General features: G+C 42.6%; 5 protein-coding genes across 29 annotated transcripts in view; 2 read left to right on the top strand and 3 right to left on the bottom strand.

Annotated features, from left to right (window-relative positions):
* Positions 1 to 340,693: 340,693 nt before the first annotated feature.
* ARHGAP44 (Rho GTPase activating protein 44) lies at positions 340,694 to 831,429 on the bottom strand. 4 transcript variants are annotated; one of them, XM_082441382.1, is made up of 22 exons: positions 825,472 to 831,429; positions 522,762 to 527,055; positions 451,677 to 451,716; positions 451,199 to 451,303; positions 442,697 to 442,773; positions 435,918 to 436,029; positions 433,720 to 433,796; positions 427,336 to 427,453; positions 417,492 to 417,560; positions 415,181 to 415,262; positions 414,613 to 414,740; positions 409,072 to 409,183; positions 408,578 to 408,659; positions 404,865 to 404,945; positions 401,983 to 402,096; positions 401,284 to 401,375; positions 399,125 to 399,305; positions 392,594 to 392,611; positions 391,682 to 391,903; positions 390,049 to 390,194; positions 386,324 to 386,704; positions 380,853 to 382,290 (listed from the first exon to the last, which is right to left on the bottom strand). In XM_082441382.1, the coding sequence occupies exons 2-22, from the start codon at positions 522,812 to 522,814 to the stop codon at positions 382,154 to 382,156; spliced, it is 2,427 nt and encodes an 808-aa protein (XP_082297508.1). In that variant the 5' UTR covers positions 522,815 to 527,055; positions 825,472 to 831,429; the 3' UTR covers positions 380,853 to 382,153. The 4 variants fall into 4 exon arrangements, with proteins under 4 accessions (XP_082297510.1, XP_082297508.1, XP_082297509.1 ...); XM_082441385.1 differs by lacking the exon at positions 825,472 to 831,429 and adding an exon at positions 384,515 to 384,563 and having other exon boundaries at positions 382,202 to 382,290; positions 522,762 to 523,143; XM_082441384.1 differs by lacking the exons at positions 380,853 to 382,290; positions 825,472 to 831,429 and adding an exon at positions 340,694 to 346,086 and having other exon boundaries at positions 522,762 to 523,143.
* On the top strand, positions 352,916 to 380,879 carry ELAC2 (elaC ribonuclease Z 2). 2 transcript variants are annotated; one of them, XM_082441381.1, is made up of 24 exons: positions 352,917 to 353,242; positions 353,810 to 353,860; positions 353,989 to 354,059; positions 354,800 to 354,864; positions 356,090 to 356,147; positions 356,955 to 357,023; positions 358,298 to 358,405; positions 359,665 to 359,723; positions 371,551 to 371,609; positions 371,698 to 371,770; positions 372,349 to 372,461; positions 372,663 to 372,758; positions 373,561 to 373,699; positions 373,775 to 373,860; positions 375,171 to 375,289; positions 376,262 to 376,358; positions 377,412 to 377,550; positions 377,802 to 377,840; positions 377,978 to 378,087; positions 378,340 to 378,439; positions 378,552 to 378,672; positions 378,816 to 378,894; positions 379,360 to 379,504; positions 379,850 to 380,879. In XM_082441381.1, exons 1-24 carry the CDS (start codon positions 353,010 to 353,012, stop codon positions 380,066 to 380,068), a joined length of 2,448 nt encoding a protein of 815 aa, XP_082297507.1. In that variant the 5' UTR covers positions 352,917 to 353,009; the 3' UTR covers positions 380,069 to 380,879. The 2 variants fall into 2 exon arrangements, with proteins under 2 accessions (XP_082297506.1, XP_082297507.1); XM_082441380.1 differs by having other exon boundaries at positions 352,916 to 353,242; positions 373,561 to 373,860.
* Positions 538,865 to 1,031,653, bottom strand: MYOCD (myocardin). 8 transcript variants are annotated; one of them, XM_082441359.1, is made up of 17 exons: positions 1,028,278 to 1,031,653; positions 1,024,753 to 1,024,826; positions 1,016,248 to 1,023,591; positions 789,297 to 790,497; positions 595,911 to 595,976; positions 585,971 to 586,026; positions 584,447 to 584,522; positions 581,852 to 582,013; positions 568,529 to 568,701; positions 565,427 to 565,552; positions 560,163 to 560,407; positions 558,326 to 558,479; positions 550,392 to 551,333; positions 548,166 to 548,309; positions 547,006 to 547,134; positions 544,243 to 544,300; positions 538,865 to 542,152 (listed from the first exon to the last, which is right to left on the bottom strand). In XM_082441359.1, the coding sequence occupies exons 4-17, from the start codon at positions 789,319 to 789,321 to the stop codon at positions 541,581 to 541,583; spliced, it is 2,928 nt and encodes a 975-aa protein (XP_082297485.1). In that variant the 5' UTR covers positions 789,322 to 790,497; positions 1,016,248 to 1,023,591; positions 1,024,753 to 1,024,826; positions 1,028,278 to 1,031,653; the 3' UTR covers positions 538,865 to 541,580. The 8 variants fall into 8 exon arrangements, with proteins under 8 accessions (XP_082297485.1, XP_082297488.1, XP_082297483.1 ...); XM_082441362.1 differs by lacking the exons at positions 789,297 to 790,497; positions 1,016,248 to 1,023,591; positions 1,024,753 to 1,024,826; positions 1,028,278 to 1,031,653 and adding exons at positions 624,389 to 624,532; positions 629,480 to 629,548; XM_082441357.1 differs by lacking the exons at positions 789,297 to 790,497; positions 1,016,248 to 1,023,591; positions 1,024,753 to 1,024,826; positions 1,028,278 to 1,031,653 and adding an exon at positions 629,480 to 629,978.
* Positions 1,031,654 to 1,031,856: 203 nt separating this feature from the next.
* MAP2K4 (mitogen-activated protein kinase kinase 4) lies at positions 1,031,857 to 1,137,211 on the bottom strand. 9 transcript variants are annotated; one of them, XM_082441429.1, is made up of 13 exons: positions 1,137,015 to 1,137,210; positions 1,126,721 to 1,126,786; positions 1,105,913 to 1,106,015; positions 1,077,882 to 1,078,056; positions 1,063,134 to 1,063,253; positions 1,056,195 to 1,056,314; positions 1,054,368 to 1,054,445; positions 1,053,739 to 1,053,790; positions 1,050,711 to 1,050,838; positions 1,042,375 to 1,042,452; positions 1,039,814 to 1,039,962; positions 1,035,638 to 1,035,683; positions 1,031,857 to 1,034,441 (listed from the first exon to the last, which is right to left on the bottom strand). In XM_082441429.1, exons 1-13 carry the CDS (start codon positions 1,137,133 to 1,137,135, stop codon positions 1,034,328 to 1,034,330), a joined length of 1,350 nt encoding a protein of 449 aa, XP_082297555.1. In that variant the 5' UTR covers positions 1,137,136 to 1,137,210; the 3' UTR covers positions 1,031,857 to 1,034,327. The 9 variants fall into 9 exon arrangements, with proteins under 9 accessions (XP_082297555.1, XP_082297557.1, XP_082297556.1 ...); XM_082441431.1 differs by having other exon boundaries at positions 1,054,368 to 1,054,403; XM_082441430.1 differs by having other exon boundaries at positions 1,126,721 to 1,126,753.
* A 14,734-nt stretch (positions 1,137,212 to 1,151,945) lies between these two features.
* ZNF18 (zinc finger protein 18) overlaps positions 1,151,946 to 1,153,433 on the top strand; it is a 20,312-nt gene continuing 18,824 nt past the window's right edge. For 5 of the 6 annotated variants that reach the window (XM_082441409.1, XM_082441408.1, XM_082441407.1 and 2 more), the window contains exon 1: positions 1,151,976 to 1,152,730. The gene's annotated coding sequence lies outside the window, so the exon portion shown is untranslated. The other variant, XM_082441406.1, reaches the window with a different exon arrangement.

The following is a 1,153,433-nucleotide window of genomic DNA, read 5'->3' as shown; positions in this document are numbered from 1 at the left end:
AACCATTCTTACAGATGTGAGGTAAAATGCCACTGTGGTTTTGATTTGTATTTTCCTGATGATTAATGATGTTTAACGTCTTGGCATATACCTGTTGACCATCTGTATGTCTTCTTTGGAGAAATTCCTATAGAAGTCCTCTGCCTATTTTTTTTAATCAAAGCAATTTGGGTTGTTGTTGCTGCATTATAGGAATTCCTATTTTAGATAATTCCTTTTCAGATAAATGATTTCATATATTTTCTTCCATTTCATAGGTTTCCTTTTCACTCTGTTAATGGTTCCACTGCTGTGCAGAATCTTTTTAGTTTGCTGTACTCCCCCTCACCCTTTTTTTTCTTCTGCTGCTTGAGCTTTTGGTGTCATATCCAGGAAATCATTGCCAAGACCAATGCCATAAAGACTTCCCTCTGTGTTTTCTTCTAGGAGTTTTACAGTTTCAGGTCTTAAATTTAAGCCTTTAATCCATTTTGAGTTGATTTTTGTATATGGTGTAAGATAAGGGTCTAACTTCATTCTTTTGCATGTGGATATCCAGTTTTCCCAACATCATTTATTAAGAAACTTTTTCCCCATTTTGTATTCTTGGCATATTTGCCAATGACTAGTTGACTGTATAATCATGGGTTTACTTCTGAGCTCTCTATTCTGTTTCATTGATCTATATGCCTGTCTTTATGCCAGTACCATACTGTTTTGATTCCTGTAGCTTTGTAATGTGTTTTGAAATGAGGACATGTGAGGTCTCTAGCTTTGTTGTTCTTTTTCAAGATAGTGTTGGCTATTCTGTCTTCTGTGATTCTGTATAAATTTTAGGAATTTTTTTATTCCTATAAAAAATGCCATTGGAATTTTGATAGGGATTGCATTGAATCTGTATATTGCTTTGCATACTACAGACATTTAATCAGTATTAACTCTTCTACTCCATAAACACAGGTTATGTTTCCATTTACTTGTGTCATTTTAAATTTCTTTTAGCAATATTTTGTAGTTTTAGTGTACAAGTCTTTTGACTCCTTGGTAATGTTTATTCCCAAGTATTATATTCTTTTCTATGCCACTGTAAATAGGATTGTTTTCTTAACTTCCTTTTTGGACTATTTGTTGCTAATATATAGAAATGCAACTGATTTTTGTGTATTGATTTCATATCCTGAAACTTCACTGAATTTATTTATTAGTTCTAACAGTGTGAAATCTTTTAGGGTTTTCTACAATACTTATAAGGTTATGTCATCTGCAAATGGAGATAATTTAACATTTTCCTTTCCAGTTTGAAAGCCATTTATTTCTTTTTTTACCTAATTGCTCAAGCAAGAACTCCTAGTACTATGTTGAATAGAAGTGGTGAGAGTGGGCATTTTTTGTCTTGTTCCTGACCTTAGAGGAAAAGCTTTCAGTTTTTCACCACTGAGTGTGATGTTATCTGTGGACGTTTCAAATATGACCTTTATTATAATGAAATAATTTCCTTTTAGTCCTAGTTTGTTGAGTGTTTTTATCATTAAATGGTCTTGAATTTTGTCAAGTGTTTTCTCTGCAACTGTCGAGATGACTGTGTGATTTTTATCCTTTGTTCTGTTAATATGGGATATCACATTGATTGATTATACATTGATTGATTGCAGTCCCTGTAAAACTAAGGCCAAGTACACAAAAGACAGACTATTACCGGGATGAAGGGCAACTGTTCAGCAGTTCATTCCTGGGATCTGTCTCCTTTGCTTTATTTATTTTCTAGATTCCTAACTCACAATTCCTGATTCTAAAGTTTAAAGATGTATGAACTTTGGCCAAAGGTTTACATGGTGAAGCTAGGAGTCAAGGCTGCCTGGCTCCAAAAAGCTCACATGAAATTCACATTTTATGTGAATTTGAATTAGGCAAATTTGAAACAGTACAGTACAAAATATTATTTAACATTCATGGTTTATACCCCCAAAATGTACAGATCTCAATTTTTAAAAAAACTGCTAAGAATTGCAAAATTTTAAAACTGACTGACAGACTCAATTATAACTTTTTCTGTCATTGCCACAAGACAACAAAGCTTTGCCTGATTAAAAAAAAATCATTTTTGTCAGTATTTTATGAAGTATGTTACAACTAACATGCAACAGTATTCCTCAGCAATTTTGGTAACCATTCTATTGCTCTTAATATGTATTACTACTATCACAATTTATCATTTAATATGCATTATTATTATTAATGGAATCCCCCCCCAAAAGATCTCCTTTAGCAATATTATCCAAACATTTACTATGCTGTGGTGCTAGAGCTGCTGCTGAAAATTGTACCTGGGAATCACTAACTTCTAGAAACATGTAAGTTGTGATGAAACACTATGAAGTCGGTCAGACTATTAACATGTGCTCTGCTGTTAGTTTTGAGAGAGTGTGAAGAGAAGCACTAGAGATTGCTGAGGAAATAAAAAGCAGTCTTAAAGCAAAAATCTGCAATAACGGTTGAAAGAGTATATGGCCCCCAAATTTACTTTGCTCCCCCAGTCCACTTGTACATGTGTTCCTAAGGGAAAATTAGTCTTGAATTCTGCTAGGTTTTCAGGAATGCAGCTCTTACACAAAGTGCAACCACCCCACATTTTTCATTAAAAGCATCTGACAGTATTTTGCCATCTTGTCCAGTTTTATGAAAAAGTCCTGTGGTTTATCAGCAAGAATGGAATTTCCATGAGGATGAAGATTAACGTAGTCCCAGAACCTAATACCACGTTTGCCTGGAAAATAATAGTATCTAATAAAACTTTGGTGGATGAATAAATGAATACGTACACAACCTCAGATAATTTAGCACCATCACCAATCCCAAAGAGTTCACTCTACACATTTCCCTCCAGATCATTTATAAGGGTTTTCATTCCTGGGAAAGATAGTTTTTCATTGGAAGAACTAGCAGTTTATCCCTAATCTTGCCTGCCAAGTAACAATTAAACCACTTAACAATCCTTTAATAACCTGAATAAATAAATCTTTGGCACAAAACTGTTTCAAAGATATCAGAGTCTACCCCCTCTGGGATTTTTTTATACAATGCTTTGTTCTGATGCTTTCCATCTATATTGAGAGTAAGAGTAAGAAATAGGTTTTTGAAACTCGGTCCTGTGTTCACCATAATAGATGATGAGAATTTGTTAGTTACATTACACAGGGTCCTCTTTACAAGAACTCCCAGAATAAATTCCTTCCTGCTAGTATCAAAAACAAATCAATTCTCCTGAGCAATTGATTTGCTTTAATCTCTTTGAAAATGTAAACAGTGTAATTGACAATGTTGTTTTTGTTCGTGTGTGTGTGTGTGTGTGTGTGTGTGTGTGTGTGTGTGTGTGTGTGTTGGACCAAGGTGATGAGGGTTTAGACCGATTTCTGGCCATAGTTTTTGTTCCTATCTTTGCCTTTTTATTGCTTTCTCTTTTAATTTAACTTGTGTTTTATTCATCTCTCCTAAGCCTCTTTGGAACAAGGCAAGATCTCAAATAACATCAAAATAAATAATGTTGAAATCTATCAGGGCCATCAGCTTTTTTTTAACCCTTTGGGGTGAATTAAAATGTGCAGCTCGGGACCTCCTTGGTGGCTCAGTGGTTGGGAGTCCACCTGCCAATGTAGGCGACACGGGTTCGAGCGCTGGTCCAGGAAGATCCCACACGTCACGGAGCAACTAAGCCTGAGCACCATAGCTACTGAGCCTGCAGTCCAGAGCCCACGTGCCACAACTACTGAAGCCCGCATACCACAACTGGTGAGGCCCGCGCGCCTAGAGCCCGTGCTCCACAGCAAGAGAAGCCACCACAATGGGAGGCTGGCGCACTGCAGCGAGGAGTGGCCCCCGCTCGCCGCAACTAGAGAAAGCCCGCAGGCAGCAGCGAGGACCCAGCACAGCCAAAAAAAAAAAACCACCCAAAAAAACATGGAGCTCGCGCGCTGGCTGATGAGACAGGCAGGTATTGCTTTTTTACTAACCATGGGGTGGCTTTTTCTAGGCTGCATGACATTTTGTTAAGTACCCAGTAACTAACTTCGGTTATAGGTGGCCCTAACTTATCTAGTATGAAATCTAAACTCACTGCTCTGTAGTTTCCTCTGGGTTTACGTATTCAATATTTTGGAGGTGGGGGATGGGTTGGGGCCGAGGCATAGATCACATTACCCATCACTCTAGCTTGGAGGCTGTGTGTCAAAACCACCGCAATTTTTAAATGACCCCCTCGGATAGTTGTCATCTAGTCTTTACCTACTGTATTTATATCTGGCTTGACAGTTTACCCTGTGTATTTTCCAGGAATTGACCCAATAACTTATCTCTCTGGTAATTTCCTAGCACATTCTAAGGCACAGAATACGCACACTCTAGACTCAAACCTGCATTCATATCTCAAATCTGTTACTTACCACCTGTGTGATTTTGGGCAAATACTCAACCTCTCTGTGCCTCAGTTTCCTCATTTGTAAAATGAGATGAATAGCGGGAAGTCGTGGGGATTAAATGAAGCCATGTATATAAAATACTTGTAACGGTGCCTGGCATATGACTAGCAGTTACTGAAATGGTTTTCTTGTGTTACTGTTTATATTGTTTCTATGAGTTCTAACTTTGCACAACACCCATTTAACCAGCTCCCAGAGATTCTAGCTGACCTCGCCCTTTTTGTGAATATAAAGAGTCTATTATATTTATCCTTGGAGTCCCTTACCAATACTCTCTTAAATTCTTTTTTTTTAAGCATGTCTAATTTCTAGTGTATGCCTTCCTGTTTTCCTCAGTTAGCCTGCCTTTCCAGTTTTGAAAAATGGCAGGAGAAAAACCTATTTTATTTTGCCAGTTGACCATGAAGAGTTGTGTGTGTGCTTTTGTTGTTTTCTTTAAAGTGCCAGGTCTTTTGCTTCCTTGGCATGCCTTTATCCTGGACTTCTAGCAAGCTATTCGAAAATAGTCACCAGGCTGTCTTAGCTTTTAGACTCTTCCTTTCAATTTTTCCCCTAACAAATGTTCCCACTTGGCCATTAAGCTCTTTTCATGAATAATAACATGAGGCATTTCTTTGGTTTTCCTTCTCCCTCTGGAAAGTAGAAATTGCCCTGACAACTGCTCACTGATGTTTCACCATCAATTCCTTCCAACAAGGCTCCTAGTCTTGTCTTGGGGCCAAGTTCCACCTATTTCTTTCCATCTGGATTATTCTACAAAGCTGCCTTCTCAAAAACTTTACCTCTACCTGTCTATCGATCAGTTTTTCTACCAACCTAGTTGGATCCTCTTACTGCCAATTTTTTCATCCACTCAATGAGTATTTGTATTTGACTGTTGTAAATAATGCTGCAATAAACATGGGCGTGCATATGTATCTTGGGTGACCTGTTTTCATTTCCTTTGGATATCTACCCAGAAGTGGGATTGCTGGATCGTAAGCTAGTTCTGTTTAATTTTTTGAGGAACCTCCATACTGTTCTTCATTGCAGCATTATTCACAATAGCAACAATATTCACAATATGATATGGAAACAACTTGAGTCCATCAACAGATGAATGAACAAAGAAATACATGTATATATATTTGAGATATATTTATATATCTCAAATTAATCCATTGTACAACTTAAACTCACAATATTTTATGTCAAAAGTAACTCAAGAAAAAAAAAAAAAAAGAAACCAACCAAGTATTTGAGGAGCCCCTATGGTTTGTCAAATTCTCTAAGTGAAGGAAACTTGGTACACAAAATACCATTCCTGCCCTCGAGGAATTTACGTTCTGGTAAGGACTAAGGTTTGTGGTGGGTGAGTACAGGTGTTACAGATGCATTTAGTAGAGAGGAACTCCACTCGGTTATATTGATTTAGGCAAGGCTTCCCTAAGGAGATGATATACTAGCTGAGATAAAAAAGAAAAAACAGCAATTGCTACACATGGTATCCCACGGTAGTGCCTACTGGGAGCAAAGAGACAAAGAAAACTGAGTCACGTTTCTATAGACTGAGTGATAATGAAGTAGAGAGAGCACATTAGCTAACTCTCGCCAGAAGATTGGCCACGCAGGATGGGAAAGAAATAAGGTGGGAGAAGGAAAGCCTAGGAGGGAACGGATAGAGACAAAGTCACTAGATGCATCAAGGGACTGGTGGTCTGGGTACTATTCCCTGAGAAGTATCTGTGACAGCTGAGGGAGGGAGTAGTAAGGAGAGGACGCGGTAGCCACGGGTATGAGTGGTCCTGAAGAGCTGGGGTTGGGTCGTGAGAACTGAGGAGACATATGGCCATTGGGTAGATTTTCCACGAAAGCTGATGCTGCTCAGGCAGCCTTGCGGGTGGGGAGAAGTCAGCAAGCCCTGTCTGTACCAAAAATTTCAGTAACTGAAGAAGAGCCCTGGAGAGTCAGCACATTCGAGAAGCAATAGAGAACAGCGTCATCAAAGCCTAGGCTTCAAGTCCAAGGAACACAGTTTAAAGTCCAGCTTCGTCCCTTCCTGTGTGACCTAGGACAGTTTACCTTTCTGCCCTCTGTGAGTGGGGAATCATCACAATGCCAACGTCCTAGGGTGGCAGAACCAGGATCTGAGAATAATGTCACGTGCTAAATGCTAAGAGGTCAAGACCTTTAGACAACAGATACCAGATTCCAAAGTGAGGAGTCTGAGGGCGTGTAACATCTCAGACAGACACAAACACTTACAAGTTAGACTCAGTTTAGGGGTTTTAAACCCTTTACCGACATGGAGGGAATAAAATGAAAGGATCGGTTGTTGGCTAGAAGGCGAGATGGTTGTTAAAGAGCTTTCTCTGGAGAAAATGTTGCTTGAAGGCCTCCCCAGCCCCCTCCCCATGAACAAGAGGAGGGTGGCTTCAGTGAAGCTTCGAGAGTCTGTGGTAGGAGGGCTGGAATGTGCTCGGTTCTCACTTCCTTCTGAGAAACCCACAGGGCTAACTGCTGACGGGCTGGTCAGAGGAGAGATGTCTGCCTCGGGCTCAGCTTGCACTCCTGGAGTTGGTCAGGGCAAAAGCTGCACTGGCATTTCTCACGGAGCACGTGTGGTCCCACCAAAGGAAAGAGCTGCTGTGTGGTTGTTTTAGGTTCCATCCAATCATATGGGCCATGGCACCTGGGCAGACGGGAGCTGGAGGAGGAGCCCCAGATTCCCGGGAGCAGCCCAGGTCACTCTGGTGGGAGAACCATCTCCAAGAGCCTGCCCTCCTACAGCGAGCAGGGCGGGAGTCGAGTAAGGAGGGTCCCTGTGATAAAGACGGGAGCTCTGTACATTATGCAGACTGGGGAGTCCCGTTTCTGCACTGAGGCCATGTCTGGTAATTTACTGTGGCTCCTCAGGATAAGACACTACCTAGACCTCACCCCTTTCCTAGCACCTCCTGGGCTCCAGCACAAATGGCTACGTGGAAACGTGTGCCAGGATTTGGCATTTCCCGGAATTAAGCCAAGTCACAGGCAAGGTGTGCTTTTGAGGTGTTCTGTTTGCTTTAGGGAATTACATTTTATATGTATTTTACTAATATGTGTTTGCTTTGTATTTCACTTGGCAATTTCCCAAACACTTTCACGCCCAGTGTCTTAGGCACAGTAGTAAAAATGTCTTTAGCAGAGATAGACTTGAGTTGGGGTCTGGCTTCTCAACTTGATAGCTCTGTGACCTCAGACCACTGAGGAAATCTTTATGCCTCATTTTCCTTGTCTGAAAGAGGTATTAGTAAAATAATCTCCCTCATAGGATTGTCTTAGGCCAAGTGAGATACTCTACATAAAATTCTTAACCCAATGACTGATATTCAGTAGAATGTTAGTTATTCATAATCATGGTACTATTACTAAGAACTCCACAAGGGTTACATGCTGGCTGATCTCTAGTTTATAGATAAGGCAAAGTAGGCTCAGGAAGTTAAGGGGCTGGTTCTAGGTCACACAATGAAGCACTGATCCCAAGAAACCAAACTCAGAGCTCTTTTCACTGTGTTATGATTGACTCACATTTCAGTATTCAGGGCCAGGTAAAGCTGGCCATGATCTATCTGTCTCTCTCTCTCTCTCTCTCTCTATCTCCCTATCTCCCTATCCACCAATCCATGTATCTGTCATCTATCAATTATCCATTCATTCATTTATCTATCTATGCATCCATCCAACTATGTACCTATTATCTATCATCTATCCACTCATCATCCATCCATCCATCCTTCCATCTGTCCATCCACTCACCCATCCATCTATCCACTCCATCCATCTATCTGTTGTTTTTTTAATCATACAATGATTAATTTTTTAATAGCATTAACCACCTGCTTGTTTGTCAGGCAAACCTGATCCAAGTCTAACTGGTCTTTACCTTATTGTTTCTTAAAAACAGAATTTCTGTTTTGTTTTAGTTTGTTTTTCCTAAACTCACAACATTATGAAGAATCAGTGGAGACTTCTCCCTTCAGAGATTAACTTAGAAGAACTCAGCATTCGATTCACTTCTTTGTGCTTTAGACATTTTATCTGTCAAATGCAGTAGCACAGGGAACTCTACTCAATGCTCTGTGGTGACCTAAATGAAGGAAATCCAAAAAAGAGGGGATATATGTATACGTATAGCTGATTCACTTTGCTGTACAGCATAAACTAACACAATATTGTAAAGCAACTATACTCCAATAAAGATTTTTACAAAAGCACTACTCGCCTCCTCCAAAAGGAATACGGGGGGTTTGAGCATGTATTTGTTTGTGGTTCCTGTAGGGCGTGATGTCGTGTTGACTTCCTGAACGGAGGGCTGCTCAGAAAGGGAGAGACCTCATCGCAAGAACACAATCTAAACACTCTTTAGTCAAATGTCAGGCAACAGCTTGGATTTCTGTATTTTCTGAGTGTGATCTGAGTAACGGAGTCTGGCCTGCCACCCACGTTTTTTGGCAAGTGAGGAGGTTTACAACCAACTGTCCTTCTTCATAGACTCCTGTGTATTTTGCAGGGCTTCTGCAAGGAGCCAAAAGTGACCTCAGCTCTGCTTGTATCAGATGGAATGAGATCCTTACTCAAGGATCCTGGGTTTGGGCTGCTTGGGTTTGAATGGAGGAAGGGAAGGAATCTCAAGTGCACCCTTTGTACTAGGTAGGTGCTCAGTTAATATTTGTGAATATGACCCACTGACTTTCGAAATCAGCTGAGTGTCGGAACTTTCTGTTCATTCTATACATGGCTCTTTTATTCTCTTGGTGACGAATGAGTCTGGCTCCCTCTTTCCAACACCCCCTGCGACATCCACCACTCATGAAAGTCTGAGTGCTCCTCTGCCAGGCACACCTCATTTGGGAAAACTTATTCGATGAGCTCATAATGTCAATTCAGGAAATGAAAGACGCATTTATTTAAGATGGCTTTTGCTTAGACAGGATGCCAAGGATGCTTATCCCACCTTGAGATACATGTATTTCACTTTATTTATTTGAGGATCTTGTTGTCAGTCTCAGTTTTTACTAAATTCTGCACACTTTCCCTGGGTGTGGTCATCATTCTATTTCTATCTACCATCTCCATGATGAAGACTGTCACATCTATAACTCTAGGCCTGGTTCGATTTTTGCTCTCATTTCCTGTAACAGACATTTCAAACTCTCACTCTCCTCCCGCCGTGTCACCTCTGCTCTTGCCCTTAGCTGTCTAAATCTCCTCTTGTTTCCCAGAGACGTTAAAGTTATCAGAAAGAATAACCTTCCTCTGCTGGGATGGGCTGCATTTAAGCCCAACCTTCATCACTGCTGTCACAGGCAGTGGTACCTGGCGAGTGGTCCTCTCTCTACCCATATACCCTGGATCAATTCCATCCTGCCTTCTCTCTGCTTGCCCCTTCTCAGTTTTCTTTATGGTCCATACTTTATGGGATCATCCCCAAAAGTCGGAAGTCCTCTTTCCTTCTTCTAAACACTCCCTCTAGTTTTCCTCAATGACTCACATGACTTTAATTAGCCCCTGAAATATGGAGAGATTCAAGATGCTTTCCTCCTGCTCACCTCTTTGCAGAGCTTCGAATCCATATTCCCAATGGGCATCTCCATTTGGAAGACTTTTCCAAATCAGCATGTCTGAGCTGAACCCAACAGACCCCTGCCCTCATGTCACCAGTCTCAATGAATCGTATCACCAACCTTACAGTTGCCCAAGCCTGATTCTTAAACCACATCTTTGACTCTTGATTCTTTCTCCTTCTTGTAATCTCCAAGAACTTTTGGTCCAGCTTCCAAACACATCTCAGTTTCGTCTACCTCTCTAATCCTTCATGTAGATACCTTAGTTCAAGACAACAGCATCTTTCACCAGGAGTACTGTGAAGCAGTACTTGCAATTCTGTCCTACATATTAGGAAACACAAGAGGAAGGACTGGAGGTTATATGCCAGGTTGGGGATGCCCACCTCTTCTTTTGTAGAAGAGCAGACTTGGGGATTGTGAGAACACAATCCAAGCCACAGAAGGGACAAGACCACCACATATAGCACAGGAAACTCAGAGCTGCTAGTTGCCCCTGCGTTTTTCTCCATATTGTCTTTATCAGGCCACTCTAAGACCTGTGAAGAGAGACGCAAACAGATGGTGCAGTGAGAGAGGGCTCAGTGAGAAACTTCCCTGTGAGGTTCGGAGAGGAATCGGGATGGTGGCTAGAGATGATGACGGTGACCGGGCAGCAGTGGGACACAGGAAGAGAGTTATTCACAGGAACAGTGACCAGAAGGCTGGCTAACACCTGCCAGCAGCCACTCATGGCCTAGATGAGGACCAGAGCAGGGTAGCCCCCGAGGATGTGAGGTTGTATTGACGTGGCCTCAATCTTCCTCCTCCTGTGAGCCTTCCTAAGGGCAAGGTGGCATCTAGCCCCTGCTGGTCCACCTGTACAGATAAACAATGGGGACCACCTCTTGCCACTGGCTGGTTCTGTTCAAATTCCAGAAGCTCCATGAAGCAAGGCTTGAACCAGTTGGTGCCAATGACCCTGAACATGGTCTTGGACTCCTCACAAGCTGTGTGCAAAGACAGCATCATCACCAATACTGGTCTTTTACTGCTCTGGAGATGGAGTATCAGTTTTGCCGATCAGATCAGAAAGACTCAAAAGGAGAGAAAAGAAGCATCTAGAAGCCTGCATCCCTCTGGGTTGGAGTCTTTCCATCTCACAGCAAGGCAGTTAATGCAAGGGCAGGGAAGGGGCTTGGGAGAGCCTGGGCCATTACAGAAGGATTCAGATCACAGTCTTCCCTTGCTTTCCAGTGAAGCTGGAGAGAAAGCAGCTGTTGTCCTTGTGGTTGAACCTCATTTCCACAGCCCTATCATTCGGTTTGTAAGAACCACCATCCTCACCCTCTCAGTTGGAACTGACCAGGAAATCAGGGACAGAATCAAGTCCAAACACTAGAGGTATAGATTATTCTATCTGTGCTGTTTTATCTCCTCCCTGAGAATCCAATGAGGAGGTGGTCATGTCCAATTATTGCCTAAATAGGAACTCAAAGATGTGTTCCCTTTCCATTAATTATCTCCTTTTAGAGTTTTCCCAGTCAGATCTGTGTAGACATTTACACAACTATCTAGAGTTCTCAGCTCTGGACACCCCCATTTTCTGGGGTGATCATACCCGGTCACTGCAGAGTGTGGGGCAACGGCACTTAAGATGCGTGGATATAGTCGAGAGCCGTGATTCAGAACCTTCTCCCCAAGGGTCATGTGGATTATGGAGAGTTAATCTTCAAATCTAAATTTCATTTGTTTATGGGGAAAATGATGCATGTGTTTTCAAATACCTAATGCAAATAATTATCCTCCTTGAATACTGCCCCTTTTCTAGACTAGAGAAGTAGGCTTTTAACTGTTCTTTTTTTTTTTTAGCCCTCCTCTTTCCTTGAGTTTACCTCTGTGCTTTTTCCATATATATAAATATATACATATATACATATTTAATGTAAAACATGTTCATCCTTTGCTTAATGACATTTGTCACCCACAGGGTAGAATTAAATATTCTGAGCTTAGGACACAAAATTCACCAGGAGTTAGCAAAATGTGTCCATAAAAGGGCCAGACAATAAATATTTTAGGCTTTGTGGATCAGGAAGCAAAATCGAGTAACTGTTCTCATGGAAAGGCTAATAGTCATCTTTGCATTTTACACTTAAAAATGTGGAAACCTGGCCACGCTCCCTTTTGGTCCTCTGCCCTCCCAATGGTCCCCCAATTTCTCCCTTCGGGCAGGTCTTTTGCCTCCTTAGGTAGGTTTATTCCTAGGTATTTTATTCTTTTTGTTGTGATGGTAAATGGGATTGTTTCCTTAATTTCTCTTTCTGATCTTTCATTGTTAGTGTATAGGAATGCAAGAGATTTCTGTGCATTAATTTTGTACCCTGCAATCTTACCCAATTCATTGATTAGTTCTAGTAGTTTTCTGGTGGCATCTTTAGGATTTTCAACACTGATGAAAGAAATCAAAGATAACATAAACAGATAGAGAGATATACCATACTCCTAGATTGGAAGAATCAATATTGTGAAAATGACTATACTACCCAAAGCAATCTACAGGTTCAATGCAATCCCTATCAAATTACCAATGGCATTTTTCACAGAACTAGAGCAAGAAATTTTGCAATTTGTACGGAGACACAAAAGATCCCGAATAGCCAAAGCAATCTTGAGAAAGAAAAATGGAGCTGGAGGAATCAGGCTCCCTGACTTCAGACTATACTGCAAAGCTACAGTAATCCAGACAGTATGGTACTGGCACAAAAACAGAAATATAGATCAATGGAACAGGATAGAAAGCCTAGAGATAAACCCATGCACATATGGTCACCTTATCTTTGGCAAAGGAGGCAAGAATATACAATGGAGATAACACAGCCTCTTCAATAAGTGGTGCTGGGAAAACTGGACAGCTACATGTAAAAGAATGATATTAGAACACTCCCTAACACCATACACAAAAATAAACTCAAAATGGATTAAAGACATAAATGTAAGGCCAGACACTATAAAACTCTTAGAGGAAAACATAGGTAGAGCACTCTATGACATAAATCACAGCAAGATCCTTTTTGACCCACCTCCTAGAGTAAGGGAAATAAAAACAAATGAAACTTAAAAGCTTTTGCACAGCAAAGGAAACCATAAACAAGATGAAAAAATAACCATCAGAATGGGAGAAAATATTTGCACATGAAGCAACTGACAAAGGATTAATCTCCAAAATATACAAGCAGCTCACGCAGCTCAATCACAAAAACAAACAACCCGATCCAAAAATGGGTAGAAGATCTAAACAGACATTTCTCCAAAGAAGACATACAAATGGCCAAAAATACATGAAAAGATGCTCACCATCACTAATCATTAGAGAAATGCAAATCAAAACCACAATGAGGTATCACCTCACACCAGTCAGAATGGTCATCATCAAAAAATCTACAAACAATAAATGCTGGAGAGGGTGCGGAGAAAAGGGAACCCTCCTGCACTGTTGGTGGGAATGTAAATTGATAACAGCCACTATGGAGAACAGTATGGAGGTTCCTTAAAAAACTAAAAATAGAACTACCATATGACCCAGCAATCCCACTACTGGGCATATACCCTGAGAAAACCATAATTCAAAAAGAGACACGTACTACAATGTTCATTGCAGCACTATTTACAATAGCCAGGACAGGGAAGCAACCTAAATGTCCATCAACAGATGAATGGATAAAGAAGATGTGGCACATATATACCATGGAATATTATTCAGCCATAAAAAGGAACGGAATTGAGTTATTTGTAGTGAGGTGGATGGACCCAGAGTCTGTCATACAGCGTGAAGTCAGAAAGAGAAAAACAAATACCGTATGCTAACACATATATATGGAATTTTAAAAAGCAGTACTGATGAACCTAGTGGCAGGGCAGGAATAAAGACGCAGACGTAGAGAACAGACTTGAGGACGTGGGGAGGAAGGGGAAGCTGGGACGAAGTGAGAGAGTGGCATGGGCATATATACACTACCAAATGTAAAATAGATAGCTAGTGGGAAGCAGCCGCATAGCATAAGGAGATCAGCTCGGTGCTTTGTGACCACCTAGAGGGATGCGATAGGGAGGGTGGGAGGGAGGCTCAAGAGGGAGGGGATATGTGGATATAGGTATGCATATAGCTGATTCACTTTGTTGTACAGCAGAAACTAACACAACATTGTAAAGCATTTATACTCCAATAAAGATGTGGAAAAAAAAAATGTGGAAACCCTTCCCAGCTGGCAGGCTGGACCAGAAGAGGCAGAGGCCGGTACTGGCCCTGGGCACCATGTGCGACCCTGGCTCTTGGTGGCCCTGCTCCTCCCATCATTGTGGCCTCATCTCTGGCTCTTCTCTCCAGTTGCCCTCACTCCAGGCTGTTTCATGCCCCTCCTCCTAATGTCAGCTCAGAGCTGTATTCACTCTGTAACACTTGCCTCCCCATCATGTTCTCTGTGGGGAGGGCTGCTTTCCATCATCTTTTTGTGACTCTTCTGTACTATGTGCAACTTTCTAATTTTGCTCTACCACAAAAATTGCAACTTTGCTCACTTATTTGTCTCCTGTGTGAAATTCGGAAATTCTTGAGGGCGTGGATGATTTTGAATTATCTTTGAATTCCCCAGGCACAGCAATGGGCCTGGGATATTTTAAGTGGTCAGGCAATGTTGCATTGGACTGGCTTTCTTTGTAAGGAGAATAGAAACACAAGTTTCATAGAAAAAAAATGAGAAGATTAAGTAAAATCTGGGACAACTGGGTTTTGGGGGGTTTTGGCTCTTTATTTCCTTTTTTTTTCCCTAAATTTTTCCCCTAAAATAAACACATTCCTGTGGAAGCTTTATAGCATAAACAGATCCATTCACAAGGATGCTGTCTCAAGGACCATATCCAGTTTAAGGTTAAGGTCAGGTCTTGGTGCCAGTTTCAGCAAGTTCTGGTACTCAAAGAGGTTGTGATTTGACCTGAATTTAGTTTTGTACCTCTTATTATTTTTTTAATGCAAAATATGCCTGAAAAAATAAGGCAAAAGAAAAAACTTCAATTAAAAAAATACGAATTAAGCAGTACAAGGATTTTTTTAAATTAATAGACTTTTAAAATTTATGTTTTCAGAAAAAATTAGGATATTATACCTATGAAAGTTGGGAAAGATTTTATTTTTTAAAATTTGATAATTTTCTGTGTTGGCAAGAGTTAGCAAAAGTGTGAGTAAATAAGAACTCGCAGAGTATAATTTAGCAAAGCAGAGCAAACATTTTAAAAATTTTATCTGTAAACCAGAAATTCCATCTCTGAGAATTTTTCCTTGGAAAATATTAAATATATTCACCAAGTTTTGTCTTTAAGACTGCTCACTGCAGTACTGTGATATTGAAATTTATGGTAAGAAATGCATATTTGGTCCTAAAACCCTTGGAATTTCCTAAGAGAGGAGAGTGGTCAAGGTGTCTTTTGTTATGTTACTGCGGTGGCTTTTGGGAAGTCCCTGGGTAAGCTAAGGATGAAGGCTGGTTGCCAGGGGAACCAACCAGGTGATTAGAGGGTTGGAACTTTCAGTCCCAACCCCTGACCTAGGGGAGGAGAAGGGGCTGGAGGTTGAATTCAGTCACCGATGGCCAAGGACTTAATCAATCATGCCTGTGTAATGAACCCTCCATAAAACCCCAAAAGGACAGGGTTCAGAGAACTTCCAGGTTGGTGAACACTTGGAAGTGCTGGGAGAGGGATGGACCCAGAAAGCATGGACGCTCCGTGCTCTTGCCCTGTGCATGTCTCCCATCTGGCCGTTCCTGAGTTATATCCTATTGTAATAAACCAGTACTCTAGTGAGTAAAATGTTTCTCTGAGTTCTGTGAGCCACTATAGCAAATTCATCAAACCTAAGGAGGGGGTCGTGGGAACCTCTGATCTAGAGCCAGTCAGTCAGAAGCACAGGTGACAACCTGGACTTGTAATTGTCATCTGAAGTGGAGGGGGGTGATCTTGTGGGACTGAGCCCTTAACCTGTGGGATCTGACACTCTCTCCAGGTAGGTAGTGTCAGAACTGAGTTAAATTTGGGGCACACCTGGTCAGTGTCTGCTGAGAACTTGAGAGTTGGCTGGTGGTATTGGAAAAACTATACATTGGAAGGACTATTTATAATAGTGAAAGTTTATATTGCAAAAAAACACCAATATGTTAAAATATTATACAACCATCAAAAATTATGTGGTAAAATATTTAATAAGACATGATCGTATTAAGTTTTTAAAAAGCAGAATATTTATATTTTGTAAAAATAATTAGTATTACTATTACAAGACAGGAAAGATATTTAAGAACCAGTGGTTATCTCGAAAAGGCAAAATAGTGTGAGATTGGAATTGTGATTGCTACACTTCTCAGGTTATTCTAAGGGATTTCCTTTTTCTATAAGTGATCACATTTGCTCCTGAATATGATTTTTATGTCTTACTCTGCCTCCCAGTTTGCTTCCCAACAGCCAGAGGGGTCTTTCTAAAGGTGTGAATCAGATCATGTCATTTTCCTGCTTCTAATTAGACTTAGAACAAAATCCAGACTCCTTCACGTGACCTAAAATGCACTCCAGCTCTGGTCCCAGCCTTCCTCTTGTTTCAAACCACATCTCGCCTGCCCACTGGCTCTAGGACATCAGTTTCTTCCTGTCCCTTCCACATGCCTCCACCTGTTAAGGTCTTGTGGGCTGTTCCTTGTGCTGAACGTCTTCTCTGTTTGCGGGACTGGTGGCCTTTAGTCCGTCAGGATTCATCTGTCACCAAGTCAGAGGCCTCCTTCCCTCTCCCCGTTTCTAACTCATTTCCTACTTCCTGCTTTCACAGTACAGTCAGTGATCTTGTTTAGTCATTGCTTATGTGTTTGCTGTCTGTCTCTCTAGAATGTAATTTGTGTAGGGCAAGAACCATGCGTGTCTTACTCTCTGCCGGAACCCAGGGTCTGGCCTGTGGAAGCCGGTCAATCAATATCTGTTGAATACAGATATTGGTGGAATATCCAGATATTGGTGGAATCCTGGGCTGTGCTCTTCAGAGCTCTGCAAAAAGGGAGTAAAAGCCCAAAGGATTCTCTTGGAATCCACAGATTCAAGCTCACAGAGGCAGAGTTTCTGAATGGAAGCTTTGTCTGGGTCGATGTTCTTGCTGGTCTCTAACCCTCTCTGGTGTCAGGGACCAACCTCCTGCTCCTCCTGCAGCCTTGATGACCTCTCTGCTTTCCTTCTTGTCTGAATCCCAGCTCAAAAGGCCTGCCTCCTGGTCTGCCATACGGCGTCACACACATAGTAGTTCCACATATGCATTTTTATTTCATTGGATCAACCCCTATTATATGTCACTGCAGATGAAAAGAATGTAGTGTGAACGGGAAAGGAAGGGAAGAAGCCTTAGGGAAGAAGGGAAGAAGCTTCTTCCTAAGGGAAGAAGCCTGGCTTTGCATCACACAGCTTTGCCACTTTCTGAATGAACTTGACCAAATCATTTAATTTCTCTGGGCTCATAGGCATCGATGAACATTGCTTATTATGAGATTAAAGAACATGGCAGGTAAAATTGCCCCCGAAACATGCCTGACACATCACAGATACTCAACAGTGAGTGATTGTTCATTCACCTTAGTCTTTCCACAATTAGTGGAAAGGAACAGAATCTGTATAGAGGATTTTGCTAATTTCAGTGTATCCTGCTTCCAGGGAAAGGACTATTTGAGTGTCTGGCCAAAGAAGAACAGCTTATAACTCACTATTACCATTAACTGCTGGGGTCCCAGGACGAAGGCTGGTCAAGAAAGAAGACTCTGTGTTTCCAGAGTGGTGAGGAATCTGGGATTCTGTAAGTTAAGTAACCACTACACCACTGCACTATGGGAAAGCGAGGCTCAAAATGGCAATGAACATAATAAACTTAGACATTTTATAAACAGTTTACCAATTCATGTTGTTAATAGCTTGGTTTCCACTGACCTTTACGGTATTTCTGCAAGAGTCAGAGGAAGCTAGGAAAGAGGGATGCATTTTAGACTTTTATTCATTGGCAGATCCTTTTGCTTTTGGCCTCTTTCCCTCATCAAAACTTTTTGTCCTGAAATATGGGAAGGAGGTTGATATAGTAGGAAGAGTTAAGAATTTAGAGGCAGAAGGATTTATGTCCAAATCAGGTTACAGGCTATATTACCAAGGGCCAGTTTTCCAGCTGCTCTATTCCCCCCCATGCCATGCTGCCGTGTTGGATGTCCGTACTAACCTTCCATCTCACGGTGGGGCGGAGGTGGGGGGGATGCGAAACACTGAGAATGAGGTATCTTGCAGGTGAGGCCGCCCTTGCCTCCCTGGAATCTTACGTGACTCCTTTAGGGGGCAGGAGTCAATAAGGACTTGAGGGTGGGAGGTTGGGTGTGGTGTTGAGAGATTCATGTCAGAGGTCAGTCTTCCTGAGTGAGAAGTCTGTGGTTAGAATTAAGTGCAGGGAAAGACAGTAGGGGAGTTCACATCTCTGTTTTTATTAACATCAGCTTCATAGTCTGCTGACTTGAAGGATTCCTCTCAGGGGTAGAAATGCCTCTGTTTCTAAAACAAATGGCCATGGAGTCATTTAGCTTTGGTTTTTAGCCTGACACTAAATGGGGGACACATACATAGTCTCATGCAGTTCGCATGCAAATGGAAAAGCTCTCCTTGGAACCATTCTGGGAGACAGAGTACATCTGAGATGTTTAAAGGTCATCCTCATCCGAATTTTCCTAGCATCTCTTACATAAAGAGGTGCTGTTTGAGAAGGAATCATCATGACATGTAACAGCTAACCTGTGGTGTGTTGCAAATGAGAAATACCACAGGCTCCAGTTGCTTACTATTCTCATCAAGATGAAAATGTGGTCAGAGGTGTGGGTGATTTTGATCGGCATGTGACTGGGTGGTGGCATTATTATTTTATTATTATTTTTATATTCTCCAGCAGCAGTTTAGTGAAGACACCCCATAACTCCTCTTCTTTGGGAGTAAGAAAGTCACCTTGGTTGGGGGGGCGGTTAAAACCACCACCTGTTTTTAAAAGGTCCACAGGGATTCTCAACCATATAAATCCACTGAACAAACAGAGTGGAGACCATTTGTGTCGTGGGTATAATTCCCATTGTGATACTTTGAGGTTCTTTTATTGCTGGTGTATGTCTAGCCTCTATTTGCATAATTAACCTTACTGGGGAAAGTAGGAAGGAATCAAGGTAATCCAACAATTTCCTCCCATCCCAGCATGACCTTCACTATTTTTTGCTTCCTCAGGCACCCTCTTCCCTATGCAGCCTCCCAAGCACCACATCTCTTCCTTCCCAGTTTTGTTTCGGGCTTTGCTTTCCCGTGTAGGTAGACAAGGTAAGTCCAGATCCAAGAGTGAATCACCATCAGTCTAAGCTACCCATGGCAATTCCATCCTCCTTGACAGTAATTGGTTTAGGCATGGCCATGGGCATAAAGCCCAAGAAAAAGTCTTCAAAGAAGCTTTTGGTAAAAGTTTTCCTCTCTGCTAGATAGAGAGGCATGGGAGAAATACTCCACTTCTTTAGTGGACATCTTTAGTTTGTGTGTGATGCCTGGAGGTGCTGCAGCCATTTTGTGAGCTGAGGGGCAACTGCCCCATATGCTGAGCTGGCATTGTGGAAACAGGACACAGCTGTGCTAGGGAATTAAAATTCCCCAGACCGCCCAGTCTCTAGACATGTTATACGAGAGAATAAAGCCCTTATGGCTTATGGTACTTTTGTTTGGTGTTGATAACTCATAGTCCAAAGCAGCCTGATATCTCCTCCTTTACTCCTTAGAAAGAAAAAAGGTTTAAGCAGAAATGAATTTTTTCAGGTAGACAAGGTTAAGCTGCAAAACACAGAGTGAAAGTTTCCAAGATAAGTAGGGTTGAAGCATCATTCTGTTCCTTTCTTCCAGCCACTCCTCTTGATCTCGGTTGGGAGGGCCTGTACTGATGTGTTTAAGGGCCTGAGGTCTGGCATCGAAGAGCTCGAGTGTGACTCTCACTTCTACCACTTACTGCCTGTGTGTGTGTATGTGTGTGTGTATCTGTGGTCAAGTTACTTAGCTAGGAACCATAGTTTTCTCATCTCTAAAATGGTGATAATAATACCCTTTGGAGCTGTTTTGAGGATTACACGAGATGATGCATGACAAGCACTTAGCACAGCGCCTGATACATGGCGAGATTTCAGTAAATCCAGTGTTATTATCATTTTCATCAGCCCTAAGTGCTTTGACTCATTTCCAGTCATCAGCATCTCTGTCACCCCCACGCTTGGCATCCACGTCCTGGCATCCATTTCTGCTTATCCCTCTGGCCTGACATACCTTACAACAGCCATTGCCGGTGACAGAGGCTCTGTCTTGCTTCTTAAGTAGCGTGTCCAGCCCCAGACTGGATGCTCCTAACCCCACGGCCGCACCTCTCCCCCCGTGGCTGATGCTTGTGGCCCCTTACACAGGGCTTGTGTGTGTTTCCGTGTGGGTTCTAATGACAGTTGGCATGAGGAAGGCAGGAGGTACTCTGTATGAACAAGGGGACACCAGTTAGTGACCCTGGACAAATCACAAGGCTGAGGAGGACAGACTCTTAAGATAATAGAAAGCCTAATGCTGCTGACTGTGACCCTTTGTGGCAGGGATGCAAACGGGCTGGTACTAGTGACACCCGTGAGAAAATCAGAGATGGTTACCTTAATGGTACTCTGCAGCACAGGAGAACGTGGCACATCTGCAGGAATGTGGTCAAGTTTTCAGGGAGAATGAACTGGGGATGGAGAAAGAACACAGATGATAGATTTCTTACTTTTCTAGAACCTTCCAGTCTAGGGAGGCAGGAATGAATAGATGGGTAAATAGACGAATCCCCATTTTACAGAAACAGAAACTGAGATTGAGAATTTAAATAACCTTGCTAGTCAAAGACCCCACAGGCAGTATGCGTTGGGTGGACTGATTTGTAGATCACAGCATGTTCTACGGCGTAATGAAAGAAAAATTGTATCTGTTTGGTGTTCTTAAGCTTTTTTCAGGAGAATCATTTGTTAGAAAAATATGAGTGCACAGACCTTATCAGCAGCCTGCAGAGATGTGAATTCGTAAAATAAAGGAGATGGCTTCCACCTCTAACCTCGAGAGTGGCTTGCTGTCTCTGCTACATAGTTTGATTGGGGGCCATTGTGTGCTCTACCCAGGGCAGCATTTCAGCTCCATCAACCACTGGGCATCTGTATGTAAATGTAGATTAACAAGCAGCCTTGGCGAGGTGATACTGTAGCTATTCATAAACTCATCAGCATTTGCCGGAGAGATGCGCAACCCATGTAGCGCCAATGTTTACTAATATGATTGTCAGAGCAGATGACAGTATAATGACATCTTCAGTTGGAGGAATACCTTGGGACTAGATAATATGACATTCATCTGAGTACAGAACAAAACACAAAACACAGACTTCAGCTCGAAATCTACCCTGCGTGTTCCCTCACTTTTTTCCCCATGATCAGACTGAGACGATCCCATCTTCCTTCCTTGTGTATATTCATTCAGATCATTCCAAGTAAATGGGGCTGCAAAATGAAGTGTTGGAAGCGAAGATGATTATGTTCATTTCTTGGAAATGTATTTGTATGTAATACTTAATAAACCGTAACTTAAAAATCACCTTGTATGCAAATTTCTAAACTGGTACTATTATCCAATATACTGTGTTTCTTGTTTTCTAGGCAGAATGTGTCACCAGCCCAACCCCTAGGAAAGTAAATGGATGAACACATGTAATTCTAAAGGTTGACTGATTCCACTGGAGAGAACAGACATGTATCAAAAGGAATTTTAGTTCCCTTCTTCAAAAAGAGGCTGGCATTCAATCTGCCTCTTCCATTCATTTTTTAAGGGGGCAGTGAACATTGAGAGAGGTAGGTTTATATTTATATCTTGAAAACAAAGTGCAAAACCACACCTGAAAGAGGAATGGCTGTCATTTGGGGCACACCATGTCTTTCTCAGAGTGGGTGTGATTTCCAAAGTAATTTTATATATTGGCGTTGAAAGGGAAAACTTCTATACACCAACTACAGGAAAACTTTTTTTTCCCTCTTACTATCCACACCACTTCCGGTTGTCGTGGTCCAAACGCGGGTTGGAAAAGAATTTCCAGACACAAGGCAGAATGTAAAGAAGACAGAATTTATTAGAGGGAAGGGTCGCTGCCAGAACAGCAGGCCGGCAGACTTCCTAGTAGTCTGGGAGAGTCGAGCCCAAACATGTGCTATTGATCAGTTTTTATAGCCAGAAAACAAAAGGAATGGTCGGAGGTGAAAACTTCGTTAACTGATTGGTCGAGGCACATATAGCTTCCTTCTGTAGGGTGGGAGTGGGACAGGGCAGATGCCTTTCCTTATTTGGGACAGGTCCCATTGCCCAGGTGGGCGTCACCCAGGTGTGCTCAGGAATTTCGTAACCATGGCAACATGGCGCGGGGAGGGCGAGTAAGAGTCCGGTAGGGGGTGGAACGCTGAAATTTTTCAGGCAGGGTTGTCCTTTGTCCTTGAAGCACCACTGTCCTTGGAGCCCCACACTGGTCACCAAACCTGTGGGTTTTTCCCACACTGACTAATTCTGCTGGTGTCCTAGAATTCAATTCGATCTGATACTATCTGTGTGGAGATAGCATCAGACCCCACAGGGTAAGGGGAACAGAATATGCCAACGCAAAATATGCCTCTTGGTAAGGATTCTTTTGAGATGATTATTTTTGAGAGGCTGCAAACACAGGAGAATCTCTGAAAACAGAGTAAAAGTTGCCCTTTCGTGAGGGAAATTTACATGTATAAGGGAAATTTACATGTATAGGGAAAATTTACATGTATAAGGGAAATCTCCATTTGTAACCTTACCCTTGTTTACTGTGTTTTATCTGGTCACTTCCCATAACTGACTTCCCACTCCCAACATCTTCTCTTGTCTTTAAGGTGATGGCTTGGGCCATTTTGGGGAGTTTGTTTTCCTGGGTATCTCCTCTATATACAGGAGGCATACATGTTATTAAACTTCTGTTTGTTTTTCTCCTCTTAGTCTGTCTTCCATTACAGGGGGGTTCTCAGCCAAGAACCCAAAGGGTAGAAGGAAAGTTATTTTTCCTCCCCTACAGCTCAGTCCCACCAGACCGGCTCCACTTCAGACACCAGTCACAAGTCCCGGGCCTCCTGTACTTCTGACCAACCAGCTATAAACCAAGGGTTCCCACCACCCCCTCCTCAGGTTTGATTATTTGAGAGGATGGCTCATAGAACTCAGGAAAGCAGTTTCATTTCCTAGATGACCAGTTTCTTATCAAAGAATACAGCTCAGGAACAGCCTGATGGGAGAGATGCACAGGGAGAGGTGTGTGGGGAGGGGCGGGAGCTTCCACGCCCCCTCCAGGTGCACTACCCGCCCAGCACCTCCACCTGTTCCCAAACCCGGAAGCTCCACAAATCCCTTACATTAGCGTTTTATGGAGGTTTCATTTGGTAGGTATGACCGATGGAATCATTGGCCATCAGTGATTAGCTCAACCTCCAACCCTGCTCCCTCCCTGAAATCTGGGGGTGGGGGGATGGGTGGAGGCTGAAGGTTCCAACCCTCTAATCATGTGGTTGGTTTCCCTGGCAACCAGCCCCTATCCTTACTGGCTTTCCAAAGGTCACCTCATTAATATAAACTCAGGTGCGGTTGAAAGGGGCTTATTCTATGAATAACAAGAGTCACTCCTCTCACCTTTATTACTCTTTTATCACTTAGGAAATTCCAAAAGTCTATGCCAAGAATGAGGACAAAGACCAATATATATTCCTTATTATATATCATAACAATCACAGGTGCCATACAACTGCCAGGTTCAAATAATTTTATAGGCTCTTCTATCGAATTTTGGAGAGTAACTGGGGTGCAGACAGTGAAAGTGACTCATGGTTTTTAAATGTAACAGTGATGCACCCCCAAGCAGGCATCTTCCCTGCCGACAGGAGGAGGCTCTGTCCACAGCCACGGTCTCCCACTGCCCATTTCCTGTCTGTTATTATCCTGGAGGGTGGGAAGTAGGTGGTCACAAGAGGTCTCACAAGAGAGGGGGTTAGAAAGTGCCTTGCAGATGGTCGGGATTTTATAGATGAAGGGGGCAGGCACTTCAAGGGTGCATAATGCCCCAGGCGCAGGGCCATAGAAAGAGTGTTTGTGGGACAGTAACTAGACTGTCTGTCCCAAAGGGCGTCTTTATAAAGAGGGACGGCGTCAGCATGGAATTCAAAATTAAAGGTACACTAGGGATAATAGGTCATAGATGACCTTGAGTGCTTTCCCTGAACTATCTCTAATACAGCTTTATTCACCAAGCAATGGGACGTCTTTGAAAGATGTTAAATATGGGAGAAATTCAGAATAGCAGTGAGCCTGGAAGATTAACTGAGCATCAGTGTGGAGAATGGTTCAGGCCAAGGGACTTCGTGCCTTCACGTTGCCTGAGGTGGACATCGTTAGTGTCTGTTTAGCACACCAGCCCCACCTCCTCCAGTATCAGAAGTCCTTTGCCCCACCAGGAACACCTTTCTCATGGCTAGGAAGAATTATCTTCCACCACAGTACCACCATCACAGATCTAGGTAGCGTTAACCCCACCTCTGGCCATAAATTCTCATCTAGGAGTAAACATTTGTCTCAAGTCAGGACAATTAAGAGTCTTCCCTGGTGCTTTTCTGCCAGAACTATTAAGAAACTCTTCCATCATCAAAAAATCTACAAACAATAAATGTTAGAAAGGGTGTGGAGAAAAGGGAACCCTCCTACACTGTTGGTGGGAATGTAAATTGGTGCAGCCACTATGGAGAACAGTACGGAGGTTCCTTAAAAAACTAAAAATAGATCTACCATACAACCCAGCAATCCCACTCCTGGGCATATATCTGGAGAAAACCACAATTCGAAAAGACACGTGTACCCCAATGTTCACTGCAGCACTATTCACAACAGTCAGCACATGGAAGCAACCTGAATGTCCATCGACAGATGAATGGATAAAGAAGATGTGGTGCATATATACAACGGAGTACTACTCAGCCACAAAAAAGAATGAAATAGTGCCATTTGCAGGGACATGGATGGACCTAGAGATTGTCATACTGAGTCAAGTAAGTCAGACAGAGAAAGACAAATATCATATGTGGAATGTAAAAATATGGTACAAATGAACCTATTTACAAAACAGAAATAGAGTCACAGATGTAGAAAACAAACTTACAGTTAACAAGGGGGAAGGGGGGGGAAGGGATAAATTGGGAGATTGGGATTGACATATACACACTACTGTATATAAAATAGATAACTAATAAGGACCTACTGTATAGCACAGGGAACTCTACTCAATACTCTGTAATGACCTATATGGGAAAAGAATATTTAAAAGAGTGGATATATGTATATGTATAACTGGTTCAGTTTGTTGTACAGCAGAAGCGAACACAACATTTTGAATCAACTATATTCCAATAAGAATTTTTAAAAAAAGAAACTCTTCCAGCTGGAACTGCTAAGGAGATATTTGTGATTGAGGGGTCCACAGCAGCCACTTTGCACAACACAGTGAGGAAAATTTCCTGGTCGACAAGCTTAATCCAAGTCCTTACAAGTTACCACTTGTAATTTCTAAGATTTAGTGGCAAAGGGAGGTGGCCCAGAGCTGAGTTTGAGAGCTGAATTGCTCTACATGAGAAAATGGGAAGAATTTGTTTTTGTGTTTCTTAATGTCTCCTTTAAAAGACAAAAGAAAGGAATCAGCAAGAGAAAATGCAGGAACTGGGACCTCACTTTTGAACTTGGAAACTGAATTGGAGTCAGAAAGAAAACTGAATTTGAAAGTGAAATGAACCCGAAGCGGTCAGCGCAGCCTGAAAGAAGGTCAGTGTGTTGCAAGACAGGAAGGCCACTCGTGGATGAAACCAACTCATGAGGAAATAAGAAGCCAAGCTCTCGGGGAATTCTCAGGAAAGCTCCTCTTAGGGACTTCCCACAAGTTGTGAGAAGAATCTTCAGGCCAGTCTTTTCTAAAGTAAGGGGCATTACAATCCTGTGAGTTTACAGGACATGTCAAGGTTTAGCGGAAGGAGCACTGGCCTCGGGGTGAGAAGGCCTGGCTCCAGCATTAATTTTGTTCTATGTCAAGTTGTCTGAACTTTCTAACTCAATTTCCTTCTCTACAAAAGGATGGATTTGGACTGAAGGAGCTTAAATACCCCTTTCAGTTTTAAAACACTATCTGTGATTACAAACAAGCTGTGGGGTGCCTGCATGGAACACAAAATAAGGTGGAATCCATGAAGATACACATTTCATGGGGGGTCAGAGGGCGGTTTTGTGGCTTTCTTCCAATTAGTCTGGAAAGATCCAGGAATAAGACCGTTCTGAAAGTTCAAGTGGTTCAACAGATGCGGGAACCCTATAGGGCTGGATAACAGCCCCAGTAGGGCCTGTTTATGCTTGCTCTACGCCAGGCACATAGAAATATGCTTTACATGCATTAACTTTGCAACACAGCTTTAGGGCAAGGACTGGCGGCATCCCTTTCCCAGGGAACTGGGAAAGCAGCCTTCCAAGTTCACACCTGCTGAGGGTCAACGCTGGGATTCTCATCCTAGTCACCTGAGTCCAGAAGCTGTTTCCTAAACTCGTGCATCACCCTGTCACACAGCGGTGGACGGGTGGATGGCAATGCCAGTTTCCACACGTGGGCACGTTCTGTTTACCACGCGAGCCTCCGAGCCTCTATCTAAATTTAGATAGAAAAATTTATGGAGGCAGGACCAGGGTAATGCTCTCTGCTGTATAGTTGAAGAAATGGAAGAATGTGCCCACACCTCATAGAGGAAGCTCCAGGACCCAAATCCAGACTTTCTGATAACAAAGCAGTCTCCTGAGGGGGCACATACCAGGGTCGTAAACAAATGCAATAAAAGCTTCCAGGTGTGCTTTGAGGAAGCTGAGATTTGGGTACCCTGAGCTCCCCAAACTGGAGGAGCTGAGCAGGACCTGCCCGTCTTGAGGCTGTGGATCAAAAGTTCCATTGTGTGCACAATGAAATTTACCCACTCACTCCCACTCTAGAAAGACCCTGTGGCATATAACCCGCAGCCTCCGTGAAAATCTCCTACCAGCATCACTCTCCCTTTCAAACCCGGAATTCATAGTGCATCCTGAGTTTTGGGGTCAGGACCAGCATGCTGGGAGCCGGCGGATGGGCAAAGATGACCTACAGGAGAGTGTAAGGGTGGCTCAGCTGCTGGTGGAGCTTGGCAGTGCTGGGGGGGGACACACAGGCTCACAGTACGAACATGGCCATCCTGGCCGACTCTCAGAAGTGCCCTGTCTCCACTGTGTCTACCTGGGGATAGTAGTGCCTGCCTCACCACCACTTTCCAACCAGTGTTTTGCACTGATGTTGACTCAGCTGTTGTAATGAGACCAAAATACCAGCCAGCTTTCCACCAAGTCCTCAGATTAAGGGGCACTTACTGCCTCCGTCTGACATCAGCAATGTCGGTTACAGCTACCCTAATTTTAGCGATGGTTATCACCTCCAGTTTGTGTAAATTCAGCTGGATGATGTCAACAGTGGCAGATTTAGCTCCCTGGTATTTATTGGGGTTTTCAGAAGGAACGGCTGTACCTAAGGGACCACTTGAAAACTGCTGGAACAATAGCTGATTTCAGTCTTGATTTGCATCTTCTTACGATTACAGAGGTCGGGGGTGGGGGGCTGATTCTAAGGCTGAACCAGAGGAAATACAAGATGAGCCTGAAGGGTGATGTAGTGCCAGAAAGCAGTGAAGTGCAAACAGACAAAGGGATGGATGGATGGATGGATAGATAGATAGATAGATAGACAGATAGATAAATGAACGGATAGATAGGTAGATAGGTAGATAGATAGAAGATAGATAAATGAATGGATAGATAGATAGATAATAGATAGGTAGATAGATAAAGGCAGGTCAAAAAGACGTAAGAATTAACCCAAAAGAGATCCCAATGGCCAAGGTGGAACAAGAGGAACAACAAAATAAATGATAGCATTAAGTGTTGGATTACAACCCCAAGAATAAAATAAATATCCACAAGTCCATACTCATATAAAGGGCCAATTGAATAAATGAACAATTAGAGGAGAAGGAACAAATATTCCTTATAGAAGAATTCCAATTAATAAATGTAGAAGGAATGAGGAAATTAAAACATCACCATTAGAATACCACAGTAATAATTGCTGGAGGCAAGATCCACTGATGAATGCTGAAATTAGTGGGTGAAACTTTAAGGACATTTTTTTAAACAAGATATTTGCATAACTTCCAAGTTTTCCCATTGTATTTATTAATTACTGTGGTGGCTTTAACATACGCCTGCAAATGATCTAGGACTCCTCCCTCCAGGAAATGAAATTTCATCTCCTTCTCCCTTGAATTTAAGCTGGATTTAGTGACTTCTTCTGATAAATAGCAAATAGAAAGGGAAAATAATGATTTATAGGGCAGAACTTGGCAGACACCATCTTCAGCAAGTTACCAAGTATAATATCACCAACTATGGCAGGTTGATGCCATGTACTTCTTGATAGCATGTAATGAGTAGACACTTTCTCTGTAATATCATCTCCCCAAAATGTATAACCCCAGTGGAATCATCAGAAAACATGAGACAAACCTAAATTGAGGGATATTCTACAAAATACCTGAAGAGTACTCTTCAAAAGTGCTGACATGAAAAACAAGGAAAGATGAAGAAACGGTCACAGATTTGGGGAGACCAAGGAAACATGACAACTAAGTGTAATGAAGTATCCTGGATAAGATCCAGAAACAGGAAAAGAACATTAGTGGAAGAACTGGTGAAACCCTGATGAAGTATTAATTTAGTTAATAGTGTTGTATCAACCATGGTTACATAAGATGGTAAGATTAGGGGAAGCTGGGTGAAGAATGCACAGGAACTCTCTGTAACCTCTTTGAAATCTTCTGTTAATCTAAAATTATTTCAAAACATTTTTTAAATCACAAGCATACTTTAAAGAATTTCAGCTATGTGATGAATGTAAGAAACACATACCCAAAACAAAGTGTCACACAAAAAATTATACACACACATGCACACACACACATATATGTATATGTGTATATATAAAAATATTTAATGCTAATGGTAATATAATATGTATGTTTATATATATTACATATTAGGTAAGTTTAAGCAAAAAAGAAAACAAAGTGACAACATTACCATTAGCATTAAATACCGGGTAAAATGTATTAAAGGGGAAATAATTCATTTCAGTTTGATAATAATTACTAACCTCAATAAAGATATAATTGCACGAAACTTTATCCATCAAATGAACTGTCTTCACAATATACGAAGTAAAAATTCTTGTAAGTGTAGACAGCATTAATAGAAATATGAATGTTGATGATTTTAACACACCACATTTGGTCAAGTAGACATAACATGTATAATTGGATAATAAAAGAAATAAGGTTGATTTACTAGATATGTCAAACTTTTTATCCAACAGAGAATACATATTCTTTACAAAGCCCCAGGGGGAATTTAAAAATTGATCATAATCTACGATACAAAAAACCTTCAAAGATTTCTAAAAGGAAAGAATGTACAGGCTATCTTATGTGGTTACAATGCACTAAAACTAGAAATTGACAAAACTTAAAACAACAACAGAAACAAAATCTTAAACACTTAGAAATGGGGGGAAAAAGAACCTAACATTGTCCTACAAATATTGTGCAAAGAGGATAATAAGAATTCAATGACAAAATATTTAAGCAAAAACATTACACATAAAACCTCAGAATTTAGTCAAAACCATAGTCAGAGGCAAATTATAGATTAAATGCTTTCATTTCAGAAAAGAATAAGGAAAACTCAATTAAATGATCAAGTCAATAAGATGGAAATTGGGCAATGAAACTACAAAATGCAGGAGAAAGATATTAATAAATATAAAATCAGAAAAATAATTTTTTTAAAAAGGAAATAAAATCAGTAATTTAAGGCTGGTTCTTTAAAAAAAATAAAATTGGTAAAGCTCTGCTTATTCTAATCAAAAAACAAAAAAAGAGAAATAGAATTACTAGTAAGAAAGAGGAAGTAACCATAGGAATAAATATAGAAAAGAGTTTAAATATTAAAATCCAATAAAATGGATAATATACTGAAAGAGTATAAGTGGAACACTCATACTGAAGAAAAAAATTAAAGCTCAGTGAAACAGATGTGTGGAAAAAAACATACATTATGAAAATTTACTCAAGAAAAAGTTGAAACATAGATAACAAACTTATGGTTACCAAAGGGGAAAGGGATGGGAGAGGGATAAATTAGGAGGTTGGGATTAACATATATACACTACTATATATAAAATAGATAACCAACAAGGACCTACTGCATAGCACAGGGAACTATAAATGTTTTGTAATAACCTATAAGGGAAAAGAATCTGAAAAAGAATACATATATATAAATGAATCACTGTGCTGTACACCTGAAACTAACACAACATTGTAAATCAACTATACTTCAATAAAAAAGAAAAAAAGAAAAAGTTGAAAACTTAGCCAGACCACAAATACAATTATGGAACATATACATTATATACATGTATATATATTCATCAGGAAGGAAGAAGAGAGAAGAATTCAGTATCACCTATTCTTATTTTACCAGTGCATTTTTAATCACGAATATACATGGAAACTATTGAGATGATCACAAGAGCTTTTCTTTTGGGGGCATTAAATTGATACATTTCCCAGCTGTGGACTAACCTTATGTCCTATGAAACACTGATTTGTTGCAGTGTTTTTGTCTCTGAGAATCATCCATGCTGTTGCGTGTATCAGTAGTTTATTCATTTTGATGGCTGAGTGGTATTCATTTCTGTAAGTGGAATTCAATTCAATCCAATCCAATTCAATTCTACCCTATTCTACTCTGTAGCACTCAATTCAATTCTAAGATATACCACAGTTTTGTTTATCCAGTCTGCAGTAAATGGACGTTTGTGGGTCTTTCCCCTCCCAGTTTTGGGTTTACACAAATAGAACTTCTATAAACATTCTTGTACAAGAAAGTCTCAGAGTTGTGACCCCTTACTCCAGCTTAGGTCCTGGAAGCAGAGCCTGATACCTGGATCCTGGGGGAGATAATTTATTTCAGGAGTGCTCTCAGGAGAAACCTACAGGGAAGGAAGAGGCAGAGTAAGGATGAGGTCCTAGGTCAAGTCTTGGCTTGCCCTTGAGGCGAGGGGGGCTGCCTTCTGTACGCTGTATCAGTCATCTGTCCTGCTGACCCCTTCTGAAGGTGAGGTTATAACTTCTTGAACGAGGCGGCACCTGTCAGCTGAGGACAGTTCTCTTGAGAGGGAGCAGCTGTGAGCCATCAGCCACCAACACTAACAGCAGATGCAGGAAGAGTTCCTTGACCTGGTAGAGTCTTCTTGTGGACGTTATGTTTTGACATCTCTTGGGTAAATACCTCAGAGTCAGATTGCTGGGTCACAGGTTAGATGTATGACTTAAAACACATTTTCTGAATTAGTTTTACCATTTTACACCCCCACCAGTAAGCATCAGAGTTTCAGTTGCTTCACCTCTTCACCAACATATGTGGTTGACATTCATTTTAATATTAACTATTCTTGTGGATATAAAGTGGTATCCCACTGCAGGTTTAATTTGTATTTTCCTGATGATCTTATATGTCTTCTTTTGTGAAGTTTTTTTCATGGCTTTTGCCTATTTTTTAAATTTGAGTGTCTTATTATTAACAATTAAAAATTCTATATATGTCTTTGTGATATGAAAGTATTGTGAATATTTTCTCCTGGTCTCTGGCTTTCCTTGATGGTGTCTTTTTATGAGCAGATTTAATTTTGATGCATTCATATTATAAATTATTTATGGCTAATGTTTTCTACATCTTCTTAAAGAAATCTTTGCTTACCCCAAAAAGTCATAAAGACAGTCTACATTTTCTGCTAGAACCTTTAGAGTTTTGCCTTTAATGTTTTAAGTCTATGATCCATTTTAAACTAACTTGTGTGTAGAGTATGAAGAAAATGTGAAAGTTCATTTTTTCCTCATAGGAATAGCCAGTTATTCCAGCATTCTTTGCTAAAAAGATCTTTTATGCGCACTGAAATGATTTGGTACCTTGTCATGAACAACTGACTGTGTGAGTGTCTATTCTGGACCCTATTCTGTTCCATGGATCTAGTTATGTTTTTTACAGCAACACCACACTGTTTTAATATTACCACTTTATCATACATTTCAAAATCAGGTACTTTAAGTCCTCCAACTCTTCTTCTGTTTCAGACTTGTTTGGGTTATTAAAGGTCTTTTTCATTCCATTAAATTTTAGAATCACCTGCCAACTTCTACACACACACACAGAAGCCTGTTGTGATTCTGATTGTCACTGTAATGAATCTATGGATAATTTTGAGGGAAATGAACATCTTAACAATACTGATATTTCCAAACCAATGAATAAGTCATATCTGTCCATTATTTAGGTCTTCTTTAATGTCTCTCAATTTTTTAACATTGTTTCTCATTTTAAGTGTACAAGTTTTGCATGTATTTTGTTAAAGATACCTCTAAATACTTTCTATTTTAGGGCAATTATAAATGGTATGTTTTAATTTCATTTTCCAAATTTTTTGTTGCTGCTAAGTGGAAATATAATTTATTTTAGTATATTGACTTTGTTTCCTGTGACCTTGCTACTTATCAATTGTAGCAGTTGCTTTTTTTTTAGGATTTTCTACATAGACAATAAATTCATTTGTGAATAAAGACAACTTTACTTCTTTGTATCCAATATGTATGCCTTTTATTTTTCTTGCCTTACGGCACTGGCTAAAACCTCCAATACGATGTTGAGTAGAAGTGATGAGTGTGGATATCCTTGCCTTATCCCTGATCTCTGGCAGAAAGCGTTCAAAGTGTCACCATTGAGTATGATATTAGCTGTAGGTTTTTCAAAAATATTCTTTACCATATTGAAGAAGCTTCCATCTATTTCTAGTTTGCTGCACTTAAAAAGGATCACATATGGGTGTTTTGACAGATTTATTTTATGTCTAGTGAGATGACCTGATAGCTTTTTCCCTTTATTCTGTTAATGTGATTAATTGCATTGGTTGATTTTAAAGTGTTAAACTGGCTATGCATTCCTACAGTGAACCTATATGGTATTATCCTTTTCATATATTGCTGATTTTATTAGCTAATTAAATTGAAGATTTTTCTTTCATGTTCATAAGTGATATTGTTCAGCATTTTTATTTTCTAATAATACTTTTGTCTGGCTTTAGTATTTGCATTATGCTGGCCTCATAAAATGAATTAGGAAGCATTCTTCCCTCCTCTATTTTTTAAGAGTTCATGTAAGATTGGTATTACTTTTTCCTTAAATGTTTGATACAAATGGAGTTTCTTTTGGGGGGAAGGTCTTTGATTATTAATTAAATATCTTTAATAGAGTTAAAACTATTCAGATTTTCTATTTCTTCCTGAGTCAGTTTTGGTAAATTGTGTTTTTAAAAGAATGGGTCTATTTCATTTAAGTCATCATTTATATTGGCATAAAGCTGTTCATAATTTCCCCCATAATATCCTTTTTAATATCCAGCGGTTCTGTAATAATATCACCTCTGTCATTTCTGATATTATTTGTGCCTTCTCTATTTTTTCTTGATTAGTCTTCTCAGAGGCTATATTAACATTATTTAATCTTTTCAAAGAACCAAGTATTTGTTGATTTTCTGTATTTTGTCTATTTTATTGATTTCTGTCTTAATTATTTTATTCTTACAACTAATTTAGGGTGTAATTTGTTCTCCTTTTCATAGTTTTTTATGATAGAACTAGATTCATGGTTTTAGATCTTGATTCTCTTCCACTATAAAAATTTAAATCTATAAATTTCTCTTTAAACACTGCTTTAACTGCATCCCACAAACTGATATGTCATGTCTGTAATGTAATTTACTTTGAAATGTTTTCTAATTTCTCTTGTGATTTCTTATGTGACCCATGAATTACTTAAAAGTGTGTGTGTTTAATTTCTAAATATTTTGAAACTTTCCTTGGGTACCTAATTGTTACCAATTCTAATTTAATTGCACTTGGATCATAAAATGTTATTTGTAAGATTATAATCTTTTAAAATTTATTGAGATTTATTTCATGGCCCAGCATATGGCTTATCTTCATAAGCATCCTATATGCATTTGAGAAGAGTACAATCAACAGCTTGTTGCATATAGTACTTTTAAATTGTCAATTAGAACAAGCTTTTCCAATTTTCTTCATCCTTGCTGATTTTTTGTCTAGTTAGCTTATCCATTGCTGAGAAATTTAATACCTGTGGAGAGGATATTAAAATTTCTAACTGTAACTGTATATTTGTGTATCTTCCTTTTAATTTTATTATCTAGTTTTCTTCGTGTATTTTTAGCATCTTTATTGAGACACAATCCACATTAAAACTGTTACTAGATTTATATGCATCTGGGATTAGAAAGTCAACCTGATGATTTGTTATTTATCATGATGAACTGTCCCTATACATCTCTGGTAATATTCCCTATCTGAAATCCACTTTGACATTAATATAGTCACTCCAGCTCTCATATGCTTAAAGTTTGCATATTATAATCTTTTTATTCCCATCCTTTGGTTTAACCTATCTGTTCTTTAACACTTAAAATGCATCTCTTGCAGGCAGTACAGAATTGAGTCTTGTTTTTTATCTAAACTGATAATTTCTACCTATTAATTGGACTTCTTTGTCCATTTATGTTTAATGTAGTTATTGGTATGATTGGGTTTAATCTGAATCTTATTAAATGTTTTTTTTTCCTGTTTGTTCCATCTGTTATTTTTTTATTCTTCTATGTTAATTTTATCCTGTCATTTGGGGTCAATTGAATATTTTTAATATTTCATTTTGTTTATTCTTTAGCTATACTTTTGTATTGTTGTTGTTAGTGTTATTTTGTACTTGCTCTAAGGATTACAAAGTCCTTCCTTAATTCATCACAGCCTATTTAAAATTAATATTGTACCACCATAAACTGTGTAAGAAACTTACAACAGTATAATTCCATTTTTCCCCTTTCTTCTGTGCTACTGACATATATTTTACCTCTACATAATTATAGTCAGTCGTCTTTTATTTTCCCACATACTTACTATTACTGGTGCTCTTTTTACCTTCCTATACATGCAGTTTAGCATCTGGTATCATTTCCCTTCAACCCAAAGAGCATAATTTAGTCTATCTTGTAGTTCAGGTCTCTTGTAACAAATTCCCTTAGTTTTCATTTGTCTTTATTTCACCCTCATTTGTAAAGGATATTTTAAAAATACAGAATTGAGGGGGTTTTTTTTTCAGAACTTTAAAGATGTTCTGCTGCCTTCTGACCTCAGTAATGTGTAAAATAATTCTTTTTGATTAGCAGTTATTCTCCATTGGTTTCATTTTTCCCGGTGTGTTATTTTTAATAGACCATTTACACACAGTTGTAGCAGGAATCCCACACCTCCTTGTCTGACCATTCTCCCTTGTTGGGGAGTCCTCAGCACACCTCCCTCTGTTTGCCCTTGCTCTCACCATTTATTGCTGTGCTTCTCTAAATGTTAGGTGCCTGACATCCTTCTGTACGTTCTGGCCATGATATTAGAATTTTCTCTAATACACTGATTTGGTCATTTTCATTGGGAACTGAGCCCAGTATAGAGTCACAACTGAAACAATATGTTTTGGTTTGGAATTCTTTCCAGTTATTATCTTTTAACTATTAATATTCTGAATACTATGTTTTGTGATATTAATATTGTGGTACCTGGTTTCTTTTAGCTTGCATTTGTCTGATAGGTTTTTATATCCTTTGAATGTGAACTTTTCTAGTTTCCTTTGCTTTCAGTGAGTTCTTGTAAACAGAACACAGTTAACTTCTATTTTATACTACAAGCTGCTGGGTTTTGTCTTTTTATGTTTAACTAGTTTCCAATTTACATTTATTGTCCACATGCCATCTTGCTTTATTCTTTCTTCTATATGCTTGTACATTGGTTTTCTTTCCCTATCTTTTGTTATATGGGTTATGTGAATTTCTTTATTTTCTCTAGGGAAATATAAGATATAAATCCTGTTTTTAATTCAATTACAGTTTAATTTTGATTTAAAAAAAACTGCATCCTTTAGCTCTTTAATTATCAACCTTAAGTAAGAAATAATATCTACTGATTCCCTTCAGTTCAGAGAAGAAAATTCCTTCTCTTTTTCCACTTTCTATTTTGTTTATGAGATTTTAGAAGGTGGTTATTATTGTTTTACTCATTTTTAAGACTTTTAGTCTTTCAAAATTACTTATGAAATTTTCATAGTGCTTTGCAACTTTCTTTTAAATTTATTGACTTAATTATATATTTAAACAATTTCAAATTTTACCTTTAGTCTTTTATTCTACTTCCTCATTACGGATTCTGAATTTTTAAAAATTGTTACAGTTTCTGATTACATTTGGGTTCGGCTTTGGGTAACATTTTTCTGAATAGATATGTGGGTTGCATACTTTGAGTTTTTGCATATCTGGAAACTCTTTCCATTATCTTCACACATGAGTAACATTTTGTCCAGGAATTTGGAGGTTACTAAATTTTCTTCTCAAAATTCTTTACAGATTTCTCCAATGTCTTCAAGCATTTAATGTAATAAAAGAGAGATCTCAGCCCTGCCTAGTCCTCATTTTCTCTGCAAAAGAATTTACTAGATAAGTCCCTTTATATAATTAGCTGCCCACCCTCCTTATGAACTTTATGATATAATCTTAATTGTAAAAGTTTAATTTAGATTTTAACTGATATCATAAAAATCAAGAAAAACCAGTTTAGAGAGATTTTCCCAAAGGATAGAGTAGGATTGTGATAGAAATTGTAGTATAGTTTAGGAAAGGAAGTTTTCTGCCATAAACTTGTAGTAAACAGGAAAGGAGAGAGGGGGAGGGTAGCAGAGAGTAGAGAACAAGGAAACATGGTGGAGATGGCAGGCTACAATTACTGGACCCATTTTTAATCAGTTTATGAGTTTAGTTCCAGTTGAAGTGCTGAAAGGAAGATCCCAATAAAATTTCATAATATTTATTTCCTATGGAAGTCAGTCTAGAAACGTTTCTGAAAATATGTGTATTTTACCATTTCGTGAACGTTGTCCTTCATATTCTAATTTATGTCTAGAGGCCTCATCTGTATTAGAATAACCTTTGCATATTATTTAAATGTATTTGTTTATTGGAGTAATAATATTACATACCATTTGTTATATTGCTATGCTAGTGAAGACCTTGTATATTTATGATAGGTAAATATAAGACATTATTGTATATCTGCAGAACCCAAAATAATACAATTGTTGTGGTCCAAAGTATATTGTATGCTATAGAAATAATAACCTTTTGAGATAAATATAAATGATGCTCTTTCTGTGAACTCAGCCACTTCTCTCCCTAACACACACACACACACACACACACACACACACACACACACAGACACACACAGAGGAGGTAATAATCTTTCTATTTACTATGACTTTCTTACAATTTCCAGATTTCCATTGAACCTAAACCCTGATGGAATATTTCCTCTGGACTGACACTGGCTTTAGAAAGACATAGTGAAACCAGTTCTTGATAAGCCTGCATCTTTGTGCACTGAATATCTGCAAGCTGCCGTCTCAAAGACCCGCTCTCCCATGTTCTGCAGGGAGCATATGACATTGGGGTGGTGGGGTAGGGAGAAGTGTCACTGTCTATGCCCAGCTGGTCCGGATTATCCAACCTCTGAGCTGTATCTGCCGGCTGCCCCTGTATCCCATTATAAATCATCTCCTTGTTGAGCATCAGGCCAGACTGGGGTCTGATTCATTGGCTGAATGCTGCTACCTGGCTCCAGGAGAAGCCTGCCTCTCAGTCCTGTAATAGTCATCATGCTTCAAGAAACCTTCGCATTTCTGAACACTTACATAGTGTCCTCAGCTGAAGAAAGAGGAAGTCTGGAGTCCATTTCCGGCAGCTAGCAGGGAGCTGTTTTCCTCTCCCTGACATTAGTAAAGTTTGTCAGCTTGTTAATCTTTAAGGGGATTTGGGGTTGAAATTTGCGGGGGGAGGGGTTTGGGGGTGGATAATATAGTCAAAACTCTTCAAAATTGTTTGAGGGAATAAAATAGATGCCCGTGTTTTTTATGGCTATGATTCCCACTTGGCCTTGCATTTCAACTCCCAAGTATATGTGAAAGGAAAACCACAAACTATTGGAGAGTATAAGCACTATAATAATAGCCTCTACCTTTTTTCTTGATGACTTCCAAGTCTGTTTCCATAATTCTGAGGTAGCAGAAGCAATCAATAACTGTAATATAAATTACACGCGGATGGAGCATTCGAGCATTGCAGAGTCTGGGTATCCAGAAGCCCAATGTGAGCTGACTAGTTTGGCCTGAACACATTTTCCTCCTGTTTCATTATTTCTCTGTCTGATGCCCAGGAGCCCATTAAGAAGATTTGGTGGGAAAAGCAGAAGTAGGGCATCACTGGACTCACCCACTTTCCTGGAAAAGCTTGATTTTGATAAACTCCCCTAACTTGCAAAGACCATATTTGGGATGAGACTAAACGGGGGGCGGGGGCGGGGAGTCTCCCACAGAGAACTGGCTCTAGCAGCCTTACTTACTAATTACTCTCTGACAAATGTATATGTATCTATTTGCCTTAGACAAAATGATGGAGATGGCATGCATCTGGCAAACATCACTTGAGGTTTCTGTATGGCTGGAACAGTAATGTCATTGTTTCTAATATTAGCTGGTAATGAGGGGGTCAGAATGACATCTGCCTCTATAGATACTGTGTTCAAGTTCCTTCCTCCTTGGGGCCAAGAGAGAAATCTTCTAAGAAGTGTCCTCTGTAGACTTTTTTTTTAGAGGAATGTTAACGCTTAGACTGTCATGCGCTTTCCATGAGAATGGTATTGAAACTGTTCTCCATGAACCATTATGGGTGCTGAGGTGTTTAAGGGCCCTTGTGGAAGGGTAGAGGGGCAAAGAATTCAGATCTCTAATTTGTATTTAAACTAGAGCCTGCCTGGTTTTATCTCTTTAAATATCAGCTTCCTACATAAGATCTAGTATGAAGAAACAGTTCCCCCTGCTTTTAAAAAAAAAAAAAAAAGGTGAGGGAGATCTGAAAATCAGATCTATGATAGGACACTTTGCCTTACAGGTTTTTGTTCCATCCTAGTGGGGGCAGTGGCATTCAACACCAACTTGTGGCATGGGATGGATTTCTAGCAGAAGCCTCTGTGACTCTGCTTTGAGAAGTTTCTACAAGGTTCGAAATATAGCAAAGAAAAATGCCAGTGCTCCCGACTACACACATTACCAACTGAGCCCCCTTGAGAGAGACAATCAGTGAGACTTGTAAGAGAGGCATTTTTCTCCTACAGCATTTATCATCGTTACATGATCCTGAAGAACGGAAACTGGTCCGAAAGACTTCACAAGGATAATACACACCCTTTTTAAAAAGCTGTTTTTCTATTTTTTTTAATGAAGTTCAAAAAATATTGGAAAACTTTCTCTCAATGTTTATTCTTTTAGTCTGCCTTTGCTGAACTTTTAAGGAGAGGCAGGGAGTTACAGTAGAATGCATAGCATACTTGCAATCAGAACTGGGTTTGGGTCTTAATTCTGCCCCTTATTATCTACATGTTTTGGGATAAGTTGTCTAGCCTCTTTATATTCGAATGTATTCATCTATTAAAATAGAAATATTTGTGCAGCCTACTTCCTATGACTGTTAAGTGGAAAAAACACAGAACTGGTTTCAGCAGAGTCCCAAATGGAGGTCTGCACTTCATGTTTTCTTTCTTTTTTTTTTTTTTTGAGGTTTCATTGTACAAATTGTCAGTAGAATAACCTTGTAGCTATGCGAGGTATTCAAAATGCAATTGGTTATCATTTTAATACCTCCAAGAGTTGGGTGGTCCAGGATGATGAAAGAATGCAGGCTTCCATCAAGTTCAAAGCTGTTTAGCGGTAGACAGAAAATACACCTACATAACTTAAGATCCAAGGAAACAGAAAATCGAATGAGGTAATCAACCTAGGTTCAAGTTGCAGATGTCTGTGAGTAGAGAAAAGAATTAGGTAATGTGTGAGATATGAATCGAGAGGTCTTGTGCCATGTGAAAACCTCCTTTGAGTTATAGAGTCATTGACATAAACAATTACCAATATAAGATAATGCATCACATCAAAGCTGCTGACAAAATTCAGTCAGCATCCTGGCTGAAGTTTTTCTTTTTGCAGCCCCAGACATGCTGAGAAAGCAACCCATGCTATATGTGGCATAATATAATAGTGTCCTTAATTGGCAGAAACAGTTGTCCTGAATGCATCTCACACTCATCAGAAATCGCCTGTCAAAATTCACATCAGGTACTTGAAGTGGTAAATATCTTCCTTAGTGGTAAGCATCTCATAACCTCTAGGAGAGTCAGAATTCAGCCTTTAAATGTGCAAGAAAAGGAATACCAGAGTTTTAATATTTGGTATTTTAGAACTTTTTTCATGTTTAGGAAAATTTGGCCAATTAGAGTGAAAGCCCAGTAACTGAAAATTAAAATGTGAATTAGATATGTAATGTAGTCTTGTGAGTTTAGTTTTAGATCTTTCCAAGTATATATCCTCTATTGGGACATTTAAGAGGATTCAAAGTTCATTATATTTATGTTTGCTTATTAGCTTTATAAGGAATGGTTTGTTAAGTTAGACAATTAAAGCACTTAGGAAGGAAATCAAACATGTCAAATTTAAATATGCGGTCTAAAATATTTGAAGGAATTAAATTAGTTAAGTTTATAATCGAGACCAAGCATTAATGAAAAGAACTTTAAAAGCAACTGTTAAAATTTGCTAAGAGAATAATACCATTTATAAGCAGAATTTAAAAGCATAGGGAAGAACTAGGGTTTTAACTTTGTAACTGTAATGTATCTAATATTAATTTTAGAAACTAAATAAACTTCTGTATGGTCTCTTCTGTGCACAAAAACTACCCTCAAGTTAATTTAAAAAAAAACTTAAATGAACAACAATAACTCAAGAAAATTATCCTGTCAATTGAACGGACTGGGCTCAATGGAGTGTAGGCTGAAACCCACCGTATTCTTTTTCACCACTTCCCATTAAACTTATTCTGTGGAAAAGTTCTTAATCTACCCCTTGCTCTCATCTCACATGGCTCTTTTCTGTCACTCTCATAAAAATAAAGAACCCAATCTCTTTTAATAAACACATAATTCCCATTCAGAGTAATTTTAAAACCCCGAATTCCATTCATGTTTAAACTTTTCTCCTCCCTCAGCTTGGGTTGCTTCAGGCCTGGAGCCCAGAACAGAGGGTGGGGTGGGGAGGTGGGGATGGGTAGTGGGTTTCTTCACTGGGTCCAGCTCCACCCCTCCTCCCATTTCTGAGCAGCAGCTCTTGGCCCCTGCAGTGTTGGACCCAGGAGGAGGGAAGAAGGGGGAGGTTCTTTCCCAGGACCTGGACGGCACAGGTAGGGTGTGTCTTGGTGCCCTCCAGCTGGGGCAGATTCCATAGCCTGGTTCCCCAGCGTGGCATTATTTGTGAGTCTTCCACAGAGCCTCCTCTGGGGTCTTCCAGCTGTGGTTTCCCATAGATTTAGGTAGCCTGGGCTTCATGTAGCCCAACTCTTTATTGGAATTCTCCACCCCAGACATCCTCTTGGATACGAATCCTTTAAAAGACAACACTAGGGCTGTCTCCCTTCCATTTTATCCATACCTAATCCCAAGGAAAACCTGTGTTGTTGCCTCTGCCACCAGTAGAAATGCGTGCCCCGCCCAGTGCATTCATCTCTCTTCTTTTCTGTCAGCTGCATCTTCTCAGGCTTGTGACAACACTGGACTCTGTGTCTCCAATGTCTGAGAACACACAGCCAAGTCTTTAAGTATTTTTACTTGCCTTAAGGTGCAAGGGAGACACCCCCTCCTCCTCGCCAACTTGGGGAAAAAGGATAATTGCCACCATTTTCACAATTGTCTCCAAAGCAATTTTCTTGCCCGTTTTCCTCCATGTCAACTCTTCTACACCCTCAGGTTGAGTGATGGGCTAATGCTGGCAGAACTTAATTTGCAAACTTCTGGTGATCCCTGGGTCTTGATTCAGGAGTCAGGATACTTGGGATTTATTATATTTTTATTAGCTTTTGGGATCCAAGGTCAGGTGTCTCATGTTGATAGTCTATTATATAATTACTGTGAACAAATGTTTTGCACTGATAATTTATAGCAGGAAGATATTTTCAGAGAATGAGACTTTAGTATCATTAAGTAATTATTTCCCAAGTTGAGAAATGTGTATGTACCCTTACAGGTCCACTGGCATATTCTCTGAGATATGTTATAAATGTTTTGTTTCTTCTTTGAAAGTATAAGAAGATAGAATTCTACCACAGGCTGTGCAAGAACGCTTTCAAGAGAAATTCAGAAAATATAAATGAGAAGACAAACTCTGAGACGACCATTGTTAACATTTTCATACGTGTTTGTGTGAAACGGATATATTTCTCACAAGTCTGGGATGATAATTGTTTGTACTGGTTCCTTTGTAATCTATTACCTATATCTAAATATTATTTTACAAAATTATTGGTATGTATTTCTTTGGTATTTAATGAAATTTAGTTATGCATATAATAAAAAATCTAATTATACAAATGGTTTATGCTAAAAAGCACAAAATCTCCCACTCCAATCTTTCCCAACCCACATCCTCCACTTTTAACAGTTTCTGTTTTAGATACTTCTGGTGGATCTTCCTATTTTAAATCAGAGGTTCTCATTTCTGACTTCACATTAAAAATTAGCCGGGAGTTTTCTGAAGTTCCCCATATACTAGTCTTTCTCCAGTGTTAATTGATCTGGATCCCTGAGTTGGAACTCAGGCAGTGGTATTATGTTTAATGCCCAATAGGTAATTTTGATGCATCTTGAGAGTTAAGAATCACTGAGTTATATATTTACCCAGTAATTGCTTGACTTACCCATTTTAGATGGTTCATTATGAGAAATGAAGATTTAGTATACTTGTACAACTCCCATCTTCTCCATTCCCTATGCTCCCCACTTTGGGTAGTGATATAACTATTAATGGTTTTTTTTCCATTGATTGCATTTCTAATTTAAAACAAAAGCTTATACCTCTATGTCTGGTTCATCAAATTTACACATTATCTCATTATTACCCACTATGCAAGATAAGAATATTACCCTCCTTACCTCATCATTCATCCTCCCCATCCCACCTATCAAGTTCCATTAGCCATATATGTGTTTGTACATGTGGGACTGATAGCATTAGCATTCTGTTCTAGAACGTTATTCCGTGATTTATCCATAAATTGATTCTAAATATCATAAACCAGAAATACTATATATGTGTATGTATTAAAATATATGTATAATATTACATATATATATATATTTTAACACAGACAGCATATAATAATGTTTAAGAATCTTGCTTCGCCACTTACTAACTTTGTGATCTTGGACAAGTCACTTAACTTCTTCTCATCTTAGTTGTTTACCTCTAAGAAGAGGAAGAAGAGGAAAATGATATCCATCTTTTGAGGTTGTTGTGAGGGTTATGTAACTAACCCATGGTACATGTTAAAAACTCGTATGTTAGTTATTCTTCACTGCTAACCCCAGGCATGCGCAAGTATTACATTTCTTTCTTTACTGCATCAGTACGATGATCTCAGGACCACATAAAGTAGAATTCTTCTTGCATCAAAGTTAAATAAATTTCCTTTTCTTATGCTTTAACAATAGCTTTTATTAAAATGCCATTTTCAAATTTCGTTTCACATTCTGACCACAGATTTCCTGTATAGTTTTCTCCTCACCTTGCCAGAGTCTCTAAATGCCTTCCTTTTTTCTTTTCTTTTTCTCAAAAATGTAATCTGCCCCCATTATATCTTCAAAACATTTCAGCCTTTCCATTACGTGGTCGAATACTGCATGGAATCCACTTTCTTCCTGAGGACATTCACCACCCCCTGACCTCTTGCCACCATCCAGACCAGATGCTTTCTAGGCTTTGTGGATACCACTGGGGTCTATCAGCGTTTCCTGCATTCCACAATATCCTCTCTTTGATCTCTCCCTATTTTTGCTGGTGTAAATCCTCAAATAATTTCCTCAAAATGGTACATGAAAGGCAAATTTTCTTAATCTCTGCATACCTAGAATCCTTATTATTTGCCACCATGCAATCACAATGAAACTCCTAGCACTATTTTTTACTTGACAGGATCACTCTAAAACCCATAGGAAACACAAAAAGCAACCAAAACAATTCTGAAAAAAAAAAAGACCTAGTGCTACTCAACTTCGACATTTGTCTTAAAGCTACAGTATTCAGGAAAGTGTGATATTGGCATAAAAACAAGTAGCTCAATGCCTGTGCTATCTCCTAAATCTCAGCCACCCTAACCTGTCACTTTTTTCCATTAGAGGATCACAAGGCAGACCTGTTCAACTGATAATTGGGCATTACCATCCACAGTGACGCATCTCTAGTAACACGTGTTCTAGATTTCAGCAGCCCCGTCAATAGTATAGATCCAGCCTCTGCAGAGGAATCTTCTTGCAACTAGGATGCTGTTAACATCTGGCAGTGATGGTGGACACCGTGGACCCTGCTATGTCTGTTCATCAAACTGTGGCTAATTTCGTTCAGACAACATCTTCCTGTCTAGGTTTGGGTGCCAGCCTCCCAAACGTCCCCGCCTGCAGTCCTGTACTCTCCCATCCACTCTGCATGCTGCAGTCATAGTGCTCTGCCTGAAATACAAATCTAGTAAGTTCACTCTTCCATGTAGCCCCTGACAACACACACACACAGACCCCCGATTCCTTAACATGCCTTCATATAACCTAATGAGCCTGCTCCCTCTTTTCCCTTTCCCATAGTCCAGTGTTTCCAATGTGCCATGTCCTGTCTCACATTCATATTCATGCACAAGCTTTCCTGTACCTGGGCTGTTCCTTCTTCCTGGGCTCTCTCCCCTCCATCTTTCAAGTCACCATTTAGGCTGCACTTATCTAGCCAGCTGTCCTTGACCCCCTCACAGTTGGATCAAATGCTTCTCTGTGTGCTCCTACAGCCCTTGCCCTTATGCATCTCTGGTAGCACTTTCCTTCTGTTTCCCCCACCAGACTGTAAGCTCTTTGAGGGTGGGGAGGATGGCCATCTTGCTCACCGGTTTCTGATACATAGCAGACAACCACTAAATACTTATCAAAATATTAAAAGAAAGACAAAAGTGTCAAAGGGGATAGTTGTCTTAAATCAACACTTATCCTATTTCTTGGGCTGTTGTTGGGGAGTACGTGGCATTATTTTAAAGTACTTCCAAAGCCGTTGGGCTGGTTTACGTTACTCTTTCATGAGGGCTAAAAAAGGAAAGCAGGCTGTTGGCTGAATTTTCTAAATATGCTATTAGGGATGATCTCTTTTTAATGATGGCCACCTCCTTGCCATTTGGAACGCAGAATGGGGAAGTCTGATATCTACAGCCTCGTGGTCTTAGCATGCGTTCTTTGCTGCCCAGACCTCTGGGGAGAAAATGTGCTCTTGCTTCAGAGAATGGCGCCTCTTTGTCACGAGAGAGCCAAAGGCTGGTCGATTGCAATGTGCCTGTGCAAATCTGTGTGTGATGATGTTGGCTGTTTGTGCTCGGAGAAGATGGTAAAACCATGAGGCTCCTCGCTGCATTTGTAACTGATATTCACAGTGGAGGAAGGATTTGAGAACCCAATAGCGAATTGGCCCTTTTTGGAGAACTTTATAAGAACTCTCACTCCTTCCCAAGCCACATTTGCATTCCTGCTGAATGGGCTTTTTAGATTTTCCTTGTGAACATGCATAAAATCAACAGCCAAAGAAAATACATTTTGGAGATGGCTGTGCACCAGCATAAATACAGGTTGATTTTATTCAAAGATAATGAGATTGGGTGTTTTTTTCCCCCCCAATTTAGGTAGGTAATGATTCTGATTTCTTTTATCAAACATACCAAGTGAGTTCACGAATCTTGAGTGTAGGGTCCTTGGGAAGTTGAGCACTTAAAAGAACCATGCTCATGTCCTTTCTGGAGCCCTCTGTGGGCATGGCTCCTGAGTCTGTGACACCTTCTTTCGAAAAGAATCAAACATCACTCAGAACTACAATGGTGAATAGGGTGGGGAACTAAAAGGCATACTTCTCTTACAGACTGAAGAATGAAAAGGAAAATGGAAAAAGAATGAGAGAGCCGTGTGAGATGTAACTACAGTGCCATGAGATGATTTAGTGCATGGTAGTGTCTTAACTTGGCTGCGGAAGTCTGACGTTGGTCCTTTAGTTAGAAATTGGCTCAAGGCGAAGTAGGTTTGTTGGTTTAAAGTAGCCAGTTGAAGCTCATTCAGAATCAGTCAGGACTCACTATGTCATAGCAAGCTTCAAATTGTATCCTTAAAAAAAATCTAAAGCATGGAAAGCATTAAATCCTTATAAATATTTATCTTTTCATTAGCATACAGCTCTGATAGTCTCGGAAAAGTTCATAAGCACCAAGCCCCACCTGTCTCTTACTGGCCAGAGCAAAAACGAAGGCACAGACACACATTTGGGTAAATTCATGATGAGGTGAGTGCAGGTGCGACTATATGCCAGTCTACCTGGGTATAGGACAGCCCATGACAGGAACTTTGGGGTCCTCTACTTCTGCCAAAGCAAAACAAACACAACATGTATATCTACCAAGAGGCAGCCTTTTCTGAGTTATTACTCTGTTCCAGGCATCTTTCTAAGCACTTTACATAGATCACCTCATTTAATCTTGACCACCTCCCATGCTATTACTCATATAAGATGTTCCTATTTTACAAGACACAGAGAAGCTAAGTTACTTCTCTAAGGCCACAGAGACACACTCAGGCAGACCCCAGAGTCCGGGATCTTGATTAAGAATATGCATTCTCGGGCTTCCCTGGTGGTGCAGTGGTTGAGAATCTGCCTGCCAATGCAGGGGACACGGGTTCGAGCCCTGGTCTGGGAAGATCCCACATGCCGCGGAGCAACTAGGCCCGTGTGCCGCAACTACTGAGCCTGCGCATCTGGAGCCTGTGCTCCGCAACAAGAGAGGCCGCGATAGTGAGAGACCCACACACCGCGATGAAGAGCGGCCCCCACTTGCCACAGCTAGGGAAAGCCCTCGCACAGAAACGACGACCCAACACAGCCAAAAAATAAATAAATAAATAAAATAAACTAAAAAAGAAAAAAAAAAAAGAATGTGCATTCTCTACTTTAAAGGGAAGAACTGAATGCTTGTGCTTTTTATTCCTCATAGTTTTCCTGTGGGGTTGGAAATCTTTATCTACATTTTGCAACTAGGGAGCTTGGCACAAGCAAAAATAAATAACTCGTGAAACACCGTCCATGGCAAACATTAACAGACTTTGATGATTAATTGGACCGAGAGCATGAAGAACTGGGAAGAAGGAACTATGACTCTCGGGTTTCAATCATGTGTGGCTTCAATGAAATAGAGAAGGCTGGTATAAAAAAAATCATGGAGTTTAAAGTAGGATGGACTAACCAAGTGGGAAAGGCTTCTAGAGAATGGAGCTCCTGCTTCAGAGAAAGTTACAGGGCTGCACTGTCAACAAGCAAACTGAAGACGAGATTTGGACAATGCCCGGTCAGGGAACAAGAGGAGGAAAGAGTAATGGGGAGCGTGGAAGGGTTATTTCATTTGAGGTTACCTAGTATTCATCAATCAAACTGTAGGTTTCCGTATTCATTTTTCAGGAGAAGAAACCATGGCAACGCCTGAAAGAATCTAAAGTTTCATGATGCTTCTCCAAAAACATGATACAGATGATACTGAAAGAAACTGAGATGTAGAAGCAGAAAAAGATGATATAGATACACAGACATTTAAATATAGGTGGAGGGGCCAGGATAAATGTTTTGATAATTTAAACTAGAATACAAGGTATAAATAACCCTTTTTGATCAATCCCAAACTACATCTGTATTATTTAAGAAATTTTGTCCTAAAACTGACTCTAAAACAGTACCTTGTGATATGTCATCTTATTCTTCCAGTCTATGTAACACTTAATTGAGTGTTTTAGCTAGTTTTCTTATTTTAGATCAATCCTCTCTTGTCATCTGGACTGAATATAACTTGCGGTCAGTACTCACGTCTTATTCCTTCCACACAGTGACTGTAGAGCAGTGAATTGATAGTAGAAGGACAATCATTCATTCAAATACCTTTATTTACTGAGAACATTTTTTGTGCTTTGACACAAGGATAAATGTCATACATAAAATGCTATTACAGCCAGTCACGAAAGACCACATATTGTGTAATTCTATTTATATGAAATATCCAGACTTGGCAAATCTAGAGACAGAGAGTAGGCCAGTGATTGCCTAGGGTTTGGAGAAGAGTGACATAGGGTTAAATGGACTCAGAGATAAAGGATATGGGAGGGTCCTTTTCGGGGTGATAAAAATGTTTAAAAATTATGTTGATGGTTGCATGACTCTGTGGATAATACAAAACCATCAAATTGTATACTTTAATGGATGAATTGTTTGATTCATCAATTATGTCTCAATACAACAGTTACCAAAAAATGCTGTTATGTAGTTTATTCTCTCTCGAGGAAAATATTGTATTCAGATGCAATAAAGGGTGGAAAGTGTAATGTTGGGGGTGTGTTTGAAGAACTTTGGATACAAAGAAAGAGAGGATGTTATTTTGCTCAAGAGTGCCATTTGCAGCAACGTGGATGGACCTAGAGATTGTCATACTGAGTGAAGTAGGTCAGACAGAGAAAGATGAAATCATACAATATCACTTATATGTGGAATCTATTTTAAAAAATGATATGATACAAAAGAACTTATTTACAAAACAGAAACAGACTCACAGATCTCAAAATCAAACTTACAGTTACCAAAGGGGAAACGTGGGGGGAAGTGATAAATTGGGAGATTGGGATTAACATATACACACTACTATATATAAAATAGATAACTAATAAGGACCTACTGTGTAGCACAGGGAAATCTACTCAATACCCTGTAATGACCTATATGGGAAAAGAATCTGAAAAAGAGTCATTGCAGCACTACTTACAACAGACAGGACATGGAAGCAACCTAAATGTCCAATGATGGGTGAATGGCTAAAGAAGATGTGGCACATATATACAATGGAATATTACTCAGCCATAAAAAGAAACGAAACTCAGTTATTTGTGGTGAGGCGGATGGACCTAGAGTCTGTCATACAGAGTGAAGTAAGTCAGAAAGAGAAAAACAAATACTGTATGCTAATGCATATATATAGAATCTAAAAAAAATGGTACTGATGAACCTAGTGGCAAGGCAGGAATAAAGACGCAGACATAGAGAATGGACTTGAGGACACAGGGGTGGGGAAAAGGGGAAGCTGGGGTGAAGTGAGAGTAGCATTGACATATATACACTACCAAATGTAAAACAGATAGCTAGTGGGAAGCAGCAGCATAGCACCGGGAGATCAGCTCGGTGCTTTGTGACCACCTGGAGAGGTGGGACAGGGAGGGTGGGAGGGAGACGCAAGAGGGAAGAGATATGGGGATATATGTCTGCATACGGCTGATTCACTTTGTTGTACAACAGAAACTAACACAGCATTGTGAAGCAATTATACTCCAATAAAGATGTACATTAAAAAAAAAAGAGTGGATATATATATGTGTGTAACTGATTCACATTGCTGTACACCTGAAACTAACACAACATTGTAAATCAACTATACTCCAATAAAAACTAATTAAAAAAAAAAACAACTAACCCTAAAGCTTGAAGCTACGGGGAAAAAAAAGAGTTTCAGGGAAGCTCAATAACCATTTGCTAACTGATTGATGGATGGACTGATGGCTCACTGCGCCTACATCTCGCTCTCAGCACCATACTGCCTCTAGCCTCAATAGCTCTTGGCTTTCTTGGAGCTGGATATTAATTCATGAAATCAAGTCCTGGTCATATGAGAGAAGAGCATGCCTTCTAGCCGCCTGGAGTTCCCTGAAACATTTGCTTTACATTCAAACCGAAACCCAGAAGAACAGGAAATCAAGCTCTGACATGTGGGCCTTTGGTCCAGTGGCCAGAGCTTTCTTTCCTTCGAAGATTAATGAAGCACAAAGATGCCAGCTCTTTCCTTTCAACTCCCCACAATAATCGGCTCTCAGCAGCCTGCCAGTTTAATATTGCTTCACTTCAATGCTCAGGAACAGTCCCAACTGGAAAAGGCCAGGAAAACTTGATCCAAGAGTTTTTATGAAGAGCAGCTTAACTAACCCTCTAGAACATTCCATAAGCAATATTACAAGCATTCCTTTCTTTTTATATCTAGGGCTGGGGAGAGGAGTAGGGGGAAGGGCGTTGTAATCGTGAGTTAAATTTCAAAGTCCATAAGTTGAACCTCTGCAAGGCCCTGGATATTTTCTAAATTAATTGACCATCAAATTCTTACCCTCTACATCTGCATTACATTAGAGATCATAAAACTATTTGGGGTTTTTTGCTACTTAAAGGAAAGATTGTGTGGGCATAATGCTTTGAGAAGGCCTGTTCCTTTTCAAAAATTATTTTGAATTCATAGAAAGAAACAAGATTATCTTTTGTATTGATGCATTGCTTTTCCCCTCTAAGAAGCTCAAAGGACTCGGCATAGTTTTGTGGGTCTTGATAAGGGAAAATGGAGACAGACTTCTCTTCTAGCAACTGACTGTCAAGGAGCACTTGGATTTCCTGCTAAGCCTTTCCGTGTTCTCTGTTCCATTTGAGAAATTTTGTAAAAGAAGCACGTTCCTTCAGCCCATTTATTGATCTATTCACTTATTCATTCAACAAATACTTACTGAGGACTGTGTCAGATACTGCATAGACGCTGAAGGCACCAAGAGAAAAGAAAATGAGCCTCTACTCTCAGAGGGTTTATAGGCTGGTGAGAGGAACAGGCAATCCGAAAGTAAATAAGTAACTTAGGGAGAGGTAAACTAGCACTGTGACAGGAGATTGAACAGGAGCTAAGGTTACCTACCTCACCTAGGATGAGGCCAAAAACCTTCAGGAGGAGATGGTAATTGAGCTGAAAATAGGAAGAAAGAGCAGAAACCAGACATACAGGGAAAGAATCAGGGAAATATGCTCCAGGCATGGGGAACAGCTAGTGCGAAGGCCCTGAGGCAGGGAAGAGTTCATATTTGGGGAATACATAGGCTAACATGGCCAAATAAAGCTAGTGGGGGGGAAGACTGGCAAGACAGAAATATGCATAGCTCTTTGTATATGAATGGTTCTTACTATGCTGTATGCTGACAAGAATACTGGCTAACTATATTGACCAACTGTTATACTGACTGTTTACTAGGTAACCACACACTAGGCTGAGTCATCCACAGGCACTACCTCACTCCAAGCTTATAAGCTAGGCATCATTATCATCACCCACATTTAACAAAAGAGAGAAGAGAGAGTAGAGTCGACTGCCTAACACAGAGTTAATCACATAGGTCGGGAACGGAGGTCTGAACCCAGGAGTTTTGATGCCCGAGTGCAGATGCTTGGTCTGTGTGTTGCCACCTGGGTTTTATGTGGCAGGTGAGGAATAAGGGAGCCAGAGGAGTAAGCAGGCCAGAGGAACATGAAGTCTTGGCTCAAGGGATGCTCGCAGAGTCTCTGAACAGGGCTAAGGGTCAGCCATGGTTTGCTTAGGGAATGAACCAGGGGGAGAAGGTGAGGTGGGGCCAATGTCCCAAGACAGAGACCGGAGAGTTTCAAAGCCCATGAGTCGCTCAGAGGACCCAAGCGACTGCGTGTGATGGAAACACAGGGGCAGGGAGTGGTGGGGCTCGATGCTGGACCAATAGGCAGGTTCAAAGCCATAAAGATCTGACCCTCCTTGCTGACCCCTACAACAACCCACACCACCCCGAGTGTCAAGGTTGTCATCTGTGTCAGAAGCCAAAGCAGCATCTTTTTCTTTATGTTTGGAGGCAAGTCAAGGGAAACCAATGAAGTGAAACTGCAAAATGATGTGCTTATGAGGCTGCATGAACAGTCTGCTATAACATAACATCCGTACAGGTGAAAGACCACTGAATACCCAAGCCTCGTTCAAGTGTGGAAAGCCACCTGCTCGCTCTCCTCAGCCGGACAGAAACCATTCCACGGTTATGTCACTCTGTGTTAGACAAGCCCCATGCAAGGCTATCTCTGAATCTTCCTTCTTGGGTTCAGAGATCTGTACTTTGAGTTCTTGGGGAAACAGCCTTTTTCTAATGATAATGCTAAATGTAGCTCTGGGCCAGTGTATGTGAAGCAAAGTGAGAAGCTAAAAGGTCAAGAAGGAAACGTCAAATTGGGAACGCCCTGGAAAGTTCTTGGAGTCATGCTCTCTCTTCACTGGGACACAAGCCTATGGCTGTTTTCTCATCTTTCTTCATTGTGCTCTGTTTGGGCCCAGGAACACACCACACCCTGTGGAGGCAGCCTGGACCAGCAAGCCCGGTTCCCACAATAGCATCCCCTGTGTGAAGCATCCAAAACTAGAGGCCAAGGAACCACTCCGAGGGCCTTCAGTCAGAGTACTGAAAGCTCTGCTCCCCCTCAAATTAAAGCGTCTTGAGAAAGCCAGAGAAAGCGAACAGAACTAGGTAGCAATTCATCCCACTGTTCATAATCCTCCTAATTTCTACACATTTTTTTTCTCATTCCAGAAGCAAAATCCATGTATTGCTGAAAAATTCAGAAGATACAGAAAGATAAAAAAGAAACAAATAAAAATCACCCATGATCCCATGATTCTTTTACGATTTGGGGTAGATCTCTTCAGTTATTTTTATTTAACTGTCTAATATGTTAATTTTCTTTTTTAACAGAAATACATATTTTTACAAAAAGCATGTTTATACATATAAATAAACACATATACATGTGTAGATAACAAAAAGTAGACCACACTGCATATATGGTATCCATTTCTCATTTTTCCAATATATTTTCTTAGCTATTTATGAGTCCTTTACATATTAAGAGGTTGAATCCTTTGTTAGTTATGTATGTTGCAACACTTTTCCAATTTTTAATTAGTTTTTATTGGTTAAACCTTTTTTACATGCAAATGTTTTATATGTATGTAGTTAAATCTACTGTATTTTCCTTTATGATCGATACCATTAATATTGTCCATAGAAAACTCTTCAGCCACCCTAGATTATGTAAATAATCCCCCGTCTTTTCATATTAAGCTTGTATGGTTTTCTTTTCTAAGTCTAAATCATTAACCCCTCTGGAATTTATGCTGGTCAAAGAAGTGAAGAAAGAGCTGGCTTTGTATTTTTCAAATTGGTGAGCCAATTTACTTCAGTATCAGGTATTGACAAATCCATCCCTTCCCCATTGAATTAAATGCCACCTTTATTACATAATAATTTTCCTGTGCTCATAATCTGTTTCAGGACTTCACGTGCTGCCCCATCCATCAGTCTGTCTGCAGATATGCTATCTCACTCTTTTAATGCATACCTTCTAACTGACAGGGAAAGACCTTCTTCATTACTCATTTTTAGTTATTTCTGAGTGTTTATTGTTCCAACTTAAGAATTATGTTGGAAATTCTGAGTAAAATCCCCTTGAGATCTTTCTGGAAATGAATGGAACCTGAGCTGGAAGCATTGGGGCTCATGTTCTTTCTCCCTTCCTTCCTTCCTCCCTTCCTCCATTCCTTCCTCCCTCCCTCCCTCCCCTCCTTCCTCCCTTCCTCCCTCCTCTCTCTCTCTCTCTCTATCTCTCTCTCTCTCTCTCTCTCTCTCTCTCTATCTCTATCTCTCTCTCTTCATCCTCTTTGGCCTCCCCTCTTCCCTTCTGGCTTTAGGAGTTACTTCCCACAGCTGTCCTGGTCTCACAACATTTTTGTTCTCTCATTGCAGATCCTGGTCAGGTTTTTTAGCATTTCTCAGTTGTCTTTTCTATTTGTCCATATTGTCTCTCTTTGTATCAGATGCCTTCCCCAGTTCTAATCAGCGGGGGTGAGGGGTGGAGGAGTGATCTAAATATTAGGGTCGACAGGTAGGATGGATTTTCTCAAGACAGGTGGGGGTAATACAGACATTTGGGCACTTGTCAGGACTAGACCATAAATGTAAGCAGAATACATAGCACATAATAATTTTCAGTATGACTGCAAATTTTAAATATATACAATTTAAATCATATGTATATTTATAATAACATTTACTGAGTGCTTAGAATCAGCTAGGCACAGTGCTAAGTGCTTCGCAACCATTATCTTATTAAACTGTCCTCAGTCGTATTAAATATTATTCTCACCATTTTTTTTTAAATTAATTAATTAATTTATTTTTGGCTGCGTTGGGTCTTCGTTTCTGTGCTAGGGCTTTCTCTAGTTGTGGCAAGCGGGGGCCACTCTTCATCACGGTGCGCGGGCCTCTCACTATCGCGGCCTCTCTTGTTGCGGAGCTCAGGCTCCAGACACGCAGGCTCAGTAGTTGTGGCTCACGGGCCTAGTTGCTCCGCGGCATGTGGGATCTTCCCAGACCAGGGCTCGAACCCGTGTCCCCTGCATTGGCAGGCAGATTCTCAACCATTGCGCCACCAGGGAAGCCCTATTCTCACCATTTTACAGCTGGGAGAACTGAGACTAGAGAAATATTTTTTAAAAAACTTACTCAAATTCATAAGGTTAGTGTCAAAACCAGAAATTGAACCAAGCTCATTTTGTCTCCAAAGAGCAGAGTTTTCAATATTTTACTCATATGCCTCCTAAACGCTGAAAGGAACTGCACAGAGAACTAACAGGGTTTGCCTGTGGTCAACACAATTGACTGATGGGATTTTCACAGAATAGAGTCTAGTGTTTAAAAGCCTACATAGGCTTCAGAATATGACCTGCAGTATTTAAATCCTGACTTTGCTGTTTACTTGCTGTGTATCCTTGGGCAAGTCACTCAACCTCTCTAAGTTTCACTTTTTCAGCTATAAAATGAAAATTTTAAAACATAATTAAAATGTAAAAATCTATGTCAGGAGTAATTATAAGAATCAAATGAGATAATTCATAATAAAGAGCCACAGTGCACTGTCACAGAGCAAGTTCAATAAACAGTATCTTGGGTATTGTTATATTTTTCAGTATTTCCCAGAATTTCTCAGTAAGTATATATTTCACCTCTACGTAAGTGGAGGGTGAGAGTAGAAGTTCGTTTATCTATAATAATGAATAAATACATTTTGAGGCAATATTGAATTACACTGAGCCATTTTCCCATTTCCCTGATGACTAATGCTGTGCATGTTTAAGAAAGCTATCAAGATTTTTCTTTGTAGTTGGAGGTCCAGAAGTTCAACAGCAGGACTTTTTAATTTCTGGGACAACCTAACAGAGCCAGGCGGACACTGCTTCCTCTAGCTCTCTGCTTTTACCGGTTCGGTTACCCAGGCACTCTCTGAATGCTGACCAGTGTTCTATATTCTGTAAATGTCCTCTATGATGGTGTTTTTCAGAGTGAATTATTGAACCACCAGCTTCAGAATCCTTTGCTCTAAATGCAGTTTCCTGAGCCCCAGCTCTAGCCTACTGAGTCAGAATCTCAGGGGGTGTGTCCCAGAAACATTTAAAAAAAAAAAAACCCCAAAAACTAATTCCCTGGAGATTATATGCCCCCTGACATTTGATAATCACTACTCCAGGAGACCTGAAATTGAGGAAAGAAAATGGGAGGTGGGTTTTAAGTTCAGTTCGGACCTTAACTAGCTGTGTGTCCTTGAACAAGCCCCTTCAACTCAGCCCATTAGTTTCTTCATCTATCCAATGAATCAGAAGTCTTCTGCAGTCTCTTCTAGGCACATTATTTTTTCCATCCATGTAAAAATGTATGGCACAAAGAGTAGTAGGAAAATGTTTCACAGAGAATATGGAACTTAATAAAGCATCTGAATTGTTTTTTAAACGGAGAACTTACTTGACAAAGTTTATTGAATATTCCAGACATTAATGTACATAGGTTAGAAGGATAATGAGACGGTATTCCTAACCTGAACCATCGCTTTCTTGTTGGAAAGTAGCCAAAGGAAAGTTACGGACGAATACTGCAAACAGCCTTGAATGTCAAGATAAAAACTTTTGATTTGTGTAAGTAAGTAATCCGTCGTCACTGACAGCTGATGAGCAGGACAATGACATAATGGAAGTGATGTTTCGGATGTCAGGAAAAATAAGAGGTTTGTGGCAGAATGGGAAGTTAGGAGAGTCCTAGGAATCCCTGGATAAAGAATAATCAGGGCATAAATGAGAGTAATATGGAACACATAAGAATCAGAAGTGATTCAAAGCGTTAAAAGCTTCCAATTTCAGCACTGACAGAAAGAACTTGAATGCTGTCACTCCCATCCTTACAAGAAAAAGCTGGATAAGCTGAAAATTGATGCCTTTTCATGGACTTCTATGGACTCTTTGAGAGAGCTGAGGTCACAGAGAAAACCCCCAAATCTGGAGAGACACATTCTAAGAGTCACAGTCCAGAATGAAGAGTCATAAAAGAGCCCCTTTGGGGTCCCAGGCAGGGAGAGGGAAAGAGTAACTATTGTCCAATAAACCCAAGCAGTCTCTATAACAAAGGCTCAATCTCAAAGGGAAAGACTTTACCAGGCCTAATCCCACCTGGGCGTGGGCATTTCTGCCACTCTAGCCTCAGGGAGGAGGGAAGAAGCTAGAAGAAACCATGACACTAAAGGTCACAGCCTAAGGACGGAAGCACACCAGAAGGATGGAATTTAATCATAGGATCATAGAACACTTTCCTTCACCCACATTGTGACACCATGCCAATTGGGCTCTGGTATAGTAACAGTGGGTCACAGCTAAAGAGCTGCAAGACACATAGTCTATCTAAGCAAGAGTTCTTAGGAAAGCCCAAAGTCAACAGGGGAGACAAAAACAAGAACCTAGAGGAGGAGATTGAAACCTCTAGCATCTGAGGGTACAGCAAACATTAACAACTCAGTATGTAGCCAGATTAACTTAACACTTTACACTAAAAACCTACTTGCTTCTGTTCCTATTATCTCCATTCATATTATCAGTCTGGCTTTCAACATAAAAATTACTTGACATGCTGAAAATCAAGAAAAAACACAGCATGAAGACACTACACAAGCATCAGAACCAGACTAAGGTATAGAAACAGAATTTGGAATTATCAGACTGAGAATTTAAGATAGTTGTGATTAATACATAGATGGAAACATTAAGAATCAAAAGGAAATGCTAAAAATCAAAAACACTGTACCAGAATGAAGAATGTCTTTGATGGGCTCCTCAATAGACTGGACACAGCATAGGAAAGAATCAGTGAGTATGAAGACATGTCAATCGAACATCCTACACTGAAATGCAGGTTTTAAAAAATGAAAAAACAGAACAGAACATCCAACAATTATGGGACAATTTCAAAACATGTAAATATGCATAATTATAATACCGAAGGAGGAAAAGAACAAAGCAAAAAAATATTTTAAATAATAATGGCAAAATATTGTCCAAAGATATTGACAATCATAGATTCAGGAAGTTCAGAAAATACCAAGGAAGATAAACATCAAAAAATCAACACCCAGGCATATCGTATTCAAACAGCAGAAAACCAAAGACAAATTAAAAACCTTGAAGCAACTTGGGGGTGGGTACTTTTTCTATAGCGGCACAAGGATGAGAATTATGGTGAGCTTATCAAAAACCATGTAAGCAAGAAGAGACTGGAGTGAAATATTTAAAGTGTTAAAAGTAAACATAAACAAAAACAACAGCCTAAAAATTCTAAATCCAGCAAAATTATTTTTCAGAGGTGAAGGGGAAATCAAGTCCTTCTCTGATGAACAAAAACTGAGGAAATTCATCACCACAAGGTCTGTCTTGCAAGAAATGGTATAAGAAGCATATAAGAATGGTATGTAAAGGCAGAAGGACACAGGTCAGAAACTAAGATATACAGAAAGAAAGGAAGAGGGGTTTCTCTGGTGGTTAAGAATCCTCCTGCCAGTGCAGGGGACACAGGTTTGAGCTCTGGTCCAGGAAGATCCCACGTGCCGCGGAGCAACTAGGCCCGTGTGCCGCAACTACTGAGCCTGAGCTCTAGAGCCTGTAAGCCACAACTACTGAAGCCCACGTGCCACAACTACTGAAGCCTGCACACCTAGAGCCTGTGCTCCGCAACGAGAGAAGCCACCGCAATGAGAAGCCTGTGCACTGAAACAAAGAATAGCTCCCATTTGCCACAACTAAAGAAAGCCCGTGTGGAGCAACAAAGACCCAACGCAGCCAAAAATAAATAAATAAATAAATAATTTATTTAAAAAAAAAAAAAGAAAGAAAGGAAGAGCAACAGAGAAGGATTGTATGAAATAAAAGAAAATATTTTTCTTATTCTTAATTGAATTTAAATCTATCTGTTTAAGTAATGTATTAATGAAATAATATATTCAGTTATTATACCATGTGGATAAGTGAAATGAATAACAAGAAGTCATGAGGAACAGAGGGAGGAATTGGGAATACAGTTGACCCTTGAACAAGACTAATCTGAACTGCATGGATCCACTTATATGTGGATTTTTTTCACTAAATACATACTATAGTAATACACGATCTGTGGTTGATTGAATCATGGTTGTGGAACTGTCGAAAAGGAGGGCCAACTGTAAAGTTATACATGGATTTTTGACTGCATGGTGGGCTGGTATCCCTAACCCCCATATTGTTCAAGGGTCAACTGTACTCTGTTACAAGTTATCTGTAATACATGTGAAGCAGTATGGTGTTATTTGAAGGTAGATTTAGATTAATTTAAAATATATCTTGGAAATTCTAGGGCAACCACTAAAAAAAAAAAAGTTTAAAGAAGTATAATTTATATGCCAGGAGAGGAGATAAAAATGGAAGCATATAAAATGCCTTCTCTAGGCAGAAAAAGAGGGGTAAAATAGGAAAAAAAAAAAAAGAGCAAATACAATGAAGAGAAAACATTTACAAATGTGCTAATTATCAATCCAACTATATCGATAATCACCATAAATGTGAATGATCTAAATTCACTATTAAAAAGACAGAGATTGTCAGAGTAGATAAAAAACAAGGCCCAGTCAGATGTTATTTACAAGAAACCCACTTTAAATATGAAGACACATATATAGATTAAAAGTAAGAAGATGGAGAAAGATATACTATGTTAACACCAATCAAAAGAAAGCTGGAGTAGCTACATTAATTTCAGACAAGCAAATTTCAGATCAAGGAGAATTATGAGGGATAAAGAGAGACATTATACAGTGATGAAAGGGTCAATTCTCCAGATCAATTAATCCTAAATCCACATGCACCTAACACAAAGCATCAAAATATGTGAGGCAAAAACTACAAGGAAAAACAGATAAGCACTGCTATGGTTGGAGACTTCAACACCTTCCTATCATTAATTGATAAATGAAGCTGGCAGAAAATCAGTAAGGATACAGCTGACCTGAAAGCACTATCAATCAAATCATTCTGAGTGACATTTATAGACTACCCTACCCAGCAAAAGCAGAATACACATTCTTCTCTAGCTTGCATGGAACATTCACCAAAATAAACCAAATTCTGGGCCATAAAACACACCTTAACAAATTTAAAAGAATAGAAATCCTGCAAAGAATGCTCTTAGACCATGATGAAAATTAAATCAGAAATCGCTAACAGAAAAATATTAGGAAAATCCTCAAATTTTTTGAGATTAAACTACACACTTCTAAATAACATATGGATCAAAGAAAAAGTCTCAATATAAAATTTTAACAATATTTTGAACCAAATGAAAATACAACTTATCAAAACTTATGTGATGCAGCAAAAGTAGAGCTTAGAGGGCAACTTATAACATCATATGCTCATATCAGAAATCAGTCATTTAAGCTTCCAGCTCAGGAAATTAGATACAGAAAATCAATTAGACCTAAAACAAGCAGAAGAAAAGAGGTATTAAAAATTAGATCAATAATCAATAAAGTTGAAAACAAGAAAACAATCAAGAAAATCAATGAAACCAAAAACTGATTTTTGAAAAAAAAAATCCATAAAATTGATAAATCTCTAGCCATGCCAACTAAGGATAAAAGATCAAGGGACTTCCCTGTGGTCCAGTGGTTAAGACTTTGCCTTCCAATGCAGGGGGTGTGGGTTTGATCCCTGATCAGGGAGCTAAGATCCCACATGCCTCCTGGCCAAAAAAAACAAAACATAAAACAGGAGCAATACTGTAACAAATTCAATAAAGACTTTAAAAATGGTCCACATCAAAAAAAAATTTTTTTAAGACAAGTTTTAAAAATAAAATAAAATAAAAGATCAAAGACACAGGTTACAAATATCAGAAAAGAAAGAAGTGTCATCGTTACTGATCCCATGGACAAAAAGAATTACAAGGGACGACTCTACTGGATTTCGTGAATGGCTTGACCTATTAAGTGAAGAAGAGAAAAGAGCCTGTGTAGCTGACAGATGAATGATTCTGGATGGGAGGAGGATTGTTCCTAGGAGAACATTTCACATCTCAGGAGAGTGAGTAGGTACTCAGGAACCATCAATAAGGGGATGTATGGGAAGGGAAGAAGGTGGGTAAACCAGGGCCAGGATTGGCGGTAACAGCCTAACTGCAGGGTTGTGTCACCCCCCCACAAAGAGGAAAGTGGCTAATATTTCACAGTTGCTTGCGGGCAGGTCTTCTTCCAAAGAAGAAGCAAACACAAGCAATTTATGTAGAAACAATATACTTGCTATCTATATGCAGTTTTTTGTTTGTTTGGGTTTTTTTTGGCTGTGTTGGGTCTCTGTTGCTGCACGTGGGCTTTCTCTGGTTGCGGCAAGCGGGGGCTACTCTTGGTTGCGGTGCGCGGGTTTCTCATTGCGGTGGCTTCTCTTGTTATGTAGTGTGGGCTCTAGGAGAGCGGGCTTCAGTAGTTGTGGCACATGGGCTCAGTTGTTGTGGCTCGTGGGCTCTAGAGCACAGGCTCAGTAGTTGTGGCACACAGGCTTAGTTGCTCCGCGGCATGTGGGATCTTCCCAGACCAGGGCTTGAACCCACGTCCCCTGCATTGGCAGGTGGACTCTTAACCACTGCACCACCAGGGAAGTCCCCATATGCAGTTTTAAGGAAAGGCCCCTATATATACAAGCTCCCTCCAAGGAAAAGCTGACCTCAGGGCCCTGGTGTGTAGAAATTCTGAAGTGACCACCACAGCCAGTGAACTCAGGTATAACGAGGAACTAGTTTCAGTCCCCAGAGGAGCTCTCTGTGATGATGGGCTGTAGCTACAGGAGTGTGTAGAGTGATAGACACTGGTGGAGGCAGGGAACTTCATCATGGTTCCAGCTGAGCAGTGAAGCACTCACCTTCCGGGGAGGCGAGGAGAGTCTACGCTCCCGGCAGGAGTTGTAAGCGTCAGGCAGTGTGCTAGGGCTCTACCACACTCAGGACAAGGCTGCGTGGGGGGAGCTGGGGGTACAGAAAGGAAGGGAGAGAATCCCAGTGGTGTGGGCACAACAAACATGCCTTCATGCCTAAAGCAAGAATTGTGTTCCAGATACCAGCTTCAAGTAATTTAGGTATTACTGTATTTTTCATTTTAAAGATAAGAAAACAGGTCAGAGCAATTAGTTAACATAGCTAATAAAGTCATGTAACTTAGTTAAGTGACAGAGCTGGTACTTAGTCTAAGATTCTCTGTCTCCATTGCCAGATGGACTTCCTACTATTAATTCATCGTGCCCAGTCACCTTTGCCAGCTGCCACCTACCCCAGCACCAAGGTCCTCCAGCCAGTAAACTGGAACTTGTACTAATTCCCAATCAATCATGAGCAGGTGCCTATTAACTTCTCTGGCGTTTATTCTAAACGTGGGAATAATAATAACAATATCAACATTAGCATTGTTGAGAAGATGATGCATGAGTCACTGGGTTAATTGTAAGTGAAGAGTACTTTTCAAAATCTAAAAGGCTATACACATAATTGGATAAAAGATTTTGTGAAGATGTGTGTCTTGGGAGCATAAGAAACAAATGGATATGCAATGGAATATTATTTAGCCATAAAAAGAAGGAGATCCTGCTGTGTGCAACAACATGGATGGACCTTGAGGGCATTATGCTAAGTGAAATAAGTCAGACAGAGAAAGACAAATACTGTGCTATCTTACTGATATGTGGAATCTAAAAGTAAACAACAAACAAAAAAATGAACTCACAGATACAGAAAGCTGACTGGTGGCTGCCAGCGGTGGGGTGAGGGTTGAACAAAATGGGTGAAGGTGGTCAAAGGGTACAAACTTCCAGGTATAAGATAAACAAATCCTTAAAAAAGAGAGAAATATATGGAATAACAAAGCCATAAATATCTGAACTCTTCATAGGAGAAAATTTAGTGTGTGTAGTATAGAGAAAAAATAAAGAAGCAAGAAATTCAGTTGCAGTTAGGGGATGGGAAAATCTGCAGCCTATATTGTCATAGAATCCAAGGACAGCCAAATCCCAAGAAAGCATGGAAGAATCAATGTTGCCAAAAGGCCCAGAAAGTTTAATTAAAGTAAAATAGCTGGGGACTTCCCTGGTGGTCCAGTAGTTAAGACTTCGCCTTCCTGTGCCGGGGGCCCAGGTTCAATCCCTGGTCGGGAAACACGAGATCCCACATGCTGTGCAGCACGGCCAAAAATTTTTTTTAATTTAAAAATATAAAGTAAAGTAACTGGAAGTGGTTAGAAGGAGACCATTGGTCATCTTGATGAGAGAATTATGGGGGAAGCTGTTGGAAAGGACCCCACGATGCGTGAGTCAAGGTTGGCTTGAGGTAAGTGTAGCAGACGGCTCGGGTGATACAAAGACTGAGTCAGGGACCACACACTACCTGCTTCAGAATCTGGGCAATAAAAGGAAGAAACAGCAGTAGCTAAGGGAAGTAACAATTTTCTTTATAGCTAATGAGATCTGAGAAGAAATGGCGGAGAGGTGTGAAAAACAGACGGGCTTAGCGTTGGAAGCGAAGCTCCCAGGTGTGGAGCGTGGACAAGAGCGTGAGCACGGCGAGAGGCGTAAGACAGTCACCTAGAGGCAGGGCTGTGTTAAGATGGAGAATGGGATGGATAAAGTTACAGAGATGGTTTCTCTTAGGAGACGAAACTTTACATCAGATTTTTCATTGCGTGAATATTTCAGGAGTAAGATGTATTCCAGAGATCTCAGACCCAAAGACCTAACAGGGCCAGGAAGGTAATAGCAGAAGAGACCTAACATGACACGCTATTATTTAAGAATCTTGAATTTCCACAAAGCAATGTGCTCTCTCACATTTTTCTTGAAGTAGGTGACCCTCTTAGTTTATGTCTCACTTTCTCCCTTTTGATAGACAGGGTCAAAGGGAAGGGTAAGAAAACCAACACTCTATGGGTGCTTACAATGCAACTTGCACTTGTTCTCAGGATGGAGGAGATAATACAAAGTGGTGAAGTCTGAGGGGAACTAGGGTGCATGCTGTAAAGGGGACAGTTACTGCTCAGTTCCTACTCACTGTTGTCATGGGTTGGGGGATGGGGGTGGTCAGGAACTGTCACATCTCCCGATATTTTAAGAAAAGCCAGGGACTTCCCTGGCGGTCCAGTGGTTAAGATTTCTCCTTCCAATGCAGGGAGTGCGGGTTCGATCCCTGGTCAGGGAGCTAAGATCCCACATGCCTCACGGCCAAAAAACAAAACATAAAACAGAAGCAATATTGTAACAAATTCAATAAAGACTTTTTAAAAAATGGTCCACATCAAAAAATCTTTAGGGAAAAAAAAAAAAAAAAAGAAAAGCCAGAACACTAGATGTTTATGTGAAATGTCCTGATTGTTGTATACTGGCTCAATCAAAAAACAAAACAAGAGTGGGTCAGCCATTTGGGCAGCAGACCTGCATCCCCTGTTGTACACATTCAATTCAACCTGTCATAAACCTGGGAGACAGCTTTTGATACCTGAGAGTCAAAGTTACTTGTGGTTTCCTTTGGTGGCACTGATTAAAGGGAAAAGGAAAAAAAAAAATCCTTCAAAGCCAAGTGAGCAACTGGGATTAACGGTTTACCAGGACAGTTGATACTGGGAAGACGGACAAGAGGCTTAAACTAAACAGGCTCTGGAGAAGCTGAGCAGTTGTTTGATTTTGATGCTATGGGGCATTCTCGTGGTCCTTAAATCAGGATAAGCTAGGGTACGCTTTACCTACAATGACAAAGCTACGTGTACGTGGTAATCCAATTGAATTGGTAAAATGAACTATGGTGAAATGCTATCAGGCATTAAAAACATAATGATTTAGAAAGATTGAGAGTTTCTCACTTTACACTGGTTACTGTTTCAAACATTATTATCAAATTTTTAAGCCTTAATACAGATTAAAATATTTTGTACAGCATGATTTCCTAGGTCCATAAATTATTATTTTTTCTTTTCATTTTCTAAAACAAGAACCTCTTTTTCCTAAAGTTGTGTTGTTTAGGTTCTGGCATAACATAAATGAACACTATAGGGGGCTGTGACTCCGGCTGGCAGGATGTTAGGAGATTTTAGTTTGTATCATGATCACACTCACACCAAAGGAGCCAAGGAATATCCCCTTCTATGTTTATGTCAGAGAAGACTTCACAAAGATATTTCCAAATCCCACATTATAATACCCGCCCAGATCTCCTCCCTCTAATTCTCCATCCCTTTGTGGTGGAGTCTGCTGCTTGTCTCCTAGAATCCATTCCATCCAGGATAGTAGAATTTTAGCTGGGTACCAGGCTCCTCAGAAGAAGACAAAATTTCTGGTACTCGTGTACCCATGCGACTAATACGCGACACAGTTGTGGTCCATGTGATGTAAGCAGAAGGCAAATTTCCAGAACCTTCCTTTAGGGCTGTTGGCCTATGAGCTTTGCCCTCTTCTTCTTCTTAGTCTCTTTTTACATCTTACTGCCTAGAACGTAGAGGCCACCATCTTGGATCAAAAGGATGAGGGCCATATTCTCGGGATGACAAGATGTGACCTGGGATAAGATAGAATAGTTTGCAGCAGAGGGCTCTTCCTACCTCTCTGAGCTGTATGCTTAAAGCTGAATTCTACCTTAAATAATGTAACCTCCTACCTAATTATAACTACATCTAATGTTTGTGTCAGGATAAGGCAGCCAATAAATCACAACCCTGCCTTCACCCTTTGTCTTAAGAGGTCTAACATCATCCTTTACGCTCTAAACAAGCCATGACCAGAATCCTTGATACCTCATTTAACCCGACCCAGCCAAAGATAAAAAATAAATAAATAAAATATTTTAAAAAAGAAAGAAGGGAATTCTCTATGAAGCATTTAAATTTTTAGAAGGCTAAGTTGATATGCTGGCTAAGCTAGAATATCGATTCTCTACCTTTTTCATCAAAGATTTGCTTATAGTTTTAATGTTTTATAGTTTTATAGTTTTAATGACCAAAATTCATAATGCAACTGGAAATCTGGCAAGAGTCCTTCCATAACCCCATTTTCTTTAATTTTTTAAAATTACCTTTTCTTAGGACTTTATTCCATCAAGTAAACATTAAAATCCTTATATTAAGTTTCCCCAAAAACCATGTTGAATTTTTAATTGACATTTCATTAAATTTATGTTAATTGCAAGAGAATTGATCACTTTTCTACAGTAAACCTTTCCTTCCAAGGAAATATTTCCATGTACTTATTCAAGTTTTCTTTTCTGTCCAGTCATAAAGCCCACATATTTCTCATTAAGTTACTTCCTGGATATTTTTATAGATTATGCTGCTTTTGAAATGCCAATTTATTGTTGGATATTTTGATCCCAATACATCATAAAACTAAACAAACCTTTGAAGGAAAAACAAAATTGACTGGATAATAAACTTACAAATTTTTAAAAACCTGAGGTGAAAATCCCACCATAAATGTTCCAGTAACTCTGTCTACTACAAAATTAAAAAAAATAGGGAAGTTTTATTTAATATGGAGGGAAATCATACCCAAGTGTATTTTCTGAATGCTTTGTCTCATTTTGGTAGTCGTTCACCTCTTTATAACGATTACTGTTATAAAAAATGACACTGCCATTTCTATTCCTCTTTTATGAAATTGGAAGACTTATGAGATAAAAAGAATGTTTATGATTATTTAGTTCTTCCCTCTCATTTTATGCCCCATGAAGTAAGAAAGATGATATGGCTTGGCCAAGATCACCCAGTTATTTTTTTTTTAAATGATGGCATCAAACAGGTACAATGAGTGGAACAGTAAAAAGAGAAGTGGTTTTACTGTCCAATAAACATGGGTTTGAGGGAATTCCCTGGCAGTCCAACGGTTAGGACTCTGCGTTTTCACTGCTGAGGGCGTGGGTTCAATCCCTGGTCGGGGAGATAAGATCCCACAGGCTGCGCAGTGCGGTCAAAAACAAACAAACAAAAAAACAAAACAAATGAACAAAAAAGCATGGGTTTGAATCTTGGACTCCCACATACAAACTGGGTAACTGGCCTCTTTCCGTCTCAGTAGGCTGCTCTGTAAAACCTGTGGGCCATCACATCAAGCTTGTAGGGCTTTGATGAGGATGAAATAACAGATTGCATTAAAAACACTCAGCTCACGGCTGAGCACGTGACACCATCTGTGCTTCAGGAGTGCTCCAGCCCAGCTACATCTAGGGATAGGAAAGCCTCTGCCAACAGCTACAGAAGGGAATTCTCGCGACTTCCCCGGTGGTCCAGTGGTCCAGCGGTCAAGAATCCGCCTTGCAAGGCCGGGGACGCCGGTTTGATCCCTGGTCAGGGAACTAAGATCTCACATGCCCGGGGGTGATTAAGCCCACGCGCCGCAACCAGAGAGCCCACACACCCTGGAGCCCCCAGGCCACAGCTAGAGAGAAGCCCGTGCACCGCGACGAAGAACCCGCGAGCTGCAACAAAAGATCCCACATGCCACGTCAAAGATCCTGCACGCTGCACCTAAGACCTGACCCAGTCAAAGATAAAAAATAAATAAATAAAATATTTTAAAAAAGAAAGAAGGGAATTCTCTATGAAGCAAAAGGGATTACATTATTCCAACAGCTACAGGGAAAACTGGGAAAATAATCTTTATTCCAGGGACCAGTGGAAATAAGATAATGAGGCTGCCCCCAATATAGCAGAAGGTATTTCAACGTGAAGCTCTAAAGATGATTAGTGGCAGGTAAGCTAGCGTGGCCATGAAGATTCCCGTTGAGTTTGCAGCTTGTTTCCATCTGAGGCGGAGTGCCCCTAATGTGAGGAGTTTTAATGACTTGAGTTTGGAGCCACTTTAATATTTGTAACTGTGGATTAGAATTTCTGTCTCCCTATTTTTCCAGGCCAGTCACTGGAGAGTATATAATTTACTTCTAACTTTTATCCACAGAGGGTCCAGTAGTCGATTGGTGTTTTCTCCATACCAGGTACCACCCCATACAAATCTGTGCCATGAATCTTAGGTTTCTTTTCAGGTATCCAGTCCTGGAAGGACATAGAATATCAGCACATGCTGCCTGAAGGGTAATATCCTGGGAGGCAGTGACTCGGACACATGCCAGGTCCAGAAAAGCACAGCATCCGGCCAACTCTTAAATAATCAATTCTGACAATTACAGACGGAACAGAATTTACACACAGGAAATGTCCATCAGAGAATGTCTCTGTGTAAGATCAGGAAGGTTCACTTTGCTGACCCAGGAACTTCAAGTGTCACTTGTTAGAAGAGGCTGATTATGTTTATGTTTGTTGTTTGTCTACGTGATAATTTCCCTTCTCTTTATGTTGTGTTCAGGTCAGATTACTCCTGGAGAAATCTTATTTTGCTGATTACCTAGACACTAAAAGGATTATGCTACTCAACTCCACAATGTCACAAACAGTTCTCAAAGAAATATTTTATTGGTTTTGACATGACGTCCAGAAATAAATAATCACCACGAGAAGCATGGTTTTGGAGTTCATTCGACAGGGACTGTCCTGGTGCCTGAGAAAGCCGTAGAAGGTTAAGAAGCTGTGCTTATAAAATACTATCTCACCCTATCAAAACAAAATTACGTATGTTCTTAAAAATTCAGGCAATATTTTTTCCCACATTAAGTATTACCTTTCACATACATTTTTGCCTCCTATTCCATTTAAGAATATTAAAGTTATTCACTATGTGTTCCTTTATAAAAGTCCCTCTTCACCTGAAAACAGCTTTGTAGTCATATTAACCTATATCCACACATCCAAATAAAGTAAGTATCCAATCAATAGGAAAATTATTAAGGAAAAGGCTAATTTATAACTGCACGGAAAGTTAATGTTTCTAAGTGTCCAAAACCCCACAAGAAAACTTAAAAGTAAAATATAAGCAGGAACAAAATCAAGGCTAATATCTTTAGTAAATATACTTCTATTAAGACACAAGTAAAAACTATTATCCCAAAAGAAAAATGGGCAGAGAATACAAATGGGGAATTTACAGATGAAGAAACAGAACTGGCTGTTATGCATAAAAAATGTTCACACTCCATATTAACTGAAAGATGTGACGCAGAAAGGAAATCAGATGATTACAAATTAAAACATAACTTTATATCTCATTCATCAGACTGATAAAAATTTTAATGTTCTGCAATATCACTTGCTGGTAAGAAAGTGGAGAAATGGGTTGTACCAGACCTTGCTGGCAGGAGTATGAAGTGGTATGACTAACCAAATGGCATTTTGTCAGTAGCTTGTAAAATTAAAATGCACATATCTTACCACTCAGAAATTCCACTTTCAGTAAACATCTTCCAGAAATATTTGCACACAAACATGGAGAGACAGGTACAAGGATGTTTACAAGCATTGCTTGTAATAGTCAAACCTTAGAAACACGATAGAACATTATTTGGCAATTATGGGGTTTTCAATAATCAAGTACACATGTGGAATGTTATACAGCAGTTAAAAGAAATTTTAAATATATATATTTAACATATATAATGGAAAGATCTAAAAAGCATATTGTTCAGTAAAGAAGCAAATTACAGAAGATGGGTATGGTATTTTATCACTTATATAAACTTAAAACACACACACATGAATAATATACTATTTAGAGTTCATGGGTACTGTAGTTATAAAGTGTACTTCAATTTTATCTGCAGTGTTTTATTTTTTCTATTAAAAGCAGATAGAGAAAATACTATAAAATGTTAATCATCATTTTTAGGCATGGAGATGGTTTTTCTTATTCTTTTTATTTTAAGAAAGTGAAAGAAAATATTATTACAAAAAGTCAAGAAAGAGACATTGGCCAAGGATATGAATAGGTAATCTACAGAAGAAAAGTACAAGTAAAAATATATTCAACATCACTGTCAGACAAAGGTCTGCAAATTCAAGCCACAAGTGGCAGAGTTTTGATAAAGCGCACGGTGCACAGTGGGCATGCTGCCCAAGGAAGCCTAGCGCGGGTGGAACGGGCTCTTTTCCTATAATCCCGCTTTCCCCTGCCCTGACCTTGGGGAGCCAGAGCACTGGATTGAGGAGAGGAAGAAGGATTAAAAGAATAAAGAGAAATGGAGTAGAATATACCCCTTCCCTCTTCTGTTCCCGAGGGCCAGAGTCAGACCTGATTATTAGGGAGTGGAAAAGTTTTGAATTACATAAGAAGTTTTAAACTTGATTTTAGGACTTTTCTACACATGAACATGTGACTTAATACCCTTAACAAGACTATTCTTACAAGTGAATGTGTCAGATTCAAGATGACATCATGAGGCTTAGATAGGAGAGTTGAGTCCATAGACTTGAAGCAATGATAGACAAATTGAAACAAGACACCAACTTAGATAAGCCACAGACCAGAAATTTGGAAGACGAATCACATTTTGATAGAGTAACCGTACTGTCTGGTTTGCTCAGGCGAGTCCCTGATTCTGTTTGTTTTTCCAGAGTAATTACTAACAACACTCTCTTTTATTCTCAAAAGTGCCCTGGTTTGGATGATGACGAAACGCAGAAGGATTAATTCATTTGTTCAAGGTTAATCAGCTAAAAAGTGGCAGCACTGGAATTCAAACCAGGTCTGTCTGGCTCCAAATTCTGTGTTCTTTCCACTGCTATTAAATATTACTAATATGGACTAGTAGGCTGAATCAGTAAAGCTCTGCAAATAAGGTTTAAGAAAAATGAATTATAACTATTACTTTCAAGACTATACCAGACATAATACTTAAACCAATAACTGTTGGCTCACAGAAGCCCTTGGGGATTGGTCTTAATGAATAAATGAGTAAGATGTGCATACAACACAAGCATCTGGTTCTAAAGAGACTGAAAAATATATTTTCTTAAGTATATCAAACACTTAGAGTTTACATTTTCTGGTTGCCTACACGTTTTCCCCATTAGCCAAACAAAGGTAAAGGTCTATGTTTGAATGGTCATGAATTTCAAATTAGTAGGGTTCATAAAAAATTGTTTTTATGTGCATTCATAAAACTAATGAAATGGGATCACTATTCATAAAAGCTTAAAATATCAAGCAATAATTTTAATGCCAAGTAAAACAGTGTAAATTGTGTAAAAATTATATGTCACTTCCTTTCAAGTATCAAATTACAAAATTGTGGCCCTTTTTAAAGAGAGAGAAGTTTGAGTGTGTATTTGCAAAAAGTTCATCCTTAGGGACATATTCTGAAATATTAAAAATATTTAAAATGTTTCTGAAAACTACATACAACTCATGGTGTAAGCCGCATTACGCATGCTTATACGTGGATGTTTGCTGATATATTTAATCTCACAGTTTATCTGTAAATACGCTATTATTTTCTTTTAGATCAAAAAGGAAACCTCCCAAGCTAGGAAGCAATTTTTCAATTTCTGTCCCTCTAAACCATGTTTTGGAGGGAAATTACCAAGAGATCTGCATTGAGATGGAATGGTAGAGAAAATAGAAGCTTTGTTCCCCTCTCTGTCCATCCTCAGCTGTGTGACGTTGGGTAAACTGTTCAACCTCTCTGAGTCTCAAGTTACTTTCACACAAAATCGGAACGTTACTCTCACAATTTTTAATAGGCTGAAAACTCAAAGTGAGATATTTGTATAGCAACATTTTTCAAAGTACCTTTAGAAACAATAATCTTCCTTTGTCAAAGGATAGTACAAATTCATTATATTAGTAGTATTATTGGAATAGATTTCTTCCAAAACACACTAACCTCAAGCAGCAAAGGACACTTCCTAACATGGGGGTCTCAGCATTCCAAAAGGGCAGCAAAGAAAAGGGGGGAGGGCAGTCTAGGAATGGCGGGAGGTGGGATTAGGAGACCCCACGGAGGAATGAATCAGCTCTCAGCAGATCCCTGCTTTTCAAAACGTGCACGTGTTGGGGTGGATGAATCCCTCGAAAGCTCCTGGTCTAACAAGTCCGCCCGCAGTTGCGCAACCCAGCCCTCTGCAGCTTCCCGGGGAAGTCCCACCTCCGCCCGGACTCACCTCGTTCCGCGGCTGACCTCCGCCCGGAGCCCTATAAGGAAGGTCCACACTTGGCACACTTGGGGAGCAGAGGCACAGGCTCTTAACGAGCTCTCATTCCTAAGAGGCTTTGTCATCGCAGGAACCTTTGTCCCGCCACGTGCTTCCTCCTGCTATCTGCCCTGCTCTCCAGGCACTGGAGGCTGCAGTTAGCTACAGGCAGAGATGCCACGTCTGGCTGGAGACCCTGGGCGTCTCGTTGCCAGGGCTTGGTTGGGGCAGAGAACAGGCCATGCTCAGAACAAAGTCCAGGGACCCTTCCTGGACTGGGCACTCTAAGTGTCTTCTGCAGAGGAAGTGCTGGCTGGGCGGCAACAGAGCCAGCCTCTGATGGGCACCAGGTCACACGTGACAGCCAGCCTTCTGTGTCACACCCTGAACATCGTGTTGTTTCCTCAAGGAGGGAGCATTCCCTCATCCCAAAAGTCTCAACCAGTGGCTGCCTGGGTGGCTACAGTTCTGAAGTTTAAGGGCACGATCGGTTTGTAACTTCATTCATTCAAGCCATGAGGATAAGGGCCCACGATTGTCAGAGGCTCTTCTGTCTATTGTACCTGTATGGGCTGCAGTGTCAACAGGGCTGCGGTTGGCACCTTGCAGAGACTGCATTCTACCAGGAGGAGACAGATAACAAGCCACTACATCAACAGCATCTTTACGGAGTGTGCTTAGTATTTGAAGAAAACAGAGGTGATACGAAAGCACAGGGGGTCTGGGCGCTAGGAACAGCACTTACGAGAAGGTAGTCAGGCAGACCCTGTAGAGGCGAGTTGAGATGTGCTGGGTGGGCAGGGTGCAGCCATGGGGAGAATTTAAAAAGGAGCACTCCAGACAGAGAGGTGAGATGTACACAGTGCCAGGGAGAAGCTTCTGTGAGGGAAGGGCTGTGTCAGGAGGTGCTTTATAAACCGTAAGGCATCAGCACCGTTATCTTTTGGGCGGTCCTCACCCTGCACCCTTCGGACAAGACAGCCGGCTGGGCCTATGATGGGTGACCACCACCCCCAGCCCTGTGCTCTTATGGATGGCGTCCTTTGTTTACCTTGCGGTGTGTCACTAGGCGTTGTCTTTCCCCTCTTCTCCTTCTCACACAGAGTTCTTTGAAAGCGGATGCTCTGCCTTTTGTTCTGGTGGCACTCATACCTAGTAGAGCAATTTAGCATAAGATAGGTGCCTTACGAATATTTGCCAAATGAATGAATGAACGAGTCAAAGTCTGTGTACGTGTGGGAGAATGGGCTGCTTTCAGAGTGGCCCAGGGAGAGAGAGTAGCTGAAATTTTTTCCCCCCAGTTTTATTGAGATGTAATCGACCTGCAACACGGAATAAGCTTAAGGTGTACAGCATAATAACTCGTGAAATTATGATTGCAAAGTGACAGGCAGAGTTATTCCCAAGGGAGTCTGTCACCACGTAGACATCACTGCCGCTTTCGGATTTGTCCCGTCTGCTTCTCCAGGCGTGGATTAAATGAGCACTTTTTCAGTTACTTTCTTTTTTTCCCACTTGGAAGGAAGGCTCCCTCTCCTTTATATAGGCAAAATTCAATCTCAACTAGCTATAATACGAGGTGTAAGGAAATACATGCTAAGTAGAAGGAAAAGGAAAAAGGAATCATGAAAAAAGAAAAGCTGAGAAAATGTAAGAGAAAAAAGTAAAAATTCTAGCCCTTAGATGATAATATGCTTTTTTATAATGGCCAATCACTGATACCTTGATTTCGCGAATGAGGCCCCCAAGAACAAGTCTAAAATGCAGGTCGTATCTAGGTTCTGATATCACATGGCAGTTATATTATTTGAAATGCCAATTGATTATTAGAAACACATTTCTTTAGCTTTGACTACCACGTAACAAGACAGGTAACTATTATATCGTTGTTAAACCCCAGTAAATACTGTGCTTATTGGAAACACATTTCTTTCGACTCAACAATATGATTGTGTATGTATCTATTACAGAAATCTTGAAACTCTATCAATTTGTGCCAAAAACACATCTCTTTTCTTTCGAGTTCGTCAGGCTCAAGATATTGTCTCAAATGGAGTACTATTAAATCCCCAATAAGTATCTCAGTAATAAATGGTGACTGCAGCAGGAAAAGTTTGGCAGTTTGTTTAATCACTCAGAATAATAACTGGAAACAAGAGCACTCTGCACATTAAAAGCAGATTTGTTCAAAGCATGTTGGCCACTTTGTGTCTAGACTGAACTACTGCTGGATCAAATGTTTTGGACAAAAATTTGTAGCAGCAAAACCCTTTTCAGGGGCCAATGAATCACTCTGTGGGTTGGATGCATTTTTCTACCCAGTGGATTTATTGTAGCATTCCTGACTTTTTTGGATTCGGGCTACACTCAGGAGCCCTGGGCTAGACCTCAGGCTGGAGTTGTGTAATTAAAGAAGAAAAAGGAACGGGGTTTAAAGAGATGAAAGGATGTAAACTATCACCTAGTCTAACATACTCATGCTATACAGCTGAGCAAGCCGAGGCGACTGGTTAGTTCAGGGCCATTTACCCAGGTTCTGGTCCATTTATCCTTTTGGGAGAATGTAATAGATACACAAAATCTAAACACAGTTCTGCATTACATTTTTTTTCACTAAAGGGAAAAAGTCTTTAATTCCTCTGGAACTGGGTGGAGGGTAAAAGATATTCGCTGTTTTATAATTATATTTATTTCCTGCTTCATTACGGCTTAGGATAGTAAGAAAGAACATGATTCATATGGTAGTTGTGAAGCCAGGCTAACATCCAGTTTGCCAGTGGGGAAAATAATGAAAGACCTTTTTACAGGCTGGTAAAGAGATGCTTCCCAGAGCGCCCGAGCCCCAGCCTCCGCTGCCCCACCATGCCAGCAGTCAGGGGCCCCTTCCCAAGCCTTTCACAATCTGGCACCTAGAAAGTTAACACTAGATGCCCCTTTAGAGCAGTGTCTGTCCTCTATGACTGATAAGTGCCTGAATGTTACATGTTATTACATATTTTGAATGTGACAATACACTTTCCTAAAGACTACAGTCCCAAGAATTGTGAGAGATGGTCTCTGATATAGGTTACATAAACATAGTTAATAGAATGTACTAACTATGTACTAATACTAATGTACTAATACTAACTATGACACTTCCACAGCAATCTATTCTTCCTATAATAATAATAATAGCTATTGAGTCCTTGCTATGTGACAAGTCCTCTTCAATGTTCCTGATGTGAATTAACTCATCTAATCAACTCAGTTAAATCTTCAAGGCAGTTTGAAGGAGCTGGAGCTATTATTTTGCAGATGGAAGAACAGAGAAGTGAATTAATTGGCCCTGAACCAAAAAGCTAGGAAGTGGCGGAGATTTGGCAAGATTTGAGCCAAAGCATTATGACTCCAGAACCTGAGCTCTTTCTCCCCAGAGTGAACTCTCTTCGGGGCAGGATATGGATTATGACTTTAAATTTGTATCTATTGGTACTTTCTAGGTAATAATAAATCAGAATAACTGACACTGTAGTTAGGGAGGGTTAGACCAAATTACTATTGTGGCTTTATTCCCTGTTAAATGGCTCCAGGTCATGGCCATTTCAGGAACTGAAGACAAAAGACCAAATATTATAACAAAAAATGATCCCATTGCTCTTATGAATTAGGAAATTCTAAAGGTTTGGAGAAGTCACAGTCAGGAATAAGGAGGTATACATGTTATTCAACTTCTGTTTGTTTTTCTCCTGTTAATCTTTTATTACAGAAGGGATCTCAGTCAAGAACCTAGAAAGGTAGGGGGACAATTATGGGTAGGATAGAATCAGTACTGTCTCTCCCCAGTTCCTTTATTTTAGCCACTTTGATAATTCTGCCATTGGCACTCCCATGGAACACTGTTAAACATCTTCGCAAAGAAAAAAAATCAGGGGTTTCATAACTTAACTTAAAATTTCACACTCAGTAATCAAAGGGTAATATTGAATACTCAATTCAGCACACGTTTTGGAATCAGACAGATATGAGAATCCAGAGCCAATGGATATAGCTTTGAATCCAAGTTTTGCCAGTAAGGAAGTAACTGAACACCTGCCTCCCTGGGTCTTATTTTCTTCATCAGTATAAAAATGTTTTTTTTGGAAGCAACGAGTAACACGATATGTCTAGAACAGTACGTGGCGCACAGTAGGTGTTCAATAAATCTATGTAGAGCAATGACCCCCGTGATGTGTATGAAACCCACAGTGTAGGGTAAGAAAATGAGCTCGGTATTGGACTCCCATCTCTGCCATCTACCAGCTGTGTGACCTTGGCCATGTACCTTAGCTTCTCCATGCTACAGTGTCTCTATCTAGAAAAATGGGAATCATCCTATGTGATGATTATTATGAAAATTAAACAAACTTTTTTTGTTAAAGTATTGAAAACAGAGCCTTCCACATAGAAATTATTAAATAGGCATTATATACAAGTTCTAAAACCGTGTATCTATACTACATACATCACAAATAGCTAAAAGTTTTATTATAGTTAAATAATGGTTCAATTAGCTTACATTTCAAAGTTTAAGTTTTTAGCTTAATGATCATCTTGCAACTGAAGTCTTTTAGATGCTCTCTTCCACTGGGGATGCCATTTCTCGTTAAGACCCAATGCGAAAACAAATGGCTTTCTGGGGCCTATTTTCCTATTGATTAAATTTTTGGCCCAGGAAAAAGTCAATGCAGTGAAAACAGTTTTATAATTCGCCACGCGTTTGACTGGAAGGAACAGGAAAACTTTCCCTAGGCCCTCCCGACGGGTCCATCTATGAGAAACTAAGGCCAGGAGTGTGGCTGGTGAAGAGAAAGTCTAGTAAGACCAGAGGATGCTGCTGAAGGCGCTTGTATGGTAAGCACATAGCAAAGCACTAAAGAGCTAGCTAAGAAAGGGAAGAACAAACAGGTTTATCAATAGGGTCTACAGCATACGATACACAAGTGAACACTGGGAGTACCCCTAAGAAAAAGGCACGGTGAAACAGAACACACCTCTGTGGTCTCCCCGGCATGGTATGTGTGGCAGCAAAGAGGTGAGTGTCATATGGACCAGCTCTGCCCATATTAATGCAGGGATGGTTGTAAATGGTAAAATCACGACCCCAGAGTCAGAAGACCTATAATTGTTCTCAGCGTGGACATTTCTTATCGCCTTATGCTCACATACGTACAAGGACAACTATAATAATTTCCCTGCTTACTTCATAGGGCTGTAGGAAATGAAATAAAATAAATAATGCAAAAGAAAATAACAGATGTAAGATGCAATATGTTATTTAAATGTAAGTTATTCTAAGTCCCCTGCAGGTCCATTTTTTAAGTAAGCAATAAATAAAGGACCAACAGATAGATACCTGCTAACTGAATACATTTCTGTAACTTCTCCCCATTACAAAAGTATATACTGCTGGAAGCAGTGAAAACATACAATAGTGCTAAGAAAGTAAAGAACAAAACAAAAGCAAAATCTGCCATCTGTCATTCTTCATACAGAATAATATATATACATGTATATAAACTGGGAGATTTGTTGTCGTTATTTACTATTTGAGGCTACAAGAGAATATAGGTGCTTCTCCACCTATAGAAATCACTCTAGAATTTAGTACATAGATTTTGGAGATTTTGAAGACAATAAAAAATGAAGAGCTCCAGGTTATGGCCTATTTGAAAAGATTCAGTTTGACGAAATTAAACCACTCTACATAAGAATGTAACAGGAATATGGAATGGAAAGCAGAGAGAAAGGAGGGAGGTAGAGAGGCATGATGATTTAATTTGTGTGTCAATTTAGCTAGGCTGCAGTGCCCAGCTGTCCGGTCGTACACCAGTCTGGATGTTGCTGTAAAGGTTTTGTTTTTTTTTTTTGAGTTTTATTTTACTTATTTTTTTGTATACAGCAGGTTCTTATTAGTTATCTAGTTTATACATATTAGTGTATATATGTCAATCTCAATCTCCCAATTCATCACAGCACCACGACCTGCCCCCCGCCACTTTCCCCCTTGGTGCCCATATGTTTGTTCTCTACATCTGTGTCTCTATTTCTGCCTTGCAAACTGGTTCATCTGTACCATTTTTCTAGACTCCACATGTGCGTTAATATACAATATTTGTTTTTCTCTTTCTGACTTACTTCACTCTGTACACAGTCTCTAGGTCCATCCACATCTCCACAAATGACCCAATTTCATTCCTTTTTATGGCTGAGTAATATTCCATTGTATACATGTACCACAACTTCTTTATCCATTAGTCTGTTGATGGGCATTAAGGTTTCTTCCATGACCTGGCTATTGTAAATAGTGCTGCAATGAACATTGGGGTGCATGTGTCTTTTTGAATTATGGTCTTCTCAGGGTATATGCCCATTAGTGGGATTGCTGGGTCATATGGTAATTCTATTTTTAGTTTTTTAAGGAACCTCCATACTGTTCTCCATAGTGGCTGTATCAATTTACATTCCCACCAACAGTGCAAGAGGATTCCCTTTCCTCCACACCATCTCCTGAATTTGTTGTTTGTAGATTTTCTGATGATGCCCATTCTAACCAGTGTGAGGTGACACCTCATTGTAGTCTTGATTTGCATTTCTCTAATAATTGGTGATGTTGAGCAGCTTTTCATGTGCCTCTTGGCCATCTGTATGTCTTCTTTGGAGAAATGTCTATTTAGATCTTCTGCCCATTTTTGGATTGGGTTGTATGTTTTTTAAATATTGAGCTTCATGAGCTGTTTATATATTTTGGAGATTAATCCTTGGTCCATTGATTCGTTTGCAAATATTTCCTCCCATTCTGAGGGCTGCCTTTTCATCTTGTTTATAGTTTCCTTTGCTGTGCAAAAGCTTTTAAATTTCATTAGGTCCCATTTGTTTATTTTTGTTTTTATTTCCCTTACTCTAGGAGGTGGGTCAAAAAAGATCTTGCTGTGGTTTATGTCAAAGAGTGTTCTTCCTATATTTTCCTCTAAGAGTTTTAGAGTGTCTGGTCTTACATTTAGGTCTCTAATCCATTTTGAGTTTATTTTTGTGTATGGTGTTAGGGAGTGTTCTAATTTCATTCTTTTAAATGTACCTGTCCAGTTTTCCCAGCACCACTTACAGAAGAGACTGTCTTTTCTCCATTATATATCCTTGCCTCTTTGTCATAGATTAGTTGACCATAGGTGCGTGGGTTGGTCTCTGGGCTTTCTATCCTGTTCCATTGATCAATATTGCTGTTTTTGTGCCAGTACCATATTGTCTTGATTAATGTAGCTTTATAGTATTGTCTGAAGTCAGGAAGTCTGATTCCTCCAGCTCTATTTTTTTCCCTCAAGATTGCTTTGGCTATTCAGGGTCTTTTGTGTCTCCATACAAATTTTAAGATTTTTTGTTCTAGTTCTGTAAAAAATGCCATTGGTAATTTGACAGGAATTGCATTGAAAGATTGCTTTGGGCAATATAGTCATTTTCACAATATTGATTCTTCCAATCCAAGAACATGGTATACCATCTCTCCATCTGTTGGTATCATCTTTAATTTGTTTCATCAGTGTCTTACAGTTTTCTGAGTACAGGTCTTTTACCTCCTTAGGTAGGTTTATTCCTAGGTATTTTATTCTTTTTGTTGCAATGGTGAATAGGATTGTTTCCTTAATTTCTTTCTGATCTTTCATTGTTAGTGTATAGGAATGCAAGAGATTTCTGTGCATTAATTTTGTATTCTGCAACTTTACCAAATTCACTGATTAGCTCTAATAGTTTTCTGGTGGCATCTTTAGGATTCTTTATGTATAGTATCATGTCATCTGCAAACAGTGACAGTTTTACTTCTTCTTTTCCAATCTGGATTCCTTTTATTTCTTTTTCTTCTCTGACTGCTGTGGCTAAAACTTCCAAAACTATGTTGAATAACAGGGGCAAGAGTGGGCAACCTTGTCTTGTTCCTGATCTTAGAGGAAATGCTTTCAGTTTTTCACCATTGAGAATGATGTTTGCTGTGGGTTTGTCACATATGGCCTTTATTATGTTGAGGTAGGTTCCCTCTATGCCCACTTTCTGGAGAGTTTTTATCATAAATGGGTGTTGAATTTTGTTGAAAGCTTTTTCTGCATCTACTGAGATGATCATATGGGTTTTTTTCTTCAATTTGTTAATATGGTGTATCACATTGTTTGATTTGCATATACTGAAGAATCCTTGCATCCCTGGGATAACTCCCACTTGATCATGGTGTATGATCCTTTTAATGTGTTGTTGGATTCTGTTTGCTAGTATTTTGTTGAGGATTTTTGCATCTATATTCATCAGTGATATTGTTCTGTAATTTTCTTTTCTTGTAGTATCTGTCTGCTTTTGGTATCAGGTGATGGTGACCTTGTAGAATGAATTTGGGAGTGTTCCTTCCTCTGCAATTTTTTGGAAGAGTTTGAGAAGGATGGGTGTCAGCTCTTCTCTAAATGTTTGATAGAATTCACCTGTGAAGCCATCTGGTCCTGGACTTTTGTTTGTTGGAAGATTTTTAATCACAGTTTCAATTTCATTACTTGTGGTTGGTCTGTTCATATTTTCTATTTCTTCCTGGTTCAGATTTGGAAGGTTATACCTTTCTAAGAATTTGTCCATTTCTTCCAGGTTGTCCATTTTATTGGCATAAAGTTGCTTGTAGTAGTCTCTTAGGACATTTTGTATTTCTGCACTGTCCGTTGTAACTTTTCCTTTTTCATTTCTAATTTTATTGATTTGAGTCCTCTCCCTCTTTTTCTTGATGAGTCTGGCTAAAGGTTTATCAATTTTGTTTATCTTCTCAAAGAACCATCTTTTAGTTTTGTTGATCTTTGCTATTGATTTCTTTGTTTCTCTTTCATTTATTTCTGCTCTGATCTTTATGATTTCTTTCCATCTACTAACTTTGGGTTTTGTTTGTTCTTCTTTCTCTAATTCCTTTAGGTGTAAGGTTAGATTGTTTATTTGAGATTTTTCTTGTTTCTTGAGGTGAGATTGTATTGCTATAAACTTCCCTCTTAGAACTGCTTTTGCCGTATCCCATAGGTTTTGGATCATCGTGTTTTCATTGTCATTTGTCCCTAGGTATTTTTTTATTTCCTCTTTGATTTCTTCAGTGATCTCTTGGTTATTTAGTAATGTATTGTTTAACATCCATGTGTTGGTGTTTTTGTTTTTTTTCCCTGTAATTGATTTCTAATCTCATAGCATTGTGGTCAGAAAAGATGCTTGATATGATTTCAATTTTCTTAAATTTACCGAGGCTTGATTTGTGACCCAAGATGTGATCTATCCTGGAGAATGTTCCGTGTGCACTTGAGAAGAAAGTGAAATCTGCTGTTTTCGGATGGAATGTCCTATAAATATCAATTAAATCTATCTGGTCTATTGTGTCATTTAAAGCCTGTTTTTCCTTATTAATTTTCTGTCTAGATGATCTGTCCATTGGTGTAAGTGAGGTGTTAAAGTCCCCCACTATTATTGTGTTACTCTCGATTTCCTCTTTTATAGCTGTTAGCATTTGCCTTATGTATTGAGGTGCTCCTATGTTAGGTGCATATATATTTATAATTGTTATATCTTCTTCTTGGATTGATCCCTTGATCATTATGTAGTGTTCTTCCTTATCTCTTGTAACAGTCTTTATTTTAAAGTCTATTTTATATGATATGAGTATTGCTACTCCAGCTTTCTTCTGATTTCCATTTTCATGGAATATCTTTTTCCATCCTCTCACTTTCAGTGTGTATGTGTCCCTAGGTCTGAAGTGGGTCTCTTATACAGCATATATATGGGTGTTGTTTTTGTATCCATTCAGAGAGCCTGTGTTTTTTTAGTTGGAGCATTTAATCCATTCACATTTAAGGTAATTATTGATATGTATGTTCCTATTACCATTTTCTTAATTGTTTTGGGTTTGTTTTTGTAGGTCCTTTTCTTCTCTTGTGTTTCCCACTTAGAGAAGTTCCTTTAGCATTTGTTGTAGAGCTGGTTTGGTGGTGAATTCTCTTAGCTTTTGCCTGTCTGTAAAGCTTTTGATTTCTCCATCGAATCTGAATGAGATCCTTGCCAGGTAATCTTCATTGTAGGTTCTTCCCTTTCATCCCTTTAAATATGTCATGCCACTCCCTTCTGGCTTGCAGAGTTTCTGCTGAGAAATCAGCTGTTAACCTTATGGGAGTTCCCTTGTATGTTATGTGTCATTTTTCCCTTGTTGCTTTTAATAATTTTTCTTTGTCTTTAATTTTAGTCAGTTTGATTACTATGTGTCTCGGCATGTTTCTCCTTGGGTTTATCCTGCCTGGGACTCTCTGCACATCCTGGACTTAGGTGGCTATTTCCTTTCCCATGTTAGGGAAGTTTTTGACTATAATCTCTTCAAATATTTTCTTGGGTCCTTTCTCTCTCTCTTCTCCTTCTAGGACCCCTATGATGCGAATGTTGGTGCATTTAATGTTTTCCCAGAGGTCTCTTAGGCTGTCTTCATTTCTTTTCATTCTTTTTTCTTTATTCTGTTCTGCGGCAGTGAATTCCACCATTCTGTCTTCCAGGTCACTTATCCGTTCTTCTGCCTCAGTTATTCTGCTACTGATTCCTTTTAGTGTATATTTCATTTCAGTTATTGTATTGTTCATCTCTGTTTGCTTGTTCTTTAATTCTTCTAGGTGTTTGTTCTTTAATTCTTCTAGTCTTTGTTAAATATTTCTTGCATCTTCTCAATCTTTGCCTCCATTCTTTTTCCGAGGTCCTGGATCATCTTCACTATCGTTATTCTGAATTCTTTTTCTGGAAGGTTGCCTATCTCCACTTCATTTAGTTGTTTTTCTGGGGTTTTATCTTGTTCCTTCATCTGCTACATAGTCCTCTGCCTTTTCATTTTGTCTATCTTTCTGTGAATGTGGTTTTTGTTCCACAGGCTGCTGGACTGTAGTTCTTCTTGCTTCTGCTGTCTGCCTTCTGGTGGATGAGGCCTTAGGTAATTTTAGATGAGATGTTTACTTAAGAATTGGAGAGTGGAAAATTCTATATCTAGGCTGGCTTTGGGTAGGGAGAATAGCATGAAAAGTTAAATCTCTAAAATTCTCAGGAATGCAGGATGGTTTGCAACCTCCCATTGTGTGATGGTTCATTTTATGTGTCTATTTGACCTGGCCATGGGATCTGGTTAGATGTTATCTCTGAGTGTGTCTGTGAGGGCATTTCTGGAAGAGATTAGCATCTGAATCAGTGGACTCAGTGGAGCAGATAGCCCTCCTCAGTGTAGGTAGGTATCATCCAGTCCTTTGGGTGCCTGAACAGAACCAAACCACAGAGAGGGGAGAATGTGCTTTCTTTGACTGCCTGACATGGAAATCAGTCTCCTCCTGCCATCAGACTGGAGTGGGACTCACATTATTAGCCCCCTTGGTTCTCAGGCCTTCAGACTCAGATGGGTCTACACCACTGGCTTTCCTGCATCTTCATCTTCCAGAGGGCAAATACTGGGACTTCACAGCCTACATATCGCACAAACCAATTCCTTATAATAAAGAAATTACATATAGATTACATGTAAATATAAATATATAATCTCTTATTTGTCTCTTTCTCTGGAGAACACTATTACACACCAGATATGACAGAATAGGCTTGAGTCAGTGTTATGTGAATTGAAGAATAATAACTGGGGGAAATTTTGAGAAGGGATCTAAAATCCCCCAGTTATGTTCATGGGGTGCATGATATGGGTGTCAGCATTGCTATACGTTCCTTTGTGTTCTCACTCTCCTGAGGGTCGGGGCATCCAGGTTTCATAAAAATGGGATCTCCCATGTGTATTGCTTCATGGCTTGCTTTTATCACCCAGCAATATCCTGTGAACATTTCCTAGTCCTTTGTCTTTTAGATTTCTAACGAGTACGTATCATCTTATTGTAAATAAATATTTGCCGAATGAATAGATAAAAGAATTCTATGTACATACTATAGTTTATTTAATCTCTGGTATTTCTGAACATTTAAATTTGGCCCAAATCTTCAAGGTAATGAGACACAGGGTAGTGATCATCCTTGCACAGATATTTTTATTTTATATACATCTAATCAATTCCTAAATGTGGCATTCCTTGGTGAAAAGATATGCACATTTTAATGTGTTTGAAATGCACTGCCAAACTGCCCTCCAGAAATGTTGTTCCAATTTACATACCCACCATTGGAATATGAGTGTCCATTTCTCTGTACCCTGCCCAGCACCGTAATTATTCCTTTTACTCATTGCCAATTTGAGACAAAAACAGTATTTCACTGTTGTTGTAATTTTCATTTCTTTGGCTACTAGTGTAGTTGAGAATTTTTTCAGCTTGTTCACTTGTCATTTATATTTCTTCATTGGAGACCTGCCAGTTCATGTCTTTGCCCTTAAAACTACGGTACTGTGTTTTTATTTTTCTTATTGATTTGTAAGAACTCAATATATTGAGAATAATAGCATTTTTTCATTAATCTCTACCAAAAAAAATCTTTCCTTATAAATAATTTACCATTTTTATAGTTTGGGGGAAAAAACATTTATTTTTAGGTAATCATATATATGAATACTTTCCCCTTTAATTGCTTAAAAGCTTTCTTTACCTTATCATGTAAATGTTCAAGTTAATACTTTTGGTTTTCATATATATTTCATCACTTCTCTCTATAATCCACCTGGATTATATTTTGCAGTAGAGTTCATGGTAGGAAACTATGTTAATTATTTTAGAAATATGAAATAACCATAATTTTTTGAGTAAATCCATTCTTCATCTAATAACTTGAAGAGCTACTTTATTAAATACTAATTTATACCTATAATACTATCTTATAGTATAGTATTGTACATAAATATATAAATAATATATGCATTAGTCTTTAGTTAATAATATATCATATTATATATGAATTCTTATTACTCTCCTTGAGTAGTTAGTGCTAAACTTTTGTGATTCCTGTAGGTTCATGATAAATTATAAACATAGTACTTAACAATGAAAGAGTCTCTCATTCTTATTTTATTGCCTCTTTTCTTCCATTGAGTCTTCACATCAAATTTGAAAAGAAAATAATCCTGGGGTGACATTTGTTGAACTACCATTAAAATTTTAAATTAATTAGGGGGAAGGACATTTATATTTCTGTCTCCATCCAGAAACAGAGTAATCTTTTTTTTTTTTTTAATGTATTTTTATGTCATTCAAGAAAGCTCTTTAGGAATTCCTTGGTGGCGCAGTGGTTAAGAACCAGCCTGCCAATGCAGGGGACACAGGTTCGAGCCCTGGTCCAGGAAGATTCCACATGCCACGGAGCAGCTAAGCCTGTACTCCACAACTACTGAGCCTGTGCTCTGGAGCCTGAGAGCCACAACTACTGAGCACATGTGCCACAACTACTGAAGCCCGCACACCTAGAGCCCATGCTCCGCAACAAGAGAAGCCACTGCAAAGAGAAGCCCGTGCACCACAACAAAGAGTAGCCCCCGCTCACCACAACTAGAGAAAGCCCTCAAGCAGCAATGAAGACCCAACACAGCCAAAAATAAAATTAATTAATTAATTAATTAAAAAAAAAGAAATTTTTGTAGTATTTGCCATATGGTCATATGCATTTTGTTTAAGCATTCCTGCATATTGTTGTAAATGGAATATATTTTTGTTTTATTTTAATTGGTAATTGCTGCATATAGGGAAATTGATTTTTTTGTACAATTAATTTTTTAATTTAATGATTTTTGTACAATTTTTCAGTAACTGACCGACATCAAAACTTCCTTAATCAAAACCATCTATTTTTAGGTGAAAATAATATGATTTACACACAACAAAGATTTTGTCTCTCCAACAGTAATATCTTTTCTATTTTTCTTGACTTGCTGCATTACCTAGAATGTCCAGGAAAAGAACTTTTAAATTATGATGGGAAGCACACTGATCTTTATTTTAATAAGAATACCTATGATATATCAGCATTAAGTATATTTCAGTATACATATTTGAAGTGGTTTGAAGTAGTTATGTTAAGGAAGTATCCTTTTAATCTTAGTTCTAAGTGGTTTTAGTTCTATTGGACTCATAGGTAAATAACTTAATCCAAGATAAAGGAAACAGCATGAGTTCAAAGTCAAGTACAATGTTACCAAAACCAGTCAGACATCCTGTATATCATGGATTATTTTTGATTTCAAAAACAACTGTGTCAGGATGTATCATCATTCTACATTTGATCTAGATCTGACACTATCAATGACATCTGTTAGTCCATAATCTTCTCCTTGCCAGTGAGAATACACATTCACCTAAAATAAAATATGGCGGCCATAATAAAAGGCAAACATGTAAACAAGATTGTCCAACAGTGGGCTGGGTTTGTTCAGATTGAGTCCTGGGACTGTCGTGCCCTCATTTTTTTAATCCTGTAATCACTGCAATCCAGGTGCAGTTTGGGACTTCAATGTGAGAAATGAATAGCAATTTAGGTTGTTACATTCTGAAATAATCACTCTGGAAAAGACCTGAGCATATCCACTGAGCCATCTAGTGGCTGCAGAGTGCACCCGAAAAAGATGTAACAGTGGTGTGGTCTTCAATTTCAGAATAAAAATGAATGGGACAACGTCACTGACCACTCCCCCATCCCCAGACTGTCCTAAATCAGCAGTCCAGGACTTAACTTTGCACACAACAGAAGTGCCATTACTTTTGATCTACAAGGGATTTGACCAATTAATTGAAGAATAACCGAATTCATGCTTAAGCATGTACGACTTAGAGATATGTTTATATTACCTGTGTAAAAACAGCCAATAACTAAAAAAAGAAAATGTAGGCAAAGGCAGTATAGTACCAGATTTAACTCAGGGGCCACCAACAAGGTAAAGAATAACACAAGTAAAGATAAGCAACTAGCATGTGTGTGTATATGCATAAACCATGACTGCTAAGAGGGAAGAATTTTAGTTAGCGAAAATGCATTCCTAATAAAGGTAAAATTCAAGGTTCTTAAAGTAACCCACCAGATTTTGACAGTGATAAAATTACTAAAGCTATCTTCCATCTTTTTCTTAAATTTCTGCTTCTGTCTACATAAAAACACACGACCATAAAATCAAGCAAACAAAAAGAGAGTTAGCTTGGATCATAGCTGAGAATGCTGAAGAACAAAGATAAAGTAAATTGATAGCTTTTGAATGTTAATAGGGTTTGTCACCTCCTAGAGTGTGTAAATTGAAGACATCTGTCTGGTCTAAAATAAATTCCAAAAATCCCAAACTAATTGTCTCACATACACAGTGAAAAACCTCAGAATTCCATGCGAAAATAAACCTTCATTTGGAAAATAAACTTCACACAATTATGACAAAAGGGGACCTGTCAATAAGCCAGAGCTTAATACAGAAGGATTATTTTGAAATAAACTTCTTCAGAGCTCATTAGAATTGGAAGGAACTGTGAAAATAGATCCCGATACCCAGGCCCTTAGGTATGTGATGGCGTTTGAAGGGGCTTAGCTGAAACTGATACACTTTTACATCAGAAGTCTTTGTTGAATCTTTGGCAATTATATTCATTTACAACACACAAAAAAGGAAAATAATGTTTCTTTTTTATCTGACCACTGAAAAATTAATAGAAATGCAGCAAAATCATTTCCAACATAAAGGCCAGAAAAATTACATCGTAGCATCTCACGTCTCTGAAGAACTGTTCTTCCTTTTGTCTGTTCATTCCAAAGGGAGTTAGTATTGTTTGCAAAGGGATGTGAAAGAAAAAGCTATTTAAAAATTTTAACACATGGACAAACATTGGCAAACTCTTTTCTAGGAAGTATCTGAATGTATTAGGAATACTTTTATATGGTATTGTAGGATTGAAAGAGACAGGGAGAGTGGTTTCACTCAATACTGTTCTAATTTAGATACTCACAGGAGCACTGCAGGATCAGAACTCTCTAATTGCAAGCAAATGAGACCAAACTTAAATAAGCTTGTGAAACAGGAAAATGTATCGATTCACATAGCTAGGCTGCAGGAAGGGCAGAATCCTGGTGTCCTCAGGGATGGCTGAGTGATGGCGGGAAGATGGGAGGGATGTTACTCGGACCAGCTTCACCTTGAAAAGATGCTACTTAGTTACTTGGTGCAGTTCAGAAGATCTCAAGGAAGGACTCTTATTGGCTTAGCTGAGTTTTCTGCTCTTTCCTCCAATCACTGTGGCTCCAGAGGGAAGTCCATGCAGAAGCTCAGTCACCATCCTGACCCTATGTTAGAGCAGGGTGAATGGGGCGGGGTGTCAACACTGCAGAAGAGAAGGATGTGTACTCCCAGGAGAAGGGAGAGATACCGGGCACTGAAGGCACCAGTTTCCAGCCTAAGCACTGAGCAGCAGCAGCAGCACAATGACGACAGAATATGAGAGGCCACTGATTCACTGCTTTTTCCCTGATAAGAATGGGTTTAACAAGGCAGGTAGGAGCTGCAGTCCGTTCTCCAAGCTGAAGGGGTATAATCCCTGCACTGAGGAAAAATGTTCGGGTGGGCTTGATCACCTGGCTTTCCAATTCATTATTTTACTCCAAAATCCTAGCTTGGATAACCAAACTGGAACTCTTTCATTCTCTTGTGTGTCCTTACAGAAAAAATCACCTACATCCCACCCCTAACTCAAAGGCAGATGGTTATTTTTGGAATTGGTTAAGGAGAAGGATTTGGACCCAGAAGTGCAGAAGAGATCCAAGATGATTTTTCAGAACAACTTTGCCTATTACACTTCGCCCTTTCCTAGTGAGGCTTCACGACCCCTCAAAGGCACATGCTTCTGCCTAAGAGCACACTCCACTGCACAGTGGAAGAACTGAGGTCTCCAACTAGAATCTGTGGTTGGTTTATCCCCCAGGCTCTCTACGTGTTTGAGTTAAGTGGGTATTGGTGGGAAATCTCAGAGACCCCCTAGAATAAGGGTTGTTTCTCATTCCTCTAAGATGTGGCTCCTTCTCAGAACTGACCTTCAGAACCCACTTTGGAAGCTCAACTTCCAGAGCCCCTAGGTGCAGCCAACACTTCCCCTGCACTGAAATAAACCAGAAGTGAGCAGCTCTCTCCAGTGAAAGCTTACAGCAGATATGGGTGCACTCCAGCCCCAGGGTCCCTCCATGATTTCTCCTCCCACTGCCACTGTCTATTCTGCAGCTTCAACTGTCTAACCTGATGGGGAAGCAGGAACTGCTGAGCTACTTGGGAGGTCAGCAAGGATCTTCTCTCTCTCTTATCAGGATCTTTCAAGATGCCCTTTGACCTGGTCTTACTAATCGAGTGTTCTCTTCCTGGGCTAGTTATGAAACCCAAACTTTCTCTATAAAGCACAGAAGCACAGTCTCCCCAGTTTCATCTAGCCACTGCAGTTATGACCTGGAGCAGCTGATGTTAGAACCAGGCTTTTTACTTTTGGTCCTTCCAAAACTGCAGAGCCCGTGGGAGGTCTAAATGATACCTTTCCTTATCTCCTCCTGCCCTTTCATCTGATGCCTTTTCTATATTTGCCTCTATAAATTATCTTCCCCTCTCTCTCTCCCTCCCCCCCTCCCCCTCTCTGGGTCCTTCCCTGGTCTCAATAAAACTTGTCTCTTTAATTTTAGTCTTTTTAGTTTGTAATCAGTGTGTGATGCCAATTACAAGTTATACTCTGATTCTGTTATCTCTTAGGCAGGCCCTTCATGTAGCAGAATCACAGAATGACACAAGTTACAGTACAGTTCAAATGGGCAAAAGAAAATGGAGTTTCTTTGTTCTCTCAAATAGATCCAATCTTTCTTAAAAACTCTACCCACTGGCTAGCAAAAGAATGTGACACCTTTTAAGTATGATTTTCTGGTCTATTGAAGATGATGATGATGATAATGATAATGATGATGAGGATGATGGTGAGAATGATGATGATGATGATGATGATGATGATGGTGATGTTGATGGTGATGGTGATGATGACAATGGGGATGAGCTTCCTTCTTTTCCATACTTCTGTTTGGAAATTAGTTCTCCCAGGCTTTATTCATACTTACAGTCTCACCTTAACCCTGACATGAACACATAGTTGGCTTCTATGACTGGCTGGAAAGTGTGAGATTCAGTGTATCTTATTCCTCTAGATGTGAGTGGAGTGTGAGACCTGAGGAAGCAGCCTGGAGGTGAAGCCAGCACACCTTCTTAGAAAGAATGAAGCCTTTTGATAACAGTGAACCAACTGTAAGTACTATTTGATCCTGTAGAAGTTGCAGAATCATAAATCAGAGAGGAGAAGGAAGATCAAAATGATATGATTATCTTCATAACTGAACTAGAGACAAGCATCTGAGAGTCATAAGCAGAGAGTAGAAGAGCTACAGGTGTGGGTGAGGTTATCAAATAAAGATAGGAGAGAACGAAAGGAGAGAAAACAAAATGTATAGAACACTGATACTGTAGATGCAACAGAATGCAAATAAATAAATAAGCTATGAGGTATGCTAGTAGTGAAAGAGGCAGGAGGAGAGCTTAAAAAAGGGTAGCACCATACAAACTAAGAAAGGAGGGACTTTCTAGGAAAGAGGTCTCTACAGTGGCAAGTACCACAGGATCTAGTAAGATGAGAACCAAAGATAGTCCATTAAGTGCCACAATTAGAAGGCCATTAAAGGGACAGTTTTCTAAGAATTTAGAGATCAGAAACAGCTTAGAGGGGTTTGAAATGAATTGTATTGTAGTATAAACTGTACACTGTACTTTCAGCTCTCTGTATTAGTTTCCTATTGCTCTAATAAATTACCATAAGCTTAGTAACTTAAAATAGCACAAATGAATTATCTTCTTAACCAATTTGGGAAGTTAGAAGTCTGAAATGGGTCTCATGGGCCTAACATCAAGGTCTCATCAGCACTGTGTTCTTTCTGAAGGCTCTAAGGGAGAATCCCTTTCCTTGCCTTTCTGTCTTCTACAGGCTGCCTGCATTTCTTGGCTGGTGGCCCTTTCCGTCTTCAAAGCCAGAAGCACAACATCTTCTAATTTCTTTCAGATTCTGACACTCCTAACACTTTCACGTGTATAGACTTTTATGATTACATCAGGCCCACCCAGATAATCCAGGATTATCTTCCCATCTCAAAATCAGCTGATTAGCAACTTTAATTTCATCTACAGTCTTAATTCCCCCACCTTGTCATATAATATAACATATGGTTGTATGGGATTAGGCTCTAGGAATTAGGACATGAACATTCTGGGAGAGGGACTGTTATTCTGCCTACCATATTCTCCAACTTGACTTTTTAAACTAAACTGTAAGTCTTAGAGATCTACTATATATACTATATAGTCAGGGATGATACTTAAGATATTTAACAACTAGTATGCAGGAGACCAATGGACCAAAATAGATGCTCCTGTAGTACAGGGGGCCCACTGTTACTTGGGGGCATTAACCTTCCTTATAACAAGTTGCTATATTATGAGGGATCTGCAGGGGCTTGGAGGTGGGGGCTTAGGATGGTGAGGGGTGGTCCAGCAACTGGAGGGTACTTGGGGAACTAGAGGCAGAAGCTCTCTGTCAAACAGCACGGAAGTTTATCAATATTTTAATAACTGATAGAACCACATGATTGTATGACAGCTAAACATCAGCCTTATGTGTCTTTTGTGTGCCTACATCCATGTAAGTGCATGTTAAAAAATGGTCTAGAAGGAAATACCTAAATTGTTCATAGTGGTTACTGCAAAGTAGGGTGTTGGTGTTGGAAAGGATTATGAAAGTCACCTGGAGTCCTTTCTTAGCATTTTATTTTTTTTACAAAGAGAATCTATCATATATTGTTTAGTACTTTAAGACTGAGAAGGGTCTGAAAAATAAACAGCAAAAATAGTGGTTTTCTCTGAGGAAGAGCCTACAGCTAGGGCAGGAGGATATAGGTGAAAGAAGAATTGAAGTATTTATTAGTTCTACAGTCTGAGTTGCTTGAGTTTTCAAATGCGTATGATTTTTCATGTAACTCAACAAATAAATTCTAAAATGCATCAGTCTATGTGTATCAATTCTAAAATGGATAGAGCACATAATAGATTCAGTTTACATAAGGATTTTGGTATAGAACAATCTAGCCAGCAATTTAGATCACTGAGGAAAGTATGGGCTTTTGTTTAAATGGCTCTCAAATTATTGTATTTCTATTTATAAAATTGATCTTTGAGTTCTCACAGAAATAAATTCCAAGTGCAGTTAAGGAACTAAACATAAAAGCAAAATCACATACAAATGTAAACGTGCTTATTCATTTCTGGATAGGTGTGGTCTTCTAAAACATGACCCAAAGAGAATGCATATATGGAAAATCTGACTCTATTAACATGTAAAATTTATTTATATGAGAAAAGATACCATAGGGAATGTTAAGAGGCAAAGAAAGACTGTGAAAACATACTTGACATACATTTAGACATAAAGAATTAATAACCAGATAAATATAGAAAATCTGCAATCAATAAGAAAAAGGTAAACCATCCAAAAGACAAATTAATAAAGGAAAAAGAAGAGGGAATGCAAACAGTCAATGAACACATAAAAAGATGCTCAATTTCTCTTGTATTCAGGGAATACAGCTTAAAATAGCATGGAATTTTTCCCTCTTAGATTGGTAAAATAAAAGAGGCCATTAATAGCCAGTATTGGTGGGTCTGAAGCAATCAATTCATATATAGTGTTACCATTAGTTTAGTCATTTTGGAAGAAAATTTAGAAATATTTATTATAGAATGAGATATAATTTCATCCTACTAATGTCAAAAACAAAATAAAATTATATCTCTAAAGGTAAAAATATATGTATGGACTTGTACAGGAATGGGTTCACAAGGATCAATGGTTGCCTCTGAGGTCAATGCTCTTGAGATAGGTCATAGAGCTTAGGAAGAGGTGCCAGAAAATCAAGGGAGTGCTTAGCTTTCCCTTAGTGATTGGGTTTTTAGAGCAAAAATAGAATCCATATGTTTCTCATGAAATCAAAAGAACAAAATTACTATGAAATTGAAAATTCACAATTACATGTTTATGGAGGCGTAAGAAGAGAGTAGTTATTTGAATCCCAAGACCCCGAACTTGGGGTCCCAGGCCTGGCTCTGCAGCATCTATTCCATGAGACCTTGGGAAAATCATTTAGCAACTCAGGATGTTAATTTCCTCATCTGGAAAAAATGGAAACTCCGTAACTACCACGTTATCGTTTACCATTGTTTTGAGAACTAAATGCACTAAGTTCTACGAAAGGGTATTACAATCTATAAAGTGCTATTCCAGCATCAGTCAGAGCTGTTACTACTTATGCAGATAATTTTCAGTTAACATCTAGCTGTTGATGAATGTTTTAAAAGCCATATTTCAAACTGAAATAAAATCTGCTTAAGGTAGACTATGGTAAATCTGATTGATTCTCTGTTCTGTCCCTCTCTCCTTTCCTCTTTCCCTTCTCTCTTCTTTCTTCCTTACCTTCTTCTATTTTTTTGTTTTAATTTTTAAATTACAATGAAAATTTTAAATGTTTTAAATATTACAAACAAATCAAAAATTAATAAAAATATCCTTGTTAATACCATCAGGACTTAGCAACTATTGATATTTTTCTCTTAATTGCTTTCAAAATAAAGAAAAGGTTACAATTCCTTTTAAGCATTATCTCTAGTCCATTTTCTTTCTCTGCCTTGCTAGAGCAACAATTATCATAAGTTTGGTTTATAAACTCCAGCACTATTTAAAACTTCATGTACATAAACATTTCCACTAATGCTCTATGGCTGTCAGTACTGTTCCTTGTAGATGTTTTTTAACAATCGTAGATGAATTATAATTACAGCCTCCAACTCTTTCTTTGAGTTGAATTTACAAGTACAAAGTTTGCAAAACCTGTGGTTCTCATGGTTTCATGCACCACTTTTTAGGTGAGAAGCTTCGAAACAGAAAAGAATGAACATTTATTGATCCCCTATTATATGGCAATAGACCTTGACCTCCATTATTTCAAGTTTTAAGATAACCAAGTACAAGTTTTGTCTCCTCATTGGCTAAATTGGCTAAAGATGTTAGGTTGTTCCAGAAGCTCTTCACTTCCCAGGCTGAACACCCAGGTCCAAGCCACCCTGGCTCCCCGGCACGGCTGCAGAGAGTCTAAGGGGTTTGCCTGTGTCCTCTCTTGCATCCTCTAGCCTCTTCCCACACTGAAGTCAGAGTGAGGTCTTGTCACTTCTACCCAAGGCCCTTTTGCAGCCTGTCACCTTGCTTAGAGTTAAGAATCCGTACAGTGGTTGCAAAGACCCTGCACCATTTGGCCCCTGTTACCTCCCTGACCCGTTTACTGGCACCTTCATTTCTGCTGCACTGGCCTCTGTGCTTTTCCAAGGACACCCTAGGCACACTCTTGCCCAGAACCCTGTCGAGGTGCAACCAGTTTTTTATTTCTGCCTGAACATTCTGCCCTCAGATATCCTCAAGTCACACTCTCCTTTCTTTCAGGTCTATTCTCCACTGCTATCTTCCCTGGGAGGTTCGCCGTAACTAGCTGCCTTCTGGAATTCCATGTATCTCTCCTTAGGAAGCATCACTTTATGACACAGTCACTTATTTTGTCTGCCTTTCTCCCCCAAAGATGTAAAGCTTTATGAAGTTAGCGATTTTTTGTTTTGGTTTGTTCTGTTTTGTTTTTAAAGCCCTGGTAGCTAGAATAGTGCCAGTCACATAGTTGGTGCTCAGAAAATATTTATTAAATAAATGAATGACTCTTCAAAGTCTATCTAACCAGTAAGGAGTGGGTAGGGAGTCCAAACGAATATCTGACATCAAACAGTGGATTATTTTGTGCCAAATAACCTCCGAGAGAAGCCCAAAAGGATCATAGTTCATTATGGGAATTGTTGCTGCAAATCTGGGAGAATAACTGAGTAATATCTTCTTGAGCACCAAGAGAGAAAGAGTAGACGCGTAGAGGGTTTCCCTAGTGGTGCAGTGGTTGAGAATCTGCCTGCCAATGCAGGGGACACGGGTTCGAGCCCTGGTCTGGGAAGATCCCACATGCCGCAGAGCAACTGGGCCCGTGAGCCACAATTACTGAGCCTGCGCCTCTGGAGCCTGTGCTCCGCAACAAGAGAGGCCGCGATAGTGAGAGGCCCGCGCACCGCGATGAGGAGTGGCCCCCGCTTGCCGCAATTAGAGAAAGCCCTCGCACAGAAACGAAGACTCAACACAGCCATAAATAAAAATAAATAAATAAATAAATAAAATTAAAAAAAAAAAAAAGAAATTTGCCAAAGAACACATAACTAATAATTGGCAGCACTAGCGTCCAAAGCATTTAAAAAAAAAAAAAAGAGGATATTTAAAAAAAAAAAAAAAAAAGAGTAGACGCGTAGAGAACCCTGCGATTCCACTCCTGCTCGTGGGGTTTGGGGGATGGAGTGGGAGTTTTGTTCAGCTCCCAGCACTTGAACCTGGAAGATTGCATCTACAAGCAGATAAACAGACACCTGCCCTTCACACTGTGAGATTGAGAACCAGATGTGGTCATTTTCATATCACTCAGAAAGACCTTATTTTTCTCCTGATTTAATTCAAACCTTCTCCTGCCTGGACATTATCTCAGAGACTCATTAGACGAGTACCAATACATCAGGAAAAGAGATCAAGGAAAGAAAATAAATAGCCAAATGTTTAGAAATACCTTTGATTCATATCAAGCTTGAACGACTTAAGCAGTTATTGGTCACATGGCATAGAATTATTTGGGAGTATCCTTTTTTGTCTGAAGTCTCCCTTTTCCCTAAACCACGTACACTTCTCATTTTCAGGGTCACTCTGCTTCTTCCACAATGAGCTTTCTTTGACTGAAAGTTGATAGGGTAGAGTTTTGGCAGGTTCTGCAGATCCAGAGGACAGAGTTAGAACTCCTCTGGAAGCCCACTCTGTTCTTCAGGAGGAAACACGGCTCATCTGTTGAAAGTCCCAGAAACCAGCCTTTAAATTATTCTCCAAGGCCATTCCCCTCTTATGTATCTAGCATCAAGTACCATATTTCACTTCTTTTGTTCCTTTTATATATCAAGTTGTGACAAATGCAAGTGGAAACTTTCCAGGAAAAATAAGTTTATCTTCACAAAACTCTGTGGTACCCTGTGGCAATTCATTATTTTTCAATTAAATTTACTGCTCGTTGGCAGTTGCCCTAGTTTAATTTTCTGCTGTTTGTTTACCGAACAGGGAAACACATAATATAAAGCATAACAAAAGTCAGATTGAGTTAATTAAATGTGGAACCAGGAAACTCTAACTCTGCCTTTTGAACAGTTTTCTCATTAGATCTCCTTGAAAAATATCATTTTTAGCTGAAATTTATTTTGACATTTGCAATACTTTATTCATTCGGATCACATTTTCTTTTCTACAACCCCAGGAAGGGAGTTGTCATTAATTCACAGTAGTTCGTCAGGGGATGAAGAGGGTGACAGAGTTGGGACACCCAAACATTTAGATCAACTTGGGGTTCTCCTGGGGCAGGAAGAGGTGGTGCTGTCATCTTCTTTCAGCAGGGCTGTGGTGCGTGTAATGACCAGGACACATCAAGAGGCATTAGAGAACAGACTCTATAATTAGATTGCTTCATTTCAAGACATTTTTAGAAACTCTTTGAAGCCATTCTTGTGACTACGGTGATTTTTGTATGCAGAATAACAGCATTTCGAAAGCAAGAACAAAATACAAACCTATAAGAGACTGCTTTGGGGAAGCAGAGCAATGAATTCGGAAATTTATAAAAATTCAATGGCATTCTTGGGTCACATCTGTCATGTGGATATAAAATGCATTTAAATCTATAACTTCAAAGGGCTTAGGGACTTATGATGGAAAGTTGAATAAACTTCTGTTCATCTTATGGGATTTAACCACATATATTCAATAAAAGTATATATTATTTTCCAGGCCCATGGTTGAATTTTAACATGTGCTAGGGTTATTTAGAGATATAATTTTCAAGGAGAACCTTCTGGGAATCTCTAAGAAATTCTGTCACAACATATAGCAGTTCCATTCAAAGACAAAGGAAGAGGAAAAACTTTTGGCCTATTATTTAATTGATGATAATAGATTTTAGTTTCTAGAACCATACACATAGGCTTCTCCAAGTGTTATACATTTTTCACAAGACGTAATAGGCACTGCTGTTTGATTTTGAATCAAAATTACAATTTTTGTCCAACTATTAATGTCATTAAGATATTAAAAGAATATTTAGAAATTCCTTATTTACTCTTTATTATCTATATTTACCTGTATCAACTTTAAAAGTTTTCTTATTCCAAAGTAATATGTGTTTATTACAGAAAAATATGGAAAAATAGCAAAGTCCACATAAGAAAATTAAATCTACACTTAATCTCCCAGGACCGCAAAGATAACTACTATTAGATTTTGCCTCAAAAGTCTGATATATGTTCATACACAAAGTTTTTTTTTTAGTTGTATCTATATTAGATTTAATTTACATTAACATAATGACACCTATGATAGATTTTAAAGATACCAAAGTTAATATTCTTGTACAATCCATCTCTTCCCTGCACCCTCCCCTCCCCCACCCTAACCCAGACCCCACCTTGATTTCACAGTTACTGCTAGAAATAACCAATGGGGTTTACTTTATATGTATACTTCCAGATGTTTTTATGAATAATTGCAAATATATATATGCACATGTAGAAATAGTTATGTTTTATCTTACTGTTTTTTAAACATAATTATTATCAAACATATATATGTACAATTATTCACCTTTCTTTGCTTAAAACTGCGTCATGAATATTCTTCCATATTGGCACACAAAGTTTCAGCAAATCTTTTAACAGCTGCATAATATTCCACTGTAGCTATTCACGAATTATTTAACTAGTCCTCATATCAACAGAAATTCAACTTGTCACCAAAATTTTCTACTTTGTAAATCCTTGGATTCAGCTCTTAAAGACAAGGATGAGTACTTCTCTGGGGTAAATACCAAGATGTAGATTTGCTAGGTATACCAATAATCAATAAAACAAAAACACTTAGTTATATTTAGGCAGCAAAAAATGCAGAAGTCACAGGAAGAGAAAAACTAGAGTTGCTCAACTTAACCATGAAAAGTTTTCATTTATTACTTTGAAAATAAACTTTAATTTAGAAAACTTTTATTGCTGTGCTATTTATGTTTACTAGTACCTTTTGGAACCATGACTAATTTTTAGGTTAGACATCATTTTGAGATTTTTCACTTAATGATTTTCAAATCACAAAACTAATTTAAAGTGATGTCAGTAAAAATGGCAGAGTCAAGACCTCCAAAACTTCTCCCCATAAAAGCAATGAGAACACTTACAAAGTTGTCAGAATTAACTTTGTTACAACACTGACAATTAACCAAAGCTTTCAGCAGTCAATGGAGTATTCAAGAAAAATGGCTGACTCTTGCTAAGAACAGCAAGCTTTGTAGAATTTCAGCTATTCATGCTCCCATCGCTTCTCTCCAGTTTTGTAGTAGCCCTGAAAATCAACAGACTACAATCACAGTGAAAGCCAACAGCCTGGCAGCCACAAAAAATGGCTGATCAGGGTAGGAACTTGTTCAAAACCCCATTCCCTGCCTGGTGGTTCCCTGGAAGACTCCACTTGAAAGATTGTTTTTATTTGACCTAACTCAGAGCTCTTCCGGTATTAATGGCTTTTGTGCCCAGAGGAACTTGTTGAAAACAATCATAAACAATTGTTTAACATTGTGACTGACTAAGGTCAATACCAGTTGAGGCACACAACAGACCAACCAAAAAGCTTAAAAGGAAAAGCTACGGAATAAACTGTCCAGATGGGGGTTTAGAAAAGCTCTTGCATACTGTTGGGAGTCAGAAAGGCCACTTCCATGTGTTGGGTTGTGTACATGGGCAGACGGTGAACATTCTTAGGAAAGAATTGAGAAGGCCCTAAGATCTCACCTCTGGACAACCTTGAGGATCTGTGCAAGCAGGCAGGGAAGACTAAGACACAGCTGTAAACTGTGCGTGCAACACACACACAAGACACAATAGCAAACACAGGGAGATTTATTGGTCACAGGCATTTCAGGAAATCTCTGTTCAATCATCAGCCAACCACTAAGCTTATCAAGCAAGACTTTAGAGGCCACACATGACAAAGGATGCAGATTATAAAGAATTACTTTAGAAAACTCATTAAACAAATAATCAATAATAATAACAACAGCAAAAACAGCCACAGCAGCAAAGCTGAAGAAGGAGAGGGAGCAGAATCTAATATCCAACATAGCTACATGTAACTACATTATTATTACTTAAAATGTTCAGTTTTTAACAAAAAATAAGGGTATAAAAAAAAAAAAGACAGTATGACCCATACCCAGGAAAAAATAAATCAATAGAAACACAGTCCTGAGGAAGCACAGATATTGCACTTACTAGACAAAGACTCTAAGTCAGGTATTTTAAATACATTAAAAGAACTAAAGAGGGCCATACCTAAATAACCAATGGAAAGAATGAGAATGATGTCTCAGCAATTATAGCATATTAATAAGGATACAGAAATTACTTTTTTGAAAATAATCAAATAGAAATTCTGGAGTTGAAAAGTTTAGTAACTGAAATGAAAAACCCAACAGAACAGGGCTTTGTATTAGTTTCCTGTTGCTGTTATAACAAACTGCCACAAACTTAGTAGCTTAAAACAATAAAAGTTTGTTACTTATAGTTTTTGAGGTAGAAGTCAGAAATGGTTCTCACTAATTTAAAATCATAATAAAAGGTACTGGCAGGGTTGTTTTCCTTTCTGGAGGCTCTAAGGAAGAATCTATTTTCTTGCCTTTTCCAGCTTCTAGAGGCTACCCACATTCATTCACTCATCACCCCTTTTCATCTTCAAAGATAACAATGCAGTTCAAATCTCTCTCATGATGTTATCTCTCGTTCGAACTGTTCTGCTTCTTTCCCATATAAGGACTCTTGTACTTACAATGGGCCCACCAGAAAACCCAGGATAATCCCCTTATCATAAAGTCGGCTTATTAGCATTCTTATTTCCATCTGCAATCTTAATCCCTCCTTGCAATGTAACAATATAGTCACAAATTCTGGAGTAGAACATGGACATTTTGGGGGACCATTATTCTGCCTACCACAGGATCAATAGCAGGTTTGAGTAATCAGAAGAATGTATCAGAAAACTTGAAGATAGGTCAATTGAGATTATCCAGTCTGTGGAAAAAGAATGAAGAGAAATGAACAATGTCTCAGAGAACTGTGGGACACCATTATATGGACCGACACACTCATAAGGGAGTCCCAGAAGGAAAAAAAAGAGAAAGGGGCATAAGGAATAGTTGAAGAAATAAATAATCAAAAAATTCCTAAATTTGATGAAAAAAGTTCTCATCTTTTTCTCCTTGGGTACCAGGAAGTTAAAAAACTGTAAACTACAGAGACAGATTAGATAATTAAGTAAATAAACAAACAAACAAATAAAAAGAAATTTACTAATTAAAAACTGGCATCTTAAAGTAGAAACCTATATTTCTGATATTATGTTTTCTTTCTGAAAGAAAGGAAAATATATTTTGACCTCCCATTTCCTGATTTTGGTGTTTCCCTCATATGTACCATCTCCTCAAAAACCTGAATCTGTACAAGTTTTATAATTTTCTTCTCAATTTATTTCCAATTCTATTTTTACTCATGTTATGATTACTTTTTCTACATATTGGCATGTGGAGCCTCTTGGCTTTTTTATTTTACTTTTTTAACATCTCTATTGGAGTATAATTGCTTTACAATGTTGTGTTAGCTTCTGCTGCATAACAAAGTGAATCAGCTATATGTATACATATATCCTCATATCCCCTCCCTCTTGTGTCTCCCTCCCACCCTCCCTGTCCCACCCCTCTAGGTAATCACAGAGCACCGAGCTGATCTCCCTGTGCTATGCAGCTGCTTCCCACTAGCAATCTATTTTACATTTGGTAGTGTATATATGTCAATGCTACTCTCTCACTTCGGCCCAGCTTCCCCTTCCCCTTCCCCATGTCCTCAAGTCCATTCTCTACGTCTAGGTCTTTATTCCTGTCCTACCCCTAGGTTCATCAGAACCATTTTTTTTTAGATTCCATATATATGTGTTAGCATACGGTATTTGTTTTTCTCTTTCTGACTTACTTCACTCTGTATGACAGACTCTAGGTCCATCCACCTTACTACAAGTAACTCAATTTCATTTCTTTTTATGGCTGAGTAATATTCCATTGTATATATGTGTCACATCTTCTTTATCCAGTCATCTGTCGATGGACACTTAGGTTGCTTCCATGTCCTGGCTATTGTAAATAGTGCTGCAATGAACATTGTGGTACATGTCTCTTTTTGAATTATGGTTTTCTCAGGGTATATGCCCAGTAGTGGGATTGCTGGGTCATATGGTAGTTCTATTTTTAGTTTTTTAAGGAACCTCCATACTGTTCTCCATAGTGGCTCTATCAATTTACACTGCCACCAAGAGTGCAAGAGGGTTCCCTTTTCTCCACACCCTCTCCAGTATTTATTGTTTGTAGATTTTTTGATGATAGCCATTCTGACCAGTGTGAGGTGATACCTCATTGTAGTTTTGATTTGAATTTCTCTAATAATTAGCTATGTTGAGTACCCTTTCATGTTTTTGTTGGCAATCTGTATATCTTCTATGGAGAAATGTCTTTTTAGGACTTCCACTCATTTTTGGATTGGGTTGTTTGTTTTTTTGATATTGAGCTGCATGAGCTGCTTGTAAGTTTTAGAGATTAATCCTTTGTCGGTTGCTTCATTTGCAAATATTTTCTCCCATTCTGAGGGTTGTCTTTTCATCTTGATTATGGTTTCCTTTGCTGTGCAAAAGATTTTAAGTTTCATTAGGTCCCATTTGTTTATTTTTCTTTTTATTTCAATTTCTCTAGGAGGTGGGTCAAAAAGGATCTTGCTGTGATTTCTGTCATAGAGTGTTCTGCCTATGTTTTCCTCTAAGAGCTTTATAGTGTCTGGCCTTACATTTATGTCTTTAATCCATTTTGAGTTTATTTTTGTGTATGGTGTTAGGGAGTGTTCTAATTTCATTCTTTTACATGTAGCTGTCCAGTTTTCCCAGCACCACTTATTGAAGAGGCTGTCTCTTCCCCACTGTATATTCTTGCTTCCTTTGTCAAAGAGGAAGGGACCATATGTGTGTGGGTTTATCTCTGGGCTTTCTATCCTGTTCCATTGATCTATATTTCTGTTTTTGTGCCAGTACCATATTGCCTTGATTACTGTAGGTTTGTAGTATAGTCTGAAGTCAGGGAGCCTGATTCCTCCAGCTCCGTTTTTCTTTCTCAAGATTGCTTTGGCTATTCAGGGTCTTTTGTGTCTCCATACAAATTGTGAAATTTTTTGTTCTAGTTCTGTGAAAAATGCCATTGGTAGTTTGATAGGGATTGCATTGAATCTGTAGATTGCTTTGGGAAGTATAGTCATTTTCACAATGTTAATTCTTCCAATCCATGAACATGGTATATCTCTCCATCTGTTTGTATCGTCTTTAATTTCTTTCATCAGTGTCTTATAGTTTTCTGCATACAGATCTTTTGTCTCCTTAGGTAGGTATATTCCTAGGTATTTTATTCTTTTTTGTTGCAGTGGTAAATGGGAGTGTTTCCTTAATTTCTCTTTCAGATTTTTTATCATTAGTGTATAGGAATGCAAGAGATTTCTATGCATTAATTTTGTATCCTGCTACTTTACCAAATTCATTGATTAGCTCTAGTAGTTTTCTGGTAGCATCTTTAGGATTCTCTATGTATAGTATCATGTCATCTGCAAACAGTGACAGCTTTACTTTTTCTTTTCTGATTTGGATTCCTTTTATTTCTTTTTCTTCTCTGATTGCTGTGGCTAAAACTTCCAAAACTATGTTGAATAACAGTGGTGAGAGTGGGCAACCTTGTCTTCTTCCTGATCTTAGAAGAAATAGTTTCAGTTTTTCACCATTGAGAACGATGGTGGCTGTGGGTTTGTCATATATGGCTTCTATTATGTTGAGGTAGGTTCCCTCTGTGCCTACTTTCTGGAGAGTTTTTATCACAAATGGGTGTTGAATTTTGTTGAAAGCTTTTTCTGCATATATTGAGATTATCATATGGTTTCTATCCTTCAGTTTGTTAATATGGTGTATCACATTGATTAATTTGCATATATTGAAGAACCTTTGCATTCCTCAGATAAGCCCCACGTGATCATGGTATATGATACTTTTAATGTGCTGTTGGATTCTGTTTGCTAGTATTTTGTTGAGGATTTTTGCATCTACATTCATCAGTGCTATTGGTCTGTAGTTTTCTTTTTTTGTGACATCTTTATCTGGTTTTGGTATCAGGGTGATGCTGGCCTAGTAGAATAAGTTTGGGAGTGTTCCTCCTACTGCTGTATTTTGGAAGAGTTTGAGAAGGATAGGTGTTAACTCTCCTCTAAATGTTTGATAGAATTCGTCTATGAAGCCATCTGGTCCTGGGTTTTTGTTTGGTGGAAGATTTTTAATCACAGTTTCAATTTCAGTGCTTGTGATTGGTCGTTTATATTTTCTATTTCTTCCTGGTTCCATCTTGGAAACTTGTGCTTTTCTAAGAATTTGTCCATTTCTTGTGTGTGTGTGATAAATTTCCCCCCTTAGAATTTAGATTCACTCTTTACCTACTATCTGGGACATTGGGTACAGTCTTTAGAGGTTGTCAATGTGGTGGTCACTAAGCTTTTGAGTGATTATAATTTATAGGTCCTTTCACTAAGAAAAGAAAACTTCTTAGTGCAGTCACTTTGTCACAGCGTTACTGGGTAGGTTTTAAGGAAGAGTCCATCCCTCAGATGATAAAAAGCATTTCAGTTGTTTTTCTCCTGGCAGAAAATGGGTGATCAGCACAGTAGCTCCAGTTTAAGAGTTAAGATCAAGCGGTAAATGTCATCCTGGTCAGTCAGAAATGGACATGAAGATGCTGGGATACGGAACGCCTTGAGAGATTTGTCCAGTAGAAGTCTGGTAGAGAGTTGAGCAGCTCATGAAGATGACAAGTTGGGGACTGAAAGCATTTTCCTCGGGCAGGGGTGAAATCTGAGATAGAGTTATCCTCCAAGGCACAATGCAGATCATGACTCCATTCATTTGGAGTATTTTTTAATAGAATGTCTTAACATAGCTCATTATGGATTTATAAAGAGTTAGTTAAATATTATTTAATAGATGACTGTCCTTGTAAGAATATAACTGGTTTTAACAGAAAGTCTCAAGGCCTCAGAAATGCTCATTTAAAAAAAAAAAAAAAAAAGAGTTCCACTTGCAGGTTTTAATGATTCATCTAATTATGGGTGACATGAGCAGCCACAGTGTTGCTGATTCTGTAAAGCTTCACATACTTTTATTGCAATTTGTCCTATAAAGTATGTGCCCTATTGCTATTCAGATAAGGACATTTTAAATTTGAGGATTAACTCCTTTAGAAGTATTCCATTGATAGTCAGCTTTTTACATAAACATATTTTCCTAAACAAATTAACTTGAATATGGTACTAGCTAATTGAAAAAATACTAAATTTTCTTTTGAGAACTATGACTAGTTCATGTTTTACAAATTAAGCTTGTCTAATTAACTATAATTTTTGCTTTAATTTTCTAGTGACACTCAAATTGTCACAAATTGACCAGTGGAAACACCTTTTAATTTGATGTCTTGGGCCTTTTTAACATCATCTCCGAACTTAAGAAATAATCTTTGCTCCCTAGCAACAAGATATTCAAAATATGAAAATTATCTCTGCTCTAAGAATGCCTAGTCTTTTATTATTGTTTATTCTTGTTTTATTTTGTTAGTGAAGAACTTCACTAGGGCTACAATTCAGAAACTAGATCTAAATATCATAGGTGTCCCTGACTTATGAAAGATATATTTCTATTCTATGCATTCTTTTCTGTTTGATAAAAACATCTTGAAATTAGGTTTCAAGTGTGTACATCTAGTTGAGTCCACCTTTCAATACAATACCAATTATCTAAAAAAAAACCTACAAATAAACCATTAAAATTAATAATATAGTTTCAGCAAGGTTGCTAGATGCAAAGTCAATAGTAAGATATTGATTAAATTTCTATATACCAATAGTTAGAAACGGAATTTTAAAAAAAATTACCTTATCATCAGAAGTAATCAAATAACTGAGAATAAATCTAACAAAAGAGTGCAAGACTTCAATGCAGAAAATTACAAAGTCCTATTAAGAAAAAATAAATGGCGCCTAAATGTATAAACAATATATCATGATTATTAACTGGAAAATTCAATATTGCAAAAAAGTTAATTCTTTCCAAATTAATTATAGCTTCAGTGCAATCCCAATGAAAATTACAACTCTGTTTTGTGAAACCTGGTAAGATGATTCTAAAATGTTTACAGAAATGCGGTATACATGGTGTGGTATTAGTGGAAAGATGGAAAAAATAGACCCCCAAAAATCATAACAAAGAGCCTAGAAAGGGGCCCACGGATATCTAACACTTGATTAATGGCAAAAATGGCACTGCAGAACAATGAGAAAACAACAGCCTTTTCAATAAATCGTGCGGGACAACTGGGTATCACTGTCAAAAAAACATAGATTTGACCCATAATTCACACCATGTACAAAACTTAAATCACATGGATTATACACTTATATGTGAAAGGCAAAAGCATACAAGCTTTTAAAAGTTTTTGTATGGATATATGCTGTAATTTGTCTTGGGTAAATATATGTAGATAGAATGGCTGCATCATATGGTAGGGATATGTTTACCTTTTTAAGAAATTGACAAACTCTTTTCCAAAGTGAACGTATGATTTTCCACTCCCACCAGCACAGTATGAGTTCCAGGTGCACCACACCCTCATCAACACTTGATGTGAGTAATCTTTTTTTAAGTTTTAATTATTATAACAGATGTGTAATGGTATCACAATGTGGCTTTAATTTGCATTTTCCTGATGGTAAATTATGTTGACTATGTTTTTATGCGACTAATTTCCCTCTTATATGTTCTTTGGTGATGTGTCTATGCAAATCTTTTGTTCATTTATTAATAGAGTTGTTTTCTTATTATTGGGTTTTTGAGAGTTTTTTATATATTTTGAAAAATGTCTCTTTTAGATATATGATATGCAAATATTTTCTTCTGGTCTGTGGCTTGTCTTTTCATTCTTTTAATGTTGTCTTTTAGAGAGCAGAAGTTCTTAATTTTGATGAAGTTCAATTTACCAATTTATATTTTTATGAATAGTACATTTGATGTCATTTCTAAGTAATCTCAGCCTATACCAGGGTTTCTAAGATTATTTTTCTATATTTTTCTAGAAGTTTTACAGTTTCACATTTTACATTTAAATCTATGATCCATTTTGAGTTAATTTTTTATATGGTGTGAGGTATAGATCCAAGTGTAATTTTTGCATATGGTTATCCAATTATTCCAGTTTGTTGAAAAGATGATCCTTTCTTTGCCAAACTGACTTGGGGCAAAAACAAGGTGTCCATATTTATATGGGTCTAATTCTAGACTTTCTGTTTTTGTTCTATTGATCCATTTGTTAATTTTGCCTCCAATACTGCATGGATCAGTTACTTTAACTTTATAAGAGGTCTTAAAATCAATGTAGTCCTTCATATTTGTTCTTTTTTAAAGTTGATTTGCCTCTTCTAGAATCACCTTATCAATTTCTACAAGAAAGCTTGATGGAATTTTGTTTGGGAGTGCATTGAATCTATAATTAATTTTAAAAGAACTGACATCATAGTGATATTGAATTTTCCAGCCAATGAACATGATGTATCTATCATTTATTTAGATCTTCTTTAGTTTCTTTCAACAGTTTTACAATTTTCAGTGTACAAGTCTTTCACATGTTTTTTTCAGATTTATCCCTAACTATTTCATATTTTTGATGCTATTCAAAATGATATTTTTAAAATGCAAAATCATATTGTCCATTGCTCTTGTACTTTGTGTGGCAAATTCTAGCTGCCTTGGTTTTCATGAACTTATTTTCACTTTCTCAACTCACAGAGTCTACCAGGCTACTCTTTGGTCCTACTCCCTGTGCTATAACCTGAAAACCCTCTCAAAGCAGCAAGCCGGGAAATTATAGGGCTGGATCCTTGTTCCCTTTTCTCTGTAATCACTCTCCTTTATTGCCTGATTTACAGTGCTTTGAATATCACTGTTTCATATACTTTGTCTTTTTGTTTTTGTTTTTTTTTTTGAGGCTAACAGGTAAATCTGGTCTCTCTTATTCTATCTGTAGAAAGCTGAAGTCTCTCTGAATGGATTTCCTGATAGGAAAAGAACAGGACCCTAAGACACGGGACGCTTGAGCCTAAACTGATCAAACTTCTAGATTCCTCTAAAACCTACAAGCTGACAGAAGAAGTTCTTAGTCTCCCTTCCTAGAAAATAAACCCCATCGACAGCAATTCTGCAAAGACATCACCTGAGGCAGGTGTCTCGCAGGATAATGCTTGTCTAGTTCAAGATCTGCACTTAATATCTCATTGCCTCTAGGCTTATATTTAACAAGTGTCAGTGCTCAGCATCTTCAAGAAGATTGCTGCAGTTCCTGCTTCCTGTAGGAAGTAACTAAAGCAATTAGAGGACCTGGTTAATACCCACCAGCAAGAACTGGGGGAAAACTGGTGAGAGCAGATCCTCAGAGGGTTGCCTGGGGAAGCACGTAGTACAATGTAAGACCAGGTAGGGGAAATTATTAACATGGATGTGCTCTCCTGTGAGTCAGTTTTAACATCCTAGAAGACTCTATGAAACTTGGTCAAAAAAATGACCTACAACATACGAAGCAGAGATTCTAGAACTGCCTGAAAATGCTGTTAAAGAAGATATCAGAAGGAGCAGGGAAGTGGAAATGTTAGAACAAAGTCACTGTATGAGGTCAGAAAGTTCACCAACTGAAAATATACTCCAGGGGGTTCAGAGGACACTTCCATCTCTAGGTCATGAGAGGGGAGTCAGTCCTTTGTCATGAGAGCTGACAACAGGTTTGGCCCTCTGTGTCAATGGGGATGACAGGCTTCCATAATGGCAGCACCAGGTAATAACGGCGCTGAGCTCTCAGAGACAAGGTGAATGGTATTACTGCAGTGGGCAGCAAGGGAAGAGCGGCAACAGGAGTGCCCATCTCTGCCAACTGCTAACAGACCATGATGACTCGAGGGACAAGATACATAGACTGCCAACCAGAAAATTTACTTAAATTGGAAAACGAAAATGAAAATAAATAAGGAAGTGTTGAAAAGAAGTACGACATCAGCTGCAATGGAAAATTGCAATCCCTTACCCAGCTTCCAGACTAAGTCAGATCACAAACCCAGAATCATTTGTTAAAGTGAATACCAACCTTGAGGAAGAATTTTACAACATCACCAAAAGCATATTCAGTAAACATTCCCTAATACTTCCCCCAAATAAACTGCAGCCATTCAACAGAGTAACTGTATGCTGGGGAAAGGAAAATACCCAGATTTTAAAAGGACAGTTGAATAAGGAGTCTTAACTGACGCTGACATCAGGGAACCTTAAGTGCCAATATGGGCCCCCAGTTAAAGTATTTTCCAGCACGCGTTGAAAGCCTGATATAAATGGAGTCCTGCAATGCGTCCTCAGTGGTTTTCTAATCCCCAAGTGCTTAACTGGGATAAATATATTTAGCAACTAGCAAAACTCTCACACTGGTTCTCTGAGTTATGCAATGAGAGTCATTATGATAATAGAACTAGTAAAAGACCCAGAAATTACCCAAGCCCTAGTACCCCAGCAAAGACTGTAAATTAGAGGAATACTGCATTCTAGGAAAAATTGTAGCGCTTGTTACCAACATCAAAGACACTGAAAGAGGGCTTCCCTGGTGGCGCAGTGGTTGAGAATCTGCCTGCCAATGCAGGGGACACGGGTTCGAGCCCTGGTCTGGGAAGATCCCACATGCCGCAGAGCAACTGGGCCCGTGAGCCACAACTACTGAGCCTGCGCATCTGGAGCCTGTGGCCCCGCAATGAGAGAGGCCGCGAGAGTGAAAGGCCCGCGCACTGCAATGAAGAGTGGCCCCCACTTGCCGCAACTGGAGAAAGCCCTCGCACAGAAACGAAGACCCAACACAGCCATAAATAAATAAATAAATAAATATTTAAAAAAAAAAAAAAAAAGTTGTCTTAAAAAAAAAAAAAAAAGACACTGAAAGAGGCAGGGCCGGTGGTCTCATCCCCTTCCCTTTTAATTAACCTGTCTGGCCCCAGCAAACACCAAATGAATCATAGTGGATGAAAGTGGACTGCTGTAAACCTAAAATCAGCCCCAGTTCCAGCTGCCATGCCAGACAAGAGAGCTTTACTGGGACCGAGCCACACAGCTTCTAGCATTTGGTATGTGGGTTATTAACTTGGTGAATGTGTCCTTTTCAATATCCCTCAGTAAAAAAAATAAAAAGCAATTTGCTTTTTTTCAGTTTTTTTTAATTGAAGTATAGTTGATCTAAAATGCAGTGTTAATTTCTGCTGTACAGCAAAGTGCATCAGTTATACATGTATATACATTTTAAAGTATTCTTTTCCATTATGGTTTATCACAGGTTATTGAATATAGTTCTCTGTGCTGTACAGTAGGACCCTGTTGTGTATCCATTCTATACATAATAGTTTGCATCTGCTAATCCCAACCTCCCACTCCATCCCTCCCCCCCACCCCTTCCCCTTGGCAACCACAAGTCTGTTCTCTATGTCTGTGAGTATGTTTCTGTTTCGTAGATAAGTTCATTTGTGTCATATTTTAGATTCCACATTTAAGTGATATCATATAATATTTGTCTTTCTCTTTGTGACTTCTTCACTTAGTGTGATCATCTCTAGGTCCATCCATGTTGCTGCAAATGGCATTATTTTGTTCTTTTTTACGGCTGAGTAGTATTCCATTGTGTGTGTGTGTGTGTGTGTGTGTGTGTGTGTATACACATACACACACACACACACCACATCTTCTTTATCCATTCATCCGTTGATGGACATTTAGGTGGTTTCCATGTTTTGGCCATTGTGAATAGTGCTGAAAAAGCAATTTGCTTTTATCTGAGAAGGAGAGCAGTACATGTTTGCTCTCTTGCCCAGAGCTATGTTTATTCTCTTGCTCTCTGCCATATTATCATCTCAGGGACCTTGACTGTCTTGACATTTTATAGAACAGCATGTTGATCCACCATGCTGATATCATGCTAATCAGTCATGGGGAGCAGCAAGTAACAAGTACCCAGAACCCTTGTACAGATCCAATGCTGTGGGCATATGGATATGCTTCTCCTAAGGTAAAGGACAAGTTATTGGAACTTGAACTCTCTACCACTAAGAAAGTGAAAGAGAATGGAATGAAATGATGTTGGAGAGGTAGGCTGAGGCCAAATCATATAAAGAATTATAAACCATGCTAAAGAGTATAAAATGTTCTCTAAGTACAATGAGGAACCACTGGAAAATTTGAAACAAGAGAGAAATAGGATCTGATTTATTTCACAAGTGTATTTTAATTGCTGAATAGATTGTGAGTGAAAGAGCAGCAAGGGGAAGACCAGTTAGGATGCGGTTGTATCATCTCGATGAAATAATGGTGCTTTAGCCTAGGATACCAGTGGGAGAGATGGAAAGAAGGGACAGATTTAGCATATATTTTGGAGGTAGAACTTGCAGGACTTATTGAGATCTCAAATATGGTTGTTGAGGGAAAGATACAAATCAAAGAAGCAGAATGGTGATAAGTCCTGAAACAAGCATTTGTATCTAAGACTAGAAATGTATCGGCATTAAAACCATGAGATATTAATGTAACCTCCTGGCGAGTTTACCTATAAAATAAGAAGTATTTTATACTTCACCTATATGTTATTTTATTTCTTCACCTATAAAATAAGAAGAATAATACTTATATCATAGAATTGTTTTGAGGATTGAAAGACTTAATATATTTAAAAAACCAGAACAGAGCTTGGTACACAAAAAAAATGCTATTTGAGTGTTGAGTATTATTATTATTATTTGTGATTATAGCTCCTTTCTCTTTACAGATATTTTTGTTTTTCTACTTTTGTCTTCAATCATAGAAGTTTATTTCACTGCTTTCATTTTCTCAAGTAAGATTTTGTGTTTCTTTTTCCTTTCCTCCCTTTACTGCACTAATTTCACCTTTCCATTTTCCATGTTAGCCTTTTGTATTTAGCTTCATACGTGTACTCTTAATTGCACAAGAAGTCAATAATTTGTCACACTGGGGTTCTGAATGTTTGCTTTAAGTGTTGGCTATTTCTATGTTTTATAAGCCAAAACAGAATTTCCAAAAAACAATGAAGGAAGCCAAAATGAATATTTCTGTATTTCAAAAAAAAAAAAACAAACGAAAAAAACACAAACCCAAGCCTTTGCCATGGCTTCAAGATATTAATACTAAATATCCAACTTTCCCTAAAGTTAAACTAGTACTGTTTGACCAGAAGAAAATCGTCTTCTCATTTACAAGATATTATTCTGGCTTCTGAATTCTCAGATAACAGCCCTTCTCTGGGCTCCAGGACACCTGGTTTGATTCAAAGTCAAACATCTTAGTCCTTGAGGCGGGACTATTACGGGGTGGAGTGTGAGAAAGGCTCACCATGGATTATGTCTCCCTTCTGATAAGAGTATCAGGGGCTTCCCTGGTGGCGCAGTGGTTGGGAGTCTGCCTGCCAATGCGGGGGACACGGGTTCGAGCCCTGGTCCGGGAAGGTCCCACATGCCGCGGAGCGACTGGGCCCGTGAGCCACGATTGCTGAGCCTGCGTGTCTGAAGCCTGTGCTCCGCAACAAGAGAGGCCGCAATAGTGAGAGGCCCACGCGCCGCGATGAGGAGTGGCCCCTGCTCGCTGCAGCTGGAGAAAGCCCTCGCACAGAAACGAAGACCCAACACAGCCATAAATAAATAAATAAATAAATAAATGAGATAGTTTAAAAAAAAAAAAAAAAGAATATCATAGCTGGCCTAACTGCCCCAGAAAAACAGAAGAGCTTATATCTTAAAATCTCTAACACATGGAGGCTGATAGTTGCATAGCACTTTTAAGAGGAGCCCAGCTGTCCGCCAGCACAATTGATCAGTGTGTCAGATCCCTTCAGTTCTAAGAAAAGGTATTTGACAACAGGTTCTGTGTGCCTAGGACTCAAGACAGTGTAAATCTGCCCATGGACCATGCCTTGCTGAGCTGGGGTGTCAGGCTGACCGTCTTCCCCAAGGAACCAGGAGTTGAACCAGATCTCAGATGAGCTGCAAACGGCAGGATGTTTTTCTAGTACAGTCCTGATCCATGACCAAAATTTGTTCTTCTACAGTGTTGTCAGAAAGAGTGTTTATCTCCCACTGATTAGTTAATGACTCTCTCTCGGCAACACACCATTTTAATAATTAACTATTCTACATGGTTAGATTATGTCTACTTATCGCAGTACATTTGATACTGTTGTTATTTTCTTCTGTCCTGCTCTTTTCAAATAGCACATTTGGTACTCAATCATAAACAAGGATAAGTAATAATAAACAAAGCTTCCTAATGAGAGTTTGATACACCAACAGAAACTGATTCTCAGAACTCAAGGAATGTAAAGACTTCAGAGGCTCAAGTGAAAACTCTCCCAGACCAAAGTTGAGATGAGAGGTGCAGACTGGGACCATCACCAAAGGGAGGTTTTCTAGAAATAAGAGAAGGTACTCATTGATGCAGAGAGCAATTCAGTAGCACTGGGGATCCTGAACACTCTCGAAGGCCACGGGATATTTCAGAATCCCTGGAAGTCCTGCCGGTTAGCAACCACAGGCACTGTCCCAGCTCAGCCCACGTTGCTACAACAAACAAAGGAAATCAGCTATTTGTCACTGCGGTGATATCCTACAGCCGGCTCCAGCTGTAGCTCCATCCTGACTCCTCACACACAGATGATACCCTCATCTGGCAAAGTAAAGCTAGCAGAAATCCGAACTTTCCTACTGTCTTTTTTTTTTTTTAATTGGAGTATAATTGCTTTACAATGTTGTATTAGTTTCTGGCGTACAATGAAGTGAATCAGCTATATGTATACCTATATCCCCTCCCTCTTGGACTTCCCTCCCAACCCCCATCCCACCCAACTAGGTTGTCACAGAGCACAGAGCTGAGCTTCCTGTGTTTTATAGCATGTTCCCATTAGCTATCTATTTTACGCACAGTAGTGTATATATGTCAATCCTAATCTCCCAATTCATCCCACCTTCCCCTTCCCCCGTGTCCACATGTATGTTCTCTATGTCTGTGTTTCTATTCTTGCCCTGCAAATAGGTTCATCTGTACCATTTTTCTAGATTCCACATATATGCGTTAATATACAATATTTGTTTTTCTCCTTCTGGCTTACTTCACTCTGTATGACAGACTCTAGGTCCATTCACATCTCTACAAATGACCCAGTTTCGTTCCTTTTTATGGCTGAGTGATATTCCATTGTATATATGTACCACAGCTTCTTTATCCATTCATCTGTCATTGGATATTTAGGTTGTTTCCATGTCCTGGCTATTGTAAATAGTGCTGCAATGAACACTGGGGTGCATGTGTCCTTTCAAATTATGATTTTCTCAGGGTATATGCCCATTAGTGGGACTGCTGGGTCATATGGTAGTTCTATTTTTAGTTTTCTAAGGAACCTCCATACTGTTCTCCATAGTGGCTGTATCAATTTACATTCCCACCAACAGTGCAAAAGGGTACTGTCTTTATCTGGACCTTCAATATTTGAAGAGAGACTCATGCAAGTTTTTAAATGAATTTCCCTTAATTCTGAATGCAAGACAAACAAAAACCTCCCACGTGTAAGGTGAGTAAAAAGAGAAAAATAGCAAGAGTATGAAAAATTTAGATGTTTCAAAAGAGGGGGTTTCATAAATGAATTAATTTCTAGCATGACATTATATTCCTTCTGAAGACAAAGCTCTAAGCTGTAAGCTCCAAGCAACACTTTTGAGTGTTTCAAGACTAACAAGATGAAACTCACCAGGGCTAGAGCTAAGATCCTCTCCTTGGATCCAAGGGACTTACTTTACAAATGCAGCATCATTTAGGTGAGTCTTGGAAACAGAATATAACATAAGTGGAAATTCTTATGAGTTTTAGTCGACTATTGGTGAGTGGTATTAAAACAGTTAATACAACCTTATGCTAGATATATAGAAGTAAAATTGAGGCCATAGTCTCACTCTTTACTGGTTTCATCATTGCTAGAGCACAAATAAGGAAGGATGACCCGAAGGGTGAAAACAGAGCTTATGTGTTTTTTTGTTTGTTTGTTTTTTACTACTCTAACTACAGATAAGCTGACCAAGCTCCTTTTCTAAGGCAAACTCTGCTGCATATAAACAAACAGACAAACAGCAAGCTATTCTGTTTTTCCTATTCACACTCATTGCTTCAGTAATTTTTCTTTCTCCATTGATGATTTTCTCTCTGTGAGAGCATGACAATCAGCACACAAACTTGTTGTTATTTCTCCCATCGTTTAAAAAAAAACTCTCTCTAATCACACTAATCACCACCATCCTATCTTCCGGCCCCCTTTAACAGCAAATTTTTCAAGGGAGCTGTCTAAACTGACTTTCTCCAATACCTCGCTCTTCTCATTCTCTCTAAAACTTACTCCAGTAGAATTTCACCCCCACTATTCCACCAGAATTATTCATCAAGATCAATAATCTCCTTGTTGCTGTATTCAATGCTAATTTTCAGGCATCGTCTTTCCCCTCTCTTATACTTGTCTTAGCACTACCATCTGACATAGTCCATCATGTTCCCTTCTTTGAAACACTTGCTTCACTTGGGTTTTAGAACACTATACTCTCCTGGTTCTCATCCTACTTTAAAGACAGCTCTTCTGCCTCTCTCTTTCTGGTTCCTTCTAGTCTCTTTTACGTCTTAAGGAAGAGAGAGGGTCCTAAGGCTCAGTCCTCAGATCTCTGTTCTTTGTGTAAGCTCACTCATCCAGTCTAATGGCTCAGTACTACGATGCAGTGATGACTCCCAAATACCAGAGCGTATGTTTGAAGGAAGCATAATGCCAAGATGCTGTAGAACTCAGTGTGTTTTGTGTAGCCAGGAGAGAACATGAAACCTGTCTTCAACAATTTAAAAGGGTGGCCATGTGGAAGGAGGATTGTACTTAATTTTTATGGCTGAAGTGAAAAACTAGGTCAAAATAATGAGATATGTCAGTCCATGTAAGAGAGGACTTTCTATTATAGTTATTCAAGATAAACTAGGGGTTGGGATTTGTATGTTACTGGAAGGATCTAAGAATAGACTGGGTGATAGTTGCTCAGACATTGGAGTTGAACTTAATGGCCATTACAGCTGTTCTCTTTCTATGATTGTTTGAGTCTTAATTATAAGCCCTTATAGGGCAAGTGCTATGTAATGTATTTTTATATTCTAGAGACCCTTCCCCACTTTTAGCATATAAAACAGTGGGTTGATATTTATGGCTAGATTGTTTTTCCTTGAATCCTTGGGGCACTGAAGTTTTGCCAAGTTCTGAATAACTAATAATAAGTTCCTAATAAAAAAGAGAAACTCCTAAAAGAAATATGAGAGGAGGATTATAGGATTTGACAAGCAAGTCAGCAAAATCTCAACTCATCATCAGACAGCGTCATAACCTTAAGAGATAAACATCATGATGGAATAGAAAAAAACTCTTTTTGTTGCATTTTATTATATAAGAGATGCTCATAAATCATTATCTTATAGTTTTATAGTTTCCTTTAATTTATAAATTTATGTTTTGTAAATAAGTTCACAGGATTTATTCTTGTGAAACAAATAACTTTATTAAAGGGCCTGACTGAACAAAGAATATGATTTTGATATTTTTAATATTTTTAAAACAAAGTATATCCCTTTGGTTACAATAATTCACCATAAGTTCAAACTGCAGTCTCCAATCTAAGAAGTAGTGATTCTGCTCAGTTCCCTGAGCTCCTGGTTTGTTATCATAGAATTGCTTATGCAGATTAGCCTGATGGAAATAATTATCATTAAGAATTGCATATATTTATAAGGAAAGCCAAATATTTAAAATTTTATTTTCTTAGGAAAACCCACAAAGAGTAACTTACTTCTGTAGCAAAAAAAAAAAAAGAAAGAAAGAAAGAGAAAAAAAAAGTAGATTTGGTAAAAATAACCATTCAAGTGTTCTTATTATGATTTATTCTCACTCTGTAAAAGAGAAGTGATACCGCAGCGTCACAAACCAGAAACAAATAAGCTGAATTTGCTTTGCTATATAGTTTTTAAAACACTTCACAGAATTTTTAAACATTTGAATTTAATGCCAGCATCAGAAAACCAGGAGACTTCATGATTTTAAATCTGCATTTTCACTTCACGTGAAAAATCAAAAGGTCTGGCCACACTGGGACCCCATTGCCTTATGGCTACAATGAACAGCAATTAAATTGCCCCCTCTTTAGAAAGAACATGCCCTTGCCAGTTTGCCAAACACTCCATGACTTTGTACTGCTTTAGACCTGGCCAGTCTCCCTCATGCACATACTTGCAGCTTTGCCCCTGCAATGACTGAATTTCTAACCCTGAGCCCAACTACACACATTTATACGTGTGTGAAGCACCTGGATAGCCTGTACTCCCGTTATTCCACTAGCCAGCCGTGTACAAACCCTTCTTCATGGAGTCTAGAGGGGGCTATATATGCCTTCTGGAATGAACATGATTCTCAAGGCCCACACAAGAGCCCCCCTGACGGGCAAGGGAGAGATCCTGCACTCCACGTTGGTAAGCAAGGCACTTGACCATCTGCCTGCTTGAAAGGTTTAAAGGTTTAAAATGACCAACAGGATGCAGAAAACTGCTGTCCTCAGGAGTGCAGGGGAAATTTTACGTCCCACCTCTCAACCCTTCCACCTGTGAACAGCACAGGCACTGGATGGGGATGAAGGAGGATGATGAGAGGGAGACTTAATTACTCTGGTTCGGCAGTGGTGGAGTTGAGGGTTAACTATAAGGTTTGTCAGTGCCCTGAGCCACGTCCAATAAGAAAACACCTGGAGTTGAAGGAATTGGGTTTATCTCTCATTACACAAGGGAGAACACGCACCACAGAAAACTGGAGGTATCTCAGTAGAAGGGTGTTAGAAAGACCCCATTATAGGAACTGAGCTTTGGTTGAGTGATTCAGGGAATGTTCTAAAGATTCAGGGGTTCCTTCTAGTTTGGATGCTGTCAGAGAGTGGGGCAATTGATTCTATGATTGGGTATCTTGCAAGTGTCACTGCGACCTTTTTATTATCTATGCTAAGATAAAATTATGAAGTGGCCTTGTTTTGTTTCTTTTTACCATGGTCTAAGGTAACCTTGTCTGAGGTTGGTGTTCCATGAAATTATGTGCTGCAGGGAAACAAAATGGCCTGCTGTGAACATCAGACAAGCTTATAATAATATTGAGGTCTACACAGGTTCGAGCCCTGATCCGGGAGGATCCCACATGCCGCGGAGCAACTAAGCCAGTGCACTACAACTACTGAGCCTGTGCTCTAGAGCCCACGAGCCACAACTACTGAGCCCGCGTGACACAACTACTGAAGCCCATGCGCCTAAAGTCCATGCTCCGCAACAAGAGAAGCCACCGCAATGAGAAGCCGGCACACCTCAACGAAGAGTAGCCCCCGCTCACCGCAACTAGAGAAAGCCTGCGCGCAGCAACGAAGACCCAACACGGCCAAAAATAAATAAATAAATGTATTAAAAAATAATAATATTGAGGTCCAGCTGTGAAAGCTAGGTTAGTGGCGATGTTGGGGGCTATTTCTCCATCCCACTCCTCAGGTTGCATGAACCCCAAAGATTTTTCAGCCTTAGCTGGAGAGTCACTTTTCTGAGATATTACCCATCAGTTAGCAAAGCCAGGATCTTCCAAAGGGCTGATCCTTACGCAATTACCCTGGCTTGCTAAAATTACAGTGCTGGCTTTGTCAATACCTTACCAAACTGGAATAAGAAAGGAACATTAATTTAGGATGGACATATGATTGAGGCCAACCAATGGATGCAGGCCTTTGAAAGAGAGATAAAGAAAATAATCACATCTCCACCTCACTCTTGAGCAGTGCTTTAAATTATCCAAAATGCTGTCACAGATATTAATTGGCTTAATGGTAAAACAAAAAATATTTTCACATGTATTTATATCAGCAAGTCCTTGGATGTCTCTCATTCACTACTCAGTATCACGCGAGAGGGACCAAAGCTGACCTTCCTGCCCTAAGTTGATTTCAAGTGGAGGAAGTACTTGGACAGGTCAAGGAGGTTCTCTTAAGATATTGTTGGAACTACCGCACAAAGCCTTGCACATCTTCATGGGGTTACATAGCCAAGAAGCATGCACGTCCTTTTCCTCTCATCTCCTACCCTTTTCATGGTAAGTGACCTGTAATCCACTCCAGAATCAGTGTTCTTGCTAAGAACAGAAATTATTTCCCAGACGAGAGGGGACATTGTTGGGAAACGTCCATCACACAGACAAGTACAAACACAGAGAACAGTTGTAGAGTTTGGCTTCCATGACCAGCCTCTACAGACCGTTCTCAGCTCTGAGATCTCTGTTTGGCCATGGACGCAGGCAGTTTCTGGTGGGGCCAGGAAGAGGATGGGGAGGATGTGTAGAATGAGGCTGATCTCCTGCCTACAAAATATCAACTATAGTCAGGAGGGAACTCCACTTCTTTTTAATTTTTTTATAAATAGGTTTAATCAGCAGAAAGTATTAGTTGTTGTTGGATTCCGGTTGGAATATGATGCTTCAGAATATCACAGAATTCCTCAGTCTAATGAGGATCGGCCCAGGCCAGCCTTGAACATCAGGGGGTGGTGCTTGTCACAAGGTGCCTGGCGCTGGCCTCTGCTGTGTGCTATAATCCCAGGTCTCTTGTGGAGAAGGAAGAACATGAGCTCAGCTGTCAGGCAACACTCACAGCAAATCTGAACTGGGCCACTTCACTTTCTACATGGCCTTAAATAAAACATCAGCGTCCTTGCACCATAGACTTTGATCATCTGTGACACAGAGGATGCAATACACCTACCTCACGTTTTTATTGTAAGTGTGAAATAAAATGATGCTTGATTTGGTGTCGGCCTTCAACGATTTGGTGCAGGCCACTCTTAGTATTCGCCCATGATTCCCTCCAACGTCTGATTTCTTAATTCATTCCACACTTTTGATGAACACACCGTTCAACCTTAGACCAAAGGCTTGTCTTGCCGTTTCTTTTTCTGAAGTCTCTTTTCTTTTGAAATTTACTCATAGTCTGGAAGCCGTCCTATCAATAAGCACATTAGTTCATGCCTTGCCTAGGATTAGCTTGGGAGGTGTGATAACCTTTGAGGTAGGTGGGGTGCCTGGGTGAAGAAGAGGATGGAGACGATGGCAGAGGAAGTGAGGGTACCATTTTGTCATCTTTTCAGTTTTGATCAGGGTGGACTCAGACACCTAAGCCCAGTAATTATTCTGAACAAGTGATTGGCTTTCCTGAATTTATTTCTGAAGATATTTTTGTTTTCAACAATGAAAGCAACTGTGTTTTCCAGTTTGTTATAAAGACCAAAAAACAGTAATTATGCACATAATGGGAACCCTCTGAAGGACCCAGATTTTAGCTCCCAGAGAAATCTGGGATTTCTTTTTCATATCATGATATTTTAAACTCTAATCAAAATCCTGTTCTCCTGACTGAAGGAACAATCACTCTCATCCAGCCGCTATTTCCTTCTCAGTCTGGGCTACATTTGAGAACCCATTTCCTTATGTCTCCAAGTTCACCCCCAACTTCTGCAGAAATGATTCTTCTTTCACTCCTACAACATCCTCCTCCTTCCCAGGACAATAAATCCCTTTTGATCTATAGCTCTTGCTGACCCAGAAGTGTTTTCCATTCCACGTGGTGCCAAGATATCTCCAGCTGGCTCATCATTAATCAACTGATAATAACCTCCCAATATTGGTGATAATCATCCATTTAATATGCTTCATTCTATCTTAAAATTAACATTTTCTTATAAGATTTCTGACCTTAAACTTCAAGAATCTTGTAACCTGAGATTATATTTAATAGGGTTTGTTTCCCCACCCTATGGTGCTTCTTATAATTGATGGGGAATTAGAATTGAGTAAATATTAAAGATTATCAGGATATACTAGGGAGCGCTGTGGGAGCAGGGGAAGTTAGATGACAGTGTGGAAATATCTTGCCTCTTGTTATTTTCCCTAACATTTCTGTATTTCAGGATTTTAAGATTTCATCTTTTAGCCTCCATACATTTAGAAGCTTGCTTATTGCCTCTAAGGTGATGCTTTTTGAAAGAAAATGAATTTAGCAACACCAATAAGAAAAATTCCCATTTATTGTACATTATTTGAAATCACGTGATGTTTATTTCATGGTTAAGCAATTTCTGCTTGCAGAAATGGACCCACTGATCACATTCTTTGAAAGCAACATGCACTAAGCATAAAGCCCTCAAGCCTTCACTACATTGACCCAAAGTTCCCACCAATGTAATCACAGAAGCATCACAGTTCATGATAAAATCCCTGCATGAAATCTTTTTCATATTTTCCATGACTAGGCTTCTACAATGTTCTGTCTTGTCCCTCACTAGCAGCTTTCATTACTTTTCCATAAACACCTTTTCTGGTGTTTTCAAATATAATGGCACATCTCCCCATGGAAGAAGGGTGGGAAGGTGTCAGAGGAAAGGTTTGGGACTTAGTGTTAGAATTTTTCACACTTAGCCATTAGTGTAAGAATTCTGTCGCTACACTTCCTACTCAACATGGAAGGGACTCTTGGCGTGTTACATTACTTCTCTGAGTCCTAGGAGCAGAAATGTACTAACACAGGAAAGCGTCTGGTATGGAGCACAGCCACCTACCAACACTGGATGCTCACCTTGATGTGTTACAGGAGAGACAGACAAACCATGTTTTCTTTTAAGCCACTGAATTGGGTTGGGGATTGGAGCTACTTTTTATAACAGTTTGGTATTATCCTAACCAATACGCCTTCTTACATCAACATTTATCTAAAATGCGTAGTTGGTGCCAGGGTGGAGACTTCTTGTGCTCCCTTAATCTTTCTTCCTTTCAAACACCAGTGGGGCTTGTATTTCCCTAGATATTTCAGTAAGTCAAGATCATGAAACCTCTGGCCAACGAAATGTGAGCATATCACTTTTAAGCTGGAATATTCATTTGCAAATGTGAGATTCTCCTTCTTTCTCTGTCTCTACTATGAGAATGAAGAAGGCTGTATGCTTCAGATCATTCAACCCCAAGATGGTTGAGCCTCTGTCAACCCCAGGGACTGTGGGGCAGAACCACCCCCTACTCATGATGGACATTCAACAAAGTGAGAATCAAACTTTTGTTCTGTTAAGCCACTCAAGTTTTGGGGTTGCTATGGTTGTAGCACATTATCAGCCTCTATTGATTAAAATAGATGCTCAAACCCTCTTGCACTGTTGGTGGGAATGTGAATTGATACAGCCACTATGGAGAACAGTATGGAGGTTCCTTAAAAAACTAAAAATAGAACTACCATATGACCCAGCAATCCCACTACTGGGCATATACCCTGAGAAAACAATAATTCAAAAAGAGTCATGTACCACAATGTTCATTGCAGCTCTATTTACAATAGCCAGGACATGGAAGCAACCTAAGTGTCCATCAACAGATGAATGGATAAAGAAGATGTGGCACATATATACAATGGACTATTACTCAGCCATGAAAAGAAACGAAATTGAGTTATTTGTAATGAGGTGGATGGACCTAGAGTCTGTCTTACAGAGTGAAGTAGGTCAGAAAGAGAAAAACAAATACCGTATGCTAACGCCTATATATGGAATCTAAAAAACCGATACTGATGAACCTACTGGCAGGGAAGAAATAAAGACACAGACATAGAGAATGGACTTGAGGGCACGGGGGGAAGGGGAAGCTGGGACGAAGTGAGAGAGTAGCATTGACATATATACACTACCAAATGTAAAATGGATGGCTAGTGAGAAGTTGATGCATAGCACAGGGAGATCAGCTCCGTGCTTTGTGACGACCTAGAGGGGTGGGATAGGGAGGGTGGTAGGGAGGCTCAGGAGAGAGGGGATATGGGGATATATGTATACATATAGCTGATTCACTTTGTTGTACAGCAGAAACTAACACAACATTGTAAAGCAATTATACTCCAATAAAGATGAAAGAATTAAAAAAAATAAAATAGATGCTCAAGACTTCAACTATTTAGAGAGTTAGATATAATCAGGTACAATATTGCATAATTACTGCAATTAGCAAATACACAAAAAAATCAACTTCCAGGTAAAGATGGCATATTTAACATAAGTATGTACTTTTCTTCCCTCCTGAAACCCCATTAAAAAGCAAATAGAGTACATGTTCCAAACAGAAAGAGAATCAAGAATACAATGAGGAAACACATACTTTGATTAGTTAAAACGATGGCATCTAATTCTGGTAACAATAACATAACCCATAATTCTTTAAACCATTTTTATCTGTGGATAAAAGAAAACATACAAAAAAACTTTTAAAGGCAAATAAAGGGAGATTTTATAAGACATACACTCACAAGGATATAGCAGAGGGGACAATAGCAACAAAATTTTGGAATCTGAAAAGCAGGTGGATAAGTATTGAGGGACATATTACTTAAGAAGGCTGAATCTAAGCCAGCAGTAGAGAAAATTGAGGTTATAACACAGAATCCTCAAAAGTCTAAGTGAGCATGCAAACCTGCTACTCCGGAAGTGGATGTAAAGGGAGGGGAGGAGGCTAAAATAAAAAGGCTGGGTTGAAAGCATTTTATTTTATTTATTTATTTTTTTGCTGCACCACGTGGCTTGTAGGATCTTAGTTCCCCGACCAGGGATTGAACCTGGGCCCCCGGCAGTGAAATCACGGAGTCTTAACCACTGGACCTCAGGGAATTCCCTGAAAGCATTTTAGAAGTTAGTTTCTATTCATTGTGACTCGGCAAATGCTGTTCTCTTCTCTGGTGGAAGACTAGAGGGTTATGTTCTGAAGACAGTAAACCAGAGAGTCTCAGGGCAATGGAATATAAATGAAACTTTTGGACTATGGAGAGATGGATAAGTGAGCACTTACACAGAAAATTTTGAGAGACACAACCTCTTCCTCATCCATCACCCTGGGCCTCAAAACTTGGCAGAGTCTTTGTTAAAGAGCTTGGCTAGTTCAGGAGGAAAGATATTGGAGATTTTCAATAAAACAGGGTATCTAGCTCAGAGCTTCCAATCAACTTGTAAGTTTCCCACTCAAATGTGAGCCTAGGATGAACACTAAACACCAAAACAGACAGATGGACAAAAGTAATTGGAGAAACGGAGACCACATAGAAAAAAATAAATCTTCAAAAACTATCATAATAACCTCACATAGATAAGAGAACATATTGCAATCATTAAAAAGGCTATAAAAATAAATATTCAGAAAAAAAAGTTCTGGGAAATTAAAAATAGAATTTAAAAAAATCAATAGAAAGATAGGAAGCTAAAGTTGAGATAGTCTCCTAGAAAAAAGATGGAAAAGACAAAGTGATAAGAATTGAAAAATAATAAGGAATTGAGAAAAACAGTCCAAGAGGTCCAATAATCAAATGACGAGAATTCTAGAAAGAAAGAACAGATAAAATAGAGGGGAGGAAATTATCAACAAAATAATTCAAGAACATTGGCAAAACAGAGTACATGAGTTTCCAGATTCAAAGGAACTATCATCTGAGTGACCAGGAAAGAGAATGAAAAGAGACACACATCACGGCTTTTCACTGTGCGGTTTCAAAAGACTGGGAACAAAGAGGAAATCCTACAGTCTCCCAGACAGGAAAAAAAAAATGAAAAACAAGTTTTATACAACACATCAGGAATCCCAGTGGCTTCAGATTTCTTAATAGCAAATATTGAAAACTAGAAGAAACGCAAACAATATTTTCCTGTTCCTATTTCTATTCTTAAAACTAGATACCTAGCTTAACTGTCAATCATGTGTCAGGCAAAAATATAAACAGTCTCAGAAATTGAAGGTCTCAAAAAATTTACCTTTTATACATCCTTCCAAGGAAAGTCACCGGAGGACATGTTCCACCAAAACAAAGGAGTAAACCCAGAAAGAAGACATGAGATCGAAGAAAGGGTATCCAGCTCAAGAGAGAAGTGAATAAAAATCCCCAGAAGTGTGAAGAAGATCAGAGAAGCTAGGATACCCCTTGCAGACGAAAACCTTTCCACACTGCAACAAGTCATGGAGAAACTTCTTCAAAAAGATGAAAGTATTAGAATGCCTAGTGTGAACTAATTTATTGAGAAGAGATCCAGATAATTGCTGGAGAATATGAATTAAATTGGTGATAAATATATGGAAAACGGAGCAAACAAATGAACAAAAAGATAATCATTGATTCCAGGTAATGTAAAAAGTTGTACAGGAAGGGAAAATTATCCACATTTACTAGGTTCAGCTCTTAGTAGCATTCACATGATTGTAACAATTTAAGCAATTTTTAAATTAATTTTTAAAATTTCTCAGATTCTTATCCATCATTTGATTCATTTTCAGAAGAAGCTTTTCTTTCCATCTATCTATGCATCTATCATCCATCTATCTACTCAGCATTCTATCATGTATTTCTGACGATCCCAGCTGAGTAGCTAAGTGACCCTCTGGTGCCTTTGTTAACCTCTCCGAGACCACCTGCTGCACCTGCTCCACTCTGCCTAGAGATGCTTCTCTTTAATGGTTTGCTTTTCCTCAGTGCCTGCTTGTCCATCTAGAATTATTATTGAAAGATGAGAGTGACCACTGTTGGTCACTCCACTGACTTTCCCCAGCAATTGTGGAGGGACCATTCCTATCTCAGGCCTCTGCCCTGAATGGGAGCGTGCTTCAGTCCTCCTTGGGTGGATGGGAGGTGATGTTCCCACAAACTGACTTCTTCTCAGGTTGGGCAAGCAGAGAGCACATGCGCAGGTTAAGGACTCATCTCAATAAATCAGAGCAAGCCAAGCAGATATTCCTCTGGGAGCAGAAAGCTTTAGGGCATTTCACTCATCTACAGAGCTGCTTTCCTATTATTTTTCCCTTTCTGGGAGACAGAGCCTCCCCTTTATTTACAGAATTCATCTCATCTGCTACCTCCTAGGAGAAAAGACCACAGCCAGCCCTCTGTGTACTAGAACTGAGGACCAGTCCAGCTGGGCTGGCAACCCTTCAATTAATTATGCTGCTAATTGCCACACAGGCTGCCCATTCATTCAACATCATTCAACAAATATTTCCAGCTCTTGTTGATGATCTTGGAGTTTTTCCAGGGCTCTGTGGGGAAGACTGGTGCTCGCTTCTTCAGTGATCCATTGCAGATGTCTCTATTTGTTTGTGATTTTCTTGGCTCTATTTTCCCTGTCAAACCAGTCTACTTTATAATTTTCCAAAATTCCTTAAAATTTCTGCAGATAAAACTGTCTCTGTTTTCCAGGACTGCTGAAGATTTAACCTCATTCTTATCCTTCTTTAGTCCTTTTCCTGGGATTTGAAGAGAAAATGGAGAGATATATACATGCTTAATCTCCCATCTTGGTATAGAAGCTATGTTCCTAATATTTCTTAATTTATTAGAGTTCTCAGAGTACATTCACAATAAGTGTATGTTGGTTGCTATATTTTCTGCATTCCTGCATTTCTGAGAATTTTTAAGCACCCTCTCACATAAACAACAGCTGGGTATAAAATTCTGGTCTCACAATCTTTCCATCTCAAAATCTGTAACAGTGTTTCCCCACAGTTGTCTGATACTTGGAGTCACCATCTGGTAACAAACTGCTTTTAGCTCCCATTTTAGTTGTTGATCTCCTTCATTTTAGATACTTATTGTATTTTTTCTACAAAATATGATGTTTTAATATATATCTATAATATAACTCAACGTGGTTCTCCTTTTTCTCCATCATGTCTCCTATATCTCTTTTCAAGGCATGAGATGTAACACTTTGCCATTCATTAATCACCTCTCTTCCACATACTTCTTTATACTTTCTCTTAAATCTCTCCCCTTTCTTCCAAGGAATTTCTACTTTGCCAGTTGGAGCTCCTCTTCAATGAGAAATGGACTCTTCTAAATCCTCTGTCACTTCACCTTCATGCCATGTTTGAAACGTAGTTCTCCCCTTAGAACACCCTTCCCTGCTGTTCTTCCAAATACTTGGGTTGGGGGCAGGGAGGCAAACTTTACTACATGCCATTTAAAGCCTCAATTTTTCAACCACATCCTGGCAGCTACCATCTGCCTAGTCTCCTGGTTGTGACCCCCTCATTGCTGAAAAATAGGTGCAGAGCCTTCCCTAAGACTCCAGTTGCAGGGATCATGTGCATCCCTTTAGTGGAGGGCCTATAAGTGCTCGGTGTATAAATGGTAAATGATGCTGTGGGAGAGGATGACATTGGTAAAGAGGGTGGGGGGGGGCAAGAAAAGAATGATATTGAGAATGAATTTCTCGTCCATTCTGAATATCATTCTCTTTTACTCTCCACTCTCATAAGCAATGTCATCCTCTCCCATGGCACCATTTACCATTTATATGCCAAGCGCTCCCAAGGCCCTATGTCCAGCCTAGATCCCTCTTCCCATTTCTAGATCTAATTGCCTCTTTAATATCTCATTGACACATCAACTCAGCAAGTTCAAAGTGGAACAAATAATACAACCTTTTACGAAAGTTCCCATCTCAGGACACCTGGCTGTCATCCTTGACTCCTTCCTCCTGATACCCACATGCAATTACTTTAAGGTTGATTCTACCTCTTAAAAACTTCTTGCATCTACCTACTTCTCTCCATTCGCATTGGCCACTCCCCTAGTTTAGATTCCCTTTCCCTCCTTAAATCTCCGTGACGGCCTCCTAACTGGTCTCCCGCTATTCATCTGGCTCTTCTGCTGCTCATTCTTCACTTCATCACTAAAGAACCCTTTTTTTAAAGGAAAAAAGATTTATTATTTATTTATTTTATTTATTTTTGGCTGTGTCGGGTCTTAGTTGAGGCATGCGGGATCTTTCATTGCGGTGCACAGGTTCTTCGTTGTGGCACTCGGGTTTCTCTCTAGTTGTGGCATGCAGGTTTTCTCTCTCTAGTTGCGGCATGCAGGTTCCAGGGCACATGGGCTCTGTGGTTTGCAGCACGTGGGCTCTAGTTGAGGAGTGCAAGCTCAGTAGTTGTGGCACACGTGTTTAGTTGCCCCGTGGCATATGGGATCTTAGTTCCCTGACCAGGGATCAAACCCATGTCCCCTGCATTGCAAGGCGGATTCTTTACTACTGGACTACCAGGGAAGTCCCTAGAGAACCCTTCTGAAAATACACATGCAATCATTACTTACCGAAAGTCCTTATCTTTTTGTTACATCCTTAGTCCTAGCAAAAGGGTTAAAGTGAGTCATACAGACAAGATCATTTGTAACATTGCCTCTGTTTTTCCGTCAGCCTCACTAATTCTTCTTTTCTTTGATTTTCCAGGCTTACAGGGATTTTTTAGTTATTCGAATGTGCCATGCTCTCTTTCAGTTTCAAGACCTTACCCAGGCTGATTACATTCTTGCTCCCCTACTAAGACCTTTTTTATTCAATCAGATAATGCCTACATATTCCTCAAGTCTGCTAAAATATCACTTCTTCTGGAAAGTCAACCCTGACTCCTTTAAGCCAGTTAAAGTTCACCTCTTGTAAGTGTGTCACCTCTGTCCCAGCACTTTCCCTGCTCTACGCCACTGATTGTGATTTGCCTAAGTAGACTCAGCTCTATTGGAAGAGGGACCATGCCCATTCTGTTTAATTTTTTTTTTCCTTGCTAAGAGCTAATATATAAATGTGCTCGATCATTTTCATCCAATGAGCGGCTTTTACTAAATCTTTCCTAGGATATGCTAAACCTTTTAAATAAGATGGTAGCCCTTTCTCATTTTAGCAACTTTCTCTTCCATCACTGTTTTGGTGATTTCTTCTCCCTAATCTGTTCTGTTGTATACTTTTGGAACTCATGATGCACAAAACATGTTTCTTTTCTTTTCTTCATCCATTTAGTGTCAGTACGCTTTTCCTCTGAATTCTGAGAGACTTTCTTAAACCTCCTTCAACTGGAGCACTTCAGTGTTCCATGGCAGCGGTCTTCATTTCACTTCTTTCATGAGGTTTTAACGTTTAACCAGCTGGCTTTTTGTCTGTAAACAATCTGCCTGACTTCAGATCTGTACCTTTTCATGACTAACCTCCTCTAGGTCCACAGATGCCACTGCCTCTCGAAATTGGTCAGAATACCAATTTTCATACACTTTATTCTATCTCATATAGGAATTTCATTTCACAGGCTGGATTTTTCAGATTGTTTCTCTTCTTTGGCAGAATCGTGTGTGTGTGTGTGTGTGTGTGTGTGTGTTTCCCTCTGTTTGCTCACGTTTATAGAAGTGAGTCTACCTGACGGGGTTTAGTTTGAACCACTTTAACTACAATAGTTTAACTCTTTCAGACTTAGGAAAAGGAAGAATAAAAAATCTAGGTTTGCTTTGCTGAAACTGAGGTCCACTTTTCTGTAAGGAGTAGGAAACTGCCAGTGGCAACACAGCCTTCGGGCCTCAGGTTGTACTTCTGGGTTTGTTGTAAAACCAGAAATCAGCTGGATCGGCGCCTGCCTTCATGACTAGTACCATCCCTGCTACTGTAGGTCAAGAACAACGGTCACGGCTGGTTTCTCTGCCCCATATGAATCTGGGTGCTTTGAGCTCATCAAAGGTAGAAACAAAGCTCATCTTTCCCTGATGCTAACCTGTCCAGGTGGATAAGCACGCATGACTCCCAGATACACGGGGTCCTTTCAGGGAGTCCTAGCATATTCTTCAGCCAGGCTACAAGCAGTGAAGTCCTCAAGCCAATAAATTCTCCTCTCCAATCTGTGCTGTAAAAAGTACCTTAAGATTTCTGACATATCGATGGCAACCATCAGCATTTTCTAAGATTGCTGAAGATTTTTCTCTATTCGTTCTTAGTCACATAAATGGGAATGTGAAGACAGCCACCTTTACCCAAATGTTCATCCCAGAATCTCGTGTTAATGGCACTGGTTTCATTTGTGGTGTGCCGCAAGTTATGTAACCTATGCTGTGAGTATCATCCATCCAAAGACACAATCAACTTTAAAAAAGTCTGAATGCCTAAGATACCTTTACGCTCTGGCTCCCCCTGCTGGTTCTGCAAAGAGCACTAAGACCCTCTGGAACTTGGCTGAATCTCTCCCCTGTTGCACTGATGAGGCTTTGAGTAAAGCTGAGAAGTTCACAGCTGGAGCTAGACACCTCTCTAAGAGCTGGTTAATTTAAATTCCTAAGAAGATTTTAGCATTTCTTAGGAGACTGCCAGCAGGAATTTGAGTACCACTTCAGGGAAACTCTTCAGGTCTGAGCCCAAGGATGTGATGACGGTCTTGGCTTGGTCTGGACTCTTCAAAGAGTCAATAGGGAAACACAGCCCTGTCCTCCAGGAGGGCACGTGTCCATAACACAAGGAAAAGAGAGTATTTCCTTCTCGCCTGTAACTATGCTGCCTCAGATTGCTGGGAAACGGCTTCTGCGAGTTTAGAAGAAGAAAGGCTTCTTTGTGATTGAAAACACACACATGCATGCACAATTCCTAATTTTTCTTAACAAGATAAAGATGGGATAATTTAATACTCTTAGTGAACTCTTATTAATTCCATCTTTCCCTCATTATCTATAATGGTTATAAAAACTACAGTCTGACTGGTGTTTTATGATTTGATCAAATTCAGAATTATGAAATTTAATCAATCAGAAGGGTTTCTGCTATTCGTGACTCTAAAAAACTTGATGAAAAATATGAGAATCAATTTGTTTTTTCCTTTCAGCTTATGGTGCTCTCAACATGCATGTGTTTTGTGTTTGGAAGACTGACCTTTTCTTTCCTCATTACCTCAGGCTATGATTCAACTAGTAATAATCATTATGTGTGTACAAGTGAGTGTGTCTGTGTATATATATACATATACCTTTTGAAATAGTCATTTCTATGTATGCATATGAAAGTGTTTCCATTTGAAATTACTGTCAAAATATTAAAAAGACACTTTTGGAATTATTAATGAACTAAAATAATGCGTTCCTTGTGCTAAATAGAGATGGACTTTGCTTAATAAAATCATTTTGTTAAGGATAACATGCTTAGAGGTTTCCTTTGTGTGAACTGGCATAGTTACGATTTTTCATGCAGTAACTGCCTGTCTCTGATTCTCTTCTTATTCTACTTGAGATTCAATCTGCAGTCTCTGCCATCTTCAGGGCTTGCTTATGTGGGTTTCCTAAAGACAGTATTGATACATTTCTGCACGATTTGAAAATATTTGACATTTAAATAAAAAGATGTATTGCTTAAAAAAAAAACCTTGGTTACAATTAAGTTATGTTAGAAAACTTAAGCTGCAGAGAGGTGACATTTGTCCCTGATTCTTTCTTTAGACTCACAAAGGACTGAGGCTGCAGGAGAGGTCACCCAAGGCACCGTATTTCCTACTGTTTTCAGAACTTTGTGTATAAGTAGTCAGAGGAGCCAGCAGGGACGTTACTAGCGGACCTAGTTTTTTCTCTACACGTCAGGAAATAGGGCCCTAAGTCAGAGCACCAAATCTCCCCTCCCCAGTGACTGGGATCGAGAGGACCAACGACTAAAGCTGTCCAGTCAGTAAATCCTGGACTTCCATGGGTGTGACCAGAGAGAGAAGACCAGAAAGGGATGATCTGTCTTATGCTGCACTGAACCTGCGAGGCAACCACCTGGTCACCATCTGGAGCCTGAGAACAGGACAAGAGGGAGCACGGAGATGAGAAGAAACCAGTTATGTCACCTGAGGCGCCAGCCCCACCTAAGCTTAAAACCTTCAGCTTCTCAGGTACATGGAAAAATACCATCCTTTTTATTGTTTGTAAAGTTCCTTGGGTTTTCTATCATTTGCCATAGGAAGAGTTCCAACTGATAAAAAAAAGTGCTAAGTTTGAATTTTAAAACTAAAGAATCACAACACGTCGGGATGAGACCTGCACAGGCCCCACAGCCTGGTGGTGTGAAGAACCAGGGAGAAGGTGGCTGGACACGGAGGTTCCCTTCACTTTCTCTGCCACCTGCCTCAACAGGCAGAACGTGGCCCCGATGCGAGCTGAGTGCTTCCACGCACCTTCCAGCTCAGAGCACATGACTTGTGGATCTAGAAGCTCCTCCTACTGGCTATTCTGGTTTGGTTTGGGCTTTTTGCAGAACTAGAATTATCAGTAGAGAATTATTTAGCCCTGCATTTTTCAAACTTGGCTTAATGTAGAAGGACATCCAGGAATTCCCCTTGGGAAGGATTTGAACGGGGCTGGGGTCTTGGACCACCACACACACACACACACACACACACACACACACACACACACACACACACACACACACACACACACACACACACACACACACACACACACACACACACACACACACACACACACACACTCAGTTTTCTCTCTAGGCTTCCTGTACCTCCTTGCCCCTCTATTCCCAGACACTGAGTCTCGGCTGACAGCCCGGGGAAACCACAGACCCTGAGAGGAATTCCTTAATCTTGACCAGGCACCATCTCCTTCTGATGAGAAACTGCCTCCAGAAACCTTGAGGAAATGTCCTCAAGTATTCAACTAAGGCAGGCTGAGCACTACCGCGAGGTCATCTGATTATTGTACAATTTTTTAAACTTTTATTAATATTCAATTTCTGCAAGTAACACATGAATACATTCTAACAGGATAATATTTAACAAATACTCCAATAGTCTAAAAATAAACTTCCTCTTAAGTCTTCTGCCTCCTCTACGGAGGAAACTACTGTTAATACAGTGGAAGGGGGCTTCCCTGGTGTGGCGCAGTGGGGAAGAATCCGCCTGCCAATGCAGGGGACACGGGTTCAAGCCCTGGTCTGGGAAGATCCCACATGCCGCAGAGCAACGAAGCCCGTGTGCCACAACTACTGAGCCTGTGCTCTAGAGCCCACGTGCCACAACTACTGAGCCCAGGTGCCAGAACTACTGAGCCCGTGTGCCACAACTACCGAGCCCATGTACCACAACAATGAAGCCCGCGCACCTAGAGCCCGTGCTCTGCAACAAGAGAAGCCGCCGCAACTAGAGAAAGCCTGCGCACAACAACAAAGACCCAATGCAGCCAAAAATAAAATAAAAAATAAATAAAGAATTTTTAAAAATACAGTGAAAGTTTCAGACTCTTTCATAGGCATATTTAAAAATTTAGAGCACTCCTTTGTGGGGCATTAATACAAAAATGGTCAAAGTAAAAAGGACCTTGAATGTGTTTATTATCCTAATCTTAGTAATCATTCCACAATGAATATGTATATCAAAGCATCACATTGTACACTTTAAATATATACAATTAGATTTGTCAATTATTCCTCAATAAAGTTAAAAAAATTAAAAAGGACCTTGAGCATATCAGTGAGCTTTTCCTGTTTAAAACTCCATGTTCTGTATCTTATTATCATTATACTCTCTCTGTTATAGGGCTGTTTATTGGTAAAGCACTTATATAAGACTTGTCTCTGTATCTGCTCTGAGACTAGTTTAGACTTGTATTTCCCAGCCATTTTAATTTCTGCCTTCCTTTGGAAATATAAGACACTGAGTTTTTAGTGTTATTTGAGATTTCAAAATAATTGCTACAAATGAAAACAAATAAGCAATTACAGCATGAAATACACCGTTCAGACTACACTCCCCACCACCCCCCTACACTGCTCTTCCCCGGCCCCTGCTTGTTGGACATAGCAGACAGCTCTCCCTCCACGTAGGGACGCCCCTTTTACCCAGGAGCGAGACATGCCTGGGGAATATTCTAGTCTCTGGCTCAGAGGTGACTAGACATTTATATTCCACATACACTGATAATCACACAGCTGCGTTTTAGAGTACTGGGGCACACATAACAGGCCTGCTAATAAAATACAGACTGATAAACTCATCAGGAAGGCTAGTGTGGGCCATTCCTGAGAATTAAGGGGGAAATCCTACAAGATTCCCCATGGTTACTCAGCACAGTAAGGGAGCTGGGATGGTGTCATTTTCTTTTTGTACACGTTGCTATTTTGAGTTGAGTTCTCTGGTGTGTCATGTGGGAAAGAGTTGAAGTCACCAATCACCTTGACTTTTGAACTGCTTGCCCAAAAATGTTTCTTTTCCCCCAACTCTTTATAGAGTTTGACACAAACTAAGAATGGCAAACACTATAGAAGAGGTGATGGACAGGCTGTAAGGAGCTGAGACTGTTATCTGAAGATTAACCACAGAGGCCCTGAAACGGGGCTGGGATGTTTCAAGAAGAATCTCCCATGAGGTTTCCGGGTCAGCTTATTGGGTCAGGCTGGTTCTACTGTGAGCTCTGCTTTGTCAGGGACTCGCAAGACCATTTCTCACCGTTGACAGAACATGGGCAAGAGGGGAAGAAAACATATGACATGCTGCTAAGAAAAGCAAGGTGATCTAATTTATTTTAGATGTGGTTCTTGTTTATTGGGGGAAAATGACTCATGAGCTAACCGAGGAAAGGTTTGCATGGATTTCTCCCAGCTTCCATTTCTATAATTACCCACTAAGTATAACGCTGATCTCTCTCCGATACAAGTCAGCCGCCGGATGGGTTAGTAAGAGCCTCTGCAGACACACTCACTAAATTTCAGGCATTTCCCTTGTCCACCAGACCCTGCCTCTGAGAACAGGTCCAGGTCCCACGAATTCATGCCCCATCACCCAGCTACAACCGTGCACCTCCATGAGGTCTGCAGGAGAGCCCAAGCCTCTCCGGGGTGCCCACAACCTTATTTCCCACTGAGATCTGGACCTCTTTGCATTAATAACACCCTCATTATTAATTTAATCAAATGAATTCCTCCTGCTCTGATTTCACAGTCATCCAGCAAACCTATGACTATAATGTGACATTCTATGAAGATGTTGTTCTAGCATAATATAAACAGTTGGCAATTAATACCTGGTAATTAATAAGCTGGCATTTTGGCTCTTGTGAACTTTTGAGCACGACCCCAAGCCCAGGGATTGGGCCAGGATTCTGACCATGAAGTTTCCATGCCTAAAAACCAATAATCCTCTCTTTCACGGCAGTAATGTTACCATATGTGATGTCCTGCTAAATTGGACAACTGGATGTCCCAGTGAGATCTTGCAACTACAATGGACTCATCATGTAGGGGAAAATAGATCTGCTGTTGTGGGCTAAAAATGTGTATAAGGAAATAGTGGGGAATTAGAGCAGGCAGGTTGAGACCCTAAATGGCAGGCTCATGTCTTTGGCTTTACCAGAAAGTCATCAAAGACTTTTGAATGTTTAGTAAAAGTGGGTGAAGGTAAGAAGGGTGAGAACAGAGAAATGGACGTTTCGTTGTACTATTAATTTAGGTCTATTCCCATACATAATTTAACCTAATCCTATCAACATTGTGAAGCGGAAATGTCCTTCCCCACTTTATGGATAAATGAACCAAAGCTGAGTGAGCTATGACTTGGCTGAGGTCGCTCAAATAGTTGAACATGACATAGAGGCAGATATTGTGATTTCAAATGCAGTGTTTATTCCCTGATTATTTAAATAGCCCTGTATTAGTGTTAGGACACAACTATCCTAGTCAAGCCACCATAATAGGGTTATACTTGCCTGCTAGACCCTGAAATAATACAAACAATACCTCTTTCCCCGCTGAAGTGAAAGTGTCTATAAATCGTTTCCTATTCTATAAAGCTGAACATGAACTTAGGCCCAAGAATCCTATGAATTGCATGTCCAAGCAGCCTACATGACTGTCCTATGCCAGCATGTTCCCTGCAAGGGTGAGCCCTTGTCCTGGTTCCTTACTGGCTGAGCTTATGTAAGTTTATTATATATCCTGGCACTGGCCTGGCCCCTCCATCTGCCCATCTAATTAAAGGATACCACATTATGTTACTTTGATTTTGGCAAGAGCAGGACTAGAAAAAAAGTATTTTCACTACAACCAATTGACCTAATGATTGATGTCAACGTTACTCCACAAACTCACTAAAAACAGCCAACATTTTTGTTGTTTGATCATCAAAATGAACATATAAATAAAACAATGTGAACACAAAAATGGTTTTATTGTCATCGGATAATAATTATCTAAAATGAGAGAGTTTGGTGGATGTTGGTAAAGAAAAATGATGGGCTTGCTTTGTATTTATAACAATGAATGGGGATTTACGTGTTTTGGTCTTCAAGAACTTCATGATTCTAAGTGGAGACATAAAATGTAGATCTAGGATGATTAACGGTGTTATGCAATCTCACCTGAAAATCCTAGAGGCTACAATTCGTTAAAAAAAAAAAACTTAACTGACGATCAGAGAACAAGCTCGTGTCATCAAGTGTGAAATTAGAGAAGACCTCTAAAGGCTGGGGATTTGCAAAGACCTCCCCGTTATAATGGGTTAAACAACTGGGTGGTGGAGAAGGACTCTAAATCAATGGCACTCCTCACTCTTTTTACAAAAGCTTGAAAGAAAAGGTGTTCTATAAGGTACATACAAAGGTGGACAGGAGATTAATATTTTATGTGAATTTTAGACAAATGTACTTCTGCAGCCTGCTCTCCAGATAGGACATATCAGCCAGTTTTCTAAGATACTGGTCCCACAGAATTCCTTTGAATTGATGCTCAGTTCTGCATTATACTATAAACTGCTTGATAGAGACCACTCTATAGTCTCCTGATTGGTATTTCCTACAGGGGTGGGGGATGGTAATAAAGAGGGGTAAGCTTATATGCTAAACACTGTACAGATGTCATTTATTTTCAGCCTCCCAATAACCAGGCCATGTTTCTGTTTAATAGAAAATGAAAAGAAAGCTCAGAAACACCCAAGAAACTCACAAAATCACACAAAGTGTATGTGTTTGACTCTGAAAACCACGTTCTTTCCTTGATGTGACATGTTCATATGTTCTGCCCCACCTCTCATGGGTAGAAACCCCTCAGTCAAGCTCATTAGATCAGTTAATGAATGACTCTTTTCAAGGGAGATACCAGCAGCCTTTGACCATGGAAGGCGCTGCTGCGATGGACTAATGCGTTATGTCTCCTGACGGTGACTCTAAAGGGAAAATAGGATTTGGTCTGTCCTTAGCATGCACAAACATAGACTCCCACCTTCAACACACAGGCACCCCTCCACCTCCAGACCACGTTCATTACTTTGTTCCTCTGCATGTGTTTGAGTGATTTTTGACCCCTGACGGTGACTCGGTGGATTTTATTCCTACATCCCTGAAACTCTCAAGAAGGCACAGATCTGTTTGCTCGGGGCTGATCTGTGCCTGGGGTGAGAGGTTGGCATGAGATAGATGTACCTCGAGGTGGAGATTCTGCAGCCTTGAACTACGCCAAGCATTTGAGTGCCTGGCTGAGCTGCCGAGTCCCGTTTTCTTGCAACTGGAAGTCAGTCATCTGTACCCACTCCCAGGTTTAGGGCAGCCTGTGCCTCCATCGTGTCAATGTCTTTAATGAGTACTCTGATCTTACTGGTTCCCGAAGCTCATGCAAAGCACATAAATCTAATCAAACAGGAAATCTGAGTTACTCTACACTGGCAAGCTAAGTTTTACATATGGATCTAAAAAAACAACAACAAGCTCTAAATCAGAAAATCCCCTTGCTTTTGTGCATTTGCCAAATGAACAGATTGCCACCAAAAGAGGAATCTCTTCATTTCCTACAAAAGACCAAGGAAATGCTTTGCGTTGGTTATTTCCCTTGCCATGCCATATTGGGATATGGATGGGAAGAGATTGGAAAATGTAGTTATCAGCGATTGTGTATTGCCATGTGAAGAAGAAGTTCCACTAGATAAGAGTGTATAGCATGGGAGGGGGGCTGGCTGAGTTCTCTTAAGTTCCTGTCCTTCCTATTTTCAGAATTTGCTTGGGCTAAACGAACACAGATGACAGTGCGGAATCAATAGGGATTTTTTTCCCCCAAGTCCGTCAAAGCTGTGGGATCTTTCACATCATCACCATTTTATTATTCCTGTATTGAATCGTTCCATGAGGACCTTATTCATCTCCTACTTTTTTCTGTCCTGAGGCAAAGACAAAAGCTCTCTTGGGCTGTGAAGACACTGCTGCTTTCTTCCCAGTCTGCTCTCTCCTGCAGTAATCAACGTTTATGGCCGCAGTTACAGTAAAAATAGCAAAAGTCAATATTTGTGCTCCGTATCTGTCAGATAATAAAGCTGGCTAGAGGCATGGCTATATGACATCTGCATGCAACACACAGGGACTGGTCCCCCCTATCCTTCCAGACAGTTTGTCTAAAGATGGCGTCATATTTGCACAGCTGAGATTCCCAAATCCCCCATATGTGTCCTTAGGGAAGCTCAAGATTTTTGTTTGATTTTTGATCCTGTTGATTCTGGCTTTTGGACTGGGAAAGTTGTTAAAAAGAAGAAGAAGGATGAAAAAAGAAATATGAAAGTAAGAAAATGAAACGAGACAGAATAACCACTCAGAAAATCTATCTAACAGTCCTCTTTGAACTATTGTTTTTTACACCTTGCCTACCTTTAAAAAGAACAGTAAGAGACAAAGAAATAACGGAAGAATTAAAAAGAAGGACCCTAAGACAAGATGGGAAATAAGAATTAATTTCGAAGGTTTGGATTTTAGATGAAGACCTGGGTTTCAGTTTTAGCTCTGTGATCTGGGGCAAGTATCTTAATGTAAATTAGCCTCAGATGTCTTATGTATAAAACGGGAATATTAATAGAATCCAATTTGTATAGTTGTTGAAAAGATTAAGTGAGATAAGGTGAGGAAAGCATTTAGCACAGCAGGTGGTAACAATACCAGTGACTGCAATTATCAAAGCAAAGTGATTTTTAAGGGAACCAGTTTACTTTTCCTTCAAATAAGTCATTAAATGACTAACACAAGTCACCAAAAAAAAAACAAGTGTGGAAAGTCAAAACTCAATTTTTATAACTCATTTTTATGTTGCATTTCTTTACTACTATTATTATTAATCTCCTATGGCTTAATTCTTATGCATTTCCATCTTGTTCAATATTTCCAAGTCAGAATAACAGTCCTAGTCCGGGGCACCGCTGTTAGAGTTGCTCTTCAGCTTGATCACTCAGGAACCCTGTAGCATCTCACAGCCTCTGAGCGCTGTCCCCCCACCCCGTACAGGCTGTGCTCCCTCCCTCCCTTTACTGCCGTCGATTGCACGCAACAAGCTCAGCTGTCTCTAAAAGTGACACAGTTTGTAAAATGTGAAATAATTTGAGGTGAATGAACCTCCATATTTCTAAAAGTCATTCATTTTAATATGTGTTAGAGAAAATGTAATAGCAGACCAAACCCACGATTTCCTAGATATCATCCTTTAGGCTGAAGATAAAGCAATGTACGGCTGAAAAATTTACAACGTACAGAAGATTAACTAAAACACCGGTTAGGCTGCGGGTGCTGCTCCTATTTCCCAGCTCCTGGCAGTGCAGTGGGGGCACGGTCACTGCGGAGCAGAAGCCTTCAGCAGCCTGCATGTACTTCCCAAGTCATCTCTTACAGCCACAGTGACTGATGAGGCTGCGTGGCCCGAACGATGCAGGTGTACGATTCTGAGCCTCCATCAGCCTGGGTGCCTGAGTGACTGTGGAGCAAAACGCCTATCGACCCAGGACCAACGGGTAGTGTGAGTGGGGCCACTTCTCTTGTGATAGTCTTCTGTTTCCAACAAATATTTATTTAATTTTCATTCAATATTCTCTAGTATCTTGTTCTGAGTTATTTTCTTCCAATTATTCAATGCCTCCTCTTTCCCCTTCTATTTTATACTCATTTCTTTCCATTTGATTATATATATATATATATATATATATATATATATAGTACTATATTAAAATGTAGGCTCATTGTTTAACAAACACTTAGCGGCACTAATTCTATGCCTTCTATGCCAGGGTCTCTGCTAGTCATGTAAATATAGTGATGGGCAAGACAAATTTGGTGACCATCTTTACAAAACTGAAAACGATGCTTGGACAACCACTGGTTTCTTTAGATACCTTTCTGTTTTCCTTCTCATCAGAATTATTGTCATTTGTGTAGTCAGAACGTTGAAGGGTCTCTCATCCCTTCTAAGCTATGATCCATTCAAATGCCACTAGCTATAGAATAATGATTACACATTCTCTGAAAATCTGTCCAAGTCTCATTCTAAGTACTGCTGTCATCTTTTATATAGACCTGCGTGCTCCCAGCTGAGAAATCGTTCTACTCAAGCAGAAGGTGGATGTTCTTGGCTCAGGTGAAGAAAGACTAAGAAGAGGATCCCTGAGTGAACATCACTGTCCGTGAACATAAAGGGCTTCTCAAGATTTGCTTCCTTCTCAGACTGAAGCATGTTGTGTGAAATAACTTACATGATGATTTTCCCAGCTGGTAGCCTTTTGGAAAGGAAAGCCCTGTTACGCTACTTCTTTCTGAACTAACATATTTCAAGAGACTCACTGTATTATTATAACGACTTTTAGAATTTTTATTGCAAATGTTCACTGTAGCAGTATTTGAAAAATATAAATAGAAAAAGAGAGTAATCAATACTGTGTGGTACTGGCATAAAGCTTGACCTAGAGATCAATGGAGTAGAACTGAGAGTCCAGAAATAAACGCATGCATTTATGGTCACTTGGTTTTAACAATGGCCTTAAGGTAATTCAATGAGGAGAGAACAGACTTTACAATAAAAGAATGAAGCTGAACCCCTACTTCAGGCTATATGCAAAAATTAACTGAAAATAGACCAAAGACCTAGCAGGAAGAGCTAAAATCGTAAAACTCTTGTAAGAAAACAGGTCAAAGTCTTGGATTAAGCAACGTTTTCGTAGATATTGTTGTCAAATCCTAGTTCGTGTGCCCAACACACAGTGAGCCCAGACAAACTGAAACATCAGAGTTTGGAGCAGAGAAAGGTTTATCAGTCAAGGAGGTGCCCACCGGGAAGATGGGAGACATATACTCATCTCAAATCCATCTTTCTTTTCATAGGAACACAGCTGAAAATTTACCAATTTTATAAAATATACCGTAGGGGACTACCAGATACAACAGACCTCTGATCACCCATACTTAATTATTCACAGCCCATGTTGTCAAATACCTAGAAAACAAACCAATGCAATGCAAAATCATCTCCCAGGGTCACAGTTCCCTAGCCCCCAAAAGGGAAATTTCCAAACAATGCCCCATCACAGACAAAGCCAAATGACCAAGCTTGAGTCCAAAAGGGAGAACCCCAACCAGTGCTCTGCCATAGGCAAAGCCAACGCAATAGGAAAGAATGCCCTGGTGTCACATATGAACTCTGTTACTTACCAGGGAGGTCTCAACTTGCCAATGCAAGTGCATTGTTTCCTTTACCACAAAAGTCAAAAGCACCGTGGGTGCTTTTCAAGCATTAGCTGCCTACACTCCTCCTTCCTTGGCGCCTGCAATAAACACTGCACTTTCCTTCACCACAACCCAGTGTCAGGAGATTGGCTTTACTGTGCACGGGAGAGCAGACCCAAGTTTGGTTCGGTAACAATATCACATCAAAAGCATCACATCAAAAGCACAAACAACCAAAACATAAAAAATGAACAAAGATAAATTGAACCTCATGGGGACCCACTCAGAGTATAAAAATTATTTGTAAGTGAAAGCATTTGAGCTAAGAAGATGCAGAAAGAAATTTTATCTGAACTTACCTTATCCGACTGAAGCAGAGCCTCCAGAAAATACAGCTGCCATTTGCCCCACTCAGGGCATTTCCTGTGAGTTCAGCTGAGATGCAGACAGACTACCCCATTCCATTAGCACCTAAAAGTCCAACAGAACCTTTCATACCTTCCCATTGAAGTCCTAAAAGCAAATACAAGAACAAACAAACAAACAAACCTTTGTTAACTTCTGCATACAACACTTTTACCTCTGGCTATTGAGGGAGTTACTCTCCACTGAGAGCATAAAAAAACCTTGATTTTCCTCCTGCTAATCTGTTGTTAGCTAATTTACATACCCCGGACTACTGGGCCCAAGTTGTAAGAGGAAAAGTTTTCCTCCCAACAATCTCATCCAAAATAAAAACTTTCATGCTTCAGAGGACACTATCAAGAAACTGAAAGAACAACCCAAATAATAGGACAAAATATTTGCAAATCATGTATCTAATAAGGGTCTCATATCCAGAATGTATAAAGAACTCTTACAATAAAAAGACAAATAACCCAATTAAAAATGAGCAAAGTATTTAAATAAATATTTCTCCAAAGAAGATAGGCAATGGCCAATGAGCCAAGGGAAAAGGTGCTTAACATTACTAATCGTTAGGAAAATGCATATCAAAACCACAATGAGAATGGAGTATTACTCAGCCATAAAAAGAAACGAAACTGAGTTATTTGTAGTGAGGTGGATGGACCTAGAGTCTGTCATACAGAGTGAAGTAAGTCAGAAAGAAAAACAAATACCGTATGCTAACAAATATGTATGCAATCTAAAAAAAAAAATGGTTCTGATGAACCTAGGGGCAGGACAGGAATAAAGACGCAGACATAGAGAATGGACTTGAGGACACAGGGAGGGGGAAGGGTAAGCTGGGACAAAGTGAGAGAGTAGCATTGAGAGTAGTAAAATAGATAGCTAGTGAAGCAGCTGCATAGCACAGGGAGATCAGCTCCGTGCTTTGTGACCACCTGGAGAGGTGGGATAGGGAGGGTGGGAGGGAGACGCAAGAGGGAGGGGATATGGGGATATATGTATACGTATAGCTGATTCACTTTGTTATATAGCAGAAACTAACACAACATTGTAAAGCAATTATACTCCAATAAAGATGTTAAAAACAAACAAAAAAAAACACGATGAGAAAAAGGATGCTGTTTCTTAGATTGGTCCTTGGTGTCCTGCAAATTAAACTGACAAAAGACAGACTGGCAAGGGAAAGGACACTTTTATTCACACGCGTATAAACGCAGGAGTTCACAGAAAAATGTGACTCAAAAGGGCAGTTAGAACTGGGGGCTTGTATACCATCGCAAAAGGTTAGGAAGAGGGTGAGAAGGGCACTTCTGAGAAAACAAATGACTTATTGGGAAAATAAAGGCGCCCTTAGGAGAATAGGTGGGAGATATGTTAGTTTTGTAACAATGTCTGTTTGGGTGTGATACTGACTTCTCTCAGAGAAGAGAAAATTAGACTTGCTCCCAAAAAAGGGGATTTATGACAACTGAGTTCTTCTGGGGGTCTCTGCTCTCAGGCAGATAAGGGATTTCAGGAACTCAAACGCCTTCAGTTCAAAATAATCGTGCCACAGTGGCTTATTCTGGATCCTTTCAATGCAATTTACTCAACAGTCACATAGCTAGTTAGGAAGCAAAACAAAGAACTAGAATCCACGCCTTCTGGCTCTAGTTACGAACTGAACTGTCTCTTTGATAAGCTAAAATTATCATCTTTTCTTATTTCTAAAGCCATTGAACAGTTTTCCCTCAAAGACAGACAAACCTTGGTTTTGTGTTTTATAGGAAAAAAAAAAATCATTGCACAAGCGTGAATGTAACGGCTCTTTGGATCTTGCAATTGTTTCTGAATGTCAAATATTTCACTCTGTAACCTGCCAGGCATTTATCTTATTATGGTCATCTTCTGCCTTCTGATTTTTTTCTTTTGGAAACATATTTGAAGAACAAAAAAGAGAAAGAAATATGTACCTTTCCATCCACCGCAGACTAGCCCTAGGTGTTTGCTGGCAGCCCTCACAGTTCGATTGACAACCCCAGCTGTTGATAGGCTGCAGGGAAGACAAGAGAGAGAGAATGCAATTCATCAGGACCCTGGGCAAATGGGCATGTCTTAATGTTACCATTTTCCTTATGGTCATAATAACCCCCTGCATAGTACACCTGGAATAATTTAACTAAGTTTGACCGATCAGTTGAGAAATTATTGGGAAAGTATGCACTCTCTCTTCTTCTGCCAGGAGCTGGTGGATTCAACAGTGAGCAAGCCAGAGCCCACTCTCCAAGGCTGGTGATGTGCTGACATATTTCTGAAAGGGATTCGCTTTCCTCTCAATTGTGCCCTTTACTGTCTCTGACCATGCTGTATGCAGCAGACACGAAGGTCACGAATTGGCTGCAAAGAGGTCTATGTTATTGTTTTCAACTGAATTAATAGCCATCATGTAAAATTCACACAATCATATTTAAAAGCTTCAGTTCTGGCTTCTCTTGAAACATCAGTATGTTTGGTCCAACCTGGCTTCCATTTGCACAGACAGTACTTAGCTGGAGCTGGGTGGTAGCTCTCAAGTGTAGACAGGAGGCATGCCCTCCAGGTTACTGGGATGGCCACTACAACCTGACACCCCATTTCTTCCATTTCTGCTGTCTGCTTGGGCCCTGGAAATATCTGAGTTTGCTATCTCTGCAGCAGAAAGCGACAAAGAACTGCTTGGAAAATTTCTCTTGGCTGTAAGATTATCGACGAGGTTCATATTGTGACCAACCACTGTCTCAGGTACTAGCTATTCATCCAGATGGGACTGTTTGTTTCTAATCCCATTTCTCTCTGTCTCTGTCTCTCTCTCTCTGTATACACACACACACATTTTTTTTTTACTTCCTTCTTCTTTTTAACGCCGTGAGAAATACCCAACTTCTAGTTGAGGAAGCCCACATCTGAAAGGGATGTTTGAAGTAATAATCAGTCATAAACTGATTTTTTACCTCAGTCTCACAAATGGAGAATATTTCTTGCTATCTCTAGCCATGTGTTAATGGTTTCTCTGAGGTCACCTGTACAGATAGATCTTTTGAATTTCACTTGGAACACATGTGGTTTTAAGCTAGATGTTAATTAGAAACATTTACAGTGTCAAACATTTGATTAATGCTCTGGGTTTTAATTGAAAGGAATAAGCATTTCTTAAATCAACTCTTCACAGTAATATGTTTTTTTAAAAAAATATTCCTAGAGTAGATTAAACATTTATTTGAAAACTGAGTAATATTAAAAAACAATCTTCATCACTGAGTACTGATTTGCTAGCATCCTTTTTATTTATTTATTTTAACATCTTTATTGGAGTATAATTGCTTTACAATGGTGTGTTAGTTTCTGCTTTATAACAAAGTGAATCAGCTATACGTATACATATATGCCCATATCTCCTCCTTCTTGCATCTCCCTCCCACCCTCCCTATCCCACCCCTCTAGGTGGTCACAAAGCACCGAGCTGATCTCCCTGTGTAATGCGGTAGCATCCTTTTTAAACAAATATTTTGGGGACAATTACCAGCCAACTGGTAATTAGAAAAAAAACAATCAAATGCCAATAAATGCAATACTGATTGCATTGGCCGATGGCCAATAACCATTCAGAAACACACTGAAGGTGATTTCACTCTACTGTTGAGTTTTTGGTATAATATAGAACATTCCACATGTTTATCCCTTCGATAGCATGGTCTAAGAAAGGGAAACCCATGGTCTCCACAGTGAGAGTTGCTCTGTGTGGCTGGGACCCTCTAGACTCGAACAGTCAGGATGTGGTTTGGGGACTAAGCATAGGGTAATATTCTCCAGGTGTGAGAAGTCCAAAGTGGGACTCAGTTGAGTTCAGAAGAAGGTACATTTTGACTTTAATTTTTGTTCATAAAGAACCCAAATTGGGTCTCCAGATGGTGCCCTGTAGACATAATTAAGAATTTCAATAACTCACATGCCAGTGACAAGGCAATTATTCTTGGGCCCTCCACCCCTGCCTTGTCAGGTGCGGGGAGAGGCACCCAGGCATTCTTTCAGGTGTTCTCAAACAGCACTGTGCTATCTATTAGGGGCCTGAAGGGGGGTGCCGCCATTCACTCCTTGCTGTCAGCCAGGACAGATAATAGGTGCAAGATGTCGTCTGGTGCCGGGATATTAGTCCTCGCAGCTGCCCTGCACTTTGTATAGTCAAAGAGACTCAGAAGAGAAAAGAAAAAAAAAGTGTTACAAGGCCATGGCCACATAATTGCCACAGTTTGAGATGGAGAAAATTAAATGTGCCCATTAAGTCTTTGATTTCCACATCACCAGGCAACCTGCTGTACATTTTTTCCCACTGAATTCACTACCTGATTGTTGTTTCCGAAACAAGTATTCCTCATCCCTTTGTTCATTTAATGTGTACATATTTCAATGTCCTTCAAACCTGAATAATGTATAAACCTCTTTAAAACTCCCAAGAAGATGTCCACAGACACATCCAGGGATACATGGACAAGTTTGGGAAACACTGACTTAAGAACTTAAAATGTGATTCTATGAAAATATCTTATAATGCAGAATAATCAATGCAAAATAGAAATAACTTTCATTTTTTAAATGGGTAAAAATATTTTCTAATATTTTAATGAAACGGACAACACAAAATGTTAAAAAGTCTCTTTAGTTTGAGAAACTGCTGTTGTATTAAATGCTCTCTATGTAACAGATACCATAATAGGCCCTGGGCCTACAAAGCTCTTTAAGGACTGTCCTGGTCTCCAAAAAGAGAAAGAGGGTCACAGAAGGTCTCCTGTGTCCTTATGAAGCCCGTGTGTAGTTTTGCATTTGGGTCACCTTAGTGGGATTACATGGTTCCCCACTCCATTGTGGGTTCTTGAAACAGAAACCAAAATATTCTCCAAGTCTTGGAAAGGACATTTTTCAGCTCTAGGGTCTTCTCCCTCTACGGTCAACTAGGATCTTATATGAGTTTCCTGTGACTGCTGTAACAAATGACCACTAACTTGGTGGCTTAAAACAACACACATTTATTATTTTACAGTTCCAGAGGTCAGAAGACTGAAGTCAGTTTCACTGAGCTAAAGTCAAGACATTAACAAGGCTGGTTCCCCCCGGAGGCTTTAAGGGGGAATCTTCTCCCTCACTTTTGTCAGCTTCTGGAGGCTGCCTGCATTCATTGTCTTCTGACCCCTTCCTCACGTGACTCAATCTTTTGCTTCCATCATTTATCTCTTACTTCCCTCTGATCTCCTTTATCCCCCTTGTAGGATCCCTATGATTATACTGAGTGCAATAGGATAAAGCATCTCAAGACCCATAAGTTAATCCCACCTGCAAAGTCCCTTTTGCTACATAAGGTAATATTCTCAGGTTCCAAGGATGAGGATGTAAACATCTTAAGGGTCATTATTCAGCCTACCGCAGAGCCTTAAGACCCAAATCTGTTTGTTTAGTCCTGACCCCTCACTTCCCGGTTCATGTCATCAACCATACATCCCAAGCTGACGCTGACATCACTTCGTATGAAAAGTCCCAGACCAGCTCATCTTCTCTTCCCCCTAAAATCTGTCCCACAACCCAGATTTTCTTTCTCTTATGCCTTTCACACAGCTTTGGAGTTGTGTTATTCGAAAACTCAATATGCTTTCTTTATCCCCTATATGCTCTCTGTCCTCTAAGACCCGACACTTTGCCTTTGAAACGCCTCCCAATTTACCCCTTTGCTCACCTCAGTTACAACCAAACTCTCCCCATACCAGTCCAGTGTCCTGCTAAGAACTGCATGACATTTCTAGTTAGATTTTCATACCTTTGAACTAGTGTGCTTTTTACTGAAGTTAGTAGTAGCCAGAATAGAATAAAATTTAGGTCAAAAAATGTTTGCATGAAAATTGGTAGAATCTGTGGCAAACCCTAAATGAAAAATGCTGGCATCTTTCCAGAGTTTTATTTTTCTTTTGGAATGCCTTTCATATGTCAAGCAGACACTACAATAGATACTGACCTGTACTTCAGAGCTTCTCCACACTGGCCCATCACACTGTGCACTGCAGTGTGTTCTCTGAAACTTTCTCCCTATTCCTATCCAGGGTCTTAATCACAGGACAGGGTCTTCACATCTTCCTCTCCTCTCATTCACTGACACAGAATATTGGCACTCAGTTCCACCCTCTCCCATTTTTAGCAGGTAGTTTTATCTCCATTATTAAAATAGCAATCTAGAATAATGTCTCCCAAACAAGCCTTGCTCTTAGTGAATCTAAGATGCCACACTCTTGGAAGCCCTTGATGACCCTGCCCCATAGAACCCTCAGAAACCAGCATAAGACATGCAATAGTCAAAATATGTGATTTAACAGTTTCTTGGTTGAACGACTTGTCTCTTCCTTAAGTTCGGAAATTCTTCTAGGACAGGAACTATGGCAACACACAGCAAATACTATTACATAATAAAGCTACACAGAAGCATTTGTACTTATACTTCCAATGTCAGTAAGGAAGCTGGTCTCAGAATTTAACTAAATTCCTACCAGCCATAAGCAAACCACACCTTTGTAAGTAACGGATATTTACAAAGAGTAAGTTTAGTCTTTCAAGCATGTAAATTCACTGTAACATCAATTTTCTGGGATTTGTTAAACCTGGCTCATTATCAATCTCTTAATCCTAGTTCTGTGAATAGTGCAAACCTTTAAATATGAAGTTTCCATCCCTCCATTTTAATCCATAATCTTAGCTGTTGTATAACAGGAGTAGCATACACTGTTAATAATGGATTTCTGTCTCTATCTCACACACAGAAAGAAAACTATGCCTTTATTTAACCATTTACTACCTAAGGATATACTTTGAATTCCTGTTTATACAACCTCCAGAATTTGTTCTTCATTGGAATTCTTATTGAACCACCTGTAAATTTTAATTTCAAAAAGGAAGGTTCAAACGCATCTTGGGATAGATTTCTGCACTAAGAGTGTGTAAGCATCTGTGTTTGGGTATCAGGAAGAAGCAACACATCTAACTTAATGCTTCATTGGTTTGAGATATTAGGTCTTCTCCAGAGTTGGCTGAAGCGTCAGAACAACAGAATTTACAAAAACTTAAATCTGTCTTCCTTTCCGAAATTCCTTTTATTAAACCCACTGATATTTTCTTGAAGTCTTAAAGACCTGCAAATGAGATCATACATGAAAAGTTCTTTATAATGAGAAAGAAGAGCAACATTTAAAAAAGTCTCAGCTAACCTGTCCCTTTTTATCAGTAAGCTGGTCTCTTTTCCCGTACCACGTCATCCCGCTGAGCCACGGAGCCCACTGTCCCCAGGAATAAGAAGGATGTGAGGCAGGAGTATGGGAAGTAGAAGACCAATGAGGTAGGGGGAGGAAATGAGACATAAAGCCAGTCCTCCACTCCCCTGGGGCTGAGTCATAAGGAGGGGAGATTGTAGAAATGTCCATATAAGTGTGCGGAGGGACTTCCCTGGAGGTCCCGTGGTTAAGGCACCACGCTTCCACTGCAGCGGGTGTGGGTTCCATCCCTGGTCAGGGAACTAAGATCCTGCATGCCATGTGGTGTGGCCAACAAAAAAAAAGTGTGGGGAACCCTGGAAGGTCAAGATTAGGGCCCTGCTTTTCCCACTGTGCTCTGAAGAAGACCATAAGCTTCCAGGGGAGCCATCATCAAAGGTGCAGCATTGATGGATGGAAACAATTAGAAAAATGGACCTGAGCTACCACTATTAAAAGGAGTCCATGTTCTAGATATGGTGGGCAGGGAATCCGGATGTTTCTGCATCCCCAACGATGATGTCAACCTGCCAAAAGCATCAGGGGACTGAGGTCCACTGGATACGAAAAGGAGACACAGGATATCGGAAATTAGTTACCGGAAGTTAAGAAGCAAGATCATGTGCTGCAGCTATGGGTCCCCACGACGTACCACAAACGGTCAGTCCTCATCAACAGATTAGACCAGCCTGGTGCGAGGTCAGCACACAGCTCTCAGGCTCCTCCGGTCATTGCCAGGAGGTCATATAAGTGTCCCCATATGTATGGACAGAAGTGGGGGAGGGGAGATGAAACTGAGAGACTAAGCATCTACCCCCAAAAGATCTGATAAGTATAAAAAGACGTTAAGCCCCCAAATACTGAAATATTAATTGGTAAGTTTAGATACCACCCTCTGGCTCCAGCCAGAAGATAGCAGGTAGGGGCTTATTAGAAAAGTCTATCAGTTATAGAAAACAAAAACAGCTACCCTTTTTTGTATATCTGAAATCTGAGTCGTGGGGTTTTCAAATTTTCTACCTCTCTGCATACCGGTAAGGTTTTTATTTTTGGCATTATTAACACCCAATATCAGAACGATATACATCCTATATACATGTTTAATAAATATTTGTTAAATGACTCAGCAAACTTCATCGCTGACCCAGTGGTATACTGTTATAGAGGACAGTAAATGCCAACACCTCACCCCATCCCCCTTTTCCTCATTAGAAGCAACCATAAATACATAAGAGAATTGCCTGGGATGAGTTCCTTGTCAAATAGGCATGTTGGAGCCATCCCTCATAAATGTTGAGTCTAAAGAAAAGTGTTAAAACAGCATATATAATGGGCTTCCCTGGTGGCGCAGTGGTTAAGAATCCACCTGTCAATGCAGGGGAAACGGGTTCAAGCCCTGGTCTGGGAAGATGCCACATGCTGCGGAGCAACTAAGCCCGTGGGCCACAACTACTGAGCCTGCACGCCACAACTACTAAGCCCATGTGCCACAATTACTGAAGCCCATGCACCTAGAGCCCGCGCACCACAACAAACAGCAGCCCCCGCTCGCCGCACACAGCAACAAAGATCCAGTGCAGCCAAAATAAATAAATTTAAAATTTAAAATTAAAAAAAAAACCGCATATATAATTCTCCAAGACAGGGACTCTGACCTCATTAAGAGCATTCAGTAAAAAAGACTTCTGTCTTTTCTCTCTCTTTCCTTCCAACCACAATTGGAGAGGAAGGAGGAGGGCAGGGGAAAGAGAGGGAAGGGGAGCTGCGTGAGAGCAGACCACTGAGCCCATCCCTTCTCCTGCCTAAGCCCCTGCAGCCCACAGGTTTAGCCCACCCAGGCAGGAGGCAAAAGACAGAGGTTAGTAGGCATGAGATTGAAGGCTTTAAATAAACAGTACTGATTCTTCAGAACTCAAATGAGACACTTCAAAAACCCAAAAGAGACGGCAAAGCATGGAATCTAACTGAGATGTCATGAAACATCCTCGCTGCCCAGAATACAGAATGTGGTTGGGGAGGTTATTAGAAAAAAGAAAACCGTCTCATGCTTGTCCCACAAAGTTTAGAGTCCTCAATAAACTGGTTATATGAGGCTCACGACTCCTACATCTTACGGTCACTTTGAAAGTTAAATGAGGGAAACATTATGAGACCTATTACATAGGAGGCACTGAATAGATGTTACTAACATTACTCTTTTCTTCTAAACGGTTTTTCACATATATTTATCTTCTTTGATAACATAGTCATTTACATATAAATTTGTAGATACAGTCATTCACACAAAATTCTTAAAATAAAATTATTTATATTATTTATACTGATGCATAGTGCATATATGTGTGTGTTTAAGTGAAATGGCACCACCACCATCATCCTCTCCTTCTTCCTAGGAGACAAGTCTGCACATCTCTGTCTTGACTCAGAGACAACATTGGTCTACAGCTGCTTAAGGAAAAACCAAGGAATTTGGGTCAATCTAGCCAAAAAAAAAAAAAAAAAGTATGAGTCAATGCACAAAATTGGTAATGAACACAGTCTTTTGAGAGATGGCTAAGGGACCCAGTCACACTAAAGAAGAAGGTTCCCATTGGCGGTAGTAAAAGTTGGGTAAATAAGAATTGCAGTTGGAGGGTCAAAACTTGATCATTCTTTCCTTCATTCCTTCTTTCTTTCCTTCCTTCTCTGTCTTTCTCTCCTTTGTTTTTTCTTTTTCTTTAACACCAACAGGTAGGTTTTCTACAAATGAAATCTCACTGCGAAGTCCAATACTCACAGCAGATAAAGGCAAATCTGCTCCGGTCGAAGCCGGGATGAGAACCCAGAGCTTACTCTGCTGAGACCCAGTGCGCCCACCCCAGAGCACCTAAAATCCCTCAAAAAGGAAAAACACCACCACTCTGGGCAGTGCCAAGCCATTGGAAGTTCTTAAATAGCATGGTGGTTAAATAAAAACTCAACATTCCAAAAAGTCAACTTGGTAGAAGGGTGACACATGATGTAGACGGGACAGTAATAGCCCTAGGGGGGCCGGGGGGAGTGTTTGCACTGTGTCAACAAGACTAAGCTAGAACTATGTTTCTCAGAATTCTCTTCCCAGTGCGATGCCATGAGAGAGTCCTGGGTGAGATTTGGAAGGTAGAAATGATGCAGCACCCGTGTTTATGACTGGCTGCTTCAGGGGCTTGTGGCAGCTGAACGCACATGGCCACGTCTCCTCCTGCAGCTTCTGTAACTGCTGGACCAGCTGTGTGTTTAGATCATGGCACAGGGCTCCAGCATGTCAATCGTTGCCCCCTCTTTCTCATACTTCACGTCCATCATTCCTTCCCAACTGCTTGCTCTACTGAGTTCAAGCTACAACACCAGAGACAGATGCAACAGACGCCCGCAGACTGCTTACCCAGCTTTCACCGTGTGTTGAAGTCAAATCCCCGTAATGAACCCCTTCTTCTATCCCCGCCTAGTGCCTCTGCCCCTCTGACAGAGCCTGGATAATGCATTCAGACTGATTGCTGCAGTAGCAGGTGGTAACCTCTGGTCATGGTATATTAATTTTAAAATCACAGTGATTCTTCCAGGTGAGGTGTCCATTTGGACATGGCAGGCTGAGACTCCAGGATGTAAGAGCTCTTGGTACTGATTTAGGCTTCTTAGGCACTGACATAAAGAATAAGGATGAGCAGAGAACCGTGGGTCTTCTGAGAGAAAAGGCAGAACAGCAGAAGGCTGAGAACACAACCCTGGGGACTTTCCATAGCAAGAAGCAAGAAGATAGACATCAGTGTGGGACACAGGACAAGTCAGAGATGGGATGCCCGCCTAGGGGAGCACGTGTCGCGAAAGCAGCAGAGGTGAGATTAAGGAGGAAAGGCTTGGTAGCCTCAAAGACTCAGAGAGGTCAAGGAACGGAATCTTCAGTGCACGGGAAAGGACCAACACTGGACTTTGCAAGAGCAGCCACTGTGCAGGCCAGGGATGCCCTGGCACGCAGGAACTGGCACACACAGGCAGCCTGACTGACCTGCACCCATGCAGCGCTGGGCTGGGGGCACTCACTCCACGCCTGCAATGGCAAGGCGGCTTTTCTCAGGTTGATTGCAGAGACTTGCCCTTACCATGGAGCCCAGCAGTTTATCAAAGCATCTCTCTTTCTTCTCTGAGAGTAGGAGAAATGTAAGAAAACTGACCCAAGGGGTTGAGGTGGGAGGTGGGACGATGAAAAGGAAAAAAGAATACACTGCTTTCAGAAAATGGTAACCTACTCATGTCACATTTTATGTTATATGTCACAGGTGATTTCACTTAGCTAGTCCATCAACAAATATTTAAGTCCAAATTGTGCAAAACCCTTTCCTATTGGCTGTACGGTTCTGACTGGGAAAGATTTACCTGATCATCAATTAAGCTCTGTGAAATTCTCACCGGTGGTTTTGCTTTAGAGCCATGCCCAAGCCCCACAATAAGTCAATAAACTTACTGTGCCCCAAAGTAAATAAACATCTGAAAGGATGGTGGGTAAATGACTATTAAATGGAGAAGATAAAGCGTACAATTTCCTAGGTACAGAAATTCTAACCCAAGCAAGGAAACAGCTTGTGGTGGAAAGAAGGTGATCATTCATGTAATTTCCACTGAAGTCTTCTTGAACTTAACCGCCTATTACCCCATTAATTATCTCAACAGCTCCCAACCTTTCTCCCCCACACACATGATGGATGTCATGTGTGACCCATTACCGCGGGAGGGCTCTGAGTCATGCAGGACCCCCAAGCACGCGCTGTAACTCCATGACTTTGTCAGGCTCAGGGAAGCGTATTGGAATGCAAGTGAGAGATGGATTTTGTTTTAATATAGACAGAACCTCCAATCTACTCAAATACTGGGTTGTCCAAAACTTCGTTGGGTTTTTCCGTAAGATCTTATGGCGAAAACTGAATGAACTTTTTGGCCAACCCAGTATATTTTAAAAAGTAAATGATCCCACATATTAACATTAAAACGCTATTATTAGCGACACATGTAACAGGTGATGAAGGCAACAGTGTTTTGCAACTCCAGAGCTGAGAACTGGTGGTTTACAAAAAAGAAAACTAGCTTTCCTTCTGAGATTTTAGAAGACCACCTATACTGCCAACATGGAAGGCACAGGCTGTCCCACTGACTGAGGAATCCTGCGTCTTGGATAGCTCCTAGCTGCTTTAGTAATTAGCCTCCCAAAACCACGACTGCAGCCGCTCTCTGGCATCTTTACGAGACCTCCAAAGCACCTGGGTGTAGAAGCTGAAGATATTCTTTGTTCTGGAAAGGCCAAATCTTGGGTGATGGAACAAGTTTGGATAGATGAAGCTGTAGAAAAGCATACTTTCTCATTGGCATCTCTTCTCATCCAATCCTCAATAAAAGTCTCTATTAAAACACCAAATAACACCAATGCAAAGAGAACAGCTGTGGAGAGCAGAGGTTAGTCAAGTTCACACCTGTGGGTCAGCTCACTCCAGGTTCTCCTTCCATGTGCAGGGAAATCAGACTCTTAGGAGTTAAAGATCAAAAAGACTTCACAGCTCATTGGATCCAGCCCCAGACACCAAGGCAGGCATGCCCTGGGTCTCACTTTGGAGGGTCTGGTTTTGTGAGTTTGGGGTGAGAACAGCTTTCTCTGAGATTGCATTGCTTGGGCAGAAGGAAATTCTGATCTCCCAAGGAAGGAAAGGTGGGCACTGTACAAAGAGGAAGAGTTTTTAGATGTGCAAAGCCCTTTATTTTCAAGGGGCTCGAAGAAAATTTCCCATGTATACTGTTAAGGAAAAAAAATGCCATTTAAACAAAAACTGACTGCAGATGTGTCCACTTTCTCAGCCAGTGACATAATTTGTCTTTGGGGGAAATGGTTCTTTTGTTTCAGCCTATTTTGGGGCACCCTATGGAGGAAAAAATGAAGACCCATAGGTACAGCATAGATAAGTTAGTAGGAGACAAAAAGTATAGATGTCCATACACACATACATACATACATACTCACATACATACTTACATACACACATACATACATACACACATACACACATACATACATGCTCACATACATGCATACATACATACATAAAATATCTGAATTGCTCCTAATGAAATGAGAGAAATTTGTGGTTTCTTTGGGACCCTGAGAGGGAAGACTTTAGAAGTCTGACAAAATGTAAGAGGGAATTATAAAAAATATCTAGAGCAGTGGTTCTCAAAATTTGCTGAATGCTAGAATCAACTGGGGAGCCTTAAACGTGATCTCACCCCAAGAGAGGCTTATTTAATTTGGTCTGGGGTAAAGCCTGGGCATTGGGATTCTTAAAAGATCTTTAGGCGATTCTAAAGTATAGTCAAGATTGAGAACCACTGGTATAGAAAGACGGTAACAGAAGGCTCTACAGAGGGACATAGCCAATAAGAGTGCCCTTGTTTTAGGAAGTAGCCAATGCATTTATAGAACTAGCATGTCTGGCATTTGATTGGAAATTGTTTTCTTCTCTGTAATATAATTGAATTTCAAGTCTCACGCTCTAAACGTCATTAAAACTCTCCCACGTCCACTCACACGGTAGCCCCATGTGAGTGGGGCTCTGCAGGAGAGCGGGGGGCGGAGCAGTGCAGACGTGGGGCCTCAGTGTAGGGGCTGTGATTGAGGCAGGGCAATTGGGAATTCAGAGGGATGGGGACTAAGGAAGTAGATTTGAAAATATGACAACCTCCACCCCCATCTGCCTAACTCTAGAGATTTGGGGGAAACACTGACATAAACCAAGCCATCTATATTCAAATGCTTCAGCATTTAAAGGATGACAAGAGAAAGCTGAAGCTTGAGAATATCCAGACAACAAATATTTGGGTTACCCAAGGCTATCGGGCAAAGGGTGGACTTGATGATCACGGTGCAGAAAAAGGATTCACACTGCAGGGAGTCCCCGGCCAGGGTGAGATGAGAGACGTGGCATTCTCAGCCCCCAGTCTGGGTCCATCTCATTAGATTCGGGAACTCCATGACCTGTGATCATGGTCCATCCTTGCCAGGGATGTTAAAACTGGACCCCTCGATAAACAAAGCTAGTTGGCAATACAACCAGACTTGGCCTCTGTAGAGACTCAATACTGTGGACAAACAAGGACATTTATGTTCTAAAGTAGATAATTTATTAATGGGCCCATGTGAATCCAAACTGTATGATCGTGACTAATTAGCTATTTTTTAGTTTTTTTTTTAAGGGAAAGAACCTCACTTTGAGGTGAGCACGCAAGGACAGGGAGAGGAAAAGGCGGTAAAGAATTTGGATAATCTTCAAGTGATATAACTGACTATTGGCAATATGTCGCGAACAGCCCTGTTCAGAGATTTTATTAAAAATATGTTAAAATTTTTTTAAATGTGTCTTTAGGCAGAACCGACTCTGGTTTCTCAGCTCCCAATTTTCTTTGACTTATTTTTCCTCCTTCCTGTCCATATTTTTCTGAGCTCTGTTCTGTGAAATTCACAGAAACCAGTTTTAAAATTTCAGGATATCACATATTCCAAATTCTCTTGTTTGCAATCACTGAAAACTCTGTCTACAAAGAGCCATGAAATCAAGTAACGCGTCTCTGACTGCACCAGATATATTAAATGAGATAAATGTGAAAGTAGCCAACTCATGTTTGTGGCACATAACAAATGTTCCATAAACATTTACTTAAACCTTTTACAAATAAACACCCCAAATTAATGAAGCAGTATTTTGTGCCTCTTTCCAGCTCTCCTTTTGATTTTTATATTTATGTTCTCCGTTTTTTTGACTAATTTTGTATATCTTTTTTTGCCAAATTTAGTATATCTTTTTTTGCTTAATTTTTATTCCAAAAGTAAAAAAAAAAAAAAATTACCAATGTACTGCAACCACGGAAATGATTAAAATACATAAAGAAAAATACTTTCTTCCCAAAAATATGCATGTGCATTTTGGTATAATAATCATAAATGTGGTATATCAACTTGTTGAGATATAAACATGAAAGAAGGGACTTCCCTGGTGGTCTGGTGGTTAAGAATCTGCCTTCCAATGCAGGGGACGCGGGTTCCATTCCTGCTTGGGGAACTAAGATTCCACATGCCGCGGGGCAACTAAGCTCACACGCCACAACTACTGAGCCCACGCACTCTGGAGCCCACGTGCCACAACTAGAGAGAAGCCCACGCACCGCGAGGAAGATCCCGAGTGCTGCAACTAAGACCAGATGCTGCCAAATAAATACAAATAAATACATAAATAATTTTTAAAAATAAATAAATAAACATGAAAGAACTTTATTTTTCCAATAACTGATTACAACTATGCTCTGTCACATCCCCCTTTCCATAAAACCCCATCACAATTTGGTAGCTTTTATTTGAAAAAATAGCCTCATTTGAGTTCAGAAGATTCAATCTCATTTGTTTCAAAATTTGAATTTTATGTTTATGTCGAAGCTCTGCTTCCTCCCCTCCCCACCCCCAGGCCCCAATACTGAGAGTATTGGTGTCTCTAGTGAAATGCCAACATTGAACTGAGAAAGTGGGAGTACTTAGCCCCTTTTATCTCAACTCAGTTTTAATCTTTAGAAAAAATTACTCAGCCCCCCATACCACTCTGCTAAATATTTTTAAATCTTAAGTCTCTTATTCCTGTGGAATAAATGTGCATAGGTAGAAAGCTGTGTCAATGGATGTGTATTTTTCTGCTGTTGATATTAATAGATTACTTTCCTCCACTGCCAAAACAATTCACTGTCCCCAAGACAATGTTTGAAAATATCATTCTCTTGTGCCCTGGCCTTGAGTAGATGTTTATAATTTTCACTTTTAAATCAGTTATTTTGATAATGCATAGATATACACTACACTAAAAAATATTCGTGTTTTCATCTTTGGACCTTTATGAGACTGAACAAAAAATCGAAGACATTGAATACACGCACATGAGTCATTGAACAAACATTTAGCGAGATGTACTTGTCTTGATTTATACAGTGAAGAAACTAAACAGCATGACTTTCATTATCAGCTCTTGAGGATACTGATGTTAATCACAACTCTCCTTATGTGACTGGGGACCGCTTAGCCAAGACCCTGCTCCTCCAGGGTGAACAAATAAACACATTTATAAGAAACAGATGGTTGTATGAAGGCTTTTCATTGTAACAAATAGCGTGTCAAGATGATGGCTTTCTCCTCATAGGACCGCAGAGAACTGGGTTTCCTTCAGTGTGGATGGTAGATGCTGCATGCACCAAGCAGACCTCTAATCTGACTGTACAAAGGATGAAGATAAGGATGAGGAATTGCCCAAATATCTCAAATACCAACGTTAAGATGGTCTCCAGATCTGACTGCATCTGAAATGAGGTGGACTCATGTTTCATTTCTTCTCAATTTTGATTGATTCTCCTTTGATAGATGATTGCCTTTCTACTCTCAGGTGTTCTTTTGATAGATCTGTTACTTTGGAAAAGTTCTGGGTTAGAAAAAAGAAATTAGTGTATTTCTAGAGAGTAATGGCAGGAGGCTTATGGTATTGATAGGGAATTTTTAAGGTGTTTCTGTCCAAGGAAAAGCAATTTGTGGAAGTCAGAATTATGCATTTGTTGCTGTAGGTGATTAAAATGCCACTCATGTAACTCAAGTGCCATCTACCACTCTGATGCTCACTCCCGGGGACACTGCCTGACCACTTTATTTTCTTCCCAAATACTGTGACCCATATCTTAAAAGCAAAACTCTTTTTAGTTATTGTGGGGCATCAGGGTTTCACCTTCATACCAATTAGAAATTTGGACTTTCATAATTACAGAGTACTGCTGAGGGAAGCTTAGCCAGCCTACCTAGCTTTTAAATTCTAACTTGTTCCATGACAGACTAAATGAATTACTTTCCCCATTCTTAAGATAAAAAGGTAATTTTCCATGGAACTCTAAGAGGGGTTTGCTTTTGGTTTTGTTTTTTTTGGCCGCACCCCATGGCATGCGGGATCTTAGTTCTCCCACCAGGAATCGAACCGGTGCCCCCTGCAGTGGAAGCGTGGAGTCTTAACCACTGGACTGCCAGGGAAGTCCCACTAAGAGGATTTTAATTCCTACATTTAGGTCTAGTTGCTGCTTCCATAAAATCCTGCCACCTGATACGATTATTCTCATTCCTGGATCCTGCAGGCATACTTCATCCTATCGAACATATATTTATTTTCTTTTATAGTGAACCAAGAAAAATCACAACACCGGAAACCGTGTCTGAAAAGCGCTTCTAGAGAAGTTTCTACCAAGTTTAAGATCAATGGAGCAATGCAAATCAAAACTGCAATGAGGTACCACCTCACACAGGTCAGAATGGCCATCATCAAAAAGTCTACAAATAACACATGTTGGAGAGGGTGTAGAGAACAGGGAGCCCTCCCACACTGTTGGTGGGAATGTAAATTGGTGCAGCCATTATAGAGAACACATGGAGGTTCCTTACAAACCTAAAAATAGAGCTACCATATGATCCAGCAATTCCACTCCTGGGCATATAACCAGAAAAGACAAAGACTCTTATTTGAAAAGATACATGCACCCCAGGGTTCATAGCAGCACTATTTACAATAGCCAAGACATGGAAGCAAATTAATGTCCATTGACAGATAAATAGATAAAGATGTGGTACATATATACAATAGAATATTACTCAGCCAAAAAAGAAAAAAGAATGAAACAATGCCATTTGCAGCACCATGGAGGGACCTGGAGATTATCATACTAAGTGAGTCAGACAGAGAAAGACAAATATCACATGATATGACTTATATGTGGAATCTAAAAAAATGCACAAATGAACTTATTTAGAAAACAGAAATAGACTCACAGACACAGAAAACAAAATTATGGTTACCAAAGGGGAAAAGGATGGGGGGAGGGATAAATTAGGAGTTTGGGATTAACGGATACACACTACTATATATAAAATAGTTAAATAACAAGGACCTATTGTATAGCACAGGGAACCATATTCAATATCTTGTAATAACCTATAATGGAAAAGAATCTGAAAAAGTATATATAGATAATATATTATATATAAAACTGAATCACTTTGCTGTACACCTGAAACTAACACAACATTGTGAATCAACCATACTTCAATTTTTAGAAAAAGTAAAGCTCAAAAAAAAAATCAATGGAGCTGGCTTGAGCAAAAGATACTAAGATTCATTTCAAGGGCCACCAAGTGTCTTCATAATAAATCAGAGGTGACACGAGAGTGGCTAGTAGTGACACCTTACACCACTGTTTTTCCCAACATCGACTACAACCAGGAATCAATGTTAACTACTCTTTTACCTCAAGCATAGGAGCTACATTTTGATGTGGCCCAACAAAGTAGAAAATGTTAATATTAAGTGAAAGAAAGAGGCTGATTTTACAAAATCGATCAAAACATAACCCACAATGAAGATATGAGTTATGAGTATTTAGATGGCAAGTTACAATCACTATAAATATAAAGCAAACACTGAGAAATTAACAGAAACACAATTCTAATGAGGCTTTTTGTATTTTTTTAGACTTGACAGATGAATAAGACAAAAAAATGAACACAATAAAGGATTTTTAATAATTTAAGGGTTATCACGTTTTTTAATATATTTAATTTTCTGCACTACACATAAAGATTATAACTTGTTCTTAGACATCTGTAGAACATTTATAAAGATTGATAATCTATGAGAACATTAATAGGAGCTTAATGAATTCCAAAAAGTGAAAAGTAAATAGATTCCTTTAAATACAATAGAGTATAAATTCATAACAAAGGTTTAATTACATTTGCTGCAACCAATGAAAAATTAAAATCCTAAATAATTATTGAATAAGAGAAAAAAATTAAAAGAAAACACTAATATAGAACCTACAGAGAATGGAAATAGTACTTAGCAAAATGTACAGCATGGGGTCAAAAAGGTATTCAAAGGCCAGATCAAAATATTAGATGGTTTCACAGTTAAACAAGAAAAATCAGCATGGACAGATTGAGTACTCAAACACCAGAAAAAAATTCTAAACTTAGCAGAGAAAGAAAATTAAAGATAAACACTGAATTTTGTAAATTAGAAGATAAAAGGCATAGAAGGTTGATTAGCCTAAGATTCTCCAGAAAATTTAATGGAGAAAATGGGAAAAGGACTCATTAGAAATAAATTAAAATCTATGTGATTTTATTTTGCTATCTAATTTATTAAAATGGTCTTTTCTTCCTTCTTTGCTTTCTTTCTTCCCTCTTTCCTTCTTTCCTTCCTTCCCTTTCCCCTTCCCCTTCCTTCCTTCCTTCTTTCTTTCTCTCTCTCTCCCTCTCTTTCTTTCTTTCTTTTTCTTTTCGGCCAATGAGTCTCTTACAAGATTTCCAAAATGAAAAGAAAAAGCCCAAAGGAGTTCTGATGTGCACAAATCACAATGAAGAGATTACCTCCTAATATTCATGCAACTTTGGTGTCATTTGCATTGCTAGTAGCCATAAGTCAGTGAGTAGGTAAGCAATTTTTGCTAGTTACATTATGTCTGCTATCGTACCAAGAGAAGGATCCCAAGATATCAACTATCTGGATTTCCATCATGCCAAGTTACCTTTTTTCCTGATTAAGTCAAATAAAAGTGGTAATACTCAGCTAAAATGAGTTTAGCGGGGGAAAACGCCCGTTTGTGTAGCTGCTTCAAGGGAATACTCTGCTGAAATGGAAACGGTCTCAGAACCATGGGATCATCACCTTGTTTTCTTCCGCACCTAAACAACTTGATACAAATCATGCCCATGTGCAGAACTGGTCCACTGAGAAAACCTTGGGAGAACAATATTTAGCAACCATATGGACCAACCACGGCAGCTCTTTTTGATTCTAAATGGAGTCAAGCCAATATTCTCCAATGAACCACCCACTTTCAGATTTACGTCTGAGAGCCGTTGGTCTTATTATTAGGCAGATTCATAAGTTACAGTCTCCAACTTTTGTAAACTCTGGGCCTAGCTGGGGGTCCAGGGAAAAATTGGAGGTATGAACCTTCTAAGGCAGTGGGCTTTCAGTGTCTTTCTAGGCTCCACAATTCAGCTTGAAAGGGAAAGAAGAAGGGGGAAAAAGTGCTCTGATGAACTTAGCAGAATGCCAAAGTGAGAGAAATGAGCGAAAAAAGAAATGGGACTGTGTGCAGAATGATAAATTGACTCTACCTCAAATGAAATAGATTTTGAAATAACTGTGAAAAGTATAAAATGTCTGAGCATGAAGAGCCTGCCACTGACAGAAGATGAATACATGGCGCACTTCAAAGAAGGAACTTCCCAGCTGCGGCTCACAGGAATCTTCAAAAGCTGTTCCATATGAGATAGCAGAAAAATATTTTAATAATAAATAGACACAAATAACAGTGTATAAGCATGTCAGAGCCAAAGTTTGGAGAGAGCTATTTGCTCTATATCACAATGACCAAATAGAGGTGATGCTGGTTGCCTTTTAAGACATTTACGTTTTCAATGATTGTAACTTAAGTTCAGACACTCCCGTGTGATTGTTTTTTCTCATGTTCCCAGGAGAATGAACATAAAGTAATTCTTCAATAATCAAAGGGCAAACACTGGAGAGACCACGGAGAAGGCAGAGGAAAAGACAGAGCAGGAGCACAGGAGGCTTGATTTGGGCACAAAGGAAAGTATCCTGGGTGCTCAGGTGCTGTTAGGGATGAAGCCGATCTCACAAGTGTGAGCGGGAGTCCATGGCACTGGAGATGACGTCGAGGTCCAGGATCAGGTGACACCTCACCTGCTGGTTCGCAGCTCAGTGGAAGATGGTTCCCCTCTTCCCGGCCTCGTGTGTCTGGGCTGGGCTGGGCTGCTCTCATGCTCTCATCATTCACACAGCAGGGCCTCCATCCCTTTCCCTGGAGTGCCTGGTCACCTGTCTGAGCAGGAAGTCTTTTCTCTGCTGCAGCTGACACTGTCCTCTCATTGTCATCTTCATCCTCCTAGCTCTGTGTTCGGTTCCAAGCCAGACTGGCCAATGACCCAAGAAGAAGCCACCCCCTTTGCTTTTCCTGAAAGGACTTCATGCCAACAGCCATTGGGCTCATTAGGCAGCCTGCCATGCTCAGAAGGCTCGCCTGCCATTCCGAGCTCTGTGGTGGCCGTACTGACATTCTTAATAAGTCTATCGTAAAATTGATATTTTGTAAATGAAGTCTGATGGGACCTCGGGACATGCTCCAGGGACTTTGAGCTTCAATTCATACCCGGTCTCACCTCTTCCCACCTCCCAGTCTCCCCAGGATGGGTTCCTGCCCTGCCCCCTTGCCTACCCCTCCACCCATGGATCACTGCCACCCAAATGGCAGCTGGGTCACATCAGCAAAGGGAGGCCTGCATCTGCCATGACCCTCTGCCCCCAGGAAAGAGTCGGGGTCATGCTTGTGCCCTGCTGTTCCTGGAGAAGGGGGAAGGTGACAGCGGGCCCCAACCCTGGTGACACTTAGGAGCCTCTCATTCACCCCCCTGTCCAGACATGGGGCATGTCCTGGCCTGGAGGTTGCAACCCCCTGGGGGTCACTCAAGTGCAGTGGGTCAGGGCTGTGGGAGATGGACTTCCCTGACCTGGCAGGAGCCCCACATTTTCACTTTTCACTGGGCCCCGAAAAATGATTTTGCTGGATCTGAGGAAACCCTTCTTCCATATCTTTACCAAATGATGGCCCAGTCTCTGCTTAGATATTTGTGAATAACACGGAACTAATTACTTTGTGATGTAACACACTGAAGCCCTGAGGAATTTTCACTGAAAAGCTCTTTACATTAAGCTGAAAGCTTCTACTATGTAATTGCTACTCACAGTTCCTAGTTCTACCATCTGGAACAGTACAGAAAAGTCCGTGCGCCTCTTCAACAAACTCATGCCAGCAGAAGGCTCACACGTGCAGAGAAGCTGTGGTTGGTGGTGGGGAAGAGCAGGGCCGGAGCAGATTTGCACGGGCAGCATAAGGAGCAGAGACTTACAAGTGGCCAACTGTCCCCAAAGAGACTGAGGCTGATGGATATTCAGGTGAAGCAACCTCTGGAAATGAGGTTGCCAAATAAAATATAGGACACCCACTTAAATTTCAATTTCAGATAAACAATGAATGATATTGTGGTACAAAGGCCCAAAATCAATACTATGTGCCGCCTGGACATTTAAAACTCAGAGGGTCTCAAATGACCTACCTGCAAATCCTCCTCCCCATTATGCTCCTGCAGGTAACATTCTCTAGTCAAACAACACTACTTATCATGGGGACCAGTAATGGGCTTCAGCTCCTTGACCACATATGGGGCTGACCATTCAGGGGCTTCAACAAGCCAATCCATCTTCCCCCAGGAACCAGGGGCCACCACCTCCTCTTAATACTACAAAGCCTGTCTCCTATAGCCCCTGTTCTGTCCACTCTGTTCCCGAGTTCAACCCCCATGTGGCCCTGCATGGTGTGTGATGTCCTCCTGCCCCAGGCTGTGAGTATATATGACTAATAAACTACTGCCAATCTCAACTGTCCAGTGTTAGATGCCAAGTGTCTGGCCATGCTCATACCCCTAGAATGGGCATCTCTCCCTCCCCAACACAGTGGAGAAGAGACAATCAAAACAGATGTCCTAGGACTTCCCTGGTGGCGCAGTGGTTAAGAATCCACCTGCCAATGCAGGGGACATGGATCTGAGCCGTGGTCCGGGAAGATCCCACATGCCGCAGAGCAATGAAGCCTGTGCGCCGCAACTACTGAGCCTGCGCTCTAGAGCCCGCGAGCCACAACTACTGAAGCCCGCGCCACAACCACTGAATCCTGCACGCCTAGAGACTGTGTTCCGCAACAAGAGAAGCCACTGCAATGAGAAGCCTGCACACCACAATGAAGACCCAATGAAGACAAAAATAAATAAATAAATAAATAAATAAATAAATAAATAAATAAATAAAAACAGATGTCCCACTGGGAATACACTTATTCTAAAAAGATTGTGCATTGTCTCTCTGAAATTCAAATTTACCTGGGCATCTTGTAATATTTTTTTTTTTTTTTTGTGCTAAATCTGGCAATTCTACCTGAAAAGTGCCAGGGATAATTGCAGTAGACTTCAGAAGGAGTGGAGGCCCAACAGTCTTGCACTTGGGGACTCAGCCTTGAGGCCTTGAAGAGGTTTTTATTTTGGTGTCAGTACAACTCAGACTTCATTTGTATCCAGTCTAAGTTTCTGGGAAACTCAGGTTATACTGTGTTATTATCTGAATTCTTCCCAAGCACCCTGAGGGATAGATACTGTCTTACCTCTTAACCATATGAGGAAACTGTTGCTTGCACCCACTTAGGGCCTCAAAGTTGAAATTGTGCCCTTTCCCTTAATGGCAACCTGCACTTTGATTAACACTAAGAGTTGATGGAGCTTTTTCTCATGTGGCATCTCACTGGATCACGGTCACATTGTATGGACTGTACTCAATGGTCATTGATCTCACATGTGCCCCTTCCTTTTCATTCTGTCACTACTTAATGTTCTGTCCCTACCATCAGCTGTTCTGAAAACATCTACCAAACTAATTTTCCTTATGCTCATCTCGGATTTTTGTCCCTTCCCACCTCGAAACAATAATTCACTTATAGAATAAAAGTCTAAATCTTACCCGGAGAAAACCATAATTCAAAAAGATACATGCACCCCAATGTTCACTGCAGCACTATTTACAATAGCCAAGACAAGGAAGCAACCTAAATGTCCATCAACAGAGGAATGGATAAAGAAGATGTGGTACATATATACAATGAAATATTACTCAGCCATAAAAAGGAACAAAATAGTACCATTTGCTATCATGGATAGACCTAGAGATTGTCATACAGAGTGAATTAAGTTAGAAAGAGAAAAACAAATATCGCATAATATTGCTTATATGTGGAATCTAGAAAGATGATACAGATGAACTTATTTGCAAAGCAGAAACAGAGACACTGACGTAGAGAACAAACTTATGGTTGCCAAGGGGGTAAGAGGGGGTGGGACGAATTGGGAGATTGGGATTGACATATATACACCACTATGTATAAAATAGTTAATGACATATATACACCACTAAGTACAAAATAGATAACAAATGAGAACCTACTGTATAGCTCAGGGAACTCTACTCAGTGCTCTGTGGTGACCCAAGTGGGAAGGAAATCGAAAAAAGAGGGGATATATGTATACGTACAACTGATTCACTTTGCTGTACAGCAGAAACTAACACAACACTGTAAAGCAACTATACTCCAATAAAAATTAATTTTAAAAAAGTCTACATCTTTAAACTGACTCTTAAGATTTAGTATTATCTAGAACCAACTTTCTCACCTCCTGAGAATTCCTGTATACAAAATATAAGTTCCAACTGCTTCCTGGAGGCTGTACACACTTTGAACTTGTTTCTTGATTCTTCTGCTAGATCCTTCTCCATCTGGCTTCCAAACTTCCCTACACCCCCAACAGTCCCAAGATATCAGAACTTGTTTAAGGGTCACCTTGAGAATCTCCATGGTGGAATGAAAAACGTCTTTAGTATAAGCCCCCAGAACATTTTATCTGCTTCTCTCATGGTTGATATCACCACGTTGCTCATATTATGTTTCCATATGCATCTTTCCCTCCCTGAAAAGCTTCTTGAGGCCAGGATCCACATATGATGTCTCTTGAAAAATCTCAACACACTAAATGGGATTTGTTTTTTAATGTTTATTTTTATTTAATAAACTGATGACTTTTTATGAATAATGTCCTGAGGCACTTTTTCCTCATCTAATAATGTGCTCAAATTGTGCTTCTCCAAAGCTCCAGTCTTGTGGAATTCTACCTTACTGGTTTTTAAACTTTTTTTGCTTTTTTTTTATGTTTTGCTACTTTGATGTCTGCAGTATACAAAACATTTTCATAAAATTTGAAAATATTTTCTCTTTAAAATTTTACTAAATACAGTTTCTTGTTAAAAAGAAAAAAACTTTCTAGATGACTTTGAGAACTCTAAGAACATAGGTGAAAATAATTAACAGCTTAAAGTTATTAACAATGGGTTACAAAAGAATTCCACTATTGAGGGTCACCCAGGAGGGCTCTGCAGGCAAGACCCCAGGCTCCTGGCTAACTCCCGCTAGAGGCATTTCAAGTCCTCTGCTCCACGATTAGTTTGAAAAACAAAATAAAACAAAAGGGGCTCTATTAAGAAAATGTTTCCAAAACACCAGATTGAAGACGTTCTGGTCTCTTCCTGCTCTACTGTTGGATGAGTCTAGATTTTCAAGTTTGTCTGAAGTAGGACTTTCTCTACCTTCTGGTCCTTTCCTGTGAAGAGAGACTCTCTGGGGCCAGAATGTTCTCAAGGCCTTTTTAAAGCCCCACACCATTTTTGGTTGTTAAATGTGTTTGTTTGCTTGCTTGTTTGTTCTCATGCTGTGTCCTTCTGTGCTAAGAGACACACACCCTTCCTTCTGGGTTGAGGATGATATCAAGTATAATCAGAGAGAGAGAGATGGGTACTCAGGACCACCAATGTGGCACCACTTCAAGCCAATAGCATTTACTATTTGTTCAACACTTATATAGAGAAGAGGTTGGGCACTGCGTGGGGAAGGGCTGGTAGGATCTACCTGCTGAGAAACGTCTCCTGCTGCTGCTTAGTAGATTCAGTCAGTTCTGCAGTTCACAGAGCGTGCCCTCAGGCATGTGCCCCCTCACCACTTATTAAGTATTCCCTCTGTCCACAGAGGGTAGTCTCCTTAAAGGGTCAAAAGAGTACAATCTCTCCTCATCTCCAGATATTTGTAGAGTTTAAGAACTGGTAGCTCTAAATCGAGCCTGGTAATGCTGGTTGCTTTCAATTTCAGGCACAAAGTAGGCTTGGTTTAGCGATGACCTACCTGGCCCCGCCCATCCCCTCTCACAGCTTGTATATACTGTCTTATTTGAGGGGATGCATGCCGTTCAGATGTGGAAAGAGCGTGGGCTGTGGGTAGGAGACCATATCCACGCAGTTCTGTTCCCTAGGCTTTCAAGCTCAGTCCCATTCCTGCCATGGCAAGTGATTTGCGAAGGACTGCATATTCCTGGGGAGATGCGGAGAGAGACATAAAGTGAAAGCAAGTTCCTAAGCTCTTTTCACTTTGTATTCACCCCAGAGAATTTTGTCACCTGGATTTCTTCCAGAAACTTCTGACACCTTTAATTTTTTCTGCTCGTCCATCAGGAGCAGACCAGGTGCTACTGATGGAAGCCTTAAAGCTTTGCATTTGCAGCGAGTTAACGCAATGCCAGCCAGCAGATTTCTCCTAAGGGATGAAGGATTCGCGCTCTGCTGACCCGAGTGACCTCTGCCAGCATCTCCCCTCCGGAACGGATGATGAATCGTTTATAGCCGAGATCTCGTTTCTTCTCTTCCTTCTTCTTGGATTTCAGTTGGGATTGGCATCTTCCCCTGGGTTTATAGCAGCTGCAAAATAAAACTCCAAAATGGTGTTTGGCTCATTCTATAGAAGCCAGTTGGCCAAGTCTTGTCATTCCAAGGTGAGTGGCAATGATGGTGATAGTGATACTAATTCTGGGATATCAAGTATCATCAGCAAATCGGAGGCTGCACTCTCTTTCCAGTGGAAGGGTGGGAGATTCACTGTCTTCGTGTTCAGAAAATTTCCAACCCTTCTCCCCAGGCTCAGTTTACATAGTGTTTACATTTTAGTATATTGCTCCATTCCCAGTGAAAGCAGCCAGCTTTGTTTATTACCAACTTCCATTTTTAGCTGAAATGTGATTCTTCTGAGCTTTATAGCCTTATTACACGATATCCTATCATTCAAAGCTATAAAGTAAGATGAGATCATGTAGGTTAAAGGGTCATTCCAAGGAAAGAAATTATTTGTATCAATACCAAGTTTATATTGGACTCATTTTTTTTTAACATTTCAAAAAACACTTCATTTGAACCCTTGGCAAGAATGGATACTGGAGCATTGTGTTTCTCTTCCTGAATGACAAAATGAAAATTATAGGTCCCAGATATCTCAGGACATAGCTTCTGTGAAGAAAAAATAGGATCAAATACTCTAAAATGTTCTTCAGTTTTATTTCAGCAATACCAAAGTTTCCGTTAATGTGTATAATTCATTTATATCCCTCTCCTCCTCCTGAGATTTTAAATTGAGGGCCTGGTGTTTTGGCAAATCGTTGTCATGTCCTTTAAAACTGTAACTTTATCTTCATATCCAGTGGCACCCATGTGGTCTTCTTTTTAAAATACGGTTTAAAAGTTTCATTTCGCTTTTGTGAGCTCACAGCGTACATATTGCTAGAGAACCAAATGGGAAATTTCTGAAGCAAATGGGCCTTTTGTTTATAAGAGGAGAAGTTCAGAGTCAGCAAACAGACCTCCAGCTCTTGAATGAATCATGCTAAGAGCTGCAGTGGAAACCGAGGTGGGCATCTGCATGAAGGCGCTCCGTCGTGTGATACAATCTCGCGGGAATGCAATGTGTGCCGGGGTGGAGGGCTCACTGCAGAATTACCTGAATAATACATCATGAAAGACTAACTAGTCCAAATTTTCCCTCTCCTAATTTTTGTAATCAGGTTGTTCCACTGGTAGCACTTCTTCATAATGTTTATAGCTTGTTTTTGGAGATGGAAGTCTCAGATTTACAAATGCTGGAGGCGGCAGTGGATTTCTGGAGAATGTCCAGGTTAGTGTGGCGTACTTTTACATTACAAAATTGCCACATCGATACGGCTACCATACTGAAATACTCTCTCCTCCATTCCCCCATTCTCTTGTACTGTCTCCTTTCATCCATTCAGTCATTGATTCAACAAATATTTATTAATATTCCAGTGAACCAGGTGCCAGCCAGTCAGGTACCAAATAGGGTTTAAAAGCTATTCATCATCTGTAAGGTAATAAATATGTGTAAAATCCCTACCATCTTCTGGAGTCTGTCATCTAAAAATATGTCCAAAATATTTGGTTTTAGTTTTGAGTAAGTTCACCCAGCCCACCATTTTGCAGTCACACTTAAGAGAGCCAAACCCAATAACACGGTTTGGAAAAACAAGTTCCCCTCCTCACCCTTTTTGATCTAAGATTCTAATAACCCAGGGCTTAGATATTAAGGCATAGCCATTTTACCAGGTAGAGTACTTATGACTGCAAGTAATAGAAAATGCTCTTAAATGACAAAGGGTATATATTTACTCATGGTAAGGAAATGTCCAAAGATAGGTTTGGCTTCAGGTATAGGTTGATCACGACCCCTGGTGCTGTTTCTCTGAATGTCTCTCTATGTATCAGGTTTGCTCTCAGACAAACTGGCTTCAGTTTTGCTGTTGAGGAAAGATGGCTGCCAGCAGCAACTGAGAAGGAGAAATTAAGAATACAATCCTATTTACAATTGCATCAAAAGTAATAAAATATCTAGAAGTAAATTTAACCAAGAAAGTGAAAGACGTGCATACTGAAAATTACAAGATATTAAGGAAAGACACTGAAGAAGACACAAATAAATGGAAAGATATTCCATGCTCATGGACTGAAAGAATTAATATTATTAAAATGTCCATACTACCCAAAGCAATTTACAGATTCAATGCAAGCCCTATCAATATTCCAATGGCATTTTTCACAGAAATAAAACAACCCTAAAATTTGTATGGAAACACCAAAGACCCTGTATAGTCAAAACAATCTTGAGAAAGAGAAACAAAGCTGGAAGCATCATGCTTCCTGATTTCAAACTTTATTACAAAGCTATATTAATTAAAACACTATGTTACTGGCATAAAAACAGACACATAGATCAATGGAACAAAATTAAGAGCCCAGAAATAAACCAACACGTATAGGGTCCACTAATTTACCACAAAGGTGTCAAGAATATATAATTGGGAAAGAACAATCTCTTCAGTAAATTGTGTTGGGAAAACTGAACGGCCACATGCAAAAGAATGAAACTGGACCCCTATCTTATACCATACACAAAAATTAACACAAAATGGATTAAAGACTTGAACATAAGACCTGAAACCATAAAACTCCTAGAAGGAAAAAAGGCAGTAAGTTCCTTGACATAGGTCTTGGAGATGATTTTTTGAATCTGACACCAAAAGAAAAAGCAACAAAGACAAAAATAAACAAGTGAGACTACATCAAATTAAAAAGCTTCTGCACAGCAAAGTAAACCAACAAACTAAAAAGACAACCTAATGAATAAGAGAAAATATCTGCAAATTGTATACCTGATAAGGGGTTAATATCCAAAATATATAAAGAACTCATACAACTCAGCAAAACAAAAACAAAAAAACAAAAACAAGAAACCACAATAACAAAACAAACAACAATAAACAATCTGATTAGAAAATGGGCAGAAGATCTAAATAGACATTTTTCCAAAGGAGACATACAGAGGGCCAACAGACACATAAAAACATGCTCAACATGTTTTCAATCACCAGGACAGTGCAAATCAAAACTGTAAGTTTTGATATATTGTGCTTTAGTTTCCATTCAGTTCAAAACATTTTCTAATTTTCATTGTGATTTCTTCTTTATGCATGTGTTAAAGTGTTTGAGAATTTCCCGGTTTTCTTTCCATTATTGTTTTCCATTGCTATTTAATACATTGTGGTCAGAGAACACACTTTTTATTTGAATTCTTTCAGATTTATTAATAATTTTATGACCTAGCATATGATCTATCCTAGAGAATGTTCCATTTGCACTTGAGAAGAATGTGTATTCTTCTTTCGTTGCGTGGAATTTTCTATAGATGTCTGTGAGGTCAAGGTAATAGATAGCATTGTTCAAATCTCCTATACCCTTGCTAATTTTCTGTTTAGCTGTTCTATTAACTATTGAGAGTGGGATGTTAAAGTCTATTATTGTTGAATTGTCTATTGCTCTTTTCAATTCCGTTAATTTTTGTTTAAATTATTTTGGGGCTCTGTTTTAGGTGTGCATGAACTTAAAATTGCTTTATCTTTCTGATGAACTGATCCTTTTATCCATCAAATACGTCCCTGATTGTCTCTAGTCATATTTCTAATCTTTAAGTCTATTTTGTATGCTATTATTAAAGCCATTTCAGATCCCTTATTGTTAGTATTTGCATGGTATATCTTTTTCCCATCATTTTACTTTCACCTTACTTAAATCTAAAAGGTGTCTCTTATAGAGAGCATATATTTGGATCTCGGATTTTTTCCTGTTCAAGTATGATAATCCCTGCCTTTTGGTTGGATTGTTTAGTTAATTTATTACATTTTAATAGAATTACCTTCCTTTTTTTTTTTTTGTTAAATAGCTATATTTTGGTGTATCATTTTATTCTTTTGTCTTTTTTTAACTATATACAGTTTTAATTATTTTCTTAGTAGTTTCTTTAGGAATTAAACATGCATCTTAGTTTATCATAATCTATTTAAGATTAATATATTTTATTTCAGGTAAAATATAGAAATTTTGCCCCAATATAGCTTGCCCCCTCTTTTGTGTTATTGTTATCATATATATTACATCTATGTTTGTTATAAACTCAAAGGTACAATGTCATAATTACTGTTTTATACAAGTTAATATAAATTTTAAAGAAGTTAAGAGAAAAAAAGAGTAAAATGTATATTTATACAGTCTTTTATGTTAACCTACTCCTTTAGTCCTATTCCTTTTTTCATACAGATTTCAATTATCATCTGATATTGTTTTCTTTCAGCTGGAAGGATTAGTATTGCTTCTAAGGCAGGTCTGCTAGCAACAAATTCCTTCATTCATTGTTTGTCAAGGAATATTGCTTCTCTTTTTAAAATTACATAGAAGGAAAGAAAACTAGTCTCTGTAATGGCTAATTTTTAGTTAGGAAAGAAATTAACTTTATCTATGTATTAGTTTAATTTATACCAATATTTATACAAAACACTTCCAATACAGTGAATGGTGATAGAGATTAGTTATTTATATAAGTATTTTGAAATGAATATTTTGTGTAAAATCGCAAAGCTGACTTAGTTATTTGACCAAAACATGTGATTTTTCAGAAACTTTCAGGCACCAATCTCATCTGGTGGCAACTTAATCAAATTTCAACCAGGTACCTCAGAGACATTCTACATTTAGAAATATGTACAGATAATATGAGAACATAATTTCACAATATCTTCGTTATATAACCAACAGGGTCCCCTCTTAGCTCTGTTTGCATTTCAGATCCTAAACAAGAGAAAACCAAAACCTAATAATAATAAAAGTAAATGTAACTCAGAAATTCAATTGGAAAAATTAGAAAAGGTAAGAAAAATTGAATTAAATCATTAATAAAAATTAGAATATTAAACTGATGGTCTTGTTTATTTGAAAAGTGTGTGTGTGTGTGTGTGTGTGTGTGTGTGTGTGTGTGTGTTCTAAGTTCAGGAACAATCCATGTGAACTATATACTCCACTTTATGGGAATTACCTATATCACACATGCTGGATGGATTAATGGTTTATAAAAAATCTGTTAGCTTTACTTCCTAAAGTTCATTTTTCCTTGTGCTGTCATATAATAGTTCATCTTCAATAAGTATCTGTAATTTGGGACAAGGGCCTCTGGGGGCTTGGCACATAATTTATAACAATAATGGAAATGGCATGCTTAGCAGTGATAGCCAGGGGACCCCTGCAAGTTTGGAGGGAAGGAGAAGTTATATCACCCATGAAAAGGCTAATGAGATAGGCAGATTTCAGGGGAAAATGATCTTTTTGTCCTGGCCTTAGACCTTGTTCTACCAGTGAGACTCGTGTCTGAAGCATAATGATTCCAGCATGTTCTTTCTGAGTATAACATTATATGGCCTATGGGGCGAGCTACTCAGAAGTCAGAGCTTTCACCGATAAATGCCAGCTTAATTGGGTGCCTTAATTATGTCACCTTCCCTCCCAGGACATACCCCCAGGGACAGATTGAGGACTAGTTTTTGGTTCAAAATCTCAGTCTCTGGTCCCCAACTTTCAGTACAGTCTTTCAGACAGATAGTTATTGTCTTCTGCAATTTAGGAAATATTTGTATATTTGGCAGGTGGAAATATAATTCTGAAGCTCAGGAGAGATTGCAGGGAAAGGGACAGAGATCTGAGAGTTAAAACACATCTAAACCAGGTTGGCCTGTTTTACAAGGCAATTCTGACCACCTTCCTTCTCTTCACTCAGCAGCTGGGAGTCAGCCATCCTGAAGCAGGTGGAATGGAAGGACGCTATTGGTGCTCTCCCAGCCAGCAATTATTCCCCTTTGTATCCAGATGTTGCTGCAGCACAGGACTGTTTCAAAATGACCAGAGAATCTGTTCCTGTTTCAAGTTTTTCTGAAACCTTAGGATCTTAAACTGAAAGCCATTCGCCAAGCTAACAATGTGCTAGCTAGTGGGACACAGGAACTAATCAGAAAAAAGGGGCATTTGGGATACATTAGAAATTCAATATCAGCTTTGTAAAGTTGTTAATAATTAGCCACAGCTTTTGTCTCTACCCCTGCAGCTAGTGACATGAAAGTGATTAGGTTTCTAAAAAACAGATTAAGCTTACCAAATGTATTAAGTAACAAGGTTTTTAATCAACAGCTTATTGATTCCAGCAGGACAGTTGTGAGAGCAAAAAGCTCTGAATGTTGGTGGAATGAATTTGTAGGCCGGTTCACTGGTACTTGAAAAATCAAAGTAAGAGCTATTTTAGAGGAAATTAATTCACCCCCCTCACCCCGCGCCTTTGGTAACAACTCCAAGACAAAGAAAAAAGTTACCATATTATTCAAAATAATATTCTAATATAAAATCAGCTTTGTACCTCTCTTTTTTTCCCCCTCTTTTCTGATTTACTCTTTTTTTTTGGCCGCACTGCGCAGCTTGCTTGATCTCGGTTCCCCAACCAAGGATTAAACCGAGCCGGCGGCGGTGAAAGTGCCAAGTCCTGACTACTGGACCACCAGAGAACTCCCCTGATTTACATTTTTGATGAAAAGAGGTTAGTAATGTGTCACTTTTAGAATCAGTATTCAATAAATATTTCTTGAGGAGATTTCCAATTTGAAATAATATCCCTAAGGCAGCCCCCCAAAATAACTGAAAATTCAGAAGTAAAAAAAACTTGCAACCACACCAGAAATGATAGTCAACAGGACGCCTGAAAGCTCTAGGCAACACGATGCCTGGAACTTGAAGGATTATTCCCTCACTATGAAGAACTGGGTCGAGAAAGACAAATCCTGGCTTTTCCACATGAAGCGCAGACCTCCTGCAAACAGGCAGTAAATCCAGGGCCATACCAATCACAAGACCAGGTGGCCATCCCTCTATCAAGTGGGTTTTACTTTTTGAGATTTTTGCACCATTGGTCACCATGTTTATCCCGTCCCACTGCCTGCATCCATCCTGTATGAACTCCATGTATTTCTAAACAAGTCATCAGCAGATTATGTTTCTAAAGTAAAATGTCATTTTCACCCACAACTGTGTTTTTACAAAGGCAAAGGGATTTCATTCTAAATGACTCTCTTCTTGCTGAAACTAGAGCAAATTAACAGCTGGGAGACCCATGGAGTCCTGTGGTCCATTTGTTTAGAGATGGTAAACATCTGCCTCGCAGCACTGATTCCCACTTAATATTTGGGCGAGTGCCTAAATGCTTCGTTTTCCAAACACATGCCACAAATCATTGTTTGGAGAGCTACATCTTTACATTTACATTGGAGACCAGTGAGTAGTTCCCTATGGCAATCTCTGAAATGCCATTTGCAAATGTACCTTTGTGGAAATGGAAGATACATCAAGAATTTGGCGCTGTTACCAAATACTTTAAATTCTGCGCTTGGATATTGCTGTAATGAAAAATGGACTTTGTGCAACTACCTACAAGGGCCATGTTAGGGTTATAGAAGCTGATTCTGACCAAAGTTGGGGACATCATTTAAAAAAAAAAAAAAAAACTTAGACAAAATCAAAAGAACACTGAGTTGTAATATTACACTAGCTTGCTTTCCAGCTTAAAGAAAATCCATGATTGCCTTCAGGAGCCATGAAGATAAGGGGAATAATTTCTGTTGTAGAAAGCACAACAGTTTGATGAGATCTCTGGGGCAACTGGGGAATTCTTTTTTGGGTGGGACTGAGGTAAACATACCAGGTGTCATCCTGGTAACTCTGATAAAATATTTAGCTTCAAAACTGAGAGTAGAGTAATCAAGTGGGAGCTACAAAAATACATTTTTCAAAACAATTAGACATTGGTAATGTATATAATGAAAAATCATTTAAATATACACAAATACATAATATATATGCTTCTATGAAAATGTGTCACACTATAATCAAAAATTAACTCCAAATAGATCATAGATCTAAAACTACAAAACTTCTAGAAGAAAATATTTGAGACTTTGAGTTAGACAAAGATTTCTTAGATAAGACATCAAAAGCACAACCCATAATAGAACAAACTGATAAACTGGACTTCATCAAAATTGAAAACTTCTGCTCCTTGAAAGGTGTTGTTAAACGAATGAAAAGTCAAGCCACAGACTGGGAGAAATCATTTACATATCACATATCTGATCAAAGATTTGTATCTGGATTATATAAAGAACTCTCAAAGCTCAGTAATAAGAAAATAAACAGTCCAGTAAATTTGAGCAAAAGATTTAAAGATTTCACCAAAGAAGAAATACAGGTAGAAAATAAGCAAATGAAAAAATGCTCAACATCATTAATTAAAGAGATATAAAGAAGTAAAAACACAATGAAAAACCACTACAAACCTATTAGAATTACTAAAATTAAATAGACTGATCATACCAAATGTTGGTAATATATATATGTCAAGAATACCTATATATATAGGTACTCTTGATATTTTACAGTTTAATCATCCCCAGTGGAAATCAGTTCTGGACATCCAGTTGGAGCTTTATTTGGCTTCTTGAGTTTTGTGTTTCCTGAGAGCTATATGTTTTTCTTTAACACAGGAAAACTTAATGTAATTTTATAGTTACCAAGTGAACAATTATTTTCTTAAATCATTATTTGGAAAATTTTATCATGCTCAAGCTGGATGTTCAAGTAGCCCTTGATAGTAGTAAGTGACGGCTCTCTGGACTTACGTGTTGGTTAGAAAGAATGTGACAACCATGCCCCTTCTGGCTCATTAGGTAGTGATGAAATCACTTGTCCTTTCCCCACCCCAACCTACTGTGTACACAACATACACACACACACACACACACACACACACACACAATACACTTAAGAATTCTTAAGCAGGAGAATCCAAATATGTGGGGGGAAATAAACTATACATTAAATGTATAATATGATACAGACTTTCCTATTCCAATGCAAAAGCAACTGCACCTCTTCTTTCTCCCCTGAATACTCCCATGGGACACAGGTCCTGTCCTTGCTTTCCCTGTGGGCAGGACTGAACATTCACTATGTTCAGGGATCTTCAGGAAAAGAGGAGGAAGAAGAGAGGAAGATGATGGTGTTGGTGCTTTCCAGCAGAAATACAGATGGCAATTTATGACTTTCAGCCATAGCCTTGGAGAACCACAGCAACAAGGGATTCAGGCAAGTAGGAGCACTCGTGTTGAGCTCGGTGTGAGAAGGGGTCTCAGGCTGCAGCAGCTGACATCACAGAAGACACAATGAGATTACTACTAGGTCCTGTGACATGGAAATTCAAGAAGAAGATAGCATTTCATTCTGAGACTGTATGGTTTTCTTTATACTGCGTTAGTCATGATGGCTCTCAAGGGGTATTTCCCTGAGCCATGTCCCCATGGCAACTTCCTGCTCTGGTTCCAATTTAATAGGCTTCAAAGGTGACTGTCTCCTTGGGCTCAGATATGGCACTGGTCATCTCCAGCTGCTCATCACCCTCTGCTGTTTCCATGATGGCCTCTTGTCACTTCCCTCCATGGCTTTAGGAACAATGTCCACCTCTCTACCACGTCGGGGACCACTGTCTTTGTAATTGGGCTCCTAAAAGAGCCAGTCCTTGTGGGTCTCTTATCTGCAAATGGGACCTGGCTATGGATGACCTCCACCCCAATTTGGGAGATAGCCTAGATGCATTTGTGATGGAGCTACAGGTAGTGAGTGTGAGGGGAGGACCTCTGTCTGCTGCCTCTTGCAAGCTTCAGCCTTTTTTCGTCATCTTTAGAAGTTCGACAGGTGGCTAAGAACTAATGGAGAAATTATCTGGGGGCTGGTTTGTCCCCTCCTCCTACCTTATCTGGCAATGACTTTTCCTCATTGTATTTGAAGAGCACTCCTCCTACTATAGAAGTGTGTTTTTAGAGTAGACAGTGGGCATGCCATGCAGAAAATGTATGTGAGAGATGTACTGGATTCCTTGGCCCCTGCATAACCAGAGGAGGTGGCTCTAAATGTCTTGAGACACTAAGAAGGCTCTTGAGAGCAATCTAGTGTTGCTATGACGATATTTTGTAGATATGATTAAAATCCATAATCAGTTGATTTTAAGTAAAGGAGATTATCCTAGGTAATATGGGTGGGATTGACTCAATCAGTTGCAAAGTTGAGGCTTCCCTCAAAAGCAAGAAAACTTGCCTGTGGACGGCAGCGTCACCCTCGCCTGTGGACGGCAGCGTCACCCTATAGCTGAGAGTTCTAGTCTGCCTTTCCTGGTGACCGGCCTAAGCAGCCACACAATCATGTGAGCCAATGTTTTACAACAAATCCCCTATTGGTTTTGTTTTTCTGGTTTAATACTGACAGATACAACATATAAGTTTCAATTTCAGTCTAGTTAAAGAAGGAATGAAAGAAAGAAAGAAAGAAAAAGAATGAAAGAAAGAAAGAAGGAAAGAAGAAAGAAAGGAAAAAGGAAGAGGGGGTGGGAGGGAGGAAAGGAGGGAGGGAGGAAGAGAAGAGAAGAAAAAGGAAGAAATGTCCTAGAAGAGAGAAAAAATAAATATACCTAGCATAGAAAACTAGAAATCAAATCAGATTTCAAAAACATATATTTGAGTGAATTTGGAAATAAAAGACTAAAGGAAAGGATTTAGGTACATTTGCAAAATATTAAAAAATAATATATCACTTAAGTGTACATATATATCCAGTAAAATGGACTGGACACATTCAGATTCACAATAGCTGTTACTATGGTATAAGAGAAGAAAGACTAATTAATTTCAACTGGAAGAATCAAGAAAAGCTTCATGCAATAACTAAGGAATGGAAGAGCTGAAGTAACTAAATTTTACTGAGTATGTGCAAGAATCTATGCTACATATTTTCGTAGGCATTAACACATTTACTAAAGGGCATTATTTTCTGAGACCTTATAGATTTAAAGAATGTTAATGAGGAGAAAGTGGATAATGGCGGGGTGGAGAAGGAAAGTGCATTGATGAAAACATGTAGATTTTTAAAAGTAAACTGTTCGGGGAGGAAAATCTGATTTGTCTGCAGTATAAGTCTGTAGAAGGATGGAGGAGAGATAACATGGGTTGTGGACGTCATATTATGGAGAGTGATGTTATTCTGTAGGCAGTGGGGAGACTTTTTCAGTCACATCAAATTTTTTCAGTCACTAAATCTGAGTTTTGAAAATTTGATAATAACACAGATGTCTAATTACTAGAAGAAAACCAGCCCTACAAGCCTCAAAAAAAACTTGAAACTCTCAGGGTCTGGAAGATAACTGATAAGAAAGCAAGTGGGTATTGCTACTAGGGTGAAAGGCATTAACTCCCTACCAAAGTCTTGGACAGCCCCCTACAATGAAACTAAGTGAATTCTTGCTAAGCAAATGCCATTTTCGCTGTTTATGAAGCCTCAGATTGTTTTTATGAAGGTACCACCCAAGGGAAACTTCTTTATTAAAAATAATCTCCTGGACTCCAATCTTTCTTTATTCCCTATTCACCTCTTATGCCTCGTTTTCCTTCCCTTTGCACTGAAGTACAGAACGCATCAGAAGTTCTAGCTTGTTAGCTGTAGCACTATGGGCTAAGTGCTACATAGAGTCAAAATAAATCAGACGCACATTCCTCTTTCCCTCTGCTTTGAACATTTCCCAAAGTAGAGGCAAGAATTTACAACCTCAGACAACCTAAATGTAAGGTATAAGCATACAAGTGCATCCATGAGAACCTTAGCAGGGATTTTCATAAACTAGTCAAAAGGAATTTCAACCCTGGTAATACAGGATGAATGTAGCCAAAATACAAATACAGAGTCTGATTCTGAGGTTTGCTGAATTACAGTGAACAGAAGAAGGGAAAAGAAGCATGAAACGGATAACGAAGGAAGCAAAAAATACAAACTGTGGTTTCGTGATCATTGTCCCTAATCTTCGCCATTTTCTGTAGCATATCCTGGTGGTGGTGAATTTCACAACTTAGTACATTGGTTACAAACGATTAATAAAGAAAATAGTGATGGAGCCGGAGGAAGAATGACCATCACCCAGAAAGTCTATAACCTTTCCCCCTTTGGGAAAGACAGTTGATTCTATTTTTATTGATATGAAGAATAACAGTTGGATTATTTTAGAAAAGAGCATTGTTCATCTTATTTGTAAATGTAAACCAAGGGGTTGACTGTAGCGGGCATATGTAACTTATGTCCATCCTGCATCTTTGAACATGCATCCTAGCTTTTGCTCATTTTTCACATTAAGTGTGATTAAGGAATCACATTAAGTGATTCCTAAGGTAGAACCCAGACAACTTGCATCTTCACATTCTCTTGTATCAAGGACAGAGATGAGGGCGTCTAGGTTTACCAATTAGAATCATCCAGAAGACATTTGGACCCCAAAGCAAATATCAAGAAAAGTCAAAACTCATGCCCATGCAGCCCTCTCCTAGCAGGCATGATGGCAGAGGTGTCTAGTTCCTCAGGGCAGCAGTCTCAGAGCTCCTGGCATTCAGCCTGGAGTTATGTATTTTCACTTAAGAGGGACTCTGGCTCTCCTGGAGATTCTAAAAGCTACTTAAAATTCTTTAATATATACGTCTGCTTAAACGAAACATAGAGGATTATTTCATCTACAAATAGAACACCTGAATTGTATATATTATACTTGGTTACGCACTATATGAGCAGAATGTACAATAGTTGCTTAACACTGTGATTTTTTATTTTTTAAAAAATGTGGGGGCTTCCCTGGTGGCGCAGTGGTTGAGAATCTGCCTGCTAATGCAGGGGACACGGGTTTGAGCCCTGGTCCGGGAAGATCCCACATGCCGCGGAGCAACTGGGCCCGTGAGCCACAACTACTGAGCCTGCGCGTCTGGAGCCTGTGCTCCGCAACAAGAGAGGCCTCGATAGTTGAGAGGCCCGCACACCGCGATGAAGAGTGGCCCCCGCTCGCCGCAACTAGAGAAAGCCCTCGCACAGAAACGAAGACCCAACACAGCCAAAAATTAATAAATTAATTTTTAAAAAATGTGTGTGCAACAAAATACGCGAAAAACGAAATTTTTTAAAAGCTTGTAGAATTCTGAGTGATATGATTTTGTTGTTTTGTTGGTTTTCATTAAAGTTTTATTTGGATAATTATAGGTTCACATTGAGCTGTAAGAAATAATACAGATAGATCTCTTCTACTCTTCACCCAATTTCCCCTAAAGATAGCATCTGCAAAACTGCAGTACAATATCACAACCAGGATACTAACAACCATACAGCATGTAACCTTTGGTATTGACTTTTTTCACTAAGCATAATGCCCCAGATACTCATTGATCTGCACAAATCAACAGTCTCTCCTTTTTACTGCTGAGTAGTATTTCATGGTATAGATGGACCACAATTTACTTAATCATTCACCTGTTGAAGGACATCTGGGTTGTTTCCAGTTTGGGAATATTACAAATAAAGCTGCTACGATCATTCAATGTACATGGTTTTGTACATAAACATCAGTTTTCATTTTTCTGGGATAAATGCTCAAGAGTGTAATTGCTGGGTTGGATGATAATTCTATGTTTAGTTTTATAAGAAACTGCCCAACTGTTTGCCAGAGTGGCGATACCATTTTACGTGCTCACCAGTGATGTATGAATGATAGTTTCTCTACACACTAACGAGTATTTGATGTTGTCACTATTCTATTTTAGCCATATGGCTTTAGTGTGCATTTCCCTGATGGCTTATGAACATATTTCACATATTCATTTGCCGTCTGCATATCCTGCAGCCTTTAGTTCAAATCACCATTATTTCCTAACTGGATACAATTTCTCCTGAACCAGTCTCACTTTTCTGTGTCTTGTTCCAGATTACCTAAAATCCATAAATCTACTTCCAGTAATGGCAAAATAGCTAGTTGTAGATAAATCCCCCTTCCATTAATAGTCATAAAAGCTCCCCCCAAAAACACAAAGAAACCTGTTGGAAGTCTTGAGAGAGTTACTCTGTCAAGAGGTCCTGAAGAACCTTGACCTTGGAAAGAAGGGAAAAGCAAATATATGGGCCTAATATGAAGCATTAGTTTTCCTTTCAGAGTACTTGCTGATTCAAAGGTGGAGCTGAGAAGTGGAAAGCAATGGTTCGGAAGCTGAGCAGAACTGAATCTACTGTGGATGGGTAACGAGAAATAGATTTCAGAGCCCACCAAGGAAAAGGAGGTCTGGGGAACGCTCTGGATTTCACTGCAACTCGCACAGAGACCTTCCCCCAAATTATGGGTAAATAAGAAATATACCAACCTTCACAAAGACTGAAAAACAGCTTCCTACCTGCTCAACCCCTGACTGGTTTAAGCTGATCTGCCCCTGAGCTAGTTGCTTGCTGGAAACAATAGTTAATTCTATCTGGAGTAAAGAAACCCCATCCAGACAAAAGCTTCTAAATGTCTCTACAATATATCATAAACCAGCCACCATTCAGTAAACATTATTGTACCAGAAGACCAGAAACAAAAGGCCAAAGACTAAGGCGGGTGGTGGGGAGAAAGACAATAAAAACCAAGAGACCCAGATACTGCTGTTACTCAGACATGGAGTTTAAATAACTGTGACTGGTACATTCAAAAATCCATTTATGGAGAATTTAAGCAGAGATCTGAAGCCTTATATTAAAAAGAATCAGTGAGAAATTGTGTAACTGAAATAATGGTAAAGAACTCAGTAGATATGTTTAACAATAAATTAGCCCAGGGATCAGCAAATTTTCTCTGTAAAGGTCCAGATAGTAAATATTTTAGGCTTTGCAGGCCAATAGGCTTGTTAAAACTACGCAGCTCCGCCACTGGAGTACAAAAGCTGCCATAGGCAATACACAAATGAGTCGGCATAGCCATGTTCTAATAAAGCTTTATTTATAAAACAGATTACCTAAGCACAGAAAGAAACAAGAATGGAAATTTTAAGAAGGATTCTAAGAGACCTACGACCCATGATAAAAAGTGATAGAAAAAGAGCAGAGCGGGAATGAAGCAGAAGCAATATTTGAAGAGTAATGGCTAAGAATTTTCCAAAATGGACGGAAAACTTCAAGCCAAAGACTCAAAGAGATACTACAAACCCCAAGCAGGAGATACAAATAAGACAACTCACCTTAAGCCATCCTCCTCACTGTAGCAGAGTAATTTTCTAAAGTGCAAATCTAATTATGGCAACCCTTATGGAGAAGCCTTCACTGGTTCCATAAAAATACTCAGAAGCTTAGCCAAACTCCTTAACGTGCCTTATATCGTCCTTCAGAACCTGGACCCAATCATCTCTCCATACCCCTCTGTCCACTCTCCCCGGCTCTGCGCTCCAGCCACTGAACTTTTAATCATTTCTTAATCCGCCCCAGGTAGTTTCATTGATTTGCCCAAATAGCTCCCTCTGTCTGGAATTTGCTGCCACTGGTTTTCTTTTTCTTTTTTTTTTTTTAAATTGAAGTATAGTTGCTGTACTATATTACATAAGTGACAGCTGTACAACATAGTGATTCATAATTTTTAAAGGTTATACTCCATTAATAGTTATCATAAAATATTAACTATATTCCCCATGTTGTACAATACATCCTCGTAGCTTATTTTATACCTAACAGTTTGTACCTCTTACTCCCCTACCCCTGTATTCCCCCTCCCCCACCTTCTCCCCGCTGGTAACCACTCGTTTGTTCTCTGTATCTGTGAGTCTGCTTCTTTTTTGTAATATTCACTAGTCTGTTGTATTTTTTAGATTCTACACGTAAGGGAGATCATACAGTATTTGTCTCTGTCTCACTTATTTCACTGAGCATAATGCCCAAGTCCATTTTTCCTTTAGAAAACACCTACTCAGCCTCAAATCTAAGCTCAAAGGTCACTTCCTCTTAGACGCCTCTCCTGATTCTTCCTTATCCCTGATAGAATTGACTTTAACCTTCTTTGTGAACTCCCTGCCACTCAAGCATCTGTCAGGCCCTGCGGTGGTACCTACTTCTCCTACTGGTCCAAGAGTCCCATGGAGACAGGGAGCATGTGTTTCTTTACTTAATCCTCAGCACCTAAAACAATACCTATTTCAGTATGTAAAAGGCCCTTAGTAGTGCTTTTTACATATATAAACAGAGTGCAGGTAGAGAATCTAGATGTCCACCAACATTAATGCCAGCTACAACCCAACATCAAGCACTATAATTGTGGGCTGTGCAGAGGACAGCATGGCACACACTCCTGGGTAGGGGGAGAATTAATTGGACAACACTCTACAGTGTTTTCAAATGACCTTCAAAATGAGGCCAAGTGAGAAAATATCCTCCTGCCACACACATACATCCCTCTCAATGGCATTCCATTTATTTCTTTAATTCTGCTCCTGCAAAATTTCTCCAAGATGGGTATGGGTTTATCATCATTTTACTAATTAGGAAACTGAGGCCCAGGCATTGACTAAGATCATCGCTAATAAGAAACAGAGCTGTGCTTTCCACCCATGTCGACCTGATTCCAAAGTCCATGTTGGTATTTTTTTGTTTTTTCTTTTTTTTCTTTGCCACACAGTCTTCTGCCCTGGAATTGACTCTCCTTGAAAACTGAGACGTATCCCAGGCCACCGAAACTTCTTGAGTATCAGAAGCATATAAAACAATTCTCCATGGTTGCCTGTCTTGAACTGTGATACCATTATCCTCTTATGGATCGATTGGTGTGAAATCAGATCCAGCCTGGGAGCAGAAAAAAGAATAGAAAGGGACGATCTGGCTCCAAGCTCAGCAAGACACAAAAACTTATTGGAGTTCTGCAGAGGTCTGTTCAAAGTCTGGGTATATTCTGTCATTTGGCAAGAATTAAATAGAGCCTTGTGTCTTCGAAGATTATTCTGTTACCTTCAGGATTAGGTTACCCGTCATTATATTTAACCTATGGGAAAAGCCAACACAAAGCTGTGCTAAAGATGTAATAGAAAGCATATAATAAAGAGGCCTCGTGTCAAAGAGATACAGATTTCCCACAGAGAGCTGGTGCTGAATGAATTCTTTCTGCTCTGCCTACCATCCCTGAGGGGGACGCAGCTTCAGAGGCCCGAAGGGATGCAAATAAAACAGCCCCGGCCCCCTCTGGACAGATACAGGTGCTCTGGTCTTATTCACCCGTGAGGTGAGCGCGCAGAGGGGTGCAGGAAGAAGAGAAAGGGGTTAGAGCTGACCTTATCTTGCTTAATCTGTACGAATTCCAGAAGGCCCTGGGGAATCTGAGATTCCTAGACATTTTCCCTTCTCACATTTCCTACTAGAAACCCCTCCAGCTGGCGGGATGCTAAAATAGGTACCATTTAGCTGGCTAATGAAGTCCATATGCAATTGTTAGAAATATAATTGACACTTCAGACTTGGAATCTGCATTTTGCTTTTGTACAGTTTTCTGCTGCCCGGTGTGGCTGCCTGCTGGGAACGCTTCTGTTTTCCAAGCTTCTCTGCCTCAGCTGGAATTAAAAGTAGATGCTTGATGTGCTAATGTCAGGTTAGAATAATACCTATCTGTTATGCTGATTAAATAAAATAACATTTGTAAAGCAAAGTGCCAGACACACACAGTGGGCACTGTCTAAATCAGACCATTATTTACAGCCTGCCCGACCCAACTTCTCCAGGCTCCTTTCTCAAGACTCTGTCCCTCCCCTAAGGCCCAGCCCAGCACACCTTACTATGTCCACTGAGATGGTCACTGTTCCTGGCAGACAGGCCTGCCGCAGAGAATGCTGTGGTGGACCTAGGATTTACCTCAGAGCAATAAACGCAAGATGCGTGAGGGTTAGAGAACAGTCTCCACGAACTTGGACCCTCTCTGTAATATTTAACCCTTTTGACTTTTGGGACAGAGTCGGCACTCAATAGTGGTCAAATGAATGAATACATAAAGGAATTGGGTTCAGAGTGATTCTGAAACATCATGTAAAATATCTCCAAGGAGGCCTGCTAAAATTACAGTTTCTCTGCAGTGTTTCCCCTTACAGAGAAGAGACACAGGAAATTCAAGCCTCTGAGTTTTTCAGGTGATACATACATGCACTCATGCACACACACACACACACACATGCACTCACATGCATATAATCATCAATTAAATAATATGAGGACATAATTTTCTAACGAATAATATAACACTGCAGAGAAAGAAAAAAACCATCAGTTTTTGGTTAACAGCCTTCCATCATCTGGAGCTCAAAATAAGTTCATAAGGATCTATCTGTCTTCTTGCTAATCTATGGATGGTAGAGGTTTACTAAGTGTATACTCAGAAAGCAATAAAACATTAAGCAGCAATTCTTTTTATTGACGAACAGTACTAAGAACTCTTCTTGAATTAGATTACGTATTGCTTACAATAGCTCTGTGAAGTCATACACACACACACATATATATACACACACACCAATATACATGCATCTATATGCCAATATATGTAGGCATACACACGCATGCACACATGCACCCACATGCCTGCATGCACACACACACCAATCTTATAAAGCAAGGAAACTAAGGCTCAGAGAGGTTAAGTAACTTGACTAAGACCACAATGCCTCAAGACTCAAACCCAGCGCTCTCTGATTCTGAAATTTGTGCTCTTAACCACAATTCTCTACATTATTTTCCAGGAATATTAAAAGTGAAGCCAAATGTGGAAAGACCCCCCCCCACTTACTCTGAGTACTTCAGTGAGATCCTCCGTTGTTTTTAAAGTTAGGAACTCAACTGTACAGTCCACCTCTGGATTGGAAACACTGTTCAACTGTGAATTAGGTTGCATGCTTACATCCCCAGATTAATTTTGTTCTTTAAGCTACTACAAACTGTTTATGTTGTCTGAGTTTTCACTGGATTCACAGGGAATGGGAAGGGAATTCTCCTGTCCTGAGTGCAAGGAACAGGCCTGGATATTCAACAAACTGTATCTCATTCAATGAAATAAGAATGAGGGGAAACTTTGGTCTCCTGGAAATAAGAGGAAAACAGCATCTTCACTATGTTATTCACAGTCTTTACCTAATTCCCCTTAGTATTAGGAAAGGCTCATTTTATTCACAGAAGACAATTTATAAAGTATGATTTTAACATCTCAGAGAAGGTCCCTGAGTTGTCTGCTCCCCCCGTTCCCACCTACATGCTACGTCTGAAGATCCATAATTGAAAAAATAAAGTCTTTGCTTTAACATTCTTATTCCCAGTTAAAATGCCAGCACCCAGGAGTGCAACAAAGCAGTCTTGGAAATATTGTTCTTACGTTAGAATGTACGCAGTTAGAAGAACCCAACATGAAGCTTGGATGGTGCCGCTCAGAGCTGAGCCTGGGAAAGGTACCGAGGATGCTAGAAAAGATGCTGAATCACTTTGCAACATTTCTGAGGTTTGTTTCCGGTCACTGGGAAGGAGCTGCTCCTACTATCCATCCTTATTCACTCCAGTCCTTCCTCCCTACTGCCTTGCTCTCTGCCCCAGAACTGTGTTTCTATAAAGTAAATTAGTGCTCCAAAACGCCAGTTTGTGGGCTGGTTATAGAAGAACCCCTTGGAGAGATTTTTTTTGAAAATATGCATTTGTGGGCCTTGCTCCCAAATCTTCTCATCCGGTGGTTCTGGAGTGAGGCCCAGGAAGCTGGGTTTTCCACTGATTCTCCTGAGTGATCCTAAGGCAGAGCCAGATTCTCAGTCTCCAGTGGACAGATCAGTGCCAGAGAAACCTTACTCGGTGTGAGCTCCAGTGCCCCAGAAGCATGGGGACCAGTGGTGAGGCCATATTAATATTGCATCTTTCATAAATAAGTTTTCAAAAGTCATTTAAGTCATAAAATTTGATTTCCCTAAAAAGTATAGTTTGGCTTAATGCACAGGGTAGGACAAAGATACGCTGGAGCCTGGAGTTTGGCTGCATTCCTTCTATGTTCCACCTTCCTGTCACCCAGAGGCAGATATGACAGTTGTCCCTCTGGAATAAAATACTCCATTTACAAAAACAAAAATAAATAAAGTACATAGGAATAAACTTAAGAAAATGCAGTCTCTCAAAGACAAATTTCATATGATATCGCTTATATGTGGAATCTAAAAAAAATGGTACAAATGAACTTATTTACAAAACAGAAATAGAGTCACAGATGTACAAAACAAACTCATGGTTCCAGAGGCGAAAACAGGGGGAGGGATAAATTGGGAGATCGGGATTAACATTATACACTAATATATATAAAATAGATAACTAATAAGGACCTACAGTATAGCACAGGGAACTCTACTCAATACTCTGTAATGACCTATATGGGAAAAGAAGCTAAAAAAGAGTGGATATACGTATATGTATAACCGACTCACTTTGCTGTATACCTGAAACTAACATAACATTGTAAATCAACTATACTCCAATAAAAATTTTTTAAAAAAGAAAATGCAATCTCTCTATGAAGAAAAACCTTAATACAATCCTGAGGAATGCAAAGGAAGTCTTGAACAAATGAAGTCATTCCATGTTTTAGCTAGGAAGACCCAACAGAATGACTGTTAATTCATCCTAGTTTATCTACGTATTTTCTACAATCCCAACACAAACAGCAACAGGATTTTATGAGAGAAAGAGACAATCTGATTCTAAAGTTAATATATGCAAATAAACAAGCAAGGATAGTGAGGACAAAATTCTGAAAAAGAAGAGTGATGCAGCAGACAAGCAGTAGGCAGCGAGGAAGGGAGATGTGGCCGTACTAGATATAAAAACATATTATAAGCTTCAGTATTTAATACAGTATTTTATATTAGCAAAGTTTATGAACAGACTGCTTACAGAATAGGAAATACAAATGACTCTTGGACACATGAAAAGATGTTCAACCTTATTCACAGAAGTGGAATTTAAAACATCATAAACAATTTCCATTCAATTATTTACATATCTAAATGTTTCGTGTAGGGCATCTAGAAGCAGAGCCTGAGACGGGGAGATTCTCATGATAGTGATTTGGGCAGGAAGTGCCCTCAGGAGGAGTGTGGGGAGGATAATGGGGCAGAGAAAGCAAACTGAGCAAGGATGTGGTCTCAGCCCTAGACTGGCTTCTGCCTGATCTGAGAAGCCTGGAGCACAAGTCACACAATGGTTTGATCCCACCCCAAGGCAAGGAGGTGGTCCCCTTTCTTCATGTCCCTGTGTCAGTCTTTTACTTCTGGCTGCCTCTCCTCTCTGCTCCCCACCCCCCCAGGGAAGGAGGATGCAATCTCCTGATCAAGGGAGCTCCTCGTCACTGAAGGATGTCCCTGGAGAAACGACTGATGTGAGCCATTAGGAGCCTCCACCCACAAGGATAAAGACAGGGTACCGCTGCCCTTGAGAAGGGTTCTGGATGGGGCACCAAGTGCTTCCACTGCACTAAGTACAGCCTTTGCTCATCACATTATATAGAAAATAAAGCCTTAGAGCAAAAATTAAAGAATTATAAATCTAAGACACACTTAGGCACTTTAGTCACACATGTTTGCTATTTGGAAGGCAGTCAGAGTCTGGGCTATCGAGTCAAATAGACTGGTTTTGAGTTCCAGCGCAGCCACGCTGATGTGGGAAAATGATCTAACCTAAGGCTAAATTATCTCTTCTATAAAACGGATATAATTATTTTTTAAAATCCTAGCTTATAGGATAGCTGTAAGGATTAAAAGAGACTGTGTATCAATATAAACAGCATATTAGATGAATTTGGTAGAAGCTCAGCAAGATTTAGCTAATTGTTCCTTTGCTGCTGCCTAATCCAACTAAGTTAAAACTTCTTATAAAATAAACACAAGATAAACAAATAACTAAATAAATTGTGTGCTGAATTTAATATTGTCTCAGCCCCAGCACTGGTGTTTCTCACTTCAAAATGTCTTAATTTCCTTTCCCACCCCCATTGCACATGTGAACCCAGAAGCACATTATCCACCTTAACCCTGAAACATTTAATTCATACAAAATAAATTATGCCTACTCACTAAGCATAAAAAAACAGCACTTCCAGACATCACTTATGCATATTACTTAATGAGAATTTGGAGATGCTAAAATCCTTCCTCTTAAAAAACTTTGAAAATACACTAATAAAATTATCTATTAATAACCATTTCTTCCTGAATACAAAAGCTTTCCATATACATTGTAAACATTCTAGGAAATACAGATTAGCAAAATAAAGAAAGCAAAAGTAATCCAAATCCTGTCATGTACAAACACTCAATATTATTGTGTATGCATGTCTTTCTGGACCTCAGGTGAATAAATATTTATCATTAGATTATCTTATACAAATCTACATTCCTAACGTATATAACATTCTGTAACTTTCTTTTATCATTTCAGAGGGTATCAAGTCTTTCCAGGTCATTAAAAGTTTGCAATCTCATTTAAACGGCACAGAATACCAAAATAATAGATTGAGGTATGGGTGCAGAGATCATCATGTATGTGTATATGAAGACATATACGTATAAATATACAGGCACAAAATATAAATATTATCTAACAGATGCATATATAGACAAATCTCTTATATATACTGTGTAAAAATAGACTTTATTTTTAAATAATCAAACCATTAATCTTTTATAATGTCTGTTTGCCATTGTGATCAAAGTTCTATGCATATTTTAAAATACAGAATGATTATGGCTTTTAGAATATATTTTAAATCCATTTAACAACTGCTTTTGGCACCTGCTGGGTACAAGACATTATAGGTGTTACCAAGATGGATCAGAAACAGATGCTGCTAGGGTCTCCCAGTCAACTCTGAGACAGGTGTGGGCACAAAGACTTCTGAGAGATAAAATGTTATAATTATTAAACCAAATGCTAGAAAAACCACAAGAAGAAAGCGACCATATCCTCTGGAGGTAGACAGAAGGATCAAGAAAGTTATCACAGAGGAAACGGCTTTGCACAAATGTTTGGTGGGTAGAGAATAAGAGGAAAAAAATTTGGGCTGAAGGAAAGCATGAGCAAAGACACGGTGAAGTTAGAGTCCCAGGGAACTAGCTCCCAGATGACCTCTTTAGTTGATTTAGCTCCAAACACCATGACAAAGCAAAGAGGTTCCCGAAGTGTGCTCAATAAGAGACACCAGGCGGGCAAAAACCTTTCACGACGCACTTAAGACTACATATTGTGACAAATCCTTCACTGAGGCCAGTTGGCTCCTCTGACGAGACATCTTTCCTTTGGAAATGAAAAGGTATGGAGTAATAGCACCCCTTGGTTTATCTCCTTAGGCAGCAGAGGAGATGGACTTGGGTCTAGGCGTGCTTACCCCACGCCTGATGATAATAACTGGACAGAAGTGTGCTTGCTGGAATTCTCAAGCCATCCCTGAGTTCCAAGTGTAACTAAATTCCCTATTAGAGAGCCAATTTGTTGTGAGGGAAATTAAGTTATTATTGCCTCTTGAATGTCAGCTGGCAGGCTCCGTCTCTGGCTAATGCCTGTAATTATACAAACAGCCTTCTGAGCACAACCCGTATGGCAGCTGCATATGGCATTTACAGTTCTTATAATAACACAACAGCCAGCCAAGAAGCACAACACAGGCACACCTCTAACCTGCAAGTGACCTGCTAATTAGCAGCCGTGTGGGGTTAACACACAGAGCAGCTCGTATAGGGCCGGGTGTGATTAATGTAAACACGGACCCCGGTAAGTGGGGAAATATATGCCAGGAGGAGCTTCCTCACTCCCTGCCTGTGTTGGTCAAACAAATGAGAAAAGCGCACCCTCAGCAGAAAGAGCTTCTAAAATTAATACAGCACTGAGAAGAGGGAATCCGGTGTCTTCTTCCCACACCACTCCCACAACCCCTGAATCATAACCACAGAATTAATCTTTAGGTTTGGATACTGGGGTTAAATGTGTCCTTTCCCAAGACCCCACTTTCCATCCTGGCTCTGATGGCTTCTTCTCCCATCTCACTGGATTATTTCATTTATGTTTGCCCTAAAGCTTCTTTTGTTTCCCACGCAGAAGTTTTGTGTGTTTTGTTTTCTGTGCTCAGAAGGCTGTTTGTGTAATTACACTATTATCGAAACCCATAATGAAAAGTAAAATGCCTCCTAATATTTCTCTTCCTCCCAACCAACTGCTCCAAAGGCCAGTGTATCTGCTCCGGTCTGGTCCCTTCTAAGTCCAGTTCCAGATTCTGCTGTCGTCAAACATTTGAATGTTATTCTTCGTAACTGTCATTGACAAAAGTCATCTACAAACCAACTTCTGAGGCAAAACAAATAAAACGTATGCGGATCGTGAGGGCTGCTCCCGTGGCCTCTACTTCTCATATCTTCTTTTTCTATATTTGTCTCGTTGCAGCAGTAATTTTCCCTCTTAATCTTTCTTCCTAACAAAGTTAAACTCCTTTCTCCCTTCCTTTTATACCTTAACATCACTTAAAATGTCATAAAGTGAAAGGATATCAAATTAGATGATCATTATTAACCACAAAAACAAATGTTTACTGGGCGTACAAGTAGTGTCAACCTGGGTGATGCTAATAATTAATGATAATAGCGATATTTATTAGGTTAGGCCAGTGATAGCACTGTGCTGAGCACTTTACGTATAAAATCTCATTCTATCCTCACATCAACTCCACGAAGCATGTTCTGTTGTTCTAATTTTATAGATGAGAGAATTGGGTCTTAGAGAAATTCAGTACCTGCTAAGAACCTCCTAGCCAGTGGGAAAGCTGAAATCCAAACTGGACCCATCTCATTCCCAAACCTAAATACTTGAGTCTGCTCAGAGCCCTGGTCCCCTCATGTATGAAGAAGAACAATTAGACAAAATGCTTTCTACAAAATATGAGGAGACTAAGAATTATAAAATGCAATCCTCAAGTGATTTCCCAACTATTTCTGAATCAGAAAATATATGTTTGTAATTTATAAAGTCTTCTTCTTTAAAAAGTAACTTGGCTTTCATTTCAAAGTAGCATATCTGTCATGTGCCTCTTCCCCCGCTTCTCTCTCAAAGCTTGGGACAATGTGGGTAGAATTATACTACAAGGAAATAAATTCATAAGCACATAGAGAAAGGGAATGGAAGTCATTGAGGGACATCCAGGATAGTTTCAGATGTCAGAAACAGATGGGAGCATGCTAGGGAAAAAGCTTCAAGGTAAGTGAGAGTCCATCCAACAGATAGATGCATGACAGGCTCCCAGTGTGGGGGAGGCAGGTCTGGAAGGCTAGAGTCAGACACAGAAGAGACAGATGGGGACGACTGGGAGGTTTAAGCAAGATGCGCAGTGCCACTTGCCCCACCCTTGCCCTGAGCCTAGGAAGCCTAGTTTCCTCCCATAGTAAAAAGCATAAAAGGCTCTCCTCCAAATAAATAAAGCAAATTGTCTAGGAAGAGTTTGCATTACTGGGTGCTCCTGGTACAGAATAAAGCCCTTCTGATTCTGTATTTGGATGATCTTAATCTCACAGGTAATCAGTCCTCTTCTAAGACACCTTGAAGGGAAACCAGGCTACTGCTTCTCAGAGCCTGCAAAAGTACACAGGAATCTCACATCAGCTCCAATGATCAACATGACCTTCATTCTTAAATATAAATAGGCAACCAAGAATTATAAGAGACAGGACTTCCCTGGTGGTGCAGTGGTTAAGAATCCGCCTGCCAATGCAGGGGACACAGGTTCAAGCCCTGGCCCAGCAAGATCCCACATGCCGCGGAGCACCTAAGCCCATGCGCCACAACTACTGAGCCTGCGCTCTAGAGCCCACGAGCCACAACTACTGAGTCTGTGTGCCACAACTACTGAAGCCCACGCACCTAGAGCCCGTGCTCTGCAACAAGAGAAGCCACCGCAATGAGAAGCCCACACATCACAAAAGAGTAGCCCCCGCTCGCCGCAACTGGAGAAAGCCCATGCGCAGCAACAAAGACCCAACGCAGCCAAAAATAAATAAATAAAATAAACAAATTTATTAAAAAACAAAAGAATTACAAGAGATATGATAAAAAACCAGAAGCATGGAAAAAAGAAAAAAGAAATAGCAACCAATGAATCAGGTGAGTAAAACAATAACAAAGAAGATAGACATATTTTTTAATCTCAAAATTTGAGAGGAAATTTATCCATTAGGAAGTAGGATGTTGGGGCTTCCCTGGTGGCGCAGTGGTTGAGAATCTGCCTGCTAATGCAGGGGACATGGGTTTGAGCCGTGGTCTGGGAGGATCCCACATGCCACGGAGCAACTAGGCCCGTGAGCCACAGCTACTGAGCCTGCGCGTCTGGAGCCTGTGCTCCGCAACAAGGGAGGCCGCGACAGTGAGAGGCCCGTGCACCGCGATGGAGAGTGGCCCCCACACGCTGCAACTAGAGAAAGCCCTCGCGCAGAGACGAAGACCCAACACAGCCAAAAATTAAATAAATAAATAAATAAATAAGAAGGAGGATGTTGAAAAGTAAGTTAATCAGAAAATATAAGATTTCTTAGAAATTAAGAATAAGATTGCCAGAATAAAAAATGTCAATAGAAGGACTGGAAGAAAGAGTAAGATACCTCTCCTAAACATAGATCAGAATGATAAAGGTAGACAGAACGAAGAAAAGAGATACAAGCAGTTTCCATGTGGTTCAGCATCTTACTGATGGAAGTCACTAAAAAGGAGATCAGAAAATGCAGAGAAAAGTAACAAATATAGAATGAAAGAAACTCAGACATGAAAAAACACAACATTCTTCAGAATAAAAAGGCAATAGTGTGATGATCAAGATAAATGACAGAAAACCACATCTAAAAGATTGCCATGAAACTTAAGAACATTCTGGATTTAACAAAATAAATAAAGTCTGAAAGTTTCCAGAGGAGCGGAAAAAAAATCTTATCTCCCACAAAGGAACAACAATCTGATCTGTCATGAAGACCACTGGCTGGCTATAAGATACTGCCTTCCAGCTTCTGGGGCTAATTTTTAAAAAAATTTTTAAAAATACACGGTATATTTCAGAATTCTTGTAGATTTACAGAACTGAGAAAGTAGTATAGGCAGTTCCCATAAATCATTTTACATTGATATGGTACATTTGTTATAATTAATGAACCAGGCTTGATACATACTTATTCAGATTTGCTTAGTTTCTACCTAATGTCCCTCTTCTGTTCCAGGATCCCACCCAGGGTACGACATTACATATAGCTGTCCTGTCTCTTGAGGCAACTTTTGACTCTGACAGTTTCTCAGACTTCTCTTGTTTTTGCTGATAGGAAGAGTTTTGATGAGTACTGATTGGTATTTTGTAGAATGTCCCTCTATTGCAACTTGTTTTCTGTTATTCTGCTAGACTGGGGTTAGGGGTTCAGGGGAGGACGATCACAGAAGTAAAGTGCCATTCTCATCACATCTACTAATACCATTACCTTTGGGGGTTAAGATTTCAACATATAAATTTGGGAGGACATCAGCATTCAAACCACAGCACTTTCTATATTCAGACTGTGTCATTTTTTTGCTTTTTAGCAGGCCTTGTAATTTTTTGATGAAAGCCAGGCATGATGGATCAGAACTGAGATAAAATCTGTTAGTATGAGGTTTTATGTTACTCTAACTTGGAGTTGGACTGCTTACTGCTTACCTTAGCTGTAGGCACCAGAGGCTCTGAATTCATCTGGTGTCCTTGTTTTCATCTCCCCTGTTGTCCTGGGGCTTCCCTAAGCACTCCTCCTTAAATAAAGGTACCTTCTGTACCTTGCAGGTCTTTCAGCTCTAATATACTGGTATTATACTAGAGCCCTACTGAGGCGGTGGTCAGGTGTGGGGTAGCAGAAGAATTTTATAATCTTATGATTAAATCTGTCTTCCAGTGGTCTATGTCCCTGGGTTGTGACTTTCACAAATGTTTCTTAGTATTTCCCCCCACCCCCTTACATGAGACCGGAAGACTAGTGGGGGCAGGAGTGGGTAAATGCCCTTCCCCTAGGCTTTATAAGGCTCCTGGTGACATCTTTCCCCTTGGATAGTAAGTCTTTGTGATAGAGAGTGCTTTGGGCATTTTCAAAAGATTACTTTTCCCTCCCCCTGCCAGTCACCAAGGGATCTTTCTTAGGTCTTCACGATGAGCACCTGGTGCGGTCGCTGGACGTAAAATCCATGATTGTGGAGAACATGCTAAAACTGCAGCCTCTAGGTGATTTTCACTTCCATGCTATTCTACATTCAGTCTCCAGCAACTCATCAAAATTACCATGTAATAGTTTCTACCAGTTTAAGGCTCTAGTGGCTCCTGCTCTATGGAAACAGATTTTAGCTCTCTGGATTCACCATTCTCTCCAGATCTGGGAGTAGCAATTTGCCCTGAGACCTCAATTCTCTAATGCGCCCAAGCAAAGTCATGATTTTCAGTGTGTTCAGCTCTTTTCCTGTTGCAAGGACAAGAGTGATGACTTCTGAGCTCTTTAAATTTTGGAACTGAAACCAGAAGTCCAGGTCATTTATTTTGAAGCTACATTCAATACCTAAGCAAACCATCAATCAACATGAGTCAACTGAGAAATGTCCAATAATTGAAGAGTTCTTTAATGAGATGATAGAGAAAGTACAGAAATAAACAAAATACTGGAAGTCATTGGATCTAGGAAATAGTAGGTTTACCCTAGCAAGCAGAGGTGGGAGATCTCAGGATGACAGCTGATGAGTCAGTGGTCTGTGGTGGAGCAGAAGGTTCAAGGAATCTCCAGGGAATTGCTGTGAAGGATGTAGAGTCCATATAGATATGATGGATAGGCTCGAAAATTTGAGAATATGGTAAGTACACACCATTCTCTTGTCAACAAGAGGAAAGAAAGGCAAATTAGAAACTCTGTTGCAGGGCTGGGAACTGTATAAGAAAGTCATGGTTGGCTTCTACCTCCAGCAATAAACTGAATAACCATCTAGCAACAAAATATCTAAAAATGGTCATTTAACACGTGTGCCTGAACTGGTAAGAAAATAGGGAAAATCCTTAAAGGCCAATTACAGAGCAAATGCATGAATCCAGCAACCTGAGCTTTGAAACTCCTGACTACCCAAAGGGCATCTGCACTACTGTTACTAAAATATTCGCTTTTAACAATTGCCCAGGGAAAGGAGACAAAGTCTAGGAAAGTGTCTCCTTCCCACAAAACACCCCTTGCCTGACAAAGTAAAGAATTAGATACAAAAATTCCTGTGAATATAGGACATCTTCAGTGAAAGAGAGAATTGGCGGGCGGGAAAATACTGAAATACGCCTCACAAAAGCAGACACCAAAGAAAATTTCCTATCATTACCTTGTCTTTGGGTGAAGAGAAAACAAAAATCTTTCTTCATAATTTGCAACTATGAGCTGGCTTTTACATGGATTAGAGGTATGAATTCATGTTGTGGGAATATTCTAAAAACCAGCAAAGTAAATAATAAACTAAGAAGTTGGTTTAAATTGATTCCAGGAATTTACAATGCCTCCAGGCAGGATCAAGCACAATCTTTTTCAAAGAAACTGCCCTTAATGTAGACCTCAAAGAATTCCTACTGTCCGGCTGATAAATTTTCAGTGAATACAAGTTCACAATAAAAACAAAATAAACTAAAACATAAAGACAGAGCATATAAGGAAAAAGACATTATGAGTGAGAATAAGCCAATATAACAAAGAATAGAATCAGAACTGAAAAGACTTCAGATGGGGGAATTGGGTGAAGGTGGCCAAAAAACACAAACTTCCAATTGTAAGATAAGTAAGTACTGGGGACATAATGTACAGCATGATGACGGTGGTTAACACTGTTACATGGTGTATTTGAAAGCTGCTAAGAGAGCAAATCCTAAAAGTTCTCATCACAAGAAAAACAACGGTAACTGTATGAGATGATGGATATTAACTAAACTTACTGTGGTGATCATTTTGCAATATGTATATCTGTCAAGTTATCAAGCTGTACACCTTAAACTTATACAGTGTCATATGCTGATTATACCTCAATAAAACTGGAAGAAAATAAACTAATTAATTAAAATTATGATTGCATTAAAATATATTTTCAAATTCAAGGTGTGGTCAAAATAAATTTTATTTAAATGCAAAATAAAACTCATTTTTTTTTAACAAAAGACTTCTGAGGTTGTTTTTATTAAGCTATAAATAAGAATATTTTAAATGATTGTAGAAATAAAACAGAATTTAAAAAAGTATGAGTAAGGAGCAAAAGATTAACAATAATGACCTAACGAAGGATAATAAAAAGAATCAGCTAGAACTTATATAAGTGAAAAAAAAAAAAAAGTCCTGATTCATTACTTGATTGTTAACTGAGAGAGCTATTCAACTAAAGACCTATAAAGTTTGGGCCCAGGAATTTTTGCCATGAAACATGCCAAATTAAGTTGAATGAGAGGCTTGGTGGAAACAGTGAGTGAGACACCTTAGCCAGTACATGTGGAAGAGAAGGGTTTGGTTCAAGCCAAACTTGTAGCAAACTGCTAGGGCCATCTACCTGGTTTACCACCCTGTTCTAGGGCTGCTCTGGCTGAGGCAGTGGCCACTCCCTGGTTCCAGCTCCAGTCCTGCACTGATTGACAGCACCACCAACCTCCCAACCCCATCGCTCCCACCATCATCTCCCAGCTCACTCTTCAGACCAATGTTGCCAACTCAGTTATCATTAGACCCCTCAACTCAGTCATGTTCACAAGTCTTATCTCCTAATCATGCTTCCTGTCTCAATGACATAACCTCCTCCAGTTACTCAAGCCAGAAAGTTGAATCATCCTTGTTTCTTGCCTTTCCCCCTTCCTCAAAAAACAAATCACCCAAAACCTATCAATTATATTCCCCCTTAAAGAAGAGATATAAAGTACTGTGGACATGTTAATCCCAAACTCTTAACTACTATATATAAAATAGATAACCAAAATGGACCTACTGTATAGCACAGGGAACTATGCTCAATATCTTGTAATAACCTATAATGGAAAAGAATCTGAAAAGAATTTTACATATATATATATATCTGAATCACTTTGCTGTACACCTGAAACTAACACAACATTGTAAATCAACTATACTTCAATAAAAAATTTTTTAATTAAAAAACTAAGAGATATAAAAAATCAAATATGCCTTTGTTTTCATTCTCAGGGACCCACCCTGGGTCATAGCCCCACTGAGGTTTCTCTGCTTCCAGGCAGGATCCCTTCGGCCCATCTTCACCTTGGCTACCTTGTAGCAGACGTTCTCTGAGGCTGATAAAGTTTGTTTCATGGTCCCTCACTTGCACAGGCCCCTGCCAAGACTTGGAAAGAGCCCTGGTAGTATGTCCATATGGCCATGTGTTTTGTAAAATTTGCAAAGGTAAGATGCTTCCCCTCTTCCTCTTGTGTCAGGTACTTTGGGGGCATTGAGCCAAGGAGAAATTGGGCTGGGATTACAGTTGGAGTTTAGGAGGCTATACATACATGGTTTGTAGTCATTTCCACATAGAGGTAAGTTATTGTTTATTGTTCCCATATAAGAATGACTTTCAGAAATACTACTAATTATCTCTGTGCCCACTGTCTTACCATCATGACATAAAGCCATCAAAGAAAAGCTGAATAATTAGTCATCCATTCAAAGAGTATTTATATTAGTAACCATACAAGAAAATTTGATATACTGTGTCAAAATCGTATGGCTCATAATACATGAAATAACCTTGAGAGGTTTTCTCAAATTTGATAAACAAACCTAAAAACTTACATAAACCACCAATAAACTGTAAAGATGAAAGAAACGTTTAAACTCTTAATAATAAATAAAATTTCCATTAACCATGCTAGAGGATAAACTAAACTATCTTCCTACTCTGTCAATAGAAAGTGATATAACAAAATTCATGTAAAGAGGTGAACCAAAGGTTGAATTCTGCAAACATAGGGGGAAATCTTTTACAGAACTATGTTGGCAATAAATTAATAAAATACGTTATTTTTCCGGATTTCATGATTTTTCTCAGCATTTTTAAATTTGTAATTTGTTGTGCTTTCTTTTCTCATTCTAAACAAATATTCACTTTTGTACCTAATTTTGGATTTTTAAATTCATATTATTTATTTCTTAAAGAGAGGCCCCCCCCCCCATTAGAGAACAAACTTATGGTTAGCGGGGGGGAAGGGATGGGGGGAGGGATAGTTAGGGAGTCTGGGATTGACATGTATGCACTGCTATATTTAAAAGGGATAACCGCTCACTCCCTCTTGCGAGAGCACCAGAATCACAACTGTCTGCTGGACAATCATTGACAGGAAGACCCTGGACTTCACCAAGGAGGATACCCCACGTCCAAGGACAGAGGAGAAGCCACAGTGAGACGGTAGGAGGGGCGCAATCAGAGTAAAATCTAATCCCATAACTGCTGGGTGGGTGACTCACAGACTGGCAAACACTTATACCACAGAAGTCCACCCACTGGAGTGAAGGTTCTGAGCCCCACGTCAGGCTTCCCAACCTGGGGGTCTGGCAACGGGAGGAGGAATTCCTAGAGAATCAGACTTTGAAGCCTAGTGGGAATTGATTGCAGGACTTCGACAGGACTGGGGGAAACAGAGACCCCACTCTTGGAGGGCACACACAAAGTAGTGTGCGCATCGGGACCCAGGGGAAGGAGCAGTGACCCTGGGGGAGACTGAACCAGACCTACCTGCTGGTGTTGGGGGGTCTCCTGCAGAGGCAGGGGGTGGCTCTGTTTCACTGTGGGGACAAGGACACTGGCAGCAGAAGTTCTGGGAAGTACTCCTTGGCGTGAGCCCTCCCAGAGTCTGTCATTAACCCCACCAAAGAGCCCAGGTAGGCTCCAGTGTTGGGTTGCCTCAGGCAAAACAACCAACAGGGAGGGAACCCAGCCCCACCCATCAACAGTCAAGTGGATTAAAGTTTTACTGAGCTCTGACCGCCACAGCAACAGTCAGCTCTACCCACCACCAGAGCCTCCCATCAAGCCTCTTAGATAGCCTCAACCACCAGAGGGCAGGCAGCAGAAGCAAGAAAAACTACAATCCTGCAGCCTGTGGACCAAAAACCACAGTTACAGAAAGATAGACAAGATGAAAAGGCAGAGGGCTATGTACCAGATGAAGGAATAAGAAAAAACCCCAGAAAAACAACTAAATGAAGTGGAGATAGGCAACCTTCCAGAAAAAGAATTCAGAATAATGATAGTGAAGATGATCCAGGACCTCGGAATAAGAATGGAGGCAAAGATTGAGAAGATGCAAGAAATGATTAACAAAGACCTAGAAGAATTAAAGAACAAACAAACAGAGATGGCCAATACAATAACTGAAATGAAAACTACACTAGAAGGAATCAGTAGCAGAATAACTGAGGCAGAAGAATGGATAAGTGACCTGGAAGACAGAATGGTGGAATTCACTGCTGCGGAACAGACTAAAGAAAAAAGAATGAAAAGAAATGAAGACAGCTTAAGAGACCTCTGGGACAACATTAAACGCAACAACATTCGCATTATAGGGGTCCCAGAAGGTGAATAGAGAGAGAAAGGACCAGAGAAAATATTTGAAGAGATTATAGTCGAAAACCTCCCTAACATGGGAAAGGAAATAGCCACCCAAGTCCAGGAAGCGCAGAGAGTCCCATACAGGATAAACCCAAGGAGAAACACGGCGAGACACATAGTAATCAAAGTGGCAAAAATTAAAGACAAGCAGCAAGGGAAAAACGACAAATAACATACAAGGGAACTCCCATAAGGTTAACAGCTGATTTCTCAGCAGAAACTCTGCAAGCCAGAAGGGAGTGGCATGATATACTTAAAGTGATGAAAGGGAAGAACCTACAACCAAGATTACTCTACCCGGCAAGGATCTCATTTAGATTTGATGGAGAAATCAAAAGCTTTACAGACAAGCAAAAGCTAAGAGAATTCAGCACCACCAAACCAGCTCTACAACAAATGCTAAAGGAACTTCTCTAAGTGGGAAACACAAGAGAAGAAAAGGACCTACAAAAACAAACCCCCCAAAATTAAGAAAATGGCAATAGGAACATACATATCGATAATTACCTTAAACGTGAATGGATTAAATGCCCCAACCAAAAGACATAGACTGGCTGAGTGGATACAAAAACAAGACCCATATATATGCTGTCTAAAAGAGACCCACTTTAGACCTAGGGACACATGCAGACTGAAAGTGAGGGGATGGAAAAAGATATTCCATGCAAATGGAAATCAAAAGAAAGCTGGAGTAGCTATACTCATATCAGATAAAATAGACTTTAAAATAAAGAATGTTACAAGAGACAAGGAAGGACACTGCATAATGATCAAGGGATCAATCCAAGAAGAAGATATAACAATTATAAATATATATGCACCCAACATAGGAGCACCTCTATACATAAGGCAACTGCTAACAGCTATAAAAGAGGAAATTGACAGTAACACAATCATAGTGGGGGACTTTAACACCTCACTTACACCAATGGACAGATCATCCAAAATGAAAATAAATAAGGAAACAGAAGCTTTAAATGACACAATAGACCAGATAGATTTAATTGATATATATAGGACATTCCATCCAAAAACAGCAGATTACACGTTCTTCTCAAGTGCGCACAGAACATTCTCCAGGATAGAGCACATCTTGGGTCACAAATCAAGCATCAGTAAATTTAAGAAAATTGAAATCATATCAAGCATCTTTTCTGACCACAACGCTATGAGATTAGAAATGAATTACAGGGAAAAAAACGTAAAAAAGACAAACACATGGAGGCTAAACAATACGTTACTAAATAACCAAGAGATCACTGAAGAAATCAAAGAGGAAATAAAAAAATACCTAGAGACAAATGACAATGAAAACACGATGACCCAAAACCTATGGGATGCAGCGAAAGCAGTTCTAAGAGGGAAGTTTATAGCTATACAAGCCTACCTCAAGAAACAAGAAAAATCTCAAGTAAACAATCTAACCTTACACCTAAAGAAACTAGAGAAAGAAGAACAAACAAAACCCAAAGTTAACAGAAGGAAAGAAATCATAAAGATCAGAGCAGAAGTAAATGAAATAGAAACAAAGAAAACAATAGCAAAGATCAATAAAACTAAAAGTTGGTTCTTTGAGAAGATAAACAAAATTGATAAGCCATTAGCCAGACTCTTCAAGAAAAAGAGGGAGAGGACTCAAATCAATAAAATCAGAAATGAAAAAGGAGAAGTTACAACAGACACTGCAGAAATACAAAGCATCCTAAGAGACTACTACAAGCAACTTTATGCCAATAAAATGGACAACCTGGAAGAAATGGACAAATTCTTAGAAAGGTATAACCTTCCAAGACTGAACCAGGAAGAAACAGAAAATATGAACAGACCAATCACAAGTAACGAAATTGAAACTGTGATTAAAAATCTTCCAACAAACAAAAGTCCAGGACCAGATGGCTTCACAGGTGAATTCTATCAAACATTTAGAGAAGAGCTAACACCTGTCCTTCTCAAACTCTTCCAAAAAATTGCAGAGGAAGGAACACTCCCAAACTCATTCTATGAGGCCACCATCACCCTGATACCAAAACCAGACAAAGACACTACAAAAAAAGAAAATTACAGACCAATATCACTGATGAATATAGATGCAAAAATCCTCAACAAAATACTAGCAAACAGAATCCAACAACACATTAAAAGGATCATACACCATGATCAAGTGGGATTTATCCCAGGGATGCAAGGATTCTTCAATATATGCAAATCAATCAATGTGATACACCATATTAACAAATTGAAGAATAAAAACCATATGATCATCTCAATAGATGCAGAAAAAGCTTTCGACAAAATTCAACACCCAATTATGATGAGAACTCTCCAGAAAGTGGGCATAGAGGGAACCTACTTCAACATAATAAAGGCCATATATGACAAACCCACAGCAAACATCATTCTCAATGGTGAAAAACTGAAAGCATTTCCTCTAAGATCAGGAACAAGACAAGGATGTCCACTCTCACCACTATTATGCAACATAGTTTTGGAAGTCCTAGCCATGGCAGTCAGAGAAGAAAAAGAAATACAAATCAGAAAAGAAGAAGTAAAACTGTTACTGTTTGCAGATGACATGATACTATACATAGAGAATCCTAAAGATGTCACCAGAAAACTACTAGAGCTAATCAATGAATTTGATAAAGTTGCAGGATACAAAATGAATGCACAGAAATCTCTTGCATTCCTATACACTAATGATTAAAAATCTGAAGGAGAAATTAAGGAAACACTCCCACTTATCATTGCAACAAAAAGAATAAAATACCTAGGAATAAACCTACCTAGGGAGACAAAAGACCTGTATGCAGAAAACTATAAGACACTGATGAAAGAAATTAAAGATGATACCAACAGATGGAGAGATATACCATGTTCTTGGATTGGAAGAATCAATATTGTGAAAATGACTATACTACCCAAAGCAATCTACAGATTCAACGCAATCCGTATGAAATTACCAATGGCATTTTTTACAGAACTAGAACAAAAAATCTTAAAATTTGTATGGAGACACAAAAGACCCCGAATAGCCAAAGCAGTCCTGAGGGAAAAAAACGGAGCTGGAGGAATCAGACTCCCTGACTTCAGACTACACTACAAAGCTACAGTAATCCAAACAATATGGTACTGACACAAAAACAGAAACATAGATCAATGGAACAGGATAGAAAGTCCAGAGATAAACCCACGCACCTATGGTCAACTAATCTATGACAAAGGAGGCAAGGATATACAATGGAGAAAAGACAGTCTCTTCAATAAGTGGTGCTAGGAAAACTGGACAGCTACACGTAAAAGAATGAAATTAGAACACTCCCTAACACCATACAGAAAAAGAAACTCAAAATCGATTAGAGACCTAAATATAAGACCGGGCACTCTAAAACTCTTAGAGGAAAACATAGGAAGAACACTCTTTGACATAAATCACAGCAAGATAGTCTTTGATCCACCTCCTAGAGTAATGGAAATAAAAACAAAAATAAACAAATGGGACCTAATGAAACTTCAAAGCTTTTGCACAGCAAAAGAAACCATAAACAAGACGAAAAGACGACCCTCAGAATGGGAGAAAATATTTGCAAACGAATCATCGGACAAAGGATTAATCTCCAAAATATGTAAACAGCTCATGCAGCTCAATATTAAAAAAACAAACAACCCAATCCAAAGATGGGCAGAAGATCTAAATAGACATTTCTCCAAAGAAGACATACAGATGGCCAAGAAGCACATGAAAAGCTGCTCAACATCACTAATTATTAGAGAAATGCAAATCAAAACTACAATGAGGTATCACCTCACACCAGTTAGAATGGGCATCATCAGAAAATCTACAAACAACAATTGCTGGAGAGGGTGTGGAGAAAAGGGAACCCTCTTGCACTGCTGGGGGGAATGTAAATTGATACAGCCACTATGGAGAACAGTATGGAGGTTCCTTAAAAAACTAAAACTAGAATTACCATATGACCCAGCAATCCCACTACTGGGCATATACCCAGAGAAAACCATAATTCAAAAAGACACATGCACCCCAATGTTCATTGCAGCACTATTTACAATAGCCAGGTCATGGAAGCAACCTAAATGCCCACTGACAGACGAATGGATAAAGAAGTTGTGGTACATATATACAATGGAATATTACTCAGCCATAAAAAGGAACGAACTTGGGTCATTTGTAGAGACGTGGATGCATCTAGAGACTGTCATACAGAGTGAAGTAAGTCAGAAAGAGAAAAACAAATATCGTATATTAATGCATATATGTGGAACCTAGAAAATGGTACAGATGAACCGGTTTGCAGAGCAGAAATTGAGACACAGATGTAGGGAACAAACGTATGCACACCAAGGGGGGAAAGCGGCGAGGCGTGGTGGTGGTGGTGGTGGTGGGATGAAGTGGGAGATTGGGATTGACATGTATACACTGATGTGTATAAAATGGATGACTAATAAGAAAAAATAAATAAATAAACATAAAAAACAACACTAAGAAAACCTAGGTAGCTTCTAGTTAAGAAAATTACTTATTTCTTAACTAAAAATGGGTGTGATTGATATAAAACCACAAAGAGGAGAAAATATGGGGCAAATGGACCCATATAAGAAGCATACTCTTGTCTACTGAATACAGTTTTGATTCTATCATTCACTCTGGTGCCTTAGGAAAATCCACGGGTCATGCCTGTCCATATAATCCATAGGGCATGCAGGTCAGCTGGAGAACATGGCTGAGTATAGGAGCATGGGCAATGGACAGTGAGCTCAGGAACATCTTTCTGTGGAATAAACAGAGAAGGAGCATTGCTTGTCCTGCCACAGGAGAAGGGAGGGAGAAAAAAGGGAGGGAGGGAAGGAAGAAAGAAAACTGTACCCTGTTTGATGATGAAGACCAGGACACTCAAGAGCTGAGGTAAAATGCATAGATGGAACTTCAAGACATTTTCTAGAATATCCCATACATCACATGCATTCAGTTGGTACCACAATCTCCTAGGGCACTGTCAGCAAAAAGGTGCAAAGGGAAGCACTGAAACTAGACTAAATGTTTTGTTCCTTGAGGCATATTTCTACACCAAGAATGCTAGTGGATAAAGCTGCCTCTTGAGGACAGCAAAAACAGGCAACGGGGAAGTGCCTTGGGGAAACGTCTCATCTTACTCATTGGATGAGCAAAGATTTTGAGAGGTGAAGCGCTATGCCCAAGTTCTCACGGCTAATGAGGGGACGAGCTAGAGTAGAGGCTCCCTAGCTCCCAGGCTGACTTAATTTTCACAGAATCACTAGATCAGGATCACTGATTTGTGAGAAAAGAAATCTTGAGCAGCAAAGGGAACATCAGGAGACTACTTCCTAAAAATGGGCAAGCAGAGTGACGCCTAGACTAGGAAGAGAAAAGAAATACAATTGCCAGAATCATGAGGGTGGAAATAGAAGATACTAAAACTCAATTTTGCTATCCTATGGATTCAAGCAAGAATATAGCAGCAAGATAGGTTTCCCCAGAGATGCTGGAGTTCAGGCTATGTAGTTACTAGTATAAAATAGCCCATAAAGTAAATATTCATTTTGCACAGATTAGAAGAGAACTGATTTTCACTGCAATCTGTCAAAGAAACAAACAGATTAAATTTCAGCACTAGTTTCCATCGGCTACCAATATCGATATTCTGGACACCGTCTGCAAATGACTGATACAGCAAAGCCCCAAATTGGAATGTGTCCTGGGTGCTTAATGCATTCTGTGACTTTGTTCATTACTTCAAGGGAGTGGTCAGCACATTCTAAGCAAATGGCTCACAGGGCAGCACATTCAGAATTAGTTTGGGTTAGGTTGCTAATTGTAAATTGTGTAGGTGTTTGCAAACGCTTGTATGTGTATGAGTTCCTTGAGGACAAGATGGAGATTAAAAAGAATGGGGAAACTTGCCGATGCTCAGATGCAGGCAGATCTTGAACCTGAGATCACTACGACAGCCTTCTATTTTGCAGTCCCAAACAATGAGATTTGGTTGAAGTTTACCAGCAGCATCTCTAAGCTGCCAGATTTCTGAGTCATGGATAAAAATCCATGGGTTTTTTGTTTTGTTTTGTTGTATGTTCATTTTTGAGTCAAGAAATAGGTCTTCTTGACATGGTTACAAAATAAACAAAAATGGGCAAAGCAGAAAAATTTCCTGAGGAGCATCTTCATATCAAAAGCCTGCTCTTTACTTAAATAAGTGAATAGGCTTCAGGCGGTCCTCGAATCACTCTTATTGGATAATAATAATTCCGCCCTTTGGCAGAAGCCCATTAACTCTGACTGCTGACTGTGTGTGTGTGTTGTGTGTGTGTGTCTGCGAAGATGGAGCAAGGGACCAGAGCCAGCCAACCGGAGTATTCTAAAAGCACACGCTTCCCCTAAAGGGTCAAAAGACACCAAACACTAACATCAACCAGGCTACCGCTTTGAGCCCCCAAATATTCATTTACTCTTCGGCATCTCATTTTCATAATCAAAGCCTTAACACCATCGTGAAAAGAGAAAGAATTCGCTGGGTAGGATTATAACAATCAGGAAAATTTTAACAGAAACACGAAACCTGAAAACTCCTATAAATCTGCTGGATAGTGAGGACAGGACAAGAGAGAAAGGAATGAGGAGAATCTGCCTGGTACTTGATGCAGAGAGCAAACTCATCTGGGAAAAGTCTAGGGCATATTTCATTCTCTTGTGAAAAATATCCAATAGGGACTCAAACAAGATTCTAAACAGAACTCATTTGACAGTTTTTGCAGTAGGCAAAATACCTTCAATTAATTAGAAAGGCAAAACCATGGGTATACATATACAAAATGCAGATGTGCAGAAATAAATACCATCTTGGGCTGGCCCAGATCCAGGTAAACATGGGCCCTAAAACCTCCCTAATTTTAGTGGATTGAAGTCTGGAAAAGTGATTAACTATCTAAATGCAAGTGTAACAGGCCCTGTGCCCCCAGGGAATGCCGGGAGAGAAAGGAAGGCTCTTATATACTAATTAAAAGTCTGAGCTTTTGCCCCATGGAATGCTAAATGGCTTTGGACACAGGAAACTGTTCTTTATCCAGCTACACTCATAAAGCTGTCAATAAGCTGAGAAAGTGGCCTTGATGGTGTGAAAAAAACCACCTCTTTTAAAGTACTGGTTGCTAATAAAAATCTTTTCTGTTCAATGAAGTCCAACAAATCATCTAGGATCATATAAATAGCAAATTTAACAACAAATTAGCAAGACTTATAAAATATATGACCACTTTGGCAGCAAGGAAAGCCAAAAGTCAAGGTTGGAGAATCACTAAATTATGGTTAAAAGATATTTTTTTCTTTTTATGCCTTTCACTGGAAGCCTTTAAAAATGTATTTTGAATGACTAAACTGCTTTTCGAAGGGGATATAATTAAACTAGCTGTGTTTGATAGGGTCAGGACCTCTCACCCTTGATAACCACCCAAAAAGAAGTAATGATTTGCACAGCATGAGAGATCTGTGCAGAGCATCCAAGGCTACCTGTGTGTAGTATACCATCTTCTCGTTATCTGGTAATGAATTTTAGACTTACTGCACAAAGACAGCCATTGCAGTTATGAAAAAAAGATGGCACTATGTCTACATTTTCTAATACTTTCAGAAAAACAGAATAGCTACTTCCCTTTATAAAACTGACAACCATTTAAAGAGTTTCTGATAAAACAAGGAGCTAGATTCTGCTTTGAAGAAGTTATTAATACAATTCATACATTAATCCCAGGAGATTTAACTGTAAATTCTCAATTGTTTTCTTTCCTCTGTTACAGAGATTCTCATTAGTTGTGCCCTAGAACAGCAGTCCCCAACCTTTTTGGCACCAGGGACCGTGTTCGTGGAAGACAATTTTTCCAAGGACCAGGGTGGGGGTGGGGGATGGTTTCAGGATGATTCAAGCGCATTACAGTTATTATGCACATTATTTCTATGATTATTACATTAGATCCACCTCAGATCATCAGGCGTTAGATCCCTGGAGTTCGGGACCCCTGCCCTAGAACACATGTAGGATCATTACTAAACTATCACCTTCCTGATGTTTCATGAAAGGTTATGGAGATTCTTTATGACAACCAAATTCTCAGAGCTGGTAACTTTGCAATGAAAAGTCCTTTTCGGGCTTCCCTGGTGGCGCAGTGGTTAAGAATCCACCTGCCAATGCAGGGGACACGGGTTCAAGCCCTGGTCTGGGAAGATCCCACATGCCACGGAGCAACTGGGCCCGTGCACCACAACTACTGAGCCTGCGCGCCTGGAGCCTGTGCTCCGCACCAACAGAGGCCGCGATAATGGGAGGCCCGCGCACCACGATGAAGAGTGGCCCCCACTTGCCGCAACTAGAGAAAGCCCTCGCACAGAAACGAAGATCCAACACAGCCATAAAATAAATAAATAAATAAATAAAAATTAAAAAAAAAAAAAGAAAATGACTTAACATGACAATTAAATTTAACACATATATTGAGAACCTATTAAGAGCCCTCAAATTCTGCTAAGTGTTAAGGAGGATACAAAAGAAATGAAAGCTGTCTAGGAGATCCACTCTTGGAGAAAAAAGGCACAGAAACACGTGAAATAGCTGAATAACAAGGAAATACGAATGTGATTAACCACCAAAATGAAGGTGGGAAGAGGAGGGCCAACAACCAAGTTAGAGGGAACAGACAACACAGGATACCAACTGCAAATTCCGGGGATGTCTTAGTCGGTTCAGACTGCTGTAATAAGAATGTCATAGACTGGGTGACTTAAACAACAAACATCTATTTCTCACAGTTCTGGAGGCTGAAAAGTCCAAGATCAAGGCACCAGCAGATTCAGTGTCTGGTGAGAGCCCACTTCCTGGTTCACAGACAGCTGTCTTCTCTCTGTGGCCTCACATGGTAGAAGGGGTGAGGGAGGTCCCTGGGGTCTCTTTTTTAAGGGCACTAATCCCATTCATGACGACTCCACCTTCATGACTTAATCTCCAAATGCCCTACCTCCAAATGCCATCACATGAGGGGTTAGGATCTTAACATATGGATTGGCAGGGGGTGGGGGGGGGTGGATAAAAACATTCAGTCCATAACAGGGGGTTTCTAAAATCACTCTTAGGTTTGATAATTCACTGAAAGGACTCACTGGACTCATTGAAAGCTGTTATACTCACAGTTATGGTTAATTACAGGGAAAAAACACAGATTAAAATCAGCCAAGGAAAGGGACACACAGAGGGCAGAGTCCAGGAAATTTCCAAATGCAGAGCTTTCAGTTATTCTCTCCCTGTGGATTCGTGGAAGGAGTTAACTCCTCCCAGTTGCTATGTGTGACAATATGCAGTGTGTATTACCAACCACCGAAGTTCACCTCAGCCTTTGGTGCCCAGAGTTTTTACTGGGACTCAATCCCATACCACCTGCATGACTGACCTTTATTGTCCAGCTTCTCCCTGAGGTGGGGTCACTTCCTTTGGTCTCCAGTCCCTCCAAGGACCAGAACCGACACCACATGGACCAAAGGCCCCAACATGAATCACTCTGTTAGACTGTCCAGTGGCCAAAGCCCCCAGGCAAACAAAGACACTTCTATGAGGCAGGATATCCCAGATGCCCAGAGATCACCTTCCAATAGCTGAAAACAAAGGCCAGGCAGCCCTTCGGATAAGGTTAATTCTTCATTAGCCAGAAGGGTACAGAAACGCAGACTATGGAAAGATCAGGGTGGGCTGGAGTAATTAGAAAGGATACAGGATTTTCATTCAGCACTTTAAACATTAAAGTGAATTACATTCTAATGAGAAATGGAAAAGCTTTAGAATCATGGAGTAAGAAAGCAGGAAAATGCACATTAAAAGAGTATTTTTAGAAGATTAAAGTGATTATGAACTCTGCTTTTCCCTCTATCTCTTCCCACTCTCTTCCTAGGAAATCAGATCCAGTCTCTCAGTCTCTTGTTGGCAGATAAGTCGGCAATGCTCTAATTTACATGTCTAGCCTCAAATTCTATCTGGAGCTCTAGACTCATATGACCTACAGCTGATCTGAAACTTCCACTGGGATGCCAAATGGGCATCTCAAGATGCCCAAAGGCGTGGATGCAGAGCACAGATGTGGCGGGGTCTCAGCCCCTGCTCCAGAAATGAGGGAGAGAGGAACACAAACCAGACATTTCCAACTGGCCACACAGGTCTAGGAGGGCAGGGGGAAACAGATCTGGACATTCACAAAAAAATAAACCTAAACTCGAACACTCAGTCTCATGCCCACCAAAAGGTTTGATATAGGGAACTCACTCACCATCCCAGTCCCCACCCTGCCTTGTCAGCATCAAAAAGAAAGCTCAGCACACACTAAAGGCTTTGGTGTATCCAAAGCCTTGTCCCATCCACCTCTCATCTCAATATGGCACCATGAGTGACCCAGTTGCTAGGGCAAAAACATCAAGCCATCTTTATCCATCTTCCTCTCTCAATCAACATCTATCTTATCCAGAAGCAGTAATACCCCAAATCGAAATTCTGTCTTAAATTTGACCATATCCAGTCAACCCCACTGCCACAATCCTAGTCCAAGCCATCATCTCTCATTTAAATTCACTGATAGTCTACTCAGGAGGTGTCTTCTTTCCCTCCACAATCCGTTTATTCTCCCACAGCAGCTCAAGTACTCTATAGAGTATAAACCATATTGTGTTACACCTGTACTTAAAGCCCTTCAATGGAGCTTCCCAGCTCCTTTAAAATAATATACAAACCCCCATCATCACCCTCAAAACTCTGAATGGCTTGACCACCTCAGATTTCATCTTGCATGGTTCTTTCTTATTCTCCAGCCACACTGGCTGTTCCTTGAACACAATGAGCTTCTTTTCATCTTTGGGTCTCTGCAGGCTATTTTCTCTCTCTTTGGAACACTTTTCTCTCAGATCTTCCATTGGCGGGTATCTTCTTATCATTTGGGTCTCAGGTCAAGAATAAGCTCCACCAAGAGGTCTTCCTTGACCATCCAATCTGAGTGGCAGCCACTTTCAATCACTATAAGAGCAGCCTGTTTTATTTCCTTCATATCAAATATCACTCTCTTGACTTAGTTTGTGTATTTTTTGTTTGTTTGTTTACCTGTCTATTGTCTTTCTCTCTTACTAGGATATAAACGTCAAGCAAGTAAAATGTGGTCCATTTTGCTTACTTCTCTGTGTCCAGTTTCAAACACAGAGATGGACACATAACATCTGTGTGTCCTCATCAGATACTTGTTGAATGAACCATAATGGCATTCAGGATTTACTGAAGGCATTCAAAATTCTTAAGAAGGAAAAGCCTGTTTTTTCATGCTTCCTCTTTCTTCAAACTCGTTTTTTTTGTCTGCGACTCCTCCTCTCCAACAGTAAATTACAATTACCTTAATCCTCCACCTTATCATAACTAGCTCCTTCAAAGAAGTTAAGGCAACCATTTACTCTAAAATGTAAATGACTGATAAAGTTAAATGTATTAAGGCTTTTGAAGTTGGAATAAAGCATGAAATCAGTGATTTTCTGACGATGATATTCCCAAACCATGTAAGGTGAAGTTCTCAGTTCCTCAATTCATCCTATTTTTCTATTTGAGTATTTCTTCATGCTGAGCTCTCCAGAGTACATAGTCACCTTGTATCTTTTTTAGTTAATGGTGATCACACAGGTGATTTTACAGCCAAGGGAATGGACCCTCAATGATAACCTTTCTAGCCAACTGAGCTAGAGATTCTGGAGTCTTCCTCTGTGCCCTTAAAACTGTGTCTACCTGAGTACACACAACCCTGGTTAGGGGAATAAGGAAAATAGAAGTACAAAGTATTTTAATATTATTTACGGGTGCTTAGTGAGATTCTAGACTAAACTCTAGGGAGCAGTGGGAGGCAAAGGGGAGAGATACTTTAAATAAACAACTGCAAACGGCAACTGCTTGGAAATAAGGGACAACAAATAGAATAAAGAATCAAATGTGATGCCAAGATATTGAGCCTTGTTGCAAAAGGAACAATAGAAAGCTCTGATGAAAATAGAAATATTGAGATGTGTAAATAATCATGTTGGGGAATAACATGTCAAGATTGGAGTAGTGGTACAACAGCCAACCATAAATGTCAAAGCAGCAGTTAGGAACTATGCGAATGGAGTTAAATGGTAGCTTGAGGCTAGAGATCAGACTCTGGTAACCCATGGCCATGCCTGCACATGGAAAGACCCCCTAAGTGATACAGATGAGAAATTCCTAGGTCCTGAAACAGGCAGAGACAAAAGGGAAATATCATAACTTGTGGTACAGGCACAGAGAAGTGTAGTTCCATTAATATGAATCACCAAATATTTAACAACTCAGAACGCAGAAATGAGGCTTGGGTGACATCATGTTCTGAGTGGCAAAATCACCATGGTAACAAACTATTTCTGGGTGCTGGTGTGGCTATTCCAACAGGGTAGATAATAAAAATCTGGGAGTCCCTTTGTTCAACTTTCTCCAGATCTATCAGCTCTGAGTGGTCAGCCAACTGTCACCACTACCCTGGGTGCATACATTCTCAGGAAGCACAGAAGGAGGCAACTGAAGACTCCTGCTCCCTGAGACATCTCCTTTCTCTATGCTGGTTTCATGTCATTTTTTATTCTTACTGAAGCTGATGAGTAGACACAGAAAGTGTTTCAGACGATCATTTCTAAGATACTTTAATCCAGTGTTTGTCTTCCAGGATCCAAGCCTAAGACACGAAAATTTTATAGTAAAAGTAATAAAAAATTTTATATGAAAAGCAACAAAACATAAAGTCATCAGAAAAGAGAGATAAGCAGTAAATCTATACCCTCAACTTCTTCGATATGAAAATAGGATTATATTAGAAGGCATGGGCTCCTGCCAGCCAATTAGGTAAAATTAACCCCATTCAAACTGAACCCTAGCTATTTTCTGATCTTTTGCTGTCAGGGACTTCAAAACAAAGCTTTTGGATTTCTTCACTTTTGCTTTCTTCTCACTAACTTCACTGCCTACTCCAGGCTGATGACCACCATGGGAGAATGACCCTCTGATGATCTGGTCACCTTCTGCCAGAGACCACAGAGGATGCCCCATTCTGTCCTCACGGACAGAACTGCTTCCTTGAGTCCAAACTTGAGTTCTGGTTGCCTAGGCCACCCACCAGTGGAGCTGCAACTCAGGGTTCATGCTCCTGGAGAGAGCTGCCCAGAAACTGCTTCTGGGAGTAGATGTTATTGACTGACACACACACCTCCCTCGGCTTCTAGCAGAGAGTGAAAGACAGGGTCTCCCCTAGACTATGAAACCACTCCTCGCCCCAGATGAAAGGTCTTGCCCCAGGACTGAGCACATTTCAGGGTGACTGTGGATTGACTGAATAATGCCCTCTACCCCCAAAAGATACCCACATCCTAATCCCTGGAACCTGGGAATGTTACTTCATATGGCAAAAAAAAAAAAAGATTTGCGGGGCTTCCCTGGTGGCGCAGTGGTTGAGAATCTGCCTGCTAATGCAGGGGACACAGGTTCGAGCCCTGGTCTGGGAAGATCCCACATGCCACGGAGCAACTAGGCCCGTGAGCCACAACTACTGAGCCTGCGCGTCTGGAGCCTGTGCTCTGCAACAAGAGAGGCCGCGACAGTGAGAGGCCCGCGCACCGCGATGAAGAGTGGGCCCCCGCTTGCCACAACTAGAGAAAGCCCTCACACAGAAAAGAAGACCCAACACAGCCAAAAATAAATAAATAAGTAAATTAAAATAAATAAATAAATAAATAAATAAATAATGCTTAAATCATTTAAAAAAAAAAAAAAGATTTGCAAATGTTATGAACGCTCCTGACATGGGGAGATTATCCTGGATTATGAGAGTGGGCCCTAAAAACAATACATACACCCTTAAAAGAGGGGGCCACACATGCCACGGAGCGGCTGGGCCCGTGAGCCACAGCTACGGAGCCTGCACGTCTGGAGCCTGTGCTCCGCAACAAGAGAGGCCGCGATGGTGAGAGGCCCGCGCACGGCGATGAAAAGTGGCCCCCATTTGCCACAACTAGAGAAAGCCCTCGCACAGAAACGAAGACCCAACACAGCCAAAAATAAATTAATTAATTAATTTAAAAAAAAAAAAAAAAAGAGGAGGCCAGAAAGAGATTACACCACAGCAGAGAGGAGGCCATGTGACCACAGAGGCAGAGATAGGAGAGATGCACCCGCAAGCCAAGGAACAAGCACCAACAACACCAGAAGCTAGAAGAGGCAAGAAATAGATTCTTCCTTGGAGCCTCTGGAGGGAGGGTGGCCCTGCTGACACCTTGATTTCAGCTCAGAGATACTGACTTCAGACTTCTGGCTTCCAAATCAGTGAGACAATAAATTTCTGTTGTTTTCAGACAATAAGCTTGTGGTGATTTGTTACAGCAGCCTCAGGAAGCTAATACAGTGACTGACACAAATAACACGGACCCCCTTCAAGAGAAGTCCCCTCCCCACCCATGCATCCAGCAGAACAAATACAAAATTATCCAGTACCTGTGTGTTGTCCAAGGGCAGGGTTATTTAATTCCAGCCATGAAAAGAAATATATGTTCAAATACCTGGTACTTAATTTACATTATTAAGGGGTTTTTTCCCCAATTTTTGCAAATAGACAGCAAACATAATCTTATAAGGCAATTTGCTAGTTAAGATTGTAACTTTAATATAAATTATCTAAAATAGCCACCACTGGCTCAAACATTATGAAAAAAGTACAATTTTTTTTTTCTATCACAAAAGATGTACTGAGAACTGCAGAAAAGCTCCAAAAAAATTGAAACTGTAGGTGATTTCTTGTCATGAAATATACAACGTTAATTTTTTCCTCCACTCTTTGCTCTGTGCATATATAAATATTTTTATTGCAAAGTAGGGATTGCACGATACAAGATCTTTTATAATCTTTTCATTTGGGGCTTAATGATGTGACATTTTTGTGATTATTTTCCCTTCTCATTAAATACTCATCTAAAGCATGTTTTCATGACCACATAGAGTTTTTCATCTTTGGCTCTTACAATGAGGATTTTAATTTTTAGATAATCCATCTATCAGTCCATTTACATATCTATTTACCTTTGAAAGTATGCTTAGAAATCCATTATGTTTTCTTTTAGTATTTTATGGTGTCTGTTAGAGCATTAATCTACCTGGAATTTATTTTAATATATGATTTGGCAATATGAGCTATTTTTTTTTTTTCAAATGGCTCAGTAGTTGTGAGATGAAGGATGTCTTCTCCACTGGTTTGACATATACTAACTTCCGGTTTATTTTTTTAGGCTTACTCCCAGATATCATATTCTATTCCACTGGCCAGTGTGCTTATTCCTCATCATAAAAAATTACGGAAACTTTATATGATCGAGCAACTCTCTCCTCGTGACTGTTATTTTTCAAAACCATCCCAGTTCTTCTCAGGCATTTAATTTGGTCAAATTCAATATTTTAAATGTTAAGATTTTAATCAAAAGCTACTTTTTAGCTGCAGAGGTTCATTTGGAGATGACAATACACATATTTACAGCTCTTGTTATCTAAGAATAAGTTTTCTAACCATTTATGAAGGATCTCTTCTCCATCAGCAAATATTTTCCTCCAACAATGATCTCTCTCCAGCATAAGTAGTTGATTCCTTCCTGGATTATTTTAATCAGCAAATAAATATGATCTACTTTGTATCTTCCTCGGGGGAACAAAAATTATCCCAAACCCCACATCCTCATATTTCTCTTTCCCTGCACATGAAAACCTTTGGGAAGAACCGTCTGCAATTACTAATTACACTAACTCACCTTTCATTCACTATTTAACCTACTTAAAAGGAGATTCTTCTCAACTGAATCACTCTGTTTACACCAGAAACTAATACAACATTGTAAATCAACTATACTTCAATTTAAAAAAAGTAAAAACAAAGAAACTCCGAGAGGGCTTCCCTGGTGGCGCAGTGGTTGAGAATCTGCCTGCCAATGCAGGGGACACGGGTTCGAGCCCTGGTCTGGGAATATCCCACATGCCACGGAGCAGCTGGGCCCGTGAGCCACAACTACTGAGCCTGCGCGTCTGGAGCCTGTGCCCCGCAACGGGAGGGGCCGCGATAGTGAAAGGCCCGCGCACCGCGATGAAGAGCGGTCCCCGCACCGCGATGAAGAGTGGCCCCCACTTGCCGCAACTAGAGAAAGCCCTCGCACGAACCGAAGACCCAGCACAGCCAAAAATAAATAAATAAATAAATAAAAATAAAAGTAGCTATAAAATTAAAAAAAAAAAAAAAAAAACTCCGAGAGCCTTCTCATGATGGTCCTCCACAACGATTCCTGGAAGGACATCAAAAACCTCCCTGCTGTGAAAGCCAGAAGCTTCTCTGGCCTCCCAGCAGTCGACCCCTCGCTCCTCGAAAACGTTCCATCTCTTGCCTTCCGTGATCTCACAGGAGTGTTCTTCCTTCGACCTTGTCACCGGCAAAGCCCATGAACAATTCCCGGGAAATAAACATAGAACCTGGGTAATAAAATAAAGTCTAACCTTTCTTTTCCTCTGTGCTGAGTCCAGTCTCTCTTGCTCACAGGGGGCTGCGCGGAGACGCCTCACACGGGCCCTTCAGCCCACAGTTCCCGGTGCAAAACGGCTGCACCTGTACTTCAGCTCCGGGCTGTGCGTAGACGCGCAGTGCACGACGGTCCAAAATGGCGGCGGCGGGCCGTGCGCAGAGACGCTGCGACCCACGCTGCGATCCCGCGAGAACCTCACCGCCCTCCCCTCTGACGAGACCCTATAAAGCAGCCGTGCCCCAGCCTTTCGGGATGCGTGTTCTCTAGAGCAGGAGCTTGGCCTCTCCATTCTCAGATCCAAGAACAAAACTTTCCTTTGCTTCTGAACCGAACTCGGTCTCGTTCTATTGACTCCAATGACACCGGCAGAAGGACCCTTGCTGGAGACCAACTCAGGAGGCTCGGTAACAAAATTTTGACACCCCGGATGGGACAGACTGTGGCCTTTCTCACCTGCACCCTCCACTAGGCTCCGGGCTCGCCCCGGCTGCAACGGGAGGACGGCAGAGGCTTTGGGAGGTTCGTGAGCGTGAGGGACTCTGAGCTCTGAGGACTCTCTGACCGGGTAGAACGCGGCAGCCTGGGGCCGAATTCAGAACAACTCTGCCCAGCAACCCGACACCCGGGTGTGGAGCGCACCCAGCTTAGCCCCCAGAGTCATCGGGACCACGCCCCCTCGAGGGGACCACACTGTGGCATCGTTAGGGGTCGGAGACTGAAAGTGACGCGTGTCTGCCGCTGCCTCCGGCTGGCCTTCCCGCGCTGCCGACCCCGGGGGTGGCGGGGACCTGTGGATGAGAGGGAGCCACGGCATGTCGCCGGTCGTGCGGTCCCCTCGACCCCAGTACAAGGCATAGCAGCCGCACCAGGGCGTCTAGCCGTCCTCCTCCACCTCCAGGGGTCAACCGTAGCATCCTCCACGGTCACTTCTGGTTTGGTGAAGGTCAGGGGGCAGCCCCGTGAGCCAAAGGGTGAGACTCGGGAAAGACCCAGGTAATGAGGATGCCTAAGAAAATAGAATGAGAACTCTCTCGATCCAAGTTCAGGAAAGGACTCCAGGGATGCCCAGGGGCAAAAGGGTCCCAAGGTTGCCACACGACCTGTGATGTGGCCTCATCTGGGCAGCACTGGTTTCTCGGAGGTGAGCTGGGGAGCTCTGGGAGCCCCTCGCAAGACCAGGAACGCCATTCTCGGGAGCGAAGCCCTGTGAGCTGCTGGCGAGATCAGAGAACAGGAAACACCCATCGACCAAAGTTCCCAGGCTCTCCTCCCAGGACCTGCACAGGATCCTCGCTGTCCCAGTGAACGGGTGAGTACCCTGGGGAACCCCTCATGCCTGTAACTCTCACCCAGCGGGAAGTCTGAAAAACTCCTCCTTTTCGGCCTAAAGGAGGAAAGAGAAGACCCCCTCCGCCGCTCCCTCAGACAGAGGCGCCATCCCCCAAGGGACCAAGGTGGTCAGGAACTAGAGGGACCAACCTGCTCCGGCCAGGATGTTCTGGCTAAGAAGGGACTATCTCAAGCTTGGACCATTACAAATTCAAGGGGGACCCCAGTTATACCAGAGTCCACGCCATTTGGACGCCTCCTATTTGGGTCTTTTGAGGAATCTATTAAGAGTTTGCTGCTGGGTCCGAATTTCCCAAGCCAGAAATCTTCTTTGGGTCAAATCTTATGACATTTGTGTGCCAACAAATCACTCCAACCACCCCCTAAGCAGTTGGAAACAAATCCAAAACAGAGCATCTAAGCCAGCGGTCCCCAGCCTTTTTGGCACCAGGGACCGGTTTCGTGGAAGACAATTTTTTCACAGATAGGGCGGTGGTGGGGTGATGGTTGGGGCGGTGGGGGGGGTGATGCTTCAGGTGGTAATGCGAGCGACAGGGGGCGATGGGGAGCGGCAGATGAAGCTTTGCTTGCTCGCCCGCCCCTCACCTCCTGCTGGGCGGCCAGATTCCTAACAGGCCTCAGACCGGTACCAGTCCACAGCCTGGGGGTTGGGGACCCCTGGTCTAAGGGATGGAGAACCAAACGTCCACTGAGCTGAAGGGTAGCCCGTTAGGGTGCGTCCTGCAGAAGCATCTCATCATCCTCTGTGGTACTGCCTGGGCCCCAGACCAGCTAGGAGACAGGGAAGGTGGGCCCGGCAATGGGTCACAAACTAGGGTGACCCGCCTAGGCTTCATTCTCACGGAAAGTCAGGGAAGCCCACCCCAGGAAAAGAACAAATTCATTTGCAGCCTCACCCCTCTTAAAACTGGAAGACAGCTTAGGGGTTTCCTGGGAGTGGCCAGGTCTTGAGCGTCTGGATCCCTAACTGTGGTCTAATAGCTGGGCCTCTGTATGAAAAGTTGAAAGGACAGGATGATGATCCTTTTGAAGGGAACTCAGAATGCAGAGGGGCCTTTCGAGAACTGGAAAAGCAATTATGTCAGGCCCTGCCCTGACCCTCCCAGACTGAGCTAAACCCTCTGACCTTTACATTCATGAGAGAAGGGGCACAGCCCTTCGGGTATTAGCTCAGAAACTGGAGACCCTAACTCGTGTGGTTGCTTATTTATCTCGACAGTCAGATCAAACTGCTAAGGGATGGCCTCCTTACCTATTGGCAGTAACAGCTACTTCAGCCCTGCTTAGGAGGCTGGAAAGTGAACATTTGCTCAGCCAATCACTGATCACTATATGGGCTCCACACCAGGTCCAGGCTTTAGTAAGTTCTAAGGGAACAGAATGGCTGTCCCCCCAGAAGGTTGATTCAACTTCAGGCTATGCTTTTAGACAACCCAGTGGCCACCATAAAAACCTGTCACATGCTAAATCCTGCCACCCTGCTACCAACAGAAACACGTATATACTAGTATATATATGTTGATGAAAAATTAATCAGTCAGTCTAAGAAAGAAGCGGAAAATTTTATTCAAGCCAAATTGAGTACTGTAACCTGGGAAGAGCATCTCAGAAAGCTCCAAGAACTGTTCTGCCCATTAGACGTCTAGGCACAGTTATATAAGTTTTTGAGACAGATGGTTGTACGTTAAGTGACATATTATTGACAGTTTACATGATTCAGATCTGCAAGTATAAAGTGGTTGGTCATCGTGACCCCTTACAAGGTCAAGAAGGAATGTTATCTTTTTTATTTATTTATTTATTTATTTTATTTTTGGCTGTGTTGGGTCTTTGTCTCTGTGCGAGGGCTTTCTCTAGTTGCGGCAAGCGGGGGCCACTCTTCATCGCGGTGCGCAGGCCTCTTACTATCGCGGCCTCTCTTGTTGCGGAGCACAGGCTCCAGACGCGCAGGCTCAGTAGCTGTGGCTCACGGGCCCAGTTGCTCCGCGGCATGTGGGATCTTCCCAGACCAGGGCTCGAACCCGCGTCCCCTGCACCGGCAGGCAGATTCTCAACCACTGCGCCACCAGGGAAGCCCAGTGTTATCTTTTAAATTGTCTTATTGGTGCGATGAGAATATTGTTCTCTGTGGTTGAGCAGGTATATTCTGCCCATGGGGGAGGTTTGGTCGATGCCTAATGCAGATACACAGTGCACAGTGAAGGGGAGAAAGGAGGCCAAAGGGAAGAGAAAAATGTCTTATGTTTAGATTTTTCTTCTCTTGCCATAAAATATGAAGTTTATTTCATATATATATATGTATATATGCAGGTATATATACTGGTATATTTGATTTGTTGGCATTTTATTCAGGATATTTGATTTTACATATGAATCAGTCCCTATGTTCCATTTTTTATCCTATAGTATATATGTTAGGCTCTAGGATCAGAGATACGAAATTTTTTCATTTCTTTCTAAAGATTTGGCATATTTCATAACATAAATGTTTCACAAAAATGAAGAACTGACCTGTAAGACAGTTTGTGGTTAGCCCTTTTTTAAAGAGGGTAGACGTTGGGTTTTTTCCATAAATATTTTTTCTCTACTGCATTTTTAAATTCAGCAATCATAGTTTTTACTAGAAAAATTTCTGATCTCATGTCAGTTTCCATTCCCTGTGTTTTGTTCTGTTTCCATTTTTTATAAGGTTGTTAAAATTACAAAGATGAATTAACTTCTTTTTTTTTTTTTTTTTTTTTTTTTTATTTATTTATGGCTGTGTTGGGTCTTCGTTTCTGTGTGAGGGCTTTCTCTAGTTGCGGCAAGCAGGGGCCACTCTTCATCGCGGTGCGCGGGCCTCTCACTATCGCGGCCTCTCTTGTTGCGGAGCACAGGCTCCAGACGCGCAGGCTCAGTAGTTGTGGCTCACGGGCCTAGTTGCTCCGCGGCATGTGGGATCTTCCCAGACCAGGGCTTGAACCCGTGTCCCCTGCACTGGCAGGCAGACTCTTAACCACTGCGCCACCAGGGAAGCCCGAATTAACTTCTTTGATGTTTTTCTTTTCCAACAAAAGTCTAAGACTTAGATTATACTTTGAAATGTATTTAAGATGGAAAATATTTTCATATGCTTTTATCAAGATTACTTCATTTGCTCCTTATCATGGACTTATAAGCCAGACAGGGCAATTTATATAAGATAAAACTTAGAAATACATGGAATATCACAGCTTTGACATGAATCAGCATGATAAGAATTTAGGAAAATGAAAAAGGAAGTGAATTTATAGAGATGTAAAATTGACACTTTAAAAAGTAAATGAATAAGCCCAACATCTGGAATGTTATGCTATTCAATAAATGTTTATTGAATGGATGAACAAAATTCCCTTAGCTGCAAGTCGGGTGGAGTTAGCTGTGGAAGATAATTAAGCCTCAGTCTGACCTCTTATATGGGATTAGCATTCATATCATGAGCGTCTTGTGAAAAGCAGAAATTTGAAAACCCAGATGAATAGGCCCAGTAGAAAAAGAAATATTTCTCTAAGACTTCTACAGTTTTCTTTCTATTATTGGTCTTATTACATATCTCACTTTTCTATTTGTCTTCTGTTTCACTTCTATAATAAATCAGCCTTCATTTCTGGATAAATTGGACTTCACTGTTATCAATATTGTTTTTCCATCTTTTCATTAACAAGCTTAACAGCAGCAACAAAAAGCAAAGTAACCTTCACCTGGGTTGCAATAACCATTCAATTTCAGGTTCATCCTCTCCTGCTCTTCTACATTCAACCTGGAGAGGTGATCATGGGTCTTCATTGGGGGCAACCTAGAGGGTGGTCCACATGAGTGAGGTTGGGGTCATTGCAGGGGCAGGGTGAGGGGTCAGGCTTTCCCTGCTGCACCTGGAGGATTTATAAATGGGGATATTTCAGTCTCTGAAATGGCACAGGCCACTCCTTAGCCTGAGAGAGCACAAATATTTACAGAAGGAAAACCAAACAGGAGCACTGCTGCATTGCTGGGCTGGGCTGCTGAACTTAATGAAGGGTTTCTTTCCCCCTATGCATTTCAAAGCAGCCTGAACTAAGGACACTAAAGCAAACAGCATATCTGAGATTTAATGGAAAGGAAAACATACACGTAGCATAAAAGCCGCATTATCATCCCTTAGCACTTAATTTTGGGTAAAGTGCATCGCAGTGATGTTTTGGTGCACCACTCTGTCCCCCTGCCGGGGAAGCAGGTCAGCTCCTCAGGCAGTGACACGGTTGGATGGCAACCATCACGAGCCTCAGCCTCTCGCAGACCAAGAAGCAGTGATGTGCACCTATATTGGGTAGATTTATGGTGCTGTGACACCTACCAGCAGTGCCAGGGAACAAGCCCCAGAGTCTGCAGTGATCTCTATAAGCTGTGATGGGAAGGCAAGGTCTACCAGGTGCCTTATAGGCTTGGCACATAACTTGATAACTTGCTTTTCTTTTCTCCTTTGGTCTTTCTGTTTTTAATTGGGATAATTAACAAACAGTAACATGCACATGTTACCACAACACAGAGCAAGATAGAAAACATTTCCATCTCCCCAGAAAGTTCCTTGAGTCCTTTTTCATCGATCCACCCCCAAAACTAACCGCTATTCGGAGGTTGATCACCATGGGTTAGTTATGCCTCTGCTGACATCACACAACATACATTCTTTCATGCTTGGGCTTCTTTTACTCAGTGTAACTGACTAAGATTCATCCACGTTGTCGAGTGTAACAGTAGTTCATTCTTTTTTATTAACGAGTAATATTATTTTGTACAAATATGAAACAGTTTATCTGGTCTCCTGTTGATGAACATTTGGGTTGTTGAGTTTAGGCTACTATGATAGAGTTGCTTTAAACTTGTTTTTGTGCGCATATCTTTCGAAACATATGCACTGATTTCTCTTGGGTAGAATTGCTAGGTCAGATTCAGTAGGAAAATGCTTAACCTAAAAAAAAAAGAACAGTTTTCTGAAGAGGCTGAACCACTTTACACTCCAAATAGCAATGTGTGAGAATTTCAGTTGGTTAACATCCTTAAAGATACTTGGCCTTGTCAGATCTTTTAATTTCAGCCATTCAGGTGTGGTGGGCAGGTACAGCGATATCTCATTTGGGTTTTAATTTCACTGATGAATAGTGATGCTGGGCACCAACCTTTCAAATGCTGTTTGACAATTTGGGTCCCTTCTCTGTGTAGGGTTAGATTGAGTTTTCTGCATACTTTTGACTAGGTTGTTTGCTTTTGGTTTTGATTTACAGGATTTATTTATTATTCTGGTAATAAGTTCTTTGCTAAATATGTGTGTGTGTGTCACTCTACTATTCCTTAATTTTGTATTCTCATCTATAAAATGGGCCTAACACTATTTTCGAAGATTAAATGAGTTTATGTATTGTGCCTGATAACCACTTCTGTTTCCATGCCCCTGAACACAGCTATCTTCCAGGACAACAATTCTTGGGTATAGGATCCCAATACTCTGCTGTTAGATAGAAAGGTTAGATTAGATATTAAATATATCACAAATAATATTTCACTAAAATAAATATGTTAAAAGGAATCAGGATGCCTAGTAAGTGCTCAGCCATTGTTGTTATTGGTGTTGTCATTGCTGCTGTAGCTGTGAGCGTCGTCAAAGAATAAGGCTTCAGATTCACTTGTTATACTTAAACGTGAGAGAAAAGGACGTATTCGCAGCAAGTCGCTGTTGGCACTGATGTTGCCAAGAAGAGAAGTGTCAGCGGTAAAAATGCTCTTCATACAGTGGATGGAGATTCAGAATGAAAAAACAGACATGGAGTCCTACACAGTCTGTTGCTTGGTGTCCTTAGGGAGGGGTCCTTAATGGGCCCCCTCCACAGCACATAAGCTCTGTGTACCTTTTAGAGTGATGCTGGGGGAATAGCCAGACCTCCATCAGCAGCAGAAAATGAATTTGGGGTTTCCTGTACCCTCTCCCTGCTCCTTGTGATCTGTTATATTAATGCAACGTATAGCTAGAATGTAAGGTCTATCCTGCTGAAGTTCCCATGACTTGAAAAAGCAGGTCTTCCATAAAAGCTATATGACACCCTGCTTACCCACCATGCCCCAAATTACAGCACAACTGTATGATTTTTATACCCCCAGTCAGGCCAGTAAGTGTACAAGAACAGACAGAGGTTCTCATCTATGTCCCCAGGTTATGACAGTGGATGATGTAACAACTACACACTCTGCCTCAGTTATTTAGCCCTGAATGAGAATTCAGGATTATTTCTGTACAGTACAGGTACATGAGCTCATAATCTTTAATAACTAGGAGTTAAAGATAGAATTTAAGATCTACAAATCTAGTCATAGATGTGTAGGTATATTAAAGGCATATTAATAAATACTTTGAAAAATAGTATAATTAATTAAAATCAAGTAGTATAAGGATGGGGAGAAAGTTCCTTATTCCTTATAGTATGAAATTAAGAGAAATTGTCTTTCAAAATGAAGGCATAAGGAGATTACAAAAATTATACTTTTTAAAATAACCACTAAAGCAAATATTCACATTTTTCTAATGCCAGATAACATACACCCACAAAACAAAAGAAACAGACGACATAATGGTAGACTTTTTTAAGCTACAAAACCAGGAAATATAGCATAAAGTATAGAGCATAATTAAGACTCAACCAGTATCATATCATTAAATAAAAATGGATTAAATTCATCCATAAATAGATAAAAGACATCTGGATATATATCCGAATACATGAGACACAACTAAGATGTAATTTGGAAAGATTGGCTATGATGGAGTGACGAATGTCAGTGAAAGAAAAGGAGGAGTTATGACCTTAAAAAAAAGTTGAATTTGTACAAAGAGCAATAGAGGAAGAAAAAAGTAGCATTTTGAAGTTACTAATGAAACAAAACACTTACCAATAACTCTTACCAACATAATATTTATATTCATAAAGTAAAAAGTATGGGAGATATTATGAGAAATAGAAATACATTAGGAAAAGTGGTTTTAATCTATGTATTTCTGTTCATAAGAGAAAAAATAGACTTAGATGAACAACAAGGTCCTACTGTATAGCACAGGGAACTGTATTCAACACCTTGTAACAACCTATAATGAAAAAGAATCTGAAAAAGAATATATCTATATATACATATATGTATATAGATATATTCGAATCACTTTGCTGTACACCAGAAACTAACACAACATTGTAAATCAACTATACTTCAATTTTTTAAAAAAGAGAAAAAATAGACAAGTAGTAAATAAGAATATAGTAGATCTTCTTTTCATGTAAAAGTAATATTTTCAAAATTTTGCCATTTATCAAGCCATAAGAAATAACAATACATTTCAAAAAGAAAAGTATAAATTAATATCAAACCATAAAACAAAAGGCCCTACCATTCAGAAATTTAAAAACCCTTCCTAATCAATTCTTAAATCAAAGAGGAAATCTAACAATCTGTAAAACTTCTGAAAATTAACAACAATGAAAATATTATATATTAGACCCTACGAAATAGAGCTAAAGCATTACTCAGAGAAAAATTTTGTCTTCAATAAACATTTTAAATGAAAGAATGATAATGAGTTAAGCATTCAACTCAAGAAATCAGAATAATCACAAAAAAGCAAATACAATAAAAAAGAATGAATTAAGATAAAAAAATAAATTAGAAAACAGAAAATGAAAGAATTAAAAAATAATTTCAAGACCTGGTTCCTTGAAAAATAAAATAAAAATAAATTAACTTTCATCTAACTTATAATTTAAAAGTAAGCTCAAAAAACAAGAAATAAGAGGAAATAATCACAAATGCAGAGAAAAATTAGAAGAATTACAAGTAACCACTTTACTTTGTGAAAATAAACTTGAAAACTTGAATAAAATACTTTCCTAGGAAAATAATCTTTATTCAAATTGACACCAGATGATATGAAAAGTCTAAACACATCAATTATGGCAGAAGAGTCAGAGACAGTTGTCTCGAGCTATAGCCCACAAAACACCTAAACATGGTTAGCTTCAAGGAGGAAACCTTCCAAATCTTTGAAGGACAGATAACTGCTGTTTTATTTAAACTATTCCCAGGAAAAAATATGAACCATTTTTAGAAAAATAAAAAAGATACATTGAACTACATACAATCATAAATTTATGAATTAAAAAAACTACTATAGGCAAAGTCAAAAGACAAACAATAAATGGGAAGACACATTTCCAACTCCTATCACTAATGTTTAAAATTTTCTCCAAGTCAACAAGAAAAGACAATAACCTAACAAAACTGAGCAAAGTATGTGCACACACTTCACAAAATACATATGACTCTGAAAAGTTTTCATATACCCTTAACCTCACTCACAATAGAAATGTAAATTAGAACTAGAATCAAAGAACATTATTCATAACTAGACTGGCAACACAAAAGCCAGTTAGGCTGGCTGCATGAGTAATGGTGACTACCAATTAAAGGAATATATATATATTTTTAAATCCTGAATTAATTTATATATTTTTATTAGGCAAAATATTCAAAAATTTTAATATATTATAAAAGGACATACCATGAAAAGTCTTCCGCCTAACCATGACCACTCAATTCCCTTCCCCAAAGATAACTATGTTATCAGTTTCCAAGTAATCTTCCAGAAATATTTTAATTATAGTCATTCAGTCATTTATTCATTCTGTTACTCATTTAAAAAACATTTGTTGAGCACCTACTATGAGCAAGGTACTGAGGATTTAGTAGCAGAGAGAGGTTTCCTCAAAATAATTTTGCCATCATAGAATTTTCATTCTAGTTGGGGAGACGGGGAATAAGATGTAAAAAATGTAAATAATAATAAGTGTTACAAAGAAAAAAAGTAAAGCAAAGAAATGGATATGAAATAATGATACAGGATGGTTTGAAATATTAGAAATGGAGGTAAGGATAGACCTCACTGAGAAAAAAGCTTTTGAGTCAAGACTTGAAGAAATGGGGGGGGCCATCCAGGAAGGGACTAATGGCAGAAAAGCCTGGAAGAGAGAAGATGCCCATGAAGACTAGTACGGCTGAAGCAGAGTGGATGAGAGTAAGAGTAGGGGAGCCATGGTCCTGCAGGTCACCCTAAGGACTCTGAAGAGGATGGGAAATCTTTGAAGGGCAGAAGAGGCCCCTTTTAAGAAGAACAACCCTGACTGTGTTGACAACAGACAACCCAGAAGCAAGTACAGATGCAATGACCCGTCTGGAGAGCTATCTCAGTCACCCCACAAGAGATGAGGGTGATGTGGACCCAGGTGGTGGCAATGAGGTTGGTAACAGTAAGTCGAATCCCAGATATATTTTGAATGTAGAGCAGCTATGTACTTATTCCCCCGTCCCTTTCTAATCCTCATATGTAGCATACCAGGTATATTGTTCTAAAACAGCCTTTTGGGTTTCATAATGTATCTTGGCAAATTTTTCCCCTTGAGTAAATGAAGAGTTTTCTCATTCTTCTTAGGATTGTACTTTATTCCACTGTATGAATGTTACTATAATTTATTGAACCAGTCTTATACGGATGGATATTTAGATTGTTTTCTGACCTTTTGCTATCACTCAGTGTGCCGAAATGAATAACCTCATATATGTGTCACATTAGACATGTGAGAATATGTTGACAGGATAAATTCATAGACCAGAATTTGCTTAGTCAATGGGTGCTTGTATTCATAATTTTGACAGATATCTCCTGATTGCCATCTATTAAAATTGTTCAAGATGACACTCCCACCAGAAGGCATGAGAGTTTCTGTTTCCTTAGAGCCTTGAGAATAGATCCAAGATCATAGGTGTTCCTTCCGCTCCTACTTTAGCAACAATATACCAAAGATTTTCTAGCTTTCTGCTCCATATCTTTATAAAAACTGAGTATTTATGTATCGCTGTAGGGGATTCACTTAAAGATTGTCCACAATGTTATAATACAGGTTTGACATTTGGTAAAACTCCATATTCATTCCCGACTTAAAATAAATCTTAACTCAGAATAAATGGGCATTTCTTTTACTTAAAAAGAAGAGATTTGCTTGAAATCAAAAGTAAGTGCAGTTTTAATAGTGAATTATCAGAAGCATCCCCGCTGAAGTCAGAAACAAGGCAAAGTTGTCCTGTGTTACTGCTCAGAAATTCCCTGACAATGCAAAAAAAAAAAAAAAAAAAAAAAAAACAAGAAAGAAAAAGAAAGGGTACAAATCCAATTACTTATAAGTAATGTATTGATTTACATAAAAATAACATAAAAGTGAAGCTTTTAGAAGTTCCTTCTGTCAAAATGAAATTATCTGACATTATTATAAATTCTATTTTAAATTTAAAAGTTAAATATATAATGTAAAAAAATTTAGCTTACAGTGATTATATGGAAAACAAATTATGGTGGAGCACAGGACCATGGTAAAAAGAATGTTTTTACTAAATTAAGAAATCTAGGAACAGAAATGTAGTTGAAAATAGCTTTGGTATACCCATAATTTCAAAATTGAATTCAAAATTGACATTATACTAATTGAAATAGAAGCTGTGCTTGTCAAAATTCACCAGTGTTTAAGATAATTTTAAAAATAAGTCACATTGAAAAATACATTCTCCAGGGAAATACCAGTGACAAGATATTAAAGCAAGAGATGGCTAAAAAACTGATCATATAAATATGTTTCAAAATGCTTATTCTGTTTATGTTCATTTTAATTTTCAGAGAATCTATAGTTGTCCTGATCTTAGGGGGCTCCTTCCAGGTGTCTTATTTTTTGGTTCTGTCCTGCACACTAGCTGTCCCATAATCTAGGATATACCTTCATTAGATTCATGAATCTCTTCCCAATTTCCTTCACCACAGTCTCTCCTGTTTTTGAGAGCATTCTTAGGTTTAAATTTCTTGGATGTGTAAAAATTTGCAAAACATGTGGATAGACATTTCTCCAGAGAAGATATAAAAATGGCCAAGAAGCCCATGAAAAGATGCTCAATGTAATTAGTCATCAGGGAAATGTAAATCAACACCCCAGTGAGATACCATTTCACACCTACTAGGATGAGTCAAATCAAAAAGTCAGATAAGATGTAGAGAAACTGGAGCCCTCATACATGTCTGGTGGGAATGTAAAGTGGTCCAGTTGCTTTGAAAGACAAATGGCAGTTCATCCTCTCGTTCATCATAGAACTCTACTTGCAGGTGTCTACAGCCACCTGATTTGTCTTGGTGCCCACCTGTGGCACTTACCCTCTGCTTTAGTACACTCAACATTACCCAAAAAAAAGAAAAGAAAAGCTGTGCTTCCTGTACAATTTTGCCTTGTAATTCTGTCTTATAAGTCCTTTCCCACTTTTACTTGCATTCTAATGTCCTCTACATCAGCGGTCCCCAACCTTTTTGGCACCAGGGACTGGTTTCGCGGAAGACAGTTTTCCCACGGATGGGGGGATGGGGTGGTGATGGATGGCTCAGGCACTAATGCGAGCGATGGCGCGCGGCAGAGGAAGCTTCGCTGGCTCGCCCGCCGCTCACCTCCTGCTGTGCGGCCTGGTTCCTAACAGGCTGCAGACTGGTATGGGTCCGCGGCCCGGGGGTTGGGGACCCCTGTTCTACATGGTGAAATATGGCCACAAGGAGTTGAACGGTGGCCCCAACAAAAGATATGTCCACCTCCTGAGCCCCAGAATCTGTGAATGTGACCTTCTTTTAAAAAAGCAACTTTGCAGATGTAATGAAGTCAATGGTCTTGAGATGGGAATCATCCTAGATTATCCAAGTGAGCCCTAAGTCCAATGACATGGGTCCTTATAAGAGACAGACAGAAAATGAGAAGACACAAACACAGAAGTGAATGCCATATGAAGATGTAGGCAAAGATTGGGGTTAGGCAGCCACAAGCCAAGGAATGTCTGGGGCCACCAGAATCTAGAAGACACAAGGAAAGATTCTCCCTCTTGAGCTTTCAGAGGGAACATGGCCCTGCCGACAGCTTGACTTTGGACTTTTGGCCTCCAGGACTATGAGGGAATAAATTTCTGTTCTTTGAAGTCACCAAGTTTGTGAGAATTTGTTATGGCAGTCCTAGGAAACTGATTAAATGACATTTCTGCTGTTGCCGTCTACAAAATCAACTAATCTCTAGACTTTTGCACTCAGAACTAAGTTCAATTCCTATCAGCTAGAGCTGTTCTAAGTTAGACTGAGAGAGTCAATATGAGTCTCTCTTTACATTTTTATATCAAAACGAATCCTGACTTTTCTTCTAAGTCCATAATATATTCCACTAATCTTCCAAACTGTGGATTCAGTCCAGCTAATTTCCCAATTATTGATCCAGGACAACAGCTTTATCAGGCTGAGTTCCAAATTCAGATTAATTTTCCTTTTCACTGAGCTTTTTTAAACAGAGTTTAATGATAGTAAAGCACAGTTTCCAACCTCCTTCTGAAAATTTAACTCCATACCAAGTAGGGGAACCCAAGAAGATATGAACAAATTAAATATCCCACTTCCAGCCTTGGTTCCATCCCTGCCCTGGTGTCTCACAACCATTTTTTACTGAAGTTTAGAAATCTAATAATCATTTGCTTTTTAACCCAAAATTCATGTTATCCCCATGATAGCAATACACTCACATTCTGATATGCTAAGTGGGAAAAAAGAGAGAGAGTTACACATGACACCTCAAAATTGTCAGTGTTTGTATAGAAGTGTGTCACTGTGTGATCATCTGTCTTACATATCCCAGAAGAAAGAGGGAACCAGTGCTTTATAGGAAACTACTGTGGCAGAATGGGAAAATGCAAGAATTAGGGGGTCATCTAGTCTGGGTTTTAACCCGGGCTTCTCCATCGCTTGTGTAAACTTTGGGAGGTTCCTTACTTTCACTGGGACCTAGTTTCTTCATCTATAAAATGATGTTGATCATAATCACCTTGTAGGGTTGGATTGGATTTAATGGGATGGTTCATGCAAGCAACCAGGTACAGTGACTGGCACATTAATAGCCCTTTAAAAACAACCTGTTTTCTTCCCCAAACCTCATCCCCTCTCTCTTTTTCTCCTTCCAAGCCTTCCCCAAGTTTTTAAGCTTGAATACATATGGCTCCATTTGTGGGCTAAGGCTTCCCTCAATTCCTGATTTAAGCCATCAACATCAGGATAGATATAGATATATAGATATATATCATAGCCTCACCCACTTTAAAGTCCCCCATCAGCCTCATTGTTTTGGAATGAACTCACCCTACCAGAGCCAGGATCCATCCCTGGAATTCTTCTAGACCATCGACTTGACCCAGGAGCATTCCCTAGCCCGACATGGTTGCTTACCCATTGGAGTTCTTACCGCTTTATCTTCATAGCATTCCAATCCTTGCCCTTCCCCAAACTCTAAAGTTGATAGGCAGTTGCCCTAATTACTGCCAACCCTCTTCTCTGAGGATAGGGTCAAGTGCACATTGACTCATTCCCTTGACTATCATTTTCTTGCTACCCACCCCAAGTTTTGGGCGTCCACCTACATCACCTCTTTTGCCCCTCTCTCTTATCTGAGTGGATACCAGTACTGAGAATTCATCGATTTGTAATGTTATTCAACAAATTGAACAGTAGCAGACTCTGTTTTAGGAGCCAAGGACACCCCAATAAACAAAACAACTGTGCTCTCATGTAGCTCATATGCTATTGAGAAAGACGGAAAATGCATCAATAGTAAAAAATACAAGAAAGATAAATAAAAAGTTCCTTGAAGAAAATAAATAAGGTGATGCAGTGGGTGAAGGGAGGTGACATTTGACCCAAGAGATGGATGAAGGGAAGAAGCTGGCCTTGCAGAAGTCTGAAAGCTGAGCCTTCCTCCCAGGGGTTAGAGCTCCTCAGGCTGCCAGGTCTGGGGCTGGATTCCGTAGCCAGGTAGTTTTCCAAGAACTTCACTCCACCCTGATGAGCGGGTCTCTGTGGGTCACAGTTCTCAAAATCCCCTCCACTCCCAAGCTTCTGAGGTTCTAGGCTATTTTCAGCACTTTTTTCACACTCACAACACGTCAACTAGAATCCAAATCCTCAAGTCTTTCTTCACTCATTAATCAGTTCATTCAAACAAATGTTGATTTAATGTCAACGGTATTGTAAGCAATATAATAGGTGATGTGGGTTACAAAGATGAATAAGACATGGCCTCAAGGAGCTTACAGGTAACGTTGACCGTAATCAGAGGTCACATTTACAGGTATGGCAGAGATACTGTTGGAAGGGTTAGCATTAGCTAAAACATTGTGTGTGTGTGTTGGGGGGGATGGGTTGGGGGGCCTTCTAAGCCGAGCTAAAGAGATTGAAATGGGAGCCACTGAAGGGTTTAATGTACAATAAAATGATCAGATAGGAGAGTAATGAAATAGGCCAGGGGAGAGCTGGGGAGGGAGGGGGTTCTGAACTAAGGCAGAGGCAGTGAGGATGGCACAGAGGGGATGGATACAAAAGGTTTTAAGAGGTGGAATAGACTGGATATTTCTAAACATCTGCCAATCTAATGAGGAAGACATTGCTGCACTTTTTAAAATCCTCCCTTAACTGAACATAAGACAATCTGGAGTTGCTGAAGCAAAGAATTGGGATGGAGATGGAGTGACAGATGAGATCGGATGCTGTCTGGCAGGGCTGGGAAATATGTAGCCTTGGACTTTCACTCCCGGATACCACATCATGGCAGGCATCCCCTATCAATCAAGACGCAGGCTTCTCATTGAATTCAGATGTAGCTTTAGATCCCTTTTCAACACAAGGCTCCAGGCAGGGAGGACAAAATCCATCAGGGTTGGTGCCCTAATTGAAACCTACTCGCCAGTTTTGGTGCTGGACTTAGAATGCCGTAAGACAAAGCTTGGTCATTACTCAACAGGCAACAGGAAACCACTGATGGCTTTTGAGGGGCAAGACTGATGTACAGAGGACATTCCTTTGGGTAGAAATGTGGAAAAAAGGCTGGAAGAGTCAGTGACTGGAGGCAGGCAGATGGGTCAGAACATTATTTACTGTCTTCGATGGCTGGTAACCAGGAAAGGAGGAAATGAAGTAAAGATTAAGCCACAGTACATCCTCATATTTGCCAAAACATCTCTATTTCATGATGCTGGGTACCAATTTATCTTTGTGTATCTTATCTCTGAGTATGTCTTATCTCTGAGTATGCATATGAAGCTTGATTGTGTTTTGCATCTGTCTGCATGGATATAAGTTTCACATGTGTCATATTTTAATTCCAAATAGTCTCAATTCTCCTATAAAAAAGAATTCAAGAAACTCTTATTCCGCCTTTTATTGGGTATTTTTTGTCCCTTTTAAACTTCTATTCAGGCTTTTGTTTACTATCTTTGATCCCTTTTGAAATTTTGTTCTGACTCTTCTCTGAGAAACTGACAGTGAAATTTGATGAGAACGACTATTACAGGAAAGTTAGCAAAGCAGACAAGATTTTGGTTACAGGTGGCTCTGGTTTTCCCTCCCAATACTCACATCCAACTCAACCTGCCTGCAGCTCCTGATCCGAGCATTTCAATGCAGTGGACTTTCCTTTGGCTTTCAAGTCAAGATGACCTTGTTTAAGATGACGCCCATGACAGAGAGGCCATCCATGGGAGTAAAAAGGGCACTGGATCAGAAATTGGGAGGCAGAGACGCTAATATGTGAATTGGGGATGAACTACATACCCTCTTCTATGCCTTTTTCTTATTTGGAAAAAAAGGAGTGTCGAAATAGATGTTCTCTAAACACCCTCATTTGATCCTAATTCTCTCTGGTTCTCCAAGTGTCACTGAAAGGCTGCCGTGGGAGTGGCCATCGGCTATAACCAAGAGGAGTAGGCACCTTCAGTAATGAAATAAAGCCCTAAGGATGAGTGCATGCAGAAGATTCTGATCCCTGGGCTTCCCTGGTGGCACAGTGGTTAAGAATCTGCCTGCCAATGCAGGGGACACGGGTTCGAGCCCTGGTCTGGGAGGATCCCACATGCTGCAGAGCAACTGAGCCTGTGCACCACAACTGCTGAGCCTGTGCTCTGGAGCCTGTGAGCCACAACTCCTGAGCCCGTGTGCCTAGAGCCCATGCTCCGCAGCGGGAGAGGCCACTGCAATGAGAAGCCTGCCACCACAACAGAGAGTGGCCCCTGCTCGCCGCAACTAGAGAGAGCCCGCTAGCAGCAATGAAGACCCAACGCAGCCAAAAATAAATAAATAAAACAAATAAATTTATTTAAAAAAAAAAAGAAGATTCTGATCCCTGCTTTGCATTTCACAACTCCAGTTTAGCCCCAAACTTCTGACCATGGACTGAGCATTTTGATAAGATCCCAAAATATGTGGGGTCATTCCAGGGCACTGACATAATCATTTATACGTTTCACAAACAGTCTGTCCTTAGAGTATGCCTACACACCTCCTTATCCCATGGAAATCAGGAAGTGTTTGCCATAGGGAGTTCCAACCTGATGAATGATGAGGCCTTAAACAATTTACCAACTCTTTTGTAGCTTGTGGAGCAGCCAGTGTTTCATCCCACATTGCTGTATCAGGACAACCAAATTAGCACCATATGGTGGATGAGACCCAGATCATAGAACAGAGGGCCTGCCTTTGAGGACATCTGGAAGTCCTTTAACACATGCACTCAGAGGGACTTGAATGGATCATTTATAGTTGGTCTTGGGCCTGTGGGCTGGAGATAACCATTACTGTGCTTTATCTGCCATGCAATGGGCCTACTTAGCTAATAAGAGGCCTCTCCTGCCCAAATAATGCTTTCATTTTGTTTTTATCATTGCTATGTATAAGAGAGTTTGGTTTCTTTGGAATACGTGATCTTTATGTGGTAAATGGCTCTGAACCCCCCCCAAATTTAGGGCCAGATGGTGCCAAGTGTCTATGTTTACAATAACCCAAGGAAAAACTAGACATTGATCCCAAGGCATCTGGGGTCATTGATATTTATTGGGATTTGCTAGATTATGGAGGGAGTGAGTCAGGGAGTCTATGAAAGGAGCCGGGGCACCAGGAGATATAATTTAGTGTTCAAGTTTCTGTGGAAACTGGAAACTGGGAGATCAATTTGATGGGTTTTGTCTCTCTTACTGGGATGTCCCACTTAATTTTGCTCTCCAAAATTTTACAGAGCACCTGATATCCTAATGTTGCATTGGCCAGTGTACCCTAAGAACATGTTGTGCACACACACATAGACTAAAATTCATAACTACTGTGAAAATGAAGACCAACAAGCAACATTTTTATAGAACCCAAGAGAATTCACCACTGTTGGAATTTAAGAAGCTAACCATTTATGTGCTAAACGTACAGCAGAAAATTCCTTAAAGTAGATGGAAAATATTTACTAAGTACCAGAGTAGGCTGAATAATGCCTCTCAAAGATACCAGGTCCTAGTCCCTGGAACCTGTAAATGTTACCTGATACGAAAAAAGGGTCTTTGCAGGTGTGATTAAGTAAAGGATCTTGAGTTAGCGAGGTTATCCTGGATTATCTGGATGGGTCCTAAATGCAGTGACAAGTGTCCTTATGAGACAGAGGCAGAGGGAGATTTGACACAGCAGAAGAGGCGAAAGCAGTGTGACCACAGAGAGACAGGAGTGATGCTGCCCCGTGCCATGGAATGCCAGTAACCTCCAGAAGCTGGAAGAGGCTAGAAATGGATTCTCTCCTAGAGCACCTGGAGGGAATACAGCCCTGTTGACACCTTGATTTTGGCCAAGTGAAACAGATTTCTGACTTCTGGCCTCCAAAACCATGGAAGACAAGTGAAACAGATTTCCGACTTCTGGCCTCCAAAACTGTGGAAGACTATAATTCTGTTATTTTAAGCCACCAAGTGTGGGGAAATTTGTTTAAAGCAGCCACAGGAAACTAATATAGGTACAGTAAAGTAGCTCTTTTACACTAGGACTCGTCCCTGAAATTGGTCCGCCTAAAAACGTCTTCTGGTAGAGCTGTCAAGTGGATCTCTTTTATCTCTTTCCCTTTCAGTGTCACCTTCACCCACTTTTTAAAAGAATGATGTACCTCTCCTCCATCCTGAATCTTACTGTACTACAGTGCCCCAGAGTGTGAATATACCCCAGGGGACAGACCATTCTAAATGTCAGTGTCTGAGACACTTCTTTTAATCAAGCCACCATAAACTCACTCAGAGGGATGAGTCGTTTCCCACATTTGTAACACTTCTATTAAGGTCAAAGCATGGTGCTTTGGCCTATGTTGAGACATTCTAAATCCAGACATATTGTAGATTGAGGCAGCAGGAGGGATGGATATTGGTACCTAATGACGTTACCTCTTTTACTCCCTGACTGTAGCCCTATAGTTATCACTCCTTAGGGAGAGTTTGGTGAGAGCAAAGCAAAGAAGCTGTCAGTGTGAAATACTGTAGGCAGTGGAATTTTACCTTCACAAGGCCACAAACTGAGGGCAAGGATCCATGCCTTATCTCTTTATCTCTCCGTCATACTATTAGGACAGTCGGGATTTATACACGTGCATACACACACACGTACATCAGGGGAAAAACCGTCTGCTGCAGGCACATCTTCTCTGCATTTTCACCATTCTCAGGAAACACAAAAAGCTGAGTGAGTGTCAGGTGCATATTTTGTACCATTTCAAGTAGGAGGAAGGAAGAACTTTCAGTTTCTTCCAACAGATCATGTTGTAGCTTTGAGTAAACTGAGAATAGATCAGAAGTAAGATAGAATTTTATATCTTCTTGATTATTTACTCAGCCCACGGAAGAAATAATTTCATTAACTTTTACCAATTGGCTGCTGTAAATCTATATTTATTTTTTACTTGGCAACGTGTCTTTTGCTAACTGTGTTTTCCAACACCTGCTCATTTCTTCCTTTTGACTACACACTTCTCAGGTCTGTATTAGCATAATTGGAATATAACATAACGCTTCACAACAACCATTAATGTGCCTGTTATAAGCTCCTCACTTGCTAGCTAACTAGTGGCCTCAGATCTTCTCTTCTTTATTTGCAGTTTATTTCCACAAGCACATTAAACTCCTCCTTCAAAGTGAGAACAACTACTAATGAATGGACATGTAGGCAAAACGGTCCAACATGCAATCTAAATGATGCATCCATTGGGGCCCTACAGTTTAGAAAACACCTTTGTTTAATCTGAATTACTTCCTCCTCCTCAAATTTTATATATTACTCTAATTCTGTCAAATCATTTTCAATCATGAAATGAACTTGATAATATGTATGTGTATGTGTATAAATTCTCAAGTGTCTGACTGTCATTTAAAAAGATATTTTGAGATAACATGAAAAATTAAACTTTGAGATGAATAGACCACTCATTGTTCACAGCCTACTATAAGAAAATACAAAAATGTGAGATTTCAAATTTCACGTTTTAGTTCAGCTTTAATTTTAGCTTTAATAAAAGGTGACTGTCAGTACAAGAGTACCTAGTAAAATTAATACCATTTGATAAGACTCAGTAAAGACTTTTTGGTGTACCTCCTGGAAATTAAGAAGTTTAATGATAAATGACTGGGTTAACAAATTTTAAGTCAGAAAATTTTACTTTATATGATTAATAATTAGTTATCAAAATGTGCAATATGTTTATGTTATTTGATCCATTACCTTGTAATAACTGTGATGATTACTTAATCCAGAATAAACATTTAACATGTAAAGCCTTACAGTCAGAAGAAGGAAAAAATTAATTCAATTTACATATGTGTATAATGTGTATATGTGTATATATATATATATTCACAAATTTTTTTGCAAAGAGATATGTTGGAGTGATTGATAAAGCTTTCATACATAAAAATATATTATACTGGCCTGAATTTCTGGTTTCAGGTCCAACATGTAAGGAGCTTGGAAGTCATCACTCTGTCTTCACAACAATTTAAAAGCTGAACAAACTGAAAAAAATCATGACGCCTTCTTAAATTTGTCACGGAAGTGAGGTCACTCACTTATCCTTTCTCTCATGTTCTTTCTTTCTCTATGTAGATCCAAGTTTCTGACCTATATCATTTTCATTTGGGGCAAACCACTGGCCCCAAAATTGGAGAGACAAACAAGCAAATACAGAGTCACAACTAACCAGAGCAGAAAGCATGAGAACCAGTGCTGGGCTAGGAAAGCCTAACCTGTAAGTGGTGAATAGCTGGAGGGCTTAGTGTGGGCAAGTCTAGAGCAAAACCTCCCAAGTGATCCAGCCATGGGGGGATGGGGGAGACTCACGTATGAGTATGAAATACTGCAAAGTATTCTATGCTTCTTAACAAGGCCTGCCTTCAAGAGAAACTATTTTACCAGAGCCTCAACTATTGGGGCTTTTTCAGAGCCTAATTGGCTTAGGGAAGAACTCCCTCTAACCTTCCTTGCGGGAAAAGAGAAAATCCCAACTCCAGCCCATGCTAGCCATCTTGTCCCACCTAAGAGGAGAAAATATCTGAAAAGCACATGTGAAGTTCACAGTCCTGAGGCATAGGCTCACCAAACAATGCTTCAATGAGTACTACAGAACTAAAGACTGCTTCCCTCCCCTGCACACATTGCTACCGCATTACTGAAGGCTGCTTACCACAGTTCCTTTTAGCTGTTATAATACATCGCGTCCAGCTATCAGGAAAATATTGGGTATACTAAAAGATAAAAAAAAAAAAACAGTTTAAAGAGACAGAGCAAGCATCAGAACCAGATTCATATGACAAGGGTGATGAAATTATCAGACCAGGAATTTAAAACAACTGTGATTAATATGCTAAGAGCTCTAATGGTTAATATGCTAAGAGCTCTAATGGATAAAGTAGACAACATGGAAGAACAAAGGAGGAGGGTGGGCAATGTAAGCAGGGAGATGGACATGTTAAGGAGGAATCAAAAAGAAATACTAAATATCAAAAACACTAACAGAAACAAGAATGCCTTTCATGGGCTTATTAGTAGACTTGGGCATGGCTGAGGAAAGATTTCTGAGCTTGAGAATATGTCAATAGAAACTTCCAAAATTAAAATGCAAAGAGAAAAAGACTGAAAAAAAAGCCAGAATATCAAAGAACTGTGGGACAAGTATGCAAGATATGACATATGCGTAATAGGAATACCAGGGGAAAAAAAAAAAAGAAGAAACATTTGAAGCAATAATGACTGAGCATTTTCCCCAAATTAATGTCAGACACCAAACCACAGATACAGGAAACTCAGAGAACATTAAGCAAGATAAATACAAGGAGAAAAAAAAAAAAAAAACTACACCTAGGCATATCCTATTCAAACTGTGAAAAATCAAAAATAAAGAAAGAATCCTGAAAGAAGTCAGAGGGGGAAAATTTAAAACCTCACCTACAGAGTAGGAAAGATAAGAATTAACCTCTGACTTATTCTCAGAAACCATGTAAGCAAGAAGGAAGCAGAGTGAAATATTTAAAGTTTTGAGAGAAAAAAGAAAAACGAACTAACCAGGATTTTATATCCTGAGAAATTATCCTTCTAAAGTGAAGTAGACATAGACTTTTTTGGACAAACAAAAACTGAGCGATTAGGTTGCCACTAGACCTGCCTTTCAAGAAACGTTAAAAGAAATTTTTTAGAGAGAAGGAAAATGATATAGGTCAGAAACTTGGATCTACATAAAGAAAGAAAGAACATGAGAGAAAGGATAAGTGAAGGCAAAATGGAAACTTATTTTTCTTATTGTTAATTGATCTAACAGGTAACAATTTGCTGTTTGTTCAGAATAATAGCAACAATGTAGTTAATTATTATAACTTACATAAAAGTAGAAATAATGACAGGAATGATACAAGGGACAAGATGAAGAAATTAGGAATATTCCATTATTATATGGCACTTGAACTATTCATGAAGTGGTATGGTGTTATTTGAAAATGGGCTTGGATTAGTTGTAAATGTATATTGCAAACTCTAGGGCAAACACAAAGTAAAAAAAAAAGTATAATTGATACGCTAAGAAAGAAGAGAAAATTGAATCATGTTCAATTAAAACCACAAAAGGCAGAAAAAGAGGGGAAGACAAAAATAGGGAAAAAGGACAAGGGCAATGGATAGAAAACAGTAATAAACATGGTAGATATTAATCCAGTAATATCAAAAATCACTTTAAAAGTAAATTGTTTCAATATACCAATTAAAAGATAAAAGTCAGTGGATGAAAAACCAAGACCCAACTGTATGTTGTCTACAAGAACCCCATTTTAAATATAAAGATACATAAAGATTAAAAGTAAAGGGATGGAGAAAGATATGCCATGCTAACACGAACCAGAAGGAAGTTGAAGTAACTATATTAATTTCAAATAGAGCAGACTTCAGAGCAAGGAAAATTATCGGGATTAAAGAGGGGCATTTCATAATGATAAAAAGGCCAATTATCCAAGAAGACATAACAATCCTTAATTGTTCATTTGACAGAGCATCAAAACACATGAGGCAAAAACTGATATTGTTGTAAGAAGAAATAGATGTATCCACTCTTACAGTTGAAAAGTTCAACATGGCTCTATCAGGAGCAGACAGGTCCAGTAGCCAGAAAATCAATAAAGACATAGTTGAACTCAACAGTATCATCAGTCAACCAGATATAATGGATATCTATCAACTACTTCATCCAACAACAATAGAATACACATTCTTCTCAAGCTTACCTGGAACATTTACCAAGATAGACCACATTCTGGGCCATAAAACACCCCTTCACAAATTTAAAAGCATAGAAGTCATTCACTGTATACACTCAGACCACAATGGAATTAAACTAGAAATCAATAACAGAAAGATAGCTAGAAAAATCCCAAAATACTTGGAGATAAACAACATACTTCTAAATAACACATGGGTCAAAGAAGAAATCTCAAGAGAAATTTAAAAATATTTTGAACAAAATAAAAATGAGAGTACATCTTATCAAAATTTGTGGGATGCAGTGAAAGCAGTGCCCAGAGGGAAATTTATAGCATTGAATGCATATATTAGAGAAGAAGAAAGCTCCAAAATCAATCGTCTAAATTTACACCTTAGAAAACCAATAAAAGAAGAGCAAATTAATTTCAAAGCAAGCAGAAGAAAAGAAATTGTAAAAAAAAAAAAAAAAAAAAAGCAGAAATCAATACAACTGGAAACAGAAAATCAATAAAATCAAAAGCTGGTTCTTTGAGAAAAATCAGTAAAATTGATATGCCTCTAGTCAAGCTAAGAAAAAAAAGAAAGAAGACACAAATTACTAATATCAAAATTAAGAGACAGCAAAACAGATCACCTGCACATTAAGAGGATAATAAGGAATGCTATAAACAACTCTATTCCTACAAATTTGCTAGCCTAAATGAAATGGACCAATTATTAGAAAAACACAATCTACCAGAACTCACAGAAGAAGAAATAGACCATCTTAGCAGACCAATATCTATTACAGAAATTTAATCAGCAGTTAACAACCTTCCAAACCATCAAGCACAAAGCTGAGATGGGTTCCTGGTGAATTCAACTAAGTATTTAAGAAAGAGATTACACCAATTCTCTGTAATCTCTTCCAGCAGATAGGAACACGGGAAACGCTTTCTAACTCATTATATGAGTACGGCATCACCTTAATATCAAAACCAGACAAAGGCATTACAAGAAAACTACAGACCCATATCTGTTATGAAAATAGATACAAAAATCCTCCACAAAATATTAGTAAATCAAATCCACCAATGTATAAAAACAATTATGCACCATAACTAAGTGGGATTTATCCTAGGTATGCAAGGCTGGTTCAACATTCAAAAATCAATTAATGTATTCCATAACATCCACAGGCTAAAAATTAAAAATCACATGATCATATCAATAAATGCAGAAAAGCAGTTTACAAAATCCAACACACATTTGTGATAAAAACTCTCAGCACAGTAAGAATAAAGGGAGACTTCCTCAACTGGATAAAGAACAACTACAAAAAAAACCTACAGCTAATGTCATACTTGATGGTGAGAAACAAAGATTTCCCACTAAGATCAGGAACAAGGCAAATATGCCCTCTCTCACCACTCTTTGTCATATTGTACTAGAAGTTCTGGCTAATGCAAAAAAACAAGAAAACCAAATTAAATGCATACTCATTGAGAAGAAAAAATAAAACTATCTTTGTTCACAAATGACAAAATCATCCATGTAGAAGATATGAAAGAATTGACACACACAAAAAAATCTCCTGAACTAATAAGCAATTATAGCAAGGTTGTAGGATTTAAGGTTAATATTCAGAAGTCAGTGGCTTTCCTAACATAACAGAAATGAATAAGTGGAATTTCAAATTAAATACACATTACCATTTACATTAACATCCCATAAAATGAAATACCTAGGTATAAATCTAACAAAATATGTATAAGATCTATAGGAAGAAAGCTACAAAACTCCAATACAATAAATCAAAGAACTAAGTAAACATAAAGATATTCTATGTTCATGGGTAGGAAGACTAAATATTGTCAAGATGACAGTTCTTCCCATCTTGATCTACAGATTCAATGCATTTTCAGTAAAAATTCCAGCAAATTATTTCATGGATATCAACAGATTAATTCTAAAGTTTATGCAGAGAGGAGAAAAAAAAAACAAACAGAACAGAAACCACAGTATTAGAAGAACAAAATTGGGTAATTGACACTACTCGACTTTAAGACTTCCTATTAAGCTACAGTACTCAAGACAGTGTGGTACTGTGAAAGAATAGATAAATAAATCAATGAGCAGACTAGAGAGCCTAGAAAAGGACTCCCATAAATATGGTCTGCTGATCTTTGATAAAGGAGCAAAGGTAATACAATGGAGAAAAGAGAACGGAGAAGGTTTAGGAATTTAATTCTTATTGAGCCCAGATAACAGATGTCCTGAAGTAATAGAAAAAAAAAAAAGAAAACAAAACATTCTATTGAGGACTTCCCTGGTGGTGCAGTGGTTAAGAATCTGCCTGCCAATGCAGGGGACGGGGGTTCAAAGCCCTGGTCCAGGAAGATCCCACATGCCGTGGAGCAACTAAGTCCATGCGCCACAACTACTGAGCCTGTGCTCTAGAGCCCATGCAACACAACTACTGAAGCCCACGCGCTCTAGGGTCCACACGCCACAACTAGTGAGCCCAAGTACTGCAACTACTGAAGCCCACAAGCCTAGAGCCCGTGCATCACAAGAGGAGACACCGCAATGAGCAGCCGCACACCACAACAAAGAGTAGCCCTCGCTTGCTGCAACTAGAGAAAGCCCACTCACAGCAATGAAGACCCAACGCAGCCAAAAAAAAGAAAAAAGAAAAAAAGTGAGATTCTGCACAAAGTTTTATCTCTAAGAGTTTATAACGGCACTGTTTATAACAGAAGAAATGCTATTAATCTAACTGTTCAAAAAACATTGAAGGAAACCCAGAAATGAAATACTATGCTACCTTCACAAATAAGGCTGTGGAAGTACATTTACTGTGTGAAAATATTTTCAAGACAGATTATACATTTAAAAATCCAGATTAGGAAACTATCACAGAATGACCTTTGTAAAGAAATGCATGGGGACTTCCCTGGTGGCACAGTGGTTAAGAATCCACCTGCCAATGCAGGGGACACGGGTTTGAGACCTGGTCCAGGAGGATCACACATGCCATGGAGAAACTAAGCCCGTGCGCCACAACTACTGAGCCTGCACTCTAGAGCCCGTGAGCCACAACTACTGAGCCTGTGTGCCACAACTACTGAAGCCCGCGCACCTAGAGCCCATGCTCTGCAACAGGAAAAGCCACAGCAGTGAGAAGCCTGCGCACCTCAACAAAGAGTAGCCCCCGCTCGCGGCCACTAGAGAAAGCCCGCGTGCAGCAATGAAGACCCAATGCAGCCAAAAATAAATACATAAATAAATAAATTTTTAAAAAGATAAAATCTTTAAAAATAAGTAAATAAAATAAAATTAAAAAGGTGCTTGGGGCGGGGATTTAAAAAAAAGAAATGCACATATTTAACGCAAAAGCAAAAATGTGACTGGCAGCATATATACCAAGTCATCTGGTTGCATGGAATGATAGGTATTGTTTATTCTCTTACACTACTTGTATTTTTTTTTTATGAATATGCACTGCTTTTGCAATAAGGCCAAAAAAATAAGAAATAAAAAAGCTAGCAGCTAAGAAACAGAATTCAAAGAAATAATTTCTATAACCAGCATAATCAGTGTGGTCCGGGGATATCTTAAAGAGCAAGCTGGGGGGAATGTGGGGACCTCCCCCATTCACCAGACCACAAGGAGAGTTCAAATATTATGAATCCTAATTCATAAGCATTGTTTCCACAATAAAATATACAGTCACAGACACCAGGACTCCCCACAGGGTGGCAGAGCATCTCATGTGCAGGCATCAGACACACCAACTGGACACATTCTCATCTCCACATGTTCCCAGAATGGCTCAGCATGTATCCCTCACCAACCTACCATCTTCCTCCAGTTTGGGAAGAGTATTTCTTGCTCTTTAATTTCACCCTCTTGTTCATTTTTTTTTTTCCATTTGTTTATTTGGTCTCTAAGTTGAGGAGGTGGGGAGAGACCCAGCAGAGTCCTCTAAGAATACCATTCCAATAAGACTTATATTTGATGACACCAACCATTTATTCTAGCCATTTAAATCCACAAAGTGAAGTCTTCATATTTGTATATAGGTTCTTACCATCCTTTTCATGTTAAATGTTTCTCTATAGAAGCAAGAGTCCTCAAGCTATTTATGAAAAAGGTCAGTAATCATTTTTCCAAGGGTGGGGGGAAAAGAGTTAAACAAGACTTCAAGATTTCCCTCTCAAGGAAGAATGGCAGTGTCATTAACATGTAAACAAATTGAAAGTGAAAACTGGATTGCAGAAAAAGATGGAATCAGTTCAGTTGAGGAGAGTAAGGTAGGGGGTACTTTCAAATGGACTTAAAAAAAAAAGACAAACGGGAATAAAAATGGAACAAAGGAAAAAGAACAAGACCTTCCATAGAGTTGAGTTTACTTGCTGTATAAATCCATAAAAGTGGATGAAAACCTCAAAACAATACATAGGAACAAAGACCCAGAAGCAGAAGTTGAACACTGAGGAAAGTCTGTAACTGGGTAGCAAAAGGAGAAAGGAGATTCAGGGACACCAAATGAAGCCTGATCAGAGAAAAGACACAGGACAAGAGCAGACTGGAGTATTGCTCTAGATCCACAATCATGAATGAATGATATGCAAAAGGATGTTCTCTTGTCAAATATGTGAGGGAAACACTGGGGTAAACCTAGTCAAGAAAATTTATTGACACCAAAACCTTATAGAGCCTTCGACACATGGATTTTTCTGGGGCTCTAGAGTATGTTGCAGTGTTTCCCAAACTTAGAGGACAGAGAACCCTTATTGAGAGTGAAACCTATTTATTTCTCATGGAATGAATGTCCTGAGATACAGAGTTTGGGAAACACTGGTGTAAATGTATGGCAAACAAAGGATGAAAGAATTTTAAGAGGATGTGAGTGGTCATCATATAATTACACATAGAAGTGCATGGCTTAATTACTCAATGATTTAGAAGTCTCATTTCTGTCCAAACACAGCCAGAGTTCTTTGAAAGACTAGGATCTTCTCTTACTACAGTGTCTAAGAGTTATGTCTACAGTGAGAATCTGAGCCTTTAAAATATTACCTGAGGGTGTATTTGAGGAACACTGATCACACTGTAATAACTGAAGTTCTCCATTTTGCTTCCTATTGTGGCTGTTGCCCATTGTGACTAAGACATGTAGCATCTACTGGAATATAGTAGTAGCGTTTATGTGATGTTTTAGTGTTCCTAAGCCCTTTTCTCATGCAGGGAAGAAGAAAGATGAAAGGAAGAAGATAGGGAAAGTTGGGGAGGGAGAAAGGAAGGAAAGAAGGAAGGAGGAAGGGAGGGAAGGAAGGGAAGGAGGGAGGAAGGAAGGAAAGAAGGAAGGAAGGAAGGAAGGGAGGGAGGGATGGAGGGAGACTAGATTTTTTTCTAACTATGGCCTGCATCCAAAGAATAATTTATCCCCATTCAAGCCTTTGTCAGTTTCATAAAATCCCTTGAAAAGCTGGAAACAATCATTGAAGCTGAAAATATCTACATATCTTATTTCAGTGTTTTTCATTCTAGATCCCACTTAATTCTGAGGCAAGAGAAAATGTGGAGAGAGGTGAGCTCTGCTGATAATAGGGTCTCATCTCACCTCCAGAGCCAAAAGGCTGTGGGGTTTTCCCCCTGAGATTTCCCTCACAAAGAATTTGAAAAGAATAAATCTCTCTGGGGCAGACAAGTTAGGAAGTCCCCGTTGTGGTAATGAGTGGCAGGGAGCATTGATCTGAGGTAGGATATTGGCTGTCAAACTGCCACCCAGGCCAGCAGAGAACCCCAGACTGTCTTTGATATGGAAATACAGAGGGTGAGGTTCCTGTTGAATGGACTCCTGCAGCCTCTGCACAGACAAAGGACAGACACAAACTCAATAAAGTCCTATTCTTGTTTGTGGCAGCAGCTTGGAATTCGGCTTCCTGTAGGCCAGATCCTTTGGAGTCTACTGACATCTATGGGCTGTGACTTAGCTATGCTCTTTCCTTTTCTTTACAGAGCCATTGTGACAGTGCTCCTATTTTTTTTTAAGGTTTTTTATATGTAGTTTTTTGAAGACAATGGAGTAAACCTACTGTTTGTTCAAACGTGGTGCCCCTGCCTTTCTGTCCCCCAGAGACAGGTGAGGAGGAAAGAATTCTCATACCAAAAGCTGTACCCAGCATTGGCCTTTCCATGAGTATCTCCTTCTCCATCCTGCTTTGCTTCGGTCACTTATAGAGAGGGTGAGTTTATATGTACAAAGAATTCTTGGCATACAGAGAGCATGTCGTTTGGGAATACATCATCATCAGTGTCCTTCATCTACTTATTATCCAAGGTTGACTAATACTCTATCATCAACATTATTGCAAGAACCGACAGGTTCTCTTTTGGGACCTGGCACAGCCCTTGAAGTAAAATCTAGAGAGCCTTTCCAGACTTCAGTGAGGGCTAATTCTCTCAATTTTCCATTTTGAAACACATGGCGGTCCTATTCTCTCCGCTCTTTCCATCCCATGTCCACCGTCTTTGTTCCCTTCCTCTCCAACTCCTGCTGCATCTGTAACAAGGTCCCCAATCAACCCCACCAACTCCAGTCATCAACTCAGGCCATCCAGTCATTCTCTGTCCCAACCTCCATTTCCACTCCAGTCTATAGAATCACACTGGTCTTATTTTAGAGTAGACAGCTGCACCGTCCGGACCACCCTTCTCTGACTTGAGATCCCAACATTTATCTGGGAAGGCAGAACACTCCATCCCTTTTTAGAGCGGTTTACCACATGGCAACATTTAACTCCACAATGAGGAAGGAGATTTTCTTTCTCAATCAAGCAGCTTTGCTTCTTCACTGAGGGTAATCCCAAATCTTTCGTTCAAGGTGAAGAGAAAATTAGCAAATCACAAATAAAAATATGAACAGTAGCATGTTCCAGTGGGCTAGGCTTTAGCCAAGAACTCCGGTGGCCCACAGCCTCTAATTCAGTGTTTAGTGATGGTCAAAGACGTGTACACCAAATGGGAAGACACCTTTCCATCCTGGGGCAATCCGAAATCACAAATCACAAACACTGGAAGGTTGTAAAAAGACACACTCTTGGTTTGAAGTCCACCTAAACAAGAGGAACCATGGAACACATCATTTCCTCCTTACTTGTAAGCATGATGTAGTAGAAAGATCATGGACCCAAAGTCCGATATACCCCAAAGATCTGATAAAGCTGAGTTTGAAACCTGGTTCTGCTACTAAGTATATGAATGAGCCTAATCAAGTCACTTATTTTAACTGAGCCTTACATTCATCAGCTGCAAAATATAAAGGCAAAGGATTTGAACCATCCAAATATTTACATTTCTTACCTAAGCTACACCCTTTATAGGTCTACTAGCCATCATAAATATATCATAAAAGGAGGTTTTCATAAAAGAAAAGAAGGCTAATAACCATTTGATGGTAAGAAAGGCCCAACCATCTTGGGACCCCCTACTGCAGTCCCTGATGGGTCCTCTTCTGCCCCACTGATATTCTACATCAGTGGTTCCCAAATCTGGCTGATGACCAGCATTAAAAGGAGAACTCATAATTATATGTCCCTGAGCCCTACCCCCTTATTATTCTGATTGGGGCTAGAATTGGGACAGGAATCTACATTTTCGATGAGTACCCCTAAGGTGATGTTGATGATCAACTAGGTGTGGGAATTACTGACCTCCCTATAGGACAATCTGGGGATCGCTTCAAGATCAGGGAGTGATTAATGCATTTACCCGAGATCTTTCCCTTAACCCCCAAGCTGCTAAAACAAGAAAACCCTCCACGACTGTCACACATTTTTGTGTATATGTCAGGAAAAACAGGCTCCATTTATGGGTTCTCTGAGATCAACAGTGCCATAGAACTGTATAGGGCTCCCTCCTTGTCCTCTGAAATTTGACTGCTAACCAGAGCTAAAAGTGAACCACTGTCACTCAGGTGGGTTGGCTGAATTCTCAGTCCAGGCCTGATGGCGTTCTGAATTCTTAGAGGAACGTTGGGTGTCCCTTACCTTAAAGACCACATCCAGGCTTGCTATCCAAGGATTCACCAGGTATTCCATTCCCACCCAGGCACAGGGTAGATGTGGCTAAATTATTTGCCAGACACTTTCCAGGTGAAGTTAGATTCAAAACATAATCCAGCCCAAACAAGTTTGGGGTATCTGCTCTAGAAATAAGCTTTTCATTGAAGAAACACATAACACATCAGCATTCCAGCTAAGTGATGAGCATTAGTCTTAAAGGACCTTGTTTGGATTTGAAACACAGGAGCCCAAAGATTAGAATACAGCACCCAAGAATGTATTTGTGACTTGTAAATTGTATTATTTTCCATTTTAAAAAAAATTGTATTGAAGTATAGTTGATTTACAATGTTGTGTTAATTTCTGCTGTACAGCAAAGTGATTCAGTTATACATATATATACATTCTTTTTCATGTTCTTTTCCACGATGGTTTATCACAGGATATGGAATATAGTTCCCTGTGCTCTACAGTAGGACCTTGTTTGTCCATCCTACATATACTAGTTTGCCTCTGCTAATCCCAAACTCCCAATTCATCCCTCCCCCATCCCCCTCCCCCTTGGCAACCACAAGTCTGTTCTCTTTGTGAGTCTGCTTCTGTTTTGTAGATAGGTTCACTTGTGTCGTATTTTAGATTCCACATAAATTGTATTCTTACGCCCAGTCTCGCTCCAGGATTTCCACCAAAGTCCCTAGAGGTTAATTAATCTGTAATGGAAATCTACCTTTTATATTCTTTCACACCACATTGCCTTTCCTCTCCCCCAAATAAATAATTGAAAGATGTTAAGTCCTACAGGAAGTTTTTAAATGAAGAGTTGTTTCAGCCTGGAGGTTAAAGGAGAGGACAAATGTACCCAATGTGAAAGTTCTCCACCTAGAAAACTCAAAGCAGAAGTGACTTGGTGTTGGATTCAGGCCCCAGACTTTGCCCCAGGCCCCTTGGCTTCATCCCCCTTCTCTCTTCTGGTCAGAGGAGAAGTGACCGCCTCCACAAAGCCCCTGGGTGAACAAAGGACCCTTATGAGAGAAGAGTCTCAGCTGCCCCTCACCCCAGCCTCACCCCAGTCTCCTGTCCCGTAGCCCTGAGTTTCAGGTCAGGGTTATTTCATCCTCAGGAATAACTGAAGCCTGCAGCTAATGAACACTAACTCTTTAGCAGCCATTTTTAAAAATCCACCAGTAATATAGAGTGACACTGAATTCCCTGGTAATCGGATTAGGGTATATTGCTCAAACTGTCATTCAGAACCGAAGCCCCTTTATCTCTTTGCTGATATGAAGCTAAGCTTCTTGACTCACTTTGCTGCTGTCTCTTCGGAGTCATCAAGAATCTGACTTTTTTGAGCCAACGATTTTATTTGCTTAATCTGGGGTGAAGAGATTAGGGATTTAGAGAAGATTTTTCAACATCCCTGCCATCCCTAGTGAGAAGGCAGATCCCTTCCTCCTGCACTCTTTCTCTCTTTGCCACCAGTACACACACGCCAACCAGAGCAATGCAAACACCTGACACAGCACAACACCGAGGTACAACACACTACACAACACACAAAATACAGATGCTGCACACATACACAATTTAGGAGAAGAAAGAGGAATTTAATCCTGCTGCTTGTTTCATCAAAACAAGCATTTCCTTGGATCCAACAGAGCAATTCTCAAAGTTTAGGAGGCCATTGAGATCCCCTGGCTAAAATGATGCACTTTTGTTGCAGGACCTGTGAACAATGAGGGTGCTTATACCTATACACTCTGTCAGAGGCAAGCTTAAACCACAGCCTGGCAGCTTTCAGATGGGGATGCCAAGGGATTAGAATGGGAGAAAATGCAACTCTTTATATTATTAAGGTCTGTGCAGTAACACGCGGCAAATTCCCTGATATCCACGGATCCTTCGGTCACCATTTTGCATTAGAGTATGTAGTGCTCAACCCAAACCAAGCTCTATAGCTCCACTCAGCCTCCTTCCAGGGACAAGACAAGACAGCCACAGCAGGAAAAAAAACTCTCCCAACTCGAGGACCAAAAGTACAATTGTTTATTCAAAGAGGTGTTTTTGAGTAGCGGGACCAGGGTGATCAGGCCTTGGTAAAGCATATTTTAAAAATGAGAATGTGAGTCAGATGAACTCAGATCCCCCGATGTGACCCGGCACAAGTCCCTTGTTCTCTCCACAACTGAGTTTCTTTATCTTTAACATGGGGACAATGACAGATTTGTGTCTGCTTTGCCTTCCTTATGGAGTTGTCTGTGGGTCAAATGGGATAACGCATACAGAGCTCTGCACGCTAATAAAGACTGGTCATCAGTAACTCACACAATCATTGTAGTTATCGGAAGAGTCTAGAAAAGCAAAGGTTAACTAGATGCCTGATGGCTACCTTCAAAATGTAATCGGTTATGTAGAAGAGACAATAGCTTTGTCTTGTGTGTGCTCAGGGAAGAACTACACAATATTCAAATTACAGGGAGGTGGATTTGGACTCAGTTCATCACAACTCAATTCCATAGACACCTACTGAGAACATCGTGTGTGCCGGGCATTCTGCCAGGTACTCACCTGCTTCCCAGGACCATGTAGGAAGGGAAATTGTGGTGAGGAGAGCTGGCTTTGAGTTCGATGTAAATGATGTGTAGGACTTCCCCAGGAATACACAGGGTACGGAGTGTGCCACAGAGGGGAACGGTGTGGGTGAAAGTGCGTGGGTGAGAAAGTGAGAGCTGCGTGTGGAGAACAGTGACTGCCCTTGGTGCAACATGGAGGGGGGCGGTGCTCGGCAATGGCTGGAGGACAACTTGCCAGATAAGCTGAGGTCACGTGTGAAAGGCTTTGGACATCACACTAAGCATTCATTCTATGGGCAGTGGAAGCTACCGGAAGTTTTTAGACAATGGAGCAAAGATTAAATCTGTGTTTTAGAAATTATCTATCACCTATCACTCGCCCCTGATAAGCATTGAGGATACAAACGTGAGGAAGATACTGGGCCTTCAGAGGCAGAGGCAGACACAGTTTCTGCTCTGCAACCCCACTCCCAACCATGAAGGGTTTTCCCTGAAAACCTCAGGTTAGAAAAATTTGAGGTGTGGAAACTTAAAACCTGCAAATAGAGCAGGGGGATCACAGACACTAGCTCGTGAAAGCGCTCCTAAAAATGTTCTCGTGCACAATTATAAAGGTTTCCCACTCAATACGAAGGGTACTGATGATATTTCTCTGAAATTGGTAACGTTTAGTTTTCATTCATATTTTGTGCTTCCTAACACGTCAGTTGAGATGCGTGTAAATCCACTTTGCTTCGTTCTGATACACTGAGCTGCACCTTCCCTTCAGCACCAGTTCTGCATCCAAACGTTCAATAACTTCAAATTTATGGCTCGGAGTGGTAGGGTCCCTCCTCCTTTGACTCTACCTGTCTCTAGGACCCAGAGTAGAGAAGTTAGAAATGCAGATATATAAACATATGTTACTCAATGTCAGATACTCTTTCTCCACCCCTCCTTTCCCAGTGTGCAGGGTTATATCACCCAGGCACTGCCCTGGATAATGTCATGCACTGTGAACTCATCAGACATCATGCATCTCCCAGTGCTTTGTGTCTCAAAGAAGTGAGAAAATAATTCTCAATTCCTGGCTTGCTTTCCCTCAACTGCTTTTATCTCTCCTAAGCTTCCTTGCCAAAATCTCGGTGTCACTCTGCTGTCTACTTTACCTCCTGCACTTGTGTGTGAGGGAAAACTAATCTTTATATGCTAGAATTTCAAATTAGCAGACATTGGGACTCATAGTGACAATGCAATGTGATAAAAGTGCTTTAGAGACTGTTTTATGGTGTCCATAGCTCTACGAACAGGTGTTCAGGAAGCAGAATGAGCAGTAGACATGGTATCTTATCCATAAGGATGTTTTGAACTGCCAGAAACAAAATACTTGACTAAAAGTGGCTCCAATAATATTATCTCCCATAATAAGATGTCCAGAAGAAGGTGGCTGCAGGGTTAGTGCAGTGGGCCAACCATGTCTTTAAGGACCCAGGCTCCTCCCATCTTTCTCCTCCATCAGCATATGGACCTGGTCCTTAGGCTTACCTGCTCATGATCCAAGATGGCTGCTACAGCTCCAGACATCATATCTTCACCCAAAGATATTCAAAGACAATAAGAAAGCCTGTTCCTCTTTGTTCGTCTCTGTTAATTGGCTTCCCAGAAACTTCCCTGCATATTTCCCTTTGATCCCACTGACCTACATTAGATCATATGCCCAAACCCAAGTTGCAAATAAGACTGTAGAAACAAATGTCTGGTATGACCAGCTTTTATGTTAAGGGGAACCTCCATCATGAGCAGGCAACCAACAGGAGGGTGGCCAATTCCTCCAGGTTTGTCAGAACTTTCCTGGTTTTAAAACTGGAAGCTCCACATCCTGGGAAACCCCTCAGTCCTGGGAAAACTGGATGGTGTCACCCATCTGTCATGGTGGATGCCTGTAGGGTGTTGGTGGAGAGGAACAGGTGGTAGGGATATGCCTATAGCATCAGAAAGGACCTCAGGTACTGCAGGTGGCATATGAGAGGGGAAAGAGGGGCTATTGCATGAGCTATTCTGAGTAGAATGGACGGGTCATGATTAACATTTAGATGTGAAGCAAGAAGGAGAGCAAGGGGTCACTGGTGACTCTGGGGGGTCCTGTCTCAAGTAACAAGAATGCCCACTTATTATCTCACAGTTCTGTGAGTCAGAAGTCTGGGCACACAGTGGCTCAGCTGAGTCTTCTGCTGAGGGTCCCACAAGGCTGAAATCAAAGGGTCCATACTTGTTCAAGTTGTTGGCAGAATTATGTTCCTTGTGGTTGTAGGACTGAGGTTCCAATTTTCTTGGCACATGGCTTTCTTTATCTTCAAGCAAAAACACTACATTCTACCTTTTCCTGCCTCAAATTCCTTATTTTCCCTTACATTACCAGCTGGAGTAGGATTTCTGCTTTTAAGGTCTTGTGTGATTAGATTAGGCCTGTTCAACAATCCAGGATAATCTCCCAATCTTAAAGTCATCTGATTAGAAACCTTAATCACATCTGCAAAGTCTGTTTTGCCATGTGCAGCATATTTATCAGAATAACACTAGGGGGTGAAAGTCATGGGGGCCAAAATTCTGCCTACAGATGGTTAGGTAGAAAAACTAGGAGATCATTGGTGACATTTTGCCACAACAAAGAAGAAAAAGTTTTCTAACAATAGAAATAAGCCTTCAGGTAGATGGTCTGTCTTACGAAGCACTGAGCCCTCCACCTAGGAAAGAATTTAGAGCCACTTGAAATGCTCTTAAAGAAATTCCTACACTGAGTAAGGATGGGAATGGATGATTCCTAAGATTCCATCTAACTCTAAGATCCTACAAGTCCAGTTTTCCAAATTACTGTAGTCCTGCCAAATAGAGAAAAATATAGTAAGTTTGATTAATGAAAAGACAGAATTTTTCAGAAAATGATCAAACCATTCAAATACAGGTGTTTTTAGTTTCTCTGCAATGACTTGCAGTAAAACTTGAAAGCAAGGACTTGCAGAAACTGACCTTTCCTTTCCCATTTCATGGAGTTATTGGCTCTGAGAAAAAGCTTGGAGACACTTAGAGATCCCCAATATTGCCTGTCTTAGACTAGACCTTGGGTGATTGGGAAATATTATGAAACACTCCCTTGGAAGAGGCTGTTAGGATATCTCACTGATTTGTAGTTTTAGGGACCTTTCCCCTTTAGGTGATAGGCAGAGTGCTGAAAGTGGAAACAGACTCTGTGGCCCACCCTGAGACCAGGCTCTTACTGATGGTAAATGCAAGAAGCAGTTGCAGGCTGGACGGAGCTTCGAAGAGCAGGAGATGACGGATCATGAAAATCTGCTTTGAAGAAAGAGAATTCCAGTGGCTCTAAAACCCTGTGAGAGTGGGAATTTAAATAGAATATCTTCTTTACCTATTAAGAGAGCACTAATACCAAAGCTAGGCCCAGGAGAGGATGAAGAACAGCATGTCTTAGACAATGTAGGATGAAATGCAATAACCTTGATTATCTGGTGCCCAGATCAGACAGCAATGCGAAGTAAATCCTGATAGGAAAACTCTCGGGGGTTGGTCATGAGGGTGGGTAAATTTTGGCTCTTCATTTACCTAGAAAGGTGAACAGAAGAATGTAGGCTCTCCTCCCTGCACAGTTTTGGAGAGCATAATATTTCATCTGGCAAACCTGGAAAAGCAAGACTATTTAGAATGAGTCAGAATGTACACAGTCAGCCTCTGAACAAAAGCCCAAGACTTCACCCATTCCTGAATGCAGTAGAGACAGTCAGGTAATAGGAAGTAAGCTGTAGAAAATGCTAAACTGAAGGAGGAAAGCTTGAGGCAATTGGGAGAGGAAGTGGTCATAATAGCTACAACGTATACATCATGCACTCACTATGCACCCAGCAGACACTCCACTCCGTGTCCATGATCTCATGTCACTCACACAACAAGGCTATGAGTAAATAACCTGTTCCATGTTCAACGGCGCTAGCAGGTGGCAAAGCCAGGACACGATCCACAACATGATTGTAGAACTTACTCTCTGAATCATGATGTCACTCTAACGCAACTTAGAGAGAGCACACGATTCAGAAAGCGGATGCCCAGAAATGTTTTTAGCTTTGTCACAACTATCTATTCAAGACCATGAGAATCACAGGATCTTCATGTCCAACAGGAGCACTGTGGTCACTCTTGCTCTGATCCCCTAGCCCAGGGGTCCCAAACCCCCAGGCCACGGACTGGTACCGGTCCACAGCCTGTTAGGAACTGGGCCACACAGCAGGAGGTGAGTGGCGGGAGAGTGAGTGAAGTTTCATCTGCTGCTCCCCATCGCTCCCAATTGCTTACATGACCTTACCGCCTGAACCTTTCCCCCCCTACCCACCACCCCCCGAGTCTGTAGAAAAATTGTCTTCCACGAAACTGGCCCCTGGTGCCAAAAAGGTTGGGGACCACTGCCCTAGCCCATATGAGTTGTCGTCTATGACACCAATACCAAGTGACCCTCCTTACCTGCCTATGTCTGAAACTGAACCTGTTTCCTCACAGACAGCTCATTCCATTACCGGCCATTTATAATTGTTAGAAAATTCTTCCACGAATCAAGCTAACATAAGCCTTCCTTTTAATTTCTACTCCCCATTTTTCAAACTCCAGAGCTGTATAGAAAAAGTCCAGCATTTCTCTATATATAAAATGCATGACTGAGTGGAAGTCAGGCATCATTACCCCAAGTCCTCAGTTCTCCAGAAAAAAAATATTGTCAATTTCTTCAACCATATTGAAAGAAATGAAGACCACCAATGTCACCATTGCCACAATCATCAATGCCACAATTGCTGCTGCTACCACTAAACTTTCAAGGATGAACAAAAAAAAAGTACCTATATATATGAAAATATTTAATAGGGCAAAGGAAAGTACCCAATCTAAAGATTCATAATAATTTTTCCATTACAAAAGATTAGTATAAGAAGAAATGGAAAATAAATATATAAATAAATGGAAGCTCAAAAGGTTTGACAAGACATTCACCAAAGAAGATATATGAATAGTAAATATGCACAAAAGCATTAATCATTAATTTTATGAATGAGTTCTTTCAAATGGTCAAAAAATAGTGAACTCATGTCAATTAAACTGTTTAAGAGCATAGAGGGCTTCCCTGGTGGCGCAGTGGTTGAGAATCTGACTGCTAATGCAGGGGACACGGGTTCGAGCCCTGGTCTGGGAAGATCCCACGTGCCGCGGAGCAGCTGGGCCCGTGAGCCGCAATTACTGAGCCTGCGCGTCTGAAGCCTGTGCTCCGCAACGAGAGAGTCTGCGATAGTGAGAGGCCCGCGCACCGCGATGAAGAGTGGCCCCCGCTCGCCGCAACTACAGAAAGCCCTCGCACAGAAACGAAGACCCAACACAGCCAAAAATAAATAAATAAAAATAAATTAAAAAAAAAAAAAACAGAGTCAAGGGAAAGAAACTAAACGTGTAAAAAGTTTAAAAAAAAAAAAAAAAAAGCATAGAAAAACATAGAAAACTTATCAACTCATTTTCTAAAATGAGAATGAGTCTGATAACATAAACCTGGTAAAGTATAAAAATAAAATGTTCATTTTACATATATAATTACTATCTCAGAGAGTTTCGATTCCCTCTTGTAGAATTTTGTTCAATTCCTTTCAAATTTAGAGACTGAGAAATATAGAAAACAGAATAAAAATAAATTTTAAAAGTATTTGAGTCATTCTGTTTTTACCACATTCTGTCTTAACTATTACACCATTTGTCCTGGGGAGAGGCCTTATACATTCCTTATAATTCTTGTTCTGGATGCATCTTAGGAAGCCCCAGTCTTCTTGGTGTTTTTTTCCGTCTCAGTATTTTTCTACTTTTACACATTCATGCCAGCCTCACTTTTCCATCTGTCCTTTGTATTATGCCTCTCCTTACAGCTCTTGTACGTGTTCTTTTAAAAATGTGAATTAGGGACTTCTCTGGTGGTGCAGTGGTTAAGAATCCACCTGCCAATGCAGGGGACATGGGTTCGATCCCTGGTCCAGGAAGATCCCACATGCCGCGGAGCAACTAAGCCCGTGCGCCACAACTACTGAGCCTGCGAGCCACAACTACTGAGACCGCATGCCACAACTACTGAGCCCGCGCGCCTAGAGCCCGTGCTCCGCAACAAGAGAAGCCACCGCAGTGAGAAACCTGTGCACCGCAATGAAGAGTAGTCCCTGCTCACTGCAACTAGAGAAAGCCCGCGCACAGCAACGAAGACCCAGTGCAGCCAAAAATAAATAAATTTCTAAAAAAAAAAAATTTCATGATGCTGTGCCTTGGCATGGATATTAAAAAAAAAAATGTAAGTCAAGAGATTTTTTTTAAATGTGAATTAATCAGAAAGTCTAGCCACATTGATTTTTATGGATGTCTCCCCTTTTCTTCATCAAAAAATCATTCATAATTATATCGTCAGAATTTAATTTTTGAGAGTATTTCATCCTTTGTGGATTAAAGGGGCAGTAGAGTCCCTTATAATGATTTCAGGTTTTGGAATAATGGCTCTTTTTTCTGTAAAGCTTTTGAAATATGAAGACCATGGGGCTAGGATGCGTGTTTTACTGGGTCTAGGCTTCCCTTTGGTGCCTGTGAGATGACATACTTTCTTTCTTCCAAAGCTTTCAATTCTGCTTAACCAAGAATTCCACCCAAGTTGATCAAAAATAGCAGTTTTCACTATAACTTTTCAAGAAGAGGGGTTTCCCAAATCTTGATTTTTTTAAAGAAAGTCTTCCCACTTCATATTTTTCGTGTATGAAGCAAGCCTCAGCTGGAATCCATTCCTCTTACACTAGTACTAAGAGTGTTAAAACAAGACAACTCTAAGTTAGAGAACTCACTAGTCCTCAGGAAGATCTCGTACAAAACTAACGAAGCTCAAAAGGCTGTTTGCCATGTGCCAGTTTCAGTGTCTCATAGACGTGTGATGGGGAGACACATGAGCACACAGTTCCTCCCCCCAAACCCGGGGCTCCAGTGAGCAGCAGGGTCATCGTGGAGGATGGGAGACCCCCGTGACAAGTCTTAAACACGAAGACAACAGATGAAGCACCAACCAGTCTCTGGGGTCACAGAGAGCCCAGGAGGTCAAAGGCCTAAGTTGTGAAATTGCATCCCATCCTTGCTGGAGAGAAGCTGCAGGAAAACAGCAGGACGGGTGCCAAAGTAATGAGAGCAGGACATCCAGACCCCTGAGCCCAAGAGGGTGACTCTCCCACTGCAGCAGCCTCTGAGCTAAATGACAAGTGGGGGACTTCCCTGGTGGCGCAGTGGATAAGACTCCGCCCTCCCAGTGCAGGGGGTCTGGATTCGATCCCTGGTCAGGGAACTATATCCCACATGCATGTTGCAACTAAGGAGCCCACGAGCTGCAACTAAGGAGCCTGCCTGCCGCAACTAAGACCCCACACAACCAAATAAATAATTTAAAAATAAATAAATAAATATTAAAAGAAAATAAATGACAAGTGGGTACTGGCATCATGAGTTTGATTTTTTTTTCCCTTGCCTCCTTCCTTCCCCCTGCCTGCTTCCAAACAAGTTGCTAAGCCCTTAGTGGGGTCTCTTTTAAAAAGTTTTTTTAAGGTACAAGGAAAAAAAAAGATAAAGTGACACATCTGTGTACCCACTATCCAGAATTAGTAAATGTTAACTTTTTGCCACGTTTGCTTCCGAACTTTTTTAAAACAGTAGGAATAAAACATTATAGAGAGAGCATCCTTTGTTCCCATTTCCAATGCTTTTCTTTACCCTTTCCAGAGAAAATTACACAGATACATATAAGCATATATATGCATGCACAGATATGTATGTGTGAACAATATTATGCTTTGTGGGTTTTATAAATCTATATAAATGTACCATATAACACATTCCTGTCTCTCTCCCTCACTTTCTCTCATATATATATGTATGTGTATATATGTGTGTGTATATATGTACATATATGGATAAACTATAGATAGATACATAGATACATAGATAGATAGATAGGGAGATGGATGGATGGGCAGACGGAGGGAGACACATACATACATGCATACATAGGTAAACAATACATGTAATGCTTTCTGGTTTTACTGAAACGTGAATAAATGTATCCTACGGAACACGTACCTTCTTTTTCTCTCAGCATTGTGTTTCCGGGATGTGTAGATAATGTGGATACGTCCCGCCCTGGTTCACTCACTGCTCTTCCTTTGTGGAACCCGGAGCATGAGTTACCACAGTATATCCAACCACCCCCTATTGACAGGCATTTGTGCTGTTTCCAGGCTTTCGGATTACAAACAGTGCCGTCAGGAGCGTGTCTTCCAGGACCCGTCTGGGGGAGTGAGGCGTCTGGGGGAGTGAAGCGTCTGGGGGAGTGAAGCCTCTAGACCTAGAAGTGGAATTGCTCATCCAGAGAGGAGGTCAGCACACCAGATAGGAAATATTTTAGGTTTTGAACTCTCTGTCACAGTTACTCAGCTCGGCCCCTGTGGCACGAAAGAGCCGTGGACAAAGCGAGTGAGTGCCCTCGTGCTCCAAGGAAACTGCCACCTCTGTCCCCAGCGAGAGCACCGTCAGCATCGCCCCCGATGGCCAAGCAGCTCCCCAAAGCAGTGCACACGTAGCCTTCCCCGCTGTCCTGCTTCCGTATATTTTCCCTTCATAGTTTCTTGCCTTGGAGATGTTTGCAGAGCTGCAAATAGACGTTGCTTGGGTCAACAGACCCTCATGTGTTTTAGGAGCTGGAATTCATTGAAAAGATTGCAAATGCTTGGGGTTCAGAGAGAAGAGGGGTGTGTGTAGGGGGGTGGTGCGGGCAGGGGGAGCTTTGAAGTCCACCAGAAGAGAAGAGGAGAGATTTTGCTCAGACTGTGGTGGGTCGCTCCTTGAGCAGGGGGCACCCTCTCAGTCCTCGGGGGCAGGACCACAGAGGGGTGGCTGGGAGGCTGCCCGAGAAGGTTCCCACCCTCCAGAAAGCACAGCACTGGCAGAGATGCCGGACTTCAGAAACCCTGTGGACATAAGGCTGAACATCCCAGCCATCACCAGGGAGGGGATAGGAAGAGAGGCCACACGCCACCCGCCAGTCCCGATGATCTGGACAGTTGACCATCCAGGATTATTATACAACCTGGAGGAGGAGAGAAGGAAGAATGCCCAGTTTTAAAATGTCCTTGGAAAATTATTTTCAAGGTAAAGAGAGAACTCATATTTGCACACCCGAATTTCACCCACTGCAAGGGAATTTAACTAGGAATCTTCTCCCCTGTGTCTTTTGTTTATACAAATGTTAAAAAATCCTTCAAGGCTGTGTTCCTTCCTCACCTTCCCCAGAAAGCCATCTTTAAGGATGCCGGCTACAGTTCTAACTTCTTTTTTTTTTTTTTTTTAAATCATTTATTTATTTATTTATGGCTGTGTTGGGTCTTCGTTTCTGTGCGAGGGCTTTCTCTAGTTGCGGCAAGTGGGGGCCACTCTTCATCGCGGTGCGCGGGCCTCTCACTATCACGGCCTCTCTTGTTGCGGAGCACAGGCTCCAGACGCGCAGGCTCAGTAATTGTGGCCAACGGGCCCAGTTGCTCCACGGCATGTGGGATCTTCCCAGACCAGGGCTCGAACCCGTCTCCTGCATTTGCAGGCAGATTCTCAACCACTGCGCCACCAGGGAAGCCCAGTTCTAACTTCTTTTGCTGAACATTCATCAAGTATAGAATAGTAGGATGGTTAAGAAGGGGAACTCCAGAGTTACCCAGGTCTGCATTACAATTCTTCTTCTTCCATGTACTGTTAAAAAACAAAATTCAAGTGAGTAAATTTTAAACATCGTGTTGGCTTTATTCAATAATTCATGAATCAGACAGCATCCTACCGAGCAGATAGAAAGAAGCTCTGAGGAGCTGTACAAAATGAAACACTTTTACGGGCAGAAGGGAGCAGGACAAGGAAGTTGTACTCAGCAAAAAGTGGGTTGGTTATCGCAAGGTCACTTTCCTTTAGGGGATACAGGGGTCCACCAGGCAGATGGCCTCACTAGTGCTTATCAGGGGATTCCTGACTCCCTGGTTTAAGATTCCATTTCCGGGAGAACCAAAACTGTAATTAAGTCACGGTTTAGTGATGTGGGGCTTAGCATAAGTGACTCCATTTGTGACCTGTTGTCTTGTTTCTAACAATACCCTCTGGAAGGTGGACAACTTAACCTCTCTGAGCCTCTGTTTCCTCATCTTTAAAAACTGGGAGAACAATACAATCTATCTCATAGGATATGATAATTAAATGAGAAATGTCAAATATTTAGAACATAGCTATTCCCCCCCACAAAATGATTTATTTATTCTTGGACATTATTGCACTTATTATCTGTAGCACGTATTTCAGTATTTTATTGCGTATTGCTGTGAGAGCAGTTACCTCATTGTATTATAATTACGTGTGTGTATTTGTTCTTTCCCTTCACACGATGAATAACTCCAGGGCGAAATTTTGTTTTATTCATCTTTCTATTTCTAGTGCATGGTACATAGTAGAGAGTCATTAAATGCTTGCTAAGTAAGTGACTTTATGAAAAAGTTGACTAATGTTGCCTTGTGCTTTTGGCTCATGCATCAATCAAATATAAGGGTAAAAAAAGATATTTCAGAATCCTAAGGTGTCAGAAAGTTTACCTCCAACAAACCTATTCTTAGAAAATTACTCGCAAAGCAAGAGAATAAACCAAGAGAGAAAAAGATGTGGAATCTATAATGAATCCAACCCAGAAGAAGAGTAAAGAGAATTCCCGAGATGAGAGCATTAAGCTGAAATCACAACCAGTTCAGGGGGAGAGTGAGTCTGAGGAGGGGGGCAGAGTAGGAAAAATTGATGGAATAATTCTTATGATTGAGAACTGGAGAAATTTTGGTAATATAATAAAGGCAATTAATGGGATAGAAAAAAAGGAGACCCCATTTGAACTTGAACTTACAGAAAGATTCTCCTTTGAGTATTGAGGTTATCATATTCTACACATATTAATGGAAATGTAATCATAGCACATTGCTTGGTTCTGCAAAGAATAGTAATTATATTATCCAGAAGAAGATAAACGCTGCGGATGAGTTTTCAACTTCTGGAATCAATTCTAGCCAAATCATGGGAGGCAACCTTGCTTATATAACAAAATGCAAACATTATAAACCTTGATAATGGAAACATAAAGCTTTTGTGCATAAAGTTTAGGAGGTAGACAGGAGCACTGGTAAAGTATGGGGAAGGCAAATTACCAGTGCAGAATGGAGATGTCTTATGGTTGCTAGAAAAAGAACTGGGAATAAAAGGATAATGTTTGAATATGCAGATGTGACTAAAGAAGGAGCTGGGTGAAGGTATTAATACACTACACTTGGGGGATAGGATTGATGATGATAAAAGTGACAAAAATTCTCATCTATCAAGCAGAAAGACAACAGTCAACAATTGGAGTGGACTCCAGAATTGGTAACATAAATGTACTCTTTATCTGTATAGAGACAACACCCAAAAGAACAGATACACACACACGCATGCACGCACGCACGCACACACACACAGACATATCTGTTAATAAAGGAAGAAATTAAGGTCAACCATAAAAATACAACGCTTTTTTAAAATTAAAGTAGAGAACATAAACAATATGCTGACATCATGAGTTTTGCTGGGATCCTTCCTACTTGGGTGAAAGCTACTCTCTTCATCAAAATCTGGGAGTGGGGGGCAAGGGTGGGCAGAGCCAGGATTGAAAATGAGAGCACAGGAGGCAGGCGGACAGACCAAGTCAGGCGAAAGCTGCCCCTTCATGGGGAGAGGCTCCCAGCCGGATGGACCACAAGTTGAATCACGGATAAATTTGGAAGGGACGGTAACCAGGAATGAGAGGTCTAGCATTTTGTAATTTCTGAAGAATTCCAGTTAAATTCCCTTTCGCTTCAGTAAACAAGATGAAAACCGCTGCCCGCCATGTGTGTGGTCTCCATGGCACACAAGAGTCAAGGTCACAGCCAGGACATGAAAAGGGAAGCCCAGCAGCTGCTGGCGTCCCAGGTGCTGAGAGCAGAGGGCAGCACGCCCTCTACTGGCTTCCTGGGGGGACTGCCACTCGGAGGCTTGGAGGCTGAGCCCCCAGCTTGGAGATGGGCACCTGAAGCCAGGAAAACTTTTGGACAGCAAGTTTTTCGGCTAGTAGCAAACAAGATAACGCCTTTCTCTACCAGGAAATTCCATTAGGGAAGGGGAAACAAAAAGCTGAAACCATCTTCACAGCCAACTAGAAATTTTGCAGAGAAATGATTTTTTTTTTTAAATGATTGTAAAACTTGGTTAGAATCATCATCATCGTAACCTCTTTTATTTGCCGGGTGACAGGCAGTTTGCAAACACTTTGACATCATCTCATCATACCCTTAGGAAGTACTGTTTTCCTCCTTTGCAGAAAACACAGGCATCCCGAAAGCATAACAGCATTGCACAACTAAGGTCCCGCATCAACTCCAGGCATGACCTTTAGTTTTGTCCCCTCTGTACCATCCAACCCAAAGGCCCTAAGAACAGCCCAATAAATCAGGAAATGTTCGTGACCGCCCCTCAGATTCACAGCGGTTCCTGCCTGTATAAACACAGAACCCCCCCAATGGGCTGAAACCCAAGGGTTCACCCCGTTTACTCCACCCTCGGGGAGTCTCACTAGGAAGAAGAAACGAGGCCAAGGTCTTCGGGATTTATGAATTATTCACATGCTCCCACATGCGACCCACACCTTCCCTGCTTTATGGCATCACAGGAGAGTTCATAAAAGAAGCAGGCTTTACTTCTCAGCAGAGTTGCATGTTTTGCAATTACAAATAGTAAAGGGGACCTTGCATGAGTGAATGGGCTGGCTGCACTTTTTCCCAGTACCCACAAGTTAAACTTTTGACACCCAAGTCACCCTGCTGTTTCAACCAGGAAAGTCTGGTTGGAGCTGGTGAGACAAGAACGTCAGTAGCAGATGAAGCAAAGCCCTCTTGTCTTAGCCCAGCGAGATGGTGAGCCCCTTAGCACCTTGTCAAACACTAAATTTAATCCCAGTTTTATTTTCGAATCGCTTTTTAAAAATACACTAACCATTAAGCAACCGGGGGAAAGGTCCTTTTAAAATGATTTATTACGTGTTAACAGCTAAAGAAAACCTAAACAATGTCTCCATAAAAACCCACGATCACGTTTTTAATTAAGAGCCACAACTTTTAATGGAAAGCATAATATGCCCATTCATTTCAGGGTGCTGGTGGCAGCTGGGCCATCCAGCATTGGACTCGGGGGAGAACAGCAGCTTCCATTCCCACCTCAAGGTCTTCTGCTAAAGAAAATAACGATAAAGTCAGATCCCTTTAAACCTTGAGTTTGGGAATTTCAACCCAGAAAAAGGACACATTTTGTTTCACTACAGAGACGTTTATTACTGTTTCTGAAGTGCCCACAATAGTTCACTCAGTGCTCTGAGTAACTCAGACACCCCCGGAGTTTTAATATGTGTCTAGGTGGTTCTAAATGTGACCCGGGACATTCCTGCCCGTGCTCTGGGGAGGCTGTGCCCTCTGAGAAACAAATCGTCACTCTCTCTTTCTGAAACTGGCCCCTTAAATGCTTTTTCTTCTCCAGCTCTTTAATTTAAGATTAAAATTTCATATTTCTACCATATGATCCTGCAATCCCACTCCCGGTCATATACCCAGAGGAAACATGGTCCAAAAAGATACATGCACCCCAATGTTCATTGCAGCACTGTTTACAATAGCCAAGACTTTGAAGCAACCTAAACGTTCATCGACAGAGGAATGGATAAGGAAGATACGGTACATATATACAATGAAATATTACTCAGCCATAAAAAAGAATGAAATAATGCCATTTGCAACAACATGGATGGACCTAGATATTGTCATACTGAGTAAAGTAGGTCAAACAGAGAAAGAGAAATATCGTATGATACCGCTTATATGCGGAAACTTAAAAAAAATGATACAAATGAACTTAATTACAAAACAGAAACAGACTCACAGACTTAGAGAATGAACCTATGGCTACCAGGGGAGAAGGCTGGGGAGGAGGGATGGTTAGGGAGTTTGGGATTGACATGTACACACTGCTATATTTAAAATGGATAACCAACAAGGACCTACTTATAGCACAGGGATCTCTTCTCAATATTATATAACAACCTAAACGGGAAAAGAATTTCAAAAAGAATAGACACATGTATATGTAAAACTGAATCACTTTGCTGTACACCTGAAACCAACACAACATTGTTAATCAACTGTACTTCAATATAAAATAAAAAGTTTAAAAAAATTAAAATTTCATGATCGAAGAGAACAGAGCTGTGTCTGTGTGTATGGTCCTGCAGGGAAGTGTCGATTGTACCACCAGCATCGATTGGCTGCTTCCCTCGTGCCAGGTTCTGCAAGGCTCTGTGATTAGAGTTCAACAGCATTATCTCACTTGATCCTGGTGACAGGGCAGTGAAAGACTTATCACCCCCATTTGCAGGTGGGAAAACTGAAGCTTGGAGAGGGTGAGGAATTTGGTCGCTAAGCAGCATTACACACCACGGGCTGTGGATGGGTGGGGTGGGGCTGGACCAATGTACGAGACCCAGTCCTTACACTCAAAGAGTTTTAGGTCTTGTTGGAAAGGTAGGACTTGAGCACATCGAAACAGAACCAGCCATGCCAGACTGCAGCTGTAGGAACCCAATGGCAGCTAAAGGGACACAGAGCCCGGCCGCCCCTGGGTACCCATGGGGGCTTAGTTCCAGGATCCCTGCAGACCCCCAAATCCACAAGTGCTCACGTCTCATATAAAATGGTGTAGTACTTGCATATAGCCTACACACATCCTCCTGTATACTTTATTTTTAAATTTTTTATTTTTATACTATTTGTAAAGGTTACTTTCCATTTACAGTTATTACAAAATATTGGCTATGTTCCCCGGGTTGTACAATACATCCTTGAGCATATCTTACAGCCAATAGTTTGTACCTCTTACTCTCCTACCCTCATATTGCTCCTCCCCCACCACTGGTAACCACTAGTTTGTTCTCTATATCTGCGAGTCTGCTTCTTTTATGTTATATTCACTAGTTTGTTGAATTTTTTAGATTCTACATATAAATGATATCATACAGTATTTATCTTTCTCTGACATTTCATTTAGCATAATGCCCTCCAAGTCCATCCATGTTGCTTCAAATGGCAAAATGTCATTCTTTTTTATGGCTGAGTAGTATTCCATAGTGTGTTTGTACGTATGCGTGTATGCCACATCTTAATCCATTCAAGTGTTGATGTACAGTTAGGTTGTTTCCGTGTCTTGGCTATTGTAAATAATGCTGCTATGAACATTGGGGTGCATATATCTTCTCGAATTAGTGTTTCGGGGTTTTTTTTTTTTTGGATATATACCCAGGAGTGAAATTACTGGGTCATATCACAGTTCTATTTCTAGTTTTTTGAGAAACCTCCATACTGTTTTCCACAGTGGCTGTACCAATTTACATTCCCACAAACAGTGTACAAGTGTTCCCTTTTCTCCGTGTCCTCACCAACATTTGTCATTAGTAGACTTTCTGATGATGGCCATTCTGACAGGTGTGAAGTGATATCTCATTGTGGTTCTGATTTGCATTTCCCTGATGATTAGTGATGTTGAGCCTCTTTTCATGTGCCTGTTGGCCCTCTGCACTTTAAATCACCTCTAGATTACTTGTAATACCTCATACAATGTAATGCATATTTTGTACATATGTACATAGTTGTAAATACAGTGTAAATGCTATGGAAATAGTTGCCTGTGTGTGGCAAATTTAAGTTTTGCTTTTGGGAACTTTCTGGAATTTTTTTTTGAATATTTTTGATTTTCGATTGGTTGAATCTGCAAATGCAGAACCCACGAACATGGAGGGCTAATTGTATTGCTGAAGAAGTTCAGAGAAGGGAACACCTGCTCTGGGGTTTAAGATAGAGGGGAATTCAATCTTGACCTTTAAGGATACTCTGAATTTAAAAAAATAGAGTGGGGGCAGGTGGAGAAAAGGGAAAAGTGAATTCTTGTAGAATTCTTATATGTCAGTGTTTGCCTAACTTGGTTCTTTGTGCCACCTTGAGGATTTTTGCCACCTGGACACCCCAGGTACCAAATTCCTGCCTGGATAATCTACTACTATTTCTCAATATTTTTCTTAAAACACATTACTTTTTAAACAAAAGATTTAAAAGATTTTAAAGGAAACTTTATATCGATGCTGCAATTTGAAAAGTAGAATCATTTAGCTGAAAGTAAAGAAGTAGCCCACAACAGTACATGGGATAAAAACAAAATAATGCTCTTAAGTTTAAAAATTGTAAAATAACAATAGAATAATACTAGCACTGAGAAACCTCAATATATTTTTTTAATCCTGAAAAGCAGTCCCTGTTAGATTCCTGTCCTATGTTTTCAGAAGGCTTGGCTGGGTGACTAGTATCAGAACAGACCTAGGCTTTCCTCAGTTCACAGCAGCTTTGTTCCAGAGGCCAGGGCACACTGAAAACAGCCCACCTTTGCTCACCTGCCCATTTTCATGCAGTCACTCTTGGGGAATCTTTCCCAAGCCATCCTCCCCAGCAGATACCTGCGATGCCCAAAGAGGGAAGTTGGGGGAAACCTATTGGATGTGGGGAAGTATAGAATGGCGATTCATCCTATCATTACTTCCAAATATACTGTGACAGCAAGTTAAGTTACAGAAGGTTTAAAATGTTGATGGTGTTCTGAATAAAGTGGATATCCAAGGCTTTGTCTACCTAAACCTGAGCTTAAAAACTTCAGTGGAATCATGCACTTCAAGTGCAAGCTATATTGCTTTTTCTAAAACACATTAAAATTAATGCATAGAAATTCATACTAGAATATTCTAGATCATCATTGGTTTGTGGATCACATTTTAGGCAAATACTAGAAACAAAGTTCCAGAGGAGAATCCTCCAGCTGGTCCTGCCCCAAAGAACCCATCTGGCCTTCCCACCACCTGCTCCAAATTCTTCTTCTTGGGATGCCTGAGACTTGCTTTGCCATTTGGTCCCAGACTAACTGCATCCAATACGGCATCTGTCTTTGAATCCAATAGCCCTCAAGAAGCATCTTTGCCATGTCAACACTAGTTGACACTAGTGCCCTAGTCTTAATGCCTGATATGTAGACAGTGTTCCTCCCTGCAGGCAGCCTGAAGGCCTCAGAGACAAAAATATATTTGAAAGTAAAAGGAGTGGGAACAGGGGTATTGTTTTTTTTTTGAAGTATAGTTGATTTACAACATTATGTTAGTTTCAGGTGTACAGCAAAGTGATTCAGTGTTTTATATATATATATATATATGTAATTCTTTTTAGATTATTTTCCATTATAGGTGATTATAAGATATTGAATATAGTTCCCTGTGCTATACATTAAGTCTTTGTTGCTTATCTATTTTATGTATAGTAGTTTGTTAATCCCATACTCGTAATTTATCCTTCCCCCACCCCCTTTCCCCCTTGGTAACCATAAGTTTGTTTCCTATGTCAGTGAGTCTGTTTCTGTTTTGTATACAGACTCATTTGTATTATTTTTTAGATTCCACATATAAGTGATATCATACAATATTTGTCTTTCTCTAACTTACTTCACTAAGTATAATATTCTCTAGGTCCATCCATGTTGCTGCACATGGCATTATTTCATTCTTTTTATGGCTGAGTAATATTCCAATGTGTGTGTGTGTGTGTGTGTGTGTGTGTGTGTGTGTGTGTGTGTGTACCACATCTTCTTAAGCCAATCTGTTGATGGGCACTTGTGTTGCTTCTGTGTCTTGGCTATTGTAAATAGTGCTGCTATGAACATTGGAGTGCATGTATCTTTTTGAATTAGAGTTTTCGTCTTTTCTGGATTATTATCCAAGGGTGGGATTGCTGGATCATATGGTAGTTCTATTTTTAGCTTTTTAAGGAACCTCCATACTGTTTTCCATAGTGGCTATACCAACTTACATTCCCATCAACAGTGTAGAAGGGGGAACAGAGGTATTTGATCATCATTAGGATAAAATGCCTATCCGGCTACTTTCATCCTTCCCCGTTCAACCTAACTGACACATTAAATCTCCACCACATTAAGCAAAGTTTCGACCCCTATCCTAGGCCCATGTTTCAGTTTCCTTGGTCTGCTTGATCCAAGAAGGGCCTAATGAAGGCTCCAGTGGCAGCTGTCGTATAAGGGCTCTGGAAGAAAGTGAGCTGGTCGGGTGAGCAAGTGCTTCTCCCTGACGATGCCCACTCACACCCTTCCTGACACCATCCTGCCCGCTGCTGACTTTGAACTTGGTAGGTTAAGTCCTTGCCGAGCTCTGCATCGGCTACAGCAGCCTTGCCCCACCCTGTCCCAGGGCTCTCCCACCTCCCATCTCCCTGCTAGGGAACAGCCTATTCAGAGTATGGAAGGCAAGTTCTGTAAACCCACTGTGCTCTAGAGCATTTGTCTGAAGTCCAATGCTAGTTTGGAATTTTCAGATACTGTCCTCCAATGTATCTTTAGAAGGAACTTTGTGGTTTAATCTCATCCAATGCTGTGGGGTTTGTTTGTTTGTTTGTTTGTTTTGCCGCACGGCTTGTGGGATCTTAATTCCTCTACCAGGGATTGAACACGGGCCTGGTAGTGAAAGCACGGAGTCCTAACCACTGGACTGCCAGGGCATTCCCTCCACTGCTATGTTTTTAAACCAAATTAAGTAAACAACTATATGCCAGTTACTGCTCTGGGTGCTGAAAATACCATCCATAGCCAAAATAGTCTCTACTGTGCAGTAATTCATCATCTTAGGGGAAAAAAGGCATTTTTATGTTATTTACTTGTTTATTTGTCTAAACTACAAAGTGCCCTCAGAACAAAAAAGCAAGAGAAATTACATGTGTTTGGAAGATTCAAGTCCACCCCATGGACTTGAGGGGCCACCCCATGGCTAATGGTCCCTATCCACAGGGGGCAGGGGGCCACGTGACCCTGGCTTCAAGGGTCACAGACCAGGAAGGGGCACACATTACATGAGAGGACGCACCCATGTTGAACCAGAAATTATGGGTTGAATTAGCAGAAGGAGAGAAAGCAGTATAAACCTGAAGCTGAAGGATTGTGATGGAGGGAAGGACCACAGTGAGGCTAGTGATGGCTGTGACGGGTCGTGTGCAGGCAGACCCCAGAGATGAGGTCAAGAGAAAGGCAAAGATAATTATGCACCCGGTGAGAGAGGGAGAGAATTCAGGAGGGAGAGGGAGGGAAGAAGAAATTTGGAGAAAGTGGCCATCTCGTCCTGGTAGCCGTCAGCTCCTTGCTCATAGTTACCATGAATCCCGCTATCACAGCCGCTCTGTCCCAAGGGACACGTGAATTTATTTAGGATATACTTTGCCTTTTCTTTCAGTAGCTTGCACCCAAAAGAACACTGCTTAGAACATAAGTCAGAGAGGTGACATTTAAACCAGATATGAAAGAGGAATAGCAGTTGGACAGGAAGGAAAAAGAGTAGCACATTCAGCCTAAGAAAACATTCGTGTGCACAGAGGTCTAAAGAAGTTTCTGTCCTGAGTGGTTTGCAAAGTATGACTTTCGGTCCTGGGAGGGGTATGGTCGTGGAGATCTCACAAGGTGCTTTGCACAGCTCTCCTTTGTCTGTCTGCCTGCCCAGCTGGTTCCAGAAGACGAGCTGCACTAGGGTGGGATTCTAGGCTCAGGACGGGAACCAGGGGATGATTGCACAGACAGCTGTCTGGAGCAAAGTTGTCTCAGAGTCCAAACAAAACCTTGTACACGAATGTTCACAGCAGCAGTATTCACAAGAGCAAAAGGTGGAAACAGCCCAAATGTCCATCAGTGGATGAGTGGATAAACAAAATGTGATCTGTCCATGCAATGGAATATTCCTCAGCCTTTAAAAGGAATGAAGTGCTTATACATGCTATAATATGGATGAACCTTGAAAACGTTATGCTAAGTGAAGACAGCCAGACACAAAAGGCCTCTTGTTACATAATTCCATGTATATACCCAGAATAGGCAAAACCATAGAGGCAGAAAGCAGATTAGGGGCTGCCAGGGGGTAAAGGGAGGGGAAAATAGAGTAACTACTAATGGTTAAGGGTTTCCATTTGGGACAGTGATAAAGGTCTGGCACCAGATAGTGGTGGTAGTTGCTCACCATCGTGAATGGCACGCTTGAATATAGTTAAAATGGTAACTATTATGTGTATTTTATCACAGGTTTTAAAATGCAAAAGATAGTTTTTAAAGTGGGCAAGGGGGCTTCCCTGGTGGCGCAGTGGTTGAGAATCTGCCTGCCAATGCAGGGGACACGGGTTCGAGCCCTTGTCTGGGAGGATCCCACATGCCGCGGAGCAGCTGGGCCCGTGAGCCACAATTACTGAGCCTGCGCGTCTGGAGGCTGTGCTCTGCAGCAAGAGAGGCTGCGACAGTGAGAGGCCCGCGCACCGCGATGAAGAGTGGCCCCCGCTCGCCACAACTGGAGAAAGCCCTCGCACAGAAACGAAGACCCAACACAGCCATAAATTAATTAATTAATTAATTAATTAATTAATTAATTAAAATCTCTTTAAAAAAAAAAAACAACCTAGGTAAAGCAGGCAAGGGGAGAACTAGACCTCACTGTGGATTCGGGGGAAAGCCCTCGGGAGCATGCAGACAGCAGAGCCACAGGGAAGGGGGTTGTGCTCCCTGATTTTCTAACCAGACCAACCTGTTTCCTGCAGCAGCTAAGCTCTGCTAAGAAGTTGTGTCACACTGGTGGAGTGACGGGTGAGCTTTGAAAGACTCAGACTTGGGTTCAATCTTCACTCTGCCCCTCTTGAGATATTTGACCTTTGACCTTTCAAAGATATCCACGCTCTCTTTGAGCCCTTAACCAATCACACAGGACGCCCCCAGCCCCCCCAGGCCAAAGGCCTCCATCAGGGCACAGACCTTCTCTTCATCCCCCTGTGAATCCTTCCCCCTCCTCGGCCTGCCTTGGAGTCTCTCCAGACTCAAGTGCCAAGGCTGCCCCCTTCCCAGGGCACGGCCAGCGTGAAGAAGAGCCTTTGCTGTCCCGTTTGGTTGGCCTTCATCACAGCCCTTAGACGTGATCTGGGCCTGAGATACCTACCTGAGGGCCACGGGCATCCTCCTCAAAGACCTCTCACCACTCCGAGTCAGGTTGGATTCTGTGAGTTCGTCTTCCTTAGAGTGCCCTCTCCTCTCTCCAAGACCAAGAAGGCAGTCTTTCAGCTCAAGATCTACGGAGCCTTCCCGAGACTCCTCTGAAATAAAAATAGAGAAGTTCAGAAAGCACTGAGACTGGAGCAATTAAAATAACAGGAGGGGAAAACTATCAGTGTCATCCGATTTCCAGACGATGTAGAAGGGATGCCAGAGTGTTGACAGGTGAAGCAGACAAACAACGCACAGCTGAAAGCGGGGGCGTGGAGCCCGAAGTGAGGGGTTCAGAGCAGATGGGAGACCCCCGAGTGGGGAAGGGTGGTGTAAAATGTGATGCCCAAAACAGAGGGGCTCATGAAGGTCTGTGTGTGACGGAGCTGTTAGCACCAGTACCCGCACCCCATAGGCAGAGCTCAGGCAGCTGATGTTATTCCCCCAGATACAAACAAACAAAAAACAAGCAAACAAACAACAAAAAAAGCCTGAACATCTCTTTTTCTAGAAAACCAAAAATACTTGTTAAAAATATTACATGTAGTAAAAGTGTCTTTAGAAAAACCGATTTCTTTAAAATTTCTTTAAGCCCCCCAAATTTGCCTCACTCCCCTCGCAGGGGATGCTAGAATTGCAGATTCCCTCAAAGGGGGATTGATTTTAAAAGAAACCAACCTACATTTTAGGAAATGAGCTTTATGTAGGTTGGTCCCTTATCCCCAGCCTGTGCCTAAGCTGTTTCTTCTACTTGGAGTTCAGGCAAGTCCAAGCACCTCTGACACGACTTAGGGGCTGCTGGTCAGAGTGGATTATCATCAAGCCCAAGGAGGGTCCCAGGTTGAAATAAATCAAAGGGAAAAGTGTCAGGGAGACAGTGTGACCTGGTGACAGGACTTCCTGACCAGCGGAGAGAAACTGTATGGCAAGGTGCTATTGGTAGTCCTGTCCTTCAGACTCATGCCTGGTTTTCAGAGACAAAGTAAAATCTCCACGCTCTGTTTTCATGGAAATCTCCACGCTCTATTTTCATGGACAAAGTAAATCTCCACGCTCCCAGTACTCCCGTGCCGGAAGCACAGTTTTGCCACCCTCTGTAAAAAATTAATAAACTGAAACCTCACTTAAATAGAGCTGAGAGACCAGCAGGGGGAGCTCTCATGCCCTGTAAGGACGGCAAAGCCCAATGGGAAGAAGAAAGACTCCTCTTCCTTCCTGGCCAGGACTCAGCCAATGACAAGCCGCCGACTCTGTTTACTGTCACCTCCCAACTTCCATTCCCCTCTATAAAAGCGTTCTCCATCCCTTGCTGTGTGGGGACTTACACGCGGTTCACCACGGTTGCAGACCCCAAATGGCAATTCTCTGCTGATCCCAAATAAACCCATCTTTGCTGGAGAAATATCTGGCATTTTATTTGTTAGGGGAAACACTGACTGAAACCTCCTGCCCTGGCCAGGCATGATAGTAACCACTTGCATGAGTTCCTTTACGACAGGAGGTCCTGGTAAAGAACTGGAACTAACAAGCTACCACCGACCGGAAGAATTCGGGAAAGGTCAAAAGGAGAGAGGAGATGCCAGCCCATATGTCCTAACAACCTCCCAGAATCCTTCTCACTGGAATCCATCTTGGCTGAGTGATGTGTGTGCCACCAGGAAGGACCCTGAGTCAGAATGATTGGCCAGAGACAACCTGGAAACTAACCCCATCACCAAAGAACCCGAGACTGTGAGCCATGTGGCAGAGCAGTTCTCCTGGGTTCCCTTACCCTGCTGCTCTCTGCCCAGGTGCCCCTTCCCAATAAAGTCTCTTGCTTTGTCAGCACATGTCTCCTTGGACAATTCATTTCTTTTTTTTATTTTTTATTTTTATTTATATTTCTTTTTGGCTGCGTTGGGTCTTCATTGCTGCGCGTGGGCTTTCTCTAGTTGTGGTGAGCAGGGGCTACTCTTCGTTGCGATGCGCGGGCTTCTCATTGCGGTGGTTTCTCTTGTTGCGGAGCACGGGCTCTAGGCGTGCGGGCTTCAGTAGTTGTGGCACGCAGGCTCAGTAGTTGTGGCTCGCGGGCTCTAGAGCGCAGGCTCAGTAGTTGTGGCACATGGGCTTAGTTGCTCCGCGGCATGTGGGATCTTCCCAGACCAGGGCTTGAACCTGTGTCCCCTGCATTGGCAGGCGGATTCTTAACCACTGAGCCACCAGGGAAGTCCCGACAATTCATTTCCGAGTGTTAGACAAGAGCCCACTCTTGGGCCCTGGAAGGGGTCCCCCTTCCTGCAACATATTTGCTTTAGGTCAACACCTGTAAGGAAGGGAGGTTATCACAGAGGGAGAGGAGCAGTCTCCCCACTTCAGTTGCCTCAGCCCCTTTAGGAGCCCAGGTGTGGCAGTAGCGCCTAGACCCAGGGGAACCCACGATGGAGCAGCCAGCTGAGGAAGCAGTGCTTGGAAGGTGCCAGGAGAGCAGAAGGAAGGAAAAGGCCAGTGGATGCCTCACTGCGCCTGGGTATCCTTGCTGATTATCATGCTCTGGAAACCCCAGGAATCGAGGGCTGGGGCAAACCCAGCACACGGAGGCTATGAATTAGATTAATAACAACAATCAATATTTTATATATATATGCATATATATATATATATATATATATATATATATATATATATATATAAAAGCCTGCCTAAGCCAAATCTGATCATCTGCTTATTTCAAGAAAAACCATCTGTAATCAAATTTTTATGCAATAAGAATTTTAATAGCTCCCCAGAGCTTTGTTATGGAAGAAATTAATTCCTTTGTTAAAATGATTTTGCAGAATTCAAGTCTATAAACTAGATGAATATGTTTCAGGTAAAAGGAAACTTTATTCACTTTTGCAAAATAACTATTTGCTACTTGTTCATTAATGATAAATGATCTTCATTCACTCATTGCCTTATTTCTCATCTCGCTTATATCCTCCTAAAATTGGCAATTAAGTGTCATGGGAAAAAGCAAGTCTCCAGAGCCATGTTGCAAAAATGAGAACCCAATTTCTGCAAAGTGAACTTGGAGGTTCTGATTCTTTTTGTCTTCCATGTCTCCCTTGTAAAACAGAGGTATATAAAAATACTTCCTTTATCAAATGATTGCGAAGAAGCATAAATGAGTTAACAGCCTGGTGCTTAATGAGCAGTCAATAAAGGTTATCAAAATCATTAGCATTGGGGCTTCCCTGGTGGCGCAGTGGTTACCCTGCCAATGCAGGGGACACGGGTTCGAGCCCTGGTCCGGGAAGATCCTACATGCCGCAGAGCAACCAAGCCCGTGCGCCACAACTACTGAGTCCACGCACCACAGCTACTGAAGCCCCGCGTGCCTAGAGCCCGTGCTCCGCAACAAGAGAAGCCACCGCAATGAGAAGCCCGCGCACCGCAACAGAGTAGCTCCCGCTCGCTGCAACGAGAGAGAGCCCACGCGCAGCACCAAAGACCCAGCGCAGCCAAAAAGTAAATTAATTAATTTTTTAAAAAATCATTAGCATCATATAAAGTCAGAACTAGTAGGTACATTAGGGTCCCTGCAGCCCTTTTATCTTCCAGCTGAGGAATCCAAATTTCTAAGAACTGTTCTGAGCCAGAGCCTGGACTTCAAGTTTCCTTTCATGCTTAACTGAGAATCTCTTTGACACAAAGTATACATGTAAAACAGAAAGCAAGAGTTGTTTATTCTATAGGTACTTTAAAGACTGTCTTGAAAGAATTCCTTGACAACATGGTGTAAAATGTTATTCTCTGAGGAAATAGGAGACAGACAAAAGTTCTTCACCAGATCTATGGAACTGTGGTGAGCTATCTCAGAAACTAGAGGACCAGGGGATTTACATGGTCTCTGAGTGTTACAAAACCCCACAAGGCTGGATTTACATACAAGCAGAGCCCAGTCTGGGTCATCCCAAAGACCTGCCCCACCAAAGTAATTCCTCCCAGCTTTCACAGAACCTGAGAAAGATCCCTTCTGACAAATCAGGCTGTTACCTGGATTAAAACACTGAGGTACCAAACCAGCACCAAATCCCATCAACCGGAAGTTAATGAAACCCTTGTAATTTGTTACAGAATAATTAAGCTTCTAATTTACTTTTTTCAAAAATTAGAACAAATCACAAGTCATCCTAGTATAAATATTGCTTCTACTCACCTGCCGGAAGTTAATGAAACCCTTGTAATTTGTTACAGAATAATTAAGCTTCTAATTTACTTTTTTCAAAAATTAGAACAAATCCCAAGTCATCCCAGTATAAATATTGCTTCTACTCATCTGCATTCTGTGTCTTTTTCAGCTGAAGAACAAGTTCTTATTTATTATTTTTCCAGATTTATTGAGGTGTGATTGGTAAATAAATGGCAGAACAATTTCTGAACATGGGCATGTGTCACGCATTTGACAATCATCCCTTATACACGAGGCAGTAGATGAGATGCCCCAACAGGGCTATAGTTGATAATCAACACCTGTGATTTTAGACGTTTGGTTTGGCTTGGGTTCATTTTCCCTGGATGGAGCTTCTTACTTTTGCTCTCATGAAAATCAATTTTTAAAAATTTCAGAGGGGTCTAGATCTGAGTTCTGAATGTTTTAGGGAAAAACATTGTCTCCCCCCAAAAAATTGAATATTTTTCCTTCTTGACAATGATAGACTCCTGCCTCTAGGATTGTTATGAAGATTCTAATTAACGTTTGCAAAGTGCTGGAGAAAGTAGGTATCCAACCAATCAATCAATCAACAAACAAGCAATTTTTTTTTTTTTTTTTAATCTGTAAGCTAGGCAAAACCATTGCAATGCCTCCACTTTGAGGAAACCAAGGCTCGGAGAGGTTAAGTAGTGCCAAGATCAAGGAGATAGTGGGCGCTGAGCAGGGCTCAGTGCTGTTGTTACCCAAAAACTAGGTTCTCCTCTTGGTGGGTGTCAAGCCAAAAGACACAACCAAGCCAAAGATCGGGAGAAGGATTTATTACTTGCAGCAAGTAAGGAGAACACCGTAGATCCCCAAACAGCAAAACTGGAGAGGTTTTAAGCTAAGGGTACATGCATATTCATGAAGTGGCTTGAGCAGAGGAGAATTTAGCATAGAATTGGGGCAAAGGTTGACAGAGTCCAAACTTTAGTTGATTGAAGTCACAAGGATCAGAAAAGGTCAATATCCTATCCCTTAAGTTCCAGTTGATTTGGTGGTTGAGTGCTCAAGGAGGGTTTAAATTCTGCAAGACAGCTCAAGAAAGTTCTTCAGACTAATCTTCACCATTGAAACAGAACTGGGAGTCTTCACAACTGATTTGTTATCTGTGCTATTGTTACTTCTCTTGCCTGATAACAGTTGTTTGTTCCTACATTCTTCTGTTTCCTTAAGATCGTTAATTACTGAGACCTGTTCAAGGGCAAGCTTTGTGGCTTAGATCACAAAATGACTTAGGCCAAGAAAGCCAGGCCTGTTTCTCTTTCCCTGGGGACCTCGTACCTGCATACACTATCACCAAAGCTATAGACTGCTCAAAAGAACCCTGGTACAGCAAGGACCAGGGCAGGGTGGCAGAAAGAGCTAAGCTAACTTAGATGGCCTGATGGTTTACCTTTAGACATCACAAAATCTCCTGGAGAAAAAAGAGGTGATAATTTATGTAGGATATGAGCATGTAGACGATGAAAAATAATCTCCTCTCTAACCTTCTAGGTTCTATGGCTAACCACCCCCCCATGCCCCCATCATAATAAAAAAGATTAACAGGAAAAAAACACAAGTTTGATAACCTGTGTTCCTCCCGTACATGGGAGATATCCAGGAAAACTGAGTCACTCTCCAAAATGGCCCAAGGCACCACCTTAAATACAAGCTCCAGCTAAAGACAAAGGAGGATGTTGTGGGTAGGGTGGGACAGTTAGGGAGGTTATCAGGAAAAGCACAGTAAACAAGGGTAAGGTTGTTATGCAGATTTAGGTCTTGGCCTTCTCCATTGATCAGTTTCTAGAGATTTAGTCACCCCCTTTATCCTGCACAGAGAGGGAGACACCCTTACAAATGGAAATTTCCCTTGTAAATGTAAATTTTTCTTACAAGGGGTAATTTCTGCTTGGTTTTAAGAGTTTTTCCTGTGCCTGCTGTTTCTTAAAAATAATCAAAATAATCTCAAAATAATCCTTACCCCAAAGAAGCATATTTTGGGATGGTATATTCTGTTCCCCTTCAGGAGACAAGCTCTTGAGAATTCTTAATGGAGTTCTCAGCTGTGCCATATGGGTAAAAAAGAAGAGCATAGAAAACCTGTTCCCAAGGGCTTCAGTGGAAACTCCCTCATTCATCCAAAAATGATCCACTGTCCTAAGCAGGTCCCATAGAAAACTGTGGAGTTGAGGGATCTCCAACAAAGCCCTCCTTTTAAATTAAACCTCTCCCACTCACAACCTCAAGCTCAGTACTGGGGAGGAAGACACTTTCCTCTGCCCTTCTAGGTTCTTCCAGCTGGTCTAAGAATTAAATTGACACAAGACAGATTAAAAGGAGAAAATCAAACAAAAGTTTAATAACATGAACACATGGGAGAGACCCAGGAAAACTGAGTAACTCACCAAAAGGGCCAAAACCCTCACCTTAAATACCATCTTCAGCTAAAGACAAAAGCAGATGTTGGGGGTAGTGGTTTGGGATGTCAAAGGGGAGGAAGGCAATTCACATGAAGATGGAAAAGCAAATGTTTGGTAAACAAGTGTTTGCTGGGCCAGCAGAGACAATGGGACGCCGAGGGGAATTTTAACAGACTTTACTATGTTCCTCCCTGTCTGCCACACCTAGTTCATACTGTAGATATCTATGGGGATAGCTCACTTACTGGAACAGGTCCTTGTTCTTTTTTTTTTTAATAGAGAACCATTTTCTTAAAAGCATCAGTTTCTTTTTTTTTTTTTAATAAATTTATTTATTTTATTTATTCATTTTTGGCTGTGTTGGGTCTTCGTTGCTGCGAGCGGACTTTCTCTAGTTGCGGCGAGCGGGTTTCTCATGGTGGTGGCTTCTCTCGTTGTGGAGCAGGCTCTAGGTGCGCAGGCTTCAGTAGTTGTGGCGCACAGGCTTAGTTGCTCCGTGGCATGTGGGATCTTCCTGGACCAGGGATCGAACCCGTGTCCCCTGCATTGGCAGGCAGATTCTTTTTTTTTTTTTTTTAGAAGGGAAATAGTAAAACTATATTTATTCCTAGACAACATGATCACGTAGGCAGAAAATTCTAAGGAACATACAAATAGCCACTACAATAAATGAGTTTAGCCAGACCAATTTACAATAATCAATTGTATTTTTACATACTAGCAGCCACAGTTGGAAATAGAAGTGAAAAAACAATATGTACCACTAACAATAGCATCAAACAGCATCACATTTGAATATTGCTGATGGGAATGTAATAATCCCCCAATTCTACTCTCAGGTATTTGCACAAAAGAATTGAAAACATATGCCCATATGCAAATAGTGTAAAAGACATTTATACTTATATTGGCAGTAAAAAAAAAAAAAATTAAAAATAAACCTAAGGGGGCTTCCCTGGTGGCGCAGTGGTTGGGAGTCTGCCTGCCGATGTGGGGGACGCGGGTTCGAGCCCTGGTCTGGGAGGATCCCACATGCTACGGAGCGGCTGGGCCCGTGAGCCACAACTACTGAGCCTGCGGCGTCTGGAGCCTCTGCTCCGCAACAAGAGAGGCCGTGATAGTGAGAGGCCCGCGCACCGCGATGAAGAGTGGCCCCCACTCGCCGCAACTAGAGAAAGCCCTCACGCAGAAACGAAGACCCAACACAGCCAAAAATAAAAATAATAAATAAATAATAAATAAATAATTTAAAAAAAATAAAGTAAACCTAAGGGATATAGAAGTATATAAAAATAGAAAGTGAAAATATTGGCAGGCAGATTCTTTTTTTTTTTTTTAAAGGAATACGAGAATGATTATTTTAATTTTTTTCTTTTGAGAGCACTATACAATAGGGGATAGTGGGGTTTTTTTTGTTTTTATTTATTTATGTATTTGTTTATTTATTTATTTATTTATGGCTGTGTTGGGTCTTCGTTTCTGTGCGAGGGCTTTCTCTAGTTATGGCAAGCGGGGGCCACTCTTCATCGCGGTGCGCGGGCCTCTCACTATCGCGGCCTCTCTTGTTGCGGAGCACAGGCTCCAGATGCGCAAGCTCAGTAGTTGTGGCTCACGGGCCCAGCTGCTCCGCGGCATGTGGGATCTTCCCAGACCAGGGCTCGAACCCGTGTCCTCTGCATTGGCAGGCTGATTCTCAACCACTGCGCCACCAGGGAAGCCCCGGCAGGCAGATTCTTAACCACTGTGCCATCAGGGAAGTCCCCATGTCCTTGTTCTATATTCTTTTAGGTGGTTAGAGGGAAGGTCAAAGATTCTTCCTAAGTCTTTTGGCCCTTGCTTGTTTTCAACTTGAAATAATTAACAAGACAAAGAGACATTTTGGAGTGGCAAATTTTTCCCATAAAGAGATTTTTTTAGATTTTTATTTTATATTGGGGTATAGTTGATTTACAATGTTGTGTTAGTTTCAGGTGTACAGCAAAGTGATTTAGTTATATATATATATATATATTCTTTTTCAGATTCTTTTCCCATATAGATTATTACAGAGTATTGAGTAGAGTTCCCTGTGCTATACAGCAGGTCCTTGTTGATTATCTAGTTTATATATAGTAGTGTGTATATGCTAATCCCAACCTCCTAATTTATTCCTCCCCCCCATTTTTCCCTTTGGTAACCATAAGTTTGTTTTCTAAGTCTGTGAGTCTGTTTCTGTTTTGCAAATAAGTTCATTTGTATCATTTTTTTAGATTCCACCTATAAGTGATATCATATGATATTCGTTTTTCTCTGACTTACTTCACGTATGATAATCTCTATGTCCATCCATGTTGCTGCAAATGGCATTATTTCATTCTTCTTTATGGCTGAGAAATGTTCCATTATATATATATAATATATAAATATTCCATTATATATATATAATATATATATAATATATATATATCACATATTCTTTATCAATTCATCTGCCAATGGACACTTCGGTTGCTTCCATGTCTTGGCTATTGTCAATAGTGCTGCTATGAACGTTGGGGTGCCTGCATCTTTTCAAATTAGATTTTTCTCTGGCCATGTGCCCAGGAGTGGGATTGTTGCAGCAGGTCTTGAGGAACAAACTATTGTGTGTGATCAACTCTGGTGAGCCAGTGAAAGCTGGTACGAGCTGGCTCTAGCCTTCTTCAGCATATTTGGAACAGGTTATTGGGCTATTGGTTGTTGATGTGGCAACAGGAAGCAAGATAACTTGACCTGTCCTGGTGAGATAGCAATCTGAGCGGAAGAAGTTAATGATGCCATCAGCTGGCAGGCATTCAAGGAGGGCGAGGCTTCCGGATCATGCTCTAGAGGTTGAGAAAATCCATGGAGAGTGAGCTGGGATGGTAACTTCTCCATCTTGAGATATTTAGAAAAGGACAGTTGATTTCAGAACATCCATCTCAAGATACAAAAGGACCCTGAGGTACAGAGCCAATATGTTCAGACCACTAAAATCCAGGTTTAAAAATCCATCTTTCCTGTTGCTCAAAAACTCACTGACTAAAATTATAAGTGAACCAGAATTCTTCCTCAGTAAAATTAGTGAGTTTTCATAACTGAGAGGGGCATCTTCTGGGAAGCAGAGCTGGGGAATCTGATCCTGCATCTCATCTAAAATGCTTTCCCACTGCACTGTTCTTACCTGCTTTGACCTACCCTCTCACTAGGACACTGTTAGGGACTGGATTGCATCTGCTGGAGATTCATCTGTTGATATCCTATCCCTCAGTTCCCCAGAATGTGACCTTATTTGGAAATAGGATCTTTATATAAGTACTCAAGTTACAGTGAGGTCATCAGTATGGGCCCTAATCCAATACAATTGGTGTCCTTATAAAAGGGGGAAATTTGGAAACAGACATGCACATGGGAGTGATGGCAGAGATTGGGGTGATACTTCTACAGCTAAGAAACACCAAAGATTGCTAGAAAACCACCAGAAGCTAGGAGAGAGGCATGGAAAACATTCTCCCTCATGGCTCCCAGAAGGAACCAACTCTGCTGACACCTTGATCTTGGATTTTTGACCTCCAGAAATGTGAGACAATAAATTTCTGTTACAAGCCACCCAATCTGTGGTCCTTTGTTATAGCACCCCTACCAAACGAATAGAGATACCAGAGCCTGAACATAGGATCTAAGAGTAGCCAGGACAGCCTGCCACCTACTAGATATCCACAGAGATTTTATGAATAAATAAGTGAACCCATGAATGGAAAGCTGAGGCTCTTGGTGACCCAAGTCACAGAATGTATATAAATAATCTGTAGTGACTATATGTGTCTTTTCCTTTGAGGAACAATCTCTCTCCTACTTATTGTGTTTCCAACAGTTGGAAATCATGGTACCCACTGCCCTCGTACAGGGCAGGTGTGTGACCTAGGCTGGTCGGTCAAAGAGTCATTGACTCTAAGGATTAGTTCAGCGCTAAGCATGTGATTCAATCCGAGCCAACAAGACTTCTTTTTTTTTTTTTTAAACTGGGGCAGCCTGCCCTGATGTTCCTTTAATTATTATTATTATTATTATTATTATTATTTTGCTGTGTTAGGTCTTCGTTGCTGCACACGGGCATTCTCTAGTTGCTGTGCGCTGGGGCTACTCTTCATTGCGATGCGCGGGCTTTAGTAGTTGTGGCGCATGGGCTCTAAACCACAGGCTCAGTAGTTGTGGCACACAGGCTTAGTTGCTCTGTGGCCTGTGGGATCTTCCTGGACCAGGGCTCGAACCTGTGTCCCCTGCATTGGCAGGCGGATTCTTAACCACTGTGCCACCAGGGAAGCCCCCAGCAAGACTTCTTTGTTGGTGATTAATAGGAAAGTCTACTTCTTATCTTGGGAATCTTGGCATGGAGAAGATGGGCAGTTGAAGCTGAGGTAGCCGCCTCTCCCAGATGCATGCAGGTCCTCAGTTCCTTCATCTACATGAAGAGGGCAACTGGCCAGCCCACACTGGGAAGCATTTCTCAGGAGAGAGAAAAAGAGAGAGAGAGAGGAAAATCACCACGACACTGGAGCCTCTGGTCTTCACTGTGCCCAGGCCACATCAACCACTGCTTCCTGCTTATGAAAGTCAATAAATTCCCTTTTCTGCTTAAGCTAGCTTAAGTTATGTTCCTGTCACTTGCAGGCAAAAGAATAGTGGGGAATTCAATGTAATTGCACTTAAGAACAGCTGTCAATAGACTGTGCATATCTAGAATGATCCATTTACTGGTAAATCCCTTCAGAGGGGCACAACGTACCTGAGTTACGAACTCGTTTTTCCTTCCAACTATTCCCACTCCACATGTGGTTCAAATGATGTACACATTCCATGGTCCTGTGCCACACACTTGGTTATAACCTCTGTCATTTAACAGAATGCCACGCATTGAGATTCATGCAAATTTGTGGCCAGAGTTAAGTGGTTCCAGAAAATGGAAGAAAACCCAACTGCTGGTGCCACTATAATCCTGCTTTGTCCTTCTTCCCAGGCAACACCTGCACCTCTTCTAAATAGACACGAGGAAATACTGATTTGAAGATGCCCGCATGTCTCAAAGCGGCCCTGCTTGGAGAGGACTTCAGGGGCCACCTCGAGAGACAGGGTATGTTGGGATACTGTGTCCCCACCTCCTGTTCAACCAGGAAAGCTCTTCTTTGCATTACTTTATATATTGGAATATATAATTACTTCATATACTGGAATATACTAAAATGTATTAAAAGGAACAACTGATAAAAGAAAATTGCCTAAGACCCTCTAGGGCAGTAGACCCTGAGCAAATCTTTATTGCCTTAATAAATGAATGTGTAGGCTTCGAGGGCTGAGGTTCAGGCCCCCAGCTCAACACTTCTGCCCCATCCCGCCAGCAGAGTAGCTCTGTCACAGGTCTGACACCCGTGGGGCAGCAGGTGGTTAAGGGCAGGGCATGCTTCGTGAACCCCATCTCTGCTGTGCACTAGTTATGTGGCCTTGGACTAGTTACTCACTCATGTACTTCAGCTTCCTAAGCAATCAAGTGGGAGAAAATAGGAGTGCCCCCATCATGAGATCATCCTTGAGGACTGATTCCTCTAAACATATAAAATGTTGACCTCAGTGCCTGGCACACACACGAAACCTGAGGGAAATCCTAGGCATTCAGGGTCTTGGCCAGCTCACAATGCTCCACCAGAAGCCCCTCCGCACAAGGACTGTGCTGGGGGAAGGACAGTAAGGCTGGAGCACTGGGGAAACCAGCAGGAATGTCCATCACACACATCTGTGACTGTGTAGCGGGGGACAGAGTAACTTATTCCTCCGTGCACACTTTCCATTAACAAAAAGAAAAAAAATAAAAACTCTGGCACCATGCGGTATATCCGTCCCCTGGGTTTTGTCCAGGGAATGGCTAGCAATGACTAATCTAATATCAGAGGGGCTTGACAGCCCAGGACTTAATATATGAAGTGTTTAGTACATTCCTGACGAAAATCGGCTCCAGTGTATGGACACACATTCATTCATGCCTTATGGTTCCCAGCTGCAACACTGCAGCCATAAACACTCGTTGTTGGAAGGCTGGGGGAGACTAGGAGTGGATTTCCAGGAAGGACTGTTTCTTCAGGGGAGCGGGCCAGAGAGCAAGGCTCCCACAAGACCAGGGGCCCCCCTGGCTGGGGCAGGAAGAAGGCTGGGGAGGGGGTCTTGCTCCTCACCAAGGTCACCATCTCTGCAATTCTGCTGCAGACCGTAGAGAGCTGGGGCAGGTGATTTCTTTCTCTCCAATTTGCAGATAGGAATGCAAAGACCTAGGACTTCGTGGAGTGAATTTGCTTAAAAAAAAGTGTCAGCCATTTAGCAGAAGTCAGAAAACAAAACAAACAAATGTGTTTTTGTTGTTTTGTTTTTTTAAATAAATTTATTTATTTATTATTTATTTTTGGCTGCGTTGGGTCTTCATTGCTGCACACAGGCTTCCTCTAGTTGCGGTGAGCAGGGACTACTCTTCGTTGCGGTGCACGGGCTTCTCATTGCGGTGGCTTCTCTTGTTGCAGAGCACAGGCTCTAGGCACGCGGGCTTCAGTAGTTGTGGCATGCGGGCTCAGTAGTTGTGACTCGGGGGCTCTAGAGCACAGGCTCAGTAGTTGTGGCTCACGGGCCTAGTCGCTCCGCGGCATGTGGGATCTTCCCAGACCAGGGCTCGAACCCGTGTCCCCTGCATTGGCAGGCAGATTCTCAACCACTGTGCCACCAGGGAAGCCCAACAAATGTGTTTTGAAGGCAATAGAGCCTTCTACAGGCTGAGGAAAGGTTGTTTTAGTGGGGAAATGCGAGCTTCAGTTACCCGAGCTGAAATAACTGTTGAACGTCTGATGATGCATGAGTAAATGAATGGACTTGCCCAGGTTGCTCCTTGCAGGTAGCCTGCAGTGTTATGGAAAGCACTCCACACTGGGAAGAAGGATGTATGGATTCTAGGACTGTGGATGACACGTCCTTGTTTTGCGACTCGGGTCAAATTATTTGTCATCTCTAAACCTCCATTTCCTTAACCGTAGAATAGAGCAATGTATCCTGACTACTTTGCAGGGCTGGTGTTAGCTCAAATAAGGTTAATGTGTCTGGAAGTGCATCATCAGCTCTAAAGCCAAATTCGAACACAAGGAAATCCAAGGCAGGTAGCAGGGCGATCACGCGGCTACCTGAGTTCTGTGCCACTGACGGCAGAGATGGAGGTGCTCAGGGTACGGAAAGCCGTGGAAACACTGGTCACCACGTTGCCAAAGTCAGTTAAGTTCAACTAATCAAGTTTAATAAGATGTAATGAACAGTTTTAATAAAGAAATTCTACTGGTTTGGCAAGTATTTGTGGATGAACAATGTCGCCTGCCCTATCAGTAACAAAGGATGTTGTGGCCACTGTCATCAGCCACGGCAGCCGCCCCCCAACGGTGCCCCCTGAGGGATTCAGGATGGAGAAGAGCAGGATACAGGCCCTAGATAGTTAAGGTGCATATCAAAGGAATGATTTCAAGGAGTCCAGACTCTTGCATCTTCCCGTACACAGAAAAGCACTAAATTCATTACCTTGAGGTATCTGGTTTTCTTTAATTAACATTAATCTTTTGATGTTTGACTACCTGGGGTGTTTTGTTTTGTTTTGTTTTGTTGTTTTGTTTGTTTGTGTGTGTGTTTGTTGCAAAAGCTCCTATATATTCTGGCTCTTCCCTTACCTCTTCAGAGCGGTCCCTCAGAGCGATCTGAGCTGCCTCCTGGGCTTAAGTCCTCGGTAAGTGTGCTGAATGAAACATAATTCTCAATTTTTAGGTTGTGCATTTTTTTATCAGTCGACATATCAATCAGGCCTTTGAATTATAAGAAATATGTATGGATAGTGGGGAGTTTGTAGGATTGTTATGAAATTTTCCTTTGCTTTTTATCTTGCTTTTTTCATGATTCATGGTAAAATAAATTTCTATTGCGTGCTTTTTTTCCCCTGGCAGAAATCTTGGTTGTATTTGAGAATTTATGCAGAGTGACAAGGAGCATTAAAAAGAGAGAAAAGGGAGGGTGGAAGAAATGGGTGACAGGAGTCAAAACATATAAACGTCTACTTATAAAATAAGTAAGTCCTGGGAATATGTTGTACAGCATGATGGCTCTAGTTAACAATACCGTACTGCATACTTGAGAGTTGCTAAGAGAGTAGACCTTAAAAGTTCTCATCACAGGGGCTTCCCTGGTGGCGCAGTGGCTAAGAATCCACCTGACAATGCAGGGGACACATGTTCGAGCCCTGGTCCGAGAAGATCCCACATGCCATGGAGCAACTAAGCCCGTGCACCACAACTACTAAGCCTGTGCTCTAGAGCCCGCGAGCCACAACTACTAAAGCCCGTGCGCCTAGAGCCCGTGCTCTGCAACAAGAGAAGCCACCACAATGAGAAGCCCATGCACCACAACGAAGAGTAGCCCCCGCTCGCCGCAACTAGAGAAAGCCCGCACGAAGCAACAAAGACCCAACACAGCCAAAAAAAAAAAAAAAGTTCTCAACACAAGAAAATTAATTCATAAATATGTATAGTGATGGATGTTAACTAGACATTGTGGTGATAATTTCACAATGTGTACAAATATCAAATCATTATGTTATACACTGGAAATGAATATAATGTTATATGACAATTATATCTCAATAAAATAAAATTTAAAATTTTTAAATAATAATAAAAAAAAGAAAGAAAAAAGAAGGTCTTAGTTTGGGGTCCTCCCCAGTAGAACACAAGGCAAAGATTTGTGTGTAAGTGGTTTATTTGTGAGGAGATTCAGGAGGCCCTTTGAGAGGGTGGGAGTGTGTGACTGGGAGGGAAAAGAAGCCAGTCCCAGGATTTCCCTAGCAGTCCAGTGGGTAAGACTCCACACTTTCACTGCAGGGGGCATGGGTTCCATCACTGGTCAGGGAACTAAGATCTCATATGCCATGTGGTACAGCCAAAGAAAGAAAGAAAAGCCAGTCCTGAGCACAGAACTGAGTGTGTTGCTGTGGGTAGCAGGGGTTGGTCCTCCTGGGCCCTTTTACACACTGTGCAGAGGGCACCTCAGAATTGCCCCTTTAGGAGGTGAGGACGCTGGGGTGTTTATCCACCACCTCCCACTTGTCCTCTCCTAGGAATTCACTCCCTGGTGTTCTTCTGGCCAGCTCTGGCACAGGCTGAGAACACTCCAGAAGCCAGGTAACACCCTCCGGCAGAGAGAGGCAGGGTCTTAAGGAGGAAGTCTTTGGGGTACGCAGGAACCATCCACGGAAGATGCAGATGGAGCCGAGGCATGTAGGAGGGGCAGGGACACGGACTAGCTCACAAATGAAACCGGTCTGGGGGGAAATAGCCTTAAAATGAAATCATCAATGGCACGGACACTCTCATAACAGCAGCTGACCCCATTTGTGACTTTCTCCCAAGTCTAAGGTTCCATGGAACATGGAAGCCCAGAATTAGAAGCTGGGGTTTGAAATACCCAGTGAGTGAGGGTTTCTTCGCTTTCAGCCCATGATCTCCTGCTTCAGAATCACCTAGAGGGAACCTATGAAAAGTCAATATTCGTGGTCCCTACCCAGACTTAACCAAATCTGGATCTGGGGGGCAAGGTGCTATGGTGTATGCATTTATAACAAACACTCCAAGCCATTCTGATACAACTACTTTATGATCTTCACCCCGCTCTCCCTAAATCTCCAGTTGCTCAATAATCACTTGAAATGTCATCAGAGAAGTTGAAGACGGTGTTTTCGTCCAGAGGCACAATCTCTGGGACTTAACCCTAGCAAGGATGCTGGCCACGGATGCCTCATCCTCCGGTTGGTCCAGGGCATCTTGCATCCGACAGGTGATATGCTCAGAAACCCTCCTTCACACAGCACTTCCGACCTGGCACATCCCGTAATGGTCTCCCTTCAAAACTTTGCAGCCTCCAACCCCTACTGAGCCCCATCCATGATCTAGTTCCTTTATCCATCCACCATGGCTTGGGGGGGAAGAGGCCATAGAGATAACCCATGGGGAAGGATCTAGCACAATGTGAAGTTCAATAAATGTTTGGGGAATAAATGATGGGTCTCCTACATCCTCTGTCTTTTCTGTCTCATGTTCTCTTCACACTTCCTACCTCCCCACCACCATCCTTCTAAAATATTCCTCCTATTTTCTTACTCTCCTTCTCCTACCCCTCATCCTTCTTCTTTTTTTGGCTGTAATAGAGAATTAAACTATATGTTGGTATTTTATTAAACTAATTTTATCGTCCCTTAATGTACAAGGTATTTAAGACATTTCATATGTGCGTCTTTCTCTCAAATTAGTCTACTTTGACATCTTAGTTCCAAAATGTTTTCTTTTTTTTTTAACATTTATTTATTTCTTTATTTGGCTGCGCCGGGTCTTAGTTGCGGCATGTGGGATCCAGTTCCCTGACCAGGGATCGAACCCGGGCCCCTGCACTGGGAGCTCAGAGTCTTAACCACTGGACCACCAGGGAAGTCCAGCAAAATGTTTTCTTTTCAGTACATGGAGCTCTCAATACATATTTTTCCCCCAGTCACTGGACATATGTAGGAAAGAAGACTTTTCTGAATGTACTGCTATGTGAATACATACACATACATCACAATGTCTCAGCTAGCACCTACCTGGATCCAGGTCAAGAAACATAAGCTGTCAGTCTCACCAACCTGCTTTTTTTTTTTTTTTTTAATCCTTCACCCTCCAATTTCACATTTAACTGAAGAAGATTGTCAGTAGATCAGATAGAAGGGATTTTTTTTTTTAACTTATGTATTTATTTATTTTTGGCTGTGTTGGGTCTTCATTGCTGCACGCGGGCTTTCTCTAGTTGCGGCGAGCGGAGGCTACTCTTCATTGCGGTGCGCGGGCTTCTCATTGTGGTGGCTTCTCTTGTTGCGGAGCACAGGCTCTAGGCACTTGGGCTTCAGTAGTTTTGGCACACAGGCTCAGTAGTTGTGGCTCGCAGGCTGTAGAGCGCAGGCTCAGTAGTTGTGGCGCACGGGCTTAGTTGTTCTGCGGCATGTGGGATCTTCCCTGACCAGGGCTCGAACCCGTGCCCCCTGCATTGGCAGGCGGATTCTCAACCACTGCGCCACCAGGGAAGCCCCAGAAGGGATTTTTGTTCAAACCCCAAAGAACCTGCTGTTGCTTTTAAATGACGTTAGGGAGGCAGAGGAGGGTTCATCACATTAGGAACTTAATCTCCTCTGAACCCCATCTCTCACCTCCTGGGGAGAATTATCTTTACTCACGTGATATTGCTGCTGCCTGAAGTTTGATTTAAAGAATGGAATGTCATCCAGAAACATCAGTTTATTTATAGCTTCTTTACATAAAAGTCTATAAATTAAGGAAGAATTAAGGAGGAAAGGAGAGATCTGGGTGGGGGCACTCAGGGTGAGTTGTGATGTCAAGTGTTGAGTCTTTGATGATTTACTGCTCATAAAACAAGAAAAGAACAGAGCCAGTAGGGGCATCAATGCCTGGGCTGTGAGGCACCTGGGAGCCCAGGACCGCTTTTGACTAGACACAGGTTTTCCCAGGTCCATCCTCCTGTTCAAGGGTGATATCAATGGACACACCTATTTTAGAGATGGGAAAACGGAGGCCTGGGAATGACCATGGGAACTGCGAGCTGGAGGTCTCCTTGGCTGTAAATACATGGGCTAAAACCAGGACTTTAAACCACCAGTAATTTAGTAGTCAGTGTATAAGGAGCATTACAAAGACTACCTAAAAGCTGGGAGAGGAGGGTCAGAAGTCCTGAGAGGTGATGTGGAAGGAAAGAGATGCTACACTGCCTCTGCCCCTAGAGCTGACCTCAGGGTTAGTGTGCCCTAGGGTGGACCAAAGAGAGTACCCGTATCCTAAATCACAGTGCACCAGCCCTCCTGGCATGAAGGCTCCGAGGGATCCCCAGAGCCACGTGATCCAGGACGGCGGAGGCCAGGGAGTCCCGTTGGGCAGCCCTTGACGAGATTTCTTCCCAGCCCGTATCCTGTCCTGTTAACACTACCTCATCACAAGGTAGAAGATGCCCAGTCAGCGTGGAGGAACCAGACGGGCAGACGGGTGTGGGCGGATGTAGGAACGTCTTCTATGAAACATCAAGAACTTTTTCAAGCCAGAAATAAGAACCGAGCTCTGAAGGCCTTCGCTCTGATGTGGTAAAGTTATTTTCTCCCCAAATGAAAGTTAGAGGCATCTCAAGAGCTCCGTCCCTTTTTTCGTTTTGAGTAAAGCTGAACTCTGTGCAAGTCAAATCCACGACGGGGAGGGATGCCCAGGGAACGCACTGGGTCTCCGTGGTGAGGAGAGGTTGGCTGGTGCTCCAGCGTTTGAGTTCGGTTTGGGTTTCTCTGGTCCCCAGTTTGCTCCCGTGCCCAGGAGGCGGCTCAGACGAGTGACCAGAGCTGCTTGCTACCTCCTACTAAGGCCTTTCCAAACACATGCGCTGGCCACATGGCAGCCAATTCTCCTGGAAACGGGGCGCAGGTCTAGGAAATGGTTCACACAACTGCCCCCCTAGTTCTTTCTTAAGGCAATCTAAGTGGCAGGGTCATAGCTGAGCTGCCGGGAAATCAGTATCACATGGTGTCGTAAGTGTGTCTCATGTAAACTTCCCCAAGCAATTAGCACACAAGGATACACAAGGATACACATTGTGCACGCGCACACACACACACACACACACACACACACACAGCCCTTTGTGGACTTCTTTGGATTCTTGGCTATCCTTTAAAGGGAAGAGCGGGTGCTAAATTGGATCTTAGCTTCCCTGACATTTATTCTTGGTAAATGCCCCATGGTGCATAAATATGCACACTGGCTTGAAGGAGAAAGCCCACTAGGAAGGAGATGGGTGGGTAGCTGAGCCGGCAGATGTGAACGCTAGTTCAGCTTTGCCTCGCTGACGCTCTCCAATATGTCTTTCTTCTGTTGGACGGCTGTCCCCAGAGCCCGCATAGAGCCTTGAGAAGCGCATGAGGACTGACCTGGCTTCTAGCCATGGTCGGCCCAGCGCCCCAGGAGGGCTTGAGATAATGCTCTCTGAGAGCCCTTCCAACTCTGATGTTTTAGGAGTCTGCAACTACCTAAGATTTGTGAAACTGGCATAGGGTTTTTATGCACATAAAAAGAAACAGAGCTTTTAGCTCAACAATTCCACTCCTAGGAATTTATCCTAAAGAGATAATCTAACATGTGTGCAAAGCTGTAGGTACAAGAATGTTCACCACAGTGTTATTTATGGCAGCAAAACGGGAAACCTCAGTGTTCAGCAATAAAGGAATGGTGAACTCAGCATTTCCCAGAGTTTGTTCTGTGATATTAATGGGTATGACTGGGGGAAAAAAAAGAAGGAGGAGGTTGTGACATTCATGGTCAACAATTTTAAAGAAACATCATCTTAATCAAAGAAAAAGAAAAAGATTTCTTCCACGTGGAATTTCATTGGCCCTTTATGCAGAAGATATTAAGTACTCGATAAAATCTGTTGAATGATTGACAATCTTCTAAATGATTGAACAGAAAGTGAATATTTACAGTCAGGAAAAAAGCTATTGGTTTCACTTTTTTAAAGCCGTGGAACATTATATCTTCCAGGATGGTAGAGTGGTCATTTATAGTACCTAAGGAGAGTGTACCCTCTAGATTATGTTTATTTCTGTATTTATTTTAAGCCTTTTTTTCCAGGAAAAGATTTAAAGTGGGGTTTACACCTTATAAAGTTCCTGGAGGGGAAGAGACCCCGCCTCGGGCACTCCTTCGATGCAAGACCCAGGCCTGGAGAACAGACGCGCAACAAATTATATTGTTTATGCACCCCCTCCAATAAACCCCTTCTGTTTCCTATAAAAATGATTAGTTCAGATGGAAATGTATATTTGTTTGGAATCCCAGATCTCAGAGTCTTCAGCTAGCACCTACTGACACTGCCACTTTTCACAGGCAGTCTGTACATTCTAAATAAGACGAGGGGTATTTATGTTATTTACGACCACAAGCCTACACTTCCAGGCTCTTCTCCAGAATCGTATTCCTGATGAGCCGGGCTGGACCACATGTGAGTTAGAAAGACTTCTTTGTGCTCCTGGCCCAAGACTTAATCTAAAAGTAAACATAGTATCTAGCAGAATCAAGAATTTATAAACATCTTAACAGACTGGAACATAAGACCCCAAGCAAAAAAAGTTACTGGCCACAGTAATACTAGCTAACATTTACTGAGTGCTTTGGGTATGCCAGCATTGTTGTAGACAGCTTTATATGAATTAACTCAGAATTCTTACAGAAATCCTATGAGGTGGGAACCATAGTCATCCCCCATTTCACAAGTGAAAAAACTAAGGAACAGAGAGGTGAAGAAACTTACCTAAGGTCACCCAGCTAATGATAGAACTGAGGTTTAGACCCAGCAATCTGTCTACAGACTCCAGGGGCTTAGCCAGCCCGTGATGCTCTTAAGTGACTCTAGATTAATACTTTTTAAATAAAAAAATAAACATAAAATGAATGATGAAAAAAAAGCCACTGAATGGTGGATAATCAGCTGTGTTGACTTTATAAAAGCCCTCAAGTTGTGCTGTAAATTCGCTGTATTTCTACAGGGCAATGTAAAAAATTATTGGGACTTCCCTGGCGGTCCAGTGGTTAAGACTCCACGATTCCACTGTGGGGGGCACGGGTTTGAGCCCTGGTCTGGGAACAAAGATCCCGCATGCCACACTGCACGGCCAAAAATAAATAAATAAAAAATAAATAAATAAAAAGCATGCTGTACTATGTCAGAATAAGCCGACAGACACATTGAGGACCACCCAGGGGCTGTCGAGGCCCAAAGAGCCAGCCACGGGGGCCACCATTCAGATCACAAAATAGAACATCAGCCACAGCTCAGAAGCCTGTCTGATTATTGTATTACCTCCCAGATAATTACTGTTTTGCTCTTTATCACCATAAATTAGCTTTGCCTGGTTCTGAACTTTATTTAAGTGGAATCGTAAAGTCTCCTTTTGGTGAAGCTTTCTTCACTTGCCGTTATTAACTGTGAAGTTCATCTATACTGTCGAGTGTGTGGCAGTGGTTATTTCTCTTCATTTCATTCCCAAGGAGAGGAAATGTTTGTGTACAGCCCATGAACTAAGAGCAGTTTGTATAATTTTTTAATGGTTGAAAGAAATGTTTTTAAAGAATAACATTTTGTAATGTGAAAATTGTATGAAATTCAAGTCTCAGTGTCCATAAATAAAATTCTAGAAGCACAGCCATGCTCATTCGTTTGTGGGTTGTCTGTGGCTACTTTCACGCTACAGCAGCAGAGATGAGTACTTGTGTCAGAAGCAATATGTCCAGCAAAGCCTAAAATATTTACTATCTGACCCTTTACAGAAGCAGTGGACAGCTGCCTAGAAGGCAACCCTCCCCAAAGACAGAGCCTGCTGGTGTCATGATTCTGGATGTCCCAGCCTCCAGAATGGTAAGAAATACATTCTGTTGTTTATAAGCTATCTGTGGTACTTTCCTATAGCAGCCCAAACCTGCTATATAGTGTTCCACGGTATGAATGAACTATAATTTATTATCCATTCAATTGTTGTTAGGTATCTGGTTTGTTTCCAGTTGGGCGCAATAATAAACAGTGATCTTACGTACATTCTTTTTTTTTTTTTTTTTTTTATTTATTTATTTTTATTTTTGGCTGTGTTGGGTCTTCGTTTCTGTGTGAGGGCTTTCTCTAGTTGTGGCGCGTGGGGGCCTCTCTTGTTGCGGAGCACAGGCTCCAGACGCGCAGGCTCAGTAGTTGTGGCTCATGGGCCTAGTTGCTCCGTGGCACGTGGGATCTTCCCAGACCAGGGCTCGAACTCGTGTCCCCTGCATTGGCAGGCAGATTTCCAACCACTGCGCCACCAGGGAAGCCCCCTTACGTACATTCTTGCACATACATACAAATTTCTGTTGATTTACCTAAATATGGAACTGCTGAGTCATTGAATATTCATGTGTTTAATTTTATTAGATACTATCAAACAGTTTTCTTTTTCTTTTCTTTTCTTTTTTAACATCTTTATTGGAGCATAACTGTTTTACAATGGAGTGTTAGTTTCTGCTTTATAACAAAGTGAATCAGCTATACGTATACATATATCCCCATATCTCCTCCCTCTTGTGTCTCCCTTCCACCCTCCCTATCCCACCCCTCTAAGTGGTCACAAAGCACCGAGCTGACCTCCCTCTGCTATGCAGCTGCTTCCCACTAGCTATCTATTTTACATTTGGTAGTGTATATATGTCCATGCCACTCTCTCATTTCGTCCCAGCTTACCCTTCCCCTTCCCCGTTTCCTCAAGCCCATTCTCTACATCTGAGTCATTATTCCTGTCCTGCCCCTAGGTTCTTTATAACCAGTTTTGTTTTGTTTTTTTAGATTCCATATATATATGTGTTACCATACGGTATTTGTTTTTCTCTTTCTGGCTTACTTCACTCTGTATGACAGACTCTAGGTCCATCCACCTCACTACAAATAACTCAATTTCGTTTCTTTTTATGGCTGAGCAATATTCCATTGTATATATGTGCCACATCTTCTTTATCCATTCATCTGTCAATGGGCACTTAGGTTGCTTCCATGTCCTGGCTATTGTAAATAGGGCTGCAATGAACATTGTGGTACATGACTCTTTTTGAATTATGGTTTTCTCAGGGTATATGCCCAGTAGTGGGATTGCTGGGTTGTATGGTAGTTCTATTTTTAGTTTTTTAAGGAACCTCCATACTGTTCTCCATAGTGGCTGTACAAATTTACATTCCCACCAACAGTGCAAGAGCGTTCCCTTTTCTCCACACCCTCTCCAGCATTTATTGTTTGTAGGTTTTTTGGTTATGGCCATTCTGACTGGTGTGAGGTGATACCTCATTGTAGTTTTGATTTGCATTTCTCTAATGATTAGTGATGGTGAGCATCCTTTCATGTGTTTGTTGGCCATCTGTATGTCTTCTTTGGAGAAATGTCTGTTTAGGTCTTCTGCCCATTTTTGGACTGGGTTGTTTGTTTTTTTGATATTGAGCTACATGAGCTGCTTGTAAATTTTGGAGATTAATCCTTTGTCAGTTGCTTCATTTGCAAATATTTTCTCCCATTCTGAGGGTTGTCTTTTCGTCTTGTTTACGGTTTCCTTTGCTGTGCAAAAGATTTTAAGTTTCATTAGGTCCCATTTGTTTATTTTTCTTTTCATTTCCATTTCTCTAGGAGGTGGGTCAAAAAGGATCTTGCTGTGATTTATGTCATAGAGTGTTCTGCCTACGTTTTCTTTCCTCTGAGAGTTTTATAGTGTCTGGCCTTACATTTAGGTCTTTAATCCATTTTGAGTTTATTTTTGTGTATGGTGTTAGGGAGTGTTCTAATTTCATTCTTTTACATGTAGCTGTCCAGTTTTCCCAGCACCACTTATTGAAGAGACTATCTATTCTCCATTGTATATTCTTGCCTCCTTTATCAAAAATAAGGTGACCATATGTGCATGGGTTTATCTCTGGGCTTTCTATCCTGTTCCATTGATCTATATTTCTGTTTTTGTGCCAGTTTCGTACTGTCTTGATTACTGTAGCTTTGTAGTATGTCTGAAGTCTGGGAGCCTGATTCCTCCAGCTCTGTTTTTCTTTCTCAAGATTGCTTTGGCTATTCGGGGTCTTTTGTGTTTTCATACAAATTGTGAAACTTTTTGTTCTAGTTCTGTGAAAAATGCCATTGGTAGTTTGATAGGGATTGCATTGAATCTGTAGATAGCTTTGGGTAGTAGAGTCATTTTCACAATGTTGATTCTTCCAATCCAAGAACATGGTATATCTCTCCATCTATTTGTATCATCTTTAATTTCTTTCATCAGTGTCTTATAGTTTTCTGCATACAGGTCTTTTGTCTCCTTAGGTAGGTTTATTCCTAGGTATTTTATTCTTTTTGTTGCAATGGTAACTAGGAGTGCTTCCTTAATTTCTCTTTCAAATTTTTCATCATTAGTATATAGGAATGCAAGAGATTTCTGGCATTAATTTTGTATCCTGCTACTTTACCAAATTCATTGATTAGCTCTAGTAGTTTTCTGGTAGCATCTTTAGGATTCTCTATGTATAGTATCATGTCATCTTCACACAGTGACAGCTTTACTTTTTCTTTTCTGATTTGGATTCCTTTTATTTCTTTTTCTTCTCTGATTGCTGTGGCTAAAACTTCCAAAACTATGTTGAATAATAGTGGTGAGAGTGGACAACCTTGTCTTGTTCCTGATCTTAGTGGAAATGGTTTCAGTTTTTTACCACTGAGAACGATGTTGGCTGTGGGTTTGTCATATATGGCCTTTATTATGTTGAGGTAAGTTCCCTCTATGCCTACTTTCTGGAGTGTTTTTATCATACATGGGTGTTGAATTTTGTCAAAAGCTTTTTCTGCATCTATTGAGATGATCATATGGTTTTTCTCCTTCAGTTTGTTAATATGGTTTATCACATGGATTGATTTGCGTATATTGAAGAATCCTTGCATTCCTGGGATAAACCCCACTTGATCATGGTGTATGATGCTTTTAATATGCTGTTGGATTCTGTTTGCTAGTATTTTGTTGAGGGTTTTTGCATCTGTGTTCATCAGTGATATTGGCCTGTAGTTTTCTTTCTTTGTGACATCTTTTTCTGGTTTTGGTATCAGGGTGATGGTGGCCTCATAGAATGAGTTTGGGAGTGTTCCTCCCTCAGCTATATTTTGGAAGAGTTTGAGAAGAATAGGTTTTAGCTCTTCTCTAAATGTTTGATAGAATTCACCTGGGAAGCCATCTGGTCCTGGGCTTTTGTTTGTTGGAAGATTTTTAATCACAGTTTCAATTTCAGTGCTTGTGATTGGTCTGTTTATATTTTCTGTTTCTTCCTGGTTCAGTCTCCCAAGGTTGTGCTTTTCTAAGAATTTGTCCATTTCTTCCGGTTGTCCATTTTATTGGCATAGAGTTGCTTGTAGTAATCTCTCATGATCGTTTGTATTTCTGCAGTGTCAGTTGTTACTTCTCCTTTTTCATTTCTAATTCTATTGATTTGAGTCTTCTCCCTTTTTTTCTTGATGAGTCTGGCTAATGGTTTATCAATTTTGTTTATCTTCTCAAAGAACCAGCTTTTAGTTTTACTGATCTTTGCTATTATTTCCTTCATTTCTTTTTCATTTATTTCTGATCTGATTTTTATGATTTCTTTCCTTCTGCTAACTTTGGGGTTTTCTGTTCTTCTTTATCTTATTGCTTTAGGTGTAAGGTTAGGTTGTTTATTTGAGATGTTTCTTGTTTTTTGAGGTAGGATTGTATTGCTATAAACTTCCCTCTTAGAACTGCTTTTGCTGCATCCCATAGGTTCTGGGTCATCATGTTTTCATTGTCATTTGTTTCTAGGTATTTTTTGATTTCTCCTTTGATTTCTTCAGTGATCTCTTGGTTATTTAGTAGTGTATTGTTTAGCCTCCATGTGTTTGTACTTTTTACAGTTTTTTTCCTGTAGTTGATATCTAGTCTCATAGCATTGTGGTCGGAAAAGATACTTGATACAATTTCAATTTTCTTAAATTTACCAAGACTTCATTTGTGACCCAAGATAAGATCTATCCTGGAGAATGTTCCATGAGCACTTGAGAAGAAAGTGTATTCTGTTGTTTTTGGATGGAATGTCCTATAAATATCAATTAAGTCCATCTTGTTTAATGTATCATTTAAAGCTTGTGTTTCCTTAGTTATTTTCATTTTGGATGATCTGTCCATTGGTGAAAGTGTGGTGTTAAAGTCCCCTACTATGACTGTGTTACTGTCAATTTCCCCTTTCATGGTGTTAGCATTTGCCTCATGTTTTGAGGTACTCCTATGTTGGGTGCATAAATATTTACAATTGTTATATCTTCTTCTTGGATTGATCCCTTGATCTTTGTGTAGTGTCCTTCTTTGTCTCTTGTAATAGTCTTCATTTTAAAGTCTATTTTGTCTGATATGAGAATTGCTTCTCTAGCTTTCTTTTGATTTCCATTTGCATGGAGTATCTTTTTCCATCCCCTCACTTTCGGTCTGTATGTGTCCCTAGGTCTGAAGTGGATCTCTTGTAGACAGCATATATATGGGTCTTGTTTTTGTATCCATTTAGCCAGTCTATATCTTTTTGTTGGAGCATTTAATCCATTTACATTTAAGGTAGTTATTGATATGTATGTTCCTATTACCATTTTCTTCATTGTTTTGGGTTTGTTATTGTAGGTCTTTTCCTTCTCTTGTGCTTCCTGCCTAGAGAAGTTCCTTTAGCATTTGTTGTAAAGCTGGTTTGGTGGTGCTGAATTCTCTTAGCTTTTGCTTGTCTGTAAAGGTTTGAATTTCTCTATTGAATCTGAATGAGATCCTTGCTGGGTAGAGTAATCTTGGTTGTAGCGTCTTCCCTTTCACCACTTTGAATATGTCCTGCCACTTCCTTCTGGCTTGCAGAGCTTCCGCTGAAAGATCAGCTGTTAACCTTATGGGGATTCCCTTGTCTGTTATTTATTGTTTTTCCCTTGCTGCTTTTAATATTTTTTCTTTGTATTTAATTTTTGATAGTTTGATTAATATGTGTCTTGGCGTGTTTCTCCTTGGATTTATCCTGTATGGGACTCTCCACGCTTCCTGGACTTGATTGACTATTTACTTTCCCATATTAGGGAAGTTTTCAACTATAATCTCTTCAAATATTTCAGTCCCTTTCTTTTTCTCTTCTTCTTCTGGGACCCCTATAATTCGAATGTTGGTGCGTTTAATGTTGTCCCAGAGGTCTCTGAGACTGTCCTCAATTCTTTTCATTCTTTTTTCTTTATTCTGCTCTGCAGTAGTTATTTCCACTATTTTATCCTCCAGGTCACTTATCCGTTCTTCTGCCTCAGTTATTCTACTATTGATCCCTTCTAGAGAATTTTTAATTTCATTTATTGTGTTGTTCATCATTGGTTGTTTGCTCTTTAGTTCTTCTAGGTCCTTGTTAAACGTTTCTTGTATTTTCTCCATTCTATTGCCAAGATTTTGGATCATCTTTACTATCATTATTCTGAATTCTTTTTCAGATAGACTGCCTATTTCCTCTTCATTTGTTAGGTCTGGTGGGTTTTTACCTTGCTCCTTCATCTGCTGTGTGTTTCTCTGTCTTCTCATTTTGCTTAACTTACTGTGTTTGGGGTCTCCTTTTCGCAGGCTGCAGGTTCGTAGTTCCCGTTGTTTTTGGTGTCTGCCCCCAGTGGCTAAGGTTGGTTCAGTGGGTTCTGTAGGCTTCCTGGTGGAGGGGACTGGTGCCTGTGTTCTGGTGGATGAGGCTGGATCTTGTTTTTCTGGTGGCCAGGACCATGTCTGGTGGTGTGTTTTGGGGTGTCTGTGACCTTATTATGATTTTAGGCAGCCTCTCTGCTAATGGGTGGGGTTGTGTTCCTGTCTTGCTAGTTGTTTGACATAGGGTGTCCAGCACTGTAACTTGCCGGTCATTGAGTGGAGCTGGGCCTTAGCATTGAGATGGAGATCTCTGGGAGAGCTTTCGCCTTTTGATATTACATGGAGCCTGGAGGTGTCTGGTGGACCAATGTCCTGAACTCGGCTCTCCCACCTCAGAGGCACAGGCCTGACACCTGGCCGGAGCATGAAGACCCTGTGAGCCACACGGCTCAGAAGAAAAGTGAGAAAAAAAGAAAGAAAGTAAGAAAAAAATAAAATAAAATAAAGTTATTAAAATAAAAAATAAAAAATTATTAAAAATTTAAAAATTAAAAAATAATAAAGAAAAGAAAGAAAGAAAGAAGAGAGCAACCAAACCAAAAAACAAATCCACCAATGATAACAAGAGCTAAAAACTATACAAAAAAAAAAAAAGAAAAAACAGACAGGACCCTAGAACAAATGGTAAAAGCAAAGCTATACAGACAAAATCACCAAAGAAGCATACACATACACACTCACAAAACGAGAAAAAGGAAAAAATATATATATATCTGTATATATATAAAAAAAAAAAAGGAAGAGAGCAACCAAATCAGTAAACAAATCTACCAGTGATAATAAGCTCTGAGTACCAAACTAAGATAAACATAAAACCAGAAACAATTTAGATGCAGAAAGCAAACCCCAAGTCTACAGTTGCTCCCAAAGTCCACCTCCTCAATTTGGGATGATTCGTTGTCTGTTCAGGTATTCCACAGATGCAGGGTACATCATGTTGGTTGTGGAGATTTAATCCGCTGCTCCTGAGGCTGCTGGGAGAGATTTCCCTTTCTCTTCTTTGTTCGCACAGCTCCTGGGGTTCAGCTTTGGATTTGGACCCGCCTCTGCGTGTAGGTCGCCCTCTGGCGTCTGTTCCCCGCCCAGACAGGAGGGGGTTAAAGGGGGCTCTGGCTCACTCAGGCCGGGGGGAGGGAGGGGTACGGATGCGGGGCGAGCCCACGGCGGCAGAGGCGTCGTGACGTTGCAGCAGCCTGAGGCGCCGTGCTTTCTCCCTGGGAAGCTGTCCCTGGATCACGGGGCCCTGGCAGTGGCAGGCTGCACAGGCTCCCGGGAGGGGAGGTGTGGACAGTGACCTGTGCTTGCACACAGGCTTCTTGGTGGCGGCAGCAGCAGCCTTAGCGTCTCCTGCCCGTCTCTGGGGTCCGCGCTGGTAGCCGTGGCTCGCACCCGTCTCTGGGGCTCGTTTAGGCTGTGCTCTGAATCCCCTCTCCTCGTGCACCCCGAAACAATGGTCTCTTGCCTCTTCGGCAGCTCCAGACATTTTCCTGGATTCCCTCCCGGCTAGCTGTGGCGCACTAGCCCCATTCAGGCTGTGTTCACGCCGCCAGCCCCAGTCCTCTCCCTGGGATCTGACCTCTGAAGCCTGAGCCTCAGCTCCCAGCCCCCACTCAGCCCGGTGGGTGAGCAGACAAGCCTCTTGGGCTGGTGAGTTCTGGCCGGCACTGATCCTCTGTGCAGGAATCTCTCCGCTTTGCCCTCTGCACCCCTGTTGCTGCACTCTCCTCCGTGGCTCCGAAGCTTCCCCCCCACCACCCCCCATCTCCGCCAGTGAAGGGGCTTCCTAGTATGTGGAAACTTTTCCTCCTTCACAGCTCCCTCCCCAGGGTGCAGGTCCCGCCCCTTTTCTTTTGTTTCTCTTTTTTCTTTTTTCTTTTGCCCTTCCCAGGTATGTGGGGGAGTTTCTTGTCTTTTGGGAAGTCTGAGGTCTTCTGCCAGCGTTCAGTGGGTGTTCTGTAGGAGTTGTTCCACATGTAGCTGTATTTCTGATGTATCTGTTGGGAGGAAGGTGATCTCCACGTCTTACTCCTCCGCCATCCTGAAGGTCTCTCCAAACAGTTTTCTAAAGCTGGTGCTCCAGTTTACACTGTTACCAGCAACATAAATGGTAAATTTGTTATAAATCAAGTGATTGAATATGAATGATTCTGTTTCTGGACTCTATTTCATTTCCTTGATCAGTGTGCCTGTCCTTATACTGCATTAGAAAAGCACAGTCTTAATTACTACAGTTTTTTTCATAAATCATAAAGTATAATCATCTTTATTCTTCTTCTACCTTGGCTATTCTTAGCCCTTTCTATTTCCATATAAATTTTAGAATCAGCTTATCAATTTCCACAGAAATAAAGTCTGCTGGGATTTCGATAGGGATGGCATTAAATACATAGATTGATTTCAAGAAAGAAAATAACGTAACAAGATTGAATCTTCCAATCTATGAACATGGCATTTCCTTCCATTTATGGCCAGTAATTATGTATAGTTTTTTGTGTAGAAGTCTTGAATATCTTTCTTTGGGCATTTCCTAGGTATTTGGTTTTTTAAATATTCTTTTGAACTGCAACTCCCCACAAATCCTCCAAACCAATGAAGCAGCTCTAATCACTGGCCCCTGAGAATCTCTGAAACGTCCTTTCCAAGCCCAGCCCCAGTATTCTGAGATGTCCTCTTTGCTTTTCCTACCTACTAGGATTTCAATTATATTTGAAATCCAGAAAAAAAAAATTCCATCTTTTACTTGAAATCCTCTCACACCTCTCCAATCCTGCAGTAATGCTGCATTGCCATCAATTAGTGGCTCCTATTATCTTATTGCGTATTTACTAATTAATGATCATGTGCTACTTGGCCTTTTCTTGAGAGTAAATTGCTAGAAAACTTTTCAATATCAACACACAACTTTTGAAGTCTTGTCTCCCCCCAAAAGTACACATTCAATGAAGATAAATACGCATTATTTTTTACTTTTAGTATCCCTTAAATATTTTTCCAGAGTAGTGTGTTCAGAAGGAACTGAAAGTTAGCTCCCTGTATGATTGAATCATAAATTTATTTTCCCGAACATAGTTTAGCTGAAGATTGATGTGAAATGGTTAGCTATTTCCTATTCTCTCTATAATTGGCTCATACATCATACACATAGTAATTCGTGGATTTAAACTTGTCTTATGCTTTAAAGCTAAACTTTTCAGTGAATTAAGAGAAACATAGTTTTTGTTTTCTCTTCTTTCTTTTTGATGAAAGAGGTAGGCAGCTGGTTCAAAAAGAGATTTGAGGGAAAAAAACCACTTTATCCTTTTAGCCTTTTTAAAAAGTCCCATTGAATGAGGCCATGAAATTATAGAAGATGCAAATCTGTTATACATAATTTGAAGTAGTTGACATGCAAGACCCCCCTGTGCAGATTCAGAAATCATTTTTTCAAAATGCCAGGCAGCATTTTTTGGCTCATAAACAGCAACAGTGGCCTGTATGACCCAAATAATTTGTTTCTTCAATTGGGAAATCCTTAGATGTAGCCAGGCAAGTTCAGAAAAGAGAAAGGCAGAAATACAGAGAGAAGTAAGAGGGAAATGGCTAGATTGAGACTGGATTCTATTTTACTTCTATGCTGACTTCCATGAATTGGGATCAGGCCAAATGATGAGGGAATAAAAATTAGAAAGATTGAGCTTTAGACAAAGAGGATTTTGTGGAGAGTCTATACACAGATCATTTGGGGCTTATGTTTTGTTTAAAAAAAAAAATCACATCACAACCACCAGCCCTATCCCTCAAAATGTTCCCAGCAGCTGGCAACTAGAGATAAGGCAGAGGTATTTCACAGTCTAATACTAATCATATTTGAGCACTTCAAGTAAGATTGGACAGTCTTTTTTTTTCTTTCATACTATTTATTTTTTAAGTTCAAATCAAGGACTTGTATATATGAAAGATCCTCTCGCATCTAAAACACAAAACAGAGGGAGAGAGAAGTGGGGATGCAGCATGAGGTGGGGGGTAGGAGTTAGAGAAAAGACTTGTGTCTCCAACAGAACCTACTCGTTAACATTGGAATTCTTATAAAATTCCAGGCTGCCCAGCTGATACCCACATGAGGGTGGAGGCTGATACCGAGGCCGTCAGACCTCTGGGGTGAGGGAGTGGAGTTCAAAGACCAGCAGCATCCTAGCATGTTCTAGGATGTCACAAAGAGGAGGACCGGAGGGGGAGGAGACCCATTCTGAATCATGATGGGCAGCTTTCTTTCTCTGCCAGCCCTGCAGATCCAGGCTCCTCTCAGTAAGCCATCCTGTAATTCTACATAATCTATGCTTCATTTGCTTGGAGCATGATTGGAAAACAAACAAACAAACAAATAAAAAAACTGTAGTCTATGCCAGAAAGGCTCATTCCTGATTATAGATTAACTCCCTTTTCTTGAAACCATTTCTTCCTGATCTTGTTCATGCTGTAGGTCTCATATATTTTCCCTCATGTATGTTAAACCAGTTATGAGTCAATGGCTTCAGGTTAAAAACAAACACGCATCATTAAATTAGGTTAACCTGCAGATAACCAGCTATTGGTCATCTTTAAAGCCATTCTGTCCCACTATTCTAGGACTTTTTCTTTCAAATTATCTCATGAAATCCCATCATTCCCCAATCCCAAATCCACATGGGGTCAGAGGACGGAAAAGCCCTCATCTGCTAATCCCATTCACTGTCACACAGATAAACATCATGCATCTATACTGTTGCCTACAGTGTTCCCTTTAGGGATCTAAAGTACTTTAACTTGTGTCTCTGCTTGTTGAACTCCTGGTTTGTTATCCAAGAGCAGTGCAAACTGTTGCCTTCTCAGAAAATTCCCCTAAACTTCCTAGGAAGAAAAATCTTTCTCCACTGTGCTTTCTTAGCCTTCTTCATATACCACAATCGTGATACTTGACAAATAATCAAATATTTATAAAACAATTTGAAACCATGTATCTCAGATTGGGACTTGAACCCACGAGGCCGGGACTCAAACCCAGCCAAAACCCACAGTCTTTTAAGTGAGATCACACACCTGGTTTCAGGACTTAATGAAGCTCAGGTTCTTGATGTCTCATCGCAGAAAGAATTCAGTGAGAGACAAAGTGATGGGTAAGAAGTGGATTTATTTAGAGAGAAACACACACTCCACAGACAGAGTGTGGGCCATCTCAAAAGGCGAGAGCAGCCTCAAAATATGGTTAGTTATTATGGGCTGGGTAATTTTTTTTTTTTTTTTTTTTTTGGCTGCATTGGGTCTTCGTTGCTGCACACGGGCTTTCTCTAGTTGTGGTGAGCGGGAGCTACTCTTCGTTGTGGTGCGTGGGCTTCTCACTGTGGTGGCTTCTCTTGCTGTGGAGCACAGCTTCTAGGTGCATGGGCTTCAGTAGTTGCAGGACGCATGCTCAGTAGTTGTGGCACACGGGCTTAGTTGCTCCACAGCGTGTGGGATCTTCGAGGACCAGGGATTGAACCCGTGTCCCCTGCATTGGCAGGCAGATTCTTAACCACTGCGCCACCAGGGAAATCCTGGGCTGGGTAATTTCATACGCTAATGAGTGGGAGGATTATTCCAACTATTTTGGGAAGGGGCAGGGATTTCCAGGAATTGGGCCACTGCCCACTTTTTGATCTTTGATGGTTGGCCTGGAAATGTCATGGCGCTGGTGGGTGTGTCACTTAGCTTGCTGATGTGTTACAATGAGCATACTGAGGCTCATGGTCTAGTGGAAGTCGACTTGCTAACTTGGACCTATTTGGTTCTAATCATTTTATGTCGTGTCCTCGGGCTATGTCATTCTTTTAAAGTTTGTGCCCTGCCCCCTTCCCTGCTGTTTCAAATTCAGTGGCCACTCCTACCAGATAGTGAGCACAAGAGGGGGAAAAACTATTTTAGTGACATTACTGTATCCATAAACTCTAGCTGTGGCCATACATGATGGATATGCAATAAAATATTGAACGAATAGATGGGTGGGTGGATGGATGGATGGATTGTTGCTTAGATGGAGCTAGAGGAAGATTGGTGTATTGATCTCCTATTGTTGTTGGGTAATAAAGTCTGATTCCATGTTTTGATGTTTGCTGACAGTATTTAAGCTTCACCCCACACAATTCTCTTTCTGCCCCACACCTGGGAAAGCTGATAAGAACTGGTATCATTGGGACAACGATAAGACCATGCACAGGAACCTTCACCCTGTCCCCACTTTATAACTACCAGAAAACCTCCAAGCCAGTCTCCTTTTCCCACTTTCTCAAGCTATTTTTGGACCTGATTGGGAGCCATCCTGAAAGCCTCCTTTATGTGAGTAACAGTTTTTTCAGATCCTTTTGGTGTTTGTGTGGCATCATCAATCTCAACATCTGAACCAAGTTTGGGTTAGGGGTCCACCCTGTCTCTGAAGGGTGGCTATAGCATGCCGCAACAAACTACCGCGAACTTAGTGACACAGCTCAGGATATTATCTATAGCCCCTGAGGAGGAACTAAAGGTCCTTGACTTTCTTTAACGACTGAACTAGTATTATTTTGTCCTGTTTGACTGCTTTCCTTTGCTTTTGCATTTTTTGTTCCATTTCTCTGATGAAATTTATTCTTTGGCTAAAGTTTTTCTACAGACAAAAGGCAGGCGGAGGACGTGGTGGGGGGTGGAGGTGGGGTCTGTCTGGGGAAGGCCCCATAGGGCTCGGCTCTGTTGTAGAGACCTGCCGCTGAATGAGATTCTGGGAGGGGAGAAGGACAGGATGGGTAGAGAAATGGAAAAACTGAGCAAATTCAAAGAAAGTTAATATCTCGTTGTTTTTACATAAAGGCCATAGAGTCTTTCAGCTCCTCATTTTGTCCCCAGTCTTTTGCCAGTGAAAGCTATATTTACTTTATCTTTGTTTTGCCCCAGTAAATAGCGTAACTATGAATATTTAACAGGGCACAACAGTTCACCTTCTCTACTCTGCTGGCCCCATTAGACCATCCAAGATATTTAAAGTATAAAAAGTGATAAAAACATTAAGTCATCACAATTATTACTGTTATTATCATTATTAGAACCAGAACAACATAACAGAGTAGAAGGAAACTTGGACCAGGCCAAGAAACCAACCACACCAATAATTCATTGGGTGACCTTGGACACATCAGACCTTTCTCTGCCCAGTGTTCTCCACATTCAAGTGAGGAGTTAGGCCACGTGATTTCTTACAGTTCTTTTAGCTCCAAAATGTTCGTCTTCATCGCTGAATCATTATTTTCTGCATATGTGGTAGCCCATGTAAAAGGCTGCTTCTCGAGCTTGTGGCCTGAATGCATCTGATGTCCTGTCTATTTTTAGCTCTGGTGGTCTTTTTGATGTGTTTGCCTCAGCAGAAGCACATGTTAGCGGCAGTTGCTTTATCCTGGGCCTGGTTGCCTGATGAAAAGAACGCATCAAGCATGTGCAGATCTCCGTAACCACCATTTTATTGCACCGACTGCTCGTGTTCACAGAGGCAGATGTGGTCACTCCCAAAGAATATTTCTAGAGACGTCAGAACAATTTGCAAAGAAGGGGAGCTAGGGTTTGATTTCTGCCCCTGCTAGTACTGCTTAGAAGATTGTCATCTTGGCCCACCCTGGAATCCTGGGCCAAGACTGAAGAATGTGTGTTTTGTTTTGTTTTGTTTGGCCGTGAGGCATGTGGGATCTTAGTTCCCCGACCAGGGATCGAACCCGTGGCCCCTGCATTGGAAGCGCAGAGTCTTAACCACCGGACTGCCAGTAGTCTTGAAGAATGTAGGGAATGATGCTACCTCACCCACTTCCCTTCATCTCGTTTAATCCCTCCATAGCCCTGTGTGGGGTGTATAAACTTGTACATGCCACAGAGGTGAATGAGAGAAGGGTGTGATGGGGGAGGGGAGGAAGACGAAAACACATGGCCAGCTTCCACTCTTCCCTGCCCACCACCACCTGACCCATTGTCTGAGTCCACTGGGTGAACTCGGTTCCATTATTTAGTGTTTCTACTGTGCTATCCACAAATTTAATGAGCCTAAAATCCACCTTCAAACTTGGCATAAGTAAAAATGCCCCATAGGGTAGAGCCCTGTGTGTCATCTTTAGAGACAATCTCCCAGATTGATGCTGATCTTTGTTCTTCATCTTTTAGACTCAGGTACTCAATAAGGTACCATTCTTCCTAATTGTATTGTCATTCAATCTACAGTTTTTTATGTACATGGAGACACTATGAATACACAGCTCAAATACCTTAACTCAAATTCAGTGAATTAGTTAAGCAGGGATTGGGGGTGTAGAGGGAGTTGGGTGAAGGTAATTAAGAGGTACAAATATTCACTTATAAGTTCTGGGGATGTAATGTACAATATAATGACTAGTTAATAATATATAGTGTATATTTGAAAATTGTTAAGAGAGTAGATTTTTTGTTTTTAATTTTTTTGGAGTATAGTTGATTTACAGTGTTGTGTTAGTTTCAGGTGTTTTGTTTGTTTGTCTCTTTGTTTGTTTTCGCTAAGAGAGTAGATCTTAAAAGTTCTCATCCCAAGGAAGAAAACTGATAACTATGTTAGGTGATGAACGTTAACTAAACTTATTGTGGTAATCACTTTGCAATATATACATGTATCTAATCATTATGTTGCACACCTTACACTTACACAGTGTTATATGTCAATTATATCTGAATAAAACTGGGGAGGGGTGGGATAGGGAGGGTAGGAGGGAGCCGCAAGAGGGAGGAGATATGGGGATATAGTGTATATGTATAGCTGATTCATTTTGTTATAGAGCAGAAACTAACACACCATTGTAAAGCAATTATACTCCAATAAAGATGTTAAAAAATAAAAAAATAAAATAAAACTGGGGGTGGCGGGGAAGGGAAGCCAGAACAAAAAAAAAATGCAAATTAAAAAATAATGCACTAGGATTGCTGTACTTTCTTGATAGAACTAGTCTAGTAATCCCATCAAAAAATGAATGGGTCTAATCTGGCATCACACTCATAACAAACAACTTTATCTGTATTTTATTGTATTTTATCTGTATGTGCTCATAATGCCATCGAAAGTCTGGCAGGAAGGTCTGATCAAAAGCCAGACACAGAGCTGGTTTAACAACCTGGCCTCAGGCATTTTTAGGCAATGATGGTGAGCTGGCTCACAGGTCTGGTTAGAGTCTGAAGTCTCTTTTGAGAACCCGTTTCCTGCAGTCCCCCAATGTGTCCAGGTAGTAGTTCCGACCCAGACACCCCTAGGAGTTTCAGGAGAATAAGCTAAAGTTTCAGAACAGGATCAACCTTAAAACCTTACTAGGCACTGCATCAGGAAATTTATATACAAGAACTGAGGGTTAAGCTCTTCAACCTAAAGGTGGGGAAGATGGCAGTGGAATTTCTCAGAGATTTATTTGGTATGAAATGCTTTGCACAGATGTAAACATTGATAAAATTCACATGTTAACGATCTGACTCTCCACTTCAGTTTGCTTGAATCTTCTCAAGATGCCTTCAGTTCCAGGCAGGGAGAGAGAATTGCCTGCAGCTTAGCACATGAGAAGCGTGGCTCCTAGGACAGCCCTGGGTGTAGCTAGCTTCTTAATGATGTTAACCAGAGTAGGCTGCTGGGATCTTAGAGGATCAAAAGGAATTTAAGAAAATTGTACATGAGCCCAGAAGAAAGTCCATAAAATCACTTCCTTGTGTCTGTGGGTTCCACCCATTAAACAGCCTGCCAAACCCAAATACCTGAGAAGGAAGCAGGGTAGAGAGAGAGGAAAAAGGAGAAGCTGACTCTGGAGGGCAAATGAATCAATCCCCCGAATTCTGGATTCATTAGCATATAATAGAGGCCAAGGGGCTACATCCTGCCTGTGTATGACTTTAGGGAGAAATTTAAATAATCTTCTTCTACCCCTAGCTCATATTCTTCCTCGGTGTTATAAGAAATCCACCCAGCCTAGAAACCTGCGGCTGACTAAGGGTCTAGGAGAAGAAAAAGATAAGGATGGAAAGAGAAAAATGGAGAAACTGAGCTAATCCAAAGAAAATTAACACCTCCTGAAATCAGTAGTTTCCTTCTGTTCCTCATTTTGTCCCCCATCTCTTCCCAGTGAAAGCTGTATTTACTTTCTTCATTTTGCTTTGCCCCAGTACATACCTTGACTAGGAATACTAACCAGGCACAATTTGTTTCCCTTCTGTTGACCTCATTAAACCATATAAGATAAGCTCTAATTTGTAGCCAGGCTTCAAATTGAATTTAATCACAAAGCCCACCTCCTTTCAGTTCCAGTTCACTGCAAAACAGGCTATTTGGCAAGTGAAGCAGTGGGCTCCAGTGTGCCTCTGTGCCTCTGCGTAAGCCATACCCAGCGTTGGCCTGCCTTTTCTCCCTTACTGCCTAGTCTCGTCACTCACCCAGCCCTGTCTCCTTCCCACCCATAACAAGCCAGCAACCCTCACCTCCCTGCACAAGCACTTCTCTAGGTCCTCATTTACGTTTGTACGTTCTTCTGCTGTGGTGCTCCTTACCCGTCTGGATTTCTCAACTACGAGTGACTCAATGGCAAGATCCCCATCTTCTTCATCTTTTTATTATTAGCACCAGTAAATGATGGTTGAATGGATGGTCTTTCATCAGAGGAAGGCCAGCCCCATTCTTTACCCCATTACAAACCCTGCCCCTCATCCTTTGCTTTTCAGTGTCCCTCCATAATGGACGGGAAGGATCATGGCAGTGAACTGCACCATCACATGTGCGCGCGTGTGGTTCCATAGGTGGTTTATACACAGAGCATAGGTGCACTTAGCTTCCGTTGTCTGTTGATTTATTTGTTTCTTTCCTCTTCATCCAATGAGTAACACCCTGTCCAAAATGACTATAGTAAGAACTGAGGCATATTAAGTGAGAGCTTTGGTGCATGCTCAACAAGTGATTGTTGAATGAATTAATTGAATCACGGAATGAATGAATAAAAGCAATATGATTAGGAGCAAGTTTGCAAGATGTTGGAGTAATTTCCTGCAGTCGTCTCTAGAGTGCATGTGCTGGATGGGGCACAAATGCGGAATAAATGGTAGTCATCACCATCATCACCATCATCACCATCATCACCATCATCATCATCATCAACATTGTCATCAGCAGTGCCTGGTATTTCTATTTAGCAATGAATCTCATGCCATTAAAGCCTGATGTCCACCATTATGGCTAATATTCAAGGTTCTGGGAGTTCCAGCCAACTGCAATCAGACAAACAATAATAGACTCTGTATGTGCCAGGTACTGGGCTTTGTGCCTTATGGACAATATTTCATTTAATCCTCAGAAGATCCCTATAAAGTAGGTATCATTATCCCTTTTTACAACTGAGGAAACAGCCTTAGAAATTGGTTAAAATGCAGAAGGTTTGAATTAGTAGGCAGTACAGTATGAATTTACCCAGGTCTGTCTGTCTGAAACAGTGATGCTTTTTAAGCACTGCACTATATTGATCTATAATAAGAAAAAGAAGTCAAAATTCTAAATATTGACAAATATTTCTTGCAAATAAAATGATCATCTCTTTGCAAAGCCCAAGATATCCAACCTAGAAACTATTGCAGTATCTCAAGATATAATGGTATTTAAAGACCTCCCCCCTTTCCCCTTTGGTAGCCATAAGTTTATTTTCTATGTCTATGAGTCTATTTTGTAAATAAGTTCATTTGTATCATTTTTTTAGATTCCACATATAAGTGATATCGTATGAGATTTGAAAAAAAAAGATCTCATTCACAACAACTTTTTTTTTTTAATAATATTTATTTATTTTTGGCTGCGTTAGGTCTTAGTTGCGGCACACGGGCTCTCTGGTTGTGGCGAGTGGGCTTAGTTGCCCCCCGGCATGCGGGATCCCAGTTCCCCGAGCAGGGATCGAACCTGCGTCCCCTGCACTGGAAGGTGGATTCTTAGCCACTGGACCACCAGGGAAGTCCACAACAACCATTTTTTTTTTTTTAAGATTTATTTATTTATTGATTAATTGATTGATTGCTATGTTGGGTCTTCGTTTCTGTGCTAGGGCTTTCTCTAGTTGCGGCAAGTGGGGGCCACTCTTCATCGCGGTGCGCGGGCCTCTCACTATCGTGGCCTCTCTTGTTGCAGAGCACAGGCTCCAGACGCGCAGGCTCAGTAGTTGTGGCTCACGGGCCTAGTTGCTCCGTGGCATGTGGGATCTTCCCAGACCAGGGCTCGAACCCGTGTCCCCTGCATTGGCAGGCAGATTCTCAACCACTGTGCCACCAGGGAAGCCCCACAACCATTTTTTTAAAAATTAAAATATTACATCATGTGCCCCAGTCCAGGGAATTTGCTTTCTAGTGTGGTTCCCAGTGCAGTTCACCCCTGCTCCCCACCCCAGCAGCCAGGGCCAAGTTTTTGGCAAAGTGGGAGTGAAATTCGTAAGTAATGTTCAAGGCCTATAGAAAGAAAACAACTGATAAACTTTAAGAAGACACATACAAGAATGAGAATAAATGAAAAGATATACCATATTCCTTGATGAGAAGATTTAATATTGATAAAATATCAAATTTTCACAAATTTAGTTTCATATTAACAATGCCAGTAAAAACTCTGACAGGACTATTGTCTGAAATTTCATAAAATGGTTTTAACATTCGTATTGGAGAACAAGCAAATTAGAAAAGCCAAAAATATTTTGGAAGAGAAAAGTTACAAGAAGGACTTACCACACAAATATTAACATGTAATACATAGTATAATAATTAAATCAATATGTTATTTGTACCAAATTAGAAAGACAGAGTAATAAAATAGAATAGGAAACATAACAGCAGACCCAAGTATATATATAAATGTAATATTTGATAAAGGTGAAATTTAAAATCAGTTAAAACAAAAAGAATAATAATTCAACAAACGGTTTGAGGAAAGCTGGCTAACCATTTAGAAAGTAAACGTAAATACCAAACTCACACTACACCCTAATAAATTCCAGATGTACTAAAGTTTTAGGTGCTTAAAAAAAGTAAACTATAAAACACAGTAAATATTTATATATAATTTTTAGCAGGGTAGATCTAAGTGTCTTATCAAAAATAGAAATCTAAGAAAAAAACCGAGAGACTTGACTAAATGCAATTTTATAATGTTTGTAAGTAAACCAAAAAGAATTGACAAGCAAGCGACAAACCAAAACAAGTTTTGTAAGTTCTATGGAGGAGCTTAATTCCTCGACATATAAAGATTTTGTATGAATCAATTAGAAAGGGATAAATGATTCAATTAAAAGCTCAGCAAAAGCAGGTGGCAAAAGAAATACAAGTGGTTATAAACCCAAATAAACTCTGGAAATCCAAGAACTGCAAACCAAAACCTCTTTGAGATAATGCTGCTTTGATAAAAAATTATTATCAAATTGGCAATAATTTTAAAAATTATTTGTTAGATTAGAGTAAGAGGTACTTGTGTACCCTGCTTGGGAGGAGTATAAATTTATGCAACCTGTCTGGAAGTTAATTTTGTCATAGGTATGAAAGTGACCTAAAAACTGTGCAGTCTGCTTTGGAAGTAATAGTAAGAAAGTAACCACACAGGACAATCAACAGTTAGCTCTTAGAAAGTTAACTGAATCATGGTGACAAACCAGAAATGATTTGAATTTCAACTTTAGAGAAGTGGTTTAAAAAAGTGATTGAACATATACAAAGAGGAATACTATGCAGTCATTAAAAAGGCTACTCTTACAGTCATATTTTATGACATGAAAGATGTTCACAGTCAGTGAGAAAAGCTCACAGGACTGTATCTATGAGAGGCACTGTCCAGCAGAGCTTTCTGTGTGGATGGAAATGTGTTTTATCTGCACTGCCCAATGGCCCCATGCAGCTTTTGAGTACTGGAAATGTGGCTAGGGTAACTGAGAAACTGAATTTTTTAAATATTTGTTTTAATTAATCTAATTTGAGCGGCCACATGTGGCTATTGGCTGCCATAATTGATGGTCAGATCTATAGATTGATCGTATTTTTATCTACATATATATGTGCATATATATTATGCACATATACATATATATATGTGCATAATATATATTATGTAGATATTTTTATCTACATAATATAGGAAAGATATACACCAAAATGTAAACAATGGTTATCCCTGAAGACTGGCACTCTGGGTGTTTTATTTGTTTAAATATGTTTACATTTGTTTTAATATGTGGGCAAGGAGAGTTATTTCCCAAATAGGAGTACAAAGTGCTATGAACTGGTTTGAAAACACTTTTCTATGCAGAGAGTGGTGTAAACTCTGAACCTCTTATGTGGGTCCCGGATGCGTTTGCCTGGCCACCCAGACTGGATCATGTTTAATTGGAGCCCCCAGTTTTTTTCCCAAGGACCTTTCCAGATGTCACTGCCCCATATCCCAGCACACCAAGGATCACTTCCGCAGAGTCACAGCCCTGGGCTTTGGTCAATGTTACTTTCCTAACAGTTTTCTTAACTGATGGGCAGAGAGTAAGAAAAACTTGTGTGAATGATGGGGCGGGAGGCCTGGTTTTAATAGAAGTTGTGGGATCAGCCATGCATGCTTCCACTCAGCACTTCTTATCTCATCCACTGTCAGAGCTTTTCATCACATCATGGGCCCCAATCCTGGGAGATTTGCTTCTCATTATGGCTCCCAGCCATAATGTTCCCCATCCCAGGAGTCAGGCCCAGGCATGCCTCCAGGATGAAAAATTATCCAAGCTGCTGGTACAGTGGGAGAACTAATTCTCCCACTATGGGCACTTCAATACACTTAAGAAGTCCTCTGGTACCGAAGGAATCACCACAACTGTAGCAGATGCCCATACCTGGGGCTCCTCCAGAACTGTTGAGGGCTGTCACAGAATACTCATTTTGTCTTCATTTATCACTGTTTCACCCCAAGACCAGCATGGAACAATCAGGCATGAATATAACCTTCCTCCTCTCTCCTAACTGTTGCATTTATCAGTCACAGTACCCTTCTCTGCTGAGTCCAATGAGGCCTCAGCGTCCTTCTCAACACAGGACAGCCATCACCCATTATACCAAAAGAAAGCTATTTGACCCCCAAAATTTAAGTTTGTCGTATGATTGTTCAGTGAGAGCAGAGCCCCCATTGAAGCCAGACTCTATATTTTTGGACAGTTGAGAGCAAACAGCAATTTGCTGTTGTCTTATATTTATAGACTGCTGTAAGTTTATAAAGCACTCTTGTGACAGCTGAATATCTCAATAACCCTATGAAGTTAGAAAAGGTTGGTGTTACTTTCCTGACCTGAGAAACAGGCCCTTGTTCACTAGGTAATGTAGTAATACTGTGATTGTTACGATCGCTAGGTTGGTACGTTGTGATGAAGGGGCGCAATCCTAGATCACGTGACTCTTAACACAGGGTTCTTTCTGCAACATTGAGCTGCTGCTTCACTCAGACGGCAGTAGGAAAGCCCCCAAGAAACCCAGGGCTGTCCACGTCCAAGAGTAAACCAGGGCAGTGGTGAAGAGTTGGTCAGCTAGAGCACTGGGTTCAAAACTTGCCTTCACCACTTAGTATTTGTGTGACCCTGGGAAATTCCTCAAACTCTATAAGCATCAGTTACCCCAGCTGTAAAACGTGGATAATCCCATTCTCTCCCTCACAGAGTTGTTGTGAAAATGAAATAATATCTAGCACACTCCTGGGTATACAGTAGGCACTCAGTAGGAAAGTTCTTATCACCAGTCCAGTTTCTACATGTGCCCACGAGAACAGCCCCTGGAAAGTGACCTGTCTTCCAGGAGAGGAAGATGATCTTTGCATCTTGAATCACCAAGTAGATTCCATAAAAGACTGATAAATCACCCAGAAGAGAAGGACTGGGGATTTGATCATAGATGAAGAAGAAAGTCACTTCTTAGACTAGAGTCATGTTGAGATGGATAAGTTTGCCTTACGGCCTTGGGGAGATCAAGGCTGAGACCCCAGGAGTGAAAGGGGATCCAGCATGCTCGGAGATGTGTGTGATGTACAGTTACCACCCCAGGTAGGGTACTTTTGGATTATTTTCAGCTCTCATTGGATGATTGCAACGAACCATTGCTTTCTCTTTAGGCCCCTGCATCACACTAGGAAGAATGAAACTTCTCCCAGAAAATTTGACTTTTGACAGTATGCCATCCCACACCCACAAGTGGTCATAGCAATCTTAGGGTTAGCTAAAACATTTTTTTTTTCCAGAGGGAGGTGGGCAGGCTTGAGATTGGGAAGAAAGTGGGAACTCTAACTTTTTAATCTTATAATGATGATGTTTCTAGGAATACTTTGTGGTACAAAGTAGAGATTATTTATTGACACTAGTTACTGTCTGATTGCATTCTCCATCATTTCTACATTGGCTGAGGATAATTTCTTGCTGGGAGAGGCAATTCACCACTACCACGGGCTCTGAGTGTCCCTTCATGCTCTAGCTGAGTCTGCCAAAAATGCAAGATCCTGACCACTCTCTGCCTGGTCCATTTCTCAAAATTGTGTTTGCAGCAAGCAAGATTGAGTGATGAAGTACCAAGCCCTCCTGGCCAGAGAGAGGGCATTCTTACCACTCACACCAAGCTCAGTGTTCCTCTTCTTTAGTGCAACCCACTGTTTGTGAAGGCATCCATCTAGGTTCATCTGTATCGCTCCCCGGGGGACTTGGGAGCCATAGGGAATGGACATGACAGGAAACTCAAGCTGCCTGCTGTGCTATAATTATATTGTCTCTGACCCAGGAATCTCGTGTCTTCTGCCAACATCCATGAAATAATAATAGCTTAGCTTAATAGCCTACAAGTAGGATAGACTCCCAGATCCTTTATAGTTCTTGGCACTTATATATTAACAAAATTTAGCATTTTGTTGTATTCTATCCTGTACAGTTTGCTAACTGTGGGATATTGTAGTAGACAGGGTGATCATGGTGCCTCCAAGCCCACAGCCTCTTCTAAGTGGGACTGTGTCATGAAGATACAGCTTGATACAGGCCAGGTGACTATTCCCACACCTGGTGACAGCTAATTGGACCTGGAGTGGGCACTGGAATTAAAGAACAGCCAGTTTATGAGCTGGCCAGTAATCTGTGATGTGAACTGGCACAAAAATATGAGCTGGGCCAGATTCAGTGGATCAAGAAATGTACAGTTAGCAGTGAGAGCTGAGCTGAGGTATCATTCAGTCATTAGCTGAAGCTATGAGGAAGCAGACAGTAGGAAGGAACAAAAGCTATGAGACAGAGAAAAGATATAAAGAATCGAGAGAAGGAATAAACCAGTTAGTAATTAGGAAGAACCAGATGTGAGAATATCAGCTGAATTATGAATGATGGTGGAACACATAACAAAGATTCATCAGCTCCAGCTGTGGAAGCCCATTGACCATCTTGGATTCAAAATCACCCACCACTTACTGCTCTTCTCGAGGCCCCCTTGTCTGGGTCTTCCTGGGGTTCTGTGCTTGTGCATACTATTAATAAACCTCCAATACTTGAAGTAACTGAAGTCCCCAGTGAAACAAACATTCATTCACCCATTCCTTGGCACGGTCTTTGTGCATACAATGGAGGCGTGGCTTGAGGAGATTGGAGTTGAATCAGCAAACTGCCTTCACTGCTCAGCAGAGCTCTCCTAGGATAGATCCCATCCCCCACCTGACACCTGCCTGAATGCCGAACCTGGGGCCCCATCTACAGGGGTCCCCCAAGGAACCAACAAACCCCATAAGCCTTCTAGACTCTTTTATTATTTCACGGTAAACCCTGGACCACTCTCAGACATAAAATAACATGGCATCAATTTAACATAAAAGAAACATAGTATATCTTTGTGATAGTGTGTTAAGTCAGTGTTAGAATACAAACATGGACAGTAATTAAAATGAAAAACTAATGATACCTCTCAATACTTGTTTTTCAAATTAACAAAATTGCATACACACAGAACTTACATACAGTAAGTTGTGTGTGTGTGTATACAATTCTATGAGATTGTGTAAAGGTTTGTGTAAACAACACTACAGTGATGATACAGAATAATTACATCATCTCAAAGCCATTCATTCCCTCACCTCAACAGGAACCGCTGGCGACCACTGATTCATTCTTTGTTACTATAATTTTGTCTTTTTTAGAATGTCATGTAAATAGAATTATTTATAACATTACTTTTTGAGGTTGGATTCTTTCACTCAGCACAAAGCCTTTTATTTATTTTATTTTTTTTATTGAAGTATAGTTGATTTACAATGTTGTGTTAGTTTCAGGTGTACAGCAAAGTGATTCAGTTTTATATATATATAAAAGAATATGTTTATACATATATATATAAAGAATCTGATATATATGTGTCTCCTTTTTCAGATTCTTTTCTATTATAGGTTATTACAAGATATTGAATATAGTTCCCTGTGCTACACAGTAAGCAAAAAGCCTTTTAAATGAGTGCATGCTGTTGTATGTACCGACAGTTTGGAGACTTCATTGGTGAGTAGTATTCCATTGTATGGACGTACCACAGCTTGTTAATTCCTCCACCTCACAAGGACATCCTTCCCGGTGCCACCTGGGGTGATTTTTTTTTTATACAAACAAATTATATATTTATAAAATTATAAATATATATGATTAATGTTTTTAAGATTATTGAACAGTAAAATTGATGTTTTTTCTTTAGATGTACAGTTCTGTGAATTTTAACACATGCATAGATTTGTAGGGCTACCATCACACTCAGTACAGAACAGTGTATCACCCCAACAAAATCCCAGTGCTATTTCTTCTTCTTTTTTTCTTTAACATGGCTTCTTCTAGGTTTTTTTTTTTTTATTATTATTCATTTATTTATTTATTTTTGGCTGCGTTGGGTCTTCGTTGCTGCGCGTGGGCTTTCTCTAGTTGCGGCAAGCAGGGGCTACTCTTCATTGCGGTGTGTGGGCTTCTCATTGCAGTGGCTTCTCTTGTTGCAGAGCACGGGCTCTAGGCACATGGGCTTCAGTAGTTGTGGCACACGGGCTCGGTAGTTGTGTCTTGTGGGCTCTAGAGCGCAGGCTCAGTAGTTGTGGCGCACGGGCTTAGTTGCTCCACGGCATGTGGGATCTTCCCTGACCAGGGATCGAACCCATGTCCCCTGCACTGGCAGGCCGATTTTTAAGCACTGCGCCACCAGGGAAGTCCCTCTTGTAGGTTTTTAAATTTTTTTTTAATTGAGGTATAGTTGATGTACAACATTATTTAAGTTTCAGGTGTACAACATAGTGGTTCACAATTGTTAAAGGTTATACTCTATTTATAGTTATTATTCAGGGTAATGTTTCCTGTCATCTGCCCTCTCCCATCAACTCAAGGAAGGGGAAAGCAATACGGAAATCTCAAGTGTCTGATTCTCAGGGTCATGCTGCTTCCGTGGTACTCCTCTTCCCAGACATCACTGCTTCCTCAGCGAGGGGCAACGTATTGTATATCCTTTTGCACTTTATCCCTTTTTCTTCTGGACTCTATGTTTGTTCCTATATATATATATATAAATGACTCCTATAATGGCTTGCCCTATTTCTATGTTACTTCCCACGTTTTGGATCACATAGTCTAAAGAAAAGGACAGTATGGATCCAAGTAGTAGCAGCACAGGACACATTACTCATAGCCACAGTAACATTCCCTGACTATTTTTTCACATTCTCATTTTCCTTCTTTCCAAGCTTCTGTCCTACATTTCACATCGTCTATGACAAACCACATCAGCGCGATCCAGTCCAAACCACACATCATTCTAGGGCAAATTAATAACAGCCTCAAGTAAAATAATAGCAGCGCTGAGCAAATAGTTAAGTTTAAAGTGAGTTTAAGTCATTCCAGTGGAGAAAGTCAGTATGCCATCATGTGAAATCAAACCCAGGAGGAGTCCGTGAGGAATCAGAGCAAATGACTTTAAGATCATTTTCTCAGAAATGTGGACAAATCTTCCCAGTCAAGCATAGCCCGTCCCAGTCCATAATGCAGGTAACATCTGTCGAGAGCGAAATTACCTTCCAGTCGCCACCGTTACCATTTCAGGGTTGACGCCAACCACGTCTCGCGCTATTTTGTAACCAGCTCAGTTCGAGATTTCCATTATTTTGCAGACGTCCCAGCCCTTACTGGGTGAGCCGTTTTCAAGGGATGTGGTGTGCGCTTATCTCAATGTCTCCAAACCTGTAAATTTCTCCGAGAAGTCCGTTTACTCCTCCAAATGAGTTGTTAGAAGGCTTGACTGATTGTAGAAGCAAATCGACCTTTAATGGGCTGCTGCATAATTACAAAACAAAACCAGTTACACACATGAAACACACCCGCGTTTCAAGGAGTGAGTGGAATGATTCTTCCAAACCCATATCAGCTCCTCAGTGTTTTAATTAGGTTGAAACATTCTGGTTTGGTGTCAGCTTTCTCATTGCAAGGGATCCTGCCTCTGTAAAACTCTCTGTTTTACAAAGTTTTCTTTTCCCTAAGAAACAGTACTTATTTTTATGATGAAGATGACAAGGCAGCATGCTATAGTAATATTCCATTCAGAGGCAATTTTTGAGGGTTAGTGACGGAGAATTAGCCTCTGGAAACAAACTACCTGGATTCAGATCCTGGCTGGACCACTTAGTAGCTGTGTGACCTTGAACAAGTGATTTGATCTCTCTGGGCCTCAGTTTCCTCAACTCCAAAATAGGGATAATACTATTTGCCTCATAGGATTTGGGTAAGGATTAAGTGAGTCATTCATGGGAATCCCTTAGCTTGGTACCTGGCATGTAGGAAGCATTTGGTAAATGTTAGCTGCAGCCTGCACAGAGCATTCTTTCCTGGTTTTAGCACAAAGGATCCCATAGAACCATCTTCCCCTTAAAGTGTCTTGTTGATTTCCCCCTCTATCCTGTGGAGGTTCATGGGCCCCAGAATAAGAAGAGAACGCCAGAGATGGGCTGCAGCCACTGGATTTGATGATGTTGAGATTCCCCAAGGATGGGTTTGGAACTCTGCCACGGCTGGTTTCCAGGCGGGCCCACTGCAGGAACATCCTCTGTTGCGCTGGCCAGATATCAGGGTGCTGCCCACTCCTTGGAACCTGACCTCTTGCGCACTCCATGTTGTAATTAACCTTGGATCAGCAAAGCAATATCTGCTCTCCAAATGCAGTCATAGTTTATGCAAGCAGTGACAAGCCAATTAAGTTAATTTTTATAACACCTATCTGTATAATGAAACTAAGGTTGGACGATTCCAGCTGCTTCTCCTTCAAGTGCCTCCCCGTGATGATTAAAAAATAATTAAATTGCACCAAAGACAGGAACGAGAAGTTAATTCAAAGACGGAGGTGCAGTCTTTTTTTTTTTTTTTAATTAATTTTATTTTTGGCTGTGTTGGGTCTTCGTTGCTGCACGCGGGCTTTCTCTAGTTGTGGTGAGCGGGGGCTACTCTTCGTTGTGGTGCACGGGCTTCTCATTGCGGTAGCTTCTCGTTGCGGAGCATGGGCTCTAGGCACACGGGCTTCAGTAGTCGTAGCACATGAGCTTCAGTAGTTGTGGTTTGTGGGCTCTGGAGCACAGGCTCAGTAGTTGTGGCGCATGGGCTTAGTTGCTCCGTGGCATGCGGAATCTTCCCAGACCAGGGCTCGAACCCGTGTCCCCTGCATTGGCAGGTGGATTCTTAACCACTGTGCCACCAGGGAAGTCCTGGAGGTGCCGTCTTAATGAAACATATCCAATCATGTTCACTGCAAAGCTCCACAACCAGATCCCTCCTCCAAATATAGGTGAATGGCCACGAACATTGGGTCTTTCTTGAGAGCATTTAGAAAACATTAACATCTCCCATTTGCTCCACCCAGCAAACATTCTAGAAATCTCTTTTTGCCTTTTAATGAGATAAAGGAAACTCTTGTATTTATTTGGGCAGTCAGTTGGCTGAAACGAATTCCAAATCTGGACCAGGAATATTACTTTTTTTTTGTTGGGGGGGGAGCTACATCATCAAAACTGTCATTTCTCTGGTGGTATCACAGACACCCAAACAGGAAAGCTCTATTTCCATTTTTATGGAGCTAATTGTCCTATCTTCATACAGGAAAGATTAAATAAAACGTCATGGTTGGGGAAATTTAGAACTTTACTTTGATTTAGCTAGTTCAGCGTTTACTTGTATTGCATTCCAGGCACTGGTTTCCTGGCAGAAGGGGCCAAGGATGCTTTCCCTGGCTGGCTAGGGTCCCCGAGGCCATGGCTGTAGGCAGTAGGATGACTTGTTAGCTGGGCACGTGGGCAACTAGAACAGGTGCGGCGAATGTAGTCAGTGGAGAATCCCATGGCCCCAGCCACAGTCTGCCAAGTCACTTTGCTGCCTGGGTAAATGAGACTAAAGTCACTTGCAAAGGGAGGGATTGGGAATGAGCAAAGTTCTATTTTAGCCAAAATGAGAGCCAACAACCAATCCCCCTCAAAATTGGAAGACCAGGTTTCTGGATCATTCAACCCCTGAGAAATATGTGTCCTTGGACAGAATGCTTTGCTTCTTTGAGCTTCTGTCTCCCTGTTAATAAAAGAAGGAAGTAGGATCCAACCTCAAACTGTGGTTCCTTTTCATGCTATCGTTCTATGGACCTAAGATATCACCTTAGTTTTTGTAAGGTTAAAATGAGGTGAAAGGGCAATTATTATCAAGCCTGTTTTACAGGTGAAAAACCTACTCGTCATAGATCTTCCAGAATTTTGTTCAAGTTACTCAGTCTCCTCTGAACCTTGGATTTCAGACTAAACACCAGATACTGTGATTCCTCATCAGGTGCCCAACTGTGACGCTTAGAGCAATGCGTCCACCAACAGTCTCCAAGTTCTTTCCCTACAAGGAAACCCCTGCCTAGATTTGATCACAAGATCTGCGGGTCAGCCAGGGCAGTGTTACTCCGTAGAGTGAAGTGAGTGGGGTGTGCTTTATTTGCTTTGTTTTCCCCTTGTGGGAAGCTCCCTACCAAAGGGGAAGGGATTCTGTTAAGGGCCACATCCACATAAAAAGCGATTTAATGTAGTCGATCCAGATGGGACTTCGCTACAGTAACAGATCCTGTGGCTTTCATCATTAACACCTCAACAGGCTCTCGCGGTCTTCCTCTCAGGAAGCAATTACATACACGTGCACCCCGACTCGAAATTTTATCCTGGCTTCAGGTGGCTCGGGGCACAACCGAAACCTGGCGGAAAGGGGTTTCCTTCTCATTTATTTGGAATGGGGGATTTGTGAGCTGGTGTCCCGTGAAAGGTGAAGACATTTTAGAAGGGGCTTTGGTGCCTGAAGAGGGATGGGTGAGAGGGAGAGGAAAGAGGCTGTTCAGTGGGGAAACCCCGATATCTAAATGGGATTCTGTAAATCCAGGCTGAGAAAGGCCATTGTTTTGAGGGTTGGGATGCAAAACAGCATCGCATCCTTAGGGGACCCTCTGCTCCTCCTCGGTCGGTCCGGCCCTTTCTCTTTAGAAATTTCCTGTTTCAAAAGGGCCGTGAACTGGTTTCCAGGCTCAGAGGATCAGGCCTGGGTGCTGCGTTGATTGAGTGCTGAGAAATCACACGCATATGTCCTGGGGAAGGGAGCGCATGTAGGGAAGGATCTCACATTGGAAATCAAGCCTGGGTGGGCATCTCCTCAACACCCTGCCTGCCTTGCACCATGTCCTGGTCACAGCAAAGAGCACGCATCTCTCACAGCCACCAGCTCGTCCACACCACACACAAGTCAAACAGCTATTTTCATTATCCCCATTTTACAGATGAAGGAACTGAGGCCCAGAGAGGGAAAGTGGCTCATGGCCTATGTGTTACACAGATTCTAAGCAGCACAGTCATGACCTGGACCAGGTGTTTTGAATTCAAGCATCTCTAGAGGCAGACCTTGTTTTATTGCCCTTCAGAGATACTTCGTTTTTTCATAAATTGAACGTTTGTGGCAACCCTGCGCTGTCAATGAGGGTTAGCATTTTTTAGCAATAAAGCATTTTTAAATTAGGGCATGTACATTGTTTTTTATAGACATAATGCTATTATTGCACATCTAATAGACTACAGTAAACATAACTTTTATATGCGCTGGGAAACCAAAACATTCGTGTCACTTGCTTTATTGTGATATTCGATTTTTTGCAGTGGTCTGGAACTGACCCCAAAATCTCTCTGAGGTCTGCTTGCACCGGAGCATTCACCCATATATCGTTCTCTCCCTTCACCCCACCACCCCCTTCCCCTGACTCCCCAGAAGCCTGCACCTTCTGAGGCAGGAGTTCAAGACATTCAGGTATCTTTAGAACCAACAGTACTGAGTAGATTCGGCACCATCCCTGCATCAGAGGTCAAGATAACCTGATCTGTGAGGGATGAAATGAGGGGGCTTAATCATTCATCTTTGCTTCCCTGTGAAAAGCACGCCTTCCTTTCTGCCGTCCCTATCCCGCTAAGCTGCTCGATGTGTCGACTCTTTTACATTTTAGCCTTTTTCTCCACATGGTGCATGGGAGGGTGCAGGTGGTTAGAGTTGATTCACTAAGCAACCGCCGAGCAGGGGGACCTGGGGAGGAAGAGCTTGGTCAGACCCCAGGGTTCACATCCCGGCTTCCCCAGGTGGTAACCTTGGATTCTGAGCAAGCGGCTTCCTCTCCCTGCTCCTGTGTCCTCATCTGTAAAAGGCAGGTAAGAATAGTACCTGCCTCCAAGGGTCCTTCTGAGGGTTGAATGAGAGAGATGCCCCTCTGGCATACAGTAAGAGCTCAGTAATGTTTGCTGTTACTGTTACTGAAAGTGGGGTTGGGCTGCTCGCCGCTCTAAAACCAATGAAGAGGCAAGGTTGGTGGAAAGTTTGCTTTATCTTGGAGGCTGGCAATGGGGATTTGGGGGGGAAGGGAGGGTGGACTCCTGTCCAAAGGCCGACTCCCCCCCCCCCACCCAACAACCAGTAGAGCAAGAACTTTCATAGGCAGAGGGAGGGGGCTCCGTGCAGAAACAGCACAGGCAGCTCTGACAGTCATCTTGAAATCAGTCCTGCGGTGGTCTGACCAGCGTCATCTTGATTATACCGTTAATCTTCAGTTCCAGGGTCGGTTTGTTCCCATTTCCTTGAGGGCAGTTCTCGGAATCGTGGCAGCTCATGTCATGGCTACAGCCTGGTCGTCATGTAGTTAACTTCTTCCACCTGGCAGGGGTTTCAGTGTCTATAAGGCAGCTCCCAGGGCATGGCTCAGAATATTACCTATAGCCCTTGAGGAGGAACTAAAGGTCCTTGACTTTGCTTATGGACTAAACTATTATTATTTAGTCTTGTTGGACTGTTTTCCTTTGCTTCTGCATTTTCTCACTTCTCTGATTGAATTTATTCTTTGGCTAACGTTTTTCCACAGACAAAAGGCAGGCGAGGCTGTAGGGGGAAGGACCATAGCGTCCTGCTCCCGTTTCATTACTATTAGATTTTGTACAGTGCCTCGCTCAGAGACGAAGAAGGCAGAAGTCCTGCCTTCGGGGAGTTTACAGTCTAGTGGCTGGAATAACACACAGTGCAGGACACTGAGCTTGGTAGAGAAGAGCGATTCTCTAAATTGAGCCTGCATCTGAGTCCTCGGGGGGTGGGGGGAGTGTTAAAACACAGGGCCCTCCTGTGTGTTGGTTTTGATTTGTATGCTGGGCTCACCCCGGAAGTGTCTGTTTCAGAAGGTCTGGGGTGGGGCCTGAGCACTTCTATTTCTAACAAGATCCCAGGTGATGCTGCCGCAGCTCCGGGGGCACCACTTTGAGAACCATTGGTGTGGCGACCAAAGCCGGCCCTGGGAGCACACAGCCTGATCCGCCCGCCCGCCAGAGCTGTGTGATCTTGAGCTGAACTCCTGGGCTGGGAGGATTCACAGGGAGAATGAATGCAAGTGAGCCGTCAGGCGAAGGAAAGAGGGCCCTCGCCGCTGGTCCGCGCTGGACTTTGCTAGCTGGGCAAGACGTAGCGGAAGGGATAAGAGATGCTGATCCCAGCTGGGGTGGAGGCCTCGGTGAGGAAGTCAGTTTGAGAAGGATCAAACGCATCTGGAAGTCATAGTGATAGTAACATAGATGCTTTGAGCCCTTGAGTAACAAACCCTGGGATACTGAGTCCGGGAGCAATTACAGGCCTATTTAAGTATATTTTGATTGACTTCCACCGTCTGGACCTTGAAATATGAGTGATGGCAGAAAGCCAGAAGGCCCCCAGTTCTTTCCACCGTAATCTGCATATAAAGCCTTCCGAGTTGTGTGGCTTCACATGACATCAGGGTGGGATTTATCGTCCCTGCCGCCAAGCACTACGAACAGTGGCACCACAGCAAGGAAATTATTATTTTTTTTAATTAAGAAACAGGTTGCTTCTATTACCCAAGACTGTTCACCGTTGGCACTGTGATCCATTCATTTCACTCATTCATTGTTACCATTCAACACTTCACGTATTTGCAGTTTGAATATGTTGATGTAAAATGTGGCAGACATTTCCTGAACACACCAAAAATTTGACAGCCAGCTCCCAGGAGAGTCATTGCAAATCGCTCGGCGTACTTGCTCACAACCGAACCCAGGGCCCTGCGTTCACGCTGTGTCTCAGTGGTTACAATCCGCCCCTTCGTGGACATTCGCCTGGATCCTGAAGCCACAGAAAAAGGAGCAATTTGACATCTGGCAGCTCCTGCAAAAAGCAGAGATGTAGGCTGGGAAGCGGGGCGGGGTGTTCAGACCCACATGAGAAGGAATAGGGGCTTGGGTTGCATACGTTCTGAGCTAACCAGATAGAGCCAAGTCAGCACAGCCTTGGGGGCTTCCTGATGCTGGACCTGGGGAGCCCTGAGGCTCACACCTGCCTCTGGGACTGCAGAGCCAAGAGGGGAGGAGCTCGGATGTGACTGGAAGAAATGAGGAGTCTGGGCTTTGCTCCAGCCCACAGCCGTCAGGTCACCGCAGGAATGGTCAGCCTGACCGTGCCCCGCTTCAGGAGCAAACCGGGGTTTCTCAAACACTATTTCCCGAAGTGCCCATGAGCAAGAGGCTCTTGGAGTGCCTGTCATTTCAAAATATCAGTATCACTGTCTGTTTCCTTGAGACCTCAAACCAGATGTCTGAAGGCAGCTACTGGCAAGTTCCTCTGTTTCCGAACTCTTTCCCAGCTTCTTCCTTCCACAGCTGTCATCCATCTCCAGTCTAACTTCTCCTTCAATCCTTATGAAAATGAGCAGTTAGGTGGATATATTCTGCCTGGTCTCTCCTCCTCACCTCCTGCAGAGCCCACAACGTAAAATGGGCAGGGCTGAGCAAAGGCATGAGCTCCGGACGCAGCACCTCCAAACCCTGACATGCGCTGGATCACTTGGGGCTCTTGTGAAAACACAGATTCTGATTCAGTGGGTCTGGGATGAGGCCTGAGCTTCTGCTTTTTGCGTAAGCTCTCAGGTGATGATGAGGCTGCTGGTCTGCAAACCGAATGACACAGTTGAATGAATGACACAGTTGTAGCGGATCATAGGAAAATATCGAAACCAGATCAGAGGTGCAGTGCTATTCTACATCATCCCCTGGGATATCGGGGGCAAAAGTTAAACGTGTGTCTCTCATCTCAGTGATGGTTTAATGCAAATGGATTTTATTTGTGCAGTAGCTGCCCGTGATCATGTTAAACTTCAGGGTTATGGATGCCACTTCGGGGCATTTCTCGATTATACTGAGAGCAGAAGGGAATTATGCAACGTGACATCTGACATAGTGGGGTGGAAACTTGACTGGCCTTGGAATCAGAAGTTGACGACATGAATGTCAACTTTGCCCCATCACTAGTGGGCACCGAGTGTGCTGCTAACCGCTCGACAAATGGAAAGAAACAATAACCGTCTTACTTAACCTAACAGGGCTGCTTGGAAGGTTAAACTAGGTAAAATCTGGAAAATTTCAACGCAGTTTCAAATGGTAAAGTATTGACAACCCCCTTTGGGCTCCAGGAGGATTAGCAAATGTGGGATGTAAAATAGCCTTCTTATAAAGAAGGCGGCAAACATTTTCAGTCACACATGGTGCCACTCTATCCTAAATTGCATCTTAATACACTACCCCCATTTAATTATCCTTCTTACAGGATAATAATGGCTCTTTCAGCCAAAGAAGATATTGTATTATCCTAACGGCATTCACATAAAACATAAAGAGATCAAACAGTCCGGCTCATTTTCTTAATACCATAACAGTGAGATTTATACAAGTCTGTTTAATTCAAGCTTGGCCATCTTTCCAGCTGAAACGTCCCCGGAGAGCAGCCCTTCTGAAAAATGGTTCCTTTCGGCCTCATGTGAATTCCTTTCTAATGTCAACCCTTAAGGAAGTAATTACTGAAAGTATCCCAGCCAGCAACACATCCAAGTGTTCCTCTTTGTTTGGGAGGATGTCACATTCTTGGAAACCTTCAGGAGGACCAGAAAGGACAACTCGAAGGTGTTCATTTTTGGAATTGGCTGTCGGAAAAAGAAGTCCAGCTTCCTAAGACTGAAGTCCCGTCAGATATAAAGTCTCTATGAAAATAACCCCTGGGTCAGCATTTGCCAAAGGGCCCAAGCTTCTGCGTCCAATTTGTATCATATTTAGACAAGTGATGACACAGTCCTGGGCCTGTGTATTATACAATTACAGAAATGTGATTTTCATTATGTTATTAAAGTGCTAGCTGTTGCTACTCAGGCCACGCTCTCTGCAGACGATCTTCCCAGCAGCACGGTTATTGCTGCCGCCACCATTGCCGAAATTTCCAGATCTCGGTGCCACGTTCGTCCTGCTCTTATAGAGTCCTGTAGGGGTGAACAGGAAGTCCTCCTCAGCCCCCTGGGTTGGTTTCGATTGGACTCAACTTCTGGGAGAAACTGGACTCCTGCAAAGCCCAGCCGAGTAAACAGGACTCTCCCTCTCAGTTGTCATTAACCCTTTTCTAGGCAGGCAACACTTCACACAAATGTAAACCAGATGGGTGAAAGAGTCTCTGCAAGAGGGAGGGAAGTCTTTTTTTGCAGGCTCCACATGGAAAACCAATAGGGGTGTGTTTCATGCATTCGTCATCTGTTTCAGGAAATCTGTACTGAGTATCGTGTGAAGCTGGAATTGGCTGGAGTTTCAGACCTAGTGGGGAATGCAGTCTTCACGAACCGTGGATATAGACGACTCCGTTGATCATCCCAACAGCCTTTGGGACCAGGACATTGAAGGTCAGACTGGGTCAACCACAAATCAAAACTTTGATAATATCAGTTGAATCCCTTAGCCGCTCTTTATTGTGTATATGCAGTGCAGAAGGGTCAACGGGCTTCAGACAGGGTTCAGCCCCAGGATTTTAGAACGAGGTCAGGAAATGTCACCTTTCCAAACTGAAGCTAAGACGAAGCAACATGAAATTGAAGCAATTTGCCACCTGCAGGGGAGTAAACCGGCTTTTGGCAATGCGTTGCAGATGAGCCTGGGGTATGCCCTAAACCTCCACCTAGGATGGAGACCTAGGAGGTCTTCACAGCTGTTCAAGAACAATAAACTGTAAGGAACACAGGACAGCTGTTATTGTGAAACTCTCAGAACTGATGCGAGGGGCCGCCCTAACCGTACCCCTGGCAGATGGAGAAACATCTGAAAATTGAGACGGTCAATTCATCTAGGTATCCCACCTTGAAGGAAATAACTCCTAGAAACAACCAGTGCCCTTTGATTCATTCTGTACTTGGCAAGCAAACTACCCCCACTGACTGATCCCAGGTACCTCACCCCAAATGGTTCCCACGATGAACTAATAAGTTAACATTCCAATAGGTGAGCCTTGCCTATTGTGAGGAACAAATTTATGCTAATTAAGTCTGAATGTCCCTGGGTAGATTCATTCAACTGAAACCTGAGCCAGCGAGGACCATACCCCAAATCAGACAACTTCATTCATTCATTCATTCATTCATTCTCTCACTCACGTACTCCATGAACTTACGGTAGTGCCGTCTCTGTACTGGATACTGCATGAGGCATAAGGGATGCCAAGGGATCTCAATGTTCCTGCTCTGAAGAACCTTCCAGCGTATTACAGACTGTTTTTTAACCTATGGGTTGTGATCAGGTATAAAATCGATTTAGTTGGTTACAAATAGCCCTTAAAAATAAATATAATAGAACAAAAAATGAATAGAATAGAAAAAAAGTGAATAGAACAAAATAGAATAGAATAGAAACTATTACTTTATGTTGCTGTTTGTCCTTTTTACAGCACCAGCAACCAATTATCTGACTCTGTCTACCAACTGGTGCCCAACAATTCAATTCAATTCTGACACTAAGTACCTGGAGTTAGTGCAAACCCCACAGGTTAAGGGTTCAGCTCACGGACTGCCACCACCTCTGATGCCAACCACAAATGGGGTCTTCAGGCGCCTGCACTTTAAACGACCAACTACAAATTTGGGAGCTCCCATGACACCCCTAGGGTTCGATAAATTGTTCGAATGATTCACAGAACCTGGAAAAGTGTGAAGCTTACCATTGCAGTTTATTATGAAGGATAGAAATGAATAGTCAGATGAAGAGGTCTGGAGGGTCCCGTGCAGGAGCCTCCATCCCCATGGCGTTGGTGTGCACCGCCATCCCAGTACCTGGGTATGTTCACCAACCACGAAGTTCCTCAAAACTAGTAGTTCTGAGGGTTTTTATCCCATTATGTAGGCACATTTGATTAAACCATTGGCCATTGATGATTGACTCAGTTCATAACCCCCCTGCCCCCTCTCCCCTCCCTGGAGGTCAGAGGGTGGGGCTGAAAGTTCTAACCTTCATCAAATGGTTGGGTCCTCTGGTGACCAGCCCCCATCCTGAAGCTATGCAGGGTCCTGCCAAGCGTCACCTCATCGATATAAACTCAGGTATGGTTGAAAGGGGCTCCTTATAAATAACAAAAGACACTCCTATCACTCAGGAAATTTTAGGAGCTCTGTTTCCGGAACCAGGGGAAAAGACCGAATGTATTTCTTATTATATCATAGTTGCACACAGTAGGGATTAGTGTTTCCTGTAGAAGTTTTGTTCTCAGTCACTCGTATATGTGTACGTGCCTGTCCTTCTACTGGATCTTGATATAAAAGGTATTTCTTAATATGGATTGTGGTGAAAAAGTTTAAAAATTCTAGCATTGAGACATGCCTGCCTCCCAGGTTGCCTTGTGAATTCTGACCCATAAACAGTGCCAGCGTTTCAGGAGGGCTAACGGTTGATGTTTCTCTGATCCTTCAATTTCCCTTTCTGGACCTTCACTCCCCCTGTTCCTTCTACAACGTGTAGGGTCTGATTCCTATAATGAATCCTGTATTCTGTAATTTTTTTTTTTTAAAGCTTGAAAAACACTTTACTAGAAGAAACATTAGAGAGTATTTATAATGATTTGCGTCCATGTCTAGGGGGTTCTACTAAAAACATGTAAAACACACAATGAAAGCCCAGACAAGAAGTGACATTAACAGGCAGGAAAGGCTTCTTAGAAGAAATAACCTCAAATTAGGTCTTGAATGATGAGCAGACCTCCAACAGTGTCAAAGAAAATAAAATATTCATGACACTTGTTAGAAATGGTGAGGAGGAATTGATTCGAGGGGAACGGTCGTGATAGGCCTGGGGACCACCGCGACGGGGTTTTGCGGTGGAGGAGAGAGACTGGACCCAGCTCTGAACACAACAAGGAAAAGTGGGAATTTATAGCCGAGGAGCTGGGGTCGCGCGGTGGGAGGGGGGAGAGGTCAGTGGATGGAAAATTACTAAGCAGAAGTATCAGCAGTAGCGGGGATTCCGGTAAACTGACCTAACAGGGTTCTGTCTGAAGGAAGGCCAGGGTGATCAGACATCCCCTGGGGGATGCTGGAGGTTGAGGAACTTGGGCGTGAAGCCTGCTCAGATATGGAGCATGGAGGATTCTGGCTAAACTGACTAAGCGGGATTCTTGCTAAAACTGGACAATGCAGAGATGAACCCAGAAGTCCAAAAGTCAAGGCCTCACTGATAAAGACCTCAGAGGAGCCTGAGCAGAGAGTTTGGTCAAGAAGAGAATCTCTGTCACTACACAAGAGCTCTCAGCCGGCACAACAAATCTGCTTTTCTCTTCTCGCCCTATTTCTTAACCTGATCACCTAATTCCAACCCTGAGTACCTATTCTTCATGAATCACCTGAAAATTCAGCCAAATATTGGCCAAGCTAATAGAAAATCAGTCACTTTAGGGACTTCCCTGGTGGCGCAATGGTTAAGAATCCGCCTGCCACTGCAGGGGACACGGGTTCAAGCCCTGGTCCGGGAAGATCCCACATGCTGCGGAGCAACTAAGCCCTTGAGCCACAACTACTGAGCCCCTGCGCCACAACTACTGAAGCCTGTGTGCCTAGATCCCATGTTCCGCAACAAGAGAAGCCACCGCAAGAAGCTCACGCACTGCAATGAAGACCCAACACAGCCAAAAATAAATAAAATTAGGGCTTCCCTGGTGGTGCATTGGTTAAGAATCTGCCTGCCAACGCAGGGGACGTGGGTTCGAGCCGTGGTCTGGAAAGATCCCACATGCTGCAGAGCAACTAAGCCCGTGAGCCACAACTACTGAGCCTGCACTCTAGACCCCACGAGCCACAACTACTGAAGCCCACATGCCACAACTACTGAAACCCGCATGCCTAGAACCCGTGCTCCACAACAAGAGAAGCCACCACAATGAGAAGCCCGCGCACCACAACGGAGAGTAGCCCTTGCTCGCCGCAACTAGAGAAAGCCCACGCACAGCAACAAAGACCCAACGCAGCCAAAAATAAATAAAAATAAAATAAATAATTTTGTTTTTAGAATTATTTATTTATTTATTTTAAAAAAGAAAAAAGAAAATCAGTCACTTTAGCTGTACACCTGCACTGGTATTTTCATACAGGTGAGACTGACCCAGGAAGATGCCCCCAAACCCCAAACGCCAAGGACCTATGCAAGTCTGAGATTGGACCAGGACCACAAAGAACCTGTTCCCCAACATTAAAGCCTTTAAAAAGGGATCCTCATTTCTTTGGCGACAGCAAGTCCGTTGACCATAAGGAGAGAAAACCAGATGTCCTAGATTGGGTTCTCTGGAAACAGACTTTGAGATGAGATTTGTGTGCAGAAGGCTTCTTAGGAAGAGCTCTCGGGAGGGACGCCTGTCAGGAAGTGGATGAGGCGGGAACGTGCAGGATGCAGTGTGGGTGCAACTGAGGCCTCGGCTGGTCTAGTGGGGAGCTCTGCATTTAGGTGGCTGACCTCATTTCATTGACCTTGGGCTGAACCTTAGGAGGGCGTGTAATCTCGGCTGAAACAGGTCCCTATAGCACAGATGTGGGCAATGCTCAGTGAAGGACATAGCCACCACCATCCCCCCCATGAACAATATTCCCAGGAGCTAGGAGATGGGTGCCTAGGCCTTGCGAGGGTATCTGCACACTGCACCCAGGATCTAACACAGATCTATGTTCAGGTTAACTCTGTGTTCCTATTGAGGTTTGGCTCCAAATCTGAGTGTAGCTTCCTGGTGAGCCGGCCCGGAACACTTATGAGTTGCAGGACACATTTTGCCAAGGCTGGACCAAATTCAGCCCATGTAACTCCCCTGCTATAAGTACACAGAATTCAAAAGAGAATGAAGAAGAGAAGCATCACCTCTGAGCAGGGAGATAAAGCAAAGCCCCCTGGCAAAAGAGATCTATCAAAGGCCAATCCAGAAGGAGGAAAGCAGGCCTCCAGAATGACCAGCTCCAAGGAGAGCATATGAAAAACCACCTGTCATTTTTGGATGCCCAGAGACAGTTTCCTCTTGCTGTGGTAACATCATCCCAGTTTTCCTTTGGAGGACCATTATTCCTTTGCCACCGTCAGTGTCTAAGGTTCAGATGGACCAACCCTTTCCCTTCACTCTGTGTGTGGGCAAGTCAAGCAGTCTTGGCAAAGGAGAGTGAAGCATCCGTAACCCCTGGCAGTTTTTTTCTGCTGGAGTTGCTAAGATGATAAGACCATCACCCTGGAGCTGTGGATGCCCATCTGCTCTCCCCTGGATAGAGCCCATCTGAGAATGAAGCCAATAAAGAGAAGCAGGCAGCTCAGAGGTAGAGAGCAGGGACAGGTTCCTGGTGACACCTTGAGAGCATCTGGATCCAGCAGAACCTGAAGATCTCTTTCCAAATCTACCACTGGACTTTTCAGTCAGTTGAGCTAGTACTTGTTCTTTTTTGATTAATTCTTTAGGTTGTTTTTTGTCACTTACAATGAAAAAAAAAGTGGGGTGGCATGTTCTGATCCCCTTCACAAGCACAGAGGAAACTGTCTGGTCCCAAGGACGGGGCTCAGCAAATCTGGAGGTGGGCTCTGGAGAGGCAGTGGAGGATGTGCCATGGCTTCCTTCACTTCCCAGAGTTAATCCCTGCTCTTCCAAACAGCTGGGCGACCTGGGACAGCTCCTTATGCTTCTCGTGTCTCAGTTTCCTCAGCGGTAAAACAGGAATAAAAATGGCACCCCTCTCCTGTGCTTGCCGTGAGGATTAAGTGAGTTAGGGTCTATGAAGGGCTTAGGAAAGTGCCTGGCACATAGTAAATGCAGAATTAATGTTTGCTAGAATTAGTTTTATTGGAGCCTCTTTGGCATGTGGAGTAGAAGTGGAAAAGCAGATGTGCTGGGCAGGTGAGCAGGGGCCCCTGATGGAGGGCGTGCTCTGGAAAGCTCGGCTGTAGGCCTGGAAGTCCTTTCCGTGCGTGTGAGGGTGGTGGCTCGATAATGTCCCCCAAAGATGTCCAGAACCTGTAAATATGTCACTTCATGTGGCAAAGGGACTTTGCAGATGCAATTAAGTTGAAGACCTAGAGACGGGGAGATTAGCCTGGATTATCCATAAACCACCAGGCTCCTAATAAGAGGGAGAGTGGGTCAGAGAAGGAGACGGGAGGATGGAATTAGAGGTCAGAGGGAGGCAAGCACGAGAGCCAAGGCTGCGGGCAGCGTCTAGAAGCCAGCGGAGGCAAGGAAACCCGTGCCCCCTAGAGCCGGCAGAAGGAATGCAGCTCAGCCAACCCACTTTATTTTTTTATTTTTTTTTATTTTTGGCTGTGTTGGGTCTTCGTTGCTGCATGCAGACTTCCTCTAGTTGTGGCGAGCGGGGGCTACTCTTTGTTGCGGTGTGTGGGCTTCTCACTGCGGTGGCTTCTCTTGTTGCAGAGCACGGACTCTAGGCGCGCGGGCTCAGTAGTTGTGGCGCGTGGGCTCAGTAGTTGTGGCTCGCGGGCTCTAGAGCGCAGGCTCAGTAGTTGTGGTGCACAGGCTTAGTTGCTCCGCGGCATGTGGGATCTTCCCGGACCAGGGCTTGAACCCGTGTCCCCTGCATTGGCAGGCGGATGCTTAACCACTGCGCCACCAGGGAAGCCCCTCAGCCACTTTAGACTTCTGACCTCCAGAACTGTAAGAGAATAAATGTGTGTTGCTTTAAGGCACTAAGGTTGTGGCAGTTTGTCACAGCAGCTGCAGGAAGCTGACACAGGGAGCAAACAGAGAAATGAGGTTTAAGACACGTGCCATAGGCTGCCTGGGGCCAAGAGGACGTGTGCCCGTGGAGGGCCCCCAAGGGCATCAGGGGAGATGGAAACGTTCTATATTCCTTTTTTAAAAAGCCGTTTATTTTTATTGAAGTAGAGTTGATGTACAATGTTATATAAGTTACAGGTGTACAATATAGGGATTCACAATTTTTAAAGGTTATACTCCATTTGTAGTTATTATAAAATATTGGCTACATTCCCCATGTTGTACAACATAACCTTGTAGCTTATTTTATACATAATGTTTTGTACCTCTTGATCCCTACCCCCTATATTGCCCCTCCCCCTTCCCTCTCCCCACTGTAATTATTTTGTGCGGAAATGTTCCATATTCTTTTTTTTTTTTTTTAAATTTTTGGCTGCGTTGGGTCTTCGTTGCTGCGTGCGGGCTTTCTCTAGTTGCGGCGAACGTGGGCTACTCTTCGTTGCGGTGCACGGGCTTCTCATTGCAGTGGCTTCTCTTGCTATGGAGCATGGGCTCTGGGTGTGCGGGCTTCAGTAGTTGTGGCTCGCGGGCTCTAGAGCGCAGGCTCAGTAGTTGTGGCGCACAGGCTTCGCTGCTCCGCGGCATGTGGGATCTTCCCGGACCAGGGCTCGAACCCGTGTCACCTGCATTGGCAGGCGGACTCCCAACCACTGCACCACCAGGGAAGCCCCGGAAATGTTCCATATTCTGACTGCAGTGCAGCCTCAGGGGTGGACCTTTGTGAAAACTCCTCAAACTTTGCTCAAAGTGGATAAAGTGGATGCATTTCTGTACGAAAATTATACATCGATTGACTTGAAAGCAAGTGTTTTCAAAAAGAAACGTTCCTTCAGTTTCTCAGTGTCTCTGATTCTTCCTACTAAGGAGGAAAGCAAGACCACTGGATTCTGATCTTTACTGGGGAATCGTGTCCAATGTCCACACTTTACAGGTGTGGAAACAGAGGCTCAGGGACAGGAAGTGACTTGCGCCACGTCACACCTCGGTTCTGCCCCAGCAGGGACAGAGGTGAGCCAGGATTTTACTTCCCACCCAGGGCTCTGCTTCTCCCTGTCCTCTAACGCTGGGACACCCAGGAAGGGCAGGGCAGTGCTGTCCCCGCAGTGACGTGCTGCCTTCTTTCCTGCAAACCCAGAACCTTCCTGGTGCCCATGTTCTGTCCCCAGATGCTGAGACATCCCACTCTCCTATTTCCCAGGGGAATGAGGATCAAACCAACAATTTCCTTCTCCGCCCACTGCCCAGCAGCTAGCTGAGGGCATAGCAGTTACAAAGATGAAACCGATTTCCCCTCATGAAATTCCACTTTCCCAAGTCAGGGAGCGCCCGCCTCCCGACCTGGTCACATTCCTGAGTGCCCTACCCTTTACCCACCGACCCAGTTCCTGGCTGCAAAGGGATCCCACCAGCCCATCATCACGTATATTTGGCCACCACTCCAGCTGGAAAGTCCTAGCCTCTAGGAGAGTGACATGGTTCCTGCCCCAAGCCTTGGGACGATTTTCTCTGTCATCTGTCACCTCCTACTTTGCAGGGCCTCCTTTGCAGAGAATTCAAAGTCCTTTCACGTTTATTATTACACTTCCTGCAACAAGAGCCTCAAGAGGCAGAGAATGGCAAAGGCGCTTTTTTTTTTTCTTTTTTTTGCTCTGACCTCTGTGAGCACATTCAAAGCCCTCAGCCCAGCAGCTAGCATGTGATGAGGGCCCAGTGGCTTTGCCCGATGATGTTTGGCTGTGTCCAGAGAGTAGCTCAGCAGAAAGCTGCAGACTGTCTCGTGGAGACCAGAAGTGGCGGGTGGACCAATGTTGCCTGTTCACAGAATTCGAGAGCCAATGTGTCTTTTTCACGGGGGTCAGAAATTCTTAGAATTGAAAGAGGATCTTAGCTATTGTTTAATCAAACTTCAGGTGCATCCAAAAGGGACACAAGGAAAGAAACAGAGTATGTCCCTTAGCACCAATCCGAGCGGCCACCATTAAGACGCTCTTCTGAGCAAATTCTAGTACAGTGACAAAAGTGTGCAGGGAGACAGGTAGTGTGCACGTCATATTGTCCTCTGATACCATTAGTCTTTGCTATGACCCTCTCCACCTCCCCAGCTGGCTTCAGATGCCAGCTCTTTGTCTTTTCACTTCTAAGCAGAAAATCACTGTCGAGTGTCCAACATGAAATGTTGCTGCTCAGAATCTCTAAACTATTTCTGACACAGCAAAGGATGGAGGGAGGAATCACTGGCACCAAGAAACACAGTGTTTTTTCATTTGTTTTTGGAGCTGGTGAGTGAAAGCAAGAGCCCAACCATGAGTTCCCCCATCAGAGCAGAAAGTCTGAGGTCTGTTCTCGAAGTTCCTCTGTGGTCCCAGACCAGCATCTTCGGCATCACCTGGGAACTTGTTAGGAAGACAGTTTCTTGGGCGCCACCCCAAACCTGTGGAAGCAAACTCTGAGCGAGGTGCCCAGCCATCTACGTCCTAACAAGCCCTCCGGGGATTCCAGTGCAACTCAAGGTTTGAGAACTCCAGGGGACAGACTTGTCTTCCCGCTTCCTGAGTTAGAAGCCCCTTCGAGAATCTGGCTCAGGCCAGCAGCTCTCCCCAAGAGAAATACACAAGCAAAGACCTTTGGGGGTAGGGGTAAGGTGCTCTTCAAGGTGACCGCGAAGGTCACTCAAGAAGAGCATCGGGGACCATGGCTGAGAATGACGTACAGCCATCCCTTCGTCTCCCAGGGGTTTGTTTCTGCATCCCTGTGGATCCCCAAATCCATGGATGCTCAAGTTCCTTATATAAAATGGCATGGTATTTGCCTGTAACCTACATACCTCTTTTCATATACTTTAAATCATCTTTAGATAACTTACAATACCGAATACAATGTAAATGCTATGTAAATAGTAGCCAGTGTGCAGCGTATTCAAGTTTTGTCTTCTGGAACTTTCTGGAATTTTTTTTCCCTTGACTATTTTCTATCTTCAGTTGGCAGAGCCAGCGGCAGGCAGAACCCAACTGTATCCTTCACGTTCATTCAGGGGCTTTGGGTCTGGACTGCAGACAGGTCAGATGTTACTCTATTTTACTCGGGGGACTGATCTCACCCCGCAAAGTTCCCGGCAGCAAAGCAGGGACGTGAGCCTGGCTCGCCGCTCCAGGGCCCCAAAGCACCCTCTCAACACTGCGCCCCACCCCCTTCAGTTTAACCGATTTCCAAAAGGAGAAGGAGGAGAACGGCCATCCGGGTGGCACTCTGAACCTTTTCATAACAATAGGCTTTTGGAAATCGAAACCCCAATTTAAGAAGGAAGGAAGAAGCGGGTCTCTGCTCCTGGGAAAGCAAAGGGTGCAGCAGCCCACGCTCACCGCTAGATGGCGGTCGTGGAAGCAAATGCTCATATCGGGGGACCTTCCCGGGGGGGCCCCCGTTCGGCTTCCGTGCATCTCCCTTTTGGCCCATAAAATGTTTGTACATGTTTTTGGGAAATTTCACGTAAAAATATAGTGCTCCAGGCTCACTTGCCAAACAGTCCCAGGATCTGGCATCACCTGGGCCTGCATCTCTCGGGGAACCGCGGCTTGGCTCTGAGCAGAGCTGCTCCCCCAGGTGGAGCACGGGGCGCCGGGTTTGCCCGTCCTCTCCTCGTCCTGCTGGTCACTCACTCATGTCACCTCCTGGCCTCTGCAGGCTAAGAGTCTGCCACCCCAGTAGCCCCCAAGCCACGTAAAGTGGTGTCTGGTGAGGTATATAGGTGTCTTTTAGACTATTACTGATTCAGAGCAGCACCATGCAAGTTGAGAAGTGCCTGCACACATTCTTCTGTTCTATTATTTTACGCTTTACTGTGGTCTTAACTGTCTGCAAGCCCATTTTACTTCTGCCCAAAGCTGGGCAAGGCGCCTCTAATACGTGCCCAGGGCACACGAAAGATTCCCTACCTTAGAGTTTACCATATTATCACGGGCCCAGATTTTTACTGTCTCTTCCATTAATTTGTAAATTCTCTGTGGGCAGGGGCCAAGATAATTGGGTACCTGGCTCTTCAAAGGAATTCAATAAACAAAGAAGCAAAGAAAGAAGGAAGGGAGGGGAAGGGTGTACTCAAACGTCCTTGGTTCTCAAGCCCAAGTGGGCATCAGAATCCCCTGGAGGACTGGTTACAGCCCCAGCAGCTGGGCCCTGCCCAGAGTTTCCGATTCAGTAGGGCTGGGCGGGGCCTGAGAATCTGCGTTTATAACAAGTTCTTGGGTGATGCTCAGCTATTGGCCCAGGACCCACATTTTTGAGAACGTCTGCTCTCGGTGACTCTTTTACAAAAGACCAGCTTCTAGAAATAGTTTACAGGTTTTTAGTAATTCTCTCACCCCTGTCTTTTTATTGTAGAATATAGCAGGTACTCCATAAATAGTGGGTCCGTGACACATACATGAGTGGCTTTTACTCCCCCTTCCTGCAGTGCTCTGGAGGAAAAGGGCTGCTATGATGATTTCCTGCCCCCACTCCACCCCGAAGCAGGGGAGAGAGTTCCTATTTGTAGTGAGGAAAGCCTCCCACCCTTCTGCCTTGAGCAACAACTTGCTGGATACAAAAGGTATGAAAAATGAGGGAGAGAAGGAGTAGAGGACTCTTCAGTGATACAGATCAGATTAGGATGCGATCAGGTATCAGGCATCTCCCACTGCTCTCCCCAGATCACATGGTGAAGTGAAAGTGTGGCCAATCAAGCCTCAAATTGTTGCTCTCTGAGCCTGGGCTGTGAGGCCTCAGGGTCCTTCTTAAAACTCCATCAGCCGCTCTGAGTTGGTGCACAAGATGCAGATTGCTTTCTGCCTGATATCCTGGAAAGAAGCTGCTTTAGAGGAGATTCCAGAAACCACTGCCCTTCTTAAATCCTCTCATGTATCCAGGGAGATGGAGAAATCCATGGTGTTCTGGGGGGCGGGGGGATGGCAAACAGAACACAGTGTCACCAAAAGCCTTGGTTATCTTCAGGTCGTTGGTCACAGGGATGCAGTTGGCAAAGGAATTTTGTGGAGTAATGTATGTCAAGTGAAGCCCCCTGAGGACAAAGCCCAGGCTGGTAGGAGCTCTTCCGCCTCCCGGGAGGCTCAGCTGCAAACCAGATGGAGGAGGGGGGGGGGAGTGTCTCAGCATTTTTCCTCCCCCACCCCAACCGGCGGGGGAAAAACGAGGGTACGCTGCCACCAAGTGGTCATGGCTGGTAACACGCCGTGGCTAAGGAAATAATGAAAACCAGGAAATGTCTAAAGAATGGATGCATGAGAGGATAAACACTATGATTATTTAATTTTCGTCTTTTCCAGTGAACTGAAACACACATTCCCATTTTTGCATAGAAAACACTGGGAGAAAGAAGTATCCAAGGAGGAGAGTCAAACCCTTTAAAGATCCCGGACCAGATATTGCTTGACCAAGAAAAGTGTAGATGGATAGGGAATTCAGTTCAAGCCCCTTGGATCCCATCCAGATGTTCAACCAGCTGGTCACACCGAGTCCCCTCCAGTCAATTACTTTTCTTGATGTTTCTAATCAACAGTATTATATATGTGATGCTATAAACTTTTATACTTAATATTAGCTCATAACTCAGGATCCGAAACCAGATGTTTTGGGTGAGAAAGAAATTGATGACTTATCATAGATTGAACCCAGGCCACTGGCTGCTTTCCAGGCATTTTACCAGCTGAGCTGCAAAGCAGAGAGGTTGCTACCAGCTCCCTTCAGTTATGGAGAGAGGAAAAAAGAGAGAGAGAATGAAAATGCATATGAACATAAAGCAGCATTCAAGATCCTTTATGATTTTTTTTTCTCTTATAAAATAAGAGCTTGTAGTGTTAAGTCAATCCTCAGAACACATCCTCCTCTTCTTTATAACATCATGAAGGTTGGGTGCTGGGGATGGAGGGGAGAAGAAAGTAAAATACGTGGCCAAGAGAAGGGGACGCCGCTGACCATCACCAATCAGGTGGGATAATGTCTTTAAATTGTAATTGACTTTTCCTCCCAGGGATTCCTCTCTGCCCTGGGATCCAAACAGCCGTGCCCACAGACAGGAGGAATTAGGCCGAGTAGAGAGCAGAGAACAAAGAATTCTCTGGGGCTATGGTTTCAGGCTCCTGAAGGAGAGGAGGAATTCCTGCCCCACCGACCTTCTTGAAAAATACCCCCCAATCTGTGGATCGGGGAGCAGGACTTCAGGTGGGTATCAGGGAAGGAGTTTCTGTGGCTGACTTCCTGGGTTAGAGCCCTGGGTGGGTAGCAGACCCCAGACAGGGCATGGCTGCATGCGGCATCTGGCCATTTGGGGCCAGAGTGATTCCAAATGAGATAACCCATGAAGCGCACTTAGCAGATACAGAGCATGTGCTCAGAGAACTGCAGCTGTTACTGCTTTTGTGAGGATGCTCATATTTCAGATGCCTTTAGACTCACCAAAGCCAGCTCCCCGTGGGATGCTTCCTCAGCAAGGGACAGCCGACAGAGGTCCCCCTCCCCCTCCCCCTCTCCCTCCCCCTTTCTACCTTTTCTTCCCACATCAGACAAGACTACTTTTAACTCAGTTTCCTCAATGAGCCAATCTAAATCAGTATGTTATGGTGAATTTTATATGTCAACTTGGCTAGGCCATGGTACCCAGATATTTGGTCAAACGTTATTTAAGATGTTTCTGTATATTTTTTACGTGAGGTTGACGTTTAAGTCGGTAGACTTTGAGTAGATTACCCTCCATAACGTGGGTGGGCCTCATCTAATCAGGTGAAGGCACAAAAGACTAACCGTCCCAGAGAAAGGAGGAATTTTGCCAGCAGATGACCTTTGGACTCAACTACAACTCTGCTGGGTCTCCAGCCTCCTGGTTCGCCCTGCAGATTTTGTTTTCAACTCTCTTTTTTCTTTCTTTCTTTTCTTTTTCTTTTCTTTTTTTTTTTTTTTCATTTGGTCTTACAGCACAGCTTGCAGGATCTTAGTTCCCCGACTGGTAACCAAGGGTTGAATCCACACCCTCGGCAGTGAAAGCACGGAGCTACAAACATATGAGCCAATTTCTTAAAACAAAGCCTTCTTTCAACACACACACGCACACACACACACCCTGTTGGTTCTCTGGAGAACCCTGACGAATAGACAATGATTCTACAAGAACATTATAGAATCCACATAAATATGAGGAAATCAGGGCCCTACCCCTACACTGGTGTATTGAAAAGCAGAATACTGGGTATCTACTGGTGAAGAACTGGGAGAGTAAATCTCTCTATTAGTTATGACCTTTGTAATCTTGGGCAAATTAATCCCTTTCTGCCTCAGTTTTCTCATCTGTGAAATGGGATACTAATAGGCTAGACATGGCAGGACCGTGGTGAAGATTAGATGATTTACACATTTAAATTCATGGTGGCATGCCCATCACAGTCAGCACTCACTGAACTACTGTGTGTGGTTCTCTGCATACACCCCCATCTTTCGTATCTCCCTGCTGTTCCGTCTGGCTGGAATAACTTTCCTCATCTTGCCATTCTGGAAATCTCCTATTCATTTTTCAAACTCCCAAGCATGCCACATGTTCTGTGAGAAGGCTCCTCTGACGCCATCCTCTGTACCCAGAAAATAACTATCACTAACACACATGCTTATGCTCTCAGCAAAAAAATCAACTGTGCAAAAAATATATATGTATTAACTATGTTTCTTCTACCTTCGCATATTTCTATTTTAAGCTTCCATGCTGGGTTGGCAGAAAATTCAGACCTCAGGGTTTCTGAGTCCCCAGGCTCCTGAGGGGCCATGTCAGCTTCCTGGAGGTGGCGTGCATCAATGTGTTAGGCTGCCATATCAAAATACCACACACAGGGGTGCTTAAACAACAGAAACTTATTTTCTCACAGTTCTGGAGGCTGGGAGAGTGAGGTCAAGGTTTGGTTTCTTGCAAGGCCTCTCTGCTTGGCTTGCAGACAATCAGCTTCTCCCTGTGTCCTCACCCGGCTTCTCCTCTGTCCTGGAGCATCCCTGGGGTCTCTTTTGTGTCCTAATCATCTTCTCCTACAAGGACACCAGTCAGATTGGATTAGGGCCCACCCTGATGGCTCATTTTGACTTAATTACCTATTTAAAGGCCCTGACTCCAATTACGATCACATTCTGAGTACTGGGAGCTAGACTTCAACGTGTGAATTTTGGGGGAACACGATTCAGTCCATAACATGGGGTATAGCGGCAGCTCACACATTATCAAGGCAAATGGGGGTGGGGGGAACATCTGGTCCTCAGTCATCGGGCCACGGGGCTCTTCGATGCTCATCTTCTTGATCAGAAATACCCTCGGTCCACAATGCCCAGATGCCCAGGCAGCCAGTCTGCCTGGAGTCCTGCAGCCGTCAGGGGCTCTGCCAGGGAAAGGGGCACACGTCTCCCTGTGCCTCAGCCCACATTTGCCTTTCCTTCAGCCCAAGGGACTCTCCCTAGTTTCACAGAGAATCCTTTCTCCCTTCACCTTTTTGCCAGAGACATTGGTCTCTGTCCAACAAATTTATCCAACAAATCCTCTCTTCCCAGAAGCGGATGCTTTTGAAACGAAAGCAAGGGAGACTCCAGGGCTACTTTTGCCTTCATCCTGGCCACAGCCACCTCCTGCGACTTTCAAGGGGGATCGCCAGCTGCTTGAAGCGGCGGGGAAGGTCAGACCCAAAAAACAATCTCAAAATAATATGCCTCGCTTTGTTCGACATGCATAAAAACAGCCCAGACTGTTGGATGGATGGAGGGGTGGACAGAGGACAGATGTGTGAAAAAGCATGTACAGCAAATGTTAACAGCGGGATCTAAGCAGTGCGTGTTCAAAGAACGTTTGACATTTTTCATTATCAATTGGTGTGCGTGTAGGGAGGGGAAATATGACAGTTCACATTTGCCAGCCTTCCGCCTGTAAGCTCCTCGGTGAAATATGGGGGGGGGGGGGTTATTCGTTTTGTTTTTGTTTTTGTTTGTTTGTTTGTTTTTTATTGGCAACAATGTGCTCGGCACTCGGTAGCGCTAGAAATAAGCTCTAAAAGGAGCGGACCCTGAAGGAAGGAGCCACCTCCTTGGAGGTTCCGCACTCCTCTTGGCTGCAGCGCCACTGCGCCCTCTAGTGGCGAAGCGCTCTCACTCCTCGGGACGTTTCCCTGAGACCCGGCCCTGGGCTGGGACCAGTCGGGGGGGCGACCCGCCAGGCTCTGACCTGGAGGAAGGGCCGCAGGGCAGGTAGATGGTGGCAGCCACCCAGAAGATGCTCCACGGAGGATGTGGGATGGATCTAAACGTGCGCTGAGGGACCTCCCTGATGGTCCAGTGGCTAAAACTCCGCGCTCCCAATGCAGGGGTCCCGGGTTACATCCCTGGTCAGGGAGCTAGATCCCACATGCCTCAACTAAGAGCCCGCATGCTGCAACTAAAGGATCCCAAACGCGGCAACAAGGACCTGGCACAGCCAAATAAATATTTTTAAAAATAAATAAACGTGCGCTGAGGATCTGGAAGGCTTAAGTGTTCCAGCCTGGTGTCAATTGAGAGCACCTGCCGACTGGGGGAGGGGCTAGCGCCCCTCAACTGGGAAGAATAGTCCAATCAGGTGGATAGGGAGTTGCCTCACGGCCTCTCTACCTCTGGGCAAGCGTCTGTGCAGGACCCCAACCCCTCATTTCAGACTCTGGTTCAGAGCTACCAGCTGGGATCATAGGAAAAGAGGGACCTTAACGTTCTCCCTTTGAAGGTCGAGGGGCAGCAGACACAGGAAAGCTGAGGGGTCCTGAGTAGAAGGGGGCTGGGGGAGGAGAGGCTGGAGTGAGCTGTTTGGGGCTGAACTGTGTCCGTCCCCCAAATTCATGTGTTGAAGTCCTAACTCCCAGTACCTCAGAATGTGACTGAATTTGAAGATAGGGCCTTTGAAGATGTGAGTCAGTTAAAATGAGGCCGTGGCAGTAGGCCCTAGTCCAGTCTGACTGGAGCCAAGACACTTGGACACACAGAGAAACACCAGGGATGCACAGCACAAAAGCCATGTGAGGGCGCAGGGAGAAGGTGGATGTCTGCAGGCCACGGAGAGAGGCCTCAGGAAAAACCAGCCCTGCTGACACCTTGGTCCCAGACTTCCAGCCTCCAGAACTGTGAGAAAATTAATTTCTGTTGTTTAAGCCCCCCAGTCTGTGGTGGTATGTTATGCCTGAGCAAACTAATACTAGTCAGATCCTCTATGCCTCAGCAAACATTTCCTGTGCCCCGTCTAATATCTAATTTAGATACTGCTTAATGCTCAGTATCTAAAGATGAATGAAGGGGCTTCCCTGGCGGTCCAGGTTAAGACTCCGTGCTCTCAATGTAGGGGGCACAGGTTTGATCCCTAGTTGGGGAACTAAGATCCGGCATGCCACACAGCGTGACCAAAAACAAACAGAAACAAAACAAAACAACAAAAACATAAGATGGGATGAAGCCCGGGAGGCATTAACTACGGCAGAGCTGCAGTCTCTCAGAGCCTGATGCAGCCTGAGCCACCTTTTTTTTTTTTCTTTTAACATTCCTGGAATATTAAAAAAAAAATACATCAGAGGTTTAAAAAATGGTGGTACCTGAGTGGGTGTTGGCTGTGACTCGCTTTGACTTGCAAGCCTGAAGTCTCACTTTCAGTGAAACTTGGAAACTGACCACCATGTAAAAACCTTGGCCCGAATACTGATTGAGAACCATCTACGGGGAGGGAGAGGCTTTGTGGGGGTGAAGCGAGGCACCCTGGCTCGCAGCCCGAACGTGGAAGTGAGGCCATGGTGGATATTCCACCCACCGTGGAGCTGCCCTAGCAGCCACTGCGAGGAGGGGATGAGCCATCCCCAGTGAGCACAACTGTGGGCAAGAAAATGATTGAAATGGTTTTCAAGCCACTGGGTTTGAAGGTAGTTTTGCACCCACAGCAGCAGACAATTAAGAGACTCAAAGCAAGAGGAAGTGGTTGGATTCTGTTAATTGCCGGTGTCACTGAGTTCTGAAAGCCCATTTTCTCCGTTGCCTCTCTCCCTGCTGCCCTGATGTCAGGCTCCCTCCACTCCAGCAAGTCTGGGGTCGCTTTTCTGTCTCTGACTCTCTGATGTACCCTTTTGAATGTACCAGACTCCTCCCTCTGATAACACCGTCTTTGGTGTCCTGATTGAATTTTGGGCCCTGTTTAATTGCAAGGCCACAGTCTCATTTAAGTTACTGGGTTCTTCCTAAATTCCTAATATTAATTGCCTGCCGTAAGCCGGGCCCAGTCCTAGGAGCTAATGATACAGGAGAGAACCAGACCAAGAGAGCCCTGTACTCAAGGAATTTAATTCAAGTATAACCTCAGACTAGCTTTTGTCTTCATATACCAGGCATAAAATGTGACCCAGAGCATCTGTGCAGAAAGGCATACTGTGCCCTGAAAACAACCTGATAAGCACCCAGGCCTTCCCTAATTTCTTCATCCAGATCTCAGAATTTTATACAAGTACTTTATATAAGTGATTCATCCTATATGTAAAGGTATAAACATTCTGGGATTACCTGACAGATGTGAGACTAGGGAACTAGTAAAACAGCACCAACATTTTTTTGTGTGTGTGGAATTTAAATTTTTTTTAAAAAGGATCAAAGTAGTCACCAAGGGGAAAAAGATCAATATTTTATTGCACTTCTGAACTTTTTTTTTTAAGTTTAGTATTGTTTGTCTTTACTCCAGCTTTATTGAGCTATGGTTGACATATAACATTGTGTAAGTTTAAGGTTTACAGTGTAATGACTTGATATAAGTACGTATTGCAAAATGATTTCCACCATAAGGTTAATCAATATACCCATCACCACACATAGTTACCTTTTTGTGTGTGTGTGGTCAGAACTTTTAAGATCTACTCTCTTAGTAACTGTCAAGCATACAATACAGTATTGCTGACTATAGTCACTATGTTGTACATGACATCCCCAGAGCTTAGTCATCTTATAACCAGAAGTTTGTACAATTTGACCACCTTTACCTATTTTCCCCAGGCTCCCAGCCCCTGGTAATCACTAATTTACTCTGTTTCTATGAGTTTTTTTGTTTGTTTTTTAGATTTTCTATATAAGTGAGATGGTATAGTATTTGTCTTTCTCTTACTTATTTCATTTAGCATAATGCCCTCAAGTTTCATCCATGATGTTGCAAATCTTTATGTGATATGGCTAATTTGCATTGTATATGTATACCACATTTTCTTATCCATTCATCCATTAATAGACGCTTAGGTTGTTTCCATGTCTTGGCTATTGTAAATAATGCCGTAATTAACATGGGGTGCAGATAACTCTTTGGGATAGTGATTTCATTTCCTTCATATATATACCCAGAAGTGGAATTTCTGGATCATATGGTAGATCTATTTTTTTAAAAAATTATTTTTTGAGGAAACTCTATATTATTTTCCAAGTGGCTGCACCACTTTACATTCCCACCAACAGTGCACCAGGGTTCCCTTTTCTCCACATCCTGGCCAACGCTTGTTATCTCTTAAATTTTTGATAATAACCATTCTGACGAGTGTGAGGTGATATCCCATTGTGGTTTTCATTTTCATTTCCCTAATGATTGGTGATATTGAGCACCTGTTTATGTACCTGATGGGCATTTGTATGTCTTCTTTGGAAAGATGTCTATTCAGGTCTGTCACTCATCTTAAAATCGTATTATTTGGCTTTTTGCTATTAAGTTGTATGAGTTCCTTATGTATGTTGGATATTAACTCCTTATCAGATGATTTGCACATATATTCTCTCATTCCGTAGGCTGCCTTTTCATTTTGTTGATCAAATATTTATTTTGAATATTTATGGGGATGGTAGTATCATCATCGTTTCAGGGCTTAAGCCCGTGAAAAGTGTAAAGTCACAGAAATGCAGTTTTCCTGATCCTTTTGGGGAAGGTTACTTCAAGTGCAAAATATGCTTTTTACACAGTTGGGTGGTAATCTTCCAGAGAACCAGTTTCATATTTGAGTGAAACTTCCAAGTAAAGGATCATCCCCACTTAAGGAAGCTCCCTGTATTTCTAGTGGTTTAATTGAGATCTCTCACGGACAAATCCTCATTCGCTTTGTAAGGAGATAGTAGGTCTTTTTCTGGTTTTCAAAAGGCCTGTATTGGGCCATCTGCCCCGGGACATCCCTGGTAAACATTTCTTTAACCACCGTAGCTTATTTAAATATATTTTATGCGGGTTGAAACATTTTATTTCCTTTTCAATTTTACTACCATTTATTGAGCGGCTGTTCCGTGGCAGTGCCACTCAAAGAGCTGTCAATATATTATTAGGTGATTTACAAAAAATGGGTGGAAGACCTAAATAGACATTTCTACAAAGAAGACATACAGATGGCCAAGAGGCACATGAAAAGCTGCTCAACGTCACTAATTATTAGAGAAATGCAAATCAAAACTACGAGGTATCACCTCACACCGGTTAGAATGGGCATCATCAGAAAATCTGCAAACAACAAATGCTGAAGAGGGTGTGGAGAAAAGGGAACCCTCCTACACTGTTGGTGGGAATGTAAGTTGATAACAGCCACTATGGAGGTTCCTTAAAAAACTAAAAATCAGAATTACCATATGACCCAGCAATCCCACTACTGGGCATATACCCACAGAAAACCATAATTCAAAAAGACACATGAACCCCAATGTTCATTGCAGCACTATTTACAATAGCCAGGTCATGGAAGCAACCTAAATGCCCATTGACAGACGAATAGATAAAGAAGTTGTGGTACATATATACAATGGAATATTACTCAGCCATAAAAAGTAACAAAACTGGGTCATTGTAGAGATGTGGATGGACCTAGAGACTGTCATACAGAGTGAAGTAAGTCAGAAAGAGAAAAACAAATATATTAACGCATATATTTGGAATCTAGAAAAATGGTACAAATGAACACGTTTGCAGGGCAGAAATAGAGACACAGATGTAGAGAACAAAGGTATGGACACCAAGGGGGGAAGGGGGGATGGGATGAATTGCGAGATTGGGACTGACATATATACACTAACATATATAAAATAGATAACTAATGAGAACCTGCTGTATAGCACAGGTAACTCCACTTTGCTGTCCAGTAGAAACTAACACAACACTGTAAAACAACTATACCCCAATTAAAAAAAAATTAAAGGAGGATGTTCAGCTTATAAATCATTAAAATAATTTTGATAATAAAACGTATATTATTAGGTGATTTGATTCTAAAAAACCTTATGAAGTGAATACTGTGACTATCCCCACTTGACAGATAAGGAAACAAGCTCAGAGAGGTCAAGATCACTCAACTAATAAGAGACCCAGGACTCGCTTGTTCCAGAGCTTGTTCTCTTAGCCCCTATTCTTGCTTTTCTTTCCACAAGCCAGTAAAAACATCTGAAACGTGTATTCATGCGAATTACAATGGAAATAAAATTAGCAGAACTTCTGTGGTAAAGCTCTAGTTTATCTCCTCACATTTAATCCTAAAAACGACCACAAAGGGGTGACTTGTCTAAGGGGACACCTCGGAGTCGGTGGGGACGGGTCGACCACCCCTCAGCCAACTCCACTCCGAGGACCAGGTCTCTGGCTGGCATTGCCGTTTCCGGTCCTGCCCTCCCAGAAGTCCCGCCCAGGCGAGGGAAGATTTCCGGAAAGAATTGACGCGGGGAAACCGGAAAGAGACCAGGGGCGGGGCCGTTCAGGGCGCTCTAGCATTCCTCCTCTCTATGGCCACCGCCAATTGACACGTCCGGAGCGGCGAGGCTCCTCCCTATTGGACGCGCGGCCTCGCGTAGGCGGGCGGCCTGGCTGGCGGCGCGCTGACTGGCTGGGGCGCCACGCGGGCGGAGGGGCGGCGCGTGGGGCACGCGGACCGAGACCGCCGGTTGCGCTCAGGAGCTGGAGGAGGGGGCGCATGTGGGCTCTCCGCTCGCTGCTGGGGCTGCGGTGCGCGGCCGGGCGCGCCATGTCGCAGGGGCAGACTCGCCGGCCACGGCCGCCCAAGGACCCGCTGCGGCACCTGCGCACGCGGGAGAAACGCGGCCCGTCGTGGGGGCCCGGGGGCCCGAACACCGTGTACCTGCAGGTGGTGGCGGCCGGCGGCCGGGATGCAGGCGCTGCGCTCTACGTCTTCTCCGAGTTCAACCGGTCAGTGCGCCGCGCCGGGGTCCGGCCGGCCCAGCGGGTCCCCTGGCCAAGCCCTGCCCTGCCCCGCCCCGCGGCCGCAGTGCTGAGCGCCCAGAGCATCGGGGCCCCTTCCTGGGCTTGGTACCCCTCCCATCCCCCCCTTCCCAGTGTGGATGCGAGAGCCTAGATCCCTTACATCCCCGTCCGTGTGGCTCCGGGAGGCCCCGCTGACCTTTAGACAGACTTGGGTATAAGCGTTCCCTTCCCAAGCCTCGGCCCCGAGCCGCCTCCCGTGCACCCCAGGACCAGGGCCTCCTAGTCCGTGTTGGGGGTGGGCAGGTCTGCGGAGGTGGTGTTGGGGAAAGGACGCATCTCGCCCCAGTTCGAGCCTACTCAGGCCCCAGATCCCTCCCTGCCTCTGCTGAGGAGGGTTCAAACCCCAGCGTCCCAACAGCAGAAATGCGGTTGGTAGCACAGCACGTGTTTTTAGTTGTTTTCCCCTGTGGTATACAACAAAGCATATAAACGGTGGCAGAGGTTTTACAGAACCGAATCTAATGACTCTCTGGTGTAATGTTCGTCCTCTAGGTATCTCTTCAACTGCGGGGAAGGCATCCAGCGACTCATGCAGGAGCACAAGTGAGCCAGCCATTTTCCTGCGGGGTCGGGAATGACTCTGCGGCTTTGAGGCAGGAGGGTTGTTACAGCAGGAGAATGGGTCCCTGGTCCTTCTGTTTTGTCCTGCTCCAACGCTTTCTTTTTCTTAGGCTGAAGGTGTCTCGTTTGGACAACATATTCCTGACCCGAATGCACTGGTCTAATGTTGGAGGGCTGTGTGGTGAGTATATTCTTTCCCAGGTCAGGGGCTGGGGGTAGGTGTCTGGGATTTTAACCTGCCTGGCCCTTTTTTTTGCCTGACTTCGGAGTCCAGGGTCTCTGGAATTCTTTTTATGCCAGCCCCGTCAGCTGCAGCAGGGAGAATCAAAAGCTGACTCAGAAGAGTAGATTTTAACGTAGACGCTGCCCTCAGGTGTTCACCATCCACCTCATTTATTGAGTTGCTGGACCGGAGGTATGGGACAAACTGGAGAGTGTGGTGATGGTGATTACAGTCAATATATCAGTATTCACCATTGAGACGGTCCGCTCGCTGCACACACATGCCCAGGGTCCAGATTACCCCCTTGTTTACACCCGTCAATTAGAAGGATCGAGATTGTTCTGCCGCCAGATTCTGTAAGGTTCGTGGAGCGGGTAGGAGGGAGTGGAGGCTGAACCAGTCTCATTCCCAGAGCTGAGACTCAGGTGAGGCCAGGAAGCACCCAGGGTGCAGCATCTGTGGCCTGCCTCTGACTTGGCACGATTTTGCACCCGAGGTGCCTCGCCCTGGTATCAAGTCCTGCCCGTTCCAGAGGCATCTGAGTGATGGTCGGCGTCCCTCGCAGCTCTAGCCAGCGTCACTTCTGCTCTGCACGTGCGCAGCAAGCAGAAACCTAGCAAACTGAGGAAGGAGTGCGCCTCCTGGCCGCGACCGCGGGTCAGGGTGATGAGAGATGTGATCTGATTCGTCCCTTTTAGGAATGATTCTTACCTTAAAGGAAACCGGGGTTCCAAAGTGTGTGCTGTCTGGACCTCCACAACTGGTGAGTCTCTCCTGACTCAGCTGTCAAAGCTAAGCCCTCCAGTTCAGTGTGAGTAACAAGGGTTTCCAATTTTACAAATCAGCCTTCTGTCCTCCAGAGTCAATTGACAGTGGCATAAACACTTTGCCTTTCGAGTTAAAGACACCTGAGTCCATAAACCTTATTAACTCTATGACCTTGATTGAGTTACCTTCCCTTCTGCAGCCTCAGTGTCTTCACCTGTGAAATGGTTTGCAGTTGTTAAGAATTAAACGAGGTAACACGCAAAACACTCTTTATCAGGTGTTTCACACCATGTGGACACAACAGATGTCAGCTTTTATCCTTATTTCCTTATTTATTAAATTTCAGACATCTTTGTCCCTTCCCAGCCAGCTTAGGACATTGTCGAGAGGTTGTGTACACATTGTTAGCGTAAGAGTTCACTTCCCAGGTGCTAGGGTAAAAGGCCAGCCCTGTAAAGTCTGTCCCCAGAGTAATGCTGCATGGCCATCCCTGTTTCTTCTTCTCGTTGGTCTGTCCCTACACGTTCTACTGCCATTGCTTCCCATGTCCAATCCTGCCCCCCGTGACCGTCCAGCACCGCAGCCAGAGGGACCCCTCCCAAGCGTAACCGCAGGCGGGTCACTTCATCCTAAAACCCTTCAAGGGTCTTTGTTGTAAACACAGTCCAGACGTCTTCACGTGGCCCACAGGTCCTGTCGGCCCAGGCCCTCAACTGCCCCGGCATCTGTGCCCTGGTCACCAGGCGGGGCTGCGGGCCAGCTTTTAGCTCTTCCCGGAAGCCCCTTCCTGTCTCGGGCCTTCGTCCACGCACCAGTTCCCCTCTTGCCCCGCCTGTGTCCTTCCTTCAGGGCTCATCTCGAAGGGTGTTTGCTCAGGAGCCACCCCTGACTCTCCAGATGGGTCGGGTCCCAGCTCCCCGCGTTTTTCACATCTGCAGGTCCCTCAGCACCACGGCTGCTGGTAGTCATTTGTATTGTTTTTGTCTCCTCTCCTGGATTCTAAGTTCCGTGAGGGCAGGGACCCCATCTTTTTGCTGCTGACCCCTTGGCATCTAACATATGGTGGACACTCAGTAAATATTTGTGTAAAGGAAGTCCAAAATGGTCTCTGAACTGTGTTTTATGTCGGTACCTTTGATGCCTCTCGTGTACTTGAACGTGTTGCTGTGTCCTCCATCTGTGCAGCCATAACTGCTCACCTCCTTATTTTTCTTTCTTAGGAAAAGTACCTGGAAGCTATCAAAATATTTTCTGGTCCACTGAAAGGAATAGACCTGGGTATGTCCTTGATGATGACTCATTGCCATTTCTGTCTCACGTGTCCCCGTCTCTCAAATCAGAATCCACAAAAGCTGACGAAATTAAACCTTAAAATCAAGTGCTTCATCCACGCGAGATGAATTTTTAAAATATCGCTTGCTGCACTTTCTATGCCCTCACCTCCCGCTCCTCCCCAAACACGGGCAGGGGAGGCAGGAGTGAGTTAAAAGCTGCTGCGTGCTACATGTGTGCTGGGGGGGGGGGGTCTCTCTTGGGGCCCCGAGGCTCCGCCCTGGCCCTACAGGTGGTTCTCGTCATCGAATGGCCTTGGATCCCTTGTAGGGAGAAGGGCTGTGAGCGGCTCTGGCTGGGCTGGGAGGCGCGTGGCCGCTTGATGTGGGGAGGCCTGGCCGATGTGCCGGCAGAGCCCGGTGCATCTCTGGCTTGTTCTTCTGTAGAAACACTAGTATTTTATTTCAGAACGTGTCCCGGGTCTCCGAGTTGAGAGGATCGGCTCTGGCCTCGCGGTGCTGAGCGTTTGCCTGTGTCTCTCACGTTTAAGTCTCGGCTTCGTGTTTATTTTAGCGGGTTATCGCCTATGATCGTCGTGTGTCTTCTCCTGTGGCTGACCTAAATATTAGTGGCTGATGAAAATATGTTTTCGCCGTTTCCCTAAACACTTTCGTTTCCTCAGAAATTCTGGCTTTAGCGCAGACTCGCGCCAGAATTCCAGAGCAGGCTGGTTGCTCGTGGGCAGCGATGTGGACTTGACGTTCACGCCTCGTTTGCTGCTGCAGTCACTGTCCTATGGCCTTTTACCCGCAGCCGTGCGACCCCACTCCGCGCCAGAATACCAGGATGAGACCATGACGGTCTTCCAGATCCCCATCCACAGTGAGTGTGAAGCTGCGATTCCCAGGAGTGGGAGGATGGGGGTCTGGGGTCAGGAAGGCAGGTGGCAACAGAAACTGCCTGATTGCGGGCCTGTGTACCCAGTTTTGTGTTCTGAGCACAATTAGGAAGTTTAGCCAAGGAGTTCCTGCCCTTAAGGAGCTTATGACCTTGAGGACAGATGCGTTTACCTCGCATGTAATGATCGTGTTTGCACTTTGGGGTGTCAGGTAATCAGGCTCTGCCCTCAGATCTGCCCGTTTATTGCCAGGGGTCATTGCCACAGGTGTGGGTGCCCTCCTGGGACGCAAGGACTTGGAGAGGTGGGCACAGACGAGCCTTGTTCATAAACAGCAGCGGCAGCCCCGTGGGAGTGTGGTTGGGGGTCAGAAGGGCTCGAGGGACCTCCTCAGGTCCCGGGGCCCGAGGTGCAGTCCTGACGTGGAGACAGGCAGTCTGCACGCGAGTCACTGCCGCGTCCGCGCCGCCCTGGCATCCACTTAACGCCCTGTGTTGGGTGTCCCGACTGTGAGCGACATGCAGGGCCGGCTCCTCGCCCATTACCTGGTCTGAGCTTGCCGCGTGCAGACGGGGTGCAGACGAGCCCCCACCCCTGGCCGGAGGAGCCTGGGACCCGCCGGGAGACGGGCCTGCGCCGGCCCGGCCTGGCTCACTCTCCTCGCGTGTCCTCCCCCGGCCGCGCCCCCAGCCTGGTGTGTCCCTGCCCCCTCCACACGTGCGAGTGATCAGTGCTGAGCCCGCCCGGCGAGCCCTGAAGACCGGGCGGGGCGGGGGTCGCTGAGACCAGCAGCCGTGTGCCCGCCTCTTAGGGCAGGGATTTCTTCCGTTCGCCACACCGCGGCCTGCGGGATCTTAGTTCCCCGACCAGGAATCGAACCTGGGGGCCCTGCAGTGAAAGCATGGAGCCCTAACCGCTGGACAGCTAGGGAAGTGTTTTTTTGACCTTGAGACTGAACTGACTGCCCGGTTATGCCGCTCCTCGCGGCGATGGGGAACCTTGAGCCAAGGCCTGTACGGAGCGTGATGGCGGCGGATAAGCCAGCTGAGTGCGCGGTGCTTTCTGCTTGGCACGCACCCTTGAGTCCCCGCTGCAGTCAGGCCGGGACCCGGGCAGAAACCTCAAGATGAGGAGGATGGGCGTGCGGGCCAGAGCCAGGCGGGCAGGTGGCCAGTAGAGGACAGGCCGGCATAGGGGGCCACCTGGCTGTGAGCCTGCCCTCGGCGTGTGTCACTTGCTTGTTTCCCTTCCCGACCAGGCGAACAGGTGAACGGGGAGCACCAGCCAGCGCGGAGTCCAGAGAGGCTGAGTCCAGAGCCGTCTCCAGACGCGGGACCAGCGGAAGGGGAGCAGCACCTGGCGGCCGGTAACGGTGCTCGGACGGCGGCGCGCTGGGGGCGCTGCTGGGGCTGCTGGGGGCTGGTGGGGGCGGGAGTCTGTCTGAATCCGCTGGCTCCTGCTGCGCTGCATTCGAATCTCTGTCATGAGGAAGTTCTGGGTGCAAAACAGACGCTGCTTCTTATCGCGTTAGGATTCAGCTGTGGGGCAGGTGAGAAGGTTGTCTTTAAAAGCGGCCACACGAAGCTGTAGGGGCCAGTCCGCAGCCCTGGGGAGCCCCAAGCTTCGGGTTCAGTTTAACCAGAGGAAGAGCAGGACCTGGCAAAGGATTAATTGGGAGGCTTTGTGTTTCTCTCTTCTTTTTTGGTATAAAGGTACATTGTTTATTTCATCATACAGTATAGATCATTAAGTCTTTACAATTCATTACAGTCTTTGGATTTTTTTTTTTGAATTCCCATTTCACTTGTAGTAAGTCAGTATCATCCCCAAATCAAAATCACTTCCTTATATGTGCACCCATCATATGTGCAGAACCCCACACACAAAGAAGGTGTTTCAGCACAGCGTCAGCACTGCAGAGAAGGCACGATGAACTTTTTGTCTCTCGTTAAGGCAGCAGTAACGCAAGTTAATTTTTCCTGAGTGCAGAACCTAACAGCTAAGCAGACAGAACAGTCATATCAACGAGCGGATTTGCATCTTTTCTTCCAGAATGACAGCCTACTGGGAAACTGGATTAAAATTCCAGGATGAGACGTATCACAGGAATTGGGCTGCTTGAGGGTGCTGTTGTCCAGGGATGGGCAGGGTTGATAAGTTCCTGTCTCTGCCCCGAGGCCGTGTCTGTCTGAGGACCGACAAGGGGCTGGCCCTCCCTGCTGTCCTTTTTGGGTGGCTCGGGTGAGGGCTGACACCCACGTCGTTTCTGCAGGCCTTGTGCTTTTGTGTTATTTCCCATATTCTTAACTTGTTTGTAAAGCACGTTACAACTTATTTTTCCCTCTCATCTCCACTTCTAGGTAAAATGTGTCATTTTTTTTAAACATTTCACTTGCCATTTTCTGGTTGGCATTTTGCATTTTTGTTTACTCAGATCTCAACACGAGTAGGAAAAAGAAAAGATGTGCTTGAGAAAAAATACCAGTGTTTCTTTGACCTTTGTATCCGAACAGTTCCATCCATTTAAGTTTGTGTGAAGTCAGATTAGGTATCCGACGATCACCGATTTGTTGCATCTGGAGACATTGCCATTTACCTCGTGGGGTCGGATTTGTTTCTCCTTAGGTGCTGGCCAGAAAACGCACGGCAGGGACCCCTCCTTGGTCGTAGCTTTTGTCTGTAAGGTAAGCACCTTGCTGGACGCTCTACATGAACATGTGTCTGGTGACCTAAGGGTTTCCGGTAATTTGAAGGTAGCAGCTCCTGCCATCACCTGTGTTCAGAGGAAACAGTTGCCCTGGTTCCCAGTAAACCACCTATGCTTGTATGTACTTCCAGATTCTCTTCCAGCCAGAGTCAGTCGACAGAGACATGTTTCATATTTGGCTGTGAGCCTCCCTCTTGAACTTCAGAAATAGTTGATAAGTTTCTGAAGTTAAAGACTACTTTTTTTTTTTTTTTAGGAATTTCTTTTTGTTTGAAGTATAGTTGATTTACAGTGTTGTGTTAATTACTGCTGTACAGCCAAGTGACTCAGTTATACACATATATACAGTCTTTTTTATATTCTTTTCCATTATGGTTTATCACAGGATATCGAAGACAGTTCCCTGTGCTACGCAGTAGGACCTGGTTGTTTATCCATCCTATATATGATAGTTTGCATCTGCTAACCCCAAACTCCCAATCCATCCCTCCCCCGCCCCCTGCCAACCACAAGTCTGTTCTCTGTGTCTGTGAGTCTGTTTCATAGATGAGTTCATTTGTGTCATATTTTAGATTCCACATATTAGTGATACCATATGGTATTTGTCTTTCTCTTTCTGACTTCACTTAGTATGATCATCTCTAGTTGGCATCCAAGTTACTGCAAATGGCATTATTTCATTCTTTTTTATGGCTGAGGAGTATTCCATTCTATCTATGTACCACATCTTTATTCATTCATCTGTTAATGGACATTTAGGTGGTTTCTATGTCTTGGCTGTTGTGAATAGTGCTATGATCATAGGGGTGCATGTATCTTTTTGAATTAGACCTTTGTCTGGATATATGCCCAGGAGTGGGATTGCTGGATTGTATGGTAATTCTATTTTTGGTTTTCTGAGGAACCTCCATACTGTTTTCCGTAGTGGCTACACCAATTTACATTCCCACCAACAGTGTAGGAGGATCCCCTTTTCTCCACACCCTCTCCAGCATTTATTTGTAGACTTTTGAATGACGGCCATTCTGACTGGTGTGAGGTGGTAACTCATTGTAGTTTTGATTTGCATTTCTCTAATAATTAGCAATGTTGAGCATCTTTTCATGTGCCTATTGGCCATCTGTATGTCTTCTTTGGAGAAATATCTCTTTAGGTCTTCTGCCCATTTTTGGATTGGGTTGTTTGTTTTTTTTTTGGTGTTGAGTTGTATGAGCTGTTTGTATATTTTGGAAATTAGCCCTCGTTAGTTGCATTGTTTGCAAATATTTTCTTCCATTCTACATGTAGTCATTTCATTTTGTTTATGGTTTCCTTTGCTGTGCACAAGCTTGTAAGTTTGATTAAGTCTCATTTGTTTGTTTTTATTTCTGTTGCCTTGGGAGACTGACCAAGAAAACATTGGTAGGGTTTATGTCAGAGAATGTTTTGACTATGTTCTCTTCTATGAGTTTTATGGTGTCATGTCTTATGTTTAAGTCTTTAAGACATTTTGAGTTTACTTTTGTGTATGGTGAGAAGGTGTGTTCTAACTTCATTGATTTACATGTGGCTGTCCAACTTTCCCAACACCACTTGGTGAAGAGACTGTTTCCCATTGTATATTCTTGCCTCCTTTGTTGAAGATTAATTGGTGGTGTGTGTGTGGGTTTATTTCTGGGCTCTCTGGTTCCATTGATCCATATGTCTGTTTTTGTGGCAGTACCATGCTGTTTTGCTTACTGTAGCTTTGTAGTATAGTCTGAAGTCTGGGGGCAGGTTATGCTTCCTGCTTTGTTCTTTTTCTTCAGGATTGCTTTGGCAATTCTGGGTCTTTTGTGGTTCCATATGAATTTTAGGATTGTTCTACTTCTTTGAAAAATGTCATGGGTAATTTGATAGGGATCACATTAAATCTGTTGATTGCTTTGGGTAGTATGGCCATTTTAACAATATTAATTTGTCCTATTCAAGAGAATGGGATATCTTTCCATTTCTTTAAATCATCTTCAATTTCCTTTATTAATGTTTTATAGTTCTCAGCATCTGTCTTTCACCTCCTTGGCAAGGTTTATTCCTAAGTATTTTATTTTTGGGGTTGTGATTTTAAAAGGTATTATTTTTTTACATTCCCTTTCTGATATATCATTGTTGATGTAAAGAAATGCAACTGATTTCTGTATGTTAATCTTGTATCCTGCTACCTTGCTGAATTGGTTTATCAGTTCTGGTAGTTTCTGTGTGTAGTCTTTAGGGTTTTCAATATATAGTATCATATCATTTGCAAATAATGACAGTTTTGCCTCTTCCCTTCCAATTTGGATACCTTTAATTTCTTTTTCTTCTCTGATTACTGTGGCTAGGACTTCCAATACTATGTTGAATAGAAGAGGTGAGAGTGGAACATCCTTGTTCCAGATTTTAGCGGGAAGGCTTTCAGCTTTTCACCATTGAGTATTATGTTGGCTGTGGGTTTGTCATAAATAGCTTTTATTACCTTGAGATATGGTCCTTCTATACGCACTTTGATAAGAGTTTTTATCATGAATGGATGTTGAATTTTGTCAAATGCTTTTTCTGCATCTGTTGAGATGATCATGTGGTTTTTGTCTTTTGTTGACATGGTGTATCACATTGATTTGAGTATGTTGAACCATCCTTGTGAACTTGGGATGAATCCCACTTGGTCGTGGTGTGTGATCTTTTTTGTGTATCACTGGGTTCAGCTAATATTTTGTTGAATTTTTGCATCTATATTCATCAAAGACGTTGGCCTGTAATTTTCTTTTTTGGTGTTGTCTTTGTCTGGTTTTGGTATCAGGATGATGATGGCTTCATAGAATGTCTTTGGGAGTGTTCCCTCTTCTTCAATTTTTGGAAGAGTTTGAGAAGGATTAAAGGACTACTTTTTCACAAAAAGCTTTGTTTCCCTTCAAATGAATCAGGCCTTTATTGAGACTCCTTCACCTCTTTTAGTTTATATCATCTTACTGTAGTTGTTATACTGCAGGCGTTGGACTAGTTTTTTTTTTATTGGAGTATAGTTGCTTTACAATATTGTGTTTCTACTGTACAGCAAAGTGAATCAGCTATACTTATACATATATCCCCTATTTTTTTGGATTTCCTTCTGATTTATGTCACCACAGAATTGAGTAGAGTTCCCTGAGCTATACAATAGGTTCTCATTAGTTATCTATTTTATACATAGTATCAGTAGTGTATACATGTCAATCTCAATCTCCCAATTCATCCCCCCCCGCCCCCCCCCCCAGCTTGGTAGCCATACATTTCTTCTCTACATCTGTGTGTCTATTTCTGCTTTGTAAATAAGATGGTCTACACCAGTTTTTTCAGATTCCACATGTATGCTTTAATATATGATATTTGTTTTTCTCTTTCTGACTTACTTCACTCTGTTTGACAGTTTTCTAGATCCATCCATATCTCTACAGATGACCCAATTTTGTTCCTTTTTATGGCTGAGTAATAGTCCATTGTATATATGTACCACATCTTCTTTATCCATTCATCTGTTGATGGACACTTAGGTTGCTTCCATGTCCTGGCTATTGTAAATAGAGCTGCAGTGAACATTGTGGTGCATGTCTCTTTTTGAATTATGGTTTTCTCAGGGTATATGCCCAGTAGTGGGATTGCTGGGTCATATGGTAGTTATATTTTTAGTCTTTTAAGGAACCTCCATACTGTTCTCTATAGTGGCTGTATCAATTTACATTCCCACCAACAGTGCAGGAGGGTTCCCTTTTCTCCACACCCTCTCCAGCCTTCATCGTTTGTCGACTGTTTGACAGTGGCCATTCTGACCAGTGTAAGGTGATAACCTCGTTGTTTTGGTTTGCATTTCTCTAATATTTTGCGATGTTGGACATCTTTTCATGTGGTTTTTTGTAAAGGGGGTAAGTAAAACTCACCTCTTGAAATTGGCTTCTCAAGTGTCTGCCCTCTTCTGAATTCTTTTGCGATGCCCTACCTGGGGCATTTCTGGAGGGCAGGTGTCTTTCCTTGACAGCCCCACAGGCCTTGTGAGTATTCAGTGCCCATCAGCACGGGTTTCAAAGTTGTTGTTATGGAAAAGAGCCACAAGGTGGCAGCACTTCTCCATGCCCCACTCTTGTTTTGTTTTTTTTCTTTTAATTTAATTTTTATTTTATATTGGAGCAGAGTTGATTTCCAAGGTTGTGTTTGTTTTAGGCATACAGGAACTTGATTCAGTTATACATTGACGTATGTGTATTCTTTCTCGGTTTCTTTTCCCAATATAAGTTCTTACAGTGTGTTCAGCAGCATTCCCTGTGCTATTCAGTAGGTCCTTTTTGAATATCGACTGAATATAACCAACCTCCTAAATTATCCCTCCCCCATCTTTCCTTTTCGATAACCGTAAGTTTGTTTTCGTAGTCTGTGAGTCTGTTTCTCTTTTGTAAATTAGTTGGATTGTATGAATGTATAGATTGCACCTGTAATTGATATCTTATGATATTTGTCTTTCTCTCTCTGACTTACTTCACTGAATGTGACAATCTCTCGGTCCATCCGTGTTGCTGGAAATGGCATTAGTTCGTTCTTTTTTTATGGCCGAGTAGTATTCCAGTGCACACATGCACCGCATATGCTTCATTTATCTGTCGTTGGTCGATTCGGGTGCGTCTGTGTCTTGGCTGTTGTAAATAGTGCTGCCCTGAAAAGAGGGGTGCTCGTGTCCTTTCGAATTAGGATTTTCTCCGGATCTAAGCCCAGGACTGGGATTGCTGGATCATATGCTAATTCTACGCTTAGTTTTTTAAGGAACCTCCATACTGTTCTCCATAGCGGCTGTACCAGTTTTCATCCCCACCAACAGTGTAGGAGGGTTCTCTTTTCCCCATGCCCTCTCCAGCATTTATTCTTTGTAGACTTTTTTTTGACGATGACACCATTCTGACCGGTGTGAGGTGATACCTCATTGTAATTTTGATTTGCATTTCTTTAATACTGAGCGATGTTGAGTATCTTTCCATGTGCTTTTTTTTTTTTTTTTTTTTTTAATACAGTGTGTGCATAATTTACCTCTTGAAATTGGCCTGTTGAAAGTCAGCCCTGTTTTGAATTCTTTTCCGATGATTTACCCCAGGGCATTTCTTGAGGGCAGGTGTCATTCACAGCCCCGCAGGCCTTGGGAAGATCGAGTGCCCCTCAGCACTGGTTTTAAAGTTGTTGTTACGGGAAACGGCCACAAGGCGGCAGCATTTCTCCGTGACCGGCTCTGGTTCCCCGGCAACCAGAGCCTGAGGCAAAGTGCTGTTCCCGGGTTGCCAGTTAGAGGGGAATGGGCCAGAAGAAACGCCCCAGGCTTGTGTCTCGTGAATTCTTCCCCTCACCTCTTACGGCCCTTCCCGCCTTCAGCCAGTCCCCACTCCGGCGTCACCACTCTGCCGAGGGTGCTGTCTTCTGTAGGTAGGTGGGGAGACCCTAAGGAGGCGTGGAGCCCAGGGGACTCTCGGAGCTCTTCCAGCCCACGGGCTCCACCATCCTTTGGGCGCACCTGCTTGGTTTCGCTGTAGGAGGGCCCGCCTGGGTCTGGAGAGGGTGGGCACGTGCCCAGGGCACCAGGCAGGCCAGGTCCCAGGCGGGGCTCGTTTGCTGGCATGTCCTCCCTGGTTCTCTTAGCCCTTGACAGTCCAGCCTTGGGCCCCAAGCCTGCTTGGGCTCCAGGGATGTGACACCAGCTCAGGGCACCGAGGCCTGAGGGGAACAGATTTGGCTTTTTTTTTTTTTCTTTTTTTCTATTTTAAATTTTATTTTTTATTGGCGTGTAGGTGATTTACAGCGTTGCGGGTTTTGTTACCGCTGCTGTTTTTTCCTCCGTGTACAGGAACTTGATTTCCTTATACGCAGACCTATGTGTGTGCTTTTTCGGGTTCTCTTCCCATGTCGGTTATTCCAGAGTGTTGAGTAGGGTTCCTTGTGCTGTAGCCTGGGTCCTTGTGGATTATTTTATAAATAGTAGTGTGTATATGTTAACCTCAACCTGCTTATGTCTCCCTGCCCACCACCTTTCCCTTTCGGTAACCACAGGTTTCTCTTCTAAGTCCGTGAGGCTGTGTCTGTTTTGTAAAGTTCATGTGTATCCACTTTTAGATTCCACCCGTGAGTGGTGTCTTATTATACTTGTCTTTCCCTGTCTCACTACCTTCACTTAGTACGATCACCTCTACCTCCTTCCCTGTGGCTGGAAATGGCATTATTTCATTTTTTTTTCTTTTTAATGGCTGAGTAATACTCCATTGTGTCTATGGACCCCATGTTTGTTTGTTTGTTTGTTTTAAATTACAGCAGAAATATTTCTGAGGATTTGGGGATTGCTTTTTTTTTAATTAATTTTTATTGGAGCATGTTTGCTTCCCAATGTGTGTTAGCCTCCAGTACACAACAAAGTTAATCAGCCACACACGTACAGATATCCCCTCCTTTTTGGACTTCCCTCCCATTTAGGCTACCACAGTGCGTTAGGTAGAGTTCCCTGTGCTATATGGTATGTTCCCATCAGGTGTCTATTTTATAAATAGTATCAATAATGTGTATATGTCAATCCCAGTCTCCCAGTTCCTCCCACCCCACCCGCTTCCCCCTTGGTAGCCATACATTTGTTCTCTACGTCTGTGTCTCTATTTCTGCTTTGCAAATAAGATAACCTATACCTTTTTTCTAGATTCCACATATATGCGTTATTATACGACATTTGCTTTTCTCTTTCTGCCTTATTTCACTGTGTATGACACTCTGTAGGTCCATCCACGTCCCTACAAATTACCCAATTTCGTTCCTTTTTATGGCTGAGTAATATTCCATTGTATATATGTACCGCATCTTCTTTATCCATTCCTCTGTTGATGGACATTTAGGTTGCTTCCATGTCTTGGCTATTGTAAATAGAGCTGCTATGAGCATTGGGGTGCATGTATTTTTTTGAATTATGGTTTTCTCTGGGTATATGCCCAGTAATGGGTAGTTCTATCTTTAGTTTTTTAAGGAAACTCTATGCTGTTTTCCATAGTGGCTGAATCAATTTGCATTCCCACCAATAGTTTATTGAAGGTTCCCTTTTCTCCACGCCCTCTCCAGCATTTATTGTTTGTAGGTTTTTTGATTATGGCCATTCTGACCAGTGTGAGGTGATACCTCATTGTAGTTTTGATTTGCATTATTCTGATAATTAGTGATGTTGAGCATCTTTTGATGTGCTCATTGGCCATCTATGTCTTCTTTGGAGAAATGTCTATTTAGGTCTTCCCATTTTTTGATTGGGTTGTTTGTTTTTTTGATATTGAGCTGTTTGAGCTGCTTGTATATTTTGGAGATTAATCCTTTGTCAGTTACTTTGTTTGCAAATATTTTGTCCCATTCTGAGGGTTGTCCCTTCGTCTTGTTTATGGTTTCCTTTGCTGTGCAAAAGCTTTGAAGTTTCATTAGGTCCCATTTGTTTATTTTTGTTTTTATTTCCAGTACTCTAGGAGGTGGATCAAAAAAGATCTTGCTGTGATTCAGGTCAAAGAGTGTTCTTCCTATGTTTTCCTCTAAGAGTTTTATAGTGTCCGGGCTTACATTTAGGTCTCGAATCCATTTTGAGTTTATTTTTGTGTATGATGTTAGGGAGTGTTCCAGTTTCATTCTTTTATATGTAGCTGTCCAGTTTTCCCAGCACCACTTATTGAAGAGGCTGTCTTTTCTCCATTGTATATATATTTTTTTAATTTTAAAAAATTTATTTATTTAATTTATTTTTGGCTGCGTTGGGTCTTCATTCCTGCGCACGGGCTTTCTCTAGTTGTGACGAGTGGTGGCTACTCTTTGTTGCGGTGCGTGGGCTTCTCATTGCGGTGGCTTCTCTTGTTGCACAGCACGGGCTCTAGGCACGCAGGCTTCAGTAGTTGTGGCTCGCAGGCTCTATAGCGCAGCTCAGTAGTTGTGGCGCACGGGCTTAGTTGCTCCGCGGCATGTGGGTTCTTCCCGGATCAGGGCTCAAACCTGTGTCCCCTGCATTGGCAGGCGGATTCTTAACCACTGCACCACCAGGGAAGTCCTCTCCATTGTATGTTTTTGCCTGATTTGTCATAGATTAGGTGACCATAGCTGCATGGGTTTATCTCTGGGCTTTCTATCCTATTCCATTGATACATATGTTTTTGTGCCAGTACCACATTTTCTTGATTACTTTAGCTTTGTAGTATAGTCTGAAGTCAGGGAGGCTGATTCCTCCAGTTCTGTTTTTCTTTCTCAAGATTGCTTTGGCTATTCAGAGTCCTCTGTGTTTCCATACAAATTGTAAAATCTTTTGTTCTAGTTCTGTGAAAAATGCCATTGGTAGTTTGATAGGGATTGCGTTGAATCTGTAGATCGCTTTGGGTAGTATAGTCATTTTCACAATATTGATTCTTCCAATCCAAGCACATGGTATATCTCTATATGTGTTTGTGTCATCTTTGATTTTTTTCATCAGTATCTTAAAGTTTTCTGCATACAGGTCTTTTGCCTCCTTAGGTAGGTTTATTCCTAGGTATTTTATTCTTTTTGTTGCAGTGGTAAGTGGGATTGTTTCCTTAATTTCTCTTTTTGGTCTTTTGTTGTTAGTGTATAGGATTGCAAGAGATTTCTGTGTATTAATTTGTATCCTGCAACTTTACTAAATTCATTGATTGGCTTTAGTAGTTTGCTGGTGGCATCTTTAGGATTTTCTATATATAGTATCATGTCACCTGCAAACAGTGACAGTTTTACTTCTTCTTTGCCAATTTGGATTCCTTTTATTTCTTTTTCTTCTCTGAATGCTGTGGCTAGGACTTCCAAAGTTATGTTGAATAATAATGACGAGAGTGGGCACCCTTGTGTTTTTCCTGATTTTAGAGGAAATCGTTTCAGTGTTTTCACCATTGAGAATAATGTTTGCTGTGGGTTTGTCACATATGGCCTTTATTATGTTGAGGTAGTTTCCCTCTATGCCCACCTTTTGGAGAGTTTTTATTATACATGGGTGTTGAATTTTGTCAAAAGCTTTTTCTGCATCTATTGAGATGATCATATGGTTTTTATTCTTCAGTTTGTTAATATGGTGTATCACATTGATTGATTTGCGTATATTGAAGAATCCTTGCATCCCTGGGATAAATCCCACTTGATCGTGGTGTATGATCTTTTTTGTGTGTTGTTGGATTCAATTTGCTAATATTTTGTTGAGAATTTTTGCATCTATATTCATCAAAGATACTGGCCTGTAATTTTCTTTCTTTGTGACATCTTTGTCTGGTTTTGGTATCAGGGTGATGGTGGCCTCATAGAATGAGTTTGGGGGTGTTCCTCCTCTTCGATTTTTTGGAAGAGTTTGAGAAGGATCAAAAGACTACTTTTTCACAAAAAGCTTCATTTCCCTTCAAATGAATCAGGCCTTTATTAAGGCTCTGTTTTAGTTTATATCATCTTACTGTAGTCATTGAGCTGCTGACATTGGACTAATTTTTTTTTCTCTCTCATTTTATTACAACAAAGTTTAACAGTCCAGAAAAGTCACATGACCTTGGTGGGTTGACACTGGACTAATTTTTATTTATTTATTTATTTATTTATGGCTGTGTTGGGTCTTCGTTTCTGTGCGAGGGCTTTCTCTAGTTGCGGCAAGTGGGGGCCACTCTTCATTGCGGTGCGCGGGCCTCTATCGCGGCTTCTCTTGTTGCGGAGCACAGGCTCCAGACGCGCAGGCTCAGCAATTGTGGCTCACGGGCCTAGTTGCTCCGCGGCATGTGGGATCTTCCCAGACCAGGGCTCGAACATGGGCAGGCAGATTCTCAACCATTGCGCCACCAGGGAAGCACCTGGACTAATTTTAATGTTGGCTAGCATTCACAAAGGCCTAGATTGGTAAACTGAAGTTGGTCAAATTCTATGAAAATGTTATTACAATCACGTGTTTTTCAGATCTAATTGCCTACTTTCAATAGGACTTTGCATTAAAATTTTATTATACTAGAACCTGCAGCAAACAGTTGTCTAATCTCCGGTAAGACTACATTGCTTTTTCGTGAGCTCTGATTTTTTTTTTTTTTAAAGCAATATATTTGATTTAAAGTCGACTTGGTAAAGTTGATTTTAAAATATATTTGTAATTTTCATCCATTTGTAAAAATTTTTAACACCAGCAAGTGAACAGTCATGAAAGGTTAGTAGTAATATCAGTTGTTAGTTGTAAGATCATTGCCAGTATAACTTCCATCAACTTACTTAGATAGTAAAAAGTAATATCTGTATCTATAAAAATAGTTTATATCTATTTTAGTTAGATATAAAAAGTACTTAACTTTTATAAAAGTTAAGTACTGTTGCCCATAGGCTTGTTACTTCTGTGTGTCTGTATTTTTAGGCAGCAGAATAATTTTCAGAGCAGTTTACGTGCTAATCTTTTGAGTGGCCCTGCATCGATCCTTCCTGAACAGATTACGTCGACCATGGTGTGTTCTGTGTGATCAGGGAGCTGTTTGGGGGCAGCTGTCCTGGGAGCCGAGGCGCCAACACCAAGTCGCCGCAGGCTGTGTCCTGGCCTCTGGCTCCTCCCGTCTGTTGCTGCTCCTCCCACTGTGTCATGCTGCAGCCGCTTTTCCCTTTCCTGAAAATTTGCTGCTTCTCGGCTAAGGGTTCAGAAGGCGGTAAAGCAAAGCTAGTTCAAATTCTGGGAGGTGGGAGAAATAGGCTCTGGGTGTGAGGGTCTGAGAAGCTCTTGTCTGATAGGAGCCCGGGCTTCAGGCAGCCGTCTGCTGCCCTGGGGCCTGTGAGCTGGCGTTCGGTTTTCAGACGGGAACAACTTTCTCCACGGGTTGAATTGAGCTCGTAGTGGAGGCACAGGTTTTACCGGCCTTAGGCCTGACATTCCTGTTCAACATTAGAAACATTTTGCTTCCATCCAGTTTCATCTGGGTCTGTGGTCACCACAGTGCCTGTTAATGTCGTTATCTGAAGGTGTCATCTAAGTTCTGTCATGTTTGTATTATGTGCTCACAATTAAGCTGTCATCATTCCTCTAGGATAACGTTTTCCAAGATAGAAAATCCTAGAATCCTAATAAGGCTTTCGGCTCCAAACTGGAGACTTGGCCCTAAGAGTAGTTTCCTAAATTCAGGAAGTTAAAAGGAAATGCAAATAGCTTCTAAAGATCTAAGGAAGAAAATGAAATTCAAATATAAGTCAACCTTGAAAGACTTATTAACATTTTATGCCATTTCTGACTTTTTCCTGTTACTAGGTAGGAAATATGTGGATTTCTAAAACGTTGGGACATGAGTTTTTAAGTACAGAATGATTATGAGGTTTTGTGTTAGGATTATTGATTTCCCTTTTAACATAATAAGAGAATACTGGGAACTTTTTATTGTAACTTCGTATAAAAGCAACAGCACAGTTTTGCCAAATACATGAAAAGTAGAGGAGAAAAACCATCCACACGCTCTACCCTGTCCTTGTCACTGGAATGCCATGTCACTTGGTGGTTACGCGATCATTTCTGCTAGAACGTGTTCCGGTGACACTCCTTTGGCTGTTACTTGACCCGCGCAGGATAATAAAAGCAACAGTGTTTTCTCCTCCAGGTACTTGGAGGACACGTCTTATTTGATATGGAAATGGATTGCATTTTATTAGATGTGTAAGGAGTTAATGGGAAATAAAACACCTTGGTTTTAAATCATTCAGCTTTTAGTGCTAAACTCAACTGATTTCAAAACGAATGACGAAAACCAAGCTTCTTCATCAGTCACGGGAATTACATGGAGATCTCTTCCTTACAGCTCCACATGAAGAAGGGAAACTTCTTAGTACTCAAAGCGAAGGAGCTGGGCCTCCCAGTGTGAGTGGCGGGGACAGCTGGGGGGCCTCGCCGGGCGCGCTGAGCTCCCAGAGCCCCGCCCTCACCGAGGCCTCGCCTCTCGTTTCAGCGGAACAGCTGCCATTGCGCCCATCATTGCTGCTGTCAAGGACGGGAAAAGCATCACATTCGAAGGAAGAGAGGTGAGGTGTGCCCTGTTGCTGCAGTCTCAGCAGTGACAGGCAGGGACCGGGACGCTGGACCGAGTCACTGCCTGGGTCCGGCCCTGCAGACACCACTTTTGAGGGGACTGAACAGCTTGGATTTCAGGACTTAGCTGAGCGATAAAACAGGGTCTCTTGTCGAGGCTTGTCCTGCACATCAGAGCTGGCCGTGTCGGGCCGTTTCTGGGGGTTGTCTCTTTAGGATTTGGGGGTCTCCTTACAGGATGGGTGCTTTCCCTTGTACTTGAGCTCAGGGTGGACCCCATAAGGGTGGAATTCGGATGCGTGGCCCAAGGGAATGACGTTGTCACGAGATGTAAGGACGTCAGGACCACGCGACCTGAGAGAACCATGCGTGCCACACCGGGCCGTCTGGCCCCTTCAGGTGTGAAATGCCCTCTGCCAGCGGGCGGCCGCCTGTCTGCGTGTCAGCGGAGAGGGCGAGAAGGGTGCAGGTGGTGATCTTATGTCGGCGCTTCTCTGGAGGGTGATGCGGTGTTAGCAGGTGACTCGAGGGCCTGCCCTGGGAGCACGTCCTGACCTCAGTGACTTCACAGATTCTGCCTGAAGAGATCTGCACCGCCCCAGACCCCAGGATCGCTTTCGTCGTGGTAGAATGTCCAGACGAAGGATTCATTCAGCCCCTCTGTGAGAATGCCACCTTCAGGAGGTAAGGAGGGGTCTCCGGGCGGAGAGGTGAGAGCCGACACGGCTCAGGAAGGCCGGCCTGGCACTGACCAGTCCTGCCCCTGCCGAGGCCTGGGCCACCACGGCTCTGCACAGCGCCTTCCCTGGCTGCCCGGCCCCGGATCCGCGTGTCCTGAGTTTGCACCACTTGACCCAGCAGAGCCCCCTGCTTCCTTCCTCCCAGTTTCCAAGGAAGAGCCGAAGCCCCCGTGGCCCTGGTGGTCCACATGACCCCAGAGCATGTGCTCCTGGACAGCAGATACCAGCAGTGGATGGAGAGGTAGGAGCCCCGGCGCACGCCAGCCGCGGTTCCGCCGCCGCCCCTGCCCCCCCGCCTGAGCTCTCCCTGGGGTTCCTGCCCTCCCTGGATTCTGGGGGCGTCCCCGCTGTGAAGACCGTCCCCGCTTGCCTGGGGCTGGTTTCCTCAGCTCTGAACAAATCCTGCCTCTGGACCATCCCGTGCGTGTTTCCTAAAGAAGAGTCTTGCAAGGATAAAGCCGCAGCTTCAGTTTACTGAGCGTCCACGACACGTCAGGCAGCGCGTTAAACACGCTTCATTTCCCTCTCCTGATCTTGCCGACAACCCACGTTCAGCAACCGGGAGGACGGGTCCCACTCTCCTGGTTTTGTTGGCCGAGGCCGGTGCCGGGTGGAAGGACTTGCTGGGGTTGGATCCGGGGGCGTGGTGACGCGTGGTGATACCGCCCTCCCCCGCCGGCCCCGGCAGTCCCTCCTCGGCGCCCTGGTCCTCTGCCCCCCGGGGTCTGAGTGCTGACGCCCATCACCATTTTCCTCTTTCTCCCCCCGTGCTCCCTGTGTTTCCAAGTCCCCAGCACTGTACCTGCTCCTGGTTTTCCTGGTGTCCTTCCCACACGCCCAGGGCCTCTGACTTTGCAGAGACGCCGGGCTCTGAGGAGGAGGAGGAGCAGGGCTGTGTCTGGCCACGTAGGGTGACCTCGGTGGACAGGTCACTCACCCTCTTGAACACTCCCAGCACCCGGCTGCCCCGTCCCCAGTGCCGCCCCGCGGGTGAGAGTGTTCCCAGAAGGAGGCCGTGCTGACCGTGTGTCCGTCCGTCTTAGGTTCGGGCCCGACACCCAGCACCTGGTCCTGAACGAGCACTGTGAGTCGGTCCACAACCTCCGCAGCCACAAGATCCAGACGCAGCTCAGCCTCATCCACCCCGGCATCTTCCCCCCACTCGCCAGCCTCCGCCCTCAGGTAGTGGCCCAGCTCGGCCCCTTGCCCAGCCCCCAGCCAGCTGCCCCTTGCGGACCGTGGTTCCGTCTCTTACAGGAAGGAGGGCTTGCCCCCTGCATGCCCTTGGTCCGCGGCCAGTGTCTCCTCAAGTACCAGCTCCGGCCCCGGCGCGAGTGGCAGAGGTCGGTGTGGTCTCAGTCGGTGGGGGCGGGGCGCGTCGGGCTCGTTCTGGGAGGGGCCGGGGGTGGGGCGTGTCGGGCTCGTTCTGGGAGGGGCCGGGGGCGGGGCGTGTCGGGCTCGTTCTGGGAGGGGCCGGGGGCGGGGCGTGTCGGGCTCGTTCTGGGAGGGGCCGGGGGTGGGGCGTGTCGGGCTCGTTCTGGGAGGGGCCGGGGGGTCAATGGCGCAGGCTCCTCAGCCGCGTGGTCTCCGTGTCAGACCCAGGAAGCGCCACAGAGGATAGGTGGCGGACGGTGGCTGCGTCCCATTTTAATTTGATCTGGGGGAGGCGGGGGCTGACGGCTGTCCTTTCCCGAAAGTTGCCTCTGTTAACAGTTGTGTGTGTTCGTTGTTTTGGAACGTGGAAAATGAGTGAGCGTAGGGTGAAGAAAATCAGTCAGCCATAATCCCATCACCCTGACACAGCGATGGTTAACATTTTGTGTTTTTTTATCTTTGAGTACGTGGGGATGTGTTAAAATACACGTCTACACCGTGGGTGTAGGGCCTGACGCGCTGCCAGTCTTTTCCTGCGTCACGATAGTCTTCGTAAGGAGACTGTCGCCGGTGTTCCAGATACGGGTGTTGGTGCGTTGGAGGCATTTCCAGCTTTTTGCTGTTGTAGCGAAACAAGTGCCTTATATAAAAGTCCTTGAGGAGAACCGTGTTTCCTTAGGGTGATTGTGAGAGTGGGGTTAGCGGGTCGGGGCGGCACTGCCCGAGGCACCTGGTGAAAGGCGCTGCAGCGTTCACCTTAGCCAGTCACCCAAGAGGTGTTTACGGCCCTGCATCTTTAACTTTTAAAATCTCACCCTTGAATAACTGGAAGTGTCCTGTGCACGCCGTGGTGTCTGTGTCCGGGCAGACTCTGTTCTGGACCACTGTTGGACACCAGGCACTGTTGCGGTGAATAGTTGGGGCCCTTGAAGGGCCCCCTTCCCTACCCCTGGTCCTGGGGGATGCCCAGTGCTAGTGGGTGTAGCGAGCAGAGGTCAGGGGGCTGCGTAGAGTGCCCGCACCGTCCCGTCCATCCCCCCCCCCCCCCAAATGTCAGGAGTGCCAGGGCTGCCCCGTCCCGCTTTGAGCTGAGAGGTTCTGAGGAGCCCTGAGCTGGGAAAAGGTCTGCCGGGCAGGAGAGCGGAGCCGCCCCAGGCCCCAGTCACTTAGATTTGAAAGCATTTTCTGCAGGCGGTCCCCAGGGATTGAGCTGGATGGGCAGGGTGTTTGCCTGGGGCCACACGCTCCCCTGATGCCCCAAGATGCCTTCTTCTTGCAGGGATGCCATCGTAACTTGCGACCCTGAGGAATTCATTACTGAGGCCCTGGAGCTGCCTAATTTCCAGGAGAGCGTGCAGGAGTACAGGAAGACTGTGCAGGACGGCCCGGCCCCAGCGGGTGAGCCAGACCAGGGCCCAGCCCCGGTGTCTCCTGGCCTCTGCCCTCCTGCAGCTGTTCGCACAGCACTGAGTGGAGGGTCCGCGTGGCCCCGTTGAGCCCTGGGTACCTGTTTAAGCCATTGCTTCTCTGGCCTCCGCTTAAGACCACCAGTGCCGGCCCCCGCCCGGACCACTTGGTTAGGTGACGGTGCCCAGGCTCTCCTGGCGAGGCCCATGCTGAGCTGAGTGCGGTGGTTCTGGGGCCTCCTGTGAGGCCCTGGACAGAGCTGGCAGCCTAGTCCTGGCTTTGCCGGGAAGGGTCCACAGAAGATTCCGGCCATGTCACTCACCTTGCTGGGCTCTCACCGCCCTGACAGGAAGAGCAGTCTGGGGAACTCCGTGCCCTCTTTCCAGTACTTGGTTTTCCCAGTGGTGTTTTCAGCTCACGAATGAGGCGGAGAAACAAGGCTGGACCACAGGGCGGGTTCAGGTTTAATCCAGCTGGCACCCGTCTGGTATTTCAGGAAGATGAGCCTCCTGGCTGCACGTGCCGTGGGTTTGAGATGGGTTTCTGGTTTGCACGTTAAAGGTCCATTTAGATCATACTCGTGAACGTGCACCCGGGGCCTGTCGGGCCAAGCGGGGCCCATCTTCAGAATCTAGGCGGCTCTGCCTCTTCTCTGGGAGCTGGCCCTCGGAACCCCTGCAAAGTGCAGCAGGGCCTGGCCGGGGACCCCAGCCCCGGTAGATAAATGCTGACTTGTAGCATGAAAAGGTGGCCTTTGCTATTTAACACTTAGAGCAACTCTGCTGCAGAAAGGCCTGTGGAATTCCTTTGCTCTCCTTCCCAGGCAGCGCCGGGGCCCCTCGCCCCAGGCCCGTGTGTAAGGAGGTCGGACCACCAGCCCCTCCTGTGGAGCTGGACTTAACTCCAGTGCTGGCTCACTTCTGACCGGAAGAAGTGAACAGCTTGACGTGTGTCTTTCCATAGAGAAGAGAGGCCAGTACCCAGAAGTGGTCTTCCTCGGAACGGGGTCCGCGATCCCTATGAAGATCCGGAATGTCAGCTCCACTCTCATCAACATCAGGTATTAATCCTTGCATGGGAGGCGCCCGTAATCGGGAGCCCGGGGTTTTCTCAGCAGATCCTGTTCCACCCGCCAGGCTAACCTGGAGGTTCAGCCTGTACGTCCCTGGAGGCCCATCTTGGCTGGGGCCCGGGGGGAGGGGTCAGGCGGTTATGGCCTCCGTAGCTCGCTGGACTGGAGGGAGGCACCCGTAGTTACGTCTTCGGCTGAAAACCGCTGACGTGTATGCCGTCGCCCTTCGCTGAGTTTCCACGTCCCTCCTGTGAACCCGTGACTGGCCACCTCCCGCAGCCCCATCATCGGTGCACCTGCCCCAGGCTGCTCATGGCTGGCGGTGGGGCAGACCCAGGCCAGGACTGGCGTCCGCCTCTTGTGTCACAGGGCCCCTCACTGGTGCTGCTGGGGTGCGGAGCGGCTTCGGGACTCCTGCGTTCGCTTTGTGAGCCACCTGGGTTTGCCTGGTGGTGTAGGTCCGCAGGGAGGTGGACCCGGGCTGTCTGCGGGAAGCCAGGCTCGTTTTTAAGTTTTGCTTTGTCATCCGGGTGCTGGTGGTGGGTGGCTAACAGCCGAATAATGTGTTAAACGTACTTGGCAGTCGTAAGGGGCACCCCGACAACAGAAGCGCACGGGTCTGGGACGTGTTTCTCTTGTGACGGAGGAGCTGGCGGGAAGCGGCCCCGGCCTTTCCCAGAGGGCGTTGGTGCAGCCGCTGTCCCCGGGCCGTGCCAGCTAAAGCAGAGCCTCCAGGTCTCCTGGCGGCCACAGCGGCTGTCGCCACGTTCCTTCTAAGTAGAGTCTTGTGGATTTCATGTCCTCACCCTCTCCTTCCGCAGAAACTCTCTTGGGTGCCCAGCATCTGTGTAGCTCTAGGTACGCTCCGTGCACTTAACTTCACAGAGCGTCGCGACAGTATTTCGTGTCACAAGGACGGACGTGTGAGACCACCATCCCCTTGACAGCAGCTCCCGCGGGAGGAGCTGAGCGGTCCCGGGAGACGGGCACCCAGCCTCGTCCTGCCCTCCTCCCTGAGGGCAAACCTATCTCCTCTCGTAGCTCCGACGCGTCCCTGCTGCTGGACTGCGGGGAGGGCACCTTCGGGCAGCTGTGCCGCCACTACGGAGACGAAGTAGACTGGCTCCTGGGCACCCTCGCTGCCGTGTTCGTGTCCCACCTGCACGCGGACCACCACACGGTGAGCGGGCCGCCTCCCTCTTCCCTGCCGCGCACCTCCGCCCGGGCTTGGGCTCTTCCGCAAGCCCGGTGCCACGTGCATCTCCCCTCGCCACGCAGCTGCTCGGAGCTGCCCTCGCCCGGAGGCGGGCGGCTGGGTCCGCTGGGGGCAGGGGGGCGGTGGCCGCCAGAGCGCCGGGCACCCAGGGGCCCCAGCGCGGGAAGGAGGTCGGGTGTGGACCTGGCTGATCCGTGTCCCCTCCTCCTTCCCAGGGCTTGTTGAACATCCTGCTGCAGAGGGAGCGGGCTCTGGTGAGTCGCGCAGGACGGGACTGCCCTGCCCTTTTGCCCTTCTTTGGAATGAGCGCACAGCCATGCCTCGGGCCACGGCACGCCGTTTTCCCTGCAACGCGCGCCGTGCGCTTGGCGCTCTGCTCTCCCCGTTGCAGGTGTCGCTGGGGAAGCCGTGCCACCCTCTGCTCGTGGTGGCCCCCACCCAGCTCCGGGCCTGGCTCCAGCAGTACCACACCCAGTGCCAGCCGCTGCTGCACCACGTCAGGTGAGCGCGCCAGGCAGGCTTAGACCGCGGGGGCAGGGTGAGGCGGTTCCCACTTTCTCTGCCCTCTTCACGTCTGTTCCCGTTTCTGGATCTTTGCCACACTTCCTCCAGACACGGTTCCAGGGCCGAGCGCCCTCGCTCCCTGCCTCAATGACGGAATTGAATTGCTTCTTTATCATAGCGATTTCGGGGTCCTCTCCAATCAGTGACTTGAACTTCAGATTAAGTGTTTGTATTTTTATCTTCTCACAGTATTATTCCTGCCAAATGCCTTCAGAAAGGAGCTGAGGTCTCCAACCCCAAAGTGGAAAGGTTGATTAGTTTGCTGCTGGAAACCTGTGGCTTGGAGGAGGTATGGGGAGGGCCCGGGCGCGGGAGGGCCGGTGGGGGGACGGGAGCGTGTGACGTGGGGAGGAGGGGGCGAGGCGGTAGCTGGGCCACGAGCCCATCACCCGCTCCCTCAGTTTCAGACCTGCCCGGTCCGGCACTGCAAGCACGCCTTCGGCTGCGCGCTGGTGCACACGTCCGGCTGGAAGGTGGTCTATTCGGGGGACACCATGCCCTGCGAGGCTCTGGTCCAGATGGGTGAGTACGGGCAGCCACCTCTGGTCCCCCCGACGATTCTGGTGGGTGTCCTGACTCGCAGCCTTGTCCCAGGGCCCGGGGGCAAGTGCTGTGGCCACCCCAGGCCGAGCGGTATTCTCAGAGGGCCTGTGCTTACGCTCTAGGGAAGGACGCCACCCTCCTGATCCACGAGGCCACCTTGGAAGATGGTCTGGAAGAGGAAGCCGTGGAAAAGACACACAGGTAGCGGAGCCCCCTGAGCTTGCGTCAGCCGGTCCCTCCCGCTCCTCCCCGGTGATGCTGGGCTGGTCTGCTTCTCTCCAGGGGCCCTGGGGGCTTCTGACCCCAGGCAGTTGTCTCCGGAGCCTCTGCCTTTATTTCTGCAGCGCCCTCCAGGCAAGGTTCTGGGGGAGGCGCGGCTCTGGAAAGAACTGGAAATAACGCTGAATAAGCGGGAAGCCGGGAAAAGGGGGCCAGGGGCGGATCTTGCGCTATTTAAGGGAAGAGCGTGTTGCCCCAAGTCGGCAGCCCCTGCTTTTCTCAGAGGCCCTCACTGGAGGAGGTCTGACAGCACAGAGCCTGGGCTTCCCTGGGGGCGGTGGGAAGACCGCCTCTGGGCAGGAAGTCCTGGTGCCGGAGCAGGCAGAGTCTGGGCGGGGGTCTGCGTGACTCGTTCCCTCCAGCCTTGTGTCCGCCCCGTCTCTGCAGCACCACCTCCCAGGCCATCGGCGTGGGGATGCGCATGAACGCAGGGTTCGTCATGCTGAACCACTTCAGCCAGCGCTACGCCAAGATCCCGCTCTTCAGTCCTGACTTCAATGAGAAAGTCGGCATTGCCTTCGACCACATGAAGGTCCGGGACAGCCGGGGCGGGGGCGGGCGGGGGCGGGCGGGGCGGGGTGGGGCTGAGACGCCCTCCGTCCGCAAGCAGATGGCCAGGCTCGGGCCACCGCCCAGCACGACTGGGGGCCTTCTGCACACAGTCCATTGAGAGCCTCTTGGAGGCCCAGTCGGTCCCGAGTGACATCATTTGAGCTTGTGCACAAGCCTGGGAGGCAGTGTTCTCTTGAGTGGTCAAGCTGGGCCTGTCCCACCCCTGGGCCTGACATGACGGCTGCGTCTGCTGACGGGGGTGTGGCCAGCGCCTGGGAGCCGTGACGGCCTCACCCCAGCCTCTCTGCTTCGTCTCGCTTCGTAGGTCAGCCTGGGGGACCTCCCGACGGTGCCCAAGCTGATGGCGCCACTGAAGGCCCTGTTCGCCGGGGACCTGGAGGAGATGGAGGAGCGCAGGGAGCGGCGGGAGCTGCGGCAGGTGCGGGCGGCCCTGCTCGCCGGGGAGGATGCGGAGCCCCTGCGGAAACGGGCCCCAGCCGAGCAGCCCCCCAGCCCGCAGAGCAAGAAGGTCAGGGCCCAGTAGCGACGCGGGGCCTGCGCAGCCGCTGCGCGGTGGAGGAGGCCGACGTCGTCTCCGTGCACGCCGCGTCTTCAGTCTGTCAGGTGGAGTCGGGGCGCACCCCCCCCCCCCCCGCTGCGGCCCAGCCGTCCCCTCTGTACCCAGAGGCAGCGGGGCCCCAGGAGCGCGTGGCTGTGGACGCAAAGCCTCCAGGAAAAGCGTCTCCAAGAACAGAACACAGTGAAGGTCGCGTTTGGAACCTGAGTGCTTTGTCCCTGTGCCGTCGCTGGGGACCCAGGGTGCCCGGAAACAGCATGATCGTGGCGGGGACCTGTTCCCAGGGAGCCACCACGCCTCAGCAGCCTGGTGTTTTGGCAGAAGTTGTGCAGACCCACAGCCGGGGTAGGCCAGGCCCGGCTACGCAGGGGCTCCGGGGAAACGCAAGCCTTCCCGTTGTTCCGGCGAAAGAGGAGCCCTGTTGCTTTCTTGCCCCGTGACAAGAGCCACTCACCGCCCTACAGAGTGCTGAGAAATACCGCGTCAGGTGGCTCCGGTGCCCGCCTTTTGAGGATGAACAACACTGAGGTTAGTGTTTGAAAAGTGAATTTTCAAAGAAAGATGCCTCTAGTATTTGCATATTCTTCCAGGGGACTAGAGAAGGAGCTTTAAAGTTTCAGGTGCTGGGAGACGCAGACCAAGGACTGGACTTGCCTTGCTGTGACCTCGGGGTCCCTCCCGAGGCAGCACCTGGCATCACCTCCCGTGGCCCCTTGAGCTTGTTATTAAAACAAGATAGGCCACACTCAGGGATAATAAATCTATTTTAATAACATTACCATTGACAACTATTTGTACATGTATTTAAAGGTAACTAACTTTCAACCCCCCGGGCTTCATTACAAATTGGGTACTGAACTGCCCTGCCAGCAAGCGAGCAAAGCTGTTAACATCAAAAGTTTGCAAATCCCCCTGTCGGAGGAGGGTTATTTTACACTTTTGGTTGGGAAAAATAACTAAGCATTTAAGTTTCTCATTGTACACCTGTACATGGGTTTGGATTGAATGGCTCAAATTAAACAAATATAGATTTCATATATACAAATATTATATCCTGTATAGGTATGTCTATTTTAAAAGGATAAAACTGTAAGGTTGGGCTTTGCATGCATGACCCGAATCTATTTCTCACTCCCTTCATCCCAGCTGTGACCAGGCACCCCCGGCTCTCCTCCCCGAGGGCAGGTGGGGCTTCATGGGGAGGGTGAGCAAAGCTCTCCCCGCCGCAGGGCCGAGGGCACAGGCCTGGGGTCTCCGCGGGCTGGTTTCCCCTTCCTGTCTGAGCTTTGGGTAACAGGATTATTGCTATTCACTTGGGACCTCCAGAAAGAGGCGACCCCGCATCTTCGTGCCCTGGATGCCCCGATGCTCCTGGGCGGCTGCAATTACTGAGCGACACCTAGTGTTGGCGGGTGGGGGGGGGGGAAGGGGGTGGCCTGGGGAGCTACCTTTGGGCCCTCCAGACATGCTCAAGGTCATTTTTTAAATTCAGAAATAGAAAACCTTAAGATAGGAAAGGGAGCTTCAGTCCATGGCGTGGAGAAGTAAAACTGTTTGTTTGTTAGATGTCGTTTTTTAGCCATTTCCTGTACAGCCCACGGATGAAGGTTCGCCCTGGCCGGCCCTCCCCTGCGAAGCAGCAGGCCGGTCAGGGCCCCGGGCTTCTCGGCTCCTGTAAGCAAGCCCCCCACCCTGTCCCCGCTCTGTACCATCAGGCTGGTCGCGCAGGACTCGCCGTGGCCGTCAGCTCAGGCGACAGGCAGCCCAGGGCGGACCGGCCGCTGGGCCCTCCACGCCCCACCCCGCGGAGGACGTTTCTGAGACACAGGCCCTTGGGTGGATGGGGCTGTCACTTGGCGTGGAGGCTGAAAGGGGGTCAAAATAGGCACAAAGTCGAAAGGCAAGATCAAACAAAAGGCCAGAGTCCCCACCCGGAGGGAACGCACAAAATCTGTGTGGCCGACATCTGCCACACGGGTGTCCGCCACGCTCCAACCTCGCGGTGGCCGTGACGGCGCGGAGCCGTAGGTACACGCGTGTCGGCGGCGCTGCTCAGAGGGCCGTGCTCTCCGACTCCTCCGAGTCCCTCTTCTCAGCCACCGAGTGCCGCCGCACGTGCTCCCGGGGACCGAGGCGCAGCGCCGAGCCCAGCTCCACGTGGATGGAGGGGACGTCGAAGTGGACCAGATCTGGAAGGCGGCAGAGAGAGGCGCTGAGGGGGGGCTGCCCGCCCCCAAGGCGCGGCTCTCAGGCAGGACGGCGCGAGGAGCAGGCAGGGGTTCGGTCACAGAAGGGCCAGCGCGTCTGGGGGCCGCCGTGGCATCCACCACATTGCAAGGTCAGGGCAGGGCCAGCCTGCTTTGCCTGTGGACCCAGACGTCCAGATCCAGCCCATGGGCCAGCTTGCCAAGCCGGGCCACGTGACACTTACACCCTTGAGCTTGACTCCATAAAAAAAGGATGTTCTGGCTGGGTCTCGGTGACACCTTCCGGGGAATTTCAGGGCTGCCTGTAGTTCCCTAAAGTCTGCGGGGCTAGGGTTACAGGCTGGGGAGACAGCCTTCCCCCAAGTGCGTGAATGAATGCGGGGGGACCTCGCTCAGACCACGATTGGTACCCTTGGGGTGGCTGGTGGAGGCAGGGCGGGGTCCCCCTCAGGACCCCAGAAGTAAGGGAAGCAAACTGCTCCCTGACTGTGGGCACCCCGCCACCCGGCACTAGGGAAACCACTCACCTCCAGTTACACCCCTACCGGGGGCACTGAAGGGTCACTTCCTGGGAGACGCTCAGAAGGAAGGTCCCTGAGGCAACAGGCTCGGCGTCTGTCCAGACCTCAGCTGGCAGCTCAGTGCAGCCCAGGCCACGGGGCCGCGGGGCCTGGAGGGGCGGCTGCCCCCAGGCGGGCACCGGACAGCTGCTCCCTGACTCCGCGGGGGCCGCAGGGGGCTAAGGGGACCCTGGCATCCTTTGCTCAGGCCTGTTACTCCCTCTCGGGCCTGCTCAGCCTCTGGCTCCACACAGCCTCTCTGTCCCCAGGCAGCATGCTGTCCCCGGACAGAGGACATGCAGCTGGACGGGGAGCAGCCCTGGGCCAGACGGGGTGGGGCACCCCGTGTTTCTGTAAAGCAAACATTCCGCCCAAGGAGGACCACCGCAAGTGGACAGACAGACGTTCAGACACTGTCCTCAAAGACACACAAACATGGAAGCTCTGGGACAAAGGTCCTTCTCTCTCCACCCACCCCCGAAACGGTCCCCCTGCCTGACCGAGCAGAGCCTGGGGGTCTGCCGGTGCCTCACCACCGGCCTAGACTGTGAGGGGCAGCACAAGTCCTCGGGCTTGGATTTTGGATTCAAAGTTCCGTCCCTGTCGCCAGGGCAGGGGAGCGTAACCCCGGGCGGTTTCCTACCCTGCCTGGGCCTCAGCAGTCGCTGGGGGGATGGGATACAGGCGGGAAGGTGCCTGCAGGTGAAGGACGTGCAGCCCCGAGGCGAGCTGCCCAGCTGCCATCCTGGCCGCTCCCTTGGACAGTTGAGCCAGAAGGCGACTCAGGTAGACTAAGCTTGGGGCGGGGAGAAGGCCCACTGGCTGCCGGGAAAGGGAGGCCTGTCTCTGTGTCAGAGGCCCCAGAAGGGCCTGTCCCGGGGCCCGTGTGGGCGCCGGACGCCCTGGAGCTGTGTCTGTCAGGGGTCTGCTGCCCGCAGCTCAGCAGCTTCCCTGGGGGCATTGGGGGGTACCCTCCCCTGCTTTGCTCTGGCTGCCCCTTTCTGAGTGAGGCCAAGACACTTGCTTCCTCCGGCTTCCTTCCTGTTCTTGCCTTCGTTTTCCTTTTGAGCATCTACTTACAGGAGGAGGAGACCAGGCAGAAACTGGTACAAAGGCTCTCAGAGTATTTCACTGAGTTGGACAGAAAGGCCCTGGCTGGCTCTATACACTGGGGACACACTGAGCTCAGGATAAATTCTAGAACGAACACTACGGACACTCCAGGATTTGCCAACCGTCCTAGCCGGAGCTCAGACTCCAGGCCCCGCGCTGGGGGATGCGGCCATGGCAGCGGGCGGGTCCTCTCCCCGGGGCCCTTCCCTGAACCAGGGGTGCACATGCATCTCCCCAACACCGGGCACCTGTCTGTAGCAAGTCAGCCAGTGACACAAGGACACACGGGATGAGGGACAGGGCTGTCACCCTCTCAATCTAAAGCAAAATGGGCGGAGGGAGCAGCTGGGATTAGGTGACTCTGGCCAGAGAAGGGGTGGGAGGCCTGTTTCTCCCCCATCTCCTCCTCAGCAAAGAAAGGAGGCGGCCAGTGAGCCCCAAGGCCGCGGAGGCTGCCGTGCGGGTCGGGGCGCATGCAGAGCGCGGGGCCGCGGCCTGGCTGCGAGCGGAGGGGCGAGGCCGGGGCCGCTTACCCTGGAATCCCCCTCACGTGTCCACAACTGCGTCCCCCGCGTCACACAGCTGCGAGGACACAGCGACAGGATTCGGAGAAAGGAATAAATACGATGAGACGAATGGAACACGGACCACGCCCAGCATCACGGTCAGACGGACCACAATAAACCATCACCGACCACGGCGCTCAGACCCCCGCCCGCCCTGCGGGACGCCGGGCCGGGCTGCCGCCGCCGGAGGACATCGGGACAGGACAGACGAGGCACAAGATGACTGCTAAAGGGCAGCAGCTCTGAGCCGGGCAGGAGGGAAGGGGGCCGTCACACCTCCCCAGGCCCCTCCTCCCCCCAGGGCAGCGGCCTGGGCCCCTCCCATCCATCAAGGGCTCCTCTAGAGCCACCAGCGGGAAGTGGTGCTCACTGGTGAGAACTTTTCCTTAGCTTTTTATAAGCCTCCCGGTGGGTGGCGCAGCTGGACCTGCACCGCTCGTCACAGCAAAGATAAAGCAGCCGCGCTCGTCACAGCAAAGATAAAGCAGCCGCGTCACCGGCCGGCCGCTCCGCGCAGTGTGTACCTCTGCCCCACTGCGCATGCGCGCCGGGCCGGCCCCCACCTGCGCAGCGAGGCGCTAGGCCCGCAGGCTCACCTCCACCTGACGGAGGGGAAACGGCGCGCCTGGAGAGGGACGCGGCGGTCACAGCGCGACCCGTTACAAGTCCCAGCGCACCCGGGGCCCAGGGCCAGACTGCTCTCTCAAGTGTGTGTGTGTGTGTGTGTGTGTGTGTGTATGTGTGCGTATGTGGTGTGTATGTGGTGTATGTGGTGTATGTGGTGTGTGTGTGTATATGGTGTATGTAGGGTGTGTATGTGGTGTGTGTGTGGTGTGTGTGGTGTGTGTGTGTATATGGTGTATGTGGGGGGTGTGTGTGGTGTGTGTGTGGTATGCATGTGTGTGTGGTGTGTGTATGTGGGGTGTGTGTGTATGTGGTGTGTATGTGATGTGTGTATGTGGTGTGTGTGTATATGGTGTATGTGGGGTGTGTGTGTGGTGTGCATGTGTGTGTGTGGTGTATGTGGTGTGTGTGTGCACGTGTGGTGTGTATGTGGTGTGTGTGTGTGTATGTGGTGTGTATGTGATGTGTGTATGTGGTGTGTGTGTATATGGTGTATGTGGGGTGTGTGTGTGGTGTGCATGTGTGTGTGTGGTGTATGTGGTGTGTGTGCGTGTGGTGTGTATGTGGTGTATGTGGTGTGTGTGTATGTGGTGTGTGTATGTGGTGTATGTGGTGTGTATGTGGTGTGTGTGTGTGTGTGTGTTATGCTTACACACTTTCCTGGAGGAAAATAGCTCGTCTTTGACTTTAAATTTAAAGCAAAACTAAATTCCGTCCTCGTGGGCTTCTCCGACCAGGGGTCCCCATCTTTTCTGAAACTGACCCCTTTCTAAATACGTGTTGCTAGAAAAGCAGCTTTCTAACAAGGCTTCTTTAGCGCAGAGGGAACACACAGCCTCTGCTCTGCCGGCGCAGTCCAGCCCCTCCCGCAGCGGCCCCTCCAAGGCCGCAGGGCGCTCAGCCCCCAGATGGAGAGCGGGATCAGCGCCCCGGGCTGGCGGGTGTCCAGCTGGGAGAAATCCCGCAGGGAGCCCCTCCCCGCAGGACACCTGGCCACCAGGGCTCTCCACGGGCTCACGGGGGCTTCTAAGGAGACCAGCCCGGATGCCACGCGCCTGGCGCAGCAGGGTCCCTCCCCCGCACAGTCCCCAGAGGTCGCTCTGCGCGGCCGCCGCACTAAGCTCACGGAGACGCTGCACGCACGGCGGTTACCTGTGGACATGCTCTCCCCGGGGGACACGCCGTCCAGCGCGGGGTGCTCAGCGGGCTGCGGGCTGGAGGCTGCGAGGCCGACGGCGGGCGGCTCCGGCGGCGGCAGGGTGGGCCTCTGCCGGGGCTTCGGGGTGGGCCGCGACTTGCTGAGAGCACCCACGAAGCCGGAGGGCGAGGCCAGCGGGGGCGCCGCGGCCGCCGGGGAGAGCTGGCCCGAGGCCAGGGAGTACCCCGGGGGGCAGCTCAGTCCGTAGGGTGACGGGGTGCTGGGGGGCGTGGGGGACAGGCTGAGCGGGGACGGCTGGCCGGCGGGCGGCTCAGGCAGGGGCCCCGGCTGGCCAAAGGGGACCTTGGGCGGAATGGGTGCCAGCTTCTTGGAAACTGAAAGAGGAAGCAGAGGACACGGGGTTCAGTGACACCCATCATCCCTGTGGCTGCCAGCAAGCCCCCCCTCGCCCCCCACCCCCAGCTCCTGCCACGCTGAGAGCAGCCAACACCGTTTCTTAAAATTCACCTAGAACTGCGTATCTGCCCATCTGTTCGCGAATTTCTCCTCCTCTCCTCTAGATTCTGCTATGATCAGCACACACCCCCCCAGCCAAACGGGGGAACACATTTCCCATACCCAGGCCGTGGCTGAGTTCCCAGGGTCCTCGCATCACTTCAAAGTGGTGCACCTATCAGGGGGGCTCCGAGGAGGGAGGAGTCTGGGATGCAGCGTCCAGGACGGGACGACTAGAGATCGGCTTGCGGCAGTGGACCCTGGAGAGAGCAACCGTCCTCGGGGCAGGAAGCTCTGACTTTTGGCTGAACCTGCCCAATGGCTCCGGGATCCCGTAACAGTGACCTATGACCAAGTCCTCTGGCCACAGAGGCCCAGAGCCTCCATCACGCTGCCTGTCTTTCCCTGTGCTTCCCCTCGGTCCTGTGGACTTGCCTCAGAGGTGTTTTCCCTTCAAGAACCCTGGGTGTAGACGTGTACGAACCTGCACTGTTTGTTCTAAGTGCACCACTGCCCCAACCCCTCTGCACTGCCTTCATTCCCCTCTTTTTATTTACTTAGTCATGCTAAAGGATGACAAACACGTTATGCCTTTAAATGGAAAGGAACTGGCAAGGACGACAAATTCTAATATTTAGAAGATCCCTTGGTGGACAAATGTCCCTTGGTGGACAAATGATCCCTTCATTCCCCTCTTTTTATTTACTTAGTCATGCTAAAGGATGACAAACACATTATGCCTTTAAATGGAAAGGAACTGGCAAGGATGACAAATTCTAATATTTAGAAGATCCTTTGGTGGACAAATGTCTCGAGAAAGCGATCACTAATCTATCAGATTGAGGGCTGGCTGTGGGTAGCACTTACTCTCGAGGAAACTGTCTTTTTAAGCCCTCAAGGAGGCATCGTTCTTCCCCCTACTCCCCAGCGCCCCCGACGGAACAGAATCTATTCCAACGATGCCGCGTGCACCTCCCTGGCTCCTTGGTGCGCGGTGTGGACAAGTAAGGGTCCCACTCTCCTGAGTCCCATCAACTTGAGTTCAAATTCCTATCCCGTCTCACCTGCTGCAAGCTGGGGGATTTAATTTAAACCTCTTGTATGGGGCTTCCCTGGTGGCGCAGTTGTTGAGAATCTGTTTGCCAATGCAGGGGACACAGGCTCGAGCCCTGGTCCGGGAGGATCCCACATGCCGTGGGGCAACTCAGCCCACGCGCCACAACTACTAAGCCTGTGCTCTAGAGCCTGCAAGCCACAACTACTGAGTCCGTGTGCCACAACTACTGAAGCCTGCGCGCCTAGAGCCTGTGCTCTGCAACAAGAGAAGCCACCGCAGTGAGAAGCCCACGCACTGCAACGAAGAGTAGCCCCCGCTCGCTGCAACTAGAGAAAAGCCCGTGCGCAGCAACGAAGACCCAACACAGCCTAAATAAATAAATAAATAAATAAATAAAATAAACCTCTTACGTGCACTTGAAAGAATCACATTTTCTCCACAGTACTGTAATAATTACATGGGATCATGTATGTCAAGCACCACACAGTCATGACTTAAAACCACTTTTCAGCCCTACTGGCTGATGCAGGCATTATGTGCTTCTCATCCAGTGGAGACTCTAGGTGTCAGTGCTTGAACACGTCTTCCCCCGAGGGAGCCGGAAGACGGAGGATGCAGTGACATCGCCGTGATGTCTGTGGCGACATTTACCACCCCAGGTAGGGACAGGCCTAGGTCATGATGTAAGGCTGTAGGCACATCGTCAAAAGACTGAGGGGGTACAAAACAAAACTCAGTGTGCCATTTGTGGGCAATGGTGTGCCTTTCAAATGATGGTGCTGAGCTGCTGAATGTCACCTGGGAAACCCCTGCCTGGGTCCAATGGGCTGTGAAGAACGAGAGGGCCAATGTCCCACTGGCTGTGGGAAGCCGCGTGGCCCGGAACAGGAGCCCCGACCCCACTGGACAGAAGAACAGCTTAGCCATCACCCTGCCCTGCGCAGCTGGGGGAGGGTTAAAAGCCGTGTAAACTAAGACAGCCAGAGAATTCTATCAGGACCGCAAGGGAAACGTGTTATTGCTGGATAAAGCCCTGGCATGCTCAAATCCCTCCACTGCCACTTTGGCCAACCTCCTGTGTTGCAAGGTGCCCTCACATGACCCTCGGTGCCCTAAGCTCACCACAGGTGGTCCAGCGGCAACACCCTTGTACTGCGGTTCCACGTTCACCTGTCTGCAGAGGCCACGTCTGCTGCTCTGTTAGAGCCTCGGGGCTCTCTACACATAGCAGAGGCTCAACAAACATTTGTAGGGCGTATAAGGGATGAATGGGGATGAGCAGGATGGAAGGGCTGGGTGAGGGCAGGCTCGGATGATGGGCTCACACAGCAGCCCGCAGCCAGGATGGCTGGGAGGGGCCCTGTGTGAGGATAAGGAGAACCAGCCCGGTCCCACGTCCCGGAGCTAAAGGCACACCTAGAAGCCGGACAGGCCTGCACTGAGAACAAATTAGACAGTGTGCTATTTTAAGCACCTTACAGACTTCGTGATGACAGAAGGTGAAAAAAAAGGTGGTTCTGATTAATACACGTTCCATGCAGCCCCCATTTATGAAATATCACCATGGAACATGTCTCAGCTTTGGGGAATCATTTCAGGGAGAATAACGGAGTCTTCTGCAGTGGGTTTCAGTGGCAGAAATCTGGGGTGGGCAGCTCATGGGCCAGTGGACAGATGCTCAGGCCTCCACTAAAGAAATATCAAAGGGCAGGCCTCCTGCAGGACAGTCTCAATTCCACCTCTGTGTCCCCTTCTACAAATAACCCAGGGGTAGGCAGCTGGGCTGGACCCCAGCTGGGGCAGGGGGCTCCTGGGGAAGACTCCACACTGCATTTTAAATGGTGGTGGGAAGCCTGGCAGAGTCGATGAAGACACGTGTCATCCTGGGCGATGATTCTGCACAAAGGTCCTGGTGGACGGGAAGCGGTGCCCCGTGTCTGCCCCCGCCACACCCCCGAGCCCACTGTTCAAATGAATAAAGCGAGGAATAACGATGCAACGATCCCTCTTGGGGTTGGCTAACTTCCCAAAGCTCTCACGCGCAGTAATTTTTCATGAAACCGGTTTCTAAATCTCCGTGCGAATGGAGGGAAATGTTTCCAGGCGGTGTGACAGCTCTCTGGCTCAAGCCCCCCAAGCCCCACGAGCCCGGCGGCGGTGACATACCTTTCCGGAGGGTGTGAGGACTCTGGTCTGCGGGCAGCTGGCTGGGGCTGACGCCCGGCTGCATCCCTGCACTGGGCGTCCCCTGGCTGGAACCTGGACTTCCTTTCTGCCCAGATCCTGGAGAAAGCTCCTTGCTTTTAGAAGTGCTGAAACACAAGCACACAGGACAAAAGAGAGCCCCTGAACTCAGGTAACTTCAACATCAGCACTGTGAACTGAATACGTGTTCCTCTAGGCAGGTATGGTCCTCTCAGCCCTTCCGAAAGCCTTCAAAGATGCCCACGGAGGTGACCGTCCTCTCTTGGGGCTCTGAGGGCCTGGGTTCCACCCTCATCCCCGTGTGGCACCCGTGGCCAGCTCCCTCTCCTGGCCTCTGCCCTCTCTCCAGCAGGAGACCATCCCAGCAAATCTCCTATTTGTCCATTTCCTCTGCCGGCCATCAGCCGCTGCTTCCTGCTGAACTCCCTCTCCCCTCCCACATCCCTCAAAAGAAACTGAAGCCCATGAGTCCACGGCCAGAGCTGGCAACCCCTCGTCCTCTCCAGTGGAGCCATCAGCAACCACGCCATCCAGGGTCACTACCTTCCCCACCAACTCTGACTGTCACTTCTCCATTTCTCAGGGAAAATACCTTCTACTCATTAAAAAAAAAAAAGAACCCTGCAATCCCTTCACTTAGGGGTGTGTGTGTGTGTGTGTGTGTGTGCGCTCACACGCGTACATGCAAAGACTGGGTTGAGAGGTTCGGCTTCCCAGAGTCTCCAAAATGTTTCCAGCGGTGGCCATGGAGGAATACCGCACACCCTAACAGAAAGCACAGTGCCTCTGAGTGAAGGAGCGTTCCTGCTTCTCTGAACTGCTGCTTTAGGACAGACAGAAACAAACGGCAAAGCAGTCTCCTTGGGCAATCCCCACTCCTAGAATCTCCTCTGACCACGTCCCTTTCAAGGAAGGGCCAGGGATGGCCTCCTTCCCCTGCACCCCTGGGTATGAACGACCACACGCCGTGACGTGTGCCTTGACGGCTCAGATTGCATTTTTCGTCTTTGGAGCGACAAGGGCTGCCCTGCACAAAAGTTCACGGAACTAGCGCTGGAATGAGCGTGCTCCCCGTCTTTTTTCTTCCTCTGCAAGAACGAGATGCAGTCACACCACAGGCTGCAAAGGTCACCAGGCCCAGCATGACCACGGCACCTCCATTCTTTACCTGATTTGCACCCATTTTAGCAGTAAAATGGTCCCTATGTGTCTAAAGGTGGAGGAGAGGAAGGGAGAAACACTGAAATTCTAAATTTCACAACAGGGAAAAGCTGTAACAGCGTAGGAGGGGGACACAGTGCCTGGGACTCAGCTTCCTCGCCTGGCCGTAGCAAGCTGCCACCTGACACGTACGTGTGCCCGGGATGCTGGTCTGGGAAAGCCTGGGCTCCATCTGATGATCCCGGGGTCTGTGAATGACTTACCTGCTGCAGAAGCCAAACCAGGATGCTTAGAAAAGGAGGGGAAATGACCAATTCCAAGAGGCTTTGCGTGGATGCAGCAAACCCAGACCACCCCCTCCCAGTGTGCACCGCAGGCCAGACTGACCCAGGCCGGGGGGTTGGTGGGGGGAGGACGGCAGCGCCCTGCTTACCTGATCCGCTCAGCCCCGGGCTGGAGGCCGAGGCCGGATGGAGAGAGCGCGGGCACCGCGGGGCCGTCGGGGGCCTGCTCCGGGAGGGGCGACGGCAAGGGCGGGGCGAGCTCCGCGGATGGGGCGGGGGGCTGCATGGTGGGCGGGGCGCAGGACGCCTTCCGGCCGGCCGAAGAGCCTCTTCGAGCCACCCACGACGTGTCCATGACCCTCACGCCCATGCTGGCCGGGGACAGAGACACCCAGGCTTAGCCGCGCGCGCCGGGCGCCGGGGTTCCCTCCCCCACCAAGCGCCCCGCAGCGCAGCCCGAGCATCTGCTGGACCAGGGAAGCGAGGCAGCCGCCAGCCGTGCTCCACGGACAGAGGTGCTTGAGCGTCACGGCAGCTCCGGGCGGGGCTCCCACCAGCGGCCCGGGCACCGCGGGCCTTAGGACCACCGCCCGCCCAACAAGCGCCCCAGAATCCAAGCTTCCCTCAGAGCAGAGCGCGGCCTCACTGGGGGGCACCCACTCCTCCCAAGTGGGAGGTGGAGGCGGGCGGGACAGCGAGGGAGGGGCAGCACCAGACTACACCAGGGCACCGGCCAGTAGGGGACATCTAAACATCCATCTTTCTTCTTTTTGTCACTTGGGGGTGGAGAGCACGGGACCGACTCAGGATTCCCGCGCCAGCCCCAGGGTGCTGGCTGAGCTACAACCTCTGCAGGGTCTACACAGCAGGGAAGGCTGATCATGCCTCTGGTCAGTCCCCACCCTGACTCCACTTTAACGAGGGGAAGACAGTCAGCTTTGAGTACATCGGCCAAAGCAACCAGCCGCACACATTCACCCCCTTGCAGAGCTCCCTACGGCATAGCTCGCTTAGTGGTCAGAGACTGAGCGTGGCCTCGTAGCTACCCAAGGATACCGTACCTTTGGATTTTCCTAAGGCTGCAGGGACAGAAACATACAGATATTAGTGTCGAAAAAACTGCGCCCTCCTTGGGACACACAGCTTGTCTCTGTCAAGGTCTGTCTTGTCTCTTGTGTCTGTCAAGGCTAAGCCTGGGGCTTTTACTGTGCCATGAAACTGTTTCAGTTTAGCTGGTCTCTCTAGTTAAAGTGACTTTTCTGTTTGTACGGGTGAAAATCATCCTACCAAGCTTGCAGGGGAATAAAGAGAGAAGCCGAAGAGCTGACACTGGTCAGGAATAAGGGAGCAAAAAGATCCGTGGAAGCAGCAGTCCGCTCTCTTCTCAGTTAATGGTTTAGAAGGCGGCTAATCCCTTCCTCTGGCCTAGGAGGTAACTGGTTCCAGGGTACGCAGTCGAGGCCTCCACTGACTAAGGCCAGAGCCAATCCTTCCAGTGTGAAGGGAGACACGGACATCCACGCAGGGAGGACCCAGCACCGGCCTCCCCTGCGTATGTGCGCAGAGGGCCGTACTCACACCCACGCTGGTCAGAAGCAAAGAGCTATTACACCACGACATTCTAGCCACCTCACAGAGGGGCAGCAAGATTCAAAGAAAAGGTCCACGTTTGGGGATCGGTTGTCGCAGGTGGGATGTGGGTCCTTTAAGGAAACGTGCGGGGACGGACCCTCAGTGAGGCGCACAGAGGAGAACGATGCTACAGCCGTGCACGTAGGGGATGGACGGCTTCTGACACGCCTTCCCCTGGGGGCGGGGACCCAGAGACCCCTTCCTGTCAAGTGTCACTGTTAATAGTTCTCATCTCCAAGGCATCTTGGGGGCGGTCAGTCTCTCTCCAGGACCCACCTTGCAAGGCATCTTGCCTCTGAGGACCCTCCACCAATAAACAAGCACCTTCTATACGAGATCCAATCACCCCTGGAGGCCACTCAAAACTCTGGGACAGGGTCCAACTGCGTCCCCCGGTATTTAAAGTGGGCTGCAGGGGAGTATCAAACTATGCCCCTTGGGCTTCCAAGTTTATCAGGCTGAAAAAGAGCAAAAAGCTTAATATTCCACTTGCGGAAGCAAACTGATACCACTTAGTTGCAACGTTGGCGAGGAGGGTGGGATTTTTCCCGTGGTGATCAACAGAAGCCCTAGGGGATGGAGGTCTCACACTGTGCTCTCTTACCCTATTCTCTCTCACTTAGAAAGACCTTCCCCATCTGGGATGAGAGGCGTGGGCTTTGGGATCAGGGCTGGTGGGGGACACCTTCTATTTCCAAACACACCTTCCAGCACTGTTGACCCCAGACACCAGGCTCCCTGGTGATCTCCTGGTTTACCCAGGGGAGGGCACGGTCGGGGGGAGGACCAACGAGACCCGCTAAATATCATCGGCAAAGCATCAGCAACCAAGAGTCGAGAGGTGAAATGCACACCCCTGCTTTTATAAAGAGACAGCTGTGCCGACTGTAATCACCACTCTCCCAGCTGAAGTGACTTTCATATGGGAAGCGGCGTCCTCTGTGTCCAGGAAACACACGTCAAAGGTTCACTGACATTTTCAAAAGGCAATAAAAATCTTTTTTTTTTTCAAGTCTTTGTATAGACATACACTTTTATTTCACTTGGGTAAATATCTAGGGATAGAATGGTTGGATCACGTGTGGTGGGTAAATGTTTAACTTTTGCAGAAACTGCCAAACTGTTTTCCAAAGTGGTTGTTCTATTTTACACTCCCGCCAGTATTCTATGAGCGTTCTAGTTCCTTCATACAAAAGGCAATAAAAATCTTTACAGAGTGAATCAATCACAGTGACAACAGCAATACTCTCAGAGGCCTCAAAGCATATTACCTTCAGAAGCAAATAAAGATTTGCTTGGAAGATTGGTAGATTTAAGTGTCCGAACGTCTAGCTAGAACTCCACCCAAAGACAAAAATTACAAAATTGCTTGGCACGCTGCTGAGAAGGGGGAGCTATTCAGAGGAGGAAGAATACAACCAGAGGTTATGTAAGCAGGTCACAAGTCTCCGCTCATTGTTTTATCACATAAAGTAGCAACAGTCGCCAGAATCAAACAACTGCGTCTTATTTAAAAATAACTGGGACTTCCCTGGTGGCGCAGCGGTTAAGAATCTGCCTGCCAATGCAGGGGACACGGGTTCGAGCCCTGGTCTGGGAAGATCCCACATGCCGCAGAGCAACTAAGCCTGTGCGCCACAACTAGTGAGCCCACGAGCCACAACTACTGAGCCCATGTGCCACAACTACTGAAGCCCGCACACCTAGAGCCCGTGCTCCGCAACAAGAGAAGCCACCGCAGAGAGAAGCCCGCGCCCCGCAACGAAGAGTAGCCCCCGCTTGCCGCAATTAGAGAAAGCCCGCACACAGCAACAAAGACCCAACGCAGCCTAAATAAATAAATAAATAATAAAATAAAATAAAAATGACCAAGTTCAATCAATCAGAAACAACCAACTCCCTTAGAAGTCACTGCACAGATACCCACATCTCGTATGGATGTCAAAGATTTCCCATGGCCACTGCTTCCGGTGAAAACGAGAGGAACTTGGTTTTTGGATCCCTTTATGGCTGAATCAAGGGAGAGGCGAGAAACCAGAGGCCAGGAAGAACCTCCGAGAAGCAAAGGGTTTGGAAATCAATAAGCAGAAGGCAGGGGCACATGGCAGAGTCCAGGAGGGGACCTGGGCAGAGCCTCCCTTCTGGACTCCCTGGGTCTTCTAAGGAGGGAGCAAGGTGATGGGAGGCGAGGGCCTACAGCATCTGGGGAGCTGACCCTGAGACACGTGGCTCCCGTTCCTCCTTTGGGGTAAGGTGACAAGGGGCAGGGAATTCAGGCTTCTCATACCTGCTCACCCTCAGGATTAATGCAGGGCAGGGCAGGGCAGCTGGCAAATCCTCACCTTGGCAAGGCAGCCCCGCTGAAGTCTACTTTACCCTGTTGCACTCCTCCCAGTCTACAGGAACCTCATATTTGCAGGGAACTTACCCTAAGCTACACTTTGTATTTTCCATGAGAGACTGTATCATGGAACAGGTCTCCTTGATTCAGGAAATGGAGTGGCATTCCTGTTTTAAAGTCTGTAACCTGGCAGGCCACACAGGGAAAAGATAAGATCTAGGACCTTAAAAATTAGGAGACAAAGGCCTGCCCCAGAAGAAAAAAAATCTGAAAGTTGGCGATTCCAGCATAAGAACAGGTATCTACAGAGAGAACACATGTATTACTGAGAACAGAAGTTTGCTGTGGACCACTCCAGGTAATGAGCCGTCAGGGGTTAGTGGTTGTTTTTTGTTTTTCTTTTGGCCCCTGTAGGGTAGACATCTGTCATGCTGTTTTTATTTTATTCATTTTTGGCTGTGCTGTGCAGCACGCAGGATCTTAGTTCCCTGACCAGGGACTGAACGCGTGCCCCCTGCAGTGGAAGTGCAGAGTCCTAACCACTGGACTGCCAGGGAAGTCCCCTGTCATGCTGTTTTTGAATCTTGGTCAGGAACAGTCCTAAGCAGAGATGTCAGCCAACGTATGGCTTTGAGGAATTCAAGTCTACAGAGATCGGAAAGGTTTAGATTTTTGTTCTAGAGATCAGTTACACTTGGGAAAGACCCACCAAGAGAAAGGAGGAAAGAAAACCTGGTATCTCCCCAAAAACCCACAGAAGCTTTGGGAGTTCCTGCACCATTTAAGGTGAACTTGGAGGTCAGGCAGCAGTGGCAGGATGGGTGCCAAGGTGAATGATGAATAAGAAGGATCCTAAAAATCCTGGCTTAGCCTTGTCTGCAGTCCCCCAGGAAGGCCAAAATCTGGTATTTCCAGCTCCTCTAGGGATAATTCCTCTCCTAAATGCATAACAACAAGGTTTCTTCACCTCCCCAGTACAAATAAAACCTGGAGTCACCTGGCAACATTTCACAGACCTGGTCTCAGCATCCACAGATGTGTAAATCCTGGAAATGTGGAAGCAGAGGCAGGGCCTGGGCCAAGAATGCACCTCCCAAAGGCCCAGTTGACCAATCCAACCCCAAAATATGAGTCAAAGTTTTCCCTGGTACCCAGAACTCTCTAGGTAAGCTTGTTTTACCCCAGGTTCAGGCTCTCTCTGAAGTAAAATTCCCGCACCCCCCATCCACGACGTAACCCCTTTCAGGGTGGCTGTCTTTTGGAGGTTCTCCATCCTTCCACTAGGTCTGCAGAGGACCTCAATATCCACAACTGAAAAAAACAAGTCCCTTGGAACACGAGTCCTGTCTCATGACAACAGGCTTTATGATCTAATAAATTTGGGAAATGATGCCACAGCCCCTTGTGAAGATGCATGGCACGTCACAGCGTGTAAAAGACCCTAAGAAGTCATACACTCAAGAAAGGGGTTTCGACGTGTTGAATCCTGTGTTTCAGGGACACATGAGACCCCAGATTTCCCTCTCCTTGCCTCCTGCCCCAACATAACCAAGCATCAGTGGAACTAGTGTTCCATAGAGCACTGTTCAGATCGCTTCCGAACTTCTCAATTACATGTGCTTATTCCAAATTACAGAACGTCCAGGCTAAGGTCCGGGGGCAGGGCCGCTGGTGGGGCAAGACCCCTGCAGAACAGTTTCCAGCACAGGCTGAGGATGACTCACGCACTAAACTGAGCTCTGAGGAAGGCCGCCAGCCCTGGTGTAAATATCCTCGTGGATTCGGGGGCTGCTGTCAGCTGGCCCTGGTGGAGGCCCCCTCAGGATCAGAACGCAAGTGAACTGGCTACAGGCACATCAGGTTTCAGGAGTGGAAAGCGCAGCTGCACCGAGCTGCACGGGGGCAGAACATTGGTATCCTTTTTTTTTTTTTTAAAGCTTGTTCTGATTATCTTTAGTTGCATAACAAACCGCCCTCGAAATTTAGTAGCTTATTAATCCGGGCCACAAATCCACAATTTTGGGACAGTTTGGCAGGGACAGCTTGACTAGTCTACACAGAACTAGCTGAGGTGGTTTGACTTGTGTAGTTCTAGCCTCTGTAGACCCCTAAAAACCCTCTGGTGGTAAGGCCCCAGCAGCATCTGTAAAGCTGCCTGCAGCCCCTGGGGTCCCAGTGGGATGGCAGTCTGTCCACAGAAATCCCAATGACCTTGGCTTTTTATACTCAGAAGACCATACTGTAGGGGCCAGTGGATGTTGAACGCCCTGAGATTCCACAGTGATAACTTTCTCATAGAGGTCACCTGGATGGCTTTTCAGAGGGGACTGGGAATCAGACGAGGTCTGGCAGGGTGGAGCCCGCCTCTGATGCAGAAACACTTGGGACCAAAGGACCAGAACTGCCCCTCCAGGGCGTCCCCCCGGTGAGAGACACTTAAAACTGAGTTTTAAAAGCAAATTCCAACGCTTTTGCTAGCTCTCTCCCCCATGAGGCAAAGATCAGATTCTAAGTATGCTTTTTTTTTTTTTTATAGATTGGCAAAATCTCCCCCTACTCCCTTTAACTTCTAAGAATTTCCAGCTTTTCTTTCCCCACCAGACAGAATACAATGAACAACAGCGCAGAGCAGAGAAAGGCCCCACACCCGCCTCTCACGGGAAGGGTCTCTGCTGGGGAAGGGAACGAGCAGGGACACTGGTCCTTGTGAACACTCCCCATCATCCCAGGACACAGGTGTGGGTCTCCAAGGTCGACTCCCACTCAGAAGAGAAGAGGGGTGGAAAGTAAGACTCAAGTACCTCCACAGTTCTGGGTTTTTCAACCTTTCCTCTGTAGGACACGTTAGCCGATGACTCAAGCCCACGTATGTGGGTGCCAGGGCTGAGCTGACACCTCCCATGAATCAGCTGTGCTCGTTAGGAAACCTGTTTACGCCCATTTGACTTCTTATGGGAATCACATCATGCAATTACATATTATGTGAACTGATTTAATATGAGTGCAAGAGGGTCATTCCTATGCGCATTTATGAGTCTCATAACAACTGCATCAAAGTAGGTGTAGGTGTCGATCATAAAAGACGGGAAAACAACTCTTAGAAACTTACAAGGATTTTACACTCAGACTGCTTCAAGGTTTAGGTTTTCAATCTGTTTCGAAGAGACGGAAACTGGGAATGTTAAACTCCACACTGCAGGTGCTACTGATGCAAGAATGTTGCTGAGGGGTGCAGACGGGCAGAACCATCATCAGAATAAAACCGCTGAAGATTTGAGAACTGATGCACATTTGTAAATTTTGAGTCAAAGTAAAGTGTTCAGTATCTTTTTTTTTCAGTTTCCCCTTTTGACCCATTTTTTTTTTCTTTTGATGAGAACTAATCAATACTGATCACAACCATCAGCTCGGAAGGCTGCACTTACTTCCGGCCTGAAGGGTGGGAAGCAAGCCTCGCACCCCGAATAGCACAGATGGAAGCATCAAGAATGAACTGACATGCTAACAGACACAACCCACTTAAACTGCTGCTGGTAAGTGCAGCCTTCCTGCCATCCCATCTGAATCAATCCCTCCATCCCACAACCCCCAACACTGAGAAAGGGATGCTAGTTCATACCCATCCTTTTTGTAAAACTCCAGCATCATGTTATCCGTGGCAACGCTGAGGGGCCGGCGGGCCTGCTCGGGCTGGCGCCGGTCGGCAGGGTCCATGTCTGGGGAGGGCATTGAGCTGTAGTTGGCATTGTGGTTCACGTGCACCGGACTCCCGTAATTGCCCGTGATGTTGAACTCTATCTCTGCGGGGAAGACAGAATGGGTGCACATGGTCTGTGGGTCGGCCACACCCTTCCTGGGCAGGAGGGAGATAGCAGAGATGGCCACTTCTTTATGTGTCACCCCTGAAAATCTTGTCCCATGGTTCAGTGTTAGATCATCTATTGATATTAATTCATCTTAATATAATTCATCCTATTACCAGGTGAACACATGTGCTCACCTAGCGTGTAATACGATGGGCATTTAATAAAGCATTTTTCATTTGTGATTCACAAAACAAATTTAGCCAAATAGGAACAGATGGGTACTTTTTTTTTGAAAAAGGCAAAATAATCTATCTCAAACCTTGTCTTTAAAAGTGAAATGTCAGAGCGTTCTAAATCATATCAGGAAAAAGAGCAATGCCCACTCTCAACACTGTTATCTGACACTACTGAAGAAGTGCTAGCCAATGGAATTAGTCAAGAAAAGAAAATAACAGGCAATATTATTATCTGTAGATGATGATGATGTCTTTCTGGAAAACCAAAGAGAAAAAGAAATTTTAAAGGATTAGAAATAGAAAGAGATCTCACTAAGACTGTGGGCTATCAAATGGAGTCTAGTCTCATCCTTTCCTGGTCACAGCCTATTTATGTGCAATGATAATGAATGAGCACAGAACTTACAGAATTATGCCTTTAACTCCTACCTCCTATATTTCTTTATCCTGATTTCCTATCCTCACCCGACTGTGTCATCAATTGAACTCTTATTTCAGAGCTGTCATGGTCAAAACACATGAAGCCAAAAGACAAACTTCTTTAATGTTAGATCAGCACTAAGTGATTACTTCTGATGAACAGAGCAGAGAATTATTAATATTATATCCCCACATGAGTTAACAATTTGTTGTTGCACAGCCGAAAGCATACCCTTAATATTTACTAAACATAAGGTACAGTACTTTTTTAAAAAGCAAACACTGAATTTAATGTAACAACTGCTGTCTGTCTCTTCAAAGCTGTCACCACTGCGAGTCATTCCCTTATCCAATGGTGCTTCCACGCTAAGAACATTTATGAAACTCCATCTTAGGGAGCTGTCTTGAGAGCTTCATTTTGAACGAGGTACAAAAAAGAATCTTGTTGCCTCTGAGCCCCATCTTTACATGCCAAGGGCAACTCCAAGGACACAGCCTAGCGCAATGAATGGATGGCGCCCAGGTGATCCCTAAGCCCGGAATAAAAGTTCATGTTCATCTCCAAGCCACTCTCTCACTTTGTCCCAGCTTACCCTTCCCCCTCCCCGTGTCCTCAAGTCCATTCTCTAGTACCACCAAATGTAAAATAGATAGCTAGTGGGAAGCAGCCGCATAGCACAGGGAGATCAGCTCGGTGCTTTGTGACCACCTAGAGGGGTGGGAGAGGGAGGGTGGGAGAGAGGGAGACGTAAGAGGGAGGGGATATGGGGATATATGTATATGTATAACTGATTCACTTTGTTATAAAGCAGAAACTAACACACCGTTGTAAAGCAATTATACTCCAATAAAGATGTTAAAAAAAAAAATATGGAAAGGAGGCATGACTATTGCCAAAAAAAAAAAAAAAAAAGTTCATGTTCACCTCAAATCCAGGTTCATCCTCTGTATCTACAGAGCATAACATCTCTTTTTTTTTCTGCTTCAGCATTTCATGATTGACAGATTTAAAGAAACTATGGTGTAGATGTTAGACCAATAAAATCTGAGGGTATGGTTAGCACAGCACCTTCAGGCCAGAATGTCCCTTGACCAGGGATGAGAGTAAGAAGCTGCCATGACTTGACCCCATTCCTGAGCGGTGTGTGTGTGTGTGCGTGTGTGCACGTGTGCTTGTGTGTAGGAGGATTAAAAACAAACCAAATATACACACACCTGTGGCCAGTGGTACTCAAAGGTTTCAGAGGTTCGGAACTCATAGCGACACTCCCATTTTCCACAGAAGCCCACTCCCACACCCGGATGCTGCCACGTACCCCCGGGGAAGAACCAGTCTGCGTGCTGGATGATGGGCTCGATGATCCCGACGATCTGCAGCGAGACCGTGGTCATCATTTCCGTGATGTTCCTGTGAGCACAGGACAGAGCGGGGCAGGGCGGGGTGAGCGGCCAAGGCAGGGAAGGGGCCCCGGACCAGAAGTCTGAGAGCAAGCATCCTCTCAGGAAGGACACTTCACCTTTCTGAACCTCTCTCCCCGTCTACAGAATGGAGATACCCCAGGAGTCCTCCCTACAGGAGACGAGCAAGTAACATACTCAAAATCGCCAAGTATGGGGCACCTTTCGGTGTGAGGTATGATTCTCATAACTGCCAGATTCTTCCTTTTCCCAGCTCTGTTCTCCCTTTTGAGACAGCCCTCTGTCCCTCACATGCTGGGGTGTGTGCTGTTCACAGGGGGCCAGGGAGGCCTGGAAGAGCTTGCCGTGCCTAGTGCTGACTCAGATGAGCTCAGAGAAGACCCTGACTGCAGGCCCAGCTCTGAGACTACCAATGGGAAAGATCTGAAGAATGCTGGGTCTCCTCATGAGTCTAAAGAAGGAGCAGGCCAAGACAGACATATGACCTGACACATACATGAGGCTGGTGGTTATCCAGGGCCCTGGCCATCCCGCCCAGGCCCCAGCAGCCCCCTGCCCCCAACGTGACCCACACACCCCTTCCTCCCTGGACTCACCCTTCCGCTTGTGGCCACAGCAAGTTGGGTCCTAATACAATTGCCATGTTACTGGGAGTCATCTTGTTGACATCTTGATATTCTGAGAGTTTGGATAAAAACTTGATCAAGTATCTGAAAGGAAGTGAGAAGGGCCAGGTTTAACAAGGGCTCAAAACCAGCCGTGGTCCCCCAGCACCGGGTGGAAACTTCTCTTACTGATAACAAGAGTCATACATCCTACAATATAATCAAGACGTGTCACGCGTCAGGACATGAGAACGCTCCAAAAACAGACGGACTCAGCTGTCACTCGGCTAGCTGTCAACATTTGCTTCGATTAACCCAGGCCAGAAAAATTCTCCATCTTTCCTTTTGACCCACTACACAATGACTGAAAGTCCTTCCTTCTTTTCAAACCTCTGTCACCTGCCATCCTCCCTGTGTGCAGAGGTGAGAAGCAGTGTGTAGGTGTCACTGGTGGGGACATTTACATGCTAGGGGTGGCGCCCCCTGGGGTTAGCCTCAGTGGGGCTCTGAGAGCCAATGAAGAAAAAGTTAAACCTAGACTTAGCACGTGGCCCAGCAATTCCACTCCTAGATAAATATGTCCACACGCAAATGTGGACACAAATGTTCCCAGCAGCATTATTCACCACAGCCAAAAAGGGGAGACCACCCACATGTCCATTAAAGGATGAACAGATGAATCAAATGCAGTCCATCCAGACAACAGAATACTATTCAGCCCTAATAAGGAATGAAGTACTGACACATGCTACCACACGGATGGACCTCAGAAGCATGATGCCAAGGGAAAGAAGCCAGACACGGAGACCCCATGTTGAATGGTTCCATCTCTATGAAATGCCCAGCGCAGGCAGACGGACACAGGACGTAGATGAGTGTCTGCCAAGGACTGGCTGGGCAGAAACGGGGAATGACTGCTACTGGGCAGAGTTTCTCTTTGGGGTGATGAAAATGTTCTAAAATTAGACAGTGGGGATAGCTTCACAGCTCTACAGATTTACAGAAAGCCACTCGATTGTACACTTTAAAAGGGTACAATGGTATATGAATTGTATTTCAATAAAGCTATTATTTAAAAAAAAAAAATCAGTAAGTGAGCTGTGCACAAATGAAGCACAAAAAGAGCTCTCACAAACCACACCAAACCTGCCAGGCTCCACGGAGGCCCCGGACTCTCAGTTACACAGGTGGCGGGTCCAGTCCCGTTCTGCCTGGACGACAGTGAAGTGGCTCCTTCAGGAACTGCTGGCTTTCCTTCTGCCCATGGAGCAGAAAGACCACAGAGGCCCCTAAAGCTGCCACTGGGCCACCTCTACCCACAGCGTCTCCTGCAGCATCTCCTGCCACTGGGCCACCTCTACCCACAGCGTCTCCTGCCACTGGGCCACCTCTACCCACAGCGTCTCCTGCAGCGTCTCCTGCCACTGGGCCACCTCTACCCACAGCATCTCCTGCAGCATCTCCTGCCACTGGGCCACCTCTACCCACAGCGTCTCCCTCCAAGAGGCCACACATGCCTGGACCAGGACGTGGGACCTGAGCTGAGTCAATCCACGGGCTGGCCAGTGGCCTAGCAGCACCTGAAGAGTCATACCGATCTGATTCTTGCTCTTGGGATTTTTTTTTCAATTTTGTATATATAAATTCACCAATTTAAGCATTTTAAGTGTATAATTCAGTAGCGTTAAATACTTTCACACTGTGATGCAACCATCACCACTGTCCATCTCCAGAATTTTTCATCACCCCAAAGTAAAACTCTGCACCCATTAAATGACAGACCACCTGCTGCCCCACCCCCTCAAAGCCCCTGGCAACCACCATTCTACTTTCTGTCTCTATGAACTGACTACTCTACGTACCTCTTATGAGTAGGACTGTTCAGTATTTGTCCTTTTGTGTTTGGCTTCCCTCAGTTAGCGTAAAGCCTTCAAGGTTCATCCATGCTGTAGCAAGAATTAGAATGTCCTTCCTTTTGAAGGCTGAATATTGCATTGTATGTGTACTTTGTTTATGCATTTATCCATCACTGGACATTTGGGCTGTTCCCACCTCTTGGCTATTGTGAATCACGCTGCCATAAACACAGGTGTACAAAATCAAGCCCCTACTTTCAAAATCTTTTGGGAATACATCCAGAGGTGGAATTGCTGGGTCGTACAGTAATTCTATGTTTAAGTCATGAAAAGTCGCTCCTGGGATTTTTAACAGGAAAACAGAAATAATCAGGCAGATGGCAGCAGGAGCTGAAGCTGAAAATCTGCATCTAAGGAAGTACCCAGGAGAGGGGGAGGACCAGGGGCAATGCTGGCACAGACGAAGTGATGAGGAAGCAGAAGGTGGGAAGGGGCAGAAGCCCGGGAGGGAAAAGATCTGCAGGAGCAGCAGGAAGTGAAATCCTGGTGGTAGCAAGAAAAGTAAGAGACAGACTCATGGAAAATCGCTGGTGAAAGGTGGAAACCACAGAATATTCTCCCAGCCTCTTCTTCCTGCAGCCTAGCTCCAGGACACACCTGCCAAGTCCAGCTTCTCTGCAGTGTCCACGGGCACCTATCTTTACGATAAACCCCCGATATCTGGAAACAGCCTGCATTCATCTTTGCTCCTTGCAAATCAAAGAACTTAACTGCATTAGCCAACAGCTGGTCAGGTAGCCTGCAAAGTCTCACAGCCCCTTTTAGTCTGTTTCCTCATGTGCAAAACGGTAATTCACAGCCTCCCAGGGCTGCTTGAGGTTGAAAAGAGACCCTGCATGTTAACCATGCTTTGGACACCATATAACACCATGCCTGCCAGTGACCATGCCTGTTGGCCCGGAAACGCGTGTCTGAGGCTTAAATAAGCTTGACCCAGTGTCTCCAGGGTCCACTCACCGGATGTTGTTGTAATTGGCCTTGGGCAATTTTTCACAAGCATTCCACAGAGCCTGGAGCCTCTTGTCCTGCTCCTGGATGCTGGGAAATTAACAGGAAAAGCCACTGGTTGAGCACGAATCGATGAAGTCCCACCAGGATTCATATTCACCAGCCACAGAAATATTTGAGAAAAAGAAACTAGTCGTTGTTAATGATCATATCAGTAAACTATTATCATTCAAATGTTTGGTTCTTATTATTTCCCCCTCCAAGGTCTCTTTCTGTCTTGCCTGGGCTATTTGAACAAAACTTCCCCTACACAGGTCACATGGCCCAGGTGAATGGGTGCTGGGGCAGCAGGTGAGGGAGGAGGGCAGAGGCCAGACACCTGCTCTGGAGTGGGCGGGGCCGTGGTGTCATCAGGAGGGCGAGTCTGTCACAGCAACAGGACACCAAAAACAGGTCAACCCCACTTCCACACCACAGTGGCAGCTGACTGGCCAGTTCCACAGGTATTAGTTAATGCACATTAAGTGTCTTGTCATCTGGCACATAATAGATGCTCAATAAACACCTTCTGAACAAGTAAATTACATGAACTCATGCAGACGTAAGGACATCTGACCCTTGAAGACATAACTCAGAGATGGATAATTTCCATGACCAAAGGATTCTCTACTCTACAAAAAGATTTGCTCTAAGGGTTTCTTTATTGATAAACCCTGTAAGGATTAAAAGAAATTACTTATAAGACTATATTTTTCTATTTACTTTTCATGAAAACCTACCTCAAGGCTGACACGGTTAGGAAGGCCTTATGTTCAAAGAACCTTTTCTCGAGAAAAACTAAAAAGCAAACGCCAACAGGGAGGCCCAGCTCTGACCCCTTGACCCGGGGCCCAAGGCAGGGCAGTGGCCATCGCTGGGTCCCCAGAAGTCCTCCCTCCCATCCTAACCCAGGCAAGAAAAACTCCATTTTCCATTCCTCAACCCTTGAAAGGGCAGATACTGCCAAGACCTTCCCTTCAGTAAAAATCAACACCCACGTACTGAGGGTCTCCCGTGTGTCGGGCAGTGTCCCAAGGGCTGGGAAGCAGGATGCAATCAGAGGAGACCGTTGCCTCCCCCGCCTGCCCCACCAGCCCAGCTCACAATCTAACCAGCTACACAAACACAGCCTCGAACCCGCAGATCACTTCTCCGCAGAGAAGGAACACCGGGGATGGGACAGATCCTGACTGCCAGCTGCCTGACATCCGGGTGCCAGGAAGGTGGGCCCGAAGAGTCAGAAGGAGCCCACCAGGCAAAGGTTTCGGGGGAACAGTCGCATGGGAGGGGATGGCCAGCACGAAGAGGGAGAAGTCCTGGGAGTGACGGGAGCCTCGGGCCTTCCTGCCGCCTCTGGGCTGCTCGGCGGGGTTCCTGCATGGAAACACTCAGCACACGTGACCAGCGAAGTCCCAGGCCACCTTGCCTGGCAGATCCCTCACTAGCGCTCCCGCTGCTTCCTGCCAGCCCCCACCCCGACTCCTGGATGGCCCAGCGCGTGGCAGAGCGTCCCTGAAGGCCGAGCCCCCGTTAGGGTGAGTGTGGCTCTTTGGTGAGATTCAGCTTCACCAAAGGTCAATGGTTATCAACCCAGTAGCCTTGGGAGCTTTGAAACAAAGAGAATTAAACCAGAATCTCTGAAAAGGAGGGTCAGGCATTGAACCTAGGCATCTTTTAAAGCTTCACAGGAAACTGATGCACACAGAGGGTTGAAGTCGGCTGTCCTGGGCAAAATTACCCTCGTTAGAGACTGTGGCCCTGATGGCTGCCACCACCATGACCAGAAGCTTCATGCACAACACGCATCTCCTCCAGGGGCAGAAAGAAGCCTTTGCTTTCCCTTGGTTCAAAGACCTGAGCTCTCTGAGGCATCCGCTCACCCCTATTTCCCAATGGAGCCCAGCTTTGTAAATCATCGGGAACGGTCCCTCTCTGACCCCGAAGCACCGGGCTGCCCTCTCCTCCTCCAGCTTGGTGTCATCAAGACCACCCATACATTCAGTAAATAAAAGGGGCAGTGTCCATCAAGACATGTCCTCACTCATCGTCATCCCCAGGACCCCCGTGTCATTCTAGAGAGGCGTGGAGTGCCGTTAAGCACGTGGGTTCCGGAGCCAGACTCCTTGGAGTCAAATCCTCATCCTGTCATTTATTAGATGGCAAGTAACCTGCCACGAACACCTGCTCTGTGACTCGACCTCCTCCTCTATAAAATAGGGAAAACAGCACAACCCCCTTCATAGGGTTGTTGTGAAGATCAGATGAGTTAAAAACATATAATGAGCTTAGAACGATGACAAGCCTCTAATAAACACTCAACAAATGGCATCACCTGTGATTATTAGTATCATCGTGGGCTCTCAAACTCACTTTCCACCACGAGATGCAGGAATACCAGGAAGTCAGCCAGCCTTTTAAAATGCATCATCTCTATTCTACCTTGGATAAAAAACCAGAGGTGTGCACGGTAACTGGAGCGAGCTTTTTCTAACTCTGCACACGCCAGCCTGGCTTCACCTCCAGGTCAGCTGGGTTCTCTTGCAGCCCCAGTTCTTACAGAAGCTCATACCCACTCCAGCATCCTTTTGGAGCAGCTCAGCTGCCTGCTTTTCACTACTAAATCCCATGACTAGAGACCCCCAGAAATCATCCTTGCATGGGCACTGAGCTCAGTCCTCCCATGAAATGTTCCTCTCCCTCCTGTATCTTTTTCTCCTGGATCATCTCCACCCTCATCTCTCCCAGCCTCTCTCTGGTGCCCATTCTCCTGTGTCCTCCCTAGCCGTGTCCATTTACTCAGTAAAAACCGATTCCTCCAAACAGTAGCAAAATCAGCTCTTACTTAGGGCCAAAGAAAATACATAATACAATCCTAATCACGAATCAAGTGCGGAAGGAAGCCAGGAATCCCACGCTTCGGAGCTACACAGGTGACATGGCTGGGGCGTCACCTGCTGGGCACCAGCCCCCCGATCTCCATACTCCCATCTTCCCGATGCACGACCAGGGTCTGGGCCTCGTTCCTGCCACCTCCCTGCTGAGGCCCCCCTCCAGGCTCACCTTCAGGAAAGTGGGATGGCGTCCACTGCCCAGACATTGTATTTTGGTATTAGTTATTCGTTAGTTGTTGTTAATATTTTTTGCCTATTACAGAGGAGGGTAAAGACCCCTGTCACCACTCCCTTGTCCTGCTCTTTTCTCCAGAAGGAATCACCCCCACCCACCAGTGTGAGCCTTTCCAGAACCTTCCTTTATGCAGTTACACATTTAAGAGGCACTCCTAAAATTGTATTGTTTTGAGTGTGTTGGGTGTTTTTTGTATTTCTTCTTTTTAAGACAACAGACTATCCTGTGGGTCCTTGTTAACTTTAGTTCACTCAAAATTAAATCTTCGTATCTTTACACGTGAGCAGGAATAGCTCTACCCATTTTTCGAAGTGCTGCCGGGCATGTGAGAGTGTAGCTATACCGTATTTTATTCGGTCATCCCCTTCTGCTATTCAAGGTGACCGCGCGACCAACACCCTGGTACACACCTCTCCGGGCACACATACAAGCCTTTCCCCGTGACACATACCAAGAAAGGGATTCGCTGGATCCCAGGTGGCATGCTTTCACAATTTCAATAAAGACTTCCAAAAAAACCACAACCCAGTAGACACCCCGAAACGTGCTGTACTCACTTGGAAGCCTGAATCCACTCATCATAGAGCTCAAAAGTCATCAGAGGTTCTGGCAGCTCCCGGAGGTAAGATTTCAAAGCTCCTGGACATGAACACCATATGGTCCGTGAGCCACTGGGACACGGCAGAGACACATGCTACCAGCCAGCGTCACCATGGGGGCCACGTCCAGGGACGGTTCCCCGACCCATGTGACAAGGTCACACAGTGGCTGCCACGTGACCGGATCCGAGGCTCTGGCGCGGCCGTGGGCCCTGGGCTGGTGATCACACTGGCCTCCCCCCTCATGTTCCCCACCCTCGCCCCTTCCCCCGGCAGGTGGGGGATGGGAAGGCCTCCCTTCAAGGGCCACAGCCACCAGGGCTCAAGCGGGGTCCTGAGTGGACATGCCTGGAGCATGCCGGGAAGCCCGTGGCTCGAGTGGCCCCGACACGTGGCCGCACACCCTGCACGCCCACCCCTTCCCCCGGAGCCCCTCCAGTCGCGAGGCCCACCTGCAATGGCGTGGGGGTCTGCTGAGCACTCCTGCACATCCACCACGCAGCAATCCAGCGCAGCCTTGAGCTTCTTTAGCTTGGACGCAGATGGGGCTACTCGGAAGAGGCCCTGCCGACAGGACACAGGGTCACAGGACAGCCTGAACCTCCAAGGCGCGAAAGCAAAACGGACAGGCAGGGATTTCCCTGGTGGCCCAGCGGTTAGGAATCCGCCTGCCAATGCAGGGGACACGGATTCGAGCCCTGGACCGGGAAGATCCCACATGCCGCAGAGCAACTGAGCCTGTGAGCCACAACTACTCAGCCCGTGAGCCACAACTACTCAGCCCGTGAGCCACAACTACTGAAGCCCACGCGCCTAGAGCCCGTGCTCCACAAGAGAAGCCACCGCAATGAGAAGCCTGCACATCACAACAAAGAGTAGCCCCCACTCAATGCAAGTAGAGAAAGCCCACGCGCAGCAACAAAGACCCAACGCAGCCAACTGATAAATAAATAAATCAATTAATTAATTTAAAAAACCTGACAGGCAGTCGACCCACCCCGTTCCTCCATGATCTCCTAGGTGCATGCTTCCCATCACCGTTTATCGATATTGGAGCAGCAGGACCCAAGCCTCGCCCACAGCTGTGTCCCCAGCGCCTAGTACGGGGTGACCCAGCGTTCTGGTTCAGTACGTATTTGTTGGATAAATGAACCCTGGGCACTTCGACTTCCTGTTCTTGTGTATTTAAGATATATTTTGGAAAAACAAAAACACTAATTTGAAAAGATACATGCACCCCCAAGTCCACAGCAGCGTTATTTACAATTGTCAAGATAGGGAAGCAAACTAAGTGTCCATCAACAGATGAACGGATAAAGAAGATGTGGTGTATATATACAACGGAATATTACTCAGCTGTAAAAAGGAATGAAACTGTGTCATTTGCAGCAACATAGATGGACTTGGAGGGTATTATGCTAAGTGAAATAAGTCAGACAGAGAAAGACAAATACTGTATGATATCACTTATATGTGGGATCTAAAAAATACAACAAACTAGTGAAGATAACAAAAAAGAAGCAGACTCACACATACAGAGAACAAACTAGTAGTTACCAATGGGGAGGGCCAACATAGGGGTAGAGGATTGAGAGGTACAAACTATTAGGTATAAAATAAGCTACAAGGATATACTATACAACACAGGGCATACAGCCCATATTTTATAGAGACTATAAATGGAGTATAACCTTTAAAAATTGTGAATCACTATATTGTATACATGTAACTTATATAATATTGTACAGCAACTATACTTCAATTTAAAAAAAAGGATATATTTTGGAGAAAACTTTGACTGAGACCTGGTCAGAGTTGGAGGTCTAGGAGGTGGATGCATGCACAAAGGTCTACAGTGTGTGTGTGCACCTGTGTCTCTGTGTGTGTCCGTGTCTTTGTGTCTGTGTCTTTGTGTGTCTGTGCCTTTGTGTGTGTGTCTGTGTCTTTGTGTGTCTGTGTCTGTGTCTTTGTTTGTCTCTGTGTCCCTTTCTTTGTGTGTCTCTGTGTGTCTGTGTCTTTGTGTCTGTCTTTGTGTGTGTGTGTGTCTTTGTGTGTGTATGTCTCTGTGTCTGCGTATCTCAGGAGGCACAGGGCTACACCTTGAGGAACTCATCAAGGCCATGCCCTCAGGGGATGGGCAGACTGGGGGTGGTTTACGAGGGAGCAACGCCTCCGCCTCCTGCAGCCCCTTCGTGTTTTATTCTTAAAGTTACTTTTGAGTCATTGTCACCTCTTCCACGTGAACCACTGCAAAAGTGAGCTACTGCCGTATAAAGGGAGAAGGAAGCCAGGGGCGTGTGGAAGGGGAGACGCGAGTCAGAGTTGGAGGGGAGCCCCCCAAGTCACGGGGAAGGTAGACGCGGGTTGAAGACCCGTTGGTTTGTTTCACCTGCTCAGCTCCTTGAATTCTATGATGCAACCCAGACACTGAGACGCTGGCAGGGTCCCCCTTGCTCCTTTAACTGTTTATGGCCACTCAGATTTCCAAGTTCCTTCCGAAGAAAACGTTCCTCATCCGGAACACTGAGTTTTCTGCCTGCTAAGACTGCTAGCCCCCTTCTCAGGATAGGGTATGTCAGATAAATCGATGTCCAAAGCTCCATGGCACCCCTGTGAGGAAGCCTCATGAGCACGTTTGGACCAGTGCATACGTAAGGCTGCTACAGCCCAAAAGCAGGCTGCACATGCACTGAAGGAGCGGGCGAGACCCTCGTCAAGCCACGCCTCGGCCCTGGGGGGAGAGCAACCACACCCGGTGATGGACGGAGTCAAAGCGAAGGGGGCAGAGTTTTCAAAGAGAAGCTTTTAGATTTCTGACCGTGTCACTGAGACGGCTGCTTCGTGCAGTGACAAACACCGGGGGTGCAGGAGTGGGAGGGTTGTTAAAATAGCTTGTGAGCCCAGTTTTCGGGGCGTGAGAGGAAAATCTGCATGGAAATGTTGAAGACGTGGCAGAAAACTCAGGAGTGGAGCCCACAGGAGGACGAGAACCCTGAGTCCTCACTAAGGTCGGGTGAAGCTCTCAGAGAGGGTGATGGCGCTGCAGCAAAGATCAGAGCGAGCAGAGGGTGGGGCCAGGCAGTGCAGATTCCCCCCGATGCTGCCTTGATGCTGCCGGGAGGGGCGGGGGGGACCCAGGAGTCCAGGGAAGAGCTGGCTTCAAGGACGACTATGTTAGCAACTTCACAGGCAGTGATGGCCAAGGCGGCTGGACTAAGTCATGGGAAGTAGCAGTGGGGAACCCTGGGGACCACTGAGGACAGCTTCAGCCCAGTGGTGGGGGCAGAAGAGACCAAAAAAAGAAGAGGAGTGAGTGAGTGAGTGGTGGTGAGGGTGCAGGAGCAACAGATGATGAGAGCTACTTTAAGAAACTGAGTAGCACAAGCCACTACGGAGAACAGGGTGGAGGTTCCTTAAAAAACTCAAAATAGAGTTGCCATATGATCCAGCAATCCCAGTCCTGGGCATATATCCAGAGAAAACTCTAACAAAGATACATGACCCCCTACGTTCATAGCAGCACTATTCACAACAGCCAAGACATGGGAGCAACCTAAGTGTCCATCAACAGATGAATGGATAAAGAAGATGTGGTCTATATATACAATGGAATACTACTCAGCCATAAAAAAATGAAATAATGCCATTCGCAGCAACATGGATGGACCTAGAGATTATCATTCTAAGTGAAGTAAGTCAGACAGAGAAAGACAAATATCATAGGATATCACTTATATGTGGAATCTAAAAAAATGATACAAATGAACTTATTTACGAAACAGAAACAGACTCACAGACTCAGAAAACAAAGTTATGGTTACCAAAGGAGAACGGGGGTGGGGGAGGGATAAATTAGGAGTTTGGGATTAGCAGATACAAACTACAATACATAAAAGAGATAAACAACAAGGTCTACCATATAGCATAGGGGACTGTATTCAATATCCTGCAATAAATCATAATGGAAAAGAATATGAAAAATATATATGTATAACTGAATCACTTTGCTGTACACTTGAAACTAACACAATGTGTTGATTTATAAATCAATGATACTTCAATAAAAAATACGTAAAATAAAAAATTTTAAAAAAGAAATTGGGTAGCATAAAACACAAAACCAAAGTGCAAGGGAAGGAATATGAGGCTGTGGTTGGATTGAGAGAAGAGATTTTTCTAGGCTTGGGGCAACCTGAGCCTTGTTATTAAAGGAGAAGAGCTGAAGCAAAGCTGGGGGGTGGGGCGGACAACGCAAGTGAGAGTGAGGCCTGGTGAGAGGCGGAAAGGTCCAGAAAGAGCAGGTGGGAGAGTCAGGAGACAACACGGGAGAAGTCGGAGGACCTGATCTTCCAGACCCTGTTCACACTGAGTAGGCATGTGAAGGCAGCAATAAATTCTTTTCACTTTTTTATAGAATAATATTGTACAGTTACATTTAGAAACATTCCTTATCTTTCAGAGACACACACACTGAAGTCCTGCAGATGCAATGACAGAATGTCTGGGATAGTCTTCAAAATGTCCAGGCAGGGGCTAGGGCGGAAGGTGAAGGTAGAGATGGACCTGACTAAGCCAGGCGATGAGGTGCAGTATCTTCTCTCCTATCTTTCAGTTTTTCCATAATTAAAAACAAATGATGGGGAAAGAATAGGCCAAGTTCACCTCCCTCCATGAAACCATCCCTCAGGGGCTGAAAAGACCTTACCATCTTTTCATTGGTAATATACATGAAAATGCCTGGCACTTAAAATGGGGTCAAAAAACCCATTTATTCCCATCCGTTCTGAACAGCTGAATCTAGAACATGCCTGGCTTATAGGGGGCAGCAGACATACAGTTTCAGCGTTCATCAGCTTCCCCTGCTTCTGCCCCCTCCCTCTCTGCCCCCACCCCTGCCCCACCTGGACCTAGTGATACTTAGAGTGCCTATGGACTGTTTTGAATGAATCACGTTTATGTGACAGATGCTAGACTCCTCTCCCCTCATAAGTTCATAAGCCCCCATCTCACTCTTTTATACTTTGCTCAGTAATAAATGCCCTAAATAAATATTGATCGGCTGATCAGATCAAATGAAGATGGAGTAATGATTTTTAAATTGCCTGTATAAGAAGCCAAAGATGAGGTCTATCTCCCAGGAAAACATTTACACAACAAGAAAAACAAAAGTCACCAATGTCTCTTTACATGTGGCTCATATGAAATGCTTTCTAATGTATCAATCATATTTTCAGGATCTCTATAAAAAGGTTAGGATCAAAAATGTTAAAAGGTCTATTTTTTCAATTAGAGAAAGAGGAGGTGGAGGATCAGAGGGGGAAGGAGGGGGAGGAGGAGGGGGGAGAAGGGAGAGGGGAAGATGAGGGGGAGGAGGAGGAGGACAGGGAGGAGGGGGAGGAGAGGAGTGGGAGAAGGAGAGGAGGGGGAGAAGGAGAGGAGGGGGAGGAGGAGAGGAGGGGGAAGAGGGGAGGAGGGGGAGGAGGAAGGGGGAGGAGGAGGGGGAGGAGAGGAGGGGAGGAGAGGAGGGGGAGAAGGAGAGGAGGGGGAGGAGGAGAGAAGGGGGGGGAGGAGGAGAGAAGGGGGAGGAGGAGGGGAGGAAGGGGGAGGATGGGGAGGAGGACAGGGAGGGGGGAGGGGGAGGAGGACAGGGAGGGGGTAGGGGGAGAAGGAGAGGAGGGGGGAGAAGGAGAGGAGGGGGAGGAGGAGGGGGAGGGGGAGGAGAATGCCCCAATCACGTTAAAAATGCAGAAAGAAGGGCCAGAGCGGGGCTGTAAGATCCTCATGTCCCGCAATCCCCCACTGTCCCCAGAGAGCGAAGGCTCATGGGAGAAAGCAGGACCGGTTTGAGGAGGGGCAGCTGTACTGCGTCTTCACGGGTTTGGGTTTGTGGGGCTGGGCGAGGATGGTAACAGAGGAATGAGGAGACCCCAGAGGCCCCATGTCGCGGACGAGGAGACCTGCTCAAGGCAGAGCTCGGCTGCGCCCAGACCCACCTCCTCCTGCATCCCACACTCCAGCAGCATCGTCACACACGCCTCGATGGGGAAGGCAATCTCCCGGCCGCTGATCAGGAGGTGCTCCTCCAGGGCCTTCCCGAAGGAAGGTTTCTCCACCCAGGCCTCTGTGGGGGGGAGCGGAGCAAGAGAGGGGTCAGTGGAGGTCACCCATTTGGGCATCTTCCCTTCCTCTGCTCACACTGATTCTCCCAAGTCTACCAAAGACACGGAGCCCAGCTGAGTCTCCATTCTTGTGGTTTTGGGGGATGATGGGGGGGGTGGGTGGAATGGACGGCCAGCCCATGTGAGCAGAGCTGGTGGGCTTCCTGTCACCCACGCACCTCCACGCATGCCCACGCACACCCGGCTCACCCCCGTGGGGCAGTGTGTGTGAGTGTGCTTGGCTTCACTGCCGCTGGGGCAAGGCGCCTGCTGGGGGAGGTCCTGGGGCTCACCTAAACGTGGCCCTGCTCGGGGGGCAGCAGGTGAGCCAAGCACAGGGCACCAGGCTTCTCTGGGAAGCAGGTTCCCCAGCCTCCCTGGGCCAGGCGAGCTCTGCACTCACCCTGCTGTGCTTTTATCTGAGGCAACACAGCCTGCAGGAGCGTCAGTGACTTCCTGTGGTACTCGGCCTGCACTTCTATGAGCTGAGGAAACACAAGAGCGAGCATTACCCTTTGCTGAAGGGTGGGGAGCACAGGCTGCCGCGCCACTGGGGTGCCCTGCTCTCTCCTCCATCCACCCGCGATGATGGGCATGTGTCTCCTTAGCCTCTGTAGCAGGGGAGTGACCACACATGGAAGTCCAGAAAGCAGGGGAATCGGGGAGGAAGACAGGACACCCCAGAGCTGAGCCTGCCCCCACCGTTGCCCCACCTAGCCAGCACCCCGCCCCCAGTTCTCCCGGCAAAAGGCACCGAAGAGGTGCAACAATGAACGACTATAAATGGAGAACACATTCAGAAATCCGTGTGCCTATGACATGGTGCTAAATGCCACGAGCCTCCATATACCTTGATTTCTGCCAAAACAGTTCAAGACATAACTGGTCGGAAAACATGCTTGCTCCACAATCCTCTTCAAGTATCTTGGGAGGTAAAATTGCTTTGGTTATCATGATGCAGGCCAAAGAACAAAGTTCTTCAAGATGTTCTACTTTGCCCATCTTACTACTAAAAAAGCTGCTGAAATGGTAATAAGAGCAGAGGAAAACCTGTGAACAATAGTCACTTCATTTATTTTCTGAATCTCTACCTCCTCCTCCTCCAAAAAAAATTGCGCATGTGTGAGGGAAAAGGTGGGAGTCACTCTGCTGAGAAGTCTGGTGTGGAGAGTAGCTACTGTTATCCCCAAGGAAAATGAAAAGGGAATTTTAAAAAAATCAGAATGTTGCAATAAATGGTACCCAAATGGCAATCAGGTAAGCTAATAACGCTTGGAATGTCAACAATGTCATTCGTTTTAGAAACTCTAAAATGAAATATTATCTTCACAAGTAAAACTGATGGAACATACTTGAAAATTACTGTGTGCGGGCTTTCTCTAGTTGCGGCGAGTGCGGGCTTCTCATTGCGGTGGCTTCTCTTGCTGTGGAGCACAGGCTCTAGGCACGTGGGCTTCAGTAGTTGTGGCACGCGGGCTCAGTAGTTGTGGCTCGCGGGCTCAGTAGTTGTGGCTCGCGGGCTCTAGAGCGCAGGCTCAGTAGTTGCAGCTCAAGGGCTTAGTCGCTCCACGGCGTGTGGGATCTTCCCGGACCAGGGCTCGAACCTGTGTCCCCTACATTAGCAGGCGATTCTTAACCACTGCGCCACCAGGGAAGCCAAATCCCACTATTTTAAAATAAACTTTCCAAGTTGGAAGAAATGCCTATCAGCTCAAGAAACTCTGGCCTTCTCGGCCACTGATGCCCGTGCAGGGAGAGTACTGACCGCCCACAGCTCCGCCCCACGCTTAGCAACACATTTAAACTTCTCAGAATTCCTCCTCCTCTTTCTTCCCTTTACCTTCCTTCCTCTTCTGTTACCTCCTTGACCATAAAGAGATGCTTTGAGATTGGAGTTTCATTCCCAACTTTAAAAGCAGGTGAGCTTATTAACTGGATTTTTCATTTGTATTTTTTCTTCTCAAGTTTTTTTTTTTTTTTTTTTTTCCAGTTGCTTTGTATTTTCCCCGGTAAATAGCCAGGGTCTTAATTATTTGGGCCTGATCATTCAAGTATGGATGACTCAGACCCTGTTTCTCTACTCTCTAAATCTGCTCTCATAGATGAAAGACAGGCAAACAGGCCGTATCAATCCTCGTTTACCTACTTGCCACCGTCTTGGGCAAAAATCTAGATTAAAAAACAAATACGCGCCAGGTGGGGTTCTCTTCTTCTTCTTCTTCCCAAGTTCCTTACTGATGATAGGTTCAGGTTTCTCAACCTTGGCTCTGCTGACATTTTGGGGCTGGATTATCCTCCGTTGTGAGAGTCGTCCTGTGCATTGCAGGATATTTAGCAACAAACTTGACCTCCACCCCCTGGATGCCTGTAACACCTCCCCCTCAATGGTGACAGCCAAAAATGTCTCCAGACATGGCCAAACCTCTGCTGGAAGAGGAGACAGAATCACCCCTGGTTGAGAACCACTGCCATAGATCACCGAGTTGCAGTCATCTTCATGGATGAAGCTGAATTTTATTCTTGGGCTTTTGGAGAAATCCATACAAGGAGAACCAGAAGGCAGGATTTATTCACAGGTGGAACAGTCAAAGCCCCATCCATTCTCAGGACGTGCTCGACCCAGGGGTCCTCAGTTTGAGGCCAGCGTTCCTCCCTGTCCGCACCGTGATGCCTGTAAACAGACTTCAAGCAGCCTCACCTTTCTGGATCCTTACCGTTTGAAAGTAGTTTGCATAGTCAATTTCTTTGGCCACAAAACTGTACATGTCAGCCGACAGCTGGTCCTGTAGGGGGTAAAACACAAGACAGAGAGTGGGTCACGCAGGAGTCTAGGCATCACAGAAGAAAGAGCCTTAACCGTGGTTGATCTCATTTTTCATAATACTTGGCAGATTACAAACTTTGCCCGTGGACATTCCCACGTTTCCCAACCACGGCTCTAGAGGATGAATAAGCGGGAAAAGAACACCTATGCCAGTGTTTTCCCAGGGCGTTTATTTAACACGTGGGCTACAGCGAGAGTTAGGAAAGCTGGTATGGGGGAGTGCTGTGCAAATTACTTCCCTACATCTCTGTGGCAGGCACCACCGTCTGAGGCAGCCCCGCCAGGTACAAACTGTGCTTCTGCTTTCCTCATCTTGCCGTTTCTTCCCTTTGGTGAGGCTACCTGCCTTGCTCTCCTTCATTCTCAATTCTGATTGGTTGATCACCAGCATGTGGGAAAGAAACAGAAACACACCAAGTCGTGGGAAGCTGGGTAAGACAGGTGGGCAGGGGAAGGATTGCTGATTCCAAACTTGGCAAAACCTGGACTCGTCCAACGTCACACACAAATCTCATATTGTGCACAGTCCTCCACCACTGAGCTTCCCATGGGACCGAGAACAATGGCTGAATGCTGTGTCTGGTTCTGGAAAGTGTTCCCTCCAAGGAGGACAGCTGTCTGTTTCACAGAAACACTCCCTGCAAGGTGCGATAAAAGTGCATCTTGAGCGGATGTAGACTTTGTCAATAACCGTATCTTTGAGCATGTCACATCTCTAAACTTGTGTGTGCAAGTCACGTGATCTCTGACATCCCTCCCTATTTGGTAGCCTTGAGGTAGATCTTCAGAAGAGATGCTTAGTTAAGGAGAAAAGAGTCTATAATGTTCAAGTTGAAGTAACATGAAAATATCACCCCAATGCTTATAGCAGCACTATTTCCAATTGCCAAGATATAGAAGCAACCTAAGTGTCCACTGATAGACCAATGGATAAAGAAGATGTGGTGTATATACAACGGAATACTACCCAGCCATGAAAAAAGAATGAAATCTCACCATTTGTAACAATGAACAGACCTAGAGGGCATTATAATAAGTGAAATAAGTCAGACAGAGAAAGACAAATACTGTATGATCTCATAGGTGGAATCTAAAAAACAAAACGAAACGAAAACAGACTCATAGAGAACAAACAGTAGTTGCCAGAACGGAAGGGGTTGAGGGGTGGGAAAAATAGGTGAGGGGGATTAAGAGGTGTAAACTTCCAGTTACATAATAAATAAGCCATGGGATGTAATATACAGCACAAGGAAGATGGTCAATAATATTGCAATAACTTTGTATGGGGACAGATTGTTACTAGACTTATTGTGGTGATCATTCCATAATGCATGCAAATGTCAAATCATCATGTAGCACACCTGAAACGAACATGATATTGTATGTCAACTATATCTCAGTAAAAAGGAAGAAAAAAAAAAAAACAGCACAAGAAAGCTGACCCAGATGCCGAAGGAATTAAAGCAGGCAACTACATGATTCAGGAAGAGCATTCTGCACCGACTGCAATAACCTCAGCAGCCTCTCCAGCTGCCGATTAAGCTGTTCTCGGTGAGCACGGGGATGGGAGGAGTAATCTGCTTCCTTTTCCAGTATCCTTGACAGGCAAACAGCCTTAAAGCATTCTTGTACACAAGACAATAGAACCAAGATCCCGATTTCAGATGAGTAGCTACCAAGAGTTCAAGGTAACTTTCCCAAAGAATAAAAGGGGCTCTAGGACCACCCACCTCAGCTCCCTTCCACCAGAGTATCCCTACCATGAATGCCTAATCTGTCAAAGGTGCAAGAGAAAGTGGTTTTGTTGGAACTCAACCTTGTCTGCCATCCCCCCAGCAGCCTTGGTCTGGAAACATCCATCGCCAGCCTGACAGGCCTAAGGGAGATATTTCAAGTCAGGGAAAAACAAAGGGTGGAGTGATAAAAATGGCTCGGTAGACAGAGGAAAGGAAGGGAGCCTCAGAAGGGACTAAATGCCATATCAAATCACCTTCAACGACTCAGCAGATGATCTTAGAAAAGTCGGGCCAACTGTGTGTGCCCTCAGGAACACGACAGGATTTCCTAAAGGTACAATCACATTACCGTCTTAGGAAGTTAACAATATAGACTCCAAGTAAGCCACACAAGTGAGAAATAAAAGTGGAAACTCGAAATCAAATTTCTATTCATCTAAATAAATAAAATAAATATTGGGACTTCCCTGGCGGTCCAATGGTTAAGACTCTGCGCTTCCAGTGCAGGGGGCCCGGGTTCGATCCCTGGTTGGGGAACTGAGATTCCACATGCTGCGCAGCACGGCCAAAAAATAAAAATAAATAAATATTAATCTAAGTTATTTATAATTATTAATAAATGTTATTAAATTTATTCATAAATATCAAGAGAATAATATTTTTAAAAATAAATTCCCATTAATCTAAATCATTAGTGAATTTTCTTTATAAAGGGGGAAGAAAACCTTCCATTAATAATCACCAGAATTTTATGTATTTAAAAAATCATTTGTTTTCTGATTTTGCAACAGATCCATACTCAAAATAATACGAAGTAAGAAAACAAATTCACCTGTAATCCCACCACACAGAGATAACCGTGCAGAGATAACCACTATAAATTCTGACATTTGCTCATTTTGTACTTATTTTAATCAGTCATATGATTGCCTGGTTTACAAAAAATGGGATCAGACTGCTCGGTAGCTCATTACCGCCCCCAGAGAAACATGCTTTCTATTGGCCATGACATTTACTGTATGAATGGACTCTGTTTCTGTTGCCGGTTATTGTGTTTCTAATTTATCACGATTATAACAACACTTGAAAAAGCATCTGTTTATACAGTTTTCCACCCATCTCTTGATTATTTCTTTGGATAAATTCTGCAGTTAAAATTAATTCTGATTGTATAATTCCTTAGAGTTAACTTTAAAAATATTAGAAAGATAATTATGAGTTGGGAAATTAGATCTTACGCATTATACTGCGGAAAGATCAGAAAGATCACCATTTATACTACGAGGAGTAATCCATGAGTTTTGTTTGTTTTCTATAATAACCATTTAATTCTGTTTAATCACAATCAAATTTAGAGAGGAAATTTAAATAATGTGTTTTTGATTTGTATTTTTTGATCAAGAGCTTAACTTTCTTCTACCTTTATTACCTATTTGTGTCATCCACTGTCAATTCCTTGTGATCCTGAGTATCTATTTTCCTATGAGAGTCTTCATCTATTTCTCATTTATAAGATTTCTAAGAGTTTTTTAGATTGATGAGACCATCAGTTTTATCAAATACTGCTAATATCTTCCCCAATTTCCTGTTTGAAACTGTAACTTTTCTTTTTTGGTACTGCATTTTTCTAGGGCTTCTGTAAATAGTAGTATCTATGAAATCTTTCTCTTTACAACTTCCTCCTTTGGTAATCTGCTTGGTGCTTTTCAACCAACAATATAAATATCCATATATATATATTCAGTAGAGAATATGACATTTAAATCTTTAATAAATTAGGAATTTATTTTGGTACTTGTATCAGATACAGATTTCTTTTTTCAAAGAACTAACCAAATGTCTGAGAATTACTCATGAATAGATTGTCCCTATGGATTAGAAATCTCACAGATGAAACTTCTCATATACTTGGATTTTGGATTTTCTTCTGGCTGGGAGGCCTTTCTTTTTTTTTTCCCACTGATATATTTATTTCTTAAATAGTACCTATTTTAACTATGTAATTCTATAATATATTTTAGGAGATAATAATTCAAAGCTCCAATAATTCTCCCACCATAACTTTAGAAACTTTTTACTACCCTTTGAAACATTTATTGCAATTTACCACAATCAAAATACTACAGTTGTAATCAAAATAATTTTGGGAAATTCAATTTGTGTAGTATTAACTCTTCTCATCTAAAAACACCTCTCAGTTTTATAAAGCCTTCTTTGATTTCCTTAGTAATATTTTATAATTACCCTACATTACAAAATGCTATGGTAGGATTTTAGATATTTCTGTTGTTTAAAAAAAATCCCCAAGATATTTATAAATACTGGTCTCTTAAGTACTTTTTCTTGGTAAAAAGTGAAACCTTGATTTTTACTGTTGACTTCTGGTTTCCTATTTGGCACGTAGGAGCTCAGTCCTAACAAACGTAAAGAGCTGCAAAAAACTAAAAAATCAACAACTCTTTTTAGATCCATCAGAGAAGTGAGGGTACAGGGCAAACCACTGCCCCCAAACCAGAGAGACAGACAGCGGAATACGAGAATCACAACTTACTGGAGGAGAAATCCGGGAGCAGAACCTCCATAGTTTCAGGAAACCCTGAACTGTAATTGACAAACCGCAGGAGGCTCAGGGCGGACAAGTCTGAGAATTAAAAACTCCAGGGAATGGGGGAGACCTCACGCTTTTGCTGAGTTACGTTCTCACAGTGAACATCAGAGAAAAACCCTCTTTGGCTTTTGCCAAGGGGAAGAGGAAAGGTACCATTTTGAAATGTACTAGAGCATTCTACTCTTAACAAGACCTACCCTTAGGAGAAACTTTTTTTTTTTTTGGCCGCGCCGTGTGGCTCGTGGGATCTTAGTTCCTCAACCAGGGATTGAACCCGGTTCAACCCCATCTCTCTGTTCATCCTAATCACAGGGCTACAGAATGCTTCCCCAGCTCCCACACCTGACTGCTATATCACTAAAGGCCTACGTACCTCAGTTCCCTTTACCCAGTACACATTGTGTCCACCATTCCATAAAACTTGCAAGGCAGGGCTTCCCTGGTGGCGCAGTGGTTGAGAATCTGCCTGCTAATGCAGGGGACACGGGTTCGAGTCCTGGTCTGGGAAGATCCCACATGCCGCGGAGCAACTAGGCCCGTGAGCCACAACTACTGAGCCTGCGCGTCTGGAGCCTGTGCTCCGCAACGAGAGAGGCCGCGATAGTGAAGAGGCCCGCGCACCGCGATGAAGAGTGGCCCCCACTTGCCACAACTAGAGAAAGCCCTCGCACAGAAAACCAAGACCCAACACAGCCAAAAATAAATATAAAATAAATAAATTAATTAATTAAAAAAAAAAACAAAACTTGCAAGGCATACTAAAAGGCAAAAACACAGTTTGGAGAAACTGAACAAGCATCAGAACCAGAGTCAGATGTGTCAAGAATGTTGGAGTTATCAGGCTAGGAATTTTTAAAAATATGATTAACATGCTAAGGGCTTTAATGGAAAAAGTAGGCAGCACACAAGAACAGATGGATCGTGTAAGTAGAGACATGGAAATTCTAAGAAGGAATAAAAAAAAAAACGTTGCACCTGCCCACCTGCCCCAGGTACCAGCAGGTTCCATCTTATGGAACCCACCTTGACTTGGTTTTTCTGATCTAAAGTTCTCTGGGTCTAAAGACAAATATCGTATATTAACACATATATGTAGATTCTAAAAAAATGATATAGATGATCTTATTTGCAAAGCAGAAATAGAGACACAGACGTAGAGAACAAGAGTTCTGATACCAAGGGGGAGGGGAGAGTGGGATGAACTGGGAGATGGGGATTGACATATACACACTATTGATACTATGTATAAAGTAGATAACTAATGAAAACCTACTGTAAAGCACAGGGAACTCTACTCAATACTCTGCAGTGACCTAAACGGGAAGGAAATCCAAAAAAGCTATACGTATCTATGTATATGTATAGCTGATTCGCTTTGCTGTACAGTAGAAACTAACACAACACCGTAAAGCAACTACACTCCAATAAAAATTAAAAAAAAAAAAAAAAAAGCTCTCTGGGTCTAAAGATCTGGGGAGCTCTGCTTGGGCCTCGCTGTGCCTAAACACAGGGAAACCAGACTGCCACCTTGCTCACCTTCAGCCCACAAACTTTCCTTTTGCTGGGCTGCCACAGTGTGGGAGATCCAGCTGAGAGAATACAAAACCATGAAGATAGAAGGGGAAATGACCCAATTAGGGCAACCCAGAAAGGGAAGGGAGGAGGACCACGGTGGATGTTTAGAACAGTTGGCAGCCAATGAAGCAGAAATAAAAGAGTAGTCAGAAGAGAACTTTAAAGAAAACATCAGTGCCTGCTCTCAAGGGGATCTGCTCAGCACACAAATAAAGCTGCCGAGAGCACAATGCGTGGTTTTATCCACTGGATATGATCATTCTACAGTTCATGTAATGAAACAGAGGCCACAGACCAGCCAAGATAGCTATGAAAGAGAGTGGGAGTTATTTTACTGAATATTATAATTGCTATGAAGTCATTAGAAGAGACATTGCACAGTATTATCCCAGGAACAGACAAGCAGATGAATGGAATACAGAGCCCAGAAATAAATCTGAGGAATCAGATGATAGGATTTCACTTCAGGGGGAGGTGGCTTATCTAATAAATGAATTACCTCTTCATATGGGGGGAAAAAATCCAAATCTCTCCTGCACACCACATACAAAAATAAATTTCAGGTATATTAACATGCACAAAATAGGTGTATATGATGCATTAAAGACATTAAAACAAAATTAAAGAGGAAAAATTTCTTAACCTTGAGGTGGAAGGTGCCTGATGGACCACCTGGGGTCTTCTCCCATACAAAGGAAATACAGGTATATGATCAAGTTCTTAATGGCAGACATCAGTATAAACAAAAAAGACAATGGCAGACTGGAAAAAGTATCTGCAGCACAGCAGATAGAAGAAAGTTTAATATCTCTAATTATACAGAGAACTTACACAAATTGCTATTAAAAACAATAGAAATACTGGTCCGATAGCCAATACAAATAGACAATTTGACAAACTAAGAATGTCTAGAAATATAGGAAGAATGTCCAATAAATACACAAAGATATACTTAGGACCACTAACATCCTGGGAAATTAAAGTTACAATAACATAGGGATAGCTTTTTTTCCCTCACTGGACGGGCAAAAACTGAAAACAGGAAAAACATACCTTACAGAGAAAGATAAAGTGAAATGTCCAATTCTGTATATTAGTGGTGGGAATATAAATTGCAATTTCCTTTTAAGAGAGGTAAACTGGAGCTTCCCTGGTGGCGCAGTGGTTAAGAATCCGCCTGTCAATGCAGGGGACATGGGTTCGAGCCCTGGTCCGGGCAGATCCCACATGCCTCGAAGCAGCTAAGCCCGTGAGCCACAACTACTGAGCCTGCACTCTAGAGCCTGCGAACCACAACTACTGAGCCTGCGCTCTAGAGCCTGTGAACCACAACTACTGAGCCTGCGCTCTAGAGCCCTTGAGCCACAACTACTGAGCCCACGAGCCACAAGTACTGAAGCCCGCACGCCTAGAGCCCGTGCTCTGCAACAAGAGAAGCCACCGCAATGAGAAGCCCGCACACTGCAACAAAGAGTAGCCCCCGCTCGCCGCAACTAGAGAAAGCCTGCGTGCAGTAACGAAGACTCAATGCAACCAAAAATAAATAAATAAAATAAATTAAAAAAAAAAAAAGAGAGAAGTAAACTGTCAATATCTATTAAAACTTAACAAGTATACATAGTCTTCTACCTAAAAATATCACTTTTGGGGATCTATCCAATAGGGGAAAAAAGTTACCAGTGTATAAGAATATACATAAAACGATGTTGATTATATCATTTTTGTTGATGGCAAAAAACAAAGAAACAAAACACATTAGTTTGAATATCTATCACTAGGAAAAATAGCTAAATATATCATGGTAGATACCTCCCTACTAAGGAATATTGTGCACATTATTAAGAAGACTAAGTTGGATCTACAGCTACTAACCTGGAGAAACGTCCAGGATGTATTGCTAATTGAGAGAAGTGATAGACCAATAGAAACAACATGACTGTTTTATAAACACACACATACACACAAACACAAAACAAGTACCTAGAAAAATGCTAAATATGAGGGCATATTTGTATGATTATAAAAAAGAAAAAAGGGTGGGAGGCTATGTAACAGGTCCTAACACTTACTTCCTTATCCGTATAACTTTTATGGCCACTTGGCATGTCACAGAGCACATTGTTCACAACAAATCTTAATATTGTTGAGAAAGGCAAACTGGTCACCTCCTTTGCAAACGGAGGGGTTGGTTGGTGGGTTGCTGGGTAGGAAGGGAAAGAATTATTGGTGTTTTCTTAATATATTTTCAAATTTTTTCCACTGGTTTTGGTGAACATGCAATACTTTTGTAATCTCTGAAAAGGAATTTTAATATATTTTTTGGTAAAAACAGCCTATGTAAGAAGCTACCCAAGACTGAGTGAAGCTATTAAACTTTTACTCTGATGCGTTTGGATATTTGCATTCAGCAGCTCCCCTTACCACTTTTTTTTTTTTTTTCATTTCTGGCCACTCCGGGAGGCTTGTGGGATCCCAGTTCCCCAACCAGGGATTGAACCCAGGGCACGGCAGTGAAAGCCTGGAATCCTAACCACTAGTCTATCAGGGAACTCCCCAGCAGCCCCTCTTAACATCACCCTGCTGTGTCTAGTGAAGAAGGAATTTTGTAAGAAACAAGATTTAACTGAAGGACATGAACCCATGGTAAATGGGTAGAGAAGACACAGAGTAAAAGGGAAATCAACATGAGAGAAGAGTGATTCTTCACGAATAGCACCAGCTAGATCTTTGCCATAGACACAGGAATTCAAATGACAAACCAGCTTTACTCACAATGAGTCTTGGGTCTGAAGTACTGGTCTAACTTTGCTTGGCTCCATAGGACTGGAGGCTGAGAGATAACAAATCCTTTCGAGAGATTTTTGATGTTTCTAACTCCAGAGAGAAATTCTATCTGACTCTGAATGTCACCTGAATGCAAGGTCAGAATCACCTGTACAGGGTGGTCATAAAAGCAGAAGCTGATATACAAGGTAAGACTCAATAAAGCCACAAAGAACAAAGATGTATGCCTGCAAAGTGGCCGCTCTCCTGTAAAACTGTACGTTAGGAAGACAACAGATACCAGCATAATTCCAGAAATGTGGTATTTTTGTTCCTTAGATCCAAACCAAAACTGGCATATCTGCACGTACAGATGTACATATACACAGAGCATCAAGAATGGTGTATTGCTAAGAAGCCCCATAAAACGTTTGTGGGGAAAGTACATGAGAAACATTTGAACAAGGGTGATGGGTGATGAGGGGGCACCTATCACTCCCGAGGGCAGAGGCACACTTTGTAGAATGAGGTCCTCCTCTCCTGGCAAGTGGAAGGTTTTCTTTGCTGCAAGTATCTCCTTGGCTAGCATTTCAACTTCATAGATACATGTATGTCTCCCGCAAAGCAAAGGACTGATAAAGTGACTCAGGAAACAGTAAAAGGCAAACAAGAAAGTAATGTAATATCAACAAGGAGTCAAGGTTCATCTATTGTCTAAACTCTCAACTGTTCTGGGTGGCCTAGAATCTATGATGTGGGGCTCAGATGACTTACAAAATCTTCGTGGAGAAACCGAGGCCATTTCCTCTTTGCCTACCACGCAGGAATAGCAGTGATCACCCACTGCTGTCCCCCCACATCCAGGTCACCATGAAAGCCCCAACTCTTAGGGCTCATGCAGGACTCTTTGGAGGTGTCAGCAGGCAAGCTTGGGGACACTGATTCAACCAGAGGCTCACTATTAGGGTTTTCATAGACCTCCAGCCAACAGAAAGGGACTCCCTTAGGGCTTCCCCATCTTTCTCAGTGGAGAGGAGCAAAGAGCTGGGTACCCTGCAAATCTCCACTCTGTTGGCAGCCTCCTCCATCTCCTCCCTGAGGGCATCCGCTTTGGCACCTGCAGGCTGTAAGCTGCTGGACAAACCCGAAGACTTGGAAGTCTGCTGCCACCTGATGGGAAAGAGGAGACAAAGAGGAGAGAGGTGTGAGACAGGTAGAGAAAGCCCTGGGGACACTGTGGGAAGCAGAGAAATAGCTGGTTATGAGTATCACCCAGGGAACGACACAGCCTCATTCCAAAGGAGAGATAATGAAAAGGTACCCAGTACCAGACCAGGAGAAAGGGGGCTCCAGTGTCCAAGTGGCAGGACTGAAGGAGGCTGAGGATAGCGGCCACTTCAGACAGAGCAAGGATCCCCCAATTTGCCATCATCCTCCCTTCTGAACACTCAGGCCAAATGACTTCACCACTGCTTCCTCTGAAGCATGGTCCATGCCATTCCCATTAGCTTCCTGCCTTTCCTGCGGGCTGTGAGTTTCGAAACATTCACCTACTTGGCTGAAGCCAATCATGGGTGCTAAGTGAGAGGACAAGTGGGTAAGATTAAAACAAATGTGAAAGCAAAAGTCTCCACTGGTAAGCACTAAGCAACCTCTGATCAACATTTCGACACCTCATTTATATTTTCTTAAACATTTATCTCTCTGCAGAGAATACTGGCCTTCTGAGGGAGCCCCTTGGGAAGCTTTAATGGGGAAGCACAAATATTTCTGGTTGCTAAGTCATTATCAAGGAATTACCAAAAGCAGGCCCTGAAAGAAGGTTCTAATTATGCTAAGACGCTAGTAGCTATAGCAGGAACAGCAGCGGGCCTCTCCCCGAGGCTGTAAACTCAACAGCCTACAGGGCCCAGCAAGTAGCAAAAACAAGTCAAATGGGTCATTATCTTAGAATCTCATCCACCCAATCCTTTATTTCCTACTTGTGACAGGGACGCGAGATATAAAGCTGTGTCTCAGCTCTAAGAAAAACAATCGCGTCATCAGGATGACAAAGGCTGCCAATGCCTGGCTGCAGTCTTGGGAAGTCAGGAGGGACAGGGAGGGGACGGGGACGTGGTGGGGGTTCACTGGAGGGTGATCAGGGCTGATGGGGCCCAGGGGGGGGGTGCGTGGCCCACAGGTTGCTGGATGTTTCAACTGACAAGCTGCAAACTGTCAAGTGAACTCATCAGATGAAACGTGACAAGAGATGAAATAGCATCCTCTAAAACCACGCAGGCCAACAGTGTACGGACCAAACCAAAGAGGCCTGCGCGCTCCATCTGGCTCTTGGACTGTCCATCCAATGTAGAGGCAAAATGTGCAATGTTACCCTCATTTTGAGAATCAAGAATTGAATCACTAAGTGTCTTCTCTGTACAATTCTTCTTTCCTCTTGTGTTACGTGCAGGAAAAAATTAGAGAGTGGGGCATTATAATACCAAAAAAGGGGACATTAGTTCTCTTTGCTATTAGCACAAAGCAGCAAAATGAAGGATTCTCTGTCACTTAAAAAGCGCACCCATGTGAAAATTACTTTAAAAGGCTTTAGGACATCAAGCTGGCTTGAAGCTCCAGAGATGGACACATGTGTCCTGAGAAAGATTCCTCATCCAAGATAAGAATTCAAGGCAAATTAGAAAGGATATATTCTATTCCAAAATGTTTAAAAAAAAAATCTAAGCTAACAGATAAGGATTAGTAAAAATTCCTGGGCAATTCTTTCTTATAATGGTTTGCCCTACAGAAATATTTAATTAATACCTCCCAGGCTTAGTCAAATAAAACGTGAAATGTCATGGCTGTAATTTAGATCTCAGGTAATGAATACACTTCCAGGCTGATTATGGTAGATTATGGAGCTACAACTGCCATCCCATTCATGCTACCTGAAGGAAAAAACAAACTAACCAATATATAAGTGTAAAAAATAAACAAAGTGGCCACAAACACTAAGCTGATTTTTAGGGTTTTATAGATCTGGATTAGATTTGTTTTTTTTTTTAAAATCCAAATTACACTTAATATATGTATATTAAAATGAAGACATTCTCCAAAGTTATCTCTTTCTTTTCTTCCCTATTCCTCTTTATTCCCCCTCCACCCACCCCCAATTCTGTCCGGGTAGTTTAAAAACATATACCTTTCCCCTCCATTTATAAGGAATTTTACTTGTAATGGATAAGTAATCTACTTTGATATTATAAAATAGTGATAAAATGCCCCCCAAATGGTCCCTTTGTGGAGACTGAATAGCTAAATATCAAGGGAAACTTGGAAACATTTGTATAGGTAGCAACTAATTGGGAAAAGTGCCACTAATCATGAATTTCGACAAACAATAAACGCTGGAGAGGGTGTGGAGACAAGGGAATCCTTATACACTATTGGTGGGAATGTAAATTGGTATAACCACTATGGAGAACAGTATGGAGGTTCCTTAAAAAACTTAAAATAGAGCTACCATATGATCCAGCAATCCCACTCCTGGGCATATATCCAGAGAGAACCATAATCTGAAAGGACACATGCACCCCAGTGTTCATTGCAGCACTATTTACAATAGCCAAGACATGGAAGCAACCTAAATGTCCATCAACAGAGGAATGGATAAAGAAGATGTGGTATATATATACAATGGAATATTACTCAGCCATAAAAAAGAGCGAAATAATGCCATTTACAGCAAAATGGATGGACCTAGAGATTATCCTACTAAGTGAAGTAAGTCAGACAAAGAAAGACAAATATCATGTGATATCACTCATATGTGGAATCTAATTTTTAAAAAAGAAACAAATGAACTTATTTACAAAAAGGAAACAGACTTACAGGAATCAAAAACAAACTTATGGTTACCAAAGGGGAAACATGGTGGGGAGGGATAAATCAGGAGCTTGGGATGAACATACACACACTACTATATATAAGATAGATAACCAACAAGGACCTATTGTATAGCACAGGGAACTCTACTCAATATTCTGTGATAACCTATATGAAAAAATAATCTAAAAAACAATGAATATATGTGTATGTATAACTGAATCACTTTGCTGTACACCTGAAACTAACACAACATTGTAAATCAAGTATACTCCAATAAAATTAAAATATTTTTAAAAATCATGAATTTCGAGGAAGGATGCTCTTCTCATTCAGAGGCTCTATAAGTAAACTGAACAACTGTTCTGCTCTGTTAAGAGAAGAAATAAGGCTTCTTGTCCAAGAAGAGTTTGAGCTTTGAAGTTTGAAGAGAAGAAAGTTCATTTCTTCCCACTAAGGTAGCTGAGGTGACCCCATCATTCTCTGGGAAAGATGCCACCAGTCTATGATTTGGGGATGATGAAGACAGAATACAAGCTTTACGGAAAGGCTAATGGAAAGAAAAAGGCCAGAAATAAGGGTAAGATGTTTCAGAGACCAGGAGAAGGGTATAGAAGGCAAACTCAAGATCAGTTCAGGGTGACAGGAAGTCCGGAAGGAGTTTTGGAAGGAAACGGGAAAGTTGCTTTTGTGGGACATTTGTTTCATCTGACCAGTCTTCTCCACTCCTCTGCCTCTGGCATCCTCCACTCTTTGAGGTCCTGGCTCAGAAGGAGGATGTTACAAGGAAAAGATCCTAATGTCTGCAGACTGGCCAAATGGGGAAGCGGGGTGGGGCAGAGGTGGGGGCAGTGAGAACCCAACTGCTCCTCCAAGAGTAGCTGGTGACGTTTGCATTTCATTAGCACAGCATCTGGTCTTACGCTCACTGCTCCATGTTGGGAAACAGTGCTCATGCTGGCTCAGGGGGAGGGTTAGAGGAAAAGGCAAGAAGTTGGGGTGAGTTGGCTTCAGAAACAACCAAAGTTGTCAAGGGTCTAAGTTAAAGGTTAGAAGCATAAAAACTTGGAGGGGGTAGTAGATTATTTCCTTACCAAATCCCAATACACAAGAGACGATGAGATGAAGACATGAAGAAGTTTGTAAAATCATGGAAGAGAGGTCCCTGATGACACTTCTCTGTGGTTTCAGAATCTACACACCACTTGGTGTCACCATTAAAAACATAAGACAAAACTAGGTTGACCACGGCTGTCACCAGGGAGAAACTCTCTCTCCCCTAAGGGGGCTGAATGAAAATACGTAAGCGGACAAGGCAATGACAAGCTTTGGTGCTCACATCCAGCCCTCTGAGCACAAGCTCTGGGCTGGGAACGCAGGTGTTCCTTAGAGAAGCAGAGAAGAGATCTCAGAGCTAAAACCCAGGTCCTCACAGAAGGAAATGACTCCGCAAACCCAGGAGCCCGGTGTCCACTGTCACCCGGACGGTGGGACAAGCAGCATACCCGCCATCACCTTATGTGACTCCGGGATGTGGGACTTGAACACTGGGGCTACAGGACGCATTTACGTGGCGCACGGACACTGTAGGAAGTCATACCACACCATTATGCCTGATGCAACCTTCTCTCTGTTCCTCCAAGGGCCCTAGGGGGAGGGCCTCAGATCTGGGTCAGAGTAACTTCAACAACTTTCTAATCCCTCCTCCTCTTCCCTTTTCAGCAGCTGGAGACAAGCTTCAGGATCACAGCCTTCCACAGGCAACAGGACCTAAAATTTAACAGCACGAGTACTGCTTTCATCCTGTCCACGTGTACATTTACCTGGTACTTGTAGCTAAGGGCACTGCCTTGCACTTTATGGTAGTGCTGTTAAGATTTCTCTTTTAAATAGACTCATTTTGAAAAAATGTATCGACATTTCACAAGGTGTGTTGACACAGATGTCACAGATCATTCAGGTGGACTGAAGTTTGGGAAACACTAGGTGAATTAAAGAAACGCTGACGGATACACACTACCATATATACGGTGGATAAACAACATGGACCTACTGTAGAGCACAGGGAACTATGTTCAGTATCTTGTAATAAACTATAATGGAAAAGAATCTGAAAAAAATTGATAGATATAAATGTATAATTGAATTACTTTGCTGTACACCCAAAACACTGTAAATCAACTATACTGCAATAAAAAAAGAAGAAGAAAGAAACTCTGTTTCTCTGCTAATCTAGCCTGATTTATTTCTGGTCTTGGGGACTGTGCTACACTTTCTGTTGACCCAAACGCAGAATTCTGGTGCCTCAACTAGTTATAGTAGCAGCTTCCTTTTGGAAAGCTCTTGGGAAGTGCTGTGACAAACAGGATCTCATCTGACACTCCAAACAACCTCCCAGGTCAGCCCAAAAAAAATGCAAATGTTGCTACTGTCTGTGTACAGGTGAGGAGACTACTATTCTGGAAGGTTCAGTGACTTGACCAAGGTCACAGGTCTAGAGAACAGGCAGCCTGGATCTTGGACCTCATCATTCACTCCTGGTTTGGGACTCGTTATCCTATAGTTCACAGCCAAAGTATTTCCAGTTTTGTCTTTGTTTTTGTTTCTTTTTCTCAAGAAAATTAAAATAAGATGCGGAGATTCTTAAACTTGACCTACAAAGGACTGAAGGTGGAACCAAAAGGTTCCTTCCGTATTATTATTCACGAGTCTGCACTGCTTCAACGTGCACACGTACGCACACATGCCACTGTAAGAAATAAAAAGGCGTTTACACACAACCATGACTTATGACGGCCACAGTCAAAGCCACTGCAGGGCCACAGCACGCCCCTGCTGGAACAGGAACTTTCCGGTAGATTCTGGGAGGCGGGAGCAGGGGAAGAGTAGCACTGTCGGAGCTGCACTTCTCCCATAATGGTCTCAGGGTTACAGAATGGCTGCAGAAGAGACAGTCACACCATCGACCGCAGGAAAAGGAGACCGGGTCCCCAGAATCAGAAATCCTCCTCTCGTGGTAAACAGGACGACACATCACGCTACCTGCCTCTCTGATCTCTGCCCCTACCACTCCCCACTTTGTCCCTTCCGCCCCTGCCATGCTGGTCTTCATTCTGTGTCCTGAATACGTCAACCTCATTCCCATCGCAGGACCTTTGCATCTGCTGTTCCTGCTGTCATGGGCAGTTCTGCACCAGATCTTTGCATGGTTGCCTCCTTCTTATGAGATCCAGTGTCATCTCCTCAGAAAAGCCTTCTCTCATTCACCCTATCTAATGCTGCAGCCCGCTTCTCCACATCTCCTGCCAAAATTACACTGTGCTCTCTTCTTGATAGGACTTATGGCTTCTGAAACAGCCTCACGTGTGTGTTCTCTTGCCTAGATCTAACTCCCAAACCAGGTGGTAGCCTCCATGAGAGCATGGTCCCAGGACCTCCAGCGCCTGACACACGGTGGGTATAAGAAACACTCGATGAATGAAAATGCTCACACACAAAACCCTACCCCTCAAACATGATCACAGCTCCTTCAAAGAGGCAGAAATGAAAGCAAAGAAATCCCACCACACCTCGTTCGTGAAGAGTCCATGTCCAGCACCAGCTTTGCTAAATGTTTCCTCTGTTTTTGGATATTTGGGATTTCCACCTGTGGGTACAGGAGAAAAAAAACAGTTGATTTGAAGCCCAAGACAGATTCTTTTTTTTTTTAATTTTTTAAAATTGAAGTATAGTTGATTTAAAATGTTTCAGGTGTACATCAAATTGATTCAGTTATACATATATATATATATATATATATATATATATATATATATATATATATATATATATATATATTCTTTTTCAGGTTCTTTTCCATTATAGGTTATTACAAGATACTGAATATAGTTCCCTGTGCTACACAATAGGTCCTTCTTGGCTATCTCTTTTATATATGGTAGTGTGTACCTGCTAATTCCCAACTCCTAATTTATCCCTCCCTTCCCTTTCCCCTTTGGTAACCATAAGTTTGTTTTCTATGCCTGTGAGAAAAGACAGATTCTTAAAGAATTAATGATATCTTCCCAACAAGTTTGCTCGAGGTCTCCCAATCCTCATTTTCAGAGGAAATTCTTGGTTCCCTTTCCTGAGCTAAACTCTGCTCTTTCTTCACTGGAATCTCGTGGAGCCCAGACGCAAAGCGAGTCTCAGCACCCAGCTCAGACCTGCCCCCTTGAGTTCGCCTGCTGCTTTGGCTGGGACCCCAGAGCACCTTTATAACGAGCAAGAGGGCCTCTCAGGAATGCTCTAGGCTGTACCAGGATGGCATCTGAGAAGTCGAGAGCTGGCCCATATCAAAGCACCGTAACTAGAACGTTCTCCTTGAATACTTCTAAGCACTTCGGTAATTATTTACCCATTCATCTGTCCCAGAAATTGCACCAGGGGATGGGAGGTGCTGGGAGTGGTCTATAAAGGAAACCAGACATGGTCCAGGGCAAGGCTGCCCGATAAGGTAGCCTTGAGCCACCGGTGGCTACGCCATTTCAAATACAAGGGAGCGTGGACCTCCCTGGCAGTCCCGTGGTTAAGACTCCACACTTCCACTGCAGGGGGTGCAGGTTCAATCCCCGGTCGGGGAACCAAGATCCCACATGCCGCTGGGCGCGGCCAAAAATAAATAAATCAATTCAAGAGAACAAAAATTAAACAGAATTAAAACTTTAGTTGCTTCGTTGCACTAAACACGTTTCAAGAGCTCTGTAGTCACAGGTGGTTAGTGGCCACCAAACAGTGCAGACGTGGAACATCTCCATCACTACGGCACCGTGGACACTTGTACGATCGATTAAAGGGGACTGGGAGGAGGTCCAGGCTTCAGGACAAATAACATCCCCCAGTGATTTTCTTTCTTGATAAAATTTCACTTGGTTGAAGCTGGCAAAACTGTCACAGAGGCATTAAGGCTTCTTTTTAAGAAGACAGTTTTCTTTAGGGTCCTTTAAAGTAGAAAGAGAAGGGCTCTATGTAAACAGAAACAGTGAGGGGGCCTTAGAGACTCTCTTGGACACGGGTCCCCAACCCTTGTGAGTAGGGGCTGCTGTTCATTTTTTTTTTTTAAGTTTTTAATTGAAGTATAGTTGATTTACAGTGTTGTGTGAATTTCTGCTGTACAGCAAAGTGATTCAGTTATACATATATATACATTCTTTTTTTTTCATATTCTTTTCCAGTATGGTTTATCACAGGATACTGAATATAGTTCCCTGTGCTGTACAGTAGGACCCTGTTGTTTACCCATTCTATATATAATAGTTTGCATCTGCTAACCCCAAACTCCCAATCCATCCCTCCGCCTCCCCCTTGGCAACCACAAGTCTGTTCTCTATGTCTGTGAGTCTGTTCCTGTTTCGTAGCTACGTTCATTTGTGTCATATTTTAGATTCCACTGCTCATTTCACTGAAGACTTGAGATGGGTGGAGGGCAGGGGTGGAGATGGGGCAGAGATCCTGCGGGGGACGCGGTGATGCCGCCAGCCTTGCAGCTTCACCCATGGGGATGCCAGCAGAGGAGAGGGTGGGTGGGAGAAGGGGGCAGCCCGCAGCTCAAAGGGCTACCAGGCTGGGGAACCCCAGGCAGTCGGGTAGGAACGATCCCCGGTGAAACACTGTGCCACAGAGCGGGGTGAGGGGTAGAAATAGCCATGAGGCCGAAGCAGAAGGACCCCAGAGCCCACCACTCCGCCCTCCCCGCTCGCGCGGGCCCAGCCTCACTCCTGCTTCTGACCTCGGCCAGCAGGAACAGGGGCTCGATCACATCTCTCTCGACCTGCAATTCAAAATGAATCAGCTCCTGGGCCAGCTTGTCCTCCGCCTCGCCACAGAGTTTCAGCATCTTCCTGTGACAGAAGGGAAGAAAAACCATCCTGAGTACCCTGCAGAGAAAGATGTGACCCATCACCCCCCGGCCAGGTAAACACGTGCAAGATGGTGTTAATAAAGTAGTTGACTGCTGTGCCGTCCCACTGACCGACTGGCTGCATGTGGTTTCATTTCTGACACTGTCTACTTTCTGAAGGATGCTGAGTACCTACTGTGTGCCTGGCCTAAAAGGGGATTTGTGGGGAAAGTAAGAGAGATGTGGAGAGAACAGATTCACACATGCCAAATCCACAGGCTTAGAAAGAGCCAGATGCTTCTCCCTCCTGAGACCACTGGAGAAAACAGCTAAAGTCAATGTGCCAACAAACCAACATACCTTCAAACCATACCAAAACCTCAATGCCAGTGGGCTCTAACAGAAAGAAAACTCCTTCTCCCAAGCCATGAAAACTTATTTAATATAGGATGAGCGGACGATTTTCCAATGAAAAACTGGAATGGAAAACCATGTAAAAGTTTATTAATAATGAGCGAATTACATAAGACCTGAATGAGTAGAAAGTTATGCCATATTCCTAGATGGGAGAATACAGTATTTCAAAGATGTTCATTTCCCCTGAAGGGCATACAAGCAGCCCTCCCTTTTCACGGTACAATGTGACCTGAAACTCATGTAAAAAGTTTTTACAAATTAACAAAAGTATGGAAAGAGGTAATACTATTCTAAAGTTAGTATGTACTTTTCCTGTCCATATATATTTTTAAAATTAATTAATTAATTTTTATTTTTGGCTGTGTTGGGTCTTCGTTGCTGCGCATGGGCTTTCTCTAGTTGCGGCGAGCGGGGGCCACTCTTCGTTGTGGTGCGTGGGTTTCTCATTGCGGTGGCTTCTCTTGTTGCAGAGCACGGGCTCTAGGCATGCAGGCTTCAGTAGCTGTGGCACGTGGGCTCAGAAGTTGTGGCTCACAGGCTCTAGAGTGCAGGCTCAGTAGTTGTGGTGCGCGGGTTTAGCTGCTCCGCGGCATGTGGGATCTTCCAGGACCACGGCTCAATCCCGTGTCCCCTGCATTGGCAGGTGGATTCTTAACCACTGTGCCACCAGGGAAGTCCCCCTGTCCACACTTTTACACTTTTATTACATATGTATGTGTTCACATGCAATACATAATACAGCTGCTTCAGCCAGCTAAATTGCTTGCTTTTTACATTCATCATTAGGTTTCAGCTAATTCTGCATGTATATCTAGATGGATAAGCCCCAAACATAATGCTGAATGTAAAAAGCAAGTAATAGAAGAATAGGTTCAGTGTCAAACCATGGATGTAAAAGTTTTTAACTGGGTCATTTAGGGTCCCTCGTCCATGAAGTGTCTATTCGTATTTTTTGGTGATTTTTGTATTACGATCTTTTTATTTGTAGGAGTTCTTTATATACTTACAGGTATGTGTGTGGGTGTAGAGTAGATTTAAATTCTTTTTCAGATCTGCTGCAAATGTCAACTCCCAGGTTGTGGGTTTATCTCTGTATCTTTTTAATGGTGTCTTTTCTCTGATTTTTCTGGTTCTTAGCTCCCTATTTCAACGGCTGCTTCTTTTTAGAATTGTTAAGCATTCACTACTGACTCAACCATGGGAAAGGAGAATTAGCTCTTATTTACATTTCCCCTTCCTCCATTTATTTCTATCAGTAGATATTTAGTATTTACACTACCTTTTGCCTCCATCTGCTATTCGGAGCAAAGCTGGGTTGTGGACGATGATTACTGGTCCTTCCTGCACATTTATTCGTTCTCTTGGGAGTTAATAATTGCCTTATTTCGGCTTGCTTGTTTAGTTTTCTGTGTACCTGACTGCACCCCAAATCCTCTGCCGCTCTTCTTATTTGTCTCTTAAGCTACTGAACCACCCCGATGTGAATTCGTATTTCATCTTCTTGAATCAGTCTCTCCCAGACCCGTGTCCATCTGCATTGAGTTTTCCTTCTCTCTCCAGGCACGGCGGTCTTCCTGAAATCTCCCTTCACCATTTGCTGGATTCTCTCTCTCCCTGTCCTGGGCTGGAGATCCTGTTTCCTACTCCCCTACCCCTGCCTGTCTCGGTCACTGCCTCACTGTGGGCCCACCACACATCGGCTTTCTGAGAAAGTGTGTGGGAAGTCCATTTTTTGAGACCCTGCGTGTCACAACTTCTCTTTACCCTCAGGCTGAATGAAAGTTAGACAGGAGACTATATTCTGTGCTTCACATTCCCCCAGAATTGTGAAGGCATTGTTCAATAATCTTCTAGCTTCGGGCTTCCCAGATGGCTCAGTGGTTGAGAATCCACCTGCCAGTGCAGGGGACACGGGTTCAAGCCCTGGTCTGGGAAGATCCCACATGCCGCGGAGCAGCTAAGCCCATGCGCCACAACTACTGAGCCTGCGCTCTAGAGCCCACGAGCCACAACTACTGAAGCCTGCGCGCCACAACTACTGAAGCCTGTGCACCTAGAGCCCGTGCTCCGCAACAAGAGAAGCCACCACAATGAGAAGCCCGCACACTGCAACGAAGAGTAGCCCCCGCTCACCCCAACTAGAGAAAGCCCGTGAGCAGCAACGAAGACCTAACACAGCCAATCAATCAATCAATCAATCAATTTATTTAAAAAAATAATAATAATCTTCCAGTTTCCACTATTGCTTTTGATAAGGCCGGAAGAATTCAGATTCCTGACCCCTCGTATATGACAATGTTTTCTCTAGAAGGCGTAGAATTTTTTATTTGTCACTAGTACTCACTACTGGTGAGTCCTGGCATAGGTTTAATTTTTCCTATTGTATTAGGAGAACAGTGGGCCCTTTCAATATAGAAACTCACATCCTTCACTTCTGGAAAATATCTTTGGATTATTTTTTAAACTATAATTATGATTTCTTCCTCTCCTCTTCTTGCAATTCCTGTTATTCAGGCCTAAGACTTCCTGGATTGGTGCTCTATTCTTCTAACCTCTCTATTTTCCGTGTCCTTGTCTTTTGCTCTCTTTTCTGGATGATTTCAACTTTATCTTCCAAACCTTCTACTGAGAAGGTCATATTTTTCATTTCTGTGAGTTTGCTTTTGATCTCTGAATATTTCTTTCCTGTAAGTACTTCTTAATTAACGTCCTCTGAATATTTCTTTCTTGTATTTCTTAATTAACGTCCTGTTTTTTATTTCATGGACACATTATCTTCTCTTATCTCTCGAAAATCTAAGTACCTTACTGACTGCTACCCCTACACTCCACTGGGCCCGGTGCCCCCAGTCTCGGGATGCTCTGTTTTACCCTCCCCAGAGGAAAAAGCTCCAGACTTTTGCTGGGCTTGGGGGCAAGGGGATGAGAGTCTCCCAGCGGTGTGGATAAGAGCTGGGTCTGAGTGATCCAAATAGCACCTGAGTAGCTTTCAACCCCCATTTGTGATTTTCATCACCACCTCCCTGCAACGACCCACTGTTCCTGAGATCCCTGGGGCCACCAATTCCTGAGCCGTGTCAGCATTTCATGGTATAAACATCTCAGCTCTCTGCACATCTACTTCTGGCTTGGGAGTCAGCTTTCTGGGACGTGCTTAGTCAGGTCCCAGTCAATCATATGCTTTACAAAACCCTCTTGTCTTCTCTCCTGTTTTTTCCTGCCTTTGTGGGTTTATGTCTTTTCAGAAAAAAAAACCCTGGATTATAGCCTGTTTTGGAAGGGAACAAAAATTAGATATGTGTGTTCACTGTCATCTTTACCTGGTGTCCTCCATCCCTTACTTTCAACCTTGCTGTGTCACGTTTCAGGCAAGTCTCTCAGAAAGAACATACTGATACAACGGGATTCCACGTTTACCCACCTGAGAATCTGTATATTATAAACAGTTGAGTTTATTCCATTTGCTGTGTAAGATTTACAGGCATAGAGGCAGTAATTGTTATTACCTTCATTTTTCTGTTTTCTACTTGTTATGCTTTTCTTTGCTGACCTTTTTTTCTTTTAGTCCATTCTGTGGGCTTTTTTTTCTATTTTGTTTATTCCTCTCTCCATCCTCCACCTAGTTTTGAAGTTACACGTTCTATTACTTTTCTTCTTGTGGTCGTTCTTACCTTTCTAACATGCACACTTCACTTTAAATTTAAATGCAATATCTCTATCCTCCTTTCATACAAGAGCTTGAAACACTGATGCCCTTTCCAAAGCTCCCTACCATTATTTTCTAGTATTTTAGTTTTCCTTTGCTTTAACTGCCCCCCGCCCCCCAGATTATTATTATATTGCTATTTCTTAATTCAATGTTTATTTATATTTCTTTACACTGAAGGGTAGCAGGATACACCTCCCCAAAGTATGCCACTTTGGCATAAGGATTAGTTTGAACTGAAGGCAATGGAGAAGAAGCAGACACAAAAAAAGCTCTCCACCCTTCCCCTATTTGCCTAAAAGCAGGACATGAATTTGTCAAGGTGTCCCCCTCCCCTCTCCACCAGGAAAGATAGATGTTAATCACCAGAGATAATTCTAGACCCTTATCAGCCCAGAGACGGCACCAGTGGACTCTACATTACAAACCTTACCAACTAACCCTTATCGTCTACTAGTCCCTCCTTTACTTACCTTCCTACAATTCGTTGCCATAGAAACTAACTAACATTTTTTCCTCTGTCTTATTTGTCACTTCTCTAAAAATCACTGTTCTTTGGTTTAAAATGCTATATAAGCCCAAGTTCCAGCCACCCCTTTGAGTTACTCATCACCGAGTTCTGCCATGTGTACGCACTGCACGTTAATCAAATGTGTATGCTATTCTCTTATTAATCTGTTTTTTGTCAATTTAATTTGCAGGGCCCTGTGAACGAACCTAAGATGGGAGGAGAGAAAAAGTCCCTTACACCACATTCACTATTTTTTTTTTTTTTAAAGGTTTTTTGTTTTCTGGTTCTTTTTTTTATAGCCACACTGCACAGCTTGCGGGACCTTAGTTCCCCCACCAGGGACTGAACCCGGGCCCTCAGAGTAAAAGCGCTGAGTCCTAACCACTGGACCACCAGGGAATTCCCACACTACTTTTTTTTTTTTTCCACACTTTTTTTTTTTTTTTAAGTTTTTTTTTTTGATGGGGACCATGTTTAAAGTCTTTATTGAATCTGTTACAATATTGTTTCTGTTTTATGTTTTGGTCTCTTGGCTGCGAGGCATGTGGGATCTTAGCTCCCTGACCAGGGATCGAACCCACGCCCCCTGCATTGGAAGGTAGAGTCTTAACCACTGGACCACGAGGGAAGTCCCACTACTGTTTTTTAAAAATGTTATCTTGTTACCTGCATTTCATTCTTTTCTTCTGGACATAATCTACTTCACACATCCTTAACTAGTTTTTCAGTGAGAACACGCAAGTAGTAACTTCTCTAAATCTGTGCCTGAAAATATGTTTATTTTCCCCTTATTCTTGAATAAAGATTTAGTCTATCACTGAATCTAGATATCTTACATTTTCACTCACTACTTGAAGATACTCCTCCATTATTTCCTGGCATTTATTGCGGCTCCTGAATAGTCTGTTATCAGTCTAATTGCTCTTTTATACACAATCATCTCTTTCTCTGGTTGACCTTAAATTTCTTTTTTATTAATAGTGTGTAGTTTTATGACGATGTGTCCAGGGATGGATTTCTTTTGGTTGATCTCAATCAGGACTTCTGGTGCTTCTTAAATCTAAAGACTCATGTCTGTATTCAAATCTAGAAAAGGAAAATTCAACCATAAACTTCCCTTTCTACTTTCTTCTTCAGGAGCGACTGCTACACATAATGCTGTATCTTTACATCCTGCCATCTGAGTCTCTCCATTTAATGCTGCCTGTAGCCTTACCTCTTGTACTTTATTCTGTAAATTCTAAACTCCAGATCTCTTTTAAGTTCACCAATTTCCGTATCTGTGCGCAACTTCCAGTTTCTCTCAAGTAAATTTTTAAATTATAATAAATATAATTTGAATTCTTAAAAGTTCTATTTGGTTTTTCTTTGGTCCTGCCTCTTCTTTTTTCACCCCTAGTGTGTTTTGTCTTTATTAAATTTTTAAATTTCATTTTAAACATAATTACTGTCCATTTCCCTTCAGGTTGTCCATTATTTTTAGTTTTCAGGGTCTGATTCTCTCACCAACTGTGCCCGCTGACCCTCTCTCATGATGATTCTATATTTAGTTTGTTTTTATTGTGAGCTCGAAATCAGCAAGGGTTGTTCTTCTGGGAATCCTATAAGTTCTGACACCTGACACGGAGAGATTTCATATTTGCTTCTGCTGGAGCCCAAGGGATTTCAAGCGTCCTTCAACAGCCTTCCCCACACCCCCCTCCAGCCTGCGGGATGCAGTATCTTAGTTCCCCTACCAGGGATGGAACCCGTGTCCCCTGCGGTGCAAGTGCAGAGTCCTAACCACTGGACCGCCAGGGAAGTCCCAACATTTTCATGTTAATTTCTCCCCTTGGGAGCTGCCGCCTGCACAGACACTATGACTCCTGGACCTGGGGGCTCAATGTCTCACTGGCAACCTTTCCTTCTTCCCCGTCCAGGCTCCAGCCAGACCACAGGTGCCCTCACTACCTCCGCGAGGGCTGTCAGTCCCCTTGTAAGGATGGGGACGACTCACTTATATTCAGCACAAACCCATACGTGGAACTGCCTTACCCAAGAAGCGTGTCATCTCCCAGCACAGCTGATCCTTCCACCAGACACTGAGCCAGTGTGGTCAAAGGCAACTTTTTCTGAAAAGGAAGAAAACGTGGTAATGAAAACTACTTCAACAGCCACCCACTTACACTAAAATAGCAAGGAGTCAAATCCTTGCCTAGACATTACATTAGCTAAGAAACAAACAGACTTTAAAATATGAATAAAACCTAAAAATTCAGAGGATACAATGGTGGGTTAGACTCAGAGATGTCAAAATTCAGAAAATTAAAACGATTAAATTTGCTAAGTTGGAAAATAAGGCTAAGGTTTACATGCTGCATTTTTAATTTAATTTAATTTTATTTTCATTTTGTTTCATTTCATTTCATTTTTTGGCTGCGCTGTGCAGCTTGCGGGAATTTAGTTCCCCAACCGGGGATTGAACCTGGACCACGGCAGTGAAAGCATGAAGTCCTAACCACTGGACTGTCAGGGAATTCCCTACATGCTGCATTTTAAAATAAAGTAGAATAGCAGAGGGAAAAAAGAGAAGATTTCAAACTTATGCTAAAGATTTGAGCCATGCCTTAATTTCTAAAAATCATCTCTCTCGAGAAGTATACTAGCCCCATTTTATAAATAAGGCACCTTATGGTCAAGGAAGAGAGAGAAAAATGTTCACACAGAATTACAATGCAAACAAAATAATCATCAAAATAAGGCATACTCCAAAGAAGATATAAAATGGCCAATGGGCACATGAAAAGATGCTTAACATCATTAGTCATTAAGGAAACCCAAATCAAAGCTGCAATGAGATACCACCTCACACCCACTAGGATGGCTATCATAATATTAATAATTTATATTTTAAATACAAAAAATAAATATTGGTGAGCATGTGGAGATATTGGAACCTTCATGCTTTGCCAGTAGAGATGTAAAATGGTCCAGCACTGTAGAAAAGTTTGGCAGCATTTCAAGAAGTTAAACAAAATTACCATATGGCCCAGCGACTCCACTCTTGGGTATGTACTCAAAGTAATTTGAAACAGATGGCTGAACAAAAACATGTGCATGATGCGAAAAGCAGCCCAATTCACAATAGCCAGAAGGTGGAAACAGCAAAAACATCCATCAATGGATGAGTGAATAAACACAATGTGGTCTATCCATGCAACGGAATATTATGCAGCCATAAAAACGGAATGAACTCCTGACACAGATTACAACATGGATGAACCTTGAAGGCATCACAATAAGTGAGATAAGCCAGGCACAAATGGGCACATAATGTACAATTCTATTTATATAAGATATCCAGAGTAAACAAATCCATAGGGACAGAAGGTAGATTCATGGTTGCCAAGAGCTGGGGGGAGGGAGAAAGGGGAATGACTGATTAATGAGTACGGGATTTCCTTTCGGGGTGATGGAAATGTCCTGGAAGCAGATCATGGTGGTAGTTGCACAATATTGTGACTGTACTAAACGTCCTTGAATTGTACCCTTTAAAACAGCTAAAGTGGTAAGCTTTATGTTATGTGGGAAGAGAGGGAGGGAGGGAAGGAAAGAAGGAGGGAGGGAGGTGGGCAGGCAGAAGGACCACAGCATGATCCATCTTCCCTCCTTAAGTGTCAACAAGCCCTCTCCTTCCTGAGCTGAAACCACCCAGCACACATGGAGAACAACAAGGTAAGAACAGCTAGATATCTGGGACTTCCCTGTTGGTCCAGTGGTTAGGACTCCACGCTTCCACTCCAGGGGACACGGGTTCGATCCCTGGTCAGGGTACTAAGATCTCACATGCCGCACAGCGCGGCCAAAAAATTCAAAAAAGAACAGCTAGATATCCTCGGGTCTTCCAGTCCCCACTGCCACACAGACAAATCTTCAAACAGAAAGTGATGGAGCCCCTCCCAGCCCAGAATCTCCTGTCTTAGCACCCAGAGACCCTCAGCTGTAACTCGCTTACTCCCCAGCATGAATGGGGTGCCTACCTGGGAACCACACCCATGGTGACCGAGACCAGACACTGCTCTCATGGAACGTACATCCCAGGGCAGGGAGACAGGCACTAAAGACACACACTTTGAAGGAGACCCTTGCGAGAGCTGGAAGTGCCATGGGAACAGCAGAAAGCAGGACGGTGGGCAGAGTGGGCAGCTGTGGGGGGGCGGCGGTGAGGAGAAAAGACTCCCCCCCCCCGAGGGGGGACATTTAAGAAGCAACCTGAAGGGAGAGAAAGTCAGCCATACCCTCCAGATGACCTGGGAAGGAACATTCCGGGCAGAGGAATTGCAGGTGCAAAGGCCCAGAGGTGGGCTAGCTAGCCGGCTCAGCATCCCCAGCAGACCAGCGTGGCTGGAGCACAGTGTGTGATGGGGGAGAGGTTGGGGCAGGGGGCGGAGGCGAGATGGTGCGGGCCCTCGTCAGCCAGAGGCAGGCACTGGGGTTTCATTCTAGGGGCACTTGGGGACCATTGAGGGCTTGTTTAAGAACAACATGATCGGATTAAAATAACTCAGTCCTGAGACAGGCAACTGGAGGACTTGAGAGAGGTACCAAGCTGGAGGTAGAGTTTTAGGAATCTGGTTTGAACATCCCCAGGAGACCCATGGGCTCTAGGTATCTCCGGGGAAGGTCACAGGAGGTAGACCAACCCCCAAGAGTGGTATGGAAGTTCCTAGGGTTCCTGGGGTTAGTCCAGGTGGAGGGGAGCCCAGGACACCAGGTGTCCTCAACGGGTCTAAAATATAACCCCCTCCCTGCCCTTAGACACGTCCACTCCACAGAGGTCAGATCCCTTTCACTCGAGTAATAATCTTGCTACCCCATCATTTCACATAAAATGGGACATTCTTCTTGGTAAAAACGAGACCAGGCAACTAAGTACTAATATATCCAAATTCAAACACCACTTTCTAGTTGTCCTACAAAGCTATTAGGTCCAGGTTTCTAGAGACTTAATTAAAGGCAGAGGAACAGTATCTTCGGAGAGCATCTGCTCCCACCCTCACCTTTCAAAAAAAAGTTACTTAAAGCACATTTTAGAAAAATGTCTAAAATGGTTAAAAAAGAAAAGGAGTTGTGCAGGTATAACATTTGTTACGCTCAGAGAAAAAGGATGGACTAAGGTATTAGAGTTCTTGACCAGGGGTAATTTTTGTCCCCCCCCGGGACATTTGGCAAAGTCTGGAGGTGTATGTGATTGTCACGATGTGGGGAACATCCCTGGCATCTAGTGGGTAGAGGCCGGGGATGCTGTTACACATCCTACAATGCATCAGAAAGCCCCCTGGAAACAAATAGCCCCCCTATAATCAAAGGCGGGCGAATAGAAGAAGTTAATGGACTGCAACTCACTACAGACTACAAATTATTTCTATTTCTAAAGAAATGCTCTGAGACAAAGGAAAAGTTGAGGGCTCAGTAGACGCGGGGTACTGTGCTGATTTATTTACCCTAACGCCTACCCGTGACTGAGGTATTCTTTGCTCTCTCCTCCACACTCTGCTCACCCCCACTTCACGTAGAAGGATACTGAATCTCTGAAGGATTCAATTGCCCACATGTCCAGAAAAGCTGCCAAAATGTGTTTCTCTTGCAGACGAGGGTCTAGGCTGAGAGAATCACCCACTATTCCGGGGACCATTAGCGCCCAGGTAAAGAGACCTTACTTAGCAAGCTTCACCCTGACCAGTGGTTTTCCGGGTCAAAGAGAAGCTATCCCTGATTCTAGTGCGCCGAGAGATCCTTAAGAGCTGAGGGAAGGGGAGACAGAACGTCCAGGGTTTGGAAGTAGTCGATCTGACTTGTCTGAGATGAGTGCCCTCTCTAAAATTATCTTCATCAGCAGCACAGCTTGTAGGATGACTCAAGAGACAGAAAGTCTTATTCTAATATCCACTCTGTTTCCTAAACATACACACACGCACACACGCCCCTCCATCTCTGAAAATGGCTGTCTACTGTCCGCTAATGCAGGCAGACTTGCTCCTTGGGGCTCAGCAGTTCTCAGTGGTGATTTTGGACTAACGGCGGGGCCCTAATGACAGCAGCAGTTTCTATTTCTTTACTATGTATTCATGTCAAGCACTGTGCTAGGCATTTACATGCATTCCCTCACTTAACTCTCAAACCCTACTGGGTAGGAATTCATTGTTATGACTGTTTTCCAAGGGAAGAAACCAAGGCATATAGAGGTAATTGACTTGCCCACTGTCAGGCAAAATTAGGAAGCAGAAGAGCTGGGCTTCCACCTTGGAGAGTCAGATCCCAGCACTTAAACTCAGAGCCATCACGCTAAATCGATTCCGTAAAGAATAGGAACGAGTCAAACTGGCACGATGCCCTGGGCAGGTTCTGTGCCTAAAATAGGCATGGGCCATCCAGTCGTGACACGTCTATTTTTAGCGCTGCCTACATGTGGCAGGCCCCGTTCTAGGCATTGAGAATGCAGCCGTGATGGGAAGACAAGATCCCTGCTCCCGTGTAGCTCACATACTGGTGATGGGAACAGACACAGCAGCAATTGAATGAGCAGGATGATTTTAGAGGCTAACACATGCTATGAAGAACATGAAACAGGGGGATGTGACTGGGGGAAGGAGGGAGCACACACATCCGGTGGTAAGAGAAGCTGCACCGAGATGGTGACATCTGAACTGAGAATCAAACAGTAAGAAGTTACTGGTGTGACTATTCACAACAGCGAAGACATGGAAACAACCTAAATGTCCATCCACAGACGCGTGGATAAAGAAGGTCTGGTGTGTATACATATACACAATGGAATACTACGCAGCCATAGAAAAGAAGGGAATCATGCCATTTCCAGCAACATGGATGGACCTAGAGATTATCATATTAAGTGAAGTAAGTCAGACAGAGAAAGACAAATACCATATGACATCACTTATATGTGGAATCTAAAATATTACACAAATGAACTTATCTATGAAACAGAAACAGACTCACACAGAGAAAAGACTTGTGGTTGCCAAGTGAGAGGGATGGATTGGGAGGGATGGATTGGGAGGTTGGGGTTAGCAGATGCAAATGATTATATACAGGATGGATAAACAACAAGGTCCTAATGTAGAGCACAGGGAACTATATTCAATATCCTGTGATAAACCATAATGGAAAAGAATATGAAGAAGAATGTATATACGTGTATAACTGAATCACTCTGCTGTACAGCAGAAATCAATACATCATAAATCAACTATACTTAAATAAAATTAAAATAAAATAAAAGGAAGTTGCTGGCCTGAAACGCTGGGTAAGAATATTCCACGTGGAGGGGAGATCCCACACGGAGGCTCCGCATGGATATGAACAAGGCAAGTTCAATCGCAGGTCAGTGCAGTTGGAGGATGATGATGGGGGCAGAGGAGGACGGTGGGCGGGGGCAAGAGCTGAGCTCAGAGATGCAGGTGGAAGATGTACCATTAGGGACCAAGGGCCAAGCTAAGAAGCTGGGATTTTGTGCTACAGTGGGAATCCTTTGGTGGGACTGAAGCATCTGATTCCATTTTAAACACTCACTCAGGCAGAGTGAGTGTTGTAGAGACCAGATGATGAAGGGGCTGGGGGGGGTCGGAGTGGAGAGCAGAGACCCCGATGGGAACACTGTTGTGTTCAGGCAACAGATGATTGTCACGTGGACCGGGTTGATGAACGCTAAAGCAAATGGAGATTCTTTGGAGGAAGGGCCAGCAGGACTTACTGAAATGCACGTGGGGAAAGAAAGAAAAGTAAGGATAAAGGATGATGCCTGGGATGTAGACCCGAGCAAGTGGGTGGATTAACAGTACCATCCCTTCTCTGCTAGGTCCTCCTCCTGTTAGAGCTTCAAATGCTGCAGTTCCTGGAGGGGTCTTGATTCAAGGCCCCTTGTCTTCTCACCTGTATTTTCTCCCTGGGTGATCTCATCAACTCCCATGGATTCAACAAGTCCTCAAGCCAGGGACCTGGAAACCCCTCTCCCTTCCTCATACCCCACATCCATTCAACTGCCAAGTCCTGGTACCCTACGTCCAACATCCATCACATCTCCGACCTCTCTCCATCTTCACTGACCCCATCGCGTCCCACCTTGACTGCGCCCCTACCTGTCTAACTGGACCCTGACTTCCACCATAGCCCCACCCCATTTATCCATTCATCACACAACCAACAAATCTCATCATGTTACTTCTGATTAACACACTGACCTCCCACGGATCTCGGGGAAAAAGTCCAGATGCTGACCATGGTGAGACCGGGTCCCCTGCCATCCCATCTCACACCCTCTCCTTGTCATTCCCTAACCTCTAGTCACTCGGGTCACCTTCGTGTTGCTCAAAAATGCCAACCGCCTTCCTGTCTCTGGAAAACCCACATATCGCGCACCCTAACCTAAAAGCACTTTTATCAGTGTCAGTGCTGCCACCTTTAGCTTGTCCTTAAAGGTCACTTTGAATTTCTTTTCAGTTTGATCATTTATTCAGTCAGATGAGAATAAGGAAAGACTGCTCAGCTCAAGAAATCATGGGCAGGCACTTCCCTGGCAGTCCAGTGGTTAAGACTTCGCCTTCCAATGCAGGGGGTTTGATCCCTGGTCGGGGAGCTAGGATCCCACGTGCCTCGCGGCCGAAAACACCAAAACGTAAAACACAAGCAATAGTGTAACATATTCAATAAAGACTTTAAAAATGGTCCTCATCAAAAGAATCTTTAAAAAAAAGAAATCATGGACAAAATCAAGCACCTGTCATCTGTGCAGTGAAATCACTGATCTGTACATGCCTGAGCTTATTTCCACCGCACACTTCTTCCACGTCCACTGCATAGCTGTCCGGTGCATATGGTAATCACTGCACCAGTGTGGCCTGTGCCTCCTGGCATCCTGGCGCTCCCCACGTGGCCCACATGCCCCCTCCTCTGGGGAAGTGTGAGTAACCAACTGCCTTTTCAGTGCCAATCATCCTCTGACCTGTCGGCCTTGCCATATCCCAAATTTGCTATTGATTCATGATATTTTAGAAAACTTGGAGAGCCAAAAGCCTCCTATATAATTCACAAGACCCTCAATCCAATTCAAAGCTTATAAATCTGGGTAACTTGACCTTATCCTCAAGAAATAACGCTAGTAGTAATCAACCTACCAACACCAAAGGTTAGTTTCAAGACTCTGGTGCCAACAGTCAGATGCTACTCTTGACACCAAAATATACAATTCTGTTGACCAGTTATTTTATTTTATTTTATCTTTGGCCGAGAGACATGTGGGATCTTAGTTCCCCGACCAGGGATCAAAGCTGTGGCCCCTGCAGCGGAAGCGTGGAGTCTTAACCACTGGACCGCCAGGGAAGTCCCTTGACCGCTTGTTTTAAAAACAGTGCTTTCTGGAACAAAAGGACGGAAGTGGGTCACAGGCAGGCCTGGCTACAGGCCCCACACACGGACCAGCTTCTGGAGTCCCATATACGTGTTTGTTTGATGAAAGGGTTTCACGTCGAAAGCAGTATTGCAAACTCTGCCTTTAGACTGTCAGGCTCCCCTTGCTGAAAGTCCTGATATACACAGAATTATTTCCACAGACACTTTCCAAAGCTGTAAACATTTTATTTCTACCACACGTGAGTGATTTCTGCTGGGAATATTAAGAAAGAAGAAACCAGGGCTGGGAAGAGAAAATGGAATGATTGATAGAGCAAGCAGAGCCGTTCTGGTCCTGCAGCGTGAGATGGTGGAAGTATCAGGGCACGTGCCATGATAACCAATACAAGTGAGGCCAACAGAACCTGGGGGGCTCGGGGCGACCAATGGGAAGAGACGTCAACAAGAACTCCAGGTCAGAGAAAATCAAACAGACACCAAACACGTCGATCATAAACTCAAGGAGGAAAGAAACCACCTAGATTGCATCTCCCCTGTAACAAAGCCAAGTGAACAGCTAAGAATGGCTTTTCATCTCTGGTGGACTTGAGGGGGGTGGAGGGGTCAAAGGGAAGCGAATCTTCACGACTGTTCACCCCAAGGACTGCTCATTTGATGGAGTCACACGATGCAATGCCTTTAGTACTAATGCCCTTCTAGACAAAGACCCTGGAGCACTTTCATGTAGCAGGTTCTCTTTATTGCTTCATTACAGCAAAAACAATTTTCATAAGAGCCTTTATAGGCCACCTGTAACCTCCAAAACCACAGTGTAATTTTCTTCCATGTGATCTTAAGATACTATGGAGGCAAACGGAAGTTGTGAACAAACAGCAGGGGTAAGAGAAAGGCGACGCCTCCCTAACGGTGGGATCTCAGCGCGCCCCTGCTCTCCTCAGGAGTTGCCCCTGTCTGGGGAGGACAAGGACGGGGACCAAATCTTGCTTGGTGAGGGTAGGAGATGCTTCAGGCAGGGTTATAGGGCACGGAGGGGTGGGAGGCGCTGCCACACCACAAGACAATTCTCAGATACCGCCTGGTCCATCAGCAGGCAAGTTTCACATCCCCCTGGGCTGGGAGGGCACTTACTGAGCGCTTGTCGGCCTCCGCCCCTTGCTGGCCCTGAAGACATGCCGTGAGCTTCTTGTGTGTGCTGTGGGAGACCTGCTTCACCAGCTCCAGCCGCTTCTCCACCTGCGGACAGAGCAGTGGGTGGGGCTCCTGGGTGAGGGGAGGTCAGAAGTGGGGTCACAGATCTGGACAATCAAGGGACAAGACTGACCCATGTTTCTGCAGAGACAACATCCAATGCAGGAGAAAAGGAGGGGATCACAGACTCAGGGACTCTCTGCTAACCGTGCAATCAAATGCCTTCAAATGTCTCCTGAAAAACCTCACCCAGACTGGTGTTCACAATGCAAGGGGCTATCATAAAGGATAAAAGCTGTGTCTCTAAATAGACCAGATGAGGAGCAGTGGAGCAGCTTGAACAGCATCGGGAAGGGCTCGGCTGTAAAAGGGAATATGTCTTTGGCATCTATGAGCTACAGGCCAGCGACAACCTTACCTGAAGAAGGTCTTCGCTCAGGACTTCAGTCTTCTCTGCCCTAAAGAGAAAATGGAGAGAAATATCAGTTAAAAAAAAAAAAAAAAAACTAGGAATATAGTCTCATAATTACTCTCCACTCTCTCCCCACTTATAGAGAGATTAGAAAAACAGAGACATTAATAGCAGCTATTTTTTAAAAATTTTGTGGAAGTATAGTTGATTTACAATGTTGTGTTAATTCCTGCTGTACAGCAAAGTGACTCAGTTATACATATATATTCAATATATTCTTTTTCATCTTCTTTTCCATTATGTTTATCCCAGGATATTGAACATAGTTCCCTGTGCTATATATACAGTAGGACCTTGTTCTTTATCCATCCTATATACACAAGTTTGCATCAACAGCAGCTATTTCTATCAAGAGAAAATATAGACAGTACTGGAATTTACTAGGAACCTCAAGGAACCAGCATTCCAGCAAAAACATGGTAAACAGGATGGTCTGAGGAGTCTCCTGCTACAGCATGGAAACTGGATGAAGCACAACAAACACACTTCTTCTGTCTCCAGATTTTTTTTTTCCAAGTAACAGAATTAAGTAGTTTCCTCCACCCATCCCCCTTGGTCTCCCCCAAACAAACAAGCAAAAGTAGCTTGAATATCTGAGCAGAGATTGATCAACAGCAAACACAGAGACAGCATTGAGTCCTGGTGACAAATGCAAATGCCACCACTGAGATCTGGTCACCAGTGTGAGCCCCCCTACTCCACCCAGAAAGTGGGGGGCTGGAACTGGGGGTTAACACATTCAGGGAAAGACCTTGGACGTCAGCTGGAGTGTCCCAACCTGTTAGCAACCCCTGTCTCACATCAGAGGAGAATGCAAATCTTCTTGGAGCAAAGCGCAAAGAGATACACTCAAAAACACAACAGATAAATCAAAATATAAACTAACCCACAGAAAGGAAAGAAAAAGAACACAAGAACACGCCCTGGGTGGCGCAGTGGTTAAGAATCCACCTGCCAATGTAGGGGACACGGGTTCGATCCCTGGTCTGGGAAGATCCCACATGCCACGGAGCAACTAAGGCCGTGTGCCACAACTACTAAGCCTGCGCTCTAGAGCCTGCCAGCCACAACTACTGAAGCCTGTGTGCTACAACTACTGAAGCCCGCGTGCCTAGAGCCCGTGCTCCGCAACAAGAGAAGCCACCGCAATGAGAAGCCTGTGCACCACAACGAAGAGTAGCCCCCGCTCACTGCAACTAGAGAAAGCCCGCGCGCAGCAACAAAGACCCAATGCAGCCAAAAATAAATAAATAAATTTAATTAATTAATTTTAAAAAAGAACACAAAGCAATAAAAAACAGAAAGAACAAACATAAAACAAAAAATTAAATGGCAGACTTAAGCCTTAACATAGTCATAACTATATTAAATGTAAATGGCCTAAATATGCCAATTAAAAGATAGATTGACAGAGTGAATTGAAAACATTCAATCTATGAGAATCTCACTTCAAATATGACATAGGCAGGCTGAAGGTAAAAGGGTAGGAAAAGATATCACACAAACATTTATCAAAAGAAAGCAGAAGTGGCTGTATTAATGTTAGATAAAGTAAATTCAGAATAAAGAAAATGACCAGAAACATAGAGGAGCATAATATAATGATAAAAGGATCAATCCACCAAGAAGATGTAGCAATCTTAAATGTGTATGCACTAAACAAAGCTGCAAAAATATGTGAAGCAAAAACTGACAGAACTGAAAGGAAACATAGACAAATCCACATAAAGACTTCAATATCCCCTCTCTCAACAACTGACAGACCAGCTAGATAAAAAACAAATCAGCAAGAATAAGTGAGAACACAACAATTCAATTAACCAAAAGAATTTAATTGACATTTATAGAACACTCCAACCAACATAAGCAGTATACACATTCTTTTCCAGTACATATACCAAGATGGGCAACAGCTGGGTCCATAAAATAACTAATTTGATGATGGTGGTGGTGGTGGTGGTGGTTTTTTGCCGCACTGTGCAGCTTGCAGGATCTCAGTTCCCCAACCAGGGATCAAACCCATGCCCCCTGCAGAGGAAACACAGAGTCCTAACCACTGGACCGCCAGGGAATTCCCTAAAATAACTAATGTGAAAGAACTGAAATCATATACGGTGTATTCTCTTATCACTAACAGAAAGATAAGAAGAAAATATCCAAACACCCAGACACCAAACAGCAAGCTTCTATTTATTATTTATTTATTTATTTAATTTATTTTTGGCTGTGCCGGGTCTTAGTTGCGGCATGTGGGATCTTCGTTAAGGCATGCGGGATCTTCCGTTGCGGCTCTCGGGCTTCTCTCTAGTTGTGGCACACAGGTTTTCTCTCCTCTAGTTGAGGCGCACAAGCTCAGTAGTTGTGGTGCGCATGGGCTTCATTGCTGCACAGCATGTGGGATCTCAGTTTCCTGACCAGGGACCGAACCCATATCCCCTGCATTGTAAGGCGGATTCTTTACCACTGGACAACCAGGAAGGTACCAAATGCTTCTAAATAATCCATGGAACAGAGGAAGTCTCAAGGGGAAAAAAAAAATGAACTGAACAAAAATGAAAATGCAATATATCAAAATGGTGGACACAGCCAAAGCAGTGCTGGGAGGAAATTTTATAGCACTAAAATCATATATTAGAAAAGAGAAACATTTTCAAATGAGAATCTTAGCTCCTATTGTGGCAATCTATAAAAAGAAGACCAAGAATAAGCCCAAAGCAAGCAGAAGGAAAGCAAGCACAAAGGGCATAATTTAAAACAAAAATAAAAACGGAGAAAAGTAATGAGACAAAGAGCTGCTTCTTTGAGAAGATAAATACAATTGAAAAAACCTCTAGCACAATTGAAAAGAAGGAAAAAGAGAAGACAAATTACCAAGAATAGGAAAGAGGAAGTATCACTACAAAATCCTGTAGATTTCAAAAGAACGTCTTTGAACAACTAATACACATATGTACATTTGACAATTTACATGAAATGGAGTACTGTACTTAAAAACCATAAATTACAATACACTCAATATGAAACAAATAACTGGAATAGCCCTGTAACTGTTAAGAAATTGAATCTGTACTATTAAAAGCCTCAAAAAAAATATTCAGACCCAGAAGGCTTCACAAGAGAATTTTACCAAATGTTTAAAGAAGAATTAGCCCCAATTCTACATAATCTCTTCCAGAATACAGAAGATGAGGAAATAGTTCCCAATTCATTTTATGAAGCTAGCATTCCTTTGATACCAAAACCAGACAAAGAATAGTAACAAAGAAAGCTAACTATGGACCAATATTCCTCATGATATAGATGCAAAAGTCCTTAACAAAATATTACCAAATATAATTCAACAACCTATAAAAACAATTTTTCACCATGACCAACTTAGGTTTAGTCCAGGGATATTATTCCAGGGGTTTTTTAATCAATCAATGTAATTTACCACATTAACAGATCAAAGGAAAAAAACTACATGATCACATTAATCGATGTAGACACAGCATTTGACAAAATTCAACACCCGTTCTTGGTAAAAACTCTCAGAACACACAGAAGAGATAGAACTTCCTCAAATTGATAAATAACATCTGCAAAAAAAAAACAAAAAACCTGTAATTAACATTATGCTTAACGGTGAAAGACTAGATGCTTTCCTCCCTAAGACTGGGATCAAGGCAAGTATGTCTGTACTCATCATTCATTCAACATAGTGCTGGAAGTTTGAATCAGTGCAATAAGGCAAGAAAAGGAAATAAAAAACATATAGATATGAAAGGAACAAATAAAAATGTCCCTATTTCCAGATGACATGCTTGTCTATGTAGAAAATGCCAAGGAATCTACAAAAAAAAATTCCTAGAGCTAATAAATGAGTTCAGCAAGGTTGCAGGACATAAGATAAACATACAAAAATAAATTTTATTTCTATACACTAGTAATGAATACATTAATACTGAGACTAAAAATAAAATACTATTAACAACTGCTTTAAAAAATAAAATACTTAGGTATCAATTTATAAATATATGCAAAGAATGTGTCTGTTGAAAACTACAAAATAATAAAAGAAATCAAAGATCTAAATAAAGGGAGAAATACTGTGTCTGTGGATTGGAAGACTCAACCTAATAAAGATGTCAATACTCAGAAAATTAGTCATGATTAAATGCAATCCCAATCAAAATTTCAACAGGATTTGTTGTAAATACAAACCGATTCTAAAATTGATATGAAACTGCAAAGGAAGCAGAAGACCTAAAACAATTTTTAGAAAGAATAAATTTGTAGTACTCACTACCCAGTTTTAAGACTTACTATAAAACGAAGTAATCAAAAGAATATGGTAGTGAAAGGGCAGAAAAACAGATCAGTGGGACAGAATAAGGAAAATGCACCTAGACAGATGGAAGCAACTGATTTCTGACAAAGATGCAAAGGAGGAAGAAGAGTCTTTGTAACAAATTGTGCTGGTACAATTGGATATTCATATGCAAAACTATGAACTTTGACCCATGCTTCACATCATGTACAAAAATTCACTCATAATGGTTCACGGACCTAAATACAAAACATGAGACTATAAAACTTTTGAAGAAAAAATGAGAAAATATCTTTGACCTTCGGTGAGGCAATGAGTTCTTAGAAATAACATCAAAACGATGATCCGCAAAACAAACAAAAAAAGGGATACATTAGACTTCATCTAAATTAAAAGCTTCGGGGCTTCCCTGGTGGTGCAGTGGTTAAGAATCCGCCTGCCAATGCAGGCAACACGGGTTCAAGCCCTGGTCTGGGAAGATCCCACATGCTGTGGAGCAACTAAGCCTGTGTGCCACAACTACTGAGCTCGCGTGCCACAACTACTGAAGCCTGTGCGCCTAGAGCCTGTGCTCCACAACAAGAGAAGCCACCGCAATGAGAAGCCTTCGCACCGCAACGAAGAGTAGCCCCCACTCGCCGCAACTAGAGAAAGCCCGCACACAGCAACGAAGACCCAACGCAGCCAAAAATAAAAATAAAAAATAAAATAAAATAAAAAAGACTGACCCAAGGAAGGAGGTGGGCAAACAGGTGATGCTAATTTTAGGAAGTCTGGTATTTTGGGCCTCATCTTTGTAAATGAAAGAGCATTGTTCACCATCAAGACAATGAACGCTACTATTTTCAGAGGATGAGTCATTTTACAGGATGATAGGCACCGTGTAGGTGACATCTGGGTACAAGTTATGTCTTTTCATTTTATTTTTTACACCAATAGACTAAAGCAAAACAGAGCCTTGGCAAATGGATCTAAAAATTGTGCACTGTTCTCCTGATGGGCTTTAGAAGAACAATCACTGCCACCCACAAAAATCTTGATTGTCACCGGTGTCATACATTAGCTTGTCAGGTCACGGCAGCATTTCTCAGAATGTGTTCCATGAAAAAACAGACTCATTAGACACCCTGAAGAAAAAGGTTCTGTGGACAAATAAGTTAGGAAACACTGAAGGCTATATTCTCCATTAACAGAGTTTCATTAAAATATTAAACGCTCTGAGAAGTCCTGCAGGAAATTTAAATGGCTTAATTTTGGCTAACTCGTCATTCCCAAATCTATAAAAATATATTTCACATAACACCAGTTAATGACTACACCCTGAGTGCTGAATATAGTTTAGGAAACATGAAGATGAAGGTAATATTCACTACAGGACATCTTGGAGACCTTCCCTGACATGCTACCTTGGAGTTCTGGCCTCATCACAGAAAGACACTTGGTTGGATTGAGAGCCCAGCAATGAGGACTCTCAGCTGTCATTACAGAAGTCACGGAAGGAAACAGTGAGGCTGCCTTCAACGCAGAGATAGTCTCATTACAAAACATTTCAGTAAGTCACCAACCAAGACACTAATAACAACCCAAGAAGTTGTCAAATGCTCTCAATTTGTCTATCACTAATATTTTCAGCACCTGTTGCTCTCTTTCTATTTGCAGAGTCTCAGGCTGGGTCCCATGGAGCAGCCACGAGATCCTTCTAACCGATGCCCCCGTCTCCAGCATCTTCCCATTCATCATTCACACTGCCTTTAGATATTCTTCCTAAAATGTCCCTTTTACCTAATGCCAAAGAGGTGCTCTGCTAAGTGCTTCACAAGCTTTATACCACTGTTTTAAAATGTACCTGAGATTTGTTTCAATCAGGTAGATAAGACATGCAGACGTGGAACTGTCATGAAGAAACTTACACTTACAGGTTCCTGGAATCAGGAGGCATGGCACACCATGCAGGGACACACAGGGATACACCAGGGCAGGTCAGGAGGCAGAGAGAGCTAAGGGACAGTGTGGGCAACAGTCTTTACTGTGGTTTCCACAAGAAGGATGGGTTGACAAAGCAAGCAAGCTGGGCAGGTTTAAAGTGGGATAATCTGAGTAATTTTGGTGGGCTCTGGGCTATGGGGGGAGGGCCCTAATAGTCCAGTACTTGGCCCTGGAGTTTTTTAGGGGCAGGAGGATACTGTCCAGACTACAGGAGCCTGAAAAGAGGTAGGTGGAGGTATGGATTCAGAATTGGTTGAATCAAAGATTCAAGCGCATCAAAGATACGCTTTCAGGCAAACTGTTTGGTCTCTCTAGGAATTAGCCAGGCCTCGGAGGGGCAGTCTCTCCCAAGTCAGTGAGGCTTCAGATGCCCGAGCATCTGGAATACAGAAAACATAGTGAATACAATCACTCATTCCTTAAAAAAAAAAAAAAACCCTGGAAGGTGTTATTATCCCCATTTTTTTAAACAAGAAAATGAGGTTACTCTGAATTAAGTCATCACCTTGGTGCAAGATACCAAAATATAGTCCTGGAGCTACTACATCAGCATCACTTTCAAACTTGTTAGAAATGTAAATTCTACAGCCCCAACCAGACCTACTGAGTCAGAAATTCTGGGAGTGAGCTCTAAAATCTGTTTTAAGATGCCCTCCAGGTGACTCCAATGCATGTTAAGAAACACTGGTGGGCTTCCCTGGTGGCGCAGTGGTTGAGAGTCTGCCTGCCAATGCAGGGGACACGGGTTCGAGCCCTGGTCTGGGAAGATCCCACGTGCCGCGGAGCAAATGGGCCCATGAGCCACAACTACTGAGCCTGCGCATCTGGAGCCTGTGCTCCGCAGCAAGAGAGGCCACGATAGTGAGAGGCCCACGCACCGCGATGAAGAGTGGCCCCCGCTTGCCGCAACTAGAGAAAAGCCCTCGCACAGAAACGAAGACCCAACACAGCCATAAATAAATAAATAAATAAACAAACAAATTAAAAAAAAAAAAGAAACACTGGTGTATGGAATAAAATCTAAAAATATCTGCTTTGGAAAATCCTACTGAGTCAACAAATTTATCTCTTCAAAGTCCTCCGAACTGTCCCCACTGTTCTATGCCCAGGCATCTCCCGCTCTTCATTCTGGCCCCTTCCAAGAGGAGGAAGCTGTCAAGCTGCAACAATCAGACCAGGAACAGAATTTATCAGCAATAATTGATGCTAGACTATAACGGAGCAATTCCAAAGTTCTGAGTGAAAATTCATTTCAATCCAAAAAAAAAAAAATTATGATAACTTATCAGTCAAGTATAGAGGCAAAATAAAATCATTTTTAGAAATAGAAAAGGATGTTACCTCTGAGAAAACCCCTTGAGGATGCACTCCAGAAAAAATAAGGATAAAAAATTTAATCCAGTAAGAAATGACAGAAATAAACCTGAGACCAGCCAAGAGGAAATCCCAGGATGTCAGACCCGCAGGAGGCTCGGAGAGCGATAAATACAAATCGGAACTCAGTGGCCTCTAAGATGAAGAGAGCAAACAAAATAATCGATGAAATGAGTAAGTTGGAAGGTATGAAGGCATATGATTCTCCCAATAGAAGAAAACAAGATAATCCCAAAGAAATTCCAGGAAAAGTGCCCAAGAAAGATAGGATTCAAATATGAATCAAAAAACAAACAAATATGAATCAAAGTAAAGTGGTGCATGATTGAATCATCTGTAGAATGTAAGAAAAGAGTATTTATTTAACCTTGGCACTAGGCAAAGTCTCCTTTATCTGGGCAGATATCTTTATGTTGGAACCACAGAGCATGAAATATTATTGACATATTACTTGGCTCTGCAGTGAACAACATTTAAGTAGCTATAAAAGAAGTACTTAGTTGACTGCTGAACTTTTAGAATCAACCCATGAACAAAACACAGAAGACATAATTATGATGATTACAGGAGAGAATGAATGTAAATTTTATCAATCTTCAAGATGTGAAAAAGAGAAAGAGAAAAAAGAGGAAGGAAAAATGGGAAAGAAAGGAAAGAAGGAGGGAGAAGCAAACAGTTGAGAGAGAGGTGAATAATGCTCACTAAAGCCAGCCAAGAGAAACTGTACCATCTGTGGCAACTGCGGAGAGGTTTAAACATAAGAAGTAAAATGCTCTTTGTTACAACAATTGAAAAAATAGGTATGGAGGGGAAGGCAAGTGGTATAATAGAATCAAAACCCCATCTCCCCAACAGGAAGTAAATTGTGTGTTTGTGGGTATATGAGAGAGAACCAACAGGACAAGCATATTATTTAAAGATGGGGAGCTAAATTACAGAGGAACTGAATACAGAAGTCATTAAAAGTAATTGTCTCCAGAGAGCAGGGCTGGGAGTGGAATCAGGGTAAGACGGCTGATACCTTTTCATTATAAGTTCTTCTCTACAACTTGATTTTTTAAAAAACCACAGCCACCTATTATTTTGATTTTTAAGGGACAAGGTTGCTGAAGGCATGGAAAATAGGCGTGCCCACCACAGCTGTTGGAAGCATGAAATGGTACGATCTTTCTTGAAGGCAATTTGGCAATATATTTTAAAAGCCTGAAAATATAGAAAACCTTTCTCAAAGTAACTTAAATGGAGGAACTCATCCTGAAGAAATAACTGAGGATGTAGATAAAGATTTAACTGTAAGAAAGGTCATCAGAGCATTGCCCTATGGAGGTCTACGTTTATACTTAATCTTTTGTTTCCAGCCCTTCAGTATATGGATATATTGGGGAAAAAAATCCAAAGATTTCCCCTCAAATCCAAAGGGGATTGTTTAAATGGATGGACTTTCATATAAGTATTAAAAATGATGACATATATTTGAAATGTAAAGGTATTGATAAATTAAGCGAGAAGGAACAAGCTATAAACCAGTACGCACAGTAAAAAAATACATATATGGATACTCAGAAGCAAAAAAAATATGCTAAGGTATATGTCAAAGTGTTGTCAGCCCTCTGTTCTTCCCTTGTGTTGAATGTTCTAATTCTTCTATTGATACAAGAGACAGTGTAAGTATTGTAAAATGTATTGCAAAGGTGGTTACCAGGGGCTGGCGGGGAGTTACTGTTTCATGGGTACAGCTTCAGCTTTGCAAGGTGAGGAATTCTACGGATGGATGGTGGTGATGGTAGCACACAAATGTGAATGTGATTAATGTCACTGAATTGCATACATAAAAATGGTTAAGATGGTAAATTTATGTTGTATTTTTACTACATTTAAAAAACAAAAATAAATTTTAAAAATATTTAAGGCAGTGAAAATATGTTGTGTGATACTATAATGATGGATATGTTTATATATACATCTGTCCAAATCCACAGAATGGACAGCACCAAGAGTGAACCCGAGGTAAACTATGAACTTTGGGTGTGATTATGATGTGTCAGTGTAGGTTCATTCTTGGTAACAAATGTAACATTCTGGTGAGTGATGTTGATAATGAGGGAGAATATCCATGTGCAGGGAAGGGGGTTTATGGGAAATCTCTGTACCTTTCTCTCAATTTTGTTGTAAACCTAAAACTGCTCTAAAAACAAAGTCTTTAAAAAACAAAATAATTGTATTACAAAATAATGTAAACTGGAATATTTTATGTCACATGTGATAAATTTATGAACACAGCAAGTTATAAACACCATATTTTAATATTGTGAAGGTCAACCAAATGAGTACATTTCTAAGAGGAGCTTTAAAGGTATTGCAAATATTTTAGATTCTCTCCCATGTTACTCTTTCCCTCATCCCAAAACAAGAATATTCCTGCTGGTTGCAAAATATCCAGGCATTATTTTTTAATCTCTAATCCAAACGCTACCAATTCCTCATTGCTTCCTTTGATACTGTCTTTCCAACAGTATCAATCATTTCCAAGGACGTTTTCGAGCCCCACGGTCAATTAGTACTTCCCTCTCGAAAATAAGATGTTTAAATCTCAAATGTCTTGATACTTATTATACTAAATCTTTAAATATGTATTTCTCGTGCCCTCCAAATAATTTTATGCTGGTTTAAGGTAAGAATATATACTTTAAAAATAATGCATAGATGTGCATAAGACTATACATAATATATTAATATGATGATTCATAATATTTAAATTAGTAATGTTAATTATATAATATTTTTATGTATTATTTTAAATGTTTTCTTTTTTTAATTTCTCACAATTTTTCGAACATGGACCAGGGTTGTGAAAAATGGGCTTTCCCCATGATTTTGGAAGTCATTTTAGGATGCAAATACAGTGGTCTTGGTGATATCTGATCTCTGGAGTTGTTATGGGCTAAATTATGTTCCCCCCAAAACTCCTATGTGGAAGTCCTAACCTCCCCTACCCTAGAATGTGACTGTATTTAGAGACAGGGCCTTTAGAGAGGTTGATAAAGTTAAAATGAGGTCATTAGGGTGGGCCCTTAGCCAGTATGACTGGTGACCTCATAAGAAGAGGAGATCAAGACCAGACACACAAAGAGACGACCACGTGAGGACACGGAGAAGACGGCCATCTGCAAGCCAAAGAGAGAGGCCTCAGAAGGAACCAACCCCGTGGACACCTTGATCTCAGACTTCCAGCCTCTGAAATTATGAGAAAATACATTTCCATTGTTAAGCCCCCCGGCGGTGGCACTTTGTTTGGTGGCCCCTGCAGACCCACGTGAGTGCATTCTGCATCTTCCACCTCCACCCCCTCGTGGTCACTTGTGAAATCTGAGCGCTGTGGACCTTTGTGGTTTTAAGGATGGATTACAGCATGATCTCGGGGCCACAGAACAGAGTAAAAAGCATTGCACGACTATCACAGTGTCCTGTGCTCATGATTTGGGGTCCGTGTTTGTCAGAGACCAGGGTCTGGTGACCAACAGAACAGGACCTGATGTGTTTCCTGAAAGTGAAGGGATTAAACAGCTCAGGATGAACAGATTCCAAGCCATCCCCGGGAGCAATTTTCATGGTACCTGTCATTGCAGAAGGGTTCTCCGGGGTGGAGTTTAAGTGTGATTCTCTCTGAAGTTAAGGCCTGGACTCAATGACTTGCCAAGGTCCTTTTCTGGTCTATGGTTTGGGCACAGTTTTAAAAAGAAACCTGTTATCCCAGACCAACGGAAAGTGGCTTGGAAGTACAGGTCTCTGAGGCGCAAGTCTGTGACACTGAAAATGAGAGAATACCCTGGTGCCCAGCTCCAGTGCGACTTGCAGATTTTACACGGGGAGGCTGGCCCCAGGGTCCAGCGGGCAAGATTTTGGACACAATTCACTATAGCGAGAGGCCCAGGACCACAAACATGGGCTTACTCTTTACTAGCCTCCTGCCCTTGGCAGTTCTGGCAGGACAGGGCTCAGAGAGACCAACTAAATGTTATCTTGCTGAGACAGGTGCTATTCCAGAAGTGTCCCCATCCAGACAAAACACTGATGTCAGGGCTTCTGGCCTCTCTTTTGGTGTCCTTCTCTATCCCCCAGGCACCCCCTCACCACCACTCTCTCAGTTCTGTCTTAGAACTGTTACCTGTCATACTCCCTAGTGGGCGAGAGGAACACATTTTAGACCCCGTTCCCACACTCCTTCTCAAGTGCGGCTCAATTCATCTCCAAGCCACACTGTGAAGGCTCCCAGGTAGGGATGCAGCCATAAATGAAGCCAGGCAGACCGCGGTCCAGGCTGACGCTGTGGGCTGCAGAAACAAGGGTTCCGATGATGCTCTCAAGGTTAGGGTTTGGGGGGAAACCTTTTCCAAGCAAAGTAGTGCAAACCTCAGTTTGTCTGGCATCAAAACTATCAAGGCAAACAATGAAACGCAGATGTTAAAAATCAGCTTTCTCCCGGTGGTAGGGCAAGGACCCAGGAGAGGAGAGGAGAACCCCGATTTGATTTATAAAGGAACTTCCTTCCCCTGAAATCATAACTGAACCTAATCTCCTCTATTTACACATCAGTAGAAGATAATTATGTCCCCCACCAAGCTGTTTCTCCCCTGATCCAGGAGAAGAAACACTTAGAACATGTTTATTTTTCCAATGACCCTCTCCCACCGCCAACTCTCATCCCCACTCCTGAGTTTGGTCGCAATTTGACTTGAGGCTCTTATTAGCTTTTTCCTTTAGAGTTTGTCTGTTTTGTTGCAATAATCACTACTTAGCATACACAACAGATTCCTGGCAAAAAATCACCTCATCTGTTTAGGCTAAACTACCTACTGGTCGCAGGATTCACTGCTCACTTCTCTTTTCTGTCCTCTTCTAGTTTCTGGAGCTCCCCATCAGATTGGCCATTTTGCCAGTTTTCTCCTGCTAAATTATACAAATAAGTAAATAAATAAATAAACTCTAAGGCCTCCATGCCCTTAAAAAGTGATGTTACATGAGTAATAAACAGATGCTATAGGAGTATAACTCCAAAGCCTTTATGTGTTAACCTTACAAATTGGGTAACCGGGTTTGATATAGGATTTTTGATCATAACCTTTTTGTCCGTAAGTCTATAGATATTCTTTAATGGTCTTCTTCCTTCTGGAGCTGCTGATAAGAAGTCTGATATTAGTCTAGTTCTTCTGGTTCTGTCTGTCCAGATGTGCAAAATTTCTCTTTATCTGTAGAATTCCAGAATTTCACCAGGAAACATCTATACACATAGCCTGAAACATTCACCCACCCTGCCTGACTTGTCAACTCAGAGAACTTTCCTTCTACTTTTACTTAACAGTTGCTCTTCTGTCTGGTTCTTTTTCTCCTCCGGGTTCATGTTAAGCCTCTTGAATCTGACCTCCAAGTTTCTTATCTTTTCCCTCATGTTTTTCACCTCTAAATGCCTTTGCTCTGTGGCCTGAGAAATCTGTTTCTCTTGATCTTCTAGAATAGAGAGTCATTATGTTCTTAGCAGTGACTATTTTTTACATACATCTGGAAAATAGTTCCTTATAATGTGGAAACAACGTCTTCAGTTCCATGAAGTCTTTTATTTATCTATTTTATTTACTACACTGGTATTTTCTTGAGAGTTCACTGCATTTTGTTAAAGTCCTCTTCCATCTCTTTCTTCAACTCTACCTCGACAGGAGCTATTTCTTCTAGTTTCGAGTTTGCGCTCCTAACTTCCTGTCACCATGACCTTGGAAGTGAGCTGTGATGGTTCCCCGCCTACTCACAGGTACGTGTCCCTCAGCACCTGCACAGGTTAGGCTACCGGTGTTGAGTCGGTAGGACAAAAGCAGATGGGGGGAGATACAGCTCCCTGCAGGCTGGTGTTGAAGGGTTAGAGGAGGTACCACAGTGGTACTGGATGGCAATGCTCATCGTTTCTGAATCACAAAGTTAAGAAGTAATTCAGCCTCCCAAGTCAGTCCTCGCTGAACCTTTTGCGGTCAAAAGTATCAAATAGGAAACTCAAATCAAAACTACAATGAAGTACCACCTCACACCAGTCAGAAGGGCCATCATTAAAATGTCTACAAGTAACAAATGCTGGAGAGGGTGTGGAGAAAAGGGAACCCTCCTACACTGTCGGTGGGAATGTAAGTTGGTGCAGCCACTATGGAAAACAGTAAGGAGGTTCCTCAGAAAACTAAAAATAGAATGACCATACAATCCAGCAATGCCACTGCTGGGCATATATCCAGACAAAACTATAATTCAAAAAGATACATGCGCCCCTATGTTCATAGCAGCACTATTCACAATAGCCAAGACATGGAAACAACCTAAATGTCCGTCGACAGATAAATGGATAAAGAAGATGTGGTACATACAATGCAATACTACTCAGGCATAAAAAAGAATTAAATAAGGCCATTTGCAGCAACAGGAATGCAACCAGAGATGATCATACTAAGTGAAATAAGTCAGAGAGAAAGACAAATACCATGTGATATCACTTATATGTGGAATCTAAAATACGACACAAATAAACCTATCTATGAAACAGAATCACGGACATAGAGAACAGACTGGTGGTTGCCAAGGGGAAGGGGGTTTGGGGGATGGATGGAGTGGGAGGTTGGGGTCAGCACATGCAAACTAGTATATACAGGATGGATAGACAACAAGGTCCTACTGTGTAGCACAGGGAATCATATTCAATATCCTATGATAAACCATAATGGAAAAGAATATTTTAAAATGTATACATATGTAAACTGAATCACTTTGTTGTACAGCAGTAATTAACACAACATTGTAAACCAACTATACCTCAACTAAAAAAAAATTATTTTTAAGTATCAAATAGCTCCTGCAAGACAAACAAGTGCTTACACTAAGGACTGAGGAGGGATCAGCCTACACCACTCTGGCCTCTCAATTCACAGCAGTGCCCCACCCTCCCCAAAAAAAGCCACCCAAATGCACACACACAAAATTGAGCCCAGCACTGTCTCTCATCTCCGGATATCCTAGGTAAATTCTTGGCTTCAGACTCAACCTCTGAAGCTTTGCCACTATAGCAGAAAGTAGTTTTCAAAACGGCAGGATTTCCAGTCCTATGTGCCCTGCCAGGGCACTTCCACTGCTCCATCAGGAGGTGAAGTTTATTTCCATTCTCTTGAACCTGGGAGGGCCTTTGTGGCTGCACAGAAATAACCTCCCAGGCTAGGTCACAAGGATGCTCCGTCCTAAAACCCAGCCACCGTGTTGCGAAGAAGCCCAAGCCACACAGAGTGGCCATGTGTGGGTATCTGGCCAACAGCTCCAGCTAAGGTTCCAGTTCATGGTCAGCAAAGACCTCCAGACAGGTGAGCAAGCCTTCAGATGACAAAGCCTCAGCACCTGAACCATCACAGCCAACATCGAGCGCAACAGAAATGAGCTGTCCCCTCTGAGCCCCGCCCAAGAGCAGATTCATGAGGAAAACGTCATTGTTACTTTAAGGCCACTAGTTTTTGGGGTGGTTTGTTATACCACATTACTAGATAATCAGAATGGTCTCCATGGCCCACCATGCTATTCCACACAAGAAATCAAGGACCTGGGCTCAGACCAGCTTCTCCCTAGAATCCTCCAGCATTTATATTTTGATGCAGAATTTCCATCGTTCTCAACAAGGATTCACGTTATCTCCAGCTTTCTTGGTCTTAGGGATGGCTTTGAGAAGATTCTAGAACCATCCACTTCTTTGGTACTAAAATGACTGTCAGTGAGAGGTAAAATGGGAGAAACTGGCATAAAATAATAATTCTATTTTATGCAAGTATAGCAGAGGAAGACATGTAAATGTTATGTCAGTTCTCAGGTTGAGATGCAAATATTTTGAGTTGGCTCAGTGAATGACATTAGATTTTACAAATTTTAGGGGAAACTACCTGTACATGACAAGCATGAATTCACTCAACTAGGTCAAGGAGTTTTAGAAACGTGGGGTAACGGCATCAGCAAGCAGAGGTCCTCGCTTCTCTCTGGGCTGTTGATTCTCCAGGGAAGCTTCTTAGCCTCTCCAAGTTCCCTCATCTGTTAAGCGAGGAAATCGGGCTCACTGATCTTTAAGAAGATCCTGTGAGCTCGGCCATTCTGCGGACATTTAATGAATATTCATAGGTCGATACCAAGAACATGCTGTCCACCCAACCCCATCATTTCACGTATGGAAGAACTGAAGACAGCCTGAGAGGTTAGCAAGCAAGCGAGAGATTAAGAGACAAGAGAGGAAGAAACAGAACCCCCACCATCGGAACAATACGCTACCATGAAACTCTGCTTGTGGGGATCAGCCCAGATGTTCTCAGTATACAGCTGCACCCTATGCTCCGAAGAGCAATAAAAGCGGGGTTCATTCACGCCCTGCCCGTGGGATCTCTGCCACCACCCTCACCAGGAGCAGCCACGCAGTGATGAGGCAGAGAAATGTTTGACCACCAACATTATTCCCACCACCCAATCACAGGTCTGTGCCACCTGCTTCCCCTGCTACGCCCGCTCCCGCCCACTTCAGCTGAAACAAGCTGCTTCCCCGCGTGGCCCTGAGTGGCCGGCCGTGACTCCTGCTTCCAAGGGGCTGTGAGTAATAAAAAGCTTCTTCCTTCCTGGCAATCATTTGCATGACTATGTGTCTCACTCCACCTCCTCAGAACAAGTCCCAGGTACATTTTAGAGCAGAGGGTGGCAGACAGGACTCCACAAGAACAGGGGGACATCTCAGGAAGCACTGAGAGAGAAGAACAGAGGAGAGTCAAGGGACGATCGTTAGGACCTGGGTGCCAGCCCAACACGTGGGCAGTAAAGCAGCCTGGAAAGTTTCCGAGATGATGAGGACAGGTGTCTCCTGGGTCCAAGCAGACCCCCTGGGGTAAGAGCTTCACGCCAGGAAGAGGAGGGCAGATCCCTTCCTGTAGAACGTATGAAAAGCTCCTGTACTCGTCTCCTAGGGCTGCAATAACAAAGTGCCACAGAGGGGCAGCTTCCACAACAGAAGTGTATTGCCTCGCAGCTCTGGAGGCCAGAAATCTGCAATCAAGGGGCTGGCTGGGGGCTTCCTTCCCAGGGCCGAGAGGGAGACTCTCTTCTAGGTTGTGGTTGCCTCGGGCGTTCCTCGGCTCGTAGATGATGTTCCTTCTGTGCGTGGATGTCTGTCCAAATTTTCCCTTCTTATAAGGACACACACGGGCCCACTGGATTAGGACCCACCCTAATGACCTCACCTTAACTCAATCATCCGTAAAGACTATTTCTATGTAAGGTCACCTTCCCAGGTGCTGGGGGTTAGGACTTCAACATCTTCTGGGGGGAACACAATTCAACCCATAAGAGCTCCACATCCATTTCACTGGTGTTCTTTTTCTTTAGTTCATCCAATCCACCCCTCTTTGCTACTTTCAAAGTAAAACCCAGAAGGCCAATAAAAGGGTTCAGATCACCAATTCTGATCATGCAATTCCTGTGGGGTGTGTGTGTGGTCACCACAACACCAATTTTCAGACAGCAGGTGGGTGTCCTACAGTTCAATTCAGTCCTGACACCATCTAACTGAAGACAGCGTCCAATCCCACAGTTTAAGGGCTCAGTCTCACAAGATTGTCCCCTCTCCCCGACACATACACTTCAGACGCCAGTCTCAAGTCCTGGTTGTCACCTGGCCTTCTGATTGGCTATAGATTGAAGGTTCCAAAGAACCCCCTCCTTGGGTTCGATTAATTTGCTAGAGTGGCTCACAGAACTCAAAGAAACATTTTCCTTACTAGATTACCGGTTTACTATAAAAGGATATAACTCAGGATCAGCCTCTAATCACAGGGTTGGTTTCCCTGACCACCAACCCCCATCCTCAGGTACCATCCAAAAGTCACCTCATTAACATAATTAAAAAGCTAAAAAGACAACGTTATAGCTCTCACCACTTCGGAAATTCCAAGGGTTTTAAAAGTTCTGTGCCAGAAAGAGGACCAAGACCAAATACATATTTCTTATTATAAATCACAACATCACAGGCTGAGAGCTTCAACTACGGAAAAGGGGTCTAGGAGGGTTCCTTTATCTGGCCTGATGCTAGAGCCATGAAAAGAATCCTTGCACACCTGCAGGATCCCCGCTGAAATAGTCACACCCCCGCCAGCGACCCGCTGACTCTCCTCGTTCTCCCTCCTGGGCACCAAAGTGGTGGTGAGTGAGGGGGCTCTGGCTGGGGTACTTCACAGATCATCACAACTACCAGAGGGCAGGGCAGGTAAAGGAAGGGGATGAGATATGGCCGCTGTACACACAGCTCCTCTACTTGGCTGACCCGGGTGACTTTAGAATAGCAGACGTGGTCAGCACTTTCCATTCATAAGATTCCTGTGCCCACACACCGTGGGCTAATACACAGCCGAAGGCTTACTACACACTTGGCATAAGTCTTACTCCTGTTCCTCCTTCCAAGCTCGAGCAAATGCTGGCTTCTCAAAATATACAGAAGTGAGAACCTATGGGGTCCTGAGCACAAGTAATACCAGTGGCAAAAGGACAAAGAGGGCAAGTGACAGCAACCTTCCAACCCACTAGCACTGACTAAATACATCTTCCTTGCCAGCAACCCTAGCCTGAAAAGCAGATCTGCCCCAAATCGGACACAATCTTTAGCAACATCTGCTGATATCTGATGAATAAATTTACAAGTCCCTTTTGGCATGGGGCAGGATATAAACAAATAAATAACATGAACAGCCAATGCAAGTAAAGCTTGTTAGCAGAGTATCCTTTTACAGGAAACATGGTCTCACACGAGTCATTTCCTAGAAAAAGCAGCTAGCTCCAAGCCATTCTGCCATTATAGAATATTCTCCAGGACAGTTGCATTGGAAAGCCGTTTTTTTTTTTTTTCCTCCACAAGAATATAAATCCACCTGTACTCAAAGAGCAGACACTCAATGGCAAGTATCCATTTCCCACCTGTCTTAGTCTGTTCAGGTGACTATAACAGAACACCTTAGATAGCGTGGCTTACAGAGAACAGAAATTCATTTCTCACAGTTCTGGAGACTGGGAAGTCCACGATCAAGGCACCAGCAGATACGCAGACTGGTGAGGACCCGCTTTCTGGTTGACAGCCCACGTTTTCTCCCTGTGTCTTCATGTGGTGGAAGGGACAAGGGAGGTTTCTGGGGTCTCTTTTATAAGGGTACTCCCATTCACAAGGGCTCCACCCTCATGACATAATCACCTCCAAATACCCTCACGTTGGGGGATTAGGATTGTTAAAAAGAAACAGGCTAAAAATGGAGTCACTTGTGCTAAATCCCACGTCAGCAAACCGAGACTCAACACCTAACTGCAGTTTTGGCCTCTCGCAGGAAAATGACCTTTAACTAGTGACCAGCACTAGTGAGATTCTGCCTGATAGAACCCCTACCTTCCCCGAAAGGAAGGCGACCTTGCCTGAAACAATCCACTCTAGGCTAGAAACTTCCTTTGTCCATCCCCTTCTGCCTATAAAAGTCTTTCACTTTGCACAGCTTCCTTTTTGCTCCTTTCTATGTGCTAAGATGGGATGCTGCCCGATTCATGAATCATTAGAGCAAATTAGATCTTCAAATTTACGCAGCTGAATTCTGCTTTTTTAACAGGATTTACTGTATGAACTGTGTGTGTGGAGGGGCACAAATATTCAGTCTCCAGCACCATGTGTGTAAGAGGAGAGGGGGACAATTATTCTATCTTATCTGGGCCGTGGCCAATTTCAACACTTCCTGGTCCCCAGTGGTCACATGGGGCTGTGGATCAGTCACGGCCAGTTTTCGGCCAAATTACAGACGGCCTTGAGCTCTGGTTGGAAGGAACACCGTGAGCTGGGGCATTCACTAAACGGCATGTGTCTGGCTTTTTGACAAAATATTCCTTTTTAACACTCTAATCTGAATATTAATATTTAATCTGTCCTGAACTGTAGGTTCTCCAAATCCTCCTCAAATCATTAGTAGCTCATGAACCCAAGTGGTCTATTTACGGTCTGATCAGTGCAGAACCTAGTGAAAGGATAAACTTTCCTTTTCAGATGGCGGCTGGATTCACATTTAATTAAGCTCCTCAGCCCTGTGCGAGGTGACTTAGTATTTCAAGGTAGTTCATTCCTTATCCTTTCAAATGTGGGGGGAGTGATGTCTAAAATACCACCATGAAGCATCCAATCCTTTGGTGGCTTGAGACGCCATCCTCTATTAGATGTCATTAGTCACTGCAGGCATCCTCAGGGAGGATTCAACCAGGTCCTCGCCTAAGAACAAGCTTCCAGAGGAAGCGGCAGCAAGTGGGGAAAAAGGCCTCTGCTCTAAGACTCAGAAATGGCTTTGCCATCAATTAGCTGCAGAGCAATGAGGTTTACAGAAGTGAGGCAACTTTTTTTTTTTTCCAATAAAGTCTGGCAAGAGGTGGGGGAAGAGTTTTCTTGGAAAAAAGTATCATCATTATACTTCTAGTGCCATGTTATTTTCAGAATACGGATTACAGAAAGTAAATCTCAAAGTCTGGGAAGGCACAGCGACAACGCAGAAAATGCACAGAGAATGCAGAGTCATGGGCAGTGTCTTTATTCATTAAAAACCACCAAAACTGGGCTTCCCTGGTGGCGCAGTGGTTGAGAATCTGCCTGCCAATGCAGGGCACACGGGTTCGAGCCCTGGTCTGGGAAGATCCCACATGCCGCGGAGCAACTAGGCCCGTGAGCCACAACTACTGAGCCTGCGCGTCTGGAGCCTGTGCTCCGCAACGGGAGAGGCCACGACAGTGAGAGGCCCGCGCACCGCGATGAAGAGTGGCCCCCGCTTGCCGCAACTAGAGAAAGCCCTCGCACAGAAACGAAGACCCGACACAGACATAAATAAATAAATAAATAAATAAACTTGAAAAAAGGCCACAAGCAAAAATTTAAAAAACAAAAAAACCACCAAAACAAACATTTATTAATTCCCCACTAAGTACCCTGCAGTATGTTAAAACCTGACATTCATTTAACTTTCCCAACAACCCCTGAGGTCGGGACTATTAATAACATCATTTTATTGATGGGGAAATTGAGGTTTAGCAAGTGTACATAATGCGCCCAAGGTCACAAAGCTTGGAGAAGCATCTTATGAATATAGTCTGAGCTCAGAGCCCACTTTCGCAACCTCTATATCATCACAGCTTTTAAAAATGTTTAGAGATCCTGGCAATCCTTGAAATGCCTTCCAAATGAAAACTCCGATTATGGAAGATAGTGAGGCAGGGAAGGCAAAAATAAACTTTGCCTACTTCACAACTGCTTAGGGCTTAGCTTTCGATAGAGTTCTAAATATAGTCTTACTGCTTTTCAAAAAACAGCAGAAAACCATCACTCGTCAGTCTACCTATAGGGAAGCAGAGACGAAGGACATTTCCCCACCAGGCCCAGTAGACTTCTGGTTTCATCTGCCCTAACACCTCTGGAAGCAGCCACCCCACGGACAATGTGACAACTCCCATCCCTGCAGCCAGAAATGACTGGGCTGGGGGAGGCGGTGTAGTGAAGACAGACAGCTAATTAGATGCTCCCGGGATTTTATAATAAGAGAGGACAGTCAGCTGGGGCTGGACCTGTCAGGGCCAGTGGCTCGGATGGGCTGTCTATAAGGAAACTTGCAGGAACAGAACTGGTGAGGGCAGAGAAAGACAGGACAGCCTGGGGGACGTGGCCCCTTGGCTCCCAGTGGCAGCACATCTCTCACCGCCGTGACAGGTACCTAGTTATCCTTCGGGGTCAGCATCACGAGGGTGCCTGCTGCTGGGTGCTTATAATCAACTGCCCTTTCCTTAATGAAGCTGGAGGGTTTTCTGTCTCGTGTTTTGCATTTTGCAGTCTAGGGCTTTGCCCCAAAACAAACAAGTAGGACCTCTTCATCCACACACCCAAGCCCAGGCATCCCACTACTCCTGTTATTACGTTTCTTTAAGAGCAGCTTTCCCTTAGTGCCAGGGCCCCACTGGACACTTCATCACACAGGGTCGCTCAACTTTTCAACATCGATGGACCACTTCACTGCTGTAGACAAACAGACCCCCAATTTTAGACAAATTTTAATAAGCAGTCCAAGTATGTGTGGGAATTTAGAAGGCACAAAATCAGATTGGCCGATTGTCCAATCAATGGTGTGGGAGCAACTGGATATCCATTTGGAAGTGTTCCATTCCTTGGGCCACATAGAAAAATACACAGGAAGTGGACGACATCGTTCATTGTAAAAAAAAAAAAAAATAAGATGATGAAAAAAATCAAGACAGTGTATAATCTTAAGGCAAGAAAGGCCTTCCCAGGCAGGATTCTAAAGTCATAAGTCATAATGTCAAAAGATTCTGTGACCAATTTCTTAAACTGCTATGGGAGAAAAGTCATAATAATAAATGACAAACGACAGCCTAGAAGAAAACACCTGCAATATACATAACAAAGCACCCACTCCTCTTTGCAAAGGTTTCCAGGGCATTTACAAAGCATAGGGTGAAACGTGAAGCCTTTCTCCTATCTACCTGTACCCTGAATCTTCCCTCCAGAGGAACCCCTGAAACCTACCCTTTCTATCCTTATTCTACACAGTGAGCGTTCCACACTGTGGATTCAAAATAACTGGGAAAAATAAATTCCAGAAAGTTCCAGAAAGTAAACTTGAATTGACGGCACACAGGAAACTATCTACATAGTAGTTACATTGTATTTACAACTATTTACATAGCTTTTACATTGTATTCGGTATTATAATCTATAGATGATTTAAAGTATGTGGGAGGGGACTTCCCTGGCAGTCCAATAGTTAAGACTTCACCTTCCGGCGCAGGGGGCGTGGGTTCGATCCCTGGTCAGGGAGCTAAGATCCCACATGTCTCTTGGCCAAAAAACCAAAACATAAAACAGAAGCAATATTGTAACAAAAATTCAATAAAGACTTCTTAAAAAAATACAAAGTATGTGGGAGGTTGTATGTAGGTTATAAGCAAATACTATGCCATTTCATAAAGGGGACTTGAGCATCCACAGATTTTGGTATATGAGGGGTCGTGGGACCCATCCCCCCTGGAAATCAAGGGACAACTATACACCTATATACATATATATACATGTAAGTTCACAGACACCCTTTTTCTTTTTTACATAATTGGGCTCATACTGTCTGTACTGTGTGTGATTTGATGTTTTCCACATAACACATCTTAGAGATCTTTCTAAGCATCTACATATACGTCTACCCAACTTTATCAGCTGTGTTAGATACCACTCACTGTATCAGCATTTATTTAACCCTTCTCCAACTGAGAGATATTTGTCTCCAGTGATTCTGTTATAAATGTGCCCATCAACATCCTGTACATTCATCTTTGTGTATATGTGTCATAACAGTGTCAAACTGGAAAAAGTTTACAAAACTATATACAATATTACCCTAACTTGGTTTTAATAACAACCACACACATATGTACAGAGAAAGCAAATTAGAACAAACATACCACAAGTATGACTAGTGGATACAACCTGACAATTGGACTGAGTGACATAGTTCTGTTAGACTCTTCTGTGGTTGATCATTTTTCTGTGGTGAACACTAATACTTTAATCATCAGAGAAAGTACGTTTCGGGATGAGCTAATAAATTCTGAATGGAGACAGAAGGTAGGGCTCTCGATTTCAATCACTGACAACGATTTCAGTCACTCAGACGCCTTTCCCCACTTAACCTGTGGGTTTTCCGCTGTGTTCTAGAGGGTGGAGGCTACTAAAGAATGGTCTCTGGGTGAGAACAGGATTCTTGTGTGTTTTTACACATCGTGAAAGTGAAGGACAGAAGAGCTCTGATGGATCACCTGGTATTAGTGCGCCTGTTACGGGAAGTCAAATCGTGGGAAGCATGGCTGCTTTTACAAGTGGGGATGAGGAGGCTGTGATTTGGGGGCAAAGTCAGTGATTACAGCTGAGGGTCCTCGGAGGACCAGAATGGAGGTCCGCGAGTTAGCCTGCAATACCTGGAGATGGCGCTACAGGCATTCTCAGAATTGGTCTCCCAGGAACCATGTCCCTCACCCCAAAGGAAAATAAGATTATCAGGAAGTAGCTGTATTGGGTAAGACCGTGGAGTCCTTAAGGGCCATTATGCTAGTCATGTGGACATAATTAAACGAGCAACTGATTGAACAAATATACCAACCTCAAGAGTGAACGATCAGAGCTGCCTTCCAACACTGGTCCTTCATCTCCAAACTCAACTTCCATCCTCCCACTCACGTTTCTCTAGAAATGTCTAGCCTCCCTGGCCCCTCCCGGGCTTTGCAGATGACGAAATGTGCTCACATGCTAGGAGGAACTGACTGCACGCGTGTGATGATGGCCAGTCACCGCTGACCTTGTGGCCAATAACACAAGATGGTGGTCATGGCACGGTAAGACGTTGTACCTAGCATCTCAAAAACAGGTTCCGGTGATGTGGCTTGTCAATGACAGTGTTTGCACAGGCCATTTTGCTGCAGTGTAACGTGGCTGGAGTCTCAGAGGTCGGGAAGCCCCGCTCTGGGGCTTCTGCAAGCAGGCTGGGCCCTGCTTGGATAAGGCGAAGAGGACCCTGGAGTCCTGAGATGCAAGGCTCACCCACCCAACATCCCTCCGTGTACCATCCTGGGGAGGGCTTCATTAGCTCTAACTCCCACCAAGCCTGCCTTACCACCCTCCAGCCCCCCAGCCATTAGCTGCCTAAATTCCCATTCAGGGATACCATGTGCTCTGGGGAGAGAACACTGCAGACCAGACCACTATCAACACGCGCCAACTTCACCCACATCCCTGCTCACAAGGAGCTAACCCACCTCATTCCCTCGCTTGCTGAGGCTGCGGAAACCATTTACAACCTCCGCCTCTGGTTGGAGACCGCATGGTGCCGGCGCCTGCCCGTCTGCTCACCAACGTGACACGCAGCATGTGCTTCTCAACGCAGCCTCTCATCCTTGCTGCCCTCCACCCTGCCCCCTGACCGGCCAAGTCAGAGGGCAGCCCTGAGAAGCCCCAAAGGGAGAGGGAAGCATGATCGGTACAGACCCGACAGAATCAGGGTAAAAGGAACCAGGAGTCAGAGTCGGGGGGATGGCATGTGCTGGGGTCACTGGGCTAAGAGGTGGGTGAGAAGCCAGGCAGAGACAGAGGACAAGTCCACCAGGAGAGCAAGGCAGGCGGCAGGGCGCTCAGGCAGTTGAGTCGGGAACCAGGGGATGTGCAGGGGCTGAGGGTCCCCGACAGGTGCAGCACAGCCGCCCGAGAGCGGGAAACCCAGGTGACGCTCTGCGCATCGCGGGGCGTCTTCTACACAGTGGATTCGGGGAATTGGAACAGCTGACACGAGGGACTGCAGGGCCCGGGGTAAAGCAATTCCCGGGGCGGGGGGCACCCTGCTCTTGCCCTGGGGCTTCCAGATCCCTTGTCCCCTGCACCCCCCCCTTCCTCACATTCACATTTCCGTCCTCTGTAACCGTCAAACGTTTCTCACAAACGGCTCAACTCCACTTTCCCAACGCTCGTTCTATCCTTCCTGTCCTCGCCTCCAGCAGCCTGTGTTTTAACTCCTCCCCCTCCCCTGGGCAGATCCATTGTTTTATCTTAGGCCCTTTGATGCTTAATACACGGGCATGAACATAGGTGGTGCCTCGAAATACCCACTGCATGAAATGACGTGCCCCACACCCAGAATGTCCTTCCCCGCGTGCTACACATTTACTTTTCCCTTAAAAAGGACTCCAAGGGACTTCCCTAGCGGTCCAGTGGGTGAGACTCAGTGCCTCCCCTGCAGGGGCCACGGGTTCGATCCCTGGTCGGGGAACTAAGATCCCGAATGCCAAATGCCGAGCGGCCAAAAAAAAAAAAGACCCCAATTTTTGTAATTATAAACGGTGACAGATGTTAACTATACTTTTAACTATATATTGTGGTGATCATTTCACAATATATACAAATATCAAATCATTACATTGTACACCTGAAACTCAATGTTATACGGTAATTATACCTCAATAAAAAATAAAGGAAATCACAATGGAAATTATTAAATATTTAGAACTAAATGATAATTAAAGTATAATTTATCAGTGTTGTGGGGTGGAGGTAAATATTCCTTAGAGAGAAATATTTAATAATTATTAAATATATAAGAAATATTCCCTAGAGAGCACTGACTACATTTATTACAAACAAAATGCCATTAGAAGAAAAGAGATAAATGTTTAACTTGAGGCTAGGAAAGAGAGTAAACCCAAAGGAAAAAAAAGGGAAAAAATAAAATGTTAAGGACAGAAATGAGTGTATTAAAATAGAAAACAGAATTGATCAATAAAACAAAAAATAATGGAATATGCAAGCATCTTCCAAGACAGTTAAGCAGTAGAGAGATTTAGCAAATTCAAAACATTTACAGCAAAAAAAAAGGGCAATATGACTACATATACTGTAGAGATTTTTTTAACTCTTTAGAATGTTAAAACAAACATCGATGTAATGAGATATTAAATCACCGAAACTGCCTGAGAAATGAACCAAAAAACCTCACCTGACCATATGCAATCAATTAAACAAAAACAGCAGAATGAAACCAAATAGCATAGACAAAATATACATATAAATGTATCATATATAAATGTACATATAAACATATATAAATGTATTATTTATAAATATATATGTATATTAAGAAAAAAGATAATATAAGCAATAGAGGGAATTAACCAAAGCTCATATGGGTTCTTTAAAAAGACGCGAAACAGACAAGCCCCTGGGAAAACTAATCAAGAAAAACCAAGCAAAGGCACAAATGACAAATACTGTGAATGAAAAAGAAGCGTTTTTACGTCCATGCCACTCTCTCACTTCGTCCCAGCTTACCCTACCAAATGTAAAATAGATAGCCAGTGGGAAGCAGCCACATAGCACAGGGAGATCAACTCGGTGATTTGTGATCACCTTGAGGGGTAGGATAGGGAGGGTGGGATAGGAAGACGCAAGAGGGAGGGGATATGGGGATATATGTATATGTACAGCTGATTCACTTTGTTATACAGCAGAAACTAACACACCATTGTAAAGCACTTATACTCCAATAAAGATGATAAAAAAAAAAAGAAGCGTTTTTTAAAAATTTCCAGAAACATATAAACTGCACAAACCGAAAAAAAAAAAAAGTCTTTATAAGTAAGGACTTACTGGGGAAATAAATTTAACCAGAATTTAAAACCTATTCTCCACATGATCACCGCCCCCTAAGATAAAGCAAACAATTCACACGTTTCAGGTGATCTTGCAGGCAAGCTGAACACCCCGTCAGGGAACAGGTTATTTCCATCCTGTCTCCTCAGACTACTCCAAAGAACAGAGGAATCGGGGTCAATGCCTCTACACCCTTGAAGCCAGAATCAAATACAGACAGCAACAAGGAAACTGATGAGACAAGCTCATCTTTATAACCACAGATTTTCAGCAGGCATAGTCCACTACTCCTAAAAGATTACACTCCCCAACCCCCCTCTGACTTAGATGGTCCCTATTCTGGGCCAACGAAACGCAGACAAAAGCATGCGCAACCTGGTTTATGGAAAGTTTTCTCCCACAGACTTCATCTATTTAGAAAGTAATTCCCTTCTTCTGTTTAGAACAGCGGTCCCCAACCTTTTCAGCACCAGGGATCAGTTTCGTGGAAGACAATTTTTCCATGGATGCAGGGGAGGGGGGGTGCGGGGGGAGGTTCAGGCTGTAGCCGGGGGTTGAGGACCCCCGGTTTAGAATGTAAGAAGAGTCACCTGGGTGGGAGAGCCGTGGGGAAGAGAGTTCTGGGGTGAAACTTTAGGCCCTCCCTACCTTCTAGCCCTCTCTGTAAGAGATAAATAAGCTTCTGCCTTTGTCGAGGCTTCTTTTTTGTTTAAAGCTCAACCATCTAGGACTTTTCTGTTATATGCAACCCAAGCTGATTCCAACAGCCAGTTGAGCAGGAGAGACCCGGGAGGTGGGGAAGCTACCAGCCTTGCCCCCGTAGCTGAGAAAACCCCTGACAGGAGGGACCTGAGGACGAGAGGGCTTTGCTTCCTGCGATGCTGGCGAAGCTGTTTGTGCGGATGCTTGAGCACAGAAACAAGACAGCTGGGAGGGACCCTACAAATGGACACAGCCAACTCTCTCATTTTACCCGTGAGCAGAGTGGAAATGGCTCACAAAAGTTGATGCACTGGTACAATTCTGATTCCAATTCCCACGTGTGTGTGGGCTCCTTTCACTCCACCAAGCAACTTTCTGCAATACCAGCTGCGCTTCCTACAATTCAACTCAACTCTGACACTGTCTACCTGGCGATGGCATCAGATCCCCCAGGTTCAGGGCTCAGTCCCATGAGACTGCACCACCCACCTCCCACCCCCCACTTCAGATGCCAATCGCCAGTCCAGGTAGTCACCTGTGCTTCTCACTGACCTGCTACAGGTCTGAGGTTCCCACGACCCCCTCCTCAGGTTCGATTAATTGGCTAGGAGGGGCTCACAGAATTCAGAGAAACATTATGCAGCTGACCCTTGAACAATGCAGGAGATTTGGTCCAGGATCCGCCCAAGACCAGAATCTGAGGATGCTCAAGTCCCATAGTCGGCCTTCCGACGTGCAGCTCTGCACCCAAGCCTTCAACCAATCACAGGTGCAGATCCTGTAATACTAGAGTATTTGTTGAAAAATGTCCACATATAAGTGGACCCACACAGTTCAAACTCATGCTGTTCAAGGGTCAACTGTACTTACGAGATTCCTGGTTTAGCGTATATAACTCAGGAACAGCAGAGTGGAAGCAATGCACAGGGAAAGGGATGGGGAAAGGGCCCAGAGCTTCTTCCGTGATCTCTCCAAGGGCGCCATCTTCCCAGCACCTCCAAGTGTTCACCACCCCAGAAGCTCTCCAAACCCAATCCTTCTGGGGCTTTGTGGAGGCTCTGTTACATTGTCACGACTAATTAAATCACTGGCCATAGGTAATCGATTCAACCTCCAGCCCCATTCCTCTCCCTGGAGGTCAAGGGGATGGGATTGAAAGTTCTAACCCTCCAGCCAGCCCCACGCTTTGGTGCTTTCCAAAAGTCTTCTCATTTATGTAAGCTCAGGTGTGGTTGAAAGGGGTTGGTTCTAAATATCCAGACACCTTTAGCTGCTCTTATCACTTGGGAAATTCCAAGAGTTTTAGGAGTTCTAAATATATATTTAGGAGCTCTAGGGACAAAGACTAAATATATATTTCCTATTACAAATCAAAACTCACAAGTGTTCAAAGCCAAAGTGGGAAGTAAAATCCAGTTCTTCTGATTTCCACCCAGATCCCAAGCTGTCTGTTATATGCATGATTCTCAAAGATTAGAAGCTTCTAACTTCAGCCAAATGTTCATTCATTCACCAAATGCTTACTGAGCAAAAATGCTATGGACCAGGAATTGGCCTGGGCCCTAGGAACACAAGGGTAAGTCCCGATGTCTCCAGGCAGACAGCAGGTGGAGGTGAGGCTGATGGGATTAAGGCAGGTAAATGAGGTGAGACATTCGGGAGCCCCTGGGCCCTCCCTCCACTCCTACCCATGGTTGAAGCCAGCAGAGGGATGACGGCCAGAGCCCGGGAAAGCCCCTCACATTCTTGGACCCCTGTCCACGGACATGTGGGCTCAGAGAAAGGTAGTCTTACCCACCACAAACGAGAAGGCAAAGGATCCCGTACAGGTCAGTGAAACTGAGTAAGGCAATTGCAATTTCTAAAAAAACGGAAAACGGTGCTCTACTCCTTGCCTCTGGCTTATTTTAAAGTTAGATCCCGTCAACGTGTAACACGCACAGTGAAAAGCAATTGGCTCCGTATAATTTTGTCGGTATGAAAGCCTGACTCGGGCAAGCTCCTTATCCATCAGTTCTGCACTGGGTCTTGGGCAACTCGCTTCAACCATCTAAGCCTTCCTCAAGTCCTTGACTTTAAAACGGAGCTGGTTGGAACATGCTCTCCTGAGCTTTCCTGACTCCAAAATTGGATCATTTTATATTTATAGTTGATTTATCCCTTGACAAGTCATTATATGTCTGTGACACTCCACTTTGGCAATGCTTACCAACTTCCCTCCTAGCAGGCAAAAGTGAATCTGGCGCCTTGAGTGAAGCATAAGGACAATCCGAATGCTCTTTTATGGGCAATGTTTTTCGGTCTTGGATAAAACGAACATTTCAGTGACAGACAAAGTGACTCATCGCAGAGTCATACGCTCACAGCAACCTATCATGGACAAGCTTGTCACCCTCAATCACGGAGCGTCAAATGCTGCCTGGAAAAAAAGGAAGCAAAGGTATACAGGAGAAGATGCTATGTATCGTTTATAATAAGTGCCGTCATATTTTTGGACATGGCAGGAATTAATATTTTCGAAAGCCAATAATTAGCAGATACTGTTAAATGTTTATCATCAGACCCTTTTAGGGCCTGGGTTTGGGCAATTCTTTTTTTTTTTTTTAACTGAAGTATATAGTTGATTTACAATGTTGTGTTTAATTTCTGCTGTACGGTAAAGTGAGTCAGTTATACACATATATATTCTTTTTCATATTCCTTTCCATGATGGTTTATCACAGGATACTGAATATAGATAGTTCCCTGTACTCTACAGTAGGACCTTGTTGTTTATTCATTCTGTATATAATAGTTTGCATCTACTAACCCCCAACTCCCGGTCCATCCCTCTCCCCCACCCCCAGGAGCCACAAGTCTGTTCTCTATGTCTGTGACTTTGTTTCTTAATGATGAGCAAATGCAGGGCTCATTGGGGCCAGACAAGGTGAAAACACAAGGGCCTAAACACAAAAAAGAACCAAAATCAGAAGGAAAGACTAAGTTCCTTAACAAACATCAGAAACCAGAGAGAGCAGGTTCCAGGTAGCAACCAGGATTCAAACCAGAAACAGAAAATCAGATTCATGTGAACAAGCCAAGCCAGGGTTAGAAACAGTACACAGAGTGTCAAGCATCGTGGGCACCAAGCACAGACACAGACTGGTACGGGGTCAGGGTGGGAAGGCAGGCGATGAACAGAACGGAGAGGAAGGCACAGGGGCAGGGGAACCGCCAGGTCACACAGCTCTGTTCACCCAAATGCTTTTGAAAGGACTCTGTAAAGCGCATGAGACAGACTGTGAAAAGTCCACACACAGAAACCTCAGGAAAAGTTCTCTGACCTGCAAACCCTAGAAACAACAAGTCATTCTCATGACAACAGAAAAGCTATATTTTTAATGCTCTCTGCAGCTAGACTCTGAATGTTCTTTTATGGGCTAGAAACTGAATGGAGAATGTAGCCAACATTTATTTTGATAAAACAACATGCATTTTGTGTTCCTTCTAGAAACATAGGATACTGCCCAGTAAGAACTGTCTCTGCCCTCATGGATCTTAGAATCTAGTAGAGATGGTGAAGCAAATCAGGATTTCAGAGGCATCTAAGTGCCCTGATACAGGTTTGACGAACATTCCCAGAGAACTTGGTAATCAATTTCCAGAAGTAGCTTCTGACTTTAAAAAATAAAAAACAAACAAAAAAAAAACAGGTGAAGGCTTTGGTATGAATTACAGGAAAAATGTATCAGCAAGAATACTTGAAGGAGGGCTTCCCTGGTGGCGCAGTGGTTAAGAATCCGCCTGCCAATGCAGGGGACACGGGTTCGAGCCCTGGTCTGGGAAGATACCACATGCCATGGAGCAACTGGGCCCGTGAGCCACAATTGCTGAGCCTGCGCGTCTGGAGCCTGTGCTCCGCAACAAGAGAGGCCGCGATAGTGAGAAGCCCGCGCACCGCGATGAAGAGTGGCCCCCGCTTGCCACAACTAGAGAAAGCCCTCGCACAGAAACGAAGACCCAGCACAGCCATAAATAAATTAATTAATAAAAAAAAAAAAAATACTTGAAGGATATTCATGTTTCATACCCAACCAACAAATTCAATAAAAAGTGAGAAATGACTGCGTTGGTGCTGACAAGGTGACTGAAGCAGCACAGAGCATTTCCATGCAGTGAAAACAAACCATTTCAAAGGCTAGAAATCGACACCAAAAAAAAGGCAGTACAGGAAGTCCCTGGGAAGACGGCCACTTGAAAAATGGCACTTCTACCCTTTGATTCAAAGTTACTATTAATATAACATTTAACAGAAAGATTTCTAGGCTATACTTCACCAAAGAACATGAATAAGAGTTTCCCCATTTTCCATTCTATTCTTATTGCAAATAGCAGGGAACAAGAAGCGGGCTGATATCTGACTTTATTCAAGATCACCTTCTGCCATAAAAAAGAATGAAATCATGCCATCTGCAGGAACATGGATGGACCCAGAGATTATCATATTAAGTAAAGTAAGTCAGACAAAGACAAATGTCATACAATATCACTTATATGTGGAATCTTAAAAAAAAGATACAAATAAACTTATTTACAAAATAGAAATAGACTCACAGACATAGAAAACAAACTTATGGTTACCAAAGGGGAAAGGGTGGGGAGATAAATTAGGAGTTTGGGATTAACATATACACGCTACTATGTATAAAACAGGTAGACAACAAAGACTTACTTATAGCACAGGGAACTATACTCAATATTTTGTAATAACCTATAAGGAAAAAGAATCTGAAAAAATATACACACACACACATATATATAACTATATATATATGTATAATCCAATCACTTTGCTGTACACCTTAAACTAACACGATATTGTAAATCAACTATACTTCAGTAAAAAATAAATTAAAAAAATAAAAATAACAACAACAACATGCTGGGAAAACTGCCTTTGGAACAATGCAACTTCCACATTCTACGGACATCATCCCCCCACTCATCGCTCATTGTCTAATTCACATTTTTTTTTCCTAGTGTGTCCAAACATACTTTGTAGCAAATCAGCCTGTACTGTTTCCCTAAGCATTATTTTAAAGAACTTTACGTATCCAATGGGATAAATCAAATTGTGCCGTGGTGTGCTGAGCTAAAGCTGGATAAGAAAGATGTAGTTCAGGACGGGGTAAAGCCCAGGTAACACAGCAGGCCACTTCAATGACGACTTCGTCAACTCGGTATTACTTAGTGGGTAAACCTGAAACAACCTACAAAGACCGCGATAGAGAATTCTCAGCTCCATTCGAGCACCATACAAGTTCTCCCCTGAAGGAGAGAAGACCCTGTGAAATTACTTTGTAGCACAAGCAACACCATGATGAATTTCACCTGCATAGCTAAAGAAACTAAAGAAACAAACCATAAAAGTGTTCCCCACTTGAGATCATTTGAAGTAGTCTACAATCTAGCCCTTTCACGCATTCTATCTCTGTCTCTTTTACTCATATATGTACCTCCAAGAATGGCATTAGGAGAGATGCCATGGCATTTGAAGGTGTCTCCGGTTTGTCAAGGTAACCAGAAACACTGCAAAAAGATTTTTTTCATATTGTTCTAAATCTACTCTAAGGCCTTGCTTGCTCTGTTTTCCTGTCCTCCGGGATGGATATTCAGGGTTTAGTCAAGGTCACATGCTACCCATACTGGCTACACCTGTGGTTCTCAAAGTATGGTCCCAGCCCTGCAGCATCAGCAGCACCTGGAAACTTGCTGGATGCATTTTATTGAGTCCCACTCTAGACCTCTTGAATCAGAAACTCTGGAGGTGGAGACCAGTTTTAACAAGCCCTCCAGGCGATTCTGATGCACGCGTTAGTTGGTGGGCCAATGAACCAGGAACCAATCAGTGTTCTCAACCTCGCCAGTATATTTGAGTCACCTGGGGAGATTTAAAAATCCCAGCGGCCAGGCTGCACCGCATACCAATGACGTCTCAGGCCTTTGGGGGTGGGATGTGGGCATCAGTACCTGCAGCTCCGCATGTGATTTCCCACGTGCAGCCAAAGCTCAGCATCGCGTTACCCCAGAGACCGTGCAGAGTTACTTTTATTTCCCTGGAGTGGTTATGCTGTTTCAAACTTCTTTCATTTGTTCACACTACACTCAGACGTTCCTCGGTATCCATGGGGGATTGGTTCCAGGACCCCCGCGTGTACCAAAATCCGCGGAGGCTCAAGTCCCTTATATAAAATGGCCTATTACAGCCAGCCCTTCGCATCTGTAGATCAAAAGGCGATTGGCTGAATTGGCGGATGCAGAACAGAGGATACGCAGGGCCAGCTGTATTCTGCATCCCTGGGATGTTCTTTCTCCAAGGTGTTCACATAGCTGTATGCGCTTGTAAAATTCGCAAAAGAAAATTTGAAACTTTTTTGCAAAGAAGCCCCCACCCCAAATCATGTAAGCTTCATAGATAAAGTAGCTCTACCCTCAATTGTCTCCATGTTAAAAATGAAAAAATTGCAGCTCAGAGAGGGTAATTAGTTAGCATGCCCGAGATCACATGAGCTTGGAAGTGGCAGTGAAAACAGAGCCCAAGGTGTCCCTGCAAAGACCACGTTTTGAAGAACCTCAAGTCACTGGCAATCCCATTCCCTGGTCCTGGGCCCTCACTCCCAAGGTGAATTTCCTCCCAGCTGTGCTTTCTTTCCTACCCTCAAGCCAGACTGCTGCTGCCTCAGGACGCGCCTTTGTGCAAACTGGAGAGGGCACCCCTTCCTCAAGGAAAACTAGCCAAGGCTACCCTGTATCTGCACCGTGCGAAGAACTCTGCCTGGAGGGCCCTGGGGACTCAGCTGAACACGCGGCTGCGGGACAGCACCCGCCACCCACACACCTGGGGGGACCACGCCAGGGCCGGAGTCCTGCTCGGGGGATGCTCGGGGTCCGGCCAGGTCTGGGCACCGCCGAGCACCAAGGTGATCCCCTTACCTGAGGCCCCTTGGGCAGGTGACACCAGTTGCCTTCACGGTGGCCCTGAAGGGTCCCTAATCTTCTCCCCAGGGGAACAGCACCTCTTTTCTACCTCCTCGACCCAGATAAGCCACCCAGCACCACCTGCCACTCACCTTGCTGTGCTCTCCCAGGCCAGACACTGCTTGTTGCTACCCTCATGGAAGGGGGAGGGGTGGCCTCGGACACAAGTTGGTGCCCCAAGAAACGGGGCGGAGGGTCAAAGAAAGCAACTAAAGGACTGTTGAGATGAAAGCGTGGCCAACTAGTGACCAACAAAAGTGCCTTCTTTGACCTTGGCTCCCTAGGTCAGCATCAAGAGATCCAGAAGGTCATTGGTACATTGGTTGTGTACCTAATTTGCCATTCCTTTGAAACCTAAGATGAAGATAAAAACCAAGACGTGGCAGAGCCATTCTGACAAAGCTAAGAACACAGTCCGAAGATGTTTTGGCCACAATAAACTGCCTGCCCAGTATAATCACATGCACACTATTGGGCTGAAAAAGTGAGGGGCATTTGTACCAGGTTGCACAAAACAAAGAGGTAAGTTAGTAAAACGGATCCATTTTCAAAGATTGGGATATAGAATAAAATATGTTTACTATTATTAAACTTCCTGATGACAGAAAAATCTCAATACTGAAAATCTAAATCATAAAAGAACGATTAAGAAATCTAGTTTTAGTGACTACATCCACAGCACGTGACAAGAAGGCAAAATGTATGCTGGTCTTTCACTCAAGAACAATAAACGTTGGGGAGATATACTGGGAACTGGAGTTGGGTATATCTGAAATTTTTACAATTGAGGAAAATCAGTGTTTGAGGGTGAATGCTGGTTGTTATTTCTTACCCTTTTTAAATTAGCCTTGATCTGGAGCACAGAACAAAACTAACATATTATTTATCTGTAAGTGTGAGTGCTTGACCTCTGTTTTGTTTTGGGGTTAACCTCTTAACTGTATTTGGAAATAAATATGACCTGTGTGAAGATGAGCTATAATTTGGAAACAGAAGAGGAGCCAGGAGGAAAGTAAAAAATAATATCCTCTCAATTTCAAGTACTGAATTCTTCCTTCTTGAACAAAAAACACTTTAAGCCTAGGGTCATTGATAAAATACCTCTACTAAATCTTTGCAGGTTTCCGTTCATCTGGTTTGAAAAACTCTAAAATGGAATAAAATCCAGCCCAGAATCTACAAATAATTCCCAGCAAGTTGAGACATGGAAATTAGAAGAAGTGTCTAGGACCAAATTTCATCAGTGTAAGTAAAAGCACGTGGTCAACCACTGCACTTCATTTTGTTAAGAACGAATCTTGTTTGTACTAACTCAAGGAGAGAAAACTGTTTTCCATAAAGCTCCCAGGACATGGTAAAGAAGGATTCAAAGGGTGATGAGGAGGAAACCAGATCTGGCTCAAAGATGCAGGAACACGCAAGAAGCACATGCTGCAAAGACGCACGACAACTGTCATCAATTTCAAGATAGGAAGATCCCACTTTTACAAAGGTGAGCCCCTGGCAAGAAATAAGATACACTGGGACCAGACCATGACGCCTGGCGAAGTGTTAACTGACATGCCAACTTTTCAACCACTGAATAAACAGCCTAGCAGGGGATCTTTTTGCTGCTGTCTCTCCACTAGTAAAATTCTCACAGAACACAATCAAAGAAGGTTTGGTAGAGATGAAATCAGCAACCTGGTATATATAAAACTAGTTAAAACAGATAAACAATAATGTCCTACTGTACAGCACAGGGGACTATACTCAATATCCTGTAATGGAAAAGAATCTGAAAAAGAATGTATGTATACGTATAACGGAATCACGTTGCTGTACACCTGAAACTAACACATCGTAAAAAACAAAAAATTTTAAAAATTGGAGTTGGGAAGGAGATGACATTTCCCATTCCCTCCTGGGCCCAAACCACAAACTCAGAAGGAGTTTTCCCAGTGAGGCTACCTCACCCCAAATATAGGACTAATTCACTTTACAATAAGGAGAGCCTGAGTACTATTAAAGTTGGAGACCAGTGATTTCTAGCACAGGAAGGACACAACAGTCAACCGCTGATATAGTCAAAAGAAAGCTGGCCACTTGGAAAATACAGGAAATTGCTAAAAGAAAAAACAACATCTGAAATATTCAAAACTTTCGCTAACTTTTAGATGTATTTTCTTTCAGACTTTTGATACATATACACAGGTATTTTAAGAGGACTGTGAATGTGCAAACATCACTGTGTATCCTACTTGTTTGCTCACTTAACATTTTCCAGGGAAACACATCTTTCCAGGTCTTGAGAAATTCTGTAAACACATCACTTTTAAAGACAGTGATACCTCTAGGGATTACTCTTAAGTAAGGCATACAAAAGGATCCTTTTTTTTTTTTTGGCTGTGTTGGGTCTTCTCTGCTGCGGGCGGGCTTTCTCTAGTTGCGGCGAGCGGGGGCTACTCTTCGTTGCGGTGCGTGGACTTCTCATTGCGGTGGCTTCTCTTGTTGCGGAGCATGGGCTCTAGGCGCATGGGCTTCAGTAGTTGCAGCACGTGGGCTCAGTAATTGTGGCACACAGGCTCAGTAGTTGTGGCTCACGGGCTCAGTAGTTGTGGCGCACGGGCTTAACTGCTCCGCGATGTGGGATCTTCCCGGACCAGGGCTTGAACGCGTGTCCCCTGCAGGGGCAGCCAGATTCTTAACCACTGCGCCACCAGGGAAGTCCCAAGGATCCATCTGCTTTTTACAAGATGTTATTTAAATATTTATTATGATGAGGAAATGAACAATAAAGAAATAGTTCACGGGTTTACCTATTACAAAAGAGAGATGGAAAGGGAGGAAAACTGATGAAGAGGAGCCAAAAGCAGACAGCCGTGAGGCGATGGAGAAGTGGAAAAGTCTGTGAGTGGGAGAAGGATGCTGGGAAACTGCAAGGAGGGATTCTGGATGGGGCAAATTCATCATCTTCAAATACAAGGTTATACATCTGATTACTCACACCAGCCATCAACAGGGCAGGGCCCACAGAGCACAGTTCTATAAAGCACCTCTCTAACCCCCTCACCTCTACAGGTGCCCTCAATATATAATAAGTGATTTATCCATGTACCACTCATCCTACCAATGCCAGCATCCCACACATCTCCTCGTATTACCCAATCACTGTCAGCCTTGCCAAGGTCACTTACATCCATCAGTTCTGCCATCTGCCCACATCTATAGGACTAGTGACCTGATTAAAAAAATGAGAGTGATTAGCCTCTCAGTCTGACCCTTGTTCTGACTTTTCTTAGGCTAGCTCCTAGTGACCGCTGCTTCCTTTTCTAAATCTCTACAAGACAACACAGTCATCATGCATCCTAGCATCTTGCTTGGGATTTGAGTCAGACACACCCATCAACTCTACTTAAAAATCAACCCTCTTTCCTTAAAGAAAACAAAACAAAACACCCTAGCATGACTTTGTTCAGCTCTGTTCTGCAAGCATTTCTGTCCTGATCCACAGGTTCTTAAAAGATACCGGCCATTCCCACTTCTGGTTATATACTCAAGAGAACAGAAACCAGGATCTCGAAGAGGTATCTGTACACCCCTGTTCATAGCAGCATTATTCGCAATAGCCAAGTGGTGGACGCAACCCAAGTGTCCATGCACAGATCAACAGATAGACAGAATGTGGTCTATACGTAAAATATTACCCAGCCTTAAAAACGAAATCCTGTCACATGCTACAACATGGATGCACTTTGAGGGCATTACGGTAAGTGAAACGCTAGGCCCGACACCAAAAGGCAAATACTGTACGATTGCATGTATATGAGGTAACTAAAGTAGTTAAGTTCATAGAGACAGAAAGCAGAATGGTGGTTACCAAGGGTTGGGGGAGAGGAAAATGGGAGGTGTTGAATGGGAACAGAGTTTCAGTTCTGCAAAATGAAAAAAAAAACCTGCAGATCGCTTGCAAAATAAAATACACTAAACATTATTGAACTATACGCTTAAAAATGGTTAATATGGTAAATTCTATGTTATGCGGGGGTTTTTTACAATTAAAAATTTTTTTTCAATTATTTTAAAAATAAATTTACCAGTCATTGTTTGGCAACTGGACCAGGCCAGGTGGCAACGATAAAAAAAAAAGAGGTAATGTTCTCTTATAATATCTGAGGCTTTAACCAAATCACTAAAGCTCATTTCACCCTTTTAAATCAGATCACTCTTCTCAGTGGATAGAAGACAAAAAGTAATTGAGAAGTCTAGTCTTCTCCTTTTTATTCACCAACTTATATCATCAAGCCCAAGGAGTTGGCTTATGTTTTCTACACTTTATTATGAAGCCCAGAAACTGATATTTCTTGTTCTTCATCATGTTTGAACGTGACCGAAAATATCCTACACACACACACACACACACACCCCCCGCACACACACCCCTTTCTTTTCTTGTTCTTAAGGGTTTTGGTAAGCCTCTACCAAAAGGTTTTTTTTTCCTTCCAGTTTTATTGAGCTATAGTTGACATACAGCACTGTACAAGTTTAAGGTGCACAGCATAATGATTTGACTTACATACATCATGAAGTGATTACAGTAAGTATAGTGAACATATTATCTCAGATACAAAAGAAAAGAAAAAAAATTTTCCCCTGTGATGAGAACTCTTAGGGTTTAACGCTCTGAACAACTTTCACACGAAACAGACAGCTGGGGCTTCCCTGGTGGCGCAGTGATTGAGAATCTGCCTGCCAATGCCAGGGACACGGGTTCGAGCCCTGGACCAGGAAGATCCCACCTGCGGCGGAGCAACTAAGCCCGTGCACCACAACTACTAAGCCTGCGCTCTAGAGCCCGCGAGTCACAACTACTGAGCCCGCGTGCTGCAACTACTGAGCCCACGTGCCACAACTAGTGAAGCCCACGTGCCTAGAGCCCATGCTCTGCAACAAGAAGCCACTGCAATGAGAAGGCCACGCACCGCAACGAAGAGGAACCCCCGCTCACCGCAACTAGAGAAAGCCCATGAGCAGCAACGAAGACCCAACGCAGCCCAAAAAATAATAATAAAAACAAAATAAAATAAAAGTGTATTAAAACAGGCAGCTGTGTTAATTATCTTTATCATGTTGGACATTGCACCCCTAGTACGTATTCATCTTATAACTGGAAGTTTGTGTCTTTTGACCACCTTCGTTTAATTCCCCCTCCCCCGCTCCCGCCTCTGGTAACCACAAATCCGATCTCTTTTTCTGTGAGTTTGTTTGGTTTTGGAGTTAAATGACCTACAACACTTCGTTAATTCCTGGTGCACAATATAGCAATTCGGTATTTCTATACATTACAAAATGATCACCACTCATTTCAGCTTTTCCAATTTTTTCATACTGATTGGCACCATTTGGTCATTTACAGGTTAGCTGAAAATCTTTCCCCTGGTTTGATAAGTCCTTTCTAAATTAAACTTGTCAGAAGACGAGAGCCTGAAGCCACAAAGGTTTCTATGGGATGTTCTCTTTTCTCTGGATCACACTGAATCAATCTCTCTCTCTCTCACACACACACAAGATTATCTGGGATGAAGAAAAATGCATTTAATTTTTCAGACCTTTCCAACCCTCTTAGCAAGCCTGGCTTTCAGGCGCCTTAGTAATCAAAAACTTGAAATCATTAAAAGCAATTAAACCTTCAACGATTAGAATAAACTATATTTATAAAACCTAATACACTAAATATTATGATAGGAAAAAACAAAATTATATATCATGTATTTATATGATTATTAAAAAAGGGACAGTATAGCATTATAAAAGAAACAAACAAACAAGAATGTATTTGAAGTTTCCCCAAATTGTCTATTTCCCACTGATCTCACCTGGTTCTCCAACACCCAAATGTTATACCGCTTCTGAGGAAATCATTTTTACTAGAAAACAAATTCCATGAGGGAAAAGACTATATTGTATCCTCAACGCCAACCCAGCGATGGAGACAGCAGACATTTCACTAGTTGGATGAATAAGTGAAATTCACAATCTGGTGCAGAATTTTAGTTTCACACAACTAGCTGTCCAATGCTGCAGAATTTCACAGCAGCTCTATTCCTCATGCAGAGAATGTGAACCTCATCTCTACATTTGGTATGGTTTGTAGGAGCATACTGTCAATTAGACATTTGGAAGAACAGGTGAGGAAGAGATCAAGGTAGGAAAGTGAGTAGCTGAGAGGCAGGAACAAGAAGAGAGAGCAGTGGGGAGGGGATGGAACAGCCCCCGGCATTTAGTAAGTGCTTCCAATTTTAAAAAGGAGGTGGGGAGGCTGAGAATTCAAAGAAGAGGATGAACAGGACCAGATGATGATTCAAAGGCCCAGGAGGCCACTGAGAAAGTATGACTTAAGTACATCTCAGCCCAGATGGAATCTGAACTGTGACACTTCTTTCTTAATGCAGGCATCCAGAACATCTGCCCAATGTCCCAGAAACTCAAGATACATATTAGACCCTTCTCCTAAAGTAACTCCTGACAGCCTACCCATTAAGGACACATATTCCCTTTCTTCGACCAGCTTCAACCACAGTTCTTGAACAACCTCGTAGCTTTTGTCTTTGTAAGTCCCTGATTCTTTTTTTGTTCTTTTTTAATTTTTTTAAATTAATTAATTAATTTATTTATTTATTTTTGGCTGCGTTGGGTCTTCGTTTCTGTGCGAGGGCTTTCTCTAGTTGCGGCGAGCGGGGGCCACTCTTCATCGCGGTGCACGGGCCTCTCACTATCGTGGCCTCTCTTGTTGCGGAGCACAAGCTCCAGACGCGCAGGCTCAGTAGTTGTGGCGCACGGGCCTAGTTGCTCCGTGGCATGTGGGATCTTCCCAGACCAGGGCTCGAACCTGTGTCCCCTGCACTGGCAGGCAGATTCTCAATCACTGCGCCACCAGGGAAGCCCCTAAGTCCCTGATTCTTTCTCTTCCCCGGAATACTCTCTTTTTTATCCAAATCTGTGTCCCCTGAATTGCAATTCTTAAGACCCCAGATAAAGCTCTTTGCTCTCCGCAGCCTTGATACTGATTACTGTTTGACTTTACTGATAAAAATTTGTCCTTATCGCTTTACCTTAGCAAAATTAAGGAAAAAACTGACAGCAGGAAGTGAACAGGCAGCCCGGGCTCTGACCACTGGGCTTGGTCACCGACTGACTGTGACCTCAAGATGCTTTCCTGAATCTGTAAAAGGAAACACCAGCCTCTACCTCACAAGATTTGCTGAAGCATGAAGTAAGACATGGCATGAATGTAGGCCATGTCCGGAATATCAGAAATGCTGAACAAGTAGTGCCTAAAAAAGCAAACAGAACTAAACCTCTGGAAGGACTCATTAAAACTGGACAAGGGGACAGAAAACCAAAGCCAGGGGAATGTAACACACTGAAAGAAATATAACTGCAAAGTCAGAAGATGTGTTCCCAAACGAAATCAACTTTACCCTCACTTCTTTTCTCTGATACATGGGATAATGTCCCTTTAAACAACCTGGCCAAACCTCTTTCCTAAAGCAGGCGGTTGCTAAGTGTTGCCAAGGGATACAGGCTAAGCTTGTGTGTAAATTAATCATTGTGTGTAAATTAAGCAAAACACCAGATGAGAGCTGTCTGGAATAGGTCCCCATCCAAAGGAAAAAAATATAACAAATTTCATAGATTTTTTTTCTCGTTTAGCTGCTGGAAAAAAGAATTTACAGGACACCTAATTTGATTCCTCCGTTATACAGGAGGCAAATCTTAAGCCTCCAGAGGCAAAGTGACTTGCCCAAGGTCCCAAGGCGATCAGTGATGAGACTGGACCTAGAAGGTAATCTAACTACACCCTGTCAATTTCTCATAGTAACAGTATAAAGGAAAATGTAACATCGACCCAGGAAATATCCCCAATAAGGACAAGAAATCTGAGTTACAAGACATTAAGTTCAAAACAATCTGAAACGTAAAGATTTAAGAATCTGAGAAATCAATCTTCGCCCACCCCCTAAATGAATCAAGAGAGACAGAGATGAGAGTCTGAGCCCAGAGCAGTAAGAGAATCAGGGAAACGGAAGGCATCTCTCGTCACTAGCACCTGACAGCATATAAGATGATCTTCCTGACAGAGCATCTCAAGACAGAAAATAAGTTCCTTGGCCAAAGAGAATTTAGCAATCAGAGCAAAAAGACTCATCACTCTTTTAGGCAAAGAAGGAAAGCATTCAAATAAATACTTATGAAAAGACTTCTATCTCCTTGAAATCCCAAACCCCCAGAGCTCACACAACCAGTACTTCTTTGCTGCCATGTAGTGGCAGGAGGCCTAAACTGCAGGGTAAGTTCTTAATTGAAGGCTGGCATATTTGACTGTATTCATTTATTCTAATATTTATTGAGTGCCAACTATGTTACAGGCACACTTTTGGACACCAAGATAGTCAGTGAACAAACAGACCAAAATCTCTGCCTTTGAGGATCTTACATTATAGTGGGGGGAGAAAGAAAATAAACATAATATCTATATATGTATAGTAAGTAGGTGGTAAATGCTAAGGAGGAAGGATCCTGCATGCTAAGGCACTGGGATTGCGATTTTAGGTATGTGGTCAAGAGAGGCTCTATCAGGAAAGTGACATTTGGGCAAAGACTTCGTAAAGGTAGGGAAATGCCTTAATTAAGGTGAAAATATGTTTGGTATGATTATTACATGAAAAGGTCAGTTTGATCAAAGGTGAGTGTGAGCTAATCAAATGATCACCATCAACAATTAGAGCTTATGGGCTTCCCTGGTGGTGCGGTGGTTAGGAATCCGCCTGCCAGTGCAGGGGACATGGGTTCGATCCCTGGTCTGGGAAGATCCCATATGTCGCGGAGCAACTAAGCCTGTGCGCCACAACTACTGAGCCTGCACTCCAGAGCCCACGAACTACAACTACTGAGCCCGTGCGCCACAACTACTGAAGCCCGTGTGCCTAGAGCCCGTGCTCTGCAACAAGAGAAGCCACCGCAATGAGAAGCCCTCACACCACAACGAAGAGCAGCCCCTGCTCGCCACAACTAGGGAAAGCCCGCGCGCAGCAACGAAGACCCCATACAGCCAAAAATAAATAAATAAAATAAATTTATAAAGATAAAACAAAAGAAAAACAATTAGAGCTTATAATAAAACCGAGGCACTATGTTTGAGGCTTAAAATCCAGGTTTGGGAGAGGTGACCCGGAGGGGGTCCCAGACACATATATACATGGGGAAAAATAACTGTGCAATGTAGCTTGTGCTAAGGGTCAAAAAAGTGAAACAGACAATAAATGCTATAGAAAGTCAAAACTAGGAGGGCTGCTGGAAGGCTGGGAGCATCAGAGAGGATTTCAGGAGTGATTTGGGGTGTACTGTGGGTTTTAGAGGATAAAGTTTAGATAAGCAGAGGAAGAGAAAGTTGGTCAATGAAGAACAGTGAGAGGAAACACGCTCAGATGGACACAGGAATGAAGGACCAGCTTGATTAGCTGAGCAGGGTGACAGGTTAGGACGCACAGGTAGTTTGGGCCCCAAGAACCAACAGTTTTCATGTGAGTTCTGCCTTCCAAGGAGCGCTTGACACCTGCCTTATACAAAGTGTTCCAGAAAATAGAAACAAAAGTTGCCCAACTTATTTAATGAGACTAAACTTTGTGAACTGAATTCCTAAGCCACACAAGAACTATAAGAAAACAGAGTTCCTGCCAATTTCCTTATGAATGTGATACAAAAATCCAAAATAAAATACTGGCTAAACAAGTCCAACTGTATATTTTAAAAAATACATAATTAAGTCGTGTTTATCCCAGTAAGTCCAGGATGATTCAACATAAAAATTGTTTACTGATTTCATGTACATTTATATATAGTCAAGGAGAAAACTTATGATTATCTCGATGGATGCAGAAAGAGCATTTAATACAATTCAATTTCTATTTGTGATTTAAAATAAATAAATAAATAAAAATACCTCATTGCAAATGAGGATAAGAAGGAACCTGATAAACTTGTTAGAGTACCTATACATGAAACAACAACCTAGAACAAAATGATAAACAGGAAACCTTTATGATACTATCAGCGTTATTTAACATGGTCTGGAATTTCTGAAACACCTAGGAAAAGAAAAAATAAGTATAAAAAAAAATTTAAAAGCTATCATTATTTGTAGACAATATGATGCTCTATTAGGTTAAACTGTTTGAAATTACAGTTTTATAGGCAAAAATGGTCAAACATCAGCAATGTCATATAGTTCAATGTAAGTTTAGCAACTTGGTTCAAAGTAAGGTTAGTAGGTAACCAACTATGAGAATTAATAAGAGACTTCATCAAGGTTGCCGATATAGGATAACTTGCCCCCCCAATCAATCTCATTACAGCAGCAAAATCCAACTATAAAATATAGGATAATAATATACCAATCACAAGAGCATTATGAACCATGAAATATAAAGAAATCAACCAATACATTCTCTACAGTGAAAAATATTAAACTCTAATAAATACAGATTATGATGTAATTAAAAGAAAAACAGTAATTAGAAGCACTAGCCTATATGTTCACACTGCATCATGCATTGATCTGAAAAGCGGTGCTACATACAGAACAAAATGAGATCTAGAGTACAATTCATGTAAATTAAAACACCCAGAATTACAGTACATATTTTATAAGAACGCACACAGATGAAAGACAATACATTCAAACTGTTTTTATGGGGAAAGAGAAAAAAAAAAAAGATTAAAAAGACAACAGGCTTACATAGACCAGAGGATGTGTGCCGTGATCTGAGAAGCTAACTTAACCCTCTGTGCTGAAGGTCCAATAAAGAAAAGGAATGAAGTTTGGATCACGTGGTATGTAAGGAGGGCTTAGTAAACAAGTTTCAAGGTAGTGACTGGGTGTCGGCAGCTGGGGAGAAGAGAATGTTCTCAAGATGACACTTAGGAAGGCTCACCTGACATTGGTGGCTACAGTGGGTTGAGGCTGGGAGAGGACAGCGGGAGGAACACCGGTGATAAATCTATTCCCATGGCAGGGGCCCTTGAGTCCTCTTTGGAAGAAATGGAAAAATGAAAGGATCAACTTGGAGGGACCATATCAAGAAAGAATCAAGAGAATCTTAGAACTGAACGGGGATTGTGGGCGTGGAAAAGACAAAGATGACTCCAAGCTTTCTCGTCTTGGTGTCTGGCACCAAGGACGGAAACAGAAAACTCTGGAGATGGAGCCAGGAGGATAAGTTGGATTTCAGAAATAGAAAATTCAGCACAATGTGCTGCTGTAGCCAAAATGGCCAATAAAATGTAAGGGCACTGGGAAATTTAAATGAAGTGACCTCCTTAGGTGAAGTCACGGTCCAATGACACTGGCAACTTAGCTAGCTCTGGTTACCGTACCCAAAAAACAGGAAAAAGACACAAAGAGGAAGAAGACCAGAGAAGAGGAAATCAAATGATTAAGTCAAATGGCTGAGATGGCTTCCTCACCAGACTCCTTCAAAGAGCTGGTAAAGAAACAATCTAAGAGGGATTATAAATGAATTATAAAGAAGCAGATTTGTCAAAAATAAGAGAGATCTGTTGAACCAGAAAAGTGTTTATCAATAATATACTTTAGGACTTCCCTGGTGACGCAGTGGTTAAGAATCCGCCTGCCAGGACAGGAATAAAGACGCAGACGTAGAGAATGGACTTGAGAACATGGGGAGGGGGAAGGGTAAGCTGGGACGAAGTGAGAGAGTGGCATGGACATATATACAATACCAAATGTAAAACAGATAGCTAGTGGGAAGCAGCCGCATAGCACAGGGAGATCAGCTCGGTGCTTTGTGACCACCTAGAGGGGTGGGATAGGGAGGGTGGGAGGGAGACGCAAGAGGGAGGAGATATGGGGATATATGTATACGTATAGCTGATTCACTCTGTTATAAAGCAGAAACTAACACACCACTGTAAAGCAATTATACTCCAATAAAGATGTTAAAAAAAAAAAAGAGTCCGTCTGCCAATGCAGGGGACACAGGTTCGAGCCCTGGTCCAGGAAGATCCCACATGCCGCAGAGCAACTAAGCCCATGCACCACAACTACTGAGCCTGCACTCTAGAGCCCACGAGCCACAACTACTGAAGCCCACGTGCCACAACTACTGAAGCCCACGTGCCTAGAGCTAGCCTGTGCTCCGCAACGAGAAGCCACTGCAATGAGAAGCCCGTGCACCACAGCGAGGAGTAGCCCCTGCTTGCCGCACCTAGAGAAAGCTCGCGTGCAGCAATGAAGACCCAATGCAGCCAAAAATAAATAAATAATTTTAAAAATATAATAATATACTTTAGAATGAACACAAAGAATGACGCTAAAGAACAGTGCATGCAGCCGCAAGATGCATTACTCCCATTGGCATTGGCTGCAGGCAGAAAATCTAGAAACCTAACACTCCCAAAGCCACATAATCAATATTTATTGAGTGCCTTCTACATATCACGCACTGTGACAGACCCTGAGGATGCAATGATGGGCTCAAACAGACATGGTCCCTGTGATGGTTAATTTTATGTGGCTACCTGGCTTGGCTATAGCACCAAGTTTTGGGCCAAACGTCAGTCTAGATGTTGCTGTGAAGGTATTTTTTAGATGTGAATAACATTTAAATCAGTAGACTTGAAGCAGAGCAGATTACCCTCTAAGTCCATTTGGGCAGCTATAACAGAATAGATTAACTAGGTGGCTTATAAACAACAGAAATTTATCTCTCAAAGTTCTGGAGGCTGGGAAGTGCAAGAGCAAGGTGTTGGTATAGTCCATGTCTGGTGAGGGCCCACTTCCTGGTTCAGCTGTCTTTTCGCTGTGTCCTCACATGGCAGAAGGGGAGAAGGATCTCTCTGGGGTCTCTTTTTATAAAAGGGCACTCATCCCATTCATGAGGGCTCCACCCTAATGACCTAATCACCTCCCAAAGGCCCCAATTTCAAAGACCACCACATTGGAAAATAGGTTTCAACAAAAGAACTTTGGGAGGACACAAACATCCAGTCCCCAGCGCCCTCCATACTGTGAGTGGACCACCTCCAATCAGTTGAGGGCCTTTACAGAAAACACTGAGGACCTCTGAGAAAGAATGAATCCTGCCCCCAGACCGTCTTCAGACTCCAGATGGCAACATCAACTTTTCCCTGGTTCTCCAGCCTACTCGCCTGCCCCCACAGATTTCAGACTTACCAGATCCCATAATCACGTGAGCCAATTCCTTAAAATAAATCTCTCTCTTGTCTACATATATACATCCTATTGGTTTTGTTTCTCTGGAGAACTCTGATGAACACAGTTCCTCGTGTCATTAAAAAATAGTAATCAAAGACTCTATAAGTGAACATATATTTTAAAACTAAGATTAGCCTACAAAAGGGAAAGAAATCCCATTCTATAGGAACATGAAATAAGAGAATCTGACCTAAACTGGGGTCAAGTGCTCTGGGAAATCTTCACCAAAAGGGACACTTCAGCCAAGATTCTGGAAGAAGAGGAGATACGCAGGCAATGGCAGTCAGGGTGGCAGAGAGTGACTCAGGCAGAAGACAGAGCAGTGAAGAAGCAAAAGGAAGCAGGTAGAAAAGGAGGTCAGGTAGGTACATCAAGGCCAGCCCGTGAAGAACCTTACATGGGGCTCATTATCCTCAGAGCAATGGGAAAGCACTGAAAGGAACCAGTTTGGGGATAACATCAGATCTGCCTTGTGAAGACTCAGGCTACTATGTAAGAAACAGAATAGAAGAGGGCCAGAGTGCATAACTGAATTGGAAGGAAAAGGTGATGCTATGGTCTGAATGCCTGTGTCCCCCTAAAATTCATATGTTGAAATCCTAACTCTCAAAGATGATGATATTAGGAGGTGGAGGCTTCATGCATGACATAAATGTTCTTATAAAAGAAGCTCCAGAGAGACCCCCTAGCTCCGTCCGCTATGTGAGGACACAGCGAGAAGATGCCAACTCTGAACCAGGAAGAGGGTTCCCACCAGAACCAGACCATGCTGCCACCTTGATCTTGGACTTCCAGCCTCCATAACTATGAGAAATAAATTTCTATGGTTTATAAGATCTCCAGTCTATGGTATTTTGTTACAGTAGTCAGAACAGACTAAGACAGGTGGGGGTCAGCGTTTCTAACTCATCCAACTGGATGGGTGTTGACCGCAGACACAACAATAAGGAAGCCTGGGTAGAAGATCTTGAATTAGGCCTTGGAAATGTTGAGTTTAAGGCATGTTTGAAATCTAACTGGAGGCCCCCATGACTTCTTTTCTGGATATTAGCCTCCTAAGAGGTTTCCCTGCTTCCACTCTTGCCTCTCAACTATGTACTGTGCACACAGCAGGAAGAGTAATCTTTTTAAAATGTCAGTAAAACCGTATTACTTTTTCACAGAAAATTTCAAACTCTTTTCCATGGTGTATTAAGGACCTGGGGCTCTACCAAAGGCAGCTCCAAGAGGGCTTATGAGCATTCAGTCACCTGCACAGAGTGGTCACTGAAGCCAAGGGCATGAAGGAAATTGCATAGGCAGGACTGTAGAATGATGCGTGAGGAAATCCATTATTTCCTGCAATGGAGACAGATAAGGAATGACCAGAAAAACAGGAAGAATCCCGGAAGAATACAGTATCACTGAGGCCAAGGGAGAGAAAAAAGCACTTCAAGAAAAGGTGATCAGGGACTTCCCTGGTGGCGCAGTGGTTAAGAATCCGCCTGCCAATGCAGGGGACACGGGTTCGAGCCCTGGTCCAGGAAGATTCCACATGCCGCGGAGCAGCTAAGCCCACGTGCCACAACTACTGAAGCCCGCGCACCCAGAGCCCGTGCTCCACAACAAGAGAAGCCACCACAATGAGAAGCCCACTCACCACAGCGAAGAGTAGCCCCTGCTCGCCGCAACTAGAGAAAGCCCGCACGCAGCAACGAAGACCCAATGCAGCCAAAAATAAATAAATAAATTAAAAAAAAAAAAAAAAAAAAGAAAAGGTGATCAACCAAGGCTGCTGAAACGTTAAATAGTAAAGACTCAGAGATGTCCAGCAGATTTAGCAATATGGAGTCTGGTGCCTTTTTGGTACCTTACTGAGTTCAGGCAGAGTGATGTGGGTAAGGAATAGGACCAGAAGCCAGGCGGGGGGAATATAGAGTGAAGAGGAGGCAACGCCATTTGCAGCAACATAGATGCCACTAGAGATGATCATACTAAGTGAAATAAGTCAGAAAGAGAAAGACAAATACCATATGATATCACTTATATGTGTAATCTACAATATGGCACAAATGAAGCTATCAACAAAACGGAAACAGACTCATAGACGTAGAGAACAGACTTGTGGTTGCCAAGGGGAAGGGGGGGGAAGGAGAGGGATGGACTGGGAGTTTGGGGTTGGTAGATGCAAACTATTACATGTAGAATGGATAAATAACAAGGTCCTACTGTAGAGCACAGGGAACTATATCCAATGTCCTGGGGCAAGCCATAATGGGAAAGAATATAAAAAAATAACGTATATATGTGTATAACTGAGTCACTTTGCTGTACAGCAGAAATTAACACAACATTGTAAATCAGCTACACTTCAATAAAAATAAAATGCAAAAAAAAAAAGAGGAGGCAAAGAAATGGAGGCTGTGAATACAGACACCTTTCCAAAAAGTCTGGCTATAAAAGAGGAGAGGTAAGTCAGGGTGTGGGAGTGTCAAGGGAGGTTTTGTTGCCGAGATGGAAAGGACTGAACACCTTCACATCTTGATGGAATGAACTGTTTGAAAAAGTAGTTGAATATACATGAGAAAGAAGGGAGACCTGATAACATAATAAGGTTCAGGAGGAGATGAGACCCACAGCACAGATGGAAGGATAGAAAGAAGAGAAAAAGGATTCCTCCTCTATTGGAAAAGGTGAGAAGGAAGAGAGAATACAGAGAGAGGTGGTCTTTGGACTTCACAGTGGAAAGTTAAGGCCATCCCATCCATCTGGCAGAGCTTCAGTTTTCTATAGGAAGTAGAAGGTGAGGGTAGTCGTGGTGAGGGAAAGGGCTGGGGATGAGGAAGTTTGAGGAAAGTTGGAAAGGGAAGTACTATTGTTTTGGTGAAGGACAGAACGAGCTGACCTGACAAACAGTAGGATTCAGAGGCAGCAACGGGGGCCCATTCCAGTTGGATGGTAAAGAATTCGTAAGAGTACCAACCTGCCTTGTTGAGTCACTTCCAACGGCAGGGTTTACCGCCTCAGATACAGGCACAAAGCTCATGGGGAGGGACTTCCCTGGTGGCGCAGTGGTTAAGAATTCACCTGCCAGTGCAGGGGACACGGGTTCGAGCCCTGGTCCAGGAAGACCCCACATGCCGCAGAGCAACTAAGCCCATGTGCCACAACTACTGAGCCTGCACTCTAGAGCCCGCGAGCCAGAATTGCTGAGCCCGCGAGCCACAACTACTGAAGTCCACACACCTAGAGCCCGTGCTCTGCAACAAGAGAAGCCACCGCAATGAGAAGCCCACGCACCACAACGAAGAGTAGCCCCCGCTCGCTGCAACTAGAGAAAGCCCCTGCACAGCAACGAAGACCCAACGCAGCCAAAAATAAATTAAAAAAAAAAAAATCTCATGGGGAAATACTTCAAGAGGGTTCAATGGTTTGCAAGGTGATTAGAAGTATTAAAGGAACCTGAGATTCTCATGCCCTCCCAAGAAACCAGCTGTTGCTGATCTCCAATGTCGAGTGCCAAACAGAACATTACTCTATAATTAGAGAGTCTACACTAAGTTGGTATTTAACCACAGCAGATTTCTGAGTTATGAGACTACGTGGATGAAAGAAGCTAGAAAAGCAGAAGCTATCTGTGCAGCGCAGCAGAGAAGGAAAAAGGTCTCCCCAGTACTATCACCATCTTGCTATTTTAAGAAAACAGGATAGATCCAACACTTCTTGTTGGCCTGGCCATCAACTTGTGCAGAACAACTGCCTCTTTCGCAGACTTAACATTTAATTACCTAAGTCCAGCCTCAGCATCAGATATGTGCCTTGGGAAGAGAAAGATGATGGAGTCCCCAGGCAAGGAGGGCAGCCGGGGAACCAAACGTCATTATCCAGGGTATCTTCTTTCTGGCTCTACTGCTGGACACAGTTGTCTTTGTTCAGCTCTCATCACTTCTACTCAGGGCCTCAAGTGATGAGACGATTCTATCCTGGTTTGTAAATGACTTGCATTCTAGACTTTGGTTTCCTTCTGAATAATTTCTGAATAATTAACAGTAATGGTTTATTAAACAGAGTACGGCCTTACTGGTGCTCCATAGACCTGCTGGCACTGAACTCCCTGAGGCACAGAAGTTTGAACCCAGGTACCTGAAGGGGTGTCACCACTCTCCCTCCCAGGCCAAGGGAAGTCAATGGCAACCTACTGCAGGGTCGGCCAACTATGGCCAGTAGGCAAATCCAGCTCGTCGCCTGTTTTTGTATGGCCCACAATCTAAAAATGATTTTTAAGTTTTAAATTCATTTTTTTTAAGTATAGTTGCTATACAATGTTGTGTAAATCCTAATGAAATAGTCTCCACCTATTATAACCAGTAACTTTTTTCATCTTTAGTTGTGGTTTTTAAAATGTGTTACTAAATAGAGTAGTTACAAAAGAATATTTAAAACATTAAAAAGATGGGTAAAATGCAACAGAAATATAGTCCAGAGACAGACCCACATGTACTATCAACTGATTTATGACGAGGAGAACACTGCAATGTAATGGGGAAAGGATGGGCTTTTTAATAAATGGTGCTGGAGAAATGGGCTATTCATCTAGAAAAAAGATGAAATTGACCCCTATGTTACAACATACTCAAATACCTATTTAAGGTGAATTTTAGACCTAAATGTAAAAGGTAAAATGATAAACCTCTAGAAGAAAATATAGAAGAATATTTTCTTCTATGGGGTAGGCAATGATTTCTTCAACAAGGTACAAAAACTACTAACCATAAAAGAAAACTTGGATTTTATCAAAATTAAAAACCTCTGTTCCTCAAAAGACATCAAGAAAGTGAAAAGGCCAACAAATGGCAGAAAGTACTGGTAATAATATAACAAAGGACTTCTCTCCAAAATATATAAAGAACCCCTACAAATCAATAATGAAGATACACAAAATCTAATTTAAGTATGAGCAAAAGATTGTATATACACTTCACAAAAGGAGAGATCTGAATAGCCAATAAACTCATGAAAAGGTGTTCAACATCTTTAGTTGTTAGGGAAAATGCAAATTAAAGCCACACACCCACTGGAGTGACAAAGATCAAAAGGACAGACAATGCCAAGTATTGTCACAAGTACGGAGGAAATAGACTCTTACACATAACTGATGGGAGTGAAAATGACACAAGCACTTTGGAAAACCGTTTGACAGTTTCTTATAAAATTGACCAGCAATTACACTCCAGGGTATGTATCCAAAGAAACAAGCCTATGTTCACAAAAAGACTTGCACAAGAATGTTCAGAGCACATTTAAAAAAAACAAAACAAAACAAAAAAAAACCTAAAAACTGGAAAAAGCCCAAATGTCCACTAGTAGGTGAATGGATAAACAAATTGTGGGTATATCTGAATATACTAAATACTAAAGAGGAGGGAAAATGAATAAGCTACTGATACTTATTACAACGTGAATGAATCTTGCAAATGATATGTTGAGAGAAGCAGCCAGACACAAAAGAACACATCCAATCATTCCAGCGACATTTGTTGAAAAGTCAATCCTTTCTTCATTGAATTGTCTCTGCATCTTTGTCCAAAATCAATTGACCATATTTGTGTGAGTCCTTTTCTGAACGCTCTATTCTGTTCAGCTGATCTAAGTGATGTCTCTGTCATTACCACTCTGTGTTGATCACAGTAGCTTTACAGTAATTATTAAAATTGGGTAGTATGATCCCTCCAACAATATTCCTCTTTTTCAAAAGTGTTTCTGATACTCTAGTTCCATTGCCTTTCCCTGCAAATTTTAGGGTCAGCTTCTCTGTATCTACAAAAAATATCTTGCTGAAATTTCGATTGGAATTGAATTAAACCTATAGATTAATATAAGGAGAATTGACATCATAACTAGATTGAGTCTTGCAATCTTGAATATGATCTGTCTCCCTATTTAGGTCTTCTTTATTTCATCATTGTTTTCAAGTTTTCAGCATACTGACCCTGCACATATTTTCTTAGATTTATTCCTGTTTTCTAAATTTTATTTCCAAATGTTCACCGCAAGTTACTAAAAATACAATTGACTTTTTTTTTTATTAAACACATATATATTTTTAAAATTTATTTATTTTATTTATTATTTCTTTTTGGCTGTGTTGGGTCTTCGTTGCTGCACGCGGGCTTTCTCTAGTTGTGGCGAGCGGGGGCTACTCTTCGTTGAGGTGCGCGGGCTTCTCATTGCGGTGGCTTCTCTTGTTGCGGAGCACGGGCTCTAGGCGCACGGGCTTCAGTAGTTGTGGCTCCCGGGCTCTAGAGCGCAGGCTCAGTAGTTGTGGCGCACAGGCTTAGTTGCTCCGTGGCATGTGGGATCTTCCCGGACCAGGGCTCGAACCCGTGTCCCCTGCATTGGCAGGCGGATTCTTAACCACTATGCCACCAGGGAAGCCCCTACAATTGACTTTTGTATGTTCATTTTGCATCCTGAGCCTTTGATAAGTTCACTTATTGGTTCTAAGAGCTTTTTCATAGATTCTTTAGTATTTTATCCATATGTAATCAGGTCATCTATAAATGGGGCAGTTTTATTTATTCCTTTCCAATCTGTGTATCTTTTATTTTTCTTGCCTGTTTGCACTGGTGACGCTCTCCAGTACAAGGATGAATAGAAGTAACAGAACATCCTTGCCTTGGTTCCAGGGTTAAGGGAAAAGCATTCAGTCTTTCACCATTAAATATGATGTTAGCTTCAGAGTTTTCTTAGATACCCTTTATCAGACTCAAGTTCCTATTATTTCTAGTTAGATATTTTATCATGAGTGAATTTTAAATTTTGTCATGTGCTTTTGCTACACCAGTTAATATGAGCATTTGGTTTTTCTTCTTCATTTAATATAGAAGGTTACATTGACTGATTTGTGAATGTTAGACCAATCATACATTCCTGGGATAAACCCCACTTGGTCACAGTGCATGATTCTTTTTATTTGTTGCTATATTTGATCTGCTGTTGGTCTACAGTTTCTTTTGCTTGTAATGCGTATGTCTGGCTTTGTTATCAGGGTAAGGCTGGCCTCACAAACTAGGTGGAAAGCGTTCTCCTCTCTTTCCTCTTCTGAAAGAAATTGTGTAGAATTGATGTTATTTCTTTCAGTGTTTTGTAGAAATCACCAATGAAACCATCTGGACCTGGCATTTTGTTTTTGGAAAGAACGCAATTTCTTTATAGATATACGACAATTCCAGTTATATTGACTCTTCTTTGGTGAGTTTTGGTAATTTGTGGTTTTCAAGGAATTGGTACATTTTATCTACGTTGTCCAATTTAGGTGCAGAGTTGTTTGCAGTATTTTTTAATCCTTTTAATAACTTGTCAGAGCTGCAGTGATATCTTCTCTTTTATTCCTGAGATTAGTCATTTGTGTCTTCTCACCTTTTTCCTTAGTTTCGCGAGATCAACTTTATTAATCTTTTCAGAACATCAGCTTTTGGTTTCATGTATCCGCTCTACTGTTTTGCTGCTTTCTATTTCATTGATTCTCATTCACCTCTTTATCACTTCTTTCTGTTTGGTTTGGGTTTATTTTTTATTTTTCTATTTTCTTAAGGTGAGAACTTAGATTATTGATTTGAGACTGTTTTTCTTTTCTAATGTAAGCATTTAATGCTATTAATGTCCCTCTAAGTTTTAGCTGTATCTTACAAATTTTGATGCTATAGTTTCAGTTTCATTCAAAATATTTTTTAATTTCCCATGAACTATCCTCTTTGGCCCATGGATAACTTATAAGCATATTGTGTAACACTGGGATCTTCTAGTTATCTTTCTGTCATTGATTTCTAGTTGAATTCCATTATGGCCAGAGAACACACTTTGCATGATTTCAAATGTTTAAATTTAAGATTTATTTTATGACCCACGATATGGTCAACCTTGGTAAATGTTTCAGGGGCACTTGAAAAGAGTATGCACCATCTTGCTGTTGGGGGAAGTGTTCTATAAATGCTAAATAGATTCAGTTAGTTTATACTGTTATTAATTCTCCTATATCCTTGTTGATATTCTGTCTACTAATGCTATCAATACCAGAGAAGAGCTTTTGAGTCCCCACCTGTAACTGTGGATTTGTCTACTTCTCTTTTCAATCTATCACTTCTTGCTGCATGTATTTTGAACTTCTGTTCTCATTTAGGATTATGATGTCTTTTTGATTAGTTGAACCTCTTATTATCATGTAATATTGATATCTTTCCTCATCGCTGTAATTTTCCTGGATCTGAAGTTTACCATATTTGATATGAATATGTTCACCCTTTTCTTTTGAATGGAGCAAACTTGACAAACTCTTAATAATTCTAATTATTTATTTGCAGGGTTTTGGGGTTTCTTACATAGACAATCATATCTGAAAGTAATGACAGTTTAGAGTTTCTTTCCATTTTTCATACCTTTTTATCACACTCAAGAACTTTTTATGACTTATTCTCCCTAGAATGGCAGGGATGGGCATGTGCCATTGCTACTCTAACATAATCCCTCATCATATTCTACCCAGATTTAAAGCTTCCTTCTATTTTACTCTAAAGCTTCTGCAGCAGTTTTAGCAAAGCATCTCTCTCCCTGGTCCTTTGTGGGTTTATAAGCATGAAAACAAAGTACCTCAGTTGCTGCTAGCAGCTGTATTGTGACCATGAAAAAAGCCAGTCTGAGGAAAAGGCCAAGACACAGATGAAGGCAAAGCAAAGGGAAATGGCGAGAAAGACAGCAGGGGCCCAGATCACAGGGCCTTAGACTCTCCCTTCCTTTGGACACCCTGTCACCTGAAACAGTCTCCTTATTGTTTAAGTCTCTCTGGATTGACAGCTGTTACTATAATTAAAAGCATTCTAGGTGATACAAATGATCAACAGTTTTCTTTACTACAGAACTTGAGAGCCTTAAATAGAAATATAGACTGTAAGTTCCTAAGAAGAATCTACACTGTGCCACATTCCTCACAATCCGAGGATTTTTTTCCCACAGAACAAAACTTGATAAAGAAGGAAAAGGACATTCTTCTGTCCATGTATTCAAAAACATCATATGCCCTGTGCTGCAGGAAGCCAGAGAGAAGAGATTCCAGGCGAGAATACAAATAAGGAGGACACCGCAATAGTCAAGGGCAGGGACATAGACGGCAGTGAAGAATCAGAGATGAAACAGCAGATATAGTGATAGATAAACTATAATTCAGAGAGAGATCTGTAGGAACTGACTGGATATGGAGGGGTGAGGGATGACCTCGGAATACCAGGAAGCATGCTCTCTAGGTCACTGCTAAGGTCATGGATCCCTGGCAAAGTGACCAAGGTAGAGTCTTTGATGTCATTGATTAGGGTCTGGTCAACCATCTGGGTGGACTGAACGGCCACCATCCCTTCTTGGTCCTTTGGGCAGAAGCCTCTAATTTTCCTTTTGGGAACTGCTTCTCCCCACTTGCAGTCTGTGTGGGCATGCAATCTAGTCAACTCTCTACCCTGCCACTGTCCCCAAGGGTTGGCCAGGTCACATGACCCAAACCAAGCCAATCAGACTCTCTTCTGCAATGTAATCCTGAGTGGCCCAATGACAGAAAACAACTGGGAAGTAACCCTTTTTTTTTTTTAACTTTTTAAATCTATTTTTTTATTGAAATATAGTTGGTTTACAATGTTGCATTAGTTTCTGGTGTACAGCAAAGTGATTCAATTATACACATATATATAATTTTATATATATATATGTATATGTGTGAGTATATATATATATATATATATTCTTTTTCAGATTCTTTTCCCATATACGTTATTATAAAATATTGAGTATAGTTCCCTGTGCTATACAGTAGCTCCTTGTTGGTTACCTACTTTATATATAGTAATGTGTATATGTTACACCCAAATTCCTAATATATCCCTGCCCCCCACTTCCCTTCAGTAACCATAAGTTTGTTGTCTATGTCTGTGCGTCTGTTTCTGTTTGATACATAAGTTCATTCGCAGGGAAGTAACCCTTTCGAAGGTGGCCTCTGAAGAGCTCTCCTGTCGCCCTGCACCTGGTCACTCCTTTGATTTTTCTGAGCCACCCCCATCCTTCCCAAATCTCCATTTTGGCTTAAATTAGCTCCTTCTACTGCTGCAACAAGAGAACCCTAACAGGTCACGGGGAACCACTGGTCCTCAGCTCCAAGTCACGCAGACAATTTCAAAATGTGATGTGTCTTGGAAATTAGCCACCCTCAAAGGCTACTAGCCGATCACTTCCTAAGAGCAGACTATTTTATTCTGTAAAATGAGATCTGACATCTGTCCTTTCCAGAGCATGACGATAAGAAGTTTCCCATGTTTGAAACTAAGGCTCAGGAGAACTTCAAACATATTTCTAATCAGACCTTTCAGGGCCCCAAACTTAAAACATCAGTATGAGAATTTCCAGCTACATTTTACATTTGCCCTCTTTGTTTTGAGTCCTGGAAGAGTTTGGTTTTGTTTTTTTTAATGTTCATTTTAAAGAATTTGGAAATTTTTAGAAAGTACCAGCATCAAGAAACCAAATCACTCCTAATCCTACCCAAAGGTAAACACTACATGCTAAACTGTCCAGTCCTTCCAGATTTCCTTCCAGTGTGTTCTATGTGCTTTTTTTAAAAAATAGTGTACAATCTCAACTATGTATGCACTTCTGTACCCTGTTTCCTTATTTCTTAGCAGACTAAGAAACATTTCTCTGAAGCCCTTAAATTTTTTTGAATGTTAGGAAAACACTAAGATTGTTACAACTACAGAGATGTGCCAGAATTTACTTAACCATCCCACTAACGTTAGACATTGAAAGTTTTCCACTTTTTCCCCTCCTGCAGAATCATTAAAGTACAACGATAAAGAACACTGGTGTCAGAGCCAGCAGATCTGGGAGCAAATCTTAACAACTGTCCTTCTCTTACCAACTACGCACCCAGCAGCAACACGTACTCACCTGCTCAGAGATTTGTGCAGACAACTGAGGACAGATCAGAACCTACTCTGAAGTGTCGCTGTGAGGATGAAACAGGAATATCTGTAAAGTCCATGAAAGTGTCTGTTGGAGGACACACTCTACCAAGAGCAGCTATGAAAACTCAGCCAAGAGCAGCCATCACAACAGTGCCCATAAGCAAACAGCTAAAAGCTCTGCCCGCTTTTCATACTCCTTATTTTATAATGGTCCCTGTTTGGTTTATTCGTTATGTAGGAGTCTGTAGGGGCTTTTGCAGATACAGAAACTGCTTTTCTTTCAACATAGAGCTTAAAAAAAAAAAACAAAAGTACTTTCAAAGGGCACTCTTCTTACCCTTTCTGGTGAAACTGCAGTCAGGAAACAAAGTGAAGAATTTTCTATCGGCAGATTTTCATTGTATGCTCTTTGTGGTTGGCTACCTAGAAGACACTCGATTACCTTAAATGAATGTGACAGTTTTATTTTTATTCATGTCAAGAGAGGTTCATTAGCATTTCCAGAACCACCTAAACTGAAGTAACTGGAGGGACCCTGAGGCTGCTAATAAGATCCACCCTCAGGAGACAGCGGACCAGGGGGAGCATTTGCCTGTACTTGACCTACTTAGGACGCAGCCCAGATATGGTCTGCCCCTTTCTTAGTCTGCTACTTCTGCAAAACGGAGCTACAAAGAGCACCCAATGCCTATCCATGTTGCCATGAGCCAATAAAAGTAATGCCTATAAAGGACACAGCCCAGCAGTCCTTGGCGACAGGGGACAGAGCTGTGGCTTTTGTGGTTCTGCTCTTCCGAATCCATGAGGGACCGCATTTCCCTGCCCCAGCTCAAGTGGCATGGGGTGTGTGATTTGCTCTGGCCCATGAGCGTGAGCAGAAGTGACACGTGTCACTTCCAGGAGGAACCTCAGGAGCCAATGTACGATTCACCACATCTTCATTCACTCACCCAGTACCATCACAGAGGTGCACGTGGAACAGAGCCTGGGTCCTTGAGGGGCCACCCCCAGCCCCGACCGGCCAGAGCCTAAGCCACCGAGATCTTGAGGGGTTTTGTTACAGCAGCGTAACGTGGACCATCCTGAAGAATACAGTAACTAGTAGTCACAGTGAGTTTTAAATGAGTGAGGCCACCAGTATTATTAATATCTCAAGATGTTTCACGTTTGCCACTAAACATAGAAAAACTGGGTTTGATTTGGGAAAACAAGACAAATGGGTATCAATTTCAACTTGTAATTTTCAGGTACTTAAGAATATAAATAAGGCTCGAACGAGTGTCTCATGTCAAAGAGGCTTTCAGCACAGCAGGGGATCGTGGTAATAACTATAATGTATTGAGTGCTTACAGGGGTTAGGCTGAGGATATTCTATTTATTATCTTATTTAATCCTGGCAATCAGCCCATACATTAGGTGTCATTCCAGTGTGACAGGATGAGAAATTCTGTTCTCATGGTTCCTCTCCCCACTGTAAAAAGGCTTTAAAATTTTTATATATATATGCATACATACACACACACACACACAAATTCTGACATGAGAGATGGTAGGTATCAGCAAGAGAAAACTTTGTTATCCTAAAGATGCTCCTCTCTGAAGGACATGACAGATTCCTGGACACCGTGAGAATCTACAGCCACCCTCCTATGATGGAGACAAAGAAAGACCTTTCTCATAGCTGCACACAGAAGGAGAGAGCAGCCAGAGGGGACCGGAGTGAGCAGGGGTACAAGGAGGATTTCAAAGACAGGCAGTGGGAGAGGAGAGAGATATACTCCTGGTTATTCAACTGTGGCAGACGCTCCCTTCCACCAGTCATATCTAGGGGAGCTTTGTGACTAGTTCAAGCCAATGAGATGTGAACAAAGATGACATCTGTCAATTCCAGGTCAAGGTATGTAAGAGCCAGGATGGCATCTCTACATCCTCTCTTCACCTTCAGTAGAGACTGAAAGCCACATATTGAGATGGGCGGTGGATCACTGAATCATGCATGGAGAAAGTCTCCTGACTCCCATGACATGTCACATGAGCTTAAAACAAACTATTGGTACGTTAAGCCACTGAGGTTCCAAAGCTCAGGTGTTACCATGGCAGAGCCTAACATCCTAATATTGAGACAACATGGAAGACTCGAGACTAGGAAAAGAACAAAATAAACCCAAGGAAATCAGGGGGAAGGAATTTAAAACTTAAAGAAGCAGAATTTACTACAAATAGGAAAAAAAAAAAGCACCAATCAAGAGCTAATAAGAAAGAAATTTTTTAAAAAAATAGATTAAACCTAAAAGCTGATTCTATAGGGTGTTGGGGGAAGGAAACCCTCTAGCAAAGCTAGTCCAGGTGAGAAAAGAGAGAAATGCAAATTAGGCTGACAAAGGAGATACACGTATATACTCAGAAAAGATTCTACTAAATTTTAAAATCATCACAAAATTAATGCTTTTCGACAAAACAGGTTACTAAAAATGACTCAGGAAAAGATAGAAAACATAAATAGTCCAATGATCACTGAAGAAATTGGGAAAGCTGTCAAAGAACTACCTCCAAAAACTGTCCTGGAAAAGTCGTTTTGAACCTTCAAAGAACAAGTAATTCCTTACCTCACCATTGCACAGAAAAAGAAGAAAACGGACAGTTCATTTTACAATGTTATTAAAATGTGACAAGTTTAGCAGAAGAAAAAATTCAGATGCTCTCGTATATGAATACTGAATGCCAAAATCCTAAGTAAAACAACTAAATCTAGCATTGTATAAGAATAATTAGCAAACCATAGTCAAATAAGATCAATTGCAGGAAGGCAAGGAGAGCTCAATATTAGAAAATCTATTGAGGTTCAAGAATGTAAAACACAAGGTCCTCGTGTGTAGGAACTGTAGGAACTATCATTGGTGTATCCCCAGCACAGAAAACAGTGCCTGGAACATAGTAAGTGCTCAATAAATATCTGTGGCATAAATTATTGAGTGAGTATATGAATAACTTAAGGGAGAAAAACATATGATTATCTCTAAAGACCATAATAATATAGTTAATCAAATTTAACTTTAATGCCAAAGAAAAACTCAAAATAAAATACATTTATGCAGCATGTAACATGATTAAAAAATAAAACCTCTCAAACCAATTATCACGCATTTCCAAAGAGGATAAGGAGGAGACAGGGAAGCCCACATTTTGCCATTTATTCACCAACATTTTAACACTGTTCTACAAGTCCTAGACAGTGCAATTAGACAAGAAAATAAAATAAATATAATACTGAAGAGGAAGAAGCAAAATTACTATTTGTAGAAAATATTTATGATTGCTACCTGGAAAATTCAATATAGTCAATTTTTTTAAAGTACTTAAAAATAATGAGAAAGTTTATGAAGGTGATTGTTTAAGATATACAAAAATCAATAACTTTCCTACATTCCAGCAATAAAGAGTAAGAAAACATAACAAAAGATTCCAAGCATTAAGTCTACAGTAATGACAATGACAAATTACCTAAAGCACAGAAGCAAAATTATTCAGGACGCAAGAAGACAAAAACTAGTTTATAGGATCATAAACAGACTTGAATAAACATACCCTATTCCCAGATGGGAAGAATTATCATACTAAATATTGCAAAATTGTCAGTTTCCCCAAATTAATGCATACATTTTAAAAAATACTAACAAAGAATAAACCAATGAGTGAAGCCAAAGGAATATAATCAACTTTTTTTTTTTCAAGTAAGAAAGCAATTTGTAAATTAGCTGTGATTAAGACACAACAAGATCTTTAGGCAAAGCTGTTGAGTCCTAACTGCCAAGCCAAGGAGCTGCCCCAGATGAAGCTGAGATGAGGGGCCCAGACCAACTCCACTGCACCTCCCACCCAAAGCCTGGGATGCACCTATCCACCCCTGCTCACCTGGGCAGTAGAGCCCACCTTAAATCCCTGTCAGCTGGCAGGTCAAGAGAACAAACTAGAATCCCAGAAACAGATACAAGTAGATGAAATCTTTTAGTACATAATAATGATGACATTTCAATACAGTGTGTATGAGTTACATCATTCAATTTTATATCACGGTAACTTTAAAAAAAAAAAAAAGAAAAACTAAACGTGACACCTACGTGATGTCCCACACCAAAATTAAAGAATTTGACGAATTAAAGATTTGATGGCAAAATAAAATTATATAAATGGTAATGAAAATGTATAAATATTTATGTTATCTTAGGCTGAGAAAAGTGTTCCAAAGCATAACATTTAAAGCACAAACCATAAATTGATAGACTTGAGATCACGAAATATTATAAATGACATAAAACAAAATATAAAAGGCAGAAGAAGCTACAGGGAGATATGCATGGCATAAGACAAAGCTTGTATATGCTTATTAACAATTACCTAAAAGTCAGTAAGAAAACAGTTATGAACATGACTTTAAAGAAGTGGGGCAAAGGATTATGCAGGCAACTCAGGAAAGGCCATGAATGTCCAGCAGACATAACAAATGCTCAACCTCACTAGAAATTTGAAAGGAGAAAAGAGAAGGTTTTGGTTTTATTCAGGTAATTAACAAAGTTATAATATTAGTTGCTGATAGAGTTGGGGAGAAGAAATTAACAATTCTTCTGAGGATGAAAATAGAATATGTGTGTGTGTTCATATATATAAAACGTACATTCTCAGTCTTAAAAACTTACATATTCTTTGGCCCAGCAATTCTATTTCTAAGACTTCATCCTAGGAAAGTAAACCCATAGGATATATTTGCTGCATGATTACCAAAGGAAATCAGCGGACTCTAATGGAATATTACATAGTTGAAAAATTATGCTGGAGACACACAATTATTGACATGGGATGATATTCAAGATGAAGGGGGAGGGGCTTCCCTGGTGGCGCAGTGGTTAAGAATCTGCCTGCCAGTGCAGGGGACACAGGCTCGAGCCCTGGTCCGGGAAGATCCCACATGCCAAGGAGCAACTAAGCCCGTGTGCCACAACTACTGAGCCTGCGCTCTAGAGCCCGCGAGTCACAACTACTGAGCACATGTGCCACAACTACTGAAGCCCGCGCGCTTAGAGCCCGTGCTCTGCAACAAGAGAAGCCACCGCAATGAGAAGCCCACGTACCCCAACGAAGAGGAGCCCCCGCTCGCCGCAACTAGAGAAAGCCCAAGTGCAGCAACGAAGACCCAACACAGCTAAAAATAAATTAATTAATTTTTTTTAAAAAAGACAAAGAAGGGCTTCCCTGGTGGCGCAGTGGTTGAGAATCTGCCTGCCAATGCAGGGGACACGGGTTCGAGCCCTGGTTTGGGAAGATCCCACATGCCGCGGAGCAACTAGGCCCGTGAGCCACAACTACTGAGCCTGCGCGTCTGGAGCCTGTGCTCCGCAACAAGAGAGGCCACGATAGTGAGAGGCCCGTGCACCGCAATGAAGAGTGGCCCCCGCTTGCCACAACTAGAGAAAGCTCTCGCACAGAAACGAAGACCCAACACAGCCATAAATAAATAAATAACAAGACTTTCTCTCTATAAAAAAAAAAAAAAGACAAAGGAGGAAAAATCGGGTTGCAAAACAGTACACACCAAACGGTCTCTAGCTCTTTAAGAACAGATATACACCTATGAAAAAACTTGGAAGACCATATCCAAAATATTCACTGTGGTCTCCAGGTAGTGAGATTATTGGTGATTTTTTTTTTTTTTGCCTTTTTGCCCACCCATGAGTTTAAAACTTTTCTACGATAAACAAGTATCACTTATGCAACCAAAAAGAAAGTTAAAAAAAAGTAGATTGAATTCTGTGGGAAAATAAACATATATCCTAAAAATAAACTCTGAAGTTGGAAAATGAAAGCAAAAACATCTGCTTCCTGGACAGAAAGGATAGTTTAAAATTGCTCGACAGCCACACACTTCCCACAGGCTGTGGGGTGCCAGGTGCCAGCTTGCTGGGACGCCCTGCACCCAACAGGAGAGCCCTAACTCTCCCCGGCTCCCCCCAGCCCGCCCCCCAGCTTCTCTCCAACCTACAACTAACTTCACACAGAGCTGAAGCCTCAGTGTATTATCTGCTGTTGTTATCAAAATAGCATTTGAAATATATGTTGTCATTATCAGTATAGCATTTGAATCTCTTGATTGTTAATAAAAGAGCTCCTTACTTATCCCCTCTAAAAGGAACCACCATAAATTAAATGACTGTTTTGCTCACGTGGCTACGGATTCACTCTTTCTAGAGAAAAAAAATTGGTCCTTATCACCCATCATGAAAAACGCTAATGACTACTGATACATTTCTCTGCTGGATGGACACTGGGGGGGCAAGTCATTAATTGCTGTCGAAAGGAATGGCTCCCTCGCAATGACTTGCAGGTCTGGGAGAACAGAATTCTGCAGGAAATCCTGACGACTGGGGGCAGCCCAGCCGAAGGCTGCAAGCTGGCAGGGCTGTACAGCAAGGAGCTTAGAAGACAGGAGCAGAGAATATTCTCTCCAGATTCGCTAGCCCGTTCATCAGTTTGTGAGTACATTCTGTTCTCTGTCACACAGACACACCACAGCAGGTGGCCAGACACAGGCTTCCATAAAACTGACGAAAAACTTCGCTTTGAGACCTCATAAACGTGCACCTTGGGGGACAGGATTGGGTCTGCCCAGCCCTGCTGGACTAACAGGGAAATAGAGGTGGGAGCCAAGCAGGCCGATGACTAATTTGGAATGACCTTTCCACTATGCCCTATGGATTGGATCATGGCTCTCAGGAGGCCTGCTGATGGGCGAGGCAGTGTCTCAGAGACGCCTTCAAGGAAAAGATCCTTGCTAGCTTCGGCTGCTTTGGCCCGAGCAAAAGATGCCTGCAGCACCAGTGCTCCTAGAGGCTGCTGCGTCCTCCGCATCTATCTGGGTACCGCTGGCGACGGCAGGGACATCCTGAGAGCTGCAAAGCAGCAGGGATGCTCAGCCCGGCTCTGCAGCAGAAGCCAAGCCCAATCACGGTGGCAGGCTGAGCAGTCTAGGAACGGAAGACGGGGGCTGTGCACACCAAACCTGGCCTTCCACTCACCAACTCACAGACTTGAGAACCAAAGAATCCAACCCCACCGGCCCTGCTCCCGCCCTTCCACACCTCTCTCTCACACTTCCAGAGCTCCTTGCCTACCCTCGGGCTTCTTGAGTGTCCCCCGTTTTGCACGAGAGCACAGAGCCCATTGACGGCCGTCATCGGGCAGCGGCCCTGGGAGTCTAAGGCGCCCCTTACACTTGGGAGGCCAGCGTTTTTGGAGAACTGAATGGGCAAGAAGCAGGAAACGACAAGGAACCTCACCGACCATTTCTTGGGCACTTGGTGTAAGCCAGGCTCCCTTTAGCTCTTAACCGCCTTCTGAGGCAAGGGCTACTGTGACCCCCCCACTGTGCAGATGGAAGAAAACCCTCCTCCTCACCAGGTCCAAGTGCCAGTTTTACTTCCATTTTCTCGGTCACTTAGCAGGTCTCTAAATCTCAGCTCAGGGAGACCAACCAACCAATTCCACCCAACACAAACCAAACACCACTTGCAAGAAAAATACTCTATGCCTTTCAGGATGCCTCTCACCCCAGCAACCAATAGACTCTCCTGAAGGCAAAAAAAAAAAAAAAAAAAAAAAAAAAATGGCAACGTAAGTCGAGCATGAACTAGTTCCTCCCTTAAATCTTGCTCTGTCCTTCCAAAGCCCAGCCGTGCAGCTGTGCTCACGCCTCTGTACGCCCCTTCCCACCACAAAATGAAAGAGGCGCGGTGTCAGGAGCCTCTTGCATCTTTGTCTACGATGCAGGGATCTCTTGCTCACTCATGCCTTCAGCTGCCAAAGAATTTCAGAGAACAAGACTATACACCAGGCATTAGGACAGCTGTGTCTGCCTGCGAGGAACTTGAAGTCCAGTGGGAAAGGTAAACAAGACGAGACAAAAACAATGCATGCCTTGCGGACACAGATTCCAGGAGAAAAACAGGGATTTTGTTTACCCTGCACTGCAAGAGCCCCTGAACCAGCGCAGAGCCTGGCACACAGCGGGCATCCAATAAGCATTTACTGAATAAAGGAAAGAATGAACGAGTGCCACGTGCATACAACCCAGTAACAGTTATAGCATATGCCCAAAGATACTTGGAGCTACTATTTATGGAGCATGCCCTAGTACTGAGCACGGTGTTGGGTGCTTTTCAGGGGTAAGCTCATGTCCTCATTGCCACAATTACCACATTACTGTTACCGAGTCCAAGCTTGTGCTGCTTGCCGCATGACAGGCCAATAAATCGAGAGACCAGTTGACGGGGCAGGGAATAATGACTTTATTCCGAAAATCAGCAGACCCAGAAAATGGTGGACTTGTGCCCCAAAGAACTGTCTTGCCTGAGTTAGAATTCAGGCTTCTTTTATAGTAAAAGGGGAGGGGGTAAAGCCAAACACTTCCTGTTTCCCATCAGCCTCCAGAGGGGAGGTGTTCATTCCTTCCTCCCTGCGGTCATTCACAGGTGGGCCTGGTCAGGATGTTTCCTGTGAGCTAAACAAAGGTATTTTAGCTTAATGCTCATGACCTGGGAGGCAGGGTTCCCAGAGATGGGCCATTATGTGTAAGTTAAGCTTACAGGCAACACCCCTTTAGTGATTGACTTGTAATAGAACACAAAGGGTCTTCCTTATTACATTACCACAGTGCAACTCTTGTTATGCCCATTTTGCAGATGAGGAAACTAAGGCAGATTTCAGCTCAAGATCCCGTAGTCAGTAACCAACCAGCCAGATCTATCCCACTCGAAAGCCGGAGCTAGCTGGAACCATGAGGCACACGGTGGTCCAGTCCTGAAGGGCCGGATATGCTTCCCAGAGGATGAGCTGAAGTGAAAGGACAGAGAGGAGAGTCCAAAGCAGAAGGAATGTATGCAAAGACGGGAGAAGCAGACCAAGGAGGAGATGAAACTCTTCCCGGTCGCCGGCACCCTCTCCATGGAGAGGTGAGCACTTCAAGAGGAAATACTATTAGCTCCACAGGGTACGTGTAAGCACGGCAATTCCTACGTTGTTAAAGGGACTGGATCTGACCTCTGGAGGTTTTGTATTCAGAAGACCCCCAAAACCTGCAACTTACGGAAGGCGAGCTGGGTGAAGAGCCGTGAGGAAGGGCAACCCTCCAGCCCACCTCTCAGCCTTCCCTCAAAGACAGGAATGTCCTCACTTCAAAGACACGCAAGGACAAGAATCCAGCGGCTTGTTAAAGCCACTCCACTAGGTGGTCCGCCAACCCCACACCTGAATTCCAAGCGTCCAATCCTATTGCTTCCACCGATTCAAGAAATTAAGAAGCAATGTTAGGATCACGCCTCACTACATTCTCAATAAGACAAAGTAAAGGCTGCCCCTTTTATTTACCTGCATGGACCCGACGGTAAACTCTTTTAACCTTGTCAATAAACATGAACTGAGCACTAACTGCCTACAAGGCACTGTGCTATATACAACGAGCATAGAGTGGCGATCTATACATTCTGTGGTACTGTATTTGTAAGAAGTCAAAGAAATGAAAACTAAAAGCATTTCAAAGAGTGATGAGTGCTGTAACAAAAACGAACAGGAGGATGGGCTGGAGCGTGAAGGGGGGAGGGGGGCCTCTCGAAGGCCTTTGAGCTAAGACCTGGATGATGAGGAAGAGGCAATATGGGAAGAGCAGACCCTCAGCTGGGCAGGGAAACTGGGAAACAGCTCGAACAAAGCCCCTAGATGGAAATGAGCTTGGTGTGTTTGGGGCAAGGAAGCCTATCGTGGCTGGAGCACAGTGGAGGAGGGGCGGGCAGGCGGGCGGGCGGAACAGGAGTATGGAAAGACAAGGAGGGGGTCAAGTCGGACAGGGTCTTGTAGACCCCTGGAAAGATTTGGGGCGCTCGGTGCACTGAGACGCCCCTGGAGGCTTTCAAGCAGCAAAGCGGCACAAACTGGTTTTTGCTCTAAAAGGTTCACTCAGAACGTCACCAAAATGGATACAAGCTAGTGATACTCAAGAGTGGGCTGGCCCCCACGTTACGCGGTGCAGGACACCACAGACGCCATCTGATGAAGAGCCAGAACTCATCCACACGCCAGCATCCATCAGAGACGCCATAAACAAGGGGAAAGTACCTCTTAGTGACCAGCTGTTTGGACTTCCAAGAACGTGCTTTCAAATTAGTAAGATCATCTGGTACCTATTCTGAAACCCAACTTCCTCCCTTTTCCCTTGGTCATTACATCCATGGATGAGGGTGGAAATCAGGTTTTATGCCCAAGGCTCGTAAATCTTACCACTTCAAAACAAGTCCTGAAGAGAGAAAGAGCTGTGTTTCAGGGGCGCCAGGGAGGAAGCGTGAACACCTTGTTACCATTTCGCTTCCAGCACCAAAGTGACACCCAAGACCAAGTGAGAAGGGCAATCCAAGTCTACGGTCAGGGGCCTCTTGGTCACGTGGCTGGTCTGGTGCAATGACCTGATGACAGAGGCCAGCCAGCAGAGTGATGCAGAAGTCAAGTCACTAAAGACATGTCAACTCAACTGTCATCTGCTAAACAACCCAGACAGGAAAACACTGTTTCCGCGTCCAACATATCCAAAGGCAGCCTGCGTGAAGCTATATCTGTGGCAATACCATGCCAGAAATCTGGGCTAATCTGACTCTGCTATTCATAAATTCTCCCCCACGTGAAAGCACATGTGTTTGGGAAAGGAAAATGCATCCAAGTCAATTTTAGACATGGTTACTTGGAAACCATCTGGCGTCCCTGGAAGCATACGAAGCCGTCACATCCCCTGCCCTCAAATGCCCACCGTAATTAGGGCAGTATGCTTACATGGGCATTCAGTGTCCCCAGTTAGGTCCCCACCCCCGCCCTACCAAATGCCAGTTCGGGCTCCATTTCCCACCCAAGAAAGGTATTGGGTTTCTTGGTAAACCTAGTGGAGGGCCCTCGATGTGCTGGGCTCGCACTTGAACTGCACCCAAGGCTGTGTTCTCTGCTTTCCGCCGCCGGCCTTAGTAGGGCACGCCTGCATTCCTTGACCACAGCAGCAACAGAAATCCCTCCCCAGGGACATAAGTTCCACGAAAAACCCCCTCTACCTAACCCCCCTGTGTGCAGAGCCTGTCGAGCTTTGGAAGAGACCCACCAGAACCCTTCTGTAACATCAACAGAGGCTGGCACCCCGCGGAGCATCTTCTGGAGACACTAGCCCAGATGTAGCCCATTTTCACCGCGATGACGGCCACAGCCGGCTGGGTCTCGCAGCGTCCTAGGGCCTGGCTCTTCCTGACTGTGAGGCCTCGGTCCCCCTCCCCTACCTGGCTGTGATCTTCTGCTTAACTCATCTTCCAGAAGAGCTGGTCCTCCCTTTCCGCAGCCTCCCTCCCTCCCTGCGCTGAAACCTGTCTCAGAACCAAGCTGACAGCAGCGCCATTCCACCAGCACCTGCCCTGCCCCCGCTCCCCCCACCCCTACAGATGCTCTCTCCACCACCTAACGCCTCGACAAACCCGGCCAGGAGAGATATCCAGAATCTCATACGGTCAGAACCGCAGGAATCAAACACGGCAGGAGGGGCAGGCTCAGCTCGGCCAAGCCGACCAGGCCCAACACTCCCCTGGACCCCCGAGGAGCCCCGAACTCGGCGCAAGGGAAAGCATCTTCGCAGAGCGACCGCGGTTCGGCGGCCTCCAGCGCCATAAGAGCGAACACCTGTTTCCAGGAAGCTCTGGGGCCAGAGGGAGAAGGGAGTCCCGGGGAAAGGCAGGGAGGACGAGGTGAAGGGGCAGCTGGGGACGCAGGTAAAGGATGCGTCACGCTTTGCGCTTGGCAACCGGAGCCCCAGAGCGGCGGGCAGAGCATGAGAAGGGGTCCGGGAAGTTCAGGGAGGAGGGCTTGCGCCCGCGAGCGGCGCCCCGAGGGGGCGAGGGCCGGCAGGGAGGGAAGGGCGGAGGGAGGGAAGGGCGGAGGGCGGGAGGCCGGCGCGCCCGCTCCATCACCTGCGCGCCCGGCGGATGCAGGCTAGCAGCGCGCCCCGGCCCGCGGCGGCCAGCGGGTGACCTACCTGCCCACCGTCTGGTTGGCCAGCTGGCGCATGCGGTTAAACTGCTTCTTCATCGTGGTCCCGCTGGCGCGCTAGCCCTGGAGCTGGGGAGGACGGAGCAGCCCGGAGCCCGCCGCAGGGTTACATGGCTCCCGCGCGGAGCCTCCCGGGCGACGGCGGCGGCACTGCGAAGCCTCCGGAGCCGTCTGGCCCCGAGCGCGCCTCCCTCCCGGGGGCTCCACCGCCTACTCCCCGTGCCGCCGCGGCGCCGGCTGCCGCATCCTCCTCCTCACGCGCGCTGCGGCGTCTTCATCCCAACGCCCGGGCCGCCCTGGGCGCCGCCGGGTCCGCCCCGGCTGCTTGCCCCCAGCCCAGCTCCGGCGCGGGACCCGGGTCTCCGCAGGCTGGCTGGCCGGCGGCCGGGGGTCCCCGCTGCGCCTGTGCGGAGGGCGCCGTGCATTCTGGGACTTGTAGTTCCGCGCCCGGCGCCCACCTTTCCTCTGCCCGAAGTTACCACGTGCCGCGGGGCGCAGAGGTGGGCGGAGGCGGCGTCGCCGGCGGCTTTGCCCTTAGCATTCTCGGAAGGGAAAGGTTTTCCTGCTTTAGAAATAAAGTGGAACCGAGAATACAACGGCACATTAAGAGCATCTGTCTTCCATTGTCTCTTTTTTAAAATGAAATACAGGTGACGTACAATATCCTGTTAGTTTCAGGTGTACTACATAATGATGTGACATTTGCATACATTATGAAATGATCACCACCATAAGTCTAGTAACCATATGTACCCACACAAGTTGTTACAATATTACTGACCATATCCCTTATGCTGTATATTACATCTCCGTGACTTATTATATAACTGGAGGTTTGAACCTCTTAATCCCCTTCACCTCTTTCGCCCGCAGCCCCTCCACCCTCGTCTCTTCTGGCAACCACCTGTGTGTATTTTAAGTGAACGGGAGGCGTCGCTGCTTTGAATTCGCAGGAGGAGGATTTACGCCAGCAGGAACGTGGCTCATAAAGTTGCACCTGATTAACATTGAGGGGCGGGGTTAAGCTTGGGGCACAGCGGTTGATGGTCAGATTTTGAACCAGGCATAGTTTGCATCCCAGAAATTTGATCCTCGCTTTTCACCAAACCTAGTAGGTAACCAGAAGCCAATATAATGATAGTGGCATCGTAATCACGGGCCGAATTTGACCAGGACAACTTTCTTGTGTGGCTTACATTCCAGCCTCATTTCCCTTCCGCCGCTGGGTCATCAGCTGTGACCCGCCTGCAGCGTCCTACACAGGGTCCTACACAGGGGCAGCCCATTGACCTCAGCTGGCTCTTGAAAAGGGCTCGTTGACTTTCTGCAGCCTCTATCCTTAGGAAAACAAAGGTGATTGCAGTTAGGTTTTATCATGATCTACCAAGTAAGAGCAGTGTTGTTGCGTGGTAGGGTCTTTGGATCAAACCGATACGAATTTATATTAGAATTCCAAATACCAGTTATATAACCTTAGGGAAAAATGCACACCCTCCCTAAGCCTGTTTTCTCATCTCTAATAGAGAAATAATACTGCATGGGAAATAGCAAAGTTAGAGAACTATTTGCTAAATTACCAACAATCAAATAACATCTAAATTTCTATGTAGTACATTATGTCATCTTCATTTACTACAAGTATGATTATTGTGAGTGCAACAGAGAAAAATGCTATTCCTACAACAGAAGTACTAATGTGATAAATGAAAGAACTTTTTTGAAACGGGATATGTTGCATACGTTGATTATAGTTGCAAGATGTCCCAAATATGGTTCTAAGTATCTTGCTGGCCAGCTGAACAAAAAAAAGATGGTTTGAGGCATGTCTTGGCTGAATGAACATGAAATCTTTAATTAGTTGTGAATTTAGCCTCAGCTTATTAGGTCAGCAGCTCTAGCCAATTAATAAGTGAAAGCATTATTTGCTTTCAACCAACTGTGTTATGTCTATAATATCAACTTAATTTTTATACAAACTGAAGTTATTTCCGTTTTGAGATTTTTTTTAAAAACCAAGGCACAGCACGTTTTCATATGTATAAATAATAGTGAGGCATTAAGGGCACTGGCTGACTTTTAGTAGCACTGTCTCTGGTAACGTCTAGAACTGCACTGTCCAATATAGTAGCCACCAACTACATATGGCTACTGAAATTAAAATTCAATAAAATTTAAAATGTAGTTCCTCAGTCACCCTAGCCACATTTTAAGGGCTTCATAGCCCCATGTGGCTAGGGGATGCTGTACTAGACAGCACAGAACTCTGGTAGACCGCTCCAATATCACGCCAGACCCTGCCTTCAATTCTTAGATATTTCAGTTCAGTTCTGCTTCTCCACAAAAGACAGGCTACCCTGCTAGAGTGTGGTCCAATAATAGTTTATTAACTGGTGGTTTCTTCACAAATTTCTGTTCTCCTATGAGCTTTTCCTCCATTCAGCCGGGGCTTTTTCTGCTTCCTACCCCAGGGAGGGAATGACAGTGCAGAAAAAAAGAGCAACGAGCGTCAAGACTACTCTTTTGATCTTTCAAAGCAGGCTTCAGAAACACATGTGAGAGAGCAGGGCTTTAAAAGAAAGGGGTTTGCAGTTTCAAGACTACGGGCTTTGGAATGTTAATAGTCTACACCATTAATAGCAGAGTTTGAAGAATATCCTATCCTTCCTATTCTAGATAAAGAACCCACAAGCTGTGGGGTGTTGAAGAAGATGATAGGGGAGTGGGAGGGGAGAGAGGGAGATGAAAAGTAGACGATGAGTGTGCAGATTTTATTACTGTTCAAAAACGTCACTGCCTTCCCTATAGGAAGGGGTTATACTTCCTCTTCTCTTTGAGGTCAAAATCGATCAGGTGATTTTCCTTGGACACAGAATGTGCACAGGAGTGATTTTTGTCACTTCAGAGGAGAAGTTTTCAGAGTCATTCAGAGACCCTACCCCCTTCTTTTTTCACTCTGCCATGAGACCAGCAATGAGCCAGGTAGGGGCTAGCTGCACCACAGTCGTGGTGATCCAACTGGAATGAAAAGCGACACCTTTGTTGTTGTCAGAGGTTTGGGGATTGTTTGTTCCTGCAGCGTCACTGAGTCTAAGCTGACTACTACAGAGGGAATCTCTGAGAAAGCGACTTGCCCCTTGCCCTTCCCGGGGTCAAAACTTAAGTTGGGTAAGGGCAGGTTGGACGCAGACATATCATGTAGCTTTAGGTCATAGAGCAAAGGTCACAGAGAGCCTCCATGTGAGGGCCTGGAGCGCCCAAAACACAGTGCTGTGGTGGCTCCAGAGTTCCCAGCACCAAGCCACGTGCAACGAACGTGTGTGTGCCAGGAGGGCTTACAAAGGTACCAGAAAGAGCTGGACGTGATGCTGCTGGCATCAGAGATGATGAGAAGGCAGCAATGGCTGAGGTGTGGAATCAAGAAGCCCCAAAGTACTCTGACATTTAATTTCTACCACCAGAAGAATGGACTGAATGTTTCAGTGAAGTGCATTTGAAGAAGACAATGAAAAGGAGGAGAAGGAGGAAGAGGAGGAGGAGGAGAGAGGAGGGGGAAGAGAAAGAAGAAAGAAAATTCTATTTTATACCTGACTTTGATCTATGGAAGTATAATACTTCCCGCTCCTATGGACCTTAAATGTGGCCACATGACTTGCTTTGACCAACAAAACCGGGGTCTCTTACTTGCTTCAACAATGTGGTAGTACTATTTATCTGAGATCCGTTTCCTTTGAAATCTGATATTCCATTTGGGAGCCCCTGAATTAGAGCGGTTTTAGCATCTTAATCCTCAGTCCCAGCATTGGCTGGAGCTGCCCTGTCCAACTCAGGAGTCACTAAAGAAAAATGGTTATTTAAATTTAAGTTTAAATTAAGTTCAATAGAGTTAGAAATTTAGTTCCTCAGTGACGCTAGCCACATTTCAAATACCCCAAAACCACACATAGCTTGTGTCTGCCATATTAGATAGTGTAAAATAGGGCATCAATGTCATCACTGAAAGTCCTATTGGACAGTACTGGCCTTTAGAACAGAATTCAAAATACAGCATCCAAATACCATACGGTATCACTTATATGTGAAACCTAAAATATGAGACAAATGAACTTACTTACAAAACCGAAACAGACTCACATAGAAAACACATTTATGGTTACCAAAGGGTAAAGGGGGTGGGGGAGGGATAAATTAGGAGTTTGGGATTAGCAGATACACGCTATTATATATAAAATAGATAATCAACAAGGTCCTACTGTAGAGCACAGGGAACTATATTCAATATCCTATGATAAACCATAATGGAAAAGAATATGAAAAAGAATATATATATATATGTGTGTATATATGTGTATATATATATATATATATATATATATATATATATATATATATATATATAAAATCACTTTGCTGTACACCAGAAACTAACACAACATTGTAAATCCACTCTAGTTCAATTTAAAAAATTTAAAACAAAACACGGTCCACCAGAAGAGAGAAAACAGAACAGGAAGTGACAAGCTCAGTGTAATTATGGCCGGTCATTTTATTTGACCTCTCCAGGGCATTCTTCCCTCACCTGCTATATGGGGGTTTATAGCCCAAGATCTCTAAGCCTTAAGTTTTGGGAAATCAACCAACTGGCCAATCTACTTGCTCAATAAATCGCTGTTGGCCTGGATATGCCTAAGCTTTCCAGGATTTAACATGTCCAAAGTTATGTTCACTGTTAACGCTATAACTGAAGGATATTATTATCCTTTTCAGATTCCAATCACCTTTATACCAGCAAGTATAAAACTTACACCATTAAAACATATCTGTTAGTCCAAAGTATCTTTAAACAGGATGATAGATGTTCCCATCTTGGGGCATATCAACTCCAATTTTTCAGCTCTCCTTGGATCTATATCTTTGCCAGAACCTTATCATGGACAGAGTGTATTTCCCTACCTCGTAACTTTGGACTTGGCTATGTGACGGCTTTGGCCAATGGCATGTGGGTGGAAGGGACACGTGCCACCTCCACCCAATGCATTAAGAGGCTTTCTTCACCTCTGTCAGTGCCATAAGATGAACTTCCCCGAGGGGACTATCTGTCTGTCACCTTGGGCTCCAGAACGAACAGTTGTTGAGGCAGGCCTGATAAGGGCCACAGCTGAAATTAAGGGAGTAATTGATGAACTCATTCTAGGGCTGGCTACTTTAAAAGATAGATAAAATGAATAGAGCTCAAGAAAGGGAAAAAGAAGAAAAACTGAAAGGCACAACTTTAGGAATGAGAAAAAGGATTTAATCACAGATGCCAAAAAAATTATGAGAATACTTTTGCAATTTTATGTCTGCTTGTTTCAAAGTAAGCTCTTTTTTCACTAGGAAAATATATATTACTACAGATGTTTTTAAAATAGGTAGCAATGGGGACTTCCATGGCAGTCCAGTGGTTAAGACTCCGTGTTCCCAATGCAGGGGCCACAGGTTCAATCGCTGGTCTGGAAACTGAGATCCGGCATGCTGCACAGTACAGCCAAAAAAAATAGGTAGCAAGAACCCTATGTTCATAGCAGCACTATTTACAATAGCCAAGACATGGAAACAACCTAAATGTCCATCGACAGATGAATGGAAAAAGAAGATGTGGTACATATATACAATGGAATACTACTCAGCCATAAAAAAGAATGAAATAATGCCATTTGCAGCAACATGGATGGACCTAGAGATTATCATACTAAGTGAAGTAAGTCAGACAAAAACAAATACCATATGACATCACTTACATATGGAATCTAAAATATGACACAAATGAACTTACCTACAAAACAGAAACAGACTCACAGACGTAGAGAACAGACTTGTGGTTGCCAAGGGGGAGAGGGTAGGAGAGGGATGGATTGGGAGTTTGGGGTCAGCAGATGCAAACTATTATATACAGGATGGATAAACAACAAGGTCTTGCTGTATAGCACAGGGAACTATATTCAATATCCTGTGATAAAAACATAATGGAAAAGAATACAAAAAAGAATGTATATATATATATGTATAACTGAATCACTTTGCTGTACACCAGAACTAACACAACAGTGTAAATCAACTATATTTCAATAAAATAAATTAAAAAAAAATAAAAATAGATAAAATAGGTAGCAAGAATGAGTAGACCAAGAACACTGAAAAAATTGGAAAAGTTGTTACAAAACAACACTCCCCGAAGTAGTCAGGCTCAGATAATTTCATTTATTTAAAATATAACTATTTCATTTATTTAAACTATAAATTTATTTTAAAGATTCAAGAAACAGATCATTCTTCTGCTATTTAAAGTGTTCCGGAGCACAGAAATAAAGGGAAAGTAACTCAGTTCATTTTATGAAATTGGCCTAACCCTGTAACCAAACCTGATGAATGTAGCACAAACATGAAACAAACACAAAAACAACAAACCAGTATCTTAAGAGTAGACATAAAAATTATGAATAAAATTAATCCACTAATAGAATGTTAATGAATAAAATCTAACACTATATGTGTTTACATATAAATGCAGGTACGTTTTCATGGTATTTATTGAGGAATGAATAGTGCAGATAAATTAAAAAATAAAAACCGTGCCTATTCTTACTAACCAAGATAACATTATGAATTTATACATATATTTCAAAAAAGGGATCACAGTTGTTAGGTCAATATGTTCATTCCCATCTTCTGTTATTTTAAATATCTCTGTGATTAACATGGTGACTAACACTTTGCACATATACTTTCTTAAGATCAAAATTAAAGAATTAGAATTTCTGCATCAAGATACACACCACTGTATATAAAATAGATAAACAACAAGGACCTACTATATAGCACAGGGAACTATATTCAATATCTTGTAATAACCTATAATGGAAAAGAAACTGAAATATATATATATGTGTGTGTGTATATATGTATGTATGTGTATATATACATATATATATAACTGAATCTGTACACCTGGAAATAACACAACATTGTAAATCAACTAGAGTTCAATTTAAAAAGAGAATTTCTGCATCAGAGTGTGTCATGTTTTCAAGTTTATTCTTGTATTGCCAAATTATCCTCTAGATTGAAAAATGGAAACATTTTGCAGGCCCACCTACCATGCATAAATGTTCTATTTTCCCCACACCCTGACCTATATGGGGTCCATATAGGACCCCATATTAATTAAAAGTACCCCATTAAAAGTGGGGTACCAATTTTAATAATCCTGCCAGTTGAAGAGCTAAGAAATAGCATTATAGTGCTATTTTAATTTGCAGGGTTTTTCTTTTTTATCACATTGAACATTTTTCTCACATGTTTCATGGCTATGAGTGTTTCTTCTTCAGTTAATTGCTCACTTCTTCATAGCCTCAGCCTGGTTTTCTCTTATGGCGTTCCATATTTTCTTAGGGATATTAAAAAGCTCTTTTGTTATGTTAACTATACTAATGCTATTGTATCTTATGGCAAATGTTTCCTCTAGTTTGGCCTTCCCCCTTTTAAAATCTCTAATGTTGATTTTTGTCTTCCAGGAATTTTACATTTTTCATGTGGTCAAATCCATCAATCTTTTCCTTTATGTTTTATGCCCTTAGTTTAATGCTTAGAAAGTCTACCCTATCCTCAAAGGGTAGAAATATTCAACTGTATTTTCACCTAAGCCCTTTCATGTGTTAATTCTCTTTATTTAGAATAAATTTTAAATTCAACTTTGGGGACCAAAAAGTTAACTAGAGCCGGTAGTTTTGACTCATTTCTTCCTCCAAAATCATTCTGAAATAATTCAAATATATATGTGTGTGTGTGTGTGTGTGTGTGTGTGTGTGTGTATATATATATATGTATATATATATATATATATTTGAAAAATTCTATTTCACTGGTGAAAATTAGGGGAAACGTCCTACTTGCTAGCTTGGCAGAAAATAGTACCAGTGATTCTGAGTCAGGGAAGCTGTCCAGGAGAACGTTACTATGTGTGGTAACCCGTTGGGGGAAATTAAACAGAGACCAACACCATCTCCGATAGACCACTGCCCCCACCATCTCGGCCACCAAATCCTGACTAACCGGACCTCTCTGAGAATGAACAAACGCACACACACACACACAAAAAAAGACTGAGTAGTTCAATATAATAGTAAAGATGATGATGACGCCGACAGTGATGATACCAAGTGAATATAATAATAATATATTGATAATATATATTATCAATAATAATAATAATAAACCATATAGCTAAGCAATATTGTAAGTATCTCAACACTCATTATCTTGTTCAATCCTGAAAAGAACTCTGGGATGAGGGTTTTATTACACCCATCAAATAAATCAAAGCACAGAGGGTTTCTGTGAATAGTCAGTCATTCAAGTGCCATCACTGGGATGCAAACCCAGGTTTTTCTAGTTCAAATGCCTGTGCTTTTATTACAGGTTTTTACCTCCATAACACAGGGAGGCGAATCTGAGAATTCAGAGAAATGTCCTCCAGTGAAAAAGTTAAGCAGGAAGTAAGGGAAATATATTTTTTAAAGTCTAATTTGTATTCTTGGTGAGAACAGAGAGAACATTGCTTTAATATGACAGGAGCTGGTTGCCACGAAAAAGAGCCATATTAAACACGAAAGAGTTCTTGGATGAGAAACATATGACTTCCAAACTAATGAAATTCAACAGAGGCAGGAAATAGCAGATTTGGCACTGCCCGAAGCAAAATTGGTGCATTCCAACACGGGCTGGAAGAAAGCTCCCCAAAATTCAGAGGAAAAAAGTAGGTAATTCAATGAAATGAAAGGAAAAGGAAGAGAGACATGGAATCTTTTTCAGAACATTAAAATATATATATACATGTAATAGAATTTCCAGAGCAGATGATGAAGAAGAAAATAGCATAAAAGTTCTTGAAAAGATATTCTGCACAGCTGAAGAAAGGCCCAAATCAAAATTGAAATCATTCATCAAGTGCCAGAATATATTACTGCAGTGGGTAGAGGTGGGAGTCCTAGATGTATTTTGGTAAAACTTCTGAATTTCAAAGATAGACACATACTGTACTGTATATTTGAAATTTGCTAAGAGTAAATCTTAAAAGTTCTCATCATAAGAAAAAAAATTGTCATTTGTGTGGCATAGATGTTAACTAATTGTGGTGATCATTTCACAATATATACAAATATCGAATCATTATGTTGTATACCTGAAACTAATATAACGTTATATATCAATTATACCTCAATCTAAAACGACAACCACTGCCAAGGGGGAGGGGGGTGGGGGAGGGATGGAGTGGGGAGCTGGGGTTAGCAGATGTGAGCTATGATATATGGAACGGATAAACCCCAAGGTCCTACTGTATAGCACAAAGAACTATATTCAGTATCCTGTGATAAACCATAATGGAAAAGAATATAAAAAAAGAATGTATATATACATATATATATGTATAACTGAATCACTTTGCTGTAGAGTAGAAATTAACACAACATTGTAAATCAACTATACTCCAATAAATAAATTAAAACAACCGCCACCACCACCACAAAAAAACGAAGATGGATAGATACAAATGTATATAAGTACTGTTCCAAGAAAAGTTTGTCTCTGAAGAAAAGCCGATTCTCTCAATGTTTCCTATTGGCAACACTCAATGCAATAAAATTTGGAGCCATGTTTACAGAGTTCCAATGGAAACAGGTTGTAACTCAAGTGCGACTCAAAAATTCTACATCTGGTCTGACATTCACAAACAAGGGCAAAAGAAAGTCATTTTTAAACATGCAATGCCTGGAAAGGTTTATCAGCCACCCATTCTCTAAAAAAATTATTCTTCCCAAAAGAAATAAAAAATCAAAATAAAGAACAAGAGAGAACATTTTCTGTAGGAACTTGGGGTAGGGAATGATTCCTTAAACATGACACCAAAAACTCTCACCTTAAAGGAAATATTGATAAATGGGATTACTTAACAATGAAAGACTTCGGTTTATCAGATAATACCATTAAGAGAATAAAAAAAGCAATCCTCAGAGTGGGAGAAGTTACTTGCAAACCACATAATAGTCAAAGGACTCAACTCCAGGATGTATAAAGAATTCTACAATACAATAGGAAAAAGGCAGAAAACCTAAAAGAAAAATGGACGGGGGATGTGAACGGTCACCTTACCACAGAGACAAATCCAAATGGCCAAAGGACATATGAAAAGTTGCCAAACCTCATTAGTCATCCAATATATGCCAATCGATTTTACAAGGGAATACCAAAACACCACCATAGCCTGGCTAAAATTGAAAAAGATTGGCAAAAACCAAGCGTTGGCGAGGATGTAGCTCACCTGAAGCTCATATATTTTGATGGGAGGACTAGCCCCTCAGAAAGCTGTTTTACATTATCAGCTAAGGCTTAGCAGTATGCAAAGCCCATGACCCAACAATTTCACATGTTCAACAAAAATGTGTACATATCTGTACCAAAAGGCATGTGCTAGGATGTTTGTATCAGCAACATTTTCAATAGTCAGAAACTGGAAACAACTGAAACATCCATCCACAGTAGAGTGGACAAATAAACGTGATACAGCCGTGTATCCCTACCACCTTCTCTCTTGTGTGTACTACCAAACTCTCATTCGCTTTTAGGTTACCTCAAATATCTCTCCTCTTGACAATCAATCCTTTGAATTTCTGACTCTCTGCTTTGGTCCTGTGTGTCTTCTTCCTCACATGGGCATGCTTCTTGAAAGGCAGTGTCTGGATTTACCGTCTCCATTTCCTCACCACCTTTCAATTCCTCGGTCTACATCCACCCGGCTTCACCACTGCACCCAAGATGCTCTCACCACCTCCTTATTATTAAATCAAACAACACTCTTCATTTCTTACCTTACTGAAACAGTAGCGCTAGACACGATTGAAGACTCCCTCTTTCTTGACATTTTCTCCGTGCCTGGGAGACCACCTTCTTCCGGTCTTCTTCCTGGTTTTCTAGCCACGCCCTTTCCTCGCCTTCACCAATATCTTACGTGTTGGTGGTCCTCAGCATCCTCTTTTCTTCTCACTCCACACATTGTGTAGCTCATAGTCATCCCCATGATTTCAGTTAATTTCCGTATGCTGGCTTCTCCCATCCCTAAATCTCTACACAAAGGACTCTGAGTTCCAGACCTCCCTCGTGAATGCTTCTGACTTGAGTGCCCTACAGGCAATAGTCGCTCAAAACTCAAATTCACAATTTTTCCTATAAAGTCACTCATTCTGGCCTTTTGCCTCTGTGAATGGAATGAACATACATTGGACAACCACCTACCCCTCCCAGATCCGAATCCTCTCCTTTGCTCTCCACATCCAGTGATGAAGACTCATACTTTCCATTCTATTTCAAATCTACCTTAATCTCTCCATTCCTACCACCGTTTCCTTAGTCGAGTCACCATCTGTTTGTTGGCTGGTTTATTACGGGTTCTTAGGTTACTACCTTCACTCTAACCCCTAGCCTTACCCCATCATTCCTCATGTACTAAATTCAACATGTTGAATTTCCCTTGAAGTTCTCATGCCTGTAGAATAAGAAGGGCACCAATGATTTATCAAACGAATTCACAATTTACTCGGCTGCCCTTCCCTTATCCTTGTCACTCCATCCATTTCCACACTATAGCCAGAGTTCTCTTTCTAAAATGTAAATTTAGAAACTTAGGGGACAGATAAATTTGGAATTTGGGATTAACAGATACAGACTACTATATATAAAAATAGATAAACTACAAGGACCTACTGTATAGCACAGGGAACTATATTCAATATCTTATAATAATCTATAATGGAAAAGAAATGTGAAAAAGAATAGAGATATATATGTATAACTGAATCACTTTGCTGTACACCTGAAACACTGTAAATCAAGTATACTTCAATAAAAAAATTATAGTAAAAATAATAAAAATTAAATAATAAAAATAATAAAACAATAAAAATTAAAACATAAAGTGTAAAGATTATTATAGCACTTCCTTGCTTAAAATGCTTCAATGATACCCTCGTGTTTCAAAGATAAGTTCACACTTATGGCAAATTCTCATTTATCTCCAGGCCTTTACACAGGCTGTTGCCTCTGCTTGGAATGCTTTCTTCCTCTGCTTTGGCCTGGCTAACTCCATTGTTGTAACTATCCTGGCTTGGTGGTCTCCTCTGGAGAGCCCTTCTTGACCATCCTCCCCACCCAAGACTTCCTTAAATGCCCTTTCTCTACCACACACCACATGGGAGCAGTATGCACTTACCCGCATGTAAGCAACTTAGGCTACGTTGTCATTCCTTGTTTGTTTCCTCCACTAGGTGACAAACTTCTCATCAACAGGGGCTGTAGAGAGTAATCTATAGTTTGTGCATCCTTTCCACCTTTTGGTAAAAGCACCTCAACCTTGCTTTAGAAAAGCTCACCTTCTCCACTGTCAGTCCACGAGATTCAAATGATCCCACGCCGCAGCTCAGGGCTAAACAGGAAATCCAGACCCTATGGATGAATTTGTATCTCATGCTCATGGCCACAGAGATTGGTTCACGGATGAGACCAATGAGAGACAGCTGTCAGATTTCTGCTGTGACTCTTAGGAATGAGAAATTCTCTTTTTGCTGGAACTGCTAATCTTGCAGGATGAACACCTGGGGCTTCTGGCCACCTGTGACCTTCTTGCTTCTACGTGGGGAGAACCCACGAGAAAGTAAGGCCAGAGCAGGGAAGGCAGAGCCACGGCATGGGGCAAGATCAATGCTAGTCTGAACTAGAGCCGAGGACCCCCATTCCAGGGCTCTTTCACAAAATCTCAGCTCCTCCATTTGGTTTATATATGCACTGATGAGAAAATGATGGTCAGGAATAAATTTAGGGGAGAAAAGAAGATAAAAACTCAAGTCTTCCTTGGGGAGTCTCTACAGATTTTATAGATCACCTTGATGCCCAATTTGTTCTACATTACCATTCGGTTTGCTCAGCTGCGAAACTGATGAGAACATTGGGTTGGCTGACTTATCTGTGCGTGTGTTTTAACAGCATATATGTAACTGCAGACTCTGTTCCTTTTCACTGAAGCCCTCGTTTTATTAGTATCATCAGTGGTAAGTGCGGGTGAGATGTACAGTGTTTGAGATCAGGGACATTGGAGATAAATAAAGTGTGATTACTGGTTCTGTCAATTTTGAGACGCGTAACCTTAAGCGATTAACTTAGCCTTTCCAAACTCTGTTTCTTCAATGTAAACTGGGGATAATCATGGTACCGCTTCATGGGACCATTGTGAGAATTGAGTGAAATAACAGCACAATGCCCGGTACATCACATAGTTTAGAAAAAAGCTTCCATCTCTTTCTAAAATAAACATTTTATTTAAAAATATACATATATTTTTAAAAAAGAACACATGCCAACTTTGGTATTTAGCCATTGCTTCTTTTCTCTTCCTGGTCACCCACATTTCTTTCTAGTTATGTATCGTTGAGCAAAGGAGGCCGACGTGAAAACTTCACCACACAGGGTCCCTGCAGAGAATGTACGCTGGCTCTTTTGACTTCTTCACAATGTGTCTCTTTGTGTTTCGCCAAGGGAGGATTTCAAGTACCCAGTCACACATTGCCCTCTTTCCTCACTGCGGGCGCACTGGAGAGACCCCGGGGAAAGCAGTGTGGATTCCCTTCCTTTGGAAAACATTACAACAGCCTCCAGGATCCTCAACATTACCCTCCCTTTCCCCATAAACCCTCAGGAGCTGTTAAAACATGTACAGGAAACTCACATGACCAGTGTCCATGAGGCTGAAGGTGATTAAAATAAGCACAAGAGACAATCAGGAGTTGGTCTTAATCCGCAGAATTCTAGAAGCCTAGAAGCCACCAACTCCTACAATCAGGAGGGAACTTATTCATATGTTATCAAACTCAATGAATCCTATTACAATTTCCCTGGAAGATGATAGAGAAATTTTTCTCAGACCTCTTCCTGTCTTAAAATCATCTCCTAATGTGTAGTCCCAGCCTAGACAGGGTTGCTCTGAAAATGTGGATTCCAGAATCGAACCCAGTTCCTCACCACACTGAGTGGCTCTCAGACTTACAGGACTGTCTTGTTCCAGGACCTGGACTCTGTGTGTCTAGTAATATCATCTAACAAAGCATTAGCAGTTTCAGCATCTGAACCGCCCTGCTGGTTTCTACTGGATTTATAGGAAAATGAACACTCCAGACTCTTTTAATCCGAGTTCTCTCATAGCTGATAGCAAACTGTGTGCATCTGGAGACTTCCCCTGTGAGGACCACAGCCAAGCCCTGAAGGGGGACCAAGCTGCCCTCACAACCCTGCAGCTTTTCTCCTAAACGATGGAGGCTCCCCGCGGACACCCCCCACCCTTAAGTGTCCCTTTGGTCCAGAGAGCTTGTTCTGAAGATCAAGACTAGGGGGTGAGGCAAAAAAAAAAAAGTTTCCTTTACCCTTCCCTGATTTTCAAGAGGCTTCTGTATCTGGCAATGAAAACAAACCCTAAAGCTCTCACAGATGTTTTAAGTGGTGCAAGTATGGAAAGATGTCTAAGTGACACATTGAGGCTGTTTGAGAAGAAAAAAAAAATGTTAGCATGGGCACAGCTTTTACCTAAAAGGGGGCCCTCCCCTCTACCTTCTGGAAAAACGAAGATCCCTTTGTCACCATAGGTAAAGGGTTTCTGGTTGGAGGACTGGGAGATTCCCAGTGTTCTTGCAACTCCCCAATCACTCAAAATCTGAACCATCTGTGCAGAGTCTACATGGTATTGTACATTTGGGGGTTTGCGTGCTTTGCACAGGTGAGACATCAAGTACTTAGCCACTGGATGAGTAAATTGGACGTGGGAGTTTTCGGCTAGGCCAGCATTGATTTCTAGAAGAGCTGATGGTGTCTGAACATTTTTGGAAAAGGACTGTCTTGAACGCTTGGGGTAGGTTTTTGAGTCTTTTTTTCAGATTGGAAATAAATGTTTCTGAATGGCAAAGGCCACCAGTTCACAGACCCTTGACTATTTAGGTGAAGACCCTCTTGCTTTCCTCATTTACCAGTGCAATCGTTTCATTGGAGAGAATCATTTCTCATCCAAAATTTTGCGATTTGCTTTTCATAATGCAGAGTCTTAGTTGAACTGAGAGGTTAGGACCTTCCCTTCCTTTCCTTTCCATTCCTTTCCTTTCCTTCCTTCTTTCTCCCTCCCTCCCTTCCTTCCTTCTTTCCTTCCTTCCTTCAACTTCCTTCCTTCTTTGCTTTCCTCTCCTTCCTTCTTCCTCCCTCCCTCCCTCCCTTCTTTCCTTCTACTTCCTTCCTTCTTTCTTTCCCCCCCCCCCTTTATAGTAGAGTGTGTGTCATCTCAATAATGCTGTTAGAAGCAGAGCTTCTAGTGAGCACTGGCTTAAGGAAAGCATTTGCACAAAGGAATTTCCTGACTCCACTGGGTAAGTGTGAACCTACTGCACCAGCGTTGGGAAAAGCTGCAAATGTCTGCAGGTCTGCTTTACCAAGGGGGAGTCCCAGGGGTCTTAAGAGAACTACATGTGGCTAGTTTCAAGCTAACCTTGACCATGGCCATCTTCCTAAGTCTCTGTACATCTTTTAGTCATGCTCAATTTGTCACCAGAAAAGGAGACACAACTAAGAGTTTAAAAGAACTTAAAAAAAAAAAAAATCCTCTATAGGAGACAGGTGAATTAACACAGATGATCTGGGAGCAACTAACTTCATCAACCTTCTCCCAATTATCCTCAGTTTTATCTTGCAAATATCACATCTGATCTATGAAGAGACAGTGAATATGGTGGGTGGAGACTGTGGGAGGAGGTCAAAAACAACAGTCCAGGAGTCTGCTCTGGGTTGTGTGTTGGTCTGTAGCAGCGAATATCTTTTGTTAACTGTGAGGCGTATATGTCAGTGCCAGATAATATCCTAAAAATATCCCAGTGAAAATGCATAGTCTTACAAAGATAGGGGCCTCCTAACCAAGTCTAGCATTTCAGACAGAAATACCCAAAGGAAAAAATAATTGACACTCAGACCAAAGTCTCAGAGATTGCTGTGCGATTGTTTTCCAAAGGAAGGGGGACGAAAATAACATTAAAAAAATCACACAACGTGGCATATGAGAAATGGATGGACCAGCGAGCTTTATCAAGATCCGAATAAAACTTCAACGTCTGAGGAACACACAAATGTGAGGAATGTGTCACGAAGGTTTTCTTCTCCATTAGCTTCATTGTCAGAGAAGAGATTGGCAATTTTCCCCTCTAGATTTTTGGTTCTGATGACGGACATAAAAGCAGAGTGTACCGTGTGGCTCTTTTAAAGCACAATGCAGATGAAGGAATGTAAAACGACTGTCATCTTCCACTGATGCTCTCCCATGAGAGATGGTGGTACCCTTTCCAGCGACCAACGGTGATGCTCTGCTGTCTTTTCACATCACAGTCACTGTCAAGACGAGCTTGTTCATGGTAAGCAGGTGGTTGTGAGTCACTGGGTTGGAGCCATGAGTCATACACAGAGAGGCAACGTGTAATCTGGGTGATTAATCAGGAACTCGTAGTGAGAAAGGGCAAGATCATTTCACAGCAGATGGAGGCTTAAAGGCTTTTGGTATGGAACTCTAACACTGCCTTGAAGATACACACACATTCACATATGTGTATGTATATGTACATATGTATGTGTATATATGGATACATATATACACACACACCTATAGACACACATACATATACATATGTATATATCTATACACACATGCACGTGTGTGTGTGTATATATATATATATATATGCATATATATATATATATATATATATATATATATATCCCTCTCCTTCCCTCCCCACCCCCCAATAAGATCTGGCAGCTTTCAGAGTAGCAGTCACCAAAAACACTCTGTGTTCACACACGTTTACAAGTTAACAATGGAATGACTTCTAAATCTTTGGTTTTTTTCAAAAAGAGAACTTCTAAAATCACAACATGTTTGGTTATTTTCTCCATAAGTGCACAGTGAACAATTTTTTTTTTTTTTTACAAACGAAGAAAACAGTGCCTTAGTGATTTAAATAAAAAATAAAAACAGCGATAGCTACTTTCTACAGCATGCAACACTATGAAACGGTGAGCTGGAACCACAGTGAGCCTTAGGGAGACGATCCTGCAATTTAAGTTTTTCAATTCCCAGCAGAAGCGCAAGAGGTGATGAGGAATGCACACGAGACCGACGTCTTTTCTCCTTCCATCCTTTTCAACGTGCAATTGTGTTTTCTTTCAGAAACCCAGACCTGAAATACTCTCTCTTTGTAACTATGATTCGTATTTATCTTTACCATATAATGATTTCCGATTTCCCCAGAGCAACCCAAATCAGTGATTGCTATTAATCAAATGAGGGTAGAGACAGCTTTGTGACTGATGGGCCGAGTCATTGGTTTCTTCCTGAGGACATTCTTTTGACTTCCTTTTGTAGCAAATTACGCATATGGAGAATGAGTTCTCCAGGAGAACCTCGATTTTTTAGCTTTTTAACATATGGCTTTATTAGGGGTACGACAGCTGGTTAGACGGCAGAAGTTCTCTTCTCCCGATTGTGGGGCAGAAAAGGAAAGATCTCCAAAAGAGGAGCAAGAAAGGACTGATATCTTGAAAGAAAAGTAGAGCGGGAGAAAGGTAAGCAGAGGTGGACCACCTCCCACCAATAAGAAAACAAGAAAAGCAGCCTGACTTCTATAAATAATCGTCCTGTGATAGTAACCCATGGTATTTATTTCCATGACACGTGAAACGATGTTCTCTCGTCCTGTCTGAATTCTCTCTGATATGGCTTCCTGAGGCTAGAGAGAACCGTCTTCTGATCTGCCTACACGGTCCTCTCTAGTCTTTGACGCTAAAGGGGGTTGTGCTGGAGAACAGTCTATGGCAGAAGGTTTTGCTTTTCTTCTTGCTTTAGGGTTCTTGCCTGTTTCACAATGCTTATCACCACGGAGACAGTGGGAATGATTCGGCTGCTGGTTGAGAAGGAGGGAAATACTAGGTGGGGTTCTTTAGGCCAAAGGTGGGTCGGCTGTGGGTCAGAATTGGGGCCACTGCAACGGGGCAGCTTTGTGGCTGAGGGACGCTGAGTTCATTTCACTCCCCTGGGAATGGATTGGTCCTGTCCCTCTGTTCTGCCTTAAGAACCTGACACTGGGCCTGACTTCTACTTTGAAAGCCAGGTGACAGAGAGACAGGAAGCAGCTTCCGTCATGGGTACGTCCTCCGTCACCTCTGATGGACTGGCTTCCTAGTGCTCCCAAGAGAGCTTACATCGTCTTTCCACAGTATGTGTAATAAATTCATGAGAAAAGCTTACAAAGTGAGATTATGCCCCAACAATGCCTGAGAAAAAGTACAGGCTAGAAAAAAGACTGGTGTTTGAAAAGGCAGTGGAAGAAATTTTTTTTTTTTTTTGGCATTCTTGGTCTGAAAAAGCGCATTTTTGAATGCACTGCTGAAATCCTGAACAGTCACTGAAGGTTGGTAAATATTACATCATCTATCTATATAGAAAAGACTCCTATTTGCTCTTGTTTGTTGTCACAGAAGTCTCCATTGCTTCTTTTTAATTCTCTCCGGCTTCTCCTCCTCCTCCTCCTCCTCCTCCTCCCCCTCCTCCCCCTCCTCCTTCTTTTGGATAATGTCAGTGTTTACAGTTGTGTGCTTTCCCCCACGGGGTTCCTACTGGTCTTCCTTAGCACGCTGCGTCAGGCATCTACCACTGCTGTAAGTGGAGGTCCATGGGGGAATTCAAATTGAGATCCGTGACATCCAGGAAATCGATGTTGAAGATGCTGGGGCCGCCGGTGGGGAGGGAGCTGAAGCTCGGGGTGGAGCTGGGCGGCGTGATGTCCAGCCACTCCATGCTTTCCCAAGGAGATTCCGTGAAGCTTAAGGGCAGCCCACTGCTGTCCACGGACGAGGGTGAATACTGAGTCTGCATGGGGGAGAGGGGGCCCGGCAGGATCTCGTGCGCGTTGAAGAGGTCTTCCGCAGCCTTCCCGGAGAATCCATCCATCATCCCATCGAAGGGGGGCTCCTCGCTCCCGAGTTTCAGAAGGGCGACGTCGCCCACCTTCCCCAAGGGGCTCTGGGAGTTTAGTAAGACTTCAAGGTGCTCGTTGCTGTTGGCGCCGTAGTGATCGAAGGAGAGCTGGCCTCCTGCAGAAGCTGGTTCAAAGGAAGCCGGGGGCTTGGGGAGGGCAGCAGTGGGGCTTCGGGAAGACCCAGGTATCTTTGGGACTTTCTGAAGACATGAATGGTCCTCTCTGGCGTCAGCTGGCATTTCTGTTGGTAAAACACAATGGGAATTGTTCAATCCCTTCCGATCGAGCGTGACACGTGCATGAATCTTTGGAATGAATGACTTGCGTGTAGACACAGGAGATGGCCATGCTTCTCGGGTCACTGCTCATCACCCAGTCTCATCCCCAAACTGCTCTGTATATTCTCAGTTCTTCCCTTGGGTCTCTACTCAAACTCTCTCCTGCTGGAAATTCCACTCTGTGATCATTGAACGCTCAAAGCAGGTTCTTTTACCTGCTTCTTCACTGACACCTGGCTGTCCCTGAGGACACTGCATCCTCCGTTACACCCTCACTGGGGGCTCCTTTGCTGCAGAGCCAGAAGATGGGTCTTCAGGTCCTTTCCCATTGCCACGTTCTGACTGTCACTCCCCCTCATTCTTATTAACTCCTCAGTGGTTTTGAGGGTCATGCTGATCCCCTTGCCCCCGCCCCCCAGTCTCCTGGTCCTTCCTCCTCATCCACTGAAAACTCTACTTCCGGTTCATTGTTTTTTCCCCCCTTCAACTCTTGCCATCCTCTGTGACTTCAGCATTCCCAGAAGTGACCCGTTGTCCAGCTGGCCTCTCCGTTCCTTGACACGCCATCCCTCCAACCCAGGTGATTCCGCCATTCCCACTCTGCTGGACACAGCCTGGACTTCGTTGTCCCCAGACACTGCATCCCCCTGAAAGCTCGATTTCCATCAATAGCGCCAACTCTCTGTCCATCTCCTCCCATTCCTCTAGCTCACCTCGTAAGGACCCCACGACAACAACTTCTCAGCCAGTTGGGGTCACCCCAACCTACCAACTCAGCTATTTTATCACCATCCATCAGCCCCTTCTGGTTTTTACTTCTTGTTCCGTCTATACTCCTGAGCCACCATTGTAATTACTCTCTCATAAATATCCTCAATCCCCTTGTCCCTTTCTCCCATCACCATACTCCCTTGGCAAAAGCCCACATCTGGATGAATCTTATCATCTGTTTTCTCTGAGCCTGCCCTGGATCGGCTGGACGTTCAAGAGAAAAATTACACAATGAAGCTGCCCAGTTTCTCTTGAACTTCATGATGTCAAGCCTACGAGTGGCACTTAATACTGCCTAGGGATCCTACTGTGTTTCTCCAGAAAACTCAATTCACTTGTGATCAGTTCATCACTGTTCTTCTTTCCTGGAACCTCCCGTGATCCCCTCTTGCACCCCGACTCTTTGCAGACCTTGCCAACGTACTTCACTAAAAGTATAAGGGTGTCTGATAGGAACCCACTCATCTTTCCATTACGAAACTGACGATACATACACCTGTGCCCATCTTTTCCTCTTTCCCTCTTGTTACAATGGAAGAATCGCCTGTTTACTTGCTTTTTCCCCATCTCCCCTACCACACCGCAAACCCCCTGAAGGTGGAGGCTTTGCCTGGTACAGCATTGAACCTGGTACGATGCCTGGCCACTTTCTCCCTGAAACTTTAAATGTTATTACTTAAGGGCTCAGATCTGGAGTCTTTTCTTTCTATGCACACGTTCTCCTTACATGATCCTACTCATTTGTGTGGTTTCAAATTTTAGGCACATACTATGTAATTTTTTAAAAAGAAATAGATGAATGACTTAAAAGGAGGCAAAAAGAACACGTTGATCATTTTTTACTTGAATGCCATGGGAACATGAATGGGCCATCAGTGGGAGATTACCAATTAAATTTCATTTTGAGTAGGTAGCACAAAACTTGCCTTATCTGCTTTCTTCTTATAATTAAGAAGAGGAGGACATGGGGATTAGAACAGTAGGGAGACATGGTGTAGCAGGAGAAAACATTTAGGGAAACAGGGACTGAGCTGAAAGATGAAAACTGTTAAAATGACTGTTGAGAAATTTTCTGAGGACAACGGGACAAAGGCCATGGGGAACCATCATCTATGCCTTCTACTCACGTTATCTCTGCTTCAAATGTGGACAGGAGGCTCAGAGGAAGTGACACTCGACCCTGAGACGACTTTTTGGTCCAGCTTACAACGAGCATCTGACCTTGATCCTAAGGGTTCGCACACCAGAGTACATGCAGGTGCAGGGCATCCTGATGTCTTACCTCCACTTTCAATGAGGACATCCAGGAGTTCGTCCATCTGCTGACTCTGAGTCATTTGCTATTGCAAAGTAACCAAAGGAGAACAGAGAAGTTAAAAGATGGCAACCGCTTCTGTAGGAAATCATCAGAAGCAGCACAACAGGTTTTTGAACTAGGTTTGGCTAGGGTTTTTTTTTTTTTTTTTTAAATTGTGGTAAAATACACACAACATAAAATTTACCATCTCAACCATTTCAGAGTGTGCAGTTCAAGTGCATTAAGTTCATTCACATTGTTGTGCCACCGTCACCACTGTCCAGCTCCAGAACTTTTTTCATCTTGCAAAACTGAAACTCTGTCCCCATTAAACACTAACTCTCCATTGCATCCTCCCCCAGCCCCTGGCACCCACCGTTCTATTTTCTGTCCCTCTGAATTTGACGACTCTGAGTACCTCGGATAAGTGAATTGATACAGCATTTTTCCCTTTACAGCTGGATTATTTCACTTAGCATAATGTCTTCAAGGTGCATCCATGCTGTATGTATCATATGTCAGAGTCTCCTTCCTTGTGAATGCTGAATAATATTCATTGCATGTACAGAATGTGTATTTGGTTTATCCATACATCCATCAATGGTTTATCCATTCATCCATTCAACCAACTTGGGGTGCTTCCACCTTTTGGCCTTTGTGAATAATGCGGCTATGAATATGGGTGTAATTGACTAAAGGTTTTTGAGCCATGTGTGATTAAAGCTCAGTATGAATTTTGGACAGGAAAACTACTGAATAAAACAATCTATTACAACAAGAGAAGGGGAAAAGGAGGCAGAATGCTCCCCAGCCCAGAGTTCTTCAGAGTGAATTCAGTTGTTTGAGAAGTTTCCATCCCAGGAGATGGGCACCTTAACACATAGATAGTATGGCCATTTTTATCACTTTGAAGCGACTTGGGTATGACATAAAACAAGCCTCAACAAATTTAAGAGGACAGAAGTTAGTTCAAGCATCTCTTCTGATCACAATGGCATGAAACTAAAAATCAACCACAGAAAAAGAAATGAGAAAAAAATGCATACATGGAGACTAAACTACATGCTACTAAAAAACCAATGGGTCAACGATGAAATTGAAGAGGACATTTAAAAATACCCAGAGACAAATGACAGTGAAAACACAACCATACAAAATCTATGGGATGCTGCAAAAGCAGTTCTTAGAGGGAAATTCATAGTGATACATGCCGTCCTCAAAAAAACAAGAAAATTCTCAACTTACCACCTAAAAGAACTGGAAAAAGAACAAACAAAACCCAAAGTCAGCAGAAGGAAGGAAGAATTAAAGAACAATAGGAAAAAAATCAATAAAACCAAAGGCTGGTTCTTTGGAAGGGTAAACAAAATTGACAAACCTCTGGCCAGGCTCACCAAGAAGAAAAGAGAGAGAACCCAAATAAACAAAATAAGAAATGAGGTGACTCGGATCTGCCTCCCATTTGGGCGCTGAGGATGTGACCCAAGAATGTGGTTCACATTTCTCTAGTTCCTCATTGCGATAGCTTGTGGAACCTATCAACATTTGTAGGGACTACACCTTCTCCTCTGGCTCATCTGAGTTGTGAAGCAGAGTCCGTTTATGGAAGTCCACTTTGCCTGGCTTTTTTTTTTTTTTCTTTTGAAACCAAGAAGGATCCGTTGATGTTTACAGATACCAGGGGACAGGAATGGGGAGAACAGAGGCATATACTGATCCCACTCTTCTGAGAGCCGGGTCCCAATAAACACAGGCACCAATGATCAACGTGGGTGAGAGCACTGCTTAGAGAACGAATCATTTGCATTAAATGCCTACAAGGTCTGGCAGGTAATGTAAATGAGCCAAACACAGAGCAAGAGAGAGAGGGGTAGAGGCTAGAACACATGTTCTGATCCAAGGAGGCGATGATACTTTGTTTCAGGCAATGGTTGTCTGGCAGAGCTGTGCCTCCAGGGTTGCCAGTTCTCTGATTTTTTTCAGAAATGGGAAAGCCTGCGTTTTGCATAAAATTTCCCGATATTTAAAACACTCTCTCATCCAAATGAAACCTAACTGCAGGCTGATTTTGCTCTGCGGGATACCAGGGTGCAGCAACTGATGGAGATGGTATTTTCTGGGTTGAGCACACACGGAGGGCCATCTGATACTTTATCCACATTCAGACCATTTGAAATATAAGATCACTCATTGCTGTTTTGTTTTGTTTTGTTTTTTACTTATTATTTGAAAAATTTCCAAACATAAATGGAAGTGGAGGCTACAACAAACCTCCATGATTACCCAGCTTCTACAATGATTCATATTTTACTAGGATCACTGAATTTTGAAGCTAGGAAGAAACTTAGAAATGACTGGCCCAGCAATTACTCTCATATATTTGAGTACCTATCCCATGTCTGGACAGTGTGATAAATGCTGCATCATCTGAAATGATGGAGGCAGTAGATATCGCCTCCATTTTATGTAAGAGAAGTTGAATACTTGCCCAACGGTAGTGGGAGAGGCAGCTGGCACCGAGCCCAGGCATCTGGGCGCCCAGCCAACCTCTTCTCTCTCTGCCTCAGGCAGCATCTGTACACACACAACACCTCCCCACAACGAGCATCTAGACATTTTGCTCATTCCAGCAGGGAGGTGACAGACACGCTCAACAACAGAATCTCCACGTGTGAAGAAGCTGCATCACGTAAAACCACGTCCAGTGAGTCAGCCTACTCTTCCGTAAAGACCAAATCATGTGCTTACCTGCTTTACTGCATCTTCATAGGATGGAGGCTGGCTTATCTCTGAAACTGCTGAAGTTGACTTAGAAAAAGTTGGGGATGGAATTGAAAACTTTGGCCCTGACTTATCAGAAGAGTGTAAACCAGCCATCTGGGTGAGTAAAACGCAGAGAAAGACAATCAATCCATGCGTCGGAAACGGTACAGCTTCTGTTTTAGAAACTACAGGCTAAATTCTGCAAACATTGACTTAAGGGAAAACAAAAGCTGGGGCTTAAATATATGTTACATATGTATCACAGATACATATTAACAATGGTACACATCACTATGGACGCAAAGCTGGAGGCGTCTCAGGATGGGAACCTCGAAAATTCACTTCCCCCTCTAAGGTACACCCTGTCTGTTGGGAGAAAGCGAGAAGAGAAAAGGAAATAAAGCAAAGGGTCCATCCAATCCGACATGAAGAGCTCCATCAACCCAGGAATTTCCAGAGTGATTTATCTCCCACCCCGTTTCATTCCTAAGTGGATGTATATGCAGACAGTTGCAGGCAGGTGTTGCCAGGGTATCTCTGCATGAGCCAGCCTTGGGGATTGTGAGTGCATTCTGGGCAGTGCCCGGGACCTTTCAGGGTCTCTGTCCCCTCAGGATGCCCTGCCCTGTGGCCTCCAGCACTTTTGTGTCATGGCCGTCTCACGTTTGTCTCCTTTTTTCCATCTTCCCACGGCTCCTTGAATTCCCCGTGTCCCGCATCTTTTATATCCCCGATTGTCCCACCTGCTGACATGTATCATCTCTTCCCTTTTGCACCGTGACTCCAACTTTCTGCATCTCTCCAGTCCTTTCCGAGGACCCACTACTTCTTTCTCCACATTTTTTTCCCATGCGCCCTGACTCCAATCTTCAACTTCACTGAACCAGGTCTGTTTGCCATGATGTTTCGCAAACATACCAAGGCCATGTTAGTCGGCATAATTTCTGGGATGAACCCTGGAAACAGTGCCTTGGAATACCCTCACTTGTATCTGTACATCCATTTCTGTCCTTTTCAAGTGGACTTGTTTCTATCCAAAATGTCATTTCTTTCTGCTTTTGAACCTCAACATTTGGAGAACAGGAGCCACAGAGAGAGAAGAGGCAAAGTCAAGCCCCAGTTTAAACCTCTTCCCAGGTGCCTACCTTTTGCTGTACACCTGGGCTTTTGGGACAAGAGTTGCCCCCGGCACCATGACTGCTGTCTGCCTGGGCTCCAGAGAAAGAGGGGTGAAGGCTGGAAGGCTGGGGAGAGAAGCTTGAAGGATGGCCCTCACGTGCCCCTGAGTTCTGTAGAAAGGAAGGACAAATTAAATGGCCACCAGCAGCATATTTGAGGGTAACCTTTGCTCAGACAACTAGTCCCTGCCCTGGTGTCTCATCTTTCCAAACCTCCCTGAATTCCATCACCAAAGTCTCAGATCTGGCTTTGGACGTATCATTTCCTGTTCACAAACTTTCCATGGTTTCCACACATCTACATCGTAGGGTCTCCACATCTAACCAGGGTAAGTCTTTAAGACGCTCCACAGTCGAGTATGATTTCCCTCTGCGAGCTTAAATTCTACTAATCCCTCCAGGCCCTGTACATATTCCCTCCCTGTGTTTTTTCACATGGAATGATCTTTTCCTGACTCTCCTTCTCCAACTCCACTTCTCAAGTTCAACCCCTTTGCAAAGCCTTCCAGACTTTTCTAGCGCTTCATGATCAATACCCACTGCCATGCTTTGTGCAGCATTTAATGTCAAAAGTGCCCATCAGTGATGTTATCCTATATTGCTCTTTATGTTTTAATTTTTTTTATTATGGAATCATTCATGTCTTTACAAAGAGTGCTTTGTAAACCATCAATGACTGTACAAATGGTAGTTCTTCTTGATACTATCGATATCCTTCAATTGAGTATCTTCCGGTCCACGGCTGTATATTTCAAGAGCTATTTTTACCTTTGTGGCCTAGGACATGACGCGCTCAATACCTGTTGTCAGTGAGGATGATCTTCCATGTAAGTTTCAGCTCCTCCCAGAGTGCTGACTGAGGACTGAGCATCATGCACGTGAATGTGCTGTTCTGGTGGGTTCATAAAAATGTATTCGCCTTACCTATGGCCACGCCTCATACTCCCAGGGTAGAGAATATTCAGTGGGAAAAGGGCATGCATTCTAGAATCCGATAAACCTAGGTTCCTGTGACCCTGGGCAACTGGCTTCACCTCCCTGGGCCTTATTGTCCTCAATAGCAAAGAGTGATAAATCGGAACTCGTAAGGTTGTTGTGACAATTAATGAGATGACTCGTGTACATGCCTCTTACTACCTGGTACACGGCAGGCATCCAATTAATGTAAGTGTTTTTCCTATTCCCTTTCTGATAACATAGATTTCAGAACCTTTCGATAACGTAATTGTCTTTCTCAAAGAGACTTTCCTAATAATTCTTTGTTTTCACGGATAAAAGGAAAGTCCTGGATGGTCACCTTGGTCTAGTCTTTGAACTGGTCACTATTCTAAGCCATCCCTACTCTCGCTCTGCACCAAACACACTGGTTTCTTTCTGGTCCTTGAACATTCCACACATGCTCCTACCACAGGGCCCTTGCACTTGCTGTTCCTCCTTTACCTGCAATGCCTTTGCTTCAAGTATTTACAAGGTTTTCTCCTTTATCTCCTTCAAACGTCCCGGGCCCTTCTCTTTAAAGTTGTAAACTTCCAAACTCTTAATCTCCCTTCTCTGCCTTTTTTCTGTAAAATGTATCATCGTCTAATGTGTTAAATACTTGCTTATACCTTTTGTTTACTATCTGTCTCCCCATGAGAGTAGGGATTTTGTTTGGCCAGCTCAGCACTAATCCCCAGAGACTAGAACAGGGCCTGGCACACAGTAGGTAAATATCTGCACTATGCAGGCCGTTACATGGCCACGGTAACTCGCTCTTTGGCCCTCTTGATGAATTGGTTTGGCCTATGGTAAGGGGGTCCTGGGAACAGCCCCACGAGCCAAATCCAGCCCCTGTCTTGTTTTTGTAAGTAAAGTTCTACTGGAACACAGCCACGTGCATTCGTTTACCAGCTGTCTATGGCTGCTTTTGTGATACAGGGGTAGAGTTGAGGAGCTGCGACAAAGACTGTACACCCCACAAAGCCAAAACCATTTATGATCTAGCCCTTTCCAGAACAGGTTCGCCACGCTAGTCTCAGAGGCGAGTTTGTTCTACTGTAAAGGCTTTGTGCATCGTGGCCTCTGGCAGTTGCTACTGGGTTTGTGGCAAACCCTCCCCATGAAAAGTTCCAACGTCAGCTCTCTAGCAGCTGCACGTCCACAGCCCGCTTCCAGGAAGACGGGTTCACCAGGCATGGGGCCAGGCGTCCTTACCTGTGCAGTACGCACCTGGCTGCCGACAGGTGAGGAGACCCTGTGCTCGTCTCCTTGGGCGCCCGAAGATGCGGGTAGGAAGTAATGGTTGTTTGGCGAGGGGGGCAAGCTGATGTGCTGCGGGCTTTTCACGGCCCCGAGGGGCGAATGCTGCGGGGAGCACTGCGGGCTGAGGAATGTGGAAGGAAGTACGCTGGTCTGACCTGAGGGCTCCGCACAGGCAGTGCCCCCGAGGGGCGGGAGCTGAGCATCTTCACGAGCCGGCGGCTGGCCCTCCGAGCAGGCGCTCTGTCTTCTCACGGCTACCTGCGGGGATGCGAAAGGACAGCTGGGGGCGGCGTCTTCCTGCTTGACGGGGGCGGCCGGGAGGGGCGGCAGCTTCTTCTCGGGACAGCTGCCCCTCTTCTGCTTCTGCAGCTGCAGCCTCAGCTCCTCCACGTGCCTCTGCTCTTGCTGGAGTTTCCAGGTGAGCTCGTTGATCACCTTCTGCTTCTCCACCAGCATCTTGTCCTTCTCGGAGTCCAGCCCGTCCAGCTCGGGAGGGATGCAGCAACCCCCGTTGAGACTGCCCACGAGGCTCTCCTCGGGGCACACGTGGACGGGGGACGGATGCAGGCCAAAGGACGGGGAGGCATCGTGGAAGGTGTCCGGCAGGGACCCCGCCACCGACAGGTCGGAAGAGGCGGGCGAGATTGGGGGGCTGGAGCTGGTGCTGCCGAAGTGGTAGAAGCCGTTGGACGAGGCGCCGGTGGGCGGGGAGGACTGGTAATTGGGCAGCGCGTTGCTGGGCGTCACAGGAAAAGTGACGGTCGTTATGTCACCGAAGTTGGGCACAGGGTTCCCAGAACAGTCCTGGAAGGGCCGAAGCCGGTCCATGAGGGCCGTCTTGGTGCCGGACACCGGCAAACCTCGTATTCGAAGCTGTTGTCTTAACTCAGAGACCTAAAGAAACCAGGCCGTCGTTAGTGCTGCTTAATGACAATCTTTTAAAAATGTATTTATTGTTACAGAAACTTCAAGACATCACAAATGGGATTTTATAATGTCCCCTTCCTTGTTTCCAATTTCCTCCCCTACACCAGATATTCTATCGGTTTTGCACAATCTTAATGATTTGAAAATATCGGCATACACCATGTTTTCATGGGTCCAGATTATAGAAATGTCCAGCTCAAATCAACCACGGCGGTTATCTGGTCTACTGCTCTCCAACCCCCAACCTGGTCCTTGTCCCCACTTTACAGGTGAGAAAACTGATACCTGCCTGGGTTTGGACATCAACCCTCAACCCACAACACCAAAGCAGGCTGACACCCCAGGCCCTCTGCATCCTAGAGGATGCGCTGTCCACCACCTCTTTGCCACCACTGGCAAGAGCATTACAGCACAGCTGGGCCCCAGCCCAGGGTTCCTGATCCAGCAGGTCTGAATTGGGGGCTGAGAATCTGGGTTTCTAGCAAGTTCCCAGAGGATGCAGATGCCACTGGTCCCAGGACCAGGTTCTCAGCCTTGCAGTTCTGCATTACCATTGATGTCCCAATTTTACTGACTGGCTTGGTAACAGTCATATACCGAGAGAAGTATGTGCGGAGATGAGACCATCATTCAAATCCTGGCCCCGCCTCTTCCCAGCTCAGTGATCTTTCTGTAAAATGGGGATGACAGTACCTCCCTTATACATGTTTGTGAGGATTAAAATGGCCTAAGATTTGTAAAGGGCTTGGAGTAGTGCCTCACAAATTGTTAGTGCAGTGTGTTTGCTATTATTATTACGTTGATTCACATGTAATTATTTCAACCCTGCAATTATATATATATATATATATATATATATATATATATATATATATATATATAATTGCAGGGTTGAAATAATTACATGTGTTCATAAATCACAGATACGTAAAAATATGATAGACATGTGATAGACATGATGGAACACTTTAGATCCATTAAAACTGATGCTATTTGTTGATATAGAATAATGAGTAATTATTTATGGTATATGATTAAGTGAGAAACGTTTGAATTGCTTGATTCAATTTCTATAAGAATTATATAAATATGTGTATGTGTATATATGTATATATAATATACTTAAACCTATGCTTGCAAGATGAAAATGTCTAGATAAAAATATGCTAAAATGTTAACAATGGTTCTCCTTATCTGTATTTCCAAAATAGCCCACATCAGCATATTACTTTTGTAATTAAAATGGGAAACATATTAAATACCTAAATGTCAATAATTCCATAAAACAGCCAGAAATCTATAGGGAAATATTCTTCTGATATTTTGCAGGGAAAGATCTTTTGAGCCTCAAAGCAAAGAGAGTAATAATAAAAATACTGACCACAAAAATTGAAAACTATAAGTCAAAAATACTGGAAGAAAATGCAAATGCAAATAGCCATCTCATTAAACAAATAATTGCAGGGCAAGCAATAAAGTGTTAGTAAGCTCAATGTATCAAAAGAAAAAGATTGACACCCAATATAAAACTGGGTAATGGACATGATCCAACCCTTCACAAACAAAAGATAAAATTAAAAGAAAAATGGCCAATAACATATGTGCACCATCATTAGTATTCCAAGAAATGCAAATAAAATAAATATGTACAGAGCTTTGTATTCATCAAATTGACAAAGAAATGAATAATAACACTGTGTCAGTGAAGTAGCAGAAAAAATAACTGAATAGAAATGTTAAGAAAAAAAAGCTTTTTAATACCTTGCTATTCCAAGTGTGGTCTTTGAACCAGCAGCATCAGACAGCATCTGGCGCTTATGGGAGAAATGCAGAATCTCAGGCCCCTCCCCACACCTATCCAATCAGAATCTGCATTTCACCACGAGCCCCAGGTGGTTCACTGGGCACATTCAGGCTTGAGAAGTGCTGCCCTAACACACTACCTCTGGGAATAGATTGGCACAAATGTTCAGGACAGGAACGGGGCCATATGGATCAAGAGTTCTTAAAAATAGTTACATATTTTGGTTTAGGAGTTCCACTCCCATGTATTTAGCCTGGGGAGATAATTAGAGAAATTAATAAATGTGTGTACAAATTATATTTTTAATAGCAAAGATTTGGAAGCAAGTTCGAAGTCCAATAGAGGGATGTCAACGAGGTGGAGAAATGATATGCCAGTATTAAAAAGAAAAATCTTTTTGAATATTAAACGTTATGAAAAAGTCCATGATAAATAAAATAAAAAAGCATGCCCGAAGTGTATGCTCACATAATTATTTTAAAATAATTATTTTAAAACCAAACATGTTCATACATATTTTAAGTCTAGAAGGATATAGAATCTGTGAGTTAATTGTCTTTTAAAATACTTGGGACTTCCCTGGTGGTCCAGTGGTTAAAACTGCCCCTTCCAATGAAGGGGGCGCGGGTTCGATCCCTGGTCAGGGAACTAAGATTCCACATGCTATGCGGTGCAGCCAAAAAAAAAAGACTCTTCACTTTTTTATACACTATCATATTTCAATAGTGAATATATATTACATTAAGAGTTATTTTAAAAGTTATCTCAAAAAGGATTTGAATAACTTACCGTACCACAAGCAATAAAATATGCTCTCGGCCCCCTAGCCTGGCTAGCATTTTTTTACCATTTTCTTTTAGATTTGCTGGTTTGAAAAAGTGCAAAACGGCAACTCATTACTGTTTTAATTTAGAGTTACTTAAAATTAATGAGTTCTACATTTATTTTTAGAATCTGCTCTGGCACTGAATAATTTAAACAACATTATTAAATAATGCAGCTCATATTCTAAAATAAAATGAATACTTGTTCAGTCCAGTTTGCTATAAATTTCAGAATATTATGCTGTGTAGGCTTGCTTGGGACAAAGATTTGTATAAAACTCTTTCTTACATTCCCTGGTGTTTTATTTTTTTAAGTAATTAATTATTTAATTTTTTGGCCATGCCATGCGGCATGTGGGATTCTAGTTCCCCGACCAGGGATCGAACCTGCACTCCCTGCATTTGAAGCACAGAGTCTTAACCACTGTACCACCAGGGAAGTCCCTTCCTGGCGTTTTAATCATTGATAAAACTTTAAACCATTTATTACGAAAAATTTCAAACATACACAAAAGTAAATAGAAAAGTGTAGTGAACCCACAAACCCATTAACCAGCTTTGACAATTAATCAGCCCACATTTGTTTCATTTATACGCCAATCTTGTTTGATTTATACCCCAAACTACTTCTTCCCCTACATTTCCTGAATTATGTGGAAGCAAATTATATATATATGTATATATATTTTTTTATAATAGTAAGTTTATTCAGTCCCATGTAATTAATTCTGGTTCTGTTGATCTTTTTTTTTTTTTTTATTAGTCATCAATTTTATACACATCAGTGTATACATGTCAATCCCAATCGCCCAATTCAGCACACCACCATCCCCACCCCACCGCAGTTTTCCCCCCTTGGTGTCCATATGTCTGTTCTCTACATCTGTGTCTCAACTTCTGCCCTGCAAACCGGTTCATCTGTAAATTATATATTTTAATCTGTAAATATTTTGGTATCTTTGTCTAAAAAGTAAGTACTTAAAAAATATAGATATAAGATCATTATCACACCTAAAAATATGAATAATTATTTCTTAATATCCGTCAAATATTTTCCCAATTTTTTAAACTTCCCATTTACTTTCTCTCTCCTCCCCCGACCCCCCATGCTCTCTGGCTCTCTGACTCTCCAGTTTGTTAGAAGCGGGATACAAAAAAATCCATATACTGTCAAATTACCACTTATAACTTTTCAATGAGAAATCAAACGTTTTTCTCCGTGCTTTTCCCCTTTCACTTCTATGTAGCAAAACATAAGCATTTTTCTGGAAAACATCACCTTCATTGCCTTACCTTTCTGATTACTTTTTCGAGGGTTACCTTCATTAAGTCCTCTTATTTCTTCCTTTCCCTAAATGTGGTTCCATCATTCACCTCCTTTATTCCTCTTCTCTCCTTCCTTTCCGCCTTCTCCATCCTTCCCTCCCACTCTTTCCATTTTGTTCTCCTTCTATCTCACTTGCTGCTCTACTTCCAACCCTCCCCATTATGCAAACGATTCCGAGATTTCTGTTCCTATCCCTGACAGCACAGGTGAGCTGAGCGAGGCTGATATACGTCTAACTGATGGAAACTGGCTAGACTTTTTCTCTTGGTTGTCCTGCTGGTACTTGCTTGTGCTCAACTTTTCTAAACGGAATGAACTTGCCAACATACCTTTAAACCATCTCCTCAGTCTACCCTCCCAATTGCTGCTACTGCTGTAACTCTCCCTGGTGACACCTCTCCCCATACACCAGTAGTCAAGCCCAGTTCAGGTTTCTCCCATCTAGCCCCCGCCCCCTTTCCACTCTCAAGAATGACAATAGCAAAGCCTTTGACATCAGTCACTTGAGTTCAAGCCCCAGTTTTGTCATGTAGAAGCTGGTTAACTTGCATTTCATTTAACCTCTTTAAGATCCTGATTTGTTATGTTTACATTTAAAACTTATCTTGTAGGGCAAAAATTAAAGCAAATCTCAAAGTAAACAAAATTGATAAACTTTCAGCCAGACTCATCAGGAAAAAAAAGGGAGAGGGCTCAAATCAATAAAATTAGAAACGAAAAAGAAGTTAACAGTGGACACCACAGAAATACAAAGGATCCTAAGAGACTACTACAAGCAACTATATGCCAGTAAAATGGACAACCTAGAAGAAATGGACAAATTCTTAGAAAGGTACAATCTCCCAAGACTGAACCGGGAAGAAACAGAAAATATGAACAGACCAATCACAAGTACTGAAATTGAAACTGTGATTTAAAAACTCCCAACAAACAAAAGCCCAGGACCAGATGGCTTCACAGGTGAATTCCATCAAACATTTAGAGAAGAGCTAACACTCATCCTTCTGAAACTATTCTGAAAAATTGCAGAGGAAGGAACACTCCCAAACTCATTCTAAAGCAAACCTCTGAAAGACGGCCAACCGATAGTTTATACTCAAAAAATGGCAGTTCCCACTGTCACCACCACCATCTCCTTATACCTCTGCTAATTACTGTAACTATAACCAGCCAATGATTCTGAGCATGTGCACGTCAAGGAAACCACCTCTCGGGGCTCTGATAGGTGGCACATCATATCTGGACTATGTTTTCTTTGGGGCCAAGACATCTCCAGTCCTATGTGATCCAAGCTCCCATCCAGAGATAGACTACTTAAAAAAAAAATCTTTGTAGAAGACATATGACATAAAATTTACCATTTAATAATTTTTAAGTGTACAGTTCAGTGGCATTAAGTACCTTCACAATGTTGTGCAAATATCACCACCACCCATCTCCAGAACTTTTTCATCATCTCAAACTGAACCTCTGTACTCCTGAAACACTCACCCTTTATTCCCCTCTCCCCTGGGAACCAACATTCTACTTTCTACCTCTATGAATCTGAGGACTCCAGGGACCTCACAGAAGTGGATGCACACAATATTTGTCCCTCTGTGTCTGGTTTACTTCACTTAGCATAAAGTTTTCCAGGTGAGAGAAGCTACTTTTATCTCTATGGATTGATGATCTGCGGGGGCGTGGAGGGTGAGGGACCACCGCCCTGGAGAGCATCGTCATAAACCTGACATCCTCTTCTAGGTTTATAGCTGCCAAACTGAAACAAACTCGACGAAACCTAAGCGTTTTTATTCCAAGTGTAAGGAATAGAGAAACCTTTGATATCAAAGCCCAAGAGACATTTTATTTACTAGTGTTGACATTTGGTGGCCACTGAATTTCCTCTAATTTGAAAGAGTCCCAATCCTACTTTTCCCCCAAAGGAGATAATGACTGAGGGCTGAGCATGGGAAGGAGGATGACCAAGGAGGACGGTGGGCTGGGGAAGGGCCATCAGACTGGCCCAGTGAGGACCACGGGGGCCTTTAGGAATTTAGTGTTTTTGGGAGAAATGATAAGATCCTCTTGGGGGGAAGAGTAATCGGTGGGGTGGAAACCAGGTAAAGAGGTGCAATCACTGAGCTGGAGTAGGCATTGGAGGGAGGTGTGCCCACGCACTGGAGACCCGGAAGGGCCCTGCCTCCATCCTTTTCTGTCCTTTTGTAAATGCCGGACGGACGAATCTGCCAATCCTGAGGACTGCTCTGAAACACACCAGGTTCAGCTCAAAGGCCAGCGTCCTTTCAGTGAACTGAGACCCATGAGTGTGACCCAGAGTCAACTGCTAGCACACATATATCATTTAACAGGCTGTTGCTACACTTCAGGGCAGACGTTCTCAGAATTGGGGATTTCATAATAGAACAGCACCTTGTCTTAAATTATATTATCGACATAGGGTTCCCAACATTTTACCTTGTTAAGTAAGGACTATTCTCCTTATTTAACAGCATCCTGATGGAAGAAAAAGAAATAAAACACCAGAAACACTCAACTTCTATCCACTGCTGCCATCATTTCCTGATGGAAAGGACATTTTGACATTCAAAACATTGCGGGGAAATAAATACTTTGAATAAAGGTTAGTCAGATATATTGAACACAGTTAGATTCATGAAGAGCTCTTGACGTGGCTCTTGTTTTTCTTATTTCAAGAGACTGGTAAAAGTTCATCGTGAAATTGGCCATTGGAAACTTGTATCAATCTCAAAGCCACCCTCTGCGCTAAGGGCTATCATGTATACGATTCTATGTGACTCTTACAATGACTCATTCATGCAAAGGAGGAAACTGAGATGCAGAAACGTTAAGAGACCAGCTTAAGGTTGCACGGCCAGTGGAAGAGCTGAGCTGGGAACCCACAGTCTTCTGTTCTACGGGGTGTCCAACCACAGTGGTTAAAAAAAAAGTATTTGTTAAAAAAAAAAAAAAGAAAGAAAGAAAATCATGTCAAACCGTATACCTTCAGATCATCTAGGTTGGATGGGAGAGGGCCTGGCTTGAGAGAAGAGACACCAGTTTGTCCAGAAAAACTGTTTTTGGCAGGAGACAAAGGGGTATTGCTCAGTGGTGCTGAAGAAGGGTTTGGATTTCTGACCACCTGCTCATTTGGTTCCCTGAAAAACAAACAGAAAAGAGGCACTTAAAATACAATCAAATACAGTCAAATATACATCTGGGGGTATGATACCGTGATTTAGAATAGGAAATATATATTTGGTCTTCATCCTGGTTTCTGGCATAGCTCCTAAAACCCTTGGGATTTCCTAAGTCATGAGAGCACAGAACTGTCTTTTGTTATCCTAATGAGGTGACTCTTGGAAGCCACCTAAGGATGGAGGGTGGTGGCCTGGAGAACCAATCATGGGATTAGAGGGTTGGAACTTTTAGTCCCACTCCCGACCTCTGGGTAGGAGAGAGGGCTGGAGGTTGAACTGATCGGCAATGGCCAATGATCTAATCAACCGTGCCTATGTAATGACGTCTCTATAAAAACCCAAAAGGATGGGGTTTGGAGAGCTTCCGGGTTGGGTAGCACGTGGAGATTTGGGGAGACTGGTGCACCTGGAGGGGCCATAGATGCTATGCCTGCCTCCCATGTACCCTGCCCCAAGCATCTCGTCCATCTGGCTGTTCCCATGGGGAGTTAACATGCTTTTACAATAAACCGGTTATCTAGTAAGTACAGTGTTTCTCTGAGTTCCTGAGCCACTCTAGCAAATTAATCGAACCCAAGGAGGGGATTGTTGGAACCTGCCATCTGTAGCCGGTCTGTCAGAAGCACAGGTGACAACTTGGACTTGTGACTGGTGTCTGAAGGGGGAGGGGGCAGTCCTGTGGGACTGAGCCCTCAACCTGCGGGCTCTGACACGATCTCCGGGGAGACAGCATCGGAATTGAGTTGAATTGTAGAACACCCAGCTGGTGTCAGAGAGTTGCTTGGCAGCGTGGGGAAAACTGGGTGACCAGAACCCTTAGGGGGTGGCTTGCGTTTAGACTGGATCACAAGCTAATTGCCCAGAAGGATCAGGCGTGTAATAATCAACGCATCAGCAATAATAATCAGTGCAATGTAACAAATGTAATAATAAATCAGTAGAAGTGGCAGGGTGAGGAAGAACTGCAGAGTGGGCCAGAAGGCAAGTGGCAAGCACTCCTCAAGCTAGTTTTGGGGAGACAAGAGGGAGTGGTGGAGACTGTGGCCGCAGGAGAGGCCCGTCCATCTGTGATTCAGCAGATGCCCTGTCCTGGGGAGGAAAGAGCCTGCGCACGAAGCTTGATCGCGTACCGCACGTGGCGTAATCGCCAGCATGACCCGAGGCTGAACAGACACAGGTGGGGGAACCTACATCCCAACTCTATGGTTGAGGAGAAAGACCCTTTACAAGGTGACCTAGCTGTGAGATCACACACTGGGCTCAGGAGTCCATCTTTGAGGCTGTCACCCAGTCACTCAGCCCTGAGCCAACTCCTGAAACGTAACCGGTATTGGACTGGCTCCCAGTTCCAATGTTACACTCCTAGATGGTTCCTCCCCTCCGTTCTGCCATTAATCTAGCGCTAATACTTTCCTCAAAGAGGCCTCTTATCAGGGGCACTGATGTACCTGCTTCCTCCCGGCCTTCTGTCCCTGAAAAAGTGGGCGTGGTTTCTAAAGAGTCACATCCTAAACACACCGGACCAGGATGCGGTGCAGTGCGGGACTCGCTGGGTCCCCAGGGGCTGGCCCGGGGGCCTCGGCCAGAGAAGCCACCGCCAGCGTCTGCCCCCGGGCGCCAGCCTGGGCTTGCCTGACTTACTTGAGCTGAGCTTGGTGGAGCCCGGGGTAGCTGAAGCGGTGCTGTTGCTGTTGGCTGAGGATCTGCAGCTGTAAGAACAGCTGTTGCTGCTGGAGCAGCCGGGCGTAGGCGGAATCCATGGGCGGAGGGGACTTCTCTGCCTTCTGGTCCGGGGGGATGTACTGGTGATATTTGAGCTTCTTCACCTTTGGCTTGGGGTCCTTGGGCTTTTTGTGGCGGTTCTTACTGTCACTCAAGGACTTGGACTGCAAAGCAGATGGAGAAACGGCATGTGCTTTAGGTGATGGATGGGAATGGCTTGGCATCAGGAATATATCTCTAGGAGGTTTCATGGGCTGGATGTTCCTGAACCCCCGACACACAATACAGCAAAGGCAGGATGCACAAAGAAATCCTGGACGTTAAGGTACCTAACGGACAAATCCACTGCAAATGCATCGCAAAGGAAGGACACCCCTGAGGCTGGGAGTCCTGAGTCTTAGAAGTGGCTCCAGGAGAATTTCCTTCCCGGAGGAGAGGGAGAGGTAAACTTGTGTTTCATGAGGACACCTTCTTAACCTAAAACCACCTGACGGCCTAACGAAGGAGATATTCTGCTCTTGGGATGGATTCATAAGAAAGCTCTTTCATCTGTATACATGTAATCACCTTTAGTGAAGCCCTTAGTAAGCTGACTTATTAATGACATAAACTCAGATGAAGTTCAGCTTGCCTCTGAAAATCCAGAATGTGGATTTTTGTTACCTCAAACGTAAGATCAATTCCCCTTCCCATCAAACACTGATATAAGATCAGGAAGTGACATCCTCTGAACTAAAGATTCTTTATTGACTACGGGAAGGGTTAGTCACCCACTGGGACCTTTCCAGAAGTTACCCATCATGGAGCATGATTTGGACCCTTAAAAAAAGTTAAGGACACAGGCTCCGAAGTGAAGACACATTTTTGAACATGGTACAATCATCCAACTTCATGACTTCTCAATTACCTCACTTGCAAGTTGGGAAAAACATTCTCTACTTTCGATCTCAGGAATCAGTGGAAGGATGGTGAAACATATTGTTGAAATAATAACAGATTTTAAAGGAGAGTGTGATTATAACCCGCTCCTAAAATCCAAAGGCCTCCATAGATTGGAAAGCAATAGATCCATACTGGAATCGGTTAAAAAACATACATTTCCAAACCCTGACTTGATTACAGAAGATTGAAAGGAGCATGGATATGACCATGGAAGAGTCCTGAGGATCTGGGGACAAGTGGGAGGGAAGGTGTGGTACCAGCAGTGTCCAGAAGAGGGGGCTCCTGAATAGCTGGCGGGCATGTTGTGACTGGGCAGCTTCCCCGTTTTAACCACAAAAGTTTTCTCTGACTCAGCGCATCCCTCCACCGAAGCCTTTTTTGTGTTTTCTCAGGGAGGCTTCTTCTTGGAGACCAACGAGCAATGAACTCAAGTATTCCCGTGGGCTGGGGGCTCTCCTCCCTGCTCATTCATCGGGTAGCGCTCCAGGTAACGAATGAGTCTTCTGCACTTGGGAGTTTCTGCAGGGCTCCTACAGTCAGCTCTGCCCTGCTTTGCTCTGGCACAGCCTCCGCTCCCATTCCTTCTAGGACCTGCTTGTCTGGGGGAGCCGCAGCCCTGGGTCTAGCAGTTAAGTCAGGGGCTGAGGCATTTTCTCTACCTGTTGCCTTAACACAGGGACTCTGAACATTTAAAAAGGTACAAAAATCGGACCATTTTCTCTGGATAGTGAGGGGCAAAGGCCGCCGAAACCATGGAACTCTGAACCCCTGGAACTGTACAGTTTCATATTTTTGACACCAGAGGATACTAAGGCTGTGGGTTTGCTTTTGTTTTCTTTCTAGAACTGACTGCATGGCCAATAGAAGGGGAGCACCGTCATCTTTCTAAAGCAGACCTGGATCCCAAATCCAGTGGTTTAAGACTTGGGCGTGAATGCATAAAACAAGTTAGTGGGCTTCCCTGGTGGCGCAGTGCTTGAGAGTCTGCCTGCCAATGCAGGGGACACGGGTTCGAGCCCTGGTCTGGGAGGATCCCACATGCCGCGGAGCAACTAGGCCCGTGAGCCACAATTACTGAGCCTGCGCCTCTGGAGCCTGTGCTCCGCAACAAGAGAGGCCGCGATGGTGAGAGGCCCGTGCACCGCGATTAAGAGTGGCCCCCACTTGCCACAACTAGAGAAAGCCCTCGCACAGAAACGAAGACCCAACACAGCCAAAAAATTTAAAAAATATATAAAAATAAATAAATAAATTAAAAAAAAATAAGAGATATTCTAGGGCACGTGTATTTAAAAAAAAAAATCTTAGGAGAATGCAAAGAGATCATAAGCTATTCTTCTAAAAAAAAACAAAAACAAAAACAAGTTAGTGTAAGGCAAGAGGGAACGGTGGGGCCTGCAGCTAGAGAGGGCACGACTTCCTAAAGGCCTTCTGCCTCGAATTCGCACACACACTGCGCCGGGCACGCAGCACGCCCCCCAAGCCACCTGCACTCAGTCTGTCCATCCTGCTCGGCACACTGAAGTCCAAACTCCAGCCTGCAAAGGAGACCATCATCGAGCTGCCTAAACTTGCTGCTCTCCAATGGCTTACCCCTCCTGACTCCTTTCCTTGTCGTTTTCTGCCGTCTGTGACTCCCTCCTCTGCTTGCTGTCTGACGACGGCTCATCCTTCGAGGCTGGCTCAAACCCTGGCTCACCTGGGAAGCCTTTCCTAACCCACAGGGAGGTCTCTCATCTGCATGTCTCATAGGACACTTGAGGCTGCCCCGTAACGGTCACACTGCCGCAGACCCTGCTGAGGGGGGAGGGAGACGGACATCCAGCCCCAGGTCTGCTTCCGAGGCTACTGGCCCTGATGGGGGGCTGTGGCCACCTGGGGAAGGGGACTCTCCGTCTGTATTGCGGTAAAATACAAGGAACATAAAAATCCCCATAGTCACCATTTTCAATTCAGTGGCATTTGGCACATTTACAGTGTGGTGCAACCATCACTGCTACCCGGTTACAGAACATTTTCATCACCTAGAAAGGTAACTCCATCCCCGTTAAGCAGTCACTCCCCATCCTCCCCTTCCCTTGGAAACTACTAATGTGCTTACTGTCTCTATGGATGTGCCCATTCTGGACACTGCATAAAAATGGAATCAGACACCGTGTGGCGCTTTGTGTCTGGCTTCTTTCATGCAGCATATTTTCAAGGTTCATTCATGTTGGAGCAAGAATCAGTGCTTCATTCCCTTTTCTGGCTGAATAACCTTCCATTATATGGATATGCCCTGTTTATCCATTCTCCGCTTGATGGACATTTAGGTTAGTTCCAACTTTTGACTATTGGGAATAAAGCTGCAATGAATATTCCCGCATACATTTTTGTTGGAACACCTGTTTTCAATTCTTTTGGGTATGTATCTAGGAGTGGAATTGCTGGGTTACGTGGTCATTCCGTGTTTAATTTACTGAGGAACCACCAAACTGCATTCCACACAGACGCACCATTTTACAACTCCATCAGCAATGCATGAGGGTGCCGATTTCTCCACATCCTCATCAACGCTTAATATTTTCCATTTTAAAAATTTTAGTCATTCTAGTTAGTGTGAAGGGGTATTCTGTCGTGGTTTGGAGTTGCGTTTCCCTGACAACGAATGACATGGAACCCCCTTCTCGTGTGCTTGTTGGGCAATTTGTTTATCTTTGGAGAAATGTCTATTCAAGTCCTTTGGGGCACATTTTTCTTACTTGCTCAAAGCCCCATATGGACTAGTGGTGGCTGTGATATCAGACTAGATTGTAGGCTCCTTGAGGGCAGGAGTCATGTTTTATTCAACCTGACATGCACTACTTGGAGCTTGCAATGTGAGCCCCGTTCTCTTACAGAGGATTTTACAGTTTTCAAAGAGTATTCTTGTGCATTCTCTCAATGGCCTTATGTGAAGCTTACGCAGTTGATAGGGCAGAGCTGTTTTTCCCTAGCTGGGTTGCTTCCTTCTTTGAGAAGCCCTCTAGTAGCCTCCTAGCTTAGAGATGATGAATATTCATCAGCTGAGAACCCACAGGCATTGACCAGTCAGAAGAGCTGTTGGCTTTCACGTAAACAGCCAGTCCTGCTGGACCAGGTGGGCAACAACCCTGCTCCTCATTGAAACTGACTGTCCTTCCTCACGGCAACTATGATACTCCATTAGTACCAAGAGGCTGAGCGCTTTGCTCATTGCATTAGGCAGAATTGAAACACTTTGGTAGAAATACTGATGCAATTTCTCTTTGCACACAACGTTAGAAATCACTGAATCATCCCCTCCACTTGCAGTGAACAAAATTCATCAATAGCCACTTATTTTCAACGCCGTGGAGCTGAGTAGATTGTAGGCTGGGTTTAAGCCACTGCAGTTTGGGGAGCTTTACTGGGAATCAGAAATACCTGCCATCCATTTATAAGATGAAAACCACTTCTGTGTACATGCAGTGGAGGGGGCAGTGGGTGGGCACCGTTACTTTAGCATCGATTCTAACTCAATTTACAACCTTTTCAAAAAATGTTTCTTAAGAATCTTCTCAGCATGAAGCGGTGGCTTTAGAGCTGAGAAAACATGCCCCTAAATCAATCAGAAGTTATTTGGGATAAAACATTACGAAGAAAGTCAAATGACTACCAGGCAGTTAATTGAGGAGAAAGTACTCTGTGAACTATTAGATATAATGCTGAGAAACTTAAACCAAAACTATGTGATTATGCTTGTAGTTATGTGTCTCTTGTGAGTGTAACCCTCTGCTTTGTCTTTACTTCCATAGGGAGACTGCCTTGAATGATATAGGGTTTGCTGCAGGCAAGGCCTTCAGGTTTGCTTTCCTTGCATAAAATCCAGCTGCCCTACACCTGTTTTACGCCACATACAAATCCTGTGTGCACTGCAGTCAGCTGTGTCTATCTCTGGGCTGAGCTGATGAAGCCTTTTAAGTCAGGAATAGGCTGGCTGAGCTGTGATCCCAAAGAGGGCAAACATTGCCCAGCAGGGGTCTTCGTCTGCAGGGAAGACCCCTGCTGGGCAAGAAATCTTGGTCCATATACACTGATGGCCCACGTCTCAACTCCTGTCTTGCGATGCTCCCAGTGGATTGAACGCATCCGTGGGGCCGTGTGACTCTCCCCCTGTTGACAGACCTAACTCAGCACTCCCTGCCCCGAGCTGGCCCTGTGAGCTGAGGGCTCAGACGGGCGTGGAGGCCGGCCCACCGTACCTTGACAGCAGCGTGTACAGGGACCGGGTTGCCCAGGGGGCCGAGCCCCTGCTTCCCTGGGTCTGACTGGTTGCCGGGCTGGGGGGGCGAGTCATTCCTTTCATTTTCTGAGCCAGAAATAAGATCCTAAAAATCCAAAGTTTAGCATTATTAGGATGCAGCAGTAAAAACTGTGTGACGTGGAAATGTTGCGGTAGAGCCTCCCACTCCCACCCCCGAGGTCTGCTGTGTTAATCCTAGCTTCTTATCTCAGGAACATCAGATTCTGTCCTCCAGCGGGAGGAGTCGTGTATATAACTTGTCATCCAGTTGAGGACACTTTTAAGAGAGAAAGCAGGCATGATTAATAATTATTCCGGCAGACAGGTATAGGACTGGCCTGTTCTAGACACACTGGGACATCTGGTCACCCTGGGTGAGGGTTCCACCTACCTGCGGCTAGGTCTACCTGTTGGAATTGACAGTGGGGTTGAAAAAGAGAGGAAGTGGGAGGAGTGGGTGTAGGAACTTTGGGGGAAAGTAGGACAACAAAAAAGTTAGATGAAAAGGGGGTTAGCAGATGGAGGGAAAGTGTGTAGGTATGTGTATGTGTGTGTACGCATCTGGGTCTCTGTGTATTTGTGTGCATGTATGTCTCTACGTGTGTCTGTGTGTATGCCTGTGTAATGTATGTGTGCATATACGTATGTGTATGTATCCCTTTGCACGTGTGTCTGTGTGTATACGTGTGTCTGTGTCTGTGTATATGTATGTGCATGTGTGTATATGTGTGTGTGTGTGTGTGTGTGTATGTGTGTAGTATCAGGAACACCTTTATGAGAGGCACGTTCCCATATGCAGAGGACTCTGACATGGACCAAGCGCCCTCTCTCTTTCCCCTACAATCCTGTGCCATGACCTTGAAAAAGGGGCAGGGGCTGCTCCACGATCTCCCCGAGCTGCTCAGCCCTTCCCTGAGCCCCAGCACCTATCAAAGGTCTGTAGCGTCCTTTTCTCTCGGAGCCTGTGCCCTCATCTGTCACATGAGGTTGCCGGATGAACTGACATAAGATGATTTTTGCATTTTGCCTGGCATTGCTCGGTGTTTGTTCCCTTTTTCCCCCGCTCCGAGGGTTAAAAAGAAAAGAATGCGTCTTCTCCCCAAAGCATCTTTAAATCAGAAGCTGAGGAATTTACTGTCAGAGTAATAAGATACAAATGGTCTGATGTACTGTTTGATGTTATCAAAGAAGTTGGGCTGCAAAGACCAGCTGCGGGATGCAGGGGAAGGAAAAATGCTTTGATTATAAACTCTTGCGCAATAAACGTACGGCTCTTTTGGCTCTGCTTTTTCTGTCTCCCGTCTCCCTCCTGTTCCACACTTCCTCCTGGGCAGCCTTGGCTTTGTTCTGATGGAGTGAAGAAAGGCCTGACAATGATCGGTAACAGCACAGTTTCAGGAAACAGGGTCGCGGTAAATAATTCCTGAAACTGTCCCTGATCCCTGCATGCTTTACAGTGTAAAAATGTTTTCAAATACACTATCTAATACGGTTTAAAAAGTACAAACGTCCAGCTATACAATAAGTCCTGGGGGTGTAATGTACAGCATGGTGACCATAGTTAACAATACTGTATTGTCTCTCTGAAAGTTGCTCAGAGAGTAGATCTTAAAGACAGTAGATCTCATCACAAGAAAGAAAATTTGTAACCATGTGTGGGGATGGGATCCTGGTGATCATTTCACAATACATACAATGATATATTGTATCTATCGTACATATGGTGAAATACACGTGTATTTCACAATACACGTGTATTTCACGATGTACGATACAATATCAAGCAATTATTCTGTACACCTGATATTGTATATATTGTATACATTGTATATTTCACGATATATACAATATCGATTATGTTGTACACCTGAAACTAATATAATGTTATATGTCAATTATACCTCAATTAAAAAAATTAGAAGTACACACAGATATAAAATATCTATATAATAAAAATAAGATATGAGATATCTCTATATAATTAAAATATATAAAATAATATCTGTTAATAAAATATACATCATATATATAAAATATCTGATTTCAAGTCATCGAATAATTCCTGTGAGGCCAAGAGGAGTAAACTCTTCCTGAAGAGTAGGGGCTGAGGTCGAAGGGTTCTCTCCAGAAACAGGATGTGATGGAAGATTGACATCTCACTGTCCCACGAGTGCAACCCCTCCCCCTCACACTCATCTCCTCTGGGGGCTCTGGGAATACCATCCTGCCAGGCCAAGGAAAGGTCCCATCAAGCCTGGGTGTGGCTTATAGAGGGGGAGCTCCAGGTGTTGGTGGGGGGCCCTGCATGCTCCTGGGGCCACACAGCTACTCAGCCTCACTTCCTTCTCTGTAACATCTAACAGAAAACGCTTGCAAGGTGCCTAGCACTGGCCCTGGTACACAGTGGGCGCTTAATAATGGCAGTAGCTGTTGTTAGCCATCATTATACTGCTCTTTATAAATGTGCTTTTAACAGTATGTGCAATATCCATTTCTCACATCTCAACAATCTGTGGAATTGTCCAGAAAAAGGGGAATGCTATGTTTGGGCTGGGGCTGGAGGTGGCCCTTGCTCCAGGAGTTCGGCAGGTAGACGCCCGCTTAGGGGTAGAACTGGCTCAGGGCTCCGGCTTTGTAGCCAATCAGCGCCTCCTGCTCCCCGCTCCCCAGGGTCCTACAGTGGTAACTCAGTGCCTGGAAAGACCGTGGGCTTTGAAACCAGCCCTGCTGAGGCCCTTTCTCTCCAGGAGACTGTTGGTCGGTCATCTCATCTTGGGGAGCCTCATTTCTACCTTGTCTCTAAAAGTGGAGATAAAAGAGGTCTACTCGACAGAGTAGATACTGAAAACATAAGTCAAAAGGGCATATTTCTGCGGATTCTCTTTCGGCGTTATCTGGAAGCTTTTGCCCTTACACACAGAACCCTGGACCGAAGAGGGTGAGAAGAAGCATCAAGATGACGTGCCATGAAGAGACATCTCTGGGGTCTCTAAGCAAAACAACCTCAGCACTGCTGATTTCAAGACTGAAGAGGTGACAGGCTGAGATGTGCTTTGTTTACCTGGATTTTCCCCCGAGGACCCGCCAAAGGGGTCTCTGTAGCTTTCACGTCCGGGGGGGATCCTGCTGAGCCCTGGAGGTCTTCACCTCGAGTCTGATCCGGAGAAAGCCCATCGCCGCTGTCCTCCTCAAAGGCAAATGCATCCGCTGATTTGGAGAAACTCACCTGGTTACCTGAGGGAGTGAAAGCCAAGAAGAACTGGGTCAGTGGCGGCGCTTCAGTGTGTCATCCCTATTAGGAGCACTCACCCACCCCCTTAGATGTTTCCAGTTCAAGGTAGGAGTGAAGATAGACTTAAAATGACTTGCTTTCCCCCCTACTTACTCCATACAGCGGAACCTGTGTTTATAAAAGTGACACGTTTGGCAGGGACGAATGAGTGACATATTAAGGGTCTATCATCATTTATTAAACTTCATTTTCAGACTGATCCATTCCTGCACATTTTGTATGTGAGCCCCTATCTTTCTGAAGCTAAATCAGGGAAGACGAAGGAAAGAACAGGGCTCATCAGGTGCAGGAGGAGAAGGGCCCTGTCTCCCCGGGGCTTTACGACGAGAGGTGAAATTGAAATGACTGCGGGCCATTTGCATCGTGTTCAAACATAAAGCGGGGCGACCGGCACAAAACGTTTCGCAAACTTTGCCATTAAGGAGAAGCCAGGGAGCTCCTAAGTTTAAATTCCTAAGTGTCAGAAGAGCTAATGTCACCAGAATGCCCCAAAGCCCCACTCAACGAACGCGTATCTGTTTATAAAAGCCATAAACGTGTCTCAGAAACTGGAGCGTGGTCTTTATTTATTTACTTTTATTATTTGGATTCTGTTGTTATTCCTCTTATCTTTGTGTGTATTTTGGAAATCCCCAGCGACTCAGACGTGCTCAGATTCTTCCCCAGCAGCCTGCGTGGTCTTGGGAGGGAAACCCAGACATTGGCTTGGGGAGTGGGGTTACCAGACCAGGTGGGACTATCGTGACATCCTTATATGTCCCTTATGTGTTTTTTTTTTTTTTATCATTTTGATCATTTATAGTACTGTGATTTTATTTGTTTATTTATTTATTTACTTTTGGCCGCGTTGGGTCTTCGCTGCTGCACGCGGGCTTTCTCTAGTTGCAGCGAGCGGAGGCTACTCTTCGTCGCGGTGTGCGGGCTTCTCACTGCGGTGGCTTCTCTCGTTGTGGAGCATGGGCTCTAGGTACGTGGGCTCAGTAGTTGTGGCTCGCGGGCTCTAGAGCACAGGCTCAGTAGTTGTGGCGCACGGGTTTAGCTGCTCCGCGGCATGTGGGATCTTCCCAGACCAGGGCTCGAACCTGTGTTCCCTGCATTGGCAGGCGGATTCTTAACCACTGTGCCACCACGGAAGTCCCTCCCTTATGTTTTTAATTGCCAAATCTCCTCTGGCTTATTATCCAAATGCACAGTACAAAATGTGCTGAGGCCACACGCTCTTGTGACCCTCTTGCAGGCACGGCTCTTCGAAAGGAATTTATGTATTATCAGCAAGTTTTCCAGCCCGGTATTCTGCAGTTACACTGACAAGAACTTTTGACTCAGGCTCGGGGCAGATAAGAGAGAGGAGCTCTCACTGTGGAGATTGGAAAGGCAACGAGGAGCTGGAAGTAATGGAACGAATGTGGTTTGGGGCTTGTCATCACCACCACTGCTGGCATCTGTCATGGACCCTCACTCAGACACGCAAGTGTCAAATCAGGAGAGAGGCCGGACAAGGACAGGGCAGGTGGGAACTCCAGTCGCTGGCCCGCTGGGCAGCCTGCCAACCTGGAAAGGCTTGGGGACCAGCGTTGCTGCTCCTTGGTTTCAAGGATTATTTATAAAGGTCATTATTACTTTTCTGTGATTATAGAAGTAATGTTTACTTATAAAAATTCATACCATATGAAATGTACATAACAAGGTACATAATAATCCCACTTCCGTTAATGATTTATTCCCTCTTCTAGACTTAATTCTATCCATATAGCAAGACACGCACATATTTAAAAAGCATTTCAAACAGACAGGACTGAGTGAAAGATACTGTTCTGAAACTTGCTTTTTTCACCCTCCAGTGTATCTTGGAGATCTTTACATGTGAACGCATAGAGATCTTCCTCAATTTTTTGGTTAAGAGCTACACAGTATTTCATTATATGAATGGGAACTTTTGTTTTTCAACTTTTATTTCCCAAGGGGCCCTTATCTTTAACTATAAAAATTTTGAAATAATAGAAAGGTACAGAGAATAATATAAAACATGTGAATCCCCTGAAATAAATATATGCCAGTATTTTCCTATATTTGCATCAGAAAGCTATTCATTTTCTAACAGAAAGGGCTTTCATCGGGTATTTGACAAATGTCAACTTTTCCTTTGCAATCAGGGATCACTCTTCTCTCCCATCTGGTCTCTCCCACCTTCCTCCCTCTCTATTTTAAGGTCCAGAGCTAGCTCACACCCTTCCCTTCTTTCCTTACAGCAAACCCCACCACCCCCCTCCGGCTCTGCAAAGAAGCCTCGATCTGTCATTTTCACGCAATGTGAAGGAATTTATATGCCATTTCCCTTTCTCCAGGGGATCATGTGCCTGCGAACTTCCCAGGAAGGTCCTTCTAGGAGCCTCCATGAATACGCTTCCATTGTAAACTCAACCTGCTAATTTCTTTACTTTAGAAACCACGTTTTCATTGAAATTTCAAGTCCCACTTCTAGTTGTGGAATTAAAGGCTTTGTCCCTGCTGAAAAGATGACATGTATTATTCAGGGCCAGGTGGGCATGGGATTTGGGGGGGGAGTGGGTGTTAAGCCACACCACTTCTGGTGTGACTCAGAAGTCACAGCATTTCATTGGGATTTACTTGGCGTAGACCGTGAGGCAAGACCAACTCAGAGAGCCCTGCGTGTGACCGTACCAGCCGCTGGGGGCAGCCAGCCTTTTCTGCCCAACAGGACCCTCCGTGGGAGAGCTGTAGCATCTTACACTCCCTCCCCACTTCATTCTGAACGGTATTGATCTTCTCTGTGTGATCTGACACTTCGTGTGACAAAGAAGACGCCCCCGCCCCCTGCCACCTCCACCCGCACCGAGGATCACGTCCCAAACGCGTGCAATTGAGAGGGAATTAACCAAACTGCAAAGCTGTCCAAGTGTTCTAACACGCGTGGAAATGTTACAAGAAGGGCGGGGATGGGAGATAGTGAGAAAATTTCTCTCTTGATCCCCCAACTATCCCCCTTCAATAGTTTCAAGGGGAAAGATAACAAATGATAAAAACAGTGGTTTGCATCAGCAGTTCACTTAGTAGTGGAAGCAATAACAGAAACAATCAGCTTGTGTTAGGCCTTAGAACGGTCCAGGAAGTCACATGAGGAAGGACCACATTCTCTCGTCTCTGTTTTGCAGACGAGGACATTGCAAGATCCAGGCCCCCCAGTTCTTTAGAGACCGAGCTAAGACACAGGCCCAGCCTTTGCATGCTCAGAGCCTCCAGCAGAGGGGGAGGCAAAATCAATTTCCCTCCCGGGAGGTCAACAGATATATGTTGTTTAGGGAACATCGCAAGACTCACTGGGTTGGTGGCAGTGGGGAGGGGTAGCGTAGAAATCGGCCAACGTCGATTTCTTTTTCGGCACACACGTACTAAGGATGGCTCCATCCTCCACAACATCTTTAACTTGAGCTTTTGAGATCTGAAGGACTGAACATGACATCTTGACTGTGAGAAGAAAGAAGGCAGGCGATCACTTCGATCTCATTGCCAGTGTCTCAGAAAAGGGATTGGGAGGATTGTGAAGCCCTGTTGTTGTGGCCATAAATCAGCGTGTCCTTTTCACTTTGGCACCTGCCTGGAATGATGTGGAAAAGTCTAGAAGTAGAGTGTTTGGAATAAAGGAGTTGGTAACCAGTCCCATTTTCCCCAGAATTGGATGGAACACTCCTCAACTATTTTGTTCACTTCCAGCCTTCCCACTCAGAGAGGAGTAGAGAGAAGCAGAAGTATAAACAGATACAGTATGGTGAAGATATGGAAACCACGAGAAGGATGCTATCCGTCTATATGCAAGGGACACAACCGGAGAACTTGTCAAGGACTAGCCTGTCTGGTGAGTGCTGTTGGTGGCTAGCAGACAAAGCGGGTGGAGATGTGGGTTGTCCTGGCAGACTCACTCCCAGACCAGGTGGGATGGAGCTGAGCCTGAAATGACGGTGGACAGCATAACAGAAGGGAGGAGGGCACCTGGCAAGAGTTGCAGGGTGGAGAAGGGAAGTTACAGGGTGGTGATGAGCAGAGTTGGGGTGGGAAGGATGAAGAAGTAACTCTCCCAGCCGCCGGAGTGGATTACTTTAGGATCCAGTTCCTGGAGACACACAGCTTCGAGGAGTCTACTTTACAAGTGACATCAATCATTTAAAGAGGTTCCTCTGCTTAAGTCAAGGAAGAAGCCATGAGTACATGCAACTGTATACACGAAGAAGCCGTAAGTACATGCAACTGTATACACGAAGAAGCCGTGAGTACATGCAACTGTACACACGAAGAAGCTGTGAGTACATGCAACCCCATACATGAAGAAGCCATGAATACACGCAACCACGTACAGGGTAGTTGTTTACACCTGAATGAACAAACACAGGGTGAAGACCAAGGCCCCCAAAATGACTCCCATCTAGTTTCTAAAAAGCACATTGTACCAGGTCAGAATAAGCCGTGTCAGAATAACAGACACACTGAGGACCACTCAGAGGCTGTCCACACTCGAAGAGTCGACCACGGGGGCCCCTGCCTGTCCCCCAGCACCACAAAGGGCTTGGATTTCTGACTGCGAGGCCAGAAGGTGAGTGACAGGACAGAGAGATGAGCCCACACTAGGCTCAGCCCCTGCTGATGAGGACGGTGACAGCAAGATGCCCCCGAGAGCGTGGCAGTGGCTTCCTTTGGAGCTGAGGTACGTGGTGTTCAGTGTGGTCAGTGTGGGCCAGACAGGTGGGTTTGTTTCTTGGTTCTACCACTTCGGTGGTGGAGTGACTGTTGATGAATTACTCAACTTCTTAGAGCCTCAATTTCCCCATCTGTCAAATGGGAAACATCACCATAGTCACCTCTCGGGGTTTTGAGGATTAAAGTAACGCATGTAAAAGCACTGAGCTTTACATGTTTTATATGTTATTCACATGGTCCGTGACGCACACATGTCCAGTCATTTCTAGCTGCTGTTGTTGTTATTATTGTTTTTGGTAGCAGTGTCTGCTTGTCTCAAGTGCACCACGATCAAAAATAAAACAAAGACCACCCAAGAGGCAGTTTATCCTGTGGTCAGCTTTGCAAAGGTCAGCCCAACTCCGGAGCCAGAAACACTGAGAGGTCCATCCCGGGAAAGCAAAGACAGACCTTCCCCAGAGCAGACAGAGTGTCACAGGAAAGGCTGCGCGCTGCCCCCTCTCCTGCCTGCTTCAAGGCGGGCTCAGTGGAGAGGGACAAAGGTCACCTTATCTGGTTGCTTCAGGAACAAGCAAAGTCTGTCGGCTCCGTGCCGTGACCCTGGGCCCCTGCTCCAATCCCCAGGGCGCGGGGCTCACTGGAAGCTGCTGGAGTGTAGGCCGCTGGCTATTGTCCCTGGAGACACGTCAGGCGCTGTGATGACAAGGACCTGCTTCTGGAAGCCCTGACTCACCCCCAGGCTATGTCCACGGGGCTGTCTCTGGGCACCGGCCCCTTGGGGATCTTGGCCTGGCGACTCGGCGCTTTCCCCCTCTTTCTCGGAAGTGATTAGATGAATGAGTCAGTTGGACTTTACTCTGCATAAACATTTGAAATTCCAAGATGAAAATGCGATCGCTAGAGTCCTGGTTACCTTTCCGCCGGGACCCACACCAGGGGCTGGAAAGCATGGGGTGGGAATGTGAGAACAAACTTCGCTCGCTTATCTGTTTGCAAGCCTGAGCGGTGCTCGCGTGACAGCTATTTTAATTCATGATCAGACTTCCTAATGTCCTCCTGGAAGAGACTGAAGCCAAATCCACTTCCTAAGGGAGGAGGTGGTCGGGTGACAGTAGCTATAGTTTAAAAGTGGCTCTTGCCTAAAGAGATTTCAGTACACTGAAGACACCATAGTCTGGAGGGGATGGATTATGTTGTCCAAAAAAGACCGAACCCACTGCCCTTGAAGGGGATCAGATGCCTTTAGAATGGAAACAGATGAAAGTGGAATTTGGAGGAACAGCATTATTTTTCCTCAGATCCCAGGCACTTTAGAAACTGGCTTTAAGTCTCTAGATAGACCCTGATGCTAGGAACACATGAGTTGTGAAAAACAATTCAGCTGCATAAACACTTGTCCTGTATCAGCTTTCGAGGCTAATTCTCCAGGGACAAATTCTTAGGTGGGCAAAGATACATTAGCACTGTCTCAGAGCACCCGAACTTTCCTCCCTGTCACCGCCCCCCTCAAAGCTACCGGCTTCCTATTTCTCTTTTTCCACCCCCTTTCCAGAACCTTCCTCAGAAAAGTACTTATCACGTATGCCTCCGTGTGTTTCTTTCCCCCAAGGATTATTCACACTTTGGAAATAATTTCTCATTATGGAATGATAGATTTTGTCCATGAGAAAGTTATGCCAAAGCAAACGACGCTACCATCTGCCTTAGGGCCGTGGTTATTGTCTATTTGTCTTAGAAATGCATGATCGGAGAGTGGCCAGACTTCCAGTGTCTCTGAAGAATAACTGGATACTTAGTAAACAAGAATTTTTGTTCTGTTTAGTTATAAAGTCTGAGCCTTGGGCTTATAGGTGAGCAAAGACTAGCGTAGGATCTTTTAGAAAAATGTACATGACACTTGTAAATGGATGACTTCTGCGCCATCCCTGGCGGACAGAAATGTTGCTTTCCTGTGTTGAAGGGTTACGGTGATAAAAAGAACTGCTTTATCTTTGGTAATGGCGCTGTATACTCTGAATCACAGGTTCAATTTAAAAAAAAAAGAAAGAGCTGAAAAGCAGACTCAGGCATTCAGGTGGGAAGCCTGGCTCAGTTCAAGGAAAAGATGAGGACACTTCAGGGGGCGGAGCTTGTCCACTAGAGCAGGATGACGGGACCCTTCCACTGTTTGAAGAGCTGGGAAAGCCAGCTGCGGTTCTCTTTTACCCAAGCAGAAGCCAGCTTCCTTGGTACCTAAGGGATGCTCTTGGCAAGTGAAGAAGACACCCAGATGACCAGAGAGAGGATTAACAAGCTTGGAGTAGGGCTCTCAAAACTGAGGGATGCTAGGTGACAATGACCACGTGTAAGCAGAACAAAGCCAGGCTCAACTCCAGTGTATAGTTTCCGTTCTCGTAAATCATCACTCCCACATAATGTTATACTTGTTGTATTTGGAGTTCTGGCCTGAGAGAGAGTAGCTGTTAGAGGTTTTCTAAGAAGGAGAAACAGGGAAACACGTGTATGTTCTGAGATGTAGCCACGAGGCGCCCCAAGCCTCCTTCTGTGTCAGTAAAGTCAGAAGGCCCCCTCTTCATCCACATTGCGTCACTCTGGTCACACAAGCCTGTGTTTCCTCCCCCTGGAATCTGTAAAATTCTACCTGACTCAGAAAATAAACTTGCAGGCTGGAAGACGGATGGCTAGCTGGCACCCCAAAAAGGAGAGGAAAGGTTGGGGGGCAACGATTTGCTACAGTCATTCAGCTGAGTGCAAGAGGGGGGACATCAGGGAAGGAGAAGAAAAATCCCGGAGTAGGGGCTGGTTCCCTGTCTACAGTATCCTTCCCTCCCTGCGTTGAGAGAGCTTCTGGATTATTGTATCTTTGGGATGGAGAAGCGTCGGTCTTGAATAAAACCGGGAGGGAGGAAGACAATGAGTATTTCGCTCAGGGCTTGGCAGAAACACAGACGCACAGCTGCAGAGGGAGCTGGAAAATGTAAACACATCTGGAAAGGCACGTGCACAGAGGAGGAGAAATACACAGATGCCGGGAGAAGGATACACAGAAAACCACAGCCCTGAGTCACCACTTCACCGAGGGTGGATGATGTGACCCCAAGGAGTGACAGATAGGTGAAGGGTCAGCATCATCACCGCCACTGGAAGGGCTACTCAGAGCGCTGTCTCTGCAACTGGTCGCTGAGCAACGCCCTCTGCCTCTACGACACTTCATAGGATGCCACGGCCTTGCCCGTAGAGATTCACGCACATTGAAAGATTACCGCTAGAGAGGCTGAGGCACGGACGTTCCTTGGATGAGGTCAACCTATATCCTCCATCTCTTTCGCTAGCTACGCCTTCTCTTTACTCTTCACAGATCCCTCCTTCTGTCTTACATATTCCTACATGAGAGCTTCCTAGCCCTCTTCGCTTCTTATACATCCTTCATACCCCCAGCTCCCCCTTCATACCCCGTCTACTGGGCACTCCTGATTCTCTGTATCCTGCACAACTTCTATTTTTACAGCATCTATCATCTTTTATTAGGATATATAATTATTTATGGGTTTTGTGTATTGTCTGTGTCTCCTGCACTATAATATAAGCTCTGTTAGAGCAGAAATTTTTGTAGGTTTGTCTGACACACAGAAGATGTTCCATAAATATTAAATGAAGAACTAAATAAATGAAAGGGCAATCTTATCGAGTCCGTCAGTTTAAGTTACCATACACACTGAAGTCTCCCATGTCTACAGCTCTAGACCAATACTTTCTTCTGCAGTCTAGTTTGATAGAACCTACTGCTATTGAATCCCTGCCCTTGGGGTACCTGTAGACCTATCAGCTGCAACAGCTGAAACGGGAATTCATCACCTCTCCCCAGATCTGCTCCTCCACTCATCCCAATCTTGATACATGGCTGCCATTTACTCAGTTGACCAAGGGGGAAACCTCAGTGTCATTTTTGACTCTTCCTTTTGTTCACATCGACATATTCTACTGGTCATCTAAGGATGCAACGTCAGTTACCTCTCAGATGCTCTTTTTTTTATACCCACAGCACGACTCTTGTTCAGACTCTTAACTAAAAGCTGTTCATCAGATTTTATGTTCCCCCTTCTGAAGTATAGAGATATTGCTGTGAAATCGCTGTTCAGCCAGGGAATACCACCCCTGCCAGCCATGTGTACTGTTTTCACAATGGGATGTGAGTGGAAGTGATGTGTTCATTTCCAGGTTGAGGCTTTTTAAATGTGTGGGTGGACCTTTTCATTTTTTCTTTCCTCCTCACTGGCTAGATCCAGAGGATGATGAGACTGCAGGGCACAGGTTGGCAAAATTAGGGCCTGTGAGCCTGCTGTCTGTTTTTGTAAATAAAGTTTTATTGGAACACAGCCATGGCCATTTGTTTACATATTGCTTATGGCTCCTTTCCCACTACAGCAGCTGAGCTGAGTAGCTGTGACAGCTTAGAGACCTCAGCTTATTCTTTAAGAAAAAGTTTGCCACCCTGGCTCTGGGGGATGGTGGAGCAGCAAGACCAAGGAAGCTTGTGTGCCTGAAGGGTTTGCTATCGAGGAAAACCCTTTCTGGACTGTTTATGAACAAGAAATAAACGTCTATTATTAAGCAGCTGAAATTTTGTGGTTTGTTTAGCAGCCTCTGTTATCCCAACTAACAACAAAAGAGATGTAAAGTCTCAAATAAAATACTAGCAACATTTTAGGGAAAAAAAATCCAAGTAGGATTTATTTCCAGAAATGCAAGGATGATTAGGAAAGACAGCAATACCACATTGCTAGATCAAAGAAAGAAACCCATATGATCATCTTTTCATGCATGTTGAAAGCATTTAAAAAAACTCAGCATTCACCTTGCAAGCTATTCTTAGTGGAACAGAATAGAGAAACACTTCCTTGGAATATCTACCTCCAGCACAAGTTAGTGTCATATTTAGAGGTGAATGACCAGAGGAATTCCCACTGAAGACTGAATCAACAAATGTTATCACTGGGCTTCCCTCGTGGTGCAGTGGTTAAGAATCTGCCTGCCAATGCAGGGGACAGGGTTCGAGCCCTGGTCCGGGAAGATCCCACATGCCACAGAGCAACTAAGCCCGTGTGCCACAACTACTGAGCCTGCGCGTCTGGAGCCTGTGCCCCGCAACAAGAGAAGCCACCGCAATGAGAAGCCCGCGCACCACAACAAAGAGTAGCCCCCGCTCGCCGCAACCAGAGAAAAGCCTGCGTGCAGCAACGAAGGCCCAACGCAGCCAAAAATAAAAGATATAAAAAAATTAAAAAAAAAATGTTATCATCAATATAACATAACAAATATATAACATTATATAATATTGCTTTTGAAGCACTGGCAATGTACCAATAATAATAATTGTCTACTATGTAATATATCAATAATTTTAAAATTATATAACGAAATATTGCATAATGCAAAATAATATAAATTATATGTGCTTTATATAATTCATACATATAATTTTATATGTAAGATATATATCTACATGATATAAATATTTTATATATGATAAATATATATAATTAGATTTGTATAGTATATTATACATTATAACATACATCATTTACAAATACAATTATTTAATTTATAAATAAAATACATAAAATTATATTGAATTTATATTATGAATATACTGCATGTAACTTTTAAAATGATGTTAATTGTGTAATTTATTAATAATTCCATGATGTTGCTTTTCAACAACCAGCCAGTGCTCCAAGGCAGAAAGAAAAAACCAGGAGGCACATCTTCATTATCTGTAGATGATGTGATTGCCCATGCAAACAATTAAAGATAAAACGAGATACTATCAGAACAATTAAGAAAATCTACAAAGATGCCCAGTTACAAAATAAATGTGCAAAATTAAGAGGTTTCCAATATGTAAGTAATAACTGATGTGAATTTATTTTAAAAAACCTTACCAAGGGAAATAAAAGAAGACTTGTAGAGGTGAAAAGAGATACTATCTTTCTGCCTCAGAAGAATTAATATATTTTAAACCTATGAATTCACCATAAACTAACCTATACATTCACTGCAATCCCAAACAAAATTCTAATAGGATTGAAGTTGGAATATAATAAACTGATTCTAAATTTCACCCACCATATACTTGTGAGAGTAGCCAAGAAACATTAGAAAAACCAGACCAATGTAAAGAAAATTGTGAAGACAGATATTAAGACAAATTATAAAATACACCACTAAAATTGTGGAAAAAAGAAAATTAGACCTGTCTCTTAAACCGTGCACTGAAATAATTTAATATGCAGTAAAGACTGAAATATAAAAATGAAGTATAGGGCTTCCCTGGTGGTGCAGTGGTTGAGAGTCTGCCTGCCAATGCAGGGGACACAGGCTCGAGCCCTGGTCTGGGAAGATCCCACATGCCGCGGAGCAACTGGGCCCGTGAGCCACAACTACTGAGCCTGCGCGTCTGGAGCCTGTGCTCCGCAACAAGAGAGGCTGCGATAATGAGAGGCCCGCGCACCGTGATTAAGAGTGGCCCCCACTTGCCGCAACTAGAGAAAGCCCTCGCACAGAAATGCAGACCTAACACAGCCATAAATAAATAAATAAATAAATAATTAAAAAAAAAAGAATAGAGATGTTAATCTGAGATCACAAAACAATCTTTAAACAAAAAAAAAAATGAAGTATATACATGTCAGAAGACAGTATAGGTGAATAACTCTATTCTTGAGGTAGGAAGTGTTTTCGATAAGCAATAACAAATTCAGAAACTACAAAGTAAAAGATTAAGAGATTGCACTATACAGAAATTAAAAACTGCAATAGGTAAAATACACTACACACAAAATCAAAAGGCCAAGGACAGAAACGAACAAACAAACAAAAAAAGCCAACAATAAAAGGCAAAGGACATGCTGGTAAAAGGATGTGTAATACCTGTGACAGATGGAGGATAAGCTTTTTTTTATATATATATATATATATATATATATATATATATATATATATATATATACAGCTTTTATAGTGAGGGAAGAAAATGCCCAGTAGAAAAAAGGAATAGCCACGAATTGCCAATGACACAAAATCACATGGAAAAACATCATCTCTCTATAAACCAAAGAAGGCAATTTAAAATGAGATCTTTTGCCTATCATATAAAAATCAAAGATAAATTTGCATGCATGGAATAAATATAATGTTTTAATAAATGATAAAAGAGATACACGATAAGAGATCTTTTCTGTCTTAGATCTCATCCAAGTAAAGACGGGGATGGTGCACTGTTGACTGGGCTAGTCCAAGTTCAAAAGGCACAGGATATTTAGGTGTGGACGGAGAGAGTAAAGAAGAGAGAAAACCATGGTGGGATATTTAATGCGCAGTGATGAGAATACTGTCTCCCCTAGAGTTGATTCTTCCATATTTACAAGTTCCAAATACAAAACTCATGTGGCCTCTGACTGGTTGGGTGCAAGATTTTAGAATGTGGATAAGTTTAACTATGAACTTAGCATTTAATAAAACATCTTTATGCATAATATTGGACAATGTGTCAAAACATTTAAATGTGCATTGCTTATTATATATCAGTAATTCTTAGAGCGTTTGTAGGCTTCATTGGAAGAGCGTAATTTGCCCGTGGGAATGCCAGGATTCCCTTTCTTCCTTCTACCATGGTTTTCCCAGATCCCACCTCAACACCTCTGTGAATGAATTCAGGACCCTCCGGCTGTTTGGATCCATGTGGCCTCAATGGTTCCAAAGGTCTACAAAATGATTTTACGCAGCTGACGAGAGAATGAACGTTTGTGTCTCCTCCTTAAGTATCTGTACTTCAACCCTGTAGCACGCATGTGTGTTGTCAAAGAGTTTTCACGTGCTTCAAGAACTGAACCTCACTCCCAAGAGCCGATGAGTTGGGCTGGTTGGGTATTCATCTTGGAGAAGTGAAGGGACCTGGGGAAGCCCCAAGCCACAGCACCCGAACTGGGCTTAGCGTCCAGGTCTTCCCATTCAGGTCCAGCGCTCTTTCCACTCTGCCAGTCTACGCCCCTTTAAAAGAGGAAGGGCGGAGAATGCCATGACTCCAAAGTGATGGAACCTTGCAGGGAAGATGTTTTGAGGTTTAAAATCAAGTCAGCTCCCCAACCTGCTTGACCAGACCCAGACTGGTCTATGTTAACCTGACTTTGGAGGGTGAGCGGGTCTCAGTTTCTTCCTCACTCCCCAGACCTCTGGTTATGGGGAACACTCTGGAACAGCGACCCATGGATTGACTCTTGTCTAGTGAGAGGTCTTCGCCCCCAGGGCCCCAGCATTTCAGAGCCATGGCGGCCCTCAGACCTCAGCACGGAGGGAAGCGTGCCATTCATTTGTGCTACCTACCTTTTAGGGCCTCTTTCACAGCGGAATCCACAGGGAATATGTTCTTCTCCACCAGCTCCAGGGGCCCCGGCCGGAGAGCGATTTTTTCATTGAGGTCATCTGCAAGTCGGGCTCTTTTCAGCTTCATCTGAGTAGTTGGAACGGATCTCTCTGCAGTGGAGGCTAAGGGGTTAAAATCAAAAGGGTCAGCTCTAGAATTTGATGTCATTTTTGTGGGGTTTTTTTTTGCTTTTTTTTTTGCTTTTGTAACCCAAACACTCTGACACATTGTACTCCACCATCCTAATAATTTTTCAATGCAATCATCCTCATTTCACATGGATTAGTAGTGAAGACTAGACGCTTCCAAATAAAGGCAAATAGAGAAGCACAGAAGAGTTAGAGCAACTTGCTTTGTGAGGATTTTGGGAAAAAAAAAATGTGCAATTTGGCGATTCTGTAAGTAAGTAGTCCATGGGGCCTGTATTGCTTGCTGACACTAAACTATAGCATTTGCATGCAAATCCTGTCTATATATTGCCCGGCCCAGGCTGAGCTGGCAGTAAATATTATCTATTTTTATAATTAATTGTAGTAGCGTGACTTCTCAAGAGTTTTAGACTTGTTGAGGTTGTGATACTAACTGATTCAAATGTCCAGGTCTTGTAAAAGAAAAACAATTTTGGGGGGGAATAGTTATTTAATTAAACAGGGATTTTAAAAAATTGAATTTATCCAACAGGCAGTTTCTCATCTTTGGGAGGGTGGGAAGGGTCACTGAGAAGCCCTCAATCACCGCTCTATTCCTCTTTGGGTGAGGCCCTGACTTATTTCTGTGCGGGAACGTGGAAGAGGATCTTGTGAGCCGCTGGTTGCTGTAACGCAGGACCGGGAGTTAGGGTTCCTTTCCGCTCAACTCTGCAAATTTAGAAGTTGAGACCTTTACGGATGTCCTGGTCCTATTGTTCTATTAATATCCATCTGCTAACCCAGGCTTAGTGTCTGGCCGCTGCTCTAGAAATCTCCACACAGGGGAGGACTAGGGATGTCTCATGGTTGCAACAGGTCAGACTTGCGTAGAAGCTACATCTGCAAAGCACTCGATGTGGGATGGAGAAAACATCAATATTCCAAACCGAAAAATGGAAGTTTCTAAGCCCAAATCCTCTCCCAACTACCCGTCAGGCCAGTGCAAGGGCTTCTGCCACACCCCCTGCCTCAGGGATGTTTCTGACCCATCCTGCACAGCCATACAGGATTCATCCTGTATGATGAAACACTCCTTTCTTGCATCCCCTCCAAGATGGTCCTCTCCATCCGTCTCTCAGTCCGGTTTCACAGGCTCGCCACAAACCGAACCCACCCCCTACATGACCTGAGATGGTTGATGCCCAAACTACCACTCCAGCGAGCCTGGTCCTTTGCCTTCTGTCCCCCGCCCCCCATCTTCCTGAGTTCACCTTTGTACCTTTGCTTACTCTGTTTCCCCGCCCTAACAAAGTCTTCCTAACTCCTGTTCTTACAGCTTCCTTCTGCTTCGACTACCGCCAGCAGTTACAAGCATTGGTCCTTAATCTTATATTGCTAATTCCAAAATCAGACCATGAACCCTTGGAGGGCAAGGGTCATTTTGTATCTAGCAGATCCTTGGTGCTCCAGGGGGCCAACTTCCAATTTCTGTGGGGGGGAAGGGTGGGTTTCATGGGAACCAACAGAGACTAAACTTGGGGTTTCTGTGGTTCATAGCCTGATATTTTAATTCAAGACTGGACTGATACAACAGATAATGCTTTCTTGATTATAATATTATACATACGTATTGTTGTAAGTGTGGAAAACGCTAAAACATTATGCAAAAGAAGTGAAAGCATTAGGAAACTCCCCACTTAGGGTCAACTGTTTTTAATAACTGGGCATCTTTCTTAATTACTTATACAGTATTTATTGGTAAGTCTGTATTTTTTCATCATAGAAGCTGACTGTAAATACAATTTATGTATATATTTTTGCCTCCCTGATTTTGACTGTAAATATAGTTTTGTTTTCTGGTCTCCTCACTAAACATCATTTTGTAAGCCTTTTCTCATTAAAACATGATTCTTTTAAAGCCTCATTTGTGGTAGCTGCAAGTTATTCAATCACACGGATGGTGCATAATTTATTCAGTCTGTCTACTATTTTTGGACGTTCCACTGATTTCAGTGTGTCACTATTTAAAGTAATTACATGATAAACATCATTGTACACAAATCTTTGTATGTCTGATGATTATTTTTTTGATACAATACTAGACATTTATTACTGGTATGAAGGATGGACATTTTAAAGGAAGTTGATATATGTTGGACACTCCCTATGTGCTCAGAGAAAGTTGGGAGGTGGCACAGCTCAGAATGAATGCCAAGTCTGGTACTTCTTGGCCACTATATGGCTTCCCAATTTGACCGTCTACATGGCCTCAAATGACTAGATGAGAGCTCAAAACCACCACTTTGGAATGGCAGGGGTCCCTTTCTAAGGGGAGTTAGCAATTGTGCAGAGACAAAGAACCCTGGAAAATGGCCCACGTTCCATTCCCACTGATGGGCTCCAGTTTGTGACTTTGGGCAACCTTACCTTGGAGTATGTGCATTTTCACCACGTCTGCACGGTCGGACCTGTTTCTGACCTTGTGCTTCAGGGTGTCTTCAGCCTGTCAGACACAAACACAGAATGAATTCTGCTATCAACCTCATACAGTTGAGTCACCTAGTTTTAACTTTAAAAGAGACCCCTTTTCTCTCAAAGGGAAAAAGTCTCTTTTTGTTTGTTTTTTGTTTTTTGTTTGACAAACGCAACATGCAAATATCTCTGTTCTCCTACGTCTTGATGAAGGAGGGCTCACAAAAACCTCTAATAATTTTAGGATGGAAAAATGAGATAAAGAGGTCAAAAGCTTGGGTCCACCTCAGCGCTCCAAACTTAAAGGCCAAGCAGGTACCTAATTATAAAATATTAATAAAACTGTGATGATACTACACTGCTTTTGCATGAGAGCCAATCCTATTCCATTGCCTCTTAAAAGAGTCACAAATTAACTAGAGTCAGAGATGAAATGTAACCTCAATCCATCCAGTATAACATGACAACATGTGCCCTCCTCCTGTTTTGCCCTTGATCTCTCTCTCAAGACATGAAAATGTAAATCCTGCAGACTGAGACCCACTGTAAGCTGGGAGGACACTTAGAGATGAGTTATTTACTGAGTCTCATGGCTTTCTTGATGATGGAGTTGTCTGTAGGGATGGCGTTGGCTGTGGCAGGGCCACAACTGGACCTCAGGGCCCTGATTTCTAGTTCTGGGTTTTTATCCCACTATATTGAATCTCTTAATTGGCCCCCGAGAGGAGTCTGGAGATCGCTCCTGTTCTGATGAAAGACGATTATTCTCCAGGCAGTAGGAAACCAGCCTCTCACGAGTGACTCTGAAGAGTCCCAGAGCTCTGCTCCGTCTTCCAGCCCCTCCCCTCACTAGTTGCCAGGCTAAGACATCCCAGGAGAAAGATACCTAATGGCCTTTCCTTCTACATACACTGCTGATGCCTGCTCAATAGCACTTATTGTATTGATAAATTCAAGTTGCAGAGATTTGCTCTGAAGGTACAGAATATACACCAATTTCCCCCCCTCAAATGCTAAACGAAAGAGAAATAAACAGAATTCCTTTTGCCTTTAAATAGCTGTGAATAAGCTCTGTATCTGCAGGCCCTACCCTACCACTGAATTGGATTTAAAATAATCTGATTGTTGCTGAGAAAAGCCTGTCATGAAAGAGAGGGCAGCTTGCCCACACACCTTACCTCCCTGTTTCATGTCTCTCTGACCCCCACCACATCCTTGCAGGGATACCCCCCGACATCAGAAAGATGGGGGACATTTTCTTAAAGCTCATAAATAGCAGCTTCAAAGCCAATACTGTTGATCCCATTTCCACAGTTTTCAGTTTCTAGGAGGAAGATTCCACATGGCGTGCGGGGAGGGGACCAGCAAATTGGTTGAGTTTGTAGGAGAAATTCTACCCGCTTTCCCCCAAGCTTAGCATTCAGAGGTCCAGAGCCTGGAGTCTGAGCTCAGGAAGGTGGGAAGTTCGCAAACAGTTACCTTGCCACTATCCAAACGTTTTCTTTGCTCATGGAATTCAGGTGGGCTTTTCAGGGCTGAAACAGAAAGACACAGACGTGAGCAGAGGGGGCTTGGGGCCGGGAGCGGCGTCGCGGCGCTTGCTGGTGTGCTTGCCGAGCGGTGCACAGTGGAGGTGTGACGGCCTTCATCAGGCCACAAGCAATGGAAGAGGAGAGGCCTGGAGGTCACCAGCTTCCCTGCAGCCGGAGAATCCAGAGGAAGGCGGACGTCAGCCTCAAACAAGAGGAGCAGCAAAGACAGAATACGTGACAGGAAGAGAAGTGGCAGAGACAGGGCATTCCAAGATCCTGAGGAGGGACAGGCCTGGGGGAGGAGACCAGGCAATGCTCTAGCTTTAGGGGAGACTGGGGTGCCTACCACCCTCTTTGACTTCGCTCTGCCCTTGAGTGCGCAAGTCTGGGTGGAGACTGCAGTCTGTGGAGGAACCGTGTCCCACGTTGCAGGAGGGGACTTGTCCTTTGGCTCAGGGAGTTGGCTGGTGGGGTGGGAACATGCAACCAAAGGGCAGTGAGTGAGAAGCACAGAATCAGACTCTGAGGGCTGGAAGGGACCTTGGAGATGGTGAAATACAGCTCCAAGCCTGAGCGGAATGGGGAAACGGAGGCCCATGGAACGGGACTGCCTCGCCCGGGGTCACACAGGTAGGGCTAGGGGCCTAGGTCTTCTGACAACCTAACTTCTTTCAGGGTGTGATGCTCAAAACACTAACAACCAGTAGACAGGGCACTGGTCCCTCACAGCTCACAGCAGCCGGAAGCAACCTGGACCGAACGCCAGCCTCCCTTCTTTCCAAGACCCACTGCTTCTCCTCCTCCCAGCTCCCAGCAACTCCTCACGACGATGCACTGAACTTTTGACTTTGCAAAGCAGTAGAACATCGTTCGGCAAAATTCTACCTTTTTACTGGTCTTCTTGATCCCCTGGAACAACTGCAACCGGAAGCCATAAAGGATCACCTTTCATCAGAAGTGATGAGGTGGATCAGAGGTTAGAGAATTGCATCAAATTTTCTTCTGGATAGTAAGTAGGTCTGGACCAGTGGGCGAATCACGTGATCCAGATTTCTAATATTTACTCCCACAGATGTCAACTCTCAAGCTGCAGGCAAGAAAATATTCTTCCAAACTTTGGCTGGCATAAAAAAATCGGATTTCTAGCCAGATGGGCACTTGGGGCTGTGTGTGTGTGTGTGTGTGTGTGTGTGTGTGTGCGCACATGTGTGAGTGTGTGTGCCTCATTCAGCCTTAAGACCACGCCAGATTTGAGCCCAGCTCTCAGATGGGCTTGCTGGACAGCAGGCAGACTCCACTGTGGTCCTGGCAACCGATCGACCACGTTACCCTCTATTGAGGATGTTGCTTGGGAAGCTACTAAGGCATCTCTAAGTCTTCCTGTCTCACCCCGACATCTGCAATGTTGACCAAAGGAACGCACAGAATAGTCCCAGCTGGCTGCCTTGTTCCAAGGAGAATGCACAAGCACTATTCTCCTCAATCTGACCAGAGACTGAAAGGCTTCCTTTCTTATAGGAAAAAAAGAAACAATTGTTGCTTGACTATCGTATTTCCCATTGATCTAACATCCCCAGTTTCTCTTTGCTGCTTTTCACTCTTAAAATGAGCCTCTCTGCCAACCCTGCCCTTTTCAATGGCCTCTTTCCCCCTCCCTGTCTCCTCACTCAGTGGCTCTGAGGAATCACCTGGGAAACTGTGCAGGCCTGCCACGTTGCTCATGCATTTTCTCTGATTTGGGTCTGGCCCTCATCCTGAGTCAGGAGGCTTGCCGTTACTTGCACTTGATCACAGTTGCAATTTATATTGATGGAGTTTTGAAACCATCTCCCATTTCCCCAGGCGACCAGGTGCTACAAATCTGCTTGAAGTCCAGTGGGCCCTGGTGAGTCTGTACAATCTGAACCCATAGGTCTGCACCTCTGTCCGACAGTCTGGTGGTCACCTAAGTAGGTATTATATGTTGGTGTGGCTTAATCTCTTCCATAATCCAGAAAAGGAATTGATTTCAGTGTGGCCTTATTAAGTGGTTAAAAAGAGCAACACAGCCTGTGCCTTAAGAAGCAACCCTAAGGGAAGAGCATGAATCTATCTTGAGATTGCTCTTACATTCCAAACTCAATTGGTTTTAATTGGGCTTAGGACTTAGGGGCAATTCATCTGGTTCTCTTATCCCTGAGGCTTTTCAATTCTTATTTGCGGAACTTATTAATTCTTCTACGAAACACTGCATTTCCTGTATCTTAGCTTGCAGAGCTATAAATCATCACTTCTTGGTGTTAACTATTCCCCTGTTAAATGATTGTACAGTCCAGTTCTCCAAGGCCAGGAGCACAAAGGTCTTCTGGGACCTTCCGCCACAGGGTGGGAGAGGCTACGCCCATTTAGCCAGGACTTGGGAAGGAAGCTAAAAAATCCACATACTGTGTTTTACCCCACGCTCTTCTTTTCAGGGCTTAAGGGGTGTTATGTGGGGCACCACTTGGCCTGCCATGGGCCCTGTGATTGACGTTTGCCTTTTCTGTGATTCCAGAGAATGCGGGTTTTAGCCACCTCCCCTGAGGGCCAGCGAAAGCCATAATGCACCCCCTACCCCAGTTGACTTTTTGGAAAAAAGGACCTCCTTTGCTGCCAGCCCTGGGAGTATCCAATGGCAAAATTTTGTATTTAAGGGATGTTGACATTTAGGATTGAAAAGGAATTTGGATTTCTAAATTAAAAAAAAAAATAAGTCAATGTGATCTCAAATTAAAATACGGTTGTAAATTCAGTCAACCCCACATCTAACTCATTCTGCCTGGAGGAAGATGAATCGCTTCTCACAGGGGAATTCATGTTCTCGCTGCGGAGTTTAGTTAGGGGCTGTTCCTATTTCTGTCCCCGCGGCTCCAGCTAATTTGGGTCAGCTGTGTGTATAAACATTTGCTTACTTAGAGCTCAGGAAAAGATCCCAAGATAAGAACAGGCCTCCTGCGGTCCCCTGCTGCTAACCTCCTGCTTCCTACAGGAGCCCAGCAAAAGGAGAAAATAGGCTGCAAGGCCGTGGACAGTCAGTCAGGGAGAGGGGCCTGGCTCTCACAGAGGAGGGGCCCGGGGCTGGTAGCAGCTCTGGTGGCAGAGGCAGGGCCTACCTTCTCTCCCAGGGCCCCTCACGTCCAGGCTTGCAGGGGAGAACCCAGCTCCACTGGTATACAGATGAGGACCAAGAGGCAGCATCAAAGAGCCCGCATCTTAGGCAACAGATGGAGCAATGGTTCTCGAAGTGTGGCCCCTGCACCAGCATCTTCAGCAGTAGCTGGAAACTTGTTAATAATACCGATTTCCAGGCCTACAGAATCCAACGCTCAGGTGGGACGTAGAGGGACGCAGGGGTCTGTGTTGGAACACGCCCTCTGGGAGATCCTGGCGCCCCGGCGTTCACAAGGCCAGTGGGTGCTGATCTAGAGTCCTTGGGAAACTGAGAGTTCAAAAAGCGGGGAATGATGTCTAGGACCGATTTCTCAGTATTTCAAAAAGCTGAAGAAAGAGGGTGTGTTTGCCCAGAGAAAGGCTGCTTAGTTCAGTGAAACTGCCACTTCTCATACTTGCTGTCCCGAATCAGAATAACTTGGGTTAGAACTGGTCGTTCTCATCAAGAAGCACCGGCTGGTAAGCTTATATGCCGCTAATTAAAGACAGATATATGGATTAACAATTCACATATGTAGGGTTCTTTGGGAGGAAGACAAAACTGATTCAAACGCAAGACCCATGGCAGTAATGGGTATAGTTTCAAAAGTGACTAAAATTTTGGGAGCCTTCCCTTCGGGCTCTGTCCTTGCTTTGCCATCTATTTTTGGTACAGCCTTGAACAAGTCTGACAGGTTTCCTGTGTTCTCCGTTTCCCACTTACAAAATGGATCTCGTACTCCTCTCTTGGCTCTGCTTTTAAGGACAAGTTGGACCATGAATATTTTTTTTCCCCAAACAAATGGGATCCACACTATGGGTGTGTGATAATGCTTTGGAAATTGTCTTAACTCTTTAGGTTGGCAACAGATTGCCTATTCAGTACCCAAAGGATAGCCTTAGGGGTCTGAAAAGAGTGCATTCTCCCAACGGAGCTTTGTAATATTTAAGGCCTGGCTTGCACACTTGGAGAATTTAATGCATCACACATGAATACTTTGGAGTTTCTCAGAAGGGTTCAAAGACAAATTCAAAGGGTGCCTGTCATCACTGGTTTACTAGTTTCTAAGGAGCGAGGAACTAGAAAATCGAAGGAAAGAGGGAGGGAAATAAAGAAGTGAGGATTTTAGACCCAAATGGGCTTGGCATGAAAATCCAGGGCGCCTTTTTTTTCCTATCTCTGAATTTGAGGTGTTAGAAGGAAGGGGAGAGGGACAGATGAAACCCTTGTGCCGTGTTCTGCTCAAACAGCCAACAGTGTGTGGTACGTAGGGTGCTGTGGGGAGAAGCCAAGTCAGATGAAGGCACTGAGGAAGGGAAGGAAGACTTTGCCCCGTCAACGTCTCAAAACTATCAGGAAGCTGCATGTGCTGTGGGTAGAGGAATTGCCCCGTCATTCTTCTTGCTATTCAGGAGGAGGATCACAGAATTCAGGGATTTACCAAGGCTTTGCAGTAAGTATGTGTCTGCTGAGGCTTGGATTAGTCTGCAAAACAAATAAAGGCAGCACCATTCACAGATAGCTCATCGTATCTTTCCATTCATTGACATCGATCAGACCATGGAACCTGGCTGCCCAGATGCTTCTTTCTGGCCAGCGGTGCTTTCTCTGAGTATCTGGGGAGAAGTCGCAGCCCCTCTGGTCCCCTGGGCCTCTGTAATCCACTTCAGGTCTCTAATCTCGTTTTCTATAATCCCAGAGAATAAACTCAATGTTCCCTCCTCTATCCCCTGGGTTCATATAGATCAGCCCCACTGTAGTAGCAGAAGGAAAGGGAGAGAAAGTCATCTATTTCCTTCAATTCTCCAAGAAACTCACTCCGTGTAGTGGTGGGACATTGTCCAATATTATTAATGGGGATAACTAAGCAGGAGCGATTTGGGGAACCTTCTGGACTGTAGGCTCTTTGAAACAGAATTCATGTCTGACTCCTCTGTGTTCCATAAGGCCTTCCTCCCAGCAGATGGTCGAAATATTTACTGAACTGCTCTATGACCGTTTTTTGTTTGCATTGAAAACTCAGAGCTGATCGTCTTTCTGCACTAAGGCTTCTGAAATGGTTGGAATAAAATGGTATTTAAGATTCAACCCAGGAGAGTGATGCCCAGAGGAAAGAAGATAGTGGAGAAAATCTGCCTGAGAAATAATGAACAGATCTGAGCCCCATCCATAGGTCTCCAGAGGAGGAGCCTGGGCTCTGTCTCAAAGGTAAGAGAAAATAAGAGAAACTTGATGTCCTCTTGCAGCCTTGAGCCTGGCAGGGAGGGGCGGCAAAGCCATCCCTTTGAACTCTAGTTGATGGTGACAAGTAGGCAATTTGAAATCTCCGTTTTGAGATTCAGAGGTAGGATTTTGGAGAGGAGTCCAAATGATATATTCTTAAAGTAATATTTCTACGTAAATGTTGAGAGGCTATTTCACTCAGATTTCACGACTCTTTTGAAAATGTGAATTCCACCACTGATACTATAAATGTGAAAGCAATCTTAGAAGCCAACCTGGGCCCATGCTTCTGGCCCGAGAACCCTTTCCCACTGTTTAAAGTTGTTCGAGGGGCCGTGTGCTGATCTCAGAACCCTGCCTTCCTTGACTAAATTCAAGGAAAAACGCCTTTAAGTGCATTCAAAGCACCGGAAGGGGAAAATCCTAAACCTATAATATATACAAGTAAGATATGAGTACATGCTTAAGAGAGGTGATAAAGGGCGATTATAAAAGAGACTCTGATTCTCTGATTGCTGTGGCCTGTTGGTTACTCATCAGCAACTTTGAAACCTGCAGGATGCAAGCCCATGAAGGAGGAAGAAATTAAATTCAATCCATGTGGACCAGTTTCACTAGTCTACTGAAAATCACACATGGTCCCACTGGAGTCAGTGGGGGAGAAACCTTCTACTTAATCATCAATTTGGTGTGCATTTGAAATGAGACCAGCCATAGAGCAAGCTCAGTGGAATTTTCCATTCACTCTTGGTCACGGTGAGACATAGATTATGACGTAGAACCCAAAGCCATTTCATTAAAACCATGGGCTTTTCCTTGGCATTTTCACATATACATGTTTTTATTTTCCCAAATTCCAACTGAATTTTTCTGGCCACAAAATGCTTGATGATAGAAACTTAAGGAAGTGCTTTTAAAGTTCCAGTGATTCCTTTTGAATATTTGAGTCAAGAGCCCTATACCAGGATCAGGAGACACGGGTTCTGGCCTCAGCTCTGCCACACTAGGAATGGACTGCACTTTTTTTGCAATGGGCAATGCCCTTGGGATTTAACCTAATGTACAACTCATGACTAATTCTGCCCAAGGAGAGCAGGTGTCTCCGTTGACCAGCTAAAAACTGCAGAGCCATCCGATAATACCATAAGGACAATGAACAATTCACTTGGCCATAAGCTTTCCGTTTAGGCAATTTATGACAAGTCTGAAAATTCAGGGGGAGCACTGCAATTATTTCCAATGTATGGATAACGTGAGGTTGTGTTACTAGTTTTATTGTGCATGCATTTAAAGTCTCACAGTTCAGGTTTGTAAGTAGGACCACACTGGGCCCTGGCTTTGGGATGTTTGAAAAGCCTCTTAGGCCTCTCCAATCTCGGTTTCATGGAGGTTAAAGACAATGAGACTTGGACTAGGGAAGGGATTTTCAAACTCTGTTTGAAGAGGACCAGCGCCCTGGGGAGGATAATCAGGGTCACCTAGGAGGGATGAGGGGAGCCGAGTGAATGGGACAGAGGCCTCCGACCCTGTTCCAGCCAGTGTGTGTGTGTGTGTGTGTATATATATATATTTTTTTTTTCCATAAATTTTAAATTTTTATTTATTTATTTATTTTTGGCTGCATTGGGTCTTCGTTGCTGTGCACGGGTTTTCTCTTGTTGCGGCGAGCGGGGGCTACTCTTCGTTGCGGTGCACGGGCTTCTCATTGTGGTGGCTTCTCCTGCTGCAGAGCACGGGCTCTAGGTGTGCAGGCTTCAGGAGTTGTGGCACGCGGGCTCAGTAGTTGCGGCTCGCAGGCTCTAGAGCGCAGGCTCAGTAGTTGTGGCGCACGGGCCTAGTTGCTCCGCGGCATGTGGGATCTTCCCAGACCAGGGCTCGAACCCGTGTCCCCTACCTTGGCAGGTGGATTCTCAACCACTGCACCACCAGGGGAGTGTATATATATATATATATATATATATACATAGACACAATATCTTTAACTATTAAAAAACATTGAAAATCACAAAATTAGATGATCTCCAATGACTACTGGCTTTGCTTCCCTCCATTCTACCCCCTTCCTTCCTCCTTTCCGCTTTCCTTCCACTTCAAAAAATTCAAATGATAGAAGGAAGACATAAAGAGCCCTCTTGTAGAACATAACTAGTTTCACCCTGACTTATACTATCTGTGTCTCTTGTCACCTTTTCCCCTGAAATCTCGAGTCTCCGCGAAGGACGGTCTTGCTCACTGTGGCCCCCCACAGCACCTGGCATACCACCCTGCAGAGAGTCAAGTTCATCATGAAATGTGTTGAGTTTGATTGAGTTGAAAGGACCCTGAGACTGTGGGCTCCTGTTCCCTCTTCTGGAGCGGCTGCTTTTACACACGTACCCCCGGGGGCGCTGAGTAAACAGACTGCATGTTTCATGTCTGGGTTGAAGAGGCTACCATCTCCGCCCCCAGCCTCTCAGCAGGTGCAGAGGCTCGTCTGGGTCTGGCTTCCCCAGAAGCACTAAGTCATCGAGGTCTAGGGGCTGGGCCTGCAGGGTGCATCTGCTGCGGCTCTGACATTTTTCCACAGCAGAATCGACACCCTTGGGAAGCCTGGAGAGGAGATGGCTAAAGAGTAAGGAAAACTGACGATGCTTCATCAACCCTTCTCATTTTGCTGAATTAAAAAGAAATATCATTGCATTACTCTTAGGACTTTCCCCCAGCAATTATCTTAATCATACAATGGGCTATGGATGCAAAATTTCTGTCAAGCAGTATTTCGTTAATATGTACACTATTTGATTCTGAAAATCCTGGAGAACAAAATATTATATCTTCATTGGACTCGACTCTACAAATGGACATTCAATTTGGATGACTTACATAAGAGTGTTATGTAAAAAGGTACTATCGGGTTCATTCCTATTTTTATTAGGTGTTTCACTGATTCCCTGAAATTTAACCCCAGCAACCTAAAAACAAAAGTTTATTCTCATCCAAAAGCCAGCTGCAAGACCCAGGCTTGGATTATATAAGCACGTAGTTAAACTTTAAATCAGCTGTGAACAGCTTGAGGGGATGCAAAGGTACCAGGCCTCTCTACTCCAATTGCCTTTCCAGAATTAAGGGAAAGAAACACCCCTGAAGGAACAGATTATTTTAATCCCACTGAAACTGATGTGCTCATCTTATATTTGAGGGCACGTGGTAGAGACTGTGGTCTACTGAGAGGATCCTGGTGGATCTACACTTGTCTACACTCCATTCTTAGTGAATCGTTCTTCTAGATGTGGTTAAACAAATTCGATTCTACGCATTTGCAACAGGATTCTGAAAAAGACTGGCCTGCTCACTTTTGAGTGCGAACGTATTTATCTGTCTTGAAGTCTGCAGACTCTTGGTCTTTCCTGTGTTTTAGCACCTGCCCTGCTGGGCTGACTGAGATGAAACAGGCCACACAGACTTGTACCTTTGGTTTCTCATCCTAACTGTACATTTTACTGAAGCAGCCTTTCAACTGCAGGGTGAGATCTTTCTTCTGTGCTTTAGCAAACCTCTGAAAAAGTTGTTCTGCCATAAGGTCACCTGCTGTTTATTCTTTGTAGGGCTTAGCCATGAACAAAGAACTTCACCTGAATTACCAAAGGAAAGGGACTTAAATATTCTTAGTTCTGTTCTGGTTCTGAAGCACGGACTACACTTAAAATGTTTGGACCTTGGATCACAGGGCACCAAGGTTACTACCTGCAGGACATTCAATTAAGGGCACATGCTTGCTTGTTGCATGCTTAACCCTGAAGCCACAGTCATGACAAGGACCTGGATTTCTGCAGGAGTCATTACGGATCTTGACTTTTAAATTTTGCTGGGGTGAGAAGTTAGAAAGTGTCACCTAAAGGAGCTTACATGGTGATTCCATTTATCTAGGACTTTTCCTGTTTCTGTAGCTAACCAAAAGTTAGCTTCAATTGCTAAACTGGCAGGAAATTTCAAACATATCTTCGAAAAGATATGATAATCCTTCTTCTTTGACCCAAATGATGGCCAGTAATTCAATGTTATACCGTTTACACTAGAATGGTATTGCCGCTCATTATTCCAGAAAGGAAGCACTGGACAACATTCAATTACTTGTGGACTCAAGTACCCAAACAGAAGTGAAACCGAGGAGGTGAGAAAAAGATGATGTGATTGGTGCTTCCGGAAAGAAGAGTGATTAGATCCAATTCTAAAAGTAGGAGAGAGGGATGGATGCCCATAGAATTGTGTTTGTCCTGTAAACAAACCACCACATTGGAATTTTAGGTACAACCTATATGATTACAGGGAAGCCCTTACAGGTGAGTAGCATTTGGGGCTAAGCCTCCAAGGTCTGGGATTCCTGCTGACACAGAGTCTGTGAGGATCTGGGGAGACTGATCCATGGAATTGGACTATGACCTCTGAGGTGCTTTCCAGCTCCCAAGCTGCACGGTCCCATGGTACAGATCAGTCAATAAGAGATGCAGCTACTCACGTGGTATGATGCCTTGGTTAGCCAGTTGTTCTTGGGTCCTTCTCTGTTGAAGCCGTAACTGTAAAACTTAGAAAAGCAAGTGTTAGTTTGTGAGTTGGGCTAAGACTGATTGCAATCACTTCTATTTGCCTTGTACTTTTTTTTTTTTTTGCATCACTCTTCTTGCGTTATTTCTAGAACAGTTCTGAAAGCCTGCGTGAAGGAGACTTGCGTTTTTGTTGTAGACGTGTAGAAGGAAGGATGAGAGAAGCTGAGGAGGTTGCAGGGTTTTGCAGCAAGTGGGTAACAACCAGAGACTAGAAGACTTGTCTCCTCTGTGAAGTGAATGTTACTTTCACAGCACCATGCTCTGTCTTCCCCTGCTATACCACCTGGGAGGTGAATACCGTCAAACACTGCTGGGAATTTGGCCATGATTTCAAAAGAGGAGATGGAGTAAAGAAAGCTTGGCCTCTCCAGTCTCACCTGGGTTCAAATCCCGTCTCTAGCCCCTTCCTATGTGGGTAACTCTGGGCAAGTTGTTCAACCTCTCTGACCCTCAGTGTTTTCATTTGTAACTGGGAACAATGCCTGCCTTACAGGATTGCTATATAGTTTGATTAAACTGTGTATGAAGACTGCTTAGCAGAGCGCCTGGCACATAAGTCATCAATACGTGGTAGTATTATGAGGGTTTGGAATCCACCTGGATATTCAGAGAAGGGCTACTGGAGTCATGCTTTACTTAGAAAAATTAAAACACTGTAATCTGTCCAAACTATAAATTATAAAACTTTGTTACTATCCCTAGCACAGACTATATATATTATACATATTTATACATATAAGTACATATATATATATATATGTTATGAGTATAGTATTTATGATTTTCTCATCCTCTTCACCCCTTTCCTCCTAAAAAAAAAATACCCATCTTTGGACATTTACATTTTCTCAGGGAGATTATGAGTTCGCCATCTTGGTTCCTGGGTTTAAGTTGCTCAGGATAAGAATAGAAAGAGCAGAAATTTTCAACGAGAGGGATTGGTTTAATCACCTTATAATGAAAAGAGAGAATAAGCATTGCTTTTATGAATATAAAATTAGAATGGAGAGAAGAGAAGCAAAAATGAAAAGGATATATGGGCTGATGTTCAAGTTTATTTAGTATTTCAGAGTGAGGCTTCAGAGCAAATGCAGTCATAAGATATACTGAGAAAGTAACGGAGAAAGACAATTCAAAAAAGTGTTGCTGTGGGTTTTGAATTGGCTTCTCACCAAACTTCTTTGGGAGAGACCAATGTTGCTGAAATACTTTTAATTACTTTTGGTGGCTAGACTGTGCTCCACTGAATAGCCTCATATGACTCCATCTTAGGACTGGACAACAAAGAGGACTAAATTATTTTACTTTGTGGATAAACGAAAACGACATGAGCGTTTATTATTCAAGCCCTCCTTCAGACCAACCCTCTTACTGATAAAAACCGTAAACTCTGAACATAATGTGAAAAGTAACTACCTGAGGATTCGGAATAGTGACAAAATCAGGCAGACTGTAGGGAGGAGTTGAAACTTGGAGAGGTGACTTACATAGGGGTGAGTTTCTCCTTTTGGGGTGGGACGGCTTTGCCTTGAGGGTGGCCTGTAGTCATGAAGTGGCAAGTCATAGGTAGTTAAAACTCCAATAGAAAACCTGCTCATCTTTCTGGCCAGAGGAATCAGGAAAAGGTGCCCAGACAACCAAGGCTGCCCACCAGGGAGTAAGGGGGAAATCAGCAAGGGAAGGAGCTGGAGAAGGAAGGGGTTCCCTAATTCCATGTGTGAATCTCTGCAAGTTTCAGGTTGATCCACTAATGTTTCCATGGGACAGATTCAAAGCAGCACAGCAAAGGTTTAAAATTAATCTGGAATTTGAACATCTGTGCACACAGGCAAGAGAGAGCTTAAAGTGGGACTCTACCTGGGTTAACTGTGCGCTAAAACAAAAACATCAGCATTCTCCTGAGGACCGTAGGAGTCTATGTATAAGACTCACAATGTCCAGGATGCAATGCACAATTACTCTACACACAAAGAATTAGGAAAATGTGACCCACTCTAAATGGAAAAGACAATAATGAGATGCTAACCTTGAGGTGACCCAGATGTTGGAATTATCAGACGAGGACTTTAGTTATTTTCAACTATGTTCAATGAAGTAAAAGAAAGCATACTTGAAATGAATGTAAAGACAGGAAGTTGCACCAAGAAAACAGAACACATGAAAAGGAATCAAATGGAAATACGAAACTTAACAGTAGAATATCTGAAATAAAAAATTCACCGAAAGGCCTGAAAAAAGAATGAATATCAGAGTAATGAATCGGTATACTTGAACACAGAGCAAACTGAAGAGGAGAGAGGGAAATGATGGAAAAAGTGGACAGAGCCTCCGGTACCTGTGCCACAATATCAGAAAGTCTAATATCAGCTAATGAGAGTCCTAGAAAGAGAGCAGAAAAATAAATAATTGCCAAAACTCCCTAAATTCGGTGAAAAACAGAAATTTACAGATTCAGAAAGCTCAACAAACCCCAAACCAGATATAGTCACAGAAAACAACACTTAGATACATCATAATCCGATGGCTGAAAACCAACGAGAAGGAGAAAATCTTGAAAGTAGCCAGGAAAAACAACACATTACATAAAGGGAAACATTGATTTAAATAACCACAGACTTCTCAGCAGGAATCATGGAGTCCAGAAAATAAAACAAAATGAAAACAAAACATGAAACTGTCAACCCAGAATAGAAAATATCCTCTAGGAATGAAGGTGAAATAAAGGTATGCTCAGGTAAAGGGGAAACAGGATAATTTGTTGCCAGCAGACTTTACTACAATAAGGAAGTAAATTCCTTATTACTTACTACTATGCTTAAGGAAATTCTTCAGGCTGAAGGGGAATGGTATCAGAAGGAAACCTGGATATTCAAGAATGATGAAAGCATATCAGAAATGGTAACTAGCTGGGTAAATTTTAAAGATTTTTTTTCTTCTTAAGTTTAAGAAATATATACGTCATATGTGTGTGTGTGTGTGTGTGTGTATATATATATACTGTTTAGAGAAAAGTCATATCATTGTCTTGTGATGTTCTTAAGGCATGTAGACGTAATACAGGTAACAATTATAACATAAAGGGCCCTTTATGACAGCAAGGTTTCTATACTTTACATGCAGTGGTATAATATTAACTATAGGTAGACTGTGAAAGGTTAATTATGTATATTCTCATCCTTAGAGCAACTAATAAATAAAAATGCCAAGAGGTATAATTTAAAAGAATAAATAGATTAAAATGGAATGTTAAAAAATATTCAAATAATCCAAAACAAAGCAAGAAATGGGGAAAATAGAAACAAAAAGTAGAGGGACAAACAGAAAATGAGTAATAAAGTGGTAATCAATAATTACATTAAATATTAATGGGTGAAACACTCAAAAGGCAGATTATCAGGAGGGATTTTTTAAAAAGCAATATTCAATTATATGCTGTCTACAAGAGACACACTTTATACATAAAGACTCAGATTGGTTAAAAACAAATAGATGGAAAAAAGATACACCGTACAAACAGTAATCATAAGAAGGTGGAATGGCTATATCAGTTAATATATACTTTACGTCAAAGAGTATTAACAGAGATAAAGAAGGGACATTTCATAATCATAAAAAAGACAATTCATCAGGAAGGCCTAGCAATTATAAATGGATAGGCATCTAATGAGAGCTTCAAATTACATGAAGCAAAAATTGACAGAATTAAAGGGATAGACAATTTCAAAATCATGGTAGATTTTTAAGATCCCTCTCAACATTTGGTAGAACTAGATAGAAAATTACTAATGACATAGAGGATGTGAACAACAATATCAACCACCTTGATTTAATTTATATTTATAGAGCTTTACACCCACTAACTACAGAATAAACATTCTTCTCAAGTGCACATAGTACATTCATCAAGATATGCTAGACCATAAAACAAGTTTCAATAAACGTAAAAAAAAAAACTGAACTCATATAAAGTATTTCTCTGATCACATTGGAATTAATTAGAAATGGGAACCAACGTGCTATTTAGGAAAATACTAGGTGATAACTTCTAAATAATTCACAGGTCAAAAAAGAAATCACAAGGGAAATTACAGATATTTTGAACGGAATGGTAATGAATATACAACATATTACAATTTATGGGATGCAGATAAAGCAATGCTTAGAGGGAAACTTAGAGTCTTAAGTGCTTCTGTTAGATTAGGAGAAAGATTTAAATTATCAATGACCTAAGTTTCTACCACAGTGAGCTAAAAAAGAAGTATACTCAAAGTAAGTAGAAGGAAGAGAAATAAAGATCAGAGCAGAAATCTTCAAAACAGAAAGCAGACAAGTACCAGAGAAAATTAACAAAGCCAAAGGCTGGTTCTTTGCCAAGACAACAAAACTGACAAAGACTTCACTAGACTGATTAAAAAAAAAAAAAGAGAGAGAGAAAGGATAAATTTTACCAATATCAGGAATTCAAAAATGAGTTATTACCACCCTAGATCCTCAACATTAGAAAGGATAATAGGAAAATATCATTAACAAATTTGTGCCAATAAACTTGACAATTTAGATAAAATTTCTTGAAAACTACAACTTACCAAAATTGATACAAGAAGAACCATAAATCTGAATATGCTATATTTAATAAATAAATTACACTGATTACCAAAAAATTCCCCCCTCAAAAAAACCTCCGAGCCCAGATTGTTTTACTAGTAAATTCTATCAAAATATTGTGATTGGAGTAAGTGATTTTGCAAGTTCTCTGTCAAATAACTTCCATATTCTATATATTACACCAAAAGTAAGTAAGAATCCTCAATTATTTTGTATTTATCATAGATCTTAATCCAATAAAGGAAAAAGTTTTGAGAGATATCCCATTACTAGTGTCAACCATTTTGAAGCCTGCTTCAGTTCTCTAGATATAAAGCTATTTTGACTTAGATTGACTGCATTAAAGTAATAGAAGTGAATGAAAGAGAAAAATATGAAAACACTTTTGAACAAAAAAAATTGGAAGAATTTGGTGATATGGAGGAAGAGAGAAATATATATATATATATCCCCACATGTGGAATCTGATGTATGGTTTGAGGCTAGGCTATAACTTTAATTTATTCCAAAGAGTTGGCAAACTACATATCTCTCTGCCATTTATTAAAGAATTTTCCTTTGTTCACTGATTTGTAATGTTGCTTTCATCATTTATTAGAGTTCTAATATAAGCCATGATCTGTTTCTAGGTGCTAAGTTCTAATTTATACTAATTTACACTTCTTACCCTTTTCTCTCCTCTTAGCAGCAAAAGTAGTAAATGTTTTCTGTTTCAAAATGGCAGACGGAGTACACAACTGATGGCTATAAATAACAGAAATGAGAGTTTAAAAAATCTATACCTCCACAGGGAAAGAAAAAGGGGATTCCTCAGTGTATTGGAACTGTAAGTAATCTCTGAGACATAAAATGAATATGGAATTGATTGGACTGGAACACTCATCCCAAGACATACACAAGTGAGTGACGGAAAGCCATGCCAAGAATCCTCCTTGCCTTGGAGCAGGAGGGCGCCTAAGGCTCAATGTAACAGCATTGTTAATTGGGGTACCAAAGCTAGAGGTCTGCCCCTACTATGTCCTGTACCCCTCCATACACTGGACTGGGCATTGGTTATGTGGGATGAAACTGTCTCCAGGTGGGAGCAGTAAACAAGTCATCTTGGGAGACACAGTGGTGGGCTTCAGACTGTGAAGCAACGTGTCTTTTCCCCACAGACTGTGCTCACCTGTGCCTCAGACAGTCTAACAGGTATCCACAGGGCATACGTGAGGGTACAATCAAGAATCACCTAACCTGGGAGGAATGTCAGCACCATGAAAGAAAGGCTCCAAACTTCAACAAAACAGTGTGAACAAACGGAGCAGGTATTTCTCAGAGACAGGCAAGATAATTTTCATTAATTAAAAATAAAATAAAATAACCACTTCATACCCATTAGTATGGCTACTGTTAAAAAAAATGGGAATTAACAAGCGTTGATGAGGATGTGACGAAGTCGCACTGCTGCTGAGAATGTAGAATAGTTTAGCTACTATAGAAACCAGTATGGTGGCTCCTCAAAAAATTAAAATAGAACTACCATATGATCCACCAATCCCACTTCTGAGTATATGTCCAAAAGAAGTGAAAGCAGAGACTAGAAGAGATACTTGTACACCCATGTTCATAGCAGCATTATTCACCGTAACCAAAAGGTGGAAATAACCCAAGTGTCCACCAGTGAATGAATGGACAAACAAAATGTTGTGTAGACATACAGTAGGGTATTATTCAGCCTTAACAAGGAAAGAGATTCTGACACATGCTACAATGTCGACGAACCTTGAGGACATTATGCTGAGTAAAACAGTCACTAAAGGACAAATACTGCATGATTCCACTGATATGAAGTCCCTAGAGTAGTCAAATTCATAGAGACAGAGAAAACAATGGTGATTGCCAGGGGAGGAGGGGACCAGGGCACGGGGAGTTATTGTTTTAATGAGTACTGAGTTTCAGTTTTGCAAGATGAAAAAGATCTGAAGATGGATGGTGATGATGGTTGTACAACCATGTGAATGTATTTAATACCACTGACTGCACACTTAAAAATGATTAAAATGTAAATTTCATGTGTGTTTTACTACAATCAAAAAAATAAAATTAAAAAATAAACCAAAGGTCAAAGTATAACTTAGTTCATTAAAATAAACACACTCAAGTGGATGGCTGAATGAATACAGTTAAAAATAAATCAGTAAACTGTAAGTTTGAGCCATTCTCTTAGAATGTAACATAGAGGGATAAAGGGTGGATAGCAAAAGCAATATGAACTCAATGTAGAAACACTGCAAGATGCAGAAAGGCTTCCAGGAAAAAAAATACTCAGCCCTGAACTAGAGATAACTATTATTAATATTTGATTCATGTACTTGAGTTCCTTTTTCCTATATGTTTATGTGGGATCATATAGTAAGTTTTCCTTCATTAGCTGCTCTTTCTAGTAATGTATCACAAATATATTCCTATGCCACTGAATACCCTTCAAAAGAGACAATTTTATAAGCTGCATAGTATTTCATTTTCTGATTATTCCGTAAGTGACGGAACGAAATGCCTGTTATTGAATAATTAGTTTGTTTGCCATATCTTACCATGTAAAACAGAAGCAGACATTCTTTGTAGTTAATTTGGGGCCACATCCTCAAGCTATTACTTTGGGATACACTCTTAGAAGTGGAATTGTTTGCAGGCTGTTGGTCCATAAAGCAAATAGCTCTCTTGAGGGGTTATTCTGATGTTCTTCTCACTCGCTAAGTAAAGCATGGCAGGGTTGTCCAGCACCCTTGGCTTTGCTGCTCTTATCACTCAGAAGCTGCTGTAAGCCTTCTCTCCAGTGAAGCTGGTGGCCTGGTTGCCAGTTCAGTGCTCCAAGCCTACAGGGAGAGGCCAGACAGCCAAGGTCAGGATGATCTTGGCAGTGGCATTTGTCCCTGGGAGGCTTCTTCTCCAGGTTTGGCAAAGCTCCGACGCTATAGAGGTGGAGACTGAATGACCACATCCCTTTCCATGCCTGCTTCCTGCTGAATGTGGGAGACCCCTGATACTGGGGCAGAAACCGTGCCACTACTGGCCTTTCCGTCTGGGCCCAGCTGTCCTCAGCTGTTGTCTGGCCTCCATCCCTGTCTCTCTGTGCTTTACTGACCAGCACTGCCCTCCCTGCTTTCAGCCTGCTGTGGCCATTTGTGTCCCCAGAGCTCTTGGCAAATCTCCACTGCTCCACTGTAGCTAAAAATACTCTGAGCAGAGAGTTGCTTTTCAGCCCAAGCCTTCCCCCACTCCCAGTTCCAACCACCTACAAATTACGGGTATCCATGCAGCTTCCTCTGTGCTTCCTTTGAGGCCATATGGTTATCTTTGGGAGGTGAAAGGGAGCGAGTTCTTGGTGTCTTTTCCATGTCATCCCAATATGTTCCCTTACGGTTCTGGCATTTGGGTGTCAGCCTGTCTTAGCTTTCAGAAACAAAGCAATTGTTTTTCTCTACTTTTGTGTTCGTTTGGGCATCGTTGCCAGAATTAAGAGTCACATGTTTGCACCCAGGTTGCTTCTTTTTTTTTTAAATTAAGTTTCTTTATTAAAAAAATCAAAATCATTACAATGTTATACTTAAGGACAAAAAGAGACAATAAAAACCAATGTGATCTTTCCCCCGAATGTTAAAATAAAACGTGATAATTATTGTGACCAATTACACAATAGTTGTTAGGCAATATTTATACCATTCTAGAAATTTCCATAACTTGCCTAGGAACCAAAAAGAAGATTTGAGAAAATATTAAGGTTAAAACAAAAAGGAATCCTCAGTACATGCTGTTCTTTACTACACAATATTTACATTAGTGATTTTTATCTAATCATAAAAATATCAGCTCTACTATATTAAATTCTCTTCAAGACTGACAATTAGTCCAATTTGGTTTTCTTGGTACAAACACAGGTATTTATCCTAATCAAGTTGCTTCTTTATTCATAAGTTCTGGGCTCTCAATTCTGATTTTCTCATCTGTCTGGGGCTTTTCTTGCCCCAGTACTACACTATTTGAACTATTCTAGATTTATGATAGATTTTCATGCCTGATAGGGAGGATCTTACATCACTCTTCTTTTATAAATGTGTCTTGACTACTCTAGTCTGCTTTTCCCCCAAAATGAATTTCAGGATGTGAGTAGCAAGTTCCATCATCACCCCAAGAACCTACCTCCCCAGAAGCTGGAGGAATATGTCCCTTTAATACTCTATAATCACAAGTGTGAACCCTATCCAGGCAGGGAAGCATCACCCTGTTTAAGATTATTAAACAATATATAGAAACCTCTGGATCAAGTACAGTGCAGGACCAGGACTAGGTTCCCTGCATGCAGCTGGGGCTGAGACTGGGAACCCAACCCAAGAAATGGGAGCTAGAAGTACTATTTGCAATAGTCAAGACATGGAAACAACCTAAATGTCCATCGACAGGTGAATGGATAAAGATGTGGTATATACAGACAATGGAATATTATTCAGCCATAAAAAAGAATGAAATAATGCCATTTACAGCAACATGGATGGACCTAGAGATTATCATACTAAGTGAAGTAAGTCAGAAAGACAAATACCATATGATATCACTTATATGTGGGATCTAAAATATGACACAAATGAATCTATCTACAAAAGAGAGATAGACTCCCAGACAGAGAACAGACTTGTGGTTGCCAAGGGGGAGGTGGGTAGGGGACAGAAGGATTGGGGGTTTGGGGTTAGCAGATGCAAACTATTATATATAGAATGAATTAACAAGGTCCTACTGTAGAGCACAGGGAACTAGATTCAATATCCTGTGATAAATCATAATGGAAAAGAATCTGAAAAAGAATGTATATGTATGTCTAACTGAATCACTTGCCTGTACAGCAGAAATCAACACAACATTGTAAATCAACTATACTTCAATAAAGTACATAAATAAAAAAAAAGGATGGGAGCTGAATATCTCTATACACCACTGGGTTGCAACCAGAACATGTCAGTTGCCTGTGCCCAGCAGAGGAAGCAGGGCCAGTCAGGATGGGAAGGACCAGGTACAACTGTGCACGTCTCTTAAGAGTTTCAGGTTAAAGAGGAGGGAAATATCGGGATTGATGGACATGGTGACATTTCTCTTGTCACATAGACAACCACCTCCGCTACACGCCCAGACAGACCTTTCCTGACGCAAAAGGGAAGCAATATGATGGAGCAAGGGTGGGAATGGAAAACAGAGACTCAACTTTGATTCAACCAAGCCGCGTGACCTTGAGTAAGTCACTCTGTCTACGAGTCCTAGCCTTCTCCTCTGTGTATAGCAACAGTGTCAATAACAAATCAGAGTAACCAATTTCACAGGATTATTGGGATGGAGTTAACGAGTTAACCACTTTCTAAACTATACAAGGCTGTCAAATACCTTTCTGTTTTATACTGCTAATAGCTGCTTCAGGAGAAAGCCCAACTGCTGGGTTCTGCTTACAGAATTTGAAGAGAAGGAGCTTTAACTTGTAGTGGGAGCACTAAAGTATACGTTTTAAAAAGTCATTGCTGCCTTTAAATACTGGCCAAGTTCAGGGCTAGCAGTTGCTGGGGGCAGGTGATGCAAATTGTAAAGGAGGGATTTGTAGGAAGAAGGGACCAGAGATACAGAGATTATACAGTACGGAGAGTGAAGCGGGAAAGGCAGAGGACAGAAAAAGGAGTGAACAGTAGAAGGTGAATCAGTAACTCAACACAGATCAATTCTTCCATCTTCCTGTTCACTATTTCTCCCTGTCTCTCTGGCATTGGTAGAATTGAAGAGTGCCAGTCTCTCGGACAGAAGTTTTTATATAAATCATCTCACTGAAACCTCCCATTGATCCTGTAGTTGTATGAATTCTGATCCCTATGTTAAAACTCATAAGGCCCAGAGGGTGTAAATAGCTCATCCAAGGCCATAGACTTAATGAAGCAAGGACAGCGAACTTCAAACCCATGACTTTGGACTTTAAAGTTTTGCCTCATGGGTGCAAATTCCGAATGGAACCATTTGGATGACAAAATGGTAACTTCTGCCATGTTAAACCTTATGTTTTAATGTATTTCTTCCATTGGAAGGGTTCCTTTCAAACGAAGAATCAGGAGCCACTAGAAAATGAGGCATGTTTTATGCTCTCTGCCTCTTCGGTAACCCAACGTAAGGGACCCTCAGCTCAGCACTACTGGCCGTAGTGTTTCCATAGCAACAGTCATGTAGAGTACCATTCTCGCCAACACAGGTGACGGGCTCAGCGGAGTCTCCAGTTAGGATGAGGCTCCTGAATGATCCCAGACTCTGACGGCATCACACAGAGTTGTTGCCATGGTTTTGGTGAGAAGTATTGCTTTTCTGAGGATTGCAAAACACTTTATGTTCCAACCCCATGCTTGCTCATTCCTGACAGAGTGGAAAATGCGTCTCCTTGGCTGAAATGTTCCTCTTGAGTCCAGCCCAAAGATGACATTTTTAGGAAAGTTTGAGAAGAATCCTGGGTCTGTTACTGAGTCACGATAGAGTAGAAATGGATCTTTTCTATTTAAAGAGTTTTGTGCTACTGTTTGAAAATGTCACATTGCTAGGGAACAGTGGAAATGGAAAACTTTCCATTTGCCATCAACAAAGAAAGATCATTACTGAATGTGAAACAGAGGAGTTGAAGAGAAGTTCTGTTACCTGTCTGACCAAAATAGAAGGAGGCTGATGGGAATTTGATTTAATAATATCGGTCTGAATAAGCTTGGTGCCCTAAAAAGGGATCACTTATCTGGAATACAGCACATGTAATTCTAGAACCCCCTCTGCTCCTACGTAGTTGTTCCTTTAGACTGGTCCCAGAATCTCTCTGGATCTCAGTTTAATATAAAGCAACAGAAGAGATTAGATTAGCTTAGATCAGGATTTTCCCAATTTATCTTATATCAAGAGTCACCTGGGACCTGGAAAAAAACATTTCTTTGGGATCTTTCCTTGGAGACTACAGTCCAATAGTTTTGGTGTATATTGGAAGTATATTTTAACAAACATTCCAGGAAATTCTGAGGAAAAAATAGGTTTGAGAGATAGAAATAAGCAAATATATTATGCAAAGAAATGAGACCATGTTTTTATACTGCTTTGTGCCTTGCTTTTTCACTGGTAATATACTGTCACTTTTTGTGTGGGTGTGTATATGTAGACTCTCATTTTTAATGGCCACATAGTGTTTTGTCATGTTTTACTATCTGTTTAACAAACCCCCTTTTATTGTACATTTAATTTTTTTTCCCAGAAATGAGGTATCCCTTTGTACTCCTACTGGGACTTGTGGAGGGTTCACATTTCACTACACCCTTATTAACAATGCTATTAAAGAGGAGAAAAGCTTTGCTAATTTGATAAGTAATGATGGTATCCATTATTCTTTCTAATTAGTCAGACACATTTTCATAGATTTGTTGATTATTAGTATCTTTTCTTTTGTGAGTGGCCTGATAATATTCTTTGCAAAGTTTTCCATTGGGATTATATTTTCTTATAGGTTTGGGAGAGCTATTTACATCTGAAGCACATTAAACATAGTCATATATGTTGTAAATTTCCCCTGGTTTTTTGTTTCCAATCAATTTTGTTTGTGATGATTTTTGGCATTTAACATTTCTATATGCAATCCTTTTAAAAACTCTTTTATGATTTGTATCTTTGGTATATACTTAGAAAAATCTCCTTCATCTCCAGATTATATATTCACTTAAATGTTCTTATATTTTTATGGTTTTGGTTTTTGTATGACTTTGCAATGCACCTGGAATTAATTTTAGTATATAGCATTAAAAAAGGTTTTCATTATTTTTTCAAATTGTTAACTAATTACTCTAACATAATTAATTTCTAATTAAATGGATTTTAGATATAGATTCTGTCATATAATACCTATATATATATTTCTATACCCTTGAATCCGTTTTTACCCTTTCTTTATTTTCTGACCTCGATACTTTGTTTTGTTTGTTGGCAGGCTGGGTATATCCTTGACTTAAATATACATTTTGTACGGTGTGGGAGTCTAATCTGAAATACCCTCAGCCCTCCAGTTACACAATCCTTGTTTAGATGATCAAAACCAAGCCCTCAGAATGATTTCTAAGTAATTACAAGGTTTCAAGGGACCAAACGGTAGAAAGTAGCTTCTATTGACACCAGCAACAGAGGTGACATATCAAGTTAAGATAGTGCCATGTATTCATGGAAATGTTTATATACGACAGGTAGGAAAAGTTTAATCCGATGAAATCTGAGTCTGAATCAGTTCTGAATGTACTGAGGATTTTAGGGAAAAAGGGAGCAGACAAAAGAAGAGAAAGCAAGGATGGGATAAAGGTAAAAAGAGGAAGTAACAAAAAGAAAGACAGTAGGAAAAAGGTTTCGTTTGTTTTCCACTGTGAGAAGAATATTTTTATGTGTATGAATATTCCAGTGAAGGCTATTAGTTCATATGTATGTATTGGAAAATAAAAGATGGGTTAAATCAAGGGTGAGTTTCTGCTCCAGGAAGGAAACCAGAGATGGGCCTAGTGTCTTGGTACAACTATGGATTTGTAAGGCTTCCACTCAGATCATGAGCTGCCTCCCTGGGCCCAGCGTGGAGGTGATTCTAATTCTGAATGAGGCGGAGGGAGAGGGGAAGGATGGAAGGAAGGGAGGGAGGGAGGGAGGAAGGGAGGGGAAAGAAAGAGAAAAAAAGAGAAAAGGAAAAAAACCTGCCTTTACACTTACACACTGTAAGAATTACAGAATGAATCTGGCTCTTTGCTCCATGTCTTAGATGATTTGGAAGCAGCAAAATGGGGACCAGAATTCTTCATGGGAGCCATCTATACCGATCCAATAAGCTGGATTATCACCCATTCATACTTCAGTTTGGGCTGTATTGACAAAGCTGGCAGGTCCAAGTGAAACCCAGATATCTTTCCTCCAACCACTGATGGTGGAGAACAGCTGCCTTTTCCCCTAAACAATAACACTAGGTGTCTTGGTGTTTCCCAACTCTTCGGCAGTTGTGAATTCCTGTATTACTTTCTATCTAGAATATGACATGGGCCCATGAAGTTGTATCCTACAAAGAAGTTGCTGGGATCTGTGTGCTAAGCTTCTATTTGGTCCATTTAAATAAACCACCACTGCGATGAGTATCCTCCTTACCCATCACACCTCCCGTGTTGCCATGGAGACACTGCCTTCCTAAGACCATCATATTATTCATACTTGATTGGTTTTCTGTTCTACCCTCCCTCTACTCAACTGTTCTCTTTTTTTCCTACCAAATCCTCCATTTTTCCTAAACAAATTTCTCTCAGCCTCGTTTCGCCTGCGGTCTCTATGCAGCTCACTTGCCATCACCTCTACGGCCTCTGAGAATGGTCACATTTTCTAAGGCGGTGGTCCCCAACCTTTTTGGCACCAGGGACCAGTTTCGCGGAAGACACTTTTTCCACGGACAGGGGGTGAGGGATGGTTCAGGTGGCAATGCGAGTGATGGGAAGCGGCAAATGAAGCTTCGCTCGCTCGCCCACCACTCACATCCTACTGTGCGGCCCGGGTCCTAACAGGCCGTGCACCGGTACCAGTCTGCGGCCCAGGTACTGGGGACCCCTGCTCTAAAGGAACCCCAGAATGCATGGTCTAACAAGATACTGTTTCTGAATTATAATTTGTATTTAAACGTAACCAAAGTCATAAATTTGTGTTTATTTTACATTGAGTGAGTCATTTTTGTGGGAGGGAATAAATGAAAAAACACCTCAGAGAAGGTAAATGATAAACAGAAGACATGTACTCACTAAACCAACCACATATTCATCATCTAGAGAATCGTCTTTCTCCTAATGTTGCACAAATTCCAGTCCAACAATGGCTCTGCTTTGACTACGAGGTAAGGTGAAAATCAATCCCCCAATTTTGCTGAGCGAACCCAAAGGTCTTCTTCCAACAACACTTCAAAATAATAATACAAAAAGGTCATCTCTCTGGGCTCCAGCCTCCTTACCCATGAAGGACAGGACAGATTAAGTTAGAATTAGGTGCTCTCAAACTTGAAAAAAACAAAATAAAAAAAACTGGAAACTTTTTTTTTTTTCAAGCTGAAATCCTACATGGAAGGAAAAACAAAACAAACAACAACAACAACAACAAAAAACAGTACCAGGGAGCACAGTAAAAGTAAAACCTCTCATGAAATGTCAGAGCTCTGTGGAGTAGAGTTTGAAAAATCATTGGGTTGGGTCGTCCCTAAATCCCTTCCAACTTAAATGTTATTTTTGTGATTTCGATCTAAAAAATCTCAAACCTCCAAGGAGACATTGCTTAGAAACAGATGGAGTGATTTTTATCCAGGAACGAGGGTCTGAGGGGTGGATAACGGCGCCACCGTTGCATCAATAGAACCCTGTTCCTCCAGCCCAACTTGGTCCTTTGAACCCTCCTTGAGGGGGGGAGTAAAGCCTCGCGAGAGGCGGGGAAGCTTCCGATTCAGAGGACCACGCCAAGGTTCCTTAGCAACAGCAGCTGAGGGACGCCTCTCCCATCAGCAGCTGGTGGTGGGCTCTCACTGCTTCTTCAGCACCTTATTACAATGAGCTCTTGGCTCCTGGTACAATCCTCTGTACCCTGCCTAGCAGCCAGCATCCCTTGGCAACCACAAGTGCAATCATTCCGTCAGACCGGTACCGCTGCTTGTATTCTCATTGCTCTATACTTTGTTTCATGTCCTGCATATACAATATGCCCTCTGTCTAAATGTGAATCCTTTTTATCATCTGAATATTGGATGACAGATGCCAAAGTCCAGAATCTCATAGAAAACCAAAGTGAATTGTATTAAAAAAAAAATAATAACCTGCATCTATGGTGAATTTCTGCTTTGCACACAGGCAAAATACTTATGAGTAGTGGTTAGAAGATCACCCGGAGCTCTGCCTGCTGAAATACAACAGCGGATGTCCCCTGCAAGTCACACGAGAGTTCAGGGGACCAGGCCCTGCTCCTCCCATGAAACTGCTGTGTGACCTCGGTCAAACATACGTCACCTCTGCAGGCCTCGGCTTCCTACTAAGAGTGTTAACATTTCATGACCCTTGGCTTCATCTTTGACCAGGATCTTTCTTTGCATGTTTCCAAATTCAAGCCTCTGAGATGTTTCTTAACCTCAAGAGTTTTCCCCATGAGATGATGATACGTCTTGTAATAGTTCTTAGCATTATGTTCGAAGTGCAGGAAAAAGACTGCAAGATAGCAGAGCAGTACACCATCGAGGGTTCCAAGAAGTCAGATGTGAAATGCAGGGTCTTAAAGTGAACCTCCAGAGGCAAATGTGACCCAAAACAGCTATCATTTTTACAAAGGCACCAGAATTTTTAGGACCCCCCCCCATGAATCTACCAATTCAGTCTCTCAAAAAGTATTTAACAGTCCCTTGCTATTGGCTGAGGCATCTCCAGATACTGAGGATGACACACAGTAATTTAAGGCATGAATAATCTAATGAAGAAGAGAAGATGCCCACACATGAGTCAGATAAATAAAGCGTCAAGCAACACATGATTAAAGAATACATATTCACAGAAGGGTACCGAGGATAAAAGGATGGAAACTTTACATTTGCAAGGGAGAATCTTATAGGAGAGATGGTTGATAAAGGGAATTCTTGATCAAGGGAAAAGCATGCCTAAAAATTGGAATGTGGAATCAACATGGTACCTCCTGGCCAGAGCCAGCTTCATGAGCATATATGACCTGTGCCACAAGCATCCCACGCTCAGAAGGGCCCCGTGCTTAGTTCAACGCTGTGCTGCCACCGCCTGAAATTGTGATCATTTTGAACAAAGGACCCCACATTATAATGCTGCATTGGGCCCTCACCAGATACGTAGTGTGCCCCAGAACACCAACTTTTCAAGGAGAGGGACTCCTATCATGGGGTGGTAAGAGATAATACTGGAAAAGGAAGTGGGGATTCATGGACAGAAGGCCTTGAAACCTACGCTGAAGTGTTCAGACTTTATCCTGTAGAAAGATGGCAGTACTGGCACTTTTTTTTTTTTAATTAATTAATTTATTTTTCGCTGCGTTGGGTCTTTGTTTCTGTGCTTGGGCTTTCTCTAGTTGCGGCGAGCGGGGGCTACTCTTCATTGTGGTGCATGGGCTTCTCATTGTGGTGGCTTCCCTTGTTGTGGAGCACGGGCTCTAGGGGCGCGGCTTCAGTAGTTGCGGCATGCGGGCTCAGTAGTTGTGGCTCGCAGGCTCTAGAGCTCAGGCTCAGCAGTTGTGGCTCACGGGCTTAGTTGCTCCGCGGCATGTGGGATCTTCCCGGACCGGGGATTGAACCCGTGTCCCCTGCATTGGCAGGCGGATTCTGGGAACCACTGCGCCACCTGGGAAGTCCAGTACTGGCACTTTTTGAGCAGCAGAGTTATATGGTAACATTGAGATTTTAGGATACCTAATCTCGTGCTAACACAAATGGCAGAGATGGGGCTGGCGTGAAGACTCTTGTCAGGTTCCGTGGGTAAAGCAAGAAAGGTCAGTTGGACATGGTGAGAATGGAGAGGAGAGGGAAGATTTGAGAAACAAGTGGAAAAGAAGAATCACTATGTCTTGATAATAAATTAAAGATGGAGAGAAAGAGAGAGAGAGAGAGAGAGAGTCAGAGACAGGTGAATCAAATTTACATGACAATTTCTTTCATCAGACTGGCAAAGAAGAAATAAAACCACAAAAACTAAAGAGCTGTTACTATAATTATTGGTAGCAAAACTGGTAGGGCTGTCAGGAGCTTTGAGGCCATGCTTTCATCTGGGAACTTGGCAGTAAGGTGAGTGTATTAACATCACTCATCCTTCATTTCACTCTTTCAATATTTATTGATCTCTTACTAAACATCTAGATACCGTTTTAGACATTAAAGATCCAGCTGCAAATAAAGCGGCCACGGACTCTGCCTATGAAAATTTTACAGCCTAGGAGGGAAAAGACATTAAACAAATAATTACAGTTGTGGGTACATTATGAAAGGGAAGCTTCACATCGTTTGGGAATTAGAGAGGCTTTTCTGGTCTTTTCTCCCAGGAAACTTAGGCAAATAAATAAATGGAGTTGTTAAGCCCATGGCACTTAATTTGCTTCCTTTCAGTTCTACTCAACTACAGCCCATTTTGTGTGTGTGCATCCGTGCACATGCATGGGTAAATTCCATTTCCGAAAGACTTGGCTTCCCTGATGAGAAAGGGGGAGATACTGAAAATAAAGTCCCTGGCAGAGTGAGGAATAAGAGAGAAAATGAGAAGCAAGTCATACCTGCCTTTCATTCTCTTCTGAATGGTTCTCCACTGAACTTACAAGGAAATGCCTTTCTGATCTGCTATGGAGGTGGTTTTTGTGTAGCTAAGATGTTCCCACAGGATGGCCTCGCTTCCTGATCTCAGTTTTCCCCCAAGGATGGGCATCCCCCCAGCCAGATTGGGCTTTTCCCTAGGAATTTTGGAAATTGGACTGGGCGAGAGCTGTCTACTTGGGAGCTGTCGGGAGTGGCCATTTTCAACCACGTGAACTGGGAAAATGGTGAAGCTGACCAATAGGGATGGGGAGAGCCAGGGAGAGTGGCCTGAAGGTATTCCAATCCCCAATTCCAGCTCATTCTCCTCCAAGTATCAACCACATTCCTGTTGCCGAGTTCCATGAGACAGCCCAGGATGCTTATAATAAGTGCTCTTTCTTTGTTTAAGCTTGTTCAAGATTTAATTCTCTACTGGTTGCAAACCAAGAAGCTCCCTACTGATTAGCGTTGAAGAGGGGCAGCCGGTGGTGGAGGAAAGCTACCAGCACAAGTAAGCAAAGCTTTGAGATCTATTTTAAAATCCTGGTCCACGAGTCAAAAACTCCTAGGGGTGCAGACCTAGGGTCTGTAGAGGTGGCAAAACATACACCCCAGAGCATGATGCTGGCAGACCCAGGAAGCCAAGTTAAGCATGTCATGGGAAGCATCCTGGATGGTTGTTAATGTTGCGTCCTCTCTAGCCGATGCCAGGTAAAGACCACAAGCCCTGGACACGACAGAGCAACAGTCGGCTGAAAGCTCTCCCCTCAGAAGGGGCATTCGTATCTGTCCATAATTTTGGCCTTGAGCTTCTTTTTGTTGAGCTCTACCCTGAGTTTGGCTGGATCAACCTTCATGTACGACCCCCGACTTTGACATCATTGCCTTCAAGGACACCGTCAGGCACAGGGCAGTGGAGGATTTCCTGGCAAGTAACAAGCAGGACCACCACTGGAGGTTTCAGGGACGCTCAGAGCTGGAAGCTGATGTTGTCGGACACAGATTGTAGAAATAACTGCCCTCTTCTTGCCCAACGGGTGGCCCACTCACAGAATTCTTTCCTTTCCCTGGCATTTTCCGACTCTGGGACAAACCCCCTCCCCAGGAGCAGCTTGCGTCACTCGTGGGTCTGATGTTTTCTTCCTTGGGGTACACGGGCATCAACCCGCCTAGTACAGAGGAGACAGGGGGATGAGAACTGAGAGAATGTGGCCTTTTAGGCCAGGCTGTCTACACTGTTCCTGCCCCAAGCCTGGCCGTGTTTCCCAAACAAGGCTGAAAGCCAGCGATTATTTCTGTGTGTCCTGCTGACATCTGAGCACGCCCTGCTCCCTGCCTTCAGAGTCCAGGTACCAATAATAACCGTTCCCTTGACCAAGCGTTGCCCTGTGTGCAGCCAAGTGGTCACAGTGACCAGGAAGGACAGAAGCTGACTGTGTACCCATCCGTCGCTGGGGGCATCCAGAGAAGAGGCAGAGAAAATGACCATCAGGTGACTAACGCGCCCTTTGTGGTCTGATGGAGAAGGGGAGCCTGGGCGGCCGGACTGGCGTTAGTGGTCTTCACAGATGAGCAGACATGCAGGGAGAGGCTGGGACCAGGCACCACTGTTCTTTCTTGATCTCACGAGATGTCCCAACTGCGCTTCCTTCGAGGAGATTGAGACACACGAATTCAGGCCAGCTTCCAGCGTTGGGCACGTGTTGGGTAAAAACCAGGGGAATATTCACATCCAAAGAGCACCAGCTCAGGATGACCACGCAGTTATTTCAATGATCAAGCCTCACGCACAGTCTCAAGTTTGAGAAAGATGTCTGTTCACACAAACACTGCGAAGCGATCCTTTCCCTAAGCACCACACTCTCAGTTTGTCAAAACAGTTGAAGAAGACTAATTCATGCCTCAAAAGGAATTCTCTCTCACGCAGCCAGCTGCCAGGTTTGTGAGCTGAAGGCTTTTATGTTACAACATCTCAGGACACTACAGGCAGGAGGAACGCAGGCCTCGAGCGGACGTGCCGTGGGGCTGACGATGCCACCAAGGGGACAGAAGGTGCAATTTGCCTGCTCTCGGGGAGGACGGGATGAGAAAGCCAGCTCTGGCCAGCCCAGGTGCCTGTGAGAAGCAGTACAGAGTAGGAGTTGCAGACGTAGGCTCTGAAGCCAGGGGTGCATACGTTCAAGTCCTAGCTTTTCCATTTACTCGTCGTGGAGTCTTATGAAACGTCCTTCGGGGCTGGGTTCTCCAGTTTCTCCATCTGTGAATGTGGGGGGACGGAGGGGGACCCAGGGTACCACCCCACAGGACTGCTGTGAGGATTCAGTTCGTACACGTGCGGCACTAAGAGCAGTGCCCAGCAAACAGGGGGCACCCAATCATTCCTGGGGTGCTATACTGGGACTGCAGTGCGTCTCCCCAGAGCCATCCCCGCGTGGGGAGGGCCAGCCGGCGTCAGGCCACGCTGCCACCAGAACTGCCCGCTGAGCCCTGACCACTCGGCTGCAGGGAAATTTTTTCCTCCGTCACAAATAGGTCCCTGAAGCGTGGAACAGAAACTCGGCAACTGACATAAACAATTTCAAACAATCATTTCAGAAGACAAATGGCTCCATGTGGGCATCAAGATTCCTCCGGAGGCTTTCCCCACTTGTTTATGTGTTCCATGGCCTAGAGCCACGAGTGAATTAGGTGGACAGCATGCCCCCCCGGGGGGGGGGCGGCGGGCAGGAGGGGCCTGGGGAACCAGAACCTGCTGTTTGACCTGCTTTCCTTGAACGCTGGTGCTGGGGCGGGGGGTGGTCCTGGAGGAAAGGGACTCGGATTTTCACCTCCCAGGGTCCACCCTTCATTGGGAGGGGTCACGAGATCCAGGTTCAGCCCTGCTCCGCCATGTTTCTGCGTGTGAATTTCAGTGGGTCACGAGCCCTTTCGGAACCTCATTTTCCCACCCCTGTGAGGAAGGTATCATTAGACCCATTTCACAGGGTCACTGCCGTGATCAAACTAAGACTCTGTGAGCCGGGATAAATGACTACACAAACATTCAAGAGGTGAACGCAGGCATCCAGGGAATACCTGGATGAGAACTGGTAAGAAAGGCGAATTAGAACTTGGAACCAAGGGTGTGCTTTACGAGGGCAAGGAAAAGGAAGTCTCTCCAAATTAAGGGGAAATTTTTCATTCCACGTCGCTGTAGTCCTGGAATAGAGGCTGAAGTTCTTTTGAGATCCTAAGTGAAGCCTGGGGTATACTGTGCTAGCACCGAAAGCACATAGTGCCTCTTCTGATTATAAAACCTATTTCCATTTCATTAGCTAGTCTTTGAAAGTACCATATATAACATGCATGTTATATTACATTTCAGTGTCTTCAAACATTCTCCCTTTGTTGAGCATTCCGAGTTTTTCCTTCAATTTTTCTGTAGCATGTATAACACTACAAAGAATATAGATCTTTGACTCGTCATATGAAGTATATAGTATATACATAATATACAATAGACATATATATATATATTATATGCTCACACCATTATATAATCATGATATATATAAGTGATTGATATATATAAATATATATAATATATAATAGTGTGAGTATATATATATATATGTACACATATACTGTACCTTTAAAGTTTGAGAAAATAGTAAATGTAGGTATATTAAAAATTTTTTTAAGCGTTAGAAAATAATCTTGGCTCTACTGTTTTTACAAGGTTTTGAAACAACCAAACATAACATTTAAGAACATTTTCCGTCCCTGGGACATTCCATGGTGCTGGGTTCTAGTCTATGTGCTAAGACCAGAACCTTCTGCAGAGACTGGTACTCTACTAAAGCCAAAGGCTGCTTTGCCATTTCTATGCCTATTCTGTTCTCCTCTCCCAGCTAATACTGTGTCGAACTTGCTGAATTTCACCTCTCCCTCTAATCTAGCCCTTTGAACCTTGAAGCCAGTGCAGATGGCTACTACGTGCAAAGAACGCCCGAAGCAGAGGGACCATTTATTTTGCTGAGAGCCACTGGCCTTGAAAAAGCCAGGCATCGGCCCATCCTTGCACCATCGATGTCTTCCCAGGCTGCATGTTCCTCAGAGGATCACATGGAGAACTTGCATCTGGGAGCCCAGAACTCTGGTTCTAACTCTAATGAGTAAGCTTGGGCAGATTTCTTAATGTCCCAGACCCTCAATCTCCTCATCTGCACGACCAGTTTTGTAATCTCACAGAGTTGTTATGAAAATATAAGCATATCAACTTGAGAGTTTAATGCACCATAAAAATAAAAGGTATTATAATTTAGCAGACTGCTGTCTGATCCTCAAACACTGTTCCCTCTGGAGAGAGCTCTTTGCCTTGGTTTCAGTTTTAGAAAGAACGATATTTCCGATTATAAGGGTGGGGGAGTTGGGCTCTCAGGGGAGCCCGAAGAACAGCCATGAGCCACGCTAATCCTTACAGCCAACTGGTAACCTTGCAAGGTCCCAGACAAGGCCTGGGGCTCTCGTCGGAAACACATAAAGACCTGAGCCGGACAACACCTACCCCTGTCTGGAGAATGCAAATGATAATAATGCCTTTCTCAAAATTTTCTTTGAAAGTGAAGGAGTAAGTGATAGTACGTATATAAATCACTTTATAGAATACAGTGTAAATTCTATAATGATAATGAGTATCTGCAACATTCTCAACCACCACCTGGGGTAAAAAGAAACGAGAAGAACTAGCAGCAAATCTCACGAGGTAACCACAAGGTGGTTGTCAATTTAGAAACAATATGATATTTTATAATAATATTGAAGTAATTTTAAATATTGCACATTAACCTCCTATAGCATATTGATATAAATAACGATATAATCACGAATATTGATCTGTGAATAAAACCATTACCATTAATGGAGTACACAAGTACATCCCTGCACTAGGTCAAATACCTTTTTTGTCATTTCACTGAAGCCTCACAAAATTTCCACAGGGCAGGCAATTGTGTTCCCACCTTCACAGACGGAAAAGTGGAGAGCTTGAAGGATATGCTCAAGTTCATACGACCAGGAAAGGTGGAGCCAGAATTTGACCCCAGGTCAGCGAGACTGAAGGGCTTGTATCACAATATACACATTAGAATTTTCCAACATAAATTAATTGGAGGGGTTGCCAATGTTCAGTCTCAGCTGCGGACCAAGTTTTCTTGGTTGTAGTCTGAATGTGAATGTGCTCTCGGATTGGTGGGAATTTATAACAACTTAAACCTCCTAGGTGTTCAGCCAACCTGTTTCAGCTGCTCCTCAGTTCAGGAATCTTTCATCTCCTATGACTGCATGGCTTAAAACTGAATACGCAAGCAATGTCCACTGCTAATTCATGTATTATCAAAGTTATTCCTGCTTTACTATAGAAGGTACAGGAGACACTGAATAGATCATCAAAATAAGGAATATAGGAATATAAGAAAGAATATAAGAAAAATTAAAAATACTCATTTTCTCACCACCCAAAGATAATCACTGAGAATGGATCCTTCTAGGCTTTGTTCTATGCTTGAATGCTTTTGGTATATTTGTGGTGTGTTTTGATCCCTAACTTGCTGAGCTTAAAATATTTCAGCTATCAAAGTATTTTTATCAGCTATCAAAGAAGCAACTGAGTGTCCATCAACAGATGGATGAAGATGAATAGATAAAGAAGATGTGGTTTATTTATACAATGGAATATTACTCAGCCATAAAAAAGAATGAAATTTTGCCATTTGTAGCAACATAGATGGACTTGGAGGGAATTATGCTAAATGAAGTATGTCGGTCAGAAAAAGACAAATACTGTATGATACCACTGATATGTGTTATCTAAAAAATACAACAAACTAGTGAATGTAACAAAAAAGAAGCAGACTCACAGAACAAACTCGTGGTTACCAGTGGGAGGGGGGAGGGGCAATAAACGGGTGGAGGAGTGGAGGTACAAACTACTGGGTATAAAATAGGCTCAAGGATATATTGCACAACATGGGGAATATAGCCAATATTTTGTAGTAACTGCAAATGGAAAGTAACTTTTAAAAACTGTATAAAAAGTTTAAAAATACAAAAACATTATCTTTTTTTTCACTGCCTTTTGATCAAGAAATGAGCATGATATTTAGAATTTACTGGCATTTCTGTGTTTGGGGAGAGTGCTAAATTTAAAACTGTCTTCTAATATTTTATGTCATGTCACTTATTTATTGTATAACTGAAAGTTTGTGCCCTTTTACCAACCTCTCCATATTTCCCCCACCTCCCAGCTCCTGGCAACCAACACTTGACTCTCTGTTATCTGATATTTCTTACATGTTTAGTGTCTTAGGGCAAGTCTGTTCTTGTTGCTGTTGGTTTTCAAAAATCTCTTGAAATTTTTTAATCAGATAAACTGAGATTAAAATACTCAAGTTTCATTAAAAGTCCTGGGATTTGGGAGAGATGCCATGTATAATTTACAGGTTAATTAGTATTAGAAACAAGTAGCTTAGTAAATTGCTATTTAGAAAATCACGGACAACAATGGCAATTGGGTATAAACCTGAAGTTGTAGCCCAGGACTCCACTGGAATGTAGAATTAAAACCACTGGGCCAACTGTGTGTGTATGGGATGGGCGGTGGAGAGGGAGGGTGGGAGAAGCGAGGTTTAGCTTGTGATAGAGATGGTCATCATGGCACAGATGGGATCAGACCTAGTCTCTGCCGTTTACCAGTTATGTTACTCCGACTAAGTTGTTTAACATCTTGAGCCTCAGTTTCCTCATCTATAAAATGGAATAAGCATACCTGTCTCATAGCATTTTTTGTAAGGATTAAATGAGATACTGAAAATGTCATAGATAACAGGTTCTCAGTAACTCCTGGTCCTCTTCTCTTCTCCTTTGATGAAGCATCAATCATGTTTGGTAAAACGGTCACATTTGGTCCCCAAATAGCAGATCACACAGAGGTAGCCAAAGGTTTCCAAAGGTTATCAGGTACTTGTGGCCCCTTTTCCTTTTCATTCTTGACTGGAAAGGTGTGAAAAGCTCACTGAACACCAGTCCGCATTGGATAAGTATCCAAGATGACTCTGAGTTAGTTCTATCACAGGGTCAAATATTCACTGCCATGTGGAAAAAGGACTAAGGTTAAGCTTGGTGCATTGTTAAGTGCTCCAGAAATACAAGCTACCATAGTGGTTCATAAAGATTCCTAGCCATGATTCCCACACTTGGATATTTCCTCTAAAGGATGAGTATCCTATAAAACAATCCAGAGGAAGAAAAAGTTCATGAAGATTTTCATAGTAGTGTTATTTATAACATAAAAATTATAACTGGCTTAATATTCCAATACAAGTGGAATTATTATGTACTCACGTGGTGAAATAGGACACAGTCCTTAAAACAAGAATTATGCTACTAAGCAGCTTGAACAACTGCTTACGATCTCATGCTGACTGATAAAAGGGCTGAGTTTAACTTAGGCATACGCTCTGACCATAGCTTTGTAAAGTTCTTTACGCGTCTGCACAAGGGCAGGAAGGGAACACAAAATAGCAAAGACATTTGAAGTATTGAGGAAATGATTGTTCAATGAATGTTGAATAGCATTTTCTTGGAGTTAGCCTGTTTTGAAGCCTCACTGCCCTGTCTGGAGCTTGAGTATCAAAAAGTTCCATGTGGAACTTTCCCTCAGACCAAGAAACCAGCCCAACCAGTCATGACGACAACAAAGTCGAATGACTTCCTGAAAGGAGAGTGTTTCCCGGAAGTAGGAAAGTCAAAACAGCTTATGGGGTATTTTCCAGTCATTATCTGTGAAATAGGGATATTCCTGGGGGCTATTGGACTATATTTTATGAGAAAGAACTGATGACTTTGCACTACTTAAGAGTCCAAGGGGAAAGAGATGCAGATTGAAGGATGGATAACTTGTTTGAGTGGCAGTTCAAATTGAGATGTTAGGCAAGACATGCTAAGAATTTGAGAGGCTGTGTATTCACTGATCATTGCTGCACATACCAAGTGATGGTTAAGGTCCTATACGGGGGAACCCAGTAAATATATTTTACAATATTACAGTGGCTTAATCCACTGTTTCTACTGCTAGAATTCTACTGCTTTCTCTAATGATCTAAGGTGGCTGAATACAGCAAATGTCAACTGGTGTGATTGAAATGTGAGAGAACTACTCTAGTGGTATCTACAGAGAAGTAGGAGAATTCATCTTCCTTCAACCAACAGGAGAAAAGAATGAAATTATTCTTCCTTCATTGGTTTCTGAGGGCACTTTGCTGTGCTCTGTAAAAAATGAAAGTCAGGAATCAGCCTTATTTATTCTGAATTTCTGGGAATAAATGACACATTATAAAAAATTTGGAGACCCTTGTATTTTCCTCTAAGAATGATAATGCAAATGTAGTTAGGTAAAGCTTGACTTATCAGCTGTTCTGGATGATATCAGAATAGAAATTAGTGCAAATTACTGACTTGAACAAACACTGTCTGCTTAATAAAGTTGAACAAACTAAATACTAAAATCATAAGGCTGCAAAAAACTATTATTTGGCTAATGGGTGGTTTTGTTTTCTTTTTTTAAATCCTATTTATGTCTATCAAAACCACTACTTCATGCTTCTCTCTTGTGCAATTCACATGCCACCAGGTCAAGTAATCCCTTCCCATGTGGAGAATGGAGACGTCCTTCTGCAGAAGAAAGCCTTGATAATTCTACAAAACTCTTTCCCTCACAAATGGCAGGGATCATTTTACCAGTATGGAAACAGATGCCCAGTGAGCTGCGCTGACTTTCCCAAGATCATGGAGTCAGAGAGTGGGCGTGATGGGTTCCCCCAACAGTTCTGCCCACAGGAGAGCGGGCATGAGACTGGAAAGACTGATACCTGGGAAATACACCTGCCAGCTTCACTTTCCTGATCTGGGCAGAGATTCAAGATAGCTCGTCACCATCTGCTAGAGGACCAGTGAGTTCGTGCTAGTAAGATGGAAATAAAGGAGATGAGAGACCACTTCATGTTCTAACATCTCCTATTCGGGTCTGGCTTTTTTGAGGTATGTAAAATCCTCAAAGTGCTGGGTTGAGCACTTCTGCTTCTGCCAGGCACTTCTGTTATTCTCCAGTTCAACCCAATTAGATCAGAATCCACTCAATTTGGTTCAGTCCTATTCGACAAACTCCTACTGTGTCTGTCATATACTGTAGCAGATAAAAGATGAATGCCACTCTTTATGGTCTTAAAAAACTTATGTTTTCAATTTTTTCAAAGACCCCAGATACACATAATTGGATTCATCATCACCCCTGGTCCAAGTCACACTGTCATCATCGGCCCATGAATGAACATTATTTAATTCATTTGCTGAATAATCAATGTGCATGTCACCACGGCTCAACCTAAGACCACCACCAATAACCTTTCTCCTACTCAGGCTCCACGCCTAGCTCTCCCCCTTGCCTCTCCTACTGCAGAGGTAACTACTTTTCTGAATTTTGTATTTATATTCACTCACTCTTTTTTTGTTCTAGTCTTAAGCACCACTCCCTCAATATGCCTAAAATATATATAAAAACATAGACTGGTTACTTTTGTTTCTGAATAGTCTTTGGGGGGAAAATAAAATGTATCTATTCAAGGCATTATTAATGGTGCCTTATCTATGCCAATCACTGTGCGAGGTGCCGGGGAATAAAGCAGTGAAAACGAACAAACAGACAAAAATTCCTGCCCTCATGGACAAATAACCAAATGATCAAGTAAAATGTTTAGTGTTCTCCATAGTAATAGGACCTACGGATAATAATAAGGCAGGTTAGGTGCAGGGGGAGAGTTTGGGGCTCTTGCTGCAGTAATTAAGATGCTGGGGAAGGCCACCTGGTATACGAGGTGAATGCAATGGTCTCAGTAGATGCGCTGGCCCCTGAATGTTCCACTAGCTTTAAAAAAAAAGATTTAAAATTCCCATTGAGGACTTAAACCACACTCATCTTTTAAGATCCCGCTAACTGTGTTCTCATGTGGACTTCTAGAAGGCTTGCAGGAACCACGCACAGGGTATTAGAGGGTCAGCTCTAACATTCCACGTGAGGACGTGGGATGGGTCTTTTCTGCTTCCCAATCGATCCCCCAGCTCCTAACACGGTCTCCATTGCAAGGGAAACATGGAAGAAATATTCCTGCATGTTTGTTGAATGAATGAATGAATACGTAACTCTCGTATAGCATTTGTTCAGCACCGTTCAGGCTGCCTGTGAGCTCCTTGGGAACGTGGGTTATAATCCTCTGATGGATGTTCCTGGGGTGGGGCATCGGTGCCAATACATAACAGGGGTTTGAGCAGTGAGAGGGGGACCCAGCACGGGAGGAAGCTGCCAGGAAGGAAAAGCATCAGCGTGCTCACGTGGCTGCGTGCGGAGGGCCTGCCAGCTTCCCAGATACAGAGATGAACCCCATTCGAGAAATCACTGTCGGAAACCGTGAGTTCTTCTGTCCAGAAAGGATTCTCCACAACGTGTTTGTCCAGCTAAACTGGCCCTCTGAGATGCTGTGTGAATAAAGGTGAAGCATGTCTCGGAATCCCTGCCTTTCAGAAGCTCATAATAGACATGAGAAATAGTAAAGGCTTCAGAAATCCTGCAATTAAAAATCCAACTTAATTTTTCACTATACTTTGCTTCCCTCTTCTTTAAATTTCCTGCTTAACAACTTTAACATACTGTGGAGTTAGTCTTCTGTGGGCCTCCCTGGGGAAAACACAGGTATTATGGCTGAATAATCTATATGAAAGGAAAAGTGCTACAGAACAAAGTCTGTAGGAGAGAGGCATGTGGAGGGGTTATAGTTAGGAATGCCTTATTGGAAGCTGCTGTCACAGGCAGAATAATGTCCCCTCCTCAAAGATGTCTACATCCTAATCCCTGGAACCAATGAATATGTTACCTTACATGGCCCTATGGACTGAATTGTGTCCTCCACACACCAGATTCACATGTTGAAGCTCTAACTCCCATATGTGATAGTATCTGGAGACGCGGGCCTTTGGAAATGATTAGGTTTAAATGAGGTCTTGATGGTGGGGCCTTCATGATGAGATTAGTATCCTTGTGAGAAGAGATCAGAGAGCTCGCTGTCTGTCTCTCTTTCTCTGTGCCATGTGAGGACACAGCGAGAAGGTGGCCGTCTGCAAGCCAGGAAGAGAGCTCTCACCAGAACCTTTCCATGATGGCACCCTGAACTTGGACTTCCAGCCCCCAGAACTGTGAGAAGATAAATTTCTGTTGTTTTGCTACCCAGTCTATGGTATTTTGTTATAGTAGCCCATGCTGACTAAAACGCATGGCACAGGGGAATTAAGGCTGCTAATCAACTGACCTTTTAAAATAGGGGGATTATCCTGTATACTTTATGTTTATTAGCTTATAGTTAGCTCTGAGTGCAGGGGTAAAATCTCACTAATTTTTGAATTTCCGGTATCTGTCATAGTACCTGGCATATAGTAGGCTCTGCCTTTGTGGTTACAGGAAAATGCTGTAACCATGGGCAAATGAGAGATATTTTGACAGCACATTAAGTAAACAAGTAGTAAATTTTTATATCACTGAAATAATTTTATTTCAAAATTCATCTTTGTTTTAACATTAGAATATATACCAATATTCTACTGGTCATTTCAATAGCAAAATGGAATTTGGGAATAGATATTTGTGCTCCAGTAAATGTCACACCCAAAAGTTGTCAAGGAAATTTAGAAAAGAAGACTGAACATATGAAGCAATTGAAATGATTGTCTTAGAATAATCATATCTTAGAATAATCTTAGAATAATGGGTTAATTCTAAAGATGGCAGGTGTGAATTATTCATTTATCCACGTGAGAAAAATTTATTGAGCATCTACTCTATGTCCGGTTCCCTGAGGATACGACAGCTAAAAAATGTCATAGTAACACTTTTATGAAGTTTATAGTCTTCAGAAGTTTACAGAAGTACTCAGGGCCATTCATTTGGGGAAAATATCAAATCTTAGGGCTGGAGGCAACTGCAGAGATGAACCAGTCAAATCCTCTGTTTTGTAGATGACAAAAATGAGATCTGAAAAGGTCAATTAAATTAGGTAAATACATATAGTTTTATAGCCTAGTTGCCACAGAAAATGCAGAGTGCCTAGTTCAGGTGAAAGTATGCTCCCAATATAGGCTAAAAAATTAATCATTGTTTATCTGAAATTCAAATTTAATTAGGCATCCTGTATTTTTATTTGCAAAATCTGACAACCCTAAATTTTCGGGGGATGGAGGTAAGGTCATGGCAGGAACCAGAGTCTGCCTTTGTATGAGCTGTTTGGGAAGAAGAGAAAAAAGAGAAAGAAGCAAAAGAAACACAATAGTTCTTTAGAAGGGAAACCCACTAATGAACCCCTCTCTCTCCTTTTGATCCTTTGTACATGGTGGGTGGGTGTGTGTGTGTGTGTGTGTGTATACACACATATGGGTACTTGTGTCTTATTGACACACAAGGATTATGGTATTGAGGAAAATTACTGACAGTGATACTGATTACAGATACTGACATAACAACAGTGAAAAGACGAAAAACAATAAAAATGTGGTTAGTTTAAAAGCAACCCTAATGACTGCATTTAAGTAAACTGCCTCTGATTTATGCCCAACTGGCACACAGCCCAATCACAATTTTGCTTATTCCCAATCTTTGCATTTTCAGAGAACCATAAAATGTTTCTAAAGGGTCTGAGAAATCACCTAGTCCAACCTTGACATTTACAGATGAAGTAACCAAGACTCAGAGAGAAGAAGTGACAAACCCAGGACTACCCTGCCTAAGAATTTAAATAATAGAACAATATTTTTTGAGGGCTTACTAAGTGCCAGGCATTTTTCTAAATGCTCTACTTGTAGTATCACATTTAATCATCACAACAATCCTATAATCATTCTCATCATTCAAACGAAGCAAATTGAGGCAGATAAAGTTATGTAATTTAGCTAAGGTTCGAGGTTATACAGCCCATAAGGAGAAGTACCTGCTAAAAACCCAGAGAGTTTGGCACCAGATCTGCACATTCAATTGTGAAACCCTGCAGCCTCTCCAGTAAGATGAGTTTATATCACTAAACACGTTCATCCATGTAAACTTTCATGTTTATTGCTCCAGTAGCAGGGCTTTGCAGTTAATAACAAGGTCACTGGAATACAGCTTATAGAAAGTCAGTTGGAAGCTGTTACCATACATGTCAGTTGCAGAGTCAAAACAGTTACCTGCTCCCTTACAAACAAACCAGCCCTACACACAGGCCCCTTGGTATGATCAATTTCGTTTTCTTTATTTTTTTTTTGAAACTTTTAAAATGAAATACACCAGAGCCTACTATCAAAGCAAACATTAGCCCTGAGATAGTTTTATGAGTTTACCTTTTGAGTAGTTTGTGAAAGAAAAGAAGACGAAAAAAAGAAAACAAGAGAGAAGAGAGAGAGAGAGAAATCAAAACAGAGAAGAAGCCTTCTTTATTCATTGTTAGCCATAAAATACATGGAGGACCCGCAGGAAGAGGCCCTCTTGTTCGCATGCTGCCAGGCAGACTTACGTGCTCCCACAGCTAGGGCTGTAACTGTCTCCAGCAAGAATAATCCCCGTCCTCAACATTACATTTACTTAGTTTTACATTCAACGTGTCTTCTTCTCCATCTTTCAGGAGATTATCAACCCCTCCCATTCAGAGGACCAAATCACTTTGTCCATTTCCAGACCCCGTTTCCCTGTTTATCAAAGGTAGAGGATTAAGCCTGCCTATGTCTGCTTCGATAGCGTGTCTTCCCAAAGCAATCCTTCCTGTGACACAGAAGCCTGTCCCAGTTTAAAAAAAAAAAAACGAAAGTGAGGCTGCCATCGGAATTCTCAGAAGCTCCAGGGTCTAGGTCTGCAGGGTCCCACCTGGGAGACACCAGGACTCCACCGACCCGCCAAAGCAGGAATTAGGAGCACTGTCTTCCTGGCCTCTGCACTGCGGCTGAAGGAAGCATTCGTTCGATAAGTTTCACAATTCTACTATCAAGTACATCACCAAGTCCATCCAGAGACAGACCAGCTCCTCCCCTGCCCCTGCAGGAAACTGGCAAGGGTGCCTTTGAAATAAGCATAGCTTCTTGCAAAACAAATCCACATCCTCTCTCCTTCAGAAAGGTGGCAGTGTTGCCCTGCGGTTTTGACCAAATTGCAAAGCGGTGGCCATGTCTCTCGTGGATTAACAGACCAACCACCTCACCTCACCACGGAAAGGAAAGGATGGATTAATCCACTGCAGAACCTAGTGCCTGGCAGACCTGCCCCGGATCTTCGGGGCACTGAGTCCTGCAGCTGCCTCCGTTCTCAAGTTTTCATCTCGCTTTGACGGTACAGAGCCATAGAAAATCTCCAGTGGACCCCACAGACATCTAAAAGCCAGGAGCGTCTAAGCAAGTCCCAGAGGACCCTACTTTCCAGCATCCACTCTTCTCATTTTTTGGTAACATCCGTCCAAGTGAAATGCTGCGTGGTCCCACTTAGAAGGGCTATGGAAAACTTAGCAAACTATGCCAGCATCCTTCTAACACCTGTTATGGGAAATGTTCACATCACAGTTTATATAAAGTGACCCATCTTCTAAGCGGACGTTGTACCATTTATTGAGCAGTTTGTTACCACTTTTATAAAACCGATATTCTACACAGAGTTATTGAGAAAGAACCAAAGAAGTCTCCCCGTCTCAGTGTGGAGACCCACACACATCAACACCTTCCAGGGGCGAGTTACCACCCTATGTGTGAGGCAGTTAAAGGCCCGTCTCCTCTCCACTCACCTTCACTCAGCGTCCTCTGAGAAGTTCCTCTATCGCCACTAACACAGAAATTTGGGGGAAAAGTCTCCATTTATAAACATCAGATGGTTTGGGAAAAAATATTTGTGGCACTGGACTTCTTTTTTTCCTACAGTGATGTCATTTTAAATACTTGGTGTGCTCCAAATTTGCTATTTTTACTTCCCCCAAGTGACTTTTTTTGGGAAATACATTTGTTTGGATTAGCTCCATTTGAAGTGACTCCTGTATCTAATACAACAGCATCAGGTTCATGGTCTCAGCAATTCTGACTGATACTGTGCAGCTCTCCAACTTGAAATCCCCTATTTGCTCATTTTCAAGGTTATTCCTGTTGGATGGACCCCTCCAGAATTTCTACTCGCAAATATAGAGACAAAAGTAAAAGGACTGGCCTTTTCACAAACAAAAACCACACTCTATGACTCAAAGCATTTACAACAGAAGACATTAAAGGCCCCCCAAGGCACATAAAATTCTTCACTTGCCAAATGTGCTTTTGGGGAACAGAGCTGAAGTAGCCAAGGCGCTGGCTTTGAAACATTTATTGGAAAGCAGTGTGGAGTTGAGACGTGCACAAGAGGAAAAGTTGAAGAAGGAATGCCAAGTGCCTTAGCCCTACCTGATCTGAACTTGCTCCTAATCAGCAAAGAGTGCTCAGACCCCAGGAGTGTCATGTTGAGTCTCAGCGAGCCGCTGGTCCCTTGGCCAGATGGCCCCTGACTTCCACCAGGAACGGGCTCCCGGGAGCCCAGTTGACCGCAGTTAACAACCCAGAATTCATCCAACTCTCCGCGAGCTCCCCCGGGTAGGAGTACAGTGGCAGCCAGTGACCGAAACCAGTGTCCCCAGAAAAGTGGCGGCCTCGCCGCGCGGGGCTACTCCACTCTCAGCTGGCGGGACCCTGCGCCTCCTCGGGGTCTGGCGGGGCGCCGCGGCATCCCAGGCGTGCGCGGCTGATGTCATAGGCTGCCCGCGCTCCTCGAGCATCCCCACCACGCCTTTATGAAGGTCCCCAGTTTGCTATCTGATCCTTTTTTACTACTGACAGGAGCTCAGCCAATCAGGAGTGGCGAGCGGGGCCCGGGACTCGAGCAGCCGGAGGAGTCCCGGGAGCCGGTCTGAACTCTTGGCTGCGGGCGGCGCGGGGGCGGGCAGCAGGGACGCGGAGGGCGCGCGCGGGGGGCGGAGCCTGGAGCCGGGAGCCGCGGGGAGGGGAGGGGCGCCGCGCTGCGTCTGGCGCGCAGGTGGGCGGGCCAGGTGGGAGGGTGGGGACCCCGGGGAGGGAGGGGCGTGGCCCACCCCGGGAGGGGACTTGCGCGCCCGCGCACCCGGGGCGCACCGCGCTTGGCAGGCAGGCTGGCTGGACCCCTGGCAAATAACCGAGGCTGCCAACGCACCAGGGTGCGCACATTCTCCGTTTGCGCAGGCAGAGACGGAGCATACATGTCGCAGTTCCCGTATCAAACCTGGATACACGTCCACAGAGAAAACGGAACGCCTTTCGTTTTTCTGGGATATGCTCTTTTTGGACAAACCTGACTCAGGCTGCCTGCAGGTGCAGCCAGGACACAGTGCTCTCCCTCCTGGGGGAGATACACGAGTTGGAAGCCCTTTGGGGGCGCTCAGTAGAGTGGGACTCAGGGAGGGAGGGTCTCTGGAGCAGAGGGATGTCCGAGCCGGGTTTGGGCTCAGCTTGTAAAGGCTAAAAGACTTTTCCCACGAGCGAGTCCCGAATCCAACACCAAGTGATTGCGCATCCAGAACGTGCCAGGTGTGATAGGCTCGTCTGTAAATAAAACAAAGACCTGCTCTCGAGAAGCTTGCTTAATCGCTGGCAGCACAGAAAATAACACCGAACTATATACGCACAGAGTGCTGGGCTGAATTTATTTGCAACCTTCTATGCACGTGGGCGTCGAAGTATCATCTACTACATGCACGCCTGCTTATGTCTGAGAGCGCTAAAGCCTTCAAAGATCCGTGGGTGACAGATGAAGACCTGATATGACCACAGCTCCTGGGACAGCTTCTAATGCTCTGAGTTTGGGCCTTGCCCAAATTCTCGGATCCTTGAGTTCACCCTTTGGAACTGACCAGTCGTTGGTATAAATGAGGTCTTCCGGACTAGACCATTTAATTCCTGATACGTCAGAAAGGCGGAGCAATCCCATCCTTGTTCCTCTTGGGGACAGAGTCCTGTCCCCAGAGGCCTGTTTACGGGGCATGAGATGTGCATGAGTATCTCAGTCATTACGAAACATACTCATACACAAGGCATCTCTTTCCTAGTCCCGCTGGAATAAATTATCACAACTTGAGTGGTTTAAAGCGACAAGAATTTATTATCTTGCAGTTCTGGAGGTCAGAAGTCCTAAGTGGGTCTCACTAGGCTGACATCACAGTATTATCAGGACTACTTTCCCTTGTGGAAGATTTAGGGGAGAATAGTTTCCTTGCCCTTTCCAGCTTCTAGAGGGCGCCCATGATTTTTGTCTCTGGCTTCTTCCTTCACGTTCAAAGCCAGCATGATGGGTCAAGTTCTTCTCACGTGATATGGCCCTGCCCTTTCGTCTCTGCCTCCCTCCTCATTTTAAGGACCTTGTCATTATACTGGGCTCACCTGGATAAACCCTGTTGTAAGGTCAGCTGATTATCGACCTTCATTCCACCTGCATCTTTAACCCTTCTTTGCCATGTGATGTAACATACAGATTCCTGGGGTTTAAGATGTGAACATAGCGGGTAGGGGCATTATGATATCTGTGACACAGAGTGACCCCTCTTCCTACCAGCCTGTTCTTGTCCTCAGTTGAACCCCAGGCTCCTGATCTTCAATGAAAAGAGGTCAAGTGGAGGGAGGTTTGGGAATAGAGACGCCCAGGAGCCTGGAAGAACCCTGGCCAGCTTTCGGATACCTGTGGCAGGGAGGTACTTGACAGGGAGGAGACCAGTGGGAGAAGGAATATTGCTAAATTATCTGAGCAGAGAAAAAACTATTCTGAGCCACATTAAAAAAAAAAAAGCCAAACAGATTATTATCCTGAGGGCTGTGGAGCGATACATGGCAACTTGGCGGAGAATTCTTCTTGCAGTGAAAGTCGGGATAAGGGTCTGCCTGACCCAGATGAGTTGGACAGGAGTGGACTGTTTTCCCTCTGCAGGCCTGAGAGCATGTGTGTGTGCGCGTGTGCGTGTGCGTGTGTGTGTGTGGGGGGGTTCTTTTTTGAGTAAGTTTGGGAAATGCTGGTAACCGTAGCCTTCCTCAAGTTTCCCATCGGAGTGTGGAGCTGCTGACATCAGCCCTCTGGGATTTATACCCCCTATGGCGTGGAATATCTATGGATATAAATATGCTCGTATAGAAGCTCATCCTTCCCCCCTCTATGCAAGCATTTTTTTATGAAAAAAAATGTTTTTGGTGGAATTTAAAGAGGATGTTCCCGAGGGAAACAGATGTCCCAAGCTGCTGTGCTTTGGGAGCAGCGGGGCGAACGCAGCAACGGCAGGCCCCCAGGCTCTGTCCTGCAATTTGATCACACTGGCAGCACTTCTCGGGGGCCTCGCTATCCCCCTGAGGCCTAGAGTGAGCCCGGGATGCGATGTGATGTAAGGGAGAGACATGAGCTGCTGGGAAGCTCTCCATTTGAATCTAAGCTACCCCTGTGACCTCGAGTAAGTGACTGAAGTCTTCTGAGACGCTGAGCATCTTCGTGTAAAATGGAGTGAGAAATGCTCACTTCCCAGAAGTGTTGGGGCACTGAAACAAAACAGTACATCTGGAAGAATAATAATTACCCGGAACAATTCTTCCTGCGTGTTTTACGTCCTTCTCTTTACCCTCCCCCCTTCTGCATCCATTCTTGATGATACCAGGTAATCCCAAATCCTTTTTCCTGGTTGTGGCTTTCCTTTCCTTTGCCCTCAGGTACCTAAGGCTGTGTAAGAACTTACCACGGATCTAGCAGCTTGCAACAGCCCACACGTTTCTTTTTTTTCCAATTTACTTATTTATTTATGGCTGCGTTGGGTCTTCGTTGCTGCGCGCGGGCTTTCTCTAGTTGCGGCGAGCAGGGGCTACTCTTTGTTGTGGTGCGCGGGCTTCTCATTGCTGTGGCTTCTCTTGTTGTGGAGCACAGGCTCTAGGCACGCAGCCTTCAGTAGTTGTGGCTCGTGGGCTCTAGAGCGCAGGCTCAGTATTTGTGGCGCACGGGCTTAGTTGCTCCGTGGCATGTGAGATCTTCCTGGACCGGGGCTCAAACCCGTGTCCCCTGCATTGGCAGGCGGATTCTTAACCACTGCGCCACCAGGGAAGCCCTCACACGTTTCTTGTCTCCAGTTTCCACGGGTCAGGATTCAGGGCCTGGCTCTGCTGGCCCACTGCTCAGGACCTCACAGGCTGTAATCCAGGTGTTGGCTGGGACTGTGGTCTCATCAGAGGCTCAGCGTCCTTTTCTAAACTCACTGGTTGTTGGTAGAATCCAGTTCCTTGCAGCTCTAGAACTCATCGTGGCTTGCTTCTTCAAGGCCAGCAGGAGAATCTCACTCTCAGGGAAGATTCTTTTAAAGGCCTCACCTGATTAGGCCAGACACATCCAGGATAAACTCCCTTTTGATTAACTCAAAGTCATACTAATTAGGAACCTTAATTATACCTGCAAAACCTCTTTACTTTGACCATAGAACAGAATCTAATCATGGCAGTGTCATCTGTCACATCACCCACCCCTCCCAGCTACAGATGAATGGATAAAGAAGATGTGGTCTATATATACAATGGAATATTATTCAACCATAAAAAAGAATGAAGCATTTCATTCTTCATTTCATTCATGCAGCTACAAATGGCAACTAGAGATGATCATACTAAGCGAACTAAGTCAGAAAGAGAAAGACAAATACCATATGATATCACTTATGTGTGGAATCTAAAACATGACACAAATAGACATATCTATGAAACAGAAACAGACTCACAGACATGGAAAACAAATTTATGGTTACTAAAGGGGAAAGGGGATGGGGGAGGGATGGATTGGGAGGCTGGGGTTAGCAGATGCAAACTAGTGTATATAGGATGGATAAACAACAAGGTCCTACTGCATAGTACAGGGGACTATATTAATATCCTGGGACAAACCATAATGGAAAATTTTTTTTTAAATAAAAACTGAGTGCTAAATTAGAAATGTGGTGGGTAATGTAGCGTATCACCTCTGATTGACAACTGACTAGAGCATGAAGATTCAGTTCTTTCTCGTGGGACCCTGAAGTCAACTGACTGGAAATGGCAACTCAGAAATGCCTCCTAGTTACACCCTGGTTTCCTCTTCCCACCTGGAACTCTCGAGAATTCTCAGCTCCTCCCAGCACCCATAGCACCAGTGCAAGTCCCTTAAGTTTAAGCTTCATTGCCTTCACAGTAAATCCATCTCTGGGGCCAGTGGAACAAGTGTGCGGGCTCAGGGAGATTCACGCAGTCCCGCTTGGCGACCCCTGCGATGAAATTTGTGCTCTAATCTCCAAGGGGCTCCATCTAGATCCTGGGATGGAGGGGGTGAAATCTGGACTACCAATGACCTACTTAAGGAATACAGCCTCCACCTATCAATTTCAGTGTCAATTTCCTGTCAATTTCAGCCTATCAGTCTCAATTCCAGAAATGTTTATAAAGCACAGACCTTGTTCTAGCACTGTAAGGGTTATAAAGATAAAGCAGATATGATCCTGGACCTCCAGGGGACAAGAATAGAGTGGCAGGGCCTCCACAAACTCCCAATAAACCAGAAATCCAATGTCATTATTACACTAGTAATGTAATGAGATCTCAGATGGAACTCGTGTGACCCAGCCTATTAATATAGCCTGTTTTCTTTCATGAACCTGAGTACAAAAGAACTTTTGCCTGCTTTAAACAAAGACTTTAAGTTAAACAAATGTAAAGAAAGTAGTTTCAGTGGAAAGTATCTGTCACAGCTCCTTCTTCTTCCCCTGCTTGCCAGCAATACCTCTCACTTTTCCCTTCTCTCTTTCCCTTCTCTATCCTAGCTCCTGCCCAGGAAAAGGGAATCCAATTTGATAATTCAGAGTTAGAGCCACTGAGTTGGGCCACATTTGCTGGAGGACAGGGTCACTATGTTAAAAAAGTCATGCATCTGTCATCACCTCCTCTTCAGCTTCTTCCTTGCTGCTCTCACTTTAAGAGGGTGGGAGGAGCATAGATCCGAAATAAAGAATGTGCATCTGCCCCTATGTTTGTAGCAGCTCTATTCACAATAGCCAAGACACTGAAGCAACCTAAATATCCATCAACAGATGAATGGATAAAGAAGATGTGATACATATATACAATGGAATATTACTCAGCCATAAAAAAGAATGAAATAATGCCATTGGCAGCAACATGGATGGAACTAGAGATTATCATACTAAGTGAAGTAGGACAGAAAGAGGACAAATGCCATATGATATCACTTATATGTGGAATCTAAAATATGGGGTAGGGATGGAGTGGGAAGTTGGGGTTAGCAGATGTAAGTTATTATGTATAGAATGGATAAACAACAAGGTTCTACTGTATAACACAGAGAACTGTATTCACTATCCTATGATGAACCATAATGGAAAAGAATATAAAAAAGGAATGTGTATATATGTATAACTGAATCACTTTGCTGTCCAGTAGAAATTAACACAACACTGTAAATCAACTATACTACAACTTAAAAAAAAATGTGCATTTAACAGCGTTTGAATCAATCTATACCAGTCGTCCCAGCTCCATTACGAGTATTGCTTAATCTGGTTTGCACTGAATTTATGCAATGATGGTGTCCCTGGGTCCAGGGTATATGCAAGAGCCTGTCACACTGCTGTGACTTGCTTGCCATGGAGAGTATGGAATTTGGAAGTGTGAGGCCACAGCTGGACTCATGGTTGTCATTCAGTATTGGATGGGTACCATTTGCATGGTGCAAATTCTTCAATTCCCCTTTGTTTTGTCTATTTTTTTTTAAAATTTATTTTGGCTGCATTGGGTCTTCGTTGCTGCACACGGGCTTTCTCTAGTTGTGGCGAGCGGGGGCTACTCTTCATTGCAGTGTGTGGGCTTCTCGTTGCGGTGGCTTCTCTTGTTGCGGAGCACGGGCTCTAGGCATGCAGGCTTCAGTAGTTGTGGCTTGCGGGCTCTAGAGCGCAGGCTCAGTAGTTGTGGCGCACGGGCTTAGTTGCTCTGCGGCGTGTGGGATCTTCCCAGACCAGGGCTCGAACCCATGTCCCTTGCATTAGCAGGCGGATTCTTAACCGCTGCGCCACCAGGGAAGCCCTGTTTTGTCTATTCTGTGAGGGTACTAGGACGACAAATAATTACCTACTTGTCCAATAGACACTTGTCAGTTTTTGTCTTTCTAGATTCTCTCAGGGATGAGGCATTGTTGGTCCTTTCCCACATATCCAAATGCCTTCTCCACTGGGGTTTCCCCAAAGCTCTTCAAAACAACAGGTACAACACCTAACTTATACTTCCACTCACCAAGTTTCCCTACAAACCTACTCTTTCTCCTACAGTTCCTGTTGAGTGAACAGGACAGTAGCCCCCGAGTTTCTGGCTTGGGAGATGGCCCACCATCCCTTCATTCGCCCCATCACCAATCTGTCACCGTGCTTTTTCCATTCTCCACCTAAATACCTTTTGAACCTACCCCTTAATTTGCTCCTAATGCCTCTTCCTTACTTCAGGCCCCCCCCTTGGTTTTTTCCTGGATTATTACCAGTGTCTCTTGAGTGGTTGCCCTTCTCTTTCCCTGCTCCAACCCATCTTCCATGTTGTCATCAAAATGGTACTTCTAAATCATAAGCAGGATCAGTCTGCTTCCTGCCTACATCTTTCTTTGGCTCCCTACTGCTGAAGGATAACGTCCACACCCCTAAGTACGACATGGAGAACTCCACGTAATTTGGCCCCATTAACTCCTACTTTATTTCCTGCCTTTCTTCCCGTTTCATCCTCTGTATACTTGCAATAACAAAGAATTTTAAAAACACTGAGGCTTTTCTCTCTCTTTCTTCCTTTCCTGTTTCTTTCTTTTTTTAAATATTTATTTATTTATTTAGGCTGCACCGGGTCTTAGTTGCAGCACGCGGGCTTCTTAGTTGCGGCATGCACGTGGGATCTAGTTTCCAGACCAGGGATCGAACTCGGGCTCCCTGCACTGGGAGCGCAGAGTCTTACCCACTGGACCACCAGGGAAGTCCCCCTTCCTTTCCTGTTTCTTTTAGCTAGAATTCCTTCTTCCTTTCTCTGTCTAGAGACATCCTACTTATACTTCAAAACCCAATTCAAACTTTACCTTATTCAGAAAACCTTTGACAGGCCCAGGCAGAATTAATCACACCCTCCTTGCTTTGCTGCTTTCATATCTTGCTTATACTTTGTTATTGCATTGATCAAGGAGTATTATGGATTACTTTTGACATGAACATCCCTCCACTAGTTTCTAGGCTATTGGGGGACAGAAATGTCCTTTTCATTTATCTGTAGCCCATTATCTATTTCTCCTTTTGTTCTATTTTGCTAATTTCCTGTATTAATCCTCTCATAATAAGCTGCCCTTTGACATACTTTGTATTTGAATTATTGTCTACAGAATAGTGTTTCTGGTTTTTGATCTTCTCTTCTTCAAATATATTATACATTTCTTGAGGGCTTTGGCTACATCTTAGATGCTTTATCTCTACCAAGGCGTCTTAAATGGTGGTTTTCAAATAGTTGTTATAACAGGGGTTGGTTGGATGACGCCTGGGGTGTAAGGACTGTTTGGTTCTGATTCACTCCATTCAGGGCCCGATGCAAACTTATACACTTTCCAGAGATGATGAAACCGCTTCTGGTTCATAAAATGTGATCTGATGTGGGAGTGTGCTTTCTCTTCCAAATCTTTTTTTTTTTTTTTTTTTTTTTTGCAACTGGTCACATTCTGTTTCCTAACTCTTCCCTTTGCTTCAGTCGCCTGCCATCTCCCCCGCTCCCCAGAAAACAGAATGGAGGCCCATAAATCCCTGACCTGCTTCAGATGACCTTACAAATCACGCATGCCTAGTCTCATTAACCCTGGACGCCTATTATGGCCAAGGAATGGAGAAGCACCGCCCCAGCAGGGAGGGGCGAGGCAGGGCCAGCGGTGCTGCTTCCTGGACCCCAATCACTCAACAGCTTTCCAAACCTCACCTTTATCTCACCCCACGTTTCCAGGGCTGTGAGTCAGGGAGGAGAGCTTTTAGTTCTAGGGGACGTGGTCTAGAAAGGCTATTTCTTTCCCCTTGGAAACACCATACAGAAAGTTAGAACAGGTTAACTGAAACTGACATCTGACTATTATAATTAGTACATTCCAAGTGAGAATGTCTGAAAAGGGAAAATTCCAAGTGCTGTTCCAACCAGCTATGACAACAGGAAAGAAAATTCATGGTAGGAGGCTTGTTAACCAGGAATACCCTCAGCTTGTCTCAGTAAAAGGAAACTTGAAAAAAAAAAAAATCGTTCATTCCAGCAAATAGCCAATGGACCTTCAGACCCACTAAATGCTTCTGCCACAAAATTCCTCCTTATGGATATGATTTGAACAGATATGCCAGTTTGATAGAAATGGATTCCTGAAACTCTCAGACTGAAACCTACACAATGTTCAGGCAGGGGTTGCAATCCTTAGTAGTTCTCTTTTTATAAGATTTGTTTTTATTAAGACAATTTTTTTAGAGCAGTTTGAGGTTTGTAGCAAAATTGAGAGGAAGGCACAGAGAGTTCCTGTATCTCCCTCCCCCCAACACGTACGCAACCTCCCCCATTATCAGCATCCCACCCGAGGAATGCATTTGTGACAACTGATGACCCTACACTGAATCGTCATTATAACCCGGAGTCCACAGTTCACATTAGGGTTCAGTCTTGCTGTTGTACCTTCTCTGGGTTCGGACAACTGTGTAATGACACGGAGCCACCATTACAGTATCATACAGAGTAGTTTCACTGCCCTGAAAAGATCCTCTGTGCTCCACTTTTTCATCCCTCCCTGCCCTAAGATCTTCCTGTCTTATAATCGCACTATTTTCATGCTTCTTTTCCCCAAGGTCACATGTACTTTTAACTTTTTAAAGCCCTGGAGTGTGTACTTTCCTTTGTAGCCATTCTGGGAGTTCTTTGAGACACTTTTTGACAGCTGAAGTAACTGACGCAGGAGAGAGGGTCACTGATTCATGGGAAGTTGTCCCTCTAGGTAGAGGCAAGACCAGGTCTTGGGTCTCAAGGCCTCTGTGTGGCTGTTCTTCTCACGAGCTCACGCAGCCTCTAATTTGACAGGTGACTCAGAAGCCCACTCTGGTTTCCCTCTCTGGGTATACACGTGCCCAGGCTTCAACAGGTGTTTTCTTTATTCCCCTGGGTGGTCAGTATTCGTGTCAGGGAAAATTTAAACATCTCTTCATTGCTTCCTGGCTCATGCAGGATTTTCTTACAGTACGTTGCCAATTTCTGTTTTTCTTCTGGAAAACTCTTTATTACGAACTGACCTTGGTACTGACCCATTTCCCAAAAAAAAAAAAAAAATCCATAAAAGCCAGGATTTTGTTACATTAGCATTTAAAGCTAAAGAATGGTAACTGTGTGTCAAAGGCTTTCATGACATGAAGCTGGGGGTATCTTCCAGTGTGTTTGAAAGAAAATTTATTAAAAATGACCAAAGATGTATCCCAGAAGATCCAATAAAATGTACATGTCTGCAGAGGGCTGGGTTTGGAAAGGTTATTGAAACATGGAGCTGTTGGGGGTGTAATTTTCCCCTTTGTGGTCAGGTGCAGCAGTGGCATAAAGGCTAGTCATGGCAAAATATGTGGGTTCTGGAGCCAGATGCCTGAACGTAATTGCTTGGTCCCACCTTCTACTACCTGTGTGACCTTGGGCAAGTTACTTAACCTCTCTGTTCTCTGTGCCTCGGTGTCCTCATCTGTAAGATGGTGGTCTAATCCAAAAAGTTACAGAGAGGACCCGATAGGTAAACAGATACACATAAAGCACTCAGGACAGAGCCTGGCACGTGGGAAGTTCCCCCAAAAGGAGAGCTCCCCCCCAGAGATGGCGGTGACGGCGGCGGTGATGGCGATGCTGACAGTCACGTGTATCCACTGACCAACCCATTTATGGGCAAAGCTGAGGTGCAGAGAAGCACCTCACATACTTTTTTTTTTTTTTTTACTTTTTGGCTGCACCACCCGGCATGCAGGATCTTAGTTCCCCGACCAGGAATCAAACCCTCGCCCCCTGCAGTGGAAGCGTGGACTCTTAACCACTGGACCTCCAGGGACGTCCCGCACCTCACACACTTTAAAGTGCTCTACAAATGCTACATATTAAGAGTCTGTGAATGGTGATCATTTGGGAAATAACTATTTTCTGTGGTGGAAATAGCCAGAGTCATTTCAAAGCAGTGAGAAAGTCAACATCCTTTAAACACCCTCCAGTTTCATCAGGCCAGGCTGTCCCTGCATGAAATTAGTGCTTCATAGCTGATTGTGGTCCTGCAAGTGGGGGAGCCATTGCCAGGGATGCTGCAGTCAGACCCCTGAGCTGCAGGTTTGGACTGGCTGGCATCTGAGTTGCTTCTAAAGATTCCACTGGAAATACAAACGTGAACTGATCCATGCTTAAGTGAATCATAATAATGGAAACAATATTCAATTTTGAGGCATTTAGACTTCGGAAGTTTTATTCTTGCCCTATTTGAAAAGAAAAAAAAAAAAACCCTGCAAACTAATATCTGCTTGGGTGAAATTTGTGAAGCTAGAACTCAGAACTCCAAAGGCTTTGTGTCCTCTTTTTTTTGTTGTTATTGCTCTATTTGGGTTTGCTGATGGGTGATTTGAAGCTGGACACACACACTGCACCTGCCAGAGAATAGAGCCAAGTGTTAAGTACCGATAGATACATCTGTCATCCAAAAGTTTTCTGAATCTGGGCTATAACATACATATTTATGTGTATAAACACATTTATGTGTATAATACACATGTATGCAACAACATTAGCTGACATGAAGTAAATGCTTACTCTATACTAGGGATCTGAATGGTTTTATTATCTCACTTAATACTCACAATGGCCTTAGGAAGTAGGTACACTTTTTATTCCCATCTTGCAGGTAGGGAAACTGGGGTCCAGAGAGAGTACTATCCTCAGACCCAGATGCCGTATCTCAGGGGCCCCCCTATGTTTTGGACTGCCTTCCTTGAAATTTTCTAGGTCTTCTGAGAACTGTGGAGGCCAGCAGAGTCATTTAGGCTAGGTGCTCTGAGCCCAAGTCAGATAGGGTGGGCCCCACTCCCTGGTCTCTGTTTCTCCCCTTTGGGGTGTTCTCTAACCCTCTAGCCTGCGGTGGGGTTGACCAGATGCCCAATGAACTCCAGAACTGCAGCCTAATGAGTCATCTCAGATCCTTGTGACCTGCCCTGGTGCCAGGAGGGCAGCCTGGTGAGCTGATAACTTCCTCTCACTGGTGTGTTATCAGGCTGCCAGAATGGTGCTGCCATGCTGATTTTGAGTTATTCAAATTGTTTATACAGACAGGAGCCCTGTCTTTGGGAAAAATATTTTCCCAAAGCCCCTGCTCTAAGCAGCCCTGCTTAGAGGTGAAGCGATTTGACCAAGATCATCCAGCTGCTTAGTGGTAGGGCTGTGATTTGACCTCAGATGGGTCTGAAGTGCTTCACATATTTGTTCTTTATTTTTAAAGATTCTAGGGGTTGTGATGCTTATATATACATTTTGCAGAAAAGATCGACTATCCCTCGACTATCCTAAGTCATTTATTTGCAGATGAGCAAAAAAACCTTTCCACAGTTTTCTTTGATCTGCGACCAGCTACAGGCTAGGCCTACCTTCCATAAGAATATGAATTTGGTAGTCTACCTACATTTATTTATGGGACATCAGAACTTCTCAGGAGTGAATAATGGTTTGGGATTGGTATCATGGCACCAGCCTTTAAGCTGCTCATCACGGATATAGTCTGTGATTCAAGAGACACTGATGGATTTTAGCTCTTTAGTTGGAAATGATACCTCATCCGGGATCACAGCAAAAGCATTTCTGATATCTGACAAAAGCATCATCCAAGAGAGAGAGAGAGAAAGGGAAAAAAAAATCCTACAAACATTCATGACTCTGGAATTTTAAAATTACTGACGTTATTTGTTTATTAAAGATTATAACTCACTTCAACATCACAAAGAATGAAACCCCTTTAACCAGATAATAAGCACAGCATGTTCTTTATGATAATGCCAACAATAAAACTAGAAGACTTTACAATTTGTTATTTATCGGGTCGACTGGACACATCCTTTTTCTACATGCCAGGCTCGGAAAATTCTTTATTTTCTCTCTCCTTCTTATAAATAAAGACTGCATAGAGCTGACACATTTATCTCAATGCACTTTGCACTATAAAAGCCACATTAGTTGGTATTGGTGCCGAGGTTCCAGAGTTCGCAACTTTGAGGGTGTACGTACATTCTTATTTCCCATCAGCGTTGGAGAAGGGTCTCCCTTTAGCTCATGGCAATGGCAGAACTTGCTTCTAAAATGTTTTTCCAGCGTATTTCCTGAATCCATTTATTTTTCTTTATCTTCAGCCACCATGCTAGACCACCCCAACATGCATTTTAAAAAATTTAGATGGTGTAATAACCTCGTAAATATTCTCCCAACTTCCAGTCTCGCCCCTGGAAAGTCCACTCTCTACACGGAAGCCAGATTGATCTTTTTAACATAAATCAGTTTAAAGTCCTCCTTTGCTCAAAACTCGCCAGTGGCTTCCCAATGCCCTCAGGGTTAAACCACACACCTGATCATGGCCACTCCGGATAGCATCTGCTATCTTCTTTTTTCATCTCCCATCTTCCTCCTTCTTCCTCTGTCCTACCCTCCACTCTGGGGAGGGGGTCACAAGGGTGGGGCGGTGCCCGGGAGGTTGACCAATATGGCCAGGGTTGATAGGATCCTTTGCCCTCTGACTTCCCGGTGTGTCCAGCCAATGGGGAGCTCTGGCAGGGATTCCACGGAGGTGAGAGAGTGAGGTCAGGGCGTTTGCTTCCCAGGGTCCCCTGACCCCAGCAGCATCCCCTGTGAAGACCACAGCTCTCACTAGGCAGTCTTGTCTGTTCTGCTCCCTTCCTGTGGGCCCTGCTGACCACTCCGCTCTCTTCTTTCAGCACTACAAGTGGCCAAGGCGTCTCTCTGCCTGGAACACACTCTCCCAGATCTTTACAGGCCCAGGCTCCAATCACGTAGGAATCAGCTTCGCAGAAAGACCTTCTCTGACCTTCCTCCTTGAAGCAGCCCACTCTTCCCAGCCACTTTCTATCAGTTTCTCTGTTTTGCTTTTTTCCAGTCCCTTATCATGGACTGAAATGATCATATTTAGTTATCTGTTTTTTTGTTTGTGTGTCTGTTTTGTCTCCACTACGGACACCTGGGCAGGAATCTTGTCTCTCTGGTGCTCCTTGGCAACCCCAGTGCCTAGGACTGCACCTTGCACACTGTTGGTGCTCGATAAATGGTTGCTAAGCGTTTGTTGAATGAATCCAATGGGACCATCTCACTTTACAGTTGGGAAAGCTGAGATCTGTGGAAATGGATCTTGTCCAGGGCCCCTCATGGGAATTGAACCAAGATTTTTATGACTCAGGGCTGCCTTTCCAGTTCTCAAGTTCCTGTCTCGTTTTAATCCTGTCTTCCCTGTAGAAAGGGGCCTCTCTTCTTTACCTTCTCTTTACTGGCTATGATCTTTAATATAATGAGTAATTCTCCTAAAGCATGGATGTTCTAACCTGTATCTCCCCCCATCTTCCTTTACTCTCTCTTGCTCTCTTTCTTTCCTATGTCCTATCTCCATGCCTTCTTGTAGCTATGAACCACTAATAAAGAGCTAATGTTTAGATACTTGGAACAAACCATGCTAGGACTGGAGAGCAACTGGGGGAAATCAAGACCTGGGAGACTTTGGAGAAAGTCAGGGACTTCCCTGGTGGTCCAGCAGTTAAGACTCCGAGCTCCCAATGCAGGGGGCCCAGGTTCCCTGGTCAGGGAATGAGATCCCACATGCATGCCGCAACTAAAAGATCCCGCATGCTGCAGTGAAGATCCCAAGTGCCGCAACTAAAGATCTGGGGCAGCCAAATAAATAAATAAATAAACATTAAAAAAAAAAAAAAAGAAAGAAAGTCAGAGCATCTGTCTCACACATAGTGATAATAATAGTTACTGCTGCTTAATGGATTAGCACTCAGTCTGGACCATACATAGTATGAGGCACTTTGCATATAATCCATATAAGTTCTTCCATCTTCCTCATAGTAATCCCGTGACCTATACATCTTCCTCTTCTTTTACGGCAGGAGCTGAAATTCAAGGAGGTTAGGAGACGGCTTAAGACACAAGTCCCACTCACCTTAAAACCCTGCACACTACCTTCTCCAAATCTAATGAGGCTCCTGGTAAGTCAGGACAGGGAGCTGCAGGTAACCTGGCCTTCGAAGAGAGGGGGTGAGACAGAAGTAAGAGCCTGAATGGGAGTTCAGCCAGAGCTTGGAAAAATCAGATGTCAGTGGAGGAATGAAGCCCAAGGAGTAGAGAGCATGCGGAGCCACTTTAAGGCTAAGGGGTCGAAATTAGATCCTGAGCCCAAAGTTAGAGATGGGGGTCCATGCAAGGCTCATCACAGAGATGGTGCTTTCTGGCCCTTTGACTTTCTAGTGCCTTCTTTGCAGCTTTAAGACTATTCTTTGGAAAGGACATGGAGAAAAACCACTGATATTCAAGGAGGGTCTTTCTCTCTGACTGAGTAATAGAGGAGATACTGGCTGGACCCTCTCTAGGGCAGAGATAAGTTGCCCTTGAAACACGGTGACTAGCTCTCAGGTCTCATAAAGCAGCAACAAGGACAGAGTTAGGGAGAAGTATTCAGAAGTTAGAAGTGTCTGGCAAAAAAGGAGGAGGCCAGCTGAGGGCCGTGTGGCCCTCAACTGCCAAACAGAAGACTTCAGATCATTGAGTGTCAATTCTTACTTGCAGCGCAAGGTTTGGTATTAAATGTATTTCCTTGACTGCAGTCACCTGCAAATGCCCACTCTCTGCCCCAGAAGAGTTTCTCTCCATTTCACAAAAGGAGTGAATGGACGGAACGGATGGTGAGGTTGCTCCATGAAGGAGGCCGGAGGCAGGTAGGGGCAGCGTCTAGCCATGAGATATTAATCTCCATGCTTCAAGCACCCCAAAGAAACATCTTCATGTATTACCATGCCGGGGCTCTTGCGCAATTGACACTAACAAAGAATACTTCTGCACTTTACTAAGTCTACTTTTGAGCCAACCCATGTTTTCATCATAATATTTACTTCTGGGTAAATAGGCTAAATTCTCCGATTCTGATACAAAACAGAAAGATCAGAGAATGAAAATAAATAGACATGGCTGTTTAAAGATCATGTAAAATGTTTTCTAGCAGCATAAATATTTGATTGTAAAACTTTCAATATGTTGTGTCTATTAACTAGTAATGTACAATATTTAAATAATTCAGCCAGCCCAAGTAGGCCAGGGTCATTTTGGGAGGACAGAGTGAAGGCCCAACCTGGCAAGATGCCCACTTGCAGTCATAACACAAGCCCGAGACTGGCCCCAGACACTATCCATTCCATCTGGAGCTCTTCGGTCAGGCCAAGCCACAGACAAGAACAGAGGGTTGAATGAAACACTCGGGGACATGGAAAACTTCCCTATCACTTTCCATTGCTAATTTGGTTTGCTCAGAAGCTTCTGTGTGTCATTTATATTTGGACCTTCAGATGTTCAACCAGTTGGTACTCTTTGGCATGATTCTTTGATTTGTGTGTGTGTGTTTGGAGGTTGGGGATGGGGGGAATATTTCTAAAAGGCCATCCAGGACTTCGGTGGAATTACTCTGAAATTCCACACATTGTCACTGATATCCCTGACTCTCTACCTGTATAATCTGGCAAAGAGCATTTGATTTACAGTCAGGAGGCCTGAGTTTGGGAGGCCTTTTTAGCCATCTAAATTCAGGCAGTTCTCTGAATCTCTTTGGGCCTCACCTTCATCATCTGTGAAATGGGACTAAGATGTTTCCTGGCTGTTCCACTGTGTGGTTGGGAGGGTGAAACATGAAAATGAGAGAGAACAATGAAAACTATGGAAGTTCTCTAAAGGACAGTCCTCACTTAAGGGATCACTGCATTCACATGAGAGTGTATACCTTACTGTATGCACTTCCCCCTCTGACACCGAGCCTAGCACCTTGTAAATCTCTTTATAAGTTTGCTGATAGAATAAATAAGCATTGTTGGTAGCCTACACGGTCCTCTCCTCACTCAGTTCTGCAAGGAGTGTGCTTAGAACTTCCAAGAAGGAAGAGCCGCAGCTGATCAAGATTACAATGGGCCCTCAGCGTTCTCAAGGGAGACACCCCGCAGTCTTGAGAATCCTCAAGTTCCTGAATAAAACTGAAGACGAGAAGGACAAAGCTGCAGTGAGATGCTGGGATGCTGAGATGCTGGCTGGCAGTCGGCGCCCACCCCCGGCTTGGCGACTCTCTTCTGAGTGCCAGCCTCCCAGGTGATGGAATTCCCAGGACAAAGGCAAATTTCTCGACAGCGTGGACTCTGCGGTGGCTCGTCAACAGTAAAAACCAGAAATCTGAACTCAACAAATGACAAGGATCTGCTGACTTGCTATTGTAAATAATTGGGAAGAAAGTAATTTCAGAAAGCAGTACGAATAATGCATCAATTCTAATTCTCTGTGTTCCTTTGCTTCCGCCAGAGAATCCCTGAGACAGCTCTCAGGTACATCGACGTAACGCGATTGCTTCATCTCACACTTTCTGAACATTTCCCCCCTGACTTAGGAAGTCCTGTGAAGACACGCACGTTGGGAGGCCTGTAAGCTAAGTAGTTCTAACAGACTGTGTATTCTTTTAGAACAGACTTTATTACATTATGTGCACCTTTTTTAAAATTCATTACCTCACACTAAATGTTTAGAGTGGCTACTATGTGCAAAACTATGTGAAATACTACCTACTAGGGGATATAAAGTATAAGACATTAATTTCTACCTTTAAAGACCTTACCATCCTTTCTGGGGGGCGGGGGCCATAAAAGGCGTGTGTACACCAGAACATAAGCTTGAATGTAGGTGTCTTGTTGGTATTGTTGATACCGTCGGTACAGTGCTGAGCACATGGTCGGCAGTCAGGAAATATTTACTGAATAATGAATGTATGTATGAATCACCCACTGTATTTTACTGAATCCAAGATGACCATTTTTCTATCTTTTACTATCACCAAAATACAATGCCTCTTAAAAATCAATGGAATGCAAAGGGGAAAGGGAGGAGGGATAAATTAGGAGTTTGGGATTAACATATACACACTACTATATATAAAATAGATAAACCACAAGGACCTACTGTATAGCACAGGGAACTATGCTCAATATTTTGTGATAACCTATAAGGGAAAAGAATCTGAAAAGGAATGTCTATCTATCTATCTATCTATCTCTGAATCACTTTGCTGTACACCTGAAACTAACACATTTGTAAATCAACTATACTTCAATTAAAAAAAAGAAAAATAATCAACGAAATGTCACACTGTACTTTCTCTTTCTTGGTAGTTCATACAATAATGTTTTACCTTATAATCAACGCTTTTGAATTCAATGATATATGATGAATAATGATACAAGGGAGGATTTATTTAAGTATTAGAATACAGCCCCTGATTCTTTCGACATCATAAGAGGAAAGCTTCTTTGTAGTAGGAGCTAGACTACATTTGAAGAGAAGAAAGGGAGATCTAGTTGGGGCTGGGAGGTGAAAGCAGGGAAGGATGACATGGAAATAAGTGGAGGGAGATTACAAATGTGAACAAGGAAAGACACACAGAGAGACTTGATTAAAATATGTTTCAGGGCTATTGAAAAGGTAGACATTCCTGGAATGGAGAGTTCATATAGAGAAGTGGTACAGCATAAGCCTATAAGCAAAGGTGGGATCATGGCAGATTTTAAAGGGCTTTGAATAACAAGCTGGAAAGTTTGGATTTCATCTTGTATATAAATTTTGAGCCAAAGAACACTAAAAATAGTGTTCTAAGAGGATTAATCTGTGCAGGGTGGATTGAAGTTTGTAAAAAAACTGGAGACAGGGAAAGCAGATAGTGGATTATTTTTGTAATCCAGCAGAAATAAGGACAGACTGTGCTAGGGTCATAGAAATGGGGATGGAAAACAAAGGTGAGATATGAGAGAAATTTTGAAGGAATTGGTCAGTGATTTCTCTTGTTTTACATAATCATCATTTATTTAACTCTTTCTATGTGCCAGGCAGCATTGTGCTAAATACTTTTAAGCATCATCTCCCTTAGTATTCAAACAGAACTTATTATTTTCTCCATATCACTTATTATTTCCTCTATTTTATAGCTGAGGAAACAGTAACTGGTACATAACCTTGTGTCATTAAATGCTTCTTGCCTTGAATTCTTCTTTGTTTAATGGTAGTATTCCCCTGCATTTAAAAAAAATTTTTTCTATAAAATTATTTATTTTTTATTTATTTTTGGCTGCATTGGGTCTTTGTTGCTGCGCACGGGCATTCTCTAGTTGCGGCGAGCGGTGGCTACTCTTCGTTGCGGTGCGTGGGCTTCTCACTGCGGTGGCTTCTCTTGTTGTGGAGCACAGCCTCTAGGCGTGCAGGCTCAGTAGTTGTGGCACGTGGGCTCAGTAGTTGTGGCTCACGGGCTCTAGAGTGCAGGCTCAGTAGTTGTGGCGCACGGGCTTAGTTGCTCTGCGGCATGTGGGATCTTCCTGGATCAGGGCTCGAACCCGTGTCCCCTGCATTGGCAGGTGGATTCTTAACCACTGCGCCACCAGGGAAGCCCCAAACTAGAGTATAATTTAACCTCTGCTACTCTCAGTAATAACTCTCAATACATAATCAAGAATATTAAATATAGAGGAAAATAATCAGACTTAAAAATTTTTTTTCATTATACAGTATTTTTGGCAAGAATTGGTCTTACATTTGCATCCAGTGTCAAAATCATTTTAACAAAAAAATGTAAAACTTTAAATCTTACTGTCCTTATTACTCACCATCATCTATTTGTACTTTTCTCTCTTCGAGCTAACATTATGTCTTTGGATTTTATATACTTATCTGCTTTTGTGAAATCACTTTCTCTGATTAACTTTGTAGGAATGGGTGTACTGGTGTAGTTTTAAAGTGTGTAAGTCTAAGAACATTTCCCATCGTTGCAATATTTTCTCATCTGAAATCTGTAAACTGGACTTCTGCTTTTCAGTGTTGCAAAGGAGAAGTTTGATGTAGAACTGACTTCTTCTGTGAGTAATTTTACAAAAATACATGGATTCTTATGCGTTCCTCCCCTCTCGCACCTGAATTAGAAGAAAACGCAAACAAGATATGTCTTGATGTATGTCTTAGTTTATTCTTAGGTGTGCTACTTGGTGAAAAGACTCATGTCTTTTGTTAGTTCAGGAAGGATTCTCCTTTAATTCTTTGTTCACTGATCCTTTGAATACTCTGATCTCTTTCTGGAATTTTTGTTCCACATAAATACTAGACTTTCTGGATCATGCCTAATACTTTACCACGTTTATCATTTATACTCCACGTTATGTGGAAACTTCTTGATCTTGTACTGTAATTAAATTATGCAGTTTTTATATAGACTCCATTTGATATGTGCCGCCTTCACTGAATTTTAAAATGTATCTGTCATTTTTCAGTTGCTAATAAATATTTTCTGATGTCAGATTGTTTCCTTTACAGGATCAGCTTCATAAGTGTAAAATCTTCCTGAAGAACATTGAAAATACATATTAGAGGTTAGGTTGCCTATGATTATTTCAATAACTGTTACTGAAATGGGGGGGTATTTCCTTTATCAGATCAGTTCCCTTTTTGGAGATTGTGGAATATTTTCATACATCTACCACTTTTCCTCCATGACCATTCAGGTGATTTGTCCAGTATGGAGAGTTGAGATGGGTTCTATCAAGGATTTTGTGTATTGGTATTAAAATATTTCGGGTCCAGGTGAAGGGAAAAGGGAAACATTTAGATTCACAGATCTTTAGTTTGCCAGATTAGAGACCCAGTAGCTGGTGGGGAGTAAGGAGGGACTTCAAACCAGAGGCAACTGTGGAAGAAGGAATGTGGCCCAGACAAGACAACATCCCTACACCATTCCTCTTTGCGGGACAACACAATGTCCCAGCCTTTGCAGGTGTGCTGGAGCCAGCTTGGACTGTTTGTGAGGTTTGATTGCACGCATCTCTTCCCAACTCCATTTTCGGTGACATCACAGTGCTAACTTGAAATAGTTGGTGGTGGGAATATTTACAGCACAGACATTAGCAAACACTACAAGTCATGGCGCCCCACATCCCTGACAAATGGTGGTTAAACATTTACCAGCAAATGACTGCTTCTAGAAAACATATTTAGTTTTCCATTTTCCTGGGTCCAATGTCTAACTCTGCCTTGAGAAAAACTTGTGATGAAGATGAAGCTTGATTTTGGTGTTTTTACATATTCCTCTGTCATGGGCTGAATTATATCTTCTCAAAATTCATATGTTGAAGCCTTAACACTCAGTACCTCAGGATGTGATTGTCTTGGGAAATGGGGTCTTTAAAGAGGTGACTGAGTTAAAACAAGGCTGTCGCAGGGAGCCCTAATCTAATCTGACTAGAGTCCTTATAAAAGGGGGAGATTAGGACACAGAGAGACACCAGGGAGGTGCACACACAGAAGAAAGGCTAAGTGAAGACACAGCAAAAAGACAGTTGTCTCCAAGCCAAGAAGAGAGGCTTCAGAAGAAACCAACCCCACTGACAATTTGATCCTGGACTTCTAGACTCCAGAACTGGGAGGAAATAAATTTCTATTGTTTGAGCCACCCAGTCTGTGGAATTTTGTTATGGCAGCCTAAGCTGACTCACGCATTCCCTCGCATGATCCCAAACCATCTCATATCCCCCCTTCCCTTTACCCCACGAGAATGTCAACCAGGCCTTTCTAGTTCCTTACAAACAGCAGAGAATTATGGAATGAAGCTTGAGCTTCCTACTTGCCAGCTTACATGTTTAATCGACTTTGTTAAAGATTCCCACCCAAGGGTCAACTCAGTCCTCCTTTTATTGTGCAAAGCCACTGACCTCTTCCTTCCACTTGTCATTCTACACCTGCCCCTAGAGTTTCTGTCTACATAGAGAGTCAGGCAGGGCAGTGAACGGAACAGTGAGAAGCATCACATATGGCTGAGAATGCAACCAAAAATCAAGGTGATGGGTTCAAAGGTGATGAAGGACAGAGTTATCTTGATGTAAGAAAAAAAGAACTTTTTTTTTTGGCTGAGAAGAACTTCCTTCTTCCAAAATACACTATCTTAGAGGACTAAGAAATGGTGGACTATTCACAGATGAAATTCTGAAATTGGCATCTTTAATTCCAAAGATGTGCCCAGTTGACCCACCTCCTCATCTTATTCCCACCTAAATCTGTGTCCCTAAGCAAAAGACACCTTACGGTGATGCTACTTCAATGTCTCATAAAGAATTATGGATGGACCTACAGATTGTCATACTGAGTGAAGTACGTCAGGCAGAGAAAAAATACATATGATCTCCCTCATATGTGGAATCTAAAAAAATGGTACAAATGAACCTATTTACAAAACAGAGTCACAGATGTAGAAAACAAACTTATGGCTACCAAGGGGGAAAGGGGGCAAGGATACAATGGGAGACTGGGATTGACATACACACACTACTATATATAAAATAGATAATAAGAACCTACGGTATAGCACAGGGAACTCTACTCAATACTCTGTAATGACCTATATGGGAATAAAATCTAAAAAAGAGTGGCTACATGTATAACTGACTCACTATGCTGTACAGCAGAAACTAACACAACACTGTAAATCAACTATACTCCAATAAAAGTTCATTAAAATAAAAAAGAATTATAATTCAGGCTTCTTGATTATATATTTCTTTAAATTGTTTTTAACATCTTTATCAGAGTATAATTGCTTTACAATGGTGTGTTAGTTTCTGCTTTATAACAAAGTGAATCAGCTATACATATACATATATCCCCATATCTCCTCCCTCTTCCGTCTCCCTCCCACCCTCCCTATCCCACCCCTCTAGGTGGACACAAAGCACCGAGCTGATCTCCCTGTGCTGTGCGGCTGCTTCCCACTAGCTATCTATTTTACATTTGGTAGTGTATATATGACCATGCCACTCTCTCACTTCGCACCAGCTTACCCTTCCCCCTCCCCGTGTCCTCAAGTCCACTCCCTACGTCTGCGTCTTTATTCCTGTCCTGCCCCTAGGTTCTTCAGAACCACTTTTTTTTTTCTTTTTCATTTTTTAGATTCCATATATATGTGTTAGCATACGGCATTTGTTTTTCTCTTTCTGACTTACTTCACTCTGTATGACAGACTCTAGGTCCATTCACCTCACTACAAATAACTCAATTTCGTTTCTTTTTATGGCTGAGTTATATTCCATTGTATATATGTGCCACATCTTCTTTATCCATTCATCTGTCGATGGCCACTTAGGTTGCTTCCATGTCCTGGCTATTGTAAATAGAGCTGCAATGAACATTGTGCTACATGACTCTTTTTGAATTACGGTTTTCTCAGGGTATATGCCCAGTAGTGGGATTGCTGGGTCGTATGGTAGTTCTATTTTTAGTTTTTTAAGGAACCTCCATACTGTTCTGCATAGTGGCTGTATCAATTTACATTCCCACCAATAGTGCAAGAGTGTTCCCTTTTCTCCACACCCTCTCCAGCATTTACTGTTTCTGGATTTTTTGATGATGGTCATTCTGACTGGTGTGAGGTGATACCTCACTGTAGTTTTGATTTGCATTTCTCTAATGATTCGTGATGTTGAACATCCTTTCGTGTGTTTGTTGGCAATCTGTATATCTTCTTTGGAGAAACGTCTATTTAGGTCTTCTGCCCATTTTTGGATTGGGTTGTTGGTTTTTTTGATATTGAGCTGCTTGTAAATTTTGGAGATTAACCCTTTGTCAGTTGCTTCATTTGCAAATATTTTCTCCCATTCTGAGGGTTGTCTTTTCGTCGTTTATGGTTTCCTTTGCTGTGCAAAAGCTTTTAAGTTTCATTAGGTCCCATTTGTTTATTTTTGTTTTTATTTCCATTTCTCTAGGAGGTGGGTCAAAAAGGATTTTGCTGTGATTTATGTCATAGAGTGTTCTCCCTATGTTTTCCTCTAAGAGTTTTATAGTGTCTGGCCTTACATTTAGGTCTTTAATCCATTTTGAGTTTATTTTTGTGTATGGTGTTAGGGAGTGTTCTAATTTCATTCATTTACATGTAGCTGTCCAGTTTTCCCAGCACCACTTATTGAAGAGGCTGTCTTTTCTCCATTGTATATTCTTGCCTCCTTTATCAAAAATAAGGTGACCATATGTGCATGGGTTTATCTCTGGGCTTTCCATCCTGTTCCATTGATCTATATTTCTGTTTTTGTGCCAGTACCATACTGTCTTGATTACTGTAGCTTTGTAGTATAGTCTGAAGTCAGGGAGCCTGATTCCTCCAGCTCCGTTTTTCTTTCTCAAGATTGCTTTGGCTAGTCAGGGTCTTTTGTGTTTCCATACAAGTTGTGAAAATTTTTGTTCTAGTTCTGTGAAAAATGCCATTGGTAGTTTGATAGGGATTGCATTGAATCTGTAGATAGCTTTGGGTAGTAGAGTCATTTTCACAATGTTGATTCTTCCAATCCAAGAACATGGTATATCTCTCCATCTATTTGTATCATCTTTAATTTCTTTCATCAGTGTCTTATAGTTTTCTGCAAACAGGTCTTTTGTCTCCCTAGGTAGGTTTATTCCTAGGTATTTTATTCTTTTTGTTGCAATGGTAAGTGGCAGTGTTTCCTTAATTTCTCTTTCAGATTTTTCATCATTAGTGTATAGGAATGCAAGAGATGTCTATGCATTAATTTTGTATCCTGCTACTTTACCAAATTCATTGATTAGCTCTAGTAGTTTTCTGGTAGTATCTTTAGGATTCTCTATGTATAGTATCATGTCATCTGCAAACAGGGACAGCTTTACTTCTTCTTTTCCGATTTGGATTCCTTTTATTTCTTTTCTTCTCTGATTGCTGTGGCTAAAACTTCCAAAACTATGTTGAATAATAGTGGTGAGCGTGGACAACCTTGTCTTGTTCCTGATCTTAGAGGAAATGATTTCAGTTTTTCACCATTGAGAACGATGTTGGCTGTGGATTTGTCATATATGGCCTTTATTATGTTGAGGTAAGTTCCCTCTATGCCTACTTTCTGGAGGGTTTTTATCATAAATGGGTGTTGAATTTTGTCGAAAGCTTTTTCTGCATCTATTGAGACGATCATATGGTTTTTCTCCTTCAATTTGTTAATATGGTGTATCACATTGATTGATTTGCGTATATTGAAGAATCCTTGCATTCCTGGGATAAACCCCACTTGATCATGGTGTATGATACTTTTAATGTGCTGTTGGATTCTGTTTGCTAGTATTTTGTTGAGGATTTTTGCATCTATGTTCATCAGTGATATTGGCCTGTAGTTTTCTTTCTTTGTGACATCTTTGTCTTGTCTTGGTATTAGGGTGATGGTGGCCTCGTAGAATGAGTTTGGGAGTGTTCCTCCCTCTGCTATATTTTGGAAGAGTTTGAGAAGGATAGGTGTTAGCTCTTCTCTAAATGTTTGATAGAATTCACCTGTGAAGCCATCAGGTCCTGGGCTTTTGTTTGGTGGAAGATTTTTAATCACAGTCTCAGTTTCAGTGCTTGTGATTTGTCTGTTTATATCTTCTATTTCTTCCTGGTTCAGTCTCTGAAGGTTGTGCTTTTCTAAGAACGTGTCCATTTCTTCCAGTTTGTCCATTTTATTGGCATATAGTTGCTTGTAGTAATCTCTCATGATCCTTTGTATTTCTGCAGTGTCAGTGGTTACTTCTCCTTTTTCATTTTTAATCCTATTGATTTGAGTCTTCTCCCTTTTTTTCTTGATGAGTCTGGCTAATGGTTTATCAATTTTGTTTATCTTCTCAAAGAACCAGCTTTTAGTTTTACTGATCTTTGCTATTATTTTCTTCATTTCTTTTTCATTTATTTCTGATTTGATCTTTATGATTTCTTTCCTTCTGCTAACTTTGGGGGTTTTTTTTGTTCTTTCTCTAATTGCTTTAGGTGTAAGGTTAGCTTGTTTATTTGGGATGTTTCTTGTTTCCTGAGGTAGGATGGTATTGCTATAAACTTCCCTCTTAGAACTGCTTTGGCTGCATCCCTTAGGTTTTGGGTTGTTGTGTTTTCATCGTCATTTGTTTCTAAGTATTTTTTGATTTCTTCAGTGAACTCTTGGTTATTTAGTAGTGTGTTGCTTAGCCTCCATGTGTTTGTATTTTTCACAGATTTTTTTCCTGTATTTGATATCTAGTCTCATAGCGTTGTGGTCGGAAAAGATACTTGATACGATTTCAATTTTCTTAAATTTACCAAGGTTTGATTTGTGACCCAAGATATGATCTATCCTGGAGAATGTTCCATGAGCACTTGAGAAGAAAGTGTACTCTGTTGTTTTTGGATGGAATGTCCTATAAATATCAATTAAGTCCATCTTGTTTAATGTATCATTTAAAGCCTGTGTTTCCTTATTTATTTTCATTATGGATGATCGGTCTTTTGGTGAAAGTGGGGTGTTACAGTCCCCTACTATGCCTGTGTTACTGTTGATTTTCCCTTTTATGGCTGTTAGCATTTGCCTTATGTACTGAGGTGCTCCTATGTTGGATGCATAAATATTTACAATTGTTATATCTTATTCTTGGATTTATCTCTTGATCATTATGTAGTGTCCTTCTTTGTCTCTTGTAATAGTCTTTATTTTGAAGTCCATTTTGTCTGATATGAGAATTGCTACTCCAGCTTTCTTTTGATTTCCATTTGCATGGAATATCTTTTTCCATCCCCTCACTTTCAGTCTGTATGTGTCCCTAGGTATGAAGTGGATCTCTTGTAGACTGCATATATACAGGTCTTGCTTTTGTATCCATTTAGCCAGTCTATGTCTTTTGGTTGGAGCATTTAATCCATTTACATTTAAGGTAGTTATTGATATGTATGTTTCTATCACCATTTTCTTAATTGTTTTGGCTTTGTTATTGCAGGTCTTTTCCTTCTCTTGTGTTTCCTGCCTAGAGAAGTTCCTTTAGCATTTGTTGTAAAGCTGGTTTGGTGGTGCTGAATTCTCTTAGCTTTTGCTTGTCTGTAAAGGTTTCAATTTCTCTGTTGAATCTGAATGAGATCCTTGCTGGGGAGAGTAATATTGGTTGTAGCTTCTTCCCTTTCACCACTTTGAATATGTCCTGCCACTCCCTTCTGGCTTGCAGAGCTTCTGCTGAAAGATCAGCTGTTAACCTTATAGGGATTCCCTTGTCTGTTATTTATTGTTTTTCCCTTGCTACTTTTAATATTTTTTCTTTGTATTTAATTTTTGATAGTTTGATTAATATGTGTCTTGGCGTGTTTCTCCTTGGATTTATCCTGTATGGGACTCTCTGTGCTTCCTGGACTTGATTGACTATTTCCTTTCCCATATTAGGGAAGTTTTCAACTATAATCTCTTCAAATATTTCAGTCCCTTTCTTTTTCTCTTCTTCTTCTGGGACCCTTATAATTCAAATGTTGGTGCATTTAATGTTGTCCCAGAGGTCTCTGAGACTGTCCTCAATTCTTTTCATTCTTTTTTCTTTATTCTGCTCTGTGGTAGTTATTTCCACTATTTTATCTTCCAGGTCACTTATCTGTTCTTCTGCCTCAGTTATTCTGTTATTGATTCCTTCTAGAGAATTTTTAATTTCATTTATTTTGTTGTTCATCATTGTTTGTTTGCTCTTTAGTTCTTCTAGGTCCTTGTTAAACGTTTCTTGTATTTTCTCCATTCTATTGCCAAGATTTTGGAACATCTTTACTATCATTACTCTGAATTCTTTTTCAGGTAGACTGCCTATTTCCTCTTCATTTGTTTTGTCTGGTGGGTTTTTACCTTGCTCCTTCATCTGCTGTGTGTTTCTCTGTCTTCTCAGTTTGCTTAACTTACTGTGTTTGGGATCTCCTTTTCGCAGGCTGCAGGTTCGTAGTTCGCATTGTTTTTGGTGTCTGCCCCCAGTGACTAAGGTTGGTTCAGTGGGTTGTGTAGGCTTCCTGGTGGAGGGGTCTGGTGCCTGTGTTCTGGAGGACAAGGCTGGATCTTGTTTTTCTGGTGGGCAGGACCGTGTCCGGTGGTGTGTTTTGGGGTGTCTGTGAACTTACTATGATTTTAGGCAGCCTCTCTGCTAATGGGTGGGGTTGTATTCCTGTCTTGCTAGTTGTTTGGCATAGAGTGTCCAGCACTGTAGCTTGCTGGTCATTGAGTGGAGCTGGGTCTTAGTGTTGAGATAGAGATCTCTGGGAGAGCTTGAGCCATTTGATATCATGTGGAGCCAGGAGGTCTCTGCTGGACCAATGTCCTGAACTTGGCTCTCCCACCTCAGACGCACAGGCCTGACACCCGGCCAGAGCACCAAGACCCTGTCAGCCACACGGCCAGGTACGTGGGGAGTTTCTTGCCTTTTGGGAATTCTGAGGTCTTCTGCCAGTGTTCAGTAGGTGTTCTGTAGGAGTTGTTCCACATGTAGATGTATTTCTGATGTATTTGTGGGGAGGAAGGTGATCTCCATGTCTTACTCCTCCGCCATCTTGAAAGTCTCTCCTGAAGCTCTTTTATAGAAAGACAGAGTCCATGCTGAGCAGAAACTATGCAGCTCGGGGGGCGATGGTCCTGGCGACGGCTATTCCTATAGCCTCCCTCCCCCTTTCCCACAGAAGCTTGTTACCCAGCCCTCAGTAGCTGTGAAGTCCTCAGAGTGGGCTTCCTTGGGGCAGCCATTTTGGCTTTTAGTATCTTGATTATATTTAGAAAGTCGGAAAACAATTGATTTTGAAATGATTGATGAATTATGATTATGTAAAAAACATTTGTACTAAAAGACTCTTTAATATGGCTAAATAAATATTTGTCTCACTAACTTATACTTGGTTCAGTTTGTGATCACCAGTATTATCCGAAGTCACATACTGTTTGGGAGAAGGAGTCATGGCGATTCATAACACTCCATAGTAGGGTAACATGTAGGAAAGTCATCCCTTCAACAAATCCTTACTGAAGAAGCCCAATCATCTGCTAGTCACTGAGGACACAAAGATGAATGAGATACAGTCTCTGTCCTCAAGCAGGTACAAGGCATATGAATACACCCTTTCAGTAAAGTAGGTTCTAACAGAGGCACTACCATTACACACTGTGTATGCTTGGAAAAGTCATTTGATTTTCTTGAGTCTCAGTTTCTCTTATCTACAAAATGGGATCATTGAGTCCTGTTGGACCATTCCTGAGTTTTTCCTGAGTATCAGCTAGGATCCAGCAAGTGAGAATTAAAGACTATGTTAATGGTAAACTCCAGGCCTTCTCAGACCTCAGCTTAAAGACAGAAACATGGTGCTCATTGGTTTGGCTCTTCCAGGCAGAATGGCCCTACTGTGCACACTGGACAATTCAGTTAACCTTGGGCTACTGGAGTCTGTGCACTCAGAAGCAGATGCTCTAGGGTTTTCTCACTTCTGGCCTCTTCCCCTCCCCATGTTCTCTGCCCAGCTGTGTCATAACTTACACCCTCGACGTCTAATTGTGGTACAGAAGAGCACGGGTTTTGAGTCCAAAGGGCTGGGAGGATAGATCTTGCTTTTCTTTGTATGGCAATTTATTAATTTCCCTTTCATCTATTGCAGATGCTTGGGAGAAAGAAAACAGACCCACCAGTAAATCACTAAATCAATAACTTTAACAATAAATCATGAAGCCAGATTCATCCACAAGGACTACAGCACGAGGGTCCCTCCACCTTCAACAAGACCATTTGTTCGCATTAATCAAGTCTTCTCTACATGCCGGCTGTCTCTGTGAGTTCCCACCATAGCTGAATTTTGCATTCGAGGGAAAGCCAAGAGAGGTTAAACAAGGTGCCCCACATCACACGGGTCTGCCTGATTCCAAGCTTCAGCTCCGTCCCCTTGACTCAAACTGCCTCACTACTGTCTCCAAGATCCTCGTTACTTTTCAGAGGTAGGGTATTCCCAGAAGCCCAGTTTCTGGGCTAAAATAGAACAGTGCCCACCCACCACTTTCTGTCCTTCATGCTTTGGGTGCATACTTTGAGTCATATGCAAATATCTCTTTACCTCAATTCCTGGCTACTCCTGACTCTGGAATTCGGATCAGGAGGAGAGTTAATATTGAAAAGAGACGATGTTAAGGGCTCTAGAGATGACTAATTCCAATTCTCTATCGACTTGCCTTGGGACCATGGCTGAGACACTTCCTAACCAGACTGAAGTAAGAAATGTGTCTGTGGAATGAGGAGGGTTGAGTTGGGTTTCAAGTTCTAGAGTGGGAGACACTCAGCCCTAGCCCAGGTGGCCCACATCCACCCAGTGTCTTTCCACTGACAGCTCTGTGTCCTGGACACAGTCCTCCTGCTGGTGGCAGGAGAAAGGTCGGGCTGGCATACTTCTCAGTTCCCTTTTGCTTGTTAGTTGGCAAATCCTCATAGAATAAAAACGCCTTTCCGTGTAACTCTAATCAAAACACACTTTGAAAGGGGTGTCTGTTGCCAAAACTTTATATTTATCCCAAGAAAAATGAGAAACTATTTTTGGATTATCTGCCCATGAGTCTCCCGCCTTTCTGCAGATAAACAGGAATTACTTGCATGCAAACCCCCTGTGCTGCTCAGAACATGTGTCTGAGCACATGTTCTCAGACAATCCTCCCTCCCAGGATTCTGCTCGTGAAAACGGAGGTTCTGGGCTGCTGTTCCTCCCCGGCAGCTCCACGCTGTGATTAGGTAAAGGGTGTAGGATGTACAGATCTAGGTCTGAGCTCTGGCTTGGTTACTTCCCAGCTCCGTAGCTTCGGGCAAGTTTTTAAACCTCTCTGAGCCTCAGTTTGCTCATCTGTAAAATGGGGATGGGGAACACCTAATTGCAAGGTGGCTGTGGGGATTAAATGCAATAAAGCCTTGTTATATGGAGGGGGAGTATTCAATAACTGCTTTGTCCCTTCTCTTCCCAGATCTGTATTTGGCCCTGAAGGAAGAGATCTTAATCTACACTGAAGGAGACGGTGGAGAAATGAGGGAAAACACACACATTTGCCTTCATCCTCCATGTCTTTCGGCCAGGCAGACTTAGCTCTAGAGAGGGAAGCAGCTATAGACAGGCTGCTTTAGAGCAGGAGACAAACGCCAGTGGCCTTAGGAGCCAGGCAGGTAACAGAGATGCAGAGAGCAGACAGGAAGTGATGGGACATGCCGTTCAGCAGGGATGCACATGCTAACCTCAGGCCTTTGGATCGGGAAATTTCACAACACCACGCCAGCTCAGCAAACACTTGGGTGGGCGGAACGGCGCCCTTGGAGCTCCAGTCTGTAACTCCTACTCCAGAGGGACATATTGTTCCATTCCTTCAAAAGCCATCTCACAAAATCCACCTCCCCTGGAAATCTGTTCTTCCTTCCTTTACTCGTGGTCCCTGGCCTTTTCTAGCCCAGCCACTCATTTGCAAGCAGTTACTGAGCACCTATTTTGCACAAATCATTGTGGAAGAGACACATGAAAAAGCACGCAAGAGTGGATGCAGTCATCCGAATTTAAAGCGAAGCGTCTAGAAACGAGAAGAGCATTTCAGTGTGCTGTTGCATATATGTATTGTAACAGCATTGCAATTTGCTAGGGAAACAGATAGTACAGAAATTGCTTCTGTCTGGCCTGGGAGAGGGGGCAGGCGCAGGAGAGAGGGACACTTAACTGTGGAGGTGTCACAGGAGCCCTAATGGGTTTTGACAGGCAGCACGCAGGGAGGTGGGTACATCCCATTATAGGTCTGTGGTTATGGGTTTTGTTCGTCTCTCGCGTGTATGTTTATGCCCTCTTTCCTGTTGGAATTTTGGAAGCTCCTTGAAGGAGGGGACTGCATCCCCTATGTGGTTTTCCCAATTTCCTTGACATTCCATAACACCTATCTTAGTTTCTTGTTACTGAAGCATCCTTTTCTGGTTGTTGAGAGAAGGAGATGCTGGATTCCTCTGTCGGTGGGAAGCAAACAGTCGGAGGCACTTGGGGAACACAGATAAAGGTAGTGAGATTGGTGTTGGGCCTGAACGAGCCATGGATTCCTGAGACTGTGGCTGACAGGTGATGTCTCGCCCCTGATAATGGCCCATCAGGACTTCCTCCTCAGCTGAAAGGAGAGGAAAGGCAGGCACACTGGTCCCTAATTGTCCCTAATCACGGATGTTCAGAGACAACCCAGAGGGAAGACCTCCCGCGTTAGGGATTTTACCAGGAAGCAGTGGATCAGGTTATCAGCAGCCAAAGGATAAAGAGTGTTGATTTAGCTGTAGGGGGGTCGGACCCAGGCTGATTTGGCAAAACCAATGACACTGGGTCTCATCCCTTTTACCGAGGCTCCCAGTCTTGTCTGTTTCAGGATTTCAGGAAAGATGGAGATGAAACAGGGAAAGATAAGACCGTTTCCCAAACACCTGTTGTTTGCTAGACTAAATTCTTTACCTACATTAGCTCATTTACTCCTCACAGAGACCCACGATCAAATCAATGATAGGCATTGTTGTTCTTATTTTACTTTGGAGGAAAACCGAGATACAGGGACTGCATGCCCTGCCTGGGATGACGCTTTGAGAAGGCTGCAGGGCTGAGCTTCAGTCCCAAGTTTGCCCATCATATAAGCTTCCTGCTCTACCCAGCTGTCTCCGTGACCTGAGTCAGGATCCTGAGGAAACAGACTCTGACAGTGTTAGGTGTGGATGTAGAAGGCTTGTTGGGAATAATTCTTACAAGAGTGAGGAAAGCAGAGTCAAGCAAGGAAAGAAGTTAAGCTGTGATGTGATTGCCATGGAAACCCCGGCAGATCCCAGTAGAACCAGGACCAGGGTGAAGCAAGTCTTGCCTTGGGGCAAAATGTAAGGGGTGCCAGAAAACGCAGTCATCGCGATACATAATATTTTAATGCAACGTGAAAAATAATTTAAGCTAATGTTAAAAAATCCATCATGAACACACTATCAAAATTTTAAATAGAGTCCAAATCCAACCCTGCACTTGTGTGACTGCCCTCACTCTCCTCACCCCAGCCAAGGTCAGTCTTTATTGAAAAATTTGATAGTTCTCTTGGATTCTTGTTTTGCAGTATTAAAAAAAATACTGCATTAAAATTGTATCTGTCTTGTTTACTGAGACTTTTGGTGCCCCCTTAAATTTTGTAGCTGAGGTGAGCACCTCGATCTCCTCATCCTAGTCCTGGCTCTGAATCCCAGGAGCTCTGGAGCTGGGATGGTCCTTCAGAGTCGTTCTGCCTTCAGGCAATGAGGCTGGGGCTCCTTATCCCCATCCTCATGGACCAGTCATTGAGTGTATGTGCGCCTGGGGAGGGGATCTAACCTTGGGTAATTCTCTTCGGCTGAGAGCAAATCTCTGAGTGGGATTCTAGCTGAGACGCATCAGCCCCCAACACTCCAAGCAGCTGGGGGCTCTGGGTGTCACATTACTGTATCCACTACACCCCTCAAAGCAACTTACCTCGAATCCGGGGCTTTCCTTACCGTGTCCTCTGAACTAGAGGCAAAGCTCATTATTAGACTAGAACTCTTAGGGAAGGAAAGTTATTTAGAGTGGATTATCTAGAAAAAAACCTTTCCAATGTAGTACGGTCTTGTCAAGGAAGATGTTCAGGGTTGGAAATAATCATAAATCTATTCAAGAAGTTATTGTGTGCTGCCATTTCCAAATGCAAATATCACCACTGCTAAGGCTAGAACATAATGCCTCACAGAGTTTACTGGCTTAGCCGAAACTTCTAGTTTTCAACAGTGATGAGATCAGAAGTGTCCAACTCAATTCAGCATCCACCTCCAACCACACCACGCACATCCCCACTGATAACTAACTCAATTGCACTAGATTTTCTCTGCGTTCTCTCAAAGATAGGTTTCTGTTGGACCCCTGGGTGCTCAGCTCAAAGTTCAGACATGTTCATCTTGCTACATTCTTTCTGGGACTCCACCAGCTTAGAACAAAGATGTGGAGATAAACTGGTCAGACACAGGACAGGTGTGCTCTGAGCAGGAGGCAAGGTCAGTGGGATGGAGAACTCCTTGGCTGGACCACCAGAGATGGCCTCACCAGGGACATCATGCCCCGTGGGGACAGGACACAAGGTCATGTAGGTCAGGAGACTTAGGCAGGGCTCATAGCTGGGTGAGGGGTGACCAGCTGAGCTGGGCACTTGGAAATGCTTTATCAAGAGCCCAAGGTGGGAGCAGAGGGGTGGAACGTACAAAGCAGGGATGTGGGCAGCTGGGCCCTGAACAGGATTTGGGATGGGAGTTCCATGGTGTCTTAGTCCATTCCTGCTATTATAAAAGGATACCACAGACTGGGTGGCTCATAAACAACAGAAATTTATTTCTCCCAGTTCTGGAGGCTGGGATGTCCAAGATGAAGGTGTCGACAGATTTCATGTTTGGTGAGGGCCCACTTTCTGGTTCATAAACAACTGTCTTTACATGGGAGGTGGGGTGAAGGAACTCCCTGGAGTCTCTTTTATCAGGGCACTAATCCCATTCACAAGGGCTCCACCCTTATGACTTAATCACCTCCCAAAGGCCCCACCTCCAAATACCATCACACTGAAGGTGAGGTTTCAGTGAATTTCGAGGGGATATAAACAGTCAGCCTGGGGTCAGGAGAGCTCAGCTTTCCCAATCCCTCAGTTGCACCTGCAGTCACACTGTTGTCAAGGCAAAGACCCTGGAGTCTGACTTCTTGGGTTCAAATCCCACTTCCTCTACCTGTTAGGTGAGTTACTATGCGTCACTTCTTCAGAGAGAATAATAATATGGGTCTTGTAGATTTACAATGGTTAAAACAACCAATATGAATGAAGCACCTAGAAGAGTACCTGGCACAAAGGAAGTGCTGGTTATTTTTTCCAGCCGTGTTCTCTCTTCTTTATCCTCTCCTCTCCTCTGTTTACCACTCTCCCTTTCTGTCTTTCCTTCCTTCTCTTTCTCTTTTCCTTAGCTGATTCTCATGTGAAGCTGACATAATATGCTTTGATTTATTACTCAAAATGTGACCTCCATTGTACTTAATTTAAAATCAGGTAAGGGAAAGGTCCTATATCAGAATGGTCCTTTCCATTGTTTCTTTTTGGTAGTTTATGGTCCTCAAGTGAGATTTTCCCATGGTCGTGTGGCTCCAAATAGAAAACCTGTTTCCCACCCTTGACCTCTGTTCTCATTACCTCATCATTAAGTCTCTATTAGCTTTTTCTGGACCCTAATGTTACTGAGATTAGACTTAATGTGGCGTGGCCAAGTATACAAGGACCCACTCGGGCCATGATAAAGGCTTCTCCATTTCATGAGAAATCTTGAATTCCTTTTGAGATGATTTCAGGAGGGTACAGAGATGTTCTTTTTTTAAAAAGTTATTTTTGCCTGTGGAACACACCATTGCCACAAATAATGAGCCTCATCCAAACGCCACGCTAGACAGGCAAACTCGCAGCTTGTGAGACAGTAACTCTTTCCTCTCCTAATTTTTCACTCTTTCATGGCTTATCAACATGGAAGAGAAAGTTCATCAGCTCTTGGGAGTAAGTTTAGAGATAAGCAAATTTAAAACATGCAAGCCAACACTGCAAAGTTTAAAAATTAGCAAAACCTCAGGAAGGAGCCAAACTGACAGTTTTTTAAACCTAGTTACTGTGGAGAGTGGGGATCAGCAATTGATAGAGAGCCATGTAAAGTAGTTGAGGCAAAAACAACTTGCGGAAAATGGTGCTAGATTCAGATAAGCCTGAGACTTGACATTGTTTTCTTTCTCGAAAAAGGAAGAAGCATGAAACAGCCCCCATCAAAGAGAAGACACTATTTGTTATTCAGGAACCAAACAGGACCCATTTACAGAATAGAGTTGCAGCTCTAGAATTTGTCCAGAGAAAACAGAAATGGATGGATCAAAGTTCAGTTAACCAGCATGGCTTATTTTAAAGCCTAAACATTCAGCAATATTAGGCACTGCAATTAATACTAGCCCTGAGTTAAGGAAATGACTAACATATTAGGGAACAAAAGTGGATCTGTGGATAATGTGAAACCGGCAATGAAAGGAAAGCCTCCATCTATCTGTCCATCCATCCATCCACGCATCCACCATCGACCCAACCATCCATCCACCTATCTGTCCATCCACCATCCACCCATCCGCCCATCCATCCATTTGCCCATCTGCCCACCCACCCATCCATCCATCAATCCATCAATCCATCCGCTAACCCACCCATCTTCCCACCATTCATCCATCCATCCATCCATCCAACCAACCACCCACCTACCCATCCAGTGGGAACTCACTGGGATGTACTAGTTGTAGTACTAGCTGGTACCTACATGAAAAGTCAATCTGAGCTTCAGAGAATTCACAGACAAATGGAAAGAAAAACATGAAGACAAACAACAGGATATGATGAAATAAGGTGCAGGCAGCACCACCCAGGCAAAGAAAGCCTGTATCTGCTTAGACGTCTCAGAAAGTTTTACAGAGAAGACAGGCTTTGTTCTGGAATATTAAGGCTGAGCCAGAGTTTACCAGGTAGACAACGCGGCTCTCTCTACCTGGACGCCTCCTCTCTCTGTCCCCTGGCAGACTCGGAGGCAGGAGACAACCTTGCGTGTTTAGCCTGGGTGGGAGGGGTTTGCATTGCTGAGGTATAAAATAGGGCTAGAGACCTCTTTGAGAATCTGATATGTGTCCTGCTCTCAACGCAAATACACATATACACACAACTGGACACGCAGTTTCAGGAGGTCCCTGAACCTATCTGTGTGCGTCAGGCCTGTGCCTCTGGGCATAGGGGTGAAGAGGAGGAAGAAAAGAATAAGATGGAGACACTTTCCTGTCAATTACATCAAAATCTGCCTACTGAAGACAGTGTGACATAGTGGACCCCCAAACAAACATAAAGCAAAAAACTTGAACACAGAAACAGAGAGTAGAAAAGTGCTTGCCAGGAGCTGCTGGGTGGGGAATAGGGAAAGGTTGGTAAAAGGGTACACACTTTCAGTTATAAGATGAATAAGGTCTGAGGATCTAATACATAACATGGTGACTATAGTTGATAACACTGTATTGTGTAACTGAAATTTGCTAAGAGAGTAGAACTTAAATGTATCCCCCCACCACTACCACCAAAAAAAGATAAATATGTAAGGTGATGGATGGGTTAATTAACTCAGTAGGCGGGATCCTTTCACAATGTATGCATATATCAAATTGTCACGTTGCACACTTTGAATGTCTTACAATCTAGTCAATTATATCTCAGGCTGGGAAAATACACTAAAAAGACCCCATCAGTGCCATGTTACTGGAGTTTGTTGTAGATAACGGTTTCAGTCAATGGTTTCATGACCAACATGTTGTTTTTTTTTTCCTTCCATAGTGTGTAGATAATGGACACAGTTAGTCTCAAATAAGTCTTTGATGTTCATCATTATATATTTTGGTGTGAAAGAAGCAAAGTATAATGTGTTAAAACGGAAAGAAATATCTAAAGCCGAAAGACCCACTAAGTATTTTCAGTCAACAGCTCAGAACCTAGAGCAGGCATCCAGGGAAGCAGTTCCCGTGGAAAGGTGTCTGAACACAGCCCGATCCTGGTGGTAGCACCTGCCCTGTAGACATTTGTTGTGTAGGAACATTGAAAAAGCTTCCAACGCAGGACTGCCTCCGAAGCTGTCTTGTCATGGGAGTGGGGAAGACGAAACTTGAAATCAACAGACTTTGAACAAATTGTGGGCATTGTGCTTGCTATGGAAGTAACCTTCAAGACAGGTTTTACCACCTCCATTTCCCCCGTAACTTCCACCCAGACTGGCACCCCTTAAGCCATCCTGAGTAGAATTATGCAGACCTGGGAATCTGGATGCGAATCTTGCAAGCACAGTGGATGGGTTCTCTAGAAGCTAATGGTTTTCTCATTTTCCCTCAAAAGTGAATTTAGGATACCACATCTTTATTAGAGTAAAACACAGGTTATCTTTTCATATCCATTTCTGGAGAAAGCCCAGGAGATACTTCTTACCTACTGTTTTAAGGATTAGACACTTACCATTTATTATAGGTCATGGAAAATGGCATTCTTTTCAAATTTCTGGATTGTTTTTTATGTCCAAGGGTGAGTCAACATTCATAAAGACTGCTGTAGTCTACAATGCTGAGTTTAGGCAAGTTGGTGCCTCTGGAAGATATGAAAAGACTCACTGCAGTCTCTATATATGGAAGAGACTGGCGGGGAGGATACCTTTCCAAAGTAGAAACTCTCTGCCTGCTCTGTGGCTCCTAATTGCCATGTGACCAAACTGGCCAATGAGATGCAATGCAGGTGTTGTGTGGGACTCCTAAAAGAGAAGGGACTACACTTCCCCCCCCGCCCTTTCCTCTCTGCTTTTACTTGGAATGCAGTCATGATGAATAGTGACCTGGCAGCTATCTGGGACCATGAGGTAAACTGGAGAATGGAAGCCACACGTTCAAGGTGGCAGAGGAAACAGTTAGGAGCCTGGGACCCGGATGACACTGTGGTCCCACTATATTAGTCCTAAACCTCCTCTTTGACTCTTTTTATGATTCGACCACTATTATGGTTTTTCAGTTTTAGCAGCAAAACCCATTTTTCACTGAGACGCCATTCATCTTGCTTTGTCAGCAGAGGTCTGTCTCCATGCCTAGGAGAACAATCATCTCAAATCTCAATTTTGTTGAAGTAATCATCCACGGCTGATCTTCTTGATTGGCAGCTGTCCAAGCATATCAGGCATTCCATCGGGCTATGGCATCAGAAGATCGTGGGTCATCAGCCTGATGGAAAGTTACAGTTGGCATAGTTGGGCAATGGTTCTGACGCTGCTCCTCTAAGATCTAAGAGAATCTCCAAAGCTCTGCCTTTGATCCACCATTTGTCAGAATCTTCTCTTTCTACCCGGCCTATTGAATAATGGATCCAGACAGGCTTGACTCTTCCCTCTGTTGTAAATATCCTAGACATGGGAGGCACAACCCGTTTTTCTTTCAATTATCACCTGACTCGTAGGGCTATTTGACTTTTGTGCGTCAAAAAACAAACACAGAACATGAGGATGAAGCCAGGACTGCCCCAAACGCAAGAAAAAAAAGAAAATCTTTCTCTTCCCCTGAATGTTTTTCTAGTGACTCCTTTTGGAATGTTATTTTGAACTTACAAAGGTTCTTTTAAAAAAAGCTTTGTGTATTTCTTTTAAGCATCCCTTGAGAAAGTCAGACTTAAACTTAGCCAAAGCACTGGCTTTTTAAAAGCACTTTCTTAAAATAGATGATGTAAATCTTGGTGGGAAATCTTTAGGTGCCCCGAATGGACGGAAATAGAAATGTTAATGGAAATGCCATTTGTGAAGACAGTGGTGCGGCTCCATTCAGATGGACCCAATCAGAAAAAAGTGGAGTTTTGCAAACTATTCCAGTGTGAGTCTGAGCCCGGGGAGGGGGGAGTGGGGTGATAGGAAGCCAGTGGAAGAAAGTAAGAGCTCAGGCCATAATAAAATTGTCTGCACCAGAGGGACTCCTGACTTGGTTTTTTTCTAACTCTTTTATGGAGCAACTGCACCTTTCAAAGATTACAAATATTGTTAAATGAGTCACCCTGGTAGGTCTGCAGGGCTCGGCATGACGTCAGCTGGTTTGCTGTGTAGGTCAACAGAGAGTGAAGTCACAGAGGTCTGGGCTACAGTGGAAACCCAGGGGCAAAGGCCTCTGCGCTGGGCTTCACAGATGCGGACCTGAAGCTCAGATGTTTAGAAACATGCCTGGTCCTATGGCTGTTCCTTAGCAAACCCAGGCAGTGCCAGCTTGGGGGCGTGGCTTGGTGACGGTGCTGTGAGGAGACAGTACAGCAGAGGGCTTTATCTCCCCCAATTCTATTCTAGATATCCCCCAAAGCCGTCCAGATAAAAGAAAATGGTATAATTGGATACAGACGGTTGAGAGTTTCTTATTCTTATTTTAAGAGTGTTTAAAGGTCTCTTTGGAAATGCAGTTCTGAAACACGTCTCACCCCGGCCTTGCTTCCTCTTAATCACCTCTGCTCCTCAAACCTGAGAACTCTCCTTCAACTGTAACCCCACACGATGTGTTCTGTATCCAACGGACTTCCCAGCCAAGAGGCTTTACATAACACCACATGTTATACTTATTGCTAGATGCATTGAGATCCTCAGGCTCTAACAGCACCAGGCAGATTTTTAGCCCATTAATCAATGTTGTGGTTTAGAATCATAGGTCCCACCATAAGGCTGGGCATTTCTGCTGCTGCTGCACTCCAGTTAGGGGACCACGGCTCCCTATCTGCCCTGTTGTGGTATGTTATAATAATATTACTGTCCCCTTTCACTTGTAAAAGTGTCCAAATTTGCATGATTGATTAGATGGTCACCCTACTTGCAGGGGACAAGGGGGCCACCTGGCTCTGTGGTGCTGACTCTGCTCGGAGGTTGGAGGGGAGCAGGGGTGCGCTCAGGGCGCCTGGCATGGGCCACAGCTGCTGGTTCCACTCACAAAGGGGTGCTATCGTTAGACAGGTGGATAACCAAGTTCAACTCCCTCTGAATGGAGATTTCCCCCCCATGATGCCGATGATGTGGCCCCTCAGACTGGGGTCATGACCTTGATTCAGGAGGCAGCCTACTCTCTGTGTGGTTCGGTGGATTCTAGAGTGTTCTTTATCAGACTGAGCTGAAATCTTCCTTCTCCAAGAGCACAAGAAGTCTGCTCTCCCTCCTAATGGAGAACGCTTCAGATATGATTATGGAAGGTCCGAGGATGGAAAGATGCTATCAGACTGGAGGGGCAAGGGAAGTCCTTTGCCCCCCGTTGTTTCCTGGTTCTCCCCTGAGGGAGCCCTGAGCCCCCCTCCTAACCGGCAGCTGCTGGTCTGGGCGCCCGGAGCTCACCATTATCGTGAAATGGTCATGGGGCTGAGTCCAGTGCCTGATTTATCTGAGCTCCCAAGGCTCAGGGCAGACGCATATTCAGGTTCAAACATCTTGAACCTCCAAGGGCAGGTGCTATTGCACCCCCAGTGCCTTGTATCCCTGGACTTAAAAATCCAGAGCTTTTTGATGGACTTCAAAGCAGCTCTCTACACAGCCTGGAACCTCTTCCTCATCTCACCCCAGATAGGCCTTCAGGGTCTCATCTTCTGAAATCTCATGTTCCCCCCGCCCCCCAACCAGGCACATGGTTCCTGTTTTCTGCTTTCTTCTCCTGTCCTGTAGTTTGGGCGATGACTTCTTGCGTGACATTGGCCCTTCAATATTCAGCAAATATTTTCTAAGTGTCCCTTCTGTGTGAGCTTTTGAGGCTATTTGGTGAACAGAACAGGCATACTCTTACCCTCATGGGGCTTTAATTCAGGGAATGGGCTCAAGTCAAGCCTGGGTAAACTTTCTCTGGATGCAGCCTCATCAAGGCTGATAGTGTTGAGAGACGGGACAGGACTCACCTTAAATGAAAAGTTGCAAGAACTTTTGTTTTCCAACTCCCCACCCCCCAATGTTACTGAGATAATTGACATATAACATTGTCTAAGTTTAAGGTGTACAATGTATTGATGTGAAACACTTATATGTTGCAAAATGATCACCTACGTAGCATTAGTCCCATGGGGTAATGTAGTTCCATTTCTTTTTTGTGGTGAGAACATTTAAGATCTTCCCTCTTAACAACTTTCCAGTATATAACACAGAATTATTAACTATCATCACCATGCTTTATATCAGCTCCCCAGAACTTATTCATCTTATAATAGGAAATCTGTACCTTTTGTCCATCATCTTCTCATTTCCCCCAACCCCTGATCCCAGGCAACCATCACTTTACTCTCTGTTTCCATGAGTTTGGCTTTTTTCAATTCTACATATAAGTGATATCATACAGTATTTGTCTTTCTCAGTCTGACTTATTTCACTTAGCATAACGCCCTCAAGGTCCATTCATGCTGTTGCAAATGGCAGGATTTCCTCCTTGTTATGGCTGAATAATATTCCATTGTAAATAGTATACTACTTTTTCTTTATCCATTCATCCATCAATGGACATTTAGGTTGTTTCCATGTACTTGGTTATTGTGAATAATGCTGCAATGAACGTGGGGGTGAAGATCTCTCTTCGAGATAATGACTTTATCTCCTTTGGCTATATGCCCAGAGGTGGGATTGCTGGATCACATGGTAGTTCTATTTTTCATTTTTTAAGGAACTTCCATACTGTTTTCCATAGTGGCTACACCAATTTCCATTCCCATCAACAGTGTTCCCAGGGTCCCCTTTTCTCCACATCCATGCAAACACTTGTTATCTCTTGTCTTTTTGACGATAGCCATTCTAACAAGTGTGAGGGGACATCTCATTTGGCTTTGATTTTCCTTTCTCCAATGATTAGTGGTAGTGAGTATCTTTTCACTGTTTTTCAACTTTTAATCAATACTAATTATTAAAGACAATTTTGATAAAAGGAAAAAAGTTTTCAACCAATCACTCTCACAAAATCTGTTTTTGATTTATCTTAAACCCTTCTATCTATCTTTCTAATTCATTTCAGCAATACTGTGCACACACTCAGGTATTTTGCTTTTTGCACAGGGATATCGAAGTGTGGAAAGAGAATTGGCTCCCCAACTTCACTCAACCTTGTGTGCTCCCTGCCCTGGAGCTCAGGGCCCACTTGAGAGGCCTTTCAGCTCTTGGTCTTTTGGTTCCTCTAGACTTTTTGTCCCTGGTTGAGATTATTCGGCAGCTACACACCTCTGTCTAACTTGCCTAAGAAAAAGCAGAGATAAGGAGGGCTTTCATCCATTCGCTCAGATGCTCTGAGTGGGCCGTGAATAGCACTGTTTGGAAACCTACTTCTGATTATCACTGTCAAAGGTGTCAGCTGTCCAGAAAACCGCCGAGAGAAAATAACACTGAGATTAGCTAAATGCAGAGGGACACCAGGAACCCTTCTCAAGGACAGAGGTAGCTGAGAGCAAGCAGCACCTCGCTGCCAGGTGTGATCCAGAAAGTTTGTTCTTTGGATTTCTCTTTAGTGGCGCACACCATGAAGCCAGAGGGAGACGGCCGACTCAGCCCTGAGATCAGACACAGAGCCTCAAACTCCATTCGCATCCTTCTCATCACGTAGATGAATCTCATGTTTTGTTCTAATGAACCACAGAAAGGAGAAACAATGCATATTTTAGGAACCTTGTGCCCCAAACACCAAAGAGATATTGCACCATGATGGCATCCTTAGAACAAGTAGATAGACTCCCAAGGTCGTGCCTTTGGAGGTTGTACATGCGTTGGGATTTATGGTCCCATTTTCAGGACCTTTGCAATTTTTATTTCTCTCTTCCTGGAATGCTGTTCTCTCCCATCTTGGGAGACTCCCTCTCTCATTCCATTCGTGTCTCTGCTCGAGGGTCATCTCCACGCAAGATCCGCCCGACTTCTTTACTTGAAACTGCCTTCTCCCCCATCTCCCGGCCCGTAACTCCCTCTGCTTTGCCGTCCCATGCGGTGGTCATGAGACACATGGCTATATGGCACCGATATGTGACTAGTGTCACTGAATTTCTAATTGTCTAACTTAAATTTAAAAACTGATGGGGTGTAAATGATTTTCCTGTTAAACAACTCTATTGTTTGATGGGACTACCAATTCCACTTTAACCACTGACCATTGAGCGCCCACACTGAGATATGCTCAAAGTGTCAAATATACTTCGGTTTCAAAGATTTTTTTTAATGAATTTTGGAGATTTAGTATGAGAAGACAATCATGTAAAGTAGCTCAATGTTTATATTCATTACACGTTGACCACAGTTTGGATATATTTGGTTTTCTAAAATATATTATGAAAATTAATTTCACCACTTTCTTTTTACTTTTTAAATGCGGCTAGTAGAAATTAAAAACTTCTATTGGACAGCATTGCTTTATGTCTTTACCTTTTTACTACCTGACATTATATATCTTAATTAATTTAATAAAATTAATAAATAATAAATCCTATATCATATAACATATTATGGTATTATTTGTTTATTGTCTGTTTCCCTTTCTAGAAGCCTTACTAGCATCTTATATTTTCTTAAGTATTGGAGTGCCTTCCTGAGGCTGATGTAGGGGAAATATAGCATCTTCTTAAAAGCCCAAATGGAGGAAAATACACTGGATTTGGTCCCAAGTACATAAGTCCCCTATATACGAACCTTCAAGTTTCGAACTTTCAACGATGCGAACGTGCATCTGGTTCCAGCAAGGAACCAGAACCTGTGCCATCAACGTCAGGCGTGAGTGAAATTGCAGCTTGCCCTCCATCTCTTACTGCTGACAATCCTTCAGTTCTACCATCTCCCACCTCCTCTCCCTCCTCCAGTCAGTAGCTCTTGCCTGTTCACTCAATGCCAGCCCCTGTATGCCAGCTGTTGTACTATACTACTGTACTTTTCAAGGTACTGTATTGTAAGATTAAAAATGTTTTATTTTTTGCATTTTTAAAATGTATTATTTGTGTGAAAAGTATTATAAACCTGTACAGTACAATATAGCCAATTGTGTTAGTTGGGTACCTAGGCTAACGTTGTTGGACTTACGAACAAACTGGACTTACAAACCCGCTCTCTGAACGGAACTTGTTCGTATGTAGGGGACTTACTGTAGTGAACAAATACTGATGGGAACTAGGCATAAGTGTGGGTGAGTGACAAGTAGAAGGAAATTTAGAAGGAACCAGAAGATTCCTTGAACCTTTTGTCTAAAACTTTCATTTTATGTAGGGAGATCTGAGGTCAAGTACTCGACTTTCTTCAGGACGAAACCCATGGGAAGACGCTTTTTTTCCAAATTAAAATTATAAAAGCACAGTGAAATTACTTGGTAGACTGTAACAAAGAGGGATTATTCCTTAAAAAATGGTGGTAGTCTCCACAATAACCCAAAGTCAACGGCAGCTGTGTGTGCACACCTGCCTGTATATTTCATAGAGAGTGTTCTGGTCTTGTTTTACCTCTAGATTCACACATATCACATTTAAAAAAACACGTGGAATGATAACTTAGCTAAATATGAGGGAAAAGATGTAATAATCTATTAATGGAGGCCACTCTAAAGGCTGCCTGGAGCGAGGCTGGGCGATGCACTTGCTCAGTGCCCACGCTGATACACTGTACACCGGGAAGCGCCTGTGTCTTTGGTATGAGCATAGGGTAATGGGACTTACAAAAATCCACATCCTGCTTTCACTCCATCCGTTCATTCAATAGTTATATTTTGAGTGCCTGCCTCATGCCAGGCATGGGTCTATCTGCTGAGAATACTGCAGTGACGAAGCAAGCACGTCCAGTGACCCCTCTGTGGGTTCAAGTCAAGGTGAAGATAGACACCAAGGAGAGTGAAGGCAGTGGCCATCCTTTCAGTGTTGGAGCCCTGGGTTTTGGTCCTTCCAGAGACAGGCTCTGTCCGGCGTTTCTTGCACTTGGTTCCTGTGAGTTTCTGTGGCTTAGGGTCTGGGTGTCTGTCACTTGCCTGTAAAAGGGTGCTGACTAATACATGAGAAAGCCACCACCTAGCGGGCAAGTTTGTTGAGAGGATTAAATAAAATAATAAATGCAAAGTAACTAGTGCAACAACTGGCAAACAAAAGGCCCTCGAGAAATGGTAATGAGGGCGGTGACTCAAAAATCTCTCAGGGTCCTCCGAATCTTTCCCAGCCTGGAGCGGCCGGTGCTAAGCATCTCAGAGGTACTGATGTTGATCTGGGCTGCAAAAGGGCTGGGTTTCTCTAAGGAAACAGAATGAAATGTTCCGAGGAAGTGTGTCTTTCACCTGGAGTGAGCCAGGTTCACGGGGAACAGCTGTGATGTGTCTGCATCAAGCCCTCACGTCCCCTCAGTGTACCATGTATCTCAGAAGCTTGGCTTGTGCCATTTTTTTTTTCTAAGAAGCAGACTATTTTTTTCCCCTCGCAAAATCGTGTGCAAAACCCAAATTATAAAGCAGATAAAAGCGGTGTGGTTCTCTCCTACACTGTTGGTGGGAATGTAAGTCTGCGCAGCCACTATGGAAAACAGTATGAAGGTTCCTCAGAAAACTAAAAATAGAGCTACCATATGATCCAGCAACCCCGCTCCTGGGCATATATCTGGACGAAACTGTAATTCAAAAAGATACATTCACCCCTATGTTCACAGCAGCACTATTTACAATAGCCAAGACACGGAAACAACCTAAATGTCCATCAACGGATGAATGGATAAAGATGTGGTACATATATACAATGGAATATTACCCAGCCATAAAAAAGAGTGAAATAATGCCATTAGCAGCAACACGAATGCAACTAGAGATTGTCATACTAAGTGAAGTAAGTCAGAAAGAGAAAAACAAATACCATATGATATCACTTATATGTGGAATCTAAAATATGACACAAATGAACCTATCTATGAAACAGAAGCAGAATTAGGGACACAGAGAACAGACTGGTGGTTGCCAAGGGGGAGGGGGTTGGGGGAGGGATGGAACGGGAGGTTGGGGTCAGCAGATGTGAGCTATTATATATAGGATGGATAAACAACAAGGTCTTAGTGTATAGCACAGAGAACTATATTCAATATCCTATGATAAACCATAATGGAAAAGAATATATAAAAAAAGAATGTACATATGTGTATAACTGAATCACTTTGCTGTACAGCAGAAATTAACACAACACTGTAAATCAGCTACACTTCAATTAAAAAGAAAAGTGGTGTGGTTCCATGCTGCGGGGTCCTTTAGTTTTTCCTGCTCTTCCCACTCCTTGGAAATCTCCCTGGAGCTCTAGGACCACTCAGGATGCATTTGGAGAAAACTGTTAGAGGTGAGGGAAGATGGAATGATAGAAAGGCTTTAACTTGGGACAAGTGACTTGAATTAGTGTCCGAGGGCTTGAGTACAAGTGGAGGCATCGTGATGGAAACCAATGGAGATAAAGCAGGGCGTTCGCCCCTGCCCTTGACCTGCTCTGAACTCTCAGAGGCTAAGCTGGGGCAGAGGGGCCAAAGCCCTCCCAGGAGCCTGAAGCAGTTTTATTAATGGGATAAACAAGAGTGAAGGTTAGAAACTGAGCTTTATTATAATGAAATGGCAGAATGTGGTCTTTTATTTAGACGTCTCTTGCCTTTCTCTTTTCACTTTCTAAAACAACATGGAAGTTTCTATATTACCTTACAATTTATAAAAGCCCACACTCGTTCACTGTCTTTTGCTTTTGCGGATTTGTATATATTAACTTTACGTGGCCCTGGATCATTTAGACTGAACGTGAAATTTAATTCATCCTCCTTCTAAATAATTATATTTCTTTAGAGAATACATGAAATGATTCTTTTAATGCCTGAAGAAAAGGCCACACTTGGGTTTCTGCTCTTCTCTCTCACTCTCTCTTTTAAAAATAAAACCTTTTGCTTATGGGCAATTTCAAATATATACAAAAGTTGAGAGAAGAGTGTAATGAACTTTCCTTCAGCGAGTTACTCAGGGGTAACCTGTTTCATTTATATTCCTGCTTCCGGTCCTCTGGATGATTTTGAAGCAAATTTCAGACACACATCATCAGTTCATCCGTGTTGACAGCTGATTCTTGTTATTCGTGGTAGTGATGTTTTTTAAAGTCTTGTGAATACCGAAATAGCAAATACTCAACCATGGCTCTTGGAAACATACAGGGTTAGGTTCCTGAGAGCCTCTGGTCACAAACTTTTTGTCAACCGATTAATACATACCCTTGTTTTATGTGTATGTCTGTTTAAAGACACCTTAGTGACTATGTATCATGGATTCATGAACACAGAACTCATGGCCAACAGAGCCGTAACTCATGCCTGAAGGAAACTTATCTTACACACTTATCTTTCTTCCGAAATGCACATCACAGCCTTCCCACGCTTAGGGACACCAGACAGCACTTCAGCATATGCTTGGGGACCCTTTTAAACAATAAAGTCACCAGCAAAAGGCACACAAATGCAAAACGTGCGGCACTAAATGGATGGCAAAAGGGACACAAGGGCGGCTGTTGCCTTGCTGACCTCAGGTGGGGTGTCGGATGACTCAGTTTTCACCCCTCCGCTCATATCCTCCAATGATTGTAAAAGCACCGTGAGCATCGATTTTGGGGATACAAATAAATTTTAGCAGGAGGCAAATTCGCAAAGATGGAATCACAAATAATGAGGATCAACTCTATTTCAGTATATGTCTCTGAAAAATATAAACTCTTTCTAAAAAGCACAATCAAAGTCCCATGTCCCATTACTATATCTAAAAATTCTAACAGTAATTACTTTTAATTAATTAATTATTTATTTATTTTTAAAAATTGATGTATATGGGATTTCCCTGGTGGCGCAGTGGTTAAGAATCCGCCTGCCAATGCAGGGGACATGGGTTTGAGCCCTAGTCCGGAAAGAGCCCACATGCCGTGGAGCAACTAAGCCCGTGCGCCACAACTACTGAGCCTGCGCTCTACAGCCCAAGAGCCACAACTACTGAGCCCGCGAGCCACAGCTACTGAAGCCCGCACGCCTAGAGCCCATGCTCCACAACAAGAGAAGCCACTGCAACGAGAAGCCTGCGCACCACAACGAAGAGTAGCCCCTGCTTGCTGCAACTAGAGAAAGCCTGTGTGCAGCAACGAAGACCCAACGCAGCCATGAATAAATAAATAAATAAATAAATAAATAAATAAATAAATGTATGTATGTATGTTTAAAAATTGATGTATAGTTGATTTACAAGGTTGTGCTAATTTCCGCTGTACGGCAAAGTGACTCAGTTATACATATATATACATTCTTTTTAAAATATTCTTTTCTATTATGGTTTATCCCAGGAGATTGGCTATAGTTCCCTGTGCTATACAGTAGGATCTTGTTGTTTATCCATTCTAAATGTAATAGTTTGCATCTACTAACCCCAAATTCCCTGTCCATCCCTCTTCTTCCCCCCTTCCCCCTTGGCAACCACAAGTCTGTTCTCTATGTCTGTGAGTCTGTTTCTAACAGTAATTACTTGAAATCATTAAATATCCAGTCTCTGTTCACATTTCCCTGTCTCATAATTTTTTTTCATGTAGAGTTTATTTGAATCATCTTTCAAAGATGTTGTCAGCTTTGTCAACTGGCCTCAACTTTCCCACTTATTCCAGCAATATTTTAACGCTATTCACACGTTGTTCCACCAAACTCTCAAGTCAGTGGCTTTCAAGCTCACCTCTGGGTGCTTTTTCCTTTACTGCTCAGGTGTGTGCTGCACTGCGTGTCTGAAACTGTGGGTGGGCTCGGATCGGCACTACATTTAATAGAAAGTCCTCAGAGTTTTTTTCATGCAGAAAATGCCCTTCCTTATTTTGCAAAGTTGATGCAGACTTTTTGCTAATTTTTCTTTATGGGAGAATGGCAGTTCTATGGACATTTTGAAGGGGGGGATATGTATACAATGGAATATTACTCAGCCATAAGAAAGAATGAAATAATGCCATCTGTGGCAACATGCATGGACCTAGAGATCATCATACTTAGTGAAGTGAGTCAGACAGAGACAAATATATGATACCGCTTATATGTGGAATCTAAAAAAATGATACAAATGAACTTATTTACAAAACAGAAATAGACTCACAGACATAGAAAACAAACTTATGGTTACCAAAGGGGAAGGAGGGGAGGGATAAATTAGGAGTTTGGGATTAAAATATACACACTACTATATATAAAATAGATAAACAACAAGGACCTACTGTACAGCACAGGGAACTATACTCAGTATCTTGTAATAACCTATAAAGGAAGATAATGTAATTGTAAATGTAAATAGATATAGATATATAGATATTCAAAGTTTATCAGTACTCAGTAGAATAGCACAGGTGAACCAGACAAATTCAGTTTCTCTTCAGGAAAAGCATAACAAACAATGTTTAGGATGTCAAAAGACTCAACAAATACCCCTGTCTAGAAGCCACTCAGAAAATTTTTCTGCTGTCAAAGCCTTTTGTTCTTCAAAAGTCACCATCTACCAGCTGAAGATTTTATATGCAGGTACCAAATAGTGTGAAATTTAACTTTAACTTGTACTTTTTCCATCAGCTTTTCGCTTGGAAGTTTCCTCCTTTGCCTTTGCAGAATCCTTTGCTTTATCCCCATTCTTGGGTGCTTTGGAGCTGGAAGCAGTTTTCTTGTCTTTGTCCTTTGCTGTGTTCTCTGAGGTTTCTGTAGTTGAGGGACAGCTGTCAAAGCCTCCTGAGAGGGCATCAATGGGGTCTTGGGCATCTGCAGGTTTCTTTGATGCCTCAGGTTTCTTTGGAGGTGGCGTCGCTGATTTGCCCGCATCGTCATCATCCAAGAGATGTCGATATTCAGGTGGGATGGTGCCATCCCTTTCTCCCAGTTTGTCTCTGTGTTCAGCTTTCACCTTTTCCTTGACTTTATCCTCTAGGGGTTTGTTCCCACCTGGGTCAGGCTGTCTTTGCCCGAGACTGTCAGAAAGTTGATCCAGGGCATCGTCACGTTCTTTGTCATCACTCTGCGGAGTGTCAGGGGGTGGACCTGCATAGTGGGTGGGTGGAGCTGGGGTTTGGGAAACTACTTCAGAGATGACAGCCGAAAGTTTAGCATCTTCAAATTGAAGAGACGAAGTGTTTGGGGGAACGGTGAAGTCCTTGGACAAAGCATTAAGGAGGAAGTCTTCACTCAAGGGTGGAAGTGGTTCCTTGGGCTCTTTTATATCTATAGTTATAAATATAGATATATAGATATCTCTATCTATATATATCTATATATATCTGATTCACTTTGCTGGACACCTGAAACTAACACAACATTGTAAATCAACTACACTTCAATACAAATTTTTTAAAAATAAAATATTTAAAAAGCCACCTAGAAACAAAACAAAACCAAACCAAAAACATGGCATCCTAAACTGGAAAGATTTAGTTTCAAAAGACCCACAGTGTTCTTCATTTTACAACTAGTAAATAAGCTTATACATTTAAAACAGACAAAAGAAGGATCCACCATGTAGAGAACTGCTCAGTCCCCTAATTTCGAGATGCCATTGAGAATTCACTCGTTAGAAACACTTTTTTTCTACAAAGATTTCTTGAGCATCTACTGTGTGCCAGGCTCTGTGTTAGACGCCAGAGTTATAAAGAGGAATAGGCATAGTCCCTATCCTAATGCTTGTCACTGCCTACACAACAAGAGAGTCACACCCATGGCTTTTGAGGACCAGTGAGATCCCTGCTGGGCCAACAATGGGAGCAGAGGATTCTGGGAGCAGAGGAAGGAGATTCGTTCTGCCTGGGGCTCCGGTATCTGGAAAGCATCGTGAACGAGGTAGTACTGAGGGTAAATGAATAGGCAGTAGGAAGAAGGCAAACGATGTGCTTGGCCATTAGTGGGTAACCTGGTGCTTCTAGATCATAAAGACACGAGACTGAAACAGTAAGCTCGTGTGTGATAATGAAAGTCTTTAATGTAAAGACTTTGGGCTTTATCTCTTAGGCAGTAGAAATCCCTGGATATTCTTAAAAACAACATCATGGCATGATTAGAAGTCTAATGAAATAAGAAACAGCAACCAACTGAATCATTCTTAAATGATCAAGACTAGATTCAAACAAACTCCAAATCTAACCAGAATTTAAAAGTATTTCAGATACGAGACTAATAGCATATAAAATGTAAGGAATCCCATTTTTTTGATTAAGACAGAAAGAAGAGTGCACAAATGATTTTCATTCAAGTTCAGTCTTAAGCCTAACTTCTTATCTGGTGCTTTTACAGAGAAAAGGAAACCAGTCTCCCAGATTTAAATTTTGATACCCAAGGTAGATCTGACTTTGTAGCCAGGACACAAAGCCCCTTAGTGATGTTAGTATTTTTCTTCTGGTTCAAGATTCCATTTTCTTCCAGGTCAGTGAAAGAAAGCACTTCTGTCACACACTCACCATTATCTACTTTTTTTCTCTTGATTCCTGGTATATGCAGCATGTGGGAAAAAGACCATGGTTCCCTGATCCACCTTTGTCCTCATTAATGTGTCTTATTTAAATGTTTAGACTTCTGATTTTTAGTCCAGAAAAAAAGACGTTTTACTCTTTAAATTTATATATGCCACCCAATGACCTGAAGTGCTAGAATATACCAGACTTTTCTTTCTCCCTTCCTTCCTTCCTTTCCTCCCTCCCTCCTTCTCTTCCTTCCTTCCTTATTACAATTATTAAGAATTTTGAAGATATTGGCAATAATTTTCAGACACCAGACTTTCTCCTAATAATCTAGAATCAGTCTAGGACCAACTTAGAATCTCTGGATCTTTATGAGTAATGGAGAATACTTCTAGGAACACTTTTCAGAGGCCTAGGAATGTTCCTCTCCAGCTAAGACATCTCCCAGCCACACCTCCATGTGTCTGTAAACACATGTTCCTCAGACACACCCTGGTCTTCATCAGCCTCCCTAATAAAGCAGTGCACACATTAAGGCCCATCTGGTCTGCCCTTAAAGCAAGTCTCTGCAGGCATCAGAGGAATCTTCTGCCCACTTCCATCTGTCAGTTCACTAACTGCTGACATTACCCGAGGCCTCAGAACCATGTCTACCAGAGTTGGGAAGAGATCTTAGAGACCATCTAACCCGTATGTGTTCACATTTTATTTTTGCAACAAACTCTTTTCTTCAAATTAGTATCTCAATATCAAATTTAAAACATCTTAAGAGAGCTCACTGCTTGATATAAAACACGTAAAAGTGGTGGGAAAACTTAAGTTTTCCTTCCCCCTGCCATGGGTCTGAAAGGCAAAACCCTTGGGCCCTGCAGAGCCTAGTTTGAAAACCAATGGCTAATTGAACTCTCTCCTTTCGTAAGTGATGAAACAAAGTTTCAGACACATGAGCCATCTGCCCAAGGTCACACCATTTGAAGAGAAGTCAGTATCCTAATTCTAGTCTGATTTACCCCGAAGCCTCAGGTCCTTCCACAGGGTCCTGCATGCTGCCCACCTTCCACTGCTGGAGGCTTATCCCCAGTGGTTTCTACCAAGGTAGAATTGTGGACGTTCATTTTGATGATCTATTTGCTTGGTAATAAGCCTTGTTATATTATTTTTTTCTCTTTCTTAAGAAGTACAACTCACAGTTTTGCTCGTGAAGTACAAGTTGTTTTTTGTGGGTTTTTTTGGGGGGAGGAGTTTTTTGCATCTTGTACCTAAAGCAATGAAGTCTGGCCCAGGAGCACATATTCATCAGTGTGATGTAGACTTCTACCTGTATTTCTTTTGGTGAATTTTCTACTCACACCATAGCTAGTGTCGACCATGTTTATGAATGTTTCATCCTCTCTGGCATGGTTGACTTTTTCATCTTGCTGGAGATGCTTCCACATAGCGTGATTATATAATTTACCTTCTAAACTGGGACATTTTTGAGAGTAAAAGGGGATTCAACTAATTACTAACCTGGGACAACAGGTGTAAACCAGGACTGTCCTGGACAAACCAGGACATCCCACAGCCGGCATGAAGTTGAAGAAGTTTCAGTTGGGTAGAGCAATATGCTTTTTTTTTAAACATTTTTAAAATATTAAAAAATAGTTAATTTACAATGTTGTGTTATTTTCAGGTGTATAGCAAAGTGATTCAGTTACACATATCTATCTATTCTTTTTCAGATTCTTTTCCATTATAGGTTATTACAAGATATTGAATATAGTTCCCTGTGTTATACAGCAGTTCCTTGTTGTATATCTCCTTTATATATAGTAGTGTGTATCTGTTCATCCCAAACATGGAAACCACAGGAGAAATGATGGAGAAGTACAAACACCAAGAGAAAAAACAGGGAGTTTGAGGAACTGGTGTGATTGGCAACTTGCAACCAGAATAATGAGCTCTGAGGTTGGTTGATTGGAACCTACAGTCCATAGGACTGGGTAGCCCATATGGGCAGAGTAGGAAGGAGGAAAAGAGGAGAAAATCTCCAAAAGCAGGTTAGAGAGTAGAAGTGGCTGTAAGTAGGGAATTTGGTTACTGAGTTTTCTTCGATTGTCTATGCAGAATTGTCTACACCAGACTTTCTAGCAGGGTGAGTCCTAAATTCCTGCAACAATGACAGGGGACAGGAGGTACTCTGATACTCCTCGGAGACATACCTGAGTACATCCTGACAAGGATGAGCTCTGGAGTATTGTGATGGAGGAGAAGAATGTTGGCATCACCTCAGCACGTGACATCGGGGTTAGAGAGGACAGCTGCCCCCATTCCCAGTTGGTACTGATCCCATAGCACTGCTGTCTGCCTGCAGCCACATCAGAGTTCTCAAACCAGGCTTGTGAGGGTCTCATCACTGAGAAGCTATGTGGTCCTGATGCTTACTTAGCAGAAAGGCAGCCATTTTGGGTTGCTTCGTATGTCTTGGTCACCCAACAACTATTCATGTCACATCTGAGCCTCGGAAGGGTGGACGGCATTATTCAGAGTCACCAGCAAGTGATGACAGAGCTCAGACTTTATTTCAAGCCTCTGGAATCCTAGTGAAGCACTCTCTCTTCCATGAAGGGATGTCATATGACTCTCATGCATTTTCAGCTTTTAAATTTCAGGTTTGAAATTCGATATTGAACATGGACAGTTTGCCACTAATCGTGGACCTCTGAGTAAATTCAGTCTTTCACAACATGGTGTTTTACAACCGTGACAGGTAACAGGGATGACAAAAGTCGACATTGATGTCTTTTTACTTTAAATTGGTAATGATCTGTAAGGTTCATCCATCATGTGAAGGCAGCCAAGAATTAAATCCATGCTTAACACAAGGGAAATCGTTGCCCTGTAGCTGCTGATTTTTCGCCTTGCAGTTCTAGGTGGGAGGGGTAATGAGATTTTGCTCCACCTATGGGATGTTATAGGAAAAGTCAACTTGCTAGTGTGTGACATGGGCCAATAGCATCATCTGGAAACACAAAAATTCAGGTCCCACTTCAGACCTTCTGAATCAGAATCTGTATTTGAACAATACCCCCCCGAAGATCTGTAAGCACATTACAGTTGAGAAGCACAAACTTGCAGGCTTGAGTTGCAGAAGAAGAATTTGTCAGCTATGAATGGGCCTTTGATGGTCAGCTTTGTCCTGCCCATAACTGATTTGTAGGGACTGGATGCAGAATACTCAGTGCACTCAGTAAAGTCATCTGGCTGTTTTTTAGGCAGCTTATCCCCAGTAAAGCATGGTGAGAAAACAAGGCAGGTGAACACTGGGTATTGGCACATCCATCTATGTAGATATGTTTCCTAGAATTAATTTTAACTTGTGAATTTTTCTTCTCCCTGCTGACTGGGTAGAATTTTGTTACACCTCTCACACCTCTATAACCAAAGACTTCCTAGCCCTAGCTAATTTCTCATTTGCATTGAAATTGTATTGAACAAGAATGAAACAACAAAAGGACTCGAAATGGTCCCTTGGAAGGCTCTAGAATCAAATTTAACCAGAGTTGGGAGAAATCACTTCAAACCTCTTCTCTCATCAAGTCCATTTCCTCCTTTGGTGTCACCATCTCTTCACAGGGACATGATTGGGTGACTAATTATGGATTTCCCCAGGCTTCCAGACTGGATTTTACAACTTGCTTAAGGATTGTTGACTTCTTGGTCATGGCTGACTGGTTCCCGTCCCTTTTGCCAAAAGACTAAAGCTTCCTGCTTCCCTATAATCTCTTGCATATGAATTTTTTGCTCTTGATGGAGTTACTAAGCTGATCAAATTGTTATCCTAAGTCAAACATCAACATCAAGGATTATTTCATGTTACAAGTATTCTTTTCTCAGAAGCAAGACAATCTTATCCCAGGTTCCCAGAAGGATTTGAATATTTGTATACTTATCTCATGTTGCCCAAACGTTTCTGGACCTCACCAGCCCAGGGCTGGTAACAAGACTGCATTTCTATCTGTGCCCAAATTGTAATCCTCTGAACTCAAGCAGAACAAAGCCTCCTCTCCTTTGTCCATCAGTTACTTTCAGGTGGTCCCCAAGAAGTTCCTCCCGGGTATGTCCAAACCAGGCAGTCAGCTGTGGTTGTCAAGCAGCCTCTTCTGTCCTAGTTTGTCCTGCTGCAAAGCTTAACTACTAACCCCAGCTTCCCTAATAACTAGCCAAAAGCATTTGGGCTTATTAATGAATTTTTTTAAAAGATATTGGGGAGTGTGTGATAACTAGCACTATTTGAGCTTCAGCTCAGATAATGCCAAGTGCAAAGTACCACCCTCAGCGATATTATGGTCGGCCCTTGATTATGTGTGACAATAAAGTGGGAGGGGCAGTGAGTGGCCTTGTTTTCATCTTTTCCAGATCTACATGTATTCTTGAAGCGAATTCAGCCATGCATTCCACAAAGACAGCCTTGTTCTTCCATGCTGTCAGTAGAATTACAATTCTAGGGGTGCCTGCAACAGACCAAGGATCTGGATTGTTCTGAGAATGGGGAGCCATATGATGTTTTTTATTGACCAACAGAAGCTTAGCATGTATATGACACACTGTAGGCACCTAGCATTTGCTGAGTGAGTAAGGAAATCCACTCAAGCACGCTCTCTGGATCCAGGGCAACCCAAGCCTCAAGAAGATGGATATGAGGAGCTGACTGACCATGCCTGGAACAAGGGGGTGGGTAGAAGAGAAGGAAACAGGGGACACCACTTTTCTTGTTTTGCCACCTCATTCCCATAATGAGCCTCTGACTTAGGAGTCTGGATATAAAAGTCATGCCTATTTTTCTTTCTCTCATACTGTTTTCTTATTTTACATATGATTCCTTCTGTTCTTACCAACCTCCATGGTTTAAAATAGCGGGCTTCCAATCATGATGCGTGTGCAAGTTCATATCTTCATGCATCCAATTTCCTATTGAAGAGCTCCACTTGGACTACTTTCCTTTGGTTCATCAAACTTGAAGCCAAAACTCACTCAATCATCCTCTCCAATGCAGCTCTTCCTTCTCGATTTCTTATGTGGTTGGCAGGTGCACCCATACACCCAGCTGCCCAAGACTGAAAACACCTTTATCCTTTTTTTCTTCCTCTCTCTCACTGGTGGCATCCAACCAATCTTCAAAAACCACTGAGTCTAGTCTCTGAATCTGTCTCAAATCTGTTCACTTCTTTCCATTCCTTTACCTATCTCCTGGTATCACGGCCACGTATGGGTGTGCAGTTGCGAAGTGTGTGTTATACAAGTTGTGAACATGTGATTCGTGTTGTTATCTATTTAGAAGGTGCCCCTTGTGGTGTGCTAAGCGCAGCCTACACAGATCACTGCAGGTGTTTACCCCTTCTGTCCATCGGCCAGAGTGACTTTTCAAAAGATAAATCTAACCATCCTCCTCCTCTTTGCTTAGAAGACTTTACTGCCCTTAGCATTGATATGAGTTTGCTTGGGCGGCCATAACAAAATACCACAGCCTGGCGGGCTTCAACGACAGATTTTCTCACAGTTCTTCAGGCTGAAAGTCCAAGATCAAGGTATCAGCAGAGTTGCTTTCTTCTGAGACCTTTCTTGATCCTTGGCTGGTAGATTGCTGTCTTCATCCTGTGTCTTCACACGGTCTTCCCGCTGTGTGTCCGAATCTCCTCTTATGAGGACACCAGTCACATTGGTTAGGACTCACCCTAATAACTCCAGTTTAATTTAATTACCTCTTTAAGTACCCTTTCTCCAAATACAGTCACATTTTGAGGTCCTGGAGATTAGGGATTCAACATATGAATTTGGGGAAGTGGTGCAGGGACATAGCTCAGCCCCAAACACCCTTGGGATAAAATCCAACCTGCTTAATATGGCTTTCAAGGCCTCTCAGGATGGGACCACTGCCTTCCCTCTGGCCCCAGCTCTCACCCCTCCCTCTGGCACTCTCTACTCCACCCCGTCAGGCCCCCCCACCCCCGCTCCTGGGCCCTCTCCCATCTTCTGTGCGGCTTCTGCAGACGCTGTCACCTCTGCTTGGGAGACCTATCTCCCCGTCCACCTGAGAAGTGGCTACTCACCCTTCAAGCCTCACGTTAGATGCACCCCTTACACTGGCAAGCCCTTTGTGTGTCCAGGTGTCTAGATTCCAAGGTGTCTCTCTTTTGATTTCCTGTGAAATCTTATATTTTCACCAATTACAGTACTTTTTGCACTCTTGCATAATTACCCGTTGGCTTGTCTGTAACCCCGAGCAGGCATGAGCCATTGTGTTCATGAGAAGGCCCTTGAAAACCACAAAGTCTCTGAGACACGCAGAAATGAATTTTGAAATATGGCCCATGTGAGTGGGAGGCCCATGGGGGTAGGGATCCGGGCAGATGGGTCTCTGGGCTTCTGAACACACTTTCATCTGCTGTTGCTTAATTTCCATGAGCTTAAAAGCTACTGGGGACTCAATTGTCATGTGGCATTTTGTCTTATAAGTCCAAATTACAGCTTGGAAACCATCCAGCAAATTCATTTCTGGGTAAGGCAAGCATATGAAAAGATTGCAGTATGTGATTCCATGTCTAAAATATTATAATAAGTATCAGTCACATTTGCATTCAAATGTTAGGCTATTTATTCCAAATATGGCAGTGCTGTGATTATGTGATAAACATGAAACAGGCAAAATGGTTATTTACATTTTGTCTTCAGTTTTCTAATAACAGTGTTTAAGTTTAGTGATCTTGTTTTTTATTTTCTCTCATTCAGCCGGCTGTCATTTTCTCTGAAAATCATGTAAATAACCAACCCAGCAGGAAATAATGTTTCCTGCTCTCTCTTTCTTTCTTTTTACTTGTATGGAGACTCTCATCTTTACCCTTCTGTCTTGAATGGACTGTGTTAAGCAAAGGCAAGGTATGTTGGATCATAATGAAAGGAATATTTATTTAAATCTATCACCAGAAGAAAGAGACAAATTTTCTGGGGCCCCAAAGTTCCAAGGACCAGGCACACGATCAGGAAACCCCTGATTCCAACTCATGAGACCAGAGATTTGAGAATTGCACCTGCCCCATGATCGCCTTCAGGGATGTTTTAAACTTTAATTATTCTGTATCCTATAAGTAATACATATTTTTAAAATCAGAAAATAAAAGTAGGCAAAAACAAACCACCAACTTAAAAACCATTTCAACAGGATTATGCTGTATTATAATATGTTTTTTTTTCTTATTATTCCATGTTCACAAGTATACTTCTATAATATCATTTTATTGTTAAATCTGTTTATCCTTCATTATATAATATGCATAGTCACTGTAAAAATTTATACACATAGAATCTGAAATTCTTTAGGTCTCTCACCCCAATCCAACTCCTTAGGTATATACCCTTTTTGAAAATGTATTGATGTTTTCAATAAACTTTTTACTTTGGAAAAATTTTGGATTTTCATAAAGACTGCCAAGATAGTATAGGGACTTCCCACATGCCCCTCACCCAGTTTTCCCATTGTTCACACCTTATATGACTGTGGTACTTTTGTCAAAATCAAGAAACTGATGTTGGTATATTATGCTTAAATAAATTCCAAACTTTATTTGAATTTCATCAGTTTTCCATTGATGTCCTCTTTCTGTTCCAGGATCCGGTCCAGGGCACCACACTGTATGTAGCTGTCATGTCTCCCAGGCACCCCCTGGTCTGTGACAGTTTCTCTGTCATTCTTTGTTTTTCGTGATCGTGACAGAATCGAGGAGTACAGGTCTGGGGGGACAGTCATTTTACGCCATTCATCAATATTCTTCCACGTATGTGTGTTAATGTGCTAAACATAGCAAGGTATAGAATTTTGATACAAATATGACTTGTACTATACTCCTGTTTTATAGTTTTTAAAATTGTGATGTCATCCTGTATCATCACTTAAAAAAAAAAAAACAGCTTCATAGTATTCCATTGTGGAAACTAAATCTTCATTCTTAACCAGCCTCAGATGACAGATGTCTCCTTAACTTTCTATATTGAGATTCCCAACTCTGCTGCAATGACCATCCTTGATCTGAATTTCCAGGCATGTCCCTGATCATTTTCTAAGGATAAATATGAAAAGTTGTCAAAGACTTTTCTCTAAAAAAATGATCTAAATGGCCCATTAGGTCTCCAAAAAGTTTTTGTGTATTTACACTGCCAGCGTCCATGCATACATCTGCATATCACCCGGCAACGCTTTCCCTGACACGGAGAGCTGCTGTCCTTCAGCTCTGACAACCTGATAGAAGAAAAGTGGCTGATGACACGTGTGGCTGAATTTTCTTCATGTCTATTAGCCATATGTCTTTCTTCTTTTTATGGCCATGATCACATTAGGATAGGGGGCGGAGAAGAGGACAGGTCATCTCTTTTTTAATTCATTTATAATAGTTTATTCTGTATTGAGGCTTATAACCTCTTAACCTGATATCTTGAAGTTATTTATCTTGTTACTGTTCTCCTTATTTTGCTGATAAATTTTAGAAAGGGACATTTCAATTTTTTTATTCAGTCAACAATCATGTTTCCCATGATAATTTCTGCTAAGTATTATAGTCATAAGGCCTTTTCCCATAATATCATTCTGTTGTTATTCACCTGTATTTTCTTCTGATATTTCATGTCTCTATTTCTTTAAATATTTAACCCAGTTGGGGTTTATTTTGGTTTGAGATAGGGTTCTAACTTTGTTTTACCAAATGGTTAGCCAGCTGTCTCAATACCATTTAATGAACAACCCAGCCTTTCCCCACTGATTTGAAAGTCTATTTTAACACCTCTTATTTGGGGACTGAAGTAGACCACCTGTTAAGGACCCAGGAGAGGTTTCCAACACGGGAAACAGGAACAGACAATAGTTGGAAACCTTTCCAGTTTTGTTTCCAGTTAAATTGTCAGTGTTTGCCAAAAGATACAGTCCGAGCCAAATCCAAAGATACATTTCTATTCCTGCTTTGTCCAAACTTTGTATCTCTCTTATTCTGTTCCTTCCTCCCAGAAGTAGAGGTCACTGCCTTAGGGAGCAGCTCAGGACCTTAGGCAACTACTGTTTGCAAAACTGCACATGTGCTCTGGAATGAATTTTATTAAAAGCTTCCCCAAGCTTTATGGTAAACTTCCTACTTCTGCCATTTCTGTACATTTCTGCATAGAGAAAAAACTCTATCCCCCCAACTGAAAAACCTACCACAAGTTACTAAGTACATAACAGCTTATAAGCTTAGTTGCAAATTCATTGATTTATTTGAAGAATTAAAATTTACCTGACAATCACTATCTAGAGACCAGGCATTAGACTAAAATTTTTAAATTTCACCCATTTCTAAGGAGTGGATGCCATTATTGGCCCCCATTTTACAGGTGAGAAATGGAGGCACAGAGAGTTTAAGTAATCTTCTGAATGTCACACAGCTCTACGTGGTGGAGGAAGAATTCCAACTCCGTCACAGCCTATGCTGACGGCCATCACCTTCATCCAAAACTGAAGGTTGATAACGTTCCCATGGTAACAATACAGGGTTCCTTGTACAGCTTCTGATTTCTGGACTGAAAGATTTTAGTAACTACCAGTGACCACTTCCTGATCATCGTGATTTGCTTCACTCTTGAGGTGTGTTTTTTTCTAGGTTGTGAAATGAAATCCGCAAGGACTCCAAGTCTTGAGTTGGAGCGCGGGCTCCATACATTGCATTGCTAAGCCATTTCTCCGATGGTACAAAAATAATGTCCATAGAGTTTTATTGCGTTCTGAGGCTTTATATCTGCTCTGTTTCCCCTGTGGATTATACCATGTACCGTGAATGATGGCAGCTGACCCAGAGCCAATGACTCCTCACATCTCTGTTTCTCCAGACCTCTCTGTGTTCCCTCCTGTCTGCTCACAGTGAGAGGTTTTGAGAGATTCATTACCTTTGCAGTTATTCATTTTCGGAAGATAGCAATTAGAATAGGATCTAGTCATCTCGTGCTCAAAGTACTTAAAGGGTCTTTTCCATTCACCCCCTGATCTTACAGATTAGGAGGCTGAAGTTGGTCAGAGTAAATGATGTGTCCAAGGGCCCACAGCTGTTTAGCAGCAGAGCGTGATGGATCCCTCAGATCTCCTGAACCCCTGACTTTCCTCTTTGTCCAACAGCTTGCTGCTGCCTTCAGCTGTACGACCAATCCTGCTTTTTGGTGATTTCTTTTTTTTTTTTGCAGTCACTGGATAGCTGACTCAGGTTTCATGTAACCAAACACAGCTTGAAAGCGCTCTTCCCTGTCGCTTACAACAAAGTGCCCATGGAAGAGTTTATGGTGGAGACGTATGTGCTTGACTTCAACCTTCTCATCTTTTCTTAGTAAAAAGACATGCAATATACAGTGTCGCACCCCCGCCACGGAGGGATCAGAGCCTGGATAATTTGTAAGTACATCCCCTCACTCCTTTTAATGATCCGATGTCACAAATGCTCTTTCCAGTGCCTGCAAAACACAGTTCTTGCATTTCTGGTTGTCACTGCGTTCGATCAGTGCACTCTGCAAAATGTGCTTTTAATTTTCTACACAAAAATACTATGTGAAAACTGCAGTTGGCTCACTTGGCATCCATTCCCAGCCCCTTCTTTCTTGCCATGATCTACTCTGCAGTCTGCAAAATTGAATACTTATTCCTCAGCATCCTTTGTTGGCCATGTGAGACTAACCAAGTCTGTTGAGGGGTTTTCTGGGAAACAGTCCTGATGAGAAGGACGTATAGACGCACAAGGTGGGCTCTCTTCCTCTTTCTTTCTACCGGGAGTGTTGATGTGATGCCCAGAGGTGCAATAGCCATCTTGTAGCAATGAAGCAACAAACATAAAAATAAAAACCAAAAAGCTAAGGAAGGCAGAATGGAAAGCTAAGAAGGGCCTGTGTCTCAGATGACATCACTAAGCATCTCTAAGAACTAGAGATCCGTAACATATATTGATTGTTTTATTTTAAATACGAAAATATGCTTTTAAATAATACATTTTGAAAACAGGAAAATATAGAGAGAGCTGGTGAATAAAACTTAGTCATAGTTGCAGTACCTAATTTTCAAGTGCTGATATTTTAACAAATGTTTTCTCAATATGTCATTTCTCTGAACATTTTTAACCTATTAAAATAGCATTACCGTCTAAACTGCTTTGTAATTGGCTTTTTGTTTTTTATTTCATGATGAATTATGAGCATTTTCCCATGGCATTAAATACTCTTATACAACATGGTTTATAATAGCCCTGTGGTGTTCTATTCTATGAATATGCCAACATTTCTTTAACCAATTCTTCATCGTTGGAAACTTTAGTTGTTTGCTACTTTTTACCATTATTAATACTTACATTATAAGCAACCTTGTCCATTAATCTTTATGCTAATCTCCTTTCCCTTAGGGTCAGTTCCCCAAAGTGGAATCATTTGGTCAAAAGGAATGATGATCTTTATTACCTTTGATACTTATTGGCAATATTTCTGCCAAAAAGTGTAGTAAGGTGGTTCCTGCCGTGACTGTGTTTATAAGTTGGTACCCAGCTCAGAGCACTCTTCTAAAGTTTTGTCACTTTCATTTTATTTAAAGAGCTAATTACGAGGTCTCCCTTTTCTCCACATCCTCTCTAACGTCTGTTATTTGTAGATTTTCTGATGATGCCCATTCTAACTGGTGTGAGGTGATACCTCATGGTTGTTTTGATTTGCATTTCTCTAATAATTAGTGATGTTGAGCATCTTTTCATATGCCTCTTGGCCATCTGTATGTCTTCTTTGGAAAAGTGTCTATTCAGGTCTTCTACCCATTTTTTGACTGGGTTGTTTTTTGATATTGAGTTGCATGAGCTGTTTGTATATTTTGGATATTAACCCCTTGTTGGTCATGTCACTGGCAAATATTTTCTCCCGTTCAGTAGGTTGTCTTTTCACTTTGTTGATGGTTTCCTTTTGCTGTGCAAAACCTTTTAAGTTTAATTAGGTCCCATTTGTTTATTTCTGCTTTTATTTCTTTTGGCTCAGGCAACTGATCCAAGAAAATATTGCTACGATTTATGTCAAAGAGTGTTCTGCCTGTGTTATCTTCTAGGAGTTTTATGGTTTCAGATCTTACATTTAGGTCTTTAATCCATTTTAAGTTTATTTTTGTATATGGTGTGATGGAATGTTCGAATCTCATTGTTTTCCATGTAGCTGTCCAGTTTTCCCAGCACCACTTGTTGAAGAGATTGTCTTTTCTCCATTGTATATTCTTGCCTCCTTTGTCATAGATTAACTGACCATAGGTGTGTGGGTTTACTTCTGGGCTCTCTATTCTGTTTCATTGATCTATGTGTCACTTTTTGGGCTCATACCATGCTGTTTTGATTACTGTAGCTTTGTAGTACAGTCTGAAGCCTGGGAGGGTATTCCTACAGTTTTGTTCTCTTGTCTCATAATTCTTTTGGCAATTTGGGGTCTTCTGTGGTTCCATATAAATTTTAAGATTATTTGTTCTAGTTTTGTGAAAATGTCATTGGTATTTTGATAGGGATTGCATTAAATTTGTAGATTGCTTTGGGTAGTATGGTCATTTTAATATTATTCCAACCCAAGAGCATGGGATATCTGGTGGGAATAAAAATTGGTGCAGCCACTATGGAAAACTATGGAAAAGGATGGTGCTTACTTAAAAAACTAAAAACAGAGCTACTGTATGTTATAGCAATTCCACTCCTGTGTATATAGCCAGAAAAAATGAACACATGAATTCGAAAGGATACATGTACCCCAATGTTCACAGCAGCACTATTTACAATAGCCAAGACATGAAAGCAAAGCATCTGCCTAACGACAGACAATTGGATTAAAAAGATGTCATATATATATGCAATGGAATATTATATTACTTGGCAATAAAAAATAATGAAATACTGCCATTTGCAGCAATGTGGATGGACCTAGAGAATATTATACTTAGTGAAATAAGTTAGAGAAAGACAAATACTGTATGATATCACTTATATATGGACTCTAAAAAATAATACAAATGAATGTATATGCAAAACAGAAGCAGACTCACACATATAGGAAATAAACTTTTGGTTACCAAAGGGGAGAGGGAAATGGGGGGAGGGACAAATTAGGGTCATGGGATTAACAGATACAAACTACTATATTATAAAATAGATAAGCAACAAGGAAATACTGTATCGCACAGGGAATTATACCCATTATCTTATAACAGCCTATAATGGAGTATGATCTGCAAAAATACTGAATCACTAGGCTGTACACCCGAAACTAACACAACATTGGGGATCAACTATACTTCAATTTAAAAAATATTTTTGAAATGTATTTAGGGATTTGAAGAGTTTGCTTTAATTCTAAGTCCTCCGTTGATTCAGGGCAAGTTACCAATAAGAAAATCAATTAAAAAATATTTTTTTAAAAGAAAGTCTACTTAATAGGCCAAAAAGGAACCAATTCAAACCAAAACCCAGAATAATTAATTTGTTTAATTTTTATTTCCCCATTGCTTGAGAAGGGAGGCATTTTTTCATATTGGTTAGCTACTTATATCCTTTATGCAAATAATCTCTTTGGGCCTTTCTCCAATTATTTACTTATAGTACTCATATTTCTCTTAATGATTTATAAGAATTATTTATATTTTAAAGATAGCCATCATTTGTGTGTAAATGTTACAAATTTATTCCTATCCTGATTATATAATGTGCTTATATTCTCTCCTATATATGGTTTTGCTTTTACAATTAATTAATTAATTGTACAATTAATCTATCTGGAATTCATTTTGGAGTATTATATGTGCAGAGATCTAAGTCTGCTTTTTTCGGTTAGCTAGGTAATTCTTCAACATTTGTTGAAGAATTCTTACTGATTTCTGAAAGCGGTTTTTCTCTATTTGACTGTTCTGCCCATTTCTGCTGCAACATTTAACACTTTCACATTTTTCATTTGTAAATTATTAAAGCCTGGACATCCACTTCCAGGAAGATTGAGTAGACATACATTTTCCCATTCCTCCTAAGTACAACTGTAAGTCCTGGAGATTTTATACAAGGGAATCATAAGAAGACTCTCAAAGGTGGAGAGAAGGTAGACTGGCTAGGGACCTCAAGATCCAAGGAAAGACATGGTGCTGAGTCCTCTGGGTTTTTCTTTTTTTCTTATATATCCCAGACTTAGAAGTGAAAAAAAACAGTAACCAAGAAACACCAACAAGTGCAGACAAAAAAAAAAAAAAAAAAAACAAACAGAAATGCAAATCAAAACCGCGATGAGATGTCAGTGGAGGACATATGGGGAGCAGTAATGAGGTGCTCTACCCCTTTTTGCTGGGATAGTGTCAAGGAAGGTCTAATAAGAACCTTACCTCCCATCCCCACCCAGCAGTAACCAAGAGTCCCTCCCATGCCCCCCAGGTGTCAATGGAGGCTGAGTGGAGAAGCCAGACCTTCCAAACTCACCCACCTGGCAGAAGTGAGGTGCCGCCCCCATCACTCACCAGAGTGGTATTAGAAAAGAATTTAAATAAGATCCAGTATTCCAGCATGATATCCAAAATGTCCTGGTTTCAATTAAAACATCACTCATCATACTAAGAACACAGAAAGTTCCAATAAACAACAGAATACTTCAGCGAAGAAATGTCAGATATAAAGGAGAATCCAATGGAAATTTTAGAACTAAAATGTACAATAACCAAACTAAGACGAGCTGGACATCAGAATTAAAAGAAGAAAGAATCGGAGACTTTGAAGACAGAATAACAGAAATTATCCAGTCTGAACAATAGAGAGAAAAGAGATTTTTAAAAAAAGAACACAGCCTCAGGGACATATAGGACTATAACAATATTTGTAACTACCCAAAACTGGAAACAACCAAATTTCCTTCCATAGGTAAATGGTTAAACAAACTCTGACACATCCATACCATGGAATACTACTCAGCAATAAAAAACAATGAACTCTTGTAACAGGCAACAACTTGGATGGATTTCAAGGGCACTATGCAGAGTGAAAAAAGCCAATCTCAAAAGGTCACATGATGTACGATTCAACTTCTATAACATTCTCAAAATGACAAAATTATACAGATGGAAACAGATTAGTGGTTGCCAGGAATTAGATATGGGGGAGAGGGTAGGAAGGTGAGGGGAGCACAAGGAAGATCTTTGTGATGATGAAAAAGTTCTGTGTCTTGATTGTTTTGTGGTGGTTACACAAATCTACGCATGTGATAAGATGACACGGAACTACATACACTCACATTGTACAATGTCAAATTCCTGGTTTTAGCATTGGGAAAAATTGGGTATAAGGTCCACAGGACCTCGCTGTACTATCTTTGCAAATTAATGTAAATAAAAAGTGAAAAAAATAGAAGTGAAAAAAAATCATTGCAGCTTGATTTTGATTTCTGGAGGTAAAGTCCCCAGTCATTAACGTTATTTTTCAAATATTTTCAAAATTGTATTTCTTTGAAATGAACATCAGAATTACCTTGTCAAGTTCCCAAAATGATGTCAGATTTTATTGGTATTGTATTTCAATTATTTGGGGGGAGAATGAAAAACTCCTATTCTGATAGCCACTAGATGGAAAAGGCCTGGGTCCTTGAGTCACTGCGTGGAAGGCCATCTGACAAATAACTGCATTATACAGTTTCATGATCAAACAACAAAATTCTATCAGGTTAAATCACTCAAATTTTGGAGGCTTTTTTTTTTCTTGCATGTTTTAGGAGCTAGCCTATACCAATTAATAGAGCTTATAATAAAATTTTAAACTTGTTGAAATTCTAGCATCTTTATTCTTCACCTTTTTTTACGTTATCAGAATTTTCTTGAAAGTTACTGAGAAAAAATCAGATGTTTATTAAAATTTTTAAAATTTTTCTTTATGATTTTTATAGTTCATCTTTATGTTAAGGAATCCTTCAGTGACTCCAAATTGGCTATTTTCTTTCTGTCTTTGAATGAGTTTCATCTGTACCTTAAAGCTGTATAATTAGGGAGGACTTTTTTTTTTAATTCCTCTTGTGGGTTCAATGGATTCTTTTTGAATACTGCTCCCCTACTCTGTGGATCTCACCTGTTCCATTGGCTTTGGGTACCATCTAGATGCCAAAGGCACCTCTGGATGTTTCCCCCCACTCCCATCTAGATCTTCTATGTCCCATAACATGGGATATGTCACCACCATCTACCCAGTTGCCCTTTCCATCACAGGGGATTGGACTGACCCCTGATGTTTCCACCTCCCTCAACACCCACTTCCAACTAACTGATAAATTTTAATAATTCTAATTATAAATGTCCATTGACAGATGAATGGATAAAGAAGATGTGGTACATATATACAATGGAATATTACTCAACCATAAAAAAGAATGAAATACTGCCATTTGCAGCAACATGGATGGACCTAGAGATTATCATACTAAGTGAAGTAAGTCAGAGAAAGACAAATATCATATGATATCACTGATATGTGGAATCTAATTTAAAAATGATACAAATGAACTTATTTACAAAACAGAACAGACTTACAGATATCAAAAACAAACTTATGGTTACCAAAGGGGAAATGTGGAGGGTTGGGATAAATCAGGAGCTTGGGATGAACATACACACACTACTATATATAAAATAGATAACCAACAAGGACCTACTGTATAGCACAGGGAACTCTACACAATATTCTATGATAACCTATATAAGAATCTGAAAAAGAATGAATATATGTATATGTATAACTGAATCACTTTGTTGTACACCTGAAACTAACACAATGCTGTAAATCAACTATACTCCAATAAAAACTAAAAGAAAAAAGCTTAACTGCTCCTCTGTCACCTGTTACCTAGAATACTGTTGCATCTGAATTGGTGTGGTGGTCTGTAAGATGTTTACAACTCTCTGGTTCTACCTCATCCTGGCAAACGGTGGGATTGTACCTCTCTGACCCTTGGACTCAGGCATGTCCTTTGGGCTGTCAAATGTCAGCAGAAATGACATGGTACCCTCTGCCGTGTGAAAAGCGGGTGAGCGATCTGCCCTGCTTCCTTCTCCCCGCCATGGCAAGTAACCACCCTCCCCTGGTGGAAACTCTCTCGGTCTGCATCCCTGCGTGAGGATGGTGTGCAACAGAATCCCCAAGCAATCCTTGAAAGATGTGTAGCCTGAGTGAGAAAAGCATTTTTATTTTTTAAGCCACTGAGATTCAGGGTTGTTTGTTACTGTTAGGCAACTAAGCCTCTCCTGACAAATACGCTTGATCTCAACTTTCATTTCTGGTTGCTCCCAACCATTTCCCACACAGGAGGCAGAGGGATCTTTTAAAATACACAAAATGCATTTGTCACTGCCCTTTCAATAATTTTTTATGGACTCAGGAAATCACAGCATCCTTACCATGGATGACCAGGCCCTGTCGGCCTCTCAGCTTTTTTCTCTTCTTACTTTCTCTCTCTCACTCTTGCTCTCTGTTGCTTTCTTTCTGCTTCTGTTTCACACATACTGGACTTATTTTGGATTCTTGCATGCAACGTGCTTTGCTTCAATATCTTCACAACTGCCTTGACCATCCCACTTCACACACCTAAGAGCTATTAATTTTCTTTTAAGTTCTCTCCTGAAAGATACTCCCTCTATGAAGATCTTTTGGACCCTAATTAAATGAGGGCTCCTATAGCACTCTGCCATTTTTCATGGTAAAACCTAGGGTACTTAAGATTAATTTTTCAAAACTTCCCCCTCTACTGTCAGCTTCCAGAGGCCAAGGGCTCTGCATCTCTTGGCACTATTTATTGCCTCTGACATAGAACTTGCACTTGAGAACTTAAATAAGTATTTGTTAAGTAAATTGAATGCATGAATCACAAAAATTCCCTTTGTTACAGCGTCTGTTAACAAAAGTGTGTTAGGTCAATGATACTTTTTTCCGAGGTTGCGTTATCTGGCACTTCTCTATTTTAAGTTCCGCTCACGTGTGCTGGTGCCCTTGCCCCACCAGACACACAACATTTTTTCTATCTTCTCCACTCACTGCCTTGCTCTTTACCTGACTAGTTCCTATTTATCCTTCAGGTCTCAGCTTAAGTGTCACTTCCTTCAAGAATATTTTTCTCACTCTGCAGACCACATCAGGCCCCGTCTTTCATGCTGTCATGACACTAGTCCTTTTCGTCGTGGTCCTTCTGAGTCATTGGTTTTGGGTTATTACTACTCTCACCCTGTTACAGCCAAGGCCACTTCCATTTTTACTTCTGGGGGCTGACAGTTACAGCCTGGGCACCGTACACTAGGCACTCCTCAAAGTCATGGTTTACATGGATTATCTGCTTACAGACTCAAAACAGTGCTAGGAGAAGAGGGGAAAATGCACCTTGTAAGATGATGGATAATTTATGAATGGTGAACAATGGATAGATCTTGTTTTGGAAATCAAAGTTGCATTTTTACTTCAGAGCCTGTATTTTTTTAACCACTAGATTTTCTTGGTTTATGTCTTTGGCTCAATCTGAGATTTTTTTCCTTTAATAAATGGATTTATTTCATCTACTTTTATTGATATGTTATCAGTGTTTGGCTTCATTTCTGTAATTTCACTCTGTATTCTGTTTTCACTTGTATGTTTCTATAAAAAAAATAGTCATCTCTTGGTATCTGCAGGGGATCGGTTCCAGGACGCCCATAGATACCAAAATCCATGGATGCTCAAGTCCCTTATATAAAATGGTGTAGTATTTGCATATAACCTATGCACATCCTCCCACGTATTTTCAATCATCTCTAGATTAGTTCTAATACCTAATACAATATAAATGGTACATAAATAGTTGTAAATACAATGGAAATGCTATGTAAGTAGTTGTCTGGCACAGCAAATTCAAGTTTGCTCTCTGGAACTTTCAGAAAAATTTTTTTTGGAAAAAATTTTTTTAACATCTTTATTGGAGTATAATTGCTTTACAATGGTGTGTTAGTTTCTGCTTTATAACAAAGTGAATCAGCTATATGTACACATATATCCCCATATCCCCTCCCTCTACCCTCCCTATCCCCACCCCTCTAGGTGGTCACAAAGCACCGAGCTGATCTCCCTGTGCTATGTGGCTGCTTCCCACTATCTATTTTACATTTGGTAGTGTATATATGTCCATGCCACTCTCTCACTTCGTCCCAGCTTACCCTCCCCCCTATCCGTGTCCTCAAGTCCATTCCCTACGTCTCTGACATTTCTTAAAAAATTAATTAATTTAATTTATTTTTGGCTGCACTGGGTCTTCGTTGCTGCACGTGGGCTTTCTCTAGTTGCGGCAAGAGGGGGCTACTCTTCGTTGCGGTGCGCGGGCTTCTCATTGCGGTGGCTTCTCTTGTTGTGGAGCATGGGCTCTAGGCACGCAGCCTTCAGCAGTTGTGGCTTGCAGGCTCTAGAGCGCAGGCTCAGTAGTTGTGGTGCACGGGCTTAGTTGCTCTGCGGCATGTGAGATCTTCCCGGACCAGGGATCAAGCGCGTGTCCCCTGCAATGGCAGGCGGATTCTTAACCACTGCGCCACCAGGGAAGCCCTTTTGAATATTTTTGATTTACATTTGGTTGAACACACAGATGCAGAACCCATGGATAGGAGGGCTGACTGCATTTATTGAGCACTTACTATGTACCAAGTATAATTTCAGGTGCTAGGGATATAGCAGTGAACAAAATAGAGTTCCTGCCTTCATGGAACTATATTCTAGTAGGAAGAGGCAGATAATAATAATAATAGCAATAACAACAATAATAGCAACAGGTGAATTCACCTTACAATGAGTTTTTCAGAAAAAGATTGCTCTCCAAGTAGAACATTTTATTATGCTTTGTTTTTTCAGCATTAATAAAAATTTATGTATTTCTTTTCCTGTGGCAGTAATTTTCAAAGTTTTTAAGTTGATTTAATGAAATCTCTTAGAAATTTCAATTCAGTTAACACTTTTTTTTCTGGAAGGGTTTATAGAGTTTATGTTTATTTCATTCTTGAGTATTTGAACATGTCTGTCTTGGCAGAAAACATTTGGTCTCATTTCTTATATCTGAGGAATTGTAGACCTATGTTGCTGTAGAGAATTTTGAACCCAGGTAGATTTTTTTCACCCCTAGAGGTAGCTTTTTTTAAATGTGTGTCTTCTTTGCTTATTTATTTTTGGGGAGGGCTGGAGAGCCGTACAGAGGGGGAGCTGGATGCTGTAGGAAACTCGCTGTAATTAACAAAGCACAACAAATTTAATAGGTAAGTTTCAGCTGATGATTCTGCACCAGTTCTTCTTGGGACACAGTGTACCCTTTCAATCACAAGACACATAATTACCTTTGCTTTATAAAACGTCCCTCTCTTGTATATTTGAATATTTTAGATCTACTTCGTTTGTTTACTTTCCTTTTGAAGGTTCACCAATCACGTGCATGTTTATCCACTGTGCCTCATTTTCTCAGTCACTCTTCACTTCTTTTCACATATTTTGTTCGTTTCTTTTTTTCTAAGACTGTCCTTCACATCTCAGCAATATTTATTTTGATTTCTGAAGATGCTGGGTTTTTGAACCGATTTTTCAAAAAGGTTTTGAAATGATTTTTCTTCTCTTCCACATTTTCCCTGGCGCTCTTCCAGCTCACATTATTTATTTTCTGTTGCTTTATCATGTCTTCCTTGATCCTTATATCTCTTCTTTGAGCTCTGAGTTTCACAGATGCCATTAAAAATTCTTTGACTCTGTGGATAAATGTTTGTTTGTACTGTTGTTTGCTAAGTAATTCTTCTGATGTATATTCTCCATCTGGCTTTTGTTTGGCACGTTTCTTTCTTCCTTCTCTCTAGTTATATCCATGCCTTGGCTCTTTTCTGATTACGACTTATCTCTACATGGGAGTTTTTTTTTTTTTTTTTCTTTCTGGGTCAAGCATTTGCTTAAAAAGTGAATGAGGAGGACGTTAAACAGGACATGAGGCACTTTCCCTTCACCTCTGGAGTGGGTCTCTGTTAAGAGCTTATTTTCTCCCTCTCACCAAGAAAGATTACAAATTCCGTGTGTGTTTTTATTTTGGGTGGAGATTGGTGTGTATTTCATTTCAGTAGATGGTGATTGGTACCTCTCTACCTGCCATACGGACCACTGGCTTTCCATAAAGATAATGTGTCTATGTAATATACGTTTCCGCCCCAGCTCCCCCTGCCACTCTCTATCATGGAATGGGACTTGGGGATGCTCCCAGTGTCCAAACATTCTCCCACATGCAGACATTCCAGCATATCTGTCTTGCCTCTGACCCATAAATTTGGGAATGGAAACACACAAAGGAAGATAGGGGCAAGCAAAGGGAAGATGAAGCCATCCTCTATAAATTCTACATATGACCTAGAGTCATGATATCTGAAATCTACAGAATTAACCATCTGGAAGGCTTCTAAAATTCTCAACATGTCCCTGTGTCATAGGCATCAATTGCCTTAACCAGACAGAGAGGCCCCATCTCTCCAGTGGGTGACCAGACAGGGGGAGATACTGATAAAGGCTGCTGAAGATGCTGAGACCTCATCCTCTTCAAAACATCCATGGGTTTCAAGGACCTGGGCCATGTCCTAAGGAGATGAAGACAAAAAGCAGGACCACAGCCACCAGCATGTCCAGCTCACTATCATGCAGCAGAGAAGCCCAGACCGGGTTACCAATGCAGGGTCCTGGGGGCCATGCAGAGGCTGTCGTGGGGATGTGAGCGCCTTGGATGAACAGGGACTCCATTCATTGGTGGAGGGTCTGGACGTGTGACCCGCCTCCTCTTGGTTGGACTGGCCTGGGCTTGAAGCCTTCCTTCTTGCTCTTTCTGCTCTTTCCCCATTTAACTCATTGGGTCTTCAACCAAACCTGGTGCCTGAGCTGCCATTTCTGCCTGGCCATCCACCCATCTCTTTGTCGGTGAGCCGTGCGCCCCCTATGTTCGTGGGAGAAGCCCATTCCCACTGCAGTGCATGAGGGGCTCATCGGAGACTCGTGGGCTGATGGGGTGGTTGCATCTTGATTCCTGGAGCCTGGGAAGTCCCACGCTCAGATATCAGGTCAGGTCCCGCGACGTGGTATGTGGTACCTTCATCCTCAGGTGTCTAAGACGCCGTGATTAGCAGTGAAGAAGGCTCGAAATCACGACCGAGAATGAATTTCTGGATTCCTCTGCTTTGGCTCTGAGGTGCCCTTGTGCATCTGTTTTTAGTGCATCTCATTTTGCAGAGATCTAAGGCAGATTGAAACCTTAAACAGGGATGCAAACAGCTCTAAGGTAAGAAGGAGGAAAAGAGGGAAAAGGATCGTCACAGGGCTCAGAAAAGAGGACGGGGGAGGCAGGGGGGAGGCAGAGGGAGGGAGAAACAAGGCAGAGAGACTGAAATGGGATGGTGTCGGGGGGTGAGAAGAGGAAGAGATGCAGGGGGTAGAGGTGGAGATGGAAGGGTCTGTGGAGAGAAAGCAGGAGAGAAAGAAAGAGCAGGGACCCCTGGGCGGGCCTGAGCTGACCCTGATCATCTGGTAAAGAAGCTGTCAGCTTTCATCATGGCTCTAGCAATAGCCATCACCCCTGGAGCCATTGCCAACAAGTCTTTCCTGTTTTGAGAAACCAGCGAGTGTGGTTTTGTTTCCCAACCTTGGGATATAAATTTTCAAGTGCAGATTTATTTTCTCAAGGAAGTTCGAAGGTTTACCCATCTAAGAAAGATCAAAGAGGTTTTATTTTGTTTTGTTTTGTTTTTTCGGGGCCTTGGTGCTGGCAGTTATTATACAAACTATGGTCAAAAAATTCCCTCGAGTCTCAAGGGCTGTGAGGATGCCTCACATTTATTCTCTGCGAGAGGAGGTCTGACTCATCCTATAATGCCTGTAGGCTACCTTCATAAGTCAGCATTTAATTTTAGATGTTCAGGCCCTTTAGATACAAATTACATTCAGAATTTGGGAAACAAGTACGTCTTCACTGCGTTACAGCAATGGAGATGGACAGAACAGTAAGAAGGCTTTGGCGAATCAACCTGTTGACAGCAGCTGCCCTGGGTCCTCAGAAGCCCCTCTGAGCGGCGCCAGGTCTACAAGGAGCCCAGAGGGTGGGGTGGGAGCTGCGGGTGAGAATTCTCACAGTGAACTGCCAAGTCAGTATTTTCTAAGCATGCGCAGATTCATCACTCAGAACGAAAGAAATCCTAGCATTTGAGAGGGTTTTTTTTCCCCCTCTAAATAAGAAATGCAGATGCTGAGGTGGCAGAACAGGGAGCTGGGGAGACATGTTTTGTTTTTCCCGTCAGGCTGCAGGGCATCTCCGTGTAGGAAACAGAAATAAATAGAGCAGAGAACACTTTCTACTAATTCCTTTCAATTTTTGCAAGTGCCTTGACAACACAGACATTTGTCAAATGCGAGGATAGTTTTTGGCTTTAGGAAACAATGCTCAGTTTTAATTAAACCTGTCCTTTCTAGATAAGCAACGACATAATTGCCACAAATAACATCATATTTCTTCTCAAATGCAATTGCTGGGTTTTTTTGTCATTGTTGTTCGAAGGGAGTCTGCCCATTTAAAAAATAAAACAAATGAGTGCTGGCATCTGTAGTTCAGTCTGTGTAAAGCACAGCTGATAACACTAATGTGGTTTAGGTAATAGTTATCATTTATTGTTTCAATATGTACTGTTTAAACATAACTATATTCATAAGGTTGGAAGGAAATACGGAAACAAAGAAATAATCAGCAGGAGCCTGAAATCACGTTGAGAAGACAAAGTAGTGATTAATTAATTGGTTAATTAATCAATTCTTTGGTTTATTTACTGAATGTTTACTGCCAGACACTGTGGTAAGTAATGTAAAAATAGACTTGATCTTTGACTTCGTGAAGGCTTCAGTCTAATGCCAGAGACAGGAATCAAATAACCACAGACACGGATATGAAGTTAAACTGTGAGAAGTGCCTTGCCATGTGTTATGAGAGTATAAATTTGCAATGACTGCCTCATATTTGTATGAGGGTTTGTAAAGCATTATGGCCTGAGGGTAGTGTTTTAGGAGTTTCAGATGTGTCCAGATTAAGATGTGGTGAGTTAATTCCTTTGATTAAAAACATAACATTTATTATTAAAAATAATACGTATGAGATTAGAAGTCTGACGGCTCATTTGAAAAGCTGGGCTCTGCGTTTGGAACAAAGGTTTGGAAGTAAGAGGGATCGGCATGCAGCAAAGGATCAGGTCACAGAACAAGAGGACCAGAGCCGCGAAGTGTTACGCAGGAAAGGAGGAAGAATCCACGCTCGACGGGGTCAGACTGTACGGAGCCTTGAGCGCCAGACTCAGAGCTTTGTGCACAAACTCTAAAGGTTGGGGGTTCCCCAAACTTGTTGATCTCACATCACCTGGATAATTTTTTAAAAATACAGATGCCCAGGTTTCAAGTTAACCCAGTCATTCTCACACTGGGGCAATTTTGTACCAGAAGACACTTGGGAATTCCTTAAAATTGAGTATATTCATAGCAAATCTGAGGTACAAGAGGGCCAAGAGATCAGGAAACAACGTCCATAGAAAAGATAGTTTAGGGGCTTCCCTGGTGGCGCAGTGATTAAGAATCCACCTGCCAAGGCAGGGGACATGGGTTTGAGCCCTGGTCCAGGAAGATCCCACATGCTGCGGAGCAACTAAGCCCGTGCGCCACAACTACTGAGCCTGCGCTCTAGAGCCCGTGTGACACAACTATCGAAGCCCGCGAGCCTAGAGCCTGTGCTCTGCAACAAGAGAAGGCACCGCAATGAGAAGCCCGCGCACCGCAATGAAGAGTAGCCCCTGCTCACCACAACTAGAGAAAGCCTGCACGCAGCAATGAAGACCCAACGCAGCCAAAAATAAATAAATAAAATAATTTTTTTTTAAAAAAAGGAAAGATAGTTTATTACTCACAGTTCCCAAGAGGAGGGGGCATGCCATGCTGGGAGGGCCACTCATGGAAGCACCAGGGTCAATCATGAGCCAAAAGGAGAGGGGGAACCATGGACACGAGACTTTATTGGGGTTTCCATGGCAAGGAACAGGTGAGGCAGGGTAAGCAGGTTTAGAATTGGCTAGCGTGAATCATTTCAGCAGGCTCTGGGGCAAGGGGTGTCCCTAGTTGTCTGGTACCTGGTTCTGGAATGCTTAGAGCAGGTGGATAGTGGCCTGAAGTGTGGGAATTCCATAAAAGAGGTAGTTGGAGTGTGGGCTCTGGTTTGGTGGAGTTGTAATTAAAAAGCACACTTGTGGGTGAGTTGTTTATTTTCTCTAAGAATTGGTTAACCCTGCGAGGAGCAATCCTTCTAGAGTTAAGCAAGACCCCAGATGACAAGGCATCAGAACTACAGAAAGTAAAAGATATGGTTAATACCGCAATGTCTGGAGACAGTTTTGGTTTTTACACCTGGGGAGAGGGTGGCTGGTACTGGCATCTGCCGAGTGGAGGCCAGCAGTGCTGCTAAACATTCCACAATGCACAGGACAGCCCTCACCACTAGGGGCTGTGCAGCCCCCAGTGTCAACAGCTCCAAGGTCAAGACACCCTGGAAAACTGAAAAGTCCTCAAGGACAACCCTGGAAGCTCTTCATATAATTTTGAAACTCCCAAGGGGATTCAGAAAATTGTGATTTGAGAACCACTGGGACAGGCGGTGGGAAGCAATGAAGGGTTCTGAGCAAGGAAGTGACTCAGGGTAAAAGTTTTAGGGAAAAACCAGATGTATCTATTCAGTAAATATAGAAAAACATGGATGGGAAAGACTGACACCGACTTCAGTTGATGTTTGCAGTACCAGCTCTGAGGTTGGAGAAAAGGGAATGGGATCGGTAGCGGGGACAAAGGTAGCTTCAACTGTATGTTTAAAATTTTACCTCTTCATATAGCCACTATGGAAAACAGTATGGAGGTTCCTCAAAAAGCTAAAAGTAGAGATGCCATGTGATCCAGCAATCCCACTCCTGGGCATATATCCGGACAAAACTCTAATTCAAAAAGACACATGTACCCCTATGTTCACAGTAGCACTATTCACAATAGCCAAGACATGGAAACAACCTAAATGTCCATCGACAGATGAATGGATAAAGAAGATGTGGTGTATATACAATGGAATACTACTCAGCCATAAAAAAGGATAAAATAATTCCATTTGCAGCAACATGTATGGACCTAGAGATTATCATAATAAATGAAGTAAGTCAGAAAGAGAAAGGCAAATACCATATGATATTGCTTATATCTGGAATATAAAATATGACACAAATGAACTTATCTATGAAACAGAATAGGACACACAGATGTAAAGAACAGACTTCTGGTTGCCAGGGTGGAGGAGGGGTAGGGGAGGGATGGATTGGGAGTTTGGAGTTAGCAGATGCAAACTATTATATATAGGATGGATAAACAATAAGGTCCTACTCTGTATAGCACAGGGAGCTATATTCAATAAACCATAATGGAAAAGAATATGAAAAAGAATGTATATATATATGCATAACTGAATCACTTTGCTGTGCAGCAGAAATTAACACAACATTGTAAATCAACTATACATCATTAAAAAAATAAATAAAAGTTTACCTCTTCATTAATGAAATCTAAAGCAGATTTGCAAAAATGTTCACATTGAATAAATTGGGGATTGGGTACATGGTTAACTGTTAAATTATTTTCAGTACCTTTCTGAATCTTTGAAAATTACTATAGTTAACAATTCTAAAAGTCATGCATACAGGGTATCTTGACTTGATGTAATAGGTGAGCTAAAAAAAGTTGAAGGACCAGTCCATGGAACTGGTGAAAGAAAAGCATATTTTTTCATGAGGAAACTCACTCCATCTTTCAACAGTTCAGGCCAGAAGAAAGATACTGTGGTTGTTCGGCATCTCAGTATTTGAAGAGGGCTATAATGGCCCCCACCTGATATCGGCCACCTGAGTCCTCTGCTGTCCATGTTCATCTTCATGATGCTTCTCAAATGCCTGGCAGGCAGTTCCTTGAGGCAGGAACCATGTCTCACTTTTCTTGTAACAATATCACTTAGCCCGGTACTGAGCACATAGAAGACACACAACACATGTCATTGAATAGCTAATGACTTTGTAGGGTTTTTCCCCCCCTCTAATGTGGTAGAACTGCAGCCTGGGGTCTTGGATATTCTACCTAAGAAATGAGATGTTCTGGTGATTTTTCTCCCTGAAAATGTTGAATCCCATCAGAAGGCAACATTTCTCCATATTCCCACTATGAGAGATTCCAGTGAGTTGACTGTGACATTTTACACAAGAGATGTTTATTATGAAGGAACTAACCATCTGCCATTTAATCACACCCTATTGAGAGACACCTCTTATACCACCATCATTCTTCTCATGTGACATAAAGTATGAAAAGTGCTTCACTAACGTTTATATGAGTCCAAGGTGGCACTTGTGATTTTACTTTCATAACAGACATCAAAGCACTGACTGTGGTTGGAATTCCACATATTGTTTGAAGGATGATTTGATCTGTGTCTGCCTGCTGGAATATAAGCTGCTTGAGGTCAGGCCAAGTACATTTTGCTCACAATAACATCCATAGAGCTTATCACAGTGCCTGATACAATTTTTTGAGAGAAAGTAAAGTGAACAAACAAGGAAAGAGCAAAGGGCATAGAAAAAAATAGAAAGTATGAAACAAGATGTCAAGAATAATGCCTAAATAAACCATGTGACCATAAAAGCAAATAGGCCATCCTCTTTAATTACAATTCTTAAATTATCATTTTGTTTTAAAAATTCAGTGCATGCTGTTTAATGCTATTATTAGTTGGTATTTCATGAGCATTTTCTTTTTTTAAAAAATAAATTTATTTATTTATTTATTTTTGGCTGCACTGGGTCTTCGTTGCTGTGTGCGGGCTTCTCATTCGGTGGCTTCTCTTGTTGTAGAGCATGGGCTCTAGGTGCGCGGGCTTCAGGAGTTGTGGCATGTGGGCTTCAGTAGTTGTGGCTTGAGGGGTCTAGAGCGCAGGCTCAGTAGTTGTGGCGCACGGGCTTAGGTGCTCCATGGCATGTGGGATCTTCCCGGGCCAGGGCTCGAACCTGTGACCCCTGCATTCGCAGGCAGATTCTTAACCACTGAGCAACCAGGTAAGTCCCATGAGCATTTTCTATGTGCCAAACACTACACTAATCATTTTAATTGCATTATCTCACTGAATCCTTAAAACAGCTCTAAGAAGTAGGTATTATTAGTCTGTTTCTTTAAAGGCAACACATCTTAACTGAAATTACTCAGAACAGCTAAGAGTAAAACTGATAAAGATTTACCCAAACTGACAAAGATGAGTGCAAATATTTATATTGAAGTAAAATGAAAGATGCAATACTTTACACAGAAAAATAGGAATCATATTATATCCTATTATATTTCAAAAAGTATACTCCACCATGAAATACAGTTCATACACACAACTGAAAACATCACATCAAAGCATACAAAGAATATCAATTAAAAGTACAATGAGAAAGAAATAGAAACACAATAATATACTTTAATATATCATTCTTGGTCATTAATAGCTGTAGGAAGTCACAAATAATTAATATTATAATGACTTTAAGTATGAAAACTAATAATAGATACATACCAAATTTGAGCCCTAAAAAATGGAATCCACTTTATTTTAAAATGCTGATGACATATTAATACAAACTGATTCACATATTTATTTACAAAATCAAAACCCTTACAAAACCTTAGTATGTCTATCCCTCAGGGCAGAAATCTTACGATAGCATCATCTAAACATACTATGGTAAAAACAAAAAAACAGAAAAAACCTACCCTATAAATGACTAATGCCAGTTTAAATAAAACAAATCCAATCTCATTAAATTAAGATAAAATACTATGTAAATAGCTTTTGTACTTTTGAGGGGAAAAACTATAACACTGAACTACAATCATCCTTCAGTATCCATGGGGGATTGGATCCAGGACCCTCTGTGGATACCAAAATCCACGGATGCTCAAGTCTCCTAGTCAGCCCTCTGTATCCATATCTATGGTTCTGCATCCTCGGATTCAACCAACCGTGAATCAGGTAGAACTGTAGTATTTGTTGAAAAAATCCATGTATAAGTGGACCCATGCAGTTCAAACCTGTGTTGTTCAAGGGTCAATTTTACTTTGAAAATGTTGATAGGAAGGGTGCCTGTAAAGAACCATGAAATGCTGCCAGAGTGACACTCAGGGGCATTTGCACGGTCTTAAATATGTTCATTGCTATTCAAGAAAAGATGAATACAAAATAATTAAGCATTCAACTAAGATATGCAAAAAGAATAGCAAAATAAGCTTTAGGAAAGCAGAAAGGAGAAAGTAATGAGGAAAGAAGCAAAAATTCATTAGGAAAGAGGGAAAAAATTAGAATTTATTTTAAAGGTCTGATATTTGGACCTTGTTAGTATGGTAACTGAGCCAATCATATAGACAAACTACACATCTAATTTTAAAAAGGAGAGAGAAAATGTAAATGTACAAAATTAGTTACAAGGCAATGATGCTGTGGACAGGAGAGAGTTTAAAAGCATCGTAAGAGAATACTATTTACTGCTTTATGCTCGTCCATTTGAAAATCTCAATGAAATGGACGATTTTCTAGGAAAATAGAGATGACAGAAATGGACTGAGGATGAAGCAGACACCTGAGCAGGAAAGAATAACCAGGGAAGGACTTCCCTGGTGGCATAGTGGTTAAGAAACCGCCTGCAATGCTGGGGACACGGGTTCAAGTCCTGGTCCCGGAAGATCCCACATGCCGCGGAGCAACTAAGCCCACACGCCACACTACTGAGCCCGCATGCCACAACTACTGAAGCCCGTGCGCCTAGAGCCCATGCTCCGCATCAAGAGAAGTCACCCGATGAGAAGCCTGTGCACCGCAACTAGAGAAAGCCTGCGTGCAGTAACAAAGACCCAACGCAGCCAAAAATAATAATAATAATAAATAAATCTTAAAAAAAAAAAAGAATAACCAGGGAAGAAATTAGAAGTGTTGTCAAAGGCTTACCTCCAAAAAAGGCTCTTGACTCACATGTTTTTATGAACAATTTTTTCCAACTTTTAAGAACAGATAATTCTCGGACTCTGTAAACTGAAAGGACAGAAGAAGATCCAAAGCTTCCTAATTAGTTTCGTAAAGCTATCTTAACCCTGGTTCTAAAACTTGACAACCACAGCACAAGAGAAGAAAAATACAAACTATGTACCCATTGTACAGTCAGAGAGAAAATATTAGGAATGTGAATCTGACATCAAAAAATAATGTTCTGCAGCCAAGTTGCATTTTTTCCCTAAAAAATGAAAGGATGTGTTAATTTTAGGAAAGCTACTATTAAAATATATTACATAAACAGGCCAGAGGAGGGGAAAATCTTCTAAGCATCATAAGAAAAAATGTATTAGATAAAATCAAATACCAATATTAGCAAATCAAAAAACATAATTTTTGACATAAGAAAAAAGGATATATTTTAACCCAGTGAAGATTACATGCAATGATGAAACACCATAGGAGTTTTCATTGGAATCAGGTACACATCTGCCATCACCACAATTATCTCTCTTTTTTTTTTAATTGAAGTGTAGTTGATTCACAATGTCATGCCAATTGCTGTACAGCAAAGTGACTCAGTTATACACATACAGACATTCTTTTCCACTATTGTTTATCACAGCATATTGAATATAGTTCCCTGGGCTATACAATAGGACCTTGTTGTTTACCCATTCTATATATAGTAGTTTGCATCTACCAACCCCAAACTCCCAGTTCATCTCTCTCCCTCCCCACCATCACCACAATTACACAGTATTTTTTGGAAGTTCTATCCAAAGCAATAAAACAAACGACTGAAAAAAGAGACATCATTAGTGGCAACAAGACCAACTTGTCGTTTCCAGATGACGAATGATTGTTCTCCTTGGAAAATCAAGAGCATCTACTCAAAATCTACTCAAACTAATAAATTACACAGAACGTTGGCAAAAACAAAATAAAGAAGCACCAACTACCACTACCACAAAGCCTCAATGACTCTTTTAAACATTTCAAAAAGCCAAGGAGCATTTTTTTTAAAAAAGAGACTTATTCAAATGAATAAAAAATACACAAAATAGCAAGGAATAAATTTAAAAAGAAACACTCAGGGTCTATGTGAAAAAATAAATAAATTTTATTCCTAGAAGGACAGATATTATTTTATAAATGTAAGTCTTTCCCCAAATAATAGGTAAGTTTAAGGTATTTCCAATAAACTTCACCATGATGTTATTTTGTAACATGAAAAAGTGATTCTGAAGATTTTTCAAAAACATAAAGGAACAAGGATAGGCAATTTTATTTAAAAGAGGAGCAATGCAGGGACATTGCTAAACTGTTTATAAAATTACAATCATCAGAACAATGTGGTAATATCATAGGATAAAGAGAGCCATGGAACAGAACAGAAAGCCCAAAAAAGTATATGATAGAAGTACACTTCCAAGTAATTGGAGAAATGATGCATTAATTAGTAAATGTTACTAGAAAACTTGGTTATTAGTTTTAAAGATCAGTTATATCCCTAATAGCAAAATAACACTAATAAAAAATTTTCCAAATAGATCAGATATTTGAATAAAACATAAAATCATAACAGAGCTAAAAGAAAATATGAATGTTTAAGACAGAAGCAATTCTTAACTAAAAATATTTAAAGTAAGGAACAATAAATAGTTTGGGTATATAGAAATTAAAGACATCCAAACCTTTATAAAATTACATGGCACTACACAGGGAATAATAGAATATTTACGATAAGCAAAGGGTTAATATCCTCAACATGTACATCCCTTCTCCCTCTCTCTCCATATACATATATATGTATATATTATGTGTGTGTGTGTATATATATATGTATATATACATGTATATACCTCTATGGAGGGAGGGGGAGAGAAATATATATATACACACACACATATATGTATTTATACACACTTACATATGTCAAAGAGTCACCCTAACATAAACATTGCCAGTTCACTAATGAGGAAAAAAGCAACTTTTTAATAAATATTAAAAAATTCTATTATGAAAAATGTTAATAAATGTGAAAAAATTCAACCTACATAGTTATCAAAAGTACAAATGAAACAACCTATAGGTTATCACAGTACCAAAGATAAAGATATAGTATTTCTCTCTGTCTCCCAACGTGTGAGATGAGAATTCAAAAGCTACCAATGGAAAACTGGTAAAACAGCAGCGAAGAGCAGTTAGACAGTTGGACTGGAGACCATTTGGATCGTGACAATCCCTCCTCTTTCACTTTCTAGGTGTGAAAACTTGGCATGTTATTAGTTTTTCTGTGGTGTAATTTCCTCTTCTGAAACATGAGGAAAACAACCATCGTCACCTTTAGTACTACAGGGATAAAATGATTTAGCACATCTTAAGTACTTAGAATAGTGCAGGGTATACAGTCAGAGCTGAATAAATATAGATACTTTAAAAAATACCTTTTTTTGTGTATAATCATTGATCCCATAATTTCACTCCAATGCCCTGAGAAAATAATCAGAGATGTGTATATTGGTTTGCATGACTGAATGATTATAACAGCTTTACTTATAATGCCAAGGAACTAAAAACAACTTCAATTTTGAACGTTTAGGGATTGGTGTAATACATTTTGACCCATCCAAAAGTTGATAAGAGGCAGACATCAGAATTATATACTCAAAGAATATTTAAGGACATGAAGCAATGCTCGCAATACTTTGAAAAAGCTAGATAAAAAATTATATGAATTTTAATTTCTAAATATATATACATATACGTTCAGAAATACTATGAGTATAGAATTAAATGTTAACTGTGGTTATCTCTGGGTTGTGAGGTTATGAATGAATTTAATCAATATTTTTCTGTAGTTTTTTTTTTTCTTCAATTTTCCAATGCACATAAATGATTTTTATAATCTGGGGAAAATGTCGCATCAGGAATATTGCCACACTGTCACTTAATCACTAATTCTCTATCATGAACTTCCCCGCACACCTCTGCTCTGACTTGCGGATTCCATTTTGCTGCCATGACTGATTCCTTTCCAACCCGGGAGGCCTCCCTGAGAACAGCCAGGGGCAGCTCCTTCAGGGTGCAGTTACTGCATATTCTTTGCAACCTTTTTTTCAGCCACCAGATCCATCAGCTGCTCTACTAAAAGTGCCACCTAAATGTCATTTAATCATCATACCCAATTCAACATACTGTTCACGTACCGTTGCCCATACGCCGGGCACTGGGGACTGTGGGTTACAATTTGTAAGACACAGTCCCTGCTTCCAAGAGCGGCAAACATGTAGGAAGGACCTGCCCAAAGTTTCATTCAATGTCACATCACCGCTTTACAAAGATCACCCCCCGTTATCTACCTCCTAACTGATAACCTCAACTTCTGCAGCACCAAGGTTGCCAAATTTAGCAACTAAAAATACCGCAGGGGACAAACATTGCATGGGGCACACTTAAACAGTTATTCAAATTTATTTGAAATTCAAGTTTAACAGGGCGTCCTGTATTTCATCTGGCAACTTGCTGGATTCTCATATCTAATCAGCAGAGTCTAAATTCGAACCTAATCTCTTGCTTTTAGTCTGATTGCCCTAAGAAACTGCCGCATTTGGGGTCTCATTTGCTTTTGCGTTTGCGTGTGTCTGAATATTTCAATGAGCTTGGTGCAGCTGAATTCTTGTTTTGCTCCTGGAGTGGTGTCAGGCGTCACCTCTGGTTCATGGCCCCCTGTGAATTAGTGGAGTAACCCCAGGGGCCCTCAGAGCACTCAGATGTGGATGCAGGTCAGAGGGAGCTCTGCGCTGCCTTGGGCCCCCGGAGATGGGCAGCACACCTTCCTGCTTCTGCTGGAACAGCTCTTCACCCCGACGGCCGTGTTGCGAACCCCACGGACAGCCGTGCTTTACCTGCAGACGCGTTTGGTCTCCGTGCAACTCTGCAGGCACACGGTCTGACAAGACGCTCAAGGCTGTCAGGCCCTAACCCACACCCGCTCCACAGCCCACCTCTGGAACGAACAAAGAAATGCTTCCCGCTGAGCTGGGGTCTGGTTCCTGCAACAGGGCTTTGCCCTCCAGCATTCCCGGTTGGCCTCCGGCAGGGGGGAGACCCTTATCCCAGGGCTCTAGGACGAACTGCTTCAGGATGAGGGGCCTGAGGTGGGGTTAGGGGCCCCCCCGCCTTCTAGGAAGCCCCCGCGTGAGTGGGAGACTCAGTTCTGAGGAATGGCATTTCAGGCGTCTGTTGAGCCCACACTGGCTGGTGCATCCCATTCCAGGCTGCAGGGATACAAAGTGAGGGATCCACACGGCTCCCGGTTCCACTCAGCCCGCGGCCGGAGGAAACGTCATCGCGAACCCTTAGATTTAGCTGGTCCCAGGGAGAGTAGCTAGCATGTTGGCAGAAATTGGCCCCTCCCTTTGTAATGCTCAGGAAGCATGAGATCCCGTATGTATCAGACGACCTCAATATTCAGAGAGGTCTGGAGGTTATGCAGGAAAAGCCACGCCTCTTAAACTGCTTTGGCTTTGTGCCTAGATCATAGACACACAGGGCACTGGGGTGGCAGGGGCGATTTCATCAGCCTTGTACATTTCTCATCATCCATCTCCTGGAGCCCGCCCTCCCCGCTCTGCTGTTCTCTATAATCTCTGGTGCAGCAGGCAGACAGACGGATACAGGTGTGTCTGATACAGGTGGGAGTCGGGAGGTCTTGGTTGCGCCTTTTCAAGCCCTCCGCCAGGGACAGCCTTGGCATCCGTTTCCTGGCTGCCTGGCTGGCCTGCCAGGCTTCTTGGCTGGGAAAGTAGCATTTCGGGGTCACCCGAGAGGAAGGAGTGTAGAGCTGGTGGTCTGGTGCCAACCTGGCGTGCAGGTTCAGTGCCTGCTCACCTGGAGCGATGCGCGGCCGCCTGCCCGCCAGTCTCCCCGCCCCACCCCCTCCTTCCGGCGGCAGTGGAGGGGGTGTTTAAGTGTCTGCTATGCCTCCATAGACAGGGGGTGGGGGGCTCCCGGCCCTGCTCTGTCTCAGCTGCTGTTATCACCTCCGCATTCAAGTCCTATCAGGCAGGGCCTGTGCCTTTGAGACTGGTGTGTTGTTTCCAGGGCGTGGGCGCTGGTCCAGGACACCTCTGTTGCTGCGGTACAAAGCAAGTGAGAGGCAGCAAGGCTCCTGGTCAGGACGGCCCCTCTGTCTGTCCCTGCCTGTCTGTCTGAGGTCGGGGTCGGTGAGCAGCAAGACTAAGGGGTGTCCAGGCTGAGGAGGGCGGTGGATGGGGTCTCGCTAGAATTTCACAAGCTGAGCTTTGAGAGATTCAGAAAACAGCTGAATAAAACCCCTGAACCTATGGCGAGCTCCGTGTTCATTAAAAGAGGGTTGATTCTGCTCCTACAAAAACAAACAGTTCCTCCAGGCTGGGGCTCGTTCGTGTTATTGTTCAGTGCCAGGATACTGTGACTTTTTGAGAAAGGAATTATTTTAAGACCAGCCCCAGGAGGTGTGGCTGACTTCAGCTGCAAACATAAATTTAAAACGACGGAGTCCTTAGAAGATTTATGGTTTGGCTTTTTGCAGTTCTTTAAGATGCTGCATTTAATAAGTAATAGGGTCGGATCGGAGTTGTATGTACCTCGAAACTGAGTTCAACTGCTCTGACTTGAGCTCATACTGAACAAAGTAACACATTTTTGTTTGTGTGGCTCCAAAAAAAGTTCACTACTTTGAGGTTAACACCTATTAAGTTATCTTTCTCTCTCTCTCTCATTCCATGATTTCATAAGCATCTTCCTTGTGTTGTACTGGGCAGCAGGATACAAAGAGAAATAAGCTATGCCATCATCAACCCTAGAGAAGCTTGTGAAGGGAGACAGACTCACAAACAACCGTGAGGAGTGAAGTATTAAAAATGGGAGGTTGACACCACGTCTGGGGAACACTGGCACTTCTGGTGACTTAGTGGTCCAAACAGATATGAAGCCCCTTCCTTTAATATAAGCAATAGGAATGCTACATAAAATAGAAAAAGATATTTTTAATACATAGAAGAAGTGATAAGAAAGGGAAGAAAAAAAAAAAAAAAGGAAAAAATTAAAATCCAAGTGGTAAGAGTAACTGGAAACCCCAGGTCCACATGCAGACCAGGAATTTAATGCCCAGGTGGAAAAAGGGGGCACACAGAGGATACAAGAGAGGCAGAACTAGGACCCTAGAGACCCGTGTCTCTGGGCGCGCCCTGTGGTCTAGGAGGGGCTCGCTGGCTCAGGGAGGTGGGGAGGAGGCTCGCCTTCAGTGGGATGCCTTGGATGGGAAAACTAAAAATTCTCCTATAAGAAGTTGGATGCCCTGCCCCATATACAGGTGCAAAGTCCAAATTTACAAAACCTGTGCAGAAAACACAAACCTGCAACCTGAAAAATGAATGGAGAAACTGGTTCAGCACCTGGTGAACTGGTGAATAATTTAGGACCTGGGGACCTCCTACTCCTTGTTCTGGATTCACTCCAGGCTTTGGCTTAGAGTCTGCCTGCTATTTAAGTTCTGCAGGAGTTGTAGGTGACTTTGACGTCCACGTGGAGGGCTGGCCCAATACCCCGGGACCTTCTCTGTGACCCTGTCATCCTCAGGCCAGCGAGGCCCCCATGTGCGTGGCTGCCCCCCGCTACAGCTCTGGCATCGTGGATTCAGGCTTCGCTCACCAACGGTGACCCCTCCCCTTAGAGCCTGTTCAGCTCCATCACTCCCAGGACATCAGCTCTGTCCTCCCTAGACACCTTCCTCTCTTACCAGCCTCCTTGTGTGTGTATGTGACTATTTTAGGGAGAAAGGATATTACTTTATTGATGTAAGTATAATATAGTATATATTGCAATGTAGTAGGAAATAAATTCTTGAAACGTGATAATGTTTGACTAATTCTGAATATTAAAGATGGTTAAAGAACTTGGGGGGAATTTTACTTTAATAAACAGAAAACAGTCACATAGTGATTTCTATTTTTGTAAATAAAGAAAAGGGATGGTATTATGCCTAGGGTTTGTTTTCTTCTTAGAAAACCCTAGGAATCAACACCTTTTTTTTTTTGAAAAGGGCTATTTTTCATAGGGAACTCTACTCAATACTCCGTAATGACCTATATTGGAAAAGAATCCAATAAAGAGTGGATATATGTATAACTGATTCACTCTGCTGTACAGCAGAAACTAACACAACATTGTAAATCAACTATACTCCAATAAAAATTAATTTAAAAAAAAGTTTAGGGCTTCCCTGGTGGCGCAGTGGTTAAGAATCCACTTGCCATTGCAGGGGACACGGGTTCAAGCCCTGGTCCGGGAAGATCCCACATGCCGCGGAGCAACTAAGCCTGTGCGCCACAACTACTGAGCCTGCGCTCTAGAGCCCGTGTGCCACAACTACTGAGCCCGAGTGCCACAACTACTGAAACCCGCAGGCCTAGAGCCCATGCTCTGCAACAAGAGAAGCCCCAGCAATGAGAAGCCCGCGCACCGCGACTAAGAGTAGCTCCCGCGCGCGGCAACTAGAGAAAGCCTGGGCACAGCAACGGAGACCCAACGCAGCCAAAAATAAATAAATAAAATAAAATAAATAAATTTATTTTAAAAAAAAGTTTTAAAAGGGCTATTTTTTAAAATAATATCATAGGGAGATGTCAACCAGGCAGGCAAACTGCTACAGCTCAGATAAATATGACTGAGAGATTACACGCCTGCCAACAACTGAAGTCCTGTGTGCCAGACCCTGCTAGATACGTTGTGTATACTCTTTATATGTATATGTCATATACTTTGTATATAACATATATGTATTAATTTATTGTGGCTGCTATAACAAATTACTGCAAACTTGGTGACTTAAAACAGAAATTTATTCTCTTCCAGTTCTGGAGGCTCAATGTCTGAAGCCAGCATCACTGATCTGAAGGTATCAGCCAGGCCACTGTCCCTCCAGAGGCTCTAGGGATAATCTGTTCCTTGCCCCTTGCAGTGTCTGGCAGCTGCCGCTATTCCTTGGCTTGTGGCTGCATGACTCCAATCTCTTTCTCTGTCTTCACACTGCAGTCCCATCTTCTGTGGTGTAGTCTCCCTCTGCCTTCTACTTCTAAGGATACATGTGATGGCATTTAGGGTCCCATAAGATAATTCAGAATAATCTCCCCATCTCAAAAATCCTTAATTCAGTCACATCTGCAGAGTCCTTTTTTGCCACATAAAGTAACATTCACAGATTCCAGGGATTAGGACGTGGATATCTTGGTGGGCGCAGGGGCATTATTCAGCCTGTTGCACTCTATAATGTGAAATAATTCAAGATAGTGAAACTGAAGTCCACTGAAATATAGGTAACTTGTCCAAACTCATACAAACTGCACTTATAGCTATGTGATCCCAAAACCTGGCTTCATTTTCTTACCCACAAAGGCCTCAAAATACAAGGAAAAATGAAAATAAGGGGATATCAAAAAATCTACAAACAATAAATGCTGGAGAGGGTGTGGAGAAAAGGGAACCACCCTCCTGCACTGCTGGTGGGAATGTAAATTGATACAGCCACTATGGAGAACAGTATGGAGGTTCCTTAAAAAACTAAAAATAGAACTACCATACGACCCAGCAATCCCAATACTGGGCATATACTCTGAGAGAACCATAATTCAAAAAGAGTCATGTACCACAATGTTCATTGCAGCTCTATTTACAATAGCCAGGACATGGAAGCAACCTAAGTGTCCATCGACAGATGAATGGATAAAGAAGATGTGGCATGTATATACAATGGAATATTACTCAGCCATAAAAAGAAACGAAATTGAGTTACCTGTAGTGAGGTGGATGGACCTAGAGTCTGTCATACAGAGTGAAGTAAGTCAGAAAGAGAAAAACAAATACCGTATGCTAATACATATATATGGAATCTAAAGAAAAAAAATGGTTCTGATGAACCTAGGGCAGGACAGGAATAAAGACACAGACGTAGAGAATGGACTTGAGGACACAGGGAGGGGGAAGGGTAAGCTGGGACGAAGTGAGAGAGTGGCATGGACATATATACACTACCAAATGTAAAATAGATAGGTAATGGGAAACAGCCACATAGCACAGGGAGATCAGCTCGGTGCTTTGTGACCACCTAGACGGGTGGGATAGGGAGGGTGGGAGGGAGACGCAAGAGGGAGAAGATATGGGGATATATGTATATGTATAGCTGATTCACTTTGTTATAAAGCAGAAACTAACACACCATTGTAAAGCAATCATACTCCAATAAAGATGTTACAAAAAAATAAGGGGACAAATGTCACTGTTGCTTTTCTTTGCTGTCAATCATTCTTCACATGTATTACAAATATTTTAATTGCCTTGAAGAAGAAACGGAAGGTTTTGTGTGAGGCACTTTCAGAAATGTCATCTTTCAGCAGCCTGCACACATAGGCCTGGCCTGCTCGTCAAAGTGGCCTCTCCCCAGATGAGTTATAGTAAATCTGAATTATCGAAGAAAAAAAACCCATCCAATTGCAGGAAGTACTTACACCATAAGATTTCCCTTTAAGGTTTCACAAACTTAGAAAATCAGTTTCACTCAGACTTAAAAAGATGGGAAGAGGAGGGAAGACTTATTTTTCTTGGTAAGATGGTTTTCAGCACACCTTACAATTAACAAAGTGAAGTATTTTTTCTCTCTTCTTTAAAATCACTGGTAGGAGTATTAATCATGTAAGTGATCTCTACCTCTACGCAACTAGCATATCTCTATGTAGCTGTTAGTGAATTACAGCTAAGGGCTCTGCAAAAGTCTCTCTTGGTAAAATATAAGCAAATTGTGTTCCGATGAGGATGACGGTGATTTAATTGTTTACTGAATGCGCAGCATGTACTAGACATTGTTCCAAGGGTTTTAAAACAATTAAATCATGAGTAGCTATTATTATTTCCATTTTGCAATTAAGGAAACTGATGAGAAGTCATGTAACTTGCCCAGGGTCACATAAATGGGAAGTGATGGAGTTGGTATTGCATTCCAGGCTATCCGACTCCAGAGAATGCACTGTTGACGACTACACTATTGAAACCTAGCACAAAATATGCACAGTATAAAACATAATTTATATATTTTGATAGGTAATTATTAGTATCATTTGTCCAAGAGTTTGATGACTACAGATATCCCTGTATCATCAGGTTTACGCAGGTACAAAACTTCCAACATTCTCGATGAAGTTAAGTGAGAAAAATGAAACTATACCCAACAACATCTTTACAAACCATGAACTCTCTTTTATCTAATTTTTCTTTTTTCACTTCCTATGCTTTGATATTTGGCCATGCAGTAGGTGTGTCAGAACATATTGGGGTCGCCATTTCTCAATCAGCCACCTCCTTCAGACAGCTGGATCTAAGTGTTCCTACATACATGTAGCTCAAACCACCCATCATCTGAGGCCTTGGCAGGCGTCGCTGGAGAACTTGGCCTCAGAAGGTGACATAGTTTTATAATAAAATCTATTTTTGTTGGAAAGCCGCTGGCCCAGTACTCAGACCTCTTGCTCAGATGCTGACTCCCAGCTGCTAGGCATTTTGGCTGGGGTCCCAACCTGACCTTCTGGGCTTTGCCCTCCAGAGTGAAAGCAGTTGCCAGCACCAGTCCCCTCTTGGAGTTACCAACTTGAGTTTGTCTTGCCCTCTTCCTTAAGAACTCTTCTGAATGTCCATGTTCAATATTCAATACGTGTTGGCTATGACGGTTTTCTCTACAAGTAGAATTTTAATGTGGTCCAGCATCTACATCCCAATACCTTGCTTTCAGGTTGACATTTCTCTAGTGGCTACTGATGAACACCTTTTCATGTGCTTATTTCTCCCTGATGTATGTCCACTTTGGTGAAGTGTCTATTCAAATATTTTGACAATTTTTTAATTGGCGTGCATATTTTCTTACTACAGAGTACTGAGTGTTCTTTATATAGTGGGATACAAATTCTTTGTCAGAATGTGATTTAAAATTCAAGTCTATAGCATTTATTTTTTCATTCTTTTAAACAGTGTCTTTCTCAGGGCAAGATTTTAAATTTTGATACATTTTAATCTATCTTTTTTTGTTTGTTTTATGGAGGATGGTTTTGGTATCATATCTAACAGCTCTCTGTCTAACCAAAAGGTCATGAAGATTTTCTTCTAAAATTTTAATCGTTTTACATTTAAATCTAGCATGCATTTCAGTTAATCTTTTATAAGGTGTGAGGCTTAGATAGAGGTTTATCTTCTTGTATGTGAATGCCAAATTGTTTCAACACCATTTGTTGAAAAGACCATAAATGACCTAAAGTCACTCAAAATATAGAAAACCTGAATAGCTCCATAACTTTTAAGGAAATCGAATTAGGCATTAAAGGAAAATTTTCTAAGAAAATTCTCCAGGCCCAGATGTTTTCACTGGAAAATTTTATCAAACATGTTTGAAAGAAATAACACCAATGCTATAATCTCTCTTCCCAATTAAATTTATGAGGTCCATCATTACTGATTCTAAGACCAAGCAGAAAAAGTACAAAAAGAAATAAAAAACTGGAGACTAAAATTCCTTATGAACATAGATGCAAAATTCTAAATAATTTTTAAAAAGCGAATTGTATCTAATAATGTATAAAAAGAAGAATGGACCACAACTGTGTGAAGTTTATCTTGGGAATGTAAGCCTAGTTCAGTATTCAAAAAATCAATCAACGTTTCCACTAAAATAGCAGTCTAAAATAGAATGAATACCACTTGATCATATCAATTCATGCAGGGAAAAAACATCTGACAAAATTCAACATCCATTCATGATCTAAACTCCCAGCAAACTCAGAAGAAAAGGGAACCTCCTCAGTCTGATAAAGAGCATCTAAATAAAACTCCTGCAACTAACATCATAATTAATGATGAAACACTTAATGCTTCCTCCCAGAAGATTTGGAGGAAAGCAAGTGATGCCCTATTTAATATCACACTGTACGTCTTAGCCAGTCCAGTAGAAAACAGTAAATAGGAACCACAGAAGCTTTACATCTCAAATGACATAGAGACATAATGAAAGCAAAAATAACTGGCCAGTTGGAGGAAATATTCTGAATGGAAAGGAAAAATGACGAGACTATATAAGGCATACAAATGTGTTCTGATTACTATTTTTTGGGGGGGGGAAGGAAAATATTATAGTATTCCATATTTAAGAGGATATTGATAGAAGATGAGACTAAAAGAGGTAAATCATTTTCTGAGAGTTTCAGAAATGTAAGTTTCCAGGCAATAAAAGAAAGTCTAAAGAGCAAAGGGATTAAAAAGTATCACTGATGAGAATGTGAATAAAAGCTACTCGTTTTCAATTAGTATAAAGTAAGTAGTACAGAAGGAAAGGGTTAAGATTTCTGGTCGTTAAGATGAATGGAAAAGGTGCTTACTTGTATCTAGGAACTTGTATTTTTATATCTAGCTTTAAACCTTCTAAAATGTAATGCCATGGTAACAGTAGTGTTATGTTTTTCTGTTTAAATAAACTGAAAAGTTCTATTTTTGATAGAAAAAACAATTATTGAGAGCAAAATCAGGCTTATCTATGTTTCTCACTTAAATACTCTTAGGGGATGTTCAGCTTTGGCACCAAAGCCGTTGAGTATCCTGGTTAAGACTTGTTCTTGTTTTGGCTGGAATTCTGGCTCCAGTTATGGTGGTGTGACCTTGGCCAAGCTACCTAACCTCTTTGTGTTTGTTTCCAAAGCTGTAAAATACAGAAGATAATAATAAGACCTGTTTCACAGGTTGTTAGAGGACCTAATAGGTAACACCTGTAAGGTGCTTAGAATAGGGCTTGGCAAGAAGGAAGGATAGATTAAGTATCATTAACTTTCACTATTATTTACCACCTGGTGATAAATTATCTGAATTGAAGACACTTTCCCTAAGGGGAAAACAATCACAAAATTAAAAAACATACATTGAAAACCCTTACTTTTAATGTGACAGTAAATATGCCATGGGCCCTATTTTTTTGTTTCTAGCAACTGTGCCCGTGTACTCCAGGGAAGACAGATTTAGAAACGGGGAGAAATTAGGATGAGAATGCAGATTTTGAGGGAAACCAGGCATGGTCTGCTAGTTGAAGACAGAACTTCTTGTGCCCCAAACCTACAACCTCCCAGTTTTTTACCTTTCTTCTAAGGTATGAAACTGAGCTAATAATCCAGCTCCCAGACACTGATGGGCAGTTCAGGACTTTCATGAATTAGTCTTCTCTGTCCTCTTCCACACATTGCCTTTTATTTTCCCTTTGTGGACTCCCACTTTCCTCGGCTGCCTGGAGAAGCTCAGCCACTAGGCTTTGGGGACAAGTACTCACTCACTGCAACAGAGACGGGCTAGGTGTTCACCTTTTCTCTTTCCTTCCTGGGCACACAGCTAGGTGACTCGCTTATAATTAAGGTTTGCCCTGTGGCTGGGTTCTTGGATGTGGGTCCAAGCGATCGACACTCTTCTCAAACTAAAAACTGCTCCATGATCTTTCTTTTTCTTCCATCAGGTGGAGGTCTCAGGAGCTCTGGAAGTGGAGGAGCCATGAGATGGAAGAATTCTAGGCCCCTGAGAACCTGTGGGGGGTACAGCTGTCCTCCCCCACTAACTTACTTTATCTTAATTGTGTTCAGCCACCAAGCTATCAGAGGTCTTTCTATAGAGTTGCTCTATCTTAGCTATAGACACTCCTCTTCCCTGTCTTTCTGGGCACTTTTATTGAATATTTTCGTGCTGCAGAGTGTAATTTTCCCTTAACTAGAGTGTGACTTCTGACACCCAGGGTTGTGCTAATTGGGGGTTATGCTAATTGGGGGTAGGCAAAGCCTTCTACAGGGTCCAGCCCAACTTCTGGGAACTTTAACATTTTGGGCCAGAGACCCAACTCAAAATTCTTTCTTTGTTTCTACCTGCCACTCTTACCTACACATCCTTTCCCTTTGAGAGCTGCACCTCTGGGATTTCATTATTTCAAGGCCCCCTGGACTAGGTGCCGTCTTAATATGCCCTTAGCGCAATCTAGTATTATTATTATTATTAATCTACTATCAATATAATTTTAATAATGAGCATGTAGAGAAGTAGCCAAGGGACAGTCAAGTGACTAGATAGGTATGCTCAAAAGAAAGGACTTTAAGACACCTTGTAATCTGATATAATTGGTTCATGAATCTTCTCACACATACATTAGTAAGACATTTCTACACTAGACACTGAAGTAAGTACAATGAATTATGTGATTTGGTTTCTTCTCCCTAAGTGTTCATCGTAGGGACTGGGAAAAGTCAAGAAAATTACATAACAGAAAACAGAAAATGATTAAAATACATGTTACTGATTATAAGGAGTCTGAGAACCATTAAAGCAATCAAACACAGAGAAGAGTTTGTAAAAGGCTTTGCCCTTGGATGTCTAGGAAGGATGGAAAAATTGTAGCGTGAAGAGTTAAGAGGGGCAAGAGTCCCCATTGGACAAGGAGATATTTTCCACTGCCCCTTTAATTCCGAAGCCCCACAATTCTTTCCCTCTTTGGGGGTGCCCCAGTCAGAAAGTGGTGATTAGCCCTTCTCATGGACGCTTTCTTGTTTCTCATCCCCAGGGGAATCATGGAAATGAATCATGGGTGAGATTTATAGCCTTTGAATTTACTGAGTGAAATCCAAGTGCTTATTCTAAGTTAAGGTCCCTCCCCACCTAAATAAGTGCAAAATTGAAATAATGGCCTTGAGCTTTAAGCTGGGAGAGATTTGGATTTGGTTACAAGCCTACCAGTTCTACAAGCAGTGAGACCATCTCCGTATCAGACCACATTCGAGATAACCAGCCTCAATTCTACCACAGAATCCGCCAGTACTGCTGAATCTTTCCCCAAACAGTATCTTCAAGCAGGATACCCCATCATGTGAGTACACTGTAAATAGCGTAAGTGGCTTATACTATGCGAGACATCTTTATAGTCTCCAAAAGCTACACTTTAGAAATACAAGAAATCACAAGGTCAGCTAACGTGTCAAAGGTCAGTTAACAATTTTGTTATTTAAGACAGTTTTTTTTAAAAAGACATTGCACAGAGATCTATGGGAGTAACTCAAGGGCCAATAGGGGAGTTTGGTGAGAAGAAAGGAAGATACACATCTGAGAACCAAAACAGTTCTGTTTTCATCTGTTTATGTAATGGTCCTCTATGTAAGGTCAACTTGGCGAATAGGGTTTAGATAATTATCTTTAAAAGTATTTTTTAAAGCATTTGAACCAGTGCTTAAAAGAAGGAAAATCTTTCCTAGATGACGGACCTGCTGTGTGTCAGCTACTTTATATTCATCATTTTCGATAACCATTACCACACCCTCACCAGTAACAACCACCTATTTTACAGATGAAGAAACTGAGGTGTAGAGATTAAACATTTTGATGGTCAGAATGCTTTATCAGCCAGAGCCAGAATCAGAATCCACGGCTTATGTATTCTTGAATCCAAAACTTAAGGATTAAGTCTATTAGTTCTTTCCTATATGTTTAGCAAGATAAACTTGTTGGTTTAAAAGAAAAGAATTCCCCATGATGATGATGGTGTTAATGATGATGAAAATGGTATAATAAAAATAGCTACTCTTTATTGAACTTTTAGTTTTGTGACAGCATGGTTTCCCACATTTCCCTGGAAATAAGAATTTCTCTGCTTGGCAAATATACAGATTCTCAGGTTCCAACCCACGTCTATCAGAATTCTCAGGGGGGTAAATTTGGGAGGTTTGGGAACCACTGTGCTAGGCTGGCCATGTGCTAAGTGCTTTCCATCCATTATCATATTTGATCCCTGTAACAACTGTACGAGGGTTATTATTTAACCCATCATACAGATGAGAAGCCTAAGGCAGAGAGAAGTTAAGTGAATCGCTCCTGCTGACAGCTGTGGACAGGGTTATCTCAGGTGCATTCAACTAGAATTCTAGGTCTGATGTTACACCCCCAATAGAAGGGGTTACTTGGCTTCCAGGGAAACTGAAATGAAATTCCCTGCGGCTTGGTGCCCTGTGCAGGACAGAGACCATTCCAACTTGGCCCTTTGCTCTATCCTTCCTGGTTCCTGAAGGGTCCACTCCCAAGTTTCCCTCTTTCCACTGGCTTCTTCCTCTTGAGTCATAAGACCAAGATTTAAAGAGCTTGCCCTTCAGGAGGGGAGAAGTGACTTGTAAATACGAAAGACTGTCATAAGTGCCACTGAAGAGAAGCAAAGACAAAAACTGCCACGAAACTTTGGAAGAGAGGCATAAGTCCTGCTTTGGAATATTCGAGATGGTGTGGCATGGGCCCATTCCCATGGGCCAATTGTGGGATATTGGTAGGTTTTCCACTGGCAGCAGTGGGTGAGGTCACCAAGAAAATATTTTGCCCCTTTTCTCTACTTTGCAAACCGGGTCTCTGGAACTTAGACCAAGTAGGGGAAAATAAATCTCCGCCCTAGTGATGGGCTAGCTGTCTATGTCATCTGTTTCAAAATAGGACAGAATTACAACCAGCTGGTCATGACTTTCCAATCCTGACCTCTGCAGAAGGGGTTGCAAATTCACCAGAAAGTCCACTGCTTGTCCAGGGCACCAGCCTGCATCTCCCTCGTGGGGTGACGTGGATGCTATGGGGCTTTTGCTTTTATTTTTAATTTCGTTAGTAACCACAAGCCTCACTGTTCCGGTATTTTGAATACAGCATTTTATAAGTTGAAAATAGAAGGAGAGTACAGAATGTGCAACATTTTCTAGTTCATTGTTCCATGTCCATAAAAAAAAAAAAAAAAAACTCTAAAAAGGAAAATTCTACATTCCCCAAGGTAGCAGCTATAATAGCACTGTTCTCTCTGCAATTTACAATGAAAGGTAAAAATTAGGCTCCTTTAGGCTTCTCATCTCTGATACACACCACGACAGCCCGGACCATCCTCACCACTTCTAACATTTCACAGTTCTTAGATATGAAGAGACCACCTTGTGCCGATCGCCACCTGCTATGGACTGACTGTGTCCCCACAAAAAGATATGCTGAACTGCTAACCCCTGGTAGCTGTGAACATGAGCTTATTTGGAAACAGGGTCTTTGCAGATTTCCTCAAGTTCAGGTGAGGTTGTCAGAGCGAGCCCTAACCCAGTAGGGAGATGGCCTCGTGATGACACAGAGTCATAGGGAGCATTCCATGTGCAGACAAAGGCAGAGACTGGAGTCACGTGTCTACAAGTCGAGCATGCCAAGGATTGCTGGCCATCACCAGAAGCCAGGAGAAAGGCCTGGACCAGATTCTGCCCCAGAGCCCTGAGAAGGAATCAACGCTGCCTACACTCTGATTTTGGACTCCTGGTCTCCAGAACTCTGAGAGAATAAATTTCTATTATTTTAAGCCACCCAGTTTGTGTGGTCTTTTGTAACGGCAGCCCTGTGGGTGTAATATACCATCTCTGTGAGAACTGCCCACGAAAGAACTCTGTGTAATGTTACACATAAAATTTAACAAAAATGCTGAACCTGACAACTGTTAGAAATATGAAAATGATTATCATGTGAAAGGGAGTATGAGATCTTGTAGAGTGGGTGCTAGGCTACTTGGATGGAGAAAAACGAGGTTTATCAGAGAGAAGTTTGTTTCATCTTCAGAAGGAACCTAGAGACGGTCTAATCCAGGAGAGGGGAGACGATATCCTACATGCCAAAATCAGCCCACGGTCTATCACTGTACAGAATGGTTGGTATATTTTTAAATCACTCTTGAATGTGGGCCCATCTGTCTGTCCCTTCCATCTAGACAAGGCCTCCAGATGGATGGACTCTTGGTCCCTAAAAGACTTTGTGCTGTAGACCCCCCCAACTCCCAAATCACATTTTACTGTGATGTGAGAAATAAATCTTAACTATGTTCAGCCACTGAGATGTTCTGTTGACTGTTGCCCAATCCCAGAAAATACTTTTGTTCTCTGTGTAAGCCTGACGCTAGTTCTAATCCTAACCCTAATAAAAGAATTAACTTTTATTCTTTTATTAACTCTAATAAGAGAATATGCAGTGGAGACCACGTGTGGCCCATGAAGCTTCAGCTACTTATCTGGCCCTTTACAGAAAGTTTGCCAACCCTCGGTCTAGTCCAGTGACTTATTATTATTATTTTTAGTGCGCAGCATTTACGTTTATTAAAGAAAACACACATAAAATAGAAACACAAAGAGGCTGTGGATGAAGCAGGCCCACAGACTTGAACTCTCCTACTGCAGAGCTGATGGAGCCCTGGGGGTCCTCTGAATAGTCACTACAGTGATAGAGGCAACGATCGATCAAGCGCTTACAATATTTCAGCAGTCCTGTGCAGAACACTTCACATACACTCTTGAATTTAATCTTCCAAATAATCACGAGAAGTGTGCTATTAGTATCTCCATTGTTATACATGAGGGAAGTGGAGCTTAGAAAGATTAAATAAGTTAACTGCCCTATATTTACATCTACTCAGTAGCAAAGACAGGATTCACATTGAGGTCCCTCTGGCTCCCAAACCCCACGATTAACTATGCCCACATCGTTCCTCCCAAATGCAGCTACTGTTACCGGCTCCCACCTCCTCATTGGGGGAGGGGGGGGTCCAGGGAGGAGGAGAAGGGGTATGTCCAAGGCCACAGGCTAACCGGTCATAGGATGGGATCTCAGGTCCCCTGACTCCTGATACGACGTCCTTTCCGCCGTCCCTGCAGGCTTGTCGTCCTGCCTGAGTGTGGCTTGACAGGGACATTGACCAGATTGGCCCTGGGCCACAAGGGATGGGCAGGTGGAAGGGTCCAGGTCCTCACATTCTCATTCTCACACTCTTCAGTTTGTTGGGCTGCAGAACGAGATTACATAGATGGGCACTGCTGGACCACTGTCTCTTCCTCAGTTTCCCCTTCTGCTGCCGGCTCACGGAAGCGGCACCTCCCTCAGCAAAAGCCCGTGCAGGGCTCACATCTCAGGAGAGGCCCAGAATGGGTTCTGATCTCCAGCAGCTGCAGCAAGGTTAACCAGGCACGTCCCCACGGCGACTTGGCCAGCCTTTCTCTGACTCTTCTCCTCATCCTCCCCTTCTGTCTCTTTCCCGTCCCCTGGATTGGAAGCATGGATCCGTCTTCCAATTCCGACTCTTGCTCAAGAATCTGCCTCTCTGTGACAGTGCCTCGGCACTGCCTTGACTGACATCAGCTGATTCCTTCTTAACCCAGCCCCGAGGACCTACCCAGATTTTACCCAGAGGGTTGCATTTCCAGAAAACTCAGCCCAGCCTCACCCCTGGGAGTAGTAGCTGCTTCTTTCCCTGTGAAATGGTACATGGGAGGTACTGTGTGTGTTGATGGCATGGACCCATGATCACCAGTGGCTTTAAGAGACAGGAGTTTGTAGTAGTGGTAATAATAATAATAACATAATTCATGAGCATGGTATATACATAGGGCCTTGTAGGGCAGGTACTATTATAATCTCTCTTTTGTAGATGCAGAAGCTGAGACACAGAAAGGTTAGGTAACTTGCTCAAGGACACAGAGCCAGGAAACCATGGAGTCAGACTTGGAACTTCTACAGCCTGTATTCTTATTGTTTCTCTAATCTACCATGTGTAAAGATGGTGATCACTTTTGTGGACTGCCTACCGTACGCCAGGCCTTCCTCTTGGTGCTTTACAGTTGCAGTGGGAAATTACTGGGAGATACTTGCCCACTGGTCATTCCCTGTGTTTTCTCCCCATTAGGCAGCTAGGCCGTCTGTCTTTAGTGCTCCAGGGAAGGGAAAACCAGCAAAATGCAGATAACACAGGAGTCATATTTTTAGCTCTTGAGTCTCAAATCCCAGGCTTTCGGCATAAACCAAAGATTTGGAAGATTACATGAAAAGCTGGGAAACTCTTTCTCCAGGCCTGATAAGACTATTCAGGTCTGGGGAGGAGGGGAGCTGGGGAAGCCAAGAAAGCTGATGTGATGGCGGGGACCCTGGGAGGCAGCCCTGAGTGCTTCCCACCTGCCCTGCAGCCCACGACCCCCGGGTGGGTGAGACGCAGCAGTCGGGCCCTGAAGACAGCAAATCAGATGGGTCCCCTGGCCTTCCTCAGATTCGGATGAGGACATCCTCATTTGACTGAGATTACTGCTCCATGACTAAGAAATACTGGGGTTCAGAAGAGAAATTAAGTAGATTTATAAAAAAAAAAAAAAGGACCATTGCATTTCTTACACAGCTGAACTTGGGTCCATATGGACCCACCACACGTGCAAGATCTCGCTCTGCTGCAGTGACGCTACAGAATCCCTTTTTACTCTCCCCCTGGTGTAGCATTTGATTATAGAGTGGAAACATTACTTCCGCAGGGGCCGCGGCGAATAAGTAGAGGACAAAGCACAGCAGGAGAAAAGTGGGAAATAAACAATGGAGCAGAAAGGAAATAGAAGAAGCAGTAAGAGGCAGGTAGAGTCTGCCTAGCAGAGCTCCCGAGTTACAACCATCCCAGAAAGAACATTCCGCTTTATCCCCCAGTACAAGTGAGCATTTCGTCAGGATATACTTACATTTTATTTGGCGGGCTAATCATTTCCTTGGTCCTTTTCCCCGAAGCTCTAGCTTGGGGCCGGACATTGTGAAAATGGAGCCAGCCTCCACGAAGGAGTTATTTCAACTGTGTCGTTGTGGTGAAAAAAAAATGGCATGTGGATCAGAGTTCTATCTTGGAAATTATGCTTTGTGACAAATATGTTACGAATGACTCCCCATAAAACCATGCCAGTATGTAGGCTATCACGGCGTTCAATTATTTTAACCTGCTGTGAACTCGCCTGTGATAAATCATGGGAAACTGGAGAGAACTCTCTTCAGTCACTGCACTGTTTCACGCGCTCAAGTCATTCACGGCTCTAAAAATACAATTTCTATCATCGGATTCCTAAAATTCCTGCAGTGCTTACGTTCTGATTTAAGTGGCATTAAAGCCGGGGCGATTAAGCTGAGAAGTCCAAGGCTACCAACTAACATCCCCTGGGTATCAGCAGTCTATCGGGGGGTGGGGGTGGGGGGGGTGGGGCCCATGGTTTAGCAGACGCGCAGCCAGAGCGCGGTCAGAGCGTGGCCTGTGGGTTTGGGAAAAGGCTTGGGATTCCCAGCCTGAAAAAGGATCTGTCAGTGAAAGTGTAGATAAGACTTTTGGTGGGAACAATCTAGAGTAAGGTGATCAGATCATTTCATGTCCAATTTGGAACATTTTTGGAAGTGATGGGGCGGGGGGGGGGGGGGGGGGAGGGGGCTGAGCCTTCATATTTATGCCCAGACTCAAGTGTAACCTACTGCTGTTTTGTTCAAACAGGCAAGGATTCTAATAATGGATTAATAATGGAGAAAAAGGTTGCATCTATTTCACGTTTAAGGCTCCCTTCTCCACGCACCCTCTAGGGAAAGAAGTGGGTCCTTTAGCTACTTTTTCCTGTGGTCCTGACAGGCCCACACTGATTCTGTGGCCGGCAGAATTCTGCGGGAGGCTTGAACAGCTGCTGCTGACTCAACTGACCGCACGTCTATTTGCACGCAGGGAAGGAGAGGAGGGGGACAGGTGTGGATGTGCTGCTTTTATAAATAAAGGGTCATGACATTTGGGACATGAAGTTCAGTAGTGCTATAGCGAGAGAATGCCTTGCTGGAAAAGAGAACCACCGATGTAAATGTACTGTGAATCCGCTGTTTTGGGCAGTAACCTCTCCAGGCTCAATTTCCTCTCCCAGTAAAATTAGGTAGCTGCGTTAGATCTGCAGTTCTCAGCCCAAGCTATGTATTAGAATCGTGTGGAGAACTCTAAAAGCATTACCAATGTCCTAGCCCACCTCAAGATTTTATTTAATTAGTCCGGGGTGGGGGGGGGGCGTTGCTGAGTGATTCTGATGTCAAGTCTGAGGTCTCCACAACCCTTATGCAGCAGCCTCCGTGACAGTCTGAGCTTTTTGGGAAAAGGAACAAGAGTAACCCATGACCACTGGCATTGGCCTGTTACAGTTGAGGCTGTTCTGATACAGTGTTTCCTAGGACACTCTGTGGAAGTTTTCTACCCTGCCACACAGCTGGGAACAGACCAGTAGTAAAATACATGATTTTGATACATTCACTCCTAGGAATACAAAGTGTATGGCTCTGGATAGGACAGGGGTTAGGTTGTGAGCAATTATCTGCATAGCTGACAACCCCAAAGTTGTGATGTGATTAAAATATATATATATATATATATGGGGGGGGGGCTCTTCCTAGGGTTCCAGTTTGATGCCCTGCATTGACCAGGGTCTGACTTTGACGTGCATATGAGTTTTTCCGGTTCAAAAACTTACTTCTCAATTGTTACACATCTCACATGCTTTGGGATACTGTCCGCGACATAAGTGCTTTGAGAAACGGTTGTGGACGTAAAAACGCTATTAATGAGAAAAATCCTTCTCACCAGCCGTACTCCAGGGATTTCTGGATTTGATTACCCACTTTTCGATGCTTGACAACTTGACTGGTATTTAATGCTTTCTCATTTTTCCTGATAGGGACCGCAAAGCACATTATGTTCTTTCTCCCAGCTGGCAACTCCACAAAGGCCAGCAGTAAAACCCCCCCCACTTGTGTAATAAACTGTACAATCTACTGCTTATGAACAAGGTCCCTGAAAGTGTGCAACCTTTCTGCACATTAAACACAAAACAGATGGAGGGTTGAAAATAACTTTCCTCTTCAGGGGAGGGGAAAGTCGAAGGAGAGAGAGCAAGGCTCACAGTCAAGAGTCCTGAGCTACTAAGCTGGAGCCTGAACTCTTCAGGGGCAGACGCATTCTTTCGGGGATGCCCCAGACCTCGGGGACCTGCCGGGCGCGGGGAGGGACGGTGGGCTTCAGGGAGATGGTGTGTGTGGTGTCAGCGGGGCAGGTGTCGCCTGGGTAACCTGGGCATCACTGATGCCTGAGAGCCTGTTTGGTAAACCTCACGTGTCAAATGATGACCTCTATTTCCCAAGCACCCCAGAAAATGGAGTAGCTGGAAATAGAAGTACTCTTGCTTTGTTGTTATTGTTGTTTATTTGCTTTTATTTGTCGGTTTTGTATGTATATACATATATATACACACAAAATAATAATAAATATATAAATTTACATATATTATATAAAATTCATGGGACAGAAGGAGGGATGGAGCAAAGACTTTATAAATGATCATGTACATATGCACACATGCACATATTAATCTATCTTTATTTTCTGCCATGTTTTAGGAGTAAAATAGTGGTGGCTTATAATACACATTTGTCATATAGTTCTTCATTGTCCATGATTTTATTTGTGGAAGTGACTGAGATTTGGTTATTGAATAGAACTGAAACGTCACTTCAGAGTAATAAAACAGCCACCTTCCTTTTGTACCCTGCCCCTGAAAGGCAGAAAACATGCTGACCCCGTGGGAAAGTGTGGGCTCTGAATCGCAGGCATTAACTTTCCTATAATATGTAATGAAATTTACCGAAGGTTTTTCTTAAAATACAGAATCCTTCGAAGTGCTGATGAGGCACCTTCTAAAGGAATGACATTTGGGGGAAAGAGGGACTTTCAACTAGTTTCATTGGTCAGGATGCAGTCAGGAAATCAGAGATCACACTAGGAATTTCAAACCGATGGGGTTTAATACAGAAATTGATTACTCAGGTGAGGAGGCGGCTGCCACAACTGAGCTGATGCAACCAGAGGAAGAAGAAGCAAGTTGCTGAGGGAAAGATGCTCGGGTCTCTGAGGAAGGGGCACGGCCAGGGCTGACGGCCGCTCAAGAGGCAGAAGAAGGTTCTGCGAGAGCAGCACAGACACGGGGAAGCCGGAAACTGCCTTCTCATCTCCGGACTCCGTTCTCTCTCTAGCGCCACCTATCGGCAGCATTGACAAGAGGCCAGCTCCCCAGGAAAGTGGGTGGAGGGAGGATGGGTTTGGAGCTGAGATATAAGAAGGGGATAATTAATTAGTCCATGGGGGTCAGGGGTTAGTTAGAGATTCCCAGGAGGTAGAATGGTGAGCAAAGTCCATGAAAAATCACTGACACAGGAGGACAAAGAATAGAATTAAGCTCTGTGGCCAGATTCCCCCAGCAGTGAGAAAAGAGCCTGAAAGAAGCCAGATGGAATACAGGAAAACAGATCACAGCAATTCCCAAGGAGATCTCATCCTCCTCCGGTTCTTCAACAGTTGTTCCCTAAGCGGGAGGGAATTTGTTCTTCTCCGCGGCCACTAGTTGCCGCATGTGAGTCCGTCAGAGTCTGGAGCCATCAACTGTACTTCGTATATGTATTAAACACGTGTTCTTTTTTCCCCCCCAAAGTTATTAATTTATTTAATCCTCCTATAACCCAGTGGGGGTAAATCAGGCCATTTATTTATTTTTCATTGAAGTATAGCTGCTGTACAGTATTATGTAAGTTACAAGGTGCACAATATAGTGATTCACAAATGTTTAAAGGTTATACTCCATTTATAGTTATTAAGCAGTATTGGCTATATATTCCCCATGTGGTACAGTATATCTTTGTAGCTGATTTCATACGTAATACTTTGTACCTCTTACTCCCCTCCCCCTATGTTTTCCCTCCCCCTGCCCCCCATCTCCCCACTGGTGACCACAAGTTTGTTCTCTATATCTGTGACTCTGGTTCTTTTTTGTTATCTTCACTAGTTTGTTGTATTTTTTAGATTCCACATATGAGTGATATCATACAGTATTTGTCTTTCTCTGTTCGACTTATTTCATTTAGCATAATTCCCTCTGAGTCAATTCATGTCACTGCAAACGGCAAAATTTCATTCTTTTTTTTATGGCGGAGCAGTATTCCACTGTATAAATACACCACGTCTTTATCCATTCACCTGTTTATGGACACTTAGGTTGCTTCCATATCTTGGCACTTGTAAATAATGTTGCTATGAACATTGGGCTGCATGGATCTTTTCCCATTAGTTAAGCCAGAGCATTTTTAGTCATCTCAGGTGAAGTGAATGACAAGGGTCACCTCCTAATTAGCTGCAAGGCCAGGCGCTGCTCATAGGTCTCCTGACTTCCCGCTCGTTCTGTGCCAGAAAAATCTAAGAGTTTCTTGGTTTTAATCCTGACTTTGAGAAGCTTTACAAGCACAGGAAACAGTATTCGGACCATATCAATGAGCTTAGCCAAAAGGACTGTTCTAGGACGTAACTCGGTCCTTCCCAGGGCAGTGCCCGTGCACCACTCTGATTCTCCTTTGCTTGGCACACGCTGTTATCTCTACGTGGAGCGCACCTCTCCTTTCTACCTCGCAGGTGAGGGAGTTGCATTTTAAGTGTATACTGTGTTAAGTCAGCAAGTAAGGAAAAATTTCATAGAGACACGATTGCCTTGAAACATTTCTTAACCCTCCTGGGAAGTACTGATCCGTCCTGACACATCCTCTCACTGGAAGACCAGCCCTGACATTTATCCCAGAGCTGGAAGAACCTCAGTTATTTTTTGTAGGGCCCCTGATAACAGGGTTGGCCTGCACGTATGGGAAAGGTTGGATAAAACATTTGCATTTTTAACTCTGGAATCATTCTCGAGGCTGTGATATACCCACCCTGCGAGACCCAGGCAGGAGCTGAGCCCAAGAGAGAGGAGCAGTTTTGCACTGCTTGGTGGGCGCCATGGCAGGCTGACCGGCTTGCGGAATTCACGTTCTTTCTCCACTTCTCCCGTAGCATCACGCCCCTGACCCCACTCCACTGAGGTTCACGTGGTGGAATCCATGGAGATAAAGTACATGTCCACTGTCCTCGAATGAACTGTACTCACCGATCAAGACTCGGTGGCCCACTGACAAAGATTTACAGCATCTCGGGGTCAAAGACACGCCAGGTGAGCATTGGGTTAAGAGGCTAAGTTCAGCACCAGAAGGCGCTTAGCAACTGTGTGGCTTTGGACAAGTCATGTAAACTCTCTGAACCTTAGAGTCTTCAGTGGAGAAGTGGCTCCGCAGTCCATAGGATGGTGTGGGAATCAGATAACAAATAGTATGCGATTAAGAATGAGCCCTTTAAAAACTAGAACATTCGACAAATATAAGAGTTTAAGGTCTTTTCTTTCTCCATCAATCACAAAAGTTTCTTTGTAGGGTCACTCATCCACAAAAACATGACCTATCCAAAAATACACCTACCTCTCCAGTCTATGATAAGAGAAACAAACCAGACTGAAAGGCACGCTGTGCATGATTCCGTTCATACGACATCTTGAAAAGACAAAACTACAGGGATAGAAGACCCTCTATCAGCGGTTGCCAGGGCCTTGGGGAAGGGGCAGCAGCTGACAAAGGGGGCGCATAGGGGAATTTTTAAGGTGGGAGGACCATTATGCATGGTACTGCAGTGGTGACTAAACGACACTATACATCTGTCAAAATCCAACAAACTTGATGGCACAAAAAGTGAACTTCAACATATGAGAAGTAAAAGAAAATTTTTTTTTAAGCAACAAACAGGAGTCGGAGAGTCAATGTATAGCATAACCTCACTGAAGGGGCTGGGGGAAGAGGAGTGGACATAAATAACTTTGGAAAACAGTCTTCTGGCTGAAAACTAGACGGCTAAGACAAAAGCAACTGTACACAGACACTGCACTCCAGCATGGGGATGTGGCTTCTCCTGGGAGTGCTGGTTAACAACTCCGAAACTGTGTTCCACGTATACTGGGCTGGGCAAGTAAGTCAGTGGATGGTGGATGGCAGGGGCCAGTTTGCCCACTGTTGGAGAGGAACATTCTAGAAAAGCAAGGGAAGAGAGCTAGAATGAAGCCAGTTGTACTGCCATAGAGTTGGCGACATTGCTATGAACTCAAGGTTAGCTCGAGATAGATACAGATGGATGCATACAGAATTGATTCTAGATCTGTGTGCCTACATGGGTTAGTACGCTTACATGTATTTCTTTTTTTTTTCTTTTTCTGTTGGTAGTTTTTATTTCAACTGCTTTTAAGAAATCAAACAATCCATATCTTACATCCTGTGAAGACTCATTCTTGGCATTGCCATGGTAACAAGACTTTTAAAAGGGAGTTAACTGAAATTTAGCTGCATGTATTATTCTTTGTGATTCATATTTCATAAAAATGCAAATGTCACACTAACACATGTTTTACCTTAATGTTTTATATCACCATTTAGTCTTATGTGGAATATTTTTTTATTTTAAAATTTGACTCGACACTTTTTTTTTTAATTGAATTATGGTTGATTTACAATGTTGTGTTAGTTTCAGCTGTATAGCAAAGTGATTCAGTGACACATATATAAATATCTCTTCTCTGAGTACTATCCTTCTCAGGGAACTATACTCAATATTTTGTAATAATCTATAAGGGCAAAGAATCTGAACACAATTACATGTATTTCTTTTTTTTTTTTTTTAATGGCTGTGCTGCGCGGCATGCGGGATCTTAGTTCCCCGACCAGGGATTGAACCCGGGCCCTTGGCAGTGAAAGCGCAGAGTCCTAACCACTGGACCGCCAGGGACTTTCCAATTACTACATGTATTTCTTAGGTCTGTCCACTGAGAGATCCTAGAAGCTGTAACACCTGAGTAGCCACGAGCACACCAAGTGCCCAGATCACAGTTATTTTTCTCCAGTAAGTAACCAAGGCTCCTTGGAGGCAAACAGCAGATTCTAGGGTATCTTGTAGGGCCAGAAAATAAGAAAATACTCAAAGACCAAAGAATGGGGGCATGTCACAAGGACACAGGAGCCATATTGAAAGTGCTCCCAGTGGCCTAAGGTGGAACAATTTGGTAACAAAATAATGAAAGATTTGATTACAACCCTCCAAGTAAACTAACTATCCATGAGTCCATGCTGGTCTAAATAAGTGAATAAACAAGTAAACAAATAAATGAGAAGAGACATCTCTTCCTTACAGAAGAATTACAATAATTTTTGCAGATACTGCCCCCTCGAGGGGGTAATGTGCTTCCAAAGAGTAGCCCATGCAAAGGGGGTAACTTATTAGTGGAGAAACCTCACAGACGCTTCCTTGGCCAGATGGCCAAAGTTGACATCACCAGCGATAAGTCTTGTTGATAACAAATACCTCTGATATATGATGAGAAGAGCTCTCTGGCATCCTTCCCCAAAGCCCATAACCCCAGTCTAACTGTGAGAAAAAATCCAGACACACCCAAGTTGAGAAAAATCCTACAAAATACCTGAGAATACTCCTTAAAAGTATCATGGTCATAAAAATACAAGGAAAGACTAAGAAATGTTCAGAGACAAGAGGAAATTGAGGAGACAGCATAACTAAATGTAATATGGTATCCTAGAGCAGAAGAAGACCATTAATGGAAAAATGAGTGAAATCTGAATAAAGTCTGGAGTTTAGTTCACAGTAAAGTCCCAGTGTTAGTTTCTTGGTTGTGACAAACATATCTTGGTATGTTACTTGGTAACATAAGATGTTACCAGTAAGGAAAACTGGCCGAGGGGCATAGAGAACTCTCTGTACCCTGTTTACGACTTCTCTGTACATCAGAAACTATTCTAAGTAAAAGAATGGATTAAAATATCATTTACAAAATATTCCCAAAGGTAGAATGTCTAGAGATAAATTTAACACAAGACGTGTTAGATCTCTACCTAGAAAACTATAAAACACTGTTAAGCAGGGAACTATATTCAGTATCCCAAGATAAACCATAATGGAAAAGAACATAAAAAAGGATGTATGGACTTCCCTAGTGGCACAGTGGTTAAGAATCCGCCTGCCAATGTAGGGGACATGGGTTCGAGCCCTGGTCTGGGAAGATCCCACATGCCACAGAGCAACTAAGCCCACATGCCACAACTACTGAGCCCATGTACCACAACTACTGTGCCTGCACGCCTACAGCCCGTGCTCCACAACAAGAGAAGCCACTGCAATGAAAAGCCCGTGTACCACAATGAAGAGTAGCCCCTGCTCGTCCCAACTAGAGAAAGCCCACGCACAGCAACGAAGACCCAACGCAGCCAAAGATTGATAAATAAATAAATAAATAAATATTTTTTAAAAAGGATGTATATGTATGTATAACTGAATCACTTTGCTGTACAGAAATTAACACAACATTGTAATTCAACTATACTTAAATAAAAATAAAATAAAATAAATACTGCTAAGAGGCATTAAACATAACCTAAGTAACCAGAAAGATATTGTATGTTTGGATCGAAAGGCTCAATATTGGTAACATAGCAATTCTCCCAAACCTGATCGGTATCATCTGAAAAGCCTTTTTTTTTTTTTTTTTGTAGAAATTAAGACAACTCTAAAATTTCTACGGACATGCCAAATTTCCAAAACAATTATGAAAAAGAAAAAAAGGAGAGTTGGAGCACTTACTCCACTCTTCAAGATTTTACTCTTGACTATAATCAAGACAGTGTGGTATTCGTAAAAGGACTGACAGATCACTGAACCAGAATAGATAGCCCACAAATAGGCCCACTTACACAGTCAAATAATTTTTGACAAAAATGCCAAAGCAATTCAATGAAAAAAGCAAAGTCTCTTCAACAAAAGCTGGAACAATTAGAATTTTATATCGTAGAAAAGAACTTCAATCCCTATCGCACAACATACCACAAATTAATATGAGATGGATCACAGGTCTAAATGTAAAAACTGGAACTCTAAAGCTTCTTTAAAAAAAAAAAAGCAAGGAAAAAACCCTTCTCAACCTAGAGATAGAAAGATTTCTTAGAGAGAACACAGAAAACACTAACCATTAAAGAATGATAAATTAGACTTTACCAAAATTTAAACCTTCAACTCATCAAAGAAACGATTAAGAAAATTAATGGTCAAGCCACAGATTGGAAGAACATAGTCACAACACATATATTTCGTTAAGGGCTTGTATCCACAATATATAAAAACTTTTACAACTCAATAATAAAAGACAAATGACCTAATAAAAATGGGCAAAAGATGTGAACAGATACTGAACAAAAGAAAACATGAGAATGGAAAAAAGTGCATGAAAAAGTTCTCTCATGACTGTTAGTGATTTGGAAAATGCTAATTAAAACCACAACAAGATTGTACTACACACCCACTAGAATGGCTAAAATGAAAATAATTGACCACACCAAATACCAAAGAGGATGTGGAGCAAGTGGGATTCTCATACATTGCTGGTGACAGAGGAAAATTGTACACTCACTGAAAATTGTTTGGAAGTTTCTTAAAAACATACCTCTATCTTATGACCCAGAAATCTCATTTCTAGGTATTTACCGAAAGAAATGAAAACATACATCCACAAAAAGCCTCATACAAGGATATTCAAAGCAGCTCAATTCACAGTAGCCCTAGACTCGAAACTGCTCACACAGTCAGTTGAAGAACAGATCCATCAAAAAACGGAATATTACTCAGTAGTAAGAAGGAACCAACTAGTGACGATGTATGTGTATGAATCTTAAAAACAGTACCCTGAGTGAAAAGCCAGATGAGTTCTTTCTGAGGATGAATGACTGGGAAGGGGCCCTGGGGATTTTCTGGAATAAAACAAACAAACAACATCTTGAGAGGAGAAAGGTCACTCAGGTGTATACATTTGTCAAAAGAGATTGAAATTATATGCACTTCACTGTATGTGAATTATACTTCATTTTTAAAAAGCTGACAAAATTTAAGAGCTCTAGAAGAATGTAAAGACAGCAGAAACTCGATGACAAAAGACAACAAAGAGAATAGAGTAAAAAAAATAATAAAATAAAAAAGGAATTTCAGAAGATACATTGAGAGCCAAAACAGCACGAATACAAAATGAATAAATTTAGTAGAAAGAACGGAAATTGACATAGCTGAATACTTAATTACTAACACACAGGAAAGGACTGAAATAATGACCATGAAAGCAGAGAGGAAAGGCAAAGATAAGAAAGCAATCAGAAAGATAATGATAAATATGAAGTACGTGAGTACCTCAGTTGCCCATAAACCAGACTTCATCACCAATAACTACAAGTCCTCCTCACTCCAATCTGTCTAGTCAGGGCACCTGGTATCCTGACCACCACAATTTTCCAACCTCACCAGGACCTCCAATTCAGGAGGCCCTCCAATGCATGTTTCTCATCCCTTTGATGGTCTACTTCCTTCTTACCCAGCTGAAATTCCATGGTGAATTCTTGCAATTATTCCCTCGTGCAGGCCTTCCACCCCCTTGTCCTTCTCTGTCTTTACTGTTCTCATTTAGCAAAAGCAAGACCTTGGTGAAATTCAACATTCTCTCCTGCTGCTGCACACAAGCTGAATACAGGTGGGAAAATCAACACAAACACACTGGCCTCAGTTTAAATGCACGATTATCACCCCTCAAGCAGACCTCAATGCTGCCTGCAAGCACATATACTTCCCTAGACAATTCTCCTCCAATGCCCTGGTTTCATGCCCTATTCTCTCTACTCTCACCTTCAACACCTCCTGCCCCATCCTTATTCTTGGCAAGTTACAGCCCTGGCTTCATACTTCACTAGGATCATTGAGAGATTGGAAGAGAACCTCCACTGAATTTCCACCACCACTTCCACTCACCTACCAGTGTCTGTACTCACGAGGTCAACTCTCCTATGTGGTCCTACACCAAGCCCATCATGGTCCTATCAAAAGCCAATGCCTATACTTAGGTGCTCATACTTAGATCTCACTCCCTCTTGCCCAGTCAGGGAAGCTTATTCCAGCAGTTCACTCCTCTCTCCTCCATTTTCAGCCCTGTACTGTATCATTCCTACCAGTATATAAATATGCTGCTATGTCTTAAAAAACCACATTTTCCCTTGACCCATCAGTTGTTGCCTAATTTTCTTGTTCTCATTTACAGCAAAACTCTCAAAAAGTTGTATATTCCCTACGTCTACAATCTGTCTCCTCCCATTTTCTCTTAACTCATTCTCATCAGCAAAGGAGTATATACTCTGTCCTGACCCTACAGGGGACTTTTTAAATTTAATTTTTATTTTGTATTGGAGGGTAATTGATTTACAATGTTGCATTAGTTTCTGCTGTACAGAAAAGTGATTCAGTTATACATATACATATATCCATTCTTTTTCAGATTCTTTTCTCATACGGGTCATTACGGAATACTGAGTAGAGCTCCCTGTGCTAGACAGTAAATCCTTGGGGTTTTTTTTAACATCTTTATTGGAGTATAATTGCTTTACAATGGTGTGCTAGTTTCTGCTTTATAACAAAGTGAATCAGCTATACAGTAAATCCTTGTTGATTATCTATTTTATATAGAGTAGTGTGTATATGTTCATCCCAAACTCCTAATTTATCCCTCCCCTAATTTTCCCCTTTGGTAACCATAAGTTTGTTTTGTTTTCGAAGTCTGTGAGTCTGTTTCCGTACAGTGGGCTTTTTATATAGACAGCTTGACTCCTCACCTCTGACTATGGGAAACTTCTGTATTTGAAGTTTTCTTTTGAGTACGCTTCTCAGTATGGATCCCACATTTGACACAAAGACACGTGCGTGAGAGTTTGTGATAAGGTTCTTCGATGATGACAGGAAGGTTCCATCACATACAAAATATCTAATTCCTTTCATAAGCCCAGCTATACACCAGATGATCTCCATGATTTTAAAGAGTGCCGATCTCCAGTTTCTAATTTTATTTTGCTTTTGGGGAAAAGAAACCCTAGGAATATATTGCTTTAATTAAATATTAATGGTGGGGTTCAGAGAATGTCTTCTTTGCCAGAGGTGGTTTCCACATAATGGAAAAAACTGGCCTTGGGTTTTAGAAGATGCGTATTCATTTTTGGTTTTTCCACTTATAAGCAGTTAAACTCAGTGCTACGGTCTGAATGTTTGTGTTTCCCCCAAAATTCACATGTTGAAATTCTAATGCCCAATGTGATGGCGTTAGGAGGTGGGGCCTCTGGGAGATGATTATTTCATGAGTGTGGAGCCCTCATGAATGAGATTAACACCCTTTTGAAAGAGACCCAAGAGAGCTCCCTAGCCCCTGCCATCACATAAGGATATAACAAGAAGTCTGCAACCCAGAAGCGGTCCCTCACCCAACCATCCTGGCACCCTGATCTCAGACTTCCAGCCTCCAGAACTATGACAAATTTCTCTTGCGTTTATAAACTACCTCGTCTGTGGTATTTTCTTACAGTGGCCTGAACAGACTAAGACACTTGGATGAGCCATTTCATCTTTCATCTTCAATGGAAGACCACTTGCTTACATATCTCACAGGGTTATTATGAGTGTCAATGCATGTAAACACTAATTAGAACTAGCAAAAGTTCTACTCAAGTATCATTCAACAAATTCCACAGCTAGTTTACCTTGGCGAATAAACACTCTTCATAGCAGCCTGATAAAATTTCTTAGCAGCACACTTGAGCCTTACAAATGCTCAAGGATGGACAGGTCATAAAATAATGTAGTAACCCCACGTGAAGAAACAGAATGTGGCATTGCTCTGCTTGTCCCATGTCACCCTGAAAAGGGGTCTGGTGGAGGCAGAGTAAATTTCTTCTCTCTTACTACTCTCCTTTAGTTTTAGTTTTTGTTCTTGTTTTTTTAGTTTTAGTTTTCTTAGCATTAGTTTTTCATTGCTGCAAAACAAATGACCACACTTTCTGTGGTGCATTTATTTCATGGTTTCTGTCAGGTGAGAATCTGGGCACAGTGCAGAAACCTTGGGTTTCAGAGATCACTGCCCACATTGATAAATATATTACATTTTATGACAGTGATCTTGTGCTAGCTGCTCTGTAGCAGGAGAAAATGTTTTGTTGAGCTGTGCCTGAGCCAAGGATTGAAGACCCCACAAAATGAACAAGAAGAGGAGTGGTATTAGGGTCTACCTGCTGTGATGGGTGAGGGTCCTCTGCTTTACTCAGACTTCACTTTGCTCGTGGCTTTAGTTTCTTGCTCTCCCTACCATCTTAGCTCCATCTCATAGCCTCCTTACTGCAACCTCTTTTGACAACCAACAAAGTCGTTTAATGAATTTTGTTCAGTTTCCTGAGATAGTCTGTTGTGTAGCTCACTTAAAAAAATAATAGATGTGGTGGGAATGTAAACTGATACAGCCACTATGGAAAACAGTATGGAGGTTCCTAAAAAACTAAAAATAGAACTACCATATGACCCAGCAATCCCACTACTGGGCATATACCCTGAAAAAACCATAATTCAAAAAGAGTCATGTACCACAATGTTCACTGCAGCCCTATTTACAATAGCCAGGACATGGAAGCAACCTAAGTGTCCATCGACAGATGAATGCATAAAGAAGATGGGGCACATATACACAATGGAATATTGCTCAGCCATAAAAAGAAACGAAATTGAGTTATCTGTAGTGAGGTGGATGGACCTAGAGTCTGTCATACAGAGTGAAGTTAAGTCAGAAAGAGAAAAACAAATACCATATGCTAACACATATATATGGAATCTAAAAAAAAAAAAAGGGTTCTGAAGAACCTAGGGGCAGGACAGGAATAAAGACACAGACGTAGAGAATGGACTTGAGGACATGGGGAGGGGGAAGGGTAAGCTGGGACGAAGTGAGAGTGGCATGGACATATATACACTACCAAATGTAAAATAGATAGCTAGTGGGAAGCAGCCGCATAGCACAGGGAGATCAGCTCGGTGCTTTGTGTCCGCCTAGAGGGGTGGGATAGGGATGGTGGGAGGGAGGGAGACGCAAGAGGGAGGAGATATGGGGATATATGTATACATATAGCTGATTCACTTTGTTATACAGCAGCCACTAACACAACATTGTAAAGCAATTATACTCCAATAAAGATGTTAAAAAAAAATTTAAAAAATAATATGTTTCAGCAGACTTGACATTAATTTTCAAAATAAACCACCTTGGATTAGAGAATAGTAATTCATTCCTCATTATATCCATCATGTTTTCATTTAGGCTTAAATATGGAGAAATACAATCTCCGCTTATTTTATTTAAATTACATGTTTCCGGTAACAAATCTTGCTTGTTCAAAAATGAAAATAAATTAGCATTAACTTTCATATCCTTGAATCCTGATATCAATTTATAAAATGACTTTTTACTAATCTAAAAAAAAATAATAGACGTTAAGGAAGATGAATGACAGAATAAGAAAGACTAGTACACGTCTTACTGGGCACCCCAAAGAAGAGATTGAAGAATGGAGCACAGGCATTGTTTGAAGACACAATAGCTATGATTTTTTTTTTTTTGGTAATGATAAAAAAATCAACTCAGAAATCCAGGAAACACAAAGTATCACCCCCAAGATGAGTAAATTAAAGAAATAAATGTATAGCATACCAGTGAAACTGCAAAACGGGGGGCGGAGAGGTGGGGGGAACCAGAAAGAAAGACACCTGCATGCAAAGGAATGGCAATAAGAATGGCGACAGCCTTCTTGCCTTCTCAATACCAACTACGGAGGCCAGAAGACAAGGGGATAACATTTTTAAAGTGATGAGAAAAAATAACTATCAACCTAGAATTGCTTGCCAAGAAAAATTATCTTCAGGAAAGAGGATGGATGTAAAGATATTTATAGAGAAAAACAGAGTTTACAACCCAAAAGCTTTCACTTAAGGAACTTACAGAGGATATAGGTTCAATTTTTAAAATAGATTAAGATTATTCAGATTTTATATTCTTCTTGTGTCAGTTTTAGTAATATGTTTTTCTAAGAATATTTCTATTTTATCTAAATTTTCTATCTAATTGGCGTAAGATCATTTACGCTACCGTATTTTGATCATTTTAATGCAACAACCAGAGAATGTGCATTCTTCACAAGCACCCATGGTTTATTTTCAGAAATTGACCATGTACTGGGCCATGAATCAATTATTTTAAAAATTTCAAAGATCAGGGCAAAAAAAAAATGAGGGGGTGATAACTCATCTTTAATCATAATTATTATAATAGGCTCCATTTATTGAATAATCTACATATGATTTCCCCTTTACCCATTTCTTATTATCCCCTTTTAGGTAATTAAAAAAAATTTTTTTATTATCCCCATTTTAAATTGAGGAAACTGAAACTTAAAAAAGTGTCATTGGCCTAAGGTCATACAAGATGGTAAAGCTGGAGTTTCTCTCAAATGATAAATCACCTCCCATGCTTTTGTACCCCTAGTGTTCCATACATTAGGTGCTCAATTAAAACGGATTAAATGACCAAAGATTTTCCCCTTCATTAAGACTCCCGTCTTTCCTGGGTGTGAAGGAGAGAATTAAGCCAGTCTGTCTCTTCTTTTCCTCTCAACTCCCCTGCCACCTCCATGCATAATAATGTTAAGGGCCAGAAAATAAAGAGTGAAAACATACCTAGACTCTGGGAAATTAATCACATGCAAAGAAGCGCTGAAGGAGAAACATTTGCATAAGACATCAAACACAAGTACCACGTAACATGAGTTGGGTGAGAAATACATTTACATTTATTTTAGCGTCTTGCAGCTATTTCTTCCCCTGTGTGCACTATTGCCTCTCTTTTTTTTTTTCTTATTTAATTATGCTTCCATCTGCATCAGCCTGAAGTATAAATTGAATTCCACTGGGAGAGCCCAGTTTCTGGTTAGGCTGCCTTGTGCTGGGTAAAGACAATGAAAAGTGATGTCCGGTCCCAGAGATGTGCAGACAAGGACCCAACCCCATCATCTGTAACTTCCAGGAATCCCCTCCCTTCTTCCTGCAGGGCCCCAGAGCTGGCCAGCGAGCTGGTCTAAGGACTGTACCGAATTCCACGGCCGGAAAGGAAACCACAAATATCAGAGCTGTGCTCTACAATTAGACGCCTCTCCATCACCTTTTGATCCCGGGATCCTGACACTGCCTGCAGCCCTGCCAGAGCCCCAGCGTCTGCTCTTAGCAGTACTCCACTCCTCCCCCCAAGCCTCAGAATGACAACATTTTTGTTACAGTACTTTAATGCACTAGCAAATTCCTCAGTTGCGGTTAGTACACCAGACTATTTAGACATAGTCCACAAACTGTTTGGACTGCGGGGGAGGTTCTGGCGTTCGCCTTTTCAAAGGAGTTCAGATTGTTTCAGATGGCAGAAGACCTAACGTCTGCAGGAAGGTCTGCAAACGGCTTCGCTAATTAAAACATCATCCACAAAGCAACCTGCAAAATCGAGACGCTCAAAAAGCATGAATGGCCTTAGCTCGTTCGGTGGTTTTTAAGTAAAATCACATTGTATGATTTTGCCACGGGAAGAAAAAAATCCCGACGCACAGGAGATGTGCTGTGGCAGTGAGGGGAATTATTAGGAATTGCAGGGAATCGGTCCGCTCTGTTGATCCCAGACCCAAGAGGGATATAACTGTTTGTAGGTTTGTTGTATTCATCTTGCTCGGTTAAGAGGATTTTAGAAGGATGCTCCAAAGACCGTCCAGCCCTGGACTGAGGCGACTGAGTACTTGAAATACGGCTGGTAGGGAATGAGGAGTTTAATTTTTCACTTTATTAAACGTTAATTAATTGTAAATGTAAAAGACTATATTCAATTCAGTTCCTGGAAAACTCTTATTTTGATAAAACTTGGGTATGTGAACCTACTTTTTCAACCGCGAATTTCAGAAATGCAAATAAAGTATTTCTAGTGAAATTTAGCAGTCAGTTTGAGATGTGTGATAAATGTATAATACATGCCAGGTTTTGAAGAGTCCACATGAATAAAAATAGAAAATATCTCATCAAAATTTCTTTATATTAACTCCATGCTGAAGTGACAATATTTTGGATAAACTGAGTGAAATGAAATATGTAATTAAAATGGATTCCTTCTATTTCTTTTTCATTTTTTAAATGTGGCTACTAAAAAATGTTAAAGTATAGATAAGGCTCACACTGTATTTTTGTTGGACCACACTGAGCTAAACCATGCTGCTACTCCTGCCGGCTTCAAAGGACAAGCAGTGCGTACAGCGCCATTTTTTGGAATCAGATACCTATAGGCATCTTTAGATTCTATGAGGTGGGTCTCTAATACTCTTGGCAACTTCAAGCCTGTTGTCTGGAGTGATATAATGACATCCATGTCAAACCAAATTAAATTTACATTAATTCAGTCATACTAAAAACTCAATCCTGAGTCAGATGCTATAAGGGATTAGAGGTAATTCCCAAGAGTTTGCAGTCTTGTAAAGCAAGACCTATGACATACAACAAAGAGTGAGGAATCAGAAAGCAGTCCAATAAGACACGAAAATAAACTGCAGCGGGGTTACTAGATAAAATACAGGGAGCCCAGTAAAATAAATTTCAGATAAACAACAAATAATTTTTTAGTGTAAGTATGTTGCATACAATAAAAGGGTGTCCTGTGTTTTTATTTGTTAACTCTGGCAATCCTAAGAGGCAAGGGCTGTAGAATATCAGAGAGCAGAGAAATATCTTCCCCCAGAAGAACCCAGTCTGTCCTACAAGGGTCTGAGGATGTACAGAGAACTGTCTACTTTCTCTAGTAAATCAACAGTGCATATCTTGCCTTTGTCCTGCTGTCTCTACTTCTGGATAAGATCTGAGCTCTGCTCTTCCCTGTACAGTTTAGAGATTAAAGAACAGGGGGAGCAGTGTAGCTGATACCTTTGCATTTATGACTCTTTTCTTAGTCCACAGGCTCTCATGGGTAGACGCCATGCCTTACTGAGGGAATGAGTTTTTACATAGCAGTCAGTCTGTAGGGCTTGGTGGATCATACCCACAGGCAGACTTAAACTCTCATACAACCTATCCTGAAACAAGGAGGAAAAGAAATTCGCAAACACTACTGGAAAATGCCCTGCTCCTCTCCTCACAATGGCCAGCAGATCTGGAAATGGCCAAAGGATTTTCTCTGCTGTGAAAACATCCCATTGGACAAGGTTTCAAGACCTAAGAACTCACTTGGATTCTTCATACTTCAACATCTTTTCCCATTTTAAGGCTGAAACAAGGAAGGTGGGCGTAACACCCATGTTAAGTCAGAAGCAATCTGTCCTGTATGGACGGACACACACTGAGCCCAGGAACCCTCACACAGCTCTCCAAGTGCCAAGAGGAAGGGCAGGTCCCAAGTATCCCATTTATGACATTTATCTAGTAATGGAGATCTTCATCCTTGGGTTGCCAGTCCTGAGGTCCCAGGAGGACTAACTGCAGAGAGGTGTCAGATCGCATAATTTGCATAATATCAGAAATGCTTCCATGACCTCACAGATGGACTACTGTCCACCCTCAAATACCTTTTTCATTACCAATCCTGCTTTTTTTAAACTCCTGCTGAATTTGAGCAGGTGATGGCACTCAGAGCCTGTAGTACTCAGATACTTGAGCTGACTGCTTTATCTCATTTATGTGATACTTTCCCTTGGATTTGTCATGTTCAGGATGTGTCCAGGCATTTCAAAGAAGTGCTACAGAATCCTAAAAGAAGATTAGTTTCATTTAGAATTTTAGAATTTAATTTTTAATTAGGATACATGAAGTGGTGGAGGGTAGGATCTTAAAACAAAATCCAACAATTCCAGATGAAACCATCCTATGTGTCTGATTTTCTGAGTCATTCTAATCGCTACTTTGGTGGCCCATTGTCACACCATGTGTCAGGCTCCAGGCTTTTAAATTTTGGTTTAGGAAATGCCCACAATGAGGAGGCTGCAAATCCAAAGGGATTAGGAAACATTGTTAAAGATTTCAAAGTCACACTTTTCCTCATCCATTTACCCCAAAGGAACATAAAACTTGGGTCTGTAGATACTTGAATATTAATACAGAAAACTTTTTAAAGATAAAAGGTGTATAAATATGTGGGTACATTTATATGAATTTTGACTCTATAAATCAATAATGATAATGTCTTAGTGAGTTTTAAAATATAGAAAGAATCGAGATAGAATGGAATCAACAATGGATAAGGGGTAAAGTACTTAAAAGTATTCTATGGGTTTTGCTTTGTTCAGTAAGAGAGTGAAAATATCAACTGATATTAGATGTTGATACATTACAAATATGTGATGTATTCTCATGGGTAACCACTAACTCTTATTTCCAATTTAAGAGAAGGATGAAAATGGAATAATAAAAAGTAACCTGAAAGAACACAAGAAGAAAGAGTAAAAAAAGAGAAAACAGGACAAATAGAAAGCACATAGTAAGATGGGAGGGTTTTTTAAATTGAAATGTATTTGGCATATAACACTGGGTAAGTTTAAGGTGTACCTGTTGATTAGATACATTTATATATTGCAATACAATTGCCATTGTAATATCAGCTACACATCTACACATCACATAATTACCATTTCTTTTTTGTGGTGGGAATAGTTAAGACCTAGTCTCTCCACAAGCTCGATGTGTATAATATTGTTGTCTATAACCACTATACTGCACTTCAGATCTCCGGAACTTATTTATCTACCAGTTGCAAGTTTGTACTCTCTTAACATCTCTGCCATTCACCCACCCACAACCCATGGTAACCACCAATCCACTCTCTGTTTTTACAAGTTTGGCTTTTCTGGATTCTACATATAAGTGATATCAAACAATATTTGTCTTTCTCTGTCTGACTTATCTCACTTAGCATAATGCCCTCAAGGTCCACCCATGTTGTTGCAAATGGCAGGCTTTCCTTCCTTCTCATGGCTCAATAAGATTCCATTGTGCATATATACCACATCTTCTATACCCATTAATCCGTTGACAGGCACTTAGGTTGTTTCCGTATCTTGGGTATTGTGAATAATGCTGCAGTAAATATGGGAATGCAGTTATCTCTTCGATATCCTGTTTTAATTTCCTTTGCATATATACTCGGAAGTGGAGTTGCTGGTTTATATGGTAGTTCTGTTTTTAATTTTTTGTGGAACCTCCACATTGTTTCCTATAACAGCTGAACCAATTTACATTCCCACCAACAGTGTACAAGAGTCCCCTTTTCTCCACATTCTCAACAATACCTGTGATCTCTTATCCTCTTGATGATAGCCATTCTAACAGATGTGAGGTAATATCTCATTTTGGTTTTGATTTGCATTTCTCTGATGATTAGTGATGAACAGTAAGATGATAATTTTAAATTCAAGTGTTTCAGTAATCACATTAAATATAAGTGTACTAAATGTTGCATTGAAAGTCAAAGACTGTCACACTAGATAAAAGCTAGATGATATTTAAACAAATCACATCCAAAAAGGATACAGAGAGATTTAAAGTAGAATAGAAAAAAATACGTCTGCAAAATACTAACCTAAAGAAAGCTGGTGTGCCTATATTAATCTCAGAACTTTCTTTTAGACAAAAAATATTATTAGAGATAAAGAGGGACAATTCATAATAAATGTTTCATTCACCAGAAAGATATAATTCTAAAGCTCTATGCACCTAATAAGATAATCCAAAATAGATACAGTAAATATTGGCAAGGCTCTAGGAGAAACAAATTCACAATCACGTGGGAGAATAAACACACCTGTCTCACTGACCTAGATCAAGCAGGTCAAGTGATAATAAGGATGTAGAATATTTGAACACCAGCACCAGCAAAACCTGACCTAACAGATATATACAGGACACTATCTCCAGCAGCTGCAGGGTATACCTTCTTATAAAACACACATGGAGCATATATAAAAATTTACCATTTGCTGACCAATAATACATGTTTCATTCATTCATTTATTCATTTATTTATTTATTTATGGCTGTGTTGGGTCTTCATTGCTGCACACAGGCTTTCTCTAGTTGCAGCAAGTGGGGGCTACTCTTCATTGCGGTGCGTGGGCTTCTCATTGCGGTGGTTTCTCTTGTTGCGGAGCACGGGCTCTAGGCATGCGGGCTTTGGTAGTTGTGGCATGCGGGCGCAGTAGTTGTGGCTCACGGGCTTACTTGTTGCAGAGCATGGGCTCTAGGCATGCGGGCTTTGGTAGTTGTGGCACGCGGGCTCAGTAGTTGTGGCTCACAGGCTTAGTTGCTCTGCGGCACGTGGGGTCTTCCCGGACCAGGGCTCGAACCCGTGTCCGCTGCATTGGCAGGCAGATTCTTAACCACTGCGCCACCAGGGAAGTCTGCATGTTTCATTTAAATGTTACTTCTCAGCTATCCCATCTATCTCTTACATAATAACTCATTAGATATACATTAGAACCTCTCAATCTACCTTCAATTCCTTGTAAATTTTCTCGTTATTTTTAAATGACTTTGATTCTGAATCCTAGGGGATTTCCTTAGTATCATCTTCTAATTCAGCAATTTTTCAGTTGTGTCGAGTCTTAGATTTAACTTGTCTATTGAGTTTTTGATTTCAAAGATTCTTTTTTTTTATTTCTAGAACTTCGAGAAGAGACTTGGGAGAAAGAATCTATCTGTGTTCAAAAGCCATATAAACATCTATGTGGATCAGAAACAGCGCCAAGCAGTCAAATGCAGCCTCTCAGGCATCACCAACTGCCATGAGAGAGTGGGCACAGATGGCTGTGTGGGATACAAGGGACAGAGAGCATCTCAAACAGCCTCTCAGAGCCTTTGGTGGTCCCAGAGTGGAATGGGAAGGCACTGAGCTTCACTGAATAAGAAGTGGTAGATATAAAGGGATCTCATCACCAGGAGGAAAGGCTGTGGCAGAAAGAGGAGAGATGGACTCTGTAGCTGGAACATGGGTGGGATCATAGGAACCTTATCAGACACACATGAGGACCAGATAGCAAAGTGCACTCCAGTGGATGCTGTACTTAGGATGGATGAAGGATGTGGACTGGATGCTTCTCTAACCCAGCCCCACACTGGGTTCTAGGCAGTCCTCAACTTCAATGATGCCTGGACAGGAAAGGGTGTGAAATCCAGAACTCAGTGATTTATACTGAAATGGGTTTTCCAAAAATTGACTAAGTTCTGTTTCTTGCCAGCAGAAGAGATGAGGTATTGAGATAGAAATTACAGAAAAAATTAAGAATTATAGAAAAAAAAAAAAAGGTTGCACATCTCCAGTTGAGTTTGGATGTCCAATTTTTTCCGAGACTCAGAAGCAACTTAAGATGGAACGGACTTCGCATGTCACCAAGTTCCACTCCAGCATCTCGAAGACCAGGAATCTAAGGAATTTAGACTCAGTGAGAAGCATGAATGGACTAGTCCAAGGTCACGGCTGTGTTGTAACACGATAAGGACCCAGAATGGCACTCCTCTGAGAAACAGAGGCTGGGGTCCTGGTCCTATAAGTGTGGTCCTAGAACTGTGTTTCTTGAAGGCTCACTCCTTCCCTACACATCTTTGTTGACTTTGCCCTGATTTCCACTCAGGAAATACTTGTTAAGTTTTCTTCGGATAATCTTCATTGTCTTTATGCATTTCTAATTACTCTTTCATTTCACAATTTTCTTGGCTATTTTCTCATTTTCTTCCAAAGGAGACATTTAGGTTCCCCCTAAATCTCATTCCTGTTTTTTTTTTTTTTAAATTACATTGAACTTATAGATTATTGAGGAAAGAATTGATGTCTTCTCACTTTTAGGTCCTACTATACTCCAAACAGAATATGTTTCTTGAGGTTCTTAAATCTCGTTCTAAGTTCTTCAGTAAACTTTTACGGTTTTTCTTCATCTGTACTTTTATTTTGAAGCTTATTCCCAGGCAGTTTATATTTGAGGATTGTTTTAGTGATTAGGATCTTTTCCCACTGTACTTTCTAAATGCTTCTTGGTGATAAATTGTGAAAGCTATTGCCTTTTTTTCTCTATATTTATTTTATTTCTCTGTTTTGATACTTGAGACTTTATTTGTGGCTTAATACATAATACTTAAACGAACTAAAGTTCCATGTTCCCTGGAAAAGGGCATACTCTCTGTTTGTAGGATATATAGTTCAAAACGTATCCTTTAAATACAACTTATTCATTTTATTAATATTTTTCTACATCATCGCTTATTCTTTAATTACTTTGAGATAGGCATGTTTCTATAAATTTCTCCTTGTATTTTTAAGGGTGTGAGCTTTACATATATTTCATTCACTGATTTTGGAACATAAAAGTTAATTGGTGCTCTATTATCTTTTAGTTTTTACAATTAAAATGGTGGTCTTTGTTCATAGTCTCATTTGATGCTATATTAAATTCTATATAGCCTATTAAATTGTAACTTTTTTCTTTTTTCTTTTTGTGTCTGCTGTACTTTTTAATACGGATTCGTTTTAGGTATGTCTTTAGTCAATAGCAGACAACTGGACTTTGTTTCATTACATATCAATTTCAGGATCTCTTCTTTAATAAGTGAGTTTACCTCATTTATAATCACTCTTACAAGTACTATATTTGGTCTATGTCTACTTTCCTTTTTCTGTTTTTGCTTCATGAGTTCTCCTTTTACTCTCTTTTTTTCCTAACCAGGTCAGCCTTTTTTTTTTTCACTTTGCTTTTCTCTGATGAATTACCTCTGAGTTTTTCAAATACAGTATTTTCTTTAACCTACAGTTTAAAATTACTAGAATTAAGAAACGTACATTTTTGGTCACTCTAACTTAAGCAAAATGTTTAACACACTTCCATTTTCTTTTCCCCCATTCACATTATGGCCTCTGTTAATGTAATGTGGTTTTATAGATCAAGATTATTCATATCATTCATATTCATATTAAAATGTTTTATCTTCTTTTGGAGGACAATTCTAGTTTGTGGCACTTTTAGGACAGGTTTACAATTATTTGGATCCCTCTTAATTTTAATTTGTTTCAGTGCATATTGCCAATCTTTTTTTATTATTTTCCCAGCTTCAAACATCTAATTTTGATTTTCTGTTGGCTGTAATTATTTCTTCAAGGAACATTTTTCCATGAAGCTTACGTGACTGATATTTTCCAAGTCCTTCTATTTGAGGATGTGTTTTTGTTACCGTCACACATAAAAGATAGCCTGACAAGCTATAAAATTCCTGATTCACAACCTTTTCTCTCAAAATTGCTTTGAGGTCTCCATCGTCTTCTGGCATTTAGGGTTGCACTAAAAAAGTGTGATACCAGCCTAGTTCTTACGTATTTATTCATGGATTACTTTTTTCCTTATTATTTCCTTATACAGAAGCTTGATAAATTTTCTTCATCGATGTAGTCGAAGAGTTTTCTAGACAATGTCTCAGTGTGAATTTGAGTGAAATACAGTGAACCTTATTCTGTAGAGAAAACTCTTTCTTGAACTCAAGAAATGTCCTATTATAGCTTCAATTTTAACTCATACCATTTTCTATGTATTTTGGTGCAGGATAGATAAGGACAAACAGACAAAGCAAAATCTTTGTTTTCATGGAGCTAATTATTAGTCTTGTGAGCAAGGCACTTATTAGAGGAGGAATACCATACCATACCATACCAGTACCATACCAGTACTAGTGTTGTGACTACCTAATGTGTATTGAACACTTGCTACATACTGGATTCTATGTTAAGGTCTGTATATTTTTCATTTAATTCTCATGACAACAACGGAAAGAAGATTCTGTTATTAACCAGATTTACAGATGGGGAGACTGAGTATCCAAGAAGTCAAGTAAATTGCCTGAGCTGGGATTTGAACCCAGTGAAGAGAAGAGTAGGGAAGCATGCAGTCTGGCTGGAAGAAACAGCTGGCTCTGGGAAAAGGAAGAGGTTGGTGAATTTGAGGAAAAGAAAAGAACACCTGTGGCTGAAGAAGTGGGGGGGTGAGCGGTAAAACGTAAGCCTAAGGAAGAAGGTAGGTGTCAGATCATAGCCTTTCTGGGAAATGTGCAAACTTGGCTGCCATGCCATTGTTTTGCTCTGTCCTGCCTTTGAGGCTAATTTTAATTCTAGTACTATGTCTTTAATTTCTTGCAGACCCTGTACATCCCAGCTTCTACATCTTGAAAGCAATTCCATCTTCTCTTTCTTGAATTTCATTGCTCAAACTCAAGTCCCCTTTTATCTCAGCCTCTTCTCTCTTCATGATACTGTGTAGAGATTATGGCTTCTTTAAGCAAGTCGAGAAATCCAAACAGTTGTCTGAATTTTTCACATGGATTCTACATGAGATAATCTTCAGACTCCCCCACCCCTTAGTCGTCTGAATGCTGTCCTTGTATGTTGTCCCAGAGTATTATTTTCAGACTTCTGAAGGAGGCATTTCTCTCTTCATATCCTTGAACGAGATGAAACCTGCCCAGACTCCATTCTCACCCGAAGACCAGGGGAGTGTTATGGACCCAGGTTTCCTTATCTATACACTGTGTGATGGTAAATCCACTTCCAGTCACTACAGCGTGGAGAGTATTTTGATGCTCTAGCCTAATCCTGCTTCTGGGATGTCTTCACACATTTTTTTCTGTTCTTTAACGGGGGGCATCTTTTACCATTCCTGGTTGGTTCCTGGATTTTTTACCTGATGCAGGACTTGCAAAACAAAAATTCCCAAAATGTACAGTCCTTGAGCTGTACTTCCCAGTTTCATCCCCACTTGGATCAATTTCCTCTTAAAGATGGCACCGCTGGTAACAGATGGGGCCATGCCCATGCCTCCCTGTGCAGTCCAGATACTTTCCTGGGTTAAAAAAAGAAATCTTTACAGGGACACAGAATGATGGGCATGAAATCAGAAAGAATAATTTTACGTGTGCCCCCTAGAGCACACTTAAAGGTGTCAGAGGGATGCTTGCTCTGCTTTTGTTTTTTTTTTTTAATTTTTAAATTTATTAATTTATTTTTGGCTGCGTTGGGTCTTCGTCACTACACGTGGGCTTTCTCTAGTTGCAGCAAGCGGAGGCTACTCTTCATTGCGGTGCAAGGGCTTCTCATTGTGGTGGCTTCTCTTGTTGTGGAGCACGGGCTCTAGGTGCACGGGCTTCAGTAGTTGTGGCATGCAGGCTCAGTAGTTGTGGCTCGCGGGCTCTAGAGTGCAGGCTCAGTAGTGGTGGCTCACGGGCTTAGTTGTTCCGCAGCATGCGGGCTCTTCCGTACCAGGGCTCGACCCATGTCCCCTGCATTGGCAGGCGGATTCTTAACCCCTGCACCACCAGGGCAGTCCCTCTTGCTCTGTTTTTTCATTAGTACAGGCCACAGGTTCCTGAGACAGGAGGCAGAGGTGGGAGGGGAAAGGGGAATAAAAGCATCTTTGACTTTTTTGATAAAGATAAAACTTTGGGTTGCCATATGCTGACCTGGGTGGGGTTTTACTCAGCCTGGCTCCATATGCTTTATAATTAGGTCAGTTGGTATCAGAATTTGGCATCTTTTCCTCTTGTTGATTTTAATTTTCAGTGTTACTGAATTATTACCTTTATCCGAGTATTCACAGGAGACTGTTCACCTTCCACCATTTTTTATTTGTGACTTTATTTTAGTGAAAATTTGAATTTGACAGAAGCACAAAGAAAGCTTTTTGGATGGTCATACCTAACTTCTAATTCTTTGTATGATTAAATGGAACACCTCCCTCCTCCCCCACCAATAAAAAAGAAAGAAAGAAAGAAAAAAAGAAGACTTTAAAGCAGCTTAAAGTCTCAATCAATGTAACTTGGATTGGTAGCCCCTCTTGATTGTTGTCTGGCCAAAGACAACATCAACAAGAGTATTTTTCCAGCCTACAAATTTGTCAATTGGTTGAGAAAATGTAGGAATAAGATTTTTTACTTTTTGCACATGTGCTTTATTCCTCCATTCTTTACTGCTATCTTTTGGATTCAAACACTCAGTTTGGAGTGACATAGCTCATCCTGCGTCTTTTCAGCCAGTGATGATCTCTACAGATTGATCAGTATTATTGAATCTCTTGTTTTATATGTAAGATGTTTTATAACATTTTCTATGTAACATTGCTTTTCTAACACCTGTTACTTCTCTGCCTTACGTTTCCTTTTTCACCCACCCCATTCTGGCTCCCTGGTTTAGTTGCTTTTTTGATCCCAGACGTCCATTTTGCAACTCCTGACTTTCTCTAAGACTTTTCAGTTGAAATCTGAAAGAATTAAGCAAGTGAGTCAGAAATCACTTCTTGTCAAGCACCGTGCCAGAAAACTAGCAGTTTTGTGTTCAGTGGGAAAAAGCATTTACCCTTTCTTCACTTCTTGCCACTTGAAAGGAAATCCATCTCTTTCTCCTCTTTGAATTTAATTCCCCAATCTCTATACCAAAACAGAAAAAGAGCAGGAAGAACATACAAATGTTGGATATCCAGTCTCAGCCACATATCATATTTATCACCTTAATGTCCCCTTAATGTGTGTGTCTTGCCTTGCGAACTGAGCCATGACTCCACTAGTAAAAATTATACGACTCACGTCCAAAGTCCACATTTAGCAAAATTTCTAAAGCTTTGTCAGTGTGCAAGGCAATGAATATGAAATGAGGTCTGCATTCTTTATTTGGATTAAGTTTAAAGCTTTTCAAATAACACCATCTGAAAATGTCAGCATGACAAAGCTGCCATTCTTACGGGAGGGAACGTACCCACGGGGTGCAGGGCCGAGAGGAGAGATCCACTGTTTATCTTGCTATCTTGTAACTCTCTTCTACTTGCTGCCTCACGTATCTGCCCTCGGCATTTTTATGTATGAATGAAATACAGTTACAAATAAACACCAAGGGAAATTTTCAGATGGAGAACAATCTAGAGAAGGCTAAATGATAGTGATTACTGTGAGACAGTGTGGGTCAGGGGTCAAAAAACTCCGGCCCAAGGGCCAAATCTGGCCTGTTTTTGTAAATAAAGTTTTACTGGAATATAGCCACACCTGTTCATTTATTAATATATATTGTCTACGGCTGCTTTCCTATTACAATGGTCGGGTTGAGTAGTGGTAACAGAGACCGTACGACCCACACAGCCTAAAGTATTTACTATCTGTCCCTTTGCAGAAAAAGCTTGCCAACCTCTGGTGCAGGGGATTGTTGGTTTCTACCCAGAATCCACTGCCCTCTCTTTCTTTCCTAACAGGGTCTTGATGTGTCTACATTCTTACCTCTCCCCCATGCAGCTCAGGTGTTCCAAGGCATGCTTACCCTCCCTCGTCTCTGACTGGTCCACAGGTGGGCCCACCGAGCTTGCCAACTTCACTGGAACAAGAGCCCAGGTCTAAGCCAATAAGTCCATGGAAATCCCCCAACCACAAAGATTGTTTCAAAAACGGGTAGGGAATCCAACTGGAATCATGTGAGGAGGCCAGCGTTGTCCCAGATGGTATGCAGTGCTGTGGCCATTTTGCCACCAGGAGGAAAGCCAGGAGGAAACGTAGCCAGTACAGAGGAGGATGCAGCTGAGAGAAACAGAGCTGGAATCCACAGATTCAGATAACTTTGGAGACTGCCTTATTTCTGGACTTCCAATTACTTGAGCCGATTAATTTAATTATTTTTAAGCCAATCTGAGTGCTGGTTTTCCTGTTATCTGCAACACAGAGACTTCAAACCGATAGAAATATTCCATTTATCTCATGAAAAGTGTCATAGGAGTTTGTGTTCATCTTATTTCTTTGTAGCCCCAAACATGTCCCTCCATCTGGACAGAACCTCCTCCCACTTCTTTCTCTCAGTATCTCTTGGTCGCTGCCCCTTTGAGTCACTGCCCAGCAATTTGTTTAAAGGAGGAGACCCTGCCCCACTCCTTCAAAACTCAGGGTCCGAGGTGCTCACTCTTTGGTATACGCTTAGGTATCACAATCCTTGTCCTTACAACTCCTTGACTGGAGATCAGGACACCAGTGTGTGGTGCCCCAGGCCTGCAGCGTCACTGGTTTTCTAGTTATCGCCGTCAGGAAAGTCCAACACTCTTCACATGGTTTTGCAAGGTCCTCTGCGTTCTGTCCTTTGCCCACCTCCCCAGCCTCATCCTGAGCCATCTTCCCCTTCCCGTCTACTTTCTAGTCACACTGTTTTTCTGGTACTTCCTCTAAGAAGCCACACTCTTGGGTCTCTAAACATTTAAGAAATGCTGTTCTATTTGCCCGGGATCTTCTTCTTTCCAATTTTCACCTACATCACTCTTGTTCGTCATTCTAATTTCAGCCCAATGGTTGCTCCCTCAAAGATGACTGACGTGACCCCCTAGACTACTGTAGCTCTGTCTACGACCAGCTTCCATCCGCTTCATCTTTCTGTCTGCACAGCGTCCTCATCCTTATAGCTACTGACTCCAAACCCATATCCACAAGCACACTGGAAGCTCCAGGAAGGCTCAGTCCTAGCCTGTCTTGTTCCCCACCAGGTCCCTGGTCCTCAGCGCAGTGTCTGGCACAGGTCTGACCCTCAATATATATGGCTCATGACTAAATGAGTAGTTTTGGCTGTTTTAAAAAGGAAGTTATGGACACTACCCATGTTTGAAGGCTGAGTACATTCTAATGACTCACGTCTAGTGACTTGAAGAGGTTGCTGGGTAAACAGTATTAAATTCTTACTCTGCTACTCTCCGTCTTCCAGAAAACATGCAGAACGTCAGCCTTATGGCAACCATTTATATCTTACAATATATCAGGCTCTCAACCAGGTCCTCAGAATCCACAAGCTCTAACTTCTAAAGTTCTTCAGAGTATATTTTATTAATCTTGCTCTTCTGAGGAAAAAACAGACTGAAAGAGAAGTAACTTAACTTGTTAGTTATGTGTGAATCTATTCACCACCACAGACCATCATGTTGATTTTCAAACCTAGAGAACAACTCTGCTTGAGTCTAATGAGTGAAGAGTCTTGGGTTACCTTGCCTCCTGGTCTGGACGCGTGCGCGTGCGTGCGTGCGTGCGTGCGTGTGTGTGTGTGTCTGAACATGCTGCTACGGACTGAATTATACCCTCTCAAATTTCCTATGTTGAAACTCTACCTCTCAATGTGCTGGTATTTTTGTTTTTTTTTTAATTTTTGTTGGAGTATAGTTGATTTACAATGTTGTGTTAGTTTCTGCTGTACAGCAGAGTGAATCAGTTATACATATACATATATCCACTCTTTTTTAGATTCTTTTCCCATATAGGTCATTACAGAGCACTGAGTAGAGTTCCCTGTGCTATACAGTAGGTCCTTGTTGGTTATATAGTTTATATATAGTAGTGTGTATATATCAATGCCAATCTCCCAATTTATTCCTCCCCCCAATCCCCCCTGGTAACCATAAGTTTGTTTTCAATGTGCTGGTATTTGGATTAGGGGCCTTTGGGAAGTAATGAGGTTGAGATGACGTCATGAGGACCAGACCATCAAGATGGGATTAGTGTCCTTTCAAGAAGAGACCAGAGGGCTTGTTCTCTTTCTCTCTGTCTCTCTTTCTCTGCCATGTGAGGACACAGTGAGAGGGTGGCCATCTGGAAGCCAGGAAGAGAGTTCTCACCAGAGCTCTGACCATGCTGGCACCCTGGGCTTAGACTTCCAGTCTCTAGAACTATGAGAAAACCCAACTTTTCATCATCTGTCCTGGACAACAGCAAACGCCTTCAAACTGATCACCCCCTTCACCCATCTCCTCTCCGATCAGATCACCACACAGCAGCCAGAGAGATCACAACAAATTATCAATCTGACCCTGAAACGTTTTCAGCATGGGGTTGACAAAGACTTTCCATCACTTTCAGAAAAAAAAAAAAAATCCGGAGATTTCTCCCAATAAAATATCTGTACTAACATTCTGGAATGAACCTCAACACTCAAACTTTAAAAAACGGTTAAATGCAATCAGAAAATAGAGAATCGTTCACCTTTACATCAACATAATTTCATAATATGTTTGAGTTGAAAATGCATACTGCTTAAAAATTTCATTGATCAGAGGTACAGTGGCTGTCTCAGTTTCAGCCTCAGCTTTATTGACTCCCAAGGTTCATATGTGTTAGAACATTCTCTTACGGGTCACCTAGATGTCAATTTGCTGGAGGAAAGGAGGAAAGGAGGAAAGGAGGAAAGGAGGAAAGGAGGAAAGGAGGAAAGGAGGAAAGGAGGAAAGGAGGAAAGGAGGAAAGGAGGAAAGGAGGGGCCCCCTGAGTGAGAGTTTATTCTAAGATAAAGAAAACCCAGGGAAATAGGCTCCTTTGAATAAGTTTGGTAAGTGTCCAAGCCATTGTAGGAGCAGGGCCATTCTGAGTTTAGTAGAATCTCTTACTCTGCCAAACCAAGTGGACCATTAGTCCCATGTCTGAGTCCTTTGTTAAAGGGAGGACAATAAATGAAAACAGAATAAGTCAGTCCAATAAAACCTTTTAAGACAATACGGCACAAATGGTATTAGATCGGGTCTCTTGCACCTGACTGTAATACACGGTCTACTTCGTTACACACCCTGGCAAGTGCTGGCACCTTGAAGAGGGAGAAAGTCGATGCTTGTGCAAAGTAAGATGGCAGGTACTGAGGTTGTGCTCGGGAGAAATAATGATGTTCAGCAGATGATGGGCAGAAGACAATGGAACCCAGTGGGAGACAGAAGTACCTGGTAGTCAGGGCAGGCAGAGATGGGGCTGGAAAGGAGAATGGGAGGGAAAGGCAAGCTGTAGGTGGTACCTAACGAGACAGGTGACTTATTTATGGAAATGCGTGAGCGACACCACCATAACATACTTGGGGTGGATTTTCTGGGGTCTGCAGTCTGTGTGGATAAAAGGAGGGCAGGAAGCAAGAGTTGGATATGAGTTAGAGAAAGGTCTTTACTTTTGGTCAGGTTACTGAAGAAGCAGTATGCATAGCGAATGGAGGACCAAGGGAAGAGATCCAAAAAGTAGATCTGGAGCACTGGAAAATTTCTTAATTCCCTTGAAAAATTAACTACTCACTCAGAATACTGATATCCTCAATGTGCAATGCTTTAATAACTTTAATAATAGAACTAATTTTTAAATAAAATAGCTAATCACAGACTCCAGGAAACTGGGACTTTTAAGTGGAGTAAGGCGGGAGGGAAAAGAGTAAAATCAAAAGGATGGACCTGAGGGAAGGTGAAGAGACTCTGAACTTCCAGGGAGAAGCATGGGAGAGGAGCCCACTGATGGAAGCAGAGGGCGGGCAGGGTGGTGCCTGCTCTGTAATTATAATCAAGATAACCATGGCAACCGAGGCATGGAGCAGGCATGCCTTCCCTCAGGTGGATTTGTGAGAAAGGAGTTTTACAGCAACGTCCAATATAATTTGGTTGCCTAAATATTCTGTGAAGTATTAGCAACGCTGAACTCTGTTCAACATTCTTGGGGAATTTTCATTCACATAATAAAAATACAAGCGGCGACACGGGTGATGTGACAACCCAGGAAAGCCCATTGGATCTGAGCGCCTAGACTTCGTTTGGGCAGAGGATCTTTGAAAAATTAGTCAGGGATTTGGTGATGTACAGATTCAGCTGAAGTGACAGATTTATGTGGCTTAGGATGATCCTGGTTTTGAAATGCAACATGAAATGCCAGACAGTGAGTGTTCAGAGACCACCAGCATTGGAGAGGCCTCTCTACAGGGCTGACGCATTATTTACGTTCTGTCCGCTTTGCACATCGAGCAGTTTCATTTTCAAAGTGAAGACCGGGGTCCTTGATTTCTAAACTGGAATTCTAGGCTGACCTCAGAGACATGTGCTTTCCTAACACACCCGGCCGGCACTGGTTCTGGGGTTGAATTGGGGCAGAAGACACACCACACACTGTTTGCTTATCATCGTTTGACTTTGTTTTATTTACAAATCATAAGCACGGTCGGGCCGCCGAGCACATCTCTCACTAAGGCTCTTGCCAGCCCAGAGCAGATGGAGACATAAATCAGGCCCCAAGTCTCTTCCTTTGCGCAGTCACATGGGAGGGTCCTGGGTCCCTCTGTGCCATGTAAATAGTTACTCTGTCCCCACGAGTGCCCAGGGCCTACCTCACTTTGGGGCTAGAAGGAGAGCAAGTCACGGCTGTGGAGGAATTCATGCCAGACGTGGCTCATCTTCCTTTCAGTTCCTTGATTCCTCCTGGAATACTGGGCCATTTGCTGTTTTCTGCTCATTTCCAATTTTACCACTTGAAATTTGTACTTGCTTTTCTTGGAGGTTTAAGTATTTTCTCTTCGTAGACATACCAGGACTTTGAGTTGTTTTAATTACATCATCCAGAATAGAAAATCTTATCTGCTGACTTTTATTCTAGTACCTAATGCCTTTCTTTTAAAATCAATTCTCTCAAGGTACAATTTATGTACAAGAAAACGTACCCATTTAGAGTGTAGTTTGATGAGTTTTGACAAACGCATACACCTGTGAAACTACGACCACAGTCAAGGTAAGGAATATGTCCATCACCCCTGGGAAGTTCCCTATATCTCTTTGCAGGCAACCACTGGTCTCTTTGTTGTCACTAGAGAGTACATTTATCTGTTCTAGAGTGTCTTATCAACAGAATCATACAGTGTATATTCTTTGGGTCTAGTTTCTTTCACTGAAATAGTGTTTAAGACTCTCCCATGTTTTTGTAGTTATCAGTAGTTCATTTTTAATCACTAAGTAGTATTCCATTGGGTGAATGGAACATAATTTGCTTTTTCTTTTACCAGTGGATGGACATTTGGATTACTTCCAGTTTTTGACTATTAGGGACAAACCTGCTAAGAATATTTGTATGTAAGTTTCTTTTAATGGACTTTTTCATTTACTTTGGGTAACTACCTAGGAGTGGAATTGCTGGGTCATATGGTGACTGTATATTTCACTTTATGAGAAACTGCCAAGCAGATCTCCAAAGCAGTCACACTGTCTTGCGCTCCCTCCAGCCAAATATGTGTCTCAGTTTCTACACATGCTCACCAACAACACCTGCTTGATAAGCTTGAGGCGAGATGTTTGGAAATACCAAAACTTGGATATAAATTAATGCCTCCTCACACGAAAAGATGCTCCACACTGCTAATCATTAGAGAAATGCAAATCAAAACTACAATGAGGTATCACCTCACACTGGTCAGAACGGCCATCATCAAAAAGTCTACAAACAACAAATGCTGGAGAGGGTGTGGAGAAAAGGGAACCCTCCTACACTGTTGGTGGGAATGTAAATTGGTGCAGCCACTGTGGAGAACAGTACGGAGGTTCCTTAAAAAACTAAACATAGAACTACCATGTGACCCAGCAATCCCACTCCTGGGCATGTATCCGGAGAAAGCTCTAATTAAAGTTTTCTAATGCTCCAGACATTGTTCTAACCCCTTTTTATGTATTGATTCACTCTTCACAACAACCTTCAGAGAGGTTTAATTTTTCTTTCCCTTTTATATATGAGACTCCAAAACATCAAGTAACATGCTCAGAGTCACACATCTAGTGAGGGGCAAAGCCAGGATTTGAACTCAGGGTGTCTGTTTCTGGATCTCATGCTCTTAAACACTGTCCTGCTGATCTCAAACCAGGTACTTACCAACTCTAGAGAGTGTTTAAAAAGATGTTGATTCCTTACACGTAGTGTTTATAAAGAAAATAAGAGGCCACACTACAAGAAGTTAAACGTCCAAGGGGAAAATAGAATGGGTGAGATTCATTCAATCCTTCAGAAGAAGAAAAGAAATGCAGTAAATAAAAAACAAAGAATAAAATGACAGGAATACACCCAGGCTTATTGATAATCACAATAAACACAATTGAGTAAAAGTCCCTTTTTAAAAGATTGAAGAGTGGAGCTAAAAATATCAAAATAAAATTTGGACATTTGCTTTTCAAAGAAAAACATATGAACACCAAAAGGAAATACATTGAAAAGTAAAGGTAGAAAAAAAGGCAGGGACTTTCTATTTCTTCTCGTATACATAAGAAAACTGTAATTTGATAATTCACAGAGGAGACTATCCAGATGGCCATGAAACAATTGGGAAAAAAAGTTCAAGTCTACTAACTCTAACAATTAGCCAAATACTAGTTAAATTAGAGCGAGGAAAGAGAGGAGAGAGGTAGGGAAAGAGGGAAGGCGAACAGAACAGAGAGGGGGGTGGGCCGGAGGAGAAGGTGGGAGCATAAAGGGGGACATGTCAGCACATTTTCATTTCAAGGTGGTTAAGGTTAAGCAGATGATTCTAACTTACATAAAATTATACCTTTCTTAATGAACACTCAGAAACAGGAAATATACATAACATAGTTATATACATAACGATGGTGAAATGACCAAGCAGAGCTAGAACTCATACGGTCTAAGGTTTAGCTCCATGTTCCTCCTGCACTACAGTAGTTCCAAAACTTAGCCAGAGAGAATAGTCGGGAACCTTCACTGAAGTTCCCAGTTGCATGACCTGTTCTTTTTCAGATGTTTAAAGCACAGAAGTGAAACACTCACTCATTTTTTGATATCTGTCCAGTTCTGCCAAGATAGCTGGCATCTATTTTTAAAGAGACTGGTGCAGTTTGCTGGGGAGCCCTTGCCAGTTTGTGATGGAGAGCCAAAAGATTAAATATTTATCTTCCGAAAGGTTCCGACTTCAGGTATTGGTTAAACAATGAGATTCCTGAACTGGAAAGCTGGGACGAGGTCTTGCATTATGGAAAATTCACTCACTTCCACCTGGTAAAATCTCCCAGGCTGGTGGTGGCATCGGTGTGAACAGATCCAGAGACCAGTCTCCAATAAACAGGGGATCTGTACCACAAAACACTAGGCAAACAGCCATCAGAAGAGAACTATAAGAAATGGTCCGGAGCCATGTCTCCCAGCCATAGGTTTAGAAGAAACGTCCATATAAATTCTGTGTATCTGGTCTAAGCAGGATATTTATTAAAAGAAAGCTGCATGCTGTCACCCATATGGAGACGTGGTTTCTGAAGATACCAAGAGGGCAAAGAGGGAGATGAATATTTCATAATTTCTCAAGCTTTAAACTGAAATGTGAATAAAATCGAGTTGATCAGCCTTGTTTATCAAATCAGAAAATGTGAAATGGAATTAATGAATTTATTACGGTGCTTTATCTCTAATGATGGGATTATCAAAGTACCAAGGTAACGTCAAATTCTCTGACACAGAAACAGGGATTTGCTTATAAAGGAAGCAATTATAGAAAGGACTTGCTCACCCTGTAGGCATCTAAGCCATGTCCATAAGTATGAACACTCAGATAAGCCTGAATCCGCATCGACAACCAAAGATGTACAAGCGCTTTGCTTCAAAATGCAATGTTTTTCCTGAGCATTTATTTCATGCTGTGTGTCAAGGAATCCTCAATACGGGCAATTTAACTGCTTAACCTATCTGATATAATTGGGGCAGCTTTAAATGTAATATAACACATTGTAAACAGTTTTAGAAAAGTGCAATGCTGAAAAGAATCGGAAAAAGAATAGATATATATAATGTGTGTATATAACTGAATCACTTTGCTGTACACCTGAAACTGACATTGTAAATCAACTATACTGCAATTTAAAAAATTACAATGTCTCATTTTATTCTCCATTTTGTTTGATGTAATCTTTTCTCCATCATTTTTCACAGAAGCACGCAAGAGTACTAGTACTGGATTGTACAGTAAATGCATCTTAGATTTTTAGAAATGCCAAACTATTTTCCAGAGTGGTTGGACCCCATTACAGTCCTCCCAGCAATGTGTTGTCAATGATGTCCAGTGTGATACCTGCTTATTCCATTGTACCATTTCCAAATAGTAGAGCTAAACCCAGCCTGCTATCAATGTAATTTTTATTCTTGACACTATAATATTTTTTGTTAGGTAAGCACATTCTAAAAGTTGAATCCACAGATGTGTCCAGGAACCCTTTCTTATTCCCTTCTTTCTCGGGTAATTAGGTCTTGCAGTGCCTTTAGGATGCCCCCAGGACAAAAGCCATCACCTAGAGAACAGAGCCATGAAAGGTCAGCTAAAAAGACTGCGATGCTGTTTCAGTGCCCCACCCTGGTCTTGTCTCTGACTCCTTGCTTATCTTTGGATACTGAATCTATAGTCAGTTTTCATAACTCTGTATCCTTTGTCTGGTTCTGAACTGAATTTTTTCAAGCTCCTGCACTCCCCCTCTGGGTTTCCTAGTGCTGACTTCTGTTGCTGCTGCTGCTTCTAGGGACACTTGGATATCTGAATTACAGGCTTATGATAACCCGCTTGCAAGTTCCATTATCACTCTGGAATATCGTATGCTTCATTTTTTAAACCTTAAAAAAATTTTTTTAAACCATTATAGACCCGTAGGAAGTTGCTAAAAAAGTACAGAGAGTCCCATATACCTTTCACCAAGCTTCCCTCGATGGTGACGTCTGACTGAGGTACGGCAGACACAGAACAGCAAGCATCACTGCTCATCAACCCGTTCTGCAAGGATTAACCCACTGCAATCACTGGCCGACTGCACTCTGTGCTTCAGACACAGGAGATTAAGACAATAATGGATGCTCTGTGCTTTGGACAAGCAGGCCCCTTAAATAGTTAGATGTATATTTCAGGAACAATTTTAATGCACCCAAATTCTTGCATCTTCCCATACATAGAAAAGCACTGCAATCATTAACTTGAGATGGCTGTTCTTTGACTAGCAGTAACCTTTAGCTGTGATGTATGCCTGACTGCATGGTTTCCCTAGCATTCTCCTGCCCCGCAAAAAAAAAAAAAAAATCACATATAAACTGGCTTCTCCCCCTACCTCTATTGGAACAGCTCCCTCTGAGCTGAGAGGCTATCTCCCAGGCTACAGTCCTCAGTAAGACCCCAAATAAAACTCACAGCTCTTACATTGTATACTTTTCTTTCAGCTGACAGTACACTATTGAAACCAGGAAACTGACTTTGGTATAATACTGTTAACTGGACTACAGATCTTACTCAGTTTTCACCAGTTTTTACATGTACTTGTGTGTGTGTTTCTATGCAATGAGATCCCATGTGCAGATTTGTGCAATCACTACCATAATCAGCACACAAAATGGTTTAATCTCCACAAAGGAACTGTCTCAAGTTGCCCCTTCATAGTCCCACCCACCAGCTAACCTATCTCTTAGTAACCACACGTGTTCTCCATTTTTATAGTTCTGTCCTTTAGAGAATGTCGCATGAATGGAACACATGTAACCTTTTAAGAGTGGCATTTCTCACTAAGCACAGTGTCCTTGAGATCCAGCTAAATTGTTCCCTTTCTTTTTATCGCTGAGTAGTATTCCATTATATGAAGATACCAGAGTTTATTTAACCATTCACTTGTTGAAGGATATTCGTGTCGCTTTCCCTTTTTGGATTTTATGAATAAAGCTGCTATGAACATTTGCATACAGGTTCTTGAGTGAATATAAGTTTTTACTTCTCTGGGATAAATGTCCAGGAGCAAGATGGCTGGGTTGTGTGGTAAGTGAATGTTTACTCTGATAAGAAACTGCCAGACTATTTTCCATAGCAGCTGTCCCATCTGACATCGCCACCAGCAATGTGCGAGAGATCCAGATCCTCCACATCTTTACCAGCATTTTGTGTTATCACTACTTTTTCTTTTAGCTGTTGAAATAGGTGATATTTCAGCATGGCTTTAATCCACATTTCCCTCGTGGATGGTGGTGTTGAGTACCTTTTCACGTGCTTTTTTTCCCCTTCTGTATATGCTCTTTGGTGAAATGTCTGTTCTTGTTTGTATGCGTTTGCTAGGGTTACCATAACAAAACACCACAGACTGGGTAGCTTCGACAATTTTGTCACAATTCTGGAGACTAGAAGTGTGAGATCAAGGTGTTGGCAGGTGTGGTTTCTCCTGGGGCCTCTGTCCTGGGCTGGCAGAAAGCTGCCTTCTCAGCATCCTTACGTAGTCTGCCCTTGTGTGTCCAGATTTCCTCTCTTTATGAGGACACACCAGTCAGATTGGAGCAGGACCCATCCTAATGGCCTCATTTTAAATTAATCACCTCTTTAAAGTCCCTACCTCAAATTACAGTCATATTCTGAGGTCCTGGGGGTCAGGACTTCTTCAACTTATCAATTTGTATGGGGCGGGGGGAGGACACAATTCCACCCATAATATCTTTAGCCTATTTTCTAATTCAATTGTTTCTTTCACTATTGAGTTTAAGAGTTCTTCATATACTATATTTGAGATAAAAGTCCTTTCTTGGATATACTGTGCAAATATTTTCCCCCAGTCTCTAGCTTGGCTTTGCATTTCCTTAGTAGGGTCTTTTTTTTTAATATTAAAAAATATTTTTTTTGATGTGGACCATTTTTAAAGTCTTTAATGAATTTGTTACACTATCACTTTTTTTTTTTTAATGTTTTGGTATTTTGGCTGCGAGGCATAGGGGATCTTAGCTCTCCAACCAGGGATCGAACCCTCACCCCCTGCATTGGAAGGCGAAGTCTTAACCACTGGACCGCCAGGGAAGCCCCAGTCAGAGCAAAAGTTTTAAATTTTGATGAAGTCCAATTTATCACATTTTTTTTTATGACTTGTGCTTTTGGTGTCAAGTCAAACAGTTCTTAGACATAGGTTTACCTTTATTATATCCTTTATCATTTTAAAAATTGCCATAAGAAACAGATATATTTAGTTATTTACTGCATTTGTTGTAAAAAAAAAAAATCTTATACACTGCCTATTGTATCACTCAGGATCTCCCTATGAAATCTCAGGTGAAGGATGTCTTTTAGAACAGGGTTCCTCAAACTTTAATGCACATATGAATCACCTGGCTTTTTTTTTTTAATTTAATTTATTTACATTTGGCTGCATTGGGTCTTCGTTGCTGTGCTTGAGCTTTCTCTAGCTGCGGCGAGCAGGGGCTACTCTTGGTTGCGATGCGCAGGCTTCTCATTGCAGTGGCTTCTCTTGTTGCAGAGAACGGGCCCTAGACGCGCAGGGTTCAGTAGTTGTGGCACACGGGCTTAGCTGCTCCGTGGCATGTGGGATCTTCCCGGACCAGGGCTTGAACCCATGTCCCCTGCATTGGCAGGATGATTCTTAACCACTGAGCCACCAGGGAAGCCCTGGCATCTTTTTAAAATGCAAATTCTCTTCCTGTAGGTCTGGGGTTGACTTGATGTTTTTCATTTCTAACGATCTTCCCATTGATGCTGTTGCTGACATTTTGGGCAACAGAGTTTAGAATTCAGTGTTCCTCTGATATCCAGTAACAGGAACTAGGTAACAAACCGTGTCTTTTTTTTTTTTTTTTTAACCAGGGAAAAGAACACCTAAATTCAAAGTGTAACTAGGACACATGGGTTAACTCATGTTTGGCATTTTTGTGTTCGTATTTCCATGGTTCTAGTTTTCTATTTTTATTTCTAGTTTTTATTTCTGTACATGTATTCTTGTAAATTTTCTCAAAACCTTTCTAGAACAACGTGAACTATAAATAAAAATAAATGATTAAATGTTAAAGAGATTTTCTTTGCCTTGTGTACCCAGGAATGAATTCCGTCCATTTTTTTTCCCCTCAACTTTCGAAACCAATGTTCCCTAGCTTATATTATAACTGAAGAAATATATTATTTTCTACAATATTAGGAATTGTGAGTATAAATGGTCTCTTTTTCCTAAATGACCTATGACTTTCATATTGACAATTACTTTCTCCCTGTTAAAAATTAGGTTCTGGGCTTCCCTGGTGGCGCAGTGGTTAAGAATCCACCTGCCAATGCAGGGGACACGGGTTTGAGCCCTGGTCCGGGAGGATCCCACATGCCGCAGAGCAACTGGGCCCATGCGCCACAACTACTGAGCCTGCGCTCTAGAGCCCGTGCGCCACAACTACTGAGCCTGCGCTTTAGAGCCCGCGAGCCACAACTACTGAGCCTGCGTGCCGCAACTACTGAAGCCCACGCACCTAGAGCCCGTGCTCTGCAACAAGAGAAGCCACCACAATGAGAAGCCCACGCACCACGAGGAAGAGTAGCCCCCGCTCGCCACAACTAGAGAAAGCCCGCGCGCAGCAACAAAGATCCAACGCAGCCAAAAATAAAATAAATTAAAAAAAAAAATTAGGTTCTGGTGTGCTCCACTATGCTTATTAGGACAGAGTCCTCAATATGGTATTGTTTAATAAAGATTTATAAGCTGAATTACTTTTTACAAGTTTAATATCCTGTTGTTAGCAACCCAGTTCAAAACGTATTTGGTTGGAGCCCTTGTGAATTCTTGGTAGAAATGTAAAATGGCATAGCCACTGTGCAAACACTATGGTGGTTCCCCCAAAAAATTAAAAATAGGTTTACCATATGATCCAGAAATTACACTTCCAGGTATATACGCAAAAAAAATTAAAAGCAAAAGCAGGTTCTCAAAGAGACATTCGTGCACCCATGTTCATAGCAGCATTATTCACAATAGCTAAAACATGGCAAAAAACCAAGTGTCCATTGACAGCTGGATGAATAAAGAAAAATGTGGTCTATACATACAACAGAGTATTATTCAGCCTTGAAAAGGAAAGAAATTCTGATACCAGCTACACCATGGATGCACCTTGAGGACAATATGCTCAGTGAAATAGGCCAGTCACAAAAAGACAAATATGGTATTATTCCACTTATATACGATACTTAGACTATTCAAATTCCTAGAGACAGAAAACAGGATGGTAGTTCCCAGGGGCTTAAGGGAGAAAGGAATGGAGAGTTGTTGCTTAATGGGAATAGAATTTCAGTTTTGCAAGATGAAAGGAGTTCTGGAGATGGATGGTAGTGATGGTTGCACAAAAATAGGAATCTCTTTAATACCACTGAAGTGGACACTAAAAAATGGCTAAGGTGATAAATCTTATGTATACTTTGCCACGACAAAAAAATGGGAAAAATGTATTAGGTGTTCAGCTTTTTGACTAAATGTAACATTCATCAGTTGCACAAAAAGTGCCTCGATTGTGACAATACTTGGCCTCTGTGCCCAATCTGCAAATTGCGTTTGCACTCTCTTGGTCTGGCCATGCAATTCAATATATTTCAACAATGATCTTACTTCTTTCTTTATTCTTTGCCAAACGACTTCCCATTAGAATGCTGAACCTATGTGAATCTCTTTCACTTCGTTTTGAATTGTTTAGTGGCAAGAGCCAATATATTTTTAAAAATTATTTTTAATTGAAGTATAGTTGATTTACAATGTTGTGTTAATTACTGCTGTATAGCTACATGATTCAGTTTTATATATATATATACTTTTTTTTTCTATTCTTTTCCATTATCATAGGATATTGACTATAGTTCTCTGTGCTATACAGTAGGACCTTGTTGTTTATCCATTCTATATATAATAGCTCACATCTGCTGACCCCAACGTTCCACTCCATCCCTCCCTCAACCCCCTCCCCCTTGGCAACCACAAGTCTGTTCTCTATGTCTGTGATTCTGACTTACTTCACTCAGTACGATAATCTCTAGTTGCATCCATGTTGCTGCAAATGGCATTATTTTGTTCTTTTTTATGGCTGAGTAGTATTCCATTGCTAATCCCAGCATTTGGCAGAGTAAGTCAAGCTTAGTTGCTGCTTAATACTGTTTAAATAAGCAAGTGAATGAGTATGCCTTTTAAAACCATAGAATGCAACTCATTTTGCCCTTCTATTTGATCTGATTCTTATTAAAAGTGTTATACTTTCAAATGAAAGGAGTCTTATCACATATTTTAAAATGTCTTTCAGATTACAAATATATGCCTGTGATATATTTCTGAACCTGCTGGACTATATTGCATTTTCTCACACTGTTGGCCCTAGGATACATAGATATCTGAGACCATAGATACTTCCCCACGTTACAGTCACGAGCAGCTTGTCGTGTGCAAACTTTGTACTACTGTCACTGACTCTGCATTTTTATATGTGCTTTTTTTTTTTGTACAGAAAGCCCAGTCTTGAGTAATTTAGCAAGTGGTCTGTGGATAGGCCTTTTGAAATCACTGTGAACACCGGCAGAGACTCCTATTTTTTCACTTACACCACTTTACAGCTTTTCTAAATATTCAAATCAGTTAGCAGCAAGTCACTTCTGCATATTGGAAATATCACATATGCACGGAGGGCCTTCCATTTTTCTCCCTTGAAGTTCATCAGAGCAAGAAGCGTCCTTCGGCTTCCTTTTAGATGTGGCAATTATTCATTCACCTCTGATCCTGCAGCTGCAACTGAGGGATTGGTGAGTCTTGGCATATAACTTTCTTCTTGCTAAGAAATACAGGCCCCTTCTCATCCTACCCAGAGGATCTACACACAGCTCTCCTTCAGAAAGGTGTCTCTGATCCACCATGACTCTCCCCTCAGGTACTGGGAGAAGTTTCCTTCTTCCTGTAGGTAGTGCATAGTTGTTGTTTTTTTTAATTGGAGTATAGTTGATTTAAAATGTTGTGTTAGTTTCTGCTGTACAGCAAAGTGAATCAGTTATACATATGCACATATCCACTCTTTTTTGGATTCTTTTCCCTTATAGATCATTACAGAGTATTGAGTAGAGTTCCCTATGCTGTACAGTAGGTCCTTATTAGTTATCTAGTTTATATATAGTAGTGTGTATATGTCAATCCCAATCTCCCAATTTATCCCTCCCTCCTCTTTCCCTCCATAGCCATAAGTTTGTTTTCTACATCTGTGACTCTATTCCTGTTTTGTAAATAAGTTCATTTTGTAGGTGACCCATAGAGCATGGAATGATGTCCATCCTTCCCAGGTGGAACTGCAGAGGATGGGCAAAGCCCTTTATGTAGCATGTAGCTTCAAGGATGTGAGATTCCTTTTCAATGTGTCCCAAGCCAGTTTTTTTTTGTTTTTTTTTTTACATCAGTGTCCTTGCACAAAGGCAGAACATTTTATTCCAAGTACTTTCACTTTCATACCAAGTAAGTGGGATTAACTAATGTTGATCTTCAGTGATATGACAAATGTTACTTTCCCCATAGTAGCTGCCAGGTTTCCCCAGAGTTCCATTTAGCTTGAATCTCTAAGTGGGCAATAGATTTTATGACCTCCCCCCTCCACTTCTGAGAGCCCTAAATTGAATAAACTGAGGTCTCTTGACCATAAAGGGAACCAAGAGTCTCACTGATGACCAAGGATGTCTGATTCTATTCTAGAATGAAGCTCATTTAGAACCAGCCACCTTGGCAATGACGTCAGGGAACTGGAAACATAGACTGGATTATACCCAATAAATTAAAAGAAAACAGAACCTTGGGAACTTACACATGGGGGAAAAAAAATAAAACATTTCAGTTGGTGTAGGGATATAAACCAGCAAGCTATCATTCCAAAGGGGACAAAGACTCATCAAATTATGCAGGACCGGTTTCCAATGTAGTTTCCCTAGTAGGATGAAAAGAAATCATAGCCCACAATAGTCAGAAGGTTCTAGAATTCTCTGTGCTTCTCATTTGGAAGCAGAAGCTACTCTTTTGGACTGAGGTTCTCATACAGTCCAAACATGAAGGAGAAGCTTCACAGGGGATTCTCATCAATGGATGCAAGTTCTTAAGTTTAAAATGCAACTGTACGTATGGATCAAGTTGATGAGTTAATCCCCTAGGTAATGATTTGCACAGGAGATTTCTATTAATACCGTTGACAAACAATGTTATAGAAATAACATTAATGCTAAGTAAGCCCCAATATAACAAAACCCCCTCCATGGTTTTCAGTTCCAGGGTAGTTTCTATGTAAGGAACTCAGACAGACAGTCCAAGGTCATAGTACCAGGAAGGTCAAAGTCAATTTAGAAAGTAATTCTGATGGATTCCAACTACCCATACTTTAAGCATTGACTCAATTGAAAAAAAACAAACTACATGAGAATTAAACTACATTAAGGTGGTAATTCTCAAATACAGATTGGTGGAGCAGTGTAATTGTCAGCGGGAGGGGGGCAGGGGGAGGCGGTGCAAACGAGAATCGGCCGAGGGGATTTCTTCCAAATGATACACATATTTCAGAATGCTCTGGCAATGGTTTTCAGGTACTTGTGGTAACAGAAACTCAACTCAAACCAATTTTAGGAATAAAAATAGATGTAGATAACGAGAGATAAAGATACAGATGGTACAAGTATAGATACAGATAATCTTACGTGCCTGGGAAGGAATTTCTCGTTACTCATAAATCAAAGGAAAGGCTGAGGGAACCAGCACCTGGATCTTGCAACTCTGGACTCTGAAGAGCCAAAAAAGAAAGAGACACTGGTCAAGCATATAGATCCTGGGGCCAGAGTGCCTGTTTCAGCAACAGTGCCTGTTTCAGGTCCTGTCACTTAGTAACTGTGTGACCTTGGGCACTTACTGAACCTTTCTGTCCCCAGCTTCTTCATCTTTAAAATGAAGGTGGCTGGGAATTCCTTGGCGGTCCAGTGGTTAGGACGCGGCGCTTTCACTGCTGTGGGCCCACGTTCAACCCCAGGTCGGGGAACTAAGATCCCGCAAGCCGCAAGGCGTGGCCAAAAATAAATAAATAACAGAATAAAATAAAGATGGGTAACAACAGTAGTTACCTCAAAGGTTATTAAAGAGCAGTAAATGTATGTGCAACATGGAATTCTAATATTATTAACGGCATCTCTTTTCCTCGTAATTGCTTTTTTCCGCAGGTTGACCTCATTCTCTCCTGCAAAGATGGCTTCTCCACGGGGCAGATTCCTGAGCAGCTCCAGGTCAGAATTCCCAGAAGGGAAAGAGCGTCTCTCACTCACAGTTAATATGCAGGCCCAAGAGGACTCAGATTGGCTCTGCCTGAGTCACGTGCTCACCTCCTGAGCCAATCACGGCTGCTAGAAGGATGGGACACTGGACCAGGTCACGTGGCAAAGGTGGGGCTGGACTATAATTGGAAGAGCGATGGGAACCCTTGCTGGACACACAAAGCAACAGTTATCGCAAGTCCCTGAAGGTCCCTTCGGGGATGGGCACCCCTCCCCTCCACGTGAGACTCACCGCAGCGTGACTGTGCTGCTACAAAGAACTATGTTTACCTCGTGCACTTGAGTATTTACCACATGCAACATGCTGAATTCTTCTTTTTTTTAATTGAAGGATAGTTGATTTATATAATGTTAGTTTGCTGCATTCTTCTCCGATGCCTACAGTATCACTAGGAAGGAGATACTATTATTCACACTTAACTCATGCAAATGCATTGAGAATTTAAAAATTGTATGAGATTCTGTGGATTGCCCATCTTCCCTATGGAAGATTCCCTATCTTCCCAATTCTACAAGAGCAGCGGCTTTGTTTTTGCAAACCTCTGTATCCACAGCGGCTGGGACAGAGCCTCAGCTGTAGTTCACGCTCAAAGATTCGTGGTGGAGTGAATGAACAAATGAATGAAGCTGTCCTGGGTCCCAGAGCTGGCGAGTGCGCGGTGGAGAGGGCGACTGAAGCCACAGCCCTCCGGCCCTGGGTCACGCTTTCCACCACAATTCCAGCAGAGGTTAGCAGGTCGTACCGCGCAGGGGAACTGAGACAGAAAAATGGTTTCATCTGTTTTCTGTGGGACACCACTGCCAGCATAGGCACACCTCACCTGGTAGGTGACACACTGAGCGCCTTAACAGCCTCTGTCCACAGAGCGGAACACACCCGGCTCCTAAAGAGGAAGATCGCCCAGGCGAAGGGATGGGACACAGGGCAGAGACGCGGAGACGGCGAGACGGGGGAGGCGTGGCAGCGCGGGAAGGGGTCTCCTGAAAGACTGGCGAGTTCTTCCACACAGAGAGGAGTCGGCTGAGAGGCGAGGCGGGGCAGGGGCAGGGGCGGGAGGAGACAGGCAGGGAGGACGTGGGAAGAGGAGGAAAGCAGGTCCCCCCCACGGCGCCCCCGGGGTCAGAGGAGGCCAGCCCTGCCCCTGCGCCCCCGGAGCTGGGCTCAGCGTCCCTCTTCCCGCGGCCCGGGCCCCAGCCCTTCCCTCCACGCCTCACAGAGTGACGAAAGAACTTGATGGTCTTGTCTGGCAGCACATTTTGAGGACGGTTTAGCTGGAAGGAGGCATCTGCCTTATGCCAAGTAACACATTCTCTGGGCTTAGAGGGAGCTGCTCGAACGAGGGTGCCCCAGGGGAGGGAAGAGCGAGGCCGCCCAGCCAGCTCTCTGCTGGGGATTAAGCCCTGGGGGCGGGGGAGGGGAGGGGGGAGGGGGCGGGGGAGAGGAGGGGGGAGGGGGCGGGGGAGAGGAGGGGGGGCGGGAATCACAGGCAGCTTGTAAGTTACACAACGAGCAGGTTAACTGTACACGAGATAACCGCAAACTCTCTTTACATCACCCCCTCAGGAAAGATGAACCCTGGATTCAGAACCAAAATGGTGATTCAGTCAAGCTGGTATTAAAACCCTATTCAGAGGGAAAGTGCATATATATTCTCATATACAATAAGGATGTATTATATGTACGTGCATACACATACACATTCTCTCTATATGTTCTCTTACATACATACATATTCTCTCTCTATACATATTCAAACACGTTAGAATGTATATATCTATTCTCATTTTACGTAATGAAAATGTATACACACTCCTGCTGCATGAGGTTTTAATAATAATACATTTATAATTTATAAACACTGTATTTATATCATATAATTTACAGATTTAATATGTATTATTAAATAATAAGTGTACGTATGCATTTACTCTCATTATATAAGCATTATATCTAGAGATACGCAAACACACACACACATATTCTCATTATGAGTTGAGATACCTCTGCTTCCTTCTCTGCCCATTTCATAGATGCCCTCCCTCCAAACAGAGCTTTCCGTTTCCAGAAAGAGGTAGAAGGGCAGGAAGGGGAGGATGAGGAAGGAAAAGTGGAGGAAAGCAGTACCGCTGATGAGAGGGAGAAGATGGGCAGGGAGGGCCTTCCACAGCTTAGCTCATTTTAAACTCAACTTGGAGGTCGGCAGTAGAAGTTTGAGACGAAGGTCACACTGAAATCTCCTCAGAGAACACCTGTGAGGAAACCACTTTGTACATCATTAAATAACTGTTCTGCCTGCTTAAACAGCTTTGAACTAGCCAAAGGCCATAAGTGTTAAGCAATCTGGAGAAGCCCAGAGACCACGGTTCTACACAAAAGGAAGCAATAAAGCCTAATGGAGATGTGATTCTTTGCCACCTGCCCAACTATAAACTTCTGCTTCTTTAGGACTCACTTTTCCGTGTCAATGAAACATTTATTGCTAGGGTTCAAGAACCGAAGATAAAGGGGATTAAATGCGGAGACAAGCACAGGTACTTTCCTGCATGTTAGAGCCCTGTGGGTCCCAGAGGAGAGGAACCAGAGCAGGAGAGAGTCAGATTCTTGGAACGTGTGCATCTTCCGTCCTAAAAAGGAAATCGAATCTCAGGTAAGAGAAAAAGGGAGCCCAGGTGCCTTCCGAACGCCTTTCGTATTTGAGGTGAAAAGACCCCAAGATACAGAGGGAGGAGGAGCCAGACCTGTAGCTCCTCTCCGCTCCTGCATCCTCAGCTTCTTTGCCCCGGACCTTGGATGGCTTAGCTGTCATCATCCACGCCCACCCTAACGCCTGCAATCTGAAAAGAGCCCTCCAGAAAAGAAAACCAAACACTCCCTAGACCCCATGCCCCGCTCCTGATCCACATCAGCTCAAGGTCACTCCTGAATTTGACTTACAAAATCCGTCTCTGCTTTCTCACCTCCTGTTTCTTCTCGAATCTTCTTCTAAACCTGTCACCCTGCTTCCACCCCGACCTCCTACCGTCAATTCTCAATGGCAGCCAGACCCATCTTTGGAATCAAGCATCTAATAATGTCACTCTCCTGCTCAAAATCCTTGAGTGGCTTCCAGGACACTCAGAATCCAATCCAGAATCTCCATCATGGCCTTCTGGGCCCCGTGTGATTTGCCTTTGCCCAACCTCATCTCTGGACTCTCTCCACGTCATTCCCAGGAGACCTTTCTGCTCTTCCTTGAACATTCCAAATGTCTTCTTGCTTCAGTCTCATATTTGTTGTTCCCTCCACCTGGAATCCTTTTTACCAAGGTCATCCCATGACAATCAATGTCAGTCTCCATTCTCAGGTCACCTCAGAGAGGATTTCTTCACTGCTCCATCTAAAACAGCCATGCCCCTCATCCTTCCGGCTACTGGTTTCCACTGCCTTGTTCTACTGTACTTTTCCTTATAGCAGCTGTTACTACCTGACATCTTATTACTGAATTTCATCAGATCTAAAACATCATTAAATGGAAGGCACCACTGGTTTACATACCACTAATAAATTAAAAAATTTAAAACCCAGAGGCAATAAGACGATGGCATTTGATGTCTCCACGGGAGTCATGAAGGACGTAAGAATCCATCACACCAGCGTCACAGGGCTTGGAAATTTTTTATCTATCTTGGAGGACTTGGCAATTTCTCCTGCCTTCAGTTGCACTGTTTGGCTTAAGATAGGTATAAGCTAATCGTGGACATGTTCTTTCCTTAGGTTCCGTAAAGCATAGTTGTCGTTTTGCGAGAAAAGATGGAATGGCACTCATTTCTCCGACAACAAATATTTGCTTCTCTAATACCAAATTTATGCCCCACTGCTGTGCCTTTGGGTCTATAAAAGAATTTGTTTCAAAGCCAAATCTTAATGTAGTCTTTCTGAAGATGTTTTAAAAGATAATTAAATTTGACATGTGTAGCATCAGCAAACACATGCTGCTAACTCAACTGAATGGATGACAGCACAGGAGTTTCGGCCAAGTTTGCACACATGTAGGCTGTGAGAGCTTCGTCATGACTGCTGCCTGTCTGCAGCAGTTATATGATGTCATCTATTGTAAAATACAGTCCAATTTCAGAGATGTTAAAATGGGAAGTACCTTAGAATGAATAAACACAGGAAACACTACTTATTTGCCGTCTCTTTCCCCCATGTAAGAAAGGCAATGACTTACATTATCCCTCTAATTTATCTCTGGATCCTGAGTACCTTGAGCAGAGGCTGGCACATAGTAGGTGCTCAGTAAAACCTTGTCAAATGAATGCATGAGTGAGTGAATGAATGAATGAATAACGACTCAGTGAACAAGCACTGGAAACAAAGGAAATTTCAAGCCAGAAACTTTGAGGAATTGCTTCTAGAAGGTTGACGAGTCTATACTGAAACTAAAGCCAATCTGACATATAAACTCCTGCTGCATTTGTGAAAGAAAAGGGGAAAGACCATAGAACTGCTGAAAGCTTCATGACTGGGAGGGAGCGTGAAGGTGAAGGGTAACTGGGGTACGACCGAGGGCCACATCTGGGATACATTGCTGGGTCCTTGGGACTGAAGATGACCCTGAATGGGAAGCTTACCATGCTGTTTCTCTCTCTCTCCTCTTAACCCCGGCCCAGGAAAGAGAAAAGAAAAAAAAAAAAAAGCATCCTTGCACTATCAGGCTGCCAGCAAGAGCCGAGAGCCTCTGCCTAGCGAAGGTCAGGGTCTCCGTCCCGGGTAACTGCTAAGCCCCAGCCCTCCAGCAAACACAACAATGCATCTCTCTGGACGAGAGGTACAGTTCCTAAGAAGCTTCCTCCAGTGCTGATACTCTTCGTTTTCTTCTCCAGGTTTCTAGATCTCTGAATTTGTAAAGTCAAAACCATCACAAACCGAAACTGTCAGAGACCTAAACTTTTCTCCTTCCACTGGGACCACAACTATGTAACCAGAATTCACATCCGTCTCTGAAAGAATCCATTTTGAAGTCCTATACGGGATAAGCCTACATTCCCTTCCAGCTCCAGTCTTTACCAAGTTGACAAGAAATCCGCCAGACATCTGAAAAGGATACCGCTGTTCAAGTTAAGAGAACTAATCGAATTGGGGTAATCAGAACGAACGTCTTCCTATGAAACATTGTTACTGCCAGACTCAGGACACAATTTTGGAAGATATCTGGATATGTTACTAAGAGTTCAGTTTACTGAGCCTCCTGACTTCAGAGGACATCTAAGTAACATCCTCCCCTGCATTATTTATCAGAGTCTCGCTAAAATTACAAGAGAGGACTTCACAGTAATGTTGGCAAACAAAATAAGTAGAGAATTTAATGCCAAGGTACAGGAAGAATCGGGTTTATTATAAGACAGATGGGGCTAGGTTGAGAAAAACTTGGGCAGGATGTTGTAGGGTATGGTTTACCTTTGCTTTATGAAACCAAGTCTACCTGAAAACTATATCGGACTCTTGGACGTCCCACAAATGTGGCCCCTGACTCCGAGAGGGAAGAACTTGGCCAGCTAGACTGGGGCAGAGCTAGACTTTCTCAGGGCTGGAACTTATCTAATGTTTGCAGCCTCTTTAGGTAAAAGAAGACAAAATTGGACACAAATGAGATTTTGTTTAGAATGAGAAAATAAATCACAACAAATTACAAATTTTAAAAAAAACCGAAAAATACAATAATCACAAAAATCCAAAACTGTACATAGTATTTTAATAATTAATTGCCTAACATGATTCTGTAATACTTTCCCTACATTTCTTGTCTGTACCTTCTTTGATGACCTTCTCAAATAATGACAACTGTAAGTTTCTTTCAGCTTCCCAGGAACACTGGGAAATACCACGTAAATTGTTAGAATTATTATAAATTTGGGAAATATATATTTTTTTCATACATTGTAAGATTTCGAAGAACTTTCCATAGACCAGCTTTGATTCCATACATTTGTATCTTCAGGTTCTAGGTGACATGTCTTAGTATGAGGTGCTCTCTGGACCTGAACACTACTGTCTCGATCAAGGGTGAGCTGGCACTGTGGCCGACTGGAGTCCCCTAGAAGCCACTCCTACAGCTGGACAGCTAGCAGTGACTTAACTCACAGAAATGCATGCTGTGAAATTAAAATGAACTGAACTCCCCTTAGATCTCCAAATCCCTGAGGCCATGCCCTCGTTATTCTACAGGAGGTGAAGTATGACGGGAGAGCAGGAGTGAAAAAGATAGCTCGTCTTAAGTGATTGTCGAAATATCGAAAAACTTGGGCAGGACGTTTCGAAATATCATACTCGTGCAAATTTTATAAAAACATGAGATTGTCATCGAAATATCATACTCATACAAATTTTATAAAAACATGTGGGAAGGTCCGCAACCTTCTAGGGCCCTCTCCAGGATGGTGGAAAGGGCCACTGCAAGTAGGGGCCTTGCAACTTAACCTTTGTAAGTTAAACTTGTCTTTGTAGCTAGAGAACTGGACCGCCGTTCTCTAGCCTCAGGACAACGTGCTACTGAGGCAGGAAGAAGATTGATCCCTCCGCCACCAATATCCCATCTCCCCAGCTCAAAAGAGAACTAGGACAACTGGCTTCTACGTATGTAGTAAGATCAACAACCAGCAAGAGAAAACAGGCTGGGGTGAAATATAAAAACAAGAGATGAAAAATTATATGCAGAATTAAAGGGGGGGCTGTACAAAAAGAAGGGAAAACAGACACAGCTGAGAAGACAGAATTAAACTCTATTGCCTCAACTAGCATCCTCCTGTTTTCCGGTGAGGGCCTCAGTGGGTAACGCAGGAAAGCAGGGGTGAGTCCAGCGACCAGGATGGAAGGTGATTTAATTACAATCATGTTGCCTACAGACATCAAGGAGGCATGTCCCATTTATACCGCTGTCTAAGTGGCCTTTTTTGTTCCGAGGCTGAGGACAGGCTTGATTTAGGAGCCAGGTCTCGGATTTGGTGTTTCTCAATCTCATTCACTGCCTAGTAGCTATAGGTCAAGATCCCCGGGCCAGACGGCAGGTCCCCTGGGCAGTGGACATTGGGAGATGTCCTCGGAGAAGAAAGCCCACCTCCCACGTTCACACCTCACCTTCCTGACTTGGAAAACACCTCCAGTTAATGAGCAAATCTGGCATCTGTCAGCTTTTTGTAAGCAAGCATTTCACAAGGTTTACAGAAAAGTAAAGTAAACAGAGTTCTGAGTAACAAAAGAGTGGCGTTTATGCATTCTTTGATTCACTTTAAAGGATGGTATAAACTGACTTTTTAACCAAGCATTAGGCAAGATCTGGGCCCAAGCCATTCTATAATAAACAGTGACATGGCTATATTAAAATATTTACTTAGTGTGTTAAAGTGACTTATAGGAAGAGTGGCTACTACATAGAAGGCCTAAGTATTAAGGCGTCAGGTGCCACGGGCGGCATAAATATTCCATGCGCACTTGTTTATAGGAAAACCCCATCTGGATTTGGCTAAAACAGCAGGCACCCTGGTGACCCCAGTTTTGCTATTGGAAAATATAACACAAGTGTTCACTCATCTAGAATAACTACAGTGCTAAGTGCCAAATGACAGATGGGAGGGGATTGGCTTTTCTCAATAAAATCCAGGCACTCCATTGTGAAGGGCTTCATTGTCAGGGCTCCCCGGCATTTGTATACTCTCGGAGTCGATGGGCAGCTCGATGGGGCAAGGTGCTGGGTCAGGCTGACCACAACCTGCCTAGTTGGGATCACGGCGCCTAGGCACATCACTGCAAGCTGGACAGGCTTTGGAAGACTTGGCCTGGGATAGCCCATGAACATCGATGCCATCCATCCCCACCCCACTCCCACTCTCCCCTCAACTCAGTTATGCTGAGTAGTGATCAGGCAGCCCCGAGGGATCAAAAGAAAATCCGGGTTTGGAGCATGGCTCTCCCACTTGAGTATAACTTTCAGGGTTAAAATGGGGGAGAGAGAAGGCAATGCATGTTGACAGGCATATTGGATGCTTTCCTAGGTTATCTCACTGATATCCTCATGTTCATACTATGGTGCGGGGATGACTTCCCCCTTTTACAGATTCACTTAAAGCAGAGAATGATTTCAGGGAATGAAAGGTCTTCCTGGGCTGGGCCTTGGTCATCTCTTCAGATGAACACATCAACCTTCTCAGAAGGTCGACTCCTGTGTAGTGGGAGCAGTAAAAACAGTAAGAGTACAGCTGTCCTCTGGGATGGCTATTTCATCGGGGAGAAATCAAACGTCTCTGCAAGACAACATGCCTACCCAACAGCACAGAGCTCAAAAAGACAAAATCTCAAATCGAAACCTAACTGTGAACTGAAAACTGCAATCTCTATGTGACGGAATCAAGCAGCTCCCTCCTCCTCCCCTTTCACCCTACAGCAATCTTCCCCCAGTTGAGTTTGATTAATAGATTTCTTTCACTCATCCGCCTACCGGACAAAGTTGTAATGAGCACCAATCATGCCCAGAGTCCTTTCTACACGGTGAGGACACAGCGATAAGCAAAGTCCCTGATTCCTCCGAATTGACCTCCTAGTGGGGGAACAGATAAACGTACGATTGCATAAACATTTAACAGAATTTCGGGTAGTGATAAGGAAAGAAACATGGAGCAGGAAATAGAAATAAGGAACAACTAGAAATGCCATTTTATGTAGGGTGGTCAGGTAAACCAAAGCTATTAGCTTAAAAGGCATAGAAATCGGGGGGTTGGGGGGAATCAATCTAATTAACCATCTCTGGCATCATAGCTCAAAGTTTAAACTATTCAATTGCACCATAATATGAAGAAAACCAGACTGAGAATGATTACTTAAGGCTCTGGTCTAAGCTTTAACATGAACTTGTTATGTAGTCCTGAGAAAGTAGTAGTATTTCATAGATGGGGAAATGGAGACCCAGAAAGGTAAGGTGATGTGCTCATGGCAGCAAAATTGGTGTGAACCTTGAAGGTTTCTTTCCACTCTATATTTCTAGAATTGTGTAGTCCAATATGGAAGCCACTAGCCCCATGTGAGTAACTATATTCAAATTGACTCAAAACAATTCAAATTCAGTTCCTCAGTTGCAAAAGAGGCTGACATCTGTCATGCTGGGGAGTGCAGACAATAAACGTTTACTCCACTCTAGAAAGTTCTACTGGAGAGTCCCGTTCTGGAGTTCTGTAGATTCTGTTAGCTCTTGAGAAGAAACAACAAGTGTTTGCGTATACATTTTCTATTTCTACCAGATGACTGGGCACCTTAGAGACAAATCATGTTGGGGGGTTTTTAACCCAAGAATTTTATGCCCAGTCAAGTTGTCTTTTATGTGTGGAAGCAACAAACAGCTTAAGAAGTCATACCACCTATAAAACCTTCTTGGACAAAAAAAAAGTTGAAGACATAGTCTAACCGCTTGAATGACAAAGAAAATTAAAGAGCCCAAGAGTTGGAAATCGGAGTACAAAAGACTGGATGGTGTGCACCAAAAGCAATTAATACAAAGACTCACCTAAATAAATGTGATTGCAAATTAAATACAACCTCCCCTAGGACACTCAAAACAAAACGTAAAGATGATTTAACACATAGTCTGGATTTTAAAATAAGAAAAATTAATAACGTTGCATGATGACACTCTGGGTTGACCCTGACAGTGAAGGGGTCATACTGACATAATCATGGTGAGAGAGTAAATAGATGCAACTCTTGAATATGTATTAATAACCTTGAAGATTGTTAAACTCCTCCCACTTCGTTATTCCACTTATAGGAAACAATCCTAAGAACCCAATAAACAGTACCACCAAAAAAATTTTGTCTATTAAGATTTTCAGTGCAGCATAAAGTACAGAACTCATAAAAACAGAAAATATATTCAATAAGAGAGGAATAAATTCTAGTATACCCTTAAAATATAATTTCATGCAGCCATTAAAATCATGATTGAGAAAATATTTAATAACATGGAAAAATGTATATAATATGAGGGGAACAGTGATAATAGCTAACACTTATTCAATGTTTAGTTAAGTGTCAGTCACTTCTCTAAAGGCCTTAGGTCTTGGTATCATTTACCCCTCAAAAGACCTAAAAGCAGTTAGTATGAATATTATCTCCAGTGAACTACTGAGGAAACAGAGCCTTATAGCTGATTTGCCCCGTGCCCCATGAATCACTAAGTGACAGAGCTGGGTCATGATTGTAAGCCCATCTGATGCAAAGTCTGTGCTCCTGACAGCTTCCTCCCCAGGAGACTCTGAAAGCAGCATGCTCTCAGCCATGTTTAAAAAAAAAAAAGTATATGCACATTTAGAAAAAATCCTGGCTAGAAATACACTGAAACCTTAACAGTGACTGCCTCTGAGTGACAGGGTTACAGATCACTTTCATTTTCTTCCTCAAATCAGTCTTTATCTTTACATCATCCCAGCACCGAACATTATTCAGTAATCAAGAAGAAAAATTTTCATGAAAAGGAGAGGCCGTCTCCATACACAGATTTGTACACCCAGGGGAAAAAAATAATAACTCAAAAGGCAAAGCTAAAAATGGAATTCCAAAGTGTTGCCTGGAAATTAGTGGGAGTTCAAAGGAGTTAAATAAAAGATGGAAAATTGGAGAAGGGCCATTGCTAAATCTTTAAGCTCTTCCAAAAGGTTTCTGTGTGCAGTTGTTGGTTCCTATCTCTCAGCCCTCAACTTAACTGATGAGCATTTACACAGTTACTGAGAAGTAAGAAGCCACTCAGAGGCTCCAAACTTAGGAGTCTGCTGCTTGCTGTTGTTATTTTGTTTTAATGGATTTGTTTATTGGCCTGACAGATGAATTTACTATCAGCAGGCCCTTTTCCCCCCCCTTTTCAGTTTTATTATCATTATTTTTTTTTAAATCAGGCAACACTTTGTTGAACAATCCTGACCCTGAAGAATGCTTGCTGGCACACTGTCCAAGAAATCTAGCAGAAGTTTGTATGATTATCTTTATGCGTGAGTACAGTTTAGTCTAGTGCCTTTTTTGTTGAATAACACTATCACCCAGAGTCCCCCAACAAATAGGAGAGTTGGTCTTACCTTCAATTGGGTGTTCACCAACCATCACGGTCCAGAGAGGTCACGGAAGAGAACTTTACGCCATGCAGCGAAACCCTCGTCAAGTTCATATTTGTCAACCTCACGATCGCGCTTCAGCTTGTCGGTAATTTCTCCGGTAGCGACATCTGGAGGTCTGTTCCAATGCTGTCACCCACGGTCAGCACTCAGTTCCAGAGAGGCAAATTCGAGCTTCAAAACAATGCCATTTCAGTCTCCTCGCCTTTTTAGACCCAACTGAGCAACTTATGTGGGAGGAAGAATGGGGCCATGCAAAAAGCTCAGGAAGAAGAGTCACACAGACTTGAATTTGAATCCTGCTCCATCATTTACTAGATAAAACCTGTAACAAGGGTTGAACTGCTTTGAGTCTCTCTCTTTTTTTTTTTTTTTTTAGAAGTCAGAGGGTTAGCTTTAAGATACAATAGCTAACACACATATACAAAGCCGAGTATGACCCTGGCATATAATACGTGCTTAACAAACACGCTCTCTCCTCCCATCCTCATTACTCTCATAAATGCACCTGCCCTACAATGAGCTTCCTGGGACCTGAAGCACACGAGGGGTGGTTTCAGGCCATGGCTGTCTGTTTTTATTTCATTAGGCTTGAGAGAGCCTCTTTGAGATGAAAAACATTCCATCCTAAAGATGGAAGAAAGCAGAACTTCTGCTAACCTTTCCTCTTGACTCCAGTTTATTTCTATGCTACGTCATGCCCTAAACAATGAGGCTGTAAACCACGCATGGAAATCATCATCATCCGGACATTGAGATGGCCCACCACCACTCAGAGACAGCGCCCCGGAGGATTCTGGTCCCACTCTTCTCCCTTCTGCTCCTCATCCTGGGTCAAAGAATGGGAGAGTCTGCAGATCCTTAGTCCTTGTGGGTCGGGCCAACATGGGCCACCTTGTGAATTCAGTCTCACTCCCTCATTTCGCAGAAGGCAAGGGGCTCTGAAGTTATCCTATCTTTCTGACCTCTGTAGCCGACTGGATAGGTTGGGTTACATTGAGGTAACAAACATCCTGAAATTCTCAGTGGTCTAAAGTGACAAAAGTTTACTTCTTGGTTGTTATGATGTGTCCATCGCAGATAGGCTAGAGGCTCTGTTTTAAGATCTCTCTCACTCCGGGATCCAGTCTAATGCAATATCCACTCTATGGGACATTGCTAGTATCTGTGACAGAAAGAAAAGAGAAAGTCAGGTTGCTCCTTGCAAGTTACACCTGGAAAACAACACATCATCTTTTAGCGATGAAAGTAAGACATAGAACCAGCTAGAATCCGAGAGGGCAGAAACACACACCACCGCCATGTCTTAAAGAAGACAGCACTTTCATACTACACCCATCACACACCTGTAAGACATGGTAATCAGGCAATATTAACCCCATTAAAAAAATGAATATATGTCCCTGAAAGAAAGAATTGGTAAGCTGGACTTCATTAAAATTTAAAATTTCAGCTATGCAAAAGACACTGTCAAGAGAATGAAAAGACAAACCATAGACTAGGAGAAAATATTTGCAAAAGACATATCTAAAAAAGGACTGTTACCCAAAATATACAAAGAACTCTTAAAACTCAACAATAAGAAAACAAACACAATTAAAAAATGGGCCAAAAAAAAAACTTATGGTTGCCAAAGGGAATAGTGGGGTGGGGGGAAAGAGATAAATTAGGAGTTTGGGATTAGCAGATACACACTTCTGTATACAAAATAGGTAAACAACAAGGACATATATAGCATGTATATGTATATACATATATGCGTGTGTGTGTGTGTGTATATATATATATATATATACACACACACACACACACATATATATGTATAACATGTACAGCACAGGGAATTATACTCAATATCTTTTTTTTTTTAATTAATTTATTTATTTATGGCTGTGTTGGGTCTTCGTTGCAGTTGCAGGCTTCTCACTGTGGTGGCTTCTCCCATTGCAGAGCACGGGCCCTAGGCGCCTGGGCTTCAGTAGTTGTCGCACACGGGCCCAGCTGCTCCACGGCATGTGGGATCTTCCCGGACCAGGGCTCGAACCCCTGTCCCCTGCATTGGCAGGTGGACTCCCAACCACTGGGCCACCAGGGAAGTCCTACTCAATATCTTTTAATAACCTATAATGGAAAAGAATCTGAAAAAAATGTATATATATATGTGTATGTATATATATATATATATATATGTGTGTGTGTGTGTGTGTATATATATATGTATATATATACACACACACAACTGAATCAGTTTGCTATACACTTGAAACTAACACAACATGGTAAATTGTAAGAAGGGGTGAGCTCATGCCCTCCTCCACCATCTTGCTGGCCAAATGGTGACACTGTAAATAAACTCTACTTCCATTAAAAAAAAAAATGGGTCAAAGACCTTAACAGACAGCTCACCAAAGAAGATAAATAGATGGCAAATAAGCATATGAAAAGATACTCAGCATCATATGTCATTAGGGAATTGCAAATTAAAACAACAAGATACCACTGCACACTTATTAGAAAAGTCAAAATTCAAAACACTGACAACACCAAATGCTGAAGAGGATGCGGAGCAACAGGAACTCTCTTCATTGCTACTGGAAATGCAAAATGGAAAAGCCACTTTGGAAGACAGGTTTGCAGTTTTATGTTTGTTTGTTTTTGTTTTTTTAATAATACTAAACATACTCTTACCATATATTCCAGCAATCACACTCCTTGGTGTTAACACAAATGAGCTGAAAACTTCTGTTGACACAAAAAGCTGCACATGCATTTTATAGCAGCTTTATTCATAATTTCCAAACTTGGAAGCAACTACAATGTCATTCAGTAGGTGAACAGATAAATAAACTATGATACAGCCCGACAATGGAATATCAGTCAGCATTAAAAAGAAATGAGCTATCAAGCTATGAAAAGACAGAGGAGCCTTAAATGCATATCACTAAGTGGAAGAAGTCAGTATGAAAAGGCTCCTACTGTCTGATTCCACCTATATGACATTCTGGAAAAGGCAAAATTATGGAGACAGTGAAAAAAAAAAAAAAAAAGGAAAAGAAGATCAGTGGTTGCCAGAGGAGAGAAGGATGAATAAGGTGGAGCACAGACGATTTTTAGGGCAGTGAAACTATTCCGTGTGATACCATAATGATGGACACATGTCATTATAAAATTTTCCAAACCCACAGAATGTACAACACCATGAGTGAACCCTGAAGTAAACTATGGACTTTGGGTGAGAATGACGTGTCTGTGTAGGTTCATCAACTCTAACAAATGCATCACTCTGGTGGGGGGATGTTGATAACGCAGGAGGTGATGCGTGTGTGGGAGAGGGGGTTTATGGGAAATCTCTGTACCTTCTACTGATTTTTGCTGTGAACCTAATACTGCTGTAAAAAAAATCAAGTCTATTTTTAAAAAATGAATACATGTCATAGAGGTTAAGTGTCTTGGGTAAGGTCATGCAAAAGAGTGCCTTGCACACAGGAAATAATAAATATTTGTTGAACGAGTGAGGGAAGGCACGTGTGAACTAATGAAAAAGTAATATGATGAAAGCCAGGGTGCAAATCCAGGTGAGCTGATTCTTGATACAGGGTTCTTTCTGTTTCCAGCATACTGCTACCCAGCTCCTTGCCCACCCCTGCGCCCACCCAGGCTACTAGCAAGTAAATTCCACCCCAGGAAGGTTTCTGGGTTTTACTTGTCTGTGTTTGTAAAATAACTGGGATTCCTGAGTTCTAGAACGGCAAATAGTAAACAGTCACCGTCGTAATGAAACACAAGCACGTGGACACATACCCACAGACACACAAAAACTGTCAACTTATCATAAGAGCAACAAGGGCGTAGGGCAAGGAAATATTAATTCACACAGCTCAGACTAAAACCTGTTACCAAGGACAAAGTTGCAACAGATGGTGGCCTGAGTCCACAGATGGTTATTATTTGTAATTTCGCTTCACTTTGGCAACGACACCGAGTTTCCAGAGGTGGTGTAAGTCCTGAAGAGATAACTGTAGCATCCAGGGTTAAACAGAGAGCCTCAAAGACTAGCGAAATGAAAGAGACAGATAGCATTTAACTGAAAATGCCTCTAGTACCAGGCGGAACAGAGAGGATAAAAAAATTCCTCCTCTCTGAGAATCAGAAACAGCCCGTGAGCCAAATACATCTGTTGAATGTTGAAGGTGACAAAATGCAGCTCAGAGAGAGCATGCACTGAATCATTAAAAAAAGTTCCTAAGAAACTTAACAAGTACATCGAGACACTGCTAAAGTATGCGCTTTGATGGCTCATAGAAATATCCTGGGGAAGTGACTCAAACGGTTTGGAAGATGCAGCCTCTCTGCTTAGACGATCCACTCATCACTGAGACAGCAGGAAGTCAAAGTAACCGTAATTGGGAGTTTCTTGGGATCAGGTAGAATCCTCTAAGCTGTGCCTCACAAAGGCATCTAGACATTCAGGTAATGGCGTGTGAGGGGGATGGATGAAAGAAAGGTGGATTATTTCCTTCTGATTTTCAAATTTATTTTTAATGGATAAAACAGTTCTGATCCAAAATTTTTAAAAGTACAAAGCAGTACACGGTGAAAAGTCCCCCTTGCAACTCCCTTTGTAGCCACTCAATTCTCCTTTTCAGAATCAGTGATCGATTCCTAGCACATTCTTCCACACATATATTTATGCAAACAAATCAATGTTTTACATTTTCCTTCTTTTAATTCAAATACCAACCTACTGTTCAAACTATTATGCACCTGAAATAGAGCTTGGAAGCAAGTCTTAAAATTAAACAGATATAAAAACACCAATGAAATGACTCTACCTCAGATTGCTATCATATCACTACAGAGAAAGAAGAAGGAATTTCACTAACTTACGGACCCAGTAAATTCTGACTCTACAGAATATACTGTAAAGAACTAAAAAGAACTGTAAAGAAATCTGACTTTTACTTATTTTGTTTGTTGTTCAGTAGTGGTAGAGGGTAGTTTTTCTGAAACGATTTTGAGTATATTGTAGAATAGAGAAAAATAAACAAATTGATGTAATTGGGAATCATGGGTTCTCTCATGTGAGAGAGGGAGATACGTATATGAGAAAAGTGAGAAAGAAAACCCTGTGCCGAGACTAAAATGATATTACGGACTGAACACTTGTGTCCCCTGCCCCCATTTATACGTTAAAGCCCTAACATTCAATGTGATGGTGTTCGGAGGTGGGGCCTTTGGGAGGTAAGTAGGTTTAAATGAAGTCATGAGGGTGTGGCCTTCCTGATGAGATTAGTGTCCTTGTAAGAAGAGGAATAAAGAGCTGCACTTGCCCTTTCTCCACCGTGTGAAGACACAGTGAGAAGGTGGCCATCCACAGAGCCCTCGCTGGGGGACCGAACTGACCAGCACTGTGCTCTTGGACTTTCCAACCTTCAGAACTGTGAGAAATAAGTGTCTGCTGTTTAAGCCAGCCGGCTACGGTATTTTGTTATGGCAGCCTGAGCAGATTAAGACAAATGAGAACTATTAATATAAACTAGTTCCATTCACTGAAAAGGTCTGAAAATGTGGTCACTCCACAAGCAACAAGTACATCTTGGGAATGCCCAGATCTTGGTTTCTAAATTCTATTCCCCACTTTAAAAAAAAAAAAAAAAAGAAAGAAAGAAAGAAAAAAGAAAATCCTCAGAATCTTGGGAAATGGCTCTTTCTGCATCAAAAGCAAAGAAAATACAAAGTAGTCCTGTAACATCTTATTACTGTGTCAGGAAATGCTCAAAGATTGATCCAGACATGTCAACATACACACGAGCCTGCGTGAAGGGGCTTCCAACAGTTGGGTTTGAATTAATCTGAGCATTAAAAAAATAATGATAGTGGATGATAACGTATTGAATTTTAAAAATCAATTAATGTATAATAGAGTTAAAAAAAAAAAAAAAAGAGGAAGGTGGAACCCTTCTCTCATAAGAACTCCTGACAATAAAGTTACATTAGTAGCTTTAGAAAATGACTATTTTGCCACCTCCAATGTACTCATTGGTTCAGGCAAGAATCAACAGAGACTGGAGCCAGTCAAGTCTAGTGACTTGTCCAAATCTAAGGTTGCATAACCCAAGTAAGTTTTGACAAGTCTCTGTGAAGAATAACCAGACTCCACTGAGTGAAATGTTGTGGGCATATGTACATGATCTCAAAGTACCACACCTCAGATGTCATATTAGTTTGCTCAGGCTGCCATAACTAAGTGCCACAGACCTGGCGGACTTCAACAACTGAAATGTATTTTCTCACTGTTCTGGAGGCTGGAAGTCCAAGATCAAGGTGCCAGCAGAGTCGGTTTTGCCTGAGGCCTCTCTCCTTGTCTTGCAGACGGCGGCCCTCTTGCTGCCTTTTCCCATGGGCTTCCCTCTGTGCCCACGTGGCTCTGGTGTCTCTTAATATGTTCAAATTTCCTCTTCTTAAAAGGATACCAGTCACACTGGATTAGCTCCTACCCATACAACCTCATTTAACTTTAATTATCTTTTTAAAAACCCCGACTACAACTACGCTCACATTCTAAGGTGCTGGGGGGTTGGGGCTTCGACATATGAATTTGGGGAGAATACAATTCAGTCCATATCAGACGTGTTGCTAAATACAAAGGGAACTACAATGGAGAAGTCTGGCAGCCACTACCTTAACCAAATGAATAAACTTATCACTAAGAGCATCTCTGTAATATTCTTGATGTTTCACTGGAATGTAATTGTGAGGAAACAGATAAATCCAGATTACGAAAATTTCTACAAGACAACTGGCTGGTATTCTCCATAAAGATCATTGTCATGAAATACAAAAGGCAGGTAGACTAGATAAACAGAAGCTAAAGAAACATGACAACCAAATTCTACAAAAAAAAAAAAAGAAAAAGAAGCCAAATCTCAAAAAAAAAAAAGCCATAAATTTTTTTTGTGATAACCAAGGAGATGTGAATAATATATTAGATGATACTATTGTTTCAATGCTAAATTTCTTAGGTGTGTGGTGCCGTGGCTTTGTATTTAGGGATGAATGTTATGCTTTCTATAGTTTATTTTTAAACAGTTTCCCCAAAGATGTCTGCAAATTAACAATTAGTGAGTCTACAGACATCAAGAACAGACTTGTGGTTGCCAAAGGGGTTGGGGGGGAGTGAAATATTGGGAGTTTGGGGTTAGCAGATGCAAACTATAATACACAGAATTAATAAACAACAACATCCTACTGTATAGCACAGGGAACTATATTCAGTATCCTACTATAAACCATAATGGAAAAGAATATGAAAAAGAATATATTTATGTATAATGGAGTCACTTTCCTATACAACAGAAACTAACACAACACTGTAAATCAACTCTACTTCAATAAAATTTAAAAAAACAACTAGTGAGTATACTTGAAAATTATATATTTATCTGAATATTCTTATAACTTTTCTATTTAAAATTTTTCAAAATGTAAAGTTAGAGGGGATGATAGATAGATAGATAGATAGATAGTATCTACATCATTGGAGGTAACTATCATATATAAAGAATATACTGGTCCTGTTTCACATCTGTATATTTTTTTCCATGTATATCCATTATTTAACCAGTTCTCTATTACTGAATATTAAGATTATCTTTAATCTTTTTATTAAAAACAACGGTGCAAAAATAATCCTGTACATACATCTTTTGGGAGATGTGTGAGTATATCTTTAGGATAAATTCCTAGGACAGGAATTGCTAAAGTTTTTTCTTGATGACTGTAAGCAGGCATTGAATTTCTAGGCAAAACAGTTATTTCTTCAGTTTGCTGGTATGCTGAATCGAAGTAAAACAAGCCAGTTTAAAAAAGTAAGCCTCCTTAATTCACAGTGAAGAGCTGATTTCTTTACCTTAATGGTTTAATTCAAGGCTTGAATTATTCAACTTTAAATGCAAAACATCTAACACAGTGTGTTGTACAAAATGGATACGCGCATTCATCAAATGTGTTTGAATGAATGAATGGAAGCTTCTAGACACCAGAAGCATTAACTGTGGAATTATAAAATAAACACGTCCTCCCTCCCCACATTCCAAAGAGGCTGCGAGAATCTTAATGGCATCTCACTATAACACACACACACACAAATTAGATGTCAAGGCACATCTCCTATGGACCTCATCCAAGTCACCAAAATGACTTCCTTATAATGGACTCCCAAGACAGAATTATAGCGTAGCAGTTGGGAATTTAAAGTTTATAAAACACTGTGAATTCTCTAGCGCCTTGCCTACTCCCTGCTGCTGCTGTTTTTCTCTCTGCTGGTCTGATTCCTCCATCACTTTGCTCCATATATCCGGGCTATTTAGAGGGAATGGCAAACTTAGAGCTCACCATAGCCGTGGCCCATTGAGGACACAGGATTAAGGGACCTTGAGCCAAGTCACTTGGTCCCTCAAGGGTTCTATTTTATCATCTATAAAATAAAGGGGTTGGAAGCACTGAGATTTTTCCCCACATTCTGTAGCTCTTTGGAGAAATTATGTTATCAATCCACACCATGAGCTGTTAATAATTAACAGCCACATATGAAAAGGGGACAAAACTTTCATTAAAATATCAACAAACACAGCGTAGCTGAATGACTGCACACATCAGAGGAAGAAAATTTTCATAAGTCAGGTTCCCAAATGAGCTTCTCTTTGCCCAGTTTTATTCATTCTGGTTCTTGTAGGTAAGTAGGTGGCACACAAGTCTTGAGCATAAACCTGCTCCCAATCTCAGAGGTCTGTTATACCATCGCAAAAGGCCACCAATAGCATGTACAAACCATTGTTTTTTGAGGATCTGCCATCTTCAAAGTGCTCTAGGTGCTGATACAGACTGGAAAACTCTAAATTCCACCTCCAACTACTGCATGTGATTCTCTCTGAATGAGCCATCTATAAAGTAAGAGATAACGATGCCTCACCTACCCGTTCCTCAAAGTTCATTCCCTTGGTGGAAACCATCTATTGTCCGTCAGCTCTTAGATAGCTGTTCCTAACACCGAGGTTATCCCCTCAGGCCAAGACAGGTTAGTTCAAGGAATCAAACATGACTGTTTTCATATTTTAAAAGTTAAAAATGGTTTCTAGCATAGAAGAACCAAAATGATAAAGAGAATGGGAAGTCATCTCTTCCCAGGAATATTTCAAGATACTAGCATGTTTAACCCAGAAAAGAGAGAGAAGGAACATGATGGTTGTCTACAAATATACAAAGAGCTAACAGGTGGAAGGTACATGAGGCTGGTTCTTTGTGAATCTGGAGAGCAAAATTTTGAGAGGTAAAATGTTCAGAGTGAAAGATCTTGGTTCAGTTTGATGAAGGACTTTCTAAAAAGTAGAGATCTTTAAAAATGGAATACATTTTCTTTGACTTATTGAGTTCTGAAGAATGTGAAGAATTCAAGAAAACGTTTGATGGTAATTCTCAGGTGTGGTGTGGGATGGGAGATGAAGCCAGTAAATTTTAAAATATAGTAAATCCTATAACACAAGTAATATTTGACAAATCTCATGTATAAAATCCTTTAAGACAAGTAATATTTGACATATATCTTCCATGAAGTAATAATCAGACTTCAATAATATTTTCCATCTTCAGAAAAGAGAGAAAAAAGAAATCGAATTTATTATAAGATTGTGCAGATTATGAAAAAGAAAGCAGAATGTAATGATCCAAGTAGAGAATTAAAAGTAATAAAATATGACTACAAAATTCATGGCAATACAGAAGCATAATACTGAAAGCAAAGTGGGAGAGTACATCAAGAATTACAAAGATCCAGTGCTTGCGAAAAAATATAAATCTTGCATAGGAAACTGCAAAAGTATGACTCATGGAAAACTGAAGGGTAGTTTTTCCATGAATTAAAAATAACAAATTTCACTATAAAAGAATTAAAAACTAACGCAAATCAACAAACATGAACAAAACAACATGAACAAAATAATAAGGAAAGCATTAGTGCAATAAGATAAGAAAAGGAAATAAGATGTACACAGATTGGGGAGGAAGAAATAAAAGTGTCTTTGTTCACTGATGACATAATTGTCTATGTAGAAAATCCAAAAGAGTTGACAAAAACCGTCTGGAACTAATAAGTAATTATACAAAGGTGTAGAATCAAGTTTAATACACAGAAGTCAATTACTTTTCTATATACCAGCAATGAATACATGGAATTTGAAATTCAAAAACACAATACCATTTACATCAGCACCCCCAAAGATGAAATACTCAGTTATAAATTTAACAAAATATGTATAAGATCTATATGAGGAACACTACAAAACTGGTGAAAACAATCAAAGAACAACTAAACAAATGGACAAATATTCCATGTTCATGGATAGGAAAAATCAATATGATTAATATGAGTTTCGCACAACTTGATCTATAGATTCAACACAATCCCAACCAACATCCAGCAAACTGTTTTATGGATATCAACAATCTGATTCCAAAGTTTATAAGGAGAGATAAAAGACCTAGAACAACCAACACAACATGGAAGGAAAAGAACCAAGTCAGAGGGCTGACACTAACTTGAGTTTAAGACTTACTATAAAGCAACAGTAATCAGGACAGATGTGGTATTGGCAAAAGTAGAGACAAAGAGATCAATGGAACAGAATGGAGAGCCCAGAAATAGAGTCACATAAATATAGTCAACAGATCTTTGACAAAGAAGTGATACATCCAGACAATGGATTATTATACAGCATTAAAAAGAAATGAGCTATCAAGCCATGAAAAGACACGAAGGAACCTTAAATGCATGTTACTAAGTGAAAGAAGTCAATGTGAAAAGGCTACATCTGTATGAGTCCAATAATATGACATTCTGTAAACGGCAGAATTACGGAGATCATAAAATGATCAGTGGTTGTCAGGCATTTGGGAAGAGGGAGAGATGAATCAAAAGAGCACAGAAGATTTTTAGGTTAGTGAAACTCTTCTGTATGTTACTAGGAGGGATACAAGTCATACATTTGTCCAAAACTGTAGGTTATACAACATCAAGAGTGAACCCTAATGTAAACTATAGTCTGGATTATAACGATAATTCAATGTAGGTTCATCATTTGTAACCAAGGTAGCACTCTGGTGGGGAATGTTGACAGTGGGGAAATGTCTATATGTGCCGGCAGTGGTGGTGGGGGGGGGGGGGTCTTGGGAATTCTCTGTGCTTTCCACTCAATTTTACTGTGAACCTAAAACTGCTCTTAAAGTCTATTACTTAAAAAAAATCTCCTACAGCAAATATGAGGCCAGCCTCTTATGTCAATGGGAAATAATGGCCGAGTTGAGCATTTAGCGCTCTTTAATTTGTAATGTTATGAAGGTAAATTGTAGTTCTGTACTGCATTGTTCTTCCCCCCAGCTCTTCTGGAGTCTGGGTCTGGGGGTCTAGTCCTAAAGTATTTCAACACTTCGACTCCTGCAGGTTATTTGAAGTTCTTTTCCCTGTTATCTTGCATAATATAGACTGAGTCGTCAATATGATGATGGGGTCACCCATCATTGAGACAGAGAAAGAATCAAGATGGCAGGTTACCAGGGGAACATGGCCAAGGGCTAATGGGCAGTTCAAATTAAAATTCGTTTCTTAACTTAGTATTTACAACATATACAACATATATTCAATAGATGTTAAATGAGATTACTTTTCAATGATCTACTGTGATTGGGTTTTAGAATTAAACATTGAAAATCTGATTATTTAAATCTAAGTAACAAATATAATCATGAGTTATGGGGGGTTGGTGAATAGTACATTATGAAATTTTTTTTTAGGCAAAAAAAACCCACTTAATATCCTGAAAAGCAAATATGCTGCATCTGACTTGAAATAATCTTGAAAAAGTTTAGAAGTTCAAGGTTTTAATATTGAACTTTATACACTGAAAGTCACCTTTCAGATTTTAAGCTAAACAAATAAATCTGGCAGTAATGAAAAACAGAAATGGTAGTCTTAAAATTTTTGCTTGAACAGAGGAAAGACTCTTCTCCCTATTGCTAATGGGTTAATTAGCAATCAGACACACACAGAAGCTTTGTTCTTTCACTGATTACATTTTCCTGATCAAGAGAATGGGCTACCATCACAAGGCCCTTGACTCATATGAGGCTTCCTCATTTCCTCATCACTGGGGCTCTGAGTAACTATAAATCACTTAGACTAGTATTTTGAGTGATCTGCTGTAAATGTTCATTAAAAACTCAAATGATGTCACAAGAATCTGTGGAAATTAAATTGTATTAAATACAGGGAAAAAAAAGTTTGTATATCCCTTGGTCAGGATTCTAAAGTTTTCTTCCTCTAGGCTATACACATTTCTTACTACATTTGTTTAAGAATAATGACAGTTAACACTTATATACTGTTTTCAGCATTTTACACACTAACTCATTTAATTTCATAGCAACGTTATGAAGCATATACTATTGACATCTCTGGGTTACAGACGTGGAAACAGATACCAAGAGGTTAATTAACTTGCTCAAGGTCATGCATTAGCCAACCTGGGTAGTTGGGCTCTTAGCCACTACGTTATTCTGCGTCTTAGGTAATTTATCTTCTTGATGTTTCAAAGGAGATTTTCTTCTTTCATTGTAAGGTTGTTTCGAGAACTAAGCAAATGCATCTATATAAAGCATTTTAAACAACTTTGGCACAAAGGAAGCACCTCCTAAATGCTAGTTGTTCATGTTCTTATTATTATCATTAACATTTGTGTATCTTCTAAAAAGCTACTGAATCTATCTGATTTGGATGTATCCGAATTCTCTTATTTTTAACAGGTTTCGTGTTGATACGCATGTATTTTACAAGTATACAATTTTAAAACAGCAGTTTTGTTTCCTTCTAAGTGTCTCCTTACCATTTTATTTTCTTGTTTAATTGTATTGCCTGGAGTTTCTAGAGCAATGTTCAGTAAAGGGGGTAAAAACGGGAATCTCATTTCTGTTCCTGACCTCAGACTCCAAAAAAATGGACTTATGTCTCCAATTTCCTCATTAAGCACATGGCTGGATTTCAGAGGGGGTGTGTGTGTGTGTGTGTGTGTGTGTGTGTGTGTGTGTAAAGTAGTGGTAAGAAAGTATCCCTCTACTGTTATTTTACTAAAGAGTTTTCATTAAAAATGTATGCTGATCTTATCAAATATATTTTAGGCGTTAGTCGCTCTGATAATACGCTTTTTCCCCTTTGACCAGTTAAAATACTAATTCAGTGCAATGACTTATCTAATATATAGGAACAACCTTATTTTCCTAGAACGAAATGCACTTGGTTGTAATGTCATAGTCTATGAATTTATTGGTGAATTATATTTAATATGTTATTAACATTTTTTTGCCTCAATATAATGGATTTTGTTCTCTAGAGTTCTGTGTGTGTGTGTGTGTGTGTGTGTGTGTGTGTACACCATGTTACCGTGGCTTTGAAAAAGAAATTTGACAACTAAATGTTTTCTCTGTTCTACTATATTCTGTAACAATAACAGCACTGGCTCTTTTTACTCATAGGAAGTTACAAAGAATTTCCTCGTGAAACTGAGTTTGACACAACCTTTTAATTTTGAAAACTTTTAAATTCTGCCCATGATTATATAATAGGTTCTATTTGGGTTTTCTCTCTCTTCTGGGGTCAATTTTGGCTGTTCATATTTCCCAAGGGGGAAAAAAAAATCATTATTTATAACAGGTTTTCAAATTTTGCCTGAAGTTTTAAACGTAGCCTCTTCTGTATTAACATTGTCTTTATCTGTATTTGTTTCCCTCGACTCATTTCTAAATTTGCCTATTTGTGCTTTCTCCCTTTTTCCTTAATATAAATTTACCTCCTTATTTTTTAAATTAAAACCTGCCACAGATTGGTTTTATTTAATAGACCCAGGTTTCTTCCTCAACCCCACACTTTGAATGCCTAATTTACTTATTCTCGTTTTACTTTTTCTGATGTATGTAGACTGGGAATGTTTTTTTTCCACAAGAGTATTCTCTTCCCAGAGTTGTTTATTGTTATTTTACTTAAGAAATGTGCAATTCTGCTTTGAATTTCCTCATTGACTTAAAAAAGAAAAGAAAAACTCATAGGCTACTTTTATTACCAAGTACTTGGGATTTTTGTTTGCTTGACTCTATTTTTGCTATTTTATGCTTTATTGCAATGTAGTTAAGAGAATGAGGTCTGTATTATTTCTACTATTAGAATTTGTTGAGTTATTTTTTTAATGTCCTAATATATCATGACACTTGGGGGGGAATGTCTATTTTCTGTTTCATCAGGATCTGGATTTTGTTCTACATTTATTAGAGTGTCCTTGTTATGCTAATCAGATTCACTATACACTTACCTCTTTGTGTCCAAAGCTGTGTCATGTGTTGAAAAGCGTGAGGGAAGCTGCACGTCACTATGTGTTTCTGTCTACTGCTCCCTTTCTTCAGTTGTCGCCTTATGTATGCAGAGCCTGCCGGATTTGGATTTATGACAATTATCATTATAAAGTAGCACTCGGTTCTTTTACCTTTTTTACCTTACATTCAGTCTTGGTTTTAATACTTCCTTGCTTTTTAATTTTTTTTTAATGCAGTATCTTTTACTTTATGATCTGTTTCTTCTTGTTAAAAAAAAAAAAAGAAGAAGGAAATCTTCCTTTCTGATAATTTCTAAGGTTTATACTCTTTCTCAGTTCCTATGATGGTTATAACATTAGACACTACACGTATGTGCACTGTGCTTCCCTTAAATGTACTCTATTAAACATGCTCTTCAAAAAGGGAAAAATCAATAATCTTTTAAATAGGGAGGGGTCATTTTTCCCTGACTTCCACTCAATGACCATATGACCCAGAAGGAGGACACGACAATCTACTGTTCCCGTCATAATGGAATCATACTAGAATAGTATTTTGGATGTACATTCTTTCTATAACATGGCACCTAAAAGCAGGCAAACAACCCTGGACCACTATGCTTAGTGAAATAAGTCAGACAGAGAAAGACAAATACTGTTTGACATCACTTATATATGGAATCTAAAATATAATACAAATGAACTTATATACAAAACAGAAACAGACCCACAGATGTAGAAAACAAACTTATGGTTGCCAAAGGGAAAAGGGACAGGGGGGAGGGACAAATTAGAAGTACGGGATTAATGGATACAAACTACTATACATAAAATAGATAAGCAATAAGGATTTACTGTATAGCACAGGGAATTATACGCAATATCTTGTAATAACCTATAATGGAATATAATTTGTAAAAAACACAAAACAAAACTAAATCATTATGCTGTACACCTGAAACTAAAGCAATATTGTGAATCAACTATACTTCAATTAAAAATTTTTTTAAGTTTAAGAAAAAGAAAGAAAAAAACTCATATTTTGAGACTGGTGAGAAAATCTGCTGCGATGACGGCAGACTGACTTCCAACAAGCCACCTTCCTTAGAGATTTTCAGAGCAATCTTGATTAGGGGCGATTCCAGTGGACATCATGGCCGCTTTGTCAACGTTGGTCTGTTTCCCACTCTCCTGGTGACACCCTTTACTTTCACAACCCAAGTCATGCCAATAAGGTACAAGGAGGGTTTTTCTGAGAGTTTCTGGGGGGAAAAAAAATAAGTTCCTCACTCTTTGCAAGAGCTGAAGGGTATGACCTCCTCTCTCCAGATCCTCAGACTTGGATGAGGAAGCATAGTATCTCCCCAGTGTTGTTGGCAGGCATTTTGCAGCCATGCGTGGCAGTCCCCCTTAGCAGGAAGCTGATATCAAGGAAGGAAAAGCAAATGAGGAAAAGACACCAATCCTTGAGAACACAGTTGAGCCCTGAGGTCAAACCAGTCCTGCCCATGTTCACAATGTGTGGCCTTGCAGTCACGTGAGTCAGTAGGTCTCATTTATTGAAGTCAGATTGAACTTGTCCTGATTTTCTGCAGTGAAATGCATCTTAAGACAATGGTTTATACTTGTGCTGACCTGGGAACCCAATCCAGTCATAAGATGTGGTGACATCCCTTTAACTCAGTCTTCACTTATCAACTTTAAAATAGGGCAGCCTCTATTGGCTTCTTGCTAAGGAAGACAAGGAAATTAGATCACTTATTATTTCTCACAGCTTCATTCCTCCTTCTCCCAATTTTTTTTGGTCAGAATTGCTGAGAATTTTACATATATATGTGCATTTATATATGTATATATGCATATTAACAGTGTATCTTTTCTTTCAAGGTTAGTGATACCTATACTTTTCTCTGAAAGCATAATGCTCACTTTTCCCCCTCTTGGATCTCTATTTAAACAGAGTGGGTGCTCATACTAAAGCTTCTGTAGTCGTGCTTCATCTTCTTGATTTCCTTTTTTTCCCCTTTAATTGAGCACTTACATGGCTAAATTCCTCATAAAATAGATTGTTCAAAGATGACTTGTGTTGGGCTTCCCTGGTGGCGCAGTGGTTGAGAATCTGCCTGCCAATGCAGGGGACACGGGTTCGAGCCCTGGTCTGGGAAGATCCCACATGCCGCGGAGCAACTAGGCCCGTGAGCCACAACTACTGAGCCTGCGCGTCTGGAGCCTGTGCTCCGCAACGGGAGAGGCCGCGACAGTGAGAGGCCCGCGCACCGCGATGAAGAGTGGCCCCCGCTTGCCGCAACTGGAGAAAGCCCTCGCACAGAAACGAAGACCCAACGCAGCCATAAATAAATAAATAAATAAAATTTAAAAAAAAAAAAAAAAAAAAGATTACTTGTGTTAAGGTGGACAGATTTAGCAAACCAAAATACAAATCTCCCAGTGAAATTTGCATTTTAGATAAACAAGGAATAATATTTTAGGATAAGTATGTCCCACACAATATGTGGAACATATTTATCCTAAAATATTATTCCTTGTTTATCTAAAACTCAAATTTCACTGAGCATCCTATATTTTATCTGGAAACCTCACCTTGTGTGAACTGTACTCTGAGTCCTTGATTACGTGGACACTCCAGACAAGTTGCCTTTTGTATCTGAATGACACCTTAGCTGGGCTTAAAAACTCCAGGGCCATTTTTATTTTCCCATTTAGAATCCTATAGATACGACTCCACTATCTCCTGATAATGGCTTTTTTTAAATTTCTTATGAAGAGTATGAGGCTGTACAAGGATTTTTTTCAGTTTTCCTTCATCAAGTGACTTGCTTTGTCCAGCTGGATACTTACAGAATTCTTTCTCTATCCTTGAAGCTCAGAGAATTCTTAGGCTATGTCTCATTTGTTTGTTCTAATTTTTGCCCTAGAACACAGTATGCCCTTTCATTTGCAGATTTAGTTCTTTTATTTCAATTCTTTTTTTCCTATAGCTATGAATATTTTCCTATTGTATTTTTCCATTCTCCATTTGTTAAATCATCACTATCTGTCTTACATTTATTAACTAGTCTTCAAATCCTTTCATCTCTTTGCTTTTCTCCTTCCCATTTGGTGCTGTTATCTCAAGCCTTTTCTCCATTTTACTGACTCATTTTCAGCTTGATCTATTTTTCTTTTGTTTGTAATGTATTTCTTATTTTCTAATTATCTCCTTTCTCTGATGCCCCATTGTTTCCTTAGTTTTGCAGTTTCCCCTTTTCATCTCATCTTTTTTATCACTTCGTCTATCCCTTGCTTCATAGGTTTCTTGTCTACTCAAATCCTCTGAGAGAGGGAAGAATTTGTTGCAGAATTTTTGGTCATGTTTCCTGGGTAAATTGGAATAGATTCTTCATTGGCTTTTTGGGTGCTACATTCCTTTTGTGGTCACAAGAGCAGGGAATCTCCCAATGTTTTCCGTGGCGGCCACTGTGATTCATGTTCGTCTCACTCATTCTTGACAAAGGAAGCTCTGTGGGCACTTGCGAGAATACGGAGTGTGCTTTCTCATTTCTTGTTTGGTGGCAGGGCTCAGTGGTGGAGGGGAGCAGGGTGGGGATTATCTGGTGCCATCAACAGCTACAATAGGTGACTTTAGTTTCTGTTATTTTTCATTATGAATTTGTAATGATTCCTATGCTTGAAACTGACAGGACCCTATGGGGCCCTCCCAGGTACCAAAGTCTTTTGGTGTCCCCCATTTCTTCTTTGTAGGAAAAAGGTTTCAGGCTCCTAGACCTTCTCTGAGTTCCAAAGGGTAGATTCAAACAGTTAACTAATTAGAGGACTGAGGGGATGCAGAAACAGAGGAAAGGCAGTCAAGAAACAATAGTGGAGGGATGGGGAAGGGCCCTGGTTCCTCCCCTCAAGGGATATATACATAAAAACTGGATATACAACTCTGAGTCTAAGAAACTAAGGCCCCCCCCACCCAGGTAGAGGGTGGTAACTTCAGGCTGAGCACAGCACGTGGACCCCAGACTGGTTGGAACCAGAAGGCTGATGACTGAGATTCCTGTAACACGGCCCTGTTACCTCCCCACCAACCAATCAGAGGAGGATTACACACGCTGCAGCCCTCCCCCCAACATCTGGCCTATAAAAACTCTTCCCTGAAAACCGTTGGGGAGGATAGTTCAAGCTTTTTGAGCACAGCCTGCCCAATCTCCAAGATTATAGATATAAGACTATACTCATGCTTTGATTTGAATGCCACTGGGTATATTCTTTTTAGTATTTTCAAAAATGTCTATTTTGCTTTTGTTGGATTGGGAGAGGAAAGTCTGCAAACACCGTTTCTAAGAAGACCTCTTTTCCTAGTAGTTACCAGAATTCATTTAAATTAAGCCATCCAAAGGACTTTTACCCAGTTACTTAGAACATTTCCAATAAACAGATGAATTTTTAAAACCTGATTCACTCGGAGTAAATCTGTGATGAATATACGTGAAATAACTGAATGCTAAAGAAATGGTTTCATGGAGGAAAAGGACCACTCAATCAAGGACCACTGAGAAAATTAAAACAGAAGCCACCAAAGAAATTCATCACCAGTGAATCACTGACAGAGAAGAATAGTAATAAAGAGAGTAAAAATGATGACAAGGAAAACTTGCTGGCCTCTAAGATGATATTCAAATTAGTACTTCAATTATTCCACCACAGTGTGAATTTAGGAAAGTCCTTTAATATCTCTAAGCCTCAGTTTTCTCATCTGAAGACTGGGGATAAAAAAACATGCCTACATTATAACCTTGTTTAGGATCAAATGAGATAACATATGCAGAGTTTTAACATCGTGCCTGGCACATACATACAGAGCCCAACAGATGTCAGCTAATTTTTCTTTTTTTTTTTTTAATTTATTTATTTGTTTTTATTTTTTTTGGCTGTGTTGGGTCTTCGTTTCTGTGCGAGGGCTTTCTCTAGTTGTGGCAAGCGGGGGCCACTCTTCATCGCGGTGCGCGGGCCTCTCACTATCGCGGCCTCTCTTGTTGCGGAGCACAGGCTCCAGACGCGCAGGCTCAGTAGTTGTGGCTCACGGGTCTAGTTGCTCCGCGGCACGTGGGATCTTCCCAAACCAGGGCTCAAACCCGTGTCCCCTGCATTAGCAGGCAGATTCTCAACCACTGCGCCACCAGGGAAGCCCTGTCAGCTAATTTTTATTTTCATTCCAATTATGTCTTTGCAAAATCAAAAGGAAGAGATAAATATTGCCAACTGTGACATCTCTGTTCTTTTATCCTGAAATATTTGTTCAGGTTCTCCATGTGTGTACAGTACTCTTGTGTCAACCAGATTTTAAGCTTGTATTTAAGCCTCTAATTGGCCTAATACAGGGCCTTGTGCTTATACACAAAGGATGTGCTTGATTTCACCTACTGAATCAATAAACAAATGGATTTAGGATCACAAGACACAAAAGAGGAGGCATTTAGCTAAGACTGAATGGATATAACCGATGTGGCATACTCATAGTTGCATGAATTCTGAGACCAGAAAGAAATGACCATTTCTTTGGGCTCTAAAGCGAGAGAGATTCAGGGCACTTGAAAGAGCTGAACAATTTAGATGTGAACTTCAGCTGCAGTCAGACCTCCCTCAGGGCAATTAGACTGTTGACAACCAAAATACAGAAGTTTACAAACAGTCTCCATAAAATGAGGCGTCCTAATACAATATCCAGAGTTGCGCGGGGCGGGGGGGGGGGGGCGGGTGGAGTACAAGGAAGAAAAGTTAACATAATTCTTGGAAAACGGAGCAAGGGAAGGGGGGGCATATTAGAGAAACCAGCACAACTAGAGTAAAAACAAATGTCACTTGTGGTTGCCAAGGGGCAGGGAGGGTGGAAAAGGGGAGGATTGGGAGTTTGCTATTAGCAGATGCAAACTATTATACATAGGATGGATAAACAACACGGTCCTACTTGTACAGCACAGGGAACTAGACTCGATATCCTGGGATAAATCATAATGGAAAAGAATATAAAAAAGAACATATATATGTATAACTGAATCACTTTGCTGTAGAGCAGAAATGAACACAACATTGTAAATCAACTATACTTAAATAAAATTTTTTTAAAATGTCAACAATATTAACAACAATAACAACAGAAATAATAATAGAAAGTACTTACATAGCATTTACTATATACCAGATCCTGTTCTAATATATATTGATAGATAGACAGATATAAATATTCATTTAACCCTATAAAAATCCCTTGAGGAAGGTAAAATTATATAGAGATGAGGTAACTGAGACAGAGTTAAGTGCTGAATTCACTCAGCCAATGACCAAATAAATGTGGGCTCATGCTAGCTCTCTGTGGGAGTGTTACTGAGTCCAAGCTTGTACTGCTCACCACACGACAGGACAATAATCGTGAGACGAGTTGATGGCGCAAGGAGTAATGACTTTATTTGGAAAGCCAGCAGCCCAAAAAGATGGTGGACTCGTGCCCCAAAGAACTGTCTTGCCTGAGTTAGAATTCAGGCTTCTTTTATACGAAAAGGGGAGGGGGTAAAGCCAAATACTTCCTGGTTCCCATCAGCCTCCGGAGAGGTGGTGTTAGTTCCTTCCTCCCTGCGGTCATTCACAGGTGGGCCTGGTCAGGATGTTTCCCGTAAGCTAAACGAAGGTATTTTAGCTTAATGCTCGTGACCTGGGAGGCAGGGTTCCCAGAGATGGGCCATTATGTGAAATTTAAACTTACAGACCACATCCCTTTAGTGATTACCTTGATAACAGAACACAAAGATTCTTCCCTATGACAGGAGCAATATTATTATTAAAGGCTTACACTGTAACACAGGGAGGGATGACTGGCAGCTGGTGGTCCAGGATGACTTTGGGAGGAAAAACAACTTTCTAATGAGGATTTCACTTATGCCGTCTGCCTTGGGGTGTGCTTTATCGCCTGCCTCTTTCCACAGTGTATGTAGAAAAAGATACAGCATGTTGCACTGGTTAAGAGCAGAGACCCCACCTCCCACCCCAAAGCTACAACGCCCAGATTGGATTCTGCGTCTTTCTGTTATTTGCTGTCTGACCTAGGCCTCTTCGGTTATTCAATTTTAAGGAATGTTTCTACTGTCCGTCCACCACGAGCCAGGAGCCCGTAAATCCCCATTGGTGATGCCCGACCCACATACTCCATTCCCGATCCGTCAAATCCTGCACATTTTAGCTCCTGAACACCTGCCTCTCAGGTCTCTTCCCTTTGTAATAGAGAAGAACCTTTTGTATTCTATTACAAGTTAATCACTAAAGGGATGTTACCTAGAAGCTTAAATTATACATAATGAGCATTAAGCTAAAATACCTTTGTTTAGCTCACGAGAAACATCCTGACCAGGCCCACCTGTGAATGACCGCAGGGAGGAAGGAATGAACACCTCCCCTCTGGAGGCTGATGGGAAACAGGAAGTGTTTGGCTTTACCCCCTCCCCTTTTACTATAAAAGAAGCCTGAATTCTGGGCTTCCCTGGTGGCGCAGTGGTTGAGAATCTGCCTGCTAATGCAGGAGACACGGGTTTGAGCCCTGGTCCAGGAAGATCCCACATGCTGCAGAGCAACTAAGCCCGTGCGCCACAACTACTGAGCCTGCGCTCTAGAGCCCGCGAGCCACAACTACTGAAGCCCGCGCGCCCAGAGCCTGTGCTCTGCAACAAAGAGAAGCCACCGCAATGACAAGTCCGTGCACCACAAGGAAGAGTAGCCCCCGCTCGCCGCAACCAGAGAAAGCCCGCGCACAGCAACGAAGACCCAACACAGCCAAAAATAAAATAAATAATTTTTTTTTAAATTAAAAAAAAAAGAGCCTGCTTTCTATCCCAGGCAAGATGGTTCTTTGGGGCATGAGTCCACCATCTTCTCAGTTTCCTGGCTTTCCAAAAAGTCGCTATTCCTTGTCCCAACAACTCATCTCTCAATTATTGGCCTGTCATGCGGTGAGCAGTACGAGCCTAGACTCAGTAACACCTTCTCACCTTCTTCACTGACACCCCTTTAGTCCAAGCGCTTTACCTGCTGCGTGACCTTGGGAAACTCCTTTCTCAGTGCCTTAGTTTCTTCATCTGTAAAATGGGGATAGTAACACCTCATAGAGCTTTGGAAGACTTAATATATTTTTTGACATCTTTATTGGAGTATAATTGCTTTACAATGGTGTGTTAGTTTCTGCTTTATAACAAAGTGAATCAGCTATATGTACACATATATCCCCATATCCCCTCCCTCTACCCTCCCTATCCCACCCCTCTAGGTGGTCACAAAGCACCGAGCTGATCTCCCTGCGCTATGCGGCTGCTTCCCACTAGCTATTTTACATTTGGCCGTGTATATACGTGTATATATGCCACTCTCTCACTTCGTCCCAGCTTACCCTTCCCCCTCCCCATATCCTCAAGTCCATTATCTAGTAGGTCTGCCTCTTTATTCTCATTTTGCCCCTAGGTTCTTCATGACCATTTTTTTTGTTTTTTTAGATTCCAGATATATGTGTTAACATACGGTATTTGTTTTTCTCTTTCTGACTTACTTCACTCTGTATGACAGACTCTAGGTCCATCCACCTCACTACAAATAACTCAGTTTCGTTTCTTTTTATGGCTGAGTAATACTGACTTAATATTTTAATGATGAAACATATCAAAGCAGTGTCTGGCATAGAGTAAGATTTCAAAAAAAAAAAATACTAGCCTAAAGAAATGCTCTAAGGCTTCCCTGAATCCCCCTCCTCCTGTTCTAATCTGTCTTCTGCACCAAAGTCAGGATGAGCCTTTCCAGTATCAGTTTTGACCATGTGCCTGCCTGACTTTAACTTCCCTGGGTTTCTCCTTGGGCTCGGGGGATGGAAATCCCTGCCCGGTGAAGCTCGGCTTTCTCTCAAGTTCATCTCCCACCAGGCTGCCCCTTTGACTCCTGACTCATTACCCTCTGTGCTCTCCTATCAGTTTCCTCAATGCCCCGCCTTTCTTCCCAGCATGCACTTTGCACGTGGTGGTCCCTCCACCTAGGATGCTCTCTCCCACTCCCTTCCCCGGTCCTGGGGTTAACCCACCCACCTTCAATCTCCCTTCCCTTCTCGGGGAGGCTTCTCTGATGTCTGCCCGCCCCACCCTGGTCTAGTCAGTCTCTTTTGTCCTTACGCAATCTTAGGACCTCATTCTGCACTTACCTCATTCATTAGGGGGTTTGTTTTTAAACATCGGTCTCTCCCTTTAGTCTGAAACTGTAACCCCCAGGGCGGAGTACTCACCATTGTATGTTTCATGAGTTTTCTCATAACCCAGATGAGACGTTCCATGGGGTTCCAGTTCCTCCCCTCACTCCTCAATCCTCATGCCAACCTCTCTCTGCAACCGTAACTCGTTATTCTAACCTCCGCTGAGAGGCTTTCAAACTTTCTAGAAACAGCATCCCATGTCCACCCAGGTGGGTCATATCCCCAGAGTCATGGCCTGTTCTCCAGTGGTACATCCCCCCAAGTCTGAATTGCATAAGCCAGAAAACGCTCCAAAGGGGTGGGAGCCGGAAATTCCACAGCCTTGACACTCCAGGCACCACACAACAGTCTGTCCTTATGTGTGTGTCACGGAGGAGGGGGATGGGCAGGGAAGGAGGGAACTTCGGAAGGAGCATTTCAAGGTGGCGGGAGTGTTTCCGGTCCTTTCTCCCCCAAGGTGATGCACAGACTTTCTTTTAACCCTCGAACTGACCAGAAGGTAACTGTTTAATTGCACACGCACGCACACACACGCACCACCAGTACCCCTACGTGTCAGATATAGTCCAGTCTAAACCAGAAGTCACAAACTGAAGTCCCAGGGCCAAATCCAACACAGAATTTGACACACAAAAATTATCAAGTTTCAGATAAACATCTAGATTTCCTGCTGCTCTGGAAAAAACTGATACTACCATTGGCTGGAGTGGAGTAATGGTGATCCCTTAGGACAAGGCAGGCTCTCTCATCATCTCCTGCAAGCAGCCCATGACGCTCGGTCACTCGACCAGCCTGGCGCCTGAGGTTTTCAGCGCTAGCCCAACTCTGAAGGGGGAGGAACATATTTTCCTACCTGTCTCTTAGCTCTCAAGGCTGTATCACCCAGGATGAAGTCCTTTGCTTGTTCTTTTCCTCACTCCCTTTCTATTACATCCCCGAGGACTCGCAGGAAATAAGAAATGGTCCACTGCTTAGTCACCTGTCTCTTAAGAGCAAGCCCTTTAGCTTCAAAAAAATGTAGCTGGTGTTTTTTTTTTTTTTTTTTTTTTTTTTTTTTTTGGTGGTGTTTTTAAATGACTGCTTCCAAGGGCCAAATGAAATTCTAAAATTAGGTCCATCCTCCTCCCCAGATGATTCTGGTTGCACAACGGAACACAGGTTGGCAGAGAATGAGAGACGTTAGGAGGCCGATGTTATCAGGCAAGTAAGGGGTGGAGGGGCTGGACTCCAGCAGTGGCCACAGAAAGGAGGGGACAAATGCTGTCAGTCGCGGACCAAATAATGTCACCTGCCATTTCAGTGAACAAAGGATGTCACTGCCATCAGCCACTGTAGCCACACCCTGAGGAGAATTCGGGGTAGAGAAAAACAGGTTGCCTGCCACCAAGCCATCGGTCAAAGCAGTTGACCCCAACGGTCTACCCTGAGGGACTCTGGATGGAGAAAAACAGGATACTAGCCCTAGATGGTTAAGATGCCTATCAAAGGAATGATTTCAAAAAGCCCAGACTCTTGTATCTTCCCATATATGGAAAACCACTCAAATCATTTACTTAAGGTGTCTGGTTTTTCTTTAATTAGCAGTAATCTTTTGATGTTCTGCTACCTAGGGTTTTGTTTCTTTTTTGCAAAAACTCCTATATATCCTGGCCCCTCAGAGCTATCTGAGAGGCTGTATCCCAGGCTTAAGTCCTCAGTAAGTCCACTGAATAGAACGTAATTCTCAATTTTTAGGTTGTGAATTTTTTTCCAGTCGACACAGTTTACCATCAAAATAACCAGCAGTGCTGTCCTTCCTTTGTGAGAATGATACATCAATTTACTGTCATCACATTCTGTATTTACATCCCCCCCCCCCCACAGAAGATCCTAATTATCATCTCTTCTCTCATCTCTTGGACACAAACACATGTTTTTTTTTAAATCTGTGTGTCTATAATATATGAAAACATTTATATAATGAAAACATTTACAGGTTTCAATTAAAGTTGAATGAAAACTATGACTTTGGCTTCTAACCGACTAGCTCTACAACCACAGCAAGCAAATCAAAATCCAATTTAGGGGCACAACAGTGACTCTAAGTTGTGATTGAATTAAACACAGGATCTAGCTTTTATGAGAAAAAAAATTCTACCCCGGTCTGACAGCAGTTTCAATGTTGGTCCCATCCTCCTTGGTAAGCACACCCAGTGTGTGTGTAAGGCGACTTGCAAAGTTCTAGAGTGAACACTTTTCTACTGCAAATAAAATAGGCAGAGTGGGTGTAGTGGGCAATCAACATTTGTTGAAACAAAGGAAAGAAAAGAGAAAGAGAGGGGGGAGAGAAGCGGGGGTAGAGAAAGAGGGAAGGAAGGGAGGGAGGGAGGGAGGGAGGAAGGACTAAGAAATACACACAGGAGTCCTCCAGCTGTAAGTTCTGCTTCCTGAAGAAATGATAATCTTGAAAGCCAGTCTTTGTTGAGAAATAAAAAGGATTACCAACTGCCAAAATTTCCTCTGACCTGTTCAAAGCAGAGGTCGGAGATTCAATTTCACGTTTTGCTGCAACTCATAAGTAGGTAAAACCCGATACCCTGTGAGAGAGGTCCCCCCTCTGCCCAGGGAGGATGTGGGGATAATCTGGGCACAGGTGGAAGAGTCGTGAAAGGGAAGAGAGGAACAGGAAGTCAGGAACAGGAGTTCAAAATCCTCATAAGGGCATTCACAGAAAAAAAGATGAATGATGGGGTTATCCCGTTGCGGGGCCCACTCCTCTTCTCTAGCCACACACTGGCAATGCTTTAAGCATCCTTCTAAATGCTTCATATTTGGTTGGGTACCAGACCAACATGGAGCCTGTGAGCTGAGGTAGGCATCTATACAAATGGGTTGCAGGTAGACCTTGGGTTCTCCATACTTGGTATATGGTGTGAAGGGTATTAGAGGTCCTATGAGTTCTGATGGGGGGTACAGAGGGACTGAAGGTTCCAGTAGTTTAGCAGAGGGATCCGAATAGAATGCAGAAACTTCATGACCAAAGGCCAGGACCCAGACATCAACAGTAAGTGCAGCGTGATGTTCCAACAGATAGGACTGGACCTATGTGAGTGGCCACTGGGATGTGGGTGCCCAGGGACCAGGTCGGTCAACCTGGGGCAGAGACCAGTGTGGACCCAGAGACAGTCATGGACCTGAGGCCTCTTAAAGCACTGCCATGAGGACGCAAACTTTCCATTATCCTCGTATACGAGCATCTTGATCAGAGGAGAGGGATGAGGGTGGTTGTGAGGAGATGGGCAGGGAAAGCCTGAAAGTCTGGGCATTTCCCTAAGAAAGCCTGCTTTAAACCAAAGGAGGCAACTCAAATCCCCCAAACACAATCAGCAGCAACAGGAACTCAAGAAACAGCTGTAGATGCACCTACACAGCACGAGTTTGAATATATGAAATATAGATTATGAATGTTTGACCTTGCTATGAAAAACAAGTGAGGTGATAATTAGTCCAGAAGCAGGAAACAGAAAAAAATGATAAAGTACTGTTTCCTTTCCCCATCAACAGGTGATAAGACGCAACATGCAAAAAAAAAACAAACGCTTGAGAGATGGAAAGAAAGTCTCATATACTTCTTTGTTCTTAATGATATGAGTGTACTTCATTCATCCTCCTCACGGTCAGTATAGTGTTACAATATCAAATTAAGATGAGGACACAGAAGCTCTTGACCAGAAGCCAAAGGCTAAGGGGCAAGCCTGCATATTACCCAGGGTCCCAACAGGAAACACATAGGTCCGTTGGCAGGATTAAGGGGATGAGAAGGTGAGTCACCCAGGGGTCTGTGACAGTAGGAAACTCTTGCTTTTTACCTTGACCAAAAGGGCCAATGGGAGGAAACTGTGTAGGGGAGCCCGGACAGCTGGAGGTGTGGCAAAGGAGGCGAATAGTCCCTGACCTCTCTCTCCTCCCTCCCGCCAGTTTCCTGCTGCGGCTCCCACTGGCCAAGTCCAACTGGAAGTCCAAAGTAAGGGGAGCCCAGGTAACACAATCCATCAGGGTCAGTCTCCAAGGGCACAGAGCAAAGCAGAGTAGGACAGAGAATGAATCGGGGGCAGGGTGTGGCGGGAGGTACATGGAAAATACCCAGCACGGTCTGATACCCATAATCCTAAGCTGTGGCTGACATCCTCAGCTCAGGCTCTGCATTTCTGCGTGATTTTCTGAAACCAGAGAACAGCAGCCCAAGAGCTGCGCTTGGGTGGCCAATCGAACACCTGAAAAGAATCTGTTTTTTTCAATTTTCCAAAGAAATTAAGAAATTTCCATCATCTTCCCCAAGACTGTGATGTCAGACTGTTTTAGTCTCAGCTCAGCTACTTCAAACACTGTCACGTATTTCTATAAACTTGAGCCATGGGAGTTCTGCTTTCACGGTTTCAGTATACAATCTAGAGGCAAAGACTGTGTCGATATGTCACGGATGTCCTGGTCACGGGATGCCCCGCCACCCGGCCCGGACGAGGAGCCAGCGGGCCCTGCCAGACCCAGCTGACCTCATTTGGCAATGCTGGCTTTGGGGGATTTTATTTTAAAACCTGAATATTTATACAGTTTGCATTCTTCGGGAGGTGAGAGATTCTATGAAACTTCAAGAGCTCTCGTTTGCTTTATCTTTTTGCTAAGAGAAGCCAGGCGGCCTGGCTGAGGGGACCTAGCTGACTTGGCTTAGCTGAGCCATACCTGTTGTTATTAAACACAGAGCAGAATTATTTGAAGTCCAATTTCTACGTTAAACATAATAATTTTGCTCTGTTTGGATTCCCGAGCGCTCTGTGGACTCTGTAATTTATTTCATTGTTCTGATGCTGCACCTCCCCGCAGCCCCTTGAATTCCAGACTCTTCGCTAAGGGAGTCGTTGGGAAGGGGTAAGGGGCGGCTATAGCAGGGAATGGGGTGGGAGGAAGATACGAGAACCATCACGGAGATTCCTGGTCCTCCCTGGAGGGGCTCATCAGCTTGTAGAATCAGGAGAGTAGAATTCAGGCAAGTGAGAGGTTATCCTTCCTTCCGGTCTCTTTCCATGGATAATTCATTTGAAATCTAGTAGCTTTGGCATAATTGCTTTCACAGCCTTTTCTACAGTTGCTGTAGGTGACCTGGAGGTGCTGGAGATATCCTGACCTGAAGTGGGATCGCAGGTCTCACCGGCCATGAGACCGCAGGCAGGTGGCTTACCTTCTCTGACCATCGTGCACATCCTGTTGCTGCACAGACTGGTACTGATGCAGAGCAATGAAAATCCCTGGCCTTTCCCTGGAGACAGTTTGAGAAGCACGGGTAAGGATGACGACATCCCCACCTCTCAGATCATGTACGGGAGGCCTGGCCGCAGTGCCCGGCATATTGTAGGAGCTCAAGAAATGGCAGTTCCTTCCTTTCCTCTGTCCCCAAGAAGACTTATAAGGACCTTGCAGTCAATACCCGAGACCCCTGAACCCTGACCTTGCTCCAAGAGAACATGCAGGGAGGAATCTTGCCAGAAAGCGGCATTAGAAGCCTTTGTTGGGGAGGAAAGATGTGCTTGTGAATCCTTGCCCCCAAACTTCTTGAGAACACAGTGGGGTCCAAAGAAGCAGCTCCCTCCTCTCCCCACCTAGGAGGAAGTCCTTCATGGGACCTACAGACGATAGCTTCAAATCAAGCTTCAATTTACAGAACATGGTCATATCCAAGGGTCTGAGAATTTTTCCCAACTGACCGCTGGATTCTCACTATAGATAGTCCATTCATTTGCACTGAACAATCTCTTCTAGGTCTCCTTTAAAAAAAACACACACAAAAAAACTAGTAGCGAAGAAACAAGCGTTCAAAGGGGGCCACCAAAGTCCACTTTTATCACAACAGTGACCCTAGTATACACTTTTTACAAAAGATTTTACTTCCTTAGAGAAATCTTCAGCACACAGCAAAACTGAGCGGAAGGTACAGAGATTTCCTATAAGCCCCCTGCCCCCACACGCAGAGTATCATACAGACCTTTGGTCTTTTCTTCCTTTGGACTCTGACACAGCTCAGTTATGAGATGTCAAAGCTACGGGCAAACTGCCTGTCCAGTGCAGCACAAAGTTCCCCCCAGACCATGTCTAATCTTGTGCAGAAAATAAAATGTTTAAATCCTATGACAACTTTGCTGATGGAGGGGAGGCTTGTCTTGAACCTGGTGGGTTCACGGCCTGTATCAGTACTGCCTCGTAGGTATTGCACAGCGACCGTAAATGCTGAAAAGACCTGGAAACTTTTGGAAAGCTCAGCGTGTCTGTGATCCCTGCTTTCCAATGACTGCTCGTGTACACCACTTCAGAGGGAAATAATGAGCATGAAATTGAATTATACAGGCGCCCGCCTAACCATCTCAACCAGAACTGTGTCCCTAATCTTTTATTTGGAAGATAAAGTGAAAAATCTAAAGCTACTCTCCTTAGGATGGCATTTTCTTCCCTTTGTGTCTCGGCCAAGAGAATTCCCTTCAACCTACGGCTCTCAACTTCAAAGTCAGCTCTTCTCTTCGCTGCTGGCCTGCTTTTGAACCTTCATTTGTGTTCTCTGTGTGCTGCGAGAACACACCCACCACGGGACCTCGGGGGAACGGCCTGGGGAGAGACGAGCTGCCGCTCAGGGCTGGGACGCGCTGGCAGGGTCTCAAAACGGGACTGTGCCTTGTGGTCTACTTGCACAGCTGCCACGCCGGGAAGGAGAGGGACAGGCTCAGGTCCTCGCAGGCTCTGGAAGGCGCTGGCCCGGCCACAATGCGTCCCAGGCTACGACTGAGGCCAGCGGTCCAGAGCATCCTGAAAAGGCACTGCTCCGAGGACCCTATCTGGCCTCTTTTTCAAAGCCTTTTCTTCCCCCTCTGCTGTGTCGTTCTCCACACTTAAGTCCCGCCCTCGGGACTCACATTTCACGCCACATGCCCTGCGTGAGGCCCCGTCTCATTTGCCTCCATGGATGGGTCCGCGCCGAGCACAAGCTCTGGCCCCGGAGCAACACCGGTAAATGTTTGCAGGATGCGCATTTGCACAGCAAAGCTCCCAGAGCAGTGCCTGTGCTCTTAGGGATTCAGGTGGTGAAGCTATAAAACACAGTATCTAGAGAAATAGTCCTCCTCCAAAGCCCCTTTGCTCTGCCTTTCCCACTACTTCCCACTCAGATAAGAGCCCGAGAAGCTTCCCTAACCCTAACCCAAACCCAGGGCCACCCATGGACCCAAAACACAATTCCTCACGCCCCCGCCCCCAGGATTATTTAGCCTTTTTCAGTGAAAACACAACATCGAAAATAAGACTATTAGTGTTTTTCACTTGCATAGTCTTTTTCCAGATGAAAGGACTTATAAAGGATGAGAAAAGTTTTACAGTGTTTCTATCAAATGGCAGGAAAAACTGGGCTGAAGTTGGGGAAGGAAGGTCAGCCTTTAGGTCAGACATCAAGACCTTCCTGACAACCAGAGTTCTGATGCACTACAATAAGACCATCAAAGAGCCCTCTCCAAAGAAGCTTGTGAGTTTGTTAAAAAAAAAAAAAAAAAAAAAGTTATAATCCAAATGTAGTCTTTCCAGAGTCGAAGGGATGGGTTACCTTCCCTCCTCACCCCACAGGCCCATCTGTCAAAATCCTCCCCATCCTACGAGGCCCATCTCAGCTGCACAGAGACTGTTGTTCTCCCCTGTACCCACCTTTTCTGGTACTTTGGATTCATCAACACTTGCCTATTGACACCTACCATGTTCAGATACTGTTCTAGTTTTTTTTTTTTGGGGGGGGGGCACAGAAATGGTCTTGAAAGACGAGGTCCCTGTTGTCACACAGCACACGTTGCTGGGGGAGGGGGGCCTATCCATGTGATAAACAAGGAAACAAACACACAAAATGCTCGTAACTAGTTTTCAGTGATATGGAAAAGTAAAACAGGTTAAGTAGCTGGGAGTAGTGGGGAGGCCCCTCTCCCCAGATGGGACTCTCCACAGGGAAGTGGGAGAGGTGACCACAGCTGAGGGCTGGGAAAACCAGCACGTTCAGAGGTGGGCAAGGGGATCCCAGGAGGAGGGACCAGCAGGGACACTCGTTGGAGAGACAGGCACAAGCCACGCGCGTGGCTCTGGCTGAGCTGAAGGGAAAGAGGAGGCTGCTGCCGGCTGTCTTCCCCCGGGAACTGTTTGGTTGTCTCCGTTATGTAAGGAAGGATCTGGAAGGACCACAATCTCCCCACAGGGTGTTATGGACTGAATGTTTGTGCTCCAAACATCATATGTTGAAACCCTAACCCCCAATATGATGGAATTTGGAAATGGACCTTTGGGAGGTAATTAGGGTTAGATGAGGTCATGAGGGTGGGGCCCTGGTCTCATGGGATTAGTGCCCTTGTAAGACACCAGAAAGCTTGCTTACTCTTTCTCTCAAGTTCTCCCCATCCCACCCCAAACATGCACAAGAGGTCATGGGAACACACAGCAAGATGGCAGCTGCCTACAAAGCAAGAGAAGAGGTCTCAGAATGAAAGGTACCTGTCGGCACCTGGATCCTGGGCTTCCCAGCCTCCAAAAGTGTGAGAAGTAAATTTCCCTTGTCTATGGTATTGTGTTATGGCAGCCCAAGCTCATACAGATGACTAGTATGCTTGGCACTCGATAAAGAGCCTGTAAATTCTCTTCAGTGAACGAGTAATGGAGTCAGGGGATCATTGCCCATGGCCCCTCAGTCCTGCATGACTCATGCCTCACCCTACGTAAGAGGGACCTATAACCCTCCACTCAAAGCTTCACCAGATAGTTCCAGGAGATCCTGAGAGAGCCTCACAGCAATCCAAAAAAAGTCATCACATATTCTTCCACTCCAGGTTTCCAGCCCAGCCAAGTTGCTTTCAAAACTGTGCCAACTGTCCCCATGGCTAAGACCCAGGTGTTCATGCTGAGGGTGACAGCCACCCTCTGGTCCCAAAGCTCCAAGCCCCCAAGTGCCAACATGAGGCTGTGCTCCCCGCAGCCCCCACTGAGGCATGGGGTAGCCATGGGGAAAGACATGCGTTCTCTTCTGTGCCCTTCTCACCTAGCCCTAGAACTTCTATTTGGTCCTCTGCTGAATCCTCTAGGGAAACAGGTGCTTCAGCTTCTGCCTGAAGTCTGGTCTCCAATGAGTTCTCCAGACCACAGCTACTGTGTCCACTGACCCATGAGATGTGTCTCGGGGCAGCAGACACCTGTGGGTAGCCAGTCACCCCCGTGCCAACTTGTCATCCAGGTCCCGTGTGACTGAGTCCCAAGGTCAAGCTACACGTTGAATAAGAGACCTGACATCCCTGGATTCTTGGGCTCTGCTCATGTCTAGCCATGAACTACAGGAGGCTCTCTGGTACGTGGAAAAGATGCTGCTGAAAGGGATGAGCAAACTGACTCTTCCTGCAGAGGAAGTGGTGTGTGTGTGTGTGTGTGTGTGTGTGTGTGTGTGTGTGTGTGTGTGTGTGTGTGTGTGTGTGTGTGTGTGTGTGTGTGTGTGTGTGTGTGTGTGTGTGTCTGCTGGAGCTCTCTGGGGCTAGAATCAAGATATATGTCTTCAGTGTGCTGTTGCCAGTAGACGTTTGACTAGCACCCCTACACATGACATTTGTTTGTTCAAATGTCACACAATTCATGGTCCGAATGGGAGCATGGCGGGGCTGTGACACTGAGCAGCTGAGGACTCCCGAGCTTGGCGGCCTCTCAGGCGTGCTGCACACCATGGCTGGCAGCCGAAGCCTGCATGGCAGAGTGCATGGAGCCCCATGGACACATGTGCACACCCCCCACACACTCGCACACACAGAGGCACATGCGAGCAGGTAAGAGGCACCCTGTCCTCTGCAGACGCTTCGTTTCTTTCATGTAATTTACACCCCCAAACTGTACTTTGCCCAATCTTGTCCTGGGGACTTGATTTCTTTCATGTGGTTCTCTGCACTAACGAGATTAAATCAGTTCCAATAGGTACCGGTTTAATGGAGATGATAAACTTTTATTGAACTTGAGCACATTAAAATGAAATGTAAGCAGTAGGTGATCTTGGCATTCTCCTGGGGTCTCTTCCAATTTGAATGAAGCCAGCATGCTTCTCTGGAAAATAACAGTTCCCAGCCCAGCTCGCATTATGTGCTTAATTAAAAGCTATTTTTGTGGTATAAAAAGGAGCTAAACAATGTTAGGTTCCTTCTCTTCCATGGAAGTCTAAAGAAACCATGTCTCCAACTGCAAACAAAGAGATGGACGAGTCCTTTCTTCAAAACTGTAAAACCAGATCTTTACATTGCACACAAAGAGCAGGTAATGCGCTATTTTACAGCGGCCTGTCTGCTAATCTGTGATCTGTTTTGTCTGTGAATGGGATTATCATGGTGGTTTATTGAAAAGGAGCCAAAAACGATATTAAGTAAACCGTTTACACAAAGCCACCAGGCTGAAAAAGCCAAACTCAGACTCATTTCAGGTTCTAACCAAAATAAACTTTATTACAGTTTCAACTGGACAGTTAAACCTTTCAGGGTCTGTTCAACTTGCTGAAATGTGTAGAACCCGAGCCCACGGCTCTCCACGGAAATGAGACTATAAATATCGTGGTTCGTCTCTGAAGGTTGCCTTTCTTTGCAGTGCTCTGCAAGGCTCTCCCTCGGGCCAGGGTTTCAGCCGGGCTCCTCGGCCAGGCTCCTGTCACTGCTCTGCCCAGTCCCATAAGTCAAGAGAGGGAGGCTTGGTGCTCCGGCTCGGCAGGGGGTCGATGCAGAGCTGTCAGTAACCCTCATGGGACATCTTTATGTCTCCAGGGGGGCTGGCAGGGATGCACCTGGCCTCTTCTGACCCTCGTGGTGGCCCCCCGATTCACCAGGGTCAAAATGATTTTTTTTAAATGACCGTCAACTCTTGACCTTTGTACATCTTAAATCCTAATCCAGGGCCAAAACATTTCACAAGATGTGCTTTGATCTGCTTGAAAACAGAGAAAGACCAGAAGAATAGAAACATCCACTGACGAAGCCCAAGGTGAACACACTGTTTTGTCTCCTGGGGTTCTGTAGCAGGAAGCCAGAGAGTTCCCGTCCGCGTCCACTGTATCCACGGAAGGAACATGAGAGATCGCTTCTCCAGGCCTGACAGTTTACAGATCAGGAAACGGGCTCACGACAATCTTCCTTTTTTTTTTTTTTTTTTTTTCCTGAGCCTAATTTTTCTCAGAATTGTCTTCTGGACTCTGAAAAGGCTGTATCCCTTTGCTTTCACACCAATCACCTCCTAACCTCATCCATCCATCCATCCACTTGAAGGATCCATTCATTTGAAGGATTCATTCATTTCAATAGATCCATCCATTCATTCATTTATTCGAAGAATTCATTTGAAGGGTGCCAGACACTGAGTTAGAAGTGGGTGATAAAGAGTAAGACAGGGCCCCCAACCTCGGGGGCTCAAAGGCCAGTTGAGTGACAGGTGGACCTACAGGAATTATAATACGGAATGATTCATGGTTAAATAAAGAAACTAAGTATCGTAGGAAGACAGGTTCTGCTTGGTCTCCCATCTCAGCTCCTCCTCTTCCCCTGACCTCTAGACCCCTTAGGATTCAGTCCTGGGTCTTCTTTTCTCCTTCATCTACTCTCTTTCCCTAGGTGGTCTCATCTGGTTCCAGAGCTTTGAACAACTGTACGTTGATGAATATTTTTCTGTCTCCATCCCTGACCTCTCCCCAGAGCTCCACATTCTTACTGCCCTCTGCCTGTCTGATCAGCTCCACCTGAATGATTAAAGAGGCATCTCAAGCTTCTGTACAAACAGTAAGTCATGACGTCTGCCTTCCCACAATGGCCCTGCCATGGCTTTCCCCATCAGCACAGTTGTTCTGGGGAAAAACTCAGGAGGCAGCCTTGACTCTTCCCCTTCCTCCCCTCTCCATATCCAAGTCAGGTGGATTCCATCTCCCAAGGCAACTGGACCTGTTCTCTGTTTGCACGCTCCCTGAAAAAATCTAGCTTCAAGACCCATCACACTTCCAATCTGTTTCCCACACTGCAGTTGGTATATAATCTTTTTAAACTTCAACTGGTATAGTATCACTCCTCCACTTAAAACCCTTCAAAGGAATAAGACTTTCATTTCTGACAGAGGTGGAATAAATAGACTTATCCTCCCATATGAAATAACTAAAAAATAATACACAATAAGACATGGAAGCCACCTAAGTGTCCATTGACAGATGAACGGATAAAGAAGATGTGGTACATATATACAATAGAATATTAGTCAGCCATAAAAAAGAATGAAATAATGCCATTTGCAGCAAAATGGATGGACCTAGAGATTATCATACTAAGTAAGCCAGACAAAAACAAATATTACAACAAGGACCTACTGTATAGCATGGGGAACTGTACTCAATATCTCAGTATCTTGTAACAACCTATAATGGAAAAGAATCTGAAAAAGAATATATATATATATATGTATTATATATTATATATTATATATATATGTAACTGAATCACTTTGCTGTACCCCTGAAACTAACACAACATTGTAGGTCAACTATACTTCAATTTTTAAAAAAAGATTTAAAAATACAAAATATATGCAAAACTATTTTTATAACATTAGACATCAGGCAATGAAGGAGAGTGATAGTTGAGACATGAAACAAAGTGAAGCCCTCTGTTGGCCCCAGCTTAGTGCCTGGAGAGAATGTCCAAGTCATGGTACAAAGACAGGGAAGAAAAGGCTTGGCAGCCTTGGTGAGTTGAGGAGCCAGTACTAGGAGTCCATGAAGCCAAGGAAGTCAGAGTTCAGGAGAGGGTGCTGGAGAGAAGAGAGTTAGAGAGAGAGAGAGAGAGCTGCAGAAGGTCCTCCTTGAGCTGCGTGTCGCTCAGTGCGTATCTGTGAGAGAACTAACTGATACAGGGGGAAATCCACGTGCAAGGATCTGAGAGAAGGATTTCTCAGTGGTCACTCAAGAGTGGGAATAATTTCTCTTCTCATTAGTCACAGTGAAAAAAGCCTGGCGATGGGTCTTGTGCCACTGACAGGTAGCCTCTTCCTTAAGAATAAACAATGCCCCCCACCAACAAACAACTCTTAGGAATTACAAGTTAAACTAAAAAAAAAATAGAATAAATAAATTACAAAGAACAAAAATCAATTAAACATAAAACAGGAAGCATAATAGAGAAAATAAATGAGGCCAAAAGCTGGTTATGTGGGAAGCAATAAATTGGGTAAACCAGACCCATGGGGGGGGGGGGCGCGGTGATATTAACAGTACCAAGAACGAGAGGCATGACATTACTATAGATTCTACAGATATTAAAAGGATTATTTCTTACGGACAGCTTTATGACAATAAATCTGACAACTTAGAAGAAATGGATAAATTCCTTAAAAGACATAAGGCAAACACTTGCTCAAGAAGAAAGAGATAATCTGAACAGATAATCCTTTATTTTTAAAAATTGAATTAGTAGCTTAAAGCCTTGTAAACAAAGGAGACTCCAGGTACAGATGCCTTCGTTAGTGAATTCTACCAAACATTAGGAAGAAATAACACCCATTCGAACAAACTCAAAGAACACTGAAGGGGGGCAATGTTTCCCAAACCATTTTATAAGGCCAGCATTACTCTGATACCAAATCCAAAAAAAGATGTTACAAGAAAGGAAAACTACCTGGGTACGAATTTTCTAAACACAATCTTAGCAAATTTAATCCAACAATATGTAAAGAGGATAATAAATCAAGTAGGGATTATTCCAGGAACGTATTTTTGGCTTAACATTCAAAACAATCAATTAATAGTCTAAAAAAAAAAAAAGATGACCATCTCAAAAGATTGAGAACAAACATTTGACAAAATACAGCACCCATTCCTGATAAAAACTCTCAGTAAAGTAAGAATAGAAGAGACTTCTTTAACCTGATTAAAGGTTAAATCTATGAAATTTTAGGTTTTAATCTATGAAAAACCTACAAGTCATACACATGCACAAAAGTACATACCTTAGACCCAAGTAATTGATCCTATTTACATAAAATACTAGAAAATGCAAACTAATTTATAGTAACAGAAAGGAAATCAGTGGTCTTCTGAGGTTGCAGTCAGGGAAGGTTCTGAGTGTGGGATTACAAAGGACCATAACAAAACTTTGGGAGATGATGGCTATGTTCATTGTCTCAAGCATGATGATAATTTCATGGGTGTATGTGTATGTCAAAACTGATCAAATAGCGCCCTTCACATATGTTCAGTTTATTGTATGTTAATTATATGTCAATAAAGCCATTTAAAAAATCCTTGAAAGGTTTTACATTGCTTTCAGAATAAAATCCCAAGTGACCTCAGAGTTCGACATGATCTGGTACCAACCTACCTTTGCAACCTCAGCTTTTACCACTTCATGCAAAAGTACCCCCCAAACATACCAAGCAATTTCCTTCCTGCCCCAGGACCTTTGCACTCACATCTCCCTGTGTTTGGAGTGCTCATCCTCTACCACTTATTTTAGCTCTTCCTCATTTTCTAAGTCACCGTTTAAATATCACCTCCTCACAAGGGCCTTTCCTGATACTCTGTATTTTAAGTAGGCTCCTTCCAGATACTTTCACCTGCTATTACCTTATTTATCACTTCTACAGAGCTTACCACACTAATTTTCTTAGTTATTTGTTTAATGGTGTATTATCCACCTCCCCGCAAGAATGTAACTCCTCGAGGGCAAGAATATGTTCTGTCTTACTCCTGCCCCTGGACCCAGCACAGTGCCTGGCATAAAGTACATTCTCACTAAATACTCATAAATAAGTATACATGAATAAGGGAATGAGAGCAATGAACTATGTACAAACTGAAAGAGATTTCATGGAAAAGTGACACAGAAGCTCAGTTGTGGGGAGTTCTTGTTAATTCTGTGATTACAGACAAGATTATTTAAACCATCTATTGATATTTTCTTATATATAAAACAGGGCTGCAAATAAGGATTTTAATGGCTATTGAAAGACATGAATTACACACACACACACGCACACACACACAAAAGACATTTATCATAGTGCCTGGAATATAGTAGCAGCTCAACAAATGAGTTCCCTTTCCTTTCCCCAATTCCAGCTGTGAGGAGGGGAGCTCCATGGGGTAAAAGCATGCTCCCATGAAAGGACAAAGCATATTTGGAGGACCATGACAAAATGGAAAAATTTAGGAGCATCATGGGGAGAAATGAAAGTCAAAACTGGAAATGCCCTTTGACACCAGGTTGTACAGGGACTCAGCCATATGCCCACTCTGGATTTCCATCTGTGAATAATAGGAAGCTGTAAAGGAGCATGGGGAGGGGAGGGGTGGAGGAAGTTAGGCTTGGGAGATTTAGAATTGACAAGAGTAACTCTAGTAACTGCATGAATACTGAAGTGAAAGGAGGTAAAGGCTAGGGAAGATGAGAGAGAAGAACTGGAATTTTTTAACTGTCTAGATTCCAAGGATGATGACGAAGAGAGGTATAGATTGTAATTTGTATCCCAGACCTTCACCTCCAAATATGTGTTCTGCCTTGGCCAGCACCACCTATCTCTCTTAGGAGAACCCCCAAAACTCACAGCATCAGAGCTGAGACTGTGTGTTAGAGCAGAGGGAGCTCTTTACCACTGGTTGAAGACAAAATCAGAATAGGAGATGGGGAAGACGTTTGAATGGTCATGAACTTTTGATATAATTTTTCATACCCAGAGGTTACCGATGAGAGCCATGGAGAACGTCAGTTCTTTTGATTAAGGAGAAAGAGAAAGGGGTGAAATGTTTAAAATCCCCAAGGCTACCAAGACACAAAACAAGAGAATTGGCAGCAAAGACCCAAGTAGTCAGGCCTAGTACAAAACAAGGGGATCAACAGAGTAATAACGGATTTGCCGTTTGAAGGTCAACACCGGGGGTTGAAGGTTAGGACTCAGGCTTCCCTAGCAACTCTGTTGAACGGGGACATCCCTTAACAACAGATTCAACAGGGAGCTAACTGGTAAACCTGGAGGTGGTTTCACTCTTCCAGAGAAGAGAAAGCTACAGAAAGAGAAACCCTCGTGACAAATAAATAAAAATAACATTTTGCTGAGATTTACTCCTAATTAGAACTACAGGGGAGACTAATGCTTCGTAAATTTGAATTTACAAGACGTGCCTGTCGGCGGCTGTTTATATCCTTGGAGGTGGCATTGGCATTTCTGACTACCTACTACCAGGAGACCAATGAACCTAGTAATGCAAGAGAATCACAGGTGAAGCTTGATAAAAATGCTGATGGCCTGGAGACTTTGATTTAGTCCACCTGGAATAGATCCTGACATTCGAATTTTAAATAAGTTCCTCAGGTTATAGTGATGTGCTGCCCAGTTTGAGAATCACAAATTTAGATTATGGTCTTGTCCAAACAGAGAGAGTTTGCACAGGTGTAGAAAACTCAACGTTAGAAAGTATAGCCTGATTTTTCCTTATGATACATTGGTAAGAAGAAACATAATACCTAATTGTACTATATAATTTACATAGTTGCATAATTTCAAGGAAGATCATTAAAAATATGGGTATCTTAAAATCAGTTAAGAATTCTCACTTTTCTTTGAGATGTGAGAATGGAAGTTTTGATTCTGAGACTTGGGGGGATAAAGGGTTCAAAGGAAAGTTTGAGAGAGCGCATTTCCAAAGCTCTGTTCCAAAGAGAAGGGGAAAGAGATGCCGCTGGGCTGAATTCCATTGCCCACAAATGGGGCAGGGGTAGGTGGTGTTTCTTTTAAACCCACGCCTGGTGAGAGGGGCTGGAATGAGACCATTCAGAGCTTTCGAGATGTGCTTTCTGTCACTGGGAAGAACACGTGGGAAGGTAAAGCAGCCTGTGTGTCTGGGAAGTGACTGTGCTCCTCTCCAAAGGGAGGGGATCAGACCTAAGTCTTAAAAAGGCATGTTGTCCTAAAGCCATTTTAAACCCTGTCCAAGAGGACTGTTTGAAAGTGCAATGCAATCCGACAGAGAAAGTTTTGTGCACAACCAGAAATCTCGGGGCTGAGAGGGGAGTAGTAGCCAAAAGAGAGGCCCAGGATTTGAAGCCCAAGGGCCCAGCAGCAGCAAAGACTCCAGAGAGCTCATAACAGCACCTTCTGGAGGAAGAGACAGCTTTAACCCTTGTCTGGTACAAACAGAGCAAAGCCATCTTGAGATAGTATCAGTCCAATAAGAAATCTGAATATCCATTTTCTCTTCTTCTTTTCCTGTGTTCCAGCCCTGCAAGGTACATAAGCTAAAGTAAAGTAAGATGATGGTTGAGATGAACCAGACATAAAGAAAAAGCTGACTGTCCCTCCCTCCTAGGCAGCAGGCAACTAGTCCTAGCAGGGGGAGCAAAAAAGATATAACACTAAGTCAAGTTTGAAATTTGGGCTCCTGCATGGAATAGGTCATTTTACTAACTGTACTCAGACTGACAGGTGAGTTTAAGTACCCAACCTTGGGTCTTGCCATTCTTATCCAATGGCAAGGGCAATTTTAAAGGGACTGTGGGAGATAAAGTTGCTTTTTTGATTTTATCTCACAGGTTGAACATGTACAATGTACAGTTCCAAGAGTTTATTCTAACTGTCATCTTCTCTAAACCCTTCCTCTCTATTACCTTTAAGAAAAACAAAACCATGTTGTATTTGCCACCCACCTCATCTCACAGTTAGAAATCTCTTAGCTCATAGGTATGACCCTGATTTCCAGAGTTTCTGTAGTCAAATCAGAAACAAAAATAGAATAATGCAAAAAGACAAGAAGCAGCAGTTAAGAGCTGTTCCAAAAGCACTTTCCAAGAAGAGAATGTGTTTTAAAGGTGCCTGGGATTTCTTTTAATTGATTATGGTAAGACACAGACATGGAAATGATCTTTTATGAAGGAAGTGTTTTTATACTCACAGATCCCTAGAAACAGGAAGCGAGACACACAGGGCCACATGGGGAAGCACCAGGGTCAGTCAGGAGACAGGGAGTGAGGGGAAAAAGATGGATAAGAGCTTTTCTTGTGGTCTAATTGGGAGAAAACATGTGAGGCAGGGTGAGCAGGCTTAGGATTGGCTGGTTTAAATCACTTCAGCAGGCTCTAGGGCACAGGGGATGCCCCTAGTTGTCTGCTACTTGGCCCTGGAGTGATTAGGGCAGGAGAATAGCGGCCCTGAGCATGAAGGCCCTGGAGAAGAAGGGGTTGGAGGGTTGCATTTGAAAGGTTCACTAAGGGCAAGCTGTTTCCTACCTCTAGGAAGTAGTTACACCTGGGAGGGGCAGTCCCCCCCCCCACGGTCAGCAAAGGCCCTAGATGTCAGAGCATCACAAAACAGAAAATAAAAAAGCATTGTTCACACAACGGAAAGTGAAATGTAACAGGGTCAACTGCTGTAAAGAAGTCAAGAAGTTGAGGGCTTCCCTGGTGGCGCAGTGGTTGAGAATCTGCCTGCCAATGCAGGGGACACGGGTTCGAGCCCTGGTCTGGGAAGATCCCACATGCCGCGGAGTGACTGGGCCCGTGAGCCACAATTACCGAGCCTGCGCGTCTGGAGACTGTGCTCCACAACAAGAGAGGCCACGATAGTGAGAGGCCCGCGCACCGCGATGAAGAACGGCCCCCACTTGCCGCAACTGGAGAAAGCCCTCACACAGAAACGAAGACCCAACACAGCCATAAATAAATAAATAAATAAATAAAATATTTTTAAAAATACTTTAAAAAAAAAAAAAAAGAAGTCAAGAAGTTGAGTCCTACAAGATAGGTATTGGATTTGCCAACCGAGTGGCCACTGAGAGCACTGTTAGGAAGCCATCTGGGTGGGGAGGTCGGAGCAAAAGGGATAAAAAAGAAAATTTTTGGTCAAGAAACAGTATCAGATTGTGAAGAGGTCTCTGCATATATGAGACACAAAAAGGAAAGAAAGTAGGCAGCGTGCCTATAGTAAAATGGTAGGATAAGAGAGAAGGTATTGTGTTTTGTGAGATTTGTTTTCGTTTCAGTGGACAAGAGAGATAAATATGCTTGTAGGCAGGAGACAAGAGACCCAGGCGGGGGTGAGAGAGAGAAAGAGAGAGACAGAGACAGGGAGAGTGAGACAGAGACGGAGACGGAGAGAGAGACTGACCTAAGAGGTTGGCTTGAATTCCTGAGGGACTTGGACCAGCCTTGATTTCCAGCAGCGTGGAAGTGGATGTCAGGGCTTGCGCAGGGAGGATGCACTTATCCGAGCTCACGTGGCCTTACTGTGCCAGTGGAGATTGGAATCAGCTGGCCCGTGTGCAAGGCAGTGATACTATACAGAGCACAGCAGGCCTCCTTGAGGGCTTTTATCAGGGGATTGTCCTTCATGTCAGTGTTTGGTTTCCTACATTCTGGATACAGAAGGCTCAATAGATTAAACAAAAGAGTGAGATGTTCCTCTGATGTGGGAAGGGTATATCAGTGTCCTGATCTATTTGTTTTCCATGTCAAGAGTATGTTTATGGAGGCCAAGCGTTTAGGAACCACACCCAGCATAAAAATCGATCCACCTTTGTTTAGAGCAATATGTTGGCAAAACCATACCATACTGTTTGAATTAAGGGAGCCCTCTTTAAGAAGGAGCCCTAACAGGTTGACACCTTCGATGGCAGAGCCTAGTGTTCGTCCTCATAGCCAACTTGTGATTGATAAATAGACCCTCCCTCCCCGCCAGAGTATTCCCACTCTTATACCTCGTTGTAAAAATATAAAATCACTTCTCAGTGGATACGGTAATTCATCCATTACAGGTAAAAAAACGAGTGTGACCTGTTTGTTCAATCAACCATCCTATAACGATCACTGTCTCCATCAAGAAAGCACACCAAGCCCGCAGAGAAAGACAGTAAGAAACTTCCTTTTGAATATGTTTTTAAAATCCACCAAGCATTGTCCAACGTTATTTCACTTAAATCTCTGTGAGTGTGGCCATTAATCCCATGATCTCTATTTTATAGAGAAGTCTGTGGTTGGGAAAGTTTCATGTGATGGGTAAGAAGGTACTAGAACCTATTTGTAAGAAGGGCCAGAACACAGTAGAACGTGAGGGTAAACATGGGATTCAGGTGGTAATTGACAGACTTGGACACGGAAATCACCACAGACCTTTCCTTGGAGGTCTCCTGAGAGAGGAGTCAACGTGGGGAAGCGATGGCAGATGGGTTTTGCGAGCTTGAGTTCTAACGCTGAGTTCCCTGCTACCTGAGCTGGGGCATGACTCTGGCGCCAGCTTACACGTAATGGATGAGGAGAGGAGAGCCAGAGAGGGTCCCCACAGCCAAGGGACGGTGTTGATTTGCTCTGTTTGCCGCTAATAACGAGTGCTAGGCTGGCCTCGCTTCCAATTAGCCCCTGGCCTGTTTGGCACGGGGGTGATGAGAAAGCGGAGAGAGCCCTTCAAACTCTGAGCTCACTGCTGCCGCTGCCTGGGAGCAGGACGTCATGGAGACACACGCACGCACACACGTACATGCACAGATCTAGAAACCTACATGTGCATGCACACACATACACGCACACACGTGAACACACATGCATACACACATGCATGCATGCACACACATACATGCAGACATAAAACATACATATGCATGCACACACATACACTCACCTGCAAACTGGTCCTTTTCACACGTGGCTCGCCACTCAAAGCGGCCCCTAACACCTGCCACCTGACGTCACCAGATTCGGACTGCCGTCCCCCCGGAAGGATCTAAAAGGAGCATGGAAGGAATGTTTCTCTCCTTTACTCCATTAGAACTAGGACAATAAGCCAGGACCTCTGACTCAGATCCTGGACTTTTTCTATCAGGAAGACAAAAGCAAGTGTAATGCAGGACCTCTGCCATCATCTTAACGATCAGGAGAGGAAACAATCCAATAAGAAGGAGTCCAAGTCAGTAACACAAACCAGCAGTTTAGAAGCAGGAGTGCGCACGTGGGCCGCGTCTCGACAAGAGGCACCCCCTGGAGGAGGTGGGGCTCCTATCCGAATCTGCCTCGAACTAGCAGTTTCCACTGACCCAGAAAGAACCCCATCTTCACAAAGAATGGAAGCAGCCACCGTGGCTGGCCTCCCGCTCCACCTGGTGTCTCCTCACTGGAGCTTTGGGCGAGAGCATCCCCTTCTCAGGGAGCCAGAGCGCACGCAGCAAGAAAATCTGAACTTGGAAGGACCTTTGCTCCAGGAGAAAACTAACTGTGACGGAGTCTGGCACAGAGCTGGGCTGAAGCTCCAGACATCCAGAGCCCTAATCATCCGCAGACGTTTCAGGACCCAGTCCCGGGCATCGGATGGTTCTCAGGAAATAAACAGGGAGAGAACCATCCCGTTTCCTCCACCCCATCTCTCTTCGCTGGGGCCCCTTTGCCCCATTGCAATGTGCCCTAACTAATCATCTTAGTAGGTGTTGGGTCAGAGTCACCAAGGGGTCTGCCTAAGGTCACTGACTTGCTTTGTTTACATGGCTAATTTTATCACTGCTTGGAAAGCTAATGGTACTATTTACACTTTAACTGTGATAAATGTCCAGTTAAAGCAGGGCTGGGCAAGTGAAAGACCAAGACAATGAATCCGAACCTTCTTTGCACAGGAAATATTAATATTTGTGAGCGCCCCAATCCTTCCAGAACCTTGTACTCGAGGAGGAGGAGCGGTGCTTCTAGCCCAGTGCGTCTCACACTCTGGTCCTGGGACAACAGGCACCGGATCCCCTGGCAGTGGTGGAGGGCGGAGCCCAAGAACCTGCCCTTGTCTGGCTGCTCTTGTGCTTTTGCTCAACTGTCAGACCACCTGAGGCCCCATCTCCGTGGAGGATGCAGGGAGCTGGTGGAGAAAGGAAGGTTCGAGGCAATGACTCGAAACCCAGTTGTTAAGCCGTATTTCAGAGCCATCTGTTCTTGTTTAAGACTTCAAGGGAGGCTTGGACTTTTAATCATCTGTGCGATAGAACAGTGCTTGTCAAAAGTTAATGTGCACATAAGTCACCTGGGCTCTTGTGGAAATACAGATTCTGTTTCAAAAGGTCTGGGGTGGGGCCTGAGATGGTGCGTTTTAACAAATGCGTTTTAACAAACTCCCGGGGGATGCCAATGCTACTGGCCCACAGACCACATTGGATTCGCAAGTCACAGGAGGACATTCGTGGACGGAGATGTGACTGGATACGTTACTGTGTGTTGGCTCCCTGAGCCCCCGGCTCCCCCTCAACCTTTGCCTGCCTACAGCCCTGCCCCTCAAAGTCCACACCTTCCAACAAAACGGACTTCTTAACGCCGTCTGAGCAAACCACGGAATTCCCCTTCTGTGAGCTGAGTTCTCACGCCGTTCTCCTTTTCTAGGCTAGTTTCCTCCCGGCCAATTCGAGTTCGAGAAAACCCGCTCAACCTCGGAGCGCTAGCTCAAATGCTTCATTGCCATGTGATGACCCAGCTCCCACCCTGGGTGAGCTTTTTGCTTTTTGTTTTTTTTCTTTATAACAGGAAGTGTGTACCTTTTGACCACCTTCGTCTGATTCCCCCACCCGCCTCCACCTCTGATAACCACAAGTCTGATCTCTTTCTATGAGTCGACTTGCTTGTTTTTAGATTTCACATATAAGTGAAATCATAGTTTTTGTCTTCCTCTAACTTATTTCGTTTAATCTAATACCCCTACGATCCAGCCATGTTGTTGTAAATGGCAAGATCTCCTTATTCTTTATGGCTCAATAATACACTACCAAATGTAAAATAGATAGCTAGTGGGAAGCAGCCGCATAGCACAGGGAGATCAGCTCGGTGCTTTGTGACCACCTAGAGGGGTGGGATGGGGAGGGTGGGAGGGAGGGAGATGCAAGAGGGAAGAGATATGGGAACATAGTGTATATGTATAACTGATTCACTTTGTTATAAAGCAGAAGCTAACACACCATTGTAAGGCAATTATACTTCAATAAAGATGTTTAAAAAATAATAATAATAATAATACTCTCTTGTGTACGTACAGACATCACAACTTCTTTAGCCATTCATCTGTCAATGGACACTTCGGTTGTTCCCATGTCTTGGCTATTGTATCACTTGTCTTTTTGATGGTGGCCACTCTAACAGGCATGAGGTGATACCTCACTGTGGTTCTGACCTCCATTTCTCTAGTGATGAGTGACGTCGAGAGGGGTGAAGTTTTATAACTTGCCCCGTACCATGTCCCGGATAACAGGTGAGGAAACCGTAACGTGGCAGAGCCAGAGTCCTATTTATATTAAGGCACTAGGATTTTAGAACAGTTCTGTGGTAAAGCACGATGAGCCACTGGCTCAGTGAGACGTGCAGACCACAGATGCTAAGGTGCTCTGGGGTGGCGAGAATGGTCACGAGGACCAGTGAAAAGCAGGGGGCGGGACAAGTGCAGGTGGCTGAGATTTGACATCAGGCACGGGTGCCGGCACCCCAAGCCGAAGGGGAGCTGGACTGCTGCTTCGTTAGTGGCTGGGCGAACGTCCCGAACCTCAACCCCACCTCACATTCTACCTGCCCCAAGTATATGCCAAGCAGGACTCTCTGCCTGGGATGCGGCTCCTGAATTTATCCTGGTCAGGCACCCAGGGCGAGCCCATCTTTTGTGACCTGGAGCCCAGATCATATAACCCTGCTTGTGGAGGGAGAAGACGCGCTCTCAGGGAGTCTCCTTCTCCGCCTACCACCTTTCCTGAAGGGGGGAGGGGCCCGTGGGAGCCGCGGCACCAGGGGCCATGGGATGCTGGCGCAGAGCTTTGCCGAGATGGAGAGCCCTCAGCCTTGCGGCCCGTTGCCCTCTTCCCCTGTGACCAGGTGGGGCAGGGTAGGGCCCCCTGACGCCTCTGGCGAGGCTGCCCTCCTTCACCTTACGCTCTCCCCTCCCCCTGCAGCCTCTCTGCCCTGGATCTGCCCTGGGAGCCCCACCTTCTTAAATTCAGGGGGAGGAAGCCACACTCCCCAGCAAAGAGCTCTGCTTCGGTGAATGTTCGCAGCAGTGGGAGCGTGGGGTGGGGCTGGGGTTTGGGGGTGTCTCCCAGCCTCTCCTAAGGCAGCAGCCCAGTTCCCATCGCCAGGAGCCAGGTGCCCGAGCCAGCCTTGACCCTCCGGCACCTCCATCTGTCCCCTCCCCATTTTGCTTCCACTGGCCTCAATGATCATTCTCTCCACCCCCAGAACACCTTTACCATCCAGGCCCTTCACCACTCACTCAGCCCTTGGCCGAGGCTGCTTTTCGTGGACGTTGTTTGTGAATCATGATTACACAACAAAGACTGTAAACCCCTCAGTAACAAAAACCGCGTCTTAGGGTTTTGCCCCTTTAACTCCCAGTCCTGTTCCCTGAACACGGATGGCGCTCAATAACTATCTTCTGGGGGCAAAGAAAGCAGCATCAGAGGATCTGGAGAACAATATCCAGAGCTAGAACTACCAACGAGGGGATCACATGAACTGAGAAAAGACAGTGAAAATATCTACCTCTGAAAGATAAGAGGGAGATGAATCAAGATGGGATAAGACAACATACCAGTGGTGGATATGTATGTGAAATTCATCGTAGCCTGTTCTGAACAATCGGCCACCTCTGTGCCCACACCCCCATGGATGGCAGGGTACCATTCCAGCCTGAGGAGATTTATATTAAAAATCCTAACATCCTTGCTGTACTAACTTACTTTGGAACCCCTGTTACAGGACAAAGTTCTGGGGTAGAAGACTGTTTCCAATTCCCACTAGATGATAAAGCAGCAGCTATATGGGCACCCTTAGGAAGCAGCTGGAGTCTGGCACTGGCTGATGTCATGGGTTTTTTTTAGGAGCACAGATCTCTGGGAATTGACATCCACCCTAGGCTTTCTCGGAGATGTGTTATGTCTAATCGCATGTCCTTCTGCTGCTGCCCCAAATGCCAGACCAGTGGTGGAGATGTTGTTTGCTCTGGCCTCTTGGGAGGTCCCCTCATGCCTCCTTGGTGATCTAATCATGAGAATCCTCATGTACTTAATTTACATGAGTCACCATTTGGGCAAAAGAGGCAATCTCTCCTCCAAAATATAGAAGCCAACCCACTCACAATACAAGTTAAACATAGGAAACGTATTTGTTCATCAGTGTTCAGTAGAAAACTAATTTATTACAAACTAGAGAAATGTATGAGAGGAGATATTGCCCTTTGTTGAGAACAACAGAAAATATTTTGACCAACACTGTCACAGAAATCAAAGCGCAAAAGCAAATGCCACAGAAAAATTAGAAATTTAGCATCACACTGTCCACGTACTTCATATTTTCTTTTGGGTCCCTCAGTACGTTGGTGCACCCTGTACCATTCCCCTTGGCATTTTGTCTTCTGATGACTCGTGTGAATGGGATTAATTATATCTTACAAAGACAACTTTTCTATTATAATGGTGTTAAGATTTTATATATTTATTTTATAATTGACCACATGACTAGTTTCTTATCAAGTCTAGTCTTTTGTTTTTTTTTTAAGTGTGTATGATTCCTTACATTTTTAGAGTCAGGTGTATTTACTATTATTACTTTAACTTCATTAGTTAAGAAACTGAGGTTGAAAGAGATTGTTTTTCCAATATACAATTAGAAAGTGATAGAATGTAGAAGAGCTTTTACATGATGGGGGTTATCTGTCCCTTGAAAGTTTGACAGAATTCACCTATAAAAGTGTCTAGAATTGACACATTTATTGGTGGTAATATCTTTTTTCCATTTTTCTCTTAAGTATTTCAGATTTTCTGCTTCAGTAAACTTTTCTAATTTATATCTTTCTAAAGTTTTCAAATTTTTTAGCTTTGGACCTTATTTATTTTCAAAGTATTTTATCTACTTGATATCTGTGATTATACATATTTTCTAGTGCCTAAAGTTACATTTTGGAGTGTGTCTCCTTTTTTATTAGACAAAGTAAATTTTACCATTGACTTGTATTATTTATAAATTCTAATTCATTGATTTTTGCTTTTATGTTATATAATTTTTCCTGTTTCATTTTTCCTATATTCTGTGGTTTGTTTTTTCTTGTTTTAGTTTCTTGTTCATTTTTCTTTTCCCAATTTCTTGAGTTAGTATATTTCATTTTCATTTCATTTTGGGAATTAAAGTATTTATGATTATGAATTTTTCTTTGAACAATGCTCTGTTTGCCATTTCCCATAAATTTTAATTTGTAGTGTTCACATTATCATTGCTTTCTAAAAATACTTTAATTGAAGATCAATGTTTCCCTTTCTTGCAAGAGCTACTTAGGACAGTGCATTAAAATTTCCAGATGATTGGGATTATTTTATTATGTTTTGGTTATTTATTTCTAGTTTTATAGATTCATAATTGGAATGCATAGTCAATACAACTTCTGTTTAATAGACAGCATGCCTATTAAAACCACCTTATTAATTGTATTATTTAAACTCTCTATCCTTTCCCTCCTGTTTCTTTTATTTAACAATGACTAAAAGAGCTATGCTAAAACCCCAAAAGCTGCTGTGTTTCTGGCAATTGTTCCTATGGCAGTTTTTATTTATCTATTTTAATGGTGTTTGGGAAGCACAAATACTCATGATTTTATATTTTCCTTGTGGACACAAGCTTCCATTAAAAAAATATTTGTCCTATGTAATATTTTTTGCCTCGAATTCTACTTCTGTATTAACATCACAATGTTTTCACTTGGCTTGTATTTGCATAATTTATTTTACCATCTCCTTTATTTTTAGAGTTTTAAACAAAATATTCTATTCCAATCATTTGAAAAGTCAGAGTGCTGGAAGGCTTACAGCAAAAAAAAAAGAAAAAATCCACAGATACGGAAGAACCGCACGTACGGACAGCTGACTGAAAGTTATATTCAGATTTTCACTGTACACCTGTAAATTATATAATATTATACATCAATTATACTTCCATAAAAACAGTAAGTTAAACTCAGATTCTCAACTTCACAGAGGGTCGGTGCCCCTAACCCCTGCATTATTCAAGGGTCAACTGTGCATATATACACATATTATACACATATTGTGCGTGTGTGTGTGTGTAAGAGTATAGAATTGTGGACTGGATATGCACCAAATTCCTGATAATGTTCCTCTGAGGAGGAAGGAAGGATGCCCATAGCTATTTTAGTAATTCAGGCATGATAAGGACCACTAATTAGCATCAGCAGGAATAAAGAAGTGGTGAATATAAAGATTATTTGAAAGGACGAACTTATAGGACTTGATGGTACTTCACACAAGAAATCAAGAAAGCAGCATTTCTAGCTCAGAGATTGAGAGAGAGCATCGTGATGCCTTTTACTGATACTAGAAATTTGGGAATTGGACCTAAGTTTCAGAAAAATGATCAAGAATTTAGATGCGTTTAAATTTGGATTACATGACTCAGTCCATCAACAAATCTTTACTGGAGCGCCAGTGTATACTCAGGGACTAGCACAGTGCCAGGCACATAGCAACTTTTCAAGAATTATTAACTGATGGTCAAGGGCACACGGTCCTCTACTACTGGCTGGGCGTGGAGAAGTCAACCAGGCAGGCTTGGGGCCATCCTCATGGAACTTCAGAGGCTAGAGTATAAGAGCAGACCTAAGGATGCATATGGAGGGCTGGCTGTTTTTAAAACAATGGATCTTTGAGGTTGCTATAGAGGCCAATAATGGGGAGGTGACCTAGTGTGCATGGGGACGCAAGGAAGGCTCCAGCGTGGAAGAAGCCTTGAAGGAGAGGTTGAAGGAGACATAGTCTGTCCCACCTCAGGCAGAGGCTCCGTGGGAAAGACTGAGATCGCAGGCCAGGTGAAGCAGGTGGGAGAAACGGCCACCAGATAAAGGGGACACCTGCACGGAGACCCTGAAGTACAAGACAGCAGGCAGGTTCCTGGACCTGAGAAGTGAGGGTAGGGCTGAAACAGAGAGGAGACAGAGCACGGGGACAGAAAGAGCCTCCTCGTCCACCTTGACCAAGGCTCTGCCTGGTGCGTGCCAGACCTGGGTTGAGTGGAGGCTCTATTGCCAATGGCAGTGACACTTGAATGTCTGGGTGATGACTTACGGGAGAAAACTCAGCCTCTTGAGGTCAGAGTGATGCAATGTTTGTCCCGCTGTGCGAACATTGCACTCGACGTGTTCTGAGGCTGTCAGTGCCTCATCAGAAAGATGGGAGAGGGAGGGAGAAGAGGAGGAGAAACAGCTGGATTCACTTACACTTAAGATACATATAGTTTAGAAATAAATGATCTGTCAAAGCGTGTCTTGTTTCTTGCTTATTCCAACATGTTTGAAAAGGTTTGAATTGTTTGGTTGAGGCCAGAATTCTCTAAGGATCAGGCTTTCACTTTGCTTCATGTCTCTGTTAACACTTATGGTCCCTTTCTGCTTGGCCTCATGTGATCTGAATCGAATAAAAATGAGTGACTAATCTAACCTCTGACTTGATGAAGCCCTAGATCTCCAAAATAGACTGTAACAAAACTGTCATGAATCCAACAGCAAATACTGATGGCTCTACCTTCAGAGAGCATGCAGAATCCTACAATTTTGCATCAGCTCCCTGCTACCAGTGGGGTCCAGGCCCCCGCTACCTCTTGCTTGGGTTATTACTGTGTCTTCCTAAGCGGTCTTCTTGCGTTTGCCCTTGACTCCTCTATGGTCGAAGTTTAGGACAGCAACCAGAGATTTAGTTAAAGAGTTAATCAGATTTTAATTCCTTCCCTGCTTACGATCCTCCTGTATTAGGGTTTGTCTGAGAAACAGAACCAACAGGATGTATATATAGAGAGAGATGAAAGGGATGGGCTCATGTGTTTATGGAGGTTGACAAGACCAAAATCTGCAGGGTGGGCCAGCAGCCTGGAGAGTCAAGGAGAGCCAGGGGTGCAGTTCAAGTGCAAAAGTCATCAGCTGGCAGAATCCCCTCTTGCTCCAGAGAGAGATCAGGCTTTTGTTCTATTCAGGCCTTCAACTGATTGGATGAGGCCCACCCACGTTATGGAGAGCAATCTGCTTTACTCAAAGCCCACCAACTTCAATATAAACCTCATCCAAGAAAACCCTCACAGAAACATCCAGAATAATGTTTGACCACCTGTCTGGGCACTGTGGTCCAGCCGGGTTGACAGACATAATGAACCATCATGTCTCCCAACAATGGCCCACAGGCCCCTCACTGCTGGTTCTCAGCCATGGCTACACAATGGAATCACCAGGAGGACTTTGGGAACCACTGACCACTGGCGTCTCAACCCCACAGAGTCTGATCAGGAGTACGGGCTGGACACTAAGATTTTAAAAAGGTCTCGGGTGGTTTTCATGTACAGGAAAGTTTGAGAACAATTGCCCTATATAACTGGCCCCTCCCACCACTACGACCTCCCACTCTGCTTCTCAGTGGATTCCCTGCAGCCACAGCAGGCATTCTTTGAACACTCTAAACACACACACACCTACTGCACACACCTTGCCAGGGATGCATGGCTCCCCTCCTTCAGAGTTCTCCCCCAATGCCATCTTATCTGTGAAACCTTTCTGGACCACCCCATACAACAGAGCAGTCTCACTTCTCACTCTGGCTCATTTTTCTCCATCACACTATCACCACCTGAAACACTATTATGTTTACTTATTCATTGTTCTTATATCTGTCTTCCACTAGAATGTAAGTTCTATGAGGGTAGAGACTACGTTTGTTCTACTCACTGCTGCGTCCCACGGCTTAGAACAATGCCTGGTATCTAGCAGGGGCTTCGTAAATATTTGTTGAATGAACAAAGGAGATATGATGTTTTCCCCCTAACAATTCAACTTTTTATAACACCGTGGGATACCTCACTGTTATGGATTTGAGCCCATTTCTGCTATCCCATGGCTGAGGGGTCTCACACAGGGTCATTCGAACATGGAGGTGCTTTGGACAAACCAACTATTTGGTGTTATAGCCAGGCAATGAGATGCACATCTTCACAGAGAGTAGAACGGTGGTTACCAGAGTGGAAAATGAGGAGGAATTCTCCAAAGTTATACAAGAAGAGTAAGTTCTGGAGAGCTACTGTACAGCATGATGATGGTAGTTAACAATACGGTATTGGACACGTGAAATTTACTAAGAAGGTAGATCTTAAGTGGAGAGAGAGAGAGATGAAGGAAGAGAAATGACAGGGAATGAAGGAAGGAAGGGAGGAAGGAAATGGTAACTTAGACGATGGATGTATTAATTAGCTTCACTGTGGTGATCATTTCACAATGTATATGCATATCAAAACATTGAGTGGTACACCTTAAATATATACAAGTCCTATTCGCCAATTATACCTCAATAAAACCAAAAAAATTAAAAAAGAAAAAAAAGATGTCATGCTTTCTAACTGGAATCTTGAGTTATTTCGCTAACACTTATTTTAGCAGAGGTAGGGGCTGGATCGGGGAGAAGTGAATTTTTATTTCTATTCTAGACTGCTGTCTTCAGCCCAAGAGGGGCACATTTCCATTATGGACAAAATCACACGTGAAACCCTAAATTAACCAGCAACCCCATTTCCACTTTACGCCAGTGTTGGTTGGCACCCTCTTGGCTGGGTGTGGCTGCTTTGCTGACTCAAGACTCCAGCTCGTTATCACAGCTGGGAATCTCCCAGAAGGATCCTCCAGTTCTGCAGCTTTATCTCCTTGTTCTTAGCCTGGAAGGCTCTCGCTGGGCATTTGTTAAATTGACAGGTTACACTATTTAACTGTGCCAAACGCTTTCAGGAAAGCTTTTGAAGGAACTCATCTAAGCCCACCACTAGATAAAGCCAGAACCAGAGCTTGGACAGAAGGCTCTTGACTCTGTCAGTTTCTCTCTCTGCCTCTTCACAGCACACAGGAAACTACTGGGCTCAGAGAATCCCAGAATCTCCCCCCTCCCTGTTCAATTTATCCTGGGAGCATGCTCTTAATGAAAGACTTGCACAGAATCCTTCACTCAGGTCTTCTGGGGAACCAAACCCAAGACATCCAGTGCCAAATACCAAACAGTTGCTTAGGATATATTTTCTTCATGAAGTAACAAATGAAAGGATGTTGGGTTGGCCAGAAAGTTCATTCAGGTTTTCCATAACATTACGAAAAACCCAAACAAACTTTTTGGCCAGTCCAATGCTTTTCCCTTAAAACGCAATCTCAGTGTCACCTTGTAATAAATTCCTCTATTAGGATCATTGGCATACGTGATAACACATATATAATTGAGGGCAAAATTTTTTTTTTTTTTTTACAAGCTGTGCATGATTAGATGCAATTTTCTTGGAAATTAAGCCTCTCTTTCTACCCTTGTTCCTTCTTTTGGTTCATCGGTCAGGCACTGCAAGGTCTATCTAATTGTCTATTGATCTGCATGAGAGAATTATCCATTCTGAACTCATGAAACATAACACCTTCTGGAAAGTACTGGATCCATAGGAAGCTGTAGAATAATGTGCATTGAAGATGCCTGCCTTCCAATGCTCACTCCATACCCCCTGCTTCTCTGATGTCCATTGGTCCTGAGACTTAAGGGAACCATCTTGGACCTCTCTCCCACCCTCAACTCTTATGTCTTCATCAGTAGCACTTTGGCGCATCAAGTCAGACAAAGTCGTGGAGGACCCAGAGTCTATCTCTGTGTGAATATGTGCACAGATTGGGGGTGACATAAAGATATTAATAATGCATGGAGAAAGACGGCTGGACTTCCAGAGATTCGATGTGATGGAAGAGAAGGGAGAAAGAGAGGTGAGTTTTGGACTGGAGTCTTGAAAGAGATAGATGATGTGGATTAATATAAAAATGAGTGGGAGATAATTTTCCAAACTAGCGACCATACAAGCAAGGATTTGGGATGCTTATGAGTGACAGGGAAGTTAGGCTGGAATAAAAGATGAAATAGCCAGAATTATCCCATAGGTTCATTCCCGCTCTAGCGTTCCATCGCGCCCCACCCTGAATCCACATCAAGTACCCACTCCACCTTCAATTCTTAGCTCACTACCTCCAATTTTATTGCACTTTTGATGTGGTCCAGGTCACACCTGCCAGATCCTCAGCACAAGCCAGTGACAAGACATGGAGCCCGACCCTTACAGTGAGGAGAGAGAGTATAGACCCATGAAAGGAAGAAGGGACCTGCCAGAAGTCTGTGGCTATTGTAAGGCCAGACATCCAGCAGAGATCTAGAAAAGTGAGAATGTAGAAGACTTTGAAATTATTGGAATAATCGCACTGGGAAAGGAAGAAATGACATGACCGCTAATGCAAACTTGCATGGGACCAGGAAGATTAGCAGGGATTATACAAATAAGAGAATTGGGATTGTGGGCATCAACATTCCCTACGGCGGGAATTGTCTGGAGAGGAAACGGTGACAGAAAGAAAGAAGTGCCATCCACCGCAGGGGACGGAGGTGTCTCTGAAGTGAGGGCATCAAATGGGTGCACCTCGGGGTCCCATTATCCACTGCCGCATGACAAGGTAATCCCAACTCAGTGGCTAAAAACTACAATCAGTCTATATTTGCTCACGATTCTGCAACGAGGGCAGAGCTCATTGTGGACAGTTTGTAATGGATTAAATTGTGCCCCTCCCGAAGATAGGCTTAAGTCCTAACCCCCAGGACCAAGTAATACAACTTTCTTTGGAAATTGGGTCTTTGCAGATGTACGAAGTTAGGATGAGCTCGTTAGGGTGGGCTTGACTCCAATGACTAGTTTCCTTAAAAGAAGACAGAACTTTGGGCACAGATGCAGAGGCGAGACAGCTCCCTGCAGATTGAAGATTGGAGTGAGGCTGCCAAAAAGCCGAGGAATACTCAGGGCTACCAGAAGTTGGAAGAGGCAGGAAGGATCCTCCCCCAGAGCCCTCAGAGGGAGCAGGGCCCTGCCAACTCCTTGATTTCAGACTTCCAGCCTCCAGAACTGTAAGAGAAGAAACTTATGTTGTTCTTTAGTCACTTCGTTTGTGGTTCCTTGTTCTAGCTACTCCAGGAAACGAACACACAGTTCGTCTGCATTTCATGTGGCATCAACTGAGGAGGCTTGAGTGGGGCAAGAGAATCCAGTTCCAAGATGGCGCTACTCCCATGGCTGAGTCAGCAGTACTGGGTACCAGCTGTGAAACAGCTGCATCTGATGGATGGGAACCTCGGTTCTCATCTACATAAACTCTCAGCATGGCTGGCTTGGGCTTCTCACAGCATTAAGGTCTTGGGGTATCAGGACTTCTTACATGGTGGATGGCTTCCCCAGACGCAAAAGCAGCAGCTTCTAGGCCTTCTGAAGATACAGGTGAAGAACTGGATCAGTGTCACTTCTGCCACGTGCTACTGAATAAAACAGGTCACGAGGAAGCCCAGATTCAGTGGGTGGGGATACACTAGAACGTGAAGGCCAGGAGCATAGTTCACAGGGAGCCACCAAAGCAATAAGCTACCATGCTCAGAATTCAACACTGCAGAGAGGGAAGTGGTAGAAACAGAGAACGCAGGAAGAAATAACTGACGGAGGGAAGAGGAAGTGGCCGATGGAGCAGATCTATAATAATCGTTATTCCTTCTATCTGCATAGCATTTTAACAGCTTACAAAAATGACTATCTTAGTAAATCCAAATCCCCCCCAAGTTCTCCCACTAGGTGCACACATAAATATAGTGAGTAGAAAGGCTATTGTAGAAAGGCTATTAATGACCGTCTTTCAACTGACTTGTCTCATCTTTGAAGGCGCCTGCCTGCAATGTCCTCCACGTTCCTTCACGTCGTCCTCCCTTACATCTTACTCCTTCCGCCACAGCTGGACTCATGTTTTCTCCAGCAGGCCATGCACATGTCTGCGTGTGCCCTCCACACACGCACTCCTCCATGGCTGGAACCCCCTTTCATAATCCTGTCCTTCCTCCTCCACCTCCAAGAGACCCTCCCCATCACCTCTAGGTCACAGGTCACTTCTGTACTCCTCCTAAAATACTGATAGCAGATAACACATGAAGCCCCAAGGTGATGGCAGCTTCATCTTTTCCTCTACGTAGCTTCAGCATATATAGACTTGCACAGTGTGGGCCTCCCAAATTTGCTTGATCAAAAAGGAGAAGCAGGATGTAGAGTGTTTCTCTTCTGCTGGGGGTTAGGCTGTTACCAACAGCTCTAGTTCACATTGATTCAGCATCTTCCAGGGTGAAAACCACAATAAAGGCTCAAAACACTAGGCATACAGTAGGTCTACTACAGACATATTCACAGACAAGGGTGTACACAGGCAGCCAGAAGACCCCTGAAAGACGATAACAATGCGGGCTACTGTTGTTTGAGAGTCCCCTTCACTTTATGACTTAAGGGGTTAACCCCACTGCTCAAAGGCACAGAGCTAGTGATTAGCAGCACCCGGATGGGAGCCCTGGTTTGTCTGACTCTGATGCTCGTGTTTCTGACATCCTCTTAATATATCAGCCATTGAGTATCCACACCACCAAACATGATTATGTCTGCCTTTTGTACATCACTGCCGGTCCTCACCGTAACTCTGCAAGATCGTTTCCATATGAGAGATCTCAGTTCCCTCAGGGTAAACCAGATAAGCATGCCCAAACCTTGAAAATAAATCGATCGATATTCTCTTGGGGAAGCTCTGAGGAACATGCCTTTGGATGACAGGATTCAATCCCCTCCAACTTGATAATTACTTACACTAGAAGTCAGAAAGAGAAAAAGAAATACCGTATGCTAACACATATATATGGAATCTAAGAAAAAAAAAAAAAAAGGTCATGAAGAACCTAGGGGCAAGACCGGAATAAAGACACAGACCTACTAGAGAATGGACTTGAGGATATGGGGAGGGGGAAGGGTAAGCTGTGACAAAGTGAGAGAGTGGCATGGACATATATACACTGCCAAACGTAAAATAGATAGCTAGTGGGAAGCAGCCGCATAGCACAGGGAGATCAGCTCGGTGCTTTGTGACCACCTAGAGGGGTGGGATAGGGACGGTGGGAGGGAGGGAGACGCAAGAGGGAAGAGATATGGGAACATATGTATATGTGTAACTGATTCACTTTGTTATAAAGCAAAAACTAACACACCATTGTAAAGCAATTATACTACAATAAAGATGTTAAAAAAAAATAGATTAATGGAATCCAGATAAGACCCCCAAAGAATTTCTTCCAAGTCAGAATTATGGATGGCATTTGAGTATCCATAACAGACATCAGACAGAGCACTCCACCTGGAGCCAGACGACCTATTTTCAGACTCCACCTCCATCTTGTGCATCTACATCACTTCCGTAGGGAAGATCATTTAACTTCTCCTGACTTCAGTTTTCTTTTCTGTACATGAGGTGATGTCTACCTTAGAGGCATCATTAGGTGACTTAAAATCTTTGAAAACAGCTAAGCACCATTTTTGGATTGTAGTGGTACTCCCATAACGTTCGTTTATTTGCGGTCCGGGGATAAAAATATTTGTCCTGCCTTTCCCCAGGCATTTTGAGGAAAAGAACATGTTCAAGCAGGTATAAAAGTGTGTGTGTGTGTGTGTATATATATATATATATATATATATATATATATATACACACACACATATATATGTATATACGTACATATGTATATATGTAATATTAACACAAACTATCATTATTCTTACTTTCCTAGATTATAAATGGAAAAGTGTGTTGGAGTTGGCGTACTGCATCAGGATGAAGTCTGTGAAAATGGCAATAAATTAGCTTCTTTTGTTTGTGTTCTTCAAGTTATAATAAGAAAGAAGGCCAACCAGAGCTGGCTCAGACAATGAAGATGAAAAGAATTCTCTCCCACCCTGGGCATTTCTGAATTGATGCCAAGTGACAGAGTTTGGACCAAGGGATGAGAAGCCATGGGAGGTGTGCCAGACATTGGGCCCCACATCTCAAGTCAAGAGTTCCATTGCTTGGTATAGTTTGGGTACCATGTGAATTGCCACAACCTATTCTTTGGGCTGAGGTGACAGTTCCCCAACAGAGATGAGACATCCCCTCAACAGACCTTCCTGCACCCCACAGGACAGCCCAAGCAAATCGGCTTCCTCTCTTGCTTCCAAGTCCCTCATCCTAATGTGGCTTTTGAATCCCTTTCAATTTCAAAACATTCTCCTTCTGAAATTCCCAGGATACTAAAGGAAAAGTCTTCAAAGGTTTCAGCCAATTAAATTCAGGAAACATTTGTGACCACCAACTCGGTGTCAGGCACTGGTAAATCATCCTTGGCCAAAATAAACACATCAGTCATGTCTGTGATGGTATCCATCGGCCTCAGGGAGAAAAGTCCATAAAAATTTACACTTTGTTACGGGGCAGCTGCCTTCTTCCATGTGCCCATAAAAGCCCATTTAACATATTATATGTTAATGCTCCACAAGATGGACTTACAATTAAATGTTTGGCAGAAGTCGGGGTGCCGGTCCTGAGAAGAGGTCGGGCCAGACATCTCAGAGAACCTTCCTTCCCTCTTTCCGGCTCATCAGAATGGCCTCAAGTCCCAGAAACGTCTGTTCTTTCAGATTCTGACAACCTAGTTCAGCGTGTTCCCAAAGCACGGGACAAACGCAAGAGACCATTTTCCAGAGGACAAACATTTTCCATTTTGATGCTTATGTACTTATTTTAATATGCATCTAAAAATGATTACTAGTAAACTAAGTTAATTTTATCTTCCACATTATCATTTAGAATCACAACAAGAAAGTTCTTACCTTTCGACAAAGTCTATTTAAGGAAAAAAATTGAGTAAGTTATCTTACAGATGGCACAGACGTAAAAAAATCACAAAGGTGGCACATCAACGCCTAAAGTTCCATGGATGTAATAATTTTGTCAAAAGTTGCAGCATAATCTTGGTATCTCTCAAGTGGCCTTGAGCCTTAATAAGTGGAAATACCTACATTTATGGTGATTATATAGGTTACATTTTTTTCAAATGTCTTGATTTCAAATATTCTGTGTATTATCCCCATAAATCACTGAAGCGTCCTGGCAATTTAGACATTTCAGCATCTAAACTACAGTTCTGAGACAGACAGGCCAAACAGAACATACATCCTTAAAAGACCCTGTGCCCTGAGTCTTGGAAATGTAGACACGTCCACTGATGTCCTGAAATGTTTGCTGCTGTGGGCTGGAATCCAAGCTCCTGTGAGTTGTGTAGGTAGCAAAGCTACACTGACCCACTCTACCCACCTACCCACGGGAGTTTCCCGTTCCTCTTGAAGATTAAAGACGTTTTAATACATTTCTCTTCAAATTAAAAGAACTGTCTGCTTTATCCCACTACAAAAGCAAATTATGGCCAGTACAGAAAAATTAGATAACCAATATGAACAAAAAGGAAAAAATGTACACCACCTATAATTCTCATCCGCAGTTAACCACTTTAAAGATCTCAGTGATTATCGTTAAGATCTCTTACGACACATTTCATACACAGGTATCCGTATAGATGATTTTAATGATCCTCCTGAACTCACTGCTTTGTAACTGGCATTTTTCACTCAGCAAAATATTGTGAAAATATTTCCATGGCCTGAAATTGCATCTATAGCAGATTGACGCCTTTATCCTATGGACAGACCACACGGCATTTAAGCAATGTTTCCTGTTGATGTCATTTCACTTTTACACTATAATAAATAATATTATAGTAATATTATAATATTATAATAAATAATCAACAACATCTTTGCACCCTCATTTCCTCTGGATACATCCCTAATTGTATAATTTCTGAACCAAAGGGCTCTTAGGTTGGGTTCCCTGGGAAACTGGCTAAGGGTGTGATTGAGTGTAGAGAGATTGTCAGGATGCCCTAAAGTTCAATGCCTGTTGGGTTGAGAAGGAAACAGAACTGGAAGGAAGGGGTTGTTGAGCTGTGATGCAACCACAAAGGCCTCAGCAGACCTCACACGGGGCCCTGGACCTGTAACGGCCCTTCAGAATCATCCCACCCTGAGGCAAGGAGGGCAGGTCTTTACACCCACCCCACATGGACCAGTCAGTGGATGCAGGCTGTTCCCTACTGGGGTGGCTCTCTGGCTGAGCGCAAGGCCCAAAGAACAACTCGGCACCCCAGCAGCTGGGGAGAGAGTGCCTGATTCCTGGGGAAGGGGCCTTGAGCAGCGCACCACAATATTATGGGATTTAGAGGTGCAGGTATTTTAAATTGTTGATGATATCAGGCTGCTTACTCAGAAGGTGTTATCAATTCTCATTGCCATTAGCACGTATGAGAATGCCCTTTTCCCTGCTCCATTGTAAAATCTGATGAGCGATCAGAAAGAAATATGCCCTGGGAGCATGTGGCAGGGAATCTTAACCTACCAGCAACACTGACCTCACTCTTCTCTGTTATTCTTCAATGGTTGATTTGTGGGTCTTATCTTGCTAAAGTAAATATATGACTATGAACCTGAAATGGACACTTAATGCTGTTTCCAGGCAATCATACCATATTTCACGAGTTCTATGTCCTCTCCCTCACTCTCTTAGATAAATAGTTTACACCTCTCTCTTCTCAACATCCAATGCCATGACCTTGTGTCCTACTGCACTGAGAAAATTGAAGCAGTCAGGAAAAACTTCCCCGAACTCCCACCAAAACATCTCCACATCTACCATTACCACTCTGGTCCCATCCATCCCCATCCTCCCTCTTAAAGCTGCCTGTCATCTCAGCAGCTAGAGCGAGGTTTTTTAAATATCCTTATTATTTTATTTTTATTGACATATGGTTGATGTACAGTATTATATACGTTACAGGTGTACAATATTGGCTGTACACCTGAAACAAAATTGCTCATCAACTATGCTCCAATATAAAATAAAAATTTAAAAATTAAAAGTAAATAAAATAAGCTACAAGGATGTATTATACAACACAGGGAATATAGCCAATATTCTATAATAACTACAGAGTATAACCTGTAAAAATTATGAATCACTACGTTGTACAGAGCGATGTGTTTAAAAGTAAGTCAAGTGACATCAGTCCTCTGCTTAAAAACCTCCGATGGCTCACCCTTTCTCTCATGGCAAAAGCAAAAACCCTTACAGTCATCCACAAGCCCTGTGGGATCTGGCCTCCTGCTACCCTAGACCTCATCTTTTATTGCTCCCCTCCCTTCCAGACCTCCTCCACAACCTTTGCCTGTGCCCAACATCCTCTCCCACTGGGACCTTGGATGCTCTTTCTATCTCGATAGCCACTCGGCTCACCCTCAACTTCTTTCAAGTCTTTGCTTAAATATCACTTACATAGTGAGGCCCGCAGTTCCCCTCCCACTTTAAATTTCAGCCCCACAGCCGTCACTTAGGATCACCACGCCAACGCCTGCAGCCCACTTGAACTCAGCATACTTTGGAAACACTTCCAGCATCCCACGCCAAGTACGTGCGCTGGCACCCCTCTGTGTCACTGCCTTAGAGTCACAGAAGACCTCTCCTTCTCTGCAGGCACAATCTGCAAGTGCAGCGGAGTTAAATTTCCCCAGGAGCATCTCTTAACCAATGAGGGATAAAAGCCCCAAGTTGCCCGTTTTGCCACAGGACAAGTCCCGGCATGTTCTACGTGGCTTCTTTACTTCTTAGTTAAGAGAACCAGTTTGGGTAATCCGTTTGTTAATCAGTCCTTTCTTGGCCTTTTTTCTCACCGCGGGTCACTTTCCCCACTCCCTCATTTTGCTTCCTGGGATCACCTCCCAAATAAACTACCCACTTCCAAGTCCTTGCCTCAGACTCTGCTGGGGGGCTGAACCCCAAACTAAAATAAATCCTTCCACAACATTCCTGAATCCCATACCTAGCTCTATTTCTTTTTTCCCATAGCACTCGTCCACTTCCTACCTACCATGCAGCTTATTTATTGTTTACTGTCATTCTATTGCACTAGAATATAAGCTCTGTGAAGACAGAGAATTTTGTCTTCTTTGTCCATTGATCTATCCTCAGCACCTAGATTACTTCCTGGCACATAGTAGGTCCTCCATAAGTATTTGTTGCCTAATAAGCTGTCTTGCCCTCTCTTTAAGAGCAAGAACATCTTCTAACACAACGTTAGACAAACGTCAATTTAAATCTCAGATCTATCACTGATCATTTTGGTTTTTTATGGCTCAGTAATATTCCATTGTATATATGTACCACATCTTATTTACCCATTCATCTGTCGATGGACATTTAGGTTGCTTCCATATCCTGGCTATTGTAAACAGTGCTACAATAAACACTGGAGTGCATATATCTTTTCGAATTATGGTTTTCTCCAGATATATGCCCAGGAGTGGGACTGCTAGATCATACGGTAGCTCTATTTTTAGTTTTTCAAGGAACCTCCATACTGTTCTCCATAGTGGCTGTACCAACTTACATTCCCACCAACAGTGCAAGAGGGTTCCCTTTTCTCCACACCGTCTCCAGCATTTATTGTTTCTAGATTTTTTGATGATGGTCATTCTGACCAGTGTCAGGTGATACCTCATCGTAGTTTTGATTTGCATTTCTCTGATAATTAGTGATGTTGAGCATCTTTTCATGTGCCTCTTGGTCATCGCACGTCTGTATTACTCAGCCATAAAAAAAGAATGAAACAATGCCATTTGCAGCAAAATGGATGGACCTAGAGATTATCATACTGAGTAAAGTAAGTCAGACAGAGAAAGACAAATATCATATGATATCGCTTATATGTGGAATCTAAAAAAAAAAAGGTACAAATGAACTTATTTACAAAACAGAAGTAGAGTCACAGATATAGAAAACAAACTTATGGTTACCACGGGGAGAAAGGTGGGGGAGGGATAAATAGGAAGATTGGGATTGACATATACACACTACTATATATAAAATAGATAACTAATAACCTACTGTATAGCACAGGGAACTCTACTCAATACACCGTAATGACCTATATGGGAAAATAATCTAAAAAAGAGTGGATATATGTATATGTATAACTGATTCACTATGCTGTACAGCAGAAACAACATTGTAAATCAACTACACTCCAATAAAAATTAATTTAAAAAAATAAATAATTTAAAAAATAAATAAATATCCCTGATCAGCTGGGTGACCTTAAGCAAATTAACCTCTCTGAGACAGGTTTGTCTCAATGATGCAATGATGTTTGTTTTGCCATAAACACCTTCATCTGAAGAAAGCACCTAGGAAAATTCTGGCCCAATAACCAGGTTCCCTTTCCTTCTCTCCACCTGCTCCCTGGGATCAATGAATCGTGGTTGAAGTGAGTTAAACCCATGACTCAGCATCTTCTCCTTCTGGGAATCCTGACGATGTGAAGATTCTTCTGAAACATCTCCTGACGCCCAGCGGAGGTCAGGAAGCCAGGCTTCTTTCAATCCCCCAGCGAAATGCCAATTAGAAGGACATTACCAGCAGGAAGAGCTACTGGCAAAAACCACACACTTGTTCCAAAACAAAGATCACTCTGCATGTCATAAAAGCCCAGAAATGTCTTCCAGATGTTGCCTCCTGGGCCTGCACAGATGTTTCCAATGTCAAACCATAAATGTGGGAAACATAAAACATTTGTGCCCCACAGATGTAGATATTTAATTACACAGCGAATGTGATCAATCTTTGGGTAATAAAAAAGACCACAAACTGGCCACATTACATTTTTTTTTAAAACCTGATTTTCCCCCCACATTGGAGTTCTACTGAGATACTTCAAGGTTTTTGTTCTTGTTGTTAAATTTGGGCAATTCACAGGGAAAAGTTGGAATACGTGAAAATATCTATTAACGGCGGTTCTGGATGCTTCTGGTTTGATGTCTGCAGTCTGTTACAGCTAAGAAGCAACATCGTGACTGATGATGGTTTGCCTCAGGGCTTCCCCACCTCTGTCAGTGTCCCTCCGTGGGAGTACGGAGTTATGTACGTGACTGTCTAACGAACTCTCTGGATGCACAGGGAATGGATTTCACCATGAACTCAACCCTGCTGCTCATAATTCCATGTCGAAGCAACTCTGTTTCTGACATCTGAAAAATCAGATCTTTCGTCACCTCCAAGTACACAAATATATGTGTGTACCTATGAGAAGTAACGAGAAGAACTGTATATGTGGGGTTTACATACACATACACACACACTTCACACAGAGACAAAATAACTAAAGAAATGTTTCCCACCATATACACAGGAGGGTAAGGCAGGAAGGTAAACAAATGTTACCACATGATCTAGTATATTTCCTCACTGCTCCCACTTTGACCGGACATACTCTATTCCCTTGATAAATTGATATGGCTAAAACACTGAAAGTTTTCTTCAAAACATTCAAAACATTTATTACATTATATTAGTAGTGGAAAAAGATACCAAGATTTGTAAGACCCATATCTGCCCTCAAAAAGGTTAAACGATAGGGGTCAATATCCAAAATATACAAAGAACTCATACAATTCAATGGCAAAGAAACAAACAGCCCGATTAAAAAATGGGCAGAGGAATTGAGTAGACATTTTTCCAAAGAAGACATCCAAATGGCCAACAGGTACATGAAAAGATGCTCAACATCACTAATCATCAGGGAAATGCAAATCAAAACCACAATGAGCTATCACCTCACACCTGCCAGAATGGCTATCATCAAAAAGACAACAAATAACAAGTATCCTCAAGGATGTGGAGCAAAGGGAACCCTCCTGCACTGTGTGTGGGAATTGGTGCAGCCACTATGAAAAACGGTATGGAGAGTCCTCAAAAAATTAAAAATAGAACTACCATATGATCAGCAATTCCACTCTTGGGTATTTATCCGAAGAAAACAAAACACTAATTAGAAAAAAATATATGCACCCTTATGTTCATTGCGGCATTATTTAAAATAACCACGATAGGGAAGCAACTTAAGTGCTCATCAACAGAATGGATAAAGAAGATGTGATACACACACATGCACACACACACACAGAGGAATATTTTTCAGCCATAAAAAAGAATGAAATCCTGCTATTTGTGACAATGTGGATCAAGAGGGTATTATGCTAAGTGAAATAAGTCAGACAGAGACGTATGATTTCTCGTATATGTGGAATCTGAAAAAACAGAACAAATGAAAAACCCAACAAAACAGAAAGAGTCATAGATACAAACAGGTGGTTGCCAGAAGGGGAGGGGTTGAGGGGAGGAAAGAAATAGGTGAGGGAGATTAAGAGGTACAAACTTCCAGTTGAAAAATAAATGAGTCACCAGTATGAAACGTACAATGTGGGGAATACTGTCGATAACTATGTAATATCTTTGCATGGTGACATACTGTAACTAGTGTGTTACATGGTGACATACTGTTACTAGACTTCTATGGTGATTAGTTTGAAATGTACAGAAATATCAAATCACTATGTTGTGTAACACGAACTAACAGTGTTCTAGGTCAATTATACTTCAAAAACTCATTAAAAGATTGGATTTGTGGTTATCAGAGGGGGGAGGGGGGAATTGGATAAAGGGGGCCAAAAGGTACAAACTTCCGGTTATAAGATAAGTAAGTACTAGGGATGTAACATACAACATGATAAATATAATTAACACTGCTGTATGTTATATATGAAAGTTGTTAAGAGGTATCACAAGAAAAAAATTTTTTTCTATTTAATTTTGTACCTACAGGAGATGATGGATGTTCACTAAACTTACTGTAACAATCACTTCATGATGTATGTAAATCAAATCATTATGCTGTACACCTTAAACTTATACAGTGCTGTATGTCAATTATATCTCAATAGAACCGGAAGAAAAAAATTTTTATTAAAAGAAATCAGTATACAAAAACAAAAAAAAGGAAGCATGTGCTGAAAAGTGGTACAAAAATAATTGAAGAGCTGGGAAATGTGGGTTAAACTTGATTTCCACCATGAGATTTTTTTTTTTAACTTTTCTATATTAGATTAAAAAAATATGACAACTCGTGCATATATATATATATATATTAGCTTTACTGAGGTATAATTGACAAAATTATATGATATTTAAAGTATACACTGTGATGATCTGACATATGTATACAGTGTGAAAAGATTCCCCCCTCCTCCACTGAGTTAATTAACACATCCATCACCTCACATATTTACCTTCTTTCTTTGTGTGGTGAAAACATTTAAGTTCTTCTGTCTTAGCAATACAATATGGTGTTATCAACTATACTCAGCATTATACATTAGATAAAAAAGGTGTGTGTGTGTGTGAATCACAATGGAATATTATTCAGCCACGAGAAACAAGGAAATTCTGCCATTTGCAACAACATGGACGGACCTTGAGGGCATTATGCTCAGTGAAATAAGACAGAGAAAGATAAATACTGCACGATGTCACTTATATGTGGAATCTTAAAAAAAAAAAGTCATACATATAATTTTAAAATCAAGAACAGGAAACATTCCACTTCAGTAAATTTTCTTAAAAGGCTGATAATAATTCTCGTGTTCTTTATTATAGTCAGCTACATGGAAGGAAAAAAGAAATGGAGAGATGGAAGGGGCAGGTGTAGGATGTAGAAGCACAAGAAACACTAAGAGGTAACAGTAATATCTGATGTGGGTTGTACAAGGCCCAATGGTAAGCACAATAATAGATTTTCTCGTTTTGATTTAAGGCGAGAAAAAAGGATTTTACAGATGATGAAACTGGGGCCTGTTAAATAACAAAGACATTAAATAATTTTCCTTCAGTCACCCAGCTAAAATGTGAAATGACAGAGACAAAGAAAGAGACAGCCCTTCCCGAAGGGCTGGCACCTTTTAGAATAGTGTAGCTAAGGACATTCCTTAGTATTTCTGAACAATCAGAGTCAGGAATGTATGTCAATCCTCCTTCCTCCTCCCCATTGTGACCCTGACCAGGACACTTACTGCCTCTTATTCCCGCTGCCAACAACTTCCCGCCCACTATTCATTGCACATATTAGTCACTTAGTAAATATTTATTGAGCAAATAAAATACTCTGTTAACCTCTTCTTAAATCTCTTTCAGTAGTTGTTGAACCAAATTCGGCCAACTCCTCCCTTCAATGTTCCTCAACACAGTGGATCTTTTTTTCTGTTTCCCAATGCCGCCACTGTCCCAGTAAGCAGCAGTCCAAGTAGAAAGCCCTTACAAGTTGTAAAAATGGTAAGCCCCCGAGGGCTCTGTCTGTCTGATAGCCAGTAATCCAAAGACAACAATTTGGTGACGATAAAATTCTTGACCTAGTAGTCATTGTTTCTTTTTTTGGTTTCGTCATGGCTGGGAAAGACCAACCGAACATCTGAATAAAACAAAACCCAGGACACATACAACCACTTAAAGGGATATCAACTCTGCAGAACATTCCCTGGAACTCCTGAATGACTCCCTCTTCCCAGCACCAGTCCACGTACCTCAAGATAGACATTTACAGCCATAAATATATACATCAGAAAAGAATAAAGGCCAAAAACAAATTAGGAATCCATCACAAAAGGCTAGAAAAAGAATAAATTCACAGAAAATGGAAGACTGGAAGTAGTTTAGGTAAAGGCAGGAGAAGATAAAGGGGTTAAAAATACAATACAAAAATTATATGAAAACTTTATGCCAATACATATGAAAATTTAGATAAAGGTGAGAAATTCCTAGTCAAACCAAAACTTTTCAAAGAGTCATAAAATATATTAAAAATACGAATGGTTATATGTCTCCCAAAGAAAATCTAAAAATCTTCTAGCACAGAAATCTGCAAGTCCAGATAGCTTCAGCATTTCATGTTTTCAAATATACAGAAATGAAATAGATCTCACAAATTCTTCCAGATAATTTATAACATGTGAAACTTCAAAAATCCTGTTACAAGACCAGCACAACCTTGATGCTGATAAGGACAAGTTCAGAAAGGAAAATTACAGGTCAGTATCTCTCATCAACAAAAGTACAGTATCCTAGATAAGATATTAGGAAAACATAAATAAACAATGATACAGAAAAAGAATAATACATTATGGCCACACTGAGATTATTTCAGAAATGCAAAGTTTGTTTAACATTCAAAAATAAAAAATAAAAATCCACCCTTGTAAATCACATCAATAGCATAATAAAGCAGAAAATTATGTGATCATCTCAAGAGAAGTGGAAAAAACTTGGATAAAATTAAACACTTGCAAGATTAAAAAATCACCAACACTTGGCAAACTAGGCACAGAAGGGAACTTTCTTAATCTAACAGCGGGTATCTAACAAAGCCCACAGCAAACATCATACTTAATGGTAAAATAGTGAAAAGTTCCATCCAGAAATCCAAAACAAGACAAGCTTGCCTGGCAATATTGTTATGGAGCTCATCCAGCTCCACACGAAAACAAAAAGTATACAGACTAGAAAGAAAGAACATACTACTCACAGACAACGTGATTTTGTTCTTATACAATCCCAAGGAATCTACAGTACACCACCAGAATTAAACTGATTTCAACAAAACTGCTGGATACAAGGTTAACATATAAAAATCAAATGCATTCTGTATTGTTAGGAAAAAATTAGAAAACTATTTGAAATAATATCCAAAACAGCATCAAAAACAAACAAGGAATTAAATACATAGAAATACATTTTACAAAAAGCTGGGCAAGACCTCTACACAAAAAAAGCTACAAAACATTGAGCCCTAAATAAACTTAAGGAAAAGAGGGATATACCATGTTCATGGATTAGAACACTCAAGAGTGTAAAGAGATTTCAATTCTCCCCACAGTGATGTACAGATTTATTGCTCACTCCTAAATCCCAGCAAGTTTTTGCAGAAATTAACAAACATATTCTAAATTTCATACAGGTATATAAAAGCCCAAGTATAGCCAAGACAACCACAAAGAAGAACAAAGTGGAAGATGAATGCTACCGGGTGTCAGGCTCATTATAGAGCTACAGTGATAAGACAGTAAGAAAAGGATAGGGAATATATGTATATGTATAGCTGATTCACTTTGTTATAAAGCAGAAAGTAACACATCGTTGTAAAGCAATTATACTCCAATAAAGATGTTAAAAAAAAAAAGATAGGAAATTTGAACAATGTGACGAAATGGGGGTCCCAAAAGAGATTCACATCAATAGAGACACTTGATTTGTGACGATGGTGCTGAGTCAAATGGATATCAACATGGAAAAGAAAATACCGAGTCTTTCTTCACGTCTGACTCCAAATTCAAAGGTAGCAAGCAGTACACCTGTGCATTTCCATTCCCACCAACTGAATTAGGTACTTCAAGAGTCAATAGTTTGTTCTCCTTGTGACATTCTCTAAACAACACAATCTACAAAAAATGTGAGCATCTGATAATAGATATCAAAATGTATTATGAAAAATTGTGTAAAATCATCACATAAGGAGTCTTTTACCAATATCTCTAGAACAAAATATTGTGGAAAATATTCTGTGGTTCTGAAAAATGACTCTTTAATTCACAGATGGTTGTCAGTAAACACATTTAATTATTTAAAAAAAAAAAAGTCAATAGTTTGTTTCCAAATGTGTTTTGTCGATTTCACTTGTTAAGGTACTTACCTAATTCAATTAAATAATGTGTATACTGGTAAACACACACCCACCCACACAGCAGGCACACAAATGTAAAGGATACTATGTATAATAGCCAAAATCTAAAAGCAACTCAAACGTCTATCAAAGATAGAGTGGATGAATGAATTACAGAATACTTACACAACAGAATGTCATACTGCAATGAAAGTGAATGAACACCTAACCATATGTAACTATGAGTAAATTTCACAATCTCTGAGCAAAAGATGCTAGACAGGAAAGAATCCATATAATATGACATTTATATAGAGTTCAAAACCAGTCAAAACTAATCTGAGGCGTTTTAGGTCAGGATAGTGGTTATCTTTCAAGAGAAGGTTCAGGATGGTGATTGGAAGGGCTCTCAAGTAGGGCTTCTCAGGTGCTGGCAACATTCTATTCCTCGGTCTGGGAGGCATTTGGGTGGGGGTTTTCACTTTGTGATAATTTATTAAGCTGCACACCGAGAATTTGTATATTTTTCTCAAGGTATATAGTACATTATAATTTAAATGTTTATTAAAAACCAATCAAAACACCAGTCATATCAATATTAGTTTCTACTATGCCTGAGGGTACTTTTTCAGATTAGGTTTGCTGTGTGTTTCTATCTCCTGGAGAAACAAAGACGACCAGCTGTCAATCAAACCTGTGTTCCCCTTCTATGGTCCACAGATAAAGCTAAGAAGTGCCAGTCACCCGCGACTACGTTTCTCCAGCCTCCCTTGCAGCTTCTACTGACCATGGCTGGTTTTCACCAGTAACCAAAGGGATCTGTGCCACTTCTGGACCGAGGCTTTGAACAAGCTAAACAGGTATGTCTCCACTACACTCTTTTCCTTTGCAGCCACTGGATACATATAGTGATAAGACCCCAGAAGATGCCAAGTCCTAAGAGAGAAGCAGCCTGAATTACCACATGGAGAAGAGCTATCAAGTGACCAGCAGTATCTAGTGAGAAACGCTCTATCTGCATAAAGAGAACTTTTTCTGTGTTTAAGCCACTGAATTTGGGGCATCTCGGTGAATTGGGGGCATTCACTGTAGTTTATCCCGTCCAAACTGGGAGAAAATTGGATTTTTCTTTCCTTTTCTCCCTCTCCCCTCTCCTTCCCCACCTTCTCCAGTTCTCTCCTGTTGGTTTGGAAGTGTCACTGTGCTGCACTATTCCAAGATCTGATTACAAGCTAGTTCACACACTCTTTAAGCCGTGCCTAATCTGCTATTAAACACACTGATTTAATTTCTAATTTCAATTATTTTATACTTTTATTGCTGGAAATTCCACTTGGTTCTTTTTTGAAAATGCTAGGCCAGGATTTTAGAGATTCTCACTCTTAGAGGAAATGTCTAACCTTGCCTTTTCAAATATAGAAAACATTGTTTTATTATCTGCCTGGTGACTCCATTATCTAAAAGCTTACGAGTCTACACTGCTGGCTGCTTCTGCTGCTTCCTGCTCATGGTGCCTCATTTCTTGTGTGCTTTGTATCACTGTAAACACTCTTTTCTCCTTAGAAAATCATCTGTGGAACTTCTTTGAAGCAAGGATGAAGAGAGAATTTACTTTTGCCTCTGTCGGGTGCCTGGGGACACTACTGGTTCTAGGCAATTTTAAGCTGAATTAGCAGATCACGTTTTTGACCTCCATCAGGTGTACTGGACATATGTGATGTAGAAGAGGAAGAAATCATTTTTCCTACTACCCTCCTATATTCTCCAGCTGGGCCCTGTAAACTAGACTGACAAAAGACAAATTAACAAGAGAAAAACAAACAGAAGTTTATTAACATGTGCATCACACACACATACACACACACAGGCGGAAGCACCCAGATATGAGTAACTGAAAGGGTGGTTAGAATTGGGCTTATATGGCCTCTTGGCAAAGGAACAATACACTTTTTGAGAAGTGACGATGTAGAGCAAAGGACTCTGTGTTTCTAGGTGGCAAGTTTCCGGAAGGCAAATAATGAAAGGAAGGGAAGTAATGAAACCCGTAAGGGCCAGTTAGTAAAGTCTGTTATGTAGAGTCCACTGGGTTGATAGGATCTAAACTTGTCTCTGACGATTTACTTTTGTGCTTTCTGGTAGAGAAGAAAGTGGGTGGAGGGCCCTTTTATAAAGCTATGCCCCGCTTTTAGGCAAATAGGGAGAGGGCAGAAAGCTTTAACTGTATCTGTGTCTTCTCAGATTTTTACAACTCAAAATAATCCTTATGCTAAAGTGGCATGTTTAGGGGTGGCCTTTTCTGCTACTCTACGTTGGCAAATCTGCCCAGGGCAAGGTGGTGACTACAACTCCTTAGAGATACCCCCTCCTCCCCACCTTGTTCTGCTCAGTGCCAAACAAACAAAACAAACAACAACCAAACCTCTCCCTGTGGTCCCGTGGGAGTGGGGGCAGAATGGAAAGTTTACATCTGATTCACTTTCTCCTAAGGGTTTGACTCTGAGAATATCAATTTATGATAGAAGCATCTTCTTTTCAATGATCATTTTGAGAAACCTCTTGGGATTGCTTGTTTGTTGTTGTTTTCTATTTGAGGCACTCTGTCACTACAATCAAAGCAAGTTTACCTATTTGTCAAATGCCTTCAAGGTCAAAGTCACTTCACAGCTCTGCTTACCTCCTTTGGGTCCTTTAGAATCTGACCTCCTAATCCCTCAACTATCTTGTCATTTCTTTGATGCCGTTGAGCATAATTTTTAATGAATATTTCTCCAGAGTTTTTAGTTTCCAGCAGGAGGATTGGTCCTATTAACATATTTTGTAGTAATTCCAGAGACGGCTATAGAATGATTCTTGAAAAAGAGACAGATAGTAAGAGAAAATTTAATACTGATGTGAAATTAAAGTTCTGAAATCTCTCTTAGAGCACAGGAGTTGGAGACCCTGGGGAAGGAGGAGAGTAAAAATATTCTAATCAGTGTTGGAGAAGTTCAGTAACAGAACATCTTGTTTTGGTCCATTCGGGCTGTTATGACAAAGTACCAAAGACTGGGTGGCTTCAACAACACTTATTCCTCATATCTGGCGACTGAGAAGTCCGAGATCAAGGAGCCAGCGGATTCAGGTCTGGTGGGAGCCCACTTCCCAATTCATATATGGCCAATTTCTCTTTGTATCCTCACATGGCAGAAGGGGTGAGAGACCCCTCTGGGGTCTCTTTTATTAGGGCACTAATCCCATTCAGGAGGGCTCCACCCTCATGACCTGATTACTTTCCAAAGATTCCACCTCTTAGTACAATCCCATTGGGGGTGAGGAGTTCGACATACAAATGTGGGGGGAAGGGGGGACACAAACATTCAATCCTTTGTATTCTACCCTTGGCCTCGCAAGATTCATGTCCTTCTCACATGTAAACCACAGCCATTTCATCCCAACAGCCCCCAAAGTCTTCACTGATCCCAACGTCAACTCTCAAGTCCAAAGTCTCATCTAAACACCATCTATACCAGACATCGGTGAGATTTAAGGTGCATTTCACCCAGAGGCAAAACTCCTCTCCAGCTGTGAACCTGTGAAACCAAAAAGTTATGTGCTTCCAAAATATAACGGGACAGCCACAGGACAGACTTTCTCCTTCCAAAATGGAGAAAGAAGAAAGAAGGAAGGGGTGACAGGTCCAAAGTGAGTCCAAAATCTAGCCAGGAAAGCTCCATGAGATCTGAAAGCTCAAGAATAAACCTCTTTGGCTTGATACTCTGCCTTTCAGACCCAGACCCAGGGGGGCAGCAACCCCATCTTCCAGACCCACTGGCATTGCAACCTCACTCCCACCGCTTGGCTGTGGGCTCCCCCCACTGTAGCTCTCTGCAGTGTGCCAAGGCTCTCGATGGGGGCCCTGTCCATGCTGGGGTCTCTGTTAGGGTGAGGGTTGTGTCCCCCTGGCTCCACTGGGCTGCCTTGTCCCCCGGGGCTCATGAGGGTCATGGTGCTGCAGGCAGCTCTGTCCCCAGGGTCCATACATTCTGAGCCTGTGCTGGAGTAACAGCCCTGAGGATCTTTGAATTTTTGAACCTTTGGGGTCCTTCTTCACTCGTCTTGAAGAACAGCACACATTCACACAGCCCAATCATTCTACGGTCCAGTCTTGTGGGATCTAAGAAGTCCCACGGTCTTCCTCCATTTGGTCCTGTTTTCTCGGTTTCCTTTAGTCGCAGCTGGCAATGTTTCTGCTGGTATAATTCCACCTCCGTTCTGGGCTGCTTCTGAGATGGCTGCTTAAGTCAATGGTTCCCACCCACACTCATCTCTTTGTCAAATGGTCAGTCGGCCACATCATGAGTGATCGCCTCCAAACACACTTTCTCATTTTTTTTGGAATACGGACAGACTGAGAATTTCCTAAACCTTTAAGTTCTGCTTGCTTTCCACTGAACAATTCTGCCTTTAAGCCATTTCTCTCTTTTCACATTTTGCTCTACAGAGTCAGGAGGAGTCAAGCTGTACCTTCAACACTTAGAAATCTCTTTGCTAAATACCTGACTCCATGCTCAGAAGTTCTATCTTCCACGAAACACTAAACATGAACCGAATTCAGTCACGTCCTGTACCACTTATAACAAGGATGGTCTTTTCTCCATCATTCAATAGCTTGTTCCTCATTTCCATCTGAGACCAAATCGGAATGGTCTTCCCAATCCCCATTTCTACCGACATTCTGTTCATGATTATTCACATTCTGAGAAGATGGACGCTTTCTTTGCATCTCCCCTCTTTTCTTTCTGAGCTCACACCAGAACTGTCTCTAATGCTCCATTCACTGCAATGTACACTATTTCTAGCAGGTGCCTCAAAACTCTTCTAGCCTCTACCCACGACCCAGTCCCAAACCACTTCCACACTTTTAGAACGCACACCACCCCCTCAGTACCAATTTTCTTAGTTCAGGCTGCTATTTCAAAGGACCACAGACTAGGTTGCTTAGACACTTACTTCTCACAGTTTTAGAGGCTGGTAAATCCAAGATCAAGGCACCGGCATATTTGGTGTTTGTTGAGAGCATACCTCTTGGTTCATACACGGGCGACTTCTCATTTCATCTTCACATGGCAGAAAGAAGGCAAGAGAGCTCTCTGGGGTCCCTTTTGTTGGGGCACTAATCCCATTCATGAGGGCTCCACCTTCATGACCTAATTACTTTCCTAAGGCCTTATCTCCTAATACTATCACATCAGGGTTTAGAATTTCAACATATGAGATTTGGATGGGCCTATTCAGTCCACTGCACATTTTAATAAGGAAAAGTAGGAATCTCTTACTTCCATAAATAGTGGAAAATGTATGCTTGAGTATGAGGGTCAAAAAATGTTCATCCCTAGCAGAATGGAAAAATATGGTAGAACTTTTAAATGGATAAGAAAAAAACCAGAAAGTAAATAAAATCAGCTAAAAAAAAGGAGAATCACAAAGTAAAACAAATCATCAAGAGGGGCATAATGAGATTAAGCATCATATGTTATACCAAATGTGAGCAGGATGAATTATCCCATTAAACCACGGAGACTGTCATATTGCGTTAAAAAACAAAACACAGATATATGTTGCTAATAAGGAACATTTTTTTTAAATGGAAAACAAACGTTGAAAATCAAGGGATGAGCAAAGAGATGTCAAGCAAATGCAAACAAAAAGAAAGCAGGGATGACAATATTAATATCAGACGGGGTGGAACTTAAGGCTAAAAGCCCAAAACAAAATAAGGAGGAACACTGTGTAGTAATAAAAGACAATTTATGAAGAAGAAACAATGATCATAAGCCTGTATGTTCGATAAAAACATAGTACCAAAGTATATGATATTAACGATTAGAGAGTCCAAGAAACGTTGATTAAAAGAAAAAACAACAACAACTGTCCTGGAAATTTTTAACGTCTCTCTTTCAAAATCAGACAGTTCTGGGGTACAGAAAATAAGTTGTTTTTCTCTTTTTTTGACACAATTGAATAATACATAAAGATATATAGATTTTTTTCCCTCACATCCATGGACCCTTTACAGAAATCAGTTACATACTTGGCCACAAAGAAAGCACAACAAATTCAAAGAAGAAGAAAGTTTTTAGGCTATATTCTCTGATCATAATCCAGTAAAATTAGAAATAAAAAATATGACTGAAAAACCTTCAGTGCTAAGAAGAAACATTCTCCTAAATAACTCTGGGACCAAAGAAATAGGAAATCAAAATTGAAATTGCAAGTCAGTTAGAGAAAAGAGAAAAGAACGGATCATACCAAAATATGTATAGCAGTGGAAGCTATGCTGCAAGGAAAATTAATAGCCCTAAATGCTTTTATTACTGCAGATAAAAATTAGAATTAATTTATTTAAAAATAGAAATAGAAGAAAAATAATAAATCAACAAGTTTAATCTTGAAGGAATATAAACAATAAAACGGGCAAATTTCCAACAAGTCTAACCAGGAAAAACGAAGTAAGACTAAAGAAAGTGAAATTAGAATAAAAAAATGTAACACAGCAATAAATACCAAGGATAAGTAAATACCACATTCCAATCAATCCATCAGATTTCTAAATCTGATGAAATTTACAATCACATGGAAAAAGTACAATTACTAAAGGACCCGCTCCCCCCAAACTCTAAACCTGAAAAGACCGAAAGGATTGAATAAGTTTTCAAAGAATTTACCACCTAACAAGGCCTGGGGCTGAAAATGTGCCAAGGTAAGAGCCAATGTATCAAGGACCAAAAACTTTCAACAACATATAAACTCTTCAAGGTCCTGATCCATTAGGTTTGGGGGAAAAAAATACTGTAGCAGAAAAGAAAAATTATAGGTCAATATAATACCTAAGACAAAATTACAAATGAAACAAAAATTCAATAAAAAACTCAAAAATTCTTCAGAATATTAAAAGAATACCCTTCCTCAGGGAGGTCTGATTTAACTAAAGGATGCAAAATAATTTAAGAAGAAGTCTAACAATTAAATGCATCACATACTTTTCTTTTCAGCAGTGGTGAGACCATTGTTAAAATTAACATCCATAACTAATAAGAATTGGAAAAAAGAAAGGATCCTTCCTTAATGTGACAAACTGCCAAAATGCTTTATAAGGATTCCTGCCCGTACGTTATTTAGTAGAATTCTCTGCAAGTGGGGTGGGTACCCAATAAATGTCCGCTCAAGGAACTGAACGCTATGGACAGATGAACGGTCTGGCAGTAAACAGGATAGGGTTCCAGAGGAGAAGTGCTCGCAAGAGTCTACACTGCTCAGGGGTGGAGGCGTGGTCAGACTTAAGACATTTACAGGGGCTTCCCTGGTGGCGCAGTGGTGGAGAATCCCCCTGCCAATGCAGGGAACATGGGTTCGAGCCCTGGTCCGGGAAGATTCCACATGCCGCGGAGCAACTAAGCCCGTGCTCCACAACTACTGAGCCTGCGCTCTAGAGCCCGCAAGCCACAACTCCTGAGCCCATGTGCCACAACTACAGAAGCCCGCTCACCTAGAGCCCGTGCTCTGCAACAAGAGAAGCCACCACAATGAGAAGCCCGTGCACCGCAACGAAGAGTAGCCCCCGCTCGCCGCAACTAGAGAAAGCCTGCGCGCAGCAACGAAGACCCAACGTGGCCAAAAATAAATAAATAAATAAAATAAATTTATTTTTTAAAAAAGACATTTACAGAGGCAAAAGGAGAGGAATATTAGGGGCACAGGATTCAGAGTAGCAGGATGCAGGATCAGCTAGGAGACAGTTCTTTCTCCTGTGGGTACCTCTGTGAGGGGGTGAGATGTGCTGCATCACATTTTAGGGATGTACGTCTGAAAGGAGAATGGACTCAAAACCCAAAATCTGCAGCAAGATGAGCAATTAAGAGTCTGTACGTAATAGTTCAGGTCGAGGCCCAAGGTCTGAAGGAGCAGGATGATGAGGGGGTGGGGAGGGGATGGGGGAGGGGACCAGGGGAGGGGAGGAGTAGGGGAGAGAACTGAGTGGGTCCTGCTCTGTGGACACTGCAGCCCCACCGTCACCCCTCCCTGAGGTCAGGTCAGACATGCCCCTCCCCCAGTTCTCAGAGCCCATCCATCACCCACCTTCCTGATTTCACACCTGAAATCTCTCTCAGATCACTGTGGTCCACGTCTCTTTGCTACCATCTCTTACACCCTTCTCCACCTAGACATTCTCTCCAGGGCTGCCTGGATAACTTCCCAAGTGCTTTTCCACATCTACTCCAGCCCCTTCAAATCTGTTCTTCAAACCAAGCTTGCACCATTTTTAACTGAAAATATAATATTTTCTTGGCTTCATTCTCTTTGTCTCTCTCTCTCTCACTCACACACACACAGTCACACTCAGCACATATTTGCTGAGTTCCTAACGTGCTCCAAGCACAGTTCTAGACAATGGAAACAGTAATTTCAATTCTCCTTCCCTTGCAGCGGTTCTGTCTAGTAGAGCAGGGAGCGAATGAATGAAGAGAAGCTATGTCAGCCCTGCGTAACTGTAATGCGGGATTAGCCAAGCAGGGTAGAGGCCGGGGCAGAAGGAGGGCCTCCTCGTGGACTGGGGAGCCCGGGAGGCGAGGGAAACTGAGGGCTACACGATATCCACCTTCACCTTCTGAGACCCTGTGCTTTCTCAAGGGGGTTACCTGATTTTTGAAGATTTTTTAACCTGCAGCTTGATTTCAATCACTCCAAGTCCATTTATGCTCCAAGCACTGAGAAGGTAATAAAATTCTTCTTGAGATCAAGTGATCAGGTTTGCCTCGCTAATTTTAGAAATGTTAAAAAATGTTGAACCACAAGAATAGGAACTCTATTGGAAACTACGTTCTCAAGTAAGACCCTTTTTTAGGTAAATAAAAGCCACTTGGCTCTTGGTGACTGTATTACACATACTTTCCTCAGATTTTTCTAGGGCTAAACCCTTGGAAATATATATAACTGGCTTAGAAAAACAAAATGTGGCTCTCTTTCTGTCTATCCCTTTGTTGTTGTTGGTTTTTCCACTTCTAGAAGCTTTTATAAACAATTCTCAGGGCAATTTAAATTAGGTATAAAAAGCCTCCAGCCTTTAGACTGACCTCAGCTTTCAGCTTAATTCTAGGAATCTTGTCACATTCTAGATGAGAAAATTAACCCTTAGGGATTCCTTGCCCTCCACTAAAACCAGTTTTTGCCTACAGGTGTGTAAAGGAAATACAAATTTGAACATTTAACGTGCAAATATCTTCGGAGCTTTAAAAAATCACCTATTGTACAAAAAAAGGGAGGGGTTCCCAGGGAATTGACATTCTGAAGCGTAGATAACCTCGCAATAATTCAGCACCCTACTTTTATAGGGTATTCCCAAAAAGATCCTTCGCAAAGGTTATTCAAGTTCAAAGAGAGGAACCATAGTCAACTATGGGGTTTGGGTAAGAAAAAAATGGGATGGTTGTGTTAAAACTCATTCGTATTATGAAGATAGGGAAATTTGGAGGCTGCTGTCATCGCTATACATGTGAAATATACACCAAAAATGCCAACAGCTTGAATTAACCACTGAAAGAAAGACTAAATGAAAAAGATGTTTTACAAATGGAAATGGAAATGTGGACAACAGAAAAGGGCCCCTAGGTGATTTCTTACAGATACACAGCCTTTCAGAGAACAAATTCTACCTAAAAAACATGGGTGTTTCTCCTTGGTGTGTGGAGAAGAGTGTTTTTTGTTTTTTTAGAAGCAGGTCATTTTCTTGATTTAAATTAGACTTTTCTATTAATGTATTATCAGTAGAACAGATATGCCAAAAATAATTTGAAAAATACACTGTAAAAGACTCCAGAGCCAAAAAGAAAGGGGTGTTTTGGGGGTGGCTTTTTTTTTCTTAGCCCATCAAATAAGTCTGCTTTTAGGGGTGATGGACATGTTCTAGAACTGAAGGTGGTGATGGTTGCACAATTCTGGGAATATCGTTAAAGCCAGTGAATTATACGCTTTAAGTGAGTCATTTGTATGGAATGTGATTTGTATTTAAATAAAGCTGAAATAAATATTCCAACTTAAGTGGTCAGAAGCAAAGGCCTGGCTGTGAAAGTTTTCAGAGAATCCAGAAGTTTACTGGGATAGAGGTTTCACAAGCCTTTGAGTAGAACAGGCATTAAGAACAGTCAAGGGGGATGCAGGGGCTGAATGGGTCTTTGCATCTCACTTTCTCTGAACCTTGTCTACTTCTTCCCTGAATGTCTCTTCTCCACTGTCCACTATTCCTTTCCAGAAATTTCTAGTTGCCAATGTTGTCCTGATTGATCTTATTTCTCTTACTTGTTCATAATACTGAATTATGGATGTGCTACCTATTATATTCATTTTTAAAAGTTCTTGATTCCCTAGCTAAATGTGAAAATCTTACAAATTTATTTTTTGTTGTCATCGTTTTGTTTTAATTTAAAAACTATGCAGGCTTCTTTCTTCTGGGCAACAGATTTTGAGTGTGTATGTTTCAGGAAAACTCAATTCAGAATGATGCCACATTGAACATCTCAGAGTTCGATTTTTTTTTTTTTTTTTTTTTTTAATCCACAAGCAGGTTACGTCATTTGGGGAGTTCAATCAGGAAAACTGAGACAGGTCATTTTCTTGATTTAAAAGATGTCAGAATTATTTCTGGGTTTCAGATACTTGTAAGGAACCATGACTGTTTGAGCTTGGGCCACATGAAACTCACTTCACATCATCCCCAACTCCTTAGATAGGATTGCCTCCTTAAATAGGACTATTCTTTCAAAATCCAGAGTTCAAACTTAGAAAAAAATTTCCACCAGAGGGAGAATACTTGCAGGGTCAAAGGACTCAGTGTCAGAGACATCTATGGTCGTGAACTTGTGTCATAAATCTTTCCCATGTAAGTGAAGTCACTGAGCTTACTGGAAAATGTAGCTAAAAACCCCTATTTTATAAGATTATGGTAGATTTGTTGGAAGGGGAGTGAGAGGCTCCCCTCCTTTCTTCCCTCCCTCCTCCCTCCAGAACAAACTGGCTCCAGGAGAAGCCAAAGGTCCATCATTTCATTAAGGCCTTTTTTTTTTTTTTTTTTCAGACATGAGCTCATCGCTTTCAGTTCAATAGTAATACATGATTTGTAGGGAGCAACTTACATCAGTGCCTTGTAAATAACCACCATTTGACTTCCTTGAAATGTTGGCTCAGATGCTGGACGCACACACGGGTACCAACCCTGCAACCTCCCAGTCCCTTGATGCCAGACCAGTGAGAGGAAGCCCGCGGAGCCTGCCAAAGGGACGGGTGGCAGAGCATGCCACAGACACACAGCCATTTCGGACAGTGTCACTATGCCCTGGTAGGAACGACAGAAGCCGAGTGGGCTGCGTTCCTGGGGTCAGGCAGTCCCCATAGATTTTTCCTAGTGAGCCTGCTCGTGAGTAAGTGGCAAGAATCTCCCCTCCCACCACCAGAGCCCTTCGCATATGGCGGCCCTCACAGGCTGCTCTCAAGTGTCCCCAGGTGGAAAGGGCAGAGTTCGCCAGGGTCAGCCATGCAGGTGACGGTGCTCAGCACCCCACACCGAGCAGGGAACTCTGCTGCTTGCACATGAGGAAGAGTGCTTGTACTTATTTGCACGCAGGTCTAGGATTGGAGAGTTTGGAAGGGCAGAATAGGGCTTCTTGGCTTAATCTTTCATCCAGTTCTTAGGGCTCCATTGACAGAAACCGAAACTGCTTGCATGAGTTGTCTCACAACAGGAGGTCCTGATAAGGGACACGGTGTTGCCACTGAAAACTAACCAGGAGAATTCGGGAGGGGCCAAAAGGAGGGAGGAGACGCCAGCCCATAATATGTTCTGCCAACCTCCCAGAAACCCTCGCACTGGAATCCATCTTGGCTGAGAGAGGCACACACCACCAGGAAGGACCCGAGTCAGGCCAAATATGGGCACAAGCAAGATGATTGGCCAGAGACAACCCAGAAAGCTAAGCCCATCACCATAAAACCTGAGACTGTGAGCCACGTGGCAGAGCAGTTCTCCTGGGTTCCCTTACTCCACTGCTCTCTGCCGGGCGCCCCTCCCCAACAAAGTCTCTTGCTTTGTCGGTACACGTGTCTCCTCGGACAATCCATTTCCAAGTGTTAGACAAGAGGCCACTCTCAGGCTCTGGAAGAGGTTCCCCTTCCAGTAACACAATGACCCCCAAACCTTCATCAAAAAGAATTAGTTTTTTAGGAAGAATGTAAAAGGATGGAGACTTAGAGTCAAAAGACCTGAGCTTGAGGACCATCCAGTCTACGAGTCGAGGCTCTGAGCAGGGCTTCCTCCACCTGGGTCAAGACGTGCAAGCTCTTGACAGTCTCCTCAACGTCGACCGGGACTGCCTAAGACACCTCTCCTACCCATCTCCAACGAGGGGGTACACGTGCTCTGAATCTATACAGTGCTGTGCAAATGTTAGGTAGATCAACCACAAACCCACCTAGAGCCTGAAGCCATTTCCAACACGTGGGTAGAGAATCCCTATCCCTGGAACCCTACCTTCCATCCTGTGGGAGGCTGAATTACTGAATTCCTAAAAAGCAATTTCCCGCGAGCCCTCCAATCTATAGCAAGCACGCGATACAATCAACATTTATGGTTATGCAATTATTAAGATCATGTCTTGAATGTATTTGAAACAAGTTGTTGAGATGTCTGTGATCTAGTCAGAGAAAAAGCAGATTACAAAACAGTACGATCCCATTCAGGGGGAACTCTGCGTGTGCACACACAGGCAGAGACACGGGACAGGTAAAAGTGGTTTTCGCTTGGAACTACAAAAGCATGTCTCGTTTATTTTCTTCTTTTCGCATCATGTGATTTTTTCAATTTTTCCAAAAGTTATGTATTTATACTATTGAGGAAAAAAATTAAGGGCAACACAAGGCATTTTGAAGAGTTACTGCTTCATCTTTTGGCTCTTCTCTTCCCCAAGGGCCCCAGAGGCAGGGGACCTTTCCGCTCACCTGCAGGCCTGCCCTGCCAGACCAGGGCCCTCTCCCAAGTTCAGGGCTCCAACTTCCTCAGCCCCCCTTGAGCGGTTCCTGTGTTCTCACCCAGCAGCCAGGTGGGGCTCAAAGTTCAGGCTCCCTTGTGGTCCTTGATGGGATAAGAAGCATCCAGCCATGGAGAGAGGGCTTCTCTTATGGGAGGGGCAGCACCGCGAAGACGTGGGCAGCACTGCTCAGGGAAAGGAGAGACTCCATTGTCAAGGACTCAAACCAGAACGTCTGTCTTTTAAGGTAGATGCGTGTGCGTGCGTGTGCAGAGGATTAATTCGGTGTCACAGAGAACTGTTAACACTGGCTATGTTTCTGGGGTATTGGACCCCTAACAAAGCAGAGACAATCTGTAAAGGCTCAGCTTCACTGTGTAAAGAAACACAAATTACAAGCATTTATGGGATCTGGTCACCATTCATATGGAAAAACTTCCCTGGCAAAACAATTATCCATATTGTTAAATACACGGCTGTTGCCAGATTAACTGTTGTAAATTTTAATTAACTGCAACACAAAATTGTTGGCGGGGCTCAGGCATCGCAAGTTGGCCGGCCGTGAAACACTATTGTCTGCTCCCAACTTTGAGAAACTTTAGAGAACGTTGACCACGATGGCAAGATGGGGCCACACGCTTAAGCACAGTTCATTGCATTGCTCCTTGTGTGATTATCACTATGGCATGAAGCTAGTCAATTTCCCCAAATTTTAAACAACAAAGCTGTATTAAGTCTTCAAAAGCTAAAATGCATCTCTTATTGTTTTCGACCTGTCTCTCCATTACTTACTGTTCAACCATTTTGCACCCACATACCAACCAGATGGCTTACATTCATCTTATTTACACTATTTTTTTCAGCCAAACAGTATTAATCCAATCGTATAAACGGATCCATGTAAACTCCTTGCTGCCTCAGACCTACAGCAGCCTCTCCTCTTCCTTCTTGCCCTGGTTGGGTCACCTTGTGGTCCTCCACCCATCTGTCCGGACTCTGCATCCTCGGAACCGTTTCATCACTCCCCAGTGCCTTCTCTCCTTTCCCTCAGAGCCTCGGTGGGTGGTCCACAGAGTCCAGGCTTTGGCACCATCTCTATTTCAGAGCATTTCCTTGTCTTGGTGTGACTGTTGAAATGACTGTTGACTGAAATAAAATCGCCCACAAGGATAGATGTCCTGACCCAGCAGATGGAGGGTAACTGGAATTTAAAATGTCTCTTGGTCTATCTTTATGCATTTCTTGCCCCCAGTACTGTAGAACTTAATCAATTAATCGGTGCATATTTACTGAGAGGCTAAGTGGTGCCTAGTGTTTTGCTTGGGCTCTAGGGAATACTAAAAAGCACAGGCCCCCAACTAGAGGACCGATACCCATCTATTTAGTTGGGAAAGGGGAAGTTGGGAGTGTAAGTTAACCTTCAAGAAACAGAAAAAAATGACACACACACACACACCCCCCCCAGTCAGACTGACCAGGTAAGATACAGTGAAGTAAGATGGGGTGACTGGAGAGAAGCAGGTTAGAGAAAGATGGATCTGACTGGATCCTGAAAGATGGAGAAGATGTGGACATGAACTTGAGAGGAGTTTGATCTTATAAAAGGTGCAAAAGACACCAGAGGCTCTCTGATAGAGGAGTGTTATATGGCACGCTGCAAGTTCTGTCTTAAAAAGATTCCCCTGCTCGTTCTCCACACAAAACAGTGGAAGTAGGGGCACTGGGGAAGCCAGTTTTAGACACAACCCTGCGAGACAACCTCTATAACAGCCTCTCATGGCCCACCTATTCAAACTCTGTCACTGGGCATCCAAGCCTGATAGAAAGGGTACTTGGTTTTTAAAAAGGGCTGAGATGGAAGCAATTAGGTTTGGGTTTTTACAAAACATCAGACCACAGAGCTTGAGCATTAAAGACAAAATGACCAATTAACTTACTCTTCTTATTTTACAGGTGAACAGAGTGAAGTGCAAAGAACTTAAGAAATACACCCGAAGTGTCCTGAGGCCCGGGACCCAGTACTCGGCATCCTCAATATTCCCGAAGTCAGGACGTGAAAGAACCTCAGGTTCAGAGGGAGAATACATTTGCAAGGAAGACTGCTTACAAGAATTCTCCTTACATGAATTCTTATGTGAATTTTCTTAACTGAAGAAACATCTCAAGAGCTCCCCCAAGCAATGGGATTTCAGTGCCACCACTGAATAGGATTTTCCATGGAAACAATATTGCTTTTGGTTGAGATAACCTAAACAAAACTGTTCACGCAAACCTAAACCCAACTGTTACTTCCTGACATGAAGAATGGAGGTTAGGAGAAACACTTTCAAAAACACAGGCCAAGGAAAATCTCAGCAGAAAAAGAAACAAAATATAGGAACACCTTGGAGGACTAGATAAAATACTGATCAAGGTGATGACACCTTGTTGACACCTCACTGAGAAAAAGTGCTTGGAAGTGGAATTTTTCTCCCCTTAGCTGCTCAGCCTGCAGTCTGGGTGTATCCTCCAACTGTTAAGAATTCCAGACTCCCAAACAGGAAGTGCTTCCTGCTAACAAGGGCCCTGTCTTACCTGTCTGTCCACTTGTCCCCAAACCCCTAGCTCCCGTGGGCTCTATCCCCAACCCAAACCAGGTTGTATCCGTGTCCCTAACAAATCTTACACCTCCAGGGCTTGGTCCTCCTCTTCCAGAGTGGCTCTCTCCACCCTACCTAAAACTCCTTCGAGTCCAGCTTAAGTCCAACCTTCTCAGGAAGTCATCCCAGCTTGCCCACCATAGTCAACACTGGCTAAAGCATCCCACCACCCTGCATTGTCCCTTGGGCTATTCGTGCCCATCTTTCCAGCTCAGCTTATTAGCTCTTTCAAGGCAGGGAGAGCAAAGAACACATTTTCCAAATATCTCAGTGTTACGGAGCCGAGCCCCGGTGTCAGCCTTCTAATTCATTTCAGGACCAGACCCGTGCATAAATCCCTCAAGGCATCATCGAATAGGTATTTTGTAAACAGAAAGAAATGAAACTTGAACAGCCTTTAACTCGCTGGTTTTCCAAATCTTGCACACAGCTTATCCAAAACAAGTTACTCAGCTAGACCCTTTGTTAAACCTGCTTCGAATCTGTGTAACTACATTTAGCTCCTTGTTTTTGGAGTCAGAGAAGTAGCCAAATTATAATGTCCTCCCTTCCCCCTGCAAGAAAGGCAGCAAACAAAGAGAAGCTGGAGACGGTATTTGTCAAGGGCTGAGAGGAAACCCTTCTCCTAAGTGTCTATTTCAGATGGCAAGGGGCAAGGAGAAAGAATTACAGAACTTGACAGTAAGTCAAAGAAAACGTGGCCGTGAGATGTACGGCAACTCAGGTTGCAGCGGGATGCTGAGATACGACACCCCTGACTGCTCAAAGGTCAACTCGAAAACACTTGAGAAATGGATCAGACGTGGAGGAAAGTTTGCCCAGCTTGTTAGCCAGGGCCTGGAGAGAGAGAGAGAGAGAAGCTTGATAAAGAAGGGCGAGTCAAGAGGGAGAGAAGCCTTAAATCAATATTTAGACTACCCCAGAGAGACAGATGAGACCTGGAAGACAGGGGCCGATCTGTGGTCCAGAAAGAACGAACAACGCCACCCAGGGCCCAGCACGAGAAGAAGTGAGCTCATTAGTCTGAGGCTGACGGAAGGCTGGAACATTTGAGACCCACACTAATACCCTAAGCCACCCTAAATGGGATCAAGGAACAGCACTGTGGGCTTCATTTGTATCTCCTAGACTTCCTCCAACTCTAAGATGGTATTTTTGGCCTCCTACCCGGCAGACTTCACTATCTTTGGAGAAGATCCTTAGATGGCAGAACTTAAGACGTTGCAACTGGGGGTTTCCCTGAAGCCCTTTTCTCCTAGAAGTATCTGTGCTAGTGTCAATAGCAGCAGCTGTCTCTCTACATGGCTATGAACGCTCCAAGCATTGTTCTGGCATCTTCAGCGACGGCCTCAGCACCAGAGAGGACGCTGGGCTGCCGGGAGCAGCCTGTGCCGGAGCATCCGCAGATGAGCTGGCTGCTGTCCGGAGAAGGGCCGGGCCCGAGAGCCGGCCACACTGCGGGCTTTGGCAGCGCAGGCCGGCCACCCGGGGCCGAGCCCCGCAGGAATGAGCCTGGGCTGAAACCACCATCAATCTCTGTTTCAAAATCCTTGTTAAGTTTTCGGTTTTGTTTTGTTTTGTTTAAATGTTGTTTAAACATCTTTGGTTCTGGAAGAGAGGCGAGCTCGAGTTCCTCAGTTCTAAGGAACTCCCTGAGGCCAAGTGTGTCTGATGAAGTATGAGAATCTTGATAAAGAGGACATTAAACAGAAACTAAGTGTTTAATGTAAAAACCTGGCAGCTGTGTGTTCATTTTACTTAGTAATCTACCTGTCGAGGGATGGAGGTTTTCCCTTTGTTTTGGTTGGAAAATTCCTCTCTTTTGATTGGAAAAACACTGTCACTGAGGTTCATTTTTTTCCTTCCAGTGTAGAGATACATCTCTGTAAGTATTAGGTGTCCTATTTGTATACCTTAGAGAAAATGCTCAGGATTCCTCAGGGAACACAGGAGGGTAATTAAGGGCCAATTAACATCTTCTCTGACTTATTTTTATCAGTGTAATGGGAAAATGTACCCACAGTTAAGGGAGAGAGAGAAAAAGATAGAGGCAGCTCTAAGGATAAAATCCAACCAATGTAAAATCTTTTGACGCCAACATGACCTTGAAGGTCAAGGCTTACAAGTCAGTGCCTAAAATAGTGTCTGGTACACAGTAGGTGCTCAATGAATGCTTGTGGAGTGAAGGAGAGATTGAAGCCTGAGAATAAAATAAGTGGTGGTATATTAAGCCAGGACTGATGCTATAATATGGGGAATTGTTATCTTATCGTGAGATTAGCAACGTGTGAGGTTTTTAGAAAACACTACGCGTGCGTATCTTTACATGGAGAAATGCTTCCCAAATGTTTCCACGTCGAGGCACACACAGATACCACCACCACACGGGGTCAGATGAGATGTAATTCATGCAAGGGCAACTCGCCCCCCGAGCTGCAGCCACACTGGACCCCACCTGTCACTCCAAGAGCTAAGGTGACTGACAGCCTGGCCGGGAGTGCGTCCCCTCTTTGGGGAACACCACTGTGGGCTTCCGTTTCTCTGCTTTTCATGTTTATAGTGGTTCTCCTTTAAGGATCTGAATCACGGTATCCCGGTGCCTGAAGCCCCATCACCACATAATGAGGGCTTCTCCTAACTGCAGGCCAAGCATCTCAGAGGAAATGAACTATCCTGAAACTAAAGCTAAAAATGTAATTGCCCCAGGATTATTTAAAAACTCCCCTCCAGCACCCCATTTGCTGTCCATAACATTTTTACCAAGAAGAACCTGAGGCTGTTCCTGCTTGTGACTTTCTAAGCCATCCTTTCTATTTCAAGCCTGAGTTCTGGGGTTGGGGGCTCAGGCCCTGATCTGCTCACACCCAGTAAGTATCAACTGTGACAAAGATGCTGACCAAGCACCAGTTTTCTCCTCCTGGCACACAGGCAGTGCTCACTGCCCAGCAGCCTTCCTACCATTAACGTGGCCTTGAGACTGGGTTCTCACCAATGCCATGGGTCTGATGACCATGTGATTGCATAAGGGACAAAGAAACTGAAATAGCTATGCCTCCCCTGTTCTCTTTCCCTTAGGGTGGGCTACAGGGAGATGCAGGATGGAATGAACCTGGAGCCCTGAATCACCAGCTGGAGAAGAGCTGCCCACCAACTGGGAGCAGCCACCTTGAACGGTCAGGTGAGGGAGAGAGAAACTTGCACTGCCTATGAGTCATGGAAGCAATTTGGGGTCTATGGGTTACAGCAGCTAGTATTACCCTAATACAACTCCATGGGTCTGCAAAGCCCCACTCTGAGTCACTTTAATTCATCGCTCCCTGGGCCTCTCATGTAACAGCATTTCAGCCATTCCACAGTATGTCCTGGACCCAAGAGCCTACTGTTCAGACCGACCCCAAAGGATGACCGACCGCCACAGCTGCCCCTTAGTTACCTGGGCCAGAACAGAACTCCCAGCTCCTGGGTCCAGGGACAGACAGCTTTATCCCAGGCGCATTCAAATGAGTGGAATCTCTCATCTGCTTTATTGGCTGACACCATAAAATGTCCTGACCGCAAATGAATTTTATGTATTTCTACAAACATAACATTTCTTGCCATTGTTTAATTTGAGATGTCTTGGGGATTTATTAATAGTTTCATAAAGATATTTTCTGTTTTATCTGACTGAAGTATTTGCCTAGGATAAAAAATATTCTTTTTTCCATGCATTTTTTTTATTCCCTATTTGCTCTCAGTGTTCGTGAGGCATTAACCCCACACTCGACTCAAGCCCCAGGTAGAACGCTCATTCCTAGGAAGGCAAAGCAATCAGGTCAGATCCCCAGAGAAAGGACATGAACACAAAAGGATTGTTGTTTTTCAGAGGATCATGGTGAAAATGGCAATCACTTAAAGCCAAGCTGAAAAAAGGTATCAGAATTGTCGAAAACCCTCGCTACTCAAAGTGGGCCGGCATCGCATGGGGAGCTAGTCAGAAATACAGACTCTCAGGCCTTACCCAGGCCTCCTGAATCAGAACCTGCATTTGAAGAAAATCCGCACGTTGATTTGTGTGTACCTTCTAGTGTGAGAAGCACTGGTCCAAGTATCACAAAGATCTGGTGGTATAATTCTGCCGTTTAAATCATTTCCTGTCTAGTGTCTTTAATCTGAACTAAAAAAAAAAAAATCAAGGCCCACTCTCTACATAGCTTGACTGATTTTACTGAAGCTTAGCTCTTTTGTGGATGCCCAGAACCTAACCAACCTCCCTCTAAGTACCTTAGATCCTGCATCTGTGCCTTAAAGTTACTTCCACTGAAAAATGCAAAATGACTACTTAAAGGCTGGAGGAATCACTGATTTCCCATCTTTCTGTTGTCTGCATGAACTTGAGGTAACTCTGGGCCACTGCTGGGGGATGGGGGGAACAGAAACTAATCTTGTGGGGAGAAGAGTGGGAGGAAAGGAAACATTGTAAGCATGGTGGTGTATGTCTTTCTAGTGTTTTTTTCCATACATACTCTTAAAAGGCAACAGGTGAATATCGTGTTTACATTTTTTTTTTGCTTTGTATAATAAAACTAAAAATTCCCCATATAACTAAATACAACATTTTTTAATGGCTGTGTGTTAGCCCATCCTATGGACCTTCTGTGATTTCTGAATCCACATCCTGAGGCTGGAGGTAGTTGCTGACTTTTCACTGATCTAAAAATGCTCCATGCATCATCCCTGCCAATAAATTTTAGTCCACACTTCTGATCTCGTAAGATAAATCCTTGAAATTCTTTACGCTGAAACTTTAAGGCCTCAAGAAGTTTACCTTGTTTTGAGATATGAAATAGTAATCAATTTTTTAATACTTGCTCCAACACCATTATTAGATAATCTAGCAAGTTTATGACACAATCACACACTGAGCTCTTATTCTCTTCCAACTAACCTCAAGCCATTTCCATTCAGTTTTACTTATTGTAGATCGCTAACATATGTTCATTTCTGATAGCAAAGGTTCATTCTTTTCTTTTCCTCACAATATTCTTGGCTGTTTTGGCAACCTCTATAACACATTAGAATTTTTCTTGGAATTTCATGGAACATCCAATTAACTTAAGGTAGATTGTCGATACTACACTCTCCCATCCAGAAATGTGATGTCTCTCAGTGCAGTGAAATCGTTTGTCACTTACTAATGTCTGGTCATATTTTTGTGTATCCTGGACATTTCCTCCTTAAATTTAATCCTAGAATGTTTTATATATATATATTTTTTTGCCATTGAGAATGAGATTACTGCCTACAGTTTCCTGCTGACACAAAGAAAAGTTATTGATTTTTTTTTTACAGTTATTTTATAACTGACCATCTTACTGAACTCTTTTCATAAATGTAACTGTTTTTCACTGATTTGCTTGGGTTTCCTGTAAATTACCTGCAAAGCAGTGGCAATTTTGACTGTTCCTTTCTAATATTTAAACATCTTCTGTCTTTCTCCCTTTTCTTTTTTCTTTTTTTTGTCTTTAATATTTTTACCTTACTTGATTTTGGTTTTTAAAATATGCTTTATCAATGGGATAGGGCATTGGTTACTGTTGTGCTTGTTTTTCAAACTTTGGTGTTAGGATTTGGGGATAGGGAAGATAGCTATTTTTCTAAGCTTTAAAACCACTGTATTCACATGGAAATTTTTTTACTTGTAGAATACCTGAAAGAACTTATCCAAATGCCACTGTGGTTCAGATCTCTGACCATCCATAAAATTTCACTAATGCCTTTAAGTCTAGTTACCTCCAGCCTCAACATGGATTGATACAGGGGTAGATTCTCATCTTCAAATCTGGACAACCTACATTTTTAAACAGTTTGATCATAAGCATAATAGACTTGTTTCCTCCATCGGTGGTTTATTCTCCATCATCATAACATCGTGCACGCTGTCTTTTCTCCTTTCCCCTTCTCTCACTGCTCTGATCCTTCCCTTCCCGTGCTACTTCTCGAGCTCTTTCGTTTTCCCCTAGCTGACCATACACTGGTTACATTTGCCAAGCACTATTATGCTTCCCCTTTAAATTGGATCCTGGTCATCAGTTCTAACATGGGGGTCGGGGTGTGGTGGGATCCCCACACCATCAAGCAGTTCTCCGACACCAGCTGGGTGTCCTACAAGTCAACTAGACTCTGCCACTATCTACCTGGAAATAGCGTCACATCCCACAGGTGAAGGGCTCAGTCCCACAAGACGGTCCCCCGCTTCAGAAGCCAATCACAAGTCCAGGTTGTCACCTGTACTTCTAAATGACCAGCTTAAATCACAGGTTCCCATACCCCTCTCCTTGGGTTTGATTAATTTGCTAGAGTGGCTCAGAGAACTCAGAGAAACCCGTTTACTCACTAGACTACCAGATGATTTTAAAAGGATAAAACTCAGCAACAGCTGGATGGGAGAGATGCACAGGGCAAGGTATAGGGAAAGGGCGTGGCCCGTCCATATTCTCTCTGAGAGTACCACTCTTCTAGAATCTCCAGGGAATCTTCACAGAATATTCACCAACCCAAAAGCTCTCAGAACCCCATCCTTTTGGGGTTTTAAGGGGGCTTTGTTACATAGGCGCAGTTGATTAGATCATTGGCCACTGGCCATGGATTCAACCTCCAGCCCCTCTCCCCTCCCCAGAGGTCAGGGGGTGGGACTGACACTTGCAACCTCCAATCACTGGCCAATTTTCCTGGCCACCAGCCCCCATCCTCAGGTGCCATCCAAAAGTCACCTTATTAACAAAAACACCTTTATAGCTCCCATCAGTTAGGAAATTCCAAAGGTTTTAGGTGATTTGTTCCAGCAACGGGACAAAGACCCCCAAAATACATATTTCTTATTATAAATCACAATATCACACTGTTCGTAATTTTTAAACGGAATAAATGGTTTAGTATTCTCTTAAATTTGTACACATGTATGCATATACATATTTATTTATATCATGTATCAAATATATATTCTTAATTTTTATAAAACAAGATAAATTTTATTATATTATACTTACACCACCCTTGACTTTTTCCTAGGGGTGTCACTCTTAATAGCAAAGAGTTTCTCACTTTATAGAATTTTCTGGAGAGCATGTGCACCAGGGTAACATTCTTTATGGCATTTCAGTAATTGCCTCTGCTCTAACTGTTTGGCTCAGAGCAACTTTCCTCTATCCCGAAGTCAACAGTTCCCAAATATCTTAGGAAAGAGGCTCTTCTCGGCCGATAAGTTTAAGCAGAAAAACAAAGCCCACTTCAAGTATATTAGCAGAGGGAACGGACCGTAGAGAACGGACTGCAAGGTGATGGAGGTGAGTTAACTGGGAGATGAGCCACAGCAGGAGGTCAGGGCCAACCTCGGCTGGAGACACCAAGGACGTGGTGCTGACGTGGGGCACAGGGGCACCTGATGACCATGGAGGACCTGCCTGTCCAGTGAGCCAGAGCCTGGAGCTGAGGAGAAGGTGCAACCCAAGAGGTCAGCCCCTCTGTGAAGAGGAGCAAGTGGGCCAAGGACCGGGAAGGGATCCAAGGGCAGACAGACCTTGTACTGGCACGGGGCCTTAGCAAGAACAGACTGCTTTGTGTTTCTGGCTTTCAAAACTTAAGGGCGGGATTCACTAGATACTAAATCAATTTTCGGTCCATTGGGCTTTTAAGTCAATCTTGCGGTTAAGTCACCTTTGCTCTTTCCCACTGGGTCTAGATGGCATTGTACCAAGTCAGAATAGATGCACCAGGAAGCTCAAGTTCGGGGACCATCACCCACGTAGCTACCTGCCACATCCTAGCAGGGGACTTAGCCATGTGTATACACAGTTTCTGTTTGGTAAAAAAAAAAAAAAAAAAAAAAAAAGTAAACTCAATCAGCCATGACTACTGTCTTTTCACTCTGACTCCCCCACTATTACACTTACCCTGGTGTTGGGTCACCCTGGGGAGGCATCCTTTAAATTAGACTAAAAGAAGTTTAGCTAGGGATGCGTTTCATTCTTCTTTAGTGCGATATATTTATGGGGTCCGCAGTCACTTCCATAAAGAGCTGAAATACTGCTTGCCATTCTGGCATAGGAACAGCTTTTAAGAATACTCCTACTATCGTGCTGACTCAGCCAGCATTATGAAATGAAAGTGGGAGGCCAGAGGTCGCATCACAGTATATGTGCCCTACAATGCTTGATACCGGAAATACGTGAGTAGTGAAGAAAAATAAGATTTGAAATGCCTGCACAAAGTTTCTGCCGACCTTCTTATGTGCAAAATTGTGAGAGGATTCATTTATCTTGAATACCTGGTCCCAACTGAAGTCCTCTCCTTTCCAAAATCTATTTGATAATGCACCATACATATTCTCAATTTATTTGAGGGAACAGTACAAAGTGTAGTTTATCCGAATTCTGTGTGTGTGTTAAGGCTTGTGGAAGAAGGCAGTGGTAACAGTCAAGTGAAAGATGCTCAAGTAATTTTAAGGGCTGGGGACAAAGAGGTGGCAGTGAGTGATGGCAGCAGTAGCCAGGTCACCTTGGGTTGAGGAGCAATTAGGAGATACAGGATGTCACATCAGAGAAACTCGGACATCAAGAGAAATCCCATGATTACAAAGTCAAGAGGGTGCAGGATCAAGGGGTGAGGTTATTTTTTTTTAATAGGATAAGGGTGACATAAGCCTATCTTTACATGGTGGTTAAGAGCAAGTAGAGATGGAATGGTTGGGGGCGCACGTGAGAACTGGTGGTCTCAGTGGTGTCCATTTTCTGTGTGAACTGGAGGAGGTCACACCCTCTCTGAGCTGATCTGTAAAGTGGGAGCCAGGCTAGGGACTTCCCTGGTGGCGCAGTGGTTAAGAATCTGCCTGCCAATGCAGGGGACACGGGTTCGAGCCCTGGTCTGGGAAGATCCCACATGCCATGGAGCAACTAAGCCCATGTGCCACATCTACTGAGCCTGAGCTCTAGAGCCCACCAGCCACAACTATTGAGCCCATGAGCCACAATTACTGAAGCCTGTGCGCCTAGAGCCCATGCTCCGCAACAAGAGAAGCCACTGCAATGAGAAGCCCGTGCAACGCAACAAAGAGTAGCCCCCGCTCGCCGCAACTACAGAAAGCCCGCGTGCAGCCACGAAGACCCAACGCAGCCAAAAATAAATTAATTTTTTAAAAAAAGTGGGAGCCAGGGAGCTGTCATCTTCCTCCCAGCGTTGCTGTGAGAATCAAACAGTACATTTTTTTAATAAATTTATTTTTTAAAACTAGACATATTTGAGCATAGTCTTTTTTTTTTTTTTTTTTTTTAAGTATTTATTTATTTATTTATTTATGGCTGTTTTGGGTCTTCGTTTCTGTGCGAGGGCTTTCTCTAGTTGCGGCGAGCGGGGGCCACTCTTCATCGCGGTGCGCGGGCCTCTCACTGTCGCGGCCTCTCTTGTTGCGGAGCACAGGCTCCAGACGCGCAGGCTCAGTAATTGTGGCTCACGGGCCCAGCTGCTCCGCGGCACATGGGATCCTCCCAGACCAGGGCTCGAACCCGTGTCCCCTGCATTGGCAGGCAGACTCTCAACCACTGCGCCACCAGGGAAGCCAATAAATTTATTTTTTTATTTACTTATTTTTGGCTGCATTGGGTCTTTGTTGCTGTGTGTGGGCTTCCTTCAGTTGCGGCGACCGGGGCCTACTCTTCGTTGCGGTGCGCAGCTTTCTCACTGCAGTGGCTTCTCTTGTTGTGGAGCACCAGCTCTAGGCACGCGGGCTTCAGTAGTTGTGGCACACAGGCTCAGTAGTTGTGGCTCGTGGGCTCTAGAGCACAGGCTCAGTAGTTGTGGCACACGGGCTTAGTTGCTCCGCGGCACGTGGGATCTTCCCGGGCCAGGGCTCGAACCTGTATCTCCTGCATTGGCAGGCGGATTCTTAACCACTGCACCACCAGGGAAGTCCAAATGGTATATTTTAAGAGTACACGCATTGTAAATGGTAAAGTACCTAATAATTGCTAACAAGCGTGTGTTGGGCAAGACCTCCTTAGAGCAGTCTGAGAGTTCAGCTAAAAACTAATGGATCATGAATTGGGAAATTGGGATTGACATATAAACACCACTGTGTATAAAATAGATAACTAACGAGAATCTGCAGTGTAACACAGGGAACTCTACTCAATGCTCTGTGGTGAGCTAAATGGGAAGGAAATCCAAAAAAGAGGGGATATATGTATACATATAGCTGATTCATTTTGCTGTACAGCAGAAACTACTACAACATTGTAAAACAACTATACTCCAATTTAAAAAAAAACTAATGGATCAAACCAGATAATTCACGGAGTCAGAGTTTTGCACAGTCTCCCAGACCACAGCTCTCGTGGCCTGATTGAGTTGTTGAGTAGAAAATAAGGATGGTAGTGGCAAATTTGGGCAGTCCCCACCCCAAACTTATCTGCTTGAAAGGGTGCCCTGACTTAGGGACTCAACACATCCAGATACAGGGACAAGAATTTACCTATAGGAGGAATGGAAGCATCATAGTGCCTTATCTTGCTTTCATTAAATTCTCAAGTTACTGCCTACACCCAGAGAAACCACTGGCTACAATCTGGCTTCCCCTGAAATTCCGCACATGAAGAAAGCATATGCTAACCATGTCAACCTGAGATGTTCTAGCCTTTGTTACAGTAATCACCTCCTAATACCTACTATCACCACTCACTGTTGTATGCACCAGGAATATAGTATATATTACACAACTCTGGGGGCATCATTTATAACACAGCTTATATAAAAATGCTACCCCTTGGAACACAACTACAATAGCAGGGACTGCTGACCAAAATCTAAGTGTTTAATCTTCGTTGGCACATACAGGAATACATTTCCAAGCCTCCTTTGCAATTAGGTATGAGTTCTAACTAACGAGGGTGCAGGTGATGTGCTTTCAGGCTTTACTCATACAAACCTCCTACGTGTCCTCCTTCATATTTTCTCCCTTTCTCGTTGGCTGGATGAGACAGCTTTCAAGAGACCTTGAAAACCACCTCTGCAATTAGAAGAACCATTGTTGTCCTGGATCACTGAATGACTCTGTGGAGCAGAGTCTCCTCACGGACCTCTTTGCCTGCCCCTCGTCTGTTACATGAGCAAAAAAGGAACGTCTAAGTGTGCTTTGAGCCACCATACATTGTTTTGGTTTATTTCCTACAAAATTATCCTAATGGAAGCAGCGTCTTGAGCCATGAAGCCGAGACCTAAATAATGGAAAGGAATCATCTGTGCAAAGACTGCTGCGCAAGAGGGGAAACAGGGAAGCGCGTCAGGCAGACATAACTGCAAGTAGCCAAGTGAGGATGATCTTGGTGCACTGTCTCTCACTGAAATCTACAGACATCAGTGTAGTTTTATCTATTGATCTCAAAAAGTCCTATTACTGTGAGTCAGCCCCTAAGAAATATCATTAAGTCTGATGAAACAAGGATACTGAGGCCAGATTCTAGAGCATGATGTGTTATTCACTTAGGTAAATCCAACTTTGTGGGGCCATTTGCTAGACTGCCAACATCTCACCCTGCCCTCTATTTGATCTTCTGTCATAATATTATTGCACTAAAACGGTTAGGATCAGGGATGCAGACATGCTCTGTGCTGCACTGATGCCTACAAACTCCTCTGGGTCTCTTGAGCACTCCCTGGATGGGAACTGGTGAGTCGCATCTTTTTTGTTGTTCTCATCCAGATTGTGCAGAGTCTCCAGTCTCTTAACCGGGCCATTGCAAGCCCAAGATCGGTCTTGTATTTCACACCGTCCAGTGATCTCAGAGCCACAGTTCTTAATCCAAAAAGGCACGGCAGTGCAAGAGGAGCAAGGCTCTGATACAATTTTTTCCACGTGGCCGTGATCAGCCTTTCCTACTGCACCAGAAGGACCATGGCACACATATGGGGCCCAGAGACAAAGCCAAGATTTTTACATATAAACTCTTTGGAGATCTCATTGGGCTCTCACTTGAAGGAACTCAAGGCGAATTTTCCCAGTTTTCTATCTCCCTTGTCCTTGCCTCTCTGCAAAGATAAATCTAATGGAAAGCACACGCAGACAAGCTGAGCTCCCAGGAATGACAGCACAGAGTCAATTGCGTTTAGGGCCACAGGCGAGCTGTTTGGGCCAGTGCTCCCTGGCGAGAAGGGGGCTCCCAGGGAGTGGGCAGATGGCCAGGCCCAAAGGGTGGCATCAGCCAGGGTCAGGAGCGTCCCATCACAGTCTTCTTTTACTGTAAGATATAAGCAGGCCGGGACAGACCACCAGCCGTGTGGTCTCCTAGGGCCCTGCTGTTCCACAAGGCTAAATTCAAATATTTCTCCCATGAAGCTTTCTTGAATTCTACCTGTTGAAGTGAATCTCTTCCTCTCCTGTGACTTTCTACCAATTATTTAGGTTTACAGCATTTAACACTTTTACATATGTCATCAGTGGTTGCTTGTTTTCCTACACTGGATTGGGAGTTTCTCGAGGATAGGAATTGTATTCTGTGGCTCTCAGCCATGGTCAAGTTCATTTTTTTTATAGTGGGCATGCAAAAAAATGTTTATTCAATGAAACTGAAATAATGTTCAAAAATTTGGTCCTAGAGAACTATTTAATCCATTAAAAGTCAGCAATTCTCAACCAACTTAAATGCTAGTACAAAGTCACTTCCTAATTACTAGGCAAAATCTCCTGTAATTTGGATATTTTTGTTCTAAGATTTTTGCTTTTGTATACAGTGCCGCAAAGAATACCATGTACTTCTATGTTTGTGAACCACCACAATTATTCCTACAAGTGAAATACCTGGATCAAAGGATATTCATAATACCCAGGCTTTACATTTATATTGCCAAATTGCCTCCAGGGAAGTTGTAGTAATATATAGCACCATTAAAAATGGTTAAGAATATATGTTTTCAGGCAATGACACTGAAAATTATTATTTTTGGTCAAGACTGTCAATTTCATTGCTAGAAAACAGTATCTTTTGGTTTAATTTGCACTTCTCAAGTAACAATGAGGTTAATTTTTCTTTCTTGTACCCTAGGTTTCTATACCACTTCTTTTGTGAATTGTTTCATCATGTCCTTTGCCCATCTCTCTACTGGCATATGATGGGGAGAGAGGCTGTCTGACTTGAGGTTACTAGGAGAATCAAAAGACTTTTCATTCATCTAGATATCCTGCTTTTGTTATATCCTAAAATGTCCAGTTGTAAAAAAGGGAGACCTATCAGTTACAATTCTTTTGGTGGCAAGAGTCAGAAATCCAATTCAAACTACTCAAAACAAAAAGAACAAAAAAAGGAATTCACTGGTCTTGTAATAGACATGCCCAGGTGCTCTTCTAGCTTCAGGTGTGGGTTGATCAAGAGTCTCAAGCAATGACTTAAGACTCAATCGTTCTCTCCCCCTTGGCTTTGCAGATTCCACATGAGGAGTCATGATAGCAGCCATTCTAAAGAGCTGTGACTCTCCTGACAGTCCCATCACAGATCTCACTGCATCTCATTTTCTCTGCTTTGCTTGTACCCATCTCTGGACCAACCACTGTGGCCAGGGGACTGTGATATTCTGTGTGGTTATGTTTACATGGGATGTCCACCCTTACAGCTGAGGTGGAGTCAACTTCACTGCACAGTATGTTGGCTTGAGAGTTTCCCAAATGCAACTACAGTGGATGAGTCCTGGGCCATCAAAACCCAGCAAATAATCCATTATAGAGGCTGCTGCAAGTGAGCTATAGAGGCTCAAGTTTAGGGATTAGTAAAGAAGAAATGAAAAATATTAAGAGAAAGAAATTCAATGCACCAGCAGGAAGAGCATTACACATAGGCTTCGCATGGAAAGAAAGCATGTTAATCCACACATGCTGAACTAAGACCATCAGGCAAACCTGGGGGATGAGGGCAATAATTCCCATGAGAAGAAAGAACAGGCTCAGTGGGCTTCAACTCTGGGGAAGAGGCTCCGATCAGAAAAGGCATGTACAGTGCCTACATTTTTTTTTTTCCCCTATACCTACAAGTTCTACAGCTGGAACGATGACCAACATATTATCAGAAGTTACCAAGAAACAGGGCACAAAAGAAGACTAAGCCAGGGCATGAACTCATTGAGGAAAGTAATGGAGTCAGTTGAATGGATGACAGATTTCCAAAGAGGCCAGAACTTGGAGGAGCTATGGTAGAACAATGTTTTGAAAATGTCAGGAGCCAAGTTTAAGAAGATAGTTTTGTTTTGTTTTTTTTCCTGCCCCAGGAAGGGAATAAATCGAATGGAATGGAATAGAATGAGTAACTGGAATTCACAAGAAAAATGAAGAGAACCAGAAATTGTAAATAAAGTTAATGTAACAAACTCTATAAACCCATTCTTGCTCTTTTTTTCCTCTCCATTTCTTTAAAAGACATAAAATTTTATAAAGTAACAGCTGTAATGATATATTGTTGGGTTTGTAACATAGACATGATCAATAATGACACTAAAAAGGAGGGGAGAGGAAATGGAGAAACACAGTAACCAAGTTTCTGTATCTCACTGAAATTAAGTTAGTGTAAATCTGAAGTAGATTCTGATGACTTAAGATGTATCTTGTGACCCCCTAGAGCAACCATTAAGAAAATAACTCAAAATATATAGTTAAAAATGCATTAAAGAAGTTAGAATGTTACATTAGAAAATAACAACTCTAGGACAGCCAGAATGGCTATACTGATATCAGACAAAATAGAGTTTAAAATTTTTAACTGTTACTAAAGAGGGATATTTTATAATGATAAGAGAGTGAATCCATTAGGAGAATACAACAATTATAAGCATATATGCATCACACAATAGAACCTAAAAATACATGAAGCAAAAACTGACAGAGTTGTAGGGAGAAATATACAACTCAACAATAATAGTTGGAGACGTCAATATTCCCTTTACAATAATGGACAGAACAACTAGACAAGGGATCAAGAAGGATATAAGCAAACTGAACACTATAAATGAACTAGACCTGACAGATAGCTATAGAACACCCCACACATCAGCAGCAATATATATAATATTCTCCAGGGCACATGGAACATCCCCCAGGATAGACCATAAAACAAACCTCAATACATCTGAAAAGACTGAAATCTTGTAAGTATTATGTTTTCTGACCACAATGGAAACAAATTCGGAATGGATTGAAATGGAACTCGATTCGATTCAGGGTTCCCATAAAGGAGGATTCTATGGGGAGTGGTGTGTGCCTCATAGAAAAAGCAATTCAGTTAAGGTTAGGGGCTAGAAGCAGCTCTGGTCCAAGAGGTCCAGCATACATAGCAGGGTCTCCAACTGTGATCCACGTATGGGCTTCAGGAGTATTCACCTGCTAAAGTTGCCTATGGTTAGTGTAGGTCCCCCTCCAGAGGGTCCACAATTTTATGAGATTTTTCAAAGGGACCTATTATCCAAAAGAGGTTAAAAATCCCTGATGTGCTTCCACAAGACATAACAGGAGCAGAGGAGAGAAGTACCCCTAGAGAGGGAGGGAGATGGGAGACTGAGCTGGACGAGGACCCAGCGTCAGGGTGGGGAGCAGAGGGAGGTTGTACTGGGTGGTGGGTGTAACTCACAGGACTGGAGGCAGCAGGGAAGGGCGGACAAAGCACGGGACGGTTTTGTTGTGCAAAAATCCTATGACCACTGAACATTCACATGAGACTCTGTTATGTGCTTTGGAAACATGTCCAGTGACCATCACTGACTATCATCAGAGCGTCATCAGTCCCCAATCCAGAAAGAGGCTCCACCCGCCTCCCTAGCTCTTATCTAAAATGTCCTTTTTTTATCTTGACATATAGAAGGTGAAGAAAGGTTTAAACTATTTACAGATGTCGCTAGTAATATCTGAAGCACACAAATGAGGACATGGAAATTATTTCCAGCCCTTTCATCTTCGAGCCAAATTTATTTTTTAAACATTCCAATATATAAAACTTGGAAGTCAGTTAACGTCTTGGAGCCGTGAAATCTGTAGGACTGTGCCGGCCCTCCATGTAAACATGTGTCCAACAGATCACAGAGCCCAATTTTCCAACCCTTCGATCCAAGGAAAGGCTTACAGCAGCTGGGGGCCTGTGGCTCTCTGAAGGGCACTGGGCTTTGGGCAGAGAAGCATCGCCAAGGCGTCTCCCAAAACGATGGCTGAAAGTTGTGGCTCTTTCTTATTAGGAAGGTTTATCCATTGGGCTCTAACCAGGAAACGAAACCCCACTTGAACATTTAACACAGAGGGGCTTTCAGGCAGGAAACTGGTTTCCCAGGAGACAAATGAGCGGAGGGGATGGTAACTCCAAAATCAGCAAAAGCAAGAAACTCCTGCTGCCGCCAGCTGGAGGGTCATGGGGGGTGGGGGGGACAGAGTGATGGGGGCCCAGGAGCCAGGGTCACCTGCAGAAGCTGGAAGCACGGGGGCATGGCAACTGGGGCCACGGAGGAGATGCAGGGGCTGCTGGAGAAACCTTCAGAAACAGTGAGAGGGGAGACACACCCGGCCTGCCCCTCCTACCCCCGCCCTTCGTCTCCCGGGGTGGGGGCTCACTGGGTGACCCCAGCCAGAAGTCAGCCAAGCCAGGAGCCCGGAAGCACTGAGGGTGAGACTGGCTCCTGGGATGATGAATGGGCCTGAGGTGAGACAGAGGGTCTTGGCAACACACACGCCTTCCGGGGACTGACTGAGTTTACACAATCTTCTCTTTTGTCAGGCCGTGTGCTACCATACCTCCTCATGTGGACAGAAGGTCCACAACATCCACTCAGTCTAGCCATTCCCGTCTCGCAATCACATCCCCATCACCGTCATGGTTGTTTGGCCTCAGTGAGCTCATGTGATACTCTGAAGCTGTTGGGAAGATAGATAACATCTTTCCCTCCCTGGCCCTTCATTTCCGGTCAAATGTGTTCCCTAAAGAATGAACCTGGGCTTCCCTCGTGGTGCAGCAGTTAAGAATCCACCTGCCAAGGCAGGGGACACGGGTTCGAGCCCTGGTCCGGGAAGATCCCACATGCTGTGGAGCAACTAAGCCCGTGTGCCACAACTACTGAGCCTGCGCTCCAGAGCCACAACTACTGAGCCCACGTGCCACAACTACTGAAGCCTGCATGCCTAGAGCCCGCGAGCCACCACTGAGCCCACATGCCACAACTACTGAGCCTGCGCTCTAGAGCCTGTGAGCCACAACTACTGAGCCCGTGCACCACAACTACTGAGCCCGTGCACCACAACTACTGAAGCTGCGCACCTAGAGCCCATGCTTTGCAACAAGAGAAGCCACCGCAATCAGAAGCTGGCGCACCGCAACGAAGAGCAGCCCCCGCTCACCACAACTAGAGAAAAGTCCGCGCACAACAACGAAGACCCAACGCAGCCAAAAATAAATTTAAAAATAAAAATAAATTCATAAAAAAATACTATACTAACATCAATTAAAAAAAAAAAAACCTGCATCTTGCCATCGTTTCATCTGCTGAGCTCCAGTGTGGGGAGGCCTGCAGGTCAGCACGTGGTCGGGGGCAGCGATGGGCTGGGGACACAGAGCATGCGTCCTGAATCCACTGTCCCTGGGAGGGCTTGCCAAGAACCTGTATAAAGCAGACTGCAAAGCACCCTTGAGGGTGCGGCTCTCCTGGGAGGGTCGATGGGGGTCCCAGAGCAGGTCCGGCTGCCTGTGCCAGCCGAGCATCTCTGAGGCTGCGCCTTCGTCATCCCACAGAAGAAACCTGTCCTCCATCAGCCCATCAGGAGTTTGATTTGAGGTGTCACGGCTCTTCCCCTTCTCTCAGTTCCTTCGTAAAGATCTGCTTGTAAAAGGTCTGCCTTATCTATTTTGACAATAAGATTATGCAAATGAAGGAACTGCATAAACTATCAGATACCACACAAAGATAAGCTGTCACTTTTATAGTCGCTGATATTATCCTACGAGCTGAATGCAAGGGAAAAGGATTCTGGTTCTTTCCATGGCCCTGAGAGTAAGGGGGGGCTGGGCAACTAGAATGCTCAGCTTTTCCAGCAGAAAAGCAGTTGGATGAAGGAGAGAGTTTTAGAAAAGCTGAAACCTCAGGAGGGAAAACAACTAGAGAACCCATCCATATGAAATGTAAAACCTTTTGCTTATGATTCTACACATGTGAGAAGGAACTCAGATTAAGGGGAAGATTACTGTAGGGTCAAATCCATCACAGAGGGAGAACCCACACTGAGCCTTGGCATGAGCTGAATTCTGTCCCACTCACTCCCAGGGCCCCCGAATGTGACCTTACGGAGATGGGGGTCTCTACAGAGGTCATCGAGTTAAAATAAGATCATGAGGGTGGGCCCTAATCCAATAGGACTGGTGTCCTTTATAAGGGGAAATTTAGTTTATAGAAACAGACATGCACAGAGGGAAGATGATGTGAAGACACACGGAGACCCAGGTAAGTGGAGGATGGTCCGGATCTAATGCCCATGAAGCTGGCCCCGCACGAAGAACAGGAAGGCGATTCCACCACCCCTAGATCAGAGTCTCTTGAATTTTGCAAGTCTTTTGTGCTTTCATTTTACATTAATACTTTCATCAGTCTGGACTTGGTTTGGTATGTGGTTTGAGGGGTAGACTAATTTGGTTTTCTCTGTAGTGGCTTGGTAAGTGTTCTGACATCTCTTCCTACAGATGTAAAATGCCACCATTACCATATTCTCAACTCTGGTCTCACTCTTCTTCTAGTCGGTCCATTCTTGTACCAGTTTCATACTATTTTTATTGCATCCCCATAAACCATTCTAAAGTTTGGCAATGTATGTGCCCCATCATTCTTTTTTTGCTGGATTTTCATGGTCAGGCTTGCCTTTTACTGCCCCTGTCAAACTTTAAAACCACTTTGCCAGGTTAAAAAAAATAATAAATCCTTCCTGTTTTAACTAGAATTGTGTTAACTTTAGCAATTTATCTAGGAGGAATAAACATCTTTACAATTCTCTTAGGTTCATTTACTTTCAAAGAATAGAGATTCATTAAAATTGCCTTAAGCAATAGCCTAGCAAGTGTAAGGATACAAACAGAAAAATTTCTCTGAAATCCAGATAGCACTCATGTCAGATTTCATGGAAACTGAAATGTCAACTGGGCTTTGGAAGGGGCTTCCAGACCCAGAGAGATTTAGTGACTGGTCACACACCGTAGATGCCCTGCCACTGGGGTGACTCAGCTCCTATCAAATTCTGCTTCTTCCACGCCCAATGTTATATACCAACTATCTCACCATGTTCTCGCAATTCATTATGGTTTTCACTTACTCGGGGTTCCTCATTCCCCATCGTTTCTGCTCGTTTCTGCTTACTCTTGGCTCCTTATCGGCCCTTGCTGTTTGATGGCTCAGAATTTAATAACATAGTTTTATAGCCATGATACTTCTTTTTAAGGTGACCTATTTATGGCAAGCGGTAACACTAGCCTTCTATTTATGGCAATAAATTAAAGTTTCCTTGGAACTCAACATTTTTAAGTTTAAAACAAAAATATTTTTAAACAAAAATATTAAATAAACCAAAGCATGAGTATACACAGACAGAGTTTTTTTTTTAATTGTGGAAGTAGATAATGAATGACTACAGTTTGAACATCGCCATCTGGTCTAGCAGAAATTTATGGAATGAGAACGAAGAAATTTTTAGATCCTTCCCTGACTTACCATCATCAAGCTATGCAACTCCACACAAATCATTTCAGCTCTTCTGTGACTTTTTTCCCTGACTGCCCATCCTACTTGGGCTGATTATCTGACCTGTCCTACCTTCCTAATGGAGAGGAGTTAGTGAGACAGAAATGACTGACAGCATGTCGGAGAACCCAGGCCAGGTGCAAGGACCGGCGGGAGAGGGCTGGGGGGCGTTGGCATCGCAATGGAATGGTTTCCTATTGCCCCACATCCAGGGGACTCAGATGATGCCTCTCGCATCAGGCCTAGCCCACTCCCACCCTCTATATGCGGAAAGATTTACCCCATCAGAATATTTTTAGAAGAACAGTGCAGAGCCATACAATGTCCTTTACAAATTAGTGAAGTGAAACACTGAGAATTCACAAAATGATCTCTGAGAAATGATCGGAATACAGTTAAGACATAAAGCACCACTTGACACTGCACTGGACTGGACGCAGCCTGTGACCCTGGTTCTCAAGGAGGCTCTAACTCAGTAAAGAAGACAGAATACATATTTTAAACTATACTCTAAGAAAAGTGTGATGTGACGTGATGAAGGAACAGATTAAGTGCTGGAGGAAGAGAGGAGAGAAAGATGATGCTTCTGGGTGAGGAAAGTAGCATCTCGGCTACATCGTGAAGGCTGAGTAGCATTTACATGTAAGGAGAGGATGGAAAAGCATTTCTGTGAAGGGAGGCCCTGAGAACAACGGTACAGATGTAAGGAATCCCTGAGGACATACGAGAGTTCAGTGGCTCAGTAGCACAGTGTGCTGAAGCCAGGGAGGAAATGGACCCCCTTTGAGAAGACCTTGGACACAGGGCTGCAAAGATACTGATCATCCAATGAAAAGTTTTTCATTAGAATGACATCATAATCGAATTATTTGTTTCAGAAAGATTGACGGTAGTGGCGTATCACATGAATGACAGAGCGAAGGTATAAGAGTTAACGCAAGTGTCAATAAGACAGTTTAGGAAGTGCTGGTGATGACGATGATCATTAGGATGATGGTGATGGACAGCAGCAGATGGGAGAGGAAAAAGGAGAAGCTCAGTATCTTAGAGTCTTTTACTTTTCAAGGTTTATCTTCAAAACTTTTGCAGTTGGTCCTCTCCTAACTGTGCTTGTCAGGAAAGAAAAAAGCAACTCTCGTAAAGCGGGTTAAAAAGTCTTGCCAAAAATCACACCACCACTTGGAGGTCGGATAGAAACTACGTTTAGTGCTAGGATTAAAAACTGACTGTAACTTACCTCAATGCCTCATCTGTCATCTCCCTTTCCAAAAATCAAGCCAAAACATCGTCAAAGGAACCACAGTTTTATGCTCTGCATCCCAGAGCAAGTGTGCCTGCATTCCCAGCTTTGCCATATACACGATCAAAACCATCAGGCCAAACTCCTCCGGAATAATTTCCAACGTCCAGACCCCCTGCCCCTTTACTAACGTGGGGATGAGATCTGCACGAGAGCAACTGGTTCTACGTAAGCTCTCCAGTCACCACTCTGCCACCTCCTGTAGGGAACCTGGCTTGGTTATTTGTGGACAAAAATAATCTCGGCGTGAAGAGAGATCCCAATCACAACTTTCTAAATAACAGACACCAAAATATCCAATACTCTAAATAGAGAGACTCAAGCCCTTCTCTTTCGGCAAGAGGTGACGGATGAACGTCACAGAGCAGCAGTGCCAAGAACGCGTGATGCTTCCCAGATGCACAGATTGACACACCATGCAAACTATTTATGAAATTTCTCTGGAAGAGTCAAGGAAAATAACAGCCTGCCCCCGGCCCCCCCTCCACTGCCACCCAAGTTCGCTGGAGTAGCTCTGCTCAGAATGACAGGGCTGGCTGGCTCTGGGGCTCCGGTGAGCTTTGGTGCGATGGGATTTGCTGTCTGTTATTGTCTGAGATTTCTCGCCCCAATACTCCAAGTTTTTTCCCTTTACTCCAATATATCTTAAATAGGTGGCTATGTCATCGATGCCAAATTGGATGCCTGATTCCCTCTGACCTTCCTCATCACTACCTCAGATAGCCACAAGGAGCTGTTATTCTGTGCAAGACCTAAGGGAGTTACATAGGGGGTTAAACTCCACCTCCCCAGCCTACACACACACACACACACACACACACACACACACACACACACACACACACACACACACCAGTGATAAACATTTAGTAACTCATAGATGTTGTGATCTTATAAGAGAAGACTTCAAATAGTGTTTTTAAAGACACTGATTGATTACATGAATAAATAATCACTATCTCCCTTGCCCCCAGGCTGACTCATTGTAACTTCTTTTTCCTCTTATGGCTACTCTTGAATAAGGGAACAGACATGATCTGGTATGATTTGTCCTTGGAATTTATCCTCAGAGGAGAGGTCTGTCTGGACTTGGGATTTCTCAGGATCATTCCAAGCCCCACACACCAGTCACCACTGGGAAACCAAGCTAACAGGTGAATTCGAAATCAGAGGGTATCTATTCTCAGACAAAGGGATTTCTCCAGGGGTGTCACGGCCAATGCTGCCTTCTTTCCATCACCTACACTTAACTCCCAAGGGAACAGACGAGCTGTGAGCATTCTATTTGGCTGGTTGATTAGTTTCTATAGAAACTTTCCCTCCAAAGGCTTGATGTCAGTACCAAAACAAACAAAAAAATCCCACACCAACAAGTATTTCTTAACATGACAAGAGTGAAAATGACTATGAGTGGGAAGAAAAGGAATTTCTCATGTCATCTGAGGCTGTCCTGTCCCACATGTGTTCACCGCCCCCTTCTCCCAAGCAGCAGCATCAAACCTGTGGTTTTGTTTCCTGTGTTTCTTTTTTAAGTGTGAATTTCCTTTGAACTAAGAAGAAAGTCAGGGGTAGGCAGAGTTCAGATTTACTTGAGAAATTCTGCCTTTTTATATTCACTCTTATCTTGGAGAACCACAGTGTATATTATAAAGACACACACTCGTCTGAGAAGCAAGCCGGTAAATAAACTTGGTTGTTTAACCTTGTTGTTTCAGCCAGGAACCTTTCCCTTCCTCGTTACCCCACACCCCACTGCCTTGCTATTAAATATATTAAGCATGTTAACCACACCGAGAGCGCCTACGAAAATACTGTGGGAAGCAATGCTCTTATAATTTTGAACTAAAAATCTGGAGTTAATCACTATCTAGGGAAATGCAATCTTAATCCTCTCTCTGCATAAAAACAGCAGGCTCCTTTCAGACACCAGGATGGGAAGGCGTGCGTAGACTTAGCTCTCAACTGTCACCAGAAATGTTATCTTTAACTTCTAAACTTGTCAACTAATGATTACGATCCTATACAAAGAGAATCCATTTTTATGCACAGACACATGTAAAGAAGGTGGAATCCAATATAGCCCCGCAAACAAACCAAACTCAAAATCAAACCCAAACTTGAAAAAAGGAACCCTCCTACACTGCTGGTGGAAATGTAAATTGGTGCAGCCACTATGGAGAACAGTATGGAGGTTCCTCAAAAAACTAAAAATAGAGTTGCCATATGATCCTGCAATCCCACTCCTGGGCATATATCTGGACAAAACTCTAATTCGAAAAGATACATGCATCCCAATGTTCATGGCAGCACTATTTACAATAGCCAAGACATGGAAGCAACCTAAATGTCCATCGACAGATGAATGGATAAAGACGACATGGTATGTGTGTGTGTATATATATATTTTCATATATATGATGGACTATTACTCAGCCATAAAAAAAGAATGAAATAATGCCATTTGCAGCAACATGGATGGACCTAGAGATTATCATACTAAGTGAAGTAAGTCAGAGAAAGACAAAGATGATATCACTGATATGTGGAATCTAAAAAATGATACAAAAATGAACTTATTTATAAAACAGAAACAGACTCACAGACTTCTAGAAAACAATCTTACGGTTACCAAAGGGGAAAGGGGGGGGAGTGATAAATTAGAGGAGTTTGGGATTAATAGATAACACACCATTATATATAAAATAGATAAACAGCAAGGGCTTACTGTATAGCACAGGGAACTATACTCAATATCTTGTAATAACCTATGATGGAAAAGAATATTAAGAAGAATATGAAAAAGAATATATAACTGAATCACTTTGCTGTACACCTGAAACTAACATAACATCTAAATCAACTATACTCCAGTTCAAAAAAAATCAAACCCAAACAGGACATGACAGAGTGCAAGGCCCAGTTTCAAACACATTCTCTGTTCTCACAGTTCTACGTAAATCTGTGTGATAGCTCTTCTCCCTCAACCTGTTACTTCTCACTTCATGGAATATTGAGAAAGCCGTCACTTGTCTCCACTAATAGAAACCACAAGAGCCACATCTCTAATTTCACTACAGAGAAAGTGTGGAAGACTGAAACATATCCCTTTAAGAATTCAATGCTGAGAGAATCTTCCAGCAGGAGTCTTTTTTTTAAAAAATTATTTCTGTGACTCCTTGAAAGATGACCAGTGCACTGAATAAGAAAGGAGAGTAAGTGAGCTCCTGTCTGTCACATGTAACTCCAGAGTCTTCTAACACAAGGACATGGGTTAATTGCACTAGTGGTTCTGGGAGCCTAAAATAGTCAGAACAAAAGGGTTTGATAACTCAAGGATGAAAACTTCTAGAAATATTTTATGCCTCTGGTTATGAAAAGTTAGCTTGTATAGAATAGTTAGATTTAAAAAAAATAAGCAATCTGTTTAAAGGAATCTAAGCACTAACAAGGTAGCCAGGAAATGAGGCAAGATCAGAGAGAGTGGAGAGACACAAGGCATTTGCTACTTTCAAAGCATCACAGGGCTGAAAAGCAAAGGCGTTAATTGGCTGAGAAAAAGGGCTAAGATCCTATATAATTTTTCATACACAATCTCCAGCAACCAGTCAAAAAGTATCAGGCATACAAGGACATAGGACCAAAACCAAGAGGGAAAAAAGATAATAGAAAGAAGAGGAAAAAAGACAATAGAAACAAATTCACATATGATATTTTGGAATTACCAGCTTTTACTTCTAAAATAACATGAGTATGTTCGGTAAAATACGTGAAAGATGGAGAATTTCAGTTGAAAACTGAAATCTGTGAGAAAGAATCAGATGTGAAATCTAGAATTGAGAAAGTCAACACCTGAAGTTAATAACCCATTAAGTGGGCTTAACAAAAGGTTAAACACCATTGAAGAAAGGACACAGCTGTGCTTCCACAATGAAACACAACAAGAAAAGAAAGTGCAGAGAAGAGTCTGAGAGACACTTGGGTCATGGTAGAAACTGCACATATGTAGTTGAAATCCCAGAAACAAAGATAAAATGGAGCTGAAATTTTATTGAGAAAGTTAGTAAAAGAAAAATTTTCGAACTAAAGAGAGATCTCAAGCCACAGATTCAAGAAACACTATCATAGCCAGTAGAATTATAACAAAGAAAGTCATACTTTGGCCTATCATGGCAGAACTGCTACAAACCAACAACAGAGGGAAGAGATAACCTTTCCTTCTAAGGATTCAATAAGACTTACAAATGACTTTAACAGAAAAGATAGAAGTCAGGAGACAATGGACGACTGTGGCGCAGACTACTGTGGTGCATGGTAAGTGATCCAGTTATCAATCCCAAGGGAACAGAGCACCAAACGCCAATCCCAAGAGAAGACTCCAAACACTTCTGCCCACTGCTTCTTCGTATCAGAGACTCCAAGGAGAGACTAACGCAGTCAAGCACTGGATGCAACAGCACTCCTCTTACACAGAGAACAGACAGAGCAAGATCAGCTTCAATAGTGGGCATCGACCCCCTACAGCTAGCAGGTCTCTCCCAGCAGGTGACACAGGGCAATGTGCTTACATGCACACCTCTCATGCCACAGTGGAAGGAACCCTGTCCCCTCCCTGGGGAGGACAGATAAACAGTGGGGTTGGCCAGGTGCCATATGACAGACGTACTTTAAGCAGAGCCAAAAGAGCGCCCACTGAGCATGAAACAGGGAGAAATATTCCCACACAAGGTGGTAAGCCCAGCACATGCTGTGTGGCTCTATCGCCTGGTAAGGAAGTGTTCCAAACCCAAGGCCCATTCTTATGTAGCTGAATGGGGGCTGAAAAAATGCATTCACAAGACTGCCTTTCCTAACAAATATCATCCTTTAAATGCTGAAAGACAGTAATTGTCAACCCAGCTGACCACCTCGGGAAACTATTCCTTAACCAAAAAACAAAGGTGAGATGAGTGTTAAAATAATCTGTCATCAACAGAACTGTTTTAAAAGGAATGGTAAAGGAAGTTCTTAAGGAAAAAAAGGGAAATAATCTCAGAAGAAAGCCCAGAGTGCAGGAAGGAAGGAAGACAAACAAAAAGAGTGCGTATGTGTGTAAATCTAAATGAATATTTGCAGTACAATAAAAGTGCCTTATGGAGTTTAAAATATGTGTAAATTAAAATACATAAAAGTAACACAAAAAAGGGGAGGAACCTTGTGAAGAAAATAACAGTGCCAATTTCTCTATACACTTATATAAGTCAAGGAAGTACACTTTTGTCACTAAAAGAAAACACTAAAGAGTAAGAAAATCATAACAATTGATAAAGGAGAAAAAAAATGAAAAAATTAAAAATGCTAGTATACCACAGAAATCAAGAAAAGAAAAATAACAAATCCACAATCAAATGGGAGATTTAAATACATTTCTTTCAGTAACTGATAAAACAGGCAGACAGAATGTTAGGTAAAATATAGAAAATTTGAACAAACGACCTGATTATAAAAATACTGCAGAATACATATTTCAAGTTCACATGGAGCATTATAAAGTTAACCCACATACTATATACTAGCTTATAAAGTTTCAATAAATTCCAAAAATCTGAAGCCAAGCAGAATACATTCTCTGCGTTCAGAGAAATTACACTAGAAATCAATTTACAAGATACAAAATATCTACAGACACTTAGAAATTAGGCAACACTAATAACTAACGGGTCAAAGAAGGAATAAGAATGGAAATTATAAAATGTTTAATAGATGATTGTGAAAACATCGCATATCAAAACTTTAGACTACTACTAAAGGAATACTTGCAGGGGAATTGTAGCTTTAAATACATGTATTAAGAGGGAAAAAAGCTAAAACCAGTGATGTAAGTCTCCATCTCAAGAGCATAGGGATAAAAAGCATATTAAACCCAAGAAAATAGAAAGAAAAAAACTTATGACTAGAAGAGAAAAATTGATGAAATAGAAAGCAAATGTAATACAAATCAAAGTCAAAAGTTGTTCCTTAAAGACTAAAACGACTGACAAAATACAACAAATACAACTGATCAAGAAGAGAGAAGGTACAAATTCCCAATAAAGGACCTCAAAAGGGAGGTATTACTACAGATCCTTCAGATAATCAAGAAACAGTAAAAGTATATATTTGAACAAGTTTATGCAAATACATTTGAAATTTCAGGCAATAAGACACATTCGTAGAAAAACACAATTTATAAACTGGCATAATCTAAATAATCTTATATCTTTAAAGAAACTGAATTCATAACTTAAAACCTCTCCACAAAGAAAACTCTGATCTCAGAGAGCTTCACTGTCAAGTTCCACCGAATGTGTAAGGAAGAAATAACAATTTTAAACACAATTTCTAGGGACTAGGAAAAAGAAAAGGGAACACTTCCCAACTGATTTTATGAGGCCAATATAATCTTATTACCAAAACTTGGCAAGGAAATTACAAATAAGGAAATTATAGGCCAAAATCTCTCATGTGCAAAATTGCAAAAGTTCTCAACAAAGGGTAGCAAGTCAAATTCAGCAATATAAAAATAATACATCACAGTAAAGTTGGGCTCACTCCAGGAACACAGAGTTGGTTTAACATTTCAAAATCCAATCAACAGACTTTATGAAAATCACTTGATCACCTGAAGAGATACAATAAAAGCATGTAATAAGCCTCAATACCCAGTCATGATAAAACGTAGAAAACTGGGAATAGAGGTGATTTTCTTAAGTCTGCCACAGGTATCCACAGAAGGATCTACATCAAACACAACACTTAACAAAATACTTAAAGCTTTTCCCCTGTATCAGCAACAAAACAGTGATGTCCACGCTCACCACTTCTCTACTGTGTCATTAGAGTCAGTAAGTGAACTTAGCAAGGTCACTAGATACAAATTCAGCATGCAAAATTACATTGTATTTCTATTCATTAGCAATAAAAAAAAGAAAAAATTAAATATTCAACATGGTAACACAACCCCACCAAAATATATCCAACACCTGGGGATAAACCAAATAAAAGATGTAAAAAGCTACCCAGAAAAGTGTAAAACATTACTGAGAGAAATTAAAGACAGTCTATATAATAAAGTAGAAAGTCCATGCTCATGGATTTAAAGGCTCGATATAATAGATGAAATATGTATAGTCTCTCCAGACTGAGCTAAAGAGTCAATAGTCTATTCAATATCCTAGCAGGGATTTTGTGTCTATGTGTGGAAATGAACAAGGTGGTTCTAATGCTAAAGGCCATGACGATCTTGAAGAGGAACAGAGCTGGAGGACTTACACTGCCAGAAGTCAATGGTGTGTTATAAAGCTACAATAATTATAACAGTATGGTATTGGCACAAAGAATGCCAAGGATGGCTGGCAACACCAGAAGCTAAGAGAAAGATGTGGAACAGACCCTCCCCTAGAGTGTTTGAGAGAGCACGGTCCTGTTGACATCTTGATTTCAGGCTTCTGACCTCCAGAACTGTGAAATGATCGATTTTTGTTGTTTTAGGTCAGCCATCTTGTGGCCCTTGTAATAGCAGCCCTGGGAAACAAACGCACCTTCCCGCTGCTTGGGCCCCATTGACAGTTCCTCGGACCAGCCATGGGGACAGGGAATGAACATTTAGAAATGACCATGGTAACCTTAGACGTCCAAACTTTTGCCTTGAGTCTTTTCACGGTGCCCTGCATGTGTGTCTAATTCATTCCTGTCCTCCTGCTCAATCAGCCAGACCCCTGGGCACCCCACCAGGAACAGCAGAGAAGAGGGACCAGAGACCCGGACCAGCATCTCAGAGTAACTACAGACCTCGGTGGATGTCGTAGGGAGAGCGATCCGGTTCCTTCTTCATTCTCCTGGGGGTTCTCTGGCTACTGAACAAGAAGGTGAGCTCCAAAGCATGGACGGGGTCAGAGGGTCATAAAGAGACAAAAGAGGCTGATGTACCACCAACGTGGCAGGACACGAAGAACTCAAAGGCTCTTCTCTCAACCCCCGACCTTCCATCCAGGGCCTGACGTGCCACCTCTGGCCACTCCTCTGGGTTACAAAGTTACGGGCCCTGGTACAACATGGGGGAAAGCATGTTATCACAGATGAGCCCAGTGAAGGCCTGGTCAGGGTTTCATTTTCCAGCACGGTGGGACTCCTACTGGCAGCCCGGGCTGGAGACCCCAGGGAGACTGGAGAAGGGAGAGAGCCTGTGAGCAGTGAGCAGTGTTGCAGGGATGAGGGGAGAAGAACGATTTCCCCAAAGGAATTCAGAGAATCAAACTCCTGGCAGGGATCTTGCAGCAGATTAAGTTGGAGGACTTCACTCTTAGGTGAAAGAAAGGAGCAGCGAGGCCTAGTTTTTCTGGAATTTGCCAACTATGCTCAGGGTAGGGGTGAAAGGGCTTCAATTTAACTCAACACACATTTCTTGAGCTCCTATTAAGCCCAAGATGCTATGCTGAGGTTTAGCTACTAGAGGACGGTATTACAGGACAAACAGCTAGAGCCCCTGCCTTGGAGATGACCCCTTCCATCCAGCAGGGGAGCCTAAGTCATGTTCCTAACTCAGAATGCGAAGCAGAGGGCGAGAAGCACCTCCACAGAGGGACAAACAAGAGACGCTTACGCTGAGTGCTTGCCACGCACCGGGCCTGAGCCTAGGCAGCGTATGGCTATTAATTCCTTTTACGTTCACCACAATCCTCTCATGCTATCATGATCCTCATTTTACAGCTGACACCAGAGAAGTTAAGTTACCTGCCCAAACAGCACAGACAGCAGGTGGCCCGGCAGAGACTTGAACGCCTGTAGTCTGTCTCCTAAGCCCACGTGCTAAGCCCTGAGCTAACTCTTGCAGGATATTGCTTCTGGCTGGCAGGGGTGGGGGAAGATGGGACAGTTCCAATGGCAGAGAATGTCCTTTGAGAGGTGTTGTGAGGCCACAGTAGGTAACCTAGGTCCCCCCCAAACTATGCATAAGGGAGGCCACCCTCTCTAAGGCTGGAAGCCTAAGTAATCGCGTGATGTTCGAACACAGAGTTTGCCTTAAAGGAAACCAATAGATAAATGGTCAACTGCCAAAGTCCCTTCTATCTGCAAAAGTCCCTTCTATCTGCAAGACCATACATCTATGAAGCCTGGAATGCAAAAGCTATTGGGCCGTAAAGGAGGCCATGGTCCCTCTTCCAAGAGGCAGGAAGTTGAGAGATTGATAGGAACCCTGGATTCTGGGCTGGTGAAAGCTACTGTAGGGGTGAATTTGAAAAGCAAGTCATCCAAGCTGCCGAACTAACTTTGACTTCAAGTAACACGGTCAATAGCAGAAAATGGCCACTTTCTCTTCCCTCTGGCCATTTTTTCAATGTGCTGAACTAACTTTGACTTCAAGTAACACAGTCAATAGCAGAAAATGGCCACTTTGTCTTCCCTCTGGCCATTTTTTCAATGTTCACCTTTCCTGCTAAGTGTTATATCGATACACTTTCTATCTTAGAGGATTCTGTTGGGCGTGTGACATCCACGAATGCAACATCAGCCGATTTTAAAAGCGACGGTCTGATTTTGTGACCAAATGCATCCGTGAGGGCAATCTGAAGGTATACAGGGCTACACAGGAAGAAACAGAAAACCAGGGGATGAGACTCCCCTCCGGCGCCATTTAGTCTAAGACCTGCACCATTTAGTCTAAGACCCGCACCCATTTGAGGAAGGAAACTGTGAGTTCCTCATTATCGTACTGGGTCGAGGGCCCAGTACCACCACGGGGGTGACATTCGCTCCAGTTCTTTATTTAGTAAAACGAAAACTCCGCAAACGTTCTGGCACTAGGAGGCCTGAGTTGGCTCCTTCGAATGAGACCTCTGCTATTTAGGGACTCCACAAAACAGAAAAATGTGTATTACCAAATAACTATTTAGAGAAAATATTGAAGACCAAAAAAAAAAAGATCCAGAGAGAACTGTTTGTTTTAATAGGGTCTGTTGACAATGCATTATTACTGGACAGCAGAGTGTGTGCTAAGGGAAGAAAAATGCATGTGCATTTTTTCAAGGTCAAAATAGCCATGTTCAGACAGTCCACAGCAATCCCTCTTACAGTTATTTTTCTCCTCTCTCTCCTTCTGGCATCTGATAGATTCTCAAAGTTCATCTAACTTGACCTTTGGCTAAACTGCCCTCATTGCTATGAAAATATATTCTCCCTCCAACCGAGCCTCTTTCTCAGAAGGAGTCGGTTTCTCTAAGCCAATGGTTCTCAAACTTTAATCCACACCAAAACTCCCGGAGGGTTTGCCAAAGCACAGATGGGGTCCCATCTCTAGATGTGCTGTTTTAGGAAGTCTGAGGAGGGTCCCCAGGATTTTCTTTCCGACAAGTTCCCAGGTGATGCCTGGGCTCCAGGTCCACGCTTTGACACCCGCTGTTCTCCGCCTCGGGTGGTACACGGTGTGTAGCCAAGGATATGTCGAGATGATTCACAAAGAAAGGAGTGAGAGGGCGATCTGGGCGTCCGGGGGTCTGGGTGGACGCTGACTGTTCTCAAGCAACCAGTGAGTCGTGCCTCCCGACCCCTGGGATTGGTGTGAAGACCCACGGGACCCCGGGCAGTTCAATGATCCGGGCTCTAAGCTTTGGCTTCACTGTCTGGAGAGAAATCTCCTTCTTTTCCTCCCAGACATCAAGCTCAAAGAATGTGGTAACAGGATTGGAGACAATGCCCTTGTGCACCCATGACAGGACGACGCATGGGAAGATGAACCAATACAGCAAGGAAAACGGAACCAAGGGAGAGTCAAGAGACTCTGGGTCTACTGACGACACTGGCATCTCTGCACCCAGCTAAGCCCCGGCCTGGTCAGTTACGTGAGTCAACGTGTTAGCTTTCTGCTAAAGTAGCTTGGGTTGGGTTAGCTGTCGTGTGCAAGAAGCCTGGCTCAGTCTCCCATTTTCTGGACGTTTCTAGCACAGGATCCTTCAGCCCCCTTTGTTCTATCACTCGTTGCCGAGGGAGGGCCCCGGAGCAGTGGCCCAGAACCCACCTTTAATGATTCGTGCTCCCCTGTCCACCATCTATTCACTTTCTTTTCCCGGCAATTAACCCAACTCAGGAACTTCCACCGCACACTCTCATGCTGCCCAACCTTGAATTTCACTTTTCTGGCTACAGGAACAGACACGTTTGTTCACCCCTCTGCTTCACTCCCCAGGTTCCATATGCCTTGAAGCATAACAACATGCAAATACAGAAACAGGAACACTGCACATCACCTTATTCCGATAAAGCCGAAGGGTTCTGACTTCTATACTTCCAATTCTTGATTCCATCTATTTGATCAAAGGAGCCAGTAAGGTTCGCTTTCGAGTATTTCTGAGGTTTCCATAATTGCCAAGGTTTTGTGATTAATCCAGAGACTCCTTTAGCCAAACTCCATTACAAAGAGCATCCTGGCACATTTTAGAGTTGGGATGGTTAACCCAGCAAGCACGCCACATCAGTAGTCATCCATGAATGTGTAAGACACCAAGCGAGGTCAGCTGCATCCCGCAGAGACTTAATACACGTGGAATTAGACTCATTTCCATTTAATCATTACATAGGCATGTCCTCAGTGCCGACAAAATACGCAGAATTCTACATCCACCGTAGCATAAAAAACATCTTCCTTATCTTAAGAAAAAATGCAATTTAATAAGAAAGACAAGACCAAACTACTAACAATTGGAAAGTGAATAAAGGCACTGCTATTATTTCTTTAACAAAGTGCCAGAGCGTATAGGACCAAATCAAGGCATTCTTCAAATATCCTGAAGAGGCTGCCACTGTCTCCTGTGCAATTCTTTTTTGCAACTGTCCTCACAGACAGCCTAGCACCATTCATGTGTGTGGCAGACACAGCTGATAGCCTACCCCATAAGCATTCTGTCCCTGTCATCAGAACGCCTATTTTGTTTTGGAAACCGATGTGCTCCTATCCAGGTTAAGCCAATCATGACACGCCTGTCCCCTGCTTTCCCAGGGCTCTTGCTGATGGGATGGCAGTGAAAGCAAGTTCTGACCGATGACATCGGAGCAATGACTGGTTTTCCCGATCAGTGAGGAAGACCTGGGCATAGCTCTTTGCTCTTTCCCTGTCTCCCAGCCTTGCACGTAGAAGTGTGGCCTACAGACACACCAGCCACCTTGTGACCCTGGGCAGCGGTCAGGAGACCAAAAGAATCGCAGCAATGCCAGCCCTGGCGTCACGGAGCAACTGGAACCCAGGCCAGCAGCCTCGGACTTCTTAATACATCAGAAACAAAAATTCATGGGTTTCAGCCACCATACTGGCTTTGTATATTACTTAAATCTAAATATAATATTGTAAGTGATACATCATAGTCTCATTTTTTAAATTAATCCAGCAGATCCAGCAAACGTATTCCCAAAACTTTAATCCGTATTTCTTTAGACTGTTGCCAAAACTTATACCCTCCCCTCAAAGCACACTGCGAACAGTAAAAGGCATGCATGGTCAGCCCTGAAGACAACTTTACAAGGCAACTGTGAGAGATGTTTTAAACAATGGTAATTTTGTGACAATGAGTGACAGCATGACATGAAACAACCCTCACTTGGTTATAACATTTGGTCAAAAGAGTCATTTATTTTGAGTCCATCTCATAGCTAAGTAAAACCAAAAGTTGATTAAAGCCATAGTAGGATGATCTATGAGGATAATCATTAATTAGCTTAGTTTTAGTTCAGTTGTCAAGAAAAATATTTAATTAGCTTAAAACCATATGTGAGGGTTGCTGGGCTGAATCTGGACTCTGACTTATTTTCATTCTGTCTCACAGCAAATGGTGAAAATCATTTTTGGATGACTTTCCAACGTATAACCTATGTTTCAAATTTTCAGCAGGAAATTTCACTAGATGAATCTAGTTTCACTAAATGAATCTAGTTTAACGTTTTGAAATTTCACTAGATGAATCTAGTTTAATGTTTTCTTTAATCTGTCCTACAGTTTTGTCCAAACCTGGTGGTTCTTTATTTTTATTAGTGCAGAAATTGAATTGTTTAGTTATAGATGGTTTGGAAAATAAAAAAAAAATCGAGGCTATATCACTCCACATTCCCATCAGAGCTACCACCAAGGAAGCGTTTTTTACGTAATAAAACATAATAGAAAATTTACAGTTCTAACAACAAAGAACACCCTAAATAAATTCCAGAAGAGGTAGAGTCATATGTAAACCTTAGACCAACCAGAAAAAACATCAGAGTATTCATCTGATCTCAAGTGGGGGAAGACTGGGCACAAAATTAAAAGAAGACACTTAGAAAGATATTAATAAATGTGACAGCATTATAAAAATATTTAAACTCCTGTATATCACAAGTTACAAAAAGTAACAAACTAGGAAAATAATTTTAACAAATATAATAGATGGAAAAATGATATTGTACTGTGATCAACAGAAAGAACTGGGCAAGGTCATGACTATGAATTTTAGCTGAGAAAAAAATACAAGCTACCAACAAGCATTCATTTAACAAATGCCAAATACTAGGATAGAGCAGTGAACACAGAGCTCTACCACTTACAGCTGATAAACAACAATTAAGGTGTAAGAAGTATATATAAATTATACAGGTAACTTTTGGAAGAACTAAGAAAAATAACAGAATCAGCTACAATGAAGTGTTGCAGGAAACGAAAGGAAAACAGGATAAAGGGAAAATATATTAATTATCACTGTTATAAACAGGAGTCAAAAGCTGCTGCCTAAAAAAATAATGAATTAAATACATAAAGTTACAGTTCTAAAAACAAGCAGTAGAAAAACAACAAAGAAAGGAATTCGAATTTTCAAAAGGAACATATACACTCATATACAAACACGTGCAAAAAATTTTAGAAGGCAAGAAAATATTTTAAAAGAGAAGCAGGGGCTTCCCTGGTGGCACAGTGGTTGAGAGTCTGCCTGCCAATGCAGGGGACACGGGTTCGAGCCCTGGTCTGGGAAGATCCCACATGCCGCGGAGCAGCTGGGCCCGTGAGCCACAACTACTGAGCCTGCGCGTCTGGAGCCTGTGCTCCGCAACAGGAGAGGCCGCGATAGTGAGAGGCCTGCGCACCGCGATGAAGAGTGACCCCCGCTTGCCGCAACTAGAGAAAGCCCTCGCGCAGAAACGAAGACTCAACACAGCCATAAATAAATAAATAAATAAATAAATAAATAAATAAATTCTGTTGAAATAAATTAATTAACTTTTTAAAAAAGCGCATAATTAAAAAAAAAATTGTGTAAAAGAGAAGCAATCCCACCCGAGGAGTCTCTCTCTCTATGTTACAGAAACTCATCAGTATTCCTCTCCCATTTTATACCTCTGGCTCTCAATCAACTAGAATACATCAAGTATAATATAACAGGCTCCTGTCCTTCCACTTTATAACCATAATGTCCACTGTTAGGCACAGATCAGCAATCAATCTGAGATCTTAGTACACACCTGAATCAATCTTTCAGTTAATGCAAGAAATTGTTTTGGCTGTGTAGCCCTTACCTTAGGTCTATGGAGAATCCTGTGAAAGGTCTCTCCTTTATATCCCCAAATATTGCTCATTTGCAAAAAGTTTAATTGTGAGAACTGTGGTCCTCTTTCTATAAAACTGAGAGGGAAAAAGTTAAATGAATCCGGTAAATAAAAATCTTCTTTAAAATCTGCTTCAATCACATTGGCTACGTATGAATGTATATGAATAGGCGTATGTATGTTTGCTTCTTCATAACTTAAGTACAACACAGCCTTAAATGATATCTATTCTGTAGTTAAAATACAATAGAGATTTGGGAGAGTGATCCAGATTTGTAATAGTTTCTGAAGGAATATTTTGATTCCAATTATCCAATTAAACAGGAGAAAGAGGAAATAAAAATAGATATAATAATTAAAAACAAATATCATATAAATAAATGTAAACAAAGAGTCCATATCAAGATAAAGACTCTCAGATTAGAGCAAAGAGCAAAACTCAATTATATTCTCCACTGTATACAAGGGTCAGACCTGCAACAAAGTGATTAAGAATGGTTGAAAATAAAAGATGGGCAAATGCTATCAAGCAACATACACAAAATAATTTTTAAATCAAGCAAGTTTGCATTCAGGACAAAAAGTATTAAGCAAGACAAGTAAGGCCACATTTATTAAAAAAAAAAAAATAACTCCCCAATAAGCTCTTCCAGTAATTAATAACTACACATCAAATAAGAGAGCATCAAAATCATAAAGCAGAATTACCAGGAATAAAAGGAAAAATACACTAGTAAAAGGAAATTTTAATTTACATCCCTCAGTTCAGGACATATTAAGTGGACCAAAAATTACTGAGGACATGGGTAATATAACAATAGCAATAAAAAGCTACGGTAGACCTAATTTACATATATCCAATTCCATAATCTGCAAACAGAAACTAGGTAATTTGGAAGTTGTCACAAACACTGACCATAGAACAGCCCACACTGAAATTAAATCTGAGTAATCTCAACCCCCTTATATAAAATGGCTGTGGTATTTGCGTAGAACCAGCACACATTCTACTCTATACTTTAAGTCATCTCTAGATTACTTACAAAACCTAATATAATGTAAATACAATGCAAATAGTTGCTGGCATGAGGCAAATTCAAGTTTTGCTTTTGGGAACTTTCTGGAATTTTTTTCCCCTAAATATTCTTGGATCCCCATGTGGTTGAATCTACAGATGCCCACCGTCTACCAACCCACATGTGTTTTGTTTGGGGGTTTCCCCAAAAGCAGAACCCAAGAGAAGAATGTAGTTTATTTGGCAGACAAATATGACAAATGTGAGAAAGTGGGGAAAGTGCGATGGGGCAGAAAGAAAAACCAAAATAATAGTGTGTTTTTTGAGGGAGTAAAGGAGGGAGTTACTGGACCTCAGTTTTGATGGGGACCCTCTGAATGCAGCTCAGAATTTTCCCACGGAGGGAAAAGGAAGCTGGGGCATTTATCAACCGATTCCCGTCCCTTTTCAGTGGAAGGCTGTTCCAGAGAATCTTCTCTCCTGCATTCCTTGCTGCCCTGCACATCTATGGCACTGGAGAAACACCTTAGGTAGAGAAGAGGAAAGTCACAGCAGGCACTGGAAATGCAAAGCTGACAACACAGACAACTGTCCTGTAGGCAAACCCAGAGGAATGCTGGGGAACGTGTGCTGGGCAAACCCCAAGGTGGCCCCCTAATGGGTCATGCGCTTATGTAGCTCCCTTCCCTTCGAGTGGGTGGAGCCAGAGACCACTTCTAACCAATAGGACATGGCAAAGGGATAAGACACCAACCCCACGTTTAGGTTTGATGAGGTTACATCATATGAAAAAAAAGTGAAAGAATTTTGCAGATATAATTAAAGTCCCATTGGGATTTGATTAAAAAGGAAATTATCTTAGATGAGTCCAGCTTAATAAGGTGGAAAATTCTTGGAAGAGTAACTGGACCATCCTGAAGTCAGAGCTTCCCAGGCTGACCCTGAGGAAGCACGTGTTGTCATGTGTCTGCAGAGGTGAGATCTCAGCCACTGACATCTGATTACAGCCGTGAGACCCTCGCCCGGGGACCAAGGTGTGTCGTGTCTGGGCTCCTGAGCCACAGAAAATGAGATGATAATTGTCTGTTGTTTTAAGTCACTAAGTTTGTGGTCATTTATTACAAAGCATAGAAAAGAATCTTTTTCACTTGAGAGTAAGTCATAATACCTGGAACTCTGGGTCTAAGAGTCATCAAAACTAAAAGTGCAGATCATAAACGTTAACAGCAATGAAAACACTCCCCAAACCTCATGACTGATAGACGGGTAGATCAATGGTAAAGACTGGGGAGTCCATAAATAAACCCACAAACATATGGGAGTTTAATAAATAATAAAGGTGACACAGCAAACCACTGAAAAAGAAAATGAGCTGTTCATTAAATATTCAAAGCCAACTGGAGAAAGAAAAAAGGCATTCCTACTTCACTCCTAACACCAAAATAAATTCTAGATGATCTCTGATTTAAATGTTAAAAAACTAGAAAACTAAAACTGAAGAACACATGAGAAAAATTTTTTTTAATAATCTCAGAGTGAGAAAGATCTTTCCCATTGTGACTACCCCCTCCCCAAAGCACGAAAAGATTGATTAATTTGACTACATCAAAAGGAAACATTCTGAAAAAAAATCAAGTTCTGAATGGAAAATACTATCAACAAACTCAAAAGGTATATGACATAGGTGGGGGGAAAGCTTGTTCACACATATCACAAAGAGATCGTTCCCTTTTTCTATAAACAGCACACACAAAGGACTGGTAAAACACGTGTAACTTCACTCAATAATAAAAATGCAAAGATAAAAAACCACTGTATCAGAGAGGCAAACACACTTTGGCCGCCTTCTGTGTTGGCAGGCAATGATGTTGGCATAGGTGCTGGCACAGGTGTGAGGAAACAGGCACACTCCCACCTTGGTGGTGGTAGAATAAACCCTTACGACCCCCATGGAGGGCAATATAGCAATAGACAAAAAAATTACAACTACCCTTACCCCTTGTCTCAGCAACTCAACTTGCCCAGGTATGAAATGATGGAGTCAGTTGACATTCCACACAATGAAAATTTACTCAGAGCCTGCTGTGTAACAGGCATTGTCGGAATTGCTGAAGATACGGTGGGAAACAACACAATCCTTAACTCCATTCAGGGAGGGAAGTAATTCTGGGTGAAGATAGACAATAAACAAAGAAAGGGAACCCCCCCAAATAAATTCTGGTTCATATATCCATTAGAATACCATAAAGATGTTTCAGAAAATGAAGCTGTGCTATATGTATTAATATGAAAGGAGTTTCAAGATATATCAGTGAAATAAGCAAGGTGGAAAAGCATATGCATAGTATATTGCTATTTGTGTAAAAACAATCCATACATAAGGATGCGGTACATACATACAATGGAATACTACTCAGCCATAAAAAAAGAATGAAATCATGCCATTTGCAGCAACATGGATGGACCTAGAGATTATCACTCTAAGTGAAGTAAGTCAGACAGAGAAAGACAAATACCATATGATATAACTTATATGTGGAATCTAAAAATAAGACACAAATGAACTATTCTACGAAACAGAAGCAGGCTCACAGACACAGAACAGACTTGTGGTTGCCAAGGGGGTGGGTGTGGGGAAGGATGGATTGGGAGTTTGGGATTAGCAGATGCAAACTATATATATAGAAATGGATAAACAAGATCCTACTATATAGCACAGGGAACTATATTCAATATCCTGTGATAAAACATAATGGAGAAGAATACAAAAAAGAACGTATATATATATGTATAACCAAATCACTTTGCGGTACAGAAATTAACACAACATTGTAAATCAACTATACTTTAATAAATTTTTTAAAAGTCCATACACACACATCGCAGGACATACAAGAAGCTTGAAATAGTAGCTGTCTTTGGGTGTCTGGGGAATCAGGGTGAGGAGGAGACATTTTGCTGTATATCTTTTTGTACCTTTGGAATTATGTGCCATGTGCATGTATCAAATATAAAAGAATGCATTAAAATTGCTAGCAAAAATATAAATAAATAGAAGTGACTGGGTAGATATATGCCCAAACAATAATTAAGTCTGAGTATACTGTTATACTAAATATAGCAAATTTTTAAGAGTATAAAAAAAAGAATGCAAATCTACAAGTATAAAAAGTACTCTGTGTTTCTTAAATTCACACTTGCAGAATTCTGTTTCAGCTCCTAGCCACATTTTTTTTTTTTTGATTCCCTGTTCTTCCTTCCTCAGATCAATTTACTTTCTTTTCAGTATCTGTGCAGTGAAATGCAGTGATGGCCATCACGTGTCCACTTCAGTCACCACCGAGACCTAGCAGATCTCTCAAGGCCCTGGGCCATTTATTTCTCCAGATCTCTCAGAATGACCAAGGTGGACAGAGAGTGGGGTCCTCATCTGTTTCTAAAGCCCACTGGTTTACCTTCTTCCCCCCAGAGTAGCTCCTCTTCTACTTCTGACACTTTTTCTTTTTTTTTTTTAAAGCAATGTCATTAGGACACTGTCAGTCCCAGCTGTTTCTGAGCCCTTCATAACCATCAGATAAATCACTGTTATGGACTGTAGGTTTGTATTGTATCCCCCAAATCCATATGTTGAGGCACTAACCCCCAATGTGTTGGTATTTGGAGATGGGGATTTGGGGAGGTAACTAGGGTTAGATGAGGTTACAGGGATGAAGCCCTCATGATGTGATTAGTGTCCTTATGAGAAGAGACACCAGGGAATTCCCTGACGGTCCAGTGGTTAGGACTCGGTGCTCTCGCTGTCAGGGCCCCAGGTTCAATTGCTGGTCAGCAAACTAAAATCCCGTAAGCCTCGTGGTATGGACAAAAGAAAAAAAATAAAAAGACACAAGACCTTGCTCTCTCCTCCTGCACCCCCAATTTCATATGAAGCAACACTAACAATTTATCCTTCTATCAGTCCTTTTAATAAATGGATCCCTTACACTTTCAACCAGAGCCTGCTCTCCCCGTGAACCCCCCAGAGAGGTCACATGAGTACACAGTGAGAGGGCAGCTGCCTACAAGGCAAGAAGAGAGGCCTCAGAATGACACCTACCTTCCTAGTACCTTGACCTTGGACTTCCCAGCCTCCAGAAGGGTGAGAAATATATTTCTGTTGTTTAAGTCACCCAGTCTATGGTCTTGTGGTATGTCAGCCTCTGAGCGGACAAATACAATCATTTTCCCTACTTTGGTCACGTAACTGTCTCAGGGGCCAGGCCATCTTAAAACATCATCAGCTCTGGAGACGAATGGTGGTGATGGTTATACAATAACGTGAACGAACTTAATGCTACTGAACTGTACCCTTAACAATGGTTAAAATGGTAAATGTTGTATTTTTTACCTCGACTAAAAAAAAAAACCAAAAACCCAGCCAACACTTTTTCTCACTTCAAGCTCAATTACCCCACCCCACTCCCTTCCTTACTTGCCCAAAGAGACAGGCATGTCTACAGCCTGTCCATGGAATAGGATACTATAGGAAAGACGCTCACCACATAGTTATTTAATGTTTGAAAATAGAACCTTGAAAAAAAAATGTGTAGGCACGGTTGCAGTGTAAGTGAACCATCACACTGTAAGTTAATAACCCCCAGGAATCCTGGAGGCTATTTTAAAACATGGTACTAAGAGTCCTGGAAAAATCTGTGATGAAGATCAAAACTACAAGACTCTTGGAAAACAAAATGCCCGGCTTGCTAGCTATCAGAGGCAAAGAAGTTAGCAACGTAAGGAGAGGGGAAACAGGATGCCTCAAAATGGAGAGGTTTCGGTACAAATGAGAAGAGTGGGCAGGGCGTAAAATAAGAGCCCTGGAAAACTTGTCTCCTGCAGTCTTACAACACCACCACGGTATTCGCTCCTCAGGGTCCGCTTGAAATTAACTTCTAGCCTTTGACTAGATGCCTTGATATTTCAGATGAATTACTACATCCATTCATGTTTTTAATATGTACGTTTTCCTGTACTTTATGGCATTTATATGCTCCCCTGGGATAGGGTGTCAGCAGATCCTAGCTCCTGGTGGAAATTTCCATCCATCAGTGACTCCTTCTTCGTTTCATGACATTGGTGAGGTAGAATGGAAAGGTATGGGATTCAGGGACATAAGGTGGAGGTCCATGCTTGGCCTCCGGTCCCTGGCAGGCTGTGGCTAGTGTGTCATTTGTACTGGGGAAAATCAGAGTACAAACGTCACTATTGGAACTGTTCTGTCTGGTAGGCCATCTAGCTTTCCTGAACCTCAGCCTCCTCAGCTGTGAAAAGTACCAGATATATAGTGGGAAGGAGGAAGGAGAGGTCAACAGAAAGCTTTGTAAAAATGCACTTTGTGACTGTAAAATACAGAAAGAAAAATTTTGCAGTGCAAATCCTTTAACTTAGCACCAATTAAAATTGATGCCAAAGGCCACCAAGTTTGTAATACCAGAAGACTGAGAAAAGTTGAGCTATTGGCACAAGCCTTTGAAAATATGATGCACCAAGCCGTTTTATCTTGTTATGTAGATGACGTAATGGCTAGAAGATATTTGCAAGACGTTTACCTTGAACTTACGAAGAATTTAAACATTAAGCCAGTTCCTTTGAAGGTTCTTTTCTTGCCACATTTATAGCTATTCTGTGTCTTCTCATCGTAAAATTCAGTAGTTTGTTTACAAAAAGCCGTCCTGTGAAACTCTACTTTAACTGCAATAGTTACTTGTTACATTGGTATTATCCCATATTTATTTACCTGTTTGAGATAGAAAAGTACACTGAAGTTACAATTCATCCATCCAGTATTAAAAAAAAAAAAAAAAAAAAAGTGGTCACATTCTCTTGAGATTGGGGGGAAAAATCTATAAATCAATCTGTAAAATTTATAAAAAATGAAATCCTATTTCGATTGTGATGGAAGTATTTTTAAACATTGCAGCGTTTCGGTATTTTCATCAAGAAATACATGTAAATATCATTTATCTTAAAGTCAGGAAGTCACCTATAATCTTTCAGAAAACTTTCATAAATTAAGCACATTTAGGGTACCTCCCATCAGCGTGAGACTTCACTGGTTATAGAGCACATAAAGAAAAGTTCTTATATAAAGCTAAGTTCTGACCCAATACTTAAGGAAGGTGAGGGGCCAGGGAACTGGTTGAGAAAGCAATTAGCAAACTGTGGGCACAGAATGGAGGAGATGGCTGAAGAAAACCTCCTAAGCCAGTCTGGCGTCCGGGTGATGTCGGATCCTTGTTATAAAGTCTGGTGGTCGGAGACAGACAAGATGATCTTCCCACTGCGTTGATTAGAACCTCGCTACCAGTTGTAATCACATCTTAGACCAAGTTCCAGAAGCTCATTAGCAAGCAGGCATAAACAGCAATGCAAACTGTCTGGAGCTGGGGAGAGGCAGCCGCAGGTGCCCCCACTGGCCCCTTGCAGGACATGCTCCCTTGCAAGAGGATGGGGAAGGATGTCTGTGGGTCCTGTGAGCAGTCAAGCCGGTAGGACCCTGCCCCTTGGAAGAGGGGGGGTGGGGCTGGTGGGCTCTGGCACAGACTTCAGGGTTGGTTGGTTTCTTCTACCTTCTTCAAGCAAGGTTGACAGACTGTTATACCATTTCCCGTTAACCGTATAGCTTAAACACCACTGATTTCATCAATCTGAAATTACTTCTAACTATTTATTCTTCACGTTAATTAGACAAACCTAGTATTGATTCTGGTTAGAATACTTCACAGGCTAATTAACCACCCCTAGCGGGTTGAATAGAAATAACTTGCTCTTACATATCCCAAGAGTCATGCTAGAGTATTTCAGTAGGATAATACTAATAATAAAGCCATTGTTTGAGATCGAATGGAGGGGTGAGGGGCCACAATAATGACTGAGAAGCTAACATTTATTAAACACTACACATGTGCTAAGTATTATGCTGCAGATCGGCTTTATCTTATTTAATTACAGCAACAATCCTGTGAACTGTATAGGATTATCCCCATTTTACATGTAAGAAAACCAAGGCTTAGAGAGATTAACTCACTCAAAGTCAATTAACTAGTATTAGAGCCACAGTTCAAATCTAGGCTTGTTTAATACCAGAACACATACTCTTCGGGAAAGTTTAACATTCGAAATGCTGTTCCTGAGTCATCTGAATTTAGACCCTTGACCAAATCGTCTACAGAACAAATTTTTCCACCGAAGTGGACCAATGTGCAGAAATCCGCTCCAGTGTTTCAGGTATGAGAAGGTGAAAATTACAATTACAAGAGTGACTCAAAAATTCAGGCTTCGGAGTTGAAAGTTCCCTCACTTTACAGGAAACTAAAGAAATGGAAAGGAGACACTAATGATGCAGAAGAAACTGGTGAAGCTCCGTGACCAGCCAGGTAAATGCGTCTATTTTCAGCCGTCGTGGTGTCGCTGCATCTGGCAATAGGATGCCTACTACACTGTAGAGATGCGGGGACACTTTTCTCCCCTGTCCACTGAGGATGGAGATGAAGCCTGCTTCTTTGTTATATGCCCCATAAGACAAATACCAGGAACCAAACAAACCAATAAATGCCGAATAAATGACTGCATTTATTTAATTAAGCGCTAAGTAGCATTTACCACGGAGAGATGGGGAAGGAATTTACTGTCTACGCTGCAGTGTATTAAGTGCCCTGACAGATGCAAGCACCCAGCATGTGGAAGGACATAGGAAAGGCACTTAAGTGATTCTGAGTGGGGCAAGCAGCCAGGGAGAGGGGGCTCTTGAATGATCCCTGAAGTTGCAGGAGTTACACAGGTGAAGGGGAGGGTGATCCAGGTGGAGGAAACGCCACCTGTGAATGAAACAGACGATAGCGCTTGGGAGGAGACAGTGGCCAAAGCCCAGATGCTGATAGGCCTCAGGTTCAAATTTAAGGAACCTGAACTCATCGTGTAAGCTACAGGGGCGAGGGAAGGTGGGTTGGGGGGCTGGTCCATGAAAGACCTCATGTTAACAAACTTACCCCTCCTGCAAGCCTAGATTTCTTGGAAGCAAGAAGTTCTGCCCTATGGTGTGAGGGAAATTAGGTGTTGACGATTAACACCCATTGAGGACTTCTCTCAAGGGTCTGGGAAGAATTGAGGGCATCAGGAAAGGGGGGAGCTTTAGAGCTTCTGCTGCACCGATGCCTGGAACAAAGGCTGGTGAGTCTACAGGGGTATTTAGAACCTCTCCTACAGAAAGCAGGAGCCTTTCAGAGTTTGATGCTCCTGCCAGGAGAGCCACGGCACTTTTTAGTGCACTGAAAGTGTTTCTGTGCATGGATTATAAATCACGGAGGTCAGGGGTCGTTTTTCTCCAACTCACCCACTTTTGCCCCTAGCATCCTAGCCCGGTACAGCCTACAACTAGGCACAGATCCGCTGTCAGGATGACCAGCTCGCTGCCTGATAGGAGCTCCCAGTCGCCAGTCAGTAAATCTAGTTGCATTCAAATCTAAGGTTTCTTTTTTGCTTTTAATCCTCTGTTAACGGCCCAGAGGGAACAGATGTTGTTATTCTGAGCCTGGCATGTTATTGGAATGACTTAACCGCCTCTTCCAGTGCCAGCTCGTTGTGTTTCGGGCTGGAAGGCACTGCACTGTTTCCTTTTCTCCTTTTGAGTAAAACGATGTGCCAAAAGCCATATAGAAATCAGAGACCGTAAACCTTCCCAGACAGTCTTTGCAGGAGCAAAGAAGTCTCTCCAAAGAGCAGGTCTTGCTCTCCTGGGCGCAGCTTGACCCGCTGTGTCTAACGGGCAGTGACACGGGCCCACGGGAGCCGGGGAGGGACATGTTTCTGCTCCGCATCAGCCTGAGGGCCAGACCCCAGTGTGGGGTTCTAAGGACAAAGGACGACCCTGCCTGAAAACGTTTCAGCGTCACACCCCCTCCTGGACTCTTACTCGCCCTCCGCGCCATGTTGCGATGGTTATGAAATTCCTGAGCCCACCTGGGCAACGGGACCTGTCCCAAATAAGGAAAGGCATCTGCCCTGTCCCACTCCCACCCTACAGAAGGAAGGTATGTGTGCCTCGACCAATCAGTAAACGAAGTTTTCACCTCCGACCATTCCCTTGTTTTCTGGCTATAAAGACTGATCAACAGCACATGTTCTGGCAGCGACCCTTCCCTCTAATAAAATTCTTTCTTCTTTACATTCTGCCTTGTGTCTGGAAATTCTTTCCCAACCTGTGTTCAGACCACGATACTCAGCATCTGGACGTCAGGTGTCATTTTCAACAGAGCTTCTGTGTGCAGGTGGAGCAACTGCAAGCAACCTCACTGGGTCTCCCTCCATATAACCTCTGCCATTTCCTTCAAAACATGCAGCCCTCTCCATCCATCTTCTATGTTCCCCCTTTTCACAAAGACGCAGGCAGTGTATTTTTCTACCAGAAATGTCAACCATGCTTGCTCAGCGATAACTGGCCACTGACAACTCAGCTGGAAGGGTGGCTTTAGGGAACGGTGGGGCTGCAGAGAAACGGTGAGCGTCCCGCCTGAGGTGGGCAACCACCACCTAGCTTGAGTCAACCATGGCTTTGTGGGACTGGCATGTAGACACAGTTTTAACAAATCTTGTTATTGTTTTTTGAGAGAAGGTAAAAATCCATGTTTTTAGGGAAAACGGTTTTTCCATGTTGTTAAATATTTAAATAAGGACCAGACAAGACGGCTTGGTGGGGGGGTGAGGGGGATTTGGCCTGCTGGCCCCCTGATGTTCAGTCACGATCTAGGTCCACTTTGCTATTTTGCAGATGAGAAAACTGAGGTCTAGAGAGATGAGCGGACCACCTCACTGTCCTGGAACGACTAAGGAGCGAAGGCAGAACAAGGACCCTAGTTAGGGCCCCGCGGCTCAGTCTCCTCTTTCACCGGCTTCCACTGTCAACCGCTATTTGTCCACATATGACTGACTTCTCAACCATATTATAACCCTAAGAATATTCTGATCACTAATTCTAGTGTGTGTGTGTGGGTGTGTGTGGGTGTGGGTGTGGGTGGTGGGGGGAGGTTTGAATGCAGCTTAATAGAAGGACATCTGTATACACTATAGTCCCGCTACACCACGGAACATTACACAACCGCTGAAAATAATAAATTAGAGAAATTCCATTGACTCGGAGGAGGGAGTTCCATAAGGCATAAATGAGTGGAAAAAAAAAAATCATGATGCAGAAAAGTGTGTATCATAGTATCCAAATGTTTAAAAGTCCAACAGCCCCCCAGTATATGGATATGTATGTTTATTTGTACATATATAATATGGTTGAATTACATGTGTACAGAGAAAGTATAAAAGATATACATTAACTTGTTAATATAGATTACCTTGCTGTGGGAGTCTAGTGAGGGGGAGAAGGCATGGTAGGGGAGAGGGGTAACCATGAAAAAAAAGTAAAAAGTGGCTCTTTTCCAGCCACAGAGGAAGAAGGGGGCAGGCGCCTCAAAAGTAAAATACGATCAGTTGCAAAGCATGAAGAAATGTAGACCATTCTTGCTGCACATCTGAATGGGGCTGTGTACACTTGGACTCGGCTATACTCTGTATTTTCATACAATAAACGACATCATCCTGCATTATGTTAAAGACCCAGTGAGAAGGTCACACAGATAATGGGCCAAGCTTGTAGGATTTTATTTTATGCACATGTCACTTTTTCCAAACAGTAATGATCAACTCTTTCCAAACAGAGATGCAGATTATACTAGTTGCTTGAAAAAGAATACTTGCTTAGCTCACCCTGTAGAAATACATAGAGTGTGTTCCAGCCCTGATATTGTCATGTCAAAGCCCATCAGTCCAGAACCTGCTGGGCCCAGTTCAGACTGTCTTATACACGTGCCATCCCCTCCCCCATTTACCAGGTACAGTTTGCAGCCTGACCTTCATTTTGACTCATCTCCCTCTATCCTTCCAAAGGTTGCAGCCCAGAAACCTTGACTCTGGCCCATCACTGGCTTCACTGTGTATTTTTCTTTCTACTTCCCAGTCTCTGCTCTTCCTAGTAAGCTGCCTTTGTAACGACTCGGAATCCTATCACTGAAACATCCCTGACTTCCCCAAAGTTGCGGGAAGATCCGAGGGATCGTTTTACTCACTGGCCTCAATCTTGATGCTCTAGTTCTCCATCAGCGTGGCTCCACCTCTACCATGAATTAGCCTCCCTAAATACTGTCAGGGCTGCCCAGGGGTGCTGACCTCGTGCTGAATGTGAGTCCTCGACTGCCCACCATGAAGCGGGAATCCTGGAGGCCTCCTTGGTGTGTCTGTCGCCTGGAGCATCAGTCGCACGCAGAGAGCCCCTGACAACAACTGTGCAGGTGCCCCAGAGCCCATGGCAGCTGCCTGCCCCTCCTGGCTTTGGAGGAGACCTCTAGAAATCCATCCTTCCTTTCATTCACACTCGGCCAAGGGCCCCCCACAGTAAAATGCCTGCCCCCCCCCAATTATTTCATCTGTGAGTGATGCAAATATTCAGTCCACTCACATTCTCAGTCATTTTGAAACTGAGGAGAACCCAGTGGGGCTCCTGAGCATGGAAGCCTTTCTGTGTCCCCTGTTTCTTATTTGTAGGGAACAGACTTCAGCCTCCATGACCCTCCCTGAGTTCCAAAGGGCAGGTTCAAACAGTTGCTCATCAGGGAAGGGAGGGGATGCAGAGACAAGGGAGGAGCGGTCAGGACACAATGGTGCAGCCTCGGGGCAGCGTCCTGGTTCCCCCTCAAGATAACAGTATCTTTGAGCTCTTCTGCAGAACTAAAACTCCCCAAGTGGAAGATGTTAACTCCTTGATGAAGCATTCTTCATTCCAGAGAGAAGGTCACAGTTTGATAACCTCGAGAAGTGCAGAAACTCATCAGGAGATCACCTGAGGCCAGATTAAAGGAATGCAGTCCCTGCACACACCCAGACCCTTATCAGCAACCCCGCCCTTGAACCACTGCTATAAAACTCCTCACCAAATCCCCCTGGGTTGGGACAGTTTTGACTGGCACGAGCCCGCTGTGTTCTCCTTTGCCTGGCAAAGCAATAAAGCTATTCTTTTCTACTTCACCCAAAACTGTCTCCAAGATTCGATTCGGCACCAGTGCACAGAAGCCAAGCTTTCGGCATCAAATTCCCAAATGGAAAAAACAACAGGTACCTAAAATTAAGTCCTTCCAGCGTGGCCCCTTATCTACAATTCTGATCACCAATTCCATTGCGTACGCCAGGCAATTCTTTCCCCACACCAAGCAATTCTTCAACACCAGCTGGGTGTCTTAATTCAACTCAGCGCTGATACGATCTACCTGGAGATAACTCAGATTCCACAGATTCGGGGTTCAGTCCCACAAGACTGCCCCCACCTCCACTTCAGATGCCAACTGCAAGTCCAGGTCGTCACCTGTGCTTCTGACTGGCTGGCTTAAATCAGAGGTTCCCAGGATCACTTCCTTGGGTTCAATGAGCTTGTTATTATGCTTACACAACTAGGGAAACCAGTTTACTCCCTTGATTACCAGTTTATTATAAAAGGATCAAACTCAGGAACAGCCCGATGGGAGAGGGCAAGGTATCAGTCTCCCCATACCACCAACCCGAAAAAGTTCTCTGATCCCCCATCCTCTGGGGTTTTTATGGAGGCTTCATGACACAGGCACCAATGATTAAGTCATTGGCTGCTGGTGACTGATCCAACCTCCCAGCCCTCTCCCCTCCACAGAGGCCAGGGTGGAAGTGAAAGTTCTAACCCTCTAATCACCTACTTGGCTACTCTGGCCACCAGACAGAATCCCCAGGTGCAGCCCAAAGCTGCCTCATTAACATAACAGAAGATACCTTTGTAGCTCTTATCACTTTGGAAATATTCAAGGATTCAGGAGCCCTGTGCCAGGGACAGGGACAAAAACCCAAAACATGTATTTATTATAAACCACCATGTCACATCTTCCTTCTCGGTCTTCTACATAAACTAGAATGATACCACATGTTACGTGAAAATACAAAGCATGGCTGGTACTATGCACAATATGTACACACAGTACTCATCAGATGTGCAAAAACAGGACTTAACTTCCTGCTTTGTAATTGATCCCATTTTCCTGTATTGGGATGATCAGAGAAGAGTTTCTGGCATCAGTTACGGACTCTGCCCTGAACCAGTAATATCCTTTTGCTGCTAAGTCCTTGACTTAGAGCCCCTCTGCCCTACCATTGGTTGCCTTATAGAGGCTCGGGTGTTTTTTTCCTGAAATCGGGTCTCGTCTGAGCCCACTTCCAACTGCCACGTGTCTTTATGCCCCTGAACCTCAATGGGCTCAGTGAGCAGTCCCTGTATTTCCAGAAGGAATCCTCGGTCCCTAAGCAGGTCCATCCCCAGCTCAGCTGGGATCAGGAGGACAGATGAGAGATCAACTTCCCTCCCCAGGGGTGTCTGTGTCCCTGCTCCTACCCGGCTAAGACACCTCCTCACCCGTCTCCACTCAAGTCAAAGTCCTCATGTGCAAGAAAAAGTCCTATGGAAGTAATTTTCAGGCTTTAGAAATTTGAGCAAGAAGGCCCATGTTTGGGGAAAATTATTATGTAATCCATAGAATCCTAATTAAGCGAGGTGGGACAGATGATGGCAGGTGACACTCAGGACATGAAAACTCTCCTATTTCAGGAGAAATAGCCAGCTTTTGTGTGGCAGCATCTTGTACACCTTCATGAGATAATATAAACAACCACCCTATGAAATTCCAGGCTCAAACACTTGTCCTATTGAGTAATTCACACACTTGTACCTTTTACTTCAAACATTCTGACCCTATTGTTCACTGAAGGCCCTGACATCACCTTATGTTGGAACAGAAAAACTTAAAGAGATTGAAACCAGGTAATAAAGGAATCCCCAAAGCTATTAACATGTTTAAAGAAGAACATTATATAATGAAAATCAAGTAAGAAGAACACAAATAAGGAGTATTTCTACAGTCATATGCACAGCTGGGCAGGAAAAGCCATACCAAACATCACACATCAGGCCTGTAAAGATCAGCTTCTCTGGGTCTAACCTACTTCTTCTGACAACCTTGCTCTCTGGAGCATCACTTGAACTGCACCTTGGGGCTGAAAATTCTCAGAGCTTCAAGAGTGCCTGGTGAACAACCAGAAAATCCCCCAAGAGGCTTCCTGCATGACAACTTATTGGTAAAATTGGAGAAAGTCAGAACGTGCACTAAACATGAAGATTCAAATCTCTCAATGCCGTTTACTCCTCAGCTCCCCGGAGAAGAGTGAGGAAAGCAAAGAGGCGAACGTAACTCTGTTACGCAACTTCGGCCAAAGCATGCATTTTATAAACTGTTAACCTTCAGAAGATAAGAGAGTCATGAGCAATGAAGGAGGCCGGGGGATCCCGAGGAAATCACTGGCCAGCTCTGAGAATCATGAAGTCAGCCAACGCGCAGGAGGCGAAGGAGCTATTTAGACACGACCGAGGCTCACGATGTTTTCTGAGAATGGAACGTGGCCGAGAGCATCCTCGGCCAGCACAGGGGTGCCCGGGGATGTCTCTGGAATGGGCGGGCACTGGGACTTGGGGACATTGGTAGAATTGTTGTGCCTAATGGCGCCAGCAACACCTTCACGAAAGCATTATTAGATTCCCCATACCGTTCAGCACAGGTTGGCAAACTTTATCTTTCTTTACAGGGGGAGGAGAGTAAATATTTCAGGCTTTGTGGGCCCAGGGACCGCCCACCATTTCTGTAGCAGCCGCTCAGCTCTGCAGCTGGAGGATGAAGGTAGCCCCAGGCCAGCTGTGGATTGGGCCCGCGGGCTGTAGTTTGCGGATCCCTGGACTACAGGCAAGATTGATTTCAAGGTCCTTAGCTTGGCATTGCAGACTCCCTACTCTCAGGCCTTAGTCTGCTTTCATAGTCTTACAGACCACCATTCCTTTCAACAGAGAGTGGCCCGGTCCCTGTTATGTTGCAGGCACGGTGCCAAGCAGTGGGGATGCCCAGGGAACGTGTCAAAGTACCCAAACTGAGAGGCTTCCATTTCTTGCTGGATCATATGATCCAACAACATCCAACCATATGATCCAACAATCCCACTCCTGGGCATATATTCAGGAAAGACAAAAACTCTAATTCAAAAAGATACATGCACCCCAGTGTTCATAGCAGCACTATTTACGATAGCCAAGACATGAAAGCAACCTAAACATCTATCGACAGATGAATGGATAAAGAAGATGTGGTACATATATACGTTGGAATATTACTCAGCCATAAAAAGAATGAAATAATGCCACTTGCAGCACATGGATGGACCTAGAGATTATCATACTAAGTGAAGTAAGTCAGAAAGAGAAAGACAAATATCACATGCTATCACTTATATGTGGAATCTAAAAAAATGACACAAATTAACTTATTTACAAAACAGAAATAGACTCCCAGACACAGAAAACAAACTTATGGTTATCAAAGGGGAAAGGGGCGGGGGGAGGGATAAATTAGGAGTTTGGGATTAACAGATATGCAGTACTGTATATAACACAGATAAACAATAGATAAAAATATAGCACAGGGAACTATATTCAATATCTTATAGTAACCTATAATGGGAAAGAATCTGAAAAAGAACAGAGATATATATGTATAACCGAGTCACCTTTGCTGTACACCTGAAACTAACACAACATTGTACATCAACTATACTCCAATTTTAAAAAATGAAATGCACCTTGTATGACACCATAACAGTGATACACATCATTATGCATTTGTCCAAATGCACCGAACGTGCGACACCAGAGGAGTGACCCCTAATGTAAACAACGGCCTCCGCACAAGGTCGTGCAAGTGTAGGTTCATGCCTGTAACACACCTGCCTCTGCAGTGGGGGGTGTTGATAATGGGGAAGTGGTGCACATGTGGGGGCGGGGATGATGCAGGAAAGCTCCACTCTCGGCTCCGTTTTGCTGAGAACCTAAAACTTCTCTGAAAATAAAATCTACTAAAAAATTAAGTGTACCAAATAAATAACATAAAATTCAAAAAAAAAGAGAACTTGAAAAAAAATTTTTTTAATTAAGTATACCAAAAAGATATACATATGTATAACTGAACCACTGTGTTTACACCTGAAACTAACATGACACTGTAACTCAACTATACTCCAATAAAACAAAATAAAAATCAAGGATAGCGACTGTTATCTCAGTGACAGTGAATGCTGTGAAGACATACACTGGGTTACCCTCTCACATCAGTCTACCTGCTCCAAGCACCATCTGCACTCCTATTTATTCCACTCTTACCCCTTCTTCAGATCTCAGCAAAAGTCCCATTTCCTACCCAAAATCTTCCTAATCTGTTGGCCCACAAATCCAGTTCAGGCACCTGTGCTAAATGCTGAGGACAGCAGCGAACAAGACAGACTACTCCCCTGGCCTCACGGGGCTTCCTGTCTAGTCCTGAAGAATCCTCTCCCTGTCCTGGACTGACTGTATATACTATTCACTGGGTGTACGATATGAACATACATTTGATGCCAAGGTCCTCTCTTCCCAAATAAAGTGTAAGAGACAGTTTATATAACACGTGGTACCTATTCCTCAGCACCCGAAAGAGAAAGGAAAATATCAGGGAATAGCAAGCAGGAGCTTTGAATATTCAAAAGCAAGCATCCCAGATCCATGTTAAAAAAAAAATAAATAGATGCCAAAAATGGGTGTCATAGAAACAGATGGAGGGTGAGTGAACTTTAAAAGTGGATAAAGGGAGACAGAGGTATCTAGACCAGGAGCTCGCAGACTTTTTCTGGAAAGGGTCAGACAGTAAACAGTCCAGACAGTGTGAGCCACACATGGGTCTCTGTCACATATTCTTTCCCCCCCCCCCCCCACAACCCTTTAAAAATGTGAAAAACATTTTTAGGCCAGCAAGAGCAGGCCGTGGAGCTGAGGTCTTCCCAGCCCCCGATCTGCACAGCTGGGCAGCAGAATGGAAGGCTGTCGGTTACCCCCCTCGGTTGAATCTGGAAAGGCTCCGAGGAGAAGGCGGCGGTGTTTTGAGGTCTCGAGTGAGCCGAGAGCTGGCTCGACCGCGAGGTGGCAAGGGAGCAGGATGGCCTCATGGAAAGGAGCCGGGCGACACTCAGACCTGAGTCGCGGTCCTGGCTCCCCTGCTATCTGTGTGGCTTTGACCAAGTCGCCCCCTGTGCCTCCAGTAACTTCTGTGAGTTATCGCCGTGAAAAATGAGCAGAAAAGCCACTTATTGTGAGAAAAAAGATGAGATCATTTTGGGGTGCTTTGGAAACTGACAAGCATCCCACAAGACCTTGATACAATTAGTCAAAGCCAAAACTGTAAGCTAAACTTGAAGAGTCCAAATTTGAAATGTCACATTATTTAGCTAGCGAGAAGGGAAGCGAAGTGTGAGAGTCAAATATGATTATTGGACGGCTTGGGCCAAAACGGCTATTTCATACACCGCAAGGCTTCAGAAGGTAGAGTTGTGAGCAGGAGAGACAGCTGGGGACCCCTGGAGAGGCTACACAAGGCCCATTGGTGTGACGCTGCAAGTGTGCAGAAAAGCTCTAGAAACCCACAACAGTCTCCCACAAAAGTCTCTGCCTTCGTGCTCTGTATGACGGATGCTCTCCTTGGGCTATTCCCTGTCTCATCCGGCACCCCGAGGCAGAGGCGCTGTCAGAGGTGTGGTCTGCTGTGACCACTGGCTCATCTTCAGACAAGGAAGAAGGACAGAGCAGAAAAATAGAACCTGGACACAGAATGACATCTGGTTTACAACTTCCGGCTTCTAACCTAGCAGGGCCTGATGTAGCCCCTCTCCTCTTTCCAGAAAAATACTGTTAAAGAGAAAAAAAAAGATACAAAGGCCCCAAATTCCCCCAAAACTTAATATTTAGAAGATTGGGGGGGTCTTCCCTGGTGGTGCAGTGGTTGACAATCTGCCTGCTAATGCAGGGGACACGGGTTCAAGCCCTGGTCTGGGAAGATCCCACATGCCGCGGAACAACTAGGCCCGTGAGCCACAACTACTGAGCCTGCGCGTCTGGAGCCTGTGCTCCCAACGAGAGGCCGCGATAGTGAGAGGCCCGCGCACCGCGATGAAGAGTGGCCCCCGCTCGCCGCAACTAGAGAAAGCCCTCACACAGAAACGAAGACCCGACGCAGCCAAAAATAAATAAATAAATAAAAACATGTCAATTCATTAAAAAAAAAAAAAAAAAAAAAAGACTGGAACAGTCTGTCAACAGGATTTGAAAAAACTACCTAAGATGGCTGATGGAGGGGAATAAGAAAAACAGCTGGTGGCCGGCCCACTCGTGTTTGCTGCGTGACACAGGTGCCATCAGTGCCCGTGACAGGAGGGGAGCCCTCTGACTCTGCTGCCACGGGCGGCCTTACTCGGCGTTTGGGGCGGAACTGTGCTTCCCCAAAAGGACAACTTGCAGTCCTCACCCCCAGCGAGGACTGGACTGTCTTGGAAACAGGGCTTTTACAGAGGTAACCACATTGAAGTGAGGTCACTGGGAGGGCCCCTGCAATATGACGAGTGGCCTTATTTAAAGCAGAAATTTGAACACGGAGGCAGACGTGCACAGAAGGAAGACGAAGTGAAGAGACACAAGGAGAGGGCCATGGGAAGGTCAAGGGATGCAGCTATGAGCCAAAGATGGCCAGCAAGTCAACCAAAAGCTAGGACCGTGGCATGGAACATTCTCCCCTGCAGCCCTCAGCAGGAACCAACCCTGCCGACACCTTAATTTCAGACTTGCAGCCTCCAGGGCTGTGAGATGAAACACTTCTGCTCTTCAAGCCACCCAGTTCATGGGACTTTGTACGGCAGCCCCAGGAAATGAAAACACTAAGGCACTTAACGGCGGCAACAGTGACAGCTTTCTGCACCGAGTACCTCTGTGAGGCGGCCAGCAGACTCCTTTCCCAGCTCCATTCACGTCCAGCAAGAGGATGGCTGACAACATACCAGCCTCAGCCAATCTGACTGCTCACCATTTCCAGCGTCTTTTTGGTGAGTACCAGCAAGTTGTAATGATTAAGGGCTGTGAGGACGCTAGGTCTGCCCCCAACCAACCTCATATCCTGACTTTGGTACAGTGAAAGCAGAAGTCTCCAGTCCAATCCTAGCACACATGAAAATATATACTAATGAGCAGAAACAAAAAGAGATATACCACTGGGTGAAGTCCCAGCCCTCTGTCCTTTAGACACATTATCAGTACTGGGAAAATTAAGAAAGGAAATCTCAACTAAAATTGCAGTCAGGAAGACCTGCAGAAGCTCTTACACCCTACCACTTGTCATCAATTACCCTAAACAGGGAGAGAGGTGCGCCTTGCATCTCCACCAGGAAGGTGCCTCTACTTTACTGCCCCTGCAGGAGGGAAGGAAGGTTTTCTTGCCCAGCAAACAGAAGACAGAGAAGCTCAGCCAATGAGAAGCCATCGCCACCCTGAACTCTTTCCTCCAATGAACTTCTATTTAGAAGAGCCCCTACCAACTCCCCCTTTTCTCTGTAAAAGCAAGCCCCCTACTTTATTTGCCGATGGTCCACCATAGTTTGCATTTCCTGAATTGCAATTACTCTGGTTATTTCCAAGTAAACTCATTTTGCTGGTAAGTTAACTGGCTGTTTTATTTTTAAAGTTGACAGTAGTAAGAAGGAAATTTTCGCTCCAAGCAAATACAATTCTAGAAGCAGAATTCAGCTAAAGATCTAGTCTGATCAGGTGATGGGATCCTCTGTCAAGTGATGGACTCAGATCTAAATCAAGTCCTTGTAAGAAGGAGTCACTGCAGAGTTGACTCAAGAAGTACAAAACCTGATCTGAAAACTAAGCCCATCAAAGAAGTCGAGGAAGTTGCTAAAGCATTACCTCCTGAAGAGAAGCTCACCCAGACAGTTTTATTATCAAGTCAGTGCAAACTTTCAAGGAACAGATAATCCCCACGCAATATAAACTGTTACTGAATAGTATTAAAAAAAAAAGAAAGTCTACAAGTAATCATCTTGATACCAAAACCTCACAAAGATAGCACCCACAAAAAAGAACTATAAACCGAACCAATTATGAACACAAATGCCAAAACACTAAATAAAATAGCAGCCAATTGAATGAAAGTGTATATTAAAAGATCATCCATCATAATCAACTAGGGTTGTCACGGAATGCTAAAATATTTTAATATTAGGAAAACGATTAACAAAGAACCTCACTGATAGATGTGCAATCATCTCAGACACTATAAAGGCACTTATGAAAATGCAACACATATTTAGAATAAAAACCAAAAAAAAGGAGAAACAGAAAATGATCTTCTCAATAAGGCAAAGATCATTTGTCTTAAACAAATAAGTCATATCTGAAGAGTCAAATGCTAGATAGACACTTTCCTATTAGAATAAAAAAAGGCAAAAACGTTTGCTATCACCATAATTACTTAACATTTTTATGAAAATCTGGCCAATTAAATGAGCTATAAAATAGAAATTAGTCGTAATCATTGTAAAAAAGCAAAATTACTATTAGAAATATGATTATATACCTAGAAAATTCAATGAAAAACTACATAACTATTTGAATGTGAAAGCTTAATAAAGTGCTCAGATAATACATACAAAAATCTGGCAGCTCTATTTACAACAGCTAGGACATGGAAGCAACCTAAGTGTCCATCGACAGATGAATGGATAAAGAAGATGTGGTACATATATACAATGGAATATTATGCAGCCACAGCAAGGAACAAAATTGAGTTATTTGTAGTGAGGTGGATGGATCTGGAGTCTGTCATACAGAGTGAAGTCAGTCAGAGAAGGACAAATATTGTATGATATCGCTTATATGTGGAATCTAAAAAAATGGTACAAATGAACTTATTATCTACAAAACAGAAACAGAGTCACAGATGTAGAAAACAATCCTATGGTTACCAGGGGGGAAAGGGAGGAGGGACAAATTGGGAGATTGGCACTGACATATACACACTACTATATATTAAATAGATAACTAATAAGGACCTACTGTATAGCATGCTACTCAGTACTCTGTAATGACCCATATGGGAAAAGAATCTAAAAGAAGAGTTGATATATATATAACTGATTCACTTTGCTGTACAGCAGAAACTAACACAACATAGTAAATCAACTATATTCCAATAAAAATGTTTAAAAATCTATAGATTTCCGATACTATGCACACGTGTTCAGATAATGTAATGAAAAAGGTTATGTTCACAGCAAAGAATGCAATATACTTCGGAAAAGCTTAACAAGAAATGTACAGATTCTATATGCAGAAAACTATCAAATATTACTGAGACCTATATAAATACTGGTTAGTGGCAATTCCTACAGACATTTTCAACTTCCCAAGAAGTTGAAAAGGGGAGTCACAAGAGAAGGAGCTTTGTCTGTTTTAGATCTTAGACCCTCAATGGATAAAACAGGGCCTGATGTACATAGTACACAGTAGTCAGCTGCAGTAAGTTCTGCTGCATTAACAAACAAAGCCAAAGACTCAGCGGCTACAACAACAAAGGTGTGTTTCCCACTCATATGACACGTCTCGACATTCGAGCTGGGATGCTCCCTGTTGACCCCATTCAGGGACTCTGGGTGAACATGTGCCCCTACCTACACATGCTGTTCTGACAGCAGAGAAAAGAACAATGTCACATTAAGCAGTGACCCTTAAAGCGTGGAGATTTGATGTGGCATATGTCACTTCTGATCACATTCATCAGCCAAAGCAAGTCACATGGCAGAACCCAGTTTCTTTGGGGTGGGAGAGAAGAATCCACTCACAGGGAGGGATACCTATAATTTTAAATGGTTTCCAATGAATATATATTCAGTGTTCAATGGAGATAGATGGGAGAAATCTGAGTGGACATATGCTGAAGGATTAAACAAAGGAAGAAGCAAAAATACAGGATAACATGAAAACTCACATAACAATGATAACCATCTCTAGAGTTGGAATATGGTCTAAATTTCCCCTAATATAACACCAGTCAAATGAGACAATAAAAATTAAGTCTTTGTTTTGTAACATACCTGTCCTTTGCAGCACCCTACAGAAGAGAGCTAAAGAAGTGTTGGAAGACACTTGATTCCACTGATGAAATAGAGCAAAAACTGTTGGAAACCCAAGGAGAAATTGACAAAACCACAGTGACAGGGGGAGTCATTAATATACGCCCTCACTTCCCTGGTGGCGCAGTGGTTGAGAGTCTGCCTGCTAATGCAGGGGACACGGGTTCGAGCCCTGGTCTGGGAGGATCCCACATGCCGCGGAGCAGCTGGGCCCGTGAGCCACAATTACTGAGCCTGCGCGTCTGGAGCCTGTGCTCCGCAACAAGAGAGGTCGCGATAGTGAGAGGCCCGCGCACCGCGATGAAGAGTGGCCCCCGCTTGCCACAACTAGAGAAAGCCCTCGCACAGAAACGAAGACCCAACACAGCCATAAATAAATTAAATAAATAAATAATTAAATAATTAAAAAAAAAAAAAAAAAAAAATATACGCCCTCAGACTTTGTCAGTTCAAGTACACCAAACACACATACACACGTATGTGGGGGGAAAAGGATAAAAATATTACATTCACATGTTCGATTTAATAGATACAGGCAAACTTCAGAAATATTCAGATAATACATATTCTTTTCAAATGGCACAGAACATTAACAAAAATTGACCAATATTAGGTCGCAAAGAAAATCCTGCTAGTTTTCGAAAAGTAGAAATAATGCAGACCACATTCTCACATTCTCTAACCACAATGTAATAAACCCAGAAATTCATAACAGAGGAATTTTTTTTTAAAAAACATTAGAAATGTTAGACTCTCTTAAATAACTCGAGACAAAGAAGAAACCAAAACTACAAGTACAGAGTATTTTTTAAATGATGACAATAAGAACAGAACATATAAAATGTCAGGGTTGTGGCCAAAGACATACTGGGGAATATTAATGGCAGTATTATGAAACGAGACTGACTATGTGAACTAAGTATCTGAATCATTAACCTGAAAGAGACCAAGAAAATCAATCTTTAAAATGCAGGTAAAAGAAATAAATATAAAATTATTTTTTAAAATTTATTTAGAAAACTAAAAAGCATTTAAATTGATAAAGAACTTTGTTTCTTTTAAAAAATAATGGAACAAGTTCTGGACAAGGTTAAGGCACAAAAGAAAATCATTAAAGCTCCCTTATTAAATAGGCATATACTACTTCTGTATCAGAAATAAGGAGAAGTTTCAAAAAGCAAGAGCAAAACACAAATATGAAGCATCGCAAGTATAAAAAGCAATGTAACCATAATTATGAAAAGGATTTATAATTCATAAGAATTATATGCTACTAGATTTGAAAAGTAATGATTTTCTCAAAAAAATTTCAGTATTAAAAACTTCCCGGGGGCTTCCCTGGTGGCGCAGTGGTTGAGAATCTGCCTGCTAATGCAGGGGACACGGGTTCGAGCCCTGGTCTGGGAAGATCCCACATGCCACGGAGCAACTAGGCCCGTGAGCCACAACTACTGAGCATGCACGTCTGGAGCCTGTGCTCCACAACAAGAGAGGCCACGATAGTGAGCAGCCCGCGCACCGCGATGACGAGTGGCCCCCGCTTGCCGCAACTAGAGAAAGCCCTCACACAGAAACGAAGACCCAACACAGCCAAAAATAAGTAAATTAAAAAAAAAAAAAAAAAAACTTCCCAATAAGAGGCCAAAAACTTAGACTAATAGTGATGGAAGAGAGTTGTGTGTGTGTGTATAACAGCTATTCCCCAAGTGATACCAGGTGCAAATAGGTTGTATGGATGAAGTTTCTCAAACTTTCAAGGAACAAGTATTCTAAACAGGTCACACTTTGCCAAAATATTAAAAAATAAAACATGGTTCGTCTCTGGTTTTTCTTAATGGAGCTGGCATAACCATGATACCACATCTGAAGAGTTAAAGAAATTACATATGTGGACACACCCACAGAGTAATGTGCAGCAGAAACACAGCATCGAGGGAGGGTACATCCTAAATACACAGGGCTTAGTCTAAAAAGTAAAAACAGCATGGGATCTATAAAATAATAACAATACATACCATATGACCATAAGACACATTGTTAAAGGACCCAGTCAGAGAAACAAATGCACATTTAAAATGCTGAAATAGTTGTGTATGTGGGGAGGGGGGAGGAGGGGATGACAGTTGGGTATGGGAATAATATGCAAACAAATAAATACATGGTGGTGTCTGGCACAGACTAATGACAAAATTGTGCTATAAATTAAAGAGTCTGAGTAAACCCTCTACACTGCAGTTTTCTAAAAAAAAAAAAAAGAAAAAAGAAAATGAAAAGCCGAGAAAATTATAGACTAAACCTCCCTTATGAATAAAAACGCAGAATGTTAAAAAACATTGACAAATATAATACACAAAAGCAAAGCTGAATTTATGTAGAAATTAAAGCATGGCTAAATGCTTAAAAATCTACTTATCAAGTTAAAAACAGAGAAACCACAGCATGTCCTTGATAGATGCAAATGAGTATTAAACAATTTTTCAACATTTAATCCTAATTAAAACTCTTGGAAAAACTGGTATATTTCCTTAACATGGTAAAAATCACCTGCCTCAGATCAATAGACAACGGTCATATGGAATGGTTAAACACCAGAAGCATTTTTATTAAAGCCAGAAACAACATTAACAATATATTCAGTATCAAGTTAGTGCATGTACAGAAAACTAGAGAAAACCGGGGGGAAACTATTAGAATTAATATCATCAAAAATCAAGTTATCAAAATACATGATGTTGTAAATATGTAACTTCTTTCAAACTTATTGCAATTTTAACTGCAAATTTAATGCAATTCTTTGAAGAATGTAATAGGATTGGGGGAACTCATTTTGAAGATCACATAGAAAAACAAATGGACAAGATTACATAAAAGTACCAGAAACCAAAAGAAATTAAATTCGTCACTATTAAACTAACGTGCTCCCAAATAGGTCAGTGGAAGAGGATAGAAAGCCCAGAAAACAGCTGAGTAAGTATGACAATTTGGTAACATACTCCTTGATTATAATATTTCTGATATCAGGATGTGACTCAAGAATTTTAAATGGCTACGGTTTCTAAGTCAGAGGTGAATCTTACAGTCGAGTGCATCTGAGAATCAAGGAAATAAATTACATGATATTCCAAATCAGTTGAGAGAGAATGGATAGTGAACAAACCATTCTGGGACAATATGTGAAAATTTTAGGAAAAAAAGATTTTTAAGGTTAAATTCCTTCCTTATGCCATGTATCAAAATAAATCCCATAGGGTCTAAGGAAATAAATTGAAAAAGAGAAAAGAAAGAGACAGACAAATGCAAGTGTCCTCATTTTCATGAAACTATTCACCTGAAGAGTCGATGGTAAATATTTGGTGGCTAGGGGCCACCTAGCCATTTAACACCCCTCCACTGTGAGGAAACCAAGGAGCAGAGTCTTTCTTCCCACTGGAGACCTAGAAAAGTGCCCAGTGATACTGAAATTGTAAAACAAACTAGTGGCAGGCCCAGAAAGTGAACTATTGTATATGACTACAAATCAGGTTTTAGAAAAAGAGTTAAATACGTTAAGAAAATGTTCAAAATATAATGTTTGGCTAAAAAATGGGACGTGATCAAATTCCACCCCCCCCCCAACCTCCTCCCCAAGCCTGGCTTCGATCATGCCCTCCCCGCAAGGACCAACAGCTTCTGCCCACATTTTTAAAATATACACTCGCTCATACTTATAGACATACGTGTCTATGCACAGATCTCATAAAGATGAGTGACAGAAAAAAATCACGAAAACACTAACAGTGTTTATTACTGAGCAGCAGGATTTGGGGTGATTTTTACTGTCTTCCATATTATTTTCTAAATGTTACCTGAATCTCATCACCTAGCCATACCTGACTAGAGTAAAGAGGTAACTAACCCCACTGCCCAGCAATTTATGGCACAGCCCGGGTGTCAAGCTGTGCTCGAATAGAGAGCTACAGCTGAATAAACCAGTTTCTCTCTCTGAACAGGTTGAGCTGGAAAACGTCACACAAATGGTATGTGGGCAGCGAGGCTACGAGGTAGAAGCGGGCCATGTGTGAGGCAAAAACATAAGAAATGAGAAACTATGTGTTAGAAGAAGCTAGAAGGCAGAGGAAAACCGAGGTTGGTAATCAGCTGTGGGAAGAAAAGCGAAGACAGAAAGGGGAGCCACACTTAGAAAATGAAGATCCAAGAACTTCAGCTGCCTTGAATCCTACAAATGCTTTGGACCTCATACCAGTCCTGGAGACCCAACAGAACCACAGCTATTGGTCTTAGGTGCTTATGAAACATCTTTTTCTCCTTTTGACCTTTACAGTTAAAAAACAAAACAATGCACAACATATGAAAATAGTATATTTTGTACAAAAAAACAAAAGAATCTATAAACTCACCCAAAAAAGACAGGAAATGCGCAAATGTTTAATGTTAACATTGGTTATCTCTAAGTAGTAATATCTCTAATTATAAGTGATTTATTTTTTCTTCTTTATACGTTTGGCATTTTTCAAGTTTTCCACCACAAACATATAGTACTTTTATAATCACTTATAAAACAAACGCTATTTTAAATGGCATGTGTGTGAATATGTTCTGTTGACCTCACGCTGATAAAAACCTTCATAAATTTCATCGCAAGTTTCCTTGCTGAACAAAGACCAAGACCTTTGCTGATATGCATCTATTTCCCACATTTTTTACAACTCAACTAAATAACCAAGTGTAGTTGTTCTGGGCCAAAGTACGCATCCAAGGTCAATAGATTTCCCCTGCAGTGGCTGACTGGGTCCAACATACTTAGAATGGTCACCCACTGGCTCATCTAATAAACATTAGTGTTCTGGAACAGGAAATATGTATCCATCTGAGAAGTGCAGTCATCTGTGTACAGAGTAAGCAGCTTGTCCTAAGAATCTTTGTTAACTAAGGTTGTAGAAACAGAGCTTTACGTCCGAGTACTGCACCCTCCCCACAGAACACCCCTCTGGTTTAAGGCTTTAAAAGCCCATTCCTTCAGAGCCCTTTTTCACGCCCCTCTTCCCAAGAGGAGAAATAACCCCAAACAGACAATCTTAAAGAGACAGAGACTCAAAGAGGGTACTCCCTGTGGAAATAAGTGTTCAGCCTCTTTCTTCACCCCCCAAAACTGCCACCACCACCCTCCCAGCCCCAACCCCGAGTCCACATGGTGTGACCTTGACTACCATCAAATATTCTTCTCCTTGGAATAAAACAGACATGGTGAAAACTTGCAGAAGTTCTAAAACTAAAGCGTGTGAAATCTTGAGTAAGACATTGAACCTTTTGGAGCTTCCATTTTATCTATAACATGAGGGGGTAGAACTAGTCCGGAGGTGATCTGGAATGTTCCAGCAGCTCAAGGATCTATGCTTAAAAAGCTATAGAAAGAAGCAGGGCCTACCATGGAGGACACAGATGCCATGATGCTTCCCAGGCCTACTGTCTCCAAGAATATTTGCAGCAACCCGGATGACACCCCTATAAACACAGACACCCCTTCTCCAGCGCTCCTTCAGGCTGCTCCCTGCGTACGTTCACCGTCCTTTGCCTATGGATTTGCTGTTGCAGATACAATGCCGAGAGTTGGGAGTTTGCTACATTCAGACGACCCTACAAACTCTGAGTTTTGTCTTATGGAAATTTTTGATACGTGTTTAAGACACAGCTAGCAAAATAACTAGCTGGTTCTTAAAGTCCTGAACTTTAAAAGGCTTCTCAAGTACCAACTCATGCTCCAAAGATAAATTTGAAAGGAGTGGAGTTGAAATGAATCATAAACATGTGGATTAAATTTCCCACAAGGACCCAACCTTTTGAAAACTGAGAGAAATATGCTTGGGGAAAAAAAAAAGTCTTAATTCTACAAAACTCAAAATCATCTCTAAAAAGAATGAGATGTTTGCCAAATGCTTGAGTTAAAGGGGCAACATGTCAATGTAATCTCCTTTGATCTGACCTGCAGATAATCCAAATGGCTGTTCACCGTGTTCTGCAGAGCCCCGTGGGTGCCTGCCAGCCTCAGGTGCGACCTCAGGGTCCCTAGGCCATGTGCGAGCTCAGAACGGGGAGCCCACCCTGCGCCTCCCAATCTGCTCCCAAGAGCCCCCCTCGCCTTGGGGCAACTGTCAGCACCATAACAGTCACATTGGGTCAAGGTTTCTAAGTCCAGCATGGTTAGTGATGACGTAAGATGAACTAGCACCGTCAGGTTTTTCGATTTTAGGAAATGCCTGCCCTACCAATCAGGCGGACAAGAAACACATTCAGAATCCTAGCACCCACACTCAGGCGGGGGTCCAGCCAGCCCCAAGCCCCGGCTTTTGTCACAACTGATTCTTTCCACTTTCCCTAGTATCATTCCCTGCGGACCCTCGCTCCCAATATCATTCCCCGCAGACCCTCCCCCCCCAACGTCATTCCCCGCGGACCCTCGCCCCCAACGTCATTCCCCGCGGACCCTCCCCCCCCAACATCACTCCCCGCGGACCCTCCCCCCCAACGTCACTCCCCGCGGACCCTCCCCCCCCAACGTCATTCCCTGCAGACCCTCCCCCCCACACTACGTCCATATCTTTTTTTCTCACTGGCGAACTACTCATCAGAATTTTCCACACGCTGTCCCTACATGCACAACCACTCTCTGCCGAACCCCCCCGAAATCGGGCTAGCGCCCCAGTGTTTTCCATCATTCCCTTTGCCTCTTGGAAGTACTGGACACGTTGAACCACAGTCCACTTTTGAATCTTTTCTCCCTTGTTTCTGGGAGAGGACGCGTTCCTGGTCACCCTCTTGTTCTTGCTGTTCCCACCTCACCACTTCCCCTCCCGGGAAAAGCCCTTGGTGGCCAGCACTGCCCCCAGCGAAGTCCCACTGCCCACTCCCGCCTTCAGGGGCCTGTCATCTGGCCCCCACCGACCCCTCGAACCTCACTTCTTACTCTTTCCCTACTGTCATTTCCTCTCTGACTCAACTCGACTTCCCGCTGTTTCCTTTCCGTGCCAGGATTTCCCATTCCAGTAGGCTGACTCTCAACCACCATCCAGACTGAGCAAAAATCCTACCCATTCACCCAGATTGCCCTTCAATCCCAAGTACTCCCTATCAATCACCAGCTTGCACTTCCCCCAACCAAGGGCTAATTTCCTTCTAAATACCCAAATCCCCACACGGTGCATTTTATTTATGCCTTTCGTCCTGTCACATAGTAGTTATTTGTATACCTGCGTCACCTCCTTCAGCAGAAGTGCTCGCTGAGAACAAGAACACTGGCCCCCGTGTTTTGCATCCCACCAAGGGCCCAGCATCGTGCTCTGTATGCAGTGGCATCTGTCGAAAGGAGAGAGCCCGCTCACGTACTGAGAGCAGCAGGCTTGGCAGGACATGCCTTAGAGGCAGCGTCAGCACAAGAGTTCTGGTTCATTCTAGCAACCCCTGCCTTCACTGAGGCTGGAACACCAAGGGGGAATACTTTAAACCTGGAAATGGTGCAGCAGGGTAGGAAAAGCAGCACTAAGATCTGAGACCCACTAATAAATGTGTCACAAAGGTTCCCCTGTCCTTTGGAAGGGGCACCGTAAAGCAGGCCTCCCTGCCTAGAAGAACGTCAGGAGGCCGAAATGAATAATCCTATTTTGCTGAATGAACCGGACAGGGCCAGACAAGGTGAGAAGGAGCCCATGACAAGCGACTTCTCTAAACAGCCTCCAATCAATTTTCTAAGAATTAACCTATAAAAGTTGTTTCTTAAGCTTTCCAGATAGGACCGGTCTATTGTATAAACACTTTCTCAGATTTATGTCTGGCCTATAAAAACCAGGCTGGGCCTTTGGTTGAGGGCAGGAGAATCACATTTGGCTCCAATACCCTGGAACTACCCTATCATGCTATTGGCTGAGCCGACACCGAGGGCCTTCCTCCTAGGTGAAACTTCCTTATAAGGAGGTCTTTTTTTTTTTTTTTTTTTTAATACTTCAGTAATTATCCCCACTTTGGAGAGCCTCCAAGGCGGACTGTGCATACACCTAGCTCTATAGCCAAGACAGACACAGCGAGGTGCCAGTTTGTTCAGACAAAGCTTTGATAACCAGAGGCCACTCTTCTCCCTCAGCCCAAGGCTTATAATGCAGCCAACAGTCTGCAAGGAGCAAAGGCACTTGTAAAGCAGCAGGTCTGGGGAACACCTAGGGACACTGTCACCTGTAGAACTGTGCAGGCACATCCTGCCTGAGTCATCTGAGTTACAGGAATGGACTTTTGATCAAAGATGGTGGCAGGTGTAAGGACTCCTCATGAGTCCACAGTGAACACGTTGGGTTTTTAAGGAAAATAAACCTGTTCCCGCTGGTCTCTGTGAGGATGGAGTGCAGAGCACATTTTGGGGGGGGGGGGGGGGGGTGACAGGGGAAGCATAACTGATGGACAAACGGAATATCGTTGAACTCCCTTCATTTAGAGATTTCTTCTTATATCCTGGCCTGCCTTCTTGTTCATTTTAGAAGGCTTTCATCAGTAACTGTGAACCCTGGAAAGACTCGCCTTTGAAGTAGCTAAGCAGAGAGGAGAACTCGAACCCCACTGCCAGTGGAAAATAAGGTCAAAATGGAAGTTCCATCTCCAGATCTAGATGGCACACTGGGCTCAGGCTGCAACCTTTTTCTCCTGCCCCTAAGCCTGGAATCAGCAGAAGGAAAGAAAATAATTCATAATTATACTAAAAAACTAGTGCCCTCAGTAGACCAGAAATTAGTAGAAAACACGGACAGAAGACATGGATAATTAGATCGCAGAAGAGGTCAGGTGCAGTCTCCCACTCCCCCAGCCTCTTCCCCAGCAGTCCCCTCAGTGTCTTAAATTTTAAGACCATAACTTAAACCACCACTAACCAGCTCTCTGCCAGACCACACACCAGGACGAGTCATGACACGCCCACCTCCCTGGGGATCAGTCCCTTCCAGGTGTCCAAGCCAGAATAATCCAGCGTCACTGCGACTCTTTTCCCAATTCACCACCCACTCCTTTGTTCCATAACCCTCTCAATGTTACCTCTCTGCAACTCCTCGTTTTTGATCCAAAAGTTCTCCTATAGCCCCAAGCTCCTCTCTGAAAACCCTTGCCTCTTCCTTACCCAATGGAAACCTTGATGATATTGGTCTCCCTGCAAGTCTCTCAAGTTGGCATTTTCCTCCTAAATCCATTTGCAACAAGACCAAAAAATAGAAGGCTTCCTTTCTCTCCATCGCCACTTCCAAACCATTTTTCCTGCTCCAAAAACCCAAACTTTCTATAGGGAAAGGGGCAGCACTTCTCTTTGGCCATCTTTGTCACAGTCCTAGCACTGGTTCCATCGCATCACATAAAACTGGAAGGATCTGCACCAAAATATTAACAGAGAGCATTTGTGCATAATGGGTGATTGTTACTTTCTTCGTGTTGTCCTCTTTACTGAATGTGCATTGCTTTTGTTCACCTTCTTTATTACTTTTTGTCTTCAGTTTATTTCTTCTATATATAATTTCTTCTTTTGGTTTTCCCTTTTGCTAACTTTCTGACTTGAATGATTAATTTGTTCATTTTTTCAGTCTTTCATGGTTTTTTTCCTATTATATAAATCTGATCCTCACACGTTTTGGCACACATTGCAACGATTATCATGAGATTCTAATTATTTCATAATTTCCAACACAATTTCATCTTTAACCACTTCTTGTAAGTATATTTATTTCGTTTCTGAAGAAAAGGGGATTTTCATTTTTACCTTAAAAAAGTGAGTTGTGGTCAAGGAATATATTCTGTATGATATCAATTATGTGGTGTTTATACTCAGTAAATATAAAGTTTCTATGTGCTTTAAAAAAAAATGGGGGAGGCTGTATCCAGGAATATGTATTTTGACATTAAGTCATCTTTGTTAATCATGACTTAAGCATTAAGTCATCTTTGTTAATCGTGTTGTTCATATCTGGTATAGCCTTACTAATATTTTGTCTTCTCTTTCATTAGTTTCTGATACAGATATGTTAACATCTCTTATCATTGTGAATTTGTTAATTTTTCTTTGAAGTCCTGTCCATTACCTTCATATATTTGAGTCTAGGTCATTAAACTAGCATTGCCGTATCTTACCTGTGAATTTTTTCACTTATCACTCAGTGTAATATTCTTTATCTGCACCAATGCAATTTGCCTTCAAATTGATTTTGTCTGATCAGAATATCACTAAGCAAATCTCCTTTGTTTAGCGCTTTCCTGGTACAGGTTTTTTTTTTTTCTCCTTCTAATTTTTGAGGATTTTTCTCCTCTCCTGACTTCTATCAAAATGGTTTATGTTTTCTTCATTCCCCTTTTCTCCTTCACCAGCTTGAAAATTATGCATTGTAATTCATGGATTCATGCTTTTAGATACTTAAAATGCATACTTGACATTTTTAAAAACAAAAAACAAAAACACCCAAGCCAATCAAAATTTCTCACCCCCACGTCTTAGAACCATTCGATTCTGATCTCCCTCCTCCCATCTGCCATCTTATTGTTTAGAATTTTAGTTTCTCCCTGTTTGTAACCCTCTCCTCAAAAGTTACCAAAATGTTCTATTTGTTTCATAGCATTGTAACTCCAACCCCTTTCCAATCCTCTGTGTTAAAATTTTCTCCTTACTGATCTACACGCTTTAAGTAGTTATTTCAGCAAGGGTTCTTTTGAAAATGTTATTTGCCCCCTGCCCCATTGGTGAATGATAATTTTAGCTGGATAGTGAATTCTAGGATAATGGTTGTTTCTGTTAGCTGATGGCATATTTACGTTGTATCCTGACAAACAATATTACTATGAAGAGTCTGCTGTCAGTCTCACAGTTCTTTTGTGAGTACTCCTTTATTCTCTCACTATATATAGGATCTTTCCCTTCCCAATGTTTTATATTTTTACCTCAGTGTGTTTATGTGTAGATTAATTTTCAGTCCTGCTTGGGACTCTATATTATTTTAGTCTGAAGACTTATGTTTTGTTTCAAATCTGGAGAATTTTCTGCCATTGTCTTTTTAATTACCACCTCTCCCCCACTGTCACTAGTTTCTCCCTGTGGAACTTCTATTCAGTACATGTCAGACCTTCTCATTCCAGGTTTCAACTTCTTTTTCATAATTTTAATCTCATCATATCTCTGTACCCCCATTCTGAGTGGTTTCCTCAGATCTAACTTTGATCCCTTATGGTCTTTTTAAATTTTATTTTAGTAGCTATGGTTTATCATTTCTGGAAGTGATATTCAGTTGTTTTGGAAGTCTGACTGATTTTAAGCTTTTTTCATGCTTCTCACTCCTTTCACTTTTAATAATTTTTAAGATATTTATTTTAAGATCTTTGAGATTTTCCTTTTTTTTTTTTTTTTTTTAACAAGCATTCTGATATTACTTCCTATTTATAGTATTTACTTTTTCCACAACTATTTGAGTGCCTACAAGCATATCTTGGAGATATTGTGGGTTCTGTTCCAGACCAGCACAATAAAGCGAGTCCCATGACTTGTTTGGTTTCCCAGTGCATATAAAAGTGATGTTTACACTATACCGTAGTCTATTAAGTGTGCAATAGCATTATGTCTAGAAAAACAATGAGTATACCTTAACTTTAAAATATTGCTAAAAATGCTAACCATCATCAGAGCCTTCAGCAAGTTGCAGTGGTAATATCAAAGATGACTGATCACAGATCACCATAACAGATACAGTGATGAAAAAGTTTGAAGTACTGCAATTACCAAAATGTGACACAGAGACCAAAGTGTGCAAATGCTGTTGGAAAAAGAGCACCAATAGACTCGCTCAACACAGGGTTGCCACAAACCTTCAATCTGTAAAATACACAGTATCTGCAAAGCACAATAAAACTATAGTAGGCACCAGGCATTGCTCCTGGGACCTGAAATACATCAGTGAACAGAAGAGACAAAGTGCCCTGGGGCTTGCTTTCAAGTGGAGGGAGAGACACAAGTTATAAAATATGTGAAATACATGGTGTCAGTGGATGATAAGCCTAGGGAGAAAAAAAAACATGAAAGGTGGAGGGCAGGGGAAGAGGCTACCATTTTAAATAGAATCGTCCTCGAACAGACTTGTATAAGGTAGAACAAGAAAAAAGACCCCTCAGTTATCGAAGAGAACATTATTCCTGGCAGAGGGGACCACGAGTGTAAACATCTAAGACAGTGTCATTCCTTGCCTGCTGGAGTGAAAGTAATGACGCCAGTGTGGCTGAAGGAAAGGCAGTCAGGGGGAAGGTACCAGGTGAGGTCACAGGAAGGACAAGGAACAAAGGCATCAGAGCCCCTGTAAGGGCTTTGGCTTTTGTCTTAAGTGATATTGGAAGCCTTTAGAGAGATCTGATCAGAGGAGTGACGGAATCTGATTTGTATTGTTAGGATAACCCGGGATGCTTTGTTGTGAACATACAAATTGGACAAGATGAAAATTATAGAGACCAATAGGAGCTATTGCCATAATTCAGTCAAAAGAGGATAATGGCTTAGACCACGATAGTATTGACGGAGCTGACAAGTAGTCAGATTATGCATGTATTATAAAGACAGAGCCAACAGGGATTTGGTGAAAAACTGGATGTGGGATGTGAGAAACATAGGGAAGACCCTATCTCATCATTCAAAGATGACTCCAAAGTTTTTGGCCTGAGCTGTTGGAAGGATGGAATTACCATTTACAGGAACAGGAAAGACGGCAGGAGGAGAAAGTTTGGGGAAGATCACGAGTTTGTTTTGGAGGCACTGTATCTGTTATCCATTGCTGCATAACAAATGACCCCCATATTTAGCAGATTAAACAACACACCTTCATTATCTCCCAGTGTCTGACTGCAGCCAACCTGGGCGGTTCTGACTCAGGGTGGTTCAGAGGGCCATATGAGAGGGGCAGGAGCTTGGATACTTAGGGTCATATTGGAGGCTAGCTGCCGCACACGTTATATTCAAATTCTCATTAGACACCTCAGGGAAGCTAACCGGCAGGTAATCAGGAGTTGAGGGCCATCTAGAGTGAAGAGGAGAGGTCCAGGCTGGTGACAGAAATGCAGAAATCAACAGTATAAAGGGAGTATTTAGTAATACTGTGTGATATCACCCAGGGAGTGAGTACAGACTTTTGCTAATTTATTTGATTGAAGTATAGTTGACTTACAATGTTGTTTTAATTTCTGCTGTACAGCAAAGTGATTCAGTTATACATATATATACATATATATACATTCTTTTTCATGTTCTTTTCCATTATGGTTTATTACAAGATATGGCATATAGTTCCCTGTGCTCTACAGTAGGACCTTGTTGCTTATCCGTCTATGTATACTAGTTTGCGTCTGCTAATCCCAGACTCCCAATCCATCCCTCCCCCCGCCCTGGCAACCTGGCAACCCGCCCTGTTCTCTATAGTAGAGACTTCTTTTGAAGGTATGGACAGACTCTCCCTCATGGTGTGCCATTCTTTGCTTCCCCTGTGGAAACGTTTTGTGCCCTGAGTTATGAAACCACCCTCCCACTCACGGTGCAGTATTGAGAGTTTATGCTGTGGCTCCTTCTGGAGTTTTTTACGTTCATTTCTTGGGTGAGTCTCCTCACACCAAATGACCTTCTATCGTTTACATTTACATTTGTGGTACAAGCCTGGGGTGACTCTGTGCTTCTCCCACCCAAGGGCACAGCTTCCATGCTGCTTCCCCAGACTGGTAGGTGGAGAAGTTTTCTGCAAAGGAGTAGCCCTTGGAGGGTCCAGCTCCCCCTTTCAGGAGGCCCAGCCCATCTCTGCTGCCCCCCATGGGCTGTAAACCTGCAGCCCTCCGCCCCAGGGCCCGTGTGTGGACCCCTCACTGCTCCCACCTGTTGCTCTGGCCTGGATTTCTCTCTTCATTTCTGTCGCCTTGTGACTCTCCTTCCTTTTAACTTGATTAGGGATTACAAAGTATCTTTTATAATGATTTATCTAGCATCTCTATGCCTTTTGGACAGGAAGGGAACATCTTGTCTGAGTCAGGTAGACCCACCATTTTGTTAGGAAAGCTTCCACATATCACTTTTCAATTAGGAAAAAAAGTAAACCTAAACCTTGTTTGCAAAAGGCTTGATAAAATATTTTCTATTTCCAGCTCTCTATTCAAATTCTACTCCCCACCATTCTCTCCATTTAATTCCCAGACACCATCCTAAATTCTTCCCACCCTAAAAGGCCTATTTCAAAAATTCTTCTCATAATCCCTTCCCCTTTGTTAGTCTAAAATTAAGTAGTGATTCTCTCCTCTGAAGTCATTTTAGAAAAAGAAGAAAAAGCCTAGAAGAGATATTTCAGCCCTTCTATGGAGCGGACTCTGGTTCTTAGGTTTTTTTCTATTCAAGTCACATATGTGCTGAAATTGCTTTCATACACTATATTTACTTAACCCAAAACTCTACCTTTTTTAATTGCTATAAATGGTAAGAACCCAAATTTTTTCTATCAAAGGTTTGAAGACAAAACATGATGAATAGCAGTTTAACCTTTTTCTCAGTTGAGAAAACATTCTTTTCGTTTATCATTAGGGAGAAGTGATCTTTTATCTTCAAATCATGAAACAAAACATGGATCTATTTGGACAATTAGAATCTATTTAGAGAAAGAAACAAAATCTCAAGGCCTGTTTACAACTGGCAGTAACTAAACATCAGGCCGGAGGGGTCACGCCTGTGAGCCTACCTTCCGATCCAGCCAATTGTTACTTTTCAACAAGCCATCTCATTTTAAACCAACTTCCAAAGAGGAGGCTGGCCTCCACTTTGAGGCTGCTCCGCCTCTTATCTGCTGAACTCGGGGATGTGTTGGCAACCCCCTTCCGTGGCCCTAACACAGGCAGCAGCAGACAGGAAAGAGGGCCCCAGAGTTCAAGCTCCAGGCTGCAAAATACCAGAAGCAGAGTGAAGATGGGGGCCCAGGGGCCCAGAAGCCCACCCCTACCATGTGCTCCCAGCAAAGGCCTACCCAACATGGCCCCATGCTGCTCTGTCAGCCTTGGAGGGCAACATGGCCCGTCTCCGCGTTGAAGTCGGGCACCACCGGGAGCCCAGGTTCTCTGGCACCCCCTCGTCACACCTCCGCTCTGGACATCGCCTGGTCCAGCTCCAGCTCTCCCACTGCCCCCCCCATCCAACACTAGCAAACTCCCTCTCTACTGAACCCTCCTCTGAATGGTCCCATTGCCCTCCTGCTGTAACTAAAACCTCGCTTCCCCCGAGGACACAGCTCTCCCTCCAGGCCTCCCAGGTGTTAACCACTCCTTCACACACCTCAGGCCACAGGACCTGCAGGTGGGCTCTGTCCTTACTGCCCCTCACAGCTGTTCTCAAACCGTTGTCCCTCCCTCCTCCCTGGCACCCTCAACGGCAAAGCTCATGCCTTCAGATTTCACCACTGGGTAGCCCTCTATGCTTTAGCCATCCACAGACTTCTAGAAGACTCCCTTTCGTTCCTTGAAGATTTAGTTCTTAATTCTCCCCGTTATGCTCCCGCGTCTTCCTTGATTATGATGATACCCAAGTGGGTGACCCTCTCGTATCCTTACCCTGCTGGCCTCCAATCGTGCTGCCCCCTGTCCTTTCTCAGCCACTCACTTTACCGGTTATGCCAGACCTGGTCTTACCTCTAACCACACCCACTACCCCCCAACCCCAGCTGTTCTACCTCATGAGTCGGTCATGACGGCCACCTACTTTCCCAGCTCATTCTTTGGAGCCGTCTGGACCCCAACAATCCTGCAACCCCACCAGGACCTCCCTCCACCCCTCGTTCTTCTCTCATCCTCACTTCTCCTCTCACGGAGCTTAGCGCCCAGGGCCCATCATGACCATCGCTTCCTTGCCTATCACCTCGACTCCTTTCCTTCTCCTCTCTTTATTGCCCTCTTCCCCTTCTGAGCCTTAACCTGTGCATCTGAACATGGCTGGCAGGAAACATTCAATCATGGGGACTGGTCACTTTAAATGAAAGGCGCCCCCGTCTCAAGTGAGTGCTTGGTGCACTTGGCCATCCCACCATGTTTCCCTAATCCCATCATTCTGAGCACCAAGGGGACGTGTCAACATCATCACCTCTGTCTTCAAATCATCAACATCCCCCTCTGCTAGTGCCCTTGCTTCTACTTTCTGACAACGCAGAAGAAACAACAACCAAAAACAAACAAACCCCTCCATACATTCTTACTGCCCCATCTTCCAAGCTAATGGGTATGTCTGTACCCATTTCAAACCTCCTCCCCTGGCCTGCCTTCCTGTTTTTATGGGTGAATCATGTGTCCTCCCTGATGCAGCTTATCCTTCCATTTGACCCTGGATCCCACAAGTTCTTGCCTGTTCAGAGCTATCACTTCAACAATCCTGCCATCTCTCCCTATCATTTATCTTTCCATCCCTCCTACATCATCTCCATCAAGATATAAAATGCTGTATTGTCTTCCACTTTAAAAACAGAATCCCTCCTTTAACCCTACCTTCACTTTTAGGTACTGTACTTTTTCTGCTTTTCCTGAAAGGTAAATTCTTGAAGGGGTCGGAGACACCGAGTTTGGACAGTCACTCTCCCAGGCCCTCTTGAACCCACCACCATCTGGCTTTGATCTCATTTACTCCTCCAAGGTGCTCATATGAAGGTCACACCCTGTGGTCAGATCCTGGGGTCCCCCCAAACGGATCCCCCCACCCCATCGCCACTCTCTCCACGTCACGGAACCCGCTTTTCATGTCCTCCTACCCCACTGGCCATGCCTCTTCCTGTTCTGCCTCACCTCCCCAGCCTCTAAATGCTGGAGGACCCAAGGCTCCGTCCTGGAAACTTTTCTCTTCTCCAGCTCTGTTGGTTCCCTAGCCCATTAAATCCCAAACCACGGCTTTCTATACCATCTGCAGCTGACACTAACCCTGAACTCTAGCGCTCTCTCTCTCTCTCTCCACACTTGGACGCCAAAAACCCTCTCCAACTTAACACATCTTAAACTCTCGTGTCTATCTCGACAAAACCTATTCTCTCCACTTGAACAGATGGCAAGTCCATCCTCTCAGCTGCAGAAGCCAGAAGCCTAAACAGCATCCTTCAGTCCCCTCTCGCCCTCACAGCCACATCCACTCTACCCACAGCCCCACCGGCTCCTCCTTGAGGACTTGTCCCGAAACTTGTCCCGACTCTGACCACCTCTCACTCCTCCCCCATCACTCCAGTTCTGCTTCCAGCCACCATCAGCTCGCCCTGCTTCCACCTCGCCCTCGTTACTGTGTTCACAACAGAGCTGTGGGAAGGATGCTTACAAAGTGAGCCTCTGTTATGACACACTGCTACTCAAATCACCAATGGCTCTTCATTTTACTTACAGGGAAAACCCCATAACTCCTTGCGCCCCATCTTTCGCATCCATGGCTGGCTGGCTGGCTGTCTCTCTTTTCTTCCCTGGCTTCCATCACATGGGTCTCCTGTTGCTCCTGGAACACGAAGAACATTCTCCCCTCTAGCCTCTGCCCAGAAAGCAGGTGTCTGCACGGCTCACTCCCTCAATCCTTCAAGCCCGTAGTCTTATGTCCCGTTCTCAGGCCTCACCTGACCATCCACATAAAACAGCGACTCACCAACTACCTAACCCTTGTTATGGGTTGAATGCTGTCTCCCAGAAAGATGTTAAAGTCCTAATGCCCTGGGAATGTGACCTGATTTGGAAATAAGGCCTTTCCAGATGATCCAGTTAAGATGAGGTCATTGGGGTGGGCCCTCATCCAACACAACAATCCTTATAAAGAGGGAAAATCTGGACTCAGAGACAGAGACACAGGGAGAACGCCACGTGGAGATCGGGGTTACGTTGCCACAAGCCAAGGGACTCACAGGTCCCTCCCCAGCACTGTCAGGGGGAGCATGGCTCTGTCAACCCCTTGACCTTGGAATCTGGCCTCCAGGGCTGTGAGATTATACATTTCTGTTGTTTAAGCCACTCGGTTGGTGGTACTTTATTATGGCAGTCTCAAAGGAAACTAATCCAGTTCCCCTCCCCAGATTTATTTTTCTCTAGACCACACACCTATCTGATATTTTTTTATTTGTTTATTGACTGCTTTCATCAAGAATGATTTCTTTAGAGAAGGGGCTATAGTCTTTGATATATACATATAGTATATATACATTCACCACTATGTCCCCAGAGCCTGGAAAAGTGCCTACTACCTAGGATGTGCTCAGTGCTATGTGCTGAATGAATGAAGAAGGGAATGAGTAAGTTCCTTCAACAAAATTTGACAGCCTACTTTGTATGAGGAAGCTGAGCCAAGGCTGTGACTTTGTTGTGAAACAAGAGAAATGGGTTTAGTGACAGGAACTTTCTCATAATTTATCGTCCACGCCCGCCTTGATATTTCTCTCAACTCCTTATAATTAACCTGATGATTCTTCCCCAAGCCTCCATTGTTCTAGGCTTCTACACTAGACCAACCATTTCCTTGTTATGTAAAAGAACATGGCCCAAGAGTGCTCTTATTTTTATTTTAATTATGTCCCAGGTCATCCTGTGAGCAAACTAATCTCAATCAATGGCCTTCTCCTTTCTGTCGACTCTTTACCTGACCATGCCCCGAACTGCCTGCCCCCCTGCCCACCCATTAAAGTCTTTTGCTCACTCCTGCCCTCCTTTTCATAAAAGTTTAGTTTTGCCTGCAAATTCTCCAGCCACATCTTCGCCGGAGCACCAGCCCCTTAGTTTCTTAAATTCCCTTGAGATTACAGGATTAAGATTCAAAGATGGGAATCTGGGGAAAAGAAAATGGTTTGATATAAACCTGATGGAGAAAAGGAGAAATGCGCAAGACTTTTTCCATACCTGTTTCTTCTCAATTGTACTGCAAGTTTGCAACTCGGTTCCTACCCTCTGAAAATTCTGGGGAAAATCAAATCTTAAAACTAAAAGGACTCAGAGAGTCTCAGATTTTCAAGTCAAGATGACGAGGGTCAACTGCCACAACCCAGTTGTAACAGCAGTTAGCTTGTGGAGTCAAATATTATTTTTTTCTTTTCCTAGCTGAGAAAAGAAAGTGTCTTTAACAAGGAAATATACCAGTACAGACTCTGAGAAAGGCATTCCGTGGAATCCAACTAAAAAATGCTCCCTCCTCCAAGCAGCTCTCCCAGATTGCATCTGAGATTAAAGACTTCTCCCTCCAAGGTATACCAAGGTCACTGAATTTGAGTATCTTGGACTCAATCCCACCTGCTTTGATCATCATTTTCCTCTATGTGCCATATTGCACTTCCTAAATAGTGGAAGCTGTGAAGCATGAACTGATTGCACTTTTTTTTTTTAAAGATTTATTGATTGATTGATTGATTAATTGATTGATTGCTCTGTTGGGTCTTCGTTTCTGTGCTAGGGCTTTCTCTAGTTGCGGCAAGCGGGGGCCACTCTTCATCGCGATGCGCGGGCCTCTCACTATCGTGGCCTCTCTTGCTGCGGAGCACAGGCTCCAGACGCGCAGGCTCAGTAGTTGTGGCTCACGGGCCTAGCTGCTCCGCGGCATATGGGATCCTCCCAGACCAGGGCTCGAACCCACGTCCCCTGCATTAGCAGGCAGATTCTCAACCACTGCGCCACCAGGGAAGCCCCATTGCACTTTTAAATATCCTTCACGATGCCTTTTGCAGTATGCAACAGCCTCCCAATAAAGATTTGATAAGTGAACACAAGAAGAGAAAAGATAAGACTGGAGGAAACAGATCCCTTGACCATCTCAGAAAAACCAAATTATATCCTGAGTTTGGGATTCCCTGAGAGGGGGACAGTCTCACGACTGCTCTACCACCTGCAAGTTTCTCGGAACCCATCGCGTGTCTGCTTTGCACGGTTCATCACAGAGCTTCAATTCCACCACCACAAATCCCAGCGGACTCTCCAGATGCAGCTCTCGTACTAGAACTTTGTCCCAAATGCCGACGTCACTTCAAGTACTGTTACAAGCAGCCTTCAGTCCCAAAGGGACACGGCTGAGTCTCGCTCCCCTGAAGCAGGAACAACTGTGGCCCAGGACTGAGGACATTTGGGGCGTCTGCACTTACCACGAGGGAGTGGAGGGTCTCAGGGAGGGGAGAACCGGTTCCTGGCCCTGGAAAGAAGATTTCCCTCCCTCTTCATGCCTTAAATTCCAGTCCCATCTGCCTGGCTACATGATGCTTCCTTTAGGAGAAAACATATCTATCTAACAAGGCAGCATTAGTTACAATAGCCACCAAGGGGAAGCAATTCAAATGCAGCAATCAACAGATGGAGACGCAAAGTGTCACGTATCCATACCATGGAATACTTTCCAGCGTTAAAAAGGAAGTTTTGACAGGCGCTAAACACTAATGAACCATGAAGACATTCTGCTGAGTGAAATAAGCCAGCTGCTGAAAGGTAAATACCGTATGATGCCACTTATACGAGGTATAATCGGTCAAATTCATAGAGACAGAAAGCAGAATGGTGGTAGCCAGGGGCGGGGGTCGGGTGGGGAGAGGGAATGGGGAATTGTTTAGTGGGGACAGCAAACTGTTTAGCGGTTTTGCAAAATGAATAGAGTTCAGAAGATGAATGTTAGTCATGGTTACACAACAATATGAATGCACTCAATGCCACTGACTTGCACACTTAAAAATAGTTAAGATGGTATGTTTTATGTTACATGCATTTTGCCACAAGTTTTTTCCATTAAAAAAAAAGAATTAGGTTCAGAAAAAACATTTCAGATCAGCAAGAGCGGAAAAGACACCACAGGTGAGCTTACATTTGGGTCTCTCGACCTCCAGGGTCAGGGGAGGTCCAGCAGGTGGAAGGGTGAAGGAGAAGCACGTTCCAGGAAGGAAGAAAACAGCAAGAGAACGCAGCTTGCCTGGGGACCCAGGGAAGGCTGAGTAGCCAGTGGGGATGGTCTGCATGGAGGGCAGACAGGAGGAAAGAACGGGGAAAAAATGCACCCAGGCGAGAGTGTAGAGACCGTTCATAGCAGAAGCCTGTCCCTTCCTCACTGCAGGAGAGCCGCACCCAAATGCCCAGGGCGTCCACGGCTCCCTCACCGCTTGAACGAGTCAGGCCCCACTTTGGCCCAAGAGAGAGTCTGAGTCCAGCTCAGACGGGAAACACAGCTGCCTCTGCTAAGCCACAGCAAAGCCCACGCTTGGCTCCCAAATTTCCCTCTTGCCAGGCCAAGAGGGCCTGCCGTGCTGTCCAGATTTGTCCAAACTATCCTGATGACCCCTTCCAAGAACTCTGAGGCCTGGCCCCGGCTCCAGGTAGAGGTGACCCTACTCAGACACCCAGAAGGAAAGCTCTGATGGAAGAGCTTCCAACAGAGAGCGTGGCGGCTCCTCACGCACCAGCCAGTGGGAGAAGGGCAGCCCGTCCCCTGGAGAGAGCAGACAGGGGTCCTCGCGGGGTGAAGGCCAGGGTTGTGGTGCATGCCCACAGGAGGCCAGGCCCTACACCGCCTGCGATCCAACCTTTCCGAAGCTCGGAAGGAATCCAGCATTCTCCTTAGCCCATTAGCCCATTTAGTGAGACTGCGTAGTATTTCATAACATCTATCTCCCCTCTCAAGTCTATGACCTCCTTGAGGACAGGGGCTGTTTCTTTCTCTTGGTAGTGCCTAGAAAGATGCTTAATAAATTCAATGAATGTAGGAAGGAAGGAATGAGCTCGGATCTTGAAGGTAAGCTCTTGCTGATGCTATATCCTCGGTGATAAAGATCTAGCTTTACACAACAAACTAACTTTGAGTGTAAATAGACGTGGACTTTCCAACAGCTGATGTCCATTAGGTGAGGGACACCTCAGAATCTCATATGATCTGGTCCAGATGCAGCAATAGGGAAGAACTGGGCTCTAAAAGTCCTGCAACTCAACTCAGAAGGCACCCTGCCCCACATATGGTGTTTGGGCTCTTTAGGAGTTTCAGCCACTGTTTCCAGAAGAGCCTCACTGTTGACATGTCAAATCTCAAAAGATATTGCTACTGTATCTTAGTTTGATTGGCTTTTCATCATCATTTTTTACCTTCCTCTTGCTTCCTCTTGAGCACAGTAGCAAAAATGTGAGTAGCTTTTACCCAACAATGATGATGATAGCTAACATTTATTCAACACTTACTATATGCCAAGTGTTTTACATAGATCATCTCATTTATTCCTCACAATAATATTAAGAGGTAGTAGCTATCGTTATCCCTACTTTAAAGATGAGAAAACAGGTACAGGAAAATTAATTTGCCCACAAGCATACAGCTAGTAAGGAATGGATTTCTCTCTAGTTCAGTATGGTTCAAATATGTTGTAAACTAGACTTCCTAAGCCAGATGGACAGTTTCCCTTGAGCTACAATATCCTTTCTGACAATATCATGTCCATCCCCTTATATAAAACCACATAATTAACTGCATAATTAAAGCTGGGCAGAGAGTACCAATTAAGGAGCGGCTGTGGAGTCAGGGAGCCTTGGGCTCAAGGCCTGGCTTTGTCATTTGTAGCCTATTAGCCTCTCTGGGATTCCATTTGCTTCATCCACAAAATGAAGATTTCGATAAAAAACTCACTACAATGATCGAATGAGACAATAAATGGAACGTGCTTGGCAGGTAATACACAGTGATTACATGGTAACCATTAATTTTATTCTTAGCAGTGCCTGCGCATGGAAAGAATGTCACTGTAGACTCTGCCCGGAGAATCTCAAATAGGCAAGTGTCTAGGACCCAGGCAGGTAGTTTGAATCAAGATACTGATCAAAGAAACACCTCAGTGCTCTGGAGAGGTGGACAGCATTATTTACTATGCTTCTGGTGGTATCATGTATATAACACCCCAAACCGGAGCTAATCGAATTCTCTCTATTCCATCAGAAGGCAGTCACATAGACAGGCCTGCGGCACTGCCCAACTCCAGAGGGCACCATTCTCAGAACAGAGCAGGCTCTCCAGTGGTCTATGTGAACAGCATCTACTGAACTTGCGCAATGTGGTGGGCTGGCCTACAAATCCTTGCTCACCTCCTTTTGTGGCCCATTTGTCCTCCAAAGGCTGACTGCCTTGGGGACATCAGGTGGATTAGAAACTAGGATTTGAGTCCTAGCTCTACAACCGACTAGCTGTCTGAACTTTACCAAATTATTTAACTTCTGAGCCTTGAATTATTCATCTTTACAACAGAGATCGTCACCACTGTCATACAGGTGTTGGAAGGATTAAGTGAAGTGACTATGCAATATGACCCGTAAGAGTCTGGTCATGACACCAGTGGTTCCATAAGAGTTGTACTTTATGTTGTTTGTTATTACATTTTTCAATGCAAGATGCATTAGCCAGAAGGATTCAAACTCCAAAAAACGTGGAACTCAAAGCTGATCTCATAGTCAGTACAGCACGGTCTTAAGCAAATGTTATCTTTACCAGATCCCATCTTTCCCCACACAAAGGTTAATAAGAAATAAATCTTAAATAAAATATAAAGTATGGTGTATGTAATATATGTATTTAAGTAATATATAAAATTATAAGTAAATCTTAATCATAAAGCCATCCAGAGTGTTTCTTGCCATCAAGTTCATCAAGTACCGTGTAGTCGTGTCCCCTCCCTATCAAGCAAAGAAGCCAGGTCCTCGGTAACCTTGCACAACTGAAATCACCACCACTCCCAGTGTCCCCACTGCTTTCAGACTCCCACTAACTCTGGCTCAGAAACAAGCTTTGCAATGAAAGGTGCTGTGAAGCAGCTCTGCGCCCCCCTGCAGTAGCACGTGTCTGCCGTGAAAGTGAACCCCCAGATTTACGTGCTCTGCCCAGGGGCCCAGCTCATCCTCCATGTCTGCTTCATTCCCCAGGTCCCTGGTCCTGCTGACTCCTAAGGATCTCCAACAATCCCTTCAAATGCAAAACGTAGCTTCATCTTTGCCGGTTACAATCTTAGTGACGTGACTAGGGAGACCATACAAGGACGAACACATGTGACCAGCTTCCAAAATCACGCTCTTTTCTCCTACCTCCTTGCCAACTGCCCCTCCAGATGACACCCCCAGTTGATGTGTCCTAGGTTTGTGGGTTTAGATCTTCCCAGAGACAGAAGCAGCCCTGGTTCCTTTCAGAACTGTACTGGAATTACTTTCTGGGCAAATAGAAAATTTTACAGAGAGCTCTTCTTTACGTATAGATTTTATATATCACAGTGAGGGGTTAAGTCTGTCTAGTCATATGTGAACACCTTATCTTAAACATTTAAAGCATTCTTAATAAAACTTTTAATTTTTACAATGGAAAAAAAATGCTGCTAGTCATTAGTTTTCTGGCTTTTTGTCACAAGATCTTTACATCTCTGTTCTCCAGCCGTAAGTAAAGGAAAATTAAGATAGTCATCCGGGGAAGAGTGACAGTCCCAAAGAGGGTGACTTGAGAAAGCATTTAAGTATACGGTGCTGTACTAGAATCTCTGTCACTAAAATAGACTCTAGATGTGGGTTGTTACTGTCACTTCATAACTTCTGGTTTGTAATTTTAGCACTTATCAGAGTCCGGTATTCTCTCTGACAAGGTCTTGTAACTGGGGTGCACTGCCACCAAGTGGTGGTAAATACCATGCTCACGTTAATTTTAACCCAATCTGTGCCTGAGATTCATGGGCCGTCTATTCAACAAATAAATAAACCTAGGACTGTCTACTTTTGAATAGGAAAAATATGAGTCTTTATCAAAATAGAATAAGATTATAAACATTGTTTAAGATAATATCAAGCAATTTCAGAAAGAGAAATGTGTGATAACCACTATCAATTAATGCCAGCAGCCAGATAGTAGTCTGATCTCAAACATGCCTCAGGTAGAAATTCTCAAAATTGATTTCTGAAAGATACTAAGCCCTGAACACACAACAGCACATTTTAAATGACTTCTTTACATGGATTTTGAAACTGTGACCATGACTGAAAAATGGCAACAGACACAAAGCTGACAGTTTAAAAAAGTGAAGAAAACCATAGTTCTTGCTGGCCTTATCCGTAACTGCATTTGCTTCCCGGCAGACACCCACCCCAGACAACCAGGCGTGTTCTCCAGATGGAGGCAGGGCGCCCTCCACGGTGAGGATGGGGCCCCTGGGGCAAAGACACCAGACAGACGGAATCTGGTGGCCCCCTCCTTCTGCCCACGATGCCCACGTGCAGCAGAGGCTGCCATCAGAGACTCTGGCAAAAGCCAGAAAAGTCCATTTTTTTTTCCAGGGAGAACTTAAGGGAGGTTGTTTTAGGTAACAAGAAAGTCTCAAAACCAAAGGCTCTCCTCCCATCTCCTCTAGGGTAACCTCACAGGGCGCCAGACCAGCTGGAACCCAGCAGGAGGGCCCCAGGCTGGGAACCACCACCACACGGAGCATCCGTCCTGCAAGGACCGCACTGAGCCCCTCGCTCAGGAAGGTGAGGGCCGTAACCAGGTCCTGTGACGCCAGCTCAAGGTCTCCCGGCACAGGCGCAAGTACCAGGAGCTGCAGGTCCCTGGAAGGGCTTCGGGGAGGTGGGGCCTCCCAGAGAGAGAAGCCTGTCGGGGGTCAGACAGTGCTGAACTCACACCTGCTGAGCCCTGTGAGCAGGGCACGTCCCTGAGCACCGCCCGGCCCCATGCTCCTCATCTGGGAGGCTGGGGACACAGATGCCACAGCTCAGTGGAGCTGCCAGGACCAGACAGGAAGATGCTTGGGCGGCACCGGTGAGTCCCCACGAGGGACTCGTGACACTTAACTGGCATCATCGTGCAGAGGGACTGGAGCCTGGGGGCCTCACCTGCACAGCTTCGCTGCCCTCTGAGTGACAGACGATGCAGAAACCACCAGGCTGGGGGTGAACCTCTGACACGTGACTGACTTCTCCATCAACTGCACCGACCTGTGGGGCTGGGTGTCGGGTGGGTAGGACACACCGGTGGAGGACGTCACTTAGAGTGACACCCCGGACGCCGCTGCCCTTACCTGCTTCCATGCGTCAGGGTCCCTGCAGGGGGCGTGCCTGCAGGGCACAGCAGCCTCCCTGAGTACTTCTGGGAGTCCCCAAAGGGGGTCCCCCACGGGGTACGTCCAAGTCCACTCAGCTAACGCCTGCCGGGGCCACCTTCCCCCTCCCCTCCCAGCGGGGGGACACTGCACGCGAGGTCCTCACCTCCACCCCTGGGTCACACCCAGGCGAGCTGCCTCCCTAGGGCACAGACAACACCGGACAACCAAGTGGCCACTGCTTCCCCCAGGGCGCACGCAAGGCAGGAGCTGCCCTGAACTGCCTGCAGAAGAAAGGAGAAGCCGTGATGGCAGATCAAAGTTGCCCATAAACCCTCTGCCCCGCCTCCTAACCAGGGCGGGGTCGACTTCCTCTGCCCGTGCGTCCAGCTGGCCCGTGACTGCTTTTGGCCAGGAAAGTGCGTGAAAGCAATGCCGCTGCAGGACCAGCAGCTTCTGCCTTGGGCTTCTGGCGCCCCGAGCCACCTGCTGGCGAGAACACGCCGAGGAGCACAGGCTCGGCTGACCCAGAGCACCCAGCCTCCCCGCCAACGTGCCAGGGATGCGAAGAGGCCATCTTGGACCAGGGGAGCATCACATCAACACCCGAGGGGCCCAATAAACGCAGGCCGCCAGGACCACAAGAGTAGCCCAGCCGAGCCGTGCCCAACTTCCTGCCTCACAAAACCATGAGAATTAATACAACAGTTGCGTTAAGACCCCAACTTGAGGAACAGACTGTCAGGTGGCATCAGATCACCAAAACTACCTCTTCCCACCGCTTTCCTTGTTTCGTTTCACACCAACAGCGAAGCAACGTCGTTTATGTTCTGCCTTGGGACTAAGGTCACTGAGGTTTATCTCGCAACCACAACCCCCATTAGACATCCACACCTGCCCCGCACCACACCCCGACCACGGGGAGATGGGGCCGGGAGATTAATGGGAGTGCGAGGCTCTGTCCTCAGAGCCCTCCAACGGCTGGGCATCTACTCAAGGCCACGAAGTGTGTGCCTGACCCTCTGCCCCCTCAGGATCAACTTCCTCACCCCCGGCTCTCAGCCTCTCCCACAAAGGCTCCCATCCCAGCAGAGGACACAGCTCAGGGTGAAGCTGGAAACTGGCTGCACATACTTTTCTGTCCGTCAGCAGAAGAAAAACATCCTCAAGATGCCCAAGGCTTTCTCTGGATCCAGGAGGTTCCACTCCCCCCAGCTCCATGTCTCTTGCAAGAGACACGAGGCACGTCTCAGGCTGCTTTCCCCCCAGGATGGGCCTGGGTTTCAAGGACTTGAAAGGGTGCTGCTAGCGCAGTGCAGGCCAAGGCTTTTCAATAGCTCCTGGCACGTCAGCTGTACACGCTGGAAGACTGTCAACACAGACCCTGGAGCCGCTCAGGGCCGTGCACGGGGCAGCAGCAGGTCAGATAAGATCTGTCTGGCACGTATCCTGCGGGCAGAGGAGCATGGAGTCCTCTTGATTTAGTTCCTGTCCATTTCAAGAGACACAGGGGGGCTGGGTAAACAAGGTCTTTTACAGTAGAGTCAGGGAGGCAGGTATCCACAATTATGTAACAGATTCACCCCATTTGGGGATGCAGGGCCTAAACATGTACTAGATTAGAACATGCTGGCATCTCCACAGGACTTTAAGTTTTTATGCTTTACTATCAAGTTGGCGTATATCTTCATAAGAAGGCCCTCAAAATACAGTGACCAAGACACAGCACCTAAAGGGCAATGGAGACTCACAAACAGAAGGGATGACGTAGTTTGTCCTAATGCCATATAATATGGGGGTTTGTCATTTTTACAGCCCTTTCAGTGACTTGTTGCCACGATGTAGAAGGGGGCTTATTGTCACCCTCTGCACTACAGCTGAGAAAATAGGAGTCCACAGAAATTGTGACCAAAATAATCAGTGGCAGAGATGGAATTCAAAGATGACTTTTCTGAAGCCACATCTGTGTTCTTCATGCTCACCTGTCTACCTGTGGTGAACAAGTTTCGTTTCGGCCTTGTTGTTAAGGCAGAAGTCACACCCTCTTCTCTGAGGAGCAGAAGTCCTGGGAACCACCCCTCTCCTGCACGGTGAGGCTTGAGATGTCGAAGTCCCCCACCCCTGACCTCCCGCCTGTATTCCCCTCCTTGGAATCTGGCTCCCGGATGGAGAAGATGCTGGTGCAGGTCTGTGTCCGTTCAGAAGCCTGGCGGTAGCTCCTCCTGCCACATGAGCTCCTCCCTATCTATCCAACGGGTTCCTTTTTGTCTAAAGCAGCCACTCGGGAACTGTTGCTTGCAACCAAGGAATCCGGACACCGAGCCCCAGTCAAAAATGGAGGTCATTTCAGCATATGCTACTTCAACGTCTAATTCTTTCATTTCTAATATGTTAGATAATATATTACGTTTTTTGCTGATGATGTAGCAGGATGTTAGACAGAATATTTCGTGTTGTCTCAGAATTGACAGCCAGGACCCAAAACTGGGATCAAAGAGGTATGAAGTATCATATGTTCTAAAAACAACCAAAAATAACCAGAAACCTCCCTCAGAGCTTATTGTGAAACAGTCACACTGCTGTATTAACTTTTATTTTCTGTATTCTGATACACTGACAGCTTGGGGCTTTGCTAACCTTGGGGGGACTTAATTCCTAGAGATAGTAAACCACTGGCCCCTGAGAAAACCATTCAAATGCAAACCAACCAATCAAGAGGCCACAGTCCCAACCGCTGCTTCTTTTACATCTCACACTCTGGACCACTGTCCACCCACCCTAATCACTCCAGGGCTGGGTACCAGACAACTGGGACAGCCTCTATGGCCCCGAGCCCACTGAAATTATCCAAACCACCAAATCCTAAGCTTGCTTAGCCGGCCTTGCCTGCTCCTTCCCACGGAAACCACAGGAAAGGCTCTTGCCCACAGCACCCCCTCGCCCTCCCGGCTGACCCTGGTGCTCCCCGTGCGGCCCTGTCTGCGGCCCCTCCTGTTTCTAGGGGCCTGTGAGGATAATACACCTCGTACTCCATGACGGTCATGTCTGTGTCTGCATGTCTCACCACACACAATTAAAACAAATCCAGATGCAACACCTTTAAAACCCTGGCGGTGCTCCCCAGACACCCCCCAACACCGCACCCCTTTAGAAGAATGAGGGGAGAGAGCAGAGCTGTAGGTACAGGCCTCGTGATCAACGGTGGTGTTTCCCGTCTGCTCTCCAAAGTCAAGTGAGGGGAGAGAATCCCGATAATCTCTCACAGTCACGATGGGCGCTGCAGGAAGGGGAACGGGCCTTCCTTCTCCAGTTGGAGATCTCCGTCCTTAACAGACTTGTGTCCACGTGGACAGGAGAAAAGAGAACCGGGGCACACGCAGGAGGGGACGGGTCCGCTGCTGAGCCTGGCCAGGACGCAGCACGAGTTTCCCATGGGTTGAGCGGACGCTGGAATGCAGCTGGGCTCGAGCCATCTTTCCGGTACCCCACCAAGAGGGCTGCCTGCCAGGCGAGCAGGCTTTACTGATGGAGCTGACGGAGAACGGACGGCAGGCCGGAGCCAGGACGCCCGTGTCAGGGAATCGGGCAGTGGGGAGGCCCCACAGGGTGCTCCGAAGAACTCAAGCAGCACCCCAGAAAGCGCCAGCCTCTGGACCTCTGCCACACCACCCAGAGCTCTTAACTGGCCGCTCAGAGTCAGAGAGGCAGCAGCCTGCAGAGAGGACTGCAAGTGTCCAGCTGAGGAAAACGAGGGGTCACGGGGGGCGGGGGCGCTGGAGGGGCTTCATCACTGGGGCAGCGAAAAAGAGGAGCTTCTGCAAGCTTTCTATTTCTTGATCTGGTTCACTCGCGGGTCTTAGTGAAAATTCAATGAACACTTTATGATTTGTCCACGTTCCTATATATATGTTATATTCTAATTTTAAACATCTACCTTCAAAGACAAACACAGGACAACCCACTTCCTCTCCCAGGTCCTGCTGAGGCTCCAGGCACTTGGTCTTCCTGCTTCTCCCTTAGTATCACTACCCACTCCCCCGCCCCATCCCTCCAGAGGCAAAACAGAGGCACTGCCTCCTCTAATCCTTTGGGTGTTTCTTTCTCCAGCTTTGGGGACATTTCTTCACATATGTGAGCTGCCCAGCCCTCGCCCAAGACCCAAGGGGGACCCTCTGGAAAATTCTCTCTGTGCAGCTCTGACCTCTCGTGCACATGCCCTGTGACACCCAGCCTGGGTGTCCCCGCCCTCCCCCCTCTGACCCCTCAACTCCAAAGACCAGGACTCTGCCCGGGTTCCCCTCCCTGGGCTGCACCTGCAAACTCCCTCCAGGCACTGACTGGGGGCAGTCATGGGGTTCACCTCCTCTTTCCCCTTCTGTGGTCTCTGTCCGCAGCTGCCTGACCTCCAATGTCCAAAAACCACGTTTCATGTATTTCGCCTTGATTTTTAGTTGTTTCCGGTGAAAGGGTAAACCTGGCACTCATGACGCCATTATGGTCCAAGCAGAAGTCCCAGGATTCATGATTCACTAACCCACATCCACTTCAACAGCATTTTTAGGTGAACTGTCAAATTATTTATGAAGCTTCAAATATGGTTTTCATAGCATCAATAACCCTTCTTGTTCAAAGTTCATTATTTTGCATGCTAAGTACCAGTGATATAATCAACCATGAGTGAGCATAACTGACTCTTGGGGCCCACAGGCCGGTACGAACCAAAGTGTGCAGGTGGTACCCAGGCTCACCAGCATTCTGCTGGCATCGTCACTGTGACCACCAGAGAGAACAGGGCATATCTGTCCATCCCGGGAGTCTCCCATAGTGAAATCATTTTTGTGTGTGTTCTGTCTGAATCACCTACAGAACATCCAGAGGGAGACGTCCAGTTTTATATCCAAGTTCAAGAGAGACACTTGAGCTGGGGACACTGACTTGGGGGTTCTTAAGCATAGACGAGACAGCGGATGCTAAGTATGGGGGCAACAGAGACTACAGTGAAGGTGGAGAGTGAGGGAAACAGAGGACCAAGAGAGAGACAGAAAGTGATGGAAGCAGAAGAATCACTGCTAATGCCCCCGAAGTCTAAGTTAGAGGCACTAAGAGGGTGAGCAAGCCATGAGGCAGTCAGCAAAAAGTCAATATTAATCAGATTCTCTGATACAATGAGCAGGAGGTACAAACACACTGAACCCACAACTTACAGTGACCACGAAGGGTACATTAATCAAAACAGGGGCCAAGCTGTCAAGCTGGCTCCCAACATCAGGACCAAAGGCTTGAACACCCACCCACTCCATGATTGATAAAGACCATCTTCACTCTTCACTTTCGACAAGTTCCTACCGTAAGAATAAACAAAGAACAATCACTAAATCTAACAAAAATATCAAGCAATTCAAAAGAAGGGAACTGGTAAGTTAAAATCATGTACTATATTCCAGGGAAGAAGAAGAATCTTCAGGAAAATCTCTAGTCGGTCATCAGCGAGATTCAAGAGCCCACTGCATGAATAAAACCAGAGAGGGACTTCCCTGGTGGTGCAATGGTTAAGACTCTGCCTGCCAATGCAGGGGACACAGGTTCGAGCCCTGGTTCCAGGAAGATCCCACATGCCGCAGAGCAACTAAGCCCATCTGCCACAACTACTGAGCCTGTGCTCTAGAGCCCACGAGCCACAACTACTGAGCCTGTGTGCCACGACTACTGAAACGCACGCGCCTAGAGCCTGTGCTCCACAATAAGAGAAGCCACCACAATGAGAAGCCCACGCATTGCAATGAAGAGTAGCCCCTGCTCGCCGCAACTAGAGAAAGCCCACAAGCAGCAACGAAGACCCAACACAGCCAAAAATTTTAAAATTTTAAAAAAAGATGAGGAACAAAGAAAAAAATCTGAAATCAGGAAAAAATACTTAGAGGTAAAAAAATATCAACATCAATTGTCAAAATACAGTGGAGGTAGTGGGCAACGTGTTACATGCTGAAGAAAACTCATCAGGGAATTAAAACCAACTCAAGAAATTGTCCTAGGATTTGAAATAAGGGACAAAGAGAAGTTCCAGTTAATGAACTAAGAAAAAAAAAGTAAAACTATTGGAAAGAGTAAAAAGTACCATGATTAGAAGATTACATAATTGTCTTTCTAAAAATTTAAAAGCAACAACTAAAAAATGATTCAACTATGGGACTCCCCTGGTGGCGCAGTAGTTAAGAATCCACCTGCCAATGCAGGGGACACGGGTTTGAGCCCTGGTCCGGGAAGATCCCACATGCCGCGGAGCAACTAAGCCCGTGTGCCACAACTACTGAGCCTGCGCTCTAGAGCCCGTGAGCCACAACTACTGAGCCCGCGCTCCACAAGAGAAGCCACCACAATGAGAAGCCTGCGCACCGCAACAAAGAGTAGCCCCTGCTCGCCGAACTGGAGGAAACCCGCGCGCAGCAACGAAGACCCAACGCAGTTAAAAATAAAATAATAAATTAATTTAAAAAATGATTCGACTAATAAGATGATTCAATAAGTTTGTTGTTTACCAAGTAGTTTAAAAAATTAAAGACTGGGCACAAAGTTGGGTACACCAAGGGAGCCAGCAGCAAGCCAGTGAGCTAGGCGAGGCCCATGCGTCCACACCTGCAGCACCCTCCGGGCGGGGAGAGTGGCCACTGGCGTCAGCCCGGGCAGTGGCATCCATGCAGCGGCATCCCTAGGCGTCCCGGATGCCTGCCTCTGGACCTGGACGCTCACTGCCCCACCCTCTGCACCCCACTTCTACCCTTTTTCCCCAATCCTGACTGCCTCTGCCCCAGCCCCCGAGAGCCGGACTGAGCTGAGGCCCGCGCAGCAGCTGCTGCTTACGTGGCTGCCTCGCCTCCCGTCTTGGTGTTCTGCCAGGAGCTCCCCAAGGAGCCAGTGCCTGTGGGTTGGGAGGGAGGAGCCGCTCAGCCAGTCTTCCTCCTCCTGCTGCTGCTGATTCTTGCTCTATGTGCACCCTGACACCCCTGCCAGCTGGGCCTCAGGGACTCCAAAGGACAAGAGAACTCAGAAGTGACCCTAAGAGCTGAATTTCACATTTGTGACTACAGAGAGTGCCACCTGCTGGTCCTGGTTGTCTCGGGGCTTCTCAGCTCTTGGGCAATCTGATTAGGTCCTGTCTGTCTACTGCAGGAACTGCTGTACTAGCTGAGGCACATGGTGCCCTGGAAGCCTGAAGAGACCCTCAGAAAGGCACTGCTTTCTGCATGTGTTACTACAGTGACCCAAGTCCAGATCACCCCCAGACCAGACATCTTGCACTCCGTGTGGCTGACAGGGTCTTGGTGCTCCAGCTGGGTGTCAGGCCTGAGTCTCTGAGGTGCGAAAGCTGAGTTCAGGACACTGGACCGCCAGAGACCTCCAGGCCCCAGGTTAATATCAATCGGCAAAAGCTCTCCCAGAGATCTCCGTCTCAACACTAAGACCCAGCTCCACTCAATGGCCAACAAGCTCCAGTGCTGGACACCCCATACCAAACAACTAGCAAGACAGGAACACAAGCCCACCCATTAGCAGAGAGGCTGCCTAAAATCATAATAAGTTCACAGACACCACAGAACACCCCACCGGACATGGCCCTGCCCACCAGAAAGAAAAGATCCAGCCCCACCCACCAGAACACAGGCACCAGTCCCCTCCACAAGCCACTGAACCAACCTGACCCACTGGGGAAAGACACCACAAACAATGGGATTTAAGAACCTGCAGCCTGCAAAAAGGAGACTCCAAACACAGTAAGTTAAACAAAATGAAAAGACAGAGAAATATGCAACAGATGAAAGAGCAAGATAAAAACCCACCAGACCAAACAAATGAAGAGGAAATAGGCAGTCTACCTGAAAAAGAATTCAGAGTAATGACAGTAAAGATGATCTAAAATCTTGGAAATAGAATGGAGAAAATACAAGAAACGTTTAACAAGGACCTAGAAGAACTAAAGAGCAAACAAACAATGATGAACAACACAATAAATGAAATTAAAAATTCTCTAGAAGGGATCAATAGCAGAATAACTGAGGCAGAAAAACAGATAAATGACCTGGAAGATAGAACAGGGGAAATAACTACCGCAGAGCAAAATAAAGAAAAAAGAATGAAAAGAATTGAGGACAGTCTCAGAGACCTCTGGGACAACATTAAATGCACCAACATTCAAATTATAGGGATCCCAGAAAAAAAAGAGAAAAAGAAAGAATCTGAGAAAATATTTGAAGAGATTATAGTTGAAAACTTCCCTAACATGGGAAAGGAAAGAGTCAATCAAGTCCAGGAAGTGCAGAGAGTCCCATACAGGATAAATCCAAGGAGAAACATGCCAAGACACATATTAATCAAACTATCAAAAATTAAATACAAAGAAAGAATATTAAAAGCAGCAAGGGTAAAAACAACAAATAACATACAAGGGAATCCCCATAAGGTTAACAGCTGATCTTTCAGCAGAAACTCTGCAAGCCAGAATGGAGTGGCAGGACATATTTAAAGTGATGAAAGGGAAAAATTCTACAACCAAGATTACTCTACCCAGCAAGGGTCTCATTCAGATTCGACGGAAAAATTAAAGCCTTTACAGACAAGCAAAAGCTAACAGAATTCACCACCACCAAACCAGCTTTACAACAAATGCTAAAGGAACTTCTCTAGGCAGGAAACACAAGAAAAGGAAAAGACCTACAAAAACAAACCCAAACAATTAAGAAAATGGTAATAGTAACATACACATCAATAACTACCTTAAATGTAAATGGATTAAATGCTCCAACCAAAAGATATAGACTGGCTGAATGGATACAAAAACAAGACCCGTATATGTGCTGTCTACAAGAGACCCACTTCAGACCTAGAGACACATATAGACTGAAAGTGAGGGGATGGAAAAAAATATTCCATGCAAATGGATTTCAAAAGAAAGCTGGAGTAGCAATTCTCATATCAGACAAAATAGACTTTAAAATAAAGACTATTACAAGAGACAAAGAAGGACACTACATAATGATCAAGGATCAATCCAAGAAGAAGATATAACAATTGTAAATATTTATGCACCCAACATAGGAGCACCTCAATACATAAGGCAAATGCTAACAGCCATAAAAGAGAAAATTGACAGTAACACAATCATAGTAGGGGACTTTAGCATCCCACTTTCACCAATGGACAGATCATCCAAAATGAAAATAAATAAGGAAACACAAGCTTTAAATGACACATTAAACAAGATGGACTTAATTGATATTTATAGGACATTCTATCCAAAAACAACAGAATACACTTTCTTCTCAAGTGGTCATGGAACATACTCCAGGATAGATCATATCTTGGGTCACAAATCAAGCCTTGGTAAATTTAAGAAAATTGAAATCGTATCAGGTATCTTTTCCGACCACGACGCTATGAGACTAGATCTCAATTACAGGAAAAAAACTGTAAAGAATACAAACACATGGAGGCTATACACTACTAAATAACCTAGAGATCACTGAAGAAATCAGAGGAAATCAAAAAATACCCAGAAACAAGTGACAATGAAAACACGACAACCCAAAACCTATGGGATGCAGCAAAAGCAGTTCTAAGAGGGAAGTTTATAGCAATACAACCCCACCTCAAGAAACAAGAAACATCTCAAACAACCTAGCCTTACACCTAAAGCAATTAGAGAAAGAACAAAAAAACCTAAAATTAGCAGAAGGAAAGAACTCATAAAGATCAGATCAGAAATAAATGAAAAAGAAATGAAGGAAACAATAGCAAAGATCAATAAAACTAAAAGCTGGTTCTTCGAGAAGATAAACAAAATTGATAAACCATTAGCCAGACTCATCAAGAAAAAAAAGGGAGAAGACGCAGATCAACAGAATTAGAAATGAAAAAGGAGAAGTAACAACTGACACTGCAGAAATACAAAGGATCGTGAGATTACTACAAGCAACTATATGCCAATAAAATGGACAACCGGAAGAAATGGACAAATTCTTAGAAATGCACAACCTTCTGAGACTGAACCAGGAAGAAATAGAAAACATAAACAGACCAATCACAAGCACTGAAATTGAAACTGTGATTAAAAATCTTCCAACAAACAAAAGCCCAGAACCAGATGGCTTCACAGACGAATTCTATCAAACATTTAGAGAAGAGCTAACACCTATCCTTCTCAAACTCTTCCAAAATATAGCAGAGGGAGGAACACTCCCAAACTCATTCTACAAGGCCACCGTCACCCTGATAGCAAAACCAGACAAAGACGTCGCAAAAAAAGAAAACTACAGGCCAATATCACTGATGAACATAGATGCAAAAACCCTCAACAAAATACTAGCAAACAGAATCCAACAGCACATTAAAAGGATCATACACCATGATCAAGTGGGGTTCATCCCAGGAGTGCAAGGATTCTTTAATATACGCAAATCAATGTGATACACCATATTAACAAATGGAAGGATGAAAACCATGTGATAATCTCAATAGATGCAGAAAAAGCTTTCGACAAAATTCAGCACCCATTTATGATAAAAACTCCCCAGAACGTAGGCACAGAGGGACCCTACCTCAACATAATAAAAGCCATATATGACAAACCCACAGCCAACATCATTCTCAATGGTGAAAAACTGAAACCATTTCCACTAAGATCAGGAACAAGACAAGGTTGTCCACTCTCACCATTATTATTCAACATAGTTTTGGAAGTTTTAGCCACAGCCATCAGAGAAGAAAAAGAAATAAAAAGAATCCAAATCAGAAAAGAAGTAAAACTGTCACTGTTTGCAGATGACATGATACTATACATAGAGAATCCTAAAGATGCTACCAGAAAACTACTAAAGCTAATCAATGAATCTGGTAAAGCAGCAGGATACAAAATTAATGCACAGAAATCTCTTGCATTCCTATACACTAATGATGAAAAATCTGAAAGAGAAATTAAGGAAACACTCCCATTTACCACTGTAACAAAAAGAATAAAATACGTAGGGTTAAACCTATCTAAGGAGACGAAAGACCTGTATGCAGAAAACTATAAGACACTGATGAAAGAAATTAAAGATGATACCAACAGATGGAGAGATATACCATGTTCTTGGATTGGAAGAATCAATATTGTGAAAATGACTATACTACCCAAAGCAATCTACAGATTCAATGCAATCCCTATCAAACTACCAATGGCATTTTTCAGAGAACTAGAATAAAAAATTGCACAATTTGTATGGAAACACAAAAGACCCCGAATAGCCAAAGCAATCTTGAGAAAGAAAAATGGAGTTGGAGGAATCAGGCTCCCTGACTTCAGACTATACTACAAAGCTACAGTAATCAAGACAGTATGATACTGGCACAAAAACAGAAATATAGATCAATGGAACAGGATAGAAAGCCCAGAGATAAACCCATGCACATATGGTCACCTTATCTTTGATAGAGGCGGCAAGGATATACCAATGGAGAAAAGACAGCCTCTTCAATAAGTGCTGCTGGGAAAACTGGACACTTACATGTAAAAGAATGAAATTAGAACACTCCCTAACACCGTATACAAAAATAAACTCAAAATGGATTAAAGACCTAAATGTAAAGCCAGACACTATAAAACTCTTAGAGGAAAACATAGGCAGAACATTCTATGACATAAATCACAGCAAGATCCTTTTTGACCCACCTTCTAGAGAAATGGAAATAAAAATTAAAAATAAACAAATGGGATCTAATGAAACTTACAAGCTTTTGCACAGCAAAGGAATCATAAACAAGACAAAAAGACAACCCTCAGAATGGGAGAAAATATTTGCAGATGAAGCAACTGACAAAGGATTAATCTCCAAAATATACAAGCAGCTCATGCAGCTCAATAAAAAAACAAACAAGCAACCCAATCCAAAAATGGGCAGAAGACGTAAACAGATATTTCTTCAAAGGAGATATACAGACTGCCAACAAACACATGAAAGGATGCTCAACATCATTAGAGACATGCAAATCAAAATTACAATGAGGTATCACCTCACACCAGCCAGAATGGCCATCATCAGAAAATCTACCAACAATAAATGCTGGAGAGGGTGTGGAGAAAAGGGAACATTCTTGCACTGTTGGTGGGAATGTAAATTGATACAGCCACTGTGGAGAATGGTGTGGAGGTTCCTTAAACTAAAAGTAGAACTACCATATGACCCAGCAATCCCACTACTGGACATATACCCTGAGAAAACCATAATTCAAAGAGAGACATGTACCACAATGTTCATTGCAGCACTATTTACAATAGCCAGGACATGGAAGCAACCTAAGTGTCCATCGACAGATGAATGCATAAAGAAGATGTGGCACATATATACAATGGAATATTACTCAGCCATAAAAAGAAACAAAATTGAGTTATCTGTAGTGCGGTGGATGGACCTAGAGTCTGTCATACAGAGTGAAGTCAGCGAGAGTAAAACAAATACCGTATGCTAATACATATATATGGAATCTAAAAAAAAAAAAAAAAGGTTCTGATGAACCTAGGGGCAGGACAGGAATAAAGAGGCAGACGTAGAGAATGGACTTGAGGACACGGGTAGGGGGAAGGGTAAGCTGGGACGAAGTGAGAGAGTAGCACTGACATATATATACTATCAAATGTAAAATAGATAGCTAGTGGGAAGCAGCTGCATAGCACAGGGAGATCAGCTTGGTGCTTTGTCATCACCTAGAGGGGTGGGATAGGGAGGGTGGGAGGGAGATACAAGAGGGAGGGGATATGGGGATATATGTACACATATAGCTGATTCACTTTGTTATACAGCAGCGACTAACACAACATTGTAAAGCAATTATACTCCAATAAAGGTGTTAAAAAAAATTAAAGACTGAAAAACACGAAAAGATCATATAAAATGCAGAAAAGTTAACAGTAAACATAAAAAAGTATCACCATTACTTATGAAGTAAGTGCTTATTAAAATAATGATATAGTAGTTATTATTCAGAAAATTAGCAAAAAAGTAATTTACCAGTTATTATCAAGTATTAAGGGAAAGTAGCCTCCTCAGAGATTGGTGGTGCTAAGTTAAATCTATGCGAATTATAGGCAATTAGGCAACATGGTTATGTGTTTTAGAATTTTTGCGTACATTTTCATCCAGCAACCCTACCGCCAGGAATTTATCTTAAGGAAATAATCATGATGGTGTGCAAATATACAGCACAATGACTGTCATTATGGTACCGTGGCACTCCTAATGACAGGCAATTACTGGAAACAACCGAAGTGCTCAACAATAGGGCATTCATTAAATAATTTAGGCTTTATCTATATGATGGAATGATATTTATCCATTAAGATACTATGGTAGAAAAAAGTTTATTATAAAGTATGTAAAAATGACTTTAAAGATACTTTTAAGTGATTCCATTTTATATATATATACATGCATACATATACATATATATACACACACACCCTGGAATTGTTAAAAGTATTAAAAATCTGGATGGTGGAATCATGGGTGGCTTAATTTTTAACTTCTGTGTTTTCTAAGAATTCTAAATTATTAAGTAACGTTTTATTTTTTTTAAAAAAAGCTATCTTTAATACTCTTCCCTGAAGTCTCTGTCATAGTTGCATTTTTAAACTGGGATTTCAGATGTGAGAGAATTTTGAATATAGGATAAGGGTCTAGTTCACCTCTAATTTGGAAGATTTTACACACGTTGGAATCTTTTATCTGCAGGGCCATGAAGAGATAAAGGATCAAAGGTAACAGCGTGAAAATATATGTCTCTGTGCAGATTTGAACTCAAGACTTATGAGAAGCACAAAATATATGCTTGCAGATAAGAGGTTATCAGAGTCAGGAAAAAAAAAAAAGCACTTTTATAACTTAGATTTTTTCTGTTTATTGGTTGAATAAGTAAGCTGCTGGATGAGGTCCCTGAGTACGGACATTTCCTATACTTTTATAGCAGATGGAAACATCCTCAGAGCTCGGCTGACTCCAGGCCTGGGAAAGACACTCATTTCTCTGCCTTTTTCCACGTTCTCTACTCACCCTGCCCTGGTGTCACGCTCATTTCTTCTGGAAGCCACAGAAATTAGATTATCTTATCTTGTAGACATAGCTGCTGGGCATATAAGAGGAGTAGGGTATTTACAGCCCATTTGTTTGGAATAGCTCGTCTGAATTACACCAAAGATCTGTCAGGAGGAGCATTTGTGCCTTTCCCTTTCCTCACGAGAGTTTGCACATATGTCATTCGAGGACGTAGACTTTCTTTATGCAATGCAGCCTCTGCCCATCGCTTGCATACCTGGGGCCCAGAAGCGAGCCTCGTCAGTCAACTTGTCTCAGCCAGGGCTGGAGGAGGACATGGGGACATCATTTCTGAAAGCCAAAGAACCACTGGGAATAGACTTTACAAAGCACAGAGAACACTCATGGGACCGCATCTTTTCACCTTCGTATGTTTCCTCTGGGCCTGCATCTGTATTAACAGGATGCTTCCCCTCGAAGGCAGTTAGTTTATCCACCTTGTGAACAGATGTAGATGACGACCCCACACGGGCCATCAGGAATCAAAGCCATTGGTGCTGGAGGGAAAACTCAGACCTGGTTTGGGCTTCCTGTCAGGAGCCCAGAATTTGGGGTCTAAAATCTGTTACACTACCTCATGACTCCACAGACAGCTGGAACGTGGTAAAAACATGTCAACAAGCCCACGGGTCCTAGAGGTCGAGAAGGGAACAAATGATCTTTCCTGTACTAAACTCTTGTCATCCCATGCCAGCTTAGCATAACTTTAATCTGCTTTTGTGTTTCCCGCAAGAAGTCTTCTTGTGAAGAGTGAATTCACATGGGCATCGCACGGACCCATCTGACCCACGGGCGGGTTTGTATGTGTTCTGCACAAAGTGGAGGGAAGGGACCTTTCTGAGCCGGGCGTTAGCCTACTGGACTCCATCAGTGTCTGAGACAGAGCCAAACACACCTCCCAGCACTTGGCTTCTGCCCCGTTCAAGCCTGTTCCCCAGGAGTGTAGACAAGACACAAGCGGCGAGGCGCTGGACCCAAGAACGGCCCTTTTCCACCAACGTCCAACACGTTTCCCAGCTGACCTGCCAAGAATGTGGATCCTGCTTCAAGATACACAGCCTGAGCCGGCACCCGGCAGCCAAAAGAGGGAATCTCCACGCAGCCTGAGTTCTGGTGTATCCCCTGTGGATGGACAGCGTGTATACAGGCTGGCAAGGATCCCAGCCCTCGAGCTACAAGCTCAGGATTACTTGAGAAGTAGATCAAAGAGATAAAGCAACACCTCCCTGTATGCTGTTGTTTTCTGTGGAGATCTGTAAAGTGCAAATCCACAGGGAGAGTCTCAGGTCAGTCTCTTGACGAGCTGTGTGACCAGGACAGGTCCCTTGGCGACCATACATCCACAGTGAAGAGCTCAGACACCACCCGGCTATACAAACCTGCCCAGATTCAGCACGGCTAAACTTCTGACTCTCTGAATGGCGTCTGGGTCTGCTTGGTCCAAAGAGGGGGACGGGGCATGGGAAGAGCGCTCCACCAGAGGAAAGAAATGTGGATTCAAAGTCCCAGTGTCATCACTGATTTTCTGCATGCTTGGAAAATTCGTCTTGCCTTGCTTCACCTCTGTTTTTATGGCCTTAAAATGAGGGGAAGGGGAGACAGCTTGGAGCCAGAGGTCCCATGCAGACCTTACAGTCTGTGATTTCTCCTGCCCCAAATATCCAAAAAATCCCTACACCCATCAGGATAGCGGGGCGAAAGGGCACTAGTTCTCAAGCTGGCGGGAAGCCCTTTTGTGGACGGCATAACTAGGTCTTGTGTGATGGTCAGCAGAAAACAGAGGGTGTGGGTGGACAGTATATTCTGCTCTCTCCCCCAAGTGCTGTGCTCCTTCCCACTCTCCAACTAGCATGTCTGCCAAAAAGAGCTTCTAAGAGAATAAGGATAAACTCAGTCTTAAGCGCTCTGCTCTGAGGACCCCAGGATCTGCCCCGGGGTCCAGCAAAGTCTCTAGCTCACTGTTTAAAGATATAAATTTTACTAATTCTCATTTCTGGGCTTTCATGTGTTAGGAGTTACAAATCCACAGTGCCCTACCATTTCCTTCATAAATTCAACATAAATAGCATGCCTACTCAAGGAAAGAAAATGCACATCTGTATTAATCAGAAAAAAAGGTATCAAATATACAAGAGAAAATGTTAGACAAAACACTGTCTAGTAAATTTCAAGATCACAATGAAATGGCTCATTTTACTTTAATTACCAGAAATTCTGACATTAGAAAATGTAGAACACCTCAATAGACACGTAATGAAGGACATCTTTGAAAAAGTTTCTTAAAACTTTATCTCCAAAAAGATTAAGCCCAGAGAGTTTTATGAGTGGATTATTTTAGAACTTCCACAGAAAAAAGGAAAAAGAATTGTCTAAGCCATTCCAGAAAATGGAGGTAGAAATTACAAATCACTTAGTGATTTAATTCCAAAGAAGAGAGAAGAGAAAGGGGAAAACAGCAATTCTGCAGTGGAGGGACCCGGCAAACACACCTTAACCAAGTGATAAAGGTTCACTTCCCCTGTGATGCCATACGATGTGATGAGAAGGGCACTTCTATGGCTGTCTTAAAAATAAAAAAGAAAAAGAAAAAAGGAAAAAACATAAACCCACTCAAATCATGAGGAAACCATCAGACAAAAATTCTACAGGACACTCAGCCAGTACTCTCCAAAACTGTCAAGGTTGTTAAGAACAAGGAATAACAAACCAAAGTTATCACAGACCAAAGGAGCCCGACAACAAAATAGAAAGAGAACATTAATAGAAAAAGAGTTGAAATCTAAAGCAAGTCTGGAGTTTAGTGAATAGTAATGTTTCTTAGTTTTGACCACTTTACCATGGTAACACAAGAAACTGGGTGAGGGGCACACAGGAACTCTCTATACTGTCCTTACGACTGTTGTGCAAATCTAAAGTTATTCCTAAATTAAAAGTGTAAATAAAAAGTTAAAGGGGAAAATGTTTATGATTATATGGGTAGACGGGGGAGATTTAAAGCAAAAGAAATTTTGTTTTTTGTTTTTTGTTTACAGGCTGTGGCTTAGCTGGTCACGAGATCTGAGGTGTGACTCTGCTCTGAGAAACTGTGATCCATGACTTCAAAGGTAGCAAATGGAGATGGAGGTGTGATGCTGCAGACACCTCCCAAGGGGTAAGAAGAAGAAAGCAGTATTGGGGTTCCCCTATTAAAGAATGAAAACTTGAGACTTCCCTGGTGGCGAAGTGGTTAAGAATCCACCTGCCAAGACAGGGGACATGGGTTCAAGCCCTGGTCTGGGAAGATCCCACATGCCGTGGAGCAACTAAGCCCATGAGCCACAACTACTGAGCCCGCGCTCTAGAGCCTGCGAACCACAACTACTGAGCCTGCGCTCTAGAGCCAGTGAGCCACAACTACTGAGCTCGTGTGCCACAACTACTGAAGCCTGCATACCTAAAGCCCGTGCTCCGCAACAAGAGAAGCCACCACAATGAGAAGCTCGCGCACCACAACGAAGAGTAGCCCCCGCTTGCAGCAACTAGAGAAAGCCCGCGGGCAGCAACACAGACCCAATGCAGCCAAAAATAAATAAATGAATAAATTTAAAAAAAAAACAAAAAAAACAGTGGGAGCCTTCTGAGGGACAGAGGTTACATTTGCCTTTAAAAAAAAGAAAGAATGAAAACTTAGGGAAATCGGACCAAAATCAGGCTCCAATCTAGGAACCCAACACCTAACCACCTCTAAAGAGGGTTTTCTTTTTCTTCCTCTGCAAATTTTCATCAAGACAAATCCCAAACAGTTTGTTCTGAGAGAGAGAAGGATTTCTGGCACTCCCCTCTCAAAACTGACGTCTTACGTGGCCCCAGATCCAGGACGGCAGCCCTCTTACCCCTCTCCTGACCCCAAAAGCACCCCCATAGGATTCCCTAGGTACAGTCACTGAGCCCGCTGTTGCCAAACACACACCTGATAGCAGATGCCCTCTTTCATGTGACCCACTTCGTCCTCTACGCCAGCCATCTGATCCCTTTAATTAGAGGCAACTCATTTTCACCACGAACTTCAGGCACCAAGATTTACCTGGTTACTTGATTCCTGCCTGAAACCCACATTTTGACTCAACATAGATATTCAGCCATCAGAAAAACTGTAAAAGGCTTGGAAATAAGCAAAGAAGTTTTGTCAGTGTCTTTTCAATTAAACACTAAATACACCCTTCTGGGTTACTGGTTTCTACAAGGATCTGGTCACTGAGCTATTTTACCACTCTGCAGGTTGAGGAAAATGGTTACTAATACAGATGACTCTTGAACCTAGAAATACAAATGAATTTTGTCTGCTAAAGGCACACTTGATTATTTCCCTGTAGATAATTGACCAGTTTTGTATTAGAAAATTTATTTTAGTATTTCTGATTATTTACTTATGTTTTTTGAATGCTCCTTTGAACTGGTTTTTTTCCCATCTTACTGGTTACTTCACTAATTAGTGACTTAAATAAAATCGTTAATACCTACTCATTTTATGTTTCCGTGTTAGTTGTATATTTTTCCTTTTTAAAAAATGTTTTCTTCCAACACAGCTTATTATCCTCAGACCAGTGATCAGAAGCAGTACATAACCTGGGTATTTGAAGAGACCCTACCTTACTATAAACGGCTCAGCTATACAGTTTGGGGAAATTATATACACTAAAGTGCCAGTTTAAGCAAAGATTCTCATGCCCAAGAAGCATGAAAAACTCTCAAACATCAAGGGGCCACATAAGTGCGAACAACAAGCACCTCAGAAGTAACAAGTGTGGGCCAAAATCCAGAGAGAACCTTGTCAGCACTACGCTCTGAGCGAGGCCTTTGGAATCACCAGAAGGCCCTGAGGTCATGGTCGGGGAGATGAGGGAAGGGGACCTCAGTTCTGCCTGAGATGGAATTTCTTGCCACAGAGAAAGGAGGCCCGTTGTCGACTGTAACTTGAATCAGGAGAACCAGTATTCATCTGCTCCACTGGCCCTTGGGAAGAAAATGGAAAAGATCTGTGCTATTGGTGAATTCAAAGATTCTGAATGGGCTCCCCATTGAAGGGCTGGGATCTTTTCAGCCTGACTTTACGTTGGAAGCCCAACTTCACCTTGCTCTGTCCTTCTGACCACGTAGATGTAACTCTGGATCTTCTTTCCATCCAGTTTTTCTGAAGGGGTAAGGATAGAATCGGTACACGGCCTCGCAGGTGTAGATTTGTTTTATTAACAGAACCCTTCACAATCCTTTGCCAGAAAGGTCCCAGCCATGAAAAGTACCCATCCTTTCCCTCCAGACCTGCAAGCTGTTTCCCTACCTCTCATAAAACAATCCCCTACTGACTCTCAACATTTCAAAGATTATCTGAATGTCAAATTCGATATTCAACAGTACTTTGAGATGTAATTTACATTCAAATGCAAAAAGCTTAAGCACCAATTAGACCTTTTTATTGTTTGAGAAAATGCTCATAAATGTTATGCAACATCCCTCGAGGATCTTTGCCTTTCCCCCAGTTGTTTGTTTAAGGGAGATTACAAGGGTTTTCATTAGAGGCTGGGAAGCCTCGCCCTGGCTGGCATGTAACCATCCCACACGGCCCCCCAGGTCACTTCTCAAACTGAAAGTCGAAACCCAGCACTGCACCAGTAATAGCAGGATGAAGAGAACGGACATTTTTCTATGTAGTGTTCCCTTTCACCTCTGGGCAGCATCCAGACTTTGAAGTGGCTGTCACATGCCCTGGGGACTTCGTCATACTCTTTGGCCATTTCACTTAACAAGAAGCTGCATAGTGTAGTGAAGATCAGATTCTGTGGCATGGCATTAATAGGCCTGTGATACTTACCTAACCTGTGATCCCGAACCTCTGAGCCCCAGCTCCCTCATCTGTTCAATGGGGCTAGTACCAACCTCGTTAGACGTTCTCAGAGAACTGAGTTAATATACGTAAAGCTCTAATCAGTGCCTGACACCCACTTAACTCTCTAAGACTTAAAAAACTCTCATACGAACTGCCATATTGCGTAACACCTCTAACTTTTCCATTTGAGTTGATATTCTCTTACTAGAGGAGGAGACATCAACTCATAGACCTTGTCTCTAAGACACAGAAACCACTTCCTGGTTGAGAGAAAAATCCGTTGTGTAGCTAAGACGTTACCCGAGTGAGGTTTACACTTTTCAATCAGTTATTTTCATCAGAAATTCGATAAGTTCTGTCAGCACAGCTTATTACAAGACAGCAAACTGGAGCCCCAGACTGACTCAGATACTGCAAGTGGTCAACTACGCTTCTGAAGAATTTTTTGAAGATTTTCTTTTTTTTTTTTTCCCCATGACTACAAGTCTTTTTGACAGTTTTTCTTGATCCTTTAGTCAATGTTATTCCCACATCTGGCAAAAGACTCTTCCACCATCATCACGTTCATGTTTCAAGAATTTGGGTGTCTGTCTGGTACCAGGCAGGCCAGTTCTGAACCCCTTGCTACACGCAAAGCTGTCTCTCCATCGGCCGCTCCATCCTCTCCCGGGTCATCTCTCACTCCTCCTCTCCAGCCAACTTTTGTGTTCACACCTGTCTCCAGGGGGCCCTCTGTGAGGTCTTTAGTCCCCAGCCTGTCCCCTTCCTCTCTACCGATCGTCTCGTCCTCCACCTTTAACCCAAGCCAAAACACAGCTCTCCCGGCAAGGGCTGTGGGCTGGAGGAGGTACGGATGCTAAAAAAAAAAAAAAAAAAAACAGCTCAAAAAAAAAAAACAAAACAAAACACCTCATTTTTTTTCCCTCTTCTCACAACACTCCTGACAGCAAATGCATGGGAGATTTCCCCACACCAACCCATTCTCCCACTCTCCAGACACCAGCTGGGCATCCTACAATTCAACTCAACTCCGATACAAACTCCCCAGGGTTAGCACAGACCCCACAGGTTAAGGGCTTGGTCCCCCAAGACTGCCTCCACTTCAGATGTGAGTTCCAAGTCCCAGGCTGGTATCTGTACTTATAACCAGCTCACTGTAGAACAGGGTTTCCATGACCCCCTCTTTAGGTTTGAGGATTCATTAGCACGGCTCAGAGAACTCAGGGAAACACTTAGGTTTATACGGATGAAGAGTCAGATGAAAAGGCATATGGAGTGAGGTCTGGAAAGGTCCCAAGTGCAGGGGCTTCTGTCCACACGGAGCTGGGGTGCAGCACACGGCTATGTCCACTGACCCAGGAGCTCTCTGGACCCCGTAGTTTGGAACGTTCTAAGGAGGCTTCATCACATGGGTGTGATCGATTATTGACTCTATCTCCAGCCCCTCTTCCCCACCTCCCCGCCCAAGGATGGGAGCTAGGGCTTAAAGTTCCACGCTTCTAATCATGACTTGGTCTTTCTGATGACCAGTCGCCACCCTGGAGCCATCCAGGAACCCACCAGAAGTTTCCTCACTAGAGGTTCCCACGAAATTCCAAGGGATTTAGGAGCTCTGTATCAGGAACCAGCGTCAAAGACCAAATATTAGGGACTTACCTAGTGACGCAGTGGCTAAGAATCTGCCTGCCAATGCAGGGGACACGGGTTCGAGCCCTGGTCCAGGATGATCCCATATGCCGTGGAGCAACTATGCACCACAACTACTGAGCCTGCGCTCTAGAGCCCGCGAGCCACAACTACTGAGCCCGCGAGCCACAACTACTGAGCCCGTGGGCCACAACTACTGAAGCCCATGCACCTAGAGCCTGTGCTCCACAACAAGAGAAGCCACCGCAATGAGAAGCCCGGACACCGCAACGAACAGTAGCCCCCGCTCGCCGCAACTAGAGAAAGCCAGCATGCAACAATGAAGACCCAATGCAGCCAAAACAAAAAAGACCAAATATTAGCACAAAAGATGCTCCCAATCACCTTATAAGTCGGGAAATTACAAGGGTGTTAGGAGCTCTGTATCAGGCCTGGGGGCAGAAAGCAATTACACATCTCTTGCTGTGTCACAGATGGCCAGCCCGTAGGCCTGGCTTCGGTGTACGTGGTAAAAGAGCGAAGCAGTGAGATCCCGGCCACGCAGCGAGGGTCAGCATCCTGAGAGGTGGAGCTGAGGGGGAGACAGACTGCTTCAGCCCTGACCTGGGAAGCACCAAGCTTACGTGATCGCTGTCTGCCATTAAGGTGGGGACTTTCTCTCCTTTCTCCAGAAGGGTGTTCTGAGAACCAGGTGACAGTGATAGGTCCATGCACTGGCGTGAAGAGTCTACCTTACAAGAGCAGAACTTTTTATCATCCAGTGAGTCACCCCCAACACCCACTAACTCTTCCTTTCCTATGTGCACAAAGCACTTTGCTGGTTTTGCCATACATTGTTTTTCTTTTCATTTGGCTATGATTTCACTGAAGAAAGACTGCATCTTTTAATTTGGCTGTAACAGTGAAAAAAATCCATTTTGCTACAGTTGATAATGTGGTTACGGCAGCTTTAAAAAAAATAGATGTTAATTTTTCTCACTTAGTAAGAAGTCTAGAGGTAGGTGATCTGGTGGAGTTACTTGAATATACCCTTGGAGACCTGGGTTCTTTTTTTTTTTTTTTTTTAAATTCCCCTTAACATGTTGGCCTTTGTCTTCATGCTGTGACCTCAGGGTCACAAAATGGCTGCTGTGCTTCCAAGAATCATAACCTGATCTTCTTGCTGAGACTTCTGGAAAATCTTTTGCTCTCCTGGTTTTTAAAAAAAAAAAAAAAAAAAAAAAGACCTTTTGACCTGGAACACTGTTATGATTCTTGTAACTCTGTGGCCAGAATTCTGGATCAGGGCCATTCCTACACCAACTACGAGTGAAGGGGAATGAGGTGATCATGACTAGTTTTGAGCCCCAGGACAAGGCTCTTCGGCCATGACTCAGAACAAGGTTTTGCCAAACCATAACTCTGAACTTTACCTCTAGGGACAAGAGCCTGCCCTTTCCGAGATCAAAGCATCTCCACAGCTATGTATCCACTGTAACAGCTAACGTTTGTTAAAGTACTTACTAAATGTCAGACACTGTTCTTCAGCGGTTCCGTGAATTCTCATTTAATCCTCACAACAACCCTATGTTATTAATCCAATTTTACAGAAGAACTGGAGGTGCAGAGAAATCAAGTAACTTTCAGCTACACAGCTGGTGGGCAGCAGAGCTAAGAACAGGATCCAGGCAGACCGACCACAGAAGGCCAGGTCTCAAGCTTCTGCGTCCCACCGCTGCCGCCCTCTCCCCTGTGCCCTGGGCATGAGGTGCGGGCAGTAAAGCTGGTTGAATGAGTAACTGAATCAATGAATGCCTTTTCCCAGAAGCAGCCCTAACCTGCTAGGCACTTCCCGTGCTGTCTGAAATCACTGCTCTCATCCATCTTCTTAACAGGGTCAGAGTGTTATTACATGGACAGGATTTATGTCAGTTCATTGTGCTCTGAGGGGGAACAACAACAACAAAAAATCTGATTTTCTTGCTGGGTTTCCTACATAACAGAAACTAAGTAAAAGAAGTCTGGAGAAGCCTGAACTTTATCAGCAGACTGAAGTAAAACAACTGTACGTACATGGGAGTCTTGGGCCAAGAAATGAACAAAATGCAAAGCACGTCCAGACTTCGGCTGAATCCTTGAAGATTCTAGTAGCACGTCCTGGGCCCCACTGGAAAAGAAGCGGGGAGGGGGCACGAGGTCCTCATAGATCAGAGAACTGAGTGGTAGATAGTGTCCCAGCATGGGGCGACCTGGAAATCTATGGATGCAAGATGCCAGACTTCCAGAGGACAGCTGAGCAATTCTGCCAAACATCTCAATATTTTGTCTACCCGCTGCAAACAACTAGACGGTGGATAAGTGATTGAACTGTCCTGGTTTCCTATCGGGGTTTGGCGCTGCTCCAGGTGTAGCTACGGTCCTAAGAAACTCCCAGAAAGGACGCAGACTCTGCCTCTAAGTGGAGACCCATAATTCAGTCTGAAATATTTTCAACATGAATTTCTTCTTTTGTAGGGCTGCCAGATTTAAGTAAACGTAAATGTAGGACACGCAGTTCCATTTGAATTTCAGATAGGCGGTAAATGCTCAGCATAAGTATATCCCAAAACATGTATTGGGGACATACTCATACCAAACATTTATTCACCGATGATCTGAAATGCAAGTTGAACTGGGCACCCCGTACTTTATCTGGTGGCCCTCAACTTTGGGGCACACAGCCCTGTCATGTTTCTGTCACTGTGCTCTACCCCGGCTGTAAAGGTGGGACAGACATTCTCCTTGTGTTCTCAGCCAAATACAAGAGAAGAGCACTTTGGCAGACACGGGACCAGGACCTCTGTCCCAGCCCTGCCGCTGACTGTCTGTCTGAGCTTGGACCAACGGTCAAGTGGAGGCTGACATCCTGAAAGCACCTGACTCTTCCGTCGCGTTCCTCCGAACCACGCTCCGGACTCACCACTGACAGGCATGGTCACCTATAATCTTCAGGAACAGCCCTCGCACAGTTCACGCCTCTGACAGGTGAGGAGCCTGGAAGGCCACTGAGGTCTCAGGGTCCAGCCACTTTTCACGGCGATGCTATAACTTGCCCTGATTTTCTCTGGACACAGAAGTCCAGGTGCACACAGCTAAGACGGACTCACTTCCACTGCAGTGAAAATGATACTCTACATGAAGAAGATGAAGGCAGTGAGGGGAGGAGGCCAGTTCCCCTCTGAGCGCCTTCGAGCCTCGCAGGCAGCCTGGCCCTGGGCAGGGGGGAAGCGGCCCTTCCCCAGCTGAGCCAGGGACAAGCCTAGCCCAGGGCCAAAGCACACAGCAGGCCCCCCGCCTGCAAAAGCTGGGAGGACTCGCAGGGTCTCCATCACCTCCTCCCCAGCTCCTTTCACCAGCTCAAGCCCGTGCTTCTGCAGGTTTTCCCTTCTCTCTTTCTGGCTGCTGGAAGCTGCTAGAACAGAGTGTTAGGAACATTCTCTCATGGGCTCCTCCGTTGCCAGGAACACCTAGTATTCCGAGAGCACTTGGAGTGGGCACCACGCAGATTTTGATTCTCACAACGGTTTTGATGCAGTTGTGAGGTTGGCCAGGTCCTCTCTCCACGTCCAACACGTGGAAGGCAGCGGGTTAGAAAGTGGCAACGCCACAGCCGCCGCCCCAGCTGTGCAGGTCCATGCCAGGCCCCCACCCACCCCCCATCTCCGCCAAGCCCCTGCAGGATGGGCTGTGCCTGGAGAGCAGGACACACGCGGAAACTGACATCTGCCAGGCAAGTGACCGCACGCAGCAAGAAGCCAGCCAACCCGAGCAGGAGACACAGGACGGCAGGTACCTGGAGCTTGGGGACAGGTGGCCTGGCGGCATCTGGCGAGCTGAGCAGGCAGCGGTCGGGTCGCTTTCACATTCACACCAAGTGAGAACCAGCCATGAGGAATGGTTAGAATTCCACCAACTCTGGGCAACTGCTTTTCTAAAAATAATTTTAACTTCTCACCGTCCAACTGGAGACCGGAAAGCACTCAATTATTCAAGTCCCACAATTTTTGTCAGAAAAGGAGGGTATGGAGAGAAGAATCATTCACTCTGGGAAGTAGAATGCAAAATCCAGCCACACAACCCATTTGTGTGTTAAACGAAGACAGACCCCGGCATCGCCCCCCTCCCATCTTGCTGTTAACAGTGCGTCCCCTCGTGGAGGGAAGGGGCCGCCGGGGTCACCAGCAGAGCCGAGAAGTGACAGGGAGGTGCCGAGGGCCAGGCCGGAGAGGAACCCAGGGTGAAGCAGGGGGAGCCAGCCCGTCTGGGGGTCAGACGGCGACAGGATTTCCCCTTTTCCTTCGCCGAGGGCAGAAGCCAGTCCTCGGGTTTGAGAGTCAGAGTTACAGAGGGTATTGTTCACTTCCATTTCGTCAAGACAGAAAAGCCTGTTACTTTCTCGTTCAAAACCTGCTGGCGACGGGAAGCGTCCTCTCTCCCGGGAAGGAGAGGAACCAGCCCTCGCTGAGCATGTGCTGAGTGGCAGATGAGGGAGGCACCCATGCCTACATTAGATTGTTTCCTCCTATCATCCTGAAGGTCAAGGGTAAGGGCTGAAGCAGGACACCACCTGACCTGCAGTCCACATTCCTCTTGAGACGCTGCTGCACGTCCCAGCCAGACCGTGAGCCCAGCAGAGGCTGGAGACAGGAGGGAAGTGTGGGGCAATGCGAGAGGCACCAACGTGTAGACCCGGGTGCCTCATGATGCAGAGGTGTGTTCCTGGGGGTGCGAGCAGGATGCCTGCTTTCCACGTTAGAAGATCACTGCCGCGAAAGCAGACAGCCTCCCGCCAGCAGGCCTGCACCCTAACGACACTCTCTCTATATCCTTTTTTTTTTTCCTTTCCCCAGCTTAGTTTTCTGCTCTCAGTTTAAACACTCCAGACACGGTGGCCTGGTTGTCTGTTCCTGAAATACACCCAACAAGTCGTCTAGGGACAACCGGACTTCCAGTTCCCTTGACCTTGAACCCTCTGCCCCAGATAGTTCATGACGGCTACCCCTCATCCTTTATGTATCAGCTCCATGGCTGCCTCCTTGGTGAGCCTTCCAGAAGCTTCTACATTAAGTTCACAAAACCCCCTCAGTCTCTCCATCACATCCCCCCACTTTCGGCCACAGCATGTTTTGCTCTCTGAATTTACTCGGGTTATTTTTATTGCTTATGTATCGTCTGTCCCCACTGCTCAACTAGGAGACAACCTCGCCTGGAGCAGGGGATTGGCTTGTCTTTTCTGTCACTGTATCCTCAGCCTTGGAACAGTGCAGGACACAGAGATGGTGCTGGATACTCACTCATCAATCAACATTAAATTCACGACTGAATACAAATACCCAGCTGCAAAAAAGAGAGGAGGATGGAGGGAGGAAAGAGAAAGTGATTCATGTGTACTGAGAAGAGCCTGTGAAAAGAAATTTTTTTGTCTCTCAGGTGATTCTCCTGGCAGCCAGTGCTGAGAACCCTCGTCTTGACACGTGGAGCTGACTTAAGTCTCTCTGGAGGAAGGACTGTGGGACAGTCTGACCCACTGTGGCAGGAAGAGATCAAGCCTACTGTATTCCTCGCATTCCTATGCCCTCCGCCATCAACATAAGCACCCAAGTGACAGAGGAGTTAGATCATCCAGCTGTCACCTTGGAAAGCAAAGCACAGCCTTTCAAGGTTGTCAGACATCTTATAGAATATTAAATTGAAAAATGCAAGTCATGAGTCTTAAGACCAAGGAAAGGAAGGAAGGAAACTAGCCAGAGACTATCACACAAAGCAAAAAGCAGCTCATAAGGACAAGCTATTCAAATCTGTAAAAAGAAGAAATCAAGGAAATAAAACCTAAAAATGGTAAATACACAATGAATCACCTCAATCTATCAGCCAGATCAACAGTGCATCACTTGCACACTAAGAAACAAATCAGTCAAAATTCAGGGATATAAGAGGAATTGCTGGATGAAAAGCCATAGTGCGGGATCTTTCTTGGCGCTGCTTTTGCATAAGAAACACTCTTGACTTATACAGTATGTTCAGTGCTGACCGCTGCCACCTAACTGTATATTATGGGTCAATAAAAATGACAAAGATTTCTTAAAAAAGCACAGCCTTTCACCATCACACCATGAGGACAGGACAGGTAAGTAGTGACTAGGGCTACAGGAGCCGGATCTGTTTGGAGCATGAAGGGCTATCCGGGAAGATGGGGCCGGGACTGGAATTAAGATAAAGGAAGAGGCATCCTAACAAGTAACAGCAATCACGGGCGTCTAGAGGGTCAGCAAGGAAACTGGCCCCGTGGACCTGAGAGCCGATTCCCACAGTGGCACAAGTCCAGGTGGAAGGTAAGAAGAGGGTACAGTCGTGAAGGGAGAATGGCATTTCCCTCACACAGCTGCTTGAAATTGTGAGCCAAAAATCCACGTTTGTGCTACATCCCGGATCTGCCAATGAATTCTTCCTCCCTACCCCCTCCAATCCTGGCAAACATGACCTGTTGCTCTAGGCTCTGAAGACCCAGGTGAGGTTTAAGTGCTCTTTTCTGTTTTATACGGAGTAGAAGCACAGAAACCATGAAAAGGAAAGAGGGCCACTGTGACCAGAATGCCGGTTTTGCAGGATATTTGCACCCTGCCCCGGACACCACTCGCCATGGCTCGGTCTGACCAAAACCTGTGTCACTCTCCATTTACCTGATTCATACTCCCACAGGCTGTCAGACGGGGAAAATCCCATTAAAACGTTACCCGGGTTGGGTCTGTCTTCTTGTCAGGGATTATATGTCTACTCCTATAGTTACTGCTGCCATAGGAGAAGCATTTAAAGGTGTACAAAGGAAAGAGAAAAGGTGGGAAATTTCAGTGAGTTTTCAGGACGTCAGAGACACCACATGAGGTAAATCTGGTATTGGTCTGGATAAGTGAGGTTATGCTGAGGTAACACGTTCATCTCTAGAGTCAGTGGTGTAGCCCCACGAAGACTTCTTTTGTCTCCGTGCTACACATGCAGAGCAGGCTGATGGCAGCCTTTGCTCCAAATACTCACAGGCATGCGGGTCAACGGAGGTGCCACCGTCTTGTGAACTGAGGTCTCGATACCTGGCTTTCAGAGCCACCAGGTGCGGGGAAGAGCGAGCACGGAGACCTCGTGCCCACTCCCCTGTTTCAGCCGGGAAGTGATACACACACATCACCTTCACTTCAGCCCACTGGCCAGAATCAGTCACATGATCTCAACCCAACTGCAGGGAGCTGGGAGCACAGGCCCCCCCTTGTACCCAACAGGAGGGAAACAGAAAGCATGGCACTGGCTCTGCCACACCATCAGGCTGCCATGAGATGTCAGAGACGAGTCTAGAAGTGCTCTTGAAAGCATGCGTCATGATTAGTCAAATCCATTGCACCTGCCTTCACTAATCAAAGGTGTTTTAAGACTCCTGTGTCCTCCAAGCAGCTCACAGCTGAAACAAGATGTCTGCCTGGGTTATCTTCCAGGAACTTGAGGCAGCTGTGTCTAGTTCAAGCCGAGCTGGTTAAGACCGGATAGGCCACCCAGCCTCCTCCGTGACCTTTCGGCATCTGAAGGCCGGGAGCTCCACCCCCAGAACGTGGAGAGGCCGGCAGCCGAGTCACACCTGCGCCGGGCAACAGTTACAGCACCTTTCTCCAATCACTGCACCCCGTGCCCCACGCCCCTCAAGAGCCCAGATTCCACTCCTGGGGCTTTAAGCGAGTGACCAGGACTTCCTCTGTGGTGCTGGTTCCTGGGGGTCAGACGCATCCTGCATTTCCTCATCTCCGGTTAGGACGAGGCCACGCGGAAAGACCTGCATCCCCTTTAGCCTCGGAGCATCCGTCTCGCCCCGCCCGCCCACCTCCGCCGTTTCTCTAGATAGCTATCAGCATCTCCCCAACTACTGACGCTGGGTCCTGTACTAGCAATGAGAGAAGGACACAGACGGTTCTGAGCACGATCCTTACTGCCCCATGGTGGAAGTGCCCACACCCACCAGGGGACTTTCTTGTTCATGGGCGTACGTTTTTAAAATGCCAGGAGATCACACAAATTAAACAGGATTAGTGAAAGACCTTCCCAGAACACACATCGCTGAACTGGGAGTAAAAGTCACAACTGCAACTCACTCCCCCATCCCTCCAGATAACACCCATCACGGATCATGGGGAATGCGCTGTTACGTGCAAAGGAGTGAGTGGATGAAACCTGAAGTTATAAAAACGCCGCAGTGGTGACAAGGGGCAAGGTGGCCAAATGGACTCCTAGGACCTGAATTTGAAGTACGACCAGGACTGTTCCCGTAACGACGGTGAGGATATGAAGCCAAAGGCATTCCCTTCTCTCAAGTCACACAAGACCCCAGGGATGCCAGAACCAGGAGGAGACAGGGTAGGATGGGAAGGCCACCTGATGGAGGTTAACACTGAGTAGTTACAATGCCCAGACCCCGGCATCAGCCCACTGCCCACCACCGAAACCCTTAGAGCAAACCAGCCATTATTAACGTTTGTTTGGTGGGTCCACCTACCTCTTTGTGTGGGTCCCCTCGTTTTCCTCCGGGTTCCTCTCTCCCACTTTCCAGTCTCCTCGTGCTCTGTGACCAATTTGGGTGAGACCTCCCTCCAGATGGCCTTCGTTCTCCGCGCAGCACTCAGGTCCTCAGGGCAGATGTCCATCCGACCATTTGACGGAAGTAACGTCACCAGCAGGGAGCTGCATCTTGAAGGAGCAGCTGCTTAATACGAATAAACGTAAGGAGTAGAAGAGCACGCGGAGGCTGTGCTCGGGCCCGAAGCACGGCCGCTCCCGCCGCTTGCCCTGGTCGGGGCCGCGTGCCGGTGGACACTGAAACAGGACCAACTTCAACTGGTCTTGCCTCCTTAAATAGCGTGCTGCTTAATCAAACCTTGAGGTATTTTACAGAGACGGCACCGCATCTCCGCAAGACGGAAAACCGCGTCTCCAGGACGACGCCGAAGCAAGAACCTTCACTCTCGTTCACTCAGAATAAAAGCGACGCCACCACAGCCTTTTACAAAGCGAGAAGTCCTTCAATGAGGAAAATCTAGCTTCCAGCAGCACAAGTAGCTTCTATGGACTGATTCCTGACCAGCCCATCAGCTTCTGAACCAGGTTCGCTTGCCTGACACTCAGCAAACCGAACGCTGAGACCCAGGTTTGCAGCAAAAACAGCTAACGCGCAAAAAACACCTCATAACCACCACCTCAAGGCCGCGACACGGGGTATTTATGGGATGTGGAATAAGGGGGCGGGGCGGTGGGAGGCATGGGGCAAGGTGATTGGCTAAAGGTGAGAGAATCCTCGCTCTGCGCAGGCGTAACAAGCTGCGTACGGGCCGCTGCCAGACACTCGCGCATGCCCGGTTGAAGGGTCAGCGGTCCTATCCAGTCTTAACCGGCTCAGCTCCAACTAGATCCAGCTGACCCCAAGTTCCTAGGGAACAAACAATCTTACCGTTAAGGCTACGTGCCCTCTGCAGTCGTGTGAGTTTTAAAACAACCTTGATTAGTGACGGCAGGTGAAACGGATTTAACCCATGGTTTCACTTCCAAGCTTGAAATTTCCCCTAACCCCTGAAGTTTCATCCCAAACCCTGGGTCGGGAGGGAGATGGACTGGAGCCCTGCCTCCTGTCTCCTTGCCGGTCGACCTCGCAATAAAGCTCTGTTCTCGGGAGCCGGTACCATAGCCTTGACTCCCGTGCATCTCGGGCTGCGGGCCCTGGCTGGGTAACAACCTCAGGATTGCACCTTGGTCCTGCCTCCCCCTCCTTCCCTGTTTGCTCCTCTCACTGTCATCCTTCACCCGCAGACTAACTACTCACACACACACCTGTGTCAGGTTCTGCTCTCAGGGGAACGCAGGCCGAGATGACTGGGAAGGAGATAATCTGGCTGTCGTTTGGCTGGGCACCCTCTCCCTTCCCCGCGCTGCTCTGCACCCATGACCCCTAGGCATCCAGTGCAGGGCAGCCTCCAACACCCAGCCTTTCCCCCTCACAAGCCCCGCTCCTTGTTTCCTGTTCCATTTATCTTGCCTCTCTTGCTCCATTTCTGTAGTGTTTGGTTTGGTTTTGTTTTCCCTGCATCAATCCATCCTACCTTCTCTCTTTGTATTAGTTTCCTCTGGCTGCTGTAACAAATTATTAGACACTTAGTGACTTAAAACAACCAAAATGTATTATCTTACATATATTTGGAGGTCAGAAGTCCAGAATGGGTTTTCCTGAGCCAAGAGAAGGGTCAGGGGTCATGCTGTCTCCAGCGGCTCTAAGGGAGAATCTATTTCCTTGCCCTTTCCAGGTTTTGGGAGACTCCTGAATCCTCAGCTTATGCCCCTTCCAGCAATTGCGTCACTCCAACCTCTGTTTCCATCATCACATCTCCTTTTCTGACCCTCCTGCCTCCCTCTGCCATCTTTTAAGGACCCTTGAGATTATACCAGGTTCATCCGAGTAACCCAGGACAAACTTCTCATCTGAGACTCCTTAATCATGTCTGCAGAATCTCTTCAGCCATAGGAAATATTCACACATCCCTGGGATTAGAACTTGAACATCTTGGGGGTCATTAACTCCCTCCCACACTCTTTAAACTTAGAGCATTGTTTTAGTAAAAAGAAACCCTCTTTCTCCCAAACCTTCCTCTTTGCCCATCTCAGCATCATAAACCCCACTTATCCAGCTTGGAGGGCACCTCCTTTTTAAGAGTGATTCACAGCTACGATGTTAAAAATGCAGAGCAAACGTGTTAAAAGAAGTCACCTTAGGCCTCCCTGTTACTGTGCAAGAACTTTTTTTCCGAATTTAGGACATCATATTTACATTTTAACATATAAACCTCCAGGCAATTCAAATTCACACTTTTAGGGAGTGGATTCTTGGGATTATTCCATCCCAGAAAAATAACAAAATATTATTTTCTTATATAATTCTGGGACCTGGGATTTTAGAAGCTCCATTGTTTTCTCCTACTGTTGCAACAACTCTCAAGGTCAAAAGATTTCGCCTCAGGTCTCATATTTTCTTCTTTCGTTGCAACGGAGTCGGAAACACAGCCACCACCTTGTGCATAAATATCTTTCAAACATGTGGAAAGTATTCCCAGGATCACAGAATTTAGGGCTGAAAGCAGCTGCATGGATGATAGAGTTTATCTGCTTCATTTCCCAGAGAAGCAAACAAAGGTCCAGAAAGAGATAAGGTCTTCCAATCCAGCTACTATGGGAGGGGCCTGCTTTTCTAGTTCTCTCCTCCAGGAGAAATAGTCCCAATTCTTTCCATATTTCTCCCACCGTTCTCGCCTTCATCCATCACTGTTTTCTAGGTTTCCTTGACCTTCTTGCAAAGACCAGGCCTTCCACATGGTATAACAACACCAGTCGAGGCATGGCCATCAGAGCATCGCCCCCCTGCCCTGCACACAGCTGTGGAAAGTCTTCCATAAAGACCACATTCCTTGGCAGGCCTGCGAGCAGGGGAAGCTGTGAGGTGAACGTGTCTTTCCTCCTCTCCCAGCTCACACAGTCTAAGGGCAAGTCAGGAAGCACTTCTCTCTTTTGTGTATATACCCCTCTGTGGTAAACTGAAAAGCCGAAACGTTGGTCCACGGAAGGGGGCAGGACACTGCACAAGGACTGTGGTACCTGAGGCCAGGAAGGCCGCAGGGGGATTAGGCGGGTCCACAGGTCACAACGCAAGAAATTGACGTGTACATATTCGATGCTGGAAGTCTGCTGCGAAGACACTTGGGAAATTCCCTCATCAGTGCGAAATGGCTCTTGCTTAGTTCCAAGCCTCCACAGTGGGTTTGTGGCACAGGTTTCCCTGCCTATCCAATCAAAGGTGGGTTCCCATCCCCTGGTCTCCACCCATCGCATGACCCTGATGCGTGCAACCACGTTTATTTGTCTGTTTATGTTTACCATCTCCTCCTCCCTACTCTCACTCTCCCCAGAAGTTTCCCTGTATTCTCTCATTTTTTTTTTTCATTTTTGCCCAGATCAAGTTCATCCTCAAATGTGCTTCTCTCCTAATAGGAAAGCGGTGCCAGCAGCAGAAATGGGGGCTCTGTGTTCCTCATTCACATCCACACACAGAGAGCCATGTCCCACGAAAGGACTGATTTTCACACCCCCAAGCCCTTGGTACCAATCCCCGTGGACAGAGGAAGGCTGAGGGATGATTGGCTGATGCAAGGGAGATGGGGCTTCCAGGACTGGCTTACTCTACGCAGGGCTAACCCTGGAGCTCCAAACAAAACGCAGGGCAGACACACCATGCAGGTGGGAGGCTTCCCAGAGGAACATCTGGCTGCCATTTGAAAGGAAAAGGAAGAGAAATGGATGCTGAATGCACAACCAACAAACATCCACAGCAACCGGTCAACCCCGTCTGCTTCCCAGCTACCACCCTACCCCTGAATCCCACACCGACCATACCCGTTTCGGGCCAAATTATTAGTCTAGGCACATATATAGTGTATCTTATATAGTATACTTTGTTTCAAGCAAAGAATTGATTTTCTGGGAGATTTCTGTTGTGGACTGAAAACATCTCTGTAAAACTCTACTTTGAAGGGCCCTATCCGTATGTCCCTACAGTTCGTGCAGAACCTTCAAAGAACTTTTCCTAGAATTTAAACCATGACTTCATTAGGGCAAATGAGAAGGACAATCTCGTGTCTGAATGGCTTTCTGCAGCATCCGAAAATGCTTCTTTCAACTGTGAATCATAAAAAAAAAAGTTAGTTTTGATTTAGAGAATTGCTTTACAGGGAGGAAGGACCTTTTGGCTGCATTCCTTCAAGAGAGGGATGGGTCAAGATAAATCTGGACAATGTGTTCAGTTAAAAAAAAATTCAGACTGGCTCACGTGTTTAGGGGGAGAAAAATGAAAACGTGAATTTTGTAAAGCTTCAGGGTTTTTAGTTTTCCAGATTTCTACAGGTTTTGTTTTTTGTTTTTTTCTGTAACTAACGTGTAGATTTGTTTCCCTCCTGGATTTCAGTAGAGTGTTATTACAGACATTAAAAGTTGCTGGATTTTTCTGTGGCAACAAAAGTGTATAAATACTGAGATGTAGATATTTAATAGGTTCAATGTGTTAATGCACCTTTTAAAATTATGATCAATTTCTTTTTTATTATTAGAATGCTAGGACTAAACAGATTTTGCTGGCTGGCTCACCTTTTTGTTTTGCAGATAAGGAAACCGAAATAAAGAAGGGTGAAATGACTTGGATCGATTCTCCAACACTCAGCCCAAAGCTCTCACCATCCGAATACATGGTTTTCCTTTTCTGGGAGCATCTTCTCAGGCAAATACCATCTTAAGTGAGCTAATCAGTGCTCCTGGGTTAACCTGAGCTAAAAGCTTGACGTATCTTTTTTCCTGACATCCTAGGCTTATGTTTTACTAGTGACTTTGTAGAAACACAAAGGATTGATCAGGCAGGAAGTTTGAACTCTGGTCCTCAGTTGAAGTTCACTCACTCCACACAGGATTTTCTCACATTGTTTCTCCAGCTCTATCCCTTCCCTTTGAAAGCCCCTGTCCCTGTGCTTTGATAAATGTATATCATGCCACACCAGCCCTGAAGGAAAAATACTGACCATCCCAAGGTCTACAGTGAGAACTTTCTCACCCCAGCAGTTTCCTCCAGGATGCTAAGCTCTGAGATGTAGAAACAGTTCTCCAGCAGATGGTTTGATCAGGGAGGTCAGGGAGGAAGGGAACTCTGGGGCAAGGCTTCTGGACTTCTGAGGCTCACTGTGTGCTGGGAACGAAGCCCAAGAGGAAAGATATGTACGCTGCTGGGAGTGGAAGGAGGGTCAGGGCCGTGACTCTGTCTGCATGCCCGGCTGAACAAGGGAGGTGAGCAGAGCTGGGCAGGGAGAGCAGGGGCATGTTATGGGGGGTGAGGAGTGGAGCGCACTCTTCAGCAGCGGGGCACAGAATCAGGCAGGAGGTTGGAGGGTCAAGAGTCTTGGAAGGAGGAAGTTTATACCGAAACTTTGTTGAGCCAGTAGGGACCTAGACCAATAGAGCAGAGGAGAAGCAGGGGGGTTTATAGGAAGCAGAACCTGAGAAGATGGATTTCTCATCCTTTTTGTGACTCCACCCCCTTTACTTTTTCTCCCTGTGTTATGGGTTGAATTGTGTCCCCACAAAAGATATGTTGAAGTCTTAACCCTGAGCACCCCAGGTGACCTTATTTGGAAATAGGGTCGTTGCAGACGTAATTAGTTAAGATGAGGTCGTACTGGAGTAGTTGGGCCCCTAATCCAATATGACTGGGGTCCTTATAAGAAGAGGGAAATTTGGAGACAGACACACACAGAGAGGAAAAAGACATGAAGACACAGATACCAGGGAAACTGAAGACAGAGGCAGAAATTGGAGTCATGCTGCCATAAGCCAAGGAACACCTGGAACTATGAGAAGCTGGAAGTAATGAAGATCTGTGACTTCCCTGGTGGCGCAGTGGTTAAGAATCTGCATGCCAGTGCAGGGGACATGGGTTCGAGCCCTAGTCTGGGAATATCCCACATGCCACGGAGCAACTAAGCCCGTGAGCCACAACTACTAAGCCCACACACCTGGAGCCGGTGCTCCACAACAGGAGAAGCCACCGCAATGAGAAGCCCACGCACAGCAACGCAACTAGAGAAAGCCCGCGTGCAGCAACGAAGACCCAACGCAGCCAAAAATAAATAAATAAATAAATTTATTTTTTAAAAAAAGAAAGGAAGAAGATCTGCCTTTAGAGGTTTCGGAGGGAGCGTGGCCCTGCTGACACCTCGAATTTGGACTTCCAGCCTCCAGAACTACGAAACAATAAATTTTTGTGGTTTTAAGGGACCCAGTTTGTTGTACTTTTTTATGGAAGCCCTAGAAAACTAATACACACTGCTTTGATGATGTTCAACCTCAGCCAATTCCAGGAGAGAGAAACAAAGAGATTGTCAGCCAGTGTTTACACTAATTAGCCAAAGTCTACCCAGATACCCAGACATCCACTGTCTCCATGGGCAGCCTTTGTTCTGCCCTCCACCAATTTTTTTTTTTTTTTTTTTTTTTTTTTTTGGCCTGCACCAATTTTGATGCAGGACCCTCTTTGGGGTGGAGAGAGGATGGAGCCCTCAATATCGATTTTTCTAAAGAGCTCTTTGTGGCAGAAATCTTTTCTCGCCAGCTCTCTGAATCCTTTTCTATTCTCAAAGTGGTTGAAAGAATCTAAGTGTTGCAGAACAAGTTCTCAGAAATTCCTGATGAATATCTGCCTCTGGTGATTTGTCACCTCTGTTTGAAAGTTCATATCTGTTGTATCTTGGTGCTTAAGACTTTATTTCAACAAATGTTGAAAGATTAAAAGACAACAGAGGCTTGCACACATGATCAAGGAATGAGAATCTATTTTTAAAAAAACAACCAAAGAGATTTGAAAAAAGAATGAAACATAATTTCTATAAGTAACACATAGACTCATCGGAATGAAAAACCTGATGGACATGCAGTGGGTAAGGTTCAGCTGCCACCGGAAGAGATCTGACAATAATTCAATCCGTTAAAGAACAGAGTGGTTTATTTCCCTCTGATGTAATAGACTGAGGTGAGCATTCCAGGTTGGTGGGAAGCTCTGCTCCATGTGGTCATTCAGGGCCACAGGTTCTTTCCATCTTATTTATCATCCATCCCCTAGGACATTAACCTCATCTGGTCCCAGGCACAGGTGACAGAACAGTTCTTTTTCTTCCAATCCTTTTTGAACTATTAGTTTTATAAAATACAAAAAAAAAAAAAAAGAATGACTTGCAAAATGATTACGTGCTTGGGTATTGTGACAATGTTGAATTGCTATAAAGGGTCAAAACGCTTTTCTCTCCGTTTTTTAAGTAATCCCATTGTAAGCCATGAGTTTATGGACCTTTGAGTAGTACCTTTTCATCTCACAAGGAGGAGACAAGGTGTGGAAGAGACACACCCATTGTCCACACCACTTCTACTCACATCTATTGAAAGCTTAGTGTCCTGGCCACATTCAGCTGCAAAGTAGTCTGGGAAATTCCATGGAGCTGAGTAGCCAGGTGTCCAACTACAAGCGTATTAGTACAGAAGAAGGAGGGGACGATGTATTGTGTACAGTCAACTGTCTCTATCACAAATGGGTTACAAACATACTGGATGGAGTGCATCAGAATGTCAGTGAACTGAAGGATACAGCCAAAGAAATCATCCAGAAGACCCTCCAGAGACAAAGAAATGGAAATATAAAAGACATGCTATGAGTCTTGGAAAAGGCCCAACAGAATGGGGAAGAGACAATATTTAAAGCAATATAGACCAAGAATTTTCTAGAATTGTTGAGAGATTCATGAAGCACAGAGAATCCCATGCTGGGCACTGTTGTAAAGGCTTATATATTAACACATTCAATGCGCACAACAACCTTATAGGGAAGGTATTGTTATCATCACCATTTTACAGAGGAGGACATTCGAGGCTCAGAGAGGTTAAGTGACTTGCCCAATGTCACACAGCTAGTAAGGAGCAGAGGTAGGTTTCCAGAGTCTCTTACCACAATACTCTTTTAACTTTTGAAAAATCTGTGCTGTTTTAACAAGAACAACAAAGGCAATGCTTTAAAAAATATACTGAATATTTTTATTTATGTCTAATTATTTACTTTAAAACTTACTTTAGGTCAATAGACCTAAATATGACTCCATCCCAAAGATTAAATTCATACTACTGGGAAATATGGTAAAATTGGGGTACATTTTCATAAATCTCTCCTAGAAACTCACCCCCTCAAAATAATAATAAACCAAAAAATAGAGAACTTCATTTTCAGTGAAACTGGGAAACAGCTGCAGCTTCACAAACCCTGTAGCCTCGAGAGCAGGCACTGCCTATTTTCATCTGATGATCAGAGAGTCCACAGAGCCAGGTCACATTTGCACCATCGTTCTCAGTGACCACAAGGAGATACCATCTTCTGTGGCCTGAGAGGTGTTTCAAGAAACCATCTTGCTCTGCGTCCCGGAGAGGCAGAAACACATGACAGCTTTCCTCCTTCCCAGTTTCTCTATTTTCTCAGGGTTCCTCTTTCCCAGTTTCTCTCTTTTCTCAGGGTTCCTTTCTCCACCCCGAGCCATGCAACAGGGAGAGGGCAGGCCTCCCAGTCCTGACTCGCTTACCAAGAAGCTGTGCAACCCCAGGCAAATCACTCTACCTCTCTGGACATCAGTGCCCTCACCTGTAAATGAGAGGCCTGATTTGTATTAGTGATTTTCAGACCTTCCCAAGACTCCAATCTTTTTCTCCTTACAAAACCTGTGCCAGAAATCGCATACGTTGCAAGGGGAACGAAAATCAAACCACGGGAGCTGAATCAGAGAGGCAAGGGCGAAGGCCCTGCCCACCGGGCCTTCCCATCGCCTCGCAGAGACTGGGCATGAAAACCCTTCAGACTCCTCAGAGCAGTTTGGAAATCACCCGTTTCTGTGATTTCTGACATCCTTTCCAGCTGTAATAGCTGCTAATTCTCTCAGGAGCTGGACGACTAAATATTGGTCTCTGCTCTCTTCTTTGGAAAAGAACTGTCCAGAGGAGGGGGAGGAGGAGGGGAGGGGAGGAAGGCAAGGGAGAAAGAAAAAGCCCAAGGAGCATTCAAACCAGAGCTACAAGTTACAACTGTCTTTGCTTAGTGAATAATTAACATGAGGTAACTAAATAAGACATTTATTAACAAGAATTATGTACCCATATCCCTTTTATGCACCATCCCATTAAAATGTCTTGCCAAGAAAGGGCCATTTGCGGCCACGGGTCTCACCTGGGGAGCAGGCAGAGGGGAAGCCAAGAAGCCCATTCCTCCCGGGCCCCGGTGAGAGCTCTGGCTTAAACCAAACAAACGTGTCAGCCCCCTGGGTAAGCCAATCTGAAGGATACCAGCAATGTGGAAACATGGAACAGGGTCAAAAAGCCTCTTCTGTCTCGAGGGCCACACAATAAAAAAAGGGTTCTTTTTTCGGGCCATAAGAAAAGAATTCCTTTAAGCGCTCAAGCTGACATTTTCATGAGAAAACAAATAGGGACGATTTCATTTACTGCCTGCAGATACTCAATGACCTGGAGAGAGAACCAAACAGCTCCCTCTCCTCCCTGGCCACAGCTGTTACTTCGCACTTGCCTTTTTTGCTTCCCTACATATCCCTCAGGTGCCTAGAACATTCTTCTATTTATTTATTCGGGGTAATTTGGAGAGCGAGTATTGTGTCTATCTGCCATGTGTTTTCTCTCAACGTCAGTAGCAAAGTAATTCTTACACTTAAACAGCAACGAGGGGTATTAAGATGGCAGTGCAGTGATGTTGCAGAAAAGAGCCCATCTCGGAGGAGCTGGCCCTTGCAGAGTGACATCTGCTCCTGCAGAAACCCCCCCATGAACGCGGCACCCACCCCCCACACTTGTCCTTGTCGCTGGGTACTGCTCTTCTCACAGACCTTCAAACTCACTTTACTGTATTGCATCAAATCCGAGATCTCACCGCTTCTGAAACACTCCACTATTTTCTGTAACTTTAAGAAATACAAAATTCCTGCCCATGAAATTCTGACGCTCTGCTTTCTTAACATTCAGAATGGTTATGTTATACTTATCCTAAGACATTCTTTTAGGCTTAATTAGATGTAGGACTGGGTTGTTTATGGCTCTTGTGCCTACATAAAAATGAAGATACACGCTCGACTGATTGATTATGGTATCTCTACAATCTCCCCAGGCTGAGAGGCCAGCTCTTCCGAGTCATCAGTGTCTGTGCTCTTTCTTGGTTTTTCATCCCTTGCGCCCACCAGAGTGCTGGTGACGCTGGGTTTATCGTGGGTCCTCCGTTGTCAGCGAGATTTTCTTCCAGTGACGGAAGAAATTGCATTCATTCTGCAATTTTTTTTTTTGTTTGTTTGTTTGTTTTTTGTTGTTTTTTTTTTGGTTTTAAATTTATCTATTTATTTATTTATTTTTGGCTGCATTGGGTCTTCGTTTCTGTGCGAGGGCTTTCTCCAGTTGCGGCAAGCGGGGGCCACTCTTCATCGCGGCGCGCGGGCCTCTCACTGTCGCGGCCTCTCTCGTTGCGGGGCACAGGCTCCAGACGCGCAGGCTCAGTAGTTGTGGCTCACGGGCGTAGTTGCTCCGCGGCATGTGGGATCCTCCCAGACCAGGGCTCGAACCCGTGTCCCCTGCATTGGCAGGCAGATTCTCAACCACTGCGCCACCAGGGAAGCCCGATTCTGCAATTTTTGATGTGGACACTTCCTTGGTCTAACGAGAGATGTCAGTGCAAGTTTTCAGGTGACAGTTGAGACATATTCCTTTCTCAAAGGAATATAAACACCGGAGGATTTCTCCTGTGTGCAGGCGATGACAGTACATCACAACCGCCACCTGGCCAAAAGGCAGGGTGAGATGTTATCACGGCTCAGACTCATCCCAAATCCAGCAACGGGAACGTGTGTGTCTGAACCCTGAGACCACAGGGTAGATGCTGGCTCCTCTCTTTGCCCCTCAGTCAGGCAGCTCCTCTTGTTCTTCACTACCCAGGGGCCTTGTGCTCTAGGTCGATCCTGCCCTCCCCTTCAGGGCTTGTCTCTCGGTCTGTAACTACCCGTTTACAAGTCTGGTTACCATGCGATGGGAGGAATAAAAGATGTATTGAAAAAGATGCATGTGTGATTGCTGATGGAACTTGCACGCAGAGGTACGTCCATGTGCAGTCAAGTTTTGTCCAGGTGTAAGGAATGAACGTAACTGTAAATCATTTATTCAACCAACAAATTTTTTGGGAAATTTTAGAAACTATGTTTGCTTTCAGAGCTTTATAATTATTTTCTATAGATTTCTGATTTCCTTGTTATGCTCTTTCTAAATTCACTTTGTTTTGTTTTTTTTAGTTTTTTTTGTAATTGAAGTATAGTTGATTTACAATGTTGTGTTAGTTTCAGGTGTACAGCAAAGTGACTCGGTTATACATATATATATTCTTTTTCATATTCTTTTCCATTACGGTTTATCACAGGATACTGAATCTAGTTCCCTGTGCTATATATTAGGACCTTGTTGTTTATCCATTCTGTGGATAATAGTTTGCATCCGCTAATCCCAAACTGCCAATCCATCCCTCCCCCAACCCCCTCCCCCTTGGCAACCACAAGCTTGTTCTTTACGTCTGTGAGTCTGTTTCTGTTTCGTAGATAAGTTCATTTGTGTCATATTTTAGATTCCACATATAAGTGATACCATGTGGTATTTGTCTTTCTCTGTCTGACTTACTTTGCATAGTATGTCAATCGACAAATATTTTTAAGCCCCTTTAGGTAGTGTGTGTTTCAGTAGGGGTGACAGATAATAAAGATATGTATATAAAAAAAACCAAAAAAAACAACAACAAAAGATATGTATAGTGTGACGTGATGTGATACGATCTATAATAGGTACCAATGAGTTACATCAAAGAAGATAAAGCAGGGAGAGAGGATCGAATTTAAAAGAGCAGCTTTAGGTAAAGCTTCAGTAAGTCTTCTGAGTAGGTGACATTTGAACTGACCCCTAAATGAAGAGAGAGGAAGGTCATAAAAGTATTGACTCCTGAGGGAAGCACTTCCCAGGCCGGGTGGGAAGGCAGAGGCCCAGACACAGAAGGATTTGGCATATTTGAAGGATAAAGGGCCTGGTGTGCAGGAGCACGTGGGCAAGGAGAGCTGTCCTAAACAAGGTGACGGAGGCAGCCAGAGGATAGATCTGTGGCCTGAAAGCCACTCGAGAGACACTGTGGACCAGTTAAACTGGTCAGTTGTCCTGGCGTGCTCTCCAGAGGAACTTGACCGTGCTGATTCCCTCAGGGATTTGGGGGGCAGTGTCCCAAACAGGACCACGAGTGACCCCCCGCCCCCAATCTCCTTCCCCAACCTGGTCATCATTCACTAAAATCCCTGCCTACCCAGAGCTCCTCGGGGCAAGTGTATTTGTGCTTTGAGGTACCTTCTTGCCATAAACATTGAACAAGAGGGACGTGTAGGGCATGATGCTTACAAAGAAGCACTTTTCTTTGTCCCCTTTTCCCAGTCCTGTGCCCACTGGGACCCCTGGCCCTGGATGAAACTTCAAGGAGAAGCTATAGACACTCATTCTCCATCTGGATGGGAAAGTGGCAAAGACACGAGGTCAAAGAGCCTGGGGCCTCCAAGGATCGCTGAAGTCATCTCTGAAATCCGTCTGCTGCCACCGAGGCCTTAGCTTAACCCCTGGGAGTGGATGACGATATCGAGACGTCTACTTCCAGCCCAGACTACTTCAAAAGTCTGCTGTGACTTTCAAACACGGAGAACTGCCTAATATTTCCACTGAGAAGCTGAAAGCAGGGTTGGGGGTGCAGGACAGACCGACGTACAAGGTGAGCTATGCTTTGGAAGACGCTACCAGGCTTGCGCGCTGGCTTATGTGTTCTTTCGGTTTTCAAGTGATTCTAAACAAACCCAAATTTATATTTCTATATTTAGCAGCCCCCAGTTTGATTCTGATCCTGTCTGGAGACTGCATGGCCTTCTGCCAACGATGAAATTAGACTGTGGGATATCTATTGCTCTAACCAATGGGCATGAGATATTTTTAGCAACTGTAATATAGTGCTGGTAGAATGGTGCGTTTTTTTGACTTTAAAGTAATCTCTAATACGGTTTAAAAGTTGTGTCCCTTATTAACCACATAAAGGCCACAGGCCTCTGCAATAAGAGAGAAATAGATTGGGTTCTTGATCACTGAGACAGGTGACACCAGAGTACATCTGTAGAGGAAGTCTCTCCAACAAAACACATACTCAGGGCGGGTCCAGCAAAGGGCATCTCCTTCGCCACATCGGAATGAGATGAGGAAGAAGTTGGGAACGTGGGTAAGAACACCTTTCTAAAACAGCCACTTCTGTGTGCCCTGAACAATCCACTTACTTCCTGAAAAGCCCTCCCCGTCACCCCACACACCCCCTGCTGTACTCAGCTCAATACTGCGTTCTCCACAAAGCCTTCTCACCTCGGCTCACGGATTGTAACAAATGTCCCACACCTGTGTCAGAGGTTATCCGACGGGGAAACTTGGTAACATGGGAACCCTCTGTACTATCTTTGCAATTTTTCTGTAAATCTGAAACTGCTCTAAAATAAAAGGTGTGTTACACACACACACACACACACACACCTCTGCCAGCCTGCTGTTTAATTGCTACTGAAAAACAGGAGGACCTCTACTGTTAAACCTGCTGAAAATGAGTTCCATAGATGGTCAATGTTAACCACATCTGCCTCAGGAGACAGCACAGAAAACCCCAGAGCCCAGTGACCGGGCTGTCCCTGGGGGCAAACTCTCCTCATCTACTCTGATCCCAAGACCAGATCTGCCCAAATGCGTGGGGAAAAAGAGATTTCACACAAAGGCCTAAAAGATGGATGAAACTATACGAATGGTGTTGGACATCATTTTGAACAGAGAATAAAATGTCATCTGACACCAAAAAAAAATTGTATGAACCTTCTGGGAAAGTACTATGCTGATATCTACTAAACTGAAGAGTACATACACCCTTTGACAAAGCAGCTTCTCTTTGGGACTCAACTTTTAAAAACGAGCTGCAGGACTTCCCTGGTGGTGCAGTGGTTAAGAATCCGCCTGCCAATGCAGGGGACACGGGTTGGAGCCCTGGTCCGGGAAGATCCCACATGCGGTGGAGCAACTAAGCCCATGCGCCACAACTACTGAGCTTGCGCTCTAGAGCCCACAAACCACAACTACTGAGCCTGCGTGCCACAACTACTGAAGTCCACATGCCTAGAGCCCATGCTCCGCAACGAGAAGCCACTGCAAGGAGAAGCCCGTGCACCGCAACGAAGAGTAGCCCCCGCTCGCCACAACTAGAGAAAGCCTGTGTGCAGCAATGAAGACCCAATGCAGCCAAAAATTAATCAATAAATAAATAAATAAAAACGAGCTGCAGCAGGACGTGAAAACACGGGAGCGAGGGTTCTCACCGTGATACAGCTCAAAGAGGCGCAGGCTGGGAAACCCCTGAACACCCATCCACAGGGAAAGGGCGGGTTAACTGCAGTAGAGACAAGCTACAAAGTCTTACCGCGATTCTAGAAAAGAATGAGCCCTTCAACCAGCAGGAGGTTCCTGATGTCTCGTTGAGTAAGAAAAACAAGTCATGGAGGAGGAAATGGGGAACGGGAAATGGGGAACGGCTGACGAGTGGGTATGGGGTTTCCTTTGGGGTGATGCAAAGGCTCTGGAATTAGATAGTGATGATGGTTGCACAACATCCTGAATGTACTAAAAGCCACTGGGAAAATATAAAATAATATAAGGCTCACTGAATTGTACACTTTAAATTGGTTAAAGTGATGAATATCTACCATATGAGTATTTTACTTCGATCTTTTACGGTTATAATGAATAAATTCTATATATGTGTGTGCTTTCAAAGAGGTGTTCTGAGAACTCCTTCTGGGTAAAGAAGACACTTGGTGTTGATGAGTTGCTGCAGGAGGAGAAAAGGGCTGCCTGGAGGCCAAGGTTTGCGTGGAAGGAAAGACATCTCTCCAACGGGAAAAGGAAGGGGTGGGCAGGGCACTGTGTGGGGAAGCCTGAGTGGGGATGGGCCTCATGACTGGGGCTCAGAGGAGAGATTAGGGAGGAACCTGTCCAGTGAAAATATTTGGGGGGAAATTCTAAGTGCTGAAGGACGTCATCCCTCTACCACGACTTCACAAACCCTCAGTGAAGCATCAGACCTGCTTATTGACGCTTAGCTGAGACATCCTTAGTGTGTTTCATTTTCTTGTGGAAGCCAAGGAAGAGGATGAGGTTTAAGTCAAGATCAAGATGAATCAATATCAAGGGTGAGCCCATGGGGACCTGGAGGACAGCCTACAGTGGGTTGTGCTTCTTTGGAAGGCAGGTCCCTCTGTGCCTCAGTTAATTGGGGGCACACCTGTTCCATGAGGACATGGTTGGGGTCTTGTCCATCCTTGTCATCCCTGTAGTACTTAATACAATGCCAGGCATGTAGTAGGTGTTCAATAAACACATTTATGAAAGTTGCATTGTATTAAGATGGATTTTTAAAATTGAGATATAATAAACATATAACACTGTGTAAGTTAAAGGCATTTCCCAGACAACTTTGCAGTTGGATGTGGCCAGGCCACTAAGCCTTCAACAGATGTGAGTGGAAGTGGTGTGGACAATGGGTGTGTCTCTTCCACACCTTGTCTCCTTCTTGTGAGATGAAAAAGTACTGCTCAAAGGTCCATAAACAAACTGTCATGGACAGTTTTCTCCACATCTTCACTGGCACTTGCTATCTCTTATCTTCTTGATTATGGCCATTCTAACAGGTGTGAAATATCTCATTGTGGTTTTGATTTGCATTCCCCTGATGATTAGTGATGTTGAGCACCTTTTCATGCTGTTGGCCATCTTTTCATCCTGTTGGCCATTTGGATGTCTTCTTTGGAAAAATGTCTATCCAGTTCCTCTGACCAGTTTTTAATCAGATTGTGGGGTTTTTATATTGAATTTATAAGTTCTTTATATATTTCGGATATTAACCCCTTATCTGATATAGGGTTTATAAATATTTTCTCCTGTTCCATATGTTGCCTTTTCATGTTGTTGATTGTTTCTTTTGCTGTGCAGAATCCTTTTCGTTTGATGTAGTCCCATTTGTTGATTTTTGCTTTTGTTGTTTATGCTTTTGGTGTCATTTCCTGGTGTCATCTCCAAAAAAATCATTGCCAAGACCAATGATAAAGGGAGGACCAATATCCCCCCTATGTTTTCTTCTAGGAGTTTTATGGTGTCAGTTCTTATGTTTAAGTCTCTAATCCATTTCGAGTTAATCTTTGTGAGTGGTATAAGATAGGGGTCCAAAAAAAAAAAAAAAAAGATAGGGGTCCAATTTCACCTTTCTGCATGTGGTTATCCAGTTTTCCCAACACTGTCTGTTGAAGAGACTATCCTTTCCCCACTGAGTGTTTGTGGCTTAAGATGGATTTTTTTTCCCCATTATTTCTAATCCAGAGATAAGCTGAAGCTTGCCGAGTTAACGCTCATCCCCAAAGTCCAAAGGACATGAAAGCCTCTGTCCAGCCTTCTCTCCGTCACTCTCCCTCGGAGGTCTTCCTTGGCCCAGCCCTGTCCACTGCACTGCCAGGCGCACAGGACCTAACACAATCTTTATCTAGCACGGCAACCTGTGGGCATTATATTCAGGCCACAGACCAGGGTGTGAGGATGAACTGTCACTGCCCTGGTGGCCAGCAGAGAATCAACTGATTGCTTTCCAGACCAGATTCCTCTTCTCCCCTTACGGCTCCTTGGGCACCCTCCTGGATTTTCTCCCCAATCCCCTGCTGCCCCCAGACAGGGTGGCAAATCGCACACATGAGCGGATCACACCCTTGGCCTCACACCACGTGGAACAAGTTTAGAGTGAAGGTAATTGTCTCTGACACCTGCTCAGCTCTGTGCATTTCACTAAATTATTTCACGGGTGGTATTATTTTGACCTCACCATAACCCTAAGAGGTACATGGGCAGCTTTTAGGAGCCCTGTGCTATGGATGACCAAACTGAAGGTCAGGAAAGTTGAAGATGTAGCAATCAATGGGATTCCCACTCAGAATCTAAATCACAGGGGCAGTTTTTGTGAGTTAGGTCTGCCCTTCTGGGAACAAAATCTACCAGCTGAAGCCAACGTGCTTGTCCATTCATTCGGTCACATGTCCGTTTGCTAATCTTTGTATTCCTCCCAATGGCACCCTGTTTAAGCTAACAGTAAGCCTCACTAAACATATTAGAATCAATAAATGGCACGTGTCCTTTTCTAAAAACGGAGCATACCATCAGTTGTAATGATAAGCAGGTCAACAGTCAAACTACAGTGTTAAAACTATAATGATATTAATTAAATTAATATTTGTTGAGCACTTGCTATATGCCAGGAGCTGGGAAGAGCCAGGAAGGTGCTTGTGGTGTGGAATTTCAGCAGTGGATGGGAGCTTGGCACCTGGAGTCAAGTCCTGGCTCTGCTATTTGAGCTTTGGGACTTGGGCAAATTATTTAACATTACAGGGTGTCAGTTTCCTCCTCTGCAAAATGGAGATCGTAAGACATACTTCACAGGGTAGCTGTGAGGACTGTATTAGTTAACATACGTAAAAGTTTCAGAATGGTGCCGGGTCAACGGTAATTTCTCAATAAGCGTTAGTTATCTCTATGACTAGTTATTGCATTTAGGAAGCTGTGATGTAAAAGGCAGTGTCTACAACTAGAGGGAAACTCAGATATGTTTAAATTATAAACTTCAGATAAAATCTATGATTTTATTTTTTAAAGTAATTACAACCCACCAACATATATATGTATATGGTCAATTGGTTTTTGATAAAGGTACGAAAGGAATTTGATGGGGAAATGAGACTCTTTTCAACCAATGGTGCTGGAACAGTTATTAGATAGCCATATGCAAACAAACACATCCCCATCCTTATTTCACACCATACACACAGTTTAACTCATAGTGGACAACAGACCTAAACGTAAAAGCTAAAATTACAAAACTTCATCCCCAAACACTCCCTCGTTCTTTTGCAGTCTCTCCCTTCACCCTTGACCACCCATCACAAGCTTGCTTTCGGTCACTACAGTTCTGCTTTTTATAATATAAGAAATGCCATATAAAGTGGCATCACACAATATTTAGTCTTTTGTATATGCCTTTTCTGCTTAGCATAATGCTTTTTTCTTCCAGTTTTGCTGAGATACAGTTGACATACAGCACTGTATAAATTTAAGGCTTCCAGCTTAATGACTTGTCTTACGTACATTATGAAATGATCATCACAATAGGTTTAGTGAACATCCAGAATCTCATAGAGACAAAGAAAAAAAATTTTTCCTTGTGTGAGAACTCTCAGGATCTATTCTTTACAACTTTCATTTATACCACACGGTAGTGTTAACTACAGTCATCACGCTGTACATTAGATCCCTAATAGTTATTTATCTTATAACAGGAATTTTGTACCTTTTGACCACCTTCATCCAATTCTCCTTCCCCCAACCCCCAGCCTCTGGGACCCACAAATCTGATTTCTTTTTCTCTGAGTTTGGTGTTTTGCTTTGGTTTTTAGATTCCACATATAAACGAAATCATACAGTATTTGTCTTTCTCTGTCTGACTTATTTCACCTCGCATAATGTCTTCTAGGTCCATCCATGCTGTGGCACATGGCAGGCGTTCCTCCTTTTTATGGCTGAATAGTATTCTACTAAGTATATCACAACTTCTTTATCCATTCATCCATCGATAGACACTTATTTAGGTTGCTTCCGTGTCTTGGCTGCTGTAAATAATATCATAATGGTTTTGAGATGCATCCCCGTTCTTGCACTTTTCTGAAGTTTGTTCATTTTCACAGCTGAGTGGCATTCTGCGGTATAGACAGACCACAATTTCTTAATCCATTCACACGTGAACACTTGGATTATTTGTAGTTTGGGGCTACCATGAATAAAGCTGCTGTGAATATTTGAGTACAGGTCCTTGAATGGACACGTTTTCTTCTCACTTGGGTAAATAAATACCTATTCATAGGATAGGAGAATGTTTATAAGAAACTTCAAAACCGTTTTCCAAAGTGGTCATACGATTTTGCATTCCCACAGCCTCTAAGCCAAACTGGGAGGAAGACGAGGATAGGCAGGACCGCTGGGCTAGCGTCGGACCTTCTAAAGAGACGCACATATGGTGTCAGATGGCGCAAAAGAGCCATCCCTCCTCCTAAGATAGAACCTTAGGAAGACAGAGGCAGAGCTAAGTACACAGCAAACGAATACCTACCGCTGGAGCCCAAACCAAAGGCAGGGTCTCATGCTGGCATAACCTCAACACATCTTAAAGGCAAGAGAAAGCAATTTTCTTGCTCTCCAAGCTCACATTCTTCATCCCTGTGTTCAGTGTTTGGCACGCAGAAGTACAAATATTTAGGAAACAAGAGGATGGGGATTATTCTACAGACAGACCAGGGGCCCTCCTCGTGAAGTGTTTCCATTATGTGAGTATTTGATTCATATTTGCCTCATTTGTTTAAATTCATTAGATGAGGACCGAAGTCCCCATGAAACCCAACAGTTCTGTAAAAGGCTGGAGGAAACACAAACAGCAGTGGAATGTTCTGCAGAAGTGTCCCCTGCAAGTCCCTTGCTGACCTCATCGACCGCGAGGCCGCACAGACCCGGACACACAGGGCGGCGATCAAATCGGCAAAGGAAAGAGAGCGTCGCATGCTGGGCAGGGCTGGGATGGGGGAAGGGGTCGCGGGCAGATCTGAAGGCCTGATTCTCGTGGCTACAGGTGGTCAGGCCAGCATCGGCAGGTGGCTGCAGGGGCAGAGTGTAGAAGGGCTCCCAGGGGCTGGGGGAGGGCTTTTCACACGACACCCCACTGAGGACGGGAGGGCACGTGGGGCTTCTGGCTCCTCTCTCTGCCTTCAACCAAAGCAGCTCTGCTTTTCAGTGTTCTCTATATATATTCAGGTTTGCACAAGATTTTGTTGGGGTTTTTTTTAAAGCATTTTCTTTCTAAAAGCAATTTGAAAATGATTCGTTCAGAACTACATCCCCAGATCAGGCCTCTACAGAGTAGAGGTAACATAAATGAGTGAAGAAGATGGAAAAGCATATAAAAGGGAGCGGCGGGCTTCCCTGGTGGCGCAGTGGTTGAGAATCTGCCTGCCAATGCAGGGGACACGGGTTCGAGCCCTGGTCTGGGAAGATCCCACATGCCGCGGAGCAACTGGGCCCGTGAGCCACAACTACTGAGCCTGCGCGTCTGGAGCCTGTGCTCCGCAACGAGAGAGGCCGCGATAGTGAGAGGCCCGCGCACCGCGATGAAGAGTGGCCCCCGCTCGCGGCAACTAGAGGAAGCCCTCGCACAGAAACGAAGACCCAACACAGCCATAAAAATAAATAAAAATAAATAAATTAAAAAAAAAAAAAAAAAAGGGAGCGGCGAGGACCGCGCAAACTGAACACCCGTCCCCTAACTGGCGGCTGCTCCGGGACGCCAGCGGGCTGGGGGGCTGAGGGACTGAGAACCTGGTGCTTCCAGACCTGCCCATTCTCAAAAGAAACCAGAAAACCCGAACTTTACGTAAAAACTCTCAATCATTAACTGTCCTCAGCTAATTCTATTTACTTTAGATTAATATCTGGTTCCAAAGCACATCAATGACCAGGATTTGCCTCTACGTCACTAATTAGCTCTGGTCTGGAAAATACTAGAAATGATAGTTTTCCATTGGAGGCGGGTGGGGCTCATACCTCCCAGGAAGGAGGAAGCTGGCTCTGTCTTTGTATTTTCTCGTAATCATCATACCCCCGGCGCTTAGCACAGAGCCAGGCACATTTGGTGCCCCCAGATATTGGTTGAAGGCCTGACTGGATCACTTTTGCCCAGCTCCCTCTGTTTGCCCAAAAAGGAGCCTGGAATCTGGAACAAATCTCCACTTTTGCTCTGATATCCAGGTGGCAGCCCTGACCCTTCAGGAACACAGAGGTGAGATCCAGAAAGCCATTCCTGGGCACACCTGGCACCTTCGTGTCTTTCTGGGCACCGGTGAATAATTTTAAAAAGACAGGCTGTAGGTCAGCCTGTCAGGGGCACCACTCTGCAGTTCCCAGGCCCTTTTAAGGAGCAAGTAACTTCTGGCTCGTGCCAGCAAACCTCTCCCCACCACCAACACTTATACTTAGGGATGATGGAGGCCTCGCTTCTCTAAGGAAAGGACATCCGAGCAAAATCTTGAATGATAATATGGATGGATATCAAAGGGCTGAGTCAGTTTCATCAGATGCCCCAAGAAAGCCGAAAGCAAGTACTCCCACACTCCAAAGTGAGGGATTTGGCCGACTTTGCGGGACTCGCAAAGGAAATAACTGAATGACTCTGTGACCCGTAGCCCACCTTGACCTTCCTAAAAGCTAAAAATCGGTGAATTTGGGAATCAGGGAGAAATTGTCTTTTAAGAGTACTCAGTGGGTGGTGAGGTTGGAAGGGCATTTTCCCTTCATCTAAGCCTCGTGATGTCATGGAACCATCTGGAGAGCTTCCCTCACATCTCCTGGAGTTTGGAGGGCTCTGCGGACTGTGTTCAGGAATTTTCCACCTTCCTATAATGGTGCCTGTGTCTAAATAAGAGAAGCCGCGGCTTTCAGCCCGAAGAGGAAGACATGTCCACCCACATAGGGGACAAAGAATGTGTCTAATGGATCAGATGTGGGTCACAGGAGAGAAAGGACTTTCATGGGACCACTTAGGTCCTGCCCGAGAGATCTGCCCGGGGAGGTGTGATGGCCCCAACCAGAGGTGGGTGGTTAGACCTGGATTCCTAAGGGCAGAGGGAGGAGACAGAAGTGGCCGCTGGAGGGAAATGTATCTCGTACGCTACAAGCATAGCTGACTATTCCCAGTGCAGACCCCAGAGGACCCACAAACGCACCCCAAGAAGCAGAGTCAGCTTTGCCCATCTACCAACTTGCCATGGTCAGAAGCAGTCAACAGTCGATGACACGAATACCCGTCATGCCAGACCTTTCCTGTCGCCCAGCCGTCCTCCCTCCCCTAATTAAGACCAGGAGGGTCAGAAATGTCAACTAGTAAGCTGGGGGCAGGGCAGCAGGAAGAGAAGTACGGGGGAAAAACAGAAGAGAAGCTTCCCACTCACACCCCACCCGGTGCAGACACACACACACACACACACACACACACACACACACACACACACACCCCACAACTTCCACAGTGGGCGAAGCTGGGATGAGAGAGGGGATAGAAAATTCAACCTTGAATAAAGTTGAAAGCATTTTTTCCCCTTAAACATTGCATTGGACTGGATATATTAATTACTAAAATGAAAGTATTCTTGAAGCTAAAAATGACCCAAAGCCTTTTTAATTCTTAAGAATGAGCTCGCCAACTCCATTGATGGCCCAGGATTTCATCAAAGTGCAGAGGAGACATTCTCCCCAGAATGTTGTGGGAAAGGACAAAATTGTTAAAGTAGAAGTTTCCTGATGTGGAGGAAGAGGGGAAGGCATTCTGGACCTTAGGACTAGGATGACCAAAAGGCATCAAAGGTGGGAGGCTATGAGGTAGGCTGATGAGGCCAAAGCAAAGGAAGTGAAGAAAGTAGACGGGACCGGCTCACAGGGAGACTTGTTTCCAGTGCTCTGAAGTGTGTCCTTTGTTCTGCCGGAGAGAAGGGCATTCTCTGAGGAGGCAGATGTGGTCCGGTGGGAACTTTCAGAACGTGAATCTGAGGACAGTGCGGGCAGAGGCTAGAGGCGCTCTGAAGGTCATTACAATAATCCCAATGAAAGACGAAGGGCTGAACCAGTACAGCTGTGGTTGGAGTGGGAAGAGGATGGATCTGGGAACCTCTCTGGAGGGAGAACGGACAGGAACCAGGCCCCCACTGGATGGGAGGAGCTGGGGACCAGGAGAAGCCAAGGAGGGCAACTTCTCGCAGCTGGGGCAACAGGGAACTGAATGGCTCAATAACCTGGGTACGAAGTAGGGAAGGAGGAACTTGGAAGGAGAGTAACGAGTTTCGAACGCGTTGAGTCTGAGTTGCTATTGACAGGGACTTCTTGGGAAGATGTCTGAGAAGCAGCAGGAAATTCTGGTGTTGGAACCCCAGACAGGTCAGGGCTAGTGAGAGGGAGGCCCCTTCTCCCAGCTCACCCTTCTTCTCCTGGGAACAACTCCAGCAGAAGGCATTTGTCCACCCTTGGAAAATTCTCCCAATTATTTGTTAATCCATCTTAGCGGTAGAGGAGAAAAATGGATCTCCTTTTAACATTTTCATTACGTTAATTCTAAAATTATACTCTCCTGATTTCCGAGGACTTCCAGGGCCTGGGGTTGATAGGTAACCACATAACTTCACCCTCTGTATCTAATGCTGAATCACTTATGCCTTGTCCAGGGCTCACTCCTGACATGGGATGTCAGACAGAAATAGAACATGCACGTCCTGCATCTGGGGCTGAAACCTTACAGAGAATTCCATGAGCTGCCATAAATAATCCCCGACGTCCCTGGAAAGGAGCTCTGTGCGCAGACAGGGTAGGGTCATTGCAGATTTATGGCAGCGGGCTCTCCAGGGCCCGGGGCAGGGGCCTGCGGATTGTGGGAGGTCCAAGGAGCAAACACTACAGAAGGATGGCTGGTCCTGGGGCAGTGACACCTGGCCACCTTGAGAGCCATGTAACAGATGCTTCCATTTTCTAGCTTTTTTTTTTTTGTTTTTTAACAGTGACTTTCACTGCCAGAAAAAGAACTGGAGGTTTATGGAAATCTGGATGTGTTTTCTGACAGGCACATTCAAGTCTGATACTGAGAACACTGAGATACACTTGTGCTCTTGTGTGATAAAACATCTCCTGGCTACACAGCACGTCCAGAGGTTGGCCTTAGATGAGCGATGCCCTCCCTGCCCGGGTGACGATTCCTCCCCATCCCAGCTCCCTGTTTATGTTTTCTCATCTCCCATCCCCTTGGCTTTCCTTCTCCCTCCCTCCCCTGACCATCTCTTTTTTTTTTTTTTTTTTTAATTTTTATTTATTTATTTTTATTTATTTATGGCTGTGTCGGGTCTTCGTTTCTGTGCGAGGGCTTTCTCTAGTTGCGGCAAGCGGGGGCCACTCTTCATCGCGGTGCGCGGGCCTCTCACTATCGTGGCCTCTCTTGTTGCGGAGCACAGGCTCCAGACGTGCATGCTCAGTAGTTGTGGCTCACGGGCCCAGTTGCTCCGCGGCATGTGGGATCTTCCCAGACCAGGGCTCGAACCCGTGTCCCCTGCATTGGCAGGCAGATTCTCAACCACTGCGCCACCAGGGAAGCCCCCCTGACCATCTCTTAATTTTCCTACGAGAGCCCCCTTCTGGCGCATCGTCTGTGGTACTTTACCTCTCAAGCCCTTTATTTTCTCACCTGCAAGATGAAGGTGTCAGACCAAGTGCTTCTCAAACTCGAATGTGCAAACGATTCCCCAGAGGCTGTTGTTAACATACAGCTTGTGGTTTAGTATCGGGATCTGGGATGGAGGCCTTCACGTCTTCAGGGCTAACAGACTCACAGGTGATTTCAATGCTGTTAATCCACCAACCTCACCTTAAGTAGGAAGAGGAATCGTGGATGGCAAAGGATCCTCACCTGCAGGGCTGTCTTCCATGATCCCATGCTTCAGTGGTAAAGGCTGCTCGTAGAACTGTGTTGGGAGTTCTGGGGAAGAGAAGAGAGTAGAAAAACAATAGAGAAAAATCAATGAAAATTCAACAAAATTGACAAACCTTTAGCTAGACTGACCAAGCGTAAAGGAGAAAAGACTTGAATTAAAATCAGGAATAAAAGAAGCAACATCACTAATGACATTACCAAAATAAAAAGGATTATAAGTGAATACTATGAGCAACCATATGCCAAAAAATTAAATAATTTAGATGAAACAGGCAAATGCCTAGAAAAATACAAGCTATACAAAACTGACAGAAGAAGAAATGGTAAATATAAATAGGACTATACAAATAAAAAGATTGAATTAGTAATCATAAAATTTCCCACCAGGAAAAGCCCAGAGATAATGGTGGAAGGAACGTAAAGTTGGATAAGGTTGAATTTACTGATATGGACCCATTAAACAGAGATTCTGGACTTGATGTTGTAGCTCAAGGGGTTAGCAAGGGTTCTCATGGTATTTTTGGTGGTTGGTGGCTAAAACATGGACAAAAAGATGGTAAATACTAAATGAAGGTGAAAAATCAGAACTGCCTTGGTATACTGTAGAGGAGGGTAGCCAAAGGCTCAGGGAGATTGGAATGTTCGAGCAGATTTGTCACGTAAGACCTGCTCACTTACTGCAGGAGGGTCCAGAGGACACACCCTTCACCACGACTGTGAGAAGTAAATATACGAGGGGAGCCTAGCATCCTTGAATTGCTCTGTGCTTGTTCATCTCTGAAGGTGAGAAGTTACAGTGGAATCTGCTGCCAGTGAGCTGGGATCCTTCAATACAAGAGGGATCATTGGATCTTGGAGTGGCAGGGACCAAATGTTGGCCCTTAATTGCTGAAGACAAGGTGGGTGTGATGACCATAATGGACAGTGGAGCCAAATATGCGATCAGAAGAGTCTGAGTCACAGAGACCTATGGCACTGGCAGGGGATCACGGTGTGCCAGAAGAGAAAGCGAGGCACAGTCTACTAAATGCTTACTTGACCTGTATAGGCAGAGGAGTTTTAGGCTGAGTGAACAGAAGTCCAAGTTGAATCACCAAAATAAAGAGTCATGGTTCCCTAATCAATTCCCCAGCTTGAGCCGGTTTACAGAATCAGAACCCCTTGAATGAAGGGAAGACCACCGTGTCCTATTGAGGAAAGACCCCAGTACACTGCCAAAAATGTATACTGTTAATCTTTCTCCTAGCCTTCCCCCAAAGGCACCTACAGCCTCTCACCAATGACTGTGCATTGGAGAAAGAAAATAATCAGACTTTTGGGAAATTACTGGACACCAGCTCAGAATGACACTAATTCCAGGAGACCCAAAATGTCCCTGTGGTCCACTAGTCAGGGTAGGGGCTTAGGGAGGTCAGGTGATCAATGGAGTTTTAGTTCAGGTACATCTCACAGTGGGTCCAGTGCATCTCTGAACCCATCCTGTGATTATTTCACCCAGTCTGAGAAGCAAAATTGGAATAGATCTACTCAGCAGCTGGCAGAATTCCCACCTTGGTTCCCTGACCTTGCAGGCCTGGGGTAATGTTCTCAGGAGTCTGTATATGCTCTAAATCAGCATTTAAACTATGGGGCTATTTCTCCCATAGCCAAGATTCATCGGTCCAGGAATCAAGAGGTGGAAATGGCAGTGGTACCACTCACTCTTACCCCTACTGATCCGCTAGCAAAAGTTTTGCTTCCTGTTCCCATGACCTTACGCTCTGCTGGTCTAGAGGTCTCAGTTCCAAAGGCAGGAATGTTTCCACCAGAAGATACAATAGTGATTCCATTAAACTGGAAGTTAAGACTATTCCCACTCGACCGCTTTGAGACCCTCATGCCTCTGAATTGACAGGCAGAGTCAGGCGTCATTGTACTGGCTGGGGTGGTTGATCCTGACTCCCAAGGGGAAATTGGACTCTACTCCACAACAGAGATGAGGAAGAGGATGTCTGGAATACAGGAGATTGTTTAGGGTATCAGTACTACCCTGCCCCGTGGAAAACTACAATCCAATTCAGGCAGGACCAGTCCTTTCAGGAATGCAGGTTTGGATCACCTCACCAGGCAAAGAACCATGACTAGGAGGTGCTTGCTGAGGAAATACGGAAGGAATAGTGGAATAAGGTAGTTATAAATATCAGCTACAATCGCGTGACCAGGGAAGACTATCATTGTTATGGGGACTATCATTGTTGTAAGTATTTCTTCCTTACTTTGTTATGAATATGTCTCTGTATGTGTATGCGGCAAACATTTTTATTTTCTTCTCTTTTCCGCTTATCATCTAATACAGATATATTAATAGTAGTTCACTTTATATCATATTATTTAAGTTATAGGCTATCAAGAAGACTGAACATCACTCAGGGCCTTTGCACCCTCTTCTGTAGAAAGGGTAAGCGTATTTTTTGGTGTACACAGGATCGTTGTACCATGTAAGCTTGTGTGGTGCCAGATGGGTAAAGAGTTGGGTTGGGTAAAGAGTGAAATTATGTCAGGGTTATGGTTTCGAAACCACACCAACAATGAAGGGGGGCAAGAAAATGATTTCAGTGATTGACCATGGATTTTAAGCAGGCTATGAAGGAAGCAAGAACAGGAGAGGAGTGAGTAACAGTGAGAAGATGATAAGATCAATGGGTGGAAGGTTCCATTGGATCCAAGTGCGTTTGGCACCCGGGCTTTGCTCCTGGCCAGTAACTTCACCGTTGTCGTCATTCACACATTAGATTCCCCTTATTTCCATTCTAAAGAGGAAGGCATAAATTAATATTCAAATAATAAATAAGATGATTTTACGTAGTGATAAATGCAAGCAAACAAATAAAGCAGGGTACGGGCATGGAGAGTCGTGGCAGAGGTGAGGGCTATTTAACCTTGTTGGTCACGAGACTCTGAGCTCGGGCACTTGCTCTGCAGTCACCGTCCTTAGCCAGGTTCCTCCCCCTCTTTAACAAGCCCCAATCCCACTTCTGCGTCTCATCCCACCCTTGCCAGCTAACTGCGCTTCCTTCTTCCCTGGGAAGCATCACCTAGCAATAAGCTCCTCCGTGTTTCCTGACCTCTGCCTCCAAATGTTTTCTCTTGCTCCAGCCAGCCCCCATTTCTGTCTCCACAAGTGAGAGACCGCTCTCCTCGTAAAGGACAACCTCTCCAGCTTGCTCCTTACCCAGCATGTTTGATCTTCTCCTCACTGTCCTGCTTTCAGACAACACAGATCTTCCCGTGTGGAAAAGAATATTCTCTTGAACTTTGGTGCTTTGCTCGGGAACACTCAGAAGGGGACCCCAACCCTGAGTCTCCTCACCTGGGAAATTCTGAGAGTCTGTGCTGTGGACTGATGTGGGCGCCCACCGAAAATCCACATGTTGAAACCCGCATCACCAAGGGGACGGAATTTGGAGGTGGCCTTTGGGCGGTAACTGGGGTTAGAGGTGGTCATGAGGGTGGGGTCCCCGTAGTGGAAGAGGAAGAGACATACTCCCTCTCCCTGCCATGTGAGGACACAGTGGGAAGGTGGCTGTTACCAGCCAGGAGTCGGCTTCCACCAGACACCAGATCTGCTGGCACCTTGATCTTGGACTTTCCAGCCTCCAGAACTGTGAGAAATAACTGTTTGAAGTCCCCCAATCTAAAGTACTTTTGCTATAGCGGCTCGAACTCACTAGGATAGTCCCTGCAACTCTCATCTTCCTCCACAATGCAGCTTTCTCTCTGGCCTTCCTCTTTCTTCCTTTCATTCTTGGCTGCGTATCTAAGTGACTTTTCTCTTTTCCCTGTTCTTTACTTCCAGCCTTCTAGTTCCAAGTCTTCTTCCAAGTTCCCTCACAATGCGTCTCACAGCTGTTCTTCCAGCTGGAGTCCTACTGTCCCCATGAGAGTCCACACCCTTGCCACCCAAGACTAAAAATCTTGAACAGCCGTCCGACTCCAGAATCACCTCCCGCTAATCCATCCTGCATAGATGAACCTTTCTAAACTACCATTTGGGTCCTTTCCTGCTCGAAATCATTTGCGCCTCGCCCACGAAATTCCAGACTAAGGAGTTTGGACTTTGACCTGGAGACAAATCTCTGCAAACATGGCTTCAACCTATCTTTTTAGATTTGTTTCCCATCATACCCCTCAAGGACCCTTCTGTCACTGTCTGACCTGCCTTCCACCATCTCCAGACATCTCCTGCATGCAGCACCGCTGTCTGCCTCATCACATCCTACCCATCTCGTGGCCAGTGACTTTCCCCGCCAAGAAGCACCGCCTCCTGCCTCACAATAACTAGAGGACTTGCGGGCTCTGACTGCAGTATGGCAACTTTTGCAGTATATTAACTCATCCCATAATTTTAGAGCAAAAAAAAAAAAAGACCCTCACACTCATGTGTAAGATCAAGGACAGGGCTAGATGATTGCCCACACCAAGAGGGAGTCAGAAACTTGCTGCAAACCAAACAGGGATAAGCAGGTCAAAACTGTTTTACTGCTTTCCTAGCACCCCTTGCCTCACACAGACTAGCTCCTGAAGTCTGTATCTTTCATTCCAACAATGCGCTAAGCACTGCTCTGTGCTGGAGATGTAGCAATAAACAATGGAGAGCCCTGCCCTCACAGAGCTAACATTCTCCAGGAGGGAGATAGACATTAAGTAAAATAAATGGAATATCTAGAATTTGGGGTGTACGTGCTATGGAAGAAGGAAAGGAAGTGTGGGGGGGGGGCTGTTGGAATTTTGAAGAGTGGTGAGGGGCGATGTGGGGGCGCAGACAGGAAGGAAGGAGGTGAGGGGGGAGCTCTGCAGGCGTCTGGGGTCAGAGAACGGCAGGCGAGGGAGACAGGTCTAAGGTGGGAGGCTTCCTGGAATGTGCGGTGGCCAGCAAGGAGGTCAGTGTGGCTAAGCTGAGAGGCCAGGTGGGGAAAGAGTAGGGGACAAGGTTAGAGATATTTGGAGACACCACTGGAAGGGCGGTTACAAGGACCTGAGTGAGATGGGACACCACTGGAGGTCTCTGAGCTGAGGACTGAGTGACACGACAGAGATTTTTAACAGCATCCCTCTGCCACTCTGCAGAGTAAGCTACAGAAGGGCAGGCGCGGGGAGATCAGCTAGGAGCCATGGCAACAACCAGAGATGAGATGATGGTGGCATGGACCGTGATGGGAGCAGTGGAGGTGGAAAGAAGTGGTCTGTTTCTGGATTTAGCCTGAAGATCACGGCCAACACTTTTGCTGGTGAATTCAACGTGGAGAAGGAGAGAAAGGGTTTAAAGGCAACTGGAAGGTTGGCTGAGCAAACATAAGAATGGGGTTGCTCTGAACTAAGAAAGTCTGCTGGAGGAGCAGGATGGGAGAAGATAAGGAGCCAGTTTTAAACAAGAACATGAGATGCCTCACGGCTTCCAAGTGGAAATGTTGTGTAAGCTGTTAGATGAATGAGCCTGAAGTCCGGGGGGAAGATCTAGGTGGGAATATAAAGTTGAGAGTTAACCACTTACAGGGAATACTTAAAGTCTGAAATTGGATGAGCTCACCAAGAGAGTATGTGTGTGTGTGTCCTTATCCTTGTGTATCAGTAAGTTTCTTGAAAGCAATACCCATTGCCTGTATTTTGTAAGAACTGTGTATATATCAGGGCATGAGATGTATTAAACAATATCTGTTAATCTATTCCTTTTTAAGCAAAGATCTCAACGAAATAAAAAGTACAACACAAATTCATCAGCCGAGAACTTGAGAAGGGTAGGATGATTTTCAACTCTACAAGGAGGAGCAGTAAATTTAGCCATGCTTGGAACCTAGTAGGCTTGTAACAAAAGTTGATTTTTTTCAAGTGATTCGCTGATGAATTGGGGAATAAAAGAACTCTAGTCTTTAGCTTACCAGTTACTTGCATGACTATGAGCAAATCACTTCTCCTCTCTGAGCTTCTGTTTCCCTGAATGCAAAAAAGAGAGAATGAAACTAGATGACCCTTAACTCTCCCTCTCAGACTAGAATCTCTACTTAACCTTGCTGGGAACTTGTCTGTTTTTCAGCTATATGGCTCCCCCAAGTGGTCGACGGAATGAATGCAACTTGCCTTTTAGGCCGTGATTATTAATAATTGCGCTCCACCGGTGAACCACTGTGGTCACCATTTTGGATGCATTTTTCTCATTAAATTTTCACCAGAACACTGAGAGGCACTTATCGCTTTTATTTCTAGCTCATAGATTAGGAAATTGAGACACAGGACTCAAGGTGGCAACAGTAAGTGATGATCCAAGATTCAAACCTAGGCATTCTTAGTCTGAGAAAAGATAGGAAAAACTCCCCAATTCATTCTATCAGGCAAAAGTAACCTGATTTCAAAAAAAAAAAAAAAGTCTCAGAGGAACGGAAAAGTACAGGCTTACATCACTCAGGATTGTGGATTATGGATGTGAAAATTCTAAACACAACTGTGATTATTCTAGTAATTAAGGAATGGTTTAAAGGATGGTTGAATATTAGAAAAATCCGTAAGTAAAATTCCCCACAGTAATAGATTAAATAAGAAAAATCATATACTGATCTCAGCAGATGCAAACAAATCATTTGATACACTTTAACCTCATTCACTAAAAACAAAACAAACTCTTCATAATTTAAGGTAAAAGGAAACTTCCTCACTTGGTGAAAGAATATCTACTAAAACAAAACAAAACAAACAAAACAGGGCAAACATCATGCTAAATGGGGAGATGTTAGATCCACTCTCATTAAGATAAGGAATAAGACAAACATGGCTTTTCTCCCCCTTCTATTCACTGTGGGATTAGAGGTCATAGCCAGAATAATAAGATAATAAAAACAAAATTAAGGTTTAAGGAAAAAAAGAAGGAAATGAGACATTCATTATTTGCAGATGATATAACCACTTAAATAGAAAACCCAAAACAAACTATAGGCCAGTTATCAGAGAAAAAAAGGGGAGTTTAGCAATATGATGTATATATCATATATCAAGATTCATATATCAAAATTCAATTAATTTCTATATACAAGTAAAAAATATAAAGAGTAGATCATATTATACCAGATAATATAAATTACCTAGTAATAATCTTACTAAAACGTGCTAGACCTCTATAGAAAACACGATTTTATTGAGATATTAAAGAAGATGTAAATAAATGGAAAGATACCTCATGTTTATGATGGGAGGGCATAATATGGTCAACATGTCAATGCTTCCCAGATTGATTCACAGCAGCGGTTCTCAGAGTATGGTTCACGGACCACCAGCATCAGCACCACCTGGGAACTTGTTAAAAAGGCAAATTTTGAGGCCCCGCCCAAGACCAACGAATCAGAAACTCTAGGGGTGAGGCCCAGCAATTCCTGGTTTAACAATCTCTCCAGGTGATCCTGCTCTATGCTAAAGTTAGAGAACGACTGATCTATACATTCACTGCAATTCCAATCAAAATCAAAACAGAATTTTCAAAGAACTTGATGAGATTATTCTAAAATCAGAGAGAAGAGATCAACATCTGCCATAACATTAAGAAGGGCTCCACTGACCCCTCCCCAGCAAAACTGGTGAAAAAAAAAATTTTTTTTTTAATTTTAAGCCTCTGCAAATGGTCCTAAAGGCAAAGAACAAACAAACATCTATTCAAGAAAACCTACAAAAATTCAGTAAGAAAAGTAAGTCTGTGGTATTTGAACCAAGACCTGCTGGCTCTCCCCGTCTCCGTTCGACAAGGAGGAGGCTCCACTGCAGCCCAAACCACAGGCCCCTCTTCCCCGCCCCCAGACAGACGACTTTCTCCCCCAAAGGTGCTCGTGCTGCCTCCAGCTACCGGTCTCGGGGACCAAGTCCCAGGTGAGTCTGATCAAGAGGGGTGGGCTCCCTTTCCCCATCCCCCGCTCAGGAGACGGAGGCTGCAGTGCGCATGGGGCACTGAAAACATCTGCTCCCTGATGGCTCTGACTGTACTGGAGAGTCTGGCCAGGGAGATTAGACAAAGAAAAGAAACAAGAGTCATCCAGACCGAAAACGAGGAAGTGCAACTATGTCTATTTGCAGATGATTATGACCTTGTATACAGAAAACCCAAAGGAATCTACAAAAGTCTATTAAAACTAATACATGAGTTCAGCAAGGTTGCAGGATACAAGATCTCACAAAAAAATCAGTTGTCTTTCTATACACTTGCATTAACAATCTAAATATGAAATTAAGAAAACAATTCTGTTCACAATGGCATCAAAAATACTTAGGAATAAATTTAACAAAAGAAGTGCCAATCTTATATCCTGAAAACTATACAACATGGATGAAAAACATTTAAGAGGAGCTAAATAAATGGAAAAACACCCTATGTTCATGGGTCGGAAGACATAACACTGTTAACATGGTAAACCGACCCCCAAGCTGATCTATAGATTCAGCACAATCCCGCTAAGAATCCTAGCTGACCTCTTTGCAGAAACTGAAAGGCTGGTTCTGGAATCCATATGGAATCTCAAGTGATCCAGAATAGTCAAACAACCCTGAAAAAGAAGAACAAAGTAGGACGACACACACTTCCCAGTTTCAAAACTTGCCACGAAGCAATGATAATTAAGTAGGGTGGTACTGGCACAAGACATATAGACATATAGGAAAATGGAATAAAATTGAGAGCCCAGAAATAAACCTATATATCTATGGCAAACTGATTTTCAACAGTTTGGGTGCCAAGTCTATTCAGTGGGAGAAAGAATAGTCTTTTCAACAGGTGATGCCAGGACATCTGAAGAGCCACACACAAAAGAATGAAGTTGGACTCTTACCTCCCACCATAAGTGACGATTATATCAAATGGGTCAAAAACCATCTGACCTATTTAAAAGTTAAAACCATAAAACTCTCAGGGGAAATAAAAAGGATGTGGAGAAATCGAAATTCTCATGCATCGCCAGTGGGAATGTGAAATGGTGCAGCCATTTGGAAGACAGTCTGGCAGTTTCTCAAATGATTACACAGAGTTTGCCATATGACCCAGCAAATCCACTTGTAGGTATATGCATGAGAGAAACAGAAACGTACATCCACACAAAAACTTACAGCAGCGCTATTCATAATAGCCGAAAGGCAGAAACAACACAAACGTTCAGCCAATGAGTGGATAAACAAAATGTGGTAGACACATACAGTGGACTGTTATTCAGACATAAAGAGGAATAAAATACTGATACCATGCTACTTGGATGAACTTGGATAAACCCTGAAAACATGCTAAGAAGCCAGTCATAAAAGTCCACATGTTATGTGATTCCACTCCAGAGTAGGGAATCTCCATAGAGACATAAAGTAGATCAGCAGTTGTTCAGGGCTGAGGCAGGGAGGGAGTTGGTTGGGGGTCGTAGCTCAAGGGTAGGGGTGTTTTTGTGGTGGTGAAAATGTTCTAAAATTGACTGCAGTGATGGTTGCACATATCTGTGAATATGCTAAAACTCACTGAATTGTACACTTTAAATGGATAAACAAAATGCGCTAGACTCATAAATGGAATATTATTCAGCCATAAAGAGGAATGAAGTACTGATTCCTCTTTGTATGGTATGAGAATTATAGCTCAATAGTTTTGTTTTGTTTTTTTAATGTATATAGAGGTGGAAAGGTCAAGAATAGGCAAGACACCTGTTAAAAAAGAAGAGCAGGAGGAGATATCAGATATCAGGGTTTATGATGGAGCAGTAGTAAAGACAATGTGGTATTGGTGAGGGAGAGACAAAGTGACCAATGGGAAAAAATCGAAAGCCTAAAATCCCATGCATGTTTGAAGCTTTTTTATATGGTAATGATGGAATGTCTGATCAGTATGGAAGGGAGGAACTAATTGTTTAATAAATGCAGCTGAAAAAAATGATTATCACATGGAAAAGTTGAAATTATATTTCTACCTCACACCATTTACAAAAATCAATTCCAAATGGATTTAGAACTTGAATGTCAGAAATAAAACTTTAAAACTCTTAGTATAAAATATAGAGTGAATATTTTTAAATCTTAGGATAAAATCTTATACTGTCTTTTAAATAATATGCAAAAACCATGAATTATACAATACTGCTGTCTGTCTGAATAATTGATATTCATAACATTTGTTCATCAAAAGATACCTTTTAAAAAGTAAAAAGATAAGTTATCGAGGGAAAGTATTTTCAATACACATACCCATGAGCAATTTGGACCAATAATATATAAATGACAATAACAAATCAATAAATAAAGCATAAATAACCTAATGAGAAACTGAGCAGAAACATGAATGAGGAAAGCTAACTGGCTAATAAATGTGTATATAGGCATCTCATCATTAGTGATTAGGGAAAGTCATATCAAGGTCACAGTGGGACACCCTTTAAACTTCTTCAATTGGAAAAAATTAAGTCTGAAATACCAAATGTTGGGAAAGACGTAGAGAGTAAATTAGTGCAATTACTTGGAAAACAGTTTGGTATTGTCTCTTAAAGTTGAACATTCAATGCATACTTTCTGATCCCACAATTTGACTCAAGCACCCAAAGGAAATTTTGTCACTTGTGTAGCAGGACACATGGACAAGAATATTCATAGTGGTACTGTTCACTCTAGAAAAATCTGGAAATAAATGCCCATGAATGGGAGAATAACCCATTTTTAATGCAATGGAATATTATACAGCAATTAAAATGCAATATGGATGTAATAGGATATTAAGAGGAAAAATCCTGAAATAGTATAGACAGCATGACTTTTTGATAAAATATAAGACCTAAACTCAAAAATATGCTTGATCTATCTATCCATCCATCTATCTATCTACCTACCTACCTACCTATGGAAGGAAGGAAGGGAGGGAGGGAGGGAGCGAGGGAGGGAGGGAGGGAGGGAGGGAGAAAAAAAAGATAAAATAGTTAGAAAGGAAAGCAAGTGAATGACCACCACGGGGATTCAGGAGGAGGATTAGCTTGTGTCAGGAAAAGCAGGGAAATGTGATAATAAGTAAACTGTGTGGTTAGATACAGGTTATTGTTAGTTATGACTTACATTTTCACAAGTATTCATTATATTCCTATTAGTTAATAACCAATCATCTAAATAAAAGTGAGGGGGGAAATAGTCACTAGCTAGGCAACTATATGCCCAAATAAAACTCGTGTTTTTATTGCTAGAAGGAAGGCAAGGAGAAGATTCTGGGTGGGTGGGGTGGGGGAAGAAGGAAGAAGTCTCCACCGCACCACTCACTTTATTACTTCAATCTCTACATTGTTCAATTAGAGAAGTTTTATTTGATCATTTTCACTTCTCAATAGACTTAATAGTCTCTTATTCCTGGGCTCATATTTTCAAACTTCCCATTGATTTCTTTAACATATTAAACATTTATTTTATATTCTTCATCTGATAAGTCCCTGTTACTGCTTGTGGTCTCTGCTGGTTCTCATTCAGCATCTTGTTTGTGTCTTTGTGATTTTTGACTGTGAGCTATTCATTTTCCTTTGAGCCTTACCTGTGGTAATCCTTTGAACCTGACTTGAAGGAAGAGTTCCTCCAAAGATGATTTTGAGTTGCTTCTGCCAATCACCTGGGGACGATACTAACCTAGGTCTGTTTAAACTCTCTGCTTGGGTTTTTGGACCACAGAGGTAGTGTGAATTCAAACCATGAACCCACATGGAAGTTGACTTGTGGTTATGGATTCTTGGAGATTTTTAAATATTTCCTGCGTCCAGTGCCAAGATGAAGGCAAGTACGTTTCCATTCAATCTTCCACCACTTGGCAGATTTCTTTGTCCACTTTATACTTTGTACGTGGCCCTTTGAAGTCCCAGCCTTCCTGGAGGATTTCCTAGTAGGTATCCCACATGCGGCAGACACCACACCTTACTTCCTAAGCCCTGAACCCTTTATAATTTTAAACACAAAAGTTCAAGGTTACCAAGGTTCAGCAGAAACTCTCAGCATGAGACTCACCTGTCAGCACTTGGTTAGACAACTTTCAAAAGGCCCTCACATCTTCAGGAACAAAAGTTGCTCATAGCAAGTTCCTAACACTTTTTTCTGTCCTCAACTGAAGCAACTCTTCATGCTCTGAGAATGGATTTACTTTCTAGAAACAGGAGAAAGCAGGTTGGGATAAAGAGCTCCCGCTTCTTCTCTTTATGGGGGTGCTTCGGACATTCCTTACTTTTGTGCCAACTGGGGAAAGCATTTTAAAATACGTAATTTTATTTTGTAATTACCAGTGTAGTTACTCCAGTTAGGAGTACTGTTAATGGTATTTAAGCTGTCAGCAACAGACGTCACTAGTACATGTCAGTGACAGTTGACTACTTCTGCTCACACAGGACCTAAGACTGCGTTGCTGACGATTGACTGTGTGGTACGCCAACTACAGTCCATGTTCACTTCCTTGCTCTTAGCAGAAATATGCCATGGACATGTAAATCCAATTCACTTCGCGCTGTTCTAGGAAAAAATCATCTAGGTTCAACAGGATGAAATGCTACCTTCAGGTGTGAAAATATCAGGCTTACATGTCCTTTTTAACTGAAAAGCACTGTCATTGTAGGACGGCCACACTGACTACACCATTGGGCCACCAAGATGACTAAGGCTGACCTCAACTCACAAATGAGTAAGGAAAGAGACAACTAATGAAACATGATTAAATGCTGCATAGAGTTTTTTTTTTTTTTTTTAAGTGATTAGAGCTTAGAGGACAGAATTGGGAAAGGCTTCCCAGAGGGTGTGACATTTAACCCAGGTCTTAAAGAATAAGCAGGTGCTTTCAAAAGACAAGTGAAGAAAAGAATTACAAATGGAAGGGACAAGCTTAGACACCAAGAAGAAGGCATAACAGAGCAGAGCAGGTTCGGTAAACAATGAAAGGTTGTGAATGGCACACAGATTCTGTACAGGAACCTTAATCACTCAAGCCGGAAAACAACTTTCTTCCAAGCTCCCACCCCACCCCTTTCTTCCCCTCATCAGGAGCCAGTTAGCTAATTCCACCCGAAGCTGTCACTTAAATCCTCTCCTGTCCATTCCACTACTACACCTCCCCCAACTTTTGCCTAGAATATTCCAAGTTTCTTAATTGGTCTTAGATCTCCCCACTTCCATTCCAGCGTACATAGTCACTGAAATGATTTTTCCAAAGTACAAAACACATCAAACCACTTGCTTGCTTAAAATCTCATCTGGTCCTCCAGCACTTATGAGATAAAATCCTTCCTTGGCATGATGTACAGTTCCTTATATGATTATGACCTTAAGCAACTTCCTAACTATTTAGGAAGTTAACTGTAAGTTAACTTCCTAACTTACAGTCCCTGTAAGACTGAGGAAACAATACCCTTTCGACCTCAAAGAGTTGTCTTCATATTACATCAGTAAGTGCTATGAAAAACTAGAAGTCCTATTTCACAGTTCTTCAGCAAAATGTGTATGTAGAGAGAAATTTCACATGCAGATAGAAATTTGACTCATTATACATTATGATGACTCAATTTTGACTTTACACTATGCTATATATGGACTGACAATTTTAAATAGCAGAATCACATTTTACATGTAAGAAATATAAATACACTTTGGCATATCATCAGAAATAATTTGTTATTGCGGATACTGAATTATTAACCCATATGATTTCAAGGTTTGAGATGACAATTCCTGGATATTCATTTACCTGAAAGATGGAGAAGACCAAATAATACATCACTTTAGTCTGTAGTAAATCCCCAGAAGACAATGGAAGCTGATGTTTCACAGACTATGGGCATTCCTTACACTACACGGTCTAATACCAACTTCCCACGACACCTGTCTTACAGTGGACCCTCAGAAGGAAGCCACCAATTGCTGACTGGATTTTCCCTCAAACCACTTAACAAGGTATTTAAGGGAGCCAACAAGGTCAAGACCAACAGTTTCTAGGTTCTTTACCCGTCGCATCACCAGTAACAAGCACAGATGCTGCGGATGTGACTGGAGCATACAGCTCTGGCTGAGAGCTGGGGACACAAACCACCTCTGCACCTCTAAGACGGGCAGCCAGCATCCGGGCACCTTCAAGACTTCATGCATCCCTAATCTATCCTCCTGCAGCTAAGATAGATGGATGGAATCAAGAAGTGAAAGGGCATTTTAATACTAAAAGAGCCACCTCAAGTCCTTTTCCTGCCTCAGTGACTGCCACATTACATCATGTTGATGGGGACCTCAAGGCTTCTATACTGAATTCTCAGATGTTGCGCTTAAGAATTAGGACCTAGAGTTCTCTGGTTAGTTCTAAGTAACTACCTTCTACACAGCTGCCTTCATAGCGGCCACTAAGCCCCAGTGTGGCCCCAGAACCTCGGACTTCAAGGCAGCAAAGCAGCCCTTGGTAAGGCTTGAGTGGAGTTATCCCCATAGTTCAGTCTCCCAGCGCTCAGCTCAACACGTTCTTGATGGCAGTGTTTTAATTCATGTAATTTCTTATGGTAAGTGTTGGATGTGAATCTCAGCTCTCCTCCCTACTGTTACCAGAGCCAGAACTTCACTTCTCTGAGCCTTGTATTTTTCTAATCTCTGAAAAGGGCCTCTGCCACCTGACTTCGGAAGGCTACAGTCAGGATAAGCTGAGGTTAGCAAACACAGGTAGTGTCCACGAAGCACGGAGTACATGGTCCACCTGCGACACTCTGTCTTGCGCACAGCTGGTGCTCAGCTGGGATCTGGAAACTCCGGCCACGGGGTCTCCGTTCCCCAGCAGACAAGGCTCAGCCAGAGGGGCCAGGACTCCTCTGGCCACACCCTTCCTTGGACAATGCTCGACAGCTACCACACCTGCTTCTGTGATGGTGTCTCCTGCCTCCGAGATCAGGTTAGCAGCAGGCACAGGAAAAGGGTAAGGTGCTGGATTAGTCTGTGTTCAACGAGTCAGGATGTCGTCAACGAGCGACAGCTGGGGGCACAACAGGTCGGTCCGGGGCTGGAGCTCCAGGCTCTTCTCTGTGGTAGTTCCCAGGCCTCTAAGGCTTTTTCTCATTTCCACTGTCCTCCATCCATAAACCTCCCAGGCCTGACCTCTGCAGGGCTCTGACCCACCGACCTCCTCCCTACCCCCTCCTCTCTCGAGTAGCCGAGAACGAAGGCATCTGAGCTGACGTCTGATGCCTGCCCAGCAGCCACAGGACGGGGAGCAGCCAGACGTCGGGCCGCGGCAGGCCGGGTTCTCACACGCTGTCTCTCCACCGTGACACGGCACCCTCCTCCTTCAGCAGTAAGAAATGCTGGGTCAGGCCAGGGCAACCAAGAAAGAAACAAATCTGAACTGACCCCATCATCACGCCCGCTCAAACAGAAAGCAAAGCTTCTTTCCAAGAAGAATAAGCAGAGAAACAGCAACCAGAAGAAGCGGGGCGGGGGAGGGGAAGAAAGAAGCCATACACACTTCCAGAAGAAGAGAATTTTTCCCAATGTGAAATGCACAGATAATTTAATGGAATTTACTTGATTTTCCCCTCTCAGGGTCTGGCTTCAGAAAATCAAATTACAAAGTCGTCATCACATCCTAGATTTATTACAACTGACCTGCAGGCAAAAGGATAGAACTATTACATAAACACTTCGATTCCATGTATATATCTTAAATAGAGGAAGAATTCAAACAAGAATACAGGATAAAATATTCCAAAGCTCCAAGAAGCAGTTATGTTACTGAGCTCCATTTTTACAGACAAATAAGGCAATATCCCTGCACATTAGCTTTTTGATAATTTTTATACATTTTTCTATGGTACAAGAGAAAAATAACCAGAGCTCACAATGTACAGTTCTTATACTATTTTCACAGTTTGTGAACACTATACACCCTTTTGTTTTAATAAAGATACATTGTAATAAACTCCTTGCCCTTAAGTTTATAGTTTATAATAATCTATGATTAATGCACTAAAATTGCCTTTTTATGTGGTCATCCACACAACAGAACGGTCAGATTAGCTCCTGGACAGTCAGAATTGCTTCTATCTCCATTGGTACATGGCAAAGTGACCCTATGCTGAGCCGACAGAAGGCTGGCAGCAGAGATGCAGATTCCTCTGGTGTCCCCGGGAACGGTGGAGGAGGATGGCTTGGTGTGGTCAGAGGCAGACACTGCAGGGCCTCCTGTAGAGCACTGGGAAGCCTGGGCTTCAGGTGCCATGGGGGAGAAAACAGGAAAACCAGGCAAGTGGACCAAAGCGATAAACCACGGGTGAATTCTGAAATTTACAGGGATGTAACCGTAAACAGCACCATTCTCCCTTTATTGTTGAGAAGTGTTTGTGACCGTCACCTGGGAGGAGACACAGCAACACCTACCACTATTTGGTTCCGTCGCAGCCCCATCTGCGTCTCAGACCACGGCAGCTTTCTACTCCAGTGTGCGGGAGCCACTCACGGTGCTGCCTGACTGACTGTCACACAAACGCTCGGGGCCAGGGAGGCCAGAGGGAAACCACTGAGACCCGGCCCATGGGTAAGGGAGGAAGGACAGCAGAAGATGGCAGATTTAAACGGCCTCTTAGAACTATTCTGGGGTTCCTTGGGGGTTTTCTGGTTTTTGTCTTTTTGTAGACTCCCAATTCCAAGAAATGGTGGTGACCTGCTCGAGATTCTCGCAGGTGATGGTCTCACCTAAGAGACTGCCGTTTCCCATCCTCCTCTGGTCAAGCGGTGTCTCTAGAAAAGGTGCTCCTTCATCACCTACCACATCAGCCGGGCCCCACGCTTCTCAGCCTTTTAAACAGTAGAGCATGTAAGAGACTGGGGGCTAAAAATCCTTGGTAAGGAACATCCTTGGTAATTATAAATGTTTCTGATATAGGAGAAAAAGGCGAAATATTGGATTAAGCAGAAGTCACATAGTGGCAATAGACCACACAGGTGGGCAAAGAGATGCAGAAGCTGAAGACCTGGGCCAGTGATGTCGAACAACTGAGATTTGGTCTTTTGCTGCCTAGAAGAAATCTTTAATCAATCAAGGCACATTGCTACCCGCTACTTCTCCCTGTTAGTGAGTTATGATGGCTAAAGCATCAGGCTTGGGACCAAGGGGAAATATGTAGCTGCTACAAGTTGTTCCAGGTAAGATTCTAGGATTAAAAACATCTGTAAACTTTGCCCTCCACACTCTTTTCTTCGTCCAGTCCAGGTGGTCTGTGGCAGGTGGAACATCCAGTTGGCAGCACACCGAATTCTGAGCATGAAAGTTCTTAGGATCAGCACCTTCTCTGACAAGTGGCAGACTCCGGAGTTGCCCAGCGAAGAGCAGAGGACTGGGGAAGGAGAAAAGAACACGTTCTGTCCTGTCTCAATCTTTTAGTGTTCACCTCTCTGAACGCAACATGGTTTTTGGTAAAGATAAATTCCTTCTGATCTAACATGATATCTCAAACAGGGAAGGAATTTGGCTAAGTACATCCATCCCCAGACATCAACGGTGGCTGTAAAGCAACAGAATGTCACATCAGTAAACCTATTGCACTTGGTGAAGAAGGTAAACCCCTCCTCCGTCTCCCAGCTCCAGAAGGCAATGTGTCTCGCTGGCCGTGCCCGCTCTTCTCACTCCAGCCCGAGTCTGTGTTCAGACACAGCGCACCCATCACCGCATCCTTCCAGCATTTGGAAGTCTGACAAAACACCACTCCAGTAGCTGCGTCTCCAGGTTTCGAGTCTAGAAATGAATTTAAGATGTGATCTAATCACGGTCAACAAATTGATCATACGAACTTCCACATTTCATGAATACGTCCATCACGAAAGAGCAGGATGAGGTCTCTCTGACCGGCACTAACACTGCGTGATCGCTCAGGTATTACAGGGATGCACGTTCTAGGTGACGAGAGTATACAGACATGATGGAAACGAACACCAATCTTATTGCACATGGTGTCTGGGCGAGCAATAAAAACACTGTGGTACAGGATGAAGATTCTTTACATCTTGCTTCCTCTCAGCCCTTTTGCCTAGAGTCTGACGTAGCAGCGATGTCAGTCGACATACATGGGAGAGCTGGGAGTAGCTGGCATTTGATCCAGGATTTTACAAACATAGCATGCGACCTCGACAGCGCGCTCTTCATACATCAAAATAAAGGGATGTTTCTGCAAGAATATTGAAAAACAGAAAAAGAAAAGAAAAATGATCAATATTCGCATCAGAGCTCACACGGAACTTTTCCCAGTTTCGACACAGCACAGAACTGCAGGCTCCGGCCAGGTCGAGCTGTAAATGACTGTAGCAAGGCAAGCACAGTCTGCACTCCACGCAGACGTGTTCATGGGTGTGAGCCGCTGAGATACGATACACGGTGTCAGGCTCTGGAGGAGCCACCCTGGCTGTGAGGTCTGGAAACTTATCTGTGTACCAGGACGGTACATTCCTCAGCACAAAACATAGCTGGAGCCTCCGCCGCCATCTGAGAGCCAAGAAGAACTGCATGAATCCCGGTCGCTATTCCTCGTGGGACACAGGCATAAACTCCAACCTCCCGTATCTCCCCACATGTAGCAGGAGGACCTCACAAAAAGGTTTCAGTTTCGACCCTTCTGACCCCCACTCCAAAAGAGGCACAATGGAAACTTCTCCCATGAGCTTGTGTGCTGTACTCTCCAAAGCCCATGGCTCTGTATCTGCCTTGCAAACTCACTTTTTTGTCCTCCACCCCCAGCGATATTTTTCTTTCATAGCTTTGCTAAGTACACTGACCAAATACGTTTAGTCAGTGCTGGGGTTGACTGGAGTTCTACCTAACATCCTTGGAGAACCAGAAGCTAGTGTGACAAGTGGGTCTTTTCCTAAAATATTCCCACATTATTAGGTCACAGGACTTTCTTCACTGCCAAGACCAAGGCCAGATCCGGTAGACTGCTTAAAAAGTCCGAGTTCCATGGAAGGGTGAGAACTTTCAACGAAATGAGAATTGGTCATACGATGTCAGTTTGTGTGAGAGCTTTTAATAAAAGCAGGATAAGCACAATAAATTCCTATGGCTGTGTTACACACACAGACCACGCAGTGGAAAATGGCTCCTCAGAGTGAATGTTCAAGCTCCTTCGGGTAGTTTTTATAACATGTAAAGGCCAAAATTTTCCATGAGAATCTAGCTAGTAAATTAGTAGGAAAATTAGACCTACAAATTTTCTCTTTCCAAATCTCTTTGCTTTAAAACATTCTTTAACAACACTCATTAAGGTCAAGCAGTCTATGACAGAGAGGCCGGCTGCTTGCTTAGTGAACCAGCATGCTGGAGGATTCAGGAGTGAGGAGATATCTCCAGTTCCCAAAGTCTCAGACTCACCAGAAGTTCTTTATACTTTGGCCTTTTGGATTCATCCTTGGTAAGGCTAAAATAACACAAAAATTAACATCGTTAAAATGGACACACAGTTACCCAAGTATTTTTATTTTCACGAACAAAATATTACAATCAAATACGTAGTTGTTTTTTCCTTTAGATACAAAGTCACAAAGCAGACAACCTGCCAAACATAAAAAACACACAAAAAATTAGGCAATCTACAATCTAAGGATTTACCCTTAAGATATTCAATGTAGGAGCATTAGTGAAAAATTAGAAACAAGTTAACTGGTGAAAATTGGATAAATCATGGCATAGCTACATGTTAGAATACTATGTAGTTAAACGTATGAATGCATGTATAAGTATAAAATTGTAAGTGTGTATGTCTGTGTATCTGTGTGTTTCTAAATATATACACATATATATGGACACTACCCTAAGAGAAACTTGTAATCCAGCGAGTCTGGCAGATCAACTACGTATGAATTTTATAAACTTATCCTTAGAATTAAAACATTTTTGCACTCTGTATCTTAATTCTGTTCTTTGTTCCAAAAGTTTACAGTAGTACAACTTCACTAAGGACTATATTGATATATTAAAAACCTCTGCCCTCCTGACATTTTCCCCTTCAATTCTACCTTGTCTAATTAATGTTGCCAGAAGTGCTTTCATTTTGTTTGTATTTTCCCGATCTATCTTGGACCGTACCTTAATCACCACTCTCCTCCAACCTCAATTACATTCATTTTTTTAGTATCAGACGTGAATCTGGGCAATACAGGTCCCCTATATCTAAACTCAGTGCTGTTCTTCACAGCTGCACCTTCTGTAGTGGACGCCTCACTGTGCTACACAGAAGCCCTCTTTAGGAATGAAGGACTTACTCCTCCACTGCCGGGAGGGCTGCCTGCAGGCAGCCCTCGGTTGTGGCCTCTAAGGGATGGCATCAGTTGAAGAGAGCCACCTTGGCCTTCTGGCGCCAGCCTGTATCTAATGACTGATCCACAAAGGGGCATAAAAATCCAAGACCCTCCTCCTGTACGAGTCAACCTTGGAGGGCCAGCCCAGCTTCACAGCTTCCTACGGGGCTGGTGGAGGCTTTTGCTGAGGCTGCACTGCAGCCCAGCTCCCCTTTCTGCCTAACCCTGCTTTCCCTCCCTTTGCTATTTGTTGATCCAAAGATCACTACCTACCACTTAACCAACTTCCTGTACACTTATTACTGTCCCCAAAGCCTGCTTTCCAGGGAACCAACCTGCAACACCCTTTTGCTGGGCTTACTTTTCTTCTTGGTCAAATATATCTTTTCAAAACAATCTATAAATGGTAAACTCTTAGGCTTTCCCTTCCTGAAAAAAAAAAAATCTATATTTCCTCCTTATTTTGAATGATAATTGAGTGCCCATGTATAAAATTTTAGGATGAGGCTGACAATTATTTTTCCTCAGCAGTCTGGAGCTATGACTCCACTGTTTTCTGGCAACTAGTGTTGCTGATGACAAGTCTGCTGTCAGTCTGATTCATTCATTCTTGCAGGTACTCTAAGTTCTCTTCCTGCCAACTCTTACTTTATCATTGTTCTGCAATTTTGCTTCAGTGCATTTTCGTATAAATTTACCTTTATTTATCCTACGTGATACAGAGACTTTAACTGAAATCTGAGCACCTATCCTAGATCAATTCTCAAATCTTTTCCACTATTATCTCCTTAAATATTGTTTCTCCACTTTCAGAGTTGTTTTTCATTTCCATTACATACATCTTAGAATTACTCATTCTCTTCTCACTGATTTTTAACTATTTTCTTTCATACATATTAGTCTACATCATGCTGGGGAAACCCTTCAAGTCCATCTTCCAGTTCCCCAACTCTGTCTTCAAGTGTTTCCAGTCCAGAGTACATCACATCTGTTGTATCTTTGTATCAATAGCTATGTTTTTTCATTTCCAAGCCTTCTAATTAGTTTTCATATCCAACTGTTTCATTTCTGTTTACTTCTTCCTCAGTTTTAATGAAACTTACACCTTTACTTCCTTGGGCATCTTAAATATACTTATTTTAAGTGTATTTTAGACTATTCCATAATCTCATCTCAATTAAAAGCAGCTTTATGTTCTAGTCTGCTGCTTTTCTTTCTTTTTTTTTTAAATTAATTTTTATTGGAGTATAGTTGCTTTATAATGTTGTGTTAGTTTCTACTGTACAGCAAAGTGAATCAGCTATATGTATATATTTATCCCGTCTTTTTTGGATTTCCTTCCCATTTAGGTCACCACAGAGCACTGGGTAGAGTTCCTTGAGCTATATGGTAGGTTTTCATTTGTTGCTTTTCTTAGCATTAGACTTCATGCTTCTTCATCATTTTTTCATTATGACCCTCCCTTCCCATGAAAGTTAAATACTGCATATCTGCTACAAACCATTATACTATGCAAGATTTTTCTGGCTCTCCAGAACAAATTTTTGTCCCTTAGGGGTGATAGCACTCCATTAAGAAGGCACGTTCTAAACAGTTTTCAACAAGAAGTAATGATTGGATAGACATGCATCATAAAAAAATACAGCTGTGACAAAAAGAAGGAAAATGGCTCGGAACAAGGTGATATTGGATTATGAGGAAACCAAATAGGAATCTGAATGATCCAGGTTAGATAACAGAAAATGCTGAGGGATAGTAGAAGGGAGAATGGACAAATGTGGAGAGCTGATACGAGCATATCACAAAAACAGATAATACTTCAACTGTAGACCTTAATGATCTGGAATGAGATGGAACTATGTACCTACTCAGGGAAAACAACGTGAGATTCAAGTCTATAACCATTATTTATGGGCGAGAACTTGAACCACGGGACACAGAAATAAAAAGTAAATATAAATATATATACATATAAAACAAAACCAACAGAGAGATCAGGAATTAAGAAGAAAGCAGTCCTGGTGGAGTGTTCCCAGGTGATTATTTTAGATATTATGCTCTATGACTCACACAGATTCTTTTAACCAAATATTTCACTAAAGTGGAATATATAAAATGATCACATTTTGCAATTATATACTGTATATATGTGTGAAAATTGGTAAAAGTAGATTGTTTTTTAAAAGGAAAAAGCAGCCAATTTGAGTCATCCTTATGGCCCTCTTCTATCTAAAAATCTTGAGGTATTCTTCTCCCCTCTGAAAACCAACACAAAAGTAGAATTTGGTTAGAGAGGATGAAAGGGACTTGAAAACTGGAGTCAAACAAATGTTTTCTACATATTCAAAAAGAGGGCAATGCTAGACCGTGAAACATTAAGTCTTAGTCTTACAGGACCTAAGAGTAGAGAGAAACAGCATTCCTGGAAAGAAAAAATTAAGAAAAAGAAAAACATTTTCAAGAATGAAAAGAAGAATATACAAAATGCTCTGGCTTTTTGCTCATAAATATATTTTACTTTTAAATCATGTTGGATAAACAGAATAATTATCAAAAATATTCAAATGATAACAAAACAGGTTTTATTTAAAATTTAGATAACAAGGCACGACTGTCCTGTTGCTATATCAGTGTATATTTATTCTTACATGCTACAAACACATACACACCTGTAAAAAGGGGAGTGAACAATATCAGGCGTGGGGTTCCTAGAATAAGGAACTTTATTGGAATAAGGTTCCTTGGAATGAGGTCTCCGTGAGCCAGTATATGGTTCTACCAACTGAGCTTTGGGCCTGACACTACTACGTACACCCAGCTGGGTTATGTGTCAGGTCAGAGCAGAGAGCAACCCCTGAAAGTCTGATCTGGCAGGATCTTAACTTAGTAAAAGCTTCCAAGTGATTCTGGTACAATTTCATTGTTAGAACCACATCAGAATAAGATGATCAATCTCACCTAGGCTGTATTTCTTGTACAAGGTACTAGAAATCTGGAGGCAGCAGCTTCTCCACCACCCACATCTGTTTTTCATCAGTACCTGAGTAGCAGAATAAGAGAGCGATGCCTCGCCAGGCTAGCTGGAGCCTTCCATGTAGCCACAGTGATCCAGAGTCCCGGCTGAGAAGACAGAGCGGTATGAAGAAGGCTCCCCTTCCCCAGTATAAAGTACCATTGTTGCTAAGATTAAGTAATTACCTCACTGTCCTCTCACCGTATGTCTTTGAGCATTCATAAATCAAATACTCACCACAAGTTGACAAAGTTGATGAAACTTGGGGAAAATTCCCTTTCCTCAGAATTACTCAACTGTGGTGGGTCTCCTTTCACAACTTGTGTTAGTTGATCAAACACACTATTCCACTTTGGATAAGGAAATCGGCCTGTGGCCAATTCGTACTAAAGAGAACACAGAGGAAAAAGCAAAATACACTGGGCATTACTTATTAATCCAGTACTTATTACTCCTCACTGGAAAGACCACACTGTAAATCTAAACTCCAAGCAAAACTCTTGAAAAAGCCTTGACTCAAATCAAGATCAGGTTGAGGTGCAATCTTCAGAATTATTAAGGCTAAGTGGAAAGGATATTTAGAAATCAAGATAGTATGTCCATATCTGCCACAGGTCAAACATATTTGTGAATTGTATTCTCATCTTTCTCCCACTCTGTTCTGAGGACAATGGAAACCTAGAAATTGTGCTTTTTCCAAGAACTAGGTTTAAATCTGCAGCATGGCCTAAATGAACCCCATTTCACGTGCACTGACAGGCGACCCCAAACGTATCAGAGAAGGCACATGACAGACAGAGCGCTATCTGAGAAGACGGTTTTGGAGCTTCTTCCACTGAGATTTGATTTTGTCAGTTTAGTCAAATATTGAAGTGCCAGTTTGCACACTGAAAGGAAGGCGAGCAAGCAACCATAAAGCCATCCTCCGACAGGAAGCTGGTACGGGAGGGCCTTCTTCCCCAGAAGAGGCCTCCTCCAGCTCAGCACCGTCTCCACTTGCACATGCGCCTGTGGGAAAGCAGGCAGGTGGGCACGCACACACATGCGCAAATCCACTCCTTTGGCTGAGGTTTCTTTTTGATAAAAATACAAACGCTTGGGAAGAAGTAAACCTCCTTGATTATTCACAGCAATGGGAATTGCTTCATTAGATTCATTCTTGAGAACAGGTTTTAATAAGAGAAGGAAACAGTAGGATACAACATCATAAGGTGAAAGACTTAGAATCTTAGAAGTTAATTTCACACATCTCATAATTGTAAAAAAATTATATGAAAATAATGTCTCTATGAAAAATTAAAAAGCAATTATAAGTACTGAGCGCCTTGCTTTTAAACAAAGTTTAGCCAGAGGTACTAAAGGAAATTGCTAAAAATATTCCTATGTTAAAACCTTTCACAGAACAAAATTTTGTTTTTACAATAAAGTAAAAACTTGCTTTTTAAGCATAACTGGCTTGGATATAGATAGGTATTTCTGAATTGTGACTATCCCTTCCTTATATGCAAACAGTTGTCTCAGTTGGTAGCTATAGGTCTTGCTCCAGTCACCGGACCTAAAAGATTCCCAAGTTCTGTGTTCTCTCCTGACTAACTGGGAAGGAATCCCTTCTGGTTAGTGGCTTCACACTGAGAAAAGACTCCACAAGGTGTCTCCCACGTCTGGTCACAAGGGAAACCAGATGGAGTCTTGTGCAGAGCTGAGCTGTCAGCCTTCATGTCTCTAGACGCAGAATTCATTAGGTGTGGCACAGCGACGCACCAAGGACAGCTCACAAGGGTGTGTGATCCTCAGGAAGAGGATCTTAGCACCCTATAATGCCAATGAGCAAATGGAGATTATTTAATAAGCTACAGGAAAAGTTCACTGCTCTGAACCTGGTGTCTCGGGGCTCTGGGGTCTTACTGAAGATGGGAGGAAAAGTTTTGGGTTGCCTACCAAACAGGACACAGCCCCACCTATACTGATGGAAAATTCACCTATACTGATGGAAAATTCCAATGTGGAAGAAGCTGCTCTGTCTGAGATCAGAAAAGTGCCATTCAGCCCTGGTAAAACAGCAAGCACAAGAAAATAGATCTAAAACTTCAAAACAAATTTTGGTAATAAGGAAATCAGCAAATAAATCTATTTTTAAAATAGAACCAAAATTTCAACACAGTCCACAGGTGAGACAGTTTATATTTCATCATGCTTGTTAGTTACAAACTAAGTAGTCTTCTTACTCTTCTCGCTCAGTGTTGTTCTAAGGCATTCACTGAGAATTGTCACCTCGGTGGTTCTTGTCCTTCAACAGTAGAATTACTTTCAGCATTTGTGACTTTTCTAATCGGTGATTAGAAGATTCCAAGTAGTATGTAACTACCTTCATACATATAAGTATGTGCACCTAATACACACACTGTCCACAGTATAACTGGACATACGACTCCGGCTTGAGATGGGGATGCAGCTGCACTGCTGCACCGACTGCAGGTGAGCTGGCCTCCCTGTTCCTGCTCTGAGCGCAGTTCTGACTCCTAGTATCTGTGGCCAAGAGATCCAGAGCCACTACCTTAAAGAGCCCTAGGCGCTTCACAAAACCACAAGGGAAATAATCAACTCTAGCTTGATTTTTAAGATAAAAACTTGTTTTTCTACACTTGGGGGGCAGGGAGAAACAGGTATATAAAATCAAAGACTAGAAGAGACCGGATATGTTCTTATGAGTGGTGAAAGACTGGTTATGGTTAAATTTTCTTTTATCTCTAAATGTCTTATAACACAACAACGACAAGGTTGAGTGAACACGAACATACCAATGTGATCCCCAAACTCCAGACATCAGAGCGGACGTCATATCCTTGTCGTGACGCACTTGGGTCTATTCTTTCAGGCTAAAACACAAAGAGAAATCACAGTCATTCATTACACACACCCTCCAGGAGCAAGTAATGGAAGCAGGAGCTGGGTAGGCAGCCAGAATGCCAGCACACTCCTAGAGGAATCCATGTCTAGGGACAGACTGGGAGTAACAGGAAAGAGTTTACAAAACTGAAGCTGAGAACAGACAGAGGGAGAAAAGGGGAGGAAAAAGGAAAAACATAAAAGAATTACAGGGCCAGATTAGTAGCAAGTAATGGTAAAAAGAAGAAAAAAAAAGACTAAGTTTTTGGATCTTATCACTTTTTGCTTCAGTGAATAAGGACATACCACAGTATATCTGAGACACAAAAGCAAGTATGAGCTAAATTTATTATAATTGCTCCACTCACTCTTTATCATAAAGCTAAATATCGATACCTTTAAAGATATAGATTTACGGGACTTCCCTGGTGGCGCAGTAGTTAAGAATCCATCTGCCAATGCAAGGCAAATGGGTTCGAGCCCTGGTCTGGGAAGATCCCACATGCCATGGAGCAACTAAGCCCGTGTACCACAATTACTGAGCCTGCGCTCTACAGCCTACGAGCCACAACTACTGAGCCCGCGTGCCACAACTACTGAAGCCCACGTGTCTGGAGCCCGTGCTCCTGCAACAAGAGAAGCCACCGCAGTGAGAAGCCCGCACACCGCAACGAGGAGTAGCCCCCGCTCGCCGCAACTAGAGAACGCCTGCGCACAGCAACGGAGACCCAACACAGACAAAAATAAATAAATAAATTATAAAAAAAGATACAGATTTACATCTATATCTTTAAAGATATTTGTCAATTAGTCTAATTGTTAACCAAATTAAGGCATTGCCAGTATCATAATATATTATCCTGTCATAAAAACAGCAAAAATCATTTTTAGTAATTTCTATGAAGGGAGCATTTTTACATTTCCTTGAAATAAGGGACCATTATTTACATAGTGTGTCAGGGATAGAAAAGAAAAGAGAGAGAGGGTATCAGTAGCCCAGAGCTGACAATGGATCCTTAGCTAAGACTGACAGTAACTGCTGTTGAAAGAAGCGTCCAGAGAAGCATAATGGCCACTGTGTTATGTTCTCTGCCTGTCAGCGACAATTAGTTTGGAGACCTGTGCATTTTGTTTTGAGTATGAGTACTGTGTTGCGTAAATATTCACTGGAAGCTCCTCACTTTTACTTTTAGTTTATAAATATATTTATTTACCTGATAAGATACACATTACATAAAAATCCCAGATAGTCAACCAAGAGAGAAAATACTCCATCCAACAACAGCAGAATACACATTCTTCTCCAGCTCACATGGAACATTCACTAATATAAACCATGATCTGGGCCATAAAACACTTTATGTTTAAAAACTGCAATCATGCAAGGCATGTTCTTAGACCACAAAGTAATTATATTAGAAATCAATAACAGAAAGATATCTAAAAAATCCCCAAATATTTGGAGATTAAACAACACACTTCTAAGTAACACATGGATCACAAATGTATGGATACCAAGGGGGAAAGGGGTGGGGTGGGAGGAATTGGGAGACTGGGATCGACACTTACACATTATTGATGTTATGTATAACATAGACACCTGATGGGAACATACCATATAGCACAGGGAACTCTACCTAACGCACTGTGGTAGCCTAAATGGGAGGGAAGTCCAAAAAGGAGGGGATCTCTGTATGTGTGTGGCTGATTCACTTTGTTGTGCAGTTCAGGCTAACACAACACTGTAAAGCAACCACACTCCAAGAAAAAATTAAAAACAAACAGAACACACTTCTAAATAACACATGGGGCTTCCCTGGTGGCGCAGTGGTTGAGAGTCTGCCTGCCAATGCAGGGGACACGGGTTCGAGCCCTGGTCTGGGAGGATCCCACATGCTGCGGAGCGGCTGGGCCCGTGAGCCACAACTACTGAGCCTGCGCGTCTGGAGCCTGTGCTCCGCAGCAAGAGAGGCCGCGATAGTGAGAGGCCCGCGCACCGCGATGAAGAGTGGCCCCCGCTTGCCGCAACTGGAGAAAGCCCTCGCACAGAGACGAAGACCCAACACAGCCATAAATAAATAAATAAACAAATACTTTAAAAAAAAAAAAAAGTAAAAGTATATTAATTAAAAAAAACAAACAAACACATGGATCACAGAAGTCTCAAGAAAAAATTTCAAAATATTCTGAACTAAATATTAATAAAATGAAGTTACAAAATGAAGTAATCAATGAAATTATTTATTGAAATAATTTCAGTAAATTATTTCACAGTACTCATGTTCAATTTCAATGAAAGTGAAATCACCAAAACGAAATCACCCAAAGTTTGTGGGATGCAGTGAAAGTACTACTCAGAGGGAGACTTATGGCAGTAATTGCATATATTAGAAGAGAAGACAGATTGCAAATCAACAGCCTAACTTGACAGCTTTAAGGAAACAGAAAAAGAAGAACAAACTAGACTCAAAGCAAGGAGAAGGAAGGGAGTAATAAAACGTAAAGCAGAAGTAAGTGAAACAGAGAACAAAAATCAATACAAAATGTCAACAAAAGTAGAAGTTGATTCTTTGGAAAGCTTAGCAAAATTGGCAAACTTCTAGCTACACTGACCAAGAGAAAGAGAGGGAAGACTCAAATTATTAAAGTTAGAATGAAAGAGGGGACATTACTATTGATCTTACAGAAACAGATGAAATAGACATTCTTTGAAAATGAAAACCTACAAAAATAATGTAGAAATCTGAATAACTGCAAAACTTTTTAAATTTTTAAATGAATTTGTTATTAAAGACCTTTCCACAAAGTACAGACCCAGGTAAGTTTACTGGTGAACTCTTTCAAACATGCAAGGGAGAAATAACACCAGTCTTACTCAAATTATTTTCAAAACACAGAAAAGTAGGGTATTCCTCTCAACCCATTTTATGAAGCCAGCATAAGCCATTTATGAAAACCTGACCAAAACATTACAAGACAATTAATATCCCTCATAAATACAGACACAAAAATTGTTAAAATATGAGCAAATCTAATCTAGCAACATATGAAGTGGTAATATATCATAATCAAGTGGGGTTTATCACAGGAATATAATATGGGCTTAACACTTGAAAATCAATGTAATGTACCATATTTATAGAATAATTTTAAAAATCATACGATCATCTCAACAGATGTAGGATTAGAATCTGATAAAATTCAACAACTGTTAGCATACTGAGAAGGAAACCTCTTATTTCATAAAATGCATGTAAAATAACCTACAGCTAACATCATATTTAGTGGTGAAATACAGAACACGTCCTTCCTAATTAATACTGGGAACAAGGCACTGCTACTATTCAGCATTATATTGGAGGTCCCAGCCAGTACAAAAAGGTAAGGGGGGAAAAGGGGAAAAGCACGGCTTTTACTCACAAACATTTGGATTTCTACAACTGTTTAGTTAGAAAATCCCTACTAAAATTAATGGTGAAACCAGCAAGATCATAGGACACAATGTCAAAATATGCAAATCAGCTCTATTTATCTAGAATAATAGCAAAATATTGGGAAAAAGTTAAAAATCCCATTTACAATATTAGCATCAAAAAACATGAATTCCTCAGGAATAAATTCAAAAGGTGCTCAAGAGATCCACACTGAAAACTATAAAACATCACTGAGAGACAGCAAGAAGATCTAAATCAATGGAGAAACATAACAGGTACTAAAAGACTCAGCAGTGTCAAGATACTCACAGCGGAATGGATAAATAAATTGTGGTCTATTGATACAATAACAACTTCTCTGCAATAAAAAGACTGAACGGCATATACACACAGATAGCATCGATACATCTTCAAAAGAAAGCACACACAAACAAGCACAGACTGTAGGATGGCATTTCTAAAGAACTCGAGGAAAAGCAAACCTAACCAACAGTGACAGAAAATAGGACCAATGATCCTATAAAATATGAGACATATTTTATATCTTGACTGATGTGGTGATTACATGACTAACTACATTTGTCAAAATTCAAATTGTATGCTTAAAATGGGCACCTATTATTTGTGGTTACGGTGTTAATGTCATTCTAAAACTGCTGTATGTTTATGTCACAAACAGCTGTAATGTCTAGCATATGCGTGTTAGAAAAACTTACCCAACACCAGGAAATAAATCCAAAAAAGGATTCCATTTCCTTTCAGTGTCACAGTGGAGTACCGGCAAGCCTGCCCGAGGACTGTGTAAGTGTACTTGTTCCATTAGGGCCCAGACACTTAAGTTACACAATAACCTGCAGATTTTTTGTCAGGTAGGGATGCAAATGATTTCTGTCCAACAACCCCAAAAGTTATTATTTTATTGACCTGGCGATAATTAGCAAATTTATATTTTGAGTAGCCATCTTGTTGCAATATTCCTTCTTTAGTGACTATAAATACAGAATTATGCAAATGTTCTTTGAGCCAGTTTCACTAACCTGTCTGTCCAGTTTTCTCATTAATGAGTTAAATATATTTTTGACACATGTTCGTTCTTTATTTGTATGTGTAATATTTTTAATATTTTGAAAAGTATTCTTTGAGAGGAGTAGAGATTTAAGATCCATGAAACTAATTAAAGACCCTGTTTCCTAAATCTAAGCCAGAAGTATGGAGTTGAAAAACAAAAAGCTTTTTAAAATTAACTACAAGAGGAAAATATCAACTTAGAGAATAGGGTCTATAACGTTAACAAAAACAGCAAAAAAGTAGTAGATAAAACAATTTTACATCCAAAACATATAATTTATAATAAATACACAACTCAAGTTACTTTGTATTAAAGTATATAAAATAAAAACCAAGGAATAAGGAGAAATTGACAATCTCAATGTTTTCAAATTTTGAACTCCTCAATTTTTTTAGATTAAAGTGGCGAAAAAGTGAAGAGGGACCTCCCTGGTGGTGCAGTGGTTGAGAATCCGCCTGCCTATGCGGGGGACATGGGTTCAAGCTCTGGTCCGGGAAGATCCTACATGCCGCAGAGCAGCTAAGCCGGTGCGTCACAACTACTGAGCCCGCGAGCCACAACTACCGAGCCCATGTGCTGCAACTACTGAAGCCCACACGCCTGGAACCCACGCTCTGCAACAAGAGAAGCCACAGGGATGAGAGGCCCACGCGCCACAACGAAGAGTAGCCCCCGCTCGCCGCAGCTAGAGAAAGCCCGCACGCAGCAACGAAGACCCAGCACAGCCCCACCCAAAAAAAATTAAAAAATAAACAGTTAAAAAAAAAAGTGCTGAACAAATATAATTATAATACGGAACAGACCTCTTCCAATATTTCATTTTTTAATTGACCATTTATCATGCTAAAAGAAGAATTTTAATCTGTCCCAAAAGGCAGAAACATACCGACTAAAATGCTCTGAAAGCAAGTAGTAAGTAAAAAGATTAACAGGAATCACTTGTACCGGTTAGCTGTTTGTATAATAAAGCACCGCAAAACTTAACAGCTGACACCAACGGACACTTATTATTTCAGGTTTCTGGGAGTCAGCCTCCAGGGAGCATTTCTGTTGCTGGTTATGACTCAGGGTCTCTCATGAGACTTCAACTGAGAGGTCAGCCAGGGCTGTCGGCCTCACTAGGCAGGAGGTCTCGTCACCAAGCTCACTCACACAGTACCGCAGGAAGCCTCTGCTCCTCACCACGTGAGTCTCTCTGTAAAGCTGCCTGAGTGTCTTCACAACATGGCAGCTGGCCTCCCCCAGAGTGAGCAATCCAAGAAAGAAAACAAGAAAGAAGCCACATGCCTCTTTATGACCTACTCTCAGAGGGATGCACTGTCATTTCTGCCACATGCTATTCATGAGAAGTGAGTGACTAAGTTCAGTCCACACTCAAGGCTGTACTTAGCCACCGCCTTTTTTTTTTTTATATATATATATTTTTTTTTTAATTTTATTTATTTATTTATTTATTTATTTATGGCTGTGTTGGGTCTTCGTTTCTGTGCGAGGGCTTTTCTCTCTAGTTGCGGCAAGTGGGGCCCACTCTTCATCGCGGTGCGCGGGCCTCTCACTATCGCGGCCTCTCTTGTTGCGGAGCACAGGCTCCAGACGCGCAGGCTCAGTAGGTGTTAGCCACCGCCTTTTGAAGGGAGGTGTATTAAAGAGATTGGACAGATTTTAAAACTGCCACGTACTTGGTACTTAAAACACTGCAGTAAACAGCTCTGACACCCAACACTTAAAACAACTAAGAAAAGGAAAGTATGTATATGTATACACATGCACACACACACACACACCCATGCGTATGTGTGACGCTAAGGAAACAGTAAAATTTCACAGTTTTCAAAGAATTATGGGGACTTCCCTGGCAGTCCAGTGGTTAAGACTTCACCTTCCAATGCAGGGGGTGCGGGTTCGATCCCTGTTCGGGGAGCTAAGATCCCACATGCCTCACGGCCAAACATCCAGAACATAAAACAGAAGCAATATTGTAACAAATTCAATAAAGACTTTAAAAATGGTCCACATAAAAAAAAAAAAATCTTAGAAAAAAAAAAAAGAATTATGTATCTTTCCCCAAAGACTCCTGGCCAAGATGGATTTCAGCCTCAAAGAACAGAAAACTATACTATCACAACTGTTCTGAGCTCTGGGGAAAATTTTCTGAGCTCAAGGAGGCCAAAGTTATGTTTTTGATCACTAGGTGATCAATACTTTTTTACTGTATGAATAAAATAAAGATGAAAATTTTCCCAATTTGATTTTTAAAACTTGCATAACCCACCTAAAACCTTTACAATGTACACTATAAACCAATCTCAAACATTTTTATGTAGCAATCATAAATATTAACATAGCACATGTAAAAATATATTAAACATATAAACTATGAACCATGTAGGGATTATTTCTGGAATGCCAGAATGGTTCAACCACAGGAAATATTATGTTACTATCATGTGTCATATCAACAGCTATACAGAAACATTTTATCATACACTGAATGATGCCAAAAAGGCATTTAATAAAATTTAATAGCCATTTCTGATTCATTCTTATTCTCTCTCTCACACACACATTCTCACACACAGATATATACACATACACTTAGTAAACCAGAAAAAGACATTTGCTTTCAAGTCAAGCAACATAAGAATCCTACCATCAATACTGTCATTCAACATTGATATAGTTCTAGGCAAAGCAACAAAAATAAACATGAGAAAAGTAACAAAATATATATAATATGATTATAGGTAGGTAGGTAAGTAGATAGATATGAGAAAGACCAATAAATATGAGGAATGCCAAGGCAAAAATTACCCGCAGAATGGTACCTTGAGTGCCATCTGAAACCTATTCAAAAAAGAGGTAGGGACTTCCCTGGTGGCGCAGTGGTTAAGAATCCGCCTGCCAATGCAGGGGACACGGGTTCAAGCCTGGTTCTGGGAAGATCCCACATGTCGAGGAGCAACTAAGCCCGTGCGCCACAACTACTGAAGTCCGCACACCTAGAGCCCGTGCTCCGCACCAAGAGAAGCCACTGTAATGATAAGCCTGTGCACCGCAAAGAAGAGCAGCCCCCGCTCGCCGCAACTAAAGAAAGCCCATGAGCAGCAACAAAGACCCAACGCAGCCAAAAATAAATAAATTAAAAAAAAAAAAAAAAGAGGTAGATCAGTATTTTGGCTGGTTACAAAATAAACATATCAGTATAAGTAGCTTTCCTACGCATCAGCAGGTATTATGACACTCCAGGTTGGGAAATAACTAATGCCTCTACCTTGCACGTGTCAGTGAGTTTCTCTTACCTCTGAACATGCTATGAGACATACTGAGTTCTATGAGGAATTCGGCTTCCCATTCTTCTCTAACCGGAAATAGCACCACTTACATTATCAATATGTCTATTACAATAGTACCTCCTACAGTCAAGACAGCCTATGGGGGTCTAGAGATACAAAGAGGCCTTCTGAGAACTAACTAGAATATAATGAAAAAATAGTAATCAGAAAAGACCATAAATGCTAAGTGCCAGGCAAAAGGAATACAGTAAGACAATGAAACAGGAGTTCACTGGGATAATTTCGCCAAGTTTCATAGAAGAGCTAGAACTGAGTTTGGTCTTCGTGGAAGAGGAGAATATTCTAGTATGGTGAAACTGCACGACCAAAGCAGATTCCTTAGTAGTAGAGCACCAAAGGGCACAGGCTCTCTGTGCAATGACTGTCAAGCAAGGTTTGGCCTTTGCACTTACTGCCATGTATGGCCTGCACCCAGCATCTCTTGTCTTGGCAATGGAGTCCACAAGCTGTCCACTGATGCCAAAGTCGCAGAGTTTAATATTTCCACTTCTATCCAGAAGAATATTGGAAGGTTTGATATCTGCAAGACACAGACGTCATTCAACGTTCAAGTAATCAATCAAACGAGCTATATTCTAAAGTATTTCAAGGAAAAATACTGAAAAACCTTAGAAAACATAAGTGATCAAGTCCTTAAAATTCAGATAGCTAAGAAGATGAGAAAATTTTCTGAATGCTAAAAACTCATTATCAAAAAACTCCTCATATTAAATTTAGGCATTCTATAAAGTTTTCTTTGTTTTCATCAAGAGACATACTAATTTACTTGTTTCAAATTCATTACTTAACAGTCAAAACATGTAGGATGAATTTAATCTGTAAGAGTATACTAAGCTACTTTACAATATGTGTCAAAGATTATACAACTAAATGCAAAGTATACAAATTATAAACTCACAATTTAGTTAAAGGAGAGCTTTGTCTAACTTAGGAAAGTATCCAGTCCAGTACACCTAAAAGACCACAAGCTTCGGGATCAGAAAAGCAAAGGTTCAAGACCTGGGTCTGATATTCACAATGTGACCTGGGGCAAGTTCCTGAACTTTCACTTAGCAATCACAATTCCCTCATCTACAAAACAGAAGTAATAATTCCTAACTTATAGGATTGTGGAAATGAAAACACCTATTACAGAAACTGAACATTGTTAGTACTCAGTAAATGCATCCACTTAATAATTATTTGTCCTTGAGAGATTTTCCTGATCTTAGATGGCTTCATCAAGTTTCTCCCAACCAACCTTCTTTAAGAGTCATCCTGGAGAAACCAGATTCATTTTTACCATTCTCAGAGTGTGTGTGCTTTCCCGCACACCTGAGAAAGTTGAATCCTTTCCATTTGGTTCTCCAGGTTTTATACAGTCTTGTCACATTGGTCCTTGGGTTATCACCTCCTCCTCACTCACCATCAACTAACTCACTGCCAGTGTGTGCAAATCAGCTAGCTGGACAATTCTCTCCCCTTGCTCACTAATTCTCTGTCCCTATCTCAATCCTTCGAAGCACTTCATTGTCACTGTCATGGCTCCATGAATAAAAAGGACAGAAATAAATATAGGATACAAAACTATCTGTCTGTAACTCAGAAGGGGACCTACAAAAAAATCCAGAAAAGAACGCTTACCATCACTGACATGGCTGACTGCCTATCAAGCATCCACTCCTAACCGTGCCATCATCCTTTCTAATGGAACTTTCATTTTACTGAGCTCCATCTTCCTCTGTGCACATCTATCCGCACCTCCAAACACGGGGTCCTGATTGGTCTAAGCTTATCAGGGTAGCCTCATGCTCCTTGCCAGGGACTAGTTTAGGTAAGGGCGTGAGTGAGACAAGAGAAAATTTGAGAGACAAGTAAGGAAGAGCTCCCTGCTGCTAAGACAGCCGCACAAAAAGAGACAGCTTCTTCTTCAAGAGGGAGGCTGTTATGCTAGGCGTGACACAGGACCTGCTTTAGTTGTTACTACCCTGAGGATGGAGCCAACACGTTAAGGAGAGCAGAGCCAGAAGAAGGGAGCCTGAACCCTAATCACATCGTGCTTGGAGCCACCCTATCTTTGGACTTACTACGACAGATAATGAGTTTCCTTGAAGTTTAAGCCAGTTAACAGGATTTTCTCTTACGTGTAATCAAAAGCACTCTAATTACAGCAAAAAAGCTAACTGATCCTAGCTGGTAAAAAAGACTGCTATAAATTCATCATTTTACTTAGTCACAGGAAAACCAAAGTTATTTTTGAAGCCTTTCCCTTTTATTTAACCTTGGGCAATGTCTTAGTGCTTTACTGTGACTGGTGAGAATCCCTAAGGTAATTGTCAGATGCCCTAAGGTAATACTCCCATAATTACCAAATATAGCCAAAAAAAAGGGAGGGAAAAAATCCAAAACAAGAACAAGATGAAGTACAAGAGGAACAAAATAATTTTGTTTAGGGACCTAATCCTACATGATTTTAGGCCAAAAGAGAAAATAAGAAGCCTACCCAATATTATTTTTAACAAGCATTAAGCCAGGCAAAATTAAATGAAATATTCTGATGTTCGAGGTTAACTAATTTCAGTGGTCCAGTGTCAACCTCAAATAAAAATTACTTATCAATGCCCTAATTACTAATTTCTTTAATCACAACCTTAGAGCCCTTTAACCTTAGAATTCAAGGTTTTTTGCATCTCTGAATATGACTGTTTCCTTGCTGTCCTGTGTTGTCAGGCTGAATCACACACTGCCATGTATCACCTTGGGTTTGTCCACTACAGATTTACTGAGGGTACAGAACTGTGCCTCTTCAAAGCCACTGCCTCACTACCCCGAGTCTGGCATAGTAATAAGACAGAGCAACTACTTAAACTATTTGCTGAATTAAATTCAGGAATCCCACTGTCTCCCAAAAGACAGACACCAAATGTTTGAATTTGGACCTGTGTCTAAATAAGGCCAAGATCACTGTTTTCACAAATACAAATGCTTTAGAGGAATTTCAATGTAAAATACTAATTAAAGAATCTTTCTCAATTTACAAAAATATCCTCCAAAGTAAAGAAGAAACACTTGATAGGGACAGTAGCGTGCCTTTAAAATGATCGAGGGTGCTATCCTGCAGATCCTTCTTTGACGGTCCACAGGTTCACCTTCCTGCCTTATTTGTATAGACAGAGAAACATTAATTATCTATCAGGCAAATGAATAATTATTTTTCAACTAAGCCCCAACATTCTAATAAGTTAGACTGAAATTTATAGAATCCCAAAGGGGAAAAAAATCCTAAATTAATAATAAAGTTTTAGGGTACATATAGTATGTTTTGCTAAAAATACAAGTATTTTAGGAAAAGTTATACAATGCACTGTAACTTTTAATTTTTTTTCCTATTAAGGAAGAACGTTAATTTCTAGTCTAAAAAAAAAAACAATTCATACCCACCTCTGTGAATGATTTTCAAGTTTTCTTTTAAGTGGTTTAGTGCTTTCACAGTCTAGGGAGGAAAAAGCAGAGACGGTTGGGATAAGCAATCAATTTCCTTCTAATCAGACAGCACAATAGCTTACCGTAAAGTAACAGCTCGGGTAGCTCTTTGCATTCTTTTAGGCTTAATATTTCAATATTCTGTCCATTTTTTATGTTAACTGAAGATGCTAAATTATGATTTTAGATCTGAAAACTCAGTTGCCTTCATACGCCCTTCCCTGACAGCTAAAAATACAAACAGGTAACTTACAATTTTTTAAATAAGTCATTAAAAAGTTGTATAATCTTTCTCATACCATCGAACTTTAGGAACAGATATATTTAGTACAAAAAGGTCCAACAGTCTGGTTCCATTATCAACCCTAATTTAATAAGTTTTTCCAAATTCTCAGTTTCTCACAATCATTCACCCTCGCTGGGTGTGGAGCCTGCAAAGTAATTTTTGCAGAGCCAGAATTTATCCTATTGTTTGATCACTGCTCATGATCAGGAAATCAAAGATTTCTCCAGGAATAGAGGAAACAGAGACTTGAATTAAAATTTCTACAACAGCAAACTAATAGAGAAGTGAAGCACAGGCCTACCATTAGAAAGGTCAAGTCTCCGCTGCCATCAAGCTGCTGGGTGCAGAACACAAACTCGCAATGTTTCAAACAGCCAGGCTTGTTCATGGGGTTATTAATTAGCAAGAAGGGATTTAACACAAAGTAATTTTAAATGTTACGCTTAATATAAAGGATGATCACCAAGTCTAGAAACACAGGCAAATATATAATAAATGATTTATTAGTATACATTACATATATTGCAATATAGAATAAAATAATTTTATCTATGTTTTCCAACTTCATGATCATCCTGTCGTGCAGTGGTTAACAGCTGGATTCTAGGATCAGGCTGCCTGGGCTTAAATCATTTACACTTACAAATGTATGAAATTCAAAGCAAATTAATTACTTAACCTCTCCATGCTTTAGATTTGTCATCTGTAAATAAAAAGGGGATTACACTATTTACCATTGAGAGTTGCTATGAACATAAAATGTCATGAGATCTTGGCCTGACACAAATAAACACTCAATAACCATTAGCTATTATCATTATTCTACTATTGTTCCATTATAATTATTATGAATAGTAACAAGTTCCAAGATAAAGCTAGGTTTGGTATACTGAAGAGAGATGACTAAAGTGATCAACATAAAATTCCATACACCTGTCTGAATAATGAACAAGTTCCTAGTAAAACTTGTTTATACTAGACAGCTTCTTTATAAAATTATATGAAAGGGTGTATATCTTAACAGCTCATAAAACATTTAAATTAAGCATTAATTCAGGTAAATAATTTAAAACATTAACATGAGACCTATTAATCTTAAGATTATGACTAGAGTTTAATCTGACTTTTTAAATCCCAGTTATACACACATATTTCTTACAACTAAAATACAGTTCAGAAACTGTCTACATATTTTAACAGTGACCCTTAATGATTAAACAGGATAAACTGACAATTAACAGGCAGACTATACTGGATGTGGAGGATGCAGTGAAGAAAGGGGAAATTACATACAACCAGAATATCTATCTTACAACTTCCTATAAAATTTAGTTTACACATCCACTAACCCAGGTCATGTCATTAGTTCAGATTCTCAGGGGTTTCTAAGAAACTTACTAACTTTACTCTATCAAAAAAATTTGTTTTTCTTTCTGTGAAATAACTGTGAATGACCTTTGTTAGCTAAAAGAACAAGAAAGAAAATGATCATTAATTCATTTTCAAAACTATAAACATGTAAGCAAAACAGTGCCTCTTTTCTTTTTTGGTACTATGGTAAAAGTGATTTGACCAAATTAGTAGTAATGCTGGTTACTGAAATTGCTAGTCAACCATTTAAATAGTTTAGACAGAATAGCCCAAATCTTAAACCACAGGAAATATAATTTGTCCAAGAGTTTCAATTAAGGGAATTCAAGGAGACTGCTGCAATTCTGATTAATTTAAGGGGAACTGTGATAATATAACCTATTTAAATACCGTTAAAGTAACAAGGGAAAGAGGAGCAGAAAATTGCTTTTTCTAGCCTTATTTACAGCACAATCTATTATGGTTCACTCTGATTTTAATGGAAAGAATACTGTAGTATTTATTATTGAAATGTATGATTTCAATATGTACTTTTCAATAATGAAAAGTGTCAATGTAGTATTTTGAAAATTGTTCTTACTACTTGTTGTGTTAATTACCCCACAGAAGTGATTTTTGTCTCTTTTCCTATTATAATTATTTTCCAGGAAGGTCAGTAACATTCTGTGAAGGGCATTCAGATGTGTGCATTCAAAACTCCAGTAGCATCTTTACATAAGTATGTATACAAGGAACAATTTGAAAACCAAGTACTTACTGCTAAAGTGATTTTGCCTAAAATTTCTTCTGGAATAACATCATCTAATACACTATATACATATTTGTAAAACTTATCAAACGAGGTAGACATGAGTTCCATACAGATCCAACAGTCACCCTATAAAAAAACAAATATCGGTTATTCTTATACATCTTAACATTAAGTACCACCTTTCCTTTACTTAAAATAGAAATACAATGAGAGAAGAAGCAATCTTCTTCTTTTTTTTTTTTTTTAAATTTTTGTTCCTATTAAAGCGCTGTACAGAATATTCTCCTCATGTTCAAACACAAACTTAGTTGCCCAATTTTCCCCACTCTTAATTGTAAGGATGGACACAGTCTTACATAGAAAACCTTTGGACTTTTATAAAAATTTTCAAATTTTGCCATGATTAAATAGAAAAACAGAAAATATGTGGGAAACTGTTCATTCTCACTAACAAAGGAAATAGATTACAGGAATCTTGAGAAACTATATAAACTTCTTAAATTAGTAAAAAAGAAAAAAAATACATAAAGCAAACCCAATGCTTAAAGTCCTTGCTTAAATGCCACCTTCTCAGTGGCCGACATTGAAAATGCCCAATTCAAAATGCAAGTCATCCCCCTCTCAGCATCCCCTTAACTGCTCTACTCTGTAGAGCCTTTATCATCTTCTAATATAAAATATAATTTACTTATTTATTATGGTTTTCATTTATCTTCCCTATTAGAACATGCAGTCCACCACGACAGGGGCTCAATAAACATTCCTTAAATGAACAAATGCTGGCTATAATCAAATCAAATCATTCAAAAACTACTGGCAGCATTATAGAGTGTTTTAAACCAGTTTGAAGGCAATTTGACAATAAAACAAGAGAAATAAAAGTGCCTACACCCTTTGATAGAGTCATCCCATGACTGGGAATCTAACTTAAACAAACAGCTCGTAAATTACAAAAAGAAAAAACAAAAACAAACTAAAAACCTCTGAACTATCTCACAAGAAGAAACGGTACATTATTAAAAGGATTACCTAAAATTAAATTATTTTGAAAACTATACAGTTCATGAGGTATGCATGAGAAAACACAGGCTATAAGCAGATTCCATGTTTATAATGCTGTAAAAGTATGTGCACATATAAACAAGGACTACGAAGTACCTTGTAAGAGTGAAAAGAGCTATCAGGATGATGACAAAAATTATCTTTAAAAAATTTTGTATATGGTTACTAATTTATGGATCCAGCTATATCTTTACTTTTATTTATCTATTTATCTATTTATCTATCTATCTATCTATCTATTTATTTATTTATTTATTTATTTATTCATGGCTGTGTTGGGTCTTCGTTTCTGTGCCAGGGCTTTCTCTAGTTGTGGCAAGCGGGGGCCACTCTTCATCGCGGTGCGCGGGCCTCTCACTATCACGGCCTCTCTTGTTGCGGAGCACAGGCTCCAGACGCGCAGGCTCAGTAATTGTGGCTCACGGGCCTAGTTGCTCCGTGGCACGTGGGATCTTCCCAGACCAGGGCTCGAACCCATGTCCCCCGCATTGGCAGGCAGATTCTCAACTACAGTAGCACCACCAGGGAAGCCCCCAGCTATATCTTTAGAGATTTTCTACCACTAACCTCCTTCCCCTAACGTCTGACTTGGATTGATCATACGAGAGATCTACGCCCGTTGAAGTAAAATGGCTTGCTCAGAACAGCACTGCTAATTAGCGATAGAGCCATGAACAGAATCCATTTTCTTAACTCCTTTCTCCTACCAACACCTCCAATGCAAGGACATTTAACTTATATGCAGAGACAGCACATGCTGTGATGACTGCTGGGATGAATAATCCCACTCTCAAAACAGAAGCGCCTGCTGCAACATCCATGTAGCTCCAGGGCTTCACAGAACGCTGATTGGTAAAGCATATTTGACAAAGAGAACTTTCACTTATAGTGATTCCAATCTTTCTTCTTAGGTCTCTTTTTCTGGGTGCTCTTGCAGAATAACCTTCATAAACGACTAACACTATTAACCCAAAACACACACTTGAATTTACTTCAATCTAAAGACACCATCTCAATAGATTTACTAGAATTTTTTAATTAGAGAAAAGGATAGCACATTTAACTCAGCTGCTTAGAAAAACAGCGAAAAAGGAACTTTAACTTCAGTAATATAGCAAAGTGGGACAAGCATTGATTAGAGTGTGAAGGCCTGACTTACGCATCCAGGCTCTCCCACTTTCCACTTACATAAGCTTGGGCCCCGTCAACTCCTAACTGTGAAATGGGATTTTGCCCCACAATCTTCGATGCACTATGATAAAGATCAAACGAGTTAACATACGTAAAGCACAAAGTAAAGTGCCTGGCGGCTGCTAAAAACTTGAGTTAAGAAAATGAGCGGAGAAGGGGAAAGGATAGAAAAATAGGAGAGCAACCAAAAGAGAAGGAAAGACAAGGGAACAAGGGAAATAAAGGTGAGAAGTAAACTGAGGTGAGAAGGGCAGGTTCAAAGGAGCAATTAGCTCCAGGGCGTGAAATCTTTGTAGTTTCTAAGGCACATAGCCTAATGTAAATGTATTTCTTCTGGCAGTTCCTTTTGGCCATAACTGAGAATAGACAACAGCAATGAGCTGCGTTTAAAAAAAAAAAAAAGGAATGGTTTGAGCTGCCTCAAAAGCAGTGACAGCAACATTACTTTCATGTTCAAGCAAAAGACAGGACAACCACACAACTGAAATACAAAAATAAAAATTACTGAATACGGATTTACTGAAAAGGAAGGTGGACGATAATGAAACTGAACTACTAAGATCAAGATACGGGTTTCAGAGACAACAACCGGATAAAACCAATAACATAACTTTTATACCAACAGGAACAACTTAGAAAATAAAATGTTTAAAAAGACACCACTCACAGTAGAAAGGAAAAAACACCTAGGAATACATCTAACAAATTAGCCAAGCCACACTAATCAGGAAAAATTAGAGAAGATACAAATTACATCAGGAATGAGAGAGAGAGGGCGGTAACATCACTGTAGATTCTACAGATATTATGTTGATAATATAGGGCTACTATGAATAACTTTATACCAATTAATTTGACAGTTTAGATAAAAGGCACAAATTTCTGAAAATAAAATCAAACTACCAAGTATCACTCAGGGAGAAACAGATAACCTGAATAGAACTCTTTGAAAGAAACTGAACTGCAAAATAATTATGCTGAGTAAAAGATGACAAAAAAAAAAAGAGGAGGGGGTACATGCTGTATGATTCCATTTACATAAAATTCTAGAAAAAGCAAACTCATCTACAGTGGCAGAAAGCAGTTCTGCAGTTGCCTGAGGATGGTGACAGCAGAGAGAAAGTGTGTATAACCTACGGGACACAAGGAAACTCCGGAGAGGTGGGTATGTTCATGACCTTGATTATGGTGATAATCCCACAGGTGTGTACATTTGTTCCAACATATCAAATTGTATACTGTAAATATGTGCAGTTGATTGTCAACTTTACCTCCATAAAGCTGTACTTAAAACTTGCCCGGGCGGGAAAGGAAGGGGAAAGGACAACATGAGCAGAAGTAGGGGTGGAAAGGGAGGAGGTGACTAAATTCGGCTAATAGCACTGCCTTTTACATAACCTGATGAACTCCTATAGTCACAGATTACTCAGAACAGTATTTCCTACACCAGAATTTCCCCAACCTCAAAAGATATCTTAAATAAGGGTTTCCTTGCTATTAAATTCTGAAAATGTATATATTAAAATACATTTTAAAAGTGCTTCTAAGTCTCAGTATTGATAACATAAATAGTAGGTCTGGCCTTTATGTAAGCTATAGACTAAAAGTCACTTTCATTATTCAATACTGTCAAGCTCTTTTTTCCCTGTCTACCAAGTCGGAAAATGAATTTAGGAACCTGTGTAATTAAATGTCTTAATAAATTATCTAAATAAAATCCAAGTTGTATTTTGGACTTCTTATCCTCATTTAGTTTCATCCTAGAAAGAAGTATACACATGGTTGGAGACAACAGCAATAAATGAGTTACCAACTTCAGTATTAAATGTTATTTATTCACTGCTCCAAATAAAGTTATGGAACTTTCAGAGGCTCAATATTACCCAATGGCAAGATTAACCTCTACATTGTTGCTGCCAAGAAGAAGAAAAATAACATCTCATGGCTCCGTGACTGTTGGTTGACTGAATCAGACCAAGAGCTGATGTCCTGTGGTCATATAAATTATGTGAAATGAAATACTCTGGAGGCTTTTCACAGGGATGGGAGTTACAAGCATTTGTCTCTCTCACAACAAGTCCTGAATGCGCTCATTCATGTCCAGTCTTTCCTTTCATAAACCCAGAATTCTGTGTCTATTATCAAAACTGAAGGTCATGTCACCAAGAAAAGATCCTTTTCTTTTAAGTGATCTATCTCAAAAATCCTTCTCCAAACCATTATTAAATAAGTGTTTATTATTTTTAACCATTGTAGCTTCAGGAAAGTTACACACTTTGACTATGCATATGCACGCTTCAAGGTGAACTTTCTGCTTCTAAAACTTCATTATTCAGAAAGTACCTATTACTTCTTGCATTCTAAGATCTAAGGGGGGCGGGGGGTGGCTTAATGTTCAGCCTAACTAGGCATTTTGTGACTTTACACAACTTAACTGTATAGCTCCTGAGCCTTCATCTTATCACACTCAAAATCTGCAATGTTTAAAAAGCAGATTATTTGTTAAATGAAGCTCAAGTTCTTTATCCCTGGACCACTTGTGGTATAACAGAAAGAACAGTGAGATTTTTGTCTCTTAAGTCCTGTCCGTGACACTTCTTGGCTGTGTGACTTTTGTCAAATTAGTACTCAAATCTCAGTTTCCTCCCTGGAAAAAGGGGATAATACCACCAACCTCCCCGAGACTGTTGTGAAAGTTAATAAATGTGGAATCTATAGAGCATTCAATAGATGTTAGTGCTTATAGATGCATATCTCAATTCCAGTCAACCTTCCTGAGATATGAAACTGAATTTTACCCGGCTATTCATAAGAAATCATAACGATCCTGTTCAGATACTATTCCAAGCTTTTTGTTTTATTTCCAGTAACTTTTCAATCACTCTGCTTTCTTTTCATAAAATCAGACTTCACACTATCTAGCCTGGAGCTATATATTTAAATGTTGCTTAAATGAATTATCAAGTAAATGAACATGAGAAATAAACTGGCATACCTGAGCACTATGGAGGTGAATTAGGGCTGAGATAGAGCCCGTGAGAGTCTACGGAGACAGTGAGCACAGCATGGGAAAGCTGACTGTGGCATCCAGTTAGGAGGGAAAATCTAGTCCATTCCAGATAACTACTGCTCTTCATGAGATGTGAAGAGTAGTGTGGCCAGGGGATTTATGATTATGAAGAAGAAATTCATGGTTTGGGGGGAGAAGGGAGGAGGAGATGGCAAGATTCCTGTGCAACATGAAGAAAGTTCCAGATTCATGATCTTACAAACAGAATAACAGTATATAATACTTCAGTGCAGGATACAGTTACCTGCCTAAATACATGACTGTGTGTGCTGATGTGATGTAATACTATGTGACATGGGGAAGAAAGTTAACAAATTCAACAGATCTGGTCATAAAAATGAACACTCAAGTCAAAAAAGTACAAGGACAGGAGGAGAAAGGAGCTATGTGAGTCTAAAACTAATAGTGATTAATTAGTGATTCAACAAAGGGATGGGCTCTATCATGAAGGAGAACACTTCTGGTTAATAGAGTTATCTATTAAGAGCACAGAAAAATAAATAAATATTTCAGGATTGGGTGAAGTATTAATTGATGAACCTCTAAGGTCTTCTCCAATGATAAGATTTCCTATCTTTCTATTCAGTGTAACATTCAGTCCTGTCTTACAACATAGTATTTTTTAAGTCAATAACGATAACAAAACCCCCAAAAGGACACCCTCTGCGATCCAGTCCCAAAAAGAAGGGCAGGGTGGGTGCAGTTTTTCCTCACCAGTTCATAACAAATCCACCAGTACCAGCTCATCCTAACGTTTTCAGAATGATAATGGATATTTTTTTAAGAGTATTTAAAACGCTTAAGAGTTCAGTTCAATTCCCATTCACCTAACTAAATATCACAAGTGTGTGATAACTGTCCAGGACACCATAAAGTATCTGATTCACTGCCAGCTCCACCTTTACTTCCTGACCCCAACTCACTTCCCTGCTTGAGGGAGTGGGGTGACTGGAAATGAGCAAGTGCACTGACAGGTGCAGGCAGAAGTGATAACCTGTAGCAGGATACAGGAGAGTCAGAGACCAAAAGAGATATATGATCCTGACACCAAGAAACTAAAGTTCTAGTTTCTACATAAAAATCTGGATAGCAGAATTAGATAAAAGAATTTCTACTGCAGCTGTTAATTTCCATGTCTGATGAATTTTATTGAGGATTGTGGGTGGACACGAATAAATGCTTATGCTAAATGCAGATACATTTGATGACAGAAATGAATAAAAGTTTAAAAAAGGGGTGGGGGAGGACTGAGGGAGTTCAAGGACAAAAGAGATAGATCTAAATACAGTAACATATTTAGAAGCCAGATGATTTGTCAGGTTCTTAAAAAACAGAAAATATTTACATATGAAGAAGGAAATATGGAATTCACAATGGCAGCCATAAAATACTTAATTAACTAATATAATTAAAGTATGAAATTCACCCCTTAACCAAAGGAACATGAATGGTAGAAATTAATGTGTAAATTATCATGGCGATATACTAAAATGTTGAGAAATTAATGTATTACTAATGTACGGCATTTAACTGAAGATTAGAATCAAATCCTGCCATCCTCTTACTTATTCCCAGTAGACGTCCACTTGTCAGCTAAGACCCAAGCTTAGGTTTATTCCTACCTCTCTGAAGAGTGCACCATAAAACTGAACAATGTACGGGCAATCACTACTTCGCATCACTACATCCAAATCCATGAGAAGTTGTTTTTGCTCTTTTTCATCCACTGTTGACCGAATTCTCTGGAAAAAAATGACAAAATTTGTCACAAAAACATAAAACAACTTTAGAAACCAAAGAAAAACCACTACCACAAGACTAAAAATTCCAAGCAGACTTCACAAATACTAACCAGAGATAAAAATTATCGTCTTCCTTATACTTTACAAGAATAATTTTATCACAGAAAAACAAAATAGCACTTAGAAAAAATTTTTTTGACAAAATAGCACTTAGGTACTCTTTAAGGGACACAGGGCTTTTTAACCACAAGCATTCACTGATGATGATGGAAGGAATGCCCTGCAGGCAAATATAAAGAAAATCCTAACAAGCCATCCTCTGAACAGTTTACGTTGAATAATTATCCGTAGTTTCATACCTACTTTTAATCACCATTTCAGAATTGTATGGGATCGGGGCATTCAACGCAAGAACAGCCCTCTTCACGCCCTGGCATCCTTACGCCTTAGCATCCTCCTTCTTCAGAGACGGAAAACAGCCCAGGACAGGTAAAACTGCGAACTAGCGCAGGGGCAGCACACAGACTACGATCCACGTCTCCCAAATCCTGTACTGGTATCTTCCCCCTTCACCACACTTTCTGTACGTTAAAAACAAAAAGTTCTACCTGACTCCCCAGCTCATGAGTCAGAATGCAGGGCAGCATAAACATGTGGAGGAAAATCTAAAAATGAGGAGACAGAGGGCTGTTTGTCTACTCCTCAGATGATGAGGTCCTCCCCTGTACACTGCAGACCCGGGGTATATCCCCAACCCACCTGTACAACGACGACTCTGCACAATTCTAAAAGACTGCCACAAAAGATAAGGGTCCCCAGCCCTGCCACCCACCCAGGAACTGTACAGAACATGGAGATGTTCAGAGCGACAGCTCCCACTGCACTAGAGACAGGAAAGAATCAAGTTCAGACAGCGTAAAATATTAATAATGAAGTTATAGTTTAATGACAAGGCATGCAAACAGCTCTGTTCTCATAAAAAAGTTCACAATGTCACACCGCGCCACTGTGTACAATACATAGCACATACTTACAAGGCAAGTTAGTATCAAAAAATATACAAAGTGGCACTTTGTCTTCCAAAGACTTCAAGGTATCTGTCCTCAATGTTCTTGAAAGGGCGAAGGCAGTCAATTAAACTCCTGAACCCATTTTACAGAAGAGAAGCCAGAGGCACAGAGAGATACAAAAGATGTATTCCATGCAACACGACAATAAGCAGGTGTATAAGGAATAGAAGTAAGTTCTCTCATTTTCATTTTTCCCCACACTAAATGAGGAATTCCATATATTCCAAATACAAACAAATTTAATTTTGCAACTTAAAATTTACAGCCTGCTAGCTACAGTACTTCATACCAAATAAAATTTACTAGCTGGCATCCATCTTGTACATACTGATTTATTCCAAACTTTCACACTGAATATCCCGCCCAGATAAATAAGAAAAAAATAAGAAGAAGAATGAAAAATAAAAACAAGTAAGACTAGTACTTTTAAAATTAAGAAAATCCCCCCCCATCCCATTTCTGTACTTTCATAGTTTGGAGATTAATAATTTTGCTTCTACATCAACATCGGCATAATGTCTGCTCAAAAGGGATAGTTTTAAAAAGTCAAATTAGCCCAGAGATGTAATTTGTATTTGCTCAAAACATGGCACTGAAATTTTTGTAAACATTTTAATTACATTAACTCCTGTTTTAAAAAATATACTTTAAAAGTGTAGCTGTGAAAATATTAATTTGGGAATGCTATTATTTTTAAAAGACTTAATAATCCTATGTATCTAAACTTAAAAGACAAAGAACTGGTAATTAGAGACAAACAGGGAAGAAAAAGCAAATGATCCTCTGGTTGCGGAAGATTTCTACCTACTAAAGAATTCTCACTATTAATAGATTAAAAAAATTTTTTTCTATTTTTACTATTTTTCCTTATTTACAAGTGTACTAACACACACACTTATAAAACACTATTTTAAAAGATGCCCTCCTTTCTAGTTTATTTTTTGTTTCCCTAAACTGGTTATATGGTTTTCTAAATTTACAATAAACCTCAGTAGTTATCATCAATAACTGACTCTTGGGGACCAATTTCTAAAAACACTGCTGTTGCTACAGAAAGGATACATGTTACTTTGTGAACTGGAGACCTAACTGAAGTCCCAGCATCTAATTGATTTAATAGGATTATTACTAACCATACTGGAGAGAGAGTTCCTGGCACAGCTGTAATCTTTGAGATCTTCAGCATGGTAGGAAAATCTGTCCATCCGTAAAATATTCTTTAATGCCACTGCTAGCACGAAAGAGAACATGGGGGGGCTGCTGGATGGCCTACTGCTCTAACGATGCCTGTCACCACCTCCTCACGCTTTCTGAACATCTCGTCCAAGTGATGGGCATTGGAGGACTAGCTGCTGGTACTGCATCTCAATTGTTTAAAACTGAGCAAGTACAGCTAGCTCTTAAATACTAAAGTTTTAGGGTCGTATTGCAACATTTATTATATGTGAGGAATTAATAAACTAAGCTAATTCAAAAGGCCTGAAAGACTCAAAGAGGAGATAAACTATAAGCATACATCTCCTACAATAGCAGTAGCTTCAAATTAATGATTTTAATTCAGTAATTCAATAAGTAATTCAAGTTGGAAAACACAAATAATTGATGATTCAAATGACAAAATACTTAGTAATAAAAGTCACTACCAGGAAAGTTTTTCTAATTGAACATCAAAGTAATGTGTATGGAAAAAATTTCTACTATTTGAAATAAGTAAGGCTCGGATTCTCTAACGAAGGGAGCATAATCGCTAAAAATGGAACACATCGCTGAGAACAAACTTCCCTTCCCCTTACAAAGCTGTCCTTAATGAGGGTACTGGAAAATGCAAATGCAAAGGTGAAGCCAATTACACTACTTGAAATTCTCTTGTAATTTAAATGTTCAGAAATCAAATGTGTTGATAAATGCCTTGAATTACAGGAAATTTTCATTTATTGATACCATAAATTTAAAGTTAGATAAGGCTAATGTTTATTTGGGCTCAGTAAACCCTTTTCTTTTTTCTATTTAAGAAAATAGAAAATATTTAAGAAAATCATCTCAAGAACCTTAAGTTTTAAAGAAAAGTTTCGCTTTCACCCAAATATCATTAAAATTACTCTTGTTTCTTCATTATGGGGCTATTGAGCTTTTACTTGTCACTGTTTTATTAACCTAGCTTAAGTTATCACATTCTCTCAGGACAAACTAAACTACTTTTTGAAAATCAAGCTACATAGCATTTCCAATAATGAAGTATTTTCAAATTATTACAATTTTACTTTATTTGGAACATAATGTAGAGAAAACACTTTTAAAGCAAAACAAGAATTACTACCCTACTTATATAAGCAGGTTGCTACAGTGAAGAAATTTATATACCTGAAGCTAAAAAAATATTTTTAAAATTGTTGCCCAAATCTGTATACAAAGCTGTTTTATACTCTAATAAAGCTTTAAAAGCAGGTAAATGCCAATAAAAACTGCATGTAGGTACAGATCAGCAACACCAAAATGACTCTCATTTAAATACACTTAGTAGAGGCAAAGGAAAAAAAAGATAAATTCCTAGTTCCCTGGTTGTATGACTATTAGCGTCATACGTGGTTCTTATCTAATTAAAAAAAAAATTCCAAAGAGCTTCACTCTTCTAAAGCAGCCAATCCAACTAGTGCCATTGGCTGAAGCAGCCACAAATTCAGTTACTAGAACTCTGTAAGGATTAAGCTACAGTTATAGAAAGTTAAGAAGTTCCATAGGACAAGCTAAAAAATTTAAGTTAGAAATTGCCCTCTTGCCCTCTCCTACCTCATGCACAGAACCCGGCAATGCCCGCTTTGAGAACAGTCCCAGTCGTGCAGAAATACCAGGAAGTGGCTGAAAGTTTGCTTTCCTTCTTCCTGTACAATGTGGCATCTTCAAGTCACTGGTAAATTTAAATGTTGACAGCTTATACCTGGCCTCATCTGGAATGCCTCAATTTTTAACAACTTGAATTTAAAGTATAAATACTCCTTTACTGATATGAACAGTATTTAAACATGGCACAGTTCTAGATGTCTTCTAATTTTTCACTGGGATTTCACACACACTATTCTCCCGCCTTATCTCCAAACCCTGCCAACCCGACCTCTCACGTAATTTGCTGGTACTCATCAAGGATGAATAGTTAGGGACAAAACTAACACCAGTAAGTATGAAGGACTTTCAAGTTGATTAAGACACATTACTAGGATGGAAAGGGACTGGGGGAACTATTAAAACTAAATTCAGTGAAGGACTGGGGTGGAAAGGGCAGAGAGAAAGAAGCCAAGAGGATGGGTGAAAACAGGCAGTACACACTCTTAAGGAAACCGATTTCACCCCTTCTTACTGAGATACTATGACCGCGTTAGTGTCGCTTTCTCATTTCTCTTCCTTTCCTAAATTTATTTTCAGAGGTCAGGAGTGACGTGGAGAAGGGATAAAGGGAAAGAGTATGATGATGACTCACTCGCTATTATGGGGTAAGGCCAGGATGGCTCAACTGTGGCAAAGAGTAAATGAAAAAAGGCCCACAGGGTAGGTCCTCGGAAGCGGGTCTCCAAGGAGCATTTTGCCTGGGCGCTAAATGAACACCTAGCTGATTCCGGTAGTGTCCTTGCCACCCACTCTGATTCAGAGTTAACCCACATCTCCGTGTCAGAGTTCTCAGAGCTAGCTCAGTTGCTAGAGAAGCCAGGCACACACCAAAGCACTGGGGCCCGCCCTGAAAGGACCCCAGTCTGTGTCTGCCTGTGTCCTATGCAAGAACTCTGAACCCTCACCAAAATCCCAGAGTTGTTCTACCTGCCAACTCAAGCTATAAGGAAAGGTCAGGCCAATGACCAGCTCTATCTGCTGGATAATGTGTGTGTGGAGAAGGCCCTCTGGGTTACCTGATCCCATTCATGTTTAGAGAAGGAGAAAATAGGTCATCACAGACTCGAAAGACTCAGGGTAAAGAAGACTGATAAGTCATACATGTTCTTGATTAAAAACAGTAGTTCCACAATGTGTACGACAGATGTTTCTAGGATCTGGGCATTCCAGGCAAAAAAGATACACGTCACCTGCAAACATATCAGGAATCAAAAACCGAGGAGTCCAGGAACTGACTTCAGAAAGACTTGAAAATAGCAACACAGTCAAATAAACTTACAAAATGTCTATCAATTCTAACTGATACTCCATCTGTGTTTTTGTTTTGAAATGGAGAAAATACATGGGGAAAGAGATGTGGGGAACAGAATAAATGGGAAAAGTAATGTGAAAGGGCATGACCACTAGTCCCGGCAGGTACAGTCTCTAAACTCTAAACTCTCACATGACACATTCTTGCCGGGTCTTGGAAGGGCTCAGCTGAGGCTCCAGAGGACAGTGTAACAAGGTGCCCGTGTTCATCTGTGGCTGCGTAGAGTAAGTTAGGAATAAGGTATGAGTATTCAAAAGTGAATGAGGGGTGAGTTCCCCGATCAGAAATTTGGGCACGGACACAACGAAACTCAGCAAGGTGATGTATTCAACAGCTATAGAGGAAATCAGTGTATGGCTTTAAAGATTATTCTAGGCATTGACTAAAACAATTTAACACGGAATAAAGTGATGCAAGCTATTAGTATTTGGGCCATTAGGCAAAGTGCTACTTTCAATTTACCGCCAACCGAAATCAGAGCACCAGAAGGCCTTTACCCTTCGGCAAAGCCGCGTGGGACCCGCTATCACCTGCAGGTAGCTCGAACCCGGCTCTCAGCGGCTGTGGCTCATCCCTCGAGCTGAGCGCCTCTCACCATCTAAGGTGACCAACAGTATTTATATTCTCTACTCAAGTAATTGCCAAATATCTCGCCAAAATGGGATGAAAGCTTGCGCAATCACTCACAGGACAAGAATGAGATCAAATGCTCCCTGTGTCGATCAGATGCCCCATAATATGGGACAATCAACTGTGGATTTCTTAATAAGCCACGTGATCTAGCCAATCGAATGAGAGCCTAGGACACTGGACTGAGTAGACACTGATAAGTACCACCCGTGCAGGAATCCTAGAGCTGGTACCTGGGCAAACACAGCACATGGGGTCTCGAGTGGACTCCTCTCCACAGAAGATAAAGAGGGATGGAATGAAGGTTCGACAGCATTTCATTTAAAATCAAACGATGAAGAGAACAAGGATTTCTTAATTGATATAATTGTAATAAACGTATTTTGAAAGTACCCCGTTCCTAGGATCCACAAGCACCAATACTGCCCTGCCAGAAGTGCAGCCTTGTTCACTAAGCAGTCCCTGCCCTTTGGTCAGGGACTCCTCCTAAGGTTAATATGTGAGAGAATAAAACACAAAGGGGAATCCGCTGCCAGTCAGTGGACAACCTCAGATCAACCTAAGTCAGGGAGGTAGGGGATAGGAGAGCAAGGATCGCACTCAGATCCCCAAGGGTCCCCTTGGATTCTTACAAACCTTCGATCCTTACAACAAATGTGCTGCTTTCCCAGCAGAAATGTCCAGAATTCAGTTCTAATACAAAGTTGGAAAACCCCAGAAACCACTGCTGCACATCAGTGAGCTATCACTTTCCTCTGAGCTGCAGGAAATCCTAGGCATTCTTATTTTCCTAATTTCTAAACAAAGATTCTATATCCCACAGATGCAGCAAGACACTTAACCTTAGCTGCTAAAGAGTCTTCTAAACCCATCACATAAGAAAATGTCCACGATATCTTACAATACTATCACTAATAAGGTCAAAGCAGATGGCAACATTAGCCAAAACAAACAGTAAAAAAAAAAAAAAAAAAAAAAAAAAAAGGCAAAGTATTTGGAGTGCTGATCACAGATGCAAAACTGTTTTTCATGTCAAAGAGTAACAAACTGTGTGTCTGTTAAATCAATTGTTTTAAATTATGAAAACACATGTTTTTACAAAGGAAGAAAGAAAGGATACTAATTCTTAATTACAAAATCATCTGAGTCTTTAGAATCAATTTAATGAACTCTCGATTGTATCTCAGTCAAATTAATTAATTAATAGTAGGACCTCCCCTTCTTCTCACTGAGGATACTGAGGCCCAATTAATTCCTTCTACATATCTTGTGCTGTGCATCATCAGAGAACGTGAGAGGTCACTTCCAACAACATATGTGATATCACATCGTGGGAAGACCTGCCCTGAGGACAAAGTTAGTAGGACAAGCTTGATTACGTCTTGACAAGGGTGGTATCATCTTCCGCTTTACTCATGACATCATCCACATGTAAAGAGCACCATGTTAACCTCAGCACTGAAATATTTAAGGGCCTAAAGATCACAACTTCGGTACCCATGACAACACAGTGAGATAAGAGAGAAATTTGATATACAAACCATTACAGAGGCCTGGCTATAACATAACAAAGAACGACAGAAAATGTGCCGGAGGTATTGTTCAAATATTGTTCTGGAGGATCCTCATTTAGAGTGAGGTGTGTTAAGGCGGGTTTTTCTCCAAATAACTGCATAAGCTGGGATACAGTCCTATGTCACAGTTCAGTCAGGTCAGTCAAGTGAAGGTAGAGGGTTTCAGAAACTAGGTGTCCAGGATGTTCAGAAACAAAAATGGTTGATTAAAGTTCGCCGAGAGCAACCATTTCCAAACTGTCCACGTGGATCCCAGAGGTTCCTCAGCACTCATGCCTCAAGGGCTTCCGATGTGGGTGGGCACCTCCTATCCATCACATCAACCAGAATAGCACTGATTTTGTCTACTTTATTTTTTGGGGTCTACATACAATTCTATTAACAGAAAGAATCCACTAGGAGCAACAGCAAAAGAAACACACGCGGACTAGGAGTTCCAATCCCCACTACACCAGGGACGGGGGGCAGCCCTGCCACATCCTTGGGATCTATCCACTCCTGGAAGGGCACCACTTACACTTTTCATTGCGATGCCACAACATTCAAGCAACATTAGCAACATAAAATAATATGGGCAATCAACTGTGGATTTCTTAATAAGCCACGTGATCTAGCCAATCGAATGAGAGCCTAAGACACTGGACTCCAGTCTCAATTCAAAACAAGATAGCCATGACTTCTGCATCCCACAAGTGACCTGGATAATCAAATGCTAGCGCTGTGGACCTTTGAAACTCAACAAAACTGCCTAACAAAGTTCTCTATACCATCAGAAAGAAGCTTTTCCAATTAGGGCCACGCCTGTCAAGTCTCATTCCACTGCCCTCAGAACACTGGGCAAGACCAACGCTTGAGACTCAAATGACCCTCCTCCAACAGCGCTCACGGCCCCCAGGCCAACTATTCAGCACTGAACTTCCGACAGAAACGGCGAGGTCCCCACTGCGCAGCTACCTCCCGACCCTTGCAGCCCCACCTGCACAGGAGGCCCACCCAGTGAGCAGGGGAAAGCCCCATGCTGCTCTGCTCGGAGAGGGCTGGGCTGTGGGCGCTGACGCGCTCGGGCGGAGGGCTCTGGTCCTTCCCACCAGGCAGCGGGGTAACCTGGGTCTCAGCTCAAGCACACTGACGTCAAGACCCAAATACCAAGGAGAGGCAAGAATGCAGGAATCGAGATCGGGCTAGCAGCCCAGGATCAGGAAAAGTTAAACCAGCGCAGCAGGAGAGTTGGAAGAGTAGAGGAAGAGCACTGAGGGTGGAAGGAGTAACACATGTCAGGCAGATGGCCAAGAAAGGGAAACACCTGAAACCCTTAAATATGAGGTCACAAACTGCAAAGAGCCGATTGCTTTCCTGATTAACTCAGGGAACTTCTCAATTAGAAGACTCAAAGCTCATCATAGTGACCAGCAGTGACAACCTTCACACCTTCCTACCCCATCTAGAGGCCCAGCATCAGCTCCACTCTCCAGTGAGATGAGACCTTTACTCCCATGTTCACCCTCCAAATAACAGTTCCACTGCCTTCTGTCTTTAGCAACAGCAATTTCATTCCTTTCTATTCCCTCCCATTTTCATTCTTTCCTACTCTCCCCTGTTGTTCTCTCATAGCCTACAAACAAGAACAGGGCACGATCCTTCAAGAAGTCAATCCGGACCTAATTAACAACAGGGGGGCGGCAGTCCAGGCCTGCAGGAGGTCACTCCTCCCTCTGGCAGCAATCTGCCTTTGCCGTCCCACTCAATTCCAGCCATGGGCCTGAACCGTGGCACTGCAGCTCCTCTTCCTAACTCTTTACTCCTGTGTCCCTGGATTGTTCTGAGTGGATTCTGACCATCTGTGGACTAACTCTGCGGGGGGTTTCTCCCAGATTCGAATTTCTCTAACCCTAGCCCGGAAACCTAATCCTGACTGCTTCTTCAAACACTTGGTCTGAATTCTGGGCTCTTCCCAGAATTGGTTGCAATAACCAGCCCTGCCAGAGAGCTAAGCAGAGCTCAGCTAAGCCCTACTTCACCTTAGAGGATGGTGACCGTGCGTGTCTAATCTTTGCATTCAGTGGTTATTCCACCATTGTGCAAAATGGGGCGTGAAATAAATGTTATTTGCAGAGGATACTGATCCAAGCCTGAAGTACCAGCTGGCGTCAAAGGACGTCCCTCCTGAGCTTTAAAAGACCCTGCGGCAATGATGGCTTTGCCCTCAGCAGTCCCGTGACTCAGTCGCTCAGGCAGAGTTAGACAAAATAGTACAAGACAAACTACTCACAGAAGAGTAAAACTGGCTTACCCAAGCGTGTGCAATTAAAAATGAAGGATTCAAATTTCCCACATCCTAGGTCTAACACAGAACCTCCCTGGCAGCTTGGGGAACTGTGCTCAGGCCAAAGGTCAAGAAACTATCGTAAGTATAACTCTTACATATATTGTGTGTTATGTTGCTGAATCTGATTTATGATATCATAACTGATTTTTAGATTAATTATCTCTTGGAGATAATTATTTCCTGTAACTAGGAGCTCATTTTTTCAAACATTTCTTATATGTGGCAAAATAAATTTGGGGAAGGGCTCCCTCAAAACTAATAATGAGGAATAAATGATAATTTTTAAAAATCAGGTTAATACCACAGTTCACTTTGGTACAGATACTGCAAGTAAATCTTCGGATAATTTCCAGGATAAGCTTAATGTCTGATAAAGAAATCCTTCTACGGAACAGGATAGAAAGCCCAGAGATAAACCCACGCACATATGGTCACCTTATCTCTGATAAAAGAGGCAAGAATATACAATGGAGAAAAGACAGCCTCTTCAATAAGTGGTGCTGGGAAAACTGGACAGCTACACGTAAAAGAATGAAATTAGAACACTTCCTAACACCACATACAGAAATAAACTCAAAATAGATTAAAGACGTAAATGTAAAGCCAGACACTATAAAACTCTTCGAGGAAAACATAGGCAGAACACTCTATGACATAAATCACAGCAAGATCCTTTTTGACCCACCTCCTAGAGAAATGGAAATAAAAATAAAAAGTAAACAAATGGGACCTAAATGAAACTTAAAAGCTTTTGCACAGCAAAGCAAACCATAAACAAGACGAAAAGACAACCCTCAGAATGGGAGAAAATATTTGCAGACAAAGCAACTGACAAGGGACCAATCTCCAAAATATACAAGCAGCTCACACTCAATATCAAAAAAACAAACAACCCAACCCAAAAATGGGTGGAAGATCTAAATAGACATTTCTCCAAAGAAGATATACAGATTGCCAACAAACACATGAAAGGATGCCTAACATCACTAATCATTAGAGAAATGCAAATCAAAACCACAGTGAGGTATCACCTCACACTGGTCAGAATGGCCATCATCAAAAAATCTACAAACAAGGGACTTCCCTGGTGGCACAATGGTTAAGAATCCGCCTGCCAATGCAGGAGACACGAGTTCGAGCACTGGCCCAGGAAGATCCCACATGCTGCAGAGCAACTGAGCCCGTGCGCCACAACTACTGAGCCTGCGCTCTAGAGCCCACGAGCCACAACTACTGAGGCTGTGTGCCACAACTACTGAAGCCCACGTACCTAGAGCCCGTGCTCCGCAACAAGAGAAGTCACCGCAGTGAGAGGCCCGTGCACCACAATGCAGAGTAGACGCCGCTCACCGCAACTAGAGAAAGCCCGTGTGCAGCAACAAAGACCCAACACAACCAAAAATAAATATAAAATAATAAATTTATTTTAAAAAAATCTATAAACAATAAATGCTGGAGAGGGTGTGGAGAAAAGGGAACCCTCTTGCACTGTTGGTGGGAATGTAAATTGATACAGCCACTATGGAGAACAGTATGGAGGTTCCTTAAAAAACTAAAAATAGAACTACCATACGACCCAGCAATCCCACTACTGGGCATATATCCTGAGAAAACCATAATTCAAAAAGAGTCATGTACCACAGTGTTCACTGCAGCACTGTTTACAACAGCCAGGACATGGAAGCAACCTAAGTGTCCATCGACAGATGAATGGATAAAGAAGACGTGGCACATATATACAATGGAGTATTACTCAGCCATAAAAAGAAACGAAATTGAGTTATTTGTAGTGAGGTGGATGGACCTAGAGTCTGTCATACAGAGTGAAGTAAGTCAGAAAGAGAAAAACAAATACCGTATGCTAACACATATACATGGAATCTAAAAAAAAAAAAAATTAGTTCTGAAGAACCTAGGGGCAGGACAGGAATAAAGACACAGACGTAGAGAATGGATTTGAGGACACAGGGAGGGGGAAGGGTATGCTGGGACAAAGTGAGAGAGTAGCACTGACATGTATACACTACCAGATGTAAAATAGATAGCTAGTGGGAAGCAGCTGCATAGCACAGGGAGATCAGCTCGGTGCTGTGTGACCACCTAGAGGGGTGGGATAGGGAGGGAGGGTGGGAGGGAGACGCAAGAGGGAGGAGATATGGGGATATGTGTATATGTATAGCTGATTCACTTTGTTATAAAGCAGAAAGTAACACAACATTGTAAAGCAATTATACTCCAATAAAGATGTTAAAAAAAAAAAAGAAATCCTTCTATATTAAGTGCATAATAAGACACTTAGTATACAGCTACCTCTAGTGAGTTTCTCATTTCACCAACACCAAGGAAAACTTACAGGAGTGTGAACCGCTGTCTCACAGTTCCTTTCAATCTCCCCAGTCCTTATCTCAGAGATAAACCCAGTGCATGCTCAGGAATAGAGCCATCTACGCGTAAAATGTCAGATCTAACTCCTCAATCGTACAATGCCTCTGTGTATCTGCACTCCTCAGTCTGGTCTGTGTGCCTAAGTGAAGAGTGAATAAACTCTCGGTATGATGAAGGGCTAAGTTTTTTCAAAGAGACCAACAATAATACGTTTTAAATTTGTAGTAGATGGCATATACTAGTCATCAAATTGGTACCCAATTTTAATATATATTAATGCACAAACACTCTTCCAGTATTATACGAACTCATGAAATCCAATCCTTATACCCCATCAATATGTTGACTGGAATGTCGGATTACCAAGTTCAGTGAGAGTGTGGCCATATCTCATGTTTTCCTTTTTCATTTTAAATTGCCCTCCCACACCACTCCCATGCTAAACTATCATGCTTGCTCAAGAATTCAAGGTGACAAAGATAGACAGCATCACCTGATGAGTACAGACGTGACAGTTATCAGTCTGTGGGTCCCATCACCACCTGAGGAGTACTTCTTAAGAACTGGGGTTTTTTATAGCATTCCAACAGGGGATCTCAAAATAAGGTCAGATTACAAATGGCAGACAACAATTTCCTGTTTTCACTCTTAAATTCTTTCAAAATTTGACTAAGCATTATACAGTTGAAATGTTAGCAAATTAAGAAAAACTTTAACATCCAAATGAAGGAACTTCTTTATTTACCTTTAAAACCTATTAACCATGATTAAAGTCTATCCAGATTACCAAAACAGCTCATGATGCTGATCAACATAGTAAAGCACACATAGCACAGACTGAAAAAAGCAGGACATAATTATTTAAAAAGTACCTTCCCTGGTATCTGGGAGAAAAGTTTAGGACTTTAGTTATATAGGATAGCTTTCCCTTAAGGCCCAGCCAAGTAAAAGTGAGCGTCATGCACAGACAGTACATAAGGGCAATGCAACACTCATGCAGAAAAGTCTAAATAAAATGACCTTCTTTCCACTCACACTACAGCTCACAACATAAAAAGAATTTTACATTCCAAGAAAAACAACATTTTATTTCAACAGGTAATCCAAAGCAGAGGTCTTAGCCTGGGCATCTTTAGAGGTCTGTGGTTATATGCAAAATTTTGTATATGTATGCATCTTCCCAAGAAAAAAGCCTACAGTTGTCACCACATTGTAAAAGAAATACGACCAAAAACAGGTTAGGAACCCATAGAGAGAATCCTAAGGTTTCTCCCCACCATTAATTTTTCATAAGTTTTATATAACCCAGCAAAGAGAAATGCTCAACAGTGAAGGAGGCTAAAACAGAGTAACATTTTGCTCACAATAAACTTCAACACAGGCAGCATTTTATATTAATGTGACACAAATCCACTCCCAAAAGTCAAGTAGGAAACAGGTCACTCCTCTCATCAAGCCATTTTGATAAACTCTCAAAACAGGGAGGGGACTAACAGGAAGATGATTAGCTTAGACTGTCGGCAAACCCATTCTCAGTTCTTGCAAACTGGGAAAGTATTTGTTCCCATAAAAATTTTAAGTTCGATGAGACTGTGGCCATATCTCATTATTTCCTTTTAAACTGCCCCCCTCCCATCGCTGACTTTCCTGAAATATCTCACACAGAGCAAATATTCGTTAAACATCTGAACAAACACATGAACAAGTTACAATGACGTGGGCCCTCTGGGAGTCAGACGGAAACCATGAGTTCCTCACAGGTACCAACATAAGCCTGCCAGGTACAGTCTAGCGGCCAATCTCCACTTCTGGCCATTCTTGACGTTTTTGCTTTAAATGAACATATTCAGTGGCACGACACTCACAGTAATGACAGACTGGGACAGCAGTATCACAAAGTGTGCGTTTCAGTACAACCTTGGAGCCAGGGCACAGGGCGGTACTGAGCGGAGGTGAAAGGAACAGAGAGAAGCCGAGCCGGTCAGGACCGAGTAAGGTTGAGGTTAGTGGCAACAGCATGTGCGTGGTTTCCGGGAAACCGTCAGCGAGCCTGCTGTTAGCCCTAGCCCCGCACCCTGCCCAACCCAGTGCGCCACCTCTTCGTCCAGCTCTGGCGCGGCGCAGCACTGCCCGGCCCCCAGGGTGCGGCCGCCCCACCGGAACTCACCTTGGCAGCCAGCGGGAGGGCCTGAAGTTTAAAACACGTTAAAGAATCATGCCGCAAGTGCAGGGGACATGCACATCTCGCGACTCATGTTTCCCGAGAGGCAGGAAACATGCCACCGGTAGGACAACCCCTATACAAAACACCCTCAAAAGAATTCGGAGAAACCATTTTAGGAACACCCATATTTACCACACCAGTAAGGACAGAGCAGTAGTAGTACTACTGCACCAAGAAATTGCACCGAGTGGACTAAAGTACCAAAAGTAATCATGGGTGTCACCTACTTTCACTGCCATTATCTGCCCACTCGGTTTGTGGACCATTTTGTTGACAGAACCATAAGCTCCTCGTCCAATTTCTCCAAGGTCTTTCAAGTCCTCTGCAGTGAAATCCCAGTGCTGCTCAGGGGAGATCTTCAGTTTTCCTGACGATTCAATGCTGTGTGTTCTCAGTCTCTCTCTGTTAAAATATTGGGAAGCAATTTTTCCACATTTTAAATAGGTTTTGACTTTTTTTCTTTTAGCTAGCACTGATTAATGCGTGGGAAAATTTGTTTTCTCATCAGTTACTAAAACAGTCTGCGCTCTGTGTTTCTGGGGATTTTTTCTGTTCGTTTGTGTCATCTTGGTTTTTTACACACTGAGTTAATTAAGAAAGGCCTAAATTTAGGCAGTCAATAAACTTAGCTTTTATGGGATTCATAAAACCAAATTTCCATTTACTGAAGAAACTAATACTGCAGACCAGTTTCATTTCCAAGTATGAGATCTTTTCCGAACTTTGCAAAACTGCATTATCAAATGCAGAATCCCAGGTGCTACGAACCTCACTTCCAAAAAGTCCTTACCCTACCTTACCCAACATTAATCATTCCAGGTCCTCAATCCTTAATACAGCTGTTCACAAACTCTGCTGCTCATCAGAATCATCTGTGGAGATTTATTAAATCCCAATGCCCAGGTATCATCATATAGCTATTGTATCAGTGTATCAGAATATGTGGGGACAGGGGTCAAAAAACAGTATATTTAAAGATACCCAGATGATTCTAGCGGAGTTTGGGAATGAGCACCTTAGGATACTGCCCTACTCATGTTAAAGCCATGCTGAGGTGGGAGAACAGTTAAACAACTAGCCAGCTGGCTCTAAGAGGAAAACTACCACGTGCTATTCAAAATTGAGCCTCTCAGCCCTTGATCAACAGATAGCGCAATGGGGTGAAAAAAGAATGATTTATGGACAGAAGCGCTCACTTGTTACAGGTTTTCTTTAAATAAAAAAATCATCTCCAAAATGCCAGCACGGAGATCAAAGTATTAACTTCTAACCATACTTTGTAAAAAATCAAATCCAATGAAAAATGTAAAATCAATCTCCTTTGTGTCTGTCTCTCTCTCACACACATACCAACGTGCAGGGATGAACTGTATCAAACCAGAGAGTGCAACAGACATAAAGAAAAAGATTCCATTGAATATCATCTACATTTCTTCAGTTTCATATTAAATGATCAGAATCTCTTTTAAAATCTGATCTAATGATACAAGCAAGAACATGATTGGTTATCTATTTCTTCTTCCAAAATTTAGGAAATGTTTTCTCAGATTAGTAGAACTGTTTTTTGCAGTTACTTTTAAGGTTCTCATATATTTAGAATTTTAAAATCACTCCCTCAGAATAATCATTTACACTAGTATTGATATTAATAATAACCAAGAGTCAAGGTTAGAGTTAAAAAGTTACTACGCTTTGTCTAAATAACGACTTAGTGAACCAGCATTCCAAATGCCAGATTCTCAAATCATCACTTTAATAAGTCATAACACCAGCTTTCATTCATACAAGTTCTTTACAGTTTACAAAATACTTTCACCAATATTATATATACCCTAGCATCTAGAGTCAAAGGAAGCCCAGAAAGCAGTGGCCTAAGTGACCATTCAGGTATGGAGGTGAAGCTTGAACTGGCTAAGATGGAAATCAGATCTAGGCAAGCAGATGAAGCCCAGTTGACTAATTTTCTCAGTAATCTTCTTCATGAAGCAGACAGGTTAAGCCAGGAAATATTCTAACATGAAGAAGTTCCATGAATAATGACTATTGTTCTATGATCACTGGCAAGAAAACACCATCTTTATGGCTCAATTTAATCACTGGTGAAATATACAGCACTAGCCTACTGCTGAGGGTAGTGGCAGACAGGCTCTAAGGTGTTGCCCATGACCTCCACTTTCCTGGCACCCACATCTTTGCATAAGCTCCTCTGTTTGAATATGGATGGGACCTGCGACTTGCTTCTAGCCAACAGAATATGGCAAAGGCTATCGGCACTCATGATTACATTGTGTCATATAACATTTGTTGCTAGCATTCCTGAGAAATGAAATGAAATGAATATTTCATTACTACATAAAGCCAGAGAAAAACAAGTTATAATATTGTCTATCACACTGAAGATCAAATTTTAGAATTATGAAATATCTCTGCTAATAGTTTAGCTTACTGTAGGCCTGCTGCATGGTTTCTGGATAAGATTCGTTTTTCTTTTTGAAAGTGAACAGATTGACAGATAAGGGATGTGAGTTATCTTCTTAGGCTAACGGAAATGTTCAAAAATTGAGTAAGGTGACAGATGTACAACTCTGAATATACTAAAAGCAGTAGGATTATACAGTTTAAATGGGTGAGCTGTATGGTGTATGAATGATATCTCAATACAGTTGCAAAAGAAAAAGATGAACAGGAGAATGTGATTACTACCCAGAGTTCCATTTTCTCACTTAGACAGGAAAAGAGTTGTGAAAACCACGGAAAAACATGCTACGGTTATGCCATCACCAAGGCATGTTCACAGCGTCTTCATTCATACTGGACTGGCGATCTTTCCAATCAAACTGAGTCAATTTTACAGCTACTGTTATAAGAGTTAGTCCAACCATGATTGCTTCCAAAGAAGAACTGTACGTAGATAAAGCACTGTAGTGACCAGATTTGGAAGCCTGACCTGAACCTTTACCATGAAACTCTAGCAGTCAATCACTGAGGCAACTCTACCAAGTGGCCAAAACCCTAGTTATAGTTCTTTAACTTTAAGCAAATCTATCAAACAAGATTTAAGTGTTACTTCTACTAGACAGTATCAGAAATTCCCAGTCATTTCATTATTAATTTCTTACCTGGAAATTAGTCTGACTCAACTCCACAAACCTGTAAGTCATCCTCAATGCCTTTGCCTATCAGTAAACAAGTTATTTACTCTTATATTCCTTCTAAAATAGGTTAAGTGCTCTACATGGGCAATACTTAACCAGGACACCCCTCCAATGTTTTTGTTGGGTCCACTCAAGAAACAAGCAAAGGACTGAGGTTCCAAATCTCAAATTAACCCAAGTCTCAGAAAGGAATACAATCCCAGCCCCCTATCTAGCCCTCTACATAGGAAAGTCCAGTAGAAAAAAGTCCATAGAAAAATCAGTAATATTCTCCTCTGGATTTAGAGGTCTTTAATATGAAAACAAGTTTTAGTAGTCTTTGTTGTATTAGGACTTGTAATTAGATTATCAAATGATACACATTCCAGGTAAAAAATCAGCTACACACTTACATTTTTTTAATGCCTTACAGATCACAAATCTGAATTAAACGTGCAATGTATCTCTTGAATACAGCATTTCAAACAGTATATATTTTTGGATAGATATTAACAGCACCAGGGAAGCTGTTTAGATATAGACTGATGTTACCATTAATATATTTTCTCCTATATAAAGGTTAGTAGAATTTTAGTGGTAATAACAGACTCTGGTGAAATCTACAGACACGAACACAAAGGATTAAAACGTAAAAAAAAAAATCAGTCAACCTTATCAATTTGAATCAAATTTGGAAAATCAATTCATGGACATACCATACCTTACCAACAGATACTCAACAGCTACTATAAACAGATTGGGTATATGTCCCATGTGGTCAGTATCTTCATGTTCCTTTTCAAAAGACAATATTCCCTGGCTTTATAAAAAGATGCCATATGAATGACTGGAAAATATCAAAGATTTCAGGGCTTACCTCTCCCAGTTGTCTAAGGGAACACTTATTCCTCCCATGCCTCACTGTTCCATGCAGAGGGATCTGGTCTCTCACCTGAGGCCTTACTGACTGATCAGTGAATATAGAGAAGAAACTAAACACACTCAGTTCAATTCCTCTCTTTCAGAGCTAACCCTACAGGGAGGGTACACATGCTCTGGCAATGTCTCTCTCGTGCCTTATATCGGGCTGCCACTCACAGGGTGGGTAAGTCTACGTATTCAAGGGCAGGGGGAGTTAGCACCATAAGTTTGTTTTCTATGTCTGTGAGTCTATTTCCATTTTGTATATAGATTCATTTGTATTATTTTTTAGATTCCACATATATGATATATAGTATTTGTCTTTCTCTGACTTACTTCACTAGGTATAATATTCTCTAGATCCATCCATGTTGCTGCAAATAGCAATAGTTCATTCTTTGTCATGGCTGAGTAATATCCCATATATATATATCATCTTCTTAAACCAGCTGTCTGTTGATGGGCACTTGGGTTGGTTCCATGTCTTGGCTATTGCAAATAGTGCTGCTATGAACCTTGGGGTGCATGTATCTTTTCAAATTAGAGGGTTTTTTTTCCAGATATATACCCAGGAGTGGGACTGCTGGATCATATGGTAGCTTTATTTTTAGTTTTTTAAGGACCCTCCATACTGTTCTCCACAGCGGCTGCACCAATTTACATTCCCACCAATAGTCCTATAGGCAAGTTTCCTTTTTCTCCACACCCTCTCCAGCATTTATTATTTGTAGACTTTTTGATGATGGCCATTCTGACAGCTGTGAGGTGATACCTCATTGTGGTTTTGATTTGCATTTCTCTAATAATTAGGGATATTGAGCATCTTTTCAAGTGTCTGTTGGCCATCTGTATGTCTCAGTACTTTCTCTGATAATTGATCTTCTGGATAGAAAGGAGCAACTTGTCCGTTTACTATTTAATACTGAATCATCACTACTATTTATTTATTTATTTATTTATTTATTTATTTATTTATTTATTTATTTATTTTATTTATTTATGGCTGTGTTGGGTCTTCGTTTCTGTGTGAGGGCTTTCTCTAGTTGTGGCAAGTGGGGGCCACTCTTCATCGCGGTGCGCGGGCCTCTCACTATCGCGGCCTCTCTTGTTGCGGAGCACAGGCTCCAGACGCGCAGGCCCAGTTAATTGCGGCCCACGGGCCCAGTTGCTCCGCGGCATGTGGGATCTTCCCAGACCAGGGCCCGAACCTGTGTCCCCTGCATTGGCAGGCAGACTCTCAACCACTGCGCCACCAGGGAAGCCCATCACTTCTGTATTTTAATTACCATCCCTTCATTGGCCCAGACTAATCTATGAATTTCTGAAATCCTACCGATTCCAAAACAACTAAAGAACTGTGACATAATGTTCCAGAACGTAATCAGATTGGGCACTGAGAAAAGCTTTATTTCTATCTCATGTGTCTGATAAAGCTGCCTGGGGCTTTGTACATAGGTGGGTGGGCTCGGCCAAGGTTACCTGGGAGAGCTCTAGCCCCAGACCCACCATCTACTAAACACAGGGTTCTGCTGTGCAAATTCAGCAGCAGGACAAGTTCCTGAGCCTCTTTTTCCAAGCAGACTACCCAATCCTAAATCCCTCTTACAGCTACACAGGTAGGAGAGAAATTTAAAAAGAAAAATCAATCATAATCCGGAGAAAAGTACTACTAACAATTCAGTATAGATCCTTTGCATTTTTCTGTACTATGTGGATAGGTCACCGAATGACCTGTTGCACCTACTGCTTTACAGACCTCACTGAGTGCATCGCTGACGTATCAGCCGTCACCGGGTCCACGTGGTTGCATAACGCTGCCTGGAGAGCCTGCGCTGACCGAGCAGCAGCAGCCGCGAGAGCCTGTGCCCGGCCCAGAGCGCCCTTTCCCTCAGGCCAACCTGAAAGGTGATTAGGGTTAGATCACTCACTCTTAAGTGGCATTTTGATGTATTACCGTTGGAGTTGCATGTTCTGAGCTATCTGGTAAACACTGTTTCTTTGGTTAACCTCCTGAGATAACACCCCCTTAGCCAGAGCCCTCCTAGACGGGTGTTTGTTTTGCTGTCGCTGCTTCTGCTAAAAAGTTCTTTTTCTATTAACATACCTATCAACCCTTCGTCCTGTATTGCAAATATTTCTCCAGGGTGTTGTTTACCTTCCGACTGTATTTATGCATTTATATATGTAAAAAATGTGGTACTTTGTATGTTTTCAAATCAGTTATTCCCATCACATTCTTTTCTTTTGCTGTCATGCAGTACCATTTAAGTTCCACATGCAATATGGATTTCATTCTACCACTGCATTTTCAGTTTCCTAGCCTTCCTGTCTTTTTTTCTCATCTATCACCCTTTTCAGTAATTCTGTTGCCTATTTATCCACATTTGTTCTCTCCTCAGTATTTTCCAATCCTTTTTTATGAATGTCATGATTTCATCTACTTTATTACAAATGCTAATCATTCTTGTAAAAAACGATTTTGAATGCTGCAAAATATCATATTCAGAGATGCTCTTTCTCAAAGCATTGAAGATATTATTCCCTGATTCCCTAATTCTCCTCCTATCACACGATGAGTGTCTGTGGCACTTGTGCTTGGGCTATTACGGAGCATCGGGAGACAGACTGATACTCACACCTGAAACAACTGAAAGAAAAGTCCATATACGGAAAGGTCTTGAAGACCCTGGACAGTGGACAACAAAAGGCAGCGAGCACTGAGAGGCAGGAAATACACGAGGCGAGCCCTCAACCACACCAGCGCACTGCCCAGGGAGACTTCACAGACCGCAACACAGGGAGGGCAGATCCAGCAGATCCTCACGAGGAGGCGATGGATCTGGGAGACCAAGTTCTCAAGGCAGAGTACTAGATAAGAGACAGCCGCACAGAAGGAGGACCCCACAGACATGCAGGGGCCCCCCAGTGATCAGCACAAGCTTATGAGGAACCTACACAAGGCTGAGGAAAGAACCACCCAAAAGCATTAGAGGGAATGCTACCCAGGCTCATACAACAACTCCTGTTCTTGCCCACAAGAGTGGAAAACTCCACAACTCAAGGGGAATTCAGGAAAGCACGCAGAAGGATCTGGTCTCACCTACTGAAGCTGAAAAAAGAGACCCGAAAGGATCAAACTACTTCCGAGGAACTTAACCAAAGGACAGAGCTCAAAAATATTTATAAGATACAAAAACAGCCAGCACCCAATGTCTGGCATGCAATCTAAAATCATCAAGTATGCAAAGAAGCAAGATACTATGACCCATCATAAGGAGAAAAAGCAACCAATTCAAAGTGACCCAGAAATGACAGAGATGCTAGAATAAGTAGACAAGGACAATGAAACAGTGTTTATTACTGTATTCCATATGTTCAAGAAACTAAAGAATGGAGAGAAGAACCAAATCAAACGTCTGGATATAAAAACTACAAGGGGGCAGGAGGAAACTCTGGGGGATGATGAATATGTCATTATGTTGCCTGTGGTGATGGTTGCACAGGTGCATACATACCTCAAAACTCAGCAAATGTACACCTTAAATAGGTGCGGTTTATTACATGTCAATTATACCTCAAAACTGTCAAGAGAGAGAGACTGAGTTTCCTCGGGCCCCACTCTGTCTGAAAGGGATCTGCCTGTCACACGTCTACAGTTGAAAGCACGTGTACAGTTTGAGGCATCCAGGGCTCAGTGCATTCAATCAAAGCACTCACTGCTCCAAAGGCAAAGGCTCCTCCCCCAATCTCCTTGTTCTCTAACGCTGTGCTCTCAGCTGGCAGCAGCAAATATAAAAATACAACTCTCAGTCTATTTTGCTGCTACAACCCTTCTCTGCGTCCACCTACAACACTGATCAGAACGACCACACTACCCAGTGGAATGTGTCTGCACCCATTTCTCCTCCTCCTCCCGTTCCTCTCCAGGTGTTTTCTGTAGTTACCAGTGAGGGGGGGAGGGCAGAAAAGAGAATGAAAATGCTCCGTCTTTGAGACTAGAGGCTCAGAAGGGGCCCCCTTACCGCAGGCAGTCTCTGCAGGAATGTTGGAAGAGAAACCCTGGGTACATTTTTTCTTTACCCTGGCTGTTATTGTTATTAGCAATCAGATATAGCGTTTAGCATTAAGTTGTCTTAATTTTCTACGTTTCATATTTTCACCTTTGTTTCTTAAATATTTTAGCAGGCAGCTGCTACTCATACATCATTTTGTACTACAAATATGAAATTGCTTTTATAAAGTCATAACTTTAGTTCCTCAAGCAAATAAGAACCAAGGGTCTGAACCGTTTTTTCATTCCTAACCTGTAGCTAATTTTTAATACTATTACTATGTGAATAATCTTTTAAACACATAACTATGAAACAACTACATTCTCAAGCTTATTTTTATTATTTTGGGGGGACATTTATCCAAATAAGTCAATGAGAAAAGAAGTTTTTATAGAAATAAATTTTATTAACAGACACGTTTTGCTATGCATCTATTTTATATAATATATCTACTTGAAATCCAGCGTATTTTTGAACCCCTTAGAGTACTTAAATTTTAGCTTGTATGAACTATGATCAACCAGCTTAATTTAATCCCAATCTGTGCTTTAAACCTTATCTCATTCTATTTCCTTATGTATATTCTAGATGCCAACAGAAAAATTAAAAGTTAAAGTAATTGTAGCGGGGCTTCCCTGGTGGCGCAGTGGTTAAGAATCCGCCTGCCAATGCAGGGGACACGGGTTCGAGCCCTGGTCTGGGAAGATCCCACATGCCGCAGAGCAACTAAGCCCGTGTGCCACAACTACTGAGCCTGTGCTCTAGAGCCCACGAGCCACAACTACTGAGCCCGTGAGCCACAACTACTGAAGCCTGCGTGCCTAGAGCCCGTGCTCTGCAACGAGAGAAGCCACCACAATGAGAAGCTTGTGCACCGCAACGAAGAGTAGCCCCCGCTCGCCACAGCTAGAGAAAGCCCGCGTGCAGCAACAAAGACCCAACGTAGCCAAAAATAAATAAATAAATAAATAAATAAAATTTATATAAAAAATAAAGTGATTGTAGCTAAATTTGAATCCTTCTCTGAAGCTGTTTAAGCTGAAGCACACAATTCAACATGGGTGGCACTTAGTACACAAAACATCTTGTTAAAGGAAGAAGAGAAGAAAACGTCCATTCCTACCGCTTGCTAACGTCTCACTTTGGTGTTGAAGATACACACAGTCACAGACTAACAGAATTCAATTAGAAAGAATATATGAACTTCATTCAGTCTTGCCCTTCAGGAAACTGTGCCTGAAAATCCTGGCTCAGGCTTCGTGTTCCTCCTCTGTACCCACATATGGTGAAATCAAGAAACACCCAGCCCACAGCGAATTCCTGATCTACAGCCCAATAACTTTTTGTTTTTTTTAAGTATAGTAGGCTAGTTTGGTACTGCTTATTCTTGGTGAACCCTAATTTGGATCCACTTCTAACCATCTTTGCTTAATTCTGCTGGTGATTATCTTCATCAAGTCTACACCAGGGGCTTCATTTTCAGGTGTACAGCTGAGGATGCAGGCCCTAGGCTGGGGCCCCTGAGATCACAGAGTGAGGAGGATTTTCTCTGCAGCTCCAGCACCCACACTGGAATCCCCTGTCTACCATTTGATTCTTCACCATGGGCATGTATCACTGCTTAAACATTTCCAAATATACCCAAATATGCTAGATGAAACTTCCAAGGGATGCAAGGATAGAGATCTACTGTCATTACTATGGCTTATAAATGTGCTCAGAAGGTAAGAGGAAACATCACGGACCTCGCCTGCCTAGGCCAACAGTCTATATGCTCTCATAACAATACAAAGGCTCTCTAACCAGAGTCAAGTCTCAAACTTACAGCTCTATTCACTCCACTCATGTATGGAATCTACTTATTTTAAATCCTATATGTATTTCCCATTGTCATAATCTAGTCATGAGTCTAATCTCTCAAAATTCTGATTCTCATTTTGGTTCCAACTACCTTTCATTAAATTTCCAGATTCACTTTGTTGTTTTTTAGGGGGTGGGAGTTGAGGAGAGACTGATGGAGACGTGTAACGTTAGACAACACTCATGGTTTCCTGTGAATATTTTAGTACCTTTTCTCCTGCGAATATTCCAGTACTACCTCTACCCAGCTGCTTCTGTTTGCATCACAGAGGCTGTCTGCTATGATTTTTAACTATGCCTGTATCATCCGGTCCTTGAAAAGTAAATTTAACACCCTCTCCAGCAGGTCAACGAGTCTACTTCAGAGGATATGCCTCACAGGTTTCCAAAGGAAACCTGCCAGGAACTGACTTTTCTTAACACAGAATGTAGTCTAAGAAGCCGAAACCCAGTTCTTTAACACCATATGCAGTCGGCTGAACTGTAGCCCCAACAAAAGACATGTCCATCTGGAACCTCAGAAGGTGACCTTATCTTTACAGATGTAATTAAGAAAATGGTCTCGAGAAAAGACCATCCTGGATTAGGGTGGACCCTAAATATAATGATGAGTGTCCTTAAAAGAGACAGAAAAGGAAACAGAGACACACAGAGACAGGGAAGTTAAGGACAGGCGGCAACTGGAGTTATACTACCAAAACCCAAGAGACGCCAGGAGCTACCCGAGCTAGGAATAGGACGGAAGGATCCTCCTCTAGAGCCTTCCAAAGAAGCACAGCCCTGCCAACACCTTGACTTCAGAATTTCTGGCCTCCTGAGCCCTAGAGAATAAATTTCTGTTGCTTTAAGCCACCAAGTCTGTGGGAATTTGTTACAGCAGCCCTAGGAATCCAATACACCATCTAAATCACAAGTCACCAAACTTTTCTGTAAAGGGACAGACAATAAATATTTCAGGCTTTGCCCTCTACACAAGTCTCAGTGGCAACTGTGTAACCAAATGGGTGTGGCTACATTCCAATAAAACTTTATTTTCAAAAACTAGCAGCAGGCCACATTTGGCTCATAAGCTGTAGTTTGCTGACTACATAACCTACATGACATCTAGTCAGCTAAATATCACCTATCACTTAAATGATCTAAATCCTATCTATTTTTCATATCATTTCTCTTTCAAATTTACAACCATGCTCTGGAGGATAAGAAATTCCAATTATCTACCCAAGTCCTATAGATTTATTTCCAGAATTTAATCTCGAGATACATTTCAGGCTTTTTCTTAAAAATCCTCCACAAATCCACAGGGAGTAGGACTGAGGGTCTGACGGCCCTTCCCTGACTCTCCCTGCGTGCAGGGAAGTGAGTACACGAGGCAGCAGCAAACCTCCCCACACCCAGAGCAGCCCTCACAGCTGCGCAATCACCCTTCAGCAGGCAGCTGCTCATTACCTTACCAGCATTCTCCTTCCCGTACAGGAGAACGTGATTCCCTGAGCTCGCCAACGCCTGCTAATTTTCCTTTGATAAATAAATATCTTCTTGTGTCTAGAACCACCCTCTGTAAGACCCCTTTATTGTTTAATCAGTTTGAAGTGTGTTTTCTCCTCTTATTTCATTATCGCATTCTTCTACTTCATTTATCTTTATCTTGATTTCCTCCCAATGCTATCAAACACATCTTTCTTCCCAAATTATTTTTCCTCCTTTTTCCCAAAGCTTCTCTGATTTTAGCAAGCCAGCATATACTAAAACGCCTCAAGCTGTTTTACCCTCTCCTCATAACTCATAATCCTCCTTAGACAGGAAAATAAACATAACACATACCCTGCACAGCACTGCAACTGTTCTTCTGTGTCCATACTGTTAGGATCTCTAGATGAATACTGCTTTATGCATCCTTCTGCAATGCAGCTCTGTTAATTCCGGAAATTTCCACAGTAAACGCAATCTGTCAGTTGCCATGGAAACTGCCTGCTTCCTGGCACTACTAACAAAATGAGTATCTTTGCTAAGATTTAAGATGAGGCAAAAGGAAAAACTGAAAAAAGAAAGATTTCTAGAAGAATCGCTCAAAGACTCCAGAGATAAACTTTCAAATTTTGATATCCATATTCAGTGAACAGAAGGTATTAATTGTACAAATCTGCAGTATTCTGAAGTAGTATTGATTTATGAAGTAGAAAGCACTTTTTCTTTAATCAACCAGGAAGACAGTAATAGAACACACGAACATTCACGTTTACATCTCGCTGCATATTCCCTAAGAGCTGATGTTTCCCACCTATGCTCAAAGCATACCGCTGAAATGGTTTTTCTGGCTGTGCTTCTTATAGAAAAGGTTAGGAAAGCTGCCCTAAACCAACAGGTTACAAGTTTCCATAAGATCCTTTCCCTATTTGGGCTCCAATCTGCACTGGTGGCTAAAACCCCATCCCCCCAAGTATTACAAGAAATCAGAGTAGTTTAAAAGGGCATCTCAGGAGTCATCACTAGCAAAGCAGCCTTACCAGTACTCTCAGAACATTAGACCTAGTTGACCACCCCCCCACCCCCGCCCTCGGAAACTATGCTCGGTTCCCATGACATCACCCTCTATGGATTTGCTTCCTACCTCTCTAACGTCTTTCCTATCCCAGCCTGTTGCTCCTCTTGTATCCAGCCTCTGAACGTCAGATTTCCTCGGGGTTCAGCCCTGGACCCAATGGTCTCATCAAGATACACTCTCTTCCTAGACAATGTTATCATCTATATGCTGACAACTCTCAACTTTTTATCTCCAATCTGTACCCTTTTCTTTGCACACCAGACTCTCATTTTCGACACCAGAGTATGTGTCATGTTTATTTCCTTGACATCTCTGATAGGATATTTCACAGGCATCTCACACTTAACACGTCTAAAACTTAACTCTTGCTCTTCTGTGCTCCCTTGTCCACTGAAGCTCCAGACCCATCCAGTGGTCCCCCATCAGTAACGGCAACTGAACCCATCATTCAAGCAGGAATTCTGGAAGTCACTATGAATGCCTTCCCCTCTTCACAACCCACATTCAAATTATTACCAATTTCCGTGAATGCTGCCTCCAAAAATCTCCGGAATGTGTCCATTTCCCTCTGCCTCCACTGTCATCAACTCAATGTCATCACCAACCATATATTTCAGCTACACCACCACAGCCTTACTGGGTCTCCCTAATTCTATTCTTGCCTCTCTCCAGGGCATACCCCACACAGCAGCCAGAATCATCACTTCAGAACGTAAGTCAGATCATGTCACTCACCTGCCTATAACGTGCCACAGCTTCCCACTACACTTTGTACATCACCCCAACTCTGCCTACAAGACCCTGCATCATCTGGCCCATGACTGTCTCTCCACCCTTACTTTAAATCCACTTCTCCTTCCTCATTCAATTATTCTCCACTCAAACTGGCATTCTTTCAGTTCCATAAAAAGCTGAACCTTTCGCACCTTAATATCTTGAAACTTCAAATACATGCTATTCCCTCTGCTTGGAACACTCTTATCAGCCCCTTCCCCAAACCTAGTAAAAAGCTACGCAAGCTTAGAAGCCTTCCATGGCTATCTCTTCACCATCTCCACTCCAAATTAGGCCCCTCTTTCATTCTTTCATGGCATCGGGTTATGTCCTTCAATAGCAGGTATACTAGTTATAATTTCATTCATTCATTCATTTGCTGAATGTCTGTGTCTACCTCTAAACCTTACGCTTCATGAAGCAGCACTCACATCTCTTTTTCTCAACATGAAATACCCAGTGGCCACCACAGTACCTAGTAGATGGCAGACATTCAATAAACAGTTGCTGAACATATGACAGAACACCTATCGGGTTGCTTTGGTTTCTGACAGCTGTCAGTCGCTCACCAAACTCTGACGCACTCCCTGGGCTCTATGAGGTGTCCCTATATCCCTTCCCTACATTCCCCTTTTTTGCACCCATTGAAACCCCAAGCTAAGGAGGAACACGTCTCTTGTATCTGACTTCTGCAGCTCCTCCATCAGGAGAGGCAATGGCAACCATCCGGGTGTACCTGCAATGCTCTGTGTGTCAGTGGTCCTCAACCAGGGGCAACTTTGCACCCCAAGGGTCTGGAGACATCTTTGGTTGTTACAACTGAGGGAGGGGGGCGCTACAGCATCTAGCGAGTAGAGTCCAGAGGTGCTGCCAAACATCCTACAACACACAGAACAGCCCCTACAGCAAGGAGTTATCCAGCCTAAAATGTCAATGGTGCCAGGGCTGAGAAGACACAGCTGCGCCTTCCAAGTCTCCTAACATAGGAGAAAGGCCAAAAACTGTCAATCTATAATCATTAAACATTTTTTAATTTAAAAAAAATGCAACATTTCACTAACACAAAGTTATTCTTAAAACATTGTTTTTAATTTAAAAATGAAAATAATCTAAATTGGCTATAAAATGCAATGAAAGGTACACAACTGACTGAAAAATAGGGTATGTGCTAATTTAGAAATATCTGCAAGATGTACTATGTGAAAAAAAACAAGCTACAAAGCAGTCTATAATAAAACTACTTTATGTATAAATATTTTCATGGTTTTATATAAATTATCACGTATTTTGATATATGAACAAGTTTTTCTGCAAGGACATATTATACTTTATAATAAAGTCGTATCTTCAGAGAGCGATATTAAGGACATGGAGCTTTTTATTTTATAACTTTCCATACCAACTGAATTCTCTTACTAGAAGCATATATTACTCATTTTTTTTTTTTTTTTTTTTTTTTTTAAAGAGTGACTTTTTTTTAAATTCTTTTTTAATTTTTATTTATTTATTTATGGCTGTGTTGGGTCTTCGTTTCTGTGCGAGGGCTTTCTCTAGTTGCGGCAAGCGGGGGCCACTCTTCATCGCGGTGCGCAGGCCTCTCACTATCGCGGCCTCTCCTGTTGTGGAGCACAGGCTCCAGACGCGCAGGCTCAGTAATTGTGGCTCACGGGCCCAGCCGCTCCGCGGCATGTGGGATCTTCCCAGACCAGGGCTCGAACCCGTGTCCCCTGCATTGGCAGGCGGACTCTCGACCACTGTGCCACCAGGGAAGCCCCCTATTACTCATTTTTTAAAGGGTAACATCAATTATGTGGACAGTAAAATTATGGGCCATTTCGGTTTTCTTCTTTATACTTTTCTATATTCAAAAACAGAAAAGAGAGGAAAGACAGAAAGAGAGGGAGGGAGGGAGGGAAGCAGGGAGGGAGGGAAGCAAACACCACCGGTAAATGTGCTTTTAAAAGCACAGTAAAGACAACATGTCCCTGCACCTTATAACTACTTAAGGGTACACCACACCTCATGTGACTTGATGAATGCTCCAGATTAATCCTCAAAAGCAACCTGATAACCTTCTTTAACTTTTCACTCTAGGTCTCTTTCAAACATCATGACAAGGGAAACCAAATGGGCAGAAACAAAATTTGTCACAGGCACAGGAGCCAAATCCAATAAAAACACAGGGTTCATATACTTATCAAGTGACTGATGAAACACAGAGGTGCTTTGAGACCAAGAACAGAAAGCCACAAGTACTGTTTAGTGAAAGTAAATAATATACTCATAATTTTTATCATTATTGTTCTGGCCTTTTCATAATTGAAGTATCATTTTCATATAGTGAAATGCACAAACCATTAAGTATTGAGTTTGATGAGTTAGCAAACACGTACACCCTTATATCTCACAACCCTAACAAGATATAGGATGTTCCATCACCCTGGAAAGTTCTCTTCAGCCATGCTTTTCAGTCCCCTCCAGAGACACACGCTGTCTGATTTCAGCCACCATAAATTAGTTTTGCTTCCTTCAGAATTTCACAGATACAACCAGATGGTGTGTTGCGTCTGGTCTCTTCTGCTCAGCCTTTTCGGTGATTCATCAATGTGACTGTGGGCATCAGTACTTTGTTCTTTTTTACTGTTGAGAATTTCATTGAATTATATACCACAATTTGTTTATCCATTCTTCCATTATTAGACATCTGGGTTGTCTCTAATTTGAGGGCAATTACGAATAAAGTTTTTAATGAACATTCGCATGCAAGTCTTTCTGAGGACATTTTCATTTTGGGTAAATAATAAGGAGTAGAATTCCTGAGTCATGGGGTAGATGTATGTTTAACTTTATAAGAAACTATCAAAGAGTTTTCTAAAGTGATTGTACCACTTTCTACTTCCCCAACAATATGTGAGAATTCCAATTACACCCTATACTTGCCAATATACTGCATGGTCTTTTAAATTTTATGCATTCTGACAGTATGCATGGTATTTCCTCGTGGTTTTAATTTGCATTTCCCTAATTAATGATGTTGCTAAGCACGTTTTTCATGTACTTATTATCCATTCCTATACACTTTGGGGAAATGTCTGTGAAGTCTTTAACCCACATTTTTCTTTGTTTTGTGTTGTACTTCATTATATTTACTAAAGTTCTTTGTCAGATATATTAACTATGACTATTTTCTCCCAGTATGTAGCTTGCCTATTTATTTTCTTAAGAAGCTTCTGATGAGCAGAAATTTTAAATTTTGGTAAAATCCAATTTATCGTTTTTTAGTAGTTATTTCTTTCTTTGTCCTGTCAAAGAAATCTTTCCCTTATGCCAGATCACAAACTGACTTGGATATTTTCTTTTATAAGCTTTATAGAATTTTTCCTCATAGATCTATAACCCATCTCAAACTACTTTTTGCGTATGGCATAAAGCAGGAATCAAGATTTACTCTGTTCCATTTCTTCTTCCAGTTGTTCCATCACCATGGAAATTCTCTCCTTTTCACCACTGAAGTGTATAGGCAGCTGATCAAAAATCAGTGGATTTTATCCATTCCTCTGTTGATGGACATTTAGGTTGCTTCCATGTCCTGGCTATTGTAAACAGAAGATGCAGTACATATATACAATGGAATATTACTCAGCCATAAAAAAGAACAAATACTGCCATTTGCAGCAACATGGATGGACCTAGAGATTGTCATACTGAGTGAAGTAAGTCAGACACAGAAAGACAAATATCACATGATACTGATTACCTAAAAAAAGGGGTACAAATAAACTTATTTACAAAACAGAAGTAGAGTCACAGATGTAGAAAACAAACATAGCTACTAGGGGATAAGGGGGGGAGGAATAAATTGGGAGACTGGGATTGACATATACACCCTACTATATATAAAATAGATAATAAGAACTTGCTGTCTAGCACAGGGAACTCTACTCAATACTCTGTAATGGCCTATATGGGAAAAGAATCTAAAAAAAAAAAAGAGTGGACATAAGTATTGATGTACGTATAACTGATTCACTTTGCTGTACACCTGAAACTAACACAACATTGTAAATAAACCATACTCCAATACAAATTTTTTTTTAAAATGGATTTTATGTTTGTCTACCGGACTTTCTGTTCTGTTGATCTATTTGTCTATCCTTAATGTCCTTCCACAAAGCCCTAATTACTGTAGATTTATAGCAAACCTTGAAGTTTAAGTCCTCCAACTTATTCTTTTATAATATTGCTTTTGGCTATTCTAGATCCTTTGCATTTCCATATAAATTCCATGTATTTAGGTCTTTAAGTTCTCTCAGCAACATATTATAGTTTTGTAGTTTCAGTGTAGAAGTCTTATGCATTTTTCACTAAATTTATCACTAAGTATTTTATACTTTTTCATTCTCTGACAATCATTTTTTCAATTTCACTTTTCAGGTGTTCCTTTACTAATATGTTTTAAATTGATTTTGTAATAATGATCATGTATCCTGCGACCCTGCTAAAGTCACTTAATTCTAATGTTTTGTAAATTAACTAGGATTTTCTACACATATAGTCATATCATCTGCCAAAAAAAAAAAAAAAGACTGGTTTGCGCTTTTTTTTTAGATTTATTATTTATTTATTTTATTATTACTATTATTATTATTATTATTTTTTGGCTGCGTCGGGTCTTAGTTGCGGCATACAGGATCTTTGTTGAGGCATGAGGGATCTTTCACCGTGGCATGCAGGCTTCTCTCTAGTTGTGCGGCAGGTTTTCTCTTCTCTACTTGTGGCGTGCGGGCTCCAGAGCACGCAGGCTCTAGTGGAGGCGCTCGAGCTCAGTAGTTGTGGTGCACAGGCTCTGCTGCCCCGTGGCATGTGGGATCTCAGTTCCCTGACTAGGGATCGAACCCACGTCCCCTGCATTGCAAGGCGGATTCTTTACCACTGGACCACCAGGGAAGTCCTATGGTTTGCTTCTTTCTTTCCAATCTTCGTGTCTTTTAATTCTTCTGCTTACCTCATTGCACTGGCTAAGACCTCCAGTATAATACTGAATAGAATTGGTGGGTACAGATATTCTTGTCTTATTACTAATCTTGGAGAAAGCATTAAGTCTTTTGTCTCTAAGTATGATATTAGCTATAGGTTTTTCATAGATGTACTTTGAACAGCTGAGAAAGTTCCCCCTCTTTTCCTAGTTTAATGAGACTGTCTATAATGAATGGATATTGAATGTTGTTAAATGTTTTTTCTGCATCTACTGAAATGATTATGCCATTTTTCTCCTTATTTTATTAATGCAGTGAATTATATTGATAATTTTCAAATGTCAAATTAAGATAAATCCCACTTGGTCATGACATATTATCCTTTCTATATGTTGTTGGATTCAATTTGCTAATATTTTGTTGAGGATTTTCAAGTGTATGTTCATGAGGGACAGTGGTCTGCAGTATTTTTTTAATAATATCCCTGTCCAGTTTTGATATCAGGGTTACGCTGAACTCATAAAATGAATTGGGAGATGCTCCCTACTCTTCTATTTGCTGAAAAAGTTTGTGGAAGCTTAGTCTTATTTATTCCTTTAATGTTTGATAAAATTTACCAGGAAAACCATCTGGGGCCCCAAGTTTCCTTTGAAAGTGAAAGTTTTTCACTCTAAATCCAATTTTTAACAGATATGGGGTATTCAGATTTTCCATTTCTTCTTGGGTTAGTTTTTATTATTTATGTCTTTCAAGGAATCTGTCTATGTCATTCAGGTTATTAAATTTATTGGCATAAAGTTACTTATTATATTTCCTTAGTATGCTATTACTGTCTGTGGGATCTGTAGTGATTGCCCTCTTTCATTCCTGACAATGATAACTTGGGCTTCTTCTTTTCTTTCATCTGTCTCGCTAGGGGTTCATCACTTTTATTGATCTTCCCAAGAAACAACTTTTGAATTTGTGACTTCCTCTATTATTTGTTCATTTTCTATTTCATTAATTTCTGCTCTTATCTTTATTATTTCCTTTCTTCTACTTACTTTGGATTTAATTTGCTCTTCTTTTCCTAGCTCCTTAATGTTGTTATTCATTACTCTGTCTAGTGATTCTGTGTTTGTGCCTTGCCTAGGCATTTAAATATTTAGGAACACTGTTATAACACTTTTTCTTTCTTTCTGATTCATTTAGAATCTGTAATCATTCTCTCAATTGAGTTTAATTCATGCCCATTTCTTTTTCAAAAAAGGACACTGGGTAATTCTCCAAAGGAAAAAATCAGGCACCTCTTCTTCACCTCACTGTGAGTATCACCAAGCAAATCACAAAGCTTCCAATCACCTTTTGGCTGCCTCTTTTATGCATGTGTGTGTGAGACAACCAAGGATCAACCAAAGACAAACAAAAAGTGAAAATACATATGAAGTTGAAGGAGAAAAAAAGTTAAGAAAAACAGGGACTCAAACTAAGAGGTCCAAAACCTAAAGTGGAGTTTCAGCAGGAGAGCTACCAGAAAGGAGAAAATCAAAAGAATAGGAGAAAATCAAAAGAATAAAAGAAAAATAAAGCATATATCCTAGAATGAAAGATAGTGGTTTCTAGCTTAAGAGAGCAGTGAAAGGAAAGAAAGGAAGGAGAAGAGAAAAGGAAAATAAAACCAAAGCAGATTTCTGACACTGGGGAAAAGACAAAATCCTACAATCATCCACAAAGAAAAAAACAGGTCATATTCCAAAGTTCAAGAAACACAATGGCATATAACTTTTTAACAGTAATCCTTGAACACTGGAAACATTGGAGCAATGCTTTCAAAACTCTGAAGAAAAATGTCTACCCCAGAATTCTATAGTCAATAAAACTACTAATCTATTAAGAGGGTTAGATAAAGGCATTTTCAGACATGCAAAGACCCAAAAACCTTACTTACTAAGAAAAAAACACTTATCTTAGGAAACCGTTAGAAGATATACTCCCCCAAAATGTGAGAGAAAAACTGAAAAAGAGAGAGAAAGAAAGAGAGAAAGAGAGAGAGAGAAAGAGGAAGAAAGGAAGAGAGGAAGGGAGGAAGGGAGGAAGGAAGGAAGGAAGGAAGAAAACATGAAATCCCCGAAACAGGGAATCAAATTCAGGAGAGTAACATAGGCATTCACAAAACAATGGCACCAGCCATAAAGTGCAACCCCTCCAGAATACAGAAAGAGTGCTGTATACATGGACAGATGACTCTAGAAAAAAAGAACTGAGTGATCACCTAAGTAGTTAATTATGTGGAGAGGAGATTCACAGTGAACCATTAAATGAGGCAATTATTAACTCTGAGGCAAACACATTTGCTCAAGAACAGTAATATAATTATACTGTGACTCAATTTTAAATAATAATAATAAGAAAGAATACTCTGAAAAGAGATGATGTTTCCTTTAAATGGTAGAATTCCTTATTAGTAGACAGAAGTTTCCAGAAACATGCCTACATTACAAAGGCAAAGGACTTCTATAACATTATAAAGTAAACCAGAACTCAAAAACTTGCTGCCTGATTACAAATGGTTGGAAAACTCATCTAAAGCAAAGCAACCGGACATTTCTTTAAAGAGCAGAACTTTGCAGTACTACAGGTAAAGAACTAGGGATTATATATTTTAACGTCTAAGGCTCCGATTCGAGAATCAAGATGACGTAAAACACCAAAACTAAGTTCATTTTCGGGAGACAAGCAACTCAACAGCATTTATCACATTAATTTCTTTAAATAAATATTTCAGAATTAACATCCAATACCTGAGTCCAGCTTAAGGAGAATTATACTAGTGACTCTCCAAGGGTGGAGGGCCACATAGAGAATCAGCTCAGTCATATCTAGTACCACTGCCCTCCAAGTACAACCATCAGGTGCACGGAGGTGGAGTGTGGAACTGAAGGAAAGATTAAATACCTCTGAACTTTAAGAATGCAAGTTTTGAAAGATTATCTCACACAGCAGCATTATTCACTGTAGTCAAAAGTCGGAAACACCGAAATGTCCGTCAATGGATAAATGGATAACAAAATGTCATATATACATACAATATAATTCACCCTTAAGAAGGAAATTCGGACACATACCAGAACACAGATGGAGAGTGAGGACATGCTGAGTGAAACACGCCAGTCACAAAACAACAAGTACTGTATAATTCCACTTATATGAGGTCCCTAGAGTAATCAAATTCACAGACATAAAGTAGAATGGTGGTTACCAGGGGCCAGAAGAAAGAGGGATGGGGAGTTAGTGTTTAGTGGATACAGAGTTTCAGTTTGAGAAAATAAAAGAGTTCTGGAGATGAATGGTAGCGATGGATACACGACAACATGAATGTACTTAATGCCACTAAGCTGTACACTAAGAAATTGTTAAGATGGTAAATTTTATGTTATGCATATTTTGCTACAGTAAGAAAAAAAAGTTTGCTGCAGTAAATCTAAACCAGCCCAAAATAAGTAAATTACCCCACAGAATTTGACACATTTGGCCTTTTTAAATTTGTGGTACTAATTTGTACCTATAAATATTTCTACCATAAAATTACTGCCATTATGTGAAAGGGCTCCACCATAGAAATGTAGAGATTCCAAATGACTATGATTACATTAAAAATTCCAGAGACAGAAAAAAAAGTTTTAAGCTCAAGTAGACTAATGGTTTTCACACTCAGGAACTGACCAGAGATGTCCTGGGACTATTCTGAGGAATGAAGGTAGACAAGACCACAGAGCTCTCTCCCACCTCCACAAACAGCCTGTCAGGCTCATGCACAAGATTTTATTTCAAGAAAGGAGCACAACACTGGCTTGATTCATATTCATTCCTATTCATATTCATTTTCTCTCCCCCCCCACCCCCCACCCCGCCATTCACCATACAAAATAATGAAAGTCACTACCCTAATTCAATGCCTGAACTAAAATCAGAGTTAAGTGACACACTGAAGGTCACAGAGACCGTGATGACGCTGGGATAGAAACCAGGACTCCAGTAGTAACAAAACAGTTAATCCAAGATAATAAGTTTAAAAGATAAAGCTTCCACAATTTAACTAGCAATAAGTGTCCACGTAACTTATAATTACTGTTCTGCGTTTTAAGATGATGCTCTACTGAGTAGGCTCATCGTGGAATTAAGACTACTAGTGATTAGGCTTCCCTGGTGGCGCAGTGGTTAAGAATCCGCCTGCCAATGCAGGGGACCCCGGTTGGAGCCCTGGTCCGGGAAGATTCCACATGCCGCAGAGCAACTAAGCCCACGCGCCACAACTACTGAGCCTGCGCTCTAGAGCCCTCGAGCCACAACTACCGAGCCCACGAGCCACAAGTACTGAAGCCCGCATGCCTAGAGCCCGTGCTCCACAACAAGAGAAGCCACTGCAATGAGAAGCCCGCACACCGCAACGAAGAGTAGCACCCCACTCACCGCAACTAGAGAAAGCCCACGCGCAGCAACAAAGACCCAATGCAGCCAAAAATAAATAAATAAATTAAAAAAAAAAAAAGAACACTAGTGATTAACTGGGGACTTCAAAACTTCTTTTAAAGCTACCTCTTAGATGTTCTATGGCACAACTGAGCCTTTTTCTGTTCAAATATAATAAAGATAAATGAGATCCTCTTGGTCTCAACAAAACAGAGCCCCTTAAATTTACAACATATGGTTCCCAAATGTTTAGCTTAAGCCCCCAAATGTATCTTTACTCATCATTATTTATTTCCAATGTTAGCTTTTAAGCTGGTGGTTCTTCTTGTACAATCCTGATACGTTGTGAAGATAAAAGGGCTGTTCTTTCAGAATAACAATCGTATTTGGTGCATTCTAAATGATTCAGCACGCTGACAGCACTCACACATCACTCAGCGTGATGAAAGCACAGAACACAGCCGTGGAATATCTACTTCTGTTCAGGTCAAATTTTATATACAGAACATGATTTTAGCACAAGCCTGCCACATTTATAAGAATACCCTTGGGGTATCAAAAAGACATATAGTGCCTAGTATAATCCAATCCTGATGGAAATGTCAAAAGTAGCCAAACATTTTTTTCCTTTCGTCTTTCCTTGCACTCTTTAGTTTTACAGCTTAATCTTTCATTTAAAGAGCCAAATGGCAAAATGCTAACATTTCTTACATCTAGGTAGCAGGTACAAGAGTCTCTAACACTCACTTTTTCGTGTGTTGGAAATACTTATAATTTTAACCAATGATAATTAAAAACCAAGGTTTCTTGTTCAGGTTGTCTCCTCACTCTCTAAGGACTCACATGAAAAGAATGATTTTTTTTTTAAAGGAAATAAACAGGAAATAAACAATAAAGAAACAGAGATTTAGACAAACTTCTGAACACCTGAAAGCAGACAAAAATATCTACACAAAGCAAAACTAATAAATTCCAAGGGAAGGGACTCTACAGTTTCAAAAACTTGTCAGCCAAGTGCAGAGTAAAACCTTGTTTAGCTCCTGCTTCAAACTTGAAAAAAAAAAAACAAAGTGATGAAGTAATCTATAATACTTATTTGATGATATTAAAGAATCATTTATCCTAGTAGATATAATGATAATATTATGATTGTGTTTTTAAAAAGGAGTCCTTGTCTTTTAAAAACACATCCTGAAATATTTATAGATGGAATAATATGTCTGAGGTTTGGTTAAAACTAAGGAGGGTAGAGGAATAGACAAAAATAATATTGGCCATATTAACTGTTGAAGCTGCTAAAGCTGACTGATAAATACATAGAGATTCAGCTACCACTCTCCAGTTTTGGATATATTTGCAACTTTCCATAATAAGGGGTTAAAAAAAATAGCAATAGAGAAAACTAGCACCCATAACACATGGTGGGAGGGGAGCATGCCGCCGAGATGAGAGATAGGTAATGGTCCCAACAGAACCTTAGAGAGGATTCATAGCTGGAAAGTACAAAAGTCTGGAAATGGAAGAGCGATTAAAATTCTTTCCAGAAGAAAGGTTTACTCAGCTCCTCCTTTCCTTTCCACCTGCCCCAAAATGAAAAGAGAGCATGCTCTAAAGAAAACAAACATGCTACCTGGAAAAAACAATGCCTCCTAGGGCAAATATTGGCCTACTCATTATGGCATCTAGAGTATTCCTGGCCTAACAGCCAGCACTCAAACCATTCACAGAAAAGTCAAGTCAAGCCCACCAGTTGGCTGCCTCTAACCAGAGCTTCCAATAAGTCTTCTAATTTCCTCATCCTCAACTATCAGTGGACAACCGAGAACTACTAGACATGTGGAAAAAAGCTAACACAAAGGAGAAAGACAAAGATAAAAGAAAAAGTGACCCTTGAGGAAATAGATTACCTAAAGGATAGAAAAGAATTTTTAAATTCCAGACTTTACATCCATAAATTAAGAACAGGATACTAAGAAAAAGCCAGAATCAACTCTTAGAAATAAAAAATCAATTCCCTAAATAGAATATTCTATCGAAGGGTCAGGAAATAAAGGAAATCTCCTAGAATATAAAGCAAGAAAACAAAGAGATAGAAAATATAAAACTCAAAGACCGAGAGAATTCAGAGATAAAACCAAATAACACACATTTCAGGAAGAGCGACTAGGAAAAACATGAAGGAATCTATCAAAAGAAAAGCAGCAGAAACTCTCTCAGAAAAAGATACGTGACTCTTCAAACTAAAACAACTCATCCGGTACACAGAAAGATGCTCCAAACCTAAGCATTTTCTCATATAATCATAGAACACCAAGAATAAAGGCAAAATGCTGAAAGTGAGAGAGAAATAGGTAATCTATAACTAATATCTCCACTACGATGAAACAGATCTACACATGGTCCCCAAATTTAGCTTGCGATGACACTCACCAGAATGCCATTCTCCCCTCTCTCCACCTAACCTCCTCTACGGGGCTTTCAAAGTCCAGTTCAAACCTTGTTCCTTTGTGAAACTTTTCACCAAGCTGTTTATCTGAAGTGCTCTTACCCCTCCTGCACCATTCATCTGACTTTTGATCTGTATCACCTTATGCCTTACTTCTTGAATTTCTGTCTTCTTGAAAGTTTATTTAAACTGCTATTTCTCAGAAAATAAGGACACTGTCTTAATCTTTTTTTTTTTTAATCGTCCACAGAATCCTGCACCCAGTAGACATCAAATGTCAGATGGATCTGAAACTAGTCCCTGGGACATAACTTCATTAGTTACTTATATTTCATCTTATCTTTTCCTAAACTCATTTAAAAAGTTTTATATTTATATCTATAACTAAAGTTCAAGAAGAACTGAATGCAAGGAAATTTTAAAAGGAGGAAACACATATAAATGGCATAGAGGTATCTTTTTCAAAGCCTCCACCTACTGCAAGTTATATCTTCTAATTGCAAACTCATCCTAAGCAGTGATCAACAGTGGTTTTTAGTGCCTGATAGTATTCAATACACAGGAAGAATACAGAGGATCCCTGTGGAAGGCGGTGGGAAGGTAGAGAAGATATGCTGCCCTAAGCAGGGAAACAACTGTCTCTGAAGAGTATCAGTACTAGTAGTTGCCTATTCCTGATCCAGATAACAGACCAGTGCAATAATAAAACTCAAAGGCAGGGTCTAAAACTTTTACATACTAGAATCAAATTCCAAAGATTCTATCACAAAGATGTCTATTACTGTGTCCTCTCAAACTTTTAACACCTTCTGGGAAGAGATAAATAAGAAACCTAGCAGGTTACAGGATTATTATTATTATTTTTTTTTCATTTTCGTTCAACAACAGTAAACCACTAAAACCTTTATTAAATGACTAATTACACAACATAACATGGAAAAAAAAACACATAAGTATGAAGATTAGGGTTACGAAGATCTTAGAAATAATTTTGCAGATGACGATGCTAATGCTTCAGGAGGTTAAATGGTTTGCCTTGTGTTACTCAGCTGGTTAGTGGCAAAGAAAAGAAACTAGAGAACAAGCATTATTTATATACTCAGTACATAAAACTGAGTCCAATATTATGGTTTTTAAAATTCAAATATGGTTGATTTACAATGTTGTATTATGTATGCTGTTCAGTTTCAGGTGTACAGTAAAGTGATTCAGTTATACATACATGCATATATATATGAATATAAGAATACATATATATCTTTTTTTTCAAATTCTTTTCCACTATAGGTTATTACAAGATATTGAATATAGTTCCCTGTGCTATGCAGTAGGCCCTTGTTGGTTATCTAGGTTACAGGATTATTATGAAGTAGTTTTAAAAAAAGAAAGAAAGAAAAAACAAACAAAAAAACCCTGATAGACTCAAATTTTGGAAGAAAGCTTTTTCTTCACCACCCGTTTACTGTTTAAAAAAAAAAAGATTCTGTCCATGAATTCCCCTAGACATGAAGTAAGTCTAATGGGAAGAGAGTACAAATATGTAAATGTTTTTCTAGTTCTAAATGCAAATCAGGTTGTCTTCCTCTTTGTCCAAGGGGGCTTTTAAAAAAAGAAAGAAAGATTTGTTAAGTTTGGCGATTACTACATATCCTTCTTTTTTAGACTTCAAATGTGTGGTTCAGCTGGCAACCAAGGTAACAGAAATGGAATATGTTCAAGAATTAGTTTTGTATTAGCTTTCACTAGAAATTCTAGGAAATGAGGAAGGAGGTTCTTTTAAGTTCTTTTGTACTAGCTTTCACTAGAAATTCTAGGAAATGAGGAAGGAGGTTCTTTTAACAGTGTTTCCTTACTGCTGGAGCTCTGACTAATTAAGCAGTACTAAGAGTTTCCTTCCTCAGTATGTTTCAGAGAAGGTAACAAGGTTGAGCTCTGACAAGAAGTCTCATTGTGAACAGCAGTCTAATAAAGCTGACAGACACCACTCCCAGGCAAATAAACTGCGACTCAGTTTTCATTGAAAATCTCTTTCATTCCCCTTTAGGTGATAGGTGTAAGCATAAGAGAGTACCACACGTACATGCTGCTTCCTTCTAGACACTGATGTTTTAAAAATAAAATATTTTCAGCATTCCTACTGCAAGACAGTCTACCTTCTACCAATGTGTTACTGTTTGCAAATACAATGTATGCTAAATGTCAAACAGCAATAAATGTGCCTCTTTGGGAAGAATAAACGTATCTGTAGTCTAACAAAGTTTGAATACAAATTGCTGAGGAATTATTACAAAACTATAAAATAATGGATTCTGACAGCTTTTTAAACCATACCTTCTACCACTTGCTTTATAGTTCTCAATACTAGAACTAGGTGAAAATTATATTTCTGGACATTAGTAGAAATGTAAATCCACTGGCTTTGACCCTTCATGTTCTTGCCAGGTTTGAGAAAAAGAAAACATTATTATTTAATACTTCACTTCACTTTGATTCAAAGGTTTCTGTAAAATATTATTATGGCAAGATTGCTTTAAATTAACTAATATATTTCTAATACTTTTCAGTAAAATGCTACAATATCATTTCTATTTTTTAATTTAAAAATATCAAGGGAATCAATTTTTTAAAAAATTACTGACACATATTCTTTCAATCTACTATGACATGGAAATCTTACAGACACTCAGTATATTAAGAATGGAGATCTATTTTGTCGCCTAGTAAGTGGGGATGATTTGTGCAGATCTACAGGAGAGAGTTAAGTTTTCTAAATACTACTTACAACTTAACTGGAAATCCAGAAGGAGAGGTAAAAATAATATTCTCAGAGTTCAATAAGAGAGAAATTAAAACGATATAAATGTAACTGTATCTTCAGCTCTTTCTTTCCCTTCAAGTAAACTTTAAAAAGGAAAATTGTGTTTGCCTACTTCAGACTACAGAATCAACAGTTTTCTATCTGAGTTCAAACAGTAATATTTCAAATGGCCCAGAGGATAATAGAAATACCAACCCCTCGACTTGAAAAAATTCATAAAACACAATAACTTTAAAACCCTTGCTTGAGTTGAGCCTTTTATTTGGTTACCAGGAATACTCACATGTGTGGGTTTTGAACTCCTGCAGGATTGGGATTCAGAGTAAACCTTGCTGTAGATTTGAAAGGTGGATTTGCAAAATTCAACTTCAGTGCTTTGCGTTTACCTAAGAAATAACAAATAAAAAGTAAAAGTTTCAAGTACTATATAAAACAGGTAGGATTCTGAGGGCAAAAGAAATTCACACGAAAAGGCAGAAAATTTTGCTTTAACATATAATTAATATTTTGAAAGGTGGCAAAGAATTGCTCAGAATTAAGAAAAAGTAAATAAAAATGATCTAAAGTTGTTACTAACCACAAATCACTCATTATCTCCAGAACAACAGAAAACAGTGCTCAGTGCTTCCAGTTCATATTGCTCAGAGATGCTAAGGCTTTTGTAAGTAAAAACGCCACAGTAAAAATCATTCCCCTCAGCAGATATACTGAAAAATACTAAAATATTAGCACCTTTCCAGTGTTACATTTTACTTCCTTAGTTTAATAAAAATCATTTTCCCTCGAATGTAATATAAACAACTGAGTGAAGAATATGAAGCATTCTGCAACCATAATGGCCTAAAAGCATTATGGTACAGTCAACTTCAAGTTAATAACACAGGTATACCAAATAATCATTTTTTGGGGGGCAATTTCTGTGGTATGGGAAGGGAGAAAGTATCAATACCTTATATTATACCAAAAAAAAAAAAATGTCCTTTACAGAAAAGCCAGAAAACTCAGAAAAGATAAAGAAACAAAAATGTATAAAATATTATATATACACCTATAAGTATATAGGGTTTTAAAAACTTGTATATACACTTAAAAGTCCAGTTACCCCAAAATAATCATTATCTATTGCACACTATTTTCTTTTACATAGATGGAGACATTATTTTTTCCTCTACAATTAAAATTGGACAACAATACTGTTTTGTAACATGCTCTACTCACTGACCATATTTTTTTCTATGTCAATAAATCTTACAAAATCATTAACGCAGGGTTCTACTATATGGAAATTTTGAAACAGAGTTGGGTTTTTCCACATTCTTAGTACACCTTGGTTTCATGTACATATTAAGGATACTTTTCCTAGCACTCACTCTTCACACTTTATTATACATATATCAATCAATACCTATTCCAACAACATCTCTGCCATCCAAGCACCTTCCCACCTCAGTGGATTCAGGAAATGGATTAGAGGGCTCAACCTGTTCAGCCCGGTGCTTTCACGAGACGTGGAAGGCTGAGCGTGCCACGCTAGTCGGACGGACTGCAGGACAAGAGCTGGATCAGCTCTCAGGGATGGGCCTTTCTACAGGATAATGGCAGTTTCTAAGAAGCCCACTGTCAGACATAACCATAGTACAACATGAATTTTCCTCATAAGTTGCCCTTTTGGGTACCAATTTTTTTTTTAATAATTTTTATTTGACTGCAAGTAGAGAAAGGCCATTCAAATTATACATGCAAAAGGTACTCTACAAAAAATGGCAGATTTGACTGTATTAAAAAAGCAAACTCTGTATTTACCAAAAAACCTTTAAAAAGTTAAATGAAAACTTGGGAAAATCCTTATAATACAAAATCAGAAACTCTAAATATATAAAGACGTCACACAAATCAAGAAAAAAATAGAAAAATTGGCAAGGGTATGAAAAATTAAGCAACGTTGAGAAAAAATTATGAAAGGTACTCATAACACCAAAAACAGTTAAAATTTTGGTTCATGTGAAATTGGGAAAGTTTAGAGGTTTTATTTTGTACACATACATTTATTTTTTTTTAATGATAACATGGTGATCAGAGTGACCAGGTAAAAGAATCACTAGCAAAATACACTGCTGGTAGAAAAGTAACCTCTGGTGAGAGGTTCAGCAATATACAAGAAGCTTTAAGTGAATATGTGCTTTCACTTCTTGGAAATCTGTCTTCAAGAAATACTTAAAGGCAGAGGATTATTTGCAGGCCCTGCTAGATTCTGAAATTGCTTGGGACTGCTTGCTCACTCCTCTGGTCCTTCAGTTTCCTCCCTTTTTGAATGGGAATCTCCATCACTGTTATCCAATGCCTGACCCACCACTGTATCTTGGAAGCAGATAATTCATCTTCTAGTTACTAGGTTCATAGATGGAGAAGAATTTTGTGTCACAGTGGATCATACTCAAGAGTCTCACCCCATAGCTGATTTAGATGCTTTTGATGATGAGATTTAGGGCTGGTGAGCTGAAGATGTAACGAGTTAAGCCTTCTGGGGACGAGGGAGGAGGGTGAATGTACTTTGCATGTGGGGCAGATGTAACTATGTGGGGGCCAGAAGGCAGACTGTAGTGGACTGAAAAGGTGGCCCCCAAAGTACCAGAAGCGATGAATGTTACTCCATATAGCAAAGTTTCTGGAGATACACTTGAGTTAAGGACCTTTGCAGTCATAGATCTGAACGAGCTCAATGCTTACAAACTCCCCAAATCAAAAGTTGCACACCACCTGCCACGTGTGTGCGTCTGAAACTACCTGGTACATCACCCATGTTCTCTATATGGTGAAAAGTGATAGAAGACTGAGATCAGATGCTAAGGGTAATAACAGAACATAGAATCATTGTGAAAACTATACAAAGAAACACACCAAAAAGGGCCCTCTCTTCAAAAGCCCAATTTGACAGGACAGTAGCTAACCTTCCAAGGCAAATAAGGTATGTTACTACAATTAAAACGTACTCAAACTGTTCTTTTGAAAATAAATATTTCTACCTAATACACACACACACAGAGATTCCTTTTCGCACTGCATTCACATTTAAACAAAAATAAATTGAAGTCTTTAAAGGACATTTACCGCATAAATGAACAAGCACACAAGTAACAGAATGTGACATAACTTACATAAATTAGATTTAAACACACTCTATACTTCAGAAACATCTGCAGCTATCTTGAAAACAGTCCAAGTATATATTTTGATCTCTCACCAACAAAATATGCCAAAGAATTCTATAAAAGTTCAAAGCCTCTGTAAGCAGCGATGGCTCAGAGCCTGAGGTCGAGTTACACGGCCTGTTCTCAGCAGCGCACCCCAACTGCCCAAATGATGATCAGTTTAAGAGGAACTCATAAGGTGGTCAGCCTAGAGGAGGAGAAGGAACGCTCCAGAAAGTCCATCAAAGGTGAGATTCCGGGAAAGGTAGAAAGAGGCAGCTTTTACAGTACCTTAAAGGCGTTTTCTGAATCTCTGTAGGCATGAGCCTTTTTGTTTGTTTAAGCATCTCTTCCTCTCCCATTAACTTTCTCTAAGTAAGAACCTCTATTAGGTCTGGTCTTTCTCATCTTAACTTCTCTTTCTCAAGGGCCCCAAAAAACTAAACCCTAAAGGCAACCTGTCACCATGTATTCAGATATTTTTAATAACAAAACTACAAACAAATAGGATATTAGATCAATGTGGGATTTTTTCAAAAGCCTGCAACAACTTCCACAGGGAGAAAAGGGTACAAGGAAATAAGTGATACTATAAATGGCCAGTGGAGATTTGTAGAAGCTAATAGGGATTAAAATATTTGTACAAATAATTTAAAGTAATTATCAAGAAAGATCATAAATTTGTGATTATAATTACCCCTTTGGTAAGACTGTCACCAAATAATCAATTCCTAACCAGTCAACAGAGATAAACAGACCCTCCCCTTTAACTACAGTAGGATAGAAACAAAGTATGTCAAACATCTTAAATTATTCATATGGAAGAAGTGTCCCATCCAGAAGACTGTCTTTGTATACTTAAAACCCAAGTTCAGTGCCTGATATAGAAAATACTTTCAAATGCTTATTGATCTGGGAATAAATTTGACATGGACAGACCAAGACAACTGAAGTGTGGGTTAAATTAGCTAGAGTAAGTTTCTGTTGCTGGCACCCAAGAACACTGACTGATAAGGAAAACAGTATTTGTCCTCATCCCACCAGACTTCCAAAGCGCTGCTGTATCCTTTAGGGCAATACTGCCTAACTTTTTTCATGCCATAGCTTACACAGAAAATGAGGACATTGGTTCAACACAGTGAGAAAATCAAAACCAGAGCCGGCCTGAAAGCTGGCCGAGGTGGTTCGGCAGCCTCCGGCCCCACTCAGCCACTCCAGGGACTGAAGGGCCAGCCTTTCTGCGTTACCCTTGGAATTCTGGCTTCAGAGCTCTGCCTTAAGAGAACACCAGTAATACTGACACAAACTTCTCCATATCATGCATATGCAATTTCTTCCTCACAGTTCTCATGAGAGGAGCGTTCCTAAGCATGGGATCCTCAAGAATATTCAGAACTATGATTCTGAAGAAGAAGGATTTGTCCAAGTATATCCATACTCCCTACAGCCTAGGAATATCTTTTGCTCTAATTCTGACCACAGAAAAACTCAGACTCACAGAATATTGAAGCCGAAAGGAAGACACCTTTCAGCTTTCAGACCATTGTGGGTTATGTGGTAGATTGTTACAAAAATAGCCACCAATGAATCACAGCTCCCTGTGTCCACGCCTCTTTGCAATGTGACTTTGCTGCTCTTCCCATCAACAGGTGGCATCCATTTCCCTCCCTCTTGAATCTGGGCAGGCCTTGGGACTTGCTTCGACCAGAATAATAGAGCAGAAGGGATGCTATATGACGTCCAAAGCTAAGCCTTATGAGCCCTTGCAGTTTGCACTCTCACCCTCTTGGAAAGCTACCGAGTCTAAATGGAAAGCAGTTCAGTCAGGCTTCCTTGATGATGAAAGAGCACATGGAGAGGCCCAGAAGTCCCAGCTACCCCAGCTGAGCTGAGACCGCCCCAACAGACCGACTAGCTGAATGCAAACATGTGAGTAACAAATAGAATCATGAAAAATTAAACAGCTGCTCTTTTAAGCCACTACTCACATGCTAAAGGAGCTGGGTAGAAACAATGAAAAAGCGATCAGAATCAGTCCCTCTGAAGGAACTCCTACCACCACCACAGGGGACTCCCCAGAACCAAGCACAGGATAAACTGGGAACTTGAACTACAATGGACAAATCACTCATATGATACCAAGTATTCCAAGCATCCCACCAGAGGTGGGGGAAAAAGAATTGCCTTAAATTCTCATTTCTCCCTTGGCTCTAAATCTGAGTACCTAATTTTCAAAACAGAAAGAGTAACCAGAATAATTTTTTAAATTATCTGTAATCACCGGAAAAGAGGAAGACAATTCCAACTATGCACCCTCAAACAATTTCAGAAATGAGGAAATAAAGTGGTAGACAAGAACTTACTTTCATTCCCTTTTCTGCCTAAATTACTACTGTGACAAGTGCCCTAACTTATTTCATAAGCTCGAGAGAATAAGAGAGGAAGGATGTTGACTTGCAGTTAGAAGAAATGGGCAACTCTGTACATTTTAGACTTGCAATCTCAGGCCTTCCAAGTAGTAAATGAGCTACTACCAGCTAATATTATATTACTCCTCTTCTGCCAGCCTTTGGTACATCAGGGTGAGCAATTTCCAAAAATTCACAAAATCTCACTTAGAACACTGAACTCTCATCAGTAAAATAGAACACTGTCATTCATCCATGCAGCTAAGCATTTTGGAAACTGGACAGTGCTGAGTTTGTTTAAGAAACCAACAGCCCCTTTAGCACATTTTGACACTTTCGTGTGTAAGATAGATTTGGGGGAAGTCCAGTGTAATAAGTTACATAGCCATTGGTGCAGAAATATCACACTTATACACAAGGTGGTTTGCCAGGCAGTGAGGACAGAAGGATAGACAAGGTAGTGACATAATTACAAAGACTATTTTCTTTGGCATCCTGCCAAAATTAAAAAGGAACATGGTGGGAGGAAGTTAAAGGGTAGGAATAGGGGGGAAAAAGTACTTTTGCTAGATGCTAAATGACCACCAATGAAATACTGATAAAGATAAAAAGAGGGATATTTCTGTGGTCTAGTAATTCACACATCTGTAAAACCAAGATAAACACCACCCCTTACTTGGCAGAACTACTGTGGTAAGGACTAATATGAGCCAGATGTCTATTACCAGCAAACAAATATAATTCCTCAGACTAAACTAGCCAATTCCTGAGTAGTCCAAACTCTTCAAAAACACCCAGGGAGCAATTTAATTCAGGAGGACCCTCCTGGGATTACCAAGACAGCACAGGTGTCAAGGCTTTACCGAGATAAACAGGGCTTGAGATGCCTGTCCACACAGTCACACAGACAGAATCAAACTTTCTGCTGAGCAGGAGCCTGGCTTTGGATCGCCATGGTCCCAAGCTCTCCTGTGAGGTCCCCAGGTTCACTGAGGGGCAAAGAGGAAATCCTTCTGTCTGAACTACAAAGCCCCAGCTGAAATCACTACCTTCTGAAATGACAAGCTGGGAGAGAATATAAGGGCCTTACTGATCAATATGACAGCAAATATCCCAATTAGAAAATACACAAAGAGCATGAACAGGTAATTAACAAAAGAAGGAATACGAACAGAACAGAAATAAACCATTAACATGAAAAAATTATCAAATTCTCCTAGCTCTCCAAAAAATTAAAATTCATTTTTTGCCTTTAATACCACACATAAATAAAGTCCTAATATCAATGTTAACAAAGGGTATGAGAAGCAGCAGTCCCTTCAGAACTTGTCAGAGCTGTACTTTTACACCTATTTGTAGTTAGGTGATGCCCACCTTGCCCACCGCACCCTAAGTTTTAGGGGTGCAGAAACCATTTCTCATGTGCCTCAGTGTCTAGAATTACACCAGACACATAAATCCTTAACACTTCTTCAGTAAACAAAAGAACACAGACAAATGAATGAACAAACAAAGCACTGCTGTGAGATAAACTGGTTCACTTTCGCCATAAAAAGGGCCATACCTAGCAAGCATCTCAAAATGTCCTTACGGCCAACCCATTCCTAAGAATTTATCCTTTAGGAAGTTAAAGGCTATGCAAAGAAAGTTATTCAAAGCAGAGACATCTGTGTTAGATTAGTTACAAAAATTATGGCACACCCATAACTGGAATACTACACTACTACCAAGAAAACACACCATAAAGACTATTGACATTAGAACTAACTTTAACAGTGAGGGTTCTTTTTTAATCAGGCAATAAGTTATGTGTCTGATAAATTGTCATTTTAGTAAAGCACATGTGCATATGATAATCTATAATACACACACAGGCCACATTCTCCAGAATATCACTGGTGATTAATTCAAAGTGCTACAATTATGGGTGACTTTTTTCTTTTTCTACTTTTCTGTTTTTCAGCACTAAGCGTTTTTTGTCTCTGTTTTAATTATAGTCTCCTAGCTCCTCACATCAGAGCTTTCTAATCTGTTCTCTAAACCTAATCTTACTGAGCCCTAGAGAACAAGTAAAAAAATGGCCTTAAAAATACAAGTACGCATAGGCACTTTGATATACCTGCTAATACAACTTGGACATTTCCATATCCCTATCATCTTGTAATATTTCATAAGTTATATCATTTGAGATTTTTGAAGGTATATTTTTTTAACATCTTTATTGAAGTATATTGAAGGTATATTAATCAGCTAAGTTAACAATATTTTAATCTCCAACAAAACAGGAAAACACAATCTCCCCCCCCCCCACATACACACAATGCCATGCTCCTGACTGTGAAAGCACAGCCTCCATGGGAATCTAAGAGTGGGAATTCCAGTTACACACCCACCTTGAGAAGGTTCCATATGGATACTCAAAAGGTGGCAGCCATACCGTCAGCGCACCTCCATCCCCAGTTTAGGGGAGAAGAGGAAGATGTGCTAATAATTCTGAGTCCTTCATGTGCCCCCAGCTTGTTGTTTAGCATTCTCTTTTATGCCATCATCCTTCACAGTCCTTGTACGAAAGGCCTAACCCACTATACACCTGCACTGCTTCCCTTCACAGAGAAGCTCAACGGCCACACGTGGCGCTGACAACCCTAGTCAGGGAGGGGAGTGTCTGCAGCACAGTAAGTCAGTAAAGGTACCCAGCACCTTGTCCAGGAGCTCAGAACACTTTAAATCTGTGCAATGCCCCAAACTCAGCCAAATCCACAGGGCATTTTTGTTCTTAAGCTTCAAATCCGTGAACATGTCAACAGGGGCCCCACGGAGACAAGTGACACGCAAACACTGTGTTGAGCAACTCCAACCAAACTTTCTGTGCAGGCGGTCTGTGATGCCTTCTCCTGTGATGTGCAGGCCTCCCAATCGGACCCTTCAACATTCTAATGAAACTCCTCATCAGCTCCCCCAAGTTTTAAGTTACTGTCTCGCCACGCGCCCAAAGCAAGATGTTAGGATTTCTGGAAAACCATCCACATAAGGAGTCTTCCTTGTCGGTAGCCCTCTTTCTAGTGGGACAAGGCACATAATATGTAAACTTAGGAAAACCGTGTCAAGAAAAGTCGCGAAGCTTGTTCCGGTTTTCGTCCATACCTCGAGCCCATGCGGCGGCTCTGTGGAGGCAGAGGCACAGGCCAGAGGCGATGTTCTCACGGCGGCTTGCTTGAGCTCTAATGAGAAGCCAGAGTGCCCACTGCGCTTATATCACGTGCACTCTTCCTGCTCGGCAAACCCACAGCATCCTGCCATCATCATTTTAACTCCCCACCACCCAGAGATGAAATAAGCTCATTAACCATATTTTCTAATAATACCATCAGTATTTTTTCAATCAGCCCTTCAAACCTTTTTTATATGTACCACGGTGTTAAGAAAAGCACAGGTGCACAACACAATGAAGGAGAAACAAGGCTGTTCTTGGCTAAGCACCACTGACCTAGAGCTCTAGTGAGTGGCTCCAGGCCACAGGGCTAGGAGATGAATATTTCAGCCAACAGCAGTGCCCCAGTTGGGGAGCTACTAAAACAACCAGATCGGACTTCTTCTTAAAGAGTTTACTTAGAATAATATTATTAACCACACAACAAAGCCAGATTTTTGTCAAACATTAATTTCTTCACTTATCTAATTTCTTTCCTCATCTGCCCAAAATACCAATAAGGATTCCCACACAGTCATAAATAATTAACTCTTCTAGACTCAATCCTTTAAGTTAGCAAGTAGATTAGGATACAGAAAGCTGTATTTTTTATAGACAATTTAGCATCATACTAGATGTACCACTTTAGTCCTAGCAGACAGGACATCTTGATCCTTTTCACAACAGAAAATCAACCATCCACTGGCCAAAGTGATAGTGGATACCCACTCTTTTTTCCAGGTCACTATAGATTAGCCTGTCTAGAAAGCTTACTGATTCAAAGCTATGTGTCTATTATATGCAGGTAGTTTTGCTACAGACACTGTCTGTGATATAATAAAAAATATATTTGGTATTTGTTGGAGGTTCCTGGCACAGAGCTCCTACAACCCTTGGAATTTCCTAAGTGATGAGCGTCTTTTATTATGCATAACAAGCCTCTTTCCACTATATCAGAGTTTTTGCCTATTAGGTGGGGGTGGGGAGAACCTCCAAAACTTCAGGATGGGAAGGCTGGTCTCCAGAAAAACCAGTCAAGTGATCAGAGGGTTATAACTTCCAGCCCCACCCACTAACCTCCATGTAAGGCAGAGGGTCTGGAGATCGAGTTCAATCCCCAAAGGCCAACGATTTAATCAGTCATACCTATGTAATGAAAGTTTCATAAAAGCTCCTAAAGATGAGCCAGGGGAGCTTCCTGGTTGGTAAACACATCAAAGGGCTAGAAGGACGACAAGCCCAGAGAAGGTGTGGAAGCTCTGCACCCCCCCTCTCTCCACACCTTGCCCTATGCATCTCTTCTATTTGGCTGTTCCTGAGTTACATGTTTCTAATAAATTGGTAAACATAAGTAAAGTGTTTTCCTGAGTTCTGTGAGCTATTCTAGCAAACAAGTGAACCTGGGGGCGGTGGGTAAGGGAACCCTGTAATCTGCAGTCAGCCAGGCAGAAGCGTGAGTAGCCTCGGCACCCCATTTGCAGCTGGATCTGAAGTCAGGGCAGCTTTATGGGGCTGAACCCTTTAACTTGTGAGATCTGATGCTAACTCCAGGTAGATAGTGTCAGAATTGAACTGAATTGTTGGGCACCCAATTGACATAGGAAAATTGCTTGCAGTCAGATAACACCTCAGAGTGGCAAAATGTGAAACACTGAGAAGTGAGGACTATTAAGACTTCCTGAAGGCAAAAGAAGTCACTTTCAAGAAATAAATCTTGGGCTTCCCTGGTGGCGCGGTGGTTGAGAGTCTGCCTGCCAATGCAGAGGACGCGGGTTCGAGTCCTGGTCTGGGGGGATCCCACATGCCGCGGAGCAACTGGGCCCGTGAGCCACAATTACTGAGCCTGCGCGTCCGGAGGCTGTGCTCCGCAACAAGAGAGGCCGCAATAGTGAGAGGCCAGCGCACCTCGATGAAGAGTGGCCCCCGCTTGCCGCAACTAGAGAAAGCCCTCGCACAGAAACGAAGACCCAACACAGCCATAAATAAATAAATAAACAAACAAACAAACAAATAAATAAATAAAAGAAATAAATCTTTCCTTATTTCCATTAATACCTGTAATTGATTTTTTATGCTATCCAAACCTATAAGCAAGCCTGCAGCTTGCACTGCCTAAAGCAGAAGGGAAGCTTTATTTCAAAGATGGCTTCCCCAATTCTAAAACACCATGAGTAGTTTAGCAATAATTTAATAACTGCAGAGGAGGGGCACAAAGCCCCACACTACACAATTTTCAACTAGTCACCAAGAGCATACCACATTTGTTATATAACAACCCCTTGCTTCTTCGGGAACACAGTCAACATCTGAACATAAGCATTCTCATATTCATCTGGATGACTTTTGACCACTGGAAATTAGATTTAGCATTCTGGTGACTTTTCATAAAAAAAGCACCTGCGTATCACAGGAACTCAAATATTTCTTGAATAAATGAATAATCCAAGCTCAAGTTTTGATTTAACACCTTTAGGACAAATGGTTTCACTCAGACATCTTGACTGGGGGTTTTATCCATACTTCCCAATAGATCTAATTAGTTGCTTCTTTTGTTCTCATTAATCGAAAGATGCGTAACTAGAAGTTAAATAGGTTCTCTGAAAAAGTTAGCCAGCAAGCTTTAACGAGAGAAATGCTCCTAACTATAGAACTTCATGACACATGGATTAGTCAGCCATCCTCTGGCTTTAAAAAAAGATAGCTGGCATTTTTAACTGCCTTGCGCTGCTTGGCCTGTGATCATCTTTTATACACTCAACCAACTTTTTCCATTTCAGTGCTGTATTACCCTATACATCTTTTTAAAGAAATTTTAAGTAATAATTCACAATCCAAATTCAAATTCAAATCCAACAGTGTTACTACCAAAGCAAGTAACAGAGGTGGAAAACGAATCAACATCCTCTATACAAAGCTAATATTGTATATGTATAAGCAATAACTACAGCACTATTATACTCCTCTCACCAACATCCAAATAGCTTCTTTGTACCCCACAGAATAATCCTTCCCAATTTAAAAAAAACATTAAGATGTGACTAACACTTTCACTTCTTAGTGGACACAGTTAAGTACTATTTGTTGCCCATAAATGTATTCTATGAATTAAGGTTTTTAAAAGGTTAGAATAAAGTAAGATTAACAAAGAGAGTTAAATGGCACCCAAAGAGGATATACTGCACCCTATCTACTTTCTAAATATATAGTACATGAGAGTATCCTGACTGAAACGTCTCTGATTTGTTATTTACAAATTGTGCAAGGTCAAATCAGTGTTAGAACATCACCACAGGGAGACTTTAATAGTGTAGTTACAAGACAGGTGACTGAACAGGGATAGTGAAATGGGAGAGTTGCTTAAGAAAGCTGGAATCCGGTTTGGGACTTTTAAAGATCTCTTGATCTCTGCTGAAGTCGAAGAACCAGTGGGTATGTGAGACCAGTTCTGTCAAATTAAGATCAGTCCCAAACCGGATTCCAGCTTTGCTCATTAATTTATATTCACTGATTAGAATGCTCAGGTCCTTCAAGCATTATCTTGCCAGTACTTGGGAACCAGAGTTAGTCATCGAAAGGCAGTTTGGTGAGACTAGAAGTAAATAGGAGTTCTCATCCGAGATATAAAAAACACGTGAGCTACTTGTGTTCCAGTTGGCAATTACCTTCTCAGTGACTGGTATGTACTTGTCCAACAGGTGTCATTATTCACCTTTTAGTAGTGACAATTTCTTAAGCAACTCTTGCATTTCACTAACCCTGTTCAGTCACGTACTTCATATCCTTCAGCACTGGTGCAGTTAAGTCATAGATGATCAATGCAATAATTTGCATTTGATAGTATGCCCCAAACACAAACTTTGTTTCTTGGTTGACAACAGCAACTATCTGCAGAGCCCACAAACGTTTAGAAACACAAGTTAACCAGTCCCAAATGAAAGAATGAATCTAGACAAAAATCACTGATGGTAGCCAGAACCATCAGGTGAAAGGCTGATGGGGAACTTTATTCCATATGAAACACACTGACGGCACCAAAGCCCACTGATCAATCTTAACAAGAGCTGCAACCAGAAATCGTATGCCTCCTGATACAATGCAACAAAAAATACACAGCACCACCTACCAAGTGTTCTTGCCAAAAATTTGAATATCTATGTGATCAAAGCCCTTATTTCTAACTACAAATTAATAGGAAATACAGGGCAATGTGAAACACTAATTACTAAAAGGATGTAATCAGCCAAATCCAAAATGTGCAAAATGCTACAAAAATATGACCCATTTTTTTTCAATGAACAAATGGCAAGAAAAAAGGAGAGAAGAGGGAACTACTATAAAGAAACTTAAGAGACACATGAACCAAATGCAGTATGTGTGTGGGCCTTGTTGAGACCTCAACTTGGAGCAAATCAACTGTAAATAAGGCATTTGTAGGGCATTTGAGGAAATCAGAACATTGAGTGGCTATCTGATACAACTGTTTTGTTTATTTAACAGTGTGATAATGGCATTAAAGTTATGTATTTAAGAGTCCTTATCACTTAGAAGATGTGTGACAAACACATTTGTGGATGAAATAATGATAATCAGAATTAGCTTTAAAATTTTTTAGTAGAGATAGGTAGAGGGAGGAGGAACAAATGAAATAAAACAGGCCATATGCTGGTAATTGTTGAAGCCGTGTAATGGGTACATGGGGTTCACTATACTATTCTAAGTTTGAAAACTTCTATCATTAAATGTTTTTAAAAAATTAAATAATGTGCTTTCTTCCACCCCTAACTATAAGAAAGTAGGCGGGACATAAATCTGAAGACATCAATTCGTTTTTAAGAGCCTGTACACAAATCTGTCCTCACACAGCGCATGGCCACCTTGTTCACTGACTCCCCAGTCTCCTGACCTACTGATCTTGGTCAGCTGTTCCCCAGACACACAAGTCGTTCGAGAATCCCAAAGCAATCCATTCTCTGCATCTGTCTAGGCCAGAATAATTCTGATTTTTTGAAAATACTTTCTCCCTAGTGGTAGATCCCTCTGTCCCTAGCTTTGGAGCCACAAGAAGGAATCTTTCCGCTTAATGTTCAGTCAGGCTCATTAGATAACGTTTTGAAACTCTCCAGGGCCAGAAAATCAAAAATGATACATAAATGTATGTCCCGATCTCATGACAGTTTTCAAGTGAAAACCCCTCAAAAGCCATTTGGTTTAGAAAAGCATTCCTATGAGAGCTCACGGCTTTCTTTCAAGGATCAATAAACACTATGGTTTACAGCATGTAACCTGTGACCAAACCAAGGTCACACAGTCTGCTACTCCTTAGCTGTGTGACTTTAGAAAATTCCCTTAACCTTTCTGTGCTTCCGTTCCTCATCTATAATAATTACTATACCTACTTCATAAGACTGTTGGAAGAAATAAAGAGTTAATAACTTACTTAGATAATTTAAATAAAGTGATAGATAAGATTAGATAAGATAAATAAAAAGCTTAGGACAGGGTTTGGCACACGGTAAATGAGAGTTATCTGTTATTATTTCTACCACATAGTCTGTCTATACATGTTCAATTTCTCAAAGACCATAAACTTCTTCAGAGTAGGCTCTAGATTTAATCCATCTTTCAAGACCCCAGTGCCTCTTAGCATTAGTGGTATAGATATGTTTGTTAAATGTTATATTTGTGCCTCTGTTTATTTAACCTTTTAAGAGGTTCTCTGAAGGGGAGTAAATATGTATACACTTGATTTTCACTTCTGATTAATGTTCACTGATTTCTACCTAATGAGAAAATCAACACCAACGTGGCAGGTGCAAGTTTCTTCTAGAACATCTTTTCATCTAGATACTTGTGTCTGGATTTTGAAAGCACTCATAAAATCATGCAGTAAGAATTCAAGTATTTACTATACCTTGTTTGAAAACCATCACCCTAAACTTATTAGCTAAATTGAAAACCACTTTGATTAACTGGAGAGTTAGTTGGGAATAATTTCTGGAAACTTCTCACAAAAGTTTTGTCAAATATCCTTTCATTGCTCATAGTAAACTTCAACTGGCAAATAAAAGGAAACTTTCTGCAATGTGGGAGAATCACTAATTTTTTTCTCATTCAAAAACACCACACAGGGGCTTCCCTGGTGGCGCAGTGGTTGAGAATCTGCCTGCCAATGCAGGGGACACGGGTTCGAGCCCTGGTCTGGGAAGATCCCACATGCCGCGGAGCAACTACGCCCGTGAGCCACAATTACTGAGCCTGCGCATCTGGAGCCTGTGCTCCGCAACAAGAGAGGCCGCTACAGTGAGAGGCCCGCGCACCATGATGAAGAGTGGCCCCCACTTGCCACAACTAGAGAAAGCCCTCGCACAGAAACGAAGACCCAACACAGCCATAAATGAATGAATAAATAAATAAATGAATAAATAAAAATTTAAAAAAAAAAAAAAAAAAAAAAAAAAAAAAAAAAAAAAAAAAAAACACCACACAGTAAGCTTCTCCAAATGATTTTTTTTTTTTTTAATAAGGTACCACCACGTACCTTTTAAATTTTTTTTTTTTTTTTTTAATGCTATTCTTGTCTGCTTACATTCTTTTTATGTATGTATGTATGTATGTATGGCTGTGTTGGGTCTTCATTTCTGTGCGAGGGCCTTCTCTAGTTGTGGCAAGCGGGGGCCACTCTTCATCGCGGTGCGCGGGCCTCTCACCATCACGGCCTCTCGTTGCCGAGCACAGGCTCCAGACGCGCAGGCTCAGCAATTGTGGCTCACGGGCCGAGTTGCTCCGCGGCATGTGGGATCTTCCCAGACCAGGGCTCGAACCCGCGTCCCCTGCATTGGCAGGCAGATTCTCAACCACTGCGCCACCAGGGAAGCCCCCAAATAATTTTTAAGGTGCAATAGATATTTGAAACCTTCCTTCCTCTAGCAACAAAACCAATTTTCAGGAAGAATTAATGTTCCCACCACTTCCAAGATCAAAGATAATTAGGTAGCATTCCCCTTGGAATGGTACATGGTATAAAGGGGATGCATGAACCTTGACTCTGCCTATACAACGATTCTTGGGCTTCCATTAGTATAAAAGCTGTTGGAAAGCTTGGGCTTTCCCCTGGCAGTTCATCATGGTCCACAGACAGTGATGAATGTACTAGACGCTCAGTCCTAGGGGCTTACGGCAAACCCTGCAATAGTCTCATTTTGTAACTAAGTTCATCGTGTATATAGATTTAAATAAACCACGTTACCCTCCAGTAGCAGCAAATGTGGTCATTCTGTTTCTTAGGATTGCGGAAAAACTTAGGTGAGCTTAATAAATTCCAAACAATAAAATTTTAGTGATTGGGTATAGATTTTTGTTACATAAAATGGGAAAACAGAAGTTTAATTAGTTGAATGTTCTAAGCTCTTAGTTTTAAACACGGGACAGCTTGACATTCCCTCCACTCCTTCCTTTCCGTGGTTTTCTATACTCCACCTCCAGTAAAGTCAAATACTCTCTTGAGTGAAACATCATCTTTTACAGTATCAGGTCAGTAAACTTATTAATGACGTCCTCAAACTTCTGGAAAGATTCACAAAACACCCTTCCTCCTCTTTACTGTTTCATTTTTATTATTACCAATTTAAAAACAATTTGGGGTACTTATTTAAAGAGAATAGTTTCACAATGAAATGAAAATCTGTCATTAGGATACCTCCATTTTCCCCCCAAATACTTTGGTGTGCAGTGTTACCAAAAGCGATCAATACCTGTAATCTAATTTCTATTAGTGACTTCAAGGATAACAGTCAGCTCTGCAACATGTAATTTTCTAAATAAAGATCCTGTTGCGATGCAAACATTCTCAACTAAAACAATTTTTTAAAGCCATTAAATCTTTTTAGAGCTATCAAAAGTAAAAAAGGCAAAGCTACGGAAACTCAACCCTACCAAAACTTGTCTTTAGCACTCAAGAACTCTACAGCCATGGGCGGAAAATGCACTGCAGTAAGGGGGGAAAAAAAGGCTAAAAGTGCCCTTGTATGAAAACTAAATTATTAAGAGTATTTGCCAAATTCCTAACTACTCTCACTTTGATCGGCACAGGATTCTACTAGGCATTTTCTGAGGAAAATCCCCATGCCCTGGGATCTTTAACGCGTCACAATTCTCATACAAGCAAAAAGTCAAAATGCCGATCCACTAAGGTAAATTTGACATTTACAAAACCATATCTCAAAAACTGTTTCTAGGCAAATCTCCTGCCCCCCTCCCCCCCAAAAATTGGTTTTATAAAGCAAAGCAAATCACATTCTAAAGAACTATGTTTTCAAGTTAGCTCATTAAAGCCACTGAGATATGATCATTCAAACTGAGTCATAAATCACATAAACATATTTACAAGTACAAAATCATTATCTCCAAATGGTAAATGACGAACTAATCAACCTTCTAAATGTAGGAGCTCTACATGGGAAAAAAACATTTTCCCCTGATGTAGTCTTACATACAGACCTTAGAAAAATTCAATTATCTAACAGTGTTAAAGAAATATAACACTGTTGGCTCAAATAACAATTTTATGTTAAATATATATTATCTTATATATATTTAGAAAACCAAAAAGCAAATAAATGTAGAAACTATAATTGATAAAAAAAAGATCATGAAGTGCAAAGTGGATTTTTATTGAATTTCTATAAAAATCTGGTTCCAAAATTAAATATGCAGTCTCACACTATTTGTCTGTGTGTGTGTTAAAAGCCTACACACACATCACCAATAAAGCACCACTAACTCGTAACAGGCAATTGTAATAAACTGATTGGAACAGTAATGTAACAATATAAAAAATAAAAACTATGTGTAAGTCAAACAATGGGGGAAAATTAATCCTTCAGAGCTTCCATTAGTCATCAGAATCATCTTACAATAAGTCTTTTTGGTTTATGATGGAGAATTGAGCATTTGAAGCAGACTCAAACATAGTGGACTTTTAACAATATGTACTTTTGTGTTCTTTGTACTCTATCCCCTCCTACAACTACTGTATGCTATGTAATTATTTTTAATGAATTAAACTGTAGTTTTTCTGAAAATTCTGCAACACCCTTAAAATAAAACTGGAGATTCTGGCACTAGAGTATGCACTAATAGGTAAGAAAACATTGCTTTGGTGATTTCAAGCCCTTTATTTTTAAAGAAATGAGTGACTACTTCTAACATACAGTTAATGGCTATATTCCAGAGCAAACTGGAAGGCTGATTTTCTGCAAACATTACCAAATTGCACTTATAATTTTTACGACATGCAAATCATAGGACCAGTCTTGGGAAAAAGTGTTAATACATGTAAGCAACTGAAAACTTACCCTAAAACATAGGAACCAATAGTTCAAAAATAAATGCTGTCACCTTAGAGCTGGCCCTCCGTACCATCATTCCAGCTCCAACCCTCCCTTTCCTCAAGACTTCCACTGAGGTCTGAGCCAGCACAGACAGCTCTGCTTGACTCCAAAGCAGGACAGGCCATTGTTGGATCTCTGTCGTGGTCTCCAGTCAGGAAAGCAGCTATCATGAGACCCCACAGCAGCCCTCATGTTAGTTCTCTCTCATGACAGAACAGTGGAAGCAAAGGTGCCCAGTGCATATGCAGTCCTGCACCACCTCACTCTGGGTTCAGCTACTAATCAATCTGCAGCATCAGTAGTCGCATGCTTGCAATCAACGCAGGAACAGCCCTAGCCCACTGCACTAAGAGCCCGCTAAGGGCAGAGACCTATTCTATTCACTTCTGCCCCAATAATCTCCCTCATTTGATGGTACCTATTTGTCCAACATGTGCTTTGTGAATGAATGTATAAAACTGTATGAATTCCAAAAGCTGGAAAATTAAGAGAAGGACCTCCCAAAGAGAGAGGGAGAAATAAAAGGGGAGATATGAGAAAGCAGTGTAAAGAGGTAGTGAAGGCAACCAAAAGTGGGCATCAAGTGGGAATACACAGTTAGGTTCTGCCACGTGTAATAAAGCAAGCAGCACTGCAAACCTATCATTTCTGTAACAGTGGGAGAGGGACAGTACCATTTAGAAAGTCTAAAGGCATTTTACATCTACCTACAGCACCATTTATAGTCACTGTATACACAATTTTAAATTTAATAAAATCAATGTTTCTCTTGTTTTATGTTCACAATAGGACTAAGAGAAAAAAAGCAACAATGCAAATGCAGTTTTAAAATTTTTAAATGTCAGCATTTTTCTTAAATTAGATTTTATGTCAATATGTAAATAAAAATTTAAAAGTATATTAAATATTAACAGAAATATTTAAACAGAAAGCTAAAAACTGCCATAGTAGGTGTGTTAAAATTAAAATATAGCATAAAATAGAAGCTGTAACTACATTACATGTAGATATGTATCATATATGTAGGTTCACTAAGAGCAGGAAATCATATACTATTTTTAATTTAAGGTCAGAGAAGGATGACAATAATGCACCAATTAAACATTTTTATCCTAGGATCTAGCTGCCTTACTCTATTGCTCATTATATATTTATATCATGGATAAACCAATCAAGAAATAAATTTTTGTTAACTACTTTTCAAAGGAAGTCACAATGTTCAACCAATGGAAATTAAACATTTTGATTCCATCAGAAAATTTTAAAACAGCAGAAATGTTTTCTCCAGGGTAAACTTTATTTCGTTTGAACTAACTTACTTAAGAATGATACATATCAGAGGATCCAAAAGGTACAGCATGGTGACTACAGTTAACAATACAGCATTGTATACTTGAAAGTTGCTAGAAGAGTAGATCTTAAAGGTTCTTACTACAAAAGAGAAATACTAATTATGTGAGGTGATGGAGGTGTTAACTAACCCTACTGTGGTAATCATTTCGCAATATGTAAGGGCAGCAAATCATCATGCGTACACCTTAAACTTACACAATGTCATATGTCAACTACATCTCATAAAGCTGGGGGGAAAAGACAATGATGTACATCAAAAGGCGGTCGTGGGAGTTCCCCGGTGGCCTAGTGGTTAGGATTCCAGGCTCTCACTGCCGTGGCCCAGATTCAATCCCTGGTCAGGGAACTGAGATCCCACGAGCCTCGCGGCACAGCAAAAAAAAAGAAAAAGCGGTCATTATTCTTCCCCACTCTATGAGTCAACAAGCAGAAGATGAATACATTATATTTTGGGATATATTTATGTTAACTGGAGAATAGCTTTCTTGAGTTGGGATTTTTTTTAAACTGCATTTTATACAAATGACATTTAAGTTTAAAATGCATTTGTTTTAACTTTATAAATTATGCTTTCTTATAGAACACCTATTCTGTAGTATATGAAGACTGGCGCCCTAATATACAACCCTAGTCTAAGGCTTCCCTGGTGGCGCAGTGGTTAAGAATCCACCTGCCAATGCAGGGGACACAGGTTTGAGCCCTGGTCCGGGAAGATCCCACATGCCGCAGAGCAACTAAGCCCACACGTGCAACTACTGAGCCTGCGCTCTAGAGCCCGTGAACCACAACTACTGAAGCCTGCAAGCCACAACTACTGAAGTCCGTGCACCTAGCGGCCGTGCTCCGCAACAAGAAAAGCCACTGCAAGGAGAAGCCCGTGCACGGCAACAAAGAGTAGCCCCCTCTCACCACAACTAGAGAAAGACCGCGCGCAGCAACGAAGACCCAATGCAGCCAAAAATAAATAAATAAAATAAATAAATTTATTAAAAAACAAACAAAAATCCTAGTCTATATTGGGGGGTGGGGAGGAGGAAGAAAAAAATTTTGTTTTAAAGAAAAAAATTAAAATTCATTAAATGTATGCTTTAAAATAAATCAATTTTAAAGCATGAGGTCTCAGAATACAGTTATACCGTATACTTTCTGCACTCCAATCTTAAAAGTGAACTTTCCTCAACCTGTGATTTAAATTATGGCTAAGTCCAAATATCTATGTACATCTTTCTATATAACTATATACATATGAATAGATGTCTTTCTATACCTGTATACATCGTTCTAAATCTAGTATATCTGTCTATATCTATATACATCTTTCTATATTTACATACATTTGAATACCTACATATATGTTTCTCCTATTTCAATTGCAAGTGAAAGCAAGAATATAACACAGTTGTTTTGTTTTTTTTTTGTATTTGGAAAATGAATGAAAAATGGAAGCTCTTTTAAAGTAAAATTGCCATGGTTAGTTAGTTGAAACAATAGTGGACACATTCCCAATACCAAGATGGATATGAAAAAATTAGGTAGCATAATATCATAAAATTTGTAGCTTACTTTGTGCCTTTTCACAGAAGTTTATCTGAAAGCCTAAAGTAAAAGAGATAAGTTCCAGTTCATTTACTGTAAATCAAACAAACCAAAATTAGAACATGACATAGCATTTTTATATTACATTCAAGAACAGTTCAAATCACATAACCTCCACTATCACAGATAAAACTATAACATACGGGCTTTCTTCAAAAACTCAGCTCTTTCTGACGTAATTGTACTTTATTATATGACACTGAAATCAAGTTTAAATCATAAGAGTTACGTTGTCTTTACCGTTAATTTTCACATCTATTCAATAAAAAGAATAGCTATTAGCCCTTGGAAGTTAAGAACAACTTTTAAGACAGTTTTATCAATTTCTTCAATCTACAAGTTCAGAACATATCACAAGCTATCTTATTAACTCAAATTACTGACTTGGAATTACTCGATTAATTACTATCCCTGATTCAAAAACTTTGGTAGTTGATAAATTGTGAGAGCTAAACACACATAGCAACATTCTGCCAGTGAGCGAACCTCAAATGATAAGACAGTGAACTACTAAAGAGGTGCTTAAATTCCTGTGAAGTAGGCCTGAAAAAAGACCATGTCCCTAGAAACGGTAGGTAGGACTATAGCAGTTATAGGAAGAAAACCTGTGAATTCTCCTTAGAAACATAAACATATTTTCCAAGTTCAATTGGGCCTGGTTATACCTTATGCATATATTTATACAGGTGTAATTTTGTAAAATGCACCCAGTAAAGTAAGCTGTTCAAAACAAAAGCCTTCCCAAAATATTCATTTGCCATCATAGTCTATTGTGTGAATTTCTGGTTTTCTTAGTGGTCTACCTATGCTTGTGTTTATTATTGCTTTGGGGAGCAAAATGGGGAAAGCAAATTTAGAATGAGTATCACTCAAGCTGTAGTTATATAAATTCAATCAAAACTTGCAGGAAAAAAAGCCAGGACTAAAAAGGATATGTTTAAGTAGTCTTTCCCATCCAGCTATTGAAATTCCTAGGATTTTAAGATATAGTACCTATAATGCACAAAACCTGGAAAATGGCTAATGTAGCTACTCTGACATGAAGGTACCTTTGGGGCACATAAGTAACCCACTGCCTACTTACTACCTGATGGCAAAGTGGGAGGAAGTGGGAGTGGAGACTTCAAGGGACAGAAGTCCTGGGGGCAAACTGGAGGCAGTGCCCTGACACCTGTCTCTACTGCTGAGGCTCCATACATATGCTGCCCGCCCCCTTGCCCCCCCACCAGATGTGCAGCAGGAACAGACTTCAGAAGCAAACACAAACAAACAAACAAACAACAAAAAAAAATGGATCCTGTGGATCTTATAAGCCTAAGCAACTGAACACCAGCCAGCCTCCTACCAGGCAAAATGAGTTGGCACAAGTCAGGAGGAAAGGGAGCTGGCAGCTGGCACTGTGGAAGCAGCAGTGGAATAGGAAACACGGAGGAGCCTAGCCGCAGCTCAGAAGCCGCAGCTCAGAAGCCCATCTCCCACCCCCTCCGCTGGAAGAGGGAACGGAAAATTCACCTGGAGACCGGAGAGGAAGCTGGTGAAACACTGAAACAATTTCAAGGTGATGGTTACTATTCTCTTTTTAGCTGTAAATACAGTCAATAGTTGCTACTGGGTAGCAAAAATAAAAGGTGAGCAAAGAGGTGAACTAAATGGCAAGATGAATGGGGAAAGGAGCAAGAAAAATAAATCTGAAAGGTATGTGAAAAAGAATGAATTGGATCTGTGTAGTTATATAAAAATAAGTTAAAGGATAAAAGTATAATGAATAGGAAAAAATTTAAGGTATATGTAACTGGGAATGTTAGAATATCACCAAGTACTCCCCTAACACATCAGAAGTTAAGCCCACTTTTAAATGCTAAAAAATTCTCAAAACTTGAAGTTCTGTCATCAGTACAGAATCCATACATGTAGCTAAAAGGGAAGGGGTGAAATTCTCAAAGCATAACTACAGACTTGCTCTTTCTACGTAATTATGGATGAAGTGACCAGATGAACAGATTCTAAGGACTCATACCTACATCTATCTCTGCATTATTTCTCACTCAGAAAAGACTTGCTAACTGACAAGCACAGGCTACAGTAACTGGAACAGATGGCTCACCTTTTCCTTGGAACTCCATGTAATCTTATCAATTAAATCAGATAAAAAGCCATTACCTAAATCTTTCTAGACCTCTAAAAGACTATATATACAGACACACACACACACACACACACACACACACACACACACACACACACACACACACACGGCAGGGGGGTGGGGGGTGGGGGGGAGAGACTCTATATAGATAGATTATATATATGGAAAAGAACCCGGGACTTCCCTGGTGGCGCAGTGGTTAAGAATCCGCCTGCCAATGCAGGGGACACGGGTTCGATCCCAGGTCCGGGAAGATCCCACATGCCAAGGAGCAACTAAGCCTGTGTGCCACAACTACTGAGCCTGCGCTCTAGAGCCCGCGAGCCACAACTACTGAGTCCACGTGCTGCAACTACTGAAGCCCGCGTGCCTAGAGCCCATGCTCCGCAACAAGAGAAGCCACCGCAATGAAGAGTAGCCCCCGATCACCGCAACTAGAGGAAGCCCGCGTGCAGCAATGAGGACCCAACGCAGCCAAAAAAAAAAAAAGAACCCACAAAGGTCAGAGAGTTGGTGCTTACAGGACAGACGTGGGAAAGTACATGGCCCCAGCTCAGTTTCTTTTCATTAAATCTCAGACCCCCAAGAATAAATATTGAGATGTACAGGGCAGGGTGCTAGTAGGCCTACCAAAGAAATAAAGCTCTGTGGGGCTTTTTCCCCTCCTTTTTCTCACCAGGAGAAAAAGCCCTCCTCCTTTTTCTCACCACATTTTCCCCTCATTCTCACCGTCCAACCTCAATCTTGAGAGTCCTTAACTGGCCATAACTGGAAACCTGCAATTTACTGTATTTACCAAATAAAGTGAGCTTGTCTGTATCCGTTTAAAAGGCTGTTTAGGATGTGTATAAGTGTATATTAAAACCAAAGGCCCAGAGTATTTGAGAAAGTAGAAAACAAAATGAAGAATGTCAGACCAGGGTTCTAGTTCCAACTGTGAAACTCAAAAGAGGCATCTTGCTTGAGCCCCCGTTTCCTCATTTATATATAAAATTAAGAATAATATCAAGTAATCTTATAATTTGAAACAGCGTGCCCATGTGTAATTTTGATTGTCTAGTGGCCCTCACGGGGCACAGCAACCATCCGCACTGCCCTTCGCCTGGGCTGAGGGTGTGGGGGGGGGGGGGGGGGCGGGACAGGGGCGTAAGTAGCTTCCCACCTCCTCAGTAGTGCCTTATAGTTTCCTGGACACCCTGGATTCTGGTAACGCTGAAAAGGATAATGAACTCCAGTATGAAGCCACACTGACACAAAGAAAATCACAGCTGCCTGCCTTACTGGGTCAGGCCCACAGACCAAGCTCCCAAATCTTCCTTCTGCCACAAGCATGAAGAGGCCAGCAGCTTGCCGCCTTCCAACTTCAACCTCAAAATTTTGGCATGTGCCTTCAACTGTAAAGTTACTCATAGTATACCATTCTGACTCTAACATCTCAGCATTTATCTAAGCTTATCCAAACTTTGTATTTTCATTGTACTTAGAGTGAGTTCCACAAGATTTCCTGCTGTGTTACTTCCTTGAGCTTTCCTGACTTCACCTTTCTCAAACTTAAAAGCGACCCACCTTCATTTAGTAATTCCAGGTTATTTGCGTCATCCAGAACCACTCATGATTTTTATGAATACTAAGCTTTTCCACATTTTTAAAAATTCAGGATCTTGTCAGCCCTCGTATGCCAGTTCCTTTCCTTCCTGTGGCTGATGACCACCTTATTCACTCTTCGGTTTGTAACTAAGCACTGTGTTACCATCGAGCCCGTTCAAGGAAGCCTAGTACACCCGGGAGAGCAACTCATGAACCACGTGACTGTGGGCAAGTATCTAACCTCTATGAGCCTCAATTTTCTCGTCTGTAAAACAGAATAATAATACCCAAAAGTGTTTTGTGATGATTAAATAAAGTAATAAATGCAACACAGAGCCTGGGATAGCGCAAGTTAATGTTATCAGAGTCATTATTATTCCTGGTCTCTCCCTCAGGTGAGCAATGATTATGGCACCTTCCCTATCAGACCAGCTTAACCCACACAAAACCAGTCCCTCTCCTTTCATTCCCAGTCACCAAGAGAGGTAAAAGCAAAGGATTCCACACTCTGCCTCTCCGTTACAGCCCTTCCTACACCCAGCCTGCTGTCCTGAGGACTTAACTCCGGAGTGGGTACTGTCTCCTGGCAGGAACCTAACCCAGATCTCAGGGACACTGGCAAACGCATCAGGAGAGCCATTTAATGTCGCTTATTTTTCAGCAAAGTCAGGCACAGATAGACACACATATATGTATGTCAGATGTATAACAGAGATCTATCCGGCAACCACTCTTCTAGCTTCCCCCTTTTGAAAACTTTGGGTGACTGCTGGTAAGATGAGCTATAATACAGCTTGAAAGAGCTGCTGTGGTGTCCACTTCCACCATCCTTCCCCCTGGTGGGGAATGACATGCTGTCCTTCAAGAATCAAGCCGTGCACGACGGGACTGCCAGCTTCTTTGTAAAGGTCCCTCTTGAGCTGCGCTAACTACTGGCCCCAGTGCTCCCTCTCACTGCGTGGCTGCTAAGTCAGGCCCATCTCCTCTCTCGTCGCCCTTGAATCCTTTCTACAGGGTCACGTTAATTCTCAACCTTGCCAAGAGTGTGATGAGACACATGGAGACTTTCTGCAGTTGGGGGAAAGGGCCAGAAGCTAACCCATGCCCATTAGCAGGACAGTAAGTTGCGCAGATGACAAATTTAGCCAGGATGGCAACGTATGCTATTAACTCCTATGCTAAGTGGGTGCCTTTTCCACACGATGCATAGTGTTGAAAGAGTTCTATTACCTTTCAACATCTAATTAAAGTTTTCTACTTGCCTGTAGATTTGCAATCAAAATGCCCCCAAATTCAAAGTGCCCAGGTAAACGCCCCAGCAAGTTCAGAACTCTGCAACACAAAGAAGCATCAGGAAGCCCTGAGGCTCCAAACTCAACCCAAACATGGCTGGATGCGTACAGCTTCCACCCCCTGACTGAAACCTAAAATAATCTCTTCCTTCTATTCCGGAATCTGCATCACTTCTGGCAAAGATTCTTCTCTCAGACCTGAATGGCTGAAGTGACTTAAATAGAGCTCGGAGAAGCCATGTGAACCTGGGCAGAGGAGTCGAAAGAGCAAAGGCTGCCTGTCACCAGATGGATTAAAACCCACTTCAACTAGGGCAAATTCCTTACTTTAAATGTCAGTTCCCTAATATATGAAAGGGGACCATGCCCATCTACCCTTAAAGAGCACTTATGAGCATCAAATTAGGTAAAGACAGTGAAAAAAGAGCTGTGTTAACTATTAGTTTCCCTTCTTAATTTTAAATCTGAATTAAACTTCCTCAGGTTGTATCATGTGGGCTGTCTCTATCTCCTAGAGATGCAGACTGACCTGAATTATATGTGATGGAGTTGATTTTGACCTCCAGACCCCTAAAAATAAGAAAAACTCTATGGGCCCAAATCAACCCAGCTTCTCAAATTAGGTAAGAGAAATGGAATGGAAAAAGAGAAATTTGCAAAAATAGAGACATGACTCAAAATACAGGGTTCACTAATATCCCATCTTAAACAAGTTTCAACACACACTCACACTCTAATAAGGGACATTAAAGGAAAATGTGAGAAAATAAGTATCCTGAAAGCATTATGTTTTTCTACTTTTTTAATTTTAATACTAGGGTTGCTCTCCTTTTTAAGGAACATACAGAAATGCAATATGTGCTCTGAGGAGGGACCAATTTCCTGACCTGGATTTTATTTATCAGGCTATGTCAAATAAATGGTGAAAGAAATAGTGTGCAACACAGTGGGAAAGGCAAGCAGTTCTAGGGTTTGGTACCTTGTCCACTGTCTGCACAATTCAGTTCTTTAAATTGGGATAAAGGCACCCTCCTATGGTTCTTGAAAACCACAAACTAAATGGTAAAAATAGAAAGACAGTCAAATATAATCACAAATAGGGCATTTCATACTAATGTTTTTATTCAAATATTATTGGGAGAAAAAAGTATACTGATTTTAAACCTTCACTTTTTCTTAACAGATATGTTTCATTACACTTGAAAGTTCTGTGTGTTTTCTTTTATTTTGTAAATATTTTTACTGAGGTATAATTGACAAACATTATATTAGTTTCAGGTGTACAACTTGATTCGCTATTTGTACATATTGCGAAATGATCGCCACACAGTAAGTCTAGTTAACATCTGTCACCACACATAGTTAAATAATTCTTTTCTTGTGATGAGAACTTTTAAGCTCTACTCTCTTAGCAACTTTCAAATATGCAATACAGTATTATTAACTATAGTCACTATGCTGTACATTATTTTGCACATTTTTAAAAAGTAAAATCAAGCTATCATCTTTTTACTTAAATTGATATTTATAAAATGTTCAGCTGAGGGTAAATGGGTAAGGACTGGACTAGTCCATAACTTTTCTGCTATACATATATCTGAGACTCAAAAAGAAAAAAAGAAAAACTACCTACATGAGCACATTAAGAGAATCTGAGGCACTTACAACATATACTTTATAACCAGTTCCTGTAACAAGTATTTTACAAATGACTCCATGTTTTTCAGACTCAATTATAGATTCTAACTATTCTACACATTTTTTAAAAACTGACATTTCTCAGCTATCCAAGTAAAGTTTAAGGAAAAGTTTTACCTTCCCCTGCTTTAAGTCTCCTATAATAAATTTAACTTCTTGTGTTCATGAGATTTTTAAAAATCTACTATACTTTAAGGGTTTAGTAACTAAAGCATTTAAATAGCCATGTCTAATAGCAATCCTTATATATGTATAGATATTTCATAATTTTCAAAGCCCTTTCATGTGCATTAATCTAATAATGTGATTCTCACAACAGCCCTGTAAGGTATTATCCCTATTTTAACAGATAAGAAACTCAGATGAGTTCAGAAAATGTAGGTAATTTCCCCAAGGTCACAGAGCTTGTACACAGCAGAGCAGTTACCTACACCCAGGGAGAATAAAGACTCATCAAGAATACTCTGACCAGAAATGCTCAATAATGAAAAATGGAAATAAACAGGGTAGAGAAAAGGGTAGGACCCAGTAATAATGAAGCTAAAGAAACTGGGTGATGGATCATGAGGGGTTAGGGACTCATCTGCTAATAATGAAAGAGACAATTAGACCATTACAAATAAGAGTACTGTTGCTATTAACAATGATGACGGCTAACATGTATCAATCGCATCCTTACTGTGTGTCAGGCCCACACTTTATATGCATTCTCAAAGTTCCTGTAAGGTAAGCATTATTCCTGCTTCCCAACTGAGAAACTGAGGCTTGGAGAGGTTAAGTATCTTGCCCAAGGTCACAAAATTCTTAAGTCCCGATGAGGGGATTCAAATCCAGGACACCAGAGCTCTGGCTTAACTCAAGCATTATTATATTAAAAAAAAATAATTCTCAACTGAGACCACTCTTGGGCCACAAACCTCAAGCCATGAAAAAATGTGCAGGGTGACCCAGTGCCCAGCACGGTGCTTCTCACACAGAACGAACACCAATGTCTGTTATATGACATGTATTCCACGCGTCCCACAGCTAAACCCTGCTATTGGAAAGAGCTTGGCCATTAAAAACTCCCAGAGAGACAGTGCTCTGGGGGTGGCAGGTGACCATGCTTGGGAGTGGCATTTACCAAACATCTTCTAAGGACCTGAAGTATGATCTTAAGCCAAAGATCTGATAGGTGAAGTAAGGGAGGTTGGGCTCTAACATCACAAGACAAAAAAGATCCTACACAGCTGCTCAAGCTCACGCTTTGTAACCTGGGTTGTGCGAGAGAACGTCTTGAGAGTTTCAAGCGCTTCTCTTCATTCTGAGTAATCAAGAGAGGTTCAAGAAGATACGACAGGTTCCTGAGTCAATCAAGGCTAGACACAGTACTGATAAAAGAAAATTGATCAATAATTCAAAGAGAAGTCTTATGTCCTCCCTCTCCCTTTTAAACTGGGTTCTGCTTAGCAGAAGATTCAGTTTACTGGGTATCAAAACTCAGGGGTGTGAGAGGAGAATGGAGCGCATCAGAATAATTCCTAAACACGATGACTTTCTCTGAGTTCCTAGAACACTCCAAGCTCTTTCCCACTTTGGAATCTTCACACACACTGTTCCCTCCGCCTAGAACCCTCTTCTTTATCGTAACAGAGTCCTGTTTCCAGACAGGTCTTCTGTGACCATCCTACCAAAGCATACTGCCCCCTCCCCCATTAACTTCTAACCCAGCTTGTTACCTTCATAACACTTTTCTCAATTAGCAATCTTTCTTACTTATCTGCATGTTGTCTTCCCTCCCCGATCCTATCAGGAGGGTAAGCTCCATCAGGAATGAGACCGTCTGACTCACACTTTTCTATATACCCAGCACTAGAGCACTATGCCTGGCACCAGGCAGATGCTCAATAAACATTTCTGAACGAAAATTAATTTCTACAGCTTTTTCGAACTATCAGCCTCCCTACTCATCCCCTCCCGCCCCCACCCAAAAAAAACCTTGCATTTTTATAAGCTTTGTAAGTCACCCGTTTGGGATATGCAATATAATCTTAAATTGTCATTTTGCTGTTTCATTTCACCACCACCACCACCACCGAGACTGTAGAGCTGGAAGATCAGGAAACCCATCCTGTACTTCATCTGTATATTGTACAACACAGTGGCAGCCAATAACTAATTTAATTTGAATTAATTATCTGAGGGCCTGCACAGAAAGTGTCCTCTGAGCTCTGACATCATCCTGTCTATATATCTATCACTGTTCCTTACGTATATCCCACGGGGAGGGGAACAGGGATATAAAAATGAATAAAATCCCGCCTCTGCTTCATGAATCACCCTCTCATAAACCCGAAATACTCAACAAACGTCAAACCTAACTAGACAGACGGTTAAGATAGACCTCGGAGCCCTTTAGGAAGATTTTAATCAAAGAGTAACCATGGTCACACGGACCACGAAGAGTACCCCAACTGATGCTGCTAATAATTTAACGCAAGCAAGTCTGCGAAAGTTGTCAAGAGATTTCTGAGATTTCCTGTTTTCAGAAATAACATTACTACTCAAAATTCCCCAGTAAACTCAAGGAAACGGTCCCTCATGGGCTGGGGCCTGGTATTTTCACAACAGCCCCTGTCAAGAGCCACACAGAGCTAAGAAGCATTCCCACCGGGGAAAGCCATTAATTAGGAGGGCTGCTTCAGATGTCCAGTCCCCGCAGAGAACCACTCTGACCCCTGCCTTTCGATTTCCCGGATCTCTGCATTTCAACCGAGCTCCCTCTGTTTCATTTATTTATTTATTTATTTGGTCTGCATGCCAGGCTAACACAGAAACCCCCGGCCTCTCCCAGGCCAAGGGCTGTCTCATCACCTTACAGGTAGCACGGGCCTGAACACCCCCGCCTCACCCGCCCAGCGCGCAGAAACCCGCAGAAGTTTGGAAACCGAGGGTCCAGGAGGACCGCGGAGCCCAGAGGTCAGGCGGCGGCCGGGCCCGGCGGCGCCCGCAGGGAACCAAGATGGCCCTGAGCGGGCCCCACTGCGGCGGCGGCGGCGGGGAGCCGGGCCGGGGCGCCGGGGCGCCGGGGCGCCAGGGCGCGGGACCGAGGGGCCGAGGGGCGCGGGGCCGGGACGCCGCCGCCGCCCTGGGCGGCCGGGACCCGCGGGCCAGGCCCCGGGCGCCTCCCGCCGCCGCAGCCCGGCCGCGCGTTCCCGGAAAGGCGGGAGGGGCGCGCCAGGTAAGCGGCGGCCGCGGCAGGGGTGGCAGCGGGGCGGGCCCGAGCCAGGTGGGCCCCCGCGGGCGGCCGGGAGCCCGCCGGGCCGAGCGCGGGCGGAGGCCGCGGCCCGGGCCTGCGCGGCCCGCCGCCCGGAGCCAGGCCGAGCCCGGGGCGGCCGGCCCGGGGCGGGAAGCGGGGAGGGAGGGAGGCGGACCGGCGCGGGCGGCTCGGTGGCTTCCTCAGCCGGGTCCGGGGGCGTCCGCGGCCGCGGGGACAGGCCGCGACGACGCCGACGGCCGCGCCGGGGGGCCGGGGTCTCGGCGCCGCCGCCTTCCTTACCCTGCATGCTGCTGACGGCCGGGTGGCCGGGCGCCGGGGACCCCACGGGGCCCGGGGTGCCGCTGCCGCTGCCGCTGCCGCCCCCGGAGCCGCCGCCGCCGCTCGGGCTCGGAGCCGCCATTGTTGGGAGTGAGGAGCCGAGCGGCGCCGCGGCGGCTGCAATGCAGCAAGCTCGGCCTCTCGCACGACCGCGGGGCGTGGCCAGCGCCAGCCTTGGCCACGCCCCCGGCACGCCCTCCGGCACGCCCCCGCCCGCGCCTGACGCGGAGCCGCACCAGATGCTGAGCGGCAGAACTGTCCGGGTCGCCGGTGCGGGACCCCAAAGGCCGGCAGAAGTCCTGCACCGGGGCTGCGGGCCCGCCGCGGGGCCTAGAGCGGTTTGCGGAGGGGGAGTGTGTGCATTTGGGGTATAAAAGGGTACACAGCTTTTATCATTCCTACAGAGGTCTGTGACCCCAAAAGTTTCAGAAGCCCCTTGTTGGAGTCTCAGAACCCAAAACCAGAATCGTAAAACTGAAAGGGATCGCAGAGCTCGCGCTTCTTGTCCAGTCTCTGACACGGCACTTCCAGAGGGGACTTGGCTCTACCTGTGGTTCCATCTGGAGCTCCCGCTAAGCCTTGCCTAACACCCTAAGCCTCTACCCTGCCCTGGGAGATCCTAAGGAATGCTACTGAAAGTACCGTCAGTGGACCCATCCCAAGAAGACTGAATCAGAACTTACATTTTAATAATATCCCCAGGTAATTTGTATGCACATTAAATTTGAAAAACAGTATCTTAAGCACGCAAGCTCCCTGGCCTCCCAAAATATATTATCTATATCACCGACTTCCCCTAAATACACACTGGATTCTCTCCCCCACCTCTTCTACACCTTATAAGACCAGCCATATAAATTATATAATTTAAATATGAATTATATAAGATGGAAACTTCACAGAACAAAATCAGGTTTCTTCCAGTGCTTGGCACAGAGACTGGTTTTAGGAAGGCAGCAGCTAAAAGAAAAGAAAAAAAAAAAAAAAAAAAAGGTCCTCTGTGGGGGCTTCCCTGGTGGCGCAGTGGTTGAGAATCTGCCTGCCAATGCAGGGGACACGGGTTCGGGCCCTGATCTGGGAGGATCCCACATGCCGCGGAGCAACTGGGCCCGTGAGCCACAGCTACTGAGCCTGCGCGTCTGGAGCCTGTGCTCCGCAACAAGAGAGGCCGCGATGGTGAGGGGCCCGCGCACTGCGATGAAGAGTGGCCCCCGCTTGCCGCAACTAGAGAAAGCCCACGCACAGAAACGAAGACCCAACACAGCCAAAAATAAATAAATAAAATTTAAAAAAAAAAAAAAAAAAGGTCCTCTGTGAGGCTGGGGGTTCGTGGACCAACAGAAACGTAATTGGAACGGTAAGGTATGGATCTCTGGGCAGAGGTATGTCTCGTCTATATATAGCATGACCAACTATACAATATGCCAAGTCGTCTGAACCATGGAGCTGGATGTTTCCTGCCCTTTGGAAGCACTGAGCAATCTATACCAGGACATCCTTCCACACAGGCCTTATCTGTGCTGGAACTTCCTCGGGGCATCTTGGTAATGTCCCCTCCATCAACAGAAGCCTTGCCTTCTTGCTCCGAACCCAACCTCAGCCATCATCTTGACTGCTCACAGGGGCTAGAGTTAGGGCTTAGGGAAAGTAAACTGGGGAGGCAGTGAAGGCAAACTGAAGGTGAGAGCAGGTAGCTGTGCTTAAAAGTGGACAGCCTCGCATTCCAGCCTGCCAGAACTCTCCTCTGAGGGCCTGGCTGGCAGAGCGACATCTCCATTTCCAGGTCATTATAAACACTGCCAAATTCCCATCTGGGAATCAGTATCCCAGATTGCTCTTCTTGGTCCTGGGGAATCATAAAAGTGGGGTCCCCAGAAAGGAAATATAATCAGAACCTGGAAGGAAAGTGTCCCATCCAGGCTGTTCAGCCCAGAGTACAGGCTAAATACTCAGTCTGCATCTTTGGCACGGTGCTGATGGGAAGAGTAGCAACAAATGACAGAGAAAAGAAGGAGCTGAGGCTCCCTAAAGGCTCTTCTTTGGAGGTACACATTGGAAGACAGCTTTCTTTTCTTTGAGGTTTATATTTTAGTGCCTGGAGGGGTTAGTATCAAAAATCAAATGAAATTCTTCTCTCAAAACATCAACACAACTTGCCAACAATTAACAAAGATAGATGCAAAAATATAGGGACCCCACCACCACCACCCCCAGGCAACAGTTTTGCACTTCCCTCGGCTTGGCCATTTTAACACCCTGGGAAAAGGCATCAACAGCCTCATAGTTTTTTGGCAAACAGACCAAATGTCATCATCAGACTCCAGATGCAGGATTACCAGACACCAAATAGTTCTATCTGAGCAATTTTCTGACACTTTATTCCAGTACCTGCCAATAGCTTTCACAACCAGTTCCTGCTGACTAAATGTCACTGTTGTGTATGTCATCTCATTTCTCACTTGCAGTTCCTTGGGTTTTGGAGTGGTACCAAGAAATGACTTGGAGGACTTCTAGTCTCCCCACCCGCATTAGTACCATAAGTATCCCTCCCCCATTTTTTGATGTGGACAATTGATATACTTACAGTCTTATGTAAAGTGCTACTAATCCCTTTTTCCAATTATACATATTTCTTTAATAGAAATTTATTATTTAATAGAAATCCTAGAGGCAATACTAGAGATTAGTCAACTATTTAATAGGAAAAAGTTTTCCAATATTATTTTAGATTATATAGGTTACATTTAAGATTGTTCAAGAAGAGTTTAATAAAGTAAGAAAAACATTGACCTGATACAGTTATGTGAACTTGAATGAGGAAAATATATGTAACAAATAAACCTAAAGGAAAACATTCCAACTAGGAAATTCATTCAGGGAAGTTGAATTAAAAGAGTAAATATATTGTGGAATCTAAAATATGAGACAAATGAACTTATTTACAAGACAGAAACAGACTCACAGACATAGAAAAGAGACTTAGGGTTACCAAAGGGGAAAGGGGGTGGGGGAGGGATAAATTAGGAGTTTGGGATTAGCAGATACACACTACTATATATAAGATAAGCAACAAGGTCCTACTGTACAGCACAGGGAACTATATTCAATATCCTGTGATAAATCATAATGTAAAAGAATATGAAAAAGAATATATATGTATATATATCTGAATCACATTGCTGTACACCAGAAACTAACACAACATTGTAAATCAACTATACTTCAATGAAAAAGAAATTTTTAATTAAAAAAGTACTTTAAGATAAAATGGGACAAAAAGAGTCTAAAGAAAGCAGAAATAAAGGATGCTTTCAGACAAAAAAGAGTAATATGTAACTAATTAGTCTTTTGTTTAAAAATGCCTAATGCTGAGCTTGTAATAAAACGGACAGTATACTTGGATTGCTGTTAGTATTGTGAACTAGTGCATAAGAACCAGGGATAAGAACCATCAGGGGCTTCCCTGGTGGCACAGTGGTTAAGAATCCACCTGTCAATTCAGGGGACATGGGTTTGAGCCCTGGTCCGGGAAGATCCCACATGCTGCAGAGTAACTAAGCCCGTGTGCCACAGCTACTGAGCCTGCGCTCTAGAGCCCAAGGGCCACAACTACTGAGCCCGCATACCACAACTACTGAAGCCTGCGCGCCTAGAGCCCATGCTCTGCAGCAAGAGTAGCCACCGCAGTGAGAAGCCCGCGCACCGCAACGAAGAGTAGCCCCCACTTGCCACAACTAGAGAAAGCCTGCGCGCAGCAACGAAGACCCAACACAGCCAAAACTTAATTAATTAATTAATTAATTTTAAAAAAAAAACTATCAACTAGGTCTGAGTTTGGGCAAAAACAAGAAAGGATCTTGGTTTGTTCAAATTGATGAAGCTATGAGCTTTTTACTTTTTCTTATGCTCATATTTTTCTTATATATTTGTGCTTTATGGTTTCTTATAGACTGAATTGTGTCTCCCCTGAAAAAAATATTCGTATGTTGAGGTCCTAACCCACAGTACCTCAGAATGTGACTGTATTTGGAGATAAGGCTTTAAAGAGGTAATTAAGGTAAAATGAGGTCACAGTGGGCCCTAATCCAATATGACTGGTGTCCTTATAAGGAGAACAGGACACACAGAGAGAAGGCTGTGTGAAGACACAGGGAGAAGACGGCCATCTACAAGCCGAGGAGAGAGGCCTGAGAAGAAGGCATCCTGCTGACACGTTGATCTGGACTTCCAGCTTCCAGGATTGTGAGAAAATACATTTCTATTGGTTAAGCCTCCCAGTCTGGGGTACTTTGTTATGACAGCCATAACAAACCCATACATGGTTCAAAATAATGAATCGCTTAAAAGAAGTACGGCCTTTTTAGTAATATACTAGTAGCTGGCATAATCCTTGGGGAGCGGAAAAGGCAATTAGGCAAAATATGTTTCAGTAACCCGCAAATTCACATTTATAAGAGCTCCTTGAGAAAAATCCCTAAAGGGGCCTGAAGTTCTTGGCTCTGTCATGTAATGACTTTTCCATCCCACTGGAGAGGATGGAAATAACAGAGTAAGGCCATTGCTATGAGCAATGTATGACAAGGTCAGAGTGACATCTGCATACCCCCTGCTTAGAGCACCTTTGCTTAGAAATGTAGCTTGCTTGTTCTTCTTGATACATGTCTCAATGGTTACATTAAGAGGACAGTTTTCTCTTCACATTCCAAATAAGGCAAAAATAAGCTGCAATTGGATTTCACCTTAGGTCCCCAGTTTCAGTCTCTGAGAAAGTTAGAAGGGTCAGGCACCTCTATTTGGCAGTAACAATCACGTGATAGTCCTTACAAGGGCTCAGCAGTTGGCTTTGAGCAAAACCCATCTCCTGTCCATCCCCAAATCGCTGGGGGTTTAGGACCAGGCCATCCAATGACCGATGTTGCCTCTGTGCAGGTTTCTGGATATCGGTTGAACATTGCACTTAATTGGAAATGAAGGGAATGTGAGTTCATTCCATCAAAAGAACCAAAGTTCAGTCTGGTTCAGATAAAGGGAAATACTAATTTGACTATTAATAACTATACATGCATCTAGAGATTTATAGGAAAATGTTCATCACAACATTATTTATAAGAATTTTTAAAAAAATGGAAATACCTCACTCTAAGTCACTACCACAGTGAGGTGTATTATTGATAGTATTAACAACGGTCTGACCAGATACAAATATATTCCAGAATGATACAATTCTCATCTGCCTGAACTACACCCAGAGCCTGTCCTCATCTTCTGTATTCCATTGATCTATCCTCACCGTTTTTTAAAAAACAAAATGAAACTAAAATGGAAAAAAAAAAAGAGAGCGAGAGAGAGAACAGTGGGCACTTTTGTCGGGGAGAACAGGAAATTCAGCGTGATTGGCTGGGAAGGGGCCAGAGGAAAATTTTCTAAGGTAATGGTGATGTTCTATGCCCTGATAGCAGTTTGGGTTACACGAGTTTATGCATCTGTCAAAATGCAGCAAATACATGCTCAAGATTTGTGCATTTCAAAGTATGTAAATTATATATCAAAAGAAGAAACTGTGAACAAATCCTGAACTCAGGCTAATGATCTGAATGCTGAAGTCTTAAAGAGGACATGTACTGAAACGTCCAGTTTACTTTGAAATGCGTCAGAAAAAACAGATGGCTGAATGGAAGGTTAGAGGGATGGATAGATGGATAGATATGTGCTGAAACAAGCGTAATGAAATGTTAATGCTAAACTCTAGGTAGTGGGTAGACTGAAGATAACTACAAATTTTTTCAACTGTATGTCTGAATTTTTTCATAAGAAAATATTAGAAGAAAATGAAAAACACTATAAATCCAAAAAAACAAAAAACAAAAAACAAACACCACACAAAAATTAAACATATTGCTCAATTTTATTGCCCTAGAGCAAAATTACAATCCAAGTAAACTAAGTATAAATGTCTAACTAATTTAATCCAATCGAATAGGTATCTTATAAAACTCAGGACTTATTGAAACTTCTCATCTAAAAGAAAGGAATCACCTAGGGTAAAGCCACACAGGGTCCTTTTTGTGCAGGGGCATATGTTGACCGTGGACTTACATGAGACCACAACAGGCATCTCTGGCTCACTCGAGGTTGTAGCATTTAATAATTACTTAGGGGAGGACACTGTGGGCTTTGTTTCATTTTTGGTTTTGCTTTTTAGATTAAGTAACACGATCTGGCTTCAATTTAAAAACATTGTTTTTGTTTCATTGTGTGGGTTTTTTGGTAGCAGATTTATTGAGCTATAATTCACATATTATACAATTCACCCATTTGAAATGTACCGTTCAGTGGTTGTTAGTAAATACACAGTTATGCAACCATAACAGGAGTCAAATTGAGACCATTCCCATCACCCCAGAAAGAAACTCCATACAATTTACGGTCACTTTCAACTGGCCCCGACCACCCCCAGCTCCAGCTCTAGGCAACCACTAATCTACTTTCTGTCACAGATTTGCCTTTTCTAGGTGATCATATAGCACATGGCCTTTCGTATCCTACTGCTTTCAGCCAGCATAATATTTTTAAGGTTCGTCCATGTTGTAGCTTGTATTAGAACTTCACTCCTTTTCATGGCTGGATAATATGCCGTTGTGTGGATGTACACCACATTGTGCTTATTCATTTGCCCATTGATGGACATCTTGGGTTGTTTCTACTTTTTGGCTATTATGAATGAAGCTGCTGTGAACACTTGTGTACGAGTTTTTGCATGGACATATGTTTTCAAATTTCTTGTGTACATGCCTAAAAGCAGAATTATTGGGTCACACAGTAAGTCTGTGTTTAACCATTTGAGGAACTGCCAGACTCTCTTCCAAAGTACCTATACCATTTTACATTTCCACCAGCAGTGTTTGAGTGTTCCAGCTTCTCCACCTCTTAGGCAAACACATTATGATCTGTCTTTTTTATTAGAGCCACCCTTATGGTAACACTGTATTTTGAGGCATTTCATCTATAATAGCCACTGAATTGGACATTGGCAGACATTGTATATTTTATAAACTTAAAATGAAAGGTGTTCATTTCAAGAGGAACTACCACAACATGAATTCCTGTGACCATAGATGACTCACTTTTGGTACATCAATCCATATCAAACCTACCAGTCAAAACTCAAGGAAACTGTGCCCTTTTCTGAGAGGTATAAACAAATTTGTTGGCTTCCTCTAACCATCAGAAATCAGTAACTAAATTCTATTAGTAGTGGATGAAGCATTTTATCAGTGACATAGATTAACGAAAAAATTAATGCATGACACATAGGAAGTTCTCTATTTTTGGAATATTTTTAAAAATTCAATTATTCAACAATAGGAATTAATAATAAAGTTATACACTATACACAGCACAAAAATATTAATGAGCAGGAGAGAAGATGTCACAAGAACAAAAAGTCTGAATTGGGTTTTACAAAAAGATAAAGTGGACACTTAGGAAAAATGCAACTTACCTTATATTAGTCAGATGCTAAGAGCTTCTCAAAGTCTAAATACACCTCTGAAAACTATACCTCATTACACCCCAGAAGCACTTCATATGTTTGTCTGTAATATATAAATATAAAGATATATTTATTTATATATCTAAAGAACATATGAACCAATAAATGAGCACCAGCAATGAAATAGAAAAAAAATGAGTAAAAGATAAATAAATATAAATGGCTTCTAAACCAATGATTCCAAATCTCATTCATAATTATAGTAGTGTACATTTAAATAATAATGGTATATAGTATTTTCCTTTAAAAATTGATAAATATATTTTTCTGTTGACATTTCTAACTTATGAACTATCTCAGATACAAGCTCCCATTAGTTCGAAGAAAGGTCGTATTTAAACTCAGTTCATTCATCGAAAGTCATTCTCTCCCTGATCTTGTCTTAGGTCATAGATAAAGACAGCCTCTGATGGCTCACAAAACAGCCACATTCCAGTACCAATTTATTCTTTTTAATTAATTTATTTATTTATTTATTTATTTTTGGCTGCATTGGGTCTTCCTTGTGGTGCGCGGGCTTCTCAATGCAGTGGCTTCTCTTGTTGCAGAGCATGGGCTTTAGGCGCGGGGGCTTCAGTAGTTGTGGCACGCGGACTCAGTAGTTGTGGCATGTGGACTCAGTAGTTGTGGCTCACGGGCTCTAGAGCGCAGGCTCAGTAGTTGTGGCTCGCAGGCTCAGCAGTTGTGGCTCGTAGGCTCAGTAGTTGTGGCTCGTGGGCTCTAGAGCGCAGGCTTAGTAGTTGTGGTGCACAGGCTTAGCTGCTCCGCAGCATGTGGGATCTTCCCTGACCAGGGCTCGAACCCATGTCCCCTGCATTGGCAGGCGGATTCTTAACCACTGAACCACCAGGGAAGTCCCTCCAGTACCAATTTAGAGTTGTAAGACTTTCACATAATACTGCATCAAAATTTGTTATAAAGAACTAAAATTTCAAAAAGAACTAGAATTTTACCACTTCCTATCTGTTTTATTCATCTTTCCTTTCTCCATATAAGTGACTGGGCAACAGGATTTGGAGAAAATCTTTTGATGATAAACTTTTGGTAGCTTATGAATTGTGAATATTGTAAATGTAATACCTAATGAAAATTATTTAACATGTAGCTAAATCGAGATTGATAGCTGTCCTTTTGTTGTTGCAACAAGCATTCTTTTATGAGTTACAAAGTATTTATTACCATACATTTATATTCTTTTAAGCAGTTTCATTTAAAAATTAATCAGAAACACAAATTATTTTTGAAAATTCTGTTTTATAAAAAGATATGTTTTTTCCTTATATATTCTATTTTACTTACACAAAATGTTTCTTTTCTTCTCTTTATTGAACAGAAAATAAATGTACCGAGTTTCTATTCTCTGCTCAGGTTCTACTTGAATAGCAATGAATTGCAAGATACATAGATGATAAATCGTGTAAGAATTTACTCAGTGAATATTTATTACTAGATCAATAGAGTAAAAATTTTTTTTTTTAAAGAACTATTTTTTTGGGGGGGAGAATTTCATTGATACTTCTCTTTATTTATTTATTTATTTATTATTTATTTTTAATTTTTAGCTGTGTTGGGTCTTTGTTTCTGTGCGAGGGCTTCCTCTAGTTGCGGCAAGCGGGGGCCACTCTTCATCACGGTGCGCGGGCCTCTCTCACTATCGCGGCCTCTCTTGTTGGGAGCACAGGCTCCAGACGCGCAGGCTCAGTAGTTGTGGCTCATGGGCCTAGTTGCTCCGCGGCATGTGGGATCTTCCCAGACCAGGGTTCGAACCCATGTCCCCTGCGTTGGCAGGCAGATTCTCAACCACTGCGCCACCAGAGAAGCCCTAGAGTAAAATTTTTGATAATACTTTTTTTACTTAAAAGTCTTTATTGGTTCCCTTTAAGCCTGAAAATAAAGTTTTGTTAAGCTACCATCCCCATTTCTCTCTGCCTATTCTAACCTGTTCTTGACAGGTGCTACTGTAGAACTTTCATGCCATTTTTGGTCTATTATGCCTTATTAAATCCAAGCCACATGTGCAGTCAAAGAAAAATGATATTCTTTTAGTCATTTCTAAACTACTCTCTCCTGATGTTACATATATAAGCCATGTTTTAGCAGGTTTTTTTTCCCCTACCACCTCACAAGTCTGTGTGTTAGAATTCGGGAATATATTTTTAGACAGTTTGGTGCAGTTCAGTGGTTTTCAGGAAGCCAAGTTAAGGGATTTCTTTGTTCTTTTCCCCCTCAGCCAGGCTGGAGCAAGGAGACATGATCTTAAAAGCTCAGGAAGGTATGACGACACAGAGATGGGTAGCATTTGTCCTGGAGGACCACAGGACGCCGCAGGGACCTCAGGAGGACTCACATCACTGTTTCACGAGGTCCAAACGATGCCACTCGGATGTGGTCGCCTTGAACACAACTGTCCTCCTGCATCCATGCGTGGTCTGGGTGGTTCTAGGGGTGGCCGTGGAGGGAGACACAGGCTCACAGACAAGGTTGTCTACACCAGACCATGTCTCCTTGACTACATATGTTTTCAGGTATGTGGAGGAAATCCAAGATCATTCTTCATGGAGAAAGAAGTCCAGATCCCAGTTTATAAGAGAGTGTATCCATGAGACAAGTGTCTTACTCTCCCAGATAGCTCTTGAGGATCTAACTCCTTCTTTCTCTTTTCTTCCCCCCTAGTGGACTCTGGTTGAGCTCTAGTGCTCACAAGTCATGAATCTTCCAGGACGGTCACAATTCAAATACTATGTTCCCAATTTTGGACCATGAGGTCTGAATTTTGGTCCTGAAAATACAGTTACAGGACACCTAGGCTAAATTCTTGTTGTCGCCCTTGACTGATTCCTTCGTATTTCTCTCTTGGGAGCTGCCCTGAATAACGGGGATCTGGGGAAGGACAGTTCCTAGACGCCTGGTGCCTGGTGGAGACAACAGACTGACAAGAACATGGCCAGTGCTCTGGGGGAGAAGGGCTCTGCGGGAGAAGGGCTCTGGCGAGGCAGTGCCCTCCCCAGGCTGCAGTGGTCAGCCTTGCCTCTTCCCCTGAAAGCCCTCCAACCCACTGGCCAGCTGAGCCCTCAGGCATCCGCAATGAGCTCTAAAACTCAGAATCCAAGGTGGGCATCATTAAACTACCATCTCCTCTGACTTCTGGAGAATATTACTGAGCAGTTCTGTGCAAACGCCTTTAGAGACCAGGTTAAAGTCCTGGAAAATGTAAAGAGACTTGATTTACAGGGATGGTCAGCGTATGTCATACACCATAAAAGGCGCTCACATTCAAAATAAGAATTTAAAAACTGTGCTTGCCAAACAAGATACATGCTTCCAGTTTCCAGCGCCTGGTTTGGAGGGTCCACAGCAGCATCAGAGGAAAGAAGGGATCTTTGGTAAAATTCTGCAAGCTTTAATGAATACACTCTATGCCTAATTCTTGGTATCCCAGCTTCTTCCAAGATGAGGTTATGTTCTGTGCCTTTGGCCACATGCTGTTTCTTCTGCGCATCTCCATGGGCAGCCTGAATCTCTCCGCAGTGGCCCTCCAAGACTTCCTAAAACAGACTACTGCTGCCGATTAACTTAATTTTCTCTCTGTTCTCCTAATACCACATAATGAATAGACTACATTCTGGAAAATAGGTGTTTTGGTATTTTCTTTTAAACCCCAGTGTCTGGTTAATCCCAATCCTTTTCTCTCTGTGTGTTCTCCACTGTTCAGACCCTTTTTGTTAATTAGCAGTGACAGATGACTCACCCGTCTTGCTGGCTCCCCAGAGGAAGAAAAAGCTTGCTTCCTTTATTGATCTCAAGCCCTTCAAGTGTCGCCAAATGCTCCTGGAAGCTTCTGTCCCAGGGAGGAAAGTTCAATCTGAAAAACTTGGGCAGTGGTCCAGCCATCCCTCGCATCCGGCAGCAGGGACAGATGGGCCTCCCACTGCTCGATGCTGATGGGGTTTTCAGGAGCCCTGGCCATCAGAAAGAGGGAAACGTCACAGATTCAGCAAGGGCAGGGGCTGGCTGTCCAAAGCCGGGAGGGTCATCAGCTCAGCAAGAGATCAAGCAGCCTGAAGGGAAGGAGGCCCATGGAGGCCACAAGTGACCATGCGGAAAGCAGAAATCAGTAACAAGCATCAAGATGAGGCACCTAAGGGACCAAAGAAGGAGAATTCTGGGTGGTAGAATGTTTAAGGGAGTCTGAGGCCTCTTACTCAATCTCCCTGAAATTGTTAACCAGATAGAACTCTCCAAGCTTTAAAGGACCCCTGGTCAATTAATGGGATAAAGAATCATCTGTGCATCACACTAAGCGAAGTAAGTCAGAAACAGAACAAATACCACATATCACTTGTATGTGGAATCTAAAATATGACACAGATCAACATATCTACAAAACAGAAACAGACTCACAGACATAGAGAACAGATTTGTGGTTGCCAAGGGGCAGGGGGGTGGGGGAGGGATGGATTGGGAGTTTGGGATTAGCAGATGCAAACTATTATATATAGGATGGATAAACAACAAGGTCCTGTATAGCACAGAGAACTAGATTCAATATCCTGTGATAAACCATAATGGAAAAGAATATGAAAAAGAATGTATGTATATTTATAACTGAATCACTTTGCTGTACAGCAGAAATTAACACATTGTAAATCAACTATACTTAAATAAAATTAAAAAAAAAAAAAGAATCATCTATGGAATTCAGAAGTTTTCCACATCTGTACCTGAAGGCAGGAGCTCTTTTTCTGGCACGAACAAAAGACAGATCAACATTACACAGAGAGTCTTGACGAGGTGAGATCCCAGCTTTCAGTAAACTTTAGGCTCTGTGGTTGAAACCGTATCCAGAACACGAAGATAATTTTCAGTGATGCTTAAGGTCATACAATATCCTACCAGGTACTTTTTGGAATTTCTTAGTAGGCACATTTCTTCAAAAATTGCTTAATTAACAGATGGTATTGAAAAATGAAAATGTTTTGCCAAGGATGTACTTTTTCCATTTGGAGGGTTTGTGAAGTTTCTTTTTTTATTTATGACAACCATTAAAACTAAGTGTTGAAAAAAAAAAAGAAGGTAGAACAAGACCTGAAAAATCTCTGTATAATGAGAGTATTAAATCAAGATTTGCTCAAATAATGAGGCCTGTTCCATCTCATTTTAAGTGGGAATTTTATTCAAGTAAAATGAGTACTTTGAAATATTATTTTTTCATTCTTACCTTAGTCTTTGTTAACTTTTATATTCACATGTTTTATTATATAGAATATGTAGGCAAAATAATACATGTATATTATTTATTAATAAATACATATACAAATAGTGGCTCTCTAGCCTCAAAATAGTTGTACTGGTAAAGGGTGCTTGATCAAAAAAGTGTAGCGACCACTGCTCTAAATCAGGGCTTCTCAAATATGGCTGCACAGCAGACTCACACAGAAGGCATGTTAAGCCCAGATTTCTTGCCTTCTCCTCTAATTAGGTTCTCTGAGAAGTGGAGCCTGGAAATACAGTTTTTAAGCAAACTTCCAAAATGATGCTTTTGGCACTGGTCTGAGGAGAAGCACTGCAATGCACAGTTAATAATAAATAATTGTCTCAACTCATACTTCAAGAGACTAACAGACCTAGTTAGTGGCCAAAACTTTTATGGGCAGGAGTGATGATCACATATCACAAGGGGCAAGTTGACAGTTTATAAAGAAATTAGTAAACTGCCAAGTGTAGCTTCCATATCAAGAACCATCTATAAGAATTAGAGTTTTCAACCTGAAGTTCGTGGGTTCCAAGGATGCACTTCAGGGCTCTGTGAAATCCCTGAACTTGCATGCAAAATTTTGTATGTAGATATGTATGCCCACTTTCCTTGTGAAAAGATTTATAGCTTCCATCAGATTCACAGAGGGCTCTGTGGCCCAATTAAAGCTTTCAAATTACTGTTATCTTCCTTGGATGTTGATCAGCTAAAAACTTACATGTTGAAGATAAAAACTCATCATCTTCCCTTTCCAAACCAGCTCACCTCTTGAATTTCTTAGAAGCAAAGCACGTTGGTGTTGGAAGTAACACCCTTTGCAAGTGTCTCTCTAAATGTTTCTGACAAATTGTTACCCATGATCTGCTCAGGAACTCAAAAAACAGCTTTGTTACACAAGTCACCTTCAGAAACTTCCACCTGGGTTAAGCTGAAATAGTATTTTTCACTATTTTCGCTGCAGAGTGGGTCTTGCTCAGGCCCTGGGACCTAGAAAAACATGCTGAATCCCTTTCCCACTGGTCAGTTTTTCAGCTATGTGAAGACATCATGACCCACCCATCCCCCCCTTCGCCCAAAGCTTTGTTTCTTCAGAGGAGATGTCTCCCATTCCTCCTAACCCTGGGCAGGGTACTTCACCATATTGACAACCCCTTTTTTAAATGCTCTACGGTTTGCCAATTGCCCATGATTGAACATTCATACGATACACACGTAACTCCATTCTCCCAGATTTGGACCTGATACTTACTACTAACACAGCTTTGTCCCACAAGATGACTGTGTGGTCGAGTGCAGGATGGCCTGGAAATGGGCAAGCCTGGAAGTTCTGAAACTGGTGAGGGCTTCACCCGTTACTCCGGTTAGAAATGACGGGGAAGGAGGTAGGGGTAGAGGGCGGACAGAGCGGAGGTGTCGAAGAGATAGACAGGCGGTAAAATCATAGGACTTGGCCATTGTTGGCACGTGGGAAAGGGAAGAAGGGGAGGGAGGAGGCGAGGAAGACACCACGTTGAAGGAGTGAGGTGGGGGGGGGGCAGACAGGCAAGAGACAAGGTGTGAAGAGAGGTTGGCGCCCCACTGAACTTCAACACTGAAAGAGGGGAGGTGGAAGGAGAGTGCCCGGGAAATGCAGAGTAGGCGAGAGGTGGAGAAGCGGGACAGAGCAAGGTCGGGGCAAATCATATGCCCCTGGGAGGCCAAGTGAGGTGAGAACCCCAAGGACGAGAGACTCCGGTTAAGAACCTGGGATAGGGCCCGAAAGCTTCAGCTCTGGGTGTGGGACTGGCAGAGGGGTCTGGGAAAGTCACGAAAACGACCTCTGCAGCCCTCTCAGTGCTTGGTCCAAGTGCCCGGCCCAGCCCCAGGGCTCACTACACATCCAGGTGAGGACTGAGTGACCGCGCGGAGCTCGAATGAATGACCCAACCGCCCGCTGTGGGCGACGCACAGTGGCCTCGGCGCCGCGGAGGCGCGGGCGGGGCGGAGCGACCCGGGAGGCCAATCGGAGCCCGCGCCTCCGCCCCGCCCCCGCCCCGCCCCGCCAGGCCCAGAGGCGCGCGCAGCCTCCCGTCTCCCGGAAGTGCGCCGGGAGCCGGCGCCGCGGGCCGAGGTGAGCGCGCGTGGGCTGGACAGGCCTGGCCGCGGCAGCCCGGGGTCTGGCCTGGCGCCGCCCGCGTCCGCGCCGGACTCGGCCGGAACTCCGGGAGCAGCGGTCGGGCCGGCGGACGCGCGCCCGAGTGCCCGGGAGCGCGCGCGGGGACGCAGCGAGTGCGGGGGAGGGGCGGCGGGGCTGTGAGTGGACTCTGGGGTCGTGGAGACCCGGTACCCCGGACCGGGCCCTGCGTCCCTGAGCCTGTGGGCCCCTCCGGACTCTCCGGCCACGTCTCTGGACTGGGACCGAAAAGGGGCCCCTCCCTCCTGCCTTCCCCCCAAAGGCTGGAAGTGAGCCTCGGGAAGAGGGAACCCGGATGGGCTGATGCCCGGAGTCTCTTTCCCGGCGCTGTCGGCGTCGTGGGCGCAGGGTGGAGAACGCAGTGGGCAGCACTGCCCGGCGCCTGGCAGGCCTGGATCCCCCCTGGCCTCCGGGGCGCTAAATGCCTGTAGCTTCTCCTCCCCTCCAGCCCTTTGTGACAGCTCCCAAATCCGCCCCCCCAAATTCAAAGGTTTGCAGCTCTCCTCCCCAGAGCACAGGCTTAGAGCTTCCTGGGTTTGAATTTGGCCGCCGCTGTGAGCCTCAGAGGTTGCCGACCTGTACACTGTAATACTCGCCTTGCTGGGTAATTGTGAGGATTAGAAACGACTTGAACCGGGCCTAATAAGGAGCTGATGCATAGTGTTAAAGAAAAAGTTCTCAGAGACTCGTTAAAAACGGTAAGGCAGACTATTCAGGGGGGGCTACCGTGGGGCTTTGTGGTATTGGAGCGAGAGATTGAATACAACAAGGACAAATGGAAATTTATAGCCAAGGGGTGGGGTGGGCTGAGTGGGTGGAAAATTACTAAGAGGAAACATCTGGGTTAAGGGGGGATTCTAGCTAAGCCAACTTGACCGGTTTTGTTGAAGACAGGCCAGGGCGATAAGGAATTTGACCAGATACCAAGGGATGTTGAATTTGATCAAATGTCAAGTCTTGCTGACTCCCTAAACTGGAGTCAGCAAGATTCTTGCTAAACTGGACTGTAAGTGCCAAGGACAGAGTCCAAGGGCCAGTCCTAGTCAAAGAGATGACTCAGTCAACTTCAGCTTGACTCAAGTTTGATTAAGGAGACAGTCTTTGTCAATAGTAGGTGCTCTGCAAATGGTTACTTATATATGAATGCATAGTAAGTATCCTTACCTAGATGTTCATTTAAAAATTCATTCTAATTTGTTATAGCTTTAATAAGTATAGCAACTGTACATTTGGGATATCTTTAATTTTTTTTTCATAACTAACAGGAGCAGATTCTCATGAAGTCAATTGGGATATCAATCTATAAAGCATCTATCAAGTAATTTAACTATAAGCGAGGCATTTCCCCTACCATTATGTGAGAGTATAATTGCTGAAATTAGATTTAAATATTTTATAAGA

The sequence above is a fragment of the Balaenoptera physalus genome (assembly GCF_965194825.1).
Source record: "Balaenoptera physalus genome assembly, chromosome: 20".
NCBI classification, from domain to species: Eukaryota; Metazoa; Chordata; class Mammalia; order Artiodactyla; family Balaenopteridae; genus Balaenoptera; species Balaenoptera physalus.
The sequence above is the reverse complement of the archived record's forward strand: the minus strand, read 5'-3'. Positions and strand labels throughout refer to the sequence as shown.

Excerpts from the sequence above, each read along its gene's own strand:
- ELAC2 (XM_082441380.1), top strand. The coding sequence starts at position 353,010 with ATGTGGGCTCTCCGCTCGCTGCTGGGGCTGCGGTGCGCGGCCGGGCGC. Across the intron at positions 373,861-375,170 it reads CCCCGGCGCGAGTGGCAGAG|GGATGCCATCGTAACTTGCG; the intron begins GTCGGTGTGGTC and ends TTCTTCTTGCAG. Across the intron at positions 378,673-378,815 it reads CGAGGCTCTGGTCCAGATGG|GGAAGGACGCCACCCTCCTG; the intron begins GTGAGTACGGGC and ends CTTACGCTCTAG.
- ARHGAP44 (XM_082441382.1), bottom strand. The coding sequence starts at position 522,814 with ATGAAGAAGCAGTTTAACCGCATGCGCCAGCTGGCCAACCAGACGGTG. Across the intron at positions 386,705-390,048 it reads TCCTCACACCCTCCGGAAAG|TTTCCAAGAAGCTGGCACCC; the intron begins GTATGTCACCGC and ends TTCCTCTTTCAG. Across the intron at positions 382,291-386,323 it reads CGGGGAGAGCATGTCCACAG|ATCTGGTCCACTTCGACGTC; the intron begins GTAACCGCCGTG and ends GCCGCCTTCCAG.
- MYOCD (XM_082441357.1), bottom strand. The coding sequence starts at position 629,534 with ATGACACTCCTGGGGTCTGAGCACTCTTTGCTGATTAGGAGCAAGTTC. Across the intron at positions 551,334-558,325 it reads CCAACCTAGATGATCTGAAG|GTCTCTGAGTTAAGACAACA; the intron begins GTATACGGTTTG and ends TGGTTTCTTTAG. Across the intron at positions 542,153-544,242 it reads TGTCCTCATTGAAAGTGGAG|AAATGCCAGCTGACGCCAGA; the intron begins GTAAGACATCAG and ends TTTTACCAACAG.
- MAP2K4 (XM_082441429.1), bottom strand. The coding sequence starts at position 1,137,135 with ATGGCGGCTCCGAGCCCGAGCGGCGGCGGCGGCTCCGGGGGCGGCAGC. Across the intron at positions 1,042,453-1,050,710 it reads GGTGCAGGCCATACATGGCA|CCTGAAAGAATAGACCCAAG; the intron begins GTAAGTGCAAAG and ends TTTGTGTTTTAG. Across the intron at positions 1,035,684-1,039,813 it reads ATCAACTTTGTCAACTTGTG|CCTTACCAAGGATGAATCCA; the intron begins GTGAGTATTTGA and ends GTGTTATTTTAG.